Here is a 967,446-nt window from a genome sequence, read left to right on the forward strand (position 1 = left end):
ACGTGTAACACACGGCTGGCTCTTTGGGCTGGACCTCTGTGCACTGTATGTTTGACTCGAAGGGTAAAATGTCTGCAGATAGAAAATATGGGATTAATGAACTGGGTTATTGAATGTCTCTCTCTTCTTCCCTTTCTCTTCTCCTGTAGAACCCCGAAGGTTAACGCTCTCACCTTAGGTAAGTGAACGCCGTGCTCTCCATCTGCCTCGGGGCAGGGTGCTGTAACCAGTTTCTTCACTGGATAAGGGGAGCAGGCCTCTTGACTTCAGAGGACTGCTGTCCGTCGTTTACTGCACGAACGGTAAGTTTCGAGTAATTCTAATGTCTTTAAAGTCTTTAGTAATGATGTCTCTTGTTTTCCAGGGTTCCGGCGATGGTGGATGACGGGCTGAAGTGAGTTGAAGATGGAGCCCGTGTGATGAATAGAAGCGCCTGGAAGCACGTAAGTAAGCGCTTGTTGCCTGCTTCACGATGCGCTCTAACTGTCTTTTTATTTTGCAGGTACAAGTTCGGAGCGGCTGCAGGGTGCCGGAATACCCACTGGGTTAGATGTGGAAAGGAGTAATGGCACGTGAGTATTAAAGTTCCCCAATGTCTTTAAACGCACCTTGTTTTGTCTTTCAGATGCGGGATGCAGCGCCGAAGGCCTCCAGAGCGTGCGAAGAGTTGGTAAGCTTTTGTCTTTCAGATGCCGGAATGCAGTGTGAAGACCTCCGGAGCGCACGAAGAGTAGGTAAGCCTTTGTCTTTCAGAATGCAGCGCGAGGCGTTGGTGACAGCCGATGGCCCAGGTAAGTGAAGAGCTGTCACTGAAGACCGTAATGCTAACCTGTTCTTTCTTGTCTTTATAGGTGTTGCTGAAGACTGGATTCAGGATGGTAAGCCTTTTTCCTTAGGCCCAGGATCAGATGCAGAAGACACAATGAGCGTTCTGCTGCAGAGGATGCAGAATAACGCAAAGCAAGATTCATCCATCGGGTGTGGTTTAAATAGGCTCCTGTAGTGCTTAGGTGTCTCCTTCCACAGCCACGCCTAGGTAAGAAAAGAGTTCCTGCTTTCCAGAAGAGTTCCAGTGTTCTGAACCTAGGGAGTGGCTCCTGCCCCACCCAACAGGAAAAGTAGTTCCAAACAGAAGAGGATCAGAGGCTCAACTGGCAGGCAAGTAAGCAGCATGGTCTGCTGCAGGTAAGTCCACCCAAGCATTATGAGCCCGGCGCTTCCAGCGCTGGGACTGGGCATATTTATGAGCCTGGTGCCACTGGCGCCAGGACTGGGTCCAAAAGGTCCCAATTGGGACTGGTTGGCACTCGGAACCTGGGTTATGAATCTGCTTCCAAGGGAGTTGGGAAAACCCTGACCTTTTGGAAGCAGAGATCATGACAGTACCCCCCCTCAAGGCCCCTCCCAAACCGGGCTTCTCCGGGGGTTTTGGCTTGTCAGGAAATGTTCGGTGAAATCTTTTGATTAGGCGAGGAGCGTGGACATATTCAGCAGGTTCCCAGGATCTCTCTTGGGGGCCGTAGCCTTTCCAGTCAATTAGGTAAAATAGTTTAGATTTGGAGATCTTGGAGTCCAGAATGCTTTTGACTTCAAACTCGAGTTCCCCATCAACTAGGATAGGTTTTGGAGATTTAGTTAGTCGGGTTTGAGGTTGCACGGGTTTTAATAGAGAGATGTGGAAGACCGGATGTATCTTCATGTGCGGGGGCAAGTCCAACTTGACCGCTACTGGGTTTACTATGGTAGTGATGGAATAGGGACCAAGGTATCTTGGGTTGAATGTGCGTGGCCCTTTTAGAGGTAGATATTTGGTGGATAACCAGACTTGATCCCCTACTCGATATTGAGGGGCTTCCTTCCGATGTTGATCTGCTCCTTTCTTGTATTGTTCTTTAGCCCTTTGAAGGTGAGAAACAGCTTCCTTAAAGGCTTGGGTGATTGTAGAATGCAGGTAGTCTACTGCTGGTGTTTCAAGATCTTGGAGGGGATCCAACTCCGAGGTTCGAGGGTGACTGCCGTACAAAAGAAAAAACAGGGTTTTCCCAGTTCCCGAATGGACAGAGTTATTGTAGGCATATTCGGCTATCCAAAGGATGTCTTTCCAAGTTTTTTCAGTTTGTTGCAGCATGCAGCGTAAATACTGTTCCAGAGTTTGATTGGTCCTCTCGGTTTGTCCGTCGGTCTGAGGGTGGTGACTGGTCGATAGTCTCACATCAATTTGAGCCGACCGACAGCAACTTCGCCAAAAATGAGAAATAAATTGACTACCTCGATCCGAAATTAGAACCGAAGGAAAACCGTGCAGTCGGACGATGTTTTCGAGAAATTCTCGGGCCAGAGTTGCTGCTGTTGGCAAGCCTTTGAGTGGAATGAAATGCGCCATCTTGGAGAATAAGTCCACGATTACTAGAATCGTATTGTATCCGGAGCATGGAGGTAGATCAGTGATGAAGTCCATAGAAAGCGTATGCCAAGGGCGAGGTGGGATGTCAATAGGGCGTAAGAGGCCTGCTGGTCTTTCCTTTTGACTCTTGTTTTGGGCGCATACTCCACAGGACATTATAAAGTCTCTGATATCTTTTTTCCAAGACGGCCACCAGAAGTAGCGCTTGATCTTTTCTGAGGTCTTGGCTATACCGGGATGTCCTTCCATTAAAGAATCGTGATAACAAGAGATTACTTCTTTCTGTAAATCTGTGCTGGGTAGGTATAATCGTTCTTGGAAATACAATAAGTTGTCCTTTACTGCAAAGTCCTTTCCTTGCAGATGCCAATTCTGTATGTCTGCTGGAGTTACAAGTTGCCTGGCTTTATCCTTAACTTCCTCTATGGATTGTGTGGCGATTACACCCAGAATTCTTTGTTCGGGAATGATTGGTGCAGGTTTAGGGTTGATCAAGTGTTCTTCCACTCCCATCCGAGAAAGGGCATCAGCTTTACCGTTTTTTGTACCAGGTCGATAGGTAATTATGAAGTCAAACTCGGCAAAGAATAATGCCCAACGGAGTTGTCTAGAGGATTGGGCTTTTGCGGTTTTCAAATATTGCAGGTTTCGGTGATCCGTAATCACAGTAACGGTGTGTCGGGCCCCCAGCAGATAATGCCGCCAAGCCTTAAAGGCAGACTTGATAGCCAGAAGTTCCTTGTCAGTAATCGTGTAATTGATTTCAGGAGGCGAGAATTTGCGGGACCAAAATGCCACGGGATGCAACTGATTGGTTACCGGGTCCTTTTGTGATAGAACTGCCCCCATGGCAAGGCTTGAAGCATCAGTTTCCACGATGTAGGGGAGTTCGGGACGAGGGTGTTTTAAGATTGGTGCAGAGATAAATTTAGTCTTCAAATCCTGGAAAGCTTGTTCCGCCTCGGTAGACCATTCAAAACGTTTGTTTTTCTTTAACAAAGCAGTGATGGGCTGGACTATTCGAGAGAATTCGGGGATAAACCTGCGGTAAAAGTTAGCGAAGCCTAACATGCTTTGCACACCTTTTACGGAGGATGGTGATGGCCATTTGAGAACTGCATCGACCTTCTTTGAATCCATACGCACTCCGCCAGGTGATAATATGAATCCCAAGAATTCAACTTCAGTCACGTTGAAAACACATTTTTCCAATTTAGCGAAAAGTTTGTGTTGACGCAATCTTTCGAGGACCATTTTCACGTGTTTCCGATGTTCAGATTCCGATGAAGAATAAACGAGGATGTCGTCAATGTAAACAACAACACACACATCTATGAGCTCTCTGAGGACATCGTTCATAAAATATTGAAAGGCGGCCGGGGCATTGCAAAGTCCGAAGGGCATGACCTGATATTCAAATAGCCCATACTTGGTGCGGAAGGCCGTCTTCCATTCATCGCCCTCTTTTACTCGTACCAAGTGGTAAGCTCCTCTAAGATCCAGCTTTGTATATATGCATGCTTTTCTGACTTGGTCCAGGAGTTCAGGGATCAAAGGTGACGGATATCTATTCTTAACGGTGATCTGGTTCAGGGAGCGATAATCTATACAAGTTCTAAGGTCTCCTTCCTTTTTTGGAACGAAGAACAAAGCTGAAGAAGCAGGGGACTTGGAAGGACGAATAAACCCATTTGCCAGGTATTGATCCAGGTATTGTCGAAGGTGAAGGTTCTCAGGCTCGGTGAGGGCATAAATTCTACTACAAGGAGGGGTAGATCCAGGTATCAGGTCTATCTGGCAGTCATAAGACCTATGAGGAGGTAGAGAGTTAGCCTGATCCTTCCGGAAAACATCTTGGTATTCTAGGTATTCGGGAGGTAACTGGGGAGTCTCTGAAGAAATTGCTGCCAGTGCAACACCAGGTGGAGGGTGACAAGTAGAGACACATTCTGGAAACTGGACCGTTCTTGCTCGCCAATCGATCAGAGGATTGTGTTTCTCTAACCCAGGTATTCCTAGAATAATCTGAAACTGAGGGGCCTTGATCACATCGAACACGATCTTCTCATGGTGTCCATCTTGACTTATTAGCGTCACTTCTTGAGTGGTATGCGTTACTGGCCCGGAGGCTATCTCCGTACCATCCACCGTAGTAATGACGTCCTTTACAGCCTTGGGACAAAGAGTTAGATTCATCCTCAAAACCATTTCATGATCCACATAATTGCCGATGGCACCGCTGTCGACGTAAGCTTCAATTGCATGTAATCGATCCGGATTATCAGGGCTAATGAGGACCATAGGTATCACGAAATGCGAGGTCACGGAACTGGTTTTCACGCTCGGCAAGAGGACCTCTATTCTTGTTGGGCGAGGTCGTTTCCCTGCTCAGAGTTTGTAACTTTGGTAACTGCAGCTCCTACTGCCTTCTTAGCAGGTTTCACCGGACAGTCTCGAAGAAAGTGCCCTGAGTTTCCGCAATAGAGGCATAATTGCAACTGTTTTCTCCTTTCCCGCTCCTTTTGTGTTAGAAGACCTTTCAGACCCCCTATTTGCATGGGTTCCCCGGAGTCTACTCCTTTGGAAGGAGTTGGCGGTTTGGAAAATACTCGAGCATCAAACTTGGAACGATCGGCCTTCCTGTTCTGCAGTCTGTGATCTATTTGAACGACTAAGTCTATATAGTCCGAACAATCTTGTGGGGGATTCACTACTTGGGCTAACACATCTTTGAGCTCTCCACGTAGACCTCTATAAAACAGCGTAATCCTTTTGTCCTCAGGCCATTGAGTTTCCACTATCAGTCTGTTGAAAGACGCAATATAAGCCAAAAGATCTTGATTACCTTGTCGCAACGAAAGAAGCTCATTGTCCAAGGCCTGCCCCTGTGAATGTCTTGCGAACAGTTTTTCCATACTGAGCTGAAAAGCTTGAAAATCATGGAGGACCGGATCATCTTGATTTACTAGAGGGATCGACCAGTCTGCCGCATTGCCACTAAGGTACGAAAGCACGAAAGCTACTTTAGCTTGATCAGTTGGAAAGGCTGCTGGCCGGCATAAGAAATGCAACCGGCACTGATTGATAAATACTGCAAACCTCTTTGGGTCACCAGAAAATCGTTCGGGCGGAGCCAGAGGTACATTCCCAGGTAGGTTGATCTGCACTGGATTCATAGAGGATGTAGAAGGAAGATTTTTCCCAGATGCGGGTAACGGGGTCTGTCCGGCTTGTGACTGTAGCAATTGTCTAGCGAGATCATCTGTTCGCTCCTTGGAAATAATCAGTTCCCTTCTTAGAGCGTTTGTTTCCTGACGGGCTGCATGCACTTCTGCCCTTAGTTCCCCAAGTAACTGGGCTAGTTGGTCGGTATCCGAGGTTTCCATAGCGCCTGGACGGGAGTTTTGTGGTAGGCTTTGCGTTCTGTAACGCTCACCTGATTCCCGTAGAGGCGCCGGTCTTGACTGGGCGTATACCGTATCTTCAAAGGTGACGTGTAACACACGGCTGGCTCTTTGGGCTGGACCTCTGTGCACTGTATGTTTGACTCGAAGGGTAAGATGTCTGCAGATAGAAAATATGGGATTAATGAACTGGGTTATTGAATGTCTCTCTCTTCTTCCCTTTCTCTTCTCCTGTAGAACCCCGAAGGTTAACGCTCTCACCTTAGGTAAGTGAACGCCGTGCTCTCCATCTGCCTCGGGGCAGGGTGCTGTAACCAGTTTCTTCACTGGATAAGGGGAGCAGGCCTCTTGACTTCAGAGGACTGCTGTCCGTCGTTTACTGCACGAACGGTAAGTTTCGAGTAATTCTAATGTCTTTAAAGTCTTTAGTAATGATGTCTCTTGTTTTCCAGGGTTCCGGCGATGGTGGATGACGGGCTGAAGTGAGTTGAAGATGGAGCCCGTGTGATGAATAGAAGCGCCTGGAAGCACGTAAGTAAGCGCTTGTTGCCTGCTTCACGATGCGCTCTAACTGTCTTTTTATTTTGCAGGTACAAGTTCGGAGCGGCTGCAGGGTGCCGGAATACCCACTGGGTTAGATGTGGAAAGGAGTAATGGCACGTGAGTATTAAAGTTCCCCAATGTCTTTAAACGCACCTTGTTTTGTCTTTCAGATGCGGGATGCAGCGCCGAAGGCCTCCGGAGCGTGCGAAGAGTTGGTAAGCTTTTGTCTTTCAGATGCCGGAATGCAGTGTGAAGACCTCCGGAGCGCACGAAGAGTAGGTAAGCCTTTGTCTTTCAGAATGCAGCGCAAGGCTTTGGTGACAGCCGATGGCCCAGGTAAGTGAAGAGCTGTCACTGAAGACCGTAATGCTAACCTGTTCTTTCTTGTCTTTATAGGTGTTGCTGAAGACTGGATTCAGGATGGTAAGCCTTTTTCCTTAGGCCCAGGATCAGATGCAGAAGACACGATGAGCGTTCTGCTGCAGAGGATGCAGAATAACGCAAAGCAAGATTCATCCATCGGGTGTGGTTTAAATAGGCTCCTGTAGTGCTTAGGTGTCTCCTTCCACAGCCACGCCTAGGTAAGAAAAGAGTTCCTGCTTTCCAGAAGAGTTCCAGTGTTCTGAACCTAGGGAGTGGCTCCTGCCTCACCCAACAGGAAAAGTAGTTCAAAACAGAAGAGGATCAGAGGCTCAACTGGCAGGCAAGTAAGCAGCATGGTCTGCTGCAGGTAAGTCCACCCAAGCATTATGAGCCCGGCGCTTCCAGCGCTGGGACTGGGCATATTTATGAGCCTGGTGCCACTGGCGCCAGGACTGGGTCCAAAAGGTCCCAATTGGGACTGGTTGGCACTCGGAACCTGGGTTATGAATCTGCTTCCAAGGGAGTTGGGAAAACCCTGACCTTTTGGAAGCAGAGATCATGACACTTCCTTCTCCTACCTGTGAGGCTAAGAACCTCAGGGTTAACTTCAACTCCACACTCTCCGTCTCTCCTCACATCTGCAATGTCTCTAAGAAGTCACACTAACAGCTGCACCTTCTCAGAGGCATTCTTCCCTTCCTCACTTTCTGCCCGAAGCTTACTGTCTTCAGAGCTCTGGTTCTCTCTCGCCTGGACTACTGTAAAAGCCTCTTTGTAAATATTTGTGTCTCTATTCTACATCCTCTACAACTCATCCAGAACAGGACTGCAAAACTTGTTCTTGGCCTCAAGCCCATGGATCGTATCTCTCCAGCTCTGAAATCCCTTCACTGGCTCCCAGTGGTGGCAAGGATCAAGTTCAAGACTGTTTGCATTGACTACAAGGTTTTCTGGAGCCTGGGACCACACTACCTCCAACTCTCTCTTCCTAACTATCTGCCTTCTCGAGCTCTCTGCTCTTCCACTTCCAACTCTCTGAGGGTCAGTTGCTTTTCCAAGCAAAGAGTTGGGGGCAGATCTCTTTATTCGGCTGAGTTCTCCCTGTGTAACAGCCTCCCTGCCTCTCTGCAACTTGAGCAGAACCATCTTCGGTTACGGAAGTAACTCAAGACCTCTCTCTCTTTGCTTCTGCCTTCTCTTCGTCTCCCTCGCTGATCACCTGCCTATTCCATGCGCTGGTCACCTGGTCACCCTCTGAATTTGGGCCCAGGTTCATGCCTGTCCAGCTGCAATCCTGCACTGCCTCTTGGCTCCCCTGCACTTGTGGTCTGTATCTGTAACCCTACAGCCCCCTCACCTGCACTTATTTGCCACCTGCTGGCTGCACTCTTGTTTTTCTCCTTTGTCCTTCACTTTTCCATCCTCCCCCTTCCTTCAGCCCTTCTCCCCTCCCCCCTTCTCTGCTATTGCGTGATCTGAATGCAACAAGGCGTAGTAAGATCGTTGTTTTGTCCTCCTTTTGTTTCCCCCTCCTTGTCTTGTCGCACCTAGAAACACTTGTGTACAGGCACATTATAAATGCCATATCATAACATATCATAAAATGAGAAGGTGAAAGCTGTCTTTAATACACCAACAACCAAGACCAAAAAGAGATCTTAGAGCTTTTCTTGGGTTGATAGGACAGTACCCTAGGTTTATCCCCACATTTTCAGATAAAACAGCCCGGCTAACAGATAAAACTAAGAATGCCAAACCCCAGAAACTTCATTGGAATGATGAGGATGAGATATGCTACAATACTTTGACTCTGTGCCAGAACCCGATGCTAAAGGTAGTCAACTTCTCTAAAGAATGTGTCTTACACACAGATGCCTCCCTTAGAGGGTTAGGAGTAGCCCTGTCCCAGGATTGGAACACCCCATATTATTCACCAGCCTCAAACTGTTCCCATGAGAAAAAAATTACTCTGTGTTGGAACTAGAGGCCCTGACCATCAAGTGGGCCATAATCCATTTTAGAGGCTACCTATTAGGGCAAAAGTTCACACTTGTTACATATCACTCACCCCTAGTTTGGATTAGCCAACGCAAAGACTCCAACCCTCGGGTCATGCAATGGTTACTAGACCTACAATCCTATTATTTCAATGTGGAACACAGATAAGGAAAAGACCAGGGAAATGTAGATTTTCTTTCCCGTTTCCCCTGTGAAACAAATGTGGCTACATCGCATGGAGGAAGGGTATGTGAGAAACCTGAAGGTGTCTCCCTGACTAGTCCTTGGGGATCTGTCATCTAGGTGGCCAGAACATGGCCATCGCTATTGGATCCAGTTCCTGGGGGTAGACCAGTGAGGGAGGATCACTTGGATGGGGGTACTCGGGTAGTGGAAGTGGGACACCAGTGGGTGAGACGCGGTACCCCCTTCTTATAACACCCTTTCCCCATCCTACCATGTACGATACTCAAACACTCCCCCCCATTTCCGATACGAAAACTTTCGCACACCACAAAACATGATGGACAAACACTAAAGCCGTTTACCTGAAATTCCCAACGCAAGGGTCAGGCAAAGTCGGGCGATTAACTAGAATCACACGCACCTGGAGGCCCTTTCCTTTCCGCAAAGGGATAAAAGGTGGAGCACGAGAGCATAATACCAGTCTCGAAAGAATAGCGCAGGGGCAACGTGCTCGCCTTGGAAGGAAGACGACATGGAGCTACACAGGTTCAATCCCGGGGTCCACGCTTAGAAACCTCTGGGTATTAAGCGCATTATAAATAACCTATCATATCATATCATACCAGCAAAGCAGACCGCATGACGAGAGGGCTACCCCAGCACAGCAGTTCAAGAGGAGGAGAAAGTTGGGCACAACCGAAAGGGTGACAAGGAGAGACGTGACCTTGCCCTTTCAAACATAGGCCCGCGCATCCTCTGTGGAAGGAATCGTAGGACCACGAACAACAGCTGACGTGTGTTGCAGCATATGTCAGCGGTACACAGGGCCCTTCTCCGCTGATAACAAAGTTGGGGAGAGACGCTTGCCACCGTGGTACCATCCTTGACTCCAGAGGCAAGAAGAGCCAAGCGGTTCATCACAGCCAGTGAGTCAAGGGCAGAGCCAATAAGAAACCGAACTGTGTTGAACAAAATTGTCAGTCCAGAAAGAATAGACACCCCCTCGATCGTGAGGCACTACACTTTGTTGAATGAAGACCAACCGCCTCATGTGTTTAGTAATAGAAAGGTGTAGCAAAGGCTTAACCGTGGTGCGCCCATTTTAAGGTGACTGAAATCGCCATTTTGTTTTCTTCTTGTTTTCTCTAACGGTGCCTCTTTGCCTCATGTAAAACTGCTTTGCTGAAATATTATTCTGCTTCACTGGTGCACAATGCAAGGCCGCGAGTGGCATGTTGAAACATAACGCAGTAACCCAGACAGAAATGCCCGGTCACCTCCCTCACATATCCTTGAAGAGTGAGCAGCAAGGCATTCTAATCAGTACAGCAGGTGCCAGCTAGTCTCGGTAAGCACAGTGGAAATGCTAGAGCAAACATTAAATGACTTGAATTATGCTCTTCTTTGCGGCCCCCTTTTCTGAGCCCGGTAGAGCCCTGAAGAGCAAGTTGACCCCCAGTACACAGATAGAAACGAGGAGATAGCAAGGCCTGGAATGTGTCTCTCCCTACGCACAGCTTGCTTGTAGAAACAGAAGCATTGTGTTCTTTAAAAGAAAGACTTATGTCTGTGAGCTTACAGAACTGCAAACTGTTTCTAAATGAATGTTTGAAGGTGTCATACTCGTCACCATTGTCAATCATCGTGCCTAGTTCAAAGGATATGCAGTAGGGGCGGTATAAGTTGTGACACTACTAATTACTAGATGCTTGTTTTGTATATATGTAACTGTTGTACGAATTTCTCTCTCTTGAGTCCCCCGAGGTCTGGTAGACACATGTCGCGGGGCGTGGGACCAGTTGGCCAACTGAAACTATTTGCTTTGCAATAAACCCTAGATTTTGGAAATACAACCTCGTGTCTGGCGTATCAGTTTGTGTGTGGTGATTGTGCCTTGTTTCCACTAACGAGGGTCCCTCAGGGGCCCCTTCAAGATGGCACCCATATAGGGACCCTCCCCCACTTCCATCGTGTACGTTGTAAAATAAGGAAGGCGGAGATAACGGCGAGGATGGGACGTTCGAGCCGGGATCAAGAGGTGTTCGAGGCGCCCCTGCAAAAGCGATGAGAGATTCCTTTGCAGATCTGCACACAACTGATTCCTGATCGACGGGCCCAGCCAGAGAGCAAGGGGGTGAGGGTCCCGAAACGATGCAGAGTGAGCCAAGATACGCAGACACGACGTAATTGGTTGCGTCAGTATACGGACGAATTGTGTCTTGAAAAGACAACTTGATTGATCAGGTGAGTCATGCCCCGATTCAAAAGGGATCCTGATATTGGTTGAGAGTTGATTTTGCAAAATCAAACACCCAGTGTAAGTTTGATTAGCCAAGGGTAAGGTTAAAACATGCCTGGGGTATTGTCCACCCTAGCGAGATTTTTCCGCTGCGGCGGACAATCTTTGGAAACTGGCCAGGTCGCGGTGCCCGAGGGGTCACCGGAGTATGAGATGTATGTGAATTATGGTGTGGGAGCAATAATGTTTTGTGAGATTTGGCATAAGCAAACCAGAAAGCAGGAAGATCTTCAATGGCCGAATCATGGGAGTTTTGAAATGACGAGAATAGATAATTTGGAGAAGGTGTTGATGAAAAAGAAAGCACACCCTGCAGCATTTGATATCCTGAGGGATTGGAGAAGGGAAGCAATGGTTCGCTGGAAAAGTAGAGAGAAACATGCGCGCAGGCATAAGTCGAAAGCAGAGAGAGCGTGGAAAAGGAAGAAGAGGAGTGGAATGATAGTTTGAGAAAGTCAAATAGACGCGAGCAATTGAGCATAGAAAAGATATACCCACAACGGGAGTTGCAATCATCAGACGAATTAATAGATAAAATATTGACAGACACAAAGTAAGGTCCAAGAAGAGAGACTAAAACGATCACGTCAATAGCAACTGCTCAGCCCCCTCCTGTGCTCAGCCCCTCCCAATTGACCAAATCCCAGCCCAGCCACACACTGAACAAACAGTGCCTCCCATTAGCCAGTCAGCGCCGCAACAGTCACCTCCCGGTCCTGCTGTCCCATCCGCACCTCCCTCTCAAGAGATCGGTTCTTTCCCATCTGTCCTTTCCGTGATTGAACTTGAACTTGTTGAAAAAGAAGAAGGGGCTGAACAAAGGGGATGTACGAGAGTAACTCGTAGTGCGATTAGCAAGGAGAGGAAGCGAGAGTTGCAAGAACAGGCCGAAATGTATATAGATGGGAAGGATGAAACGTCAGCGATGGCTTCAATATTCGACTTCAGGAGGAGCAACGAAAGACAGGTAGTGTTGGAATGCATGTGGGAATATTTAGTAGCGAGATGGAAACAGTTAATTGGGAAGCTGCCTCCACAACGACTGTTGGATTTGAATGCATTGGCACGTTGTAGGGGGGGGATGAAGAGATGAGGGAACATGTAAACCGACTCTTTGAACTCAAGAATGAACTTGACAATGAATATGCTGAAATGTTTGCCACACCTGGGTATAGGAGTAGAGATATTAGGAGAGATAGAACTGAAGCGGTAGAGCTCTGTATACAGCAGCGATATTTGTCGTCGACAAGACAGACTGGCGACCGACTAAAAGTGTGTATACGAGAGGCGTTGAAATCGATTTCAGATCCTAGTATTCCCACAATGGAGATACATGAGATATGTAATGAATACCCCTTGCCAATGAGAATAGAAGCATTACGAACAATAGTTGAGATGCTACTCCAGCAGGTAGCGAGACACAATAAAGGTAGAGGAAACGCCCAGGGCAGAGGTAATTTGAACATGCATGGAGGGCCCCTGGGACTGAATCAATGTGCGTATTGCAGAGAGGAAGGTCACTGGCGAGCGCAATGTCCACACTTGCAAGATAGAAATGGGTACGGCCAGAGAAGACAGCATAGGGGGCATCCAGGAGCAAATGGGCATTACAGAAGTAACATGCAGCAGCACCAAAATAGTCAAGGGAATGGTGCCCAAAATCAGAATCAAGCCTCTAATCAGAATCAGGGCCAGCAGAACATGCAAAATGGGAATAGAGGAAGGGGCGGGAACATTTCCGATACTCATGCGAATGCGTACTATAATAACAGCAGCGATTACACATCGGATTATGTGTTGTTTCCCCAATAGGACAGCCCAAGACAGGGGTTGGAACCGGTGTCTATTCCCGTGAATCAGAAAGGACCCTACGTAGAAATGAAAGTCGGGAATAGTGAGCACAGATTCCTTGTGGATACGGGGGCACAAAAGTGTTCGATAAACCATCACTTGGTTCCAGAAATACCACTGTCAGGGCGAACAAATATTTCAGTAGGGTTCGCAGGCACTCCAGCGATAAATCAGTGTCCCTACCAGTAGCAGTGACATTAGGCCCATTCACTGAATACTGTCCATTCCTTTTAACAGAGAACTGTGGGGAGAATCTTTTGGGATTAAATGTATTGAAGAAATTGAGTGCAGTAATCCACTGTACACCAGATGGAGTATTTTTGACAATTTCACCACAGAATGTACCGGTATCCGAATTTGTGTCTAAACCTTTGCCAGGCGAATTGAGTGAGGTGCCAACTTGTATTTGGGCTATAAACGACAATGATGTTGGATGTTTGAAGATAGAGCCAGTGAAAAATTCTTTGAAAGAAGGAGTAACGTTACTGCATATTCCGCAATAGAGCCAGTGAAAAATTCTTTGAAAGAAGGAGTAACGTTACTGCATATTCCGCAATATAAAATCTCAGTAGAAGGAGAGAAAGGATTGAAAAGTATTGTTTCTGATTTGGTAAAATTTGGTGTGATTGAAGAGATTACAGGCAGCACGTGTAACAGTCCCATTCTCCCGGTGTATAAGAAAGGAGGTAATGAGGTACCGTACCGTTTCATAATTGATCTGCGCGCATTAAACAAGGTGCTAGATCCTCAATTCCCGTTAGTCCCAGATGTTTCCACGATGACCATGATTCCTGCCTCAGATGAGTATTTTAGTGTTATTGATTTGAAGAATGCGTTTTTTAGCATTCCAGTGCACAAGGAAAGCAGATATCTGTTCGCCTTCACGTTAGGAGGACGATCGTTTACATTCACGCGCATTCCACAAGGCTACACAGAAAGTCTGAGTATTTACAGCAGAGCATTGAAAGAACAACTAGACATGCTAGAGTTACCAGCAGGATGTGTATTGTTACAATATATAGATGATTTGTTAATCGCTGCAGATACAGAAGAGATGTGTAAAGAGAGTACTGTTTTACTACTAACATACTTGGCAGCACATGGCCACAAAGCGAGTTTAAAGAAGTTCCAATATTCTCGAAAGGAGGTGACTTACTTGGGTTACCTACTTTCGAAAGAAGGGAGAAGACTGACGCCAGAGAGAATAGAGAGCATTTCTGGTATGCCTATTCCAAAAACACAGAAAGGAGTCAGAGCTATAATAGGCATGGCTTCTTATTGTCGGCAGTGAATTGTGAATTTTGCTCTGATTGTGAAGCCGATGGTTGAGTTGACAAAGAAGGATGTGGTGATGCCCTTGCAGTGGAATGAAGAATGTCAGAGAGCATTTGAGGTGCTCAAAACTGCATTGTGTTCTGCTCCAGTTTTGGGCACACCAAATTATGACAACATTTTCAGATTCTTTGTACACAAGAGTGAAGGCTGCGCGTTGGCTGTTTTGACACAGGAACAAGGTGGAAGAAATAGACCATGTGGCTATTTTTCTTCTGCGTTGGACCCTGTAGTGCGCATTGCCATGATGTTTGCGAGCTGTTGCAGCGGCTGCTGCGTCAGTGAAACAAACGGAAGGGATGGTATTGGGGCACACCTTAATTTTGATGGTGCCACATACGTTCTACTCAATAGAACGCAGATGCAACACTTCACTTCTGCTAGATTGACTAGATATGAAATTGTCCTGTTTGCACCACACATCCAAATTTTGAGGTGTAGCGCTTTGAATCCTTCTGAATTAATGCCACTACCCATGGGAAAACTTGATGGGAATGAATCACTGTTATGACTTGATGGTCGTGAAGATTATGGGGCCTCTGTCCACAAGTTCCACTCAGAAAGGTACAAATAACTTCCTGAGCGATCCTTGAGGCCACAGGTTTTTTGAGTGCCGAAGAACGCCAGGAACCAGGAACACCGGTGACCCCTCGACCGCTGTAAAGCAAGCAATGGGTCAGTACAATGGCAAACAACACACTGAATAGCGTAGTAACAAATACCAAGGGGCTTACCAAGGTGGGGTCTGGGGACGGGAAGAGCACAGATGAAAATGTAGGTGTTCCGTGTGGCTGCAGAGTGTAGCAAGCGGCAGTGGGTAGGCGTAGTACTGGAAGATTGCTGTAGAATTTGGCACTGCAAAAACCTCTATGGAGAGGGTACTCCAAAAGGTAACAGAAGAGGAAATCCGAAAACAGTCCGTTAAGAGTTCCAAGGTCAAAAGCCAGCCAAGTTCATCGAAACTAGGGGTAATCCAAAGGAATCCAAAAACACAGTTCAAAAGGTCCTGAAACAGCAGAGCAAAACAGTATCCGATGGCTTGACAGAGGAATCCAAGAAGAAAAGTCCGTAGTCCAGAATCGAGATGTGGAGACAGGAAGACGCCGAACAGTGCCTGATTGGGTCAGCTGTGAAGCACTGAATGAGCGTTCCCTCTCCGGTTTTGAAGGGGCCTAGGAGTGTCACATGACCCCATCACGTAACTGATGATGTAGCATGTTTCCTTGTCACATGACCCAAGTTTTCAAAAACACTGCCGGGTCTTCCTGGGGGCGTGATGAAGCAAAGAGAAAGGCCGGCGTCTCCGTCGACTGTCTCCAAGACGCCAGGGCAGCTGCCAACGTTGCAACAGGTGAGTATGACCATAGCGCGTTGGATGCCCTTGTGTGTTCTTGTTGTATAGCCGCTGCCGTGCTGCTTGAGGGAGTGAGGACATGAGGTTAGAAGGGGAAGGCAGATCAGGACCTGAGATGGAGGGCTTAGTGGCTGCCCGGGTATTCGTGTGCGTAAGGTGACCAGTGGATGGTGTAACAGAGCCCCGTCCCAAAGGCGCACGACCCCGTGGGCAAGCAGGAAAATCTCGATGAAACTGGGCCACGAAACGAGGGGCATGCACATCCCGGGCAGGAACCCAAAAGCTCTCCTCAGGACCATAACCCAACCAATCCACGAGGTACTGGAGCTGACCCCTGAAGAGACGAAAGCCCAGAATACCCCCAACCTCATAAACATCAGGGTCATCCAGTGACACAGGGGCAGGGTGAGAGACCAGACGTGTAGGACCAGGGCATGGTTTCAGGAGGGAAGTATGAAAAACTGGATGGACCTTCCAGGCTAAAGGAAGGGATAGGCGGTAAGCCACCGGACTCAGGACACCAGACACCCGAAAAGGACCAACAAACTTGGGAAGCAATTTGCGACAGCCAGGCAAGTGTAGATAGCGGGACGACAGCCAAACTCGGTCCCCCACATGGTAAACAGGAGCAGCAACCCGTTTCCTATCGGCTGAAGCTTTCATGGCCAACTGAGCTTCCTGCAGATGGGCAAGAGTCTGGGCATGAACCATGGCCAAGTCGCGAACACAAGATGAGGCAGCAGGAGCACAAGAGGATGCATATCAGGAATGGGCAATGTACGGGGGTGTTGGCCATAGAGGGAGTAGAACAGGGAAAAACCAGTAGAGGAGTGCAAGGAGTTGTTATGGGCGAATTCAGCGAGGTGTAGCAGGTGTACCCATGATTTCTGATGTTGTAGTGAAAGACAGCGTAAGTATTGTTCCATGGCCTGATTTACCCTTTCCGTCTGGCCGTCGGTTTCCGGATGGTAAGCAGAGGAAAATCGTGCATCAATACCCAATAATTTAGTGAGCGCATGCCAGAAACGGGACGTGAATTGTGAACCTCTGTCAGAAACCAAGACCGTAGGGAGCCCAAACAAACAAAAAATGGACTTGAAAAACAGGCTTGCCAATGTAGGTGCAGAGGGTATACCAGAACAAGGAATAAAGTGAGCCATCTTTGTGTAGGCGTCTACTACAACCCACACTGTATCATAACCCTGTGAACGAGGGAGATCAGTCACAAAATTCAATGTAAGGGTATGCCAGGGTCTGGGGGGAATCGGCAAGGGCTGTAAAAGACCCAAGGGGCGACCCCTACGGGACTTAGACTGGGCACACACTGAGTATAGGTTGACAAAGTTCTCAACGTCGCGCTGCATCGAAGGCCACCAGCACCAGCGTTTAAGTAGATCCAAAGTACGCTGTTGTCCTGGGTGGCCATGGATGGCAGCATCATGAGACCATTCCATAGCTAGATTTCGAGTGTCACTAGTGGGTAAGAAAAACCTGTTGTGAACAAAGGGCAGACCATCGTGATAAACGGGATCCCATTCTGCTAACTGTTGTGGATGTTGGGAAACCCATGTGCGTATGGCTGACAACAGAGGAGGCAAAGGACTGCATAAGCATACTACATGCCCGTGGTCAAGGACCGTTTCTGGGAAGACCGGAAACGACACCCCTCCAGGAGAGCGGGATAGAGCGTCTGCTTTACCATGAGACAGACCAGGACGGTGTTTCACAACAAAGTCATAGGCTGTGAAGAATAAGTGCCAGCGCACCTGATGACTGTTGGCGCATTTGAGGGATGCAAGATCTTGCAAATTCCTGTGATCAGTGAAAACCGTGACTTGGTGTTTGGCCGCCATCAAATGGTGCCTCCATACCTGAAATGCGTCTTTGATCGCCAGGAGCTCCTTTTCGGTAACTGTATAATGGGACTCAGTAGATGTAAACTTGCGTGAGTGGTATGCTACAGGGTGTAAATGACCAGAGGCTGGGCAGGGTTGTGACAATACCGCTCCCAAAGCAAAGGATGAGGCGTCTGCCTCAACAACGAATGGCAACTCCGGATCCGGGTGTTGTATGACCGTAGCTGAGGTAAACGCAGATTTCAAGGACTCAAAAGCGGCCTGATGTTCGGGGGTCCAGATAAATGGAGCACGTGGACTGGTCAATTTAGTTAATGGTGCCACTATAGTAGAAAAACCAGCGATAAATCGCCTATAAAAATTGGCAAAGCCCAGGAAACACTTTAAGGACTTCAAGTTTACCGGGACTGGCCATTCCAAAACAGCTCGTACTTTAGACTGATTCATAGTCAATCCACCCGGTGAAATGTGGAAACCCAGAAATTCTACTTCTTTGGTATGAAACTGGCACTTCTCAGGCTTGGCAAATAGCGCATTCTTGCGAAAACGGGATAGGACTTCTCGGACGTGAAGGATGTGTTCGTCTAAAGAGAAGGAAAAGATCAGAATATCGTCCAAATAGACCACCACATAATTGTCCAGAATGTCCCCAAAAACCTCATTCATAAATCGCTGGAAGGTGGCAGGGGCGTTGCACAAACCAAAGGTCATCACCAGGTATTCAAATAAACCCTGTCGGGGGCAAAACGCCGTCTTCCACTCATCCCCTTTGCGGTCACGTATCAAGTTGTATGCTCCCCGGAGATCTAATTTGGTGAAAATGGAGGCGTGTGTTAATCTATCCAAGAGTGGAGAGATGAGAGGTATGGGGTATCTATCCTTGATAGTGATGGCGTTCAAACGTCTGTAGTCTGCACAGGGGCGAAGATCCCCCTCTTTCTTTGGAACGAAGAAGGTAGGGCATGCAGCAGGCGAGTAGGAGGGCCGAATGTGGCCCAAACGTAATGCCTCCTGCAAGTATTCTTTCAAGGCTTTATCCTCTACTGGTGATAAAGAATAGATTTGGTCCTTGGGGATCTGAGCGTTAGGGACCAGATCTATGGGGCAATCGTAGGGTCTGTGTGGAGGTAAACTCTCTGTGGTGCCCTTGTCGAAGACTGACAAAAACTCGTGATAAACTGGAGGTATGTTGGACAAGATAGCACCAACCATGTGCGAAGTGGAAGAGTGGTGTTCATCAGTCACGGATAGGGTCAGATGTGCTACTGCACCCAGTGCTGCAGCAGGTGTATTGATTACCTCCTCTCTCTCGATGAGACAAAAATGTTGGCATACTTCATATTCAAAACAGACCTGGCCAGTACCCCAATTGATTAGCGGATTATGTTTCTTTAACCAAGGGATGCCAAGAATGATACCAAACTGAGGGGTGGTTATGAGGTCAAAGGCTAGTGTTTCCCTATGTGTTTCCTGGATTACTACTTCCATGGGAGCAGTCTGTTGTCGAATAAGTCCAGAAGCAAGGGAAGTCCCATCCACAGCCTGTACAGGCTCGGGAAACTTCTTGGTAACTAGTGGAAGGTTCAAGGCATAAGCCATTTGTATGTCGATAAAGCAGCCAGTGGCCCCGGAATCCATGATAATCTTAACGGGGTGCATTGTGTCAGGAGTAGGCTTTAATAAGGTGTGGACTGTGACTGGTCTAATAGGCCCAAATGCGAGGAGAAAAAGAGGGGGACTGTGGAGATCTCGTCCTGGCCCCCATATTCAGGGACGCGCAGTCGGAAAACCCAGATTCTTTTGCTTTGGGCGGCGTGGACAATTCTTGACGTAATGTCCATTAAGTCCACAATAAAAGCAAGCGTTGTCAGTTCTCCGCCTTTCCTGTTCCGTCATAGTTATAGGGCTACATATTCCACCCACTTGCATGGGTTCGCTGGTTACATCAGGATGAACCGACAACTGTGTACCTGAGAATCTGACTTCTGCCTTGTGCTCGGTGCGTCGAGCGTCTAACTGGAGTGTTAGGTCAACCAGATCAGAGTACTGAGTCGGAAGCGACGGCACCACTGCCAAAGCGTGCTTAATGGAGCCGCTTAGACCTCTGTAAAATACTACTGCCTTTTTGTTTTCGGGCCAGGATGTTTCTGCCGCTAACTGGTTGAATCGTGTTATGTATTCTATAAGGGTGCTTTTCCCCTGAGGGAGATCAAGTAATTCCAAATCTCTGGATTGAGCTTTGTGTCTGGTGTCAAAAACCTTAGACATTTCAGTCACTAGCAGGTCAAAGTCATAAAGGGCTGGATGATCATTTTCAAGTATTGGGTTGGCCCATGTGGCGGCGACGCCAGACAAATAGGAAAGCAAAAACGCAGCCTTGGCAGGTGCATCAGGGAACGCTGAAGGTCTACAAAGGAAATGTAATTTACATTGATTCAGAAATGTAAGGAATTTCCTGGGGTCTCCCTGGAATCTCTCAGGGGGTGCTAAAGGAAAAGGAGTGGGAGCAATTACTGGTGTGATGATGGAAGGGGTGGCAGAAGGACCAGGGGTTGGGGGTGTGGGGTCCCCAAATTCGGAAACAGGAGGTAGGGGATGGCGAGCACTCTGAAGGGAGTCAAAGCGGTGGTGTAACGCTGTGGTGGCTGTGGCCATATCGGCCCTCAAGGTAGTAACTGCTTGCAGTAGAGCGGCCACGGGGTCCCCAGCCAATGCCTCCATAATCTGAACGACCTGTCGGGTTCACAGTCTGTTTTTTTTAATTTTTTTTTTATAACGGTTTTTATTAATTTTTAAAACAAACAAACAAACAATACAAACCACACTGGCAGAGCGCTTTTTGCAACAATCACATGAACATCAATTAGTCAAGACCACTGCTCCCCCAATCCCTCCCCCCTCAAGAGCTTGTTTGTTCTTCACATTCCGTATCTGCTACGTGTGGCAGGGTATCACCTCCTTCTGAGACTGCAGAATCCGTTATTGTTCCAAACAGTCCTGCTATTAATACTCTCCATGCCATCAGGGTACCCACTTCTTCTTCCCCACACATGCTACATGCCTCCTGCCATACCACCGTTTCAGCCTCCGCCCATTTCTGCAATTCCCGCCACCATACCTCCACCCATGGCTTATGACACTGCTTCCATCCCATGGCAATCCTTCGTTTTGCGAGCACATGTGCCAAGTCCTTCAATTTCCCAACATGTTTAAGTTTCCGTGGTCTGGGAAACCCTCCCAACAGGCAGGCTCAGGCCGTATCTATAATGAGCGTGACCCCTTTGTCCGCTAGTTTTTGCGCCACTACTCCCCAGAAACTCTCAAACACTGGGCAAGACCAAAACATGTGTGTCATATCAGCATTTTCCTTATCGCATTTTGGGCACGCTTGTCGTCCCGCATTTACAAACTTCGATATTCTCATCGGGGTCATGTAAGCTCTGTGCGTTTTATATAACTGTATTTGTTGTGATCTAGCATTTCTTGACACCTTCTTGTGGTATCCCAGAGCACGCTCCCACATCCCATCTTCCATCTGTGCTCCCACCTCAGTTTCCCAATCCAACCTCAAATGCGTCAACTCCTTCCCAACCCGGGTCATCACCATCTCATACAATCTAGAGATCTCATGCCCTCCTTCCGATATGTCATATATTGTCCCCATAGTGGCGTCGGGTTCCTCCGCCAATACAGTCTCAGGCCAGATTTTACGAATATTCTGCACCAGCCTTAGTTACATGACATACTGGCCCCTATGCAAGCCCGCCTCTTGCCCTAGTCCTTCAAAATCCCTAATGGTCCCCTCTTGCCAAACATCCCCCAATGTAACCAGCCCGACCGATTCCCAGTAGGTCCTGATTATCATCCTTAGTTGCTTGTCTTCCCCTGCCAAAGCAACCAACGGCACCTGCGGGGAACACGGGTACGGGTCCTCCATCATTCGACTTACTCTACGCCACATCTTCCACCCCAGCAACATCATTCCTGGGCGCTCCTTCATTTCTGACCTAGGCAACCAAATAATTTCCTTAAGGTAAAACGGAGTGCAGTCCTGTCCAAACAGCCTAAATTCGGGAGTTACCTCATCAGAGAGCCATTTGACCACATATTGCAACTGACCAGCTACATAATAGGCCTCAAAATTAGGCAGCTTAATACCCCCCCTCTCATAGAAATTCTGCAACTTCCATAGCGCCACTCTCTTCCGGGTGCCATGCCATAGGAAGTCTCTGCACATACTATTCAGCTTGGCAAAAAAACTTCTTAGGTATCATATACGGAATATTGCTGGAAAAATGTAAGGGCCTAGGCAGGACCATCATTTTAAGCATCGCCCCCCGTCCCATCATCGCCAACGGCAACTTCTCCCAAAATGTCATGCTTATACGGATTTTTCCCACAGCCACCTCAGTGTTATGCAAATGTTCCTCCTCTACCGTGTGATACACATCTATTCCGAGGTAGCGAAAGGAACCAACCGCCCATGGTATCAGCAACACTGGCAACCGCTCCGGAAGGGTTCCTCTGTAGCTACCCAATGGGAATATGCTCGATTTTTGGGGGTTCACCGCTATGCCTGACAGTTCTGCATACCTTTCCATTACCTCCAGAATATATTGAATATTTTCCTCCGGATATTTCAAATATAATAGCAAATCGTCAGCATACAGGGATATTAGGTGTTTCTCTCCCCCTACCTCAATGCCTATCATGTCATATTGTTGCCGAAGGTACACTGCTAGGGGCTCCAGGGCCAGAATATATAACATTGGGGACCAGAGGCACCCTTGTCTGGTGCCTCTGCTAAGTTGCCACCTCTCGGATATCACCGCTCCTGTACGTACCCTAGCTAGCGGCTCCCTGTACAGCAACTTCGCCCACCTAATGTAGCCCGGCCCCATCCCGTATTCCCTCAGGGCCTCCAGCAACCACGACCACCTGACTGAATCGAAAGCTTTGACTGCATCTAAGGACACAACCGCCATTTCACCCTCGCTCTTGCTCCCCCATTCAACCACCCGGTGGAGTCGCCTATGGTTGTGGGTTATATTCCTTTTGGGGTCATAACCTGTTTGGTCCGGATGTATCAATTTACTAATAACTCTCTGCAATCTATTAGCCAGGACCGCCGTCAATATCTTGCCGTCCTGGTTCAGCATTGACAAGGGCCTTTAGGAGCCGCAGCTATGCCCTGGTTTGTTGGGCTTAGGGAGCGGTATTATAATCGCTTCCCTAAGCGATTCCGGCAACCGGCCCACCTCAAACGATTCATTAAGCATTTCTAGCATGGGGGGGGGAGTACCTCCTCTCTACATGCTTTATAAAATTTGCTAGGAAGTCCGTCCGCTCCTGGGGTCTTACTGGTGGGCAGCTGCCTCACCACCTCCTCCAATTCCTCCAAAGTAATCGGTGCATCCAGCTCTTCTCTTTCTTCGGCACTAATCTGAGGTAATTCCATATCTCTTAAACTTTCCCTTATCTCCTCTTGGCTGCCCCCCCCCCCTTTATCCTCATATAGTGCCCTGTAATAATCCAAGAATGCCTCATTGACTCCTTCTTGGGTGTTCGCTACTTCTCCATCCTCTCTGGTTACCGTCCTAATCGGGGGCCTAGGGGTTTCACTCTTGTATAGCCACGCCAAGAGTCGGCCCGTTTTATCCCCACCTGCATGCTGCCTCTCAACATACTTCTTATAGTTAAGGTTGCAGAGCCTTTCCCAAAGTTCCGCACACCGCTGCTGTAGTTTAAGTACTAGCTCTGCATCCCCCCCTCCACTATTGAGTTCCCTTTCCAGTTCCTCCTCAGCTCCCCCTAACTCCGTCAGGACCCCACCCTGCAGGCCCTTTGATTTAGCAATGGCAGCACCTCGCAACACCACCTTAAAGGCTTCCCAGAGCGTGCCCGCCGAATCCACACTGCCAGTGTTCTCTTCGAAATAATGTATGATCTTGTCTCTGATATCCTCTCTGAAGACCGTATCCTTGAGCGCCTCAGCCCGGAGGCGCCACATCAGTATCCGCGCCCTGGGGTGGCAGTACTGCCACCCCAGGACCAGAGGCGAGTGGTCCGACAGGACCCTCGCTTTGTATTCTATTTGGGTGGTCTCTACCACCATGTCTGGCGTGGCAAAAAAATAATCAAGTCTCGTATGCAGTTGTTGCGGGGCTGAGTAATGCGAATACTGCTCCCCATTAGGATGTGTAAGCCTCCAAACATCTGCCAGCCCGAAGTCGTCGAGCAGCATCTGCAATGCCCTGGCTGCAGGGGTGGGCGTATCAATCTTATCATCAGATCTGTCTACCCTGGGGTTCAGCACACAATTAAAATCCCCTCCCCAAATAACCGCCCCACCCACACACGTACCCAGGTTGGTACACAGAGTCCTAAAATATGCCGCCGTGTTTTGATTGGGGGTATACGTATTTACAATGCACACCTCTTTATTCTCCACCAGTGCCTTCAATATAACCATCCTCCACTCTGTATCCACCACCTCTTGTGTAAATGGAAGCGGAACGTGCGGTGCCACCCAGACCAACACTCCCCTAGCGTAGGCAGAATACGTAGAACCCACTACAACACCTCTCCACTTCTTCCCCACCAGTTCCAACTTTTCCCGAGTCAGATGCGTCTCCTGCAAGAGTGCAATATCAATCTTCTGTCTTTTCAAATACATCATGACCTTGTTCCTCTTTAAGTAACTATTGAGTCCCCTGACATTCCACGTTACGATCTTAAGATCCCCCATAGCTCATAAGTATCCTCCCCCTCTCCGTGCAGCCAATCCCACCTGCCCATGCGATACAGATACAGCCCTCCAGCTTTTTCTTGTAGCCTCATGTAAAAACTCGAACTCCCCATAACTATGTACACCCAAAATTCCCCACTTCCCTCCCCACCCTCTACCCATCCCTTCCCCAACACCACTCTCCCCAACTGCTGCCCAGCTCCATCCATGGAACTCAGGCACCCCAACATCTAGCCCTGCAAGCACCAACCAATGCCCAGAGCTCAGTAGGGTGAAGTCGCCCTAATGGCCACTTAACTAAGGTTACTAAGTGGGGTAAAGAGATCCGCTCTGCAAGGCTCCCCTAAAAACAGCAATAGTCACAGTGCTCATCATATATCAGTCTGACCTTCTCTGCCTAAGGCCGCTCAAATGACTATAATCAAGTCCCAGAGACCTATTCCGCGTCATCTTGTAGCGCCCTCCTCGTGCACTACTTATCTCCTCCATCTCCTCTTCCCGTCCGAACGTCAGGCTCCTGGGGGCATCACTGCGCATCGAGCCATCCCATGCCATCCTCCGGAGTCTCAAAAAACAAAGTCCTGTGTTTGTGAAAAACTTTCAATTTTGCCGGGTACAGCAACATGTATTTATGGCCCGCCTCTCTCAATCTCCGCTTTACCGTCCCAAAGTTTATGCGGCTACGCTGCACAGTCAGGGTATAGTGCGGGTAGGCCGTTCTGTTTGCCGCTCCTCGTGTAATCGTTCCACCCTTGCGGAAGTTTTCTAGCATCCTCTCCCGGTCCCGGTAATTAAGGATTTTGGCAATTACATGCCTAGGTGGGTTTCCCGGCGGCGGCTTCCTTGTCAGAGCTCTATGCGCACATTCCACGCAAACCCCTGAGATAAGGCACCTCCGGGTATCTCCTGCAACAGCATAGATTTGATGAACTCCATGGGATCGTGGCCCTCTGATCCTTCTGGCAGGCCCACGATGCGAATGTTATTCCGTCGGGCGCGTCCTTCCGCCTCCTCCGCCCTGTTCTCCAAGTTGCCCACTCTCTGCACTAGGGCATGCAATTCGGCCTTATGGGAGGCACAATCCGCGGTGTTCGGGCTCACCTCTTTCTCGAGGGTCTCAGTGCGCTCCGCCAGAGACCTGACGTCCTGTCGAAGTAAGTTCCCCTCTTCCTACACCTCACCGACCTTATGGTCCAATGCCGTTTTCAGCTCAGTAACGGCCAGTTCAAGTTTAGCCTCCCAGGCCGCCTTCAGGTCTGCAATCACAGCCAGGACCTCTTGGTTAGTGCCCGTCACAGGCATGCTGCCTGCAGGCAACGTATCCTTGCTCTTGGAACTTTCCGGACCAGGGGACGTCTTGGCGAAGTCGTCCAACGTGGGCTGCTTCGCCTTCGGTCTCATGGTTCTATTAGACATGATTCTGCAGCCATACAGGCCAATTCGCGTTAGTATCTCAACATAGAGGACCTGCGTTCCGCGCAAGTTACAAATGCGCACACAGTCCGCTCCTATCGCCCGACCACCATGCGGCCTGCTCCTCCCTTTGTTCCGGTCGTCGAGCGGCCATTTTGTTTCATCTTCCGTCTCCGGCGCTTCTTATCTTTTTTGCACAAAACTCCACCACCATTCCTCCCACGCCTTCCAAAAATTCACCAAGCGCAGTCAGACTGTTCACACACCAGCATGTGTGTTTTCAGCAGTTATAGGCACGTTGTTATGCACTATTTCGCCAGGATCATTTCAGGATCTCGGGAGCTCCTCCAGATCGCGTCCTCCTACATGGCCCTCGTAGCCACGCCCCCGGCTTCACAGTCTGTTATGACTTGATGGTCGTGAAGATTATGGACCTCTGTCCACAAGTTCCACTCAGAAAGATACAAATAACTTCCTGAGCGATCCTTGAGGCCACAGGTTTTTTGAGTGCCGAAGAACGCCAGGAACCAGGAACACCGGTGACCCCTCGACCGCTGTAAAGCAAGCAATGGGTCAGTACAATGGCAAACAATACACTGAATAGCGAAGTAACAAATACCAAGGGGCTTACCAAGGTGGGATCTGGGGACAGGAAGAGCACAGATGAAAATGTAGGTGTTCCGTGTGGCTGCAGAGTGTAGCAAGCGGCAGCGGGTAGGCGTAGTACTGGAAGATTGCTGTAGAATTTGGCACTGCAAAAACCTGTATGGAGAGGGTACTCCAAAAGGTAACAGAAGAGGAAATCCAAAAACAGTCTGTTAAGAGTTCCAAGGTCAAAAGCCAGCCAAGTTCCTTGAAACCAGGGGTAATCCAAAGGAATCCAAAACACAGTTCAAAAGGTCCTGAAACAGCAGAGCAAAACAGTATCCGAGGGCTTGACAGAGGAATCCAAGAAGAACAGTCCGTAGTCCAGAATCGAGATGTGGAGACAGGAAGACGCCGAACAGTGCCTGATTGGGTCAGCTGTGAAGCACTGAATGAGCGTTCCCTCTCCGGTTTTGAAGGGGCCTAGGAGTGTCACATGACCCCATCACGTGACTGATGATGTAGCACGTTTCCTTGTCACATGACCCAAGTTTTCAAAAACGCTGCCGGGTCTTCCTGGGGGCGTGATGAAGCAAAGAGAAAGGCTGGCGTCTCCGTCGACTGTCTCCAAGACGCCAGGGCAGCTGCCAACGTTGCAACGGGTGAGAATGACCATAGCACGTTGGATGCCCTCGTGTGTTCTTGTTGTATAGCCGCTGCCGTGCTGCTTGAGGGAGTGAGGACATGAGGTTAGAAGGGGAAGGCAGATCAGGACCTGAGATGGAGGGCTTAGTGGCTGCCCGGGTATTCGTGTGCGTAAGGTGACCAGTGGATGGTGTAACAATCACCTCCCCATGATTGCTTAATGGTTACTGAGGAAGAAACGAAGGGGAGAATTGATTTAACAGATACCCCACAAAAAGAGCCAGATGGAGGGTTGTTTTGTGACGGCTCCTGTTTTAAATTGGTGGATGGCACATCAACTGCTGCTTACGCTATCACCACGTAAAAAAGTATTGTGGAGAGTAAAAGAATCCGCTACAACTCTGCACAAGTGGCGGAGATAATAGCCTTGACCAGAGCTTGTGAGATTTCTGAAAATCTAAGTGTAAACATCTATACTGACAGCCAATACGCCTTTGGCGTGGTTCATAACTTTAGCCGACTCTGGGCTGAGAGAGGTTTCCTAACATCACATGGGGCTAGAATACAACGTGGCCCTTTGATTGTACGATTGTTGTCTGCACTTACGCGTCCAAAGCACCTGGCAATAGTAAAATGCGAGGCGCATAAAAAAGTAACATGCAAAGTGGGAGAGGGAAACGCATTTGCAGACAGAATTGCGAAACAAACTGCCACTGACCTGAATACCAGCAGTACAGTCGGAGGAAGTGCCTTGCATGATAGAGAATGGAATTGCCACTGTCAAAGAGATGCAGGCAGAAGCCACTGCAGATGAAATACAAGGGTGTGCTGAGGGCTCTGCTGAATTAGATCTGGAGGGTTGCTGGGTAGATACGAAGATTAGGAACTGGATGCTGCCCAATTCCTATGTAACTGCAATGGTCACGATGGCCCACAGCCCTTCTCATATTTGTGCCAAAAAGATAGTCCAACATTTAGCCACAGTATGGGAGAATGCGCAGATAAAGAAAAATGCCGAGAGGTTGGTCCAGAATTGTATCACGTGTCTACAACACAATGTGGGGAAGGGAACGGTGACTCCAACAGGCAGTTTTGGTCCTCCCTCTATGCCTTTTGAGGTAATCCATTTTGATTTCATAGAGATGGAGAGATGCCAAAACTTGAAGTATGTTCTGGTGATCATATGTGCATTTAGCAAATGGGTTTGCCCCGTGTCATATGGTAAGACAACGGTCCACATTTTGTGGGCGCAGTAATATTACAGATTTGTGCAGGTCTCCAGATTGATAAGCGATTCCATTGTTCTAGACACCCCATGTCTGCCGGTCTTATTCAACGCCACAAGGGTATCTTGAAATCTAAGATAAGCAAGATTTGCGCAGGAAACAAGTTAAACTGGGTAGATGCATTACCGCTAGCGTTATTGTGCATGTGCAGATCTGTGCAGGCAAGAACTGGGCTCTCCCCATACAAAATCGTTATGGGGAGACCGGCGAATGTTTGGTGTGCACCTCAGCCAAAAAGGCTGAGGGAACTCGAATACCCTGTGCTCAGCATTTATTGTAATCTTTTAATTCAAAAATTGCATTTGATTCATCAGCAGGTGCAGGAGGCATTGCCAATAAGATACACTGGCCTGGGACACACACTGGAGCCAGGAAACTGGGTGCTAATCAAGAATTCTGAGCGAAAGACATCGTTAGCACCCAGATGGCGTGGGCCCTATCTGATCCTCCTAACTACGCAGACGGCAATTTGGTTGGATGGGAGGAAGGCGTGGATACATGCAACACACGCCAAGAAGGTCCCATCACCGTCTGAAAAACGGATTGATTGAGACGACCAGAAAGGGGCAGCGGTCCCAGAAACGAAAGAAACGATTGCCAGTTCTTTGCTACAAAATCTGCCTGATCCTGAAACAAAGCCTGAAAAGATTGCTGTAAAAGAGGAAGGGCAAGGAGTACCCCAACGTTGTTCAGCAGAATCTGTATCACTGCTGGCCGACATAGAACGTGTACCACTTTGGCGGCCACCCTCTTTCATTGCGCTGCATCCTGAAACGAAAGCTGCATCACCACTGTGGCGCCCACCATCATCTGCTATTGCGCCAAAGGCAGACTCCGAGCTGGAGTCTGGAAGTGCATCCGCACTATTCATTGATCACACGATACCAGGAGCAAGGCGATACAATTTGCGGCCTAGGAAGAAGGAGTAATGAAACCTGCACTTCTGTTGATCTTTTTGTTGCCTCTGTTTCCTATTCTTGGATGAAGTAGGAACCGGAGGCCTAGACAAGAGCGACGTAAGGGTTGTGCAAATCGGACAGCCCAATAAACGGGGCTCCTCTGTGCTAAAATAAAATCCATGTGTCCTGAACCCGTGCGAACTAACGGGGCGCACATGGTGCGAATGCAATTGATAACTGCTGTGGAGTTCTTTGAGCAATGTGCAGATGCACAGAGATCTTGCCCAGCGTGTAGCAATCCAGGCTGCTAAGATCTGGCAGAACAGACTGTTGACATTTATCGAACTTATTGACATTCCAACGAGTGCAATGACGAGAGACATTCACGATGAACACTGCAGAAGAAGAAGGACCGTGAGAGAAAAATGCCAGTACCAGCTTTTGCCCCCTCCTGCACCACTGTTGATAATGAATTAAACATAGCGCATAGAAGGTCACAGAAAGGAAATGGTCGGAAAAATGGTATGCTGAGCTTAACGATAATAATGTGTATAATGAGTATATTGGCCCCAATAATGACAGTATTGGTATTATGGTATTTGGAAGAAATGCACACATTAGAAATTTTTTTTCCCCTGAGAAACATCTCCACCACTGAAAGCCCTGTTCATGTAATTACTTACACTCTGTCCCCAATGGAAGAAAAACATAGGGAAGGTTATGGAAACAACACATTACTGCAAATAATGAATATGGCACATTCAATTTTGAAAAAGAATAACTGTTGGTTGTGTGCTCATTTGCCACAACATGGTGGCAAAGGATTAGGTTGGTACGTGCAGCCACTAACATTAAGTTCTGCATGCAGTGCATCCCTGAGTACATTATATTATGGGAAATGGAATAAAAGTGAAACGGGTCAATTAGATAGCACAAACATGAATGAATTTGAGGAGATAATTATGAGGCCCATAGGTTGCTCCATATTTCATAGAGCACAAATGATAATGCCAAAAGCTACGCCCAAACCAATGCCACAAGACAGATTATTTGTGTCGGAGAAATCATCAGTAATCATATTTCGTATGAGATCAGGGGGAAATATAGATGCAGTGCCTCCTTCCTATATGGTAAACTACAGCCCACCTTCTGTTCCTTTTTGCTTAAAGAAGAAGGGCTCCTTTTCAGTAGGGACATTTACTAGATGTGTGAATACAGCGATTCTTAATAGGGAAGTAGAACCAGTGTATGTAGGTGACCGTGTATATTTTATATGTGGGGAAAAAGCATATCTCTGGTTGCCTAGAAACTGGGGAGGTACTTGTTATTTGGGACTTTTGTTCCCAGGAGTATTTCTTTTAAAAACAACAGACATAGCCAAACTATCTAGATCTAGGCCACGGAGGAGTAATGAAGACAGATTAATAGTAGAGGACGTACAAAAATCATTTATACCATTTTTGGCCCAAGCAATAAACTCCTATAATATACGACGACTATCTAGAATCTTACAAAAAAACAATAAATGGAACAACAGATATATTATACAACATGACATTAGAGGAGAAAGGGATTAGGTTAATGACACTACAAAATAGAATGGCGCTTGATGTAATCCTGGTTGATCGTGGCGGTGTTTGCAAAATCGTGGGATCAGCGTGCTGTGTATTCGTAAACGACTCCTCTCCCACAATTTTTGAAGCGATAAGAAAGCTACATGTCTTAAACTCTGAACTCCATACCCAAGAAGGAGGTTGGGATATGGGCTCCTGGTTCTGGGGGTTATTATATTCATGGGATGGAAACTATTTGCGATCCTAGTAGCACTGCTAGGAATATTCATGATATGTTGTTGCTGCATACACTGCCTACCTGTAATATGCACTGAAATAAGTGAAGAATGTGTACATATGATAGAAAAAGAGAGCACTATTAAAACAAATACTCATGGCAATGATGAATCAAGAACAGTAAAAGAATTCATGTCAATTGATATTGATGATAATGAAGATGAGACCAGTAGTGTGCAAGATTCAGAATCTGATTCAGATACTCGGTCGAAGGAGGATGCAATGTATGGATGAGGCATTTGGCATACGGCCAAAAGGAGGGTTCTGTCAGTCCAGAAAGAATAGACACCCCCTCGATCGTGAGGCACTACACTTTGTTGGCCGAAGACCAACCGCCTCATGTGTTTAGTAATAGAAAGGTGTAGCAAAAGCTTAACCATGGTGCAGCCATTTTAAGGTGACTGAAATCGCCATTTTGTTTTCTTCTTGTTTTCTCTAACTTTGCCTTTTTGCCTCATTTAAAACTGCATTGGCATGTTGAAACATAACGCAGTAACCCAGACAGAAATGCCCAGTCCCCTCCCTCGCATATCCTTGGAGAGTGAGCAGCAAGGCATACTAATCAGTACAGCAGGTGCCAGTTAGTCTCGGTAAGCACAGTGGAAGTGCTAGAGCGAACATTAAATGACTTGAATTATGCTCTTCTTTGCGGCCCCCCTTTTCTGAGCCCAGCAGAGCCCTGAAGATCAAGTTGACCCCCAGTACACGAATAGAAACAAGGAGATAGCAAGGCCTGGAATGTGTCTCTCCCTACGTACAGCTTGCTTGTAGAAACAGAAGCATTGTGTTCTTTAAAACAAAGACTTATGTCTGTGAGCTTACAGAATTGCAAACTGTTACTAAATGAATGTTTGAAGGTGTCATACTCGTCACCATTGTCAATCATCGTGCCTAGTTCAAAGGAAATGCAGTAGGGGCGGTATAAGTTGTGACACTACTGATTACTAGATGCTTGTTTTGTATATATGCAACTGTTGTACGAATTTCTCTCTCTTACGTCGCGGGGCGTGGGACCAGTTGGCCAACTGAGACTATTTGCTTTGCAATAAACCCTAGATTTTGGGAATACAACCTTGTGTCTGGCGTATCAGTTCGTGTGTGATGATTGTGCCTTGTTTCCACAAACGAGGCTCCCTCAGGGGCCCCTTCAAAAGAAGCAAACGTCTAATTGAAGAAAGTACAAAGAACTGTTAATACGAGAGAAGAGTCAGGCATTACATGGGTGCTCACTCAGGAAACTCTGAGCAATTACCCTATTGGTGAAACTACCGTTACCAGAAGGCTTTGGGAATGGAGCGAGAAAGGGGTCAAAGTGGTCATACACGGTTCTAGCAAAATCCTCTGTACAGTCGAAAGTCTTTGACCGGCAGATGATTGTAAATCTAAGGGAAGTGAATCCTGCATCGTAAGAAAGTAGAACAAAATTTTGCAAGAGTGAACCCGATGGAGGGATGCAGAAGAAAAAGGGGCAAATCTTGATGTCCCAATGAACAGTGTGTTGACAAAATTGACCCCAGCACAGGGGTGTCCACAGTGAACTGCTTGAAAAAAATAAATTTAAGATTTGTGAATGTCACAGATGAGCGGAACTGTTGTCTCATTCTGGGAAAGCTCGAGCATGTCCTGTGCTCCGGAATCCCACCTTGTCCTGTGCTCAAAATGTGGGGAAGGGAGAACCCCGGCAACCACATCCTGACTTATTATTTGTGAACACTTCTTTCTTACTTTTGAACATTATCCCACACTCTTTTTGTATTTAGCGTAAGGATTGGCAATAGGTTTTTCTTAGTTTAGGCCTTTTTATTTGTCCAGATGCCACTAAGACTGCTTTATCATGTGATGGTCGTAGCTTGCTCCCTCCTTAGATTTAGGTTTAGATAAGGCGCTTTTCCAACCTTCTTATACAGTTTAATAAACACCCTTGAACTGTGATCACTTGTGTCTGTGTTTACTGTTGCCACCATGAATTCCTTACGCCTCTCACACCTGACTCCACTTGACTCTTGTTTTAAGTATAAAGTATAAAATGTGTGGTTTTGCACAATCAAGGGAGCGAGCGGTCTTTCCAGAAGTAAGCTAAGAAGCCAAGGATCAGGGAGCTGAAGGGAGAGAAGCCTGGAGGATACGGAGGAGAGCGGCATGCCGAGAATCTGACCCAGTGCTTGTGAGGGCCTGCAGCGTTGCTAGAGAGCCGTGTCTCCAGGGAGCTGGATTGAGGCAGCCTGTGTCATGCTGGCGGAGTGCTGCGAAGAACTCATTCCCTTGCAACGTGTGCGGGTCCCAAGGAGGTCTGAGGGGCAGGTGGTGAGACCCTTACTCCAAACCCATATGCCTAGAGAGGAGAACTCGCCAGCACAATGCTACCTAGTGAATTTGTAGCCTGAAAGCGAGAGAAACTGAGGAGCGTGTGGCTAGCTGGTGCGGGAAGGGAGAAAGATAGAGTTTGTAAGCGGGTCAAAGCAGAAAGCAACAAAGATAACAGAAAGTGAATGGAATGCAAAAGAAAGGTGCCGGGAGAGCGGAAAGGAAGAAAAGGACTTGAAAGTAGATAAAAAGGGTGCGAGTGATCCAAAAGTAAAGGGAAGGAGCCAATGGCACCGAAGCGCTAAAAAGAGCAGAAAAGAAGCAAAAAGGCTTGAAAGTAAATAAGAAGGGTGTGAGTGACCCGAAAGTGAAGGAAAGGTGCAAGTGAGCACTGAGAGTGAAACAAGTGTGCAAGAAGCACAGAAAGGAAAACGACAGGTACAAGGGTGCACGAAAGCAAAGAAGTGAATGTGCAAGATGCACGGTGAAGAGAAAGTGACCCCAAAAAATGTGCCAGGGGCACGGCAAGGCAAGAGAAGAGAAGGACAAAGAAGGTGCATGTGTGTACAGTGAAGTGGAAGATCACAAAGGGGTGCAGAAGCACCTAAAAGAGGAAAGGATGAAGGAAAAGCAAGTACAGGACATGAAGAGAGGGGCCAACGATCAGAGTGGTCACTCTTAGGAGGAGCAAAGAACCTAGAAGGTTGTGTGTGAAATGAACTGTAAATAAAAGTAAGGCACATCTCGACAAGTTGAATTTTGTGTTTTAAACTGAACTCGATTTTGGAACTGAAGGGGTCTAAGCTTGAGAAGGGAACCCTGAGGAGCCTAAATAAAACTGTGTTGTTAAATTGAATTTGTGTTTGTAACTGAAGGGGCCTGAGCTTGGGGAAGGGAACCCTAAGAGGCCTAACAAAGGAGAACCCTTATTTGGTGAAACAATGAGGCATACGCTTGGTGAAGGAAACCCTGAGAAGCCTGGAAGAACCTGCGTTATATTTTTGTTTTGTCTGAAACTTGGAAGGATTGAAGCTTGGGGAATGGAATCCCCAGGAACTAAAGACATTGGGAGTTGTTTAAACAGAGTGCAAGAACCTTGTGGAGAAGAGCTAACATACATCCACTTTCTCATTGTGCTGAACTTTGATGATACTGACCAAGCCACACCTGGTGAGAAGACCACCTGAAACCAGCCTTGATATATATTTGTTTTTGAATCACTATTTTTTCTTCAAAGAGACTCCCTACCACATTTTATCAGAGAGTAAGGGCAAGCATGGGTTTAGATATGATATGATATGATATGATATGGTATTTGTAACGCGCCTATACACAAGTGTTTCAAGGCGCGACGAGGCAGGGAGGGAGGGAAACAAGGGGAAGACAGACAAACGATCCTACTAGGCCAGGTGTCATTCAGATCGCGCAAGTGCAGAGGTAAGGGGAAAAGGAGAAAGTGCTGGGGGGGGAGGTGGGGGGGAAAGTGCAGTACATGGTAAGTAGCGTAAAAAAAATAATAAATAATAAATAATAAATAAAAGGGCCAGCTGGTGGCAAGTGCGAGGTAAGTGCAGAGCAAGTGCTGGGAGGGGGGCTGTAGGGATACAGTGACAGTCCCACAGTGCAGGGGGAGCCAGGGAGGCAGTGCAGGTGGAGAGTGGCTGGGCCCTGACCGAGGTCGCTGAGAGTGGCCCAGATGCAGGTTTAGTGCAGAAATTCAGTGGGGAGTTAAGCAGGTTTAGCAGGGGAGAGGGAGAGAGAAGGCAGAAGCGAAGAGGAAGGTTTTGAGGTGCTTCCGGAACCGGAGATGGTTCTCCTCAAGTTTCAGGGAGGCAGGAAGGCTGTTCCAGAGGGAGGCCCCTGCTGCGGAGAGAGATCTACCCCCAGCTCGTTGCTTCAAGAAGCGGCTGACCATGAGGGAGTTGGAGACGGATGAGCGAAGGGCTCGTGAAGGAAGATATTTAGGAAGAGAGAGTTGAAGGTATTTAGGCCCCAGGCCCCAGAAGGCCTTGTGGACAATGCAGAGGGTTTTGAACTTAATCCTCGCAGCCACTGGGAGCCAGTGAAGAGATTTCAGTCCTGGAGAGATACGGTCCCTGGGCTTGAGGCCAAGGACAAGTCTCGCAGTTCTGTTCTGGATAAGTTGCAGAGGGCGGAGAGTGGAGGCAGGTAGATTAAGATAGAGGCTGTTACAGTAGTCCAGCCTTGAGAGAACCAGGGCTCGGGAGACAGTGAGCTTCTGGGGGAAGGAGAGGAAGGGAAGAATACCTCTGAGGAGGTGCAGCTGGTAGTGTGACTTCTTAGAGACGTCAGATATATGAGGAGAGAAGGAGAGTGTGGAGTCGAAGATGGCCCCGAGGTTTTTAGCCTTGCAGGTAGGGGCAGGAAGGGGGCCAAGGGAGGCCGGCCAGAGAGCTGCAGGGAAGGAGGGAGTGGGTGTGCCGATGAGTAGAATCTCGGTCTTACTGGCGTTAAGGCAGAGGTCATTGGCGGCACACCATTCCTGGATAGCAGACAGACAGTCGGAGATGAGGGAAGGAGAGGAGGAGGCCGAGGGTAACCTGAAAATGAGCTGGGTATCGTCCGCATAGCACTGGAAGTAGGGGCAGAGAGCGGCGATGCGGTGGGCAAGGAGTGCCAGATACTGGTTGAAAAGCCAGGGAGAGAGGTTGGATCCCTGGGGGACACCACAGGTGGAGAAAAAGATGTCAGAGAGGAAGGAGCCCATTTGGACCTGGGAGGGTCGACCGGAAAGGAAAGAGGTCAGCCATGCCAGAGCCTGACCAGTGATACCCAGGTTATCACGGAGACGGTTGAGCAGGATGGCATGGCTGACAGTGTCAAAGGCAGAGGAGAGATCGAGCAGAATGAGAACACAGGGAGTGTTGGAATCGAGGTTCAGGAGCAAGTCCTCACGGATGTTCAGGAGAGCAGTTTCCGTGCTTCTGGCCGCTCTGAAGCCGGATTGATGGTCATGAAGATTACCAACAGATTCAGCATGGAGGTTAAGCTGGGAGATGGCCAGTTTCTCCAGGAGCTTGCCCAGGAAGGGAGTAATGGAGATTGGGCGATAGTTGGCCGGGCAGGAGGGGTCGGAAGAGGGTTTCTTGAGGAGGGGGTGCACAAGGGAGTGCTTGAGGGGGGATGGGAAGACTCCAGAGGCGAATGAGTGGTTGCAAAAGTCAGCCAGGGCAGAAGCCAGGGAGTCGATGTGGTCCTTGATGGTTTTGGAGGAACAGGGGTGAACCTGTTTAGACGAGGCTTTCATAGATCGGACTTGTCTGGAAACCTCATCAGCAGAAAAAGGTGGAAAAGCAGAGAAGGAGGGCAGAGGGGCGGCTGCAAGAGAGCAAGAGGAAGAGCCAGGAAGAGAGGGAGGGAGGAGAGAGGAGGAGAGCGAGGACAGGATGTCCTGAGTTTTTGAGATGAAGTGCGAGGCTAGTGCAGTGCAGAGGGCCTGGGAGGGGACAGGAGAGGTAGAGACTGCAGCAGGGTTGGCCAGCTCCTTGCAGATTTTAAAGAGTTCGGCCGAGTTGTTAGATGCCTCAGAGATGCGGGCTTGGATAAGGGCTCTCTTCTTGGTGAGAACGGAGAGCCGGTATTGCCTTTGGAGCAGGCGGCAGGCCAGTTTGTCAGAGGATGAACATGAAGCACGCCATTTCCTCTCTGCCACCCTGCACTTGCGTTTTAGGGTGACGAGATCCGAGTCATACCAGGAGTTACATTTGGCTTTGGGCTTCAGGCGGATTCTCATGACGGGGGCAAGGATATCGAGAGTATCAGATATAGAGGAATAGAGCATGGAGAGGGCTGTGTCGGGGTGGGAGTCAGCCGAGGGGGGAGGAGGGGGCGAGAAGGTAGCAGCGAAAGCCTCAACTGACACGCGCTTCATGGGTCGGATGACCGAGAAGGTGGGTGGCAGTGAAGAGGGTGGCTTTGCCTGTGGGGTGGGGAGGGAGAGGTGGGAGGATAGGAGAAAGTGATCGCTCCAGGAGAGAGGAGTGGAGAGAGGGAGGGAGAGGGGAAGGTCAGATGAGATCAGAGCATCAAGAGTGTGCCCTGCAGAGTGAGTAGGCCCAGACGGGAGAATAGAGAGTGAGAGAGAGTTGCAGAGTTCGCGAAAGAGACCAGTGGGGGGACAGGAGGCATCGAGGTGGATGTTGAAGTCACCGAGAAAGAGGAGTTGGGTGGTTGAGGACAGGAGTGAGGAGGAGAGGTCAGCCCACTCAGAGAGGAAGGAGGAAATTTGACCAGGTGGCCGATAGATAGTAGCCACGGTAAGGGAATGGCTAGGAGAGAGAGAGAGTCGGCAGACAAGACATTCAAAAGAGGAGTAGGTCTGCGTAGGAGTGACAGAGGCGGGAATCCACTCAGGGAAGATAAGGGCAACACCACCCCCTGAACGGTTGGGCCTGGGCACGGAGAGGATCTTGTAGCCGTCAGGTAGGAGTGTGTCGAAGCTGGTGGCAGAGCTGGCAGTGAACCATGTCTCAGTGAGACCGAGGACGTCGAGGTCCAGTTCCTCAAGAAGGCGACAGATATCAGAGGAGTGCTTGATGGCAGAGCGAGAATTTAGAGTGGCAATGTGGAGAAGGTTGCCACCCTTGAAAGACTTCCGGGGAGGGGTACAGATCAGAGGTACGCCCTGCGGAGGTGTTAGAGAAGGAGTTGAAGAGTGAGCAAGAGAAGGGGCAGGGAGGGAGGGGGAGGCAAGGTAGCCGAGGACAGAGGAGGGGGGACAGCGGGAGCGGAGAGGAAGTTGATGAGGCGTGGGAAGCGTCTATCAAAGAGGTGAAGGTTGGCCTGAGGGCCTTGGACCAAGACGGTCCCGTTAGCATAGACATTAATGATGGCCTTAGAGGAGTGGAAAGGGGCCAAGAGGACATCCCAACGGGTGCCACCATTAATGGGAGAGGAGGAGAAAGGAGAGAGCACAGCGACCATGTGAAGGGTCCATAGGTCAGGTGAAGGCACGAAAAAGAGAATGTCAGTGAGAGTTTCCTTGGAGCAGGCGCTCGTGTAGGTGTCAGCGATGGGAGGCCTGGGTTGGAGACCAGGATGTCCTTTACACGAGACACAGACAGATTTTGGTTTTAGACTTTCTGACATCGACAGCCCTTAGAAACATCAGTTATGGGAACCATCCCATTAAAGTTAGGGCTAGTTAGGTAATACACCAACCCCAGCATTATAGTAAATAAAGGTTTTGAAACTATAACACTTGAGTCTGTGGGCCTCATTACGGGTCCGGTAGTAACCGTGCCGGTGATACCTGGCTGCCTGACTGCCTGGTAACACCATGGGATTACAACCCCGGCGGACAGGAAAGTCAGGCCCCAGCAAATTGTAAGTCCCCATTCCCATAAAGTCCTATTGGCCTCTATGGGAACGGGTGCACAGAAGCACCGGCACCGTTGTTAACGGTGCCGGTGCTTCTGTGAAAACTCGGTGGGCAGGTGCCATGCCACCCGGCAGGTCTGATCTGCTGGACGGCAGGGCACCCGCCCGGCAGAATTGTAGTGGGCTGGTCCGCAAACAATGGTTCCGGTAAGCTTACTGGCACCGTTGTTTCCAGTCTGGCACACTTCTAATGAGGCCCTGTGTCTCTCGTGATACCATGCCTGTCTCACAGGATGTAATATTCTCTAGGAAAAGGTACTAGGTTAAATCATGTTTGCCCTTTCACATTATACATACGTCTGCCTGTGCATTTCAAGACAAGGGGTTTCACGGGTTTAACAATGTGCATCTTTTATTGTGAACTAGTGTAAGCGCCTGTGTACATGGACCAAAGAGCAGGTTTTGCAAATTGGCATTGTCTCTATATACCCTAAGGCAACAGCTCCCTCTAGCAGTGACAACAGGTAAAGCATCGGGCAAACATACAGGATAAACATACATCTAGCAGTTTATTATATTGTTAGAATAGATTAGTAATAATTCTCTGTGCTAAACTCTGTTACACCAACATCTAATTTAGAAGTCGGCTCTATGAGGGGTCAGAAATGTGAGACAGAGGGCCTCATTACACGGAAGGCGGTGAGCCATGGCGCTATTAGCGCCATGGCTCATGCCGGTAAAATACCGGCACCGCCTTGGCGGAAAGGGGATTTACCGCCCCATTCCAAGGTTGGAGGGGCGGTAAATCCCCCTTCCGCCATTGCCCTTCCCCATTCCCATTTCTGCCCCATAGGGCTCTATGGGAATGGGGAAGGCGCTAATTACGGCACCGCAATTTTGCGGTGCCGTAATTAGCTCCGAGGTCCCTTAGCGGGTTGGTTTTTAACGCCTGCAACAAGCAGGCGTTAAAGCACCATCCCGCTAAAGGACCTTGTAGTAAGGCGGTAATGGTTAACGGTCACCGTTACCATTAACGGTGGCCGTTAACCATTACCGCCTTCCGTGTAATGAGGCCCAGAGTCTTCATAAAAGTCGCCATTTTATTTCAATAATAAATGGGTGAGATCAGTGCTCCAGATAGGATTTTGAGGTGGGAGTATTTTACTCTCTATTTTTAAACTTTGAGAGTAAATGTGATTTTAAGAGAGTAAAAATTACTTTTCTCCTTTGCAAGAGAGTAAAATGTATGTGACATCCAGCCGACATGTGCAAAAACTCTATGGAAATCATTACTATGCGGCAGCTTTCTGCAATGTGACAGAATACACCTTTCATTTAATTCTCTAAGGTCTGGCCATTTGATCTCTTCTGTATATATTTAAATGTTGAAAACTCAAAAACCTAGCCAATTACATAGTAAAGCAAACATGAATTGTATTGTGTGTTTTGACGGTCGATAGCAGAATTGTCTTTTGATGTTTAATGAAAGTCCTAATTTCCTGGAGCAATTACTACCTAATGGTATGCCAAAGTTATGATACACCACTAAAGAGAGGCAAGGACTCCATGCTAAATTCTATATCTAATCTCATGGTCAAATGGTCATTTATATAGCACTTTTGGCAAAGCGCTGTACATAGAACATATTTATCACAATTATCACCAAACTGAAGTTGGTACTCCTTTATTGACCTTGAAAGGATGAAAGGCTCAGTTGGCCTTGCCGGGATTCAAACCTGCAACCTAATGATCACGCACATATCACAGCAATGAGTGCTCAACCAGCTGAGCTATCTTATTGGCTAACATCCTTTAGAGGTCAGTTAACTGAGTATCGACTGAGTCACAGTGCCTAGCTGTTGGACGAACCATGTATGAAGCGCTACATAACCTTACATACCTATCTGGATTATCACAGGGACAGGTGTTGCTGAGTTTCTATTTCAATTACAAATTAAACTTTCATTTGTTTGTTTTTGAACATCTCTTGCCCTTCCTGGAGAGTCAGGTGTTGGAAGTTTTAATTGTAGTCTTCCAGATTTGAGAGGCTAGAACACCTATGATTGGTGTAATGACAATCACTCACCCTTGAGCAAAGACTCTGCTGCCACTGACCATTTATAGTAATGATAGTAATGTACCACATTGACTGCAAGGTTGAATGGACGTAACTAGATTGTGGATAGTCATCATTTTACGCACTGTTTTCATAATTACAGTGTAAATTAAATTATAAGTGTAAAAATGATCTGCCTTAGCATGATTAAGCACACAGCGCGGGAACTCTGAAAAATACAATTGTGTAATACTGGTTTGCTTTCACTGGGAAAACAATCCTAATTTGTTACAAAATATCAATTCTCAATTGCAACTTAATTATCCATCTTATTAATGTTACAATCGTAAAATGCTAGGAAAATAAATATGCACAGTGCTTGTATTTGCTCCATGAGCAGCAACACAGCAGAAGCTGAATGGAAAGAAACCATTCCTTTTACCACAGTGTGCAGTTTCCTTTTTTGAAAGGCTTCAGAGCAATCAATTCTGTTTCCATGGCTTGCAATTACATCAAAAGAAGCCTCTGGTTTCTGTCAAGTAAGCTGACCTTTGCTCTACCCTCTGCTCTAAGCGTGTGTGTATATGTACACATGAAAATAATAAAGCTGTCGTATTTACAAGATTTTAATGCGTAAAAAGGCCAAGTACGCACTTTATCTAGAGGCCTGGGTGAGATCAACTCCTATCCTTCCCAAGCCTAACAAACCAAGATTAAAGGACAATGACCTAGTGTCCAAAACAACTGCCCCTCACACTTATACACATAACAAAAGCATACAGGAATCACTTGGTGATCTAAACTTCACGAAACAACATATTAACACAAAAGTCATAAACAGAAATCCTTGTGACCAGGGTTGGATCCCCTTCCCCTGGATGAAATCAAGATGTTTCAAACCAACAGTCAAGTTTAGGAAAGTTCCTTTTGCTAGCCAAGTTCTACTCCAGTTAGAATTAGCAGCTGCAATATATCTTTCACTTGGAAAAGTGACTTTCAGTTTCAAAAAGGGTTCTTCACTCTTGACACAATTATTAAAGTTTTCTGCTTGGCAAAACAAAAAGTTTCTTCATATGGCAAGCCAAAATTCAATGTAAATGTCCTGTGTTTTGAGGGCCAACCACTTTTATATCACATTGCATTTTTTCTTCATAAACAACACTTCAGTTTGGTAATACAAGAGTTCATTAAAACATAATAGTGGAATTATCACTTCCTTTTCCACCATAAACATCTACCAAATTGTAGTACTTCCAATCATATTCGTCCTGGTCCACTTGCCTGGCAGGACTAACTACTGTTTGCCCCTTTCCTGGTGTACTCGCCTGCCAAGATACAACTCCTATCACTACTACTAAAACTCTGTGGGGAGGTTAGTTCCCAACTTTCCACACTTAAATCTTCAATGGGGAAAGTTGAATCAACAAAAGGATAATGCTTCTCATATTGATCTGTTTTGCCATAGGAAATGCAGGTTGCACTTCTCTCCCCCTTGATCATTTTGACAAGAAGGGCCTTTCTCCTGCAATCTCTAATCTCTCTTTACACAACCTACTGGCTGTAGATAATGTTGTTTGCAACTTTCCCCCACAAGGTATCTCATTTTAGCACTGTTACATTCCCCTGGTCTTGTTGTCATTCTTAGCTTTCTTTGGCTTTGGTAGTGCTGGTTACAATGTCTCTTTGTTAGATATCCCTCTTTGGGAAAGTTATATCCTCTTTGCTTAATTATTGCCCCCTTTTGGCTTAGGCAATGTAGGTTATCATTTTCTCTTATTCAACCTCTCCCTTTTATAGAAGAGTCGAGCCCTACTTGCTTCAATTCAAATGTTCGGTATTCAAACTATGTATTCTTATGCAGTGGTCTATGTCAGAGTGCCCAAGGGTCACCCAAGTCAGGCAAACTCACTGGTCTTTCCTGGTGTCTCCTCCAGACTCTCTGCCTCTTCAAGCATCCGGGTTTCTCTATCATTTGACAGCTTCGCCCATTCTTCTGATGCTGGCACGAGCTACAACTGCTCCTTACGTGCTCTGGTGAAAACCTCACACCGGGGTGAAATGCAGCACTCAGCCAGTTTATTTCTCCTTCGGCACAGCTGGGCTTCACCTAGCTTCCCGCTGCGCGTCCTCTGCATTTCACAGCGGTGGCTCCTGCTTCTGCATCTGCTGCTCACACTGCTTTCCTCTACTGACCTGCACCTGAAAGGCCTTTAAACATTTAAAAGTCCTGCTCAGGTGTGGGTCATTAGAAGAACCAGCCCAGCCACTACGGTTTAGTAACTCTGTGGCCCTCTACCTCATCTCAGTACTAAGAGCATTATGGGACTTGAAGTCCATAATGTTCTTAGTTGTTTTTATATCAAGCCATTAAAATTGTAGGATCATTAGGACCATTATTCAGCAGGTTCTCCCCTTCCTCCTGGCCCAAGCCTCCTCCCATGTGATCCTCCCACAGAAAACCTCTGCCCAGGGTCAAGATCAGGTAGCAACAGCCGTTCCCTGGCCACATGAGAAGCGGTCCAGGCCAGGGTTTTCTGGATGATCGCCTCTGATTCATCACAGCTCCCTTCCGGCCACATAGTTGCATGATATCACATTGAGAAATTTTATTTCATGTTGACACCATGGATTGCTTGGTTCTATGCCGTGTGACGAATTGAGGGAATTTGTCCCTTCTCCCCATCGGACAGTGTCCACCCCCCATTGTGAGGCTACGGAGGTGAGCCCACTCCGCAATACCCTCCCTAGGGGTAGAGGCAAGTGAGAACTCACTGGGAGAGAAATACCAATAACTTCTCTTCTAGATATCTTGTAAAGATGTATGCGGATAAAATATCAATATGTGCTATTGGCAAGAAGAAACTGCAAGAGTTCCTTTAACTGAGAAATCCTCATCGACTGAGACGAGGAGGATGACCTGTGGAAGAGAAGCGAAGTCATGGAGGACAGAGAAAAGGGACTACATAACTGCGCCGGGGAAGTCTCACAGCTACTTAGCATATGAAAGGGAAGGAGCCGGGAGAGAAAGGAGAGAAGCCCGTGAGTTACGAATTGGCTCACATGCTAGCGTTAAGCAGAGGCTGGATGCTCTGCATCCACAAGTTAGGAGAGAGCAGGAACCTGAGAGAGACAGGTGGCGTCTCTCAAGAATGAGTAGGAAAGACGTAGCATTGGACACACAGCGTCCTAGAAGCAGTGAAAGGGATGAGGGGAAGAGTAATGGCATGACCACCAGAAACCTGGAGTGGGCCGGCGGTCCTGCTAACAGCGCCGATACCACTCCAGCGAAACTGAAGAATCCGGTACCTGGGAAACCAGAGAGCCTTCAGATACAGCGGCACGAAACAAGAGATGTGAAGAAAACATCAAAGGCCAGCCTGACGAAGTTGACAGACGACCAGGAGGAAACGGAGAGCACGGTGACATTATCGTTACTAGTCACAGGTAACAGGGAAGACAGGAGACAGGGAGGGGCATGGAAAATCATTATTGGAATGCTTATACTCGTCCCAGTAAAGAAGAAGAGTACATCACTTTGTGTGTATATTAGTTAAGTTAATAGACATCATTACTGGAACACTCATACTCACCCCAGTGAAAGAGAGAGAAATAGCCAGTTAATGTCCAGAAGAGATTAGGAGAAACATTGTTGGAATGTTCATCCTCAGGTCAATCAGGAAAGACTAAGAAAAGAAGAGAAATTACGAAACAGAGAAAGCAGAAAGGGAGAAATGTGTAATTGTTGGACAACTCTACCAAGGGAAAAACGGAACAGTATCATTGATAGGAAAAGTCAAAAGGAAGATAAGAAAATAATGGAAAACGACAGCCCAACAGAAGAGAGGGAAGTACTGAATGAACTGTGTGAACTGATAGAAGTAGTCACCAGAGACTATTTGAAGATAACATATTGATTTGAAGTCTGCAAGCAGGAAACACAGCAGGAGAAGGGAGCACTAGGGGCAATTTGGAGTTAGATATTTGGGTTCCTATACTTACATTTTAAATGTGGCTTCTTATTTTTGGAGAATCAGCTGGGACACCTTCAGTCTGGAATTACTGCCTCAGCAAGGTCCTTTACAGCTGGCTAGACCCCAGTCTCCAGTATGGACCGATCAGCAAAGAGCTTCTGTCTCCAGTCTGCGTGGTGTAAGGAAGGCATGGTATCAGACACTGAAGACAGACACAAGTGATCACAGTTCAAGAGTGTTTACTTCAATGGGTGGTTGAACGCCTATGTAAACCTAAATGTAAGGATGGGAGCAAGCTACAACCATCAAATAATAATAGCCCAGTCCTAGTGTAGTTAAAATAAAAGGGCCTATACTAATAAACCTATTGCCAATCCTTACTTCTAAATAGAAAATGGTGTGGGACAATAGTGTATGCAAAAAGAAAAGTGTTCAAGAAATAATATGTCAGGTTAGTTGAGCAGTTGGCTTCCCTTCCCCATGTTTTCACCACGGGGTAAGGTGGAATGTTCGAGCTTCACACAAACTCTGGCTTCTCTGCCACAAGGATACAGTTCAAAGCATAGGTATCAGGGCCTTCTGTCAAAACCTCTTTCCCAAATACAGTCTCTGTTGCAGAGGGCCTGTCTTAACAAACAAGCACCAAAGTTCCTTTCTCATCAGGATTTCACATTCACAAGTTTTCGCTTCCAGAGTTCATCATGGGTCTCCCTTCCTCAGACTCGGACCCCTTTTTACCACAATGTTCACAATTGGTCTCCCTCGATCGGGCTCGGACCATGGATCTCCCTCATTCGGGCTCGGACCCCTTTAGCACAATGTTCACAATTGGTTTCTCTCATTCGGGCCCAGACCATGTAATCTCACATGCTACATTTTTCTTTTGATATCACAAATCTAAGATGTTCGAATGTGCAATGAGTTTTGCTTAAACCGTTGCAGGACCACTTTCATTTGGTTCCATGTGTTAAAATCGCAGCAAAATGGCTGTTTACATATAATATTGCAGCAAAAAGGCAGTGGTTTTGATACTGCAATCCATGTAATAGATGCGGGGGACACCCCTGAAACACCTGGACTCATTATAAAATTTAAGGGGGGCGTGAGCCTCCCCTTCATCCCCTGCTCCCCTTCAATGTTATAATGGGTACACCTTTACTGGGTCAAACCAAAGCATTTCTCCAGTGATTTCCTTTATAGATGACTTTCTTGCAACAATTTTATTACTGCCCACCATCGATTCATTTCACACAATGTTCTTACTTTCTTTTCTGCCACTTGCTGGATACCTTACAGAGATCTTTGATTGAGCAACCACCTCGTGCCAGATCACTCTGTCACTGGTATTATATCTTTCTCGGTAAATGTTAAAACATCCATCAGAAATTAAGCTTTCCTCGTGCCTTTCATCACACGCATTTTAACCCCTTAAGTGCCAAGGTTGAGGTATCTCGTCCTTGGGATTACCTCCCTGTTGCCAAGGATGAGATATCTCGTTCTTGGCACTTAAGGTGTTAATCTTCATTCTTGCGCTCTTTATACAATGCTGCTGCTTGCAACCTTAACTTCAACACAGACCGGTCTTGCATCCGTCTCCCCAACTCACTGGCTGTGTTGATCTCTCTGCCGCTGCTTTGATATTGGAGCCAAGGACGGTACCACAGTGGCTTCTGCTCCTCCCCGACTCGGCCAGCTGTGCAGGAGGGTCTCGGGTATCTCTGACACATCATACAGGATTTTTCAGTCTGGTTTCCTGGCCTTACGCTTTCTAATAGAAGGGTTTTGGAAAGTAACGGTTTCTTGCCGAAAAGATCAAAAGTACCACCCTCCTTGCGTATCGTTCTTGGTTTGCTGTCTTTCTTCCCTAGTTCAGCTGACAACAGAAAAGTACTGTTCCTTTGTGTGCTTTGCCATGCTCAGAGTGTACTTTTGTGCTCCACCTTTCATCCCTGTTGGGAAGTTTAATGAAGGTCAGGTGTGAGTGATTACCAGTAATTGCCTGACCTCGCCTGACCATAGTAGTGGGGCATGTCAGGTACAGTGATCGGGTGTGAGTCTGTTTTCTCCCAGAGTGGGCTGTCCATGTGAAAGTGTTCGTGAAGGGAAAGGGCGGGTAGAGTTTCTAAATATCCTATCAAGTAGGATGGGGTAAAGGCATTACAGGGAGGGAGATACTGTGTCTCGCCATCAAGTGTCCCACTCCCCAAAGAGCTGTCATGATGCCTACCCCCGGGGACCCAGACCAAGTCCAGCAACCCCGGAAGCAGGCATCAAGTTACCCCAAGCAAGCCCAACAACCCCCGCTAGGGGCTATGTGGGTGCAGTCCTGGCGCCTATGGTGCCAGGCTCATATGGAGAGTCAGTCCTGGCGCCATAGGTGCCAGGCTCATAGATTAAAACTTACCTGATGCAGACCATGCTGCAAACGTACCTGATGCAGACCATGCTGCAAGACCTCCAAGCCAAACGAGGCTTGGAAGGGACTATTTTACCTAGGAACTATTTTTTTTTTACTCTGGTGGGGCTGGGGAGGAATACTTACCTGGGACTACTTTGGAAGCTATTTAAACCACGCCCGAAGAGCAGCACACGCTTCATGTTATTCTGCATCCAGCAGCGTAACGCTCACCGTCCCTGCAAGTCTGCATCTAGTCTTCTGCCACGCCCGCCTCGAGTTTGGAGCTCCTAGAAAAAGGGAGAAAGAAGGAGAAAAGGTTAGAACAAGAGCAATGCCTTTGATCCTTAACTGAATTCCCGATCCATCGCTCCTTCGAGCTGGAAGAAAGAAGTTATTTTATGCGCATCGCCTCGCCTGCTGCAGCGCCGCGCTGAACTCACCGGCCCTCGCAGCATCTTCACATTTCACCGAATCCTCCTGCATGTTCCCGCCGCACTCCGGCACCTAAGGAGAAGACAAGAACAGCAAGGTGAGCCAAGGGAATACACAGAGGAATACCCCCCATAGACTTACCTGATTTTACCACTGGGGATACTATTCTTTTTCACGGGTCAGCGCATCTTCCACTGCATCCTAGCCAAACCCCGGCCCCTAAGGGGAAACAAAAGGACAGCAAGGTGAAACAAGGGACTAACAAGGGGAACCCTCCTCACCACAAAGGCCTTACCTGATTTTAGCGCCGGAGGCATTATTCCCCCGAGACTTCATACTTTCTCTCAGTGCTTGAACAAGGGAGAAAGCAACAGGTTACATATGGACATTATTTTATCGAACTGTGTTGGATAATACAAATCCTTACCAGAACATTACCGGTTGCCACGAGGAACTCTTCAGTAGGGTCAAGCTGCAACCTGCAAGGAATCGGACAAGAGTGAAAGTCAGGCATTTGAACTCTTATGAACTACATACTTACGGCATCTTGCTGGGAATATCGGAGTCAATATTGTCCTGGAACTCACCAATTCCTTCGAGCCAGTGAAGCAACTGGTTATCTACGCGCCCCGGCGCTCAATGCAGGATGGAGAGCTCAACTTTTCAAATCATCAGGTGAGACTATAAGAGGGGACATCCAAGGTGATCAGTGGGGAGAACAGCGGGTGGGGGGATTTACGCTCAACTCCACGGGTGGTTAATCCCCTTTCTCCATTTGCAGAAGAATATTCCTACGGGCCAAGCAAACAAAGCTAGGTGGGCCAGTCCAGCCCATCATCTCGGCCCTACGCGTCACATTGGTGGAGACTGCAGCAGTCCAGTCCAGATCGATGCCTCTGTGGGAGCCAGGTGAGCGTAACAAGACCCCTCACCCAGTTGATCCTCCTGCACTGGTTTGGAGCCAAAGGTGATGGCTGTGTCCTGGCCACCTCAGAGAGAGACCCTGAGGGACTAGCAGGTAAGACACCTTCTGAGTTTCTCACACTGGGAACCAGTCATCCTGATGGTTTCAGCTCTGCTCCCCAGCAACCACTTTCCTCTTTTACCCAGTATTATTCTTCAATATTAATCTCCCAATATTAATTTTATCTGTGTGCCAGCTACTTTATAATCCTTGGCTCCTCCCCTCATCCTGTGACTTAGGTGTGGCTTTCACTAGCCTCATGACAGAAGGAAGGTGAAACTCATTCATAAACCTATGAAGAGGCATTTCTTTTTAATAATGTGCCTTTGGATGTGACCGCAGGTAGACTCACCACAGCTGCGCCAGAATGCCTTTCCCCACTAGTTTGATCGATTTTTGAAGAACCATCAAAAAAGAGAATCTCCCCCTGCTAACACATTCCTCATACTTATATTCAAGGCAGGAAACAGACTTGAGCTGTCAAACTATCGGCCGATTTCTGTTTTGGACAGCTCATACAAAATGTTTGCATCCCTAATTTTGAAATATGTACTGAGGTATACTAGAGTTCTGGCCCATAACGATTTATTTTAAGCAGGATTCAAGAAAGGGATAAATACTTCTTTATTGTCAACCTATACTCAAAGAGACAGATCTTTATTGCCGTCCTTGATGTAAGGAAGGCATTTCACTGTTAACCGGTCCTTGTTATGGTCTATGCTAAAAACTGAGGGCTGCCCACTTTCTTTGTTAGCTATGCTTGAAGCTCTACATTGTCAGACTAGACTTAGGGCAGTTTATTTTATGTGCATGACAGCAAGAGCCCAGCAAGGTAAACGTCAGTTTGTCGACCTTATCTGTGAAGCATTACTCTTTTCAACTCACAGAAGATCGCACAGAATGTTCCAAAAATACAGACAACCTTATTATAGTATATCTATCTACAGACCATCCACAACCTATAAATCAGATGGCAATTCAAAACAAAACCGTCTTGGTTATTTCATGGACGCTTTAAACTTGAATCAACAATTTCCCTCATGGTGACCGCCACGGGCTGTTTTCAGAGCAGTTAAACCCTTGACGGGCTAAGCTTTTATGATCCAGCGAGGTAAGCATAACTGATGCATCCTGCGGGTAGTCTAGCATTATTAATCACTGACACTCACTCATGTCCCTTTTCCTATTAGGTTTCGCATTAAAGCCATGTACTGTTTAACTTCGCATCCAGAGCCTTACTAGCATGAAAGTGAATCACAACTTGAACGAATAGGTCAGCTCACTCTAAACTACATAATACGTAGTCTCAAGTACCATTTTTGAACATAGATGTTTCTTTTTTCCCCTTGCAACACAAAACATATCCTATAGTTGTAACCAATCCAAATGAATGGCATATTAAATTGGGCATATACTATGCTAAGCTTTTATGATTGCGTGACAAAAATGTGACCGCTTACAATAACGCTCTAGCCCCCACTATGTTAGACAATAAACAGCACTACTAACTTCAACAGGTCTCCAAGCTGTGTTCCTTACTACCAGGCACATGCCCTAAATCAGTACCATGGTTCAACATGAAGCCTAAAGCCTGTTTCCTACGTAATGCCTGCATGCTTTAAAGCAGGATTACTAATACCCACCTATTTTGTTTTACTTTCAGGCAATACAATATGTAATGAGTTTTCAGAAAATTATAAATTGATTTGTATATGACAACTTTTAGACAATGGGCTTCATTACATGGTAGGCGGTAACCATGGCGCTATTAGTGCCATGGTTGCCGCCGGTACCGTACCGAGTCCGCCATGTTGAATGGCGGAATTACCGCCACATTCCAAGGTGTGTGGGGGCGGTAATTCCCCATTCACCATGGCACTTCCCCATTCCCATTGAGCCCCTATAGGGCTCAATGGGAATGGGGAAAGCGGCAATTATGGTACCGCAAATTGCGGTACCGTAATTGCCTCCAAGGTCCCTTTGCAGCCCTGTTCCTTAACGGCTGGTAAAACCAGCCGTTGAGGTCGGGTCCTGCAAAGGGACCTAGTAGTAAGGCAGTAAGGGTTTACCGGTACCGGTACCCTTACCGGTAACGGTAAACCCTTACCGCATTCCATGTAATGAGGCCCAATGGGTGCTTCCACCGTGAATTATGTTAACGCTTTACAATAGATTAGGAGTGAATCACAAAAATTACTTCACGAAAATGAGTAATGGGATGTTATCTCTCTTTTCTCTCCTCTGACTCCACCCCCTCCTCCACCTCTTGCCCTCCCTCACCCCTTCCTTCTTCCCTTTGTTTCCCCTAATTTTTCTCCTATTTTTCAGTTATTGTCATCCATGGCTTTATATTTGTGAACCTTGTGTTTTCACCTGTATTGAACTGTATCATCTCAGAAACAGAAACACGCTTTCTTAATTCATTGGAACTCACAAACATGTTGCCCTCATATAATGTAGCCCTGATGACGACCCTAGAGGGTTGAAACATGTGTCGACAGTTATCAGAAATGTGTTCTTTTTTGTAAATACCATGGGCCTCATTACGAGGTTGGAGGTAAGGGAAAAACGATGCCGGTAAAGGATTACCAGCATCGCTTACCACTCCGGTCTATTATGACCCGCCAACCCGCTATTAGCGGCACCTTAAATAACGGTGCCTCTAATATGGCATGGGCGCATACACGTGTCCCTTCGGGGAGCAAATACCGGCATGCCGGTAATAGGAGGACATTACAACCCACGCGGACATGCAAATACCGGCATCCCGAAGCCGGTAATCAGGGGCTGCACGATGCCGGCCATACAGGCATCGCGGAACACCCGCAAACAGCAATCAGCAATCAAGCCAACTGCCACTGGTGCACACAATCACCACAGGTGGAGTCAATGGAGGCTGGGCCAGTATAAAAAGAGTACACCCACACACCACACCCCTTCCTACACCAAAATGCTACCACTAGCTGTTGCAATCATGGCGCTGCCTCCATACTGCTACAACTACAGCAACAACAACAACTGCACCAACAACTACAGCAGCAACCACAGGCAGCACAGAGGAGACGCAGGAGGAGAAGGGGGGCGAGACAAGGACAGCAATTACCACCAGCGCAGCCAGCAGTGCCTCGTAGGCAGCCACCAATCCCTCGCATCGGACCCAGTCCATTCAACCTAACTCCTGAGCAGATCCACACCCAGTCTGGGTTGGACCGGGACACCATCACCACCATAGTGGACATGATACACAACGACATTGGCAGCCTCATAATAATACGCACTGCCATCCCCCCGCCACTAAAGGTGGTGTCTGTGCTCCACTTCCCGGCCACAGGCACCTATCAACACACAGTGGGGCAGCTGCATGGCATTTCACCACCACTATTATCACAAATGCTGAATGAAGTTCTGGATGCCCTCCTGAAGCACGCAAGCACCCACATATCCCTACCACGGACTGCCCAGGAGATAGCCGACACCAAAGTAGCTTTGCATGCACTGGCAGGAATGCCCAATTGTGTTGGTGCCCTGGACTGCACCCATGTGGAATTGGTAGTCCCCCATGGCATAGAGGTGGTGTACCGCAATTGAAAGCAATACCATTCCATCAATGTGCAAATGGCATGTGACTCCGGCAAGATCATCACACAATGCTGCGCCCGATTTCCCGGATCAACACATGATGCCATGGTGCTGCGTAACTCCACGCTACCCTGTCACATGGAGCGACATGCTGGACCACGTGCCTGGCTGCTTGGTGAGTTGCCTGAGTGGGCCATGGCAGTGCAATGGGCTACTGATGTGTAGGGATGCATACTCCACCTGGGTGGGAAAGGGGGGGAGATGCATACTCCACCTGGGTGGCAATTGACAGTGATTGGAGAATGCATGCAGAGCTAGACACTCCTGACCTGAATCTCCCAAACCCAAAATAACACATCACTGGCAAACATTTTACCAATTATGCATATCGATGACAACAAGTAAGAGGCACAACCACGCCAACCTGGGTATGTCGAGCAATTTATGACTGAACAGGATTGCAACTGTGGCAATGTGGCTGGTGTGACCATGCACAGTGTAAAATACACAGCATAAATGTGAGGCTAAACATTGTTGTACAACCACAGTACATCCGCCTCAGCATGCATTATTTCACCCTTCATCATCTATTGAACGCCAACCAGACTACCACACCTCATAGCAGTATAGTATGCATCTAGTGAACATTTCTTGCATACGTACAGGGACATGTGCATGTCCACACCAAATAGCTGGGGCCATGACTGTGCCTCCTGAAGGTGGCAGCTCAGAGTGACACACACCTATTTGTATTCGCATGCAGGTGACGGAGGATATCCCTTGAGGCCGTGGCTACTTAGCCCTGTGCGGAACCCGCAGAACAGCCATGAAGAGGAGTACAATCGTGTTCACACCCGTACCCGTGTTGTGATTGAACAACAGCGTTTCCGCTGCCTAAGCAGTTCTGGTGGGGCACTCCTTTATAGGCCTGAGAAGGTCGCAAAGATCACCATGGCCTGTGTCATGCTGCACAACATGTGTGTCCGGAGAAATGTACCACTGCCACCTGACATTGACATGCATGCACCAGGTGAGGATGATGAGGATGGAGACGGAGGTGAAGTAGCCCCCCTGCCAGTACGTGATGCACGGGATGGCCATGCAGTACAAGCACTGATTCACAAATACTTCTGAACGACAGGGACTATAATAGACATGTGTCAGTGACACACTGGGTCCATGTGGACATGCACACAGGGATTGTTGGGAGTTGGCCACTGAACACCGTCACACATTAAATGGATACACACAAAATGAACAATGTCCAGCCATTGAATGTTTTATCACACAATGGGTGTATTAGTTCAAACAGCAAAAATGTGACCACTCCCCCCAACTCCCAGTGAACTCCCAAACCCACCCAACAAACCCTAAAAACCCCAGTGAACTCCCAAACCCACCCAACAAACCCCACAACCCCCCAGTGAACTCCCAAACCCACCCCACAAACCCCCAAAACACCCCCAATATACTCCATAAATTGTTCCCCTTCACCCCCAACCATGTGTCCCACTCCCATTGTCTGCCCACACTACTTCCGGGACTTTTTTCTGTCCGGGGGCGGCATCTCGGAGTGCCGTGCACTCCTTCGGGTATGGCGCACAGGGCTGGTGGGGACTGAGGATGCAGGTGTGGTGGCTGTTGATGAGTCGGAGGCAGGTTCGACGCCTGCTCCAAGGCGTGGCCGGTGCATGTGGAGCAGGATTGAAGGGAGTACTTGTGTCACTGCCCCCAGACAGTCCCTCATGAGCACAGCCGACGCATTCACAGCGTCTGTGTTTGCTGCAATGGCCGCTGTGGCCCCCTCAATGGCAGTGGCGATTCCCCGCCTGGTCTCCACTCCATCGGCAATGTACTGCCGCAGGAGGTCCAACATGGCCTCCTGTCGGGCATCCACCCTCGACAGACGTGTCTCGGGGGTGTTGGTGGGAGCTGGAGTGGTGGGTGGTGCACTGATTGGTCCTGCATTCTGGGTGCTGTCCTCCTCGATGGTGCTCAGGTCTGAGTCATGGAGGCAGGGATCAGCAGTGCTGTAGGTGGGTGAGGGCTCGATATGGGGCTGGGGGGTGGACCGGGGGCTTGAGCTGGGTGGACATGTCACTTCTTTGACTCCCTCCTGGTCCACATTGCCATCCAAGTCATCCTCGGTGGTGGCCGGCACATGTAGGAACTCCCCTCCAACTGGTGTGGGTGTGGGCTGCTGGGTCTGAAGTGTGTCCGGCACACTGGCAGCAGGTGTTGTTGGCTGTGTTTTGGCTCGGTCAGGCACACTGCCTGTGGGTGTGGCCTGCTTGTCTGCGAGGGAGGTGCTGGTGGCGGTAGCCCTTTTCTTTTGGTGGGATGTGGATGCCCTTGCGGTGTTCTCTTGCCTGGCATCTTCCTCATCGGTGCCTGGGTGGTAGAAGAGATGCAGGGCATCAGTGATGGTGTTACATGCCAGAGGCAAACAATTGTCCTGTTCAATATTCTTTCATTCATTCATGCATTCATGTCTTACAGGTGTGTCACACAGGGTGTTCTGAGGGGGCATTTTGGCATTCACTGCATGGCAGGTGGCATGCCGTTGATTTGGGGTTTGTGTGATGTGTTAAATGGGCACGGTCCAGGTGTGTTGGCCGTTTGTTGGTTATGGGATTGGCACTCAGCATGCATTTCTGTGTGGCAGGGTTTGGGCCACAATCTGCACTTGGATATGTTAATGTGGGTGTAGGGACGTGCAATGCCTTGCCTAGACTCTCTTCCACATCACTTGTGCTACGTCATGTTTTCCCCTACAGGGATGTGCAGGGTCACTCACCTCCTTCTGGGGATGATGCCGCGCACATATCCATCTCCCCGAATCCCTCGATCGACTCTGGATCGATGAAGCTGCTTGCGGTCTCCTGCCAGGGCATCATTTTTGCAGGAGGGTGGGGACCCCCGCCTGTGGCTATGGCCGCCCTCCTGTTGCTCGCCATGATGTTGCGGACCCTCTAGCTGAGTTCGTCCCACCTCTTACGGCAGTCCCTGACAGTACGCGGGGTGGTCCCCACAGCCGACACCTTGCGGGCTACCTCCTGCCAGATGTCCTTTTTCTTCTGCTGGACCTCACGCTTCATGTCATGGGATTTCATGAGGTCTGTATGTGCAGCAAGAGTGTCCGCTAACATATTCAATTCAGCGTCAGAGAAACGCTGTTCCCGCAGCCGGGGGGTGGTCTTCCGGGTAGCCTTGGACATCCTCAAAGTATTGCCACAGAGCTCAACAGGTATCAACTGGTGGTTAGGGAAGATGGCAATGGATTGTGTTTTTAAAGATGGCCGCCGGGCCATTTCCCGTTCCAACGCGATGACGTTATTTCCGGGTCCGGTTTTACGAGCCCGGTATTAGCATGTTGGTATTACCGGGTCGGTATTTAGGGGTTCCTCCTAGGCTCTGCTGGTATCGGCGGGTCCCGTGATGGTGCTATTGGGGGGTTGGAGGGCCTTTAGCGGCATGCCGGTATGGCCATTACCAGCATGGGGGTTCGCGCGTGCTCGCGCACTCGTAATCACCCGCTATTAGCGGGGTAATACGAGCACGGACCCGCTCGTTCCACCATGCCGGTAATGGCCCCGTTTTTACCGTGCTACTCGTAATGAGGCCCCATGTTTGCAAATTTACACTGAGCAAGCAGTTATGAGGAATTTGTTTCTTTTGCAAACACCATGGTTGTATACGTATACTGAGAAAGTTATCAGGGTCTTCATTTCTGTTTGAGTTTAATTGTATCATCCAAAGCAGGTTTCTGTACGTCCAATCAATCTGGTTAAACTTCATGGTTCGTCCAGCAAGCCTGGAAATATATCTGTTCCAAGCCCATCATACAATAAACAGAGCCACATAGGCAGCAAATCTATATCTGTATTGTCCCCCTTTTTTCAGAACAGAACAAAACTCAGTTGGAGAGTACAGCAAGCAGAGGAAAATACCTCTTTTAGTTTAGACTTAGGGTGAGACTGGATTCTTGTGGGACAATGGGCCTAATTATGAATCAGGCGTTAAGGGGTTAACGGCGCCGTAAACGGCGCCGACCCTTAACGCCTGATTCCGAGGTCCCTTTGCGCCATGGTGAGTTTAACGCCTGCTTTTTGCAGGCGTTAAAATCCATGGCGCTAAGGGACCATGGTGCTAATTACGCCACCGTAATTTACAGTGGCGTAATTAGCGCCTTCCCCACTCCCATTATGCCCTATGGGGCAAAAATGGCAATGGGGAAGGGTAAAATGGGAAATGGGGATTTACCGCCCCACTCACCTTGGAATGGGGCGGTAAATCCGCCATCCAACATGGTGTAAACATAGTTTACACCATGGTGGTAAGGGTACGACCCAGGCGGTAACTTACCGCCTGGGTCGTAATGAGGCCCAATGTCTGATTGTATAAGGAGTGAGGTGGGTTTACGCCAAGGGTGTGTCTTGGCCCCCTCCTATTTAACGCCTATATAGCTGACTTTGGTAAGACACTTCAAGGCCTTAATATTTTTCCACCTCGGCTATGGGACTTGCATATTCCATATTTCCTTTATCCAGATGCCCTAGTTTTACTAGATTATATGCAAGTAGGCCTCCAGCGAGCCTTAATGGCAACAAGTGACTCAGTGGGATTAGAGATTAACGCTGCCAACTCTAAGCCTTTGGGCTTCTACAAACTGAGAAAGTGTAGCAAAAGTAGTTTTGTGTGGTCAATTAAGAACGAAAAATTGGAACATCTCGGTAGTAATGTGTGTAGTACTCTGAAATTGCATGAAGCATTTATCTCCAAGTAAGACAGCATTGGCCCACTCTATAACTCAGATGAAACAATTAGACAAGAAGTTTGGCCTATTTACCTTGCAACCAACTGTAAGGATTGCATGGTATCAAGAATAGACAGACACAAGTGATCACAGTTCAAGGGTGTTTATTAAACTGTATAGGTAGGGTGGAAAAACACCTAATCTAAGCCTAAATCTAAGATGGAAGCAAGCTACGACCATCAAATCAAAATTAGTTAGTCCTAGTGGCGTCTTGTATATGAGCACGATACCAATAAAATATCAATATCAATTGTCAAATAAAAATGCCTATACTAAGAAAAACATATTGCCAATCCTATCGCTAAATACAAAAAAGTATGGGATAGGACTCATAAGAAATAAAGAATTGTTCACAAATAATATGTCAGGATGCGGTAGTCATGGTCTCCCTTCCCCACGTGTTGAGCACACTACACGCTCAAGCTTTCCCAGCACGGGACGACAGTTCTGTTTTCAGCTATCAGGATCTTCGATGGCCAAGTCTCTTGCTCTGTAAAAAGTCTATTGCCTTCAAGGGCCTGATGTATTTATAATAACAACAAAGGTTCCTCTGAGTATGTACGTTGGGTGATGACTTTTCACCTGGGGATTCCCCCTCTTCTGCGCTCAGATCCCTAAATAGTTCTTACCGATATCAGGACCTTTGGAGGTTAGCTTTCCTGCTTCTGATGGCCTGATAGATTAAAAATCAACAAACTAAAAAAAGTTCTTCTGCTTTGCACTTGAGGTCATGATTCTTCACCTCTGGGTCCCCCCGTTCAGGGCCTCAGACCCCTCTCAAATATCCACCTCCCTCCATCGGGTTCATTTTGACTTGTATTCAAAAACACTTTCTCTGTTGTATTCATGTGTTGTTAGGGTGTGAGGTTCTCACACCTGGATCCCGCTCTTCCAGGCGCAGATCCCGCTCAACTGTTTGCCTCCCTCGGTTGGGTTCACTATGGCTTTCAACACAATGGGCCTCATTACGAGCATGTAGGTAATGAAAAAAGGAAGGCTGAATGGTATTACCGGCATCGCTAATGGGTCCGGGCCATTATGAGCCGACAACCCGGCAATACTGGCACCGCCCATACCGTGCCCCTTCTTACCGGCATGCGCACGTACACGCGCCCCTTCGTGGTTGAATTACCGGGATGCCGCTAACAGGAGGAAATCACAAGTTACGCAGGCATGCATTTACCGGCATCCTGAAGGCGGTAAATAGGGCCTGCACGATGGCGCCAATACAAGCATTGCGGACCACCCGTAAATAGCAACCTGCAGTGTAGCCAACTGCCACAGGTGCACACAATCACCACAGGTGGAGTCAATGGAGCCTGTCCCAGTACAAATGGAGCACACCCACACATCACACCCTTTCCTACACCAAAATGATCCCACTAGCTGTTGCAATCCTGGGGCTGGAGGACATGCCTGTACTGTTACACCAGCAACAACAACTAGAACAACAACAACAGGCAGCACAGAGCAGATGCAGGAGGAAAAGGAGGGCGAGACAGGCCCAGCAAGTCCCATCAGTGCAGCCAGTGGTACCACGTAGGCAGCCACCAATCCCTCGCATCAGAGCCAGTCCATTCAATCTAACCCCTGAGCAGATCCACAACCTGTACTGGTTGGACCGGGACACCATCACCAACATAGTGGATATGATACACGCTGACATCGTCAGCCTGATAGAAATCCGCACTGCCATCCCCCCTCTACTGAAGGTAGTGTCTGTGCTCCACTTCCTGGCCACAGGCACCTACCAGCACACAGTGGGGCAGCTGGATGGCATATCACAACCTCTCTTTTCACGCATGCTGACCCAAGTGCTGGATGCCCTTCTGAAGCACGCAAGCACCCATATATCCCTACCACGGACTGGCCAGGAGCTTGATGACACTAAAGTTGGGTTCCACGCACTGGCAGGCATGCCCAATTGCGTTGTGCTCTCGACTGCACTCATGTAGAATTGGTGGTCCCTCATGCCATAGAGGTGGTGTACCGCAATCATAAGCAATACCACTCCAGCAATGTGCAGATGGCATGTGACTCCAGCAAGATCATCACACATTGTTGTGCCCGATATCCCGGATCCACACATGATGCCATGGTGCTGCGGAACACCATGCTACCCCGCTACATGGAGCGACATGCTGGACGATGTGCTTGGCTGCTTGGTAAGTTGCCTGACAGGCCCATGGCAGTGCAGTGGGGGGGAGTGAGTCTGGGGCGGGACGCATACTCCACCTGGGTGAGGTTGGGGGGTGGGACGCATACTCCACCTGGGTGAGATTGGGTGGGGCGCATAGTCCACCTGGGTGAGATTTGGGGGGGACGCATACTCCACCTGGGTGAGATTGCGGGGGATGCATACTCCACCTGGGTGAGGTTGGGGGGGATGCATACTCCACCTGGGTGGATTGGGTGGTGAGTGGACAATGCACATGCAGTGAAACACTGTAGCCCTGAACTCCCAACCTGAACATGACACATCAATGCCATACATAAGACCAATGCTGCACAGCAATGACAATATGCCAGACGTACAAGCAGGCCACCATGGGAATGTCAAGCGATGGATGACAGAACATGATCACACCTGTACCACACATCACCAACATGGGTGTTCAAACATTGTTCCGCATCCACAGTACATCTGCATCAGCATGCAAGTGAACGCCCAGCATCAGCTGGACATCGCAATCCACACCAGCAGAACATATTACCATACACATTGCGTCAAATGAACCTGCGCGCATGAATCCAGGGACATGTGCATGTGAACACCGAATAGTTGCAGCCATGGTAGTGATTACTAAAGTGTCAGGTCTGATATCGACTAACACATACCTCATTGTGCCCCCATGCAGGTGATGGTGGCTATCCCTTGAAGCCGTGACTACTTACCCCTATACGCAACATGCAGAACAGGCACGAAGAGGAGTACAATCGGGTTCATACCCCTACCCGTGTTGTGATCGAGCAGACCTTTGGCCTGTTGATGGCACGGTTCCGCTGTCTCAGCAGGTCTAGTGGAGCACTCCTTTACGGGCCTGAGAAGGTGGCAAAGATCACCATGGTCTGTGCCATGCGGCACAACATGTGCAATAGGAGAAACGTACCAATGCCACCTGACATTGACCTGCATGCACCGGGTGAGGAGGATGATGATGATGGAGGAGGAGCAGCACCCCTGCCAGTTCGTGATGCACAGGATGGCCGTGCTGTGCGCCAATCCTTAATTGACGATTTCTTCTGAACCACAGTGATGCTGATGGGTCTGTGTTAGTACTACACTGGGCACTGGGATCGTGTGGAAATGGACACAGGGTGTATGGGGAGTTGGGCACTGTGCGCTGTCATGAATTGAATAAACACACACAAAATGAACAATGTCCAGTCATGATATGATTTTTAATACAATGGGTGTATTGGAAAATTAACAATATAGTGCTAGAACCCTCCACCTCACACACCCCCCTCCCCCACCCTGCAAGACCCCCAACACCCCCAACACCCCATATCCCCCAACGCCCCATACCCCCAACACCCCATAGCCCCTCAACACCCCAAACACCCCCCAACACCCCAAACACCCCCAGCACCACCTCCCCCCCTCACCCATTGTCATCCCACACACGATGTGCCATTCATGAGATTTGCAAGGGGGCAGTTCGCACTTGCAGGGTGGTCCTGCTACTTCCGGCCTCTCTTCGGGTCAGGGGCAGCATGTCTGTTTGGCGTGTGCTGCGCCTGGTCATGCGCACAGGACTTGAGGGAGTCGAGCTGGCAAGTGTGGTGGATGGGGTGGAGGTTGATGGGTGTGCGACCGCCGGCGCAGTTGGTTGCTGCTGCATATTCCCTACAATCCTGCCAAGGACCTGTGTAACCGCAGCTAAGCTGTCTCTGATCACTATGGTGTTGGCATTCATGGCAGTGATGGAAGCCGCATTTGCCTCCCGAATTTAACGTCGGATCAGTTCCCCCTCCGCCACATACTGGCGGACCAGCTCAATCAGACTGTCCTGCCAGGCCTCAATCCTCGTGAAGCGGGCCTCCATGTCTGTGGGGGCTGTGGAGGTGGAAGGTGCAGTGGCAGGGTGGCCCAATGCTGGACTGCCCTCTGATGTGGTGGACAGATGTGGACTGCCCAGTAATATGGCATGTTCTAGCATGGTGCATACTGGTGTGCCCTGGGTGGCGTTCAAGGGGGTGGGCTAGGGACTGGGTGTATGCAGACATACTACATGGATGTTGTTGTCCATGTCGACGAATTCCTCAGCGTGGCCCTCCACATCGCTGAGGGGGGCAATGGCTGCTACCTCCTCTATGGAACTGGTGGCAGCGGACTGCGTTCCATCACCCTCTGCCTCTGCAAGTGTTGCCGACTCTGTAGTGGCAGTGTCATCGGCTGGTGCAGTATCCTCCTCTGCTGGCCTGGGCTCTACTGCTGCCCTGGGTTGCACTCTGGCCATTGGTGCTGCCCTGGAGGTGGAAGGCCCAGTACCTTTTTGTCTGGCCCTGGATCCCTTTGAGGATGTCGAGGCCCTTACGGCAGGGTCCTGGCCTTCACTTTCTGCATCTGTGTCTGTGGGGGAACAAAAGATCCAGGGCATCAGTGATGCTGTTTCATACAAGATGCATGATCTGGTGCTGTTCATTGTATATCATGTTTCATGCATTGCATTCTTGTAGGTGTGACACACAGGGTACTTTCAATGGGGGGCCATATTGGCATACGCCGTGGGCTCTCCATTCTGTACTGATGTGTACTAGGTGGCATACCGTTGTATTGCGGTTTGCGTGATGTGTGACATGTGATTGATCCCTGTGTGTTGGGTGTCTGTTGGTAATGGGATTGGCACGCAGCATGCATTTAATTGTGCCAGGGTTTGGGCCACCATCTGGACATGGATCTGTATATGTGTGTATGATGGCCCATGCATTGCCTTGGTTCACTTTCACATCTGTTGTGCTACGTCAGGCTTTGGTTCTCTGGGGTTTGTGGGGACATTCACCTCCATCTCCCGATGACGGTATACCTGTCTCCATTTCTCCAATGCCCTCAATTGATTCCATGTTGATCATGCTGCACGTCTCCTCCTATCACATCAATTTGGTGGGTGAGTGGTCCCTGCCGCCTGTAGCCATGGCCTGAGGTTTGCTGATAGTATGTTTTTCACCCGGAGACGTAGATCGTACCACCTTTTTTTGCAGTCTTTCATCGTGCGGGGGGTGGTGCCAACCGCTGTCACCTTCCGTGCCACCTCCTCCCATATCTGTTTTCTCGCAGTTGGGCTTTGCGTTTCAAGTTATTGGCAAACACCTCATTCTCATGGCCTGCCAGCGTATCTGCCAGCATGTTGAGCTTGTCATCAGAGAAGCGCTTCTTGCGCAAGCGGGGGGTGGACTTCCGAGTTGCCTTTGACATGATGGGTTGATTGGGCCTGCTCTCCACTCTGTAGCACTGCTGTGTTAAGAGGATTGCAATGGATTGTGTTTTTCAAGATGGCCGCCGGCGCATTTCCCGTTCCGGTGCAATGACGTTACTTCCGGGTCCGGTATTACGAATCCAGTATTTGCATGATGGTATTGCCGGGTCCGTTATTAAGGGGTTGCTCCTGGGCAGAGGTGGTATCGGCGGGTCCCGTGATGGCGCTATCAGGGGTTTGGGGGCCTTTAGCGGCATGGCGGTGCAGCCATTACTGGCATGGGGGTTCGCGCGTGCTCGCGCTCTCGTAATCAGCCGCTATTAGAGGCTTCCAGGGTGCACGGACGCACTAATACCACCATGCCGGTAATGACTGCGTTTGTTACGCGATTCTCATAATGAGGTCCAATCTCTTCTGCCCATATTCTCAACTCTTAATGTCTTTTCAAACAGTTCGATGTGGACCACCCTCAGCCTAGTCCACTCTTGTCAGCACACTGTTCTTTGGGACATTAGACTTTACCCCTTTTCATTAGCATCCCTCTGTTGGGTTAAATCTTGCCAATCTCACAATTCCTTTTACTTTCTTATGATGTGGGATTCACTTCCTTTATTCACAATCATATGCTAGGCAAAGACTTTTGACTGTACAGACGATTTTACTAGGCCCCTGTATGACCACTTTGACCATCTTCTCACCTTTTCCAAGGCCTAATAGTAGTTTCAACGATTGGGTAATCACCCAGAGTTTCTCGAGTGAGCACCCACGTGGTGCCTGGCTCATCTGCAGCTGGCTTTGCCCTTTAACATCAATAGTTCTTTGTACATTCTGCAATCAGCCGTTTGCTACTTTTGTTCAACACAGTTCAGTTTCTTTATCAGTCCTCCCCTCGACTCACCGGCTGTGATAAACTGCTTGGCTTTCTTTGTATAAGGAGTCAAGGCCGGTACCACAGTAGCAGGCGTCTCCCTCTGTCCTGCTTATCAGTGTAGGCATGCTCCATGTACCATTGACATCTGCTGCAACACACTTGGGCTATTGTTCACGGTCTTACAATTCCTTCCACGGAGGTCTCATAGGCCTTGGTCGGAAAGGGCAAGGTTGCTTCTCTCCTTGTCACCCTGTCAGTTTGTGGCGTCTTTCTCCTCCTCTTGAACTGCCGTGCCTGGTTAGTTGTCTCGGTGTGCGGTCTGCCTTCCTCATATTGTGTTCTCGTGCTCCACCTTTTCTCCCTGTGAGGAAGGGAAAAGGCTTTCAGGTGTGCGTAATTCAGGTCAATTGCTTGACTTTGCCTGACTCTAAAATTGGGACATGGCAAGGAAATGGCTTTAGTGTTAGTCCATTGTGGTGTGTTCGTGTCAGAAAAAAGGAGAGGTAGAGTTTCTGCATGATAGGATGGGGAGGAGTTATTATAATAAGGGGAAATTGTATTCTTCGTCCTAGGGGGGGTAGGTGATTTCGGAAGGGTTGGTTTGGTGGAGCTTATGACATGAATAGGAGGGATTATGGGAACAGTAGTGTTTTGTTAATGTTGACTGGGATTTTGGAAAATAACAATCAGAGGGACATGAACAAGAATATCCGGGAGTGTTCAGGAAGGACTTAGGAAAACAGGAATTCTGGCGTAGATAATTTTTGGGTGCAACTGGGTTTGAAATCGTAGAGGATTGGTTCTGTACACAGGGCCATCTTATTTGGGTGAGGATGATTCTTCGGGTGGAAAGGAGGTAGATGTCAAATAACCTAACAAGGCCTCAGGGACCTCGTCCTCCTCGCCTTCTTCCCTGGAATAACACTGCGTCTCACCTGGAGCCTTTCCCTGAGCACAACCCTGTGTTCCCCCTACCCAGGTGGTCTTTCCCCACTTGGCTAGTCCTAGGCTTGGGATAAGAGAGGGCTAGTTCTTCTCTGGCCACCTGGATAAGGGATTCATGGGATCTACTCAGGAGAATACCCTCAGGTTTCTCACATGCCCTTCCCCTATGCTGGTTGGGTGGAGGTGTTTTGCTGAGAGATTCCCGTGGAACATCCAGATCACTGGTCCAAGTCTCCCAGCATATAACTCGGGTTGGTCTTCCCTCGAGTATCAAAAGATTTTTAAGGCTGGGGCTATCCATCCTTGTCTGGTGTGTTGGGGAGAACTCCCAGGTATGCAAGAGGGATACTGGAAGTTTGCGGACTTGTAGGGCCTAACACCCTCCCCCAGAATACACAGAGGACTCAGTCAACGGCAAGTTCAAACTGTGGTTTTTTACAGCAAAAACCAACAGGGATCTATACAAGAACTCAAAATAATTCCAGCATGTTACACAGTAAATGGCAGGCCACTTTTGTATAAGAAACACGCCACTGCTCTGTCATTACCTGGGCCTCTCTCGAAAAACCTATTGCGGCGTGGGATGGGCCACCAGGAGCATAATAACCTATATGGGTACATGTATATATTTTATTCTACTTGCTCTTCCATGTCAGGTGGCTGGCCTGTTCCATCCCCAAATCACTAACTATAACATTGTTGCAGTGTTTTGGACTTACCATTAGTTCTTGTCCGTTGCTACCCACCACTAGGGTACTAAACTGTGATTGGCTAGAGCTGACGTCCCCAGGCCTGGGACCAGAAGCGGTTCTCAGCTCACTGTGTACCGTTTCAAGGTGATAAGAATGACTATGGGCTTCATTATAACTGTGCCAGTCTGGAAACAACAGTGCTGGTAAGCTGACTGGCAATGTTGTTTCCAGACCGGCACACTCCAACTCTTCGGGCGGGTGCCATCCCGCCCGCCAGGGTCAGACCTGCTGGGGTGGGACAGCACCTGCCCGCAGAGTTTCACAGGAGCATTGGCACCATTAGCAACGGTGCCGGTGCTCCCATGTCCCCATTCCCATAGAGTCCTGCAGTACTCCATGGGAATGGGGACTAACAAAATTGCTGGCCCCTGACTTCCCAGACGCCAGACTTGGAATAGCCTGGTGGCATCAGGAAGTCAGACGCCAGTAATATTTTTCGGGTCTGGTGGCAACCCGCCAGTAGCACCGGCAGGGTTACCGCCGGACCCGTAATGAGGCCCTATGGGTCTGTATTGTAACTTGTGTGCACCACCTTTGCCTTATGAGAATATTCTCTTGCTCGGCGCAACACTTGTTGCATACCTGTTTCAGTTTGTGACTGTATGCCTTGGATCGGCTCTCCTTTCTCACCACTGATCACTGTCCATTGTCTGCTTCAGCTGTATCACCTGTTTAGAGACCATGAAATTGAGCTCTTCAGCTCCGAATTGTGAGGATTTATGGCCTTTTTCTGCAGCTTGTCCCTTTGTCGTCGTGGGATAGGAAGGTCTTCCGCATCGCTTGACCTTGGCTGCGGATCTTGTCCCACACGGCTGGCTCAGTGTGCAGCCTGAATCGGCTCACCACGTCTCCTGCCCATCAATTTGAGGCCTGCTGTATTTTTCCTAAACCTTATAATGCAGTTTCTAAATTGTGCATTTTACACTACAGTCTCTATAAATTACCAATACGTGGTTTGATCAGGCTCCATATATACTCCTGTATGTCCATGTGACTATGTTCTCTACATGTTAGTCACACTTGGCTCTGTCGGGTCCTATAGATGCTTCTGCTGTTCCATAGAGTTATTTGTGTTTAAGCATCTGCAAGCTGTTGCTCAGGATCTCTTGTCTCTTGAGGTTTCTGTGCTACTGCGTTTGGCTGATGACAAAACAATAAAAGCAATGACCGTATGTATATTTGTCTTTCCTCTAACTATAGAACTGTACGCTCATGTTCTTCATGTATTCGAGTGTGTGTTTGTGTCACAAAGTGTGGATGGCACGTGTGCTTCATGTCTAACGCTGCTATGCCGTGGAGTCTCTACCGATGCCAGCAACCAGGCTTCTTGGTGATTAGTGCAGGCTGTTCATATAGGTGTCTCTGACCATGGTCTGTGGCTCTTCATTCACGCATGGATAGATTTGTAGCGCACCTGGTCTGTATAGCTAGCTGAGGGGATACCTCTCAACGTATTTATCGATCATTGGTCCATTAGGAATTGATCGAAATAGAATGGATGATTGCAGTGTTTTCTAGCCTTTCGTCTTGTCATGAATTTAGTGGCGGGTGGGTGGCAAGATCCTGACTCCCTCTTCAGTACCCCCTCTGGTTGACCTGTCGACCACATCCTTATACAACAGTCCTTTTGCTCTTGGCTACCATATCTTCCTTATTCCTCTGAGGTGTCCACAGTAATTTGTATGATCATCGAACGACCAGTTCATATAACAGCACACTTCCTTCATATTACTTTGCATTGATTGGGTTGTCCAACTTCATAGCTCTAAGTGGAAACAATTCACATGTCGCAATTCTCTTTATTATTGTGTTTCTTTCTGCCACAATCTCATATTTTGCTCCTCCTCAGTGGTCGAAGTGTACAAAAAGTAGTAGTGGAGCTATGTCCCCTGTTGGCCTGCATCCACTCCCCACAAACCCATCACCACAACCTCTCCCACACATAATACACCCCCCCAAACACGTGCACCTGCTGTTTAAGGGAACGTTCAGTTCAATGCACTGAAAGTGAAGGTTTCAACTTCTTCCTACACTTATTTTAAAACGAAACCATTCCGGAACGGTTTCTTTTTAAAATAAAAGTATAGGAGCTGTAAAAGGTAATTTAAAAAAAGTAGAGGAGCACTACTCCTGACCGCTCCCGCTCACTTCGACCACTGCTCCTCCTATGTTCAAATCCATCAGGACCTATATTCCGATGGTTTATTCCGCCGTCTTCTTGCTCTTGGTGAGGCAGATCTTTATCCCACACTTGACACTGCTGCCAGTATTAGTGCTCCCATTATCACCTTTAGTCCATCTGACAGCCATGATGGCATCCATGACCATATGTATGCTCTCCAGTTCTGATCCTTCCCGGTCCCATTTGCTTCTTCCTCCATTTTGGTGTGCATCTGGGATAATTGAAATACCTCTTCTGACAGCGTACTATTGTCCTCGTCATTTGCAGGTATGATCCTGCAACAAGGACTCCCAATTTTTGCGCAAACTCCTCCTTCCATAGCTGTGAGCAGATCCAGAACGTATCTATTCTGGAGTGCCACCAACCTTAATGCTCAGAGTTCTTCCTTTACCGTGTTAAACCCATTCCCTGTGGTGTCACTGTACATCTGTACGGATGGTATTAATGATGCAAAGAACATCTGCGTCCTGCTGAACAGTCTGTGTTCTGCTGGCACTTCATCTAGTGCTGTTTCTGATGCTTCTGAGAAGTAATTTCCACCTCTATTCACACTGCTCAATTCAGCTCACTTGTCTTTCTTGCCTGCTTGTTCCTTCTTCAGTGACTTCTTCTTCCTTTTGTTGGTATCCATGTTTGGTTACTCATCGAGCTTCACATCTTTCCTTGGCACAACCAACAAAGGCATGTTGATGTGTACCAACGAGCAAACTCATCCCCAGTCGGGTGGCAGCTTCTCATATGCCTTTGATCTGCACGCCCAGTAATGGTCCATCAGTACTGCTGTTCCTGCCTTCATAGCAGCATGTGTTTCAATGCTTCTGCACGCAACATTATTGCCAACTTCAACCTCACCGTTGTTCTGATAGCACAGTGTTGGTGTCTTCAGGGGTATTATCAGCATCGGTCCAGCTTCATTCTCCACCCATGTCAGTAACTTTCCACTCGCTTCCCATTCCTTCAGGCACTTGTCGTTTTCTTCTTGTACCTTATTTACTGGTGATTGTGCTAGTGTCAGTGTCATGCTCCCTGCCACTCTGTCCTTGCATCCATCTTCCGTGTACACTTGGCCATTCACGAGTATCTGCAGTCTTTCCCACCATCCAGGCTCTCCTCCTATTCCTTTCACTCTCGTCCATGGCCATTGCAATTCCTTCAGGGTGATAGTCTTTGTTTCTCCTTTGTCAGGCCCATCAGTTTTGTACTGTATAGCTTCATCTAGCTTCCAATAATTGTTCATAATGTCTAATGTTTTTATGTAATTACCTTCATACAGGAACGTTGCTCTGGACATCCATCTTAATGTCGCCGTCTTCCTTTGAAACCTTCCTCGAGTTGTCACCAGCGAGAGATTCATTAAGCATTGTGCTCTTGCTGCGGGTATTTCAGTTGCTATGAACGTTCTGGAGGCACTCATGGTGTAGGGGATTAATGAGCAGACATAACAGCTCTTCCCGGTGGTTTCCTTACCTAATTTGGTTGTGTGCTTGTACAACATGGTATTAGACACTCAAGCAGTGTCAGTGAGACTCTACCCCTTTCATGTATGTGTCAACACTGCGCTTACCTCTCCTTACCATTACTGCACTCTTCTCCTGTCCACCTGGGTTGGGGGAATACAGTGGTAGCACTAGAGACAAGGGATATTCGCCAAAATATTAACCCCATCAACCCACTTGGAAGTAATAGACATGACATAATAATGATATTCTTTATTGTTTCCCTCATTATCACTTACGTTGCTTGATCCTTGCAGCTTGAAGATATAGTTGGCTGCCAGAAATAAGCAAAGAAATGCGCTATTGGTTTAGTAGTGTGAATAACTGATAAGCCCTGCGGACCAAATAATCACTTATAGCAAAAGCAAACACTTCTTCCCACACTTTTCTTACTGATAGGTCAGTGTGGCAAGGATGGGGGGATAGCCGTGCTCGAGCTGTGGATATGTTTGGGCAAAATACTCTAGAAAGGCAAGGTAGCACACTCCGGGGGATCGAGCTCGGAATCCACTGGGTCTTCTCACTGTGTAGACAAATGAAAGTATCTGGGTGGTGGGCAGTGGGCAACATGAACAGTCATCAACAGTTACATCGGCTTTCACGTTGATTGTGTGCGGAAGATAAAATAACAAATGGACAGTGTTCCCTCACTCTATGTCCACAAGAAGTCATGTCTCTACCTCTGATGTCCGTGAACGAGTAAGCATTGGGTATCATCCACTCTGTCGTGTACGTTCAAAGTTTGATTGTATTTCTTCCAGCTGCTGAACATTGGCCATTTCGATCACGTTGCCAGGTGGAGCCGGTGCTTTGTAGGGCTTGATGTCTGCTAGGTGATTCCAGACCGACTTCCCCTCTAGTTTGACAGCACGGTCCGCCACCTGTTCGACAATATGTGGGCCTAAAAATCGTGGCACATTCCGGCACCTCAAAAGTACAATATTCCCTACATTCACTGCGTTTTTTGATCTGGAGTCATGTGGTGCGCCATTGCAGTTGTTCTCTTCACTGTCTTCTGGGCCTCCCGGGTGTCGTCATATCTGGCGAGAGATTAAAGAGGCGCTAGCAATCAAGGAAGTAATCTGCTCATGCATTTCTTGTCCTTACACATCTGCACTATTTTCACAGTCTTTCAGTGCTCTTGTGTTAGGAGCCAGTGGGAGATGCATGCGTCTTCCCGTCACCACCTCATGGGACATTAAATGGTGGTCGGACCCAGGCTTATTGCGCAATGCGAACAAAGTGAGAAGTAAGCAGTGAAGCCAATTTCTCTTTGTGCTCTGCTGTGTTTTGGCTATGGCCTCCATCAGGAGACCGTTCAGGTGTTCGTACATCCTATTTGCTTGTGGGTGGTACGCACTGGCAAACTTGTGTTGAATGCCCAACAACAATGTGATGTGCTGGAACATCTCATTGGCGAAGTGAGGGCCATTGTCAGACCTCAGTACCTCACACACGACACATCTTGGGAATACTTCCCTGACCAGGAATTTAGCCACTATAAGGGCTTCAGCGTAGGAACAGGGACCGGCCTCTATCCAGGTGGAAAATGGGAACACAACCACTATCATGTAGCTGGACCCATGGCACACTTGGATCATGTCAACGTAGTCAACATGTAAATGTTGCAATAAACCTCCTGGTCGAGGTATAGCTCCTCTTACAACTCTCAAGGTATGACCTAGTGTAAATTGTTTGCACGTCAAGCAATTACTAACAAATTCAGCCTTGTGTTCCGCCAGATTAGGACAGAAGCATGTTTCTCCAAAGCAGGCAGCAATTACCTCTTCTCCTGCGTGTGTTGGGTAGTGCAATTGTGCTAGTGCAGTGTTCAGTAATGCTAGTGGCATGACCACTTTCCCTGTGTTATTTTGCCACCATAGGGCATCTGTCGGAGACATTGTGCATCCCTTTTTTGTCCACAACTGCTTCTCTTCTCTGGGTGCAGCACTCTGCAATTCCATAATCTGTGCTTCTGGCAATACATTGTACCCTTCCTTTAGTACCATGTTCCTTGTACACTCTCGAGCATGAGGAGCTCCCTCTAGTTCCCACAGCTCCCCGAAAATATGCTGCGCACTTTGCCTCAAAGTCTGCTGCTTTGTTTCCTCTTGAGATGGTATCTTCCCCTTTAGTGTGTGCTTGGCACTTCACTTTTGCTATCCTTGTTGGATAAGTAATTACTTCGATCAATCTGCCCAATAGAAGTGCATGCTGCACTGGAGTCCTGTCCACCCTCGTGAATCCTCTCTTGTCCCATTGTGACAGTCCTGTGGACGTCACATAGACGGAGTCAGAGTATACTGTCACCTCCTTCCCTCTGCTATGAACCAGTGCTAGTATTAGGGCCACTAGTTCTGCTGCTTGTGCTTAGTAATGCGATGGTAATCGCACACTTACTACTACCTCGCTTGTTCCATCTTCCTTCAGTCTTACTACAGCAGTTCCTGTATGACTGGCCCCATCTGTCTGGTCAATGGTTGAAGACAGATGTTCATGACATTGCCTGACCATGTAAATCCTCCTTCCATAATGCAGGTCCTAGCCGCCCCTGTGTCAACAAGAAAGGAAAACGTTTGTCACCTATCGCCACCCCTATGCAAGGTTCCTCCACAGGGTTGGGTGTGATCGACAGGATGGGACACATCAAGTTAGTCTGTGGGCGGTCCTATTGATGGTATAACGACATCCCATTCCCTGTAAAGGGGTTGTTCCTCCCCATGATAACTTCTCCCAATTGTCTGACGGGAACCATTGCCATGGAGTCCATGTGCTGCTGCGTCATTGTTCTGTATCTCTGCCAATTGCTGTCTGTTACCTCGAACCTGTGGAGCTTGTAAATATAGTGGTGCTGTTGCTTTCATCTGTGGTACATGCATTCGTGTTTGTGGTGCTTGTGGCATCTGCTGATATGTGCCCTCTATCTGTCCTTGCTGTTGTTGGTCGTGTGTGTAGTAGTCATCCTGGTCCCCTTCATATGGCTGCTGCTCCTGCGCTCCCCAGTTCTGTTGCATCCCCCTGTTCCTACACACTCTTGAAATATGTCCTAATTGCCCACACATCGAACAATGTGGTGGCTCCCTGCCTTGTCCTTGGAACCCCCCAAAAATCCCCCGGCCCCTGCTGCATCTGCTGCCCATATCCCCAAAAACCCTCCTGGAAAGCCCCCTTGCTTATGATGCATCTGTGGTCCGAACCCGCACCCTCTCTGTTGGCCCCCTCTTCCTCTGAACCCTTGCTGCATGCCACTCTGCCTCATGAACCCCCAGCCCATGGGCTTTGCGAACTGTGTGGTTGTTGCTGCTGTCCCTGTAGGGTGGGGCTGGTTAATACCACCCCTTCCATTGCGTACTTCGATCGTTTTTTCTGCACCAATTTTGCTTTGTCTATCTTCCTGTCCTCAGCCTTTTTCTTAATCTTCTCCTGCCATAGCCTACAATGATGAACTATCGTGAGTTGTATTTCTGGCCATTCTATTGCTTCCACCCCTACCAACTACCTTAGAGTTTTCTGGACAGACTCTGGCAGCCCCTGTACTAGTATGTGATAGAATATTGCTACTGTTGTGTCTCACGTCTGTTGAGTTTCAAGGTGCCAAAACTTTTGAATCTCCTAAATATACTCTCAGGGGTCTTCATCTTACCTCATCTTCTGGGACATAATTGCCCGAATGTCCGAGGTATCTGGGTATTGTGTCCTTAATGCTTGCCACGTAGCTCCTGCCTTGTTTTGTGTTGTCAATACAGGGACCCCTGCCCTTTTCCATATGTCATCAGTAGCATCTCAGAGGATCGCCACTAGTAGTCCCTTTACGTCTCCCACTGCTACCCTGCTTCCAGCTGTCATCCTTTCCATCTCATAAATCCCCTTCCCCAACCCCCCACTTTATGATGGCAGTCTACACTGTACATTGTCCTTGTCTGTATATTTCCATGTTATATGTTGAGGTTGTACTCCACCCCTCTCCAATAAGGGCATCTGTGTGAACCCCTCCTTCCCATGCGTGTTTCTGGTCAGTCTAACTTGCCTGTCCCCTCTCTCGCTTTCAATGCTTGTGCATACATCTATCGGTTCTAGTATGAGTACTCGGATACTGTTGTCGTACCTCCTTGTTAGCCTTCCCCTAGAGCAAACCATGGCTGTTTCCCCCTTCCTTCGTCCTGGGAGGTCTCTAAGCCTATGCACGTATATAGTGACATCATGTAGGGTATATAAGTTGCTCACCAGCTGTCCCTGCACATTCGAGCTGCCCCTCCTGTCCCTTCCGTGCGCATGCTGTACTCCCATGTCACCCACTTGTCTGCTCCAGTCCCCATTGACTGGGGTTGATATTGCTCCCCCCCTCTCGTCCCCACTGTTCCTGTCTTCATTGTTAGACCCTGAACCCGTGTTACTGCAGATGTCGTCTGCAAAACTCAGTCTCCTAGATGTCAAGTCCATGTTAGGTTTCATGCTGAGATCCCTCAAGTCGTACCTACTTCCCCCCACAGGCCCCTAGGCCTGCTGCGTCTCTTTCTGCTGTTCTCCTGCCCCGTGAGCTTGTGCTATCTGGTTCTGTTTGTCTGTCCTCCTCGAGTCTGTCTTTTCTCCTGTCTGTGGCTCCTTGAGTCTTTACCGCCCTTATTGCTTGCTCATCCTCCTCCCTGTGCGCTCATTCCCTTGCCAGCCTATCCAACACAAACCTCCTCTGCTCCCTCTCATCCAACTTGCATTTATCCTGTTCTGCTACTTCCCTTTGCCTCTCCATCTCTTCCACTTCTGTTGTCATCCTTTCCCGCTGCTCCCATTCCACTCTTTTCCTCTCAAGGTCCCTCTCGATCCTCTCCTCCCTTTCCCTTTCCATGCGCTCCTTCTCCTCCTCCTTCCTTCGTTCCCTATCGTCCCTCTCCAACTTCTCTTCTCTTCTCCTCTCCCTGTCCTCTCCTTCTAATTTCTCCCCCTGTTCCTTCTCCCTCCTATCTGCCTCGTCCATTATCTCTGCCCAGTCTGATGCCTCGCTGCTCTCCTTCAAACCTTCCATTGCCTTAGCCTCCCCTTCTGCCTCCCCGTCTGTTTTCCCTTCCAGCTTAAGGAGTATCTGTCCTCCTATCCACTTGTTCGTGGCTATGCTCCCCAGGCCCTCCTTCGTGTCTATCTGTCCTTCGCTGCTTGTCTCTCGTTCAATAGCTAGCTGCCCTGCGCCTTTTGACCCCTCCTCCTTCGTATATGGTGGTTGCTTGTATGTCAGATTTGAGCACCCCTCTGCTGCTCTCAATTCCCGTAAAGGGTACATCCATTGCTCATCGTCTTGTCATCTGAGGCTACACTCGGAGGGACATGGGGAAGAGTGGAGGGATGAGCCCCTGGCTCCTTCACCTCCTGCTGGCTTACCATCCACTGACACCTCACTAGGTCCTCCTCGCCCTCCTGGAACATGTGCCACAATTCAAATATGGCCATGTGTTTTGTTAACTTCTTCCCCTTATAGGTACCCTGTATGTGTGTCAATAGTGATTGCTGCACGTCTTTGGAGAAACTTCTAGATGGTGGACACCTTTTAGTTAACTTTCCCTCTGTACATTTGGACCATTCTATGCTATATTTACAAATCTTCTCCCTATAGGGTGGGAGTTTCTTATGCAAGTGCTGAAGGGGCGTGTCCTCCCCACACTTCCCTTAATACATCTTTCGTGCCTTTACCTGGCCTCAAGTCGAGGGTTTCGACTGTTTAGGGAATAAGTACAATATAATGACAATACTTTTCAATTCCTACGAGCCTCTCTGGCTCCACAACTTATCAAGCGTGCTCCGCTTTCCGCTCCTCCTTCACAACCACTGGCTCCTCAGGCATACCCACAATCTTGCACATTCACCTTCCGCGCATGGCCACTTGTCACCTCGTCTGCCAATCCCAATTATCCAGTACTAGCTCCTCACCGCCTCATGCCTCCTGTGTACTATGTGCAAACCTATGGGTGACATCACCAATCTATTAACCAAGGTAGTGCAGAAAATCAAATATTGCACGTACACTGTTATTTCCTGTTACTTCCAAACCTCTCAAAACCCCCACAGCTGTCTTCCCACCTCTAGGCAGAGTATACCAATATCGTCTTGTGATCGAACGGTACCCGTTGCATCGCCTAGCATGCAAAACGTCTCACTCCAAGAGACTTAATCAGTTGACACTCCTTCCACAATCTAGGCCAGTTCCCTTGCTAACCCTTACAGCGATACTGTCATCTATGACCCGAGCTAAAATACACAACCCACAGGAAAACCACAATTTACTTATCTTCTGTCATCCGTGTCCCCGAGTCAATAGTCTAGGTTATTCACCAGAACCGTTTACCCTAAAACTGAATGTGCCCTAAACATAGAAAAAGGACATTTGCCTCCGCTCCTGTCCCTGCAAGCTTTGACAATGCTAGCCAATACTTTGACAAGACTCAACAGTACTAAACAATACTCCACAATACTCAATATCCTCCCTCACACCCACAGTTGCCGTTAGACTGGGTCAATACTTACACTCTGTGGTGTGCTGGTGCTGCTTGGCTGCCAACTCCCCCAGAAGGTGCTCACTTCCCTGTCCAGGTCTGCCTGGACTCCTCACTGACTTCGAGCAGAATGATTTCAAACTGGCTCCTGATGGTCTTTCCACAGGAATGCATTTCCCGTCTTCTCAAAATATGCAAGTGTCATGCAGCCTCTCAGGTTCCGCGGCGTAGGAGACAACCTAGTGCCGGGCTGGCGCAGCCAACCATCCTCTGCTACCAACTTGCTGGGGAGAACCCCCAGGTATGCCAGAGGGATATTGGAAGTTTGCAGACTTGGAGGGCCCAACACCCTCCCCCCCAGAATACACGGAGGACTCAGTCAACGGCAAGTTCAAACTGTGGTTTATTAGCAAAAACCAACAGGGATCGATACAAGAACTCCAAAAGATTCCAGCATGTCAAACTGTAAATGGTGTGCAGGCCACTTTTGTCTAAGAAACACGTCACTGCTCTGTCATAACCTGGGCCTCTCTCCAAACACCTATTGCAGCATGGGATTGGCCGTCATGTTAAACTATTTAGCTAGAAATTGAGACCCGAACAGTGTCAAACTGGAAGCCATAATAAATCCACATTTCAAATGAAGCATTATGAGGGAATAGAGTACCTCTAAATCAAGCCACACCGGGGGCAGGATTAGGGAAGGAGCCACTGACCCAGCCCTATAAAAGAAAGTGGAGAGTCTCAGTGAAGGGTGAGGATCGGGAGGAAGACGACGTGCTTTTATCTGCTCTCTGGATACATAGGGAGGCAGTTGCCTGGTTAGGGATACTGCATTTAAAGTGAGGCGTATCACAACTGATCTAGTGAGGTTATGCCACAGGTTCTACTAGAACAGCTGGTGCTGTATTGAAGAGAGGTCAAATCTTGCTTGCGACAGACGAGGTGAGTTCCTTAAAAAGCGTGAAAAGAGTTACCCCTGTCTATGTGCCCTGAGGGAAGGAGGGGGGCCTACCCGTTATTGAGAGAAGCATGAGTGGCTCCGAGGTCATGGAAGGACCTAAGGGAAACCTGAGAGAATCCAAGGGTGTGGTGAGACCTTAGAGAAGCCTAAGTGAATTCTAGGTCATAGTGAGATCCAAGAGAAGTCTGGGCAAACCTAAGGTCCTGGAGAGACCTGAGAGAAGAGTGTTAGAAACCAAGGACATGAAGAGACTTGGAAGAAACGTGAGAGACTATAAGGTCCCCTGAGAAGGTTGATCTGTTAAAGGAACCAGAGGCTGTGGGAAGGCCTAATGATTCTGTGATGACCAGAGATCCCGCAGAAAGCAGAACCAGGAGTAACCCAGTACCCGGCTGCCTAGGAAAGCACCTGCTATATGCTTGCTTTCTACAATAAGGATGACATCTAAAAGTACAGGTTTATGAGCACCTTTCAATGCTGAATTTGGAGAACTCTTTTATTATAGCTTACAGCTAGCCTGGAGGCTAAAAGGATAGGTTTGAACTTTCTGTTGGCCATAACCTTTGAACTTTGCTAGTTAGATTGGGGCATCCCTGGATGGATGGAAACTTATAAGAATAGGTTCAACACTTTTTATGTCAAACAACCGTATCACCTTGAGGTGCAGGGAGCACCTATAGAACAGTACTTTGAGTTACCCAATCCTTGGCCCTAGTTTATTAAGGATTTTCATATTCTGTTTCTAATATTTTCTAAGCAGCCATCGTTGCTCCTGCAACCCATAACCTTGTAGTATGAATCATAATGACGCCTTGTTAAACAAACCTTGTGTAGTACGTTGTGTCCTTGCTTGAAAATCCCAAAAAATACCACTCTTCGATGTGTCACAGTGGGGGCACAACAAAGGAATGACGTTCAACACTGTTGTAAGGATGGCGGTGCAATGTCCCATTCAAAGACCAACTCTCGAGTTAAAAAAAAAACACAGATTAGAGAATTTAGCTCCCTACTGGCTATTTGTTTGTTTGTTTTATTATTTATAATGCGCGCCAGACCCAAAGGTATTTTCAAGTCGCTTATAGTCACAGGATATATATTGTGCTCCAAAACACGTTCTTGACGTTTTCTCAGGTTGTTTTCGGGCTCTGTTATTTAGTCCCCACTGGCTGCAGGCCACACCTCTAGGCTCCTGGGGTGTAGAGAGAGCACATATCTACCACCAAGTACTTATGATTCACCCTTGGCTTATACCCAAAATGCAAGAATCTCTCCCACGTGCCAGAATGCTTTTTAGAGAAGTTATTCACACCCGCCAGGTTAGAATCTCCTTCTCTTTTTAGCCTCCAACTAACTTTTATGTTGAAGTCTGTGCCTGACCTTGAAAACTGCCAGTAGGATGGTAAACGGAGCCAGCTGCCACCCTGAGTTAGTGAATGCCTGGATCGGAGGAGATTAGTAGGCAATCCCCATACCAACTAGACTGGGTCACCGCACTGAGGCAGGGAACCGTTGCAGGATGATAACCCTCCCTCCACCCCAGTGGCGGGAAGAGTCATGAGGCGGACAATTATAGGGGCACCCTCACTCACCTCCCCTGCCCTTGTCAATAACCAGGATAAGGAGAAGAGACTTCACCAAGCACACAAACGAAATCCTCATCATAATGTATATGATTCAAGAGATCCAGTCAATGTTACGCACACCACATACCTGCTGCTTTTCAGAGACTGTATCCCCGTTGGTGCGGGCGGGAGTGTCAGCCTCTGGGGTCCCTGGAATGAATATGGGGTGGGGGGCAGCAGTGAGGACTCCTGTGGGGGTGCCATGGTGGCACAGGATGCCTCCGGGGTCAGGTCCACACTGTGCTTCTGTCACGGGTCGGCCTTTAAGGCTTGGGTCACGTGACCTTGTTGCCAGCAACAGCGTTCGGTTTCCCAGGAGACCGCTGATGCCGGAAGTGACCTACCCTCACTATAAAGGGTGTGTAATTACTGCAGTGCATCTTAACGCTCCCATGCTTCTGGCTCATTGCCTTGCTTCTCCATGGTCCTACTGGGTTCTTCCAGGCCCTTACTACTCGCCTGCTGGCATTCTTCTCGGCTTTGTTGCCTACTGCTTTTCCCTGCTATCCTGCTTCTATTTTCTTTGTCCTGTTCCTGAGTACCACTTCTTCAGTCCTTTTCTTGTTTATTATCCTGCTGTAGGAGAGTGGCTCCTTTGACAAACCTCTTGACATCTCACATTCACCTCCCAACTCAGTGGTGCCCTTGTGGTTCCACTGCCTTCCACCCCATTAAATACTGGGAGATGAGCTCAGCCTGTGGTGTGGGGGAACCAGTCCCCGACCCTGATCAAGTCCCTACATCCACTTGGGACTGAAGGGGACTGTGTCACCTGCCTGCACTGACCTCGGTTAACCCTGGATGATTTGCGACCTGGTGCCTCCAAGAAGAAAGGAAAAAGTCCCACCACTGCAAGGACTCGGTAAGCAACGTCCTAGTGATCAAGCTCTTGACAGTCAATCCCTGTAGTCAGATCAGAACTCATGCTTAGGAAGCACAGCTGCTCCGATATAAGAAACAATGGCCCCCATTCCGAGTTTAGAGGTAAGTAACGGTCCTTACCGGAATGGCGTAAATAGGGTGTCCCGGCAGTCATCAGTCCACTAATAGAGGACTATTACGACTTCGTGGGCACAAGCTTTGTACCATGCGGGTAAGGTCATTACTGCCATGCCGTCAAAGGCACCTTAAATGCCCTTAGCAGCATCAAGCATAGCGCAGATTGCACTACCGACAAGGTCCAATGCGGCATTAGCGGTGACCGTTATTAGCGATGACCGCTAATAGCGGTCACCGCTAATAATGGTCACCGCTAATAAGCGGAACTGGGAAGTAGCGTCATCGCACAGGAACGGGAAGGAGCACGGTGGCCATCTTTAAAAACACAATCCATTGCCATCCTCACCACACAGGACCCGTTGGACTCTGCTGTTGTCGTGAAAACATCCTACTATCAACCACTATGCCCAAGGCCCTGAAGAAGGGAGCTGCCCGCCTGCGGAAGGAGAGATTTAATGAGGATGAGCTGCAGATGCTGGTTGACACACTGCAGGAGCATGCTGGGACAGTTTTCTCAAACAACATGAAGAGGGAGGCAATAATGAAAAAAAGGAGATCTGGGCACTTGTTGCTCAGAAGGTCAGTGCTGTTGGGAACACCCCACGCACAATCAAAGACTGCCGTAAGCGCTGGGACGACCTGCGACTTAGAGTTCAAAATATTCTGTCAGTGAACAGGAGCCAGGCAATAAGAACAGGAGGAGGTCCCAGCTCACCAATCAAGCTCACCCCATGGGAGGATATCTGCGCCAGCATGATAGGAATGGAGGGGATAGAAGGTGTTGACGAGATGGAGTGTGGCACCACAACATCGGGCGATGGTGGTGAGTGTCCTAAGAAAACATTGTAATGCCAAGTCTGATGAAAGTCAACCAATATGTCAGTCCAAAGAGTCAAGCCATGGTCCAACACACACACACTCCCAGCAAAGTAGGCAGACGCATCACAGACACATGCGGATGTCTGCTGCAAGGCAATGCCGTACCTGACACATACCACACAAAGATGTAAATGCCATGAGTCACTCAGCGTGCAGGCCAAAAATACTATGCATGTCAGATAGCATTGCTCTTGGCCAACATGAATGGCGGCGACGTATGCCTGCATAACCCACCCATGTATCAAACAACATGCTCATCCAAACAGAAATGCCTATTACCCCCAATTGCGTGGATGATCAATTGTCCAAATGTATGTATGATGCCTATCAAAACATCACTCATGCCGTCCCTCTCTTCGACCCCCACAGGCTCTGACCATGACAGCGATGGGCAGGACGCAACCCCTGCAAAGAACACACCCCGGAAGAGGTCCCGGGATGACGCCAACTGCCCTTCGACCTCGAGGGGACAACCCAGGGGCCGCTGTGTACCCACAGGCAAGACACCCCAGGTAGCCATTACACCGGTGCCGCCAAGGCCTGTAGAGGGCGAAGCACCACCACCACCCATGGGCTGTCCTGAGGAATCAGGCGAGGCACCACATTCATAGTCCAGTTTGGCTGGGGAGGTGGCAGCCACAGCACCCCTGGCTGTGGAGGACCCAGAGGTTGACATATGGGTGCCCGTTGAGGATGATGCTTCGGAAGTGGTCTGTACGCACAGTCCACCGGCATCACCCCAAATGTCGTCCCTCGCAAGTGACCACATCACCACCCCGGAGCAGTCTGGTCAGGAGCAGATGGAAGGGCACTTCAGTCCCATTTTGACAATTTTGGCGGCTGAGCAGGCTGAGCAGGACAGCCAGGGACCTTCAACCTCCACAGGTGCACCCTGTCTCCAAGTCTTCTCTTTTCTCCTCATCACACCAAAACGTTCCCCCTCGCTCTTGAATCTCCACCTGCCTCCCCGGACAAATCTCTGATTTAAATTCCTTCAACGCACCATCTTCTCTACTGTCGCGTTCCAAAAACATTTTCTCTCCTGCACAATATTCCTCTCCTCCTGCTTCCTGATGATAACCCTCACTTTCCTCTTCAAGGCTATACCCTCCGCTATCAAGCAATTCATCTTCCTAACAAGGCAGGGCCTACGTTCTGTGGACGTCATACTATCGGGGCAAAATCCAGATTCAGTCCTTGTCCAGATGCAGGGACTGGGAATTTTTGTGGGGCCTAGTCCCTGAAAGACCCACAAATACCTTGAATGTTAATGTGGGTAGCACCCTCTGTCACACAATGCCTCCCAATACTGTTTTTGGCCAAAGTTCTCTTTTGTCTTTTTTAGGACAGCAAATCCAAGAAGACCGGAACCAGGGGAATGGAATGGAAAACAGGAATGGAATGGGATTTGTCTTGTCCAGCAGAGATGAGGCACCAAACATCCAACCTACTAACCCATGATGGACCCCAGGTAAATATTGGGGCAACAGAAAACTAGCTGAGAAGGGACTGCAGGTGAGCAGGAGAGACACATAAATCCTTCCTCAGCTGAATTTCAAACGAAACTAACAGACGTAGGAAGAAACTCACAAGGAAAGTGAGCAGCCTGAGCCCCTGGCTGCTACCTGTCAAATAAAGATTAAGAAGGGGCAGGGCTAAGAGAGTTTTTTGCATCTGGCCAACCTATCACCTTATTGGTGTGTGGGAAGGTCCTGGTTCTGGAAATGGAGTAGATTGAGGTGAGGTCCTAGAAGAGACTGAGAAGGCCGAAACAGGATTTGGAGAGAAGATCAAAGCCTACTGAGGGAGCTAAACACAACTGGGGTTTTCGGACACTGCATCACTGGAAATCCCCAGTCGCCCACCCAACGAGGACCCAAGTCCTGGAGGTGTCAGGCGAAGACCAACATTTATGGAAGACCTTTTAAAGGCACCACTTGAGGGCCAATTGGCAACAAGTCACGAGCACCAAGAAACCATAACTGAACTAAGAGGAGCTAAGAAACCTGGTGAAGTGAAACCAAGGGTTCGAATGAGGGAAGCAAGTTTAGTCCCTACAAGGTTGGCTACTGCACCAATGAGCCCAGGATCCAAGATTGCACCTCCTCTTCATGAAGATCGGAGTAATCCAAGACTTAGCCTGTGCCCAAAGGTAATTCGATGCTACCCCTGCAGGAAACCCAGGCATACCACTAGATTCTGTCCAGATCAATGCAAGGAAGAACCAATGGAGACAGAGCTCCAGAACTCCAGATTCCACGAAGAATCTCCCCCAGAGCCCGATACTGACTCTGAAATAGGCCTAAAATACCGCCCGATGTGTTCCCTAAAGAAGAGGAGGTGCCAGATTCCCTTGCTTGGACCATTTATATATAGGCCTTCTGGGTTTCAGTTGCATTTAATAAACCATGGAAGAACACCACTGGGAGAAAAAGTGTCTCCTTGGTTAAAATCTAAAAACACTTTTTTTAAAAATAATTGTCTGAGTGGTGCCTTATAAGCAAATATGGGACGATTTTCTAATTGGAATGCAGGAGTTCACAATTAAACTCTTCCTACCATGTACGCATGTCAGGCAGCATTTACAGTGACAATTAAACTCTGCCTGCCACGCTCGTTGGCAGGCAGTGTTTAATTGTAATTTTATACGTTGCATGCCATATGTGCATGGTAGGAAGCATTTACTTATTTGCACTACGCCACCTTTTGCCCTGCTCATTTGCACTCCTTCATGCAAATTACCAAAATTTGGCAGCCGGGAGCTCCCTACTTGTATGTCTATATGTAACGGCTCCATGATGTAACAGCGCCTCAATGCCCATGGGTTACTTGTGCGCTATATACATTTAAATAAATAAAATAAATAAATAAATGTACAATTCCTCTTTGTATGTATCAAAACTAACTCCACTGAGTTCCTTCCTGCAGCGGTTCTTATCAGGATAGAGTCCACTGTGCAACTTGGGAATTCATATTTTAAGTCCCAGCATGCATGGTTTCTCGTTTGTATGGCTTTATCACTGCCCTACAGGGTTTATGGTATTCTCACAGTCCAACCCTAAAATTCAGCATTACTCCTTGTCCTACAGGCCTTTTTTCTGGGTCTCACAGGTTGGAGTCTCGCCTGCTTACTTTCAATTTTTCAGCACTCTGGTCCTTCCTCTAATGCTGTTGGTGGGCACACGTACATGGAATCGCCCTCTAACCCACTACAGAGTTTCTCTGGCTCCATTTCTCTCGCTCTACTCTTCATCCTGGGTCCTCATGCCAGAACCCCCTACACAGCTTGTCCCCAGCAAGGAGGTCCTCTGCCTTTCACGTTCTGCTCTCTGCAGCACTCTAGGTCACTCTGGTTTCCTATTCTACTATGCGTCCTTTCTTCATCCTCCGATTCTTAGGTGCATGCAAAAACAGAAACATGCTCTTCCATGGAGCAAGAACATGTTTCTCAAAAACACCATATTTTGTTAAAGTAAGAATGTGGTGGCCTGGCTTCAAAGCCTGGACGTTTGAATGTGCCTGATGTATGCCTGACAACAGCCCTAGCAACCATCATTAATACAAGGCAAGCCCCGTGAGGGCATTCGCTTTGCAAAGCTGTGGTTGTGCATGTAAAAACAAGCAGTTAAAATACGGCACCAATGAGGTGTCGTTAACATCTACAGCACATGCTTGTCCTTTATAAGAAAGGCATTTTCCAGCTGGCAGCACCGATTTTCTTATTTACGGAAAGCTCAAGGAGACTTCTATCAATCGGAAAAGTGGCAGGCTTTCTAGAAAGCATTGCAGTGACTCTGGTGCACTCGTTGCTCCCACAATGACAGATTTTAGCAGCTGGAAGGCACAACATCTCCCCTCCAATCTTTCCACCCATCTCAGAACTGTGGTGCTGGAAAATGGAGGGGATAATGTCGGCATTATATAATTGTTCTTTTATAACACCTTGATCGGGATTGGAACCTGTGTTGTGCTGTGCTGTCTTGCTTCCAAGACAAACGCTTGCCCCTGAGCTATCCTTCTCTACTTTCATCCGAGCTCAGAATCGTGCCCAGTCGTATAATATACAGCTTTCAGTCTGTTAGTGTTGTTTATTAGGAAGAAACCCCTTCTCTTGCTGTTGGTGTACTTCAGGCAGACGCCATGCCAGGCACAGCTGCTCTTTCACACACAGACTCCACCATCCGCCCTCCATCATCAAAGGGTTTTATCAGTCACCTGCAGTGTCGTGGGCTGAATGACCTGACTGTTGTCATTGCTATAACCTCCTTGGCACCTCGGTTAAGAAATGTATCACAGTGTATCACCAAGAAAAGGGGATTGTGTCAAATGAGAACCAGACTGGGACTTGAAGTCATGCTGTCACCGGAAGTGCATCCAAGAGAATAGGAATGGGTCAATTGAGAAGCAGGCTGCACTCTGAGAGTCAGAGTTATAATATTTGGCAATACACAATCATACTCTCATCTCATTTTAAACCAAGAAAAGAAGATTGCATAAACCAAGAGAACCATTGGCTTATTAGAGTTGGAGTTCCAATCCTATTGTGTCTAGAACCAAGAGACAGAGGGCCGGATTCTCAAAACTTTTTTGCGCCAAAAAACATGGTAGCCGAGGTCACAAAGGGCACAGATGCCATCCCCCCGCCCCCTCAGCCCGCTTTGTGCATTTGTGCAAATAAGGAAGCGTTTCTGGGCATTTTGAATTCACAAACAGGATTCACTTTAAGATGCCTTCCCCCTGCGCCTGTTCAGAACAGGGGCAGGGGATGTGCAAATCATGGCACGGTCATGTCTGACCTTGTTATGATTTGTTTTAAAGTGTGACAGCTCTGGGTTAAACTGGGCTGTCACAATAGCATTCCCATCACACACAGGGGGATGGAAATGCTTCTTTGTTTACAGTTCCTCTTGGTAAAATGCGCTCGAGCCTGTCATACACCGTGCATCTTTGCACCACTGTCCAGCCCTTCCACAAATGTTCAGGTCACCTTTGTGAATGAGGTGACCAGAGCTTTTCTAAAAATATCGCAAATGAAATGAGCCAGGATCTCCAATAATAGCCCAAATTAGAGGAGATCAGAGAATGCACACATTTCATTTGCGCTATTGTGAAAAATGAAGATGTCACCTTATTTACAAAGGTTACCTGAGCATTGAGGGGTGGACAGTGTAAAAAAAAGATGCACCCTGAAGTTCCCTTGCATCCACCCTGACACTAATTCATGACAGGCTCTCTGCAACCACATGGTTGCTGGAGAACATTTTTATTGAAATAGGACATTAAGGACCCCCCTTGATGAAATTACTTAAAAAAAACATTTCCATCCTGGTTTGTGGGATGAAAATGCTAGTGTGACTTTCGCGACTTTCCCCACGAATGTCACACTTCAAAAGAAAATCATAACAGTGTCAGAAATTACCCTGCCATGATTTGCGCCTCCCCCGTGGCCCTCGTTTCTGGCCATTTTATAGTACATCCCATATATGAATTCTGGATGCGTTTTGAAATGCACAAAAGCACCCCTTATTTGCGCAAATGCGCGCTTCTCAGATGCGTTCATTCAGATGCCCTTTGTGAATTGGGCTGATACTGTTTTTGGTGCAAATGAGGAGAAATCGAGAATCTTGCCCAAAGAGCACATTCTCTGTGCTCCTTTCATGTGCGCTATCTTTTGAAAATCTGCCCCAAAGTCTGTGTGCACTAAGAGAAATATTGACTTCTGGGAGTTGGAGTCCCCAAACTCACAGTGCCTACAACCAAAAGACAGAGACTGTCTGAAAAATGCTGACTTACCAGGAGTAGAAGTCTCTATACCTTAACATCTACAAGTAAGTGTCTGAAAGCCAGAAGGGGACATGACAGGGTCAAAAAAGACCCTGGCATGCTTTGACCTACCTCCTGCACCTGTTGCAACATTTTAAAGGGCATCCCGTTTGTGAATTTTTCATGTGCATTGCAATGCGCATAAACATCCCCTTATTTGAAAAAATGCGCAAAGATGGTGGGAAAGGGCCTCTAAATTTGCACATCTGTAATGCGCACATTGAGATGGGGCAACACTTGTTGCTATGTCAGTGATGAGATGCGCTTGCACCAAGAAAATGGTTTTAGAATGTATGCCCATTTATATTTATTTCAATGTATTTAGTCATTTGTATACTTTCACACATTTGGAACACAGGCTGCTTCAAGGCGCTAAATAGGGGAGAGTAGAGTGTAAGAGAGACGGAGAGCCAGAGAGGTGAAAGGAAGGGATTGAACTTGCTGGGGCATAAAGAATACACCAACCAAAGCAAGTATGAACACAAACATTGCAGGTTAACCAAAGTGCAAGTGTGTGAAATGAGAACCACATGCGCAAGTAGGCATAAGAATATGTTTGCTGGCTGCAGTGGGCACTGATAGGCTCTGATTGGTGGAAGTCTCAGGCCATTGAGATGCAGACACGTCCAGATACGCACACGTATCTGCATGGATTCTAGAAATGAAAACGCAATTTCTTTTTTTCAGGCGCACACGCGTGTTACAATGTTGCGCACATGCGCGTGTAAAATTACTAGAGAGTGGGCACATCTGGGCACACATGGAGCATCATGTCAATTTACTAGCCACATGTAGGGTGCAGACCTCTGAAACATTCAAAAGTCACTGCAATCAAGAATTAAACCAACAACATTTTTCTTTGCTGCAATCTTAACCATGTCGACATGCATAGGGAGGAGAAAAACACTAAATCAAAAACCAATGTTGTTTTAACATGCTTGTTCTGAAGGCATATTTAAAGAGGAATGGTGTGGGCCTCCTTGGCCTGTGCTTTAGTTCCTTTCTATAATGTCCCCCATGCAGATGGAACTGTTCAGCCACGGGAGACTGCCTGGAAGAGCATTTACAGGACAGTGGGTCTCCTGACTCGGGCTGGCTTCTACCTGGGTATCAGAAAGGGTTGGAGGATGGACTGTAGCAGGGGTGATAGGAATTCAAAGGACGTACATCTAAGCAACATCCGCCTGCGCAATGTTCATTTCATGTATCTCAGGTAGGGTTGGAGGATGGCCTAGTTTGCAACTCAAAAGGAAGATACATCTAGACAAAAGAGTGCAAGGAAGGAGGATTCATGTAAAGTCTGAAAGGAGCCACAGTAGTGGAAGCCTCGACCTAAGGACCTGAGGCCCATAGTCCATCCATATTCTACTATCAAACATAACTCCCAGCGCCCACCCAGGAGAGGGCTCAGCAAGTTATTATTATATTATTACAGAGGGGGGTCTGGGAAACTCTCTACCAGCACAAACACAGCCCATTGACTTGTTTTTAGTTGGATGGCCCCTGGGAGAGCCTCAACCAAGTATTTCACTGTTCTTTTCACAGAGAAGATTATTATACTATTAATATTATTACAGAGGGGGGTCTGGGGAAACTCTCTACCAGCACGAACACAGCCCATTGACTTGTTCTTGGGTGGATGGCCCCTGGGAGAGTCTCAACCAAGTCTTTAGCTCACTGTTCTTTTCACAGAGAAGAAATGTCCCCACATATCAGTCTTTGTCCTGCCCAGGGGAGGTTCAGCACTGAAATGCTAGGCAATTCTCCTCTGAACAAGAGTACCACAGCAACCCCATACACGTGTTTCAACCTAGTTGGGCATCATCAGTGAGGTGAAGCTGTGTTTCTCTAAGAGCAGTGAGCAAGGGGTCCACGTCTGGATTCCCCTGGTATCTTAGGGTGAGACCCAAAGTTACTTGATATGCAAAACAGAGGGGGGTCTGGGAAACTCTCTACCAGCATGAACACAGCCCATTGACTTGTACTTGGGTGGACGGCCCTGGGAGAGTCTCAACCAAGTCTTTAGCTCCCTGTTCTTTTCACAGAGAAGACATTTTCCCACATATCAGTCTTTGTCCTGCCCAGGGGCTGTCCAGCACCGAAATGCTAGGCAATTCTCCTCTGAACAAGAGTACCACAGCAACCCCATACATGTGTTTCAGCCTAGTTGGGCATCATCAGTGAGGTGAAGCTGTGCCTCTCTAAGAGCAGTGAGCAAGGGGTCCACGTCTGGATTCCCCTGGTAACTTAGGGTGAGACCCAAAGTTACTTGATATGCAAAGCAGAGGGGGGTCTGGGAAACTCTCTACCAGCACGAACACAGCCCATTGACTTGTTCTTGGGTGGATGTCCCCTGGGAGAGTCTCAACCAAGTCTTTAGCTCACTGTTCCTTTCACAGAGAAGACATGTCCCCACATATCAGTCTTTGTCCTGCCCAGGGGCAGTCCAGCACCGAAATGCTAGGCAATTCTCCTCTGAACAAGAGTACCACAGCAACCCCATACATGTGTTTCAGCCTAGTTGGGCATCATAAGTGAGGTGAAGCTGTGCCTCTCTAAGAGCAGTGAGCAAGGGGTCCACGTCTGGATTCCCCTGGTAACTTAGGGTGAGACCCAAAGTTAATTTATGAAAAACAAGGGGGAGGGTTTGGGAAACTCTCTACCAGCACGAACACAGCCCATTGACTTGTTCTTGGGTGGATGGCCCCTGGCAGAGTCTCAACCAAGTCTTTAGCACACTGTTCTTTTCACAGAGAAGACATTTCCCCACATATCAGTCTTTGTCCTGCCCGGGGGCAGTCCAGCACCAAAATGCTAGGCAATTCTCCTCTGAACAAGAGTACCACAATATTATTAGGCTATTTCTAGCACAGACCTAGCTTCAGGAGCACTTTACAATCATAAGGGGATGAACACAGTAAGGGAAGCAGAGAAACAAGGGAGCAGGGAACTAACAAGAAGGGAGAAGGCGGGCGGGAAATTTGGCAGCAGTGGGATCTACAAGCAACCAGGGGAGGGAGCAGTGGGGAGCAGATCACCCAGTGTCAGGTAGAGTGGGGAGTGCAGGTTGTGTGGATATAGGTGTTAGGGCAGAGCCATTCCTTGAAGGGGGGAGGTCTTGAGCTCTTTCCTGAACTGTACAAGTAAGGGAGTGAGTGTGATGTTGATGGGGAGGTGGTTGCTGAGTTTTGGGGGTATACACAGAGTAGGCTTGTCTTCTGGATCTTTGTCTTTGCTTCCTGCACCGGCAGAATTCAAATATGTTCCTGTCCTTACTTCTGGTCGATCGATCGTACGCCTCCAGAGATGCTGAGTTCCTCAGTTATGTCTCTCTCACAGTTTTAGGGTGTAAGTTCAGGCTTCTTTCATGATGATGGTGTAATCACCATGGATTGGGTCTTTGTCCTGATTGTGATCTTCGTCTTGGCAGAGTTCTGATGCTCAGCATGGTCTGCATCAATGTCTTGGTACTGGATGGAAAGCCGAGATCACAGCCTCAGCACAGCTCCTTGTTCAAGACCTCTCCTCTTGCCTTAAAGGGTTCTCAGCAAGCAAAGCAGGAAAGTGTTCTACCCCTGCTGGGTACATAAGAATAGGATTTACATCCCCCAAGTAGCTGAGGTTCAAGCGTTAACAAGGACTCTTATTTTGGCCTGGTGGCCTTGCTACACTCACCAGGCTCTCAACTGTAGAATCCAACTAGAATTACACTCAGTACTTCAGGGATCTTGGGGTATGGTCTCCAACCAAAGATATGAGTCACTTCTCCAAGCAACGAGCTGGTGGTAGATCTCTATCTTCAGCTGTGACCTCCCTCTGGAACAGCCTCCCTGCCTCCCTGAACTTGAGGAGAGCCTTGAGGAGAACCATCTCCGGTTCCATAAGCACCTCAAGACCTTCCTCTTTTCTTCTGATTTCTCCCCTCCAGTCCCCGGCTGAACTTCTGACTGAAACTCCACTGGTGACCTGGCTACCGTCTGAGCTCGTGCCCAGGTCCCCTCCCCCGCCAGTTGCACACCTGCACTGCCTCCCGGGCAATCACCTGCACTTGGGGGCTGTTTCTGTATCCCTACAGTCCCTTACCAGCTCTTGACACTTGATGTCTGCACTCATCCCTGCACCTATTTATTCTATTTATTTACTGTTGATCCTATTTATTGCACTGCCCTTCCCCCGCACTTTCCCCTCCCCCCTGCACTTGCACGATCTCAATGACACCTGGCCTAGTAAGATCGTTGTCTTTGTCTTTCCTCTGTTCGTTCTCCCTTGCCTTGTCGCGCCTTGAAACACTTGTGTATAGGCGTGTTATAAATGCCATGTCATATCATATCATATCATAACCAGTCTCAGGTCAGCACGCCACTCACTTCGCCTGTTCTCTCAACCTGGCTTATACAAAGCTTTGTATCCATTAGCTAAGCCAACTCCTCTTCTCACTCCCCAATTCTGGTCTACCCTCTTAGCTTGACCGTCACAGGTTCAAGTCTTCTTTGTTTGACTCTCACACCTTGGCCCCCTGTGTTTGGCCAATACAGTTTCTTCTCTCCTGCTTCCCCTTGTTTAGCTCTCCTTGCATCTGTCAGGAATGCTGTCCTGCCATTCACCCAGCCAGGAGTTTACTGTCTCATGTTACACAGTGCAGACAGAATGCTTGGTAGAATGCAGGCTCTGATGCGTGGCTCCATTTCTCCATTAGGTTTATGGTTCGAGTTTGGCCAAGGCCAAATTCTCCAATCTTCCTTCTCTTATTCAGTGTTAGTGGTCTCCTATTGGTGTTCTGCATTCTTTCCTAATGTAGACCGGCATGTGCCCTAAGCTCCATGGCCAGGAAGTATAACTATTGTGTCCGCCATTTTGGAATCAGGCAGTGTAATCATGGCAATGCATGGACCCACAGCTCCACCTTCTCTGTGTCACTGTGAATGTCTTTGCTCTATAGTGCAGAACCTTGTGAAGAGTGAGCATTCGCCATGGGTGATGTCAGTGTCTGCTTATGGATTTTGGTTTGGCTCTGTTCTAGAATGTAACCAGAACTTGCGCACACAGTAGCAGTTGACTCTTCTCTGTGCCTATGCCCGTGGCTGGAGCTTGCAGACAGTGAACAATCTCTTGCTATTGTTGTAAATGTAAAACACTGGGCCTGTGGGGAATCTCCTGGGGTTTTTACCTAGGGAAGCTGGTGACTGTCTCTGAAACCCTGGGGCCTGCTTGACTCTTCACCACCATGAAACACCATGAAGCAGGTACTCACATAACAATCTGGGTCCTTTCACAATACCAGGCACTATTAGTGCTCCTGATTTTACCAAAGAAGTTCTTGGGAAGCTCGGCAGGATCCTCATTGTACCGGCTCCAAGAGGGTCACATCAGGCAGTGGTCCCCAGATTTCCCCGAGCCATCTCTTCAGGCAACAACCCAGTGACCTTGTCCTAATAGAGAATGTACTGCTCACATGCTTTTGCTGTTGTCATTAGCTTTTTTTAAATATCAGATACACGCTTAAGAGCAATGGGGGTAAAGGTAATCTCGCAAAAATGAATTATAGGCTTAACCTAAAAGCAGGGCTTCCAGGTTGTATTTTGAAATGGATTATTATGCATTTTAAATTTATCCCAAATTTCTTTTGAGTAGGGTGATACAAAATGGAATGTGAGCCTGAAACCAGAAAATAACAACGAAGGACAGTACACATTTGTATTAGGATAAAGGGAAACTATTGAAAGTGCTCAGTTATTGGACTCTGGAGTGTCACGCTGGGTTAGAAGGGGCACAGAGGCAATGTTCTTGGGTGGTTAAGCTCATGTGGATTCTTAGACCACCACAGATAGGCAATGCTGTTAGGAACCCACCCATACCGCACACTACTGCAGCATTATCAGGATTATTAATAAAAGGTGATGGTTGGGGCCAATTTCATTCTGAAAAGTATGACACTCATTCGCCTACATCTGAGGGCATCATTCTGTGGCTCAGGGTCGTGGGTGGGGGGTTCTCTTATTCTCCTGTGTTCTGTGGTATGCTAGAGTATGGAGTCGGACAAAGGGGTAGCATGTTTACAGCAATCTTTATTTAAATAATAATGAAAAAGGCCTGTCTTCCACTATCTCTAAAAGGTTTTCCCTACCTAACTAAAGAAGAACTTGGGTGCTTGTCGTTAGGGTGGTTGTCAAACTAAGAATGTTCTTCCTCTGTCCAAACTAACCTACTCTAGCCCTACCACTAACAAAAGGACATTAACATAAATGGCTCCAGGAGAATGACTTCCTTCTCCTGGTGCAATGGGATCGGCCCTATGGACGTATTTCCATTAGTCTCTGCTAATAGTTCAGGTTCTGCACTTGTGCAGAATGCCAGGAGACTGACTCCCTTCTCCTGTGTGGACGTGGGAGGCAGGCACAAATGGGGAAGGCTATATGGGAGACCCCAGACAGTACCACAGTTTTGAGCCAGGGAATTAACTGTCGTGGTGAGGGTGCATTGTGTGTGCAGACTGACTCGGTCCCCCTCTGGCAATAACAGCCAGACTAAACTGAAAAGTGGCAGAAATCAGGAACAGAGTACACTCATTACCAGCAAAGTAATTTAGATACACTGGACACAGATGGTCTGACCTAAGCTGTGGACACGAGGCTCGGCATTGATGGCTGGCACACAAATTAGGAACACCCACTTGCATGGTACCCGGGAAGGGGGGAGCTTTTGGACTACCCCTGGATGCAGAGTGGGAGAAGGGACAACAAGGGAGGAAGGGAAAGGTTGAAGAGGGTGAGGTCTATTAAAAGGGGGAGAGACTTGGGTCCAAGGTGGCAGAAAGACAGGCAGCGGGCCCACGGGGTGAAGAGAGAGAGAAAGAGAGAAAAATAGAGAGAATGAAAGAGAGAAGGAGAGAGAGAAGGAGAGATAAAGAAAGCGACAGAGAAAGAGAGAGAAGGAGAAGAAGAGAGAGGGATAGAGGAGGGAAAGGGAGACAGGGAGAAAGAGAGAGGGAGAAAAAGAGGAAAAGAGAGGCAGAGAAGGAGAGAAAGAGGGAAAGAGAGAGAGAGGGAAGGAAAGAGAGGGAGACAGGGAAAAAGTGAGAGAAGGGCAGGGGCAGAGACAGAGCCCAGCAGGATGGGGAGAAAGGACTATAAGGGGAGGTAAAAGGAAGAAGAAGGCCAGACTGGAAGAAGTGTACCTGCTAAGGGCCTCTGCAAGTTCTCTGCCCCAACACACGTGTCCAGCACACCACTGCAACCAGAAAGAGAGTGAGCCCTGGTAATCTGTCCACTTATAAGGATATTGCTCTGCCTCCCTGGACCCCCACAGGGTCCAAGGACGAAGGGGGGAGGGATCACAGAGTGTAGGGTGACACATGCAGGGACAGGTCCCTTCTCAACAGCTGTCTCTTCCTCCCTCTAGATTCTCCAGAGGCCGGCCTCACCCACCCCCATGATGGACACAATGGTTCCCAGAGTAAGGTGACAGGAAGCGGCGGGGCATCACAGGTGGGCAAACGTAGGAAATTATTCCCAGGAAGGGGACGGAGGGGCCAGCTTCTCAGGCTGAAGATTTTACACTGGCTATAAAGTGGAAGGGGGAGGCAAGTGGGTAAACACCCCAGCAAGGGGATGGAGGGGCCAGTCTCCCAGACTGCAGTAAAAGCTTGCAACTGGCGCCTGGTCTCGGAGTTCTCATGGGGGTTGGCCAGGTTATGGATCCCCTGTGTTTGGGCCAGTGCAGCCACATACAGTGTAACATGGGAAAGTCATGCACTACATTAAAATGCAATAAGTGACATACATGAGAAACACAGGTAAAGGCTGTTTAGGGTCCACCCGTGTAGACTACCATTTCCAAAGCCCCCCTCTGGTCCCGAAAGAGACCACACCAATTGAGCTGGGGACCAACATCAGACCTCAATCTGGGAGAGTATGTAAAGTTCTTGGTTTAGGGAATCCGCATTCCAGGATGTGAGGGGGATATGAGCCATGCTGAAGTAGGGTCCAGGAGTCTGGCAACACTTTGATAGGAGGTACCCAGAGTAGTTTTCAGATGAGAAATTGGTGCAAGCAACACCACAACAGCATACAGGACATATAAAAGCAGTTTTCTCCAGAAGGCACAGAACCAGTGGTTTATTCTATACAGTAAGTCTTGGGTTTTATCCTCAGGGGTGGCCCCAAGGAAATGATGTGAGCGGCCTGGTGAACGATTTGATCAGAGGAGTCTGGAACAAATACACCCTGCTCTGATCCACTAGGTGCACACACACTGCCACAGGAAGCCAATATCTTGCTGTGTTTTTTTTAGAGCCAGTTTTCAACTCCCTCAGCTCGGTTCTCAGTGTTCTCAGTGAGACAGCAATCTCATTTGCCACCACTTCTATAATAGCCTGCAACCGATATATAGCCCAACCTACTCACATGACAACCATCTGGGGTATTAATACGGTACCATGCAGCTGTGCATCCATCAGAGGCATGGGTTTGTTCATCTTCCTGGGAGGCCTTTTTTAGTGACCCTGATGGTGGGCACCATGTGGCCCAGGACACAGCTGCCGTTCCAGGGTTTAGGCAGCTGCCAGTAGGCCTTGCTGCCGCAGATCCAGAATAGGTCTGCAGGGGCTATTCAGCTGTCTGCTGGCTGGCATTTGGGTAAGGGTAGTTTCCATACCGGGCAGGCAATGTAGGAGGCAGAGCTGTATTGTTGACAAGTTAGTTATCGGGAGAGGAGATCCTGTTTGCTGCATCTTCAGGGCAGGTCATGTTACTCTTTGCCATTTTCATCATAACCAGGGGTGATTGTGCGACCGGATCACCGTGGACTGACATCTGGTGGTAGTGCCCAAATCTTCTGCCCCTTCTTTGGTTTTCCACTCAAACCACACAGGGAAGATGGCCTTGTACCACAGTTAGAGCCGCTTTTTCCAGTTATGCATGTGCTTCCCAGGATGGTGGAGGAATAGATACATTGGCACTGGCAGGTACGGCCTGGAGCGGGAACTCTGCACTCTGTTGGGGGAGGCATATGGGCACAGACCCAGCAGTTGGTTGGATGGAGTTTGTTGGCTGCCAAATGGCAGATCTGGAGGAAAGAGTTCTCTTGGTAGTCTGTTAATGCAGGAGGGAGGAGCACTGGGAGCAGAGCAATCATGAATTGGCTTATGTTGGACATTTAAGGATTGGCTTTGGGGACCGACAGGGAGGAAGAACACCCGGTTGGAGTAGAGCGTGTGCAGATGAGTCAGAGTCTCTCTGTCCTCCAAGTACTTCAGGGAGCAGATTCAGGAGAAAACAAAGATCTCAGAAGAAAGCAAGCTGTTGTGAGGAAGGCATGGTATCGAGCAGTAGACAGAGAGACAATTGATACAATTTTCAAAAACCGTTATTTATTAATTTGGTTGGGATGGTAGAATTCCTAATTGGCCCTAACTCTAAAATGGGAGTAATCTCGACCATTAAACAATAACAAATACAGTCAGTCTGGTCGAAATAAAAAGGCCTATACTGAGAAAACCTAATCTTACCCTCCTTCTGTAGATAACAAATGTGTTAAGGGAATACAAAAAGGAAAATAGTGTGTCAAAAAGAAATGTCAGAATGGCTTCAGCACCAACTCCCTTCCCCAGGTTCAACCCCACGGGGTCTAGAGAGTCCCTTAATAAACAAAGGATAGGTGGATGGCACAGTCCTATCAACTAATGTGGCAATTAAACCACACTACAGTACATTCAATGACCCAACGTTGGTGGTTGAAGTAACCCCGGCGCCTCGACAAACGGGGTAGCGGGCGCTCAAAACATTACTGAAAGCTGTCAATCAGGGACCCTGTAGAGTAATTCCATGGTCTCATGCTGTGCTCTGAATCCGGTGGATGGGCAGGATATAAAAATTACTCTGTTAAACATGAGATCATTAAACAAACATGCATTAGATATTCATGAATATCTTATTTCTCACAAGCTTGATATCCTTTGTTTAACTGAAACCTTGTTAACTGATGTTAGTGGCCCTACCCTTGACATGGCAATTCCAGATGGATATTTTATCATCTGCAAAAATAGAACCTCAGGACATAGGGGTGGCGTGGCAGTTGTCGCAAAAAACACTTTCACATTTTTGAAACACGAGCGTTTACGATAATTGCAAAGTACTGCATCTAAAACTCACCCCATCGCCGTGTAGTAGCCTTAATCATACCCTTGTGTATCGACCCCTCCAGGAAATGGCTCATTTTAATGAGGATTCACTCAAAATATTAAAAACCTTTAATGGACCAAACTGTATCACGTTGGTAGTGGGTGATCTAAATCGATGGCTTCACAATCCGAGAGATAAAGAAGCTATAGCTTTGGAAGAACTACTCTTAGAAATGGGTTATAAAATGGAGAACAACAAACCTACGGCCATATCCGGAAATATTTTAGACTGGGTGACCTCTAGAAATATCAAAGTGGTTATGAAGAGTACCGCTCCATGCATCTGGTCAGACCATTGTGTAATTGATTTCACCATCAATCTAAAAAATAAACCAAAAACAGTTCCAAATCCAACCATAGCGGCATACAGTCGCAACTATAAGAAGGTGAAGCCCCACCCTCTTCAGAGTTGCCTGCAGGAAATCATGCTCTCCACTGATGACTCTGATATCCCAATTGCGTGTGGAAACATATAATAACACCCTGACTAAAACGCTGGACAAAGTAGCCCCTATGACAAGGAAACTGGTGAGAAAAAATGGAAATCATAACAAATGGTTTACCCAGGAACTCTCAAACCTGAAAAAGCTGAAGAGCAGTGCAAAATATGCTTGGCTAAAACATCCCATAGCCCCAGATAGAAAGAAATGGAAAGTACTGTCGTAAATCTCCCCCCGCCTCACCTGGGATCACTTCTTGCTCTGGTCTGCGGGAGGATTCATCTTGTGGACGGATCGGGTCTTGTATAGGCTCACTCGAGTCTCGTCCGGCTGCAGAGCGCGTTCAGAGTTCCGGGAAGGTCGCAGTTCCAGGATGTCCAGGAAAAAGGTAGCAGTCGCTAGGGATGAGGATTCCGGGAGCAGAATTAGAGGGAAGGGGTGAAAGGAAGGAAGAAGCAACTAGGAAACTAGGAATAGTGGATTTGCCAAACAGCACACACACGTCAAATCACAACCTAATGATAGCGTTGAGACGCGTGGGGCCACGGGTGCATGGCCAATTTATAGAACGTGCCGTGTGCGACGTGAAGGCTGGTGCGAGGCAAGTCACTTGGCATGGCCATGTTGGGAGTAACAAGGAATACAAGCCCCGTCGCGATAAGGACCAGGAAGTCCAGAAGGGGCAAGTTCTATGGGTCATGACAGCATGCCTCCTCCGAAGACCTGTTCCGCCAGGTTTGCCCGGGTGTATGAGATGGAATCTTATAAGCAATCGAGGAGTATTTAAGTTAGAAACTGGTTCCCAGGTTCTCTCGCTAGGAGGATATCCCTTCCATTCAACCAGGTATTGAAGTCGACCCCGTTTATACCTGGAATTGCATATTCTGGACACTTCGTATTCCAGCTGATCGTCCACAACAACAGGACTGGGTCTGCAGGATTTTTGGGTGGATTGGATGTATGGTTTCAATAGCGAAGTGTGAAAGACTGGGTGTATTTTCTTCCAGGAGTCAGGTAGCTTGAGTCGGAATGAGACAGGATTGATGATTTCCTTTGTTGAAAATGGTCCATAGTACTGAGGGGCTAGTTTGTTTGGCCGTAGATGTCGCGGTAATAGTTTTGAGGACAACCAGACTTGATCACCAACAGAATAAGAAGGCGCTGGTCTTCTTTTGGAGTCTGCATAACGCTTAGTGCATGTCTGGGCCTCTTTCAATTGTTCCTTGGCTTCCTTGTGTATGTTGATGAGAGTCTGAATCCACGAGTCGAGAGTAGGTACTGGAGTGGGATGTGGAAGAACAGAAGGTAAAACGGACAGGTGAAAACCTTGACTGCAATAGAAAGGGCTGACCTTGAGTGCTGAGTGATCGGAATTGTTGTAGGCAAACTCAGCCAGGGGTATGAGAAGAGATCAGTCATCCTGAACCTTGGTGGCAAAACAACGAATATATTGCTCCAGAGTTTGATTTACACATTCCATGGCTCCGTTGGTTTGTGGGTGATAACCTGATGAGAGAGCACGTTGGATCCCTAGAATACGACACAGATGTTTCCAGAATTGTGAGACGTATTGAGGTCCTCGGTCCAATATGATCTTGGAAGGAAGTCCATGAAGACGGAAAATGTGTTCCAGGAAGATTCCAGCACGTTCTGAGGAGGATGGTAGTTTATACAAAGGAGTAAAATGAGCCATATGAGTGAACAAGTCTATGGTTACCATGATGGTCGTGTATCCTCGGGAAGGTGGTAATTCCACAATGAAGTCTGTAGCAATAATTTCCCATGGTCTTGTTGGCAGAGATGGTTGCAATAGAAGACCCGCTGGTCTCTTGTTATCATGTTTGTTTTGAGCGCAGGTAGCACAAGACTTGATGTACTGTTGTACGTCGGTCTTCATTCCAGGCCACCAAAACTGTCTTTGTATAAGACGGAGGGTGTTAGTTATACCACGATGACCGGAGTGAAGGTTATCATGGCAGAGGTTTATTATCCTTTGTTATAATTTATGCGTAGGAATGACCAGTGCATTGTCCTTGAATAAATATCCTTCCTTAACTCTTAGATTCCGTGGTTTCTTCCTTGAAATATCCTTCCAGAGGTCAGAGGACTGGGTTTGCACTCGGATTTCTTCCAGGAGGTTGACTGCTTGAGCTACAAAGATAGTGCGGGGAAACATTTTAGGATAGGCCTTGTCTTCAGTGGCTACGTAGTCAGGACGTCGAGATAAGGCATCAGCAATCATGTTTTGTGATCCGGGAACATGAGTGATTTGGAATTGGTACTGGGCAAAGAAGTAGGCCCAACGGGCCTGACGACTGTTCCTGCACTCCAACGACTGTAGAATTTGGAGATTCTGATGGTCTGTGCGGACTTGAACTGGATATTTAGCACCCCGAAGTAGGTGTCGCCATTCAGTGAAGGCTTGGCGGATGGCCAACAGTTCCTTCTCCAGGACGGAATAGTGTGTCTCGCTGGGAGTCAGGGTTCGTGAAAGGTAAGCAATGGGGTGTTCCAGTTTATCATCAAGTTCCTGTTTCAAGACCGCTCCTATGGTGTAGTTAGAGGCATCCGTTTCCACTAGGAATGGGCGATTTATGTCGGGTTGGGCCAGGATGGGTGCTTGCGTGAACTCTGTCTTCAATCGTTGGAATGCTTTATCTTGCGGTGTAGACCAGGTAAAGGGGGTGTCTTTCTTCAAGAGAGCAACGATGGGCTGAACGATCTCGGAAAAGGTAGAAATAAACCTCCGGTAAAAGTTGGCAAGCCCCAGGAAGGATTGAACTTGTTTCACAGATGTGGGAAGGGGCCAAGCCAGTATGGCCTTTACCTTTGAAGGGTCCATGCCAATTCCTTCTGGGCTAAGGATGAATCCTAGTTAGTGAACAGAAGTAACGTGAAACAAGCATTTTTCGGGTTTGGCTAAAACTTTGTGTTCACAAAGTCGTTGTAGTACTGCCTTCACATGTTCTTCATGCTTTAGAGGATCCTTGTAAAAAATCAATGTGTCATCCAGATAGACAATGACGAATAGGAACAACATGTCAGAGAACACCCTAACCATAAAACGCTGAAAGACTGCGGGAAGCATTAGCTGGTCCAAAGGGCATGACTAGATATTCATAGTGACCAAAGGGTGTTCTAAAGGCTGTTTTCCATTCGTCTCCTTCCTGGACACGGATTAAGTGGTAGGCACCCCGGAGATCCAGCTTCGTGAAAATTACAGCGCCTCTCACAGCTTCCAGGATATCCGAGATCAGGGGCAGTGGGTACCGATCTTTGAGGGTGCATTGATTTAAGCCTCGATAGTCGAGGCAAGGTCTGAGTTCCTTTGTATCCTTCTTGGGAACGAAGAACAACGAAGCACCCGCTGGAGATTTCAAGGGTTTTATGGTGCCGTTTGGTGTCTAGGTATTCCCGAAGGGCCTTTTTCTCAGGTTCGGAAAGAATTAACATTCTGCCGAAGGGAATTACTGCTGAGGGATCTGTATCTATGGCACAGTCTTCGGGCCTGTGGTAAGGCTTGGACTATGGCAGTAGAAAATACATCAGCATATCCCTGATAGGCCTCTGGAACTTGTATGATATTGGAAACCATGAGTGGTGTTTTTAGGTCTCTTGATGGTTCTTTAGGAGGTGTCGAGGAGGGATCCAGGTATAGACAGTGGGACATATAGAACTCTGAGCCCAGGAATAATAATCCTGCTGTCCAATTGATATACGGATTGTGCTTTTGTAACCAGGGCATACCCAAAACCATGGGGTAATGAGCTGACTTAATGATGTCGAATGTAATCCGCTCTTGATGATGGTTTATGTAAAGTTGGATCTCTTTAGTCTGCAGGCTTATGGGTCCTGAAGAGAGGGGTCTTCAGTCAATTGCTTCCACCGGCTGCATGGTGTTTCGTGTCTCGTACGGAATATGATGACTAACAACCCAGTCTTGATCAATGAAAATTTCCATAGTTCCGCAGTCCACCAAGGCCAGAATGGGATAGGTCTTGTCCTTGGAGGGCGACAGGAAGGCCTGTAGTATCACCAAATTGTTTTGTCCAGGAGAGTTCAAGGATGGAATTGATGTGGATCAAACATCTCTTTCCCGACACCTCGCTCCATCTAGGATCGGGAGCTGGCGTTTCCTGAACGCCGAGGAGGGGCTAGAGGGCATTCTCTAACAAGGTGTTTATCCGAGGCACAATACATGCACAGGCCTTTGTGGATCCTTCTCATCCTTTCTTGTGGGGAAATAGGCCCATGGAAGTCTCCTATTTGCATGGGTTCTGGATCTATGTCAGGGGTTGGGGCAGGATCGGTCTTTACAGAAGTCTCAAGGAAATTCTTTTGAAAGGGTATCTTGGTCTTTCTTCTTTCAGCCTTTCTTTCCTGGATTCGGAAGTCTATTTGCATTGCTAGATCCATAAGAGCCTGGAATGAGCTAGGACGAGCCACCCTGGCTAATTCATCCTTAATATCCTCGTTTAGACCCCTGCGAAATAGAGTGAAACTTGCTTCTGAGGACCAATCCGCTTCCTTGGCCAGTTGTTTGAATCTAGTAACGTATGTTAGCATATCCTGAGATCCCTGTCGGAAATCAAGTAACCGTTCCTGAGCACTAAAAACCTGTTCTGGGCAGTCGAACATAGTCTTGAGTGCATGAATGAATCCATCATAATAATCCAGGAGTGCATCTCCTGAGTTGACTTAGGGAGTAGCCCAGGTCAACGCGTTCCCTGTGAGATGCGAGATTATGAAGCCCACCTTTGCCCTGGAAGTTGAAAAATAATAAGGCTTAAAAGTAAAATGCACCAAGCAGGAATCCAGGAATCCACGTAAGGATTTTGCCGAGCCATCATATTTATCTACCACTCCACCCAGTAACATGCTGTCCTTGTTAGCGGGGTCGCGAGACAAAACAAGCTGTTTTAACGCAGCATTCTCAGCTTTTAAGTTCTGTACTTCAGTTGTGAGTTCTTGCAAATTCTTTCCAGCCGAGCGCAGCTGTCTCTTCTACGTATAGGGTACGATTCTCTTCTTCAGATAGTTGGGTGCTTTCCCAAAAAGGAATTTATGCACGAGCGTGGGGGATTTAAACTTAATCCTCTCTTCAACTCCTAACCAGTGTAGCACTTTTCTAGCCGTGTTAATATGGTCTCTTCTCGTAAGGCGCTTGATTAGTCTTACCGCATCATTTTGAATGACTTGGCAGATGTGTAGATCTTTAGCACGAGCGCCTATGAGAAGGGCATTGCCATAGTCTAACCTAGACAACACCACCACCCTGGCAATGGTGACCAAGTTGTTTTCGCTCAATAAAGGTCTAACAATCCACATGAGCCGCAAATAGTAGGCTGTGTTCTTTCCCAAGAGGTTGGCCTGGGCTTCTGAGTTAACAGAGGAGTTCATCATCATACCCAGGGTTTTAACCTGCTGGATACTGTTATGATGGCCTCTTTGATCTGAAATGATTTGTATCCCCCCCTCCAGTTTGTCTAGGAGGCGGCTCTGAGACACAGATCAACTACTTATCAAGAAATTGCAACTACTATCTAAGACTTCTCAGGAATATTAAGCCATTCATCTCAGAGATGAATTCTGCCTCTATCGGCCGAGCCATTACACTTTCTGGTCTTGACTACTGTAACTCCTTACTTCTGGGGCACAGCAAAAAGTGCTTACAACCATTGCAAATGCTTTAAAACGATGCAGTCCAGATCATCAAGGGCATCCCTAGACAGGAACATATTTCCTCAGGTAGGGCATCACTAATTGGTTGGCCTTAGTTGTCCGTATTCATTTTAAGAAAGCCGCACTAGTGCATAAGTGCATTCACGGAACAACCCCTGTATACCTGAAGTCCTGCATTGCTCTATATAGTGCAAAGCGTGCCCTGAGGTCAGCTAATTTGGGAACAATCTGCTCCCTCAGGTTTAAAAGGGCTGGTGGGCTTGGTAGAGCCTTTCCCACGAGAGCAGCTCAGATGTGGACTTCGCTCCCAAGGTGCTTCATCTGGAAATAAATGTTAACATCTTCCGGAATCATCTGAAAACCTTGCTTTTCAAATAATTTCGAACTGGTATGTAGCAGTTGGTTGACCTGAACCGATTATGTGTGTCCCATTTCCTAATGTCCTTCTGGTGTTGGTGTTGGCACCCCAATGCCTGCGGGTTCCCGGGATGGTATAAATAAATAAATTAAATAAAAGAAATCAGCGTTGCACACTTTGGCTTACTGGTACAGTTCAATCTTTAGGCTTTTGCTTTTTGGTAGTTCAATCCCTTCCTTAGGTCTCACGCTCCTTGTCATCAATACTCAGTTCATATGCTCTCAGTTTCTCACAGTTCTGCACATGCTTCCCTCTGCTGGGTTCAGCTTGCCTGGTTTCACTTTATCACACAATTTCTTACAGTTCTGTACAGGCTTCACTCTGCTGAGTTCGATTCTATCTTTCTCTTCGTGGGGGTTCCCTTCCCCACAGTTTATCTTAGATCTCTTTCACTGTCAAAGACTTTCAAAACTGCAAGGAATTTACACAGATCTCTGCATGACCACTTCGACCTCCATTTCCATATTAATTAAATTCACATCTTCTTTAGCAGCACCAGTGCCTCTTGGTACTTGTAGTTCCTATATTCTTTTTCACATATTTCATATTCCTCTTATTTACCTTGTTTCCCTTTGATCTCTACTTGTAGTATCTTTTAAAAGTTTATAACATTTCACAGACATTTCCACTTCCTCTCGCAGGACCACTCTGCTACTCTTTAACCTTTTCTTTTAACACTTTCTCTCTTTTCTTTCGGTTTTATCGGCACACGCACAACCTTCAACTTTAAATCACAGTCACTTTCACTTTAATATCAACCAGACTTTTGTTGTGCTTGATAACTCACTGGTTGTGTTAAATTAATGTCTTTCAACTTTTCCTCACAGCTTAAGGCCGCTACCAACGCCTCCTCTGATCCTCCCCAACTCTGCCATTCACCAGGGAGGGTCGTGGGCTGTTTCCTGGCACCCTGAAGGTTTATTTCCTGCACTCATTCGGCTCTTCCTTGTGGTGTAAAAAGACAACCCCGGAGCGACAGAGATGGAGAGGCCATGCTAGGCCCCATTGTGAGAGTGAAGCTGGCTAAGTGTGGAGCTCCATTGAAGTATAAAAGCAAGTATAAAACAGTGATTTCGACATAAGGCTTAGTGAATGAGCGAGAATGGGCCTCCCTCCATTTTGTTACAATGTACAGGCACTCAGCTGAAGAAAGTGCGACTTAGAACTGGAATATTGTTAAGTGCGTCCAATGGATTTATCTGGAACTGTGACTCCCGGGCCTTTGGGCTGGGTTCGTCAAGCAAACAGACTTTGAGCTTCAGTTAATAATACAAGAAATGTTTCAAGAGAGATTGGAACTACTGTGATACAGATAACATCACCAACAGAAATGACCTTTAAGGTTAGGTTCCCCATAAAGTGTGCATTAGCACTGAGCGGACCCTTTGAAGCTCAGGAGAAGAGGGTAGAGTAAACATTGGCCCAAACAGGTGGCTGGTGACTTGTTTAAGGAGAAATGGAAACTTAGAGGGAAAAAGGAGAAATGAAACTACCTCTCATATAATGCCTTGCCATATGTTTAACATTCAACACATTTTCCTGAATAGAAATAGCATTGTGTGCCCCAGTGAGCCCAGCCTGGGTTCATTTTAATGAGGATAAAAAGCCAGTTGGCACCATGTAAAAATGTGCTTTGATATAGATAACTTAAGTTTTGATCAAAATTATGATTCTGGCATTTTCATAATTCTGAGGAACTGGAAAATTGGTTACATTTTAGATCGTGAAATTAATGTTTGAATTGGGAAGTATCCAATTTTTAGCTATTTCGGCACTGCAGCAAACCTTGAAAAACTGTGGTTCATTTTGAGATGATAACTCGTTCTCCTGTCATGATGCCTACCCCCGGGCATCAGGACCAAGGCCCTCAGCTCTGGGAGCAGGCATCCAGACATTTGTTTAAACCTCAGCTGTCTGGGGGCTGTCTGGGTTCAGTCCTGGCGCCTTAGGCGCCAGGCTCATCATAGAAATCAGTCCTGGCGCCATATGCGCCAGGCTCATAGACTTTACTTACCTGATGCAGACCATGCTGCAAAAGAGTCCAAGCCTACATGAGGCCTGGATGGGACTATTTTGTTACAGGGACTATTTTTTACTCGGGCGTGGCTCTCGGGAACTTCTTACCTGGAAATACTATTTAAACCACACCCGAACAGCAGCACATGCTTCGCGTTATTAAGCATTCAGCAGCGTGACGCTCACCGTGCCTGCAGCCAGCATCCAGTCTTCTGCCACGCCCGCCTCAAATCCGGAAGTTCCTAGAATAAAGAAGAAGAAAAGGACAAGCTTAGAAAACAAACTTATTTCAAATTCCTCACCTAATGCGGGAACCATTTCATCTCCGGACCTGGAAAGTACATCAGTCCTGCACTCGTCGCTTCGCCACCTCCAGCACGGCACCTTACTCACCAGTTCTCACAGCATCTTTCGATCCGGCACTGTCTACATCATTTCTTTGCCGTAATCCGGCACCTAGGGGACACAAGAAAAAACAAGGTGAGCCAAGGGAATCAACAAATACAACCTCTTACCACCATAGACTTACCTGATTTACCACCGGTGGTATTATTCCATACCTCTCCACATTTTCATATGCCGCATCTGTAAAGAGGGAGAAAAACAACACGTTAACGCATGCAATAGTTACCGGACAGCATTGGGTAACACAGACTCTTACCGGAACGCCAGCAGCAGCTACGAGACCTTCTTCTCACAAACTCAGCTGCAACTTAAGGAAGGAAGGGGACAAGAGTGAACATCGGGCACATTGAACTCTTTGAACTTGATACTTACCAATCCCGCCAGGGACTTCAGAGTCACTACTTACCGGAACTCTCCCAACGCCTTCAAACCAGTGAAGTAACTGGTATCTACGCGCCCCTGCAAGACATGCAGGATGGAGAGCTCATCTTTTACGAACATAAGGTGAGGTTACTAAGGGGATATCGGAGGTGATTAGTGGGGGAGAGCGAGAACAGTTGGGAGGCCATCACTAAAACCCACAGGTGGTTAATCCCTGTCTCCACTTGCAGGAAAATACTTCTTCGGGTCCAGCAGACAAGACTAGGTGGGCCAGTCCAGACAGTCATCTCTGCACTACGCATCACGTTGAAGGAGACCGCAGCTGTCCGGGTCCGATCGACACCCCTGTGGGGTCCAGGTGAGCATAACATCTCCTCCCTCAGCCTGCATCATACATATCTCCCAACTTCTGGTGCCATCAGCAGCCAGTGGGGTTCTTGGTGGGAGGTGACGGGAGAGTGCTAGCCAATCCTTACTGTGGGAATTATGAAAATGTAGGAGTGTTTTCAGCCCTATAAGAGGTCAATTTTGCCTCAGAGCAGGGCTTTTCAGTTTATTCCGGGAGGGAGCCTCCTACCAGATTCTTGTGAGGAACAACTAGCAGAGAGGCCTCAACCTTTGCATTGCAGACAGTGACAGGGACATTTGGAAGCTAGCTGGGACCCCATCAGATGAGCAGAGGAAGTCTGGTTGCAGGAGAAAATTCTTGACTGAAGCCCTGCACCAGATCTGTGCTTTCCTCAGAGGAGCCCTGCTGTTTTTCCTAACCAAAACCTTCCATGTGAGTAGACACATCCAAAAGCCAGAAATTGTGTGGGAAATTTCCCGCTGTATTCTCCATCTCGTATAGCATGTGGGGGTGGGGGGTGGTAGTGGGAAGACCATTGGCACATTCGAATAAATCCAATTAAAATGTATTCCACTATAGAAAATCACCCTATCCATTTAAATTGAATTGAAACAGCCCGCCTTAATCCTTCCCATTAAATTGAGGGGAGGGGGGAAGCTGTGTGGATCCTTAGCACATTGAACTGAAGTTAAATCAATGAATTCCAATATAGAAAATCATGGGATGGGTGTTGTTAGAATTCAAAACTCACAAAGTTAATGTCCTGGGTGTTAGAGCCGGTATAGGCAATAAAAATAAAGTACCAAAGGGGGGTGTCTATAATACCAAAATAAGTAACCCTAAAACTCTGCTATTCAAGTGAATGTAGAGGGTGCACAACGAAATTCACCATTGATTGCTTTGCATCCCAAAGCAGAATTACCCAGCATTAGCTCTCAATTGTATGTGTGTTGCAAAACGAAATTCCCCATTTATTCCCTTGCATCCCAAACCAGAACTACCATGCATCACATCTCATTTGTAGGTGTGTGTTAAAACGAAATTTCCCATTTCTTCTTGTGCCTCCTAAACCTGAATCCCCAAACTAATGCATGTCCTTTGAAGGGGTGTTGCAAAACAATGTTTCCATTGTATTGTGAATGTTTTCTATTGGTTAATTTGCAATTAAATCTAATGTAAGTTGTGACCGCATATTTCAAAATGTTACATGTGTTGTTTTAATAATGGAAAGTAATTTGGAGTTGTGATATTGTGTAGTGCCACACATTGGTGGTTGATGTTGGTTGCTAGTCTTTTTCGTCAAACCTTAAATAATTACATATTTTTACTATACACGGCCTGGTTCCTAGTCCATTGATGGCATAGGGTATTTGTTGGGGTTGGTGCGAGAGGGGTTGGAGGCCTCACTAAAGTGGAATCTGTATAGGCGCTTTGGGTGTGCACCACTTTGCTTGGGGGGAAAGGAACTCCCTGACTTGAGTGTGACCATCTGATTAATCGCGACAGCCTTTCAAACTCTCATGGTTCCTAATAGCTTGGAAATCTTACCTGGCTTTCTCTCCATCCTTTCCGTTGCTGATCAGCCCTGTGGCCTTCCAACTCCCACAGCCTGGTTTGCTACAGCTTTGAAAGAGCTGTTCCTTCTCATACCCTGCCTTGCTCAGCTTCTCAATAAAATTTCTCTAAATGTTCAAGTTTTCCAAATGTAGAACTCCACGTCCCACAATGCACTATTCCTGTTTTGCTCCCACTTCGCTAGAAACCTGCGGCAGCATTTTGGAAATCTCCAAAGCATAAAGTTCTTTAATGGGGTGTTGCTGAGGTCCAGCTCTCACCACCTGCCCCTCAGACTCCTGGGGCCTCATTACGAGAATGGAGGTAATGAAAAAAGGAAGGCAGAATGGTAATACCGGCATTGTTAACGGGTCTGGGGCATTACGACCCGACAACCCGTCAATACCGCCATCGCCCATACCGTGCCCCCTCATATCGGCATGGGCGCTTTACGCGCCCCTTCGGGGAGCGAAAACTGGGATGCCGGTAATAGGAGGACATCACAACCCACGTGGGCATGCAAATACCGGTATCCCAAAGGCGGTAATTAGGGCCTGAACGATGGGAGCCATACAGGCATTGCGGACCACCCGCAAACAGAAATCAGTAATCAAGCCAACTGCCACAGGTGCACACAATCGCCACAGGTGCTCACAATCACCACAGGTGGAGACAATGGAGCCTGGCCCAGTATAAAAGGAGTACACCCACACACCACACCCCTTCCTACACCAAAATGATACCACTAGCTGTTGCAATCATGGCGCTGGAGGACATGCCTATACTGCTACAACTACAGCAACAACAGCAACTACAACAACAACTACAGCAGCAACAACAGGCAGCACAGAGGAGACGCAGGAGGAGAAGGAGGGTGAGACAGGCCCAGCAATTAACACCAGTGCAGACAGTAGAACCTCGTAGGCAGCCACCAATCCCTCACATCAGACTCAGTTCATTCAATCTAACCCCTGACCAGATCCACACCCTGTACCGGTTGGACCGGGACACCATCACCACCATAGTGGACATGATAGGAAACGACATTGCCAGCCTCACAGAAATACGCACTGCCATCCCCCGCTACTAAAGTTGGTGTCGGTGCTCCACTTCCTGGCCACAGGCACCTACCAGCACACAGTGGGGCAGCTGCATGGCATTTCACAACTACTATGTTCATGCATGCTGCACCAAGTGCTGGATGCCCTCTTGAAGCACTCTAGCACCCCCATATCCCTACCACGGACTGCCCAGGAGATGGACGACACCAAAGTAGGCTTCTATGCACTGGCAGGTATGTCCAATTGTGTTGGTGCCCTGGACTGCACCCATGTAGAATTGGTAATCCCCCATGCCGTAGAGGCGGTGTACCGCAATCGCAAGCAATACCACTCCATCAATGTGCAGATGGTATCTGACTCCAGTAAGATCATCACACATTGCTGCGCCCGATATCCCGGATCAACACATGATGCCATGGTGCTGCGTAACTCCACACTACCCTGTCAGATGGAGCGACATGCTGGACAACGTGGCTGGCTGCTTGGTGAGTTGCCTGACTGGCCCATGGCAGTACTTCGGGGTAGTGATGTGTTGGGATGCATACTCCACCTGGGTGGGAAGGGGGGGATGCATACTCCACCTGTGTGGGAATGGGGGGGGTGCATACTCCACCTGTGTGGGAATGGGGGGATGCATACTCCACCTGTGTGGGAATGGGTGGGGGGTGCATACTCCACCTGTGTGGGAATGGGGGGATGCATACTCCACGTGGGTGGGAAGGGGGGATGCATACTCCACCTGTGTGGGAATGGGGCAGGGGGATGCATACTCCACCTGTGTGGGAATGGGGGGATGCATACTCCACCTGGGTGGGAATGGACGGTGAGTGGAGAATGTACGCAGAGCTAAACACTCCTGACCTGAACCTCCCAACCCCAACAGGACACATCACTGGCACACATTTGACCAATTATGTATATCAATGACAGCATGTAAGATGCACAACCTGGCCACCATGGGTATGTCAAGCAATGCATGACTAAACAGGATTGCAACTGTGCCAATGGGGCTAGTGTGACCATGCACAGTGTAGTATGCACAGCAAAAATCGGAGGCAAAACATCGTCCTACAACCACAGTACATCCGCATCAGCATGCATGATTTCACCCTGCATCATTTGTACAACGCCATCCAGACTACCACACCATATTGCAGTATAGAATGCATCTAAACAATATAAGTGCATACGTACAGGGACATGTGCAGGTCGACAGCAAATAGCTGCGGCCATGACTTTGTATCCTGAAGGTGGCAGCTCAGAGTGACTCACATAGACCTATCTGTATTCTCTTGCAGGTGATGGAGGATATCCCTTGAAGCCGTGGCTACTTACCGCTGTCCGGAACCCAATGAACAGCCATGAAGAGGAGTACAATCGGGTACATACCCGTACCTGTGTTGTGACAGAGCAGACCTTTGGCCTGTTGAAGGCGCGGTTCCGCTGTCTAAGCAGGTCTGGTGGAGCACTCCTCTATGGGCCTGAGAAGGTGGCAAAGATCACCATGGCCTGTGTCATGCTGCACAACATGTGCGTCCAGAGAAATGTACCACTTCCACCTGACATTGACATGCATGCACCGTGTGAGGATGATGAGGATGAAAATGGAGGAGAAGCAGCACCCCTGCCAGTACGTGATGCACAGGATGGCCGTGCAGTGCGCCAATCACTGATTGACAAATAAGTCTAACCCACAGGGACCTTGATATGTGTCAGTGACTTGCACACAGGGAATGTGGGGAATTGGGCACTGTACACCATCATTAATTAAATGGATACACTCGAAATGAAGAATGTCCAGCCATTTAATGTTTTTAACACAACGGGTGTATTGATATCAACTGAAGAAAGTGAAACCCCACCACCAAACCCCCCAATGAACTCCCAAAACCCCCCAATGAACTCCCAAAACCCCCAATGAATTCCCCCTAATTCACCCATTCACCACCAACACCATTTGATCCACTCCCATAGTTCTCCAACACTATTTCCTGGTCTTCTTGATGTCCGGAGGCAGCATTTCAGAGTGCCTCGCTCTACGTCTGGTTAGACGCAAAGGGCTGGAGGGTGCAGAGGAAGTGGGGGCAGAGGAAGTGGGTGTGGTGGATGGGGTGGAAGCCATGGGGATTTCCACGGCTGGTGTGGGTTGTTGCTGCTGCATGTGCAGCAGGATGGAAGTGAGGACCTGCGTGATGGCCCCCAGACTGTCTCTCATCAACGATGCCGAGGCATTGATGGCGGCAGTGTTTGCCGCTATGGCGGCTGTGATCGCTGCTATGGCCTGGGCTATCCCACGCCTCGTGTCCTCCCCTTTGGCGATATATTGTCTGAGCAGGTCCAACATAGATTCCTGTCTGGCCTCTATCCTCGCTAGCCGTGCCTCAAGGTTGTTGGTGGGAGCAGCAGCAGTCGAGGGTGCTGTGACCGGGCCTGCAATGGCAGTGCTGTCCTCTTGGAGACTGCTGAGGTCAGAATCTTGCAGCAAGGGATCCGCACTGCTGCAGGTGGGTGAGGGCTGAGTGTGGGGTGGGGGGGTGAACACGGGGCTTGGGGAGCGAGTACATGGCACATGGGTCAGTCCATCTTGGTCCACATACTCCTCCACAGCGGTATTGGTGTTGCTCAGTGGGCCAACTGTCTCACCTTTCACTGGTGTAGCCAGCTCAGTGTCCACAGTGTCAGGCGCCCTGGGTGTTGGTGTGGGCTGCCAGGCTGCCCTGGAGGTGGTGTTGTAGGTGGCCGTTGTCTTTGGCCGGGACGTGGATGCCCTTGCAGTTGGATCCTCGCTGGCATCTTCTCCATCGGTGCCTGGGGGGGTGGAAGAGATGCAGAGCATCAGTGATGGTGTTACATGCTAGATGCATTACATGGTGCTGTGGAGTATTTCATTTATTATGCATTCATATCTTACAGGTGTGTCACACAGGGTAGTATGAAGGGGCATTTTGGCGTTTGATGCATGGCAGGTGGCATGCCGTTGGGTTGGCATTTGTGTTATGTATTGCATGGGCACGGTCCATGTGTGTTGGCTGTGTGTTGGTAATGGGATTGGCAGTCAGCATGCATTTCACTGTGGCAGGGTTGGGCCCTCCATCTGCACAAGGATATGTTCAAGTGTGTGTTGGGACATGCATTGCCTTGCCTACACTCTCTTCCACATCACTTTTGCTACGTCATGGTTTCCCCTACAGGGATCTGCAGGGTCACTCACCTACATCTGCACATGTTGCGGCACCCGTCTCCATCTCCCCAAATCCCTTGATGGACTCCATCTGAATAAACGTGCTTGCAGTCTCCTCCCAGCGTGACAGTTTGGCAGGTGAGTGGGGACCCGCGCCTGTGGCCATGGCCTCCCTCCTGTTGCTGGCCAGGATATTCCAAACCCTGAGGCGGAGGTCATCCCACCTCTTTTTGCAGTCCTTCACTGTCCGTGGGGTGGTGCCGACTGCCGACACCTTGCGGGCTACCTCCTCCCAGATCTCCTTTTTGCGCTGCTGCACCTCCCTTTTCAGGTTCTGCAGGTTGATCTCGTCTGCATGTGCGGCAAGGGTGTCTGCCAGCATATTAAGTTCTTCATCTGAAAAACGCTTTTTGCGCAGGCGTTTTTTTTTTCAGGTGGCCTTTGACATGGTGAAGGGATTGGCACTGGTCTCTCCTGAATGCAACTGGTGGTTTGGGAGGATGGCAATGGATTGTGTTTTTAAAGATGGCCACAGGCGCATTTCCCATTCCGACGCGATGATGTTACTTCTGGGTCAGGTATTACAAGCCTGGTATTAGCATGCTGTTATTACGGGGTCGGTATTAAAGGGTGCTTCCTATGTGGAGGTGGTATTGGCGGGTCCTGTGATGGCGCTATGGGGGGGTTGGAGGGCCTTTAGCGCCATGGCGGCTCGCGCACTACTAAATCATCCGCTATTAGCGGCGTCATACGAGCACGGACCCGCTAGTACCTCCATGCCGGTAATGGACCTGTTTTACCGTGCTTCTCGTAATGAGGCCCCTGGACTTCACTAGCTCACCCAGGGAATGAGCATTAGTTTGGACACTGCCATCAAACTTCAGCTGTCCCTGGTTTGGCTCCTTGAAGACGTGGCTCCCTCACCACACTGCAGCCTCCCTTTTACCTATAGGCTCAGCACTTTGGCAGTCCGTCCTCATCCAGGCTCTCCAGGGTTCTCTCAGCTGCGGTTTTCTCCTCCTGGTCTTCACGGTCTTTCCAGCATCCCCAGCTCACTCTAAGTGTGGCTTTTAGCTCCATCTTTTACGCTTGGTGGGAAAGTCAATTGGAGTCAGGTGTGAGTAGTTGCCTAGCCCTGCCTCACTCTGCCTGACTGTATAAGTGGGCCATTGCTGTTCTCTAAAGTTGGTAAAGCCCTTATTATTCCCATATTGTCTATAGGGGTAAGCTATAGCACTCCTGTTTGCCTTTTCCTCAGAGTGAAAACAGGAATTATGGGAGTTGTAGTGTCCCACTAAAAGGGAGGGAAATTTGGGAAGATTACTGTCAGCAAAGGGGGATACCATGTCTCATCTTTAGGCACTCCCTTCTCAATCAAAGAGGACCCTCTACCCAGGTAGTCCCCCTTTGCTAGTCCACTCCGGGTCGGGATCCAGGAGCGATGGCCCTTTCCTGGCCACCTGTGTAGGAGATCCCCAGCGAGTAAGGTGGGAAAAGCCCTTAGGTTTTTCACACTGGAAAGTAATCAAAAATGTACTTGAAGGCGGGATGATGGCATAGTGCAATACTGAAAGATGAAAGGCAAGGCTGGTATGCTGGAACAGAAAATGTAAAATAAATCCACTAAAAGTAAAGTGAGCTGGGTACACTGTATCCAAACATTGCGACTCGCAAATGTTACAGTTCAAAATATTGAATAAATATATTATCTGGCAAAGAGATAATAAATGTCAGAAAAACCCAACAAAATCCCCCAAATTTAAATTTTAAATATTCAAAAAATCTAAAATATCAATATACAAACAATAAAAGCCAAAAATCAAAATACAAAGATCAAAATTCAAAAATATAAAACATTAAAAAATATAAAAAATCAAAATACAATTATTAATTCCAAAATATAAAAATTAAAATATCAAGTGGATGTGCCTAGCATGTATGCCTGGCAACATTGCCCTGCCTTGTGCCCGCAGCCCAGTGCAAACAATCATCTGTGTTCAGTGTGCCTAACTTACTCTGCTGGCAATAAGCCTACTTCTCTGCCTGTAACAAATCTGTTCTGCAAAGACTTCGTTTCATTCCTTGGTGTTTCCGCTTTTTGGTGTAGACTTGCCTTTTATTGCTAGAGGGGGGACCCAGTTTGCCTACACAACGCACCTTCACCAGGTCTGTTAATCTCTGGCCCAAAACTGTGGCTCTGTCTGTGGTCTCCCACACTGCCTTCCCTATTTTGTCCCACCTCCCACATCCACAGCCATGGAAAGAATGATGTACACGAAGATCAGGGTAAAACACATCTTAAAACTGTTAACTTTATTTGTTATCAGTATGAGTCTACTTGCAACTGTTCTTTGCACTAACTCGAATTCATGAGATGGTTCACAGTAAGGACATGTTTTAAATTGTGTACAGTTAAAAGACAAGGCGTTGGTAGGCCACGGGATCATAATCATATGCGCAGGTCTTAATTTCATGGACAAACGATTATTAAGATAAGCACATGCAGAATGGAGTCTGAGACAAAGTAGGTGCAAAAGCTACTACTACGGAATGGGCGCTTGTAAACCATGAACTTGAGGGGAAAGAAATTAGTGCATGTACATCCACTGATGACCATCATTCCTCACAGGGACTCTGTAGGAAATGCAACCATGAAAATCCACAGGAGTGTTGCATGTCCCCGGAGATAATGTTGCAACGTATCTATTTGGAATAGCTATTTATTATAAAAGGACAAGGCACAGGTAGTATAGCTCAGTGGCAATGCACAGAGCAGCACAGGTTCGAATCCGCAGCACAGGTTCGAATCCCGGGTCCCGCTTAGAAACCTCTTCAGTATTAAGTGCGTTATAAATAACCAATTATAATTTTTATAAGGGTGCATTCTACAATGTTAATGTTTCACATACAGCAGAGGATTTACGAGAGAACGCAACCCACATAGAAGAAGAAAATGTTGTGTAAGTGAATGATTTTTTTTTTAATACATATAATATATATGATATATTTCGGACATTAGAAAATGGGATTACTTCATAAAATCCGTATTATTATATTGCTATTGACACCTCCTCCCCCCTCCATTCCCCTCTCTTCTTGTGTTAGTATTTTGTCTGTCCCCTTGTTTGACTCCCCTGTTTGTCTCAGGATTATGAACATTAACGAGTTTGCAGATTTGAATATCGTTGAACCTCTCATTAATTAACCATTCCCCTGGTCCTACTTATATGGCCATTAATTCTAAAATCATATTATCGTTTTTCTCGTGTTCAATTTGAATTCAATATTTTTCTTCAGGAATTTCTGCAATGGTATTAATATGTTCTGTTCTCACGAGTAAAATCTCAATAAAGATTATTAAACAAATAAAAATGGGATTACAAATGTATTACTAAACAAATAAAAAAGCTAGTGATGTAAAATGTATTCATTAAAGTTTACTTTATCGACCAACATGTGCATCTGCCCAACTTGTCGTTGCCACGTTATTTATATGCCAACCATTGGTGTGTACAGGCAACATGTTAACGTACCACTGCCTACTGGTCGGATTATTACAATGACATGGGAGGACAGGACAGGGCTGACTTGCGCGTTAGTTGTCCCTATGATCAAAAGCAACGTGCCTATTCAAAGCCAGTGGTCAGATTTGCCATACCTCTCAACTCACATGCTTTTGGGGAGTGTCAGTCACCCGCCACTTAATTAGCTCACCCACCACCAAGCCCCTTCAATCATGTACTTCAATGGGCTCTCTCTCACCCGCCAAAACAAAATCGGGTTTTTCACCCGCCCTGGGGACACAAATGGGTGAAAGACATTGGTTTGGCTATGGGTCTAGCAAGCATGGAAATGAAAAGTTCGGCTTTTGAAAGCTGAGCCTCCAAGGATTAAAAAATACATTATTTAACTGGGATCTTGACTTAAGACTTTTGGCATAATAACTGGACATCCTGCATCGCTTTTGGAAGGAATTGCCATGCAGGACAAATATTAAAGTGAAGAGTAAAACACCAACTAGCACAAAAAAGAAAAACACATTTTATAATTGGGCATATTTTCTAGGAGTTGGGTGGAATTTTAATCTAAATCAAAGATGAATTTTGTGCCGCATACGACAATAATGAAAAACATTTATTTGTGTAAAGGCAGGTTACCAAAATTTAGGTATGCATTGCATGAGTGAGTGTCGTCCATGTTGATTATGTAGTGATTCAGTGTAGTACGTTTAGCTGTGTTGCAGACTAACGTCACAGCAGGGGGCGTTGCAGAGCAGATGCGACAGCTGATGCCACATTCAGGGGAGTGCTCTGTGATTTATTGCCACCAGGGCATTTGACCGTAGGTTGATTGCACTTCAGATCACAGTTATCGCGAGATGACGGATGGGGACAGGTGCGGTCCCAGACATTAATTGTTGGAAATGTAAGCTATGCAGTGCGGATAAAACAGTTTAACACATTGATATACGGTGTAATGTGGATGTCATTACGCGATTGGTCAGATCAAACACATAGTGAGCCTTTCCTTTAAAAAGGCGTTCAGCCACTCTCCAGTACTGCTTCAACATGACACTTCAAAACCGTGTGTTATGAGGGGGTGGGTGCATCCAGTACTTCATATGGAGCAGCACTGTCCCAGAATGGATTGGGTGGGCAACAACACCTGGTAGCATACGTCTTGAAACGTCTGAACACAACAGCATGTGGTTATCCATTGTATGGCAAAGAACTACTGGCTTTTAAGGAAGGATTCAGTCGGCTCCTAGTGATTGCATCCAATGCAAAAGCATTGAATGCAAAAGTTTCGAAAAAAAGCATCGAAAAAATTCATTTTTTTAATGGGGGGTCCCCCCCAAACCGTTTTTTTACCCCTTTAAACACATTATAGTAAAAAATAAAACCTTTACCTACCAAATAAAATGCATTTTTTGTTTGTTTATTAAATTTGTAGAGCGCACCGGACCCGAGGTAGCAGGGCGCAGCAAGGAAATGCGAAGCTTACAAAGTTACATAATGGTAAACAGTATACATTGACAAGTGAGATACACAGAGATAGAGCTCAGAATGTGTCGTTACAAGATTTTAGCCAAATTATTTACATTGTAGTGCACAGAAGTATACAGTAGTATGCGTATAAAGTAAAAGTGCAGGGAGGTTTATCTACATAGTCATATACAGTAATATACAGAGGTTTGCATTCTAGGGGAGGAGTGCCATATAGTGCAAAGTTAAGGTGCTTCGGAAAGATTAAGGTGGGTGATAAGGTTCTTTCTGAAGAGTGGATAGGGTAGGTCGGCTCTCAACTGGTTTGGCAGTGAGTTCCAAAGTTTGGCTGCCTTCACCGGGAAGCTATTGCCGCCTATCTTGGAGGACTTAAATCTTGGTACCACCAGACAGTTTGAGTTGCCAGCTCTAGTGGGCCTGCTGGAAGTTTTTCTGGACAGTTTATTGATTAGGTAGCTAGGGGCAGCATTGTGCAATGCTTTATGCGTCAGGAAGGCTATTTTTAGTTGAATTTTGTTGTGGGTGGAAAGCCAACTAAACTGGCGTCTGATTGCAGTCATGTGTGCTCTTTTGTTGATACCAAGTGCGGCTCTGAGAGCATTATTTTGTAGAATTTGGAGTTTTTGGATGCTGGCTTTGTTAGCGCTACTAGCGCTACTAATGTTTTGATGCATTCTTTTTCAAAACTTTTGCATTTGAAACTATGTATTCGATGCAATGCCTGGATACCATTCAGTCATTAGCAGCACTACTTGGAGGGTGCAGCAGTACATCCCACAGGGTCATGAGAGTCTGACCTTATGGAAGACGCTTGGTGTTTGACTCCCCTCCATGCCCGCTGGATGTTGTTCACTGCTCCTACCCTCCCCAGGCAGGACTCCAATATGGATATACAAGTGGAACCACTACCTGTTCTCATTCCATAAATCCCACCCGTGTTGGCTCAGACCACTACCTTAGAACAAAGGATGAAGATATCCATGCAAGGTCCCGGGTCTAACAATTGCTGCAGCAATACACCGATCTGAAGCCTGTCACAGCAGGGTGGTTGACTTACAGTGACTGACTATAGGTTCTGGCTGAGGAAGCATGAGCAGAGATCATGCAGTGGGGTCATGTTTCCTCCCTAGAGGACCTTCCTGGGGTTAAAGCGAATGGCGAGATGGTGCAACATTGGTTCTGATGGACACCAACAAGTAATGATATTGCAGAATACGTTCAGGAATGTGCCAACTATGTCCAGCAAAAGCACTCCACACAGACCCCCGTGGTTCTATTGCAACCATTTGAAGTAGACAATCCCCCTTGGGGAAAAATCACCATACATTTCTAAGTGCGTTATCTCCCTCAAAGAAGAAAACGGTCTTATGGGTCATCAGGGACACATATACAAAGAGGGTCACTTTGTTGTGCTAAATACTCTTCCATTAGCAGGAAGTCTGGCCATCCATTTTCAGCAGGTTGTGGGCCTACATGGACTTTCAGATATGATAGCCATGTACCGCGGACCTCACTTCACAGACAAATTCTGGAATGGTTTTGAGTACTGCACTCAAATTAATTACATAATCAAACTGATGGGCAACGTGAATGGGTTAATCGGATTTTGAAACAATACCTGTGTTGTTATATAAATCACTACCAAGATAATTAGAGTGACCTGTTGCCTGTAGTGAAATCTGCTTATAACTATCACTATCATTCCACCATTGGACTCTCTTTCTTTTGTCTAACTAACGTACAACCTAATTCTTTACCAACACACACAGAGCCTACGAGTTCTGCCCCGGCAGCACAGGAGGTAGAAAAACACTTAGTGGAGGTACACAAAGAAGCCTGCAAAAACCAATTTAAGAGAAGAAAAGAGCATTACAATACACTTTCAGACAACAAAAGGAGATCAACATCTCCATTTAAGATCCATGGTTGAGTGTGGCCCTTGTCCAAACAAATGAATTTACCACAGGCTCATGGGAAGCTGAAACCGCTCTTTCCTGGGGCCCTTTGCATTGTAAAGGCAGTGTCTGCATTTGACATGAAATTGTCACTCCGTAAACACTGGCAATTGTACACTGTGTTTCCTGTGTCCCTTTTAATACGTTTAATACTAGCTCGGACGTCACATCAGCGACACCTTGATCCACCTTCTTCTGTATAAGACCCAGGTACCAGTGGTGAAGCATATTCTTGGCTGTATAGTAGAGTATTTTGTTCACTGGAGGGACCGGGGCCCTGTTGAAGTGTCCTGGAAGTTGGGCTCATCCATTGAGGCATCTAGACTGGTATGGTTGCTCCTTTCTCTTTCGTCCTAACCGGTAATATCTAAGATGGATAATGGCCCACTTAATGGCTAGGGCCTCTTGTTCCACCACAGAGTAGTTTTTTCACGTGGGAACAACCTGTGACTGGTATATAGTATGGGATGTTCTAGATGGTTGCAAATTTGGGACAGGACAGCTCCTAATCCTGTAAGAGAGGCATGGGTCTGAAGCACAAACCCTTTTGAGAAGTCGACTACCTTTAGGATTGGATTTTGGCATAATGCCTGCTTTAAGATGTTATAGCATATCTTGTCGTCATCATTCAAATGAAGTTTCTGGGGTTCAGCATTTTTAAGTTTATCCGTTAGCCAGGCCTTTTTGTCCAAAGAGTTAGGGATAAACTCACGGTAATATCCTATTAGACTAAGAAAAGCCCTAGGATCCCTTTTGGTCTTGGGAGTTGGAGTATCCTAGACAGCTTTTACCTTTTCATGTTGCAGTTGTGCATTCCCATTCCCTACGAAAAAGCCAAGGTATTTCACGGCTGATTGAGCCGATCTGCATTTAGCTGGATTATCAGTAAGGCCAGCATTCCTGAGGACTTTCATGATGGTATAAAGATGGAAGAGATGGTCCTCCCAGATTTTACTATAAATGACAAAATATAAGCTCCACAGAAAACAGAATAGGGCTGTAGGATGTTAATCATAAGACGTTGGAACGTAGCTGGTGTACCGTGTAGGTCAAAAGGGAGGTCTTTAATTTGGAATAATCCCAGGGGCGTTGAAAGCGCATTTTTTTCCTTATCTGGCACCTATATACGGGGACTTGCCAGTACCCCTTTGTTAAATCTAGGGTGGATAAAAAGGTGGCTGTTCCGAGTTTTTCAATTAGGTCATCGATGCGTGGCATGGGATAGGTATCAAAGTCTGATATGGCATTAATTGGACAGAAGTCTATGCAGAATCTCAAGGAACGGTCAGGTTTAGTGACCAACACGATAAGAGAGGACCATGGACTTGAATAGGGCTCAATGATATTAGCCTTCAAGATCTTGTTGACTTCCTTGATCACTATCTGTTTTCATGCCTCGGGTAGACAATAGGGCTTTAAGTTAACTATTTTGCCTTTAGGGGTTCGAATATAATGGTATGTACCTTTTACTCCTCCTGGTTTTTCAGAGAATATATCAGAGAATGAGACTACTACGTCTTTTAGATATTCTCCTTGTTGGATAGATAACTCGGAAGGAATTAAGTCAAAGTTATCTATATCTTCGGGAACCAGGCAGGCTAGTACTTTGGCATGGGTGGCTGACGGGTTCTCCTTCCACTCTTTTAAGAGTTTGATGTGACATTAGTGGACTTTCTGTTTTCGGTCTGGTTGGGCTATTTTATACGTGCACATTCCCATTCATTCTATTACCTCATAAGGTCCATGCCACTTGGAAACAAGTTTGTTCTCTGATGTGGGTAAAAGGGCTAGTGTTTTCTGTCATATAGGAAAAGATCTTAAATGTACCTTTTTTTAAATCATAATTGGCCTTTTGATTCCCATATGAATACAAACCAAGTCCCGAACCAACTTCATGTGTTCTCGCATTCTAGTGGCGGTTTGTGAAATTGGAATGGGAGCCTACTCTCATTCTTCCCAGGTTTCCTGGGGCATGACCAGGACATCTCTTGGTTATCTTCCATAGAGTAGCTGAAAGGGAGAGAAACCCATGGAAGATTGGGGGGCTTTCCTCACTGCAAATAGTCCCCATGGGACCATTCGATCCCAGTCTTTCCTGTCTTGTCTACCAGTTTTCATAGAATTAGTTTCAAGGTCTTATTGAATCTTTCTATTAGACCATCAGTCTGAGGATGGTACATAGAAGTTTGCAAGGTGGTAATGTGGAGTAGCTCTTTGACTTTCTTTGAGAAAATCGACCCTAGAGAAATACGGTAGAAGATATTTTGGGATCTTCTGGTGAGTCTTTTGTAAGAGATAGGATAATGTCTCAGTTTGCAACCTGTCTGCAACTTCCCTGCCTAATGACCTTAAAAGATTGAGACACAATTTGAGAGATTTTGTTTTCGTTCTTTCAAACCTGGCCAGTTGCAGATTTCAACCACTGTATGATCCAAAATTAAGATGTTACAAATTGTGGAGGACCCAAGGCCTTTAATACATTCTTTGTCCATGAGAAGAAAGTAAATCCTTGAGTATTACTGGTCAGCCACTGAGTGGAATGTGTAATCATTCGTCGTAGCTGTTGTCTGCAGTTAGCTGCCTCGAATAGGGAGCTCTGTGGAATCAGCGGCTGAGATAGGGGAGACCCAATGTCAGAGCCATGACAGAAGTGAAGAACATCTGGGAGCAGCGAGCGAGGAGTGCCTCGCAGTGGAGAATCCCTTAACTTCCTCAAGCCCAAAGTAGAATGGCCCCTCCCATGCAAAGGAGGACAGCGATGTGACAAAGGTGAGTGACTTGTTGCAGCAGCTAACATGTAGTCCCAAGCGAGTGGAAGGGGGACAAAACCTAAGGGGGCTGAAAACAGTGAACTGGGCCGCTTTGAGCTGGTGTGTAATCCCCCACCCCCTTTGATTATAGCCGCTGTTCTATTAACAGCCTCCACTCGTCCTGTATTGAAAAATACGGTGCCACCTTCTCATTCTCCTCCACCACTATCCCAATTGTTAGCCTCAATCCCTGCATCTACCTCGCACTCACGAGGAAGAAATAACTTATGGAATGCAGTAAAAGAAAGGGGTAACGGAGAAAATGTCTCCAAAACTCAAACTAATGTACATGATGAACTGGCACAATGCACAAAAGTCCCCCTTAATGTAAGTGGGAATCACCATATTTTACGGAAAAATTGTGCACTGCTCCAAAATCCGAAAGCATCACAAATGGCCCGTCCACCTCCCGTGGGAAATTCGACACAGCTCATGGAAGTGGAAAGACTGGAAAAGGTTGCCAGGGGCCAAATAACCCTAAAGAGCCATCCTTCAGCTGCATGTTTACTAAGGGCGACATGGGCAACCCTATGGGAGGTGCTGTAATCAATAACGGACCCCACAGCCTTGGGGGGAGATAAAAGAGGACAATTCACTTTCTTCTCTGCTTTCCCCTCCAAAGGGGTTAACTATTGGAAACCAACAGGGTTGGAGATTGAGGGGATAAGGGCAGTAACAGATTCCACTACAGAACACCCTTAACTGGAGGTAAAGGTGGGCATTTATCAAGTCCTCAAGGAAATGAAAAAATTTACTTTGGCAGGGAGTTTAAGATTCTGCTCTCCTGGAAACCGGGAACCTGCTGGAACAACGTGTGGGGAAATCTTACATGTATATACCTGTCGGCAACCCCAAGTAGGGTAGTAGTACTTCCGGCATAGATCTAGAGGAAGTTGCCTTTATGCAATGGTATAAAGAGCAGCAACTGCCTGGCAGGGATTTAAACTACCAGGTGACAGCAAGGCCTGAGACAAACTGGCAAGCTAACAACCACACCAAGACGGGAGCCCACAATGAGTGTGGATCCCTCTGGGATGGATTGATGAACAATGGTGACAAACCGAAGCCTGAGCAAACCCAGGTAACTATTGAAGGGAGGAAACGTCGAAGAATTGACACTGGGAGTAAAGGCTCCCAGGATCCCTCTAGTTCCTCATCCAACGCGCTGCCCAATGGCTCTACTACCATCACACATGCTCAGGTGGAATTGAGGGTGGACACAGAGGAACTTAACAAGGGCTCATGTGGGCCAGGGATAAATGCCGGTACAGTGGCAGCTTTATCCATACCTGTGGCCCCTTTTATAAAACTCTATGAAACGATTCATGATCATTTGAAAGACCAGACTACTTTGACAGCCATGCTACACTTCAAGATGGTCTTCGTGGGAGGATTTGTCGCTGAAATACAAGACAAACTGAATAAAAACAGGGAAGAAATTACAGTGATATTGCGTAGCATCCTAAACCCTATGATAGAAGACAAAAGCAAAGAAGGCTATCAAGAGTCAGAGGAGATGGAGGCGCCCAGGGACCTGTGGGTGCTCCTCCTGTATTGAATAATGGATTAAACTTGGAGTCAAGACTCCCCAATCTACAGGAGCAATTAAAATCAGTATCTGCAGGGGGTCTAAAGAGCCCGGTCCAAAAGGTGCTAACCAAACAGCTAACCCAACTTCCTGCTATGGCTGGAATAACAAGTCTGTCAAACGATGTTCCCTGGAAAGCTTGCCAAACTGAAAGAACATTCATAGCCCAGTGAATCTTAACTGGGGGACTGTCCTGGATCAACGAGCCTCCATCGTTTTTCAGATTGATGATGACCAAAGGGCCAAGGGGTGCCTAACACTTGAGCAGAAGGAGGACAGTTGCAGCATCATTGATCTCCCACCTGTAAAAAAGATTAAAGAGTACCCAATATATTCAGGATTAAAATCAAAAACAAAAAAAAAACAAAATGGGATTGTAACCACCTCAGAAACTGGCACCCGTGGACGGTAATAAAAAAAATGCCAAACGGAAATTTCATGACTCCCGTAATTTCTTCAAGACCCTAAGTACTCCTCTGACCCCAAAAAAGAACAGAGGCAAACATTTGGAAAAGCCTCTGGAGGCACAAAGAAGGGCGAGTGAAGACAAAGCAATCACCACCCGACAGAATTTGTCTGAGGAGCCTTCCATAGAGGAAGAGTTAATGGAGGCCCTTTGAGAGGAAAAAAAGAGGGACCAATTAATGGTGCTCTCGGTATACTCATGTGAGGTGGCAACTGAAGACGATTATGAAACCCACATCCCTATGAGGCTGGTTGAGCAGGTGGAGGGTCTGTGGAACCTCTCTATAAATAATGAGGAGGATTCTAGGGATGGAAGGGAGGCAGAATATCTCCAGGACTTTAAAACTCTTGAACAAAAACGTCTGGTATTAGCTTCGGAGAAAGAGGGCCTTTAGGCTATAATGACAAAAAATAGGCCTCTGAAAGCCCAATCTCTAAGGACTACACCTGAGCCTGAAAGAATCACTAGGCCCTCAATTAAATCAGGTGGTCTAAGGAGAAACATTGGTGATGGAAGAATGATGCCAGGGGATGAAGATCGGTATATAATCCTGGAAAGAATCTTCAACATTGACGATGGTATGACATTGAATAGGCAAAACGTCCTACGATTGCTCCACCATATACCCGACTAAGACTACTAAGGTCTGGGATATTGCTAGGCTGGAATTCCTTGAGGAAGAATGTTTAGATAAAGCAGCGATCCATTTAGAATCCAAATTGATCAAGCACAGATTTCTGGATGAGGCCTCACTCTTCCTGCCTTTGGGGTTTCACCTGACAGGAAACCTAGAGGGCAGACGTGTGGCCTCTAGAGGGCAAGAGGGGGGAGAAATTGGCTCAGAAAAAGGAGACAAAATCTTGCTTGGCCTCAAAGAGAAACCAAGGCCACCCTAATGATTCAACTTTGCTTTAATCTTTTTATAACGCGCACCAAGGACCCTGGGGTTACGGGGGCACACAAAACATATAGTGTGTAAAAAACAGAACAAAGTACATACATTTGAAGCAAGTAAATAGGACTCAATCAGAAACAGTGGCCGAGGGAGTTCTAATCAAGCGAGCTGTCATCAGCAAAATAGCAATGTTTTCAACCTTTTTCTAAATATTGCTGTAGAGTCCATGGGCCTCATTACAAATACGGTGGTAGCCGCGCCAGTAAAACTGGCAGGCTGCCGCCAGACTTGTGATGATTTACCACCACCTGCCTTTCCGTAAACACTGAGGCATTACAGCTCTGGCGGTCCGGTACGTCAGGCGGTAGTAATTGTTAGTCCCCATTCCCACTGAGTCCAAAAGGACGGTGCCAGTGTGTCCATGAAAGTCTGCAGGCGGGTGCTGTTTCGCCCACCAGGACAGACATGGCAGGCGGAAAGGCAACACACCCGCAGACTTGTACTTTGCCGGTCCGGAAACAACGGTGCTGGTAAGCTTATGGCACCATTGTTTCCGGACTGGCAAGGTTGTAATGAGGCTGCATGTCTCTTAGATCTGGCAGGGGCATTCCATGCCCTAGGAGCAGCAACAGCAAATGCGCAATTCATGGCCTTGCTTGATTTGTAGGCTGGTGTCTTCAGCTGGTTAGTGTTATTTGGCCTAAGGGACCTTACACTAGATTTCTCAAACAACACCTCACTCAGATAAGCTTGCATGGAACCAGTAAGACATATATGGGTGATCAGTAATAAACGATAATGTATCCTTGCCTCTATTGGGAGTAATTTAAATTGTGTCTAGCATCTGAAATATGATCTTTCCGTTTGAGTCCGGCAACAACTCTCACCGCACTATTTTGAATGACTTGAAAACAATTACATTCTGATTTAGAAATTCCTACTATGAGACTGCTACAGTAGTCTACTTTTGACACCACAATGGCCGTTGCTACCGTCTCAGAGTTCGCTTGGAAGGTAAATGGCTGCGGATGTACTAGCAATTTTATATATTAGGCAGATGAGGGAACCAAATTACTTACTTGAGCTCTCACGTTCAAATTCTGATATAAGATGATCCCTAACGTTTTCACTTTCTTCTTTGTCATAATATCACACACTGCGACTGAAAAAGTTGTAGTCTAGGCCAAACTTTCTTATTTTATTCTCAGTCCCTACTATCATCAACTCTGTTTTTTCTTTGTTGAGTGCTGAACCATTACCTATCATCCATGCCCGTATGAGGTGATACACTTTGTTAATGGATCTTTCATCTTCCAGATATATACCAGATAACAGGATGGCACATTGTGTGTCTTCCGCGTTGTTGGTAAAAGCCACACCATTTTGTTCCAGGAGATTAAAAAAGGGAACAGTGAAAACATAATATAGAGAAGGTGACAGACAAGCCCCCTGTGGCACACCTAATACTAAAAGCACTAGTAAGGCTTCGGTATCCTTGCTAGAAACCCTGCCCCACCTATCTCTCCAAAAAGAGGTGATCCAGAGAGCAGCGTTGTCTGAAAAATTAGCCATCTCTTTCAACCTAGTAACCAATAATGCATGATCCACCAGGTCAAAAGCTGCGGATAGATCCAGCAGCATCAGCAAAGCAGTTTGACCTTTATCCATAGAATGTAGCAATCTTGATTTCAAATCAAGCAACACCGTTTCCGTACCATGTCCCTGCCTGAAGTCAGACTGCCATTTATTTAAAATCATGTATTCATTCAAATAAGCTGAGATTTGAATATAAGCCATGTGATCTAACATTTTTAAAAGAAATGGTGTGTTAGTAAATGGCTGTCGTATTCGGACAGAGTCCCGGGTTCTTTAATAATGGTGTAATCCAGGCACTATTAAACCAAGCTAGCGTGTGATTTTCTGCAAAGGATGCCTTCACAAATTTGCACAAGGCACTGATCAGAGTGGAGGAGCAGGACTTCATCATCTTGGCCGGGCAAGGATCGCCTATGGAACTAGTGGGTTTAAGATGGTCAATAATATTTGCCAGTTCAGCTTCGGATACAGCTGTAAAGTTGTCACCAAATCATCAGTGTTAATAGCCACATCATATATTTATCCTTTTTGCCTCAATATCCTTTTATTCAATCCAACTTCCCCCACATAGCATCTTGAATCAGTGTGCACCAAGCAGCATCTTTCAACAATATGGTCCAATTCTTCTGTTATGGGGTTTCTAACTCAATATTTTAAAGAGTTCTCTGTCCTCTGATTGAGAATGGATTATCAAAATTGGTATTCATTTTAAGGATGGGTAATAAATGATTGCAAAATTGTCTGGAAATATCTGTCCTGGAAGTGGGGGGTCTATATACCAGAAGCATATGGAGAGTAGTTTCAGCATTAAGGCTTACCTTTATGTGTTTTAGTTAATTACCCGCAATACCTGGGGAGACTACCTCCCAGATCTCCAGATTCAATTTAAAAATAAAGGCGATCCCACCTCCTCTACCCTCTAATCTATTGTGACGCAGCATATTATACCCAGCCGGAATGGCTAGCCCCATAGTCAGCCCTGCTGCTTCATAACAGCAGGTTTATGTGAGTACACAAATATCGACATCGGAGTCATTGATGTAGGTGGCTACTTCTAACGCGTGTCACAAAGTGGGGATAAGGAATCATACATGAACACTCACCTGAGAATCACAGTGGAGAAACCTACTGCAGCGAAAAGGGAAGTTACACCATACCAGAAAAATGATTTGAGCAATGAAAAGCATGAATCCTGGTCTTGGTTGGCCGAAGTGCCTGCAACCCAAAAAAGAGGCTTTAACTACCACAACATCAAAACCAAGAGGAGTGGGTTATAGGATGCTGGAATACCAGAGGCTTTGGGCACCTATTCACAAACGAAGAGCTAATGTGGGCTGAGTATGACATTATCTGTTTACAAGAGACTTGGCTAAGAACACCACCACTCTTGGATGGATTTGTGGCTTACTTGAAACAAGCTATAAAAGGGCCGAGGGGTAGACCATTGTCAGGGTTGATAATATTGATACAAAATTGAAGATTATTTGAAAACATTGAAATGTGGTACTTAACCCCTATATCCAGGTACTAAAGCTTTGAATGTCTGGCCGGCTCACAAAAACTGCGGATTGGTTAATAATTTTCAATATATACTGGAACTCAGCTGGAATTAGTAATGCATCCTTCTTTGACAGGATTATTGATTTGATTAAAACACTCCGTGAAGCGTTGGAAGATCCGATAATTATTATATATGAGAATTTTAATATAACCATCCAGAAGAAAAACCCAATTTCTAACTTGGAAAAAAATATGAATTTAACAGAATCGGAAAAAAGGGAGTTGTTTGGTTTGAGGAAGTGAGCCTGCGAAACTTGCACATGATTAATGGCCAAACCAGAGGCGACGTTCCACATGTTCAACATGGAAATGAGGGGATGTCACAAGGATTTTGGACTACTTCTATGTGTCAGGTAATTTTCACCACTGAGTCTCGTTAATGGAGGTAATACCAACGGCAAACGAAGGCAGTAGCAGAACACACGAATGAGTAGAGTTATATGGATTTCAAAAATAACGTCCGATTATTTGAAAACCTTCAGGGCCCCATACCTGTGTCTGAAAACATAGACCGGATAAAGAAAAACATTTGGAAAGAAATTCTGAGAACACATAAGGAAGATCACCCCGCCTGGTCGGTGCCCATGAGACGTCATGCAATAATAGGAGTCGTCTGCATTACGTGACCTCCCAACAGACCGGGAAGTCCAAAGTGAGGGATACTAAAAGATGAAAATAACAGCAAGTCAAGGTCAGGGCTAGCTGTGAAAATAGAGAAATGTGCATGTGAGAAACACATGACACCTGGAATATTGAAGTATATTAAGGGGGCATAGTATTTGGATGCCACTCCTTGTCCTGATGATGGCTGGAGCAGGATTTATCATGAATGTATGGCTAACGAGTTCTGCTTGAAACACACGTTGACTCTAAGCCAAAGAAATTATCCATTACTTGTAAATCACTGAGCGGACAGCACAAACAATGTACTGAGAAATTTGAGTGTATTGTGTAGTTTATTTGATTTGATATAGTAGTTTACCTACAAGGGTGTGTTTGGTTAATTAAATGAATGTGCACGGAGAAAAAAAAAAAAAAAAAAAATGAATGTGCACAAAGTTGAAATGTGCATGGATTGAGCCAATAAATTGAGGTGTTAGTATTTATTAAATGCAGTTTTGTAGATTTGTCAAGTGTTCATATACATTTGTACAAAAACAATAAACGAATAATCACTATGATTTAAATCACTTTGTTTCAATTCATAAGTGGCAAAAACACTCATTTAGTGGTGTTGCGCTCTGTTCTGTACAATTGGTCTTGATCAACATTGTGTATAAAAATGTTATGAAAGCCTGTAAGATCAAGACCAAATCATGTATCCCTGTTTATAATATAGTTAATACCAAAGACACTTAGCGATAACAACATTTTCAAACTTACATGTATGATGGGCCCCAAACTCCTGAATGAAATCTATCCATTTCCTGTGAAGGTCACTCAGGGAAGAAATCGTTTAAGAATAAGCAGGTCTGGCCCACTGCTTCCAACGGGCCAGTATAGTGACCGCATTACAAATACTACCAATAAGACGGACCCCCGTATTCTCGATTATCCTAATCTCATAAGGACTTTCGTAGAAGTTTGGGAAACATGGAATAAATCTAAATTCTCCACAAACACTCCTATGATGCAGAATTATTTGCAGAAAGGAAAAAGCTGAGAGCAGACCTAAAGAGGATAAAAGCAGGAATCATAACAGGTTATGCCATTTTGACGAGTAGACGGAAACAACAATATAAAAACTGGCTCCATGGTCGGAAATACAAACTGTTGCAGGAAGATTCAGAGAAAATGCTACAAAGGATATCAACTAAGAATACGGGTGATATCTGGAAGATGATAAACTTGAGGCCGTCCAGAGCAACGCAGTGGCAGAATGCGTGTGGATGGAACACTTCACCAGATTGTTTAGCACAGGAAGCTTGGTGCGCAAGCAAGGAGTGAGACAAATCGAGACTGATGAAAAATAAATCCTGCACTGCATCTATAAATCTAGCAACTCAAGCGTGCCTGGCCCTGTTGGCCTGTCCAATACGCTCCTAAAGAGCTGGCCTTCTAAGAACATTGTTCGAAGAAATTAAATATTTAAGGCAGGTGCCAAATTCCTGGATGTGCTTCATTGTGGTTCTGATCTTTAAGAAGGGCGACAGTTCCGACCGAAGGAACTACTGACCCATCGCACTCCTAGATGTTGTAAGGAAGATATTTGCCAAATTGGTTCTAAATGAATTAGAGGAATGGATGAGCAGGTCAGGTCGTTTGGATCTGTGGCAGTCGGGTTTTGTCAGGGAGATTGGGACCTCATTGAATATCTTCTTGATAAACCTCATGAAAGCCCAAGTTCTGAACAGAAAGAAAAACATTTATCTGGCTTTTAGTGACCTGGGCATGGCTTTTGATTCTATTGATAGGGATCTACTGTGGCGTAACTGGAGAAGTGGCAATGCCCAAATGACACTTTGGAAGCCATTAGAGATCTCCACACTGGAACGTTGTTCCAAATAAAGCTGGACCAAAAGGGGCACATTGTGTCGTGCAATAAAGACATCAAGAGGGTTGAAACAGCGTTGTCCTCTGGCGTTATTTAATCCATTTATATAGGATCTGACAGAAGCACTGAGGAAAGTCAGAAGCTTCCCGTCGGTCATCGCCGAAGTACCACTGGATCATCTATTATATGCAGACGATTTGGTCTTAATCGAGCAAACTCCGGAAGGCCTGTAATGCCAGTCGAATGCCCTACACACCTATGCTGAGAGCAATGCCCTAATAATCAACATGGAGAAATCAAACATCTTGATATTGCAGTTGGTTGTAGGTAGGAAACCCAACAAAACATTGTGGCATTTGAACAATGAAAGATTGACAAGAGTGATTCATTTTTATATCTAGGAGTGGTCATCAATACAGCCCTGAGAGACGCCCCCTGGGGAGCTATGCAACAAAACAAAGCCAAAGCACTTGCATCACAAGGCAGATTGCTCCAGAAAAACGATGGGAAGTTTTCAGTCATGCCTGTGGTGACCTTCTATAAAATGAATTTCACGCCTATCCTAACATATGAGGCGGAGACTTCAGCGGCCCTTCCTGCTAAGGTGTGAATGCTCTGGAAAGTCTCTTCTGGAAAACAAGTGTTGAATCTGCTGAATTGTGCCCCAATACAAGTGATTTTTCAGGAACTAGGTTTGATTTAGTTAATGGCATTAGTAAAAATGGAAGAGCTTGGCGTTGTATCTGAAATGCCTACTGATCACACCACCAAGAGGCTTTTCCTTGTTAAAACGAGCACTTGAAACTGGACCTTAGCAATCTCTTCTCGACTGGAAACACCTGTGTGGACGTCCTGAATAGCCTAGATACAATGGAGGCTCGATTGTCAACCCACTCACTATCCACAAAAGTATTGGTCTGGCGACAAGATTGGGTTGTGGCTCAAGATTAAACTCGATAGTTTAAACTATACCCCAACAGAGTCACAGTGGGAGGACTTTCAACATTCTCCCAAAATATCTGATATAATGCCCTAGTGCCATCATTAGATTCCAATATATGAGATTCAGCATGAACCTATATCCTACCCTAGAGGTTTTAACAAAGAGGGAGAAAACTGGTGAAATAAGTGACTGATGTAGACTTTGCAAGGTGGATGGTGAATAAGAAACATTGAAACATTTCTTGCTATTCTTTAGAGCTGTCACAGGACTTAGAACACAGATTCTGGGCACGTTTTTTGAAGAGATCAAAACAATCTCAGCTGTGGAATGGTGGACAATATTCATGCAGGGGGAAAGGATTTCCTTAATCATCGCCTTGGTATTTTTCTTGGGGAAATTATTTGAACTATTCACGAGACAATAAGCAGTGGCCTTGAGGTGAGGCCCCCTGCGTAAGGAGAACTAATTTGACTTTTTTTCTCAATTTTCTCGATTCTGTTTGGAGGTGAACGACTGAACTTAAGTAAAAGCACCAAAATATTTACTTTTTAAAGTAATCATTCTGTATGCAGTTCAGTTTGTTCCAGAGCCTGAGAGGCCTAGTAGAGCCCTGAAAGGTTGTAGATTTTTTTTATTGTCTTTTCTGCCCATTCTATTTCGGTCTTGGGCGCTATCAGGACAAACCCTGAATTCTCCTTCCCTACAAATATTGCAACTGTCTAGGAAGGTTAGTGATGCTTCTATGTCTCTTTGCCCCATACCAGATCTTAACCTGGATGTGTAGTCACTAACTAGTTTTCACATTCACCCCATTCAGCTCAAGTGGCGGAAGTGCCTGTCGGACATTCGAGTTGGCGATGCAAACATTTAATTTCACTTGATGCTGCTTATTGATGAATGTACTAACCCCTCTCGTGTATTGCTAATGGGCGCTATTCCAGTCTGTGCTCACCCATTCCCTGCATAGTTTGCCTCCGTATGAACTAAATTAGTCTCCTGAAGTAAGGCAATATCGATTTTTTTGTTCTTTAAATACAGCAGAATTTCTTTTTTTAATTAGATTGCACAAACCAATAACTATCCAAGTCAATGGGCCTCATTACAAGTATTCCGGACCCTGCAGATGAGGACGATGGGGATGATGACGATGACGGGATGGCAGTGCGACCCCGGAGGGATGCCATGGATGGTCAACATGTATGGGATGCACTGACTCACAATTATTTTTAACAATCCTCACAAGCACATGGTGCACAATTTATGATATGTAATTTCAAACACTTCCATAAAATGATTACTACTTGCGCAGAAAAAGAATGTCCAGTTGTGATTGATATGCACAACCCAGTGTATTACAATGAAGACAATCGAAAACAGGTACAACAGCAATATCCGCCTAAACTTACCCTCCCACCTCCAGGGCTCCAACTATCTATCCCAACTATGGACCCCTGCTCCCACTCCCAAATGTACCCTCCCACCTCCCAGGCCTCAATTATCTATCTCAACTATGGACCAACCCTCCCATTCCTAAACGTACCCTCCCACCTCCCAGGACCCAACTATCTATCCCAACTATGGACGCCCACTCTGACTCCCAAACGTACCCTCCCACCTCCCAGGTCCCAACTATCTATCCCAACTATGGACCCCCACTCCCACTCCCAAACGTACCCTCCCACTCTCCAACTAATCACACATGGAGCAAGTGTCCATGCTTCCGCACTATTTTCAGTCATGCCTGGTGGCATGTGTGTCCTTCTGAGTGGAGCCAGAGAGGCGCATAAATCTCTTCCTGGGGCTGGCTGTCTTGGAGCTTGCAGGCATGGAACTGGTGTAGGGACACTGGTGTGCTTTCAGGACATGATAGCCTATAGGGCCAGCGCCATTGTCTCTGCAATGTTTGAATGCACAAAATTCCCCTCACGGAACCTCTGAGACATGAGGACAGTGGCACAAGCCGACCGTCCAATGGCAGGGCAACCCGCCGTCCAATTGCCTGATTGTTCTCCCTCATCAGGCGTGACTATTCTAAGTGTTGCTGCACCAGGTCGGTTAGTGTGTCCTATCGCTCCTCCATGCGTTGGAGACACGCATTCATCTCCCGTAGTGAGGGGTTGGGTGAGCGCACAGGACTTCTCGGGCTCATGGGGCTGAATGTGCCCAAAACCACTGGGGTGTGGTCTGTGTTCACGTCAGTGTTAAGGCCTCCCTGACAGCTCCATCGCCATCACTGCTGTCTGTGGCATATGAGTCAGGCTGCTGGGGTTGTGGTGGTGCACGTCCCCATGGAATTCCACTTGGGGCTGCCTGTGTGACGGGGCAGCAAGAGGAGCAAGAAGAGGGAATGCCTGTGTGACGGGGCAGCAGGTGGAGACAAGCAGAGGGGCTGCCTATGTGATGGGGCAACAGGTGGAGACAAGCAGAGGGACTGCCTGTGTGACAGGGGCAGCTGGGGTATCTGCCGTCTCTGGTCTCTGCCTGGTATCCAGTGACAGTTGTCACTCCCACGATGGCAGATGTGCTTGCACCGGTGGTTGATGGACGGTGTGATGTGCCCCTTGGAATAGTCGTCCCTTGATGTCTGTGGTTACCCGCCGTCCATGTCAGATGATGTTACTGTGGGTGAATGAAAGGCATGATGTTAGGGAACTGCCTGGCTGACTATTGTACATTAACATGTAACATGGTCATCGTGCTATATTACATTGTGGGGGCATGCACAGCTGCATGGTATGTCTGACACATGCATGTGTTGCGTTGACTCAGCTGCAGGCACTGTGCAGATGGCACATGTGACACAGCTGTGCTGGGTATGCAGACATGTACACCAACGTTGGGCTGTGGGTAGTACCATGTGTGTTTGCACGTGTGCAGATATTTGGGATGTGTTGCAGGGGTTGCTTGGGCGGTGCGTGCCTGGAGTCAATGTCTGACCTGGTTGCATGGCGAGGATGTGTGTGGGGTTTTCATAGCAGGGCTGGCAGGGTCATGGATGGGACATGCACTCCCCAATTGGTGGGTGCCCATGTGTACATGCAGGGGAGGGTGTACCAGTGTAGTGCTGTGCTGGCAGTGGCAGCACGGCAGACACACATACAGTACTCATGACCAGGATGCACAGTGCTGCCTTCGTGGATTATGTTTTCTTCTATTGTCAGTTGAGTGTGGCTATGAGTTGTTCATCAGTGTTCTCATGTGCGGGTTAGGGGGGGGGCTGGATGCGTGGCCTACACCGTAGCCATGCTGTACATGCAGCTGTCTATGGGTGTCCCTTGATGGGTGGGTGTGCTGCAATGTGCAGGTGACACTGTGCTTAATTATAGATCCAGTGTTAACCATGCCAGTGCTACCGGAGGTTTGCTGCCAGAGCCATTAACAATATACATATGCTGACTTCACAGTGCCACTGGACTATTCAAAATCCAGGGGCCAGGAATTCAGGCAGCAGGTTGTTCTTGATACACATTCCCACTGAGTCCAATATGGACCCATGGGAGTGTGTAGGCAGGAGCAGTGGCAATGTTGTTGGTGGTGGCGGTGCTTCCATGGCAACTCAGTATGCCAGGACAAAAGCACCTGCCACGGACGGGCCTGTTGGGCGCTGCAGCCCTGGCAGCCTCTGTAATGGGGCATCTTCATGTGTTTGCTGGTCCTGTCACATGTGTGGCGGTCTACTTAAAGGCACCCTTGTTTCAGTTCACATGCAGTCATGTGTGGTGCATTCTCATGTGGTTGTGTATGGGGCATGCATGGGGGCAGGACATGTGACTTGTTTAGTGCAAAATTCACAAGGGGGGCATGGGAGTGCTGGGTCTGGCCGGGGTGCTGTGGCCAATGCTATGGACATGTATGTGCATTGATGGTACGGGGTGCAGGATGTGTAGCTTTATATTTGTGTAGTTTGTCTACTCACCAGCCTCAAAAGGTGTCCCAGCTCCCACCTCTGCTGCACCGACTCCCTCTATGCCCTCCAAATGCAGCACACTGCTGCACTTCCCCTCTCAGGGCAGCAGCTTGAGGGCTGAGAGTCGTCTGTCACCTGTAGCTGTGCATTGGTGGCGGTGTGCAGCCAGAAGGTTGCACACCTTGAGCCAGAGGTCATCCCACCGCTTGTGGCAGTCTTTCACACTCCGTTCTGTCACCCCCACTGCAGTCACCTTCCGGGCTGCTTCTGCCCAGATTGCCATTCACCGGAGCTGTGTGCTGCTGTGCTGGTCTGTGAGAATAGGTCCCAGCATTGTCGAGTATGTGGTCGACCAGCATAATCAGCTCGGCCTCACCAAAGCGTGGCTTTCGCTGGCGGATTTGGGGAATCCTGGAGTACATGTCCCTGGATGTGTTCTGGCAGTCAGTAAGGCTGGATGGCTTTAGGCACAGGGAGATTGCAGTGGATTGTGATTTTTATAATGGCCACCAGACTCTTTCCGGTTCCGGCGATCATGTTATTTAAGGTTCCGGTGGATCTGGCTCCGTGCCTGCAGTGCCGATACGTCCGGCATGCACACGGCGGAGGCAGATGCGCTGCCAGCGTTGGTGGTGGTAAATCCGTCTCCACCGCTGTTACCGTGATGATGGTGTCACCGGTTCCGCAAGATAAGGGATGCAATCAGCCGACAATCCGTAATCCTACCTTGTTCCGGCATCCCGCAATGGCGGAACCGGTAGGACCGCCATCACAGTAATACCAGATTTTTACCACCAGACTCAGAATGAGGCCCAGTATCTTAATCGTGTTAATGTTAATGCCTGCCTGATACTGTTGTATTGAAATCTATGTGTAATGGAGGAAGTGCATGATAGGACAAGATAAGAAGTAAAGTGACTAAACTTGACCAGATGTTTTGGACTACAACTCCCATCAGCCCTTGGCAACATAGTCAATGGTTAAAGATCAAAGGAGTTCAAAATATCTGGAGACCTGCCGGCTGCAGACCCAGAGGGAATGGACCCTCTTTAGAACAATTGCAATAAAGCAATCTAACAACTCTTCAGCAACCAAAATAAATAACTATTTACAATTCCTGCTTGATACAGGTATTACTTACTTACCATAAACCTGCCTTTCAATCGGAACATACCCTGTGGGATCAAAGGGAAAAGCCCCTTCCAGCAGGAAGGTTCCCAAATATTCCCCACAAGGCGCCCCTCCTTTTTAACAGATGTGCGATTCTGACTCACCACGAGCTGTGCAGCCCCCAGCTCACACAGCAGGCTAGAGATATCAACAAAGGCTCATTACATTCAGGACTTCATTCATAATTATGGTAGAATACATGAGTTATAATCAGCTAGGCATTAATCAAGAGAGAGACAGACCAAAGATCACATGTAGCTGCAGAAAGACGCAGAAGTGATTATCCGGCCGACGGGCCTGCAGAGTTCGGTGGCAGGTTTTTTCTTGCCAGCATCGTTCCCACCAACCAATGACAGCGCATTGCTACGCAGCAGGGTCGGACTGGGACAAGAAATAGGCCCGGACACCCAAAAAAAGTGGCCACCCCTCGCCTCAAAAAAGTGGCCCACCCCTCGCCTCACGACCCTTGACCTCTGATGACATCATCAGAAGTGATGTCATTTGACCCCACCGAAACATAACCTTTCACTCCTTGACAAAACAGGAAGAGGCATCAAATAGCATTGTTCCTAAGTACACTGCGAAAAATATGGTTATGATTTCACTAATGTGATATACATTTCATACAAGAATGGATCACCATATGTATCATTAATATCTGTGTGTATAGATCCATATTGTCAAATTACTGTGAATGCAAGCAGATGTCCAAGGCCAAATGATAATATGTTATTGTATAGTACTTACGCTTGAGCTCTTTTTTAAAGAACAAATATGCATACAATATCACCCAACCTGTGTTGGTACTCATTTATTGACCTAAGAAGGATGAAAAGCTGAGATGGCCTTGCTGGGCTTCGAACCTGCAGATCACACACACATCGCAGCAGCAAGCGCTCAACCCACTGAGCTATCATATAAAATGAGAAATTATTCTGTAGTGGATACCATTAAACAGGTAACTGAGATTTAACAGCAGACCAGTTAAGTTCATCTGCAAGTCTGGTTCAAAGTTGGCCACATGTCAAGCCTGCATGCATCTACTTTCAGGCTGCAGAGGTTGGCAAAATAGGGAAATCAGAGCACTCACAGGACATCCCATACTCTGAGCACTCGTTACCTCGTACATGCAAACAAACATCCTGAACAGCATGCCATTGAGATGGGAAAGATAGGCACATTACAACAAAGCATTAATTGTGGCGCAATGAAGTCAATAGCCACTTGATGTGCTATAGTCAAATATTTGTACACTGTACAGAAGCTTTTAGGCACAAGGATTTTGTCAAGTGACCGAGGACACCGAGATGGAATGTCTTGTGATGATCGTAACAGAGACAACGGCAGAAAAAAAACACGCTATTACTGCAACTTGCGAAAGGCAAATTACATAGTCGAAAAGGATGCTTATTCTACTCTAAAATTGGTTATCACTAATATCACTAATACATATTTATCAGCACAGCAACTGCAGGGGGCACCATGCCCCCTGGAGTGGCAGCACGGTGACAGCCGCCACCCGGGGGGCAGCCCCCCACCCCTCAACTTTGCATGCTGAAGCAGCATGTGAATGATGCATGCATCATAATTTATGATGCACACATCATGCATGCAAAGAAATCATCAAAGCGAGGTAACACGTGTTACCTTGCTTCCATGAATTATGCTGTTGCAGGTATTTTCTTTTTCAAAAATATATATTTTCTTTTTCCAATGTAATTTTTTTGCAAAACATTTTTTTGTCCAAAAAAATGGCCAGAAACCGGCCCCCACTCGCCAGGGATGATTTTGGCACGGCCACGTGCCAAAAGGCAGAGGGGCCAATCCAACCCTGCTTCGCAGGGGGTGTAGAATAGGCCTGTCCTACTCCCTTATCCAAGAGCAGTAAGTTCCAGTCTGTAGTCGTCGAAAGAGCCACTGTCACCACCCGCAACTGACTCAAATAGTTCAGGGCACCTTCAGCGTGGCAGGCCACATGCAAGTAAACACCTCAAATTGAACGCTAACACGTTGAAAAAATGCCTTCGGTGTCCTCCACAGCAATCCTTCACTTTAAAATGACACATACAGCATGCTCTTTTTGAAAAATGTAGTAGTTCAACCAATTTTACACATAAAGTGTTCACTATTTTAAAACTGTGCTATAAAATAAAACAGTTATTTCACCACCACATTTTAATTAAACGAATGTTTTTACTTAACAACCAGAACTCCACAATCTATATTGTTATTAGTACTATGGGCCACATTACAAGTGTGGTGGTATTTCAGCAGTAAATCTGGCGAAATACCACCAAATGGATTTATCGTTACCCTCAATTCGTCTGTTGGAATTCGTGTCTGATTACAAATTGTGGTCCCCATTACCGCCGGTGGTAATTTCACCAATTTTTTGGCATTAAGGTGGCAGGAAAATCCTCCACCTCACTGTCAAAAGTTGCAGTACTCCGGTGCAATAATGAAGCGGTAACAGCGTTACCAATGCATTACCACTGTTTTCCCCGCACCATAGCACCTGTAATGATGCCATATGTGGTAACAGCCTAATCCACTATTGGACAGGTCATTCTTGCATGGGGTAATAACTGCCCCGCCCCCCACATATTGCCCTCAGCAATAACATGGTTGTCGGTCATTATTCCACGATACTGACGTCTCCCCTGATCTATAAGGCTATAATAATGACACACCAACACATCCTCCTTTTTACCAACATGAATCATGTTTCATGATATTGTAACTAGATGCTGTAAAGGGATGCATTGCCACTACAGGCATACACACCAGCTGCCAACTGCGCCGAATGTGAGCAGCAGCCTTTCTGGACTCTCGGCGTGCCATAATAACGCGTTTCACACATTTTTCACTTTTTAAATGGCATCAAGTTACACCACTTGCTCGAGGTGCCTCGGGTTGGCACAGTGCTGGACTTTAGGGGGGAAAGCAATTGGCAGATGTGGCGAGTTCCGTTTCTAGCGTATGCCAAACCCGTCTGCAGTTCAGCTAAATATAACAAAAGCCTGGGCAGCTTCCCAAAAGACAGAGTGGAGCAACAAGTGAGGCTTTTCATCATAAAAACATTCACACACCCGGAAGCGGAACTCTAGTCCTGAAAGCGCTGTTCTAGCCTGACCAGTGTTTTCAAAACTGAGAAAGGTAATACGCTTGCGCATGACTAAATCACACATGTACAGCCGTGGGACTGCAATGGAAACAGAAGAAGAGCGGTGATCGTATACTGCCCATCGTAAAATGATGTGGAACGTGCAACACAGCCTCAAGAAAGACAGAGCTGAAGAAGGCTTTCCAGAAATGCTTCATTTAAAAAAAAAGTTTTGTAACATTTATAGAACACGAAACTCGACCCTAAAATGCATCTGCGTCCCAAGTGTCGGCTGGAAAGAATGAAAAACTAAGGATTAGCACAAAGGAAAATTATTTAGTACCTTCTGAAAGGCCACAAATCGGATTTCTTCTGGAAATGTGTCTGCAGAGAGTTCCAGAGGGGAGACAACCTCTCTGAGAATCTGCAGACACCTCTGAGTCTATATTTAGACTGTGCTTTTCAACAATCTCTGTTCAAGTAACTGAACATAACAGTAGTCGACAATATGAGCAGATCTTATCCACAAGAGGTTTTGGGGCCAGTGTCTGGAGCCACTAGAAGGCGAATCGCACAAGCTTAAACACTAGAACGAAAAAGGAGCCCCTGAAGGTCACACCGAAAAGTCGATGGTGGTTCTCGCTTTGATTATCCAAAAATTCTTCGAACTGGGGCGTTCTGGAAGCCAAGCAGATGCTGAAGAACGGCATACGGTGCATTTGCATCGTCCAGCTTTGAGTGATCTGAGGCCCCGCCGTTCCAGGATGATTTTCATGGGGAGGAAAGGTAAAAGTTGTTGGGGTTGATGAGTCCTGAAAGAGGCATTCTTTACAACAATTTGGAATTATAGCCTGAAATCTGAATCGCAGAAAATGCCTTTAATTTTTTTAATTAATTAGAATAAATAACATCAGTGTTAAACAGTCTTGGAGGAGGCGTAGCAGCTTTCTTGTCGCCAGACTACACGGGCCCAGCAAAAAAGACTTTAGGTTTGGAAGCATTTGGGTTTAATTCACTGGCTCTGTTTCACAACTACACTTTTTCAAGGCAGTGGACTAACTCGAGAAAAGTCTAACTGAAAGCACTCATCTTTGGGTACATTTTAATATTCTTTGCCTAGGAATCACACTGCTCCAATTCAGGCAATACAAAGTATCTGTAGCAAATTGTTGACAAAAGCAGACTGATCATCCCCTCCCCAACTAAAGCTAACATCTGCCAATACAAACAGTGGAGCATCTGTGCAAACATCGAAGCATCAGGCGCAGTCCACGTAATGCACAAAAATGAAGGTTTTAGATTGTAAGGCTCATTCATCTGCGCAACTGCCAATGGAGTTTTCCTCATTAATGTTACTCACCGCTCTGGTAGTAGGTCAGGAATGCTGGATTCTAGGACCTTGGAGACGATAGTACGACAGGAATCAATGTTCAGCCTCCAATATTCCTGCTCCCCTGAATACGAAGATTCAGGCTTCCTCAAAGAGGGGCTCTTTTTTACAATGTACCTCTCTGCTGTTTCGACCTGAACAGGCAGAGGTGTCAATTGGACAAAAGTGCGGGGAGAACACACACCGCCAAAATCCAATGCTGCAAAGAAATAAGAGAGGATTAGCAGTGTTGAGAAGGACCAGTAATAAAACTCAAAGCACAGTAGCAGAGAAAATACCGAGATATGAGTAGGAGCGTAATTTCCCCATGGATGGAACTTGTCTACAAAGAAAAGTAAACCCAATTATGAGATGTAAATAGAAATGATGAGGTTTTATTCGTAGAATAACTAAGCAACAGACCTGAGTGGTGGAATATCCAAAGGTTAATGAAGTCTAGGCACGTAACAAAAACGACAGGAAAAAATAATAAACAGGTAAGGTTAGTACAGGGAAGATACCCCGGGCGGCACAAGGGTCGCACTAGGTCCGGGTTGGTGCAATCTCTGGAAAGAGTCAATATTGCACTTATAAAGTGGTGAAAAACGAGTCTTCCTGAATGTCTCAAGAGTTCAGCAACCTAGGGCTACCTGAGGAGGTCCAAGTACTTTCAGCAGGAGTGGGTCTCGAGCAAGTGGAGCAATAGCAAATGGGTGAAACTAGCATACAATCAATACACGAAACACCTCAGAATGTAGAATGGAAGTCTATCTTAGCGTCTGAGGTCTTCCGAGGTGCTCTGTGTGTGGACTGTAAAGGTGGTTGGGCGAGTACACAAAGCAGAGACGTACCGTGTTGTTCCCTAAGGCAACGGCTGTAAGCAGGCGGAGAGAAGAGACAATCCAATAGCGGTCCGGGTCAGTGCCGTAGAGGGAAACAATGCCAAATCGGAAGCAGAATCAATCCAGGAAACGGGCAAGGGTCGGAACCAGGAATTCAATCAGGATAATGCAGGTAGGTAAGCAAAACGGGCGTAACCGTGGTGGCGAGTCAAGCTCAATTAGCAGCAATGAGCCCACGGAAGACGGCAGCTTTTAACCCGTAAGGGGGTGTGGCCTACAAGCACATTTACTACGTGCACGGCGAGTCAGCGAGTCAGTTACACAAGCGCCATGGCAACCTGTAGCAATCTCACAAGGATGTTCGAGAGTGTGCAGCGGTCCGCAGAGGAGCCAATCCCTGCCGAACCGTAACAATTAAGTGCACAAACTGCATATATGGTTTTATGTAATTGGGTAAAACTGTAAAGGTGCTTGGAGATAGAATGTACCTGCAACTTCCAGTGAGCTTTTCTTTAATTTGGTGGTAATGTATAATATGGAATATTTTATATTGTGGAAATTATTATTGTGTTATATAAGTGCATATTTGGATTGGATCAATGTGATTAAAACTCTGAAGAAGACCTGTTAGTAAAGGTCGAAACACGTGTTGGCAGCAACCTATTAAATAAGAATATGTTTCATATAAATGTTGAGCATTGACTCTGTATTTAAAGATTTGTCAAATGTATTAGGGTGAAGCGCAAATGCACAATACCGGTACTATAACTTCACTCTTTATGATCCAGGGCTACTGTCATTTCTCTTGACCAATGCATGCTGATTACCCTTGTACCTCAGTATTGGTTACATTTCCTAAATAACTTAAACTTAAAGTAAGGTATAAGCTCAATGAAATATTAGCCCAACCCAGTTAAATCAGCTATTCGTTGGTCCAAGGCATAGCTGGAAAAACCGCACAGTGAGAATTTTTGAAAAATCAAACTGTGATAGATAAAGGTGTGTAAAATCCCCTTAATATATAGTATACAGAGCCAAAGGTTTTCAAAAGAGGTAGGGTTCGGATAAGATAAAAAAAACAACCAACATACATATTACGAGTAGAAATAAAAAATAGACACATATAGTGAATAAATGTTCTAGAGACTCTTGCGTGTCTATGTCCCTACAGAATCTAAAAGCATGCTGCCTCACAGATAATCTCGGGCGTGTTCCCGGATCTCCATAGTGGGCATCAGGTCTAATCTTAATCTAAAGAAATATAAACAATCCCTTCTGTTGGGAAATTTCATCATGTAAGAAAAAAGAGTGTTAAAAGGTTTCTCTATAAGAGTAGTGTGAGTAAAAAGTTCATATGATTTACATACATCAATAGTCGTTATCCTTTCTGTCACCCATAATCTTTTTTGCATGAGGGATGGATTCTGTGCTAAGTTAAGAGAGGAACAATTCAGTTTTCCTAACATAAGATTACAGCTAGACATCCACTTGTTCAAGGTGTGACATTATGACATGGTCATGCCCTCTGTAAGAATACAATACAACAAATCTGGCTTTCAAAGAGAGTAAGCCTAACTCAAAGGGTATTATAGCCACTGGAACGCCTTTTGGTACATTTTAGGTACGCTTCCATATGCTCCCCTCAATTTTTGGGCAAGGAATAAAAGCAGGGCTGGATTCAGAATGATGCAGAGAACAACTTTCCCTTTGTAATACATTATTAATTGGAGCGTAGAAAAATGTCCATATTTACGGTCTATTTTCCAGAGCTGTGTCAAATTGGCAATATTCATAGGAAGATAGTCCTTTGTAGATCTTTAAGGCTAAGATGTCCAATGGTAACACCCAGATATTGCAGAGAGGAGACCTCTTCTAATTTGTGCTTTCCTAAAAACCAGGAATGTATTGTTTGTAATTTAGCCTTAGGTTCTAGACTGATCATTTCTGTCTTGGAGACATTAAGCTCTAGGTCTAAATCCGTTGGGTACATAAAAAGAAGGTCCAGTGCTCTATGGAGTCTGTGACAAATCGAGTGATTCAGTCACTTCTCCCCACGGGGGAGAATTTCCATGTGAGGCTAGGGAAGTGAGCCTGCTACGCGATCCACTATCTAGGCGTAGAGGCAAGTGGAACCTCACCGGGAGAGACTCACCCCTTGGGGACCAGGACTCCCGGGTTCAAAGAGGAACTCCTAAATCACTCCCCGATACTCCAACTACAACAGTAACTATTCATGAACAAACAATTGCTGTATGATATTGTGCTGCAGAAGAAAATGAATTCAATACTGTGAAGAAGAAGATTAGCTGAGTAATGCAGGGTACTCTGCCAACAGAGAGAAAGTACTTGGACGCTCTGCCAGAGAAGGCCCAGCTATGCGTCATAAACAGAGGAGGAGAAATCCTGTGAGGAGAGGAAGCCTGGGAGATTCGCATCAGCTGTGTGCAAGAAGCTGCCCTGTACCGAGAAGCGCAGCTTGGAAACCTGGAATCAAGCTGCGGCATAGGGGCGTGACCGAGAGTCGGTAGACTGCTAAGTCCGGCAATGATGCCGGGACCATAAACCCGTTCACAGCATGGAACGGGCGCGTAGAGAGAGAGAGAGAATGAGGCCGGAAGAAACAAAGCCAACCTGACAAGCAGAAAGAAGCATACCATCCTGAGGACAGGCCAGGTGACACTAACTCCAAGCAAGAGCAGTAACAGGGAATGCGGGACACCTGGAAGGGATAATGAACATAACGAGTATAATGATCATACTTGTCCCAGTGAAGAATGCAACTTAATATTCCCTAAGGTAAGTAGGAAGTTATATGGGAACATTCTTAAGAGTGAGAGAACTGTCAAAAGAGAAGTGAATCATTACTGTTACCCTCAAACTCGTCCCAGTAATACTAAAGAGGTGAAGCGAAGTGAGGCTCATTACTGGCACCCTCATACTCATCCCAGTAATACTAAAGAGGTGGAGAGGAGTGAAAATCATTACTGGTAGCCTCATACTCCTCCCAGTAAGCAGAAGAAAATCATTATTGGAACATATGTACTAGTCCAAGTAACTATTGAGTGAAAGAGAAAAGTGAGCAATCATTTGAGAATCTTTATAACTGTTCCAGCCAGGAGAACTGTGGACCTTGTCTGAAGTCGTCAAATAGTTGTCAAGAACTATCTACGCCTAAGTTACTAAAGTGACTGTGCTGAAAAGCATACCACAGGCCAAAGGGAGTCCTACTCCTATGCCTTGGTTATTTTGGATAGTGGTAGGGACAGAACAGTTTAGCTTTGGACAGAGGAGAGAATTTTCCATTTGGACTCACCCATGATTGACAAGCACCCTAGTTAGTTTTGTGTTAGGTACGGATATTCAGGAGTATTTAATTTATTATTTTGTCGAATAAAGTCCATAAAATGGAAAATATCCATCTCTGTCCTTCTAACCCGCCACAAGTCTGGGTTGAGCTTAGTCAAGTTGCACAATGTCGTCTGCATAAACTAGGTGTTGAATGTGGACATGCGCTAGTCATGAGGGAAAGGATGTGCTCTGGGCCAGCCTAGCATCTAGATAGATCTGAAATATAAATGTTGAAAAGGGCTGGCCCTAGAACACATTCTTGTCTCAGGCCTCAGAAGGTTGTAACTGGGCCAGACATTTCCCCTTTCAGGTTCAAACAAATTTGAACTTGAGAGCTTGAGTTGCAAATGTTTGATGATGTTGATGAGCAAAATGGGGCAACCTAGTCTAAAAATGTTTTGACCGTGGCTTTTTTCAGTTCACCCTCTCAAATGCTTGGGTCAACAAAGGCAGGAAATAGTTTGGTGACTGTTGCTCTCACCTTTTGCTGTAGCATATACAACATTAAGGGGTTTAATGAAGTGCACAATCCCTTTCTGAAGCCACGTTGATTGACATCTCTACTTTTGGACACCACCAGCCAATACTGCAAATTTTGTGCGGACACTGATCGCAAATGGAGGAAAATGTCCCATATTGTCACCTACTATACCTGCTAATGTTTGTTATTCACTTGTGATCCTCAAAGCAATGGCAAGTGTGTGTAATTGGACTTGGTTAATGGCCGATATGTCACTGATTTTGAAAATCATCTATGTACTCAATCTATGTCTGTTTGTACTTACGGTTCTAATGATGTGTTCTGTAATTTTACTGTTTTGGCTGCCAGTCATCTTCAACATGTGAAACTTCCTACAGGTTGGCTGTTTTCCTGTGGTAACTTTGCTTACTCTTATATTCCATCTAACATTTCTGGAGGCCATTGTGCTTTGACACGCCTTAGTTTGATGATGTGTCCCTTGCAGCCTGCTATTCGTCGTTCTACGCAATCTGTGCATCACATTGGCCTGTCCCCTGACTGTGATTCTAATGTGCATTTGTTGTCTGAACCTGAGGTTTTGGCGCTTGCATTTTCCTTGCTGGGTGTTTCCTGCCTGGCAGCTGGGGGCTATACATCTTTAATTTTGCTGGCTTGTGTAGTGGTTAGAGGACTTTATGAGACCTCTCAAGCTTTGACTGAGCTGCTGTTAGACAACAGGAATATTAGAAAAGCTACTTTGCTGAACAGGGCTGCTATTGATTATTTGTTTTTGAAACATATTTTGGCTTGAGATGCCGTTGAAGGGGTGTGTTGTTTTGATTTGGACAATCATTTCCGTTTTATTGAGAGGCACATTGGCGGTTTGAAGGACCTGATTTCCCAAGTCACTCAGGACCAGGGTGGGAACTGGTGCGATTTACTGTTCTCTTGGATTCCTGTGGAGTTCCTGTGGATGTTCTTATTTCTGTTTTTGCAATTGTTTTTGTTTTGCCTGTTTGCAGTTGTATTTCTTGTATTCCCAATTTGATTAGGATGTTTCGTCAATTTCGGAAACCGTCTTTTGTTTCATTGGGTTATGGCAGTTGATTGTCCAAAGGGTGGAGTGTAATGCGTGTGCAAAAATGAGCTAAAACATGGCACCTGTGCGTGCCCATTTTGGACATTCATTTCCAAACTGCAATGAAAGTTTACATTTCGGTGAGCTCAGCTAGAAGGCAGATATGAATTCTGCAATGCTTGCAATATTATATCATGAAACAGAGGAGCGTGCTATGAAGGATAGTTATTGTATTATTTGCTCAAGGACAAGCTGAGAAGAGAGTCAGCAATGTGGAGGTGTATTGATAGGGGTGCTGGTAACATCACGTGGGAGACAAGCTTGGTTTTTCCACTACTAGCTGGATGTTTCTGCGCTTTGCTTCCCATGCTTGCTGTCTGTCCCTCGGCTGGGGACAGTTTGCAAACCATGAGGGGTGGGGAATTGTCCCCATTAGAAGAGAGGTGTCCTCATGGTAGAAAATAGTTGGAACCCCGGGTGATGACATCTCGCTGAGAGGGAGGACGCTCCGCTCCAGACCCTTGAAGCACATTGTCAGAACCCGTCCGTGGAAGCTCTGGCAGAGGTGGAAACATTAGAGCGCTTCCCAGTATCAATTTAGCGTTCTAGTGTTCCCCTAACATGGCCGCCATGGATATACATTCGGCGGCCACGTCCCCCAGAACAGCACGTTGTATCTATCATTCTGACAGTCTAACGCTGCTGTATCGCTCACGGTTGTTTTTTCCCTTGGATTATTACTTCCTCGCCTCCTTGAGTATTTTTCCCTCTTCTCGCCCTGTCTAGCGCTTGCAGGCTTGGCTCTCTCGTTCTTGGATGTTGGCTTTTTCCGTGCACTGTGGACGTTCACGCCAGTGGTTGGCTCTTGTTTTAACCTCCGGTGAGCCAGCCATCGTTCGTTCCTTGACTTTGGGATTCAGAACTTTTCTGTCCTCCCGGTTCCTTATGTATGACCGTGGACACTACCGGTGAGTCTTCCTTTCCTACGTCCTGTAGCCTTGATGGTGGTTCTACCGCACCTTTCTTTTCTTCCCTTCTAACTCCATTCTGTAGCTCTCTGTTCTACTGTATTTATTCTTTCCTTCTTTCCCTTTTATGTTCGCCATCAGTCCTCTTACCTTTCTCTACTTACCCCTTTTCTGAACAGCTCCTTACTTTCTTCTGCAGTTCTTCTTTCTCTTTTGGCCTCAGGCCGTTACTTCTTTTTAGTCTTTCCTCCTCTGCCCGATTCCGCATTTGTCATTGCCCCCGCGATCTATCGTGTGCCATCTCTTACACTTACTCCTGCGGAACAGCTGTTTATTTCCTCTGCATGATACCATCAAGACCGGAAACTACATCTCCCAGAAACAATTACCATCCAGCATACCTACCAGTGGGGCTCTAGACTGTCTTGCAATCCATCTACCAAGTACAGATTCTCTGTGAATCCAGGGTTTTTTGTGCCGTCGGCTTTTTCCCTGGTTTGGGGTTTGGCTCCTCAGGCTCCACCGAGGACAGGTTCCTATCCTGCCAAAGTGGCCTCTGAGGGAGCCAGACCTTATCTGCACAACAAAAATGAAAAGCCCAAGGAAAGGAAACCCCAGGATCCTAAGAAGACCAGCTCCAGGAGAACAAAACGAAACACAGATACAGCTCTTCTGAATCCTCAGGTGAGGAGAAGGTTCGGGAGGTTAGGAATCGTCACGACAGATTTGACACACGCGTGATTTCTCTGCCCACCTGCCTCGGGACTGGGTGGTGTTGTCGTGGCTGAGATGATGTTTTCTCCTGCAACTGCAATAACAGTGATGTAGACCCTTGTTATAAACATCCTTGTTTGTGTGTTTATGTATAACCAATTGCATTTATTCTAATAGTTATCTGTATACTTATTAAGTATGAATATAAGGTCTGTAAAGAGCCAATTATATTCCAATCTGTTGGTCTACGTGTGTATTATTGCCCTCCTGAGTCCAAGAACGTTTGGTCCGTGTAATAGGCTGAGTAGTTCTGAAGTCATTACACAGGTCCAAAAAGCTAAACACTTACCCCCTGTTCAACATGTCTGGGCTCTTAAAAAAATCTTTAAATTTCCTGGGTAACATATTCCAAATATATGCATCAAGCTAGATTTCCTTATACCGTACAGGAGAAGTGAACCCTCACCCTTGTGCGATACCATTGAACATGATGTACATACTTAATCATCCAGCCCGTGTTGGGCGTAAATGTCTCCAAAGCCAAAGCATATGTATCGTGGAATGGGAAGGCACAACTCCCTTTATTCAAGCTACTGAACTAAAGTGAAGTAAAAACTCTTACGCTGATAATAACTATTTTTGCAATGGTAGTGTTTTAATTCTGATTAATTATGAAGTGTGAAACAGTTAGAGATTGGAGATATGTGGAATATTTATGGTAATTGATGTAATCTTATGAACTACTTAATTAAAATCAAATGCTATTTTTGAAAGTGAGGGATTTGAGTGTTTATACTTTTTTTTAAATAGTCCTTATTGTAATAAATGTGTTTTTTCTTGTGTGATGAATTTAATGTGTGAAATGTGTGAAAAGATTTTATTTAACTAAAGCACAATATATAAATAAACATAATAATGACGATTGCCTACTGATTAACGTCTACTGGAATCTGACAGCTGTAGTACAGGATTTATTCTTAGAGTTAATTGTGGGTGTTTTAGAAAAGTGGCATGCTCTGGGTGTGACATGTGACATCATGATTTGTGGTGATTTAAATATAATGGACGCAGCCCTTAATAGTGATGTTATATCAAATACTGGATCAAGAAATTTTTCCTAACAAAGAGGTCAGGCGTGGGCTACCCTCATGTGTTTATGGGGGTATCACAAACTAAATGGAAACATCACAGGGGACATGCCGGTGAAGAATACTTGAAAGAAGGGAACTACTAAATCAATTCTAGATTATATATTTGTGAGCCATGACTGAGTCATTTATGTAGGCGATTGGAAATAAGGGATACTCTTTGTAGTGACCATTCTGCACTGAATCTTTGGTGGGTGATCAAACGGTGTTTGACTTCTGTGTATTTTTCTTATTCAATATCATCTAACCATGCGAAAAACGTTTGCTGTGGAACCGGAAAACCACTATTAAGTTCAGTGGTACTCTTGAATCAATTCTGGGGTCTTGTGAACTGATAAGATTTTAATACCTGTTTTAACCTAACGATGTCTGTTTGTCAAGATTTACAGAACATGCAAAGCTTGTCCTAGAAATGTAGGCATGCATATGATAAAACTGTCCATAGTAAAAAGAGAACTCTTAGAGCTCAGTTATGTAAACTAAAAATAGCCCACTTCTCAGAATCTCTTGTAGTAGCGAAACACTTGAAACAAGAATTCAGAAATTGGTTGCAGGGATATAGAAAGACTCTGAGAATATGTTACGTGCATTGGAGGAAAAAAATGTGTGTGAATTTTGGAGAATGCTTAATTCTAATTCTGCTTCTCAGATTGGGTCAATGATAAACCCAATTCCCGAAGATGCCTGGACGAATCACTTTCTATCCATCTACTCTGCCCCTAATGAGGCTGATAGCACGGACGAGGATGACGTGCTCCAGGCCCCAATGGCCTTTCAAATGTCACTATGAAGGGTAATCTTCTACTTTGGTCTTACATTCTAACACCTCTTTGTCATCGATTCTGTCAGCCCGCATGATTCCGCTTTCTTGCAAATGCTCTGTGATAGTCCCAATCCATAAAAAAAAACAGGCAAAGCCCAGCTAATTATCGCCCCATTGCCCAATTAGATTTCTCAAGCAAAACCTTTTCAACCTTGATTGAACAGCAGTTCTATGCTTGGACATATAAAGCAGGAATCTTTGATTTATTTCAGACGGGCTTTGTAAAGGGGAAAGTGACAATGGTAAATGTATTTTGTTAAACACCTTGAAAGCGAAGGCCCTTATAAGCGGAACTCCCATACATGCAATGGCGTTCGATAGTGTTACTCACACTCTACTATGGAATTAATTAATAAAATGGTGTTGCCCAGAATATATTGTGGACATGATTAAATCCCTCCATTCAGAAACGTCTGTTCAGGAGGAGAGGAATTCGCTGACGGGCCCATTGGTCAGCACTCACCCTCTAGAATTTGTAAGACAAGATAGCTGCACCATGTGAGGACAGGGGGTGCAGGATTCACTTATTCCGACACGACTCAATAACGAGGACTCAGTAGTTTGGCATAGGGAAGTCCGTTTAATGATACATACATCAAACAGGGAAACAAATGGGAATCAGCTGTAGTGCGATCACCGGTATCGCTCCGACTTCCACGAACCTCAGTTGAACAACAGTTTTTATAGGCACAAATCGTCATCACTGACATCTAATTTCTATAAAAAATCATCATGCAATATAATTGGTTAGGAAAGGTAACTTAAATATAGGTGTTATATCTGTATATGATAATGGAGCATGTGGATTGGATAACTCTTATCGGGTGGGCGTCTATGCCCAGCCCTCTATATCACACGTGTTTGACGTCACTACAAGTACAACGTCTCATTGGCTGCAGTGTCTATAGGACCCTAGATTACATGGTCCATTGTGATTGGGCAAGTTACACCCCTAACATAAATCTCTGCATGCAGAATAGACACCCCTGTGCCTGGTGTCCCAAGTTTCACCCTGCCTCCCTTCCATCAATCAGTGTTTTAGGGCGACATGTCAATTAGTTGGCTAAGGATGGCCTTGAAGCTGTAGTCTCTTATCGGGAAAGGTTATGGCATCCTCGGGTCCTGGATGACATCAGGCGATGGTACTTCTTTGCGCCTGGCTGGTCACGTGTTAGTTCACCATGAATCTGCTTCAGTTTCCAGCTTTTAGTGCATTTAATTCTGTGTTGGCCTAGCCACCTTCATGGGCCCCCCTTATCTTGACCTTCATGAGGCAGGCTGGTATGCTCTGAAGTTGGAGTCTTGTGAGCTGACGCTCTCCTCCCCTTCTCCGGTTGACCTTGATTTCCTAGGCATGAGCCGCTCTTTGTTGAGTTTCGATTCCGCTCCTTCTCTTGCCTTAGGCTGGGTTTCACAACTTGGCCTGGCACGCCTCTGGCCGCCTGGGTACCTTTTCTGCTTTTACAAAATGGAGTCGCACTTGTATAATGTGCCTTATTGAGGTAGATATACGGTTGGCGCTTGCCGCTCTATCTTCTACTAAGCATTGCAAGCAATATCGATTTCTTAGCATCTTGCGTTTCAAGCCTATTTACAATACATTTTGTCTCGTAACACTGTTTCCTGGTGTTGTAACATTGTCTCCTCTCTGTGCCTATTCCATTCAATTTCGTAGTTACTCACACTGGCGTGTTATCTTCGATAGCTGCTCTTGTTCATTCTCAAATCTGTTCAAGCCCTTGTGTCATTTCCACTGGTCTTCCGTTAAGGCTTTTGGGGTCCCTTTGTGGACCGTGTGTAGGTACTCCTCATTTCGTATCAGCGGCTGGTATGACTGTCTGATAGGGTACCGTGCTACCCAGGGTTGTCTGGTTATGGGTGCTTCAACCGGTATGAATCTTCTGATGTATACTGGGCAGAGTCCCACTGCAGCTCTTTGTAGGTTCATTTGCTCTTCATACGTCACATACATTGGTGAGCGCGTTCCTGGTGCCTGGAAATGAGGGGGAGGGGTGCAGGCCATGTCTGGGACCTCCTCTACACTCCCCCCTCTGCTCGGTTCATCGACCACTTCTGCAATCTCCTTTGCATTCATTTCCTTTGCTTCTTCAGTGTCATGCTCATCGTCCTCTGCGTTGGTACATGATGGTGTGAATGTGTGAGCCTTTGGAGTCCATATTTTTATCACTCCCTTCAAACTCCCTGCTGTCTTCACATGTTCATCTTTGTTCCACGTCATTAGCTGACATTGTCCATTTGGGCTGCAGTAGATCCATTTTCCCTCATACCTTCTTCGTTTCTTAGGGTAAGTGAACTTTGTTCCTTCTGGTGCAAATTTGCTGGCTTTCACAAAGTCTCTTATTTCTTCATCAGTCAGATCTCTGGGCTTCCATCCTGGTTCAACGTCAATCATTATTTTCATCCCTATGGCCTTCTTTGCAGTTTTCTGGCACTGTGTAATGATTATCTTGATTACACAGAATCCTAGCAACACCCTTGCTAGTAGAGCTCCCAGAAACCTGAGTATATCTGCCATCCATTGTGGGACACACAAGAATAGGTCTCCAAACCAGCTGTCATAGTCTACTTCGTCACTTTCATCGATCATCTGTTTTTTAGGCTTGTCAGCATGCTTGTAGCCTCATTTAGGGTTCCTTCATCGTGTGATGGTGCGAATGTGCAACATGATTCTCCGATTTTTGCACAAACACCTCCATCCATTGCTGTGACCATGTCAAGCAAATATCTGTTCTGGAGGGTCATCAGTCTGATTGCTCTCAGCTCTTCTTTGATCGCGTTAAATCCTTTTATAGTGGTTTTGATGGTCTGCAATAACTCCCATCTGGTTATCTGCAACCATTTAGCATTCACTCCAACTTGGATGTGGGGCAGGAGCAGTGTTGTGAATACTGTTGAGGTGAGGCTGAACAGCCTGTGTTCGTATGGGATTGAATGGAATGCCTCTTCTGATTTGGAAGAAAAGTCATTTTCCCTCTTCATCCTGGATATCAGTTCCACAGATCTTCTTCTTCTTCTTAGATGAGCATCTGCTTTTGGGAAACTGTCTAACTTCAGGTCATTTTTAGGGATCACTAGTGCGGGAACGTGGACGTTCACTAGTGTGCCTATGCCTCCCCAGTTTTTCGGCAGTCTTATGTATACCTTGGATCCATACGCCCAATAATGGTACCTTGCCTAATGGTCCATAATAACTGCGGTTCCTTGTGTCATTCCTGGAGCTTCAAAGATTCGTCCGCAGTTTTGATTCTCTACCATCTTCCTTGTGTCATTGTTTCTGAAGCATGGTTTTGGGTTCTCCAGTGGCACTATCTGCAGGGGTCCCCCTCTATCTACGACCCATGTTAGTAACCATACTAGCTTTGGCCACAGAGGTTTGCATAACTTCTGTGAATTCTCTATTGCTTCCTTGCAGGCTCCAAGTACCATCCACGCTCGGCAGATTACTACTCCGTCTTCCCATCCGTCTGGAGAGACCACTGACCCCCAGATCTGCATTTGGCCTCTGTTCTTCCAGATTTGGGCCTCTTTTGTAGTCTTCCCTCGAACGTTCAGTCTCGGGTTAACTTCCCATCTTGTCCCTGATCCTTTGACGCCAGGGTTCTCGTACCTGATCACATGATTTCTGGTGTGCGCTCGGTTTCTTATTATAATGTCCTGGACGTAGCCATCTTCATCCAGCTAATCCTTTTCGTTGGCCCATATCAATGAGGCGTCTCTTCCCATAAATTGTCCTCTGGTGTTACACATTGCTCCGTGTGACATACAGTGTGCTGTAGAGACATCAATTTCTACAGCCACGAAGAACTTGGACTTTCCCATACTGTATGGCAGGAGTGCACAGACGAAGCATTCTCCTTCCAACTGTCTTCGTCCTACTTCTTTCATATGCTGGTACCATATGTTGTTTCCATGATGGGCTGTGCTGTCCAGGTAGTCATTAAGTTCATTGTTATCTTCATGAGGGCTTCTTTTGATTCTCAGCGTTCTTCTGTAGTTTGCTATGACTACGTCTCTGAATGCATCTGTGCTGCTTTTCCACTTCGGGTATCTCGATGGAGCGGGCTGCCTTGACTACATCGCTGTGGTAGGAGGAGGATTTGTGCTTCCTTTCCTTCCCTTTTGTAGTCTGCCATAAACTTCCTGTAACCACCATTGGTTCATCAACCTCCCAACTTGTGGCTGTGCTGTAGGCCTATGGCTTGTTCCTTGCGTTGGGGCAGGTGTGCTTGCAGTTACACTTTCTATAGTTCTGTTTTTCAGCTCCTCATGTAGTTTCTTTGCTTGGACTATGAATGGGAATAAATACTCTATTAGCATGTGGGTCTTCTCTGTGAGTTCTTTTGTGGCCACTTCTGTTCTTTCGAGGGATCTTGCTATCCCCTCCTTCTTTGGCATTTCACTTGGCTTTTCTTGGTTATCTCCACTTTTCTCTGGTATTGAAAGTTCGGCAGGCAGTCTCTCCTTCTCTGCTGCCTTTGTTGGAGGCCTTGTAGCCATTAAGATTTGCCCTTCTTTGTGTGCATTCTGAGTGTGGGTGTGTACCGTGGCCAGTGCTACATTATCATTCATACCGTGCTGACCCTGTCTCCAGCCTTTTCTCTCATTCATCACCTCGTGTGTATATGTATCACTGCTAATTATATTCAATTTTAAATCATTTGCTTCATCATTAGCTTTTCCTGGAACTGGAATCACTATGTGGGGTCTGGGTGCTTTTGTAGGCCCCAGATGTTCATTATCTGGTGGGTGCACTGATAGGGGGACACTTCGTGCACCAATAAAGAAAGCAGTTCTGATTGATAATAATAGAAAAACAATTATGATCACCGTACATATGCACATAATCGTTCTGAGTGAAAGTTTGCAGCATTTTCTTCCAGGAAAGCGGGGGCGCCCTTCTGTTGGGTTTAAAACCAAGTTACTGTTGTGGGTCCCCATTTCGAATGAGTTCATAGTCAGTTGTTTATTCCTTCTTTTTCTCTGGTCTCACAGTTCGAAAGTTTATTACTACTAAAGTGTCGAGTGCTTTCAGTGTCCCCCCTCTTGTGGGTGATGATGGCAGTCTCTGGGTATGCAGCACCGTTCTGTTCGCTAGACTATGGAAAAAGGTTAGGCTATCAACTCTGGTACATCACATACATCTAAGCATATCAATACTAGGTGAGGTCCCAGTACACGCCTCGAATTAGCTTTGGTCCTGAGGACGTCCTGGAAACAGTTCAAATCAGTGGTCCAAGTGTACGAAAAGAAGTAGTGGAGCTGTGTCCCCCACTGGTCTGCACCGCTCCCCACAAACCCCATCGTCACACCCCCTCCCATGCACAATATAAACCCTCAAATGCATGCGCCTGCAGTTTAAGGGAATTTTCAGTGCACTGCACTGAAAGTGCAAATTTCAACTGCTTCCTACGCTTTTATTTTAAAACGAAACCGTTCCGGAACGCTTTTAAAAAAAATAAAAGTATAGGAACGGTAAAACTTCATTAAAAGAAGTAGAGGAGCACCGCTCCCGACCGCTCCCGACCGCTCCCTCCCACTTCGACCACTGGTTCGAATGTGAAAAATAAAACGATGGAACTGCTACAAAATCACACAAAATGAAATGCTGGAAAGTAAAAAATTAAAATAAAACTGTAGTGTATGTGTGGCAAAATAGGAAAAAATGAGCTATACTTCACAAAAATAGCATTGCAAAATTAGGAACAAAAATAAAAATATAAAATGTGGAAAAAATAGAAAATGAGTCAGAATCGCACAAATGAGATGGTGTACCAACAGGAACAAAAATAAAAGCAGAAGTCAATATATGAAAAAATAGGAAAGCTGAGAAGGATGTAGAACAGGAAAAATATGATGGCAAAGTTCTTGTCTCTGCTCCTTTCGTTCGGTCTCTCGGTGACGAGTTGAGGAACAGTGTCTCTCTTCTCTATCTGCCCCCCCATGAAATGATGACGACAAAGTTCTATTTTGGATTTCCTCCTTCTAAGGCTCTCCTCAGGAGTGGATGTCCATAATTGCTTCTTAGTTGCGCTGCAATAGTCCTCAGGAGCCGGTTCAGTTGCGCGTTTTTTGCTGGATTACTGAGGAATGCGGGTATGTCAACATTGCTGGGTCTACCCACTCGTTCTGGAAAGTTTTCAATGAGGTGGAAGAAGACCCGGAATACGTATCTGCTGTCTTCTGATGTCAACGACATTTTCTCTTGTTTTCTAGTCTCTAGATCACAGGCCTTTTTGCTGTGTTAACAGTTTTTGTCTCCTCCATCTGTCCCTCGGCGAAAGGTCTCACTGGAATCTCCTTAGGAATTCCCGCTGGAAGTTGGACAGCTCTACTTGGAGCCTTATTCCATGGAGAAGTGTGCCTATGTGTGGGGCGTTGGCTGGATCTCTGAAGAAGGTGATGATGTCAACATCTGCAGGCCTTCCTACCATTTCCGGATAGGCTGTGACTAATCTAAACAGGACATTGTGCACCAGCTTGGTATCCTCGGGTGATAGGGACATTTGCCCTGTTTTGTTGTGTCCTGATCACAAGCTTTTCTTTTAATTCGCATAGTTTTTACACTTTCCTGCTGCGTGGATTGCAACCACGTAATTCAATTTGTACCATACTTGGTTGAGAAAGTCATTGTTTCTTGGGTCTCTGATAAAGGTTCTCCCGACGAGTCCTGGGCATTCCTCTATGATGCGGAAAAATAGGGTATATGTAAATTCATCAATGATCACTTGAGGTTGGAGCATTAGTGTCCTCTTCGCTGTGCTCGGGCAGTTTGATGAAGGCTTCCGTTATGACAGTCAGCAGTTGCCGGATTACCTTCTTGTTTGCAGGATCTCAAATAAAGTCTGTGACACTGGCTCCTCTCCCTATGAGTGACGGGTATGATAACACCACGAGTTGAAAGTAGGTTAGCACATCCCACTTGAGATTTCTGCTGAAATGTACCATGAATTCTGTGATTAAAGTCTCGATACTGGTTGCTTCAGGATACTGTGTTGCACTCTCAGGCAAGGTTTTGGTTACAGTCTATCAGGGTCTTGATTCTTGTATCACTTTGGGCATTTCGTGCTTTCAACAGTTCATTTTATCAATGTTGTTGTGGCTTTGATTGTGCTTCCCCTTACACTGCAACTGGGATGTACAGAGTGTTCGTTATGTCCTTATCCCCCTTTGCTTGGGGAACCTGTCCAGTTTTATGCCACACTTGCATTCAGATTCTTTGTCTTGGTTTTCTGCTCATGCATCCTTTTCCTCGCTATGGATCTTGTCTGCACGTGCTGAGGTTCTTCCCTGTTGTCTGTTGCTTCTTTGCAGTTGGATGTAGCAGGAGGGCTCTCTCCTATGTAGGGTTTAATGTCATTTAGGAAGATCCATGCCCTTCTGCCCTGGAGCTTGACTGCGGAGGGGGTGCAGTCTCTACGATGAACGGGCCATTAAACCGTGGTTCGTCCCACCTTGTTCTGGTGAAATTTCTTATGAGGACGCTGTCACCAGGGAAGATGAGGGGCGCGCAAAGGCTGTGAGCTGCGCCTGCATCAGCACCATCTGTTGTGGTTTGTGCAGTGCTATCCCCTTTCCGCCGTCGCTACAGCTGGCCTGAAATGACAAAGGTGCTGGATGTCAAACAGTCCAGATAGGCTTTCATCTCTTCTCCTAGTACCTCCCTAGTCGGCCTGGCATCACAACGAGCTCTATCTCTGGGGGTAAGAGGGGCCCTCATCCTTCTGCCTGTAACTATCTCGTGCAGCGTGAGGTGATGGTCGGAGCCTGGTTGGTTCCGAAGTGCATACAATGCCAGCGGTAGGCAGTGCAGCCATCCCTTTTTTAATGTGAGCTTCAATTTGGCTATCCTCTCTTTAAGCAAGCCATTGATCTGTTCACATATCCCATTCCCCTCCGGATGATACGCCAACGATAACTTGTGCTTTATACCAAGCAATGAACTAATCTGTTCGATCACTGAATTTAGAAAGTGGGCGCCATTATCTGATCTCATTACCTCGCACACCCCCCATCTAGGGAACACTTCCCTGACCAGGAACTTAGCAGCACAGGCAGCGTCGGGGTGTGTACAGGGGCCTGCTTCTATCCATCTAGAGAAGGGACACACCACCACAATTAAATACCTGTACCCGTTGCACACTTGAATCATGTCGACGTAGTCGATATGTAAGTGCTGGAATGGTCCATTTGGTCTGGGAATGATTCCTCCACTACTTTTAATGTGTGCCCAGCGGTGAATTGCTGGCAGATAATGCAGTTCATCATAAAAAATGCAACATGCTCTGCTAAATTCGGCATGAACCAGTCTTCTGCGAGCGTTGCGGCAAGATTTTCTTTTGTCATGTGGATGGGGTAGTGCAGTTGTTCTAATGCTACCTTCAGGAGGGCGACAGAGGCATTACTGGTTTACCAGTGCTGTCTTGCCTCCACAGCCCGTCAGAAGGGTTTAAAGAACACCCTCAACGCTTCCATAAATTCTTCTCCTCTTGTGGTGCCTCCCCTTGGAGCTCCATTAGCTGGGTCTGCCCCATATTTCTATAAGCCTCTGGTGTGGCTTGTGCTATCATCATTCTTTCATGGGTACGTGCCACCTCTACGTCCATGATTGTTTCATTCTTGGATCACATGCGCTTGGCTTCCGTGTCCGCTTCATGATTTCCGCGAGACACGAAATCCGTCCCCTTGGTATGAGCGGCGCATTTCACGACCGCTATACCCACTGGGAGCTGTAGTGCTTTTATCAGCCTGTCCAACAAGGCTGCATGTTGCACTGGCGTGCCGTCAGCTCGGAGATAGCCCCTCCTTTTCCAGCGTGCTAGTCCTGCGTGAACTGTGGACGTCACATAGGCGGAGTCACTATACACGGTTACTTCCTGGTCTGCATGGTTCTCAATGGCGAGTATCAATGCCAATAGCTCTGCAACCTGTGCCGAATAGTGAGATGTATTCGTGCACTAACAAGTACTTGAAACTTTCCATTCACTATGTGTTTTACCACGGTAACACCTGTATCCCTTTGTCTGTCTTCTTGGTCAATTCTTGAAGACCCGTCAATAAAGACGATCTCTCCACCTGCCAGGGCATTTTCTTTTACCCTGGGGATCTCATCATAGAATTCTTCATAGTTCGCACAGTCGTGTATAGGTTCTTCCTCTGTGACTGGCTCAGCTATGAATGTAGCAGGGTTCACGGTTTTACAACGCACTATTTTGATCAATGGGTTGGAGATAATCACCTCATAGACGGATGCTCTTTGAGATGTCAGTGTGCCCTTTGGCTTCTCTAGTATGGCAAACAGTGAGTGCTCAACATACAATGTCATGGAGCATCCCATCACAATCGACGATGCCTTTTCGATAGCGAATGCTGCAGCAGCTAGGTTTTGTTCGCATGGGAAGTGGCCCTTCATGACTGGGTCCAGATTCCCGCTGTAATATGCTAGGGCCTTGTACCCCAGCGAGACTCGCTGTGCGAGCACTGCTGTCATAAAACTGCCATCGGTAAGTGAGAACAAGTAGAATTCCTCTGCATAATTAGGAATCCCGAGAACTGGGGCCTTACAAATTGCCCCTTTGAGTTCTGTAAACCCTTTCTCCATTGCTTCATTCCACTTGATACCTTCCCTTGTTGTCTGGGCCTTTCTTAGGGCCTGAAGCAAGGGATTGGTGTAAGAGCTGTAGTCAAAGACCCACGCTCTGACATAATTGCAGAGGCCTAAAAAGGTTAGCATCTGTTTTATTGTGCGCGGCTTGGCCGTGTTCATGATAGCTTCAGCCCTTTCTGGGGTTACCTTCTTCCCCTCATGTGAGATCAGTTGCCCTATGTACAACACCTCCTGTTGGCAGTACTGCAACTTTTCCTTGTCAACTTTGTATCCCTTCTCAGCCAGTATAGTCAATAGCTGGACAGAATCGCGCCTGCATTGCTCTTCAGTGGTGCTGCAGATTAGAATGTCATCTACATACTGCAAAACAACACTGTCCATCGCGATATTGCTTGCGTCCATTTGCAGGACCCTGTTGAAGATTGACGGGGACTCACAGTACCCCTGTGGCAACCTCGTACCTTTCAGGCACATTTGTCTGAAAGTAAATGACGTCAGGTCTTGTGAGTCACGGTGCAATGGAATCGAGAAAAACGCATTTTTCAAATCGATCACCGTGAAATATTTTGCTTCAGTTGGTATATTCCATAGTATTGTGGATGGATTAGGGACTAGAGGGAACTCGGCTTCGACTGTATCGTTTAATGCTCGTAAATCCTGGATTAAACGCCAGGACCCTCCTTTTGATTACTTGACAGGATAAATCACTGTGTTGCAAGGTGTTTGACGTCACTAAAATGCCCTGTTCCATCATGGCGGAAATTGTCTTTGCGATCCCTTCATCCACTTCTCTGGACATGGGGTATTGTCGTGCTGGCAGCAAAATAGGTCCTGCCTTCAGCTTAATCTTTACTTCACCTGCCCCTTTCAGGAGACCTACGTCATAGGGCCCTGTAGTCCAAACTGCATCAGGCACTTGGGCCATGCCGTTATCAAAGTGCTGTGGGCGTATTAGGGCCAACATCATTTTCTGTGGCACCTCCCGTTTGATCATTTTGACCCAAAATATGAGACTCACTTCCACCCTTGTCTCTTCTAGGTTGGGGTGTTCTTCGAACAGATCGTCATCGGTGACATCAGTCACTCGATACCCTTCTTCAATGGCAACGATTGCACACCATTGTCTGCCTTCATCGTCATATCCTTCAACCAATACCACTGTCCCTCGCACTGCGGCAGATTGTATCATTAGGGGGAATACTTGTCCCTCCTCTTCGTGCATGGGTATTCTTGGTCTGAATAGAAATTCATCAGGGGTTCTCATAGTTCTGTCTGCGAGGCCTGGCAATCCCGCCATAAGCACTCGCATGCCATATGCGAAGACTTCTGGCTCCAGCGGTATAGCCCTCCTGGCTGCACATCCAGAATATGCTCTGATCATTTCGCACATGTTTGAGTAGTGCATTCCTGGTGTGGAGCACACTATACCATTCTCGGTAAACGAGATGGTCATGTTTAGTTTAGTCATCAGGTCCCGACCCAGAATATTTACTGGGGTCTGACGCGAATACAATAGAGGTACATTCATTTCGCGCTCTCCCACTGAGACTGGGAGTGCATCTGGAAAGGGAACTCTACTATTAGCTCCAGTGAAACTCTGGGCATCTATGGCCTCGCCGGACAAGGAAAACTTGCCTTCTCATATGCACGAACGCTTTGCATAGGTTCCCTATTAGGGTCTGGTGTCACTGATAGGATAGAACACATCAGGGTCTCCCTTGAGCTGTACTATTTTATATATAGGTTCAGTCCAGTGTACACTTGTGGGTTTCCCCCATTTCCAGGGTTAATTCCCCATCCGGGATTATTGCCCCGAGCCATCTGCGGCGGTGCCTGCTGGGGTTGTCCTTGTGGCATACTCCCCATGTTCGGTGGTTGAACCACTTGTTGTGCACCTTGCTGCAAGCCTGCCGCCATGCTGCTGCACCGTGTAATTTTGGGCACCGCCCTGTTGCAGGATGGCAGGTTGATTCGCCATGCCTGCCCCCATCCCTTGGTTATTTTGCCACATGCCATGGCTTCTGCACATGCATGCCACATGTCCATTCATTCCACACAGCCAACATACTGGCGTTGGTGGGGCCATCTGTCCATCTCGCATAGTTGGATTGCCAATCTTTGTGTTCTGGAAGCCACCTTGAACATTCTGAAACCTTCCCTGGTTACCTCGAAACCCTCCCTGATTACTCCGCCATATTCTATTTCCAAACCCTCTTCCCCTCGGGTAAAATCGCATGCTACCTTCATTATTTTGTGAGAGGTTAGTCGCTTGCTGTATGCTTGGTTCGGCCGGGCTGGTGAGCATTGCTCCCTCGAGAGCATACTTCAAGAGCTTCCTTTGCACCAGCTTTGCCTCCTCCCCCTTACGCGTTGCCTCCTTTTTGCTATTCTTTCCTTGCAGCAATCTGCAATAATGTGTAATTGTCAACTGGATTTCGGGCAATGGTTTAGCTTCTATTCCTACCAATTTCTTGAGCTGTTTTTGCACCGGTTCTGGTAACCCTTGGCACAATATATGATAGAATACAGGGATGGATTTTGTCCAAGATGCATGCGTTTCGAGCACCCACTCGTCTTGAAAATTCTGGATATAAAGCAACGGATCCTCTGACTCTTTCATTTTATGAGTCATTATTGGTCCCTTTTCAGACGTGTCTGGATATAGCATACGCAGCGCTTTCCACACTGCTGCTCTACAGTTAATAAATGGCGCTTCATCATGGGAGGTGTCAGTTAGGGTTACCCTAGGGTAGCCTGCCCATTTCCATACATCATCGGCTCTTTCACCCAATATGGCAATTAGGAGGCCCTTAATGTCCCCAATAGCTAAGGTGACACCCCCCGTCATTTTCTCTAACTCATGTATCCACTTTCCGGCTCCCGATGTCAGCACTGGAAGCTTATTTTTTAGATTTTCTCTGTCCATGTGTGGCCATGGAATATATTGTGGTCTTGCTCCCCCCTTTTCTAGCAATGGGAATTGGAAAGCACAGTCCTCCTTCTCTTTCCCCATAGTTCTCCGGTCTACCGCCGGGGTTACGTTCCCCCCTTGCCGTCTGCCTGGCAATGCCCTTAACCTGTCTGCATAGGCAGGCCCCAACGTCCCCCTCTGACCGGGGTGTGTTTCTTCATGTCAGCTGGATTGTCCAGCGGACTTCGTTGTCCTACTTGCGGACCCGCCAGCATCTGACCATCATACCTCTCAGTCCCTTGGGAGCTGTTTTTCACACTGTCTCTCTTCGTCATATGCCACTTCCTACATTTCCCCACCGGAGTCAGACCCTGAATACTCCCAGTTTACGCAACTTCTTGCATCTTCTTCGTTCTGCCCAATCTCTAGCCTCTCTAGGGACAGTCCCCTCCTCCCACTACTTCGGGTGACATCCTCAGTGTCAAATAGCAGAGTGCTCTCTAAGCGCCCATCCTCCCTTCCCCCTTGGGAAATTAGTTCCAGCCCCATCTCATCATAAATTTTATCAATCGTTTCCCAGATGCTTCTGGTGTCGAAGTCATCTTCAATATTTGTCCCGTTTGTACTTGGTACCGCATCGCTTGCAGGAAAGAATTCTTCGATGTCTTCGCATTCTACAACAGGATTGGGTTTTTTAACTTCCCGTTGTAAATATTCTAAATCTCGTGCCCTGTGTCTGTACTTATCATCTATTTCCTTTCGCTTCTTTGCTTCTTCACTAGCCTTATCTATTTCCCACATCCGTTCATTTCTACGTTCTTTTGCCCTTCTACTTTCCTCGTCTTCCCGCTTCTTTACTTTCCTTTCTTGCACTCTCCTTTCTTCCTCTAACTTTAGCATATTCTGCCTGTACTTCTCATAGGCTGCGCATTGTGTGCGACTGAGCGGTATTCCTTGCTCTTTGCGATATAGTTGTTCTCGCCTCAACCTATTCTTCTTTCTTATCCTCTCATCTCTCATATCCTTTTCTTTCTCCTTTTCCTTTCTCAGCACCTCATCAGACCATTCCCTCGGTCTTATGTCATCACTCCCTTTACCATCAAGTTTTAGCAATATCTGACCTCCCATCCACTAGTCCTTTGCGAATGCTAACTCACTACTACCTTTCTGCTTTTTTCCCTCTCTCCAGAGAGATGTACTACTATGTGCCTGATCATTTCCTCCATCTCCATGTCTCTCCTAGTCCCTTGGGACTACGGAGGCAAGATTACTTTCCTGCCCTTTTTCTTTGATGTCGTCACCACTGCATGCAGGCGACTCATATGCCGGGTTGCTGTATCCCGTGGCTGCCTTAAGTTCCCTTAGTGGGTAAAAAAGACCCTCTGACTTACTTCCTTCGATTACTGGTTCAGGTGGGGCAGGTGGCACGGTAGGCGTCTCACCCCCCTCTGTACATAGATTTAATATCCAATCTGCGGGTGGTTCTTCCACCTTCGTTTCTTCAAACATTTTCCATAGTTCCAGCAGAGCAAGATGTTTCTCTAGCTTTTTGCCGGTATATGTGGCATGTAGGAAGGTGGTCATGTGCTGTAAAACAGCCTTAGAGAGTGACCCGTTCTGGGGCCATGGCATAAACATCTTATTTGCGGTGCCCTTAACCCACTCCTGGCTATATTTCTTCAGCTTTGTTGCATGCTTGGGCAGTTGCTTGCATAAATGCGCAAGCGGGGTAACTTCCTCCATTCTTAATTCCGTCACCAATCAATAACTATACAGTTCTTTTACTCTTTTAATAGTATGAGCGAGCACCAAATAGCAAGCTCCAATCCAATCTTTTCCTGCCAAATTTTATACCAACAATTTACTCAAAACTCATCAATTCAGTGGCGATTCCCTCTCAGTTACAGAATCGTGTAAATCCAAAATGCATTTTAAACAATCACCAATACAATTATTTTACATTTGACATACAACAGAACATATATGACAGACGTTTGACAGACTAGACAGACACCAGCTGGTCATACGTATACCTGCCTTCTAATTAATACCCCATCATGGGATTTGAACGAACCCACTTTATGACGTCTTTAAACTTCATCGTAGCCTAAACTGTCCCCCCACTTTGGGCTCTGGGTTCACGTTCCTTCTGACCACTCTTTAAAGTGCAGGAAGAAGGCAAATCTTTACGTTTTTACTTCAGGTGCCCCCCTGATTTAAGTTTTTACTTCAGGTGTCCCCCTGATTTACGTTTTTACTTCAGGTGCCCCCCTGATTTATGTTTTTACTTCAGGTGCCCCCTGATATTCTTTACGTTTTATTTCTTATGCTCGAGTCATTAACCCCTATATACATACAGTCTTCTCTACTTCTAACTATTTTATTGTTTCTCCACCACCCTCTGTTACCTTTCCCTTGCTGGCTCTAATGCCTACACAACATTTGCCAAAGTAACGAGTTTACTGTTTCACTCACAGATCGCATCGTTTCCTCTCTGGAACTTCGGGATCACCGCCCCTTCCTCTTCCTGCTTTTAAGGTTTTTGTCCGATCCGCTGCCCGTGGGAATGAGAAGGGTTATGCTTGGAAAGGCGGGTTCCTTCAGACCCACTGCAGATTTTTTGAAATTGTTACTCTATCATTGTCCACGGGAAGCTTCTCAGTCTACTCAGCCAGAATGGCGAAAGGACTCGTGATCTTACCGAAGGCCCAGAGTTACTTCGTGCCTTCGGTCTAAGGGTGTCTTATGACTATATCAATCGATAATCTATAATCGGTGGCCGTAACCATCCTCTGCTACCAAGAGTTCAGGAGGAGAGGAATTCGCTGACGGGCCCATTGGTCAGCACTCACCCTCTAGAACTTGTAAGACAAGATAGCTGCACCATGTGAGGACAGGGGTTGCAGGATTCACTTACTCCGACACGACTCAATAACGAGGACTCAGTAGTTTGGCAAAGGGAAGTCCGTTTAATGCTACATACATCAAACAGGGAAACAAATGGGAATCAGCTGTAGTGCGATCACCGGTCTCACTCCGACTTCCACAAACCTCAGTTGAACAACAGTTTTTATAGGCACAAATAGTCATCACGGACGTCTAATTTCTATAAAAATTCATCATGCAATATAATTGGTTAGGAAAGCTAACTTAAATATAGGTGTTATATCCGTATATGATAATGGAGCATGTGGATTGGATAACTCTTATCGGGTGGGCGTCTACGCCCATCCCTCTATATCACACGTGATTGACGTCACTACAAGTATGACATCTCATTGGCTACAGTGTCTATAGGACCCTAGGTTATATGGTCCATTGTGATTGGGCAAGTTACACCCCTAACATAAATCTCCACTTTAATTAGCAGCATGCAGAATAGACACCCCTGTGCCTGGTGTCCCAAGTTTCACCCTGCCTCCCTTCCATCAATCAGTGTTTTAGGGCGACGTGTCAATTAGTTGGCTAAGGATGGCCTCGAAACTGTAGTCTCTTATCGGGAAAAGTTATGGCATCCTCAGGTCCTGGATGACATCAGGCGATGGTACTTCTTCGCGCCTGGCTGGTCACGTGTTAGTTCACCATGAATCTGCTTCAGTTTCCAGCTTTCAGTGCATTTAATTCTGTGTCGATCTAGCCACCTGCATGGGCCCCCCTTATCTTGACCTTCATGAGGCAGGCTGGTATGCTCTGAAGTTGGAGTCTTGTGAGCTGACGCTCTCCTCCCCTTCTCCGGTTGACCTCGATTTCCTAGGCATGAGCCTCTCTTTGTTCAGTTTCGATTCCGCTCCTTCTCTTGCCTTAGGCTGGGTTTCGAAACTTGGCCTAGCAGGCCTCTGGCCGCCTGGGTACCTTTTCTGCTTTTAATGGAGTCGCACTTGTATAATGTGCCTTATTGAGGTAGATATACGGTTGGCGCTTGCCGCTCTATCTTCTACTAAGCATTGCAAGCAATATCGATTTCTTAGCATCTTGCGTTTCAAGCCTATTCACACACGTTCAACAGGACGGTTGCTTCCATCTTGTCTCGTAACACTGTTTCCTGGCGTTGCAACATTGTCTCCTCTCTGTGCCTATTCCATTCAATTTCGTGGTTACTCGCACTGGCGTGTTATCTTCGATAGCTGCTCTTGTTCATTCTCGAATCTGTTCAGGCCCTTGTGTCATTTCCACTGGCGTTCCGTTAAGGCTTTTGGGGTCTCTTCTTGGACCGTGTGTAGGTACTCCTCATTTCGTATCAGCGGCTGGTATGGTTGTCTGATAGGGTACCGTGCTGCCCAGGGTTGTCTGGTTATGGGTGCTTCAACTGGTATGGATCTTCTGATGTATAATGGGCAGAGTCACACTGCAGCTCTTTGTAGGTTCATTTGCTCTTCATACATCACATACCTTGGTGAGCGCATTCCTGGTGCCTCAAAATGAGGGGAAGGGGTGCAGGCCATGTCTGGGACCTCCTCTACACGTCGATTTGAGTTTGGTTAAAATTGAGGGGCTGCTGTCGATGCAAATCAAGACTGAGTGAGGCCTAAATCAGGGGTGCGTGCTGGCCCCTTATTTGCTTAAGTTGTTTATATCTGATATGGGTGCCAACATAGCTATAGCTTGCTCCATTCCCCTGCGTTTGGGCCTATTGGTTCTTAATTTGTTTGTATATGCCGACGATTTGGTGTTTTTCGACCAAACTCTGGTGGGGCTACAACCACAATTAGATCATTTGCAACGATATACAAATTCAAATTTTTTGGTCTCCGAATACAAAGAAAGACACGATTATGATTCTAGGTATACCTAGGAAAAGGAAAAATTCTTCTTTAACATGGTTTGTGAATACCAATGAGCTAGCGGTGGTTAATGATTTTACATTTTTGGGTTTTAACTTGTCAGGGACGTCGGACAAGGGAAATGTGCTTATAGCGATGAAGCACAAATCGATAAGACTGGTGGCCCAGGCTAAGCTTATTAATAACACATATGGTTGTTTTTCCATTGTCTAATTAATCCGATTTTATAAGTCAGAGATTATACAGGTACCTATACTCTTTTGGACAGTGTTATTGTCCCTTGCGTAATTCTAGAGGGATAATTTTGGAAAAGAGTTTTCTCTCTTCTGAACGGAACTCCTACAGCATTGGTACGTTATGAGTTTGGCCTGCTGTCTATTAAAGTAATTGCAATATGGAAGCAATTAGCCTTATTTAGAGAAATTCATGTTGCGATGGGGAAACCTTGCTTTCTAAGATTAAGGAAATAATAATTGATGGAAAGGAAGAGGTGATGAATCGGTAGACTCTAATTTGTGAGTCCACGTTAGAGTCTTTGAATGTAATTTAGAAGGTTTAGCCTCCAATCCATTTGATGTTAGAACAACACCATGGAGGTGGGATTGGATCCAGACCATAAGGAAGTGTAAAGAGCACAGGGTTCGTTCGATTTTCTTGTTGGATAGTAAAGAATATAATCACATGCCAGCATATTTGACACAATGTCCAGATGCCTGTTGCAGGTTGCACTTCCTAAGGATTAGGTTAAACCTGCTTTCTACAAATGAGATCTTAGGTGCACAAATGAAAATGTCATTCATTAGCTGCCGACCCTGGGACATCGCCGCCGCCCCTCTAACGAGGCAGTAATCTGCCTGCTTTGAGACCCGGAGTCCGCCTCTTACCCTCGATTGGCTCTGCAACCTTGTGAAATCATCAGACAAGGCCAAGCACGGGAGCCGGTGAGGCATAGCTGGCCCCCCACCACGGCCCACACAAGGCCCCTGTCTGGCATCTTCATCATTCTTCAGCTTCAGACCCTGGGACAGCATCTCCTTTCACCCCCTTCTTGGTGGAATGTTGTGGTGGAGGAATGTCGTGCCGGCAATACAAAATTCTACAACCTCATGCACTTGTAAGATAGCCGCGGCCCCTCTAATGAGGCAGTGATCTGCCTGCTTTGAGCTCCGGAGCCAGTCTCTTAACCTCAATTGGCTCTGCAATCTTGTGCAATCATCAGAAAAGGCCAATCACGGCAACCATCGAGGTTTAGCCACTCCTCCCGACAAGGCCCACACAAGGCCCCTGTCTGGTCTGTCCGGCCATGGACCCCGGGACATCAGGTTTCGCTCTCCTCACGTCCTTATCGACTCGCCTCCGCTCCTCCAGGCCCTCAGGGTCCTTGCAATCTAGAACCTGGAACGTACAAAAGGGGTAAGTGCCTCATTGTTCTTTCCCTTCCCGTTCCCCCGGTCCAGCAATATCATACTCTCTGAGCACTTACCCAGCTCCTCTGCTCCCTGGTGCAGTCCATCTGAGCTTGCTGCCCTCACTGTGCTTCTTCAGTCTCCGGGCCCAAGGCCGCCTGTTCTCCCTAGGCACATTTTAGCCTGCACAAATACTCTTGCTCCTCATCTTGACTGCACTTACATTAGCTTCCTGCTTCTTTTCAGCACCAGAAATTCAAAAAACGCTACTTCGATCCCATGTGTGCGACTTGATCTCCCAGCCCCTCTCCATGTGTACACTGCCAGCACTGTTTCTACCTCATAGAACAGGAATTCATAGTGCTCCTCCGGTGCATTATATGTTTACATTCTGTACTCTTTACTTCCTGACAACTTTTGCTGTTCTGATCCTGCCTTCGTTTGCCTATCTGTTGTTCTCTCAGGCATTATCTCGCTTCCTCTGAGGAACCAAAAGGTGTCTCGCCGCTAGTCCTCGGGGACTTGTCATCCAGGTGGCGAGGACATGGCCATCGGTTTTGGATCCAGTTCCTGGAGGTGGACCAGTGCGGGAGGATCACCTGGGTGAGGCGTCTTCAGGGAGTGGGGGTGAGGCAGCCAATGGTGAGACGTGGTATTCACCCCTTATTTGTACACCCAACCACTCCTATTTTTTAGGATCTGATGTCCCAACTCCTCCCCACCCTTTTTCTGCACAAACACTAGGCCGAGAAATAGGGGGACTGAGAATAACAAGACTAACTCTTATACATCGTACTAGACATGTCCCGCTAATTGGGTCAGGCAAAGTCGGGCACTTGACTTCAAGTGCATACACCTGATTCCAATTAGTTCTCCTCAAATGGATAAAAGGCGGATCCTAGAGACACACTCTGAGCGAGGTGGAACACAAGCATGAGCAGAACTTTCAGGGCGAAGTCAAACCTACTGGATCAGAGCGATGGACCAAGGTATGAGAGCAGCGGGTCAAAGACACCAAGAGTCCCTACAAGTCGTTGTTGCCTACACAAACCTGCAAAAGACACGTGGAGAAGGTCAGATTCCAATATCGAAGACTCAATTGTGTTTCAAGGATGCCAGTGACCCTCCCAGGTGAACAAAAGAGTTGGGGAGGCAAGACCAGGCTTTTGGTACTAACCTTGACTCGCGAATTGGAAATTGAAAAATCAAGGAAGAACTGCACACAGCCAGTGAGTTGGCAAGCGACCTGAGAGACTGGTCGGTGTTAAGAAAAATTGAAGTTTGCAACAACATATCACAAGTGAAGGCTGAATGCGTGTGAATGAGACGTGAGGAGAGGCAGACCTGTGAATGAACTTTAAGATAAAGACAGCTGTGGAATCAGCGATACTGAGTAATGGAGTGGTCTGGTGAAAAGAAGTAGCCCACTTGAAAGTCTCTGTGAAAGGTGCATTGTTTGAGGCGATAAAAGTGAATGAACTGTAAAAGCAAAAGTCAACAAAGTTAACCCTGAGAGAAGGGGAGAGGAAAAGCTGAACATTGAATTCACAGTCAAAGCGGTCCTTCGGTGGTCTTTAAAGGAATCCCTGCACATTCGAAAGTCTTTGTCATTCAAAAAGCGGTCTGAGCCCGACTGAGGAAGGCCCGAAGTGCAAAAGCTTGCAGAAGGAGATACCCGGCAAGTGTTGTTGAACTGTGAAAGGTCTGAGCCCAGCAGAGGGGGACCAACATTGACCTGTACAAGGTCAGAGCCCAGCAGAGGGGGAACCAACGTTGAAATGTTTTTTTTTTTTAAGAGGTCTGAGCCCGTTGGAGGGGAACCAGTGTAAGCTTTTTGTTTTGTTGTTTGGGGAAGATTGGAACAAGAGCCTTTAACGTGGAAGGCCAGGCTGGCCTCGATCCACATTCCAAACTGTTTCAGTGTTAAAGCCTGAGCCAGGGTGTGTCATCCTACCTAAAAAGACTGCCTTATTCCATGCTGTCTAAACGTGGGGAGGAGAGCTGATTCAGCCACATTTATTATTTGTCGAACACTGACTTTCCTTTTATATACATACCTCCTTTACACGTTCTTTTGTACATGAGATAGGGCAGGCATTAGGTTTTGTTAGCATGGGCCACTAAGACTAAGACTGTTTTCTTTATTATTTGATGGTCAAGACAACTCTCATCCTAGTTATAGGGCAAAGTAGGAGCTTTTCTAAACCCCACAAAGTTAATAGAGGTTTTACAAATTGGATCTTTTGTGTCAGTGTCATAGATGATACCATGCCTCCCCTACATTCCCACCTGGGGTGATTCAAACTCTACTGCCTCTAGGTATTTTAATGCTTGTATTTTTCATATGGATGTGAATTTCTAATTTGCCAGATATCTGCTGAATTGGCCGCAGCACAACACTTGTGTACTCCCAAATCTAGGTGCTGTAATATCTGCTGCCCTGCTTTATTTCCCCGCATTGTCACATATGTTCAACTGCATTTTGTATGTGAGCAGCATTTCTAGTATAATCTTGAATTTTGAATCTAGATGTTGTCACCACTCCACCTGCATTTTGTATGTGAGCAATTTTTTGTCTAACTTTATTGGTCACTTTGAATCTCAAATCTGTGCTGCATTGTTAATCTCAAATCTGTGCTCCGTGTAACTCCTGTCCTGCCTTCCTGTACTTCGTTTCCTCTCCACTATATTGGCTGCTAGGCCGCCTGGTGGTTTTCCTCTTGCACAGTGCAGTCTCTCTTCCTGACCTTCCTACCTCATTCCCCTCCTCCTGTACTCATGGTGCTCTTTGTCTCCCCTATCTACTCTAACTGTCACTCTGTCACCTATCCTACCTCTCTCTTGAAGTCTGGATGGGAAACGTTTTAATAAAATGCTTCTGACCTCCAACCTAGTCCTCCCCATGCTGATATCTACGTCAATGCTTCCTCCAGACAGACAATCACTGATATCCTCTTCATTGTCCCTTCGACTGAATTATGGACTCCCCATATGGTCTCTAGCCTCTCCGCTTTCTCCTCCTTGCTCATTAATGGTGGAACCAGTTGGGAAGTTCTCTTGGCATACTTCTCATCTTCTAGGTGCATCATTAATGGCACTATCATGGCCCAGGGCTCTCATCCCAATTTCCTCCTTCTGGATAGGCGTCTCCTGTCTCTCATTATCTTCCTCCCCTCCCCTGCCACCCCATTGTCTGCCTTCCCTCTGCCCCGCACCCTTTACGGGTGTACCACGTCCCTCTACCTCCCATCGGAAGACCTTTAAAGGTGGCAACAAGCTTCACTTCAACTCTCGCTCTGCTGTTGAACACTCCTCTGACATCTGTCACCTCCTTGAAGACTTTAACCTCAACATCCTTGTACTCACCGAGACATGGTTCAATGCCAGCTCTGTCACTGTTTTTGACACTCTTGTTCCTGATGGCTACAAGATCCTCTCCAAGCCCAGGACTCACCCGTCTGGAGGTGGAGTTGCCCTCGACTTCCCTGAATGGATCCCTGCTACTATCATTTCCACTCAAACTTACCCTTCCTTTGAGTGCCTCATCTGTAATCTGGGTGTCTCTACCCCGCTCCCTCACTCTTACCACTATCTACAGTCCCACCGGACCTACTTCCCTTTTCCTCTCTGAATGGGATGGCCTCTCCTCCTTTCTCCTGACCTCCTCCCCCACACTTCTCTTCCTTGGTGACTTTGAAATTCATCTAGACTCTCTGGACGTGGACACTGTATCCTTCTGCAACCTCTGTGACTCTCTTTCTCTCACAATTGTCCTTCTGGCCCAAACAAATCTGCTGGTTACACCCTGGATGCTCTGATCTCAGCATACATCACTCTCTCCAACCCTCTAACTACTCCTCTCTCCTGGTCTGATCACTCTCTCCTCTCCTCCTACTTGGAGCTCCCTAGCCCCCCGGCATTGCCTCTGCCCGCAATGCCAGTTTCCTTATCCGTCATTTGACCGATGAAGTGTGTGTCAGTTGCTGCATTTGCTGACACCTTCTTTCCTATGACCACCCCCGCTTTTGACATCCTTGCTCCGGTCTTGAGAATGCGCTTGAAGCCTGCCTCCAGGTGTAATTCTTGGTATGACTCCGACTTGGCCTCTCTGAAACGCAAGTGCAGAGTTGCTGAGTGGAAATGGCAGGCCTCTGGCACATTCTCTGACAAACTGGCCTGCTGCCTGCTCCAAAGGCAATATCGACTCTCCATCCACTCAAGAGGGCTCATGTCCAAGCCTGCATTTCTGGGGGCACCAACAACACGGCTGAACTATTGCAACAGCCTCTTCCTCAATCTGCTTCTTTCCTCCCTTCATCCTCTTCACCTTATCACAAATAAGGCTGCAAGACTTATCCTTGGCCTCAAGCCCAAAGACTGTATCTCTCCACCCCTCAAACCTCTGCACTGGCTCCTGGTGGCTGCAAGGATCAAATTCAAGACCCTCTGCAACATCCACATGGCTTTCTGGGGCTTCATCCAGCTGTCTCTCCCTAAATACCTCTCTGCTAGAGTCCTTTGGTCCTCTAGCTCCAACTCGCTGCAGATCAGATGTTTCTCCATGCAGAGAGTGGATGGTAGATCTCTTTCTTCGGCAGGTGCCTCCCTCAGGAACGGCCTCCCTGCCCCTCTCAGACTTGAGCCGGATCTCCTTCAGTTTCAGAAACTTCTCAAGACTTTCCATTTCACCTCTTCCTTCCCGCTCCCCCTCCCTTGCTAAACTGTCTCTGCCGCTGCTGCGACTGGTGCGTGGACCCTTATGTGCCTTACGGGGCCAGGCCCTCCTCATCCAGTCTACCCCAGCACATATTACCAGCACTTGCCCACAGGCACCGTTTCCTGACAGGCCTGAATCTGGTTTACCTCTTCCCTGCACTATCTTACCCTGATCCAGGGATCCCTTGGCACTTGCCAAGCCCGGGTCCCCTGCCTTCCTGCACTTCTCCCTCACCCCTGCCCATCTGCCCTGACCTGCCCCTTCCTAACTGCACTTATTAACACTGCACTTTCATGATCTGAATGTTACAACGCCTAGTAGGACCATTCCATTACTGTTATTGTTTCTCCTCTGTCCTCTCCCCACCTCATTGTTGTGTGGCACCTGGAAACACTCGTTTATAGGCGCCATACAAATGTCTGTTAAATGAAATGAACAAAAAACACTGACATCATTTAAACTCTTCACAATCTGGTAATTGAATGCTTACATTTTAGTGAGGCTAGACAACATTTTTTAGGTCACTTCCTCGCTGAATTTGTAGTATGTTGACCTGATGAATTATGGCAAAAACCTTTGGGAGGTGCGTCGTTAACAGGAAAACTTGCTCTTGTGAGAGTTCGTAAAACTATATTCCCTTCAAATCCTTTAACTCCAATATTGGCTAGTTAAGGTAAGATACAACAAAGGTCCTGCTCTTTGTTAAGTGAGCATGATACAACATCTCCCTTTATCAACGCTTTTAGTTTTTCTTTCTCATCTTACATTTTTTTATATTTTCTGTTTTTACATCTTGTATGCTGGAATTGATGAAAATGTCCTTTTTAATGTATTTTATTGATTGATCTTTCATATGTGTGTCACGCTCACCTGGTCTCCATGGGGGCGTGCTCGTGTGCGTAGAGTGTTGTCTGTCCTGATGCTGCTCTGCTTGGCTGGTGATGCTAGTCTCCCCTTAGTCCTTGCTTCAGGAGATATTAGCCGGCAAGTCGAAACAAGATATTAGCTACCGAAGGGAGCTGGTCAGTGGTTTCACCTCCTTCCGGTCTATCCTTCACTTCTTCTGGCTCACCTCTGTTTTTTAATGGGTGAGCTCTCTGTCCTGCACACTCTGGCAGGGACGCGGTTCACAGTCTTTCCTGGATCGAGTTACCTCACTGATCTAAAGGAGGTTGCTGAAGTAGAAGGCCTGGGAGTAAGCAGGTAAGTCTCTATTCCAATAACTGCTTGGAATGACTGCCTTTAAGTCTTTCTGTTCAAGATAACTAATGTCCGTTATTGTCTTACAGATGCGGAGTTAAGCGACCTTCGGATGATGGATGACCCTCCTGACAATGATGCTCAGGATTCCTGCCGGTAAATATTGCGCTGTGTTGGGCATGCGAATGTTCGCCTCTGTAGCCTTCCTTTGCTACGTGCGACTAACCTGTTTGTCTTCTTCTGTTCAGCAGGTACGGCGCGAGACTAAGAAGAAGAATAGAAGATCCGTGTAGCGGTGTCGAGCTGCGGCGCGCTGCTGAGTGAAGAACTGTCCGATGAAGTTCCTGGAGCGGGCCGATCAGATGAGAAGCTACCCGAGAGGGTGCTTTTCGTTCTGTTCTGCAGATGCGGCAGTCCGTGAGAAAGCAGGAGATGAGATCTGGATGCACTGCAGGTAAGGCCTTCGATGCTTAAATAACTCCTGTTATTCTCTGTTCGCAGGTGCCGATGGATGGAAGACTCTGGATGGGCGTGGCAGAAGGAAGCAAGAACTGATCTGACATGGTGAGTGTTACGCTGCAGGAGTGTAGAATAACGCGAAGCGTGTTCAGATTGTTGGGTGCGGTTTAAATAGCCTTGCAAGTAGTTCCAAGAAAATAGGCTTCTTCTCCGTATCCCTTCTCTCAGGTAAAGTAGTTCCAGGTCACACCCTGAACTGAATGGCTCAGCCTCACAGAGCCAAGTTAATGGACCATGTAACTAACACCTCCATGAGCCTTGCACCAGCGGCGCCTGGCTGAGGCCTGATAAGCCCCCAAGGGGGCCAAAGTCTGGGATGGCCCCACCAGTTTCAGGAGTTTGGGTGCCTGCACCATGACAGCACTCCCCCCAAGGCCCCTCTAATGGCTGATCCACTCATTGGTCCTGGTTTGTTTGGGTGATTACAGTGGAACCTTTTCAATAACCGTGGAGCATGTACATTCTCGCTAGGTTCCCATGATCTTTCATGCGGTCTGTACCCTTTCCAGTCTATCAAGTAAAAGAGTTTTGATTTGGTGATTTTTGAGTCCAGAATCTCTTTAACCTCGAACTCGGGTTCTCCGTTCACTGTGACCGGTTTCGGTGGTTACACAACTCGTGTTCCAGGTTGCACCGGTTTCAAAAGTGAGACGTGGAACACTGGATGAATTTTCATGTGTGGGGGTAAGTCCAATTTCATAGCCACTGGGTTGATTATGGCCTTGATGGTATACGGACCCAAATGTCTGGGATTGAAGGTACGAGGCCCTTTAACGGGTATGTGCTTTGACGCCAACCAGACTTCATCCCCAACCTGATAACTTGCAGCTTCACTTCTATGTGCGTCGGCTGATTTCTTGTACCTTTCCTTAGCCCGCCTTAGATGATCTGTTGCTTGTTTGAAGGCTTGGGAGATGGTAGAGTGCAAACTTCTCACAGCTGGCATTTCCAGAAGTTGTGGCGGGTCAAGGTTGGAAGTTCGTGGGTGTAACCCGTAGATTGTATAGAAGGGACTTTGACCTGTGCTGGAATGGAGTGAGTTGTTATAGGCATACTCGGTGATCCATAAAACATCCTTCCAGCTGCCTTCAGTTTGATGTAACATGCACCTGATATATTGCTCCAAGGTCTGGTTTGTTATCTCTGTTTGACCATCGGTTTGGGGATGGTGACTGGTGGAAAGTCTTAGGTCGATTTGAGCTTACTCGCAACACTTCTTCCAGAAGCGTGAGATAAACTGGCTGCCACGGTCTGAGATCAGAATGGAAGGGAATCCATGAATTCGGAGAATCTGTTCCAGAAATTCTTTAGCCAAAATTGAAGCTGATGGTAGTCCTTTTAGCGGGATGAAGTGGGACATTTTTGAAAACAAATCCACGACTACTAAAATTGTGTTGAATACGTTACTCGGAGGAAGGTCTGTTATAAAATCAAGAGATAGTGTATGCCAAGGCGTTGGTGGAATTTCTAATGGCTGAAGCAGGCCTGGTGATTTTTTCTTGTGGGCCTTGTTTTGAGCGCAAACTCCACAGGATAGCACAAACTGCTTGATGTCCTTATGCCATGTTGGCCACCAAAATTGTCGTTTGACCTTGGCCTCAGTTTTTGTAATTCCAGGATGACCTTCTATTAATGAGTCATGGTAATGTGAGATGACTTTTTCCTGAAGTTCTCTGCTGGGTAGATAGAGACGTCCTCGAAAATAGGGTAGTTGGTTAGTGGCCGAATGGTGAGGACTTTTAGTCGGCCAATCCTTTAGGGTGTTGGAATCCATGAGATGAGAGATACTCTCTTGAACGTCTTCTAATGTTAAAGACGTAGCAATCCCAAGAATCTTCTCACCAGGAATGATAGGCACTGGGTCGGGATTGGCGTTTTCCTCGTCTACTCCTATACGGGACAGTGCGTCTGCCTTGCCATTTCGACAGCCAGGTCGGTAGGTAATTACAAAGTCAAACTCCGCAAACAATAATGCCCATCGGAGTTGACGAGATGATTGGGCTTTTGCCACCTTCAAGGACTATATATTGCGATGATCAGTAATTACTGTGATGGTGTGTCTAGCTCCGAGGAGGTAATGTCGCTAGGCTTTGAAGGCCGCCTTGATGGCTTACAGTTCCTTGTCCGTAATCGCATAGTTCAGCTCGGGAGCCGTACATTTCCGTGACCAAAAGGCTACCGGGTGCAGTTGACCAGTTTCAGGATCCCTTTGTGAAAGGACTGCGCCCATTGCCAAACTGGAAGCATCCGTTTCGACCATGTACGGTAGATCTGGACGAAGGTGTTTCAAGATCGGGGCTGAGATGAATCTTTGTTTTAGTTCCTGGAAGGCTTACTCAGCTTCTTCGGACCATTGAAAACGCTTGTTTTTGCGCAACAGAGTGGTGATGGGGTGCACTAGTTGCGAGAATCCTGGAATAAAGCGCCGATAGAAGTTTGCAAATCCGAGCATACTCTGAACTCCTTTAATCGAGGTTGGCGACAGCCGGTTGAGAATGGCATCCACCTTTCGTAAATCCATGCACACACCATGAGGGGTTAGAACAAATCCGAGGAACTCCACCTCAGTAACATGGAAAAAACATTTCTCCAACTTTGCAAATAGCTTGTGTTGTCGTAGTTTGTCCAAAACTGCTCGGACATGTTTCACATGTTCTTGCTCTGAACGTGAGTATACCAGAATGTCATCGATGTATACTACGACATACACGTCAATCATTTCTCGCAAAACATTGTTAATGAAATATTGGCACGCCGCTGGGGCGTTGCAAAGGCCAAAAGGCATCACCTGGTATTCAAATAGGCCGTATTTGGTGCGGAAAGCGGTCTTCGGCCTTGGTTAATGGGCTCCTTATTCCCCCGATTTGCATGGGTTCTGACACAACGGTGGTCCTGGAGGCATTGTCCTTGGGGCGCACGAATACTCTAGAATCAATTCTAGCACAATCTGCCTTACGGTTCTGCAGTCTGTGATCTAGCTGGACTACCAAGTCTATGTACTCCGCACAGTCCCTGGGCGGGTTCACCACTTGAGCTAAAACGTCCTTTAACTCCCCTCTCAGACCACGGTAAAAAAGCATAGTTCTCTTCTCGTCCGGCCAATCAGTTTCCACAACCAGTCTGTTGAAGGTCGCGATGTATGTTAACAAATCCTGATTGCCCTGACGCAAAGACAAAAGCTCATTATCTAATGCCTGACCTTGACAATGCCGGGCGAACAGCTTCTCCATATCCAATTGGAATCTTTGGAAGTCTCGCAAAATGGGATCATCCTGACTGACCAGCGGTACAGACCAGTCAGCAGCACTGCCGCTAAGATATGAAAGTACAAAAGCCACTTTGGACTGGTCGTTTGGAAAGGCTCCTGGCCTGCATAGAAAATGTAGATGGCACTGGTTCATAAACACTGCATACCTTTTTGGATCCCCAGCGAATTGTTCTGGGGGTGCCAAGGGTACAGCTCCTGGGAGGACTGCCTGAACCGGACTGCTTGATGCGGGGGTACCGCTGACCCCACCCCGGGTAGCGGCATCTGCCCCGCCTTTGACTGGAGCAGCTGTCTGGTGAGATCGTCGGTGCGCTCCTTGGCTACAATCAGTTCTTTTCGTAAGGCATTGGTTTCCTGTCTAGCCGAATGGACCTCGCCCCTGAGTTCCCCCAAAAGCTGAGCTAGCTGATCAGTTTCCGAGGTTTCCATGACGCCCAGGTAGAGAATTTTGTAATGACTTTGCATTCTGTCAAGCTCACCTGGTCTCCACGGGGGCGTGCTCATGTGCGTAGAGTGTTGTCTGTCCTGATGCTGCTCTGCTTGGCTGGTGATGCTAGCTTGAGCTTCCCCTTAGTCCTTGCTTCAGGAGATGTTAGCCTGCAAGTCGAAACAAGATATTAGCTACCGAAGGGAGCTGGTCAGTGGTTTCACCTCCTTCCGGTCTATCCTTCACTTCTTCTGGCTCACCTCTGTTTTTTAATGGGCGAGCTCTCCGTCCTGCACACTCTGGCAGGGGCGCGGTTCACAGTCTTTCCTGGATCGAGTTACGTCACTGATCCGAAGGAAGTTGCTGAAGTAGAAGGCCCGGGAGTAAGCAGGTAAGTCTCTATTCCAATAACTGCTTGGAATGACTGCCTTTAAGTCTTTCTGTTCAAGATAACTAGTGTCCATTATTGTCTTACAGATGCGGAGTTAAGCGACCTTCGGATGATGGATGAGCCTCCTGACAATGATGCTCAGGATTCCTGCCGGTAAGTATTGCGCTGTGCTGGGCACAGGTAGGGTTAACCAGAAGAGGTGAGAGTAGCCACTGATGTATGCTTACCAAAGTAGATGGGTCTTTAGAGCCTTTCAAAAAGGATATATGTTTAATATGGCTTTCACGCCCCGGTGGGGAGCAGGGCAGAGCAGGGGGGACAGACACGGCTGGTAACGGCCCGCCAGCACGAGCAATGGTAGGTCTGAGCAAAGCGAGGGCCTCGACGAGGGCTGTGGGCCGTTACCGCCCATGTCCTATCCCTAACAGCGAATGAATCACAAAAGTAAATTGTTTGATAGGCGAGGAGATACCAAAGAAAATCTGCCGTCTCCCATCACTTTGAAACTAACAATCAAACGCCAGGAGTGTTCTGAGAGCACAGACTGAGATTGTTTATCAAACACAATGCGTTCCAGGCACTGGGGACCAGACAATGCAGGCATTTAAATACTAGCCTCAAGATATTGAAAATGTCCCTCTGACTAAGGATTATCTAAGCAGCGAGACAGGATCCCGCCTGGAAAAACCAAAGAGGAGCCATAAGGCAGCATTTTTAGCATGTTAATGATGTTTAATGTGACTATTCTCGATAGCTGCATTAGGAACATTGCAATAATTGAGTTATTAACTTATGAGAGACCCAACTACCAGGGCATGATCATACTTGTGAGGACTTGGGAGAATCTGACAAAGCTGGCAGAGTTAAACAATGATGCCTTCACCGCATCTCCTATTTGGCAGGCCATATATAGGTCCGCTTGCCAGTACATTCTGAGGGTTTTCATTTTTATGGCAAAGGTCACAGGTAATACAAAACGTTTGGGGGGGTTGTGGGGGCACAGGAGTAAAGGCAATCATTTAAACTAAGCTCGACTCCATTATGGAGCATCCAGTGTCCGTTATTAAAATCTCTCGTTCTTTTTGCTTTGACATATGCCTGAGTATCGGCAGCATAAGAGTGCGGTGAAGAAGGCAAAACAGTAACACTGAAAGATGTTTTAAAAATATTTACAACTCCCCCTCCACACTTAATGGTTATATTAAGCCACCCATATTTGGTTGTAGGGGTGTACAATAAAATCTAGAATGGGTCCACAATCATTCTTAGACTAGGTCTTAGCTATAAAAAAAAGAAATCCATAGAATTATCTATACAAAATCAACAGTTACATTAGCATTTGAATCTGCCAACCAAGAGTTTAAGGAGAATGGAGCATGTCACACATTGGTAACAATGGCGGAATGAGTAGGTTGCCCGCTTATACCATGTAGAGCAATTAATTTGTTGGGAGTGTAAACATAATGTGCCAAAAACCGTGTTTAAAACACGTAACCTGCAGCTATTATTTCAACGACATAATATTTTTGCGTGGATTAATATTATTTGATGGCAATAAAATGATGTTGAGTGGTGATGGTTAAGAGTCACTGTAAGGGTGCAGAAGTAATGGGCCAACACAGCTGGCATGCTTTTGGCTATACACGTGTATTAGCATGCAAAGAAAAGGAAAAACCTAGTTATCCCTGTGGCTAGCAGGGGTTTCCCAGCCTCAACTAATAAACTAAGGGTTGTCACAATGTCCAGCAAATCATAAAAGTCCAAAGTCGTGTCAAACCCACTTCCGTCCTCAACACTTTTACTCAACTAAGGATAATGTCTCGAGGAAGTCCAGAAGGATGCTTCTCTCCTTCTGGACAGGAGATCTTGCCAGTTCATAGCACAGTTTGACAGAAAAAGGGTTCCCGTTTCCCTGGCTTTATTTCACTGTTTGCAACAAGTAAAGAGGATGACTCTCTCCGCCTGGTTTCTTCTTCTTCCTTCTGTACACAAGTCTTTAAATGTTCACAACTACCAGAGGGGATGACTCTGTTCCCCTGGTTTATTCTTCTCTTACATAACTGCAGTGAAGCAGAGGTATTTGTCTTCTCTTGCTTCTTCGCTTTATTTGTTGATGGGTTACTTGGGCGGCATCCATGGCAGGTATTCAAATGATGAACAACTACATCTCGGCTTGTTATACCTGGTACACACTCCTGCGAGGTGATGTGACGAGTGTGAGCATTCTTGTTGCTTTGGTACTGTTTTATGGGTGCAAGTCCTAGACTTGTATGTTCTGTTGCTTCGGGTAGTCTTTCTGGTGTACTCTCCTGCCAGGTACTGTGACTTAGATGAGCACTCTCAATGCCTTGATATTGTTTTATAGGTGCAAGTCCCAAACTGGCATATTTTTCTGTTTCAGGTGGTCTACCTGGTGTACTCTCCTGCCAGGTACTGTGACTAAGATTAGCACTCCCGATGCCTAGATATTGTTTTATGGGTGCAAGTCCCAGAATTGCCTATTCTGCTGTTTTGGGTGGTCTACCTGGTATACTCTCCTGCCCGGTATTGTGACTAAGATAAGCACTTTTGATGCCTCACCAGTTCCATATTGTTCTTGCCCTGGGGTCCCAGACCCTATATTTGGAACCTTTCTGTGTTTGCCCACTTTTATCCCACTGGCTTGGGCCTTCTGCGTCTCCCCTGCCGCCTGCGTATCTTTTTCTCTGCTCTGTGACGGTGTCAGGGTTCTCCGGATGCCGGCTGTCAGCCGTGTGTTTTCCTCACCATTGTTCGCCTGCCCTTGGTCGGCAGCAGCTCCACAGGGGCAGTGTTCTCCTGGCGGCTGGACTTCTGCTTCCCACTTTCTATGTTCTCCCAGTTCATTGGGAGTTTCTTTCTTGACTTCTCCTTCATGTCCTCTTGACACCGGACCGTCTCTGGACTCACTTTCCCTTCTAGCGACATCCTGGTCCATTATCCTTCTCCAGCTTCCTTGAACTTAGCTGTTCCTCCTGGGAGGGCGGTTCGACAAAGCTAGTCTACCTTTTCTTTTTAAAGAACCCACTGCGATTAATTGTCCATATTGACTAGACTGCATGTGTTGGTATTTTGGAGTATTCCTCATCACTCTGCACATCTTCTTTGTCGCAGTAATCTCACTGCCATAATTCACTAAGGTACTGATGTTCTACCTCGTCTCAGTTTTTCTACCGGATTCACATGGGCAGTCCCTACTCTTCCACATCCCAGTACTTGTTAAGAAGGTGGAAGTGAATACCTTACACAGGTACATGGAAATGTAACGGGCTACAGGATCATCTAAGATGGGGTACGAGGGTGAGGGACGTTGTGAAGGAGTGGGTAAATTACTGCCTTCTCCCTAGTGTGTCGTCCCTCATCCCATGAGGGTTTTCCCTCTACATGTGATCCTCCCATGGTACAACCTCCCCAGGGGGATTGTTGGACTGTGGCCACACCACCCTGGCCCCGTGAGAAGGGTCCCCCCCTAGGGAAGAAGGGACGACCTCCACAAATCCATTACATAATCAAATGACAATACCAATAGTTATTGGACTGGAAGAACATAAAGCAGAGAGTAAGCGAAAAAATGTCATTGTTTGCAGTAAATACTGTAAATAATGCTATGAGTGAATGGCTGTGCACCCATTGTCACCCCCTTTCTTTCACTCAGTCCTCCCTCTGAAACCTATTTTCAGGTGGAGAAGGACCCTGGACATGGATCATGGAATGTCAGGTGCTATTGAGATAGAAGAGAAGAGGTGGAAGGCAAAGAATGAGAGAAAGGGAGAGTGTAGAAACAATGGCAAAATGTATGCTTGTGGTCTACATCTGAATTCAAACCATGTTAGGCACTGTCCATATTCCATGCATCCTGATTAACTACACAGATACCACTTTTCCAAAGAATTTGCCTAAAGGGTAAGGCTGTACCTGCAGGGAACTAGAGTTTCTGCTAAAGTTTTCAGAATCGGTGCAGTGAAGCTGTTCAAGCATGGATAGGTTATAGTCCTATTAAACCATCCAGCCATCACCTTTTGTTTTTCTATAGGTTATAGTCATGGCAGTTGTGAAGGCATCATGAAGTAGACACAGACAACTGAATTGAAGGTTCAAACTAGGAAACCTTTATTATCAGAAAAAGGGTTGGAAAAGACCTATCCTGCCCTATGCTGAGGTGGGATTTCCCTACCTAAATAGACTAAGGATATTCTGTGTCAGGAGGTCCAAAGTAAAAGTCTGTCTGTGTCCAAAACCAATACTTGCCCTCACATCTCTATGTATACAATGTTTAGGGATGTCAGTGTCAAAATGATGTGTTCAAATAAAACTTCAGAGCTTCTTCCAGTTCTTGGTTTGGAAAGGTTTTCCCTTCCCCAAAGTTCAAGGCAGTTTGCAATGCAAAGCGGTTCCCTTCCCTAAGCTTTCAAGTCTATCAACTATTCACCAACACAGTTCTTGGTAATACTTTCCAGCTCCTCTGGTTTGGTTATCTTTCATCAAGTTCATAAAGTACAGTTCCTTAATTTCAGTTCACACCAAATGTCCTTTATATTCAATCACAAGCTTCTTTACAGGTATTTTAGGTGGCTCTCTCATAGTTAGGTGTCCCCCGTCTAGGCGCAGTTGTCAGATGACACGGTCCACCCATTACAGGTCACGCAACCGAGACACGTCTTGCCCCTTCTTCCAAGTAGGCACGTTGCCACTGTTTCACCCCTACAGTGGTGCTTGTTTTTCTCATTTCACATCCTCAAGATGCTTTACCATTTACTTGCTTTGCCACTATTCACTTGTGGCATTTTCATATATATTCTTATGGCTCTTGCCAATACGTGTTTTCTCAAATTACACAGTTTCTTTACAATGTAGAATTCCACAAAACTGCTTTAATTCTGCTCAATATTTAACAATGCTTGCTTTTCATTCGGATTTGTATTCAAAAGTGCTTTCTTGCTTTCATTCAATTCGGTATTCAAAAAGGTTTGCTTTCTTGCTTTCATTCAATTCGGTATTCAAAAAGGGTTTCTTTCCTTTGGTTCGGCATTCATTAAAGTTGCATAAGTTTATCATGCGCCTGCCGCCCTAGTGTCTCCCTTCCTAGGCTGACTCACTGGTCGGTGCTTATGGCATTCCAGCAAGGTCTCTGGCTGCCACAAGCTCTCTCTCACATGCAGCGCCTTGCTCTATGTCCACAGCAGCTCTCTGTGGCTTCGCTCCTGCCACCGATGCATCTCTCGCAGCTCAGGCCTTACTCTGAAACTTCGCCTGCTCACGCCGGTTCCCATTCCGCAGTTCGCTGCAGGCCTCCAGCTTCTTTCAGTATGGCTTGCCGCTGCATACACTCTGCCTCATTCTGGGGCTCTCTAGCACTCCGTCTGCTACACCGCCTTACCAGAGAGGTCTGAGCTTCTGCAGGAGTCAGTAGACCTGCTTCCACGGCTGCTCCAATTTTCACCTGTCTTGCTATTTTTAAACTTCCCACCAGGTTTATTTGTCCGAAAAGGACTAGACCGCTAAGAGCCGACTTGGATGCTCTGCACTGCTCTTGCTCGCCTCGTCCGAGCACATGATTGGTCTGTGTGTGTGAGTGTCAATAAATAGAGGATGTATTTCTCTAGTTGGTCTCTTCCTCATCCAAGTACCTAAACAGTGTTTCTTAGGGAATGATTTAGGGGAAAAGTAGGAAAGGGATTGACAATAGCCTATAAAGGCTATTGGCTTCATAGTGAAAGAGAAATGGAGATACCGTGTCTTACCCAAGGGTGCATCATCTCCACTCCCCAAGTCTCCTCCGCCAAGATAGTCCTCCCTCGCTTAACCACCCCCAGTGTCAGGATCGGATAGCGCCGGCCTTTCCCTGACCACCTGGGAGGAGGATATATAGGGGAAAGAAGTGAAGACACCCTCAGATTCCTCAAACAGTATAGTAAAAAAAACTTGATGGTATTATAGAGAGGTGAGGAATTGCAGGAAAGGATCCTTGAATTAACCATTGAGCAATGCCAATGGGGAGTGGTGATGATAGGCAAAATACAAGAGAAGATACAGTCAGCTTGTATGATATTGATACAATTTGAGTGACTGATTACTTGTGATAATTATGGAGAGATGGTGGGTATTGATGACAGAGATAGTGGCTCGGCTGGGAAATGGCGATGGGCAAACAATAATGGCCCTCATTACAAGTCAGGTGTTAAGGGTTTAACGGCGCCGTCAGTGCCGTTAACCCTTAACGCCTGATTCACACTTTAACGCCTGCTTTTTGCAGGCGTTAAAGTCCAAGGTGCTAAGCGACCTTGGTGCTAATTACAGCACCGTAATTTACGGTGCCGTAATTAGCGCCTTCCCATCCCCATTATGCCCTATGGGGCAAAAATGGGAATGGGGAGGGGCAAATGGTGAATGGGGAATTACCGCCCCACTCACCTTGGAATGGGGCGGTAATTCCGCCATCCACCATGCCGGACTCCGGCATGGACCATGGTGCTAATAGCACCATGGTCCAGCGCCGTACTTGAAATGAGGGCCAATGTGTGGACTTGGAAATATGCCAGGAGAGGGTGGCCGTGATGGGAGACACGGATGTGCCACAGTAACCTAGCCACAGATTGTATTCTCTTGCATTGTGTTCCAGAGTCGCCTGCCCTCAAGCAAGGAGTGCGCCAGCGAGAGCGCAAGAAAGAAGCACTGATCCTTGTATATAGGTCAGTTACAGTTTCCGGTTTATTCCGGTGTCCTCAGGGTTACAGGTGCTCATGGGTTACAAACAGGAGATTTCAGGGTGACCCACAGGACGGGTCTCAGAACGGCCAGGGTCTCTGGGTGCACGTGGCTTCTGGGTGAACATAGTTTCAGGTGTACTGGGTACCTAGGAGGCTGTTGGATTCCCAGGGTTTACTGGGTTTGAGGGGTTACTCAGGGTCTCAGGCTAGTTCTGGAGCTTGAGATCTCAGGGTGGGGCACCGGGTTTCAGGGTGCCAGTGGAGTAGTGAGGCTGATGTGTTCGCTGGAGAAAGAGAGGGGGGAAGAGAGAGAGGAGAAAGAGCGAGAGGGGAGAGAGAGAGCAGGAATAGAGAGAGGGAGACACAGAGAGAGAAAAGAGAGAGAGAGAGAGAGAGAGAGAGAGAGAGAGAGAGAGAGAGAGAGAGAGAGAGAGAGAGATATGCAATGGGACAAATATCCAGCAGAGTTTTGTCTCATCAGCCCAACCCAGTAGTCTTCCCCTGACCACAGACTGAGGGGCACTATTTAACCCGCTTTACATTCTGCACCCACTGCTGGAAGTACATTTCATGATGGGGTGTCACCTTGGGAGTGATTCTTATTGCTACAGTCAAATTACCCCTTGGTAAGCTATATACCTTTTACGAGCTGTGCCGCTGCCACAGGATCAAAGAACAGTGCCCTCAGGGATCTCAGGCCAGGGCTTGTGCAGCTGTTTGGGCAGGAAGCACGTGTGATGGACAGTCCCAAACCCACCGGTTCTCAGAAAGGGGGCTCTGGGATCCCCATTGAAGGTGAAGAAGAGGACAAACATGGCAGAAACATCACAAGCTGACTGCAGAGAGGCTTCGGCTTGATTGGGGAGGGGAGGCTGGTCAAGTGCACTGGGGCCTACCCCGGATAACCAAGGGCCGGTACCAGAATGGCAGACATGGCAAGGGTAACCTGAGCACGCCAGACTGTACATGGATCATAACGTGATATAGACAATCATAGCAATGTACACAATCCATGACAATGAGTAATTAATACATCTAGGGTTGACAGGATTATTCCATACTACCAGGTGTGGGAAACCTGAAGTTGTCTCACCTGCTAGTCCCCAGGGATCTATCATCCAGGTGGCCAGGTGGCCAGGACATGGCCATTGTTTTTGGATCCATTTCCTGGGGGTGGACCAGTGCGGGAGGATCACCTGGACGAGGGGTGTTAGGGGAGTGGAAGTGGGACACCGAAGGGTGAGACACGGTATCCCCTTCCTTATAACACCATTTCCAAATCCAACATAAGAAATCAACTCCTCCCCCCTTTCCCGACACAAACCCTTTCTCACGGACAGCCCACCGTGAGCGACAATTGACTAACACCGGAGCTGTATACCTGACCTGTCCCAACACGATGGTCAGGCAAGATCAGGCAATTACAGATCATTACACACCTGGCTTCCATTACACTACTCCACATGGATAAAAGACAGACTAAACAAGCACACTTTGAGCGAAGCAAAACACACACAGAGACAGCAGTTTCAAGATGATAGTTTAATACAAGGAGAAAGACGGTGGCTGCCACCGAAAAGGAGTGCCCCCCTACCCGCTCGAACTGATAGTGGGGAACAACAGGAAGACAAGAGCCCTTCAACCGCAGCTCACGAGCGGGCACATAAGATTGAAATTTATCCTTGAGATATTCAGCACATGAGCCATAAAACGCCCGGTGCACAATCACCAGCGATTTGAAACGAACATGCTGAAGAACCGGGAGCCAATGCAAAGATCGAACAATGGGGGACACATTGGCACCATATGGGGTGCCAGTACATATGCGTGCAGCATAGTTTTGGAGGAGCTGCAGGCGATGAAGGAGATACAGGGGCTGAGCCAGGAACAAAGAGTTGCAATAATCCAGCCGGTTTAAAACTAAGGAGGCCGTAACTAGCGGCCTCAGTTGAACAGAAAGAAATGGTAAGACCTTGCGAAGCACACAAAGTTGGAAGAAACCTGTCTTACAAATGGCCCCAACTTGGCTTTCCATAGACAAGGAAACTGCAAAAATGATTCCCTAAATTCTTAACCTCTGGAGCTGGGGAGGAAAAATGCTCCAAGTTCAATAGGTCAGAAGGTCGAAGACCAAGACGACGCAGAAGCAGAGCCAGCTGCTCTAGGGCCACACAGGGAAGAAAACCTTAAAAGGTGCTATTTGGATCCTCTGTTGAAAGGTGAACTACAGGCCGCCTATTACCTACTCAATCTTGCCCAGGGAGCCACCTTTGTATTCATCAAGGAAGGGCTGCTAAAAAGGGTGGTGCAAACTTGTAATTTCTATCGGCAGAAATTGAGGGCCATTTGACTAAATCCGGGAGAAACCCCACTAAAAATGGGTGAACGGGTCAAAACCACTGTAGCCTGTTGGATCAATAACAAATCCCTAGAAGAGTTAATAGAAATGATAACCCTAGAACAGTTGACCAATTCCTATTTTTGCAAAAGGCTGGCTTACAGTTAAATCGACCTACCCTGGCTATGGCCTTTGAAACTGCACAAAAACACTCAGATGCAGCCAAACACTTCCACTCGACACATCGATGTGACGAGTGGAACGATTATAAACCTATCCACTAACCTCAACCTCAGGGAGTGGACAGACAAGGAGGGTCATATAGAATCAAGGAATGGATACCAAAAGAAAAACTGGAAGTTAAGAGGTCTGACCCAAAAAACAAAGACAAAAGCAAAAGGGACGAACCTAAAGGAAGCAAACAACCCCCTCTTATCTGGTTTTCATATAGAGAAACGGGCCATTATACAAGATCTAGAGACCTATAGCATATGTTTGTGTCAGTCTTCTGCTGGCTTCACATATGAAAAGACTTGGGTGAATGGGGAGCAAGTAAAGCCATTAATTGACTCAGGTAGAAAGCAAACCGCTATACTTGGTCACAACCACAGACCTCGAGAATGCTACCCTAGTTAGAGTTACTTGTGTATACGGGGACAATGAAGTATACCCCAAAATACCCGTACAAATTAACATCAGGGGCCAGTCCAGTTTAATATCTTCAGCCATCATTCCTGGACTCCTAGAGGAAGTTATTCTGGGTCGGGATTTCCCTACCCTTTCTACTTTCTTACAGGAAACCCCACCTCCCTCTGGAGAGTTTTTACTCCAGGATTACTGGAAGTCAAATTACCACACCCAAAACTCTCCAATTTGGGACGGGAAAAATCAGAACCCAACTAAATCTCTCCAAGATATAAAGAACCTATAACACTCAAATCAACCCCTAGAGACCAGTTCATTGGTTATGTTCGAGAGACCTATAAAACAGGAAATAAACGTATTTCTGACTATACCTGTATTTTTTACTGCAAAACCGGAAAAACAGAATCCTTTTAAGAAGGAAGACTAAAGAATTGGTGAAGGCGGACTCTATTTCACAATCCCTGGTTAATCTCGTATCTGTGCCTAAATATGCGTTTTAGTTGGAGCCGGTTTAAAAAATACTGCCGACCATCAGAAAGTATTTACTGTAATGAATAAATCAGAAAATATCTCGCTCCTCGAGGAAAATGTAATTGCTGATGACAGATCGTTTGATTTTCAATAGTATTTGTACTTGCAAACGGAAAAGGATGTTCGTGGCGTTATTCCGCCCTCTACTGTCAGTTTTATATGCATTTCTCCAGGAAATCTCGATTTGTACTGAATTGATATGGGGAACTGGTGTTAGGAAAAAAAGTGTTGTAGTTAGGATTGTGGCTCTGCATTTACATACGTTTAGGTGTGGTATTCTGTGTTGGTTCCATGTAAGGAGGAGTGGATGGAAGAAAGTCAGGTAGTATGGAAGGGAGAATGTACAGGATAGGAATGAAACAGCAGAAAAAAGGAAGAAAATAGGAAGTAGTGGGCAATGTGAGGGAAGACGAGGGGGTCACAGGGGAAAGGTTGGACTGAAGGAGAAAGAAAGCAAGGAAAGAATGAAGATACATTAAAATGAAAGGAAAATATGGAGACACGGCGTTAGAGCAAGGAGTTAAACTAAAGTTAAACTTAAAGAGAAGAAAGACATGCCTGATCTAGGGCATAAAATAAAACAAAATAAAGGCATGTTAAGAGGATGTGAGGGAGGGGTGAAGAGAGGGCGCTATAGCAAGAGGCAGTAAACACTTTTATTTAGAGCAAACTTACAACATAAATCTTAATAACATCTGCATTTACCACTGGGAGTTTCCCACTTATTTTCTGGCATTTAACGACTTGACGATACATAACATGCACCCTCCAGGGCTGCTCATTCAGATGCCCCCTGAACCTCCTGTGCTCATGGGGGGGGGGGGGTAATTTTCAGGGCAGGAAAATCCACGGGAAAAATTCCAACCATGAGATTCTGATTTTCCTGTAAATGTTGACGAATGAGAAGATTGGGAAGAAGATATCCCCTCTCTGCACCGCCGCTTCTCCAACCCAACCAAAGCACCTCTTCAATGTCACATAAAAGAGTTGCCCTGAGACATATTTTTGTAATTTGAGGAGCACTTGTACACCTGACATTGAGATAAGCTGCACTTATCTTGCTCTGGAGATAATTGGAATTATTTCTGTTGTCTCTCCGCTTGTCTTTGCAGTCTTTCAGTAAAAGCTGGCAATTAATCCAAATAAGCAGCAGCTGTGTCAATGGAGGAAAAGAGTGCAGGTTTCAGAAAAATGACAACCTCCATTGTTTATCACTGTATCATGGAACAGTTGGCAAATGTGTAGGCACAGTGGCCCCCAAATGACTCTGAATGACAACTGATTCAGTGTGTACTGTGATAGCCACGGTTGAATATATGATACACAACCGATGCAGCATTTTTAGGGGAAATATAACGCCCAGAACCTATATTACAGACATTTTCGGCTAGTGCAGTGCAAATGTTCAGGCAGTGAAAAATCAATGGAAATGGCAGAATGTGTACACTGCTGCGAAAACTGCACTACACCATTGAATTGTTTTTGTATTATGGGTTCTAGTGCCACACTTCTGGTGGCACCATAGGCGACCTCCTTGCAAGGTCATTTCTCTGTGAAAAATGATTGCATCAAATAATGTTGCTTTTGTTGTACCGTGGAGCGGAGACAACATCTGGCACAGAACCAATACACAATTGATTGATGACACATCTGCCTGAGTCCACACAGCGATATGATTAGAGTCCAGTGTCTCCCTCTGTCCCTATGGGGCTTACACACCGATCTGTCTGTTTGCAAACTTTCTTGAAGAGGTCAAAATTACCCTAATCATGACAACTCACTACTGCACCCCAGGTACGCTTAATTGGTACCCAGTGTTGGTGCACAGCATACTATTTCCACCAGGTTTTAACAATATGGACAGTACTCACAAATACAAGCCTAATAATAATGATCAGTCATACAGTGACAAACTAACGTACTGGGCACAATTCTGAAACATCCGCAAGACTATCTCGATGGACCATTCCTATCCTTCTCTATCTCTCCAGTTTGTCTCCTCTTCTCTCCTTCTGCCTCCTTTCCTCCAAACATCTACAGCTGAGATTGTATCTTAGGCAAATATCAAAAGGTTAAATGATTCCAGGAATGCACGCTTTGAGTGCAATGATCAGCACTAAATCAGTATAAATGATTCCATGAATGCACGCTTTGAGTGCAATGATATGCACTAAATCAGTATAAATGATTCCATGAATGCACGCTTTGAGTGCAATGATATGCACTAAATCAGTATAAATTATTCCATAAATGCACGCTTTGAGTGCAATGATATGTACTAAATCAGTATAAATGATTTCATGAATGCACTAAATCAGTATAAATTATTCCATGAATGCACGCTTTGAGTGCAATGATATGCACTAATCAGTATAAATGATTTCATGAATGCACGCTTTGAGTGCAATGATATGCACTAAATCAGTATAAATGATTTCATGAATGCACGCTTTGAGTGCAATGATATGCACTAAATCAGTATAAATGATTTCATGAATGCACGCTTTGAGTGCAATGATATGCACTAATCAGTATAAATGATTCCATGAATCCACGCTCTGAGTGCAATGATATTCACTAATCAGTATAAATGATTCCATGAATGCACGCTTTGAGTGCAATGATATGCACTAAATCAGTATAAATGATTTCATGAATGCACGCTTTGAGTGCAATGATATGCACTAAATCAGTATAAATGATTTCATGAATGCACGCTTTGAGTGCAATGATATGCACTAAATCAGTATAAATGATTTCATCAATGCACTAAATCAGTATAAATTATTCCATGTATGCACGCTTTGAGTGTAATGATATGCACTAATCATTATTAATGATTCCATGAATGCACGCTCTGAGTGCAATGATATGCACTAATCAGTATAAATGATTCCATGAATGCACGCTTTGAGTGCAATGATATGCACTAAATCAGTATAAATTATTCCATGAATGCACGCTTTGAGTGCAATGATATGCACTAATCAGTATAAATGATTCCATGAATCCACGCTCTGAGTGCAATGATATTCACTAATCAGTATAAATGATTCCATGAATGCACGCTTTGAGTGCAATGATATGCACTAAATCAGTATAAATGATTTCATGAATGCACTAAATCAGTATAAATGATTCCATGAATGCACGCTTTGAGTGCAATGATATGCACTAATCAGTATAAATGATTCCATGAATCCACGCTCTGAGTGTAATGATATGCACTAATCATTATAAATGATTCCATGAATGCACGCTCTGAGTGCAATGATATGCACTAATCAGTATAAATGATTCCATGAATGCACGCTTTGAGTGCAATGATATGCACTAAATCAGTATAAATTATTCCATGAATGCACGCTTTGAGTGCAATGATATGCACTAATCAGTATAAATGATTCCATGAATCCACGCTCTGAGTGCAATGATATTCACTAATCAGTATAAATGATTCCATGAATGCACGCTTTGAGTGCAATGATATGCACTAAATCAGTATAAATGATTTCATGAATGCACGCTTTGAGTGCAATGATATGCACTAAATCAGTATAAATGATTTCATGAATGCACGCTTTGAGTGCAATCATATGCACTAAATCAGTATAAATGATTTCATGAATGCACGCTTTGAGTGCAATGATATGTACTAAATCCGTTACCTGTAACATTACATAACTGATGTAACGACTGTATTAAAACGATATCTAACAATAAGCAGTGAACCAAAAGCAAAATGTTAAGCAAAATTGTACTATGACAAGCTTGTATAAACAGCTGCATACCAAGTACTAATTGAGGATACAACAACAAAATGTATGCACCAGGTTTCTCCTGTCCACAACAACTTGAATGTACCATGTAATGCCTTGGCAAAGCCCGATAAAGGGAGAAACATTAGCATGAGCCACCAGCAGGTTAATGCTAGCTCAAGAAATAGGCTTCTAACTAGGACGAAGCAACACTTAGGACTGGTCTACAGTACCTATTGTTACTCAAGGAGCTTCTAATAAATCCAAAACATTTTGGTAATATAAACCATGTGTACTGTCTTATATACTAGCGCAGCACCTTACCTAACTGCTTCCACAACTCTTCAAGAGGCACTTGGCAGGATGTTAGATGTTTTTTCATGGTCCGTGAGTTGGTGGGAACCAGGACATTTGCTATGATAATGTAGTCTGTTGTAATCTGACTGTATTGTGCTATCTATCCAAATGGGCCTTGGTCCTATTGTACATGATGTAATCTGATCCTGCTGTACTAAATGGGTAGAATGGAGTGTAGAATCTGGACGCAATATTCTAAGTGGGCATAATGAAATCTGACCATGATGTGGTAACTGGGAATAATGCATTCTGGCCATGACTTGGAAGTTGGGAATGATTGATACCGTCCATGGGTGTGGGCACATTGGAAACTGCTAATAAAGTGATAGCATGTCTTAATGGAAAATGAAAATGTTGTGCTAAACGGGCCAAAAAAGGTGTAAGTGGCTAGGCATCTTATAGCAAACATGGTATATGGTGTGAGCACCTCGTACATGATTTGAATGCAGTGAGCACTGTGACAAACATGAGGCGTTTCTCCCAGGCTATTCCCAGGGATCCTTTGTTCAGGTGGCCTGGGGAGGGCCATCGCTCTTGGATCCCAACCCTGGGGGCAGACGAGCGAGGGAGGATAACCTGGGCAGGAGGTCCTAGGGGACTATGGGAGACAGGCCCTCGGGCGAGACATGGTATCCCTCCTGTTCTGATACACTCCTCCCGACTTCCCCTCAGTTGTCATGGGATATTATCAGCAGAGTCCCATCATACCCCAGTACCTTTCTGTAAGAAAAAATGAGAAAACGACCAGGGAAATTAAAACCCAATAGAAAATCTATTCACCTATCACAATACATTTACCCCCTTATTTTATTTATTTTATTTTTGCATTTGTATAGCGCACTAAACCCTTGGGCATCAAGTCGCTGTTAAATTCATGTTACTTTCAAGCTTAAGGTTACGGTGACAATTAAGGAAAAGTCAAGGGGTTACAGGCAGGCTATACATGCAGCAGGAGACTATAAAGTCATAGTCAAGTAGGTTCCCTTAGCAGCACACGTCTACATAGTCATAATAAGTAAGACTGCAGACAAAGTCAGTAAGCAGCTGTCAAGTTTGACCATTGCTTCTGGGTATTCCCGTAGTTCGAGTACACCCTCCTCCTCCTCCTCACCTGTGTCTTCAGATGAAGTGTACCGTTAACTTTCCCTTCTTCGGTTTATCTTTTAGTTACTTACAGAAGAGATACGGCCGTCCTTGAGTGGAAGCCACCCTGTCGCCTTTTTAGTGAGGGTGAGTAGGGGACCCCCTCCCGAGAATGCCAGTAACAGAGGAAAAAGCCAAAAAGGCATAAAAAACCTCTCAATGTATGCAGTCCAAGTGAGACGGTTTGATGGAAGAGTTTGTCAAAGGTATCCGGTTGTTTCTTGGGTGAAAAAACGTAAGTTGAGGACAGGAAGGATGAAATCTTGGTATACGGAAAGCAAAATGAGGAGCAGCTTCCTAATAGAGTTCAATACAAGAGGTAGCCCAAGGCAGGTAAACAGAGTAATCAGTGGAGACCTTATGACTCGAGGGAAGCTATGGCGGCATAATCTGGTGTGTCAAGAACTTTGTGTAAATCCCAAAAGTGCCTGTAACTTGCGAAGTGGGAACAAAATCTTGAATGGGCATTCTGGGAATTGTAATCCAAAAGAGCAAAGCTGTGAGACAGAGTGGTCCGGCACCGCGTGTGTGCCCAATCGAAGGTCTTTGTAAGGTATCCAGCTGAGAAGTGGCAGAAGTGAAAGTTAAAGAATTGTAAATCAAAGTGGTACTGCGACGGGTCCAGCAAAATCCTGCGCACAATCGGAAGTCTTTGTTTCTGGTGTCAAAAGGGACCTGAGCCTCGAAGAGGGGGATCCATGGTCCAAGCCCGGATGAGGGAGGCCAAATTGGGAATATTGTTTGAAAAGGGATCTGAGTCTGGATGAGGGGTATCCATGTTCCGAGCCCAGATGAGGGAGACCAAGTTGTAAATTGTGAACATTGTAGAAAAGGGGTCTGATCTCGGACAAGGGAGACCCATGGTCCGGGCACAAAAGAGAGAGACCAATCCTGAACTTATGAATGTGAGAATCTTGAGAAAGGAAAGGAATTTTTGTGTTTTGTTTGCTACATCAGACCCTCTGCAGTAAGAGACTTTGAATGGCAAAGAAACCTTGGCACAGAAGGTCCTGATACTGAGATATCGAACTGTACAAGTAACAAAAGGAACTACAGGTACCAGCAGTCAGTGGGAATTAAGGTAATACTGTGTGTTTTGACCAGTAAAGTGAACTTCTGTTTCAAGGTGGAGGAAGCATGTATTCTGACAAAGGAAGTCTGTTTTTGACAAGCAAAGTGAACTTTGTTTCAAGGCGGAAGAAGCCAGTGCCTTGACAAGAGATGTTTCTTTTGAGAATCCTTTTTGTTTTTTAAAGACTTAACCAGAGTGGTGTGAAACCATTTGAACCATTGAACTGTGTCCTCGTGCCAAGGCAGCCATAGTGTGCACGAGGCTCGAGCGTGCTGCCTTGTCCTGTGCTGAAAGGGTGGGGAAGGGAGGCCAACTGCTCAACTGTCCTGACATATTGTTTCTTGAACACTTTTCCTTTTTTGCATCCACCTACGGTCCAGCATTATTTTGTGTTTAGAAGTAAGGATTGGCGATAGGTTTATTAGTATAAATCCTTTTATTCTGATAGACTCGACTAGGACTGCGTTATTATTGTTTAATGGTTGTAGCTTGCTCCAAGCCTTAGATTTAGGTTAAATTCAATAAACACACTTGAACTGTGTCTCATTTGTGTCGGTCTTCATTGATGATACCAAGCCTTTGCTTACTGCACCTGGACCTTTGATGGCAACACCTGACAGTGGGGTGGGCACCTGGTGTCATTGCAAAACCTACTTAATGATAGGAATACCTGCCATATCAACTGTATACCAGCGCATATCATGAGAAAACCTATTAAATTATACTGGTTGTTCCGCGTTTGCTGGCAATAGCTGGCTAACACTTGAGCACCTTTCAATCTGATGGCAAATGCCTATACAAAAGACACAACTACAGGCTTTGTCAGTGATTACTTATTTTGTAAGGTATTGGGTGAAAAGTTGTGGCAGATCCAGAGTGCAGAAAAAGTGGCGGTGAACAGGATGATAGCTAAGTAAATCCTGTGTTTAAGAAATGCTTAGTAAATTGCCAGGTTTGATGAGACCAGATCTTGTCTATCGCCATTGCCGTCCTGCATTGAAGGAAAACCCCAAGATGCTCATTTTGGATCTGGTCAGAGCGCTAGAAGAAGCGTGAAAACCCATGCGTCAGCAGTTTAACGCATGGTTTACTGCTTAAGGCTATTTTGCAGTGGTTGTGAGGTGGAGCGGGGGCATGGATCGAAATTTAGGATGTCTCCACCCCCAACTGATCCTCCTGGAAAATAAGGGAGTATAGCAGTCCGCATTCGATTTTGAGGTGGTCGGAGATGCTCTGGATTCATCGGGAATCTTCCTGCCTTTAGCCTCTGCTGACTGCAGGCGGATTCCACAGAAATCCATGCAAATGCCTCTTTCCATGCAGGGAGACATTTATGAGTCATTCTGGAAATGGGTGTAAAATAGCAGGGCAATCAGGGTCCATGTTATATTTACATACTTTTCCAAAACGCATCAGAATTGCAAAAATGGGAATGCATACACAAAAGTGCTGTTATATGCGGTCCTCAACATGCAATTTATGGTGCAGAGCAATGGAGCCACTGGTGCAGTGATCTCCATGGTTTTAATCTTCTAAATGGAGATTAGTGGGATGGATCCATTTTAATCAGAGAAGTGATTGTGAATCTGAATAGTGGTTTGAGGGGCGGCTCCCCCTCAAAGGCTGAAAGAGGTATGCTTTAAGCATCCTCACGACATGTGCAAGTCCTCCTCTAGTTTTATGGAAGACCAAGAGAGGCCCTTCTGTATTGTGGAGCCCTGTGTGTGAAGAGTACACCCCCAAACATTGTGCATCTGTGTCAGTGAATGGAGAGTAGAATCTGCTTTGATGGCATTAGGTGTCTGAATGGGTTATGAGATTGAAATCTTTGTCTGATTAACAAATTAGCCGGAAATCAGCTCCGCGAAGATCTTCCTTATATTATATACAAGGGAAGTGCCACTCCACCACAGACAAGAAAGAGTTGGAGACATCGAGGAGCCGGAAGGAGAGGTCAAGCCAAGTGAAACCAGCGAATCCCCGAAACAATGTCATCATCCGAATCATTGTGAGAGCAAGACCGGTAGCTATGTTTCCCAACCTCACAACAAACATCAGTAAGCAATGTCGCAGAGAGAGCATCCACTCTGAATCCTAGAGCCTGTAATCCCGGGAGAATAGCTCAGTAGCAAGGACACGAAGCAACACAGGTTCGATCCCCGGTCCGCGCTTAGAAACCTATGGGTATTTAAGCGCATTATAAATACGCAACTAAGACAAAAACAATTACGCAACTAAAAAACAAACCATTCCTGTAACAGCACCTCGATGCCCGCGGGCTGTCTGAGTGCTTTAAAAATGCAATAAATCAATAAATAATAAAAAAAAGAAAGTGTTGTGTACCAAATGCCATTAGGGAGAGGGAGAGAGAGCATACATGTTGCATCCCAGTGCCTGTCGTGAAGGTTTCCAAGCATGTAACAATGGCCAGTGAATATTGTGAAGAAAAGAGAGATCTGGCACTGCTTTCTGAAATCTGCCGTCAGAGTTTTCAAACTCTTGTTAGTAGATTCAATATGGTTGTGAATCCAAAAGTTATTGTTATTAAGTTCCATAAGACTGACATTTTGCTGGGTCAAAGTGTGTCTTTAATTGTCTAAGTGAATGCCCAAATCGTAAACGCGTGTTTCGACCGTACTCCGGTCCTTTTCAAGGCTGGGCTATTTATATACAGTTGTTGTTACACATACAATAATCAACATATCAGTAATATGTTTCAAACGATATATGGTCATGCAATATGTTAAAGACTGTCACATAATGGAATGAGAGTCAGCGATAATTTAACAACAGAATAGAATATTTGTAGAAAAGAGAGAGACATAGAGGATTGTCACAGGGAGGTACAGTAAGGGTGCAGAGACAAAACAGAAAGACAGAATATTTACCAATGATGTATCATTATCCATTAATGTCTATTCTACACTTACAGAATTACTCTTCTAATGGTATCATGCAAAATGCTCAAAATTCACCTATAAATGTTCACAACCCAATGCTATAAAATATCTTTGTATTTGTGTCACTCCCACAAGTGCACACCCTCATCGGGCTAGTGGTGACTGGAACATTAACTGCCCTGATATTCTCAGCTATGCTGTGCCTTAGGATTATTAATCACCATTGTGGCTTTTGTGATGCTGCCACCATTGTTCTTCTTTAATAACAATGACATTACTGAATCAGAAATGATTACACCAATTATTACACCATTCTGCTTCTCACTTTGAATAAGAATCAACCTTCTATAGGAGTAATTCCCCTTCATGTATTGGTTTGGGTAAAGATACTCTGTGCCTGTAAAATATATATATAATGGCTACTTAATAAATGGTCATGGTGTTGCTATACATTGCCAGTCCCGCTGTTAAAATATCAACCTACAGGAGACCACCAGGGGGCATGGAAGAAAATGGCAGCGTAGTGTACTGCTCCCGATCCCTCCAGCAAAAATGCGATGAGATTGATGAAATGTATGTAATGAGGTACGCGAGATATATTGTATTACAACATTTGTCCTTTTATTTATATAATAGATCCGTATATTTACACAGAAGTTATAAGGACAATAGGCTCCACCATCTGACACCTCCTCTCTCCGCCATTGTAATCAAACCCGCATTCACATTCTATTGTCGGCGTTCTCCGACCTCGAGGGCAATGACTTGTGGAGCCACGAGCCCGGTCTCACACGCAATGGCAGAAAGTAAATATATTACACATCTCCCCTCCTTAGCCTTCCGCTGGCCGACTGTTGTTTATTTGACATCTCTTCACGTATGTTTCTACACAAAGTCTCTCATACGATCAGGTCTGCGAATGTTTCTCCCTCTTCTTGACTTGTGGGGAAAATCTGGTTTAGGTTCTGGCAAGGAAAACTTCTAAATCACTTTTCTTCCCTTCACATCTTTGCCATACTTCTCACACCCTCTTGTGTTCTCATCACTTCTTTTCACTACTTCTTTGACCACTCTTTGATTTCCATCAGCATTTCCGCCATTACTTGTAGTGACCATCTTTCTCAATGCACACGCCTCATGAGAATCCATCACACACACACTCTCCATGTTCCAGATCCTACCATCCTCAACTTTTACTGCATGTTTAAAAACTTCAACCACTCCTACAGGTTTCGACCACTTGCATGGTCCATCTCTTAAAACAGGAGGTAACTTAATTCTTACTAACCCACCCACTGATGGATTTGTTATTCGTTTGACACCACGCAAGGAACTATCATGAATCTGTTTGTTCTTCAATTAAGTGTTCCTAATATTCTCACATACATCCCCGAAATCTTTTTTTACAACAGTCACTCTTTCTAACCAAGATGGAGTCAATTTCGTATTTGCTTTGCGTCCCCTACTCAACTGAAATACAGACAATCCGTCGTACAATGTGGTGTGAAACAGTGAGCAATGATCTTCTCTTTAACAACATCTTCCCATCTCAACCCATTCGCCCACGCCCAATGAATGGCATCTTTGAGCACCTTGTTAAAACGCTCCACCACACCATTCATCTGTGGGTGGTAAATAGCACTTCTTTTGTGTACTATGGAATTATTTACACAGAAATTTTGCATCTCCTTCGAACAGAATTGTACACCATTGTCTGACATGATGCCTTTTGGAATCCCTTCTCTTGCACAAATTTCAGACAGAAAATCAACAACTACCTTAGCAGTCATGCATGGCCTAATCAAAACTTCCACCCATCTGGTCAAAAGGTCTATGACAACCAGGCAAGGCTGTTTGCCATCACAATAAATTGGGCCCAATATGTCCATACCCAGATCATCCCAAACTTTCTCTGGAATATTCGTCACTACCATGGGATATTTCCCACTCATACATACTCTATCACTTTCATAACAAAGGATGCAGTTGCGGACGAATCTCTCAATCTGTAAATCACATCCTAGCCACCAGTAATCTTCACATATTCTTTGCTTCGTCTTGACCACTCCTTGATGGCCCTCGTGACCCAGTTCAATCATTTTCTTCCTTAATCCTTCGGGTGGAATAATTCTGTCGCCTCTCCTGATTCTGTCATTTTCTACATTTAATTCTTCAGCAACTCTCCAAAAATCCATGAGGTTAGGTTCTTTGAACCTTGCTTTTTTTTTTAAAGGAACTTGACCCTGGACCATCTGCTTCAATCGTACTAATATAGAATCTTGTTTCTCCGCTTCCTCCCATTTGTCTTTTGAAATGGATAGTGTCTCAATATTTAGAACAACTTCTGAGTCAGTCTCTTTGTCATCATCATTTTCAAAAATGGTTGTGAGACGTGACAAGCAGTCAGCAGCTCGATTCCTCACCCCTGACACATATCTCACCCTGCAGTTGTACTCTTGCAAGAGCATTACCCATCTCTTTATTCGATTGGACACCTTATCCAGACCTTTGTTCATGATGACATGTATCAGAGGTTTGTGATCAGTACGAATTTCTACCTCTACACCCCAGATGAAGTTTCTGAACTTCTCTGCCGCCCATTTGATTGCCAATGTCTCTATTTCTATGGCTGCATAAGATTTCTCTGCACCCTATAGAAGTCTAGATGCAAAAGCTATTAAAACCTCTTTTCCATCAACTTCCTGAGTGACAACCGCTCCAAATCCTAAATTGCTCGCATCTGTGGTAATAATTGTTTTCTTGCCAGTTCTGAAGTTCTTCAATGATGGTGCCTTGTTTAATGCTGATTTAATTAATTCAAATTCCTCTTCACATTCGACACACCATTCAAATATCTTACTCTTTAAAAGTTCACGGAGAGGTATGGTGTGGAGTGCGAAATTTCATATGAACTTGGAATAGTATACCGCCATTCCGATGAACGTACGCACTTCCTCCTTAGACTTAGGCCTTGACATCTTCTTAATAGTATCAGCTAATTCTTTCTTTGGTCTTATCCCTTCAGCTGATATTGTGTGCCCCAGATAGTCAATTTCATGTCGATTGATATTACACTTGTCTTTGCTTAAAGTCATTCCAGCTTCATGTAGTTTATTACATACATATTGAAGTATTTCATCATGTGATTTCTGGTCAGTGGTGTGCACTAAAATGTAATCTTGAAAACAGATGACACTGTGATCTCCTTCGAATAATCGGTGCATAATCTTCTGAAAAACTGAGGCAGCAGATATTAATCCAAAAGGTAATCTCTTATATTGATATAGCCCATCAGGTGTGATAAAAGCCTTCAACTTCCTTGAATCTTTGTGTAATTTAACTTGATGATATGCCGAAGTAAGATCAAGAGTGGAAAAATGTTTTGACGGTCCTATTGTGGACACAATTTCTTGTATATTTGGAAGGGGGTGTCTGTCAGGAACAACACACATATTGAGTTCTCGCATATCGACACATATTCTCAACTTTCCATTTTTTTTTCTGAGAACAACTAGTGGTGAGACCCACTCACTAGCGTCTATGCTTTCTATGACACCTTGATCTTCTAAAGCCTTAATCTCCTTCCTCACTTCTTCTCTCATGGATAGTGGAATGGTGCGCAATTTTTGTGCTCCAGGAACATGTCATGGCTTCATTATAATTTCATGCACATAGCCACGAAGACATCCAATTCCTTTCGTGAAAACACCGTCTGGCACTTCGTCAACTTCTGTACTACACTTAGGTTTCCCAAGTTTGAATACAGCACTTTCTACGGCTAGTACAGTCTCACTTTAAGTTTACTCTGATGAGTCCAACTTAGTAAAGGTGTTCTTCCTGCTTTCGTGATGTATATTTTGCCATTAGCTCTTCTATCCTTAAATTTCAACGTGCCCCAGAACCACCCAATGATATTTATTTTGACTCCCCCATAAACTCAGGGTTTAATATCCGATTCATGCAGGTATTCATGTTTACTTCTATTCCATAAGTTCTGGAGTATAAGGGTGTATTTGGCACCTGAGTCAATCATCATTTGCATGTCGATACCATCAATACACACTGTGGATTTGGGACTCTCCATTTCTTCTTCATTTTCTTCATGTCAATACAAGGGGAGAGAATTCGACACTCTCTCCCGAACCACAGAAGCCGAATGAAAGTCGACCCTCCACTCGTGGTTGGCACAGGGGGGGAAGAGGAGTTAGGGAGAGGTTGTGGATGGGTAGGGGAATATAGGAACACCGGAAAGAGGTTGAGGGAACACCTAATGTGGATAGGACGAGGGGAAATCACAGGGAAAAAACCCTACCTGTCTCTCTACTTGCAACACTCTGTACTTGTAGCGTTCATACCAAATTGTCCATATCAACCCTGCCTGTGTCTCTACTTGTAACACTCTGTACTTGGAGCATTCATACCAAATTGTACATATCTTTCCCTCAGGCTGGACAACACTTAATACGTGTCAAACCCCCAGGGTACTAACAACATAAGACTACATACACCTCACTATGTATATCTCGTTTCTGGGATGCCAGGCTGACATCACCAGTCTCATATCAACATGTAAGTAGATTGCCATCTACCAAAAACTGGTTGCACTCACATTAATCACAATGATAGACAAAAACACATGGCCATCAGGCACAGATAATCAATGAACATAAAATATGACATGCAACGTGGACTTGAGAACATAATGAAGGCACCATATCCCTGTTGAATGCGGAGACTTCCCTACACCTCCCAGCAGAGTCCTTCCGTGTTCTGAACGGGTTAAACTCCAACCCGCATATCGTACTGAACACATGAAATGCCGCACATTGTATCCCACATGATCAGCGGTTCAAAAGAAGAAACAAATTCCTAAAAAACGAATGTAGCACTTAACTTAAGTCCGGGAGCCCCGCAAGTCGTCCCAGACACCACAGTAATCAGCCGTAACTGGCAGCGAAAAAAAACAACCGCCCGCCGCCGCCCAATATTGCACACAGTTTCCCCAGTACTTATCTCATGTCCGGGAGGCCTGTGAGCCGTCCCGGATGCAACAGTTACTGCGTTTACTGCCCGCTCGCCGACACTGCCACTCGTCGGAACTCCCTCATAGAGCGTGCTGCAGCCTCCGCATATCGAAGTCCTGACACGCCCGTCTCCTGCTGCCGAACAAAATAAGCCACACCTGCCGTACGCCGTTTGCCCATTTATTGCTATTGCTGATTGTTCACAGCTGATCCAATGGGCGCACGGCTAGGACTACAACCTTCCCAAGTGCTGCTGGGAGTTGTAGTTTAACACCAGATTACTGTTTTCTACGTGTTTTTACCCACACTTTTCTTGCTCCAGCCCTTAATCCTCACACTTCATCAGTTATGACGAATACACATTCTTCATCATTTTCATCACTGTAACTTTCATTACCAATCCAATTAGTTGAAGTATTTTGAACTCTGCAACATCTTGCATAATGTCCTTTGCTCTTACATTTTCCACAAATAATCTTGAGAGCAGGACATTCTGGGTTATCTGCCCAATGATTTGTACCATCACACCTGAAACATCTGCCGGTATTCTTTCTCCTTGGACTGTCTTTTCGTCTGCGTGGACTTCTCCTCTTTTGATACGTAGATTGCGGTCTGGGAGACAATACACTATTCTTGTTTTCTCTCCATGGTGTCTTGCGAACTTTCTCAAATGCACCCTTCCTGCTCGATGTTTCTGCTATTTGGGCAATAGATTCATGTTTTTATTGGCATTATTTGTAGTGGTTATTTTTGGAATGTCATGTTTAATTTCAACTGTCTGAACTCTATTTTCTAATTCTTTGACACATTTTTCTGTGTGTTCCACTTCCTTGGCCACACGTAAAACAGTGTCCAAAGGCGGATCATCTTCAGACCATAGTCTTTCTCTCACTTTACTGCTCCTGTATTTCACCATAAACTGATCCCTCAATCTTTCTTCTAATTGTGCATTGAAACTGCAAGTCTTTGCCAATTTCCTCAATTCAGTTATATATTGTTCAACACTCTCCCCTTCTTCCTGTACTCTCTTTCCAAATTCGTACTGTTCTAGGATAGTACTTAGTTTCTTATCATAGTGTTTGCTCATCTTCTTCACAGAACGCTCATATTCATTCAATTCTGCACTTTCATCAGGGGGCAACTCTGGTAGGTCTTCAAATTTTTCTTGTCCAGCTGGGCCCAGGCAGTGTAGGAGTAGTGATTTCCTTTTCTCCACACTGCAATTCTGACCGCACACAACACCCGCATAGTGCGTCCATGAAAGTGCTGGTTCTCCCACATCCAGTATGAAAAACATGGGTGGAGGTACACTATTGAAAGACATTTTCCTTCAGGTCTAGATATTTATTTTGCAGTGTATGGATATGTAACGGTCACTTTAATTATATCCACATATCCACTTTCACCTGTAAAGTTGTGCACAAATTGTAATTTCACCTATAAAGTTGTTTACAAAATTGTGTGCACAATTATATATTATCTGTCCACAGATAATAATTCTTTCTTTTCCACTTCGTTGTAGTTGCAGGAGAATAAGGGTAAAATTACTGAGAGCATTACAAATGCAGCATACTATATTATTGCCATGAAAACTTGAGGAAGTACATTGTTTCAGTGGGTCAGAGCACGTGAAGTGAGGATTCCTATCACTGTCTCTTTAAATTGTTCCCATCACCTTTTCCACACTGTCACTTTAAATCTTCCTGAACACAATGAGCATATCCCTTTAAATAGCCGTGAAACTGACGAGCATATCCCTTTAAGCTACACGGCGTTGCTCTGACCAAGTGCGCATGTACAGGAAATGGTTACAGTGAGCAGGGACACGGCATCGCTTGCATATGTCAATCTGAATTGAGAAGGTACCTGTTTGATCGGCTGGATTTCAATGCCTGCAGGGAGCGGAGTGGCAGCAGTGTCTCGCAGTACTGCAATAAGCCACTACAACGCTCTGGGACAGCTGGGCTGGGAGCCGTTGCTCCGTGATGACTGAAACTGAAGAGGTGGTGGGGCCAGGGCTCATCCTCGTCGCCACATGAAATGTATGTAATGAGGTACGCGAAATATATTGTATTACAACATTTGTCCTTTTATTTATATAATAGATCTGTATATTTACAAGGAAGTTATAAGGACAATAGGCCCCACCATCTGACACCTCCTCTCTCCGCCGTTGTAATCAAACCCGCATTCACATTCTATTGCCGGCGTTCTCCGACCTCGAGGGCAATGACTCATGGAGCCACGAGCCCGGTCTCACACGCAATGGCAGAAAGTACATATATTACAATCGAGCATCCCCAGCGTAAGGAGATACCCGAAAAAGGAGTGAAGTGGTGGTTGAAAGGGAACAGCACATGGGAAGCTACAAGCAGTTGTGGCAATGGAGATTTGCAGTGGTGTACGGCAAAGAAGGTGGAGACGAGGGCAACAGGCTGAGCCTTTGTAACCGGCTGGAGCTTATGTGAGGGCAGAGGTGTGGCCCCAGGACTCCTCGAGGAGAGCGGAGGATACGTGACTAGAAGTGCAGCCCAACAGCAGAGGTGTGGGACGTGTGAGGGGGATGCCAAAAACACCAAAAGAGAAAAGCAGAAGGACCGTCTCCCACAGAGAGATACAGGTGGGCAGACCCGAGCACCGGAGAGGGAGGAGGAGCCGCCACGGGAAGAAGGGAGGTCCGCAAAGGAGAAACGAGAGGTGGCAGTGACGGAGATAGGCCAGCAACAGCAAGGCAAGGCCCGGGGAACAGATGAAAGACTGCAGGGCCAGACAACTGTAGAATTGCCCCCTCACTGCCCCCCCCAAGCTCCATAGTGGACAGCTGATAATCAGTAAGGAGTCTAGACAGCGGCCACGAGATACAAGGGGTGGCCGGACCCCTGGGAGGGGGGTACGGCTAATCCACAACCACTAAAGGGGGTGAAGCCGTGACGCATAGTTGTGCCTGGACCGCTAACAGCGACAAAGAGGAGCTAGCCCCAGTATGCTTCCAAACATGGCATGAGGAGGGTACAAATCTGGAAGGAAGGGCGATAACACCTTAAACACTTGAAGGCCCCCACAAACACCAGAAAATAAAGAGGGGAAGAGTGGCACTCCAACAGGAGCAGGCAATGTGACGGATACAGAGCATAAGAGTAAAGCTGAACTATAGGAAGTGGCTGGGCTCCCTGTTGAAGTGCCGCCCCGTCTCCTTGGGCCCCTGGGTTGACTGGAAGGTAAATTAAGACCAGTGAAAACCCCCATTTGGAGGGTCCTTGTGCAGACGGATCCGAGCATACCAGAGACAGACCTGGGCCCAGATTAGTCGGCCCATAGCCCTAAAAAAAGGGGGAAAAAGAAAAACAGAGCAACAGAACGGGACCTGCCATCTCATACTAGGATAGACCCTGAATAAAGCAGACCCACAGAGGGTAAAGGTGCACCCAACGGAGGGGACGGGGGAGCCACCCCATACCAAAGGATTGAGATAAGGAAGGAGTGGAACATATGCTGCGTTGTCATCCACCCGCTGGTGCCTGACACCCCACCGCGGCAGGACAAGAAGAGCAGAGCGCGCACCTGCAGACAGGAAAGCAGCAGAAGCCACAGACACTGTGGGCAGGGAAGGAATATTACAGAGGAGGTGAAGAGGAGAGGGCTTTGCGGTTGGACACCTGGACAGGGGAACTAGAAGGCAGAGTCAACAGGGGAGGCTGGACACGGAGAAGGAGTGGGGAAAGACGAAGACAAAAAGAAGGAAAGAAGAAAGAAAAGAAAGAAATAGGGGGAGAGCATTAGAGAAAGCGTTGCAGGCTGCAGCAAAGGATGGACGCAATGGCACAGCAGCCTGGGAAAGAAGGAGGGTTGGCAAAGAAGGCTCCAGAGGGGAGAGTGTTGATGGAGGTGGATATATCCCTCTTCTCCATGATGGAAGATTTGTTGCATATCCTGGCAGAAATTAAGGCCCTCAGAGGAGATCTACAGGCCTCATTGGCAGACCTAACAAGCAGGATGGGCACCGTCGAAAGCAAGGTAGAGGGCCTGGAACATAATCAGCTCAATGCTGACTTGGTGGAAATGTGGCTCAATGCCAGGATTACCGAGCTGGAACTCTGAGAAGAAGAGGTGATGCTAAAAATTTACAATTCTGAAAATAGAGAGAGAAGAAACAACATACAAATACTTGTCCTCAAAGAAATAGCGAGAGAAACCCTGAGGCAAGTAGAGGAGAAGGTCCAGGCCTTTGTGCATCACCTCTTTGAAGCAGAAGGAGGAAAGCGGTACAACTTGAAAGAGGGCACAGAGGCGGGAAACCATATGGAAGTGGCCCCCGCTCCATTGTAGCAAAAGTTCTAAGCTATAAGGAGAAAATGGAAGTGCTAAATAGAGCGAAACAGCGTAGAGAAGTGGACTTTGAAGGCTCTAAGGTGACGATCTATCAAGACTTGTCCAACCTCACGCTCTCCAGGCATAGAGACTGCAGACCCCTCACGAAATGCTTGCAAGAAAAAGGCATCAGGTACAGATGGGTGTACCCATTTTTACTTCAATTTGAAGTGGAAGCGGAATACTATCGCATAACCTCAGCAGACGAAGCGGAACAAGCCCTGTGCCACCTCACTGCAGACATGGAGGTCGAAATGAGGAGACCTGAAGGACCGACTATGAGCAGGGAAATACACAATCTAACCCAGGCCCGCAGAGAAGGAAAAGAGGACAAACATGAAGAAAATACGCCCACGACATCGAAGCAGCCACAAGATAACAAGTCTCGAGAAGAGACTGGGTGAAGGCTGAGGGAACAGTGGTAACACCAGGCAGGACCAGTGGTCGAACTGGCCGGGAGCGGTCGGGAGCGGTGCTCCTCTACTTCTTTTAATTGAGTTTCACCGTTCCTATGCTTTTATTTTAAAAAGAAACCGTTCCGGAACAGTTTCGTTTTAAAATAAAAGTATAGAAGAAGTTGAAACTTGCACTTTCAGTGCACTGAGCGTTCCCCTAAACTGCAGGAGCATGTGTTTTGGGGTTTGTATTGTGCGTGGGAGGGGATGCAGCAATGGGGTTTGTGGGGAGCGGTGCAGGCCAGTAGGGAACATAGTTCCACTACTTCTTTTCGTACACTTCAACCACTGGGCAGGACGTAAAGGTATGAAAGCTACATGGCGGAGGGAGGGAGACAACTCCACTCCAAGACTTTCACAGAACTCAACAGGTTAAAGTTTCAAACAGTTAAAATGTTTTTCGGGGGTTTGATTAGTTGGTTAAACCTCAGGGTGGTGTGTGTCCATCATGAAAAGAGTAGACTCCACAACAAAGGCGATGTGGCAAGGGGAGAGTCAATATCCATGGAGGGATGGAAAAGATGGACAAGTGGGGATAAACAAAATGGGGATAGATGAAGTTAACAGGGGTTTGATTGTGGGCACACAAATGTGAAAGGCCTAAATTCACCAACAAAGAACTTTAGTGGTGAGGGAATTCTGTAATGCCTCCCTTGATGTGCATTTTTTTGCAAGAAAGGTGACAGGTGAAGAGGGAGGAACAGGCTCTGAGAGGGGCGGGTATAGGACAGGTTCACTGGGTCTCCGGGTCGACCAAGAGAGGGGGCGTGGGAATGGTCCTGCATAAACAATGTAGATTACGGGAGTTTTGCAGTGAGCAAACTAATGGAGAGACGGTTGTTGATACTGCAGGGCACTTTGGAAGGGGCAAGAGTGGTACTGGCCATGGTGTATGCACCCAATCAGGGACAAGCGGGATTCATACAGAGAGCATTGGATATGGTACAAAGGCTGGAAGCAGAGCTATAATTCATAGGGGAAGATTTTAATTCCTGGGCAAATGAAACATGGGATAGAAGAACAAAGGGAGAAGATGGGACCCTGGGTGGAGCGGATAGACGAGGGCACCTAAGGCACGCATTAGAGGATTGATTATTTACTACTGAATAGGGATCAAGGGACGAGGGTGATGAACTGCGATATCAGACTAGTGGGATGGACTGACCATGATATGGTCCGGATGACCCTAGACATAGAAGGGCTGTGTAGGCCAGATAGTAGCTGGCGATGCAATGAATGACTATCGAAAGAACAACATTTTGCTGCCCAAGTAGCTAAAGCTATAGCAGAATACTTCGAGATAAATGATACTGGGGAGGTGTGCACGAGGGTAGACTGGGATGCGGGAAAGCAACTTGGAGAGGGCTCCTGATAAGAGAAGGCGCGCAATGGAAAACAGAAAAACGCCTACAGGAAGAGAAACTCAGAAAAGACATAGTTGAAGGGGGGGGGGGAAGGATGCATGCCAGGAGGGGTAGAGCAGAGGAGATGAGGGAGGAATTGCTTGCAAAGAGGGTGGAACTGAAAGCGCTTAGAATAGGGAAAACCCTGGGGAAGCTAATATACCTTAAACAGAAATACTATGAAAAAGGGGATAACGCGGATACACTCTTAGCAGCAAGGCTCCGGGCATAGAGGGCAGGACGATGGGTGTCCACTCTGGAAGATCCCGAAGAGGGTCCCAGGAGTACACCAATCGAAATAGCAGAAGGCTACGCCCAATACCATGAAAAGCTTTATAAATTGGAAGGCCCCAATACTGCAGTGGAGGGGTACCTGCGGGATGTGGAATTGACTAGGCTCACAAGCCCAGAAGTAGACCACTTAGAGAGCCTGATAACTGATGAAGAGACTTGGGAGGCGACTGCTCATCTCCCCATTGGGAAAGCTCCGGGGGAAGACGGTTTCACCGTAGGGTTCTATAAGCGATACGCAGAGATTCTGATATACCACATGTGGAAGCTATATAATCATATCCTGGACACGGGGGAGGCACTGGCAAACTTTAGCAGGGCATTGATAACGGTAATACCCAAGTAAGGGAGGGATCCAGCCCAATGTACCTCTTACCGCCCTATCTCACTCTTAAACGTGAATGAAAAAATATTCACATGTATACTAGCAACACGATTCGAGGAGAAGATGCCCTGTATTGTCCACCCAGACCAAATGGGATTAAAAGTGGGAAGACATGGCCCAGACGCGATATACGGAAAACCCTGGACCTCATGGAACATGTGACGGGGACCCTGCCGACTATGCATTGTTGAGTTTAGATGCAGAAAAGGCCTTCAACCAGGTAGAATGGGGCTTTTTATCCGCAATACTGCAGAAAATAGGTATCAGGGACAGAAAGTTTCGGGTTATCAGTGCAATTTACTCCGACCCCGCAGCAAGGGTGGTCGTGAATGGGAAACTGTCAAGGGAATTTGAGCTCAGCAGGTGCACAAGGCAAGGATGCCCTTTGTCACCTCTGCTTTTCGCTCTGACAATGGAGCTCCTGGGGGAGAAGATATGGGAGGACGACCAGATAAGCAGCATTAAGGTGAGAGAGGATAGCCACAAAATAAGTATGTATGCAGACGACGTACCGTTATACCTCTCAGAGATATCCATGTTAGTCCCAAGGGCACTTCAGATGCTGGAGAACTATGGGAGAGTGTCAGGATTTAAGGTGAACATAAGCAAGTTGGTTCTCCTTCCCTTGAGAGGTGAGACTGGGGAGAAGAGAATGGAATGGGGCAGCCTGGGGATACCAGTGGAAGACGAAAGCATAAAATATCTTGGGGAGAGAATACCCAGGGATATGGATAAACTATACAAGTTGAACTTCCCCCCATTGCAGCACAGGCTTTCTGGAGAACTGGAAACATGGTCGAGGCTCACCATTTCCTGGTTGGCCAGATTAAATTCTATTAAGATGACACTGCTCCCTCGGGTAACGTACCTATACCAAGCGTTGCCAATAGAGCTGCCAGACTAACACTTTGCAGAGTTAAGAAGGAGGATTGGGAAATTTCTATGGCAAGGGAAGAAACAGAGGTTTGCATATACAATACTGGTACAACCCAAAGAGAAGAGTGCAGTTGGCCTTCCTGACATGAGCACCTATTATAGAGCAGCCCAATTTAGAGCCCTGTTCCCCCACCTGCAGATGGACAAGCAGAAGCAGTGGGTGGGTATCGAAAATTATCAATGGCGGCTAATCACAATGGGGGAATGGCTTTGGGTGCCGCAGAAGGCGACCCTGAAAAAACTGAAAGCACATAGAATTCTGGGTCCGCTTTGGGCGCTGTGGAGTGTCAAGAAAGAAATGGCAGGAGTTGCAACCTGGCCATCCCCAATGAGCCATGTATGGGCCCCCCCCAATAAGTGATCACATCCCGGACCATGCCAGATTTCAGGACTGGTTTGAGGCGGGAGTGGAAAGGGTAGGACAAGTCCTCAAGAATGGTGAATTCATAGATGTGGGGGAACTTGAGGAGGACATGGGCATAGGTAAGATCTCAGTATTCAAATACCTGCAGTTTAAGGGAGTGTTGATGTCAGGAAAATGGAAGGACGAACTGCAGAGGGTACTGACGGGCACAGAAACAGTACTGCGCTCAATGAGGGGAAGGAAGGGATTGATATCCAAACTGTACCACGCCCTACTGGAGGTGCAGGGAGGGGATATCGAAACGCAGGGAGGGGATATCGAAAAGGAGGAAATGGGAGAGGGACATGGAAATGGGCCTGGATAACGACCAGTGGAGAATGCTATGTGAGAATGCGCACCGAGCATCCATCACTTGTCAGTACAAGTTGCATGGGATCAAACATTTATACAGATAGCAGTGAGACGCAATAAGACTATCTAAGATGTACCCGGGGCAGACCCCATTGCTGGAGGAAATGTGGGCAAAAAGCAGATTACTTGCATATGTGGTGGTCATGTGGGAAGGTACAAGAATATTGGAAGGAGGTCCTGGGATGGATAAAAACCTTGGAAGCGGTGGAAAGACATCTAAACCCCCTGCTGGTACTGTTTGGGATGGTGGTGGAGGGGGGATGGGTGAAACTCCCCCATATGCCCCACTACCTATTGTTGGCAGCTAGGGCTTGCCTGGCAGGGGGATGGAAGAGAGAGAAGCTCCCAGGTGAGCAACAATGGGCCTTGAAAGCCATGGACATGTATAGAATAGTACAGTTGACTGAGTAGATACACGGCTTGGCCCCATCGAGGGAAATGGAGTGGATGGTCTTCCTTGAGAGGTATGGCCCGAGGACACAGTCGGATGAAAGAACTGAGGAATCATAGACAGTGGAAAGCCTCAAGGGAAGCGGGCAGAATATGAAGGACGGCCGCAGATGGTTAGAAATAATGAATAACGCGATGACATGAGCCAGAGGCACTGGAAAGTATGTAAGCTGCAAGTGAACCGTAGATCAGACCCCGGGAAGATGTGCGGGACATTAAAAAGTGAATATGGAAGAAAGACTCTCACCGCAAGGTGGAACCAGCGATAGGAAGAGCTTGGATAGGAGACTCCTACCAGACATTTCGATTGTCTGCCCTGAGGCCGTACGGGGAAGATGGGTGTGTGGGGGGGGTTTGGGTAGGGATTGAAGGGGTGGGGGAGAAAATATAGGGGAAAAATTGGCAGTGACACGCACAATGTGTAATGATTTAACTGTTATATTTGTCTTAATTTTCTTAATTCGCTAATAAAATAAATTAAAAAAATAAATATCAACCTGATGTATCACTTGGTATGGGTGTAGCTGTTAATGTCTGACTGGAAATGGGGTCGACGTGTAGAGCATCATCGGATGGGACTGGTAGAAAGGGTGAGACTGCTGGTGACTCTGTTCCTCCACTAGTGAGTATTTGCTGGGTACAGGAGCTTTACCCTTCCAGAGCAAGGTCAGACCTAGGATTTCAGAGACCCCTGTGTTATTTATTGTACTTAAATAGCATGATGAGTCAGCAGGGAATTCTGAGAAATAATTCTGATGTATTCCGATAATGAAGGTCTAACAGCTTTGGGATCTCCTTTCCGAGAAAATGATTAGTATGTAAGTTAAATGTACATTTATTATGAGTCAACTTCAGACATCTTGTAGCAGCCCAGCTCTCCAGTCTCGCTCCATCATTGTCTTGCACTTATTTCTTGTCAGCTGTGGTAATTTCTGCCTACTCAGAAATACGTGGCATAAGCAGATGCTGCAATAAATATATACATCACCACGAGAGATCAATTATTCATTTGAAATGTTAACCACACATCTGATTCCTAAAGTTACGTACATGCAGCGTTCTACCAGCCTGAAACTGCTTTATTTCCCCATGCCTTTTTGGGTGTGCTATTCTTCTGCCAAGGCATCCGGGCTCCTTCTTTCAAATGTCTTACAATCTGTTTCAACACCACACTTTTTGATAAGCCAAGAATGGTACTCACGAATCTTCGGGCTTTATCAGGATGTTTGAAGAGTAGAGAGACGTCCGCCCGGGAGTCCAGAGACCGTGAGTAGTACTCTGTGCACCCAGGGGGCCACCCCCTGGGAAACCCTCGAGGGGAAGAAAACCCAGATCCAGACAGGTCCCGATTGATTGGAACGGAAGTTCGTATGATTAATGAAGACGTAGAAAAATAACTTGCTGTACACTTGACGTCAGGAAGCGGAGCATGAATAATCCAAGGTAAGATGCCGGGGAAACCCTGTTAATACCAGGAGAAGGAGAGCAGACTCTCGAGAGACGAGACTCAGAGGAAGACGAGGAGAAGCACAAAGTGACAGCAGGAGGAGAGGAGCCGCGGTTGCGAGAGGCCGACGGCGGAAGGAGGAAAGAGGCTGAGAGAAGTAAGTGAAACAGAAACGGTGAGTACCGAAGCGGCAGAAGCCGAAGCGGAGTAAAGGATGCCGAGCAGGGCTAGGATTAGCTAGCACGGCAAGCCGTGTGGAAAAAAGAAACAGCGAACTGTCAAGGTTGGCAGCCGCTGAGCGGAGAAAAAGGTGCTGCGAGCAGCTAGTACGGCAAAAGCCGATCGAGGAAACAGAAACAGCGAACGGCCAAGATTGGCAGACGCTATAATGAGAAAGGTGCTGCGAGCAGCTAGCACGGTAAAAGCCGAGCGGTGAAAGGCAGGGAAACACAGATGGAAAGCAATGCATACACGGGAGCGAGTAGCAACGCAGAGTGTTTTAGTGATTCTGGGTTTAAGTAGGAGTGATCAGGTGGAACTGAGTACGAAACTAGACCTGCACTGTTAGGTAGTAGAAACGTGATCCAACAGACGCCATCTTGAATTCCACTGTGTGCGCCGATGATGGTGAATCTTCCAATGTTTCCAAAGAGTTCTAGGGGTTTTCCTAACAGTATGCCCTTCCCGTGGGGTGGAAGGTCCGGGTTTCCACGGTTGAGACCTGTGGAATCGGCGCACCAGTGTAGGTGCATGAACTGCAGAAGCTGGTTCCCAAGTCCTGTCAGATGGTCCATAACCTTTCCAATCTATAAGATATTGAAGACTTCCCCTATGGTATCTGGAGTCCGCTATGGCCGATACTTCATATTCTTGTCCTTCAGAGGAGTCGATAGGCAATGGTTTGTTTCTTTCTTGTCTTTGGAACCTGTCTGAAACATTCGCCTTTAGTTGAGAGACGTGGAAAACATTATGTATCCTAGACCAAGAAGGAGGTAACTGAAGGCGATAGGCCACCTTCCCTACTGCTCCGGAAACTGTAAATGGACCAAAATATTTGGGGGACAGTTTATTAGGTATCAGTCTTTTTGGGAGGTATCGAGAGGACAACCATACCAAATCCCCTTGATGGTAAGTAGGTTCTTGGGATCTTCGCTTGTCCGCCTGTTTTTTAGTCTTTTCTTGAGTTTCTTTGAGAGCTGTTCGAGCCAGGGCATGTCCAGACTGAATGTTGGCCACCAATTCTTCTACTGCAGGAGAGTTGGTAATTCTGGGAGGAGTGGTAGGGATTATTACAGGATGATATCCGTAGGTACAGTAGAAAGGAGACATTTTGGTAGCAGAATGTTGAGAATTATTGTATGCTATTTCCGCATAGGGTAGGAAGTCGTCCCAGTTGTCTTGGGTAGCCGAAATGAAGCATCTAAGGTATTGTTCCAAAGATTGGTTCAGCCTCTCTGTCTGACCGTTAGATTGTGGATGATATCCCGAGGTCAGATCTCGTTGTATTCCTAAGGATTGGCATAGATTCTTCCAAAATGTCGATATATATTGTGGTCCTCTATCGGAGATGATGTTTTTGGGGAGTCCATGCAATCGGAATATTGTCCTTAAGAAACAGGATGTCATCTGAGCTGCTGTTGGGAGTTTTTTCATGGGTATAAAGTGTGCCATCTTGGTCATTGAATCCACCGTCACCATTATAGTGGTGTTATTATTTGAAGGTGGTAGATCTACAATGAAATCTGTAGAAATCTTTTCCCAAGGTTGGTCGGGTAGAGCGGGTTGGACCAGTTTTCCTACTGGGAGCCTTCTTGGTGTCTTTTCTTGCAGACATATGACGCACGACGAAACGTAGTCTTTAACGTCTGCAGATAAGGTGGGCCACCAAAAATGACGGCTGATTAGTTCTTGAGTGTTGGCTATTCCTCTGTGACCTGCTACTTTGTGATCGTGGCACATGTGTAATACTTGCTGTCTTAGGTTTCCTGTAGGTACAAACAGACTAGTGCCATAGTAATATAGACCATCTTCTTTCTGGAGCTGGTGGATCTGGATATCACTATCTTTTATGTCTTTTATTTGACTGCGGACATCTTGGAGAAATGAAGAGACTACAAAAACAAAAGTTGTGTGCGGAAATATCTTCTCCTTAATTGTACAGTCTTCTGTTTGTAGACTGCGAGACAAGGCATCAGCCATTTGGTTACAGGTGCCAGGAATGTGAGTAATTTGAAAGTCAAAAGAAGAGAAGAAATATGCCCATCGGGCTTGACGGCTGTTCTGGCATTCGAAATTCTGAAGGACTTTAAGGTTCCTGTGGTCAGTTCTGATAGTTACTGGATGTCTTGCTCCTACTAGAAGATGTCTCCATTCTTGGCATGCCTTCTTAATGGCGAGTAATTCCTTTTCCAGAACCGTGTAGTTTTGTTCTGAGGACGTCAAGGTTTTTGACATATAGGCAATAGGATGCTCTTTGCCGCTAAGAGAAGTCTGTTTCAAGACTGCTCCTATTGCAGAATGAGAAGCATCTGTCTCTAGAAGGAATGGTTTGGTTTGGTCCGGCAATCTAAGGATGGGAGCAGATGAAAATGCAGACTTTAATTCGTCGAAGGCTTGTTGTGTTTCCTTAGTCCACACATATTTCCTTCCTTTCTGTAGAAGTGTAGTCATTGGTTTGATGACTTTGGAGAAGTTGGGTATATATTTCCTGTAGAAATTTGCTAAGCCCACAAACCTTTGGATTTCTTTGACTCCTTGTGGAGCTTTCCAATGCAAAATGGCTTGTACCTTGTGGGGGTCCATGGAAGCCCCTTCTTTGGAAAGAATAAAGCCCAAATAAGGAATCTTTTCTTGATGAAACGAGCATTTCTCTAATTTGGCGAAAAGGTGGTTGTCTTGTAGGCGGTGTAGTACCTCTGAAACATGAGAAATGTGCTCCTGTAGATTGGTAGAAAAGATCAATATATCGTCAAGATATACGATCAGTGAATGAAGTAATAAATCCGAAAACAAGTGGTCTACGAATCTTTGGAAAACTGATGGAGCATTAGCCAGGCCGAAAGGCATAACGTGATATTCGTAATGCCCAAAAGGGGTGCGGAATGCCGTCTTCCACTCGTCTCCGCTTTTGATCCGAATTAAATGATAAGCGCCTCTCAGGTCCAGTTTGGTGAAAATGGAGGCACCCCTTACCGCTTCTAAAATATCCTGAATCAAAGGCAAAGGATACCGATCCTTGTAGGTGACCCTATTCAATCCCCTATAATCAATGCACGGTCTCAGTTCTTTGCAGTCTTTTTTCGGGATGAAAAACAAGGATGCTCCAGCTGGACTTTTTGATTCAGTGATAAGTCCGTTGCGTAGGTTTGTCTGCAGATATTCCTTCAGGGCCTCCTTTTCGGGATTAGATAGGGTGTACATCCTTCCAAATGGGATCTGGGCGTCTGGCAGGAGATCTATACTGCAATCGTCTCTCCGGTGAGGAGGCAGTTCCTTGAATTCCTCATTAGAGAATACTTTACTGTACTTGTGGTAACATTCCGGTAACAATTTCAGATTTAGCACTACTGCATTAGAGTTCTGAGAGATCTCAGGTGCCTGGGAGGTGTATATTCCAGTTGTACCGTTATGCTGGCATGTGGAGATACAGTATTCTGATCCCAAAAACATGGTTCCAGCTTTCCAATTGATATAGGGATTGTGTTTAGCCAACCAAGGTATTCCCAGGATTATCGGGTAGTGAGCTGCCTTAATGAGATCAAAGATCACTTCCTCTTCATGGGAAGATATCCTCATTGTGAGGACGGAGGTATTGGCTCATATGGGTCCAGAGGATAAGGATTCTCCATCTACTCCTTCGACTGGGATTGGTAGTTCTTTAGCCATATGGGGTATCTTGTTCTTGTAAGCCCATTCGGTATCCATAAAAAGACCCGCTGCTCCGCAATCTACAAGAGCTGGAACGTTTTCGAGTGAAACATCATTAAATCGGAGTGTTACTGGTAAAACCACCATTTGAGTAGAATTAGCCACTCCGTTGAGGGAACTCGGAGTTCCATGCCCGTTCATGGTTCCCTTTATGAACGGGTGAAGGCGTTTCCCGAACGCCGGGGAGGGACTAGATTACAGTCCTTCAAAACATGTTTGTCCGAACCACAGTACATACAGAGACCCAGAGAGCGTCTTCTGTTTCTCTCTTCTGAGGTAAGAGGACCTCTAGTGATTCCTATTTGCATGGGTTCTTCCTCATGGGTTCGTGAGGTCTTGGTAAATTCGCTTCGTACAATTGGAGGAGGTCCTTTGGCTTTTCCCTTCTTCCTTTCTAAATTCCTTTCTTGGATTCTATAATCCATCTGTAGAACGAGTGTAATCATCTCTGCAAGGTTATGCGGGCGAGGTACTCGAGACAGTTCGTCCTTTAAGTCTTCGTTTACGTTTCTCCTAAAAATAGTAATGAGAGCGTCATCTGCCCAGGCTGTTTCATGTGCCAGTTGCTTGAACTGAGTGATGTACGCCAGAATTTCCATTGTTCCTTGTTTCAGGTCTAAGAGGTTTTCTTGTGCAGATACCACTATTTCTCTGCGTCCAAACATGGCTTGTATGCTATTGGAGAATCCAGCAAGAGAATCTAAGAGTTGATTGTTAGTGGTCACCAGGGGTGTGGCCCAAGCCAGAGCGCTCCCTGATAGGTTGGATATCATGAAGCTGACCTTGGACCGGTCGTTAGGAAAAAAGGCCGGTTTCAATGTAAACTGTACCGTACAAGAGTCAATGAATTCTTTTAGTTTTTTGGGATTGCCATCATATTTCCCCATAGGGAGGGGACCTGGAGGCAGTTCGATTCTTGAGTGTACTACTTGACGAAGCATGGTGTTTTCATTGCGCAGGGTTTGCATCTCGGTATTGAGATTTTGTACAGCTGCTACCAGCTGCTGTATCTGTTGCTCCATGGCGTTGCTATCTCTTACAATCTGTTTCAACACCACACTTTTTGATAAGCCAAGAATGGTACTCACAAATCTTCGGGCTTTATCAGGATGTTTGAAGAGTAGAGAGACGTCCCCCCGGGAGTCCAGAGACCGTGAGTAGTACTCTGTGCACCCAGGGGGCCACCCCCTGGGAAACCCTCGAGGGGAAGAAAACCCAGATCCAGACAGGTCCCGATTGATTGGAACGGAAGTTCGTATGATTAATGAAGACGTAGAAAAATAACTTGCTGTACACTTGACGTCAGGAAGCGGAGCATGAATAATCCAAGGTAAGATGCCGGGGAAACCCTGTTAATACCAGGAGAAGGAGAGCAGACTCTCGAGAGACGAGAATCAGAGGAAGACGAGGAGAAGCACAAAGTGACAGCAGGAGGAGAGGAGCCGCGGTTGCGAGAGGCCGACGGCGGAAGGAGGAAAGAGGCTGAGAGAAGTAAGTGAAACAGAAACGGTGAGTACCGAAGCGGCAGAAGCCGAAGCGGAGTAAAGGATGCCGAGCAGGGCTAGGATTAGCTAGCACGGCAAGCCGTGTGGAAAAAAGAAACAGCGAACTGTCAAGGTTGGCAGCCGCTGAGCGGAGAAAAAGGTCATGCGAGCAGCTAGTACGGCAAAAGCCGATCGAGGAAACAGAAACAGCGAACGGCCAAGATTGGCAGACGCTATAATGAGAAAGGTGCTGCGAGCAGCTAGCACGGTAAAAGCCGAGCGGTGAAAGGCAGGGAAACACAGATGGAAAGCAATGCATACACGGGAGCGAGTAGCAACGCAGAGTGTTTTAGTGATTCTGGGTTTAAGTAGGAGTGATCAGGTGGAACTGAGTACGAAACTAGACCTGCACTGTTAGGTAGTAGAAACGTGATCCAACAGACGCCATCTTGAATTCCACTGTGTGCGCCGATGATGGTGAATCTTCCAATGTTTCCAAAGAGTTCTAGGGGTTTTCCTAACAAAATGGAGGTTGTCACAAGAAACCCCTGAGTGCATTAATTGCAAAACATGATACAATTGTCAAATATGTTCTTTTAAAATTAGATCATATCTTTAACCAGGTGAGAGTATGAATGCAGTTTTATGTAACATGTAGAACTAGCATGTATCCAACCTCTAAGTGCTCGTAGAGACGTACTGAATACTATTTTCGCTTTAGACCTACAAATGAACAACTTGACTCCCCTGAAGCAGTTCTGGAAGAACACTACTTAATCATTGGCAGCAAAATCTCCTACTAAAACCCACATCCGGTTGCCCGGGCAACCTTCCAATTATCTCTGCCTGGCTCATGCACGGTATCTCAGACCTGGCAGGCTCTTCACTGTACTACACCCCATGAAAGAAACTCTTCCAGACCCAAAGGCCCACTTAGTCTACTAAAATGCCTGTAGGTTCTGGCACACAAAAACCTGGAAAAGCTTCAAACTGGCATTAAAGTCTCCAAAAGAGGGGTTGACAAAGAACAGCCGGACACAAACGTGAGGCAGCTCGAAAGAAAGTGGTCAAACGGACTCGAAAGGGCACAGACCAGGCCGCAGTCCGTTCTGCCGGGTATCAGAAAAAACATCTGTCAGTAAAAGAAGGGTTATCCGAAGATGTGGAATTCCCAACAAGAAACAGCATTTCGGGTGTAATATTCAAAGATTTACTCCAAACTCTCCAAACCAACCCTGGTTGAAAACTCCTTAAACCCAACACCCACTGGTGATAGACTTAGTGACTGCATTTCCTAGCAAAATCCAAGCAATGAAGGGCAAGGTAAGCTTTAAACATTCTGTCAGGCCCCATAACCACCAGGTCACATTTACCAGAAGAAACACCTTGTCCATCGCTTCCTTCGCCTTCTCAACCACAACCGTTTTAACGAAATTGGTAACAAAGATTAAACCTTGCTCTGTTCAAACAGACACGCGCCTGACAGCGTTTGTGAAAGAGTTTATCAGAGCCTTTGGCCCTCCGTGACACACATTGTCAGTGGCTACTTTGTATCAGGGCTACTTGCCACCCACCGTAAATATTCTCGTGGCCCTGAAAAAATAAATGGGAAACATAAAGGTGTAGATCATTTCTGTCTGATCCGACCCCACTGAGATGAGAATCCTTCAAGAAATTGGGCAAGAACAAGTCACGAGTTGCTCTACGACAGTCTCTCTCTTCCCCAACAATCAATCTGGATTCAAAGCGGGCAAAGGTCAGAGTCTTCACCACTTGCTCTCATTTCAGCAGTAGACCCACAGGAATGTCAAATCTGGGCTTGCTGTGAGTAATGTCTTCCCTTCCGATGCATCCTCTTTACATCCCGTGGTTTCCCCTCCTGTTCCCAGCAATGAAACCACTCCAAGATGCTGGCAGCATCCAAAATTAAATACATAAATATAGTATGGGAAATGCAGAACTGAGGCACATAAACATGGGGAAATGTTCCCAGGGTCACACAATGCAATGAAGTAGAAAAGCCTGTGAGGCGCCCAAGTCTCCTGGTCCTAGAGGCTCAACCTCAAAGCTAGACTAGAGCTCCACCTGGATTGGAAGAGACCAATGCCTTTGAGCTGTTTCAGTTTGAAGAGGGCAAATGGGATGATCCCTTCCCTGACCAACGTACAAACTATGGCCGACGACGTCACGACCCAAGCACCCTCGGCGGGAAGAGTTTGCACCTCTGTCCACTGCCCCGGATGTCCACATCCACCGTGACCCTGCTCCAACTGCAAATCCTGGCCGCTTCCCACCCAGAACACGAGGAGGGAACCACAATGGAGCTGAAACCGATCTCATGGACCAGCTCGACTAAATGTCACAAACATACACCTATCATCGTTAGAGAGGACACAACGACATAGCCACAATGGACTGAAACACGCGTGCTGCTGTAGACCTGGATCAGACACACACCAAGAACATGCTCAGTGCTGCGACATAGAGGACCAAACACACTCACAGACATGCATCGTTATTATTTTTCATATAGGTCAGCAACCGCATTGCAGAAATGCAAAATGTCAGAAGAGTTTGTGTACATGCTTGCAGACGCTTTATGCGACTAACCCTGAGGACACGACCATATGGACCAATACACAAAGAGCCACACCGCACTCCCACACGCCTCGCTTTATGGACCTTATACTGCTACATATAACAAAGCCAAAGTAGGCCTCAAAACCAGAATCGGCAAGCCTGGACCAGCTCACATGGAGTCACGAAGTTCTGAGCACACAAAACCGCCCCTAAACTGGAGCTGCCGCAGCCAAGGTCGCAACGTTACAACCCACATTTCGAGCTCCCCCAGCCAAGGTTACACCTGCCACCATTGCAGCTGCCAGAAGGCAAAATACAAATCAAATCCCCGTAATTCTGCCTCAAACACGGTCTCTCAACACGTGACCAAGCCGACCTGATATGATGCCAAGCCTCAAGGACTGAAGGAGCACTGGGGTCCCACGTTTGGGACCCAGCTTGCAACAAAAGTGTAACAACTCAAACCCCGGCCGTAGTGGGAAAGGGGTGCTCTAATGGCAAGTAACAGGACCTGTCCATTTCCTTCCACTGACACATAGTCACACATTGTTGCCAACACCAGGTACATCGCAAGCTGGGAAAGACGATAGTCCCAGGCTTGGGGGCTCGCGGATGGACCAATGAAGACACGGGTTGCTAATCACTGAAGGCACCACAACACAACCAATTGAGTGTTTTAGCTCGGTGAATAGATGACGTATTCCCGCAGAAAGTAGCTAGAGTTTGTCTCAGATTGCGGAAGATAGTTGGCTGGTTAAGTTCCCCTGGTGAGGGAGCGTATCACACGCGAGGCGACGCAGTGTGTGCAGCCCAATTATAATAATTACGGTGATTAATGGATACTCCACTAAGGGTGTAGTGGGAAGACAGCTGTGGGGATTGTGGGCATTGCTATTGTTGAAACTGCCACGCATTTACCTATTCTAACTGTGTGTACACGTAATATGTTGTGTTATTCACCCATAGGGCTTGCATAGGACATTGCGTTTCTTTTCACGAAAAAAAGGAGCTGCGGCCAGCGGCTAGGGCGGGGTAAAAGGTGAAACAGCCAGCCGTGCAGAAAGAACGCCAGCACATCATAGAAGGGGTTGTGCCGAGCAGCAGTGAAACCCATGTGGGTGGGACGTTACGAACATACAAAGCGCAGGCTGTGAGGAAGCAGGGGGGAGGAGGAATCAGGACACTAACACAGGCACGCCGAGTAGCGGCTACCCCGAGAAGGCGGGGTGGCCCAGGAGCTTGTGCGCCATGGGTCGAAGGGGACCCTACTTGCACAAGGAGGTGTGTCGAAGAGCGACAGCCCGGTGCAGGATGAGAGAAGTTGGCATTGTATAGTTCGAGAGCATTTTTAACAAAAAATGTGTTCCTACTATTGAACAGCGGAGAGTCGGAAGTCCCCAACTAGGGGCCAGGTAACGGTGATATATATATATATAAATATATATATATATATTTACAAAATGTCATCATACTATGGGTTAGGAACAGACAATGGGTACCACTCATTAACAACCCCACTTCAACACATGTGTGCAACACTGCCGCCGCACAGAGACAAAACAGTGAAATATAGTATTGAATGGACTAAAGGTACAGACGAAAAGATAAGGATATCGTGGCCACCCAATGGTAGCTTTGGAATGGAAGCACAACATTCACTGCTACCATATTTACACAACACATACAAGGGAAGAAACTGACAAGCCATTTCGAGGTTTTCGACTTGTGGAGGATGTTTCAGGGATATGTCCCGGGGATGATGAGCATGCAGGAGGTAAAGAGCGAAGGAGTGAGTGAGTGGGAAGGGGGCAGCACGCCCCAGGCTCCTCCCAGCGATATAGCAAAAGACACTGAGGAAAGTGAGGAAGAGGCAGAGGGGTCATACCCAATAAAAGAAGTAAAGAAAGAGGTAATAAGAGAACTGAGGGAAACAACAAAGCCCTGAGAATTAACCGCCGCAGAGGGATACTCAAACCCTACATACAACCCACCACCGTACGCCACGGGGGACCACTATCAGAAGGAATTGCACGTAGGGGGTACGGTAGGCACAAAAGAGACCCAGGTGAATGTTGATGGCGTGAAGAAAGCACAGCTCGATTTAGCGGGTATAGGGCCAGACGAAAGGATAGAAGCGCAGGTGCTATTAAAACTGCAGGGGACGATGACAGGAAAGGAGGAGGAGGTGATGCAAGCAATAGACAGAGCGGAGTTAGGACAACCGCGGAGGGAGAGTGAGGTAAGTCACTGGGAAGAAGGGAACACAATGAAAGAAGAAGAAGCAGTACTGGAGACAAACTGGCCGAATTAAGGAAGATGCAAAGCATACTCATTAAACAACTAGAGCTAAAGGAATGGCAGAGACAGGTAGAGCTAGAGAGAGAAAAAGGAGTAATAATGGAATTAGAGCAACATGGGGAAGACGAGAGGAAGAAGGAGGAGGCTCGCATACAGAGTATTGCAGAAAGAGCAGCACGTATGGAACAACGGGAGATTAGAAGAAAAGAAGAAGAAAGGGAAGAGAGTGACCGGGAAATGACACTCTGGAAGAAAAAGATTTTGTCAAAAGGCACACGTAAGTACGAGGAGGGAAGAATAATGGAAAACATACTAGCAAGGGAGGGCGGAGAAAGGTGCACCAAAGATAGAGATGCAAGGGTGTTAGGACAGGTAAGTGACGCCATAATGAATGAACTACGCAGAGCTAGAGCGGAAATAAGAAGCGAGGTCGAACGGCCAGGCGACCAAGGGCTAAGAGAAAGTAACAGAGCAATGAGGAATAAAACAAACACATGCAGTTGCGAAGCAGACACAAAGCCTCAAGTAGGGGCAGATGTAGAGGATAAAGGTACGTGCGCGGACATAGACTTAGAAACAGTAACAGTACGATACCCGCATCCATGAACAAAATTAACATTCTCGGGGGGGTTCTGTAGTGACGAGGAGGAGGGAGAATCATGCAGAGAACAGAGTGATGGGAGCGGAGAAGGGCTTAGCAAACTGTACATCACACATACAGGCACGGGGTTATCATGGGAATGCAGAACGCATGAGGAAGACACAGCTGGACAAGAGGGTGCAAGCACACGTGGGAAGGCATGCTACAAATAGAAACATTATCCAACAAACACACACCATAAATCAACAGACTCAGAGATCTGCCTGCGTGCAAAAAGGAAGGATCAACAATAGCACATAACAAGGGCCAGACAGACCAACATGGGGACCGTAGGAGCACAGGGAACGCACAATGTGCACACCACCATTTTACTGATTTTGTCAGCGATGTATCTGACATGGAGGAGGAGACTTATAACATCCACATCACACCGCATAGACGCACACGAGATGAAGTAACAGAATACACACAGATGCCGCTCTTGGAGCGAGGCGGGACAAGGCCACAATATGTGCCCTGGAAACATGCAGACAAGGAAAACATTAAGTGTAGATTACTCTCCCTAAGCGGAGGGACGGGGAAGTGATATATGAAATGGAAAAATTAACTGCAGGACACAGGCTAGTGGTTGGGGACGTCAAGGGGCTCTTAATATCAATTTTGGGTGACGCTGCAGATGATATTTGGAAAAGGGTAGGGTTCCCGGGGGTGACCAGCAGCAACACATCACACAACCGGTCGCCATTTGCAAACTGCAGACACGCGGTGTGGCAAGCATTAAGGGTACAGTACCCCGACACATCAGACATAGAGGCGAAGTGGGAGGACGAGGACCCTGTTAATTATATCCAAGAAATTCAGGAGAAATGGCGCTTGGAAACGCGAGAGCCATGGGACAAAACACTAGCTATATTTTATCATATACTGATACAGGTACTACCAGAACCAGTGCAGAGGAAATTGAAAAAATTGGTGGAAATGGAAGCAAAGGTGTGCCCAGAGATACAATTAACAATAGTACACCATTGCAGACTTTGGCACGAAAAGATGAAACAGAAAGAGGAAGATAGAAAGGCAGACGAGGCAAAATTGGTTCAGAAAAAGCTATCAAAATATGCCCTAGAGGGAGCGCTCATAACGAGCCCCGCACCACCGATACCAGCTCTCACATTACAACAACCAACAACACAACAACAACAAGCACCCACAATGACACAACAGTCGCTGCCTCCGCCCCCATACACAGCATAACAACAATACATACCACCAATGGAGGGAGGGTACACACAAATGGGCAACGGTTACATGAACAACTACATGAACAACTACAGAGGTAGGGGAGGATTCAACAGGGGGAGGTGGTTTGGGCCATCAGCACACCAGCAAGGGTGTGGGTTCAGAGGGTACTCCCTATATGGACAACAGTGTTATTTGGACAGCACAGGGGGTTATCCATGGCAAGCATGGGAGCTACCCACATGCTGGACATGCAGGTTAGTAGGACACGTATCACGCACGTGCAGGGCAAGGTTGGCACAACCAGGGTGGGGCGAGCAAGGACAACAGGGCTACCAAGGGGGACCAAACAACTACCACCCACAAGAAACGCTACAAGTGGGTCAGGTTCAGATGGAAAGGCAAGGGGGCATACAACAACCACAGCTACAACAGCAACCAATCATGATGCCACTACATACCAGATACAACACCGAACCGCCCAACAACAAGTACAATTACAAATGACAACGGCACAACAACACCACATCCACACAGTACAGCAACTAACACAAGTACAAGACAACTTGCAACAACCCATGGACATGACAGTACCCACGACACGAATGGGGGGAGTAACAATACAGGCTTCCTTGTTGTGTCCCATCCTGTCGGTACCACCTAACCTGTGGAGGATCCACGCATAAAAGTGGCGATAGGTGACAAAACATTTTCCTTCCTACTTGACACAGGGACCACTAGATCCTGTATTAGGGGAGGGAAGTTCAAATTGTCAGGCGATGCCATGCACACTCAAGGATTTTCTGGGGTTCAAGGGATGTTCCTTTTACTGATAACATCACTTTATCTGTTGGAGATCACGATTTATCTTTGCCCTTTTTATACTCAAAACAATCACCAGTAAATATACTAGGGCGGGATATCATGAGCAGGTTAAATATGACCGTCTCCTTCACTGACAAAGGAATAATATGCTCAACACCAGGCATACACATGCTCACGGCAAGACACATACTTCAGGCTTACTGTGGCCAGACAGTGGCGAGGCCAGACAGTGATGCGGGCAGAACCAGTTGACGGTGAGATCTTCCAATACGGAACAGACATGGCAATAGCATGGCTACCGGGGATTGAGGGTAAGGTATGGAGGAGACCCACAGCCTATCTTTTTAAGCCAGAAACGCACATGTGTGAGGAAGAAGGGGCAATAATATCAGTAAACATCGAAGGTATTGTAGCTAACAAAGAATGGATTGTAGTTCACGCCCAGGATGGGGAAGGAAAGGCATGGAGGGTGATAGCATTGGCAGAAGGCTAACACAGGTGTCAGATGAGGAGCTGTTCTCAGACGAAAAAGGAGATGGAGATATGGTGTTCCAGATGAGCTTCTAAGTTTGGTTAAAAATGAGAAACAAGGAGGTTGCGCAGAAAATGGCAATGGCCCTAGAAGCGCCCCTCCCCACACAATATGACTTCTGTGAGGAAGATTTGGCCACAGTACCCGCTCACTATGGACTACTAGTCCCTATGATGTGGGATGCAAAAAGAGCATTGGAGGGGTAAAACAAACTAAAAAGGGGAGCAATAATGCCCAGAGTGAAGCAATACCCATTGTCAAAAGAAGCTGATGAAGGGATCTATGAGAAAATAAGCACCCTAGTGGAAAGGGGTATATTGGTACCATCAGAATCACCATGCAACACTGCGGTTTACCCGGTGCGCAAGGCGAAGGGAGGGTCTTGGCGTTTCATACAAGATTTGAGACCACTCAACAACATTGTAGAGGCAGAATACCCTATAGCAGCTAACCCCGCCACAATACTGTGTGGAATACCAGCAGAGGCATCACGGTTCACTGTGATTGACCTCAAGAATGCGTTCTTTTCAATACCACTGCACCCTGACTCACAAGACCTAACCAGCTTCACATATCACAACACAAAATGGAAACACACTAGGCTACCCCAGGATTACTGCGAGTCACCATCCATCTTTAACAGGGTTATACAGATGGCCCTGGGGAATGTTGAACTCGACAGCACGCTATTGCAGTATGTAGATGATATTCTCATCTGCAGCACCACTGAGAAGTAATGTAGGATGGACTCTGTGAAAATGCTCACAGTACTGGCCGAAAAAGGGTACAAGGTTGACAAAGAAAAACTGCAGTACTTTCAGGAACAGGTCCTATACATTGGACAGGTTATATCACAGAAAGGGAGGAACATCGCACCACAAAGGGCACAAGACATAAAAAAATACACCCAGCCACAAACGCTAAGGGAATTGCAACAGCTCCTTGGCCTGTGCAATTACTGCAGGGCATGGCTGTTTGAGGAAAGGACATAGATAGGAGCCCTACTGGCAGCTCTTAAAGAAGCTGTCAAGCTGAGATGTTCGTGATGATTGTGTACCTGTTTTCCTTGATGTGGATCTTGTTGAGGCCGCCAGACTGCAGTCTTCTGAAAGATGAGTGTGTGACTCGGGGAACCCGCCTCTCCACCACCCAAATGGCACAGGGTGGAGGATGGGCAGACTCCCAGCGCCACGGAAAGCACTCTCCCGATTAACGTGGCGATGGGACTGTGCAAGCACAGACAGGAGAGGCTACGATCAGTCTGAAGTGTCGTAACAAGGCGAGGTCCAAGTTGAAGGTCGATGCACCAAGCTGCAGGCTGACTTCGGATAGCTGGTAAGAAGAAGGAGCACCAAGCACCAGGCTGAGACAGACTGGAAAAGAGGAACCAGATTGGGAACGAGCTAAAGGTCTCAGGGGAATAAGGGGGGACCCTTGAACCTGCAAGACGCAGGGCAGAACAAGGAACCGAGGTACAGAAATAGGGACCAGAGAGACCCAAAAGACCTAGAGCTAACTGGACCCCTCAAGCAGACAAAAGGGTAAGTAAGCAACAGGGCCCTAAGTGGAACAGGGTACCCAGCAGGACAAGTAGGACAGGATACCCAGGAGGGTTGTAGGCAGGGCAAGTAGGACAGACAGGGCAAGTAGTCCAGGCAGGGCAAGTAAGACAGGCAGGGCAAGTAGTCCAGGCAGGACAAGTAGGACAGGCAGGGCAAGTAGGACAGGGTACCCAGGCTGGCAGTAGGTAGTAGGCTGGGCAAGTAGTCAGGCAGGGCAAGTAGGACAGGGTACCCAGGCTGGCAGTAGGTAGTAGGCTGGGCAAGTAGATGAGGATTCCCAGACAGGCTGTAGGCAGGGCAGGATAGCGGGAAGCTGGTTTCACAGGAAAACCAGGAGCGGGCAACACGAACGAAGCTTCCGCGTTGAGACGCGATTGGCTTCTGTTGCCGCTTCCTTTTATGGGCCGCCGGCGCCCGCGAGGCCTGAAACGCAAGCCGTTTCACCCCCGAGCGCCGGCGGACCCAAAACGAGGCTTGGAAGGCGAGCCCTTCCCGATGTACACGCCTGATCTACGGCGCATGCGCGGGACTGAGACAGTGGTCTCCCGCGCATGCGCCGTAGCCCACCAACAGCAGTTCCTGAAGCTCTCCTCCCGGCGGCTCCCCAGACGCGAAAGCGCGGGTAGAGCCGCCAGGAAGGAGAAGGGAGAGCGATCGCCCTGGACCTCGGTCCCCCCCGAAGTGGCGTGACACTATGTTCCCTCCCAGGAAGACCTGGAGCCCCGGGTTTCCAAGGAAACCGATCATAGAACTTCCGCACCAAGCGGGAGGCATGCACATGCTGATGAGGCTCCCAAGTGCGATCACAAGCCGGATACCCCTTCCAATCCACCAAGAAATGGAGCACCCCCCTAAGATAGCGGGCATCGCAAATCTCTTGTACCTCAAATTCTGGAACCCCTTGGACTATGACAGAGGCAGGGCGAGGACAGGACCGACCATAGGGATCTGCTACATAGGGTTTCAAAAGGGAGACATGAAAAACAGGGTGTACATGCCAAGAGGGAGGTAGCTGAAGACGGAAGGCCACAGAGGATAGCCGTTCGGTTATCGTGAATGGACCAAAATACCGGGGGGCCAGTTTAACCGGTAAATTGCGTAAAGGCAGATTTTTGGAGGACAGCCACACCTTATGCCCTACTAGTAAATCTGGTTCCGGACTCCTTTTCCTGTCAGCCTGGGCCTTCATCCGTTCCTTCGCTCTCTTCAGGATATCACATGCCAATTCTTGTTGTCGTTGTATATTGGAGACCAAGGCATCAGCAGATGGTACGGTACTAGTGGGTACAGGATGGAACGGCACCAATTTGGGATGTTGACCAGTAGAACAAAAGAAAGGACTGATTCCGATGGAAGCATGAATAGTGTTGTTGTAGGATACTTCAGCGAGATCCAAGCATGCCTTCCAGTTGGACTGAGTGGCGTTGGAAAAACAACGGAGGTACTCCTCCAAGGTCTGATTAGTCCTTTCGGTAAGACCGTTGGTCTGTGGATGATAACCAGAACTCAACGCTCTACGTACACCCAGATGATTACACACCTTGTTCCAAAAGGCAGAAAGGTATTGAGAACCACGATCCGAGATTATCTTTTCTGGAAGACCATGTAATCGATAGATTTCGTGGAGAAAGACGGAAGCCATCTGAGCAGCCGTAGGGATCTTGTGGAATGGAATGAAGTGGGCATATTTAGTGAAACTGTCGACCACAACCATGATGCAAGTGTACCCGTCAGAGGGAGGTAGTTCAACCACGAAATCAGTGGCGATAGTATGCCACGGGTATGGTGCCAATTCAGTGGGTACCAGTAAACCCAGAGGTCGTCTCCTTGGGACTTTACATTGAGCACAGACGGGACAACTCTCGATGAATCCCTTAACCTCGGTAGCCCACCTAGGCCACCAGTATTGTCGAGAAATCAGTTCACATGTTGCTTTCACCCCTCGATGCCCACCAATGGGAGAGCCATGTAACCCATGTAATATGTCTTCACGAACCGAACCCTCGGGAATGTAAAGCCTCTTCCGAAAAAACAGGAGTCCATCATGTTCCGATACGAACTTGCGCCGAAGAAGGACCGGTCTTTCAGGATCCGTCCTGGTGGCGTCAGCGATGGCTTGTAGGTGAGAGGACAAGGTCAATAAGAAATGTTGGGGGGAAAGCAGAGGCTGATCCAAACTAGGCGTTTCTTCCCCTTTCTCCAGGGATCGTGATAGAGCATCCGCTTTCAGATTGGCTGTTCCCGGAATGTAAGTGACGTGAAATACAAAAGGGGAGAAAAAGAAGGCCCACCTAGCCTGTCGGGGTGTTCGGCATTGCAGGGAGCGTAGATACTGCAAATTGCAATGATCGGTACGTACTTCCACCGAAAAACGGGCTCCGAGCAGATGATGCCTCCATTCCTGGAACGCGGTTTTTATAGCCAACAGTTCTAACTCGATAACGGCATAGTTTCTTTCACTGGGACTTAGCTTGCGCGAGAAGTAGGCCACCGGATGTTCAACTGAGGTTTCTGGATCTTTCTGCAGAAGGACTGCACCCACAGCAAAGTTCGATGCGTCCGCTTCTACGATGAAAGGTAGATCGTCCTGAGGATGGCGCAGAATGGGGGCGACCATAAAGGCCGACTTCAAGGTGTCGAATGCCTGGGAAGCGAGAGAATCCCACCTGAAAGTGATCTTACTGCTGGTCAGACGGGTAAGGGGCGCTGAGATTTGAGAGAACAGTGGTATAAAGTGCCTGTAAAAATTTGCGAATCCCAAAAAGCGTTGCAGAGATTTTATATCATGGGGTTGAGTCCACTCCTGTATGGCTTGTAATTTCTTGGGGTCCATTTCAATCCCATCCTGATTGATCACAAATCCCAAAAACTCAATGCTGGACAAGTGAAAACTGCATTTCTCAGCCTTTGCGAATAGGTGATTGGAAGATAAGCGTTGAAGGACCTCACGAACATGTTCTACATGGTCTTCAATGGATCTGGAAAAAACCAAGATATCGTCCAGATATACCCAGACCGACAAACCAATGAGATCACTAAAGATGTTGTCCATTAATCGTTGAAAAACGGCCGGGGCGTTGCACAGACCGAACGGCATGACTTTATACTCGAAATGGCCAAATGATGTCTTGAAAGCCGTTTTCCATTCGTCCCCGTTCTTGATACGTACCAGATGGTACGCTCCGCGTAAATCCAGTTTAGTGAAGATCCGGGCAGTATGTAAAGTATCCAGGATAGTGCGTATCAAAGGGAGAGGATACCGATCTTTAGCTGTTATTTCGTTGAGTTCACGATATTCAACACAAGGTCTCAAGGTACCTTCTTTCTTCTTCACAAAAAATAAAGGAAACCCCGCAGGAGACTTAGACGGAACGATGTACCCTTTTCGTAAGCAATCCGATAAGTAGTCCCGTAGCACTTGTTTCTCCTCCCGTGTTAAAGCGTATAGTTTCCCATGAGGTACCACGCAGTCAGGTAACAACTCGATAGAACAATCAAACGGGCGATGCGGTGGTAGGGGTATATCGCCCGGTTCAGAAAACACGTGGCCAAACTCGGCGTAGTCCTGAGGAACATGAGAGACAGAACACACACGGACCCCGTTTCCGTTAGGATTCAAGGGGGTCGATGGAGCCCGAGTGGGCGTAGACACACAGCATTTCTGAGTGCAAACAGCAGAGGAAAAGGTCAGAGTGTGCTTTCTCCAATCGATTACCGGGTTATGGTATTGTAGCCAAGGTAATCCCAAAACCACCTTGTAGGTGGGAGACTTTATGACGTCCAAAGCGAGTTCCTCAAGATGGTTGGCGATCCGAAGAGATAGACCCACTGTGGATTGCAGGACTGGGCCAGAGGACAGAGGATTTCCGTCGATGACTTGCACAGACAGAGCAGTGGCTCTGGACAGGAGTGGAATCTGATTCACAGAAGCAAAAGTTTCATCTATGTAATTGCCGGAAGCCCCGCTATCCAGCAGAGCAAACACCTCCACACTTCTGCCGGGTAGCTTGATTCGAATCTTCAGAGTCTGTAGTACCGCAGGTTGCATAGGATGTAGAACCGAACAAAACGCGGAAAGGACTGAAGAGAGAGAGGGACCAGTCGCTGCCTTCCCAACACACGACAGGTCCTCTAGTTTTCCGCCTTTTTCTTCTGAGACCGTAGAGGGCATGTACCCAGGAAATGCCCAGCAGCTCCACAATAGAGACATAGACGTAAAGTTCTTCTCCGTCTTCTCTCTTCCTCTGATAAAGGACCCCTCATAGCCCCTAGTTGCATAGGTTCTGGTCCAGATTCAGTAGACCCGAAGGATCCGGCTGGTAAACCGGTTATCCTGGAACTGCCCCTCTCGAACCGACGTCTCTCTGCCTTCCGTTCCGCCAGTCTCTGATCAATACGGAGCACCTGCTCAATTAGTAGTTGAAGAGTCTCGGGTTCGGGTATATGGAGTAACTCGTCCTTAAACTCTTCCCTCAGCCCACGGCGAAACAGTGTCTTTTGTGTGATTTCCGGCCATTGAGAATCGGTTGCCAGCAGACGGAATCGACTGATGTATGTTATTACGTCGACATTCCCCTGTTTTAGATCCATCAACTGGTTCTGCGCAGCGGAGGCCAGGTTGGGGGTCTGAAAGACCTCAAGAAATGCTTTTTCGAAAGCTGCAAAGTCGTTCAGGATTGGGCTATTGGTAACCACAAACGGAGTTGCCCAGGCCAGAGCATTGCCCGTCAAATTACCCAAGATATAACCGATCTTGGCCTTGTCGTTATTGAAATGCGTCGATCTAAAAAGAAAATGGATTCGACAATGATTACAGAATTCTGCTACTCGTCGTGGGTCTCCGTCGAACTTGATAGGCGTTGTGTGTGCCAAAGATCCTTCCACCTGTGAGGTACTTGGAACCCCTTGGGTTATCATTTGGCGTAGGGTCTGGTTCTCCTGGCGTAAGGCGATCATCTCTGCCCTGAGTGCTTGTAACTCATTCCGCACTTCTTGCGAATCTTCCATCTCAAGGTCTGAAGGCAGGCGTCTCAATCTGTCAAGCTGAGATGTTCGTGATGATTGTGTACCTGTTTTCCTTGATGTGGATCTTGTTGAGGCCGCCAGACTGCAGTCTTCTGAACGATGAGTGTGTGACTCGGGGAACCCGCCTCTCCACCACCCAAATGGCACAGGGTGGAGGATGGGCAGACTCCCAGCGCCAAGGAAAGCACTCTCCCGATTAACGTGGCGATGGGACTGTGCAAGCACAGACAGGAGAGGCTACGATCAGTCTGAAGTGTCGTAACAAGGCGAGGTCCAAGTTGAAGGTCGATGCACCAAGCTGCAGGCTGACTTCGGATAGCTGGTAAGAAGAAGGAGCACCAAGCACCAGGCTGAGACAGACTGGAAAAGAGGAACCAGATTGGGAACGAGCTAAAGGTCTCAGGGGAATAAGGGGGGACCCTTGAACCTGCAAGACGCAGGGCAGAACAAGGAACCGAGGTACAGAAATAGGGACCAGAGAGACCCAAAAGACCTAGAGCTAACTGGACCCCTCAAGCAGACAAAAGGGTAAGTAAGCAACAGGGCCCTAAGTGGAACAGGGTACCCAGCAGGACAAGTAGGACAGGATACCCAGGAGGGTTGTAGGCAGGGCAAGTAGGACAGACAGGGCAAGTAGTCCAGGCAGGGCAAGTAAGACAGGCAGGGCAAGTAGTCCAGGCAGGGCAAGTAGGACAGGCAGGGCAAGTAGGACAGGGTACCCAGGCTGGCAGTAGGTAGTAGGCTGGGCAAGTAGTCAGGCAGGGCAAGTAGGACAGGGTACCCAGGCTGGCAGTAGGTAGTAGGCTGGGCAAGTAGATGAGGATTCCCAGACAGGCTGTAGGCAGGGCAGGATAGCGGGAAGCTGGTTTCACAGGAAAACCAGGAGCGGGCAACACGAACGAAGCTTCCGCGTTGAGACGCGATTGGCTTCTGTTGCCGCTTCCTTTTATGGGCCGCCGGCGCCCGCGAGGCCTGAAACGCAAGCCGTTTCACCCCCGAGCGCCGGCGGACCCAAAACGAGGCTTGGAAGGCGAGCCCTTCCCGATGTACACGCCTGATCTACGGCGCATGCGCGGGACTGAGACAGTGGTCTCCCGCGCATGCGCCGTAGCCCACCAACAGCGGTTCCTGAAGCTCTCCTCCCGGCGGCTCCCCAGACGCGAAAGCGCGGGTAGAGCCGCCAGGAAGGAGAAGGGAGAGCGATCGCCCTGGACCTCGGTCTCCCCCGAAGTGGCGTGACAGAAGCACAAAGAGGGGCAAAAAAGTTGGGATGGACAAGAGAGATGACTGATGCATTCGACGAACTGAAAGAGGCCATTTCAACGGCACCAGTTCTGGGGCGCTCCCAACTACGAATAAGAGTTTTACATATTCTCACATTGCGATGGTGCAGTAATAAAAGCAGTACTAACACAAAAAACAAGTATGGGACACAAACCCCTAGCATTTTACAGTGGGCACCTATACCCAGTAATGATGGGGCACTTCCCGTGCGAACAACACCTGGCTGATGCAGCATTCACAGTAGAAAAATCTTCTTCCATCACTATGGGTTGCTCCACCACACTGAATGTTGAACACGCCCTTTTTGAAATTTTGCATAAGCCAAAAAAAACACCCACTACCCAGAGAGCAACAGGATATGAGATTATTTTGTCAAGATCTGAGTTGAAAATAGTGAGATGCACCAATGTTAACCCAGCACAGTTCATAGCTGAAGAAGTAGCAGAGTGTGAATATGCACATGATTGTACCCATGCCATTGAGTACTATTCATCCACCCGCAAGGTAGAGGAAATTGCCCTAGAGGGAGGTGAAGTTCTGTACATTGATGGGTCCTCAACAATTGATCAAAGTGATGGTGTAAGAAGGACAGGTGCAGCTGTAGTGCGATTAAGGGAGGATTGGACGTCTGTACCAGTAAAATGTGTCAAATTACCCTAACAATATTCGGCACAAGCAGCAGAACTTGTAGCGCTCATATTGGCTTTAGAAGAAAGCAACGGCAAAAGAGTAACAATATATTCTGACAGCGCCTATGTCACATCTACGGTACACTCAGGATTAATAAGATGGCTCAGAAGGGGATTTAGGAGAGCAGACGGTACTCCAGTACAACATGCTCTCCTCCTGGGTGAACTCATAGAAGTAATAACATACCCACACGATTTAGCACTGGTCAAATGTCAGGCACACATGAATGGCGAAGACCAAATATCTAGGGGTAATGAAACAGCAGATGCACATGCAAAATATGCTGCATATTTTGGCGAGATGTGGGACCTCCAAGAAAAACAAAAAGAAAGGGGGGGCAAGACAGATGATAATGAAAGACGGTTACACACACATTCCAGAATCACAGATTATGGAACTACAAGCGGCAGCCCCAATGACAGAAAAGGAGCTACGCGTAAAAAGGGGATGCACTATGTCCCCAACAGATGCACTATGGAGAGGAAATAACACAGGCAAAGTAGTAATGTCCCTGGCCCTACTAAAAACAGCGATGGCCCAACTACACCATCCCACCCATACAGGAAAGGAGGTAATCGCAGCACGGATAAAAGAGTCATGGTTCTGTCCCGAACTAAATTCACATGTCGCAAACTTTATCAGCAATTGCCTTACCTGCCAGCAATTTACGGCCAGTCACACACTGCAAGTGATCAAAGGTACCATACCATGGCCTGAAGGACCTTTCTTGCACCTGCACATTGACTACGTTGACATGATCAACGTATGCCAATGCTACCGATACATGATTGTGGTAGTCTGCCCCTTAACGAGATGGATCGAGGCTGTCCCGTGCTCCCATGCAGACGCACTTAGGGCCACATAATTCCTGGTAAGGGAGGTCTTCCCAAGGTGGGGGGTGTGTGAATTATTGAGATCAGATAACGGCCCACACTTTGCGAACAGATTATTCCAGCATGTCACTGCCCTGCTTGGGATTAAACATAAATTTGGCTGTGCATACCACCCACAAGCCAATGGTGTCTGAACACCTCAACGGCCTCTTAAAAGAAGCAATTGCGAAGACGCAGCAAACCAACAAAAAGAGTTGGCTTTATTGTCTTCCTCTGCTTCTGTTTGAGTTGAGGAATAAACCTGGTTCGGACCACCACCTCACACCCCATGAGGTGGTGACTGGACGCCAAATGCACCTCCCACTAACTCCACCCACAAGGGCAATGTATGACTGTGAAGGAACAGATAATATATTTGGTCAAGAGATGTATGAATATGTCACTTCTTCGGTTACTAGTGCCTCCTTTATCTCTCAACAGATACAGCGGACACAGGGCCGGTCAGAGAACAACCCACAGGAAACGACCGACAATGAGGAACAAACTGGACAGTGGGTGGTGAAAGAAGGAGATGCAGTTCTCCTCAGGAATTACCGTAGAAAGTGAAACGCCCCTAGATTTAGGGGTCCACACACCGTCAAAAAAAGGTGGCACCCAGAGCGGTCAAATTGACCGACAAGGACGTTTGGACACATATCCACGACATCAAGCCCTACAAAGCACAGACCGAGCCCCACCACCACAGCAACAGGGCCAACACTTTGGCAACACCAACAACGGACAACGGAATGGACACTGCACAGGCATCAGATACACCCAAGGACATAAACGAACAGGCCATAGTACACCCCATGGTAACGAGATCTCAGACACAAAATTTCCCCACTGCCCTCCTAATAAAACTTTTACCGTGATAAGTGATAACGGAGTAAAACAGTAGAGTGTGAATTAAAAAAGATCCAACAAAACTTCTACCGAAGTAACCCCGACAAGGATATCAGCAATACAAACAACACTGTGTAAACATGTGCATGTTCTTTTCTCTCTTTTTGTCTCGCACATGCAGGTATCCCACACTGTGATCATTGTATGCAAATATCTGATAAAAAACATCTGTCACTGCCCAGGCTTAAATGTTACCTACCGATGACCACCCAGAAGCATTATCACACCAATGTGTATATATAATTAAAAGGCTAAAGTACTTAAGGCCCAGATGGCTACACATTTACTACAACATGTTTTTGCTATTGATATTGCGCTCATACCCACACCTCCAAGCGGCCTTACCTGCTCTGAGAGACAGGATGGTAAGGAGGATGTGGGAGGAGCTTTTCGCATGGGCAGTGAACGACTATCTGATACGCAGGGCTTAGTTAACAAATACTAACAGTTAATTACGAAAAATTTAGAGATTTTCAGGCAGGCACTTATATCATCCAAACTAAAGTAGCTGCAGGAAGGCAGCATAAGGTAAAGTCAATATGCCAGTGGTTTTAACAATTGTAATAAAAATGTTGGGGGTATTTTTTACCACTGGACTGATAACTGCCACTGTTTGGCAGGCCTACTATGCTTTGCATGCAACCGCAAAGGTCAATACTAACATTTCCCCTACCTCTGCCGCAAGGAGCACTGTGTCAGGTGGTACGAGTAGTATGGGACAAAAAGTAAGGAGAGGTAAACATAGTATTTCCCTTGATGTACATGGGGTTGACACATATCTTACAGAGTCCACACACGTCTCGATCAACATGTGGTATAAACACATGTTCAAAATTGGTAAGGATGCAACAAAGGAAAACTGTTACGTTTGCTCGTTGATTCCGTACGCCATGAGCGCCTCCAGAACATTTGTGGCAACTGAAGTGCCGGCACCCACAGCAGAGTGCCTTCTCTATCTAGCACTGTTAAAGACACAAGGACAATTCCAAGGGAAAATTGTGACACTGCGGTGGAAATCAAGGTCAACATACCCATACGAAGATAACTTCATTAAAACATTACCTATGTACGATATCTACTGGCAACTCACACAAGGGCCACGGTACATGACAAATGGACCAGACAAAGGAGAAACAAAAGAAGTGACACTGGATTATCTGCCGTGTAAATGGAGAGCAATTGAGGTAGGAGGTGAGCCTGGATGCTGGGAGAGACCACTGTTACTAGTATATGGCAAGGTATACACGAAGAACCGATGGGTGGACGGAGTAGTGGGAAGCAAGATACTAACATTGGCAAAGGTTCCATTAATGAAGGTTCAGGAAAAAAATGACAGATGCTACAAGGAATGGGGGAAGAGTGCAGGACTACTAACCTGGTTGGACAAGGAGGAGGAACCATTGACGATTATCCCAGTAGAATCCCCCACGTTATGTTACCAGCATAATGGAGAAACTACTGTAAGGGATGAATGAAGGATGCAAACGGATAGTGAAGTTACCTGAGCGGGAGCTGGAACTGCAGTACTAATGGACCACTAGTGGGCCTGTGGAACAGTGGCATACCACAGCCTACCACAATCATGGGACGGAGTATGTACTCTGGTACATGTAAATGTTCCCTCCCTAGTGGTCCCACAGAAGCACGTTAAAGTGGAAAACTTCCCCAAAATGGATGAAGGAAACAAGAGAAGGAAAAGATCAATGGAGCAAATGGCTACCACATCGCGTGGTGCCACCGCCACCAGAAGAACGCTGACTATGGTCAAGAGGGAAGGAGAACCACTGACGGGGAACTACCTATTGGGCAAGTCAGAAACAGCCCTCATCGACATCCCACTGGTTCACAGATTGTTCAGTAGAGCAGCAATGTTCTTTTCCTCAGTAATACATCCCGGAGTACAGACGTATGCAAATGCAAAAATGGCTGCAAATTACAAGATGGGAGCTGATGATGACAAACTCCACGGTGAATGGATTCAATGCAATAAAAGAAGAACTAAGGGCAAAAAGAATGGTGGCCTTACAGAACAGATACGTGCTGGACCTTCTTTCAGCAATGGAAGGAGGAGTTTGCGCAAAAATTGGAAGTTACTGCTATACATTCATTTCCGTGAACGATGAAGATAACGGTACTCTTTCAGAAGCGGTATCACAATTGGCCAAGATGCACGCAAAGATGGAAGAAGAAGCTGTTATGACACAAAAGCTCAGTATAGTAGTGGTGGCTTGACACGTTGTGATGCAATTTAGGCTTTCTGACAATATACCCCTCAAGAGTACAAAAGGACAGATTGAGGTGAGTATTACCGGAAAATATGGTACACCCTGGTACTCCAACAGCTGGCTGCAAGAAAAATTAATCAGATATTAACATGTGGGTTAAGGCAATGGACTCTCCAAAGCAAGATACTGAACTGATACTCACAAACAAGAAAATCAGACTGGGACTGAATAGTTCCAAGTTAGACTGGTGAGTACCTTGAAAACGAGGAAAATCACTGTTACCAAGAATACAGAAATAACAAGAAAGTAAGAAACGAATAGTCTTGTGCTTACCAAATGAGTGCCCTGGATAGGTGTTGCAGGAGAGTTGGAAATGGAGTGACAGTCCGGGAAACCCAATGTTTTGTTTTCCTAAACCCGCCGGCACGAGGATGCCTAAAGAGTTAATTGATCCGGGCGCTGATGTGCCAATGTCCTTTGGTCCTTGCGCCGATGCGCAACAGTCCTGAATGTTCCAAAAGTGTCTTTGACAGTTCCAGAAAGAAGATATGACTAAGGCGAGACTCATGAAATGAGATGTATGCAGTCCGTGGGTTTTCCGATTGTAACGATGAGCAGGTAAGACTTGTGAAATGAGATAACTGCAGTTCGTGGATTTTCCGATTGTAACGATGAACAGGTAAGGCTTGTGAAATGAGATAACTGCAGTCCGTGGACGTTCAGGTACTGGTATGAGCAGGTAAGACTTGAGAGATTAGACTAATGCAGTCCGTGGCAGTTCTGGGTCTGGTATGAGCAGGTCAGACTTGAGGGATTAGACGATTGCAGTCCGTGGACGTTCCGGGTCTGGTATGAGCAGGTAAGACTTGAGGGATTAGACGATTGCAGTCCGTGGACGTTCCGGGTCTGGTATGAGCAGGTAAGACTTGAGGGATTAGACGATTGCAGTCCATGGACTTGCGGGTCTGGTATGAGCAGGTAAGACTTGAGGGATTAGACGAATGCAGTCTGTGGACGTTCTGGGTCTGATATGAGCGGGTAAGACGTGAGGGATTAGACGAGAGCAGTCCGTGGACGTTCCGGGTCGGGTTTGAGCAGGTAAGACTTGAGAGCAATGACAAGAAGGAAGCGAGGATGGTCACAAGGCGGGCCGGGTTTCAAGGAGCCAAGAAGACAAGTTACAAGGTACATAGCTTTGAAAACAGACAAATTCAGACGTGCCGCCGTGCGCAGGGGCGTGGCTTAAGTACTGGTCACCTGACCGTACGCACAGGATAGCGCCGTAGGCCTGAGTACCTACGCGAATACCATGGCCACCAGCGTTTCCCTGGCAACCCATAGCGTTCTGTAAAAGGACTCGCCAGAAACCATGCAGCACTGTTCTGAGGCTTAGCAGACCACCTCGATTTGGAACCAAAAACGTTTGCTCCCCTGGGTTTACTAGGTAGGTTGTTATTGCGCGAGCTCCGTCTATGTTTATCCAATGAGGCATTCAATGGAACCCTGACAGTTTCCTCCCCCAAAGATGCCTCCCCGGAGCGAGCAGCCAGGAACTCGGACAAGAGACAAGAGACAAGGAGCATGTACATTAGACCCGGGCTCCCATGTTCGCTCCTCCGGACCATAACCTTCGCAATCAATAAGGACCCCACGTATCACCTTAGTATCCAGAATGGCTTTGACCACGTACTCCTCCACCCCCTTGACTATCACTGGCGCCGGACGAGATGAGAGGCGAGTGCCTGCGGGACATGGCCTCAGAAGTGAAACGTGAAAGACTGGATGAATCATCCATTGGGAAGGTAGATCTAAGCGAACCACCAAAGGATTGATCACTTCCTTAATTGGGAAAGGTCCCACAAAATGAGGTATCAAACATCTACGACCTGACAAATGGAGGTTCTTGGAAGATAACCAGACCAACATTTCAGATTGATAATCGGGAGCAGGTTTCGGGTGTTTGTCGGCATAGAGTTTAGCCTGCGGTTGAGCGGCCTCCAAATGATCAAAGACCGTTTCCCTAAGGGAGATGAAGTCACGAATGCAAGCCTGAGCTGCCGGGTTTTCAGTGGTAGGTATTAGATCCTCAGGAATTGACCTAGGATGGAGACTGTAAAGAGCAAAGAATGGAGAAGTACCTGTAGACGAATGTACTGAATTATTGTATGCATATTCTGCTGCCCCCAAAACATTTAACCATGACTCTTGATGCTGTGTAATCAGACAACGTAAGAATTGTTCCATAGTGGCATTTGCCCTTTCGGTTTGCCCATCCGTTTCGGGATGATAGGCCGTAGAATAACGTGCCTCTATACCCAAGGCAGTGACTAGATGACGCCAGAAACGAGAGGTAAACTGTGAGCCACGATCTGTAATGATGATCTCAGGTAGCCCAAAACGATGGAACACATTCTGCAAGAACATTTCTGCTAGAACCGGAGCAGAAGGAATACCCTGGTAGGGTACAAACAAGGCCATCTTGGAAAAGTAGGCAACGACCACCCATATGGTATCACAACCTCGGACATGAGGTAATTGATATGATATGGCATTTTTAATGATATGATATGGCATTTGTAACGCGCCTATTCACAAGTGTTGCAAGGCGCGACGAGGCGGGGGGAACAAGGGGAGACAGACAATGATCCTACTAGGCCAGGTGTCATTCAGATCGCGCAAGTGCAAGGGTAGAGGGGAGGGGAAAAGTGCAAAGGGGAGGCGGAAAGGGGAGAGTGCAGTACAGGGTTAAGAGCATAAGGATAAATAACAAGGGCCAGCTAGTGGCAAGTGCGAGATAAGTGCAGAAAAGTGCTGGGAAGGGGGGGCTGTAGGGATACAGACACAGTCCCGTGGTGCGAGATAAGTGCAGAAAAGTGCTGGGAAGGGGCGCTGTAGGGCTACAGACACAGTCCCGCGGTGCAGGGGGTTGCCAGGGAGGCAGTGCAGGGGAGAGTGGCTGGGCCAAGGACCGAGAGGGGAAAGTGGCCCAGTTGCAGATTCAGTGCAGTTTCAGTAAGTTTAGCAGTGTAGAGGGGGAGAGAAGGCGGAGGCAAAGAGGAAGGTTTTGAGGTGCTTCCGGAACCGGAGATGGTTCTCCTCGAGTTTCAGGGAGGCAGGAAGGCTGTTCCAGAGGGAGGCCCCTGCAGCGGAGAGAGATCTACCCCCAACTCGTTGTTTGGAGAAGCGGCTGACCCTGAGGGAGTTGGAGGCGGATGAGCGAAGAGCTCGAGAAGGAAGATATTTAGGAAGAGAGAGTTGAAGGTATTTTGGCCCAAGGCCCCAGAAGGCCTTGTGGACAATGCAGAGGGTTTTGAACTTGATCCTTGCAGTCACTGGGAGCCAGTGTAGTGATTTCAGTCCTGGAGAGATACAGTCCCTGGGCTTGAGGCCAAGGGCAAGTCTCGCAGTCCTGTTCTGGATGAGTTGCAAAGGGCGGAGAGTAGAGGCGGGCAGATTTAGATAGAGAATGTTACAGTAGTCCAGCTTAGAGAGAACCAGGGCTCTCGAGACAGTGAGCTTCTGGGGGAAGGAGAGTAAAGGAAGGATACCTCGGAGGAGGTGGAGCTGGTAGTGTGACTTCTTAGAGATGTCGGATATGTGAGGAGAGAAGGAGAGTGTGGAGTCGAAGATGACCCCAAGGTTTTTTGCCTTGCAGGTAGGAGCAGGAAGAGGGCCAAGAGAGGCCGGCCAGAGAGCTGCAGGGAAGGAGGGAGTGGGTGTGCCGATGAGTCGAATCTCAGTCTTACTGGCATTAAGGCAGAGGTCGTTGGCGGCACACCATTCCTGGATAGCAGAAAGACAGTCAGAGATGAGGGAAGGAGAAGAGGAGGCTGAGGGTAGCCTGAAAATGAGCTGGGTATCATCCGCATAGCACTGAAAGTAGGGGCAGAGAGCGGCGATGCGGTGGGTGAGGAGTGCCAGATACTGGTTAAACAGCCAAGGAGAGAGGTTAGATCCCCGGGGGACACCACAGGTAGAGAAAAAGATGTCAGAGAGGAAAGACCCCAATTGGACCTGGGAGGGTCGATTGGAGAGGAAAGAGGACAGCCACGCCAGAGCCTGACCAGTGATACCCAGGTTATCACGGAGACGGTTGAGCAGATGGTATGGTTGACAGTGTCAAAGGCAGAAGAGAGATCAAGCAAAATGAGAACACATGGAGTGTTAGAGTCAAGATTCGAGAGCAGGTCCTCACGGATGTTCAGGAGAGCAGTTTCCGTGCATCTGGCAGCTCTGAAGCCTGACTGATGGTCATGAAGACTACCAACAGATTCAGCATGGAGATTAAGCTGGGAAATGGCCAGTTTCTCCAGGAGCTTGCCCAGGAAGGGAGTGATAGAGATTGGGCGATAGTTAGCAGGGCAAGAGGGGTCAGAGGAGGGTTTCTTAAGAAGGGGGTGCACAAGGGAGTGCTTGAGAGGGGATGGGAAGACTCCAGAGGCGAAGGAGTGATTGCAGAAGTCAGCAAGGGCAGGAGCCTAGGAGTCAATGTGGTCCTTGATAGTTTTGGAGGAACAGGGGTGGACCTGTTTTGATGAGACTTTCATAGATCGGACTTGTCTCGAAACCTCGTCAGCAGAAAACAGGGGAAAGGCAGAGAAGGAGAGAGGAGGGGTGGCTGCAGAGGGGCCATAGGTAGAGCAGGGAATAGAGGGGGGGAGGTGACAGGAGGAGAGTGAGGACAGGATGTCCTGAGTTTTAGAGATGAAGTGAGCAGCCAGTGCCGTGCAGAGGGCCTGGGAGGGGACAGGAGAGGTACAGACTGCAGCAGGGTTTGCCAGCTCCTTGCAGATTTTAAAGAGTTCGGCCGAATTATTAGATGCCGCAGAGATGCGGGATTGGATAAGGGCTCTCTTCTTGTTGAGAACGGAGAGCCGGTATTGCCTTTGGAGCAGGCGACAGGCCAGTTTGTCAGAGGATGAACATGAAGCACGCCATTTCCTCTCTGCCACCCTGCACTTGCGTTTAAGGGTGACGAGATCCGAGTCATACCAGGAGTTACATTTGGCTTTGGGCTTGAGGCGGATTCTCATGACAGGGGCAAGGATATCAAGAGTATCAGATATAGCAGAGTGGAGAGTGGAGAGGGCTGTGTCAGGGTGGGAGTCAGCTGAAGGGGGAGGAGGGGTTGAGAAGGTGGCAGCGAAAGCCTCAACTGACACGCGCTTCATGGGTCGGATGACCGAGAAGGAAGGTGGCAGTGATGAGGGTGGCTTTGCCTGTGGGGTAGGGAGGGTGAGGTGGGAGGAGAGGAGAAAGTGATCACTCCAGGAGAGAGGAGTGGAGAGAGGGACAGAGAGGGGAAGGTCCGAAGAGATCAGAGCATCAAGAGTGTGCCCTGCAGAATGAGTCAGCCCAGACGAGAGAAATGAGAGTGAGAGAGAGTCGCAGAGGTCGCGAAAGAGTCAAGAGGGGGGACAGGAGGCATCCAGGTGGACCTCAAAGTCCATTGAGATCATTAGCTAAGGTTTCTTAGGAACAGGGATAGGCTGAATCAATCCCATAGGTTTAGACACTGTACCTTTGCACTGAGCACAAATAGCGCACCCTTTGATGTAGTCCGAAACATCTTTAACCATCATAGGCCAGAACGCCCAATGTTTTAACAGTTCAAGCGTCTTGTGTCTCCCTGGATGGGTAGCCATTAAGGCATCATGACACCACTGAAGGGCCAAAACACGGATTTCTGAAGTAGGGAGATACAACCACTCTTGTACATAAGGCATGGAATTGACGATTTTTATGTCATGATCATGGAGTTCAGGAGGATTCGTCGCCATCCAGGATTTAATCATTCCCTTCAAAGAAGAATCTACGGTACAAGAACAAATCACAAACAATGGTTGTAACACAGTGCTTTCCCGGTGAGGCGTCTGACCGCCTTCGTTCAATCTTGATAAAGCATCTGCCTTAGAATGCATCTTGCCGGGATGGTACATGATCTGGAAGTTATACATGGAAAAGAATTCATGCCACCTTGCGTGGCGAGCGGTGGTACAGTTTACAGATTTAAGAGCAAGAAGATTACGATGATCAGTGAAAACCTGTACGGGTGTAATAGTACCCAATAGATGGTGTCTCCATACCAGGAATACATCGCGTATTGCCAGAAGTTCACATTCAGTGATAGTGTAATTCATCTCATACTTAGTAAGTCTCCTGGAATGGTAAACCACAGGATGTAGAAGACCAGAGTCTTCACACCTATGGGACAGAATCGCCCCCACAGCCAGATCCGAAGCATCAGCCTAAACAATAAACAGACGTTTTTGATCTGGATGCTGTAGGACCGGGGCAGAGGTGAACGTGGACTTCAATGTTTCAAAGGCTTTCTGGGCTTGATCAGACCATACAAAGCGAGTTTTAGGACTGGTTAATGCAGTCAAGGGAGCTGTGATGTCCGAAAATGAGTGTATGAACCGCTGTAGAAGTTTGCAAACCCTAAAAAGGACTGAAGAGACTTTACATTGTTTGGGACAGGCCAGTCCAAGATCGCTTTAACCTTTTTACTGCTCATCTTAACCCCCTCACTGGTGATATCGTAGCCTAAAAATTCCACCTGGCCAGCATGAAAAACGCACTTCTCCAATTTGGCATAGAGGTTGTTTTCGCGCAATCTCTGTAAAACGGTGGTGACATGTTGGACGTGTTCCTTATAGGTAGAAGAATAAATGAGAATGTCATCGAGATAGACAACCATGAACTGATCCAATAAGTCCTTGAACAAATTGTTGATGAAATACTGGAAGGTAGCTGGGGCATTACAAAGACCGAATGGCATAACCAAGTACTCGAATAGACCATAGTTAGTTTTGAATGCTGTTTTCCATTCGTCACCTTCTCTGATTCTGACCAGATTATAAGCCCCCCTTAGGTCAAGATTGGTAAAAAACTTGGAAGAACCTAGTTGATCCAGCAGAACAGATATCAGAGGAATTGGATACTGATTCCGTACTGTCTCTGAATTCAATTCTCTATAATCGATACAGGGGCGTAAGTCTCCCTCTTTCTTAGGTACAAAGAAAAGCGGTGATGCTGCTGTAGACCTGGAGGAGCGGATGAACCCCGTCCAGAGTGCTTGATCTAAATACTCTTTCAAGACCACACCCTCCTTTTGTGTAAGCGAATAGATTCTTCCGGAAGGAATACGGGCATCTGCCAATAGTTCTATCGGGCAATCATAAGGGCGATGCGGAGGTCGTTTTTCTGCCGCCTTCTTATCAAAAACGTCCTTGAAAGACTCGTATTCCTTTGGGAGGAGCACTGTAGTAATGGCCCCAACCGTTAAGGCTGAATCTAGGAGCCTGGAACTAGGATTTCCAAATTCAACCGTATCTGCATGACAAGACTCCTCAAATTGGTCCGAGGTAAACTCAACTGAACATGACATGCAATCGATGGAAGGGTTGTGTTTCATTAACCATGGCAACCCCAAAATCCGCTTAAGTTGAGGAGCTGAAATAACATCAAAACGGATGATCTCTGGATGATCGTCACCAATCGATAACACAAGATCAATGGTTTGTTCCGTCACCAAACCAGAAATCAGAGACGTACCATCCACTGCATTAACTAATTCTGGTGTTTTCTTGGGAATCAATGGAATTGAATGATCACGTACAAATCGTGCATCCACATAATTTCCAGTAGCAATTGAATCAATCATAGGTTCAACAGACCAGGTTGTCTCAGGGGTAAAAGACAAAGTAGCCAAGATTGAAAAAGGAACCGAGGATCTGGGGTCTATGACCGCTTGACTCGACAAAGGGACCCCGTCTATTGTCGAGCTTTGGCCTTTCCCGCCTTCTTAGGTTTTTTAGGACAAAGTTTCAGAAAATGACCCGATGACCCACAATAGAAGCATAAATGGTTGACCCTTCGAAGATCCCTTTCTGAAGGAGTGAGCGGACCTCGAATGGCACCAATTTGCATCGGTTCGGAGACTGAGACAGGAGTTACTGGCATCGGAACGGTTAGGGTGGTTCTTTGTTCCCCCTTTCGTTCAGCCTTACGGGCATCGATTTGCAACACAAGGTCAACCAGTTCTGGGAAACCACTAGGAACCCCTGGTACAGTTGCCAAAATATCCTTTAAGCCTTCCAAATGACCTTTGTAAAACAAAGCGGATTTCTTTTTGTCGGGCCAATCTGTTTCTGCAACTAACTGGTTAACTTTAGCCAAATACGCCAAGAAGGATTTGTCTTTCTGTTGTAAAGAAAGCAATTCCAAGTCCGTAGCCTATGACTTATATCTGGTATCAAACACACGGGTCATGGCCGTAATCAGAGCCTCACAATCATACAGTAAAGGGCTACCCTGTTCCAGTAAGGGATTGGCCTGCACTGCAGCAGTACCCACAAGGTTAGACAGAACAAAAGCTGCCTTAGTAGTAGCATCAGGGAAGGATGCAGGCCTACATAGGAAATGTAAACAGAACTGATTAATGAATGTTCGAAAGGTCTTAGGATCCCCTAGGAACCTTTCTGGGGGGGCTAATGGAAACTGTGTTGCCATGTAGACTGGGCTTGATTCAGTTCTTGATTGAGCCCTTCCTGAAGTTGAATCCACTCCAGGACTAGATGCTCCAGCCCCTGACTGCAGACCAGCATGTAACTCATTAATACGACGTTGAGTTGCATCCTGTGCGGCTGTCATGTCAGCCCTAAGGTCTTCCACCACTTTGGATAGAGCCGCCAAATGGTCAACGGCCTCTTCCATTTTGTAAAGACTTCTGAATATGTTATGACACACAAGCTCAGTATAGTAGTGGTGGCTTGACACGTTGTGATGCAATTTAGGCTTTCTGACAATATACCCCTCAAGAGTACAAAAGGACAGATTGAGGTGAGTATTGCCCAAAAATATGGTACACCCTGGTACTCCAACAGCTGGCTGCAAGACAAATTAACCAGATATTAACATGTGGGTTAAGGCAATGGACTCTCCAAAGCAAGATACTGAACTGATACTCACAAACAAGAAAATCAGACTGGGACTGAATAGTTCCAAGTTAGACTGTTGAGTACCTTGAAAACGGGGAAAATCACTGTTACCAAGAATACAGAAATAACAAGAAAGTAAGACACGAATAGTCTTGGCTTATCAAATGAGTGCCCTGGATAGGTGTTGCAGGAGAGTTGAATTGAGTGACAGTCTGGGAAACACAATGTTTTGTTTTCCTATACCCGCCGGCACGAGGACGCCTAAAGAGTTAATTGATCCGGGCGCCGTTGCGCTGGTGTCCTTTGATTCTTGCGCTGATGTGCCAATGTTCTTTGGTTCTTGCGTCGATGTGCGACAGTCCTGAATGCTCCAAAAGTGTCTTTGACAGTTCCAGAAAGAAGATATGACACAGGCGAGACTCACGAGATGAGATGTATGCAGTCCGTGGGTTTTCCGATTGTAATGATGAGCAGGTAAGACTTGTGAAATGAGATAACTGCAGTTCGTGGATTTTCCGATTGTAACGATGAGCAGGTAAGACTTGTGAAATGAGATAACTGCAGTTTGTGGACATTCCGGTACTGGTATGAGCAGGTAAGACTTGAGAGATTAGACGAATGCAGTCCGTGGCAGTTCCGGGTTTGGTATGAGCAGGTAAGACTTGAGGGATTAGATGATTGCAGTCCGTGGACGTTCCGGGTCTGGTATGAGCAGGTAAGACTTGAGGGATTAGACGATTGCAGTCCGTGGACGTTCTGGGTCTGGTATGAGCAGGCAAGACTTGAGGGATTAGACGATTGCAGTCCGTGGACGTTCCGGGTCTGGTATGAGCAGGTAAGACTTGAGGGATTAGACAAATGCAGTCCGTGGACGTTCTGGGTCTGACATGAGCAGGTAAGAAGTGAGGGATTAGAAGAGAGCAGTCCGTGGGCGTTCCGGGTCGGGTTTGAGCAGGTAAGACTTGAGAGCAATGACAAGAAGGAAGCAAGGATGGTCACAAGGTGGGCCGGGGATTCAAGGAGCCAAGAAGACAAGGTACAAGGTACGTAGCTTTGAAAACAGACAAATTCAGAAGCGTCGCCCTGCGCAGGGGTGTGGCTTAAGTACTGGTCACCTGACCGTACGCACAGGATGGCGCCGTAGGCCTGAGTACCTACGCGAATACCATGGCCACCAGCGTTTCCATGGCAACCCATAGCGTTCTGTAAAAGGTCACGCCAGAAACGATGCAGCACGGTTCTGAGGCTTAGCAGACCACCTCGATTTGGAACCAAAAATGTTTTCTCCCCTGGGTTTACTAGGTAGGTTGTTATTGCGCAAGCTCCGTCTATGTTTATCCAACGAGGCATTCAATGGAACCCTGACAGAAGCAAAGGGGACAAAAAAGGATGGTAGTTGGTTCTCCTACATCTGGTCATGGATGCCGTCATGGCTGGCCGATGGTCTCAAGGTATTGGCAGGATGCATGGTACTGGGAATGGCATCTCTAAAGGGAATAAAGTAATGGATGGCGAGATCAAAACGCACAGCAGAAGAAATGATCAGCATGCACATACTAATGCCAGCAGAAAACGAAATGCACACAGACGTCATCATCAAGGAACGGGAGCGGCTACACCAACTGATAGTGCAAGCAGACTTGTACCCCCCCATCAATAAAGGTTGAAAATCCATGGAATCTGAAGAGCTATGGTGGGAAATGGGTTCATTGTAAACCAGGCGGTGGATGTGTGTATATGTACTGGTCGTTTGAAGATCACGTGGACCGGTACGGACACCTGGCTGGTATTACAAAGATATGGCGAGTGCGAGGAGACAAGAGAGTGGATAATTTTGTGGTCGACAAGTCAACCAGTAGGGGGACTGAAGAGGGAAAATTGGACGGTCCCTTCCCCCGACCAACGTACAAACTATGGCCGATGACATCACGACCCAAGCACCCACGGCAGGAAGAGTTTGCACTTCTGTCCACTGCCCCGGAAGTCCACATCCACTGTGACCCTGCTCCACCTGCAAATCCTGGCGGCTTCCCACCCAGAACATGAGGAGGGAACCACAATGGAGCTGAAACCGATCTCATGGACCACCTCCACTAAACGTCACAAACATACGCCTACCATTGTTAGAGATGACACAACGACATAGCTACAACGGACCGAAACACGCGTGCCGCAATACACCTCCATCAGACACACACCAAAACCACACGAAGAACACGCTCAGTTCTATGACATAGAGGACCATACACACTCACAGACATGCATCGTTATTATTTTTCATATGGGTCAGCAACCGCATCTCAGAAACGCAAGACGTCAGAAGAGTTTGTGTACATGCTTGCAGATGCTTTATGTGACTAACCCTGAAGACACGACCATATGGACCAATGCACGAAGAGCCGCACCGCTCTCCCACACCCCTCGCCTTATGGACCTTACACCGCTACATATAACAAAGCCAAAGTAGGCCTCAAAACCAGAATCGGCATGCCTGGACTAGCTCACACGGAGTCGCGAAGTGCTGACCACACAAAACCGCCCCTAAATTAGAGCCGCCGCAGCCAAGGTCGCAATGTTACAACCCACATTTCGAGCTCCCCCATCCAAGGTTACACCTGCCACCGCTGCAGCTGCTAGAAGGCAAAATACAAATCAAATCCCTGTAATACTGCCTTAAACACGGTCTCTCAACATGTGACCAAGCCGACCTGATATGATGCCAAGCCTCAAGGATTGAAGGAGCACTGGGGTCCCACGTTTGGGACCCAGCTTGCAACAAAAGAGTAACAACTCAAACTCCGGCCATAGTGGGAAAGGGGCGCTCTAATGGCAAGTAACAGGACCTGTCCATTGCCTTCCACTGACACATAGTCACACATTGTTGCCAACACCAGGTACATCGCAAGCTGGGAACGACGATGGTCCCAGGCTTGGGGGCTCGCGGACGGACCAATCAAGACACGGGGGGCTAATCACTGACGGCACCACAACACAACCAATCACTAACTCTCTTCATGCAACTATTTTAAAGTAGCAATTTTTAGGGACAATCCAAGCATACCACCTGACCTCTTCTCTACCAATAACTCTTTCCCATATACTGTCCTATACTGACCCTATCACTCGGTGAGCCAACCCGGAGTAGCGGTAGGTTTGGGATGAACTTTCACAGATGGCGCACATTGTTACGTCACTCAGTTACAAAAGGGGCCTGCGAGCCCACTTGCGAGGAGAGGTTTTCGGGAACCTACGCTCCGAGAACCTGTCCCTGTCTGTTCTGTACAATAAACAGCAGTGACCTATTGCTCTTGTGTGGGCCTTCTACTTCTTTGGGACACGGAAGGAGTTAGGGCCTTCCCACAGCTGGAGGTCCGCAGACTCCGGGTGCGGCCCTGCCGACCTCCAGAAAATTACCCTAACAAGTTGCATACAGAAATCGCTTATGGAAAGGGGAAACTGAAGGACATGTGTATTGAGAAATTTACTGTGATGGGCGGACTGATCTTGCATATACAGTGTTTCATGTTACCTTCTGTAGAGGTTCCGCCAAATCATAGGGCATCTTACACTATATTTTTTTTCTTGCTTATCTCTATTGAAGACCCATCAGTGTCATGTTGTCCCTCGTCTCTTTCCCCGTGTCATCTAACTCAACACCTGCTGCTACACACCAGCAAAGGCAATATCTTGTGTTTGGGTATATTTTCTTAAAATAATATGTTTCTTATCAAAATAAGCAAGAGTCAAAAACAAGGGAAACCAACCAAGTTTCACAATAAAATCACTGTCAGAAAGATAACCAATCTGTGCAAATCCAAAACGCTTCCAACCACATGCCTCTCAATTACATTTTGAGTGGCTTCAGGCTAATAACTCACATGTCGACTCAGTTTGCACTGGAATAGGCCCATGGGGGAGGAGGGAGAAGCAGTACCAACACAAACCCTAAGATGTCAGACTTTCAATGAGCATACATACACTTCCTGCCATTCCCCAGTCAATTACGAATCCAGATTTTAAGAAATGTCTTGGCTGCATCCTCCTCAATGAAAGTAAAGGCCTTCTCACTCTGACTAGGAATCCAACTGTTCCACAATTTCCAGTGTGCAATAAGGGCTTCCTTTACTTACAAGAGTATCATTTTCTCAGGGCTGAGGTTGGGAACAGGAGTCTCTAAAGCAAATCTCCCTTTGCTTCCCCACGGCTTGTAGAACACTCTCTCGGATCACTGGGACCACAACATCACAACCCCCACTCCCTTCTCAAAGCCACTCATCTAATCCCACACTCAGGAGGTGCCACAAGTCAACTGCAACATGATGAGTCACTGTCTGGGCTGTTTCGGGGCTAGATGCAGGAGAATTGGCTGTAGTAGTGGAGCCATCTTCGGGAGCTCAGGAAGAACAGCCATCTTGCGTTCTGGTTTGCTCGCACATGCCATATCTTATTTTATGCAAGAGACAGATGAGGAATGCATTGACAATGATACCGTTTTTCTGAATTCCTACAGATATAGGACTTTGATGACAAAATGTTAGTGAGACAAAGTTTGACAACAGCTGTAAAGACTAATACCAAAACAGACTCCTTGTGTTCTGCTGAGCTCTTTTTGAGCTTTCAATGACCTTCACAATGTAGTACCGGAGCTACACAATCAAGTAGTTTAATGGAGCTACATTTGTAAATTCAGAAAGGGAATGTTGAATTTGTGAAGGCTGCTCGAACATACTCTTTGTGCTAATATCAATTTGAAGAGCACAAGGTATGCATGTCAACAGACAAGAGACCATGCCAGCAGAATGAGTATCTTGTTGCAATTTTGACTGATGGGAACGTCTGGGCTTCTCTGCAGATAAATGAAAGATATTGGAAGGCCTACAATTACATCAGCAAATACCATTTGCTGGAAACATGCCACGTGCATGCCTCCTTTTGCTATTCCTAGATAGATGCTGTGCTGGGGTCATGGGAAGCTTTATATGGCATGAAGACCTCTACCTGCGCTGACAGAAGGGCCCAAATCCTCTTTGCATGACCACATTGGTTGAACTAACATAAACCTGGACTGCAGCATTTGATATTGAGCACACACTAAAGTACTAATTCTTCTCCCCTGCCAGAGAGACCCATATGGAGAGTTTTAGGATCTATGAAATAGGAGCAATTGAGTAACTACATAAACTGCATTCAAAAGTGAAAACCTCAAGAATCAATGAGCTAACAGTGCTGACATATCACAAGAGAGAGAAGCATAGGAAGGAAGACGGCCGTCTGGATGAGGGTGACAACCTAAGAGTTGTGAACTACGTGTGGCCATTGGCCGCGAAATAATGTACTATTCCTCATTTATACACACTATGAACCATGAAAGGAGGCAACACATGCCAGTCTAAGAGTTGTAAGGGAATTTGTAACTATGGACCCGCCTATTGAACACATCAAACCTACACGAAAATACCACCTGCGGAAGCCCCTCTATAAATAGACACAGAAGAGAAGAGAAAAACACACAGGCTGATTTAGTGACGGCCACTTACACGTAGGCCCAGAAGAAAATGACAGATACATATTAATTTAGCTAAAACAAATATTTTCAGGCAACACCCATGTACTTTTAACCTAAACCTGCCGTATTTTGCACCAGTTTAAGAAATATAGAAGAGGGTTTCACAATGATAGAATGCAGGAGTGCCTTCAGTTCACATTAGCTAAGCACATTACATGAAAGCTCCAAATGTTCTGGGCATGAAATAGCAGGCAGGCTTTTATGGAACCACACATGCACATTATATACATTATATATTGCATACAGAAATAATCATGTGTTCTTTAGCTCGATTAGCATCATACCATTTTAGTTAGAAAAGTATATAGGGATTATTTCACTTTAGCTAAATGCAACACACATACAGGCCAGTGTTGAGGCAGTTTCGCCCGAAGCACGTCGTCACTCGGAACAAGATATCAGACAAATGAATTCATGAGTTTGCAAAATTGCATGAAGCTGGCAGCACGACATAAGACGAATTAATACAGCCCCTTCCCACAGGAGTTCAGCTCCCAGCAGTGAGTGATAAATTGAACTTTAAAACAATAAACAAGTATGATTCAAGCACACATCAATTACTGCACCACAGTAACATTTAGATTCCAGAGAACTATTTCTTATGAAATATTACATTTTTATTGGTGGCCCTTTTATGATAACACGTGTTTCGGCATACTGAGTGCCTTTGTCAAATCAGGGCATATATCTGTATCTAGGATGATTGAAAAAAAACAAATAAAAAAAGTACATGATAGAGTGACATGACATGGAACATCATATTAACATCATATGATCAAAAAGCACAAAGGAAAAATAATGAGATCTGTGAATAGAGAAAGGAGCACAGTCGGGTTCAGAAAGACATTGATAATACAAGTATAAAACACATTGTGGTGCATCATGTATGGCCAGGTTGCATGGGATGGCAAGTTAATAAAGTTTCAACAAGTTCCATAATCAACCGAGTTGTAACATTGACACATGTGCGTGGCCACAATATAAAAGATCATACATTTTTTCTGAGAAAACATATAACATTATAATGAGTGAGAGAGGACCAAGAAGGAGGGCAGGGGTTGGGGAAGGTAGGACAGGTTTTGGGAAAAAAAGAAAGAGCAAAAAATAATAAAGTGAAAAAAGAAAAGGTTAAAATAAATATGTGAATTGGTATAACATAGGTACTTGTTTGCTTACGCTCTATTGATGTCAAAGGATTGGTGCTTACCGCTCGCCTTGATTCAATTATGCATGGTTGCTAGGAGCAATGCATAGTATCGGGCTAAATCCCTTTCGGGTCATAAGCAAACGCCAGAGAAAGAGAAAGGAGAAAGGTACAGTGTAAGGTGGTTGTTCTTAAATAAATAGGATTATGAAAGTGTCTCTTTATTGAAGGCGCTGTGTGCAACCCCGTTATGGGTATTACTACATTGTGCTAAAGAGCATTGGTGCTAGCAATCAATAGGTTGTTTTAGGTATTCATAATTCCATGTGGTATTGTGTCATAGCGCGTACTAATGTAATGTTTAAGTAAAGGGCAAAGAAGCTATACAAGTGTGTACGAGTGCTCGTATAGTCATAATTTGTGTTTCGTAGCAATCTAAGTCAAATCAAAGTGGCTGTACAAGCTGAACAAAGAAGTTGTACAGGTGTGTACAAGCACTTGTCTAGTTGTAATTTTCGTTGGTAATCTGTGTCATATCACAGTACGTGTTATTGTCTCTGTGTGCATGTTTACATATTGCAATACAGCGGTGTGTTGACCACGATTGTGGAGAGCCTCTGAGCACTCATAAAACATGCATGGTTAAGCTATACTTTAAAACAATAAAGTCACCCCGAGCACAAGGACAGGACAGGGTGTGCTGATTAACTGAGATGACGCAAGTTTAACAAAACACACACAGCCAAGTGTTAAAGTAACTATAATACATTGTATTCTCAGGTTGAAAAATCTGAAGACCTTATTCTGGCAGAAAAAGGGAACAACCAGACGTGCTCATAGGGATCAAATGAGCAGAGTACCACACCACCATCTATGGACTAAATAAGCATGTGCAAGGGCTCTTTTCCTAACAAATTGTTATGTAAACATCATACAGCACAGGCACTTTAGAGCTAGAGAGAAACGCAGAAAATTCCATATGAATGCTGTACTAATAAAGACAACCTGTGATGTCACACCACACAAAATTAACATTAGTATTTTTCTTTTTAACATAGCAGGAACCAAAGCAATGCAGTAATTCACATTTAAGACACTCTGTTTGAATGCATTAGTACAATGAAGCCATTTTGTAATTATGTGCACTGCACTAGCACAAGTCGTACATGTATGAATGAGCCAAGTTTCCTGGCAGCTAAACCCTACATTCAAAGTCAGGGACAGGGCAAAGATGATTAATGAGAATAGACATATGGCATGCAAGTAACATTCCCACCAAGCAGAGTTACAAAATGTAACAGATTTTAAATGTCAAGAAAAGTGTTTTGGTGCCAACCTGGAGAGGAATCCGGACAGAACTAAAATGGTATATTTTATGTGTCACATGGATTACCTCACATGCAGATAAATGGTTCTAACAGTTGTATTCATACCACTCCACTCTTATGCCTACTGAGGAAACCTCTCATTAGCTACATATGTCTGTTTTTTGACCAATCCCAACTTGTGTGAAACAAAATAACCTCATTAGAAATGAGCTGACATGTACATCTGATGTTGTACCACATGTTTAGGATGAGCCAATAAAAAATGTATGATGAATATAACCATTTATGACATTTTCTACGCCAGCCAATAACACAGATGCATTGTTTAAACATGTTTATGTTACTTTATGTAAAACTCAATATAAGCCTGTACTCACACCATTACAGGTTGAATGTCTGTGGATTATTCCCTGCTTAAGTAGATTTTGCAATACATAATTTTTGATTTTTCTTGTACCTTGTGCATTGCGTTCTTTTTGGTTTTTCTGGAGTACCTTTATTGGCAGAAGAAAAGGACCTTGCCTACACAGTTGGTCATTTGTCTAAGGCTTCCTGATGGGGATGGACATGAAAACAAGGTGCTGAAATGGAGCGTTCACATGTACAGGTGAGTTCATACTTCACATACAAGATACATATTAGGAGCCCCACACCACGCATCAGGTTTGCTCTTTCTCACATCCCACCCGCCAATCCCCGAACCTTCCCTGTAATAGAGAACTTGGCATCGGCCAAGTTCTATATTACCTAAGGTGTCCAACAATAAAATGTGTTCATAGCCATCTGTTGTGGCTTATGCCTGTGTGGCCACTCTGGTCTCCAGACAATAAACACCCTTACTGTCAGGATCTTGACATCACCTCCCTGTTTGCTGAGGAAACAGAGAGGTTGGTGTCTCCCTTGGAGGTTATCCCAGCAGAGACCTGTATATCGGCATTCATAGACTATGGGCCCTGATAGGGCTCAATGGGAATGGGGAAGGCGCTAATTACGTGCCCGTAATTTACGGGCCCGTTATTAGCGCCCTGGTCCCTTAGTGGGACCCGCAAAGAACGTGTGGTCAGACCACCTGTCCTTTGTGGTTCCCGCTAAGGGACCTCGGAATTGGGCGGTATGGGTTTAACGGCACCGGTCTCCTTACCGGTGACCGTTATCCCTTACCGCCCAAGTCAGAATGAGGCCCTATGTTTCCCAGAATGCCTGACCACTACATCGCACACGGTCTGACGATACGATGAACAGTGTCTTGTCAGCTACTGCATAATATGGGCTGTGCCTTTCGTTTGGCACTCCTGAACCCCATTTACTGATGAGCTTTGTTGTTTCCTGTTCTTTGTGTCTTGTTCTTCCACTGCATCAACCCTGAAACCGGACTGTTTACTGGACGGCCTCCTCTTGTTCCTTGAATGATCATTGTTTACCGGCAACCTCGACCTCGGCTTGTGTTACTGGACTGCCTCCTCTTGTTCCTCGGATGATCACTGTTTTGCAGCACTATTGACCTCGGCTTGTTTTACTGGACTTTCTTTTGTCCCTCTGATATTAGTTTGTCAGCAACCCTGAACTCAGGCTCTGCTTCTTGGCGTTCACATCTTAACCCGTCCTTGCCTTCATTTTTTGTGCTGCAATCTTTGGTATCCTAAACACTTGTGTATAGGCGCGTTACAAATGCCATATCATATCATATCATCATATCCTGTGCTTCCCCAGCAGCCCCTTGGGGAGTGCTTAGGTGCTCTGACTTACCTCCGGCCACTCCAACCACGGTTCGCCCATTTTGCCTACATGTTCCACCATCCCGCAAACCTGCAAACTGAACTGTCATGCCTTCACGCTTGGATTACAACACTGCATTTGTCAGGAACTGCCAGTGGAAAATATGGGACGGCTGGAGGCATTGACTTATGCATGTTAACGTTCTAGTCCTCATTAGACATGGCGTCCTGCCCTATAAGCCCTGGCTCCTCCCACCCAGCCGAGGCATTGTATCTGTTTTCTTCCAGCTACTACGCTCGTTACTCCTGTTGCATATAGCTTGTATTTTCCTTCTTCCGTCTTGGTGTGTATATTGCACCCTTTTCTTGCATTCCTAATTTCTCCTGTTGTCCGTGACTACCCTTGTGTTGTGTGTACATTAGCCTATCTTTTCCTCCTGTTGGGTTATATTCCTTTACGGCGTCTGTCCGTGTATGCCCCGCTGCCTACGTCTGCCTCAGACGTTTTGTTTACTTAACTTTCCTTTGCAGCGCTTGCTGTTCGGGCATCGCTGCTTTCGTCCGCTTCGGGCGTGAGCAGCGTTTACGATCCTTTTCTTCCCTTTGCTTTCCCTTTCACGGCGCATGTCCGCTCTTGCTATGCTGTCCTGACACTCTGTAGACATAACTGATATTCTCTGCCACACGAGATATATCTGCATAATTCTGAATTACCTTTTAGCTCTGACCTTGCTCTCTTCTGGGGTGTACTCGCCTTCTTTTCTATTATGAATGTTTCTAACGTGACTGTTCTGTGATAGTTCTTCTGTCCGCTCCTTATTGCTTCCTTTACCTGATTTTCCAGTCTTTCTTCCTTGATATCTTCCTCCTGTACTTCCTTTGTGACACATCTTTTAACGGATCTTCGGTGTCAATATTTAGTTCTGTCATCTAGATCGGATTGCATTTGTGCTGGACTTTGGTCTTTGGAGATTTGTACCATCATTGGAATCCACCATCTTAACCATGGTTTTTTCTGCCTTCCGGCTTTTTCCCTGGGAGCGAGGCTGACCCCCTGGGGTTCCCCGAGGGTAGAGTCTCACTTCTGCCAAGGTGGCCGCCGGAGGGGCCAGACCTTATTTACACGAGAGAAAGGGACAGAAACTCAAGGTTCAGACTCCCCAGAAGAAGAAGAAGGATCGGAAAAGGACTGAAACGGTTCTTAAGGACCTCACTTGTGAAGAATCAGGTGAGGAGAAGGGGGAGGCAGACACTGAACCTGACAGCATTGCCTACAAGTTCCATCATCCTGCAAACCTGCAAACTGAATGTTCACGCCTTCATGCTTGCATTACAACACTGCATTTGAACTCTGTAGTTGCGCCCTTGTTCTGCCTGTGTATAGTTGTTGCGAGACGTCCTCGTGTCATCGGGTACCGTTTACAAGACTACTTCCTTCTGGATTGCTGGATTCCTTCGTCCCGGACTCTGGACTCAGACTAGAACCCTGCATCCTGGAGTTTCCACTGGCTATTTGACATTCCTATCTAGGTCCAACACACTAATATATGCCAGCACAGGTGGGTCAAGTTTTACAAGACTAAGTGTAACGTATCATTGTTAAAGTTTCTGTACTGATACACTGTTTTCTTCTTACAGCTGCTAGTCGTGTATCTCCTGCCTTTTCACCCGAGCCCTCATTCCACTATCAGATATACATTAGTGGAAAGTGCTCTCAGGATAAACCTCTCCCTCTAGTAGAAGGCCATGCTGCGGGACCCATGAACTTTCAGATGGGAAAAGTCCAATAGTTATAGGGCATTTTCAGTTATTCCCTTATGTAAGGCGAATCCCTTTAGTATCATTAAAAATTAGTCCAAAAATCCAAAAATACAATGCACGAGATATGAGAAAAACACACATTTATTAAACTGCCAGGGCATGGAAACATCTAACAGACATTCAAATTCCATTAGTGAAAATGGATGGTTATACAGCAATTACAGAAAGGAAAAGGAAATAAATGTTACCACATTCTTCATTGTTCGTTGGCTGGTGTCCTCAACAATATAGGTGCTTCCATACATTTTCTAAATTGATTGGCCTATTCTAATCTCCTGATAAAAGGTACATGCTTGCTAGTGAGCTCATGTTAAGTGAAATTATTTCCATTGTCATGCATTTCAATTGGACAGTTCCTTTTGAAACATATATAAGTCAGAATAGATGTATTATTGGTTGCTCCAGGAAGAGTACATGCGGTGTGAATGATTACAGAAGTCTCGACCAATCATTATGTGAGATGTGACAGTGTAACACATAAAATATAGATTTTAGATCCTAGATTCCTATTTCACTCAGTGGTTGGAACCATTGTACTGTTCTCATCATTACAAACTGTTTACCATCAGTTCATTTTGCAACTTCATTGTTGGAAAAATTACTTGCATTCCCTTCCTGTTCCCATAATTTCATCTTTCCCGTCCCTGACCTTATGCGCTGGAGCTTGTATTTGCGCAATGTGCGGTGTCATAAGATTGTCTTTATTTACTAATACATTCATGCAATGTGAAGTAGGTGTGAGCTGCTGCACTGATTATTGGATTCTAATTAGTTCCATTGTATGGGCGATGGTGCTCGTGTAAGGTGTGGTTTCATGAGTTAGCCCTATCACTGTTGTATTCATGCGGTGTGAGTTATGCGCAAACTTCTGTATTGTTCACTAATTCCTAATTAGGCCTACGTTGTGGATAACAGTGTCCTGCATAACAGTTTCTTTGTCAAGGAGAGCCCCCTACAGGGGGCAGTGTTGTTTTGTTATTATTCTATCTCTGCAACCATGCTGTTGTGATTGACTTTTCTTCTTGCTTCTTGCATTCTGCTTGCATGAGGTTATGCAAGGTGTGATTTCATGTATGGAATGTTAGTAGAATAACTGGAATGTTTATGTGTGAATGTAGTTCCACTGAAGGCTGTTGGAAGATGTAGCCTGGGTGGTAGGAGCCAGTGGGTTCCTGTCTGTACTTTCTTATCACCTAATGTACCTTATGAAACCTGATGAACTAAGCTACCTAAATAAAGTAACCTGAAGAATACCTGCAGCATGACAGAGTATCCTTTATGCGTAATCCTGTGAGATCCTACTTAACACATGCTTCTTCATGTCTTGCTGCTCAGCTCCTGCCAACGTGTGACCTTCTTTCAGTTACGTTTGGTAGTTCTGCCTAGGGGCATACATAGTTATAACTCTCTGAAACATGGCTGTGCAAACCCATCAGACCGGATGTGTTTCAGCCAATCAGTGTATAGTGTCTTGTCCTTAAACTCTGGGGCCTTGTATCTTTTCTGTTGTTCCTTTATGACTTCACTACCGCAAATGAAACCCTGGGAAAGCATTGCCCCCCACTTGCTTTAACCAATCCCTGCATGGTATTCAGTCTTTGGCTATGTGGATTGTTGCAACTTGCAATGTGTGTGCGCCTTTCTGCAAGGGTCTGGCTGATATTCTCTGCTGTGGGCTGATGGGGTGTTTTCACGCTTCAGGAAGGCTAACTACATCTTGAGGCCTGCATGTATTGTGTTGAGCTAATGTAAAACAATGATGATCATGTATTCGTCAATATAAACACTTCTATATTTCTTGAATTGATGCTAGATGCTGCAGGGTCTTGGTAAAGATACATGGTTATGTTCATCTACAAGAGTTGTGTTATGGCCTAATAAAATCATGGCTACTGGTGCCTTGTTGGGCCTATGCAGGAAGCCTTTGGAAAATGAGGCTGCTCGCCTCTTTGCATTGTGTTGTGTCATAGTGACTTTCACAGCCTGTATTTTCATGTGCCTTTAGGATGTTGGATATACTCTCTCATATTTCTGTACTCCCCACATTGCCCCCATTTATCACTTGAGGGATGAATGTTTCTTTAAACTCTCTCTCATAATCTTCTTCCTCTTCTGGTCATTCATAGACACACCTCATAGACACTTCCATGTTTCTTGAATTGATGCTAGATGCTGCAGGGTCTTGGTAAAGATACATGGTTATGTTCATCTACAAGAGTTGTGTTATGGCCTAATAAAATCATGGCTACTGGTGCCTTGTTGGGCCTATGCAGGAAGCCTTTGGAAAATGGGGCTGCTCGCTTCTTTGCATTGTGCTGTGTCATAGTGACTTTCACAGCTTGTATTTTCATGTGCCTTTAGGATGTTGGATATACTCTCCCATATTTCTGTACTCCCCACATTTCCCCCATTTATCACTTGAGGAATGAATGTTTCTTTAAACTCTCTCTCATAATCTTCTTCCTCTTCTGGTCATTCATAGACACACCTCAGCAACCATATTTTATCTACATCTCTCAGGTCTCCTCAATACATGAAAAGTCCCATTGGGTGCATTGCAGATAGCGGCTTGGCCATTCTAAATTGGTGTCAATATAGCACTCAAGGTAGTTAGTGGGGACAGAGGGTTGTGACCAGAGATCATTTCCTGGGCAACAGCGTCTGCTCATTGGGTAGCTGCTTGCTTCTCCTACCTGTATTTGCTCATCTGTTTGACAACTTTCATTTTTCCAACGAGGAGTGACACTACTACCTGTCATAACTGCAAGAACATTCATTTTATTGTCATGCGACACAAAACAAGTGACCATTCAATGATATGTGCACCAGAGTAATGGAAAACAAAATACGAAAAAGTTTAAAAGCCGAGGCATCCATGATGTAAACATTGGCAGCCAGTCGTCATCTTTGGCGATTCCTCCTTCTTTTTCTATGTCAGCTGTCAATTTGGCCATCTGCTTGATAGCGAGAGTCAATATTCCAATATCTGCATCATTCGAAGTCACTTAGGTGCAGCAGGAGCTTCCAATTTTCCTGCAGACCCCGCCCTCCATTGCTGTAATTAGGTTGAGCACAATTCGATTCTGGAGTGCCACGAGCTTAAGTGCATGATGTTCCTCGCGTACTACATATAGTCTGGGCTCAGTTGCATTTGAGAGTTCCAACAAGTTCCCACGGCTAAGCTGAAGCCATTTAGAGTTGGTAGCAACTTGTATTACAGGTGTCAGCAATGAGGTGAAGAACACCTCAGTCTTTGTAAAAAGGCGGTATTGTAATGGCATCTTTTCCAATGCTTCATCAGCTTCCTTTGAAAAATATCTGGATCTTTTCTTTCTTTGCACCATAGGTGAGTCCAAATGTCCTACATTTGTTAGGGACTGTTAAGGGGACTGGGATTTTCTTTCGGGCAGTTGCATATGCTTCTTGGGAATTACCATAAAAGGTGCATGCAAGGTGACTAGGGAGCAGAGGCCACTCCACGATGGTGGCAAATAATGGTAGGCCCTGGTTTCACACTGCCAGAGGATATCCATTATTGTGGATGTGCCTTTGTTAAATGCTGGAATCTGGTACATCCAATTGCATTTCTTATTGCTGCCAATGGGCACGCTTCCTTTGCCTCTGAGACAAAATGAAGATCGAATGAGTTTCTGTACTTTTACAGGTTTTTCATGTTGATGCAGACTTGTCAACTTATTCACATGTGATGCCCACACATTTCTACAAAGTTCATGTGTTTGTTTGACTTCTTCTTCTGTGAATCCCATTAGTCCCTCAGCATTGAATACTGCTTGCCCCCTTGCCCATTTCCTGTTCCAAAATATTGCACTTCTAAGACCATCAATGGTTTTTCTGGACACTGGGGGCCCTCTTGCTTTCCCATCTTTTCACATTCATCTTTTGATCTCTTTTCCATTTTTATATAAACTGTGTGTTCCTGAAATTGTCCCTGAACCTTGCAGGTTACTAAATGTGCCAAGCGCTGTGCCTCTAAAGTCGGCACTTCCTGCGATAAGATCAGTCTGGGGGTGCCAACCCCATGTGGGATAAGCTCACAAATATAGAATGATTAATTTACCTGGACCCTACTGAATTCTTTCTTGTATGATCCACGTGTTGGTACCTTCTGAATTCATGTTCATCTAACATGCTACTTGCATCAATGCTCACTTGTCTTCTATGCCTAATCATGAGGTTATTTCTAAGTGCAAGTACATTTTCTACTTTTGCATCATTATGTTTAGCACCTGTAAGTCCTAATCTTAGCAGCTCTGTTAAAAGGATAGAAAGAAGGAAATAAAAAAATAAACAACATATCCCTATCACATTTCTACAACTACTTTCTTGAGTTTTCTGCATATCCATTGTTGCACTTGCCGTGCTGTGCCAGAAGGGCTTCAGTTCCATTCTGAACTTGTTTTTATAGTCAATGTTTATCCTTAACTTTTGTTGTTTGTTCTGGTATTGAAGGTGGTTGCTCATCAGAGTGGAGGCGCTGTGCTTATATCTTTTTGCAGATCTGTTAAGTGCATCCAGGCACGGCGACCCCTGAGCTTTGCAGCTGAAGGTTGAATGCTCCACCTCATATGGTCCAATACATTTCAGGTCACTCCATTTTTGCAGGTGCTGTCTTGCGTGTTCCTTGTTGAGTGTTGTAGCTAAAGTGTTTCCTCTGTTTTGTTTGCTCTGATGTTTATCTGTGAAGAAATGTACTTTCCAGTGGTAGACATATTCTTAAGATAGACATTGAATTCATCTCTTAGCAAATTGATACTCTGCTGTGCGTCTGACGCTGTTCATAAGGGCACAGCTGGGGCATACATTGTTCTTCCTGTCACCAACTCGGGGTTTGAGGTGGTGATCCTTGCTAGGCCAATTTCGTAAACTGAATAGGGCCAGGGGCAGGCAATGTAGCCAGCTCCTTTTAATGGTATTACAGAGTTTAGCTAATTTTAGTTTCAGTAGGCAATTCAGCCTCTCTACCAGCCTGTTTGCCTGCAGGTGGAATGCAGTACAAAGCTTGTGCCTAATTGCTACCAGTCGAGTGACTTCTCCCAGGAATTCATTCACAAAGTGGGGACCGTTATCCGACCTTAAAGTCTCCCAGATACCTCTACTGGGAAACACATCCCTCACTAAGAACCTGCCTACGAATTTACCATCCACATTGACATAAGGACCTGCCTCGATCTAACAGGAGTATAGGCACACTACCACTAGTACATACCTGTATGTGTTGCAACGGTTCACCATATCTATGTAATCTATATGGAGTTCTTTGAATGGCCCTGTGGGATGGGGCAATGTTCCCTTCAATGTTGTGAGTGTGTGTCCTTGATGGAATTTGCGACATGTAGAGCAGCTGGCTGCAAACGTGTCAACTTGTTCGGCCAGATTTGGCACAAACCAATCATCACATATGTCAGCAGAAATGTGCTGCTTAGGTGCATGCATAGGGAAATGGAGCTATTCTAGTGCAATGTTTAATAGCTCTATGGGCATCACTACTTTACCTGTGCTGCTTTCTCTCCATATAATTTTGGTTCGTGATAGGTGTAACGGCATCATGAAGAAGGACACAGACAACATTTTCCAAATTCAAAACAACCAATTTTATTAACTTAAATGTCAGGATGGAAAAGGGCCTAGCTCTACCTATACTAAGGTGGGATTTCCGTACCTAAATAAAACTAAGGAAAGTCTGAGTCAAAGAGTTCAACTTAGGAATCAGGCTGTGTCCAAACCCTATAATGCCCCCACAACTATATCTGTACAATGTGTAGGGATATCAGCAACCAAAAGAGAATAGTTTTCAACACAAAGCTCTGAGCTTCTTCTAGCTCATAGCTTCCTTTCAGCTCCCTTCCCCAAGTACAAACAGTTCCATAAAGAAAAGTCTCAAAATTCCCTTTTGTGGATTCAGGATGCAATAGTCTTATTTAGCTCTCATGGTTCCCTTCCCCAAGCTCGAAGTCACATAGTTCAAACAACCTTGAAATGAAATACTCCTGGTCAGGACTCAGGGTTCCCTTCCCCAAGTTCCAAGTTAGGCAATTGAGAGAAAATCCAAAATATTGTTCTATCCACAGTTCAGTTAAAGTTGTTTTTCAAATATGTGTTCAGGTAATTTGCAGCGTTCACCCAGGTTGCAAGTTTCATTATAAATCAATTTTTAATATCTATTTGTTCGCATGTTCTTTAAAGTCATATTAGATTTCAGCACGATGTGGTTTGTTTAAAGTTATATTCATTTTTAGCACTTCAACATATAATGATTTTCTTGGATTTAAAGTTTCCTTTAGTTCTGTTTGGTGAGAAGGTTTTAATTCAGTTCGGTGTTCAATAATTGTACTTCTTGCTTATGTTTCATTTGTGGATTCAAAATGTTTGAAATCTGTTTTGTAGCAACGGTTTACTTTAGTTCGGTATTCAATAATTATACTTCTTGCTTATGGTTCATTTTCACTTCATCTGTGGTTCTATACTTGTTCATTTCACTGTAATTGGATGACTCAATGTTCGTAGACCTTTGAAAATGTGTTTCTTGACACATGCGACCACTCCCCTACAAGACATCCCCATCTATTAAATAATTGGCAATGAAAACGTCTGAGACTTTCGAAAATGTGCTAATCCACAGCACGCCACCCCTCTGCTGCAAGGTATTCCCTTATGTTTAATGAATGACAATGGAAAGATTGGAAACTTTTGAAAACTTGCTAATCCGCAGCATGCGACCACTCCGATACAAAGTATTCAGCAAATGAAGTTCACACACGCACACACCAGGTTTCTCATTTACTAGAAACTCACTGGTCACTTTAAGAGTTTGTGCTGCAGCATGGATCACACAGCCTTCTGCCTTCAGTGTCAGGGCACTGATTCCTGCCCCTCAGACACTCCTGTGAGTTTCCTCCACCCCAGGGGAATGAGCACTTCGAGTAGGAAAGAAAGGGGCAACCTTCTCGCCCGGCTACTTTCACCTTTTCCAGTCTGCTCCAGGGAATCCCAAATCCTGCATCATGCTGTAGGGTTCTTTGCTGCATGCACTGGCCTCCTGGACCTTGTTCTCTCATTCCTGTCATTCCCTCCTGCCTATGGGCAGGGCTCCATTTATACACCTGCAGCCCCTTGGCAGGCTGCAGGTGTGGATAACCAATTAGCCTTGCCTGACCACAATTAAAGGGACATGCTTGACCTTCACTGTTCTTAGCAGGCATCGTTCTTGTCCAGTACTAAAGTGGTAAAAGAGCATAGTCTTCATTGCTCTTAGTTGCTTCTTCTTCGTCCCAGTACTGTCAAAAGTCACAGGTGGAGAAATGAGTGGATTTTTTTTTATAACAGCCCATGAATATTGCGGAAGGGTTGGGTTGGTTGTCACTAAGGAAAGGAGGATACCATGTCTTGCCCAAGGGCACCCCACTGTCAATCCCCAAGGACCCTCCACCCAGGTGATCCTCCCCCAGGGTCGGGTTCAATAGTGATGACATTTCCTTGGTCACCTGTGCAGAGGGTTCAAGGGGTCTAGGAATGAGAATACCCTCCGGTTTCTCACATAGGGTCCATCCTCTTTTTACCCATTAATATTTTTCCTCTGCTGGGCTCTTTCCTGAAATTAGCTCTGGGGTAACGTGGAAGACAGGACAACACGGAGCAACACAGGTTCGATCCCCAGGGCCACACTTAGAAGCCTCTGGGTATTAAGTGCGTTATAAATAACCTATCGTTGTTTTTCTTTTTTTCCTTGCTGTAGTTAAGAAGGGTAGTATATATTATTCCCTTTATGTCTATATTGATGCTGAGGTTAAACTATGAATGAAAGTAATGTTTAAGGTTGATCCTATTATTGCTTTGACAATTTTATATTGAACTATTTTCTTTTAGAAATGTAATTTCCTTGTTTTTTGGAGTGAATAGTATGATGATGAATTATCAATATATTGTATTTGTAAAGGTTTTGTATAAACAAATACAACAAAAACATGTAAAATAAATTATAATAATCCATCATATCATATCAATTATATGTTCCTTTGATAATGCCTTGTATGCTTCTGGTAACCTTCCTTGTTGGGCTGCGATAACAGACATTTTCCTTTCGTCTAGAAAGGGCATATAAGCTGCTTGTTTTGCAGCTGCATCTGCAGCAGCATTTCCTAGTCTGTTCCTTTGGAGTGCGCTATCCACTTTACTATGGCTACATGTACAGTGCCATTCACTGCTTCAATTAGTCTTGCTAATAAAATTGCATGCTGAACTGGGGACCCATATGCCCGTCCGTATCCTCTCCCCTTCCATCTTGACAAACCTGTGTGCACTGTAGATGTCATGCATTCAGAATCAGTGTAAATAGTAACATCCTTGTATGCTAATATTTCTAAGGCTTCAATGAGTACTACAAGCTCTGTTGCTTGTGCCGAATAATGTGAAGGCAATCTCTGCTGCATTACTATCTGAAATTCCTCGTCTTGGTTCTTCATGTATTTCACTAATGCTGCTCCTGGGTGCCTCTGGCCACTCTCCTGGATGACCCATCTACATAGAGTACTTCTCCTGTGTCAATTGGGTCTTCTCTGATTATAGTGAACTCATCCGATTTTCCCTTGTATGCTGCACAATCATGAACTTTGTCTTGTGGCTCAATTGGCAGCGTAAATTGCTGGGTTAACTGTGTGGCATCTCGATATGGTAATGGCCGGACTTGTCAACATTACCTCATACCCACTTGCTCTCTGTGTGGTGAGTGTGGATTCTTTTCAGTTCAGAAAATATTGTGTGCTCAACATACAAAGTGAAAGGACACATCATAACTATGGTGGCAGACGTCTGTACTGCAAAAGCTCCTGCTGCAAATACTTGCTCACATGTAAAGTATCCTTGCATCACTGGGTCTAAGAGACCACTACAAAATGCCTATGTTTTCTATGTTTTCTATGTGTTTCTGCAATGATTGCTGTGTGAGTGCTGCTGTTATGACCTGACCATTTGAATGTGAGAATAGGAAGAATGTTTTTTTGTAATCTGATGTTGCTAGTACAGGTGCACTGCTGATTGCTTTTTTGAGATCCTCAAAACATTCTGCCATTCCTTCTGTCCCTAAAATTGTACCTTTAATCTTTTGAGCTTCCTTGAGGTCCTGCAATAAGGGTCTAACATGTGTTGAGTAGTCAAAATACCCCAGTGCAGCAATAATTACACAAACACAGGTATTGTTGCATTTCTCTGATTGTGTTAGGCTCTGGTGTGTTTCTCATGGCAGTGGCTCTGTCTGGGCTTTTGTTTTTACCTGTTGCAAACATGATCTGTCCCAAGTATAACACTTCTTTCTGGCAGTACTGTAATGTATCTTTGTCCACCTTGTACCCTGTGCCTGCTAGTATTGTCAAGAGTTGTACTGGGTCTTTTCTACACTGTTCTTCTGTGGTGCTGCATACTAGTAAGTCATCCACGTACTGTAGAATTGTCCTGTTCGTGTTGATGTTCCCTAAGTCCATCTGGAGGACCCTGTTAAAGACACTGGGGGATTCACAATACCCCTGGGAAAATCAGGTTTTCTGGAATCTCTTTACACAATATGAAAAAGCAGTTGTCAGGATTGGTCCAAAACAACACCAACGCTCTCTGTCGTCTATACCATTTGGCAAAACCTCTGGCAAAACCTCCCCAAACTTTACACAACATTCAGTACCCTGTTTTACCCACAGCTGCATCAGAACTCATACAGCATTGTTACCATGGCGATTGTGGCATCCTCTCCACAAGCGCAACGCGACCACGTTCCGCAGAGGAGGATTCAAACGAGGCCGCGCTCACCCGTTATAAACACTTCCGGGTTGCCGCACTCGCTGCTTCTGATTTCGAATCAATGCTAGTGTTTGCTCATAGTTTTGCTCCTGTTCTTGACCCCTCTTGATCTTCTTTTGTCTGTGTTAGTCCTTTCCTGGTGCACGACCCCGGCCTGCCTCTTTGACCTGATTCTGCTTATCGGATCTTACCTGCATTGCTCGCACGCTGCTGACTCTGGACCGTCTAACGACTTGCTTCTGCACAGTACCTTCATTGTTCATACGCTTTGGACCATTCTCCTGATCACCTTGGGTCTGGTTTCCATTCCCTTACTGCCTAGAGCGAACCTACAGCACCCAAAATCCCACAGCGCCTGGACTAGAGACTTGGATCATTGGCACATAGGCCAGCAGGCATCCTCGTTTCGTCGGGGTAGCACCCTGGACTAGAGACTGTTTTCCGCCTAGGCGTCCTCTTGCCGGCGGGGTTTAGGGTTAGGTTGGGTGGTGTATGAGTTCCTCGGTAGTGTTTTCGCCCAAGACCCTCAGTGGTAAGTCATATCCATCTCATCACATTACTTCCTTCCTGTATTTTGGTATTCTGTAAACCACTGGCATTCTTTCTGGTGCCCTGTTCTTGTTCTGGTTCTTGGGAGATTATCTTGTTCTGATCTCAGGTTTTTCCTCTTCTACAGTCAACGGTATTGAAAACTCCAACCCTACAGTACCAACGGTGTCTGAACATTCCAACAACGGATGCAGTGATCTCCATCTTTCGACTAATTGATCCCTTTGTAGTTTGATTAGAAATACAAAGGGGTACATTGGTAGGAAGAACTCTACAGCTACTAGTTCTTCTACCGGATTATCACCTCAGGACCAGCAGCCTGATAGCAGTCAAGTATTGTGAGTCTGGATGCAATGGCGTAGTGAAGGAGGTTTTTTTTTACGCCTACCACAGAAATGTAAACTGCATTTGCGTGTATGTTGCACAATATTGTTGCAGGGTTTGGCATTGCTTCCACTATGTCGTTTAGAGAGCGGCGATCCTGAATGTATCTCCATGACGCCCTCTTTGCTTTCTCCAATGGGTATATAGCTGTGTTGCAAGGTGAGTCGGAAGGCACTACAATGCCTTGGTCAAGCAATGCTTTGAGTCCTTCATCTGCTTCTTTGGACAGTGGGTAGTGCTCTACTCTAGGGAGTATGGCGCCTGGTTGCAGTTTGAGTTTAACTGCCCCTATACTGGTCAGTTGCCCTATGTCATGTGGGTTGCTTGTCCACGGTCGACTAGGCACCAGTGCTTAGTCCTCGTCTAGCTGGGTAGGTGTTGCTTTAGCTTTCAGTATCATCTGTGGAACGTCCCTGTGCTGTATTACCAAATGTCACGGTATGCTGATTTCAAAGATGACTTCCCCATCCGTGGTTAAGTTTGCAAATAGCTGTTTGTCTGTTATTTCTCTCAATGGCAGTGTGGAGTCTATGCATAGCACACTTCTCCACTCCATCCCTTCCTCATCTCTGCCTGTTACAATCACTGTGTCTTTCCTCATAATTACTGCTTAAATGTGTAGGGTAAAAATTGTTCCTGGTACTGCTGGTCTAGATTGAAACTCTGCTGGCAAGCAAAATATCACGTTCCGCAATCCTGGTAACCAGCCCATCAGAATGGTAACTGCATATGTAAATAATGCCATTGGAATGGTAATCAGACTCTCCAGGATATTGCGACACCGAAAAGCTAATTTTGCGGCACCAGAAAGCAAATCTTGCGGCAGACAACTGCATTTATTGTGGCTGTGACTAATCAACTTCCGCAGCACCAGTGGTTCAGGGATGAATATCGGTTTCTAAACCATCAATTAGCCCCACACCGCTAGTACACCAGAAGGGATCCGAACAGATTGGAAATACAAGCAAATGATAAACCTCCTTGTCCAATTTTGGTAACGTGGATGGAACGGCAGGCTTATCTCCACAAGGTCGTGAATCGTTAGTCAGTTGCAACACAGTGAAAATACAATTATTACCCAATGATAAAAGGGACTGTCCAGTCAAGGTAGCATAAAAAATATCTACTTTATTATTATTCAACAGACAGTTCTAGCACACTACAAAATACAACCCACCATGCAAAGGAAAGCAGAGGAGAGAGAGTTTCAAATAGGAAAAGGGATGCACTCTGGATACTGACAGGAGGATAGTCAGTAAAGTAATGAATCGCAATAGTTCAAGGATACTTGATTTCAGCACAAAGGGAGAAATGGGTCGTAAAATGTCACTAGCAACCTTCGGAGAATGACCAGGGGGACAGAACCACACATTTCCTTGTGTTTGTAGAAGTTCTTGGTACTCGACAGTGTAGAGTCTGCGTCATGGTGCTTTGCAGCTTCTGCGACACAGTTCAAGATAGGAGAGAGCTGCGGGTATCAGGCAGCAGGCAGTTCGGTGAGCAAGGCTGGATGGACGGCTGCAAGCTGGCCTACACAGTGGCTCTGGGTCAGGAATCGTGGTCTCAGTGCTGGTTGATGGGTCTGAAGCACTGGTTGAGGTGTCTCGAATGGCGTGAGCGACTGTGGTGTAACATCAGTCAGTGGTGCAGCTGGTTGCCGCTCAAGGGGCTCAACTGGCTCAAAAATGTCCTTTAAGGTGGACGCTGGTTGATGCTTGTTGATACACTCCTCCTAGCTTCTTCACTGGGCTTGTGCCATCCTTTAAGGTGGACGTCCCAAAGTTGAGGAGAGTGTTGCAGGCAACGGCCTTGTCCTTGGTTTGGTTCAGCGACTCTCTGGCACTTCCTATGTAGGAAGCTTGCTTTCAGAGCCTTGCAGGGCACGCTGTATGCTGGTTAGGTACCGGTTCTGGAGCTGCTGGAGGGTCCTCTGATTACAGTATCCCCCTTTGTTCACTGGGAGAAGTTTAGGGGAGGTATATTGCTCTCCTCTTTGGAAATCCTGGCCTTCCTTCACTGGCGGAAGCTGTAAGGCAGACTGTACCTTCTTCAGTCAGGGTCCAAATGAGTTGTTCTTGTTACTCCTTGCAAAGTCTTCAGATGATCTACCCAAAAGAGGGGCTCAACTCTCTTTTAAAGACAAATGGGCCCCAGTGATTGGTGTAGGCTAACCTGCCCTTAATGAACCAATCCTGGGTCCCCACCAACAATCTCCTGTATGCATAAGGTTATAACCAGCATGCTTTGCAACAGAAAGGGTAACAGCGTGAAAACATGTAATAGTAAGTCACACCCATCTTCCTGTCTGTTGTGGATCAAAGGGTCTCTCTGGTTAATTGAGCTATCTATGGTTCCTGACTAAAGCGGCAGGACTCCGTTGAAGCTGTCTTCATCATATCACATACTTCGACCCCCTGAATGGGGTCGCCCTGCGGGGGTTGCCTATTGTAAACACATGTACCAGACATCACAGCTCAATGTCATTGATACTTGAGGGCGGGAGCTGGCTTCAGGTAGACACAGTGCATATGAAAGGGGTGTTGGGATTTTCCTGTCCTTTTGTAGTCCTGCGACCAGGCCTCCTGTGGGCATGTTTCAATTAACTATAATAAGTATGCGAGGCTGCCACCAGCAGCTAACAAAGGAAAAGGCGGATCCATGGAGCCTCTGTTAGTTAATTAGGCTGGCCATGGCAGGAGGAAGTTTTTGCCCTCCCCTTCTGAGATGCCTTGATGTACTCTTGGCTGTCATATTCCAACGAAATATGACAGGGGGAATGGCGCCTGTAGGCTATGTCCACTCAGAGTATGAAGGTCTATGTGTATGCCGTGCGGTGAGCATAGGAAAATGTGTGCATATTAGCTCCACATATCTTCCAGAGGTTGATCTACCATCATTCAATTTAATTTAATTTTTCAAAAAAGTCCAGGCGAGCGCACACTCACCGCATGGATGGTCGAATTACTCACAGCAGCATTTTCAATTGCCTGGTGGTAATTATTGAGGGGGCGGTACTGCCTCTACTTCTCTGGGTGGTTGTGTTCATGAACCAGTGGTGCTGCTGAGGCCATAGGTGGTGGTGGAGAGGGCATGGGTTATGGTGCTGGTTGCACTCTTAGCAAGGCCTTGGGTGGTAGTAGTTATGGTACTGGTTGTGGAACTAGTGCTGCCTCTGTAGAAGAAGATAGTGGTGTTGCTTGAGCTAGCATGGAGGGCATGGGTGGCAGTGTAGGTGGGAGTGACGTTTGTGCTGAGAGAATGATTAGTGAGTGTGAGGCAGCTTCTGCAGCCCAGAGCAGTGATGTTGGTTAGGGCAGTGCTACTGGTGAGGGCATGGTTTGTGACGCTGGCACTGCTGCCTCAGAGGGCATGATTAGCAGGGATGGTGATGCTCGTAAGGCCCTGGATGGTGGTGTTGGTTGCACTGGGGCCTGGGTGGTGGTGGTATTGTTGTCAGTGGGGCCGGTGCTGCAGCAGAGGTCCTGGGTGATGCTGGTGGAGGTACTGCCTCTGCAACAATGGATGGTGGTGTTGATGGGGCCAGTTCTGACAATGTGGGCCAGGTTTAAGTGTGAGAGGGAGGCTGTGTGTGATGGTGTGAAGTACCATGTGCAAAAAGGTTTGTGAGGCTGTATGTGATGATGACAGATACAAGATATGTGCAAGGATGTGATTAGGTGAACATGCATGCAACACAATGGAAACAAGAGTGTCTGCAAGTGTATGAGAGGGTGTGTGTGCATGCAAGGGTTTGAGAGATTGCAAGAGTGAGGGGGAGAGAGCATGCATGCTGAGTCAGTGTGAGAGTACTTTGTTTGCAAGTGTGCATGATGGAAGAGACACAAGGGGGTCAAAATAAACACATGGGAAAGAAGGCAGATGGGGTTCAGATTGCCATGGGAGGAGAAGTAAAGTGAAAGGATAAAAAAGTCGAAGGGGGGAGCAAGAGGAATATGGGACAGTAAAAAGAGACATGTGGTAGGTAAGCAGGTGTGAAGAGAGGGCTGCTGGACTAGCACAGAGAGGAAGGAGCAAATACATTGTTGGCAATAAGATGGGCAGGCATAGGGAGGTGGTTCTCACAAGTGCTGGAGGCACAAGGGAACGGGGCATGGGGACGGCACAGCAAGGTGTCATGATTGGCACATGGGGGGTCATATTGGCAAGCAGGGAGAGGTGACATTAAGAAGGGTGGACAAAAGAAAGGAAGGGGCAACACAGGGATTTGACAACACTGACAATCTGGGGCACACAGTGCATGCATGTGATAGAAAGGATCAAGCAGGAGAGGGTGAGAGAGAGAGGGTATGACAGCATAAGGAGGATGTGAGGGTGTGTGATTATATGCTAGCCACCGGTCATGAGAGAATGCACTAAGAGAAATAGAGCATGTATGCAAGGGTGTAAATGTGTGCATGCAATGTGGTGTGAGAGAAGTGAACGTGAGGTTGGATGAGGTACATAGGGCATTGGAAGAGATACATGGAGGAAAGGAGAAAGATGGGGGGCTCAGATTGGCAATGGGTAGCAACACGGGAAACTGTGGGACGAAAATGAGAGGTTTTTTCGCCAATCCCTAGACATGTGTCCCATCTTCCTGGATGTCCAACATGACCCTTCAGATTGTGGCTTTAACCCTCTGAATTCTCCCCCTCGTCTGTTCTGAGTTACCTCTTGCTCCTTGGACCCCTCCCCTATCTCGGCGGCTATTGTCATGTGAATTTATCTACTCTTGTGACTGTCCTGACTTCCGTTGTATATCTGTGGGATTTGTCACTACTGCTCCCTCCATACTGACTTTTGCTAGTTTCTTCTGCACTAGTTAGGCTTTTGCACGCTGCGCTTTTACTTTAGCTGCTCTTTCAGCTTTGCACTTACAGAAATATATCTTATGCCTGTATTTCTCCCCATCCTTTTGCTTCTATACCTGCGATTCTATCTAGTTCTGTTTATACTTCAGTGGATAGGCCCTTTCCTAATACGTGGTAGAAGAATGGTATGTTCTGTTCCCATGTTTCCACTGTCTCTTCTCGCCAAATTTCCAGAATGGACTGAATATACAGTGCAGGGTCTTCATCATGTTTCATTGTGTGTCCCATTATAGCACCTACATCAGGTCTATCAGGGTACGCCCTTCTCAGTGCATTCCATCCACAGGCTCGGAAGTTATTAAATGGAGCACTGTCGTGCACGTCACTATCTAGTCGGACCCCTGGGTATCCTGCTCGCTCCTGTACTGTGTTCATCTGATCTCCTATTATGCTAGCTATGAAGCTTTTCATGTGCCTAATTGCTAAGGTAGCCCCTGCTGTGTGCTTTTCTATTGCACTAATCTGTTTATCCGCTCTTCCTTTGAGTGGTGACAACATCTAGATCATATTATTCTTATCCATATGCAGCCATGGTACATATTTTGATCTACCCACTTCTTTCTGTATTAATGGGAACTGCCTTCCCCGTTTTAGGCTATGCAGTGTTCTAGCCTTCTTCTTCCCTCTGACCACTGCCACTATTCTGGGACAAGGTCTCAATCGTCTCCTCCATGGAGTTCTCTCTTCCTGGTCCTCTTCTGTTTCCCAATTCTCCTCACCTTCTTCTTGCTCATCTTCACTTTCTATTTCATCTGATCCACAATCTACATCCTGCAGCTCTGTCTCTTCAGTTTCTACTTTCACATCCTTTATTACTGCCTTGTGCAATTTCCGTAATATTTCTCCCACTGCCCATGTTTTTGCATCTACCATTGGAGATGGCCCCTCCCTTTTCCTGGTCACCCTTTGCAATTCTACCTGTGTCTTACAGCTTGCTGATTCTAAATCTTTGCATGCTTTATTCTCTAATTTTAATATGGCTGGATCTCATCTGTCACAAGGTGCACTTCCTCTGGGTTAGTTTCTGAGTAGGCATGGGGTTTGTGTTTGGGGTTTAAAGGATAATTGCCTACTAGAAATGTGGGGCTGTCGGCTGTGCAGGTGCTGAAGCCTGTGGTTACTGGGTGCCTTTCTCTACATTTGTCTGGGGCATTGACTGCATAGGCATTGGTGTCTGTATCGATTTAGCGCTGCCTGACAGGGGCGGGGCAGATGCGCCCTTGACATTCCCCTTTTCTTTAGCGCTACTCACACCTTCCTCATAGAGCTTCCAGAGCTCTAATGTACTATGCCCCTTCTTTAATTTCTTGCCTTTATATGTGGATAGTAAATGGTTGTTAATGTGCTCAATAATGTTTTTATCATGGGTGCCTTCAGCTGGACAGGCTGTGAACATTTTTCCTTCTGTTACTACTGCCCACTCCTCATTATACTTCCTAATCTTCTCCCTATAAGTGGATAGCTCCCTGCACATATGTTCTAAGGCAGTTCTCATTTTGCAGGTCTTATATGACAATAAACAACACAACTGATCAGTTTACCTTTTGCTATAACCACAAAAGTGATGTGTGGATATTTTGAATGAATCTGAACCACTGGCAATTCTCTGGGCAACCTTCCACACCACCATTTTTCGCCAGTCTGTGCCATTGCAAAAGGGGTCCAGCCATATGTAAATCAGTCAGGTACTGCTACCAATGGTAGCAGCCCAGCCCGAACTACTAGGCCAGGTCCCCTCTGCATGGAAACACAAGCAACCCCAGACATGTTTTGGCCGTGATGGGCCTCCTCAGTGAGGTGCAGCTTGGTTCCCTATGGTGCAGTAAGCAAGGGACCCACGTCTGGTCATACCCTCTCTCACATAGTTACCTATAGCTACAAAAGTGATGGGTGGAAGGTTTTGAATGAATCTCAACCACTGTCATTGCTCTGGACAACCTTCCAAACCATTGTTTTTTAGCCCGTCTGCGCCATTGCAAAAGGGGTCCACCCATATGCAAATCAGGCAGGTAATGCCACCAATGGTAGCAGCACACCCCGAATTGCTAGGCCAGGTCCCCTCTGCACGGAAACACAAGCAACCCCAGACATATTTCGGCTGTGTTGGGCCTCCTCCTTTTGTGCCACAGAACAGAAATCCAAACAATGCCTTTGACAATATCTCAAAGTGCCGCCCCCCTTTGGTGCACTCTTAATCTGCTTCGAAAACCACCAGATGTGGACTTCACTGCAAAAACTAGCACCAAAACACACAATCACAATGCGCTCTTGCGCAGAGCTGCGCAATTTCAAAAACCACCCCCTCCCGGATTCAATCTCCACCCCAATCTTGTTCTACTCAAAATCTTTTCTTAAAACCTTTATTTAATGCTGGCATGGCATTTGGCAAAGAACATACCTGATATTTCAGACATTCGGGATAAATATGTTCTTATCCATTTACAACTTATATCATATACAGTTTAACATTTCGCACACAATATAACATTAATTTTCTCTGTCTAATTCCCCTCTTCGTCCGAGCTGTCCATCAGGGCTTGGAGGTATGTTCGCAGTGGGGCCCATATGTCCTTGGGTCTAGATCAGGCCTGAATTCCCTGTACAAACGTCTCTTCGTTTTCCTGTGTGAGAGCCAGACTTTTGAGCCATGCTTGGACCGTGGGAGGCGATCTAGATTTCCATTTCATGAGTATATGTCTATGGGCTACTGCTCCTGCTACTGCGAATAGTCTGCGAACCTTAACTGAGGCCTTTCCAATGTCCCCTAGTAGGTATCTCAGCGGGGTCGCTGGGATTTGGGTATTCAGTATGTCACTCATCTTCTCTGCCACCTCTTCCCAAAACTGTCAGATCGGTGGGCAGTACCAGTACATATGTATCGAATCAGCTTCCAATGTTCCGCATTTAGGACAGGATGATTGTTTGGAGGAGTCAAATGTGGCAATCTTTTTTGGAGTAATATGCAACTGATTCAGGATTTTGAATTGGATTAGGTGGAAATTGGTGTTCAGAGAGATGTTTTTCGTGTATCTGCAGTAGTGCACCCATTGTTTTTCATTGATTTCCAGGTTGAAATCCTTCTCCCATTTTGAGCGCATCGTGTTGGCTGAGGGGGTGTGCGTCTGTACTTTCTTGTATATTTCGGGGACGCTGTTCTTGCACCCTTCCGGTGTTAGTATGTCCGCAAGGAACTTATTTATCGGGGGTTCTTCGGGGAAAGAGGGCCAAATTGCTCTGCAGGCTCCCTTTAGGCAATGATACTGTAACGTCGGAGTCAGGCTTTTACCTATTCTGTCCTGTAATTCGGCTATCATTATGAAGCGCCCCTCAGGGAAAAGGTCGCCCAATCTGGCTCTGCGTTCCAGGTCCCAGCGGTCCTGCAGGGTGCGGTCCAGAGTTGGTTCAAGGTCCGGGTACGCCCACAGCTTGGCGTGCGGCCAGTAGAGTGTGTCGCATTGGACTCTCTTCAGGATCTGCATCCATGCTCTAACTGTGGAAGTCACTGGGTCCGCCCCTACCCTCTCCTCCTTTACATTGGTGAACAGCATCCCCCGCAGGTCCTTCGGTGCCGCAGCAAACTCTTCAGCATGTATATGCGCATACTGTTCTGTGTCTTGGAACCAGTATCTGACAAAGTGAGCTTGGGCCACATAATAGTATAGCAAGAAGTCTGGCGTGGCCAGACCTCCTGTATCATAGTGTTCGCACATCTTGGTCCATGCTGATCCTGGGTGCACTGCCTCCCCACACAAAGTGAGCGCTATTTCTCTGTAACGTCTTGAAGAATCTGCGGCCCGGCCAAATAGGAATGCCACTGAAGAAATATAGCAATTTGGGGACAATCACCATTTTTAGTAGGGATATCCGGCCATATAGCTGTTAGCGTACAGTGTGTTCTTATCCGTTGCCATTATGGTTCCTAGATACCTGCCTTCGTAGGTGACCAGCAGAACTGGGCGGTTGCTTCTGACTGTGAGTCAGCTTTAGTTAAGGGAATTATTTCAGATTTAAGCTGATTAATTTTATACCTGGAGTATTTTGTGAATTCTGCAATGTCTTTCATTATCGGGTGGAGATCGGTTTCTGGGTCTCTGATGTACAGCATAGTGTCGTCAGCATAGAGCGAGATGAATTGGGGTCTGCCCATAATGCATATTCCTCGCCACGCACGCTTGGTCCGCAAGAATGCTGCTATTCCCTCTATGGTAAGCGCAAATATCAACGGGGAGAGGGGGCATCCCTGCCTCGTGCCTCTGTGAAGTCCGAAGCTGTTAGAGATGGTCGCGTTTGTCCTGACCCTGGCTGAGGGGTTACAGTATAGTGTCTGTATGTTCCTGATGAATCCCGTGCCGAATCCCATCTTTTGGAGGATGGCGTACATGAACCTCCAGGAAATGGAGTCGAACGCCTTTTCGGCGTCTAGCGTTACTGCAATAGTTTTCTTCTTGGGATCCATCTGAGACGATATTGCAAAAAATCTGTGGAGGTGTAGGGCTGTGGAACGAGACGGTATAAAGCCGGATTGGTCCGGATGGATCAGTTTATTCATCTATGGGTTAAGTTTATTGGCGATGGCTTTGGCTATGATTTTCGCATCTACATTTATGAGAGATAGAGGCGTATATGAGAAAGGGGTCATGAGGTGGTTTATGCGGCTTCAGTAAGACTGAGATTATGGCCTCACGTAAAGTTGGTGGTAGAGTTCCTCTCTCCAGGGATTCTTCCCATACTCTCAGAAGTCGAAGGACTAGCTCTGTGACAAATGCTTTGTATATATCTGTTGTGATGCACTCTGTTCCTGGTGCTTTTCCCTTCTTCAAGTCTTTAATTGCTTGAGTAATGTCCTCTTCTGATAACGGGGTATCAAGAATTGTTCTGTCCACATCCGTAAGCTTTGGGAGTGTGTAAGAGTCCAAGTGTTGCTGTAGCTCTTCAGTTGTCGTCTGATCCCTATTATTGTATAACTCAGAGTAGTATCGCAAAAATACTTCATTCATCCCTGTCTGATTCATGTGGGTTATCCCCTGCGCATCTGTGATGCTGAGGATCTGCCCTTGGCCTAATTCTGACCTTATCAGGTTGGCCAGGATTCTGTCTGATTTATTTCCCTCTCCGTACCTCTTGGCTTTCATGGGATGTAGCATATATTGGACTTCTTGGTCTGCTAGTGTGTTGAATGCTTTGGTGGCTTATTGTAGATGCGCAAGGGTGTCTTGTTCAGGCCATCTGGTATATGCTTCTTCTGCCTCCCTTATGCAGGCTTAAGTCCGGGTTAGGTCCGAGCGGATCTCTTGCAGTCTACCATGCACCGTGGCAATCAGCTTCCCCCTCAGCCATACCTTGAAGGTTTCCCAAATTGTGGTGAACGATGAGACGGAGCCTTCGTTGCGTTCGAAGAAGTCAGTTAGCTCTATACGGAGTGACTCCACCAGCGCCTCATCGCTTAGGAGTTGGGGCAGCATCCTCCGTATTCGAGGGCTACGAGGTATGGAGCCTAGTTGAATGTCTAGTAAGACCGGGGAGTGGTCTGAGAGGGTGTGTGGTAGTATGGTACATTCTCTAGTTTCCCGAATGCATTCCGTGGAGCATAACCAGTATTCTATCCGGGAGCTGGACCCATGGACATATGAATGGAATGTAAACTCCTTTCGGTGCGGGTGCAGTTCCCTCCACGTGTCGGCCAACGGTATCAGCCGCATAGCTTGTTTGATGGTTGAAGCCGCCTTCGTCTCCTTTCTACTACTTGTGGTTGTTCTGTCCATCTTGGGGTCCATGATAGTGTTGAAGTCCCCGCCCCAAATTACTCTCTCCTCACCTATAGGCATTATCAGCAAGATTATCTGGTGGTAAAACTCTGGGGTGTCAACGTTGGGGCCATACGTGTTGAGGAGTATTATGTCCTGCCCTCGAAGCGTTCCCCATATAATTATGTATCTTCCCTCTGGATCACATTTAGATTTGGTTTTAGCAAAGCCTGTTCTTCAGTGTATAATTATCGCCACCCCTCTGGATTGTGAGGAATAGTCAGTGGTAATCACTTGTTGGCCCCAGCTGCGGCTTAGGGATGTTACTACCCTTTCCATTGCATGGTTCTTGCAAAAGCAGGATGTCAGTATGGTGTCTTGTGGCATACGCCATGACTTTTCTAGCTATGATTGGGTTAGACAGGCCACTTATATTCCAGGATAGCAACTTAGTTCTCATCATCTTATCTTGTGTTGCCATTCTTTCAGCTCTGTGGAGCGTGTGCAGTGTCCGTGGTGTACGAACAGAAGTTTCTCAAGATTTACCATGCCAGGTTTTATCTTTAACATACCATTGTCCAACTTGTCCCCCCAACATGGAGGAGCTTCCCCGTCCCTCTACCACCCCCCTCCCTCACCAACCCCCCAATCGGGCAGTGTATCCCTTAAAACTTCTTGCATTACTGCAGCAATGGAGGCGGCATGCTTCGTCGGCGGGTCTGATGCCGCAGCCTGCGGAGGTGTTATCTCCCTCATCGTGTGGTCCCTCCTATATAGTATTCGTGCAGAGCCATCCGAGGAGTTGGTGCTGTAGCCTTTAGGAAGGTGTTCAGTGGTTCTTGGCCGTGTTGGGGGCTTTCGATTCCACATATTTTAAGGCTTCTTCTGGTGTCTCGAAGAAGTAGGTTTTGCCTGCAAGTTGGATGCAAAGTTTCGCCGGGTACATCATTGCATAAATTATCCCCCTTTCTCTCAATACCTTCTTCACACCATCGAAGATGCGTCTGGCTGATTGTACTCCGGTGGAGAAGTCTGGGTATATATGCACAGGATTAGAGTCATGTGTCAGCGGGGCTTTTTCTCGTGCTAGTTTTAGGATCGGGTCCCGGTCTCGATAGTTTAGCAGGCGTGTTTTGATGGTTCTGGGCGGCGCTCCTAGTTTCGGGGGAGGGGACAGTATCCAGTGGGCCCTTTCTACCAGGAATTGGCTTGAGAACTGGTTGTTCGGGAACAATGTGCGGAGCAGTTCTTCCGTAAAGTGTTCCATGGGTATGTTGAGTCTCGATTCAGCTATCCCAACCATGCGTATATTATTACGTCGTAACCGCGATTCTAGGTCATCACATTTTGCCTGCAGGGATTTGATTTCATTGTGGATGTGTGCTATGTCTTTGTTGTGCGAGGCGGTCACATCTTCCAGGGTGCTCACTCTCTCTTCCGCTTCTGAGACTCTGGCGTTAACCTGTCGTATATCCGACCATATGGAGGCTGTGTTCTCTCTGATATCATCTAGTTTGTTGTTGATCGCTGCAAAACCCTTCTCCATCACCGTCATGTATGGGGCCATGCTTTGCTCAGGTGGCTCCGTCAGGGGGGTCTCTTGGGGTGCAGATTGATTCGGTTCTGGTGAAAGGGTAGATGTGAAGGTATCCATTGGGCCTCTTTTTTTGTTTTTGGATCCTTCGCCAATTTTAGGGGTTCTCCGGCTGAATGTCTCGCAGTATCTTCAAAGTTAATATAGCCTTGCACTGCCTGCCCGCAGATTTGGTGCCGGGCTGGTCACCGGCGGCTGTGTATTGTGTGAACTGACCATTGTTTTCAGCTCTGGGTAGGTGATCTCTAGTTATTATCTATATTAAAGCACATAATGTTCACACAGTCCCCCACTTGTAGTGCTTCTGTGTAGTTGGGCGGATAGCTGGCGTGTGGCCCCCAATTCAGTGCGCAGGGTTTCAGTAATGGATTATGTGGGTGTCATGTGTTTATTTGGCCTCTCGTTGTGGCGGCAGTGGTGGCCCCTTTGCACAGTTGCAGTCCGGGAATCAGGGCTCAGGGCTCAAGGGCTCAAGTCTATGGGTGTGTGTGGTGTTGTGCAACGGCTCAACACCACCCAGCTGGTCCAACAGGGCGGGCAATGGGGCAGCTCAGATGCGGATTGTGTGTCGCACAGGGCCCCGCTTCAGCACGTACCTTCTTGGAGTTGCCAGTGCTCTGTGCTGGAGGGCCGCGGTCGTGAGGGCGGAGCAAGGTGCGGGCACAAGTCGTGGCGGCCCCTCGTTGGCGTGTATCCCCTGGGGGGGTGGGCTATATGCCCCGCTGCAGAGCCGCAGCTGTGGAGCTGCTCGCATGCGGCCCTCCAAGGAGTCACGTTGTTTCAGCTTTGCCGGGGAGCGGGCCTGCAGGGCGCTTCTCTCGTCCCGCGCCCGTGCTCTTACAGTGCCCGCTTCAACCCGAGTCGGGATCCGGCTGCCCCGGGAGCGGATCAGCACCTGCTCGGCCAGCACCCTTTCTGGTGCACTGGTCCAGCCAGCCTCAGGGTATTCGTCCTGCTCGCCTCGGATGGCGGTCTGCCTTCGTAACACGGCCCGGATGGAGCGTGGGGCTGCGCAGGCAGTATAAGCTCAGACACACAGGGCCTTTCGTGTCGGGTCAATCCTCGCCAAATGGGGCCACCTCAAGCTCTGAGGGTCCGCCAAGCCGTGCCCCCAGTTCGCCGCTCTGCAAATTTGGTGAGTACACCACTCTTGGGGGAGATAGGCTGCAGGATTTCGCTGTCAGGAGTTTGCAGGCTGCAGAGCTGTCAGACTAGGCAGCCATTACTGTCAGCGTGCAACAGCGCCCCCCCTCAAAATCTTTTCAACATTTGCCTCTGATCGTTCATCAAAATATGTACAATGCAAAACATTAGAATCACACTTCTACAACATTTTACTATTTTCTGACTCACACCCCTTACTATAGGCAGAGGGTACAGTCCTCGCTTGTGCAGGCCCTCCCCCTCTTATTTCTAACACAGTGCTGCCACTCCCTCCTTTACTAAGGAACGTGTACACTTCACCTACCAAGTTTTATCATGGCGTCAAAGCTCCTTGCTACAGGAGCCCTCTTCACTGTCTACTATAAAAAAAGAAAACTCGCCGAAACAAATCACGTGACTCACACTAGCATTCACTTTACTTCCGCATTTATGCTCACTTTCCCCATAGTTCTTGTACCAGGTGCACCGGCTCGCCGTAGTCATCCAAAGCCTCCTGGACCGCCTCTCCCCTCAATGGCCTGCACTCAGAGGATGGGCCATTAGCTTGGAGCAGCCAGACAGGCTCTCTTGGTTAACACCAGCACCTGCTACCTCTACCTCCTTTGGATTTTGCGCAGTCTTCTGTTCCCTCCAGGCAGACTTCGCATGTCCCCAATGTGCAGGAGCCCACCGTTTTTCCAGAAGAACATGGACCCGTGTACTCAGGCCACCGAAATGTAAGGCAAATCCCTTTTATACCAACAATAATCCAAAGAGCTAAAAATGCGATGCTCAAGATATGAGAAAAACACAAAGTTATTAAACCGCCAGGGCAGGGAATCATCTAACAAACATTCACATTCCATTAGTGAAAATGGCAGGTTATATAGCAATTACGGAAAGGAAAAGACAACAAATGCTACCACATTCTTAATTGTTCATTGGCTGGTGTCATCAGCAATATAGGTGCTTCCATAGATTTTCTAACTTTATTGGGCCATTCTAATTACATGATAAAAATGACGTGCTTGCTAGTTAGCTCATTTGCAGTGAAATCATTTCCATTTTCACGTGTTTCCATTGGACAGTTCCTTTTAAACATGTATCAGTCAGAATAGATTTACTATTGGTTGCTCCAGGAGGAGTAAATGTGAAGTGAATGATTACAGAAGTCTCGACCAATCATTATGTGAGATGTGACAGTTTAACACATAAAATATAACTTTTAAAACTCTTCCTATTTACCTCAGCAGTTGGCACCATCGTACTGCTCTCATCATTCCGAACTGCTTACCATCAGTTCATTTGGCAACTGCATAATGATGCAAATGTGTGTGTGTATATATATATATATATATATATATATATATATATATATATATATATATATATATGTGTGTGTGTGTGTGTGTTCGCACAATGTGCAGTGCCTTAACATTTTCTTTATTTACTATTATATTCATTCAATGTGAATTTGGTGTGAGCTGCTGCACTGATCGTTGGTTTCTAATTAGTTCTATTATTCTATTGTGCTATTCTATTATACAGGCAATGGTGCTCGTGTAAGGTGTGGTTTCAGGAGTTGTCCCTATCACTGTTGTATTCATGCAGTGTGAGTTATGTGCAAACTTCTGTATTGTTCACTAAATCCTAATTAGGCCTACTTTGTGGATAACAGTGTTTTGCATAACTGTTTCTTTGTCAAGGAGAGCTCTGCAAGTGCAATTTACCCCAAGGGGGCAGTGTTGTGCTGTGATTATTTTATCTATGCAACCATGCCTCTTCAAGTCTTGCTGCTCACCTACTGCCAATGTTTGGCCTTCATTGAGTTACGTTTGGTTGTTCTGTCTAGGGACATAAATTGTTATAATTCTCTGAAACATGGAAGTCGCCAGACCTGATGTGTTTTAACCAATTAGGGTATAGTGCCTTGTCCTTAAACTCCGGGGTCTTGTATCTTTTCTGATGCTCTTTTATGACTGAACTACCGCAAACTAAACCCAGCGAAAGCGTTCGCCCCCCCTCCCCACCCTTGCGTTGACCAATCCCTGCATGGCATTCAGTCTTTGGCTGTGTGAATTGTTGCAACTTGGAATGCGTGTGTGCCTTTCTGCAAGGGTATGGCTGATGTTCTCTGCTGTGGGCCGATGGGGAGTTTTCATGCTTCAGGATGTGTAATTACATCTTAGGCCTACATTTATTGTGATCAGCTAATGTAAAACAATGGTGATCAGTTATTTGTCAATATAAAAACTTCTTCTATATTTCTCTAATTGATGCTAGATGCCGCTGCGTCTGGTTAAGGATACATGGTTATGTTCATCTACAAGAGTTGTGTTATAGCCTAATAAAAGCATGGCTACTGGTGCCTCATCGGGCCTATGCAGGAAGCCTCTGGAAAATGGGGCTGCTCCTTTCTTCGCAGTGTGCGGGTTCATAGTGACTTTCGCAGCTTGTATTTTCGCTTGCATTTCGGACGTTGGATATACTATCCTATATTTTCGTACTCTCCTACGCTTACTTAAAACCCACTGCTCTTCAGCAGATCCAGTCGCCTTAATCCCCCTCAGGAATCCCCCTGTCAGACCCAACTGTCATATCCTGTCAACAATGCCGCACTGTTATTGGTCCTGTAATCATGCCATCCTAGCAATCCCCTGTTTTACAAACACCGGACTGCCCCCTGGTGTGGACCACAGCTCTCAATCCTCCCAGTTTCATGCTTGACGAAGCCCACCAGAGCTGTTTTTTTTGCTTGGAATTTTGGGACTTGTAGTTTTATCTTTTCCTTTTTAAATGTAGAACTACAAATTCCACAATTCCAAGAAAACAGAAGAACTGGGTGGCTTTCTCACGCTTGGAACGGAGGAAATTGAGAGGTCTGTCTGGACCTCCTTCACCACACTACAGGCAGACTGTCCAATGAAATAGTTACCTCATGTGAACCAGTCCCTAAATATAAAGGCACAATAAAAGCAGACTGTGGACAGCCCCTGTAGGGGAGGACTGGTCCAAGACGACCCCCCTCGCCTGCACTTTCTCCCCAGGTGAGGGCTATGGCTCTCTTGGGCGTCCCCTCATGCCACCCGGGCCCAGGTGGTGGAGGGCGCACCCACTGGAGACATTGCCCGCACGTATTAATTACCCACACGTATTAAAATTTAGTTAGGCCTAGACACCATTTTGTCTGGTAAAGATGGTGTGAGCTCAGCGCACTGTAGCGCGGCCCCCACCCTTGGAGGGTTTCAGTCATCATTGTTGCCGCAGCACCCTGGTAGATCCGCTGCGAGCCCGTTCCCACGAACCAAAAGGACATGAGCTAGTGTAATGCACTGACATTGTAACAGTTCACCTCCCGCAGTGTATCGTATCATCGTTCCCAGCCTGACCCGGCCAGCAGGCCTAAGCAAAATGAAATGAACAGTAAAATGGTCGTCACAGGCCCGACAATCCTCATATATTAATGTTGAGACTACTTGCAAAAGATGCTTTCCTCTCATAAAATCCCTTATATTGTAAAAACCTGTAAGATGTATAATTACAAGAGATCATGCCCCCATGATACAAGCGATGATGAGCATATACCATTGCAGTTGGGTGCTAATAATAACGGAACGCACCAGGAATCTATTTGTTACGTATATTACTGAGAAAACTTACACCTCATGGGCTCGCGCCATAACTGAACTAATGCTGCTAGAATATACGAGGAAATGAATGTAACCAGACTGTGGATCTCATGTGAAGGATGCGCAAGAAATGCACTTGTTATGTGTGTATGTCTAAGCTTCTTATGTGCCACCACCGTCACGTACAGTGGCGAGCCATTTCCTATGTATTCCACCAACCCGACTACTACCTCACTTACTGCAAATATATATATGCATATAATTAAATACTGTAGCTGTTAAAACATAGTGTACGAATACGGTGTTCAGACTGGGTATAATCGAGACACATCCAGCAAAGTTGAAATGCATGTTTTAGAATGATTTGTAATAAGTATTATAGAATGTTCAAATGTTTGATGTTTTTACCTAACTCCGCAACACACGAGGGAGATACCTTTGGAAAATACTTACAAGGCCATTCCCCCTCCCACCCTGTAAAGGCTGCCAAAGGCATGAGAGCAGAGACCGCACCGCGCTGCTTTACCTCCCCCAACCAGACTGGAGCCGCTTCAAAGAGTTGTAACCCCCTCTGTAGCACCCAAGGCCACCACCCGCCACCTGCATTATTTCAGCAGTAAACCTCTGCCTGAACACACGCACCCCCTCGTAAACCTCACAACCCACCGGACCACCTCAGACTTATGGCCCTGTGCGATCAAGACACCCAACACTTTGACAACACACAGGGAACATCCATAACAACTTCTAACAAGGCAGAAAGAGATGTACCGCCCATGCCAGGTCCTGAAGCTTAGCCCCTCGACCTATGGCCCCGGTCAACAGGACACTGGCAACCATGCCCTGACGTATTGCCTCCAGACCCCTCACAAGGTGCATTCCTCCTGTGTTGCATTAACCTGTTGTATAACCTAGTGTAAGATTTACTGAAGAAGATAAGGTTAAAAATGCTCGAATGACTGCGGTGTGCATGGCATAGGGCTAATAAGTCAGGAAGAGACATTCATCTCTGTCACTGGCCACGATGGCCCCACAACACCGCCTGGATGAACTCCGCCACCCGGCCAGGCCCGGCCCAACCCACGAGGCTGCCCAGTGACGTCTTCCAGCCAAAGTCAACCACATCACAGCAGCACCTATAGTTAGTCGTCGCCACCCAATCCCCATGAACTTGTGCCCCCTATAGTGTGTAGGGTCTTATGACGGTTTTTGTAAATATATACGCCTGTCTTTGCTATTGTCAGACAGAGCGCTCTCGGAGTTTGCAGAGTCCTTTGCATGCCCTATCCTGATTGATAAACTCCCATTTACTCTCACCCGCACTCTGTCTTGGCCTTATTCCCATCTTGGGAGAGTCCTTCATTGTCTCTCATTGCGGGGAGGATCGTGCTGTTTGGGGACGCTTGCCTTCACCCCCCAAAAAAAAGGCAGTTAAAACATGTTTCTAAATGTTCATGTCTATTGATAGTGAATTTTTAATGCTAATATGGAAATAAGAAAGCACTTTGGGTTGCGAAATAAATCCGATACTGAACTGGACAGAAGAAATGTTCGAATGACTGCATTTCAGGTATTGATAATGTGTTTCAAAGAAAGAAAAAACCTTTCTCCCCTTCCATTTCCTAGGTATGCCACTTGCCACGCCTACTTCCTTCGAGTCACTTGCATCATTGGAGCAGCAGTTGTGATGTCATTTCGTTGCCTAGTTACCATTCAATCTGTTTGAAGTGAGTGAGAAGAGAATCTAAAGAAATGGGTATCGCTCAACCTAACTGGGTGACAGACTCCATTTGCTCATCTTTATTCTGGCACCAGGTGAAAGCTGACACGATTGTTCAGGTTAGTGTAACACTTCCAAATATGTATGTCAATCTGATGGGCTGGCATATTCTAGAGCCCATGTTATAGGGAGGTGGGGGCAGGCGAGGGGAGATGCCCCAGGTTCTGACGAGGGGTCAACCAAGAGAAGAGCAAGCACCTTTTTAAGAATTCCCATTGGATGTGGTCGGGTGGAGGTTGGAAAGCTGGAAAAGGTTGCTAGGCACTGTAGCCCCGATGACTGTCAATGGCCATGCTTTTTTTTTTATAGATGGTTGCGCTCTTTAAAAACATTGCACGTTTCTTTAAAGAGACATCAAATTGGGGTTCAGCTTGAGATAAAAAATGTGCTGACATTATTTATAACGGGAAGCAGTTTTTAATACCTAGCTAATAACGCCTGGGGAGAGGCGCTAGCCAATTAGAACGTTGGGAATGCAGGCGAATTCCTGTATTGATCACATGTGTTCCATACTGCCGCCAAACCCGCGACCCCCATGTTTTGAGCAACATAGCAGTCGACCATTTACCCTCAAAAACAAAACACACAAAAGCACTATGAGTGCCGCACCCTCTCCCCCCGACTCCCTCCCCTGACAGGCGTACATAGCAATGACGCCCTCGTTTGGGAACAGACGAGGTCGATACCATCTGGGTGCCCTGGCTGGCACCCCCACCTTGCTCGGGACCATTGCATTTCTCTGCTCCAAATGGCTCCTGAAAGCGGGAGCATCCAGAACATGGGGCATCCAGCAGATGGGCTTCACCATAGGAGAACACTATATCATTTCCCCTAAGCATGGCACCTCAACAAGCCCCATACAATCACTCAGATACTGAATAATTGTGCTGGATCCGAGAAAGAAGAAAGGCAGGGGGGAGACCTTCAAGCCACCCTGATTTGTTTGTTCTCGTTGTGCTCCTTTTATTTACTCCCTTTAAACTTAAAATCTTCTTCAACACCCTTTGTCCTCTCAGCAAATGCTGTCTTTTTTCTTAGGTTTAAACTGTTTGCTTGTATGATGCCACTTTTGCTCAGACACATTTCCCCTTCTTGAATACATTGGCAAACTATTGACGATACATCAAAGGTTCTGGACTCTCACCACATGTTCCACACAATAATTTAAAGAATTGGTGGCATTAGGTTGACTCTCATCTTGTACTTACATTGACTCTCTCATACTTTGTCCACCACTTTCTTTATATTCTGAGTTCCTTCTCCATCCAACTCCATTCACAGAACTGGTACCGGGAGCCCTGGCTCTCATCAGGATGAACACAGTTACTTCAGTTACTGAGAGAGGCATCCACCTACTATCCACCACTGCTTCACTCAAGGCTTGACTCCTCTCCAAGTTACTGGAGAGGACAGTTGAACACCTTTTATACAATGTTTGGCCCTCTCCCATTGGCACAGAGCTGATAAAAAAGCAGTCCGAGAATGCTTGATGCGACAGGTCCTCAGGAATTGTTGCAGGTCAGCCGTGTAAAATTTCACCCCATTGTCAATGACAATTTGCCTGGGTAGATAAAGTCTAGTAAGCATCTTGATGACTTTGCACATGGTAAATGTTCACATGCTTTTGCACTTGTTCACCAAAATAGATAAGTTGCACTGCTGGCCAACGTCTCAAAGTATGGCCACTTGGTCCATGCATGTTCTGGCACTACCACTGACACAGATTTGGACGTCCTCTTTTACCTGATTGTTCATATGTGGCCACCAATAGTGTTCCTGAGCTCTTCTTTTATTGGGACTCCGGCCTACATATCTCTCATGGGTTAAGTCAACAATTTCACTTCTCAACAATATTGGTGCTACAAAGCGACTCTCCCTTAAAGTTTCCCACTTGATATAAACCAGTTCTAGCAAACAATTGCTTCTTTCAGGGTAATAGGCTGATCTAAGACAGACACCTGGTCCTAAGTGAGCCTCGGGAGGCGAATTTGCGTAAACGTAGCATCGCGCTCCGAGTGCATGTGAGTGTCGTGTCTGTACAGGTGGCCATAAAACGTGGCAAAAATATTGTCAATTGCTGTCTGAGACCGCCACGGAGGGCTGCATTCGTCGTGCAGCAGCGTCGTCAAAGCTATAGGCTGTTCACGTTTGCACAACCATGCCAACAGTCTTCTAGCTTTGTCACCCACAGCATGTTCCTGTGCCACTCGTGCCTTATAACTGAATTTTGATATCCTCTTCCAAGCTTGTACGCAGTGCAGCCACAGGCCTGCAAGGTCCTTTTCCTGTGGCCATGATCCTAACTCCTGGGCCTTCAGCGTACTTATCCTTTCCTCCATGGCCTTTAAAATCTGCCCTCAACCTCCTACGAATGCCCCCCGCACTTTCAATGACCTCTCCTCGAACCATTACTTTCATAGTTTTCCACATTAAGCCCCAGCTGTCCACACTGCCGATGTTAGTCTGCAAAAATTGTTCTAGGATCACCCACTGGGAGTCCCTAAAAAGGACCATCTTGCAGAGGTTTCGCAGGCACACGCCATGTCGGAACATGGGACCTGGGTCCACTGTTCTCTCATGTTATCACCAATGGGGCTTGATCGGACATTGTGCATCCCATGTATTCTGCGGTTGTAAATTCCGCCATGTGCTCAGCCCCTACAAGCAAGTAATCTATCCTAGTGGGCAGTTTATGCAGGGATGAGTAAAAGGAATAACCCTGAGCGCCTGGGTGTAGTTTTCTCCAGACATCTACCAGAACAAGCTCTGCCAAAATCACATTAAGAGCTCCAGTAGCAGTGGATGGCCATTCCCTGGGGGGGAGGGGGGATCTATCCAATGATATGTCACGAACACAATTAAAGTCACTGCCCCACAGAGGCAAAACGTCACGCCTCAATGCTATCTGACTACTCAGTGCACGTATATGGGCCCGGATCATGTGATTGGGAAAATAAGAGTTGACAATACATACTTCCCTACGGCCAAGATAGCTGCATAAGATTGTCAGGGGTTTTGACCCATGTTCGAGTTATTATGCTGCAAAATTTGGGGCTGTGGGCTCAGAAAATCCAAGATGGCCGAAAAAGCCCACATTGCACCAGAATCCAGGAAAACCACGCAGTTTTTGCGCACACAAAAATGGTCCCCTGACCGGCCACCCACCAGTGCGAGCGGGGTGGGCCAGAAGCGCCATGAGTGTAACGTGGTGCCAAAGGAAAAACAGCAGTGCCGGTTAGCTCAAAAAGCGCTTTGAAATCACCTTGGTTTCTCTGAAATGCAAGCTAAAAATGCCTATTTTAAACATTGCAAGATATTCAAAAATCTCAGCGGTGTAGCGGAGCTGTGTGGCTGAGGTGTGTGGCAGTTCCAGGCAGAGCAGAGCTGTCCACGTCGTTGTGCTACAGGAAGTAGCATTTCTTACGCACCATACCGCGGAGCGGTGTAGCGGAGCTGTGTGGCTGAGGTGTGTGGCAGTCTGCCGCAGTCCGCTGCAAACGCGTAGTAAACGCACTCCAATGGAACCGGAGGTGCGTCCAACAAACGCCGACACGGAGGGGAGGAGAAGGCAAAAAACTATGACGGCATCCATCGCACCCATTGAGCCAGGCGGTGCAACACGTAGGAGAAGTAAGTCAGCCTCCCTACTGAAAGGACTGGGGGGGGGGTGCATTCCATCAGGGGCTACCTTTCCCCCAGTGCTAATCAGACCCTGCTTGGCGCCAAAACTGCGACATTACAATCGCAGGGGGAGAGGGGAGAGAAGGACATATGCATCCCACTCATCCCATCTGAGTCACTGGATTCGGTAAATACTGCAAATTTAATTCTACCAGCCCTACGCGATCAGACTCACCTCCCGGTAACTTGCCAGTCCAATGACCTGCAGCCCTCAAGTGCGCGGGACCGGGGAATGGGAGGGCAACAGGCAATAGGGCAAAGGCATTCAGAACTATCACAGGGACTGGGACAGGGACAGGAGCCTGGGGTTGAACGAACTGACATTTTTTTACACACAGACTCAAACCTAAAAGATGTCCCGTGCCCCAGAGTGGGAGGGGTAATGTCAACCAACTCAGCAACCTTATCAGACAAGATATTGGGTTCAACTAACACTATGCGTATCCAAGCAATGTTCCACGAGGACGAACAAAGAACTAATAACAACCTCAAGCTGGGGGATAATGCCAGTGTTACCATCTGTGACTCCACCGAGATAGAAATCGAACAAAAAGGACTGCCAAATGCTCATAACATAGAGAAGATTTCGGAATCAGACAAAGAGGACGTTGAGAGTAATATCTCAACGGACGAGGAGTCGGAGGGCTCCAATAAAGAAACTGACGCGGAACAGGAAAAATTACTAGGAGGAACGGCGAAAACTAAAGAGAGACCTAAAGTGAACACCACTTCTAACCCAGGGCTCCAAAATCAAAAAAAAAGGGGAGACGAGGAACCAGCTAAACTGACCCAACAGGGGCAACGGACACCAAGGAAAGAGCTCAAAAAACCAGGACGACGGCCACGAGGACGCTATAATCCACCTTCGTCCCATCTACTAAAAGTTTTTCTTACTCAGCAACCTAAAAGAAAACCGAGTATAGAGACCGAGATCTCGGATGCAGAAATGCTTGAAATCGCGGCTGATTCTCAGCCCGCACAAAAACAAAGAAGAACGGAACTAGATATAGGGCCGACAGACAAGAACGGGCTTGTGGAACAATCTCAACCTCACAGGGCTCCGTCAGTAAGAAAAGCACCCGGTCCGGACCTTGATAACCTAACTGAAACAATCACCCCGAAGAATCAAGCAAGGACTACCAGTGTCCTAAACATAATTAGTTTGGACAGTATACGATCTATAAGTCCTCCGAGGAAAAGACCCGCGAGCACTGAAGAGACAACAATCCAAGAAGAAGGACAGGATGAGGAGGTCAGGGAAGTGAAATCTCCAAATAAGTCAATGGATGTAACACTGTTAGATCCCCAAAATAAAGAAGATAGATGGGCCTGGACTAAGCCCCACTTAACAAAGATCCAAGAAAAGGACCATCCAAACGTCAAACAAGCGCGGCAGGGTTTTGATAGCAAAACCTATGAGAATGAGAGGGCGACTTTTAGAAAAGGGGGAACTCCAGATAGACCGCTGGGGGCGATTGGATTAAGTCCCGCACTGGAACTCCGAACATCGCCAAAAAGATCGGAAAAATTGCTTACCCCCCCAAAAAAGAGACGCCTTAGTGAAATTGCAGCCTCACTACAAAAGGACTCGCCCAATAAGAAGCCGGATATGATTGCTACTATGTCAGCCATGACCGTAGTTCTAGCACCTTTCTGCAAACTATACGAAGCAATCAAGGAAAATGTACAAAACAATACGGCAATCTTATCGAATGTGATGGACAAACTTACCCTCATAGAGACTCGCCTCTTGCCAATAAATCAAAAAATACCTAATCTGGATAACACCTTTGACTCTAAACGGAACACGAGACCACCATTAAGCGAGCCCACATGTACACTGTTCACAAAAAAGGGATCAAACCCAGGGATTTCACAGGAAGTTGAGAACCAAAAAATACATTGGGAAAAAAAAATTGAAGCCCTGGAAAGAAAGATCGAAAAGCTTGAAATGCTAAATAAACACCTTGAGACTCCACTATCGAATACTGCTACCGTGTGGGGTGAAAGGGGAGATCTTCATAAAAACCACGAACCCATCATGTTGCTCTTAAATCCAAAACACCAGAAACAAGGGCCCAATGGGGCTAAGCCAACAAAACCGCAGTTACCCGAAAAAGAGCGGAGAAATATGAAATCTAATTCACAAAAGCAAACTCCGACTTCGATGGAAATGACCACCGAATTGCCGATACAGAGCCCCACGAAACTACAACAAGAGATCAAAAGCCGAGAATCCACAATAGGCTCCCCAAGATCACCGAAAACAATGGAAGAGTTCCTACAATGTGCAGAGGTAATGAACATCTCCACCTATTCTGAGGATGGTTCAAATATAATATCGGATTCACCTATAAAAGAGGTCCAAATAAAGAAACTAACAAGCAAGGCTGATACCACTTCCCGCAATGTGAAAGCGTCGGATGGGGGTCCCAACAAAAGGGAGACCAGAGCATCCTCCGAGAACCTGGACCAAAGAGCAAATGAACCAATGACATATAGTCAGGCGCTCAGATTAAGAACCAGCCCACGGACATCGAGAAAGAGAAAAGAGGAGACGCAGAGAACTCCAAATCGACAAACCGATTGTGAAGAAATTAATGTCCGGGAAAACACTTCAACAAAACCAAATAAGATAATTCGAGTCTTTAAACTGGAACAAATTCGACCAGAGAGATACTCACTCATCTTAAATAGATCGACAATACTACAAATCATAAAGAAAGTTAAAACGTTGAAAAGAATTACTCCGGATGATCTGTTATTAGTGGAACCCTATCACAGGGAAAAAAAAGCAAAAGCTTTCATTCACCTAAAAGCAGAGATCGTTGCTTATATCAACGAATCAGCATATCAAGATCTGCACCAAATGGGGTTTCACTTGTGGGAAATAAAAAGTAGCTCATACAGCCGAGACATCGAGGAGGACAAGAGACAAACACGAAACAGCCAGTATCCCCTCAGATCCCGATTTGAAAATCGAAATTGGGCCCAGAAAACTCCCCGCTCGCAAAACTTTCGAGCATATCTTGACCATCGAAGATTCCTAGATAGAGATCGAAGAGACCAATCGCCAATCAAAAAAAGAACAAGGACTCACCTAACAGGTTATAAGAACATAAAAGAAAAAACGGGACACTCCGGACAACCACAAAAAAGGTTAAAAGAACAAGAAACTCCCACCCCTCCGCGAATTAACCACAACAAGAAAGCCTCGGGGGAGGACACACACACCCTTCAATCCTCCACAGAAAAAGGAGAGCCAGAATCGCAAAGAATGGGACCATGGAACTGGATCTCATCAAGATGGACAAAAAAACAAGTAAAATAGCAATCATCGAAGGTGGGGGTCCGTGCAAACAACTCCAAAGATACAACACTCGACCACCCCACAGCGACCTCTTTTTCTCTTGCCTCTTGGAACACGAGAGGCCATATGCATTTGACAATGGCAGGAGACGTCAATCTAAATCAATTCGACATACTATGTTTACAAGAAACGTGGCTCTCAATACAACCAAGTCTGGATGGGTACTCGGTCGCAATCTCTCCGGCAGTAAAAGGCCTACTCGGCCGACCGTCATCAGGATTGTTAACTGCCATAAAATCTAGCTCGGGTCTAACAGAACCCAAAATCTGGAAACAATCTTACGAAACACTGGTAACGCTGACTTCCCACACCCAGAGAAAGGCTAAGATGGAAAATGTTTTCCAAAAGACTGTAGCAATACTCAACTGCTACTGGAATCCACAAAGAATGTCCATCAAAACTTTCTGCGACAATATGACTATGGTGATCGATCATCTATATGCAGAATTTGAAAAAATTGAAATCATAATCTGTGGCGACTTTAATGCTAAATGCATTCAAGTAACGAAGGATCGAGCTTGCTCTAAATCGCAGCGACAGTGGGAAGACGCCGCCTCTAAAAGAGGAAAGGCATGGAATAAGGTCATGACATCGCGACACATTCAAAACGTGGCGACGCTTTTTCCCTCCCAAAATAATATTCCAACATGGGAACGCATGAGCTCCAAAGCAACATTAGACCACATTTTTGTGTCGTCTGGCCTTATCCAAGATTTAAAAAGCTTCCAAGTCCAGAAAACCGTGAATAGTGACCACAACTTATTGAGATCTGATTGGGTCATTCCCCATATTAAACCTAAAACATACGACTGGGAGACAGAAGTAAACAGACAACAAACGCGACTCAGACTGACTGAACGCGATATTGACAAAATTAAAAGTTCTTGGGAGCTAAACCACAACAAAATCGGCAATAAAGACACTGAGGAAAGACCTAATTACTTGCCGCTATTACTTCCCTTTCACAAGAAAAGCTCAAACGGAACAAAGAAGATAACAAATAACATGCACACCTATAATAAAGAGCTGGTACAAAAAAGACAGATTGTCCGCAGATTACTAAAATGTGCGAAGAAAACAAACAATACAGAAGACTGGACTAGTTGGCAACTGGAAGCAAAAAAGTATAAAACCTGGCTTAAACAGAACAGGGCCACTCGCTATCAAAATGACGCCGAACAGATGATGTCCGCACTACAATCAAAAAAATCTAGTCAACTCTGGTCATTGATAAAAGACAACAACTGTGCCAAGAGTTCGACTTTTACAAATGCAGTCCCAGAGGAAACCTGGATTCAATACTATACGACCCAATTCAAAAGCCCCCCAGATAACTCGAATGGGGTTACACCATTCCCAGACACTGTTTGGGTCGACCTATCAAATCCGGAAGACATCGAAACGGCCATTAGAAAACTAAAAACCTCCAGAGCCCCAGGTCCCGATGGTCTGACCAATGTAGACTTAAAGATCTCCCCCCCTAAATGGGCCGCGGTAATCAGCGACATCTTTGACATCTGTGGCCGAACGAAGAAGATCCCAGAATCCTGGCAAAGAACCGTCATTGTTCCAATTTATAAAAAAGGACCAAGGCAGGACCCGGCTAGCTACAGACCTATAGCGTTGCTAGATATCCTGAGCAAATTATATGCCACTCGCCTTTTGGCCCACTTTCGGACCTGGGAGAAAAACAGCGAGGCCAATGACCACTTCCAAACGGGCTTTCAGAAACATGGTTCCACGACCATCAACCTTTTCACTTTCAACATCTTGAAAGCCAAAGTGAAAGAAGGAGCACCCAAAGTCTACCTGGCTTTCGTGGACCTCTCGAAAGCCTTTGACAAGATCGACAGATCCAGGCTATGGGCAAAGCTGCAAAGCTGGAAATGCCCGATGAAAATATTGGAGCCCATTATGGCACTTAACACGGATATAAAGATGAGAGTAAGACTCAATCAACAGGGTGATCTGTCAGAAGAAATACCTGTGAAAAGAGGAGTGAAGCAGGGCTGCCCGTTCGCGCCAGCGCTTTTTATCGCCTTTTTAGGCGACTATCAGCACTCTGAAACAAAGATCCGAGCGTTCCCTCCAAAATTTGGGAAAGTCAAGATCCCTCGTCTACTGTACGCGGACGATATTACTATCATCGATCAAACCAAAGTGGGTCTCCAACGCAAACTATCTAACCTACAAAACTACATGGAGGACAATTTGTTAGAAATAAATAAATCCAAAACAAAAATCTTGGTATTGGAGAAACTGAAGGCAAAGGGAACTTCTAAGCCCAATATTTACCTGGACAATGAACACATCGAAGTGGTCACCAACTTTAAATACTTGGGGACACAACTGGACACTTCCAAAACAGACCTTAGTCTTCAAACTCAACTGTGGGCAAAAGTAAAATGCCTAACGGCTCAAATAAGGGCGATCGACCGTAAGTTCGGAAAGTTCTCCCTGCTACCAGCCATCCTGTTCTATAAAACGAAAGTAGTTCCATCCCTGACGTATGGAGCAGAAGCTTTGTTATATCTTCCTCCGCAAATCTGGAACAAATTGGAAGGATATGTGTGGAAAACGTTGCTGGGTCTCCCCAAGTCTACTGCAATAGCTGCCATCAGAAGGGAGCTAGGACCGGTTTCTTTAACATCCTTGGTAAACCAAAGTGCGATGCGCTTATATAGAAAAATCATCTCTGCGGACACTCTACCGATTTTGAACATTATTCACGCAGAAACTTCAACCGGCAACTGTTTCGCACTAAAAAACTGGGTCAACAGGAGACTAGAAGATCTTGAAATGATCAAATGTTCCCCGACGGAGCTAAAGGAAAACCCAGATCGTATCAAAACTAAAATGGAAGACATGGATTGGATTACCACAATAGAGCAGGCAACTAACAACAAACTATTGAGTCATCTACCACCCTCTTTTAACAAGCTGAAAAAACCCCTAAATTACTGTGCAAAATTTCCGGAAAAAAAACTGAGAAACGTGATTATGAGAGCCCGCTTTAACCTGCTACCAACCAGAGAGATATTGGCGCTCAGAAATCAGGGTTCTGTAACACTCTGTCGTCTCTGTAAAAACCCAAATACAACTGAAACACTAAAACATCTGATAATGGATTGCATCGCCATTAATGACATAAGAAATGTCTATTTACTCCCTTTGTCTGAGAGACTATGGTTTTTGCAGAAAAACGACATATGGAATAGACTAATTTCCGGGGAGAGTACCAAATGGTCTCAGGCACTGTCTAAACTGATCGATTTAGTCTTTACAAAAATCATGCAGACTAATGCCAATGAGTTCGTGGAAACCACCTCCTCATTGGCCTCAACAATGGCGGAATGACAAAAAGGAAGCCGTCTCTCTTACCTTTTCTTCTTTTCTTCTCTCTTCTCTCCTTCTGCTGATCCCTGAAGAGTTTCGCCCTGGTCGGATCTGCTACTGTTTTCGTTGACAAAACTCAGTTTTAACTGTGTAAAGTTCAATAAAAAAAAAAAAAGAAAAAAAAAAAATCTCACTGAACACCAGCAAACATTTGGCAGAATGTAGTGTTGTGTGCATACAAAATCTGGAAAGATGAAGAGCCCAAAACAATGTTTATAACAAAACTGGCTGTGCTGTGGATGTCAGCAGCTGAAGTGAAATTGGACTGAAAGCCACTAAAATCGAAATGTTTAAAATAAATGAGTGACCTACTTTGAGTGTCACATAGGTTGCAACTGTTTAAATGTCATAGTTTTGAACTTCGAATCAGCGTTCTAGCTGCATGTGTAGACATTGTAAGTTTGATTTGAATGAAGACAAATTGGGAACAAAAGTGACATTTGGCTGAAGCCTGGCTTAAAGAGAGTGAATTCTGCCCGGCAACTACCCACAACAGGAGTTGAAACTTGCTCAGCCACTGCATTCCCAGGCCTGGCTGCCTTCTGCTGTTGCCACCAAAATGAGGTTACACCTCTCTAATTGAATCAGGGGAGGAGCACCTGGGAGCAGGGAAACAGAACAATGAGCCTTCCTTGGCTCAGGCAAATGTTAAATTAGGGGGGGTCGTAAATGGCTTCCTCTTGAGAGAAACTGGGAGGGGCAGTGCCTCTGTGAGCAACTTGAGTTGGAGGAAGTGGATAAACCAGAAATTCCACCATGTGCTTTGGGAAACCACACCCCTCTGGGCCAGAGCATGATTTAAAAAAAATGGATAATTCATAGTACGGACTTGTCAAAATTATATAATTAATATCATTATTCTTGTGATTTTTCTGTGCACATTTTAAGAGGTGTTAGGACTCTGTGGTATGTTCTGGGGGGTAGTAGCGTAAAATAAGGTATTACTCCGAATGTCTGTATGTTAAAGAATCTGACACTTTATCATCTGATGCCCATATTCCTTGTGCATGTTTGTGTAAATTCTGGAAAAGTTTAGAGGTTGTGTTCTTGATGAAAAGGGCAGAATTCTGTCATAAGTGGACACGACATCTTACAAAGACAGGGATCGGATGGTTTGGTGCTACAGAAAATATGTTAACTGGACATATAAGATTAGAACAATGGTACATAGATAAATGTGTATTTGGATCAAATATAGATTTGTGTGCAATTTGACAAGGGGAGGGATTTCAGCCAGCCATAAAAATAGCATCACTCTGACTTATCCTGACTCACAACTCAGTCCCCCAATCAAGGGAGAGATGAAAACTTGGCCAATGATAAGTTGTGAGGGGCAGGCTTAGTTATGCCCACACACACACCCACTGGCAGAACACATAAAAAGAGACTGCTTGGACAGGCAAGACATTCATTTTCCATTTTCTTGCGGAGCATTTTGCCGGACCACACATCTAGAAGGAACATCCATAACTTAGACTCCAGATAGACTACAGAACTTAAAGCAAAGGCCTAACCCACAAGCTGAGAACTCTTCTCAGCAGGCCTTCAGAATCCAGCAATCCAACCAAACTATTCTACAGCAGGGCGAGCTGTTGGATTCTTTGCCAAGAACTTTTGCCAGAACCGGTAGCAGACCCAGAAAGCAGTGCTGTATCCAGAATCCACTTGATCCAGACCAGCAGAACCACAGACCAGACCGCTGTGAAGTGCAGAGCAGAGCTGACCCAGAGAGCTGTGACTTCAGAACCACCCACCCGGAGTCCAGTCCAAACCTGCTGACCAGACCGTGGCGGCCTATTTCAAATTCACAGTGTGAGTACTCAGTCAGAACTGTGCAAAACCAATCTCTTAGTTTAAAATAATCTAATTCAAACTATTTTAACCTTTTTAGAACTGCATCATAAGAAATCATGTGTCCATCCTGTTGATTCAACACCTTCCACAGCGCATCTGTCATTCTCAAACTTTAATTTCATTTCTGAAAATCTATCTCCACAAAATCGTCCATATCTTTGGAACCGTGTGGGCTAGGAACGAGATTTAACTTTCATTTTAAAGCTAAGATTCTAAGCTTTCCAACAAGCTTACCGACTCTCTATTCATTATAGTTTTTCCGTGATCGCGCTTGACGCATTCAGAAAAATTGCAGCAAATTGACAGTTTGCTTCATTTCAACCACGTGTAAAAATATCTGTTTTTTGCTTCCATTACTAAATCCTGTTTTCAACCTGATAACCATCCATGAATCATTGGTAGGGCTGACCTGAACTGATTTAAAGTAAGTATCTCTCACTCACCCTGATCCTCTAGAGGGAATTAAAAGCATTTTCAGCATATTTTTCACTTCATTGCCACCACATTTAAAAGGATCTTGCCTGCTTTAAAATCATACCTGTTTTCCTCTAAGATCGCTGGGGGGGAACTGGAAATTTGTATTGCATTTTGTATTCCTGAGAATTGTGTGCTCTCCTTCCATCTCCTTATCTTGCATAGGGGGGGGAGGGAATTGTCAAAGAAAAAGTGATCATATTATCTTTTGTTGAAATCATATCAAGTTTATTTCTGTGCTGCATTTTTCCCTCATTGCTTTTCCTTGAAACCATAAAAGTATTTTCAGCTACCTTATCCTTCCTATACTAACTCCTCATTGATTGTAAAGAAGTGTGCGACGTGTCCATATTCTAGACGACAAAAAATGGCTTCACAGTCTGTCAAGACTTGAATGTCATGCAGAATATAAGACCTCCATCCCTAAGTACGGAACAGAAAGGTAAAGTGTGGGAACTGTTCCTTCACTATGTAATTAACATATGGAACTTATGGAGCATCTTAAAGTGGGCCGAGGAAGATGACAATGCTGTTTCTTTCTTTCCTTCTCTCTTTCTTTCTTCTTTCTTTTTCAAACTTCTAATAAGCTTAAGATTTGTAATGATTGAAAAACCAAATGCTTAATAAATTTAAAAAAATAAAAAAAAATACAGGTAATGCTTAATCAGGAAGGAATCTAGATTTCTTTTTTACTTGGACTGGTTTGAGGCAGGGGTGCATGTTTCTGATGTGGCTGTCTCTGTAGAAGGTGCTGCATTTGTACCTCCTAAATTGGGCTCACTCAGAATAGTCTGGCTCACTTATGCCAATGATTCCTTTTTAATGGATTGCACACCAATTTACCTGCAATGGTTGATCTCCTCCTTTTCTGATTATGCTAAAGCCAATTCCTGAACAATGAATACAGGTAAAAGTAAGGTTCTCCAGTTCACCAATCATAAAAAGAAGTCAAAATGCAGATGAATGCTGAATCAGGAACTCTTGGAAGCTCTGTATAATCTCATTTATCTGGTCTTTCCAATAAAATGTAATCCTCATAAATAATATATTAAAGAATAAGGCATTTGCATTGAGGCCTACATGCTGCGTATTAAAATTTGGTATTTTAAGTTCTTGCTGATTCCCCTTCTGAAGTATTATGAGAGTAAGTAGGTCTCCTACCTTATTTTCTTGAGCGCTCGTGGGGGTGCCCTGATAGAGGTCCTCAGGAGCCGGAAGTCTGCAGCATTTGCGCAATAGGATCTGAGTCATGGCACCATCTATCAACAGAAACATCAAATAGAAGACTCAGTAGTCATAGAGAATGGACAAAGCGAGACATTTTATTCCAGAGTTTGTAATCTGAATAAACGGACAGCACCTCACTAGCCCGCCACCCAATCTAACCCAACCCTGCTCCAACTCGCCTTCCCCTTATATCCCCATGTTGCCTGGCCCCTTTGATTATATTGATTTGATTATTGACATCACAATTATCCTTATTGTTTATCACATTAGTCTGTCCTCAGTTTCCATCTGGATCCCTCTCATCATGTAGTCTTCCTCTTCTGGGTCAGTTGCTCTGGTCAGACGATATCCGGCCTCCACCTCCTCAGACGATGAGCACTACTCGGCCACCACTCGGGAGTCCTCAACGTTCACATTGGGAATTAGTGAGTGAGAGAGAATTGTATGTGTCTGGCATGTGCAAAACCTATCTGTCTTTGGCACTAACTCAAACAAAATAAAGAACTAATATTTGAACACAAAATGTGAGAAGCTTTAAACCAAGAACAAACCAAAACGATAGTAGCACTTGAATGAACAGTCTAGTCTAGTCTTCTGTTTCCGCTTACGATAAAAACGAAAGAAGGACTTGCCATGTTGTCCAGCCCTCCCTGGAGTAACCACAAGCGGTGTCCAGTCAACTGGTCGACTGCAATTTGGTCGACTGCAATTTGGTCGACACCATTTGGTCGAATGCCAAATGGTCGAATTTTTTTTATTTTTATATATATATGTGTTTTGTGGGTTTTCGTGTGGGGAAAAAAAAGAAAAAAGAAAAAAAAGGGGGTTGGGGGGGGACCCCCCCAAAAAAAAACAAAAAATGGGTAAAAAAAAAAATTCGACCATTTGGCATTCGACCAAATGGTGTCGACCAAATTGTCTGTCGACCAAATGTTTTCGACCATTTGACTGGTAACCACCACAAGCGTAGGAGTGGTCTGCAATAGGAAACAGAAGAGGCTGTTTAGACTCTAGCCGGCAGGCAAAAGTATACCTATCCGGTCCGCCGTGGATGGCCCATTCGGAGAGCTAGAGAAGCAGAGGTCTAGGCATGTGTTGCAGCTGGACCGCTCAGTCAAGTGAAGACATGCATCCTGAGAGGATCCAAATGCTGTGTAGGCGCTGCAGCACAGCGAAGAGTGGGAGAAGCCACAAGAAACCTGAAATAGAAATCAGAAGAGCCAGAGACCCACCAGAGCACACTGGCAGTGACCCTAAAAGTACAGGGTTTGCCAGGACTGTTGGTGGGGGCACAGCAGAGTTGTGGAAGACTCTTAACCCACAGAGCAGGGGTGAGAAGGAAGCCCCTGGGGAGAAGAAAACATGAAGAACACCAAAAACAGAATGAGAAGAGGTTGGGTCTGGGACCCACACCCACAAAAGCAGATCCTTACAAGTCATCTTCTTTGTGGCAGTAACTGGCAGGAGAGTGGACCATGTCTGCCAAACCAAAGCAGTAGAGAAGCTCTGGTCTGGGACCTGCACCCACAAGAGAGAAGTGCAATTCATCTTCTTCGTGGCAATACCTTGCAGGAGAGTGAACCAGTTCTGCCAAATCAAAGCAGTGGAGAAATACAGGTCTGGGACCCACACCCAAAAGAGAAGAGAAGTACACATCATGTTCCTCATGGCAGTACTTGGCAGTCTTGCAAAGTCTGGAGACAGAGAGGCCTGGTGTTGGGACCCTCAAAATGAAGGACTGCAAGTATTGAATTGTGAAACCAAAGTGAAAGAGTCCAGGGGAAGAGAGTTATTCCCCCTGGTGGTGTTGAACTGTGCACCCAAGTGAAAAGAGATCAGGGAAAGGTAGACATTCCCCTTGGCTATATCAAACTCTGGAGTCAAGATACCACGGGAAGGGAGTCATGCTCCTGGTAACCAAAGCTGAAAAGACTTTCTGATACAAAGTGTTAGAAGACAAGCAGTGTGCCTGCCAAAGAGAAGTGCTGGAAATGTGTCTTTTGTGTTGAAGGATCATTTTGACCCAGGGAAGTGAACTTTTATCCCCAGTCCAGAAGAAGGGCGTGATTCTTATGGGCCAAGACAGTCTACTTTGTCTCTAGTTTAGTTTTAAGTGTAAGAACAGAAGGAGGGTTTTGACACAGGACAGTGGACTATTGAATTACACAGACATTCTGACAGAACCCTTAATGTTTTAGTTGAGACAGGGAAACCCCTCTTAGAGATAGTGAAAGTTAGGTTTTCTCTTTATTTTTCTAGGCTAATAAAAGTCTATAGCAATCACCATGCCACCTGTGTGTCAGTCTCCTCCTCTGCGTCCTTACAACAGGCATGTCTCTTCTTGACCTGATTGAACTCAAAATGCATCTTCACAACAACACCATCCCTCTAGTGATAGTTTCAGGTCTGTGGCATAAATTGCTACAGAATCTATTTTAAAATTATCTTTCTTTGGATGGTATCATGTCGTTATGGTTATGGGGTGTACCTTCTCTACAGTGTCACATTTTACAACTTTGCAAAATGTAACTACTACTTTGGATTTGGCTTGTTTTTTTTTCTTATTTATTTAGCTAGTTAATCTTCATTGTCTTCCACTGAAAATAAATACTGACAGATATCCCTAGCATAGTTCAATAGTTATAGGAGTTGGGTGCTATTCATAAAATTATATGTGTGGACGTAGCTGTCTTCTCTGCCCATCACCCGTAAACTAATGGCCAGACAAAAAAATGAAATAGAAATTAAATCAGTATTTGTGCTGTTTCATCAATATCTTGCAGACAAACTGGAATATTCTCATTTTGACTGTTAAATGTACTTATAATAATTCAATGCATTCTGCGATACAGCTGTCACTTGTTTTCTGTATGAATGATAAGCATTCTCAGGATTTTTCCAGATGTTTAATCTCAATGGAGGGTGCGTGTTTTTGATTCTTTTATGCGAGAATAATAAATGATTCTAAAATTATTTGCGGAGAGCATTTGTGCAGCTCAGCAAAATGCTTGGTAGCCCGTTAAATGTAAATTTCATCCAATATTTCATGAGTTGCAAATAAAACATGTGAATCATGGACTTTGTCAGCAACTCTGTTCCACAACCTTCTGTGCCTATGAAATGTGTGATGTGTAAGGGTGCAGAAGTAAGGCTCGGATACAATGGCGTATATGTTTGGGAACAGACTTTTATCAATAAAGAAAGGGTTGAAAAAAGGCCTCTATATCCCTAAGACTAAGAGGGGTTTCCCTGCCTCAAAGAAAACTAGTGAAATTGTCAGAATGTCCAAAAGGTCTGTCAGTGCCTTCTCTCAAAAGCCTACCTCTGTCCCTATCACCAACACCTTAAACCCATCTCTTCTCAAAGTAAAGTGTTCATGATAGTTCCAATGAACAGAAAAGATCCCAGTCGCTCCAGCAATAAGTGGTGAAATAAACAATGTTCATAAGTGTAGGACTCCAAGACTAGGGTTGTATTCCTTTTCCCTAGACTAATTCTACTTTAAATCCTTTTAGGCTTCTGAGCCCCATATCCTTTTAGGAAAATGTCTCCAGTCAATTTACAAGGCTATTCTTCTCAACTTCACAATTTTTTATCCCATCAACTTGGCACACTTCCCTACCAAGCATAGGATTATGTCCTATTCACTTCCAGGGTCCTTGACCCCCCTGTTCTCAATTTCCTATGTGGGTGCGGGTCCCAGACTCGCAAAGATGTTCACAGCTTGTTTTACTCTCCTGTCAAGCTGTTGTCCTCTCATGGACCATCTCTCTTTCTCTTACAGGGACACAGACCTTGTTGTTCCTCATTTCTTCAGGACTTGGCATTTCACATGGGTGCGGGTCCCGGACTCGCAATGAAGGGTTGTACTTGCTTGGTTTACTCCCCTGCCAAGCATACAACTTTCCCTTGTTTGTTCTTTCGTCAATTAGGGTCTCAGACTCTCTTATGCTTGGTTTCTCATATGAGTGCACGCCCCAGACTCGTACTTCGCTGTCGTATGTGTTTGGTTAACTCTCCTGCCAAACATTTATTTATTTATTGTTTGCTTGTTAGGCGCTTACACAGGAAATACATTCTGTTTCAAAGCACCCTCAGGGCAGCAGTAAAGGAACATGGGATAGCAGTACAATTAAAAAGAAAAAAAACAAATACAGAGGCGGAAGGGATGGCTAAACCTACTATGCCCTGTGAGTATTCAGAACATGCAAGTGCAAGGAGGAAGAGGGCAGTGGGGTAAGTGCTGTGGTGTCCGTGCTCGAAGAGTGAGCCGCAGATGAAGTGCAAGGTATGGTAAGTGCTATGCGACCAGGAACCACGTTGGGTGGAAAGTGTGAATCTCCAGTGCAGAGAGTGTGCCTGGGAAAGTGCTGGGGGAGACAGAAGCTGTGGAGATTAGGTGTGAGTGGTCAGTGACCCAGAGGATGCATAAAGGTCAAAGACACCAATCACAGCAACTGTGGGTTTAGCAGAGGAAGGAAGAAGGGAAGGAGGAGGAAAAAAGGAAAGTCTTGAGGTGCTTTCGGAACTTCAGAAGGTCCTGCTCAAGATGCAGAGGGAGGGGGAGACTGTTACAGAGGAGGGATCCAGCTGAGGAAAGCGAGCAGCCTCCTGCTCTCTGTTTAGAGAAACGCTTTAAACACAATGAGTTGGTGCCAGAGAAGCGTAGAGGTCTAGAAGGTGAGTATTTGGTAAGAGAGAGTTGCAGATAGTGTGGTCCCCCGCCCCAGACAGCCTTGCGGATGATGCAGAGGGGTTTGAATTTGATACGTACAGTGATCTGTAGCTAGTGCAGGCTTTTTAGGGCAGGAGAGATGTGGTCCCTGGTCTTAAGGCCAAGCATAAGTCATGCTGCTCTATTCTGGATTAGCTGAAGGGGTCACAAAGTGGAAGAAGGAAGATTGAGGAGGAGGCTGTTGCAATAGTTAAGCCTAGGGAGAACCAGGGCTCGGGAAACATTGAGCTTCTGGGGAAAGTGAGAAATGGGGAAATTCCATTGAGAAGGAAGAGTTGCCAGTGGGACTTTTCGGCAATGTCCTGCGTGTGAGGGAGATAAAGAGGAGTCAAAGATGACTCCAAGGTTTGGCTTCAGAAGAAGGATCAGGGGGAGAGCCCAAGGTGGGAGGCCAGAGAGAAGGGAAGAAGGAAGGAGCAAGGGACCCAATCAGAAGGATCTAAGTTTTGCTGGCATTGAGGCAGAGATCATTAGAAGAGCACCAAGCCTGGATGGCAGACAGGCAATCAAAGATGATGGAAGGTGCAAGTGAGTAAGCAGGAAGTCTGAAAAAGAGTTGAGTGTCGCCTGCAGAACACTGACAGTTGAGGGAGAAGGAGAAGATGAGGTGTGCCAGCTGAGCAAGGTAGATGTTAACGAGCCAGGGAGAGAGGATAGATCCCTAAGGGACACCACAGTTGGAGAAGAATGTAGGACAGGAGAAGACGCCCAGGGTGACATGTAAAGAACGGTCCGTAAGGAAAGAAGTCTGCCATTCCAGTGCCCGTTCCAAGACACTAACGGTATTGTGGAGCCTTTGTATGAGGATGCAATTGTGGACAGTGTCAAAGGCAGAAGAGAGATCAAGTAGAATGAGGACAGCTGGGGAGTTGGAGTCCAGGGATGCGAGCAGTTCTTCATGGGTGTTCAGAAGAGCAGTTTCTGTGCCTCTGGATTCTCGAAATCCAGATTGATGATCGTGGAGACCACTGACTAATCCAGTGTGCAAGTTGAGTTCCGGCAATGCCAGCTTCTCCAGCAGTTTCCCGAAGAAGGGGGTGATTGAAATAGAGCAGTAGCTGGTTTCCTATACTCTGGCCTGGTGGACAGATGTATAGAAGGCCAACCTATATTGTGACAGGGACAGCTCTTGGGAGCTGTAGCCAAACCAGTTCAGGTAGCAGTGACAGGCAGTCTAGGCTAAGTTCTTCAGAGGCGGTGAGCTTGTAAAGGGTCCATACTGAGTTCACACAATGGGAATCACAGATAACACTTAGACAGGATGTATAAAAATACACTTATCATTTATTGGCCAAGCACAGTATAGAAAAACGACTACTAGCAGGCAGAGTTATCACACACCGCTAGAAAAATAGATTACATAGATACATTCACTTATCAGAGGGCATAATATACATCACAAACTCCTGCAAAGGAAAGGTAAGGTTATATCATGCATTTTAGGTCCACAGAGAATGATCCCTAACTTACAAAATCCAGCCCTAAGTAGTCTGAGGCCTTTTGCCCAATAGGTCAGGTAAAGTTCCACAGATTCTGTAAGGCAGGAGAACATGCAGGTAGGGTCTCTGGGGTCCAGTGAAGGGTTCTAATGATCAGAGTACAAGTTAACCTAGCTAACAGAAGTAGTCCCAACTTTAAGACATTTTGCATGAGCAAGCAATGAAAAAGCCAATGTTGTTAGAATTAAGTTTATTATAAGCCCACAGATTTACAATGGGAGTTTAGGGGTAGGTAAGAAACACTGTAACTTACCCCATACTCTGATTCTTCCCAGGACTTAACAGGTCATTAGAAGAAGGTCCGAACTCGCTTTCCTGCCATCAGCCGTAGTCCTCGATTCTCAGGGGTTGCAGGTTCTAGCTGATCTCCGGTTGGTGTCTTTCACTGGTGCAAGGACTCTTGAATGAAGAATGGAGCAAATCCCAATGCAGGACCCCTCTCAGGAGTGGACTCAGGTCAGGTAAGCAATTTCGGATGGTGGTCACTGCAGCATGGTGACGCAAAGGGACTCAACTGTCACGTTCCCCTTGATGGTAGGACATCGACATTTCGCAGAGGTGAGTCTTGTAGAGCCAGCTGAGGATCCACAAAGTTCCAGGTCGAAACTCGGTACGGCGACCCAAACTCAGAGCTGGTCAGCCACAGGACGGTCCCGAGGAACTTCCGAAGCCTCTTCTTTGCAGGGTACCGAGCAGATGTCAGGAATGGATGTTCCCTCCACTCACAGGGTCGCAGCTCCATCGCAGGACTGCTAAAGACCTTCAGCAAGACAGGGCTACTCCAGGACTGCAGCAGAAGTTGGTAGCCAGGCCTCCTTCTGACGGGTCTCCGGTTTCTTCGCCGGTCTCACATCTGGATAGTAGTTTTGGCTTCTTCAGGTTTTTTTTTTTTATTGTTGCTTTTTTAGTTTACAAAAAACCTTACACAACATGTAAAGAAAAACATCATATAAAATACATAATTATTAATTAGAATCCATATTACATAAAACATCACTAGTGCTTGACTATAAAATACATCACAAAAGATAAAAGACACATCCAAAGTATATTAGGTATATGCAAAGTTTCTCATGTCCAGTTTAGCCTTTCTAAGCCTGAATTAATTTGATCCAGACCATTGTTTATACCCTGCAAGTGTGCATTCAATGCCACGATTAAAGATATATTTAAGCCCCACATGCATCTGTTCCAGAATAGGTTCACAGAGAGCTCTGATTCTTTCTTGAACCTATCTTTGAATGTCAAAGCAGGTAAAGGCTCAACATAGGAGCAACCAAGTACTAAATGCTTGAGTGTCTCTTGGGAGTTAGTCTCCCTACAAAAGCGACACCTCCGTTATAGGGAATCCATACCAGACACACTGTTAATACCCCAGTGTTTTATCCTCTCGAGGGTCGGTAGTTGATTCAATCTAAAATGCATGTAGGTGGTTCTTCCCCTCTCACATGGAAACCTCTGCAGATAGAGGGGCAAACATTCCCTAGCGTGGCAGAAATAAGCGTATTCTTTGTAAGTGGCATAGGAGTTAACACATTCAACCGTTTCCACCCAGTCAGCCCTAAGGAGAAACCTCTTCAACAAACCTGGCCATTGTATAAGATCTTCTAGAGTTAGGCCCAGGGACAGAAGTATTCAATTCATTCTGTCCCAGAACTTTATCATAGAAGGAACTGTTTCAGATCTTGCCACCTCTCTTAGAATTTCGTAGAGGGAATTGTCAGCAGGGTCACTTATTTTCTTGTACAGGGAAAGTTGTTTCCAGTGATACCTAGTTTTAAGGGATTTGAGACAGAGCTCATGGCGAATAACCACGTTAGGCACAGCCATGGATAAACCCAGTAGTTCTTTCCACAACTTTCCCTGGATGGTATTGAGAGCCAAGCTCATATCGTGGGCACAAATGTCAAGGCCATAAAGTAAAATAGGCTCACATTTAGCCAGATAGTAGCGCCTTAACGGTATCGGAGAAAATCTGCAAACCTTTACCCTTAAAAAAATTCATTTGTGATTTAAGTTTACATATTTTCTCATCAAAGCTCTGTTTCCATTGTTTCATACAGGCCCTATTAGTGAGGTGATACCCCAAGTATGTGATGGCCTGTACCTGGTCCACTGCTTCCTCACCCATAATCCACTTATATGTTTGAATCTTTCTTTTCTTGGAAAATACCATAATCCGTGATTTAGATGCGTTAGGCATAAGATTGTTTGCCAGTGCATAGTGAAAAAAGAAGTGCATTTTCCTCCTATTTCCCCTGGGAGTACGTCGAACAGGATGAAATCATCTGCAAAGGCCATCCACTCAATCGCCATCCTCCCCAACTTGGCCGGTGCGATCGAAGGTCCCTGCCACACTCCCTCTGCATCGCACACATACAGATTGAAAAGGATAGGCGCCAGTGAACAGCCCTGCTTGACCCCCACAAAGGTGGCTATTTCCCCGGACAAAGTGCCCTCCTTAGTCAATCTGGCCCTAATATGTGTCTTCGTATGGAGTAGTGCAAGAGGTTGAACTATCTTACGAGGGATCTTTAAAGCCAGCATTTTAGACCACAATCTCGATCGTATTACACCATCAAAAGCATTTGAAAGGTCCAATGAAGCTATAAACACATCTCCAATATTGGTCTGATGAACCGAATTTCTAAGATGAGCCAGAATCGTTGCATTCAAATTGGTTCCCAACTCTTCCCTAAAACCAACTTGGAATTTACTAAGAAGTGAATTATGCCTGACCACTTTATTAAGGTCCCTTAATAGCAGGATGGCAAAGACTTTGCTTGCCGCGTCAATGAGCGCTATGGGTCTATAATTGCTGGGATTCAAGATCTCACCCTTTTTATATATGGGCACGATAATGGATTGGACCCAAGACCCTGGTACTGTGTGGGTCTCGAAGATGTGATTAAATACTGGTTTTAAGAGCTGAGCCCATAACTCAGGGGCTGCTTTAATTACAAAAGTCGGGATACCGTCAGGGCCAGGGGCTCTAGACGGTTTCAGTTTGTTAATTGCCCGTATGATATCCTCATGATCCCAGGTACACGGTCCCTTAACACAGGGTGCCAAATCCGTGTTAGTCACTGTTTCAAATTTCAAAGGGAAGGCACATTTGTTGGAGTAATACGTAGTCTATGCCACGGCTTGGATAGGACAGTCTAGACAGTCCTTAGAAGGGACCAAAATTCTGTTCACAGTAGCCCAGAATTTGCCATCCATGCCCTTGCAAAGACTTTCCATCATGGCCTCGTGCATATTCAAGTAATGGTCCATCCTAAGTGATTTCACAAATTTTTTGTCTCTCAGGATTATCTTTTTCTTTAGAACCGTATACTCCTCCAGTGTTAGGGACTGTTTTTTGAGAGCCACCAGATTAATAATAATAATAATAATAATAATAATAATAATAATAATAATAATAATAATAATAATAATAATAAAATAAGATTGCTTCCGTTGTTAATTTTTGAGTTGTAAATTCTATCATGCCATCTGAAGCTTTGTGATTTATTGGTGGTTTTAATTTTAATTTTGCTAATTTTATATGCACAAGTAAGCATGATGTTATTGTATAAATTAGCACCTTGTAGAGGTAAACTATCCCGAACTCTAAGTGATTAGCTTTTGCTAAATAGTCTGTGAGGAGGGTATTAAATCTCCTAATGATGTTATGGGTCCAATTAACCGATCTCCCCTGATTTGCCAAAGAGAGACCCATAAGAGCCAGTCTTACTTGAATTACCGGAAGGTCCAAAGTCAGGAAAAAGGCTAAGGGGATATGATCCCCCAGGGCAGTATTTATGTGAACCAGGTTCCCACAGGTTGATTTCAAAGCCCTAGATACGTAGATAAAGTCGATCCTAGAACTATAGGAGCCCCTTCTCCACGTATGTTTGGATTCTTTCACATCCCAAAATCCCAACCGTCCAAGAAGGTGTCCCACTGTATCCCCCTGGCAAGGTTAGGAGAGAGGGTCTTAGGAATGGCTCCCCTATCGTTCCACTCGGTGCCTTCAGAGCATAGTGAGTTGAAGTCCCCTCCCAGCACAATGCGTTGTCCAAACCCTTTCTCACACCATTCCCCTAGAATTACGCTGAGGGACTCCTCCACTGTCTCGAAAGGTACTTTGAGGGGATTCCAATAGAGATTCAGCAGCAATATGGATTCTAACACCTTGTCTGTATCTAGGGCGATACCCAAAAGCCAGTCCATACTACATACCACTCTACACTTGAACCCTAAATTAGGATCTACAGCTATGGTCAGACCCCCACTCGCACGTCCCAACGTACCCCGAGAGGCTGGGTGGGAAAAGGTATGAAAGCCCTCTATACTCTAATGGTCAACCAGCATGGTTTCCTGGAATAGATATAGACGAGGACAAATATTAGAGGAATGCGCACCCAGAAATTTGCTAAGATTTAAACTGCCACATGTATTCCATGAAATCACTTCTATCTGGGTCCTGTCATGGACATCCTGGGCCTTGTCTCAAAGTCTCTAGAGATTTGAGGGCTGGTTGAAGCCACCCAATTCAGGCCATTATGAAGGAGACTAGATATCAAAGTCAGAACAGGTGTAGAGGTCATAGGGGGATTAAAGCCGATATTTATAATTTGGTCCACTGGATTCACAGCTGCTTCCTTGTAGGCAAGGAAGATATCAGCCTCCTTAGCACTAGAAAGTGTCTGCAGATGAAATCCCAAAGACTCAAGTTTCTTCTCTTGTGCTCTGACCATATCTGCCGCCCTCTCCGAGTGGAAATTGCATACCATTCGGAGATTATTATGGGCTGGAAGAGAAATGGCGTCTATGTCGTCTGTAATGGAACGGAGTGAGGGGATTTAAAAAAAAAAAATTAGTAAATTGGTTCTATTAAGGTTTGCCATTTGGTCTGCCTTGTTGTTGTTTATCCAATCAATGATTTTTCCCGTGTTGATCGGGGCGACCGACTTATCCGGACCTAGTGTCCCCATATTCCTTTCAAGAGATTGTACCTCTGGCTCTAGCGTATTTTCAACTAGTATGATCTTTGTGCCTGTGTGCCCAACGCCCTTTTCCCGAAATTTGTTTATTTGTCACCTATCTTTGGTTACCATAGACTGTGCCCCGATAGTCTGGGGGTCTGTCGGGGGTATATCACTTAGTACAGACACAGTAGGTGGTGTACCCAACGAATTAAGGACCCCCTGTTGTTGTCGGCCCGTAGATAGTCTGGCATGCTTGGTGCTAACTATTATACCAAAGGCTGTCCCTTTGGTTTGTTTGTTCTATGGTCGATCTTGCGCCATCTTTGGACAATTGTTATCCCTATCATCTAAGGTTTGCAACTCTCTGTCATCAATTACTTCCTTATCAACCCCAGACCCCCCTTTTGACCCTTCCTCATGATGGACCAAAGTGTCACTCGTAGCGTTTTTATCAGTACGAGGCATTTTAGGTTCCTCATCATGGACAGGTATATTTTTTATTGCTCTGAGATTGGAATTCCTTCCCTTTATTTTAGCATCAGGCATATTTTTAGTTTTCTTAGGCATCCTAGATCCTCTTTTCCCTTTTTTTCTCCGACACACCGGTGACTGGGGGGATCTCATTGTTATCATAGTTAGATGCAACCAGAGACCCTTCCCTCTGATTTTGTAAATCAAGTGAGTCGGATATTTCCTTGTGTAGTGGTTCCACATTATTTCTAGTGTGTTTAGATTGTTCTTTACACTTAGTCCCTTTTATCAGTGGCGTATGGTGCTCTTCACCGGTTTCTTCACTGTGTATATTCATAATGGCCCCACTCTTGGGTGAATCTGAGGCTAAATCGTGAGATGCCCTCTCTTCCATTAGTCCCATGGCATCCAACAAATGGGATGGACTATCTAAAATATTATACCTCCCGTCTTCGCAGAAGTTCTCTACATTATTGCGACCTGGGCATATAGTTTCTTCAACTTTTCCCCCCTTGTTGGATGAAGATGGCCGTTCACCTTCGATCATAAATTCTAGTAGTGTGGTAAGTTTGGCGTCCATCGTGGACAACCTAATGTTTTGTTTGGTCCTCAATCTTTCCGCCTCTTTCAGATTTATATGCTTCTTTGTTTAACCCTCTACAATCCCCTTCAAAAAGGCCAATCGTGTAATTAATTCATTGAAGGACGATTGTTGCCCAACCAAGACACCACCCAAGGTTTCCTGTGTCTCGCCTAGGATTTTGAGTGCCAAGTTTAGGCTAATATGTAAATTGGCCAAGAGAGGTAGAATAATGTCACTAGTTCCCCGATTATCAGCAGGATTTTGCGCTGTTCTATTCTCAGTATCGGGTAAGCTTTCAATAGTGTTTAACTCATGGTCTGTGGCTCTAATACCCTGGTCAAACCGATCTTCTAATACCTCCTGTGGCGCAGTTTGTGTACCGCCTTCTTTAACCTCAACCAGTAAGGTAACCTTCTCTCGATCGTGGATGTTCTCTATACGTGGTAGCCCTGTGGCTTCACTGGTTCTTTCATCCATGAGATCTATAACAGTTTTGTTTTTAGTAATTTTTGGGAAGTCTACAGGAGGGGCCCACTCTGAAAAGCTCCTTAAGCCCAAACGATTTAGTTGTGTAAGTCTTGGGGGTATCTCCAGATCAATAATTTCTTTTAATAGATCCCCAGTTGCATCAGCCATCTGAATAAATGAGTCATCCATGTCCTCCCCATACACTATGAACTTAGGTCTTTGATGACCTGTGGTTGAGGCATCTTTCCGTTGACACTCCCAACCCCTGTATAGGGTAAGTCCTGACTAGTGTCGTCCTTGTTAGTTCCAAAAACAAACACTGTGGCAGGATAATGGGCGGAAGGTGACTTACCCACAGTGTGATGTCCCGTAATTGCTTATGCCTCCTCCCAACTAAAGGAGTCAAAACCAGAGAGGCACTTCCCCTTCATTTTACCTCTAGGGTTTGTCTCCTGTAGTGGTGTGGATGCCTGGAAACATACCACCCTCCCAATACCGGGGACACATTCCTCAGCATCTGTCAATTCATGTCTACTAGTATAGAGGCCCATGTTTCCCGTTGAGGCCTCAATAGCCAAAAGACTCATTTTTCCCAGATTCATAGGACCCACATTTAAGTCTGTTCTGGTTATAGCAGTGGGGTTTAGGAGCAGGTTCTCCACCTCTAACTGTTTGGGAGGCTCCATTGCTAATATGTTCCCTACCCCTGCCAAGTTTTTGGGCTTTGGAGGGTAAAGAACCGGGTTCCCCATCTATGGGATGCACCACCCCTTCCACCACCTTAGGTGATGTAACTTGTGGAGTCTCCGGCCCCTTTGTTGTTTGCTCCTCAGATGAGCCAAAACCAATTCTTAGGGCTGGCATATTTCTTCTATGAAATTGGGGTCTATTCCCTTAAAGAATAGACCCCAATCAAGATTCCCCAAAATATAATGGGATTAGATATGGGAAAAAATAGGCACATTTCTTAGTATAATAATGTATCATACATCATATATATCATATATATATATATATATCATATATCATAAAACATAAGGGTTTTTAGAAATATGCACAATGTATCCAACAGTATGAGAAGTCAATATCTAAAAATCACATATAAAAGTCAAGCAATGATAAAATTAGAATATGTTTAATGTATAGGATCAACTATTCCATACAAATAAAACAAACCCCTAGGGGTCGCCGTACAGTAATAAATATAGTAACCAATAGGGGAGAGGGAAACCTTGCAGCCCCTTTTGGGAGTATATAAATATTAGTGCAATCAAGAACAGTAGTAAAGAGGCCCTGCAGCGAAAATATACCAGAATTTAATGAAGCTTGCCCTCCGGGGAACGCCTGATGGCTTGGGGAGCAGCCTTAGTCCGTCTCTCCCCCCCCCCACTGGACCGGCAAGTATATAATGGCTTCCTTCAGTCTCTTTCAAATCAAAATAAATGCTGTTGCATAGGTGTAGATCTTGACAACAGTGATCAAAATGATCGGCCGCTCAAAGAGTCTCACCTCCACAGTTACGACCGGTAAATGGACGTATAATATCAACGTTTCAAAATTCCAAACAGTCTCCGTGTCCAAGTTTAACCAAATAGATGTAAACTTGACTGTTCTGGGTTTTACGGCACAGTAGTGAATCAAAGGAGCTGTGCTCGAATAGTCTCCACTGGTTTTCTGCCCGTAAGATGGCAATACTACGATTGGCAAATGTCTTACCGTCTGCTCACTGGATCATACAGTAGGATGTAGCAGGCACCATACAATATGTAGGCTTGCTGGTCTGTGCCTTTCTCAGGAAGGTGCACTGTCTAATGCACCACACCGCTGACAGCAGAATCAGTATTACAGGTGACCGCCCTTTTCTCACTATCGTCCACCCTGTCAATCTTGTGACCAGCCTGCCGTCCACGCCGAATAGCCAAACAACACCAGCCCTTATCACGCCAGGGCTTCTTGCCGCAAGGGTCAAGGGCGGTCCCCTTTGAAGAGGCACACTCGGAAGGTGCACAATCAGCTGATCCAGGATATTAGAGTTTGTTTAAGGAGGCGTGTTCTCCATCCGCAAAAAGCAGAAATAATGCAGTTTAAATGTCAATACTGCTTGAGTTCTAGGCAACTACAGAAATGCTCATGGACAGCCAAACAGCACCAGCCCTTATCACGCCAGGGCTTCTCCAGGATCTCTGAAGAGTAGTTGCAGGGGTCCCCTTCTTATCCTAAAAGCCAGGTAAGAGCAGCTGCCCTCACTATCCAATGACTTAAGTATCCCCCACACACACCCTTCCAGGGGTCCAATCTGGACCACTGGAGGGAACACTCATGCCTATGACTTAGACATACTGACACCAGTTTGTGTATTGGGACCAGACAGTCCCAACCCACATCCTTCCATCAAACAGACACAGCCCTCCAGTAGCCTGCCAAAGGTTTCTGCTTTCCTGTGCACTGGAAGTCCTTATAAGTATTTACCTGACCTACTAGGCCCAGACAGAGGCTAAAAGACAAGATGGCCAAAGGACAAGCGAAAAATCTTGTGGCATGCCATGTTTGACCAGTAGCCACCGTTAGTAGTCAAATGCGGTAAACGTAGTAAAGCTAAAATGAAAAGTCCCAAAAAATGGGGAAAGGTCACTGCTGCCACCAGCTTATCCTTTTAGCACACCTAGAGTAACCAAAAATCCTCTGAGTGTTAGTCTAGGGTAAAACAAAAAGTGTACCCCATTGTACTGCAGTGTAAGCTGCATTGTACAATGATAAAAGTTACCCCAAGTGATACAAAAGTAACCAAAAGTAGTAACACTGTAAAAACACTAAGGGAAACAATTCTTCTCAGTACTGACAGTCTGAAGGACATGTCAGTTTCCCCATAACATATGAGTAAAAGCCAGTGCAGTGAAGCTCGAGGCTTCACTGTACTGCAAAAAGAGCATGGCAGCATAAACAAGCACAACGTTTTGGGGTCCATTAAGATGGAAGGAAATGTGCAGTAAAGAGAAATTTGTCCTAACAGTTGGATGGACAGGTAGGGTCTGCTGGAGGCTTTTTCAATAGTGGACACACAAGGGAGTGCTTGAGGGAGGAGGGGAAAGAGCCAGTGGTGAAGGGGTGGTTGCAAAAATCAGCGAATGTGGGGGTAAGAGAGCCAATGTTATCCTTGAAAGTTCTGGACGAGCAGGGTGGAACCTGTTTGGAAGAAGCCTTCATGACGTGTGACAGGGGTGAAGGAGGAGAATGCAGAAGTAGGGGGCGGGTGGCCAAGGGAGGCAAGAGTGTGTGGGATGGGTTAGGTGGGTGCTCATGATGTCCTAGGTTTTGGTAGGCAAAGTGTGTGGCCAGTGCATTGCATAGGACTTGGGAAGGAAGGGGGAGGAAGAGACAGCGGAAGGGTTTGCTAGCTCCCTGCAGATATACATATACGATTCCTCTCTCTTGGTTATTTTCGGTCGTCCCGGACCCTCTTATTCAGGCTTTCTCATATGGGTGTTGGTCCCAGACTTGCACTTCAGTATCGTACTTGTTTGGTTCACTCTCCTGCCAAACATACGATTCCTCTCTCTTAGTTATTTTTGTGGTCTGTGAGGAACCGCAGGGTATCCTCAAACCTACTCCTGTTGGATCCTCTTCTCAGGTGGCCAGGGAAAGGCCATCGCTTTTGGATGCTGAACGTTGGGGTAGGTATGCAACGGAGGATCACCTGGGTGGAGGGACCTTTGGGATTGGGGAGAAGACGCCTGCAAGCGAGACATGGTACCCACACTTTTCCCTATGAGAATGAATCCTACTCTCCCCCTTCCTTGATAGGGTTGTGTCAGTCCCTATCTCTTCCACACACACCAGCTGTCCCATATTTGTATCCCTGTAAGACTGGGACGAGGAAGATGTGACTAGTAGTAATATCCACTTCTAGTCAGTTTCACCATTATAGTAATGAGACAAGGAAGATGCCTCTTGAGGATCAGACATGTCCAGTTGATTGGTATAACGAGGGTCAGGCAAACCACTCGCACCTGCAACCTATTGGGAGGCTACAGGTCCTTGAAAGCTGGCTCAAGCATCAGAACAGAGCGAACCTGCCTGGGGCAGATGTGTGGTGAGAAGCAGGCTGGAGCCTGACTGGCAGAAAGGAAGCTGTGTGTTTCCTAGCGAGGAGAGAGGTGCCACGACCTGAGCGGGCTGCAAGAGGACCATAACCCCAGCAATTGCCACTATTACCTGTTCCCGTCTGGAGCTGGGTAACACAGAGAACTCCTGACATCCGCAGGATATTGCCCAAAGGTTTCCTGAGAGTGGGCACTAGTCGCTGGAGCTCCCGACGCCTATCCGGGAGCAGTGAACGAACTGAAGAACAGCACAAAGCTGCATGGGAATTCACGTAACGGGGTGCTTTGGGGTGAATATAAGATATTTTGGGCCTGATTCACAGAGCATTTTTCTATGGGATTGCACCATTATAAAACGCTTCTGTGAATCAGGCACATTATGTTTACGCAGCAGCGAAAGGCTCAGAATAAGAGGGTTTGAAACCCGAATGCAGGAATAAATAATGTGAACCCGTTACAAAGTGTTTTGGGAAATACAACGAAGGAATGATGGATAATAGAAAAGATGTCAAGTATTGTGGGAAGCACAACGGCAACTATTAAATACGGAACTAAAGAGAAGATATGGAAACCATGTGAATGTGAATTCCTGCCTCTGAATTTTTGAACTTAGAGGGGCAAAATGAATGCAAGTTATGACAAAGCCAATAGACTGACAATACACAAATGATGATTAAGTCCTCAGCTTCCAGAGAGAGAGAGAACCCATAGCAGATGTTGAGTGCTATCACTGGTGCGAGATGGAAAACCAGTTTTGATAAAGAAGACTTAAGAGCATTAAAAAGTGCCACGGGTTATCAGTTGTGTGATCTGTAATGGGTTCACCGTGTGGTCTGACAACTGTGCCTAGACCGAGTAGCTGCCTTGGGAAAGTACCAGGAAAAGCCCACGGACAAAGACTGTGGAATGCAGGTGCTGAAGCATCTAATTGAAACAAGCTGAAAAGACTATAAAGTGAAGCTGGCAAGATTGATACAAATCAAGAGACTTGAACCATTTTGGAACTGTGTTGATCTTGGGGAAGGGAACCCTGAGGTATTTAGGAATTGTGTTGACCTTGCGGAGAGGAACCTTGAGATAACTTGGAACTGTGTTACATTTGGGGAACTGAATCCTGAGTCCTGATTCTTTGTGGAACTATTTAAACTTGCAGAAGGGAAATCTGAATCAAACCAGAGCTGGAAGAAGCTCAGTACTTTATTTTGAACACTGTTTCTTTTGGCACTGCCATCCATACACATTATATGTCTTTAGTTGTGAGGGAAAGTAAAGGTTTTGGACATAGAGAGACTTTTAAGTTGAACTCTCTGATGCAGATGAGCCTTAGTTTCTTTAGGTAGGGAAATCCCACCTTAACATAGGGCAAGGTAGGCCTTAATCCATCTTGACATATAGAAATAAAAGTCCTTTTGTTACGAATGTGAATCTGTTGTCTGTCTCTTGCTTAATGCTGACTTCACAAATGATGTGCCGACATGCAATGTCCCCTGACCAACCATGCCCATCTGTACAAATGTGTGGGCTCCCACTCTGTACCATAGCAAATGTGTCTTGCATGACAACAAACGTGGATGAACTATACCTGCCAAAATGTCCTATGTCGCTGACAGGCACTCATGTATCAACATAGTCATCGGAGGAGGACAGGGGCCCTCAACGGAAGAGGACAGGGGCCTTCAAGGGCAGCTGCCACCACCAACCCACAAAGGTGCACACAGGCTATGCCTAGTCATATGGACCGCCATGAAACACCTCAGCTCAGCAAGGCCAAGCCCGCAGGTGGCACTGCAGGCCATATGGCAACTCCACAGGTCACCAGGAGCAGCCCCATGCCCACTGCACCCACTCCGGCAGCTGCAGTGTCCCACACAGAGGACACACCTCTTGGCAGGGTCAGTGTTGAGTAACAGGGGGACATCAGCCCAGTGTCACGGCCTGAAGAAGGGCCACAAACCCCTGAGAGCCCTCACTGCTGCCAGCGTGCCCAGACACCTAAACCAGATGTGGACACGCCATTTTATGGTTCACCGACCTACAGCCCAGAGCCACTCTGCAGTCCCTCTACAATTCAGCACACACCACCCAGCCTCACCATCCTTCAGAGGCTGGATGAGATGGAGAGAGGGAGAGAGGGAGATGGATGCCATTGTGCACAACCATTTTGAACACGCCCAGGCAATCCATGATTGCCTGCAAGGGGCCACCTGCAGGATTGTGCTAGCCATGGGAAGGAACCGGGCAGAGGCAGCTACCAGAACAGCTGCCCTGCCTGTGTATGGGCAGAGGGTCAGGGAGATGAATGAAGGGGTCTCAGCCCTTGCAGAGGCCATCCGTCACAGCACCAAAGTCACACTGCAGCACATCCGGGGGCCAGGATCGATACCTTCAAGTTCCACGACACTCACTGCACTGAGGAGTTGCAGCAGAGCACTCCCAGGCACCAGTCCCAGTGCCAATTGGGTCCCAGATCACCAGTGTCTGGCATGGGGGGAAATAGGCCATGGAAATAACAGTGAGACACATTTTTCCTGAGAGGCCGTGCTGGAGAGTTGGTGGTGGGTTGGGGAAGGGTATAGTGTGCTGCGGAGTTGGCAGTGGGAGAGGGGATAGTGTACTGGGGAGTTGGCAGTGGGAGGTGGAGGGGGTTAGTGTGCTGGGGAGTTGGCTGTGGGAGGGGGAATAGTGTATGGGGGAGTTGGTGGTGGGAGGCGGGAGGGAGGATAGTGTGCTGAGGAGTTGGTGGTGGGAGGGGGGTTAGTGCACATTATTTCAGTAAAACAGTTTAACTTCATCAATTCGTGGACATTACTGATTGTGTCATTGTCGTGTTTATTGATTGACGTGAGTGTCTCACAGTGGGGCATGACATGCGCCATGTGAATGTATCAAATGAAATTGCCTATCAGTCCCTGGTGAGCCAATCTGCCATTCCTGACATCATCTTTGACAATGCGTGCAGTCGCCTCTGCCACAGGCGCTGCATCCTCATCATCGGTTGGGCATGTCCACACAGGGGGTAGCGGTACATTTCTCTGTAGGCAGTTGTTGTGCAGCATGGTACATGCAAGCACTGTTGTGCCCAATTTCTCAGGAGAATACATCAGGGCTCCACCAATATGGTCAAGGCAGCGACAACGTGCCTTTAGGAGGCCGAAGGTATGCTCGATGCACACACAGGTCCAGCTGTGAGCGTGGTTGTAGACAATATCCTGCAGTGTTTGTGAATCATCACGCACAGGGGTCATTAGCCAGGGCAGCTGCGGGTATCCGAGTCACCTGCATGGGGGTAGGGATAGACATTAATCACAATGTAATGTGTGGGCATTGCCTTACACAGTGTCAGGGCAATGGATGTAATGTGCATGCATATGGGGCTTCATTACATTGCATGTGTCTGTACAATGTCTGTGAATGCTGTGTCATTTGTATCATACATTATTATTCATTTACTTGCACCCTATTCCCTTGCAGCAGATGTTACGTGATGTGTCTGTCGATGACATGTGGAGATGACATGGTGGCTGTTTTATGGCAGTGTATTGCTCTCGTGCATGTGGCATGCTGGGATTCCCATCGACCCTCCGTCAGGCTTCTGGGGCCCACGGGTCGGCATTGCAGGCTGGGTGTACATGGGTACATGGCTGTGATCTTGGCAGGGTTGCTGTTTTATGATGCGATGTGGCAATATGTTTGCATTGCTTTGGATTGTGCATGTTGCATTGTGGTACCTGTAGCCATGTGTGTGTATGGATTTGCTACTCTGTTCATCAGCTTCTGCGTCTAGGTATGTCCGACGTTTGCATGATCCCTGGGATGTACTGTGATGATGGTGCAGGAGTTGGTCAGCTGCGACTTTTGCATTCAATTTTCATGCCATGCTTTGTGTAGTTTTTCTCATCCCTCCACACATTTGGTGAGGTGCTTTGCAACGCATGCATACAGACAGTTTTACTCACCCACTATCCATGTCCGTTGTCCTCTGTGCCTCTACTTGTATCCTGGCAGTGTGCTATTCTGTAGGACCATGGAATCGTGGTGTGGATCCTGGGTAGCGTGTGCAGCAGTGGGTGATGTACAAGTTGGGGTCTGCACATTCAGGGAGTGGTAGTGCTTCCGGTTACAGTACACTGCTTCTTGTGCCTGGGGGCACCAATGCAACATGGGTACAGTCCAGAGCTGCAATGGCATAGAACTGTGCCTTCATGGCGTTGACCTGAACTCGAGTGGTGGGCAGTGAGGAGGAGGGCATCCAGCACCTGGGCCAACATTGTGCCAAATGTGGGCTTTGCCATGCTGTACATCATGGCCACGGAGTGCTGGAAGTTGGCAGTTTCTAGGAATTGTAGGATGGACACTAGCTTCAGCAGTGGGGGCACAGGTGTCCGGCTGTGAATCCTGCTCCCTATTTTGACCTCTATTGTGGTGAGCAGCTCTGTTATGTTATCCCTGTTGAGGAGGTACAGGGTCACCAATTGGCTGTCAGTGAGGGTCCAGGGTGAGGGACAACATGAGCAGCTGCATGTCCCAGCTCACACTGGCTAGTGGCAGCATGGTGTTGGAATCAGTGTTTGGGGAACAGGTGTGCCTTATGTAGCCCTCTTGAGTGGAGTTGGATCACCTGTGGCTTCATTTCAGCCACCTGTGTTCATTTACCTCAACCTGGAGGCTGGGGCTAGTTGCACTGTGTTTTCAGCCGTATTAGCACCAGTTTCTGGCGCTAATACTGCCGTACATGGACTTGTGATGCCGCAGTGATTGCACTTTGTGTTATCAGAAGGTAGATTCTGCCGGCTGTAATAGCGCCACTGTAATAGCGCTAGCTGCTTTTACAGTCAGCAGAATTTGCGCTGGCTCGTGATCCGGCAGAGCGGTATTAGCAATGCTAATTCCATTACTGCCACATTTGGGGCTTACCGCCCAGTTCGTGATGAGGCCCTTTGACAGGAAGATTGCTTTGAAGGAATCGCTTATGGAGCAACAAATGCAGCGTCCTGCAGTCTTACTAAACCAACCATTCAGAGTTGGTTCAACCAAGTAAGTTGACAGGTGGCAGGCACTGTGCACACCTGCATCTGTGAGCCTGGAGCCACAACGCTTGTGGGTTTCAGCACCAGCAGCACACCCTTGCTGCAGGAACACCAGAGGTTGCAGGATTGGCTTTTGACAAGGACTGAATGGAACAAAGAATCAAAATGGAGGATAACCCTTGGTGAGGGCTTAGTCCATGGCTCTGCACACAAGGATGAAAGCAAAGTAGAATCAACTGTGGCATTACACTGAAATGCAGGGAGTCAATCCCTGTGCTCGGTTCACCTCAGCAAGGGAAACCGAGGAGCACTGTCCTCAGGCTGTCCAGCGGACCCGTGAAAGTTAAAGAACTCCTTGCTGAAATGATGGCTTTGGATATTTAGAGTTCACATGTTGAGAGAGGGTGAGAGGTTGCAAACCAGTGCCACATGAGAAGGCTAAGCATAGAGAAGGGGAAGAGGGTGAGAAGAGGAGAGAGAGAGAATTGAGATGGAGAAGAACAAGGTAGAGGGCAGGCGGCATACGGAGAGTCAGAGAAGGGGTGGTGGAGTTGAATGAGGCAGAGCAGGGTAGAAGGGGAGGTTCGAGAGATCGGGGGTGCAGAAACATGGGGAGAAGGAAGAGTCAAGAGAGAGGGAAAGAGTGGATGAGTTTGGAAGATATAGGGAGGTGCTAGAGAAGAATGAGTATGAGGCAGGGGAGCCATAAGCGAGAGATTGGAGGGGGTTGGGAGAGAGCAGGAGAAACTGACGGTACTGGAGAACAACGTGGAGGGGAGGTAGTTAAATGAGTTGGAAAGAGTGGAGAAGGTGGAGAGCAGTTGTTTGGGGAAGTGGACAGACGGAAGAGGAGAGAAAAAATTATAAGACACAACCAGATGGTGGAGCAGGAAACCCAAGTGGGAGGTGAATAGGGCCCAAGTATTGGAAGGCATTCAGGAGGAAGGCGGTTAAAGCAAGCGATAGGGAGTAAGGTGAAAGAGCAAGAGAGATCAGGAGAAGGAGGAAGGGCCGAGATTTGAGGCACACAAGTGGCAGTAGCCCAACCATCTCAGTGCTGGTGAAGACTGTGGAAGAGTCTGCCATTGGCACCACAGGGCCCCCACAAACCCAAGGAGGTGAAACCTGCTTTCAAGGAGTGTAACATCCCAACAAGTGCAACAAAGGAACAATCAACAATATAAATCAAAAAAGAAGCGTTGGGACACTTAAACTCCCCAAAGACTGAGTGGCCTTATTTGACAGCAGGCTGGTGCAGCCAATGGAAAGTAGGGCTAGCCTGAGAAGGTCCTTAAGTAAGTTAGAAGTGCACATCATTGTTTTTTATTTCCCTATTATTTACAGCTACTTTAAACCCACGGCAAGATCACTTTGTAAATTCCCATTATATTTTGGGCTATCGGTTGCCTGTTGATTCCTGAGCACTGCCATTTCTTTGATTTCTTCCCAACTCTCTCCCTTCACTTTGTGCTGAGATGCCCTGCCTTCCAGTTTGCTCTCACACTTGGGCAGGGGATTCTACAGGCTGATTAATTCTGCTTCTTTGTACGTTTTTCTGTTCTTTTTCGTGCTTAAGACGAGGATGGTCTATGCTTGAAGGGCGATGGTGTCATCGTATATGTTTGTGATTAGCTGTTCCCTGGCATTTTAAAATTAGGCACTGTACTTTAGGTATTTAAATGGAGTAGATTGTTGCATTTTTGGAATTCATTGACTGCCTGAACTTACACACTCCTTTCAAGACTTGCAAAAATATCCAAATCTTCTTATCGGCTGATTAATGAAATGATTTTTCAAAAAGACAATATTTTTTGCAGACTATCACAGTACCCCTTAATCAATGGTTTTGTTGTGCCACTAATGTGGCCACTTACCTACTATCAAATATTGTACACTTAAGCCACCAATGAACACAATACAGTAAAATGAAAAGCCAATCATGCACAAGGGATTTTAATAAGGCTTTTCAATTTATATTGCAGGATCTAAAGAGGTCATCGGAAGACTTTTTGGTTACAGGAATCAACACCAAGAACACCAGGATGGACCGAAGGTTTACAGAGAGTCCCTTGAGTAAATCATTCCGAATATCATCCGCAATAGTATGTTATCCTCAATAGTACGTATATGATATGAAATTTATTTCAGTTCTTTAATTGATTCACCAATTCCTTATAGCTATATAAAAAAAGTATTAGAGAATATATGTTGATATACAAATCATAAATGCATTATATCAATGTTAAAGATTTTCTACTAATTTAACATCGGTAAGACAATAAAACAGTATTAAATACATGTTCAAAGACAACAGCATCTTTTACCTTTACACGCAGAGAGACTGCTTGCCTTTTAGGACTTACTATTCTATACATGAATACACTAAAAACCAGGGTTCTGTTTCTGCTCCATAGCTGAACCCAATAGTTAAAATCATTATCGAAGTCCCCCACATTGAAGAGTGCACCTTTATTTTGAGTGATTCATTACAAACAGACCCATAAATCACGTGATATGCAAATTAAAACAAGACTTTACTAAAACATGCATAGTTTGAGAACAATACTATTCCAAGCAGTCTTCTAAAATATTTGTTATACAAAAGATGTTGTTTTGGTACATACATTAAATAAACAAAATAAATATCACCATTGTGTAATGCCAGTCAATAGCCTTGTCAGATAATATCCAGTGTGATCTAAAAGCCAACAAAGAACACATAACTACTAAGACACACTTACATATAACATAGAAAAGATCATAAATATTGGTGATCATCTGATCTGATCTAATCAGTTCTTAGTGAGTCAAAAGGTACGAAAAAAGCAAAAACCAATGGCATCCACAATTACAAAATATATAATTATAAGTAGTGTTCTGATCCAATCTGGTCAAATCTTATTTTGATGAAACCTTTTCTGCTCAACCTATAGCTCATACATGTCAGCATATATAGAGCCTTCCTCGGGACCCCAAGAATGGATTTTTTCTTTGTGTGGACAACAGCTATCTTATATATCAATATCATACAAAATAATCATACTGTTCCAAAACAATGATAACCAAGCTTCACTCACTGCTTCGTTATTAATGAGTTGGTTTAGTTAAAACTGGTTTTGTTCTTCATTGTCTGTGATCCTATCCTCTTAGCCACAATTTGTAAAATGTTTTGTGTTTTTTTCCATGTGTTTGGGCCTGCTTGCGGCCCCTTCAAAGTGCTTGGTGCCTTTTGTGTGGTGAGAATGCAATGACTCGAAGAATTCAGTGTCTCTAAACAAGTGGTCTTCAAACTCTGGGGAGGATTTCAGTGACTGCTTTTAATACAAAATATAAAAAGATAGAGTAAGCAGATATAGCGTGTGGGGCCCATAAACAATATTTTTACTCAAGGAGGGAGGTCCAGAATAAAAAGGTTTTAAAAGCACTGCTCTAAGCAGAGGATGGAGTTTTGACTTATTGGACCAGCGACTTCAGGTATCTTCACAGAAGTCTATGAAGGCCTGAAATGTCACACATTTAAAGTGTGGGAAGTAATAAGGACAATTTACTGCATGACTGGTTCAAAGTGTGACTTTTATTCTCTCTTAATAACACCCCAATTTGGGTTAAGAAATATGAAGGCTTCCTTTTCTGGCTCTTTCCCCTAGTATTTTGATTCCTTTGCTTAGCACATATGGTGCTGTCAAATGGCAGTCACTTCTCTCCCATCCTTATTGAGACCTGCTTCCAGGCTTTTTATTTCTCTGTCCTGCTTGTTAATAATCTGTTCCTAATTCCTCATGCTCTGTAACATTACCCCGTGGGTGAGCGCGTATTAATGCCCCACATGAATCAAATCCTTGACAGTCTCGTCAGTGCAGCTCTGTGTGCTTGACCTTCCCCTTACAGACAACAGAAATACGTGGCAATTCAGTCATGCGATTCGGAGCGGGCCTCCTATCTCAGTTCATCCAGAAGTGGATGCGAGGAGCCAATCAGATGCTCAACGTTTATTAATACACCCACGGAATACCTTCCTTGTGCTCGGTGCACGTCTTCCACAATTGGGGGTGGGGCGTGACGCTCTTCGCTCAGCTTTCGTTCCTTCACACAGTACTTGTGTCCTCGGCTAGTGGGGTCAAGGGGGCCTATGATATCCATTCCAATCCGGTGAAAGGGTTCTAATATTAGGAGCATGGGTCATAAAGGAACTTTGGCGATGTTGGCTCTATTCTTTTTCTGGCACTCACCACACTGCTGGCAGAACCTTGTCACTTGGCCATACACTCCGGACCAAATGAATCTTCCCAGGATCTTTTGAGTTGTCTTTTCTGCTCCTAAGTAATCTTCTCCCACTTTCAAGTGTGCCACGTCTAGCACGGCTCGGTAATATTTGCTCGGTACCGGAAGTTGTCGAACTGTATCTTCAGCAGGGCCCTTTGTTATTCGATAGTATAGGCTATTCTCCTTTTTGAAATAGGGACCTTCTCCTCTCTGTTTTTCTTCGGTGGAAGCTCAAGCATGCTTCAGCACAGGGTATAGCTCCTGAGCCATTCGGAAACTGTCTCCCTATCTGTACAATTTCCAGCCAACTGTTATTAGGAACATATTTTGTTTGCTCCACTCTCTCTTCACCTTTAGCCTTTCTGCTTGGCTCCTTTTCTTTCTAGTGGGCGGTGTTGCAATCTCTTGATCATGAAAGGGGGCCTTTTCCAGCCAGTTCTTCTCTATGTTCTGTATAAGGCGAGGAAGTTTGGGGACATCTGAACCGACCAGGAGGGCTTTGGGCAACACAGGCATCATGGCAGCCCTTACGTCTATCTGCTCCCATGCCACCTTTATCTGAATCTACTTAGCAGGATATCTTTTAACATCCCCATGCACGCATCAAATTGGAATACTCCTAACAGACATAGGTATATTACCTACCAGATCAGCGCTGACTGCTGTTTGTAGCCTTCTGGAGTCAATCATCGCTTGTGTCTGCCGCTCCTCCACCTCGGCATTGGAGGTATACACATAGGGGGATTTTGTGGGTTGTTCTGGTAACAAAAAGTCTCCCTCCTTTGGAACCTCAAAGGTTCCGACATCCATAGGTTCTGCCTTACTTTGTTTGGGACATAGACGGGCTAAGTGCCCCCACTCCCTGCATTCGAAGCATTGCGGTCCTCTAGAACTCATGCTGAGTGGTCTAGACATTGTAGTTCCCTCGCTGATGGGACGGGCTTGTGGACCTTCCCACTCTGTTCATCTGATCATGGAGTTGGGCCACCTCGGCGTAGCATTAGGTTTGCTAATGGAGGCCGAGGGCCCAGAGGTTACTTTGGTTGGTGTAGTGTATGTCACCATCCTACCTTGTCCTGCTTTTTGATATGCTGATGCGATGTTCACAGCCTCCATCAAACTGGGGCGATGATGTTGTCTCACCCAGCATTGTATGGGTAGCGGAAGAGCTTCAACAAACTCCTCAAGAACAATCTTTTCTGCCATTTCCTGGGACGTGGTAGTGACCATCTGTAACCATTTATCCCCCAGCTCTTTTACTCGGTAGAATAGTTGTCGAGAGGGTTTCATCATGTTGCAGCTTTATTTCTCTAAACTTTATTCTGTAAGCCTCTTCATCATGGCCAAATCTCTCTAGTACCACTCTTTTCATGTCTACATAGTTGGTATCTCCCGTAGGATTTGGCGCCTGGTATGCGCTTTGCATTTCGCCAGTCATCAAGGGTGCAATATAGTGACACCATCTTTCTGCCTGCCATTGTGCATTTCTGGCGACTCGCTCAAAGTTTACAAACAAAATGTGCAGGATCTTCACCAGGCGTATATTTCTGGAGGACAGTTGCAGGTACTTGCGAGTGTTTCCTTAAATTAGTCGCATCAATTAATTGAGCCTGATGAACCTGTAAGGCCTGCTGAAAGGCTTGTCTGTCAGCCTGAGCTTGCTGCAGTTGGTGTTGTCCCTCACTCAAAGTTTTAATTAATGCCTCCATGGTGGTCTTGCTATCCCACCACTGCCACCAAAATGTCACAAATTCAAAGTGTGGGAAGTAATAAGGACAACTTACTGCATGAGTGGTTCAAAGTTTGGCTTGTATTCTCTCTTAATAACACCCCAATTTGGGTTAAGAAATATGAAGGCTTCCTTTTCTGGATCTTTCCCCTTGTATTTTCGATTCCTTTGCTTAGCACATATGGTGTTGTCAAATGGCAGTCACTTATCTCCCATCCTTATTGAGACCTGCTTCCAGGCTTCTTATTTCTCTGTCCTGCTTGTTAATAATCAGTTCCTAATTCCTCATACTCTGTAACACTACTCTGTGGGTGAGCGCGTATTAATGCCCCACATTAATCAAATCCTTGATAGTCTTGTCAGTGCGGCTCTGTGGGCTTGACCTTCACCTTACAGACAACAGAAGAACGTGGCAATTCAGTCATGCGATTCGGAGTGGGCCTCCTATCTCAGTTCATCCAGAAGTGGATGCGAGGAGCCAATCAGCTGCTCAACGTTTATTCATACACCCACGGAATACCTTCCTTGTGCTCGGTGCACATCTTCCACAATTGGGGGGGTGTGACGCTCTTCGCTCAGCTTTCAGCCCTTCAGGCCCTGCAGGCAGATTTCATCTGGCTCACCTCGTGTTTGGCATTCCAGCTGCAGTACCTCTTCTGGCCACCTTTGTTTACTGGCGGATCCGACGACAGCTCTCGATGGGTTTCCCTTCTCCTGGCAGACGCGGCTACGAACAAGAGTGCGTCTCCTTTGCCTCGGTCTCCCATGACAGAAACCGATTTCTCATTGAATGCGGCAACTTAACTCCTAACAGCCCAACGGGGCTAAATCTTTAATGTTCGTTTCTTCAGGACGTTGTTTCTCTCGGCCGGACCTCAGTAAGCCCACTAATAAATCTCTTCCCCTTCAGCGCTCCTTTCCTGTCAACCACCAAACCAAAACGACACGCACTGTAACAAACTTTCAGAATAAAGCCCCTTCACTATTTTCCTAACTGGGCATTCGTCTTCCGACATGTCTGTCAATACCTAGGGACCCGCCTCCTGCCCTAACCATCCACCCTTTCACTGCCATGATGCCCTGCGTGACTCGCATTCTTCTGATTGGCATTCTCCTCTGTTTTGACCCTTTCATAAGGACTGTGTGAAATGGAGAAGTTTGGTTCCTTTGCAGTCTGATGGAGGCAGAGGAGGAATTGCTATATAGCTCAGCAAAAGTTAAAATCCTAATTAAATAAGGTCGTTTTCAGAGTTTTCCTGAGCGGTGGTAGGCTGGGTAGCAAAATCCATTATTGTTCCAATAAGGTCCAAAGGTAGGAGCAATGCCCTCATATGGTTTTGGCTCTATGCTTCTTTTATTTAGCATTAGGCTGTGCAATACGACTGGTGTTGCCCGATGGGATGTTTATGATCGGTGCCAAAAGCTGGATGACATGGTCTGACATCTTTAAGTTGAGACATAGCCTAGCTGCCACAAGAGAGATATTCTGTAGTTTTTATATTTCTTGTCTGAGTGTCACTAAAAATACTATGAACAGTAATCTTTCGGAGTCAATACCAATATCCTGGAAAGTTCAAGCAGATGATTTGTCTGCAGGAGGAGGAGGAAACTCAGCAAGTTGAGAGCAGAGATTTGGTGTGATGAGGATAGATCCAGGGTTTTATTGCTATATAAAGGTTCAATGAATAAAATGTTGATTCAAAATCATGGACGCTAATCTGAGAATATGGTGTTTTAAGACCACATCTGCTACATCTGCTAGTGGGTGCATATTATTGTTAAAATGTAGTGAGAAAACATATGAGACTTGTCCCATTCTTAAGTTGGCAGTGGTAATTACTGCCTGATATCTCTAGCCTGATAAAAAGGAGATAACCCTTTGTAGTGGCAGCCTTGCAAATTCCTGTCCATTTACCCAATCACTTCTGAGGGTCTTTTTGATGTTATTACAGATCAGTCAGTTTGTGTCTGCTGACCTCAGGGAATCTGTCTGATCAGTGTCCCTAGTAGCACAATTCAGAAATGACCATTAAAGGTGAGCAGGTACAATGGATGCAGGGTTTCCACCGCCTGGTTGCAAGTAGACACAGTAATAGCCTAGAAAAACAAATACCTCCCTCCAATATCCTCCCTCAGCGCTCCCCATGTTACCATGATATCCCAGGGACAGGCATTCTACCAGACCAAGACCCAGAGTGATGAAGGTGCAACTGTCTAGAGATCAGACAACCAAGCTGGCCGGACAGAGGATGCAAAAATAAAAAACAACTCACAGGAGCCAGCTCAGGCAGAATGAGGATGAGTCTGAAGGAAACACCATTGGCAGAGGATTCATGGAAACTCTAAAAATATACTATAAACGAAGCTGATATGTTCCATAGAAAAGAGAAAATCCCACTCACACCAGTCCACATCAACAATGGCCAAATGGGGTAGAATCGACTAAATTATAAGTAACAGGGCAAGATATAAAGCAACAAGCCAGGAGAACAGAGGCATAAACGCTGGGCTCAGACAAATCCAGAAAACAATAAGAGGGTCAGGCAACATGATTTCAGGTTAGTATGATGAATCCCAAAGTGTCGTCACTGCTTTATATGGAGGAGACCCTTTCCATGAGGCTGGGGAGATGAGGCTGCTACCCGATATTCCCCCTGGGGGTGGTGCTCAGCAGGAGTATCTCATGTCTCATGGGGAGGGAGAACCTCATTGAAAGTAGTGACCATCTTGGGAGAACACAATATCCCTTTCCCCATCCCACCTTCCCTCAAAACCCATCCTTTGAGTGGAAGGAGGGGGCATTTTGAACCCCCCTCCCCTATTCCTATACTTCCTGGGTAGGCCCGGTCGCGGCTGCTTCGGGTTCAAGGCCCCGGCCCCAGAGCACTCGTGCGGGTACACCCCTAGGAACTGTGACCCCCCTTGTAGCACCCCTTATAACAGCTTTAGACCAGAGGTGAATGAGACTCCATTTTGTAAGTTACCAACTCCATATTGTAATGATAAAACAGCCGTGAAGTTACCGAAACAAATGCAGGCCTGCAGCTCTCTCAACCAGGCGCACACAGCAAGCAAGTTCCTCCCCCCACCTCCTCCCCTTGCCATCTCTGCAGTTTTTTGGTTCCCATGAGAAGACTGGCTGCAAGAATGCAACAAAATCCACACTGTATCTTCTGTCTTCCGTCTTACCTCACTGACTCAGATACAGCCCCGAGCACGGGCCAGAGCAAAAGCTATCTATCTCTATAAACCTGCCCCACACCCAACAGACCCCGGCCATAAAGAACATAATCCCCAACCCCTTAAGATAGAATCAATAGTCAGAAGTGACCCCTGAGTCCGTTTGATCGTTCATGCTCTAATGTGGATAGAGCCAACATGTCTTTTTGCATGCAAGATCATATAAACCGAATGATGGGGCAATGTGTATACGAGTGAACAATATAACGTGTATGTGTAAATAGAAGCTCTCATTAATGTTTAAACAATGAAAGTGTGATATTTATTAACATATGTACAAAAATGTTCAAAGAAATAGATTGCAACAATGTAAGGTACAACCACCCTAATACTGTACACAACAGCACCAAGCTACCTCATCCTCATAAGCTTAAATGTTAACCTATGTACAATATCGTGTAAACATAATGTAATATCTAATCACTCTCAACAAGCCACAATCCTTGCCAAGGCTGCACGCATATACCCCGAGCTGTGAATGGTGTTTTAATGAAAAATGAACATTGATTCAAGCACGATTTTAATACTTGATGAGTTCTTTGTTTCCCTTGTTACGATAGAAGTGTTTTGCTAGACAAACAATAGGATATACTTTCAACCAGTAGAACCTGAATGCAATGTAGTAAGCCACGTGTAAAGGCCTGCATGTAAAATTGTGTTTTAAGGCCTTGTTTCTGTATGCAACAAGGAACCATATTGCGAAGAGGTTTCAAGTCTTTCCTTACCCCTTTATGGTGTCAAATTAGCTTAGCAGAGATTTAATGATGTTTGGACATCCGACCACTAAACCCTCCCCCCCAATTAAATGTATGCCCATGATGATATGTGCCTCTTGTGACCTAGTTGTTTTAGCCATATATTTGAAATTCTCTTTGTTGTTATCAGATGGACACCCCAGACCATACAATGACCCTATGAGCCCTACCCCTCAGTCAGTATACCCTGACGTACCTAAACAACCAGAGCGCAGTATCAATGGATGACATTTAATCTATGGCCAGTAATAAATAACCTGCCTTTGAACTATGTTTTCACAAGCGGTTAAGATACAGGTCTTCGAGTTCACCGGACAAACAGACTATGGTAGTGAATGAATGGGAGTGTGTGGCCACAAGGGCAAATGTCAAATGGTTAGTGTAACAGATGAAACAGCGCAAAGTGTCAACTCTACATACCAACCCGATGAGCCCAGCTGACCGATTGACCCAGGACACGACGTCAGCTCACCATGTGCCCTCAACCAATCAAGTGCCTCTGACCCTATGGCACCTATAGGTGCCCACTCTTAGTAGCCAATCCCAAGTATGCATGTGCCCCCTAGGCCTTCCCACAACCTGATGACGATATTCATGTATAAAAGTAAATTTGTTACATGTTTTCTGCAGAGCGCTCACGGCATGAGCAGAGTAGATTCTGCTTGCCCTATTTTAGATAAAAAAGCCTTTGATACCACCAGCACTTGGTCTTGGTCTCATTCCCCCCTGGGATGCGTTTTTATTGACTCCATTGGGAGAATTAACTGTATTTTTGGGGGCCTCTCACTTACACCTTCTCCAGATTACCTGAAACCCCCATGTATTGTTGTTATAGATTCCAGGTAATAACTACTGGGATGAGGAAGAGGCTGTGAGTAATGATGATTACCAACACAAATGACCGTACGTACTCTAGCCTTTGCAACAACCTTATTGGCCCACTGTCATTCAAAGGCAGAGAGGGAACTGCAAGCTGGTGTCTTCGTTCATGGTCTGGTGCGACCACAAGAGGCTTCAGGTATGTAGAGGCCAGGCCAGAGGGAGAAGAACATCGCATCCCAGAGAGGACCGCACTCGCAGAAGGCTTGCAGCATGGGAAGCAGACCAGAGCGAAGGAAAGCTGCTTGCCGGTAACCAGAGCCACAAGAGTGCAGGGGGGCGGACACCATACAGCAGAAGAAGCATGCAGAATGTTGACAAGGACACCGGAAAGCCCAGGAGGCCGCTCAAACTCCTGGGAGACCCGTGAGCAACCCAAGAGGGATGGCGCAGACCTTACAGGTACCAGGGTGGCTGATCCCAAGGTTGCGGAGACTAAGAGGGGACTCCTGGAGGCAAGACATATGAGACACCAAAGAGGCAGAATAATTACATGATGGGGGTCTGGGAACCCTAGTGGGAAGATAAATATCGAACAGTGAGAAATACAAACTTTGCATATTTAAGCAGAACCCACAGAGCTTGGCAGGAGAGTAAACCAAGGCTGTGGTCTATAAATAAAGAGAACTGTGAGAACATACAAGTGAAGGGGGTCTGGGACCCATGCTGGGCAAATAACCCCCAACCAATAACAAAGAGAAATAAAAACTTTACACATGCAAGAAAGATTCACATAATTGGCAGGAGAGTGAACCAAGGCTATGGCTTGAAGACAGAGAGAGCTGGGAAGCTAACCAACTGAAGGGGTTCTGGGACCCATACAGGGACAAATACCCCAAACCATCATACCAATGAATACGAAGCTGGCATATTCAAGGTACACTCAGAGACCTTAGCAGGAGAGTAAGCCAAGGCTGTGGCTGAATGAGAAGGTTGTGTACCATACTTGGCAGAAGTGTAGACCAAGGAGGGGGTACTGATAAAAGGAGCCAAGCCCTTGAGTTTTGTGGAACATTCACTTGTTGTCAAATGCTGGAAAGACTCTGGGGAAAGGGAATCAACCCCTCGAGTCTTGTGGAACTTTTGCTTTATTTTCCTACACCTTTTGGAATGTTTTTGTTTGATCTAGAAGGTCAGCTGCAGGTCAGCAGTCAAAAGACATTTACCCTTGCACATTATGTTGAGTTTAGCTTGTGAGGGATAGTTTTGGATTGGGACACAGGACGGCAAACTTTTCTTTGGATATTCTGACATAGACAGTTTCATTAGCTTGTTTGTTTGATAGGGATAGGGCTAGTTAGGTTTTCCTCCAATTTTCCCCATTTTTGGTTGTTAATAAAAGTATGTGCCAATCAGCATGCCACCTGTGTGTCTGTCTCTTACTCATAGACCCTCACACAGTTTAAGCTACAGGGGGACGTAGTGTAGAACCCATATACATATGTGGAATGGTGTAAAGGGAATGTCAAATGCAGAAGGAGAAATAATAGTGAAGGCTAGAAACCAGAGAGCATGGAAAACCCCACCATTGTCCAGCGATCTCTACAAACTCCTGGGTGTCCTTAAAGGCTTCAGTCACCTGCAATGGTTGGGCCTGGAAAGGATCCATGGAACATGCAACAGTGTACTGTGAGTAGGCACAGGAGCTGGGATGCTTCTGAAGCATTGTACTCCGGAGAGCCCCGGCCAGCCCATAGAGCTGAGGTTTTCTCCGAAAGTACTTTAAGACGAGATAGCTGCACCCTTGAGATGGATGGGGGGTGCAGATTTATTACTCCAACAATAATCAATAAAGACAACTCAATGGTTCGGCAAAGGGAGTCAGTTTAATGACAAGCGCAAAAAACGGGGAGTCATGGAAATCAGCAGTGATGCAATCGTCCATCTCGCTTCAACTCCAAAGAACTTCATAAAAATCATAGCATTTATACTAAACCTCGTCATAATTGATGTATAACACTCAAAAGTTAATATGCAATTATATTGGTTAGGAAAAGGTAACTTTAATATAGGTACTATATCTGTATATGGTAACGGAGTGAGGGGATTGGATAAACACTGTCGGGTGGGCGTCTAAGTCCTTCCTTCAAAATGACTACTGTAGACGTCACTAAAAGTACGACGTCCCATTGGTTCTACTAACTATAGGACCCTAGAATATTTGGTCCATTGTGATTGGGTTGGCACCAACCCCATGCATAAATTTCCACTCTGCTTAGCAGCACGCAGAATGGTCAACCAGGTGCAGGGTGCTCCCTAGTTACCCAGCCTTTCTCCAATTAAGTTTACAATCAATCATTGCTTCAGCAACTATGTGTCATTTATTTAACTGTAGTTGGCCTCGAAACTGCATCTTCTGTCTGGGAAAGTTCCAATATCTCTGCCTGGGCGGATGCCAAGCGTAGGTGTGAACCCGTGCTTCTCCTCGCTCGGATGGTCACGTGCTTCCCACACTGTGAATTTGTCTAGTTTCTATCAATTTGTGCATTTGATTCTTATTCAGCTTGCCACCTGCCTACGCCTCCTTATCTTGACCTTTCAGAGACAGGATATTCTGTTTTTAAGTTTCAATTATATGTAGCTACTGCTCGTTCCTTCTATTGGTATGACCTTGGCTCTCCTGGCACGAGTTGCATCTGCAGAGTTTCGGTTCAGCCGTCTCTTCTCGTTTTGTTAGAATATCTGCTCATTCGGCCTTTAGTAACCTTGGTTGATTCTGCTTCGTTTTCAAAGTGGAGTTACACTTATGCTACTGTGCTTTGTTTTGAGGTAGATTATGTATAATGGTGCTTGTCGCACTATTCTTCTACTTAGTATTGCAAGCCACATCGTTTTCTTAGCTTTCTTGCGGTTCCAAGCATAACAAGTGTTAGCTGGTTGAATATCTTCATCTTGTTTACAGCTTAAGCTTCTTGGTATTTAAATATCGTTCTCGCCTTTTAGGTTTACGATATCCTTATTCATGGCGTTTCGTCTCTGGGTGTCATTCTCAGATTATTATTTCTTGTACTTGTACGTCAGTCCGGGTCCTCGTGACGTCACCATTCGTCTTCCATTAAGACCTTTTTGGTTTCTTCCAGGACTGTACTTAGGCAATCTTCATTTCGTCTCATTTGCTGGTAAGGTTTCCTTAATGGATACCTCACTGTCCATGGTTTTCTTGGTATCGGTGCTTCAATAGGTGTTGCTCTCTTAATAGGTACTGGGCAGAGCCCTACTGCGGCTCTCTGCTGATTTATCTGCTCATCATACATCACATATTTTGGTGTGAACGTTCCTGGTACTTCAAAATGGGCGACTGGAGTGCAGGTTTTATTTGGGACCTCCTCTACAGTGCCCCCTCTGGGCGATTCATCAACCACTTTCACCTCCATCTTTGGATTCAACTTACTCGATTCTTCTGTATTTTTCTCCACTCCATCGCCTAGGTCCATTCCTTCTTCATCTTCGGGGTCTGTGCATGATGGTTTGAAGCAGTGTCTCTTTGGAGTCCATATTTTTATTACTCCTTTCAGGCTTCCTGCTGTCCTTACATGTTTGTCTTTATTTTTATTTATTTGTATATGGTTATTAATAAACTTTACAAAACTTCTTAAAAGAATAACAAATCAATACATATCAAATAGAACAATAACAACATATATACAATTTAACCATCATTAACCAAAAAAATGAACCTATTCACAGCTTAAAATCATATCAATCAATCAATACAGTGCAAAGGGATACAAGAACATATCTTAATCACATTACCTAAAGCACACTTCAACAAGAAGGAGCAGATAGAACCTGCTACTTACACACTTGTTTGCTCAACATTTCCAGTCACTAGTTCTCTTTGTGTCCCCAATTTGCATACATTTCTCAAATAACCCACAGTAGCTATTTGTAGAGATTTATCTTTTCCATGCAGCATTTTCCACCAGAATGAGTCCAAGTTGATTAGACCCGTGGGCACAACAAATTTGCTGAAGTACTGTATCCGATGTAATCTCAATACTAAGCAATCTATCATCAAGTGTTCTAAAGTCTCTACTACTCCTGATTCCTCACAAAATCTACATCTTTGGTCCCGCCCTGACTCAGTATTTCGAACATATGGGATTTCTCTTGTAGGAAGGACATTGCACCTGAATCTCGTAAACAAGTGCCTGGCCGATTTGTTGGGGAATGAGATTAGATATGGTTCCACGCTCCCCAGCTTTTTATAATGTGTTACCATTTGTTTTTGGAATCATGTAGCCCCTACGAGACATATTCTATATCCCAATCCACCCATTTCAGGTGGTTTTGTTACTGTGGTGGGATTAAACATTAGAAATTCCAGTGAAAGACCCAGAAGTTCAAGAAATTTCATACTTTCTTTCTTAAGTTCGTGTATATAAGCAGAGGTGATGGTATTACTTCGTTTACCCGAACCCAAGAGATCATATAGAGTTCCTCTCGTGGTTATAACCAGTTTCTTGAGGAGTGAAAGTTTTTTCCATATTACCATACACATCAGAGAGTTTAGACGTAGTTCATAGCGTAACACTGCCAGCGGGATATACTTCGGTAGACACAGAAAGATTGTCCTTAATAGAAGTCCCTCATATTTACACAATTCATCCATAAACCATCTAGGAAAAAACTCCAATCCGTAGCAAAGTTGTGGTAGAAGTTTCTGCTTGTAAAAGCATAAGGCAGGTATGATTGAAAACGTGCCATATTTGCTATCGATTTATCTTTATTGGAGCATTAAAGGTTTAATTTTGACATGTTGTCTATAATGCGATTTCTGTTTATTTCCAAAGATGGGATAGCCCAGATATCGTAGATTTGGCCTTACCACCAATTTTATGTTGTTCAAAAACCAGGAATATTGTTTTACATAAGGGCGCAAATATAGGTGAACAACAACTGTTTTGTGTTTTGTTTTCATTAATCATTAAATGATTTACTTCAGTGTAGCATCGAAATCTGCACAGCAGGCGCTGTAGTCCTATGGGCATGTGGTCAAAAAGCATGAAGTCATCTGCATATGCAGACCAACAGATTTTAGTTCCCTGGACCACCGGAGATGCAAATGCAGCCTCTTCCAGCCCCTCCTTTGCGTTTGACACATACAAATTAAATATGGTAGGCGCAAACACGCACTCCTGGCACAGACCATTCGGGGCATCAATTAGAGTAGACTACCCCTGTTGTTAAGTTGAACCTGCAATTGGGATCCCTCATGTAGCTGTATTAAGATAGATAGGAGAGCAGATGGCATACCCAGATGTTTCAACTTTCGATCCACTTTATCGAACGCCATTGACAAGTCAATGGATGCGATATAAATTGGCACAGCCTCCTTTCTCCATGCCTTCTCCTGCATAACAGTTAACAGGAGTCCCCCCACATCCGTACCCACATTTTTCCTGAACCCAAATTGACACCTGGACAGGATGCTATTTTTACTAATCCAGTAATGGATGTGATTTAGGATGAGCCCTGAAAAGATTTTCGAATCTGCATCCAATAAGGCTATTGGTCTATAATTAAGTGGGTTCGATTGATCACCCTGTTTGTATATGGGTATCACATATGAGATATGCCAGGATGTAGGAATAATGCGAGACAAAAGGATATCTTTAAACAGCATATACAATATTTTAGTCCACAACTGTTTATTTTGCTTGAAGATAACATTAGCCAATCCATTTGGACCCGCTGCCCTGGACCTGGAGGCCCTGTTTATCAGAATACCAATGTCCTCCTGGCTAACCTCTATATTCCATTCGACGTTATGCAAGTTCAATGGAGTTTGCGGAATACACTGTCTCATTTGATATAGGTTACCAAAGTGCCCACCCCACTGATGCTCTGAAATAGCAGTAGATAGGGCCATACTATTCAAGGCAGCTTTGTTGTTGACCAGAGCCCAGAAAGATCTGGATGTATTATCCTTCAGCGCGCAGAGAATATTTTCCCCATCTATCTGGTACAGCATAGTTCTACCTTCCTTGATCTTCCTTTTCCAGAGATTGGAAATCTCTTTCTTAATGCCAGTTTCACTGCCAAAGGAAGTGTAGCTTTAGCCAACAGCCTCAAGTCCCTATGTCTCTGATTTCTATATGTTCTATTAACGAGATCATAGCAATGTAAATGATTGATCCTAGCCCAACCTATCTTAGGAGCGACCACCGTTTGAGTAATCACATTTCCCACATAATATGAGAAGGAATATTTAGTATACATTAAATGCTTTTTCCCCACGGTAGAGGAGTTAAAATTGGTTAGGAAGGCTGCGTTTGTTTTCTCCACATTGCCCCTATGCCACACAATCCTATTTTTTGCTAAGTTCGTTTCTAGGTTTGCTGGGCACAAGTGACCACCACCAAAGTCCTCACTGCCCTCAAAATTCAGATGCAAAATCTTATGGTCAGTACAGTTCGTCTTCAGCAACTTAAGTTCCTTCACCAGACCTATAAGAGAATATGTGAGGAATATGCAGTCAATTGCGCTGGTTTGGGACCCTCCAAACCAAGTTTTATAAGGTTCTTTACTACTCCATAGGTCCATTGCATCGGTCAACCCCCATGAATCCAGGAAGGCCCTCCAATGATGCCCCTGCGAGGCTTTCTTGCCCTGGGTACGGAATGAAGTGCCTACATCCTCAACCTTAGAAGAGATGGAATCACTGGGAATTTTAACATTGAAATCTCCTGCAATTACCACCAAATTAGTAGATAATTCTTGGCATTTCATCATCGAGTCCCCCAGTTTTATGAGCTCATTTTCAATATCCAGTTTCAGGTTCCAGTAAATGTTGACAATCAAGAGGTTACATTCCCCAATAAACATGCTGGAATCAAAACATAGTAACAATAGAAGGCACCAATCAAGGATCTTATATGCTTTTATGACGTTAGGTCCCACAACTGCAGTAAGTAGGGCTCCAGCTGGCCTACCCGCTGGACCCGGTTTAGCCACACTGGATTGGACAATAAAACCATCAAGGTTGAAATCAGAGGTAAACCAAGTTTCCTGTAAACATATAAAGGTACACTCCTTAAGTGCGGCACAAATTTCAACAGAGTTCCTAAGTGACCAATTCCCCCTAGTGTTCCAGTTTACGAAGGACAAAGTTATATGTCTACTAACTATTGGGCTTCAATCCCTGGAGTTGGTGAAATGGAGTCTCTTAATGTTAAAGCCAGCCATCTGAGGTTGGGGTCTTCAAAACTGCTGCCAGGTTTATTGACATTCATACATAAATTCTCATCCACATTCTGCCCCCTGCCCTCCTGAGCGGGATTTCCCCTGTCCATAACAACCCTCTCCAGGTCATATCCCAGTTTGTGAAATGTGCTACTCTCTTTAGGACTGCCTCAGTGGTAATATGACAGTAAAAAACAACCCTCACATAGTCATATCTTACGGGGTGCACAAAATCCACCAGCTTGATGTCCCCCGAAGTGATGAGGGACAGGCCTGGAATTTCCCCAAACAATGCCAAATCTGTAGGTCTATTCAAAGAGAGAGGCCCTCCATTATTAAATAGATAATGTAAGAGTATGCTCGGGGATTCAGCACATTTGAAGGGACGATAAATAATCGCTGCTGGCCGTGTAACTAAATGGCCTGATAGAGGCAAGGTTGGTCAAATTCCAATGTCCTGAAAATCAGGGCCCAATCTGCCACCCACAGCAGTCTCATTTGTGCCTCTATTCCCATTCACTTCAAATTGCTCACCATTAATCGATAGACCCCCAGTTGTATTTAGTGTCGTCGAATTCTGATTTTGACATACTTCATTTACAGCAGGACTATTTACCTGTCTTGGAGATGGGATTACTTTAGGGACAGTATCACTTAGAGCAGGGGTGCACAACTGATTTTGACAGAGGGCCGAAAGTACCCTACATGATGGCTATAGTGGGCCGAAAAGTAAATGTGGGTGGGGCGGTAGGTGCGGAGGGGCGTGGCGTGGCAGGAGGCTTTTTCAACCCCTAATTTTATTAAACACTATGCCCCATAGCCCCCACCCCTCAAGCAAACACTATGCCCCATGGCCCCCACTCCACAACCAAACACTATGCCCCATGGCCCCCACCTCTCATGCAAACACTAGGCCCCAAGACACCCACCCCTCATGCAAACACTATGTCCCATGGCCCCCACTCCCCAACCAAACACTATGCCCCATGACACCCACGCCTCATGCAAACACTATGCCCCAAGTCACCCACCCCTCAAGCAAACACTATGCCCCATAGCCCCCACTCCCCGACCAAACACTATGCCCCAAGACACCCACCGCTCATGCAAACACTACGCCCCAAGACACCCACCCCTCATGCAAACACTATGCCCCAAGACACCCACCCCTCATGCAAACACTATGCCCCAAGACACCCACCCCTCAAGCAAACACTATGCCCCATGCCACCAAGCATGCACCATGCATACATACTCATACAGACCCCAACCCCCCCACCCCTGCATACAAACTAACAAGCATACACCATGCACCCATACAGACCCAAACCCCCCACCCCCAACTCAGCACACAAACTCACAAGCATACACCATGCACCCATACAGACCCGACCCCCCACCCCGAACTCAGCACACAAACCCACAAGCATACACCATGCACCCATACAGAACCGGAACCCCCCACCCCCAACTCAGCAAACAAACCCACAAGCATACACCATGCACCCATACAGACCCGAACCCCCCACCCCCAACTCAGCACACAAACCCACAAGCATACACCATGCACCCATACAGACCCGAACCCCCCACCCCCAACTCAGCACACAAACTCACAAGCATACACCATGCACCCATACAGACCCAAACCCCCCACACCGAACTCAGCACACAAATCCACAAGCATACACCTTGCACCCATACAGACCCGAACCCCCACCCGGAACTCAGCACACAAACCCACAAGCATACACCATGCACCCATACAGACCCAAACCCCCCACCCCCAACTCAGCACACAAACTCACAAGCATACACCATGCATCCATACAGACCTGAACCCCCCCACCCCCCAACTCACCAAACAAACTCACAAGCATGCACACATACAGACCCGGACCCCCAACCCCCACATCTCAACATACACTGAACGTGCACACAGCAACAAGAAACATTCAGGCAGACCCGACCCCTCCATACCCCCCACCGCCAAACCCCCCCCCCCAGCATCTCAACATACACTTCACTTGCCCACAAACACATTCAGGCAGACCCGACACACACCCCACCTCCGCATCTCAACACACACTGCACTTGCACACCAACACATTCAAGCAGACCCGACACACACCCCACCCCCACATCTCAACATACACTGAACTTGCACACAAACACATTCAGGCAGACTCGACACACACCCCTCCCCCGCATCTCAACATACACTCAACTTGCACACAAACACATTCAGGCAGACCCGACACACACCCCACCCCCGCATCTCAACATACACTGAACTTGCACTCAAACACATTCAGGCAGACCCGACACACACACCCCCTCCACATCTCAACACACACTGCACTTGCACACAAACACATTCAAGCAGACCCGACACACCCCCCACCCCCGCATCTCAACATACACTGCAGACATACAAATACAAACACACCCGACACAACCCCCCACCTCCGCATCTCAACATACATACAAAAACAAAAAACACAGTCAGGACGGACCTGAGACAGACAGACAGACAGACACACACACACACACACACACACGCACACACACACACACACACACACAAACATACAGCCCCCCCACCACGTACTTACCCAGACGTGCTGGAACGCTGACAAGGCTTCTGGCACTACGGCTGGCGTGGCAAGCAAGGCTGAAATGCCTTCCGGCATCAAGCCTTACTGGCCAGGCCAGCCGTAGTGCTGGCACTCCATTGGTGCAGCACACATGCACTATGTGGCTCATAGGAGCTGCGTGGTTCGTGTGCACTGAACCAATGAGGGCCAGTGTTTTGTCCGGCCCGGAAGACAACAAGGACTTTCCTAATGGAGGGCGGCCGATGCTGCTTGGTGGGCCGCAACTGGCCCGCGGCCCATATGTTGTGCACCCATTACTTAGAGCTTCTGCATCATTTGTGTGGCCATCAAGCATTAGTTTTATAACCCTTCTAATGACCTGTTCCATCATCGGGCCACCTTCCGAGGGGTTTGCATCTGGTTGAACTTCCCTAGATTCAACACCCCTAAGGGGGATATCACATACTGAAGTTTCCAAAGCCCCCTCTTTAGGCTGTGGTTGCAGACATCTATTGCACCCTGATCCATTGGACTGAAAAGACAGACTCAAAGCCTTCGGATCGCTTGTGGAATGCATGGTTTTTGAGTTTCCACCACTTACTACAGGGTGTCCTATGACTGGTACATTTACTGAAGCCAGAACAGGCCCACCCTCCCTGTAACCCCCATTCCCTGCAGAGGAATTCCTCGAGTGAGCATGGAATTCCCCAATTGATATTTGGGTAATAGCATCTTTATCTGGAGGATGCAGCATATTAGAATCGGAGGCAGCCATAATAGGATCCATCCGCTTTGTCTTTTTGGGGAAAAAGTTTAGAAGTCTCCCCTGCATATTTGGTTCGGGCAACACGAAGCCCCCAATATTACTAGAAAGATCTCTCGTTAAGAGTTTAGTGCCCTTATTTTTTAAGTTCTCAGATAGCGAGTCCAGGGCAGCAGTACCCCCCTACCCTCTACACAATAACACATCCGCCCCCTCATCTACTTCAATAGTATCGTTTTCCAGGGCTTCTGCATCACCTCTTAAGTGCCAGCGCCAATTGTTCCTGGCGCCTTTGTCATGCTTCCGATTATATCCCAAAGCATTCTTTCTAGCCTGCTGGATAATTTTCTTTCTATTATTTTTTTGTTGTTTTTATTTTGGTTCATTATTTTCTGCTTTGGGAGTATTCCTTCATTCTTTTTACTAGAACCACCATTCTTAAGGTTCTCATTCAATGCCATATTTATGCTTCCAGGGATCCCGTAGATGTGGGCATCTTCGCCTTAGGTGAGGGAGTAAGATTAACTACCCCTACCCCCACAGGGGACCCTGAGATGCCAGCGGGGCCTCCACTGGGTCTAACAGATTCGAGTTGGCCGTTCCACCACTACCAATGGAGCAATTTGTCTCTCCACAACAGCGATAAGCTGCTTTAGTAGGATGGTATGTAGTAAGAGTTCATTCAATATTAGACCATTAATGGGTTCTTTTTGGGCTATCCTCCCCTGCACCTCCATGCTCATGGGTTGTTACGATGAAAGCTCCCATTCCACCTCCTTCCCCAATGGCTACTGAGACAGTGCCAGAAGAGAGCTATTTATCATTACTGGACTATGCTCATTCTCATTCTGAACCGGAGAAAAGGGTTTCTTCCGGTTGAGTTACATCCTCAGAAATCTTATTAACTTCCTCTGAATCAATTAGCAAGATAGATTCATCCGCTACGCACCCACCTTCATCCAAATTCAGAACATCCTTTTCCACAGGGGAAGTAGGCGATTGAGGTAAGGGCAATTTACAAGCCATGCTCATAGTGCCTTTTACAGGCGTGAAAACCAAAGAAGCAGACAAAATATCCTCAAAAGGCCCGACCACTGCCCTGGTTTCTCTCCTTGTCAGTGGTACAGTCCTCTTGTATGTGTATAACTCGCGCTTGCTTCTCCTCATGCAGTTGGCATGAGTGTGGGTGTCCTGCCACAGAAAAGAGCAGCTCAGAAGTCAAGGAGTACAGTGTTATGAAGTACCCGAGTAAATTGGAGTCTTGCCACAATATTTGCGCAAGATACACAAGCAAAAACAATGTGTCACGCAGCTTGCTCCATAAACCAATTGATTGTAATTACAGTCACTTGTAGGGTGCTTCCAATTCCATTTACACAACAAGCGGATCCCTCCAGCCCCAAGCCCCGAGCCCCTGAACAGCGAACAGCAGCTACTTACAGCTACTTGCCAAAGCGCACACACCAATGGCGTGAGCACTCTGGGTAATGTAGTGCAGGCAGAGGAGGGGGAGGAGCCACTTGAAATTTCGTGTCTAAATCAGAAATAAACACATGAAAATGTGCATTAGCATTAGTGTTTCCCCAATATAGTCTTAAGAGTCTCTGGATGTTAAAGAGGACGTTCGTTCCACAGCAGTTTAAATTGTTTTCCTGGATTTTGCAGTTTCCAAGTGACGCCAGCAGAGTCTTCCACAGCGAACAGCAGCTACTTACAGCTACTTGCCAAAGCGTGCGCGCCAATGTCGCGAGCACTCTGGGTAATCTAGTGCAGGCAGAGGAGGGGGAGGAGCCACTTGAAATTTTGTGTCTAAATCAGAAATAAACACATGAAAATGTGCATTAGCATTAGTGTTTCCCAAATATAGGGCCTCATTACATGGATGGCGGAGAACAATGGCGTTATTAGTGCCATGGTTCATGCCGGTAAAATACCGGCACCGCCTTGGCGGAAAGGGGAATTACCGCCCCATTCCAAGGTTGGCAGGGCGGTAATTCCCACTTCCACCATTGCCCTTCCCCATTCCCATTTTTGGCCCATAGGGCTCAATGGGAATGGGGAAGGCGCTAATTACGGTACCGCAAATTGCAGTACCGTAATTAGCTCCCTGGGTCCCTTTGCGGGTTGGTTTTTAACACCTGCAAAAAGCAGGCGTTAAATCCCCCAACCCGCAAAGGGACCTCGTAGTAAGGCGGTAAGGATTTACCGGTACCGGTATTTTACCAGTACCGGTAAATCCTTACCGCCATCCGTGTAATGAGGCCCATAGTCTTAATAGTCTCTGGATGTTAAAGAGGACGTTCGTACCACAGCAGTTTAAATTGTTTTCCTGGATTTTGCAGTTTCCAAGTGACGCCAGCAGAGTCTTCCACAGCGAACAGCAGCTACTTACAGCTACCTGCCAAAGTGCGCGCGCCAAAGGCACGAGCACTCTGGGTAATGTAGTGCAGGCAGAGGAGGAGGAGGAGCCACTTGAAATTTCGTGTCACAGCAGTTTAAATTGTTTTCCTGGAATTAGCAGTTTCCAAGTGACGCCAGCAGAGTCTTCCACAGCGAACAGCAGCTACTTACAGCTACTTGCCAAAGTTCGTCTTTATTCCATGTCATTAGTTGACATTGTCCATTTGGGCTACAGTAAACCCATCTTCCCAGATAATTTCTGTGCTTCCTAGGAAAGAGAAACTTTGTTCCTTCTGGTGTGTGAATACTGGTCTTCACAAAGTCTCTTATTTCTTCATCCGTCAGGTCTTTGGGCTTCCATCCTGGCTTGACATCAATCATGATCTTCATCCCTATGGCTTTTTTCACAGTCTTCTGGCATTGCGAGATTATTATTTTGATAACAAAAAATCCTATTAATATCATCACTAACAGGACTCCCAAGAACTTGAATGCATCTGCCATCCATTGCGGGATGTATGAAAACAGTGATCCAAACCAGCTGTCATCATCAACTTCATCAGTTTCATAGATCAACCGGCTCTGTAGGTTTGTCAGCATACCTATGGCCTCTGTTAAGGTTCCATTCTCCTCATTGTGAGATGGTATAAATGTGCAACATGATTCTCCGATTTTTACAGAAACTCCTCCATCCATGGCTGTGATCATGTCAAGGACATATCTGTTCTGGAGAGTCATTAGTCGAATCGCTCTTAGCTCTTCCTTGATCGCATTGAATCCTTTTATGGCCGTGTTGATCGTTTGCAGTAACTCCCATCTAGTTATCTCCAACCATTTAGTATTTACTCCACTTTGGATCCTTGGCATAAAAATCGTTTTGAACACTTATGAGGTGAGGCTGAACAGCCTGTGTTAATATGGGATTGCATGAAAGGCTTCTACTGATTTAGCAGAGAAGTAATTCTCTCTCTTCATCCAAGTTATCAGTTCCACAGATCTCTTCTTCCTCAGGTGAGCATCTGTTTTTGGGAAACTGTCAATATTCAGGTCACTTTTGTGGGATCACTAGTGTTGGAATGCGGACATTCACTATTGTGCATATACCTCCCCAGTCTCTTGGCAGTCTGATGTATGCCTTGGATCCCCATGCCCAATAATGATCCATAATTACTGCAGTTCCATACTCCATTCCTGGAGCATCAAAAACTCGCCCAGAGTTCTTATTCTCTCCCATCTTTCTGGTGCCATTATTCCTGAAGCAGAAAATCACCACTCCTTTTTCCCACCCATCTGGTGAAAGCATTGTTCCCCAAATCTGCATTTGGGCTCTATTCTTCCACTTTCAAGCTTCCTCTGGAGTTTTTCCTTGGACATTTAGTCTTGGGTTCACTTCCCATCTTATTCCTGCTCCTTTAACTCCAGGCTTATCGTACCTGATCACATAATTCCTAGTATGAGCTCTGTTTCTTGTCTTAATGTCTTTAACATAATCATCTTCGTCGGGATAGGCTGTTTCAGTTGCACATATTAATGAGGCATCACTACCCATGAACTGGCCTCTGGTCTTGCACATTGCTACGTGTGACAGACAATGTGCTGTCTGGACATCGTTTTCTACAGCTACGAAAATCTTGGATTTCCCCATGCTGTATGGTAGGAGTGCACAAAGCATTCCCCTTCTGAATTTCGTCTTCCAACTTCTTTCATATGATGGTACCAAATGTTGTTTCCCAAATGTGCTGTGCTATCCAGGTAATCGTTTAGTTCATTGACATCTCCATGCATGCTTCTCTTGATTCTTAGTGTTCTCCTGTAGTTTTCTATAACTACATCCCTAAATGCATTTGTGTGGCTCTTTCTAGCTGGAGGATTCTCAGGTATCCTGGTCCATGGTGCAGGTTTCCTCATCTGCACCATTTGAGTGGACAAACATCTGGCAGCTCTTTCCCTCTCTTTCCCTCTCTCATACATCCTTCTCCTGCTGGTTACAAATGCCCATTCCAACCATCCTAACGCTGGTCCGGTGTATGGTTGTGTTGTAGAACTTGTACTTGTCCCTTGTGTTGGAACATATATGTTTGTTACTACTGTCTCTGGGGTTTTATTGTTCAGTTCCTCTAGTCTTGTCCTTTCTCTGGCTAATGACGGCCAGACTGCGCCTACTATTAGTTGTGCTTGTGAGATCTTCTTTGAGTTTGTCTTTGTCTCCCTCAGTGTTGTCTCAGGAGTGTTTATCATTTTAATTTCTGTTGGTTTTGTCTCCAATTCTTCGTGTCTTTCCACAATGTCTGTTGTGGAGTTTCTTATGGCAAGCAATCTCTTCTTTTCTACTGTTTTGGTTTGTGGTTCTGCAGTCATTGACACCAGGCCTGCTTTGTGTGCATTTAGTGTTTGCATGTGTGTGGTTGTCAGTAACCTTTCTTCATTTATTCTTTGCCGACCCTGTCTCTGGCTTTTCTGTTTGTTTGTTACCACAAGTGTGTATGTATCACTGCTAATCACATCCATTTCAAGTTCATTCACTCCAGCATCAGATCTTCTAGGCACTGGAATTACTATGTAAGATCTGGGTGTTTTTGTGGGTTTCATGCGTGCATCATTAGGTGGGTGCACTGGAATTGGAACGCTTTGTGCACCAATAAAAAATTCAGTTCTGATCATTAATGACAGTAAAACAATGATGAATATGATACATAAATACATTATGCCCCTGTATGTCAGGTGGCAGCATTTGCTTCCAGAGAAGCATGGTTGTCTCTCCTACTGCGGTACAACCACATTGCTGCTGTGGACCCCCATCTCGATCATTCGCCAAATGTCAATGTTTTATTGTATTCCTTCACACAATATTGTCTTTAGGACTATGTGGTTAAGGGTCTCAGGTGTTCCACAAGTGTCCCCCCTCTTGCGGGTGACAAATAGTCTCTTATTTCAGGATACGGTTCCTTTGCTAGACTATGGGGAAAATCAAATTAAATAACACTTCAGTAAGTCCTTGTACTGTGCATGTTCAAAGTAGGTAAACTCCCAGTCCACTCCTTGGATTTGCTTCAGTCCTGAGGACATATTATATGCTGATCAGTATGAAGAAATAGGGAAGAAATAACAACAAAAGCAATAGGTGAAGTCCTTTACACTGCTTCCTCGATCTGTCCCTCGGCGGAAGGCTTTTAGAATCTCCTCAGATAGTTCTGCTGATGGTTAGAGAGTTCTACTTGGAGCACAATTCCATGCAAAAGCATGCCCATCTGTGCAACATTAGCTGGATCTCTGATGAATGTGAAGACGTCATCATCGATTGGTCTCCCCACTAGTTCTGGAAAGTCAGTCACTAGGCAAAATAGGACATTGTGAGCCAACCTGCTGTCTTCTAGTGACAGGGATATCTGTTCTGTCTTGCTGAGGTTCAGGATTATATGTTCTTTCCTTGATATAAACAATGTCTGCACTGCCCGGTCGCGTGGAGTGCGACTAGGATCACAATTTTATTTAAAAGTTGGCTTAAATGTTCTGTATTTGCTGGGTTTCAAAGAAACGTGAGTGTGTCTGTTGTTCTTCTGACAAGGGCTGGACAGTCTTCGATTATGCGAAAGAAGAATGTGTTGATAAGCTCATTTATTTCCATCTGTGTTTGGGACATTTGATTCCTTCTCATTGTGCTCTGGAAATAGGAGAAACTGTTCGGCAATGACAGTAAGCAATCTCTTTATTATCTTTTCATTTTCAGGATCTTGAAGAAAGTTAGTGACTCTGGTGAGCCTTCCCACCAATGATGGGTATGATCTGAGCACTAGATCAAAATAGGTGACCACATCCTTGGTGATGTCGCTACTGCGGGATACCATAAGTGATTCCGAATAGGGTCTTGGTGTGAAATGAGTCTGGATATTGTAGTTGCTTCCAATGTAAGTGTCCTCGGTCAAAATTTGGCATATTCTTTTCTCATCAAGGCTTGAATGTGCCTCAGTTCAAAGTTCAAAGTCAACAGACTGTGTTGTGGCTTATACGTGCAATTTTCTTCTTAACCCTGCAACTAGGATGCACAGAGTGTCCGTTTTTATGTCCTTATCCCTTTTTTTTTGCTTAGAGGAAGTGTCCAATTCAAGCCACAATTTGCAAAAAGTTCTTTGGTTGGCTGGTTATGCGTCCTTCTTCCTCGTCATGGATCTCATCTGTTCATGCTGTGGTTCTTCCCCGTCGCTTGTCGACTCCTCTCGTTGGGGTGCAGGCAGGGGGCCTTCTCCGATGTGGGGTTTGATATCACTGAGAAAAATCCAAGCTCTCCTGCCTAGCAGTTTCACTGCGGGTGGGGTGCAGTCCTCCACCGTGAAGGGACCGTTAAATCTTGGCTCGTCCCACTTTTTCCTTGTATGATTCCTCACAAGGACGGTTTCTCCAGGGAAGACGGATGGAACACAAAGTCCTTGAACTGTGTCTGTAGTACTATCTCCTTCTGTGTTCCGTGCTGCCCTGCACCCTTTTTGTCGTTACTGCAGCTGGTCTGAAATTACAGTAAGACAAGATGTCATGCAGTTCAGATAGTTTTGCATTTCAGACCCTAAAATGTCTCCTGTTGACTGGGCATCACACCTAGCTCTATCTCTGGGTGTCAAGGGAGTTTTCTTTCTTTTTCCTGTGGCTATCTCGTGTGGCATAAGATGATGGTCAGAACCGGGTAGGTTCCGAAGTGCACACAGTGCCAAAGGAAGGCAGTGCAACCATCCCTTTCTTAGAGTCAGCTTCAACTTGGATATCCTTTACTTTAACAAGCCGTTGAGCCTCTCACAGAATCCATTACCTTGCGGATGATACGCCGATGAGAACTTGTGCTTTAGACCAAGCAGCAAGCTAATCTGTTCGAATGTTGCATTAACAAAGTGAGGGCCATTATCTGATCTCATGACCTTGCACACCCCACACTGGGGGAACACCTCACTCACTAAACATTTGGCCGCACAGTCTGGGTGTGTACATGGGCCTGCCTCAATCCATCTAGAGAATGGACACACCACAACAATTAAGTATCTGTACCCGCTACATACTTGAATCATGTCGACCTAATCGACATGCAAGTGCTGAAAAGGCCCATTTGGCCTTGGGATGACTCCTCTCATTACTTTTAATGTGTGCCCAGCCGTGAATTGCTGGCAGATTATACAGTTCACTATAAAGAATGCAACATGACCCGCTACATACTTGAATCATGTCGACCTAATCGACATGCAAGTGCTGAAAAGGCCCATTTGGCCTTGGGATGACTCCTCTCATTACTTTTAATGTGTGCCCAGCCGTGAATTGCTGGCAGATTATACAGTTCACTATAAAGAATGCAACATGCTCAGCTAAATTCGGTATGAACCAGTCTTCAGCAAGCGTTGCTGCTAGGTTCTCTTTTGTCATGTGTGCTGGATAATGTAACTGCTCCAGCGCTATTTTTAATAGGGCTACAGGCATTACTGGTTTACCAGTGCTGTCTTGTCGCCACAAGCTGTCAGAGGGGTTTAAAGAACACCCTCGACGTTTCCAAATGTTCTTTTCTTCTTATGGTGCCTCTCCTTGGAGTTCCATTAGCTTTGTTTGTCCCAAACTACTGTAACTTTCAGGTGCAGTTCATGTAAATATCATTCGCTCTTTGGCACGGATAACTTCCACTTCCATGATCGTTTCACTTTTGGATGCCATACGCTTGGCTTCATGTCTGCTGCTTGATTTCCGCGTGAGATAAAACCTGTCCCCTTCGTGTGGGCGGCGCATTTCACGACTGCTTTGCCCACTGGGAGCTGTAGTGCCTTGATCAGCCTGTCCAATAAGACTGCGTGCTGTACAGGCGTGCCATCCACTCGGAGGTAGCCCCTCCTTTTCCGGCACGCTAAGCCTGCGTGCACTGTTGATGTCACATAGGTGGAGTCACTGTACACCGTTACTTCTGGTCTGCATGATTCTCAATGGCGAGTATCAACGCCAATAATTCTGCAGCCTGTGCTGAATAATGAGATGGTATTCGTGCAATAATAAGTACTCGAAATTCTCCATTTGCTGTGTGTTTTACCACAGCAACGCCAGTATATCTTTGTCTGTCACTTTGATCGATCCCCGAAGACCCGTCAATGACGACGATCTCTCCTTCTGCCAAGGGATTTTCTTTCACCCTGGGGATTTCATCATAGAATTCTTCATAGTTTGCACAGTCATGAGTTGGCTCTCCTTCATTGCCTGGCTCGGTTATGAACATAGCTGGGTTCACTATCTTGCATCAGACTATCTTAATGGATGGATTTGATATGATCACTTCATAGGCAGAAGCTCTCTGAAATGTCAATGTGCCATTTGGTTTCTCTAGAATGGCAAATAGTGAGTGCTCGACGTACAACGTCATGGAGCATCCCATCACAATGGTTGTAGCCTTCTCTATGTTAACACTGTGGCAGCTAAACTTTGTTCGCAAGGAAAATGACCTTTCATTACTGGGTCCAAATTCCCACTGTAGTATGCCAGGGGCTTGTACCCCAGTGTGGTTCTCTGTGTGAGCACTGCCGTCATAACGCTGCCATTCGTGTGTGAAAACAGGTAAAATTCCTCTGCATAATTGGGGATCCCTAGAACTGGTGCCATGCAAATAGCTCTTTTGAGTTCAACAAATCCTTCATACATGGTCTCAGACCATTCAATCTTTTCCTTTGTTACTTGGGCCTTCTTTAGGGCCTGAAGTAAAGACTTAGGCCCTCATTACGACCCTGGCGGTAAGCGAAAAACGATGCTGGTAAATGATTACCGGCATCGTTTTCCGCTAGGTCCGATCATGACCCGTGACCGTTAACTACGATGCCATTAGCGGCATCGTAGTTAGCGCTCCCGCTAACTGCACCAAGGTCGCGCGCACGCGACATGCCACGCCGTAAATAGCGGCATGGCGCAAAGCTAAGCGGATCACGACCCAAGCGGACATGCACCTAACGCCATCACAAAACCCGTTAAGTACCTTACCGCCATGGTGCTAATTACGCCATCGCGAACCAACCGTAAATGGCCATGTAAAGTGAACCCAGCTGCCACAGGTGCACAGAATCAGCACATGTGGAGGCAATACAGACTCAGGAAGTACAAAAAGAGCACACCCCACCCCTTCCCACACCCAGTCACACTCCACAATGATACCAATAGGACTAGCAATGTTGGGGCTGGAGGACCTGATAGCAAAGCAAGTGCTACAACAACAACAACAACAACAACAACAACAACAACAGGCAGCACAGAGGAGATGCAGGAGGAAAAGGAGGGCAAGGCAGGGCCAGCAAGCCCCACCAGCACAGCCAGTGCCACCACGCAGGCAGCCCCCAATCCCACGCATCAGAGCCAGTCCATTCAACCTCACTGCTGAGCAGATCCACACCCTTTACCGTTTGGACCGGGACACCATCACCACCATCGTAGATATGACACACAACGACATCGTCAGCATGATAAAAACACCAACCGCCATCCCACCCCTACTGAAGGTAATGTCTGTACTCCACTTCCTGGCCACAGGCACCTACCAGCACACAGTGGGGCACTTGCATGGCATTTCACAACCATTATTTTCACGTACACTGATCCAAGTGCTGGATGCCCTCCTCAAGCACACAGACGACCACATCTCATTACCACGGACTGCCCAGGAGATTGCAAACACCAAAGTGGGTTTCCATGCACTAGCCGGCATACCTGGTTGCATTGATGCCATCGACTGCACCCATGTGGAATTAGTGGTTCCACATGCCATGGAGGTACCGTACCGCAACCGTAAACTATTTCACTCAATCAACGTGCAAATGGTCTGTGACTCCAACAGGATCATCACACATTGTTGTGCCGGATTCCCCGGAGCAACCCATGATTCAATGGTCCTGAGGAACTCCACAATACCACGCTACATGGAGCGACATGCAGGCCCAAGATCCTTGCTACTCGGTGAGTCTAATGTCATGACCATGGAAATGTGAAGTGGGTAGGTGAACGATGTACCAATGCATACTCCACCTGGCTGAAAGGGGGGGGGGGAATGATGCACCCTCCACCTGGCTATGAGTAGCAGAGACAACGGAGCCAGATCATACCCTAAAGCAAAACAAACTTCACCCAACACCAGTAAACCCAATGCCTGATGTATGCAGCCCTACCATGTGAATGAGGTTGTGTCCCAACCATGACACAACCATCTGCAAGTGCATTGTACCAATTCTGACCACATTGACTACAACGAAATGCACCTACATGCACGTCACCAAACACCATCAACCGAAAGGCCTGTCCCCCATAACTGCGCACGAAGGAGGCACATGACGGACAGAAACATCAACACACCATCACATAGACAGCATGGCCCCCAAAATGTCCCTATAAACATCAGTATTGCTCACTGGGGTCATGATGAGGCCGACAGCAATGTTGCAATGATGTGAGCATTGACATCACAGGACACGTGCCACGCCACCAAAACAAACGGCATGAACTAACACAGTGGATGGGCACTCACAAGGCACTTGACCCCCCTGCATACATTGGTTGATGGCATGCAAAACAGGCCATGAGAGCCATGAGCATATACCGGTCGCATAGTGTGAATCAATTAGTGCATTTAGAAGTGGTCCAAAGTAACAGTTGGATGCAAGCCATGGTGGCACATCAAGTTTCGAATTAGACGTCATGACTGACACATACATTCTCACCCACATACAGGTGATGCAGGCTATCCCCTGAAGAGGTGGCTCCTTACACCAGTCCGGAACCCACAGAACCAGCACGAGGAGGACTTCAACCGTGCACATACACGTACCCGTGTGGTCATTGAGCAGGCATTCGGCCTATTGAAGGCACGGTTTCGCTGCCTCAGCAGGTCTGGTGGGGCACTCCTGTACCGCCATGAGAAGGTGGCAAAGATCGTCATGGCATGTGTCATGCTACACAATATGTGCGTCAGACGAAATGTGCCCCTGCCCCCTGACGCAGAACTGCAACCACCTGACGATGAGGATGAGGAGGGTGCAGATGGGGCCGCACCTCATGGAGGAGGTGATGCACAGGAGGGGCGTGAAATGCGTCAAGATATCATCAACCAATGCTTCTAGCACACACGGCTGGTGTGTATGACATGGAGACAGCACTTGGGGCACTGTGTGTGTCGGGGACATGCACACTGTGGACTGTACAATAATAAAGCACACATACGCAATGAACAATGTCCACACATTTGATTTGTGCAAAAGGAAAATGTGTATTTTAAATGTGAATTGTTGTGACACACCCACTCCCACCCTCCCCCTCTCCCCTGAACACCCCAACACACCCACTCCCCCCTTCCTCTCCCCCCTGAACACCTCAACACACCCACTCCCCCTTCCCCCTCCCCCTGAACACCCCAACACACCCACTCCCCCCTCCCCCCTGAACACCCCAACACACCCTGTGACTAAGTGGCTAATGTTGCATGATAACGGTGGGCAGCCGCTATTGCAAGCCCCCTCTCCCGGCCCCCGGGGCACCCCTGCCTGTGCTGTGCAGGTTCCTCCCCGATCGGCGGATGGGGCTGCTTTGGGTGGAACTGGCAGCGGAGGAGGTCCCTGCCTGCTCATGTGCACACATGTCTCGAATGGAGTTGGCTAGCTCTGAGAGCGCGCGCCGCAAGGCGGCAAGTTCCGCACACATGTCCTTTGAGGAGGACTGCATTTGAGCCCTCAGGGTCTCAGTGCTCCGCTCCATTTCAGCCCTCAGGGTCTCAGTGCTGCGCTCCATTTCAGCCCTCAGGGTCTCTGTACATTGTTCCATAGCTGCCCTTGCCCCCCCACATTCTGCAGCATGCTCATTCATAAGCGAGGAGAGTTGTTGCTGGCGCGTGATTATCTCCTCCAGGGAATGTTGGCTCTGCTGGCCCATGCCTATTGCAGATGGTGTTACGAAGGGGCTGCTCCCCTCCTGCTGATTTTCGACAGGGCATGGGGTGGATGGCCAGTCCTCATCTTCTGAATGCCCCTGTGTGGGATCCTCGTGGGGGCTGCTCGGGGACAGACAGGGGAAATGATGGTGGTCAGTGGGGGGTCCAACATCGGGCTCCTCTGTGTCACTTTCAGAGCATGCTGCAATGGCAGCAGTTTCGCCTACGGTACTGCTTCCTGCAGAACCTGTGTCTTCTGTGGTGAACATTGTGGGGATGTGTGGTGCTGCTGCTGCTGCCATGCTGCCTGCTGTAGTGCCTGTCAGTGGGCAGGCCTGTGTACTGGCAACGGTTTTCAGCTGCTGCGGTGTCTTGATCACTACAGCTGAGGTGGAGGGTGTTGGCACAGTGGTCTTGGCCCTCTTGGCTGGTGTTGTGACAGGGGTGTCCTCATCCTCGGGGTTGGAATTTGAGCCTGTGGTGGAGCAAAGGAGGGAGAGTGTTATTGAAGGGTCTGCGGACATTGGAATCGCGATGACTGACATCATTTGGTTACTAGATGCAGTACATTTGAGGCACGGGCATGCAGGCTGTCTCCTTTTTGTGTGGCTTTAGCATGGAGGTATGTGGGTGCCTGCAGTTAGGGTGTGCATACTACATGTGTACAGGGTGGAGGTCGGATGTGGCTGTGGGCAGTCTCCTGCTGATGTGTTGCATTTACACTCTAGGGCAACATTGTGCAACACATGAATGGACTTCAGTGACTATTGCATGGCTTGATTTGAGGCACCTACCTGCATCGCCTGATGTCGGTGCTCCTCTCTCCATCCCTCCTACCCCTTCTATGCTCTCCATGCCGATTGTGGAGGCACAGATTTCCTCCCATGGCTGGAGTTTGATTGGGGAGTCCGATCCTCCCCCGGTTGCCAGGCCCAGGTTGCAGTTTGCGGAGAGGATGCTCCTGATGCGGAGCCTCAGGTCGTCCCACCGCTTTCAACACTGCTGTGCGTTGCGGGGTACGGTTCCCACCGCACTGACCCGCTGTGCCACCAGGGCCCATATGGCCTTCTTCTTGGCAATTGCTGGCCTGGTCATTTGTGTGGAGAAGACCACCGCCGCATTCTCCTGGAGGGTCTCTGCCAGCATAGTGAGTTCCTCCCGAGTGAAGCGGTCCTGCCGCTGCCGATCGCAGGCTTTTTTGACAGCTTTTGGCATTTTGTAGTGGGAAAATGGGTGGGTAATGGGTTTTGACAGGTCTCAGGGTCGGATGTAGAGTGGTTGGGGAGGATGGCAATGGATTGTGTTTTTAAAGATGGCCGCCGTGCTCTTTCCCGTTCCTGTGCGATGACGCTACTTCCGGTTCCGCTTATTTACGGTGACCGTTAATTACGGTGACCGCTAATTACGGTCGCCGCTGTGATGGATGGCGGTAGTGCACCTTGCGCGGCGTACGATGCCGGTAGGGGCCGTTTTGGATTCTTTTGCGGCATGGCGTAGTTTACATTACTGCCATGGCGTAATGCTCGTGCGCGATGGGTCGGAATGTGCTGGACTTTACGGCATCGCACCATGGCGTAAACGTTAATTACGCCATGGTGGTAATGTTGTAAACTTACCGCCTGGGTCGTAATGAGGGCCTTAGTGTAAGAGCGATATTCAAAGACCCATGCCCTAACGTAGTTGCATAGGCCTAGAAAGCTCTGCATCTGTTTTATCATGTGTGGCTTGGCCGTGTTCAGTATGGCTTCAGCCCTTCTGGGGTCACTCTCTTTCCTTCATGTGAGATTAGCTGGTCTATGCACAGCACTTCTTGTTGACAATATTGTAACCTTTCCGTATAACCTTTCTCAGCCAGTATAATCAATTGCTGAATAGAATCATACCTGCATTGCTCTTCTATTGTGCTGCAAATTAAGATGTCATCTACGTATTGCAGTACGACACTTTTTAGTGCAATATTGCTTAGGTCTATCTGCAGGACTCTGTTGAAAATAGATGGAGACTCACAAAACCCCTGGGGTAGTCTTGTGCTTTTCAGACGCCTCTGTCTGAATGTGAATGACGTCATATCTTGTGAGTCACGGTGCAACAGGATTGAGAAAAATGCATTTTTCAAGTCAATCACCGTGAAATACTTTGCCTCAACAGGTATATTAGATAGAATTGTAGCCGGGTTAGGGACTAAAGAGAACTCAGCCTCAACAATATCATTTATTGGGCTTAAATCCTGGATTAGCCTCCAAGACCCACCCTTTGATTTTTTGATTAGATAAACCAAAGTATTGCATGATGACTCTAACATCCCTAAGATGCCCTGCTCCATCATAGCCGAAATTGTCTTAAAAATCCCTTCATCTGCCTCTCTGGACATGGGATATTGTCGTGCTCTTGGGAGAATTGCTCCTGGTTTCAATTTAATCTTCACTTCTCCAACCCCCTTCAAAAGGCCTACTTCATAGGGGCCTGTGGTCCACACCGAGACAGGCACCTGGGCCATGTCGTCATCAAAATATTCTGGACGGTTTCGTGCCAACGTCATTCTCTGAGGTACTTCTCTTTTTATCATTTTCACCCAAAAAGTGAGACTAACTTCCACCATTGTCTCTCTCATATCTGCTTGTTCTTCAAACAGATCGTCATCGGTGATGTCAGTCAATCGATATCCTTCTTCAATAGCAATCACTGCGCACCATTGTTGGCCCTCGTCGTCATATCCGTCAATTAAGGTCACCCTCCCTCCTATTGCATCTGTGTGTATCATCAAGAGAAATACTTGTCCCTCTTCCTCGTGCATCGGTATTCTTGGCCTGAATAGGAACTCATCAGGGGTTCTCATGATTCTGTCTGCAAGGCCTGGCAGCCCTGCCATTAGCACACGCATACCATATGCAAATATTTCTAGCTCTAATGGTATAGCCCTCATGGCTGTGTGTCCCGCGTATGCTCTGATTATCTCGCATACATTTGTGCATTCCTGGAGTTGAACATATTATGCCCTCCTCCATGAACGAGATTGTCAGGTTTAACTTCGTCATTAAATCTCAACCCAAAATGTTTACTGGGGTCTGACGTGAATATAGTAAAGGCACATTCATTTCACATTCTCTTATAGAGACTGGAAATGCATTTGTGAAGGGAACACGACTTGTAGCTCCTGTAAAACTCGGAGTATTTATGGCCTCGCCGGACAAGGAAAACTTGCCTTCACGTATGCACGAGCGTGTTGCACCCATGTCAACCAGGAAGGAATATCCTTTATCCCCTATAACGACATCCACCCTAGGTTCCATATGAGGTTCTGGTGTCACTGATAGGATAGAACACATCAGGGTTCCCAGTGAGTTGTGCTAGTCCATATACAATTTTGGCCCACTGTGTGCTGGTGGATTTCCCCCATTCCCATTGTTACTTCCCATTCCAGGGTTTGTGGTCTGCCCTGTGCTCATCGTCTGCGATAGTTGCAACGCTGCCTGTTGGGACTGTCCTTGTGGAAAATTCCTCATGCTCTGAGGTTGCACGTCTTGTTGCACTACTGGCGCTTGGTGTTGCACCATGTGATTCTGTGCAACACCCTGTTGTAAAACTGCAGGTGGATTTTACATTCCTGTTCCTGTTCCTTGGCCGTTCTGCAACATGCCTTGGTTTCTGCATGTGCGAGCTAAGTGCCCTGCCATTCCACACAACCAACATACTGGCGGTGGTCGGATCATTTGCCCGTTTGACATATCTTGATTACCATTTTGCATATTTTGAAAACCTCCTTGATTATTTTGGAAACTCCCTGATTGTTCTGCCATCCTCTTCCTCTAAATCCTCTTCCCCTGGGGTAAAACCCTGTATTGCCCTGATTATTCTGCTGTGGATTAGTCACCTGATGCATGCTCGAGTCAGCTGTGCTAGTTATCATGGTTAACTCAAAAGCATATTTTGACAATTTCTTCTGCACCAATTCCGCTTCCTCGCCCTTACGTGCAGCTTCCTTTTTGCGATTCTTTTCTTGCAACAATCTGCAATAGTGTGCAATAGTCAGCTGTATTTCAGCCCAAGGCTTAGCCTCAATTCCTACCAATTTCTTGAGCTGTTTCTGTACCAGTAGCCCTTGGCACAATATATGGTAGAACACAGGTATAGATTTCGTCCAAGATTCATGAGTCTCGAGTACCCATGTGTCTTGAAAATTCTGTATATAAATTAACGGATCCTCAGACTCCTTCATTTTCCGTGTCCTTATAGCTCCCATATCGGAAGTGTCTGGGTATAGCACTCGTAGCGCTTTCCATACTGCAGCTCTACAATTGTTAAATGGAGCTCCGTCATGCGCGGTATTAATTGTGGTTTCACCAGGGTAGCCTGCCCGTGCCCACACATCGTCTGCTCTCTCACTAAGTATGGCAATTAAGAGACCCTTAATGTCCCCTATGGCTAACGTGTTCCCTCCTGTTATTTTTTCTAACTCATGTATCTACTTTCCGGCTCCCGATGTCAACATTGGAAGCTTGTTTTTCAAATGTTCTCGATCCATGTGTGGCCATGGAATATATTGTGGTCTTACTCCCCCTTTCTCGAGTAGCGGAAATTGGGATGTATAGTTCTCTCTCTCTTCTCTCATTGTTCTCCTGTGTACTGCAGGGTTAATATTCCTGGATCACCATCTGCTTGGCAATGTCCTGAGCCTGTTTACATAGGGTGGTGAAGACACCCCCCGCTGACCGTTAGATACTTCTTCATGTCGGTCTGACTGCGTGGCTGACTCTGATGCCCTCGGTGCAGACTCACTAGTGTCTGACCATCTTACTCCTTTCTCTCTTGGGAGTCATCTTTCACTCCGTTTTTCTTTTCCTCACGCTCCTCCCTTTCCGAGTCGGACAGTGTCTGTGCCCAACTAGTGCCACTTCTCGTGTCTTCTTTGTTCCTACTTATTTCTAGTCTATCAAAGGATAGGTCTCTATTCCCACTACTTTGGGAGACATCCGAAGTGTTGTTAAGCTGAGTGCTTTCCAGGCGCTCATCTTCCCCCTCCCCTTGGGGTGTTTGTTCTAACCCCATTTCATCATATATTCTATCGATCGTTTCTCTGATGCTTCAGGTGTCAAAGTCATCTTCCATATTTGCCCTAGACGTGCCTGGTACCGAATCGTACGCAGGAAGTAATTCTTCGATGTCTTCCCAGTCTACTAATGGAGTGGGTTTTCTACCCTCTTTCCCCAGATATTCAAGATCGTGTGCTCTCTGTGTCTCTGCTTACTTTCTATGGCGTCATCGAATTCTTTGCGCTTCCTCGCCTCTTCTCTTACTCTTTCTTCTTCCTTTTTCTTTTCATTTCTACATTCATCTGCCCTTCGAATTTCCTCATCTCTTTGTCTCTTTATTCTTTTCTCTCATATCCTTTGTTCTTCCTCTGACCTTTCCTGTTCCTGTCTGTCATGATCAGTTGCTGGTCTTTGTTTGCGATCAAGTCTTTCTTGCTCTTCGCGATATAGCTTTTCTCGCCTTTGTCTTTCTTCCCTTCTTATTCTTTCGTCTCTTAACTCCTTCTCTTTCCCTTTTCTTTGTACATCATCTAACCTCTCCTTTTGTTTCGCGTCATCAATGCCTTTGCCATCATGTTTCAGTAAAATGTGTCCTCCCATCCATTTGTTTTTTGCGAATGCTCTCATCAGTTCTGTCTTAATTTCCCTTCCATCTCTTCCCTTCTCTCTCTTTGTCGAGAGATGCGCTTCTCTGTGCCTGATCCCTTCTTTTGTCATCGCGTCTCCCCTTGTCCTGTGGGACTGTGGAGGTAATATCCTTATTCTTATCTTTCCCTTGATTTTCATCACTACTAAGCGTAGGTGACTCATATGCAGGGTTGCCATACCCTGTGGATGCTTTAAGTTCTCTCAGCGGGTAATCCCTCATCTTTGCTTTCTTTACCCTTTATTTCGGATGGGGCGGGTGGCACGGTAGGCGTCTCACCCCCTTCTGTGCTTACATTTAGTATCCAATCTATTGGCGGCTCCTCTTCCTTTCCCTGTTCATACATTTTCCAAAGTTCTAGAACAGCGAGGCGTTTGCATGCCACATCCACGAGCAAAAAGTTAGACAAATATGTCGTCATGTGTTGCAAGACAGCTTTAGAAAAGGACCCACCCTCTGGCAATGGCATAAGTATCTTGTGGGTGGTTCTTTTAACCCACTCTGTACTGTATTTCTTTAGTTTGGGTGCGTGTTTCTGCAACTGTTTGCACAAGTGGGGTGCTTCACGGTCAACTCGGCTGAATGGCAAAGGACTTATGATATTGCCGAAGACCTAGAGTTACTTTATGTCGACGGTCAATGGGTGTCTTATTCTAATCAATAATCGATAATCGATAAACCATAATCTGCTACCAAGTGTACTCCGGAGACCCCCGGCTGGCCCATGGAGCTGAGGTTTGCTCCGAAAGTACTTTAAGATGAGATAGCTGCACCCTTGAGATGGATGGGGGTGCAGATGTATTACTCCAACACCACTCAATAAGGACAACTCAATGGTTTGGCAAAGGGAGTCCGTTAAATGACAAGCACAAAAAACGGGGAGTCATGGAAATCAGCAGTGATGCAATCGTCCTTCTCGCTTCAACTCCAATGAACTTCATAAAAATCATAGCATTTATACTGAAAACTCATCATAATTGACGTATAACACTCAAAAGTTAATATGTAATTCTATTGGTTAGGAAAAGGTAACTTTAATATAGGTACTATATCTGTATATGGTAACGGGGTGAGGGGATTGAATAAACACTGTCGGGTGGGCGTCTAAGCCCTTCCTTCAAAATGACTACTGTAGACGTCACTAAAAGTACGACGTCCCATTGGTTCTACTAACTATAGGACCCTAGATTATTTGGTCCATTGTGATTGGGTTGGCACCAACCCCATGCATACATTTCCACTTTGCTTAGCAGCACGCAGAATGGTCAGCCAGGTGCAGGGTGCCCCCTAGTTACCTGGCCTTTCTCCAATTAAGGTTACAATCAATCATCGCTTCAGCAACAATGCGTCATTTATTTCACTGTAGTTGGCTTCGAAACTGCATCTTCTGTCTGGGAAAGTTCCGATATCTCTGCCTGGGCGGATGCCAAGCGTAGGTGTGAACTCGTGCTTCTCCTCGCTCGGATGGTCACGTGCTTCCCACACCGTGAATTTGTCTAGTTTCTCTCAATTGGCGCATTTGATTCTTATTCAGCTTGCCACCTGCCTACGCCTCCTTATCTTGACCTTTCAGAGACAGGATATTCTGTTTTTAAGTTTCCATTATATGTAGCTACTGCTCGTTCCTTCTATTGGTATGACCTTGGCTCTCCTGGCACGAGTTGCATCTGCAGAGTTTCGGTTCAGCCGTCTCTTCTCGTTTTGTTAGAATATCTGCTCATTCGGCCTTTAGTAACCTTGGTTGATTCTGCTTCATTTTTAAAGTGGAGTTACACTTATAATACTGTGCTTCGTTTTGAGGTAGATTATGTATAATGGTGCTTGCCGCACTATTGTTCTACTTAGCATTGCAAGCCGCATCATTTTCTTAGCTTTCTTGCGGTTCCAAGCATATGTACAAGTGTTAGCTGGTTGAATATCTTCATCCTGTTTACAGCTTAAGCTTCTTCGTATTTCAACATTGTTCTCCCCGTTTAGGTACACAATATCCTTATTCATGGCGTTTTGTCTCTGGGTGTCATTCTCGGGTTGTCATTTCTTCTACTTGTACGTCAGTCCGGGTCCTTGTGATGTCACTATTCGTCTTCCATTAAGACCTTTTTGGTTTCTTCCGGGACTGTACTTAGACAATATTTATTTTGTCTCATTTGCTGGTAAGGTTTCCTTAAAGGATACCTCACTGTCCACGGTTTTCTTGGTATCGGTGCTTCAATAGGTGTTGCTCTCGTAATAGGTACTGGGCAGAGCCCTACTGCGGCTCTCTACTGATTTATCTGCTCATCATACGTCACATATTTTGGTGTGAACGTTCCTGGTACTTTAAAATGGGCGACTGGAGTGCAGGTTTTATTTGGGACCTCCTCTACAGCATAGTCCCTCCGGTAAGCACAAAGGAAGGCGCTAAGGACGCCACTCATGATCCAGCCCCTCACTCTCTGTGGAATAATTCCCTGTTTTCTGACAGATGTAATATGTGGCACCCATCTGACACTCATGGGGAGTTAGCACATCAGCCTATTCCCAGCTAAGTGATGAAATAAGGTGGTCTCTGAGGTCAGCATGGATTTGGCACCCCTAGTGGATCTAAATCCTGACTGGTAGTCAAGAAAGAGTTTGTTTGACTCATGATATTTTGGAGTTGGCAGGTGGGTTTATCTTCCAAATGGTAGTTAAGAAAGGTAGGTTTGGAGATGGGACAGAATTTGGCAAGCTTATTAGGGTATGTTGTTGATTTCATCGGTACTGGAGAAATTTTCCAACTTTTTAAGCTCCATCTAAAAGATGCCCTACTGAACAGAGGGGTATAGTATATTTATGGTATCTGGTACTAGGGTGTCAACATGGTCTTAGATGAAGGAAGCAAATAATGGGTCTTCTTGGAGGTTAAATGAAACACTTAGGGAAAGGTTGCATGGGGAGGTGCTTGGGGAAGGTTCAGGGTAGCGAAAGAGGTTAGGATTGATGGAGGTGAGAAGGTGTTTTTTATTGGCTGTTTAAAATGGTGGAACAGATCTTAAACAGAAGATGATTCGGAAGCGGAGTGGTAACTTTGTGCATTTTGTGGTGTATTCTGGTTTCCACACTTCTTGGAGGATCACAGTTCAACCTTTGTACATATGTGCAAAACTCAATGCACTCGTTTCCAATCCTCAATAACAACTATGGTTGTTAGATATTAAAGGTAATTATTATATCTTAAATGACAATTATTTGTTTTCCAGAATAATAATGACTATACATGTCTCTTAGTACATTCTAGTTCCTTCAATGGTCCTATTCAACTATAACCGTTGTCAGCCTTTACCAACTCTTGCCAAAACGTGTTTCGACCATTCTGGTATTTTTCAAGGCAAAGCTCTAACAGTATCGGAAATTCTTGATAGTATCCCAAATTCTTAATGGTTTAACCATAAATCATTAATTCCTTGCTATCTTTGTCAGTCAACCAAAGTTCATAACATGTGTATCTAATGATACCAATGATACCTAAACATTATTTCGATGCGGAGAGAGTGTTTTACAGAGAGCAATATAATTGTCATAACACATAGTTGGATCACACAATCGATTAAGATTCGTAACATTAGGGTTAAGAAATAAAAACAAATGCATCAACATAATCATCGAGAACATAAAGAGATAAAAGGAAAGAAAAAGAATCAAACATTAGTCAACCTATTATTGTAATTTGACAATTTGTTTATCAATACAGCATGCATCCTTATCCTAACAGAATGCACCATCGCCATCGCATATGATGCATTGAAGCATTCTAACTTATGTTGTTAGCAATTCACACAGCCTCTTTTTTGCCTTATTTCCGTTTTGCTTCGGGAGCCCCATAGCTTATATACATACAAATATTCTAACCGCATTAATACATCGCAAACTATAACCCTTGTTATACTAATGTGCCTTAGATTTAGGCATCTAGTTGAATCTTCACAGGTGCTTAAAGTTATGCACTTTTCACAAAACAAAATTTGATCATCTAACTTTATAATAGTTCATGTTCTACTGATAACCTTATCAAAATGAAATCCCACAGTGAGATAATCTTAATGATCTAGTTTTGTGGCGTTCTTACTGCTCGTGACAAACAGAACTGAACATCGACCTCATTTGCTTAGCTTTTAGTCATTTAAATTGTCACCTCCCTTCCAATTGTTATACTACAAACAATATTATTGTGTGCTATACCCATCGCATTTCAGTTTAAAGCCTGCAATCAATCTGTTATACCATATCACTGTAGCGTACACATCCTCATTGGCTCACCTATAAATGCAGTTCATCGACTAGCCTGTGTAGTGAAACCCGAAATTTCCATTTAGGACTTCCAATCCGCTAAAAGCACATAACAGATGCTCACTCAGTAATTGATATTTACCTATAATAGTAAAAAAGAAGACAATTAAATAATTTTCATGCCCCAAATGCTATCAGTGTAGATTAGTATAACTGATACTTGATTAGTATAACTGATATTTATATAATGATTGAAAGTAATTTCATGTCCATAACCTTGCACAATATAAGCTGCACCTTATAACATGTTTCATAGTTCTCCATTGCTCTTACCTCAAAATACAGCTCATGAGAGCTAAAGGGTCCTTCCTCATTCCAAAGAACCTGCCTCCATCCGGCGTCCGCGAACAATTCTCACGGGCGCCATTTTAGCAATCTTTTAAATAGCGGAACCACAGATCACGTGAATCTCTACCTATACACAAAGCGATCACATGATCGCAGCATAATTTAAAGAAATAGCACATTGTTTACCTTACCAAATGTTCGCCTATTTAGCACTCCAAGACAAATGTTAAAAATGATGTTGGAGCCCTCTGACACAGATCCTTGTCCATGTTGTTGCATTTCAGAGCTGTGTCGTAAGAAACAATTCAAACCAGCATGGTTTAAAGAGACAGCACATATTTAACTATCCAATACTCACCCATTTTGACACTCCAAGTCTGATGTCATGCGTAATAATAATAATGTGTAGAGGAGGCCTCAAATATGGCCTGCCCTCCAACTGACCATTTTGAAGTTCCAGGAACGGTCACACCGAGATATGTAATGTACGATGAGCAAATAAACCAGCAGAGAGCCGCAGTGGGACTCTGCCCGGTACCTATCAGACGCACAGTACCTATTGAAGTACCTACATCTAAGAAACCTTGGACAGTAAGGTACCCATTGAGAAAACCGTATCGACAAGTGAGGCAGAATGACGATTGTCAAAACGTGATGCCTGAAGAAGCCACAAAAATCCTAAAAGAGGACGAATGGTGATGTCACAAGAACTCGGACTGACTCGTAGATAAAGAAAACGATGACCTGTGAATGACAAAAAAAGACAAAACACCAAGGATAAGCGACATCCTGAGTTGAAGTAAAAGGACGATGTCAAGTATAAGAAGTTTATGCCATAAGAGCGATGAAGATATGCAACCAGTTTACACGTGTACATATGCTTGGAAACGCAAGAAAGCTGAGGAAATCATGCGGCTTGATATGCTTAGTAGGAAATTAGTTGCGGCAACCGCCACATATATATATCTACCTCAAATGGAGCACTTTATATGACGTATATGTCCACTTTGCAAAGAGGCAGAACCTCCAAGAGAGAAGGCCCTCAAACACAGGAATCCAAAGCTAAAGACAGAAACGAAACTCAGATGCATTAGACCCCTGCAAAGAAACCAAGACCATTTTAGCTGACACAGGCTAATACAATTTATGATGCCAAGAGTGGAGTATCCTGTTCAAAGGAGTCGAGATAAGCAGCAGAAGGCATTTGGTGGACAGAAAGGTAAAATCAAATACACAAATTACATAATATGATATGATATGATATGGCATTTATAACGCGCCTATACACAAGTGTATCAAGGCGCGACTAGGCAAGGGGGGGGAACAATGGGAGGACAAACAACGATCCTACTAGGCCAGGTGTCAATCAGATCGCGCAAGTGCATGGGAAGGGGAGAAAGTTAAAGTGAGCAGGGGGAAGGGAGAGGGGAAGTGCAGTACATGGGAAGTGGAATAAATATGACACATAAACAGCCAGCTAGTGGCATGTGCAAAGAAGTGCAGACGTAAGTGTTAGTAGGGGGAAATGAAGGGATACAGAAAAACGGTCCCCAAGTGCAGGGGTTGCCAGGGAGGCACTGCAGGTGGGTAATTGGTGGGGCCTGGGGCAGAGATCAAAAAAGGGTGGCCAGGTAGCCAGTGCAATTTCGGTCAGGAATTCAGCAAGGGAGAGGAGGAGAGAAAGCAGAAGCAAAGAGGAAGGTTTTGAGGTGTTTCCGGAACCGGAGATGGTTCTCCTCAAGTTTCAGGGAGGCAGGAAGGCTGTTCCAGAGAGAGGCCCCTGCTGAAGAGAGTGGACATGGAGACATGGAGATGAAAACAATTTCACGGTGCCTAAAACATGTGTCCTGCCAAGCAAGAGGAGTTGGGGCCTTCACACCTACGCGCAACCTTGAGCCGTGCACAGATATCCAAGTTTTCCCAGACAGAGAGGCAGCATCGAGGCCTACAAATTAGAAACTAATTGACACATGGCCAGTGGGTCTGTGATGGATGGTGGTACTGGTTGGTGGGAGGCTAGGGGAGCTGACGGGCACCCTGCACCTGGCCGACCATTCTGCATGTTGCTAAGCAAAGTGGAAAAGTACAAGGTGACGTGGTATCAACCCAATCACAATATACCAAGTAATCTAGGATCCTATAATCCGTAGAACCAACGAGACGTGGTACTTTTAGTGACGTCCACAGTAGCCATCCTGAAGGAAGGGCTTAGATGCCCCACCTGATACTAGTTATCCAATCCTTTTACTCCACTATCATATACATATATAGTACCTATAGTAAAGTTACCTTCCTATAACCAATAGAATTGCATACAAAATTTTTTAGCGTTTCACATCAGCGATGACAAGTTTTTAGTATAAAGGTTGTGATCCTCGTGAAGTTCATTGGAGTTGAAGCGAGAAGGAAGATCGAGCAACTGCTGATATTCATAACTCCCTGGTTTTTGTACTTGTCATTAAACGGACTCCCTTTGCCAAACCATTGAGTTGTCATTATTGATTTGTTGCTTGAGTACGAATCTGCATCCCCATCCATCTCACAGGTGCTGCTATTCCATCTTAAAGTGCTGTTTGGGAAAACCCCAGTCCTATAGGTTCTGCAGGCCTGGGACGAAAAGGGCAAGATCACTTCTCTCCTCGTCACCCTCTCGATTCCTGACACCTTTCTACTTCTCTTGTACTGCTGTGCTGGTTAGCTGTGCCATTGTTCTGTCTTGCGTGCTTGCCTTTCTCCTCCTGTGCTCTTTTGCTCCACCTTTTATCCCTGCGGGGAAAGGAAAGGGCCCTCAGGTGTGTGTGATTCAGGTTAATTGGCTAACTTTGCCTGACACTGGGGTTGGGATATGTTAGAAATACTGCTTAGGGATTAGTGTGTTGTCTTTCATGGAGCAACACAGGGTTCATGTCGGAAAAGGGAGGGGTTGGAGTGTCAGATTGCCCTACGGGATATGATGGGGGAAGTTTGCGAAATGGACAAGAATGATCGGGATGGAGAAAAGAACATAGGAGATTGTGGGAACGCTAGTATTCTGTCAGGGTAAACTGAGTGTTTGGGACAAAATAACCATAGGAATATGGAAGGGAATGTACAGAGTTGTTTGGGTGGGAGGCAGGAAAACAGGGATTCTGGGCTAGAGAATATTAGGATGCAAGTGGGATTTAGGGGATTGGTTATACACAGAGGGAAGGAGAGATTTAATGGGAGGAGGTGAGGCAGAGGTATTGTAGCCTACAAAGGCCTCAGGGATTTCGTCCTCATCTCCTTTTCCCATATGGTACTGCGTCTCACCTGGAGCATTTTCCTGAGCATAACCTTGGGTTCTCCTATCCAGGTGATCCTCTCTTGTTGGTTCGCTCCTAGGGTTGGGGTCTGAGAATGTCAGCCCTTCCCAAGCCCCCTGAATAAGGGGTTCTCGAGGTCTGCTTGGGAGAATACCCTAGGTTTCTCACATCTATCACGTCTAACACCCCATGTCCTTGGTCAGACCATCACATTTTGGGCTTCAGCTCCCCATCTCAGAAATGAATAGGACCACCATTGCCCATGCTACGACCTTCACTGGCTTGCAGTTCATGGAAAATCTCTAAACAATCTATTTCCCCTGTCCTGCTGCCCTTTGGCGCAGCACACCTGCACACCTAGACTCCTCCGACCCTCAAATTCTAGTAGACCTTTAAATAAGCACCCTTACGAATGCAGTTAACACAGTGGTCCCGCTCCTGCCAAGAAAGGCTAAGCAGATAGGGCACTCCAACCATTGGTTCACCCCCGTTCTCCATGTCTTAAGGGCAAATGAGATACAGGTGGAGGCCATCTGGAAGAAAGACTCATCTGAACGCATTAAAAAGGACTTCAGCAAGATTTCGATAGAATACAAACAGGCCATCCTGGCTGCTAGAGCGGAAGTCTACAAAGCAAGAATCTCTAAAGCCAACTCCAACTCACAGATAAAAGGCAACACCTAAAGACAAACTCTGAGCAAGGCAGAACACGAGAACAAGCAGAACGTCCGGGACAAAGGCACACCTACTGGAGCAGAGCAACGGACCAAGGGACAAGAGCAGCGGGCCAAATACCCCAAGGTTCCCTACTGGAGGTCATTGCCTCTGACAAACCACGAAAGACACGTGGAGAACGCCAGATACCATAAGTGAAGATTGCATTGTGTTTCAAGGATGCCAGCAACCCTCCCGTTGAACGTCAGAGTTGGGGAGGCGAGGCCAAGCCTGTGGTACTAACCTTGACTCGTAAATTGGAAACCACAAACAAGAAAGAAGCACACACAGCCGGTGAGTTGGCAAGCGACCTAAGAGACCGGTGTATGTTAAAGTTAATGAAGTTCCAACATCATATCACTAGTGAAGGCTGCATATGTGTGGATGAGACACGAAGAAAGGCAGACCCGTGAATGAACTTTAAAGTAAAGTGCAGCTGTGAGATCAGTGATACTAAGTTACGGAGTGGTCTGGTGAAAGGAAGTAGCTCTTTCGCAAGTCTCTGTGAAAGGTATATTGTTTGAAGCTAAAAGGCAAATAAACGGCAAGAGTGAAAGTAAAATGGTGAACGTTGAGTCGTAGTGGTCCTGTGGTGGTCTGTAAGAAAACCTCATTGGTTTGTCAACCTTTCCTGGGTGATAATGATTTTTATTTACTGGACTTCACAAAATCAGCACTTTTCTAACAAATCACTTTCGGGACATCTTAACACCACTCTCACTCATGTGGAAAATGACCAGCATGCCTTCTTAGGGATGACAGGCGAGAGATTCTCAACTTGCCAAGTCTGAACATGGCAGTTGTGGTAGGTCAGAAGGAGGAGACAGACCGATGGATCTTATGTTGAACAATATTTATTATGAAATAAAAAAGTAAATGCCTAACTTTACTTAGGCTAAGGGTTTCCCTACCTAACACAACTAAACTAGGGTGCTCATCATCAGTAGTGAAGTCTGTAACCAAAAATCTGTCCTCCGTCCCAAAACTAGCGTAGCCTGACCCTAGCACTTGTATTGAATAACAGAAAAGACCAGTGGAATGGCTCCCTTCTTCTGGGTTGCTTTTTCAGTACAGCTCTCACAGTTCTCCTCAAATAGAAAAGTTTCAGGTAGTCCCTTGCTATTTCTTGTAGCAAGTCTTCAAGTTCTTGAAATTGGCTCCTCAAGGCTCTTGTAGTTGGGTTCTTTTTCTTCCTCTGAGTTTTCTCTGAATATTTCTCTCTCCTTTCTATATTCTTCTTCTCACTAGGCCATACAGAGACAGATTGAGTTCTTGTTAAACATTCACTCTTCTTATCAGTCTTTGAATATTTCTAACTCGTCTCACAAGTTTGCCCTTCACTGGGACAAGTATGATTAGTCCTGCTCCAATTCTCACTTTTCTTACAAGTTTGCCACTCATTGTTATGAGTATGGTCTGTCCCACTATGATTCTCACTCTTCTTACAAGTTTGCAAGTTATTGGGAAGAACATGATTAGTGCTGCTCTGTTATAAGTTTCTTTGTATATGTTTTCCACTTACTCTCACTGCAATTTTCACTCTTATAAATGTTAACTCTTGCTGCAATTGTCACTCTTCTTATTAGGTTCACACTCACTGGGACAAGTATGATTACTCTTACTGCAATTCTCACTCTTCTTATAAAGTGTATACTCACTGGGACGAGTAAGATTACTCTTGCTGCAATTCTCACTCTTCAGTTCTCATTCACTGGGATGAGTATGATTATTCCACTCTTTATGTTTAGTTTCAAAACATTCGTAGATATTACTGTCCCCTTTTGTTGTTACGCCCGTTTCCCCAGGTATCCTGCTCTCCCCTTTACCTGCACTGTAATGGGGCTGCGTCACCATTTCGTCGTTCTTCCTTGATTCGGTTTCACTGTTGTTCAGGATGGCTTTTCCACTTTCTTCCAATTTCTCTGGAGACACGCTCCGGTAACTGAATGTGGTTCTTCTTTCTCTCTCCCTGTTGGCCACCACCTCACATACTTGTTTCCCTCCTGGGATTTGCTTCAGTCGAGCCACTGGCTTCCCTCATCCAGCCAGTTTGAATCTCCACGGTTTCTCTCGTCACACCTTTGTCTCCTCCCCTTTTTCTGATGCTTCTCTGGGGTATTCCCAGCATCATTTGGAAGTCCCTTTTCTCTTTCTCTTGAGTAATCTCTAGTACTCCATTGCACCTCTTCTTCAAAGTATTTGGTGGCGGAGGGATCGATATGCATCAATGCTTCTTGCCAGCATTTGTTTCGTAGTTGTTCTTTATTGTTCGTGGGATCTTCCTCTTCTCAGTATCAGAAAGATGGTTATTTTTAGAAGAATCCTCACAATAGCATATGTAAGCAGAGTCTGGTTGTCTGTCAGGTGGTATGGGTTTAGTCGATTCATTGGTGAGGTTAAAAGGGATTTCCTCATTGGAACAGGAGTCCTTGTCACAAGGAGGAAGTTTCTCCCTGTAAGGTCCCGCTGGCTGCCACCCCTAGGTGGAATATTGCGTAGTATGCCCACCTCACTAGCTGTCACGAACCGAGGAAGCTGGCGGTTGTGGCCCCGTTGGCGCATGAGCCGCCATTGAGATTGCCGTCACGTTCCCATCCACCATACTGTGACGGTCTAGTTTTCTTTCGGAGAACGCCGTTGCAAGGCCATTTCTTTGCGTTCAACCCGGAAGCCGACGCGTTGCAACCCTTCGCGTTTAGGCTTTCGGGTTAACACGCTGTTTTTTCCTCTAGCTCTTGCTTCCCTTCCACCCTTCCTGCTTCCCGCCTTGCTAATGCTGCTCTAGTGCTCCCTTCTTTCCTTCTGTCTGTCCCCCCCTCCTGATCTCCGCATTTCTATGCTGAATACTTCAACGTACCTTATTTCCGCCCAGTGCACGCCCGCTGGAACGACCAAGGAACTACTCCCTCGGATTCCTACAGTTCTCCTTTACCATCCAACGAGACAGGGGTTTTTTATGCCGTAAGGCTTTTTCCCCGGACCGGCCTGCTGCGGAAGGAGGGCCCCTCCTGGACCTCCTAATAACGGGTTCAGGGTGGCTTCCTCTCGCGGCCGGCCTTATCTGCACAGCAAAGAAAAAACACTGTGGAGGAAGAGGTTCGGAGCAAAATCGGAATCCAAACCAGGTGAGGAGGAGGATTGGGAGCAGGGGGATCAGGAATTGGAACCACTACAGCCCGAGCCTGATAGTTTGCAACGCCAAGTGTAGCAATGGCCACTCCCGAACAGATCCAAGAACTCATTAATGCGGTTCAGGCTATGAATGTTGAACTACAGAATGTTAAAGCGGACAACACTGCCTTAAGACAGATGATCGCTACACGAGAGACGCGTGAGATGGACTTATCCCCTATGATCCTGTCTTCAGGCAAATAAGACGGGAAACGACCTACCTCGGAACTAATGGGGACGAGTCTCCGAGGTCTAACCCCAAGTCCCTATGTCACGGTAACCATCTCTTCACCCCCAGACACCATGGACTCGCGTCTCATGGTAGTGGCCATCCGACTGGAATCTCCCACCTCAGTACTTCATACCATGGCCCTTTTGGATAGCGGTGCTGCAGGCATGTTCATGGACACCCAGTGGGCACACCAACAAGGACTCGCCCTACAGAAACGTGAAGACATACAAAAAGTGGAAGGTGTGGACGGATCACCCTTGTCTTCAGGTCCCATAACCCACTCTACTGAACTTCTCAAGGTGCTTATACTCCAACACATGGAACAATTACAGTTCGATCTCATTCGGGCCGCCCATTTCCCCATCATCCTGGGGATCCCCTGGCTTAGGAAACACAATCCAGTCATCGATTGGACCCGAAACACCATGGCCTTTGAGTCGGAATACTGTAGACAGAGTTGTTTGTCACGTATTCCAAAAGAGACGGTGCAGATTTTGACTTCCGAACGCAAGGAAGTCTGTGACATTTGTACTATACCCACTGAGTTGGCTGAATTCCGGGAAGTATTCAGTAACAATCCGGTTTTGGAATTACCCCCACATCGTCCGGAGGATTGTGCCATAGAGTTGGTACCAGATGCATTGGTGCCCTTCGGCCGCATGTTTTCTTTATCCATCACAGAAAAGAAGGTCCTACGCACCTACCTGGATTCTCATCTTACCAATGGGCTCATCCAACCTTCGAAATCCCCAGCCGGTGCCCCTCTTTTTTTCATACCGAAGAGGGATTCAGCTGAGCTACGGCCTTGTATAGATTATAGGGGCCTCAATAGGGTCACCGTTCGTGACCGCTATCCCATGCCCTTAATTTCCGACATATTGGAGGCCGTTCAAGGAGCCACCATCTTTTCGAAATTAGATCTACGGAGTGCCTACCATCTTCTACGCATAAGAAGAGGGGATGAATGGAAGACCGCATTCAGAACACCCTTTGGTTTATTTGAGTACAAGGTCATGCCTTTTGGGTTGGTCAATGCCCCGGCAATTTTTCAACGGTTTATGGACCGCCTGTTTTCCGATCTGTTGTACGTGAACACAATAGTTTACCTCGATGACATCTTGGTATTTTCACCGTCTCCCCAAGAACATGCCCAGCATTTGAAGATGGTCCTTCTACGTCTTCAATCCCAACACCTCCTGGTCAAACCCGAGAAGTGTGTATTCAAGGCCTCCTCTGTCCCTTACTTAGGTTACATCCTCTCCCAAGAAGGCATATCAATGGATCCCAGGAAGGTGACGGCCATCTTGGAATGGCCCGCTCCATCCTCCCAGAAGGATGTACAAAGGTTTTTGGGTCTGGCAAATTTTTACAGGAAGTTTATCGATAAATTTTCCCAAGTTGTTCTACCAATCACAGCTCTGCTCAAGAAAGAGGCCAGAAACTTTACATGGACAGACCAAGCCAACCTAGCATTCCAGAGATTGAAGAAGATGTTCTGTACTGCCCCTGTCTTGCTTCAGCCAGACCAGACTCAACCTTTTATAGTAGAAGCTGATGCCTCTGCAAATGCTTTGGGAGCCGTACTGTTACAATCCAAGGATGGAGAGGAACACCCTGTAGCCTATCTCTCAAAGACCCTGTCAGCAAGCCAAAGAAATTACTCAGTAATAGAAAAGGAATTGTTGGCCCTTAAAACAGCGTGTGAAGAATGGAGACATCTGTTACAAGGAAGTGCCCATCGGGTTATACTGCGCACCGACCATAAGAACTTACAGGTGCTCAGGAACATGGAGTGTGTCAATTCCAGACAGGCACGCTGGGCCCATTTTTTTAGCCAATATGACTTCTCCATCACGTATATTCCTGGCACCCAAAACAGTCTAGCAGACGCCCTGTCCAGAAGAGACTCACCTGCCACTCAGTTGGCTCCACCGTTGGAGTACATGTTTCCCCGTAACCGGTTGGTGGGAATCATTACCTCCTTCCTCCAGGATGTCAAAGCGATTACTACCCCGGAGCTGGAAAATAGGGTGCCTCTCAACCTGCGGAGACTTGCTAGATGGTCTGAGGGTCTTTTATTCATTGACCGAAGATTATGCATCCCTTCGAAGCCTTTCCAACAAAAGATCCTGAAATGGGGTCATGACCATGCTATTTCTGGGCACAGAGGTATACGAGGTACCATTGACCTGATATCCCGTTCTTTCTTTTGGCCCTCTCTCACTCAAGACGTTAAGAAATATTGCTGTACCTGTCAGGTTTGTGCCAAGAGTAAATATTCCACTCACAAACCTTTCGGCTTGCTAGTGCAATCAGAGGCGCCTGTTCGTCCATGGTCTCAGGTTTCAACAGACTTCATAGTCGACTTACCTCCGTCCCAGGGGTTCTCTTGTTTGATGGTTACGGTGGATTCTTTCTCGAAACTGGCTCACTTCACTCCGCTTCCAGGAGTCCCATCTGCATCGGTGATGGCAGAAGTGTTTCTCAAGGAGATATTCAGGTTACACGGGCTGCCAGACAAGATAATATCTGATCGAGGGAGTCAGTTTACTTCTCGTTTCTGGGGGGCCTTATGTCAGCGATTAGGTATTGAGCGGGCCCTCTCCTCTGGTTTCCACCCTCAAACTAATGGCCAAACCGAAAGACTCAATGCCTCTCTGGAACAATATCTCAGGTGTTATACTAATAGCTTGCAGGATAACTGGGTTGCCTTATTATCAACAGCAGAATTCGCTTACAATAATGCCATACATACTGCCACAGGGCTTAGCCCTTTTTTCTGCACTTATGGATTACATCCTCGTGGCATACTTCCTGTTCATAATCCCCCTTCCACCATTCCAACTATAGAATCCATTTTGGCTGACATAACCTTAGCCCACAAGGTGGCTCAGCAGAATTTACTTCTATCTCGAAGGAGATACAAGGGACAGGCGGATCGTTCTCGTAACCCCTGTCCCACTTGGAAGGAAGGGGATAGAGTATGGCTATCTACTAAGTTCCTCCCTCGGTGGCTCCACCCATCCAAATTATCTCCTAGGTATTTGGGACCTTTCAAGATTGCCAAGAGGGTTAACCCCGTGTCATATAAACTGCTGCTTCCCAAAAGTATGCATCGCATACACCCAGTATTTCATTCCTCCCTCCTTCGTCCGGTAGATCCGGACACCCCTTCTATTACACAGAAAGGGATACCGGATTTAGTGCCATCCTCCCCAGAAGAGTATGAGGTATCGGCCATAATAGATTCCAGATACAGAAAGGGCCGACTGGAGTATCTGGTGTCTTGGAAAGGTTATCCTCGTTCTGAGGATTCCTGGGAGCCTGTCTCCCACATTCACGCTCCTATACTCACCCGACGCTTCCATAGACTCCATCCGGGTAAACCTGGTGGTATAGGTTTGGGAGGGGGGTATACTGTCACGAACCGAGGAAGCTGGCGGTTGTGGCCCCGTTGGCGCATGAGCCGCCATTGAGATTGCCGTCACGTTCCCATCCACCGTACTGTGACGGTCTAGTTTTCTTTCGGAGAACGCCGTTGCAAGGCCATTTCTTTGCGTTCAACCCGGAAGCCGACGCGTTGCAACCCTTCGCGTTTAGGCTTTCGGGTTAACACGCTGTTTTTTCCTCTAGCTCTTGCTTCCCTTCCACCCTTCCTGCTTCCCGCCTTGCTAATGCTGCTCTAGTGCTCCCTTCTTTCCTTCTGTCTGTCCCCCCCTCCTGATCTCCGCATTTCTATGCTGAATACTTCAACGTACCTTATTTCCGCCCAGTGCACGCCCGCTGGAACGACCAAGGAACTACTCCCTCGGATTCCTACAGTTCTCCTTTACCATCCAACGAGACAGGGGTTTTTTATGCCGTAAGGCTTTTTCCCCGGACCGGCCTGCTGCGGAAGGAGGGCCCCTCCTGGACCTCCTAATAACGGGTTCAGGGTGGCTTCCTCTCGCGGCCGGCCTTATCTGCACAGCAAAGAAAAAACACTGTGGAGGAAGAGGTTCGGAGCAAAATCGGAATCCAAACCAGGTGAGGAGGAGGATTGGGAGCAGGGGGATCAGGAATTGGAACCACTACAGCCCGAGCCTGATACTAGCATCACAAGGAAAGTCTCCCCTGGGGAGAAATGACAGAATCCCTACTCATTTTTGTAGCCTAAGGTACTGGTTTCCTATAAAGTCTCCTTAAAATTTCTTGTCTTCAAATGAGCTCAGCTAATTCATGTACCTTTATTTTTGACATATGCCTTTTTATATTTGACGCGAATTGCCTTTTTCATCTGCACTACTGAATCATGGTATGGTGTTACTTCCTTTAATTTAATTGTTTGCCAACCCAATGGGTTTATGCACAATGTATTTCTTTGTTATACATACTATGTGATATCATTTCAATTTGTTTGCTAATCATGCAGCCTTGAGAACGACCATGAAGGTCGAAACACGTGTCGGCTGTTCATTTATGCAGATTATCAAGATAAAGACTTTCATTGCTACCATTTTTTTAGTTCAAGATTTATTTCTTTATTTATACTGACTACTGTACTTCGAGAATTTCCTTGGATCAGCGCACTGATTTCACCTTCAATCCCCATATTTTACTCAGATGTGTCCTGGTTCCTGCTAGGGGGTCCAGTGGAAGTGTGCAGTTGCTGCAGACCCAATCTTTTTTAACGGTATCAATTAGCGCACGGTCAAACATACGACCCCTAGTCTTCTTTTTATAAGAATCCCTCAATTTGTCACACATTTCAAAGGTACAATATGGGGAGGTCAATTTGCAAGCCAAAGGCATGTCGTCTTTCTACATCCTCTCTTCTGCCACTCTCCTAGAACACCGCATAAGCCTCATGTCCTGCTCCTCTTTTTTCGTTCATTCTGCAGCGTGGATGGGGGTTATAAATCCCAATACAACTGTCCCCAGTTAAGTGTGAGGGATGGGTACCTGCCCTGTTCCTTCTGGTTCCAACGTACCTCATACAAGTAAGGGGCTTTGGTGACATTTCCCTTCCATGGCCAGCGCTACTAGTATGTGCTGAAGGAGAGTGCCCTCTAGCTACAGGGAAGAGTAATGCACCCTCTGTGTATGACTTGCTCTTCAATGACCCTCATACTGTACCTGGAGCATTTTTCATATTTGTTTTGTTATGTTAGTGGGATTTATTTCCACACTCCTCTGCAGCTTGCATGGTCTTGCGGCCATTTGGTGGATATGAAAGAGGGGGCAGGGGGAAAGTTAATGGGCAGAGAGGGAAAATGCAAGCTAGCTTTGCTGTTGTGTTGAGGCAGGCTTAGCTGAAGTACCCTAAGATCTGCTCACAGCTTTGTTCCTAGGTGTGTTGTGCTGAGGGAAGAGAGGCATTTTTGTTCAGAGGGGAATATTGTGCGCCCATGATGCTTGGCTGCACTGGCCAGGGTTGTGGTATTTAAGTTGGTTGCAGCAGTGTTTGTTACTTTTATAAAGCACACGTACGCCGAAGCATCTTGTTGCTGAGAATGATACAGGTAGTTTTAAAAACGAGCTGACAAAACTGTTTAGAACAAGTATGTTTTTAGAAGCCGACAAAAGGTAAGGCGATTCTTGGTAGCACGAAGTGACACATGCAAAGAATTCTATAGCTTAGCCGACGCCACTGTAAAGGAACGACCACTCACCAGCTCAAACTGATAGCGGGGGGTCGGGAGGAGACAAGAATCCTGTGTAGTCAAATTCCCAGTGGGAGGGATATTAAATTGCCATGTATGAGTGACTTCACTGGTCTGCGTATAGTGTGTCCGAGCGTAGAAGTTGAGAATGTTTGCAAAGGCAGCTTAGTGGAGGGCCTAGTTGGATAATTAGAGGGTTCATCCAAAGTGGTTGTGGTGACCTCTTGGTGGGGTGCCCCCTGCCCAACATCCTGGGATTGGCACCCTGTGGGAAAGGTACATGTGAGGAGATTTCCGCTTGCACCTTGATGTAGACTGGCATCTCTACCAGTGGACAGTGGGACGCAAATGATGGTGGGACACCAGGATAGCAAGATCACAGTGTAGGATAAGTTACAGTGGGACACCAGTGGACAACATTATTATGCGGCAGTAGGGAGCAGAATCACAGTACAATATAGATGACAGTGGGAAAGCAGGGGCAGGATTATTGTAGGACACCAGGGAGAAGCATTGCAGTGTAGAAGAGATTAGAGAGGGACACCAGGATGCAAAATCACAGTGTAGCATAGATTACGGGCTGACACCAGGCAGCAGAATCACAATGAAGTATCTCACAAATACCCGGCCCACATCTATTGTGGAGAAAAGCCATAGTATATCACACATTATGGAGGCACAACAGGAAGCACATCACAGTATATCACCGATTACATTGGGATGCCAAGGAGCAAAATCCTAGAGTTGCATACATGATGAAGGGGCATCAGGGAACACATTTACAGAGTAGCGCAGATTACAGTTACAATTACCAGGGAGAGGAATCACAGATTACGGAGGGACACAAGAGAACATGATCACAGTATATCACAAATTACAGTAGGACACACATCAGCAGGATTAGGGTTTTCCCGCCCCTGATTTCACCGAGGAGCGTCATGTGACCAGCATCATGTTACCTGCGAGCTATTGCTCACCTGTAATCATTGCCTGCTTTTTCAGACCTCGCCTAATCTCTTAGAGAGCCTGCCGTCTGAGGCACTGGTGAACTCTAGCTCTCATTGTCCCAGTTCAGTGCTCCTCTCTCTGTGAGCCTTCTACCAGCGCCGGCTCTCTGCCGAGGGGTGCCATCTTGGTTTGGGCTCTGGGGAGGACCAGTGGGTGCCTCCAAGGCCATCCTCAGCCCACTGGGCAAAGTGTGCGGCTTCTTCTACCTTGCTTGTTATGTGCCTGTTAGGTTATCATGTTATGTGCCTGTTAGGTTATCATGTAAGAGTTGCAAACAGCTGTATGTGTATTTTATGGTCTTACGCATTTTGTTCTAATCATATGTTGCTTTTCCTCCTAATCCCTGTTTACATTGTTACATGTCTAACTGTAAAATATAAATGATACAGCACTACATGCGTGTACTGATATTAGCATTAATACATTGATAATGCCTAAAACCTCTCCTTCTGCGAAGAGTTTGAAATGTATGTTGGTGAATGCCCGCATTACTGTGCCAAACACTACTGCCATTCACAATCGTGCGTGTTCCTGAAAGCTGGCTTAAGTCCACATCAGGTCCGATGTTAGAATTATTGTTTCCCAGTCGATATTCCCGTCTCCAAGCTGACCGTCCCGCCTGCATAGGTGGCAGCTAACCTACAATTTGTAAAGTTTTTTTTTTTTTTACAAATTAAGAGCCTTGAATCCAACTCCTTTTCTGCATTTGAATTTATGTTTATTTTTCAATAATGCCCTACTTCTTCAGTACGCTTTTCATTTGTTGTATATCCCTATTTTATTTCTGAAATTATAGCTGCCAATTAAATCACCCTTACAAAAAATATTTCTTCTGGTTTATTTTAACGTACCTTGGGAAACAATTACTGACTGGCGCCAGGTTTTATTTAGCAATCCTCAGTTTTCATTAAACCTTCACCAATTTGTTAAAGTGCCTACTGTGGTACGAAGAGTTGTGAGACACTGGACTCAAGGGATTTTGATTCAAAGTACTTTTCTTTAACAATTACTCAGTGGTAGTAGGGTTGAGTTAACGCCTACCTACCCTATGAAAATAAATCCTAATAATAACTTGAGGGTCATGATAACCAAAAGAAATTTGTTTGTGCCCTCACGCCGCCGGTCAATGGTGCGCGGTATAAATGTAATAAATTAAAGTAAAGTAGAAATGCAAGTAAAGTCTCTTCCCTTGCGTTTCTCAGGGCTGTACTCTTATGCAGGCCCCAGGTCCAGTTTAGAAAACCTTCTATAAACACAAGGATTCCAAATGAATGGGCAACAGAAATATAACCTGAGCCAAGGCTCCCTGAATCTAACATCCAAAAATGTTCCAAAGACCAGCTCAACCGAAGAAGCCAAAACAATCTATCCTTAAAGTCTATCCCTAGAGGTCATAGACCAAACTGTTCCTGTAGAAAGATTATTGGAGCTTAGCCTCCTTCTAGGCCTCTGGTCCAGTCCTCAGAGTTCAGCCCTAAAGCCCCTTCTCGGGGACCTGCTGCCACTTAATGGGGGACTCTTTTCTGTCCTTGATTCTCTCTATTACTTTTGATAGGAAGCTCTCCCTTAACCTTCCAGGTCAACATGCCACATTGTCTCGTCCTTGCCTGGAGAATTTCTCATCAGCTTTTGATTTCACTTATCCTTGGTAGGTTTGTATCAACCATACTTTCTCAGTCGGTCAATGGGTCTTGCGTCAGACCGGGATTGTACATCTCTCAACAGAGCCTTGCATTACATAGATATCTTAAAGAGTTCCTCTTTAAAGGTGGTAGGTCCTGCTTGGACCTTTCCTGCCTCTTGCAGGATATGAGCAATTTTCCTCCCCACTTCTCATGGCCTTTGTCAGACAGACACTATTGTACTCACTCTCCTGCCATGGGCCAGTCTCTTCCTCTCCTGCCTTGAGTCTCAGGTGGAGAATATGGCTTCTCCCACTCCAGTTACCTCTAGGTGAGTTTGGGACTCCTGTCCTGGCTTCTTGCCTTCTGCCAGGTCTTCAGCTAAAGTGACCTCTCTATTTTGTTTTTACATTTATAGCAGCGCATCTTGTCCGAGAATAGTCCAGTTTGGACAGCACAAAAGCGCAAGCAGCTGTAAGGCGGTTAGTGGTAGATAGAAAGGTTCTGCTTGCTCAGATGAGTTTTGTGGTGTAGGCTGTTGCAGAAGTGATGTTGATTTGGCGGATCATGTTGAGTGAGGCATCCAGGTAAATTCCCAGTGGTTTGACTGAGGTGGTAGAGACAGGGATTTTGTTACCATTTATAGTGAAAAGGTGGAATACCAGGTCGAGGTTTGCAAGACGGGTTGAAGGGCTGACTGGGAGAAGCTCAGTCTTCTGTGAGTTGCAACCTTCTCCAACAGTTACCAGGCTTGAACCAGACTTCCTTCTTTCTGGTTTTGTTGTCTCCTACTGCCTTCCTTTGTGTGGAGAGTGCTTGTACACGATCTATGTCCTCCAATATTCCTGCCTTCCTCCTTTATATCGAGGATACAGGCATAGCAGGTTGTATCTCCTCCAGGATTCTCCTTTTTTCCTGTGCTTTCCTCTGCCCTTTCATACTTCAGGGGAAGCCTCTGTCACTACTCTTTCTCTTCTCATAGGTTAATCCCCGCTTGGATTTGAATCCAGGGTTCAGATTGGTTATTCCCTGTTTTCAAGTTCCTGCCCTTCCTTGCCCCAGAATTAGCTCCATGTCAGGATTGGGTACTATGAGATTTTCCTGATTACATCTATTATGTGGTGGCAAAGCTTTGAAAGTAGGCACAGGGGTCGACGCCATCTTAAACATCCTTTTATGCAGAGCACGGGACTCTGCGGTTCTGCTTCTTTACCAGTCTGTCATGCTCACCGGGACAGGGGAACTTGAGAAATGGCCCTGCCCTCTTTTTCCCGCTCTGTTGAGGTTATGCCCCCACGGATGAGTGCTATTAGATATTACAGTTCTGCAGTCATGTGTGTGCTTCTTATAAGTGTTTCTCTGGGAGTATGAAAATCCTGCAAGTTTACGGTATTGGTAATAGTTGCCTTCATCTCCCTGAAGGAGTCTTGAACATGACCATGCACCGTGAGCAGTATTTTGGGCCTGTAACACTGATGCAGCTGGGACACTAAAGGTTTCTGCATCAGTTTTCAATGCTTTCTGGGACTCATATTGTGTCCTTTCTATTTCAGCTCTTCTACCATATCTTGGGAGGCCAAGGGAGGTGTAGCGGGCCTCCAGGACCCTGCCTAAGCCACGCTCGGGCAAGAACATCAGCGAGAGGCTGTGCCAGCCCGTCCCTAGCAGCTCGCTACCTTCATATGTTAGTATAGGAAGTAATGTGAATTTCACTGTGCTCCCCTTCCCTTTCTTGATGAGTCCCACTAAGCTGTTTCCCACTGGGGATGACCCTAGAAAATTCTCATTCCAGGTTAGGATGCTCTTTGGACTGAACAGCAGATCCTCACCATCTCCCTAGTTCACTGTATTTCATCCACTCCTGGGATGTTCTCGGATTCTACATAGAGAGCTGAATAAGGGGCGGAAGGATAGCTCAGGGGCAATGCATTTGTCTTGGAAGAAAGACCAAGCAGCACAACACAGGTTCGAATCCCAGCCCCTCTGCTTACAAACCAATTGTTGGTATTAAGTGCGTTATAAAAGAACAGTTATTATTATTATACATCCAGTGAGGGAATGGAGAAGATCCATTCCCCGGATTATATCCTGCAGACGTCTTAGGAGCTGTCATGATGGTAGGTTTTCCTTGTACCCTCATGTGTATTTAGGCCTGTGGGTATGTGTGACTCATGCGATTTTGATCTGCTCTCTTAAAGAGACGTATTCTGTTCTTACTAGGCTAGCATGGATTGCTGTTTGTTTACTCATGGAGTCTATTAGGTCTTGTACCTGATTTGTGTGGTTAAATATTACCAGGATGTGATATTGGGTGGTTCCTCACTGAACCAGTATATTCTGGTGTTTCTTCTTCCACCCCTATTTCCAGGTCATAGTTCTCGTCCACAGACCAGTCTTCCAAAGAATGTAGCTATCCTATTTTCATATGCTCTTCCCTAAATATGTCCTCTCTGGCCAAAGGTAAAGAGGTAATAGGTCTGAATATCATTTTACAGTCCTTTTGGTCTCATGGCTGGGTTCCCAAGCAGGGGAGTTCTGATTTTATGGGTCCCATTGTGTAGCACGTTCCCACGGAAATGTGTGTTCGGATTGAGTCTGGAGATTGCAGGATGTCAGCCGCCTTAATTGGGTGCATTTACTCCCTGCCTATTCTCCATTACATATGGTTGCCCCGCTAAGATGTTCAGTTTATTTGCACCTTTTATGGAGAATAGCCAGATCTATAAGCCTGTTGATGACCTGAAGCCACCCAAATAGCCTGCGTTGGTCTCACTGACCTACTCAGATGAGAAGGAAGGAATAGGGGGAACTGCTGAAAAGCGAGCCGTTTAATCACGCCTTCTAACTCTCTCAACCTTAGTCATTTTCAAACATGATCATCTACCCTACAACTAGGTTGTTGGAGAGTCTCTTGAGATCTTAATTGTGCCTCCAGAAGTTCTCTGAAAATAGTTCTATGTATGACCTGCTCTCTCTAATAAGGCCACTCGGACATTGTCATAAGATCCCTTGCTGCAGGGATTTACGTTTGGATAAGATAACTGCAGGTCTCTTTTTTGAGAGATCCCAGAAAGCAGGATTTTTCATCGAGAAACAGGCAAGGGTGGCAGCTACCCACTCAAAGTTTGAAAGAAAGGCAAAGAAATCTTCACACTCCTGATGGGGATGTAACAGGCCTGGGGTTAACTCAGGCTCGGCAGGGACATTAAAGTTATCTGCATCATTTGTCAATTTGTCTGTGAGATTCGTATTGTGTCCCTTCCATTTCATCTCTCCTATGGAGAAGTCAGGGCATACAGTGCCTTGGGAGGTATAGCAGGCCTGCGGGTAGAAGCCAGTCAGCCCGGTATATAGCGACCCTTATATGTTAGTATAGGAAGAGGTGTGAATTTGCCACACTACATACAATCTAGGTAGTACGTTAGGTATGATGATTGCTGGTCATGCGTCACTTACTTGTGATTCCCCTCTTTTGCTTGATTGGTCTGATCAAAGAGGAAAAACAAGAAATGTGTCCTTCGGAAAAGTCCATGACCTGATTTTATTTGATCAGCTTCTCTCTCTTTGCTTACTGTATACAGTATATATTCATAATTTGATGTCTCACTTCCTGAGAAATCAAATTACCACGGCTTCTAAATCAGCCCTGTGGGCTTTTTAAAATCATAGCAATGTGTATTGATCCCTCCCCATTTCCTCTTTCCCTTTTTATTCATCTCAAATTAATAATCTCAAGTTAATCCTTTGAATTCTTAATGTGATGAATCCAGTGACTGTCACTTCTCCCCAAGATGGAGCCACCCCCTTTGGGACTAGGGAGGTGAGCCCACTATGCTTAACAACCCCTAGGGAACAGGGCAAGCGGGATCCCATTGGCGTGATTCCCCCTTAGACGATAAGGACTCCACAAGCAGGGTTTCTAAACATCCTCCCTCGAGCACAGAATCCCATTTGTTTGTTCGCTATGTGGGGCTGGAGCAGGGCAATGAAGTGCAATGCCCTTTTGAAATAGCTAGTGTGGTTTGTAGTAGAAATATAAAATCTTCTCACTCCTCTGTTTCTTCGGTTGCTGCTAAAATTGCCCCAGTTTGGGAGATTTTTCTATTTATTGTTGGGACATTTCTGGTCTTCTTTCCACTATGAAGCCGTCTTTCCATTCTGATGATTCCCTTCCTGCCTGCCTTAATGAATGTATCTAAATGTGGGCAATATGTAGACTGCTTTCTACTGGATGAAATACCAAAAATGATGTCCTACGTGAATACGGCTATTCTAAACTTAATCACCACGTAACCATTCGGCATGGATAGCCACTGGCTAGTCACAATGGACGTAGAGGCTCTTTACACAGGCATTCCCCAAGCAGAAACAGTAGAGATGGTACAATGCCGCCTGACTAACGGCCAAAGGCTCTCTATCGGCCATGCCAGTTTTGTCACTCACCTGGCAGAAATCGCCCTAACCCACAATTACTTCCTGTGCAAAGACACTTTTTTCCAACTAGTGTTGGGAACTGCAATGGGGGCCACCTTTGCTCCAAGTCTGGCAAACCTATATGTCGAGCACTTTGAAATAGAACAGATATATGCAGAAACCAAGCCACATCTGACACAGATCATCATGTGGAAGAGATATATCGACGACATGCTCCTCATCTTGTAAGGAACAGCAGATGAATTAATCACATTTCATCAATGGCTAAATAATTGTAACACGCACCTAAAATTTAGCATCATTGCCAGCAAAACAGAGACCCATTTCCTGGACTTGGCCATCACTGTCACACCCCATGTGGAGGATATACGATGTGTGCCCAGACAACTTGAAGCATAAGCATCGACATAGGGTGGAAAACCCAATGGGAACAAAGAAAACTAACAAACTGCAAGAGCAAAGGAGTTGTCTATCCCATCACGTGCCCTTGTAGGCTATGATACGTGGGCATGACAGCAAGGGAAGTGAAAAAGAGACTTATAGAACACAAGTCCTGCATCAGAACAAATAGACTCATAGCTCCTCTTGTGGCCCATTTCCAAGCCCACGGACATACCCAGGACTGGTTCAAATGGACTATACTGGAGAAAATTAGACCACCACGAAGAGGAAGCAATTTTGCAGAGCTACAGCTGAAACGTGAGCAACACTGGATATTTCAGCTCAATACAGTCAAAAATGGCTTAGAAGAAGAAATCCAGTGGCATGAACTAGCTCTCATGAAATAGACGTGCAAAATAAAAGCATCTGAAACAGGATCAACCACACTGGAACAACCCAAAAAGTGCACAAAGCATACTATGATGCGACAACATGGGGCCCTACTCTTTGCATGAAAATACCAGGACTGACAATCATTTAACAATTGGACGTTAGCCACATCCCTTTGTCATATAACTCACAGCAGCCGCATCACTGGGCTGTGTTCCTTATATCAATAGGTCAAGCATTGAGAGAGCTAAATAGCAGGAATGGATAGGGATATGATGGATCTCTTTACAGTTTGCACATCATATCCTTATGGCATGAAATACACAGCGGCTTCACCTATTGGCTGTGCTCTCAAACTGATGATGTCATCCAACAAGATCTCCTCACATGTATAACCACCCCCGTGAGGACCGCTTAAGAACTATGTTAAATCGATATTATATTCTTTCATGGTCATGAATGCTGCCGAGACTGAATAAGAATTGAGGCACATGGAGGGCCAACTGGCTCAATTCAATCTCCTTGCAGTCGACCATGCATACTCATAAATGGCCGATGGCAAAGACATTCATTGGCAAAATAGAAGACGGCCTATATATGTTACTAGTGCATCTCTTAGCAACTGTTTTGTTTTGCTGGTACGAGAGCGCGATCCAGAATGCTGCAGCCCGACTTGCCGGATGGAATCATCCATAGCCAAGGTAAGGCAAAGACATTATGGTAGCCCACAAATTAAATTGAATCCAACTAGATTGCCACTAAAATGGGGCGAACCTGAGCGCGGATAGGTTTGGGAACAGTAGTATGCAACAAGGCTTAAAGCGCGAAGTTAAGCACTAGAGCGCTCCACACTTATGAAAAGTGACAGTTGCATGCCCTACACAGCACTGTCAGCGGAATACGTTCCGGCACCGAAGGACAGTCTAAAACCGCTGCATCCACTTACAATCTATTCATATATAATATTGAAACTGCAGCGCTTTTCAATAGGACCCGTGGCAGAAACACTTGGACTGAAGGGTGTCCCGTGCTACCATCTGTATGGCTTATACAAGCACATACAATGTCCTCATAACTAGATGTCATGAGGGCACGCACGACATGGGACCCGATATGCAAGCTATTGCATAAGTATAGATGAAGCCCATCTGGGCACAATTCACAGGCCATGGCGGGAACACCGCTCGGCAGCATGGCGCATTACAGGAATTTTTTACCTATGAAATGCATAGAATGTTGCAACTATAAAAGAACCAATGGCTAACTTTAACCCCTTCTCCTAGGGGATCCGGCCATTGAGCATCAAATCCGGAACATCTCTAACACCAGACTTAGTAAATTACAGGTCCTAATGAAGATGACCAACGCCAGAACGTCATTGAAACCGGTCGACCACCTGGATGGACGATATCCCTGAAGAGATATGGGATACGGGATACAACTAACATCGCTGTAGTGGATAACAGACTTTCTCCTCCCTTTTATTTTTTAATTTCAATATTAATTTCACTTGGGTTACCTTGTAACCTGCAATTGATTACCATAAAAAGCAAAAACATCGGTTTGCAATAGGGTGCCGAGTTGGCCTCATAGAACACCAACTTTTGGCAAACGAGCATATATACTTGTTATATTCTGATGGACACCTTTCGGCCCATGCATAATTTTTAGATCTATCTCTATTTGTATTGTCTGGGCTGATCCATAAATCACCACTCTATCTACATACCGTGGACACACTTCTTTGAAGGTTAATAAAAGTAATAGAGGGCCCATGTGCCCCAAGGAAATACTTCCTCCACGAAATGTCAACAAAATGAAAGTAGATGCGGCTCAGCCCCCGTGCCAATTCTGGTTCAGCCACTAAGAGAGAGGTCTGAATAGTGTACCTTGCAGATGCAGGGACAGCTTCCTTCTCTCTTTTCCTATTAGATAGGTGGCCCATCACCTCTTACCTAGGGACAGGCACCCCGCACAGGGAAAGGGTGTTCTTCCGTCTAGGACTCTGGTAGCTTACACATTTATTGAAAAAAGAAGTAAGATTACAAGAAATGTTCCTCCTTGAAAGTGTTTTTGTGTGTTATTTATTTATTTTTAAATGTTTTTATTGGCATTTACTTTTAGGCACAGATTCATTACATTCATGATGTGGGTCGGAGCTTGTGTTACAATACACCCGTGCCATATAAGCTTATATAACTTCAAACAATAAACAGGTAAACGAATAACAGTAATAACTTGACTGTCCTTTTGTCCTCTGAGTTACTAGGCTCCAAGCTTCGCAGTCAGATCCCGACCTCTACTCTGTTGGACTCTGTTTGCTCTTCGTGGAACGTGATGGGGGAGTGAGTGTGGAATTAATGCTGCAGTTCGTGGTTTAAGCCGACATGTAAAGCGCGAGGGGTAAATTCAGGGGGGTTTGTAGCTTGTTGAGAAGATCATGTCTCTCAGAAGGGTCTTCCAGGCCTCTAGTGTAGTGCTCGAGTCTTCCCCACCCCGGTTGTTCCCCTCCTCCCAGGCTCTAGTTTCAGCTGCCGTCCATCTTTCCATCTCCTTGATCCAGGGTTCGTACCTGGGGCCTCGTGGCGATTTCCAGGCCATGGCGATCGTTCTTTTTGTGAGCACACATGCTATGTCCATGAGCTTCACCAAGTGTTTGATTTTACTCAGTCTCGGGTGGGTGCCCAAGAGGCACTCTTTAGGTGTCCATTCATATACCTCCAGGCCAGCTTTCCTACAGGTCTGTTCAGCGGCGTGCCAAAGTTTCTGTGATTTGGGGCATGTCCAAAACATATGGATCATGTCGGCTTGGTCGGAGGGGCACCATGGGCATGTCGAGCTGGAACTGTTGTTAAACGTGGATATTCTATGTGGGGTCATATAGGTCCTGTATAAGACGTTGAGCTGAATTAGCCTAAATCTAGCGTTCCTAGAGACCTCCTTAGGGTACGATAAGGCTCTCGACCATTCCCCCTCTGCGATTTCCAATCCCAGGTCGGCCTCCCACCTCTCTTTCAGACGTGCGCTTCTTGGGTTGGATCTATCATTTATTTGGGTGTATAACCTCGATGTCGGTTTCCAGCCATCGCTAACACCGTAGATTTCCTGCACAAGGGCGTGAGTTTCAGGTTCCTCGGGCCACACATTCCATTTCTCCTTGGCGATAAGTTTCACCTTTTGGTACCATAAGAATTGTCCCGGGGGGAGTCCGTCTTTCCTCTGCAGTGATTCAAAATCTCTAAATAGCCCCTCCTCGAACATGTCTCCCCACGTGTAGAGGCCGTAGTTCTCCCATCTCCTCATTGTTGATAAGTCGCTGGGGGCTTTGCATACGTCTGCTAGGATGGGGATCTCCGGCGAGTATGAGTGTTGTAGCCCAAGCATAGAAGAGACCTTTTTCCATATCTGTCGCCCCACTTGTACAATAATGGGCGGGTTAGGAGGCCAAGTTCTGGTGTTCCATATCAGTTCCTTTAGATGCATAGGTGAGATTAGTTGGCTGAGGAGGTTCGTCTCGGCTGTGGGTTCGTCGCATAGCCACTTGGCCACATGGGACAATTGTGCTGCTAGATAATATCTCTGGAAGTCGGGTAACTGAATGCCCCCTGTGGCATAGGGCAATGTGAGGATGTTTAATGTGAGTCTGTGCCTGGCCCTCCCCCAAAGAAAGTCTTTGATTATGGATTCCAGCTTCCTGAAGAAGGATGGGGGAATATAGTATGTTATATTAGTAAAATAATAGAGGAATCTAGGCAGTATTATCATTTTAGATATTGCTGCTCTGCCCATCACTGAGAGCGGCAATTTCAGCCAGAATTTGATGGATCTGCGTACCCCAGACATTGCAGTCTCTGTGTTGCACTCGTGGGTAGAGATTGATGTGTTCCTGGTGGTGAGGCCCAGGTATCGAAAGGCCTCCACTTGCCATTGAATCCCGATCTTAGGGAGTTCTTCTATGCTCTTTCCAGTGAGTCCAGCTAAAGGGAAGGCACATGATTTCTGCCAGCTGAACTTTATCCCTGAGTATTTTGCAAAATTATGCAGGATGTCTAGGGCTGTAGGAGCATTTTTTGGGGGGTCTCGAAGATATAAAAGAACATCGTCGACGTACAGGGAAATGATGTTGTCTGTTCCACTGATGTTGATGCCTGCGTCAAAAAGCTGTTTCCTAAAATAAATTGCTATTGGCTCCAGACCCAGGATATGTAACATTGGCGAGAGCGGGCATCCCTGTCTGGTCCCTCTCTGAAGAGCCCAGGCCCCTGATACCAAGCCCCCTGTCTTTACTCTTGCCACTGGGTTGTTGTAGAGTACCTTGACCCATCGGATAAAGTGTTCACCGAGTCCAAATTCCCTCAGGGTCTCAATCAGCCACTCCCAGAAAATTGAATCAAAAGCCTTAATGGCATCTAGTGAAAGTACCGCCAGGTCTTCTCTGCATTCCTCAGTTTGTGCCATTATGTGCTGGAGCCTTCTCAGGTTGGCTGTGGTGTTGCACCCTGGTACAAAACCGCTTTGATCTATATGTACTAGTGAACCTATCACCCTTGAGAGCCTCTTGACCAAAATGGTTGTTAAAATTTTGCTGTCGTAGTTCAGGAGCACCAGCGGGCAGTACGAGTCACATTTTGCAGGTGGTTTGCCAGTTTTGAGCATTGGCACTATGGGGGTTTCTCTCATGGTACCTGGTAATGTTCCAGTCTCGAATGCCTCCGTATAGACTTCATGCAGTATGGGGGATAAGATCTCCTCGTATGCCTTGTAAAACTCCGGGGTAAGGCCATCAGTTCCAGGCGTCTTACTTGTGGAAAGGGAACGTATCACCTCCGAGATGTCTTCGATCGTGATGGTCTGTCCCAGCATGTCTTTTTGCTCCTGGTTCAGTGTAGGTAAATCAACTTCTGCCAAGGTGTCTCTTATGTCTGCCTCAGGAATTTGGTCGCTATGGGCATATAGTTCCACATCATTTATTGCTTGTTGTGTCCTGTGGACCATGCCATTGTCGCCTTCAATCTCATTACGGGCCAGCTTTGGGTGTTCCTTTCGGCACAACCAGGCCAATATCCTACCCGGTTTATCCGCTTCTTTATGAGCTTTCATGGTGCGAGTAGAGAAGTCGAATTTCGAGAGCCTATCCCATGCGATTCTGCATTCCTCCCTGATCTCCCTCAACTCGTTTTCCGTCTCGATTGTGGGAGAGGGGTTGTTTTCGAGGTGCCTGATCTTTTCCTCCTCGGCCTCTAGTTCCTTTCTCAGTTGCCTCCTAATCCCACCTGCCTCAGCAATCACCTCACCCCTTGTCACCACCTTCATTGCTTCCCAAAGAGTGCTCCATTTTTCAACCGTTCCCTTATTAATCTCTATCTACTCTTCTAGCTTCTCAGCCAAGGTCTCCTTGAATGCGGGGTCGGTTAATGACTCTGCTGGCATTCGCCACATTATTTTATTTTCATTTTTATTTTTACATTGGGATGGGAGGTCGGGGAGGACGGAGGCAGAGTTGAATCATTAGTGGGAAGTGATCCGAGATTGATCTGCCCAGGTAATTCGCAGACTCGACCTGTGGAGTTAGCTCATCGTTTATAAAGAGGTAGTCTATCCAGGTGTGTAGGTTGTGAGGGGCCGAATAGAATGAGTAGGATCTGTCGGCGGGGTCAAGGTCTCGCCAGATATCGATCATGTGCAAGTCCTCAACCGCTCTATGGAGGGCCTGTGTGGTAAGATTATTTTGTACTCGTGGAGTGGCGGATCTGTCCATTTCTACACTCATGACACAATTGAAATCGCCTCCCCACAGAAGGGTGTAATCTCTGTGGAGCATAACTTTGGCGCATAACTTCTTAAGGTAGGAAGGTATGCCATGTTGGGGGAAATATGAGTTCATTATGCATATTCAGGTGTTTTCCAGCATGCCCCACACCGGCAGGTACCTGCCCTCGTCATCTGATTCTACCCCCATCTGTTGAAATGGTGTGCTTGGACTCACCCATGTGTATACTCCTCTAGCGTACTTCGAGTATGATGAGCTGTTACCTTGGCCCCCCCAGTAATTTGAAAGTTTGTCTGCAGAGTCAGGAGAGAGGTGTGTCTCCTGTAGGAGGGCAAATGATACCTTCTTCCTCTTCAGGTAGGAGTGTATTCGGTTTCTCCGGAGGTAGGATCCCATCCCTCTTACGTTCCATGTGATCACCTTAAGTTTTGATGACATTGCATGGTTGTATTAATTACCAAAGGGAGATCCCTGCCTTCTCTGCGGCTTAGTGGTATGTTGTTGTGAGCTTTGCCTTGATCTGTTTGTGTGGAGTGGTCGGCTCCAGTGATTAGTTCCAAGTTCATTTCAGTTTGGATAAAGGTCCTCAGAGTTAGGGCAGTCAAAACATTAACAACTTGTATAGAACAATTATAACTGGTGCACCCAGCTACTGTCACAGAAGTGGAGTGCTCAGGTGCTCTCGCGCTGTCTGTCCCAATCCGGGTGTCTGGCGCGAGTAGATGTATGCTGACAACTGGTCCGCACTGGACTTTCGTGGGGTCGTGGTCTGTGTGCATGTGTGGGAGGTCGGGTGAGTCCCGCAGTCATTCAGCATTCTCATTTTGTAGTTTTGCTTCATTAATAGTGGTGGTTCTATAGGTCCTCGGATATATCACGTAGGGTGCTTGTTCCTGTGTCGGGGCGTTCAGCCCTCATCCTTGGCTGACTTCGTTAAGATTCCCATGATTGGATTTGATAGGGACCTCGGCCAGGTTATTATGTTCCATCCACATGGTGGCCGCTGTTGGTGTCTCTAGAAATACAGCTCTTCCCTTATAAATTACCTTCAGTCTCCAGGGGTAGAGCAGCATATATTTTAGGTTTAGTTTCCTGAGCCTAGCCTTAATTGGAACAAAGGAGTTCTTCGCTTTTTGAACCGACTGAGTGTAATCAGGGTAAATGGGGATTTTTGAGTTGCCCCGCTCAATTTCTCCACCCTCTCTTGAGAATTTCAGGATCACCTCTCGGTCACGAAAGTTGAGGACCTTCGCTATGATGGGGCGAGGGTAGGAGCCTGGAGGGGGTTTCATCTGAGGCGACCTATGGGCCCTCTCTATGGCGAAGCCCTGTGAGAGGTTTGCCACCCCTATCTCTTGTTGTATTATGGATTCCACGAAGGCCGTCGGGTCTGTAGTCTCCGTCCCCTCTGGTATGCCTAGTATTCTAATGTTACTGCGCCTAGCGCGGCCCTCCGCCTCCTCGGACCTTGCTTCTAGGAGGGATACCTTATTTTTGAGGTCTGCGACTTCAGTTTTCAGGGCTGCCGTGTCACTTGCCATGTCCTGCTGGGAAGACTCAACGATAGTGACCCGTTCCGTCAGGTTGCAGGCATCTTGCCTTATCAACTGGATGTCGGCTTTTACTTCGCCAAGCTTCGTATCTATAAATAATCTTAGGGCCTCGATCGCCCCCAACACCTGATTGTGTCTGGCGTCTGCCTCCGGATTGTCCCGGGTTGTTGGGTCATTTGGTATAGACTGGGCGGTAGGGTGAGATTTCGAGGTGATGAAAGGGTCCAATGTGGCATTTTTGGCTTTGTTCCTTGCTGCGGCCATAATGGATTGTCTTGGTTACGGTTGACAGCACAGAGGATCCAGAATTCCCTATCAGGGCATATAGTTGTGTTCACTCTTTTTGGTTTATGGCGCCGCGCAGACATGCGAGGTTACCCTGCTTAATGCAGTACAGGGTCTGGGGGTGCAGTGGACTTGATCTCCTGCCTCTTTGGTACAAAAGAAGTTGTGGCTCAAGTCGTTTTAGGGATTTTTCGTTGTCTGTGCCACGGGTTTAGCCCTTTAAAGTATTGTGGGGGGCTGGGGGGATGCGGGGTGCTATGGAGCAGACAGGACAAGGGAAGCAGCCCAGCGTGGTCTCTTGTTGTTGGCCAGGGTAGACAGGTGTGTCCCGTAATTTGGTGGTTAATTCGTCAAACCCAGTGCGAAATCTGGTAGGGTTCGACCCAGGGTTAGAAATTTGGTGGATTTGGTTCCCCTAGAGGGGGAGAGTCCCACCCGTATAAGGCAGATCCTACTGTGGCTCCAGTGCGTGCTCCGGAGGAAGGATCATGTTGCTCTCCAAGTGGCTGTCCTGATGGGCGCGTGGTTTAGTAGGATCAGGGAGGCCGGTTGCTTGCGCTCTTCATTTGAAGCAAGCAGGGTTCAATCTCGTGCAGTCAGCTGCCAGTCCCAGGGTGGAATAGGATGGCCTGCACAGGTGGAGGGCTCCGTTCCCAGAGAAGCGGGAGAATTCTTGCGATGTGCCTCGGGTCAGGGTCACAGCGGATGGTCCGGGGAATCTGACAGGGAGGCTGTGATAGGATTACACTGGGCGCGCACCGGCTCCGTGTGGGGTCGGAGCGTCGGTGCCAGGTGCCCGGGGTGTTCAGCGCCCGGCGCGTGAGCCCTCGCCTCATCTTCCCCCGATCACTAGCTGATGCTTCGGTGGGGCCCGCCGGTCTGCCTCAATGAGTGCCCTGTGCCTCCGGGCAATGGTGAGCGGCAGGGGAGGTACACGGGTGGCTGGGGCCAGGCTCCGCAGGAGTACGTTTGCTTCGGTCGCTGCGGGACCGTTAGCGGGATGTGGCTGCCATCTTGTGAGTCTCCCTCAGGGGGCAGGGGGAGCCGGATCGAAGCGCCCCAGTGGGTCCATGTCCTCCGATTATTGTCGGATTAAGTTGTCGAGTGCAGTGAGTCGCTTGATGTAGCACTGCATCGAAGGATGGGTGATGTGAATATATTTCCGGCCCCTAGGACAGGATCAGGCTGGAAGGCTCGGCCGGGTCCCGGGTGCCTCCCACAGAGAGCAGGGGGAGAGATGCCGGAGTGTCTTTGTGGGTCCTCGTCGTCCGATTTTTGTCGGATAGAATTGTCGGGTGCAGGCAATCGCCTGATGTACCCCTGCACCAAAGGATGGGTGGTGTGGAAGGGTTTACGGCATCCTCAGCAGGGTCTGGTAGCGCGGCTCGGCCAGTTCTTGTGTGCCTCCCCCAGGGGAGAGGGGGAGCCGGGCCGGATCGTCTCAGAGGGATCCCGGCGTCCGATTTCTGTCGGAGCAGGTTGCAGGGTGTTGCAGATCACTTGGTGTAAATCTGCACCGAAGAGTGGATGATGAAAATACGTTTTTGGCACCCAAAGCAGGATCTGACTGCGCGGCTCGGCCAGAGCTCAGGGGATCAGCGTCCTCGCACCATGCTCATCAGGCCACGCCCCGTTTTTGTGTGTTATAATAGAGTTTACACAGTCTTACACGAATCATAGACATAGTAAAATGACTTCTATTCATCGTGCAGAACCAAAGTTATTTTACTAGGTCTTCTTAATATAGTAGTGTTCAAACAATAACTTTTACGTTCCCCACAGCTCATGCCCCTTAATTACCTGCACATGCATGTTAGGGTATACAGCAGCTTCAGCATCCATCTGCCCAACGGGTACACTGCCTCTTCATTAATGGGCCCCCTCCGCCCAAAGGATTCAATGGAAGCTGTGATTTTCCCATTGAGTTCAATACCTGGGAGGTTTTCCACGTCAACTGGAAGAAAATAGTACAGATCACAACAAAAGGCTCAGCAGCTTCACTTTTAGCATCTGAAACATTTACAAAAACTTGAGGGGAGTTTTCACAATTTTTACCTCCACCACCTGGGAATAGGCAAACAAATTGGAGGAGTTTTCTGTGGTATTTTAGCTTATACTAAGGGGGCTGTTAACAGCATGACGTATTTCTCGGAAAACTGCCTGCAGTAAATATCCCACACAACGTTATCATGTAGGTGGTAAAAATGTGTGGCATTTAAATGCTGCCTTGTTTTATATTTAACTACAAACTCATATTGAGGCTCTTGCAGGAACATTTGAGTACCTCAAAGGTGCTCTTGAAAATACTAAGGATGATTCCATTGTTTCTCAATTTGCAGAGCTTTGTGCATGCAAATATTCCCCATTCCACTGAACTATTGCAATATGTTGAGTAAGGAACGTCTTGAAAAGTCACCTGATGTTTTCTTTTCTCCATGTAGGATCCACCAAATGCAAATAAGTGCACATGTGCTCCTCCAGAGCTCATAGAACTGCTGGAAAAGTTTGCTAATTGTGCCATTAAAGCACAACCTCCTGATCTGCTCAGCTGGACTAAAAAGTAAGTTTTGTGCTTTTAAATCCAACGTCTCATGTTGGATAACATTTCACCTCTGGCTTTGGAAAATTATTTGCTAATTGTTTTGCATCTGCCAAACACTGACAAATGCTATTTGTTTGGAAGTTGTGTACAGATCTGCTGATATTTGTAGCTGTGATTTGATTTGTGTATACGGGTATACAGGTACCGATAGATGTGAAGGACTGGCAGATGGTGAATTTTTTTATTTGAGGGGCCTAAATATTTTCCTCACATATGCAGAAGTGAGCAAGCGTAGCGAGAGAACACAAACCAATCGCGGGAAGTTCAGGGTGGGGGTTCTCCCCCTGAGAACATTTTTAAATTAATGGGTTAAAATGGTGCATTTTGCAGCACACATTTCTGATAAATTCGGAAAAAAGCTCAATTTCGCAATTAATTTTGTTGGGTAACTCATGAAAAAATCCAATAGATTCAAGTCACATACAGTGAACAGGAGCTTTTTCATGATGCCCTATACATATATGCCAGTATAAAAACATTTTCATGCTGTCTGTTCACCCATACATTTCTATGCTGGCTTTACCAATATCTGCCAGAATTCTCTGATCAAAACATATACATGCTTGCTTTGCGCTTATGGCCAATAAAGATACTATAAGAAAACATGTCCAGGCTGGCTCTGCCAATATACGCCAGTATCCCCATGAAAGAACATACTCCTGCTGGCTTTGTCAGTAGAAAGGCCATGCCACAATATAACAAATGTCAAGACTGGCTACACCAATATAGGCCAGTCTCACCACATACGAACACTCATCCTATTGGCTTTACCCTTGATGCCAGTAAAAAATGCACCATCTAAGATTAATATATCCAGACTGCTCCACCATTGTAAGCACGTCTTGCAACATAATGATAACATGGGCATCAAAATTAAAGCAAACATTTATCGTGTTTGCTTTACTGTTGATGGCCATTAAAACATGCCATGCCACCACAGTAAGAAAATATATCCAGACTGGCCCACCAATGTAGCCCTGTCTTACCACTTAGTAACAAAATGGGCATTAAGAGTAAAGCAAATATGAATTATGTTTGCTTTAACCTTGAGGCCCATTAAAACATGCCATGCCACAGTATCAAAATCTATGCAGACTGGCCCACAAATGTAGGTCGGTCTTGCCACGTTTGAACTCGTATCATGTTTGCTTTACTCTTGATACCCATTAAATAATGCTATGCCACAGTAAGAAATACATCCAGACTGGCCCACCAATGTAAGCCACTCTGATGTTGTTGGGGCAGTCTGTATATGATTTAATGACAAAATGGGCATCAAGAGTAATTATTACATGAATAATGTGTACTTTACTCTTGAATCCCATTTTCTAATTATGCAGCAAGACTGTCCTGCATTGGTGGGCTAGGCTGCATGTCTTCTTTTACTGTGCTAGTGCTTTCAATATATCCAGACTGGCTCACCAAAGTAGGGCAGACTTGCCATGTAAAAAAGAAAAAGGGGCATCAAGAGTAAAGTAAACATACAATATGTTTACTTTACTCTTGATGGCCATAAAAAACATACAGCAATGTCTTGTCCTGGCATATCCATCCTCCCCACCCTCACTGTGAGGGAGAGGGAAGGGGTGCGCTGGACATAACATTGCAGCCTTACTCTCCTCCCCCGCAACCAGCTCTTGCCCACGAAGACACGCACGTATTCATTTACATTCATACATCTACTTCTCTCATTCAAACGCGCATATACATCCATTCATTTCTCCATTCACTTGCGGACACATAAAACAAACACTCCCTCATTCCCTCGCAAACTTACAGATACAAAGCCTTCTATGCATGCATACATACATACATTCATTAAAAACATTCTCCTTACCTGCTGCCTCATTCCTGATGCTGTCTTCCAAAGCGGGCCTTTGGTTTCCCCCTAGCATTAACAGGAACCAGGAAGCAGAGAGGGTTCCTTGGTTCCTGAGGGCGTGTGTGGTGGAGCCGAGCATCTCCTATGGTAGGTATAGATCCACATTTCACATATAGTATTCACCCACAAGGTACAGCTTCATATGCACTTGTGCTGCCATCATGTGGCAAGTGCAGGCTAAAATGACCAAATGCTGCCATCTTATGCCAGGTAGTATCATAATATGATAATCACGCCTCACATGCTCCTGTGCTGAGTATGGTCGTCCCATGTGCAGGCTTACGGAGGATGGGGGAGTTGTTTTCTGTGTGGTCCATTCGTCAGCCCCATAGGGCTCCATGTTAATGGTGAAGGGGCTAATTACGGTACTGCAAATTGCGGTACCGTAATCAGCACCAAGGTCCCTTTGCGGGTCCCGTCCTTAACGACTGGAAAAAACAGGCGTTAAGGGAGAACCCACAAAGGGACCTCGTAGTAAGGCGGTAAGGGTTTACCGGTACCAGTACCCTTACCGGTACCGGTAAACCCTTACCGCACAACGTGTAATGAGGCCCACTGTGTTCTTTTCTGGTGGACACACAAATGTCTTTCCAACAATTCAAAAACCACTGGTGTTTTCCACAACAGTCATCTTGAAAGGATAGATGTCTTTCAAAACACAAGTTCAAACCAATGTAATTGTCATTTAGCATATAACACCTTCTTCAAAGGAATTACTTTTGTCAGGATAGCACTTCAACCTTTCTCAATGCATCTTCTTCAAATGATCCACTTGTGTCAGGATGGCACTTCAACCTTTCTTGGTTATGCCACTGCTTGTCAAACCAATAATAAAATAAATGAATTCCTTAATTCAACAAAACGTTCTTTTACCACACCTTTTTGTAACAAGAGTATTCCATCAAACCATCTTCTTCTTTCCTGGTCCACTCACTTGCCAGGACTAACCACTGTAATCCCTTTCCTGGTATACTGAACTGAGAAGCAGAAAACTCCTACAACTACTTCAAACTTGATGGTAATATTAACTCCAAGATTCTCCACACCCATCTCTCTTGGAAGGAGGGTTGCTCAATAACTACCCTTTCTTATTGTCGCTTGACTCTAAATAATGGGTGTTCCAGTTTCCCTCAAACTGAAAACTTGAGATAGAAGAATTATTCTCACAACTGGTGATAGTGTTGATTATGAGCTTTTCCCAGTGATTATCTTAATAAGGTTTTCTCACAGCCTCTTGGCGGTTGGGAATACTAGTTATAAGCTTTCCCCACTGATATTTCTACGAAGGTCTTCACAGCCTCTTGGCCATTGGCAACGTTTGTTATAAACTTTCCTCACTGGTAGTCCTCTATAAGGGGCCTTAGAGTTCTGCCACTTTTGTTCTGTTTCTTTTCTCATGCAGTATTCAGACTCAAATGGTTTTTGCTTCGATTCATTAATTGTTTGGTATTGAAAATTTTTATTACAGGTAAAGCCCAAGACTGACCTGTGAATGTATGGAGAGGTTCGCCGGATCCTGAAGATGTAGGCAGTGGAACAAGGCCTCAGAGACCTGTTACGCTGACCTGGCTCCCATAGGGGCGTCGGTCGGACCCGGACAGCTGCGGTCTCCACCCACGTGATGCGTAGTGCAGCGATGACTGACTGGATCTGCCCTCCTAATCTTGTCTGCTTAACCTGTAGAAATATTCTCTTGCAAGTGGAGAGATGGATTTAGCCACTTGTGGATTCAAGTGATGGCACCCCCACAGTCCTCCCCAACTAATCCCCTCCAAAATGCCCTCACAGCAATCTCACCTTATATTCTTGAAAGATGAGCTCTCCATCCTGCGTGGATTTGCAGGGGCGTGTCGATTCCAGTTACTTCACTGGTTTGAAGGCTTGGGAGAGTTCCGGAGAGTATTGACTCTGAGGTTCCTGGTGAGGACCAGTAAGTATTAAGTTCATAGAGTTCAATATGTCCGATGTTCACTCTTGTTCCCCCCTTCCTTTCTTGTCTTGCAGCTGGCTCGTGAAAAGATGCTCTTGTGGCAGCTGGTGGCGCTCAGGTGAGAGTCTGTATTACCCGGCGCTGTCCGGTAAATGTTGCATGAGGAAAACGTGTTGTTTTGTCTCTCTTTACAGATGCGGCACGTGAAAATATGGAGAGTCACAAAAGGATGCCTCCGGTGGTAAATCAGGTAAGTCTATGGTGGTAAGAATTATATTTGTTGGTTCCCTCGGCTCACCTTGTGGTTTTCTTTTGTCTCCTAGGTGCCGAAGTTCGGCGAAGAAATTATGGAGGCAGCGCCGACCCGAAGGATGTTGTGAAGACTGGTGAGTATGGTGCGGCGCTGCAGCTGGAGGTGCGGCGTGTGCAGAAATGATGTTCTTTACAGGTCCGGAGACAAGATGGATCCACAATCAGGTGTGGAATAGAAATAAGTTTGTTTTCTAACCTTGTCCCTTTCTTTCCTCTTTGTTTTAGGAGCTCTGGATTCGAGGCGAGTGTGGCAGAAGACTGGATGCAGGCTGCAGGCACGGAGAGTGTTACGCTGCCGGATGCAGAATAACGCGAAGCGTGTGTTGCTGGTCGGGTGTGGTTTAAATAGCCTCAAAAGTAGTCCCAAGTAAGAAGTCCCTAGAACCACACCCGAGTAAAAAATAGTCCCTGTAGAAAAAAAAGTCCCTTTCAGGCTTCATGTTGGATTGGAGTCATTTGCAGCATGGTCTGCCTGAGGTAAGTAATGACTATGAGCCTGGCGCCTTAGGCGCCAGAACTGATTTCTACTATGAGCCTGGCGCCTAAGGCGCCAGGACTGAACCCAGATAGCCCCTAGCCGGGGCTGTTGAGGTTTTACTAAATGTCTAGATGCCTGCTCCCGGGGCTGATGGGCTTGGTCCGGATGCCTGGGGGTAGGCATCATGACAGCACTCCCGCCCAAGGCCCCTCCTAAAGCTGTTCTTCCCCTGGGCCCTGGTTTGTCTGGGAAGTTCCGATGGAAGCTTTTCACCAACCGAGGTGCATGGACGTGGTCACTAGGTTCCCATGACCTTTCTTGAGGTCCGTAGCCCTTCCAATCGATTAAATAAAAAAGTTTTGATTTAACCATCTTGGAGTCCAGGATATTTTTTACCTCAAATTCAGGTTCTCCATATATCAAGATGTGGTCGGGTGGTTTGGTTAATCTTGTTCCTGGTTGAACTGGTTTTAAAAGTGAAACATGAAAGACAGGATGAATGCGCATATTAGAGGGTAATTCCAATTTGACGGTGCCGGGTTGATAATGGCCTTAATAGTGTAAGGTCCCAAATATCTAAAAGTCCGAGTTCCCTTCAGAGGTATGTGTTTTGTAGCCAGCTAAACTTGATCCCCAATCTGGTATTGTGGAGTTTCACTTCTATGTTGATCAGCATTTTTCTTATATTTCTCTTTTGCTTGTTTCAAATTTTCTGCTGCCTCTTTACAGGCTTGTGTAATAGTAGAATGTAAATGACTAACTGCAGGCATTTCTAAATGCTGAGGCGAATCTAGTTCTGAGGTTCGAGGGTGATGTCCATATATGGTATAAAAGGGGCATTGTCCGGTTCCTGAATGTACAGAGTTATTGTGTGCATACTCGGAAATCCATAAAATATCTTTCCAATTACTTTCGGTCTGGTGTAGCATGCAACGTAGGTACTGTTCAAGGGTCTGGTTGGTCCTCTCCGTCTGACCATCGGTCTGGGGATGGTGACTGGGTGATGACCTCACGTCGATTTATGCCAGTTGACAACATTTCTTCCAAAAATGTGAAATGAATTGACTACCTCGGTCAGAGACCAATACGGAAGGAAATCCGTGTATTCGAACAATGTTTTCGAGGAACTCCTAGGCCAGAATTGAAGCAGAAGGTGATCCCTTAAGAGGAATCAGTGGGCCATCTTGGAAAAAAGATCCACAATAATTAGAATGGTGTTAAATCCATTACATGGAGGTAGATCTGTAATAAAGTCTAATGATAAGGTGTGCCATGGTGTAGGTGCATGTATGTATATATATGTATGTATGTATGTATGTATGTATGTATGTATGTATGTATATGTATGTATGTATATATTTTTATAAAGCGCCGGTAGCCCGAGGGCATCAGGGCGCTTGAACATTACAACATAGAAGAGAAGTAAGCAGGCATAAAGAGACGCGAAACAGTTGGCATGGAAGACCTGACAGCCACTAGCGTTAGAGATCTTATCTGAAGAGGAGTGTCTTCATCCGTTTCCTAAATACCAGGTGGTTTGCTTCTGACCTCAGTGAATCGGGAAGGCTGTTCCACAATTTAGGTGCCAGTACCAGAAAAGATCTACCCAACCCCGATTTCAGCTTGAAATTGGGTACGACCATGAGGCACTTTCCTTCCGATCGTAGTCTTCTCCTGGGTGTGTAGAGGACTAGGCTGTTTTTCAAATACTCTGGTGCTTTACCATAGAGGCACTTGTGGACCAAAGAAAGAGCCTTAAACTTTATACGTTCCTCTACTCTTAGCCAATGAAGGGAAATCCTATCGGGGGTGACATGATCTTTCTTCTTCAGATTTTTTACTAGCCTAACCGCACTGTTCTGGATCACCTGACATCTCGCTAAGTCCTTAGACGAGGCCCCTAACAGCAGTGCATTGCCATAGTCGAGCCGTGATAAAATAATAGCTCTGGCAATGGTCGCCAGGTTACATTCATTTAGGAAGGGCTTGATATATCTCATTAGCCTGAGATAATAAGCCGTGTTTTTTTGGAGATAGCTGGTCTGGGCATGAGAATCTACCGCAGAGTTAACCATCATGCCCAAGGTTTTCACTTTAGGGGCCACCGAGATGATGGCTTCCTTAATTTGGAAGGATTTGTACTCTGCCCCTAGATTAGCCAACTGATGACTGGAACCAAACAGCATCAGTTCGGTTTTTGAATCATTCAGGCACATCCAGTTAGCCTGCATCCAATCGTCTATTGTCTTATAAACCCTTGCAATCACTTCGCTGTCAGCGGCGTGCTGGCTGCCCCCCAGTTCCAAAATAAGTTGAGTGTCATCTGCGTAATTCGTAATTCGGTGGAACATCCAAAGGTTGTAAGAGGCCAGCTGTTTTTTTCTTCTGACTTTTGTTTTGGGCACAAATACCACAAGACATTACAAATGACTTTACGCCTTTTCGCCAGGTGGGCCACCAGAATTGTCTCTTAATTTTAGCTTCAGTTTTTGCGATACCTGGGTGTCCTTCCATCAGGGTGTCATGATAATTGGAGATGACTAGTTCTTGTAGTTCCTTGTGTGGTAGAAATAGTCGCCCTTGATAATAAGGTAGGTCATTGATGACTGAGTAGTCCGGGCCTTTCTTCACCCAGTCCTGCAGGGCTGTTGGATCGAAGAGTTGTTGGATCTTTACTTGAATATCCTCTAGTGTCTGTAGAGTGGTTATGCCAAGAATTCTTTGTTCTGAAATTATAGTCACCGGTTCCGGGTTCGCATATTCTTCTCCCATCCCTATTCGGGATAAGGCATATGCCTTGCCATTTTTACAACCTGGTCGATAAGTGATCACGAAATCGAACTCTTGGAAGGCCTTTTCAGCTTCTTCGGTCCACAAGAAGCATTTGTTTTTTCGCAAAAGTGCTGTGATAGGGTGTACAACATGTGAGAAATCTGGAATTAATCTGCGGTAGAAATTAGCAAATCAGAGCATGCTTTGTACCCCTTTAACTGAACTGGGTGTTGGCCACTTGAGGATTGCGACCACCTTTCGATAGTCCATTCGGACTCCTTTTGGAGTCAGGATAAATCCAAGGAATTCAACTTCCGTAGCATGAAAAACACATTTTTCCAATTTTGCCTATAACTTGTGCTGGCATAGTTTCTCAAGGACTGCACGAACGTGCTTCACATGGTCTGATTCTGAAGAGGAGTACTCTAGAATATCGTCTATGTATACAACAACACAGACGTCAATGAGTTCACGAAGGACATCGTTCATAAAATACTGGAAGGCTGCTGGTGCATTGCACAACCAGAAGGGCATTACCTGGTATTCGAATAACCCGTACTTAGTGCGAAAAGCAGTCTTCCATTTGTCGCCTTTTTTTACACGTACCAGATGATATGCCCCTCCGAGATCTAATTTAGTGTAGATGCAAGCGTCCTTTACTTGGTCTAGTAATTCGGGGATCAGAAGTAATGGGTATCGGTTCTTAACCGTGATCTGATTTAATGCGCGGTAGTCTATGCACGTTCTGAGGTCACCTTCCTTTTTAGGCACGAAGAACAAAGCTGAAGATGCAGGGGACTTGGATGGACGAATGAAGCCATTAGCAAGGTATTGGTCCAAGTATTGTCGTAGGTGAAGGTTTTCGGGTTCCGTAAGGGCATAGATCCTACTACATGGAGGTTGTGCACCGGGTATGAGATCGATTTGACAATCGTATGATCTGTGAGATGGTAGGGTGTTTGCCTGTTCCTTTTGGAAAAAATCCTGGAATTCTTGATATTCCTGATGTAACTGCACGACTGGAGTAGCGACTGTGGCCAGGCCTTGGTTCAAGGGTTTTTTTGGGTAACAAGTATGTGCACAATCCGGGAAGGTTATTCTCTTCTCTCGCCAATCAATACAAGGATTATGTGTTTCCAACCAAGGTATCCCCAGTATTATTTGGAACTTCGGGGCTTTGATTAAATCAAACACAATAGTCTCTTGATGCCCATCCTGACCCAATAGTGTAATCTCTGCGGTGGAATGAGTTACAGGCCCAGAGGCAATTTCAGTTCCATCGACTGTGGTGATGACATCCGAAGTGGTCTTTTTGCAGAGAGATAGATTCATCCTAGAAGCCAACTCGTGTTCCACATAGTTTCCTATGGCCCCGCTATCAATGTATGCCCTCACTGCGTGCATACGTGATGGCTGCCTTGGATCTATAAGGACCATTGGTATGATGAAGTGCGAGGTCTGAATATCCTTCTTCAAGCTCGGCAAGCGGACCTCTTCGCTTGTCGGGCGTGGTCGTTTCCCGAATCAGGCTTTGTTTGATTTTTATCAGCAACTCAGACTACTTTTTTAGATGTTTTTATAGGGCAATCCCGTAGAAAATGTCCTGAGGCCCCACAGTACAGACACAATTGCATCTGCCATCTTCTTTCTCTTTCCTTTTGAGTTAAGGGTTCCTTGATCCCCCCGATCTGCATCGGTTCTGATACATCTGTTCCTTTGAGGGTAACATTGGGTTTAAGCAATACCCGATTCTCGAACTTAGCTCGATCAGCCTTTCTATTCTGAAGTCGGTGGTCTAACTGGACCGCTAAGTCTACATATTCTGCACAATCCTGAGGTGGGTTCACAACTTGGGCCAAAACGTCTTAGAGTTCACCCCGAAGTCCACGATGAAATAATGTAATTCGTTTTACCTCTGGCCATCCGGTTTCCACCACTAACCTATTGAAAGTGGCGATATAGGTTAGTAGATCCTGGTTACCTTGTCGTAATGATAGAAGTTCGTTATCCAGGGCCTGTCCCTGTGAATGTCTGGCAAAAAGTCTTTCCATGCTCAATTGAAAACATTGAAAATCCCAAAGAAGAGGGTCGTCCTGGTTAACTAATGGAATTGACCAATCCGCTGCACTGCCACTAAGATATGATAGTACAAAGGCTACTTTGGTTTGGTCGTTCGGAAAAGCTCCAGGTTTGCATAAAAAGTGCAAGCGGCATTGGTTCATAAACACAGCGAACATTTTTGGTTCCCCAGCAAAATGCTTGGGTGGAGCTAAAGGAATGCTCCCTGGTAGAACCACTTGCACAGGATTGCTCGATGAAACAGGAGTTGGATTCCCCCCGAGTCCAGGTAATGGTGTTTGCCCAGTTTGGTTTTGCAGTAATTGTCTAGCAAGATCATTGGTGCGCTCCTTTGACACAATCAGTTCTCTCCTGAGGGCATTAGTCTCTTGGCGTGCGGAGTGCACGTCTGCCCTAAGTTCCCCTAACAATAGGGCTAGTTGGTCGGTTTCTGAGGTTTCCATAACGCCCGGTTGGGGATTTGTAGATAGGCTTTGCGTTCTGTTACGCTCACCTGGCTCCCACAGGGGCGTCGGTCGGACCCGGACAGCTGCGGTCTCCACCCACGTGATGCGTAGTGCAGCGATGACTGACTGGATCTGCTCTCCTAATCTTGTCTGCTTAACCTTTCGAAATATTCTCCTGCAAGTGGAGAGATGGATTTAGCCACTTGTGGATTCAAGTGATGGCACCCCCACAGTCCTCCCCAACTAATCACCTCCGAAATGCCCTCACAGCAATCTCACCTTATATTCTTGAAAGATGAGCTCTCCATCCTGCGTGGATTTGCAGGGACATGTCGATTCCAGTTACTTCACTGGTTTGAAGGCTCGGGAGAGTTCCGGAGAGTATTGACTCTGAGGTTCCTGGTGAGGACCAGTAAGTATTAAGTTCATAGAGTTCAATATGTCCGATGTACACTCTTGTTCCCCCCTTCCTTTCTTGTCTTGCAGCTGGCTCGTGAAAAGATGCTCTTGTGGCAGCTGGTGGAGCTCAGGTAAGACTCTGTATTACCCGGCGCTGTCCAGTAAATGTTGCACGAGGAAAACGTGCTGTTTTGTCTCTCTTTACAGATGCGGCACATGAAAATATGGAGAGTCACAAAAGGATGCCTCCGGTGGTAAATCAGGTAAGTCTATGGTGGTAAGAATTATATTTGTTGGTTCCCTCGGCTCACCTTGTGGTTTTCTTTTATCTCCTAGGTGCCGAAGTTCGGCTAAGAAATGATGGAGGCAGCGCCGACCCGAAGGATGCTGTGAAGACTGGTGAGTATGGTGCGGCGCTGCAGCTGGAGGTGCGGCATGTGCAGAAATGATGTTCTTTACAGGTCCGGAGACAAGATGGATCCAGAATCAGGTGTGGAATAGAAATAAGTTCGTTTTCTAACCTTGTCCCTTTCTTTCCTCTTTGTTTTAGGAGCTCCGGATTCAAGGCGGGCGTGGCAGAAGACTGGCTGCAGTCTGCAGGCACTGTGAGTGTTACGCTGCTGGATGCAGAATAACGCGAAGCGTGTGTTGCTGGTCGGGTGTGGTTTAAATAGCCTCAAAAGTAGTCCCAGGTAAGAAGTCCCTAGAACCACACCCAAGTAAAAAATAGTCCCTGTAGAAAAATAGTCCCTTTCAGGCTTCATGTTGGATTGGAGTCATTTGCAGCATGGTCTGCCTGAGGTAAGTAATGACTTAGGCGCCAGGACTGATTCCTACTATGAGCCTGGCGCCTAAGGCGCCAGGACTGAACCCAGATAGCCCCTAGCGGGGGCTGCTGAGGTTTTACTAAATGTCTAGATGCCTGCTCCCGGGGCTGATGGGCTTGGTCCGGATGCCTGGGGGTAGGCATCATGACAAGACCCTCCAATTCCCTTCATTTGAACAGGGAAGTTGTGCACTTACTGGGCATGGCCCATGGGAAAAAAAACCCTAGGCAGGAAAATCCCAAGTTCCTGTGGTGGCAGGAGGGTTGCTGAAGTCCAGAAGTGAAGACGGAAGAACAGACCTGCAGGAGCTTCACTGGATGGCGTTCTGTCGAGAAGGCAGCAGGAGACAAGTGTGAGAAGAAATCACCATTTGGCAGTGCAGAACGCTCTGCAGAAATGAAGAACGGGAGAGCCGGGAGTCCAACAGATGGAGAAGCCATAAGCAGAGCAGAGAACTGCTGGAAGGAAGGAGCAAGACAGGGAGGGGAGAACAGCTGAGATGCAAGGTAGGAGGGATGCAAACATGAGCGGGCACACCAGTGGGGAAGGGAAGCCACAGGAGGAACGAGAAGAAGGAGCGAGTTGGTACCGGCAAGTAGTGCCAGAGGGAAAGAACGTAGGAGCACAGAATGTGGGGAAAAACGCAGCGTATAGCTTAGCAAAGCGAAGCGACACAGGGAGTTACCTTCAGGATGCCATAGATACAGTCTGAATGGAAGGCCACATCTCGCAAAGCTGTACGGCTCCGGGTGCCCATTTTGGGAATTACTAGAGAGTTGCTAACTTTCCCAGGAAGCACAAAAACAGAGATCCATCTTGAGGGTGAAAAAGGCCAGCAACAATGTCTCCTTCTCCATCACTGCCAAAGGGGCCAGGAATTGGTAGGAGCCCTGGCAGTATGCCCCACCCCCCCGAGGAGGCAATGGACCAGGCGTCCAGGGATGGAGACGATGAAAGAGACTCGGCAGGATGGGTGCATGGACTAATGTGGCTAACTCCCAAGTGCAGTCGGATAGCCTGTATCCTTTCCAGTCAATAAGGTATTGTAACTGACCTCTGCGATAACAGGAGTCACAGATGGTTTTGACTTCATACTCAGGCCCCAAACAAGTATCCACAGGAGCAGGTATTCTTTGGCTTTTCCGCTGAAAGCAATCAACTATATGACGCTTTAACTGTGATATGCGGAAAACGGAGTGAATCCTAGACCAAGAGGGTGGTAGTTGTAGTTTGAAAGCCACCGGGCCCACTGTTTGCAGAATCTTGAAGGGTCCTAAGAAGTGCAGCGACAATTTGGAAGGAACCAAATGTCGGCGTAAGTACAGAGAAGAGAGCCAAACTAAATCCCCAATCTGCAAATCTGGAGTTTATAAACGTTTCCGGTCCGCTTGTTTCTTGCTAGATGCTCTTGCTTCAGATAAAGCTTGTAAGGCTACAAGTCAACCTGACTCTATCTTGTCGATAAGTTCATCCACAGATGGAACTTGGGATCCAGCGGGTGCCAGGGTTGGATTTGGCCAAAAAATTTGCATGCGAGCGAGTCCCTGGGGGCCGGTTTCTGCCCACGCCTGGGACGGTTTAAAGAAGAAAAAAATAAACACCCATATGCCCATCTGCTGCCATCATAATCAGTCTCGACTGAATGGCTCTGACAAATCTGTGCCTGAAGCAGGCCAGCAGCCTGGGTTTGGGGAGCCAGTGTGAGGAGGCAGTAGGCGGGGTGGAGGGAGCAAGGCAGGCCGAGCAGTTCCATTGCCTGCCATGGGCCGGGTGACTGACAGGGAAGACACTGACTGCGACGGCCTGCCCCTGTTGGAAGAGCGGAAAGCCCAGCTCCCTCCACCGGGCACGCAGAGTGCCAGGGAAGACACGGACTAGGAGAGAGGGCCAGCCTCTGCTGGAATAGAGGAGAGAGAGCTCAGCACACCACCGCCCCTTCCCCCGCACAGATACTCACTGGAGAATTGAGGACGCTGGGCTGCTCGGAAATAATGTCATTCAAATGCACATACGCCACTGATTTGCGACGTATTTCATGGGAGTGGAGCATGTTCTTCGTACAATCTTTGAAAGACTTCAGGAAACCTGGACTGGATTAATGCAGGGAGCTTTGACACCCCTTTAGAAGCACACCAAAGGACCTATGCGCAGTCATTAATGCTGGGCACAGCAAGTGCATGCAAGGGCATAGGAAGGAAGGACATGTGCCTCCCATGCCAAGGGCCGCTGTGACAGCACGTGTGAGCTGAGCATTGATGCCGTACCAGGGGAGACACCTACTTGGAGAGAGTCCCTGGCTCTGACTGCAAGGGCAGGGGAAAGCCCAGCTTCTTCCCCGCTGCGCACACAGTGACAGCGAAGACATGGACTAGGAGAGAGTCCCTGCCTCTGCAGGGACAGAGGATCCAGCATCACCTGCACACACACTGGCAGAGAAAAGAAGATAGTGGTCGTGCCTCTACAGTAACAGAGGAGCAGCACCTTTTCCTTGCTCACACACAGGTAAACTACCAAGGGCAACTAAGTCCTTGCCTATGCAGGAACAGAGGAGAGCCCAGCTCCCTGCACACACACAGTGTCATGACAGGCATGAACTAGGCTAGAGGGCATGCCTCTGCAAGACCGTGTCCACCGGTGTGTGACAGTGTGCCGCGGCCCACGCCAGCAGCCAGCCAGGCCCAGGACGGCGGAACTGGCACTCTGGCAGGAGAGGGGCTGGGCTGGGGGAGGGGGGAGCATAATTCATGAATGCAAGGTAACACATATTGCCTTGCTTTGATGATTGATATGCATGCATGATGTGTGCATCATAAATTATGATGCATGCATCATTCACATGCTTCTTCAGCATGCAAAGTTGAGGATTGGGGGCTGCTGCCGGGCCGGCGGCTGTCACTGTGCCGCCACTCCAGGGGGCCGGCCAGTGTGCAAATTAAACTAACACCTGTGTGTGCAGCAGGGCAGGCTGGAGCATGGAGGCTGCCTACAGGGCTGGGCTGGGCCTCGCTGGGCCCACTGCACAGCGACGCCGGTGCGCACATTAAGTTGCTTTCAACTTTGCAGGGAGCAACAAATTTGTTGCACTTTGCAAAGTTGAAAGCAACTTGTTGTGCATCCATTTCAGACTATGTAGCTTGCTTTTCGCAAGTTGCAGTAATAGCATTTTTTTCTGCCATTGTCTCTGTTACGATCATCACAAGGCATTCCATCTCCTTGTCCTCGCACACTTGACAAAATCCTTGTGCCTAAAAGCTTCTGTACAGTGCAGAACTATTGGACCATTGCACATCAAGTGGCCATTGACTTAATTGTGCCACAATGAATGCTTTGTTGTTATGTGTCTTATCTTTCCCATCTCCCTGGCATGCTGTTCAGGATGTTTGTTTGCATGTATGAGGTAACGGGTGCTCAGAGTATGGGATGTCCTGTGAGTGCGCTGCTTTCCCTATTTTGCCACCCTCTGAAGCCTGAAAGTAGATGCACGCAGGCTTGACATGCGGTCAACTTTGCACCAGACCTGCAGATGAACTTAACTAGTCTCTTGTTAAATCTCAGTTACCAGTTTAATGGTATTCACTATAGAATAATTGCTCATTTTACTATAGCCGATATGATAGCTCAGTGGGCTGAACGCTTGCTGCTGTGATGTGTGTGTGATCTGCAAGTTCGAATCCCAGCAAGGCCATCTCAGCCTTTCATCAACTTGAAACACTTGTGTATAGGCACATTATAAAGGCACAACCTCAAACAGTCCTGGGTTCTCCCTCTCCTAAAGAAGCAGACACTAGACCCCCTCATCCCCACTAACTACCGCCCTATTACTACGGTACCGTTTCTTCTTTAGATTCTGGACAACGCCGCCTACATCCAAATTCAAAGGCACTTGGAACTACAAAACCTACTAGGAGAAAGACAATCGGGCTTCCGACCCTTACACAGAACAGAAACTGCCCTTATAGACTTGAAGGCCCAAATTGATGAGCTAAGAGACAAAGGGAGAACAGTACTCCTACTACTCCTGGACCTCTCAGCGGCCTTTGATTTGGTGGATCATAGAGTCCTCTGTAGTCACCTGGACTCCGCCGCTCATTTCTCGGCAGAAGCCATTGGATGGATCAAGTCTTTCCTGAGTGAGAGAACGATGCAAGTCTTCTCTCCCTCAGCGAAGGCAGATCCCACCACGATCTCGCGTGGTGTCCCTCAGGGCTCTTGCGTATCCCCAACTCTATCCAACATCTACACCAAGCCCCTGTTTGACGATCTGGACCATCTTGGTATCACCTACACTAATTATGCAGATGATACATAGATCCTCCTCCCGCTTTCTGGGGATCATGCTAAGGACACGGAATTGGTGAACAAGGTATACCTTATCATCCAGGCATGGATGGCCACTCACGGCCTTTGTCTAATTGATGATAAGACAGAGTTGATTATCATGGGTACCCAAGCCAATATCAAAAAACTAGGACAGGAATTCTCCTGCTTCAACATAGACGGGAACATCATCCAAGTATCCAAGGATGTAAAAACCCTGGGATTCTATCTTGATTCTACCCTATCTTTTGATAAACAGCTAAAATCCCTTGCCTCCTCCACGGCCTACACATGCAAACTGATTAGAGCCGGTAAACCATTCCTCTCCAACAAGAGCTGCCTGATCCTGGCTAGAGCCCTCATTCTCTCCAGAATAGGTTATTGTAATGCCCTATACTCTGGAGCTAATAAAAAAATAACCCAAAGACTACAAACATTACAAAATAATGCCCTGAGAGTGGCATTAGGCATTAATAAAAGGTCCCACATCTCTTCCACCAGACGACATTACAATTGGCTGTCTACGGAGAACAAAATAAAACTCAAGATGCTATCCCTGACCCACAAAGCCCTTAATAACTCCGCCCCTAGGTTCCTGACTGACAAACTCCATAGGAGAACATCTCTTAGACCTACTAGAGCTGGCAACTCCAATTGCCTGACAATACCGAACTTTAGACTTAACACTATTGGAGGAAACAGCTTCCCAGTAAAGGCAGCTAAAACCTGGAACTCACTACCACAAGACTTGAGAGCAGACCTGCCCTACCGTTGTTTCAGGAAAACAGTTATCCAACTCCTTACCTCGACTGACCTTTGCTGACCGGTGTTTCCCACCTGCCACGGGTATTTTGACCTCCTTGAACTTGTATATTTGCTATAATTACTGTATGCCTGATTTGTGTGACCCTATGTAATCTCCAATGAACATTTTGCTATGATGTAACCTGTAAGTTTCGCATTTTCTTGACCACTGCGCCCTGCTCCCCCTGGGTCTGGCGCGCATAAAAAGTGAATAAAACAAACAAACAAACAAACAAACAAATGCCATATCATATATCATATCATATCCTTCTTAGGTCGATAAATGAGTACCAACACAGGTTGGGTGATATTGTATGCATATTTCTTCTATAAAAAAGAGCTTAAGTGTAAGTGCTATACAATAACATATTATCATTTGGCCCTGGACCTCTGCTTGCATTCCCAGTAATTTGACAATATGGATCTATACACACAGATATTAATGATATATATGGTGATCCATTCTTGTATGAAATGTATATCACATTAGTGAAATCATAACCATATTGTTTGTAGTGTACATAGGAACAATTCTATTTGATGCCACCTCCTGTTTTGTCAAGGGCTGAAAGGTCATGTTTCATCACTTCTTGGGATGTCACTTTGGGGTGGGGTTAAATGACATCACTTCCGGTGATGTCATCAGAGGTCAAGGGTCATGAGGTGAGGGCCACTTTTTTGAGGTCGAGGGGTGGGCCACTTTTTTTTGTGTGTCTGGGCCTATTTCATGTCCCAGTCTGACCCTGGAGGGTACGACAGTAGGCACACAGATGGGATGGCAGCCGTATGTACAATAAAAGGGGGATACTCCAATGGCTGAATGGGTAGAGTTGTTGTATGCAAATTTTGCATACGGTAGCAAAGAAGCCCAGTTATCATGTGAGGCAGGGCTAATACAGCAGAGATACTGTTCAAGAGATTGATTCAATCGTTCAGTCTGTCCGTTAGATTGTGGATGGTATCCAGAGGTTAATGCTCTTTGTATTCCCAGTTGTTTGCAGAGAAGTTTCCAGTAGTTAGATGTGTATTGAGGACCACGGTCGGACAGAATGGTGGAAGGTAGCACATGAAGATGGAATATGGTCTGCAGGAAAACCTTTTCCATGTTTTGTGCTATAGGAATCTGGGAGAGAGGTAAGAAGTGGGCCAATTTAGTGAAAGAGTCCACAGTAACCATCATGGTGGTTTGATTGTTAGACAGAGGGAGATCGACAATAACATCTGTATTAATGTGGTGCCAAGGAAGTGTAGGCAGAGGAGGTTGAGTCAGCTTGCTGAATGGAAGTCTCCAAGGTGTCTTGATTTGTTGGCAGTCCATGCAGACTTCCACGTATTCTTGGATGTCACGCTGCATGCGAGGCCACCAGAAGTGCCTATTGACATTGTCTTGGGTTACACAAACTCCCCTGTGTCCAGCTGATTTTAGGTCATGGCACATCTCCAAGACTTCCTCTTGCAGTGCCAATGAGAGTATCAAAAGTACTAGCCTGTGAAACCACATAACACTTTCGCCCTGTAGGTTATACTGTTTCTTGACTTATTTGGAAGAATTATCAGGAAGAAGGGTTACCAAACGCACACGTTGTAAAAATGTAGATACTACACACAACAATGAAGTTTTGGGAAGGAGTCTTTCCCTTTGCAAGGATGTTTCGGTGTAATGGTCCAACCTGGAATGTGCAGGGGAAGGTGAAAAGGAGGTTGTAAAGAAAAAAAAGTATGCCCATCGGGCTTGTCTGCTTTTTTGGCATTCATGTTGCTGTAGCACCTTTAAGTTACCATGGTCAGTTCTTATAAATTACCTGATGTCTGGACCTGAGCAAAAGATGACTCCATTCCAGGCAAGCTCTCTTAATATCTAAGAGTTCTGTCTCCAACACAGTGTAGTTCTGCTCAGAAACCGACAATATCTTTGACATGTATGCGATGGAATGTTCCTTTCCTTTCTTGAAGACTTGTTTCAAGTTTCCAAGATAAAGGGCTGAGTTTTGACTAGCAATCTTAGAATGGGAGCTTGTGCAAAATGATCTTTGAGTTCATGAAAGGCTGTTCTTGCGGATTCATTCCAACGATAATGTGCCCCCTGTTTTAGCAATGCTGCAAATGAAGGACATTCATGGAAACCTTTGGAATGAATTTCCTGTAAAAATTGGAAAAATGTGGATGTCGTTGACAGCTCTGGGTTCATTCCATTGAACAGTGTACCTTCTGTGGATCGATAGTTGCTCCATCCGAGGAAAGTACAAACCGTAAGTAACTCACAGACTCCTGATGGAACTAGCATTTCTTCAACTTGGTCCACAGTTTGTTTTGCAAAAGACAAGAGAGAAACTCTGATACGTGAATGCGATGATCCTGAAGGCTAATAGAGAAGACAAGAATGTCGTCCAAATATATGACTACAGAATATAACGTAAGGTCAGTAAACAGGTGGTCCATAAATTGCTGAAAACCTGCAAGTGCATTTGCCAGACCAAATGGCATAACACAGTATTCATAGTGGCCAAAAGGAGTGCAAATGTCAGTTTTCCACTCATCGCTACTACAAATCCAGAGGAGATGGTAAGCACCTCTAAGGTCTAACTTTGTAAAGATAGTGGCCCCATGCACGGCTTCCAGAATATCAGGGATCAAAGGAAGTGGATATTTGTCTTTTAGGGTTATTTTGTTGAGTCCCCGATAGTCAATGCATGGGTGTAATTCCAAGGTACCCTTCTTCGCAATGAAGAACATGGATGCTCCCGCATGTGACTTGGACTCTGATATTAATCCATTCTTGAGATTGGTCTGAAGATATTTCCGTAAAGCGTCTTTTTTAGGTTCAGACAAGGCGTGCATTCTTCTAAATGGTACTTGAGTATTAGGCTGAATTTCTATAGAGCAATCTTCTGCTCTATGTGGAGGAAGTTTTTGATAGTGTTCTTCATAAAACATCTGTTGAAATGATTGATATTCCTTAGGTAGGACCTCAAGCAAGGAAATGGTTTCCTTATCTGTTTCTTCAAGGTGTGACCAGAAACCTATAGCACACTCAGCTAATCAGTGAAAAGCAGAATTCTGAACCTAATAAGAGAGTGCCTGCCATCCAATTTACATAGGGATTATGGTGTCTGAGACGGGGGAAGCCTAAAATGACCGGATAGTGAGCTGCTTTAATTAAATCAAACCAGATGGTTTTGGTGTGTGAAGAAAGGCTCATCACTAGTTCTGAAGTATCTTCCTTAATGGGGCCAGATCTAAACAGGGAGCCGTCAACTGTTTCTACTGGACTAAGAACCGGAACCGGCTCTCATTTAATTTGATGCTCTGTTGCCGAAATAGTGTCTAAGAAATTACCTGCAGCTCTGTAATCTGCAAGGGCCGGAGCATCCAATATGACTCCTCGCTGTAGATGCAGGTGCACTTTGAGAACTATCATAGTGGTATCCTGACGATTAAGGGCCTGGGAACAGAAAGTATCACCCCGATTCATGGTTCCCTTTATGGGGGGCTTGGCGTTTCCCACCTGCCCAGGTAGAGCAATGGGGCATTCTCGTACCAGATGTCTGTTGGACCCACAATAAATACAAAGTCTCAGAGTCCTACAGTGATCCGGTTCTTCTGGTGTTCAAGGACCCCTAGGCATTCCAATCTGCATAGCCTCTTCTTCTGTGGGATGGCAAGGGGTAGAACGATAGTTCTCCAATGACTTAGGTGCGCGTCCTCTTCTTTTCTCTGCATGCTGCTCCTGCATGCGGAAATCTATCTGTAAACCCAGAGCAATCATTTCCTTTAGATTTGGTGGTCTGGGAACTCTGGCGACCTTGGCCATCATTACAACACTGGCGCTAAACCATGGCGCTATTAGCACCATGGTTGGTGGCGGTGTTGTAACGGGTCTGCCATGGTTTAATGGGGAATTACCACCCCATTCCAAGGTTGGCGGGGCGGTAATTCCCCATTGAACCATGGCCCTTCCCCATTCCCATTTTCGCCCCATAGGGCTCTATGGGAATGGGGAAGGCGCTAAGTACGGTACCGCAAATTGCGGTACCGTACTTAGCACCAAGGTCCCTTTGCGGGTCCCTACTTTAACGGCTGGTGTAGACCAGCCGTTAAGGTCGGGTCCCGCAAATGGACCTCGTATTACGGCGCTAAGTGTTTAACAGTGCCGCAGCCTATTACGGCGCCGTTAAACACTTAGCGCCAGGGTCGTAATGAGGCCCCTTGTCTTTTAATTCTTATGACAAGCCCCTGCAGAACAATGTCACTAAGGCGTCATCAGGCCAGGCTGTCTCAGATGCCATTTGTTTGTTAATTATGTAGGTAAGGATATCATGAGATCCCTGTCTGATATCAAGGAGCTTCTCATGCGAGGTGATGGTTAGTTCTTGCCGACTGAACATGGCCTGTAGGCTGTTTACAAAAGCCGGATAGGAATCCATTACTTGGTTATCGTGAGAACCAGGGGAGTAGCCCAGGCCAGGGCACCTCCTACCAGATTAGACACCATATAACTGACCTTGGATCTATCAATCGGATAAATTGATGGCTTAAGTGTAAACTGAATTCTTTGAATTCTTTTTAAACTTTGCCATCAAACTTCCCTGCATTCAAGGAAGCTAGAGGTAGTTCAGATTTGGCTTGTCCCGTGGTGACTATCTGCCTTAGTTTAGCGTTTTCATTCTTGAGGTGTTGCACCTCTTGAGTTAAGTCTTGAAGAGCAGTGAGTACTTGCTGCATTTGATCCATTGTAATGGTTTGGGCGTTGTTTCCTATTACAGGTAAAACCCAAGACTGACCTGTGAATGTATGGAGAGGTTCGCCGGATCCTGAAGATGTTGACAGTGGAACAAAGCCTCAGAAAGCATCCAATTCTGTATATTTGAACTGGGAGGTTGTGCACTTACTGGGCAAGGGCCAAGGGCAGGAAACCCTAGCAGGGAAAATCCCAAGTTCTTGTAGTGGCAGGAAAGTTTCTGAAGTCCAGAAGAGAAGATGGAAGAACAGCTCTGCAGGAACTTTACTGGAGGGCGTTCATTCAAGAAGGCAGGAGACCTCTGTGAGAAGGCAGCAGAGAAGACTCTGCAGAAATTAACATCAGGTGAGCCGGGAGTCCAATAGATGGGGAAGCCGTAAGCAGAGCAGACAGAACTGATGGAAGAAAGGAGCAAGAGAGAGAGCGGAGAATAGCTGAGATGCAAGGTAGGAGGGATACCAACAGGAGCGGGCACACCAGCAGGGAAGGGAAGCCATGGGAGGAATGAAAAGACTGAGAGAGTTGGTACCAGCAAGTAGTGCCAGAAGGAGAGAATGAAGGAGCACAGAATGCGGGGAAAAGCACTGCATATAGCTTAGCAAAGCAAAGCAACGCGGGGACTTACCTTCAGGCTGCGATAAATAAAGTCTGAATGGAGGGACACATCCCACAAAGCTGTGCGGCTCGTGGAGGCCATCTTGGAAACGACTAGAGAGTTGCTAACGTTCCCAAAAAGTGCAAAAAAAGAGCACCATCTTGAGGGTGAAAAAAGCCTGCAATGATGTCTCCTTCTCCATCACTGCCAAAGGGACCAGGAATTTGTAAGAGCCCTGACAATTGTTATTTTGAAACAACTTTGTTGTACGGAGCACCCCGGCATTAGCATTAACTTCTAGCCAACTCACCGGCTCTCTGCGGCAGCTCCTTCTCGTGGTCAGGCGTCGCAGCAGAACTCTGGCATCCATCTCACACTCTCTCTCCTTCTTCGGCGTACCGTCGGTAAGCTGCGCATTGGTCTTCCAGAGCTCTGACAGCTCTGTTGATCTTGCGCAGCTTCACCGACTTGCCGAATGCTGCTTTGGGAGCATGTCTCCTCTGCAGCTAAGCTTCTTCTTAGCACGCCACTTCTCGCTGTACATACTCTGCACTTCTGCTCACCTTCACCCTTCATAGTGACTTCTGCTGGCGTGCTTCTTTCTGTGGCTGTTCCTGCACCTTGGATAGCTTCAGCTTCACTAGCTATGCCTCCCGCATGGCCTTCACTTACTCCTCGTTCTTCTTCCTCTACTTCACCTCCTTCTTGTGATTTAAATATCCCATGCAGGTGCCTTGCTCTGCAGCAAATAGACTGCACTTTTGAATAAACAACATTCTGAATCCTCATTACTTCTGAGCCCTTCTTCCTTGTCCCAGTACCATTAGCATTATGGGAACTGAAGTCCATAGAGGATTGTATGACATAAGTCTGTTCTATGTTACTTTCAGTCCAGACTGCTTTATATACTGAGAGTTATTAGGTTAAGAAGAGGTGTGAAAAGAGTTTGCAATTCCACATTGGAGTGAAGATTTCTATTTAAGGCAGAATCAGAAGAATTCAAGGTTTTCATTTTTAAGTCTTGAACCCTTGCGGTAGCAACCTTATTCTGTTTACATGCATTTCCATGACAGATTCTTTGGGTAGTCATATGGAGGGACTGGTACATTGGTAATATGCCGTTAGGTATCTCGGAATGAATTCACTTTCATCCTCCTCAGAAGATGAATACCTCGTCTCTCCTAGCAATCACCATTTCCTCTGGAAAGTTATCTCCTCCGATGTGATCCTTCCCCTTGATATCACCCCAGGCTTAGGAGCAGGTTACACCTGCCTTCCCCTGGTCACATGGGAGGAGACTTTAGGCTGGGGTTTGGTGATGACTTCACATGATTCACCGCACCCAGGTGCTGAAGCTGCTCCCCAATATATTTAGACAGAGAGGGAGACCTGAGCTAGACCAAGATGTCCCCAAGACATTCAGCCAAAGAGGTTTGGCCAGTGAGAGAAAGAGAATTCCAGTGTCGGTGGGCAGGACCGAGACGTGCACCAAGAGAGTGCAGCGAGGAGCTGCTGATGGCCATCCAGAGCAGCCACGAGAAGCTGTGCGAATGAGGAAGATCCTCGGAAGGCTGACGTGGCATCCAGAGGAACTGTCACGTAAGCAACTCCACACAGAATGACCTACAAGACTAGGGTAGAAGAGCTCCAGAAGGCTGACGTAGAGCTCAGCTGAAATGTCACGTAAGTACCTCTGCACCGACTAAGAAGCTGCAAGACTGAGGGAGAAGAGCCCCGGAAGATGAGGTAGAGCCCAGCTGAAAAGTGGTGTAAGCAGCTCTGCACCTATTGAGAAGAAGTGAGACATTGAGAGAAGAATCCCGGAAGGCAGACTTCGAGCCCAGCCAAAAGTCTGTATAAGCAGATCCACGACCAGAAGAGAGTCGACCAGACTCTACACCCCTGAGGAGGAGCACCGGTCGAGGCAGTCAGGTACGCAGTCTCTCAAGTGGAAAGACAGGCAGGTGGAAAAGAGAGAAAGAGGGAGAACGACTTAGATTGGGGAAAGACAAGAAATACCCATGAGAAGGGGAGTGAAATAGAGAAGAGCCCAGCGTGAGGAAAGACTAAGGGGGTCATTACGAGCTGGGCGTCAAGGGGTTAATGGCACCGGTAATGGTGCCGGCGCTGTTAACCCCTACCGCCCTATTACGAGTCTGCTCACGGGACCCGCAAAGGGCGCCTGGTAAAACCAGGCGCCCTTAGCAGGCCCTGCTAACAGATCATGGAGCTAACAACAGGCACCGTTATTAACGGGCTTGTTGTTAGCTCCCTCCCGATTCCCATTGAGCCCTATGGGGGCTCGAATGGGAATGGGGATGTACCGGGTCCGGGTTCCTCGGATGAGGAATTACCGGGTCCTCCAAGGTTGGACTGGCCTAGTAAGTCCTCATTTGAGGAACCTGGACCCGGTACCCGGTAAGGATGTAACCGTTACCTCTAACCTCGTAATGACCCCCTAAGAGACACAGAGAATGGGCAGGAAACAGGAAAAGAAACCCAGAGAGGGTGAAGCCGAAGAAAGCCCCAGAGTGGGGAATAAGAAGTAGAATAGCACCGAAGTGGGGAGAGACTGAGAGAACCGCAGAGGGGGTAGGAAGAAAGCCTAAAAGAATTCCCCAGGGGAGAGAGAGAGAAAGAATCCTAGAGTGGGAGGAGATCCAGAAAGGGGCATGGACTAGAACAGCTGGACATTCCAACACCTCAAAACTATCTATCTTGAACTTAAACTATGGGCAGAAAACTTTACTGAAAGGTGGCCAGTTTTGGGGTCAGAAGCCAGCAACCTTCCAATTCAGTTAATGTATTGGGATGCCCTGAATGAAACCCAAGCATTTTTTATTAGATGATCTCTCATGGATGAGATCAACCCTCGGAAAAGGGGAATGGTGGAAGTGGATGTTAATTGGCGTTAGGCCTAGGTTGGTTATTGCTGTGATGAAAATGCTGGACAAGGTGCTATCAACCCACGGGGAAACATTGAGGGAGGGGGTACCGTAAATGAAGCTCGGTTGGCCATTATTGAATTGAATTGTTTGTTCATATATGGGATATGGATATGGGAATTAGGGAATATGAGACATTGGGCCTCATTACGACCTTGGTGGTATCCATGCCACTATTGGCGGCATGGCTGCCGCCGAAATCGCGTCTGGGTCCCCAGAATGAGGAATTACCGGGCCATTCCGAGTTCGGAGGGCCCGGTAATTCCTCCTTCTAGGAACCCGGGGCCGGGCCTTTCCCATTTCCATTTCAGCCCCCATAGGGCTGAATGGGAATGGGCGAGGGAGCAAACAACAGGCTGATTACGAGCGGCCCGTTGATTGCTCCCTCCTCCCCTCGCGGGACCCGGTCTGCACGTCTGGTAAAACCAGACGTGCAGACCGCGTCCCGCGAGGGGACCTCGTAATCAGGCGGGACGGGGTTGACGGCGCCGGCACCTTTACCGGCGCCATTAACCCCATCCCGCCTGGGTCATAATGAGGCCCATAGAGACTTTTTTGGGGATTTTATATGTAGATGTTCTTTTTTTTATTATAATGTTAAAGGTTTATTATAAATTGATGATTGTTTTATACATATATGACTTTACCAATAAAACATTTTTAAAAAAAAGAAAATTCAGTTAACACTTCCATAAAATGCCTCTTTTCTTTGTTGTTTTATTGTTTTGTTGTTTTCTTTCTTCATTTAAATGGAAAGTGGGTAGGTTAGAATAGTATTCTGGACAGAGGACTGTATTATCATTTTGTGGACCTCCTGACAAGCACCCTTTTGACTTTCGTCTTTTATAGAATATGACTTGGATTCATGGATTTTGGGAAAGAGTGTTTTGGACTTGAAAATAAATAGAAAATTAAACCTGTGTGCAATTGTTTATCCGACTCCTGATTATGACTACCACAGGGGCTAACACCAGGGACTGATAGCTAATGAGAAAAGACACCCAATAACTGGGAAATAGAGTGTGGGAACCTGGACTTACGGAGGCTAGCCAGTGATATAATCATTCCCCATAAGGTTGTTCCTTTAAACCAGTGGCCTTCAAACTTTTTTGGCCTGGGCCCCCCTCCCGGAGCAAAATTTGGGCAGGCCGCCCCCCCCAAAAAATACCAAATGGACAGTATGTACTAGGAACTATTGCGCGCTGTCACTGCACCCTACTCGCAGTATAGTCCCTGGGCTCCCCCACCTGCTCCCATCACAGTCGCTGGGCTCCCTCATCCCACTCCTACCCAGTCCCTGGGCTCTCCCCACCCCATCACACACACTGGGCTCTCCCCACCCTGCTCCCACCACTATCCCATGGTTCTCGCCCATGCTGCTCCCACTAGTCCCTGGGCTCCCCCCATCCCATTCCCAACACAGTCCGAGAGCCAGTGACGTTGGTGAATTTTTTAAGTGGAGGGGCATAACTATTTCCCCCAAAAATGCCATAGCGACCGAGCGCAGTGAGGAAGCCCGAACCAATCAAGGGAGGTTCAGGGGGGGGGGGGTTTCCCCTGTGATTTCTTTTTAAAATAATGGATTAAAATGTTGCATTGTAGAGCATACTTTAAAAAATGGGTAAATAGCCAAACAGTTTGCAATTGGTGCTGAAGGTCCCGGCGGGCAGACATGACATGTTTTACTGGACATCTTGTCCAGTAAAAACATACCATCCCTGTCCCCTGGGCCCCACTGGGCCTAACACAATCAACGTGATTATGTGTGTATGCAAGGCGCTAGGGTGCCAAGGGGGAAAGCATGGTATTTTTGACTGGACATCTATGATAGAAATCCAGTAAAAAAAATACCATCCATGTCCCCTGGGCTCCAAGGCTCCTCAGAAGGAGAGCTGATTTTGGCAGGTGGATAGGGGGATTGTGCAACAAAGGCATTTAGGCATTTTAGGCATTTTTTAAATGCCTTTGTTGTACAACTCTCCTTCCCCCTGTATCCACTCTATCCACCACTTGCCAAAATCAGCTCAACAGACCAAAACAAACTAACACACACACACACACACACACACACACACATACATTCATACAGCAATCGATCTATCATTCACATGAGCATCCATGAAACACTTGTGTATAGGCACGTTATAAATGCAATATCATATCATATCACATATCACCATACACTCATTCATAACACAGGCATACACGCATTCATACACATGTTTAAATAAAAAAATAAATGAACATAAATGTACCTTCTGCATTGGCCTGCGTGTGGGTGCTGAAACGCCCTGCTCCAGGCTGCTCTGTCCATATGTGCGAGGAGGCGCATGAGCTCCCCCTTGCACATACAAACATGCAGTGCCGCAGCCAGCATTTCCAATGAGCTATGCAGTGCTGGCAAAGCAAAACGCCCCAGCACTTGCATGGCTCAATGAGCATGTGCGGCTGGGGAACTAAACTGAACTGTCAAAGGGAAATAGCGGGCCTCATTATGAGTTTGCCGGCCCAGTAACTACAGTACCGGTAAGCTTGCCAGTACCATAGTTACCGGACTGGCAACCTACGAGTTCTGCTCGCGGGTGCCTTCCCGCCCGCCAGGCCAGCACCCGCGAGCAGAGCATGTCGGATGCACCGGCACCATTGTGAATGGTGGCAGTGCATCCAACCTCCCCATTCCCATTGAGCCCTACAGGGCTCAAATGGTAATGGGGAGCATTTCATTCCGGCGCCCACGAATGGGCAATTACCGGGTCCGGCAGGGCCGTAATGACCCAGTAATTGCCCATTCGCGAGCGCTGGAACGTTTCGCAAGTATGGCGGCAGCCTGTCGGTTTTACCGGCAAGGCTACCACCAAACTTATAATGAGGCCCAGTGTTTCCCTTTGACAGTTCAGCCAGCCCAGGAGCACTCCCTCCATTGGCTCCTTAGCTCCTCCATAATGGGTGAGGGGGCCTCTGGGTGGGCTCCCCCTCACCTTTTTTGATGAGCCGCCAGGCTCGGACTTGCCTATAGGGCAATAGAGCAATGCCTGTACCAAAAATGCAAAATGCTATTGTGGGCTAGTCAAAATGGGCCACCTTTTTTGGCCAATGTGTGCCAGTTTGATGAGTTACTTCACTATGCAGTTAGTCATTTTGACCATTGTTGCTGAATAAATATTCTTTAAATATCACAATTTACTTACATTTTAACACAAAGCACCCCCTTGTGTACTATTGAAACAGTCTGTGACTAAAGGAATGAATATCCATTTACAACTGTGGGCCAATTTTTCATTGGTGCGTGAGACAGTTTCATGCTTCAGCCCGACCACGTGATCCACCCCTGCCCATTTCAACCAATCTAAAAAAAAAAGTTTTATTTTTAATTTTTAATTTTTTTACATTTCATGCTGGGCTCTCAGCCCCCCCCCCCACCCCACCGTCCCCCCGGCACCATACAGTTTGAATAGCGCTGCTTTAAACAGAGTCAAAACAGCAATGGAGGAATTTGATAATAGTGACACATGGGGCCTCATTACAACATAGGCGCTCCCGTAATGAAGGGGGCCGGTACGGGACCGGCATCCTTCATTACGGGATGCCCTATTACGAGGTCCCCTTGCAGGACCCGGTAAGGACCTGGTCAGACCAGACGTCCTTTGCATGACCCTCGAGGCGACCAGGGAGCTAATAACGTACCCGTTATTAACGGGCCCGTTATTAGCTCCCTCCCCATTCCCATTGAGCCCTAGGGGGGCTCAAATGGGAATGGGGATGGGTTCCTTCAAGGAGGAATTACAGGGTTCTCCAAAGTCGGAATGACCCGGTTATTCCTCATTGAAGGAACCCGGTACTGGGACCCGGTATGGAGGCAGCCATGCCCTTATTAAGGGCATGGCTGTCTCCATACTCGTAATGAGGCCCATAATCTTGTTCTGCGGCACATAATGTCATTCTATATTCTGTTTTAAAAAGAATATCATGGCCAAAGGGATGGTGGGGGAGGACTACGCGATAAGGGCAGAGCAGGGGATGGCCCCCTGAAAGCATTGGTATACCAACTGCATTACTTCCTTTCTGTGAGTGTATGTAAAATATTCTGTTTCTTCTGCCATGAAATCAATTAACAATGTTAAAGAATTAATTCACAGTTTAAAGCGCGATGCTGCACATTTTATTTCACTGGCCTGAAACTCTGCATTTCATGTAAGCCAACCGCTTATTACCTTTCGAAATGTGGCTGTAAAGCTCTCTCATGGCTGGTTTCTGTTATCATAAATCTCACTTCCTAGAGCAGACTTGCCTCAGGCTGAAGTAGCTCGATTCTTATCTCGCTTGTATAAGCAGTTACACATTTCCACACGGTTTTCAGCTGCACTGCTTAGCTAATCACTGTATGACATGTCTTTATTATTTTCACTTAAGAGCTTAAGAAATAACCAATATTTGATTTCCCCATCTTAAGCACGATGATTTCCGACGATATTTAAGGAGCAATATTTTTAAATGTGCCATTATTTTTATCAGCACACAATATTTAAGCACTCTTTATTTTTTTCATGACATTTCTACAACACAATGGGCCTCATTACGAGTTTGGAGGTAGCCATGCCGTTTTTAGCGGCATGGCTACCCCCAAACTTGGGTCCGGGTCCCGAAAAATGGGAATTACCGGGCCATTCCGACCTTTGCGGGCCCGGTAATTCCCATTTGCGGGACCCGGACCTGGTGCGTCCCCATTCCCATTTGAGCCCCCAGAGGGCTCATTGGGAATGGGGAGGATGCTAACAATGGTCCTGTTAATGATGTAATGAAGAGATGAGGCAACCACGGCGCTGGTAGCACTACCGGCGCCGTTGTTGCCTTACCGCCAGGGTCATAATGAGGCCCAATGTTTTAAAAACAATATCACATACCACCCTTAGTGAGTGCTGGTAGAAATCTTGTTGCAATACTTTACTTGCACATTAGGCATTTGCTCTGAATATGTTTTCCCAGAGCACTATTCTACTGAAGTACCATCCTGACAAATTTCAGTTTAATTAAGACAATGGGCCTCATTACGACCTTGGCGGTCCCGTAATGAACGGAGCCGGTATGGGACCGGCACCGTTCATTACGGATGCCTGATTATGAGGTCCCCTAGCGGAACCCGGAACAGACGTCTGATAAAACCCGCGAGGGGACCAAGGAGCTAATAACGGGCCCGTTATTAACAGGCCCGTTTTTAGCTCCATTCCCATTGAGCCCTATGGGGGCTCAAATGGGAATGGGGAATAGTTTTGTGCACAAGGAATTACCGGGTCCTCCAAGGTCGGAATGACCCGATAATTCCTCATTCACAGAACCTGGACACGATTTTGGAGGCAGCCATTGCGCTAATAGCACCATGGCTACCTCCAAACTCGTAATGAGGCCCAATATTTTTTCACTAATCCTGTACAGGTTTAGTAATATAAACCTTTGCTAACCCATTTCCTGGTCTGTCTGAAGTGACACTTAGTGAGACTAGGTGAGTGATGTCACATATGTGATGATGCAAGGAACCATGGTTCAAGCTGTGTATGAGTGATCCATTTATGTCAATTGAGAACTTGTGTACCGGCAGAAAAGGATGGTCCGGTGGGTGTTCTCAGAAACCATCTATCTGACCGAGCGCGTAGCATCGTGCACCTAAGGTGCAGAGTCTGGGGCTTGTTCCCCACGCAACTGATTCAGGGCAAAGAAAATAGCTTACTGCTGAACATTATGGGGGCCGTAAGGAGCATCCCAATTTATTTTTGACATCAAGAGCTACGACTAGAGTTTACAAATGATATTATTAGCTTAAAACCTCTGCTATTTTGGACAAAAATATGGTCTCAAACTGAATATCACCTAACCCACGAGATCATACAAGATCTGCTGTCTTGAGATATTTGTAGGAAGATCTTATGGCTGAACACATTGGAAAAGGCTTTTGAAAGCATCAAATTGGCAGACATCTACGACGCCCCGACGAGTGTTACCAGAGCTGACGCCATACTAGTGCGGCATGAATTCATGGATTTTATGAGGGAACAGCGAGGTCAACTTGAACTAAAACAATGGTCGGTCCGCAGGTATTGTGCTTATGGATGCAGTGGATTAAATGATAATTATATGCACTGTTTTCACCGTAGCCGACTAAGTAGCGTCCTATTCCATCTGAGGACAAGTCGCATAATGTCATTGGTCACCCTCCAGAATGGAAAGAACTGTATACGGGTCTGGAATTGAACATTTGATGTTTCTGTAATGTTATTTTATCTGTTGACCTGGTCCATCTATTGTTCTTCTGCCCACTTTTCCACAAAAGTCAACATTTTTAATTCCAATATTAAGGAAATACAAATGACGCACGATAAAAGAAGCTTCTAGATTCATACTCTCCCTACCTTTAAGAGAGGCTGCAGCAGCTGTGTACATGTTTCTAGAAGCTGTGCCACAGCTGAGTGCGGACATATAGCTGGAACAATTGAGCATGTAGTGTCATACATTTTTATGACTTCCATTTTACAGTATTTTTATCTTTTTTAGCATTTCTACACCTATCATTAGCTGTAGAATCTGATATGCGCATATTGCACTTTTTGTGCATGTTGACTTTTATGAAGCTTGATACTTTCAAATAAAGATTTTACTTACTCATGAAACATATTAAAGTTTATGTAAACTTAAGAATAAACGAGCCTATAAAGACCGGTTAATTTTCTACAACAGATGCCATGTAATTTTTGTGCCCCCAGGCATTTCTACTTAACAGCAATGGGGACAAGGATGGGATTTGAACTGACACACATGGGACACCAATGCACAACTAGCACCGAGGTTCATTTGCAAAATCCCATCTGTCACATCACTCACTCAGACATGCACCCACTCGGGATATAAATGATGGAGGGGCTGTCAGCCTATCAGAAGCTAAATGGGTCGATTTAAATAGCTTAATTAGGGCTCAAGGCCTATGCGAAGTAAAGAATCCTGTGCCCATGTGGTATTGCCCGTGATTAATTGAATTTGAAATCTATAAAGGTTCAACCCGAGCAGCCCAATCTGCATCTGGGCATGAAAGAAGTATAACGCTGGCAAGATGAACAGAAGAAGATAATACGTCTAACAGAACAGATAAGTTTTGAGAGCTTTACGAAAATGTAGAAGCTGATCAATTCTATGCTAAGCTAAAGGGAGATTATTCCACACTGATGGTCCCAAAACAAAGAATCTACGATCGCCCCTAAGTGTAAATCATGTTCTCATGACCCCCAGAAGGAAGACAGTTCAGACCAGAGGGACCTGGCAGGTTTGAAACAAATGATCTTATTTTCCAAGTATTTAGGGGTGAAACCATGAAGGTATTTAAAAACTGGACACAAGACCTTAAAGGAAATTCGGGCGTGTACTGGGAGCCAGTGTAAGGAATGTTTGAAATAGGTGATGGAATCAAATGTCCTCAGTTTAAAGATTAAACAAAGAATTCTGAGCCCCCTCTAGCTGTTCTATTTTATAATCTGGTAGATCAGCATAGAGAGCATTCACATAGTCCAATTTAGAATTGATGACTGCATCAGCAATTATAGCATGAGCATCATTAGGATGGAAAGGTAAAACTAAGCGAACAAGCCAAAGTTTGTAATAGGCAAACTTAATAACCTATCTGGCTTGTGGTAAAAGCTCCAAGTCGGCTTGTCAAATAATGCCTGATCATTTTACTCTGCTTGCATAAATAATAGGAAGACCGAACAGAGACGGTAGGGTAGGAAGTATTTACAAATTCATAATTTTATGTCAAGATCAAATCAGTTTTGTTAGGGATTAGTTTCAGGTGGTCATTAAGGCGTATTCAACTTTCTATTTCATCCATGCAAGTTTTAAGGAGGGGAGGTTTGACCATTGATTTCAAAATACACCCGTGTATCATCAGCACAATAGTAGACTGACAGTTTAGGCTCAACAAAGAGAGTGAAAAGATAGCGAATGTTCACATTAAACAACAATGTCGAGAGGGGAGAGCTTTGAAGGAGTCTGTAACTAATGGGTCTAGAAGATGAAAGAAAGGTACCAAGACAAAGGCCAACATTATGAGTTTGGAGGTATCCCGACTGTAAATCTGGAGGGATACCACCAAATGGTAATCCTGTTACCACCGCCTGATCTTCTGGGATACCTGGCAGATTAATACCCATGCCAGTAATACCAGCTGTTTCTTGCAAGTGGGGGCCTGACTTACCTCCAGCTGTTGGCTGGAGGAAAGTCAGGCCACCCCGCCTGAAAACGTGTACTCGCCAGTCCTGAAAAGTGCCAGTAAACAGAATTACCAGCATGTTAATGTTAATTCCGGACAGGCAGGGTTATAATGAGGCCCAAACCCTCTGTGTTCAGTTAGTTAAAAAGGATTTAACCTCTTTACTGCCCAAATATGATACTCCAAATGTATGGGATAATCTAGAAAGTTAAATATCACGATTAACCTTATCAAAAGCTGCTAAGAGGTCTAGCATAGCCTTAAACTTAAAGTTTCCATCATCAGAATTTGATAAAATATCAAACCAAACTGCAACCAAGGCGCAGTGTTTGACGAAAACCCAATTGGTAAAAATGATTGAAATGTTTTTGAGCCTACTTGTTCCAATATTTTAGATATCCATCAAAGACCAGCATTAGGACAGTAAATGGCCAAGACAGATGGGTCCAGCAAGGACTTTTTCATCACTGTAGACACTTTAGGCACATAGGAACGACTCCTTCCATCAAAGATTTATCAATGAACATCACCATCAAAACGGCTTACATAATAGCTGGCTGCAAAGACCAGTAAAGGGTCCTCTTGTCGGTCTAGAAAAATGGACACCTCTCACGATGGACGGCAAATGCATTTTGGTGGCCGAAGGCCAACCGTCTCAAGTACGTAACGATAGAAATACAGGTTTCCGAGTTTGACCAATGAACGGCCATTTTGATGTAACAAGGATCACCATTTTGTTTTCTAACGATTGCTCATTGCTTTCTGTTCAAATTGCTTCGAGGAACATTTCTGCTTACACTGCTCGACTGTTAACATTGTTGTCTGAACGTGAAAGGACAAGGCCGCAAGGCCGCAAGGCTAATAAGAGTTCGTTGAAACACAACGTAGGCAGCTCCGGAGAGGAATGCCCGGCTCCCTCCCAAATGTAGCCTTGAAGCAGAGCCGCAGGGCATTTAATCATTTCACAGCTGCCAGCCAGTCTCGTTACATGGTAGAATATGTTAGAATAAAGCAGCTAAAGGCTTGAATTATGCTCTTTTTACGGCCCCTCTTTTCCGAGCCCTGTAGAGCGTGTCGGCTCCCAGGACACGAATAGCACCTCATAGATAGCAAGGTCTGGAATGTGACTCTTCCCCGTATGTAGCTCGCTTACACGAACAGAAGCACTGTGTTCTGTTCAACAAAGAAAAGATGTCTCTGCACTTGCAAGACCCTCCCCCACTTGTTCCATCGTGTATGTTGTAATTGAGTAAAGGCGGAGAACGACGAGGACGGGACGATCGAGCCGGGATCAAGAGGTTTTCGGGGCGCCCTGTAGAAGTGATGAGAGATTCCTTTGCAGATCTGCACACATCTGATCCCTGATCGACGTACCTGGCTAGAGAACAAGGAGGTGAGGGTCCCGAAATGAGGCAGAGCCAAGAAACGCAGACACGACGTCATTGGTTGCGTCAGTATACAGACGAATTGTGTCCTGGAGAACAAATTGATTTATCAGGTGAGTCATACCCCGATTCAAAATAATCCTGATATTGGTTGAGAGTTGACTTAGCAAAATCAAACGCCCTAGGTAAGGTTGATTAACCAGGGGGAAGGTTGAAACATGCCTGGGGTATTGTCCACCCTAGTGGGGTTTTCCCGCTGTGGTAGACAATCTTTGGAAAATGGCCAAATTGCACCACCTGGGGGAACACCGGCGTATGAGATGTATGTGAAGTATGGTGTGGGAGCGATAATATTCTGTGAGACTTGGCATAGGCAAACCAGAAAGCATCAAGACTATCAGTGGCCGATAAATGGTAGTTTTGAGATAGCGAGAATAGATAATTTGGAAAGGGTGTTGATAAGAAAAAAAGCGCGTCCCGCAGCATTTGATATCGTTAAGGACTGGAGAAGGGAAGCAATGCTCTGATTTAGAAGTAGAGCGAAGCATGCGCACAGGCATAAATCGAAAGGGGAAGTAGCGGAAGAAAAGGAGGAGGAAGAGTGGACTGAGAGTCTAAGGAGGTCAGGTAGACGTGACCAGTTGAATATAGAAAAAGTATACCCACAACGAGAATTGAACATAGCAGATGAAGTGATGGAAAACATATTGATCCATACAAAACAAGGCCCAAGATCAGAAGCGAGACCAAACACGTCAGTAACTATAACTCAAGCCCCTCCCGTAGCTCAAACTCAAGCCCCTCCCGTAGCTCAAGCCCTCCCACAGCCACAGACCGCGCACGTAACACTTCCTATTAGCCAACCAGGCCCACAGCAGACACTACCCGTTCCTATTGTCCCATCCGCACCTCCCGCCTTAGATACAGACTCGGTACCGTCTGTTCCTCCAGGGGTTGAAGTTGAAACCACGGGGGCAAGAGGCGGGACTGAACAAAGTGGATGCACAAGGGTAACTCGCAGTGCGATCAGCAAAGAAAGGAAGGTGGAATTGCAGCAACAGGCAGAAATGTATATAGACGGGAATGATAGGATGGCAGCATTGGCTTCGATGTATGACTTCTGAAGTAGCAGTGAAAGACAGGTAGTGTTGGAATGCATGGGTCAATATTTGGTGGAGAGATGGAAACAGTTAATTGGGAAATTACCACTGCAGCGATTGTTAGACTTAAATGCATTAGCACGCTGTAGACAAAGAGATGAAGAAGTGAGGGAACATGTGTATGGACTTTTTGAGCTTAAAAATAAATTGTATAATGATTATGCTGAAATGTTTACTGCACCTGGGTACAGGGGTAAGGATATCGGGAGAGATCGGAAGGAAGCGGTAGAGCCATATATACAGCGACGACATTCAATGTCGTCAGTACAGAGGGGCGATAAATTGAAAGTATGTATACGAGAGGCGTTCAGATGGATGTCGGATCCCAGTATCCCCACAATGGAGATACATGAGATATTTGATGAATATTCCATGCCCATGAAAAGAAAAGCACTACAGTCGATGGCTGAACATTTACTAGACAAAGATATAAAAAATGACAAGGCCAGCCCACCCGAAATCATGGCAGTATATAAGAGAGCACTAGAGCGAGGGACAGGAGAAACAGCCCTATCGCTTGATCTGGGAATATTATTACACATGAGAGAAGGGGGAGGGACAGTAAGTGGGGCATTCCCTATGAGGGAGGTCCCACCTACCTTTGTGCCAAAAACAGAGGTTTCCGCAACGGGCACCGTAGCGGCGCAGGTAACGCCAGCCCATTATACCGCCCAGTACGTACACGTCCCCTTTTCCAGACAGGAGGTGAACATCATAAAGCAGACGATTCCCGATATAAGAAAGAATCCTGCAGGATTTTACAAGGAAGTAGAGTCCTGCCTGCAATCATCCGTGCTTACCATGGGTGACATAGACCTAATATTCCCAGTGATCCTGCCAACAGACATATGGAAGCCAATAAGAAAGGTGGATGACGTAACGGCCTATGGCGCCACATGGGCAGACTTGATCATAGAAGACAGGAATAAAGCGGTTAGAGGGACACCAGGAGCGAACATGGTAGCATTACCAGCACGCATAATACAGAAATTAAAAGAAATTGTCCCAGAGAAAAGAATTCAATGGGACAAGTTGACTGCATGTGTGCAAGGCAAGGATGAGTTAGCAACAGATTATTTCAATAAATTCGAAGAAGTATTCGCAGACTTCAGTGGGCAGGATGTGAGCTCGGAAGCGGGGAAGAGGCTATTTGTTGATAAATATGTGAGGGGGTTGAGACTTCCAATTCAGAACCTAATAATGACATCAGAATGTGCATGGCAAGCAAAAACACTGGGTAAAGTATTGCACATGGCCCAATATTATGAGACGATAGTGATTGCGGGAAAGGACCAGGAGGAGAAAGATAGAGTAAATCTGAAAACAAGGGTGTTACTGCAGCAAGTAGCAGGACATAATAGAGGAAGAGGGAACGCACAGGGGAGGAGTAATTCGAATATGCATGGGGGGCCATTGGGACCAAATCAGTGTGCATACTGTAAGGAGGAAGGACACTGGCGAGCGCAATGTCCACATTTACAGAATAGAAATGGACCTGGTCAGAGAAGACAGCACAGAGGGCACCAAGGCGCGAAGGGACCAAATAGGAATAGTATGCAGCAGCACCACAATAATGAAGGTAATCAAAACCAAGCCGAAAACCAAAGTGCTCCTAACCAGAGTCAGGGTCAGCAAAACCAACAGTATGGGAATCAGAGTGGGGGAAATAGAGTAAAGAATGGGAACATTTTCAAAACGCAGCCAAGTACGTATTACAGTAATAGTAGTGACTACACATCGGATGATGTGTTATTTCCCCAATAGGACAGCCCAGGGCAAGGGTCGGAACCAGTGTCTATTCCCGTGAATCAGAGAGGACCCTACGTAGAAATGGGAGTCGGGAATAAGGAGCACCGCTTCCTTGTAGATACAGGAGCGCAAAAGTGTTCAATAGACCATCACTTGGTTCCGGATATACCACTGTCAGGGCAAAATAATGTTTCCGTAGGGTTCGCAGGTACACCAGTCATAAACCCAGTGTCCCAACCAGTCCCATTTACTATAGGACCATTCACTGAACATTTTCCTTTTCTCCTAACAGAAAATAGTGGGTAGAACTTGTTGGGATTGAACTTGTTGAAAAAGCTGGGTACGATTATTCATTGTACGTCAGACGGGTTGTTTCTGACGATTTGGCCACAAGATGCCCCTGTGTCAGAATCCATGTCTGACACCTTGCCAGGAGAGTTAAGAAAAGTGCCAACCTGTATATGGGCGATGCATGACAACGATGTAGGATTCTTGAAGATAGAGCCAGTGAGGATCATTTTGAAAGAAGGAGTTACACTGCCAAGAATTCCCCAGTATAAAATTTCGGCAAACAGAGAAAAAGGATTGAAAAGTATTGTTTCAGATTTGATGAAATTAGGGGTAATTGAAGAAATTACAGGCAGTACATGTAACAGCCCGATTCTTCCAGTGTTTAAGAAAGGAGGCAATGAAGTACCATATTGTTTCATAATTGATTTGCGCGCGCTAAACAAAGTAGTAGATCCACAATTTCCTTTGGTCCCAGACGTCACTGCAATATTGACAATGATACCTGCCTCAGCAGAATACTTTAGCGTAATTGATCCAAAAAACGCTTTCTTTAGCATTCCAGTGGACAAGGACAGTAGATATTTGTTCGTGTTCACATTAGGGGGACGATCATTTACATTCACGCGCATTCCACAAAGATATACGGAAAATCAGAGTATTTACAGTAGAGCGTTAAAAGAGCAGCTAGACATGCTAAAATTACCATTGGGGTGTGTACTATTGCAATACATAGATGATCTGTTGATCGCTGCTGATACAGAAGAGATTTGTAACAAGAGCACCGTATTACTACTGTCACACCTAGCGGCACATGGCCATAAAGCTAGTTTGAAGAAGTTTCAATATAGTCGAAAGGAGGTAGCTTATTTAGGCTACCTACTTTCGAAAGAAGGGAGAAGGCTAACGCCAGAACGCATAGAAAGTATTTCTTGTATGCCTATTCCAAAGACACAGAAAGGAGTCAGAGCCATAATAGGTATGGCTTCTTATTGCCGGCAGTGGATTGGTAATTTTGCGTTAATTGTGAAGCCAATGGTGCTATTAACTAAGAAGGATGCAGGGATGCCTTTGCAGTGGAATGAAGAATGTCAGAGAGCGTTTGAGCAATTGAAAACTGCATTATGTTTTGCTCCAGTTCTGGGCACGCCGAATTATTAAAAGGTTTTTTGATTATTTGTATGCGAGAATGAAGGATGTGCATTAGCAGTTTTGACACAGGAACACGTTGGAAGAAATAGGCCGTGCGGCTATTTTTATTCTGCGCTGGACCCTGTAGCGCGCGCACTACCACGATGTTTGCGATCTGTCGCAGCGGCTGCTGCATCAGTGAAACAAACGGAAGGGATGGTATTGGGGCATACTTTAATTCTGATGGTGCCACATGCCATAGATGTCCTATTAAATAGGACACAGACGCAACACCTCACCTCTGCTAGACTGACAAGATACGAAATTGTCTTATTCGCGCCCCATATCCAAATTATGAGGTGTAGCGCTTTGAATCCTGCAGAATTAATGCCACTGCCCATAAAAGAAATTGGTGACAACGAATCACCACCCCATGATTGCTTAATGGTCACTGAGGAAGAAACAAAGGGGAGAGTTGATTTAAGTGACATCCCACAAAAGGAGCCAGATGGAGAGTTATTTTGTGATGGCTCTTGTTTTAAACTACCTGATGGCACGTCAACTGCCGCTTACGCTATCACTAACCTAGCGAGCGTTGTAGAAAGCAAAAGAATTCCCTACAACTCGGCACAAGCCGCAGAAATAATAGCATTGACCAGAGCCTGTGAGATTTCTGAAAATTTGAACGTGAATATCTATACAGATAGTCAGTATGCTTTTGGGGTGGTTCATAACTTTGGTCGACTCTGGGCTGAGAGGGGTTTCTTGACATCGCATGGGGCCAGAATTCAACATGGCCCTTTGATTGTACGATTGCTGTCTGCACTCATGTTTCCAAAGCGCCTAGCAATAGTGAAATGCGAGGCACATAAAAAGATAACATGCAAAGTGGGAGAGGGAAACGCATTTGCAGACAGAATTGCGTAACAAACTGCCACTGATTTGAATAATAAAATGATGACAGTCCAGACTGAAGAAGTACCCTGTATGATAGAAGATGGAATTGCCACTGTCAAAGAGATGCAGGCCGAAGCCACGGCCGATGAGATACAAGGGTGGGTAGAGGGCTCTGCTGAGTTAGATTTAGAGGGTTGTTGGGTGGACAAGGGAACTAAAAACTGTATGTTGCCAAATTCTTATGTGACTGCAATGGTCACAATGGCTCACAGCCCTACCCACATCTGTGCAAAATAAATAATACAGCACCTATCTACGGTATGGCAGAATGTAAACATAAAGAAGAATGCAGAGAGGTTGGTGCAGAACTGCATTACGTGTTTACAACACAATGTAGGAAAGGGAACAGTGACTCCAATAGGCAGTTTTGGCCCGCCCTCTATGCCTTTTGAGGTAATCCATTTTGATTTCATAGAGATGGAGAGGTGCCAAAACTTGAAATATGTCTTAGTGATGATCTGTGCATTCAGCAAGTGGGTGGAGGCATATCCCTTAAAAGACTGCACAGCAATGAGTACGGCAAAAGTAAAGCTTAAAGAATACTTTTCCCGTTTTGGCTTGCCCCGTGTCATATGGTCAGATAACATTCCACATTTTGTGGGCGCAGTGGTATTACAGATATGTGCAGGTCTTCAGATTGATAAGAGATTTCATAGTTCGAGGCATCTGAGTTCGGCCGGTCTTGTTGAGAGGCACAACGGAATCCTCAAGTCAAAAATTAGCAAGATATGTGCAGGGAGCAAGTTGAGTTGGGTGGATGCATTACCAATAGCGCTATTGTGCATGCGTACGTCTGTACAGGCTAGAACTGGGCTCTCCCCGTATGGAATTGTGATGGGGAGGCCGGTGAATGTTTGGTGCGCACCTCAGCCAAAGTGACTGAGTGAAGTGGAACATCCTGTACTTAGCACTTATTGTGGCCTTTTAATGCAGAAATTGTGTTTGATTCATCAGCAGGTGCAGGAGGCTCTACCCGTAAGATATACTGGTCCGGGGCATGCGCTGGAGCCAGGAGACTGGGTGCTGCTTAAAAACTTTGAGAGAATATCGTCATCAGCACCCAGGTGGCGCGGCCCCTATCAAGTGCTTCTGGCAACGCAGACGGCAATATGGGTGGATGGGAGGAAGTTGTGGATCCATGCCACCCATGCCAAAAAGATCCCATCTTCACTGAAAGACTTGCCCAATCCGGACGACCGGAAAGAGACAGCGGTCCCAGAAACGAAAGAAACTGCTGCCAGTCCACTGCCGCTAAATCTGTCCGAGTGGGAAGTGAAACTAGAAACAAAGCCTGAAAAGATTGCCAAAAAGGGGGAAGGGCAAAGAGTGCCCCAACCTTGCCCAGCAGAACCTACATCACTGTTGGCTGACACAAAATCTGCATTGCAAATAACGACAGATACTAAACGTGTACACATTTGGTGCCCATCAGCACTTGCCATTGCGCCAGAGCCAAAGACCGAATCCGCATCACTGTCGCGGCGCACACCAGCATCTGCCATTGCGCCGCAGGCTGACTCTGAGCCTGGATCTGGAAGTGCACCGGCACTGTTCACGGATCACACAATACCAGGAGTGAGGCGATATGATTTGCGGTCTCGAAAGACAGAGTGATCCACAGTTCTTTGGTGTTTATGCTAACCTCTGCTTCCGCTCATGGACGGAGAAGGAACTAGAGGTGTAGAGGAGAGAAGCGTGAGAATTGTGCAAGTCGGACAATTCAAGACTCGCGGCTCCTCGGTGCGATCATAAAAAGTACATGTGTCCTGAACCAGAGCGGACAAGCTGGACGCACATGGTACAAAGGCAATAGAGAACTGTTCAGAAGTCCTCTGAGCAGTGTGAGAGAGGACAAGTGATCTTGCCTAGAACGAATAAGCAAAACAGGCTGCAAAGGGCTGGCAGACTAAACTGTTGACAATTCCTTTAAATTTATTGACATCCGGACAAGTGTGATGAAGAGAGATATCCACAACGAACTTTGTCAGGAAGAATAAGGACGGTGAGAAAAATGTCGGGACCGGTTTCAGCCTCCTCCTGCACCACTGCTGCGAATTAGTTAGTTATAAAGACTGTAAACTTAGGGAAAATGCATGGTAAAAAAAATGGTATGCTAGCTTTCACAATAATCATGTGTTTCATGAGTGTGGTAGCACCAATAACGACAGCCTTTGTGTTATGGTATGTGGAGTCTATACACCCATTTGGAATGTTTTTACCAGTAGTTAATATATCCACTACTGAAAGCCCGGTTCAGGTGATTACTTATACCTTGTCCCCAATGGAAGAGAGACACAGAGAAGGGTATGGGAACAATACGCTATTACTCATCATGAATATGACGCATGCAATTCTAAAGAAAAATAATGGTTGGTTATGCGCCCATTTACCGCAGCATGCGGGGAAAGGAATAGGCTGGTACGTGCAATCATTACCATTGAGTTCTGCATGCAGTGCATCTTTAAGTGCAATGTTTTATGGGAAGTGGAATAAGAGTAATACGGGTCAATTAGATAGAACAAACATGAATGAGTTTGAGGAAATAATTATGAAGCCTGTGGGTTGTTCCATATTTCATAAAGCGCAAGTGATGACCCCAGAACCTACGCCAAAAAGTACGCTAAAAATAACACGACAAAATGGACAAGATAGATTGTCCCCACCAGTTAAAACATCTGTGATAACGTTTCGTGTAAGAACAAACGGGAACAAAGATGCAATTCCCTCTTCTTACACAGTGAATTACAACCCGAGAACTGTCCCTTTTTGTCTAAAAAAGAAAGGCTCCTATTCAGTAGGAACATTTACTGGATGCATGAATACAGCGGTACTAAAATGGGAAATAGAACCAGTATATGTGTGAGATCCAGTCTATTTTATATGTGGAGAAAAAGCATATCTTTGTTTGCCCAGAAACTGGGGAGGTACATGTTACCTAGGTCTACTGTTCCCGGGAGTGTTCCTCTTAGAAACAGCAGACATGGCCAGGCTATCCAGATCTAGAACCCGAAGGAGTAGCGAAGGTGTTTTTATAGCGAAGGACGTAGCAAAATCCTTCATACCATTCTTGTCCCAGATAGTGAACTCCTATAACATAAGGCAACTGTCCACAATACTACAAGATACCATAAACACAACGACAGATATACTATTTAACATGACGCTGGAAGAAAAAGGAATTAGGTTAATGACGCTGCAAAATAGAATGGCTCTCGATGTAATCCTGGTTGATCGTGGGGGAATTTGCAAGATTGTGGGATCAGCGTGCTGCGTATTCGTAGATGACTACTCCCCTACGATTTTTGAAGCAATGAAGAAAATGCATGTCCTAAGCTCCGAACTCCCTACTGAAGAAGGGGGCTGGGGAATAGAGTCCTGGTTTTGGGGAATACTGCGTTCTTGGGGATGGAAGTTGATTGCGATATTAGTAGTAGTGTTTGGAATATTCATAACGTGCTGTTGTTACATACACTGCCTACCGATAGTTTGTACTGAGATAACTGAGGGATGTACTAAGGGATGTATGCATATGATAACAAAAAAGAAAACAAACTTATGACCGGGATGACAGAGACACAAATGAAATGAAAACAGTGAAAGAATTAATGGCTATAGATATTAATGACGATGATGATGCTTATGATAGCATGCAAAATTCAGACATAAGTAGTTCAGACTTATCGTCATCAGAGGAGGATACAATAAATGAATGAGACGTTTGGCATACGGCCAAAGGAGGGATTGTCGGTCTAGAAAAATGGACACCTCTCACGATGGACGGCAAACGCATTTTGGTGGCCGAAGGCCAACCGTCTCATGTACGTAACGATAGAAATACAGGTTTCCGAGTTTGACCAATGAACAGCCATGTTGATGTAACAAGGATCGCCATTTTGTTTTCTAACGATTGCTCATTGCTTTCTGTTCAAATTGCTTTGCAGCACATTTCTGCTTACACTGCTCGACTGTTAACATTGTTGTCTGAACGTGAAAGGACAAGGCCGCAAGGCTGCAAGGCTAATAAGAGTTTGTTGAAACACAACGTAGGCAGCTCCCGAGAGGAATGCCCGGTTCCCTTCCTAATGTAGCCTTGAAGCAGAGCCGCAGGGCATTTAATCATGTCACAGCTGCCAGCCAGTCTCGTTATATGGTAGAATATGTTAGAATAAAGCAGCTAAAGGCTTGAATTATGCTCTTTTTACGGCCCCCCTTTTCCGAGCCCTGTAGAGCGTGTCGGCTCCCAGGACACGAATAGCACCTCATAGATAGCAAGGCCTGGAATGTGACTCTTCCCCCGTATGTAGCTCGCTTACACGAACAGAAGCACTGTGTTCTGTTCAACAAAGAAAAGATGTCTCTGCACTTGCAAGGTTGCATATTGTTACTAGAGTAGATATTTGAAGGTGTCATATTCGTCGGAAGTGGCCATCATCAAACCGAGTTCGAAGAAACCCAATAAAGGGGGGTGTTAAACATGTCACAGCTGATTGTATGATATGCATTTTGCATATATGTAACTGATGTACGTAATTGGCTCTCTTGCGTCCCTCGAGGTCTAGGGATACACGACGTGGGGCATGAGACCGAGTTGGCCAACTGATACTATTTGCTTTGCAATAAACCCTAGCTTTGGGAATACAACCTCGTGTCTGGCGTATCTATCGTGTGTGGTGACTTGCCTTGTTTCCATAACGCGAGGGCCCCTAGGGGCCCCTTTCACTCTGGCCTACATGTAGGCTTTAGACTTTTAAGCAGCAGCAATATGTCGGCTGCAGGTATAGGGTCAACATAGAAGGAAGAGGAAGGGGCAGCAGGACTGTGTCTGCTATGACACTCCCGATTCAAATTATGACTAGAAATATGTTTTAACACCAGAGCAATGTGCTTAAGGCATCAGCATATTCAAGAGATGGGAGAGCGATGATTGTCCCCAAAATAGATTAAGAAAAGATCAATTTAATAATTCATATGGTTTGTTGATTTTTTTAAAGTTTAAGACAGAAATGTTTTTGGGACATTCAAATGCATGTTCGTGATAATTGATTATTAAAGGGACTACATTTTGGCTAAACTGCAAGGACCTACCTCTGGCATAAAGGGCCTTGTGCCCCTGAAATGTTTCCCATGATTATGTTCTGCATTCACTTTTGCGATAATTGATACTGAAAGGACTGCCGATTGGATGCCTGTCTATGCTAATTAAAGGGTCTTGTACCCATATCGTTTTGTTGTAATGATGTGCCTATGTACTTTAGCGTTATTTGATTACTAAAAAGGCCACCGTTGGGCCCTAATTGAAGGGTAATGTGGCTAGTTGGTAATACCCATTGTTATTCAGATGACACACAACTCTTCTTCAAACTTCCCTCTGATCCTCTCCTTACTTCCTCCATCATTCCTGACTGCCTATCTGCCATCCAGTCCTCGTGTGCTTCCAATGATCTCTGCCTCAACACCAGCAAAACTGAGATCCTTCCTATTGGGACTCCAGCTCCCTCTCGCTTCCACCCACTCTGGCCATCTTCTATGGGCCCTCCCGCTTCTCCTTCATCTGAAGCCAGAAACCTTGGAGTCATCTTCGACTTCTCTCTTTCCTTGCTCCCTCACATTCAGGACCTTGCCAAGAAGGCCCACTTTCAACTCCACCTCCTCAAAGATGTTCTTCCTCTCCCCTCATTCTCCCAGAAGCTCAATGTCTCATGAGCTCTGGTTCTCTCTAGGCTAGACTACTCCAACAGCCTTTTCCGTAATCTACCCTCTTCTCTATGACCCCTCCAGCTAATCCAGAAAAAGTCTGCAAGACTTATCATTGGCTTCAAGCCCAGGGACTGCATGTCCCCAGCCCTAAAATCTCTCCACTGGCTCCCGGTTACCGCAAGGATCGAATTCACATCCCTCTGCATCATCCATAAGGATATCTGGGACCATGCCATCTACAACTGGCTCTTACTACTCTCCCTCCAGATCTTTATGTTCCTCTGATACCAACTCTCTGTGTGTCAAGTGCTTCACTAAACAGTGAGCTGGTGACTGATCTCATTCCTCGGCAGGCTCCCTCCGATGGAACAGCCACCCCCTTCCTCTTCATCCTCAGTCGGATCTCCTCAAATTCAGGAAGCTCCTCAAGACCTTCCGTTTCACTTCCTCCTTCCCTTCCTCTCTCCTCTGCTAAACTGCACAGTTGCTGATATTGGTGGCCAGGGCCCTTATGTATCCTCCTGGGTCCTGGCCTCACACACCCAATCGCCTTCAGCCACCGCCCACTCCCAGCACTTGCCTTGGCACCCACTGGCCTATGCCACCACAGCTGACCACTCTCACCAAGCCACTTAACAGCTGCTTACTCCTTAGCACTTCCCTCTTGGCACACCTAGCACTTACCCCCTACTTCCTCATCCTTTCTCTCTCTCTGCACTTGCATGTCCTGAATGCGCACAAGACCTAGTAGGGCCGCCTCTATCTTTCAAATTTATATTGCTTTCCTTCCCATGTTCCCTCCCTGTTGCCTTGTGGGTGCTTTGAAACACAATTTACTTGATGTATAAGCGCCTTACAAATACACAGTAAAATAGAAAATAAATAAATGTCGTGCTCCATGCAACTATGTGATAATTGGACACTTATGTGAATGTAATCAAATGTGCTCTTTGCACCTATGTGATAATGGAATATGTGTTCATGTATTCAAAAAAATTACAATGTAATGTATGTCACTGTGGGGCATATTGCCCATGCACTAATGCACCCGATAAATTGCCATTGCTGTTGTGTTAATTTGAGGACTTAATGACAAATTCTCTGTGTTAGTACTACCTTGATCAATAATTAGTTGTGTTAATGTAAGCCAAGAGAAATACTGATTAGGCACTGTGTTAATGTGCATTATATTAACAGCTTGTGTTAATTTAAGCAAAGAGAAACATCAATTGTGTATTATGGTAATGTGGGGAATAATTGCTTGTGTGTAAAAGGCCTGCGCACATTCTGTTCTAAAGCAAATAAGTTAGTTATTAAACGGTTAGTGGCAATTACCCAAAGATTTTTGGCACTAATTAGGAGAAGTGCTGGCACATCCCTTCACTTGCATCAAAACCGTTTTGCCCTATCCGCAAAAGGCATCTTTGTATGTGCATCTCAGATATCCTGTTAGACCCCACCTCCTTCAACATTTGTGTCTCAAACAATGGGGCATTTGTGCGCATTTAAAGTACATCTCAAATTCACAATGCAGTGTGATTTAAAACATACAGATAGCAAAAACATTCTCTCAGGCCTGTTTGGTATATGCAGGTTAATATGGTGTAGCAAAATAAGTGTTATTGGATGACTAGACTGGCCTATATTCAATCTAGGTCAATCTAGTCAGGTAATAAAACTTGTCATGTCTGCTTTAGCCTTTATGCACAGCAAAGGGAAAGCAAAGTTAAGTGTTATCCATGAAATAATACTACACTTATTTTTGCTTTACACGTGATGGTACTGTGCATCAAGGGTAATTCAAAAAAAGAAAAATCCCATGCCCTAAGCAACCCCCACCCCTAAATTTAGGGGAGGGAGCAGGCACACACACAGAAATGCACACAAACACTTTCACCCAAGCATTCAGACATTATTCACATAACTCCTTACAAGAATGCATTCATGAAAACAAATGCCAACATACATACATACATATACATTAAATAAAAAAAACAATTAACTTACCTCCATGCAACCTCAACACTTGCTGCCACAGGGAGGACCGGATGGCCCTCCCTTCCTCACCGCGACTTAAACACGCTGCATGACAGAAGAGGATTCTTCTCCTGTTTGGCAGCGAAATAATGGGAGGTGGCTACAGCCAGTCTTCCGCGGCCCTGCCGCCTCCCATTATTATGTGCTTAAAAGGCTTCTCAACAAACAGAAATAAATGGCAGGCAGCACAGTCCCCAGCGCAAATAAAGCACACAGCTGTGCTGTGTGGTGGGTCGGAAGAAGTAGTCGGACACATCGTGGCCATTTTGAGGTTCTATTATTTCAATAATAAAGAAAAGACCTATCTCACCCTATCGCTATAGGGGAATTCCCTACCTAACTAAATTAAACTAAAGGTGCTTGTTTGTCTGAGAAACCTGAGGGTATTCTTCCAAGAAGACCTCGGGAAACCCTTATTCAGGTGGCCAGTGGAGGGCTGGTGCTCTCAGATCGCAACCCTGGGGGTGGATGAGCGAGGGAGGATCACCTGGGTAGGGGAGCCCGGGGTTATGCTCAAGGAAATGTCCCAGGTGAGATGTGGTACTACATCGTGGAAGAGGGAGAGCAGAAGGAAGTCTCTGAAATTTTCTTTGGGTATTCTACATCTACCTCCTTTTCACCGGAAGAAGCTCCCATAATAAATCCCAACCACACCTACACCTCTGGTAAACCAACTAGAAGCAGATGTCCTATTAGACTTGAAAACCACATCCCCCAGAATCCCTGCATTCCCGTTTTCTACCCGAATGCTCCCAACCCTTCTTCTAGTGCCTCTGATTGTTATATACCAGACTCCCAATCTACTCAGACAAAACACTACCATTCCCACAATCCCCCCTGTTCATCTTATGAAAATTCCGGTCATTCCCGGTTGCTTCACAAACCCTACCAAATGTACCCTCCGAAATCACCTATTCCCCTAGGACGAAAGCTAAAATCCCATACAACACCTCTTCCGCTCTATACACCGTCTGATACTCGAACGTTCTTACTCCCCACCTTTCCGTCACAAACACCTTCGCACAACACGAAAGACAACTGACTAATTATTGAACTGTTTACCTGACATGTCCCAACCTAAGGGTCAGGCAAAGACAGGCAATTGAGCAAAATCACACACACCTGACGGCCCTTTCCTCTCCCCACAGGGATAAAAGGTGGAGCACGACAGCAGCCTATGAGCAAGGTAGTCCGCACAACATGAGAGTTAAATCAGCACAGCAGTTCAAGAGGACGTGAAAGACGGCACAAGTTGAGAGGATACCAAGGGGCGAAGTGACCTTGCCCTTATCGACAGAGACCCGTGAAGCCTTGATGAAGGAATCGTAAGACCGCGAACAAAGGCCAGCGTGTGCTGCAGCAAATACACAAGACCCTCCTTTGCTGATAGCCAAGCCGGGGAGAGTAGCTGGTCTCTGTGGTACCAACCTTGACTCGAAGGAGTAGAAAGCGAAGCGGTTCATCACAGCCAGTGAGTTGAGGGGAGAGTCGATAAGAAACTTGGCTGAGTTGAACGGAAGCAGCAAGTGGCTAATTGAACTTTGAAAAAATGAAGGAACTATTGAGCAAATGGGGGAAAAGCCTGCAACAGAGGAATCTGGCAGCACGTGGCTGTTCATGCATAACCTTCTGGGCGATTACCCGAAGGTAGAGACTACCATATCCAGAAGGCCTTCGGAAGAGGTGAGGCGAGGTCAAAGTGGTAATACACGGGTCTTGTAAAATCCTCTGTACCGTCAAAAGTCTTTGACCGACAGATGATTGTGAAGAAGGGGAAGTGAATCCCACATGGTGAAGATTAGCAAGAGTGTACCCAGCGCAGCCATGCTAATTAAAAGCGGTGAAATCTAGAAGTCCCGTGAGGAATTGTTGGTGAAAGCCCAATGAACTGTGTTTGGTAAAGTTGGAAAGAGTGAACCCGGCGGAGGGATGCTAACGAGAAAGGGCAAAGTCTAAAGTCTCATGATGATCTTTGTTTTTTTTAAGTTGACAAGGGTGTATCTGGCAGAGGGATGCTAACAAAAAGGGCGATGCCTGAAGTCCCTATGAACAGTGTGTTGACAGAAGTGAACCAAATCGAGGGAAAGTCACACTGCATTGTTTGAAAAGACATTAAGATTCATGAAAGCAGGAAATATTGCAAGACAAGGGGAAGTGAAGTTTCCCCCTTGTCACTTGGGTTCCGAGTCATCACCCAAACTTCCTTGATAAAAGGAACTGTTTAGTGTTTTGTGGAATGCGACTGGTGAGGGGTCTGCGCCCGTAGAGGGGGACCCAGAGGTGAAGTCGTCACCCAAAGTATATGTAGAACAGAACTTTGTGTTTGTTTGTTGACAGCATCAGGCCCTCGAAGGCAAGAGACTTTTTATTGAAAGGAGATTTAACCGTCAAAGGACCTGATTGCTGAAACAGAACTGTTGGCTTGTGCTGAGGCAGCTCGGGTGTTTGCTGTGCTCCAAGGTCCCACCTTGTCCCGTGCTGAAAACGTGGGGAAGAGAGACCCCTGGCAATTACATCCTGTCTTATCATATGTGAACAGTTCTTTCTTTATTTAAATGTTATCCCACACTCTTTGTGGAATTAGTTGTAAGCAATTGGCAATAGGTTTTTCTTAGTATAGGCCCTTTTATTTTGACACAACGCCACAAGGACTGCCTTATTTTTCCTTTGATGGTCGACGCTTGCGTTTTTCCACCCTGCATTTACAGTTTAAAAAAACACCCTTGTATGTGACCACTTGTGTCTGTCTTTACTATCGCCACCATGAGTTCCTTACATTTGTCATCAGGAAATCCAAACCAAAATGTTCTCATTCCAAACCTAAATATACCGGACCCAAACACTAATGTATAATAACTAAAATGATCTAAAAGAATGTCTCTCTTCTGGTGGCCTCCCCTTTACCTTTTATCTTGAGGTGTTCCTTCAGGGTTATCTTATTGAATACAATTAATCAATGTGCAAATGTCTCAGTTTGGGAAAACAGTTCCTTATGGTGATCTCTATGGGTAAGGGTTTTCTTTACTAGCTCATGTAGCTCTTCCCATATGTTCATGGATCTTGCCTTCGAGACCATATGACCCTTATCTTGGTTCTCCTGGAGATAGTCTCTCAAACATCTTCCTTTCGATGTATGTTGTGCACTTGCTTTATCAGCTTTTCTAGATCCCCAGCCCTGGGGTCTCCTTATTTTATTTTTATTTTATTTTATTGAGCATTTGAAGGCGCTTATACAACTGAATAGAGTTTGAAAGCGCCACAAGGCTAAATGGGAAGGAAACAGGCGTAAAGTAATAATGGCAAAAAAAGTAAAATATAGTCATGGTCCTACTAGGCCTTGTGGCATTCGCAAGTGCAGTGAGGAAAGGTGCAGGATATTGGAGGTGTGGGGGGTGCAGAGGAGTGGGCAAGTGCTGGTGGAGGGCTGGGAGGGAAGTGCTAATGGAGCCAAGGAGGAGAACTTCAGTGTAAGTGCTAGTGCAGACGACTCCCAAGGGTGGGATGCAGAGCCACCAAGCAGGGGCACGCAAGGGCAGTACGGTGGGGAGACTGGTATCGACTTGGAAGAAGGGCCAGGAATCCTGTAAGATTCATGAGGATGAGGCCACTAGTCACAGCAGCAGTGGGGTGATTAGCAAGAAAGGGAAAGAGGGAACGAGGTAGAGGACAGCTGAGTTTTGAGCAGTTTCCGTATCTTGAGGAAGTCCGGCTCAAGTCTGAGAGGGGCAGGGAGGTTGTTCCAAACGGAGGTGCCAGCCGAAGGAGAGAGACCTGCCCCCAACTCTCTGCTTGGAGAAGCGTTTGACAGTCAAAGAGTTGGAGTTAGAAGAGCAAAGGGCTTTAGCAGGGGAGTATTTAGAGAGGGAAAGTTGGTGATAGCGTGGTCCCATGCCCCAGAAGGCCTTGTGGATGATGCAGAAGGTCTTGAATTTGATCCTTCTAGGCACCGGGAGCCAGTGGAGAAATGTTAGGGCTGGAGACATACGGTCCCTGGGCTTGAGGTCAAGGAAAAGTCTTGCAGCCCTATTCTGGATTAGCTGGAGGGGCGTAGTGAGGAAAGCGGGAGATTGAGAAAGAGGCTTTTGCAGTAGTCCAGCCTGGAGAGGAACAGAGCTCTGGAGACATTGAGCGTCTGGGGGAAGGTGAGGAAAGGAAGAATTTCTCTGAGGAGGAAGAGCTGCAAGTGGCACAACAAAACACGGTAGAAGACGATGGGGTTAGTTTAACGGCTCTGAGATTCATCCCCATATTAATGCTTACGTACGTTTCTTAACTAAGAGAATCTCAGACGCCAGTGTGGTGTAAAACCTTAACCTCGATGACATTTCAAGACCTTGCACCCAAACATTTTACAAAGACTCATAAACATGCAACATAACACTTAATATTAGAAAAAGTATTTCAAATTTATTAGCTCAAAAAGACAATATAAAGCTAAAAAATCATTAAACAGTAGCATAAAAGTAAATCTAAAAAAGATAAGTGTGTGATAAGTACATTAGGACATCAGTTCCTGATCTAACATACAAATCTAATTCTTAACCAATTCTAAAGCGCAATTTTGTTAAAAAAAAAACAGACAATAGGTTTTAAATTTATAAAAACAGTTTAAGTTCGGCGGTCAGATGTAGCATGACGATTGCCTCGTCTGAAGAATAAATCGCAAACATTACAATTGTGCTGAATCTTTGAATCCTAATGGAAAATCCATTAGGTTCTAATACTGGAGGCCACCAGGGGGCGCACAGGTGATGGCTGCCTGAGCGTTGTGCTCCCGCTGAGGCTGAGCCATTGACGAGGACTGAGCCCCCCCCGGACCGCCCAGGCGGATTCACTCGCTCGACCGGAGCTGGCGAGCCCCCCGTGACACCCCCGCCAAGAAGAACGGCACTCGAGCTCCCCCAAGAGCTTGAGAACGGGCCGTGTCGGAGGAGCGGCGAAGAGCGCATCGGCGCCAGGAAAGGAGGAGCGGCCCGCGGGAGAGCCTTTTGCCGGTGAGCCCGTCCCCCAGCACCCATCCACCCCCCCGCACTCGCGGGGGCCCACAAGATTTCGGGACAGCGGCCCCGGCGGGGGATTCGGGCCTTCACCGCCCCCCCTTCCCCCGGGCTGTGACGAGCCCCCGGCGGGGCGGGCCCCAGCGAGCACATTGTGCAAGCCGTCTCGGCCACGGCAACCAGGGCCTGATTGGGGAGGTTCCAGGCCCTTACCCCCCCGCAGAGCGGGAGAGCGGGGTCAGGGCACGTGGGGGGCCGCACAACACCACGCCCCCCCCCAAATAATTATTTTAAAAAAAAAACAACACCCTCAGAGCACAATAACCGCCAGAGCGGAAACGCAACCCCCCTCTCTCGAGGGCTCCCAGAATCGCTACAGCCTGCACTCGCATTGAGGACACGCAGAGGGGCCTAGCCCGCCCGCACCAGACTTCTACAGGTGGTGGCCCCTGGGCCCATTCCCAGGGCGTGTGCCCGCCTGACACCCCCCTGGAAGGGGAACGCGACCTCAGACGGCGACAGTGGGACGGCGCAGACGGTCACCCCCCCCGAAGAGGAACGTCAACATCTCGAAGGAGCCCAGGTGTGAGGCCCCCATCTGGCGCTGGTGGGGCGTGTGCCCGCCTGGGAGCTGCCCCCCCCACGGAAAGACACCAGCCTCCCGTGGGTTTCCCCGGGACAACACAGCCTGGGGACCTCGGGCCGGGTCCTCGAGGAGACTCCCTAAAGCCACCGGACCGCAGCGGTCCCCGCAGTGGGCACAGTGGAAGACCGCATGAGCTGGCAAGTGGCACTGCAAGCATATCGCTTCAAGGGAACGGAGAGTGCGGTCAGCGGCCCCACTGACGCTGGGGACATGTCACAGCCGGAGGCCTCAATGCAGTCCACGACAGCGATGGAAAGGGGCTTCGCCTCTATCCTACAGGAAATCAGGGACATGCGTTCGGATATCGCCCAGAAATTCGAAAAGATCGACCAAAGGGTGGACAAGATCGAGGACAGACTCCTGCAAGTGGAAACCAACCAGTCATCAACGGTAGCCCAGGAGGTGCAAACTGAGTTGAAGCTTGCAGCCCTGGAGAAGAGGGACGAGGAAAGGGCTACAGATGGATGACTATGAAAACAGGGAAAGGAGAAATAACCTTAGATTATTTGGGATCCCTGAAACGGAGGGCGAAACGGAGAGAGACTTGATCCGAGTGGTGAGAGACATTATCACACTCTTGTTTTCAGAGGAAATGACCACAGAGCTCACGTTTGACCGAGTGCATAGGGCAGGGGGCAGGGCAGGGGGCAGGGCAGGGGGCCCCCGGTCGGTCCTGGCCTGGTTCCACTACTACTCGGAAAAGACTAAGGTGCTCGAGGAAGCAAGGAAGGCAGGGGTGGTGACCTATAACAGCGCTCAGATCACCATTTATCAGGACATTTCCGCATACACCCTGGCCAAGCGCAGGATGTGCCGTCCCCTAACGCAGTTACTAAAGGAAAAGGGGGTGCGATACAGGTGGGGGTACCCCTTCTCTCTGGCCTTCGAATACATGGGCCAACAGACAATGCTGATTATGACATAAGGGGAGCCATCCGAGATTACGTGGCAGAGTCTACCCCCAGGAGGGGCCCTGTGGGTCCGGAGGCCCTTGGAAGGGGCGGCCCTAGCCAGCCGGGTGCCAGAAGAAAGAAAACCAGTTCGAGAAAATTCAAAAAATTGAACACCCCGCCGCCCGCATTGGAAAGCGAACACCTCGACTCGGAGGGCTGGGGGAGTACGAACTAGTTGGGGTTTGTTTGTTGGGGGAAGGGTTTGGGGGGCAGTTGGGGGAACGTTCCAAAAGTGTCCAAAAGGTGAAACAAAGGGAACAAAGAGGGAGCGATGATGCGATATCATTGGCTAACAGAGAGGAAAACATAGATCATGGCTGATGCCTGTCCGGCCCTGGGTGTGGGTACCCTTAACGTGCGAGGGCTGAACACCCCACAAAGAGGTCCCTGGTTCATAGGGAGTTTAGAAGGGCGAAACTGGACCTGCTCTTTCTGCAGGAGACACATTGGGCAAAGGGGAAAGAGCCTAGAATGCGAGGGGGAGGAATTGGGGAGGTCTTTCACGCCTCCCACAAGGCCAAAAAAAGAGGGGTGGCCATATTGGTGGCAAGGGACATGGACTTCGAGAAGGAGGCCATCCAGAGGGACCCCGAGGGTCGGTACCTGATGGTGCGGGGTTCCCTGCAGGGCTCCCCCTTGACTCTAGCAGCAGTGTATAGTCCTAACGAAGGTCAGGCCCAATTCTGGGAGGAGGTAGGAGACAAGCTGAGGCTGTTCGTGCAGGGCCCACTGGTGGTGGGGGGGGGGATTTTAACATGGTCCTAGACCCAACTATAGACAGAAGACGGGTTGGGCCCCAGAGCCTCAGACCCGCGGATGAAGCCATAGCGCAGAACTTTCAGAGGGTTAATGGGGACCTGGGACTGTCGGATACGATCCCAACCCCCAGATCAGGGACCCCCTCCTTTACCTATTACTCAGCCATTCACAACTCGTTCTCGAGAATAGACCACATTTTGGTGGACGAGGTCCTCACTCCATATGTAGCGGGCTATAGGATAGACCCAGTCCCTTGGTCGGACCACGACATGGTCCGAGTCACCTTAACGATGGGTTGGTGTGAAGAACGTAGAGGGCACTGGAAATGCATTGATGCCCTATTGAGAGATGAGGCACCCGCCCAGGAGATCCTGGACTCCATAGCAGAGTTCTTTGAGTTTAATGATAACAGAGAGGTGGCCACGCACACACTTTGGGATGCCTTTAAGGCAACCATACGAGGAGTCCTCATAAAAATAGGCTCCATGAAGAAGAGGGAGAGGGAGGCCCAGGAGAAAGCCCTGTGGGGTAAAATAGCCTGTCTCCAGCCGGGGGGATCCCCGGACCAGGCTTTAGAGCATGACCGGGTGGCTGCACTGGAGGACTACAGACTCCAACTGAAAGATCTGCTTCTACATAAAACTGAGAGGAGCCTCCTAATGGTAAAACAAAAATACTATGAGAAGGGGGACAAAGCGGATAAGATCCTAGCCTGGAAGCTAAGGGAGGTCCAGAGAAGTAGAAGGGTGAAGGAGGTGAGGGATACCCAGGGGCATCTCGGCCACGACTCCTCACATGTTGGAGAGGCCTTTCGCCAACATTACAAAACCCTCTACTCCTCGGAGTATGACGGGGACGACACCCAGATAGAGGATTTCTTGAACTCCATACAGATCCCATCCCTTTCGCGTGAGATGGCTGAGGGGTTGGAGGGTCCGGTGACCGAGGATGAGATTGACAAGGTGATAGGTGGGATGAAGGTGGGAACCTCCCCTGTAGATGATGGCTTCTCCGTCTACTTCTAAAAAAGATTCCGCTCCGCCCTGGCCCCGTTCTTGGCGAGAGTCTTCAACGCTGTGCTGGAGGATGGCATTCTCCCCGAGTCCATGATGGGGGCCATAATAGCAGTCCTGCCCAAGGAAGGGAGGGACCCCGTGGAATGCTCCTCTTATCGTCCCATATCTCTGTTAAATATCGACGTCAAGATCCTGGCCAAGGTGGTGGGGAGGCGGATGGAGGGAATCATGCCAAAGCTAATCCATGGCGACCAAGTGGGCTTTATTTCGGGAAGGCAAGGGTCAGACAATATACGCAAAACAATAGACCTGCTCCACTTTGCCCAAACGTCGGGGTTAAACGCATGTGTCCTCTCCCTGGACTCGGAGAAGGCCTTCGACAGGGTCGAGTGGCGATACATGGGTCTCCTCCTCCAGAGGATGGGCTTCGGGCCCCACATCATGAGCTGGGTGACCGCCCTCTACAGGGCCCCCACGGCAAGGGTTCAGGTGAACGGGAGGCTGTCCGAACCATTCCCCCTCTCCCAAGGGACAAGGCAGGGATGCCCTCTCTCCCCCCTGATATACGTCCTCACGATGGAGGCATTGGCAATATCGATTAGAGCTCACCCGGACATCAGGGGGATCTGAAGGGGTGATGTTGAATTCAAACTTTCCCTGTTTGCGGATGACATCTTGGCCTACCTGGTGGACCCTGTAGTATCACTTCCCCACTTCCTGGCGTTGGTGGCCTTGTTCGGTCGCTTCTCAGGTCTGAAGATCAACGCCGCAAAATCTGTTCTGCTCCCTATGAGGACACTAGACCCAGGGCTCGACCCTCTGGACTGGTTTCATGGGATTAAAGTGGAGAAGGCCGCTGTCCGGTATCTGGGGGTACTCCTCACCAGAGACATATCGAAATTGAGCACCGCCAACTATGACCCCATGATGGCAGAGATCAAATTAGATTTGAGGAGATGGGACAAGATGATCCTGTTGTGGTATGGCCGAATGACTGCAGTAAAAATGAATATACTACCACGGCTTCTCTACCTTTTCACGGCACTCCCAACCAACATCACAGCGCAGACTTTCAGAGAGCTACAAAAGGGGGTTCGAGACTTTGTGTGGCAGGGGAAAACCCCGAGGATAGGAAGGACCACCTTGACTCTGCCTAGGGAGAAGGGGGGATTTGGGCTCCCGGACTTTCACCTCTACTTTTGTGCCGCCCAACTGCGCGTCCTACTGGAGCATATGAAAGAGGGAATGGGGACGTACTGGTCATACTTGGAAGATATGGAAGCCCATCCCCTGAAGGTCCGAGACCTTTTGTGGGCCCCTCGCGGGTCGATTCCGCAACACTTAAGGTTCCACCCGACCCTGGGAGTCCTCTGGGACATCTGGAGAGAGGGCCCCCGGACTGCTCACCTCACCACTTGGCCGTCCCCAATGACCTCTCGCTGGGGCCATCCCCTTAGATTGGGAGGCAGAGGGTTCCGGCACTCTCAGGAATGGTCGGACAAGGGAATGGAATGGGTGGGGCAGCTGTTCAGAGAAGGGGAATTCCTAACCTACGAGGACCTGAGAGACGCTCTCGGAAGAGATTCGCTATCCATCTTCGAATACCTCCGCCTGAAGGGCATCCTCTGCAACCCGACATGGGGCCCGAACCTGAGGAGACAGCTGACCCCCTTCGAGAAACTCCTCGATCTGGCGACCTCAAGGAAGGGGGCGGTGTCCAGCATGTATAAAATCTTAAACACCTACGACCTTCAAGGCAGAAGGAACTTTCGTATGTTTTGGAACAACCTAGCAGGGGAAGAGATTTCCGAGGACTCCTGGGCCAGAATCTTCAAGATAGCATTTCACGGAAATGTGTTTACCTCGGACATGGAGCATAACTTTAAGTTGTTACAGGGGTGGCACAGGGATCCCGCGAAGTTGTTGAGGATGTTCATGGGGGTCTTGCCTAGGTGCCCGAGAGGATGCGGACAGACTGGCACCAGAGGCCACATGTGGTGGCTCTGCCCGAAAGTCCAGGACTACTGGGGTTCAGTGCGGGATTGGATGGCGGAAGTAATAGAAGAACGTTTGCCACTAAATCCCTTAACAATGTTGTTGGGTCTCCCCCCCGGGGAAACAGAGCTGTATCGATACCCTAGGATGTGGGAAACCATGCTGAGGGCAGGCAGAGTGGCCCTTGCCCAGAGGTGGAAAAGCCCCGAGCCCCCCTCCAAAGAGGACTGGCTGCTAAAAGTGAAAAATATGTTCCTGATGGACAAACTGACTGCGATGGTGAACAAAGAAAGTAGCACTTTCCTCACAAACTGGTAGGGGGTGCAGCAGTCTTGGGGCTGGGATGTTCACTGATTTTGACTCCAGACTTCCGGCCTGCACGAGCCGGGACCGACCCCGAAAGGTGAGATAATACGCCAGGGAACCCACGACCTGGGGAAAAGCGGCATCTAACCGCTTTTCCCCAAAGGCCACAAATCGCATCATCTCCATAGTACAGACGGAGGACTGAACATTGAAATTCTCCCAAGGCAAATACAGGTTTCTGGACACAGGGTAGGGGGGTGGGCAGGGTTTGGGGTGGGGGTGGGGGGCTGAGCGGGGGCAAGGGGCTTTTTTTTTTTTTTTTTTTTGGTTTCTGGTTTCTTGACTGCGTTTGTTGTATCTAAAAATGCCAATAAAAACTAAAGTTTAAAAAAAAAAAGGTTCTAATACTGCAAAAATGCAACAATTCAAAACACTGTTGATAGTACAGAGTTCATATGCCTGACATGTTTCGTTCTGACATCATCATTACAATATTACTGAGAACCTCTTCAGGGGAGCCTTGACATAGCAGAAGAAAAAGATGGAAACTCTCTTTCGCATTTTAGAAGGTTCCACAGCTTGACTGTCTACTCGACTTTGTCCGAGTGTAGTTAAATCACTCATTCTTCGGTTCAGTAGAAGTGTCTTTTTAATAGACTTCCATTTGTAAGTTGCCAAGGAGTTTGTGCATCCAACTTTAATTTCATTCGCCATCCAGCTGGACAACACACTGGTCTTCGTACTCGTATCTGTTCTTAACGTGATTCGTAGGTGCTGGAGACTTGAATATCAGTCACAGGCACTCTGCACCTTGTCCAAATCTAGGCACTACCGTCGTCCAATGTGCGGTACGGCGAAATCAGCATCGAGCCCAGCTGGAGCTGGAAGTGGGACTTCTTAGTAAGGTCCATGATGTGAGGGATGAAGGAGAGAGCGGAATCGAAGATGACCACAAAGTTTTTGACCTCACAAGATGGTGGGGTTAGAGGGCCCAAGAGGGTGGCTAGAGGGTATGAGGAAAAGAGGGCGCAGGTGTCCCAATCAGAAGTATCTCTGTGTTACTGGCATTAAGGCAGAGATTGTTAGCTGCACACCATGCCTGAGTGGGGGACAGACAGTCATGGATCAAAGAGGAGGACGATAAGGTGGTAGAGGGAAGTTTGAAGGAAAGCTGTGTGTCATCAGCATAACACTGGAAATGAGAGAGAAGGAGGAAATCAGTTGAGCAAGAAGGGCAAGATAGATGTTGATTAACTATTTTCCTCCTTGTTTATCTCACTTGGTATTCTTAACTCACAAACCATTGTATAACTTCCCTTTAAGTGGTCTCCCTACTCTTCTGGACTTATCTCTCTTCACATTACCTCTGGGACTCTTTCTCTCTCCCACAGGATCTTTGTCCCCACTTTCTTAATGCTTCACAGTTTTTCTTATTGTTTAGGGATTTGAACCGTTCCTTCGCTATCTCGTGATGCTGGTTCTCTACTCCATTATTGCCCTTATGGCCATCACAGTGTCTGCTCTTTATTCCAGACTCTCCTGGAGGCCTAACGCTACTCCAGTCCACACTGGTACCTGTGTTTGTTGTGGATGACTTCTCGGGGCACGACACTCACTGGGGCAGGTTTGTCTGCTCTCTCGCTTCCACTTTTCTGTCTTCTCGCCTGTTCTGATCTCAACGTCTCTGCGTCTTGCCATGTTTTGCGAACGACAGACGAATGAAAGCTTTCTATTCTCCCGGTCTTCCAGGTTTTGGCATTGTTATGCCAACTCCAGGCCCACCACGGCACCTCCGTGGTTATGCAACCTCTTTGGACGGTTCCTTGCTCCCCATCCTGACAAAGGATTACCCACTGTACCTTTTTCTAAGGGTCTGGCATCCTCTGCTTCTCAGAGTGCTGTGGGTTCCGTGGCCACACTTGGTTCTGTCTCTCCATGCCATTGTGATGTAACGGGGCTTCCCGTGTGTTCCGTTCTCTCTCTCCTCTCCTCTGGGCTCCTCGTCCCATTTTTATACAAACTTTTTCTAAAGGGGTATTCCCTTTTCGTGCAGACGCTGTGCTCGATTCAACATTCTCTACAGCCAAACAGAAGGAGGACACAGTGTTTTGGACAAGAGGCAGTCCAATATAGGCGTATAACATGTCTGGGAGCTTGGGAGTCCTTGCCCCCTAAGGGGGAGTGAGTCACTCCCAGTGAGGTCCCACATGCCCAGACCCTAGGGGGGGTCTTGCGGAGTGGGCTCACCTTCCTAGTGTGACAAATCTAGCAATATTGTCACTGATTCCATGAAGGTAAGCTTCTCTAACATAGCCAGGGCAAGGCAGAAGCTACCCGACTCTGACTCTGACCCTAGGTGTGGCTATCTGCGGGAGGACTACATAGCGGGGAGGGGTAAAACTCAAGGGAGACAGAAAAATACAGAATCTGAATAATCCTTCAGCTGTCATTCTTAATGACACTCATGTGCCTTTGCAACATTCCTATATGGCTTATTTTGATGTGGATAGAGTTCCTGGGTTTTCATGGCCAAGAGCATTATTTACCCCTCCCTTGTATAATACTGAGACAAGGAAGAGCAATGGTGTAATGAGGATGACTAGAAGCAGTAAGCCAACACCACATTCTATTCTTTGGAAAATGCTAACCAATGCCAGGACAGTTAAAACAGACACAGCTAAACAGTGAGAGAGAGAAAGAGAGAGCGAGAGAGAGAGAGTGAGAGAGCGATGGAGACTGTTGCTGAATCCAACTTGTTCTGATGCTGGTTGGGACTGCGGAGGCGAGCAGATTGCAGGATGCAGCACAGAGGCTTACGAGAATGGCGTGCAGAGAAACCGGGCTGAGAGAAGTTTGCCACATTATTGCCACAGGCAGCTGGAGCTGCCAAAAGCAGAGGATAGCAAAGGGGAAACAAGCGGCTAACAGGACCCACTCCCAGTCTGCGAGCCGAGAGCAAGGAAGACAGTGAGATCAGAGGAACGCCAAAGCTGCCAGTGAAGATCGGGAAGCCCAGTGAGAGCGAATGGGACACTGGGGCACTTCAGGGAAAATGCTGTGTACCGTTGACAGTGCGAGAGAGCATAATTAAAGGAACTGGAATAGTAAATATGCATACGAACATTAAGAAAGGGTCGGTGACCCAGTACTTGAAAAACATTATTTCCTGGATGCAAGAGCGAGTGAATGGAGAACAGAACGAAAAGTCCTGGCAGGATAGTGAACCAGGCAAACAGTCAGTCTGGGACTCACACCCATCAAAGGACATAAAAAGCCCTGGCAGGAAAGTAAACCAGACAGTGTGCGAGTCTGGGACCTGCACCCAAGAGCGATACCCTGGCAGGAGAGTAAACAAGGGGTAAGAAGAGAAGTGAGACAACTCAAGGGTAAAAACCCTGACCTGAAATTGTGGAATAATGATAACAAATATAAAAAGGGATCTATCATACCCCTTTTAAGGATAAGTAGCAAAACTGTGAAAACCCTGGCAGGATGGTACACCAAGGGTAGAAAAAGGATTCAGAAAGCCCAGAAGTCAAGACCCCTCCCTGAAATTATGAAACAGTGACCATATATACAAAAAGGGAAGAACGATACCCCTTTCAGCATAGCTGAGATCCAGAGAATGAGAGATTGAAACATTCAAAAGAACTGTGTGCTTAAGGGAGACTCAAGGGAGGAGTCATCCCGCCTTGAAACTGTGAAGTAAAACATTGTATGAAAGGAGACACGCAGGGGAAGGGTTGTCCCCCTGTGAACCAGTGAAGTTCCAGATATACAGTGGAAGACCAGAAGAAACATAGGAGAAGAGAGGACCCCTTTTCCTAGTGGAACCTTATTCATTTCCTTTTCTGCACCTAAGAACTTGATGGTTTGGATCTTTGAAAGAAAGCTATAAGTGTAAAGCTTACAGAAGCCCCTGAGTTGCACATTATATTGAGCTTAGCGTGTAAGGGTTAGTTTCCAGTTTTTAGACACAGAACGGCCATATGTTTTGTTGAGGCAGGGAAACCCCCCGTAGAGTTAGGGTGAGGTAGGATTTTCTACCAACCCTTTCTTTATTTCATCTTAATAAAAGTCTATGACCATAATCATAATGCCACTGTGTGGGGGTTGCTCCCCTTTGGGGAGAAGGGACGAATACTCCTGATTCATCACATAGCCCTCCCCTTAACTGTGTGGCTTCCCCATCTGTCTTGAGTTGGAATCTGCTCAGAAAATACACATTTCCTTGTTCCTTCCCTTTTCTGTATTCCACTGAAAAGCAAAAGTGTTGCAGGTTGAGGAACCATCTCAGGACTCTCGGGTTAGTGTCTTTCTTAAAACTCATCCAGGTTAATGGTGAATGATTGGTAATTAACCTAAACTTCCTTCCCTTCAGGAAATACCTTAAGTGTATGATGGCCCACTTCATGGCCAAGGCTTCGAGCTCTACGGTGGCATAGGACTGTTCTTGGGGAAGGAGCTTCCTGCAAGGATAAAGGATGGGGTGTTCGATCCCGTCATGTTCTTGTGACAGTACTGCACGCAAGTAGACTCTGGAAGCATCAGTTTGTGAGATAAAATGCTCATTAAAGTCTGACATATTACGAACTTGCTTCTGGCAGAGGCTGTGCTTTCGGCCCTTGAAGCTAGCTTGGTCTTTCTTATCCCAGGTCAGTTTTTGTGGTTGTGAGTTCTTCAGATTATTGGTAATAAGATTAGCCACCAGGGTGGAGTAATAGCGGATAAGCTGCTGATATCATCTGGTTAACCCCAAGAAGGCTTGAAGATCCCTTTTTGACTTGGGGGGCAGTTTTTGTTGCACCATCTTTACTTTGTCAGATTGGGGTTGAATGAGGCCATTCCGTACTACGTATCAAAGAATTTTATCGGCCGACTGGGCTAGATGCCATTATTTGGGGTTAGCTCTTAAGCCGGCTTGCCAGAGAGCATGGGCGATGGAATACAGATGGTGTATGTGTTCGGGCAGCTGTTGCTGTGGAGTATAATTTTGTCCAGATAAGCCCAAAAGAAGGCGGTGTAAGGTTTATAACTTGGTCCATGAGCCGTTGAAAGGTGGCAAGGGCTCTGTGTAGGCCAAGGTGGAGTGCCTTACATTGAAATAATCCTTGCTGCATAGAGAAGACTGTTTTCTCACTATCTGCAGGATTTAAGGGGACTTGCCAGTACCCTTTTGTCAAGTCAAGGGTGAAAATAAACATAACGGCACCCAACTTCTCAACTAGTTCGTCAATCCATGTCATGGGATAATTGTCGAAAAGGGAGATTAAGTTCCTAAATTCGATACAGAAACACCAAGATGGTCAGGTTTGGTGACCAAGACAATTGGAGAGGACCAGGGACTCTCGGAGGGATCGATGATGTCAGCCTTGAGCATCTCCTCCATTTCTGTTTCAATGATTTTTCTCCTGGCTTCAGAAATCCCATAAGGTTTTAGTTTGATGGGTTTCCCTGCCAATGTTTGGATGGTATGAAAGAAGTTAGTAAATCTATCCGGTTTTTCTGAAAGTACTTTGGGGAATTGGGATAGTAAATCACTAAGGTGTTCTTGTTGGTATAATGTTAATGCTGGGGGAATTAATGGATTCCCTATTTCTGGGTTAGTTAGGAGGGCTGCCATAGTGACCGTTGTTGTCTCACTAGGATTCACTTTCCATTCTTTTAGTAGGTTTATATGACAAATTTGTGTTTTCTAACATCTGTCAGGTTGTGATATCAAGTAATTGATGAGACATTTTTTTCTAATATCTTATATGGTCTATACCACTTGGAAATCATCTTGTTCACAGATGTGGGAAGGATACTAAGACTGGTTGACCTTCAGAAAAAGATCTGGTCACAGCCTTCTTATTATAGACCACCTTTTGATGTTCTTGAGCTTGGCCTAACTGTTGCTTCATGATCTCTCTCTCTGTCGCCATATGGGTTTTTAATTTTTGGGCGGAGTGGTAGAGAGGTAAGATGGCCTCCTCTCTCTCTTCTCGTGTTTCCTTTAGCATGTCTAAAACATCCTGGGCTTCCCTTCCGTAGATTAACTCAAAAGGGAAATATCTCAGGGAGACCTGAGGGTTTTATTCAGACAGCTAATAAATCCCAGGGTATCATTGCGTGCCAATTCCTCCTGTCGGCTTCATCCATTTTATGCAAGATTCATTTCAGCATTTGGTTGAATCTTTCGACCAACCCATCTGTCTGGACTGATAGACAGACATCCACAGGGTTTGATTGTGGAGCAACTCCTTTACCTCCTGCATCAGACGGCACATGAACGTGGTGCCATGGTCACTAAGGATTTTTTCCAGGAATCCTACTCTAGAAAGGAAAAGTAACAAATGTTTTAAGATCTGTTCACTGGTATTATTTCGCAGAGAAAATTCCTCAGGATATCGGGTGGCAAAGTCCACAAACACTAGAATGAATATGTTCCTTAACTTGGATGTTCCTAGCGCGCCAACTGTGTCCATAGCTATTCTAGAGAAAGGGATCTCGTTAACCAGTAAGCGTTGCAAGGGTGCTGGTGGGACCGAAGTAGCTGCAGTTTTCTGGCAGATGTCACATCACAAGCCAAGACATCATTCTTAACATCAGCAAAGACTGATAGAAACTAGGAACTACATGACTCTGATTTTTCCCAACCCCTTGATGAGCCACCGTAAGGTGCAAATGCGTAAAATCTAGCACAATCCTTCGATGGCTCCAAGAAACCACCAACTGTGTGCGGGGTTGGCCATCTCTCCCAGCATCTCCCCGATACAGTAAACCCTTTTTCAGAAAGAAAAATGGTCCAGCCTGGCTGCGTCAATTCTCTACTATGATTACCCTACCAAAGGCCTCAATAAGGGCCGGATTGTTTCTGTGGGCAAAGGGGAGATCAGGAAGAGGTGCAATCTCCTCTACCTCTTCTCTGGGGACTTCCTATATTGGGATATCTCCTTTTCCAAAACCCCATGAGCCTCTTTCAGTCTCTCCTAACCTTGCTACCTCTTGCGGAAAAGGAAACAATGCCTGTTCGAGAATTCACTGGGCTATTTTCTCTCCCTCCTTCATGGTATATGGATTATTCTGATCCTGATTATTATTCTGATTATTGGAGATCCTGACTTGACTGGCAAAGTGAAGGTTTTGTTACAAACCTTCAGTTTGCCAGTCAAGTCAGGAGCTATCACTCCCGCCATGACATGCAGGGCATATCTAAATGCAAGACTTGACTTTGAGGCTAGTCTTATGTAGGTACCTGGATTTGGCAAAAGGTTGAGCCCCTGTTACGCTCACCTGGTATCCACGGGGGCACCACACAATGCTGGATGGAGGTCTAAGTACTATCCCGGACTCCTCTCTGCTTGGTTTGTGCCAGACGTTGGGTAGCGCATATAACAGGAGAATGGAGGGTTAAGATACTGGTTCTGTGATGGATGGACTCCCACTTCCCTATGGTTCAAATCCCCTCCCTTGGAGTTATTGCTCACCTTAGATTTTTGTGTGTTGAACTCTCCGTCCTGCGTCTCTGTGCAGGGGCGCATGGTTGGTGCGGGCGTTCCGTGGACCTAGTTGCTTCACTGGTCCGTTTGCCCTTATGTCGGATCCAGACCGGCTGTGACTCCAACTCTGCTTGCTGTCTTCCAGGTGAGTTATAATGTCTTTTCCGTCTTTATTCTGTCTCTTTCTTTCCCACCTTTTTCTCTGTCTTCTCAGCGTCTTGCTCCTCTACGCTGTTCCCTAACAATGTCTCTTTTTGTTTTCATAGGGATGGTTGCGATCTCTGAGACCACAGTAAGTTATTGATACACGGAGCACTGCGCTGTTTATTGGTGTTAATTCCTAACCTGTGTTCTCTTCTCTTTGTGCAGGTTGCGGTGATGTTTCGGAGTGATGAGCGATCGAAGCGCTGCTTGCCCAGTTAAGTGCTTTGTTAATACTGACTTTGTTCCTTCTCCCTTGCAGGTTGCGGTGAAACCCGGAGATGGTCGAGGTAAGAGAAGCGCAGGGTGCTCCCAGGACTCGCTGCTTGCCCAGGTAAGAATTGTTATTTATGCTGTCCTTGTTTCTTTACCTTTGCAGGTTGCGGCGAACTCCGGAGATGGGCGAGGTAAGCGAATCGCAGGATGGATTCAAGACCGGTTACTTCACAGGTAAGTGTTCTTGCTCGCTAATGCTGTTCTTGTTCTTCCAGGTTATTAATGGAATCTGGATCTAGGGCTTCAGGATCGGGCCGCCGGAGAAGCAGATGAGCAGGAGCTGGACACGATGAGCATTACGCTGCAGGAGTGCAGAATAACGCGAAGTGTGTTCTGCTGTTTGGGTGTGGTTTAAATAGCCCAGGTAAAGTAGTTCCAGGCCAGGTAGTTCCAGGCCCAGCCACACCCAAAACACTAGACCGCATGGCTTGGTTCTAAAGAACTGAGCTGTGTAATAGGCCTCCATGTTGGAGTAAGGTCCAAAACTGGTATTGTTTTATTCTTGATAATGAGCCTGGAGCCAAAGGCGCCAGGACTGACTCCATGTATGTTTCTTATGGAGTTTTAAGGTCCCTGGCGCCAATGTGAAGGGCTTTCGCCCCACTGCGGCCAGGGGGCTGTTATACCTGAGGGGCTCAGTGGCATGGATCGTGACAGCCCCGTGGGTATTAACCGCCTCTCATTTGGTGGAATTAACATCTCTCCTATACTTTACAAATCAAAACCTACTGACTGATCAGTGGCCACAGTAAGGGTTTTAGCTTTTGGATTTAATTTAGTGAACAGCACGGGTCCCCAACTTCTAGCAGTTGGTTGACATCCCAATACATAGACCATATATGGTGGGTTGGAAGAAGGAGTCGGACAAATGTGGACATTTTAAGGGTCTTTTATTTAAATAACTAAAGGCCTATTGCTCCCTATCGCTATAGGGGAATTGCTTACCTAACTAAATCAAACTAAAGGTGCTTGTTATCAAGAAGTAAAAAAACGAAATGTCCTCAGTCCAAACCTAAATCTACCTGGCCCTACCGCTAACAAATAATAACTAAGTTGAGCCAAAAGAATGTCTCTCCTCTGGTGGCCTCCCTTTTGCTTTTTATCTTGAGGATGTTCCTTCCGGTTTATCTTATTCAATACAACTCTTTAATGTGCAAATGTCTTGGTTTGGAAAAACAGCTCCTTATAGTGATCTCTTCTGATAAGGGTTTAGGGTTTTCTTTACTAGCTCATGTAGCTCTTCCCAACTGTTCATGCATCTTGCCTTCGAGACCTTATGACACTTGTCAATAGTGCTATCCGCACCCTTAACCAAACCACAGAAACTGTATGTACACTGCTCCCTTCCTGTACACCGCTTCCTGTTGCCTATGTATGTAAGCACACTTCCACAAAAATTGACTCCAACCTGAATATTACCCCACCCGTAGTCCTCTTAACCATATACATTTCCACACTTAAAAATAAACATTTGTCACCACTGTTAATCATAGATCTTGGATCAATCTTGCACATTCATTAATTAGCTTTATTCACTTCTCACCATATACCCGACACGCAGCTCTCCTTCAAGCTTCCTTACCCTTCCCCCTCTTCCTCCTCTCTCATCCCTGACTGTCTGACTGCTATTCGATCCTGGTGTGCTGCCAATGATCTCTGCCTTAATGCCAGTAAGACTGAGATTCTTTTCATTGGGACCCCAGATCCCACCTTACCTCCCTCCCTCTGGCCGCCTTCTATGGGTCCCCTCCTTCACCCTCTTGTGAGGCAAATAACCTTGGTGTCATCCTTGATTCCTCTCTATCCTTCTCTCCTCACATTGTGGACCTTGCCAAGAAGGCCCACTATCAGCTACACCTCCTCAGAGGTATTCTTCCTTTCCTCGTCTTCCCCCAGAAACTCAATGTCTCCAGAGCTACTGTAACCGCCTCTTCCTCAATCTTCTTTCATCCTCCCTCCATTCCCTTCCATTAATCCAGAATAGGACTAAAAGACTTATTCTTGGCCTCAAGCCCAGGGACTGCATCTCTCCATCCCTAATTTCTTTCCACTGGCTCCTGGTTGCAGTTAGGATCAAATTCTAGGCCCTTTGCATCATCCAGAAGTCTTTTTTTATTGTGAATTGGTTTACAAAAAACCTTACACAAGATAATTCAATAAGAGAACACCATGTTCACTACAGACATATTATAAAAGAATTAAAAAAAGACACTTCATTAGACTTCTTATCGATAAAAAAACAAATGACACAATAAATGGAATACAAGAGTTTCAGTCTAACTTTCCTTATCACTATGCATAGTTCCTTCAATATCATTTAAGAAATGCACCAGAGAAATTATCAGAGACACATTGGTTACCCACATAAATCTCGACCACAACAGATCTCTAGAATGGTCAAATAAAAAACTATTTTGTTCTCTGCACAGTGTGATAGCTCTGATCCAATTGAGTGCTTGACACTCTAAAACACAGTGTTTAAGGCTTTCTATACCCACTTTCAAGTTGCAAAAATTACATCCTAGAACAGTATCCTCGAACTTAGTAGTGGTCCAATCTCTCGTCCTCTCTCTAGATTTGACCTGATTTAATCTGAACTGCATGTAGGTCTTGCGATTCTTCATGCAAGGAAAACACATTAAACATGATAACATTTGACCTCTCTTACACAGAAGCCTAGCATATTCCATATAAGTGGAGTAATTGAACAAAGCTTCCACTGTCAATCTCCAATCATCCTGGAAAAGGTTTTTCTTCACCATTACAGGGTTTGACAACAGCTTGTGCTCCGAAAAACCAATTTTATCCGACAGGTTTTGCATCTCGTCCCTGAAGACAGAAATTGTTATTGTCGAGCCTTCATCCAGAATCGTTTTAATATCACTGTAAAGTGAGTTCTGCTAAGAATCCAAAACCCTGTGATAGAAATATAATTTATGCCACAGATACCCACCGAGCTTGCAGCTAAATTATATTTTATTCATTTGCATTACAGGATGAGGGATTGACAGGGCAAGCCCCAGGACTTTCTGCCAAATTGTACCATGGAGCGAATCCAAGTAAGAGCCTATATTAACAGATACGATGTCCAGCCCATATGTAAGGTTTGGCTCGATCTTACCCATAGAGTACTTTATAGACGGAAGAATTGAAAATCAGCAACATTTTCCAAAAATACATTTCATGTGCGCTAGGAGAGGAGACAATCTGGCATTGAGAACTTGTTTGCCCATGATTAAAGAGGATATATTTGAAAGATTGTAACCAAGGTAGCAGATAAAGGAAACCAACTCCACTCTCACAGAACCCGCCATCCACCACATAGTTTTTGGTTTCTTAGCTTTTGAAAAAATAACCACCTTCGATGTGGTACCATTTATTGTAAGATTATTCTTCAAGCAATACTCAAAAAATAGTTTCTCCTCTGTTCGCGGAGTCTTGTCAAACAGGATGATGTCGTCCGCGAAGGCCAACAAATGGACCTTCAAGTGACCCAATCTAACGGGCACCAGTTCAGAGTTGATCCACAAGCCCTCTATGTCTTTCAGGTAAGCATTAAACAATGTGGGCGCCAAAATGCACCCTTGCCTAAGTCCCAAGTTGACAGGTATCAGCCTAGAGACCCTCCCTTCATGATTCAGCTGGACTCTCAGCATAGACTTTTGATGGAGGAGAGAAATCAACTGTACACTTTTAGGTGGAATATTGTATTTGAGCAACTTATTCCATAGGCGGCTAAGCACAACACAATCGAAGACTGATGTCAGATCCAGCGATGCCATATATATGCTACACCCATCATTGTGCTTGACTTTGTATAGCAGATGTTTAAGAATGGTGGCATTCAAGAATGTGCCCATGTTTTCATGAAACCCAACTTGGAATGGTGATAACATGTTATGTTGATTCAAGTGTATGTTGAGATCTCTCAGCAGTAAAGTCGTGAAGACTTTGCTCACAGCATCTATCAGGGTGATAGGTCTATAATTACCCGGGTCATTAGAATCTCCCTTTTCATATATGGGAATGATAATAGAATGTGACCACGACTCCAAAATAATATAAGTTGCGTACATATGATCAAAGTGAGGTTTTAAAAAAAGGCCCAGCCCGGTGGATCTCTTTTTAGTATATATGGAGGGAGACCGTCTGGCCCAGGGGCCCTAGATGGTTTCAGTTTCTTTATTGCTCACTCTATTTCTTCCAAGTCCCAAGTACAAGAACAGGATTACAGTACCCCCCAAAGGGACCCCTAAGGCCCTTAAAGTACTCTGCAATAGTACCTTTATTGGCAAAAGAAGTCACCCACAAGGATTCCTGAATGGAGCTAACGCCCACTTGAGCTTTCTATCCACCTTTCGTATTGATAAGATCCCATAATCTCCTAGTGTTCGATTTAATAAGAACTTTCATCATGGTCTCATTGGGCCTCATTACGGGTCCGGCGGTAACCCTGCTGCTGCTACCGGTGGGTTGTCGCCAGACCCGTAAAAACATTACCGGCACCTGACTTCTCAGTGCCACCAGGCTATTTCAAGTATGGCGGCCGGGAAGTCCGACGCCAGTAATTTTGTTAATCCCCATTCCCATAGAGTCCCATAGGACTCTATGGGGGTGGAGACACAGAAGCACCGGCACCGTTGTTAACAGTGCTGGTGCTTCCGTAATGGGTTTTTGTCTGCCATGACCGCTGTGCACGGCAGGGTCAGACCTGTCGGGCACAGTGGCTCCGGCAGGCAAACCTATAGTTTGCCGGTCCAGAAACAAGGGTAACGGTGAGTTTACCGGCACCCTTATTTCCAGACCGGCAAATTTGTAATGAAGCCCATTGTCTCTGAGATACAAGTTACATTTCAACGATTTCACAAAGATGTGATGCCTTTGGCCAACTCGCCTCTTCTCAGTTAGATATGATATGATATGATATGATATGATATGATATGATATATGATATGATATGGCATTTATAACGCGCCTGTGTCAAGGCGTGATGAGGCAAGGGAGGGGAACAGAAGGAGGACAGACAACGATCCTACTAGGCCAGGTGTCAATATTCATTGATAAGGAGTGCCTTGGCCTTTAATAGCCTCAGATCTTTCCGTTTTTGTTTCTTTGAGTCCTTAATTCTAGTATCAAAATGATGAGGGTAGATTTATTTTGTATCCTTGACATCGTCTGCCTATATTACCTCCCTAATGGATTCAATAATATGTTTGTCGAGGGGTTTTTCATACGCCTGAGAAAAGGCTGCAGCCCATTACCCTGCTTCCACCCCACTGGAAAGAGAAGACTAATTAACCTGTTGTACTATTTGGCATCCCAACGACACAACTGTCCCTTTCTGTCCGGTCTTACAGCTGCCAGTGTGGGGCACATTTTGTGGACAGAAATTTGTTTCTTAAGGTTAAAGGCAATAATTGCATGGTCTCCGGCTGTAGGGCCTGATCACGACTTTGGCGGTAACGCCGGAGGTATTACCGCTGGCGGTATTAGCCCTACCGCCGAACTCCCCGGCACTAATAGCGCCGGATCACGAGTTCGGAGGTAATGTAATTCCCCATTCCCCATTGAGCCCATTCGGGAATGCCCCATTCCCCATTGGGCTCAATGGGGAAAATGTGCGCTCTTACCGCCGGCGGATTTCCCACAGGCAGTAATAGCGCACATTTTCGACGGATTTCCCCTCAGCTAAAAGCTGGGGCGAAATCTGCCGAAGTCCTGATTTGGCGGACCCTTAAATCTGGCGGTAATAGCGCGACCGCCGGATTTAAGGGTTACCGCCAAAGTCGTGATCAGTCCCGTAGGGTTCAAGGAACTGATAGTGCTACACATGTGTTTAAGGGAGGAGGAGACAAAGAAGTAATCAATCCAAGAAACCACATTGCTCCTGTGGCAAGTATAAAAGTCAACCCCCCAGGGTGATAGTAGTCTCTGTTAGTTGTAAATTCCACTTAGCCATAAATGAGCCCCAAAGTCGACCCCACTTGAAACTATTGTTAATGGAGTTAATGTTATATAGAGTGTATTCGTGAGCCAGGCCTAGAGCACAGTTTGCATTGAAGTCGCCACCTACCACGATTGAATGCGGGTGGCCCGCTAAGAGCCAATATTCCAAAATCTGCAAAGGTGTGGGCTGGAAGACCTCAATACAATGTTTTGATGGATTCCAATAGGCGTTTACCAATAGGTATTCCTAACCAGAAAACAAGCTTAACCCCACAGTCAAAATCCCCTCCACAGCAAGCCTCAGACTACAAGTTGTTTTTGAGTTGATGTCTATTGCAATGAGCATGCCACCACTGGATCGACCAGTAGTAGATAGCATTGCTAGCACAGAAAAAAGAAACCCTTTTATTCGGTGTTCTTCATACTCCTCTATTCTTGTATTAAAAGAAAGTTGTTGTCTTGTAAATACCTAGAAGCGTTCCAGACCTGCCAAACATTATTCATACCACAGGCATTCCAGGAGAGAAATGTTATAGCCTCACTGTTAGGGTTGTTGAATACCTTGTTGAATACCTTGCGTGAGAGACTGCAAGGTTTTAAATGCAGTCACCACCCAAGGCCAGTCCTTAACGTCTTTCAATTTAGAAATGAAATTGGCGTCCAATTGAACAGACGCTGAATCATTCCTCTCGTTGTTAACTACTGTTGCTGGCAAATGAATGGCATCCTCACCATATCCCAAAAAGGGCTTCACCTCCTCGCTAGTCTTAAGCTTGTTTGTTTATTTATATAGGGCACCAAATCCGGAGGCATCTAGGCGCTTATGCTTAAGAAATTGGTTACAGTGCTCATGGTTACAGGCCAGAGTGAACAAGAAATAGTAAAATCACAGAGAGAAGTGAAGTTAGGATAGTTACAGGAGTTAGGTTACAGGCAGGAACAAACAGAAGGTAATTACATCACACAAGTGCAAGAGAGTTCAGGTGGGCACAGAGGAGTAGCCTAGCCCCATGTTGCAAGACGGCTATGTAACAGGGTGCACTGAGGTCCAGGTGGGCACATTTGTGGAGCCTAACCCCATGTTGCAAGGCGGCTGCGACACAAAGATGCAGTAAAGTCAAATCAAATGGGCAGCTACGAGGAGTCTAACCCCATGTTGTAGGCCGGCTGTGACATAAAGATGCAGTAAATATACGTGGGCATAGGGGGAAAAGCTAGATACAGGGTTCAGGCGCACAGGCACATGCATACAGCAGGGAGGGACAGACAGGCTAAATTCAACTTTTAAACAGGGCAGGTAGAATGCAACACACTAGACATGCTAAAATCGACTTTTAAACAGGGCAGGTAGAATGCAACACACTAGCCAGGCTAAATTCAATTTTAAGACAGGGCAGGTGACACATTCAGTTACTGGCAGGGCTCGATAAGATGAAGATGAGATCAGGTAACGTGAGAGGTAGCCTGGCCCAGTGCAGAGGGAAGGATTTGAGAAGCTAGTAAAAGGTGCTGACCTTCTGAAAAGTGTTCAGAGATCCATTTTTCACTGTGGGCCAGGAGAACAAGGAGGTTTCCTCGGCTTCCATGTGTGTGTCGGTGTAGGAGAGGCCCCCCAAAGACCTTACAGACCCAGCCAGACAGCGTACAGGGAGCAGACCAGGGCCTAAGAAAATGGGCCTTGGAAGGGGTGGGCCTTCTGCAGTCTGTCGGTACACCATAGGCCAATTTCACTTTCCTTGTGCCCAATAGGCATGCAGGGAGGCAGGTGCAAAGTAGTTCAGGCAGCTTTTGGAAGTCAGGAACAGGCAGCGCCCATCATTGAAATGTCGGTAAGGAAAGCATCAACAAGGATATCAGATGGCTCCAAGTTGAATGGGCACAGAAGCGCAGCAAAAATGCACAGTGATTAAGAGCGATTTCTTCCTTTCAAAGTAAAATAAATGTTAGGGGTTTTTTCTCCTTCATTATTGTAATTTTTTTCCAAAACAAAAATGATGAATGAAAGTGTTAATTCTTCTGAGGCAGGGAAGTTCCTACCTCTGTTCTGGGCAGTGTGCTGTAGCGCAGGCACTGTCTCCAGGAAAGTGATCGGCTGGCAGGAGCCGACATCCTCCGGCTCCAGCTGGTGGGGAGTGCTCTGTGATATCATAACCCAGGCAGTGTAGGATGCCTCTCTGAGCCCAGATCATATTGACTATAATGTCTGAGAAAAAACAAGAGGCAATTCTGTTGTTATTAGACAAAGGAAGAGATATACATTCAATGTCTGAAGAATAAAATGATCTTAATGGAGGAATAAGTGAGAACATTACTAGAATCTTAGTTCTATTCAACCTCACCGAACCATGCTTCTGTGAACTGACCTCTCATCCTAGAATCTTCGTGGTACAGGACAGAGCCAAACCTGTCTCAATTAATTCAGAAATGTTGGGGTTTTAAGAATCCCCTGAACCTGGAGCAGTTGCTACAGAACCCTTAGCTGAAATATGGTCAGAAGAAATCCCTATCGAATTTGTCTGGCCAGATGACCCTGAAGGTGCTCACTCCCCGCATTACCAATTAGAACTCGGAGTAAAGGACACATCCCAGTAGGGAATGATACCAAGAGATTAGTTTTGAGAATCAGCAAAAGCTTATATAAGATTCAGCATCCAGAGGACTCTGCTGCTGTGAGAGCGCTCTGGCAAACAATACAGATACAATATGTTTTAAAGGGTTACAGCGTCATCAACAATGATTCCTATACAGGATACAAGTTACAGTTTCATTGGTTAGAAAGGGGGTGCACATATAGTTCTTTATGGGCCCGGCTCCACGGGATTGGCTGCTGACTTGGCGGGAGGGTGGACATCACGTGGTTCAGCTGTGTCGGTCCGTGCAAGGTGGAGGTTAGGTCGGGCCCGGAGAGGCGGTTGGCTTTGGCTAACTGATCTACACGCTATTCGAAACATGCAGTAAATCATGCACATTACGCATACCTCTCAACCTTTTTTGATGCCAAGGCGGGTGAAAACCCAGAAAGGCCATAAACATAAAAGTGGGACTGCCGTAAAAACATGAAACGGCAGTCCTACTTCTATGTCGCTGACCTTTTACGGGAGGGGGTGGGGAGGAATGCTCCCAGGCACAATCCTCTCATTGGAGGAGAGCGCCAGGAAGGGGAAGGGGGGGGGGGGAAATGGGGGCGTGAAAAGCATGACACTTGCTTTTCACGCCTCCATTCGCGCAGGAAGAGTCGCGCCGGGACCCGATTTCGGGATCTCGAAATCGGGTCCCGGCAAAAATATGAATCGTAGCTCCCACCTTTGCCAAGGCGGGTGAAACAGATGAGCTGGCGGGTGGGCGGGTGTGTAGATGCTTTGGCGGGTGACACCCGCCAAAAGCGGGTGAGTTGAGAGCTATGCATTACTACACCTTTTAAGTATACATTAACGGCCTATAAATTGTACCCGTGTGTTTGCATTGTCCCACTTGGGGTCACTGGTGGGGTGCAGGGTGTGGGGGTCTTGCCCCTGAGATAACCTGTGGGTGTCGAGATTGATAGCTGTCAGGTCTGGCACATCAGAGCGGGGAAGCGGAAGGAGTGACACATGTTAGTTTAAGACAAAATATACTGTGACGGGTTTGTGATTATTGGGAGCACTCTAGGGTGGGCATCACAGTGGGGTCATACTTCTGTTACTTGAAAAGAATACCTTTGAATTGGCACAGGGTTAAACAAGCAGTAATTTTCCAACAGCGGGGGGGGGAGAGGTGCAGGAGCAGGTTTGTTGAGATGGCTGAACTACAAGTCATGGTTCGGCTTGGTCACACACAGGACAGTGACCTCAGAGGAAGTATAAAAGTATTACAATGTTTGTTCGCAACATCGCGTCTCAGCTCATCCGTGAGAAAGGGACTTGGGATGTACAGGCATGGGAAGGAAAAAGGTGGGGGCTTTCAGTGCTCGTTGTGTGCGCGGCGTTGCTGGGGGAGAGAAGACTTCACAATACCAGAATGCGGCCTAGTCCAAAAGATGGAGTCGAGGGTACACAAAATGGAGTCCAAGTGTGTCTTGCAATACCCCCACTTCTGCTTATGCCTGGGCCTTGTCCCCTAGGACTTCAGAAGGGCAAAAAATGTGTCCCCCACTAGTGCAAGAGCAAGTGGTCCCTTTCACGTAGAAAGTATGGGGGGGCTAAACCGGCCCCCTACTTCCTTATATTCCCCCTTTTGTTACATCTAAAGTAACACACTACTTCTTAGTATTATTAGCACTCCTGTAGTGCTCCACCTCCAATACAGCCTCGTCCCAAACTGGTGTCCCTTTTATTGGCATCCATGCTCTGCATACACCTCGTAGGCTCTGGCCCCTTCTAGCTTATTCATCAGGGGTGCATGTCATGTATATTCCCCCATTCCCATCCAGATCCACCCACACTTCCTTATACCATTCTAATTCCCGGGGCTCCTTAATGGTGGTGTGATACAAATCGTCCACCCTGTCCCCTGGGTAACGATATACTGCAGTCATGCGATACTTGGAGTTGCCAGATTCCCCGGTCTGCATTTGTGCATCCTTCATAGTGTGTACCCTCGTCGGTTGCCCATTGTCACCATCATCATTGCAGAACTAGGCATTGATTTTGCACAACATCAAACCCCTACCTGGCACACACAAAAAAATTAGTAACACGAAAATGATGAATGGTACAAACATTTTCATCATAACTTTGAACCAGGAAGGTATCCAGTCAAAAATGTCGGCGACCCAGTTGCTGGGCTGTATCCCCCCTTCTTTCTTCATTCTTTCACCTAGGTTGTGTACTGCAGATATCACGTGTGATAAGGTCCCATTGTCGGCGTCGGCAGAAGGTATGAATGTATAGCATGCACTCCCGATTTTTCGGCAAACACTGCTGTCCATTGTTGAGAGTAGGTCCAGGACGTACCGGTTTTGCATGATCATCAACCCTTGATCACGTTGAACCCTTCTTCTGTGTCGTTGACCAGCTGGATCAGTTCCCAGCGCACGATCTGGAGCCATTTGGAATTTGCTCGCACCTGGATGCCTGGCACGATGAGGGAGGCGAAGAAGGTTTACGTGGAATTAAACAGTTTGTATTGGTCAGGGATCTCTGCCAGGAGGTCTGAGGATTTGCTTGAGATATAATTTGACGACCTCTTTTTGCGAGAACACTCTTTCTTGCAGTTCATCTTCAGACAGGATGGTGTATGTGGAGGGCTCTTCAGTTGCTGGCTGGCGTGCCGGCGATATTTCTGTTGGCACCCGGAAGTCCTTCAAGGATGGCAACCTTGCCACTCTAAACTCTCGCTCTGCTGTCAAACACTTCTCTGATATCTGTCGCCTTCTGAATGAACTTGACCTTGATGTCCTCGGTCTCACCGAGACATGGTTCACGGCCAGCACTGTCACAAGCTTTGATTCGCTCTTATCTGATGGCTACAAGATCCTCTCCACGCCAGGGGCCTCCACTCTGGTGGGGGTGTAGCCCTGATCTTCCCCAAGTGAATTCCTGCCTGTGTCACTCCTACGCAGGCCTACTCCTCTTTTGAATGCCTCGTCTACAGGCTGTCTCTCTCCCCTAGCCATTCGCTCACTGTGGCTACTATCTATCGGCCACCTGGTCAGATTTCATCCTTCCTCTCTGAGTGGGCGGACCACTCCTCCTCACTGCTGGCCTCAACTACTCAATTCCTCCTTCTTGGAGACTTCAACATCCACCTGGATGCCTCCTGTCCTCCCTCTGGACTCGTTCGCGACCTCTGCGTTTGCGACCTCTCACTCACTATTCTCCCTTCTGGCCCTACTCATTCTGCAGGCACACTCTTGATGTTCTGATCTCCTCAGACCTTCCCCTCTCTGGCCCTCTCAACACTCCTCTCTCCTGGCGTGATCACTTTCTCCTCTCCTCCCACCTCACCCTCCCTACCCCTCAGGCCAAGCCACTTCCATCACTGCCACCCACCTTCTCGGTCATCTGACCCATGAAGCGCGTGTCAGCTGAGGCTTTCGCCGCCACCTTCTCACCTCCCCCTCCCCCTTTGGCTGACTCTCATCCTGACACAGCACTCTCCACGCTCCACTCTGCTATATCTGATACTCTTGATATCCTTGCCCCTGTCATGATAATCCGCCTGAAGCCCAAAGCCAAGTGCAATTCCTGGTACGACTCAGACCTCATCACCCTAAAACGCAAGTGTAGGGTGGCCGGGAGGAAAGGGCGTGCTTTATGTACATCCTCTGACAAATTGACCTGCCGCTTGCTGCAAAAGCAATACCGGATCTCTGTCCTAACCAAGAAGAGAGCGAATATCCAAGCCCGCATCTCTGCAGCATCTAACAGCTTGGCTGAACTCTTTAAAATCTGCAAGGAACTGGCCAATCCTGCCGCAGTCTCTACCTCTCCTGCCCCTCCCAGGCCCTCTGTACGTCACTGGCGTCTCACTATATCTCTAAAACTCAGGACATCCTGTCCTCTCTCTCCTCCTATCCCCTACCCCCACTTCCTGCTCTTCCTCTGGCCATTCTGCAGCCACCTCTCCTCCCTCCTTCTCTGCCTTTCCCCTGTTCTCTGCAGACAAGGTTTCTAGACAAGTTCGATCTATGAAAGTCTTGTCGAAACAGGTTCACCCCTGTTCCTCCAAAACTATTAAGGACCACATCGACTCTCTGGCCCTGCCTTGGCTGGTTTTTGCAATCACTCCTTCGCCACTGGAGTCTTCCCATCCCCCCTGAAGCACTCCCTTGTGCACCCTCTTCTTAAGAAACCCACTGCCGACCCCTCCTGCCAGCCAACTATCGCCCAATCTCCATCATTCCCTTCCTGGGCAAGCTCCGGGAGAAACTGGCCATCTCCCAGCTTAATCTCCACACTGAAAATGTTGGTTGTCTCCATGACCATCAGTCTGGCTTCAGAGCTGCCAGATGCAAGGAAACTGCTCTCCTGAACATCTGTGAAGACCTGCTCTCCAATCTTGACTCTAACACCCCTTGTGTCCTCATCCTGATTGATCTCTCTTCTGCCTTTGACACTGTCAACCATGCAATCCTGCTCAACCGTCTCTGTGATAACCTGGGTATCACCGGTCAGGCTCTGGCGTGGCTGACTTCTTTCCTCTTCAACCGACCCTCTCAGGTCCAACTTGGGTTTTCCGTGAACAGTGTCCCTTTGATAATAAAAAATGGCTCTTTTACGCATATTACTCCTTGAGGTTTGCTGGTGCATGTCTTTTTGTTCTGCAGCGTTTGTATTGTTACCGTTTGTGCCTGGAAGGTACTCCGAATCCTGCATAAGTCTAGATGAACCATTCACTGGGCATCCGACAAGGGTGTTTCTTGGGGTATGAGGACTTTGGGCGTACTAGAGGCATAGGGTATCAGAGAGCAAACGTAACAGCTCTCGTTGGTTGCCTGCTTTGCTGTGGCACTCATATCTGAATACCATCTATTGGATTGGTCAGGGTGGCGGGGGTCTTCTACTTCATGATGGTATGCATCATACTCCTTTCTTTCCACCCACCTTTTCCATCTCTTATTCCCCCCTAGACCATTGTGTATCATTTTCACCTTTTGATATTTTACAGGAAAAATGTCTGTCGACGTTTCATTATTTTGCTCGCTACCACTCTGCCAAACCTGTGATACTGGGTATGTTTGCGTGGTTGGGACATAGGTCTTAAAGTGCATATTATCGCCATCTGTAGTAGGTTCTTCTGTTGTGTGCATATTTACATATGACGATTCAAGAACATCAAACATAGGAGAGTCAACATTATAATCGTTGGACACATTATCAACATCATAACCCATAGCAGCATATATAAAAATAGGTCTTGTGACTGTTCGGTTTTTGTGCAGAGTGGTCAGAATGGCATTTAAAGAAGCATTGTCGGCCCACATTACTTTGAACCCATTCCAAATGAGGGTTGACCCTTCTTGTATTAGATGTACCCCGCCTCACCCTCCTTTATATCACCCAATATAAAGGTGATGCTCCACTACATACCTAGTCAAAATAACATTACAGAGAAAATAATGGCCACAAAAAAAAGGCCACAATCGTAGCTATACGCTCTAGCAGCACTCATTTCTCCTCTATCACTATCTACGTGTGTAGTGTCATTAGTGAGGGCCCTCCTTGCCGCCATGTTTCCACGTGAAGTACACACAAACAAATCAAATACTGTCTCTCAACTTTTCATTTGGATTTTTCATACATATTTTTAAAGCATCTAACTGTGACATAGAGAAGCAACGGTCGGACAATATTAAGCACCAATTGCCACTACTAAAGGGGTGGAGAAAAAGAAAGAGAGAGATAAAGGAAGAGAGAGAGAGAGATCTATTTTTTGTTAATACTCAATACTCATATACAGTTTCTGCATTTACATTTCTGTTTCTTACTTTTGTTTCACCCCACATTGCTTTAGCAACTCTTTTACATAGGGCACTGCACTATCTTGCTTTTGTGAATGTTCACCATGGGGTGCTGTGCTCTCATGTGCTTTTGTTACATCGAAAGATGTACCCAGTACTTCAACCACTTAACTTTTACTGCAGAGGGTGTGCAATAAATGACCTCATAGGGGCCATAGAATCGTGAGGAGTTCCATCTCTGCACGAAACGGCGTATGCTTTCACCAGGCATTAGCTGTACTGCTGGGCTATCCGATGCTGGTGTGTTTGTATCAGTTTTGTTCTCTCGTGTGATTGGAGGCGCTATTTGTTTGGCTATGTGTCATGCACCAACCCCTTTGGAGAACTTGGGACCGATGGAGGATGAGGCGCCGTTAGAATGTCCCTTTGTGTTGGTCCGTGTCTTTCTGCTGCCGGTCTAGTCTTTCTCAACATGGCCACCACCGGGTGCTTTTAGCACCTCCTCACCTGACGGCTGCCGCGTTGCAACTGTGTTGTGTTTGCTTTCCACTTTGTTGCACACGCTCGTAAGTTTTCCGCTTGGGCATCACTCTGCCTTTCCTCCCTTACCTTCCCTCTTTCCTTGGCTCTCCGCCAAAGCTGCATCCTTTCGCTTACTCTGTTTATTCCCCCTTTCCGGGATTCCCTTTAGTTCTGTGTCTGCTTCCCTCTTTCCTAGAACGGCCACCTTACTGCTCGCTACTGTTCCCTCTGCTTCCTGGGTGGCTCTACTCCTCGTCTTGCATCCTACTCTTCCCTGCTTTCTCCAACTGCCAGTTACGCTGCTTTCTTCCGCTGTCCAACCACAGACTTAATTCTCACTACTTCTGCTGCTTTCAACCCCTCGGCAGCCTTTGGATCCTTTCACATCGGTCCTCTGCAAACAGGAATCTTCTCCATCTTGATATCCTGACGGCAAATCTGCACTGGTGCAGTCTAACGTTTTTTTTGTACCGCAAGGCTTTTTTCCAGTTCTTGGCTGTCGTCGGACTGGGGCCACTGGTCGTCTGATTACATTCAGACCACCGTGGTTTCGTACCGCGGCAGGCCTTACCTCTACAAAAAGAAAACCAACCTTAAGGGCAAAAGAAGCAAGTACCTTAAGGTCGAACTCACCTCCTCCTCAGGTGAAGATCCAGAGGTAAGCCCTGAGATTGAAGGTGAGCGTGGCAGCTTGTAACGCCAACCCACACCGAACATGGCGACGACTGAACAGCTTCAAGAGCTGCTGGCTGCAGTTCACTCCTTGAACCAGGAGGTACAAAATCTGAAGGCGGGAAACATTGTACTACGCCAGATGGTGGCTAACCGAGACCCACATACAACGGACTTGCCTCCCATGTCACTTTCATCTGGTAATTACGACGGATCACCGAAACGCCTTTAGGAATTCATTGAAGCCTGCATGGTACACTTTGCCTTTCCCCCTACAATGTTCTCTTCAGGCTAGAGCAAAGTGGGTTTCATGGTCTCCAATCTGATTGGCAATGCCCTGCCCTGGGCAACGCCGTTAGTGACCAGCAACAAGCAAGTATTAAAGGATTATGACTCTGTAATATAGCAGATGGGTATAGACCACTCAGTACACTGGAGTGTGATTTGAACTTTGTTTATTTATCTAACTTTATAACCATAAGAGCAAAGTGTTCAACAACTGGAGTATTGCCTTTGACTCTTTACTTCTTCAGCCAGTGTTTCTATTCTTTGTATTCCCTGGTACGATGACTGTGCTGGTTATTGAAAAGAGTCTTTAGGTCTTTACAGGTACACCTTCTTGTCTTTTCAATACATGTCCCCATAAATCAATAACTTTGGCTTTCTTGGAAGTTCACTTCCCATATATTACGTGGCAGAACATGTGTTATCTTAGGGTTAATCCGACACTACAATTGGATCCCAGTTCTATTATTTTTTATTCAAGAAATTGTTTCAGTTGAATGAACAACTTTTTCAATTGTATACATAATTACTGTGATAATGAATACAAGTATCTGAAAATCTCTCATTTACATCGAATAATATACAGGAACTTACACAATAGTTTAGTTCAGTTTGTTTACAGTTTGCAGTATCACTAGCCAATCATAAACATGGGTTTGTTTTACCAATTTCTTTGCAATGTTGGAGCAGTCATCTTACTTGAACGCTTTCTCACTTCCATTTACAACTTCCATCTATTTGTATCAAGTTAAGTTCTTTTATAAAATGAATGATGTCAATAATCAAGGACGTATTAGAGGTGTTGAAGATTGTTACCCATAGTTCATCGTGAGTCAGTATTCGTCGATGTTTAAAATGTCTATAAAGATATTTCTTTCTCATGTCAACCAGTTTGGTACAATCTATTAGAAGATGTCTCATAGTTTGAACTGAATCAAAAACTTCACAGTAGGTGCATATCTTGGATAGTTTTCCAGATCTATCCAGAGAAGCCAATTTTGCTTTCGTAGGTAATAAATTAAACCTAAATCGCAAAAGTGCATTCGCGTATTTTCTATTCGGAAATATAATCATATATTGTGGTAACACATTCATAGCACGTATTTCAAAGGCACCTAAATTAACCGCTTGATATTTTTTAATTTGTTCCGTTGTGTTGATCCAATCATATCTCCATAATTTCAGTTTCGTTTTATCTGGTGATTCTATCAATTGCTCTACTGAAATATAAGCTTGTTGAATATATTGGGTGAACAACTCTTTCCATTCTCGCAGGGGAACAAATACCAGTTTGTTGAGTGCCTTTTTGATTATTGGAAACATGTTTTTACTTTGGTCAGTAGACATTATAATCTTTCTATATAATGCTAACATCAGCCAAGCAACTGATGTCTTCAAAGATATAAGCCCCAATTCATGTCTTATCAGCGAAATTGGGGTAGACTGTGGGACCGGTAGGATATGTTTCCATTATATACCTTCTAGTGTGTCCCATGTGGTTGCCATTGGATTTATCTTTGTTTGACTGCCATAAACTATTGTTGGTAGAACTTTTTGTAGATAAAAGGTTCTTGCAGGGATGATAGAGAAATTTCCGTATTTCCTCTGTAATGCTTTACCCTGTATTGCAAGTGATTTCATACGCGCAATAAGTTCTGTTTTGTAAGGGGAATCAGTATAATGGCCATTTATATTTACACCCAGGTATTTATATTCGAATACTTGCTTTAAACTAGTATGTCCCAAAAACCATTTGAATTTATATTCACTAGTTGTGCGGTTATGTTGGAAAACTAGAATGTTCGATTTTGATGTATTGATTATCAATTCATTCACTTGTGCATATTCATAAAGGGCTGCTAATTTCCTTTGCAGGCCAATTGGGGTCTGATCTAATATCATAAGGTCATCAGCATACAAAAGGTTCGCAATTTCCTGATTGGCCAATTTTGGTGGGCAGGAGCGCACCGTACTAAAAGCACTGTAAACGTTGTTAATATAGAAATTAAACAGTATCGAGACAAAAGGGCATCCTTGTTTTAGACCTGTGTTAGTCGAAATTGGTTTTGTTAACAAGCCCTTGGATGTTAGTTTGACCCTTGTAGATGTATTTGTATAAAATGTATGTATTAAAAAACTAATATATGGCGGACATCCAACGTCAAGAAGTTTTCTCCATAAAATCTGTCTCGATACCAAATCAAATGCTTGTTTAAAATCTATAAAAGCAATAAAAAGTGGATGTTTAGCTAAAATAGCTTGTTCTTTTAAAATAGATAAAATGAATACATTTTACATGGTCCCAATCCCTGGCACAAAGCCAGATTGATTAATGTCTAAAAGATTGTTGTTAGTGAGCCATTTTGCAAAGTCTTTCAAAATCAATTTCGCAAATATCTTCCCCGGGGCATCTAGGAGGGCAATCGGCCTATAGTTGTTCGTATTCGACCGATCATTACCTTCAACAGGTTTATATAAAAGTTCTTGAAAATGAGTTGTCCACACTACTTTGGGGATGGGGCTCAATAACATAGATCTATGAGTTAAGGTGGATGTAGAATTAAGTATTTTCCATATCTCCCCAGATGATTTTGACATAATTGCCTTTAGCATCTTTTCCGCACTTTCTTGTTTAAAGTTTTGGATAATTTGTCTAATTTGGTTTTTATATTGCCTCTTTAGTTGATTTGTTAGTACCTTGGACCCTCTGACTACTGGATTCCGTAAGTTGGCTTTTAGTTCTTTTTTTAAGTCGGAAATCAGAATTATTCGGGGGTATTTATGAACAACCAGTGATCGAGATGTTTTGTGGTTTTCTAATTTCAATATTTGGCTACAATCACTATAAAAAGTCTCCGATGGACAAGAGGTTGTATGCTTTAATTTAGATATTTTGATTTGCAATCTCGTGACCATGGCAGGGTACCATTTTAAACGATTACCAGAATTATTAATATGAATAGATGATTGGTAATAGATTTGGTCCTCAACCGGGTGAGGGAGCCACGAGACTTGAAGTATATTGTGATCACTAAGTTTAGATGGAATTATCTTGAAGGTGGCTATCAACTTGTTGGCCTCCTCAGAAATGAATATATAATCTAAAATAGAATTACTTTCCATCCTGGACCAAGTTGGCTTTGGGGGACAATCCTCTGGTGTTGAACCATTCAACATTGTAAGCTTCCTTGTTGTAACAAGCTTACCCCATTTATAGGCTCTAGAATCATATTTAATATTCGGGCTCAAACAATTCAGATTAAAGTCACCCGCTATTAATACAGATCCAATGTTAGATCTGGTTAATGCCAGATTTAATACATTGTCAATTTCATCTATGAATTGGGCTTCAGATGGCGACAGTGGGTTCCAATATATATTAATTATTAAACAACTTGGATATAAAGGATGATTAATGTTCTTAGTGGATAGTACAACTGCTTGTATCCCAGCATCAGGGGAAGGCCACGCGACAAGTGATAATTGGGCATCCGTGCGTACTACTATCAACAGACCAGCAGTTGGTCGACCTTTCGTAGGATTAGATGCCAGCACAATATTAATTTGATGATCTTCCCATATTGGGATTGCACGAAGCCACGTTTCCTGGAGAAGTACAATGTCATAGGGCCTCATTACAACCCAGACGGTAAGTTCCCTACTTTACCACCATGGTGTAAACTCCAAGGTGAGTGGGGCGGTAAATCCCCATTCCCCATTTACCCTTCCCCATTCCCATTTTTGCCCCATAGGGCATAATGGGAGTGGGGAAGGCGCTAATTACGGTGCCGTAATTAGCACCAAGGCGGGTTAGCGCCTTGCATTTTAACGCCTGCTAAAAGCAGGCGTTAAAATGGTAATCATGCGTTAAGGTTTAACGGCGCTGACGGCGCCGTTAAACCCTTAACGCCTGGGTTGTAATGAGGCCCATAGTTATTTAAGTTCGATGAATTATTAAATAGCAAATGACTAAAACCTCTAGTGTTCCAGGAAATCATGGAGCAAGAATGGGATAGGCCCAAATATTTATCCTAATGATTCTGAGGTGTTTGGCTGTTATTTATTTTCTGAGCTATCCAATTCCATTTGGACAAAGGATGTAAAGTTATAAGTCTGATATCATTCTTACATGAACAGCAAGATTTTGCTTGATTATCATTTTGACTAAGGATATTTGATGCAGCTTCGGTTTGTGTAGGTGGAGGCAAAAATGCTTCTAGACATAAACCCCGATTATATAATTCCTGCCTTTCATTCCAAATTAAGTTCTTAACAATTTTTGAGTTGATGTTCATAACGCTAACATCTTGCTGTGCAGGAATCGGGTACCAAACACGATCAATATCATCAGATGTGACTTGACTTAGAGATGGTACAGAATTCAGAATTAACAGAAGAGTTGAGCGGTTAGGAAACGGATATGCAAAAATCCTATCAAGCATAATTGCTTTGATGTGCTCCTCCTGTAACATAGGGGGGTTGGGCAGATGTATCACTGGTCTCACTTCCTCATATATGATGTCAGGGGGGGTCACAAACGATGTGGTATCTAGTGAGTTGTGAGCACTGTGAATGGAGCTCTTAGTGGTAGATACATTTAGATATGAGAGCTGTTCAGACATGGTCATAGTGGCATTAGATGTGGATAGAGGGGGCAAGTTTGAAAGTGGCATATAGCCACCAGAGGCCGCTAAACTAGTCACCATGTCCAACCTCTTTTGATCCAGGGTTTTAAATTGGGGAGTCGGGACATCAAAAATCACATGGAAATTCGTTTTTTCCAAAGGTTGAGCAGAAGGCCCCTTGTGCAGGCCAAAACAAACATCATCAATGGTAGGGTCAAATGGATAAACAGATAAATTCATGAGGTCATTTTGTGAAATCTGTAATTCCTCATTGCCTTTAGGTTCAGATAGTGAATGATCGAGCTTCTTACCTTTGGAGAGAACACCAGCCTCCGTAGTCATCAAAGTAGTCGGGCGAGCAACAGATTGCCCATTTGGGCTCAACATCGGGGAGATGCTCACAGCATCTAAAACTGATAATTCAGCATTAACCAAATTTGAAATACATTTTTTCGTTTTTGATTTGGAATTTTTGATTTTGGGAGCTGGCACATTTTTTTGGATTTTTTTGAATTTTTTGGAGGTCTTTGTTCAATATCCTGGTTATATTTCGATATATCAAAATTTTGTGATGTACGTTTCCTATTGCCTCTTCTTTTTCGCCTGTTAAGGCGTGGAAGGTTAGTGAATACCTCATATAACAGTTTCTCTATTAATTGAACATCAGGAGAATTGAGAATTGCTTCTGTTGAGACAGCGGATGGAGATTGAGCAGTTAAGGCATAATCCACATCAATAGCTTCTTCAGCTGATGTTTTTTCCAAAGGCATTACATATGAAGAATCAACCACCATTGCTTGGGAAGGGCAATTATTAGCATATAAAGCAATCCAGTTGATTTTTTTTGTGAAGCAGTAAAACAGACTCATGTTGATCCATAGATCTATGGTCTAAAACTTCAAAAAGCTTTACAATCGAGAATATGCATGTATTAATTGCAGCTAGCGCCACTTCAAGAGCAGGGTTCGAAATTGATGGAAAACCAAATGATGGACGAGGAAGAGGTTTAGAAAATGACGAGGCTGCTGACAATTGGGAGTACTCAGGTGAAATAATATCGTCAGGCTCGTCCGTGGTGTAAAGTTCAGGGGTTTTGGATAGATTAGAAGTATTAGAGCCTTTAGCAATAGGAGGAGGAGAGGAGGATAACTCTATAGCCCCATCATCAATCGCTTGAGTAGAAGTCGAGACAGGCAAGGGCATTATGAGAGGATCGTTGCATATCTCTTGATCCTGAATTACTTCCTTCCTAATTTCCACTGACTTAGTGAATAGTGGGTCAACTATTTGGGAGTATAGAGGCAAGGGTGCACATTTTTTAATGGGTAAATTACATTTTGCGGGGAGTGATGGAATAGAACATTCGGGCAGATAAGCAGGAGCCCTAGACTGCTCCCCTATTGCGGTATCAGTTGTCATAGACCAGGGTTGTCCAACATACGGCCCACGGGCCACAATGCGGCCCTCCAAGCCGTTTTATGTTGCCCGTGAGGCTCAAGACAAGAATAAAGAAAACAAAATGTGTCTGCGTGCAAACTGTAACTGCCTCTGGTGACCCCATGGATGGGGTCACCAGAGGAAGTTACAGTCCTCAGCCATGACGCGGTTAATTTAACCGGGTCGTGGCTGAGGACTATAATGCCACAACCCGGTTAATTTATTTATTCATGCAATGTTTGTCGGATCCGGCAAACATTGCATAAATAAATAAATTAACCGGGTTGTGGCATTATAGTCCTCAGCCATGATCCAGTTACTTTATTTATTTAATATATATAAATAAATGAATTAACGAGGTCGTGGCTTCCAGGAGGGCTGGGACTGGGCCAGGGCCTGCCTTCTCACCCTCGCTTAGTGGGGCTTCCGGAACGGTTGCAAAGGTGAAATTCTGAGCGATATAGGAGTTATGTGTTTGTCCAATTGTTTGGAGTTTCATGCATGCTATATTTGGTTGATGGTTGTTTATTTTAGAAGTGATGCAGGATCCATTGACGCTGAAGCAAGAGATGTGGCTTTGCAGCCATTGGACTATTCGCGGAACCACGCCTAACACCCTCACTGGAGACAGCTGGGATGCTCAGAGGGAGCTGCAGAGGTGATGTGGACCAAGTCTGAGGTGCAGCCAGTTATTATATTATATATATTATGTTATAAAACCAGCTGAAGTAAACAGCGGGTGTGAAACGGTCCGAGTTTCTGCAGGAGAATGGGCATGGGCCTCGCAAACATGAAGTGAAGGTTTTGGGAGACCCACATATTTTCACCCATATTCCTGGGGTGAGAGACAGATCCCATGAAGGTGCTGGAGACGGAGCGTGTTGTGAAAAGGAGTAAAGGTAAGGTTTTAATATACATAAATAGCTTAATACCGAAGATGATTCTAAGCGGGACCCGGGATTCGAACCAATGATGCTCTGCGTCATCTTGCTTCCAAGACAAGATGTTGCCACTGAGCTATACTACCTGTTAATTGGTTGTTATTATGCTGGCAGGGGGTGGGTGGGAGACAGGTATACCTTGTCCAGGGGCAGTCATGTAGGAAACTGCAAGGTAAATCAAAGAAAGGCCAGAAAGAAACGCAATAGGAGGAAGGGCAGGGAAAATCGGAAAGGAATTTTGAGGTGCAGCGGCTGCAGCGAAAAAATAGGGCTGAAGTTAAAAGTACATTGTTAATTGTTGACAATAAGGGGCGGGTGGGAAAGGGGTTGGTTTCACAGCATCATGGAGCATGTCTACTACCAGGGCAAGAGGTAAAAACTTATGGAAGGCAAACCTACCTTAAATAAAACTGCCCCTTATCATGCAGGAGTGTGGCTGGTAAGATACTGGGATGTGCAAGCAAACTCCTACGCAACACCTTTCCCTGCCCTTACAGATAACAGGAGCAAGGGCTTCTTCTGAAAGCCCAACTGCAAGGCAATAGGAAAGAGGACAAACCGGAAGGACTTAACATCACATGAAAAGACTTGAGCTGTAGTGCTCCTTGGTGAAAGAAAAAGTAAAGTGTGAGAGTAGGTTGGTTGCACACAGAGCCCCTGGTCTTGTGGCAGAATTCATTTTGCTGCAGTCAAGGGGGTCAGCGCTGAGCAGGCCCCTAACCCCAGACTTGTGCACCCCATGATATCAGGTGCCCATGCTGTTCTTGAAGCCGCCCTGCCTGGGCTCTGTTTTCGCCTCTAGGCCCTCCAACCTTAAGAAGGTCCAGCTTGCTCCTGGGGTTGGGGGGCTGGCTGCCAGCTGCCTGCCGCCGGTCCCGTTCGAGCACCGATTGGGCCTTGCGTCCGGCTGGGAGGCACTCCGCCTGAGATGCTCTTGTTAAGCGGTGCTTCCTGTCCGCTCAGGAGGGCCATGGGGCCCATGTGCGGCCGACAGGCCAGTGGGCAGACTGCAACAGGCCTGCTCGAGCCATCCTGCTATCCGACTGGGCCTGCTGGCTGGCAGCCAGGCCCGAATTTATACAAATCCCGGGCCGAGCATGGCCTGATGGGAGAAAGGAACTGTGCTACAATGTGCTCTTCTGCTGGGATCTGCCTGACGGAGGTTCCCCATACACGCGGAACAGGCAGCTATGCAGATGCTCAGACCTTCTGGGGGGCTCGGTCAGGGCCTGTCTTCTCACCCTCGCTTAGCGGGGCTTCCAGAACAGGCCTAAACACTGCCCTCTCGCTTGCAACTCATACTTACCTGGCAGGGGAGAATCTGTGATCACAAAGGCAGAACTCCCAGGGTGAGGCTCACCCATTGCACGGATTTGCTGACCACTGCTATGTCCCCAAATGCAGGATACTCGACTGCATTATTTCTGGTAGTGGGGGACTCCGTTTGCGCTTTCCCCTGATTTACTGGTGAAAGAAAAAAAGGTAAAGTGTGCACTAGGCCTGCTAGTTTGGTTGCACACAGAGCCCCTGGTCTTGTGGCAGGGATTCTCAGTGACAGTGCTGTCTTACACTGTGGACACCTTGATCATTAAAACGTGTTGTGTTGTAAAATGTTCTTGTCTGCTGTTGGTGACATGGAATTATCATGTTCCCCTTTAGAACTGATTGTAAACTTATGGCTTTTTGGTCACCTTTTCTGCTGTATAATGCACCATTTCAGCCCCATATTTGAAAAAAAGAAAATTGGGGGGGAACCCCCACAAACCCTCCCTAGATCCTTATAGCTCTCTCGCTACGCTCGTTCGCCCCCACTATTTCAGAAAAATATTAACACATACACACTGAAAGAAATCACAAGCAACTAACCTTTAATCACTGCCCCTGACACCAAAAGCTATCTTTGGGACTGCATGACTATTACTGCCTGTGTCAAAGGTCACAGAATATCGCTTTTTAATATACTGCTTTGGGTGAGGTTGTTGACTTTTGACTCGCCGGCCCACTGGGTGACAAAAAGTGAATGCTTCGGCCCCACATTCAAAAAGGTTGGACAAGCCTGTCATAGAGACACAGTGTCGCATGGTGGCGTCAGAAACATCAGAAAATTCAATCACTTCTGTGGTTTTGCCCTGTTCCAGCAGAGCCAAATTGGCTCCTACTCGAACGCTGGTTCTTTTAGTGTTGACGTCGCCATTAATTGTGTCCGTTGCATCAGGATTTTTCAAAAAGGGACAAATATCCGGGGAGAAACCTATATATTTTTTTTAACTCAGTCCCACCTTAGGAGGGTGAGTCTTCACAGGGGACTTTGGGAGACTCCTCTGTTGCAGGAATAAACTTGGGACACGTGGCATGCCGGACGTTAATCTAAGCATCTTGGTTCTAGACTCACGTTTTGGTTCTAAGTGAGAGTAGTTAATCACCGTAATAATGTACAACACGGACGTGACCACAAGCAAAGTGTCGGTAGTTACAAAAAAAAAGGGGCCTGAGTGAAGAGTCTTTGAAAATGGCCGGAAGGGAAACGTTCCGACGCTGATCCGCGGAGCAGCGGTCAGCAGTCAGTACTCGATGGTACTCGGCTTGGTGCGCGCGCTGGTGCGCGCGGGCGTCAGATTTGTAGAGGAAGTGTGGGAAATGGGCAGAGCCTATTTCAATAAGAAAGAAATGGGCAGAAGTTAGCTGTTTGAGTAATTTGAAAGGTGGATTAAAAGTTATAAGGGGTATAACAATTACCCAGTGTCCAAACAATCCAAAGGTCGCAATGAAATGTAGAGATCAGCAATTAATCCAGGCGAAGGCAGCCGGCGGCAGAGTCCAGTGCAGACGTGCAGTCAGTACTCGATGGTACTCGGCTTGGTGCGCGCGCGCTGGTGCGCGCGGGCGTCAGATTTGTAGAGGAAGCGTGGGAAATGGGCAGAGCCCAGTGTCCAAACAATCCAAAGGTCGCAATGAAATGTAGAGATCAGCAATTAATCCAGGCGAAGGCAGCCGGCGGCAAAGTCCAGTGCAGACGTGCAGTCAGTACTCGATGGTACTCGATGGTACTCAGCTTGGTGCGCGCCATTATTAATTTTATGTCCTCTTAAACAGTGAATGTGAAAGTTATTCTCTGATCTTCGCATATCAGTTCCCTTTCTTTCTGTTCTTCATGCTTTTAATGTAGCTTTCACTCTGCCAGATAACTCGGCACTTCCTGCTTCTCACCTTTTCATTGTGACTCTCCGTCTCTTCCCTAATGCTTCTGACAAACACCAGCCCCTCCTCGACTCAGAGAAATCAGCTGTTCACTGCGGTCGGCTCCTTCGCTATGCTAGGTCTGGATCGTAGTCGTGCTGAACCTCACTGCCAGCCTGACGTCTTTGAAGACTTTGGCGCTGGCTCCTCCCCCGCAGCGGTGGGGGCTTGAGCGAAGCTACGGGATACATCTCAGCTGTTCTGACAGCTCCGGATGATTTTGCAGAGCCAGCTCCTCCTACGCAAAGGTGGGGGCTAAAACAGAGCTGCGTTATCCCTCTCAGCTGCTCTGACAGCCTCACCCTCTGCAAGGGTCGGGCCAGAGCCGTCAATCGGGCGGTTACAGCTGGTTCAGGTTTCTGGCCTTCATAATGCCTTCCCAGCCTCTTCGCTCACTTCGTTTCTCTGCAGCTCTTCTCGGCTCGCCTCAAACAGTCTTTAACTATATTTTCACAAGTCACTCAACAGGAGCATGTCTTGGCTTAACTCTTAGGGCAACCTTATATCAATAAGCCCATTCATAAACAACATCCTCTTCTGAGGAAACCTTTTCCTCCTCGCTCTTCTCCAAAGGCTAAAAAACAACACAGAAGTCCAGTGTTAAAGAAAAGTACCTTATTGGAAATATCTCTTAATCTCTCATTGGACCACTCAAATGTCTTTCCAAGAAATAGGACCCTCCCTTCATGACACTTTATGACATCATCAGCTTACTCTTAAGGGAATTAATTATTTAATTGTCTCTGATCTGACTAATCCTCCTCTGGCATCATCACATATCCTCCCCCTTAAGCCCTTACGCTCGGGAAGGGCATGTATTCTAGACAGGAAATCACCTTGAGTCATCTTGCTTCCCGCTTTATGAATAGTCTAGAAGGAATATGGTTGTAATGACAGGAACCATCTCAACACTCTAGGATTCGTCTCCTTGTTCCGGGACAACCATACCAATGGGGCATGATCAGTAACTAACGTGAAATTCCTGCCCAACAAATAGTACCTCAGAGACTCAATTGCCGATTTTACTGCCAAACATTCCTTCTCGGTCGTTGCATACTTCATCTCGTGAGACATCAACTTTCTGCTAATAAACAGAATAGGCCTCTCCTCCTCTCCCTTGTTCTGGAAGAGTACAGCCCGAGTCCTGATCCCGAAGCATCCGTATTTAGATAGAAAGGCATTTCAAAGTCAGGGCAATGAAGAACGGCCCTGTCTGAAAGTGCTGTCTTGAGGGCGACAAACGCTACTTCAGATTTAGCATTTCTCCATTCGTTCTTAGGTGGAGCATCTGACTTTAGTAGATTTGTCAGAGGAGTTGCCATAGTCAAAAAATGTGGTATAAATCGACGATAATACCCTATGAAACCAAGGAATGCTCTAACTTGCCTGATAGTTGTTGGAAACTGCAGTTGACGTGTGGCGTCCATCTTTTCCTGTTGCGGTCTGATGGTTCCCTGACCAACATAATATCCCAGATATTTGGTGTGTGAGTTTGTCAAGTTTGTTTTTTTGGGGTTTACGTGTAACCCTGCCCTCTCCAAGGTTTGAAAAATTGCAGCTAGACTCTTCAAATGATCTGTCCAACTTTGGCAGTATACAACAATTTCATCCAAATAGGCGCCTACATAACTCTCATGACCCTTTATTAAATAGTTCATCAACCTTTGGAAAGTGGCTGGTTTACCATGAAGACCAAATGGAAGGACTGTAAATTGGAACAGTCCGCCAGGAGAAGCAAAAGCAGTTTTAAATTTATTTTCTAATTTTTTTTTTAACTTTGTTTATTGGCATTTCATGGAACAACAGAAACAATCAACCAGACACCCATCCCATCCTCACCCCCCCCGGCACACACTTGAGGGCTATACACAAGAACCAGAAGCGATCTGTGCATCATGGGCGACGCACCCCCTGCAGTTCTCTCAGTCCAGCCTTCAAGCCGTCGACGGCCTGTAGTGTAGAGTGCTCAATCCCTGGATGCAGTCCTAAGGAGTCGGCTGGGATCGCCCCCCCTGGGCTCGGCCGGGCAGAAGAACCCAGCCTGTCCGAAGATCCATGACAATCCCCCCCCGGTTGGCCCAGGAGGTACGACGTATATGCATCCTACATCCGACTCTCACCCCAACACTTCCCCCTCAGCACCTCCCATCTTGTTTCCATATCATTACAATATAATACATCTTTTGACCATTGGGTAACAGTCAGACTTCGGTTACCTCCCCACCCCATGGCCACATAGTGTTTTGCCAAAATCAAAAGAATATTTACCAGTTTCCTAGTACCTTTGGGAATCTTTTCCGTGAATCCCAGCAAGGCCATCATGGGATCCGGCACTAGCTGTTGTCCCACAATATCCCCAATCACCTCAAACACCTGCCGCCAGAAATGCACCACTTCCCCACAGTCCCAGGCCACATGGGGAAACCCTGCCATCTCTTGCCCACAACGGAGACAAGCCCCTGACCTCTGGGGGAAATAATCCATTAACTGGGCTGGAGAATGGTAGCGCTGGTGCAGAAACTTAAAGTGGATCAGTTTGAAGTTCGACTTAACAGCCCCCTTCCTGGTCACCTCACAGCAATACCTCCATGTATTTGTCGGTATTTCCCGTCCCAACGACCTCTCCCATAGCTCCCTGGAAGACCACCTCAAAACTGGCCTTGTCTTCAGAGCCAACCCGTACAAACCGGAGAGAACCCGCCGTCCGATGTCCCCACCCAACACCTTATTAAGCAGTTCAGCCACTGCGGGCGGCCTCGGAAAGGAAGGAAACAGTCGATGCAATGTCGCCCGAAACCTGTAATACAGAAATACATCTAATGCTGACAGATCTCCCCTGCCCCTCAACTGATCTATAGAGATAAATTCCCCGTTCAGAAACAGGTCACCCAACCGAGCGACACCCAACCGCTTCATAGTAGCCACATAACGCGCCTCGCTAGTCAGAGGAACACCGGGAATATATATCGGCGGGATATCTGGCGAGTAGAGTACATCCCCTTCCGACGCCCGCCCCAAGTAGGACCAGGCCCAACAGGTAAGCTCCACCAGATTACGCTGACACCTCGCACGGCTGGGAGCCGTCAGGATAACCGACCGTAACAACGCCGGTGATGCAATTGACCTCTCTATTTCCACATGCCTGTGCTCCGCCGCCATCCCATACCAGTACCTAAGGTAGCTGGCCTGCGCCACGATGTAATATAACTCGAAATCAGGATGTGCAAGACCCCCCTCCTGAACTGGCACCGTGAGTTGCCCCCAATAGACACGTGCCCGCTTACCCGCCCAAATGAAGTGTGATATTGTGGAGTGAAGATCCCAGAAGTATTTCCTTGGGACCTTTATAGGCACATTCAGAAACAAATATAGACATTTAGGAAGGATAGACATCTTAACTACCGAAATCCTGCCGTACAGATTAAGAGGGAGTGAGGCCCATCCTGCCATCGACTTTCTGACCAATTCTAAAACCTCCAAGTAGTTTGCCGTGTACACCGCCTCCTTCTCCCTTGCTACCGTGACCCCCAAATATCGAGTACTCTGTAAATCCCACCTGAATCCCCAAGTATCTCGAAACTGAGAAGCCCCATTCGTCAACGGGAAGATAACAGATTTACTAGCATTTATTTTAAGCCCTGATAGGTCACCAAACCGCTGGAGGTCAATCATAATCGGGTCCAGGTTAATCTCCGGATGGCGGAGGAACAGGACCATGTCATCTGCGTATAACGAAATAATGTCTTTATGGGTGTGCAACTGAACTCCCCTGTGAAGATGAAACTCCCTAACCCACTCAGCCCATGGCTCTATCGCCAAGGCAAAGATCAGGGGAGATAGCGGGCAGCCCTGACGAGTCCCCCTCGCAAGCGGCAGTGCCCGGGTAGTCTGCCCATTTACCCTCACCCTAGCCACCGGGTCTCTGTATAGAAGTGATACCAAGGAAACAAAGAAGTTGCCCAAGCCCATCCTGCGTAATACAGTGAATAAAAACACCCATTCCACCGAATCAAATGCTTTGGTGGCGTCCAGTAGAACCGCCACCGCTGGATCATCCTCCGGCAGTGCCGCCATCAAGCCAAACATCCTCCGCAACCCAAACGAGGTCAAACGACCCGGAATAAACCCTGCCTGATCGGCCCTCACCATGGATGACATTAACGGTGCTAGACGTGTTGCCACAACTTTCGCCAAGATCTTATTATCTAGATTAATAAGTGAGATCGGGCGATATGACGAACAATCACCCTCCGGCTTTCCTGGCTTCAGCAGGACCACCATCACTGCTTCTCTAAGGGAGTCAGGTAATCGACCACGGGATAACGCCTCCTGATACACCTGCAACAAATAGGACGCTAACCTATCAGCATAGCACTTATAAAATTCAGCTGTAAAACCGTCGGGACCCGGGGACTTCCCACCTGGCAAAGATTTAATGGCGTCCAGCACTTCCGCCTGTGAGACCGGCCTATTCAACCATTCCCTCTGCTCCTCCGAGCACCAGTACAACCCTACGCCATCGAGAAAGGCATCAATCTCTTTCTGTGCCGCCGTCAGCAGTTTTTTCTTTATCTGGAGAGAACAAAGGTATTTGCCAATAACCTTTTGTTAAATCAATTGTTGTTAGAAATCTTGCCTTACCAAGTTTCTCCAGAAGGTCATCAATCCTAGGCATGGGATAAGCATCGAATTTGACACTTCATTTAGCCTTCTGAAATCCATGTAGAAGCGAATGCTTCCCTCTGGTTTTCGGTACCATCACCAGAGGGGAACACCAGTCACTATGCGATGGTTCAATTACCCCAAGCGAAGCATCTCCTGTATTTCTTTCTCTACAGCTTGTAATCTTGCTTCTGGGATTCTGTATGGCCGCATTCTCACCTTTGCTCCTGGATTGGTCTGAATGTGGTGACAAGTCAATTAAGTTCTTCCTGGTATCGAAGAAAATATATCTGCATATCGCTCCACCAAGCTAGAGAGTTCCAATTTCTGAACAGGATCTATCTCTGGGTTGAAGTTTAGAGCTTCTCTTCCTATTGACGTCTCCATTGTCGGTAGATACTCCGCCGACCCCTCCTCCATGCTAATCATAGCCACTGTAACTTCAGGCTCGGTCCATTTCTTCAGTAGATTAACATGGTAAGTCTGAAGAGGGATTTTACTCTCAGGTTGACGAACTCTATAGGTTACTGGTCCCAATACTTCCTCGATTGTATAAGGTCCTTTCCATGAGGCCAGCATTTTATTTTCAGTTCTAGGAAGAAGCACAAGGATCCGATCTCCTACTTGGAAACTACATACTCTTGACTTCTGGTTGTAATATTGCTCTTGTTTACTTAGAGCTTGTTGGAGATGCGACTGTGCCAGTGACTGAAGTTTTTCCACTCAGGATTTTAGTTCTGAAGCATATTCAGTCAAGGTAATTTCGGGATTCGCCTGTTCTTCCCAACTCTCTTTTAGGATGTTCAACAGGGTCCTCACCGGTCTTCCAAACAACAGTTCAAATGGTGCAAACCCCGTAGATGATTGAGGAGTATTCCTCAATGTCATCAGAATCCATGGTAAAACTCTATCCCGATTTCGCTCTCCTGGTTGGATGGTTTTCCTCAACATCTGTTTAATTGTCTGGTTGTATCTCTCCACCAGACCATCTGTTTGTGGATGATAAGCAGCAGTCTTAAGTTGCTTGATGTGTAAGGTTTCACATACTTGCTTTAACACAGCTGACATGAAGTTGGTTCCTCTATCCGTAACTATCTCTTTAGGTATGCCTACTCTTGAGATGAAAGGAACTAGGACATCACATCAGCAAATGCTGGGCGTTCGTGGAACGTAAGGGAAAAGCTTCCGGATACCTGGTTGCGTAATCTACAATCACCAGCAAATACTTGTGTCCCCTACTTGTACAATCCAATGGTCCCAGGATATCCATTCCAATTTGTTGGAAAGGTTCCAATATCAACGGCATGGTTTGGAGAGGAGCCTTGGGTACACTTGGTCGGTTATTTTTTTGGCACTCTGCACACTGTTGACAAAGACGAGCCACTTGGCCATATACACCCGGCCAATAGAACCTTGCAAGGATCTTTTGCATGGTTTTCTCAACGCCAAGATGACCCTCCCCTACTTGAAGATGGGAAACTTCAAGTACTGAACGATAATACTTGCTGGGTACCAACAAATGGCGGACTGTTTCTTTGCCGGGGTCAATACTTATACAATAATATAAACCATTGTCTTTGATAAAGTGGGGGGTTTTCCCTTTTGGTTCCTCTTCTGTCGAGTCTCTTGCATGTTTCAGTAGAGGGTCAAGTTCTTGGGCCATGCGGAAACTATCCCCTTGCTCATCTATTTTCCAGTCTACAGCCACAGGATACATATTCTGTTCAAGCCAGATATGTTTCTCCAATCTTGTTGCATTCTTACTCTTTTTCATCTTGTTGGTTTGTGATAGGACTTCTTGATTATTAAAAGGAGCTTCTCTCAACCACTGACCTTCCACTTTCTGAATAAGCCGAGGAAGATCAGGTACATCAGAGCCAATTAATAGGGGTTCAGGCAATGCTGGCATTATAGCCGCTTTTACATTCATTTGTTCCCCAGCCACCTTTATCCTGATATCCTTGAGTGGGTACACTTTAACGTCACCATGTACACATCGAATGGGAATACTTACATTCAATTTCTCCACACCGCCTACCAGGTCTGGGTTCACGGCCATTTGTAAGCTTCTCCGAATCCAGCATCGTTCTGGTAGGTCGACCCTCTACCTCAGCTTCACAGACATACGGGTACGTGGCCTGATGGCTTGGGGAAGTACCACACTGGTTGACATCTTTGGCTGGTCCACAAATTCCCACATCCATCGGTTCTGACTTAGTTATCCTTGGGCATAACCTTGCTAGGTGGCCCCATTCCCCACATTCAAAACATTGTGGACCCCGGGCACTGAGGCTAGGGGGGGACGGGCAACATGGGATGTCCCCTCTCCTTCACTGTTAGGCCGAAATCTTGCTCCTTCCCACTCCAGTTTCCTGATCATCGAATTTGGCCATCGTGAAGCAGACATCGGCCGGTTCCCCACACCCGCAGGATTTCCCCCGGCTTTGGGAGCAGAGGGGTAAAACATCAGCTTCGCCTGTCCAGCTTTTTGATATGTGGAGGCGATGTTAACTGCCTCTACCAAGGTGGGTCTATGATGTTGCCTGACCCACCTCTGCATTGGTAAGGGTAAGGCTTCTACGAATTGTTCCAATATTACTTTCTCGGCCATCTCGTGAGTAGTTGAGGAGCTGGTCTGCAGCCACTTCTCCCCCAACTCCTTTATTCAGTAGAAGAGTTGCCGTGGAGTTTCCTCAGTTAAAAGCTTAGTATCTCTGAATTTGATCCTATAAGCTTCTTCATCATGCCCAAGTCTTCCAACACCACCCGCTTCATGTCTTGGTAGCTGGTGTGTCCTGCCGAGTTAGCTGCCTGGTAGGCGCTCTGCATCTCTCCGGTCATGAGGGGGCCGATGTAGTGGCACCACCTCTCAGCTGACCATTGGGCATTCCTGGAAACCCTTTCGAAGTTGACAAAGAAGTGAGCGGGATCTTCGCCGCTAGAGAATTTTAGAAGGACTGAAGTTGGCACCTGTGTGTGACTTCTCATATTTGTGACTTCTTATAATTGGGCCTGCTGTAGCTGCAGGGCTTGTTGAAAGGCCTGTCTATCAGCTTGTGCCTACTGACTTTGAAGCTGTAGGGCTTGCTGTAACAACGGTTGGCCCTCACTCAATGTTTTTATCAAGTCCTCCATTGTGTTCCGGTTTATCCCACCGCTGCCACCAATTGTAATATAGCAGATGGGTATAGACCACTCAGTACACAGGAGTGGGATTTGAACTGTGTTTATTTATCTAACTTTATAACCATAAGAACAAAGTGTTCAAGACTGGAGTATTGCCTTTGACTCTTTGCTTCTTTAGCCAGTGTTTCTATTCTTTGTATTCCCTGGTATGATGACTGTGCTGGTTACTGAAAAGAGTCTTTAGGTCTTTACAGGTACACCTTCTTGTCTTTTCAATACATGTCCTCATAAATCAATAACTTTGGCTTTCTTGGAAGTTCACTTCCCATATATTATGTGGCAGAACATGTGTTATTTTAGGGTTAATCCGACACTACAATTGGATCCCAGTTCTATGAATTTTATGTCCTCTTAAACAGTTAGGGCCTCATTACACGGACGGCAGTAAGGGTTAACGGTCACCGTTAATGGTAACGGTGACCGTTAACCCTTACCGCCGTTCTACGAGGTCCCTTTGCGGGTTGGGGAATTTAACGCCTGCTTTTTGCAGGCGTTAAAACCCAAACCGGAAATGGACCTTGGTGCTAATTACGGCACCTCAAATTTGCGGTACCGTAATTAGCACCTTCCCCATTCCCATTATGCCCTATGGGGCAAAAATGGGAATGGGGAAGGGCAATGGTGGAAGGGGGAATTACCGCCCCACCAACCTTGGAGTAGGGCGGTAATTCCCCTTTCCGCCAAGGCGGTGCCGGTAATTTACCGGCATGGACCAAGGTGCTAGTAGCACCTTGGTCCACCGCCTACCGTGTAATGAGGCCCTTAATGTGAAAGTTATTCTCTGATCTTCGCATATCAGTTCTCTTTCTCTCTGTTCTTCATGCTTTTAATGTAACTTTCACCCCGCCGCACAACTCGGCACTTCCTGATTCTCACCTTTTTCCGAATGCTTCCGACGAACACCAGCCCCTCCTCGACTCGGAGAAATCAGCTATTCACTGCGGTCGGCTCCTTCGCTATGCTGGGTCTGGATCATAGTCGCGCTGAACCTCACTGCCAGCCTGACGTCTTTGAAGACTTCGGCAACGGCTCCATCCCCGCAACGGTGGGGGCTTGAGCGACGCTACAGGACACCTCTCAGCTATTCTGACAGCTCCGGATGATTTCGCAAGGCCGGCTCCTCCTATGCAAAGGTGGGGGCTAAAACAGAGCTGCGTTATCCCTCTCAGCTGCTCTGACAGCCTCACCCTCGGCAAGGGTCAGGCCAGAGTCGTCAATCGGGCGGTTACAGCGGTTACAGCTGATTCAGGTTTCTGGCCTTCATAACACATTTGCAGCCTCTTTGCTCACTTCGTTTCTCTGCAGCTCTTCTCGGCTCGCCTCAAATAGTCTTTAACTATATTTTCACAAGACGCTCAACAGGAGCATGTCTTGGCTTAACTCTTAGAGCAACCTTATATCAATAAGCCCGTCCATAAACGACAACCTCTTCTGAGGAAACCTTTTCCTCCTCACTCTTCTCCAAAGGCTAAAAAACAACAACACAGAAGTCCAGTATTAAAGAAAAGCACCTTATTGGAAATATCTCTTTATCTCTCATTGGACCACTCAAATGTCTTTCCAAGAGATAGGACTCTCCCTTCATGACACTTTATGACATCATCAGCTTACTCTTAAGGGAATTAATTATTTAATTGGCTCTGATCTGACTTATCCTCCTCTGGCATCATCACAGACTCCTTTGTGGCACTCATGAAACAGACTTTCGAGAGACCAGAAGCAGGGTCGGACTGGGACTAGAAATCGGCCCGGACACCCAAATAAAAGTGGCCCACACCTCGCCCCAAAAGGTGGCCCACCCCTCGCCTCAAAAAAGTGGCCCACCTCTCGCTCCAGAAAAGTGCCCCTCAAACCATCATCCGTGAATGGCGTCAATTCACAACTTTACAGAAAATGCTACTTATAGAGGGTTCATGTGTCTGTTACATTACAACACAACTCATAAAATAACATAGCTTTGCATACAGTTCTGTGACAGGGCCACAGCTCCCTGAGCCTCCATCCAGGGCCATAACAAAAGAAGACCCAGGGCTACAGCATCCCCAGATACCCCACCCACCAGCAACGCGCCCGCTCATAGGAACTCCCCGAGCTCACCCAATCAGGCCCCATCAACAAACCTTGCACGCAAAGTGCCCCCGCCAGCCAGTTCCTCAAAGCCATCCTCTGAGACCCAATAGCTCAATTGGAGTTGCAAACCGCTACTGGTACAATAAAAATGTCTTAACCAGGTCATCCCAGCGCCACTTGACCCATAGGCATTCTGTGTGACCTGCTCTGAAGTCCTGTCAAAAACAAACACTGGCAAAGCCAACAGCACTGACCTGTGCACAAGTGGCATTTCTCAGGCACTGCTATTATATGCCCAAGTACTCGCTCGCACCATTTTGCACCTGCTGCCATCAATGGGCAGGTAATACCACTACAACCGCGCCTGGCAAGTGTCTTGGCCATGCCTACACAAAAGCCCAAACTGTTGGCATTGCCAATGTCTTACACTTGCATACAGAACCCTCCTGCCCCCTAGGTCACAGAATCCGACCACATCTCCTTCAGAACATCACAAGGACAGAAGCTTTGCCTTTAAAATGACTATATTTGTCAATGGGGTCTGAGTAAGTATTTTTGTCCGATCCAACCACTTTATTCTCATGTTATCTTTTCACTGCTAGCACGTCCCAAGGCACCAATGGTAGCAACCACTGGCACCCAATGACCAACTTGGTGTCCCGTCATTTCCCCCCCATCACCTCCACTGTACAACGATCCATGCCACCTGCCTTTTGCCACAACTGCTGCACCCACCCTACCTCTGCACGTTCTCCACACAAGCGCGTCACCCCACACAACGCTCGTATAAATCTACAATAAACAAATACAGCAAGGGATTTTCAGCACACACAGCTGCACTTACTCCAGTGATACCAGGGTGACTACAAGCTGCATTCCCTCTATTGATAGTGAGTGGCTCACAACTGCACTCACTACAGTGGCACCCGAGTGACACACAGCTGCACTCACTCCAATGATACCAGAGTGACTCACAGCTGCATTCAGTCCATTAATACCCAAGTAACAAACAGCTGCACTCACTCGATTGATTCACAGCTGTACTCACTTCAGTAATACCTGAATTGCTCAGATCTGCACTCACCACAGTGGTACCCGAGTAACACACAGGTACACTCACTACAATGATACCAAAGTGACTAATAGCTGCATCCACACCATGTTACAGGGGCGATTCACAGGCGCATTTACTCAGAGCGCCCAGGTTTTCCGTAGTCATGCGTGAGAAGGCAGTCCAGACCTGTTTTTACCTGGAATTCTGGGGATTGAAGTTTTCCATCTTTGAAATCAGAAATAAAAAACGAAAAGTTCCAGAACTCAATGGGGAAAAAATGGGACTGGATGGATAACTGCAAACTCACTGGCTGAAGTCACAGCTGATCAAACCACTAAAACAGAAGTAACCCACAAATACTCACACTAGTGCCCCCTCCCTCACCTTCCACAGTAGTGCCAGAGTGCCTCATAGCTGCGCTCACTCGTCCCAGTGATTCTGAGGGGACTCGAAGCTTCCCACACTCTGCAGTGATTTACAGGAGCTAGGAATATACCAGCGGACCCCCGCCTTGAAGGCAGGCATCAGCTGAAGGCTGACTACTACCCCAGTGCTGCTCCAAGTTGGTTTGGTCAAAGTATGCAAAGAAGCTGCCTGTAAATTCAGCTCAAGCCACACTAGCACTCACCCTAGCGTCAGTTCCTTACAAAAATAAAAAGCACCTCTAAAAAATAATAAACAAACACACACACAATTTTCCTGCTCCGGTCTCCTCGGCTCTTTGGAAGGCGGAGGGCATTGTTATTTGAGGCCCTTACCTTCTCCTGGCCGGTAGCCTACATTTCCAGGAAAGAAGCAGGCCCAGGAACAGCAGCTGAGGCCCCCAGCCCAGCCCAGGCAGGCATCAGCTGAAGGCTGACTCTCTGCACATGGGAAGGAGCGAGGCCAGACCCTGGGCTCCTGGGTCCAGGATCCCTGGGCTGAAGGCTCGACCAGCGCTCCATCAAGCAAGATGTAGCGGGCCCAGCTGGGAAGCCTTGGATCCTGGTCCACCACGCAGCTCACTGCTGCAACTTGTGGCGGGCACTCGAGGTGGTCGCGGAGAGCAGAGTCTGTGTAATATAAAACACTGGGAGGGAGCAGGCCAGGCTGAGGCAGCCCCGCCCAGCCCTGCTGCTCCCTCCCAGTGTTTTATAACACTGACTGCTGCTGGCGCCAGGGTGTCGCGAGCCGCATTTATCAAAGAAAGGTAACACTTCAGTGTTACCTTTCTCTGCATCTGCGGTGGGCCGGCTGCGGCGGGCGCGGGGCTGCAATTGCAAAGGATCTGTAAGTTACTTACTTACAGATCCTTTGCAACTTGCATCTGTGCGGCAAGGCAGAGGCCCTGGGGGTTGGTTCCTGAAGTGTGAAGCCCACGCCTGGGCCGAAACCGGCCCGCGTGGGCTTCAGGAACCGGCCCCCAGGTCTCTCGCCATGAGTTTACATCGGCCACGGGCCGATTGGCCGACGCCCCAATCCGACCCTGACCAGAAGTGACTTGTGTGGCTTGCAAGGACTTGTTGGGCATCACCCAGGGACAGATGGATTTGTTGTCTTACATTACGCTCTTTAAATGCTTGGCCGCCAAAGCCGGCTGGCCGGAACCAGCCCAATTCAAAATCTTCAGAAGAGGTCTGAAGGAGGAGCTCAAATATGAGTTGGCTAGAATCCCTCACCCTTCCTCTTTCTCTGAACTACTATCCACCGTATTGCATATTGAATTCCAGCTATTGGAACGCAAGCAGTAAAGAAAGAACAGAACTCCCACCTGGACCTAGGCACCCTCGAGTGTAGGATCGTCCACAACTCCACTCAAGAGTAGAGATGAACCCATGCAGATAGGGACTCCACTCACACCAGAGGAAAGGAAGCGTTGTAGAGACACTGGCCTCTGCATGTACTGCGGTTCATCCACGCATCTACTGCAGAACTGCCCTGAGGTACCTACCCGGAGGTCGGGAAATGGCCAGCCTCAGACCTAGGAGGGATTAAGGTCCGAGGGTTTTTTGAAAGTCCCTACATCACCTTGGCTATCGCCCCCAGAAACCTCTCAGAAGATTCTAGGCTCAAGGCGGTGTCTCTCACATTAATCTGGAAATGTAAGAAGGTGGATTCTCTGGCCCTCATTGATTGTGGGGCAGCCAGCAACTTCATTGATACCGTGTGGACCAATAAGGTGGACATCCAAAGAATACCAAAGGATGAAAAACAAAAAGTGGAAGGGGTGGACGGTTCACCCCTGAGTTCAGGGCCAATTACCCACTCTACTGAGAAATTACAAGTCCAGGTTCTGCAGCATACTGAGGAGAGGTCATTTGACATAATCAGGGCCGCGCACTTTCCCATAATCCTGGGAATAGCATGGCTGAGAAAACATAATCCTCTGATAGACTGGGCAGGAAACACTCTTAGCTTCCATTCTCAGTTCTGCAAACAGAATTGTCTTCGTTCTCTGCATTATGAGCCCGCTCTTCTCTTAACTGAAGATACCAAGATCTGCACGGGACATTGTATCCCACCTGAGTATACAAGCTATGAGGATGCCTTCATTGAGAAGAGGATCCACGACCTTCCCCCTCACTGCTTGGAGGATTGTGCCATCGATCTTGTGGCAGATGCCTTAGTATCATTTGGTCGTATGTTTGCTTTGTCTCTCCGGCAGAAAGCAGCATTGAAGGACTACTTGGAGGCAAACCTTTATAATGGTCTCATCCAGGCTTCCCAGTCCCCAGCAGGGGCTTCATTGTTCTTCATAGCTGAACATGACTCCACAGAATTGCGCCCTTGCCTTGATTATAGGGGCCTCAATCAGGTCACCATTCGGGATAGATATCCCATGCCCTTAATATCTGATATACTGAAAGCAGTTCAAGGTGCAACCGTGTTTACCAGGCTTGACCTCCGGAATGCCTATCACCTACTACGCATCCGCAGCGGTGACGAATGGAAAACCACCTATAAAACGCCTTTTGCACTCTTTGAATATCCGGTGATGCCCTTTGGCCTGGTGAACGCACTCGCTATCTTTCAACGGTTCATGGACCGCATCTTCTCTGATCTCCTATTCCATTCCGTTATCATCTATTTGGATGACATACTGGTTTTCGCCTCATCCCCTCAAGAACACACCAAACATCTCACTACTGTGCTGCAGCGCCTGCAGGAAAATCACCTTCTGGTTAAACCCAGTAAGTGTACTTTCCGGGCCTCTACTGTGCCGTATTTGGGTTTCATTTTATCCCAAGGAGGGGTAATGATGGACTCCAAAATGGTTTCTGCTATCCTGAGCAAGCCATCTCCTACCTCCGAAAAGGACATACAACGCTTCCTCAGATTGTCCAATTTCTATAGAAAATGTATTGCCAACTTCTCGGCCACAGTCCTCCCAATTACTGGGCCTCTTAAAAAGACTGCCAAGCCTTTCCATTGGACGGATGAGGTGGAAGCCGGCTTTAAGGTCCTCAAAGGAAAATTCACCTTGGCTCCCATTCCCAGGCAACCCAACCAGTTAAAAGGTTTCATCATTGAGACAGATGCCTCCACCAATGCCATCGCAGCTGTGCTTCTGCAAGAGCATGAAGGCATAGAGTATCCGGTAGCCAATATCTCTAAGACCCTTTCCTCAAGCCAGAGTAACTACTTGGTTATTGAGAAAGAGTTGCTAGCCTTGAAACCGCATGTGAGGAGTGGAGGCACTTGCTACAAGGGGGTTCCCAACCTTTAGTTCTTAGAACTGACCACAAGAACCTAAAGGTATTATGCAATATGGAGTGTGCCAACACCCACAAAGCACATTGGGCACATTTCTTTTCCCAGTATGATTTTGATATCAGCTATATCCCCGGAAGCTAAAACATCGTAGCAGACGTCCTTTCTCGCAGGGATCTTTCCAATGGCCCTACAGGCAGCCTTCCTGAAAAGATGTTCCTCCAGAGGATTTAGGTCATGGCATTGGTCTCTACGTTTCTCTCTCAAATCAAGGAAGCTACAGGAAATTAACCACCTCTACATATTTCTGATGCTTCGGCGACCGTCGAGATAAAGGAGGGCCTGGTGTTTATCAACAAAAGACTATACGTACCACAAGGCACAATGAGGTTCAAGATATTAAGCTGGAGTCACGATCATAAGACAGCGGGACATGGGGGATGAAGGACACACAGGATCCCATTAAACGGCGATACTACTGGCCAGGTATGATGACTGACATCAAAGCATACGTAAAGCAGTGTTCCGATTGTACAGAACTCAACGGCCGATTGGACTGCTGAAACAAACCCCTCTTTCTACCAAACCTTGGGATCTCATCTCAATGGATTTCATTGTGGATCATCCCCCCTCTCAGGGATGCACTTGCATTATAGTAACGGTGGATTCCTTTACCAAATTAGCCAATTTTTCACCACTCAAAGTGATCCCTTCGGCTTCACTTATGGCTGTAGTGTTTATTCGTGACATTTTTCGCCTGCACGGATTACCCCCCAAAATCATCTCTGACCGTGGCAGCCAATATACCTCAAAGTTTTGGACAGCAGTGTGCAAGAGACTCGGTATCGAACGGGCCCTATCCTCAGGGTTCCATCCTCAGGCAAACGGACAGACAGAGAGATTGAATGGCACTCTGGAGCAATACTTGAGATGTTACACTAACACCCCACAGGACAACTGGGTTTCTCTCCTTCCCACAGCAGAATATGCATACAATAACTCTGTACACTCAGCGTTGGGTCTCAGTCCCTTCTTTTGTACCTATGGCATACATCCCAGGGGCATTCTTCCGGAAGTTTCCCCCATACCAATATTCCATCCATTGAAGACCAGCTCCAAGAAATCACCAAGGCCCACGCAACTGCTAAAGCCAGCTTGGAAGAAGCCAGACAGAGGTATAAACTGTCGGCCAACCGTGGTCACCAGTACAGTTCCTCTTTGGTGGTTGGATCCAAGTTTTGGCTTTCTATCAGGTACTTACCTCAATGGGTATGTCCCTCCAAATTGTCACCCCGATATTTGGGTCCCTACAAGATAGTCAGCCATATTAACCCTGTCACTTTCCGCCTACGACTCTCTAGAAGTCTTAGCTGCATCCATCCAGTTTTTCATTTGTCTCTACTACAGCCAGCGGAGGGGAACTTTACCACCGCACCAGCACGGACAGCAACAGGACATGGACTCAGAAGAGTATGAGGTTGCTCAGATTCCTCATTCACGGTTTTGCAGAGGAAGACTAGAATACCTGGTATCCTGGAAAGGATATCCTTCGTCTGAAGATTCGTGGGAACCATGGTCCTTTGTTCATGCCCCCCGTTTGGTCCAAAGGTTTCACCGAGCCCATACAGCCAAGCCAGGAATCCCACCACATCGGAGCGGGCATACTGACATGTAACAAACCCTTTGGAAAACTTGGGACCAATGGAGGATGGGGGGCCATTAGAATGTCCTTTTGTGTTGGACCGTGTCTTTCTGCTGCCGGTCTAGTCTTTCTCAACATGGCCGCCCCTGGGTGCTTTTAGCTGTGTTGTGTTTGCTTTCTGCTTTGTTGTACACGCTCGTAAGTTTTCTGCTTCGGCATCACTCTGCCTTTCCTTCCTTACCTTTCCTCTTTCCTCGGCTCTCCGTCAACGCTGCATCCTTTTGCTCTCTCTGTTTATTCCCCCTTTCCTGGATTCCCTTTCGTTCTGTGTCCACTTCCCTCTTTCCTAGAATGGCTACCTTACTGCTCGCTGCTGTTCCCTCTGCTTCCTGGGTGGCTTTGCTCCTCGCCTCACATCCTTCTCTTCCCCCTCTTTCTCCAACTGGCAGTTATGCTGCACTCTTCTGCTATCTGGACCACGGACTTGATTCTCACTACTTGCAATGCTTTGGATCCTTTCACATCGGTCCTCTGCAAACAGGAATCTTCCCCATCTGGATATCCTGACGGTAATTCTGCACTGGTTTTTTTTTGTGCTGCAAGGCTTTTTCCCCCTAATTGTCTGTCACGAGACTGGGGCCACCGTTCGTCTGATTACATTCAGACCACCGTGGCGTCGTACCACGGCAGGCCCTACCTCTACAAAAAGAAAAACAACCTTAAGAGCAAAAGAAGCAAGGACCTTAAGGTCAAACTCACCTCCTCCTCAGGCGAAGATCGAGAGGTTAAGCCCTGAGATTGAAGGTGAGCGTGACACTGTGGGCTTGATTACACGGATGGTGCTAATGGATTACCAGCACCGGTAAGGGCCCTGGTGCCGGTAATCCCTTAGCGCCATACTGTGAGGTCCCTCAGCGGGTCCCGTCCTTAACGTGTGCCCAGACCACATGTTAAGGAAGGGACCCGCTGAGGGACTTCAGGGCAAATAACGGTACCGCTAATAGCGGTACCGTTATTTGCTCCTTCCCCATTCCCTTTGAGCCATATGTGGGCTCAAATAGGAATGGGAAAGGGCCTTGGTGAATGGGGAATTACCGCCCCGCCAACCTTGGAATGGGGCGGTATTCCTCCATTCACCAAGGCGGACTCGGTAAAATACCAGTGGCAACAATGGCGCTAATAGCGCCATGGTTACCGCCGTCCGTGTAATGAGGCCCTATGTCTCGCACAGCTTGGGTCAGTTGGGTGAGTTATTCCTTAAACTCATCCCCTAGCACTGTGGCAGCTCTGTGAGTGTCTGATGCTCTTCTCACTGGAGATAATGGTGTTTCAATGCACCTTCCCAATACTATTTTGTGCTGGCTGAAATGGTGGTCCTTACTTGGCTGTGTTCTGAGCTGGAACAGTGCTACAGGAAAGCAATATAACCAATTCTTTTTGAGGGTGTGGCATAATTTGAGATTGTGTTTTACACCTAACAATGTGGTCACTCCTTTGAAAAGGTCATTTACAAAGTGAGTACTGTTGTCTGAACGGATCACGTCACAGATCCCCACCTCGGGAACACCACTCTCACCAGGAACTTTCCTGCGCATTTGGCGTCTGGGTGTGCACACGTGCCTGCAACGTGAAAAAGGGGCACACCACAACAATGAGATATCTTGCCCCGTTGCACCATTTCCCCATATCGGCATAGTCAATGTGTAATTCTCGAAATGGCCCTGATGTGCACGGCAGTGTTCCTCGCAACATTCTCAGGGTCATGCCTTAACTGTATGTCTGTCATGCTGTGCACTCTATTATCAATTTTGTCAAGTGTTCCTGCAGATTGGGGGCAAACCAGTCTTCTTCGATGTTGGCCGCAATGTGTTGTTTTGTCATGTGTGCTGGGAAGTGAAGTTGTTGGAATGCTATTTGCAATAACTCTGTTGGCATCACCACTTTCCCCGTCATTTCCTGGTGCCAGTGGAGATCTGTGGGTGATTGTTTGCACCCTCTCTTTGACCATATTTCCTGCTCATATGGTGATGCACGTCTCTGTAACTCTATTATTTTAAGTATGGACATGGAACTATAACCCCCTACCTTGTCGTCTTGTGTGGGTATTTTTACTACACATTCTACTGATTGGGGGACGTTAAAGTATGCTGTCTCTTTCACAGCGGCGTCCACTGCTGCATTCCCCAATGAGATTGCGTCTGTGTTATTTGTTGGGCCTGGGACTTCACTAAGGCCACTACTGATGGTTCTGCTAATGCTTCAATGAGGTCATTCAACAGCTTTGTGTGTTGTACGGGAGAGCCATCCGCTCTCCTCAATCCTCTTTGTTGCCATCGTGACAAGCCGGAGTGTACCGTCGTTGTCACGTATGCCGAGTAAGAGTAAATCGTTACTGCGCATCCTTAAGCTGTATGCAGTGCTTCAATTAATGCTATAAATTCTGCTGCTTGTGCCAAAGAATGTGAGGGGAGGCGTTTCTGTACTATCACTTCATATTCTTCTCCTTCTATTCTTACCACTGCTGCCCCTATGTGTTTTTCTCCTGTCTCACAGTCAATGGACGCTGACCCATGCACAAAGTATATCTCACCTCCTTCTAGGGCATTTTCACTGGCTTTAGGGATATCATCACCTTTCCCCTCATATGTAGCGCAGTTGTGCGCTTGCATGTCTTCCACTGTGCAGGGTTCTGTGCTGAACGTGGCTAGGTTCACAGTTTTACAACGCAGAACGTGTATGTTTGGGATCGAAATTATTATTTGGCATGCAGTTGCTCTTTGTGTGGTGAGTGTGGATTTCGAACTCTCTAATATGGCAAACAGAGAGTGGTCAACAAATAATGTTACAGAGCAGCCCATTACTATGGTGATGCTTTTTTCTATCGCTAAGGCTGCTGCAGCGAGGGCTTGTTCGCATGCGAAGTACCCTTGCATTATTGAGTGCATGGTGCTGCTGTAGTAGGCCAATGGCTTGTGGCCTAATGATGTTTTTTGTGTCAGTACTGCTGTCATTAGTGTTCTATTGCAATGGGAGAATAAATACAACTCTCAAACATAATCTGGTGTCACTAGGATGGGTGCTGTTGTGATGAGATCTTGTAATTTAAGGAATTGTGTGATCATCTCCTATGTCCATTTTATGGGGGTGCTGTTTTTTTGCACTTCTTTTTGTGCTTGAAGAAGGGGGCGTGTGTATGCAGCATAGTCTAGTATCCATGCACGGCAATAGTTGCATATGCCAAGGAACATTTGCATGTCTTTCACAGTTTTGGGTATAATAGTGTGACGTATTGCTGATGCTCTGTCTGATACAATCCTTTTACCGTCCTTTGATATTAACTGCCCTAAATGCAACACTTCTGCTAAGCAGTACTGCAGATTTCCTTTGTCCACCTTGTACCCTTTTGTTGCTAGTAGGTTCAATAACGTTATTGAGTCTGCTCTACACTGTTCTTCGCTTTCACTGCAGATCAGAAGATCGTCTACATATTGAATTATTGTGCTTTTTACGGCAATGTTGCAGAGATCTTCGTGCAAGATTCTGTTAAATATACTGGGACTTTCACAGTAACCTTGGGGTAATCTACAATGCTCATATCATTTCCCACCCCAGTGTATATGCTGTTTGGTATTGACAACTGGACTGGAGTCGAGTGGTACTGAGAAGAAGGCATTCTTCAAGTCCACAACTGTGAAACACGTAGCGTCTTTTGGGATACTGCATAAAATTGATGCAGGGTTTGGCACCAAGGGGAACTCTTTCTGTATGATGTCATTAATTGGGTGGAGATCTTGGATCATTCTCCAAGCCCCGCCCCTTGCCTTTTTTATAGGCTAAATCGCAGTATTGCATGGTGAATTTGATGGTACAATTATGCCCTGCTGTAATAGTGCAGTTATTGTTTCCTTTATTCCATCTTCTGCCTCTCATGATAGCGAGTACTGCTTTACTCTGGGTGGTACTGCGCCTGGTTTCAGTTTTATTTTTATGGGCGATACTCCCTGCAGGAGCCCAACTTCATGGGTCCCCGTTGTCCACAAATCTGGTGGTATTTGTTTCATATCGTCATCAAAAATTGAAGGTATTGCACTGACACTGGCCATGAGGGGGTTATTTATCTCTCTGTGTTGAATCATTATGTCTCAGGGCACACACATTTCCATTATCATTTCCCCATCAGTGTCACTGTCAGTGAACAGTTCTTCATCAGTAAGATCTTGCAGCGCTATGTTTGGGTCTATACACAAAACAGTTCTCCCCTTATATCCATGCGTGTCCAGTCCTATTGCCAAAATATGTTTGGCTGATACCTGCACCCCTTGCAAATCAATTGAGAGGATGTTGCCGGGTACAATTTCCGGGCTTACTACGGAGCGAAAAACAAAATCAGATGACACCCTCCATTCACTCTGCATTATCTCAGGCACCAATCTAGCCAGGACCTGTATCCCATAAATTAACATGTCAACATCCGTGGGCACCCCCCTCAGTGCAACTTCATTTGTCATGGTACTGATCATTAACATTGCTCGTATTGGACACACCCCTGGGGTGGAGCACACTATTCCACGTTCTGTAAAGGAAATGGTCATGTTAAGCTTGCTAAGGAGGTCCCTCCCCAGCATATTTATGGGTGAATCTTCATGGTATAACAGGGGTGCCCGAACCGTTTTTCCTCCCACCGTTATATCCAAATCTTTTGTGTGGGGAACCTTCAAAATTGCCTCAGAAAATCCCTGCGTTTACGAATTTCTGCCTGAGATAGGAAACCGGCCTTCCATAAGGCACGATTATTCCGCTCCTGAGTCCACCATGAAGATGAACTGATTTTTTCTATCTTCGCTCCCACCAGTGGTTCCTCTTCTGGATGTAGGGTAGTCGATAGGACTGGATGCACAAGTACTCTCTGTGGGCTGTCCTAATCTGGGTATGTATTTGTTCCTGGGATGGAGAAAACGCTGTCTGCAATCACTGTTCTTCTGCAAAACGGTGCGGGTGCACCATTGGTGGTCATAGCGAAAATGTTTGGGTGGGCGTTCCCCATTGTGTTTTGGCAAGCTACTTGGGGCTGCATGCCCTGCTGTGGCACTTGTGGTCTTTGTTGAATCTGTTGTGTTCCCTGCTGGTAATCGTTTTAATATTGCTCCTGTTGCCCGTGACCATCCATTGGTAATCTGTATTGGCTGTCCCGGATGAGGGCGACCAAAATGATGTTCATTTCCAGTGGGCAGAGGCCGTTGATAATATCCCATGGGTCGTGCGCGGCATTCCCTTGAAAAATGTCCCCATCTCCCACAATTCCAGCATGATCTTTGGCCCCCTCGCCGGGCCCCTTGTCCTCCAAACCCTCTACCTCCCTGACATCCAAACCCCCCTCTCTGTCCCCTGCACCCACTTGGTCCTCATGTAGGCCTTCCCTGCCATTGGGGACCCTCATATTGCTCCTCGCCAGCCCATTGCTCATGTCCATTTGCGGACCAGGTTGCTGCCATCCTTGCTAGTGAACCTCCTGACCCCTCCTCTCCGTCTCCTTGTCTCTCAGTGGGCAGGGCTGCCATAACCGCAGCGACCTTCACCTGTTTATTCTGTACGAGCTTGGCCTTGTCTGCCAACCTCCTCTGTGCTATTTCTTTTTCTCTTTCTTTGATCCTCTTACAGTGATGTACTATGATGCTCTGAATTTCAGGCCAGCCTTTGGCTTCAATCCCAGCAATTTTATCCAAGGCCTTCTGTACCTCTTTTGGGAGGCCCCTTTTGATGATGAAATATAAAAGGGAGGTGGATTGGTCCCAAGACGTGCCCGTTTCTGATCTCCACAGGTCTTGAACCCGGAGAATGTACTGCGCAGCCTCTTCCTCCTCCCACATGGTGCATTGCATCACCAAGTATAAATCTGGGGTGTCTAGGAAGGTCCTCCGCTGTGCATCCCATACCTGGGCCCTCACATTGTTGAAGGCTGACCCATCAGGGCAGTCACAATTTATTGTTAGCCCTGGAAAACCAGCCTTAACCCACACCCCGTCTGCTTGGTCTCCCACGGCGGATACTAACAAACTCTTAATGTCACCTATAGCCAGCGGGACCCCTGCAGTGTTTTTTTCAAATGCGTGTATCCATTTTCCCGCCCCTCCCGAAAGTGGGGTCAATAACTTTAACAAATTATTCTTGTCCATCTGTGCCCATGGTATGTAATGGGGTCTCCCTGCTCCCTTGTGGATGAGGGGCATTTGCAGTTTCGTTTTACTTCCTTTCTTACTTACCTTTACCCCTTTCGCTTTACTCAGTGACATGTTTCCCAACCTACTCCTCAACCTCCCCTGCCACCTTTGTCATACCACTCCATCTTCTGGCTCTTCTCATAGTGGCAGGGGCATTCCTGCTGCTGCCGCTCCTTCCTCATACTCATCCAAATCGCTCCACACTCCTCTATCTCCCTGTCCGATTCTCCACTGCCTTGTTCCCCCCCTGCTTGGCTGCCTTCTTGTTCTACCCGTACTATTTTTATGGGAGTATTATTCAGGTGGAAGAAAAACTCCCCAGATTTCCACTCATTTTCTGGCCGGCTAAATGCGTTCCCGGATGGGAGTGGAGATGGTGTTGGCCCGCCCGCTGAGAGTGATGGTGTTTCCCCTTCCCCAGGCAGCATTTGGCCTCTGTCACATAATGCACTTAATCGTGTCATCTCCATCTGTGTGGAGGCAAGTTGCCTTTCTAAATCACCAGTGAGGCGTGCGATATTTACTGGAGGGGTGCTTGTGGGCCCATGCAACCCCCTCAGGTCGTAGGGAGGTGGGGCTGCTGTTGCGGGAGTGGAAGGTACACTTGGTGCAGGCAAATAAGAGGGTCACTGTATCCTGCAGCGGGCCTAGTTAACAGTGGGTAAACCCTAGTGAGTTCTTCGTCCCCTGTTTTTACCATTTTCCCTTCCGATGTTACTCCCCCCTCCCCTGCTGGCGCTGCTGTCGGCCCAGACGACACTTCTTTATCTGCACTGTTAGCTGGGGATGTATCTTCCAACATCCTCCACAGATCTAACACTTTGCGTCTATTTTGGAGTTGCTTCCCCCGGTACTTTGCTAATAGGTGGGTTGTCGATGCAATATTCGTTTATCAAATGACCCTCCTTCCGGCCATACTTGGGCCGATCCCTCTCCCTTTATCTCGGTGAGCCATTGATCGTGGTAATTTTGAATTTTTTCACTATACAGGGGGAGGTGCTGGCAAATATGTGGTAATGGCGTATCTCCCCCCACGGCTCCCCTCCTCACTTCTGAGTTCACTCATGTGTGTGTGTGCTGCGTCAAAAGTACAACTGATCAACACTTCTGTCTAGTTTATAAAGCCTTAATAACACCACACAATATCACAATTGAAAACACCTTTTCCACTTACACCTTTTTGATTCCACATAAACAAAAAATGTTTTAAACCAATTCATTTTAGAAAACACATTCACATATACTTTTTAGACGTACCAACACAGTTGACTTTAACGAAAGTTAACATTTAACATAGAATTGCTTCATTTCTGACTATGCCCCCCTTTGAGATTCTCGCAACCAATACTCACGTGTCCGGGGTGATCCGAGAGCCTCTGTTAACAGTCTACCACAATCGGGGCCTCACCCCAACCAGGCTGTGACCAGCCCTGACGAACGGTCGGGGATTTGCAATGGCCAGGACCCTTGGAACCTCTCTTTGTGCGTGCACTGGTCAGCGGTAGGAGGCAATGGTTTTGATGGGGGGCCTCCCGGATCTCGCCGCACAACACAGGGGTTTCTCTCATGCACCCCAAATCACGTCCCGGGGGTCACCAAGTGAAGGTGCTCACTTCCCACATTACCAATTAGACCTCAGAGTACAGGACACATCCCAGTAGGGAATGAGACCAAGAGATTGGTTTTGAGAATCAGCAAAAGTTTATATAAAATTCAGAATCCAGAGAATTCTGCTGCCATGAGAGCGCTCTAGCAAACAATACAGATGCAATATGTTTTAAAGGGTTACAGAGTCATCAATGATGATTCCTATACAGGCTACAAGTTACAGTTTTGTTTAATTGGCTAGAAAGGGGGTGCACATATAGTTCTTTATGGGCCGGCTTCACGGGATTGGCTGATGACTTGGCGGGAGGGTGGACATCACGTGGTTCAGCTGGGCTGGTCCGTGTGAGGTGGAGGTTAGGTCAGGTCTGGAGAGGCGGTTGGCTTTGGCTAACTGATCTACACGCTATTTTAAACATGCAGTAAATCATACACATTACTACACCTTTTAAGTAAACATTAAAGGCCTATAAATTGTACACGTGTGTTTGCATTATCTCACTTGGGGTCACTGGTGGGGTGGAGGGTGTGGGGGTCTTGCCCCTGAGATAACCTGTGGGGGTCGAAATTGATAGCTGTCAGGTCTGGCACATCAGAGTAGGGAAGGTGAAGGAGTGACACATGTTATTTTAAGACGAAATATACTGTGACAGGGGTTTGGGTTTATTGGGGGCACTGTAGATTGGGCATCACAGTGAGGTCACACTTCTGTTGCATGAAAAGAATACCTTTGAATTGGCACAGGGTTAAACAAGCAGTCATTTTCCAACAGTGGGGGTGCGAGGTGCAGGAGCAGGTTTGTTGAGATGGGTGAACTACAAGTCATGGTTCGGCTTGGTCACACAGAGGACAGTGACCTCAGAGGAAGGATAAAAGTATTACAATGTTTGTTCGCAACATCGCTTCTCAGTGCATCCTTGAGAAAGGGACTTTGGAGGCACAGGCACGGGAAGGAAAAAGGTGGGTGCTGTCAGTGCTCGCTGTGTGTGCGGCGCTGCTGAGGGAGAGGAGACTTCACAATACCAGAATGCGACCTAGTCCAAAAGATGGAGTTGAGGGTACAGAAAATGGAGTCCAAGTGTGACTTGCAATAGCCCCACTTCTAATTATGCCCGGGCCTTGTCCCCTAGGACTGCAGAAGAGCAAAGAGGCGTCCCCAACTAGTGCAAGAGCAAGTGGTCCCTTTCGTGTAGAATTTATTGGGGAGGCTAAACCGGCCCCTCCTTCCTTACAACCCCACAGAATGATCATTTGGGATCGTTGACAATGCTTCGCCCACTACTGTATCTTATGTCAGCGAAGCTGTAGGTCTTACATTTGTCAAGTTAACAGCCAAATAGATGTAATTTTGGACTATTTACCTTCAATCAAAGTTTCAATGGATTCGGGAGGCAAATTGGGAACAGAGTCCAGACCACCTGCATGATCCGTATCAGATTGCAGAATCCCATTTGACAGACCAAAGTCATGGGGATCCGTACCAATCTCTCTACAACGCACAGTTGGACTAGCAATCTATTCCGTCACTTCACAGTTCTGCAAAATAAACAACTGTCGACTTCCATGATGATTTATTTTTTGTGACCATTTTCCGACAGCTGAATCACAACATATTTAGCCTGCTCAGTGGCTCCCTGTTCTGTATTTAGGCCATTAAGGTCGATAACAGTGTCTTTGAGCGATAGTTGCTTTACATGTTTTTTGGTAGCATTACTGGATCTGGGTTTGGGAGGTGGCTGGTCTTTAGTCTTTCTTGCCTTGTTGATCCTTCTTTTTATATACTCGTATGTTTAAAGAATGGAGGTGAAGAAGATTTGTCTGGATCTACCAAAGAGGAGACTTCAACCAATAAAATAGTGGGCCTCATTACGAGTCCGGCGGTAACCAGGCGGTTTTACCGCCTCGGTTTCTGCCGGACTTGTATTACCATTCCGCCTCCGTGACTCCCGGAAATACCAGGGCATTACGACCCTGGTGTCCCGGGAATTCCGGAGGCGGAATTCGGTAAATCCCCATTCCCATTGAGTCCCAGGGGACTCAATGGGAATGGGGAAGTGGAAACGCCGGCACCATCTCGTGATGGTGCTGGTGTTTCCACATCTGCCTGCAGGCGGGCGGTGTTAAACCTGCCAGGTCAGACCTGGCAGGAACATCACCTCCCGCCTGCAGGACTCCAACATATTAGATACTACAGGATCAGTAAGTACTGTATTAGAGCTTATCATACAATTCAAAAGAGGAGTAGGTGAGTTCGGAGAGGAAAAGCTCTCACATGTTTTTTCTGCAGTGTCCCCAAGCTCAACATCAAGGAGCTTTGACACCGTCTCAGTACCACACATACCAGACCCTCCCCGCTGTATTTCCTCAAGGCATTTAGGTACATCACACAAACCTGAAACTAACTCCTCATTTGCCTCAACTTAACCGTTAAACCAAGAGGTACAGGAATCTCCATTAGGCACTGGTGGTGAAGAATGAGGTGTAATGACCCTATCTGGCTCCACCCCACCCGACAAAACTTTGGTTCCTTCTCCAGAGGATATGTTGTTTGATGCCATTTTCAGGTTCTCCAGCTGTAGTCCCACTCATTACCTTAAAGAGCAATGGGACATGATCTGTTGTAAAGATTGTAATTGTGCAAAGAAAGACAAGTATATTTGTGCACCAATGTGAGAGTTAACTCAAAGGGTGCAGCCCGCATTCGTCAATCCTCGTTTCCCCAAGGCAAACTGGCAGCCAACCGGCACTTTCCTACCTTGGGAGCTTTGTATAAATGCTGCAGAGGTTACAGTGCTCTGGACCAACGTGTGTATAAAATGGGCCGGGTGTATTACTTAAACAGCTCCTTCAGCACGGCCTCTCCGTGCCACTTCGCAGTGATCCAAATAGAACACGGCTACCGATGTCTGCTGTCCGCTGCTGCTGTTCAACAATTCGAGTAAAGAACCTTGTAACGTCTACAACACAACCCGTCAAGCCGCACCACAGTGAGCAATCCACAAGGCTTTCTGGGGCCTGGAACCTCGCTACATCCAACTCTCCTTCCCTTAATCCCTCTCTGTTAGAGCCCTTCAGTCTGCTAGCTGCAAGTCTCTGTGAATCAGATGTTTTTTTAAGCAAAGAGTGGGGGGGTAGATGTCTCTCTTCTGCAGGAGCTTCCCTCTGGAATGGTCTCCCTGCCCCTCTCAGGCATGAGTCAGATCTCCTCAAGTTCTGCAAGCTCCTCAAGACCCTCCTTTTCACCTCCTCCTTCACTCACCCCCTCCCCTGCTAACACCTTTCTTCTACCTCAGTGATGGGCTGCCTGGTTCCCTCTGAGTACTACAGGGTCCCAGCCCCCACCGCCCAGTTCATCCTCCCTTCCTGCACTTACCTTGCATTCCCTGGCACTTGCCCTCTTGCCTCCCCTTAGCACATGCACTTCTCCCTTTCTTCCTTTTACCTTACCACCTGAGCACTTTGTTTTTGTGCGGAGTGGCACTTCCCTACTACCCCGTTGCACGTCTTGTTCTGCACTTGCATGATCTGAATGTCACAAGGCCTAGTAGGACCGTTACTGTATCTGCTCCCTTGTCCACCCTCCCCCCTTTTTTGTCTTGTGGCACCTTGAATTACTATTGCTGTATAGGCACCTTACAAATATCTACAAAAATAAAATAAATAAATACCCAGCCCAACACTTGTGCATATTTATTTCCTGAAACGGGTCTTCGTGTGCACATTAACATTTGCCAGACTCAGGAGTCCCTAGGTCCCCCAGTCCAGTAATAGCAAAACAAAAGATGGGTAAACCTCTACTTCGCTGACAAAGAGGAAGTAACAAATGTAGTGAACAGAGAGTGTGTCAACGGAAACAAAATTCAAGTTAAAGTGGTGACCGGCAATGGGTTGGGGAGAAAGGGGGCCCCCGAAATTCGGAATCACAGATCAGGCCATATAAACCAAACAATAATTGAAAAACATGAGTATTTTATTTAAATTCCATTTGTTTAAAGCATACATATTAAATTTTAAATTTTGTTATGAGCTCATCTCTAGATAGCAGCATATTGTTGTAGAATAAAGTGCATAGTGAAACAAAGTGCCAATATAAAACCAGACTGAAAATTCAGTCAGTATTAACTTCATGTTGCCAAGCTGTCTGAACCTCAAGTCGGCTGAAGAGGGTCACCCGGCTGGTGGTCAGAGGCTATGGCCGCATTTAACAATGTAGAGAAAACCCCAAAAATATATGGACAAGGCAATAGTAGTTCCTAATTAGAAAAAGGGGTGCCATACGTCGACTACTGTACTGTCATGACCTACTATATTCACTAGGTCTGACATATACACAGGAAGTAGTTTCGATGGTGCGGAGCATCTAGGCTGTTTCACGGTTGATGCCCATCTTCTTCAGGACGGCGCACTCCCGTTGGAATATTTGCCACTTAAAGGTTTTAATGTAGCAATAAGGCAATAATACACACAGGAATACAGAATTATGCAAACTGAATCCATAATTTTACCAATATCTAAACTTTGAAACTGGCCACTTGTTCCCGAATGTACATCCTGGGAAATGTATATGGACCATATGCGTCTCTTGGAGCAGGATAATATCTGCCTTTTGTTCCCTTATGTAGCGCAGCAACAGGCTTCTCTTTATCTTGTCTAGTATGCCTTTGACATTCCATATCAGGCATAAAAGTAGTCTACTCGCCATTCCTGTTTCATGTGATACCTATGCCCCCTAGCTCATTGGGCACCCTCCTGTCTTCTCCCTGTCCTGTGGGCTTTCCACCTAGTGCTATGAACTTAAAATGAGCCCCTCTCCCCCTCCCCACCCTCCCCAACTGTCCCCTGACCCCGCCCCCCACAACACTGTAGACCAACATATCCCCATCGCACCCTATACTTCTCCCAACTTAGAAGCATCTGTTATCCCTTAAACATTAATCTGTTTCTGTCTCCTTCCTCGTTTTTAGAGACAGGACTAGGATTGGGGGGCCGCACGGAGGAGTCGCTCTGCCCCTACTCCCAGCGCTGGGTCATCATTGGTTTGAATATGTTATTGTTCGGGCTCAGACCTGCGATCTCGCATATCTTGCACGACGTGCATCGAGTTGGATGTTCGGCAGCCAATGTTTCTGTTACCCATTGTTCACTGCCTTATCAGATGATGAAGGACTGGGCTCAATTGGGCCCGATCAGGTCCTGTCTGTGATCTTTTGCCAGGACTTATCGGTTGGTTACTTCTCCAGTGAGTCTGCCCAGACCCCTGTCTTGGAGGGTTGTGTGAAGAAGCGCACTCCTTAAGGTCCGCACACTCGCAATGTACATCATCGCGTATTTGATTCCCTTCTCTCTGAGGTTCCGCTTTACTGCTTTAAATGTCTACCGGCCTCTTGGACCGCCCTGGTGAAGGCCAGGTATATCACTACTGTTGCTCCCTTGTGTGTCAGAGGCCCTTTCTTCTGTATAATTTGGAAAACAGCGTCTCTGTCCCTGTAGTTCATCAGTCTGGTTATCACCAGTTGGGGTGGGGTGCCTGGTGGTGGTTCCTTCCCCGGTACTCTGTGCTCACGTTCTAGACAGAAGAACCTCGATAGCCTCTGTTGTCCCATCCAATCTTGGATTAGGCGTTTGAGAAACAGCTCCATGGAAGGCCCCTCTGTCCTCTCTGGTAGCAGGTGCATGTTGTTCCAGTGCGAACGCCCCTCTGCCTCCTCCATCCTGGATTCCAGCACTGACATTCTTTTTAGCCGTGATTGAGTGTCCCTTTGTAGTGGTGTTAAGGCGGCTTCCACCGCCGAGATACGACCCTCATCTTCCTGGACGCAGGTAGACATATTTCTAATGTTTTGTTTTAGGAGTCCCACGTCGATCCCTACTGAGTGAATTCTTTGTTCCAGTTGTGTTTTTGAGTCCTGGATCACTTGCAGGATTTCCTGCATCACCGTCATCGTATCCTACATGTTACTCGCCTCCCCTCCTGGGTCAGATTTCCCAGTTGCTTCCCCTGTGGTTTAGACATCCATCCTGGTTTGTTGTCCCGGTTTCCTGGATTTGTCCTTGTCTCTAGTCATTCTTGCAGTCTTTTGGGTGATATGTCCTTCTCTCTCGGGCTCTAAGGTGAGCACTCCTCATCACTTTCGATTCCGTGCATGTGGCTTGTGCCCTCTAGCTTCTTTTGCCTGGCCCACCTGGGTCTCTGTTCGTCCCCCTTTCCAGTCCCCCTTCCTGTTGACTGGGTGATCAGGTCTTCGCTGTGCTAGTGTGTGTCCTTCCCCCACCAATGGCAGTCTCACTGTCTTCCTTCATCTTGCATCCGGGGCGGGCTGCGTTGTGTTGCTCTGGGCTGCAGCTCTGCGAGCAGAGTTAATTGTCCAGTTATCTTTGCCCGCTGGTCAGTTGTTGAGCAGCCCCTGTGGTGTAATCTGGAATTAATGCATCTGTCAGGGGTGCTGTTGGGTTGCAGTCTTTATCCCTCTTTTGGGCTCCAGTTGTTTCTCACCAGCTGACCCCTTATGCCCCGCCGGGACTCGTATTCCCTGGTGGTTAATGAGCACGGGAGCCCTGTAGTGTTGGGCCATAGGTTTGTTGTAGCATTATCACGCTGTGGCCGCAGTTTCCCAGTGGCTTGGGTCCCTGTCCCTTCCTGGGGGGGAATCTCTCCACTCCAGGCCCACCTCGGCCACACTCACTGGCAGAGTTTGTTGCACTGGAGGCCAAGGTCCCGCCATCCTCAGAGGGTGCTGGCAATTCCCAGCATCTCTGCGCTTTCAATGTTGCTGGGAGTTGCTCCTCCTCTCTCTGCTCACTCTGTCCACCTGCAGATGATTATTTTGCTGAGTCGGGTTGTGCTTTGTCACCCCTCCTCCAGCGCTTTACTGTCAGCAGGCAGCTATCATTTTCAATGGTGTTTTGTATGCCTTACTTGCTTGCAGGAATTTGTTAATTTCTGTTCCCCCTCTGCTGGCAGCCTTCGCAGAGTTTCGGCTGTGGATGCCATGCAACTTCCGATTTCCCTTTATTTCATTTTCTTGGCTCTGAGCAATGTGTATCTTCTGTTATTCGGCCCTCAGCGCGATTTCGGGGCAGAGCGACATGAAGAGCAGCTACACCATGTCGCGCGCAACAGCACCCCCCCATCTCCACTTTCTTAATGCTTCACAGTTCCTCTTATTGTTTAGGGTTTTGAATCGTTCCTTCATTATCTCATGATGCTGGTTCTCTATTCCATTATTGCCCTTATGGCCATCACAGTCTCTGCTCTTCATTACAGACTCTCCTGGAGGCCTCCTGCTACTCCAGTCCACCCCAGTACCTGTGTTTGTTGTGGGTGACTTCACGGGGCACGACACTCGCTCGGGCAGGTTAGTCTGCTCTCTCACTCCCTCTTTTCGGGCTTCTCACTCTTTTCGATCTCAGCGTGTCTGCGTCAAATTCCCTATTGAACTAAATTAAACTAAAGGTGCTTGTTTGTCATTGGGAAAAACCAACGTGTCCGCAGTCCAACCCTGAATCTACCTGAGCCTACCACTAATAAATAATAACTTAGCTGAGCCAAAAGAGTGTCTCTCTTCTGGTGGCCTCCCCTTTGCCTTTTATCTTGAGGCGTTGCTTCAGGGTTATTTATATTTGTATTTGTATTTTTTTTTTATAAAGCGCCTTACGCCAAAGCGCTGAACATCAAAACAACATGATACATAAAACAATAACAGTGGAAGCAACATACAATAATGAATCAGTCCAACAAAACAGTAAGAAGAGCAATTAAACTGGAGGGAAGAGTGGAAACTTAGCAGTAGAACTGAGAGGGAGAGGGAGGGGGGAGGAGGAGAAGAGGGAGGGGAGGGAAGGGGAAAAGGATGAGAGTGGGAAGGAGGGAGAGAGGAAGGAGATGATCAAGGGGAGCGAGGAAGGAAGGAGGCAGGGGGTTATCTTATTCAATACAATTCTTCAATGTGCAAATGTCTCTGTTTGGAAAAAAGCAATTTGTTATGGTGATCTCTTCAGGTAAGGGTTTTCAGTAGTAGCTAATGTAGCTCTCCCCATCTGTTCATGGATCTTGCCTTCAAGGCCATATAACCCTTATCTTGGTAGCCCTTGAGATAGTCACTCAAACATCTTCCTTTCGATTGATGTTATTTTCGGTTTATGTTCGATTTAAGCTGAGCAAAACCGCTCACGAATTTCCATTCCGCCGTGATCTACATAGGCTCTCAATAGAAGACTCTATCAGGTTTAAGACAGCTTGCATTGTTTTCAAATGTGTAAATGGTATTGCCCCTCTGTATCTGAGAGAGCTAATTCAGCCGTATCATCCGATGAGACAGCTACGCTCCATTGATGGCCACTTTTTGGCTATCCCCCATTCAGTATACAAATCACGGGGCGACAGAAGATTTTCAGTTTTTGGTCCAAGGCTGTGGAATGACCTGCCACTTGAGCTAAGGACAATGAGCTCACTTCTTCAGTTTTGCCAAACATTAAAGACCTTTCTGTTTAGCTAGAGAACCCTCTTTATTTTGGGGGTTTGATATGGATCCAGCTATACTCTTTTATCTACAGTTACTGTCACTTGCGCCGATATACGGTTTACTCTGTTCTGTGCGCGTTATAAATACAAAAAATACAAACACAAAATACAAAATGTTGTGCACTTGCTTTATCAGGTTTGTGAGTTCCCCAGTTCTGGGGTCTCCTTAATTAACTCTTTTCCTCCTTTTTTATCTCACTCTGTATTCTTAACTCAAAAACCGGTCTATAACTTCTCGTTAAATGGTGCCCCCACTCTTCAGGACCTATCTCTCTATCAGGATCTTGAATCAAATCAGATAGGAATTCCCATTCCTCACCTAATTCTTCCTGGCTTGACCAGGATTCCTTATTTTGTCCTTTCTTCTTTTTCTTAGTAGACCTTTTCTTCTTGAAGAGGTATAGCCTGTCTCGAAGAGAAGCCACTATGTCTGCCGGAGTAACTGCCAGACTTGTGGTTCCTTCTCCGAGACAGCCAGTCAGAAAAACCCCTAGGAGAACTTGACGTGGGTGGAATCCAATCTGAAGCCCCAGGTAAGACTGGAGGAGTCTGGATGTAACTTGAGAGCAGTCTTTGGGAGCTAGGAAGTGAGGGGTACTGCCTTGGTTCTGAATGGAGAGCAGGGTATGAGCAGAGAACTGAAAACCAGCAGCCACCGGAGGTAAGCAAAGCGCCTTAGGCGCGGGACCTCAGAGAAACAGAACACCGACAGGGAGCTGGAGAAAAGAAACTGAGAACCAGGGGGGGCGAGCTCTGCACGCGGCAAGCAAAGATAGGGGAAAAAGATGTTGCGCGAAGTAGCAAGCAAAGGCAAGAAAAGCACAGGTAAATTGGGGAGCAAGGAGGACCTAAACAGAGCATCTCACCCGTTAGGCCTCCAGAAGGGTTGCAACTCACCAAAGCCGAGGAAAGGGATAGAACTTATCCCATACCGCTGGGACCATGATGGAAAACTGCTAGACTGTTACCTTGCATTTGAACAAAAACGTGAGATGCAGTTCAATGGTGGAACTTCCATTGATCCCATAGGCGCCACGGCTTGACACGCGTGACACTCTCTTAGAGTTCTCTCCTCGTATTCTTTCTCTCTCCCCCAGGATCTTTGTCTCCTCTTTCTTAATGCTTCACAGTTATTCTTATTGTTTAGGGTTTTGAATGACAGCGGATGAAAGCTTTCCACTCTCCTGGTTGTCCAGGTTTCGGTGTTGTTATGCGGGCGTCAGGCCCACCATTGCGCCTCTGTTATCACGCCACCTCTTTGGACGTTTCCTCACTCCTTATCCTGATAACTGATTCCCTGCTGTCCCCTTTGCCTGGGCTCTGGAGTCTCTGATTGGTGTCCTCTGCTTCTCATAGTGCTATGGGTTCTGCAGCCATATTTGACTCCGTCTCTCCATACCATTCTCTCTCCTCTCCTTGGGCCATCTTTGTCCTATTTTCATACAAACCTTTTCTTAAAGGGTTATTCCCTTTTTGTGCAGATGGTGTGCTGGATTCAACATTGTCTATAGCCAAACAGAAGGAGGACATAGTGTTTTGGACCAGAGGCTGCCCATATAAGTGGATAATGTGTCCTGCATAGTGAGTTCCCTTTAGGAATGGGAGTCCTTGTCCCTTAAAGGGGAGCCACTCCCAGTGAGGTCCCCCTTGCCCATACTCCTAAGGGGGGTCTTGCGGAGCGGGCCACCTTCCTAGTCTCAAAGGGACAAATACTCCTGATTTGTCACAGCTTCCTGTCACTCGGGCAAGGGGGCAGGACCTCCCCACCCACAGTGGAGGGCCACCACTGCTCAGTGTTCGCCAACATTTTCTCTTCTAAAATCTGTGGTTCTGGCTTAGCCCCTTCTCTAACCTCCTGCTCTTACCTCCTCCCCCTCATCAATGTTCCACCTCTCTTCTGCTATACACTCTTGCACCTCCTCCTTGATCTTCATCAGACTTGCTGCACACCACTTTCTACCACCTCCTCCCAATCCTTCTCTCTAGTCCCCCCCAACTCCTTATTTACCCCTTTGCTGTTCCTCCAATCTTCTATCTAGCTTTCAACCCTTTTCCTACAACACTGCTCTGCTTTCCTCTCCCCAGTTACCTTTCCTCTTGCTCTTCCACTCCTCTCCTCTCTTGAACCTCCTCCAAAAACCTCTGTTTTTCCCAAGCTCTCTTGTATTCCATCTCCAACCCCTCACACCTTAACATTTCGGAACCTTGTTTATATATGTGTTTTATACCTCCAACTGGCCTCGGCTCTGGGTAGTGACTTGCGACTGTGAGTGTTCTGATTCCTTTATATGGGCTTGTTCAAGTTGAAATATGCATTTATTTTCAAGTGAATTTGATGGAGATGGGGTGACCAAGGCTTCATAGATTCAGTCCACTATTTTGGACCCTATACGAATCTGTCACATGTGTGGAGACTCAAGAGTTCTGCATCAGTGCGTGTAACTTGCATGCTCTGACCATGACTCTCCTATGGGGCTGCCCAGACACAGCTTTTGTACATGGTATAGCCATGTTATTCAATTGAACTCTCTACTGCAAAGCTGGACAAAAAAGGGTCCATATGCCCATATGTGTTGCTTTACAAGATAACTGCCGCTGGGGCATTAAAGGACTATTAGTTTATCCATGTGGTGATACCGTGCCTTGCACATGTGGAGAGATCAGTGTGAGGGTCAGCAATGAGAGGCGGACACAAAGAGGTATCATTCTCCACATTAGCCATTTTATTAATAGAAAGGGGATTGATAAAGGCATAACTCTCCCTATCCTAACAAGAGTGTCCCTTCCTATAAAACTAAAACTAAAGAAGGAAGACCTTGTGCCGCAGCTCAATCTAACCCTCACATTAATACATACAAACAAATTGTGCAAGGTAAATGTTTCAAAATTCAACTCAACAGAAAGTGCAATAACTCAAACATAGAACTTCCACAAAAACACTTCTTGTATCCAAGGTATGGCTCCCTTCCGCTCTACTGTTTAAGGCAAACTATTCACAATGTTCTGTGTCAAAATCAGTCTCTTAAAGTCATTAAAGTCTCTTTAAGATGACAAAACAAATGTTCCTTCCATTAGACTGATTTAGAAATCAGAAGGTCTCTTCTAGTCTTTCAGAATGGCTAACCAGAGTATATTTTCCACAGTGTTGGTTTGGATAAGGTAAAGGAAAGTATTTACTACTTTTTGGAATTGCAAAACAAATGTCTTTTTCTGAACAGAGATTCAAGTATGGCAAAGGCAAGTCTTTTCAAAGTATCTAGTTGACAAAATGTTCAAAGGAAACAAGAACTTAATATGACCAAGTCTCTTTTTAAAATACCAATTCAAATTCAAAGTGAATTTCTGTCATGGCCACAGGCCCCAGAACACAAACACCACACCATCTAGTGATGGGGGCAATGGGTCACTTGACTCACTACGTCCCTTTGGGACCCATAAACACAGGGGCCCTGGCTGGACTCATTCCTGGTGCCTTTGGGGCCAGGCGCATATAGAGATGTGAGCAGGAACACTTTATTTCAGTGCTGGAGTGCTTTTATTTTACAATAACTTTCCAGGAGCTGAAAGACATTATTCCAGAGAACATCCTCATGTGCTGACTCGTCGGGTGTGGCTCCCTAGGCCTTGTCTTCATTTGCTGACTCATCGGGTGTGGCAGGGTGTGGCAGGCAGGCTGAACCTGATGGGCGTGGCTTCAGAAGCTCAGCTATATAAGCTGCTCCATCCTTAAGGACGGGGCTTTGCGTTACTGTGCACTCGCGTGCAACGTGACGCTCACCGCCGCTTGGACCAGTTTGCTTGCCTTTGAAACCAGGCGTTCTCCTGCATACTCACCTCCAGGAAACCGGTGCTTCATCACTTCATCTGCAGACTCATCTTCTGACATGCAGTGATCTTGATCCCGACGCTGCAGCACCGCGCTCCGCATCCACGAACTCGAAGCCTGTGAAGAAGTAGAAAGACAAGGTTAGAACATCCGTCCTAGGGCAGCGCCGCATTTGAACCCTGCACACCCCCTAGGTAACAACTTACCAGCTACTGTCCCGCTTCAGCTTCGTTCCTCATCCTCATTCCTTCCAGCTGCCACCTCGAGCTCACCAGCTTCTGCCGGGCCGGCAACATCACCTGCAAGGGAAGAAAGCAAAAGAGCAAACATCAAAAGCGGAAAGGACAGCAATACAAGACAACAAACTTTAAAATACAACAAAAACAGACGAGGAAAGACAAAGGCAAACAGGAACACTTACCTGAAGTATAGTGGCTTAGTCGCAGCAGGACTGGACTACCACGTGCAAGGGACCAGTGAAGGAACTCGGTCCAGATCATACAAGCGCCCCTGCCAGAAGCAGCAGGATGGAGTGCTCGCCAAAACTAATCAACAGGTAAGCTTTCCAGGGACAGCGCATCCCACGGGTACCACAATTTGGGAGAAGGGGTGTGGAAGGGGCTTAAGCGCACAAGCTGGCATGCTCATGCCCCCTATTCTCCACGCAAGAGCATTTCCAGGCAGCATTACCTATTACCACCAGTCACCACATAAGCACAGAAGGCGAAGTCGGGCCCGAGCGACCTCACCCCCGGGAGTGCTACAGCCATGCCCCAACGCCTCCGCAGAGACCAGGTGAGCGTAACAATTTCCTGGTACATTCTCGTGCCAGGAAACTCACCAACTGAAAACTGTTGATATCCTGGTTTACTCTTCTGCCTGCAATATCCCCCTTTTGCCTCACTTAGATCACCTTGTGTACTTTCCTGCCAGGTATCCTTGTCCAAAAAGGTGTAAATACCTGATATCCTTGTCAGGCCTCTCTGCACATTCACTTTCTCCTTAAGTGTCACACAACTGTGTCTCTTCACTAGCACACTTTTGCTGACTTCAACTGTTACTTGTAACAATTTCCCCCAAACTGACATCCCATACCTCAGGGTTTGTTCAAGCTTTTCCTTTCAACAATATCTCTTGGCAATGCTTGTTCTAGGTCTCTCCCAACTGACCTCTTAAATCAGGAGAATTGCATCATAATTGCCCCTGTTGTTCTTTTGGCAATGTCTCTTGGCTTAGGCAATGCTTGTTCCAGGTTTTCCCCAACTGACATCTCATGTCAGGAGAACTGCACCACATTCACATGCAAGCCGGTGCTATATTGAATCTAGTGCCTCATGGTCGCCCACAGACCCCATTTAAATTGTGTTGTGCCTTATGGTCGCCTACAGACCCCATTTAAATTGTGTTGTGCCTTATGGTCGCCTACAGACCCCTTTTTAATTGTGTTGTGCCTTATGGTCGCCTACAGACCCCATTTAAATTGTGTTGTGCCTTATGGTCGCCTACAGACCCCATTTTAATTGTGTTGTGCCTTATGGTCGCCTACAGACCCCTTTTTAATTGTGTTGTGCCTTATGGTCGCCTACAGACCCCATTTAAATTGTGTTGTGCCTTATGGTCGCCTACAGACCCCATTTAAATTGTGTTGTGCCTTATGGTCGCCTACAGACCCCTTTTTAATTGTGTTGTGCCTTATGGTCGCCTACAGACCCCTTTTTAATTGTGTTGTGCCTTATGGTCGCCTACAGACCCCTTTTTAATTGTGTTGTGCCTTATGGTCGCCTACAGACCACATTTAAATTGTGTTGTGCCTTATGGTCACCTACAGACCCCATTTTAATTGTGTTGTGCCTTATGGTCGCCTACAGACCCCATTTAAATTGTGTTGTGCCTTATGGTCGCCCAAGCACACCAGCGATCCGACCAGGCCACACTGATACCTCCTAGTACCTAGGATGCTTTTCAGCCCACTCTGAACCTATCCACTCCTGCCTACCTTAGGGTAGATCCACCCTATCTGACTGTATCCTCCCCAACACACAGCCCCGCCCATCATACAATCATGCCCATAGCGTCCTGCAAGCTCACCGCTGCCACCACCACGCTGCTCACTCTCATCGCTACTCTCACTGCTCTCAAACTCATTATTCCTATCCATCCTCTCTTCCCCACATCACCTAGCCCACTCCCCTACCACAAGCATCTCGCTACCACGGACTCCACACTAACCATGCCAAATCGTACACCTTGTGTCGTAAGTATGCATAGACTAGAAAGACTTAGAGCCCGCACACGGACCACAGAACGTAGCACACTACCCCTTCCCACAGAACTCAGAAACTACAGACTGAGCTCCCGCACCACCTCAACACGTCGCCCCCACACAGGATACCCACTCTCTCACAGTCCACCACCCACTAACCTTGCCACACCCCGCAATTCCACCTCACATAACATATCAGATACGACCACCACTCGCACTTCCACAAACAAGCCACACACACCCCACATCAAATGTGCACTCCTCAATGTCCGATCACTCCCAGCTCATGCATCTGATATTCATGACCTCACAACCAACAATAACATTGAACTATTAGCCATCACTGAAACTTGGTTACATGAAGCATCAGGCCCAGCCATTACACTTGCACTACCACCTGGCTTCTCCATACTCAGACAGGATAGGCCAGATCGAACAGGAGGCGGAGTAGCACTCATCTACAAAGAGAACCTCCAGCTCCGACCTGTCAGTCACCCCCGACCAATAACTCTGACCTCTTATCGGCCAAACTCACACTGTCACCCAACAGCACCATCAACATTCACCTACTATACCGCCCCCCAGGCAACACCCTAGACTCCCAGGACAACATCATTCACATCATCAGCAACAATATCAAAAGCTCCACCAAAACCCTTCTACTAGGTGACTTCAATCTCGGTCTCAACGACTCCAAGGACAAATCGGCAGCCTCCCTCACCAAGGAACTCATTGACCTGGGCTTCACCCAAAAAATAGAAAGTCCTACTCACATCAAAGGCCGCATCCTTGACTGGATTGCAGACCTTAACTGCCTCTCCACTATCACCTCCAACTTCTCACTGCCTTGGACGGACCACAACTGCATCGAGTTCTCTATTCCTATCACCAAAAACCACAAAACTCTGACCCCTGCTAATGCTGCACAAGTCAGAAGCTCTAAAAAACTCATAGAGGAGAACCTGCGCCCATACCTCAATACCCCTGAGTTAGCTCCTCCATTCGCTAATGACCCCAACATCCTAGCAGACATCTAGAAAGATGTCCTCACCAAAGCTATCAATGAAATAGCACCACTTGAATGGAAAAAAGAGAAGAAATCCCTACACACCAACTCATGGTTTACAGAAGAGCTGCATTCTATGCGGTCCCACAAAAGAGCAGCACTAAAGAACTGGCAATCTGACCCCTGCACCAATACCAAAAACAAATTCAATTTAATCTCCCACCAATACAAGACAGCTATCACCGATGCCAAAGCCAAAGCTTTCAACACACGAATCTCCAATGCCAAATCACACTCCAAAGAGATCTTCGCCATTTTTAATGAGCTCATCTCCCCCCCTAATACACCGGACGAAATAATCAAAAATGAAGCTTGGTGTACCAGCATTCAAGCTGCCATGCTACACAAAATTGACCTTCTCCAAAAAAAAATCAAAGACCACTGCAAAGCACTTCCTCAACAGACAGGGTCTAAACCTAGCAACACCCCACCCACCTCTTCCAAGCGCACCATACCTGATTTCTCCTTCAGAGACATCACTGAATCAGAAGTTATTAACCTACTAAAAAACCTCAAACCCTCCCCCTGTAAAGGCGACATCTGCCCACCCAAACTAGTCAAGGACTGCGCAGACTGCTTTGCGCCGCTCTTCACGGCATTCATCAATGCGTCCTTTAAAACAGGCATCATCCCAGCTAACCTCAAAGAGGCATGGGACCGGCCTCTCCTAAAAAAACCTACTCTCGACCCCCTACAACCTAACAACTACAGACCAATAACCACAGTGCCTTTTTTGCTTAAATTACTGGACAAAGCCGCACACTGCCAAATCCAACACTTTCTGGAAACCCACTCCATCCTCGGGACTAGGCAATCAGGCTTCCGGAAAGGACATGGCACAGAAACAGCCCTGGTAGATCTGAAGAATCAGATCACCCAAATCATGGACAAAGGCAAGCCTGCTCTTCTGCTCCTTTTAGATCTCTCAGCCGCTTTCGATCTGGTTGATCACAAGACCCTCACCTCACACCTCACACACTCAGCCAACTTCTACAAAGAAGCAGCCCTCTGGATCTCTTCCTTCCTAGAAGGAAGAGCCATGAAAGTCTTCTCAGGCATCGCCAACGCCACTCCCACGACAATACACTGCGGGGTCCCTCAAGGATCCTGCACTGCACCCACACTCTATAACTTGTTCACCAAGCCCCTCTTTGACAAACTTGACTCATTCGGCATTACATACACGAACTACGCGGACGACACACAAGTACTTCTACCCCTTTCAGGATCATACAACGAAGACGCAAAGGCACTCCACACAATCTACTCCGTCATAAAGGCATGGATGGCAATTAATGGCCTCTGCCTCAATGGTGACAAGACTGAAATCATGATACTAGGTCAACAGAACACCCTAGACAAACTTGACAAACTATACGCCAACTTCTCCATTGACAACTCCATCATCCCCGTATCCACAGCCGTAAAGACCTTGGGAGTATACCTTGACTCCTCTCTATCCATGACCAGACAAGTCAGCGCAATCACTTCTGCTTCCGCACACACCATCAAGCTCATAAATGCCATCAAGCCCTACCTCTCCAAACCTAATTGCCTCTCTGTAGCTAGAGCAACCATTGGAGCCAAATTGGACTACTGCAATGCACTCCTAGCCGGCACATCTGCCAAAAACATAAACAGACTACAAGTCACGCAGAACAATGCTCTTCGGGCCGCTCTTAGTATCCCAAGAAGAGAGCATATCACACAGGCCAGGCACTCAGCCCAATGGCTCCCGGTCAAAGAACGGATCACTCTCAAAATCCTCACCCTCACTCACAAATGCCTCTCTCTCTCCGCCCCGTCCTATCTATCAGAAACCATCCTCAAACCTTCCTCCTCCCGTCCTACCAGGACGCAATACTCTAACCTAATCTGCATCCCACTCATCAAAAAAGCCAAAGCCGGAGGACTAAGTTTCCCCTACATTGCAGCCAAGACCTGGAACGCCCTCCCTGCAGACATTAGAGCGGAAAACTCTCTTCCCATTTTTCGCAAGAAGTTGAAAACTTCATACCTTGCAAAATAACTAAAACGCTCAGGAATCCATGTAAATATACTGCATCTCTATTGTATACATGTCCACTGTAATTTTTGTATTATATGTAATTACTGTACCCTATGTAACTAAGATTTTGCCTGTAACAAGCGCTGCGATGCCTCCGGGCTGACGCGCGCTCTACAAATTTGAATAAATGAATAAATAAATAAATTCACCTTTTCCATTGAGTTCTATTAAATCGGTGTTCAAACATAATTTTAATATGCTTTAATCAGCATATCTGCACATCCCGAGGCACCCTTCACTATAAGACTTACTCACTGGATCTTCGTGTGGTGGTTGAGAGATACTCATGAGGGGCCGGCTCCCCTTTAGTGGCAGGACCAACGCAGCTTTGCAGCACCACGGCTCCGTAGATAGCTCCATTGCGTACCTTCTGTTTCCTCTTGTCTGGAGCTTCTCTCCTCCGGACCTGAATGCCACCAGCTGACTTCTGGCCAGCTTCCCCTCCTACAGTCCTACAGTCCTTCGTAGGATCTCCTCTGCCACTGGTCACACTTCCCGCTTTGTGCACTCTGCGCTCTGCAACCTGCCTTCTCTCTCCATCCTCATTCCCCCAGCTGCAGGTGATTTGGGCACTTAAAAGTCCTGTGCGGCTGATTAAACTTGTGACAACTAGACTGAACAGTATTCTTAAAGTCACATTTCCTCCACATGAACTCCTTACTCTTCTTCCTTGTCACAGTACTTGAGGATTTCTGGGCCTTTGAGTCCAAGGAGGTTTTAATGGATATTACATTACATGGTTGAACAGTTGCACTAACATTACAATTACCATAAACATTAGTTGTGTCATATGTTTTAGTTCCACCATATCTACATGAAGACAGGGTTTTTGTTTAAAGTGTATTCCTCCAGGTTTTAGATTCAGATGGTTTTGAGTAATGGCAGCAATCCATCAAAAACCTGGGAATGAATTCTTCAAAATAAAGAGGAGTATATTGTTTCTCTCCTTGCAGAGCTGCCACTCTTCCCTTACAGCCATCTCCTCCCATGTGATCCTCCCTCATGATACCACCCCAGGGTCAGGATCAGGCAGTGGCTGTCGTCCCCTGGCCTCATGGGAGGAGACTTTAGGCTGGGGATCACTGATGACTCTGCAGGATTCATCACATAAGGGAGAGTAAGGGTATCCCCCCTAAACAACACCTGGGACCCCACATCACATGGGTGGGTGGTGACACTCAACCTACTCCTTCACCAACCATAAGTGTCAGGCTGGGTACTTCATGAGGATAAAAAACATGGCCAGATATCAAACCAACAAAAGATCATCCTTATCCAACACATACCACAAGGTACCGGTGCACACCAGCCTCCTGCAAACCAAAATGAAATGTAATTTACAACACGAACACTGACTTGAGCGAACTTCAAAGACCTTCATAAAGATAAATGTCTAATGACACAGGCCTCATCAGCGCCTTGGTGGTACTACCGCCAACGCAAATATCGTTACTGCGACTCAGTCCAGCGCTTTTAGCACCGGATCCCGAATAGGGGTGCAGCAGTAATTTCCCATTCCCCATTGCGTCATTTGGACCCAATGGGATTTTTGGTGCCACGCTAATAGCACCAAAAACGGGTGCAATGTGGAGATTTGTACCTCCAGCAAAAAGCTAGAGGTAAGACGGCAAGTATTCCGCCCAAATCCTGATTGGGCCAGCCCTTAAATGCGGCTGTAATAGAGTTACAACCACATATATTACCACCACTCCTAATGAGGCCCATATCTGTTGGCACTGTCATGAAATAATGATCAAGATTATGACTTCAGAATTCAACAATATTAAGTACAATCGCGTTGCTCAAAAAGGGCTATTTCCCCTCCATCAATTGATGGTGTAACTGATATCCCCTTAGCTGGTACTGGTCTCTTCCATCGTCTTAGTAAACCCATGCACAGGTTGCCTGGGGAGTATTTCTTCGCCTCCCTCCATCAGCTGCAAGGAAGAGAGAAGGTCCGTATCCATTCTTGACTGGATATTTTCCCATTTTTAAACCTAGAATCCCTGCATGGGATCTTCCCACTTGTTATCACATTGTCTAGTTTATTCTGGGCCTCTTCCTTCACACAATCCCTCTATCCAGTGTCTACATGGAGAGCCAGTGCTCAGACTCTTAAGTCCATCCTCGCACCCCCTCTCTTAATTGGTTGGGAACAAGGCACACTTTACGCTTTACCATAAACCAGTCAGGTAGCCCAACGAGCTAAGCGTTCGCCCCTGATCTCTGTGTGCAGCCTGCTATGGCAGGTTCGGGGTCCACTCAGCCGAGGAATACATTGAGTACCATTCTGTAGGATAATACCTATGGGTGAGTAGCGCTATATAAGAAATACATTATTATTACTGCTGACTTTTCCTTCTCTGCCCAACTATACATAGGTTCCAGACGTTCCTCCTATTCGCCCTTGCAGTACCTCCATTCGCTGTGCTGGAACGCACCCAATGAGAACCCCAAACATGAAGCCGCCCAGCCACCCTACAGGCAGGCGCAGCCAGAATACTCGCCAGCTCCAGCCAAGCTGCGCCAGAGGCCACTGCCGCGAGGAATGTTGGGAGCACATCGGCAATGGAGGGAACGGCTGAAAAGCAGCGCTCCATTAACAGTACAGGAGAAAACCACATAGCAGCCCTTGGCTTCCCCGACTTAGGCACTTAGGGCAGAAGAACACTCTAACCTCTTGAGGAATGTGAGGCACCAACCACAGGAGGCATGGCGCGCCAGCTGGACTAGGTTACAAGGGTCACAAAAATTCCTAGCGACCCCAGTGATATGGCCAAATAGAAGCGCACATGGTGCTCACATGTGCAACGCATTTCTGCAGCACTTATAAATGGACCCACTGTGTCTAATGTCCTGCAAAATGCTGCGCGTGTTGGCATCTATGTAGATCTATTCCCACCTCCCAAACACTTCTCAGCCTTCATCTTTTGCATAACGTCTGGTTACACAGACGGGCTCACAATGTGCTTCCCTAAATGATATACTGCACTATACAAAACCCTGTTAACATCTCTCTGTCTCTGCTGACGAATCAAGTGCATAGGAAAAGTGCCATTTCTACTGCATAATTCTAATCTTTCGGAATACCAGTGTGCTATGACTTCCACAGCTCCAATCCTGCACCCAGCAAATATGCTCATCTGCTCACTAGGAGTTGATGTGACTTTTGGACCTCATTATGAGTTGGGCAGTGTGGTAAAAATGTGGCGGTAATACCATTGCTGCTGCATTACTGCCCTGTCCAACTATACGTTTGGTGGAAGGTTGGAGGAGTCGCCTCCAGCTGTGAGCTGGGGGTAAATCCACCACCTTTCAGCTAAATTTAGGCAGAATTACTGCCATGGCAACACCGCCGAAATCCCCTGTGGAGTCCAAAGGACCCAATTAAATGGGGGCTAACACCGCCACCACCAACTTTTAATCCGGCGGTAATACCTCTGGATCAAGTGGCGGTAACAGTAATTCAGTTTGGTGGTATCTCAACAGATACCACCAAACTCATTTATGTCTTTTTTTGTGTTTTTATTTCCTTTTCCAAATCAACTACATGAATTTGAAGTTGGCTAACTCAATGGTAATTTGAAGGTATATCAATATTACTGGGAATTTATGTTAACAGTAAATCATTTGAGCAGACTCCTCGTGGTAGAGGTGAAGGTTAGACCCTCCACCCCCACGCCCCCGCCCCCCACCCCCATGGCATAATGGTGAGAACTGTAAAAGCTGAGCTGGGGAGGGGCTAGTAGAAGCTATCTAAGGAAGCAGTATTCTTTTGAACATATTTTAGAAGATATTGCAAGTGGCTCACTCCGCCCATTAGTATCATGTGGGTTGATTGCTTATGTCCAGAGCAGTAGGATTTATTTCACAAAAATACTAACACTCCAAATGATTTTCTCAACAATAGCTATGAATGGGGATACATACACTGTTATATTCAATAATGAAATCATCTCTGTCCTCTTATGCAAATCAGTCCTCACTAAAGAATTCACGCACACCACCATGGACAAATGTGCCCAAGGCAGTCCTCAGTGGTGAATTTCTGCATATCACTTTAAACAAATTAACATGTATTAATGCATGAAAAAAATGTGTCCTCTTAAACAAGTTCCCAATAAGGAGTTCATGCACGTCGCCTTAGACATATTTATGTGAAACTGTCTCCAGTATGGGTAGCATTTTGAATGATAAGCCATAAAGACTGAAGGACCCAGCAGCATTTCCCATATAATAATCTAGTTCACTTTTTGTTCAAAACGTTGTGTGCTTTTTAGTTCTACTATACTGATTATTTATTTATTTTAATTATTATCAATACCAGCATAAATCACTTCAATGTGCCCGAAGAAGGGCCGTACAGAGCAAGAAACACATGTTGATTTGTTTACAGTGATATGCACGAATTTATTACTGATTATTATTTGTATTACTTTGTTTGAAGTGATGTGCATTTAGAACTCATTATTGTAGCTTGATTTTCTTAAGAGGAAGCCTGATTGTTTTCATTGAACCGCAAAGTTGACCATTCTAATTATATACGCCTTGTGTATGGGCCTGTATACACGGGCCAACGTGCAGGTTTTCATTAACACAGTAGGACCTATAGATCCTAAGCCTACATCTCCCTCTAGTGGTGAGAACAGGCGTAGCTATGCACATTGGTCCCCTGTATATCCTGTGGCAACAGCTCTGCTAGCGGACGGACCATTCTGTGCGTTCGGTTAGCCTCTACTTCACATGAAGGCATCAGACAAACATAGATGGCCTTTTATGATATAGTTACATAGTGGTAACAAATGTTTAGAGTCATAGGGGAAGATTTTCAAAAAGTAGCACAAGTAAGACGTGTAGTGGATTTGCTTGTTTTATTTTCACCAATTTAAAAAATGCTCAGGTCCTTTTATTCACAACGGTGATCTTCAGATTTCTTGGGGGGCTGTGCAGCAGTGCAAATGATGCGCTGCCCAGACCCCATGCACAGGCTGCCATCACCTAATCAAGTGCTGAGAGCGCATATCACTGTGATGGGTCCTTAAAGGGCATGTCACTGTGAAATGTCAACAAAGGTAAAAACGCATTTCTATTGCTGTTTGAGAGATAGAAATGCAAGTAGGGCAAGCTCCGCTTAAAATAAAAGGCATGCCAGAGATGGGAATGACCTTGTCATGCGTTGTGCATCGACCTGCACCTGTTCCAAACAGGCGGAGAGGCATGTGATTGATTTCTGCACATTTCAATGTGCACCCCATTTGTGAATTCGGGATGCTCATTGAAATGTGTAGAAGTGCCCCCTTATTTGCACAAATGTACAAAGGGGGATAGCAAAGGGCATCTGAAGTGATGAGTGTAGCTTATCACTTGGACCAAAAGAAAAGGTTCAGAGAATCTGACCCTTATATTTTTGTGCAGGAATGCAATCTCTTCCCAAATATGCATGGAGTAGTAGATGGTGTGGCAGAATAACCGAGGTTCAGTAGAATGCCCACAACATTACTGCAAATGTACCTATGTCCTTTGGGAGTTACTGCACCCCAAAAGGGGGAACCCTTTTATGTATTGCATTGTAAACCTTGACTACTGCATACAAAATAAATTATAAACAATGTTTTCTTCTCCAGATACTTCGACGACTTGAATTCCAGAAAACGTCACTCCATAAAAGAAAAACTGAAAAGCATCTATTTATCAGAACTGCAAGTCATCACCCCAGAGCTCTTAAGGGTGCTGCATGCAAGTGTGAGTACACCGGTCACCCCCCCCTCCATTGTCTCGTGAAGCTGAATATGGACGATGCTCCATGAATAACTCTACAGTGAAAGGAGTGCTTGTGAAGGAAGGTTTTTAAATAACGTGCACATATAGAAACCCAATGTCTATTGTTTTCCTAGAACACATTTGTATATCCCAAAAAGCACACACGCTGTGGATGCCCGTGCCAGTGTTGCTAGTGCGTTAAGAACGAATTTGCTGTTTATTCCAGTTAATTCGGGGGGTGGGGGGTGTGAGTGAGGGGGAGATAGATTCAGCACAATAGTTATTTGAGAAAATGTTATAAGATGATTTTGACATTTTACCATAGGCCGGTCCTTGACAAAATTTGATCAAAGGCCAGCCCATAGCAAGGGCCAGTCCAAACATACCATTTCAAAAATAATCCAGTTACACAGTCCCTCTGGAGAAATACAGGATAGTGGAAAAGCCTTCGGATAAGGATGGAAATGTTGGTGCGTGGAGGAGCGATGAATAGAGGGAGGGAGCTTAGTCACAGCTTTTAGAGAAGGAATGTTATGCAGCATCTGATTGGACAATGGCGGGAAGGGCGGAGTTACAGATAGCCAGACAAATAGAGGATTGGTCTGAGGAGGGAATGATATCTATGGATGAAAAGCTCAAATGGCAGCTCACCCAGTGCCGCCATCTTTATATTTATTGACCAAAATGCATAAGTCACTGAATGGACTTCCCTTTCTAGATTCAGTGTGTGAGAACTGATCAATGTCTTTGGATGTGTTTCTTGTGCCATGCGTAGCCTTGCTGCAGGAATATGGGAAGGATGCTGGGGATGGACTCTCTAGAATAAAAGTGATACTGTGGGTTCCCGGTCATCTAATGGTGACATTAGATAACATTTTTTTAATTATTGTTTGTTGGGGGTTTACCACTCTCCCCCACCCATCTTTACTTATTCCCTACCGTGCCAACCCCTTATCTGCCCTTTCCCACCCCCCCTAAAAAATTAGATGAACGTTTTCATTATAATATACACTTTGAAATGCCTGGTGTTGCAATTGCAGGAGATGAAAGGACGTTGTACCAGATATAATCCCCTATACAAATTAATTAAACATCCGGATGGAATTGCTGCTATATGATAATTTCTTGAACAACAATCAACATGTTACATAAGGCATAATGAGATCTTAACTGTAATGGTGGCGTCTGGAGATCTGTTTCAACAGTAATTTCTTTTTATTTGGAAAGACAGTTTTTAAACAATGAAGAGGGTGCAACTATGGGCTCATGATTTGCCCCGTTGTACGCCAACTGCATGGTCACAAATGGGAGGAGACATATGCAAGGGGGAGGACATGACCATGCATGCGGGGCATATTGTCCTATAGCTCTGATATGTTGATGATGTCTTTTTGTTATGGAATAGAGGTCAAGTACTTTGGAGGAATATAATTTAATTCTACTTACCGTAACTTACCATTCACTCTCAAAAGTAGTGACACAAGAATTAAGTATCTAGACATCAAGATGAAAGTGCGAGACTTAAACATTGAAACCATGCTCTAGTACAAACCAAGAGCAAGCAGTACACGCCTCCATGAAGAGTGCCCAGAGAAATTGTCTAAAGGGGAATATGCCATATTTGGAATTGGTGCAAATCCACTGTAATTGTAGTTCAGACTCTGATTATGCACAAGCAGCTGACAAATATATAATTTTTTTTAAAATAGTGGCTACCTCACTTGTGCATTCTTTGTTGAGCCTGTCGGGGGTGGGGGGGGGGGACAGGGAATCCTCCTAACAAGGTGTAGATATCCAAATAGGGTGTATCCCAGAGCAGATTCAATCTTAGAGTTTGGGGGAGGGAGGTGGTGGACCTCAGTCCCTGAACACCCTAAATGTGCCTTGCTTGCTAATAGTGGTACCACTGTCAATCACTCAATGACTTCCTGCCGCTTTCCTGGCAAAGGTTCTCTTTTATTGCTTGTAGATCCGCACAATCCAGAATAGAATGCAGAGGTGGAGAAGCGCAGGGAGCAGATAGCGGGGGACGCCAAGCATGACACAGACCACAAGACTAGAGTGCACTCCAGCCTAACAGCAGACTGCCATGAAGTGTAACTTAGAATGAATAACGAGACTCTAGACGAACATTGACTTGAGCAAAATTCAAGACTGCATGAAAACCCACATGCAGGAAGGGGGTGGGGCAAAAAGGGTCTCTTGAAGTCGAGTAATGTGATGACCTATCTCAGAGGAAGAGCAGAGGAATAGAGTATCCCAATGAGTCGGGTGAGGCAAAAAACAATGGGAAGAGGGAGGAAGGAAAGTACAAGGAAGACACTTGTATACAAAACCTGTGGAAACAGAGTGAAAGGTGTTTAGGTGAGGTCTGGTGGGGTGTTCTTAGACCAAGAGACCAGGCGAAGGAGGACAGTGGAGCAGAGTGCTGAGAAGTCTGCGGCACTGCAAGCAACGTATTTAAATTTAAAGAGTGGTACCAAGTGTGAAAGGTTGAAACTGTGGTTGTGAGAGTGTGTGATGGAGTGGGCAGTAGTACTGGGCTTGTGAGAGATTGGAGAGGGTGAGAGAAGAGGGGCGAGATAACGATTGCACTGAGAAAGAGAAAGAGAGAGTGAAAGTGAGAGTTAAAGAGGAGACAAGTGCAGAGAAGGAAAAAGGGTAGAGGCAGGAGGGCGTTGCAGGAGGAAATTATGTAAGAAGACAGGAGGAATAGAGGAGGAGAAAGAGTAGAGACAGAAGAGTGTAGTAGGAGAAGGCGCAGTGGAGAGAGTGAAGGCAGAGTGGACAGAGAGAGAGAGAGAGATCAAGAGAGAGGGGCTAGAGAGACCAGAGGCAAAGATAGAAGGAAAACAGGGAGAAGAAAGGAGGCCTCTGATCACAGAAAGGATTGAAAGAAGGAGTGTGAGGAAGAATGTTTAGGGGGACAGGCATGGCACCAAGTGTCTAGCAAATCCTGAGAAAGGGAGAGTGTGTGTTATATAAGGCTGCAGCCTTTAGGCCCACACAACAACAGTAAGTGTTGTGGTGCTGCGGCCCTCACAGAGAACAGCACTTTCTGCTCTGCACTTCTGGCATCTTCTGTGGCTACTCAGGGACCGAGCACACCAGCGGAGACCACATCTTTCGGCATGCTGCATGGGGCACACGATGATGACATCATTGTGCTCATAGCAAGCCACGCAGCAATGATGTCATCATGTACGTTGTGTCTTGGCTCAACGCATTTGATAATCCCCACAAATCCATTCAGAGCTTCTCAACTGTCTTCAGGAGAGCAGCCTGACTATGCGTCCATCTCCTTTTGGATCTTCTTTCTGGATTCTGAACCTTGGCTTCCGGCTACCTTGGATTGTCCCTTCGTGGATTTCCATCTGGTTACAGCGTTTTGGTTTGTCTTTGACTTCCTGGTTTACTGGACTTGGCTCTGTTTCCTGGATGGGATTTTGGATTGCCACCTGGAACCACGGTATGGAGCTTGTTTTTGTTTCTTACTATTTTTGCTTTGCTATCCTAACTTTCCAAGGATTTATTCATCTTTTGGATTTTGTTTTTTCCATGGATTTTGGACCCTATCCCTCTAGGTGCATCATTAATGTCTATCAGAATGGCACTGTCATGGTCCAGCACTCCACCTCCTTCTTGATAGGCGTCTTCCGTCTCTCATCAACTTCCTCCCTTCTCCAGCCACTACTCCATCTGTCACCCTTTATGCCTCTTCTCCACCACCGATAGGCGTACCATATCCCTGTACGCCCTCAGAAGACCTTCAAAGGTGGCAGCCATCTTCACGTAGCTACCCTCAACTCCCGCTCTGCTGTGAAGCACTCCTCTTATATCTGTCTCCTTCTTGAAGACATTGAACTTCACTTTCTCACTCTCACTGAGACGTGGTTCACTGCCAGCTCTGTCACTGCTTTTGACATACACCTCCCTGAGGGATACAAGATCCTTTCTAAGCACAGGCCTAACCGGTCTGGAGGCGGAGTGTCCTTGATCTTCCCTGAATGGGTCCCTGCTACTATCATTACCACTAAGACCTACTCTTCCTTTGAATGCCTCGTCTGCAGGCTTGGTGTCATCCCAAAACTCTCGCTGACTCTCGCCACCATCTACAGAACCCCCACTCCAGTCTCCCTTTTTCCTTTCAGTGGTCTGACCTCACCTCTTCCCTTCTTGCCTCCAGCTCCAAGCTTCTCTTCCTCAGAGTCTTCAATATTCACCTTGACCCTCCTGATATGGCCACTGGACTCTTCTGCAGCCTCTGTGACTTTCTGTCCCTCACCATTCATCCATCCAGTCCGACCCTCTCAGCCGGACATACCTTGGATGCTCTCATCTCAGCAGACATCCCCATTTCCAAACCTCTCACTACACCTCTCTCTTGGTCTGACCATGCTCTCCTGTCCTCTCACCTGGATCTCTTAGGTCCCCCGGCTAAGCCTCTGCCTGCACTGCCAGTCTCCTTCTCCATCATTCAACCGATGAAGGAGTGTCAGCTGCTGCTTTTACTGCCACTTTCAATCCCCCTGCGACCCCTGCCACGGACTCCCACACTGTCTCTGCCCTTGCTAATCTTCCCCTCTCTATCACCAACACCCTGGACATCCTTGCCCCTGTCATGAGGATCCACATGAAGTCTGCCTTCAAGTGCAACACCTGGTATGACTCCGGCCTAGCCTTTCTGAAACGCAAATGTAGAGTTGCTTAGCGGAAGTGACAGGCATCAGGCACATCCTCTGACAGACAGGCATACCGCCTGCTCCAAAGGCAATACAGACTCTCTATCTGCTTTAAGAAGAGGTCCCATATCCAAGCCCGCATCTCAGTGGCCAATAACAACACGGGCAAACTGTTTAAAATCTGCAAGGAACTCACCAATCCTACTGCAGTCTCAACTTCTCCCCTGCCATCCCTGGCCCTCTGTACTTCAATGGCCTCCCACTTCGTAACTAAAACTCAGGACATCCCGTCCTCACTCTTCTCTACTCCCCTCACTCCCCAGCTCTCTGGCCTCCCTTGACCCCCTCTTCTCTTCCCTCTTACTCTCCTCTTTCTCGCCCATACCACCGCATGAGATCTCTAGACAAGTCCTCTGTTTGAAAGTCTCCTCCAAACAGGTGCTCCTCTGCTACTCCAGAACTATCAAGGACAACATTGTCTCCCTTGTGCCAGCTTTGGCCGATTTCTGCAATCACTCCTCTACCACTTGCCCCCTCCCTCTAACCCTCAAGCATTCTCTTGTGCATCATCTCCTCAAAAAGCCCTCTGCCAACCCCTCCTGCCTGGCTAACTAACCCCCTATCTCCATTCCCCCCTTCCTGAGCAAACCTCTGGAGTAGTTGGTCATCTCCCAGCTTTCCCGCCACACTGATTCGGTTGGTTGTCTCCATGACCGCCAGTCTGATTTCAGAGCAGGTCAGATAGTACAGCGAGTAGAGCACTCGCTTTGACATCCGTGCAGAGCCTGCCGACGCAGCGCTCAGATGCTTGAGGGTTTGTAGTGCTGTATAAACGCAAAATAAAAAAGAGCAGATAGAGGCACAGAACATGCTCTACTGAACATCCATGAAGACTTGCTCTCAAATCTTGAATAAATCTTTCCATCCTTTCTTATCCTTCTTGATCTTTCCTCTGCCTTCGACACATTCAATCATGCCACTCTGACAAACCGGCTCTGTGACACTCTTGGCATCACAGACCTGACACTTGGCTGGTTGACCACATTCCTCTCCAGCCAACCTGCGGTTCAACTGGGCTCTCTTCTCTGCCCTGTCACACTCTCCACCTGCGGCATACCTCAAAGCATTGTCCTGTCACCGTGGCTCTTCAACATCTACCTTGCCCCCTCGGCCCACCTGATCGCCTCCTTCTTCCAGTGTTATGAAGATGACATGCAGCTCTCCTTCAAGCTTCCCTCTACTTACTCCTCTTCCTCCTCTCTCATCCCTGATTGTCTGACTGCTGTTGAGGCATGGAGTGCTGTCAATGATCTCTGCCTTCATTCCACTAAGACTGAGATCCTTCTCACTGGGACCCCAGCTCCTTACTTCCCTCCCTCCCTCTGGCCAACTTTTATGGGTTTTGTTCCCTCACTCTGTTGTGAGACATAAAACCTTGGTGTCATCTTTGACTCCTCCCTCTTCTTCTCTCTCCACATTGCAGACCTTGCCAAGAAAGCCTGCTATCAGCTGCACCTCCTCAGAGGCATTTTCCCTTTCCTCATCTTCCCCCAGACACTCAATGGGCCTCATTTTGAGTGTGGCGGTTTGGAAATAAGGGTGTCGGTCGCACCGTACCAGCACCCTTTCCGGACCGCCAACCTCCAACTCTGCCTTCCTGGGCTGTTGCGCCCTTCAGGTCTGACCTGCTGGGCACAGCAGTCCCGGTAGGTGAGTTGTCATGAATGCACCGGCACCATTAGCAACGGAGCCAGTCCTTCTGTGTCCCCATTCCTGTGGAGTCCTATGCACGGGAATGAGAACTTACACTTTCCGCCACCTGATATCCGGGGCCGCTGGAACTTCTAATATCCCGGTCGCACTGGGATATCAGGTGGTGGAAACCGTGGTACGAGATTGGCGGGTTACCGCCAAACTCATAATGAGGCCTGATGTCTCAAGAGATCTGGTCCTCTCTAGGTTGGACTGCTGCAACAGCCTCTTCCACAATCCTCCTTTATCCTCCCTTCGCCCCTTCAATTAATCCTGAACAGGACTGCAAGACTTATCCTTAGCCTCAAGCCCAGGGACCGCATCTCTCCAGCTCTAGAATCTCTTCACTGGCTCCCGGTTGCTGCTAGGATCATGTGTATGGCCCTCTGCATCATCCACAAGGCTTTCTGGGGGCTGGGACTCTGCTACACCCAACTCTCTCTCCCTAAATACCTCCCTGCTGGAGCCCTTCGTTCTTCTAGCTCCAACTCTCTGCAAATCAGACACTTCCTCAAAGCAGAGAGCATGTTGGGGGGGCGGTAGATCTCTCTTTTCCGTAAGAGCCTCCTTCTGGAACGGTCTCCTTACCCCTCTCAGGCTTGAGCCAGATCTCCTTAAGTTCTGGAAGCTCCTGGCTGCCCAGTTCCCTCTGAAGTTGCACAGGGTACCTTACAAATATCCAATAAATACATAAATAAAATGTAGTTGGGAAAGAAGATTGGACCATTGGTTTGTTTCCCTAATATAGTTGGGAGAGAAGAGTGGACTTTTGTTTTCTGACTGGAATCGTTAGGTGTTGAACTAATAGAGGGGGAAGACGGAGGTAATTCTTGTCACTGCACATCATCACTGATTGCTTGTTCATTTCTCTTTCTAGCAGCTTAGGAGAGGTCCATCAGGCCCCCTCCACACTTCCACCCTTCGGCCTCTCTTTCTACACAGCTGTGTTTTGTGCTGGCTTGTGTGGTACTGTCGGAAGGAAGGACTATCACTCTCGAGGGGCACTCATCGGTCCCCAGCCTTAACAGTAGGATAGCTAGACAGTTGGAGTTACCAATCTCTAGTTGCATTCTGGTGAACAGTGAGTGGGGGGCACCTGCCTGGGCTAGGGTGCTGGGAGTCCACAGGAGGTCGAGGGACAAGTCAGGGACACCCTTTAGTTGGACCTCTTTCAGTCATCTAAATAAACGACCTTTAACTTTTTTCTCTGAGTTTGGGGAATTATTGACGTTATCATTGTCAATAAGCATTTGGCAGGTATAGCTTAAGACCCACCTCTTTGAGGTGCTTATCTGAAATCTGCCATCTGCTTCCTTTTAGCATTGTTCTATTTTACTTGTGTTGCCGTTGGTCTAAACAGCACCAAGATGCCTTTGTGATGGATGATTGCACATAAGCAAACATGTTTATAGTCTAGTGTTAACTGGCCTATTATTTCGCATGCACCTTAGTGGGATCAGTGGGCATCTACCAACATTATTATAGAAGGGAAAGGAATAATGAAATGTGTGTAGATATTGCTGGGATTTGCCACATAATGTATTTTTCAATAGTGGATTATTAACACTTACTCCATTGTAAGACGGCTGCCAAGCTGTTCTCCCTAAATCATGTCATTGCGTCAAGTAATGATACATGTAGGAAATGATGTAAATGGCACAGGTTGTGCGATCGATTCCACCCTTCACAAAGCCTCAACTGGGTGAAAAACGTTTGCCTTTTTTCGCCAATCTACCTATGCCTGTGCCAAGCGTATGATTGATTTTTTATACTTACTTATAGATGATTTTATTTTACATAAACCCACAAGAGTACACCCTGTATTTTAAGAAGAAACGCACTGTGAATATGGCGTTGAGGGAGTAGGTTAGTTAGACAACAAGGTCTATTACCATTGAGTAGGATAATGGTAGCATGTGTTATTCGCGGTGCTTCAAAACGGAGAAACTATGGTAGCAAATGACCATTATTATTATCTTTTATAGCTTTCAGCGTATCAGCTCATTTCTTTATATTAGGGCGTATTCGCTCATCACTTTCTAAAGAGGCACTGTCTCGCTGCTAGGCAACAGTGGCGTGTCCAGACTCTATTGACTGGGGTGGCCCAAGTGGGGCACTGACTTATGCAGAGGTGGCATGAAGTACAAGCGCGCACACACGCACACACGTTAGGTAAGAATTGGTACAGTCAAACTGTGTGAGACTACACAAGACGTATCTGCTTGGTATAAGGTAACCCAACTTTTGGTATAGGTCTGTACTACACACGTTGGTAGTGTGACTGAGCAGCCAGGCCTATCTCAAGGCGGGCAAATGTGAGCTGTAGGGCTGTACAGATGAAATCAGTCAATTAATACAAAAAACCTTGTAACTTACACTCAAGGTTTCAGTTCTAAATAATTATTTATTTATTTACACAGACGTTTTAGTTAAGCATTCTTTAAAAAGGCAAATGTTTGTAACGGTTCAAGCAAAGTTTGGAATCACTTTTCAAAATCAATAACATTGGTGAATACTCTTTGGATATGCTAATACATTTCTACTGCATCCTGAAGTGACTTCAATAACAAGGATAGCATTGCATTTATATATAACACCAATATACATTTCAGACTCTGAGTTTCAAAACGGAACTGTTAAGGAAAAATAGAAAGGTTAGAACATACTTTCTTATCAAGTGATGACAGGTTGAATCCTCCAATGAAATCGAGGTAAAAAGTGTTCAACAAATTACAACCTATTGAAGGACAAGCAATGCCAAAGTCAATGGATTCAGAAAGGTGCTTTTAGCGAGCCTGGACAGCCAAAGTCAATTGGACAAAGTCTATAGTTCCGATGCACTTCTTGGATAAGAGTCTTTCACAAAGACAGCTAGTTCAGAAAATCACTGTAGGAACACAAGCTGTAAAGCTTCTGCAAAAGGGAGTTGAAATCAACTCGAGAGCTAAGCAAGAGCAATTCTCAAGTGCGAAAGTACGAATTAAGGCAAGAAGGTAAGTACCCCAAGCCCAAACAGTACTTCTGGTTTGAAGAAAGGGTCTTACTACCCTTGGGGTTGGCTTTTTGCAGGAATTTCTGGCATGCAGCAAGTCCATCTTAATGTGAAATGTTGGAGTAAAGTCTGGTGACATCCAACATGATCAGTAGGGCCTCCGGTGGTGCATAATATATTTATTCAATCTTTATAAGGAAGTGTGGTGTGTTCTGCACAAAACTGTAAAATTTCAACCAAATCCGTCCAGCGGGTGAACAGGTATTAGCAACAGAATTTTTGGAAATGTTAATGCTTTGACTTTACCCCAAATTCTATTGCCAAGAACCTTCATTAGCATTGACTTCCCAAAATTCTATTTCTAATAACCTTTAACTGGCTGGATGGATCTGGCTGAACATTTCTGCCGGGTTATCCTCTACCTGCAAAGTGGAAATGTTGACAAAAATGTGTTAAACGGGTCATAAGTTGTTAACAAAGCCAAAAAAGCTGTTTTTGGGCTTCTCCCATTGAAATTCCCATTGAGGAAAAAGGTGCTTTCATTGAATACCCGTAGAACTAAAACTGCTGGACAGATTTGCAAAAAGTAAACAAGTTGAGCACAAAGGGGCTCATTACGAGTTGGTCCCATGGAGTTACCACAGGATTACAAGTGGTGATAATTCACAATGTTTGCATAGGACTCCATGGGGATTTTTGGCAAATGTACTGCCGGTGGAAATACTGCATGGTAAATCTGACAATTTTTGGAGGTAAAGTGTAGGATACACACTAGGAATCCTCCACTTTTCCCCTGAAAATCTGTGGATTTACCACACGGTTATACTGAAGGTACTACATCTACCAAAAATTATATAATTTGGTGCAGAAAAAGTGACGGTGACAGAATTACTGCAACTTTTTTCCCTGCAACGCCAAACTTGTAATGAAGCAAAGTGTTGCAGATATTCCTTTTTTTTGCTTTGGTGTAAATCCATCCGGTCAATTTTTTTTTTAATGGATGGAGAAGGGAGTGCCTCCCTCCCCCGTCCCCCAGGCCAGAAAAGTCTCATATCTCTCACAGTGTATTGCAGTTCTGAAGACTTGTCAGAAATTAAAAGTGTTTTTTTTTTTGTGCTCGATGCAAGTGATTTCCATGGTAATGCTTTAGAAAGCCAAAAAAGAACAGGACTGAAAACGATATTTGCCGGAGCATAAGGTGTTGTCTTACATTAGGGTGGATGTGGGGAGGCGGAAAGAGGACCACATGGGTTAGTTGCAGAGATGGGGAAGGCTGGAAAGCAGTTTTGAGGCAGATAATGTTCTTCTTACGGTGGAAATCCTGTGCTATTCCCACAGGAACGTCGCAAGGTGCTCTTGGAGAAAAAAGTGTGTCACACGAACAGGCGAATAACAGGGGCTAAAAGGAGAGGGTTGCTAGGGATTTACACAGTCAGTGTTGAGCGGGGGGACCTAGAAAGGAGATAGGGTATACATAAATGGTGGAGGTGGGTATGAGGAAGACTTTTAAAGTTTTGAGCATTTTCCCACTGCAGTAATCATCAAACGCAGCATTTTCATGGGAATCATTTCAAGGTGGTGTTGAGATGAAGGTGATATTTTTCTACACGATTTATTTTTGCGGGAACAACTGTGTAAAGTAAAGGATGGAGGAATGAAAAAGAGGTCCCTAGGCCACTGGCCATGGCTGAAGGCTAGGGCCAGTGGCCCGTGCACTTTTATTCGTATTGAATACGGACAGAGCCATTGGCCAGGGCCACGGTCCATTGCAAAAGGCCACAGCCAGTGGGTGACATTCGTTTCGACTAATTGGTGCATCGTGGACCATGGCCGTGCTCTTTTCGTTGTATTGGATGCAACCTGGACAGTGGACTGGTTATTTACTTGTGAGGGGCATATGGACAGTGGTGCATGTTCTTTTTTTCTAATTTTTACAAACATGGCTAGTGGGATCTGATTAGTTACTAGGCAGGGGATATAGGGCTCTGTCGACCACTGGGAAACAGTCTTTTATACTAATTGTTGCAACATGGCTCGTGGGATCTGATTAGTTACTAGGCAGGGGTTATAGGGCTCTGTCGACCACTGGGAAACAGTCTTTTATACTAACTGTTGCAACATGGCTAGTGGGATGTGTTTAGTTACTAGGCAGGGGTTATAGGGCTCTGTCGACCACTGGGAAACAGTCTTTTATACTAACTGTTGCAACATGGCTCGTGGGATCTGATTAGTTACTAGGCAGGGGATATAGGGCACTGTCGACCACTGGGAAACAGTCTTTTATACTAACTGTTGCAACATGGTTAGTGGGATCTGATTAGTTACTAGGCAGGGGATATAGGTCTCTGTCGACCACTGGGAAACAGTCTTTTATACTAATTGTTGCAACATGGTGTGACAATGTGGATACCTACATGCATAGTGTTATAATCATAATGATAAAAGCCTAGGAAGTCCTGCATGTATGGACTTTCCTCTAATGATTGCTGTGCTTTGGGTTACCAAGGAGACATGGGCCGGTGAGGAAGAGTGAGAAAACGACGGTTACAGCTGGGCGTATTGAGAGAGAGATGCCGCATGAAGAGGTGAATGATTTCAAGTAAAAACAGTTACATAATTGCGCTGTTGCGCTTTGATAAAGTTCTGTTTCGTTTTATTATGAAATCGATCGTTATTGCTTGGGAGAGCTGAAGAGTCGGCGCTGTGACCAGCTGTTCGCTTGTGAGAGAGCTGAAGAGTCGGCGCTGTGACAAGCTGTTGCATTGTGAGAAGAGGTTTGTTTTATTACGGAAGCGATCGTTATCGCTTATGAGAGCTGAGGAGGCAGTGCTATGACAAGGGCAGGCTGCCGGTTCAGAAGGGAGACTCCCGATCACTGTCACTAATTAAAGAGGAAGGAAGTCAGCGCCGGTGCGCTGGAGCTCCGGGGGTGAATTAATTGAAGAAGGAAGCTCTTGATCGATGTCAGACAGAGTAACCTATCCGTGAAGGAGGGATAAGGTATCAGCTGACGAACTGTAAGGGTTGTGCTGCTATGATATAGGAGGCGTGTCAAGTGGTCCCCGTATGCCGAGTGAATGAATGAACGTACGACCAACAGAACCGCGTATAACGGCAAGGCAAGTCACTTTTTTGCATTGCAGTGTAGGACGGCTTTGGCTGGGCGGCGAGTGCAAGAGATTGGTATGCTGTACATCACAGACTGTAACTAATCAGAACGCCTGCCTTTAATTTATGAATTGGTTGAACGTGAAGTAAAAGAAATGGGACCTTGAAGAAACTAGCGAAGGACAAAGTGATAGAAGTCTATAACAGATTATTACACAGACTTCACACATTTATATATATGTTTGTTTTGAAAGAGCATAGGTGAACAAAGGTGGACAAAAGAAGAAACCAAGGTTGTTTACTTACCTAGGAACTACTCTTGTGAGAAGTAAAGATTAAAGAAACAAGAGGGAAAAGACGGGAAAAGGTAGAGAGACCAAAGTTAGGAAAAGACAATTGAATAAGAGAAGAGAACTATATATAGAAATTGACTTTTAAGCAAGAAAAGAGGAAAAGAGAACAAAGTACATGAAAACATTTGAATCAGTCCATACCTTCATGCATCCTGAGACGACCATCTGTTAAAGAAGACATATCCTTTACTATAATCCTAAAAAGGGAAAAAGAAAGAAGTTGTTAATAAAAGATTTGGGTTCTCTTTGTAATCCATACAAACTACTCATTGGCTCAGACTCTTATTGATATTATTTAAATGTAGATTCACATTTGGTGTCAGAAGTGGGATACCGAGAACGCCACGGAGGACCTTATCAAGACTCTAAGCGAGGGACAACAACTTCTACAACAAGCTTTATAAATTCAGAGCCAACAAGCCCAAGCAGACAGATTAGTGTTTCAGCAAGTATTACAAATGCAACAGGCTCAATTATTGGAAGTTACCAATATTAGAAATAACCCTCAAGTCCCTACTTCAGTTTTGCAAAAATACTCGGCTGGTGAGGACCCCGCACATTTTTTTGAAACGCACAGTGGCCCACCGAGAGATTGTGTCATTACATTGCACCATTAATGACCGGTGAAATGCAATGTGCTTATCAGGCGGCAAACCCAGCGGGAGACACCAACTATGGGGACATAAAGAAAGTGGTGCTGGAACGAATGGGACACGATGAGGAAACATATCGAATTAAATTCAGAGAAGTAAAATTGGTTGGAGAAGCGACTCTGAGACAATTATTCTACAGAGTAAAAGAACTGGCAGAGAAGTGGCTACAACCTAATATGTCTTCTCCTGGTGAGATAACAGAAAAAGTGATCTTGGAACAGTTTATCGAAGCTCTTCCCGGTCCTGTACAAAGATGGATCAAGCAGCATTATCGACTATCACTAACTGAAGCTGTAGACGTAGCCTCAGCTTATCAGAAGGCTGGGCAAGGCAAGGTGATGTCCTATACGGCAAATTCTAAACCTCATACCTTTGTGAATAAAATTGTGTCTCAACCAAGGTGGCCACATTCAATGCTAAGAAAACCAGAAAGAGAACATATATGTTCCAGACCTAACAGCGAGGCTCCTGTCAACTATCGTCAAACTCCAATAGCAGTTCGAGGACCTCAATGTTTTGATTGTGGAGACTGGGGACACCTCGCCAGATTTTGCCCGAAGACCCCGAAAACGGAACCAATGGATGCCGGGGTTTTTGAATCCATAAAGGAAAAATAATCTTCTGAACAGATGCAGGCAGTCACAATATCTGTATACTTGTGATGCTGAAGTAGATGGAAAACCCCCCACTGCGTTGGTCGATTCAGGAAGCCTACAGACAGCTGTAACATCAGAGCTGGTAGGTGAAAGTTATTATTCTTCAGGGGAAATACCTATTCGATGTGTCCATGGGGATATAAAGGCTTATCCTTCAAAGAAAATACATATTAAGTTGGCCGGGGAAACAATGGGGGTGAGAGCTGCCATATTACACAGTTTACCCAAACCCTTACTAATTGGTTCGGACATACCAACATTTTCTGAAGTAGTCCATGAAATCGAGAAGAGCTGGTTGGAAAAGGCCCCTTTTCATGAAGAAGAAATATCTACTCCATCTCTTAAGGCACAGAAGAGTAAAAAGATAAAAAGGTTGTCGAAGCAAGAATGGAAAACCAAGAATGTTTTCCCTGTAGATGTTGACTGGAAATTAGACAAGGACGGAGATAGCTTTAGATCCGCTCAAGACCTGGATCCGTTACTACAATATGTCAGAGAACGTGCCTTAGAAGACTCGCCTGGGCAAGGACCACATTTCATAAAACAGAATGGATTATTGTACAGACTGAGCAAGTCTCGGAACAGAGAGGAACTGAAGCAGTTGTTAATTCCCAGGAAATACTACAAGACTGTGCTGGAAGCCGCTCACTTACAAGTTGGGGAAGGACACCTAGGATCAGAGAAGACGTCTAAAAAAATTCTAGACAGGTTCTACTGGCCAGGAGTATATAAACAAGTAGTTAGATTTTGTCATCCTGTGAGGAGTGTCAAAAGAAGAACAGAGCCAATGTAAAGAAGGCACCGCTGCAACCTATGCCACTTGTCTTAGAACCTTTTAGCAGAATAGGAATCGATGTTGTGGGACCAATAGATCCAACCAGGAGAGGTCATAAATATATCCTTGTGATTGTAGATTATGCCACCAGATATCCAGAGGCTTTCCCCTTAAACGCCACAAATGCTCAACAGATTTTTGATGTGCTAATTCCCTTTATTGGGCGAGTTCAAATTCCTCGGGAGATCGTCACTGATCGTTGATCAAATTTCGTGTCCGATGTCCTTAAGCAAGTCTGTGAGACGCTGAAAATTGAACATCTAAAGACAGCAGTTTACCACCTACAGACTGATGGTTTAGTGGAACGCTACAATCAAACTATTAAGCAAATGTTAAAGAAAACTACCGCACCGGAAAATAAAGACTGGGATAGAGTCTTGCCGTGGATACTGATGACTCTAAGAAACACTCCGCAATCATCGACAGGGTTTTCTCCTTTTGAGCTACGATTCGGAAGGCCAGTACAAACTCTGTTAGATATACTGAAAGAGAATTGGGAGGAACAACCGGATCAGGAAATAACCCTGACGGAGTATGCCTCTCAATTACAGGAAAGAGTGGAGAAACTGCAGGATATAGCCCGAGATAATCTTCTTCAAGCTCAAGTAAAACAGGAGAGATATTACAATAAAAAATCCCAGTTATGTACTTTCAAAACAGGAGAACAAGTATTGGTGTTATTGCCCATGTCGGAAAACAAAATGTTAGCAGCTTGGAAGGGACCTTATGAAATTCAAGAAGTATTAGGTCCTTTGACGTATAAAGTAAGACAACCTGGGAGTAGGATACCTTGTCAGACGTATCATGTAAATCTACTTAAAAAGTGGATACCTCCAGTTCAAACCGTGGCCATGATAACTCTTTATGTACCGCCAGAAGAACATTTTCCACAATTCAAAGAGAAAGTAGGACTGGAAAGTTTGAACATTAACTCCGAGTTAACGTCTCTCCAGAAAACTGAATTATCTCACCTGTTACGAGGTTATTCGGAAATATTCTCTTCTCTACCAGGAAGAACTAAACTAACTTATCATCGTATAGTTACCAAGCCTGAGACCATAGTAAGACTCAGACCATATCGAATACCTGAGACAAAGATAAAGGCCATTAATCAAGAGGTTCAAGAAATGCTGGATTTAGGGATCATTGAACCGTCCCATAGCGAATGGAGTTCACCTGTAGTCTTAGTTCCAAAGCCAGATGGCAGTGTGAGGTTCTGCATGGACTTCCGGAAATTAAATTAAATTTCTAAATTCGACACTTACCCAATGCCAAGAATGGAGGATTTGCTAAATAATCTAGGAAAAGCCAAGTTTCTGACCACTATTGACTTAACCAAGGGTTACTGGCAAATCCCATTGTTACCCTCAGATAAGGAAAAGACAGCGTTTGCCACTCCTACTGGACTATATCAGTTCATGGTGTTACCCTTTGGTTACATGGGGCTCCAGCAACATTTCAAAGATTAATGAACTACATTATACAAGGTCATGAACATTATGTCGGAGCCTATCTAGATGACATCATAATTTACAGTCACACCTGGCCGGAACCTCTGAAGCATTTAGGAAATGTACTTGAAACACTAAAACGAGCAGGGTTACACATAAATCACAAGAAAACCCATGTTGCAACCTTCCACAATAAATAATTTGGGATATTATGTGGGTCATGTGACTATTAAACCCCAAGAGGAGAAAGTAAAAGCTATCAAGCAGTTGAAATTCCCGGAAACTCCAAAACAAGTACGAGCCTTTTTGGGATTTGTAGGATATTACAGGAAGTTTAACCCACATTTTTCTACATTGGCCGGCCCGGTAACAGATTTGCTGAAAAAAACCTCTTTGACAAAGAAAGCTTGGCAAACGGTCGAAACACTAAAAGCCTTCAACCGTTTAAAAGAGGCCCTGACCAATAGGGCTGTTTTACATTGTCCAGACATTAAGGCTCCATTTTTCCTTCATACTGATGCCTCGGGCACAGGCATTGGAGCAGTATTATTCCAAAATCAAGGAAAGGATGAAAGACCGATACTTTTCATAAGTCGAAAATTACTACCTCACGAGTTAAGTTATCCAACAATAGAAAAGGAGTGTTTGGCAGTCAAATGGGCCATTGATGCTCTGAGGTATTACCTACTTGGCAGAGAGTTTACATTAATAACAGACCATGCTCCCTTAGTCTGGTTGGCCCGTAACAAAGACTCAAACCAGAGAGTACTCAGGTGGTTTCCTTCCCTCCTGCCCTTCTCTATGAAAACTATTCATAAACCTGGAAAGCTATTAACACAAGCTGATTATTTATCCAGAGCTGAAACCCTTCTCGAGCGTAAGGGCTTGGTAGAGGGGGTGTGACAATGTGGATACCTACATGCATAGTGTTATAGTCTTAATGATAAAAGCCTAGGTTGTACATACAGGAACTCCTGCATTTATGGACTTTCCTCTATTTGCTATGCTCTATGGGCTTTGGGTTACGTAGGAGACAAGGGCCGGTGAGGAAGAGCGAGAAAACAACGGTTACAGCTGGGCGTATTGAGAGAGAGATGCCGCATGAAGAGGCGAATGATTTCAAGTTAAAACAGTTACATAATTGCGCCGTTGCGCTTTGATAAAGTTTTGTTTCGTTTTATTATGAAAGCGATCGTTATCAATTGGGAGAGCTGAAGAGTCGGCGCTGTGACCAGCTGTTCGCTTGTGAGAGAGCTGAAGAGTCGGCGCTGTGACAAGCTGTTGCACTGTGAGAAGAGGTTCGTTTTATTACAGAAGCGATCGTTATCGCTTATGAGAGTTGAGGAGGCAGTGCTATGACAAGGGCATGCTGTCAGTCCGGAAGGGAGACACCCGATCGCTGTCACTAATTATAGAGGAAGGAAGTCGGCGCTGTTACGCTGGAGCTCCGTGGCTGAAATAATTGAAGAAGGAAGCTCCAGATCGATGTCAGACAGAGTAACCCATCCGTGAAGGAGGGATAAGGTATCAGCTGACAAACTGTAAGGGTTGTGCTGCTATGATATAGGAGGCGTGTCAAGTGGTCCCCGCATGCCGAGTGAATGAATGAACGTACGACCAACGGAAATGCGTATAACGCAACGGCAAGTCACTTTTCTGCGTTGCAGTGAAGGACAGTTTTGGCAGGGCAGCGAGTGCAAGTGATTGGTATGCTGTACATCACAGACTGTAACTAATCAGAACGCCTGCCTTTAATTTATGAATTGGTTGAACGTGAAGTAAAAGAAATGGGACCTTGAAGAAACTAGCAAAGGACAAAGTGATAGAAGTCTATAACAGATTATTACGCAGACTTCACACATATATAGATATGTTTGTTTTGAAAGAGCATAGGTAAACAAAGGTGGACAAAAGAAGAAACCAAGGTTGTTTACTTACCTAGGAACTACTCTTGTAAGAAGTAAAGATTAAATAAACAAGAGGGAAAAGATTGGAAAAGATAGAGAGACCAAAGTTAGGAAAAGACAATTGAATAAGAGAAGAGAACTATATATAGAAATTGACTTTTAAGCAAGAAAAGCGGAAAAGAGAACAAAGCACATGAAAACATTTGAATCAATCCTTACCTTCATGCATCCTGAGACGACCATCTGTTAAAGAAGACATATCCTTTACTATAATCCTAAAAAGGAAAAAAGAAAGAAGTTGTTAATAAAAGATTTGGGTTCTCTTCGTAATCCATACAAACTACTCATTGGCTCAGACTCTTATTGATATTATTTAAGTGTAGATTCACACATGGCTAGTGGGATATGATTAGTTACTAGGCACGGGATATAGGGATCTGGCGACCACTGGGACACAGTCAACATGGCAAATGGGCCCTGGAGAAAATATATCAGAATAACCCTTTAAAACATTTTTTATTTTATTTTGTCACAACAGAGTTAAGATGATGCGATTCATCTCAACAAAACCCAGGAAATGTGGCGGCTGTGGCAAGGCCAACAATCTGAACTCTGTGACCACCAATGGCTCAGCCCAAAAACACATGCATGAGATCACAGCAGGGACCAGCAATGAAATATAAAACAATGTCATGTGGGACATCCACAGGGGGGCTAATTTAAGATTGTTGTCACTTCCCACACCCTCCACATTCCCTGGGTTATGTCGCTGTGAATCGGATCATCTTAACTTTTCAACAATATATATATATATATATATATATATATATATATATATATATATATATATATATATATATATATATATATATATATATTCAGTGAAAAAAACTTTGTTAAAGGGACATTATGGTTAAGTTGCGCTACTAAAAACCTATGAAATTCAGTGAAAAAACTTTGTTAAAGGGACGTTATTGTTCCAAGTAAAACCGAAAAACCCTTGAAATTCTCCAGTTATGGTAAGCTAAGCAACCATAACTCGCGCCACCACCGTGCACTGCTAAGACTAACACCCAGGACATCAAAGATGACATCACAAATTTTTTTTTACCTACTTTTTGGTCATTTTAAAAAAAACTACTGGACGGATTTTCACCAAATTTGCAAAAGCACGCTTTCGGGACCAAGCCGCTGCTCCTGGTCCAAATTTGGTGGAAATCCGTCCAGCGGTTTGGGCTGTAGGCCCGAGCAAAATTTTTTTCCCATTCAGTCTATGGGAAAAAAAAAAGTTTTGGGACCCCCCCGTATAACTTTGCCCCCCCTGGACAAATCCTCACCAAACATTGCAAAAAAAATTCAGAGTGACCCAAATACTTTTTTTGCAAAGTTTGGTGAGGATCTGTCCAGGGAGAGCGAAGTTATAAGCCACCCAAAAAGTGCTCTTCCTATGGAAACAGCAACTTAACCATAACTACATGGCCACTACCGTATATATATGTGTGTTTTCTTAAGTATGTTTTGCTATTCTGCTTCCTTTTCATTGTCTTCATTTGATTAGGAAAAGCCACTATTTATTTATTTATTTATTTATTTATTTATTTATTTATTTAAGCATTCGTTAAGTGCACTAAACCCAGAGGCATCAAGGCTCTAGTTACATATGGTCATGGCAAAGGATACTTACATGAGGTACATAGATCTGGTTATAAGAAGTCAAAGCATGTGGCAATACAAAAAGTACATTCTGCATATGGGTACATAGTGCATAGGGGTACATATATCATAGCAGTGCAAACTGCATAGGGATACATACTGCATAGGGCTACATAGTGCATAGGGATACATATATCATAGGGGTACATAGTGCATATGGATACATACTGCATAGGGGTACGTAGTGCATAGCAATACATAGTGCATAGCAGTACATAGTGCATTGGAATATACAGTGCTTAGGGGTACATAGTGCATAGGGGTACATAGTGCATAGAGTTGGTCCAGAGTGATATCAAGACACTCGTTACATGTGGTTATAGCAGATAAATAAAATACAGCTCGTACAAGAAGCCCTAGGTTGTCTCAGAGCGACAGGTTCGAGGAGAAGAGTAATGTTTTGAGATGTTTTCGGAACACCCAGTAGGATTGTACAGATCTTAATGACAAAGGTGGAGCGTTCCAGTTCTCTGGAACTTTCTTTTTCTTGACCTTTAGCACCTATCATGTTTCAGAAACAGCATTTCTGAAATGAGATGTATTAATTGGTCTTTGAATATTTCATTTTCCATTCTTCACATGAGCATTGAAGGTTACTACATTAATGACCAGTTTACTGCTGATGAGTGAGTTCTTTAATGTTCTCGCTTTAAAAATGGGAATTATAACATACTGGCAAATGTATTTAGGACATATTTCACAATTTAGCAGTAAATACTAAAAATAAAGTGCAGAAAATAAATTAGAAGTGGCCTTGGGACTTACATTCAGTAGCTATACATAGCCTGGTCCCATGCCAGGGAAATCTCTGGTCTTCCTGGTGTATATCAGGGAACCATGGGTGGGTCATATTGACTGAATAAAAATCCATGGGTTGATTTTCTACCTGTGCTAAGTGGCCACAGTAGAACTGTATACATCGCTTTTATTTATTATTGCCAGACCTATTGCCTGGTGTGGCTTATGGGTCTGTTAGCCTGCTTGGTTGTGCTTTCATGTTTGTATATCAGGCCATTTAGTGTTTGTCTGGGGTCACTGCAGCACCTCTATTGTTTCTGGAGTGACACATTACCACCTCAGAATCCTTTCCACTTTTAAAGCATTTATTTTTAGGCATTGGTTTGATTTCATCGTGGCCAATGCTGACATCAAGTGGTGCATGTGTGTACTGCCACTGATGACCACGGATAGCTTCAATGATTTTAAATAGAGTGTTAGGGTGATCAGATTTATTGCAAAAAAATCCCCGAAATTCAGCAATATATCAGGCCATTTAGTGTTTGTCAGGGGTCACAGCAGCACCTCTATTGTTTCTGGAGTGACACGTTACCACCTCACAATCCTAACTTTTGAACAAGCTGTCTTTTTCCAACACAAACATGAGAAGCTCTACAATCATGTTTGTGCACCCTCCCCTCAATCTTTTTAAGAAACATGCAAAGAACTGATGACCTGCCATTCTGTGGCAGTGCAATTGATGACAGAAGCATTTGTTTATAGTTATTTGGGTCAAAAATCAAACCCTATCTTCCTCCTTTCCACTTTTAAACCATTTATTTGTATGCACTGGTGTGATTTCATCGTGGACAATGCTGACATCAAGTTGTGAATGTGTGTACTGACACTGATGACCACGGATCGCTTTAATGATTTTATATATACTTAGTGAAAACAAACCTTGGTTAAGAGAGAGTTAGGGTGATCAGATTTAATGCAACAAAATCCCTGAAATTCAGCAATCTCATTTTGAGCAAGTCCACCTTAACTATGCGCCCCCTGTTGCACACCACATGACCACAATGATGACATTGCAAATTACATCACTGATGACATCACTGGTGACACTACTAATTACATCCTGCATGACATCACTGATGAGATCAATAATTACATCAAATGTGGCATTACTGATTAAAAAGTTAAGAATATTTTTGTTGACCTCTTTTGATACACATTTTATTTTATTACATGACATGAAACAACACACTGATACAGACGTATGATACTTTTACGTGTGGAGCATTCATTTGTAGTACTTATCAACTAATCTTTCAAATAAAAATATTCAATGCTATATAAATGGTTTGAATTTCATGTATTAGTATACAATTACAATACATCATTGCAGGGAAAGTACCTGATTCTGGTAAATCTATTTCAGGAATTTCAAACATAATATAATCAGTATGCAGAGTAGTAAAAAAAAATAATAATCGATAGAAGTAGAAGCATGTTTAATAGTAAGGGTTGTGAAAATAGTCAATGTTCACATTTAAATTTACAATTCCTCTTACTATAATAACAGTACATGAACACAGTCTTTTCTAAATGACAAGTTTAATTAAAAAACTAATCACATACTAAAGAAAGATTGGCCTGCAGTACACCGTGATGTCGGCAAACATTGGACATGGCCGGTTGTTGGCTGGAGGGAAGCGTGCTGTGTGTCAAGGTTTTTTTGAAACGCTGTCATGGTGTATCGGAGGTTAGTGTTGTGGTGTATGTGCCAAGGCTCTAAGCCATTGTGTGCATGACTGGTCCTATTGTACGTAGCAGTGTGCCCTCTAAAATGAGTCATATTTAGCTACGCTCTGGCGTCCCATTTCCCTGTTCGCCGCATGGTCAAAATTTTGATTGCAACGCAGTGTGCGGTGACGTGATGTGTGTCAAAAGTTTTCCATAACAGCGCCATGTTGTATCGGAGGAAATGCAGTGGTGAAAGGGCCTGAAAAACATAGTGTATGGCATCTGGTGGTGGGAAGAAGGGATGGAAAGGGTGGGGGAGTGAGAAGTGCTTCAAGTGATATATCTCATTAGAAGAAGACGGTGGTGTACGAGCGATATCCGTGCATACTACGCCAATTCCCGGTTACCTCAACGGGCACCAATCTCGTGTGGTCATTGCAGGCAGTCTTCGTTATGGCAAGCCAGCTTTAGCGGCGATGTCTTTCTGTGATGAGTGGTGGCAGGCACATTTTCAGAAGAGGAGTGCATTCCACAAGACATGAACATTTACAGATAGGGTGTACTATGGCGTGCTGTGTGTGTTAAGTCCATAGCCCCTTTAATGCATGGCTGCAGCCCTTGCACAGAAATGTATGTCCACTGGTTGAAAAGGTATGTCCACTGGTTGAAAGTCGGTGCCACATTGTCGCTTTGTGTGTGTAGTTTGGCTGCATTGCACACATTGTTGGTGTTGCATGGGTGTGGTGATTGGTAGAACATCCTACAGTTGTCAGTGTATGGGTGGAGATGCTGCAGTGACTAGTTGTGTAGTGTGTCCACTGGGTGCACTAATGGAATAGGGTACATATGGAAGAGGTTACGGTGCAACTGGTTCTTATGTGTGCTTGCATAGTGTGCATTGTGCAGATTAGTAATTGTTGCAGTGCACTATGCAGTATTGCTTGTATGCAGGGAGTACAGTGTGGAGAGCAGAACCAATGTTGTGAAGATTATGTTGTTTGGTTGCCATTATTACAATGGTTTCTGAATGGAAGTGTGTAGTGGTGCCAAACACTGTGGTATGTTCGTGCATTATGGTAAGTGGAACTTGTGTGCTTGCATTCCTGCTTTAGGGTGCGGAGGTTGGGTAGAAGTGCTGGTGCCTATGTTGCCTTTCTGAATTGTGGAACATGCATACATGTTCGGCTGCATAGCTTTGTTATGTTGTGGTGGATGTGGGCAAGGCCTAGACTGTTGGGTGCATGGCCGAAGGCCGTAGGCTGTAGGCCAGGCTTCCAACAGCCTAGGCCTTCATCACAGCCAGCACAATATTATGCAGTCTCAGGTTGGGGACTTGGTAGGGCAGCAGAAGTGAGCTGCTATGCGTACATTAGCATATGGTGCACATCATTGCCCCTATTGCACAATATGGAGCCACATGTCACAATATGCATTTGCTATGGTTAGGCCCTCATAAGACCCTTGCTTAGGGAGTGCTTTAAGATATTGCAGCATAAAAGGATGTGCTGAGCAGCACATAAGTAAATTATTGCCAATGTACACAGCCTCCTACATACCGTTCACCACACCTGCACCCAACAACCCAGACCTTCATGACAGCCACCACAACATAATGCAGCCATACAGTTGTCACTCTGTATGCATTTGAAGTTGGTGACTTTTACACAATGGTTGTGGAGGACATTGTAGACTTGGTAGACGAGCAGAAGGGAGCTGCTATGTGTAAATTAGCATATGGTGTACATCATTGCCTCTGTTGCACAATAGGGAGCCACATGCCACCATGTGCATTTCATATGGTTTGCCCCTTATACGCCCCTTGCTTTAGGGAGTGCTTTAAGATAGTGCAGCATAAAAGGATGTGCTCAGCAGGACACATGTAAACTATGGCTAATGTACACAGCCTCCTACACACTGTTCAGCACACCCAAAGGCACGTGTTGCAGCCATGCATGCAAATATGTGTCCAGGGTGAAAGCTGGCAGGCTCAATTGCAGATGGGGAGTGCAGTGCATATGGCATGAGCATTTAAACATAGCATGTACGATGGTGTCTGCATGCATTTGAAGTTGGTGACTTTTACACAATGGGTGTGGAGGACATTGTAGACTTGGTAGACCAGCAGAAGTGAGCTGGTAGGCATACATTAGCATATGGTGTACATCATGCCCCTGTTGAACAACAGGGAGCCACATGCCACCATGTGCATTTCCTATGGTTTGGTCCTTATAAGCCCCTTGCTTCTGGGAATGCTTTAAGATATTTCAGCATGAAAGGCCGTGCTCAGCAGCACACATGCAAACTATGGCTAACATACACAGCCTTCTATATACCGTTCAGCACACCCAACGCTATGTTATGCAGCCATGCATGCAAATATGGCCCTGGGTGAAAGATGCCATGCTCAATTGCAGATGGGGAGTGCAGTGCACATGACATGCGCATTTAACCATAGCGTGCACTATGGTGTGTTTTCTGTGATGAGGCCCTAGCGCCTTGCATGCATGGCTGGAGTGGAAAGGGAAAAAGGAGTGCCCCTGCTTTACTGGGGCGTGGCACTCACAGTAGGTGGAAATGCGCACGTGCCACATCCTGCCCTTTTAAGGACGGTGGTGTTACGCTCACCTGGCTCCCACAAAGGCGTCGATCTGGACTGGACTGCTGCGGTCTCCACCAATGTGACCCGTAGGGCCGAGATGACGGACTGGACTGGCCCACCTAGCTTTGTTCGCTTGGCCCGTAGGAATATTCTTCTGCAAGTGGAGAAAGGGAATTAACCACCCGTGGAGTTGAGCGTAAATCCCCCCACCCCGCTGTTCTTCCCACTGATCACCTTGGATGTTCCCTCTTATAGTCTCACCTGATGATTTGAAAAGATGAGCTCTCCATCCTGCATTGAGTGCAGGGGCACGTAGATAACCAGTTGCTTCACTGGCTCGAAGGAATTGGTGAGTTCCAGGACAATATTGACTCCGATATTCCCGGCAAGACGCCGTAAGTATGTAGTTCGTAAGAGTTCAAATGCCTGACTTTCACTCTTGTCCGATTCCTTGCAGGTTGCAGCTTGACCCTACTGAAGAGTTCCTCGTGGCAACCGGTAATGTTCTGGTAAGGATTTGTATTATCCAACACAGTTCGATAAAATAATGTCCATATGTAACCTGTTGCTTTCTCCCTTATTCAGGCGCTGAAAGAAAGTATGAAGTCTCGGGGAATAATGCCTCCGGCGGTAAAATTAGGTAAGTCTTTTGTGGTGAGGAGGGTTCCCCTTGTTAGTCCCTTGTTTCACCTTGCTGTCCTTTTGTTTCCCCTTGGGGGCCGGGGTTCAGCTAGGATGCAGTGGAAGCTGCGCCGACCCCTGAAGAGTATAGTACCCCCGGTGGTAAAATCAGGTAAGTCTATGGAGGGTATTCCTCTGAGTATTCCCTTGGCTCACCTTGCTGTTCTTGTCTTCTCCTTAGGTGCCGGAGTGTGGCGGTAACATGCAGGAGGATGCGGTGAAATGTGAAGATGCTGCGAAGGCCGGTGAGTTCAGCGCGGCGCTACAGCAGGCGAGGCAACACGCGCATAAAATAACTTCTTTCTTCCAGCTCGAAGGCGCGATGGATCGGGAATTCAGGTAAGGATCAAAGGTATTGCTCTTGTTCTAACCTTTTTGTCCTTCTTTCTCCCTTTTTCTAGGAGCTCCAAACTCGAGGCAGGCGTGGCAGAAGACTGGATGCAGACTTGCAGGCACGGTGAGCGTTACGCTGCTGGATGCAGGATAACGCGAAGCGTGTGCTGCTCTTCGGGCGTGGTTTAAATAGCCTCCAAAGTAGTCCCAGGTAAGTATTCCTCCCCAGCCCCACCCGAGTAAAAAAAATAGTCCCTAGGTAAAATAGTCCCTTCCAAGCCTTGTTTGGCTTGGAGCTCTTGCAGCGTGGTCTGCATCAGGTAAGTTTGCAGCATGGTCTGCATCAGGTAAGTTTTAATCTATGAGCCTGGCGCCTAAGGGGCCAGGACTGAGTCTCCATATGAGCCTGGCGCCATAGGGGCCAGGACTGCACCCAAATAGCCCCTAGCAGGGGGTTGTTGGGTTTGTTTGGGGTGACTTGATGCCTGCTTCCGGGGTTGCTGGACTTGGTCTGGGTCCCCGGGGGTAGGCATCATGACAGGTGGGAATGGAAAGGGAACTGTGTGATTTACCCAATCAGGTGACGAGGGTTTGGTTCACAGGAAGGGGCGGTGATATCATTCCCCAAAAGTCGATGCAGTGAGGTTGGTAGAGATGGAGCGATGCAGAGTGCTCATCGTGGGTGATACATTTGTGCAAGATCTGCACAGCAATGCTGTGGAATGAGGCTTTGCTGCTAACTTTCAGTTGGAAGGAATGGAGGCTTTTTGGGGCACAGTCCATGATTGGGGTTTTGGTGCCATGGTTCTCCTTTGTACATGTGTGGCCTCTGTCTGTACTGTTGATGTAGTCGTTGTGCATTATGGAGGCCTATGTTTGGGATACATGTCGTGCTCACGTTTGCTCCGTCACCTCAAGAAGTTGATGACAGCAGTGATGCAGATTTTTCCCACTGCCAAGTTGCTTTTCTCAACCATACCACCAAGAGGAGCATGGGACCATGTAGGTGTAATTTGTCCACAGCCAGAGGTTGGGAGGTGTTTCATAAACAGAAGCATGTGTGACTTCATGTGCAGTGCTGGGATGTTCTGCACCGACTATGACAGTATTAATGAATGAGATTTGCAGTGGTTTCAAAGAAATGGCAATTTGTTGACCTCCATTGGCAATGTTGTTTTGTTTGCCACCATGCACGAAGCGTTGCAGAGAATCCTATAGAAATGTAAGAGAAGCGTTCACCTTCAGCAGTCGGTAAAAATGTCAGGATGAGAAGCAAACAGAAATGCATCGAAAGAGATAAAAAAACAAATTATGCAAGCACGTACATATAAAAAAACAGGACAAAAAAAGAAAACAAAAAAAACACATCTTTCCAGACACCGTACTAAACACCCAAAACCCCTCTGACCCCAACCCCCCTACCCCTCTGGCCCCAACCCTGTAGCACAATAACTCAGCGGACTCTGCAGTCATTTCAGATTTACACGTGCCACATCCAGCTATTTGCAGGATGGGAGCCATGCAAATGGGACTGTGGAAACTAAGGCATTGCTCAATAGGTCTGTGGTTGTGGTGTGTAAGCATAAAGTGTGGCAGAAGGTTCCTTTGTACAAAGAAGTGCAGAAGCCTATGGTGGAAGTGTGCAAGGTAAGGGGCAGGAATCCTGTTGTTATGAATGCAAAGTGGGTATGATATGATATGATGGCAATTTGTATGATATGCCATTTACAGTGCACCTATACACTAGCTGTGCAAGGTGCAACGAGGCAAGGGAGGGAAAACAGAGGGGAGACAGAGACAACAAAAGTACTAGGCCAGTTGGCACTCAGATCGCCCAAGTGCATGGGGAGGCAAAAGTGCAGTACATGGGAAGAAGAAAAATTGTCAAGAATGAAAATACGGCCCGATGGTGGCAAGTTCAAGGATAAGTGCAGACATCTGGAGGTGGTGGAACTGTTAGGGATACAGCAAACAGTCCCCAAGTGAGGGGTTTGCCAGAAAGGCAGTGCAGGGGTGCAACTGGCGTGGGGTGGACCTGGCCTGACATGAGAGGGTGGCTAGGTAAACATTGCAGAATTAGTTTCAGGCAGTAAGTCAGCAGAGGAGACGAAGAGCAAAAGCAGAGGCAAAGAGAAAGATTTTCAGTTGCTTCCGGAACCGGCGATGGTTCTCCTCAAGTTTCAGGGAGGCTATTGCATAGGAAGGCCCCAGCCAAAGAAAGACATCTACCACCAAGTGGTTGCTTGCAGAAGCAAGTGACCCTGAGGGAGTTGGAGGCGGATGAGGGAAGAGCTTGAGCACGTTCATATTTACGAAGTGACAGTTGCAGGTATTGAAGCCCCAGGGCCCACAAGGTCTTGTGCATTATGAAGAGGGTTTTCACCTTATTGCTTGCAGATACTGGGAGCCAGGGCAGACATTTCAGTCCCGGAGAGATACCATCCCTGGGCTTGAGGCCAACGACAAGCTGCACAGTCCTGTCTTGGATGAGTTGCAGAGGGTGTAGAGTGGAAGGAGGCAAATTTCGACCGAGGCTGTTGCAATAGTGCAACCTACACAGAACCACAGCGGTGGAGACAGTGAGGTTTTTGGACCTTGATTTACGTTGCTACTATACATTCAGTGCTGGTTTTGAAGCCACATTTTTACAATTTCTGTAAGACATGGGTTAATGGTGAAAAGAATTTGTACTTTTGTCAGAAGAGAATTCCTGTTATGATTTAACGATGGGTGGTATGGGTAAATGGAAACGTTGCAAGCATATGCAATTGACGTGTCACTTCATGTCAGTGGATGGGAGAAAAAAACAGTACAATTTTTACGACCGTAATGGATGCTCAGTGGCACATACCATGCGCACAGGTGCTTATAAAGGAGTTGTACACATTTCACACAAATAATATTCATACCTCCAGTTTGTGGTGATGGGTGCTCACGTGGATGAATGTTGATGCACAATTTTTGCACTATTTTACTGAAATTTCTATTCGCCCTTCACAATGACACGCCACTTGGAGGCTTAATGTGCAACGGTACATATGAAGTGTTGTACAGAAGTGACAGTGTATGATGCCAACGTCTTGAATGCCATTGGTGGATGCGTGTGTGACTATTTAACAGTCCCCAATGAGGTAGTGATGGACAAGAAATAGTGCACAGGGAAAAAAGGAGTCCTACTGCTTTACTGGGGTGCGGCCCTAGCAGTACTTTGGGAACGGTACGGACCACATTCTGCGCTTCTCACCATGCTGGCCAATGGAAATGATACTGTGGGCATTGTCCAATGAGGTGCTCAGGGTGTGCGTCACAGGCAAGGGCACCAATAGGGAGAAGGACTCCTCCTACTTCACTGGGGCGCAGCCCTCACAGTCCTTGGGGAAAGGCACGTGCCACATTCTGGGCTTCTCACCATGCTGGCCAATGGAACTGGGACTGTGGGGAATATCCAATCAGGTGCTCAGGGTGTGCGTCACAGGAAAGGGCGGCAATCATTTTTTTCATTACTTTGTGTAGTGTGGCTGGCAAACATGGCAAGATGCACAGTTTTTGTTGTGGGTGATGCCTTTGTGGAAGATCTGTTTGTATATGCCCTCCAAGAAGGCTTTAGTGGCAATTTCGGTTTGGAGGGAGTGGAGGCTTTGTGGTGCAGTGTCGAAGCGTGCCGTTTCGGAGGAGTGCTTGCAGAATATCGACGCATGGCCACTTCCACAACTGTACATTTTGTGGTTCTGCACTTTGGAGCCTTCTTTCTGGGTTCCATGCCTTGTTCCCCTGTGCACCCTCAACTGAAGAAGATGCTGAAAGCTGTGCACAGCATTTTTCCCACTGCCAAGATGCTTTTCTCATGTATACCACCGAGAACAGTATGGGACTATTCCAATGATTCCTGTCACCAGCCAGAGGTCGGAAAGGGTCTCATCAACAGAAGCATGTGTGACTTCTTGAGTGCTGCTGGGATGTTTGACTGTGAGAATTAGAACATTGGTACTCAATATTTAACCCTTTAAAAAAATGGCAGGTCTTTGTTGACCAGTGGCAATGACATTTTGTTTCACAATCTACAGACTGCACTGAAGACCCTATTGTAAGAATGTGAGCTGACATACAAAACACAAAAATACTTATAATTGTAGCATTCACTGAGATGCATACATTTGGGAATACAAGAATGTTTACAAGAATGCTAAACACAGCTTCATTACATGGAGCAGGAAGACAATTATTCACTGCAACCCATGCAGCTACAGTACTTTTCTAACCACCACTGACATTGTTTGCGCTCTGATCATTTTGCTGTTTGCTTACTTGCCTTTACATGCACTAGTATATGCATCACCAAGCCGCACCAGCCTTGCCATTTTGCAGACTCACTACAAACTGTCCCACCTGCAGTTACATGTTTTTTTCAACTGCATGACCTGCAGGCGACCTCTTGACACTTTCCGTTACAGTGCTCAGTGCAGAGACAGTGTGTCTGTTTCACGGGTCATGGAAAGGCAAGCAGCACGTCAATCAAATTAATGGGACATTTAACACGCCCACGTTACACTGCAGGTTGCTGTTAATTGTTTAACAGTGGACCTCATACAGCCAGGCATGCTGCAGCCATACATTGCTAGGGTTGCAGAGCCACCCACATAATCGGCAGGAGTACTTGAAATGCTATAGCCTACCGTATGATTCCGTAGGGCTGGCGACAGTGGCGGTGTTACCAGCACACATAGGATGCCCTACGCATGGGTATAACTGTGCAACGAACACACGTGAGCTCCCACAACTATTTAAAAGTGTATTAGAAGATGCGGACATGTGGCCACTAATGGAGTCCTATGAATTCTTGCAGTGTGCTTGCACATAAGCCGGCCAGGTACAGTCCTTCGAAGAAACATCCATATTGCTCACCTGCAGTCATCTCAGCCCGTACTGTGCAGCACAGATTCACCATGCAATGTTAACACACAAAGAGAAAGCACTCAAACACTCACCAACACTTACCATGTACATCTGTAATTGCTACGATACACCAATACTATTAGGAAAAGGAAGGGGTAGCGCAAATGGATACATACACCAGAGGATTTGGCCTTTCCATACGTTCATCATGAGGGCAGCCAAGGAATCACTGACAAACCGTTGTTAACGGGATGTTCTGGTTCCAAAGCAGTAACAAACAGCTATCATCTTTACAAAAAACACTATGCTAAAGCAACGTTCCGGTTACCGTGCCCTACTAAAAACCTATGAAATTCACTAACAAAAAACAATGTTAAAGGGACGTTATGGTTAAGTTGCACTACTACAAACCTATCCCCTTTACTAAAAAAACGATGCTAAAGGAAGGGTCTGGTTACAGTGGCCTACTAAAAACCTATCGCCTTCAGTGCAAACACATTGGTGAAGGGACATTATGCTTCAGTTCCCCTAAGAACAACTTAGCAACTTCAGTGCAAAAACTTTTGTTTCAGGAACGTTGCAGCTACTTTGCACTAACAACAACCTATCCATACTACGCTTACAAGGAAAACCGAAAAACCTCAGAAATTCATCAGTTATGGTAAGCTAAGCAACCATAACTCACGGTACCACTGTGCATTGCTAAGACTAACACCCATGACATCAAAGATGACATCACAAAGAAAATGGGCGAAAGGGGGTGGGAGAAAGGACTACATATACTATGTTCTCCCTTTCCATGGCGGCTTATTGTGCAGTGGAGATGCGCTGGGAACCACCCTGTTCCCATCACCAGCGAGGGACAGAGCATCCCAGGTAAGTGGGGTTGGGGTAGGGAGAGGAGCAGATATGTGGAAAGGGGGTGGGGAGAAGGGGCAAGGGACATGGGCAGCACACTTACCTTCATTCCTAGCAAAGGAAAATGGCGGCCTCCCTCTCTGAGGAGGCTCAGAGCAGGATCTTTCCCTCTGTGGTAAGGACACCATTATGGGCATCCTCATTGGCTCGGAAACTGCCACACACCCCTCGCTAAGTACCAATACATGATAGAACACAGCCAGGTCTTAGAGTTATTCTTCCATACCTGTATCTTTGTAACTGTATTTCATTTTGTTAGGTGTGGACCTAGCTGACAGTGAGCTTTATAAGGTTGCTAATAGGACCTTGGACATCATGTACCTAGGGTAGGAAACAACTCAGAATTGTGTTTATAAATTAAAGAGGGGCTGGAGAGTGGGGGAGACAGGTCGAGTGCACTGCTGAAGTAAGAGGGGCTGCCCGTGGAAGGCAAGACATACTCTCCTGAAGATAGGTTTGCAGTAGTGACGGGACAGGTATACCGCAAGGTGGGATGGCATTCAAAATTCCGGCAGGCATGGGTGGAGAAGTCTTGTCTACTAGTTCCTGATTTCAAGTTTAGCAGCAGCCTTGCTCCTGGTGCTCCCTTCATCCATAGAAATGGTGGGGTTCTTCTGCAGGTGGGGTGACTATGAATCTTATAGTGGGTTTTGCAGTTGATACTAGGCTGGAAAGGCAACACGTCTAGATGTTTCAGAGAGGGGGTCGTGTGGCCATAGTTCTTTAGTCTACTATACACAACCAAACGATTCACCAACCACACAGATGTCCACAAAGAAAACATAGAAAGTGATCCAAATGCATCAAGCTGCTTAGTTTATTTATTTTGTACACAGCTGTCTGTCTCCCCATTAGATGATAAGTGTTAACTCATGAAAGCGACACCGAGAGAGATGCAGACAGAGACACGTGCCATTCAGACTGAACTCTATTTCGTTTCTAGATCACACATGAATTGATGACACATATGACAAAGCATTTCTTAAAGCCTGGAGAAGTGTTATGTATGAAACATGTGTAGGCAGTAGAATGGCATTGTATGTCAAGAAATAACCACAATAATGTTTGGAGACCGGCAACCTATTTCAGTTCCAAGAAAAAAGAACATTTTTAGAACACGGCAATTGTCATATAAGAATTATCTCCAACAGTCAGGCAGACAACACAGAAAGATTTATAAGAATCTAAGATTGTTCCTATTGTATTCGGCGGACATTTTTGTGTGCATATACTTTTTTGAAATTCAAATAAACTAGTTCCAAAAAAAAGAAACACTACGATCAAATTTCAAATTTCAATAATGAAGTTGGCTGTTTTTGTAAAAATGATACTGAATTACCGCAGCACGGTCCCGCGCTGCGCCACATGCCAACCTTGTGCAATGGGTGGAGTACTTCTGGTCCAGGCCTCCCACGAACTATGCAGAACGGGTGCTACCAATGAATTTTCAGGCAAATAGGAGGCGGGAGCCACACCTAACCATACCTAGAAATGGGCCCTTCCTTTATAAACACGAGCTCAACACGTTTTTGCATCTAATGTTTGCATACCTTACTGCAGTGGGTTTTCCTATTATTTTTTATCAAATACAAAGTTGGAAACTTCTCTGGCACATTGCTCTGCAGCACATATGTCTATCATATTTCTATAGACCCCCCCCCCCCCACCCCCATGAGTCGTGTTCCTTTGTGTGGTGTATTCTTCAAGGTGAATGGAGTTGCACTGGGTTTGCCGGTCGGTAAGGTCTTACTGCTGTCCAGGTGAAAGAGGAATACAGTTGGGACGGCGGTTCACAGTTTGGCTTCCTATAGGGCGGGTGTCATTTTTCAGCGCACTGAGATCTGGCAACAGGCCCTTTGGATCTTCCAGGCTGCATGGGTTTTGAAGGGCAGTGGACCTTCAGCGACAAAGAAAACATTACATTTGACCGTTCATGAAAGTTGAGGCGTAGAGCCTTCCAAGCCTATCTGGGATCTGGACCTGTTTGGAGACGTTGGCAATGGTGAAAAATTCTATGATATATGGAATGAGTTGTAGGTAGGCTCTCAACATTCGGGAATAGATGATGGTGAGGCATTCTTTGAGTGGATGCATGTCTTTAATGGTGGAGACTTTCTCAGAGTGGAGTGCAGGTTTGGATTGGCCTGTGGTGAACTAAGTCATTGGCCAAAGGGCCCAGTATGGTACTGTGGGCCAATTTGTTTGGCAGAAGTAGACTAGCTTTTTTGGCATAATTAGTCAATTTTGAGTTGCTGCACTGTGCACCTGGTAGTTCTGACAAATGTTATTGTCCAAATATCCTTCGAAATACACTGTTTACAGCACATTTTCCAACAACTCCCACTTGTGTAATACTCGAACAGTCTGTCACGAAAAGTAATGCCCTGCCATTTTCAGTTGTGGATGATTTTTCCATTGGGTGTAAGGCTAATTTTATGTCCCAATCCAACCCTGGTGGTGTCTCATGCACATATTGAAGAAAATGATCTCCTTTCTTGCAGGGGCGTAGCGCAAAATATGGGTCTCTCCCCATGAGCAAATCTGAGGTCAACCCCCCCACCCCACCCGCACCACCACCAGAGCTCAGCAACAAATCCCTGGTTGCGCCGCACTCTGGACGGTCTAGACCCCCACACTTGCACAATACACACAATCGTGCTGCTGCAGGTGCACACCGCACACTGCACTGCACTAGGAGAAATATTTAAATATGTATTTTAATGCATTATACAGCACACTTTCTGAGAGAAATTGACTAAAAAGCCAGAGCGTTTGCTGTTGTTTTTTAGAGTAACACCAATCCAAAAATCCAATACAGGCAAGTCACCAGCAGTGCACAGGAACATTAATGCCTTAATTGATTTAATGTTTTGCTATTAAAAATGCCATGCCACAATGAAAACATGTCCATCTGACTGCACAACGTAGACCAGGCTTGTCACGTAATATTGTATTACAGTACAGCATTCCATGGCACTCTACAGTCTACACAAGAAAAAATATAATCACTACCTGTCACTGCAAGCTTTGTTACAAGAACATAATCTTAAGGACAACTGGGGACTGGAACATCCTTGCGCTAGGGAATACAGCTTTTAATCAGGGGCTCACTTGAATTATTCTAGATTAGACATGTTGTTCATTGCGGGGAAGATGGCAAAAAACTATAGTACTAGTAAAATTGGGAACATACTTTTGACAGATCACGCGATTGTTACCATGTACTTGAGATTGGATTTTGCACTCCATAGGTCGTTTACGTGGAGAATTAATACATCAATATTGAATGATGAGAAAATATTTGAGAAAATGTGTAAAGAAGTGGATTATATTATGGAAGAAAATCACACTGGAGAACTGCAACCACAGATAGTATGGGAGGCCTTTAAGTGTACTTTGAGAGGGATACTACTGGGTCTGCCTAGTGGACAAAGGAAGAGACTTGAGAAAGATAAACAAGATCTGGATTCAAGGTTTTGGGTTCTATCACGTGAAGTTACAGATACACCGGGACAATGCAAGAAAATGAAGGCATTACGGAACTTGAAGGCCAAATTGAACACCCTGATAACAGAAAGAGCTGAACAGAGTATTTATCAGCTGAAGTGTTTATATTATGAAAGATAAGAAAAGTGTGACCGATGGTTGGCATACAAATTGAGAAAAATGAAATTCGAAAGAGCAATAACTTCGATAAAGGGTAAGGATGGTTTGATTACATTTAATCCGAAGAACATCAATGACACCTTCAAGAACTTCTATATGGCTTTATGTCAAAATTAATCAGAAGTCACTGGTGATGGAGAACAATTGAATTTAAATCATTGGAAGAAGATATATCAATTGAGGAGATTAGACGGGCAATTGGTAAGTTGAATACAGGCAAATCTCTGGGGCCCGGATGGACTTCGGCTTTTGCACTGCTGAAAGAATTGTTTGACATGTCTCTGAAGACCGGCCTATTACCGCGTCCTACGAGTCATGCTATGATTGCGGTTTTTCTTAGGAAAGGGAAAGATAAGAGGACTCCTAAGGGGGAAGCACGGCGGGCGGGTCCGCGGAGCAGGAGACCCGGGGAAGAAGGCCTGGGGCCAGGAAGGGGGGGGGAGAGGGTACGAGCTAAAGGGGATTGTCGGAAATTGATAAGAGATGTTTTTGCAATGTTGTATGTTATTCGTCCTGCCTTGGTTTAAAATAAACATGTTTTTAAAAAAAAAAGAAAGGGAAAGATGAGAATTTGCCTTCGAGCTACCGCCCAATTGTTATCAGTATTAATAAAACTAAAGTCCAATCAAAAGTATTGGCTTCCAGGCTGGAGAACTTTCTTCCACGGTTGGTGCATGATAACCAGTCGGGTTTCATTCAAGGGAGAATAACTTTGAGTAATATTCAAAAACTGATCCAGACAATGGGCCTCATTCCGAGAATGGCAGTAAGGGATACCGGTCACCGTTAACGAGACCGGTGCCGGTTATCCCTTACCGCCACATTCCGAGTTCCCTTTGCGCCCTCGTCCTTAACGCCTGCTTTTAGCAGGCGTTAGGAACGAGGGCGCAAAGGGGCTTTTAAGCCAATAACGGTGACCGTAAAGTACGGTCACCGTTATTTGCAATTTCCCCATTCCCATTGAGCCCTATGGGGGCTCATTTGGGAATGGCGAAGAGCCCTGGGGAATGGGAAATTACCGCCCTGGTCAACTCGGAATAGGGCGGTAATTTCCCATTCCACCAGGGCGGTGCCGGTACGGGTCCGGCGCCGACCAAGGCGCTAATAGTGCCATTGGTTAGCGCCAGACTCGGAATGCGGCCCAATGTCATGTGCAGTGGACTCAAGGGAGGATATTGCTGTGCTATTGATTGATGCAGAAAAGGGATTTGACTGCGTTAACTGGAATTACTTGTATTCAGTGAGGCACGAGATGGGGTTTGATGTGAACTTTATCTCATGGATTAAATTACTTTATTCCAGTCCTACGGCGGATATAAATATTAATGGATTAAGATCTGACGCTTTTGAATTGGAGAGAGGTAAGCGGCAAGGATGTGCTTTGTCACCTCTTTTATTCATCATTGCTATTGAACCCTTGGCAATTGCGCTTAGACAAGAACTTAGGTTGTGCGGAGTGAGCTGCTGGGGACTAGAACAGAAGATTTGGTTTTATGCAGATTACCTGTTTTTGATCTTGAGGGACATGGAGAACTGCCTGTGCTTATGGATATCATATCAGATTTCCATTTAGCATCTGGATACAAAGTTAGCTGGACAAAATCCGGCTGATTGTGATGCCATTGATGGTAACATGCAATAAACATTTAATAACTTCAATGCGTTTCAAGTGGTGTGCTGACAGGCTTCGTTACTTGGGAATATGGTTGACATCTAAGGTTGAAGACATTGTGCATGAAAATCTTAAAGAATTGTGTAAAGATTTCAAACTAGAACGTTGGAGGATGCTAAACCTTTCTCTTTGGGGAAAAGTTAACGCCCTTAAAATGACCTTGACGCTGAAGAATAATTACATACTAGGGATGATACCTTTAAATATCAACTGAAACTATTGGAAGGAATTGGATAGGCTTATGCAAGAATTTATATGGGCTCATAAACCGCCCAGATTGAAGCTTTGGAAATTACAGCTACCTCTATAGAAAGGTGAACTTGGGGTCCCAAATTTCCCGGCCGATCACTTGGGTTTTATGGCTCAATTATTTGTTCCTTTTCTTGACGACAACCTTGACCTTTGGGCGATTGCTTAGGTTGGTATTTCTGGGCCTCTGTCACCAATACTTTCAACTGTATCGAGACCTGGTTGTGTGAAAAATACAACCACTGAATTCTTGCGAAGCTCCTGGAAAAGACTATGTGAACTTCTGAAGGTTGATGCACTGAAAGATCTTGGGGCTTCGATCTGGTTGAATGCCGGGATAAATGTGGATGGGAAGTCTATATTCTGGCCCGAATGGTTTCTGGGTGGGGTCAAATGGATTGCCGATCTATTTAAGGATGGCAAGTGGTTGAACATTTTTATATTACTGGATTTACGAACATGGATTACCGGAAGCTCAGGAGAGCCATTGGTGAAGTGGTGGTGGATAATAGATTGAATCTGGAACTTTTCACTACTAAATCGAAAAAAGGGGAAGGAGGTTTGCCCAGCAGGATTTATAGACGGATTATTACAGAATACAGAGAGAATGTCCGGCTGTGTGAAGAATGGAGCCGAAGAATTGGTTGTGATATTTCATCAGTGGTCTGGGCAAGAATGTGCCAAAATGTCAAACTTTGCTCTTTGAGTCTGGGTGAAAGATCCCGGCAAATTTAAATCTTAAGCAGGGTATATTGGACCCCGGAGAGACTGTGTAAGAGAGGACTTTCTGATACCATTGATTGCTGGGGTTGTGTACATCAAGAGGGGACACTGGAGCATATGATGTGGGATTGTGTAAGAGTGTGTGGTTTTTGGTGGGAGATTGACGTGATTTGTGAGACGGTGCTGGAGGAGAAGATGGATTTTTATTTTAAGACATTGATATTTGGAGATGATAAATTACTTGAAGGAATGACTACTTGTAAAAAGAAATGGCTATTCCTAGGTGCAATGATGGGAAATAAATTAATTCGCATTGGCTGGAAATCATCTGTTTCTCTGAAAATTGATGTCTGGATTGATGAAATGCATAAGCTGGCTAACGTGGAGAAGACTATCTATAGGAGAGAAAGGAAATGTACTCTCTTTGATAAGATTTGGGGGAAGTTTATGCGTTTGTATTAGACTCTAATGGATTATGTAATTGATTGGGGGCTGGCTGAGGGGTTATGGGGGAAATGTATAGCATTGGTTTTTAATGTATATAGTTCTATTATTGATATATCTGCTGTTGTTTCTTTGATGAAGTGTTTATAATGTTTGGAAGTTCTTCTTGTATTTTGTATCTGAATAAATGAAAATAAATATTTATTTTAAAAAACATTCCATGGCACATTAAGACATACCTAGACTGGTTGCAGCAACACTTATCATGGTTATTTTATCACAGATGCCCAGAAAAACATACAGTACCACAGTAAGAACCATCTAGATTGGCAGCACCCAAATGCCAGTCTAGCCAGATAATTACACTTAACATGACTGCTTTATCAGAGATACCCAGTTAAATAAAAGTCAAACTAATGTAAGAAATGACTAGACTGGCTGCACCACAATGCCTGTCTAGCCACTAATAACACATATCATGCCTGCTTAGCCTGGACATGGATGACCATTACGATTTAGCGCACAACCCCCTCACCCTCACCCCTTCACACATCCCCTCTCCCTCCCATCCCCTACCACAACCCCCAAAATCAGCTTCTCTGCCCAGCTTTGCCTCCAAGTCCCACTTCCTCATCCCTGTGCTTACGCATGAGGCACCTTGCCTCATAGGTAAGTACTGGGACAAGGAAGAGTGGGACTAGGACTAATGAAGATTCCATATAACTAAGCCAGGCATTACCTCCATGTCCCTCTTCCTCATCCCAGTGCTTGTGTATGAGACAAAGTGCCTCATACACAATTACTGGGATGGGGAAGAGCAACACCATTTCTTGTTGGCACATATACATTTCAACTTTTTATATAGCAGATTTAGTAACTCCACTACCTGGCCTACGCTGATAATTTGGTATTAATGGAAGAACATTTTTAAAAAATGTAAATTAAAAATCAATAAAAACAAGACTGAGAGCCTTCTTAAGAGTGCGATGGTGCAGTAAAAATGTGGCGGTAATTCTGTTACTGACACATTTTTTGGCCATAATGGAATTACCACCTTTTTTACTACACCTCTGAATTCTGAATTTGGAGGAAAAGTGGAGGATTCACTTCCAGCAAAAGGTTGCAGATAAATCCTCCACTTTTGCTCTGAAAATCAGTGGATTTACTGCAGTTGAGTTACTGCTCATGGTAAATCTGCCAAAATTCCCATGGAATGCTCTGGACGCCAGAAATGGGAAATTATACGGTCCTACCACCACTTGTAATCCCATGGTCAGCACTCAGGACCGAGTGGTGGTAACAGTAAACGATTTTGGTGGTAATTTGCTGGATTTACCACCGAATTATCACCAAACTCATAATGAGGCAGGAAGAATATTAAGTTCTCCTTGGTCAATACACAAAAGGTATGATAGCTATCTATGGGGCTACTAAAAGTCTTTGATAGTGGGCATGGAGGGTTTCCATAAAAATAGACAAACAAAACGAACTCACTCTAATTTACATGTGCTAGAGTGTAAGAGCTTATCACAAGATAAGTGGTTAAATAAATTGGAGGGAAATACATGGGGCCTCATCACTAGTTGAGTGTTAACCCAGGTGGTATTACGCCGGGGCTATTAGCCCTATCACCAAAACCCCTGGCGCTATTTGCGCCGGATCACAGGTTTGACGGAACGGTAAATCCCCATTCCCCATTGGGCCCATTTAATGCCAGTAAGACCAAGATAGTTCCCCTTGGGACTCCTGCTTCCTCCTTCCCTCTCACACTCTGGCTGGCCTCCATTCGCCCGGTGCCGGCACCCACCTGCGAGGCAAAAAACCTTGGGGTCATTTTCGACTGCACTCTCTCCTTCTCCTCTCACATCTCAGACATCTCTAAAAAGTCCAACTGCCAGCTGAACCTCCTCAGAGGTATTCTTCCATTTCGCACCTTCCCCCAGCGGTTCACTGTCTCCAAAGCCCTGATTCTCTCAAGACTGGACTACTGCAACAGCTTCTTTCTCAACCTCCCTGCTTCTGCTCTGCATCCTCTGCAGCTCATCCAGAACAGAACCACAAGACTTATTCTTGGCCTCAAGCCCAGGGACCGCCTCTCTCCAGCGCTGAAATCCCTCCACTGCTCCCTGTGGTTGCAAGCATCAAGTTCAAGACCCTCTGCAATGTCCACAAGGCTTTCTGGGGCTGGGGGCCTACCTACTTGCAATGATGCCCACCTAAGTACTGTCCTTCCCAAGCCCTCCGCTCATCTACCTCCAACCTTCTGCGAGTGAGCTGGTTCTCCAAGCAGAGATTTGGAATGAGATCCTTATCCTCTGCAGGGGCCTCCCTCTGGAACAGCCTCCCTGCCGCTCTCCGTCTTGAGCCGGATCTCCTTAAGTTCCGGAAACTCCTTAAGACACTCCTCTTCTCTTCCTTCCCTCTCCCTCTACCCTGCTAACCTCTCTCCGCCCTATCCCTCTCTCCCTCTGTTCTGCATACAGCCTGCTGACTGGCTGCTTGTAGTCTCACAGGTCCCAGGCACCTTCGCCAGTCCTCTTGCACTTGCCTCCGGGCCATGCACTTTCCTCACTGTTACTGCACTTGGTCAACGACCCATGAGAGTCGTATCTCTCAGTACATACCCCAGCCTCTGACTGACTGGGTGCACTTGGTCCCCCCCACAATCCGCCCCTGCACTTGCCCCCCACCCTTTCTCTCCTGCACTTGTCTGCGCACTTGCACAATCTGAATGTATCATGCCTTGAAGATCATCTGCTCTGTCTCCTTTGTCTCCCCCACCCTTGCATGGTTGCGCTTTGAAACATGTGTGTATAGGTCCATTATAAATGCACAATAAATACATATTCTTTGACAACACTATTAACACTTAAGGCATTTAGATTTCATAGGGCTTTTCTGATGAATGGAGCAGGCACTATGATTCCATGATATAGTTAAGAAACGTACCAGTAATGAACTAAACCCATTCGAAGAGCAGAATGACCTTTGTTAGGAGGCGTTTGGGATGAAGGTGACTTTTTGCGTCCAATTATTTCAATGATATGATATGTTATTTATAATGCGCTTAATACCGAGAGCTTTCTAAGCGCGGACCTGGGGATCGAACCTGTGGTGCTCCGGGTAGTCTTGCTTCCAATGTGAGCACATTGCCCCTGAGCTATCCTCCCGAGACTAATCCTGAAATAATGTAAGAATGCGGCTGTTAGATATGACTGTCCAGAAAACCTGAGGTATATGGAAAGGTAAGCATTAGCAAGGGGTACTTGAAAGTACCCTCTCAATTTAGGAGATTTCAGAATTACGCTATCCAGTTTCCTAACACGTGCTTCGGTTACTTTGAATCAATCGATTAGAAGCAAGAGAAATCAAGGGTTGGTGAGGCTAGGTTCCTAGGCTAAAACTATTGTGTAGATTGTGGCCGAGTGGGAAAGTGATCAAAACTTTCAAACATTTGCTGATCGAGTGCATGTTCTAGATCAGGGGTCTCCAACCTTTACGTTAGAGCTACTTGTAGTGGAGGTCAACAGTGGAGAGCTACTAGCGGGCGATATCGGGGTGGGGATATTTATAAACATCTGAATTTTTACAATATTTTTTTGGCCCAATCATTTCCTCTCTATAAACAGATGGAATAACATACGCCTTCACGATTATATCACAAACTTCAAAAACCTCTTTGTTGCATTATTATTTATTAGTAGCTGTCTCAAAAAGACAGGTATTTGTTGGACTACCACACAAATATCCTGTAATTTCTGTGCCATTCCTTTGTGCTTTACGCAGGCTTTCTACATGCTAGGCACTCTTTTGTTTTCCAAAATGTGCATTTCACACTTCCATAAATAAAAAAAGTTATTTCCAAATTGAAAAATGCTGCTTGCGTTCACTAGTTTTCGTTGAAATGTTTTTTTTTTGTCAGACACCACACATACTCTGTTATTTGTGTGCCCCTCTGTGTTTTAGCACAGGTTATATTTATAAAGATGTTATATGCTTGTCAAACTGGTTAATCACAAATAAATGCTTCTGTTGTGCTGACAGCAGTTTTTAGGAAATTAAACTGTGGGTTCATGGGTGCCAACTTTTGATTTTCACTACAGTGGCAGAAATATCCCCTCCTCCATCCTGAATATAAGCAAGCAACCAGCCCAACCCATACCCATACCCTGGCCAAACACATTTTATAGCAATTTTCTATGCTTTCAGTGCTATGCGGAAGACACTCAGCTCATTTTCAGGCTACCCTCAGCCACCTCTTCTCCCTCATCTCTGACTGCCTGCCCGCCACCCAGGAGTGGTGTGCCGCAATGATCTCGGCCTTAATGCCAGTAAGACCGAGATTCTCCTCATTGGAAAACCTGCTCCCTCCTTTCCTGTCACTCTCTGGCGGCCTCCCTTGGCCCTCCTTCTGCTCCCACCTGTGAGGCTAAAAACCTCGGGGTCATCTTCAACTCCACACTCTCCTTCTCTCCTCACATCTCTGACATCTCTAAGAAGTCACACTACCAGCTGCACCTCCTCAGGGGTATTGTTCCTTTCCTCTTCTTCCCCCAGAAGCTCACTGTCTCCAGAGCTCTGGTTCTCTCTAGGCTGGACTATTGCAACAGCCTCTTTCTAAATCTGCCTGCCTCTACTTTCCGCCCTCTGCAACTTATCCAGAACAGGACTGCGAGACTTGTCCTTCGCCTCAAGCCCTTGGATCGTATCTCTCCAGGGCTGAAATCACTGCACTGGCTCCCATTGGTTGTGAGGATTAAGTTCAAAACCCTCTGTATTGTCCACAAGGCCTTCTGGGGCCTGGGGCCTGAATACCTTCAGCTCTCTCTTCCAAAATATCTTCCTTCTCAAGCTCTTTGCTCATCCGCCTCCAACTCTCTTAGGGTCAGTCGCTTCTCCAAGCAATGAGTTGGTGGTTAATCTCTTTCCTCGGCTGGGGCCGCCCTCTGGAACAGCCTCCCTGAAACTTGAGGAGAATCATCTCTGGTTCCTGAAGCACCTCAGAACCTTTCTCTTTGCTTCTGCCTTTTCTCCTCCTCTCCCCTGCTGACTTCCTGGCCGATACTGAAACTGCACTGGTCACCTTAAACCCCGCCTGTTCTCAAGCCCAGGCCCCCCACCCCAGTCGCACACCTGCACTGCCTTCCTGGCAACCCCCTCACTTAGGGACTGTTCTTTACCCCTACAGTTCCACCCCTAGCACTTGACATCTGATGTCTGCACTACCCTTGCACTTTCCACCAGCTGGCTGGACGCTACTTATTATTTATTTATTATCCCATGTACTGCACTGTCCCCTTCCCCTCGCCCCCATACTTTCCTCCTTCCCCCTTCCCATGCACTTGCGCGATCTGAATGACACCTGGCCTAGTAGGATCATTGTCTGTCTTCTCTCTGTTCCCCTTCCCTTGCCTCATTGCGCCTTGGAACACTTATGATATGATATGATACAGCATTTAGTTTTGAATATATAACATCTCAGCATTGGTCTGTCAACCTGCTGAGCTACACCGGTCGTATTCTACTGAACAGCGTGTCTATGGATCGCTTAATGTACTAAAAGTGGGTTTTGGAAAGAAGCCACATGAAAGAAATTGCACATTTCCAGGCGAGCGGCAGTGCTACTGTGATATTTTCATTGCGTGGTCACAATGATCCTGCCCCAGCCCCTCTGACATCTCTGGCAAACAAGAGCAGCTTGCTTAAGCAAGACAGTGTGGGGGGGGGGCGCACAAGGCCAACTCTGGTACTACAGGTGGCTTGCAGGAGCAGAAAGTGATATTGACATCTGTCATGGAATTTTCAAGCAGTTCCATGTGGCACGGCAGTTAAGCTCCCTGCCTGCAATTGGGACAATCCTGATCAAGGAAAATAGCCTCAAAACACAGCATTGAATAAATTAACTTAAAAAAGTGTTTATTTTTCAGTATTTCCAGCGCAGGCGACTGAAGAGGCTCAGGCGACCTGCTAGTCGCCCGCGATCGACTGATTGGTGACCTCTGTTCTAGATGAATTGAGGAAGGTTATTGTTATGTTCTGCTCTCCCCTCTCAGGTGCAAGCAGACTATTGATGTGATTTGCCCCGAGGTGGCAGCCACTTTGTAGGTAACGGCCCGCAGGCCAAGTTGAGGGCCCAAGTGCAGCGAGAGTCCCTCAATGAGGGTGCAGGCCGTTGCCTACAGGGTGGGCCCGCCACTGCGGAGCATATCACCATTAGCAGCCGTGTAGATCTCACACAGTGCTGTCAGCCAGGAAGTCCATTTTGAAGAGGGACTGCCTGACTGACTGCATTGTGAGTTGTTTGGCGGTGGGACAAAGGTACGTTTTCTTTTTTTCATTTTGAAAAAAAAGAAAACACCATTAGGACCCATGTAGGGCGCTACACGGGTGCTAAGGTGAAGGGGGAGCGGAGAAGGGAAGTGCCTGACACCAATGAGACTGCTAGGACCACGGGCATTCCTTAGTGAATACATCCCGCATTCCGAGCATTCCCATTGGTGGAAGGTGCCTCCCATGGGTGCTAATGCAGAATAGAACCTCTGACATCATAGAGCTTTCACCTGCTAGCTACAGGAGAGTTCCATGATGAACAGATGAGAGGCCTGACTTGAGTGAGGATGGATGACTGGTGTTCTGTCTATTGATCTTGCCACATGGTGTGACTAGATGTTTGCTGTACTTGAATAAACAGTCCTACGTGAAGAAGTGTCTACCTTTCTTCATTTTCGTGCGATCTTTGGATATGAAATTGGCTACGAGGTGAAAAGGGCTGCAATGGGAGATCAGCCTGGACCACAGACACCACCCCCAGAAGAGCAGAAGACATCCATCTGCCCTGGAGTGGGAAAAGTAACCGAAGGAAGTCGCCTCTTGCTAACAAGGTAAGAGGGCCAGAAGAGAAGGACTGGACTGAAAGTACTGAGGCCTGTGGGCCACATAAAAGAATAGCCTGGAGTGGAAAAGGAACGGGAAGTAAATCACCACTTGCTAGAGAGTAAAGATGCCAAGGAAAAGGATTAACATACTGATGGTGCTGGTAAAGAAAGCACAATGAATAGTGATTTAACTGAAGGATGATCAAATGAAGAGTGTGTTGAGCAAAGAGCATATGGGCGCCATGCAATGTTGAAACAGATGCTGAAACATGAGACATTACAATAATTATGATTGTTCTTTCATAAAGGGCTTTGCATGTGGTTTCTAAGAGCGGGATCGGGAATTCAAACCTGTGTTGTGCTGCATTGTCTTGCTTCCAAGACAATCGGGTTGTCCCTGAGCTATCCTTACACCCCATAAAAAATACGAAATGTTACACACACAAAAATATAAATTGAATGGAGTGTACTTTTGCCAGCTTGAATACACTATTCAAAATAAATAGGATCAACAGTCAGGGAAATATCAGTAGGAGAGCTCAACGGTTTCCAAAGTCACATGAAGCGTTCAGAGAATGAAGGTGTAAACTGGGAAAGGAAAACCACGAAGAGAAGAAAGAAAAAACTGCAGGTTTAGTCAGCATGGTACTGTTGTGGAACTACTACATGTACAGAAATTCAACCCAAGCTAGTTTGCATTTTTAAAAGGTTAGCGAGTGAAACACTAACCTATTAGCTCAACACAGTAGCAGAGTGTGCACTGTGTAACTTCCAGCAATGAAAAATGGGGTATCAGGTAATATTATCCCCATATATATGGTCGCCGTAAATAATATCGTCGGGAAAAGGTCATGGCGATATTATATGGTTGACCACATGTTCCATGCAATAATGTCGCCACAAAAAACAGGCATTTTTCGGCGATATTTTTGCATGGTGAGATTTTTGTGGCGACATTATTACATGGAACCAAAAATGGACAGTCATGGTCTGAGAAGCTATAAAAAGTACACAAAGCAGAGGTATAGCGTCCTTTTACCGACACCCATTTTTACGATGGGTGTTTTGCCACGGCAGTTTTTCCAAAAAACCCCATCAAAATGTGTGGTGGGACAGGGCAAATAAAGGGTTGGGAAATAAAAAAAATAGATCAATGAAGGGGGTCTTGGGGTGGGAAACTCCACACAAAAAATTAAAAAGAAATTCAATGAAGTTTTTCGGAAAGACTTTCGCTGCAAAACACACGTCGTAAAACGGGTATTGGTAAAATGACATGCAACCAAAATGTGGAACCATGTGAGAACTGTGCATAACGTTTTTAAAGTTTGCTTCGTCATGGAACGGATAATTCTGACAGATTTGAAAGGATCACAATATTCAGAAGAGTACAATTCATCGAGCACAAGTCTTGTGCCGTATTTAATTAGAATGTTTGCAGACCTTGCAGCAGTGAAGAGAAGCACTGCATAGACACCCGAGGAGGATTAGATAAAAGAACCTTTCATCATGGGAACATACTTACTATAATAGATGGACAGCAAGGTTGCCCAGGAACCTTGAATACACGGACATGATGATTGTTGTACTCTTCTTCGTCCCATTATCTGACAATGTTAAAGATAAGGTTCAATTACATATGACTGTTGCTGACTACAGGAAGGAGCAAACAGCTACATCCAGAAGGAGGTTATCTGGAAAATGTGGAAGAATTTAAAGGAAATGTAAGCAAATTATGGTGTGATCAAATTAATTTTGGGAATAAATGTACATGTTTAGGTCAAAGTTTTACTCTTATAATAGCATTCCAATTAGTCTGTGAAAAATCCTCTAGTTTACTTTATGAGGCTCTGGGGCTATTTTTTTTTTTATTAATAGTTGTTTTAGCTGAAAATCAACTTTACAACATGTAAAAAAAACAAAAACAGCAAAAGTTCATTGCATAACTTAATACCATTTTATAAGAAATTATCTTTACAGCCCAGGAGATAGAAAAAGAACATTTACAAATGCAATTAAAATATTATCAAATGACTAGTATAAAAATATACTGGCATACACAATTAATGACAGAAGAAGACAATTCCCACATCTTGAGTTTCATCATGCGATGAACAGAGCTTCCAGAAATCTTTTTATCACTATATATACAGGCATTCGATCTGTTGAGAAAAATATATTCCATTCTCTTCATGATCTAGCATTTCATATTGTTGATAGTGTTTATACAAAAATAGTTCTCTCTCTCTCCTCACCCCTGAGCACTGCACAAACATGTGACGTAAAGTTTCTTCCATCTTAGTATTTTCACAAAATCTACAGCTCTGGGGCTATTACCGTGAGCAGTATTGGCCCAGCCGTCGAGGGGCTTATTGCCATTAGTACCCCGGCCCATTAGACCGGGGTACTAGTAGCATTTTGTTCAGTTTCGGAACAGAAAATAAATAAATAAATAAATCAAATAAAATGGCCACCGGGAAAGTGAAAACGGAATCCGTTTTCCCTTTCCATGGCGGCCATCGGGCACGGACACGCTGGGAACAGAAGTGTCCCCAGCGCGTTCGCTCCCGAGAAAAGAAGAAAAAAGAAGGTAAGTGGAGTTGGGAGGGTGAGGAGGGTAAGTTTGCAGGGGATGGGGTGGAGGAAACAAAAAACATACCTGAGTCCCCGGCAGGGGATGAAGGCAGCCTCCAGCCATGGGGAGGCTCGGAGCAGGGATTGCCCCATTTCGAGCCTCCTCGTTGGCTAAAGGGCTGCCACGCCCGCTGCCGGGAATAAATGCAAGCACGTACGTGCGTTCACGGGATTACACCGTGGTATGGCTCAGTAACCTTCCATGGCGGCCATCGGGAGCGGACGCACTGGGAACAGAAGTGTTCCCAGAGCATCCGCTCCCGAAAGACGACAGAGAAGAAGGTAAGTGGGGTTGGCGGGTGGGGGAGGGGAAAGAAGAAAAAAAAAGACGCACCAGAATCCCCAGCAGGGGACGATGGTAGCCTCCAGCCGTGTGGAGGCGCGGAGCGGGGGTGGCTCAACTGCGATCCTCCACGCGGCTGGAGGCTGCCACACTGCATGCCGTGGACAAATGAGGCAGAAAGTAAGTGGGGTGGGGAGGGCAGGCAGGTGGGAGGAAAGGGGAAGAAAACAAACAATAAAAACCTTACCTGCGTCCCCGGCAGGGACGAAGGCAGCTTCTCAGCCATGGGGAGGCTCGGGATGGCCCCCGCTTCGAGCCCCCTCATTGGCTGAGGGGCTGCCACACCCCTGGCCATGGACAAGGCGGCCGGAATACCGGCCGAGAATCGAGGGATTCCCGGCCGGGTAATGACCCGGCGAGAGCCAATCAGAATGCGTGCAGCATTCTGCTTGAATCTCGCCGAGTACTAATGCAGAATAGAACATCTGGCCACAGGAGAGTTCCATGATGAACAGGTGAGAGGCCTGACTTGATTGAGGATGGATGACTGGAGTTCTGTCTATTGATCTAGCTACATGCTGTGACTGGAAGTTTGCTGTACTTGAATAAACAGCCCTGCATGAAGAAGTGTCTTCCTATCTTCATTTGCACGTGATCTTTGGATATAATTCTTATCTTTGGGAAAGTTGAAAGAAATACTGACTGCATAAAAACAGAATTTCTCTGGATGAGAACACTTAATGGTAATCATATTTCCTTAATCCTTACATTTTTACGATTTGGGGCCTAATAAAGGGCTGATTAAGTGAAATGTATGATTTTTGAGTTTTACATGCATGTCCTAATTTACATAAGATAGTACATGTATTGTTTTTAGATGTACTATGTATTAAATTCATGTTTTGAACAGCACAGATAGTTTAATTTTAAAGCATTAGACACTTTCACCTCAATATTAAGTTTTGTGTAAGCGGCAGATTGGTTAGTGGTATGAGGGGTATATGGCAGAGGGAGAAGCTACCATTTTCTATTGCATTGCAACTCCTGTGAGGAACTATTTGGCCAATGCAGCACCAAAACACAAAAGGAAAGATCACCAAATTCGAAAGGCAGATTTCATGTGTCTTCATTTATTTCTTTTTTGCAGGTTTGGTGAATTTACTTGGATTTTTTTTAAAACAGTAAACATGTAATGTGCTAGCTCTTGGTACGCATCCTTTACTGTTTACGAACACCAGACAATCTTCTGCAAGGTAGCAAACTTGTTTCCATTTTGAAAACTGAGCTTTAGACTGCCTGGAGCACACACGCTAATGCCTTCCCCAACTCCTAGACTCAATCTTGCAAACAGGACACCCTCATCTTCATCCTGCAGGCCCCACGCTGCATAATCTCAGAAAAAAGATAACCCCAAAATGTGGCAAAAAGGTCATCTCCTCTAATAGTAATTCTCCTCCATCCACTGCTATCCTGACATCCTGCACAGTATTGTGTGAGCCCGCAGTGTATTCTAATCTAGCAGGTGCTCCAACTATGTCATGACCAGAGGAGAGGGGTTGACGTTAAAGATGTAGTGCTTGCAGAGGCTTTTAACATAAAGGGGCAATTCAAGGCATCATTTTTCAGTTTAGTAATCCCCTTTGGCACCTTGTAGAATAGCAACGAACTTTTGACTTTTATTATATATTTATTAGCACTAAAAATGAGCTCAACAATTGGCTTGTGCAGAGCAGCATTTGACAGTTAATGTAAATTGTGAACCTAGGGAAATGCACATATATGAAACATGATTCTTAGCTTCAGTGATACTGGCACGGGAAGTGTTGAGGATTCAATATTTTCTTTGTATGATTAATTCTAGATGAGTGTTGATTTTAATGCAAACAATCAAACCATTGACATTTGTCTTGCATTTGAAGGTGGGAGGCAACCCCACAGTGAAAGCCACTGATCTGCAAAACACATGGATGAGACTCAACCTTCCGAAAGAAGTTTTTGAAACCATCATAAGCGCTGGTTACTTTTCTGACCAAATTGAATGGCTGAAGTTCTTTGCTCTAGCGTGCTACTGTCTGGGAAAGGTAGGTCATGCTACATTATTTCGTGTGCTTATAACATATAGCTGAGTACATGGTGGACCCGTTGTTACAATGGCTTTTCTCTTCCTTCGGATCTGTGGCTCACCAGTGGTGGATGAGCAGTCAATAAGAACTCTCAGGGGGGTCAAAGGGCTGGTTCAGGTACAGTATAACACAAACATAACCTTCAGTAAGGGAATGCTCTGTAAGGAAGGCATGTTATCAACAGTAAGACAGACACAAGCGACCACAGTTCAAGGGTGTTTATTGAACTTCAAAAAGGGTATGTTAAACACCTATCTAATCCTAAATCTATGGATGGGAGCAAGCTACGACCATCAAATATTAATAACGCAGTCCTAGTGGTGTCTTGTCAAAATAAAGGGCCTACACTAAAAAACCTTTTGCCAATCCTTACTTCTAAATACAAATAGTGTAGGGAGTCATGTTATGAAATGAAAGAAGTGTTAAAAATGATATGTCAGGATGTTCAGGACATTGGCCTCCCTTCCCCAAGTTTTCAGCACGGGACAAGGTGGTTCACGCAAGCATAGCACACTCTTTGGCTTCTTCAGCACAAGGACACAGTTCAATTACCAGCATTAGGACCTTCTGTATGCAAGTCTCTTTACTTCTTAAAGTCTCTTGATGCAGAGGGCCTGATGTACCAAAAACAAACAAGAAGTTATTTTCCTCTCAAAAGTACTCAATGCAGAAGATTCACCCTGAATCCCACTCAGCCGGGCTCAGATCCCTTTTCTTATAATGTTGGTTACTCTGGATCCCCCTCTTCCAGACTCAGATCCCTGTTCTTATAATGTTCATTACCTTGGATCCCCCTCTTCCTGGCTCAGATCCCTCGTTACAATGTTCAGAGAAAATTCTTTCTCGGGTGATGCACGGTTCACCCCGGATCCCCCTCAGCGGGGCTCAGATCCTTCTTCTGATACAATTAGTCTCCCTCAGCCAGGTTCTGACCAATTTCAATTTGCATTAACTATCGAAGACTTTCAAATGTGCACAGGATTTAGTTTGACCCGTTGCAGGACCACTTTGATCTCCCAATTTCTCTACACAATTGCCTACCAGTTGGATACCTAACATAGACCTTTGGATGAGCACCCACTTGGCACAGGAGCACTCTGTTTATGGTATCTTTCTTGGCTTTAAAAGTTCAGTCACTCCTCTGGTATTCAATTATATTCGCACTGCTAGTCACATATGATTCACACACTGTTCTCTTTTGATTTCTCCATACAATGTTGCCGCTTGCAACCTTGGTTTTAACACAGGCTAGTCTGGTATCAGTTCCCCCGACTCACCGGCTGTGCGTATTTTCCTGCTGCTGCTTTGTTGTACGAGCCAAGGACAGTACCACAGCCCTGTGTACCTCTGACACACAGCGCAGGTTACTTCAGCTTTAATTCCAAGTCTTAGGTTTCTTACTTTCCAAGGTTCTCAAAACTAATGGTCTGAAAGGGTCAAGGGCACTTCCTTCCTTGCAACCCGCTCTGGTCTCGCCGTCTTTCTCCTCGTATTAAACTGCCATCTTGGAACTTCTGCTTCCTCGTGTGCTATGCCTTGCTCATAGTGTGCTTTCGTGCTCCTCCTTTTATCTGTGTGGGGAAGTGTGATGGAAGTGAGATGTGTTTAATGATCAGGAATTGCCCGACCCTGCCTGACTATTGTATTGGCACATGCCAGGTATACAGCTCTGGTGTTAGTCCATTGTCGCTCACTGTGAGCTGTCCGTGAGAAAGTGTTTGTCTCGGGAAATGGCTGGGGGGTTGAGTTCCTAAGTATCCTACCTGGAAGGATGGGAAAAAGGTGTTACAGGGAAGGGGATACCGCGTCCCACCATCCAGTGTCCCACTTCCACTCCCCAGACACTCCCCATCCAGGGGACCCTCCCGCACGCGTCCACTCCCAGCAACTAGATCCAAAATCGATGGCCATGACCTGGCCACCTGGATGACAGATCTCCGGGGACTAGCAGGTGTGACACTTTCAGGTTTCTCACAGCACACACAAAGATGGTTTTCAAATACCACTTTATCTACCATAAAGTTAAGTAGATGTTGTGCAGATGACAAGTACACTGTAATGAGAATATGATATGATAGGATATCGGTTTTTCGGATGGTGTGTCTATTGTCAGTAGTTTTCCTGACTTGCAGTTAGTAATCAATAGGCATCCTGCTCAACATGCACCTGGTAATATGTTTCCACCCAACCTATTTGGGTTCTTTTTGGAGAGTTTTATCTGTGCTTTAAGTGGATTTTACTAATCGTTTTTTTTCTGTGGTTCAACTTCTAGAGAAGTCTGCCTTGGGGGCTGTAGTCCTTTGTTTGATTTTGTTCCTTTTTCCTCTGCCCTCCCATGTTGATAGCAATTGGCTGAGGGAGTCATGGTTGCCTGCCCATTGTCTGTAGTTTCCCCTGGCTTGCAATTAGTGATCCGTAGGCACCCTGTAGAGCAAGCACCTGGTAAGATGTTTCCAGCCTGTTTGGGGTCTTTTGGGGAGGTTTTATCTGTGTTTTAAGTGGGTGGAAATTACAAATTGAATTTTTGCTGGTGTACCTGTCTATTGTCAGTAGTTTTCCAGGCTTGCAGTTAGTAATTCATAGGCATCCTGCACAACAAGCACCTGGTAATACTTTTCTAGACTGTTTGGGTTCTTTTTGGAGGGTTTTATCTGTGTTTTAAGTGGATTTTACAAATCAGTTTTTTGCTGCTGGTTCAACTTCCAGAGAGGTCTGCCTTGGGGGTGTAGTCCTTTGTTCCTGTTTCTTTTTCCTCTCCCCTCCTATGTTGATAGCAATTGGCTGAGGGAGTCAGGGTTGCCTGCTGATTGTCTGTAGTTTTCCATGGCTTGCAGTTAGTGATCCATATGCATCCTGTAGAGCTCGCACCTAGTCAGATGTTTCCAGCCTGTTTGGGGTCTTTTGGGGAGATTTTATCTGTGTTTTAAATGGAAATTACAAATCGTATTTTTCTGCTGGTGTACCTGTCTATTGTCAGTAATTTCCCTGGCTTGCAGTTAGTAATCCATAGGCATCCTGCACATTAAGTACCTGGTAAGATGTTTCCAGCCTGTTAGGGTCATTTGGGGAGGTTTATCAATGTTTTAAGTGGAAATTACAAATCGTTTTTTCTGCTGATGTGCCTGTTTATTGTCAGTAGTTTCCCTGGCATGCAGTCATTAATCCATCGGCCGCAGCCTGCTTTCACTCACTCTGATTGGCCTGTTTCCTTGGTCACATAACCAGGAAACACCATTCATCACCAGCCCTCCCAGGGCAGCCTTGCCCGGGCAGCCCTCAGCTAAGCGCCAGAAGCAAAGGGCAGCTCCCGAATAAGCAGCTCCACTCTGTGTTTGCCCGTGTTCCCCTGAGATTCCTGACGCAGACAACCTACAGTGACAGGTAAGGTAAGTGTGGTGTGGGTGAGGAGTGTTGGTTACTCTGGATCCCCCTCTTCCAGACTCAGATCCCTTTTCTTATAATGTTCATTACCTTGGATCCCCCTCTTCCGGCGTCAGATCCCTCGTTACAATGTTCAGAAAATATTCTTTCTCGGGTGACGCACGGTTCACCCCGGATCCCCCTCAGCAGGGCTCAGATCCTTCTTCTGATACAATTAGTCTCCCTGAGCCGGGTTCTGACCAATTTCAATTTGCATTAACTATCGAAGACTTTCGAATGTGCACAGGATTTAGTTTGACCCGTTGCAGGACCACTTTGATCTCCCAATTTCTCTACACAATTGCCTACCTAACAGAGACCTTCGGATGAGCACCCGCTTGGCACCGGAGCACTCTGTTTATGGTATCTTTCTTGGCTTTAAAAGTTCAGTCACTCCTCTGGTATTCAATTATATTCGCGCTGCTAGTCAGATATGATTCACACACTGTTCTCTTTTGATTTCTCCATATAATGTTGCCGCTTGCAACCTTGGTTTTAACACAGGCCAGTATGGTATCAGTTTCCCCAACTCACCGGCCGTGCTGATTTTCCTGCCGCTGCTTTGTTGTATGAGCCAAGGACAGTACCACAGCCCTGTGTACCTCTGACACACAGCGCAGGTTACTTCAGCTTTAATTCCAGGTCTTAGGTTTCTTACTTTCCAAGCTTCTCAAAACTAACGGTCTTAAAAGGGTCAAGGGCACTTCCCTCCCTGCAACCCGCTCTGGTCTCACCGTCTTTCTCCTCATATTAAACTGCCATCTTGGAACTTCTGCTTCCTCGTGTGCTTTGCCTTGCTCATAGTGTGCCTGTGTGCTCCGCCTTTTATCTGTGTGGGGAAGTGTGATGGAAGTCAGATGTGTGTAATGATTAGGAATTCCCCGACCCTGCCTGACTATTGTATTGGCACATGCCAGGTATACAGCTCTGGTGTTAGTCCATTGTCGCTCACTGTGAGCTGTCCGTGAGAAAGTGTTTGTGTCGGGAAATGGCTGGGGGGTTGAGTTCCTAAGTATCCTACCTGGAAGGATGGGGAAAAGGTGTTACAAGGAAGGGGATGCCGCGTCCCACCATCCAGTGTCCCACTTCCACTCCCCAGAGACTCCCCATCCAGGTGACCCTCCCGCACTGGTCCACCTCCAGAAACTGGATCCAAAATCGATGGCATTGTCCTGGCCACCTGGATGACAGACCTCCAGGACTAGCGAGTGTGACACCTTCAGGTTTCTCAAAGCACACACAAAGATGGTTTTCAAATACCACTTTATCTACCATAAAGTTAAGTAGATGTTGTGCAGATGGCAAGTACACTGTAATGAGAATATGATATGATAGGATATCGTTTTTTCTGCTGGTGTGCCTATTGTCAGTAGTTTCCCTGACTTGCAGTTAGTAATCAGTAGGCATCCTGCTCTACATGCACCTGGTAATACGTTTCCAACCAACCTATTTGGGTTCTTTTTGGAGGGTTTTATCTGTGCTTTAAGTGGATTTTACAAATCGTTTTTTTTCTGTGGTTCTACTTCTAGAGAGGTCTGCCTTGGGGGGTGTAGTCCTCTGTTTGATTTTGTTCCTTTTTCCTCTGCCCTCCCATGTTGATAGCAATTGGCTGAGGGAGTCATGGTTGCCTGCCCATTGTCTGTAGTTTCCCCTGGTTTGCAATTAGTGATCCTTAGGCACCCTGTAGAGCAAGCACCTGGTAAGATGTTTCCAGCCTGTTTGTGGTCTTTTGGGGAGGTTTTATCTGTGTTTTAAGTGGAAATTACAAATTGAATTTTTGCTATTGTACATGTCTATTGTCAGTAGTTTTCCAGGCTTGCAGTTAGTAATCCAAAGGCATCCTGCACAACAAGCACCTGGTAATACGTTTCTAGACTGTTTGGGTTCTTTTTGGAGGGTTTTATCTGTGTTTTAAGTGGATTTTACAAATCAGTTTTTTGCTGCTGGTTCAACTTCTAGAGAGGTCTGCCTTGGGGGTGTAGTCCTTTGTTCCTGTTTCTTTTTCCTCTCTCCTCCTATGTTGATAGCAATTGGCTGAGGGAGTCAGGGTTGCCTGCTGATTGTCTGTAGTTTTCCCTGGTTTGCAGTTAGTGATCCATATGCATCCTGTAGAGCTCACACCTGGTCAGATGTTTCCAGCCTGTTTGGGGTCTTTTGGGGAGATGTTATCTGTGTTTTTAATGGAAATTACAAATCGTTTTTTCTGCTGATGTACCTGTCTATTGTCAGTAATTTCCCTGGCTTGCAGTTAGTAATCCATAGGTATCCTGCACATTAAGTACCTGGTAAGATGTTTCCAGCCTGTTTAGGATCATTTGGGGAGGTTTATCAGTGTTTTAAGTGGAAATTATAAATCGTTTTTTCTGCTGATGTGCCTGTTTATTGTCAGTAGTTTCCCTGGCATGCAGTCTGTAATCCATGGTTCACAGCCTGCTTTCACTCCCTCTGATTGGCCAGTTTCCTTGGTCACATAACTATGAAACACCATTCATCACCAGCCCTCCCAGGGCAGCCTTGCCCGGGCAGCCCTCAGCTAAGCGCCAAAAGCAAAGGGCAGCTCCCGAACAAGCAGCTTCACTCTGTGTTTGCCCGTGTTCCCCTGAGATTCCTGACGCAGACAACCTGCAGTGACGGGTAAGGTAAGTGTGGTGTGGGTGAGGAGTGCAGCCATTACTCTACTCCAGAAAAACCCCAATACTCTTATTGCCTGTCATCAAGCCTAATTGTGTAAGGTAGCCATTTTGGCACTCATTCTAAGCCTATAAAATAGTGATACTCTAGATGGAGCCTAAATTAAGTATGATAGCCATACTTCACACCCGAACTGTTGGTATAGCTTTGTTATATGCCCCTGCTGCGCTCTGAGATATAACTGCACTGCGCCCCATATTTAGTCATTATGTTCCGCACCATAGCTAATTTGTGCTGAAAGTTACCACAAACTGTAACTAGCCCTCGTAAGGCAATATGGGCGGGAAGTACAACCATTACTGTGCTCCAGAAACCCAGCCACTCTTACTACTCTGTAAACAGTGCTGACACAGTTGGCCTCTGAATTGAATTTTGCTTCCCTCCGTAGACAGCCATTGTGATACACCTCATAGTTGGCCATTGTACTGAAATGTTGAAGGAAATGTGTTGCAGCTACATGTATAATGAGGGGCAGACTTCATGCAGGATTTAGATGTATTTTGCGGGAAATTAAATGTGTTGCGCACATACATATTTGGAAAATTAGCAATGTGTTTCATTTGGATAGATCTGTGAAGATTAGTCATGTTTCACATCTAGATAGAATTGTGAAGATTCGCCATGCGTCACATTTAGGAAGAATAGTGAAGAGGAGCCATGCGGCACATCTAGATAGAATTTTGAAGATTAGACATGTTGCATATCTAGATAGAATAGTGAAGATTAGCCATGCGCCACATTTAGGTAGAATTATGAAGATTAGCCATGTGTCATATCTAGATAGATTTGCGAAGAAGAGCCATACAGCACATCTAGATAGAATTGTGAAGATTAGCCATGCATCACATTTAGGTAGAATTGTGAAGATTAGCCATGCGTCACATTTAGGTAGAATTGTGAAGATTAGACATGTGTCATATTTAGATAGAATTGTGAAAATTAGCCATGCCTCACATGTGTATACAATTGTGAAGATTAGCCATGCTTCACATCTAGATAGAATTGTGAAGTTTGGCCATGGTGGTCTCTCATCAAGGCATGTTACTCTGATCTGCCTGGGAATTGATGCCATTAACTCCTTCACCCGGGGCGCAGTATCAACTATGCTTGGGTAGGACTTGCTCTTTTTTCTCTTGCAGATATGCACTGCGTTCTCCAATCAGATGAGCTCCCTAGCACTCTTAGCTCTCGGAAGGGACAATAATACAATATAATCCAGCAATTCAAACCATAAACTACGACAGGAATACCCATCTACCCACTATAAACAATTACACGGGACCCAGAAAAGGGGCCCACTGGCACTTATAAGGCATGCGTCACATTTAGATAGAATTCTGAAGATTAGCTAAGGTGGTCTCTGATCAAGGCATGCTACCCTGGGAATGAATGCCATGAACTCCTTCACCCGTGGCGCAGTAGCAAGTATGCTTGGGTTGGGCTTGCTCTTTTTTCTTTTGCAGATATGCACTACGCTCTCCAATCAGATGAGCTCCCTAGCACTCTTAGCTCTCGGAAGGGACAACCATACGACATAATTCAGCAATTCGAACCATAAACTATGACAAGAATAACCATCCACCCGCTATAAACAATTACCTGGGACCCTGAAAATGGACCAACTGGCATTTATAACTGAGTTTTAGCAATGGAGCAATGGACTGACTCTGTTCCACCTCAAGGAAATACACTCTGAATCAGGTGAGGAATCTGGCAAGGCAAGCTCCTGCAAGTGACATCGAGGTGCTGCCACCTGTCATCAATACTCTCAATGCACACCAGATCAGGAACACTCAATCCCTGCTACATATAACACTGTCAGTTCAGACACACTACTTACATCACAACCTGATCTGTTGCTTGACCTTCGGGCTCACAGAGACCCAGTCTTCATACCTAGGATGTACTTGTATGTCCGATAGAAAAGAACTGAAGTAAATGCACACTGAGAAGGTGTCATCCTATAAGCAATCTACAGACCCAACAAGACACAGGGATGACTATAGTGGCTGTTGCTGGTCCCTGGGTCCACTGAACACCACTCATCAAATCTAGCTAGAACTCGTAGGTCCGATAGAACAGAACTAGATGTAACTGTACAATGAGAAGGTATCTTCCAGTAAACAATGGCAGACTAACGAGACACAGGGACCACCATAGACCTGCAATTCGCTTAACCCAATAAAGATTAGGAATAGGGCAACTCAACACTGATGACACCACCAAGCAGGGAAAGACAAACTCAAGCCCGATATTCAGAACAAACTCTGCACTAGACTGAGATTCTCTCTCGGCGAACCAATGCGCAGAACATCTAGAATAGATACGGTCAGCTCAGTGGGCACTGGAAGGACACTCACACATACCAATATGCTCACTCTCTCCTTTACACCAACAAACAATAGAATGCAGCTATACCCCTCGATCAATTTCGGCCTAGCTGCACACATACCTGCACACCTCCATGAACACCTGAACAGTCTTTAGAACGCAGCTATAACCCGCAAAAGAATTGGCCCAGCTACACACATAATTTCATACACAATCTGCACCACCACCAGAATGCAAAATCTGAGGTCAACGGCCTTGCTGCACACATTCTACTGACCTCACACAACTACCGCACCACACCTAGCATTAAAATGCAGCAACACACCACGTAAACCGCACTTGCTGCTCACATACTGAGTGCACAGAAGTACTATTTTGTGCAGTAGGACCCCAGCCGGCTCATAGAGCTGGGGGTTTCCCAACAGCACTTTAAGATGAGCAGCAGCACCCTGGAGATGGATGGGGATGCAGATTAATACTCTTGCATCAAATCAATAATGACAACTCGATAGTTTGGCAAAGGGAGTCCGTTTAATGACAAGTACAAAAAACGGGGAGTTTGTGAACATCAGCAATCGCTCGATCTTCCTTCTCGCTTCAACAACTCCAATTAATTTGAGAAAAAACACAGTATTTATAACAAAAACTCATCATCACTGATGTGTAACTCTTAAAACTTTAGCATGCAACTCTATTGGTTCTAGGAAGGTAACTTTAATATAGGCACTATATCTGTATATGGTAACGGGGAGTGGCGATTGGATAAACACTGTCAGGTGGGGCATCTAAGCCCTTCCTCCAAGATGACTATTATAGACGTCATTAAAAGTACGAAGTCTCATTGGTTCTACTAACTATAGGACCCTAGATTACTTGGTCCACTATGAATGGGTTGGCATCAACCCCACTCATACTTTTCCACTTGCTTAGCAGCGTGCAGAATAACCAGCCAGGTGTAGGGAGTTTGTCTGCACCCCCAGCTTCCCACCAATTATTGCTACAATCAATCATCACCTCAGAGGTCATGTGTCAATTATTTCTTTGTGGTTGGCCTCGAGACTGCTTCTTGGTCTGGACAAGTTAAGACATCTGTGCATGGCACAGGTCCATGCGTAGGTGTGAAAGTTTCATCCCTTCTTGCTCATCTGGTCATGTGATTTTGGCACTGCGAAATTGTCTTATTCTTCATGTAATTCGTGTATTTGATTTAATTCTGCCACCCATCTGCCATCTGTGGCTTATCTTGACCTTTCTGAACAGGATACTCTGTTCTTCTTTTCATAAATTGTATCCACTGTAGGTCTATTTCAGCAGATACGACCTTGGCCTCTTGGCACGATTTGCCTTCCTCTGAGTTTCTCTCCGTCTTTAATTCTTGATTTATTTGCTGCGAAGCTCTCCTCTTGAGACCTTTAGTAACCTTTAGTCAATTCTGCTCTTGTGCATAGTGGAAGTATACTTATATAAAATGCTCCTTTTGAGGTAGATATGTATAGGTGGCGCTTACCGCAATCTATTTTAGTACCAAGCATAAGCAAGCCTCACGATTTCTTGCTTCTTGCGGCCCCTTGCATATGTACATATTTAAACTAACTGAATATCTTCATCATGCATGTGGCATCATCTCTGCCAGCTTGACATCAATTATTTCACTTTAGGCTCAGGATGTCACTTATCCATGGTGTTTTGTCTCTTCATTGTTCACAGGTCATCATATCTTCTATATGTGAGTCATCATTCTGGGTTCTTGTGATGTCACCATTTGTCTTTCTTTAATATGTTTTTAGCTTTTTCAGGTATTGCATTCTGACACTCGTCATTCTGTCTCATTTGTCGATATGTTTTTCTCAATGGGTACCTTACTGTCCAGGTTTTCTTAGGTGTCGGTACTTCAACAGGTACTGTTCTTCTGATAGGTACTGGACAGAGCCCAACTGCGGCTCTCTGCTGGTTTATTTGTTCATCATGTGGGATGTTTTAACCCACTAGTCCATGCCCTGCAACATCACTGTGCATTGCTTGCATCAGCAACATCAGAAATGGCCGCCAGAAAGCATGGTGTTTGCTAAAAATCACCCAGAAGTGCACAGAAGAACCTGAAAAATAGGCCGCCAATCCACTTTTGCCCATGTCAGTGGTAACACAGAAGACCACTGCCAAAACTCATCATTTGGCTGCCCACAGAGCAACATCATTGCAAGGGAAACACAGAGCTGCTTTAAAAATCAGTTTTGCTTGGCTGTGAAAAGTGCAAAAATCATGGTTCTGAAACATCACAAGCGATCCAAATTTCTTGTTGGGTGTGAAACATCACTGTATATAAAGAATTCACCTGAGCACAATGTTAGCAGAAATATATTTTATCAAAACAAAATCCACATTTTTTTTTAAAACAATTTTTATTATTTTTAAAACAACACACCAAACATTTCAACTTTTAGGACGTTCATGATCAGTGTCAAGCCAACACAATAAACATTGTCCGTCCTCCCCCCTCCTTCCCCACAAACTCGAGCCGTTTCATCAGTGTCATCTACATGAGTATTTTCGGGATTCACAATGTTTATTGACTCATCTGAGTTTTCTGTTTCATGACTGACCCGGTGGGGGGCAGCCATTGAGGTCACTAACTGCCTCCAGGCCATCAGGGGGCCCACCTCCTCTTCTCCCCCCCTGGTGGCAGCTTCAAACCAAACTGCAGTTTCTGCTTCTGCCCATCTCAGGAGGTCCGCCCACCATGTCTCCACTCTAGGCCTATGGGCTGCCTTCCAACACATAGCAATCCTGCGCTTGGTCAGGACATATGCCAAGTCCTTAATTTTACTAATTTGCTTTAAATCACGTGGCCTGGGAAAATTCCCAAGCATGCATGCCCCAGCGGATCCCACCTCCAGCGCCACACCCCCTCCAGCCATTTTCGTCTGTATTTCTTCCCAGAATCTATGCACCTCTGGGCAAGCCCAGAACATGTGCAACAACCCTGCCTCCTCTTCTCCACACCTGGGGCATTTCTGTATGGCAGAGCCTGCAAACCTGGCTATTCTTCCGGGGGTCAGGTAGGCTCTGTGGGTGACATACAGCTGGATCTGCGGGAGTCTCGCATTCCGAGACACCTTTTTATGCTACCTCTGAGCCCGATCCCATTGTCCATCTGTCATAGGTTCTCCAATCTCCTCCTCCCAGTCATGCTTCAGCTGGAGGAGCTCCCTCTCTGCTTTGGCTCTTAAGAGCTCATATATCCTAGATAGTTCATGTCCACCCTCCGAGACATCATACATCAGTTCCAGGGTGGCGTCAGGTTCTTCCGCCAGCGCCGTCTCAGGCCATCTTCCCCTTAACCGTTTCAAGAGCCTGATGTATGTGATGTATTGGCCACTATGCACCCCTGTCTCCTCCTGCAACCTCTGGAATTCCAATACCTCCCCTTCTTGCCATATATCTCCGAGGGTGGCTAGACCCACCGGTTCCCAGTATCTGTGAACCACCTTGAAGAATTGAGGGTCCTCCCCGCATAGGGCCACCAGCGGGACCTGCTGAGAGAGCGGGTCCGGGTCACCCACCGTTTTCCATGCTCTACGCCAGACTTCCCAACCCAACTCCAATAGTCTCCCACTCCCCACCATCTTAGTTTTATGCATACACACTGTCTCTCTTTAAAAGTATGGGGCTGTGTCACCCTGCAACAGCCTGACTTACGCCGAGTCCTCTGCAGACAGCCACCTGGCAACATACATTAGCTGACCCGCTAAGTAATACAGCTCAAAGTTTGGCAGGTTTATACCCCCCCTATCACAGGTGTTCTGTAGCTTCCGCAGGGCCACCCTATTCCTTGAGTTGCCCCATATGAAGCCCCTGCCCATGCCATGGAGTCTCACAAAAAAGCTTCTGGGGATCAAGTATGGGACATTCACAAAGAAGTGCAAGAGTCTGGGCAGAACAACCATTTTGAGCAGAGCTGCTCTCCCCATCATGGCCAGGGACAGCCTAGACCAGAACGCCATGCTATTCCTAATACCCTCAATCGCTTTCTCTGTGTTATGTGTGTGCTCTGTCTCTACCTTCTGGTAAATATTCACACCCAGATACCTGAATGTCACGGTCTGCCAGGGTATCTGCAGGACGGGCAGCCTCGCCGGTGAGGTGCTCCTATACCCTCCCAGAGGGAACAAGCTAGACTTCCCGGGATTCACCGATATTCCCGAGAGGGTGGCATAATGGTCCATCACCTCCAGCACATATTGCAGGTTTTCCTCCGGGTAGCGCAAGTGGAGAAGCACATCATCTGCATACAGTGAAATCAGGTGTGTGCCCCCTGACGTACGAATCCCCACCTCCCTGTATTGTTGTCGCAGGCATATTGCTAGCGGCTCTAATGCCAAGATGTATAACATGGGTGACCAGGGGCAACCCTGTCTGGTCCCCCTGCTGAGTTACCATTTATCTGAAATTGTGGGTCCAGTTTTAACTCTCGCGATCGGGGAGCTGTATAGCAACTGGACCCATCTAGTGTACCCTGCTCCCATTCCGTAACCTTTCAGGGTCGCTTTCAACCACGGCCACCGCTCTGAATCAAAGGCTTTCACCGCGTCCAGTGACACGATAGCCATCTCGCCCGAGTCTTCCTCAGTTTGATGAATGATGTGGTGCAGCCTCCTGTGGTTATCTGTAATATTTCTGCCGGGGACATAACCCTTTTGGTCTGGGTGTATCAACTTGCCGATTACCCGCTTTAGCCTATTTGCTAGCACTACCGTAAGTATTTTGGTATCCTGGTTCAGCATGGACAAGGGCCTATATGACCCGCATTCCACGTCCGGCTTACCTGGTTTCAGGAGCGGAACGATCACTGCCTCGCGGAGGGACGTCGGCAGTTCCCCCGCTCATAGGCTTCGTTAAATATGGCCAGCAGCGGCTGGAGCAGCTCCTGCTTGTATGTTTTATAAAATTCACTGGGTAACCCATCCGACCCGGGCGCTTTACATGTGGGGAGGTGTTGGATCACCGCCTCCAATTCGTCCGTGGTAATAGGGGCATCTAAGTCTGCGCGTTCTAGGTCATCTAAGGTGGGCAACCCTATATCCTCTATTGTGTCCAGTATTTCCTGGCTCATATCCTCTCCTGTATCCTTGCATAATCGTCTATAATATTTGAGGAACTCCCCGTTTACCCCCTCCTGGGTGTTATAAGTTCGACCCTCCGCATCCCTGACCTCTCTAATCACCGAGCGGGGGGTCTCATTTTTGTATAGCCAAGCCAATAATCTACCCGGCTTATCTCCCCCTGCATGTAACCTCTCCATGTATTTCTTTTAATTTAATTTCCATAATCTGTCCAAGAGGTCGCTACAGGCTAACTGTAAGTCTTTTATCTTAACGCTGTTTTCTCGGGCGATCCTCTCGTTTAGAATAAGGCCCTCCAGCACTTTTTCTGTTTCTGGCAATTCCCGTTCAATACCCCCTTGGAGCCCCTTAGACTTTGATATGGCTACCCCACGCACCACCACCTTGAACGCCTCCCATATTGTTCCCACAGAGTGTACACTGCCCGTATTGATTTCAAAGTATTCCTCGATGGCCTCCCTCAGATCCTCTCGAAATTCTGTGTCCTGTAGAGCCTCAGTTCTGAGCCTCCATGTCGGGATACGCGCTCTGGGGGGTTGATGTTGCCACTCAACAATCAAAGGCGAATGGTCGGCTAATACCCTGGCCGTGTATTCGGCTCCCACCATTTCACCCACTATCTCCGCTGCTACAAACACATAATCCAACCTTGTGTGCAGGTCATGTGGCGCTGAATAGTGTGAATACTGCCTATCCATTGGGTGTAGCCTTCTCCACACATCCTCCAGACCGAGGCCTGTCAACAGTGTCCTCAAATGCTTTAGCCGCTGGCGCCGGCTTACCTGATTTATCATCTGACCTGTCCATCCTGGGATTCAGGGTGCAATTGAAATCCCCCCCCCCATACCACCGCGCCACCCACCAGGTATAGGGACCTAAAGTATGCCGCTGTATCGTGGTTAGGGGCGTACAGATTTATAATATTCACCTCTCTATTTTCCAGGAGTCCCGCCACCACCACTATTTTACCCTCAGGGTCTATTGTAGAGCTGAGCAATCGGAACGGCACATGCGGTGCCACCTAAGTGATCACCCCCCTTGCGTATGCCGCGTATGCGGCACCTATGACATTATCCTTACATTTTCTTCTGACCACCTCCAACTTTTCCTTGGTGAGGTGGGTCTCCTGCAGCAAGGCTATGTCAATGCGCTTCCTCTTTAAATACATCATCACTTTGTTGCGTTTAAGATAACTATTGAGGCCCCGCACATTCCAGGTTGCTACTCTGAGATTACCCGATGCCATCTATTCGAAGAACTCCCGCTCCACCTTCCCCTCGGATATCTTCCCTGATGACCTGTTTTCCGACTCTTAACCCACCCCCCCTCCACAACACCTCCCTCCCACCTCCTAAAACTCTACCCCACTGCACACAACCCCTCGGCACCCCCACCCTACCCAACCCCAACAAAAGCCCAGCTCCATCCCTGGATCTCAGGCCCACCCGCGTCTGGTCCTATCTCGAAACCGAGGACTAGGACCCCGCGGGGCATCACCGATCTAACAGTGACCTAACTAAGTATACAACTAAGGGCTTCAAGGATTGTTCCCTAGGAGCTCCTACTTATCAGAATGGGATAGTTGCATCCAACGGATCCTGTCAGCGCACATTTGCTGCCACATATTCCCACAAGCTTTATTTAAACTATATTCAAGTCCCAATGTCTTAGCCATGTCACCCACGGTGTCCCATCTACATACTACTTATCTTCGGCGACTCCCATCTGGGCATCCGGTTCCTGAGGGCTACCCTGCATATCCAGCCATTCCATAGCATCCTTTGGCGTCGCGAAAAACAGAGTTTTGTTCTTGTAGAACACTTTCAATTTGGCCGGGTATAGCAGCATGTAGCGGGATCCGGAATCTCTCAACCTCCTTTTCACCGCCCAGTAGTTCATCCTGCTGCGCTGAACATGCAAAGTATAGTCCGGGTACGCCGTAATTCTTGCTGGCCCTCTTTTGATCGCTCCTCCCTTCCTGAAGAATTCAAGTATCTTCTCCCGATCTCAGTAATTCAGAATCTTTGCGATCACTGGCTGCGGAGGGGTTCCTGAGGACGGTCTCCTCATCAAGGCCCTGTGCGCCCTCTCAACTGCGAACCCCTGAGTCAGTACTCTGCCAGTTATCTCCTGCAGGAGCATGGTTTCTACATATTCCGTCGGATTTGATCCATCCATTCCTTCCGGCAAACCAACAATACGAATGTTATTGGGTCGAGTGCGCCCTTCCGCCTCCTCCGCCCTGCACTCCAAATTGCCCACCCGCTGTACAAGGGCATGGAGCTCCGATCCATGGGCAGCACACGCCGCCGTGTTCGGGGCCATTTCCTTTTCCAGGTTTCCAGTGCGCTCTGCGAGCGTACGCACATCCTGTCTAATCAAGCTAACTTCCTCCTGGACCGCTCCAATCTTGAGGTCCAGGCCCACTCTCAGTTTGTTCATCGCCAGGCCCAGTTTAGTCTCCCAAGCGACTTTCAGGTCTGCTATCGCCGGCAGCACTTCCTGGATTGTACCCGGTGTCTCCGCTACTGTCATACTAATGTCTTTGCCTTTGCCCTCTTCAGTGCCCGGGGGTGACTTAGCAAAAGCCTCCAGTGTGGGCTGCTTGCTCCTGGGCCTTACAACTTTAGAGGACATCTTGCTGTGTCTTCCGGGCACGAGCTGGCAGCACCACCCCACGTGCAAGGTGTGTCCGCACCGCAGTTCGGGCGCCTCCGCTTAGTTGGTCCAACACCTCCGTCACCTCACTGTTACCAGGGGCTCCTGTACCAGCATGGGGACCCAGCCAGCCCAAAGTATGGTGACATTCCACACGGCTTCACTGCTGCACGCGCTGGCCAATCACCAGAAGACCAAGCCTGACCACACTCCACCTGAGCATGCACACTCCACTAGGTCTCAGCAGCGGGTGTGCAGGTGTCTTCCTGCTCCTGATTGCCCAGGTGTATGGCGCTTGGGGGCGCTCTGTGATATATCTATATTTTGCTGTGCGCAACGGCGCAGCTCTGTGTTTATCAAGTCCAATGTTGTTGCAGGCCGCCCCTCTGATCGTGCCTGTGCCACCCAGGCCCACTGTCAGTGGTCAGTCGTCCTCTGCTTCCAAGTGCATCCGTGGTATCCCCCTGTGTCTAAAATAAGACTGCTTACATCCAGTGAGCGCATTCCAGCCCATCTTCAGCTCTGGACTACAAACGAGTCTCCCTGACTTTGATCCTGCTTGGTCGTAGCATTAAAAAAAAGGGGGGGGTGGCTGCAATTTAATGTGCTTTAACAGACATCTTGTGTGCCATAGCTTGTGTTCCTGGCACTATCCAGACTGCCTGCTTCCCTTCATTATTCCATTGGTATGTGGCCGTACCCCAGCCCACTACGCTTTTTGGGCATGCCTTCAGATACTGCAGGCCTTCTACCATGTGCGCAGCCAGCCGGTCCTCAACGGCATTCGGTGCTCCTGTGCGATTGGGAGTTCCGAAATGAATCCTGCATCAAGCTTCCAAGTTAATCCACAGCTGCTTTGAGCGCGGAGTGAATCACGCCTGCTACAATTGTATCTCATGGGTCAGGCTTTGTCTCCGTTCCAGCCCGATGATCAAAGTGGCAGCTCGCCCGCGTCAGCTTCAGGGCCGCGGCCACTTTGTATCCAGACGCCTCCTCACGTGCGTCGCTTCCCCGATGCAGGCCTCTCGATGTCAATGCGGGTGCTCAATCTGTAGCTCCCAAACCCAGCCTTTCGGGTGGGCTCCATGTTCTCTGGCCTCCGATTCGGGCGCACGGTATGTTATATGCCCGCAGTGCACACGGCCGGCACTGTCCTCCACTCCGGGCACACTCGCTTCACGCCTGCCTAGTTTCGCAGGGCGTCAACCATTCTATCTCTTCCCGTCGTTTCCTTTGTCTGCCGGGCGACGGCCATCTTCCTTGCCACCACGGCTAAACCTCGGCCTTTACTCCAGTTCCTGGCTCAGTAAACACGGCACGGATCCGCTTGGCTTTTTCTCCTCGTGTGCCTCCAGGCTTCGTACGCTCAATCCTCCAGTTTCAGGGAATTTTTGTGGGTATTTACGCAATGCATTACAGGATGATGTCCGAATCTCTGGAGCCCCAAGGAAAACACGTCCTTCTACATGGCTCTCTTAGCCACGCCCCCCAACATCCACATTTAAAGATGCTTGCTTGAAAGAAATATGTCAAAAATGGGCACAATACCATTACTCGCCTCTGTCAGAAGCTGGTGATCTCTAAACCTGACATTTTAAAGTTGTACATTGAATCAAAATATGCCAAAGAAGAGACTTCCTATCAAAAGCAAGATGGGTTGCTATAATTCAATCCCTATATTTTAAGGAGGCTGAAATTAAGAGATTTGTGGATATTTGTTAAAAATGTAATTTGTATTATATGTAAATCTGAAAATTTACAGGAATATGTCCAGAGGGTATGTGCATGTATCGGGAAAAATGTGTATAGATTTAACATTGAGAAACCAACCAAAAGCACGAAAAATTGTCATTTGGGAACCAAAACTCTTATGAAGATGGGACTTGAACAGAGACGTGCTTTAATTAATCTGTGATGTGTATATGTAATATTAACAAGTTGGGGATATTATGAATATGTTTTTTATGTAAAATAGATTTTCTGGTTAGAAAGAAAGGGGAGGATTTTTTCTCAGGACCATAAACACAGTGTCACTCTGTCACATAATGACACATCATGACACTCTGTTCCTTCTCAAATCAGGGGAGAGGGAATTCACTGACCTATCAGATTCTTAGAGGCTGGGGCATAGTATAATCAGCCTCCCTACCCCTTTGGAAAATGGATAAATAGGGACTGCTGATGACAGACAACACGCACATTCATCCATCACTGATTGACTGGCAAAGCACTCTGAAGGAAGATCCAGACTCCAGAACCCATATTCAGACTCCAGAACCCCGAAGCAGAGGCCCAACCCAAAAAGCTGAACCCTTCTCAGCGGTCCTTTAAAATCTTGCAACCTGATTTAACCCCTAAACTTCCACGGGGCCTAATCCAACAGCCTGGCTGAGCTGTCTTGCTGCTTCTGGCCAAGAACCCTTGCTAGAACCCCGAGATCCAGATCAGTAGAGCAGAGCTGTAACCCAGAACCAACCCGTCAGATCCCATCCAAGGGGCCGTGCAGACCCGAGTGCCTTGCTGAGAGCAGAACCAAGTGCCTGAGACCTGTCCGGTGGCGAGCGAAGTCCAGTCCAAACCTTTGACCAGATCTTTGACGGGCCCATCCCAACCCATAGTTGTAAGTATTTAGCATAGAACTGTCCATAGCAAATCTCTTAGTTTAAAGTAATCCTATCCAACCCATTCCAACATATCCAGATTGCATTGTAGAATCTCTTGTGTCCATCCTGAATTATTCTCTAATCCATATAATTCTGTGTTAATCGTAGTGATAATCATCTTGGTGCTAATATATTTGCTGGAGAAAGGCAAGCATCTCGTGCAGATAGAAACCATCCAGAGGCGCCTCTGAATCGGTGGCTGTGCTGTCGTGTAGCTTGTGGCTCCATAGACTCTCTAGTGTTAAGAAATCTTTGTTCCTAATCTTCCAAAGCACATCTTTCATTTTGAAATCTTGACTCTTTTGAGAAAAATCTACCTTTCATAAAACCTCTGTAACTTTTGAACCGTACGTGCTAGGAACGAAATTTAAATGCCATTTTGAAGCTAACATCCTCATCCTATTCCTTATAGTTTTTCCGTAATCGCATTTTTTTTCTTGCATGGAAAAGTGGCTGCAAATTTGCACTTGGCTCAATTTCACTCCATATAAAACCAGCTATTTCTTGCATTCAACTTCTGAATTTCATTTTCAATCTGATAATCATTCAAAAATCCTTGCCTGTGTATACCTGAACCAATCCAAAGCAACTATCGCTAGTTTTGAATTAATTTAGCGAATTTAAGTCATTTTTAGAATTTTTCCCATTCATTTCAAATCCCAATTAAAAGCATTTTGGCCTGTTTAAAATCATTCCTGTTTTTCTCTAAGCTTGCTGGGGGAAGTGCGATTGAACTTGCATTGTTGATTGTATATTCCTGAAACCTGTGTGCCCTCATTCCATCTATTCATATTGCATATTGGGGGGAGTGAGTGGTAACAGGGGGAAAGAGTAATCACATTGGGCCTCATTACGACCCAGGTGTTAAGGGGTTAACGGCGCCGTAAAAGGTGTCAGCGCCGTTAAACCCTTAACGCCTAATTACGAGGTCCCTTTGCAGGTTGTACTTTAACGCCTGCTTTTAGCAGGCGTTAAAAAACAAACCCGCAAAGGGACTTTGGAGGTAATTACGGCGCCGTAATTTACGGTGCCGTAATTACCGCCTTCCCCATTCCCATTGAGCCCTATGGGCCAAAAATGGGAATGGGGAAGGGGCAATGGTGAATGGGGAATTACCGCACCGCCAACCTTGGAATGGGGTGGTAATTCCGCCATTCACCATGGCGGAATCCGGCATCGACCATGGTGCTAATAGCTAATAGCACCATGGTCGAGCGCCTGGGTCGTAATGAGGCCCATTGTCTTTGATTGAATTCATATCAAGTTTCATTTATGTGTTGCATTAATTTCATATCATTGCATTTCATTGAACCCACACAAAGTTTTATTCTCTGCTACATTGTTCTTCCTATTCCTACTCTTAATTGATTAAAGAGATTGTTGATTATTGTAATACTACCCATTACTGATCATTGTAGAAATATTCATAAGTGGGATATTCAGATATTGTTCATATTCATAAAAGTGTGATATATATATATTGTTCAATTCTTCAAATAAATCTTTTAACTTTGCAAAACAAACCTATTTCTTGGTTCAGTGAGACCGGGGGGATTCCAAGAGAGGGGCGTTATATAAGGGTACATCATCCAGAAATAAAAGAACTTTTGACATAAAAATATGTAAATAAGGGTTTCCATTGGGCATCCCATACTAGGCATTGACTTAGGTGGAGTGCTGGGTTGAAACCACTTACAATCATACATCACATATTTCTGCGTGAACGTTCCTGGTACTTCAAAATGGGAGGTTGGAGTGCAAATTGAGCTTGGCACCTCCTCTACACTCCCCCCTCTGGGCGATTCATTGACCACTTTCACTTTTTCCTTGGTATCCACCTTTACTGCATTCTCTGGATCCACCTTTACTTCATCCTCTGTATCCACACATAGATGTTTGAAAAAATATATCTTTGGGGTCCATATCTTTATGACTCCCTTCAAGCTTCCTGCTGTTCTTACGTGTTCATCTGTGTTCCACGTCATTAGTTGACATTGTCCACTTGGACTACAATAGATCCATTTTCCCACATAATTTCTATGTTTGCTTGGGTATCGAAACTTTGTTCCTTCTGGTGGATAGATGCTAGCTTTCACAATGTCTCCTATTTATTCATCAGTCAGGTCCTTGGGTTTCCATCCTGGTTCGACATCAATCATGATCTTCATCCCTATGGCCTTTTTCGCAGGTTTCTGGCACTGAGAGATTATTATCTTAATAACACAGAATCCGAGCAATTGTCACGACCCGTGACCCAGAACCCCACTGGCATGGTCACATGCCAGGTAGGGTTAGGGCTCAGGGGTTCATTTGGGGCCCCAAGGGCCTTGTATTGTCACCGGAGACTCTCCTAGAGTCAGTTCTGGCGCCTTTGGCGCTAGACTCATATTTGGAATGGGACTTGAAGGGACTACTTTTCATATGGAGGCCTGCAGCCAACATGGAGGCACCCACACAGTCTAGTCCCTAAGAACCAGACTGTGCAGTGCAGTGTTTTAGGGTGTGGTAGCCCGGACTACTTTACCTGGACTACTTTACAGGGTAGGCTATATAAACCACACCCAAGCTAAAGCACGTGCTTCGCGTTATTCTGCAACCAGCAGTGTAACGCTCACCGTGTTCAGAGACCAGCACCCGGTGTTCCTGGAATCGCGGACCTGCGAGGAGACAAAAGAACATTATTAGCAGTTCCAGCTTACCTGCAGTCTTCCATCCTTCGATCCCAGCTGCTCGCGGTCTTCCATCCCATTGGCAGCATCTTCAGGACATCGCGCTCGCACCGGAACAAAGCACCTGGGGAGGAGAGAAAAAGGGACAAAGTTAAATAGGTTACTCACGGCAAGCTCAGCAGTAACCAAAATCTCCTCACCTGGCTGGGCATATCTTGGCCGGTTCCGCTCCGGAAAACACCACACGACCAGAAAGACCATCATAACCTGAAAAGGAATAAAGAATACAGGTTAGCCCAAAAAGACATTAGCGCGTCGCACTTCGCGCTGAACCTACCTTTCTTCATACGCTCCGCGTCCATAAATCCCGGCAGGAGCCGAACCCAAGCAGCGCACCCAGTGAACCTCCGCATACCTAAGGGGGAAACAATCAGGGAAAGACATTAATAGCCCGCAAGAAAGCAAAGGCCCTCAAAGACTACTATAATCAAACTTGCCTCTTCAAAGAGACTTGAATGGGTTGGCATCAGTGAAGTTAATTCGGTCGCTTCAACCCGCAGAAACTACGTGCCCCTGCGCATAAAGCAGGATGGAGAGCACGCCAGACATCATAACAAGGTGAGGAGGAGGGCCTTCAGGTGGAGTCCAAAGGGCTGGTGGGAGGAAATGAAATTTTAACCTAAGCCCAGTCCTCCTGTGTTTTCTGGCCCACCTGCCATAGAAGACATCCTCCCGATTTGAGTACATCTGGGGGAAATCCGGCAACCAGGGCATGCAGGCGTCCCCGTGGATATCAGGTGAGCGTAAGAGCAATATCATCATTAGCAGGGCTCCTAGGAATCTGAATGCATCTGCCATCCACTGCGGAACCCATGAAAATAGTGATCCAAACCAACTGTCGTCATCCACTTCGTCAGTTTCATCAATCATTTGATTCTGTAGTTTCATCAGCATGCCTATGGCCTCTGTTAAGGTTCGATTTTCGTCATCGTGAGATGGTATAAATATGCAACATGATTCTCCGATTTTGCAACACCTCCATCCTTAGCTGTGATCATGTAAAGGACGTATCTGTTCTGTAGAGTCATTAGTCTGATCGCCCTTAATTCTTCCTTGATTGCATTGAATCCTTTTATTGTAGTGTTGATGGTCTGCAGTAACTCCACTGATGAGGTCAAGCTGAACAGCCTGTGTTCATATTGGATTGCATGAAAAGCTTTTTCTGATTCTCTTTTTCCTCAGGTGAGCATCTGCTTTTGGGAAAATGTCAATATTCAGATCACTTTTTGGAATCACCAGTACTGGAACATGGACACTCACCAGTGTGCATATACCTCCCCAGTTCTTCGGCAGCCTGATATATGCTTTGTATCCACATGCCCAATAATGATCCACGATCACTGCAGTACCATGTACCATTCCTAGAGCATCAAAAACTCGGCCACAGTTCTGGTTCTCTCCCATATTTCTTGTGCCATTATTCCTGAAGCAGAATTTTTGACTCTCCAATGGCACCATCTGCAAGGGTCTTCCTCTGTCCTAGACCCATGTCAATAGTTTTGCAAGTCTTGGCCATAGTGGCTTGCATCCAATTCATACTATGTCAATGGTAGGTTGGTAACAACCGATGACCATCCATGCTCGGCAGATCACTACTCCTTTCTCCCATCCGTCTGGTGAAAGCACTGTTCCCCAGATTTGCATTTGGCCTCTGTTCTTCCAACTTTGAGTTTCTTCTGGAGTTTTTCCTTGAATGTTCACTTTTTGATTTGTCTCTCTTCTGATCTCTGCTCCTTTAACTCCAGGCTTCTCATATCTGATCACAATGTTCTTTGTTTTCCATTGTTTCTTGTCTTTATGTCCTGGACATAATCATCTTCATTTGGATCTGTTGCTTCAGTTGCCCATTTCAGTGAAGCATCACTTCCCATAAACTGGCCTCTGGTCTTGCACATTGCTACGTGTGATAGACAGTGCGCCATTTGCACATCTATTTCAACAGCTACAAAGATCTTTGACTTCCCCATGCTGTATGGTAGGAGTGCACAAACAAAGCATTCTTCCTCAGAATTTCGTCTTCCAACTTCTTTCATATGTTGGTACCAGATGTTATTCCCCATGTGTGCTGTGCTGCCCAGGTAGTTGTTTAGTTCGTTAATGTCTTCTTGTGTGCTTCTTCTGATCCTCAAGGTTTTCATGTAGTTTGCTATCATCACAACCTTAATAGCATCCATGTAGCTTCTTTCAACTGGAGGATTCTCAGGTACCTCCATCCATGGTCCAGGCATCTTCATCTGCACCATTTGAGTAGGAGAAAGTCTGGTAATTCTTTCCTTGTCCTCTTGTCTTTTCCTGGCTCTGGCTATAAACGGTCATGTTGATTCTGCTGTCATCTCTGCACGTGATAGTTTTGCTGGACTTAAACTCGCCCCTTTCATTGCTGGATTGGGGTGCTTATCAATGGTGTCTCTGTTGGTTTTTTTCGCCAACTCCTTTTGTCTCTTTAAAAGTTCAGCTTTTTCCATTTGTCCTTTGACTTCACTTATAGTAGAACTTCTCATAGTTGGTTGTCCAACCTTCTCCCCTCCTTTGGATTGTGGTTCTGCAGTTATTGACACTAGACCTGGTATATGTGCACTCATCGTTTGCGTGTGTGTGTCTTTCATTAATTTTTTCTCATGCTTGCTCTGCCGACCCTGCCTCTGGCTTTTTAACTTACTTGTTACCGAATGTGTCTGTGTGTCATTGCTAATCACATCCATTTCAAGTTCACTCACTCCTCTGTCAGACCTTCTAGGGACTGGAATGACCATGTAACGTCTGGGTGCCTTTGTGGGTTTTATGCGTACATCATTAGGTGGGTGACTGTAATCGGAACACTTTGTGCACCAATAAAAAATGCAGTTCGAATTGTCAGTGACAATAAAACAATGATGACTATAATGCATAGATACATGATTCCTCTATAGGTTAACCTACAACACTTAGTTTTGGGACAATGTGTGCGTCTCTCCTCCTGAGGGATGACAACATTACTACTTTGGTTGCCCATCTCGATCGTTTAAGGAAAGAAAACTAACTCGTTAATATATTCTAGGTAATATTATCTCTGGATTCTGCTGTCTCTGCTCGTAAGTTGCAGGTACTGGAACGATTGTCCTTCCTTGCCTGAATAATAGATTGTCTCTTGTCTCTGGAAACAGTTCTCTTTTCTGTATACGAAAATGTCAAAATAAGGTAATGAGTTCAGCAAGTCTCTAGTTTGCGTGTTCAAAATAAACAAGTTCCCAGTCAATGCCTCTTATCTGTTTCACTCCAGAAGACATGTTGTGTCCTTGTCAGCATAAACAAGAGTGAAGTTTCTGGCAACGCTTTTTCGATTTGTCCCTCGGTAGAAAGTCTTAAAATCTTCTCCGGAAATTCTGATGATGATTAGAAATTTCAACCTGCATTACAATACTATACAGGAGCATGCTCATCTGTGTAAAGTTTGCTGGGTCTTTGATGAAAGTGAGGACGTCAACACCGGCAGGTCTCCCCACAAGTTCTGGAAAGTCCTCAATCAGGTGGAAAAACACATTGCTGGCTAGTCTGCTATCTTCTGGTGACAGGGACATTTGTCTTGTCTTCCCTGTAAAAGGAACTGCTTGGCAATCACGATGAGCTGCCTCTGTGATTTCGATGAGCTTGAAGAGCAACCTGAAATATGATTCCGTACAGGATTATACTCAAACATTCTGTGCTTGCTGGATCTCGAAGAAATGTTAAGTTATGTTATGTTATGTTACTTTGCATTTATATAGCGCCTTATGATCCACTGGTATGGTCTCAAGGCGCTGGTAGGTTGAACGCCCTCGGGAACCGAAGTTCAAGTCAGTAGAGAGAGTAGAGAGAGTCAAAGGTGCATGTGAGCACCTGATATGTGTGCAGCTGGTGTGGCATTTGTGTAATAGCTGCTTCTTAGCGGTAGGTGTGGTGGTTGAGAGATCAGGAGTATGTGTTCATTCTGGCAGGTTTTATCCAGACCGATTCTGGCTGTGTTAGGCCTGAAGAGAACGCCTGGCTGGGGGAGTGTAACCAGCAGTGTTTAGTTAGAGTGATGGGGAGTATGAGGCAGATGTTGGTATGAGAACAGCTATACCGAATGGTGTCACAGTATCTCTGTGTTCTAGTTTAATGGTGGTGTAAAGAAGAGAGTTAGCGTGGTGATGTGATATGATGGTTTACATGCTCTTTCAATGTTCCATGCACTCCAAACCATTCCATGTATGTCCCGCAATTCTATGCACTCCAATCTGTTCCATGCACTCCAATCCGTTCCATGCATTCCAGTTCGCTCCATGCACTCCAATCCGTTCCATGCACTCCAATCCTTTGCAGGCACTCCAATCCGTTCCACGCAGTCCAGTCTGTTTCATGCACTCCAATCCGTTCCATGCACTCGAATCCGTTGCATGCACTCGAATCTGTTTCATGTACTCCGATCCGTTCTGTGTATTCTAAGTTGTTTTATGCACTCCATCCACATATTTCACCTGTACCTTCCACATATTTCACCCGTACCTTTCACATATTACACCAGTACTTCCACATACTTCACCCGTTCCATCCACATACGTCACCCGTTCCATCCACATACGTCACCCGTTCTATCCACATACATCACTCGTTCTATCCACATACGTCACCCATTCCATCCGCATACTTCACCCGTTCCATCCGCTCTATGCACTCGTCCGCTCTATGCACTCGTCTGCTCTACGCACTCATCCACTCTACGCACTCATCCACTCTACGCACTCATCCACTCTACGCACTCATCCGCTCTATGCACTCATACGCTCTATGCACTCGTCCGCTCTAGGCACTCGTCCGCTCGAGGCACGCATGCCATCGCTAGCTCTACGTCCTCGCCCGCTCTACACACTCGCCCGCTCTACACACTCACCCACTCTACGCACTCACGCGCTCTTCGCACTCACCCGCTCTACGCACTCTTCTGCTCTAAGCACTCCTCCGCTCTTACGCACTCATCCGCTCTTACGCACTCATCCGCGCTTACACGCTTGTACAGAAGGGCAGTGTTTTCACTGACGGGCCCATAGGTCAGTGCGCACCCTCTAGTACCTGTAAGACAAGATAGCTGTACCATGTAAGGAATGGGGGTGCAGGATTCACTTACTCCAACACGACTCAATAATGAGGACTCAGTAGTTTGGCAAAGGAAAGTCTGTTTAATGACAAGTACATCAAACAGACGTCATCACGTCGGCCGCTACTTATTCAGTCCCTACTGTATCTCTTTATCTGCTGTCAGATCCTCGCTGACACCGTCCATTTCACACTCAGCGTGAGCTGCGCCAGATCCACTCTCAGGATTCCGGTAAGCACACTCCCGTTTTATTTTCTATTCTTCACCAATTCTGCAAGGAAGCCTCATTTACTGCTTTATATCTTGCGCAATACTCCGGTTTAGGATATGTGCATTTTTGTGACCTTCATGTACATTTGCAGTTAAACATCTTTCTTTTTTTAAACGGATTGCAATAGGATCGGTCCTGCCTTTCTTCCTTTCTCTCTCTCTCGTCCTTCTGTTTCTTCCTCTCCCCTTTTCCTTCTCTCATTCTCTTCTTTTCTTTCCTCCGGCAGGTATTTGTTACCGCAACACCCATTGGATACCAACATTGTTTTACTAAGGGGTATCAACTCTTCCATTCTGAAGATGGTCTATGATCATTGGGTTCCATTAATTAAAGACCCTTATGCTGCATTTGGAGAGGAGCACATTATATTCTCTAGACTCAGGTAAATGTTCCTTTTGTGCTCTTTCTCTCTCCATCTTGCTATGACTATATTTCATAGATTCTGTATTTTCCAGATTCACTGAAGGATAAAACCCCCCCGTTTTTTAATTATTCCTTCACTTCAGTGTCTTTCTCCAGCCACTCCTGCTCATGCTCTGTACCGAGGTCTTGTTTGACGTCCTGATCTCCTGCCTTTGAAGTATTCCCCCTCATTCATTTAGGGTAAGGTTCCCCTTCTAGGCAGTTTAAATTAGTAGTCTTCACTTAAATTACTGCTTTGCCTTAAAGAAATTATGGTTTTTTAAAAAAAAACTTGTCAGCCCAGGATTTCCATTTGAGAAGTATACAGCAAGTTATAGTGTGTTTTTGTTTAAATACAGCTTATTCTCTGTACAAACTACATATTTCGTTATGTGATTGAGTGTTTTGTCTGCTTCCCCGCAGGGAATTTTACTACTTATTTTGCCCCGAGGAAGGCGGTTTTCCAACATCAGTGGCCTCACAGGTGGCCCGCCGAAACGTTTAAACGGTCTCATTGTCTGTTGGAACTCATCTTTGTTCCCAATTGCTTACAGATTTACTCTCTTTGAGACCTTTTCTTTTCTCATCATAAACAGCCATACCATGTGAAATGTTTACGTTGGCAGACCTGTATAAATGCTTCCACATCGTGTACAAATGTATTTACATCTTGCCTAATCAACTGGCGGACCTTTATAAATGCATTCAGATTTTGTTCAAATCAACTCAATTGTTAATGAAAAATTGCTTGATTTGTTAATTGTATGTCTCTGTTTAAAGGAATTAATTTTATGTACTTATTAAACACACCCATTTTTTGTGAAATAAATAAGTAATACTCAGAAATAAAATATGTTTTTTGTGTGACATTATATTGCTCTATGCTTCTCATGGTTACCTTGGGTTGTTCTAAGTTAGAATAATCAGGATATCCTGTTGGATACCACTTGAATAGTAATCATAACTTTTCAAATTTAGTTTTTATGGCTTTTGAAACCTTTGTTATGTGAATATTGGTGACCCCCTCATCAGCTGTACCACATTTGGGTCAATCCCCATTTTTGTGCCAAACAATTGGAAATCAGCATCGTTGCGATCACCTGTCTCACTCCAACTTCCTCGAACTTCAGTTGAATAGCAACTTTTATACATAAAACTCGTCATCACTGACGTCTGCCTCCACAAATTCGTCATGCAATATGATTGGTTAGGAACGGTAACTTAAGTATATGTGCTATATCTGTATATGGTAACAGAGCGTGCAGATTGGATAACTCTTATCGGGTGGGTGTCTACGACCAACCCTCTACACCACGCGTGATAAACGTCACTACAACTACGACGAACCATTGGTTCTATTATCTATAGGACCCTAGATAACTTGGTCCATTGTGTTGGGAAGGTTACACCCCTAGACGTAAATCTCCATTTTAATTAGCAGCACGCAGACTGGACACCCAGGTGCCTAGTGTCCCAAGATTCACCCTGCCTCCCTTCCATCAATCAGGGCTTTTGAGCTATGGGTCAATTAGTTGGCTGGGCATGGCCTCGAAACTGTAGCCTCTTATCTGGAGAAGTTATGGCACCATTGGATCTGGGTGACATCAGACGCTGGTAATTCTTCGCGCCTGACTGGTCACATGTCTGTTCACTGTGAATCTGCTTCAGTTTCCAGCTTTTCATGTATTTGATTCTTCTTTAGCCTCGCCACCTGCCTTGGCCCCCCTTATCTTGACCTTCATGGGGCAGGCTTGTATGCTCTGAAGTTTCGATTCTCCAGCATTGCAGCTCTCCCCCTTTCCTTGGGTTGACCTCGACTTCCCAGGCATGAGCTGCTCTTTGTTGAGTTTCGAGTCTGCTCTGCTTTCTGGCTTCAGCTGGAATACGAAACCTGGCCTAGTAGGCCTCTGGCCGCCTGAGCATACTTCTCTTTAACAAAATGGAGTCGCACTTGTATAATGTGCCTTATTGAGGTAGATATATGGTTGGCGCTTGCCACTCTGTTCTTCTACTAAGCATTTCAAGCAGTATCGTTTTCTTAGCTTCTTGTGTTCCAAGCCTATTTACACGCGTTAACTGGTTGGTTTCTTCCATCTTGTCTCATAGCAATGTTTCCTTAGGTTCAACATTGCTCTTTTCCTGTGTCCATTCCATCTATTTTTCATAACTGCTCGCACATTCATTCGCAAGTCTGTCCAGGCCTTTGTGTCATTTCCGCTGGCCATCCATTAAGGCTCTTTGGGTCTCTTCGTGGACCGTCTGTAGGTACTCTTCATTTCGTCTCAGCTGCTGGTATGATTGTCTAAGAGGTTAACGTGCAGCCCATGGCTGTCTGGTTATGGGCGCTTCAACAGGTACGGCTCTTCTGATGTACACTGGGCAGAGTCCCAGCGCAGCTCTCTGTTGGTTCATTTGTTCCTCATACGTCACATACCTTGGCGAGTATGCTCCTGGTACCTCGAAATGGGGGCAGGGGTGCAGGCCATGTCTGGGACCTCCTCTGCACTCTCCCCTCTGGTCGGTTCATCGACCACTTCTGCTTCTTTTGTATTTATTTCCTTAGACTCTTCAGTGTCTTGTTCATCGTCTTCAGTCTTTGGAGTCCATATTTTTATCACACCCTTCAAACTTCCTGCTGTTTTTACATGTTCATCTTTGTTCCATGTCATCAGCTGGCATTGTCCGTTTGGGCTGCAGTAGATCCTTTTCCCTTCATACTTTCTTCGTTTCCTGGGATATGTAAACTTTGTTCCTTCTGGCGCAAATTCACTGGCCTTCACAAAGTCTCTTATTTCTTCATCAGTCAGATATCTGGGCTTCCATCCTGGCTCAACATCGACCATTATTTTCATCCCAATGGCTTTCTTCGCGGTTTTCTGGCACTGTGTGATGATTATTTTAATAACACAGAATCCTAGCAGGACCATTGCTAGTATGGCTCCCTGAAACTTGAATATATCCGCCATCCATTGTGGGACCCATGAGAACAGGGCTCCAAACCAGCTGTCATCGTCCACCTCATCACTTTCATCAATCATCTGGTTCTTTAGGTTTATCAACATACTTATGGCTTCTGTTAGGGTTCCATTTTCTTCATCGTGCGATGGTGCAAATGTGCAACACGATTCTCCGATTTTTGCACAAACACCTCCATCCATCGCTGTGATCATGTCTAGTACATATCTGTTCTGGAGGGTCATCAGTCGGATTGCTCTTAGTTCCTCTTTGATCGCGTTAAATCCTTTAATGGTAGAGTTGATGGTCTGCAATAACTCCCATCTGGTTATCTGCAACCATTTAGCATTCACTCCAACTTGGATGTGCGGCAGGAGTAGTGTTGTGAATACTGTTGAGGTGAGGCTGAACAGCCTGTGTTCGTATGGGATTGCATGGAATGTCTCTTCTGATTTGGCAGAAAAGTAATTTTCTCTCTTCATCCTGGAAACCAGTTCCACAGATCTCCATTTTCTTAGATGAGCATCTGCCTTCGGGAAACTGTCCAAATTCAGGTCATTTTTAGGGATCACCTGTGCGGGAACGTGGACGTTCACCAGTGTGCATATGCCTCCCCAGTTCTTCGGTAGTCTTATATATGCCTTGGATCCACATGCCCAGTAATGGTCCATAATAACTGTGGTTCCTTGTGTCATTCCTGGGGCTTCATAAATCCGTCCGCAGTTTTGATTCTCCCCCATCTTTCTTGTGCCGTTGCTTCTGAAGCATAGTTTCGGGCTTTGCAGGGGTCCTCCTCTGTCTTCGACCCATGTCAGCAACTTTACCAACTTTGGCCATAGAGGTTTGCATAACCTCTGCAAATTCTCTATTGCTTCCACTCTGGGTGTCTCGGTGGAGCAGGTTGCCTTGGCTGTATTGCTGTGGTAGGAGAAGGTTTTGCGTTTCCTTTCCTTCCCTTTTTTAGTCTTTCATAGACTTCCTCTAACCACCATTGGCTCACCAACTTCCCAACGCGTGGCTGTGTCATAGGCCTGGTGCTTGTTCCTCGCGTTGGAGCTGGCGTGCTAGCTGTTATAGTCTCTGTAGTTCTATTTTTCAGCTCCTCGTGCAGTTTCTTTGCTCTAACTATGACCTGGATCAAATCATCCATTAGCAATTGTTTTTTCTCTATGTGTACCTTTGTGGCTACTTCTGTCTTTTTAAGGGATTTTGCTATGCCCTCTCTCTTTGTTTTCTCACTTGGCTCCTCTTGGTTACTTCCACTATTTTCTGGAGCTGTTCATTCGGTAGGCAGTTTCTCCTTCTTTGTTGCCCTTGTCTGAGGCCCTGCTGCCATTGACACTTGCCCTTGTTTGTGTGCATTCAGTGTGTGCGTGCGTGCAGTGGTCAGCGCTACATTCTCATTCACTCCGTGCTGACTCTGAGCCTCATTACCCGGGAGGCGGTGAGCCATGGCGCTATTAGCGCTATTAGCGCCATGGCTCATGCCGGTAAAATACCGGCACCGCCTTGGCGGAAAGGGGATTTACCGCCCCATTCCAAGGTTGGAGGGGCGGTAAATCCCCCTTCCGCCATTGCCCTTCCCCATTCCCATTTCTCCCCCATAGGGCTCTATGGGAATGGGGAAGGCGCTAATTACGGCACCGCAATTCTGCAGTGCCGTAATTAGCTCCGAGGTCACTTAGCGGGTTGGATTTTAACGCCTGCAAAAAGCAGGCGTTAAATCCCCCAACCCGCAAAGGGACCTCGTAGTAAGGTGGTAGGGATTTACCGGTACCGGTATTTTACCGGTACCGGTAAATCCCTACCGCCATCCGTGTAATGAGGCCCTCTGTCTCCAGCATTTCTCTTCATTCATCACCCGAATGTGCCACTGCTAATTACATTCAATTTTAGTTCGTTAACTTTACCATCAGTTTTCCTTGGGACTGGGATAACTATATATGGTCTGGGTGCTTTCGTGGGACCCGAGCATTCATCATCTGGCAGGTGCACTGAGATTGGGACGCTTCGTGCACCGATAAAAAATGCAGTTCTGATAGTGATAGAGAGAAACACAATGATCATTATTACGCATATATAAATTATAGACTTGTAGGACAGCTGGCAGCATTTTCTTCCAGGGAAGCGGGGGCGGCCCTCTGTTGGTGGTAAACCCAAGTTACTGTTTCGGGCCCCCATCTCGAACATAAGTCTATTTTCAGCGTTTACTTCTTTTTATTAATCTGATTTTGTTGCTCAAGAGTTCGTGAATTACTAAAGTGCTGAGTGCTTCTCAAGTGTCCCCCCTCTTGCGAGTGATCACAGTAGTCTCTGGGTATGGAGTACAGTTCTTTTGCTAGACTATGGAAAAAGGTTAGGTTAGCACCTTTGGCACGTCACATTCATATGCATATCTATAGCAGGTAAAGTCCCAGTGCACTCCTCGAATTTGCCTTGGCCCTGAGGACATGCTGGAACCTATTCGATGAGAAGGAATGAAAAGATGGAACTGCTAAAAATCGCACAAAAATAAAATGTCGTAAAAATAAAAACAAAAATGAAAATAAAAGTAAACATGGAAAAATAAGAATAAAAATAAGGAAAAAATAGAAGAAAAAGTAAAAAGAAAATAAGATGGTGCAGTTCTCGTTTCTGCTCTTTTAGATCTGTCCCTCAGCGAAAAGATGATGCCCTGTGTCTCTATCTCCTCGATCTGTCCCTCGGAAGAAAGTTGATGAACTGTGTCTCTATCTCTTCGATCTGTCCCACGGCGGAAAGTCGATGAACTGTGTCTCTTATCTCCTCGATCTGTCCCACGGCGTAAAGTCTCACTGGAATCTCCTTGAGTATTCTCGCTGGAAGGTAGATAGCTCTACTTGGAGCATTATGCTGTGGAGGAGTGTGCCCATGTGTGGGATATTGGCTGGATCTCTGAGGAAGGTGATGATGTCAACATCTGCAGGTCTTCCCACCATTTCCGGATAGTCTGTGACTAGTCTGAACAAAACGTTATGTGCCAGCTGGGTGTCCTCGCGTGATAGGGACATTTGTCCTGTTTTACTGGGTCCTGATCACAAGCTTTTCTTTTGACTCAAACAGTCTCTGCACTTTCCTGTTGAGTGGAGTGCCACTAGGTAATTTAGTTTAGTCCACAGCTGGTTCAATTGTGCTAGGTTTCTTGGGTCTCTGATGAAAGTGCGTGTGTCCGTGGTTCTTCCGACAAGTGCTGGACACTTCTCGATTATTTGAAAGAACAAAGTGAAGTTGAGTTCATCAATGTCTACTGGCGGTGGAAGCTTTAGTGTCCTTTTCGCTGTGCTCGGATAGCTCGGCGAAGGCTTCCGCGATGACAGTCAGCAGTTGTCAGATTACTTTCTTGTTAGCAGGATCTCGAATAAAGTCTGTGACACTGGTTACTCTCCCTACAAGTGACGGATATGTTATCATCACCAACTAGAAATAAGTGAGCACATCCCACGTGAGGTTTCTGCTGGGTGATACCATAAGTTCTGCAAACGAGGTCTTGACATTGGTTGCTTCAGGATACTGTGTTAGCTCTCAGAAATGTCTTATTTGCAGTCTATCAGAGTCTTGATTCTTTATACTGCTTGAGTGTGACGTGATTCAAAAGTTTGTTTTATCAACGTTGTTGTGGCTTTGGGTGTGTAGTTCTCTCCTTCACCCTGCAACTGTGGTGCACAGAGTGTCCGTATTATTATTTTTTATCACCTTTCTCTGGTCTGAGGAAATGTCCTGTTTGAAAGCCACAATTTAAAACAGAGTTCTTTTTCCTTTATTTTGCTGCTCAAGCGTCCTTCCTCCTCGCCATGGATCTTGTCTGCACGTGCTGAGGTTTTTCCCTGTTGTCTGTGATTTCTTCGTGGTTAGATGCAGTTGGAGGGCTCTCTCCAACATATGGTTTAATGTCATTTAGGAAGAGCCTTGCCCTTCTGCCCTGGAGTTTGACGGCTGAAGGAGTGCAGTCTTCCATGATGAAAGGGCCATTAAATCTTGGTTCGTCCCATCTTTTCCTTGTAAAGTTCCTTATAAGTACAGCATCACCAGGGAAGACATGAGGCGCACATAGACTTTGCGCAGATTCTGTTTCAGCGCTTCCTGTTGTTTTATGTGCTGCGTTGCACCCTTTTCGCCGTCGCTGCAGCTGGCCTGAAATGACAGAGACGCTGGATGTCATACAGTTCAAGTAATCCTGCATATCTGTCCCCAAGACCTCTTTTGTTGGCTGGGCATCACATCTAGCCCTATCTCGGGGAGTAAGAGGGGTCTTCATTCTTCTGCCCGTGACTATCTCGTGCGGCGTGAGATGATGGTCGGAGCCGGGTTAGTTCCGAAGTGCATACAATGCCAGTGGTAGACAGTGCAGCCATCCCTTTTTTAATTTGAGCTCCAACTTGGCTATCCTCTCTTTTAGCAAGCCGTTGAGCCTCTCACATATGCCATTCCCCTCCGGATGATATGCCGACGAGAACATGTGCTTTATACCAAGCAACAAGCTGTTCTGCTCGAATACTGAATTGACAAAGTGAGCCCCATTATCTGACCTCATTACCTCGCACACCCCCCATCTAGGGAACACTTCCCTCACCAGAAATTTGGCAGCACAGGTAGAGTCTGGGTGTGTACAGGGACCTGCTTCTATCCATCTAGAGAATGGACACACCACCACAATTAAAGACCTGTACCCATTGCACACTTGAATCATGTCGACATAATCGATATGTAAGTGCTGGAATGGCCCATTGGGCCGGGGGATAACTCCTCTCACTACTTTCAATGTGTGCCCAGAGGTGAATTGCTGGCAGATAATGCAGTTCACCATGAAAAATGCAACATGCTCTGCTTAATTCGGTGTAAACCAGTCTTCTGCGAGCGTTGCAGCGAGAATTTCTTTTGTCATATGTATAGGGTAGTGTAATTCCTCCAATGCTACCTTCAGTAGGGTGACAGGCATTACTGGTTTACCAGTGCTGTCTTGCCTCCACAATCCGTCAGAGGGGCTTAAAGAGCACCCTCGACGCTTCCATAAATTCTTCTCCTCTTGAGGTGCCTCCCCCTGGAGCTCCATCAGCTGAGTCTGCCCCATGTTGCTATAGGCCTCGGGTGTGGCTTGTGCTACCATCATCCTCTCATGGGTACGTGCCACCTCCACGTCCATGATTGTTTCACTCTTGGATGCCATATGCTTGGCTTCCGTGTCCGCTTCATGGTTTCCATGTGACACGAAATCTGTCCCTTTTGTGTGGGCGGCGCATCTCACGACCGCTATGCTCACCGGGAGCTGTAGTGCTTTTATCAACCTGTACAATAAGGCTGCATGTTGCACTGGCGTGCCGTCCGCCCGGAGGTAGCCCCTCCTTTTCCAGCGTGCTAAGCCTGCGTGCACGGTAGATGTCACATAGGCAGAGTCACTGTACACTGTTACTTCCTGGTCTGCCTGATTCTCAATGGCGAGTATCAGTGCCAATAGTTCTGCAGCTTGTGCTGAATAGTGAGATGGTATTCGTGCACTGACGAGTACCTGAAACTCTCCATTCGCTAGGTGTTTCACGACGGCCACGCCTGTGTATCTTTGTCCATCCTCTTGGTCGATTCTTGATGAACTGTCAATAAACACGATCTCACCACCTGCCAGGGCATTTTCCTTTACCCTGGGGATTTTATCATAGAATTCCTCATAATTCGCACCGTCGTGTACCCGTTCTCCCTCTGTGACTGGCTCAGCTATGAACGTAGCTGGATTTACAGTTTTACATCAAACTATTTTGATCGATGGGTTAGAGATAATCACCTCATAGGCGGATGCTCTCTGAGATGTCAGCGTGCCCTTTGGTTTTTCTAGTATGGCGAATAATGAGTGCTCGACGTACAAAGTCATGGAGCACCCCACTACAATGGATGATGCCTTCTTGATGGTGAACGCGGCGGCAGCTAGATTTTGTTCGCATGGGAAGTGGCCTCTCATAACCGGGTCCATACTCCCGCTGTAATACGCTAGGGGTTTATACCCCAGCGAGGTTCGCTGAGCGAGTACTGCCGTCATAAAATTGCCATTGGTATGTGAGAAAAGGCAGAATTGCTCCGCATAATTAGGAATCCCGAGAACTGGGGATTTACAGATCGCCCCCTTGAGTTCTGCAAACCCCTTCTCCATTGCCTCAGTCCATTCGATTTTTTCTTTTGTCGCCTGGGCCTTCTTTAGGGCCTGAAGCAAGGGATTGGTGTACGAGCTGCAGTCGAAGACCCATGCTCTGACATAATTGCACAGGCCTAAGAAGCTTTGCATTTGTTTTATCGTGAGCGGTTTAGCCGTGTTCATGATAGCTTCAGCCCTTTCTGGGGTTACCCTTTTCCCTTCATGTGAGATTAGCTGGCCTAGGTACAGCACCTCTTGTTGACAGTATTGTAACTTTTCCTTATCAACTTTATATCCTTTCTCAGCCAAGATAGTCAGTAGCTGGACAGAGTCACGCCTGCATTGCTCTTCAGTGGTGCTGCAGATCAGAATGTCATCCACATACTGCAGAACAACACTGTCTACTGCGATGTTGCTTAGGTCCATTTGCAGGACTCTGTTGAAGATGGATGGAGACTCGCAATACCCCTGTGGCAATCTCGTGCTTTTCAGGCGCATTTGTCTGAAAGTAAATGACGTCAGGTCTTGTGAGTCACGGTGCAACGGGATTGAGAAAAATGCATTTTTCAATCAATCACCGTGAAATATTTTGCCTCAGTGGGTATGTTGCACAATATTGTGGCTGGATTAGAGACTAGAGGGAACTCAGCTTCAACAATATCGTTTAATGCTCATAAATCTTGGATTAAACGCCAAGACCCTCCCTTTGATTTCTTGACAGGGTAAATCACTGTGTTGCAAGGTGATTCTGACATCACTAGGATGCCCTGCTCCATCATGGCGGAAATTGTCTTGGCAATCCCTTCATCTGCTTTTCTGGCCTCGGGATATTGTTCGCGCTCTTGGTAAAATTGCTCCTGGTTTCAATTACATTTTCACTTCACCTGCCCCCTTCAGGAGGCCTACGTCATAGGGCCCTGTAGTCCATACTGCGACAGGTACTTGGGCCATGTCCTCTTCAAAGTATTCTGGACGTATCAGTGCCAACATCATTCTCTGTGGCACCTCCCGTTTCATCATTTTGACCCAAAATATGAGACTCACTTCCCCTCTTGTCTCTTCTAGGTCATGGTGTTCTTCGAACAGATCATCATCGGCGACGTCAGTCACTCGATACCCTTCTTCGATGGCGATAATTGCGCACCATTGTCTATCTTCGTCATCGTATCCTTCAACCAATACCACTTTCCCTCGAACTGCGGCAGATTGTATCATTAAGGGAAATACTTGTCCCTCTTCTTCATGCATCGGTATTCTTGGTCTGAATAGGAACTCATCAGGTGTCCTCATAGTTCTATTGGTGAGGCCTGACAATCCCGCCATGAGCACCCGCACGCCATATGCGAAGACTTCTGGCTCTAACGGTATAGCTCTCATGGCTATACGTCTTAAGTATGCTCTGATCATTTCGCACACGTTTGAATAATGCATTCCTGGAGTGGAGCACACTATACCATTCTCGCTAAACGAGATTGTCATATTCAACTTTGTCATCAAGTCCCGACCCAGGATGTTTACTGGGGTCTGACGTGAATACAATAAGGGTACATTCATATCGCACTCTCCTACAGAGACTGGGAGCGCATCTGTAAAGGGAACCCTACTGTGAGCTCCTGTGAAACTCTGAGTGTCTATGGCCTCGCCGGACAAGGAAAACTTGCCTTCTCGTATGCACGAGCGCGTTGCACCCATGTCAACCAAGAAGGAATATTCTTTACCCCCTATGACGGCATTCACCCTAGGTTCCCTATTAGGGTCTGGTGTCACTGATAGGATAGAGCACATCAGAGTCCCCCGTGAGCTGTCCTATTTCATATATAAGTTCAGCCCACTGTATCCTTGTAGATTTCCCCCATTTCCAGGGTTGACTCCCCCTCCGGAGTTAGTGCCCTGAGGCATTTGCGGCGGTGCCTGTTGGGATTGTCCCTGCTGCAAGTTCCCCATGTTCGAGGGTTGAACCCCTTGCTGCGCACCTTGCTGCACTGTGTGATTCTGTGCACTGCCTTGTTGTGGGATGGCAAGCTGATTCACCATGCCTGTTCCCATTCCTTGGCCATTCTGCCACATGCCTTGGTTTCTGCACACACGCGTCACATTTCCTGTCATTCCACACAGCCAACACACTGGCGGTGGTCGGGCCATCTGTCCATCTGGTGTGGCTGGACTGCCCATCTGCGTGTTTTGAAATCCATCTTGGTTGGTCTGAAAACCTCCCTGGTTACCTCAAAACCCTCCCTGGTTACCTTGAAACCCTCCCTCATTACTCTGCCATCCGCTTCCCCCGAAACCCCTACACCTCGGGTAAAATCCCATGCTACCCTGGTTATTCTGGGATGGGTTAGCTGTTGATTGTGTGCTTGGTTCAGCTGGGCTTGTCAGCATGGCTCCCTCGAGAGCATACTTTGAGAGTTTCTTTTGCACCAGCTTCGCCTCCTCACCCTTACGAGTTGCCTCCTTTTTTCGTTTTTTTTCTTGTAACAATTGAATGTAAGTGTCCCCAGAAATGCACCCCCCTTAGTGAGAGGCAATAATGGACACACCCCAGAAGGGGAATGAGGCCAGGACCAAGTGCGGGTGAGATCAAAAAGAGCTTTATATAACTCAATATAGGGCATGCAAAGGACTCTGCAAACTCTGAGAGCCCTCTGTCTGACAATAGCAAAGACAGTCAGTTATATTACAAATACACGTCATGCATGAGGTAAGCTATAGGGGCCACAGAGTCTTAGGGATTGGGTGGTGATGGCTAGGTGGTATACAATGTATACAGTTGCTTCTCCAGGATTGGCGGATGTTGGTGTTGCGCCATGTGTGGTGGGAGGTCAGCTGGGCTCATCGGGGTGTAGCGCCGGGCCGGACATGCCTTGTAACAACGATTGATAACTATACTAACATTTGCCCTTTTGGCCACACATTCCCACCCATTCGTCACACTTCATGTGTCCTGTTGATTTGCAACTCTTGTGAGCGCTGACCTTAGGTCAATGCATGGCCAGGAACATTGATATGCGATCTGGAATGTCTCAATATATCAGTGTGGGGTATAGCTCAGGTTCAAACAATCAGGTCTCATGGGCATGGTCTGGGGTATGGCCAGAGGTGCTTGACAAACCATCCGTGGCAGTTTCGGTGAGGGATGGTATTACGATCTGTTGGTACACGTGTGGGTGCCCCCCTTTCTAGGGTTTTTAACTCGGGGTCGATGGAGGTACTACTGTTTTGATCTACTTTACTCATTCTATTCTGTTTGTCCTTTTAGTTTCCATTAGCGGTTATAAGTTGTCGATTTCTCGCTTGGATCTTGATCTTGTATTGTTATTTGTCTTATTGTTATTCAAGATCTAGTAGTCTGTTGAGTTGGTGTCATTGAGATGCTGTTATTCAGTTTTAGTTAGTTTGAGTACGGGGTTGGTTTTAGGAGAAGAGCCAAGTTTTCAGTAATTTGCGGAAAGACTTTAGATCTTCAGTTAGGCGGATGTGGGGTAGGAGTGCGTTCCACAGCATGGGGGCCAAGGCTGAGAATGATGATCCGCCTAACCTGACTGAGTTTGTTTTAGGTATGACAAGGAGGCCGGCTGAGCTTGATCTTAGAGTACGTGAAGGGTGATAGGGTTTTAGCTTGTCTTGAAGATATTGAGTTCCGGTTTTATGCAGTGCTCGGTGTGAAATGCATAAGGTTTTGAATGTCACCCTTCGGGCCACCGGAAGCCAGTGCAGAGTTTCGAGGGCTCGGGAGATGTGGTCTCTCGGGCCGAGCGCAAGTAGCAGTTTGGCTACAGCGTTTTGTGCTCTTTGAAGTTTATTCAGTTGGTAAGCATGGACTCCGAGGTAGGGGGTTACTGTAGAAGTGATTGTAACTTCCACAACTCTAATCATCTTGTGGCCCTACATTTGATTCTTCTTTTCATCAAAGACTCCTAAGAACTTGTGCAAAGACGTTTCCATTTATTTACCAGAGGTGCTTTATCCTATCCAAGACTTTTGCCCATTGACTTTGGCTTAGCCTATTGAACTGAATGACTCTTCTAGTGAACTCAAAAAGTATCTGTGCTGCTTAAGAATATTTGTGGTCTCTTGTGTTCTAATAACCTTTGCCTTTTACCAACTTTTAAAGAGTGTTCTGAATGCCAACAGGAAGATATTAATGTCCCCAGCACCCTTGTTACTGAAGTCACCTGTGGGTGTAGGTTGTGTCTGTGGGCCATCCCAAAAGAGTCCGGTCTGATTCAGAAATTCAAAGTGAACAGTATTGAAGTATATTTCTGAATTACTATTCTATTGCTCCTTTCTGAGGAAGGCTTTATAGCTGACTGATAAATAAATTAATTATTTATGCAAGAAACCTTGTGTGTAAGAGTTTATTTGAATAACTGTAACTGAATCTTTGTGTAACTCCAATACAGCTCACATTTCCCCTCTTGATATAAGCCTGGCTGCTCAACACGCTACCAAAACTGTGTAGTACAAGCTTATACCAAAGGTTGGGATGCCTATACCTGTAGTCAATGCGTAGTCTTGGCATTTTGCATGTAGTCATAGTTGTTTGTAGTGCTCCCATTCTCGATAGCGAGGATCAGCGCCAATAATTCTGCAGGTTGTGCTGAATAATGATATGATAATCGTGCACTAATGAGTACTTGAAATTCTCCATTCGCCGTGTGCTTCATCAAAGCGGTGCCTGTATATCTTTGCCCGTCATTTTGATCGATTCTCGAAGCACCGTCAACAAAGACAATTTCTCCTTCTGCCAATGCATTTTCTTTCACTCTGGGAATCTCATCATAGAATTCTTCATAGTTCGCTCAGTCATGGTTTGGCTCTCTGTCAGTGACTGGCTCTGCTATAAACAAAGCTGGGTACACTATCTTACATCGAATTATCTTAATCAATGGATTTGATATGATCACTTCATAAGCAGAAGCTCTCTGAGATGTCAATGTGCCTTTCGGTTTCTCTAGAATGGCACATAATGCATGCTCAACAAACAACGTCATTGAGCATCCCATCACAATGGTTGTAGCCTTCTCTATGGTGAACTCTGCAGCAGCTAAACTTTGTTCGCACGGGAAGTGACCTCTCATCACTGGGTCCAAATTCCCACTATAGTATGCCAGGGGCTTGTACCCCAATGTCGTTTTCTGTGTGAGTACTGCCGTCATAACACTGCCATTCATGTGTGAAAACAGGTAGAATTCCTCTGCATAATTGGAAATTCCTAGAACTGGTGCCATGCAAATGGCCTTTTTGAGTTCAACAAACCCTTCTTCCATGTTTTCGGTCCATTCAATTTTTTCTTTCGTCACCTGTGCTTTCTTTAGGGCTTGTAACAAGGGCTTGGTATAAGAACTGTAGTCAAAGACCCATGCCCTGACATAATTGCATAATCCTAGAAAACTCTGCATCTGTTTTATCATGTGTGGCTTGGCTGTGTTTAAAATTGCTTCAGCCCTTTCGGGGGTAACTCTTTTCCCCTCATGTGAGATTAGCTGGCCTATGTAAAGCACTTCCTGCTGACAATATTGGAACTTCTCTTTGTCAACCTTATATCCTTTCTTAGCCAATGTAGTCAATAGCTGAATAGATTCGTGTCTGCACGTTTCCTCTGCCGTGCTGCAAATTAAGATGTCGTCCACATATTGCAAGACAACACTTTCTAATGCAATATTACTTAAGTCCATCTGTAGGACTCTGTTGAAAATTGAAGGAAACTCACAGTACCCCTGAGGTAACCTTGTGCTTTTCAGACGCATTTGCCTGACATGAATGACGTCAAATCTTGTGAGTCTTTGTGCAATGGGATTGAGAAAAATGCATTTTTCAAGTCAATCACCATGAAATATTTTGCCTCAACGGGTATATTACATAGCATTGTGAACGGGTTAGGGACTAGAGGGAATTCAGCCTCTACAATATCATTTATTGGCCTTAGGTCCTGGATTAAACGCCAAGACCCTCCCTTTGATTTTTTGATAGGGTACACTGCACTATTGCGTGACGACTCTGATGTCACTAAAATGCCCTGCTCCATCATAGCAGATATTGGGCCTCATTAGGACCCTGGCGGCCACGGAATGAACGGTGCCGGTAAGGGACCAGCACCGTTCATTCCGGGCAACCTCATTTTGAGGTCTGCTGCGGGTCCCGCTCAGGACGCCTGGCCAGACAAGGCATCCTTAGCGGGACCCGCTAGCAGGCCAGGATGCTAACAACGGGCCCGTCATTAACAGGCCCATTGTTAGCATCCTCCCCATTCCCATTGAGCTCTATAGGGCTCAAATGGGAATGGGGATTAATTTTTACCAGAGCCCAGAAAAGGGCACTTACTAGGTCCGCCAAGGTCGCCATGACCCGGTTATTGCCCTTTTCTGGGCTCAGGTAAAAAAAATCATTACCAGCGGCAGCCGTGACCTTAATAAGGGCACGGCTACCGCCAGGGTCGTAATGAGGCCCATTGTCTTGAAAATCCCTTCATCTGCTTCCCTAGACATGGGATACTGTCGTGCTTTTGGTAATATTGCTCCTGGTTTCAATTTAATCTTCATTTCCCTGACTCCTTTGAGTAAGCCTATGTCATAAGGGCCTGTAGTCCACACTGAGACAGGAACCTCTGCCATGTCATCATCAAAATATTCAGAACGTTTTTGTTCCAGCATCATTCTCTGGGGGATCTCTCTTTTGATCATTTTTGCCCAATAAATGAGATTAATCTCAACTGGTGTTTCATCTATACCTGTTTGCTCTTCAAACAGAACGTCATCAGTGACGTCAGTCAATCTGTATCCTTCCTCAATGGCGATCACTGCGCATCATTGTCTTCCTTTGTCATCACAACCATAAGATCAAAGCCACTTTTCCTCATACTATAGCTGTGTGTATTGTCAAGGGAAATACTCGTCCCTTTTCCTCATGCATAGGTATTCTTGGCCTGAATAGAAACTCATCAGGGGTTCTCATGGTTTTGTCTGCAAGGCCTGGTAGCCCTGCCATTAGTATACGTACTCCATATGCGAATATTTCTGGTTCCAATGGAACAGCTCTCATGGTCATTTGTCCTCATATGCTCTAATCATTTCGCATAAGTTCAAATAATGCATTCCAGGAGTTGAACATACCATGCCCTTCTCCGTGAACGAGATTATCATGTTTAACTTCGCCATTAGGTCTCTTCCCAATATATTTACTGGGGTTTGCCTTGAATACAGTAGTGGCACGTTCATGTCACATTCTCCTATAGAAACTGGAAGTTTGTTTGTAAAAGGAACACGACTTGTTGCTCCTGTGAAGCCCTGAGTATTTATGGCATCGCCGGACAAGGAAAACTTGCCTTCACGTATACACGAGCGTGTTGCCCCGTGTCAACTAAGAAGGAATTTTCTTTATCCCCTATAACGACATCTACCCTAGGTTCCTCGAGAGAGTTTGGTGTCACTGATAGGCTAGAACACATCAGGTTTGCCAGTGAGCTGTCCTAATCCATATATAACTTTGTCCCATGCTGGGTGAATGGACTTCCTCCATCACCAGTGTTATTTCTCATTCCAGAGATTCCTGTCCTGTACTTGTTATCTGTGACAGTTGCATCAGCGACTGTTGGGACTGTCCTTGTGGAACATTTGTCATATTCTGAGGTTGCAAGCTTTGCTGTGCTCCCGTCGCTTGCTGCTGCACCGTGTGATTTTGTGCAACTACATTTCTACCCTGCTGTAAAAATACAGGTGGGTTCACCATCCCTATTCTTGTTCCTTGGTCGTTTTGCACCATTCCTTGACTTCTGCATGTGTGTGCTAGATACCCTGTCATCCCACACGTCCAACATATTGGCGGTGGTCTGATTATTTGCTCATTTGACATGTCGTGATTGCCGTTTTGCATGTTTTGAAAACCTCCCTGATTACTCTGGAAACCTCCCTTATTACTCTGCCATCCTCTTCCTCGAAAGCCTCTCCCCCTTGGGTAGAACCCGTTATTGTCTTGATCACCCTGCCCTTGATTTTTGACCTGCTGCATGTTTGATCCATCTGTGCTAGTTATCATTGCTCCTTCAATAGCATATTTTGAAAAAAGAATCTGCACTCATTTTGCCTCTTCTGCTTTTCGTGCAGCCTCTTTTTTGCCTTGCAGCAGCCTGCAATAGTGTGCCATGGTCAACTGTATTTCAGACCACGGTTTGGCCTCAATTCCTAACAATTTCTTGAGCTGCTTCTATACCTGATCTGGCAGCCCTTGGCATAATATGTGACAAAACACGGGTATGGATTTCCCCCAAGATTCACGAGTTTCCAACACCCATGTGTCTTGGAAATTCTGGTTGTAAAGCAAAGGATCCTCTGACTCCTTCATTTTACATGTCATTATAGCTCCCATGTCTGAAGTATCCGGGTATAGCAATCATAATGCTTTCCATACCGCAGTTCTGCAATTGTTAAATGGCGCTCCATCATGCGCAGTGTTAACTGTAGTCATGCCAGGGTAACCTGCACGTTTCCACAAATCGTCCGCTCTATCCCCAAGTATGGCAATTAAAAGACCCTTAATATCCCCTATAGCTAACCTGTTCCCTCCCGTCATTTTTTGTAGCTCATGTATCAATTTTCCAGCTCCCGATGTTAACATTGGAAGCTTATTTTTCAGACTTTCTCGATCCATGTGTGGCCATACTGTGGCTTCGTTACTCCCTTTTCGAGCAACGGGAATTGTAACACATGGCACTCCTTTTCTTCTCTCATCATTTTCCTATCCACTGCAGGGGTAATATTTCTGCATCGTCAACTACCTGGCAACGTCCTTAGTCTGCTGACATAGGGTGGTGGAGACACCCCCCACTGACCGTAAGATACTCCTTTGTGTCGGTCTGATTGTGCGGCTGACACTGATGCCTTAGGTGCAGATCCACTAGAATCAGACCATCTTATTCCTTTTCCTCCAGAGAAGTGCTTTTTGCGTCTTCTCTCATCTTCCTTTTCCTCATATTCCTCTGTTTCTGCGTCTGATATTGTCGGTGGCCAACTCGGGCAACTCCTCTCATCTTCCTCGTTCTTATTTAGCGTTAACCTATCTAGGGACAGCTCTCTATTTCTGCTACTTCGGGAGGCATCCTCAGTATCGTACAACTGAGTGCTCTCAAGATGCTCGTCCTCTCCTCTCCCTTGGGGTACCTGTTCTAGCCCCATTTCATTATATATTCTATCGATCGTTTCTCCGATGCCTCTGGCGTTGAAGTCATCTTCCATATTTGCCCTAGACGTGCCTGGTACTGAACCGTACTCAGGAAATTCTTCTATGTCTTCCCAGTCTACTACTGGACCGGATTTTTTAACCTCTCTCTCCAGATATTCAAGATCTCATGCTCTCTGTCTTTGCTGTCCTATGTCATCATCGAACTCTCTACGCTTCCTTGCTTCTTCTCTGACCCTATCTTCTTGCTATTTCTTCGAATCTCTACGTTCATTTGCCCTTCGCATTTCCTCATCCCTTTGTCTCTTTTCCTGTATTTTTTGTTCTTCTTCTTCTATTCTCATTTGTTCCTGCCTGTCCTGATCATTAGCTGCTCTTGGCTTATGATCGTGTTTCCTTTCTTGCTCTTCGCAATACAACTGCTCTCATATTTGTCTACCTTCGTCTCTCAATCCTTTTTCTTTTCCTTCTATTTCCTTTTTGAATCGTCTGACTCTCCCTTTTGTCTCACGTCCTCAATGCCTTTACCATCGAGTTTCAATAAAATCTGACCTCCCATCCGTTCGTTCTGTGTGAGTGCCATCTCATCAGTTCTGTCCTCATCTCCTTTCCATCTCTTTCCCTCTCTATCTGTTTCTAGAGATGTTTCTATAGATGGGGACATTGGAGGTGATATTTCTGTCTCTATCCTTCTCTGGGTTTTCGTCACTACTTTGCGTAGGTGACTCATATGCCGGGTTGCTATATCCTGTGGCTGCTTAAAGGCTCTCTCAATCCTTCGTCTTTACAGGCTTTGCTTTTTTGTTTCAGACGGGGTGGGTGGCGCAGAAGGCGTTTCACCCCCCTCTGTGCATATGTTAAGTATCCAATCTAATGGTGGCTCCTCCTCCTTTTCCTCTTGATACATCTTCCAAAGCTCTAAACTAGCCAGGCGTTTGTCTAACTTTTTGCCAGTGTATGTGGCGTGCAAATATGTGGTCATGTGTTGCAGGATCGTTTTAGATAGCAATCTGCCCTGCGACCATGGCATAAACATTTTGTGGCCAGTTCCTTTAACCCATTCTCCACTGAACTTTTTCAACTTAGGTGCATGTTTTGGCAACTGTTTGTACAAATGTACTAACAGTGTAACGTCTTCCATGCTTAAATTTATTTATCTCCTCATCATATAACACTTTGTTATGTTTTACGTTTTTCAAACAAAATCAACAATATGAGCGAGCACCAATCGTCGCAAACTCCAATCCTGTTTTTTCACAAAAATGTTCTTTTTATCTTTTCAAACAACAACCATCAATTCATGTCATACAACATCCTGGCTATCCAATCACACAATTTTCATGCTCTTTCCCCCAAAAATGGTCTTACCTTGTGATGTCAGAAAAAAGAAAAAACACAAAACAGACGCGACAGACTAGACAGACTCCAGCCGGCTACATAAATCTCATGCCCCTATCATTATTCCGACATGTAATTTCGAAAATGTCTTTTTAATCATTTCGGTCTCCTATAGCGTCCTATTTTTTCAGGACTTTAAATACAGGCTTCTTCTAGCGCTATATTAAAGCGTAGGTATCTGGGCGTATCCTCTAGCTCGGGTATACTCCCGGTATCCTCATTCTAGCTCGGGTATCCTCCCGGTATCCTCTCTCTATTGCTCTGCCACCCTCGAGTCAATATTTCTTACCCCTTACATATACATTATACTCTTACTCTGACATTATTTTTGTCCCACCTCCCTCCGTTACCTTCCCTTACTTGTTCTAAGGCATGCAACTTTTTGCCAAAGTATTTAGTCTTTGTTTTTCTCACTGTTGTTGTTGTTGTTGTTTGTTTATTTGATAATGCGCTCCAAGCCCTTGGGCAGCTGGGCGCAACAATACAAGTAGACTTGAAACTTAGTTACAGTGCCTGACACAGGCTATTACAAAACAGAGGTAACTTACAACAAATGATACAAGTGATACAGTACATATAGGATCACGATGGGTAAGCGTAGAAGAATACCGTCTTAACATATGTATAGCATGATCAGCTAGATAAGGGTGAATATCGTTACATATCATTGTTGTGCAGCCATTTCAGAGCGTTACATCTAAATCTAGTGTAGGGTAATGGGCGTCTGAGGTCAGGTGTGAGTGTGTTCCATGATTGTGCAGCTCTAACAGGGCAGCTAGATCCACCCTCTGTGGTATGCTTGAATCTCGGACTTCAAGTAAGAAGGTGTTGGCAGATCTCGTCAGTCGGTTTGAGGGTCTCCAGTTGATTCTTTCAGCTAGGTAGCGGGGTGCTTGATTGTTGAGGCATTTGGATGTGAGACAATTAGTTTTAAGAAGGATTCTGTCCTTTATCTTTAGCCGGTGGGCCTCAGTCCGGTGTTTGGAGATATGCTCTCTACGTGGGATATTCAAAGCTGCTCTTAGGGCATTATTTTGTAATCTCTGGAGTTTGTCAATGACCGACTTATTTGCACCTGAGTATAGGGCGTTGCAATAGTGCAATCTGGACATGACAAGGGCATTGGCCAAAGTGAGGCAGCTGGCACTGGACAGGAATGGTCTGGCAGCATGGATGAGTTTACACGTGTATGTGGTTGTAGAGGCGAGAGAGTTCACTTGCTTTTTAAGGGTGAGAGCTGAGTCGAGGTGAAAACCTAGAGTTTTAACCTCGCGCATAACCTTAATAGTATTATTGTCAATGTTAAATGAGCCATAGTCCGGGGTGGGTTTAGTTAGGTTAAGGTCTGATCCGAGGAGCAGGATTTCAGTTTTATCGTTGTTCAGGCAGAGGCCATGGGTGGCCATCCATGCCTGAATGAGGATGTATATTTTATTCACCAAAGCCAGGTCCACTTCATAGTTGCCCGAAAGGGGTATGAGGGTCTGTGTGTCATCTGCATAATTTGTGTAGGTGACACCCAATCTGTCCAACTTGTCGAACAATGGCTTGGTGAAAATGTTGTACATAGTGGGTGAGACACAGGAGCCCTGTGGGACTCCACATGTAATTTGGATGGGATCGGCACAGGTAGAGGTGGAAAAGACTCTCATGGTCCGGTTGGCTAGAAAGGATTGGACCCATGCTATAGCTTCCCCTGTGAAATTGGCAGCGAGCTTGAGGTGGTTGCATAAAACTGCATGATCCACCAAATCAAAAGCTGCTGACAAGTCCAGTAGGAGTAGCAGCGCTGTTTTCCCACTATCCTTAAATTCCTCAATTTTAGTTTTAAGATCTATCAAGGCTGTTTCAGTGCCAGGGAGAGGGCGGAAGCCCGATTGGCGCGAGCCTAGTAGATGGTTAGCTTCTAAGTAATCTTGATTTTGGAGATAGGCTACTCTATCGATGATTTTTAGTAGGAAAGGTACAGTGGTGATAGGCCTATAATTAGTTGGGATGGATGGATCAAGGGTTTGTTTCTTAAGAAGGGGGAGGACCCAGGATTCTTTTAGGTTAGCTGGCACTGTGTTGGATTTGAAAGAGGAGTTAATGAGCTTCGAGATAAACGGGGCTAAATCTCTGGCTGCGTCCTTTATTATTTGAGCTGGGCAACTGTCGCCCTTACAGTTGGAAGGCTTCAGTGAGAGGATAACCTTTTCAGTGTCGATGCTGGAGATAGGTTTGAAGCTAAAAGGGGGGATAGTATTAGGTTCAGTCACTAGAGGTGCTTGTTGATCAGTAGGAGAGAGGGCATCCTTTTTATTAGTTATTTTAAGCTGGAGGGAGGATATTTTATTCGATAGGGCGTTCTGTATGTTAGTGCACCATATCTTGTCCTTGGGGACCGTGTCAATTGGTTGGATGGGGGATTCCATTTCCCAGAGGGTGGCAAAAAGTTCCTTGGTATTAGATTTGGCATTAGTAATTCTGTCATTGAATACATTTTTTTTGTATTGATAATTTCTGTCTTGTAATATTTGGTGAATTGGGTTAAGTTAACTTTATTGTCGTCAGTAGGCGAATTGCGCCAGATAGTTTGGAGTTTTCGTTTCTGCTTTCTAAGGTCCTTAAGTTGGGGTGTGAACCAAGCATTAAGGTGGGCTTCTTGTTTAGCTTTGCGTAGTTTGGGTGGTGCAATAGTATCTAGTGCATGAGACATAGCTTTATTAAAGGTGTCTACTAGGGTGTCTGGGTCAGTATTGTTCTCCAGGCCATTGATAGTAGGCAGGAGGAGGGGGATGAGTTTTTCTGTAGTAATGTCTTTTTTACTTCTGGTGGGGAGTGGTGGTATCATTTTGATAATTTTAGGGCTGAGGAGGTCAAGTGTGGCAGTGAAATGTATTAGATAGTGGTCGGTCCATGGTTGAGGGATGATGTCAGTAATGACTATGTTGCAGTTAAGTTCAGATACCCAGTCAAGGGTTCTACCTTTAACATGTGTGGGGGTGAGGACTTTTTGGGTAAGGCCGTGGTCGTTTAGGATAGCTGTTATAGAGATGGCATTTTTATTATCTGGCTCATTGAAGCCAATGTTAAAGTCGCCCAGCAACAGCGTTTGCGAGTGATTTTGGGTATTGTTAGCTATGAGGGTGGTAAGGTCATCTTCGAAGGTTCCCAAGGGACCTGGGGGCCTATAGATCAAGTGAATAGTTAGCGTGCGGTTATTAGAGAGTTGCAATTTTGCTGGGAGTACTTCTCAGGAAGCACAGGGAGGTGAGGTGGTGAGTCTGATAGGCAAAGTAGTTTTAGCGATGATGGCTAGGCCACCGCCTTTAGCATTGGGTCTATCTACTCTGTGGATCTGGTAATTGTCAGGTACGGCTAGCATCAGGGAGGGTCCTGCTGCCTCGTGGAGCCAAGTTTCTGTTACGGCAAGGAGGCCGATGCTGCTGTTGTTTAGTATGTCAGCAATTTCAGTTGCATGGGCTACCATGGATCTGGCGTTGATAAGGGATCCAGTGAGTGATAAAGTATTCTTAGGAATAGGATAGCTTGCAGATTTATCTGTGTGCTTGTTTCGACTCGGGTGTTTCTTTTTATGAAAGTGAGTGGGATTCAGGGTCGGAGTTGAGGGTTTCGTGGCTTGAATTTGCTTATCCAAGTGCGTCTGTATAGTTGGGGATCTAACAGTATTGTTTGCGCTATTTCTTTTGGGTTCATAAATACAAGGTTGTCTTGCCCTAAGTCTCAGGTTTCTGTCTGTGGGGGGGCTAGTGCTGTAGGTAGCAAAGGCCATGATTGTAGTTAGGAGGGTCAGGGAGGTCAGGTTTCTACACATGGTAGTTAGAGTAGTTAAATGGTTCAAGTTTCTTCCCTTACTTCGCTAGGATGTCTGGCTAGGGTGTCGCAATATAGATTGCAGATGGCTAGTTATAGCCAGGGGTTCATCTAGTGATATGGATCATGATATTCAAGAATCACAATATGAACTAAAATGCATGACTTAGAGTAGTTAGCAACGTGCAAGGCAGGCGACCCAAGGGTCTTAAATAGGTAGCAGGATGCAGTGGCAAGCTACCAAGGGGTCTCGGATAGGTCACAGGGTGCAATGGTAGGTGACCAAAAGGGTCTCGGATAGGTCACAGGGTGCAATGGTAGGCGACCAAAAGGGTCTCAAAAAGGTCACAGGGTACAGTTGTAGCAATGTGGCAGTCTAGGCAGTACTGGGTGAATGAGTGGGCACATTCATAGCAGAGGTACAAAAGGCAAAGCAGATACCAGGCTTGCAGCAAATGTGGGCATATCAGGCAAAGAGCAATGCAATATACATGGGGCACCAATCAGTAGTGAGGCACAGCAGGTTAGGTTATGCAAGTACACTACACTTACATCAAGTAAGGAGCAGTGCATAGTACACAAGGCACCATTCAAAAGTGTGGCACGTCAAACAGGCATTGCACCTCGAGCATTATCAGGCACAAGAGCGATGTAGCATACATGTGGAGCAGATCAGAATATGTGCGCAGCAGGTTTGGATAATGCAGGAGGTAGGCAGACTAACTCCAGAATTGCGCACATTAGTCTGAGGCAGGCGCAATAATGGAACATAGAAGGTAAAGCATAGGCAGTATGGCAGGTTTTGGTGCTGCAGGTGAGCACGTTGGTAGCAAACTGGGGGCGAGCACTATAGGCGGTAAGGAGAGCGCTGTATCTCAGAGTCAATAAAGTACATTAAAGGTGGTGCAGGTAGCGTGGATTACCTTCCATTGCAGGTGGTCAAGCACTGCTGGTTGAGTTAGCCGGAGGGGCACTAGAGGCAAGATGAATTGCAGATGTTTTTGGGCATAAGGACGTCGCCTGGCTGCGTGGCTGCGCTCGGTCAGCTCAGTCAGGGGGATGGCCTTCTCTCTGGGCATTACCTCATTGGCCGGCTCTCGCCTGCCGGTGATTGGAGGCACGATGTGTTGCCAGTCAGCACCAATCCGGAGGCAGGATGCAGGGTGCAGGTCAGGCAGGCATTCAGGACAAGGTCAGGCGCGGGGGGACCAAAGCACGGCGGCCATCTTTAAATTACGGCGGCCTTCTTTAAATTGCCTGACAAACGAATTTCGAGTGGACTGCAAACACATGGACAATATGTGCTTGGAGGCTGCAGGTAAGTAAGGTGAGCAGCCTTTGTAGAGTATAGCAGACAGGTGCTCTTCAATAAAAGCGATTTTAGAGCGGATGAGGCGAAGATGTGCTGTGAGGATAACGAGGGCTCTGAGGCAGCTGGTATTATGCCTGGAGCTTACCTCTTCCTCTCTGCATCTCGGGGGCAGCGCGGGCTGCTCCTACAGCGGGCTCAGCGACAGTGTGGCTACACATTCTTTTTTTCCTCTCTGGATGCTCGGGATCACTGCCTTCGTTACCGCCTCTCCCTGTGTTCGTTCGGTCAGCTGCTCGTAGAAGTAGGAAGGGGCTTGTGGGGGAAAGCACAGGTTCCTTCAGACCTCAACCTGCAGGGTTTTCACTTAGACCATCCACTATCTATGGGGAGCTTCTCGGTCTACTTAGAAGGACTCGTGATATTGCAGAGGACCTAGAGTTACTTATGTCAACGGCCAATGGATGTCTTATCTAATCAATAATCAATAACCATCAATCGCTGCTACCAAGTGTGCAGTAGGACCCTAGCCGGCCCATAGAGCTGGGGGTTTCCCAACAGCACTTTAAGATGAGCAGCAGCACCCTGGAGATAGATGGGGATGTAGATTAATACTCTCGCATCAATTCAATGACAACTCAATAGTTTGGCAAATGGAGTCCGTTTAATGACAAGTACAAAAAACAGGGAGTTCGTAAATATCAGCAATCGCTCGATCTTCCTTCTCGCTGCAACAACTCCAATTAATTTCAGAAAAAACACAGTATTTATAATAAAAACACATCATCACTAGCATGTAACTCTTAAAACTTTAGCATGCAACTCTATTGGTTCTAGCGAGGTAACTTTAATATAGGCAATATATCTGTATATGGTAGCGGGGAGTGGGATTGGATAAACTGTGTCAGGTGGGGCATCTAAGCCCTTCCTTCAAGATGACTACTGTAGACGTCATTAAAAGTATGACGTCTCATTGATTGTACTAACTATAGGACCCTATATTACTTGGTCCACTATGATTGGGTTGGCATCAACCCACTCATGCTTTTCCACTTGCTTAGCAGCATGCTGAATAGCCAGCCAAGTGCAGGGAGTTTGTCTGCACCCCCAGCTTCCCTCCAATTATTGCTACAATCAATCATCACCTCAGTGGTCATGTGTCAATTATTTCTTTGTGGTTGGCCTCGAGACTGCTTCTTGGTCTGGACAAGTTAAGACATCTGTGATTGGCACAGGTCCATGCGTAGGTTTGAAAGTTTCATCTCTTCTTGCTCGTCTGGTCACGTGATTTCGGCACTGCGAAATCGTCATATTCTTCATGCAATTTGTGTATTTGATTTAATTCTGCCACCCATCTGCCATCTTCGGCTTATCTGATTTCTTTCATCTGATACTCACTGAGAGTGAGGTCCTGTTTACAACCTCCTGGCCATCTGTTGTTCTCCTGCACATGTGGAGTTTGTGCCTGGCTGCTGACCATTCCATTAGATAGGTGCACTTTATGTGCATTACTGTACCTCCAGGGGAATTATTGAACCTGAAAAATCGAAAATGGAAAAAAAAGAGAAGAAAAAGAAAAAAAACGAAATTTGCATATAATTGTTGGCATTTTCATCGTGCTGCCATTTTTTGAGCTTTTTAATACCTGGAGCTGCCTTGCTATTTTGAAAGCACACTATTGCCTGCTTATTTGACTGTTTTTTGGCCCTTCCAAGATGGCCGCCGTGGTTTTCTTTGTTGTGTAGGCAGGCTGTGCTGAACCACCTCTCCCTGTGCTGCACTCCCATTGGTTGCTGAGTGTTTTCTTCCATCCATTCAGGGACCGGCAGGCTTCAGCCGGCCCTCTCAGCAAAGGCGCACTTCTAAGGCCTCTTGTCATGACCCGGCGAAATTGCCCCTTCTGAACCTCATGGTCATTGTCACGAAGAGCTTGTACTCCTTGTTCCTCCCAACATGGCCGTACCAAGCTCCGTGCTACGCACTAGCTTTCATGTCGTGGCACGTACTATAAATTGGTCACGCCCCTACGGGTCCGCGCGTCTCAACGCTATCTTCAGTAGTGACCCGACGTGTGCTTACTCTCTACATTGGTTTCCTTTGATCCTCTTACTTCCTTCCTTCCTTGCCTTTTATCCTGTTCCTGGATTTTCCCCCCTACTTACTCGTTCATCGCTAATCCTGGATACCCTGGAACCACGAACTTCCCGGAACTCTGAACGTGTCCTGCAACCTGACGAGGCTCGGGCGAGCCTATTCAAGACCCGAACCATTCACAGGAAGAGTCCTGCGGCCGAACAAGGGAGATCCCGATCACAGGTGAGACGGGGGAGATTTACGACACCTCTGTCTGCTCCCTGTCTGCTTCCGGAATGCTAATTGGGGGTCCTCCCTGCACCTTAACCACAATGATGCTGTTACCTCACTCCTCTAAGAAATCCAGACTGCCTTGACTTTGCCTCCTCCAGAACTATGGGTTAGTTCCCTCCTTATGGACTCACTCCTACCGCCTTTGACTATCACTGTTCTTTATGCTTGTTACTCCCATGTTGTCATCCTGATGCGCAGTGCTTCCTAAAACCCTTTGCTAACATCTGATTCCAAGATTGAAAAGTCAAATCTTGTTGTTTTTGCTTTGTGCTAAAAAGTCAAATCTTGCTGTTTTTGCTTTGTTCTAAAAAGTCAAATCTTGCTGCCCATTGTGAAATTCTTTGTATTTTGCTTGTATACTGTTTCTTCTCTGTAACTTGCCAGCCCAGTGACCTCAACACTCTTTTGTCCCACACCTACCTGCCTTAGCCCCCCCAGTATCTCTGTCCTTTCCTCGCTTCCACCTCAATGGCGCTTTCTGTTCCTCCTATCTTTTCCAACTGCTTCTCCATTGACTATCCTTCCCTTCTCAGTCTGGTAGGTAGAAGTTCAAAAAGGATATCTTGGCCTCTAACCCTGGTCTTCCTATCGCTGACACCTACTCCAATGCTTCCGCCAGACAGACCCTCACCGACATCCTCTTTGTTGTTCCTTCGCCAGATCTATGGACTCCTCTGATGGTCTCTGTGCTCTGCCCTATCTCCTCCTCTCCCATTAATGGTGGCACTTGCTGGAAAGTTCTCATGGCTTCCTTCGACTCCTCTAAAGTCATCATTAATGTCTAAGTAAATGGCACTGTCATGGTCCAAGGCCCTCAGGCCAATCTCCTCCTCTTTGATAGGCGCTTCCCTCGCCTCATCAATTTCCTCTCATCTCCTGCTGTCCCCTCCTCTCCCCCTTGGCTACCTTGCCCTCTCTCTCCTCCTCCTCCTCTGCCCCTCCTAGGGCTCTTTCTCCTCCGCAGGACGTACCTCTGATCTGTACCCCTCCCCGAAAGGTCTTTAAGGCTGGCAACCTTCTTCATATTGCCACTCTCAACTCTCGCTCTACTGTCAAACACTCCTCTGACATCTGCCACCTCCTTGAAGAACTAGACCTTGATGTCCTTGGTCTTTCTGAGACATGGTTCACGGCCAGCTCTGTCACGAGCTTTGACACTGTCCTCCCTGATGGCTACAAGATCCTCTCAGCACCCAGATTCTCCCGGTCCAGTGGGGGGGGGCCTGATCTTTCCTGAGTGGATTCCTGCCTCTATCATTCCCACTCAGACCTACTCCTCTTTTGAATGCCTTGTCTGTAGACTTTCTCTCTCTTTCTGTGGTTACCATCTACCGGCCTCCTGGTCAAATCACCTAATTTCTCTCTGAGTGGGCAGACCTCTCCTCCTCCTTCCTGGCCTCTACCACTCAACTCCTCCTCGTTGACCTCAATATACATTTAGACTCTCCTTGCTCCTCCTCTGTACTCTTCTGTGACCTCTGCGACTCCCTCTTCCTGTCCATCCTCCCCTCTGGCCCGACTCACTCTGCAGGGCACACACTCGATGTCTTGATCTTCTCTGACCTCCCCCTCTCCATCCCTCTGATCACTCCTCTCTCCTGGAGCGATCACTCCCTCCTCTCCTCTCACCTCTCCCTCTCTTCCCCCAAGCCAAGCCTACCCCAACATTGCCACCTAACTTCTCGGACATCCGGCCCATGAAGCGTGTGTCAGTTGAGGCTTTTGCCGCCACTTTCTCTCCCCCCCTCCACCTTTGGCTGTCTCACATCCTGACACAGCCCTGTCTCTGCTCTACTCTTCAATTTCTGATACGCTTGATGCTCTTGCCCCTGTCATGAAGATCCGTTTGAAGTCCAAAGCCAAGTGCAATTCCTGGTATGACTCTAACCTAGCTACACTTAAACGTAAGTGTAGGGTGGCTGAGAGGAAATGGAGGACTTCCTGTTCATCCTCTGACAAACTGGCCTGTCACCTGCTACAAAGGCAATACCGACTCTCTGTCCTCACCAAGAAGAGAGTCCACATTCAAGCTCGTGTCTCTGCGGCATCTAACAACTCGGCCGAACTCTTTAAAATCTGCAAGGAGCTGGCCAACCCTGCTGCATTCTCTACCCCTCCTGTTGCCTCACAGGCTCTTTGAAATACCCTTGCCTCTCACTTCATTTAATAAACCCAGGACATCCTGTCCACTCTCTCCACCCACACACCCCTCTGACCCTCCTTTAGCCATCCCCACACCATCCTTCTCGTCCTTTCCTCTTTTCTCCCCTGACGAGGTTGCTAGACAAGTTCGATGTATGAAAGCCTCGTCAAAACCGGCTCATCCCTTTTCCTCTAAAACCATCAAGGACCACATTGACACACTCGCTCCGGCCCTTGCTGATTTTTGCAACCACTCCTTTGCCTCGGGAACCTTCCCCTCCACTCTGAAGCATTGCTTTGTGCATCCTCTTCTCAAGAAACCCACAGCTGATCCTTCTTGTCCAGCTACCTATCGCCCAATTTACAATAATCCCTTTCTGGGCAAACTCCTGGATAAATTGGCCATCTCTCAGCTTAAACTCCATTCCAGTTCTGTTGGCTGTCTCCATGACCACCAATCTGGCTTCAGAGCTGCCAGAAGCACAGAAACTGCTCTCCTGAACATCCGTAAAGATCTGCTCTCCAACCTTGACTCTAACATTTCCTCTGTCCTCATCCTCCTCGATCTCTCTTCTGCTTTCGACACGGTCAACCATACCATCCTGCTCAACCGTCTCCGTGAAAACCTGGGTATCACTGATCAGGCTCTGGCCTGGCTGACCTCTTTCCTCTCAGATCGACCCTCCAAGGTCCAACTTGGGTCCTTCCTTTCATCTATTTTACTCTCTACCTGTGGTGTTCCCCAGGGGTCTAACCTCTCTCCCTGGCTTTTCAACCAATACCTGGCAACACTCGCCCACTGCATTGCCACTTTCTGCTCAAATTTCCAGTGCTACGCTGACGACACTCAACTCATTTTCAGACTGCCCTCTGCCACCTAACTGCCATTCAAGATTGGTGTGCCGCCAGTGATCTTTGTCTGAATGCCAGCAAGACGGAGATCCTCCTCATCAGCACACCTTCACCATCCTTTCCCCCCACTCTCTGGCCGGCCTCCCTTGGCCCTCCTCCTACCCCCACCTGCGAGGCTAAGTACCTCGGGGTCATCTTTGACTCCACCCTTTCCTTCTCCGCCCACATCTCTGAGGTCTCCTACTGCACCTCCTCAGAGGTACTCTGCCTTTCCTCTCCTTCTCCCTGAAGCTCATGGTATCCCAAGCTCTGGTTCTCTCTAGCTTGGACTATTGTAACAGCCTCTTTCTAAATCTACCTGCCTCTACTCTCCGCCCTCTGCAACTAATCCAGAACAGGACTGCAAGACTTGTCCTTGGCCTCAAGCCCTGGGATCGTATCTCTCCAGCCCTGAAATCTCTCCATTGGCTGCCAGTGGATGCAAGGATTAAATTCAAAACCCTCTGCATTGTCCACAAGGCTTTCTGGGGCCTGGGTCCAAAATACCTTCAGCTATCCCTCCGCAAAAACCTCCCCTCTCGAGCTCTTCGCTCCTCTACCTCTAACTCCCTTAGGGTCAGTCGTTTTTCAAAGAAACGAGCTAGGGGTGGATCTCTGTCTTCGGCTGGTGCTTCCCTCTGGAATAGCCTCCCTGCCACTCTAGAAATTGAGGAGAACCATCTCCGGTTCCGGAAGCACCTCAAGACCTTCCTCTTTTCTTCTGCCTTCGCTCCCCCTCTACCCTGCTGATCTGGTCTCTCTTGGCACTGTGCACCTGGCCACCCTCTGTCCTCCGGGCCCAGGTACCTGCTCACCCTGCCACCCTCCCGCACTGCCTCTGGACCACCCCTTGCACTGGGGTCTGTATCTGTACCCATACAGCACCCCCTTTTTCTTCCTGCACGTATCAGACCTACTCTGTCTGCTGCCTTAAACCTAGCACTTGCAAATTGCTGGCTACACTACCACTGTTTGTTGCCTTTATTATTTATTTATTGTTATTTATTTCTCCTCTACTTCGCACTTTCCACTTCTCCCCCTTTCCATGCACTTTTCCTCTCCCCCTCTCCCATGCACTTGCGCCTTCTCAATGTCACTGGGCCTAGTAAAATTGCTGTTTTGTTCTCCCCTGTTCCCCTCCCTTGCCTTGTCGCACTCTCAAACACTTATGTATTCGAGCGCAATAGAAATAAAATATCAATATCAATCTTTACCTTTCTGAACAGGATACTCTGTTCTTCTTTTCATAAATTGTATCCACTGTGGGTCTACTTCAGCCAATATGACCTTAGCTTCTTGGCATGGTGTGCCTTCGTTTGAGTTTCTCTCCGCTTTAAATTATCAATTTGTTTGCTGCAAAGCTCTCCTCTTGAGACCTTTAGTAACCTTTAGTTGATTCTGCTCTTGTGCATAGTGGAAGTATACTTATATAAAGTGCTCCTTTTGAGGTAGATATGTATAGATGGCGCTTGCCGCGATCTATTTTACTACCAAGCATAAGCAAGCCTCACAATTTCTTGCTTCTTGCGGCCCCTAGCATATGTACACGTTTAAACTAACTGAATATCTTCATCACGCATGTGGCATCATCTCTGACAGCTTGACATCAATTATTTCACTTTAGGCTCAGGATGTCACTTATCCATGGTGGTTTGACTCTTTTTATTGTTCACGGGTCATCATATCTTCTATATGTGAGTCAGTCCAGGTTCTTGTGACATCACTATTCGTCTTCCTTTAGTATCTTCTTGGCTTCTTCAGGTATTGCATTTTGACAATCATCATTCTGTCTCATTTGTTGATATGGTTTTCTCAATGGGTGCCTTACTGTCCAGGTTTTCGTAGGTGTCGGTACTTCAACAGGTACTGTTCTTCTAATAGGTACTGGACAGAGCCCACTGAGGCTCTCTGCTGGTTTATTTGTTCATCGTACTTCAAAATGGGCGGTTGGAGTGCGAATCAAGCTTGGCATCTCCTCTACAACTTACTACCCTACTCTCTTCACTGGCCTGGACCACGGTCCCGAGGGCGTTCCACCCACAGTGCTTTGAGATCATACCAATAGTATATAAGGCGCTATACAAATTCACAATAACATAACATAACGTGCCTGTACGCAAGAATGAGTCTTTTAGTCGTCTGAGGGTATGGCCCTACCGGGTAAATTCACTGCAAATGTGTGGAGTCCTGTGCAGGGCTTTAAGTTGGCTGGGGATAGTTGGGGTGGAACCCTGGCAATCTCCAAAAACTGCTTATGACCCTGGGATCTGCCAAGCTTCCTCTCTCTCGCCAACTACAGATATTTGCTGAAAAATATTTTTTATGCAGACTTGTATTGCTGCCCAGGTGCTATAGCCCAGAAGTGCATTTCGATTTGGTACCACATCATACAGGAAGAACACATTTGAATCAGGTCACCCGGGTGAGCAGAAGCAAACAGCAGCCCGAAGGGGCGTCAATCACAGCATTGTGCCGGGTTTCCTGATTTGTCTGCAGCAGAACAGCAACATACAAACATTAATTTCACTGGCTGAACTCCTTTTGTTTGATTTGGCCACATCCCACAGTGATTATTTGCAGCCTGCAGCGGCAAAGAAGGACTCTAATCTTTGTGAAGGTGTGGCCATTGACAAATCAGAATGAAATCCCCATCTGCTATCAAACTCGCTAAAGAGAACTGCATACACTCTGGAATTCACTAAGAGGCTATCTTTTGCCTTTTTCATGAGACGAGCCATCAGTTTCTTGAGGTCCTGCTGCGTGTAGACCACCATGTCAGGCGCTGAGCTCGGAGGGTTCCCTTCTCATCCAACTTTCATTAAAGGTCCTTTCAAAGGATGCCCGATAATACGCTCAACGGGTATGAAGCCCACTGCTTCCTGTGGCACCTCTATGTAGGGAAACAGGAGACATGGCAATAAGAGTTGCCACGTTCTGCTTAGGGGAGGTTCTAAAGCACCAATCATGCTCTTTAAAGTTTTGTCTAAGCGTTACATCAGACCGTTTGTCTGGGGGTTGGCAGGCGGTGGAAAGTGTATATGTTACCCTGCCCTGCGTCCACAGTGTTTTCATGTTTGAAGACGTGAAGTTGGTGAGATGAGCCGAACCCCTTCCTCTGGAAGCTGGGGTCCTTGATGCCTTCAACCCAAAAGTACCTATCGGGTTAGGGGAAGAGAGTACCAATCCATCAGGTCCATGTGCACTCCTGCAGAAACCCACCCCAACCTACCAGTAATCACAGCTAGGTATGCAAGGAAACCTGCACAAGGGAAGGTCTCTTTTGGACAGCTTCCTCCTGGCCAGGTGTCTCCCAGGAGGCGCATCACAGAACTTTGCCCCTGATGTGGACTTGAACTTCTCTGGGGAAAATAAGTCAAGAAAAAGTAAAACATTCAGGGCCTATCCGCAGAGGTGGAGTTTAGGGTTTACAACCTCACACCTATTGTTTCTGCAAGGTAACAAGATCAGGGTATGGGTTAGTAAAAACTGTGCCGCATTCAAGGTATACATTTCATTGTGCCTGCATAATAATATAGAGAAAAGCAAAACAGCATTCTCGTATCCTTTAATAGGACTACATTGTTTAAATTGCTTGGGTTAAAGTTGCAAGAAGATCCCCGTGACCATAGTTTTAAGTGGGGGTGCAGCGACGCTAACAAGTGACCCCACAACACGGTGGTGCTGAAAGTAGCACAGTACATGGTTGCACAGCTGCAGGTTGATGGTGACGTCACTGCCACATATAGAAAATCTGTACTGCTCGGAGCAGAAAAAATGGAAGGATATAGGTTTACATTTGGTGTGACTGTGTCTATCCATGAGTGAGTTTTAGTACATGTATACAACTACAAGGATACTTTGCTTTTCCTTTTGACTACAACATTGATTAATGAGTCATTTCCTGTGGTAGCTCTATACAAGAGCACACAACACCTGGTACTATATTGTGCAATTGCATAACACCAATTGAGGTCATGGTGCCCAATGTCATTGATACATTAATGTGATGTGCTCTTCTATTAACTATTGTGGAGAGTTGTGGAAATTCCCCATGCTTTTGTATGAGGGGTCTGTCTGAGCCACAAGGGGCCGGGCTGGTTTAGCTGCTACCCGATGTGCCCCCCCAAAGGATAGATGCATTATGATTCCCTTGGCTTCCCTTTCCATCAGGGAGGGATTATTTCCTTAGTACAGAACGCTGCATCTTCATCTGAAAAGATGATCCTGGACTACAGGTTCCAATGTGCACCAGAAGGATTAGTGCCTAACAATATAAACTATGATAATTGCAAATGCTTCCTAAATTATCATAAGGGAGTAATATTAAAAGGCCAGAATGTAGGAAGAGATTGTTATGAAGTTAAACCTAATCATGGGACTTGAGCTCAAATAGAAAGCACTCTGAGAGAAACCCAGTCAAGCACTTGTACCTGCAGAGCGAGAAAGGGCTTGCTTTTGCAGCCCCCCTTTTAGTGTGAGGACCTTCACCTAGGTGAGACCACTAAAGTATAGTGCTGTGGCACCACCCATTAAACAGGAGCTGGGGGTGTCCTCAGTGTCTTCTACCAAACTCCCCCCGCCCCACCCCCTCTACCCTCATGATGTATGCGGGCACCAGGTGCAGGGTACTTTTTGTGTAAAAAAAAGTGCTTCCACCTTTTGAATTATGAGCAAAAGGCCTATGAACGGCATCCACTAGTCAGACAGATCACAAATAAAGGACAACCCAAGACGCTCTTTATTTTCTAGTTCCACTATTCTAGGATGCACCACTTAAGAATATAAATGCAGGTCAAATATGTACATGCCTTTCATGGGTCCAATTCATTATTTTGTAGGTTCACGAGGAGCGAGAGGCCCACTGGCCCCGGTAACCACTCCATGGAACTGAAATCATACCATAGGAATAAATTAATGAGCCTCTGAGACGTTCATTCGATGCCCTGCTCCCCGCTGTGATGCACTGTCCGGAGGCAGCATGGCGCCACTGCTCGAGATGAAGAGCGGCTACTGACCCTTTTACTTGTGACACTCCTGGCACTAGTCAAGACCACCCGAGATCTATTCTTTAGTTATTAAAGCTACAAGCCCATCAAGGTTAGCTACGTGAGGGACAAATTAGTCGTGTGCTGCCAATGGCTGATGTTATGTATGGGTCTAGTGTTTGAGTTCAGAGAGCGTCATGACATAGTCATGACGCTTCTCTAATAAAAGGGGCTCTGCTGGCACGCATACGGCAGTGCAGCAGAGCCCCAGGAAGCGGCAACTCGTGTCTGTATCCCTTCTTTGGGTGCCTGACGCTGCGTGGACGTGGCCTGTGTCTGCAGCTCGGCCCGAGTGCCCTCGGTGCCGAGGCTGCCAGCATTGGGGTGATCCCCTCACTGGTGAATGTCGGTCCGGTGGTCTAGACATTGCAGGTTGCCCCTGCCCCTGGTTTGCTGTGTGCCCACAGCGTGGTTGACTGGTTGGGTGATCCCGACATCAGAAGTGGCCCGCCCCAGTGACCGGAGGCGGGCCACCACAATGGCGACGAGGGTGGTCTGTGCCCCGTGTGTGCAGGTGCGCGGGCTGCCGAGTGCCCGTTCTGGAGGTGCAGCGGCAGGGACCGCGTGTATTTGTATTTATATTTATTTTATTTATAAAGCGCAGCCAGGCCCAGAGGCATACGGGCGCGTAAGTTAGATCTGGTTACAGTTACATTTGAGTGCAATAAAAGGGTTACGTTACAGTTACAGATAAGTACATACTTAGTATTGCAGATACATACAAGCATAGTCTAAGATAAATACATTAATTACAGAGTGTGCCGTCAACCGTCAGTCGTTCTGGGATCTGGAAGGTTAGGCTGTCATAGAGTCCATGTTGCGAAGCCAACGCTTCGTGTTGCGTTTGAAAAGGTTAAATGAAGGTTCTGACCTAAGGAGCTCAGGTAGTGTGTTCCATAGTTTAGAAGCTTGTACCGGGAAGCTAGCTTCACCCGAGTTATGGAGTTTGAATCTCGGTATGGACATCGTGTTAGCTTGTGCTGCTCTAAGTGGTCTGGATGATGTGTGGGGTGTACGTTGGTTGGTGAGGTAGGCTGGTGCAAGGTTGGCCCTAGCTTTGTGTGTGAGGGCCAGAGTTTTGAGGGATATTCTGGAGGAGGAGGCGGCCTTAGCCGCGGGGCTGAAGAACAGCTGCGGGTGGTCCGGGGCCCTGTGCTAGCATCTGCACGGGCCGCCTTGTTCCCGTGTGTGTGTGGCTGGGGGCCGCAAGGAACATCTAGACAACAAAGCATCCGCTGCAGTCCTGAGCCAGACGCGAGCGAGGGTGCGGCGGCCGTCGCTTCGGGTAAGCTCCGGTTTCGCCCCACGGCAGCAGAAGAGCAGAATGGAGCGGAGGCAGGCAGCAGCCCCTGGGAGAAGCGACGGCCCCGCTAAAACCTGGGCCGCCGGGTGAAAAGCTACCTTAATACCGCAGGCTTCATGCCCGGCCCGTAGTGCGGCCTGCAGGGGGCATGGCCTCAGCGTAGTGAACCCCATGGACAAAGGAAAGGGGCATGGCCTATAGACCCGGGCCGCGGCAGTGACTTTTGAAAGCATTTCCGCCTGATGCGGAGTGGAGTGGTGTCATCCAGTGAAAGTTGGGCCGTAACGGCCCCAACGACCAACAACCTATAAGAAAAATAATAAAGCAACAAGGAAGACGCTGGGCCACGGCGGTGACTGCAGGACAAAGGGGCGGGGCCCATGGATAGGGCTAGCTTTGTGCAAGATAAAAGAGGGTAACAAACTCCTCGTGGTGTCTAATTTCATCACATCCCAAGGGTAGCGGCTCCCCGGGGAGTGCTTGTGCACCCTCTGGGATCTGGGCTCGGCAGGGTCAACAAGCCAGTGTCAGATCATCGTGAATAACAAATCACCAACAGGGTAGCGGCTCCACACGAGTGCTTGTGCGCCCTCAAAGACATCTAAAAGTGGGCAGATCACCTAAGGCCCACTGGCAGGAGTCACGTCTTGCGCCACGCCCAGTATTCATCATGTCGGACGAGGACAACGAGGTGGTGAGTCGACAAGGAGGGCAGCTGGCACCATTATAACATTTTAATGTGGTGGGTACTCCGCCAGGTTAGGACCGCGGTGGACAGCTTGGGTAGAGAACCTGAAGCTGTATTTTAAGGCGGTGGAATTTAAGGACAGAGCGAAACGCGCAACCCTTTTGTACTCCGCCGGACTGGCCGTGCAGAGGCTGTTCAGGACCCTGCGGCCAGTAGACCAGTCCTATGGCGCAGCCATCGCAGCCCTGAACGAGTACTTCAGGCCCATGGTCAACAAGGACTACGAACGGTTCAGGTAAGGTGTGCGAGACAGGAGGAAGGGGAGAGTCTTGATGCATTTCATGGAAAACTGCGGGGCATTGCGCTGTCCTGTGCGCTGGGAAATTTCGAGGAGGATGAGATCAGGGTGCAGATCCTCTACGGCTGTAGTTCATCGAAGCTGCGCAAACAGGTCCTGAGGGACCCAGCGCTAACCCTCAAATGTATATTAGAACTTGGCCGTGCCCAGGAGTTGGCAGAGGTGCGTGCCTCGGCCATGGACTCATCCAGACAACACCTCAAGCTGGAGGCTCCCAGGCAACGGGTCAAGATGGAGGAGGTGTCAGCTGTCGGCAAGTGGCAAGGAAGTAGGCCAACAAGGAGAGGGGATTGGCCAAGGAGAGACCCCGGGGCCACCATAAACCATCAGTGCGGGTGGGATCTTCCACATCTGCAAGACTGCCCAGCTAAAGGACACATCTGTGGAAGGTGCGGGAAGGCGGATCACTTTGCACGGGTGTGCCTCGCCCCGACACCAGCCAGCAGGGTGGGGACAACGGGCGGGAGTGAGTCGAAGGGGAGCAGGGGGAGGAAGACCCCCAGAGTCGCTGCTGTGCAAGTGGCTGAAGACCAGAAGAGGGGATGGCATGATGTCGCAGAGGAAGAGGATGAGGAAAATGTATTCTTCTTGTCCTGCAGCGGGGTCGGCGACCAGTTCAATCCGGGCATCTTTTGACTTCCAGAACCCGCTGTCGCCCCCACACTGGAACAAACCAGTTTGGTTAGTGTTTAACTAGTTCGTTAGTTGGTGCCTGGACTGGAATGCACCTTATGTTTGCAGTGATTATGTGGGTTTAGGATGGGTGCGCAGACTGGAATGCACCATGTTTAGACCCAGTACAGGGTCGCTGTTTGCAGTGTGTGGGGATTTTTCGTTTTGTTATAATAAAGGAGAGATGTTATTTGTGAGTCTAGTGTTTGAGTTCAGGCACAAGTCAAGACCACCCGAGATCTATTCTTTAGTTATTAAGCCCATGAAGGTTAGCTACGTGAGGGACAAATTAGTCATGTGCTGCCAATGGCTGATGTTATGTATGGGTCTAGTGTTTGAGTTCAGAGAGCGTCATGACATCGTCCTGCCGCTTCTCTAATAAAAGGGGCTCTGCAGGCATGCATAGGGCAGTGGAGCAGAGCCCCAGAAAGCCGCAACTAGTGTCTGTGTCCCTTCTTTGTGTTCCTGTCACCGCATAGACGCGGCCTGTGTCTGCAGCTCGGCCGAGTGCATACATGCCAACCCTCCCGATTTAGGCGGGAGACTCACGATTTTACAGTGAAAAATATTGCTATTTTTCACGTTCTCCCGCCTAAAATAATTATTTTCCCAATGCGTTCCTATGAGAAAATTGTTGTCTCCCGATTTCTTTTATGAAATCTCCCTCCCAGGTGCGTCGGAATTTTGGCATGTATGCGAGTGCCCTCGGTGCCGAGGCTGCCAGCATTGGGGTGATCCCCTCACTGATGAACGTCGGTCTGGTGGTCCGGACATTGCAGGGTGCCCCCTGCCCCTGGTTTGCTGTGTGCCCACAGCGTGGTTGACTGGTTGGGTGATCCCGACATCAGAAGTGGCCCGCCCCGGTGACCGGAGGCGGGCCACCACAGCTGACACAATCAAATCTACTCACTTCCTAGTAAGGAGAAGGGCACTGGAGGCTCTTGGGTACTGACGCTTGTGGGGAAACTATGTTGCAGTTGGACCTGAGACACCTGTTAAGACATTCTCTGAAGCAGATGTACGTCATCACTGCGCTGCCAAAAAGCCCAACAAAGAAAATGCCGACTTCATAAACGGCGAGATGCAGTGATCACATAGATCACATTTTCCCCCATCACCATAGCTGCTTCCCCTTTCTAACCCTACATACCTTTTTGGTGGCACACTTCTGTGTGTGCAGCCGACTCCCCTCTACCCCTGCAGCGTCAGTCCCCTTCCACTAGCGTGGGTCGGAACTGATGCCGCAGGGTCCTTTCATTTCCTTTATTTTTTCTTTATTGTCCCCCGCTATCCATGTAATGGAAGCAGGGGACACCCCTGCAACCCCTGAACCCATTACACCGAACAAGGGGAGTGGGGGACACCCCCGTAACTCCCACTCTCCTTGTTCAATGTAATAGGATTCAGAATTTTGTTTGCAGCCAAATGCGCAGTAAATGAGCATTCAGCATTTTTTTATCGACATTTTGGGTTGATATCCTCTGAGGCCAGTGACCCACTACGCCTACTCCCATAGTTACCTTCTCCTGTTCTTCAGCCAGACTTTTGAGTAGTGGCTAAAGGTCACCTTGGAGGTGGGGTTTATGCCCTCCCCATATACCACTCTTCACTCCCTACATAGGAATTATGGTTTACTAAACCCTCTGTCAGTCATTGGGTCAATGCACAAAGTCATCTATTGCTTTCCTGGGTACCTCACACATGCCAAAGTGCATGAGTTAGTACCTCTTCAGGGACCATGTTCATTATGCTTTGACCCACATAATATCAGTTTTCCTGTCATTACGTGGTTGGATTTCCCCTCACTTTTATGGGCGAGGGGAATCTGACAAAATCATAAACGGGAGTCATATTTCATTTACATCATCACTCACCCTTAAATAGTTCTACTCCTGCATAAGTCCCCCACCTTTTCCACATCAAAAAGGCCCAGCTTCGCTATTCTGTCAATATTCCTCACAGTTATTGGCTCAGTCATCTGTCAGTCATACAGTCACAAACAGATGTTCCACTGTAATCCCTTAGGGGACACCATACTGCCATCTACAGTCAGGTACCACTGGCTGCAGTCCAGGAACATACAACCAATAAACAGTCAGCATGACTTTACACCAGGAACTATTGATCTGAGGGCCTAACCCCTTTTGTCCCAGACAGCCTTGTTTGTCTATTTTGTGGTCAGTAAAATTGAAAAGAGCATTCTAAGCTCACAAAATGACATTTGGGCTACACTTGCCGTCAGCTGAGACGGTACAACCCTCTCGCTGAGCATTCACGGAACACCTCAGAAGCACATCTGCCTTAAATTGCCGATCCAAAATGGGTTGGAGCAGGCTGTTAATTGATCTGTACCTCAATTAAGGCCTCACCAATGGCAAAAGTGTGGTAATAATATGCTACACTTTCAAATGAGAACAAGAACCAATCAGGACACGTAAAACAATCCACATAAGGAAAGGACCAATCCTGGGCTGGATTCGGAAAACAGCCACCAGCCCAGCACTATAAAATAAAGGTAGAACACAACAGAAAGGGGCAAAGACTGAAAGGAAGCAAATGGTTTCATGTACTCCCTGGATAAATGGAGAGGCCTCTACCTGGGCAAAGGTAGTTCATCTACTCTCAGTTGTGGTTAAGTTGCTCTGGAATGGGAATACAAGAGGTTTTGCCACAAGAGTTATTGGTGCCTTGAAGAGAGGACCTAGGTACAGGACGTAGTATTAGAGGGAAGAACTGAGGACGGGGCACTTCCTTGTAAGAAGCCGAAAAGAGGAACCCAGCGCAGTAGGGTATGACTATCATCTACAAGAGAAAGACCCTGAATGAGGGGGGCAGAAATACCCATTACTCTTAAGAATGTTATGATGTGAGAATCCAAGGTCCAAAAGAGACCCGAGACAAGTCTGAGAGAATCCAAGATTGTAGGGAGGGCCCTGAGAGAAGTCTGAGTGAATCTTAGGAGGAACCTGAGATGAGTTTGAAAGAACCTGAGGCGGTGGAGAGACCTAAGAGGTTTGATGTGAGAGGCCTTTGTTGAATGGAGGCCTGGAGAAGGCTTATTCATGACGTATTCAGGGAAGGGACTGCCCAGGAACAAATCTGGTGTATGGTTGTTAGGGATGGACTTTAAAAGGATAGCTTGAGGAACACTTATAGGCAATAGGTTTTGACATTCAGTTTGAAGTTTTGTTGTTAGAATAGGCTGTCCCTGGAGCGACAGAAACTTACAAGACTAGGTTGAATACATTTTATGTTAGAGCAAAGCTATACCGTGAAGTGGAGGGAGCACCTGAAAAACTCCACTTTACATTATTCCGCCAATGACACTGATTTATTAGGGTGTTCCCTATTATTTTTATAACATTTCCATAGCACCTATAGGTGTACATCTAACCTTATATTGTGAACAATAATAAAACATTGTTAAATAAAGCTTGAGTTGTATATTGTGTCATTGCTTGAAATACCCACGCTTGACATACATGTATCACCTGTAATTACATACAAGGGAAGAAGAGAGGGAACAGAAATGCAGATATCAGGATCTCAGGGTCAAGGCTGGTGACACAGGTGTCGGGTCCTCATTGATGTGGGCCCTCCATCAGGAGAAACTGCAGTCCTCTGGACTCTGACACTAAAGAGGGAATTCAGGGAGGCAGGGTCAGCCATTCACTACCACTAAAAACCAGTAATGGTGCCGCAGGATCAAGCACATGCCAGAGAAGCATCTGGTGATCCAACAAACCACTGAAAAAGGAAGCATAGATCATTGCTGGTAAATGTAAATCACTAGATTTGTCTCGTAGCACTTATCAGAAAAAGTTAAAAAAAATCTTTTACTTGCATGACAAAAGCCGCGAGCATTCACAACAGTGTGCCAGATAGAGATATACAAATCATTTAGCGCAAATAAACCGCAAAAGTGCCAAAAGTGGGTTGGAATCGGTTGCGTACCCTGCAACTCAGCAAAATTATGGATTTGTCATACAAATGCATATCAGTAAAAGACCCACCTGGAAGAAATTATTAGTATTCACAAAAGGTGAGTGACTGGTTTGATCAGAGAATCTTCCGTCAACACCTCCTCCACTCCTGTCAGCATTTGCTCCAATGTTGAACTCATGCAGGATGAAGCCAGCCACAACTCTAGTGCATGGGTTTACTGCCAGCATGGCGGATCCAGTGAGCAACATGCTGCTGCCTTGTCTCGTGAGAAAGAAGTAGAGAAGAAAAACGATGCTCAGTAACATAGGATGGGGTGCTGAGAGGCATTACTCCACTCGTGCAATCCTGGACAATGGTAGAATGAGACGTTGCCTTGAATGCACCTACCATGTCTGCACATGCCATACAACTGCAAGGTAAGCTAGTAGCTTCTCTTTATTCCTTTGCTGACGAGGACCTGTGGCACTACTGCAGGGGTATCCCAGGTGTTGTGGTCAGGGGCCGCATGTCAGGTCCTCAATGTCATGTTGTATTGAGCCACTCAACACATCTCCATGTCCCACTGTGCCGGTTTTCTTCGAGTGTCACAATTGATACCACCTACGTGGCACACAAAGCACCTCTGGCCAAAGAAGAAACATTCAATCAATATTTAGATGGTGTGTGTTGACAGCATCATCATCCTGCAAGGCAGTGCCAAATAGCCTGAAGTCCCCCCCCCACACACACAGAATGCCAGATGTACCTCGAGGAATTGAAGGGCTGTGCGTGTAAATGTTTCACTTACCAAGCTACCAATTGTCACCCACCAGATACTCTTGAATTGTCATGTTTTCTCTTTATACCTTTGCCAGTTGCCCGGTGCTACTTTGCATCCTTACGTCCCTCCATAAAGGTCATGATGACCTCCTCCTTTGGCACTATAACATTATATTGTTGCCTGCCATGTTTCCCTTCCCAACCTTCCCTGCCATGTGTGAGGGGTCAAAAATGTGAGACGGACACAAAGGTATAGTTTTATCAATGTTTGCCATTTATTCAATAGAAAAAGGGGTGAGATAAATGCCCATATTTCCCTATCCTAGCAAGGATGTCCCTGCCTAGCAAACTAAAGCTAAAGAAAAATCACCTAGTGTCCAAAAAGTCTTTGACCCTCACACTAATACATACAATACAAATATACAAGGAATAGTATGCTGTCTTCAGTTCAACAAAATAATATAACACCCTTGCTAAAGTTCTGATTCAAAAAGGATCTGTTCAGTGTAACACAAACAGGCTTTTCCATCCACTGTGTCCTTCTACTTGATAAAGTAAATATCTCTTTCACAAACACTTGTTCATAAATCAAAGCAATTGTTGTTTCCCACAATTTCCTTCTTGGTAAGGCAAATCCCTCTCTCTCAAAACACAAGTTCATAAACCAAGGCAATTAGTCTCCTCTGGAAATAAAACAATTATTAGCATATCACGCTTGTTCTTCCAATTGAATGCTTTTGTCAGGATATCAGAGCAACTACCTTTGGTGAGGCAACAGTTTGTGAAAATGAAAATTATAATAGAGTCAACAAGTTCTTTCCACCACACCTTTTGTCGCAAACACAATTCTTCAGAACATCATCTTCTTTCCTGGTATACTCGCCTGCCAGGGTTAACTACTAGAATCCCTTTCCTGGTATACTCACCTGCCAGGAAGAAAACTCCTACTGCTACAATTGATCTTATTGGCAATGTTTGTTCCAGGAATCTCCACATCACTATCTCATGTGAGGAGTGCTGAACAATGGTTGCCTTTTTTTTATAGTCTTTTGACTCTGGGTAATGCGGATTACAAGTTTCCCCCTATTTGTGTCCCATATAAGGGGAGTTGTGCCATTCTCCTCTCTGTGCTGTTTCTTTACAGCCTCTTGGCTGTTGGCAATGCGGGTTACAAGTTGACCCCAATTGGTGTCCCATATAAGGGGAGTTACGCCCTTGTTGCTTCTGTACTTTTCTTTACTTGTTTGGTATTCAAAATTATTATTTACCATTCAGTGTCCTACATAGAGCGCCGCGGGGTAACCTTTAAATTTAGACCAACTCACTGGTCTTCTTTGGTGTCTCTGCTTTATAGTCTGCTGCTGCAGCGGACCTCCTGTGTCTTGCCCGTTCTGTTACCAGCTCCCACGTACCTTCGGCAGACTGCATAGTTCTTCCTTGGAACTCAGACAGCTCTGTTGATGCTCTGTGACTTCTCGCACACTGAAACGCCACACGCTGGGTAGGGAGCACATCTCCACCTTGGATTGGCTTCTCTTCTTGATGCTGTGCACACTCTGCACTGTGTCGTGTCGGCATCAGCTGGCGTTCTTCCTTCTGTGGCAATCACAGCACTCCAGACTGCCTCTGCCTCTGCTACTCCTCCTGCATCTATTCTCTTCAGCTGCAACTCATTCCTAAATTTAAATGTCCCGCTCAGGTGTTTCACTCTACAACAACTAGACCGCACATTCTGGTCAGCAGCACCTTTGATCCTTACTAACTCTGGGCCCTTCTTCCTCGTCCAAGTACCACAGACATTATGGATCTTGAAGTCCATAGTGGTTTTGGTCCTTTGATATTTAGTTTGGAACGCTTTGTGAACTGAGAGTTGTTACAGTTAGGAGATGTTAAGACAACGTTTTGTGATTTAACATTGGAGAAGGGATCTCTGATTAAGGCAGGATATGACAATTAGGGAATGTTTTATCTAATTCCTGAATTCCCAAGGTACAAACCTTATTCTGATAGAATGTTCTTTGGATATTTTCATGGGAGGGACTTGTGCAATGACAACATGCCATTAGGTATTTGGGAATTATATGATTTTCATCTTCACAAGAAGATGAGTACTGTGTCTCTATTATTATGGTATTTATTGAGCACAGTCCAAGCCTCGAGAGGCAACAGTACAGATGCATAACAGAGTGCTTTACAGAGGTATACACCAGTACAGATACATAACAGAGTGCTTTACAGAGGTATACACCAGTACAGATACATAACAGAGTGCTTTACAGAGGTATACAACAGAACAGATGCATAACAGAGCGCTTTACAGAGGTATACACCAGTACAGATACATAACAGAGTGCTTTACAGAGGTATACTACAGAACAGATGCATAACAGAGCGCTTTGCAGAGGTATACACCAGTACAGATACATAACAGAGTGCTTTACAGAGGTATACAACAGAACAGATGCATAACAAAGCGCTTTACAGAGGTATACAACAGTACAGATGCATAACAAAGCGCTTTACAGAGGTATACAACAGAACAGATGCATAACAGAGCGCTTTGCAGAGGTATACACCAGTACAGATACATAACAGAGTGCTTTACAGAGGTATACTACAGAACAGATGCATAACAGAGCGCTTTGCAGAGGTATACACCAGTACAGATACATAACAGAGTGCTTTACAGAGGTATTCAACAGAACAGATGCATAACAAAGAAGCGCTTTACAGAGGTATACAACAGTACAGATGCATAACAGAGCGCTTTACAGAGGTATACAACAATACAGATGCATAACGTACCTCTGTAAAGCGCTCTGTTATGCATCTGTACTGTTGCTTCTTGAAGCTAGGAACATGCTCAATAAATACAACAATAATAATAATAATAATAATAATAATAATAATAATAATAATAATAATAATATTATTCAAGGTGCACATTTCAAAGAGTGTCAAACAAAAACCGAATGCCTCTTCTGTGGGAGTGAAAAAATGCATTTTGTGTTTGTGTATTTTAATTTTAATTTCTTTATTTGTAAAACGCGCCTGGCCATTGGGCATCTGGGCGCATATCTTAAATAACTTACAGATACATATAGTACAGCATATAGTACAGCAAAGGATATGAGACATATATAATCACAATATACAGAAATGTATAATGGTGGGGATTTACAGGTTATATGCATGCAAGATTTACATTAGCAGGTAAGTACAGAGATGAATCAGAATATGATAGGAAGTAGGGCCGCTGCTTAGTTGTCACTGTCCTGAAGCCACAGTTTAGTTTTACATTTGAAGGCATGAGAGGAGGGTTCGGACTTGAGTGTGGAGGGCAGTGAGTTCCATAATTTGGTTGCTAGCAACGGGAAGCTGCAACCACCCGCTTTCTGTCGCTTGAACCTGGGGAAGGCGAGACAGTTGGCTAGGTCAGATTGCTGCGGGCGAGTGGAGGTACGGGGTGTAAATCGATTGGAGAGGTATGTGGAGCCTTGTTAGAGAGACACTTATTAGTGAGTGTCAGGGTTTTTAGTGAAATGATTCTTCAGGGAAGAGCATCTTATATCGTATGTTTTAGGGAGCCTAGGCTTCACATACAAAAAGGTCTTCCTGCTGCTTGAACTGCAAGGCTGAGGTTTGGGAACATAGATATTCCTGCATTTTGGTATCTCAGCTCACCCTTTTCCCCAGCGACCTTTACTATCGGGTCCCTGTAGTTTAGTGTCCTTTCAATAATCGTCTGGGCGGCATGCCCGCAGGAGGTTTGGGCCCAAAGGTGCAGTGTGCTCTTTCCACAAGACAGGGACTAGAGAAGGCCGGGTGCCCCAGTATGCCAGGCATATGTTTTTCCAGGAACATCTCAAGTGGCCTTCCATGTCATTTTTTATCTCTAATCACTTTCATTTCTTTTTCAAGGAACTGAGAGCTATCACACCGATGAGATAAGGATTTACTAGTCTGCAGGCGCAGCTCTCGTTTCAAATGGACATTATGGTCATCCTCCTCTAGCGCCCTGGATTCGTACATCAATGCTTGTTATTAACTGGAATTCATTGCAAGGAACAGATGAGAGGATACACTTATTGCTTCAAAATCAAGTGGCTGAACGCAAGGTTACAGAATGTGAAAAACTGGTACTGGTCACCAAAACTAGGCTGCCTGGTCACTCACGTAAGTGGCTGGCATGTTTGGTGAGGCACAACAGTGATTTAGTCAACACTGTACAAAAATAAATACAACCCCCCATCATTAAAAACATAACATTCAGCAGACTATATGATTACCCCTTACAGGCATATTCACTGCAGCTCCAGTATAGCTGATTAATCTTCCAGCATTCGGGGAGTAGGCTGGTGTCTCAGTAGAGGAAAGGAAGAAGGAAAAGGGTGGCATGTCAGATGTACCCAGGTGATAGGGGCATGCAGTATAAGCCCTTCGACTGTTAGTCTTAAGAGGAGGCACAACTATGTTACCCAGAGTGCCTGCCTCAGCTGGAGCTATGCTGAGCTAAGTAGGTGCAGTGATCACTCCCGACCAGTGCTTAATTTGTAAATAAATAAGTGCCAGGGCCCAAATATTTTCTAGGCACTGCATTGCCGCCCACTTTAGAGGCACAGCAATGCCAGCGTCCTACTGACCGTTGCACAAACGCATGTGCGTGCATGCCTGCCTGCTAAGATATTAAGCTGCACCTGGCGCCATGGCTGCTACCGCAACACACACCCGAGCCACCCACCATGCTGCAGCAGCCCTGCCAGTGAGCTAAGCTGTCTAGTGCACTTTCCGGGCATGAAACTGGTTATCTATCACAGCAGCATTGGTGTGGTTCACACTGTGGTTGTTGCTTGATGTGTGACAAAGACTGACAGTTAAAATAAAATAAAGTTGCGGTAACACAACATCATAATTAAACTGAGTTTGAAGCAAAAAGTACCCGTGCTCAGAAATAAGTGCCAGGGTTTAGCCCTTGCAAACACCCCCACACCTTAAACACTGCTCTAGACAGGCATCAAATGGTAACTCATTTTGCTCATTTCACTTATAGGTTTCTCATGTTGTGGCCCTTCAGATGTTTTGGACTGCCCACAGCATCAACACTGGTAAAGGATCATGGGAGTTACAGTTTAACAAGCTTGACAAGCTCAAGGCCGCTTCAAGGCACCGCTCTCCAGCTTTGCAGCAGTGGGTGCAGAGGACAAAATAGTTTGAGTTTGTTCTTGGTCACTCTGTGAGAGGTACCGTGATGCACATAGAGTGCGCACAACAGGTTTCGGAAGTTATACCTGCCTCCCAAACTAACGAGTTATCAAAGAAGTAGCCCACCCGGGCTTGATTACTCAGACTCTACCTACACACCCCACTCTTTGTGGACAAAAAGGGTAAAGCTATTCATTGCTACGCCGCCTTGTCTTCCAATCCCACAGCTTGAGCACAAACCCTGCTCGCTGACAATACTCGAAAGAGCAGCACTGAAAACAGTAGGGGAATGACAAATGAAAATGAGCAATAAAAAGTGAGGTTCTAATCCTAAAGAAAAGCAGTGCATTAAACCACGTCCAAAAGATCTAATATTGAGAATCTTGCATTACAAAGTATAAAAAATAAATGGGGAATATTGTACGCCTCTCCTCAAATAATAAACCACAAACAACATGCACATATGCGATTACTCCTTAACTATGCCACTAAGACGATTTTCTTGGAATGTTTACAATGAAATGTTTGTGCACAGTGCACACCAGAGGGTCTTCGGGGGGCACTGCAATGGACAATTGGGAAACTATCCTGGGAAACATGTGGAGGTAGAGAATGAAAATCATATATGCCACGCTGCCCCATTCCAGACGGCAGATGCTAATCTAGTGCTGGTTTTAACTTTTAATTCTGAGATTTGTTGTACCGGATTTCCCTCCCCATTTTAAACCCAGGACTACAATTCCCAGAATGCAAAGTTAAAACCATAACTGGTCTGTTATCTCCCGAGTGGAAAGAGGCATGTTGGCATGCATGGATAACATGCTGTCACCGAGTACACTATGTGGCACACACATACAAAAAAAACATGTTTTTGCTGTGAAAAGGGGTAGCTCTGCCCTGCACTGCGTCTCCGTGGTGCACACACAGACATTGATAGGAGGGTCTAACAGAGAATGTAGGGTCCTGGGTCCCTTCTCCCTTGAGCCGCAACATTTCTGTGATCCTTTCCGAGAATCATGCACCTTCAACCATTGCCCTTTGCCCCTCTGCCCTTTGCCCCAATTTGCCCCATGCAGACAGTTTTGTCTGTGCCCCCTCCCCATGCTCACAATTCTTCAATGTGTGCCACTTTTCCTTTGTATTTTTTCCCACCCCATGCCCATCTATCCTGTGCCTCTTTCCTCCTGGGCTCATTGTCCCCTTCCCATTATGTTTCTTCCCATGTGCCCCTTTTTCCTGTGTAACTTTTCCTGTATTCATGCCCCCTGTGCTACACTTTTTAGTGCTAGTCCCCGTATCAATTTCCCCATATCCCTTCGTTCTTTCTCTTGCGCTCACCCATGTAATCCTCTCTGCAGCCCTTCCCGTATTCCTTCTATCCTGTGCTCATTAACTCCCGTGTCCCTCTTCTCCACTGCCTTCCTCTCCCTGTGTTCATGGCTGCTGTCCTCCCCCACTGTACCCCTTTCCTCATGCTCCCACTCGCTAGATTTCCCGGTGCTACTTCCAAGCGTACCTTCCACTGCACACTTTCACTCGTTCTCTTGTGCTCATTGTGACGAAAAGACTTCTGCTCTGCAGGGCTAGTGGCTAAACTATCAATTCAGCCCCTAAACCTCTGCAAACCAACAGTGATCCCAATCATAATGGTAAAACAGGAACAGCCAAGAGATATGCCACCTTCGCCTCTTGTGGTAAAGTGGGCAGGGGAAAGGCTATGCTCTTAGAATGGATTGTGACTGTGAACCAGTAGCAGCCCCAACAACAATAGTACACAAGTTGCAAAATAAAAGAATGTTCACTCAAGGTTCTATAAATCCATATCATTTAATAAAACAAATCAATTATAAAACACTTTAAAAACACACCCCAGTAAAAAGAAGACGTAAGATGCAGAATGGGTGAGCACTCTAGGTGCTTTGTCAGGGATGAAACAGACAAGATATTCAAAAATGTTGATGACAAGTATATCTTTTGAAGGCATCGAGTTGGTTCAAAGTCGGTGCTCGATGGAGTTCGAGTGCAACGTTTCAACGAGGCAGTTGGGATGCCTTACTCGGGTTGGTTCAAGGTTGATGTTGGTTCGAGATATTTGGTAATCGCTGGTTGGAGAAGACGAGTGATGCAATGCTCCAGATGTTTGAGTTAAGGTCTTGCAGTTCGAAGCTGTGATCCTGATGGTCTAATACGAAGTTCAATGAGTTTGTGGTTTTACGTCGCCTGCTGTGTCAAGCTTGTTGTTTGAGCCAAACCATTGGCATCATCTGATCGGTACGATGTGGCTGCGAGCCGGTGCAATGGATGCAAAAGAGTTGTGGTTTGAAGTTTGAGAGAGTGTCAGAAGCAGCACTGGTGAGTCCCTTCGGTGTGAGTGCAACAAACCTGGCTCAAATTCAATGTGATTGGTTCAATGCGATGAAAACTGGGGTTGTGACTGTTCTGGCTCTTGGGATGCTGTGTGTCAGGACTGACTAGTTTCATAACAGGAAGAGTAACAAGATTAACATTGTGCCTTTAGAGCTGGCTGGGTTAGTTGTGCTTTTAGAACTGGCTGGTTTAGTAACAGGAAGAGTTTGTTCATAGAATTAACATTGTGCTTGCCCAAGTCAAGATGGAGTGAAAGAAACTTACTCTGATTGGTTAAAGAAACAATGATATGTTTGGTTACCTGATTGGTGGAGAGGACAATGGGTTTGATTCTTGGGAGATGAGCAAGATTCTAAACTGCCTTTCATCCAGAGAAATTCAGTGGCTGGTTGTGTATTAGTTAAGCTCCTTAAGTAAGGCCTTTCCAGAGCTCAGAAAATCTACCAAAGTAAGAATATCGTTTGCGGATCCAATTTGAACAAGAAGTCATCAGGTGGGATCGTTCTTTTAAAGATTTTGAGATTGTCACAGTGAACTTTCATTTTCTTTTATAAGAAAACTTAAAGAGTAAACAAGTTTCAAGTTCATTTGAGAAAAGAGACATTACAGTTAAAATTATTATAAGGAAAACAAGCTTGAAGATTGTGCGTAGGATTTTAAAGTTGATTAACTGTGTGAAATGTTCTTCAAGACTGTTTAATGTGTGCGCGAGCTCGCAAGTTGCCGTTGCGTGTTCTTTTTAAAGCGCGTGTACATTTTTCACGTGAAAGTCGTTTCCTGAGAAAGCGCGTGTGGTTTGCGATAGAGCGCGTGCCAAAAAGAATTGCGCGTGTGAATTTTAGCGCGTGTACATTTTTTCACGTGAAAGTCGTTTCCTGAGAAAGCGCGTGTGGTTTGCGATAGAGCGCGTGCCAAAAAGAATTGCGCGTGTGAATTTTAGCGCGTGTACATTTTTCACGTGAAAGTCGTTTCCTGAGAAAGCGCGTGTGGTTTGCGATAGAGCGCGCGCCAAAAAGAATTGCGCGTGTGAATTTTAGCGCGTGTACATTTTTTCACGTGAAAGTCGTTTCAAGAGAAAGCGCGTGTCGGGCTGCGATAGAGCGCGAGTCCATTTTTATCAGCGCGTGTTATTTTTATCGCATTTACGTATTTTTTCACGCGCGCAGGTTTTTTAAGATAATCGCGTGTGTATTTTACACGCGAGGACAATTCTTCACGTCTTCTGATTTCACGTGTTTATCGCACACGCTAGTAAAGGAAGAAACTATACGTTCTTTGTGTAAATGTGTAAATAAGGAAAAAACAATTCACACGCAGAAAGAAAGCAGTATTCCAGGAAGTGAAAGAATATAATTTAAAGTAATTTATGCAAATAGAACTCAATGCTTTCAGAGAAAAACTGCAATTTATGTAAGCATTGAAAACTACATAAGATCAGAAGAACTTTGAAGTAAGAAGAATATCTAATTCTGAAAAGATGTTGCAAAGGTCATCACTTTAGGATTCTAAAGAGACTAGGTTGGCTTGAACTATTTGCACAATACAAGATATATTTACAAGATATTCCACAAAGGTTACTAACCTCTAAGTCTTTTACTGAGGTTTAAGAGGTAAAGAGTTTAGAATTTATTTAGCATAATTTAGAAAAGAAGTTTTCTTATTATATTAGTAAACAGGTATATTTCTTTATCACAGATACCAGAGCCTACCAGACGTTGAAGGGCAGCTGTGTCTCCGTTGTTATTTTCTCCAAATTCCCCTTTCCCTTTCTTGGGGTTTTCAGCTCAGCTTATGTTTAAGGGTTGAGAGGTGAACTCCTGGTGAGGGTCTGTGGGGCCAGCATCAGCTCCTGTGGAATTCAGTCAAGCCGGACCCTGACAGGATGAAAGGCCCACGATAATATTTTCCACCTGAGCTGATATGGATCCCACAGAGGCACTAGCTAGTTCCATAAGGGACATGTTTTCAGAGTTAAGGGAGGAAATGAGGGCTGTGCGAAAAGAAAATCAGGAATTACAAGTCAAGTTTGAAGAGTTAAACTCCAAGGTTACCCGTAAGGGTGAAGAAATTTCTTTGGAGTCAAGAGATTCAGAGAATACTAGTAGAGAATTACCAGTGTTAATTAGAGAGGATTTGGGTGAAGGAACGAGTTCTCAAGAAAGACGCAGGGGAAGTTTGAATATACCTGTATGTCCAGTCCCCTTAGCACCTCCAGAACGTTTTGGGGGAGAGGCCAAGAAATGCCAGATTTTCCTTACACAGTGTGAACTTCATTTCCTTTGTCGACCTGAAGCTTTTAACACAGATGCTTCTAAAATAGCTTTTATGCTGTCTTACCTCACTGGTGAGGCAGCAACTTGGTCAGTATTATTGGTTGGTCAAGAGAATCCAATACTAAAGAACTTGTTAGCTTTCAAGTTAGAATTTAAAAAGATGTTTGACAGACGCCAATTATCTCAAGAAGTAGATGGAGAACTACTAGAGTTAAAACAGGGAACCAAAGATTTAGTGTCTTACATCACACAGTTCAGATCTTTAGTATTAGAGAGCAATTGGCCAGAAGAGAAGCAATCCTCTTTATTTTATAGAGGTTTGAAGGAGGAATTGAAAGATGCATTATCTACAATTGTTAATAGACCCACTTCATGTGAGGATTTAATTAATCTGGTCATACAAATTGACTATAGATTAGGGGAACGCAAGGCTGAGCGTAGAAGAGGAGGAGTTGAGCAACCCAGAGTTTTCCCTAGAGTTGATAGAGGAAGATTAGAAATTGTAAATAAAGAATTGAGAACTGGGAACGCAGAGAGAGTAAATAAAGTGAGAGGTCCTTTAACTAAGGAGGAGAAGGATAGGCGAAGACAGAATAATTTATGTTTATATTGTGGGAAATCAGGACATTTTGTTGGAAATTGCCCTTGGTGTCCAAAACCTTCTGCATCTACTAAAAGCTCCAGAAATCAGCAAGTGGCAAATACCATCCAAGCAGCAGTACCACATATTACATTGAATGTATCCTTGTATATTAAAGAGGAATTAAAGGGAAGTGGTCCAGTAGTAATAGATTCAGGAGCCACTGGTAACTTCATGGATTGGAATGTGGTTAAAGATATGAATGTGCCTTACGTTGTAAAAGATATACCAGAGTATGTGAGAGCGGTGGATGGGTCTCAACTGACATCAGGTTTAATTACACATGAAACAATCCCATTGGAAATGGAAAATGGAGGACACTGGGAGGAAATTGTGTTTGAATTAATTGACACTCCACAGTTGAAAATAATTTTGGGAATGCCTTGGTTGACGTATCATAACCCTCAGATTGATTGGGGAAGAAGAGTGGTGAAATTGGATTCTGCTTTTTGTGTTACAAATTGTTGTAAAGAAGCAATTCAGGAAAATGTTTCTAGTGATAATTGTTCAGAAGTAGTGGAAGCTTTGGTGAATTTGGGAACTATAGTACATTCTATAGGGGCTGTAATGGGAGAATTACCAAAGTGTTACCATGATTTCAATGATGTGTTTAGTGAAAAGGAAGCTAATGAATTACCTCCTCATAGAGAGTATGACTGTAAAATTGATTTAGAACCAGGGGCCCACATTCCTTGCAGTCGCATCTATGCCTTAACAGAAAAAGAGAATCAACATTTGAAGGATTACATCCAAGAAAATTTGAATAAGGGTTTCATCAGGCACTCTCAATCGCTAGCAGCTTCTCCACTATTTTTTGTTCCCAAAAAGGAAGGCACTTTACGAACATGCATAGATTATAGAGCATTAAACAAGATAACAATTAAAAACAGATATCCGCTGCCTTTGATATCAGTAATGTTAGACCAGATTCAAGGAGCCTCAGTATTTAGCAAACTAGATCTTCGTGGTGCATATCATTTGGTGCGAGTTCGTCAAGGTGATGAGTGGAAGACGGCATTTAGAACAAAATTTGGTTTTTTCGAATATCAAGTAATGCCATTCGGATTGTGTAACGCTCCCGCAGCTTTTCAATTTTTTATAAATGAGGTATTAAGAGATTTTATTGACATCTTTGTAGTAGTATACATAGATGACATTCTCATTTATTCTAAGGATCTCATGCAACATGAAGAACATGTCAAGAAAGTGTTACAACGACTAAGGGAGAATAAACTATTTGCTAAGTTAGAAAAGAGCCAATTTCATACCGGAGAAGTGGAATTTCTAGGTTTTATGATTTCTCCCAAAGGTTTGGAAATGGATATGAAGAAAATTAAGGCAGTTGAACAGTGGCCAACTCCAACTTGTGTTAAAGATATCCAAAGCTTCCTGGGCTTTGCAGACTTTTACAGGAGATTCATTAAAAATTTCTCTCAAACTGTTGCTCCTATCACCAAATTATTGAAGAGAGGAATGAAATTTGAGTGGAAAGATGAAGCGGATCAAGCTTTCAAAACATTGAAGAACTGTTTTACATCTGGACCAATCTTATTACACCCAGATCCTTCACAACCATTTTTTGTGGAGGCAGATGCTTCTAATGTTGCAATTGGAGCAGTGCTTTCTCAAAGGCATCCTGAAACTGGACAGTTGCATCCTGTGGCCTATCTATCTAAGAAATTGCTTCCAGCAGAAGTGAACTACACAATTACAGACAGAGAACTCCTGGCAATCAAGAAAGCATTTCAGGAATGGAGACATTATCTGTTGGGAGCAAGATTCACAGTAACCGTTTTAACCGATCATCGAAATGTTCTGTTTTTGAAATCTGCTCGAACATTATCACCTCGACAACTTAGGTGGTCACTTTTCTTTTCAGAATACGATTTTGTGATAACATTCAAGCCTGGGCGGTTAAACGGTAAAGCGGATGCTTTATCACGACAAGGATATTCGGGAGAAGTTGAAAATCAATTATTACCAGAACCAGTGATTGCAGAAGAAAAATTTATCCTAAGTGCTACACAGGAAGAGAATCAGCTTCTTAAAAAGATTCTAAAGGAATTACCAGAAGATGAAATTCAAACTTGGTTAGCGGAGGATTCTGGAAGACATTTAATTGAAGGATTTCCATGTGTTCATTCTACAATTTACCTTCCAAGCAAGGAACTGCAAAAGGAAATTATGCAAGAATGTCATGAATCCAAGTTGGTAGGTCACCCTGGAATTCGTAAAACTATTGAACTGATTGAGAGAAAGTTTTGGTGGAAAGAAATGAAAAAAGATATTGAAGATTACGTGAAAACATGTGAAGTCTGTGCTCGAGTAAAGTCAGGAGGAGGAAAACCATCTGGGTTATTAAATCCATTACCAGTACCTCCTAGTCCTTGGTTTACAATCTCTATGGATTATATTGTAGATCTTCCCAAAGATCAAGGTTACACTACAGTATTAGTAGTTGTGGATTTACTAACTAAAGCTGGGCATTTCATTCCCATGAAAGGAGAGGCTTCTGCAAGGAATCTGGCAAAAAGTTTTTTGCAAGAAGTAGTACGATTACATGGTCTACCAACACATATTGTATCAGATCGAGGGTCCCAGTTCATTTCTAAGTTTTGGCGAGCTTTCTGTACAGAGTTGGGAATTGAGGTAAAGCTTTCTTCAGGTTATCACCCACAGACCAACGGCCAAACAGAGCGAGTAAATCAAGAATTGGAAAAATATATTAGAGCTTTTTGGCAAGAAAGAGGAAGTTGGGTAGATCTTCTTTGGCTAGCAGAGTTTAGCTATAACAATTATGTCAAGGATTCTACTAAGTATTCTCCATTTTTTAGCAACTATGGTTTCCATCCACGATTTTTGAAAGAAGTGTTACCATCTGAGTATTCCAATCCAGAGGTTGAGCAGCGATTGACTTGTATTAGAGATGGTTTAGTGAAAGCTAAAGAAACCTTAGAAAAAAGTAAGCTAAGATTTAAAACATTTGCTGATAAGAAACGTCGTAAAGCACCACATTATCAGGTGGGTCAAAAAGTTTGGTTGTCCACAAAAAACTTACGTTTAAAGGGAAGAACTAAATTTAGTCCGAGATTTATTGGTCCATTTGAAATAGAAAGAATAATAAATCCCGTAGCAATCAAACTGAAATTACCCGCAAGTATCAAAAGTCACCCTACATTTCATGTTAGTTTAGTGAAACCTTGTGTGTCAGGAACTAGATTAGGAAAACCACCACCAGCAGTTTACACAGAGGAAAATGACGAAGAGTTTGAAGTTAAGAAAATCTTAGATTCCAGGATTGTTAGAGGTACCCTACAATATCTTATTGACTGGAAGGGATACGGTCCTGAAGAAAGATCTTGGGAGGATCAAGTAGATGTACATGCCCCTCAATTGATAAAACAATTTCACAAGAGTTTCCCTGCTAAACCAGGCCCTGGGACAGGGCTTTGAAGAGGGGGGTACTGTCAGGACTGACTAGTTTCATAACAGGAAGAGTAACAAGATTAACATTGTGCCTTTAGAGCTGGCTGGGTTAGTTGTGCTTTTAGAACTGGCTGGTTTAGTAACAGGAAGAGTTTGTTCATAGAATTAACATTGTGCTTGCCCAAGTCAAGATGGAGTGAAAGAAACTTACTCTGATTGGTTAAAGAAACAATGATATGTTTGGTTGCCTGATTGGTGGAGAGGACAATGGGTTTGATTCTTGGGAGATGAGCAAGATTCTAAACTGCCTTTCATCCAGAGAAATTCGGTGGCTGGTTGTGTATTAGTTAAGCTCCTTAAGTAAGGCCTTTCCAGAGCTCAGAAAATCTACCAAAGTAAGAATATCGTTTGCGGATCCAATTTGAACAAGAAGTCATCAGGTGGGATCGTTCTTTTAAAGATTTTGAGATTGTCACAGTGAACTTTCATTTTCTTTTATAAGAAAACTTAAAGAGTAAACAAGTTTCAAGTTCATTTGAGAAAAGAGACATTACAGTTAAAGTTATTATAAGGAAAACAAGCTTGAAGATTGTGCGTAGGATTTTAAAGTTGATTAACTGTGTGAAATGTTCTTCAAGACTGTTTAATGTGTGCGCGAGCTCGCAAGTTGCCGTTGCGTGTTCTTTTTAAAGCGCGTGTACATTTTTCACGTGAAAGTCGTTTCCTGAGAAAGCGCGTGTGGTTTGCGATAGAGCGCGTGCCAAAAAGAATTGCGCGTGTGGATTTTAGCGCGTGTACATTTTTTCACGTGAAAGTCGTTTCAAGAGAAAGCGCGTGTCGGGCTGCGATAGAGCGCGAGTCCATTTTTATCAGCGCGTGTTATTTTTATCGCGTTTACGTATTTTTTCACACGCGCTGGTTTTTTAAGATAATCGCGTGTGTATTTTACACGTGAGGACAATTCTTCACGTCTTCTGATTTCACGTGTTTATCGCACACGCTAGTAAAGGAAGAAACTATACGTTCTTTGTGTAAATGTGTAAATAAGGAAAAAACAATTCACACGCAGAAAGAAAGCAGTATTCCAGGAAGTGAAAGAATATAATTGAAAGTAATTTATGCAAATAGAACTCAATGCTTTCAGAGAAAAACTGCAATTTATGTAAGCATTGAAAACTACATAAGATCAGAAGAACTTTGAAGTAAGAAGAATATCTAATTCTGAAAAGATGTTGCAAAGGCCATCACTTTAGGATTCTAAAGAGACTAGGTTGGCTTGAACTATTTGCACAATACAAGATATATTTACAAGATATTCCACAAAGGTTACTAACCTCTAAGTCTTTTACTGAGGTTTAAGAGGTAAAGAGTTTAGAATTTATTTAGCATAATTTAGAAAAGAAGTTTTCTTATTATATTAGTAACCAGGTGTATTTGTTTATCACAGATACCAGAGCCTACCAGACGGTTGAAGGGCAGCTGTGTCTCCGTTGTTATTTTCTCCAAATTCCCCTTTCCCTTTCTTGGGGTTTTCAGCTCAGCTTATGTTTAAGGGTTGAGAGGTGAACTCCTGGTGAGGGTCTGTGGGGCCAGCATCAGCTCCTGTGGAATTCAGTCAAGCCGGACCCTGACACTGTGAGACCCACTGTAGGGGGTTTCAGGAGCCCCATGCCTAGAGAGGTTTTCAAGCAGAGTAGAATCCCTGGTCCACAAGAAGTCACCCCCAATGTTCCCTGGCACAGGGTTAGGAGCAAAGCTTGCCTCTGTCTTGGAGCACTCCTTCACCTCAATAGCTGGAGGCTTTGGAAATAAACTCTCTCAATAGAGGTCCCATTAATTCTTGGTTCAAATGTTAATAAAAAAGGAGTGGTAGACCCCCACTGTTATAGGCAAAAGGCCACAGAGTATTGGAGGAAACAAAGTTATGCCGGTCTCATAGCACAGTGAGTACAGCACTCGCTTTGAACTCTATGCAGAGGCTGCTGACGCAAATTCGAATCCCGGCAGGGCCAAAATCAGCCTTTCATCCATCCAAAGTTGATAAATGTGCACCACACAACGTGGGTTATAAGCAGCACTCAGATACCTGAGGTTTCGTAGCGCTATATAAATGGTAAATTATTAAATGCTAAAAGTCTGCTTTAAATGGTTAAATTATTGTCCTTGTGAGAAGTGGTCTTTACCTTATTGCATCATACCCAACATGCTCTGTGCTAAATGAAGTGTAGGAGACAGCAAGAAAGCCCATAGTCTCAAGCCCATAGCATCAAAGGCCCTTGGGTATGCAACATCACGGCGTGGGGCTGATCCTTTTGTTTAGGGTGTGCCCTCTGAAGCCTGATTCCCAGGCTGTTCCGGTTGAGAGCTTCCTGGGCTGGAGATGGGCATTACCCACCCTCGTAAAGGATCAAAGAGAGTCAGCTCCCACTGGCTATTCTCCTACTGGTTGTAGTAGAGACAACCAGTCTAGGGAGAATACACACAGACTAACCATGGCTGGCCTGGGCTCACTATGGTGACATGTATATGATACGGTCAGATGTGGATTTAACAATGGTGTGAAGTACCAGCCAGCATACCTCAAAATCAGGTATAGTTTATGTTTTGAGATGAAACTGCCACCATGATAATTGTTCATCCTAATTATGTGGTTTTCGGGCAGAGGTGAGGTCCAGATTAAATGCATCCTAGGCACTGCAGTGTCTTTGCTGTCACAGCAGCTATCAGACATGGCAACCGTGTCCTCTGAACCTTAATTAAAGGGGCGGGGGGGGTCTGATAAGCAGACCCCTCTTTCTGAGATGGATGACATGCATCATTTTATCATTAATACAAATCGAAAAAGGTAGGGTTTTATAGTCTTGCCAGATGTCATTCCTACATACCCACCCATTGCCCTTCTCTGTGCGTTTTATGTCCTCTTCTGATTAACGTAGGTGTTCCTTTTCTCCTGTGCCCCTTTATCTTGTGTCCCTTCTCACCAGTGTGCATCATTCTCTCCTGTGCCTCACCCCTGCCATCCCTGTGTTCATTGCCGCTGTCTCCCACCACTGTATCCTTGTCCCATGCTCCCACCCATTAGATTCCCAATGGCACCTGCCTGTGATCCTTCCACTGTACCCATTCTCTCCTGTGCCTCACCCCTGCCATCCCTGTGTTAATTGCTGCTGTCTCCCACCACTGTATCCTTGTCCCATGCTCCCACCCATTAGATTCCCAATGGCACCTGCCCGTGATCCTTCCACTGTACCCATTCTCTCCACGTTCCTTACCTCTGCAACCGGTCCACCTTTGCCTCTTACATAGAAGCTTTTTACAAAACTAAAGACATACCTACTGAATTTGTCAGCGTTTATTCTTGCTTTGATCGCTGCATTCAGCTCACACAATCGAAGTTAACAGAGGGAGGGCATGCACATGTTTTGCGCACACACACACACACACACACACACACACACACACACACACACACTCTCTCGCTCTCTCTCCCTCTCTCTCTCTATCTCTCTCTCTCTCTCACTCTCTCTCTAGAACTAGAACTATAATGCTAAATTAAATAAACTCTCCAGTGGACCAGCCGTTGGCAGTGCCTTGCAATTAATGGTGAACCTGAAAATGCCATGCCCCCTTGAAATAATATATGTCATTTGCCTGGCCTGCACCAGCCATTTCACCTAATTTCCCTACTGTGTTTTTATGTAGGCAGGCCCCCAGGCCCTCGTTTTACCACTGCTTCCTCCCTCTAAAGCCCCAAAGACCCCCTATTTTAACCTCCACCCATTTCCGTATACCGCTTATACCTGCAGAGAAATGTCCCGCAGCAAAACACTGTGAAAGAGCTGCGTGGAAATGTGGGGGTGGAGGGAGATACATATAAGACTTTCAGCTGCCAAGCTTTGATGGAAGGCATTTCCAAAATGGATTCTGGCCATGGTTCCAAAAGTACAAGTTATGTAGTGTATGTGCAGGTCGCATGTGCTTTGGAAGAACAAAGGGGAAGGGGTTGTTATCAGGGTAGAGGATGGGAAGGCAGGTGTGCAATCTATGGTGTCGAATGCAGGCTGGAAGCACTGAGTTTTGAGTGCCTGTTTGTCATTGGAAGCCCATGAGCTAACAAATCACAGTGCTGTGAGACCGGATTCCTGGTGGCTTCTGGGTGTGTGCATGTGATAAAGCAGTATATATGAGCTTTGCAAGGGCTCTGTCAGGTTAATGTAGCATTGGCAGGCAGGACGTGGTCTGCGTGTGCAAGGTGGCTAGGAGATTAAGAGGTTAGTTTGTTAACTGGGTAGAAGAGGCAAGTTTAGGATTAGTGGCAATGACTATCATGGTGTCTTAGATTTCTATTTTATTATTGCTCAATGAGTGGGGTTTTAACAAAAGCTGTTCTCCATGGGTGGGCAGTGTTCCTGGCTGTTCTGGGTTTTGTTTTAAGGCTGGAACAAGTGTATTGATTGTGGTCTTGTGCACTGGTGTGTGTGTTGGTGAGTCCAACCCTTCTCGGGTGCACCCCTTTCCCAGGATTCTTGGTCCTATCGTTCATTGTCCATGGTCCAGGTCTGCGGTGCTGGGGATTTGCTCGTTTGCCTGATTGCTCCGGGAGAGCGTTTGGCTCTAGGATGGCTGCTGGTTGAGTTTGGTTCAATATGCAACTGTTTGGTGTGGCTTTGACGGTGTCCTTTTTTGTGCGTCAGGTGCAGTCTAATGAATAACCAGGTTTTAGGGATTTTCAGAAGATCAGATGGCCTTCCTCTGTGTGCAAACACCTAGGGACTGACTAAAAAGTCAAAAGAGAAGGGGAGAGAGTCCTAATTGTGAAATATGGAAGGTGGGTGCTCCTGTTCCTCGTGTTTCTAATCTCTTGGTTACAAATGGACTTTGTTTTCCCATTTGCATTACATCTAATGATTTGCCTGAACCAATGCTGTAGCTAACCAGTTAATTCCTGTGGCAGGGTTGTTTCCTGCCATGCCCACCATGGTCCATTGTCAGGATCACCTCTCCTTGCTCTGCCGCACCTGATATTAGTTCCGCATTTTCAATGCTGGATTTACTTTCCTGGCAACCAGAAAAACGAGTGTCTTTGTGCTTAGAGAAGAGCTTCTTGGCTGTTTTGTTGGCACTTATGTGCAATACTAGGTTAGCCAACAACATGGTTTTTCTTCTCCCCCGTCAAGATCGATCATGTAGGGTATTATATAAAACGACATCGCAGTTGTTTGGTCACAGTTCCATGCTATAGATTTTTCAGCCTATTGTTGTTCCCCTGGATATCTCTTCAAATACTTAATTCAGCAATGTTATGAGATCTCATGAGGTTGGGTTTGCTTGGGAAACAGGTTATATTTTAAAACCACCTTTAATTTATGTAGTTAATTGGTTAACTTCCAGGCTTGTCTTGTACAATCTGTGGCTTTGTAAGTAAAGTTTGAAGCCTCTGGAGCAATCCTGTTTCAGACTTGCTTTTCAATTCAGGTCTCCTCCTAGCTTGAGAGCTTAGTGCTCCAGCCTTTCATCAGATCTTTTGCCGTTCTCTGAGTAAGGCCCAGTTCCAGTTGTTTGTTTCTTTATTGGTGTTTTGTTATCTTTTTCAGTGTTGGATTTTCTGGTGACTCATTAGTAACTTTGCGCTGTGTCTTTCAAGCTGGCAGTGGCTGTGCGTAAACTGTAAGTACCCGTCTTGTCTTACTTCCAGTTATCTTGATACGTGTGCAAACTAACTTTATTAGATGTCCGCCATCAGTTAGTTTCATAGGTGAATGGTTTTTGGGATCAAGCACTGGCCACAAGTTCTGATACGCCTGGGTACACCCCACGCCCTCCCATCACATTTGTATTTAAAGAAGCTTTTCATGACATAGTGTTACATTTTTAAGATAGTCTCTCGTTACTGTTTTGCCATACATTTGAGGTCTTGTCTTGGAAGCTTGTTCTGCAGTACTGTATTTACGAATTCAATTATATTTTGTGCAAGTTCTTTGGTGTCGTTTGAGTGGCAAAGTGATTTGGAAGGTCTTGCAAAGCTAATTACTTCTATTAGTAAGTCTTTGCCTCCTTACAGAAGTGAATCGAGGGATTGGCACCCTTCTGCTATTAACACGCCTTTGCCTCCTTGGAATAGTGAATCTGGGGGTGGGCTCCCTCCTTTTACTAACAAGTCCTTGCCTCTTTAAGATAATGAATTTAGGTAGCGGCTCCCTAATGTATTTTTATTTGGCCCCACTGATGTTTGCTTTGAACCTTTTGACTTCCAAGTGCACAGATCGTATATGGTTTCCATCTGATCTTTCATGTCTGGTTTTGCCACACAAAATAAGCCAATTTGAAATATAGAGCTCTTTATCAGCAACGTGGTGTCCAGGATGCATAGCAGCTAGCGAGAGTGTTTCCCAATATGTTATTCCTTACACCGTATTTTATGGGCTGTATTACCATAGCCGAGAGAACCACCCCTGCAAAACAAAAAGCTGAAAGCAATCTGGCTATCATGGAGATGTCAATGGAATTACGGGTGTAGGAGATGAGTCACAGGTGCTGACGGTGGTTTGATTTGCCAGTATCATTTGGAAGTGTCTAGAGTCAGAACGGGCAAACGGCGAGGGCACTGAGGCAAACCTGAGTCATGCCTGAGCCTCCTCTGTTGGTGTAGACCCTCAGGAGGCATTTGTTGTTGCTGGCTCCACATCCTCAAAAAGCGCCATCCTGCAGGGCCTCTAAGGAGGCCTCTGATGCCCACTGGTGCTGCCTGGCAGAAAGCTGAAGCCTGGTGTGTCTGACGTTGCTCAGGTGTGGAGAGGGGTCAGGGTTAGGTAGAAGGGCTGCAGGGCCCTGGCCGCATGAGGATTGGTTGTCAGGGCACACAGAAGGTGCAAGAAGAGCCAGTAGCGAGAACTGTGGCAGCAGGTCTACTTGTCGTGTCTTCCCCGGGTTGCATGTGCTTGTTTCACATGTATATGAAAGGGAGGCATGTTGTGTCGTTTCCTCTTGTTTGGATGAACTAGTGAGGTCATGGTGAGAATGTTGCCTGAGTCCCTGGAGTGTTGGGGTGTTGATGTTTGATTGTAGGAGTTCCAGCCCATGCAGTTGAAACCATGTAGCCCGGGTGGTGAGAGCCAGTGGGCTGTACTCCAGCTCCTTCAGCTACCTGTCCTATTGATGTTATGTTAATGAAAGGAACCTGTGACAAGCCTTACCTGCTGCCTCCAGAAACATGTTTCTTCTCACTTGGGCTGCTATGGAAGAGATGGTGCAGCAGGGCAGGGGCTTCAATGGAAGGATGGAAAGAGATTGGAGAAGCTAGCACTACACAATCTTTCCGCGACCAGTTTCTTGTCACACTGCGTCTTGAAAACATGGAGCTCTGTAACCTTGGCCTTGAAAACTGAGCAAGTTCAAATAAAATAGACACTGAGTGTGAACAACATTTTTTTATATATCGATCTGCAAACTAGGCCTACTAAAATAAGAGGTGTGTTTTTGTAGATTGTATGAATCCGCTACACCCGCCCATGGCTTCCCTTTTAAGTTTCTGTGAGTAACAATATTTCAATACAAAACCTCCCAATTCATGGTAAATGCCCTGGACTTACAGAGATGTGTTCATTCAGAATAAAAAAAGCCAAAAACCAACGAAAACCGTGTACTGTTAAAAAAAAGAATGCACAGGATTATATAAGTATGTAGGTACCTAGTTTAACGTGTTTAGAGTAGTCAAAGTCGAACTTTGATGAAAGCGTGTCAATTTCTAATTTTTATGAGAAAATCGATAACATATATATTCCTGTGTAGGAAGTCCATCTGACCTCTGCCCATCCCATGTTTTTGATTGTATGTGATTCTAGATTCTAGCCAATTTATAATCCTATGTCTTTTGGTTTGAAGCAAAAGCAAGGCCTGGTTAGCCTCCCCCTGTAATGGAAGAGGTTATAGTGCGTCATTGTTTTTGTCTAGTGCGGCTGCGCTGTCAACCCAGCGAAGTGACGTGTGCTGCTGAACGCAGCCCCTGCCTGCAAGCCGCAGATCCCATCAATACTTGTCTTGGAATTACTTCTGTTGGGACTGGCTGGCTTGACCATGAAAAATGGAGAGAGTATCAGGCCATCGCGACTTCTGGTATTCAGCCATATCTTAATATGTTTCTATATGATATTTCTGTACATTTATTAAAGATCGAACACAAAAAAAAGACAAATTCTTTTCGGTCGATTTTGTGCTGCCCTGAATATGCAGAAATATGACACATGAGCCCCAACCCAACCCAGCCCCCTATGAATCCGATCACCCACCACCCCCACACTGGCATGATATCTTGTAAATCGGGGGCTCTCTGAGCGGTCTTTTAAATCGGTCTTTTCAGAAATCAATTTTCTGAAATCGATTTCTTCACTTAGTACCTTAATTCTACAATGTATATGAACGTTGGGCCTTGACTAGGCTCAGTTTCTCTTTATTGCCACTTAACACATGGTTTGCCACTTGAAATAATTGCGTATGTTTTGCAAAAAGTAATTACCCCTTTATGTATTGACAAACTGAAACTAGTTTGCATTTTGTTTTGTTGTTCCCAAAATATGTTATTCTACATGTTTATTATCTGATCCCAATTTTGAAGTACACCAATTTAAGGAAATGCCTAGGTGCCTATAACAATCTGGTGTCAAGCAACGAACTGCGGGTAAACTCCGCCCTGAACGCCTTCTTAGGAAAGGCGCTCCGACGCAGATCAGAGACGCTGAAATCTATGATACGATGAGACCACTGGCTTCATTGTGTGATTCAACTTGATGGCTAATGTATCTTTCCTTTTTATTTCCTTCTCCTGGTTTTAATGTAAAATCTTTGTAATACTTTGTGCACTTTAATGATTTGTCAAGGTACAATTTCGAATAAAGTTTTATGATATGACAACTTCAGCCTAGTTAGTGTAATAGGAGCTAATAAAGGCTTGGATAAGTTCAGTTTGTAAGCAGCGAGTTGGGATGCTTGTGTGGCTACAGCATTAAAGCCTGGCATTATGGGGGGAGTTGGGGAGGGAAGGGTCCAGGCAGTAGTTGTTTGCTACTTTACTGTATTTGGAGCTGAGAGAGCAAGCAGGGCTATGCTAGTGGAAGATCGGCCTCAGTCCTGCCTCTGAGCTGGACTAAGTGAGCTGGAAGTTGCGATGCTTCTGACGCAGCCACCTAGGTGCTGGCTGTGCCCCGTCACGCTTCACACCCAACCATGGTCCATGGCATCCTCTGTGATTACTTCTGGGTGTATGCTATTATTCCAGCCATATAAAATCTACTACTTAGAACATTATTCCTCCAATAATTGTTTTCTTGTCTCCATAGAAACAGCATGTGTAGACATATTTAAGGGGCAGCATTTGTATTATTTACAGTAGATGTAGCAGAAGAAAAAAATAATATGATTAGCTGGGTCATGCATAACTGATAATTCTTTACTTGCACAGGATATGTTTTTAAACATATGTTCTACTGTTTCTAGCTGTGGCTCGGCTATCCAATCCTGGATGACCTCTCACTTTCTCTAACTCTACTAAAACTGAGCTCCTCCTTTTTCCTATCAATACTCAACCTTCCTCTCTCGCTCCATCCTTTCTCCTCTTCCCTCCGACTTCTATTACCTTCTTGTCCTCTGCCAAAAATAAAGGAACCTTCTCTTTGCTTCTCTGCTCACATCTCCAACACGACTCTGGTCTGCTGCTTACATATCTACATTCCCAGTTGTGCTCGCCCTTTCCTATCCTTCTCTGCTACCAAACGTCTTATTGTTTCACTTATCTTCTCCCACAATGACTATTGTGCTGCCCTCTTAGTCTGAACTCCCAGTTCTCATCCTGCACCCTTCCATTCTATATATAATGCTGCTATTCGTCTTCTCTTCCTCTCTTCTTTCTTTGTCCAGGCACTTCCGTCACCTTTTCCCTTTTCTCTATCTCTTTTCTTCCCTTTGACTCTTGTCTCCTGTTTTACTTCCTTCTCATTGTCTTTAAGTGCTTTGATGGTTTCGCTCCTTCCCATTTTTCCTTTTATTTCTCTCGACATTCCTTCGTGCAACTTGCAATCTCAAATTCTCCTTGCTGCCGCTGTCATGACAGGCCTGCTGGAATCTGCAGGAGCTGATGCAGATCCCACAGACCCTCACCGGGAGTTCCCTGCTCAACCCTATACTTATAGCTGAGTCGATGTCAGGGTCCGGCTTGACTGAATTCCACAGGAGCTGCTGCTGGCCCCACAGACCCTCACCAGGAGTTCACCTCTCAACCCTAAAGTAAAAGCTGAGCTGAGAACCCCAAGAAAGGGAAAGGGGAATTTGGATAAAATAACAACGGAGACACTGCACCCCTGCAACCTTCTGGTAGGCTCTGGTATCTGTAGTAAACAAATACACTTGGTTACTTATACATTAATGTAAACCTTTTTCTCTAAATTATTTTTTAAAACAACTCTAACTTCTTTACCTCTTATACCTCTGTTTAAGACTCAGAGGTTAATTATCTTTATGGAATATCTTGTAAACTGTTGTAATGTTTTAGTACATATTGTCACTAGCCATTCCAGTCTCTTTAATATCCTAAAGAAAAATGACTCTTGAAAACACCTTACAACCTTAGATATTCTTCTTTGACTTTTAAGTTCATTTAACTCCAGTAATTCGAATTTTCAAATACTCTTGAGAAATGCAGTCTTTCTTGAAGTATCGAATTCTCTTTTGTGTGAAAATTGCATTAAGTAGAAACTCATAAACTTTCTTGAATGCTACTGCTTCTTCTGCATGTGAATCTTTTCTTTGTTACACAAATAAATATATAGTTACTTTCTTGAATAACTTATTCACTCTCTGCAACCATGCGATTAACATGCAAAATCACAAGATGTGAGAAATTGTCCTCGCGGTAAAAAAATTCAAATGCACCTTATAAATACACGTGCACGTGAAACATGCGCACCTTAAAAAATACACGCACACGTTCACAAATTCACGTGTACGTGAAACATGCGCTCGCACTGAAAAACTATGCGCGCTAGTTCCAATGGACCCGCGCTCTATCGCCAACCGAACTCGCGCTATTACTTGCGTCATCTCTCACGTGAAAATAGTTCACACGCCAAAAACAACTCGCGCTCAATAAAAATGGACTCGCGCTCTATCGCAATCCAACACGCGCTCTCATGCGTAACGTCACTCATGTGAAAAATTTACACGCGCTAAAAATTACCCGCACTCAGTTAATATGGGCTTGCGCTCTATCGCAATCCAACACGCGCTCTCATACGCACGTGCTCCCAACGACGTTGCTGAAGACACAAAGACTCTCGCGCATGTTAAACAGTCTTGAAACACATTTCACCCTGTTAACAACTTTAAAACATGCGCGCACAGTCTTTTCAATTATTTTCCGTATTGTATATAAACTGTAAACTTTTTCTCTTCTTATAGTAAACTTTAAACTTCTAAACTCTTTAAGTTTCTGATATAAAATGGAAGTTCACTGTCAGAATCTTTAAGCTTTTAAAAGGAACAATCCCACCTGATGTCTTCTTGATCACTCCGGCTCAGCAACGATTTTCTCACTTCTTTAGTAAATCTTCTGAACTTTGAAAGGCCTCACTTAAGGAGCTTAACAAATGTACAACCAGCCACTGAATTACTTTGGATGAAAGGCAGTTTAGAATCTTGCTCACCTCCCAAGAATCCAACCCATTATCCTATCCACCAATCAGACAAACCAAACATACTATTGTTCCTTAAACCAATCAGATTAAGTTTCTTTCTCTCCATCTTGACTTGGGCAACCACAATGTTAATTCTATGTACATACTCTTCCTGATTACTACTCCAGCCAGCACTGACAGCTGAGAACCCCAAGGAAGGGAAAGGGGTAGTGGACTAAATAACTCAGACACAGCAGACTCCCAACCTTTTGGCCCATCTCTGGTAGTTGTAGTGGAACAAGTACACCAGATTACATAAGCACTGTGCAAAACACGTGTACTAAAGTAATGTCAGTAGTTCTTTAAACTTTTACCTGTTCTGCCTCTGCTGGCAGCTTAGAGGCATGTAAAAAGCATTGCTTGCAAACTTACTTTAATGAGTGGCACAACTGCACTAAATGCTGAACAGTAAACACTGACAATTGTCTGTTTGCAAGTCTCTTCCAGTAACTATTTGCTAAGTTTAACCTCTTGGTATTCTTATTCGCTTTTGAATAGCTTTTTCTTTTCTGCACTTGTCCTGCAACTTCCATGTGTCAGGCTACTAGCTCCTTCACAGTTTGCACTGAAAGTAGATTTGCTTTAAATTGCTTTAAACTGCAGAGCTCGAAACATTAGAACATTCCTTCTCATTGAACTTCCCAATAAGAAACGTAGTCCTCTTTCTATTTCCTTCAATGCTTCTGTTGAATGTAATGGCTAATCCCCCACACTAACGTGGGATGGGGGTTTAGATTCTATTAAAGACAAGGAGGCGATTATTATGCATTCTAATCTTTACTCTGAAACCACAGCAGCAAAGAAAAAACTTTACAAACAAAAAAGTTTAAAACAGAACTAAACAGAGTTCAATGTCAATGCAAGGGGGAACTCCCCAATCCATCATGGAGGACAGGTCATGCCCTGCAGGAGGCCAATGAGCAGGGACCCTTCCTTATATAAGTCCATTACTCTAAACCCAACCTCTCTTTCTGTAGCTGTCTTGAACCAGACGTCCACTGCACAGATCAGATGATAAACGATGAAGGCAAATCCAGCAAAGCTCTCGTACCACGCACTCCATAACTTGAAGCTGTGAGCCACCCTCCTGCTCAAAATCGCAACTCGTAGCTGTAAAACAAGCAAGAAGGGTGGGTGGATGGGAAGACCAACAAACCAAAGACTGTTCTTTCTTAAAACATCTGTGTACATGCGTGTCATAACTGTCATATCATATCATACCCAGGGTGGGTGGGTGGGATAATAATCGCCTCCTTGTCTTTAATAGAATCTAAACCCCCATCTCACGTTAGTGTGGGGGATTAGCCATTCTATGACAAGACAGGAGGCTCATATTATGCAAGTTCAAAGCCCTTGCATCTTACTAGCACAACATCATCAATACCATAGACAATATAATAAAATAATAGGAGAAGAAAATTATTTAAATACTTTCATTAGATCAACCAACTGGCCACCAGAGAATTGCCCAAGACTAGGCTGCTTTAATAACTGTCATATAAGGCATAGCCAAATCCCCTGCAGACCAACAACTGGAAGATGTGCCAATTCTAGCTTTCCTTACAGGTCACCAAACCCAACTGGTTAAAAGAGGGGAAACACTGAACCAAGTTTTCTACACTAGTAGGATGGGCCATCTCATGCGTTAAAGGAAGATATCGCATAAAAGACAGGGCATGTTACATAACTACACTGGGGAGCAAGTGGGAAGACAAACCTTCATAAAAAGGTAAAATGGGAGTAAAAAGGTCATTTATTAATCTGTAATAGGACGACCCATCCTGAGCGGAGATGAAAAGCAATAGACTTAACCCACAATTGTCTACAGACATATGAATAATAAAGAAGGTATGTCTTCTGGAGGCGGAAGCAGAATGGAAGAGCAGGCCCCACCTGACCGCTAACATGCCAAATTACCCAAAACGGAGACCAACAGACCACCCAAGCTATTGAAGAAGGACTTTGCTACCATGACAAAGGCAGATATTTACAACCTGACCTATAAGAGACCAAACTTGGCAAAGAGAAAAATGTATCTTATATCCAACCACTACCATTATAGTGAAATCTGAACCCCTTTGCAGATGTGCCCGATGCTTGATCTTGTACCCTCCTCCATGGTATGACTCCCCTAGAGGATCATAAACTAACCGAAGGAGGACCCTCTAAATTCCAAAAACTCAACAAGTACTCTAAACTGTAAAGAACTGATCCTTAAGCAGTCAAAATGAAGTCGCTCCCCAGAAGAGAACTATCCTCTAGAGCTGGCACCTTTTTGCAACCAACAATCCCCTGTGAAAACCTAATAGGTCTACCTGCCATGCAGGAGACTAGGCGACACAAGTCATAAACTAAATATATATATATATATATCCCAGCCCTCTGGGAAACGCACTGACAGACATGGATGGGAGATTAGTAGCGCTTCCAAACCCCTCTATTCCACCAAGGGATATTGAGCCTCCCCAAAGGAGGAGAACCCTTCCCCACTTATCTAAGGAAAACCTTGCAACCCAAAAGAAGGCTACCCCGAGGACCACGCTAAAGCCTCGCTTTACACCCTTAAAATAAATAAATACACTCTTGCACTTCCAAACAACCCCCTGACCATGAAATGGGCTCAAATGAACTTATGGAAATATCAGGCATTAGCGCAAAGGAAGTAACTGACGGGAGGGAAATGCTCAGTGCGAGTCTGCACTGGTCCCGAGTCAGAATTCCTGTAAAGGAAAACAGAAACCATTGGGTATACTCCAAGAGGTGTAATATCCTGATGCAACCCTCCCCAAGGATGGCGGGAAGGGGAATGAGTGGGAAAGCACTCTGGGGTAATTATCATGCCCCGTAAATGAAAAGGTTGTGAAAGCATATTGGGACCACTGCCCATCAGACCCTGAGGTCAGAGTGGCTGCGTGTTTTGTGAGGCTGAGCTGGCCACTAAGGTAATCAGGGAAGGAATATTAAGCACATTACCCATAGCAAAATAGCACTTGTATAGTGCTACGAACCCTCAGGTATACTAGTATTACTCATCACTACTGCCACCAGTGTGGTGTGAGGTGTTTATTCAATGATTGCAGCGGGATAAACGACTGATTTATACCCTTCCAAGATAGGAACCTGCATCAGTAGGCTGATCACGGGTGTGAAGCCAGCACTCCATTCGCTGCACTGTAGAAAATATATGTACATAACAAAAGAGGCTAAACAACTCTCCTGAGTATATCGAAGCCTTGCTATACTCCTCTAGCAGAGGAGAAATTGTAACACGCCGCCAGACAGACAGCTGAACAATAGGCCAAGCTTTGGGAGGAAGCCCATGGGGCAGGCGCCAGAAAGTTATTATTTGGCAACTCACCCACCTGAAATCAGCAAGTGTTTCCAAACATTTCATCCAAGCAGAACATGGTTGTCCAACGTGTCTTGCAACAAACTGAACAGTTACCCTCGAGCTGGCTTGTCTCCACCAATAGTTCAATAGTAAAAGAATGTCCAAATGGGACAAATAGTAAGGGAACACTTCCCCACTAAAGAGAGCGTCAAGCCCTGCAGACCTCAAAAGGGGCATAAAGTATAATTTTCTCTCCTCATGTTGAGAGAAAAACTCTCTGCAGCTTAATCAGCACGAGCATTGGGTGGAGCAATTGTTATTGGGGAAAGCAAAAACCTAAGGAAAGGACTGAATTGTCCCAAATCTAACTAAGGTAAAGGGCATCAGAATTTTTACTAAGACGAAGGTTAACACCATAGTGATGGCTAGAGGGAAGGTACAACCCCCACATGAGTCTGTTATAACCACCTCCTCGCAGTCTTTTCTTTAAAGAACTTAATAAATAAATATAAAATATAAAAATATTTAAAATATTGAAAATATTTAAAATATCCAAAGAAGAGGGGTTACGCCCTCCCAAGGGTCCGAACCCCCGGCCCTTATAGAAGGTGATACTTACTGAACTATCCGGGTTACTGACAATTCTGGAAACGCAAAAGTGCTCCAGTCAACACTTAAACACATTGTTTAGCAAAGAGTACACTGAGTAAGTGCACCTCAACTGCTCGCCCCAGCAGGGCGTGGCAACCAGCAGTACACGAGGGAGGACCTCGCAATAGAAACCAGGCAAAGCCTGAAACCGAGCAGGATACGGCATGTTTACAGAAAAAATACAATGACAACTGCCATATGCAGCACTTAAACAAAACTGGCGACCTTAAGGGAGGGATACACTGAGCAAGTGCACCTCCAATTGCTTCGCCCGAGTAGGGCGTGACACTCAGCAGTACACGAGGGGGTACCTCGCATAAAAAACTCAGGCAGAACCTGAACCGAGCAGGTTATTGCACACACCGGTAAAGGTAATTACCAAAGTCGCCGACTTTAAGGGAGGAAAACACTGAGTAAGTGCCGCTCAAACTGCTCACCCAAACAGGGTGTGGAACCAGCAGTACACGAGGGGTAACCTCGCATTAGAACTCAGGCAGAACCTGAAACCGAGCAGGATATGGCACACACCGGTTAAGGTAATTACCAAGTTGCCTACTTTAAGGGAGGAAAACACTGAGTAAGTGTATCTGAAACTGTACACCCAAGCAGGGTGTGGACCCAGCCGTATACGAGGGGTCACCTCGCAGAAACCACATAGGCCACCTCGCCGCCGAGCAGGTGGCTGCACCTATCCAGGGAAGATACTGACATCTGCCAACAGCAGCCCTTAAACAAAAAACTCTGCCAGGTTTAAGGGAGGGGTGCACTGAGCATGTGAACCTCAAACTGCGCATCCCAGCAGGATGAGGCAACCATCAGTACACAAGGGCTAACCTCGAATTAGAACTCAAGCAGAACCTGAAACTGAACAGGCTATGGCAGCTACAGTGAAGGCAAATCCCCTATGCCCTGTGCAGTGTTTAATAAATAAATAAGTAAATAAATAAATAAATAACAGCAGATTGGCATCACATGAGGCTCTTCAGTAGGCTAACTAGTGTTAATATAAGCTGAAATATCAATTCAAACACAAAAGAAAAATCAATTCTTAAATATATATATATCCACAAGTAAATACATATACATAAATATAAACATATACACACGTGTATACCGCCAATGGGGGTATCGAACCCAGGGCCTTCTGCATGGTAAACCTGCAACCCTCTTATTGAGCTATGTCGCTTGTGCTGCAACAGAAGCCTTCCTGAACTCATATGCACATAATATAAAAAGTAAAACTAAAATAAATATATTAAACAGAAATAAACCCCAAACAAAGAATACATGGCGTTCAACTTAAAAATAAATAAAGAGGACAGCTGCCCGCTGTAGAAGTGCTCACTAAAGAGCTTCACCAACTACAATAAGGCCCTAGCGAGCCGCCTCCCAGCCGGGTCCCAAAGCAGGCAAAGCCTGTAACCTCCTGACTTCATACGCGAGCAGCGTATAAAATGGAAACAACACACACGCGACGCGTGTGAACCGATTGACCTGCAAGGCCAGTCTTAACCGCCGTGACGCGCGCCGGAAGAAGCTGAGCTTCTTGAACAGACCGCGCGCGTCACAAAACAAACTGAGGGAATGAGCGTGCTGGCTCCGGGGAGACCGCCGCTTAACCAATAAACAAACCCTCTCTTGAGGGAAAAACATTTTGCGCGTCGCCGCCCAGTTGTTAAATGAGGCGGGCGACGCAACCAAATTAAAGTAAACAAGGCGCGAACGCCGTTATAGAAAGGCAACAAGAAACCATTAACGAGCGGAATGCTCCATACGGAGCACCGCTACAATGTAACACACTGGACTGGAGGAAAGCGTTCGAGCGCGAACGCGACTTTCAGTAAGTAATGCAAACACACATGAAATGCCCATTTCTCCAGAACAGTGTTATAAATCACCAAGGCTCTTTCAATATTATTCAAAGAAAAACACTCTAAACTCCATAATTTCACACTAAGGCAACAACTAGGAGGAGTAGACTTAGCTGTGGATTTCAGCAGCAAAGAAAGAGGGGTTGGGTTTAGAGTAATGGACTTATATAAGGAAGGGTCCCTTCTCATTGGCCTCCTGCAGGGCATGACCTGTCCTCCATGATGGATTGGGGAGGTCCCCCTTGCATTGACATTGAACTCTGTTTAGTTCTGTTTTAAACTTTTTTGTTTGTAAAGTTTTTTCTTTGCTGCTGTGGTTTCAGAGTAAAGATTAGAATGCATAATATGAGCCTCCTGTCTTGTCATAGAATTGACTAGCGAGCGCTTGCATACGGACAAATTCGCTGAAAAATGTACTTTGACTGGATACATTCACGGTCGAGTCCTTTCAGGTAGCGCGCTCTAGACAAAAATGCTGCACACCATGATACGTGCGTTGCCGGTTCACTTCAAATTAAAAGCTCCACCATGCCTCTGGGTTTCTGGTGTTGACATGCGCCTGAGTTCACCCAGCACTCGACTCCCTCACACGCACAAATAGCTACGCTGACTTCTTTTATATTGTTACACCGACGCGCCACTTAATTGTATTTAATCTTCTCGCGCAGCACTAGAAACACCATTTTGCGATGGCTTCTCCCTCTGAAATAAGCTGCCGCGTTCCTAGTTCACAGCTGCTGAAACATGCGCAGTGCTCATTCAAAGAACCGGAGCTGCTTGACACGTGCGCAACACGCTTGCTTCTAGTTACTTGAATCAAGTTAGACTCAGCACGTTTTCTGTAGCTAAACAGACAGTTCTTTTTTGAATTGCTGTATGAACTGCAAACTTTCTAACTTGTACTTTTCATTACTTTGACTTTCAAATTGTAACGCTCCCACCTGTGGCTTTCTTAGATTTCGACCCTCACTGGTGCAGATGTCTTCTTATTTCTTTGCGGGGAACTCTGGGCTCTGAATTGGGCCTAGTTAAGGAACTAAAAATTGCACAACCTGTCACAAAATCTCTCTGGATGAAAGGCAGTTATAGAACCCAGAGTTCAAGCAAGGTCCTGCAGGCTATTGTTCTCCCAACCAATAGATAAGCCCTATACTTCCACCATCTTAACGTGGGAACCTGTACCCCACCATCTCAAGTTGGGGAAGGAAACCCAGTAATCCTTAACCTTGTGAATTAAAGAGATTGATACATTTAATTCCGTCTAATTTCTAACACCCTTTCTTGAAGCAAAACAACCCCCTACAGAACCCCCTACTCTATGAATCACCACAGGCCACCTGCCAGACTTGACACCCCCAATCCTCCTTGTGCCCCTTTTAGTTTCCACTCCTTCTCACGTTTTGCACCTAAACTTTGGAACTCTCTCTAGCTGCTCTCCCTCACTGCATTTCTTTCGCACTCATCTGAAAAACCAACTTCTTTCTACTTTTTAAACTACATGTGTACTTCCTTTGCTTCCCTGTTTTCCCTTGAATTGCATATTTCAATGTGTTTGTACGGTTATAATTACATTGTACATTGCTGTGCTTTGGAGAAAGCGATTTATAATTGTAAATAAATACAAATATACAACCATTTGTTTGTAAATAATGGATAAATCTGCATTGTAAGACAAGATATTCTAAAGGTTGAATTGGCCATATTTATGATGTGTTGGCTGCAATGCCAACGGCAAGGTTTTAACCTGTGGTTACTGTAAAATCAGTAGATTCATTAATCTGGGAAACATTTAAAGCCTTTGGCATTGGTAAAATATTATCAGGAAATTTAAAGCAGCAGAAAGTCACAAACGCTCATGCAAATCTAAGCAACACATTGAAATTCCCTCATGTTTTTCTTGATGAAAGTGCCTTGCTTGTTTGCAGATTTCAAAATGGAACAAAGTGAAATACAACTTTGTTTAGTGAAAACGTATGACAAACCGAATAAGCAGCTAACATAAAAACACAAAAATATAATGAGATACTCAATAATTATCGACTGGATTGATGAATTAGACGTGCTGTCATCGATTTAATAAGATCTGTGGTTGCAGAGGTGCAAAGGCTTATGCACCCACAGAGCTCACCTTGGAAGACCCTGAATCATGTAGGAGGCTTGTGAGCTGAAGGAGAGGCTGGCTGCTGATGAAAGGAACTCCCATCCAGATCCATGCATAGTAGAAGCTGGCTGCTGATGAAAGGAACTCCCATCCAGATCCATGCATAGTAGAAGCTGGCTGCGGATGAAAGGAACTCCCATCCAGATCCATGCATAGTAGAAGCTGGCTGCGGATGAAAGGAACTCCCATCCAGATCCATGCATAGTAGAGGCTGGCTGCGGATAAAAGAGACGGCCATCCAGATCCATGCATATTAAAGGCAAGCTGCGGATGAAAGGGACTCGCATCCAGTTCCATGCATAGTGGAGGCTGCCTGCTGATGAAAGGGACTTGCATCCAGATCCATGCATAGTGAAGGCTGACTGCGGATGAAAGGGACTCGCATCCAGATCCATGCATAGTAAAGGCAGGCTGCAGATGAAAGGGACTTGCATCCAGATCCATGCATAGTGGAGGCTGACTGCGGATGAAAGGAACTCCTATCCAGATCCATGCATAGTAGCGGCTGGCTGCGGATAAAAGAGACGGCCATCCAGATCCATGCATATTAAAGGCAGGCTGCGGATGAAAGAGACTCGCATCCAGATCCATGCATAGTGTGGGCTAACTGCGGATGAAAGGGATTCCATCTAGATCCGTACATAGTAGAAACGGGACTCCCATCCAGATCCATGCATAGTAAAGACAGGCTGCAGATGAAAGGGACTCACATCCAGATCCATGCATAGTGGAGGCTGACTGCAGATGAAAGGGACTCCCATCCAGATCCATGCATAGTAGAAAAGGGACTCCCATCCAAATCCATGCATAGTAGAGGCTGGCTGCTGATGAAAGGGACTTGCATCCAGATACTTGCATAGTGGAGGCTGACTGCGGATGAAAGGGACTCGCATCCAGATCCATGCATAGTAAAGGCAGGCTGCAGATGAAAGGGACTTGCATCCAGATCCATGCATAGTGGAGGCTGACTGCGGATGAAAGGGACTCGCATCCAGATCCATGCATAGTAAAGGCAGGCTGCAAATGAAAGAGACTCGCATTCAGATCCATGCATAGTGGAGGCTGACTGCAGATGAAAGGGACTCCCATCCAGATCCATGCACAGTAGAAAAGGGACTCCCATCCAGATTCATGCATAGTAGAGGCTGGCTGCTGATGAAAGGGACTCCCATCCAGATCCATGCATAGTAGAAAAGGGACTCCCATCCAGATCCATGCATAGTAGAGGCTGGCTGCTTATGAAAGGGACTCGCATCCAGATCCATGCATAGTGGAGGCTGACTGCGGATGAAAGGGACTCCCATCCAGATCCATGCATAGTAGAAAAGGGACTCGCATCCAGATCCATGCATACTAGAGGCTGGCTGCGGATGAAAGGAACTCCTATCCAGATCCATGCATAGTAGTGGCTGGCTCCTGATGAAAGGGAGTCCCATCCAGACCCATGTATAGTAGAGGCTGGCTGCGTATGCATGCACAGTAGAGGCTGGCTGCTGATGAAAGGGACTCCCATCCAGACCCATGCATAGTAGAGGCTGGCTGCTGATGAAAGGAACGCCCATCCAGATAGTGAAGTGTTGGGAACGTTTCCAAGTGGTGTAAGGGAGTGTGCTTGCTGTGACGCGCCTTAAAGGGCACATTACTGGATAAGCATTTTGTACATTTCCACCTCCAAAATGGAGCTTAATATTTGTTGGCAGGTGAATGTTTGCACTGGTCTTTCCGTGTATCTCAGCTCTACTGTTGCGGGCAGAAAAGGTGCCACCAAGTGTATGGGAAGCCCACTGGCGGCATTAAGCGGTCAAAAATAGTCAACTCCATTTACTCCAGTTTGCTAATTTTGGCAGCACAATGGCAGTGGTATTTGCATGGGCTTGTATTGGCCTTTATTGGCTACAACAGTGGAGATGAGGTGTATGGGCAAGTTCCGCAGAGAAAAGTGCATCCAGTTGTGAATCAGAATCCGCATGAGTCTTTGTTGGACCACCACTGTCTGCATTTTACACCTGGACTGATTTTGCACAGGCAGATTCACTTTTGTGATCCAGCGCAGGCCCAAAATGGTGTTGTTTTCTCCAAGTGTCCCCTCACTGGACGTCCTTTATGCTTACTTTCCTTGCATTGACAACATTCACGAAATTGCTCAGGGACTTCTGGCGTAAGGTGGCTCCCCTCTGTAACCTTTTCTGTAGTGATGTGTGTTTGTCACACTGAAAGTGCAATTCACGGCAAAGAACCGCGCAGTGGTTATGTTAACTTAAGTTGTCTTATACCAAGCACAGTTACCGTTGGCATAGTCTCCAGGCGCTTACATGGCTCTGTAAGAAAGAGGGTGAGGTGTGTTAGTGATGGAAGAGGGATATGATAGAAGTTGTGCTCTTCTGTTGATGCGTGAGGAACCAGGAGGAACTGGCGTGTTGTGCACGTCGGTTTTCTAAGTGAGTTTTGATTGTGTGCACTGGCTTATTGGATCCAGAGTGGTGAGGCACAGTGTTAGGGAGTGTGCGTCGTTTGCTAATGTTTGTTATGTTGGATGTGTGTTTCACGGTTTTTTGCGTGTAATTTAGCTGGCCCGTAGGGCATGTGTGGTACTTGCGATTATGCGGGAGAGGAGCAGGGGTTGTTAGTACATTGGCTACTCTCAATGCTTCTAAAGTGTGATACCTTGGTTACCTTTACAATAGTTCTGATTTGTTATACCTAGGCTAACCATCATGATTTTTCTAAGTGCAATACATTGGCTAATCTTCACAGTTCTATTTACAATACTTTGTCTATCCTTGTGCGTTCTCGTAGGTGCAACACATAGGCTAATTTCACAGCCATTCTAGGTGCTACACATTGGCTACCCTCAAAAATATTCTGAGTGCAATACATTGGTTGTCTTCCTATTTCATCTAAGTGCGGTGTATATGCTATCCTCCTAAATCTACTCTGTGCAATGCAGGGGCTAGCCTGGTGAGAGGATTGGGGAAGGTGTGTGTTACGGGTGGCTGTATCTTTAAATCAGCCCACGGGACAACAGGTGGGAAGCAGGAGGAAGGAGTAAGGGGCAGAGCCAAGGGAGCAGCAGTTAATGTTGGTGTAGTTAATGGAGGAGGAATAAAGGTTCAACGTTCCTCTCAGCCCGGTGTCGTGTCCTTCCTTATAACAGTGTGTGGACCTCTGGCTTCTTGCTCACGTCGAGAGGCAAGCAGGGAGTGGGTTGGTAGGAGATGTTTAGGGCAGGGCCATCTTAAGCAATTTTGAGGCTGGGGCACAGACACCTTTGAAGCCCCATCCACTGAACCAAAGAAGTTATGGAGCACAGCATATCTGGTCGTGCCCACCTCGCTGCAATCGTAACCCATATGCTGCCCGACATTGATCAAAATAAGCATAGGTACTCTCTTCCACTTCCCTAACCCCCTCTTCATCCTTTCTGAAATCAAGATAAAAACGTGGAATTTGAAGGGCAACATTAGCAGTCCAGGACAATAGTATTTGTGTTCTAGCATAGGGGCAGGCACATAAGAAGGATAGTAGCTAGGTAGCTACAATGCTGCATGCTCACAAAATGTCTGCATATAGCTGCAGTACAAGCTAATTATGACATGTTCATATGTGCATTGAAAGCAAATTTGATACGACTTTGAACAGAATAGCCTGTGTTTTAATCCTAAAACCAGCCAATGCATCCATAATCGTTTGCCGGGGCATATCTGTAAATGAAAAATACAAAAGTACAATTCTAAAAGCCAAGCACCCTGATAGAAAATAAGAACAAGCACATAAACAACCACTTCCCACTTATATCCAAACCATCTGTGAACCCACCTACATATAAAGGTTTAAAAACACATGAGATAATGCAAACCGTACACCTGGACCCAGTAACCACTAGGATCAAACCAACCCACCGTACAATCAAAGAATCAGGCAGATTTAAAAAAAAGACCATGGGCTAGTGAACAAAAAAAACAACCTATCTTTATCGTGATAAAAATGAAAGGAAAATAAACTACAAACTGGTCCGTAATGAACTACCTGTTTCTTAACCATCAACACACTGCTGTGTATGCTTTTGGACCACCCTTCTGTAAGAACAAACAAAATCAATATGAACATTGAGAATCAGTGCATGTCAATATGATGGACTAGTCTCAAAGGCAACAGCTCGTGCAGAACTGTACCTGCAAAATAATCAATCCAGGACAATCAGAAACACAGGACAACATATATTGCAAAAGGAAGACACAGAAAAACATTAGTATGTTGCATTGCGTGCGTGAGCCATCAAAGGGTGGAAAGCTAATAGTACTCTGTCTTACCGAAGGCAGTCAGAACAGTGAAGTGCCAGGGGAGCTACCAACTTGGTCACCCTGGGGGCCGAACACAACTCAAAAGGGAGGTCCCGAAAACAAAGTTAACCTTTGGATGATGCAAATTAAATGTTCTTCTCAAAGGACACGAATCAAAAGGTTCCTTGGATTGGGGTTCCAGAAAGTGATATAGAACAAAAGTCTTGTATCTTCACAAAGTAAGGGGGGTTACTCCCTGCCCCTGACCTTTCTCAGGTTTCTCAGTGGTTTTCCCAGTGCCAGGACAAGTGTTTTTCTTCCCCATGCCTTTCCTCAAAGTGCCAAGAGAATGACCCCCTTCTCCTGGCCTCTTTCACAATGCTCACAGTGTTCACTGTGTTCACAGACCACCTGATTCACTACCCTGCCAAGTACTGTGACCATGACAATGATTGTGGGAGGCAGTTTTGTATTGGATGTGGGTCCCAGACCCTTCTCATCTCTTCTTGTTTCTCAATAATTATACCCGGTTCACTATCGTGCCAGGTATTCTTTTTGTCCGGTCCAAGATGCCGTTGTATTGGTTTCTTTCACTCAGATCCCAGATCCCGTTGGTAGTGGTTTCTTCCTATCGGGTCCCAGACCAATAGTTCCCCTCCTTGGGAACTTGGCAGCCCTGGTGTAGTATCCTTGCAGGTACCGCTATGAAGATGACTTTGGATTCAAGGTTTCAGTAGGTGCGTGTCTCAGATCTATGTTAAGTGGGTTCTCTGCCTTTTGTGGGCCCCTACAACAGTTCCGGTCTTCCCACCCTCTTCTGGATGCTTACCGGTGTCTCTCGGTTGTCTGTGGGCTTTGGCTCCCCTCTCCTGCGTCTTCCGATTGCTCCAGGGACTGGTACGTCTCCACAGCGGTTCCCTGCTGCTCTCTGGCCTCTTCCGATCATTCTGGGAACTATGGTGGCTTCATAACTGCTCCCTGCTACTCTCTGGCCTCTCCCGACTGTTACAGAGACCGCAACAGCTTTGCAGCGGATCCCACCTGTTTTTATTTTATCGTTTTTATTTTACTATTTTTCTATGTGTGCCAACTAGGAATTCTATGTTGTGCAAAATCAATGCCTAGTTCAACTATGATGTTGGTAACAATGGGCAAACAGACAACAGTAGCATCCATGATAGATGCACAAATACAGACTGGAGAACAAAACCCACCAAAATAGCGCATGACAGCTGTCTATCGTCAACATGGGGATAGGGTAGATAGTCTATATCACACAACAATTAAAGAACCATGGGAGCTGCAATGGTACAGGGAAGTGTAGGTGGACCTGGATGGGGATGGAGGAATATATATGACATGCACACCTGATGAGTATGCAAGAAGAGGGCAGAGCCTGAGAGGTGTATGTAGGGCTTAGATGCCAATAAAGGGTACACCTGCATGCGACGATGCAGTAGCAGAAGCAAAGTATTATCGGAGTGAGAATAATAATAACAAGTTGTTTGTTACTTTAGATGTAATGAAAGGGGGGAATGTGTGGGAGTGAGGGGCCGTTTAGGCCCCCCTCATACATTCAGCACGATGTAAACCACTTGCTTGTACAATAATGGGGGATTCTTCCATTGCTCGCATGCACACTAGCAGTTTCACTAGCAGTGGCAGAGGCGAGGTTGTTGTGCGGGACACTTGGCTTCCATTTTGTGTACCCTCGACTCCATCTTTGGACTAGGCCGCACTGTGATAATACGAAAAGGCTTCTCTCGCCTCTACAGCGCCGTGCACACCACCTTCATGGCCCCCACCTTTTCTCACTGTGCCTGAAAGCTTTGCAGCTCCATTCTCACGGATGAGCCGGAGATACTTGAAACAAATACACCAATGTAATATTTTCACTCTTCCTCTGAGATCACTGTCCTGTGTGTGAACCGGCCTGGAACATGACTTTTAGTCCATCCATCTCCACAAACCTGCCGTGCCTTCTTACCCTCACTGTTGGAAAATTACTGCCACTATAACCCAGTGCCCTTGCAAGGTATTCTCTTAATGTACCAGCCGTGTGACCCTGCTTTGAAGCCCACCCCAGTGTGCCCCCAACTAACATCAGACCTCTGTCACAGTACATTGCACCCTAGAACTAACAAATGTCAGAATATCTTGTAGCCTCTTTGATGCGCCTGGACCCACCCCACAGTCAATGTTATCTTACTGACCAAGACCCTAAGCTCGGTACTTCATATAAGTCCCAATGAATAATGCTGTGATTATATGGCAACGATTCATAGATTTATGATGAGATACTCAAAAGAACTGTAGTGATCATTATATAGTGCATATCTAATGGTAGTATCTCAGGTTAGCTTAGTTAGGGCCCGCTCTACCTCACCACGACCTGACCCTCACCCCACCTGGACACAGACAGATGGACCTCGTGATGCTCACCCTCCCGCCAACCAAGCAGCCAACCACGTAGTAGCAGCGCCTATATGCACCTATACATCATGGTCTTGTTTCCAATCATAATGAACTTTTGTAACATTCGTATCTGACATCACTGAAGTTTTTTGCCCTTTTAATCAATTGTAAGTGTGTTGTTTGCCAGAGCGCTCTTGGGCAGCAAAGTTCTCTGGATGCCAATTTTACATAAAGTAAACTTAACTCTCGCAGCCTGTTCTCTTAGTCTCATTCCCCAGTGGGGTGTGTCGCATTTATTGGTATTGCACGTGCAAGTCGGGTAGTGGGCTTTTTACACTTCATAACCGCTCCCTGCTACTCTCTGGCCTCTCCCGACTGTTACAGGGACTGCGACAGCTTTGCAGCGGATCCCACCTGTTGGGCTGCCGTTTCCTCGCACCAGCCTTCTCGCCCAGCTGGTTGCTCCGCTTCCCATCTCCTGCTCCAGCCTGACCATGGCAGATCTTCTGGGGAAGCTTCTGCAGATGGGTATGTTTCCCGTCCTCTGCTGCTTCTTTCTTCTTCATATGGGATTCTAATCTCCCGTTTCCTCCAGGGAGGATCACTCTTTGTTTGAATTTGCCTCTTCTATTTTAATTGTACCTTGGCCAATAGGAAGTCTGTAAGACTAGGCAGCCCAGTATGGTTTATAAAGGTGCTATTTATGCTTCTACACCTCTTCCTCATCCCACTACCGATCTTGAGGACTTGCAGTGAGTTAGTTGGTCTCTCCCTCATCTCAGTACATAAGGGATATAGGTCCCTTGAAGGGCCCACACTCTCCCTGTGAAAACCCTGAAGACATTTCCACACCTACTCTCCTAGGATCCTCTTCTCAGGTGGCCAGGCAAAGGCCAACGCTTTTGGATCATGGGGGTGGAGATGCCAGGGAGAATTACCAGGGTGGGTGGTCCTTGTGTAGTGGGGAGAGAATGTCTTTGGGCGAGGCATGGAACCCCCCTTTCCATTGTGATAACAAACCTTACCCTCCCCCTACCTTCACAGGTTGTTGCCATTCCTTTTCTCTTATTTCCCCTCAGTCACACCACTCTAGTTCTGGGATGGCAAAGAGGCGACTAGGAGTTGTGCACACTAACATTCATTTGCACCACTCTGGTACTGAGGGAAGGAAGAGGCCTGGAGACAATTGCAAGTGTCATACATGTCCCAAGAACATAAGTAATTGGCATCAGGCAATTGAGTTGAAGAGCTTGCACCTGCAACCTGTTAACAAGTCACAGGTGCATAAAAGGTGGTGTCATCTGCCGAGGAGGGGAGACCAACATGGAAGAAGCCGGGCCAAGTGTTGCAGGCCTGAGAAGGGAGAAATCCTGCTAAGACAGAGGCTGCCGAGGAGGGTCCTGCCTGAAGGCCTGGACACCAGCAATTATCAAGGAGAGACTGCAATTCCAGGGCCTAAGCGGGCCGTGAGAGGATCATAGCTGTCAGAGCCTACTTGGTCGGGTGACCACAGCCGGAGCTGTGAAGCATGGAAGAGACCCCAGTGCTGCAAGCAACCGGTAGCATCCGTGAGTGACGGGCAGAGCTACCAGCAACCCACAGCAAGATTTCCGAAAGGTGATCGCTGCTCGCAAAGCTACAGAGACGTTATGCGGAGCTGAGAACGAAAAGAGAAGCCATCCAGAGGAATTGCCTAAGACTGGTGAATGAAATAGAGGTAAAACTCATACCGGTGCGCTCCTGATGCTACTACAGAGCATATGTGACTGCCGGATGAACGGAAATATATGTACAATTGAAAGTGAACCTAAAGTTAGTGGCTGTATATAAGAATATGACCAACTTGAACTCTAAGTGAAAGAACGAGAATTAAGCATTATTGAGTAATGAACTAAAGGAAAGCTTTTATGAGCCTACAAATAGAATGCAAGCTTGGGCGAAACACCCGTAATGAATACTGAAAGATAAAGAACGAATCCTACTGAATGAAGTGAAAAACAAGTAATCAATATTGCTAAAGATTGTGAAAGGAAAGTGATGAAAGAGAGTGAACACCACAGAGTGAATTGTGTGGAGGAACACATTGTGGCAAAGCCAAGAGACTGGCAAGGAGGAAAACACATTGTGGCAAAGCTAAGAGACTTTGAAGGAGAAACCAAAGTGAATGTGAACCAGAGCATAAGTGTAGTGACAAAGAAACCTGTGTGAGCAAGAAAGCCTAGGGTTATCGGTTGCGTGACCTGTAATGGGTGGACCATGCGGTCCGACAACTGTGCCTAGACCGAGGATATCCTGTCTGAAAAAGCCAAGGAAAATACAGATAACAAATCTCCACGTATGAAAGAGATCGATGAAGTGAATACAGAAGATAGCAACTATTGAAGAGTCTAAAGGAGTGTAAAGTTGACCTGAACTAGTTTTGAGTATTAAGAGACTAGAACTGATTGTGAGTTGGCAAGCTGACCAAGCTAACATCATGGGGAAGGGAAACCTAAGACCTTGTGAACTTTGTTGTTGCCCTGGGGAAGGGAACCCCAAGGCCCTTTTGGAAGTGGGTTGTCTTCTTGTGGAAGGGAACCCTGAGGCTTTGCAGAACTGTTTTGAACCTGAGGAAGGGGAGCTGTAAAGTAAGCCAAGAGCTGGAAGAAGTTCAGATCTTTATTTGGAACACTACTGCTTCTGTTGTTGACGTTCGTACACAGTGTTTAGCTTTAGTTGTGAGGGCAAGTGTAGGTTTTGGACACAGATAGACTTTTAAGTTGAACTTACTGACTTGGACTATCCTTATGTTCTTTAGGTAGGGAGATTCCACCTTAGTATAGGGCACGTTAGGCCTAACACCATCCTGACATTTAAGTTAATAAACATATTTTAGTTTGAACTTTGAATCTGTTGTCTGTGTCTTGCTTCATGATGCCTTCACATCCCTCATCCCAGTACTTCCTACCTTACTGGTGTTAAGGAAACGGATAGGAACACTGGGTATGGTGTTGTAGGGGGTTGGTGAGGAAGTTGGGTTACGGTAAGGTGGGCCATGGTGATATCACGTTCTCCCCAGGTTGTCACTAATCCCATAGGTGGCTTTTCTCCCCATGAGATCTGCCCAATCAGTACCACCCCCAGGGGGCCTATTGGGTAGTGGCCTCACTTCCCTGACCTCATGGGAAGGAGCCCCCCCTAAGGAAGAAGTGATGACATCCGGGGATTTGTCACAGGTTCTTGTTGCATTTGATCTACGTGCAGTTGTTCTCTATGACTGAATTGTACATGTAAGTCAAAATTGTAGCTCCATTCATTGTGTTTTTGTATGCGATTCTTCCTTGATGCAAAAGAGTGGGTCGGAAGTCTTGTCAAGAAGGTTAATCTGTAGGGGCACCTCTTGCAGACCATTACACCATCAAAGGTGCCTTCCACTCTTCCAGGTTCCAAATCCAAAGTGTAGTAAGCTTTGGTACCCCTGATTAATTCTCCATCCATCGTGGCGTGGAAATATTTCCAGGCTGTAGATATTCTGGCTTTCAGTGTAGGACTCTGTGCATCAGCTCTCTGCATTCCCAAGCCTTGCCTTTCGTATCTGGAAAAATAAACAAATGAGAATGATGCCTTTTTACCCTGCTCCTCGATCCACAGAGCGGGCCCTAACGCTCACCTCAAAGTTCATGAGTTTGTATCTGTTTGCCACAGTTCAGATGGCTCAAAGGTAGGCCTCAGAGCAAAGATCAGTTCCTCTTTGCTGTGTTGAAAAGACAAGACCGTTGATGTCACTTGCCAGTGGGTGACGCGAGGTGGGGTGTTCAGGAACGGGAATTTTGTTTTCTACTCACACAGGAATGCTGAAAACAATATGCAGCCTTCTCACAGCCTCTAGCCTAGCAACGAGGATGCTACACACACAGGGTGCACGCCAATGTCTTTCTGAACCCAGGAAGGCTCACCTCCCTTTTTGGCTGGCACAAAACAGTTGCTGTTTTTCAGCAGCAAGGTCCAAGGCTTCCCTCTTGTAGCTGGAAGATAGGCAGTTTTCTCGATGCTTTGGACCAAGACTGTTGTGAATAAAGGACTTTCTGCCCTTCAATGATCAAGTTAAGTTCTCACAGCTGTGTCACGTCTGGGATTGATTGTCTCTCCACATGGATGCAGGTGTACTGCTTGGCTGCAGATTGGGGTGCCTATTGGGCCACAACAGCAGTGGAACCAGACGCTTTGTCCAGTCTTAAGATGCAGTCGTCTTGGTCTGGGATGCTCACGTGGGGCTGTACTCTGAGGTTGCCCTGGAGCTCGGAAGAATGCTAGGCCTGTTCCCAGCTATTAGGAAACAAATGGGCTGTAGGATGCAGCGGTAGTTGGAGGATCCGATGCAGCGCTTCTGCAAACTGATGGAAATAGGACATGTGTGTCAACTATTTTGAACATGCTTCCATGTTTCTTGGACATGAATGTTGTATAACAGCAGTGTTTTATACACTATGGTATGCTATAGTGATTTGTTTCTAGATATAAAAAAGGAAAATTAATTTCCCCAGGACCACACTGTTCTCTGAAGCACTTGAATCACGAGAATTGAGTGTGATGTGCTTCTGTGTTATACCTTCCTGCTGCTACATTTGTGCAGTCTACATGTTAATACCTGCTAGCATGTTTAGCTTTTTAGATGTGTGGATAGGCCTATTCTACCTAACACCTCTATATACTGCGGTTGTTGGCAACACAACATTTTGATATTAAACCTATTTTATAGGGGCCCTTGTTTACTATTCTACTAGAGATTGTTTCACACTGGCATTCTATTAACATCCATTGTGTCAGGTTCAAATGGCCAAAATAAGCCTTTCCCACCTCCTCTATATTCAAGTATGTTCAGTACTCACATTGCCTCATTGGTGGCTGTAAGAATGAATGGGAGTTAGATCTCCCTTTGCCCTGGCTTAGAGAGAGGAAGTAATAAAGACTACAATATATCCATATGATAAATGCATGCAGGTATGCTGTTAAGGTAACAACAATATTGGTTTGTTTTTCAATTTCACTAAGGAAAGAATTCAAATTTAAATAGAGGAAACTGAAAGGCAGTTCCTTTTTGTACAATAGATACTTAAATTTAGATAGTCATATACTTTGCATTTCTCCTACAAAGGACTGTGTATTATAGATATTTGAGCTTTGTGTGCATTTAATGAAATGCACAATCAATTTTTGGTATGCAGCGTGCTGCAATACAAAAACTCAACTTCACACATCTGTTTCTGTGTGGCATAAGCAATTTACATTGTAATGTTGAAATGGCAATGTGCCTTCCTAGGAGGAGGAATGGAAGAAATGAGCTTTCCTTGTTTCTGTTTCCAGGAAGCTTGATTCAAAAATGAAAAATTATAGGGCCGCCTTGTGCCAATGTGACACTAGGCACTATATTTTTTTTAAAATTGATTGCATGGTTTATAGCTGTCTTTCTGTACATATACAATGTCCAATGTGGCTGGCAATTGTTGCAGGCGTGGTCAAGCTTCTGAGGAGGTTGTTATTTGATTCTTTGATTGAGAAAATGCCAATTGCTGATTGAGAAAATGCTAATTGCAAAATTCTGTATTCAAATGAGCACCTTTTTGAACTTGAATGAAAATGTGCTCTGGTCCTATGTAATGACAACTAGATCTTACACACACTCAAAGGAACAAATTACGAACTTATGAATATAAGTCTATTTAATCAATTATTGAACACTGAATAACCTCAGGAATTTCAGACAGATCAGAACCCTTTCTAGTACTATCCTCTGAATTAAATTCTAAAAGACGTGACTAGTTGTTGTGGTAATGCATCGAAACAGGGTCTATCAAGCTTAGCTATATCAACCCTACTGCTAATCACAATTATCAATCATCTAGATTCAGAACCTAGTTCCCTTTGTAGGCCTCAGATATCAAATACACCGACTTGAACACACTTGCCATGTTTATACCAGGGTATTGCTCCACTAGAAATTACTTTTAGAACAGCATTGGCCATCTATACACTTAGGAACTGCTAGGCGTTACACTCTCCACAACACCAATTCATCCTTGCATTTAATGCCCCATAATTCTGTATTGCTTCCTCATAGGTATCTCAGATACGCGTCACATGCTGCGCATCCTGCCTATTGTATGATTCTCCTATCGCTTGACACAGGATCCTGGCTCACTGTAACCCAAGGCACAACCTATACCTGTACCTGTAACTAAGTTCCCTTACCAGTACCAGTAACAGCGCCACAATGCCCTTGGGCTGCCTGCGCGCTATATACATGTAATAAATAAATAAATAAATAAATAAAATAAATATAGCAGGGCATTATTTTAAGTATTATGCTGTATATTGAATCTTCTTGAATGTAGAAATGTCAGCTGATTATGGCAAGTAAATTACTGCCTGAGCTACTTTTATAGGTGAGGTCCTTCCTATCTGCCTTATGCTGTGGCAGATGTCAGCTAACAGGTGTTATTCCATGTCCATGTCTCCTCTACCTTCCAGAGTCTAGCCTCCACCCTCAGTGGAGTGTCTCTAGACCCTACTCAGTAGGGGCCTCAGTAGAAGTTGAGATTGTGAAAGCATATACCCGTCACTGTGCCAGACTATAGAATAAACTAAACAGACCCCTCCTGCAGTCATGCAGCTATTGTCGGTCATTCACACAGAAGTGGCTTGCTAGTATCACATATATTTTGTGGACCTTATCGGATTGTCGTCTACATCTGAGAGCACACATATTATGTATGTTCTTCAGGATGTAGGGCTTAGAGACGCTTTGGAGTGGAAGTTCATCTTCAGGGTGAAACCACCTAGCTTCGTATGCATTAAAAGCAAGTATTCTTTTGCTTCTTCTCTCTGATGTGCACGCAGGGTTCTAAGGCAAATGTTTGGGCCTGGCGATTATCTGCATCATGATGCTCCACTAAAATATGCCAGCCACACTATGTGTTTAGCATGTATGCTGTATCATGGTATGTGCATTTAGTAGGCTGATTGCTGTTTCTATGCAAGAGTTCATTCGCAAGTGCGTTTCTTGAATGCACCCTGCTTCTCAATGGCGCTGGTTTTAGAAGCATTGTCCTGCTTTCATTTGAACTGCCAGTTAATGTGTAGGCTGTGTGAGTCTATTAGAGTTCAAAGGATTTAGTCTGTGTTACTAAACTTCCTACATGGCTTTCCTAGGTGATACCTGGAACCCAGAATTCATGGTTACATGTAGCTTCTTGACAATGGTTGGACATGGTTGATCAATGGTATACATTAGCTGCTTCATGTGTCTAACACTGCATTAACATTAACTGCACCCTATGAATATGCATCCCCACATATAAGTTAACACTGTCTGTTATTGCCACGCCACTTACTTGCCGTCCTGTACGGCAACTGGGTGCTCATAGGGTCCCATCTTGGCTCATGTATCCACGATGGTGGTTTTTCCACAGCGGCACCCTGCAGGGTTCCACTCATCGGGGCACCGCCACCATCTCAGCACTGGGCATGCGTGGACAGCCGGGCTCGTTGGTCTGAGCATGCGCATGCGCAAAGCCTCCAAGCCTCGCTTTCACCCCGCAGCACTATTTCAGGAACCGAGCCGGTTGGCTCAGCACATCTCAATTGCGGTTTCAGCCTAGTCCGTTTGCCAGTCCCTAACACTCCTTGTGTTCCTTGTTTTGCCTTGCCCTACTTGGCTCCTGCCATTTGCCTTGCCCTGTTGGGCTCCTGCCTTTTCCTTGTCTCCCTGCTCCCTTTTGATTCCTGGCCAGCCTTCTTCCCTGGTTTCCCTTTGCTCTGACTGTCTGGCTTGATCACCTTTCGGCCTGTTCCATGTTTGTCCTGGGTATCCCCTCTTGCCTGCCAGGTCAATCTGTTGTCTGGTTATCTGTCTGTCTGTCTGCCTGTCTGCATGGAGTATCCTCCTAGCCTGCCTCCTCCATCTGCCAGTGTACCTGTGGAGCCCTTTCTGGTTGTGCCCACGGTTTTCTTCCAGCTCTACCCAAGAGACCATCTGCCTACTTGTACCATCAGATTCGCTGTGGCCTTCGTAGTCAGTGCTTGCACTGTTCCAACGCCACACAAATCAGGGAAACACCGTCCCGTGACATTGGGAGCCGACTCAGCGCTGACCCCTGAACCTGAATAAGGGGAGGGTGTTGGGTTGGTTCCCTGCTCTAGGTCAACTTCTCAACTCCGCTGTTTGAAGTCTGGCTTCAAGATCCAATCAAGAGCTCCGGCGAGCAGGTACGCAGCGCCAGCCTGACTGGGAGAAGCTGACTGCTTCCCTTGTCTCTGAAGATGTTGGTTATGACTAATGGCAGTGTGTGACATTCAGTGCTAGCAAGAGCTTCCTCGCGTTTGATAACAATGGGCCTCATTACAAGTATGATGGTCCAGAAATAGTGTGCGTTAACACCAATTACCGGCATGGTTTCCTGTCCGTCACAGTACGGGTTGCGTTGCTAGTAACAACGGTTACGCTAACACCGGCCACTGTTTGACCGTAGCAGACAGCACCTGTAAGTGGTTTCAACCCAGCACTCCACCTAAGTCAATGCCTGGCGTGAGATGCCCAGCTGGAACCCTTAATTATATATTTTTATGTCTAAAGTTCTTTTATTTCTGAATGATGTACCCTTATATAACGCCCCTCACTTTGAATCCCCCCGGTCTCACTGAACCAAGAAGAAGGTTGTTTTGCAAAGTTAAAAGATTTATTTGATGGATTTGAACAGTATATATATCACACTTTTATGACTTATGAACAATATCTGGATAGCACACTATTAATATTTATACAGTGATCAGCATTGGGTGATATTACAGTCAACAATCTCTTTAATCACTAGGAGTATGGATGAAAAGAATAATGTAGAATAGAATAAAACTTAGTGTGGGTGCAATGAAATGCAATGATATGAGATTAATGCAGCACAGAAATAAAACTTGATATGAATTCAATCAAATGCAATGTAATCACTCTTTCCCCCTGATACTACTCAATCCCCCCTAATATGCAATATAGAGATGGAAGGAGAGAAAACAGGTTTCAGGAATAAACACTCTACAAATGTAGTTTCAATCCCAATTCCCCCCAGCAAGCTTAGAGAGAAACAGGACTGATTTTAAACCCAGGTCAAATGCTTTGAATCTGGTTTGGAATGAATGGCAAAAATGCTGAAAATGGATTTAATTCGCTAAATAGGATTCAGAACTAGTGGGAGCCGCTTTGGATAGCTTCAGGTAAACACTAGCAATAATGGTTGAATAACTAGCAGATAGGAAACTGAATTCAGAGGTTAAATGCAAGAAATAGCTGTTTTATATGGGATGAAATTGAGGCAAATACAGATTCGCGGCAACTTTTTCCGTGTGCGGGAAACGCAATTGCGCCAAAACTATACAGAGGTTTTAGTAAAGGTCCATTTTTCTCAAAAAGCGTCAATATTTCAAATGAGAGATGTGCTGTTGAAGATTACAAAAAAGGATTTCTTAACACTAAGAGGCTATGAAGATGCGAGATACCAACGGTACAGCCACCAGTTCAGAGGTGCCTCTGTCTGATCTTTGCCCGCTGCAACACTTGCCTTTCTTCAGAAAATATATATTAGCGCAAAGATGATTATCACTACAATTATCACAGGATTATATGGATGAAAAAAGGATTAGGACAGACACAAGAGATTCTGTATTGCAGTTTGGATATGTTGGAATGGGTTTGATAGGATCAATTAAGGATAAGAGATTGGCTATGGACAATTCTATGCTAAATACTCACAACTATGGTTTTGGAATAGGCCCGTCAGGGATCTGGTCAAGGGTTTTGGACTGGAATCTGCTCGCCACCGGACAGGATTCAGGGCACCTAGTCCTGCTCTCAAGACGGCACTCTGTCTCTGCACGGCCTCTGGTTCTGGATCTGACGGGTTGGTTCTGGGTTACAGCTCTGCTCTACTGGTTTGGATCTCTGGGTTCTAGCAAGGGTTCTTGGCAATAACCAGAAACAGCACAGCCCGGCTGTTGAATTGGTTGTACCGCTTGGAAGTCTGGAGTTAAAATCAAGTTGCAAGATTTTAAAGGCCAGCTGAGAAGGGTTCAGCTTTGGATTTGGGCCTTCTGCTTTCAGAGTTCTGGAGTCTTGATCTGGGTTCTTCCTGCAGAGTGCTTCGCCAGTAAATCAGTTGATGGGTGAATGTGTGTGTCTCTAGGTCCTCAACAGTCCCTATTTATGTATTTCCCACAGGGGTGGATAGGCTGATTAGACTAAGCCCAACCCTCTAGGAATCCGATTGGTCAGAGAATTTCCTCTCCCCTGATTTGAGAAGCAACCAGAGTGTCATGATATGTCATAGTGATGCTGCAATTTACAATCCAGGAAAAAACCTCCCCTTTGTTCCTACCCAGAAAATCTATTTTTCATGTAAAACATATTTCCTATATCACCAACTTGCTAATAATACATATTTACATTACAGATTAAATAAGGTACGTATCTGCCCAAGTCCCATCTTCCGAAGAGTTTCGGTTCACAAAGGACAGTTTTTCGCGCTTTTGGTTGGTTACCCAGTGTCAGATCTGTACACATTTTTCCAGATACCTGCGCATAACATCTGGGCATACTCCTGTGAAGTTTCATATTTTTAGCATTATCACAACTACAAAGTGAACATTTTCGTGGTTCAGTCTCTGAATATCGCACAAATTCCAGAGTAGTTTTAAAACGTGAGCAGAAATTTCATTTTAACAACACTATATTTACAGATTTTTACCAATTTTGTTCCGTTTTCTATGAGTCTTTTTCAAAAAGATATTTTCTGTGCTCTCTGAATAAACAAAACTGTCTGTCTCCATGGCTGGGCCAGAGCAGTCCCAGGCTTCTTCCTGCCAGCAGTTGTTTTCTATCACACCCGAATGTGCATTTCCTTACATTCAAGGGAGTCTTTTGTTTCTTGTCAGAGCAACAGGCCAAAGTCACCTCCCATTTCCTTTCACACCTCCCTGCCAGTTCTTCAGCAGAGGGCAGGGGGGAAGATTCCTTTGTTTGGGAGAAACTGTGGAATGTCTTTGAAGCTCAGTGTGGCTGGCTTTAACTTACTTTTAAAACAATGTTTAAAATAGTCTTTCTCTAAAATACAATTTACATTTTTACACATATAGCCACACATCTCTTAATTCCAGCCTTTTTAAAACATAGAGATTGAATTGTCACCATATATTGCTTTTGATGGGAAGTCTCTTCTTTTCCATACTTTGATTTTAAGGCAGAAGTTAAAATGACAGTTTAAGTAAATGCTAGCTTCTGACACAGGTGAGTGGCGGTACTGCGCCAATTTGTAACATATTTTTCCAAGCAAGTATCTTTGAATGTGGATTTTCTTCTGATAAAATATGCTTCTGTTGACATTGTGCTTAGGTGAATTCTTTAAATAAAGTGATATTTAACACCCAACTAGGATGTTGGATCCTTTGTGATGTTTGGGAACCATGATTTTTGCACTTTCCACAGCCAATGAAAAACCGATTTTTAAAGCAGTTCTGGGTTTTCCTTTGCAATGCAGCACTGCTTTTTCAAATAGTTTCATTTTCCACTGTGGGCAGCCAAAAGATGCCACTGACATAGGCAAAATGGATTGGCGGCCTATTTTTCAGGTTTTCCTGTGCACTTTCAGAGATTTTTAGCGCAAAGATCTTTTTGACGGCCACTCTGTTGTTTCTGTTGCAAGCAGCGCACGGTGATGTTGCAGGGCATAGACTAGTGGGTTTAAACATCCCACACACCGTCTTCTGTAACACCAGGAACCCCAAAGGTTGTGCTGGAAACACTGCCATGATGGTACTAAGGCAGCATTACGACAGCGGTCTGCATGCACACATGAGGACCCAAAATGCTGTGCCACCGTGAAAAACACACCGGAAACACCAGCAACACAGATCAGGTCTTAAGTAGGCTCAGGTGTGCAACAACAGCCCACAGGTGCCCCTAATCAGCCCAGCTGCACACCATGATCACTGTGAACGTTGAAAAGGACCACACCACACACACCTTTCAACACAACCATGCTGCTACTCGTAGCAGCAGCCATGGAGCTGGAGGCTCTGCATGCAGGAATGCACATAAATGACTAGGAGTTGCTACAGTAGCAACAGGCTGACAGGCAGAGGAGGAGGATAAGGAGAAGGAAAAGGAGCAGGAGGAGGAAGATGTTGATGCAGAGGAAAAATGGGCAGCAGGTAGTACCCCCCAGGCAACCACCCATTCCCTGCACAAGGGCCATACCCTGGACACTGACTGATAGTCAGATAAATACACTGTATCGCCCTGAACAGCAAGACCATCCTCAGCATACTGGGTCTCATCCACAATGGCATCCATAGTGTAATTGACATCCGGAATGCCATGCCCCTCTTGCTGAAGGTGGTGCCGTGCTGCATTTCCTGGCCACTGGCACATACCAGCACACTGTCATGGAGCTGCATGGGATTTCCCAGCCCAGTTATTCCAAGGTGCTCGTGCATGTCCTGGATGCCCTCCTGCATCATGGGTCCTTGCACATCAGCCTCCCCACAACACCGGCCTAGGTGAATGCCAACAAGTTACGTTTCCATGCCCTGGCAAGCATGCCCAATGTACTTGGAGTGCTCGACTGCACACACATCAGGCTAGTGGGCCAGACATGCCATTGAGGAGGTATATTGCAGCCGGAAAATCTACCACTCCATGAATGTACAGTTTGTCTGTGACGTGTACCTCATCATCACATACTGCTGTGAATGTTTCCCTGGATCCTTGCATGACTCCATGGTCCTGTGCAACAGCACGCTGCCAGGGTACATGGAGCGTTGTGGTGGAGAGCGAACCTGGCTCCTGGGTGAGTGAAAGCACCAACACACACACCATATAGCATGCGCACTGGGGAATGGGCAGGTTATCCACTGTCACCATTGCACATGCAGCAGGCAACAGATGCATGCATGGGCACACACTGCAAGCAAGAGGGCCAGCCCATAGTTGGCATATCACACATGAATCCAAGGAAGGACACACCATTGTCATGATCACTGCTTCCAAGGAGCCAGGACCAGCCCAACGTCCTTGGAAGCAGGCCCCTAACCCTAATTCTAGGCACCAGCCGGTCCCCACGGGGACCTTTTGGACCTTGTCCTGGCGCCGGTGGCACCAGGCTCATCAGAATCATCGGTCCCGGCACTGGAAGCGCCGGGCTCATAATATGTGTGCAGATGTTTGGGTGGACTTACCTGCAGCAGACCATGCTGCTTACTTACCAGCCACTTAGAAGTCCTCTGTAAACAGGAACTACTTTCTTACCTGGGTGGGGCAGCTCCATTCCCTGGATTCAGCATGGGGAAAGCTTCTGGAACTGGAACTCTTTTCTTACCTAGGCGGGGCCGTGGAGGAAGACGCCTCATCACTCCAAGGCTATTTAAACCACACCCGATGGATGAAACTTGCTTCGCGTTATTCTGCATCTGCAGCAGAACGCTCACCGAGTCTGTTCCAGCCTTTCTTCTTCAATCTGCAAGAATCATACTCACCATTCCAGTATCCAGTCGACAGCAGCATCTGCAGAGACAAGAAACAGCAGGTTAGCAAGGCAGTCTTAACTCGCAGTGCTTACTCACCTGATCCATCGGCTGCGGTCATTTCGGCACGCTGTACTTTCGCCTGTGAAGACAAAAGCATTGTCATTACTTACCGGCACTCCGTGAACTCTGGAATTCTTCACGCTGCATCGCCGCCTGCGGAGATAAAAGCATTGTATTTACTTACGGGCCTTCAGCGGACTCCGGCGCTGCAAACAAGCTTCTGAAAGACAAAAGAAGAGACATTAGACAGGTATTTACTTACGCCCCTCGCGCTCTTCACAATAGAACGCCTGCAAATACTCCGGTGCCTCTTCAGCACGAACTACGCTGCAAGGGAAAGAACAGCTAGAGTGCTTGCATATACTCACGCATTTCCAGGCGCTTTATTTCATCTTCCTCACGAGTCCTGCAAGCAAAAGGGGAGAAAAGCATCATACGAAGTCCTGTTCAATGTTAACGTGCCCTGCACCTAAAGACTCTAAAGACTATAAAGACTAAAAAGGTGTCTGGAAACTCATCGCTCGTGCGATTAACGATGGTAAAGGTCCTCTGAGTCCAAGAGACCTATGTTTCACCAGTGAAGGAACTGGCAACAGGGCCCTGCATCAGACGCAGATGGAGAGTCCAGCATTCACCTATCTAAGGTGAGCACGTTGACCTGGGGGCCCTACGGAGAAGCTTGGGAGAGAGAGGAAGAGAGACATTAAATAACCCAGACCATTAACCCCTATATTCTTTCATCTGCAGAAACCTCACCCTACGAGTCCGACACACAGTGCGAAGAGGTTCAACCCCAGAAGCCCATCGAGTCCTGCACATCACCTTTCGAGTCACAGACACTTTCCTGCCACGACCTGCGCCTCCATGGGAATCAGGTGAGCGTTACAGAACGCGAAGCCCACCGCAAAACTCCTACCCAGGCGCAATGGAAACCTCAGACACTGATCACTTAGCCCAGTTGCTCGGAGACTTAAGAGCAGAAGTACATGCAGCTCGTCAGGAAACAAGCTCTCTAAGAAGAGAACTAATACTTTCCAAGGAGCGAACAGAGGACCTCGCTAGGCAATTGCTACAAACGCAGGCCGGACAGACACCTCTGCCCGCTCCAGGAGGAAGCTATCCTTCTGCACCATCTGTAAATCCAGTGCAAATCAATCTACCTGGTAATGTGCCCTTGGCTCCGCCCGAACGTTTTTCTGGTGACCCAAAGAAATATGCAGTGTTCATCAACCAGTGCCGCTTACAATTCTTATGTCGACCAGCTGCATTCCCAACAGATCAGACCAAAGTGGCTTTCGTGCTTTCTTATCTCAGTGGCAGCGCCGCAGATTGGTCGATTCCTTTAGTCACCCAGGATGATCCGGTTCTGCATGATTTCCAGGCCTTCCAGTCCAGTATGGAGAAACTGTTTGCAAGACATGCACAAGGACAGGCCTTGGACCATGAACTTCTTTCATTACGACAGGGTAATCAAGACCTCTTGACCTATATAGCCTCATTCAACAGACTCATAGTGGAAACTCAATGGCCCGAGGACAAGAGAATAACGCTTTTCTACAGAGGCCTGCGTGGAGAGCTCAAGGATGTGTTAGCTCAAGTTGTGAACCCTCCACAAGAATGTTCAGACTATATTGACTTAGTCGTCCAATTGGACCACAGATTACAGAACAGGAAGGCTGATCGTTCCAAATTTGATACCCGAGTGTTTTCTAAACCACAAACTTCTGCTAAGGGAGCTGACACGGTGGAACCCATGCAAATAGGGGGGATGAAAGGTCCTTTAAGCCAAAAGGAGCGGGAAAGAAGAAGACAGCTGCAATTATGCCTCTATTGCGGGAACTCAGGGCACTTTCTTCGAGACTGTCCAGTGAAACCAGCTAAGAAGGCTGTAGGAGCCGCAGACACCAGTGCCACAAGTCCTAAGCAGGGAAACGACCTAGCCCGGCAAGTGTAGAGGTCCTCTTGCCGAGCGTAAAGATCTGTCCCGTGACCTCGCATTTCGTGGTGCCCATGGTCCTCATTAGTCCAGCACGTCCGGATCGTTTGCATGCAATTGAAGCTTACATCGACAGCGGAGCAATCGGCAATTATGTGGACCGTGAAATGGCATCAAGGATGAATCTTCCCCTTGTCCCTAAGGCAGTAAAGGACGTCATTACTACAGTGGATGGCACGGAGATAGCCTCCGGACCAGTAACGCACGCCACCCAAGAAGTGACGCTAGTGAGCCAAGATGGACACCGGGAGAAAATTGTGTTCGATGTGATCAAGGCCCCTCAGTTCCAGATCATTCTGGGAATCCCTTGGTTAGAGAAACACAATCCTCAGATCGACTGGCGAGCAAAGACGGTTCAGTTTCCAGAATGTTTTACCACTTGTTATCCTCGGCCTGAAGTTTCAGTGGCGGCAATTTCTTCTGAGGTTCCTACATTACCTCCCGACTACCAGGAATTCCAAGATGTCTTTCGGAAGGATCAAGCTAACACCCTGCCTCCTCATAGGTCTTACGACTGTCAAATAGACTTAATACCCGGAACAACTCCTCCTTGCAGTAGGATTTATGCCCTCACCGAGCCAGAGAATCTTCACCTCAGACAATATCTGGACCAATACCTAGCTAACGGGTTTATCCGTCCTTCTAAGTCGCCAGCTTCCTCGGCTTTGTTCTTCGTTCCGAAAAAGGAAGGAGACCTTAGGACCTGTATAGATTACCGCGCCCTGAATCAAATCACCGTTAAAAACAGATACCCGTTACCTTTGATCCCTGAACTCCTGGACCAAGTCAAAGAAGCATGTATATATACAAAGTTGGACCTCACAGGAGCCTACCACTTGGTACGAATAAAAGAAGGCGATGAATGGAAGACGGCCTTCCGCACCAAGTATGGGCTATTTGAATATCAAGTGATGCCCTTTGGACTTTGTAACGCTCCTGCCGCTTTCCAGTATTTTATGAACGATGTCCTTAGAGAACTCATAGATGTGTGTGTTGTTGTCTATATTGATGACATCCTTGTCTATTCATCATCTGAAGAGGAACATCAGAGACACGCTAAAAAGGTTCTCGGGAGACTGCGTCAACATAACCTTTTTGCCAAGCTTCAAAAATGCGTTTTCAACGTAACTGAAGTTGAGTTCCTGGGATTCATATTATCACCTAATGGGGTTCATATGGATTCGAAGAAGGTCGATGCAATCATCAAGTGGCCATCACCAACCTCGGTAAAAGGTGTTCAAAGCATGTTGGGATTCGCTAACTTTTACCGCAGATTCATTCCTGAGTTTTCCCGGATAGTCCAGCCCATCACCACTCTGTTAAAAAAGAACAAACGTTTTGAATGGTCTACTGAAGCAGAACAAGCTTTTCAGGACTTAAAAGCTAAATTCATTTCTGCACCTGTTCTGAAACATCCTCGCCCAGAACTCCCCTACATTGTGGAAACAGATGGTTCTAGTCTTGCTATGGGGGCAGTTTTGTCACAAAGAGATCCGGTCACACACCAATTACACCCTGTAGCCTTTTGGTCCCGCAAATTCTCGGCTCCCGAGATCAACTATTCCATTACAGACAAAGAACTTTTAGCTATCAGATCGGCCTTTAAAGCCTGGCGACACTATCTTTTGGGAGCCAGACACACAGTCACCGTAATGACTGATCACCGCAATCTACAATATCTAAAGACGGCCAAAGCTCAGTCTTCCAGACAGCTTCGCTGGGCTCTGTTTCTGGCTGAGTTTGACTTTATAATTACTTATCGACCTGGCAGTAAAAATGGAAAAGCAGATGCCCTCTCTCGGATGGGAGTAGATGAATATTTGACCAATCCAGAACCAATACCCATAATCCCAGAACAAAGGATTTTGGGGTTAGTCCACACTCAATCCTTTGAAGACATCAAGACTGCAGTCAAGTCACTCTTAACTCCGGCCGATTTGCAGGACTGGCAATTAAAGGGAAAAGAATTCTCAGTGGATCAAGACCTGCCATATTTCCAAGGACGATTGTACTTGTCATGTGAGAAAATACAAAAACAAGTAATCTCCGGTTATCACGACTCTCTGATGGAGGGTCACCCTGGCATTACCAAAACCATGGAAAAGATCAAGAGACATTTCTGGTGGCCATCATGGAAGAAGGATATTAGAGACTTTGTAATCTCCTGCGGTGTGTGTGCCCAGAATAAAAGTCAGAAGGAGAAACCAGCCGGCCTTTTACACCCTCTGGATATTCCTCCCTGTCCATGGCATACCCTGTCCATGGATTTCATCACGGACTTACCTCCATGCTCAGGGTATAATACCATTTTAGTAGTCGTGGATCTGTTCTCCAAGATGGCTCATTTCATTCCCCTGAAGGGCCTACCTTCGGCTTCGGTATTGGCCCGAGAATTCTTAGAAAACATCATTCGGTTACACGGTTTTCCCTCGGTTTTAATCTCCAATAGGGGAAGTCAATTCATCTCCCACTTTTGGCAAAGTTGCTGTCGTTTAGCCCAAATTGATGTAAGACTTTCAACCAGTCACCATCCCCAAACTGATGGACAAACCGAGAGGACAAATCAGACTCTAGAGCAATATCTACGTTGCATGCTCCAACAAACTGAAAACCCTTGGAAGGATATTCTATGGATCGCTGAATACGCTTACAACAATTCCACTCATTCTGGAACCGGGAAGACTCCCTTCATCCTATTATACGGACATCATCCTAGAACCTCTAATTTGGATCCTCCCCAAGAATTCGAAACACCAGCTGTGGATCATTTACACTCTGAGATTACCCGTGCTTTTAAGGAAGCCACTGCCCATCTGCAAAGAGCTAAAGCTCAAGTCAAAAAGGGAGCAGATCGACACCGTAAAGAGGCCCCTCACTACGCAGTAGGAGACCAGGTCTGGTTATCCACTAAGCACCTGCCGCTAAAAGGATCCCGCACCTTCAACCCGAGATACCTTGGACCCTACACCATCTCTACCATAATTAATCTGGTGGCGGTCAAATTGGAATTACCTACGCATATGAAAATACATTCAGTATTCCATGTCTCCTTATTAAAACCAGTACAACCAGAAACTCGATTGACTGAACTCCCAGAACCTGTTTTGGTAGACGGAGAACTCGAATTCGAAGTAAAGAACATCCTAGACTCCAAAATCTCCAAATCTAAATTATACTATCTGGTTGATTGGAAAGGATACGGTCCCCAGGAAAGGTCTTGGGAACCCTCAGAATATGTCCACGCACCTCGTCTGGTCAAGAGATTCCATCTGAATCACCCCGACAAGCCAAAACCCCCGGAGAAGACACGCTTAGGAGGGGCCTGAGGGGGGGTACTGTCATGATCACTGCTTCCAAGGAGCCAGGACCAGCCCAACGTCCTTGGAAGCAGGCCCCTAACCCTAATCCTAGGCACCAGCCGGTCCCCACGGGGACCTTTTGGACCTTGTCCTGGCGCCGGTGGCACCAGGCTCATCAGAATCATCGGACCCGGCACTGGAAGCGCCGGGCTCATAATATGTGTGCAGATGTTTGGGTGGACTTACCTGCAGCAGACCATGCTGCTTACTTACCAGCCACTTAGAAGTCCTCTGTAAACAGGAACTACTTTCTTACCTGGGTGGGGCAGCTCCATTCCCTGGATTCAGCATGGGGAAAGCTTCTGGAACTGGAACTCTTTTCTTACCTAGGCGGGGCCGTGGAGGAAGACGCCTCATCACTCCAAGGCTATTTAAACCACACCCGATGGATGAAACTTGCTTCGCGTTATTCTGCATCTGCAGCAGAACGCTCACCGAGTCTGTTCCAGCCTTTCTTCTTCAATCTGCAAGAATCATACTCACCATTCCAGTATCCAGTCGACAGCAGCATCTGCAGAGACAAGAAACAGCAGGTTAGCAAGGCAGTCTTAACTCGCAGTGCTTACTCACCTGATCCATCGGCTGCGGTCATTTCGGCACGCTGTACTTTCGCCTGTGAAGACAAAAGCATTGTCATTACTTACCGGCACTCCGTGAACTCTGGAATTCTTCACGCTGCATCGCCGCCTGCAAATACTCTGGTGCCTCTTCAGCACGAACTACGCTGCAAGGGAAAGAACAGCTAGAGTGCTTGCATATACTCACGCATTTCCAGGCGCTTTATTTCATCTTCCTCACGAGTCCTGCAAGCAAAAGGGGAGAAAAGCATCATACGAAGTCCTGTTCAATGTTAACGTGCCCTGCACCTAAAGACTCTAAAGACTATAAAGACTAAAAAGGTGTCTGGAAACTCATCGCTCGTGTGATTAACGATGGTAAAGGTCCTCTGAGTCCAAGAGACCTATGTTTCACCAGTGAAGGAACTGGCAACAGCGCCCTGCATCAGACGCAGATGGAGAGTCCAGCATTCACCTATCTAAGGTGAGCACGTTGACCTGGGGGCCCTACGGAGAAGCTTGGGAGAGAGAGGAAGAGAGACATTAAATAACCCAGACCATTAACCCCTATATTCTTTCATCTGCAGAAACCTCACCCTTCGAGTCCGTCACACAGTGTGAAGAGGTTCAACCCCAGAAGCCCATCGAGTCCTGCACATCACCTTTCGAGTCACAGACACCTTCCTGCCACGACCTGCGCCTCCGTGGGAATCAGGTGAGCGTTACACCATCCCATTCTGGGCACAGATGGACAGGCACATGACATACACCCCAGGTACCAGAATGCATCACACCCATGTCACCTACTTCCGCATGTCCACACTGTGCCCATCCCCACCACCAGCATCACAAGCATGTGAGTCCAATCACACAAATCTCCCAACTAGCAGTGAGTGTCACAGCATGCAGCAAGGTGAGTGTCCTGAAACAAGCGCATATACTGTCACGCCCCTCCGAGGACGGTGGTCCTTGTGGCATAAATGGACCTTAGGACGGCGGGTGTCACAAGATGGCTGCCGTAACCGGTGTTGCGGGTCTAGCCTCTGCACAACCCGGTTTCCAGGAAGTGCTGCCTCCCTACCCGGGAGTTGGTATATCTGTTTCCGAGATCAGCACAGAGTTGTGTTGCTACTCCGCTATCACAACGCTACTGCAGCTCCCTTTGCCTCCCTTTCTCCCGATTCCACGGACTCCGTCCCTCTCTAACCCAAGTCTGCCTTCCGGGGCTGCTCCGGATCGCGGTACAGGTACAAGTCACCCCGACATTACGACCGCCCACGCAAGACTCTGCTACACCATAACAACTCCTAGCTCCGCCCTATTAGCCTCTCAGAAGTATCCTGAGGCTGACTGGCACCTTTTCCCACACAACGTTCCTGTTTAAGGGTAATTTACATTACTCAAATTCTTACATATCCACTATTCACTTACCTGCTGATAATTACCAGTCTCTTTCTCTTTCAAGACGAACGACCTTCGGACTGCACCGGAACCTCCGTCTGCAACTGAAGACATCATACCGCTACCTTCGGCACAGGGTTTTCTTCCCCAGAGGGTTTCCCTAGGATTTCTTCTCCTGCCTGGTTTTATCTAGGGAGGGAAGAAGTACTTGGGAGGCTTTTCACTTTCTTCTCTCCGCTTGAAAGAAGAGGAGCCTTTCCCTGCAGGAAGGTGCCAGTCATAGGAGGAGGAGGAACAGAAGTAACGGTGAGTCCCTGGGGGATACCTGCCAGTTGTTTTCAATTATAAGTATTATGATGAATCACATCATTAATGACAGTTAGCAACGCCCCAAAAAACAGAAAGGATTATTATTAATTCTCTAATTGGATTCTGAGCAGGTTAACCCAGGGATTCAGAGTTACAAGGAAATATGGACGCCTCTCAACAACAACAATTAGTCACTGCAGTACAGGCGTTAACGGCTGAAGTGCAGGCTTTAAAACAAGAGAATGCCTATCTTCGGCAACAGGTAGGCAGAGTCCCTAGCTGTTCTGAGATACCTCCTGGGCCAATTCCAGGGGGTTTATACGATGGTAACCCTCATAAACTTAAGGCCTTTATTGAGGCTTGTACCATTCAGTTCTCTTTCAAGACAGCCTTTTTTCAGAGCGATCGTGATAAGGTAGGACACATGATTGCCAATCTATCAGGTCCCGCTTTAGCATGGGCCACGCCTCTGGTTACTACAAATAATGCCTTGTTAGATTCCTACCCTGCTTTTTTGAACAGTCTTAGAGCCATGTTCAGCCGGTTTCAGCCCAAGAACAATTATTGGATTTCAAACAGGGATCTCAAGATCTGTTATCCTATATCACCAATTTCAAGCAGTTGGCTGCTGGCACGTCTTGGGCAGACGATGCTCTGATCACTATCTTCCGCAGAGGATTAAACGAAGAGTTAAAGGATGAGATCTCCCGAGTACCCAGACCTCCAAATTTGGCAGAATTAATAACCATGGTCATGCAGATGGACTACCGACTGCAAGAAAGATTAAAAGAACGACGTCGCTGCCGTTCCGTGAGACACCCCATTACTTACTCTCCTAGCTTAGGGAAATCTCAAACGGAAGAACCCATGCAGATAGGGTCTATCAGCGCAATAGACGTAGGGTTAAGGGTCTGTGTATGTATTGTGGGTCCAAAGAACACGCAGTTCAAGACTGTCCCCTCATCCCAACCAAACGACAGGGAAACGCCATTACCCAACCGCAAGGGGAACCGCGGCTAGGGAATCAGTAACAGGTTCCTCATCCTCTATGATACCATCACAAGTAACAGAGATCCCCGATCTTACTATGTTGGCCTTGCAGGTCCAGATCAGATGGGGTGATTCAGATCCCATTCCGGTCACAGCCTTAATAGATTGCGGGGCCGCGGGAAATTTTGTTGATACCCTCTGGAAGACCACTCATAATATACCATGTTCAGTTAAGACCTTGGCTATTCCAGTCGAGTCAGTGGATGGTAGTCCGTTAACTTCAGGACCCATAAAAGAACAAACCATAGCTTTGCAGATGAACATCTCCTCCCATCAAGAAACTATAGTTTTTGATGTAATCCGTACAGCTCACTATCCAGTAATTCTAGGGCTACCCTGGCTTCGTGCTCACAATCCTTACATCAACTGGAAGGCGGGCACTGTTTTTTTGGGCTCTGAACATTGTTTGACGCACTGTCTGTTGGAGGGAGCGGTCGGATTTCGCCCGACTATCTCCATGTTGGAAAATTCAGGTTCCATCTCTATGTTGAACCAAATACAGGAATTACCCCTCGAATACAGACAATTTCAAACGGTCTTCTCTGATTCGGAATATGCAGAACTACCTCCACATCGGAGGGATGACTGTGCCTTGGAACTAGTTCCTGAGGCACCGATTCCTTTCGGCCGCATGTATGTCCTATCAGGACGAGAACGTGAAGTTCTTATGGAATATCTGCAAAAGAATCTCGTAATGGTCTTATTCAAGAATCCACATCACCAGCTGGAGCTTCCTTATTCTTCATCCCCAAGAAAGAATCTACGGAACTCAGACCATGTATCGATTACCGGGGCTTGAATAAGATCACGATCCCTGATCGCTATCCCATGCCTCTCTTACCTGATATACTCGAAGCCGTTAAAGGAGCCACCATCTTTACAAAACTGGATCTCCGCGGGGCTTACCATCCCATCCGTATACGAGCTGGCGATGAGTGGAAAACGGCTTTCCGTACTCCTTTGGGACATTATGAATACAGGGTAATGCCTTTCGGCCTGTCCAATGCCCCCGCGGTCTTCCAACGCTTTATGGACCACCTGTTTTCAGACATTCTTCTTCACACAGTTATCGTCTATTTAGATGATATCCTGGTTTTTTCTACCTCTCCATCAGAACATCGTCAGCACGTTAAAGAAGTCCTACAGAGACTGTTTAACAATCACCTCTATTGCAAATTAGAGAAATGTGAGTTTCACAGAAACCAGGTTGCCTATCTAGGATACATAATTTCGGCAAATGGAGTAGCCATGGACCCTAGGAAGGTTTCAGCTGTTACCGATTGGCCTATGCCGGTGTGCGTCAAAGATCTACAGAGATTTCTGGGATTAACTAACTTTTACAGACGTTTTATCCCACATTATTCTCAAGAAATACTCCCACTGACGGCTCTTCTTAAAAAGAATGTCCGATTCCTTTGGTCAGTGGAGGCACGATTAGCATTCGAGAGACTAAAGGAACGCTTCCTCACAGGACCCATTTTGCTCTCCCCAGATCAAGCCAAGAGATTTATCGTTGAATCTGATGCTTCTCATCAGGCCCTTGGGGCCGTTCTGCTCCAAGAAAACGACCAGGGAATAGAATGTCCTATAGCCTATCTTTCAAAGACACTGTCTCCCTCTGAAATAAATTATTCAGTGCTTGAAAAAGAACTCCTAGCTATAAAAAGGGCATTTGAAGAGTGGAGACACCTACTATTGGGGGCAAGACACCCAGTGGAGGTCCGGACTGATCACAGTAATTTACGCGTCCTGCAATATGCTCAAACCCGAAATAGCCGACAGGCACGTTGGGCACACTTCTTTTCACCGTATGCGATTGTTTTCACCTTTATTCCCGGAAGAGTCAATCTCAAGGCTGACGCTTTGTCTAGAAAGGATTATAACTCCTCTACGCCTTTCCGGACAGAGCTTCTGTTTCCCAGAGCTACATTCGTGCAGGTGGTTACCACATTTCTACAAAACGTGGCTAACTCAACTTTGCAATTTATCCAGTCAAATCCACAGTTTCTGGCGACCTGGAAACTCACCTTGGTCCAAGGTTGTGCTTATAATAACAAGATGCTTTTCCTCCCTTCGAGTGAATTACGAAGAACGGTTCTGAATCTTTGTCACGACTCCTACCTGGCCGGTCACAGAGGTGTGGCTAATAGTAAAGAGCTGGTCCGGCGTAATTTCTGGTGGCCGGAAATGACTCAAGACATCATGGATTACGTATCCGCTTGTGGCATCTGCTTGCAATCTAAATGCCCGGCATCTGCCCCTTCGGGTCTTCTCTCAGTAATGCCAGTCCCTAACCGTCCTTGGCAAATGATTTCCACAGATTTTATTGTCGATTTGCCACCCTCAGACGGTTGTACAGTTGTCATGGTCACAATCGATTACTTCACAAAATTGGCACATTTTGTTCCCCTTCCACGGATTCCTACTGCAGCCCAGATGGCAAAGATTTTTCTTTCACGGATTTTTTCTCTTCACTGACTTCCAGAGACCATCGTTTCTGATCGAGGTTCGCAATACACGTCTCGATATTGGCAGCAGGTATGCAAGAGTTTGCATATCTCCCGGGCATTGAGCTCAGGATTCCATCCACAGACAAACGGTCAGACGGAACGTCTAAATCAAACCCTTGAGGGTTATTTGCGCTGTTACATCTCCTCCTCACAAGATAACTGGTGTTCCTTGTTGCCTTTGGCGGAATTTGCGTATAATAACTCTCGACACTCGGCCTTGGGGTTTAGCCCTTTCTTTTGCTCCTACGGATATCACCCTCAGTGTTTTCCCAGCAGTCCGGTCTCCGCATCTAGGTTTCCCGATGTGGATCTCCTCATCAATGCTATTCGGATGGGACATCGGACAGCCAGAACCTCTCTTCTGGAGGCCCAGGCCCGTGTCAAACGCTCTGCTGATAGACATCGCACTCCAGCTCCAAGTTTGGTGCCAGGTGATGTCGTTTGGTTGGTTTCTCGATTTTTACCTCGTCATCTGGTGCCGTCCAAATTGTCCCCGAGATACTTCGGTCCCTTTCACATTTTGCAACGAATGGGGTCGTCTGCTTACAAGCTCAAGCTCCCTCCGTCTTGGTCCAGGATTCATCCGGTGTTCCATGTGTCGCAATTGAAGAAAGACGTGGTGGATCGTTTTTCCCGAACACGGATGGGTGTACCCCCTCCTGTCATCACCCCGATGGGACCCGAATATGAAGTGGCTGGTATTTGTGATTCTCGTCTTTTTCCGCGACGTCTGCAGTTCTTGGTTGACTGGAAAGGGTATTCTCCGGCTGATCGCTCTTGGGAACCTGCATCGGCTGTTCATGCTCCTGCTCTGGTCCGCCGATTTTTCCGGTCCCATCCGGCTAAACCGGGTGGCCCGAGGCATTTGAGGGGGCATACTGTCACGCCCCTCCGAGGACGGTGGTCCATGTGGCATAAATGGACCTTAGGACGGCGGGTGTCAGCCATTTTTACTCACAAGATGGCCGCCGTAACCGGTGTTGCGGGTCTAGCCTCTGCACAACCCGGTTTCCAGGAAGTGCTGCCTCCCTACCCGGGAGTTGGTATATCTGTTTCCGAGATCAGCACAGAGTTGCGTTGCTACTCCGCTATCACAACGCTACTGCAGCTCCCTTTGCCTCCCTTTCTCCCGATTCCACGGACTCCGTCCCTCTCTAACCCAAGTCTGCCTTCCGGGGCTGCTCCGGATCGCGGTACAGGTACAAGTCACCCTGACATTACGACCGCCCACGCAAGACTCTGCTACACCATAACAACTCCTAGCTCCGCCCTATTAGCCTCTCAGAAGTATCCTGAGGCTGAATGGCACCTTTTCCCACACAACGTTCCTGTTTAAGGGTAATTTACATTACTCAAATTCTTACATATCCACTATTCACTTACCTGCTGATACTTACCAGTCTCTTTCTCTTTCAAGACGAACGACCTTCGGACTGCACCGGAACCTCCGTCTGCAACTGAAGACATCATACCGCTACCTTCGGCACAGGGTTTTCTTCCCCAGAGGGTTTCCCTAGGATTTCTTCTCCTGCCTGGTTTTATCTAGGGAGGGAAGAAGTACTTGGGAGGCTTTTCACTTTCTTCTCTCCGCTTGAAAGAAGAGGAGCCTTTCCCTGCAGGAAGGTGCCAGTCATAGGAGGAGGAACAGAAGTCACGGTGAGTCCCTGGGGGATACCTGCCAGTTGTTTTCAATTATAAGTATTATGATGAATCACATCATTAATGACATATACCCATATGCATGTGTCACAGACCCACAATCAGACATGGCTGCTTTGCCCCAACCACCCCAATGACCTTGCACCCCTTGTGTCCCTGCCATGCAGGTGATTCTGGATACCCCTTTCTGCCATGGCTTATGACACCTGACAGGCATCCACAGACCCACCAGGAGAATGCGTACAACTGTGAGCACATCAGGACAAGGTGCACCATCAAGCAGACCTTTGGATTCCTGAAGTCAAGGATCCGCTGCCTAAACCGATCAGCGTGGGGGGGGGGCACTGATGTACAGTTCTGTGAAAGTGGGCAAGATCGTCCTGGCCTGTGCCGTGTTACACAGCATGTGCGTCAGGCGTAACATTCCCCTGTCCCAGGACATGGACATGCCTCCAGCGCAGACATACTATTCCCCCATGTCCCCTTCCCAGTGTAACTCATGGGGGTCGGGGCCACACACGTCCTGGTGTGTGTGTCCAGTGATCATGGCGTGGGTCTGTGTCATCACAGGGAGCCAGTGCAGGGTTCCAAATCTGGGAGGGGAGCAGTCATGGGGCAGGGAGTCCAATTTGAATGACGGGATGAATAATCAGAATGTGCATAGGGGGAAAGGGATGCGTGAGGTTACATGAGTGTGAGCTGTTGCTGTCATCAGCCCCAGTGCTAACCAGAGCTCCATGGCTATTGGCATTAGGGTTGTTGGTGCAGTGTGGTGGGGTGACTCTGGGGTGGTGGGGTGGTGGCTCATGGAGAATGGGCAGGGAATTGTTGGTTGGCAGGACACTGCCATCATGATGCGGCCCTTCCCCACCTTGCATGGATCAGGGCAGGTGATGGTCAGCAGTCCATGTCGCATGACGTGCAGTCAGGCCGTCATGCATGGAGGGGATGGGGTAGCTGTGAGGGTGAGGGTGTGGGCCTGAGGGCGGGCAGTGTGTTATCAGCTGTGGTGCATGCGTGATACCTGGCGTGGGGGACATGGAACATGTGTTGGTCCTCCTGTATTCATTCTCAGTGCAGGGCTGGTGTGCATGTGTGTTTCTGTGTGTGCTGGCATATATGTGCACACTTGCCTGCCAAGTATGGATGGTGGGACTGTATTGGCAGTGGCCTGTTCATGTGCAGTTGGACATATCTGGGTGGGGTGTGTGCTACATTGGCATGTACTCTGTTACATTCCTGTTCTTGCATGTTTGACTCACCGCCCTGTGTGCATGTTTCACTCACCGCCCTCTGCTTTGGCTCCAGCTCCACCCTCCTACAAACCCACACCCTTTATTCCTTCAAGGTGCAGCAGAGTTCTGCATCTGTCCTCCAAGGGCATGAGCTTGATGGGGGTGCCGTTCCACTGTCTGACGCTGTGCATTCCCTCCTGTGCACAGCCAGCAGGTTTCTTAATCGGAGGCGTAGATCGTCCCACCGCTTGTGGCAGTCAGGTGCACTGCGGCAGATGGGGCCCACAGCCAAAACTTTGCTTGCCACCTCCTCCCATATGGCAACCATGCTTTGTTGGCTGGTGCGACTGCAGTCACCAGAAACCAGCTCCCTGGCCTTGTCCAGTATTATGTCAGTGAGCATGGGGAGTTCAAACTCAGTGAATCGGGGTTTCCGCATGCAGACTTGGGGCACCCGGGATTTCCCTCCTCCAGGCATGTTGCAGGTGTTTCAGGATCCAGATGGCAACAGGAAGTAGTGGATTTTATATGGATTTTACATGGATTGTGTTTTCCAAAATGGCTGCCACCATACTTCCAGCTCCTGCAATGACGTTGTTTCCGGGGATGGTGTTTCCATTACCAGTGTTTCCGACATTGTGGGTAACAGTGGGCCTCATTACGAGTCCCGCGGCAACCAGACGGTTTTTCTGGCTCGGTTACCGCTGGACTCGTATTACCATTCCGCCTCCGTGACTCCCGGAATTACCAGGGCATTACAGCCCTGGTGTCCCGGGAATACCGGAGGCGGAATTCGGTAAATCCCCATTCCCATTGAGTCCTGTAGGACTCAATGGGAATGGGGAAGTGGAAACACTGGCACCATCTCGTGATGGTTCTGGTGTTTCCACGTCCGCCTGCAGGCGGGCGGTGTTAAACCCGCCAGGTCAGTCCTGGCGGGAACACCACCTCCCGCCTGCAGGACTCGGGATCGGGCGGTCCGGAAATAACAGTGGCGGCGGGTTTACCGTCACTGTTATTTCCGGACCACCCGACCCATAATGAGGCCCAGTGACTACGTCGACAGTGGCTTTCCACAGTGATTCTGTAGTCCCGGTGTCACTGTTTCTGTCATGTAGGAATGCGTGTGCTCGTGTACTTGGGATGGGCCAGGGTTTTAATGATTGTGGATGATGGAACCAGAGCAACCATGGAATCACCAGGGTTTTGCCGACAAACTTGTAATGAAGCCCAATGTCTGTTTGGAATTTGGCCCATAGACGGATCCTTGTTGGATGCAGCAAGAGAAAGGGCAGGTTTATGTAAACATTTTTTGTGAGTGCATGTTTAGAATTATTCATGTCTATAAGTGAAACGTGTTCTGTTTGAATCACGGCTATGCACCTATTTTAGTAAAAGTAAACGTTTGCTTCCGCAACCGGCGCATTCACGCTGTTTGAATTACTTCTTGGTCCATGTCTCACTTTTATGTGCATTAACATGTCTGTTTTCTTTCTGAGTCAGCCACTTTCCACAAACTGGGCTCTGCTGGACTTACTGAAGACAGGCAGGGAGGCAGGGCGCAGCTGTAGGGCTGACTTCCTCAGCACACAGAGCCCCCACCTTGCTTCAGGAATGTTATGACTTAATGGGGCTGTGGCCTTTGCCCACTTGTCTGTGTAGCATTTGACAAAAACTGTGTTAACCCATTAGTAACCTAGATATTGCTAGGAAGAATTCGAACTGCCTTATGACGGGTTCACAATGATTTGCATCCTTGCCATGTAAACTTGCCATGTAAACTTCTAAATGCCAGTTATGTGCCTCTTTGCTTATGTGGTGCCATGTCTATCAACAATGTGTAGTTATATCTACGCTGCACTCCACTGCTCTGTTTTAAAAATGCCCCCCTTTCTTTTCTTCTCTCACAAGATAACAGCACTGCATGGTTCTCTATTGGTATAGACCTTCCATGAGCTTCAAAGTGAATAAATCACAAGCGACTTTAGTTAGGGGTGTACTCATCTTATCCTTGAAGGGTGAAATGCTGAGTCTACCTGATAGTTTTTAAAAACTGCTTGCTTGCACACAGTTATGGAGCTGGGCTCAACACACTGCCCTGTCTTTGCATGTGCACGAGATGCATGCTGCAGGAATGGTATTTATTTAAAGGAGAGTACCTTTAATTATTTTACTTCTGTGCATGTTGTATGTGTCTATGACTAAAATAGGAGATTATATGGTTTAGATTGTCAAATTAACTAAAAGCACATGCTTTTTGTGTCTGCATTTATTACATCGACTACTGTTATTCTACACACAGATTCTACCTATTAAATGGTTAATAATCTACCTATTAAATGGTTAATAATCCCAGTTAAATGCTCAGCATATTCAAAGCTTATTCCTCTCTACAGGGGAGTTTTATTTCTGGGCATCGCAGTCTGAGGAATTGTGTTTCAATTTTATTGGGACATCCTCCACTGTCATGGTATTCAAACACAGCGCAGCGTTTTGGTGAGGTAAACCATCAAGAGATTTGGGAGGCATTTTCTTTGGCTACCTCTTATGTTAAAATGGTGTATTTCTCACACTCTCTGTTCTAGCATTTGATGTGTTGGCGTATTCTGTGTTTCTGCTTTATGCTGTAAAGTCCAGCAATGTAGATGGTCAAACTGGAACTTTAAAAGTAAATACTTGCCGGCATCTATGTTTGTATTTGATTCCCTAATGTGATGAAATTCCAGGGTTTTTTCATATGACCACAGATTCTGCACTTTGGGCTTGTGCCAAATAAATGGGAATTGAAGACCATTGGAAAACCAGGAAAGGTATCTCTCTCTGGACAACCAAAGCTCTGGTTCTCAATGTGAATATGTAATGCTCATCTGGTGAGTGCGATAAATGAGACATCTGAAGATACCCCTTATTTTCAATGATGGTGTCTTTATATAAGCATGCAGTGTTTCTGTGGGCAAGGAGATTAATTTCTCTGGCTGCTGTACTTAATTATGAAGTTTTTCTTCACTCTGTATAGGTCATGTGTAGCCAGCCAAGAGTTAACATGGCCAATGCACAGCAAAGGGATGTATACGTCATCTGGGATGGACATCTGTCTTTGCAAAGTAAGGTTTATATAAGCCAATACAGGCTTCTAGTGCTGTGAATGATGCTTTCTGTTTAAGACACTATAATGCTATTGCAATGTAAATTGCTCTCCAAGTGTATAGCGCTTCACTAGTTGCTAGGTGCTACATTCTACTAAAAGCTTTATGCAGCTTGTGCGAGATTGCTTATATAAGGGGAATTCTGGCATGTCATGTTATCTCATATGCCACTTTTGTGGCCCGTAGGGGTCCGAATGGTTGCCTACAGAGTGAAGATTCTCATCTTCCTTTAATAGTCCCTAACTACATCAATGAACTACCAATCGACAGGACTAGAACCCACAAGCAATCCCAATAGTGAAAAGTCGGGAGAATGGTAGGAAAAGAGTTAAGTGGCATAGCAGATCTCCATCACCATTAGTACAAAAGGCCAAGCCAAGTAAGAATTCCTTTAAAGCTAGTTTGACATCAGATAAAGATCATGTCCCAAACCAAATTCACCACAAGTCAGCCAGTGAACTAGAAATGTGATTGAGTCCAGAGAGACCTACTGAAACCTACACTCTAGAGCATTAGGGCCCTACAGGAACTAGAAAAAACAAGACTAGAGGAGGAAACAATAGCAACCGCATGCATGAGGAGGAAGGTGGGAAGGAGACAAGACAGCAGGGGCAGCAGGACCCCAAATTTGAACGAGAAGGATTGGGAAGTGATGGGGGGAAAGGGTGTCCACCTCTCGAAAAGAAGGAAGGCTGTAGTGTCTAATATATCCTGGCGTGGAACGCGAAGATGTGCCAGTGCTCCATGCAGTAGATGCAGTGTTGTAATTTCCACACTATCGCTCTGAAGACATGAAACCATATGAACTGCGAGAATATGCATGCAACCAAGTTCTTCCAGGTTTAAATTGGTGGCCAGTGATTACAATGACAGAAAAAACATTGTTTTGAAGCTGTTTTTGTCTCTGACTAACCAGCACTTTCCCCATTTATCCTAGGACTGGAGTTTGTTCATATAATTATACAAGTTGGAGAAAAAACATAATTCACACAACACCCAAGAATGTAATGCTCCAATGCCACAATCAGTGGCAAAAAGCTCTATTTAAAAGCACATTATTATTATTGTTACAGTAGCTGCACTCCACTCTGTATTTTCTCTATGATACACCAACCTTTTCTTATTTCTGAATCCCGTAGACAATCACCTCATCACTGAAGATTGCATGCAAGACTTTATCTTCCAGTCAAAGAAGTCATCAACCCATTATTCCTTTCAGCACCTTCCAGTTTCTTTACCAGTACCTGGCATCTGTGGATGAAAGGGTCTCAGCAGTGCACGTCCAGAGGACTCTAAATGTTCTGCGGCAAGAGATGTAAGCCACTTAACCCTGTTACTCCTTTATGGGTTTTCCTGCTTTCAATAAGTAGGCTTACTATCAGTCGCAAATACAGTCTTGGAAAGATAAAATCTATATTTGATTATGAAAGATCTGTAACTTAGTTACCGCCATGTCTTACAATCTGACATTTAGTCGACAGATAAACTACTGAGGTTCTAAAGAGTACCACTACACATTAAAAAGGAACATAATTGCTGAATTAGATGCATACTAAACTAAATACCTCTGGATGACATACCTCCATATTAGGACATGATAATTATGAAAATGTAACTGCTCAGACAAGACTGAGTATCTCACAGATGTGATATCGATATGACAACATTATACCCATTGAAGAAATCTCACGAAAATAACCTTAGTCTTTTAGAAACATCCCAAATATTGCTAATAACCTAACAGAGATCATAGGTCAGGATGCTGGACATCCACAGGTGTTTGATGGCTGCTGGGAAGGTCTTTCTATGGAAGATTGTAATATCCTGTATCTTGGATGCCTTCAACCGAAGGGAAATGTATGTTCTCTCATAGAACAATATTTTTAGCCAGGCATTTACAAATATGGTGGTGCAATGGGTCATTATCATTATGTAGAAAATCCTAGCCATTCTTAACTTCTTCCAGGAAAACAGACTGTCACCCACATGTAATTCAAGAAAACTAAAAACTGGAGGACATTGTTCTTGAACCTTGCCCGAGAAACTCTTCAACTCCTTTCCTAGTGTGATTTCATCACAAATGTTTTTTTTCAGATTTGAGTGCATACAACAAACCCATCAAATACCAACAGTAAAAGCGTTGATCTGAATAACCAAATGCAAATATAAAAATACAGTTTGCAGAGTAAAAGTAATAACAATTCATAAACACATAAACATATCAAAAGACAATAATTTATACATATACTTTAAAAGTGCATGATTAGTAATAGCCAGAATCTCTGAAATTATGTCCTTAATTATTAAAAAATACTCTTAGCTCTTTTGCAATATAAAAGAATTAACACCAGATCAAATAGTAGTCATTACAAAAAAGCATTGATGAACATTAAGATCCCATAGCACGTTTATCAGGTAGCATACGGAATCTACTTTACCCCCTGCGTTATACCGTAAGAGGGCCTGATCTGTGACTCGTTCAAGACCAAACAATCAGGTAGCTATTCTTAAATAAGTAGGTGTTACTAACAAAGCTCTTTTGAGGTAGTTTGTAACTCCGAATATAATGTAATATAAATATGAATAGTCAATTGGCCAGCCCAGAGTGAAATCATTTCAGTACATTCTCCTTGAATCCCCAGTGCTGGTTGTAACCAATTCTTCCTTGTTCTGTCATATACGGGTAAACTAACAAGAAGTGGGCCACATCTTCTCTCTGGGGGCAGTAGCTGAAACTGTCACTTGCTCGAGTGGGCTGTAATGTAGCGAGTGGCCATATTCTTATATGGAATTTGGCATAGAATGATTTTGCTGAGAAAGGTTAGATGAAAATCCAAATAGCACTGGTATACACATTTGCACTTAAAGCCAAGATAGTACAAAGATAAGCAATATGCCAATGGCTTGTTACCCACTCCCTCATAAACCTCATAGAGCATTCCTTAAATGCCTGTTTGAGGTCAATATGTATGTGATCGCCAGTGAAGGTACGGGTTTCTCAAATGTGTTCAATTCCTATCCTCATAAACGTTGATGTCATCTGTTAATAATCTATAAATCATATACCCAGGTGGGTTTCCCTACTTGTCCCAACTGCTTATGCAGGTCATGCATCATAAATACCCCAAATAAAACTAAAATAAATGTTTACTTTTCGTAGTTAAAGTTTTTAAAAATGTTTATGTAAAAGTAAGTAATTGAAGCAATAGTGTATGGAATTTTGGCTTTTCGCTCACATGTGCTCACAGTCTGTGGCTAATTTACTCTAATATGTGATCACTATGTAAGGTGAGTCTGTGGGATGCCTGTAAAATATATGCTTTAAGATGTAAAATGACACCTGCTACACTTGCTCATGTGAAAATATTGTGTACAATTTCAGCATAGGCAGAAAGATGTATGGATTAGAAGCTGCTATGCAACACTCCCTGTTGCACGCAGTGATCCATGTACCCCTGAGCTTGGGGACAGAAAGGCAAACCCACATGGAATCCCTGAATATATACTTCATTCTTTCCTGCAACCAGCAGAAAGTGCTCATTTAATCTTCAGCAGCAACCTCATCAATTACCCTGAAGGCATGAACACATTTGTGGGATGTCAGCATAGGCTGGGGAAGCAGAAGACGTGTTCATTTTGAGATTTTAAAAGAACATATATCACTTGATCACATTATTACAATTGGTTGAATTTAGGAACATGCCGGAGAAATTCATTAAGATAGGTACTACAGTTAATTAACATGATGATGACTCAGGATTGAAGATGCATATAAAAAAACAATTAAATGTGTCATTATGGATAGAGCTTGTTTGTAGACATCACATACTCTTATGTCAAGATTCACAAAGGGCTAATATGAGCAAATACATCCGTGCAAACCTTGTATACTATATAAAAAACATAACAAGCACAGCAAATTATCCAGCAGAAAAAGATTGCACCCTTAGCGAACCAGCGAATTTAGATAACATAAATTGTGGTAAATGCTATTTATAAGTAATGTTTATGGATTTTACTTACAAAAATAAAATGTTATATCATCAGGATGATACTCTGACTCATGTGTAAAGTCAATTGTAGACTATAGCATTATGTCTCCCAGATTTCAGTGTTAGAGTTTTCCTTCTCACACAGTCTTTCACCAGCACTCTTGCTTATAAGTCAGTGTCTAGACTTTCCTCTGAGTCTTTGCTACACACTTTGGGACTTGAACTACAATTAACAGAAGTCTGTGTCAGAGCTCCCCGTTTCTGTCTATATTAGACAGTTGAATGACAATTCCCAGAATACATAGTATCAGTTTCCTTCTTTCACACCTTTTAGTGGACACTATTGCACTTTGGATACAATTCCCAGAATTTGGTGTCAAGTTTTCCTTTTCTCACACTCTTGAAAGTCCAATTTGGTCGTCAAACCACCTTTCCCAATGCACTGTGGGTTGCCTTATAACTCACCAATAGAATTACAAAAGTAATCCAAAAAAGGAGTGTACACCAGGCAAGAAGTAACGCAATTTATTGTGGGCCCAGTTGCAGCCGGGAAAGCAAAATTGGCACAGACAGTGGAACAGTGCTGCATGAAAGATGCTGTCAAAGATATGGGCCTAAGACAAGAGCTTTTATAACTGCACAAACTAATTAGCATCAAATCACATTGCAACATGTGAGGCTCATTGGTAGAGCTATGTCATTTCTGTACAGTGGGACATACATTATCCTGAAATTATTGGGTCCTGCAAATCTTTCCACACTAGCCACGTCCACTTCTGTGACATCACAGTCCAACCCACAATTCCCACAATAATAGTGCCAAAACACTGAGATGACCAGATGACCAGCCGATCATTATTCATCTGCAGCCAGTCCTCTCCATCCATTTCCCATGAGAATATAGTTGATCATGACACTGGAGGAGCCTTGAACTACTGACAAATGACCATTTCAATGTTATGATATGATTTCAAATGGCATTTATAACGCGCCTATACACAAGTGTTTCAAGGCGCGACGAGGCAAGGGAGGGGAAACAGAGGGAAGACAGACAACGATCCTACTAGGCCAGATGACATTGAGATCGCGCAAGTGTAGGGGAGGGGAGAAGGGGAAAAGTGCAGGGGGAAATGGGACGGGGAAGTGCAGTAATGTAAGTGATTTCAATCCGGCACACACCCAACTGAACGCCTAGCGTGTAATGCACAACTGAAATCATTATTTATTTTTGTCTAAAAGTTCTTTATTCTGAACGATATACCACTCATATCACGTCCCTCTCCCAGAACCCACCCCTCAGTCACACTGAACCAGGAATCAGGCACAATAATCACCAATGGGGTGATGTAACACTGAATAATCTCTTTAATATACAAGGAGTAATAATGAGCAAAACAATTCAGCACAGAAATAATACTTTTGTGTGTGTGTTCAGATCTGATACTGTGGTTACAGGTTCCCCATGCACACCCCTCAACCCCCAATAGGCAATGTAAAGAGATAGGAGGAGAGAGCAGGTATTCAGGAATGGCAGAATTCAACAGTATATCAATCCCACGTTCCCCCTTTCAAACACAAGAGAAAACAGAATGGACTGTCAAGCTGTCTGAATGACTTTTAAAGTTATCTTGAGAATGGATTAGGCAAAAACACTAAATATGATCTAAATTGCTGAAATTGTTATAAATTCTTATGGGAGCCACTTTGGATAGTTACACACAAACACAAGCAATGATTTAATACCAAGAAGCAAATCGGAAGCAATCAAAAGCTGTTTTACACGTGTCAGAATTTCCCAAAAACGAAATTCACTGCAAACTTTTCACTATGCGATAATCAAGATAACGGGAGAACCATATGGATTAGGGATGCGGTTTTGTGTGCGATTTAAATCTGGGATGTTAGCTACAAGCAGAAGTTGAAATTCTCTTCCTAGCACAATAACTTAGGGAATTATGGACGCTTTAGTAGAGGTCATTCTTTCAAGATAGGTGCAAGAATGGAAAACAGGAATGCACTTTTAAAATGACAACGGGTTTCGTACACAAGAGGATGACTATGAACAAAACGAATACAACACAGGAACACAGCCACTTGATCAGAATGACTGCCTGTAGAGGACACTCGCCTTTTCAGATGAGAAAAGATCAGCGTAAAGATAGTTTTAGCAATACTAGTACAGAGGAAGATAGGATGGTTTGGATAGAGAGTTCAGAGAATTCAAAAATACTTCTAACAATGCAGGTTCTGAATACAAGATAGGATGGGTTTAAGATAGGGATTGATTAAGCAAGGTACATATGCTAGTGATACAGTGCTATCTATAGATACTCACTAGCTATGTTTTTGAACAGAACAGTCAGGATTCTGGTCCATCAAGATTCTGGTCAGGGAATTGGATCTGGTTCTAAGACAGACAGCTGGGCACATTGGATAGGATCTGCAATCAGCAAGGCACTCTGGTCACAGCACGGCATAGGACTGGACTGGATCTGCAATGCACTCTGGTCACAGCACGGCACAGGACTAGATTGGATCTGCCCTTCTTGGTTCTGATGATAATTTTTTCAGCAGGCAAGCAGTACAGTGCAGCCTGGCTGTATTTTGATGTTTCCCCCTTAGGTTGGTGGGGTTCTGGTTCTAGAATTTGAAGCCTAGCTGAAAATGGTTCAGCTATGCAATGGGTTTCTGCTTTGCCAAGTTTCTGGAGTCTGGAGTAATGAAGATGTAGAGTTCAGCAGCAGGGTGCTGCGCCAGTATCAGGATAGTGAGTGAATCTGTCTGTGTTTTTTTGAGTGGTGAACTGTCTCTATTTATGCTATGATAAAGGAGGGGTGTGGGCTGGTTTATCCGAAGCTCGCCCATTTGACAGGTGATTGGGTCAGAGTCTCCTCTCTGCCTTGATAGGAGGAGAGAAACAGTGTGTCATCTTTATGGTGTGATTTTATGAGGCTGAGAATCCACCCCTAGCCCCTTGAACACAAAATCTACTATTGGCACAATACATATTTACACATGTGCAACCTCTATAAAAATCACATATACAGATTACATATTTTATATATCAGCTATCTCTCAAAACCCTGTAGCTGTGGGATCTTGTCTCGGCTTTTCACAGAATTTTGCCCTTTTTATCAGGAACACAATGTCCAATTTAGAAGCACATTTCTACAAGTTTGCGTGTATAAAATGGGCATAAGTGTATAAAGTTTCATACTTCTAGCAGAAATACATTTTGTGTAAAATCACATTTCCTGCCATTTCTTTCCAGAACATTTCACACGATTTTGCCGACTCTTGAAACGTGCAGCCAAAATTTTGATTCACAAATCTGTTATTTTCATATTTTTCACAATTTTAAACAGTAAGTTATCCGTCTTTTTAAAATGTGTTCTTTGTCCTTGTTAAGCAACAAATGGTTGTTTTAGCTCCTCCCCTTGGTCTCTCCCTGGAAGCCCAGGAGCCATCCCCCGTGTTTGCTCCTTGCAGAGGCCATTTACGACTGTCCTCACACCTCACATTTCCTTAGGAGCAGCTGTTTATTGTTCCCTTTTGCCTCTGTAGACCGAGTTCTTTCCAAACCCTATAATTACCATTTGGGTGTGATTTCCTGGTGGGGGGAAAGGCCATCCTTCTGTGGAGAAACCTGATATTCCAGTTTGGTAGCTTTTAGCCAGTCTGGATTTAATTGTTAATTCTGTTGCATTTTTCCTTAGCTTAAACAAACTTGTGATTGCAAAATAGCAGCTAGAATACTTATTCAAGATTTTAAACCATAGGATCAAAACAATTACAACATAGGTTACTCTCAGTAACAGGCCTATCAGTTTGCAAACATTTGATTTCAGTTTATCCATGTTTAAAGTTTAATCAGGCAGGCTCCTGACAGCTGTCATTCAGGCGGCCCAGGATACTGCACTCAGAGATTTTTGAAAGATCATCAGACAGGCCACTTTTGCTGTGGAAATCCCTTTATGCTTTCAGCTTTTCAGGACCTTGCAAGTTCACGATGATTTCTTAAACTAAGTGAATTGTAGCACCCAGCAAGAATTTTGGATGTTTTAGGGTGTTCTGTACTGGCATTTGCAGTTTCAGCAACAAAGAAAAAGGGATTTAAAGCAAGATTTTGAGGTTTCATTTAGCAACACTGCTTTTTCCTTCTGTACTCCATTTTTACTTGTTGTGGAGCCCAGTGACATATTCCAGGAGTGAGATCTCGCTTCCACCACTGACAACATTCGTGGCAGATTGGGCAGCCATCTTTTTGTGCTTTGCAAAGCGTGATTTTCAGAGGCTTTGGTGTGCACAAGGGTTTCGCTGCCATTTTGTTATTTCTGGCACCATCATAACACAGTGTTGCAGCACAGCAAAGCAGAAGTGGGTTAAAACATCCCTCAGTAAATAGGATAACAGTAAAATAAATAAAGACCATACATAAAAGTGAGCCAGCTAGTGGCAAGTGCAAGGATAAGTGCAGACATCAAGTGTCAAGTGCTAGTAGGGGCTGTAGGGATACAGTCCCCAAGTGCAACGGTGTCCAGGGGGGCAGTCCAGCTGTACAGTTGGTGGGGGTGGACCAGGGCCCGGGATCATAGGGTAGCCAGGTAACCAGTGCAGTTTCAGATTCCTCCAGGAGATAAGCAGGGGAGAGGAGGAGAGAAAGCAGAAGCAAAGAGGAAGGTCTTGGGGTGCTTCCGGAACCGGAGGTGGTTCTCCTCAAGTTTCAGAGAGGCAGGGAGACTGTTCCAGAGGGAGGCCCCAGCAGAAGGGATCCACCACCAACTCGCTGCTTGGAGAAGCGACTCAACCTGAGGGAGTTGGAGGCGGATGAGCGAAGAGCTCGAGAAGGTAGATATTTAGGAAGAGAGAGTTGAAGGTATTGAGGTCCCAGAAGGCCTTGTGTACAATGCAGAGGGTTTTGAACTTAATCCTCGCTGCCAATGGGAGCCAGTGCAGAGATTTCAGTCCTGGAGGGATACAATCCCAGGGCCTCAGGCCAAGGACAAGTCTCGCAGTCCTGTTTTGGATGAGTTGCAGAGTGTAGAGAGTAGAGGAAGGCAGATTTAGAAAGAGGCTGTTGCAGTAGTCCAGCCTAGAGAGAACCAGAGCACTGGAGACAGTGAGCTTCTGGGGGAAGGAGAGGAAAGGAGGAATACCTCTGAGGAGTTGCAGCTGGTAGTGTGACTTCTTAGAGACATCAGAGATGTGAGGAGAGAAGGAAAGTGTGGAGTCGAAGATGATGCCAAGTTTTTTAGCCTCACACCATCTTAAGTACTCTTCGAAACGTTTCTCAGGCTCACTTGTGCCAAAGGGCAATTTGAAACCTCTATGGGACACTTTGAAACTACCAGTAGACCCGTTTCATGAATCAATTTGCCGAATTATAAAATGATTGTGTGCCCACTGCCTTTCTTCAGCACCCATGAGTTTAGCTCCCTTAGCTCGAAGTATCAAGAGCTATTCATTTCTAACTTTATGATCCTGGGAACGTATAATTTGCAATATGCAACCAGCATCTGTGGCTACTAAACAAGTTAATAAAATGTGAATTTGTTTCTAGTGAGAAGCATGCTCTGAGACCTGTTTAGAGTGACTCAGTCTAATGTTAAGACCTGTATACTTGCCTCTAACCCATCTGTATCATCTATGTGTTATCTGCTTTAAACACAATTATTTTGGGCATTCTCCAGCCTAGTGCATAGAATATAATTGAGGGGCTATCAATGAAGACCCCTCCCATATCAGCAGGCTACTCCTGCAGCTGGTATGTGTGTGTTTTTTCTGCCACGCTGAACTTGCATTTTTACCACATTATTCCCCTCTTTTATTGATCCATCAATAACAAAGTATTTTCCTTCTCCCAGTCCCCACTCTGCTGCTCTCTTTTTAGTAATCCATACTCTTTTTAGTCTGCTCATGTCACCTCCATCTTCATTGCAGTCTTCCAATGATCCCTATATCAGCGCACACCCCTGCCCATCCTTATCGCATGAAATCCAATAGGCATCATAGTTCTTTATATCTCCTGGTGGTATTGTACCCTAGTCAATTTCATCATTGTCATGCTTCGTCCATGGAAATGCATCAATGGCAGCTCCACTAGGGCGCTGTTATGTTCCTACGTGTGTGCTAGATTCGGTCTAGTGGTTATCCAAGATGGCCACCGCCAGTTACTTACGGGTTCCTGGCATGCTATTCTATGTGTTGCAACCCTGTTTTTTCATGGTTATACACTAGTGTTTTTTTCGCTTGCCTTGCCCTCTTGCTTTGTTTGTTGTTTCACAGCTTCCTGAATTTCTCCTCCACGGCGGTCGGTTCCCTGACGTGCTGTCACTTGCTTTCTCCCTCTTTGTGCTTCTGTCCTTGTGGCTTCCCAGGTGCTGCGTTCTCTCATTCCATCCTGTCTCTCAGCAGTACCTTCCTCAGTTTCGCAGCTGCTTCCCTTGGGGCACTCAGTGTGTTCATGTCCCTCTTTGCCTCCCATTTAACATTCGGCTTCCACCTTCTGGTTTCCTTTCTCCTACCACGTTCCATTCCATATTCATTACTTGCAGACGGACTGTGCCTGTCGCATTTTGGGAACTAGTAAAATCGCCTACTCAAGAATACTACTCCAAGGGGAATCCCTCTTCCTTAAGACCACACTGTATGCCTAAGAAGCACAGAAACATCCATTTGGATCTTTGACATCATTCAGGGTTTTTTGTGGCTGCAAGGCTTTTTTCCCTGACAGGGGCTTGCTCCCCAGAGTCCTCCTTGTCTGGAGCTTCCTTACCTAGTCAAGGTGGCCTCCAGGGTAGCTCGCCCTTACCTCTTTGAAAGAAAGAATGAAAGGAAAGAAGAGAAATCCAAGAAGCCATGTAGAAGAAGACGAAGACTCAGGATAGCTCTACAGAAGAACCAGGTGAGGAGGAGCAGGGGGAGGATTCATCGATGCATGAGAGCTTGCAACGCCCAGAAACCCCCATGGCTTCATTGGAGCAGGATCAAGAATTAGTTGCGGCCTTAAACGGACTTACTGTAGAGGTGCAGTCACTCCGAGCAGAAAACGTCACCCTACGGCAGCAGGAAGACAGCAGAGGAGACTTGCCTCCTTTAACCTTCCCCTTTGGCAAATACGATGGGAACCCCAAACATCTTAAGGAGTTTCTGGATGCTTGTGTGGTATACTTTACCTTCCATCCTAGAGCATACGAACTGGACAGAGCCAGTGTGGGCTTCCTCATCTCTAATTTGGTAAGAAATGCCTTGACCTTGGCCATCCCGTTGATCACCCACTCAGATCCAGCTATGAATGATTACACCATGTTCACTCAATTATTCAAGGCTAGATTTGACAGACCTGAAGTTCAATATTCCTCAAACAGGGGTCACAAGACGTACAGTCCTACGTGTCCACGTTTCAAAACCTATCCATGGATGCAGGATGTCCGGACTCGACTCAACAAACATTGTTCCGGACAGGACTCCATGAAGACATAAAAGATGAGCTGGCATGGGTGGCAAGACCAGCTACCTTTCAGGAATTAATCACTCTAGCGTTACAGATCGAGTTCCGCCTAGCAGAACAAAGGCAAGAAAGAAGAAGAGCCAGAACCTATCAGCTGCCAACAGCAAATCCCTAACCTCCCTTGGAAAGATCCTCTGGGGAAGAACCCATGCAGATAGGCATGACCAGAGGACCCTTGACTTCAGAAGAGCACAAGAGGTGCAGAGAACAAGGGTTGTGTATGTACTGTTGTTCACCGAAACATCTCTTAAGGAACTGTCCTGAGGTTCCTCCTCGATGACAGGGAAACGTTCCACCCTGACTCTAGACAGGGGAAGGTTTGTGGGTGATCACTCAAGTGCCTGTAACAACACCCAATGAGTGGAAAAGAAGGAAGACAGCTGGCTCATGGTTTTCCAAGTATGGTTACTCATTGAACCCTTGCCGCCACTTGAGGTATTGGCCATGCTTGACTGTAGGGCAGCAGGAAACTTTATTGACCTCAAGTGGGCCAAGGACCATAACATTCCCCTACAAGAAAAACAGAAGCCCATCCCAGTGGAAGGTGTTGACGGCACCCCGTTGACTTTGGGACCCATAGTACTGGAAACAAACCCCATCCAGGTATTGTTGTTTTGTCATCAAGAGAAGATGGTCATTGACGTCATCCATGCCGCTCACTTCCCAGTCATACTGGGCATGCCATGGCTGCGCAGACACAATCCCGAAATCAACTCATCTGGCAACACGATTTTGTTCAATTCCTCATACTGCAGTCAACATTGCTTCACTCAACTAGTCCAAGAACCACAGGAATGATGGGAGATACCTTTATCCACGTCACTGATGCAGTCCATCCCTTCGCACTACCAGGAATTTGCCGAAGTCTTTGAAGACAAGGTGCCTTGTACTCTACCACCCCACAGACCCAAAGACTGTGCCATTGAGCTTATACCAGATGCTTTGGTGCCTTTCGGCAGAATGTACCCTCTTTCCTTGCCCGGAAGGAGGGCTCTCAAGGAGTATCTTGAAGATGATTTACAGAACGGCTTCATCTGGGAATCCAGGTCCTCTGCACAGGCGTTTTTATTTTTAATTCCGAAAAAGACACACAGGAGCGATGCCCTTGTATACATTACCGTGGCCTCAACCACCTCACTGTCCATGACAGATACCCTATGACTTTAATCAAGGAAGAATTAGAGGCTGTACAAGGTTCCACTGTTTTCACCAAACTGGATTTCTGGGGGGCCTATCATCTGCTAAGGATTAGGAAGGGAGATGAATGGAAGACTGCCTTCCGGACCCCTATAGGACACTTTGAATACCAAGTAATGCCATTTGGTCTCGTGAATGCCCCTGCGGTTTTCCAGTGGTTCATGGACAAGGTTTTCGCTGATATTCTATACACCTTTGTAGTAGTCTACCTAGAGGACATCCTGGTATTCTCGACTACGCTGCAAGAACATCGGAGACATGTTACCGAAGTTTTACTTCATCTACACAACAATCAGTTGTTTGCCAAGCCAGACAAATGCTGCGTTGAAGTGTCCTTGCTTTCTTATCTAGGGTTTATTCTCTCTAAGGGAGGAGTCCAATTGGACCCAAGAAAGATCAAGGCTGTATTGCAGTGGCAAGAACCAAGAAACTTCAAGGATGTCCAACGCTTCCTGGGTCTGGCAAATTTCTACAGGCGCTGCATACCCAGGTTCTGAGAGGTCAATCTGCCCATCACCTCTCTCCTAAAAAAGGGGTTCAAGTTTGAATTGAACAGGGAAGCTGACGTAGCCTTTTGTGCTCTTAAATCCTCCTTTACCATGGTTCCTATTCTCATTCAACCAGACCAGACACTGCCATTTGTCATTGAAAGAGATGCATCGGGAGGTGCAATGGGAGCCAAACTGTTACAATCATCTACGGATGGTTTGGAACATCCAGTGGTATATATATTTTTTTCTGACCCTCACACCCAGCGAAAGGAACTACTCTGTATTGGAGAAGGAGCTGCTAGCCATTCGTCAAGCCTATGAAGAGTGGAGACATCTTTTACAAGGAGTGGCACATCGGTTCCTAGTACGCACTGACCATAGTAACCTGCGTATACTCCAGCAAATGAAATGTCTGAATTCCTGTCATGACCGCTGGGCTTACTTTTTCTCTCAGTTTGATTTCGATATCACTTACTTTCTGGGCACGGAGAACACCTTGGCAGATGCCCTGTCTCGCAACCTTGGAGTCGATGCAGGTGATTACAGAGGACATGAGAAACTGCTGTCAGGCAAGAAGTTCTTGGCCACAGTAAACACTTTTCTACAAGATGTGTGGCTGGATACCAGTAATACTTATGTCCCTTGCTTTCTAACTCATCCCCTGCAAGAAATAGAAGGATCTTCTCTTCTGGAACAAGGCCCTGTTCCTACCATCTAAAAATCTACAGACCCAAGCCATCTCCTGGCATCATGACCTTCTTGCAGCGGGACATAAGGGTCAGAAGGCTACAATGGATCTGGTCTCAAGGAATTTCTGGTGGTCAATGCCCTGCAAGGATGTCAAGACCAATGTGGCAGCCTGTCCCATTTGTGCTTCCAACAAAAACTCCACCTCCAAACCAGCTGGTCTGCTCCAACAAGAGACACTACCTACGCCACCTTGGGAACACGTGTCTACAGACTGTATAGTAGAATTCCCTCCCTCACGGGGTAAGACGGCTATAATGGTCACAGTTGACACTTACAGCAAACTGGCCCATTTTTCTCTTCTCCAAGGTCTCCCATCGGCACCAGAGACTGCTACAGTGTTCCTGCAAGACATCGTTCGGCTGCACGGTATCCCCTGCACTATAGTGTCTGATCGAGTTTCGCAATTCACCTCTGCATTCTGGTCTTCTTTGTGCAAACAACTTGGTATACAAAGGGCATTATCATCCTGGTAGCACCTGCAAAGTAATGGCCAGACAGAACCGGTCAATTCCACCCTTGAGTAATACTTGAAATGATTCTACAACCAAGAACAGGATAATTGGGCAGACTAACTTCCTATTGCAGAATTTGCTTACAATAACACCAAACATACTGCCATAGGTATGAGTGCTTTTTTTGTACCTAAGGGTACCACGGTAGGCACCTTCCCATCTCAAGAACAACACCCACCAAGACGCCTGTTATCGAACACCTCTTGACCAGTCTCAAGCAAACCCACAATGATGCTCTCCAGTACTTGGAGAACAGTAGGAAGAGTTATAAGACCTGGGCAGACAAGAAGAGGAGTAAGAACCCTTCTTGGGACAAGGGACCACAGGCATGGCTATCCACCAAATTCCTTCCTCAGTGGATCCATGCAGGGAATCTTTCACCCCAGTTTATCTGACCTTATCCCATACTCTCTAAGGTCAACCCGGTGGCTTTCCATCTTCAATTGCCCAACTGCTTCAGAAGAGTACACCCTGTCTTTCTGTCAGTTTCCCTTATGTCTTCCCCTGAATCACTGACCACTTCCTCCTCACCTGTGTCTGAAGAGCTGGTTTCAGTGTAGGTCTTCAAGGTTCTTCTCCTGCTGCTGAAATCTCTCTTTTCTGTAGAGAACAGGCCTACCCCGGAAGGAAGCCACAGTGACCACTGGTTAGACAGCAGACCTGGGCCCCGCTTCCGGGATAGCCGGAATGGGAAAAAGCCCTTGATGACGTAAAAAACCCCAATAGAGATTGGCTGGAAGATGGGTGCAACTCGGCTCGGTAGCAGGTCCCCGGGAAACGAGCCTCGCAGGGGGTCGTGGGCAGCCAAGAATGGAACATGGATGCAGCTTGGCTCGGGTAGCAGGTCCCAGAGAGACGAGCCTTGCAGAGTGCCGTGGGCAGCCAAGAAGCATTATGAGAGGCAGGCTGTGAGACAGGGACTGCAGGTAGGTTAAGCCGTAGAAAAGCAATAAGAGGCAGAGAAAGGCTAGCACGCAGCACCAGAGAAGCGCTGCAACTGAGTGGGAAACCAGGAAAAGAAAGGCAGAAAGGAGAAGGGTAAAGTGAAGAGAGCAAAAGGGCCGGGGGGTAAGAGCCGGAACGGGGTCCGGTGGAAGGAAGCAGCAAAGACATCACCGAAGCGGCACGAAGGGAAAGAGAGAAAGAGTTCTGGTCCGGAATGCGAAGAGGAGAACTAGCATTGGATATGCAGCTACATTGAAAAAACGTAGAAGCACGCCTCAATGGCGGTGCAACTTCCAACGGCGCCACAGGCTCCATGCACGAGGGCGCATGACAATTTCACTCCTCCCTCTTGAAGGAATCTGTGAAAGACCAATACGGACGGAAAATCCAAGACTCAAAGGGCCCAAACATCAGCAACCTGACGAATATGAAGTCTCAAGACTTAGGACTCCTGGTACAAACGAGGCACCCTTCAATACCTTGTACATAGGAAGGGTTATACGGTTGCTGAAAGGACTTGGGAACCCAAGAGTCACATACACGCCCCTCGTCTGATCAGATAATTCCATCTACGGCATACAGGCAAACCAGAGGAACCCCCATTAAAGAGGGCTCATACTGTCATGCTTCGCCCATGGAAATGCTGGCATCAGTGGCGGGTCCACTAGCATGCTGTTACTTTCCTACGTGTGTGCTAGATTCGGTCTAGTCGTTATCCAAAATGGCCACCACGAGTTACTTATGGGTTCCTAGCATGCTATTCTGTGGGTTGCAAGGCTGTTTTTTCACGGTTATACGCCAGTGTTTTTTTCGCTTGCCTTGCCCTCTTGCTTTGTTAGTTGTTCCACGGCTTCCTGAATTTCTCCTCCACGGCGGTTGGTTCCCCGACGCGCCATCACTTGCTTTCTCCCTTTTGTGCTTCTGTCCTCGCGGCTTCCCAGGTGCCACAATCTCTCTTTTCATCCTATCTCTCACCTGCACCTTCCTGGGCATCACAGCTGCATCCCTTGGGGCACTCAGTATGTTCATTTCCCTCTTTGACTCCCATTTAACATTCGGCTTGCACCTTCTGGTTTCCTTTCTCCTACCAAGTTCCATTCCATCTTCATTACTTGCAGACGGACTGTGCCTGTTACATTTTGGGAATTAGTATCAACGCCTACTCAAGAATACTACTCCAAGGGGAATCCCTCTTCCTTAAGACCACACTGTATGCCCAAGAAGCACAGAAACAACAATTTGGATCTTTGATATCATTCAGGGTTTTTTGTGGCTGCAAGGCTTTTTTCCCTGACAGGAGCTTGCTCCCCGGGGCCTCCTTGTCTGGAGCTCCCTTACCCAGTCAAGGTGGCCTCCAGGGGAGCTCGTCCTTACCTCTTCGAAAGAAAGAAGGAAAAGAAGGAAAAGCCACGTAGAAAGAAGAAGGCACAGACTCAGGATAGCTCTACAGAAGAAGAGGAGACGAGGAGGAGCAGGGGGAGGATTCATCAGTGCATGATAATCATAAACTTTTTCACCTGGGGTTAGTTTGTTAATGGGCTATTTTTTTATCATTTACCTCATTAACATTCAGGGTCATCATAATTTTACCTCTCCTTTTGTTAGTATAGAGTCTCAAAATACGGTATTGAGCATGAGGACCGATGTGGGGATAGTCACCTGAAAACCTCCTGAGCGCCAAGCAGGCACCCATGCAAAAAGGGTGCCCAGCCAATTCTTCAATTGCACTCAATTAGCTTTGTTTGTCATCTTCTCATGGAGTGTCTGTATTTAATTGGAAGCAGTAGAGACACAAAAAAAGTGGTTGCCTTGGAAAACAGTCAAACCTCAGCAGGAATGCCTGCCAGATTTTCTGCACTCGGTATGTGCTATTTTTTTTTTTTTTAAATAAGCACTAGCTGCGGTTTTTTTTCTAAGTTTTACGGGCTGGAGCCCGGAAAACATAGAAAAAAACCGCAGCTAGTGCTTATTTTTTAAAAAAAAATAAATAGCACTTACCGAGATTCAGCTGCAGCTTTCCTGCTCTGGTCTCCGGTCCCCGTCCTCCGCCTACAGCACTAACGAAGGGAAAGCCACCCAGCGGTAGCCTTTGTTTACTACAGCTGGCTGGCTTTTCCTTCATTAGTGCCGCAAAAGCAAAAGCCAGCACAGGAGGGCCTCCATTTCACAAAATAGATGCGCCCATGTGCTTGCTTTTGCGAATTTTGAGCTTGAATAGCTCAAAATTTTACATAGGAAGTTTTAAAACGGAGAATGCTAGTATTTTTTTTTATGTTACCTATCTATTTTTTAAATAAAAATTTTTACTAGACCATCCCTTTAACAATAGAGGAACTACGATTGCAACACTGGCAAGCTGGAGACACGGATACTAAAGGCTGAGGTACACCCACTGTTCAGTAAACACCTGTGAAGGCAGAAAGGTGCTGGAAAAGACCCTAATACACCTCGGATTTGACAAGGCACGAGGAACATAAGGCAGCATATGCAAGTGCCAACAGCTCACGACCAAAGGGTACATAGGGAGTAGCTTGTGCCGGTACCGGGTCTGGAGAAGGTGCTAAAGTCACCATTGTGGGTCGGATTGCCGGGAGGTCCTGTCGGGTCCCGGTACTGAAGCGTGCAGAACCGGCAGACTCACCCGACCCCAGGTGACTGGGAGAAACACAGCGAAGGCCCGTGGACAACACTGAGCTATACCTGGCACGTGGGAGGACACAGCCCATTCCAGGAGCATAAGGGGCAGTCGGCACACACCCCCGGCACGGCCGAGGCGGGCCCCACACACCAGGAAACATGGCGGGGGCCGGCAGAATAAGGCACGTGGGAGGACACAGCCCACTCCAGGAGCGCAGCAGGCAGTGGGTGTGCACCCCCGACGCGGAAGAAGCGGGCCCCAAACATCAGGACTAGCCCGACACCAAGCAGACCCTCACGCAAGAGGTGGTTGGGCTGGCCCAAACATAGCTGCCACAGAACAATGTCTAACAAAGTCGTACGACCGAAGAGCAAGCAGCCCACGCTGGATGCATACGCCAAGACATCTCCAGGAGCAGAGGGGGCCAGGAGTAAGGACAGAACTACCACTGTGGTGGAGGAAGCTCCGGGCACAATTCAGGAGGTGCTGGCTGCGATTGCGGACCTGAAAGTTGCCTGGGAGAATAAACTGGGCCTGGTTATGAACGAACTGAAAGTTGCACTGGTCCTTAAAGTCGGAGCGGTCCAGGAAGATGTGAACTTACTAAGACAAGATGTGAGAACGCTGGCGGAGCGCACCGGAAACCTGGAAAAAGAGATGGCCCAGACCACAGCAAAATGCGCCGCCCACAGATCGGAACTCCATGCCCTTGTGCAGCAAGTAGGCAACCTGGAAAACAGAGCGGAAGAAGCAGGACGACGCGCCAGACACAACAACATCCGCATCGTCAGATTGCCAGAAGGAATGGAAGGGCCTAACCCAACGGAATACGTGGAAACCATGTTACTACAGGAAATAACCGGAGGGGTACTGACCCATGGGTTTGCAGTTGAAAGGGCGCAAAGGGCCTTGACGAGGAAGCTGCCCCCGGGGACCCCCACCAGGCCATTGATTGCAAAGATTCTAAACTATCGGGATCGGGAAAGGATCCTTGAATTCTTCCGGAAGGGGGGAACGATCGAAAGGGGGCCTGCGAAAATCACTGCATACCGAGACTATACCTTGCAGGTACAACGCAGCAGAATGAACTTCGGTGCAGTGAAATGAAGATTGAGGGAATCAGGTTACAGATATATTTTACTTTACCCAGCCAGACTGAAGGTGTTCCACAAGAACAAAACTTTGTTTTTCGAAACGCCAGAGGACGCCATGGAGTGGCTGGATATGCAGAGCCGCCCCCAAGAATCGGGTATCCAGGCAGGAGCCGGAGAAGATAAGTAACATACTGCTGTGGCACCCTAGGTGACATAGCGCGAGACACTGGGACTAGAATATAGCATTAAATAAGGTGCACAGCGAATGTGCTGCTGGGAAAGTACATGCTTGCAAGATCCGTTTGAACTGAATAATCCTAATTACGTAAGTGGGAGCTCCAGGGAGACAACCCTTGAACCCCATAGCATTATGCTTAGTTAGGTCGCCATTAGTTTGGTGATGCCCCGCGGGGTCCTAGTCCTCGGCATCACGAGAAAGGACCAGACGCGGGTGGGCCTGAGATCCAGGGATGGAGCTGGGCATTTTTTTGGGTTGGGTAGGGAGGGGGGAGGGAAAGAGTTGTGTGCAGTGGGGCATGGTTGGGGAGGGGGGGAGGAGGAAGTTGTTAAGGTTGGGAGGGAAATGAGCCAGAAAACGAGCCATCGGGAATGACATGGGAAGTGGAGGGGGAAGAGGGACATCAAGTCAATGGAATCGGGTAACCTCAGAGTCGTGACATGGAATGTGCGGGCCTCAATAGTTACCTAAAACGTAATAAAGTAATGATCTACCTGAAGAGGATGAGGATTGATATAGCTCTGTTACAGGAGACCCACCTCACCAAGGAGAAATTGGAGGTGGTTAGGAGAAAATGGAAGGGTAGCGTCACGGGAGCCACATATTCGGCATATACAAGGGGGTTGGTTACATGGGTGGCACCACATGTGCCATTTCAGCTGCTCCGATCGACGACAGACCGGAAGGTGGAATGGTGGTGGTGGGTGGACTCCTGGAAAACAGAGAAGTGAACATCATAAATTTGTATGCCCCTAATCATGATCCCGCAGCCTATTTTAGGTCTTTATATAATAAAATTAGCCCTCTGTTGGGTGGCGCAATATTGTGGGGAGGAGATTTTAATTGCACCCTGAACCCTGATAGACAGGTCAGATAGCAAGCTAGCAAAATCTGCGCCAGCAGCTAAAGCGTTGGGGACACTGCTGACAGACCTCAGACTGGAGGATGTGTGGAGACGGTTTCACCCAACGGACAGGCAATACTCGCATTACGCAGCGCCATATGACCTGCATACTAGGCTGGATTATGTGTTCGCCGCAGCCGAGATAGCGGGAGAAATGGAGAGCGCAGAATATAAAGCCAGAGTACTTTCGGACCATTCACCTTTGGTCTTGGAGCGGCGACACCACCTCCCTAGGGCGCGTATCCAGACGTGGAGGCTTAGAGCTGAGGCCCTACAGGACCCAGGATTCTGAGAAGACCCGAGGGAGGCCATTGAGGAATATTTTGACATTAATACCGGCAGTGTACGATCCATGGGAACAGTATGTGAGGCATTTAAGGTGGTGGTGCGTGGGGTAGCTATATCAAAATCCAAAGGGCTCCAAGGGGGTATAGAACGAGAATTGCAGGAAACTGAAAGGGAGTTAGAGGACCTGATGCGAAGGGGGGGGGCCACCAGGGAACCCAGCACTAAGACAAGAGATTTACAAAAGGCAAGCAGCGAACTCTGGGACAGATTATGTCAGTTAAATTATAAGAAATACATAGAAAGGCAACATGAGGGGGGAGACAAGCCGGGCAGACTACTGGCCTAGTTATACAAAAATGAGACACCCCGGCCGGTGATTAGAGAAGTCAGGGATTCAGAAGGCCAGATCCGTAACACCCAGGAAGGAGTAAACAAGGAGTTCCTCATATATTACAAATGTTTATATGAGGACACAGGTGGAGATATGGGGCGAGAAATTCTAGAAACAATAGAAGATATAGGGCTGCCCACCTTAGATGACTTAGAACGAGCAGATCTGGAGGCGCCAATCAATCCAGACGAACTGGAGGCGGTGATCCAACACCTGCCCACATGTAAAGCACCCGGGTCGGATGGGTTACCCAGCGTATTTTATAAAACTTATAAGCAGAAGCTACTCCAGCCGTTGCTGGCCATGCTCAGTGAGGCCTATGAACAGGGGAGCTGCCGGAATCCCTCCGAGAGGCGGTGATCATACTGCTCCTGAAATCGGGCAAGCCGCATGTGGACTGTGGGTCCTATAGGCCCTTATCAATGCTTAATCAAGATAGCAAAATACTCACGGCAGTGCTTGCCAACAGACTTAAGTGAGTAATAGGCAAACTGATACACCCGGACCAAACAGGCTATGTCCCAGACAGAAACATCATGGACAACCACAGGAGGCTACACCATATTATTGATAAAACTGAGAAAGACCCGGGCGAGCTGGCCATTGTGTCGCTGGACGCGGTTTAAGCCTTTGACTCAGTGAGGTGGCCATGGTTGATGGCGACCCTGAAAGGGTATGGGATAGGACCGGGATATATTAGATGGGTCAAGATGTTATATAGCTCCCAGATTGCAAGGGTCAAAACAGGCACTATTATTTCAGACAAGTGGTAACTCAGTAGGGGGACTAGACAGGGATGCCCTTGGTCGCCCATGTTATATATCCTTGCGTTGGAGCCATTGGCAGTTTGCCTTAGGCAACAATACGGAGAGGTAGGGATTCATACGACGGGAAACACACACCTGATATCACTGTACGCAGATGACATGCTCCTCTATCTGCGCTTCCCGGAAGAGAATCTGCAATATGTGCTGGAGGTGATGGATCGCTATGCCGCCCTCTCGGGCATATCGGTAAACCCCGGGAAGTCCAGCGTGTTCCCCTTGGGAAGGTATAAAAGTGGCCTACTGGAAAAACTGCACATTCTGCAGATACCCTGGCAGACCGAGACGTTCAGATATTGTCATGATGCCTACCCCCGGGAACCCAGACCAAGTCCAGCAACCCCGGAAGCAGGCATCAAGTTATTCCAAGCAAGCCCAACAACCCCTGCTAGGGGCTATTTGCGTGCAGTCCTGGCGTCTATGGCGCCAGGCTCATATGAAGAGTCAGTCCTGGCGCAATAGGCGGCAGGCTTTTAGATTAAAACTTACCTGATGCAGACCATGCTGCAAACTTACCTGATGCAGACCATGCTGCAAGAGCTCCAAGACAAAAGAGGCTTGGAAGGGACTGCTTTACCTAGGGACTATTTTTTTACTCGGGTGGGGCTGGGGAGGAATACTTACCTGGGACTACTTTGGAGGCTATTTAAACCAAGCCCGAAGAGCAGCACACGCTTCGCGTTATTCTGCATCCAGCAGCGTAACGCTCACCGTGCCTGCAAGTATGCATCCAGTCTTCGGCCACGCCCGCCTCGAGTCTGGAGCTCCTAGAAAAAGGGAGAAAGAAGGAGAAAAGGTTAGAACAAGAGCAATACCTCTGATCCTTACCTGAATTCCCGATCCATCGCGCCTTCGAGCTGGAAGAAAGAAGTTATTTTATGCGCGTCGCCTCGTCTGCTGCAGCGTCGCGCTGAACTCACCGGCCTTCGCAGCATCTTCACATTCCACCGCATCCTTCTGCATGTTCCCGCCGCACTCCGGCACCTAAGGGGAAGACAAGAACAGCAAGGTGAGCCAAGGGAATACACAGAGGCAATATTAGTTACCCCCCCATAGACTTACCTGATTTTACCACCGGGGGTACTATTCCTCTTCACGGCGTGGCGCAGCTTCCACTGCATCCTCGCCGAACCCCGGCCCCTAAGGGGAAACAAAAGGACAGCAAGGTGAAACAAAGGGACAAATAAGGGGAAACCTCCTCACCACAATAGACTTACCTGATTTTACCGCCGGAGGCATTATTCCTCGAGACTTCATACTTTCTCTCAGCACCTGAATAAGGGAGAAAGCAACAGGTTACATATTGACATTATTTTATCGAACTGTGTTGGATAATACAAATCCTTACCTGAATATTACCGGTTGCCACGAGGAACTCTTCGCTAGGGTCAAGCTGCAACCTGCAAGGAATCAGTCAAGAGTGAAGGTCAGACATTTGAACTCTTGCGAACTACATACTTATAGCATCTTGCCGGGAATCTCAGAGTCAATATTGTTCTGGAACTCACCAATTCTTTCGAGCCAGTGAAGCAACTGGTTATCTATGCACCCCTGCGCTCAATGCAGGATGGAGAGCTCATCTTTCCAAACCATCAGAAGAATATTCCTACGGGCCAAGCAAACGAAGCTAGGTGGGCCAGTCCAGTCCGTCATCTCGGCACTACGCGTCACATTGGTGGAGACCGCAGCTGTCCAGTCCAGATCGACGCCCCTGTGGGAGCCAGGTGAGCGTAACAGATATCTAGGCATAAATATATACCACAAGATAGAGGTAGAGCACAAACACAACACAGAGAAAGCAGTTGAAGCTATTAAACATAGCATGGTGTTTTGGTCCAAATTAGCCCTTGCCATGATGGGGAGAGCAGCACTGCTCAAAATGTTGGTCCTGCGCAGACTTTTACACTTTTTTGTAAATGTCCCGTACTTGATCCCCAGACGTTTTTTTGTCAGACTTCATAGCCTGTGCAGGGGCTTCATATGGCACAACTCTAGGAATAAGGTGGCCCTTTGGAAACTACAAAACTCGTGTGATAAGGGGGGCATAAACCTGCCGAATTTTGAATTGCATTACTTGGCGGGACAGCTGTTATATGTGGCTAGATGGTTGTCCGCAGAGAACTCTGCGGAAGCCAAACTTTTGCAGGGTGACTCTGCCCCATACTTCCTAAAAGAGACAGTGTGGCTGCATAACGCAAATGTGGTGGAAATGGGGAGACTGTTGGTGTTGGGCTGAGAGGTCGGACGCAGGGCATGGAGAAATGTGGGTGACCCAGACCCGCTCTCTCAGCAGGTTTCTGTTGGTGGTGTTATGTGGGGAAGACTCCCAACTGATCAAGGGGGTCCGCAGATACTGGGAACCGGTGGGCCTGGTCACCCTTGGAGACATATGGCAGGAGGGGGAGGCTTTGGAATTTCAGAGGCTGCAGGAGGAGACAGGGGTGCATAAGGGCCAATATATCACTTACACCAGGATCATGAAACGGGTGAGGGCAAGGTATCCTGAGACAGTACTTGCAGAAGAACCCGATGCCACCTTAGAAATGATGTATGATGTCTAGGAGGGCGGGCACGAAATATCACGGATATATGAGCTCGTGAGTGCAAAGGTGGGAAAGGAGCTGCTCCAACTGAGGCTTGACTGGGAGGAGGAGGTGGGTGAACCCATGACAGAGGGACAATGGGATAGAGCCCAAAAGTACCACAAAAAGGTGTCCCGAAATGCGAGACTCCAGCAGATCCAGCTATATGTCACCCACAGAGCTTACTTGACCCCCGGTAGAATAGCCAGATTTGGTGGCTCGGCTATACAGAAATGCCCCAGGTGTGGGGAGGAGGAGGCTGGGCTATTGCATATGTTCTGGGCTTGCCCAGAGGTGAAGAAATTCTGGGTCGAACTAAAGACGAGAATGGCCAGTTGGGGGGTGGTGCTTGACGTGCGGTCCGCTTGGGCATGTATGCTGGGGAGTTTCCCTAGGCCACGTAATCTAAAACATATTAGCAAGATGAAGGACCTGGCCTATATCTTGGCCAAGCGCAGAATTGCAATGTGGTGACAAGCGGCTCACCGGCCTAGAGTGGAGATGTGGTGGGCAGACCTCCTGAAATGGGCAGATGCAGAAACTGCGGTCTGGTATGAAGCAGTCACTAGGGGGGGGGGGGGAAGAGGTAGGCCCCCTGATAGCCTGGAGACAACTGGTGACTATGATGGCAAACCCCCACCAGGTCAATCAGGAAATGGAAGACTGGGATGGGTTGATGATAATTGAGACACCGGAAGATGTTCAGGTAGATGGCACGGATACAACGGCTCGAGTTTTTGGGGAGGGAGGGGGGAGGACGGCGGAGAGCATTGAATAATGTCATGTCTTAACATTGAACATGAACGTCCTAAATGGTTGTAATGTTTGGAGTGTTATTTGTTTAAAAAAAAATAATAATTGTTTTAAAATAGATGGGTTTTGCACATATACTTATTTTGTTTTTACGGCTAGTAAATTTAAGGGGAGAGGTTATATTATGTAAATATTTGGGCACAGGATTCTAGGGTTACAGTTTAGGAGTACGGTTTAGTGCTTGTGTATCTCATCATATTGCCCTGGTTATGGGCAATTTCCAATTAATATGGTTGGACTTTGTTATATGTAATTTGTATGTATGGGATGTGTTATGTATGTGGGGATATCTTTAATGTTCTACTGTATTATTGATCTAGAATTCTTCTTAATGGAGATGTTTGAAAAGTTGTGTATGCAAGATTCAAATCCCATAAGGAGACATTGAGGAGTTGCATTCGATAGGTTTTATATGTTTGATTTTTTTTTTAGCTGATCTGGATGGGATCTTTGAAGTTTGTTACGTGGAATTTTAAGGGGCTAAATTGCCCTAAGAAAGAGAGAAAGGTAATGGCTAGATTGCGACATGAGAAAACTGATGTCATCTTTTTACAGGAAACTCATTTGACAGATAATTCGGACAAGTTATAGGGGGCCTCTAAATTCATGAAGGTTTTGTTGAACTGTTACTCAAGCAGTAGGTTTGCTAATTCGGAGGAGATTGGGTATGGTGGTAGGTAGAGAATGTACTTATGGATGTTGAGGGTCGTTTTCTATTAGCAGATGTAAAACATGAAGGGAAAGTATTGATGCTAGGTTCAGTTTATAGTCCCTGCTCTAATGGCATTATTTTTTTTTATGAGTTGAAGGCTTCTCTGAGAAATTTGAATGGCGAAAACATTATTCTCGAGGTGATTTCAATTGTATTTTGGGTGCCACTTTAGATAGGCTGTCAATGTGCAGGTTTACGCGTCATCGGTTGAGTCGTGCTTTTTGTGATTTTATCGATACTTTTGCCTTGGTTGGCAGTTGGAGATTGTTACACCCAGCTGAGAAGGGATTTTCCTTTTTCTCTCCTGTTCATAACTCTTATTCCAGATTGGATTATTTGTTAATTTCAGAGAGGCTGGTAGATGTAATAGATATCGTGGAAATAGGAGAACAGTGCCTTTCTGATCATTCATTGGTAAAGTTGATTATGAATCAGAACATGTTCAGACCTACCAATATTAAATGGAGGCTTAAAACATTTATATTGCAAGAGGAGAAAATATGTGATGCAATCAGTGCTTCCATTGTTCATTTTTTTGAAGATAATGTAGATTCTGCTGATTGTTTGGTGGTATGGGATGCTTTCAAAGCAACCATTCATGGAGAATTGATTAATTGGACGGCTAGGGTGAGGAGGGAAGGTGAGAAGAAAGTTAGAAATCTGGAATTTGATCTTAAGAATCTGCAAAAAAAATATGCTTTATCTAGTAAAAATGCGAATAGGTTAAAGATGGAATGTGTTAAAGAGAGTTAAAGAATACCTTGGATGTTCAGGCTGAGAAAGGACTATATTTTATGAGGCAGAAATTTTGGGAGGAAGAGGCTAGGAAATTGAAGAGTCTGTCAGAGAGATTGTTCATGCAAAAGATTGAGGATGAAGCAGGGGGGTTGAAAATTAAGAGTGCTGATATCTGTGAATGCTTTAGATTGTTCTATAATTCTTTTCATTCGGATGCGTTGCAGATTGAGGGAGAGAAACTGAACGAGTTTTTTGCTAAAATTAAAATCCCATGTTTGTTGGAAGAAGGTAGAGAGGCGCTTTATGCTCAGATTTCAGAAATTGAACTAGGGGATGCTATTTGTCAACTCAATTCGGGTAAGTCTCCAGGTTCAGATGGATTACCTGTAGAATTCATAGGTCCTTTGCTTCAGTTTTGGTACCCAAGAGTGTGTTTTGTTTAATCGGTTTCTTTCTGATAGGGTATTATGTGCCTCGATGCAAGCAGCGATTATCACATTAATTGCTAAACAGGGGAAAGATTCTTCCAAATGTGCTAATTGTCGCCCTATTTCTCTGCTAAATGTGGATGTAAAGATTTCTGCAAAAGTTTTGGCTATACAGTTACAGCAGTATATAGGTGAGTTAATAGACGGTTCGCAAGTAGGGTTTATGGATAACAGACATGGATATGATTACATTAGGACCTTATTAAATATAATAGGTTTGTCTCATGGGAAGGTGGAAGAAGTACTTCTTGTTTTCTTTGATGCTGAAAAAGCATTTGATTGTGTGAATTGGTCATTTCTTAATTTAACATTACTTCGGATGAGCTTTGGTCCACAGTTCCTGAATGCAATAGGTGCTTTGTAGTATAATATCTCGGCAAAAATCTGGGTTAATGATGTTTTGTCCCAAGATTTTCGTCTATGCAGAGGGACTAGGCAAGGTTGTCCGCTTTCGCCCTTCTTATTTAATTTAGTGCTTGAGCCGTTGTTGATATATCTTAGACAGGAACAGAGTATTTGTGGATGGAAGTTAAGGGATGGAGAGGTGACATTTTTGGCTTATGCTGATGATCTGACAGTGGTTTTGACAAATCCGGAGATAGGGGGGCCGTTGCTAAAAGATATGTTACAGGAAGTAGGGGAATTACCTGGTGATAAGGTACATTGGGGGAAAACTGTGGATTTTCCACTTAAGACAGACCCGCTACATAGAGGATCGCTAGACTGGGATTGTCATTGGGCTGAGGTTTCGGTGAAATATCTAGGTATTTATTTGGTGCGTGATGTTAGAAGAATAGTTCAATATCATGTACAAAAGATAAAAGAAATGCTTATTAAGGATATACAATGATGGGGTAGATTGCCTTTGGGCATTTGGGTTAAAGTCAATGCGATAAAAATGATGTTGCTGGCTAAAGTTTTATATTACATTCAGTGTCTCCCTTCCGGTTTACCAGGAAGATGCTCAAGAGTATTGATAGGATCTTTATGGATTTCTTATTGGGGAAGGGAAATAGGCCGAAGATTCCACAATTTATTATGATACATAAGTTTAAAGATGGGGATTTCGGTTACCCAGAGTTAGAAAATTATTATAAGGATTTTCTATTAAAGAAGGCATCCTATTACTTCGGAGAAAGAAAGAATTCGGATCCTTATTGGCTTTTGATTGAGCGGGAGAGGTTATATCCTTTTTCTGTGAATTGTTTATATTCCTATGGAAGGATACCAAATTCTGGGACGGAGTTGGAAACAATGGTGGTTTTGAAATCTGCTCTTGCCCCTTGGATTGAAGGTTGTGGAAAATCCTTGTTCTTTTATGATTCGGCTTCAATTTGGCTAAATCCGGGTCTGCAAATTGAAAATAAAATGCTTAATTGAAGAGCTTGGGCCAAAAAGGGTATTTTGAGTATAGGAGATGTCTGGAGGGAAGGAATGATGGTTCCATTTGAAGATCTGGTTAATTGTTATGGTGTGAACAATAGAGAAATAAGGAGGTGTAGGTCTCTAGAGCAATTGCTAAGGGAAAGATTACAGATGTTGGATGAGCTTTGAAGTATAGGCCTCAAATTTGTGAATTGTTTACTACACCACCAGGGGTGGTCTCGACCTTTATTAAGTTGATGCCTCTGTGGGAGTGTATATTAAACTCTTGGGATACGATGAGAATGGAATAGGAGTCAGAAATTGGAACAGAGTTATCTGAGGAATCATGGAATAATGCCTGGAAAATAGCAGTAAATGCCAAAGTTTACCTAAACCTGAGCTATACACATCAACATGTTTTAGGAAGTATCTATTGGACGCCTGTGAGAATGAATAGGAGAGGATTGGCAGATACGGACTTGTGTTGGGGTTGTAATTGTTTGAGAGGAAGCTTTCAGCACATGCTTTGGAAGTGTAGTAGGGTATTAGAGTTTTGGAAGGATGGTCTGGATCGAGTTGACCTGGTGGTAGATGGTTTATTCCCTCTAGCTTTTAAAACGGTTATATTTCTTTCAGTTGATGGTAAAAGTGGAGATATATGTGACTCTTTGGATTGGATTGATAGAGCGCTGTTGATGGCTGATAAGCATATTATGAAAGTGTGAAATCTAGGAAAAAGCCTCATTATGAGAATTGGTTATCGGATATGCGGACACTTTCGTGGTATGAAAAGACACAAGATTTGAAACTTGATCGGGAGGTTGACTATACTGAGATGTGGGGTTCATTCAATAGTTTGCTTGGTTAACGTGTAGAACTTGTTTTATGGCTATGTAAATAATATTGGGGGTGGATGGGGGAGGGTGTTTGTCTTGTCTATTTTATGGTATTCTTATTGAAGATGTGATGTGGGGGTGGGTCTCTTGTAGAGATTTGATAAGATGCTTTGAAATGAAATGTGCTATGTATTGCCTGATTTTGTAGACTTTTTGTGAATTCACTCTTACATGTATGTTTTAATGTTTATGATTTTTTGTAAAAATAATAAATAAAGTTGGAGAAAAAAAAAGAAAGAAAGGAATGAAACCAAGAAAGAACAGAACCCAAGACCCCAGCAGCATAGATACGGCTGATCAGGATGGAGTGGTCAATGGTATCAAAAGCGGCAGAGAGATCCAACAGGATCAGTGCCGCCACTCCACCCTGATCAAAAAATCAAAGTTGGGGTTGTACATTCCCATTCCCTATGAAGAAGTCAAGATATTCTATGGCTGATTGGGCCAGTCTGCATTTAGCTGGATCAGCAGTTAGGCCAGCGGTTCTGAGGACCTTCATATTGGTATAAAGATGGAAAAGATGGTCCTCCCAGGTCTTACTATCAATGACAATATCGTCAATATAAGCTATGCAGAAATCGGAATACGGTTGCAGGGTGTTATCCATAAGGCGTGGGAATGTAGCTGGCCCACTGTGCAGGCCAAAAGGAAGGACTTTAAACTGGAATAATTCAAGTGGCATTGAGAATGCTGTTTTCTCCTTATCTGGCCCATATACGGGTACTTGCCAGTAACCTTTGGTCAAATCTAGGGTAGATAGAAAGATAAGATAAAAAGGTGGCCGTCACAAGTTTATCAATTATATCATCGATGCATGGCATGACAATAGGCATCGAAGTCTGATATAGCGTTAACTTGATGGAAATCTATGCAAAATCTCCAGGAAGTTTTTGTGACCAACATGATAGGACAGGACCATGGACTTGAGGATGGCTCAATAATATTGGCTTTCAAAACTTTGTTGACTTCCTCGATCACTATCTGTTTACGGGATTCTGTTATGTTATGTTAATTGGCATTTATATAGCGCTCTATATATCATTAGTATGATCTCAAAGTGCTGGTAGGTTGAACGCCCTTGGGAACCGTAGTTCAGGTCAGTAGAGAGGGATAGTGTTGTAGGGTGCGTGGGTGCACCAGATATGTGTTCAGCTGATGTAATTGCCGATGGTAGCTGCATCCTAGCGTTAGGTGTGGTGATGAGGATACCAGTTAGATGTGTGCAGTGGACACCCAGACTGGGCTTTGGCTGTGTTAGGCCTGAAGGAAGTGTATGTGAGCAATTAGACGGAATGTGCTCAACTACCTGCGTTTTATAGGGTGATGAGGTGATCATGGGGTCGATTTCATATGTGGGCAGCTAGGCCAAATTAATCAGGGGTATAGCTGTGTTCTAGTTGAATGATGGTGTATAGTAGAGAGTAAGCATAGTGATGTGATGTGATGGTTATATTTAAGGAGCCCGAGACCAGGCACGTGAGCAGGAAGGCAGGGAGAAGAGCGACATATGCACACATAGAGACAGGGGCTGGGCTCACATAAGGCAACAGAAAGGGAACTGGTAAGCAGGTTAACATTTACATTCGTATTTCATCTGCTCTGTCCGTTCCATCCACTCTGTCCGTTCCATCCACTTTGTTCATTCCGTCCACTCTGTCCAATCCATCCACTCCATCTACTCTATCTATTCAGTGCACTCTGTCCATTACAGCTGCTCTTATTCAATCCATCCATTCATTCCATCTATTCTGTCCGTTCCCTCCACTCTGTCCATTTATCCATTTTGTCCACTCAGTCCTCTCCAACCAATCCATCCACTCTATCAATTCAGTCCACTTCGTCCACTCTATCCATTCTGTCAATTTCTATTTATTCCATCCATTCCCTCCACTCTGTCCATTCCATCCACTCCATTCATTCCATCCATTCCGTCCACTCTATCCATTCCGTTCACTCTATCCATTGCATCCACTCTATCCATTCCACCCGCTCCGTCAACTCCATGCATTCAACCGACTCTTGTTTATTCCGTCCATTTTATCCACTGAATTCGTTCCGCCCACTCCATCCGTTCCGCTCACTCCATCTTTTCCGTCCATTGCATTCAACTCCATCCATTTGACCTCTGTTCCATCGATTTCATGTATTCCATCCACTCCTTCCGCTTCGTCCATTGCGTCCATTTCATTCATTCCAGCTGCGCTATTCATTTCATCATTCCGTCCGCCCATCATGCCGCCCGCAGCAGTAGGGTACATAGTGATGTAGTTGTGGGGCATTTTTACATTTGCATTCGCATCTCCGTCTAGGTGCGGTTCATGCTAGTGTTCACAGCTGCACCTAAGTGAGGGATATAAAAACATTTGTATCTCTATCCAGAAGAGACTCTTAGATGCAACGCAGGCTACTGTTTACAGATCTAGCTAAGTGTGGCTTTGCAAACGTTCCCAGTCTCTCAGTAGGTGGCGCAGTCCTTAGAGGAGCTCTTTGCTTGGTATCTAAGTGTGGCACATGCTATCATTCACAATTCCATCCAAGTGAGGGATATGCTACCAATCATAATTCTATTTAGATGAGGCACATGCTATCATTCACAATTCCATCTAAGTGTGGTACATGCTATCCTTCGCAATTCCATCTAAGTGTGGGATGTGCTACCATTCACAATTCTATCTATCATTTACAGTACCAACTAAGGGAGGGATTTGCTACCATTCGCAATTCCATCTAAGTGTGGGACATGCTATCTTTTACAATTCAATCTAAGTGTGGCATATGCTATCATTCACAATTACATCCATGTGTGGCACATGCTATCATTTAATATTCAATCAAAGTGTGGCACATGCTATCATTCACAATTCCATCTAAGTGGGGGACATGACATCATTTACAATTCTATCTAAGTGCTAGATATGCTATCATTTACAATGCAATCTAAGTGTGGCACATGCTATCATTTACAATTCCATCTAAGTGTGGGATATTCTGTCATTCACAATTCCATCGAGGTGTGGCACATGTTATCATTCACAATTCCATCCAAGTGTGGCACATGTTATCATTTACAATTCCAACTAATTGGGGCCTATGCTACCAGTCATAAATCTATCTAGATGAGGCACATGCTATCACTTACAACTCAATGTAAGTGTGGCATATGCTATAATTTACAATTCAATTGAAGTGTGGCACATGCTATCATACACAATTCTATCTAACTGCGGGATATGCTATCATTCAAAATTCCATCTAAGTGTGGCTCATGCTATCATTCTCAATTCCATCCAGGTGAGGCACATGGTATCATTTACAATTCAATAAAAGTGTGGGATATGCTATCATTCACAATTCCATCTAAGTGTGGCACTTGCTATCATTTGGAATTCCAACTAGTTGTGGGATAATGCTACTACTCATAATTTTATCTAGATGAGGCACATGCTATCATTCACAATTCTATCTAAGTGAGGGAATGCAACTAATCATAATTCTATCTAGATGAGGCACATGCTATCATTCACAATTCCATCCAAGTGTGGCACATGCTAGCATTCACAATTCCATCCAAGTGTGGCCCATGCTATCATTCACAATTCTATCTAAGTGCGGGATATGCTATAATTCTCAATTCCATCCAGGTGAGGCACATGCTATCATTTACAATTCAATCGAAGTGTGGCACATGCTATCATTTGTAATTCCAACTAGTTGTGGGATCATGCTACCACTCATCATTTTATCTAGATGAGGCACATGCTATCATTCACAATTCTATCTAAGTGAGGAGGGAGTGGGTGGAATGGATAGAGTGGACAGAATGGATAGAGTGGACGGAATGGATAGAGTGGACGTAATGGATGGAATGAATGGAGTGGATGGAATGGATAGAGTGGACAGAATGGATGGAATAAATGAAAGTGCACAGAATGGGTGTAGTGGACGAAGTGGACTGAATGGATAGAGTGGATGGATTAGTTGGAGAGAACTGAGTGGACAAAATGGATAAATGGACAGAGTCGAGGGAACGGACAGAATTGATGGAATTAATGGATGGATTGAATAAGAGCAGCTGGAATGGACAGAGTGCACTGAATAGATAGAGTGGATGGAGTGGACAGAGTCGAAGGAATGAACAAAGTGGATGGACTGTTTTATGCACTCCATTCGTTCCGCCCACTCCATCCGTTCTGCCCACTCCATCTGTTCCGTCCACTCCATCCGTTCCGTCCACTCCATCCGTTCCGTCCACTCTGTCCATTCCTTCCAACTCCATCCATTTGACCTCTGTTCCATCGATTTCATGTATTCCATCCACTCCATCCGCTTCGTCCATTCCGTCCATTTCATTCATTCCAGCTGCGCTATTCATTTCATCATGCCGCCCGCAGCAGAAGGGTACATAGTGATGTAGGTGTAGGGCATTTTTACATTTACATTTGCATCTCCGTCTAGATGCGGTTCATGCTAGTGTTCACAGCTGCACCTAAGTGAGGGACATACCAACATTTGCATCTCTATCCAGAAGCGACTCTTAGGTATGGGATATGCTACTAATCATAATTCTATCTAGATGAGGCACATGCTATCATTTACAATTCCATCTATGTGTCAGATATGCTATCATTTCCAATTCCAACTAGTTGTGGGATAATATTACCACTCATAATTGTATCTAGATGAGGCACATGCTGTCATTCACAATTTTATCTAAGTGAGGGATATGCTATCATTCACAATTCCATCTAAGTGTGGCACATGCTATCATTTGAAATTCCAACTAGTTGTGGGATAATGCTACTACTCATAATTTTATCTAGATGAGGCACATGCTATCATTCACAATTCTATCTAAGTGAGGGAATGCAACTAATCATAATTGTATCTAGATGAGGCACATGCTATCATTCACAATTCTATCTAATTGCGGGATATGCTATAATTTTCAATTCCATCCAAGTGAGGCACATGCTATCATTTACAATTCAATCGAAGTGTGGCGCATGCTATCATTTGTAATTCCAACTAGTTGTGGGATAACGTTACCACTCATCATTTTATCTAGATGAGGCTCATGCTATCATTCACAATTCTATCTAAGTGAGGACGGAGTGGGTGGAATGGATAGAGTGGATGGAATGGATAGCGTGGACGGAATGGATAGAGTGGACGGAATGGATGGAATGAATGGAGTGGATGGAATGGATAGAGTGGACGGAATGGATTGAATAAATAAAAGTGCACAGAATGGATGTAGAGGACGAAGTGGACTGAATGGATAGAGTGGATGGATTAGTTGGAGAGGACTGAGTGGACAAAATGGATAAATAGACAGAGTAGAGGGAATGGACAGAATAGATGGAATGAATGGATGGACTGATTGAATAAGAGCAGCTGGAATGCACAGAGTGCACTGAATACATAGAGTGGATGGAGTGGATGCATTGGACAGAGTGGAAGCAATGAACAAAGTGGATGGACTGTTTTATGCACTCCATTCATTCCACCCACTCCATCCATACCGCCCACTCCATCTGTCACGTCCACTCCATCCATTCCGTCCACTCCATCCGTTCCGTCCACTCTGTCCATTCCATCCAACTCCATCCATTTGACCTCTGTTCCATCGATTTCATGTATTCCATCCACTCCATCCGCTTCATCCATTCAGTCCATTTCATTCTTTCCAGCTGCGCTATTTATTTCATAATTCCGTCCGCCCATCTTGCCGCCCACAGCAGAAGGGTACATAGTGATGTAGGTGTGGAGCATTTTTACATTTACATTCACATCTCCATCTAGATGCGGTTCATGCTAGTGTTCACAGCTGCACCTAAGTGAGGGACATACCAACCTTTGCATCTCTCTCCAGAAGCGACTCTTAGATATGGGATATGCTACTAATCATAATTCTATCTAGATGAGGCACATGCTATCATTTACAATTCCATCTAACTGCGGGATAGGCTATCATTTCAAATTCCAACTAGTTGTGGGATAATGCTACTACTCATAATTTTATCTAGATGAGGCACATGCTATCATTCACAATTCTGTCTAAGTGAGGGAATGCAACTAATCATAATTCTATCTAGATGAGGCACATGCTATCATTCACAATTCTATCTAAGTGCGGGATATGCTATAACTTTCAATTCCATCCAAGTGAGGCACATGCTATCATTTACAATTCAATCGATGTGTGGTGCATGCTATCATTTGTAATTCCAACTAGTTGTGGGATAATGCTACCACTCATCATTTTATCTAGATGAGGCACATGCTATAATTCAAAATTCCATCTAAGTGTGGTACATGCTATCATTCGCAATTCCAACTAAGTGAGGGATGTGCTACTATTCGCAATTCCATCTAAGTGTGGCGTATGCTATAATTTACAATTCAATCAAAGTGTGGCACATGATATCATTCACAATTCCATCTAAGTGTGGGACATGCTATCATTTAAAATTCAATCTAAGTGTGGCACATGCTATCATTCACAATTCCATCTAGGTGTGGGGTGTGCTATGATTCACAATTCCATCTAAGTGTGGCACATGCCATCATTTACAATTCAATCTAAGTGTGGCGCATGTTATCATTCACAATTCCATCCAAGTGTGGCACATGTTATCATTTGCAATTCCAACTAATTGGGGCCTATGCTACCAGTCATAATTCCATCTAGATGAGGCACATGGTATCATTTACAACTCAATGTAAGTGTGGCGTATGCTATAATTTACAATTCAGTCGAAGTGTGGCACATGCTATCATACACAATTCCATCCAGGGGAGGCACATGCTATCATTTACAATTCAATCAAAGTGTGGGGCATGATATTCACAAATCTATCTAAGTGTGGGATATGCTATCATTCACAATTCCATCTAAGTGTGGCACATGCTATCATTCACAATTCTATCTAAGTGCGGGATATGCTATAATTCTCAATTCCATCCAGGTGAGGCACATGCTATCATTTACAAATCCATCGAAGTGTGGGACACGATATCATTTAGAAATCTATCTAAGTGTGGCACATGCTATCATTTGTAATTCCAACTAGTTGTGGGATAATGCTACCACTCATAATTGTATCTAGATAAGGCACATGCTATCATTCACAATTCTATCTAAGTGAGGACGGAGTGGGTGGAATGGATAGAGTGGATGGAATGGATAGAGTGGACAAAATGGATAGAGTGGACGAAATGGATGGAATGAATGGAGTGGATGGAATGGATAGAGTGGACGGAATGGATGGAATAAATAAAAGTGCACAAAATGGATGTAGTGGACGAAGTGGACTGAATGGACAGACTGGATGGATTGGTTGGAGAGGACTGAGTGGACAAAATGGATAAATGGACAGAGTGCAGGGAATGGACAGAATAGATGGAATGAATGGATGGATTGATTGAATAAGAGCAGCTGGAATGGACAAAGTGCAATGAATAGATAGAGTGGATGGAGTGAATGGATTGGACAGAGTGGAAGGAATGAACAAAGTGGATGGACTGTTTTATGGACTCCATTCGTTCCGCTCACTCCATCCGTACCGCCCACTCCATCTGTCTTGTCCACTCCATCCATACCGTCCACTCCATCCGTTCCGTCCACTCCATCCATTCCGTCCACTCTGTCCATCCCATCCAACTCCATCCATTTGACCTCTGTTCCATCGATTTCATGTATTCCATCCACTCCATCCGCTTCGTCCATTCCGTCCATTTCATTCTTTCCAGCTCCGCTATTCATTTCATCATTCCGTCCGCCCATCATGCCGCCCGCAGCAGAAGGGTACATAGTGATGTAGGTGTAGGGCATTTTTACATTTACATTTGCATCTCCGTCTAGATGCAGTTCATGCTAGTGTTCACAGCTGCACCTAAGTAAGGGACATACCAACATCTGCATCTCTATCCAGAAGCGACTCTTAGATATGGGATATGCTACTAATCATAATTCTATCTAGATGAGGCACATGCTATCATTTACAATTCCATCTAAGTGTGGGATATGCTATCATTTCCAATTCCACCTAGTTGTGGGATAATATTACCACTCATAATTTTATCTAGATGAGGCACATGCTATCATTCACAATTCTATCTAAGTGAGGGATACGCTACTTATCATAATTCTATCTAGATGAGGCACATGCTATCATTTAAAATTCCATCGAAGTGCGGGATATGCTATCATTTGCAATTGCAACTAGTTGTGGCATAATGCTACCACTCATACTTTTATCTAGATGCGGCACATGCTATCATTCACAATTCTATCTAGTGAGGGATATGCTACTAATCATAATTCTATCTAGATGAGTCACATGCTATCATTTACAATTCCATCTAAGTGCGGGATATGTTATTATTTGCAATCCCAACTAGTTGTGGGATAACGCTACCACTCATAATTTTATCTAGATGAGGCACATGCTATTCACAATTCCATATAAGTGTGGCACATGCTACCATTCACAATTCCATCTAAGTGAGGAGCTTGGTAACAGTCTTAGTTTCATCTAAGTGTGGCGCATGCTAATATTGCACCAGTCTTAATGGGAGGCTGGTTAATCTTCATCATTGTCTCTGGGACTGGCACTAGTTAACATTGGCAAGTATATTAGTATGTTATGCTGGAAAACATTTACAGTCCAGCCTTGAATGGATTTAGGTTGGTGGTCAAATCTCTCTAGGTGTGCATGGTGTGAGCTTATGGCAGTTTATGTTATGGAAAGGTAAGGTAGAGTGGCAGGGGCTTTTTGGAGTAGAGTAATTGCTCTACACCCCACCCATGCCACACTTACAGTTTTGTTGGTGTCTGTTTACTGCTGGCTTCACTGGCTTCCCCTGTGGACACCTGCAGAGACTTTCTGGAGCCGCCTCTGTTGGAGCCGCCCTGGGGCTTAGGGCCCTTAGCTGAAGGGCTGCACGGGCAGAGGGCTGCCTGGAAAGGTCAGTTATGATTTGGGTAACACGGTCCAAAGGACCAATCGGAGCAGGGGGCGGGTCGGGAGACGGGAGGGAAGGGAAGTGAATCAGGAAGCGGGTGTGGGGTGGGAGCCGGAAGCGCAAGGGGGCTTCAAGAGCCTGGGGGCCTAGATAAATAGTAAAAATGGTGCACACAAAGAGGTACACTCACCGTGCTTCCACGCTGCAAAGTGGAGCCGGTGCAACACACGGGTCGCTAGACCTAACAAACACGGTCCAAGGACTAATCAGAGCATGGGGGGCGGGTCGGGAGGCAGGGGGAGGGAATCAAGAAGCGGGTGTGGTGTGGGAGCGGAAAGCGCAAGGGGGCTTCAAGAGCCTGGGTGCCTGGACAAATTGTAAAAATGGTGCACACAAAGAGGTACACTCACCGTGCTTCCATGCTGCAAAGGGGAGCCTGTGCCACACACGGGTCACTAGACCCAACAAACACGGTCCAAGGACCACTCAGAGCAGGGGGGACGCATCAGGAGGCGGGAAGGAAGGGAATCAGGAAGCGAGTGTGGGGTGGGAGCGGGAATCGCAAGGGAGCTTTAAGGGACTGGGGGCCTGGACAAATTGTAAAAATGGTGCACACAAAAAGGTACACTCACCGTGCTTCCACGCTGCAAAGTGGAGCCGGTGCAACACACGGGTCACTAGACCTAACAAACACAGTCCAAAGACCAATCGGAGCAGGTGGGCTCATCGGGAGGTGGGAGGGAAGGGAATCAGGAAGCGGGTGTGGGGTGGCAGCTGGAAGTACAAGGGGGCTTCAAGGGTCTGGGGGCCTGGACAAATTTTGAAAATGGTACACACAAAAAGGTACACTCACCGTGCTTCCACGCTGCAAAGCGGTAGACGATATGGTTTTAAGTGAACCACTTTACCTTTAGGTGTTCGAAAGTACCTTTCACTCTTCCTGGTTTTTCTGAGAATACATTGAGAAATGAGACTACTAAATCTTTTAGATCTTCTCTCTGTTGAATAGATAACTCAGAAGGAATTAATTCAAAGTTATCTATGTCTTCGGGAACCAAGCAGGCTAATACTTTGGCATGGCTGGCTTATGGGTTCTCTTTCCACTTCTTCAGGAGCTTTATGTGATACAAGTGAACTTTCCGTTTCCTGTCTGGTTGGGCTATTTTATATGTGCAGGTTCCTATTTTTTCTATTATCTCATAAGGTCTGTGACACTTGGAGACAAGGTTGTTTTCTGAGGTGGATAAGAGGACCAGTACTTTCTGTCCTATAGAGAATTATCTTAATTCTACTTTTGCATCATAACTGGCCTTTCGTTGACTTTGGGCCTTTCCGATACGAGTACAAACTAAATCTCAAACCAACTTCACATGTTCTTGCATTCTAGTGGCAGTTTGTGAGATTGGAATGGATGCCTCTTCTCGTTCTTCCCAGGTTTCCCAGAGCATGTCCAGGCCAAACCTTGGTTCTCTTCCATAGACTAACTCAAAGGGAGAGAAACCCATTGAAGCATGAGGTTTTTTCCTTACTGCAAATAGTTCCCATGGGATCATTGTGTCCCAGCCTTTCCTGTCCTGTCGACTAATATCCGTAAAAATCAGTTTCATGGTATTGTTGAATCTTTATACCAAGCCATCGGTCTGGGGATGGTACACAGAAGTTTGCAAGGTGGTAATGTGGAGTAGCTCTTTGACTTCGGCCATAAGCTTACTCATAAAATTCAAACCCTGGTCTGTTAGTAATTCCTTGGGAAAGCCTACCATAGAGAAATACGGTAGAAGATGTTTAAGGATATGTTGCATGGTATTGTTTCGTATTGGGAATGGCTCGGGATATCGGGTTGCATAGTTTGCGATCACCCGGGCATATTTATTGCCTAGTTTAGATGTCTGTAGAGGTCCTATTATGTTCATGCCAATTCTTGAAAAGGGGACTTCTATGATCAGCAACGGGCTTAGAGGGGCAGGTAATGGGATGTACGTGCTGGTCTTTTGACAGATTTTGCATGTCTGGATGAACATTTTTATATTGGCGCCAATACCTGGCCACTAAAACCTCCCACTGATATGAGCCTGGGTTTGCGGTCTCTAGCACAATCTTTCGGAGGCTTTTAGGTATCACTAGCTGTGTTTTTACCAATCCTTCTGTAGAGGTCTCTCTCCGGTAAAGTAACCTTTACTTTAAGAAGAAAAAGGAACTTCCCTTCTCTATGCCTCCTACTTCTGAAATTGCTGGTAAAAAAGCTTCAGCGAGAGCTGGATCATTTCGCTGGGCAAAGGCTAGGTCCGAATAGATGGTGGGTTCCTCTCCTTTCCTTTCTTTGATGTTAAGAGATTTATCAGCTTCCCCAAAGCCTAAGTTACCTCTTTCTATTTTATCTGGTTCACTTTCTTTAAATGAGGAAATAGAGCTCTCTCCGAAATTCCCTGGGCAATTTGATCTCCCTGACGTACCTCAAAAGGGACTTCACCATGGTTCTGTAAAACAACCTTCACATCTCCCCAGATACTTTTGCTTTGGTTGACAGTTGGAGATTGTTACACCCAGCTGAGAAGGGATTTTCCTTTTTCTCTCCTGTTCATAACTCTTATTCCAGATTGGATTATTTGTTAATTTCAGAGAGGCTGGTAGATGTAATAGATATCGTGGAAATAGGAGAACAGTGCCTTTCTGATCATTCATTGGTAAAGTTGATTATGAATCAGAACATGTTCAGACCTACCAATATTAAATGGAGGCTGAAAACATTTATATTGCAAGAGGAGAAAATATGTGATGCAATCAATGCTTCCATTGTTCATTATTTTGAAGATAATGTAGATTCTGCTGATTGTTTGGTGGTATGGGATGCTTTCAAACAACCATTCATGGAGAATCGATTAATTGGACGGCTAGGGTGAGGAGGGAAGGTGAGAAGAAAGTTAGAAATCTGGAATTTGATCTTAAGAATCTGCAAAAAAAATATGCTTTATCTAGTAAAAATGTTGATAGGTTAAAGATGGAATATGTTAAAGAGAGTTAAAAAATACCTTGGATGTACAGGCTGAGAAAGGACTATATTTTATGAGGCAGATATTTTGGGAGGAAGAGGCTCGGAAATTGAAGAGTCTGTCAGAGAGATCGTTCATGCAAAAGATTGAGGATGAAGCAGGGGGGTTGAAAATTAAGAGTGCTGATATCTGTGCATGCTTTAGATTGTTCTATAATTCTTTTCATTTGGATGCATTGCAGATTGAGGGAGAGAAACTGAATGAGTTTTTTGCTAAAATTAAAATCCCATGTTTGTCGGAAGAAGGTAGAGAGGCGCTTTATGCTCAGATTTCAGAAATTGAACTAGGGGATGCTATTTGTCAACTCAATTCGGGTAAGTCTCCAGGTTCAGATGGATTACCTGTAGAATTCATAGGTCCTTTGCTTCAGTTTTGGTACCCAAGAGTGTGTTTTGTTTAATCGGTTTCTTTCTGATGGGGTATTATGTGCCTCGATGCAAGCAGCGATTATCACATTAATTGCTAAACAGTGGAATGATTCTTCCAAATGTGCTAATTATCGCCCTATTTCTCTGCTAAATGTGGACGTAAAGATTTCTGCAAAAGTTTTGCCTATCCAGTTACAGCAGTATATAGGTGAGTTAATAGACGGTTCGCAAGTAGGGTTTATGGATAACAGACATGGATATGATTACATTAGGACCTTATTAAATATAATAGGTTTGTCTCGTGGGAAGGTGGAAGAAGTACTTCTTGTTTTCTTTGATGCTGAAAAAGCATTTGATTGTGTGAATTGGTCATTTCTTAATTTTCATTACTTCGGATGAGCTTTGGTCCACAGTTCCTGAATGCAATAGGTGCTTTGTAGTATAATATCTCAGAAAAAATCTGGGTTAATGATGTTTTGTCCCAAGATTTTTGTCTATGCAGAGGAACTAGGCAAGGTTGTCCGCTTTCGCCCTTCTTATTTAATTTAGTGCTTGAGCCGTTGTTGATATATCTTAGACAGGAACAGAGTATTTGTGGATGGAAGTTAAGGGATGGAGAGGTGACATTTTTGGCTTATGCTGATGATCTGACAGTGGTTTTGACAAATCCGGAGATAGGGGGGCCGTTGCTAAAAGATATGTTACAGGAAGTAGGGGAATTACCTGGTGATAAGGTACATTGGGGGAAAACTGTGTTTTTTCCACTTAAGACAGACCCGCTACATAGAAGATCGCTAGACTGGGATTGTCATTGGGCTGAGGTTTCGGTGAAATATCTAGGTATTTATTTGGTGCGTGATGTTAGAAGAATAGTTCAATATCATGAACAAAAGATAAAAGAAATGCTTATTAAGGATATACAATGATGGGGTAGATTGCCTTTGGGCATTTGGATTAAAGTCAATGCGATAAAAATGATGTTGCTGCCTAAAGTTTTATATTACATTCAGTGTCTCCCTTCCGGTTTACCAGGAAGATGCTCAAGAGTATTGATAGGATCTTTATGGATTTCTTATTGGGGAAGGGAAATAGGCCGAAGATTCCACAATTTATTATGATACATAAGTTTAAAGATGGGGATTTCGGTTACCCAGAGTTAGAAAATTATTATAAGGATTTTCTATTAAAGAAGGCATCCTATTACTTCGGAGAAAGAAAGAATTCGGATCCTTATTGGCTTTTGATTGAGCGGGAGAGGTTATATCCTTTTTCTGCGAATTGTTTATATTCCTATGGAAGGATACCAAATTCTGGGACGAAATTGGAAACAATGGTGGTTTCGAAATCTGCACTTGCCTCTTGGATTGAAGGCTGTGGACAATGCTTGTTCTTTTATGATTCGGCTTCAATTTGGCTAAATCCGGGTCTGCAAATTGAAAATAAAATGCTTAATTGAAGAGCTTGGGCTAAAAAGGGTATTTTGATGATAGGAGATGTCTGGAGGGAAGGAATGATGGTTCCATTTGAAGATCTGGTTAATTGTTATGGTGTGAACAATAGAGAAATAAGGAGGTGTAGGTCTCTAGAGCAATTGCTAAGGGAAAGATTACAGATGTTGGATGACCCTTTGAAGTGTAGGCCTCAAATTTGTGAATTGTTTACTACACCACCAGGGGTGGTCTAGACCTTTGTTAAGTTGATGCCTCTGTGGGAGTGTATGTTAAACTCTTGGGATAAGATGAGAATGGAATGGGAGTCAGAAATTGGAACAGAGTTATCTGAGGAATCATGGAATAATGCCTGGAAAATAGCAGTAAATGCCAAAGTTGACCTAAACCTGAGCTATATACATCAACGTGTTTTAGGAAGTATCTATTGGACGCCTGTGAGAATGAATAGGAGAGGATTGGCAGATACGGACTTGTGTTGGGATTGTAATTGCTTGAGAGGAACCTTTCAACACATGCTTTGGGAGTGTAGTAGGGTATTAGAGTTTTGGAAGGATGTTCTGGATCGAGTTGACCTGGTGGTAGATGGTTTATTCCCTCGAGCTTTTAAAACGGTTATATTTCTTTCAGTTGATGGTAAAAGTGGAGATATATGTGACTCTTTGGATTGGATTGATAGAGCGCTGTTGATGGCTGATAAGCATATTATGAAAGTGTGAAATCTAGGAAAAAGCCTCATTATGAGAATTGGTTATCGGATATGCGGACACTTTCGTGGTATGAAAAGACACAATCTTTGAAACGTGATCGTGAGGTTGACTATATTGAGATGTGGGGTTCATTCAATAGTTTGTTTGGTTAACGTGTAGAACTTGTTTTATGGATATGTAAATAATATTGGGGGTGGGTGGGGGAGGGTGTTTGTCTTGTCTATTTTATTGTATTCTTATTGAAGATGTGATGTGGGGGTGGCTCTCTTGTAGAGATTTGATAAGATGCTTCGAAATGAAATGTGCTATGTATTGCCTGATTTTGTAGACTTTTTGTGAATTCACTCTTACATGTATGTTTTAATGTTATGATTTTTTGTAAAAATAATAAATAAAGTTGGAGAAAAAAAAAGAAAGAAAGGAATGAAACCAAGAAAGAACAGAACCCAAGACCCCAGCAGCATAGATGCGGCTGATCAGGATGGAGTGGTCAATGGTATCAAAAGCGGCAGAAAGATCCAACAGGATCAGTGCCGCCACTCCACCCTGATCAAAAAATCTAAGTTGGGGTTGTACATTCCCATTCCCTATGAAGAAGTCAAGATATTTTATGGCTGATTGGGCCAGTCTGCATTTAGCTGGATCAGCAGTTAGGCCAGCGGTTCTGAGGACCTTCATAATGGTATGAAGATGGAAAAGATGGTCCTCCCAGGTCTTACTATCAATGACAATATCGTCAATATAAGCTATGCAGAAATCGGAATACGGTTGCAGGATGTTATCCATAAGGCGTGGGAATGTAGCTGGCCCACTGTGCAGGCCAAAAGGAAGGACTTTAAACTGGAATAATTCAAGTGGCATTGAGAATGCTGCTTTCTCCTTATCTGGCCCATATACAGGTACTTGCCAGTACCCTTTGGTCAAATCTAGGGTAGATAGAAAGATAAGATAAAAAGGTGGCTGTCACAAGTTTATCAATTATATCATCGATGCATGGCATGACAATAGGCATCGAAGTCTGATATAGCGTTAACTTGATGGAAGTCTATGCAAAATCTCCAGGAATGTTTTGTGACCAACATGATAGGACAGGACCATGGACTTGAGGATGGCTCAATAATATTGGCTTTCAAAACTTTGTTGACTTCCTCGATCACTATCTGTTTACGGGATTCTATTATGTTATGTTAATTGGCATTTATATAGCGCTCTATATATCATTAGTATGATCTCAAAGTGCTGGTAGGTTGAACGCCCTTGGGAACCGTAGTTCAGGTCAGTAGAGAGGGATAGTGTTGTAGGGTGCGTGGGTGCACCAGATATGTGTTCAGCTGATGTAATTGCCGATGTTAGCGGCATCCTAGCGTTAGGTGTGGTGATGAGGATATCAGTTAGATGTGTGCAGTGGACACCCAGACTGGGCTTTGGCTGTGTTAGGCCTGAAGGAAGTGTATGTGAGCAATTAGACGGAATGTGCTCAACTACCTGCGTTTTATAGGGTGATGAGGTGATCATGGGGTCGATTTCATATGTGGACAGCTAGGCCAAATTAATCAGGGGTATAGCTGTGTTCTAGTTGAATGATGGTGTATAGTAGAGAGTAAGCGTAGTGATGTGATTTGATGGTTATATTTAAGGAGCCCGAGACCAGGCACGTGAGCAGGAAGGCAAGGAGAAGAGCGACATATGCACACATAGAGACAGGGGCTGGGCTCACATAAGGCAACAGAAAGGGAACTGGTAAGCAGGTTAACATTTACATTCATATTTCATCTGCTCTGTCCGTTCCATCCACTCTGTCCGTTCCATCCACTTTGTTCATTCCGTCCACTCTGTCCAATCCATCCACTCCATCTACTCTATCTATTCAGTGCACTCTGTCCATTACAGCTGCTCTTATTCAATCCATCTATTCTGTCCGTTCCCTCCACTCTGTCCATTTATCCATTTTGTCCACTCAGTCCTCTCCAACCAATCCATCCACTCTATCAATTCAGTCCACTTCGTCCACTCTATCCATTCTGTCAATTTCTATTTATTCCATCCATTCCCTCCACTCTGTCCATTCCATCGACTCCATTCATTCCATCCATTCCGTCCACTCTATCCATTCCGTCCACTCTATCCATTGCATCCACTCTATCCATTCCACCCGCTCCGTCAACTCCATGCATTCAACCGACTCTTGTTTATTCCGTCCATTTTATCCACTGAATTCGTTCCACCCACTCCATCCGTTCCGCTCACTCCATCCGTTCCGTCCACTCCATCTGTTCTGTCCATTCCATTCAACTCCATCCATTTGACCTCTGTTCCATCGATTTCATGTATTCCATCCACTCCATCCGCTTCGTCCATTGCGTCCATTTCATTCATTCCAGCTGCGCTATTCATTTCATCATTCCATCCGCCCATCATGCTGCCCGCAGCAGTAGGGTACATAGTGATGTAGTTGTGGGGCATTTTTACATTTGCATTCGCATCTCCGTCTAGATGCGGTTCATGCTAGTGTTGACAGCTGCACCTAAGTGAGGGACATAAAACACATTTGCATCTCTATCCAGAAGAGACTCTTAGATGCAACGCAGGCTACTGTTTACAGATCTAGCTAAGTGTGGCTTTGCGAACGTTGCCAGTCTTTCAGTAGGTGGCGCAGTCCTTAGAGGAGCTCTTTGCTTGGTATCTAAGTGTGGCACATGCTATCATTCACAATTCCATCCAAGTGAGGGATATGCTACCAATCATAATTCTATTTAGATGAGGCACATGCTATCATTCACAATTCCATGTAAGTGTGGTACATGCTATCCTTCGCAATTCCATCTAAGTGTGGGATGTGCTACCATTCACAATTCTATCTATCATTTACAGTACCAACTAAGGGAGGGATTTGCTACCATTCGCAATTCCATTTAAGTGTGGGACATGCTATCATTTACAATTCAATCTAAGTGTGGCATATGCTATCATTCACAATTCCATCCAGGTGTGGCACATGCTAACATTTACAATTCAATCAAAGTGTGGCACATGCTATCATTCACAATTCCATCTAAGTGGGGGACATGATATCATTTACAATTCTATCTAAGTGCTAGATATGCTATCATTTACAATGCAATCTAAGTGTGGCACATGCTATCATTTACAATTCAATCTAAGTGTGGCGCATGCTATCATTCACAATTCCATCTAAGTGTGGGATATTCTGTCATTCACAATTCCATCGAGGTGTGGCACATGTTATCATTCACAATTCCATCCAAGTGTGGCACATGTTATTATTTACAATTCCAACTAATTGGGGCCTATGCTACCAGTCATAAATCTATCTAGATGAGGCACATGCTATCATTTACAACTCAATGTAAATGTGGCATATGCTATAATTTACAATTCAATTGAAGTGTGGCACATGCTATCATACACAATTCTATCTAAGTGCGGGATATGCTATCATTCACAATTCCATCTAAGTGTGGCACATGCTATCATTCTCAATTCCATCCAGGTGAGGCACATGCTATCATTTACAATTTAATCAAAGTGTGGGACATGCTATCATTCACAATTCTATCTAAGTGAGGGAATGCAACTAATCATAATTCTATCTAGATGAGGCACATGCTATCATTTACAATTCCATCCAAGTGTCGCCCATGCTATCATTCACAATTCTATCTAAGTGCGGGATATGCTATAATTCTCAATTCCATCCAGGTGAGGCACATGCTATCATTTACAGTTCAATCGAAGTGTGGCGCATGCTATCATTTGTAATTTCAACTAGTTGTGGGATCATGCTACCACTCATAATTTTATCTAGATGAGGCACATGCTATCATTCACAATTCTATCTAAGTGAGGAGGGAGTGGGTGGAATGGATAGAGTGGACAGAATGGATAGAGTGGACGGAATGGATGGAATGAATGGAGTGGATGGAATAAGAGCAGCTGGAATGGACAGTGTGCACCGAATAGATAGAGTGGATGGAGTGGACAGAGTCAAAGGAATGAACAAAGTGGATGGACTGTTTTATGCACTCCATTTGTTCCGCCCACTCCATCCGTTCTGCCCACTCCATCCGTTCCGTCCACTCCATTCGTTCCGTCCACTCAATCTGTTCCGTCCACTCTGTCCATTCCATCCAACTCCATCCATTTGACCTCTGTTCCATCGATTTCATGTATTCCATCCACTCCATCCGCTTCGTCCATTCCGTCTATTTCATTCATTCCAGCTGCGCTATTCATTTCATCATGCCGCCCGCAGCAGAAGGGTACATAGTGATATAGGTGTAGGGCATTTTTACATTTACATTTGCATCTCCGTCTAGATGCGGTTCATGCTAGTGTTCACAGCTGCACCTAAGTAAGGGACATACCAACATTTGCAACTCTATCCAGAAGCGACTCTTAGGTATGGGATATGCTACTAATCATAATTCTATCTAGATGAGGCACATGCTATCATTTACAATTCCATCTAAGTGTGGGATATGCTATCATTTACAATTCCAACTAGTTGTGGGATAATATTACCACTCATAATTGTATGTAGATGAGGCACATGCTATCATTCACAATTGTATCTAAGTGAGGGATATGCTATCATTCACAATTCCATCTAAGTGTGGCACATGCTATCATTTGAAATTCCAACTAGTTGTGGGATAATGCTACTACTCATAATTTTATCTAGATGAGGCACATGCTATCATTCACAATTCTATCTAATTGCGGGATATGCTATAATTTTCAATTCCATCCAAGTGAGGTACATGCTATCATTTACAATTCAATCGAAGTGTGGCGCATGCTATCATTTGTAATTCCAACTAGTTGTGGGATAACGCTACCACTCATCATTTTATCTAGATGAGGCTCATGCTATCATTCACCATTCTATCTAAGTGAGGACGGAGTGGGTGGAATGGATAGAGTGGATGGAATGGATAGCATGGACGGAATGGATAGAGTGGACGGAATGGATGGAATGAATGGAGTGGATGGAATGGATAGAGTGGACGGAATGGATTGAATAAATAAAAGTGCACAGAATGGATGTAGAGGACGAAGTGGACTAAATGGATAGAGTGGATGGATTAGTTGGAGAGGACTGAGTGGACAAAATGGATAAATAGACAGAGTAGAGGGAATGGACAGAATAGATGGAATGAATGGATGGACTGATTGAATAAGAGCAGCTGGAATGCACAGAGTGCAATGAATAGATAGAGTGGATGGATTAGTTGGAGAGGACTGAGTGGACAAAATGGATAAATAGACAGAGTAGAGGGAATGGACAGAATAGATGGAATGAATGGATGGACTGATTGAATAAGAGCAGCTGGAATGCACAGAGTGCACTGAATACATAGAGTGGATGGAGTGGATGGATTGGACAGAGTGGAAGCAATGAACAAAGTGGATGGACTGTTTTATGCACTCCATTCATTCCACCCACTCCATCCATACCGCCCACTCCATCTGTCCCATCCACTCCATCCATTCCGTCCACTCAATCCGTTCCGTCCACTCTGTCCATTCCATCCAACTCCATCCATTTGACCTCTGTTCCATCGATTTCATGTATTCCATCCACTCCATCCGCTTCATCCATTCAGTCCATTTCATTCTTTCCAGCTGCGCTATTCATTTCATCATTCCGTCCGCCCATCTTGCCGCCCGCAGCAGAAGGGTACATAGTGATGTAGGTGTGGAGCATTTTTACATTTACATTCGCATCTCCGTCTAGATGCGGTTCATGCTAGTGTTCACAGCTGCACCTAAGTGAGGGACATACCAACATTTGCATCTCTATCCAGAAGCAACTCTTAGGTATGGGATATGCTACTAATCATGATTCTATCTAGATGAGGCACATGCTATCATTTACAATTCCATCTACGTGCGGGATATGCTATCATTTCCAATTCCAACTAGTTGTGGGATAATATTACCACTCATAATTGTATCTATATGAGGGATATGCTATCATTCACAATTCCATCTAAGTGTGTCACATGCTATCATTTGGAATTCTAACTAGTTGTGGGATCATGCTACTACTCATAATTTTATCTAGATGAGGCACATGCTATCATTCACAATTCTATCTAAGTGAGGGATATGCTACAATTCACAATTCCATCCAAGTGTGACACATGCTATCATTCACAATTCTATCTAAGTGCGGGATATGCTATAATTCTCAATTCCATCCAGGTGAGGCACATGCTATCATTTACAATTCAATCAAAGTGTGTCACATGCTATCATTTGGAATTCCAACTAGTTGTGGGATCATGATACCACTCATAATTTTATCTAGATGAGGCACATGCTATCATTCGAAATTCCATCTAAGTGTGAGATGTGCTATCATTCACAATTCTATCTATCATTTACAGTACCAACTAAGTGAGGGATGTGCTACTATTCGCAATTCCATCTAAGTGTGGCATATGCTATCATTCACAATTCCATCTAAGTGTGGGGTGTGCTATGATTCACAATTCCATCTAAGTGTGGCACATGTTATCATTCACAATTCCATCTAAGTGTGGGACATGCTATCATTTACAATTCAATCTAAGTGTGGCATATGCTATCATTCACAATTCCATCTCAGTGTGGCACATGCTATCATTCACAATTCCATCTAAGTGTGGGGTTTGCTATGATTCACAATTCCATCTAAGTGTGGCACATGCTATCATTTACAATTCAATCTAAGTGTGGCACATGTTATCATTCACAATTCCATCCAAGTGTGGCACATGCTATCATTTGCACTTCCAACTAATTGGGGCATGTGCTACCAGCCATAATTCTATCTAGATGAGGCACATGCTATCATTTACAACGCAATGTAAGTGTGGCGTATGCTATAATTTACAATTCAGTCAAAGTGTGGCACATGCTATCATACACAATTCCATCCAGGGGAGGCACATGCTATCATGTACAATTCAATCAAAGTGTGGGACATGATATTCACAAATCTATCTAAGTGTGGGATATGCTATCATTCACAATTCCATCTAAGTGTGTCACATGCTATCATTTGCAATTCCAACTAGTTGTGGGATAATTCTACTACTCATAATTTTATCTAGATGAGGCACATGCTATCATTCACAATTCTATCTAAGTGCGGGATATACTATAATTCTCAATTCCATCCAGGTGAGGCACATGCTATCATTTACAAATCAATCGAAGTGTGGGACATGATATCATTTAGAAATCTATCTAAGTGTGGGATATGCTATCATTCACAATTCTATCTAAGTGTGGCACATGCTATCATTTGTAATTCCAACTAGTTGTGGGATCATGCTACCACTCATAATTGTATCTAGATAAGGCAAATGCTATCATTCACAATTCTATCTAAATGAGGACGGAGTGGGTGGAATGGATAGAGTGGATGGAATGGATAGCGTGGACGGAATGGATAGAGTGGACAAAATGGATAGAGTGGACGAAATGGATGGAATGAATGGAGTGGATGGAATGGATAGATTTGACGGAATGGATGGAATAAATAAAAGTGCACAGAATGGATGTAGTGGATGAAGTGGACTGAATGGATAGAGTGGATGGATTGGTTGGAGAGGACTGAGTGGACAAAATGGATAAATGGACAGAGTGGAGGGAATGGACAGAATATATGGAATGAATGGATGGATTGATTGAATAAGAGCAGCAGGAATGGACCAAGTGCAATGAATAGATAGAGTGGATGGAGTGAATGGATTGGACAGAGTGGAAGGAATGTACAAAGTGGAAGGACTGTTTTATGGACTCCATTGGTTCCGCTCACTCCATCCGTACCGCCCACTCCATCTGTCCTGTCCACTCCATCCATTCCGTCCACTCCATCCGTTCCGTCCACTCCATCCATTCCCTCCACTCTGTCCATTCCATCGAACTCCATCCATTTGACCTCTGTTCCATCGATTTCATGTATTCCATCCACTCCATCCGCTTCGTCCATTCCGTCCATTTCATTCTTTCCAGCTGCACTATTCATTTCATCATTCCGTCCGCCCATCATGCCGCCCGCAGCAGAAGGGTACATAGTGATGTAGGTGTAGGGCATTTTTACATTTACATTCACATCTCCGTCTAGATGCAGTTCATGCTAGTGTTCACAGCTGCACCTAAGTGAGGGACATACCAACATTTGCATCTCTATCCAGAAGCAACTCTTAGATATGGGATATGCTACTAATCATAATTCTATCTAGATGAGGCACATGCTATCATTTACAATTCCATCTACGTGCGGGATATGCTATAATTTCCAATTCCACCTAGTTGTGGGATAATATTACCACTCATAATTTTATCTAGATGAGGCACATGCTAACATTCACAATTCTATCTAAGTGAGGGATACGCTACTAATCATAATTCTATCTAGATGAGGCACATGCTATCATTTAAAATTCCATCGAAGTGCGGGATATGCTATCATTTGCAATTCCAACTAGTTGTGGGATAATGCTACCAGTCATAATTTTATCTAGATGAGGCACATGCTATCATTCACAATTCTACCTAGTGAGGGATATGCTACTAATCATAATTCTATCTAGATGAGGCACATGCTATCATTTACAATTCCATCTAAGTGCGGGATATGCTATCATTTGCAATCCCAACTAGTTGTGGGATAACGCTACCACTCATCATTTTATCTAGATGAGGCACATGCTATTCACAATTGCATATAAGTGTGGCACATGCTATCATTCCCAATTCCATCTAGGTGAGGAGCTTGGTAACAGTCTTAGTTTCATCTAAGTGTGGCACATGCTAATATTGTTGCACCAGTCTTAAGGTGAGGCTGGTTAATCTTCATCATTGTCTCTGGGACTGGCACTAGTTAACATTGGCAAGTATATTAGTATGTTATGCTGGACAAAATTTACAGTCCAGCCTTGAATGGGTTTAGGTTGGTGGTCAAATCTCTCTAGGTGTGCATGGTGTGAGTTTATGGCAGTTTATGCTATGGAAAGGTAAGGTAGAGTGGCAGGGGCTTTTTGGAGTAGAGTAATTGCTCTACACCCCACCCATGCCACACTTACAGTTTTGTTGGTGTCTGTTTATTGCTGGCTTCACTGGCTTCCCCTGTGGACACCTGCAGACACTTTCTGGAGCCGCCTCTGTTGGAGCCACCCTGGGGCTTAGGGCCCTTAGCTGAAGGGCTGCACGGGCAGAGGGCTGCCCTGGAAAGGTCAGTTATGATTTGGGTAACAAGGTCCAAAGGACCAATCGGAGCAGGGGGAGGGTCGGGAGGCGGGAGGGAAGGGAAGTGAATCAGGAAGCAGGTGTGGGGTGGGAGTGGGAAGCGCAAGGGGGCTTCAAGAGCCTGGGGGCCTGGACAAATTGTAAAAATGGTGCACACAAAGAGGTACACTCACCATGCTTGCCCGCTGCAAAGTGGAGCCGGTGCAATACACGGGTCACTACACCCAACAAACACGGTCCAAGGACCAATCGGAGCAGGGGGGCGCATCGGGAGGTGGGAAGGAAGGGAATCAGGAAGCGAGTGTGGGGTGGGAGCGGGAATCGCAAGGGAGCTTCAAGGGACTGGGGGCCTGGACAAATTGTAAAAATGGTGCACACAAAGAGGTACACTCACCGTGCTTCCACGCTGCAAAGTGGAGCCGGTGCAACACACGGGTCACTAGACCTAACAAACACAGTCCAAGGACCAATCGGAGCAGGGGGGCTCATCGGGAGGTGGGAGGGAAGGGAATCAGGAAGCGGGTGTGGGGCGGCAGCTGGAAGTACAAGGGGGCTTCAAGGGTCTGGGGGCCTGGACAATTTTTAAAAATGGTACACACAAAAAGGTACACTCACCATGCTTCCACGCCGCAAAGCGGTAGACAATATGGTTTTAAGTGAACCACTTTACCTTTAGGTGTTCGAAAGTACCTTTCACTCTTCCAGGTTTTTCTGAGAATACATTGAGAAATGAGACTACTAAATCTTTTAGATCTTCTCTCTGTTGAATAGATAACTCAGAAGGAATTAATTCAAAGTTATCTATGTCTTCGGGAACCAAGCAGGCTAATTCTTTGGCATGGCTGGCTTATGGGTTCTCTTTCCACTTCTTCAGGAGCTTTATGTGATACAAGTGAACTTTCTGTTTCCCGTCTGGTTGGGCTATTTTATATGTGCAGGTTCCTATTTTTTCTATTATCTCATAAGGTCTGTGACACTTGGAGACAAGGTTGTTTTCTGAGGTGGGTAAGACGACCAGTTCTTTCTGTCCTATAGAGAATTATCTTAATTCTACTTTTGTATCATAACTGGCCTTTCTTTGACTTTGGGCCTTTCCGATACGAGTACAAACTAAATCTCAAACCAACTTCACGTGTTCTTGCATTCTAGTGGCAGTTTGTGAGATTGGAATGGGTGCCTCTTCTCGTTCTTCCCAGGTTTCCCAGAGCATGTCCAGGCCATCCTTGGTTCTCTTCCATAGACTAACTCAAAGGGAGAGAAACCCATTGAAGCATGAGGTTTTTTCCTTACTGCAAATAGTTCTAATGGGATCATTTGGTCCCAGCCTTTCCTGTCCTGTCGACTAATATCCGTAAAAATCAGTTTCATGGTCTTGTTGAATCTTTATACCAATCCATCGGTCTGGGGATGGTACACAGAAGTTTGCAAGGTGGTAATGTGGAGTAGCTCTTTGACTTCGGCCATAAGCTTACTCATAAAATTCAAACCCTGGTCTGTTAGTAATTCCTTGGGAAAGCCTACCATAGAGAAATACGGTAGAAGATGTTTAAGGATCTGTTGCATGGTATTGTTTCGTATTGGGAATGGCTCGGGATATTGGGTTGCATAGTTTGCGATCACCCGGGCCTATTTATTGCCTAGTTTAGATGTCTGTAGAGGTCCTATTATGTTCATGCCAATTCTTGAAAAGGGGACTTCTATGATCAGCAACGGGCTTAGAGGAGCAGGTAATGGGATGTACGTGCTGGTCTTTTGACAGATTTTGCATGTCTGGATGAACATTTTTATATTGGCGTCAATACCTGGCCACTAAAACTTCCCACTGATATGAGCCTGAGTTTGCGGTCTCTAGCATAATCTTTTGGAGGCTGTTAGGTATCACTAGCTGTGTTTTTACCAATCCTTCTGTAGAGGTCTCTCTCCGGTAAAGTAACCTTTACTTTAAGAAGAAAAAGGAACTTCCCTTCTCTATGCCTCCTTCTTCTGAAATTGCTGGTAAAAAAGCTTCAGCGAGAGCTGGATCATTTAACTGGGCAAAGGCTAGGTCGGATTAGATGGTGGTTTCCTCTCCTTTCCTTTCTTCGATGTTAAGAGATTTACAAGCTTCCCCAAAGCCTTAGTTACCTCTTTCTATTTTATCTGGTTCACTTTCTTTAAATGAGGAAATAGAGCTCTCTCCGAAATTCCCTGGGCAATTTGATCTCCCCGACGTACCTCAAAAGGGACTTCACCATGGTTCTGTAAAACAACCTTCACATCTCCCCAGAAATTGGCATCAATAACGTCTGCTTAGACATTTATCCCATATTTCCAGGCTAAACAGGATTTTGGGGCTAATTGTATGTAGCATCCCATAAGGGGGATTAAAACCAAGTCCGTAAGAATCATTCCTCCTTTCCCATGTGGGATAGTAGCTTCTCTACAGCTACAGATATCGAACCCTATTGATTCCTTGGTGGCAATGGAACGCTCTAGATGCTCTCTGGCCAAGTCTTTAAAACTGTAGGGTTCCCCAATTAGTTTCAATTTAGTCACATCCCATTCTTGACACCATATGTAAGGAACTCATGGTGGCAACAATAAAGACAGACACAAGTGATCACAGTTCAAGGGTGTTTGTTAAAATGTATGCAGGTTGGAAAAAAGCCTAATCTAAACCTCAATCTAAGATGGGAGCAAGCATTGACCTTCAAAAGAAAAATAGTGGCGTTGTGTCAGATAAAAGGGCCTACACTAAGCTAACCCTATTGCCAATTCTTACAACTAATACAAAAAGGGTGTGGGATAGTTTAAGAAAAGAAAGAATTATTCACAAATAATATCTCAGGATGCAGTAGCCTGGGTCTCCCTTCCCCACGTTTTGAGCAAGGGATAAGGTTGGACTTCTGAGCACAGCCACCCACCTTCTCGGTTATCCGACCCATGAAGCGTGTGTCAGCTGAGGCTTTCGGTGCCACTTTCTCCCCTCCCCTCCACCTTTGGCTGATTCACACCCTGACACAGCCCTCTCCATGCTCTGATACTGTGGATGTTCTAGCCCCTGTCATGAGGATCCGCTTGAAGCCCCAAGCCAAGTGCAACTCCTGGAACAACTCAGACCTCATGACCCTCAAACGGAAGTGCAGGGTGGCTGAGAGGAATTGGCGTGCTTCTGGTACATCCTCTGACAAACTGGCTAGCCGTCTGCTCCAAAGGCAATACCAGCTCTCTGTCTGCACCAAGAAGAGAGCTCACATCCAAGCCTGCATCTCTGTGGGCATCTAACAACTTGGCCGAACTCTTTAAAATCTGCAAGGAACTGGCCAATCCTGCGGCAGTCTCTACCTCTCCTGTCCCCTCCCAGGCCCTCTGCACAGCTCTGGCTTGTCATTTCATCTCTAAAACTCAGGACATCCTGTCCTCTCTCTCTTCCTCTACCCCTCCTCCCTCTACTCCCTGCTCTTCCACTGACCATACTTCGCCCACCTCTCCTCCCTCCTTCTCTGCCTTTGCCCTGTTCTCCCCAGACGAGGTTTCTGGACAAGTCTGATCTATGAAAGTCTCGTCAAAACAGGTTCATCCCTTTTCCTCCAAAACCATCAAGGACCACATTGACTCCCTGGCTCCTGCTCTGGCCGGCTTCTGCAACCACTCCTTTGCCGCTGGGGTCTTCCCATCCCCCTGAAGCACTCCCGTGGACACCACACCCTCTTCTTAAGAAACCCTCTGCCAACCAGTCCTGCCTGGCTAACTATAGCCCTATCCCCATCACTCCTTTCCTGGTCAAACTCTTGGAAAAGCTGGCCATCTCCCAGCGTAATCTTCTCACGGAATCTGTTGGTTGTCTTCATGACCATCAGTCTGGCTTCAGAGCTGCCAGAAGTATGCAAACTGCTCTCCTGCACATCCGTGAAGACCTGCTCTACAACCTTGATTCCAACACCCCCTGTGTCCTCATCTTACTTGATCTCTCTTCTGCCTTTGACACGGTCAACCATGCCATCCTGCTCAACCTTCTCCATGGTAACCTAGGAATCACTGGTCAGGCCCTGGTGTGGCTGACTTATTTCCTCTCTGATCAACCCTCCCAGGTCCAACTTGGGTCCTACCTCTCCTCTATCTTTATCTCTACCTGTGGTGTACCCCAGGGGTCTAACCTCTCTCCCTGGCTGTTCAACCAATACCTGGCACTTCTTGCCCACCATATTACCGCTCTCGGCCCCTCTTTCAGTGCTATGCAGATGGTACTCAGCTCATTTTCAGGCTACCTTCAGCCACCTCTTCTCCTTCTCTCATCTCTGACTGTCTGTCTGCTATCCAGGAGTGGTGTGCCACCAATGACCTCTGCCTTAATGCCAGTAAGACTAAGATTCTCCTAATTGGCTCACCCGCTCCCTCCTTTCCTGTCACTCTCTGGCTGGCCTCTCTTGGCCCTCTTCCTTCTCCCACCGGCAAGGCTAAAAACCTTGGGTCATCTTCAACTCCACACTCTCCTTCTCTCCTCACATCTCTGACATCTCTAAGAAGTCACACTACCAGCTGCACCTTCTCCGAGGTATTCTTCCTTTCCACTCCTTCCCCGAGAAGCTCACTGTCTCCAGAGCTCTGGTTCTCTCTAGGCTGGAATATTGCAACAGCCTCTTCCTAAATCTGCCTGCTTCTACTCTCCGCCCTCTGCAACCCATCCAGAACAGGACCGCAAGACTTGTCCTTGGCCTCAAGCCCGGGAATCGTATCTCTCCAGGCCTGAAATACCTGCACTGGCTCCCAGTGGCTGCAAGGATTACGTTCAAAACCCTCTGTATTGTCCACAAGGCCTTCTGGGGTCTGGGGCCGCAATACCTTCAACTCTCTCTTCCTAAATATCTTCCTTCTGAGCTCTTCGGTCATCTGCCTCCAACTACCTCAGGGTCTGTCGCTCTCCAAGCAAGATGTTGGTGGTAGATCTCTTTCTTAGGCTGGTGCCTCCCTTTGGAGCAGCCTCCCTGCCTCCTTCAAACTTGAGGAGAGCCATCTCTGGTTCCGGAAGCACCATAAAACCTGCTCTTTGCTTCTGCTTTCTGTCCTCCTCTCCCCTGCTGAACGTCTGGCTGAAACTGCACAAAACTGCACAGGTTACCTGGCCTCCCTCTGATCTTGGGCCCAGATCCCCGCCCCCACCAGTTGCACACATGCACTGCCTCCCTGGCAACCCCCGCACTCAGGGACTGTTTTCTGTATCCCTATAGTCCCCTACCAGCACTTGAAACCTGATCTCTGCACATACTCTTGCACTTGCCACCAGCTGGCCGTACTTTTACTTATTGCTTATTTATTCTATTTATTGTTTTCTTTATTCTATTTTCCCTGTACTGCACTGTCCCCTCCCCGTGCACTGTTCCCCTTCCCCCTTCCCTTGCACTTGCATGATCTAAATGACACCTGGCCTAGTAATATCGTTGTCTCCGTCTTCCCTCTGTTCCCCCTCCCTCCCTTGGCTCATCACGCCTTTTAACACTTGTCTATAGGCACGTTTATAAATGCCATGTCATATCATATCATATCATAGCGCACTTCTCAAGCTTTCCCCAGCACGAGACAACAGTTCTGGTTTCAACTTCTCAGGAGCCTCAATGGCCAAGTCTCTTTTCAATAAAAGTCTTGTGCCTTCGAGGGTCAGTAAAAAACAAAATGAAAGTTCTTTCAGTTTGTATTTGGGATGATGATTATTCACCCATGGGTCCCCCTCTTCTGGGTGCAGACCCCTCTCAATTCCTAGCCTCCCTGCACCGGGTTGACTATGGTTTTCTTGTTCATGAATCTTAATGTCTTTTTTAACAGTTCAAGTGGATATCCCTCTGCCGGGTTCACCTTTGTCAACACACTGTTTCTTGGGACTTTAGACTTTGCAGCCTCTTCATCAGCATCCCTCTTCCGGGTTCACTCTGGCCAACTTTAACCACAGTTCACTATGGAACTTTTAGACTTCATCCCTTTTCGCTAGCATCCCTGTGCTGGGTTCCCTCTTGCCAACTTCACATAAACATTTGCTTTCTCAAAATACGGGAGCTGTATAGCTATTGTTCTTGGATTTTTGGTTTCCTCCTTGAAGGTTTTCCAGGTTTGGGTCGGAAAGGGCATGGTCGCTTCTCTCCTTGGCACCCTCTCGATTCTCCCCACCTTTCTCCTTCTCTTAAACCGCTGGGCTTGATTAGCTGTCTCATTGTGCAGTGTTCCTTGCTTGTACTGTGCTCTCTTGCTCCACCTTTTATCCCTGTGGAGAAGGGAAGGGGCTGTCAGGTGTGTGTGTGTGAGTCTGAGCTAGGGAGACACCTCTAGGTTTCTCACAGGTGGGCCCATCCTCGACCACCCTCGACCTTGACAGCCTTTGGTGTTGAGTATGTCACTGTATGTGACCAGTAAAACGTTATTCTTTCCACATTCTGACATGGTTTTTGATAAAAAATCTTGTCTCTGGGTTAGAGAAGTGCTGCTTGCGGAAATTCCCTTGCCTGCTCAACACTGTTTATTTCACCTGATTGCTCAGTCTGTGTCCTTGGGTTTGTCTGTTGGGATATATAGGCAATCGATCTTGTAAGTTCTGTGAGGTACAAATGGAACTCCTCCCCCAGAATTAGAATCAGATATTGTTTGTGCCAGACAGATGGGTGCCTGAATTCTTTTAGATTTAAGGCTCACCTGCAGTTTGCCGGCAGTCTCGCTCTTCATGTTGGGCAAATAAGGATGGTCCTCTCTGTCTGCCAGGTCTCCCTAAGGGGATCACGGTAGACCGGCTGCCAGAGAGGCCAGTCCCCCAAGGAGAAAACCCCCCATAGAGGAAAAAACCTTTCCGTAGGCTGGATGCAATGCAGACCGGTGAGGCTTGATGCCAGTTGAGCGGTGGCAGAAGCTTCCTAGCAGGCTCCACAGTGTGTACAGAGATATAACCAGCAGCAGAGCAGAAGGAGAAAAGGCAGATGATTCCCCAAGGTATGTACTGCAGCGACGGCCGAACAGAACAGCAGCAGCAGGACAGAAAGGAAAGATACAGAGGAATGAAGTGTGGGGAAGCAGCTCTGATGGGAATCAGAGCGGAATGGGAGAGAAACAGAGTTGTAGCGTGTTGAACGCAGACATGAGTTACAGGGCAACAAAGTTGCAATGCGAGAAGCCTGCATTGTTTTCTGTATTTGTTTGTGGATCCAGACACTCCTCCTCTGCTTGTGTGTGACGTGTGACCATCTTGGGATTGGCCAAAAAAATGTCCCTGGCAAGAGCAAGTGGCCATTGAAAGGTTGGTCACTGCACGTCTTCACCGAGGACTCAGCCATCTACGATTTGCCTTCCAGTGATGCCAGAGAGACCAAAGGGGAGGATGGAACGTAACATATTCTCCAACCAGTAACAATTTCACAAGGAGTCAAATGATGATCTCCTGCAGGTGAGTTTCACAAAGCAAAGAGAGCAAGGGGAAAGCAGCACAACTATGTCTTACCAAGCATCAGCGTTAGCTTAGCCAAGCGCTTTTTTAATAGGCCATTCATTCTCTCAGCCACACCATTGGCCTGTGGGTGGTAAATGGTACATAGTTTGTGCCGTATTCCTAGAAGGGCACTTATTTCCCCAGTCAAATAATTTGCAAAATGTTGACCATTGTCAGAGGGAATTTTGTTTGGGATCCCCCACCTTGGGAATACCTCCCTCACCAAGAATTTGGCCAATGAACGGTGATCATTACAGGCACAGGGACCAGAATAAAGCTGTCATGAAAATGGGCTTACCACAGTAAGTATGTATCTCTAAGAGGTACATCTATCTTGCATGTAGACATAGTCTATATGAACGTTCCGGAATGGCCCTTCAGGTCACGGCAAAGTTAAGCATGACCACATACAAATGTTTGGCATGTCATGCAGCTGCTCACAAATTCAAACACATATTCATGTAAATTTGGCACAAACCAGTCCTCACTTATCCCTGCAGCCACATGCTCTTTTGATATGTTGGCAGGGTGGTGAAGCTGTTCCAGGGCCACACTAAACAACTTTCTTGGCATTATCACCTTGCTGGTGTTGTCTTGTCACAAAATGAAATCTGTTGAAGACAGTGAGCACCCCCTTTTCTTCCAAAGTTCTTTTTCATCATTTGGTGCTTCTCCCTATAATTCTATTATCTGGACTATCAGTGTTGCATTGAAGCCCTCTGATGGTGAATTTTGTTCTTTGGTTGTTTTTATCAATGCTGTAAGTGGTATTTTCTCCTTTTTGCCAGGGAACAGCACATGTATCCCTTCTGGTAAGTAGTGGGCTGGCAGTAGTGTTTGGGAGAAAACTGTAAATTCCCTTCCTTGTGTATTCCATTTTTGTGTCCTACCACTGAACCAGAATGCCTTTGCCCTGAATTTGGATCAATACTTGAAGACTCATCAATAAAGATCATGTTCTCCCCTCAATTACTTTTTCTTTTACTAGGGTGTTCCCTTCGATCCTGTCCATGCATGCCACAAAATCATGTATATAATCTCCTTCCTATATTGGTTCTGCAATTCATTCTGCTGGTTTTCCCGTCCTGAATCTTACAATTTTTATCGCAAGGTTTGAAAGTATAATTTCATAACCTGATGCTTTCTGAGTTGTTAACGTTGATTTGAACCTTTCTAGTACTGCAAACAATGCATGCTCCATGTACAAAATTACTCGGCATACCATTATTATTGTTCATGCCTTCTCTATTGCGAACACAGCGGCAGCTATCACTGGGTCTATTGGCTTATGTCCCTGTCCATTATTTTGTGTCAGTGCAGCTGTCATTACTTTACCGTCTGAGTGAGAAAACAAATGAAACTTCTCTTTGTAATTGGGTGTGGCTAAAACTGGTGCGTGTGCCAGCTCCTTTTTTGAGTTTGTCAACATTTTCATTCATCTCAGCTGTCCATTTTATGTTGCTTTTGTTTGACTGAGCTTCCTTAAGTGCCTGAAGAAGTGGCCTGGTGTATGTTGATTAAACAAAGACCCATACTCTGCACTAATTGCATAGATCCAGGAACTGTTGCATTTCTTTCGGTGGCTTTGGTCGCTGTGTTTTATGTATTGCTTCAAATCTTTCTGGTGTTATTCTTCTCCCATCTGCTGATATAATCTGTCCCAAGTAAACCACCTCTGTTTGAATATACTGCAATTTGTCTTTGTCCACTTTGTACCCTTTGTCAGCCAGCAACGTTAGTGTCACCAAGTCCTCCCTGTACACATTCTCTGTTGTGCTACACACTAAAATGTCATCCACGTATTGTATCACCATACTTGCTACTTGCACATTGCTAAAATCCATTTGTATTATTATGTTTAATATGCTGGGTCCCTCACAGTAACCTTGGGGCATTCTTGTATGTTCGAATCTCATCCCATGATACATCAATACAGTGAGATACCTGGAGTCTGGATGCAGGGCAATGGAGACGAATGCACTCTTCCAATCCACTACTGTGAAGTAGTGTGCCTCTACTGGGATTCTGCAGGAAATTGTCCTCGGATTTGGAAGTAGCGGAAATTCTGCTTTGATGATGTGGTTAAGGGGGCGGAGATCCTGTATTAATCTCCAAGCCCCGCCCATTGCCTTTTTAATCAGATAGATTGCTGTATTGCATGGCGGTGTAAATTCCTGTATGATACCTTGCTTTCATAAGGCATGCAGTGTCTCATATATGCCTTTGTCTGCTTCTCATGAAACAGGATATTGCTTCAACCTCTGCAGCAGTGCTCCTTCCTTGATCTTAATACGCACTGCTCCTGCCCCCCTTCCGTATTCCTGAATCATGGGGTCCTTTCATCGATAAATTCTTTGGAACTATTTCTAAATCCTTCTGCTTGTATTTTATCTCTCTTTTCACCAGTTGTGTCATCTGGGGTACTGCTCTTTCCTTTATCTGTACTGGACAAGGTATGCTCAATGGAAACACTATATCCTCCTCCTCTTATTTTGTAGCAAACAAGTCTGTGTCTGTTACTCCTGTCAGTGTTAGTGTGGGATCTATGCACAGCATTGATCGCAACTCCATGTTATCGTCACACAGTATAATCATATATTTTTTCTCTCCTTGCCGGAGGGGAGGGGGCATAATCAAGTCAGGTAATGCCCTAGGTACAGCAGTGTGTGTGCCTGGTGTGATTGCTGAGAGGCACCGTGGTCTGAATACAAATCCATTTTACAGTCGGAAAACCTTTCCATGTATCCCTTGGGCCCACCCTAGCAGTACTTGCACTCCATATAGGAACATACCTGTGTGCATGGGTATCCCTCTCAATGTGCTGTGTGCATAGTATGCTTGTATCAACGCTGCCACCTTGGCTGGATACGTCTTAGGTGTGGTGCACACCATTCCTTTCTCAGAAAATGAAATTGTGGTGTTCAATTTACTTAACAGATCTCTTCTTAATATGTTAATAGGTATGGCTTTTGAGTACAATAATGGTGCCACAATATGTTGCATCTCTATTGTTAGTGGTAAGTCTTTCATTAGGGGAACCGCTTGGATGGTCCCTGAAAAGCGTTGCGTGTCCAATTTCTTGCTCAATAATGGGAACCCCCTTTCATTTATACAAGATCTAGTTAGTTGCTGCAGTATCTATTAGAAAGGAAATGTCCCTCTGTCCTATTTGAACTGCTACCTCGGGCTCCTCTTCTGGGTCTTCAGTTACTGCTAGGAGTGGACACATTCGCACTTCCCGTGGCCACACCAATTGGGAAAATGTGTTGCACGAAGATGTGAGTGGATTTCCACCCACCACTGTGACCCCAGTGTAATGGGGTACCTCATTTTGTCCCAATATTGTCACCTTCTCTTATGAGTGTGTCTGTGCTTGCAGTATGCTTACTGTACCCTGCATTCCAGCTATCATTCCTCCTTGTGTAGTTACTTGTCCCTGTGTTGGTACAACTTATGTCTATATAGGTTGCAATTCCATCGGTGCTGTAGTATCATTTGCATCTGCTAAGGTTGTGTGGGTGTTTACATATTTTGCTGTTGTGGTTGCACTCCTCGTAGCTGTCCTGTTTTCTGAATGAGTGGGCATGTTCAGACATAGTGACCAAAATTGCCACAAACAAAACACTGTCCTCCGAACTGGGGCCCATACCCCTATATCCAAATCCCCTTCCCCATGGATAATATCCATGGGGATAATATTGCCCCATGTATGTATTTACTCCTCCTGCATTTGTAAATCCGAGCTGCTGTTGCATCTGTTGTAATCCCCATTGTGGGTTATATGGTGCTTGTGTATATCCCCCTTGCTGTGCTACTGCTAATACTGGCAGCCACCCCTGTTGGGTGGGTGGAAAGGTAATTTGTTTTCCGCTTTTACCCTCATTGTCTAATGTTGTCTAAACTTGTCTTTTTCCTGGTTTCTTTTACAATAATGTACAATTGTCGCTTGTATCTCGGGCCATCCTTTTGCTTCTATCCCTACTACTTTTTCTAGGGAAGACGGTAACAACTTTGGGGAGCCTCCACACTAGAATGTGGTAGAATAAAGGCATTTTATCGTCCCATGACTGTTTATTCTCTTGCATCCACAATTCTTGTATTGATCGTATGTATTCTGCATGATCCTCATCTGGTTTCATTTTATGGACTAATATTGATCCCATATCTGACGTATCTGGATATAGCTCTGTCAGAGCTTTTCACACATGTGCTGAATAATTGTTGAAAGGTGTCCCGTCATGTATGCTAGTGCTTAAGTTTACCGCAGCATATCCTGCTTGTTGCCCTACCAAAACTGCCAATAAACTCTTGATGTCCCTAATGGCCAGTGGGATCCCTGCTGTTTCCTTTTCAAATGCATGTATCCACTTGCTGGCCCCTGCCATTAGTGAAGGTAAACTATAGACCAAATGTTCCCTATACATTGTCTGCCATGGTACGTAATGTACTTCGCCTTTTTCGTACTGTAAAAGGGACAACTGAGTTTGTGCTCTGTCCTTAACCCCCTTCCTGGTCTTTTTGCTACTGCCAACCTTGCATTCCTGTTTAGAAGCCTATTTCCCCAGTTCCCTGTTTTCTCCTCTCTTTCTTCTTCTTACCCTTCTTTCCTCCTCGTTCTTCTGCCCACACTTGTTAGATCACAAGGGTCGAAGTCATCATCCATATTGTCATTGTTACTTATGTCGTCCCAGTCCGCTGCAGTAATATCTCCTTCTGTCGTATCTAGCTCGTCCTCTTCCATGTCCTGTCCCAGGTTACCAATTTTAAATTTGATATGTCCTGCCATCCATCCCTGATGGTCCTCTCCCTTTCCCTGTTGCATCAATTTCTTCCCTTTTTCTTTATTATTCTTCGAATGAGGTTCTGACTCTGCCCTATTTTTCTCTGTTTTCTCCTTATCTGGAGATGCCCGCTTAGGATTTGTATATCCTGCAGCTGGCTTTAATAATGGAAATTATCCATAAGGAGGGGTTGGAGCGCTCCCTTCTTTTTCTCCACTTTAGTCTGTTTGTAAATTTCCAGAGACCTACAATGTCCTGTCTCTTTTTAAGCTTTGCACATTTATATGTTACTAACAGCTATGAATACATACTGTCAATTAGGAGGCATGGAACAGGGGAATTACCAGAACGTAATCCCCCTGCTCCGAGCTTCCTCACAGGTGGAGGCTGCCATCTTCCCCTGCCGGGGAATGAGGTAAGTGGTCCCCCTCTTCTCTCCTCCCTTGCCAATCCACAGAATTCCCTTCCCATACCCCACCCCACCCCCACTTACCTTGTTTTCTGTCCATTTCGGGAGCAGACACACTGGGAAAACGTCTGTCCCAAGTGTGTCCGCTTCCAATCTGCGTCAGGCCGTCATGGAAAGGAAGAAGGAACTACACGTAGTCCCTTCTCTCCTTTCCATGGCGGGCATTTTTATTGTTAACATTTTCCCTATTTTTTAAATGGCCGCAATGGAAAGCGAGAAGGGACTTCATGTAGTCCCTTCTCCCTTTCCATGGTGGCCTTTTTGTTTATTTACTTTTTTGTATTATTTCCAATGGTCACAATGGAAAGGGAAAACAAACTTTGTTTTCCCTTCCACAGCGAGCATTTATTTTTTTTCTTCTTCCTGCAAACCCAGCATTTTGTAAAGAAGAAAGAAGCTTTTAGTACTCCGGTCTAACAGGCCGGGGAACTAATAGCAATAATCTCCTTGCCTGGGGGGCATAATCAAGTCAGGTAATGCCCTGGGACCTTCGTTAAGGCCCTAGCTACCCTTTGGCCTGTAACTATGGACCCCGGGGCATTACCTGACTCGGTAATGCCCCCTCCCGTCTCAGGGATTATTGCTTAATTATATCCTTTTGAAATGTTCCCTCTCCGGGCAATTCCTGATAACACTTTCCCACTGTGTCGTTAATCCACTGAAAGTGATAGTTCAATATTTTATCACGATATTGGGGCAGTTTTTTTAACATATGATCAAGGGGCAAGTTCACATAATATGGTGACATTATTGCACCCTTTTCCCAATTTTTTAGAGTACTCTTTCTCCCCCCCTTTGTTTATTGGCCCCTCTTACTTATATCTCAAAAAACTTTTACCCTCTTACTCACCCACTCACTCACTCTTATACTTACTGTTTAGCTCGTTCATCCTATTTCGTTCACACTGGCCTTCTCCTCAAGCCCCACCCTCTCACACTCAATAAATGGCCCTCTCCACAGGCCCGTTCTGTTCCTCTTAGTTAGTACACAAACGGCCTTCTCCACACACCAACCACCTTAACAATTATGCCTTTTATTTGTGTGACTGGGGTTCGGTTGCTCCTCCCTCCATTCAACCGCACCCTTGCAAGTGCTACACAGCGCCTCCAATATACATACTAGTTTGGCTCTGGTCCTTCTGTGATTTCCACATCCACAATAAACATAAAACCCAATAACTTCACTTTATCACAACATACTAATATGGCTTCAACAAAACACTAATGCATATGCCCCTTCTCTTTCTTCACAACTTCAATACGACTTAATCCGTAAATAAAAAATGGCACAACCATACCAATTGCCTGTTCTACGTGCAACTCTCATCTAACAAGGTCTGCCACTTACTATGCAACTCTCTGCTCTAACGTAGATGTGCCACCACTCACTCCCTATCGAGTAAGTGGACTAAATAACTTTGACTACTACAGCCAATCACCCTCCACCTCTTGAGGGTACGTTCTATACACCATAAAAATATTCCCTCCCCTCTGGCTCCTTCATGCATGGGTAAACTCACATATCCTTCTTCAGAGATTCTCGAGTCTTCTTGACCCTGGAGTCTTCCTTTAAACTCCAGTACTCCCTTCTGAGCGCAGGGAGTGTTTTGACCAGACAGACCTTCGCAAACTTGGAGTCTGCACGACCTCCTCACTGTAGAGCTCTTAGGACTGGTCAAACGCTGTCCAGCACTCCTCCGTGGGCACAGCTGGAATTCCCACATCTGGTCGGGAAAGCTGATTCCCCATACTGGCCACCAAAATGTACTGTGGGTTGCCTCAGAATTCACCAATAAAATTACAAAAGTAATCCAAAAAAGGAGTATACACCATGCAGAAAGTAACACAATTTAGTCTGTGTCCAGGCGCAGATGGGAAAGCAAAATTCACACAGATGGTGGAAAAGTGCTGCATGAAAGACGCTGTCAAAGATACGACCCTAAGACAAGAGCTTTTATAATCATACAAACTAATTAGCATCAAACACATTGGAACATTATGTTAGTCCTCCATGTGAGGCTAATTGGTAGAGCTACATCAACTAGTCAAGATCACCATTGGCCTAGAAACGTACGCCCTGATTAATCTTTATCGAAATCCAGTTGGCATTCTTGAGGAAATATTTTACAGTACCCTGTCGAATCTTTTTGAAATAATTGCTACAGATAAAGAAATCTCTGGTATATTGGTAATGGGTGACTTGAATCTCTAATGCCTTGAAACTAACAAAAAGGGTATAAACTCTGACAGTCAGAGATGGACGCTATTCATGAATGATCTCAATCTAATGATGGCTAATGGTGCTATTCTTGGCGACATTCCCCCGATGAACACTTGGGAGAGAGGAAATTCCAAGTCCACTATTGATTATATCTTCATGAGCAATAATATTTTTATGAATACCACCAAATTTGCTGTTGTTAAGCAAGTAAAAAGTGACCACCATTTATTATCTCTCTTTTGGACTATTGAAAATCAAATTTTGCCCGCCACCAAGCAATGGTATAGACAAGCTCTTACTGTTAATAATGGTAAGAATCGTTTTAGCTGGTCTTATGATAAACTTTCAGCCCTGAACACTGCTATTCTGAACAGTCATAGGACGAACAATGTTGAATCATACATTGATGTCTTAAATACCTTTAAGAATATTCACTTAGTGAAACATAAGACCTCTATGATTCATACCGGTGGATTTGACTTGGCCCTTCATGAGCAAAAAAAGGCATATAGGGAAGAGATTAGATGCCTCCGCAAATTACCCATGGCTGATCAGACTAAAGCCATTAAATCAGCTAATTGTCACTATCGCAATTGGGTACGATCAAGGAAGGCAACGCTATTTCAAATTGATGGTGAAAAAGTTTTGACAGCTTGTTACAAAAAGAATTCTGCCCAGGTATGGGAATTATTAAACAAATGCAATGCTAGCTATCAAGTGAATTCTCAAATTAATGCAGTCTCAGAAGCGCAATGGATTAACCATTTCACTAAACTGTATGCTGATAGCAAAATGAGCAACTATAATCATAATAGGAGTATGGTTAGCAGTTGGCGTTTGAAGTGCTCAGTAGCAATAGTCGAGGACTTTATTAAGATGTCATCCGCCTCAAGGGCAGCAGGCCCTGATGGCCTCTCGAATTACATGTTTAAACAAAACGTAAATGAGTGGGCGAATATCTTAAATAATGCCTTTCATCACATCATGCAAACTAAAACCATTCCTAATTTGTGGCGTTCATCTATAATTGTACCAATATATAAAAAGGGTGACCCTAAGGACCCCAAAAGCTATCGGCCGATAGCATTGCTAGATGCGCCGGGAAAAATCTTTTCTAGGATGGTTTTAAGAGAATTTATTGAATGGACAACAAAGGCTGGCCTCTGCGATCCTGCCCAAACTGGGTTTGTCGTGGGTTTGGGGACTGCGGTAAATCTGATCACTTTGTACGCCATCAGGCACCAAGCTCAAACCAAGAGATGCCCACTTTATTTTGCATTTGTGGACTTACACTCTGCATTTGATTCCGTTTCCAGACCAAAACTTATGGCTAAATTAATTCATGCTGATTGTCCTCCAACTTTAACAGACATTATTTTTTTACTTCATTCCCAAACAAAGGTATTTATAAGACTGTATGTGGAAGGGCTACTTTCAAATGTTGCCGTTACAAATAGAGGCTTAAAACAGGGATGTATTTTGGCATCAGCACTGTTTAACTTTTTTATTAATGATGTGCGATTGATTTTTACCAAGCTTGTAGCTGATGCACCAAAGTTAAATGGTGTGAAAATTAATGCTCTATGGTACGCAGACGATCTTGACTTGGTCTCGAAGACACCAAGCGGATTGCATAATCTGTTAAACTCACTCTGCTTATATTTTCGAGAAAATGAATTGGTTGTTAATAGTACCAAGACCCAAATTGTCACATATGTCCCTAAGGGTGTGCGAAGACATAGAATGGTGTGGCAAATAGAAAACACTGTTTTACAAATAGTTCCAAATTACATTTACTTAGGCCTCATTTTTGATGGCCGTCCTTCCGACCATGCGCAACTACGTAAAATAGAACAGAAGTTATCCACTGCCATATATCAAACTAGAATAGTCATCTCTAAGTATGGCAAATTTTCAATAAAGCCGCTATTATATACTGGAGTCAGAATGTAGTTGCTACAATACTATATGGTCTGGAGACATATTGTACAATTCCATTGACTTTTTTTAATTCATTAGAGGCTAAATTTTGGCGTGCTACTTTACATTTACCACAATGCACCCCAGGAGTGCTCATTCGCTATGAACTTGGGTTAATCTCACTAACTGCAATGTATAATTGGTGTCTATGTGCCTTGTTTCGGAAATGTTTGCTGTCCTCAAGTAACAATACTACACTAGCTATAGTTGCCAGCTATTTACTTAAAACCCCCGAAAGATTTCCGAAACAATGGTTAAACAACATCTTTGCTATTATGCTGCACGCTGACATTTCTCTTGAGACCCTCTTATTCAATCCAGACCGGGCTAAAAAAAAAAAATGTATCTAATGGATTGGATTGATACGAGGGACAGCTGTCTGCAATATAAGGATTTTGATGCCTCAGTATTTGGTCCTAAACGCTATAGAGAAATGGCTTCATATTTAAATCTAGCTCCGTCAGCGGCCTCAAGAAATGCCATATTGCGTTTCCGATTTAATATCTGGCCTACTCGCGAGATTAAAGCCAGAAGGAAACTGATACCTTTTGATGATAGATGGTTTCATTTTTGTAAAGATGATAAAGTCGTTGAGACACTGCAACATGTAATTATTGATTGTCCGGCACTTATAAATTTGAGGAGGATTCATTTTGCAAAACACCTTGCGTATTTTGCACAGATTGACACTGAACATCGATGGATAGCATTGGCTGCTACTGAATCCATGAGTATTAGATTAGCCATCATTAATTATTTGGCAGCCTTGAAAATGGAATGAATGGTAATTACCCGTCTGCACAGATGCACTTTAAATCACTTTTAAATGGCTTTCTGAAAGTGCTTTCCAAGTTGTTTGTATATTGATATCCTTGTGATGAGTTTGTTGATGGTGATTTGTTGTTGTAAATTGAAAGCTGTAAACTGTAATTGTGTATGTAAAAATCACTTTTATTCTCTTTTTATTCATTGTTATTAGAATTGAATGATTGATAAAATTGTAATAATTGAAAAAAAGTTGATTTATTTCAACTATATTCAATAAATAATAAAAAAAATAAAAAAAAAAGTCGAGCTACGTCATTCCCCTATAGTGGAACATACATTATCCTGAAATGATTGGGTCCTGTAAACCTTGCCACACAACCCTCGACCACCTCTGTGATGTCACAGTCCAACCCACAATTCCAACATTAATAGTAACAAAACATTGAGACATTTGAGATGACCAGCAGATCTTTATTCATCTGACGCCGGTCATCTCCATCCATTTACCATGAGAATATAGTCGATCGTGACAATGTAGGAGCCTTGAACCACTGACAAATTACCATTTCAATGTTGCATTGTAAGAACACTTCAAACCTTTTCTCGGGCTCACAAGTGCCAAGGGGTCATTTGCAACTGCTGTGGAACACTTTAAAACCGCCAGCAGGCCAGTTTCAAAAATGAATTTGCCAAATTCTAAAATGATTGTGTGCCCACTGCCTTTCTTCGGCACCCATGAGTTTAGCTCCATGACCTCGAAAGTATCAAGAGCTATTCTTTTCTTACCATATGATCATGGGAACGTGTCATTTTCAATGTGCTACCAGCCTCTGTGGCTACTAAGCAAGTTAATAAAATGTGAATTTGTTTCTAGTGAAATCATGCTCTGTTTACAGTGCATCACTCTAAAGTTAAGCCCCATATACTTACCTTTAACCATCTGTATCATCTATATGTTATTTGCCTAAAACACAATTATTTATGGCATTCTCCAACCTAGTGCATAGAACATAATTGAGTGGCTATCAATGTATCCCCCTCCCATAGCAGCAGGCTACTCCCACAGCTGATACGTTTGCACCTTTTTACTGTGCTGAACTTGCATTTTTACCACACCAACATGCAGCCTCTTGTCCTACTTGTGTACCTGTACCTCCAGGGTTTCTACCTACCACATGACCTTATCATAGTAATTCTACTAGTTGCATATCGTGTTTTCCCATGGAATTCCATTCTGGCTTCTCACAGCATACTGCTTTCCCTTTCATATTTCAGTCACGTTTTATAGCTCTGACAGGAGTTCTCCCGGCAGTGCTTCCAGTGTCCCTTACTCCCTGAGAGATGCTTTCTCCCGGATTCTCTGGAGAATTCCCACCATGACCTCCAGGCCTCATACCGCTTCCCACAAAGTGGATTCTTTGGTGCAGCCTGCCTCTTGGGTTCAGCCCAACCACAATCAGCGCACCTCCTGCTCAGGGCACTCTCTGTGCCCTCTCTCCTCTAGGCCACAGCAGCTGGCGCCCTGAGACTCTTCTTCCAGTTCTCCACAGCTTCCCCCCTCTACTGTGTCCCTTCCTTTGATCATATCTTCAGACACTCTCCTCATTACTGTATAGAGAGTCTCACAGTAGATTACATTGACTTGGATCTTTTGCTTCCACTCACTCACAACAAATCAATCTAAGCTCCTCCCTCCCATTGATCAATGCTCCAAAGTTCTTTGCTTGAACCCATTCTTTTTAATGTTTAAATCTCCCTTCTTTTCAAAATGATCACTCAGGAGGGTCTGATTTGTTATTCATTACACACACACACGCACACACACACAATCCCCCCCCCCCCATTGTCTTCAATATACTTCTTCAGGCTCTTTTCAAGCCCTTTGATATGGCAGACATTAAGTAAGTGTCCTTCAAGTCTCTCGTAACAGTTGTCGTTACATTTGCTAGAAGAATAATTCAACTTGGGCATCTGGTCTACCGAGAACCTTTCCTGATTGTTAAGCTGGATGCCATTATCCTCATACCTAATTCTGCCTTTAAGTCCAAGTTTAAGCTGCCGTTCAGTGTTTTGAGGAACTCATTCCCCCTAGCCTGTGTACAGTGTCTTCCTTTTTAAGGAAGAGTCCTTGGATTGTCTTGAAGTGAGTAGAGCAGTATTGACTTACTTACAAAAACCTCTGTCTTTCAAAAATCAGACAATCTGTTTGTGACTTTTGGTCTCTCTAGCCACAGACTTGTTAGTCACTGGATTAGGGCAACCATTTCCCTGGCTTATTCGATGACATAACTTCTGGAACCTAACGGCTTACAAGTAAGGCTTATCAGGGTTTGGCATTTTCTTGGCAGTGTTTCAGTCGGTTTCCTTAACTCACATTTTCAGGGCTGCACCCCATACCTGAAAGACCTTCATCAGGTTCCTTATCTCACATTTGTAGTGTGGCACCCCTCACCCTTGTGTCCCATTAGTACTGTCTTACACCCCTCTATCCTTTTACTGGGTAAAGGACCTCTTCCTCCCTGAAATCCTCCTGTTATTTCACAAATTTGAAACCCAACACAAAACCCCCAGGGTAGGGAGAGTGGGAGGTCTGTAATGACTCTTATGAGGAAGACTAAAACAAGGGGTGATGATGATTCCTAGTAGGTAATCTATGCAGTGATCCCATGAACCGCCCCCTCAGCCACTCCTTATTTGAGGATGGAATATGCAAGCCGACGGGCCTTGGGAACAGAATCAAAAACACCACAGAGATCAATGAGATTAATCTGTGCAGGTTTATTTTGACAAGTAGTTCAGAACTGATATTTATCTCTTCACAGACTGAATTACCGCAACCCCAAAGAAATTCTTTCTTTTATCTGTGACATGGTCAGGGACCTGTCAATGTCAAGACGGGATGGGTACCCCCCCTCAACCTGGGTTGGGAGGGCTAATAGAGTTTTCATCAGAGCAAGTCGTGCCCCAACACGTTGAGTTGAGGGTCTAGAATCAACTATTTGGTCTCTGCACTACAGGAGAGACTGATTGGACATCGCACCTGCCTGCAATAGTTCAGGGAATCCCTGCTAGACCCCAATTGGATCCGGGCAGCAAGAGAATGGCCACCTGATCTTACAGGATTAGTCCTGATGAACTTCACCCTTGTCCCTTGTCTCAAAAAATCTGTGTGCACAGGGATGCTCATTTTTAGCCACAACCCATGCGCAGATCCACTTCTTAGGGAAGCAGCTCCTAGTGCCAATGATAGTTGTGCCTAGACTCTCATAAGAAGTTCTCTTGCAGACAGACTTTCCTCTTTTCTACCGATGTCTCTGAGAGCTGCAAGGGGAGAAAAATAACAGAGTCTCTTTCCCAGTACCTCCAGGTAGCCGAAGGGCCAGAGGAGGAAGGGGATTTACAGGAAAGGGTAGAAGTGCGTGACGGGGTCTGGGACCTGACCCTGTTAAGAGTGTGTTGGGACCCCTTTTGCCCTGGGGTGGGAGGCCTACCAGTGTTTTTACCAGAGCCCGTCCTGCCCCCGAGGCAGGGTATGTGAGTAAGGAGGGACCCTGTCTCTGTCTCTTCTACCTGTGCCTGAATGACTGAAATAAGTACCACCTTTTCAAGCTTCATATTTGTATGATAATGATGTGGCATTTATAACGCACCTGAATTAACACGTCTGCTGAGGCGCACTACAAATATTTTACGATCGAAAATAGTACTATAATTTCAAAACCTTCAAATAAATCACTTGATACACTTCAGGTGCCCTAGGTACAATCCTCGCTACAAGGACCAAGGTACCATGTTTAACAATAGCCCATCAAATCTCTTGATGAGATACCTAGTCACTCCTCATGGAAAACACAATTCCACATGTTCTTTTGATATATTTATTTTAATAAAGCAGACAAGCTACATGAAATGTATAACACCAAGGAATTATGTTTGGTAAAAATCAACAATTCAATATCATTAACATACAATCCAAATAATAATGATAATCCATTTCATCCAGAAAACTTTTTAAATCTAGGAAGAAGGACAGACTTTTGTGTTTTTAGAAAAAAATGTTATACCAACAGATAACACTGTATCAGTTACTTAGCTCTCTCAGATAACAATCTTGGATATAATTAGTCAAACTTCAATGAAGATGGTCTCTTATTTGAATATTCTTATATCCAACACTATGGGTTTCAGGATGCCCCTGTTGTAGGTGCCTTTCCCCGGCTTACTACGTGTAAGAGAAAATAAAACAACCAACACAGCCCCTGTTGGGGAAGAAGGCACTGAGAACCGACTGCAAGAGTTCAAAGGATGGTTTATTTCTCCAGCTAGGAAATAACCCAAAAAACCCAAAAACCATTTACATCATCACTCATATATATCAATTAAAGTAACTCTAACAAAAAATACTAAATGGACCCGATTGGCCTGCCGGTGTGGTGCTGTAGGTGTGGCTGGCATCTCTTCCTTCTGATTGGCTGAGTGGCTGACGAGATGATGGACGTCAAATATCTTGTGCTCCACGCAGGTCAGGGTCCGGTCACTGTGGTCACTACCTAAGCTAATATGTTGCATTCGTAAAACACTAAATAACAAATTATCTAAACATTTTATACTTCTTTTCATATTTTTACACAAATCACACATAGCATTTATTGTCAGTACAATTGGTTCATTCGTGGCTTTAATTGGAGGCCTTGACCTTTATTGTGCATATAAAAAGTCAAGCTGTGTTTCACATATCTCCTAAGCTTTAGACCTATTAGTATAAGTAAAAACATATATTGTGGCAAAGTGCTTAAGGTTAGTAGCGGGTGTGTTGGGTGGGTTTCGAGCGCGGCGAGGGTCTGGCACTTGAAAGAAATACCTTACAGGAAGCGGAGGGTCAGGATGGCAATAAATTACTCTAAATGGGGGTGGGTGGCTTGCACGTTTATGGGGACGAACGAGCAAAAAGTACTTAGCTCATCCTGGTTCACATGCTGGTTCTTATGCTGGCAGTGATCTCAGAGTAAGAAAACTGTATCATATTGGTTGTTGCAACTTTCTCCTGCTTCAGCGTGAGAATGGGAGCGCTGAGCTTTCCTTCGCAGGGGGAGTGCAAGGGTGGGGGCCAGCCAGCTACCTGCGCACCTTGTATGTGCCTCTGTCCTTGGCTGTTGCGGTGGAAGGGGGAGCTGAGCCTTGCTGTACTATCGCAGTGAGGCCTGTTTACCCAAGATGGAGTTGAAAGGGGGCACAAAAGATGGATGCCCCGTGTCCTGCTCAGTAGTCCCATCTATGTAGCGGTCAAGCGTGGTTAACTTTACATAAGGGCAAGGGGCAACCCCACTACCGGAGGCACGTGGTCCAAGTCCCGTACTGAGGAGTGTACGGCGCGAGGGGGCCTGGGGGCCCCTCACTCCCATACATTCCCCCCTTTCGTTACATCTAAAGTAACGAACTACTTATCTCGTTCTTTCCGTTCTCCCTTCGGTAGCACTCAGCTTCAGCCACAGCCTCATCCCAAGCAGGTGTACCCTTTATTGGCATCCATGCTTTGCACACATGTAACGCTCACCTGATTCCCGTAGAGGCGCCGGTCTTGACTGGACGTATACCGTATCTTCAAAGGTGATGTGTAACACACGGCTGGCTATTTGGGCTGGACCTCTGTGCACTGTATGTCTGGCTCGAAGGGTAAGATGTCTGCAGATAGAAAATGTGGGATTAATGAACTGGGTTATTGAATGTCTCTCTCTTCTTCCCTTTCTCTTCTCCTGTAGAACCCCAAAGGTTAACGCTCTCACCTTAGGTAAGTGAACGCCGTGCTCTCCATCTGCCTCGAGGCAGGGTGCTGTAACCAGTTTCTTCACTGGATAAGGGGAGCAGGCCTCTTGACTTCAGAGGACTGCTGTCCGTCGTTTACTGCACGAACGGTAAGTTTCGAGTAATTCTAATGTCTTCAAAGTCTTTAGTAATGATGTCTCTTGTTTTGCAGGGTTCCGGCGATGGCGGATGGCAGGCTGAAGTGAGTTGAAGATGGAGCCCGTGTGATGAATAGAAGCGCCTGGAAGCACGTAAGTAAGCGCTTGTTGCCTGCTTCACGATGCGCTCTAACTGTCTTTTTATTTTGCAGGTACAAGTTCGGGGCGGCTGCAGGGTGCCGGAATACCCACTGGTTAGATGTGGAAAGGGGTAATGGCACGTGAGTATTAAAGTTCCCGAATGTCTTTAAACGCACCTTGTTTTGTCTTTCAGATGCGGGATGCAGCGCCGAAGGCCTCCGGAGCGTGTGAAGAGTTGGTAAGCTTTTGTCTTTCAGATGCCGGAATGCAGTGTGAAGACCTCCGGAGCGAACGAAGAGTAGGTAAGCCTTTGTCTTTCAGATGCCGGAATGCAGCGCGAGGCGTTGGTGACAGCCGATGGACCAGGTAAGTGAAGAGCATCACTGAAGACCGTAATGCTAACCTGTTCTTTCTTGTCTTTATAGGTGTTGCTGAAGACTTGATTCAGAATGGTAAGCCTTTTTCCTTAGGCCCAGGATCAGATGCAGAAGACACAATGAGCGTTCTGCTGCTGAGGATGCAGAATAACGCAAAGCAAGATTCATCCATCGGGTGTGGTTTAAATAGCCTCCTGTAGTGCTTAGGTGTCTCCTTCCACAGCCACGCCTAGGTAAGAAAAGAGTTCCTGCTTTCCAGAAGAGTTCCAGTGTTCTGAATCTAGGGAGTGGCTCCTGCCCCACCCAACAGGAAAAGTAGTTCCAAACAGAAGAGGATCAGAGACTCAACTGGCAGGCAAGTAAGCAGCATGGTCTGCTGCAGGTAAGTCCACCCAAACATTATGAGCCCGGCGCTTCCAGCGCTGGGACTGGGCATATTTCTGAGCCTGGTGCCACTGGCGCCAGGACTGGGTCCAAAAGGTCCCAATAGGGACTGGTTGGCACTCGGAACCTGGGTTATGGATCTGCTTCCGAGGGAATTGGGAAAACCCTGACCTTTTGGAAGCAGAGATCATGACAGTACCCCCCCTCAAGGCCCCTCCCAAACCGGGCTTCTCCGGGGGTTTTGGCTTGTCAGGAAATGTTCGGTGAAATCTTTTGATTAGGCGAGGAGCGTGGACATATTCAGCAGGTTCCCAGGATCTCTCTTGGGGGCCGTAGCCTTTCCAGTCAATTAGGTAGAATAGTTTAGATTTGGAGATCTTGGAGTCCAGAATGCTTTTGACTTCAAACTCGAGTTCTCCATCAACTAGGATAGGTTTTGGAGATTTGGTTAGTCGGGTTTGAGGTTGCACGGGTTTTAATAGAGAGACGTGGAAGACCGGATGTATCTTCATGTGCGGGGGCAAGTCCAACTTGACCGCTACTGGGTTTACTATGGTAGTGATGGAATAGGGACCAAGGTATCTTGGGTTGAATGTGCGTGGCCCTTTTAGAGGTAGATATTTGGTGGATAACCAGACTTGATCCCCTACTTGATATTGAGGGGCTTCCTTCCGATGTTGATCTGCTCCTTTCTTGTATTTTTCTTTAGCCCTTTGAAGGTGAGAAACAGCTTCCTTAAAGGCTTGGGTGATTGTAGAATGCAGGTAGTCTACTGCTGGTGTTTCAAGATCTTGGAGGGGATCCAACTCCGAGGTTCGAGGGTGACTGCCGTATAAAAGAAAAAACAGGGTTTTCCCAGTTCCCGAATGGACAGAGTTATTGTAGGCATATTCGGCTATCCAAAGGATGTCTTTCCAAGTTTTTTCAGTTTGTTGCAGCATGCAGCGTAAATACTGTTCCAGAGTTTGATTGGTCCTCTCGGTTTGTCCGTCGGTCTGAGGGTGGTGACTGGTCGATAGTCTCACATCAATTTGAGCCGACCGACAGCAACTTCGCCAAAAATGAGAAATAAATTGGCTACCTCGATCCGAAATTAGAACCGAAGGAAAACCGTGCAGTCGGACGATGTTTTCGAGAAATTCTCGGGCCAGAGTTGCTGCTGTTGGCAAGCCTTTGAGCGGAATGAAATGCGCCATCTTGGAGAATAAGTCCACGATTACTAGAATCGTATTGTATCCGGAGCATGGAGGTAGATCAGTGATGAAGTCCATAGAAAGCGTATGCCAAGGGCGAGGTGGGATGTCAATAGGGCGTAAGAGGCCTGCTGGTCTTTCCTTTTGACTCTTGTTTTGGGCGCATACTCCACAGGAAATTATAAAGTCTCTGATATCTTTTTTCCAAGACGGCCACCAGAAGTAGCGCTTGATCTTTTCTGAGGTCTTGGCCATACCGGGATGTCCTTCCATTAAAGAATCGTGATAACAAGAGATTACTTTTTTCTGTAAATCTGTGCTGGGTAGGTATAATCGTTCTTGGAAATACAATAAGTTGTCCTTTACTGCAAAGTCCTTTCCCTGCAGATGCAAATTCTGTATGTCTGCTGGAGTTACAAGTTGCCTGGCTTTATCCTTAACTTCCTCTATGGATTCTGTGGCGATTACACCCAGAATTCTTTTTTCGGGAATGATTGGTACAGGTTTAGGGTTGATCAAGTGTTCTTCCACTCCCATCCGAGAAAGGGCATCAGCTTTACCGTTTTTTGTACCAGGTCGATAGGTAATTATGAAGTCAAACTCGGCAAAGAATAATGCCCAACGGAGTTGTCTAGAGGATTGGGCTTTTGCGGTTTTCAAATATTGCAGGTTTCGGTGATCCGTAATCACAGTAACGGTGTGTCGGGCCCCCAGCAGATAATGCCGCCAAGCCTTAAAGGCAGACTTGATAGCCAGAAGTTCCTTGTCAGTAATCGTGTAATTGATTTCAGGAGGCGAGAATTTGCGGGACCAAAATGCCACGGGATGCAACTGATTGGTTACCGGGTCCTTTTGTGATAGAACTGCCCCCATGGCAAGGCTTGAAGCATCAGTTTCCACGATGCAGGGGAGTTCGGGGCGAGGGTGTTTTAAGATTGGTGCAGAGATAAATTTAGTCTTCAAATCCTGGAAAGCTTGTTCCGCCTCGGTAGACCATTCAAAACGTTTGTTTTTCTTTAACAAGGCAGTGATGGGCTGGACTATTCGAGAGAATTCGGGGATAAACCTGCGGTAAAAGTTAGCGAAGCCTAACATGCTTTGCACACCTTTTACGGAGGATGGTGATGGCCATTTGAGAACTGCATCGACCTTCTTTGAATCCATACGCACTCCGCCAGGTGATAATATGAATCCCAAGAATTCAACTTCAGTCACGTTGAAAACACATTTTTCCAACTTAGCGAAAAGTTTGTGTTGACGCAATCTTTCGAGGACCATTTTCACGTGTTTCCGATGTTCAGATTCCGATGAAGAATAAACAAGGATGTCGTCAATGTAAACAACAACACACACATCTATGAGCTCTCTGAGGACATCGTTCATAAAATATTGAAAGGCGGCCGGGGCATTACAAAGTCCGAAGGGCATGACCTGATATTCAAATAGCCCATACTTGGTGCGGAAGGCCGTCTTCCATTCATCGCCCTCTTTTACTCGTACCAAGTGGTAAGCTCCTCTAAGATCCAGCTTTGTATATATGCATGCTTTTCTGACTTGGTCCAGGAGTTCAGGGATCAAAGGTAACGGATATCTATTCTTAACTGTGATCTGGTTCAGGGAGCGATAATCTATACAAGTTCTAAGGTCTCCTTCCTTTTTTGGAACGAAGAACAAAGCTGAAGAAGCAGGGGACTTGGAAGGACGAATAAACCCATTTGCCAGGTATTGATCCAGGTATTATCGAAGGTGAAGGTTCTCAGGCTCGGTGAGGACATAAATTCTACTACAAGGAGGAGTAGATCCAGGTATCAGGTCGATCTGGCAGTCATAAGACCTATGAGGAGGTAAAGAGTTAGCCTGATCCTCCCGGAAAACATCTTGGTATTCTAGGTATTCGGGAGGTAACTGGGGAGTCTCTGAAGAAATTGCTGCCAGTGCAACACCAGGTGGAGGGTGACAAGTAGAGACACATTCTGGAAACTGGACCGTTCTTGCTCGCCAATCGATCAGAGGATTGTGTTTCTCTAACCAAGGTATTCCTAGAATAATCTGAAACTGAGGGGCCTTGATCACATCGAACACGATCTTCTCATGGTGTCCATCTTGACTTACTAGCGTCACTTCTTGAGTGGTATGCGTTACTGGCCCGGAGGCTATCTCCGTACCATCCACCGTAGTAATGACGTCCTTTACAGCCTTGGGACAAAGAGTTAGATTCATCCTCAAAACCATTTCATGATCCACATAATTGCCGATGGCACCGCTGTCGACGTAAGCTTCATGTCATGATCTCTGCTTCCAAAAGGTCAGGGTTTTCCCAACTCCCTTGGAAGCAGATCCATAACCCAGGTTCCGAGTGCCAACCAGTCCCAATTGGGACCTTTTGGACCCAGTCCTGGCGCCAGTGGCACCAGGCTCATAAATATGCCCAGTCCCAGCGCTGGAAGCGCCGGGCTCATAATGCTTGGGTGGACTTACCTTCAGCAGACCATGCTGCTTACTTGCCTGCCAGTTGAGCCTCTGATCCTCTTCTGTTTGGAACTACTTTTCCTGTTGGGTGGGGCTGGAGCCACTCCCTAGATTCAGAACACTGGAACTCTTCTGGAAGGCAGGAACTCTTTTCTTACCAGGAACTCTTTTCTTACTTAGGCGTGGCTGTGGAAGGAGACACCTAAGCACTACAGGAGGCTATTTAAACCACACCCGGTGGATGAATCTTGCTTTGCGTTATTCTGCAACCTCTGCAGCAGAACGCTCATCGTGTCTTCTGCATCCGGTCCTGGGCCTAAGGAAAAAGGCTTACCATCCTGAATCCAGTCTTCAGCAACACCTATAAAGACAAGAAAGAACAGGTTAGCATTCCGGCATCTGAAAGGCAAAGGCTTACCATCCTGAATCCAGTCTTCAGCAACACCTATAAAGACAAGAAAGAACAGGTTAGCATTCCAGCATCTGAAAGACAAAAGTTTACCAACTCTTTGCACGCTCCGGAGGCCTTCGGCGCTGCATCCCGCATCTGAAAGACAAAACAAGGTGGTTTAAAGACATTGGGGAACTTCAATACTCACGTGCCATTACTCCTTTCCACATCTAATCCAGTGGGTATTCCGGCACCCTGCAGCCGCTCCGAACTCGTACCTGCAAAATAAAAAGACAGTTAGAGCGCATAGTGAAGCAGGCAACAAGCGCTTACTTACGTGCTTCCAGGCGCTTCTATTCATCACACGGGCTCCATCTTCAACTCACTTTAGCCCGTCATCCGCCATCGCCGGAACCCTGCAAAACAAGAGACATCATTACTAAAGACTTTAAAGACATTTGAATGACTCGAAACTTACCGTTCGTGCAGTAAACGACGGACAGCAGTCCTCTGAAGTCAAGAGGCCTGCGCTACCTATCCAGTGAAGAAACTGGTTACAGCACCCTGCCCCGAGGCAGATGGAGAGCTCGGCATTCACTTACCTAAGGTGAGAGCGTTAACCTTTGGGGGTCTACAGGAGAGGAGAAGAGGAAAGAGATAGGGACACCCCAATAACCCCAGTTCATTAACCCCATATTTTCTATCTGCAGACATCTTACTCTACACGTCAGGCATACAGTGCACAGAGGTCCAGCCCAAAGAGCCAACCGGGTGCTACACATCACCTTTGAAGATACGGTAGTCGCCCAGTCAAGACCGGCGCCTCTGCGAGAATCAGGTGAGCGTTACAGAACGCAAAGCCTACCGCAAAACTCTCGCCCAGGCGCTATGGAAACCTCGGATACTGACCCCCTAGCCCGGTTACTTGGGGAACTAAGGGCAGAAGTGCATGCAGCTCGTCAGGAAACGAATGCTCTAAGAAGGGAACTAATTATTTCCAAGGAGAGTACAGACAATCTTGCTAGACAAGTGCTACAGTCACAAGCCGGACAGACCCCGTTACCCGCATCAGGGGCAAATCTTCCTTCAACATCCTCTATGAATCCAGTGCAGATCAACCTACCTGGGAATGTACCTCTGGCTCCGCCCGAACGATTTTCTGGTGACCCAAAGAGGTTTGCAGTATTTATCAATCAGTGCCGGTTGCACTTCTTATGCCGGCCAGCAGCCTTTCCAACTGATCAAGCAAAAGTAGCTTTTGTACTTTCGTACCTTAGTGGCAATGCGGCAGACTGGCCGATCCCTCTAGTTAATCAAGATGATCCGGTTCTCCATGATTTTCAAGCCTTTCAGCTTAGTATGGAAAAACTGTTCGCAAGACATTCACAGGGGCAGGCCTTGGACAATGAGCTTCTTTCGTTGCGACAGGGTAATCAAGACCTTTTGGCTTATATTGCATCTTTCAATAGACTAATAGTGGAAACTCAATGGCCTGAGGACAAAAGGATTACGCTGTTTTATAGAGGTCTACGTGGAGAGCTCAAAGACGTTTTAGCCCAAGTAGTGAATCCCCCACAAGACTGTTCGGATTATATAGACTTGGTCGTTCAAATAGATCACAGGGTGCAGAACAGGAAGGCCGATCGTTCCAAGTTTGATGCTCGAGTATTTTCCAAACCGCCAACTCCTTCCAAAGGAGTAGACTCCGGGGAACCCATGCAAATAGGGGGTCTGAAAGGTCCTCTAACACAAAGGGAGCGGGAAAGGAGGAAACAGTTGCAATTATGCCTATATTGCGGAAACTCAGGGCACTTTCTTCGAGACTGTCCGGTGACACCTGCCAGGAAGGCAGTAGGAGCTGCAGTTACCAAAGTTACAAACTCTGAGCAGGGAAACGACCTCGCCCGACAAGAATAGAGGTCCTCTTGCCGAGCGTGAAAACCAGTTCCGTGACCTCGCATTTCGTGATACCTATGGTCCTCATTAGACCTGATAATCCGGATCGATTACATGCAATTGAAGCTTACGTCGACAGCGGTGCCATCGGCAATTATGTGGATCATGAAATGGTTTTGAGGATGAATCTAACTCTTTGTCCCAAGGCTGTAAAGGACGTCATTACTACGGTGGATGGTACGGAGATAGCCTCCGGGCCAGTAACGCATACCACTCAAGAGGTGACGCTAGTAAGTCAAGATGGACACCATGAGAAGATCGTGTTCGATGTGATCAAGGCCCCTCAGTTTCAGATTATTCTAGGAATACCTTGGTTAGAGAAACACAATCCTCTGATCGATTGGCGAGCAAGAACGGTCCAGTTTCCAGAATGTGTCTCTACTTGTCACCCTCCACCTGGTGTTGCACTGGCCGCAATTTCTTCAGAGACTCCCCAGTTACCTCCCGAATACCAAGAATACCAAGATGTTTTCCGGAAGGATCAGGCTAACTCTCTACCTCCTCATAGGTCTTATGACTGCCAGATAGACCTGATACCTGGATCTACTCCTCCTTGTAGTAGAATTTATGCCCTCACCGAGCCTGAGAACCTTCACCTTCGACAATACCTGGATCAATACCTGGCAAATGGGTTTATTCGTCCTTCCAAGTCCCCTGCTTCTTCAGCTTTGTTCTTCGTTCCAAAAAAGGAAGGAGACCTTAGAACTTGTATCGATTATCGCTCCCTGAACCAGATCACCGTTAAGAATAGATATCCGTTACCTTTGATCCCTGAACTCCTGGACCAAGTCAGAAAAGCATGCATATATACAAAGCTGGATCTTAGAGGAGCTTACCACTTGGTACGAGTAAAAGAGGGTGATGAATGGAAGACGGCCTTCCGCACCAAGTATGGGCTATTTGAATATCAGGTCATGCCCTTCGGACTTTGCAATGCCCCGGCCGCCTTTCAATATTTTATGAATGATGTCCTCAGAGAGCTCATAGATGTATGTGTTGTTGTTTACATTGACGACATCCTCGTTTATTCTTCATCGGAATCTGAACATCGGAAACACGTGAAAATGGTCCTCGAAAGATTGCGTCAACACAAACTTTTCGCTAAGTTGGAAAAATGTGTTTTCAACGTGACTGAAGTTGAATTCTTGGGATTCATATTATCACCTGGCGGAGTGCGTATGGATTCAAAGAAGGTCGATGCAGTTCTCAAATGGCCATCACCATCCTCCGTAAAAGGTGTGCAAAGCATGTTAGGCTTCGCTAACTTTTACCGCAGGTTTATCCCCGAATTCTCTCGAATAGTCCAGCCCATCACTGCCTTGTTAAAGAAAAACAAACGTTTTGAATGGTCTACCGAGGCGGAACAAGCTTTCCAGGATTTGAAGACTAAATTTATCTCTGCACCAATCTTAAAACACCCTCGCCCCGAACTCCCCTACATCGTGGAAACTGATGCTTCAAGCCTTGCCATGGGGGCAGTTCTATCACAAAAGGACCCGGTAACCAATCAGTTGCATCCCGTGGCATTTTGGTCCCGCAAATTCTCGCCTCCTGAAATCAATTACACGATTACTGACAAGGAACTTCTGGCTATCAAGTCTGCCTTTAAGGCTTGGCGGCATTATCTGCTGGGGGCCCGACACACCGTTACTGTGATTACGGATCACCGAAACCTGCAATATTTGAAGACCGCAAAAGCCCAATCCTCTAGACAACTCCGTTGGGCATTATTCTTTGCCGAGTTTGACTTCATAATTACCTATCGACCTGGTACAAAGAACGGTAAAGCCGATGCCCTTTCTCGGATGGGAGTGGAAGAACACTTGGTCAACCCTAAACCTGTACCAATCATTCCCGAAAAAAGAATTCTGGGTGTAATCGCCACAGAATCCATAGAGGAAGTTAAGGATAAAGCCAGGCAACTTGTAACTCCAGCAGACATACAGAATTGGCATCTGCAGGGAAAGGACTTTGCAGTAAAGGACAACTTATTGTATTTCCAAGAACGATTATACCTACCCAGCACAGATTTACAGAAAAAAGTAATCTCTTGTTATCACGACTCTTTAATGGAAGGTCATCCCGGTATAGCCAAGACCTCAGAAAAGATCAAGCGCTACTTCTGGTGGCCGTCTTGGAAAAAAGATATCAGAGACTTTATAATGTCCTGTGGAGTATGCGCCCAAAACAAGAGTCAAAAGGAAAGACCAGCAGGCCTCTTACGCCCTATTGACATCCCACCTCGCCCTTGGCATACGCTTTCTATGGACTTCATCACCGATCTACCTCCATGCTCCGGATACAATACGATTCTAGTAATCGTGGACTTATTCTCCAAGATGGCGCATTTCATTCCGCTCAAAGGCTTGCCAACAGCAGCAACTCTGGCCCGAGAATTTCTCGAAAACATCGTCCGACTGCACGGTTTTCCTTCGGTTCTAATTTCGGATCGAGGTAGTCAATTTATTTCTCATTTTTGGCAAAGTTGCTGTCGGTCGGCTCAAATTGATGTGAGACTATCGACCAGTCACCACCCTCAGACCGACGGACAAACCGAGAGGACCAATCAAACTCTGGAACAGTATTTACGCTGCATGCTGCAACAAACTGAAAAAACTTGGAAAGATATCCTTTGGATAGCCGAGTATGCCTACAATAACTCTGTCCATTCGGGAACTGGGAAAACCCCGTTTTTTCTTTTGTACGGCAGTCACCCTCGAACCTCGGAGTTGGATCCCCTCCAAGATCTTGAAACACCAGCAGTAGACTACCTGCATTCTACAATCACCCAAGCCTTTAAGGAAGCTGTTTCTCACCTTCAAAGGGCTAAAGAACAATACAAGAAAGGAGCAGATCAACATCGGAAGGAAGCCCCTCACTATCAAGTAGGGGATCAAGTCTGGTTATCCACCAAATATCTATCTCTAAAAGGGCCCCGCACATTCAACCCAAGATACCTTGGTCCCTATTCCATCACTACCATAGTAAACCCAGTAGCGGTCAAGTTGGACTTGCCCCCGCACATGAAGATACATCCGGTCTTCCACGTCTCTCTATTAAAACCCGTGCAACCTCAAACCCGACTAACCAAATCTCCAAAACCTATCCTAGTGGATGGAGAACTCGAGTTTGAAGTCAAAAGCATTCTGGACTCTAAGATCTCCAAATCTAAACTATTCTACCTAATTGACTGGAAAGGCTACGGCCCCCAAGAGAGATTCTGGGAACCTGCTGAATATGTCCACGCTCCTCGCCTAATCAAAAGATTTCACCGAACATTTCCTGACAAGCCAAAACCCCCGGAGAAGCCCGGTTTGGGAGGGGCCTTGAGGAGGGGTACTGTCATGATCTCTGCTTCCAAAAGGTCAGGGTTTTCCCAACTCCCTTGGAAGCAGATCCATAACCCAGGTTCCGAGTGCCAACCAGTCCCAATTGGGACCTTTTGGACCCAGTCCTGGCGCCAGTGGCACCAGGCTCATAAATATGCCCAGTCCCAGCGCTGGAAGCGCCGGGCTCATAATGCTTGGGTGGACTTACCTTCAGCAGACCATGCTGCTTACTTGCCTGCCAGTTGAGCCTCTAATCCTCTTCTGTTTGGAACTACTTTTCCTGTTGGGTGGGGCTGGAGCCACTCCCTAGATTCAGAACACTGGAACTCTTCTGGAAGGCAGGAACTCTTTTCTTACCAGGAACTCTTTTCTTACTTAGGCGTGGCTGTGGAAGGAGACACCTAAGCACTACAGGAGGCTATTTAAACCACACCCGGTGGATGAATCTTGCTTTGCGTTATTCTGCAACCTCTGCAGCAGAACGCTCATCGTGTCTTCTGCATCCGGTCCTGGGCCTAAGGAAAAAGGCTTACCATCCTGAATCCAGTCTTCAGCAACACCTATAAAGACAAGAAAGAACAGGTTAGCATTCCGGCATCTGAAAGGCAAAGGCTTACCATCCTGAATCCAGTCTTCAGCAACACCTATAAAGACAAGAAAGAACAGGTTAGCATTCCGGCATCTGAAAGACAAAAGTTTACCAACTCTTTGCACGCTCCGGAGGCCTTCGGCGCTGCATCCCGCATCTGAAAGACAAAACAAGGTGCGTTTAAAGACATTGGGGAACTTTAATACTCACGTGCCATTACTCCTTTCCACATCTAATCCAGTGGGTATTCCGGCACCCTGCAGCCGCTCCGAACTCGTACCTGCAAAATAAAAAGACAGTTAGAGCGCATAGTGAAGCAGGCAACAAGCGCTTACTTACGTGCTTCCAGGCGCTTCTATTCATCACACGGGCTCCATCTTCAACTCACTTCAGCCCGTCATCCGCCATCGCCGGAACCCTGCAAAACAAGAGACATCATTACTAAAGACTTTAAAGACATTTGAATGACTCGAAACTTACCGTTCGTGCAGTAAACGACGGACAGCAGTCCTCTGAAGTCAAGAGGCCTGCGCTACCTATCCAGTGAAGAAACTGGTTACAGCACCCTGCCCCGAGGCAGATGGAGAGCTCGGCATTCACTTACCTAAGGTGAGAGCGTTAACCTTTGGGGGTCTACAGGAGAGGAGAAGAGGAAAGAGATAGGGACACCCCAATAACCCCAGTTCATTAACCCCATATTTTCTATCTGCAGACATCTTACTCTACACGTCAGGCATACAGTGCACAGAGGTCCAGCCTAAAGAGCCAACCGGGTGCTACACATCACCTTTGAAGATACAGTAGTCGCCCAGTCAAGACTGGCGCCTCTGCGAGAATCAGGTGAGCGTTACACTTCAATTGCATGTAATCGATCCGGATTATCAGGGCTAATGAGGACCATAGGTATCACGAAATGCGAGGTCACGGAACTGGTTTTCACGCTTGGCAAGAGGACCTCTATTCTTGTCGGGCGAGGTCGTTTCCCTGCTCAGAGTTTGTAACTTTGGTAACTGCAGCTCCTACTGCCTTCTTGGCAGGTTTCACCGGACAGTCTCGAAGAAAGTGCCCTGAGTTTCCGCAATAGAGGCATAATTGCAACTGTTTTCTCCTTTCCCGCTCCTTTTGTGTTACAGGACCTTTCAGACCCCCTATTTGCATGGGTTCCCCGGAGTCTACTCCTTTGGAAGGAGTTGGCGGTTTGGAAAATACTCGAGCATCAAACTTGGAACGATCGGCCTTCCTGTTCTGCAGTCTGTGATCTATTTGAACGACTAAGTCTATATAGTCCGAACAATCCTGTGGGGGATTCACTACTTGGGCTAAAACATCTTTGAGCTCTCCGCGTAGACCTCTATAAAACAGCATAATCCTTTTGTCCTCAGGCCAGTGAGTTTCCAGTATCAGTCTGTTGAAAGACGCAATATAAGCCAAAAGGTCTTGATTACCTTGTCGCAACGAAAGAAGCTCATTGTCCAAGGCCTGCCCCTGTGAATGTCTTGCGAACAGTTTTTCCATACTGAGCTGAAAAGCTTGAAAATCATGGAGGACCGGATCATCTTGATTTACTAGAGGGATCGACCAGTCTGCCGCATTGCCACTAAGGTACGAAAGCACGAAAGCTACTTTAGCTTGATCAGTTGGAAAGGCTGCTGGCCGGCATAAGAAATGCAACCGGCACTGATTGATAAATACTGCAAACCTCTTTGGGTCACCAGAAAATCGTTCGGGCGGAGCCAGAGGTACATTCCCAGGTAGGTTGATCTGCACTGGATTCATAGAGGATGTAGAAGGAAGATTTCCCCAGATGCGGGTAACGGGGTCTGTCCGGCTTGTGACTGTAGCAATTGTCTAGCGAGATCATCTGTTCGCTCCTTAGAAATAATCAGTTCCCTTCTTAGAGCGTTCGTTTCCTGACGGGCTGCATGCACTTCTGCCCTTAGTTCCCCAAGTAACTGGGCTAGCTGGTCGGTATCCGAGGTTTCCATAGCGCCTGGACGGGAGTTTTGTGGTAGGCTTTGCGTTCTGTAACGCTCACCTGATTCCCGTAGAGGCGCCGGTCTTGACTGGGCGTATACCGTATCTTCAAACGTGATGTGTAACACACGGCTGGCTATTTGGGCTGGACCTCTGTGCACTGTATGTCTGGCTCGAAGGGTAAGATGTCTGCAGATAGAAAATGTGGGATTAATGAACTGGGTTATTGAATGTCTCTCTCTTCTTCCCTTTCTCTTCTCCTGTAGAACCCCAAAGGTTAACGCTCTCACCTTAGGTAAGTGAACGCCATGCTCTCCATCTGCCTCGAGGCAGGGTGCTGTAACCAGTTTCTTCACTGGATAAGGGGAGCAGGCCTCTTGACTTCAGAGGACTGCTGTCCGTCGTTTACTGCACGAACGGTAAGTTTCGAGTAATTCTAATGTCTTTAAAGTCTTTAGTAATGATGTCTCTTGTTTTGCAGGGTTCCGGCGATGGCGGATGGCGGGCTGAAGTGAGTTGAAGATGGAGCCCGTGTGATGAATAGAAGCGCCTGGAAGCACGTAAGTAAGGGCTTGTTGCCTGCTTCACGATGCGCTCTAACTGTCTTTTTATTTTGCAGGTACAAGTTCGGGGCGGCTGCAGGGTGCCGGAATACCCACTGGGTTAGATGTGGAAAGGGGTAATGGCACGTGAGTATTAAAGTTCCCGAATGTCTTTAAACGCACCTTGTTTTGTCTTTCAGATGCGGGATGCAGCGCCGAAGGCCTCCAGAGCGTGCGAAGAGTTGGTAAGCTTTTGTCTTTCAGATGCCGGAATGCAGTGTGAAGACCTCCGGAGCGCACGAAGAGTAGGTAAGCCTTTGTCTTTCAGATGCCGGAATGCAGCGCGAGGCGTTGGTGACAGCCGATGGACCAGGTAAGTGAAGAGCTGTCACTGAAGACCGTAATGCTAACCTGTTCTTTCTTGTCTTTATAGGTGTTGCTGAAGACTGGATTCAGAATGGTAAGCCTTTTTCCTTAGGCCCAGGATCAGATGCAGAAGACACGATGAGCGTTCTGCTGCTGAGGATGCAGAATAACGCAAAGCAAGATTCATCCATCGGGTGTGGTTTAAATAGCCTCCTGTAGTGCTTAGGTGTCTCCTTCCACAGCCACGCCTAGGTAAGAAAAGAGTTCCTGCTTTCCAGAAGAGTTCCAGTGTTCTGAATCTAGGGAGTGGCTCCTGCCCCACCCAACAGGAAAAGTAGTTCCAAACAGAAGAGGATCAGAGACTCAACTGGCAGGCAAGTAAGCAGCATGGTCTGCTGCAGGTAAGTCCACCCAAGCATTATGAGCCCGGCGCTTCCAGCGCTGGGACTGGGCATATTTATGAGCCTGGTGCCACTGGCGCCAGGACTGGGTCCAAAAGGTCCCAATAGGGACTGGTTGGCACTCGGAACCTGGGTTATGGATCTGCTTCCAAGGGAGTTGGGAAAACCCTGACCTTTTGGAAGCAGAGATCATGACAACACACTTCTTAAGATGTTACCCCTTCTTGCGTATTCTTCTGGGGTGACCATTAAGTATATCCCACCATCCCCATCCAAATCTATCCAAACCTCGTTATACCACAGCAAGTCCTTTGGTTCTTTAATGGTAGTGTGATGTAGATTATCGACCATGTCCCCATACTGCCTATAGATGGCAGTCATTCTATACTGCAGTGTGGTGTATTCTCCAGTTTGTACTTGGGCATCTATCAGAGTAGCCACCGTTGTCTGTCGGCCCACTGTTACCATCATCATCGCTGAATTAGGCATATTATTTTCACAGCATCTTAGTCCCAGTTGGCACACACAGAATATTAGGAGAAGAAAGACAATAATGGAAATGAGTATCTTCGCTGCTATGTTCACCCATGATGGTATCCAGCTGAACAGATTGTCGAACCACATGTTGTTGTCTGCTCCACCTTCCGTTCTCATTCTTTCTCCTAAATTATGCACTGCTGTTATCACATGTGACAGTGTCCCGTTATCAGCATCTGAAGTTGGTACGAACGTGCAGCACGCCCCCCAATTATTTTGCAAACACCGCCATCCATCGCCGTGATAAGATCTAAGACATATCTGTTTTGCATCGTCATCAGGTGCAGTGCACGGAGCTCTATTTTTATGACGTTGAATCCTTCTTCAGTGTCGTTAGCCAGCTGGATGAGCTCCCAGCGTGTTATCTGCAGCCATTTCGCGTTTGTGCTGTCTTGAACGCCTGGTGCTAAAAATTATGCAAAAAATGTCTCTGCAGATGAGAAAAGCTTGTACTGCTGCAGGATTTCAGCAAGGAGTTCTGACGATTTGGACGAAATATAATTGGATCTTTTGCTGCATGACAACTTGGTTCTCCATGTTTCTTCTGACAATAGTTTGTATGCTGGGGGCTCTGCAATTGTCTCATCGGGCGCTGTCGATGGTTCAGCCGATTGCCCTGCTGCCGATATGTCAGCCGATTGGCCTGCTGTCGAACTGTCAGCCGAAGGCCTTGCTGTAAACTGAACGTGGCTCTCTGGTATCACCATTAGTGCTGAGTGAAGTGTGGCTAGGGCACAAGTGCCCCTCCAGGATGCTGGGAGAGGCAGGTAAGCTTGTTTGCCACAGATCCAGTATATGTCCATTAATGCGGCAGTGCCTTTTTTCATATCTGGTATTATTAAAATCTTATTGCACTGCTGTGCATTTCCCATATTCACCTTCCCTTCTCCATGGAAGCAAAATAATTTGTGCGGTATTTCCTTTTGAATCCTTATGGGTCTCTCCAGTGGTGTGACCCATGTCAGCTTGGTGATATGCCGTGACCAGATGGGGATGCAGGTTTCTTTTACCCACTCGTATGTTTTGTCTGGCAGCCCTCGAAGCACCTCAGCTTTGCATTCAATCATTTCATCATGCCACTTGTTGTCTGCATACCTTGTCCCTTTTATGATGAAAAATGGCTCTTGGAGGCAAATTACTCATTGTCGTCTGCTAGTGCATGTTTGTTCATTTTCCAATTTTTCCATGGTGACTGTGTGTGCCTGAAATGTCTTTTTTATTCTACACAGCATCAGATGAATCAAACATTGGGCCTCAGACAAGGGTACTTTCTGTGGAATTAACATTTTTGGGGTTCCAGTTGCATGAGGAATAAGTGAGCACACGTAGCAACTTTCATTACTTGCTTGCTTTGCTGCGGTGCTCATGTCTGAATACCATTTATTTGATTGGTCAGGGTGTCGGGGGTTCTCTATTTCATCTAACCCCAGGTTGTGATAAATATCATATCTGTTTTTTCCCGCCCCCCTTTTTCTCCTACCTCTTTTGTTTTTTAATTGGGTACCAACTCGTTGATATTGCAGCGGGAATATTCTGGACCATGCATCAATGTTGTTCATGGTGACATGTGTGTATTCAGTAGTGATTTCTGGTGCCGTGTGTGTTTGCATGCTTGTATTTCTGGAGTTAGTCAACCAATAGTAATCGTCATTTACATCCCATCCAGGCTCTATTTCCTTGGCCATAGTATTACCCAACAAAGGGATAGCAGTTTTGTTTTCATGCGATGGTTCATAGGGTGGCGTTGTATTTATACTATTCGATTCAACATTATAAGTGTCCTTCCAAATGGTTGTTACTCCAGTCCATATTAGTTTAGACCCTGGTTTTATCATGTTCGCCCCGTTCCCTCCTTTGTTCATTTCATTTGCCACAAATAAAACAACGTTATACCAAATAAAATAAAACATCATTATTGCAAATAGTATGGCAGCATATTTTATAACGCGTTCCACATTGCTCAATCTACTGGCCCTAGTGGCATCCATATTTCTATCTAACATTTCAGCCTGCTCAGCCGTTTCATCGCATTGGCTCATGTTGAACCTATGTGGGCGAGACAAATTTGTTAAGTCATCATGAAAAGAAACATATTTGCAATTGTTCATTCTTTTTCATCTTTTGCTTAGTTAGGCATTTAACAATTTCTTTCCATTTATCATAAAAACAATGAGGAAAAATAGGAAAAATAACATAATTCATATGAGAGTAAGAGAGAAAAAAGGGAAAGAGAGAGAGAGGGAGACAGACAGAATATGTAAAAAAAAACATTTTGCTTTTCTACTATACTTTTCCTCTCTTAGTTGCAGTTTTCATCATGTCAGACTGTGTTAGCAATGCCATCCACACAGTCTGTTTCATTTTGGGGGAGTGCGACACTGCGTGCCCTTCTCACGTCCGAGAGGTGCACCCAGTATTTCAGTCCCTTCACCTTAACTGCAGTTGGTGTGCTGTACACCACTGTGTATGGACCATGAAGTCTTGGTGAATTCCACCTTCTTACAAAGCTTCTAACATAGATGTGTTCCCTGGCATTAATGGCCCCTCCGGGCTATCTGCTGCTGGCATGGAGGTGTCTGTTGCTACATCTTCAGTAAATGGCGGAGCAATTTGTTTTGCTATGCTGCGTACTGCGCGCGTTAGCTGTGCTAGGTATTCCTTAAACTCTTCCCCCAACACTGTGGCAGCTCTGTGTGCTTCAGACGCCCTCCTAACAGGAGAGAGCGGCGTGTGCATTCTTCTCCCCATCACAATTTCTTGGGGGATCAAATGATGATCATTGCATGGTTGATTTCTGAGTTGGAACAGTGCTAGAGGCAGACAATATATCCAATTTTTTTTCAACGTGCTGCATAATTTCGATAAATTGCTTTTGAGCAGCCCGTTGATCCTGTCCACAACTCCATTGGCCATTGGATGATAAATCGAACATAATTTATGTTTCACCCCCAGAAGGGAGGTTACTTCTTTGAAAAGATCATTCACAAAGTGCGTGCCATTGTCTGAACGGATCACGTCACAGATTCCCCACCGCGAGAATACTTCTCGCACAAGGAACTTGGCAGCACATTTTGCATCAGGATGGGGACAGGGGCCCGCTTCCACCCACCGTGAAAAAGGGCATACCATCACAATCAAGTATCTCGCTCCATTACATCTTTCTCCCATATCGGCATAGTCGATATGTAGTTCTCTGAATGGACCTGTAGGGCGTGGCAAAGTGCCTCGCAGAGTTTGTAATGTCATTCCTGAATTGTAAGTTTGACATGTAGTACATTCAATCACAAATTTAGACAAGTATTTGTGCAGATTGGGAACAAACCAATCCTCCTGAATGTCTGAGGCGATGTGTTGTTTTGCAACGTGAGCATGGAAGTGCAGTTGTTGGAACGCTACTTCTAATAATTCTACAGGCATCACTACAGGCATTTCTGTTTCTTTCCTGTTTTGCTCGTTCTCCCTTTTTTCGTTTTACTTACCAGTATGTTCCCTGTCCTCCCTGTTCGTTGTCTTAATCTACCCTGCCATAATGGTGGTGATAGTGTGTCTGGGTAACGGCAGTTTGGCAGTGGGGAACCCTCTGCGGCAGCTGCCTCTTCGTATTCATCTAAATCATCCCATACTTCTTCTATTTCTGACTCTGGCTCGTTATTATCCTCCCAGTTTTCCTTGGGTTCACTTCCTTGCCTTTCACCCTGATCTCCACTTTGTTGACTCTCTGGTGTATCTGGGCGTATAATTCTCACTGGCTTGTTATTCAATTGGAACAGGAACTGTCCTGACTGCCACTCTTGTTCTTGTCTTTGCTTTGATGACGTCCCTTGTGATGCTATAGATTGTCCTGATACTGAGACTGCTGGGGTTGCATTGCTTGCTGTCCCTATCGGAGGTGTGAGATCTGCCAGTGACAGCGGGGGTACCTCCCCTCCCCCTGGCAGCATTTGCCCTTTGTCGCATAGAGCTCTTAACCGTGTTATTTCCATTTGTGCGTGTGCTAGCTGGCGATTTAAATCGCCTGTTAAACGTGCTAGGTTCACAGGAGGCGCACTCGTGGGGCCGTACAGGCCTCCTTTGTCGTATGGTGGGGGTTCATGGGCTGTTGCCCCGCACGGAGCAGTGGGGGTGGGTGCTATATACATGGGCTCACTAAACCCTACTCCTGGCCTGGTCATTAAGGGATAGATTTTTGTTACTTCGTTCTCGGTTGTAGTTGTTGAGCACTCCCCTTTTGGTGTTCCGCTTACTTCTTCAGGTATTTTCTGCTTTTCTATCATTCGGCTTGTGCCTACCTCTGCCGTGGGGTTAACTTCTTCGAACATTCGCCACAAATCTAACACTTCTCTCCGGTTCTGTAATTGTTTCCCTTTGTATCGTGCTAGCAAATGTGTTGATACTAGGTCCAAGACTCTTTTGTCGAATGACCCTCCTTCTGGCCAAATTGGTATAACCCCATCTCCTTTTATCTCAGTGATCCACTGATCGTGATACTTCTGTATCCTGTCGCTATATAGTGGAAGGTGCTGGCAAATATGTGCTAGTGGCGTTACTCCCCCCATGGCAATACTTCTTTTCCTTTTTTGTGTGTTCTGGTACCCTTGAGTCCCTTCCCACCTCTCACTTGGTATGTCAGTTACAATATGTGAAATTACATTCTTTATCAATGCTCGCAATTATGGTATGTCACATTAGCTGTTCTTTCTGAGAGGTGTTACCTGGTCACCTCTCACAATTTATTTCTTTGCCTATTATTCATTAATCAACAAGTTACTTGTACTGAAATACTTTGGCGTGTTCAACAGGACATATACACAAAGCAGGCCAACAAACATATAATCATGCAACATACACATGCATGGCCTGCGCGCGTTTGTTCTTTCCCTATTCCCGTTACTGTCCCTGGTTTTTCTTCTTCCCTATTCTACCTATTATTTCGCATTCACTCCCCACCTCTTTCACCTTTATTATGTCTCAAGATTTCTTACCTCCTCGGAAAAAGAATATTCTAAAACTACTCCGAGTCTACTCAATATAGGAGACCCCTACTATTTTCTCTTTATCTCTATTCTGCACTTGGTCGGGACAAATGCTATGCGGCGCCGCCTTCTACCCCGTACGGGCTTGGATACCACTTCTCTTCTTCTCACTTCTTACAACACCTAATGGCCATATAAAGGATAGATCAGAAAAGCCTAGCCGTCACTCACACAGACCCTATTCTTAACTACCTTCCCTTTGTTGCTAATTCCCTTCTTCCCGTATTTGCCCTTACCTTCCTTTGGGGTCTTTGCAACCGGGACTCCACGTGTTCAGTCAGGTACTCCGAGGGTCGCCGCTCACGGCCGGACCTCGCTCAGGTCCGTCCCCCAACCAAGCCGTGGCCTGCCTTGGCGAGCAGCCTTTTTGATCGGGTGTTCGTCAACCGGGAACCCTTGACCCTTTCTTCTTGATGTGCACAGTCTGGTCAACCGCAGAGGCGATGGTCTTGCTGGAGGCATCCTGGATCTCGCTGCCGGGCGGTGCAGGCCTCGAGGCACCTCTCTAAATCACGTTGCAGGGGTCACCAAAAATGTGGGTGCCTTTCCCCGGCTTACTACGTGTAAGAGAAAATAAAATAACCAACACAACCCCTGTCGTGGAAGGAGGCACTGAGAACCGGCTGCAAGAGTTCAAAGGATGGTTTATTTCTCCAGCTAGGAAATAACCCAAAAAACCCAAAAACCATTTACGTCATCACTCATAGATATATCAATTAAAGTAACTCTAACAAAAAATACTAAATGGACCCGATTGGCCAGGCGGTGTGGTGCTGTAGGTGTGGGTGGCATTTCTTCCTTCTGATTGGCTGAGTGGCTGACGAGATGATGGACGTCAAATATCTTGTGCTCCACGCAGGCCAGGGTCCGGTCACTGTGGTCACTACCCAAGCTAATATGTTGCATTCGTAAAACACTAAATAACAAATTATCTAAACATTTTATACCTCTTTTCATATTTTTACACAAATCACACATAGCATTTATTATCAGTACAATTGGGTCATTCGTGGCTTTAATTGGAGGCCTTGACCTTTATTGTGCATGTAAAAAAGTCAAGCTGTGTTTCACATATCTCCTAAGCTTTAGACCTATTAGTATAAGTAAAACATATATTGTGGCAAAGTGCTTAAGGTCAGTAGCGGGTGTGTTGGGTGGGTTTCGCAGCGCAGGCGAGGGTCTGGCACTTGAAAGAAATACCTTTAAGGGTCAGGATGGCAATAAATTACTCTAAATGGGGGTGGGTGGCTTGCACGTTTATGGGGACGAACGAGCAAAAAGTGCTTAGCTCATCCTGGTTCACATGCTGGTTCTCATGCTGACAGTGATCTCAGAGGAAGAAAACTGTATCATATTGGTTGCTGCAACTTCCTCCAGCTTCAGCGTGAGAATGGGAGCGCGGAGCTTTCCTTCGCAGGGGGAGTGCAAGGGTGGGGGCCAGCCAGCTGCCTGCGCACCTTGTGTGTGCCTCTGTCCTTGGCTGTTGCGGTGGAAGGGGGAGCTGAGCCTTGCTGTACTATCGCAGTGAGGCCTGTTTACCCAAGATGGATTCGAAAGGGGGCACAAAAGATGGATGCCCCGTGTCCTGCTCAGTAGTCCCATCTATGTAGCGGTCAACTGTGGTTAACTTTACATAAGAGCAAGGGGCAACCCCACTACCGGAGGCACGTGGTCCAAGTCCCGTACTGAGGAGTGTACGGCGCAAGGAGGCCTGGGGGCCCCTCACTCCCATACACTGTACACAAGAGTTTCTAGGCATGACAAGGCAATGAGGAAGAAACAAAAGGAGGACAAAATAACTATCTTACTAGGCCTTGTGTCATTCTGATCGTGCAAGTGCAGGGAAGAGGGAAGGGGAGAAGTGCCAAGGGGTGAGGGGGTAGTGCAGTTAACTCACAAGTGCAGGCAGCAGGTGGCTCATAAGGGTGTCCACTTAAAGGATCGATTACAAAAGGTTCGAATGCAAAAGGTGAGAGTCAATAGGATTGAAAACCAAAGGTTCGATTTTTTTTTAAATTATATATTTTTTTGGGGTTTCCGTGTAGGTAAAAAAAGTGTTTTTTACCACAATAACGGGGGTTGGTGGAACCCCTCCCCCAAAAAAAAACAACAACTTTTCGAACCTTTTGTTTTCGGTCCTTTTGATTCGAACCAATTGTAATTCGAACCTTTTGATTCGAACTTTTGACCTATAACCGCTCATATTTTTTCAGGTAGAATGGACTGTAGGGTTACATATACAGACCCTTAACTGCTGGGGAGCCCGGAGGCAGTGCAAGGGCAACTGGACATGCAGGAACCCGGGCCTGAGTTCAGAAGGTGACCAGGTAACAAGTGCACAGAGCAGTCAGGTGCATCAGCAGGGGAGAGGAAGAGAGAAAGCAAAGCGAAAAGGAAGGTCTTGAGTTACTTCCGGAATCGGAGGTGGTTCCGCTCAAGTTTGAGAGATGCAGGGAGATTGTTCCAGAGGGAGGCCCCAGCTGAGGAAATAGATCTGCCCCACATTCTCTGCTTGGAGAAGCGCCTGACCCCGAAAGAGTTGGAGGTGGATGAGCGGAGAGCTCGCGAAGGAAGATGTTTCGGAAGAGAAAGTTAGAGGTAGAGAGAGCGGTCACAGGCCCCAGAAAGCCTTGTGAACGATGCAGAGGGTCTTCCACTTGCTCCTTGCAGCTAGCGGGAGCCAGTGAAGAGATTTCAGAGCTGGAGAGATATGAGCCCTGGCTTGAGGCCAAGGACAAGTCTCGCAGTCCTGTTATGGATAGGTGGTAATGGTGGAAGACTAGAGGCAGGAAGAATTAGAACGAGGCAATTGCAGTAGTCCAGAATAGAGAAGACCAGAGCTCTGGAGACAGTGAGCTTCTGGTGGAAAGTGAAAAAAGGAAGAATACCTCTGAGGAGGTGCAGCTGATAGTTTGACTTCTTAGAGACGACAGCGATGTGAGGAGAGAAGGAGAGGGTGGAGTTGAAGAAGACACCAAGAGGGCTCAGAGTGGGCGGTCAGAGAGAGAGAGAAAGAAAGAGAGGAAAGGAGGGATCGGGTGTCCCAATGAGGAGGATCTCAGTCTTACTGGCATTAAGGAAGAGATCATTGGCGGCACACCATTCATGAATTGTGGCCAGACAGTCTGGTATGAGAGAAGAAGCAGAAGTGGCTGAGGGGAGCCTGAAAGAGCAAAGTGTCATCCGCATAATATTGAAATTTGGAGCAGAAAGTAGTGATGCAGTGGGAAAGAGGTGCCAGGTAGTGGTTGAAGAGCCAGGGAGAGAGGTTAGAACCCTGGGGAATAAAAGACCCCAGTTGGACCTGAGAGGGTCGGTCAGTGAGAAAGGAGGTCAACCAGGCCAGACCAATGTTGTTGCAGAGGCGATTGAGCAGCATCGCATGGTTGACAGTGTCAAAATCAGAGGAGAGATGAAGGTGAATGAGGACAGAAGGGAGATTAGAGTCAAGATTGGTGAGCAAGTCTTCACGGGTGTTCAGAAGAGCAGTTTCTGTGCTACTGGCAGCTCTGAAGCCAGACTGGTTATCATGGAGGAAACCAACAGATTTGGTATGTAGATTAAGCTGGACGATGACCAGCTTCTCCAAGAGTTTGCCCAGGAAAGGAGTGATGGAGATCGGATGATACTTAGCCGGAGAGGAAGTATCGGCAGAGGGCTTCTTTAGAAGGGGGTCACAAGGGAGTGCTTAAGGGGGAGGGGTATTGCACACTGCTGTGCCATTTCTTTCTATTTGTCCGTAGGACTACATCACCCAGAAAGCCTGGTGGTGGAGGGTGAGTGAGAATATCAACCTGGAGATAGGCAGAGAGGAACTGCAGGTCTGTAGTGCAATCCACGCAGCCCTGAGATGAACTGGGACATTGACTGTATGCCGGCAGACCTGTGCATGAAAAGGGGGTTGGCCTTGCAGCCCATTATATGCCTTTTCTTACCTGTAACCCAGCTACTGGTGAGAGGAAAGCCAGCGGTTGGCCTACACAACCAGCTGAGGGAGAGAACCAATGGAGATGGAAGGGGAGGATAAAACGATGCACAGGAAATAGGAAGGTGTGGGTTGTTCAGTGAGGTCAGGCGAAGAGAAGGAGCACCAAAAGACTAAGTGGAGGAAGGACTGTGCCGAGGTGTGTGGAAAAGAATTGCTGAAGGAGTGTGCAAGGTGATGCATTGCTTGGTGGGAGACAGCGGTACTTGGGTGTGAGTGTGCATGCAAGGAGTGTGAGTGAGGCTAATAAATGTAGAGTATTGCTATCGATATTGATATTTTATTTCTATTGCGCTTGTACACAAGTGTTTCAGAGCACGACAAGGCAAGGGAGGGGAACAGGGGAGAACAAAACAGCGATCTTACTAGGCCCAGTGACATTGAGAACGCGCAAGTGCATGGAAGAGAGGGAGGGAAAAAGTGCATGGAAGGGAGAGAAGTTGAAAGTGCGAAGCAGAGAAGAAACAAATAAATAATAATAAATAGATAAATAATAAAGGCAACAAACAGTGGTAGTGCAGCCAGCAATTTGCAAGTGCTAGGTTTAAGGCAGCAGACAGGGTAGGTCTGATAAGTGCAGAAAGAAAAAGGGGGGGATGCATGGGTACAGATACAGACCCTAGTGCAAGGGGTGGCCCGAAGGCAGTGCGGGAGGCTGGCAGGGTGAGCAGGTACCTGGGCCCGGAGGACAGAGGGTGGCCAGGTGCACGGTGCCAAGAGAGAACAGATCAGCAAGGGAGAGGGGGTGCGAAGGCAGAAGAAAAGAGGAAGGTCTTGAGGTGCTTCCGGAGCTGGAGATGGTTCTCCTCAAGTTTTAGAGTGGCAGGGAGGCTGTTCCAAAGGGAGGCCCCAACTGAAGACAGAGATCTACCCCAAGCTTGTTTCTTTGAAAAACGACTGACCCTGAGGGAGTTAGAGGTAGAGGAGCAAAGAGCTCGAGAGGGGAGGTATTTGCAGAGGGATAGCTGAAGGTATTTTGGACGCAGGCCCCAGAAAGCCTTGTGGACAATGCAGAGGGTTTTGAATTTAATCCTTGCATCCACTGGGAGCCAATGGAGAGATTTCAGAGCTGGAGAGATACGATCCCAGGGCTTGAGGCCAAGGACAAGTCTTGCAGTCCTGTTCTGGATTAGTTGCAGAGGGCGGAGAGTGGGGGCAGGTAGATTTCGAAAGAGGCTGTTACAATAGCCCAACCTAGAGAGACTAGCGGTGACTGGGAAGGTGAGAGAGCAGGGTGACTGAGGGAGAAGGTGTGGGTGGAGTGCAGAGTAGAAGGGGAGAGGGGAGAGTAGTAGTGGAGAGGGGAGAGTAGTAATGAGGAGGGGTAGAGTCATAGTAGTTGAGAGAAAAGAATAATAGTAGAGGGGAGAGTAGCAGTAGTTGAGGGGAGAAAGCAGTAGTAGTGCAGAGGGAGCGAATAGTAACAGTAGAGAGGAGAGAATAATAGAGAAAGTAGAGTACTAGAGTGGAGAGGGGGAGAGTACTAGAGTGGAGAGGAGGAGAGTAGTAGTGTGGAGAGGGGATAGTAGTGTGGAGAACAGAGAGTAGTAATAGCAAGGAGAAGAGACTAAGAGTAAGCGAGAGAAAATTGGAGGGTCAGACGGGAAATGGAAGAGACAAAAGAGAATGGGAGGAGAGTAGAAGAAATAGAAAGGAAAGATAGAACATCAGGGTGAGAAGTACAAGAGCATAAAGGAGACGGAATAATTGAAGCCTCAGTGTCTGGAAGGCTCTGCTTCTTGTATTAATAGTATATAAGGACCTAGGTTAGGATTTCACCTTGATTGTAACCAAAGGGAGACAGAGAGAAAGGGTGTTTGCCCTTTGACAATCACGACCAGCTAGGTAGTGGCTAGAAAGAAGGGGGTTACCAATCTCTAGTCACCATCCTGGAGATGAGGGACCCCTGGGCTAAGTAGGGAACTGCCTTGGGTAGATACGGGAGAGAATAGGATGGCTCTTTCAAGCTTCCATTTATTTAATAAGTCTTTGAACTGTCTTCGAGAACTGGTGGGTTTTTGAAGCCAACTGTGGCATATCCAAAAGCTGGAGATGGTCAGTGATAGAAGTGTGCCAAGAAAAGTGGTGGAACTGTGACTAAGGCATGGGCCGGGTAGGCTTGAGGACGCGAGGCGAAACACATGCTTCTCCATTGGAACATTTATATATGGTCTTGAGAAATCAATAGCCTCTACACGCTGATCTTAACTCTGCTGGGACCCATACTTAATACCTACCTACCTGAACAACAGCTGCTTCAACAGGGGTGGGCCACTAGAAAAAGGTGTGTTGTCATGAAAAATATTTAGTAATTACAAAGCCTGGATCCCAAGACTGAAAGGACCTCATTATGAGGTTGGAGGTAGCCATGGTGCCATTAGCACCATGGCTGCCTCCAGACCGGGCTCCAATACCGGGTTCCTTCAATGGGGAATTACCGGGTAATTGCAACATTGGAGGACCCGGTAATTCCTCCTTGAAGGAACCATTCCCCATTCAGGGCTCCATGGGAATGGGGAGGGAGGTAATAAGATAATAATGGGCACATTATGAATGGCCCGTTATTAGCTCCCTCTTCCCCTTGCAGGACTCGGAAAGGACGTCTGGTTTTACCAGACGTCTGTTCCGGGTCCCGCAAAGGGAACCTCGCAATCGGCGCTCCCGTAATGAAGGGTGCCGGTCCCGTACCGGCACCCTTCATTACGTGAGCACCAGTGTCGTAATGAGGCCCAAAGTCTTTTATCTCCTCTGGTCGGAAAGAGTGAGAGGGATGACTAGTCTGTGGTCCTGAAGTATCCCAGAGGAGTGCATTACTCTAGTCCACGTGACTGGTCACTAAGACTATTACACTAACTGCACACTTGTCCAGTGGCATGTATAGACAAATCCCATGTAGCCAGCTAATGTTAAAATAACATCCTGTAGAAATGGCCTGGACCTTTGTCCACTGTAACATCTAAGCATTTAACCTGAGATGATAACTAACTTGACAAGCTTTCCAACAATCAAGGGGGAGATGGGGTTTTGTGAGAGCTAGTTTCTTAGTGTTAGCGGAACCTCCTCCAGCTTCTGATGGATGAAGCCAGATGGAGTTCCTCCAGGCTAAGATGTCATTCAGTCTTTGTGAATATACAGTGAAACTGATTTCAGTTTTGCTGTAAATGCTGTAGGGTGGTAAAGTGAAGAGATATGTTTTAATTTAAAAAGGGCTGTTCAGGAATGGTTGAAATGGAACTATTTACAGTCGACCACTGGGCAGAGCCTTCCTCCAGTGAAGAGGGATGAAATAAAGCGGACAGGTTTTCAGGTATGCTGTTGTGCCTGTCCTGCAAGTTGAGATTCCCTTCAATAAAGTGAGCACTGTGGCAAGGAGAAGTGCGACTCAGAGTAATGGCGATTACTGGTAAATCATGTAGATATCGCCTGGACATTTTGTTGGGCATTACATAGCTTCTGCTGTTTGGGAAGCCATATCATTCATGCTGTTACCTATGAGCACTCAAGTGTGTGACCTGCTGTAGGCTTAAAATAACACTGGGGACAAAGTAGAAAGGTAACACAGATTAGGCCAAAATTGTAGAAAATGGGTACAGGGAGGCAATGGGCCGCATGTCGAGCATGTCCCTAATTCTGCAATTTTTCCATGGACATACCGCCAAACCGGTTTACCATTGCTGCCACTTGATCCCACGTTTTTACCGGATTACTAGTGGGGTAACAATGGTGTAGTACTCCATTATTTGGAATCCATAGGACTCCATTGGGGATTTGGTGACTTTACACTGGGTGGTATTTCTGCCTGTGGTACATTTTATAATGTTTTGCCTTGAAGTGGATGGTTTACCCCCGGAATCGTGCTGTCGACGAATTCGGCACTTCAAGGCCAAACGCCATCATTTAGCGGTGTGGTAAAAGGGGCAGTCAGTTTGTTACTGCCAAAAAAATGGACTTTAATAGAATTACTTCTGCTTTGTTACCACACTATAATGATGCCCATTGAGTAACGAGGCTACAGTGGCATTCACGAAGATGAGGCCTATTTCTGCTGTGATGTCGTTGCCTCTTTTGTGTTCTATGTATTATTGCACCTAACACACGTGTTTCCCTGTTCCACACAGCATTGGACCTGATGGACTCATCAAAATGTCCGACTTTATGAACAACCCAAGAGTGAAGCTGGAATGAGAACACGGACATCACGATTCTTAAAACATTGTTTATGACAGAAGATGAAGCCATACATGACTTCCTGCAGTTGCTTTAGCCCTGAACGCGGTCAACTCCACCTGTCCAGCAGAATGGGCATAGAAATAAAGAACGATTTACACATGCTTGTGTGGCCATTTGTTTCATTTGAGAAATAATACTTACTGTGCGGATTCGCGTTCAGCTTGTTTGAGTGGTTTAATTTAGGAAACACTGGTGACAAATGTCTGCCAAAATGCTTCACATAGAACATAAGCCAACCAAATTTGGTACTTTTACCGAAGAATGAAAGGCTGAGTTGGCCTGGCCGGGATTCGAACCGGCGACCTACAGATCACGCCAGATCACAGCAGCAAGTGCTCAGCCCGCTGAGCAGCTAAGTTGAGCTATTTTAACCCACAGGTATGTGTTCTTAATTTACATTGATAAGTAACGTTTCTTTACATCCAACTTCTTCAGATCTTTAAGGGGTGTTCAACTCAACACTAGAGCAAGCAGCTTGTGGAGGACAACGTGACCAGAGTGAGCCTCAGCCCTGGATGTAGTAGCCACACACTGATGCTTACACAATGCATGGGATGTAGCCAGTAAAGCTGCCAAATAACCTGACGGGGAAAGGTGCGGAATGTCGCAGATTACCTGCCCCCGCCTCCCTCTGGTGAAATGGTGCAGCCTATTTAGGACCGGATTAGTATATGTTTGGTGCTACCAGTAAAACAGCCAGAATCTTAACAACTGGCTCTTTTTACCGACCAAATTAAGTCATGCGGTATTTACAGCATGCTGTATTTCAGGGAATCCCACGTGTGGGCAAATAGTGAATTTGTAAGGGCCTCGCTATGAGTACCGTTCTTATGGTAAACACGTGTGTATGTTCGACCCTGTGAGCTGAACATTCCTCCACTGAATTGTTCCTAATGTGACCCGAACCACTAGCACATCCCTGTAATGTGTGACCCTCCCATTGTGTATTACCCCTTTAAGGGGATGTGGAGCCCCTGCAGGTACGTGCAGCAGGACGGCTGCAGACTCCAACTATGGAACGTAGTATCTGGTCTTTCCATCTAATGCCATTCCATCAAAATGTTTCCACCTAAAAAATGTCCATTGAATGCATATTTGTGGGGGGCAAAAGGGTTAAAAAACAGGGGTTTGGGAGGGGGCCCAAAAAAATACATTAGATGGAAAAATGTAGATGGAAAGGCATTAGATGCAAAGACCATAAACCATGGAACGCCTGTCTGTCTCTCATTGTGGTCCTGCAGGCCTACACCATGTGATTACGGTCCTGCGGCCCTGGCCTGCAGGCCCCACTGGCCCCACAACAATCCCTACACAGAAGAGAAAAAAGTAGAGTGGAGACCTTGAGGGCGTGAAAGTTAGCACGTCCCTTCATCAAAGAGAAAAAAGTAGAGTGGAGGCCTTGAGGGCGTGAAAGTGGGTATCTCAGAGGCCACCTTCTGGCCCCGCTGTTCAATGCAATACGCAGAAGGGTCATTATTGATCCTTTTGTGCATCCATGAGCATGGTACAGTAGCGCTATGGTCAGCTGCTCTACCCTATCTATTTCCATCCCACAATCAGAGATGCAAATAGATTTTTTGGGAGGAGGTGCATCAGTGACATGCAGATTTGGGGAAAATAGCAGATGTGGTATTTATGGAAATCATACGTGTTACTGCCAGAAGGGCAGTACAGTTAGAATGGGGGGCACATCATCAGATGCCCACAAGTGGTAAAGGTAACTTCTACTCCACACGAGTGACTTTAACAATAGCATAGATGTGATCTGCCTTATTTTAAAAGTGAGTGCTGTCAAGAAGAAGTGCAGTGGGAGTTGAGGTTTAATGTGTAGTGTGATGGACTTCGTTTGCATTAGGGAATTAGTCAATTTGGACTGAGTGTTGATACCTCCATATTGTCATTCCAAACATTTGTAGACTTTACATTCTGTTAACTTTGAAGTGAGTGTTTGTACCTTAAGTTTGGCATTCCCAATATGTGTGTGCTACACTTTGTTATTGGTAGTAAGCGTAACTCTTTTTAAAAAAGCTATTTTTCCCATTAATTCCATCCTTTTTTGTGTGCTTTCTTACTTTGATAGTGCTGCAATGCCTATAGTGTACACCACGCGCGTTATCCGTTCTTACGTTTTTGGTGAAACAAGTGTGATGAAAGGGAGCTTTGCCAGCACACATGATGCAGGTCAAGGTTGTAGGAAACACTTGTTTTTTGCACATATGGTACACGTCCCAGTTACTCTTAAGTACTGCAAGGGTGCGGAAGGAGAACATCAGCACACAGGAGGTATGTTTCTTGCTAAGGACTTATTGGTTGTAAAATAAAAGCGAAAACCCTGTCTGCCCTAGATCTAAGAGGGGTTTCCCAGCCTCAAATAATACTAAGAGGTGTGTCAGGATGTCACTCTAAAGTAAAAAGAGTCTACTGTCCTGTGTCCAAAACCTATTTCCGACCCTTACACTATATACACAACTAAAGGAAAAAAGGTATATCTTCTTGATTCAAGAGAGTGGTTTCTTCTTTAGAGACCATAGCAGAAAGTTCATTTTTGGTATAAATCAAAAGTCACAAAAAAGAATCCTTGAATTGAGGTTCCAATAATACACATAAATCAAAGAGCCTCGTATCTTCACAATGTCGAGAGAAGGACCCCATCCTCTTGATTCCTTTTTCAATGTCCACAAACATCTCTCCCTTCCCCTGGTTCCCACAATGTTCCCTGTGTTCACAGCCTACCTGCTTCACTATCCTGCCAGGTACTGTGACAATAACAAAGGTTTTGTGTATAGTGTGTTATTGGGAGTGGATCCCAATTTCTTCTTGGCTTTTCCTGATTCTTAACAGTTTGTACCTGGTTCACCATCCTGCCAGGTATTCTTGTCGTCGGGTCCCCGACCCATGTGATATTGGCTTCTTTCTCTTGGGTCCCACACTCCTTGGGTTTCTGACTTTGTACCTGGTTCACTATCCTGCCAGATATTCTTGATGTTGGGTGCCAGACCCCTGTGATATTAGCTTCTTCTCTTTTGGTACAAGACCCCTTTGGTTTTTGGCTTTTGGGTCGCAGACAACTTTGGTTTCTTACCCTTGGGTCCAAGACCCCTTTGGCTTATCCTCTTTTGGGTCTCAGAACCCTTTGGTTTCTTGCCCTTGGTCCCAGACCCCTTTGGCTTCTTCTCTTTTGGGTCTATGTAGCCCTGGTTCTTCAAGCTCCCAGGGACTGGCATGAAGAAGATGGCTCTGGAGGACGCTCCTTATTGGATGAGGGTCCCTGACCTGTGTCCCACTGCAGTAAAGTCTCTCGGGATACCCAGCAAGCCCCCCGGTTTCCCAACCCTTCTCTGGTTACTCACCAGCCTCTGTCAGCTGCTTCTCAGTCTCTTGCCCCCGTTCAGAGACTTTGTCCTGCATTTGAATTCTGCAGCGGCTCTGCAGCTGCTTCCTGCTTTCTGGCATCGTGTCCCAGGTAGACCACGCTCCTCAGCTTTCTCGATCAGCTGGCACTTAGGTTTCCTGCTCCCAGACATGTCCCATCCACATTGGAGCTTCCCGTAGCATCTCTGTTGATGGCTAAGCATCCCGTCCGTGGTTGCTTCGCTCGGCACTTGACCGCTGGCTCCGCAGCTCCTGATACCTCCAGGGAGAATATCTCATTGGGTTTGTATTTCCCTCTTCTATTTCACTCTTGTCTTGACCAATAGGAAATCCACAAAGACTAGACTTCTCAGTTTGAGTCACAGAGGTGCTCTCTATACTTCTGTGCCTCCTCCTTGTCTCAGTACTGATCTTGAGGACTCCTGGTGAGTCAGTTGAACTCTTCCTAATTTCAGCACTGATCTTGAGGACTCTTAGTGAGTCAGTTGGACTCTTTTTCGTCTCAGTACTGATCTTGAGGTCTCCTGGCGAGTCAGTTGTATTCTTCCTCATCTCAGTGCTGATATTGAGGCCTCCTAGTGAGTCAGTGGAACTCTTCCTCATCTCAGTATTCCCGACCTTACTGGTTTTAAGTGAACAGATAGGAACAGTAGGAATGGTGTTGTAGGGGGTTAGAGAGGAAGGCTGGTTAGGGTTTGGTGGGTTATGGGGATACCATGTTCTCCCCGGATTGTCACTCATCCCATAGGGGGTTTCCCTCCCCATGAGATCCACCTGCTGAATACCGCTCCCAGGGGGAATATCGAGTAGCGGCCTCACCTCCCTGGCCTCATTGAAGGGGCTCCCAATAGAGGAGAAGTGTCAACATCCGGAGAGTCGTCACAGTACATATACCCAAGGAGCACAGCCATCCTCTTTCATCTCAGCTCAGGCCCAAATGACATACATGGAAAACGCACACATCATCAAACATCCAACATTCCCTGAGCTGTCATTCACTCACATTAACCAAAATTCCATCACCATGCATGGAGGACCAGCATGAGCAAACGTACAAGGCAACTCACCCTGCAACACCACTCAATTCAAGGAAAGGCATGGTATCACAAGTATGGCACTGACAGAATGGATACAAGTTGTAAAACCTTTATTGAAAATGTTGGGGTCGGAGAAACTCCTAATTTGCCCTATAACTAAGAAGGGACTAGTCTCAACCATCAAACGAGAAATAAAACTGTCCTAGTGGAGTCAGTGAAATCGAAATAGCCTATGCTAATAATACCTTATGCCTGCCCTATCTCTTGTAAAAACAAGTGTAAAAGGAGAAATGTATGCAAAAGGAAAAGTCAGTGTTCAAAAGAATAAAGGTACTTGAAGCAGCTCTCCTCCTCACGTTACTCCTCGCGGAGTAAGGCTGTCCCTGTAGGCAGGATGAGACACTCTGGCTTGGTTTCTAACACTCTAAGCATTTCCAAACCGTGGATTGAGGCCCGCCTGGCCTTCCACGTTAAAGTCTTTTTCTTGACTTTCCAAACTTGTATTTACAACGTAAAGTTCAGAAAGGTCCCCCTCTGCCAAGCTCAGACCTTACACCACACAGTTCACGTAGGTCCCCCTCTGCCAGGCTCAGACCTCTCACATCACAGTTCAACAAAAATTTCCTGGGGGCTCCCTTCCGCAAGCTTATTGCACTTCGGGTCTCCCTCAATAAGGCTCGGACCACTTATGGATGTCTAAGACTTTCAAATGTGCATGGCTCTCTTTACTGACCACCGCTGGACCACTTTGACTCACAGTTCCCGTTTACTCTCGCTTAACTCACTTTTTCTGTTAGTTGGCTTTCTAACTTCAAACAATGTGTCTTTCACTGTGACTTTTTCAAAAGGGCTACTTCCTTTTGCCGGACCACTCTGTTAATTAGTCTTGCTGATCTTACAGCTGCCTTTTACTTCAAAGTTCATTCATAGGTATGCCTTTCTTTGCGTCTCATTCACATGCGTGCAGCCTTCACTTTTGATATAATATTGCTACTTCATTCACTTTAACACACACCAGCCTCTCAGGTCGCTTGCCAATTCACCAGCTGTGTGCGCGTCTTTCTTGTTTAGCTATTTCCAATTCATGAGTCAAGGTTAGTACCACAGGTTTGACCTCGCCTCCCCAAATCTGATGTTCTCCAGGGAGGGTCGCTGGCGTCCTTGAAACACAATGGAATCTTCGTTTGTGGGATCTGGCCTTCTCCACGTCTCTTTAGCAGTTTGTCGGTGGCAATAACCTCCAGTACGGAACCCTTGGGGTTTTCGGTCCGCTGCTCTCGTCTTTCGGTCCTTTGCTCTGCTCCAGTGGGTGTGCCTTTGTCCCAGAAGTTCTGATCGTACTTGTGTTCTGCCTTGCTCAGAGTGAGTCTTTAGGTGTTGCCTTTTATTCATGGGAGAACTGTTTGCACTTAGTGTAAAGTGTCTGACTTTGCATGACCCGATTAATGGGACATGTCCAGTACGATGTGAGAGAGTTAGTCTGTTTACCCTCAGTCATCCTCTCCCTCGGCCCAGTGTTTGATGTACAAAAAATGGGAGAATAGCGCATCTCACTATCTGTTGTCTCACACCCACTCCCCGAAGACCCCTCACCCAGGTTATCCTCACATACTAGTCCACCCCCAGGGTCTGGATCCAAAGGCAATGGTCGTACCCTGGCCACCTGAGAGAGAGATCCCCTGGTACTATTGGGTGAGACACCCTCTGATTTCGCACAGACCTCAACAAGAGAGTCTCCCCGTCGGGGAACAAGGACTTCTGTGAGGAACTCCTTAAACCACCTACCATAACCGCATACATGGAACTGTCTACTATAAAGAGTAGTGGGCATCTTTACGTTTGGCTGAAGGCAATGCAAGAAGAAACTGTGAGATATCTGAAGGTGTCTCACTTACTAGTCCACGTGTATCTGTCATCTAGGTGGCCAGGACACAGCCATTGCTATTGGATCCAGTTCCTGGGGGTGGACCAGTGCGGGAGGATCACCTGGATGGGGGGGGTTCTCCAGGTCTGGAGGTGGGACGCTGACAGTTGAGACACAGTATCCCCCTTCCTACACATCTTTTCCCAATCCCACCAGGTAGGATACTCAGAAACTCTATCCCCCCTTTTCCGACACAAACACTTTCGCACACCACAGAAGACAACGGACTAACACCAGAGCCGTTTATCTGACATGTCCTAAAACAAGGGTCAGGCAGAGTCAGGCAATCGACCAGAATCACACCCACCTGATGGCCCTTTCCCTTTCTCACAGGGATAAAAGGTAGAGCACAAGAGCACACTACGAGCAAGGCAGACAGCACGACGAGACAGCTATCCCAGAGTGGCAATTCAAGAGGAGGAGAAAGGCGGCGAGAACCGAAGGGTTGACAAGGAGAGAAGCGACCTTGCCCTTTCCAACCGAGACCAGCGAAGCCTCCATGGAAGGAAACATAAGACCATGAACAATAGCCAGTGTGTGTTGCAGCCAATATCAACGGTACACAGAGCATGCCTACACTGATAATCAGGACGGGGTACCATCCTTGACTCCAGAGACAAGAAAATCCAAGCGGCTCATCACAGCCGGTGAGTCGAGGGTAGAACCGGTAAGAAACCGAACTGTGTTGACCAAAAGTTGCAAATGGCAAATTAAGGGAAGTTCAAAGAATAGTTTAAATGTCTCAGGGGGAAACCAGCTGCAGAGGGGTCCGACATCACCTGGGTGCTTATTCGAAAGACTCTGGATGATCCCCCGTTTGTCAAAACTACCGATACCAGAAGACCTTAGGAGAGCCGCAACGGAAAAGGTCCAAGTGGTCATACAGGGGTCTAGCAAAACCCCATTGTACAGTCGAAGGTCTTTGACCGGCACGTAATTGGAAAGCTAAGGGAGATGAATCCCGCATACTGAGAAGGGAGAAGGAACTGTGTGGATGGCAAGAGTGAACCCGACGGAGGGATGCCGGCAGAACGGGGCGAAGCCTGATTCCCCAATGAACATTGTGTTGACAAGAGTGAACCCGACGGAGGGATGTCCACAGTGGATTGTTCAAAAAAGACCTTAAGACCTGTAAATGCCACAGGTGAAATTGTTTTATGGAAAGCCGTAGTGAACCCGACAGAGGGAGGCAAACATTCAAGAAAGGTCTGAGCCAGGAAGAGGGGGATCCAGGTCTGAAAAGCCATCACCCACTGACAAAAGCCGTAGTGAACGCGATGGAGGGAGGCAAACATTCGAGAAGGGTCTGAGCCAAGAAGAGGGGGATCCAGGGTTGAAAAGCCATCGCCCACCGACACGTGAATATATCAGATAAAATCGTTGGAAAACAAGCCATAGTGAGCCCGACGGAGGGAGGCTGATATTCGAGAAAGGTCTGAGCCCGGAAGAGGGGGACACAGGGGTGAAGAATCATCACCCCAAATGCAGCCAGAAAGGATCTTTTGTTTGTTAATTTGAACATAACAGGTCCTCGGAAGCAAGAGACTTAACCACCAAAGGTCCTGATATCTCTAGGAACTTTTTTTGGATCTGAGCCCAGAATGGGGGATCCAGGGGTGAAAAGTCATCACCCAATGTACATACGGAAAGGAACTTTTTTGTTTGTTATTTTGAACACATCAGGTCCTCAGTGTTACGCTCACCTGGTATCCACGGGGGCACCACACAATGCTGGATGGGGCGTCTGTGCGCTATCTCAGGCTTTCTCTGCTTCGTTATTTGCCTGGTGGGGGGTAGCACCTATGACAGGAGAATGGAGCAATAAGGTTTGGGTCCATGGTGGGTGAAACTCCCACCTCCCTCTGATCCCAAATCCCCTTCCCCAGCGGTTATTTCTCACCTTGGATTGATAAGCGTAGAGCTCTCCGTCCTGCTTCTCTGTGCAGGGGCGCGTTGTGAGTTCGGGCATTCCGTTGGACCTAGTTTCGTCACTGGTCTGTGGGCCCTTGTTTCGGGTCTAGACCGGCTGTGACTCTGGCTCTTCTTGCTGTCGTCAGGTGAGTTATAGAGAATTTTCCAGTCTCTAATTCGTCCCTTTCTCCTCTCTCCGTTTTGTCCTTCTTTTTGATGTTGCCTTTTTCCAACTATGCAATTTCTCTAGTAATATCTTTTGTTTCCGCAGGTCTGGCTGCGGTTAGAGTTCTTGACGAGAAGCCGGATGAAGATGAGCATGCAGCGCAGGGAAGAGAAGATTACAGGTAAGTGTTGATGCGCGGAGCGTAGCGTTGTTATTGGATTTATTGCGAGTGGTGCTAACCTGCTGTTTTTGTTCTCTCTCCTCTTTCTCCCACCGTTGCAGGTTGCGGTGATGCTCCGGAGTGGCGAGCAAGTGAAGCGCATCAGGATCTGCTGCTTCCCAGTGTTGTTAGTAATGCTGTTCTTGTTTCTTCCACCGTTGCAGGTTGCGGTAAAGTTCCGGAGTGGCGAGCGAGCGATGCGTGGAATGGTTTCAGGATCCGCTGCTTACCCAGGTAAGTGTTGTTACTAATGCTGTTCTTGTTTCTTCCAGGTCGGTGATGGCGCCAAGATCGAGGGCTTCAGGATCAGGCCGGGGATAAGCAGGTAAGCAGGAGCTGGACACTGTGAGCGTTACGATGCAGGAGTGCAGAATAACGCGAAGCGTGTGTTGCAGCTTGGGCGTGACCTATATAGCCAGCCACACCTGAAGGCCCCGACCACACCCAAAACACTAGTCTGCATAGTTCAGTTCTAGGAACAGAACTGTGCTACAGGCCTCCATGCTGGGTTTCGACCCATGACTGATACTTGTCCTATACCTGATAACGAGCCTGACGCCAGAGGCACCAGGACTGACTCCAAGTGTTCTTTTTACGGTGTTTCAAGGCCTGTGGGGCCACTTTTAAGACCTGTAGCCCCACTGTTTCTAGGGGGCTGTTATTTTTGAGGGGGTCAGGGGCACGAATCGTGACACTCAGAGGCAAGAAGCTTTTTGTAGAAAAGAGACTTAAACACCAAAGATCCTGATACTTGAGAGCGGAACTGTAGTCTCGTGCTGGGAAGGCTCAAGCATGTACTGTGCTCCAGAGTCCCGCCTTGTCCCATACTCAAAACCTGGGGAAGGGACCCCCGACTACAGCATCCTGACTTATCATTTGTAAACACTTCTTCCTTTCTTGTGAACCCTACCCCACACTCTTTTTGTATTTAGTTGTAAGGATTGGCATTAGTTTTTTTTTAGTTTAGGTCCTTTTATTTGACAAGACGGCACTAGGACTGCCTTTATTATTATTTGATGGTCGTAGCTTGCTCCCATCTTAGATTTAGGTTTGGATTAGGTGTTTTTCCAACCTACCTATACAGTGTAATAAACACCCTTGAACTGTGATCACTTGTGTCTGTCTTTACTGTCGCCACCATGAGTTCCTTACAAAACCAATATGGAAAAAGAAAGGTAGATGTGTCTTTAATGAGAGACGTATATTTAACTGGAATGAGTCAGAGCAATGAGTGTGGTAGAGAGAGCTTCCGCAGGGTAAGCCCGCTGACATCATCACACCTTTTGGAGGTGTAGACGAGGCAGATTGCGAAGCCCACGACTAGACACAGAAGGCCAATGTGCGATGCCAGAGGAGCAGTGGATACGGCCACGAGGAAAGCTTTAGGAGGAGAAAGAAAGGAATGATTTACCAGATAGTGGTGTGACCATGCTTGTATATGGTGGGCAGGAGGCACGAACAACGATGCAGAGATTACCGTTGCGAGAAGCCTGAATAACTGCCGATCACCAGTGCCTGTCTACAGCACAAACCAAATGAGGAACCACAAATGGGAAGCCGACGAGCGAGGAGAGAGGAAAAGCTTACCCCAGCAAGAGCCGAGTCTTGCAACCTTCCCTAGCATAACAAAAGGTACTGGCGGAACCGGGAAAAGGAGAAGGCTGCCGGGGAACCATTATATGTGTGAAGAAACCTGTCCCAGTCCTAAGGACGAGAGAGTAACAATAAGATTGTGTAATTGGAACTTTAAAAACCAAAGAAAACAAATACCAAATAACCCGATCGGCGAAGACCGGTATCAGATGAAGAAAGAAACTCTTCTCAGACCTGAGGGCGAGACATCATTGAAGAAACTGGCTAACAAGAAATGTGAAACAGATGTAAAAGAGAGATGTAACCAACCTAGGTGGGGAGCCAATAGAGACTGGAAACAAAAAGCTTGGGCGGAAGGGAAGACACAATTTGTCTTCAGAGTTGAGGAGTGAAGAGAGTCCAACCTAGAAACACATAATGAGAGAGAGAGAGAAACCTATACCCTCTACAAGTAGGCAAATAAGCCATATAAAAGAGGAGACAGCCTAAGAGTGGCCCGCCCCACTCCTCCCCACAACCCCTCCTCTGTGCCCCTCTGTATCCTACCCCTCGCTGTAAATCTGTTTTGTTGTTACCACTGAAAAGCACTTTGTTATGCATCTGTAATGTTGTACACCTCTGTAAAGCCCTCCGTTGATTCACAAAGTCAGATCCACCCTCACTAAATACCATAATAATAATAATAATAATAATAATAATAAGAGAAAGAATCATTGACTAGGAAAGCCTAAAAAAGGGATCCAGAGAAACCCAAATTAATAAAGCCTGAATTAACAGACTAGGAAGAGTCTATAAGTGATGACAAGGGTGTGAGGAACTATTTGAACAATATTCTAAGTATAGGACCACAGAAAACACAAGAAGATGAACTGCAAAAGCTAATAACACAGACTATCAAAGGAGTTTACGTCAAGAAATATCTGTACAGAAGAGAAGACCATGAGAAGGAAAGACATTCTCTTGGCCTAATTAATTTAGTTATATTTAGTGGTAGGGTAAGGTAGAGTTAGTTTTGACGGAGGACATTTACCTTGCACTTCCTGACATCTGACAAGCACCTTTAATTTATTTAGCTAAGTAGGGTATTTGCTCTAGCAATAGGGACAGGCATGCCTTATTCTTATACATTGATTAAAGATATCTAGAATGTCCTCAACCTGTCTGACTACTTCTAACCCAACACAACATGTATGTATTACATGTTGCCACTGCACATGAATACTATAAGCTGTGGCAGACCAACAGAGAACTCAACACGTGATACATTTCAAAAGGCTTCATTCTTATCAGGATTGGTATGGGATCACCTCAGCTCGCTGAACACTTCAACTTGTCCTTCGACTCTTCTTGCTTTCCCTTTGTTTTCAAAACAGCCATTGTCATCCCTCTTCTAAAAAAGCAAGGGGCTAACCTATAAATTAACTTTCACTCTGTGTACCTCCATCCGCAGTACTCTAAAGTGCTTGAAAGGGCTGTGTTCAACCGTTTTACCAATTTCTTAGACATCCACAACCTTCTATACCCTCTACAAGTAGGTTTCAGCTCCTGTCACTCTACGGAAACTGATCTCATGAATGTGTCCAACATAATCACCTCAGCTAAGCACTCCATCATATCCTCTATCCTAATTCTCCTTGACCTGTCTGCGCCCTTTGATACTGTCGATCACTTTGATCTCCTTAATATTTTCTTTCTTCTTGGGATTCACGATTGTTCTCTTGCCTGGATTGAATCCTACCTTGCACCTAGTCAATTCTGTCCCTTGGAGCCACAACACCTCTCAACCTCCTGTTGGTGTTCCACAAAGCTCAGTCTTGAGTCTTCTCCTCTTTACACTCTACACCTCGGCTCTTGGGGCACTAATCTCCTCCTTTGGGTTTTAATACCAACTCTTCACGGGGGACACCCAAATCTTTTCTCTTCTTCTCTTTTCCTGAACTCTCCTCTGATCTCTCTATCAACATTTCAAACTCTCTCTCTGCCATTAAATATTGGATGGCTTTGCACTCTCTGATGTTAAACACTAACAAAGCATAGGTACTCTTCGTTCAAACCAAAGCTCTCTCTCATCTCTTCCTCTGCCTATCCAGTTCTCATATGGCACTCTGTCCTAATCCTCTTCAGGTAGAAACAACAGTGATCTATGACCCTTTTCACATCTTCTCTACTTTCATCTCCAAAACTGTAACAGCAGCTCGCCTCAACCTCCTAAATATCAGGAAAATCAGGCACCTCCTTGTTTTCAACACCGCCAAGCATCTCTTAACCACTATTGTCTTCTCTAAACTGGACTACTCTGCCAGCATCCTCTTTAGTTTCCCCAATTATGCTTTCTGTCCTCTAGACAAGATAGTTAACTTCGCTAACAGGACTCTATTTAAACTCCCTCACTTCACATCTACTTCCTCATACGGTCACCAGTCTGGATGGCTGATGATGCAAAACAGGGCCAGATTTAAATGTCTTCTTCTGGTTTGCAAATCTTTCCACAGTAAGGCACTACTGTATCTATCGAAATCTACAAGCCTTCTCATAATCTCTGCTCTGCCTCCTCGACTATCCTTGTGGCATCCTCGCCCTCCCTGTGCTTCCTCTCACTTCTGCTCTTTCTCTCTTCTTTCTCCACTTGCGTGGAATTCTCTTCACCCGGACATTCAAGAAACAGTCCAAAAAAAGTCTTGCCTCTGAGTTACCCTCTTAACATGCCTGCTAGCTAACATTTTTCCTGTGCCTCTAACCTGCCTCTATCCCTCACTTCCTAGAACTTTACCCATCATTGTCACATCCCAAGCACAGCTGGCCGTACCGCCCAGCATTGTTCCTCCTGTATATAAGTAAATAAATAAATAAATAAATGTCTATATGCACTATGAGTATCTCTACAACAGAAAAGAATGTTCTAGTGTTCTGCCTCTTTTAACAGTGAGTGTAGAACAGGGATAAACGGGGTTGTGTCATGTTCTGTCTGAACTCAGTTTTGTTCTGGGGATATAGCACCCAGTGTGTTTGTTCCCATTCACAGGGTTACAACTCCCAAAATGGTTCTTAGCACCTAAACAAAGCTGAGGGATATAGTGCCCAGCATGTATCTTCTAACTCCTCTGGATATAGTTCCTTGCTCACCCTGGGGTAGACAGTGTCCAGCACATTATGCTTGACTGTCTTGACGGGGGGCGTGGCTAAAGAGCCATGCAGTAGGGCGTGTTTCTGGGAAGCTCCTGCGGATCCAGCATGATCCTGAGTGAAAATCAGGGACGTCATTTCACCAAAATGCCAGGAGTAGCGGAAGTGACATCACATGACCCTTGACCCCCTGATGACATCACAGGAAGTGATGTCATTTGACCCCACCCCGAATGATATTTCGAGAAGCGATGGAACATGACCTTTCACCCATTGACAAAACAGGAAGTTGTATCACATAGCATTGTACACTACAAAAAACATGGTTACAATAAATAATGGATCGCCATATGTATCCGTAAGATCAGTGTGTATAGGCCCATATTACCAAATTACTGTGAATGCAAGTAGACATCCATGACCAAATGGTAATGATGTGTTATTATATAGCACTTACGCTTAAGCGCTTTATATAGAAAAAATATACACCCAATATCACCCAACCTGTGTTGGTACTCATTTATTGACCTCAGAAGGATGAAAGGTTGAGTTGAGGCGTTTAAGAACAGACTAAATCAGTGACACACCCCCTGAAGTGTGCCTGAAATAAACCTTTAATGAGTCTAGCAATTATTGCATAGAATTCCAGAAAGACACATTATTTGGTATTCCTATTCTTTCCTATTTAGGGTCAGTGCTGAAAGTGTTCGACTTGTGGCACTCCTGTTCTTATTTTTCTTCTTTTTTTAAGGGGCCTGAACAAGAAAGCCAGCCACCTCAGAAGTAAAGAGCCACATGGTGGAGCCTGCTTTACACACAAAAATATATATATTATAGGTTGCAAGGGAGACCACAGAGGTCGCAGTTGCGACCTCTGGTAACCCCTAAATGACGTCCCTGGTGTAAATCATAGCTGGAAGGTGCGTTTGTGCACATAAACTGAAGCCTGTGCAAGTGAAGGGGCCGTGCAGTCAGTCGTCCAAGCAGCGGGTGGGAAGATGGAAGATTGAAGGACTTTGAGCTGCGGAAAGTCGGCGGCTCGGTAAAGGAAGAGAAAATCTAAATGGCAGATGCAGCTTAACAAAGGACAAGGCATACAATACGAGTGCAGGAGAGAGATGCGGCAGTGTTAGGAAAGATTTCCATTTAATGTGTAATTTTTCCTCCAGTTGTGAACCCCCCAACTTTGTGCTTTGTTTAAACACCATAGACTGACTTTACCAAAGGAGCACAGCCTTCTGCTGCACTCCCCTGGGCTTTACGATCACTTCTTATGGGGAAACTGACATGCCCTTAAAGACAGTCATTACTGGGAGACTTTGTTTCCTTTAGTCCTTGTCCATGTTGCAACTTTTCTGCAACATGTAATAAGTGTACAATGTACCTTACAGTACAGTGCACCTGGGTCTTCCTGTCATTTCCAAAGGCGCTAGATACTCTCGAAGGATTTTTTAGGAGAAGTACAGATGTGTCTTGGACAGGGCTGGTGGCAGCTTATCATTTCGCATATTTTTACCCTTTCTTGCCAGGTAAACCGCGATTACCGCGTTTGGCACGGTTAGGTGGCCTGGCTCCAAAATGGCCACGCCACGAGGAACTTTGTCCTGTCCTTTGGCAATCTTGCCCCTTCACCTTTCCCAGGTCGAGCCCACCCAGGTCAGTCCGTATTTGGGCATTCATTTTCCTGCAAAAAACCAAGCTTTCGCGGGCTTTTGCATGCCTTGTGTGTGCACCCCTAGTACGTAGGCTGGACTGTCTAGTTCCAATACACATCCTGGGTGCCAGAGAGTCTGGTGTGCTGCGGATGCCTGGGACCACCATGGTCCATGATTGGTCCAGGTATGGTATGCCTGTATGTAAGTAGATCTCCCATTGGGTCCTCTTCGTTTTGGCACGAAAGAGATTTGTGTTGTGGTGTCTGAAACGGGGAGGGGTCGACCTGGGTCTCTAAAATCTCAAAAAGAGAGAAAATATTTTGGGGACACTGAAGTTTGGAACCTGCTGTGGCTATCCGAGGATATTAGACGGAATGTTCCCTGCCTATATGACTGGTTATCTGAATACAGAAAATGGCAGAAGCAGTTGGCCACTACAGGTTAAAAGCATCGCATCCATGCTCCCTACTGAACATGAGACTGCTGTGCCAGTCGGAGTGGTGTAGGACTGGTTAGGGATTAGGGTGAATGTGTTCTGATTGAGTGTGAGGAAAATATTTTGGACGAGAGCCCTATGATCATCTTGTCCTAAACCCACACCTTGTTATGTGAAGCCCACAATGTGCAACTCAGGTTGCGATCCCGCTTTTATTTCACACTGTTCTCTATCTTGGTATAGGAGCTGAAATAGGCTGTGTTTCTACCGATTATGTGTTTTATCTTTGACTCTTACCCCTTTGTGTCTCCGGAAACTGAACACAGTCTCACGTTCCTTGATCTAATTAGCGCTGGAGGACCCTGGTCGTCTTAAACGAACTGCTGCCCATCAACCAGGTGGCTTCCCTCATATCCTTCAATCAGCTCTTAGAAGACAGTGCTATAAGGAGCTGCAGGGGCAACATCAACTTCCGGGCACTGTCATGGCCACTTGCCCAGGGTCACAGGAGCTGCACCATCAGGTTGTGGGAACAAGGGGTAGCATGGTTCACACACGTCCCTTTGGGATGTTTATATACAGGGGGCCCGTTTGGACTCAGTCCTGGCGCCTTTGGTGCCAGGCTCATGGAGAAACATAAGCAAGACTCTTTATTATGGGCAGGAGTGATTTTCAGAAACTTTCTCTGTGTGTGTGCAGTCAGTCTGGGTGTGGCTTTCCATCTTGAGCTGCACATGCAACTTTCCATCTATAAGTTGCCCGTGCAACTTCAAGGAGTGGCAGGGTGTGGCAAGCAGAACAGAACCAGCGGGTGTGGCCTTAAGAGCTCAGCTGTAAAAGCCAATTCAACCCCAAGTCGCACGCTTCGCGTTAATCTGCATTTGCATGCAGCGTAACGCTCACCGCCGCCTCGGATAAAGCAGCACTTACCTTTGGGAATCCAGTCTCCTGCCCATAAGCTTACCTCCTGGAGTCAGCATTCACCTGCATTCTTCACCTCTGAGACTGCCGGCCATTCTTCATCCTCCAGAACGCAACACTTCAGCTCTGGACACCGCAGCACGACATCTTCTTCATCCTCTGGCACGCAGGACTTCAGCTCTGGGCACCGCAGCATGACATCTTGTTCATCCTCCGGTATGCATGACTTCAGCTCTGTGCACCGCTGTACGACATCTTCTTCATCCACGAAGGCGGACCCTGTAAAAGGACAAAAAGCAAGGTTAGACATTACAAACTTTCAGTTTGAGGTTGCGCTTGAAAATTCTTTGCGCTTATCCTTAAAAGCTCATTTACCTGCTGTGGGACCGCCGCAGGATCATCCGCTCCTCATCTGGAGCCACCTCATGCTCTGCAGCTCTGCTGGGCCGCAATCACACCTATTTGGGAGAAAGATAGACATTATTACAGAGCTGACAACAGGCTGTGAGAAAGACAATACAAATACTTCAAGACAAAGAGAAAACTAAAAGACACCAGAAAGGCGTGGAATAGTCGCAGCTGGACTGGACACCACGTACAAAGGACCAGTGAAGGAAATTGGTCCTCATTCTAAATGCACCCCTGCCAGAAGTAGCAGGACGGAGAGCTCACCATTAATAATCTACAGGTGAGTCTTAATGGATCAATACATGATCACGGAAACCACGCTATGGTATGAAGGGTTTGAGAGGGAATTCACTGACAGGCCAGCAAACTTACGTCCTCTCATATATACGCAGGAGCAGTGTTCCAGTTCATCGCAGCAGCCCACAGCCTATTTGCAGTGGGAGAAAGCAGGGATAAGCAAGTGTTGTGAGCACAAGGGTTTCCTCAATTTTTTAACGGGGCTGTGGTATGTGAGGAGCGATACAGCAGAAAAAAACGTACATATACCACTAGCTACCCACCTCTAACACACCGAAAGGTGGCTACTTGTCAGAAATGTTCCTCACAGTAGGAATCTTCCTACTGTGAGGTAAATTTCTGACAAGTAGCCACCTTTCGGTGTGTTAGAGGTGGGTAGCTAGTGGTATATGTACGTTTTTTTCGAGTGGGAGAAAGCAGACAGGGGTGTTCTACTTCCTGGGAGGGCTGCAACCATGCCCCAACGTCCCCGCAGAGACCAGGTGAGTGTAACAGAACGCGAAGCAACTACAAATCTCTGCCTGGGCGTTATGGATACCTCAGAGACTGACCAATTGGCCCAACTTTTGGGTGAATTACTGGCTGAAGTTCATGCTTCTAGGCAGGAAACCAATGCCTTCAGAAGGGACCTTATTGTGAACCAAGAGCGTACTGCTGGTTTTGAAATGTTTTTACTCCAGGCACATGCTGGTCAGGTCCAATTGCCAGGGCCTACTCCGACACTGCACCCGTCACCACCAGTTCAGGTGGTTCTTCCAGGAGCAGTTCCTCTGGCCCCCCCCGAACGTTTCACAGGCGACCCTAACAAGTGCGCCATATTTATGAATTAATGCTGCTTACATTTTTTGTGCAGACCTGGGGCTTTTCCCATCGACCAAGCCAGAGTGGCGTTCATATTCTCGTATTTGGGAGGCACTGCAGTGGACTGGTCAGTACCTTTGGTAAATCAAGATGATCGTTTGCTTCGGGACCTTAGGGGTTTCGGCACGAAATGGAGAAATTGTTTACATGACACACTCAAGGACAGGCCCTGGACAACGAATTACTGTCACTCAGACAGGGAAATTAGGATTTGTTAACCTACATCGCATCCTTCAATCATTTTATAGCTCAAACAAATTGGCCAGAAGGAAAAAGGACTACGCTCTTTTACCGTGGATTGCGTGGAGAAATCAAGGACATTTTAGCTCAAGTGGTAAATCCCCCAGAGGCTGTGTTGAATACATCAACCTAACTGTACAGCTCGATCACAGGCTGCAGGATCGAAAAATGGATCGAACAAGGGTTGAAGGGTGACCGGTCTATGTGCGCCCTTGTGATAATCCACCCAAGTCACACGAACTGACCGAACCCATGCAAATTGGGGGACTATGGAGTCCACTCACCAAGGCAGAACGAGAAAAAAGGAGACAACAACTCTGCTTGTACTTTGGAAAAGCAGGTCACTTTCTTCGAGAATTCCCGGTAAAGCCACCCAGGAAAATAGTCGGAGCAACCGACAAACACGAAGAAGGAGAACAAGACTCGGAAAACTCCAACGCCTGGCAAGCGTAGGGGTCCATTTGTCGAGCAGTAAAAAGGAACCTGTACAGACCTCACATCTAGTCATCACGGTGCTCTTGGTAGACTACAAACAACCATCAAAAATACATGCTTTGGAAGCATACATAGACAGCAGAGCTGTGGGAAACTACATTGACCAAGATCTGGCTATCCGAATAGGCCTTCCTCTCAGACAAAAGCAGAAATCGGAAAATGTCACGGCGGTAGATGGATCTCAACTTTCATCCGGCCCAGTAACACATTATACCGAAAAAGTCAAACTGTTGTGTCAACACGGCCACCAAGAGAACATTACCTTCAATCTCATTGGTGCTCCTCAGTTCCAGATGATATTAGGAATGCCTTGGTTGGAGACCCACAACCCTAAGATTGACTGGCAAAAACGAGTTCTGACCTTTCCCCAAGACTGTTTTGACACCTGTTACACTCAAAGGCCCACCAACACGAGACTAAGAAAGGAATAGTACTGGGTCTCACTGGCTCCTTGCCACTCGAATACCTAGATTACAAGGATCTCTTTCAAAAGGAACAAGTAAACGTCCTTTCTCTGCACAGGTCTTACGACTGCCAAATTGATCTCGTACCCAGAGCGCAGATACCCTGTCGGATTTATGCTCTAACTGAGCAGGAACACCAACACCTAAAATCTTAGCTAGACCAGTACCTAGCCAATGGCTTCATTCGTCCATCCAAATCCCCTGCCTCCTCAGCGCTCTTTTTCATGCCTAAAATGGAGTGCGACTTAAGAACTTGCATTGATTATAGAGCACTAAACCAGATCACGGTGAAGAATAGATACCCGTTACCACTTACCCAGAACTCTTGATCAGGTAAAAAACAATCTGATTTACACCAAACTGGACCTACGAGGGGCCTACCACCTTGTAAGAGTTAAAGAAGGAGACGAGTAGAAGTCGGCATTCCGTACTAAATATGGCCTCTATGAATACCAGATGATGCCCTTTGGGCTATGTAATGCCCCCGCGGCGTTCCAGTTTTTTATGAACAATGTGCTCCATGAATTACTGGACATTTGTGCACTTGTCTATATTGATGACATTCTCATTTATTCAACTTCAAAAGAAGAGCATATTGGTCATGTCCGAGCAGTTCTAGAAAATCTTCAAGCAAAATCGACTGTTTGCCAAGTTGGAGAAATGTCTTTTCCATGTAACAGAGATCGAATTTCTTGGCTTTATTCTCACACCACGAGGCGTTCGCATGGATACACGCAAAGTGGACACTATCCTTTAATGGCCCTCACTGACATCTACAAAAGGAGTACAAAGTGCGCTCAGATTCGCCAACTTCTATCGTCGGTTCATACCCGGTTTCTCTCAGATCGTCCATCCTATTACCTCTCTGCTGCGAAAAAACAAACTATTCTGCTGGTCCCGACCTGTGGTGTCTGCACTCAACACAAATCCCAAAAGCAAAATCCTGCTGGTCTACTACGTCCATTGATGGTACTGCCAGCGCCTTGGCACACTCTGTCCATGAATTTTATTACAAATCTCCCTTCCTGCAATGGTTACAACACCATCTTGGTTATTGTGGATTTGTTCTCCAAAATGGCCCACTTCATTCATTTGAAAGGACTCCCCACCGCTTCTGCTCTCACGACCATGTTTCTGGAACAGATTGTACGACTGCATGGGTTCCCATCGGTATTAATATCGGATCGTGGAACTCAATTTGTTTCAGCATTCTGGAGAATGTGTTGTAAAATTGCCAAAATCGACCTTAGGCTGTCCACAACTCATCACCCTCAAACCAATGGCCAGAGCGAACGATCCAACCAGACCCTAGAGCAGTATTTAAGATGCATGTTACAACAATCCGAAGACTCCTGGAAAGACATCCTCTGGTTGGCACAGTACGCTTATAACAATTCCATTCACACCAGTACAGGGCAAAGTCCGTTTTATACTGTGTACGGACGGCATCCATGAACATCTGTTTCCGATCCACTCAACACATTAGAAATGCCAGCAATAGCAAACCTGCACAAAACCATCACTCAGGTTTTTAAAGAAGCAGCCGAGCATCTGGCCAGAGCCAAGGAGAGACAGAAAAGGTTTGCAGATCAACATCTAAGAGAAGCTCCCAGTTACCAAATCAGAGACATGGGGCCTCATTACGAGAATGGAGGTAATGAAAAAAGAACGGAATGGTAATACCGGCATCGTTAACAGGTCCGGGGCATTACGACCCGACAACCTGCCAATGCCGCCACCGTCCGTACCGTGCCCGTTCATACCGGCACATGCGCGTACACGCGCCCCTTCACGGAGTTAATAAGGAGATGCCGGTATTAGGAGGACATCACAACTCACGCGGGCATGCAATTACTGGCATCCCGAGGGCGGTAATTAGGGCCTGCACAATGGCAGCCACACAGGCATCGCCGACCACCCGTAAACTGCAATCTGCAGTCAAGGCAACTGCCACAGGTGCACACAACCACCACAGGTGGAGTCAATGGAGCCTTTTCCAGTATAAAAAGAGTACACCCACACACCACACCCCTTCCTACACCAAAATGATACCACTAGCTGTTGCAATCATGGGGCTGGAGGACATGCCTATACTGCTACAACTACAGCAACAACAGCAACTACAACAACAACTACAGCCACAGCAACAGGCAGCACAGAGGAGACGGAGGAGGAGAAGGAGGTTGAGACAGGGCCACCCATTACCACCGGTGCAGCCCGTAGTACCTCGCATCAGACCCAGTCCATTCAATCTAACCCTGAGCAGATCGACACCCTGCACCGGTTGGACGGGACACCATCACCATAATACACAGCATTGTCAGCCTCATAGAAATATGCACTGCCATCCCCCTGCTACTAAAGGTGGTGTCTGTGCTCCACTTCCTGGCCACAGGCACCTACCAGCACACAGTGGGCCAGCTGCATGGCATTTCACAACCACTATTTTCACGCATGCTGACCCAAGTGCTGGATGCCCTCCTGAAGCACCCTAGCATCCACATATTCCTTCCACGGACTGCCCAGGAGATAGCCGACACCAAAGTAGGCTTCCATGCACTGGCAGGCATGCCCAATTTTGTTGGTGCCCTCGACTGCACCCATGTAGAATTGGTAGTCCCCCATGCCCTAGAGACGGTGTACCGCAATCGCAAGCAATACCACTCCATCAATGTGCAGATGGTATGTGACTCCAGTAAGATCATCACACATTGTTGCACCCGATATCCCGGATCGACACATGATGCCATGGTGCTCCGTAACTCCACGCTACCCCGTCACATGGAGCCACATGCTGGACGACATGCCTGGCTGCTTGGTGAGTTGCCTGACTGGCCCAAGGCAGTGCATCGGGGTTGTGAGGTGGGGGATGCATACTCCACCTGGGTGGGATTGGGGGGGATGCATAATCCACCTGGGTGGGATTGGAGGGGTGCATACTCCACCTGGGTGGGATTGGGGGGGATGCATACTCCACCTGGGTGGGAATTGGCGGTGAGTGGACAATGCACGCAGAGCTAAACACTCCTGACCTGAACCTCACAACCCGAACATGACACATCTCTGGCACACATTGGACCAATGCCGTATATCAATGACAACATGTAAGACCCACAACCTGGCCACCATGGGTATGTCAAGCAATGCATGACTAAACATGATTACAACTGTGCCAATGAGGCTAGTGTGACCAGGCACAGTGTAAAATACACAGCAAAAATGGGAGGCCAAACATCGTCCTGCAACCACAGTACATCCGCATCAGCATGCAAGAATTCACACTGCATCATCCGTACAACGCCATCCAGACTACCACACCATATTGCAGTATACAATGCATCTAAATAATATTTGTGCATAGGTACAGGGACATGTGCATATGTAACAGCAAATAGCTGCGGCCATGGCTGTGAATCCTGAAGGGGGCAGCTCAGAGTGACTCACACAGACCTATTTGTATTCGCTTGCAGGTGATGGAGGATATCCCTTGAAGCCGTGGCGACTTACCCCTGTGCAGAACCCTCGGAACAGCCATGAAGAGGAGTACAATCGGGTTTATACCCATACCCGTGTTGTGATTGGCCTGTTGAAGGCACGGTTCCTCTGCCTAAGCAGGTCTGGTGGAGCACTCCTTTATAGGCCTGAGAAGGTGGCAAAGATCACCATGGCCTGTGTCATGATGCACAACATGTGCGTCCGGAGAAATGTACCACTGCCACCTGACATTGACATGCACGCACCGGGTGAGGATGATGAGGATGAAGATGGAGGAGAAGCAGCACCCCTGCCAGTACGTAATGCACAAGATGGCTGTGCAGTATGACAATCACTGATTGACGAATACTTCTGACCCACATGGACTTCGATAGATATGTGTCAGTAACACATTGTACGCTGGGTCCATGTGGACATGCATACAGGGAATGTGGAGAGTTGGGCACTGTGCACTGTCATGAATTCAATGTATACACACGAAATGAACAATGTCCAGGCATTGAAGATTTTTCACACAAGGGGTGTATTGATATCAACTACATAAATGTGCAACCCTCACCCCCACAACACCAAAACTACCCATACCCCCAATGAACTCCCAAACCCCCCCAATGAACCCCCAAAACCCTCAATGAACTCCCAAAACCCCCCAATGAACTCCCAAAACCCCACAATGAACTCCCAAAACTCCCCACTCCCTTTGTTCTCCCACACTATTTTCTGGATTTCTTGTTGTCCGGGGGCAGCATTTCTGAATGCCTCGCACTCCGTCTTATTGGACGCACAGGGCTGGAGGGTGCAGAGGAAGCGGGTGTGGAGGATGGGGGTGTGGTGGATGCAGTGGAAGCCGTGGTGATTTGCATGGCTGGGGCGGATTGTGGCTGCTGCATGTGCTGCAGGATAGAGGTGAGGACCTGCGTGACAGCCCCCAGACTGTTTCGCATCATCAGCACTGAGGCATTGACGCTATGGCCTGTGCAATCTCACGCCTTGTATCTTCCCCATCCGCAACATATTGTCGGAGAATGTACAACATTGATTCCTGTCTAGCCTCCACCCTTGCTAGCCGTGCCTCAAGGTTGGTGGTGGGAGCAGCAGTGGTTGAGGGTGCTGCCACCGGGCCTGCATTGGCAGTGGTGTCCTCGGGGAGGCTGCTGAGGTCCGAATCGTGTAGTAAAGGATCTGCACTGCTGCTGGTGGGTGAGGGCTGAGTGTGGGGTCGGGGGGGTGGACACAGTGCTTGGGGAGTGTGGACATGCCACATGGGTTAGTCCATCAACGTCCACATACTCCTCCACTGCAGTTTCTATGTCGCTCAGTGGGGCAGTGGCTGCTGCCTCTCCCTCTGAACTTGTTGCTGCCGACATTGTGCCACTGGCCTCGACTTCCACTGGTATTGCCAGATCCGTGGTCCCGGTGTCAGGTGTTGATGTGGGGCCCTCATGTGCGACGATGGCCTGGGCACTCGCCCTGGGCTTCGGTGTGGCCTGCGAGGCTGCCCCGGAGAAGGTCTTGCCTGTAGGAGCAGTCTTGTGCCGGGACGTGAATGCCCTTATGGCTGTTTCCTCACTGGCATCCTCTCCATCAGTGCCTGGGGGGTAGAAGAGATGCAGGGCATCAGTGATGGTGTTACATACAAGATGCATTATATGGTGCTGTGGAGAATTACATTTATCATGTGTTCATATCTTACAGGTGTGTCACACAGGATAGTATGAAGGGGGCATTTTGGCATGTGCCGTGACGTCTCAGTGCAGGGATGCTGCATGGCAGGTGGCATGCTGTTGTATTGGGCTTTGTGTGATGTATTACATGGGCACGGTCCGTGTGTGTTTGGCTGTGTGTTGGTAATGGGATTGGCACTCACCATGCATTTCAGTGTGGCAGGGTTTGGGCCTCCATCTGGACAGGGATATGTTGATGTGTGTGTTGGGACATGCATTGCCTTGCCTAGACTCTCTTCCACATCACTTGTGCTATGTCATGGTTTCCGCTACTGGGATCTGCAGGGTCACTCACCTCCATCTGCAGATGTTGCGGCACCCGTCTCCAAAACGGATAGGATAGTTGCATGTGCAACTTTCCATCTATAAGCTGCATGCGCAACTTCAAGGAGTGTCAGGGTGTGGCAAGCAAAACAGAAATAGCGGGTGTGGCCTTAAAACCTCAGCTATAAAAGCCAACCCAACCCCAAGGCGCACGCTTCGCGTTAATCTGCATTCGCATGCAGTGTAACGCTCACCGCCGCCTGGGATAAAGCAGCACTTACCTTTGGGAATCCAGTCTCCTGCCCATAAGGTTACCTCCTGGAATCAGCATTTACCTGCATTCTTCACCGCTGAGCCTGGCGTCCATTCTTCATCCTCTGGAATGCAGGACTTCAGCTCTGGACACTGCAGCATGACATCTTCTTCATCCTCTGGCATGCAGGACTTCACCTCTGGGCACCGCAGCACGACATCTTCTTCATCCTATGGGACACAGGACTTCAGCTCTGGGCACTGCAGCATGACATCTTCTTCATCTACGAAGGTGGACCCTGTAAAAGGACAAAAGGCAAAGTTAGACATGACAAACTTTCAGTTTGAGGTTGTGCTTGCAAAATTCTTTGTGCTTATCCTTAAAAGCTCACTTACCTGCTGCCAGAATGTCGCGGGATCCTCCGCTCCTCATCTGCAGCCACCTCGTGCTCCGTAGCTCTGCTGGGCTGCAATCACACCTATTTGAGAGAAAGACAGACATTATTACAGAGCTGACAACAAGCTGTGAGAAAGACAATACAAATACTTCAAGACAAAGAGAAAACTGAAAGACACTTACCAGAAAGGTGTGGAATAGTCGCAGATGGACTGGAGACCACGTACAAAGGACCAGTGAAGGAACTTGGTCCTCATCCTAAATGCGCCCCTGCCAGAAGGAGCAGGACGGAGAGCTCACCATTAATAATCTACAGGTGAGTCTTAATGGGTCGATGCATGCTCACGGAAACCACGCTATGGGAGGAAGGGTTTGAGAGGGAATTCACTCACAGGCCAGCAAACTTACGTCCTCGCATATCTACGCAGGAGCAGTGTTCCAATTCATTGCAGCAGCCCACAGCCTATTTGCAGCAGGAGAAAGCAGACAGGGGGGTTCTACTTCCTGGGAGTGCTGCAACCATGCCCCAACGTCCCCGCAGAGACCAGGTGAGCGTAAAAGGCACACAGCAGTCCACGGAAGAATCCCCCTGGGTCATGGGTGCATGTACATTTGTACTCTCGTGCTGTCAGTCAGCGCGATGCACTAGTCTAGAACTTTCTCAGTGCAAACATGTTTACTGCTGGAAAAACCCAACTTGCTCTCTCTCCAAGACGCTCCTTCCCCCAGACTCCATCTGCAAATTCAGGAATTTCTCCTATCAGTGCGGGCAAGGCCGTACCATTCCTTCTCATGTGAAAGAGGATTTGTTTACAAAGGCTGGCAGCGTTACGGTTGCAAAGAAAGAATATTCCAGGGGAAGCTTGCCATTAACCCCTAGTGGGCAAGCTTTACCGGCCCTGCGCTTTACTAGCTAGTGTCATAATGCTACAAGGCAGGCGCTATATAGGTGCTATAATGCTTCAAGCACTCAAATACATGCCTCTATTGGCTACTAAACTTGGGCCTCTGCCCTGCCTTATTATGCACAATGTAACTTTCCACCCCTTTGAGGCCTGCACATTCAATGTAGCTCCTTATGCTACTAATGTAAGCGCTGGTAACACAAGACATTACTAATTCATATCTAAAGATCTGTTTCAAAATTTAGCACATACTTTGAATAAACTATTAGTCTTGGCTGTTAATGCAGCCATGTAAAGACCTAATATGTAATATGGTTAGCTCAGCAGGCTAATGCACCTGTGAAAATGCACCTTCCCTTCCACGGCTCTGCAGGTTTGTGTCATTTATATTGGAAAAAATGTAAGGGAGAAAATGTAAGGGAGAAATGTACCTTAATTGTTCCTGTGTCTTGGGAAGTCTTTTAGGTATCTCCTAGGTTGTACAGCTGTGGTACCATCTCCTATTGCGCTGTAAACTGTGCAGTCATGTAGTAATGGATGGTGAAAGGGAACCCAGTTATTACAATGTTGGCCGGACTGTACTGGTAGGATTGAGTAGTTGTGTGTAGAAGAGTAAATTGTGCCAGTGCAACGCAGTCTCTTCAGTCCATGCCGTGGATCAACTCACAGGGGGATTCCTCACCTTAATTCCAGAATCTGCTACTGTGGAGGAGAGCGGCGCTCATCTGTGGTGTTCGGGCTGGCAATCTGCCACGTCTGCAGCTCGAGCTGTGTTGCTGCTAGCTACGCAGTCCTGAGAGAGCAGTGTCACTAATTGCGTGAAGCGACACATGCGCCATCGTAATTGTGTCCTGTTGCGATGGCGACCGTTGTATCTATTACCTTGTTATTTCTGTGTATTGAATCAACTCTTGTGTAGCAGAAAGGTTGCCCGTACTGGGTCACACGGGTGAATCCTTCTGCATGTGTTCCATTCATTATAAATAGCAGGGTTAGTATCTGGTCCTCAGTATTTTTAACTACCTGTGGCACATGCGTGGTTGCAACTTGGTCGTTGTGATAGCAACCATAATGCTATTTCTCTGACTGGCAAAGCTAGTCCACTGTTGAATTTTAAGCTTGCACAGTGAACGCGCCCTCTGGTACAGTGCTATTATGACGATACCATGCAGGAGAGAATTCCCATGTGTGAATGGAGTTCAAGTTTGGTGGCACCCTGTAATATGTAGGTGTGCATGCTAATTCACTAGGGAAAGGCCTGATCATTCTCGAGGAAGGTAGTCTGGCCGAGCTATGGCACTGTATCTGGGACAGAAGCTCTATTGGTGTATAGTGCAGTTTCTAATGGTATACATGTCAGACCTGCATTCCCATCATCAATGCCCTTTACTGTATGCAGGGTAGGCTGTTATGTTAATATTCCTCTAGGGGTGTCCGGTGGGGTCTTCTGTTGTGTGGAAATCCCAAAGCCTGCTAGAGGAGGGTTGGGTGTCCCTGTCTGCAGATAACTCATGTGCATCCCAAATTAGTGCAATAGGATAGTTCTATGCCATTATGTATGTCAAGTCAAGTTTGAGTGGGCAAGGTGGGTCTGGAGTGGCCTGGGCCGCCTGAGAGACTGGGTGGGGGAAACAAAGGAGGGAACCGGGTGGTTCAACTGAAGGGCCCTGTGGATTGTGCTTCATTCAAGCCCATTGTGGTAGATTTGAGCCTGAACATCTACCAGGCTTCCTTATAATTCAGTCCACTCGTCGTATTCGTGGTGTTCATTACTCTGTCTATCACCCACCAGTGAATGTCATCTGGACCATGTTGGTTTTCTATGTAGTGGGAGACTAGGGGAGACTAGTGTGTTTTGCAACAAATTCTTGATCTGTGTTCCCCGATTCTTTAGTTTATTTGTCTCTGGGTCTGACCTACATAGCAGAACCCACAAGGGCATTCTATAACGTCGATAACGTTAGTTGTTTTGCAATTTGAGAAATGGTGAAGTTCCCATTCTTCGTCTTCCACCTTCATTGATTTTCTTTTCTTTGTAAATGTGCACACAGTGCATGTTCCACACGGGTGAGGTCCTCTAATTTCTCTTAAGTTCCACAGTCCTGTTCTTGGAGTCTTTTTGCACATCCTTGCATGTGTTAGGAATTCGTTTACATTTTTGGAGTGTTTCAGCGCCATCCTTGGGATCGGTTCACCCAGAAGGATCAACTGGACCAGGGCCAGAACTTTTTAATTAGCCCGTTTCGTTTGGTGGTGTCAGGGCAAATGTTGTGACACATGTGATGATGTTATCTTCTGTTGGGTGGTTTTTAGGGTGGAGTAGAGTCTCTCTTGGTGGTGTACATAATGCTCTTTTTCTTGTGTTCTTAGGGAGTTTTCTGTGGTATCCCACAAGCCTGTAATCTGGTTTGTAAGGCCGAGGCATGATGGCTGTATTGGTCATTTTCTGTGCAGTTCCTTCTTACTCTCACAAACTGTCCATAGGGAAGGTTGTCCCTTAGATTTTTGGGATGGTTACTCCTGTTGTGGAGAAGTGTGTTACGGTCCGTTTCTTTTTTGTAAAGAGTATAGGTAAGTTGTTCATTTTGTACTTGAATGGTCAGGTCGAGGAAGTTGATTTCAGAGTTGGTCTTATTTACAGTAAATTTGATTTCCTTGGTCTGAGAATTGATCCAAGCGAAGAAGTCATCGAGGGTGCCCGTGTCTCCCTTCCAGATGAAGATAACATCATCAATTTAGTATCGCCATTTTGTAATTTTGTCTACAAATGGGTTGGTGGTGTTGAGAACGTATGTGTTCGTATTCTACCATGTATATAACAGCAATGCTCAGAGCAAATGCCGCCTCCATCGCTGTCCCACAGGTTTGTTGGAAGAATATGTCATCAAACGTAAAAAAGATCTGAGTTAATGCTAGCTCAACAAATTCTACTATTAGGTTGACAGGTACCCGTTTCTGGGTCATATGGTGTGTTAAATGATTCTGTATACATTCCAGTGCTGCATGCTGGGGAATACTGGTATACAAGCTTTTAATGTCCATGGTCACTAAGATTTCTTCATTTTTCTTAAAGCGGGTGTTTTCATAGGTGGTAATGCTTGCCATCGTGTCTCACAAATACATGGGAGTCCGCTGGCTAAGTGGTCTAAGGAAGTGGTCCACGAATTTAAATACTGGTTCTAGTATAGACCCCCAACTGGAAACGATCGGTCTCCGGGGGGATTTATTGCATCTTTGTGTATCTTTGGGAGGGCATAAAAGGCTGGAATTCTGCACTCCGAGCTGTTTAAGAATTTTTCTTCCTTGTCTGATATCCAGTTATGTTCAAGAGCATAACGAGAGATTTTCTGGATTCTTGTTTTAATTTCTGGCGTGGGATCTTTCTTGAGTTTTTTGTAGTTTGTCTCATCGTTAAGCAGGTTCTTCACCATCCCTTTGTATTGGTCTATGTTTTGGATCACAATCCCTCCTCCTTTGGCTGCCGTTTTGAATACTATCTCCCTGTTCTCTGATAGTTTTTCCAGGGCACTGCTTTCCTTGATGGTAAGGTTATGTCCTAGGTTTGTTGGGGCTTCCTGGAGTTTCTTCATCTCCTGTTTAATCCATTTTTCAAATGTTATGATTCATGGGGGTACTTCATTCCCATTGGAGGAAAAGCTGGATTTCACTCTCAGGCATGTGTCCTCTTCCAATGAAGTAAAATCAGTGTCCTTGAAATGTGATTTGAGGCGGATCATCCTAAAAAAAATGGCTAGCTCTTGATCCACTTTAAACCAGTTAGTTGGGTTAGTAGCACAAAGGACAATCCTTTGGAAAGGACAGATATTTCTTCTGATGTGAGGTAAATTCCTGAGAGGTTAAAGATGGGAATTTCTGTTGTATTCACTGTCTCCATTGATTGCGGCGTCTCCCTTGTGGTTGTATCCATCCTGTGTAGCGATAAGGCTGCATAGCCTGTAGTGGAGGACCCCAGTAGCCGCCCCTGGGGCCCTCTCTTTATAAAAAAGGAACCAGTGGTGGTGGGGGGTATTGTCCCTGATGTTGGGGTGGTCCAAAATTGCAGAATGGGTCATCAGAAGTGGAGTCCGAGCTGGAAGTGTCTGAGAAGGACACCCATTTTCTCCTTGTTCTTGGGTCACCCGCTGTACTCTGTGCTCTTTCCTTATCTTTATTCTTCGTGTTTTCCGGTGCCAGGTAGGGGTAAACATTTTCTATCTTAAAGCTCTTAATGTCCTTTGCATAGGGCAACAGGGAGGGAACATGGGAATGAAATGCAAATATAACAATGAAAGATAGAGGCAGTCCTAGTAGGCCTTGTGAGTGCGTAGAGTAACAGGGGATATAAGCTGTGAACTAGCAGTCATCTGAATGAGACCAAAACCAACCTGTGGGTGTTTCTGAAATTTCTGTACTGGGGGAGGAACGGAGGCTGAGTGTGAGACATGAGTCTCTGAATAGATGTGGCAGAGTGGTTAAACTGATGAGCCATACCCACACCAGCAGCCACGTGACTCAATAGCATGCAGATGGAGTTGGGAACGGACCTGGATCTGTAATAAGCAAGTGAGTCACCTAGACACTACCCACTGGAAGGCACATTTGATTTAGATAGGATAATGAATTTGCGTAAGGTGCTAGATAAGAAAAGGACGCCTGTACACCAACGCCAATGGTATAGTTATCTCAACTGGTATACCGGAGCTAATAAAAGACAGACTGAATCTAAAACCTGGGTGTTGAAAGATACTCAAGAGAAGCTCCAGGAGCAAGTACAAGTTTTGAAAACAGAACAATCAAACCTGCAGGTACCAACCCATAAAATGGGGTATAAGCAGTTATATCCTGTACCAAGGGGACCCCCTGTTAAAGGAAAGTCCTGAAAATATTTTGGACACGTACAATTCGGCTATTCTTAATTAAATATCTGACAGGCGATTGACTAGTTTGGACTCTACTCAACCCCCAACGTATCATGAGTCTACTTCAATGCATCCTATGAAAGACCTATTTATGCCCGAAAATGACTGCTGGTCTGTTCCTGCTCAGACAGCACCTTGGAGGAGGAGATGCCCTAGTGACTGTGCATGCCCCATGAAACGCTACCGATTTGTTTAACATCGTTCATTAACAATTCAGAAAATAAAAATAAATAAAAATAAACATTGTTCAGAGTGTGAGGAGTCAGGAATGAAACTCAGACACAAGTTAGACATGGTTTTGGCTAAAGACATTTATTGATAAATAAAAGGGGTTGGGAAAATGCCTCACTGTCCCTACACTAGAGGTGTTTCCCTACCTAAACTCAAAACTAAGGCTCTTTCTGTGTCAAAATGTCCAAAACAAAACCTTCCTGTGTCCAAAGTACTATTCTGACCCTCAGGTTCTCAGAACATGAACTTTGAAGGGAAAAGTATAATGTCTTTGGCCTTCATGTTTTAGAAATGTTCAAATGGGCGAAGTAATAAGTAACTCCAATTAAAGGTTATTGCTCCTTACTCCAGAGGGTGTGTATGGGAGCGAGGGGTCCTCAGGCCCCCTCGCGTTGTACGCTCCTCAGTACAAGGCTTGGACCTCGTGCCTCCGGTAGTGGTATTGCCTCTTGCCCTTAAGTAAAGTTACCCACGGTTGACTGCTGCATAGATGGGACTACTGAGCAGGACACGGGGCATCCATCTTTTGTGCTCCCTTTCGACTCCATCTTGGGTAAACAGGCCTCACTGCAATAGTACAGCAATGCTCAGCTCCCCTTTCCACCGCAGCAGCCAAGGACAGAGACACACACACAAGGCGCACAGGCAGCTGGCTGGCCTCACCCTTGCACTGCCCCTGCGAAGGAAAAGCTCTGCGCTTCTATTCTCACGCTGAGGCTGGGGAAAGTTGCAACAATGAATATGCTACAGTTTTCTTCCTCTGAGATCACTGTTTGCCTGAAAACCGGCATGTGAACCAAGATGAGCTAAGCACTTTCTGCTTGATTCGTCCTCATAAACGTGCAAGCCACCCACCCCCATTAAAACAATGTATTGCCATCCTGACCCTGCACCCCCTGTAAGGTATTTCTTTCAAGTGGCAGACCCTCGCCTGTGCTGCGAAACCCACCCAATACACCCACTACTAACCTCAAGCATTTTTATTATTATATATGCTTTTACTTGCACTAATGAATTTGAAACCTAGAAAGAGATGCAAATATAGCCTGATTCTTTTTACATGCACAATAAAGGTCAAGGCCTTCAATTAAAGCCACGAATGACCTAATTGTACTGACAATAATCATTGTGTGTAACTCATGTAGAAATGTGACAAGTACCATAAAATGTTTTAAATAATTTGTCATTTAGTATGAAACAATACTAGCTTAGGTAGTGACCACAGTGACCGGACCCTGACCTGCATGGAGCACAAGATGTTTGACGTCCGTCAGCTACTCAGCCAACCAGGAGGAAGAGATGCTACCCACACCTACAGCACCACACCGTCTGGCCAATCGGGTCCATTTAGTATTTTTTGTTAGAGTTACTTTACCTAATATAAATGTTGACACTGATGTAAATGTGTTAGAGAGTTTTTTGGGTTATTTCCTAGCTGGAGAAATAAACCATCCTTTGAACTCTTGCAGCCAGGTCTCAGTGCCTCTTTCCCCGACCAGGGGTTTTGCTTGTTATTTTATTTCTTTTTCTCTCACACGTAGTACGACGGGGAAACCGTCTTTTGGTGACCCCCGCGACGTGATTTAGAGAGGTGCCTTGAGGCCTGCGCCGCCCGGCAGCGATATCCAGGGCGCCCCCCAGCAGAACCATCGCCTCCGCGGTTGACCAGACTGTGCACACCAAGAAGAAAGGGTCAAGGGTTCCCGGTTGACGAATACCCGATCGAAAGCTGCTCGCCAAGGCAGGCCACAGCTTGGTTGGGGGACGGACCTGAGCCAGGTCCGGCCGCGAGCGGCGTCCCTCGGAGGACCTGACTGAACACGTGGAGTCCCGGTTGCAAAGACCCCAAAGGAAGGTAAGGGGGAAATACGGGAAGAAGGGAATTAGCAACAAAGGGAAGGTAGCCAAGAATAGGGTCTGCGTGAGTGACGGTGAGGCTTTTCTGATTTATCCTTTATATGGCCATTAGGTGTTGTAAGAAGTGAGAAGAAGAAGAGAAGTGGTATCCTAGCCCGTAGGGGGTAGAAGGCGGCGCCGCGTAGCATTTGTCCCGACCAAGTGCAGAACAGAGATAAAAAGAAAAATAGTAGGGGTCTCGTGTAGGCTCAGAGTAGTTTTTAGAATATTCTTTTTCCGTGGAAGAAATCTTGAGACATAAACGTGAAAGAGGTGGGAAGTGAATGCGAAAAAATAGGTAGTATAGGGAAGAAGAGAAAACAGGGACAGTAACGGGAATAAGGAAAGAACAAACAGGCGCAGGCAGTGCATGTGTATGTTGCATGATTATATGTTTGTTGGTCTGCTTTATGTATATGTCTTGTTGAACACGCTAAAGTTTTTTAACACAAGTAATTTGTGATCGATACAAGGTAAAGCAGAAGAAATAAACTGTGAGAGGTGATCAGGTAACACCTCTCAGAAAGCTAATGTGACATATGGTAATTGTGAGCATAGATAAAGAACGTATTATTTCTACATATTGTAACTGATATACCAAGTTAGAGGAGGGAAGAGATTCAAAAGGTACTGAAATACACAAGAAAGGAAAAGAAACATTGCCATGGGGGGAGTAACACCACTGGCACATATTTGCCAGCACCTTCCACTTTATAGCAACAGGATACAGAAGTATCACGATTAGTGGATCACTGAGATAAAGGGAGACGGGGTTTCACCAATTTGGCCAGAAGGAGGATCATTTGACAAAAGAGTGTTGGACTTAGTATCAACACATTTGCTAGCGCGATACAAAGGGAAACAGTTACAGAACCGGAGAGAAGTGTTAGATTTATGGCGAATGTTTGAGGAAGTTTCTCCCACGGCAGAGGTAGGTACAAACAGAATGACGGAAAAGCAGAAAATCCCTGAAGAAGTAGGTGGGACACCAAAAGGGGAATGCTCAACAACTACAACCGAAAATGAAGTGACAAAAATCTATCCCTTAATGACTAGGCCAGCGGTAGGGTTTAGTGAACCCCTGTATATGCCACCCACCGCCACTGCCCAGAGCGGGGCAACAGACCCTGAACCTCCACCATATGACAAAGGAGGCCTGTGTGGCCCCACGAGTGCGCCTCCTGTGGATATAGCACGTTTAACAGGTGATTTGGACCGTCAGCTAGCACAAGCACAAATGGAAATAAGACGGTTAAGAGCTTTATGTGACAAAGGGCAAATGCTGCCAGGGGGAGGGGAGGTGCCCCCGCTGTCACTGGCAGATCACACACCCCCAATAGGGGCAGCAAGCAATGCAACCCCAGCAGCCTCAGTATCAGGACAGTCTATAGTATCGTAAGGGACGTCATCGCAGCAGAGGCAAGAACAAGAGTGGCAGTCAGGACAGTTCCTGTTCCAATTGAATAACAAGCCAGTGAGAATTATACGCCCAGATACACCAGAGAGTCAACAAAGTGGAGACCAGAGTGGAAGACCAGGAAGTGAACCCAACGAAAACGGGGAGGATAATAACGAGTTAGAGTCAGAAATAGAAGAAATATGGGACGATTTAGATGAATACAAAGAGGCAGCTGCCGCGGAAGGATCTCCGCTGACAAACTGCCGTTACCCAGACACACTATCGCCACCATTATGGCAATGTAGATTAAGACAACAAACAGGGAGGATAGGAAACATATTGGTAAGTAAAGCGAAAAAAGGGAAGACAAGCAGAACGGGAAAGAAACAAAAACTACAAATGCCACCGATACATAAAGGAGCAGGTAGGCCAAATTACATTCCGTGGGCCTTAATGGACAAAACCAACCTGTTAAAACTCCTCCCCCCACTGACGGGAGGGACAGGTAAGTGGATACATGTATTTGAGAAAAACACGGCAGGCGTGCCGTTAGCTATAGGTGATGTAAAAAGTCTATTAGTTTCAGCAATCGGGGACCAAGCAGACACAATCTGGGAAAGGGCAGGGTTCCCGGGAGTAACAATGAGCTGTGACCGACACGATGGATCACCATTTAACAATGTTCGAGCACAAGTGTGGGATGCATTGCGACGTGCATTTCCAGACGTTCCAGATTTACATGCAGTGATGCAGTGTACGATGGAGGAGAACGAGGATCCTGTGCAATTCATTTAGCGAATGCAAGATTTATGGAGAAGCGAAACGGGTACGGCATGAAATCAATCAACAACTTTATTCTATTTTATCATTAAAAAGGGGTTGCCGAAAGAGGTGCAGAAGGCCTTGGACAAAATAGCTGGGATCGAAGCCAAAGGGTGGCCTGAAATTCAGAGCATAATTGTACACCACTGGAGGAGGATCAAAGAGAAGGAAAAGGAGGTCACGCAAAAGAGGCTGGCTGACGAAGCAAAATTGGTACAGACGAAGTTAGTGAAGGTTGCCGCCATTACAGCTAATGTTACAGCAGACAGAGGAAACTAAGGAGAGGAAAACGCGGGAGGAAGGCCCATCGGGATAGCAGCACAGTGCGTTGGAGAGGACCAAGGACAGTGGAATGGAGAGGAACAACCATGATAAGGATCGCAGTGGCAGAACAGGCCGGCCCAAGGAAGAGGTGGATACCGCGGGCAAAGGGGAGGATACGGAGGAATGGGAAACAGAGGGTATGGTGGGCAAGGACCAAGGGGAGGACAACAGGGGTCGTGTTGGAATTGTGGAAGATGGGGACATTATTCACGAGATTGTAGAATGCGACCATCAGGGTATTTTCAACAGCAGCAACAACAGCCCATGAACAATGAACAGGGGTGGGGCTGCCCACACCCAGGTAGCCTTTGTGGAGCTCCAATGGGGAGTGGGGGACAACAGGATCAATACTGCTATGACCCCCAAATGCAACAGAGACAGCCAGCCCCACCACAGCAGCAGCAACAGCAGCAGCAGCCACAACAGCAAAATGCACTACAGCCCATGGCGAGACAAAACCCAGTAGGGAACATAAACAATAACCCTTTTGCAGCATCTGCAAACAGTGCTCCTGCACCATACCGCGGCGTAACGGTTGTGGGTGACAACGTTTTTCAATGCCAGGTCAGCAAAAATACCAAGACTAGGACAGCCCACAGGGAGCACTTGCGTGTCCAGTCCTATCCACCACACAAAGTGCAAATGAGGAACCACTAGTGGCGGCAGAGATAGGAAACAAGCAGTTTATCTTTATGGTAGACTCTGGAGCAGAAAAATCATGCCTCACGGAAGGGCGGTTTCAGCTCTCAGGAAGAAATTTGGAGACGCAGGGGTTCTCTGGGGCTATTTTAAAAGTTCCTTATACAAAAGATCTTGATGTAACAGTGGGGGGAAAAACAGTGCGTTCACCCTTATTGTACTACGAAGACGCGGGAATCAATTTGATGGGACGAGACCTACTTAGTAAGTTAAACATGACCATAGCCTTTACTGAAAGAGGAATAGTGTGCTCAATGCCAGGGGTATGCCCCGTACGGGCACTCTTGCTAATAAGTACGATTACAAAGGAAGTTGCAGTAAGAGGGATTCCCATTGACATGGACATGTTCATCTATGGAATACAGGTATTAGCCCGAGTAGTACCTGAAATAACACAAAAAGAGTGGAGAATACCATCCGATTTCATATTCCGCCCAATCACACCAACAGATGTAGTGCCAGGCACAATAATGTCTATAGACATTGAGGCAGTTCAAGTTTCCAACAAACGCATTGTGGTCATAGACCTGGACAAGCAAGGACGCGAGTGGAAAAGTGTGCTATGCATAGAGCCAAATATAATGCTAAAAGACATTACTGATGAAGAATTGTTTACTGACTACGAAGGGGATGGAGAAATAATAATGGAAATAAGCATACCATATGACATTATGATTCAATACAGAGAAATACACAACCCACTCATGGCTAACATAAAGGCCCCACTGACAATATTTGAAGAAGACATGGCCAGGGTAGCACCTGAAATTTGGACTACGGGACCACACGATGTAGGATTGTTGCACGAGGTAACTCCCATAAAAATTAAACTGAAACCAGGTGCCCTCCCACCCAGAGTGAAACAATACCCAATATCCAAAGAAGCAGAGGAAGGTATTAGAGAAACCGTAAATGCACTCCTAAGCCAAGGTATCTTAGTGCCATCAACTTCCCCATGCAACACAGCGATTTTTCCGATTAAGAAAGCAAAAGGAGGGGCGTGGAGAATGGTCCAGGATCTCTGCCCACTCAATGACGTCATCCAAAAAGAGTTCCCTTTAGTGCCTAACCCGTCATCAATATTGTGCAGTATACCAAAAGAGGCAACTTGCTTCACTGTCATTGATCTGAAAAATGCCTTTTTCTCTGTGCCACTCGCACCAGAGTCACAGTACCTTACAGCTTTTACATTAAGAAACAACAGATACGAACATCGCAGACTCCCACAGGGGTATTGCGAAAGCCTGAGCATTTTTAACAGAGTACTATGAGAAGACATTGGCAACATAGATGTAGGGAGCACTTTAATACAGTACGTAGACGATTTGCTCGTCTGCAGCAAAACAGAAGAAGAGTGTAGAGAAGACTCAATAACACTGCTTAACGTATTGGCTGCCAAGGGATACAAGGTGGACAAACGAAAGTTACAATACTGCCTTTCAGACGTTGTGTATCTTGGCCAACAAATATCTAAAGATGGAAAAATAATATTACCAGACAGAGCAGCAGCCATTCGACACATTATCATACCAAAAAGATGGGACACAAGGACATGCAGAAATTTCTTGGCATATGTAACTATTGCCGAGCATGGATCCTCGATTACGCAGCATACACACGGCCAATGCTACAAGCACTAAAAGAAGCACAAAAGAACAGAGCCCCAATAAAATGGACACAGGAGACAATTGCTCAATTCTCTCGATTAAAAGACCTTATTTCAGACGCCCCCGTACTTGCAAATCCAGATTATGAAAGGGAATTTTTCCTGTTTTCACACAGCAATGGAACATTGATGACAGCAGTATTGACACAAAAGACATTGCTAGGCCCCAAACCATTAGCACACTACAGTGGAATATTGGACCCAGTAATGCAGGGACATTTCGCTTGTGAACAGGCCCTCGCTGCAGCGGCCTTCGCCATTGAGAAAAGTGCCACGATCGTAATGGGATGTTCAGTGACGCTATATGCGTAACACTCATTATTTGCTATCTTGAAAAGATCAAAATCTACCCTCACAACACAGAGAGCCTCAGCTTATGAAATAATAATATCAAGTCCAAATGTACATGTGGTCAGATGTAAAACAGTGAACCCAGCTACCTTCATTACAGAGCCATGCACAACTGAGGATTTACAGGAACACGATTGTAGCACATACGAGGGAGAGGGCGATGACATTCCCAAAGCAAGCGAAAACGCCCTTACAGAAGGTGAAATGTATTTCATAGACGGGTCAGTATCCATAAATTCAGAGACAGGAGAGAAACATGTGGGGATGGCGGTAGTGCGCATGCAAGAGGACACATATGAAGTGATTGTGCAAAAACACCTCCCCTCACATTACTCTGCACAAGCAGCCGAACTGACTGCGCTAATCAGCGCGTTACACACAGCCAAAGGTTGTGCTATGACCATATATTCAGATTCAGCTTATGTTGCCACCACAGTTCACTCAGGGCTATCACGTTGGCGAAGGAGAGGGTTCAGAAGAGCAGACGGGTCCCCTGTACAACATGCCATGTTGCTAAATGAACTAATAGAAGCTTTAGCAGAACCATCGGTAGTAGCGGTGGTTAAATGCCAAGCCCATATCCTTAACACAGACTCCGTCTCATTGGGGAACGCGGCAGCCGACGCGGCAGCGAAAGAAGCCTTGTACTTCAATAAGACACCAATATCTGAGTACATTGTAAAAACAACCACAGCAGAACAACCAACAGAAGCATACAATACCACGCCCATAGCACAATTGATAGAACTCCAGAGAAGGGCCCCACCGGAAGAGCAGGAGTTGTAAGGCAAACAAGGGTGTAAGCAATCAGCCACAGATCTAATTTGGAGACAGGAAACAACAGGCAAGGTAGTGATGCCCGTAGAATTATTAGAAGTAGCATTCCAACAACTGCATTTTCCAGCTCACGTTGCAAAACAACACATTGCCTCAGATATTCAAGAGGATTGGTTTGTTCCTAATCTACATTCTACATGAATACTTAACTAAATTTGTGATTGAATGTACTACATGCCAAACTTACAATTCAGGAATGACATTGCAAACTCTGCGTGGCACTTTGCCACGCCCTACAGGTCTATTTAAAGAACTACATATGGATTACGCCAATATGGGAGAAAGATGTAACGGGGCAAGATACTTGATTGTGGTGGTATGCCCCTTTTCACGGTGGGTGGTAGCGGGCCACTGTCCCCATCCTGATCCAAAATATGCTGCCAAGTTCCTTGTGCGAGAAGTATTCTCACGGTGGGGAATCTGTGACGTGATCCGTTCAGACAACGGCACGGACTTTGTAAATGCCCATTCAAAGAAGTGCCTCCCTTCTGGCAGTGAAACACAAACTATGTTCGATTTATCATCCAATGGCCAATGGGGTTGTGGAGAGAATCAACAGGCTGCTCAAAAGCAATTTATCGAAATTATGCAGCACGTTGAAAAAGAATTGGGTATATTATCTACCCCTAGCACTGTTCCAACTCAGAAACCAACCATGCAAGGACCACCATTTAAGCCCGTACGAAATCGTGACGGGAAGAAGAATGCACTCGCCGCTCTCCCCTGTTAGGAGGGCGTCTGATGCGCACAGGGCTGCCACAATGCTGGGAGAAGAGTTTAGGGAATACCTAACACAGCTAACGCGCACAGTACGCAGCATAGCAAAACAAATTGTTTCACCATTTACTGAAGATATAGCAACAGACACCTCTATGCCGACAGCAGACAGCCCGGAGTGGCCTTTAATGCCAGAGGAGCAAATTCCTATTAGGAACTTTGTGAGAAGGTGGAATTCACCAAGATTTCATGGTCCATACACAGTAGTGTACAGCACCCCAACTGCAGTTAAAGTCACAGGGTTAAAATATTGGGTGCACCTCTCAGACGTAAGAAGGGCACACAGTGTTACACCTCCCCAAAATGAAACTGACTGTGTGGATGCCACTACTGGCACAGGTTGATATGATGACAATTGCAATTTAAGACAGGGAAAGTATAGGGGAAAAAGCAAAGGTTTTATATATATTTTTGTCTCTCTTTTCCTCTCTCCCTCTTTTTCTTTTCTTTTCATATAAATCGTGTTGTTTTTTCTATTTTTTCCTAATCTATTCCATGATGAAATGAAAAGGAATTGTTACATGCCTAACTGAGTAAAGAAATGAAAAAGAAATTAATAATTGCAATTATTTTTCGTCCATGTGACTTAACGAATTTGTCTCGCCTACATAGGTTCAACATGAGCCAATGCGACGAAATGACTGAGCAAGCTGAAATGTTAGATAGAAATAGGGATGCCACTAGGGCCAGTAGATTAAATAATTTGGAATGTGTTATAAAATATGCTGCCATATTATTTGCAATAATGATGTTTTATCTTATTTGGTATAATGTTGTTTTATATGTGGCAAATGAAATGAACAAAGGGGGGAGCGGAACTTATATGACAAAACCAGGGTCTAAATTAATACGGACTGAAGCAACGGCTATTTTGAAGGACACTTATAACATTGAATTGAATGATAAAAATATAACATTGCCCCTTTTACAATTGCACGTAAACGAAACTGCTATTCCATTGTTGAATAATACTGGAGCCAAGGAAATAGAGCTTGGATGGAATGTAAATGATGATTACTATTGGTTAACTGATTCCAGAAATACAAGCATGCGTACACACACTGCACCAGAAACCACTACTGAATACAGACATGTCACAATAAACAACATAGATGAAGCATGGTCTAGAATATTCCCGCTGCAATATTCACTAGTTGGTACCCAATTAAAAAACAGAAGGAGGAGAAAAAGGGGGGTGGGAAAAAACAGATACGATATTTATCATAACTTGGGGTTAGATGAAATAGAGGACCCCCGACACCCTGACCAATCAAACAAATGGTATTCAGACATGAGCGCCGCAGCAAAGCAAGCAAGTTACGAAAGTTGTTACGTTTGCTCACTTACTCCTCACGCAACTGGAACCCCAAAAATGTTAATCCCACAAGAAGTACCCTTATCTGAGGCCCAATGTTTGATTCATCTGCTGCTGTGTAGAATAAAAAAGACATTTCAAGCACACACAGTCACTATGGAAAAATTGGAAAACGAACAAACTTGCACCAGCAGACGACAAGGAGTAATCTGCCTCCAGGAGCCATTTATCGTTATAAAAGGCACAAGATATGCAGATGACAAGTGGCATGATGAAACGATTGAATGCAAAGCTGAGGGGCTTCGAGGGCTGCCAGATGAAACATACGAATGGGCAAAAGAAACGTGCATCCCCATCTGGACACAGCATATCACCAAGCTGACATGGGTCACACCCCTGGAGAGACCCATACAGATTCAAAAGGAAATACCGCACAAACTTTGCTTCCATGGAGAAGGGAAGGTGAAGATGGGAACCGTGCGGCAGTGCAATAAGACTTTAATAATGCCAGTCATGAAAAAAGGCACTGCTGCATTAATGGACATATACTGGATCTGTGGCAAAAGAGCTTACCTGCATCTCCCAGCATCCTGGAGGGGCACTTGTGCCCTAGCCACACTTGACTCGGCACTAATGGTGATACCAGAGAGCCACGTCCAGTTTACAGCAAGGCCTTCGGCTGACACATCGACAGCAGGCCAATCGACTGACACATCGGCAGCAGGGCAATCGGCTGAGACAATCACAGAGCCCCCAGCATACATACTATTGTCAGAGGAAACTTTGAAAACCAAGTTGTCACGCAGCAAAAGATCCAATTATATTTCAGCCAAATCGTCAGAACTCCTTGCTAAAATCCCACAACAGTATAAACTTTTCTCATCTGCAGAAACATTCTTTGCATCGTTCCTAGCACTAGGCGTTCAAGCAAGGGCGATCGCGAAAAGGCTGCAGATAACATGCTGGGAGCTCATCCAGCTGGCCAACGACACTGAAGAAGGATTCAACATCATAAAAATAGAGCTCCGTGCACTGCGCCTGATGACGATGCAAAACAGATATGTCTTAGATCTTATCACAGCGATGGACGGTGGTGTTTGCAAAAAAATTGGGGGAGCGTGTTGCACGTTCATACCAACTTCCGATGCTGATAACGGACACTGTCACATGTGATAACAGCAGTGCATAATTTAGGAGAAAGAATGAGAGCAGAAGGCGGAGTAGACAACAACACGTGGTTCGACGACCTGTTCAGGTGGATACCATCGTGGGTGAACATCGCAGCAAAGATACTCATTCCCATCATAGTCTTTCTTCTTTTAATATTCTGTGTGTGCCAACTGGGACTGAGATGCTGTGAAAATAATATGCCTAATTCAGCAATGATGATGGTAACAGTGGGCCAACAGACAACGGTGGCTACCATGATAGATGCCCAGGTACAAACCGGAGAATACACCACACCACAGTATAGGATGACTGCCATCTATAGACAGTATGGGGACGTGGTTGATAATCTACATTACACTACCATTAGAGAACCAAAAAACTTGCTGTGGCATAATGAGGTATGAATAGATTTAGATGGGGATGGTGGGATATACTTAATGGTCACCCCCGAAGAATATGCAAGAAGGGGTAACAGCTTAAGAAGTGTGTGTAAAGCATGGATGCCAATAAAGGGTACACCTGCTTGGGATGAGGCTGTGGCTGAAGCTGAGCGCTACCGAAGGGAGAACGGAAAGAATGAGATAAAGTAGTTTGATACTTTAGATGTAATGAAAGGGGGGAATGTATGGGAGCGAGGGGTCCTCAGGCCCCCTCGCATCGTACACTCCTCAGTACAAGTCTTGGACCGCGTGCCTCCGGTAGTGGTATTGCCCCTTGCCCTTATGTAAAGTTAACCACGGTTGACTGCTGCATAGATGGGACTACTGAGCAGGACACGGGGCATCCATCTTTTGTGCCCCCTTTCGACTCCATCTTGGGTAAACAGGCCTCACTGCAATAGTACAGCAGTGCTCAGCTCCCCTTTCCACCGCAGCATCCAAGGACAGAGACACACACACAAGGCACGCAGGCAGCTGGCTGGCCCCCACCCTTGCACTCCCCCTGCGAAGGAAAAGCTCTACGCTTCTATTCTCACGCTGAGGCTGGAGAAAGTTGCAACAATCAATATGCTACAGTTTTCTTCCTCTGAGATCACTGTTTGCCTGAAAACCGGCATGTGAACCAAGATGAGCTAAGCACTTTCTGCTTGATTCGTCCTCATAAACGTGCAAGCCACCCACTCCCATTAAAACAATTTATTGCCATCCTGACCCTGCACCCCCTGTACGGTATTTCTTTCAAGTGCCAGACCCTCGCCTGTGCTGCAAAACCCACCCAATACACCCACTACTAACCTCAAGCATTTTTATTATTATCTATGCTTTTACTTGCACTAATGAATTTGAAACCTAGAAAGAGATGCGAATATAGCCTGATTCTTTTTACATGCACAATAAAGGTCAAGGCCTTCAATTAAAGCCACGAATGACCTAATTGTACTGACAGTAATCATTGTGTGTAACTCCTGTAGAAATGTGACAAGTAGCATAACATGTTTTAAATAATTTGTCATTTAGTATGAAACAATACTAGCTTAGGCAGTGACCACAGTGACCGGACCTGACCTGCATGGAGCACAAGATGTTTGACGTCCATCAGCTACTCAGCCAACCAGGAGGAAGAGATGCTACCCACACCTACAGCACCACACCGTCTGGCCAATCGGGTCCATTTAGTATTTTTTGTTAGAGTTACTTTAACTAATATAAATGTTGGCACTGATGTAAATGTGTTAGAGAGTTTTTTGGGTTATTTCCTAGCTGGAGAAATAAACCATCCTTTGAACTCTTGCAGCCGGGTCTCAGTGCCTCTTTCCCCGACAAGGGGTTTTGCTTGTTATTTTATTTCTTTTTCTCTCACATGTAGTAAGACGGGAAAGGCACCTACAAGTGTCTCCCTTCCCCTGGATTCTTCTTCACGTGTCTTTATACACAACAGTCCTTGTCTTTCCTTTTGATCAATACCAAACATCAGACAAAGTTTTCTTTGGTCTTTAAATTGTCAGGATACCTGTTGTACTCTCCTGCCAGGATTTCTCTTGTGTTCATACACTTGTAGTTGCCTGGTATACTCTTCTGCCAGTGCTTCTTGTATTGACACACTTGCATTTGCCTAGTGTACTCTCCTGCCAGGGTTTATTGCATTCACACACTTGTAATTGCCTGGCATACTCTCCTTCCAGGGCTTCTTATAGTCATGTGCTTTTGTCTGCACACCCACTCTTGAAAATTCACCACATTAACCCTTTTGGCCAATTCAACCTGTCTATGTTATTTTACCTTGTTAGTGTTTTGCCCACACTTCCACTTTTGGTAATTCATTGGTATTAAATCAATAGACCTTTTTGAAAAAACTGAAAACAAAAAAGAAAAACGATTTAGAAAGACTGCTCTGTGACCGCACAGGCATGCCAGGATCCGGAAACCAGCTATGAGGGGGATCAGGAAGGTTTTTATGTGTATTTGTGTGTGTCTGTGTGCGTTTTGGGGGGATTGAGAAGGCAGGAAGGCGGTGGGGGTTGAGGGTCTTACAACCACCAAAAATGTGGAAGAACTAACCTTTTCCTGAAGAGGAAGGTCCACAGGACGGCAGGATAGTTGATGTGGAACTGTCCCTAACTGTTTCCAGAGAGACCTGTAGTGTAAAGGGCAACAGAGGAAACCAAAAGGGCCAAGCCCCTACAATTGGGAAAAACCCCTGTCAAGGGGAAAAAACCCACAGGTCTTTTAGTTGGCTTCTGGACAATTTCCTTGTTGGAGGATTGCTGTATCCAGGTGGTGGCAAGATGGGGTGATTGCAGCAGGTGGTGAGAGTAGCACAAAAGAGATGGTCAGAGCCACGGTAGAGATGAGGCTGAATGTAGCAAACTGCAATGGGTGCTGGAAATTAGACAGCAGCCGTTGGGAGGCAGTAGGCTCCTGGAGTCGGAATCCGAATGCAAAATAAAAAAGCAGTGTCGCGAAGAAGGAAAGTTTCTGGCGGCCGCGGGAAGGCTGCAGTGGCAGGGATGAAGGAGAGACAGAAGCGGTGGAACCGCAAGGGAAGGACAAGCTAGGAAAGCGCGGCGAGCCGCAAAGAGAAAGGTAGTAGAAACAAGGGGAAAGAGTGGCTAGTAATCAGTAAGCACTTGCTAGGAAAGCAAAGAAACAGCAAAATGCTTCAGAAGCAAGAAGCAATGCAGAGAGCTACTGTTGCAGAGTCCTTAAGTGTAAGAATGACGATGATGCATCGGTGAGACAGGTGTACCGAGAGACCCCCGGCCGGCCCATAGAGTCGGGGTTTGCTCTGCAATAATTTCAGTCGAGATAGCTGCACCTCGAGATGGATGGGGGGGGCAGGTTTTCTTACTCCAACACCAATCAATAAGGACAACTCAATGGTTTGGCAAAGGGGAGTCTGTTTAATGACAAGTACACAAAAATCAGGGAAACATGGAAATCGACAGTGGTGTGACAGCCCGTCTCGCTTCAACTCCCTCGAACTTCATACAAAACATAACTTTTATGCTCAGAACGTGTCATAATCTGACTTGTAACACTCAAATGTTAACATGCAATTCTATTGGTTGAAAAATGTAACTTTACTATAGGTGCTATATCTGTATATGGTAACAGAGTGAGTGGATTGGGTAAACACTGTCAGGTGGGCATCTAAGCCCTTCCTTCAAAAATGACTACTATGGACGTCACTAAAGCATGAGGTCTCATTGGTTCTACTAACTATAAGACCCTCGATTATTTGGTCCATTGTGATTGGGTTGGCATCACCCCATGCATAAATCTCCACTTTGCTTAGAAGCACGCAGAACGGTCAACCAGGTGCAGGGCGTCCCCCAATTCACCCTGCCCTCCTTCAATCAATCATCACTTTATGGGCTATGTGTCAATTAGTTCACTGTGGTTGGCGTGGAAACTGCATCTTCTGTCTGGAAAAAGTTCTGATATCTCTGTCTGGGCTGGTACCAAGCGTAGGTGTGAAACTGTGCCTCTTCTCGCTCGGCTGGTCACCTGTAACCATGAATTTACCTTGTTTCTTTCAATTTGTGCATTTGATTTTCGTTTCACCCTGCCACCTGCCTTCGCCTTCTTATCTCGTTCCTTCAGTGGCGGAATATTCAGTTCTTAGCTCCAATTAAAAGTAGCTACTGTTCAGAGCTTCTATTGATATGACCTTGGCTTCCCCGGCACACGCTGCCTCTGTTGAGTTTCGATTCAGCCTTTTTCCTTGTGTTACTTAAATATGAAAACTTCTTGCGTTTGGCGTAAAATAACCTGGGTTGGTTCTGCTTTTCATACAAAGTGGATTTGCACTTGTATAACATGCTTTGTTTTGAGGTAGATTGTGCACAATGGCGCTTGCCGCTCTATTCTTCTACTTAGCATAGCAAGCCGCACTGTTTTCTTTAGCTTTCTTGCGGTTACAAGCATATGTACAGGCGCTAGCTGGTTTAATATCTTCATCATGCTTCCAGCTTAAGCACCCTTGTATTTCAACAATGTTCTCTTCTTTTAGTTTCACGATATCTTTATTCATGGCGTTTCGTCTCTTTGTGTCATCCTTGGGTCGTCATATCTTCTATCTGAACATTAGTCCGGGCCCTTGTGACATCACCATTCATCTTCCATTAAGGATTTTCTGGTTTCTTCCTGTACAGTACTTAAGCAATCTTCATTTTGTTTCATTTGCTGCTAGGGTTTTCTCAATGGGTATTTTACTGCCCATGGTTGTCTGGTTATTGGTACTTCAATAGGTATTGTTCTTCTGATAGGCACTGGGCAGAGCCTGTTATGCTTGAACTAAAATGGCGCTGGTGCAGAGTGCATTCTGGGAGCGCTCAGAGCCATGATGGATATTTACTTCATGCCACAGTGAAAAGCTGCACACATTTGCTGAGTGTTAGATTCACGGTGCTGAGGAAAACCTGCTTTCCAAACCTGGTATGCGGTCAAGGACATTTCTGCTGGGAAAGCTAACTTTGTTATGGTTTGTTACTGTTCTCCGTGGAGCGTGTTTTTAGAGGAGGGAGGCACTCTGCTCCTTGAGGGTGGCTGTCGATTGCTGGCAACTGACGGCTGCTCATCAACTGTATAAGTGCCATTTCCAGAAGGTTCGAGAACTGCCACACCTTTTTGGAGTGTGTATATATGTGGAAACGCAGAGGTGGTCAGGTGAGACTTCAGCCGGTGGAGGACGTGTGAGCTGTGGTGCTCTCGGCCTGGCTGTTCCCGGGGTCTTCCAGACGCTTCTGGGCGAGATGCGGAATCCAGTTATGCTCACGGTGATATATTTTCTTTTGAATTCTTTGCTTCTTCTGTGATTTATGTCTATATTATTTCTGTGAGTTATTTCTATGTTATCACTGGTTGCTTCTAAACTTTGAATAAATAGCCGTATAAGTGCTGATTATCTTCTAAGAGTGTGTGTTTGCGAGTTATTGCATCTTTCTGCGTTCAAAGTATTGGCTCTATAATTGCATTGGTGATTTATGTTTTTCCGTGCACTCTGGGGAGAGCAATTCATTTTTGGCGTCACAAACAGGATACTTGTGATGAGTTGTTCCGAGTATTCAAGAATCTGTTTGAACGTAGATAGGATTCGGTTATCTTGCTAGTGAAAGTAAGTGGGTAGTGAAGTTTTTGAGTAGTGAAGTTTTTTCCTTTGCTGGTGTGTGCGTGCCTGTGGGAGTGATTGCAGTGTGGAGAGAAAAAAATATATAGATATAAAGAGGTTTTGTTTTGTTTGTGATAATGAGTAGTTTATTCAGGAAGAAGAGCGTTACCGCTGGTGGTGACTGTTCTGATGTTGTTATTCCAGGCTGGACTAAGAGTCCATATGATAAATTGACCCAGGCGTGGGCATGTGGTGCAGGTCTAAGTGAAACATGGGATCAAGGATTGGGAGATGCCGATTCGTCTGATGTAATGGTATGCTTGCAACAAGTTTCAGTAGAACGTGGCAGAGAATGTGCGGCATTAGGTAGACGAGGTTGGGTTCTTTTGCATGCTTATAGGAAAATACATCAAATGAAGGTGGAAATGAAAAACGAGGTTTTGCGATTAGAGAGAGAGCTGGCTGCAGAAAGGCAGACTGCGTTAATGCAGCAGATTCAAATGAAACTGTTTAAAGATAAGGCTGACACATATCAGGCTGTGGCCTAGAGGGCAGCAGTCAGAGTAGCCGGTATAAGTATAGGAAAAGACGGGGAGGGGTCAACAAAAGAAAGGTGGCAGCTGTAATCGCTACCGCTTGTGTGGACTGGGATCCAGATAAGTGGGATGGTGATATTCTTGATTCAACTAGTCTAGAAAGTAGTTCCGCAAATGAGTCTGACACCAAAATGGAAGTGAAACCGAAAACAGTGGCGGCTAAGCCCGTTAGAAGACGGCGAGCCAGACCCCACCCGCAGAATCCTGCTGGCGGAATGGTGGATTTAACCACACTGGAGGATTACACACAGCAGGAGGTTGGGGAAATTATTACCCGTTTGAGGCAAAAATCAGGGGAAGCTTTATTGACATGGATGGTGAGATTGCTAAATGGGGCTTCTGCAGGGTTGTTGGTAGATTCTACGGATTCACCGTGTTTTTTACCCCTGTCAATTGACACCAATGTACAGGAGGTCTTAAGGGCAGGACCGCCCCCTGACGCAAATGGTCAAGATACACAGGTGTCTTTGTTGCACCTGGTAGCCCAAGCATGTAACCATAAATACCCCATTACCACAGATTGGCCTAGCGAAGAAACAAAGTGGTATACGTTGAGAGAGGCAATTCAAAAAGTCAGAGAGCATGCTATAAAAGAGGCTATTCACATAGATGCTCCTGATCACATGGGAGCCGTGCCGCTCTCAGTTTCAACTCGAAACATGGTGATTAGAACCGCGCCACCCGCATACAAAAGTGTCATTATGACTTTGCTCGTAGGTATGACGGGCAAAGCTACTGATGAGGTAGCAGATGCCATTCGGCAACTTGCAGATTTAGGGGAGTGGGATAAGAGTGATAACAAGCCACGGCAGAGAGAAGGGCGTAGTGAGAGAAGAACCGAAGGCAGGCGGCAAGATAGCAGAGACTCCCGAGTGTCCCGAAAAGACATGTTTTTGGCTTTGTTAAAAGATGGTGTGCCACACGAAGAAATTGATGGCATTGAAACCAGAGTAATGTATGAATTATACAAAAAACGAGGACTTGCAGCCAAAGAGCGCTATAAACAGGTTATGAAACAAGTAGTCACCATGCCACAGAGGGACACCTCACCTTCTGCTCCCCCTGCGGAAGAACAAGATGCCGTGCCCGTACCAGCTGACATACGCTGATTTGAGAAAGGTGGTGAGTGCGATGTTAGAGCCGGAGTTGAGTCACACTCATTCGAAGTTTGACTAGGGCTTCAGCCAAGCTCCGGCAGCGTCTGCCTGCATAAAAGTTGATAGGCGGCCTCATGTTGATGTTAAGATTTTTTGGGGACCAGGAAATACACAAGGGGTGCGAGCATTGATAAACACTGGGGCGGAGGCCTCTTTGATTCATGGCAATCCAACATGATTTAAAGGCAAACAGTTTACTATTACAGGTCTAGGGGGAAAGGAGACCCCCGCAGTACAAACGAAAGTGGAGAGGAAAATAGGCAATTTGAATAGGCAGAAATACCAAGTGTTGATTGTCCCAATACCTGAATATATAATTGGCTTTGACATTTAGGAAGGGTTAACCTTGGGACTTGGCGGTAAAACGTACCAGTTTGGGGTGAGTGCATTGATCTGTACACCCATTATTGTAGGCAAATTGAAGATGCCCCCAGTGCAAGTGACGGTGGCAACCAAGCGGGTAGCAATGAAACAATGCCGCATTCCTAGGGACCACAAGGAAATTTCAGACACCATCAAAGAGTACGTGGAGGCGGGTGTATTACGCCCTATTACCACCACATGGAGCAATCCTCTCTGGCCTATTAAAAAGGGAGAGGATGACGGTGGATTACCAGGAGTTGAATAAACACACTCCTCCCTTAGTACCCGCAGTCCCAGATGCCATTAAATTGATTGAGAATGTCCAAAAGTTTGAGGGGACTTGGTATGCAGTGATCGATTTAGCCAATGTATTTTTCTCTGTGCCAATTGCTGAAGAGTGTCAAGAGCAGTTTGCATTTTCGTGGAGTGGATGTCAGTACACTTTCACAAGGCTACCTATGGGGTACATACATAGCCCGACTATCTGTCACCGGCTGGTGGCAGAGCACTTAGACAAGATACCGTGTAAACCTGACATACAAATCTCTCATTACATTGATGATATTTTGATTCAGGGCAAGGATGAGCACAGTGTGCAAAGCCAGTTAGATGTCATTATGGAAGGATTGAAGAAGGAAGGGTGGGAGATGAACCCGAGTATATATTCAAAGTCCAGCTGAAACAGTGATAATCCTGGGGATTCAGTGGCATCATGGGCATCGAGAAATGGTGCCAAAAGCCCAACAGAAAATACTTGCATTCACCACTCCAATGAACAAAAAGCAAGCTCAGCAGTTTATAGGGCTGTTTGGGTTTTGGAGACAGCACATTCCCCATTTAGGTTAGATATTGGCCCCCCTCTACAAGGTGACACGAAAGAAATATGAGTTTCAGTGGGGGGAGGAGCAGCAAAAAGCCTTTGAGCTGGCGAAAGACACCGTGCAGCAGGTGCTTGATTTATGGCCATTGAAGGAAGGCGAAGTGGAATTAAATGTGTCTGTAATAGACAATTATGCTAACTGGATTGTGTGGCAGAAACAAGACAGGAAACGTGTGCCATTGGGGTTTTGGAGTCGTAAGTTGCCCGATGCTGGTAACTCATACACTCCATTTGAGAAGCAATTGCTGGCGTGTTATTGGGCCCTTGTTGATACCGAGCAAATGACGGCGGGCCATGATGTATTAATGAGACCAGAAATACCAATCATGCAATGGGTACTGAGCTCTCCTAAAACACATAGAACAGGACATGCTCAAGAAGCCAGCATAATTAAATGGAAATGGTATATTCAAGACAGAGCCAAATCAGGGAAGGGTGGAGTTGCAAAATTACATGAGCAAGTAGCCAACATACCACCCTCAGATTACATACCACCGGAAGTGCCTGAAAAACGTGAGTCTCCCGTGAAATGGGGAGTACCTTACAGCGATTTGACCGTGGAGCAAACAGAGCATGCTTGGTTCACGGTAGGCTCAGCTCGATATGTGGGAACTGAGCGGTACTGGAAAGAAGTGTCGTACAATCCCAAGACAAAAAAAGATGTTGACAAAGTCAGGGAAAGGGAAGAGCAGTCAGTTTGCAGAGCTTTACGCAGTTTACCAAGCATTGAAACAAGAGACCCCTGGTCAATGTTATGTGTACACAGATTCATGGTCAGTGGCAAATGGATTGGCAGTGTGGTTGCCAACTTGGCAAAAGAATGGGTGGAAGATTCATTCAAAAGAGTTGTGGGGAAAAAGAACTGTGGCAAGATATTGCAGAAATGTTATCACAAAGTGAAGTCACTGTATATCATGTGGACGCGCATTATGCCACAGACTCATTAGAACGTTGGTTTAATTCTGTTGCAGATGAACACACCAAGATTTCATCTGTGGATGCAGAGACTCAGGAAGACGATTTGGAGGGTTTGGCCAAATGGGCTCATCAGAAATGTGGGCACCTTGGAGAAAAGGCTACTATCAGGTGGGCACAATCTCGAGGAATCAGTCTTCCTTTCGAAGTAGTGAAAACGATCATTTTGCAATGTCCAGTGTGCCAAAACCAGCTGCATAGACCTATCCCTCAGGTTGTTCGAGGTACATTGCGAAGAGGAAAATTACCAGGTCAAATTTGGCAGATTGATTATATCGGTCCCATGCCAAACAGTAGAGGTTGTCAGTATGCATGCACTATTGTGGATTCATACTCAGGATATTTGATGGTTTTGCCGTCCAAACGTGCAACACAACTGAACACCATCAAGTTGTTAGATCAGATCATACTACATTATGGAGTGCCTTTGCAGATTCAAAGTGGCAATGGGTCACATTTCAAAGGCAAATTAATTCAGGAGTATTGTCAGGAAAAGAGCATTGAGTGGTTGTATCACGTACCTTATTATCCAGCTGCTTCAGGGTTAATTGAACGAATGAAAGGGTTATTGAAAGAACAGTTGCGCAAATCTGGAGACGTCAATTTGGCAGGCTGGTGTGATCGTGTGTTTGATGCGGTGCAAGTATTAAACAATAGACCTGTGAATGAGCATGAAACTCCTTTGATGCCACTAATGACTCCTACTTTACAGGTTCAACACAATTCAGTCAGATAAACACTATTGTACTGGGAAATTACTCCGGATTCTTTAGCTCCCTATCGAGCAACTCCAGAGTCAGCAGGGGTAGAATTTTATTCCCATGAAGAAATCAGATTAGACGGAGAGGGATGGTTATAATTGAAACAGGGATTGGAGTACAAATTCCCCTAGAGCATATGGGATGGATTGCCCCTAGATCTGGCCTAGCATTGAAGGGAGTTCAAGTGTTGGGAGGGGTAATTGATGCTGATTACCAAGGCAAGATTAAAGTCATCCTAATGAATAGTGGGGACCAATTTTTATCGATCCATAAGTGTGATTGAGTGGCCCAATTGATCATTATTCCTGTTAAGTTGTCCATGATTAAGAAGGGGGAGCCTCCTACAGTGTTAACTACCCGTGGTTTTGGCTCTTCAGGCAGTATGGTACCAGGTGCAAAGGTGTGGGTGGAAAAGCCAAGTGGCCCACCAGTGCCCGCAGATGTCATTGCATCAGGCAAAGATCAAGTAGTTTTAGTCATGGAGCCTGGTAGAAAGACATGGCAATATGTGCCCGCAGACAAATGTTAGCTGAGAGAGTGATGTGCAACACTGATATCTCTTTTCTGGGTTTGCCTTGTAGATTCTGTGTCTGGCTGGTGTAATTGTGGTACTAAATGGACTCCTTTTGGGAGAGTTAAACAGCCTGCTGCTACCAACGAATAATGTCACATCTGTGCCAGTGATCAAGGGGATACTGATAGTGATGAATATTGTTGTCCCAAAGCAGCCTCATGCCGATGCAGAAAAGCCAGCCAGACCGAAGACATGGATTCGTGAAATGCGGCAAACACGTCAGGAACAAGTGAAAACAAACTTGATGCCAGTCATGCGAGAAGCATGTTCAGGACGGCGAAAACATTCTCCTATGATCACCCAGACGGGGAATATGTGGATATATCTGGCACAGCAGGTGCTCAACATATCGCACTTCTGTCTTACTGATGTGCCCAATGCTGAAGCTTTACTGACTACGTGCTTAGTAGCAGTGCCGACGCCTGTTCCGGTTTTAAAGCATATCTTCGTCGTCACACACAATGATTCTTTGGTTCAAGATTTGGATATTAGGCAATCTTTTTCCATTTATGAGTACTGTAGGTTTTGCCAAGAAACAGATCGCAAATGGAGAAATCTGACACGTGTTATTACTTATAATATAACCCAAGGTGATGTATGTTATTTCATGACATGCAATGCACAAGAAATTGGCAAATGCCAACAGATCGATTTAACCAACCAGCACAATCATACAAGGTTTGAGCAGCGACTGTGTTCGTGAGTGCCACGCACATGCACCAGTGTAAATAATACTATGGGCCTCATTACGACCGTGGCGGTCCGGAAATAACGGTGGCGGTAAACCCGCCGCCACCGTCGTTTCCGGACCGCCTGATCCCGACCCCTGCAGGCGGGAGGTGATGTTCCCGCCAGGTCTGACCTGGCGGGTTTAACACCGCCCGCCTGCAGGCGGACGAGGAAACACCGGCAGCATTACAAGATGCTGCCGGTGTTTCCATGATCCCGATTCCCATTGAGTCCAATAGGACTCAATGGGAATGGGGATTTACACCATTCCGCCTCCGTGATTCCCGGAAAACCGGGGTTGTAATGTCCCGGTAATTCCGGGAATCACGGAGGCGGAATGGTAATACGAGTCCGGCGTTAACCAGGCGGTTTTACCGCCTCGGTTAACGCCGGACTCGTAATGAGGCCCTATGTCTTGTAATCATACAGTGATAGCTGCCAGTAATTTGAATAATGTGAAACTTCCAACAGGATGGCTCTTTTCATGTGGCAACATCACATACACTTATATTCCAGCTAACATTTCCGGAGGTCCATGTGCTTTAACTCAATTAGGACTAATGATGTTTCCTTTACATCCAGAGATAACTCGAGGTAAAAGGTCAACTTTCGAATCTGTGGGTCTATCTCCTGATTGTGATTCACATGTACACTTGTTATCAGAAGCTGAAGTTCTAGCATTAACCCTTTCATTAGTGGGAGTTTGGGGTTTAGCTGTTGGGGATTACAAATCTTTGATGAAATTAGCATGTTTAGTAGTCAAAAGCCTTAATCATACTTCTCAGGCATTAGAAGAATTACTCCTTGATAGTCAAGTTATTAGAAAAGCAACTTTGCAGGACAGAGCTGCTGTTGATTATCTATTGCTAAAGCATAATTTAGGGTGCAACGCATTTGAAGGTATGTGTTGTTTTAATCTAAATGACCATTCACGATCCATTGAAAGTCATATTCGAGGATTGAGGTTTCTCATTTCTCAAGTGTCTCAAGATCGTACTGGGAATCGGTGGGATTGGTTATTTTCATGGATACCTGATATTAGGGGTACACTACATTACGCTTTTGCTTGCATTTTCATTATATTAGCTATCATAATAGCTTGTTGTTGTTGTATTCAATGTATTCCCAATTTAGTTTTAATGTTTCGTAGGTTTCAGAGACCGGCTCCTTTGCCACCGGGCTATGGAAGGTAAATATCCAAGGGTGGAATTGTTATGCTTGAACTAAAATGGCGCTGGTGCACAGTGCATTCTGGGAGCACTCGGAGCCATGATGGATATTTACTTCATGCTGCAGTGAAAAGCTGCACACATTTTGCTGAGTGTTAGATTCGCAGTGCTGAGGAAAACATGCTTTCCAAACCTGGTATGCGGTCAAGGATATTTCTGCTGGGAAAGCTAACTTTGTTATGGTTTGCTACTGTTCTCCGTGGAGCGTGTTTTTAGAGGAAGGAGGCACTCTGCTACTTGAGGGTGGCTGTCAATTGACCCAGCTGGCACCCGACGGCTGCTCATCAACTGCGCAAGTGCCATTTCCAGAAGGTTCAAGAACTGCCACCCCTTTTCGGAGTGTGTATCTATGCGGAAACCCAGAGGTGGTAAGGTGAGACTTCAGCCGGAGGAGGACGCTTACGTCCGGCATTCCTGTGAGCTGTGGTGCTCTCGGCCCGGCTGTTCCCGGGGTCTTCCAGCCGCTTCTGGGCAAGATGAGGAATCCAGTTACGCTCACGGTGATGTATTTTCTTTTGAATTCTTTGCTTCTTCTGTGATTTATGTCTATATTATTTCTGTGAGTTATTTCTATGTTATCACTGGTTGCTTCTAAACTTTGAATAAATAGCCGTATAAGTGCTGATTATCTTCTAAGAGTGTGTGGTTGCGAGTTATTGCGTCTTTCTGCGTTCAAAGTATTGGCTCTATAATTGCATTGGAGATTTATGTTTTTCTGTGCACTCTGGGGAGAGCAATGCAGAGCCCTACTGCGGCTCTCTGTTGGTTTATCTGCTCATCATAGGTCACATATTTCAGTGTCAATGTTTTTGGTACTTCAAAATGGGCGACTGGAGTGCAGGCTATATTTGGGACCTCCTCTACACTCCCCCCTTCTGGTCGATTTATCGACCACTTCCACTTCCTCCTTTGGGTTCATCTTACTTGGTTCTTCCGTATTCGTCTTCATTTCATCTTCTGGGCTCATTCCCTCTTCATCTTCTGGTTCTGTACATGATGGCTTGAAAAGGTGTCTTTTTGGAGTCTTTTTGGAGTCCATATCTGTATTACTCCTCTCAGATTTCCTGCTGTCTGTCCTGTTTGTCCCTGTTCCATGTCATCAGTTGACATTGTCCATTTGGGCTGCAGTAAATCCATCTTCCCACATAATGTATGCGTTTCCTGGGATAAAGAAACTTTGTACCTTCTGGTGCATGCTTGCTAACCTTCACAAAATCTATTATTTCTTCATCAGTTAGATCTCTAGGCTTCCATCCTGGTTTGACATCAATCATGATCGTCATCCCTATGGCTTTCTTCGCAGTTTTCTGGCATTGCGAGATTATTATCTTGATAATGCAAAATCCTAGTAATATCATCACTAGTAAGGCTCCTAGGAACTTGAATGCTTCCGCCATCCACTGTGGAACCCATGAAAACAGTGATCCAAACCAGCTGTCATCATCAACTTCATCGGTTTCATTGATCATTTGGTTCTGCAGGTTTGTCAGCATACCTATAGCTTCTGTTAAGTTTCCATTTTCCTCGTCGTGAGAAGGTATAAATGTGCAACATGATTCTCCTATTTTTGCACAAACTCCTCCATCCATAGCTGTGATCATGTCAAGTACATATCTGTTCTGCAGAGTCATTAGTCGGATGGCTCTTAGCTCTTCCTTGATTGCATTGAATCCTTTTATGGTTGTGTTGATTGTCTGCAGTAACTCCCATCTGGTTATCTGCAGCCATTTAGTATTTGCTCCAACTTGGATTTGTGGCATGAAAATCATAGTGTACACTGATGAGGTGAGGCCGAACAGCCTATGCTCATATGGGATCGCATGAAAGGCTTTTTCAGATTTAACAGAGAAATAGTTCTCTCGCTTCATTCTGGTCATAAGTTCCACAGATCTCTTCTTCCTCAGGTGAGCATCTGCTTTCGGGAAACTGTCAATGTTCAGGTCGCTTTTCAGGATTACTAGTGTTGGAACGTGGACATTCACAATCGTGCAAATGCCTCCCCATTTTTTTGGCATTCTGATGTATGTTTTGGATCCACATGCCCAATAATGATCCATGGTCACTGCAGTTCTGTGAACCATTCCTGTAGCATCAAAAACTCATCCACAGTTCTGATTCTCTCCCATCTTTCTTGTGCCATTATTTCTGAAACATCGTTTTGGGCTTTCCAGTGGCACTATCTGCAAGGGTCCTCCTCTGTCTTCGACCCATGTCAGCAGTTTTGCAAGCTTTGGCCATAATGGCTTGCAGCCATTCTGCACAATGTCAACAGTTTCTTTGTAGAGTGCAGTTATCATCCATGCTCTGCAAATCACCACTCCTTTCTCCCATCTGTCTGGTGAAAGCACTGTTCCTCAAATCTGCATTTGGGCTCTGTTCTTCAATTTTTGAGCTTCCTATGGAGTTTTTCCTTGGACATTTAGTCTCGGGTTTACTTCCCATCTCATTCCTGCTCCTTTGACTCCAGGTTTCTCCTATCTGATCAAATGATTCCTCGTATGAGCTCTGTTTCTTGTTTTAATGTCTTGAACATAATCATCTTCATCGGGATAGGCTGTTTCAGTTGCCCATATTAGGGAAGCATCACTTCCCATAAACTGGCCTCTAGTTTTGCACATGGCTATGTGTGAAAGACAGTGTGCTGTCGGAACATCAATTTCTACAACCACGAAGATCTTGGACTTCCCCATGCTGTACGGTAGGAGTGCGCAAACGAAGCATTCTCCTTCCGAATTTTGTCTTCCCACTTCCTTCATGTGCTGGTACCAAATGTTGTTGCCCAGGTGGGCTGTGCTATCCAGGTAATCATTCAGTTCATTGTCGTCTTCATGCATATATATCTTGATTCTTAAGGTTTTCATGTAGTTTGCTATTACTACATCTCTGAAAGCATCTGTGTGGCTTTTTCTTGCTGGAGGGTTCTCAGGTATCCTGGTCCATGGTGCAGGCCTTCTCATCTGCGCCATTTGAGTGGACAGGGGTCTGTCATCTCTTTCTTTTCCTTCATACATCTTTTTCCTGCTGGATGCAAGTGTCCATGCCCACCAGCCTGGCACTGGTCCAGTATATGGCTGTACTGTGGAACTGGTATTCGTCCCTTGTATTGGAACATGTATGCTGAGTAATGAAGTCTCTGTGGTTTTATTTTTCAGTTCCTCATGCAGTTTCCTAGCTTTGGGTATGTATGGGAATAGTAAATCTACTAACATTTGCGTCCTTTCGGAGAGTTTTTCTGAGGCCGCTTCTGTTTTCTTAAGGGTTTCTGATATGACTGCTTCTGTTGGCTTTTCCTTTATCTCTTCTTATTTTCTCATGACAGCTTCTGTGGTGTTTCTTATGGTAGGTAGTCTTTTCCCTCCTTCTGCTTTGGTTTGTGGTTCTGCAGTCATAGATACTAGGCCTGTTTTGTGTACATTCTGTCTTTGCATGTGTGTAGTTGTCAGTGATGATTCTTCATACATTCCGTGCCGACACTCTTCTCGTTTGCTACCACAAGAGTGTGTGTATCATTGCTAGTCACATTCATTTTGAGTTCACCCACTCCACCATCAGATCTTCTAGGGACTGGAATGACTATGTAGGGCTGGGTGCCTATGTGGGTTTCATGCGTATATCATCAGGTGAGTGTACTGAATTTGGAACACTTTGTGCACCAATATAGAATGCAGTTCTAATTGTTAATGACAGTAAAATAATGATGAATACAATACATAAGTACATTATGGTTCGATATGTGAGGTGACAGCATTTCCTTCCAGAGAAGCGGGGATGCCTCTCTTCTTGTGGGAGGACCAGGTTACTGCTCTGCACCCCCATCTCAATCATTAGCCGAATGTCGATGTCTGTGTTTCCTTATCTAATATCGTCTTTCAAGTTCTGAGTCTATGAGTGTTTGGTGTTAAAAGGTGTTCCCCTTCTTGAAAGTGGTAATTGTCCTTTATTTCAGGATACAGTTATTTTGCTAGGCTATGGAAAATATATCAATTTAAGTAATACTTCAGTGTGTCCCTTTACTGTGCATGTTCAAAGTAGGTGAGTTCCCAATCCACCCCCCGAATCTGCTTCAGTCCTGAAGACATGCTGGACCCTGATCAGTATGAAAAATAGGGAAAAATAACAACAAATATATTAATGGAGTTCTTAACTTTGCTCCTTCGATCTGTCCTTCGGCAGAAAGTTTTCATGATCTTCTCCTAAGGATTCGATGGACAATGGAAATTTTGATTTGAGCTATAATACCATGCAAGAGCATGTTTAGCTGAGTACACTTTACTGGATCTCTGAGAAATGTAAGTATGTCAACATTGGCTGGTCTTCCCACTAGCTCTGGAAAGTTCTCAACAAGGTGAAAGAAGACATTGGCCCTCATTACGACCCTGGCGGAAATTGACTGACCGGACCGCAACAGCGTAAATAGCGTTTCCGCCATTGCACGAAGGAGCAAAGAGCGGTCCATTCCGACCCATCGGGCACGAGCACCACGCCATGGCGGAAGTGCAAAGTCCGCGATGGCGCAAATGGCCCCAAAACGGCCCACACCGCCGCCGTACGTCGCCCTAGGTGCAATACCGCCACCCATCACAGCGGACACCGCAGAGTGCGCCTACCGGAAAGTACGGTGACCGGAAATATACGGAAACGGAAGTAAAAACATGGGCCCGGAACGGGAAACAACCCGCCGTACACCTATAAAACCACTAAAACCACACTACCACTAAAAACACAACCCTGAGACACACCCCAACCCGTCATCCACCCTAGCGAAACCAAGAAAAATGGGAAAAGTAGCGAAGAAAGCGTGCGACCGCAAGCGGCAGGTCCACTTCTCCCGCGAGGAACTCACCGTGCTAACAGAGACCCTCCAGGAGAATGCTGCCGTCGTCTTCTCCACGCAAATGACCAGGACGGCACTTGCGAACAAGAAGGCCATATGGGCTCTGGTAGCACAGCGGGTAAGCGCGGTGGGGACAGCACCCCGCACACCACAACAATGCCGAAAGCGGTGGGACGACCTGCGGATACGCGTCCGCAGCATACTCTCTGCCAACCGCAACATTGCCACAGCCACCGGGGGAGGTCCTGAATCACCCATCAAGTTGACCCCCTGGGAAGAAATCTGTGCCTCCACCATCGGAATGGAGAGCATAGAGGGAGTCGGAGGGATGGAGAAAGGAGTGCAGACATCAGAAGAATCAGGTAGGTGGGCCAGATAAAACAATGCTAAAACCACAATGTCCAATCATGTGAAGTACCATGTGTCCACATAGTGCAACAGGAACACATGACCAGGAGAACGTCCACACACATCGCCCTCATAGCGCACCTTAAAACCACAATAAATATATAAATAATTAAAAACCCCTAAAACACCCACCACACGTCCAGCAGGCACACCCTAACTGCAGGCTGCCAAACAACTGCACCCTCACCCCACACACAAATGAAAGCACCTCTAAGGCCCCGACCCAAATCACCCTCATGTACCACCCCAATGCATGTGATACAATGCCATTCCAATACCCACAGACCCATTATTAACCCTCGCCCTCCTTTACTCCACCACAGGGTCCGATCCAAACGACGAGCTCCAGGACACCCCTACCAGCACACCTGCAAAGAGGGCCAAGACCAACGGCCAAAGACCCTCCACCTCAGCTGCACGCATCAAGACACGGCAGCAGCACAAATCAGGTGGCAGCACAGAGGAGGGAACATCAACAGGCACCCCAGCAGCCAGCATGCCCACAACACCACCACCACAGGTCCCCCCAACGGATGCCACAGAAGGCACTGCCTCTGGTGGCAGCAGCACCATAGGTGACACCCCAATGATGGCAGCATGCTCCGACACAGAAGACGGGGATGTCGATGTACGATCCATCCATGACCTGTCCCAATCCCCCTGTCTGTCCCATCCCGTACAACATGAGAATACCACGCAGGGGCACCCACAAGACGACGACTGGCCATCCCCCCCAAGCCCTGTGGCAAGGCAACATGAGGTCAACAGCCCCTCTGTGACCCCCCCGCAAATGGCCATGGCCCAGCAGAGGCAACAGTCCCTCGACAAGTTAATCGGGCAACAGCAGCAACTGGCCACGCTCCTCAAGGACCATGCCGATGAATGTGGGGGCACTAAGGCAGACATAGAAACATCAACTGAGACACTCAGGGCAGAAATGGAGAGAGGTACAGAGACACTAAGGGCACAAATTGAGAGTAGCACCGAGAGCCTGAGAGTCCAAATGGAGAAAAGCACCGAGAGCCTGAGAGTCCAAATGGAGAGAAGCACCGAGAGCCTGAGGGGGGAACTGCATGCGACGTCCAAAGACGTATGTGCCGAACTTGCTGCAGTGCGCCGTGTGCTCACGGAGCTCTCACAAACCCTTAGGGACATGCATGGACGTGAGCAGGCAGAGACATCTTCCGTTGCTAGTTCCGTCCAGGGCAGCCCCCAACGTAGATCTGGGAGGAACCTGCGCTCCACAGGCAGGGGTGCCCCAGACACCCGCAGAGGGGGCTTGCAATAGCGACAGTCCACTGACAATGAGCATCTTTGAACACTGGTGTTCGGGGGGGAGGTAGGAGGGTGGAGGGGGTGTGTTGGGCTCACTAGGGTGGCGGGTCGATAGGGTGTTCAACATGATATCACATATGCCATAAACAAGTGCACGATCAACCAATGAGATGTGTCGACAATGATCATTATGTACTAGGCCATCCTAGGCGTATAGTCCATATTGTGCATGTACCAGACACACACAGTGCCACGAGTCCCGTGTCATGTATCAGCCACCAGGCGTGAGTGCTAGAAGCATGCATCAATGACATGCTGACGAATGTCACGGCCCTCCGGTGCCTCGCAGACTCCTTGAGGTGCTGCCACTTCCCCACCCTCATCATGACCATCATCAGGTGCTTGCTGTTCTGCGTCTGGGGGCATGGGCACATTTCTACGTACGCACATGTTGTGGAGCATGACACATGCCATCACCATCTTTGCAACCTTCTCATGGCGGTACAGGAGTGCCCCGCCAGACCTGCTGAGGCAGCGGAAACGAGTCTTCAGTAGGCCGAATGCCTGTTCAATGACTACACGGGTACGTGAGTGGGCATGGTTGTAGTCCTCCTCATGCTGGTCCCGTGGGTTCCGGACTGGTGTGAGGAGCCATCTCTTCAGTGGATACCCAGCATCACCTGTATGTGGACGATAAACGTATGATGTGGAATGCCATAGCTACGTACGCACACCCCCCCCCCCCCTTCCTGCCAGGTCATTGCCGCATCACATACCCCACATCATCATGCATGAAAAGAGACTCACCGAGTAGCCAGGATCTGTTCCCTGCGTGTCGCTCCATGTAGCGTGGTATAGTAGAGTTCCTCAAGACCATAGAATCATGGGTTGATCCAGGGAATCTGGCACAACAATGTGTAATGATCCTGTTGGAGTCACACACCATCTGTACATTCAGGGAATGAAATTGTTTTCGGTTGCGGTACTGGGCCTCCATGGCATGTGGGACGACCAATTCCACATGGGTGCAGTCGATGGCACCGATGCAACCCGGTATGCCGGCAAGTGCATGGAATCCCACTTTAGTGTTGGTAATGTCCTGCTCCGAGCGTGGTAGAGAGATGTAGTCGTCTGCGTGCTTCAGGAGGGCATCGAGCACTTGCAATAGTGTCCGTGAGAACAGTGGCTGAGAAATGCCATGCAACTGTCCGACTGTGTGCTGGTAGGTGCCCGTGGCCAGGAAGTGGAGTACAGACACCACCTTCAGTAGGGGTGGGATGGCGGTTGGGCTGTCTATCATGCTGACAAGGTCAGCCTGTGTCATGTCCACTATTGCGGCTATGGTGTCCCGGTCCAAACGGTAGAGGGTGTGGATCTGCTCATCAGTGAGGTTGAACGGATGTGCTCGGAGGCGTGGGATTGCGGGCTGCCTGCGTGGTGGTAGTGGCTGTGCTGGGTCCTGCCGGTAGCATTTCGGAGTGGGTGTGGTTGTGGGAGGAGACTGGGTGTGCACTTTATGTGTTTTCAGGCTGTATGGCCTCCACCTGTGGTGATTCATTCCACCTGTGCAAGCTGCTCTCCCCTTTGGGCGAGCACGTCCCGCACACAAGGCTGCTAATTGAGGAACGGCATCTTGCTATTGCAATCATGTATTTGTACCCGATGGCCGTGTAACATTTGTTGATATGTACATTCGGCTATGGTCCCATTGTTTCACATACAATCTTTGCAGTCGCGAACAGACTTGTGATGGGTCAGTGGAACGTAGTACTCGAGTAACGGTGGGCCCTCATGCATCACTGTACAGGGTTGCAACGACGGGCGGGGCGTCCCATTAGTGGGTGATGGCAGTTGACATTTTCACACACAGCTGCACTGGCTGGATTAATTTGTGATTTCAAACGGCCACAGATGCCTTTTCGACGTGATGTTGCAAATGAGGAATTCGAAGGCCGGCGCTTTCGATCTTCGGCTAGCTGAGAGGAGATGCCCACAGGTCTGACTGCAAGTATTACGTTCTATTGTTCGATGTCCTTGAGACAGAGGCCATGGCGAGGAAGCAATGATTGATATGAATAGTTTGGGATGCGCTATAGTGACGTGGGCGATGAGGCCGGACGTTCCCTAAATCATGTAACTTCACAACACAGAAATTACGGCCTGGAACACTGTGGATTTTGCAGGCTGCATAACGCACAGACTCAATGGAAATCCCGAATGTCTTGTGAGTAAATATTCCGGTGTATTTATAACAGGATGAGGGAATGATGAATGGATGCATGGCCAGCTGATTTGATACAGGGTTTGCCATGTACAGGGCTTGTTGGAATCTATACGCCTCCCCTGCGCTATGTGATGCAGGGCTGCCATAGTGGCACCATCGTCTATCTGGCCTTGTTGAGCCCTCCCTGTCTCGACGCGCCTTCAGACACTTGTGTCCATGCACGTTGACATTCCCATCTGATGGAATCTGTCTTGACAGACGCATGCACAGGTACACTCGTTTGGGATGGTGTATACACCTCGATATAGATAGTTATGAGTGGCAAGTGGTTTTGGGGTGGTGATGATCCTTTGGAGTGTGCTAGCATGCATATGGCTGTGGATTTAGTGTGGTCATTGGAGTGAGTAGTTCGAATGTAGTTCTGATGGCCATTCTGTTCTTTTTCTTTTCTTTTTGTTGACAGATATCTCCTACCCTTTTGCCACTGCCATCTGTATGCCACTCCTGCAGATGGCGTATACTCACGACACCTGCTGCTTCGTGTTAATCAGTGGAGCAGCATTACGATCTTATGGGACGATCGCCAATGGCCCACATGCCCTTACGCAGTACTAGTGGCTCGGAGCAACATTTCGGCCTTTCAGTTGGACTAGTGCCTCCCCATTGGGACGGGCCTGCGGTTCTGTGCGCTTCCATGTTGCCTTTTCGTACGTGAATGTGGCTCTGTGTACCATGATGGGACAGGGCGTCACACAAGTAGTAGCTGGTCATTCCTTGCGGATGCAGCCCACAATGGTGATATGTGTTTTGGAGTTCATGGACTGATGGCTGTATGAGCTTGGTGATTTAGTTGTGCATTAAATTTCTATTCTGATATGGGCCGTGTAGCGTTCTTCTTTGCGAGTGATGTGGCATATTCCTATTTGGGGAGCGATGTATTGTGAGGAGATCTGCTTTGGGTGCCGGTTTCGGAGTATAGTCGCGTGGTACTGTGCTGGGCGCGTTTGCCTACGGAGCCCAGTGAGGTCAGGGATGGGGGATGCCAATATGACTGTTTGGATGTTGTCATGCTCAGGGGCGGGGGATTGGGTTTTGTGTAACAGACGACGGTCAGCCAGGTGGACTGGTGGAAAGTTGTGATTTTCGGAATATTGCTGGTCACAGGTGCCTGTGTTTGCGTGCGTTTCGGGGGGGGAATGTGGTCATGTCCATTGGAATGGCTTCTGTATTCGTGCCATCTGTGCCCTGCAGCTCCCATTGGCCCCTCTTGTGGATCTTTTGTTCGTTGGCATGCATGGGTGACTTGTACATTTAACTGGTAGCATTGTGACTTCATTGCACCTACGAGGAGTTATGCTTTGTGGGCAGGGAGCGGTGTACAGGCACTCAGTGGGGCCGTTTACGGTTGATTCGCGATGCCGTACTTCTCACCATGGCGGAATGGTGCTTTCCGCCATGCTTGATGGCGTTAGGTACATGTCCGCTAGGGTCGGAATTCGCGTACCCTTGCGCCATGGTGGTATTTACGGTTTGGCATGGCGCGCGCGCGCGTACTTGGTGCAGTTAGCGTTGGCGTTCACTACGGTGTCGCTAATGTCTTCGTACTTTGCGGTGGCGAGTCATAGTCGCACCGAGCGCTATTCGATGGCGGTATTGCATCTCCGCCATCGTTTTCCGATTTCCGCCAGGGTCGTAATGAGGGCCATTGTATGCTAATCTGGTGTCTTCTGGTGACAGGGACATTTGTCCAGTCTTCGTTGAGATTCAGGATCATATGTTTTTTCCTTGATGTAAACAATGTCTGCACTGTCCGTTTGCGTGGAGTGGGACCAAGATTATGGTTTTATCTAGAAGATGGTTTAAATGTTCAGGGTTTGCTGGGTCTCGCAGAAATGTACATGTGTCAGTTGTTCTTCCAACAATGGTTGGACAGTCTTCAATTATACAAAGGAACACCGTGTTGATAAACTCATTTAATTTTTCCTGTGTTGGGAACATTTGCTTCTTTCTCACTGTACTCAGGGAGTACAATAAATTGTTCGGCAATGACAGTAAGCAGTTGTATTATTATTCTTTCATTTTCAGGATGTTGGAGAAACTCTGCAACACTTGTGATCCTTCCTACTAATGACGGGTATGAATCTCAGCACTAGGTTGAAATAGGTGACTATGTCCTTTGTGATGTCTCTACTGTGGCACACCATGAGTGATTCCAAATAGGGTCTTGGTGTGGAAGGAATCGGGGTACTGTATCTTCTTCCAATTTATGTGTCCTTGGTCAACATTTGGCATTTCTTTCTAATCAAGGCTTTAGCGTGCCTCAGTTCAAAGTTCAAAATCAACAGACTATGTTGTGGCTTATAACCAACATTTTCTTCTTCACCCTGCAACTAGGATGCACAGAGTGTCCGTTGTTTTTATGTCCTTATCCCCTTTTTTTGCTTAGTGGAATGTCCAAAATGAAACCACAACCTTTGCACAAACATTCTTTGTCTTTGTCTAGCTGGTCACGTGTCCTTCTTCCACGTTATGGATCTCGTCTGCACGTGCTGTGGTTCTTCCCCGTTGCTTGTCGATTCCTCTCATTAGGATGCAGGCAGGGGGCTTTCTCCGATGTAGGGTTTGATGTCACCGAGAAAAATCCATGCTCTCCTGCCCTGTAGTTTCACAGCGGACGGAGTGCAGTCCCCTAAGATGAAAGGACCGTTGAATCTTGGTTCGTCCCACTTTTTCCGTGTATGTTTTCTCACCAAGACAGTGTCTCCAGGGAAGAATAGTGGAACACGTAGACCTTGAATTGAGTCTGATGCAGTGTCTCCTTCTGTGTTCTGTGCTGCGCTGCACCCTTTTTGTCATTGCTGCAGCTGGTCTGAAATTACAGTAAGGCAAGATGTCATACAGTTCAGATAGTTTTGCATTTCAGACCCTAAAACCTCTCCTCTTGACTGAGCATCACATCTAGCTCTATCTCGGGGCGTTAGGGGAGTTCTCATTCTTCTTCCTGTGGCTATCTCGTGTGGCGTAAGATGATGATCTGAGCCAGGTTGGTTCCAAAGAGCATATAGTGCCAATGGAAGGCCGTGCAACCATCCCCTCTTTAGAGTAAGCTTCAACTTGGCTATTCTCTCCTTCAACAAGCCGTTGAGCTTCTCACATATCCCATTACCTTCTGGATGATACGCTGATGAGAGCTTGTGCTTTATACCAAGGAACAAGCTAATCTGCTCGAACACTGCATTAACAAAGTGGGCCCCATTATCTGATCTCATGACTTCATACACCCCCGCCTGGGAAACACTTCCCTCACTAAAAATGTGGCCGCACAGGTAGAGTCTGGGTGTGTACATGGACCTGCTTCTATCCATCTAGAGAATGGACACACGACAACAATTAAGTATCTGTACCCATTGCATACTTGAATCATGTCAACGTAATTGACATGCAAGTGCTGAAAAGGCCCATTTGGCCTGGGGATGACTCCTCTCATTACTTTTAATGTGTGCCCAGCAGTGAATTGCTGGCAGATTATGCAGTTCAGCATAACAAATGCAACATGCTCAGCTAAATTTGGTATGAACCAGTCTTCCGCGAGCGTTGCTGCTAGATTCTCTTTTGTCATGTGCGCTGGGTAATGTAACTGCTCCAGCGGTGTTAGAGCAGAAACGACCCTATAGTATGAATGGTATGTACCTTATGTTGGCCAGAAACCAATCGCATCATGTGACAAACATCGCAATCGCAGAATCGTCAATGTAACTAAAGGGCGTCCATTTTGTGAAATGTCAGCCATTTGCTTTTTTCCTTTCCGTCAAAGCTCTGTGCAAAAGGTATTCTATGCCTCGAACTTATGCACGGGGCAAGCCCACGGCCTGAATGATGAAAGACTAACACAGACAGGAATGTCGAGCGAGACAGAAATACATGGTTTTCCTCCCTCATTAAGTCCTTAAAGGCGAGCAGAAGCTGCATCTAATCAGCAGACCAGGTGCCGGCCTGTCTTGCAAACGCTGTAGTGAAAGGCAGTAAAAGCATGAATTATATTCTTTTTGCGGTACTCCTTCGCGGAGAACTGGTATTTTCTGCTTCAGAACTGTCTGACCCTTAGTTTCATGAATCGAAACACATAGATAACGTGCTAAGGAATGTTTCTCTCCTACGAACATGATATCCTTGCTGAACTAAGAGCTTTATGTTCCCCATAACAGAAAGCTGCCTCTACTACTATGCTAGAATAACTATGTTTAGACTGAATTGAGACTTGTCATAACGTGTCATATTTGTCATGATTGTCAATCACCGAACCCTAGCCTGAATGATACATTTATGGGCGGATTGAATTGCCTTCAAAGATTGCATGTTATGTATATATATTGTTGCTTAAGCGTTGCTCGCTCTCTTGCGTCTCACGAATTCTGGGTACACACGTTGCGAGACTTTGAGACCCCAGTTGGCTGACTGAGAATACTTTGAAATAATCCAGACTTGGTTTGGAAATCAAACCTCGTGTCTGTTGTGTCACTAAAGCATATGGTTATTGTATTGTGCATTAGTTTCCATATGCAGTCTTTATGGCCTAGCAGCGCTATTTTTAGTAGGGCTACAGGCATTACTGGTTTACCAGTGCTGTCTTGTCGCCACAAGCTGTCCAAGGGGTATAAAGAACACCCTCGACGGTTCCACAAGTTTTTCTCTTCCTGTGGTTCCTCCCCATCGGAGCTCCATTAATTGTGTTTGCCCAAAATCGTTATAGGCTTCAGATGTTATAGGCTTCAGATGTTGCTCGAGCAACCATCATCATTTCATTGGTGCACGCCATTTCCACTTCCATAATCGTCTCACTTTTGGATGCCATACTTGCCAAACTTTGTTCAGATGCGAAGTGGCTTCTCATTACTGGGTCCAGATTCCCACTGTAGTATGCTAGGGGCTTGTACCCCAAGAAGGTTCTTTGAGTGGGTACTGCCGTCATGACGCTGCCATTTGTGTGTGAAAACAGGTAACATTTCTCTGCATAATTGGGAATTCCAAGAACTGGAGCTGTACAAATTGCTCTCTTGAGTTCAGCAAACCCTTCCTCCATGGCTTCGACCATTCAATCTTTTCTTTTGTCACTTGGGCCTTCTTTAGGGCCTGAAGTAAAGGCTTAGTATAAGAGCTGTAATCGAAAATCCATGCCCTAACATAGTTGCATAGGCCTAGAAAGCTCTACATTTGCTTTATCGTGTGTGGCTTAGCCATGTTCAATATGGCTTCAGCCCTTTCTGGGGTCACTTTCTTTCCTTCGTGTGAGATCAGCTGGCCTATGTACAGCATTTCTTGTTGACAATATTGTAACTTTTCCTTGTCAACTTTATATCCTTTCTCAGCCAATATAGTCAATAGCTGAACAGAATCGTGCCTGCACTGTTCTTCTGTGGTGCTGCAAATTAGGATGTCATCCACATATTGTAAGACGACACTTCTTATTGCAATATTGTTCAAATCCATTAGCAGGACTCTGTTAAAAATAGACAGAGACTCACAGTACCATTGTGGCAGCCTCGTGCTTTTCGGACGTATTTGTCTGAACGTGAATGACGTCAGATCTTGTAAGTCACGGTGCAACAGTATTGAGAAAAAATGCATTTTTCAAGTCAATAACCGTGAAATATTTTGCCTCAACGGGTATATTACATAGAATTGTAGACGGGTTAGGGACTAAAGGGAACTCGGCCTCAACAATATCATTTATTGGGCGTAAATCCTGGATTAAATGCCAAGACTCTCCCTTTGATTTTTTGACAGAATACACTGGCGTATTACATGGTGACTCTGACATCACTAAAATGCCCTGGTCCATCATGGCAGAAATGTCTTAGAAATCTCTTTGTCTGCCTCTCTGGATATGGGATATTGTCGGGCTTTTGGTAGAATTGCTCCTGGTTTTAGTTTAATTTTCACTTCACCCACCCCCTTCAAGAGGCCTACGTCATAGGGTCCGGTAGTCCATACTGAGACAGGCATTTTTGCTATATCGTCATCAAAATATTCAGGACATTTTAGTGTCAATATCATTTTCTGAGGTACCTCTCTTTTGATCATCTTTACCAGAAAGGTGAGGCTTACCTCTACGATTGTCTCTCCCATTTCTGCTTGTTCTTCAAACAGATCATCATTGATGACGTCAGTCACTCGATATCCTTCTTCGATGGCGATAATCGCGCACCATTGTCTGCCCTCATCATCGTAACCGTCAACCAACACTCCTTTCCCTCGCACTGCAGCTGCATTTATCATCAAGGGAAATACTTGTCCCTCCTCCTCATGCATTGGTATTCTAGGTCTAAATAAAAACTCATCAGGGGTTCTCATAATTTTGTCTGCAAGGCCTGACAATCCTGCCATAAGCACACGCATGCCATATGTGAAAATGTCTGGGTCTAATGGTACGGCCCTCATGGCTATGTGTCCTGAGTATGCTCTAATTATTTCACATACATTTGAGTAGTGTATTGCTGGAGTGGAGCATATTATGCCCTCCTTCGTGAACAAAATTGTCATCTTCAACTTTGTCATTAGGTCTCCACCCAAAATGTTTACTGGGGTCTGACGTGAGTATAGTAAGGGTACATTCATTTTGCACTCTCCTATGGAGACTGGGAGTGCGTTTGTAAAGGGAACTCGACTGTGAGCTCCTGTGAAACTCTGAGTATCTATGGCCTCGCCGGACAAGAAAAACTTGCCTTCACGAATGCACAAGCATGTTGCACCCGTGTCTACTAGGAAGGAATAATCTTTATCCCCTATAACGACATCCACCCTCGGTTCCATGTGACCTGTGAGGGTCTGGTGTCACTGATAGGATAGAGCACATCAGGGTTCCCAGTGAGCTGTCCTAGTTCATACACAAGTTTGGCCCACTGTGCACTTGTAGATTTTCCCCATTCCCATTTTTGCTTCCCCTTCCCGGGTTTTGGGTCTGCCCTGTGCTCATCGTGTGTGACACTTGCAACGGTGCCTGTTGAATTTTTCCTTGTGGAAAACTGCCCATGCTCTGAGGTTGTACCCCTTGTTGTGCTCCTGGCGCTTGTTGTTGCACCGTGTGATTCTGTGCAATGCCTTGTTGTAAAACTGCAGGTGCATTTGCCATGCCTGCTCCGATCCCTTGGCCGTTCTGAATCATGCCTTGATTTCTGCATGTGCGCGCCAAGTGCCCTGTCATTCCACACAGCCAACATACTGGCGGTGGTCGGATTATTTGCCCATTTGACATATCCGGGTTTCCGTTTTGCACGTTTTGAAAGCCTCCTTGATTATTTTGGATGTCTTCCTGACTGCTCTGCCATCCTCTTCCCCTAAATCCTCTTCCCCATGGGTACAATCCTACGTTACCCTGATTATTCTGTTGTGGACTGTTATATGCTTTGTTCAGCTGGGCTATTTAGCATGGCTCCTTCAAGAGCATACTTTGATAGTTTCTTCTGCACCAATTTCGCTTCCTCACCCTTTCGAGTTGCTTCCTTCTTGCGATTCTTTTCCTGTAATAGTCTACAATAATGTGCGATAGTCAACTGTATTTCAGCCCAAGGTTTAGCCTCAACTCCTTCCGATTTCTTGAGTTGTTTTTGTACCGGTTCTGGCAATCCTTTGCACAATATATGGCAAAACACAGGTATGGATTTTGTTCAAGATTCATGCATTTCGAGCACCCACGCGTCTTGGAAATTCTGTATATAAATTAACGGATCTTCAGAATCCTTCATTTTTAGAGTCATTATAGCTCCCATATTGGAAGTATCTGGGTAAAGTACTCGTATTGCTTTCCATACTGCTGCTCTGCAATTGTTAAATGGTGCTCTGTCATGTGCAGTATTGATTGTGGTTACACCAGGGTACCTTGCCCGTGCTCACACATCGTCTGCTCTCTCACCAAGTATGGCGATTAGGAGACCCTTAATGTCCCCTATGGCTAACGTGTTTCCCCCTGTCATTTTTTCTAACTCATGTATCCACTTTCTGGCTCCCGATGTCAGCATCAGAATCTTGTTTTTCAAGTTTTCTCGATCCATGTGTGGCCATGGAATATATTGTGGTCTTACTCCCCCCCTTCTCTAGTAGAGGAAATTGGAATACGTAGTCCTCTTTTTCTTCTCTCATTGTACTTCTGTCTATTGCATATTCCTGCATCGCCGTCTATCTGGCAATGTCCTTAGTCGGTCTACATAGGGCGGTGAAGACACCCCCCTCTGACCATGAGATACTTCTTCACGTCGGCCAGACTGCATGGCTGACTCTGATGCCCTCGGTGCAGAATCGCTAGTGTCTGACCATCGTTTCCCTTTTTCTCTTGGGAGTAGTCTTTCGTTCTGCCTCCCGTCTTCATTTTTCTCGCGCGCCTCTCTTTCGGAGTCGGACATTGTGTTTTCCCAATTCATGCAACTTCTTGCATCCTCTATATTCTTACTTATTTCTAGCCTATCTAGGGATAGGTCTCTATTCCCACTACTTCGGGCGACATCCTCAGTGTCATACAGTTGAGTGCTTTCCAAGAGCTCGTCTTCCCTCTCTCCTTGGGGTATTTGTTCTAGCCCCATTTCATCATATATTTTATCGATCGTTTCTCTGATGCTTCTGGTGTCGAAGTCATTGTCAATATTCGCCCTAGATGTACCTGGTACTGAATCATACGCAGGAAAGAATTCTTCAATGTCTTCCCAGTCTACAACTGGATCAGGTTTTTTAACTTCCCTCTCCAAATACTCAAGATTGCGTGCTCTCTGTCTTCGCTTATGTTCGATATCGTCAAATTCTTTTTGTTTCCTCGCCTCTTCTCTGACCCTATCTTCTTCCTTTCTCTTTTCATTTCTACGTTCGTCTGCCCTTCGTATTTCCTCATCTCTTTGTCTTCTTATTCTTTTCTCACGTATCCTTTGCTCTTCTTCTAACCATTGCTGTTTCTGTCTGTCCTGATAGTAGGCTGCTCTGGGTTGCGATCAAGCTGTTTTTCTTGCTCCTCACGATATAGCTGATCTCGCCTTTGTCTTTACTTCTTATCCTTTCATCTCTTAATTCCTTTTCTTTCCCCTTTCTCTGTGTCTCATCTAACCTCTCATTTTGTCTTGCGTCATCAATGCTTTTGCCATTGAATTTCAATAAATGTGTCCTCCCATCCATTCGTCTTTCGCGAATGCTATCTCTTCTGTTCTGTCTCTGTTCCCTATCCATCTCTTCCCTTCTCTCTCCTTGTCGAGAGATGTACTTGTCTGTGCCTGATCTTTCCTTTCATCATCGCGTTTCCCCTTGTCCCTTCGGACTGTGGAGGCAATATTCTTGTCCTTATCCTTCCCTTGATTTTTGTCACTACTATGTGTAGGTGACTCATATGCGGGGTTGCTGTACCCCGTGGCTGCTTTAAGTTCCCTCAACGGGTATAATCCCTCGTCCTTACTTCCTTCAACTTTCGTTTCGGGTGGGGCAGGTGGCACGGTAGGCCTCTCACCCCCCTCAGTGCATACATTAAGTATCCAATCTGTTGGCGGCTATTCCTCCTTGTTCGTACATTTTCCACAATTCAAGAACAGCAAGGCGTTTATCTAACTTCTTGCCTGTATATGTAGCGTGCAAATATGTTGTCATATGTTGTAAGACGGCTTTAGATAAAGATCCATTTTGTGGCCACGGCATAAACATCTTGTGGGCAGTACCTTTAACCCACTCGGTGCTATATTTGTTCAGCTTGGGTACGTGTTTTGGTAATTGTTTTGGTAATTGCTTGCATAAGTGTGCTAATGGAGTTATGTCTTCCATGCTTAAATCTGTTCCCTTTCCGCTTATATAACACTTATCAATGCTTTTGTGTGGTTTAAACAACTTGTGATAATATGAGCAAGCACCAAACACTGCAAGCTCCAATCCAAATTTTCACAAACAAATTTTACATATTCCAATTTATTCAAAAATATCAATTCATTTGCGATTCCATCTCAGCTATTGAATCGCCCACATTTTTTAATCAGTTCTCTTAAAATAAATGTCACATATGACGTCACAACAAAACATGTAAGACAGACACTCGACAGACTTGACAGACACCAGCTGGATACAAATATCTCTGCCCCTAATCATTACCCCTTCGTGGAGTGTAAACAGCACCCCTATCACAACGTCTTTAAACGTTGTGGTAGCCTAATTGTTCCCTATTATATGGGACTCTGGGTACACGTTTCTTCTAGCCGCTATATTTAAAAAGTAGGAATAAGGCGAATCCTCTCACTTCTCGGGTATCTGCCCCGGTAACCTCTCACTTCTCGGGTGTCCTGCCCGGTAACCTTTATTTATTTAATTATTCTCGAGTCATTATCCCCTTGTATATATAGTCTTCTCCACTTCTAACTATATTTTGTTTTGCCTCCTCCCTCCGTTACCTTTTTCCCTTTACTTGTTTTAAGGCATGGACTGTTTGCCAAAGCGCGACATTTTTTCTTCACTCACCGTTTGCATGGTTCGTCTCTGGATCCTCGGGATCACCGCCTTCGTTACCGCCTTCTTCAGCTTTTCGCTCAATCAGCTGCCCGTAGGAATGGGAAGGGATGTGTTGGGAAAATTGGGTGCCTTCAGGCCCTGACTGCAGTTTCTTGCTTACGCTACCATTGTCTACGGGGAGCTTCAGGGTCTACTCAGCTGAATGGCAAAGGACTTGTGATATTGATGAAGTCCTAGAGTTGCTTTATGTCGACGGTCAATAGGTGTCTTACTTCAATCAATAATCGATAGTCGATAAACCATCCGATCTTTGCTAACAAGTGTACCGAGAGACCCCCGGCTGGCCCATAGAGTCGGGGTTTGCTCTGCAGTACTTTAAGATGGGATAGCTGCACCTCGAAATGGATGGGGGTGCAGGTTTTCTTACTCCAACACCAATCAATAAGGACAACTTAACGGTTTGGCAAAGGGGAGTCTGTTTAATGACAAGTACAGAAAATGGGGAAACAAGGAAATCGACAGTGGTGCGACAGCCCGTCTCGCTTCAACTCCCTCGAACTTCATACAAAACATAACTTTTATACTCAAAACGCGTCATAATCTGACGTGTAACACTCAAAAGTTAACATGCAATTCTATTGGTTGGAAAAATGTAACTTTAATACAGGTGCTATATCTGTATATGGTAACGGAGTGAGCGAATTGGGTGAGCACTGTCAGGTAGGCATCTAAGCCCTTCCTTCAAAAATGACAACTGTAGATGTCACTAAAAGTATGACGTCTCATTGGTTCTACTAACTATAGGACCCTTGATTATTTGGTCCATTGTGATTGGGTTGGCATCAACCCCATGCATAAATCTGCACTTTGCTTAGCAGCACGCACAACGGACAACCAGGTGCAGGGCATCCCCCAATTCAACCTGCCCTCCTTCAATCAATCATCACTTTATGGGCTATGTGTCAATTAGTTCACTCTGGTTGGCCTCGAAACTGCATCTTCTGTCTGGAAAAAGTTCTGATATTATTGTCTTGGCCGGTGCCAAGCGTAGGTGTGAAACTGTGCCTCTTCTCGCTCGGCTGGTCACGTGTTAGCACACCATGAATTTACCTTGTTTCTTTCAATTTGCGCATTTGATTTTCGTTTCACCCTGCCACCTGCCTCCAATTAAAAGTAGCTACTGTTCAGATCTTCTATTGATATGATCTTGGCTTCCCCGGCACACGCTGCCTCTGTCGAGTTTCAATTCAGCCTTTTTCCTCGTGTTACTAAAATATGAAACTTCTTGCGTTTGGCCTAAAATAACCTGGGTTGGTTCTGCTTTTCCTGCTTTTCCTGCAAAGTGGATTTGCACTTATAATACTGTGTTTTGTTTTGAGGTAGATTATGTACAATGGTGCTTGCCGCTCTATTGTTCTACTTAGCATAGCAAGCCGCACTGTTTTCTTTAGCTTTCTTGCGGTTACAGGCGTTAGCTGGTTTAATATCTTCATCATGTTTCCACCTTAAGCTCCCTTGTATTTCAAGAATGTTCTCTTCTTTTAGTTTTACGATATCTTTATTCATGGCGTTTCGTCTCTTTGTGTCTGTCATGCTTGCCGGCTTATGGAAGCATTGGCACCGGTTTAGGTGGTGCGCCCATTGATTGTCCATTCACGTTGTTTCTATGGGTTAGGTGATGGTCTAGTCTTTTCCTTACGTTGCTAATGTTTGGCGCGCTGAGAGGTATTTGTTTCCAGTTCTCCCAGCAATCCGTGCATTGCAACGTCAGAGTTTTTGCTTTCCGCACACTCCTGTGTTTTGGTACCAGTGCTCTCTTTGATATTACACTCCAGTGTTCTTTTTCCCACCACAGTCTCCGGACCTCAACCCCCCTCCTCCTTTCTCTTCCTTTCGCGTACTGTTGCGCCTCACCCTCTTGTCAACTCCCTTCCGTCCTCTCTCCTCTAGCGCTTCATCGTTTTACTGGCTATCTGTTTCCTTTCCACTTTCATGCTACTCTGACTCTTTTTCCTTCCTCAGATATACGCACTGGTCCAGTGTCCTTCCCTTTTTTTTCCAACACTCTGCCAGCCTGCACTTACCTCGCGGGCCCTTTAGTTTCCTGTTCAGCAGTTTACTTCCACCTCTCCTGACAAGGTTTCTTCCTGCCTGGTGTGTTTTCTCCGGTAACGCCAAATCTACGTACCATCCCTGCAGTTGTTCCCGGATCAGTCCCCATATTTCTCGCCCGTTTAGGTGGAGGGGCCACAAGGGCTGCAGCTCACAGGTGGCCACTGTGGCTTCCTACCACGATAGGTACTCAACTCCATCTCCATATCAGTACCGAGAACCAGTCCTCTTCAACACAGATTCCAGCTCGACAGGTGAGGAGTCGGAGGAGGGTAGTGGGTCTGAAGAATTCCAGCTTGCAGTTGACAGTGTCATCCTTGGGTCGTCATAGCTTCTATGGGTGCGTTAGTCCAGACCCTCGTGACGTCACCATTCGTCTTCCATTAAGGATTTTCTGGTTTCTTTCTGTACAGTACTTAAACAATCTTCATTTCGTTTCATTTGCTGATAGGATTTTCTTAATGGGCACCTTGGTGCTCATGGTTGTCTGGTTATTGGTACTTCAATAGGTGTTGTTCTTCTAATAGGTACAGGGCAGAGCCCCACTGCGGCTCTCTGCTGGTTTATCTGCTCATCATACGTCACATATTTCGGTGTGAATGTTTTTGGTACTTCAAAATGGGCAACTGGAGTGCAGGTTATATTTGGGACCTCCTCTACACTAGGTAGGGAGGAGCCGGCCTGTGAAGACATTTGTGCATCAGGTCCAGTGTTTTGAAGACAATCCTTTCTTTGACGGGGAGCCAGTGGACCTTCCTCCTGACGTCAGATATGTGGTCCCTTCTTGAGATTCCAGTTGCAGCCCTCAGAGCATTATTTTGGGCTAGTTGAAGTTGGCCAGACTATTGCGGGAGGTCCCTACAAAGAGGGCATTACAGTAGTCCATCCTTGACCCAATTATTGCCGTGGCAATCGTGAGGCAATTCTGTTGGGATTGGAAAGGTCTTATGATGTCTGGCGTGCTCTCCATCCTGCTTTCTGCGCAGGGGCGCGTAGTTTCTGCGGGTTGAAGCGACCAAGTTAACTTCACTGATGCCAACCCATTCAAGTGTCTTTAAAGAGGTAAGTTCGATTATAGTAGTCTTTGAGGGCCTTTGCTTTCTTGCGGGCTATTAATGTCTTTCCTGATTGTTTCCCCCTTAGGTATGCAGAGGTTCGCTGGGTGCGCTGCTTGGGTTCGGCTCCTGCCAGGATTTATGGACGCGGAGCGTATGAAGAAAGGTAGGTTCAGCGCGAAGTGCGCTGCGCTAATGTCTTTTTGGGATGACCTGCATTCTTTATTCCTTTTCAGGTTATGATGGTCTTTCTGGGCGTGCATTGATTTCCGGAGCGGAACCGGCCAAGATATGCCCATCCAGGTGAGGAGATTTTGGTTACTGCTGAGCTTGCCGTGGGTAACCTGTTTAACGTTATCCCTTTTTCTCTCCTCCCCAGGTGCTTTGTTCCTGTGCGAGCGCGATGTCCTGAAGATGCTGCCAACGGGATGGAAGACCACGAGCAGCTGGGATCGAAGGATGGAAGACTGCACGTAAGCTGGAACTGCTAATAATGTTCTTTTGTCTCCTCTTTTGTCTCCTCTGCAGGAACGCCGGGTGCTGGTCTCTGAACATGGTGAGCGTTACGCTACTGGCTGCAGAATAACGCGAAGCATGTTTTTTAGCTTGGGTGTGGTTTATATAGTAGTCCAGGTAAAGTAGTCTGGGCTACCACACCCTAAAACACTGCACCGCACAGTGTGGTTCTTAGGGACTAGACTGTGTGGGTGCCTCCATGTTGGCTGCAGGCCTCCATATGAAAAGTAGTCCCTTCAAGTCCCATTTCAAATATGAGCCTGGTGCCAAAGGCGCCAGGACTGACTCCAGGAGAGTCTCTGGTGACAATGCAAGGCCCTTGGTGCCCCAAATGAACCCCAAGCCCTAACCCTACCTGGCATGTGACCATGCCATTGGGGTTCTGGGTCACGGGTCGTGACATGGACACACACTAAGAGTAATACAGGGAACAATCCCCAGACCAGAAGCACAATTTGTACACCACCATATTGACTATGTAGACATGATCAATGTATGTGAAGGCTACCGATATATGATTGTGGTAGTGTGCCCCTTTTGAAGGTGGGTAGAGGCGGGACCATGCTCCCATGCAGACACCCTTAGAGCAGCAAGATTCCTGGTACGAGAAGTATTCCCAAGATGGGGCGTCTGTGAGGTCCTGCAGTCTAACAACAGACCTCACTTTGCAAATAAACTGTTCCAGAACATAACAGCCCTATTAGGGATCAAGCACAAATGTGCATGTGCTTATCACCCACAAGTTAATGGCGTCTCTGAATACCTCAACGGTCTCCTGAAAGAGAGTATAGCAAAGACACAGCAAATTACTAAAAATAATTGGCTTCATTGACTACCCCTTGCCCTATTTGAGCTCAGGAACAAGCCCGGGTCCGACCACCATTTAACGCCTGAGGAGGTGGTAACTGGATGACGTATGCATCTCCCTTTGGCTCCACACACACAGGCTATAATGTACTGTGAATCAACTGCAAATGTTCTTGGGGATGAAATGTATACCTACGTGACTTCACTTGTTTCTAGCGCATCTTTTATCTCTCGACAGATACAACGTACAAAGGGGAGGCAAGAAGATGGTGCAGAAGAGACTGACAATTTCTCTGAAGCAGCTAAAGAACCCCCAGTGAAATTAGGGGGCACAGTCCTCATCTGCAGTTTTACGAGGCGTTGCAACGCCCCACGATTCAGAGGACCCACATAGAGTTGAGGAAGTCACTGATAGGGCCGTGAAATTAGCAGGTAAACAAGTTGGGGCACTATTTCCACGATATAAAGCCCTACAACACACCGGACTCACCCCAACGCTATACTTTAGATAGCAACAGGGTAACCGCTGCAGCGACGAATGCCGTGCAACCAGCCAATACCACCCCTAATTCAATAGCTAGGGAACTAGATACATCTCCCAGCACGAGTGACCAAGAAGGGACTGGCCATCCGATGGTCAGATGCTCCCAAGCATCAGAAATTCCCACTGCAACAGTGGTGTAAATTGACGATTAAGAAAGAATACACTTATCCTTTCCTTGGATATTAACTATTCTCCTGAACAGTAGTGTTTTGTATCTCAGTGCATAATAAGCAGGACGCCAATAATATGTCATCAGTATCCTTTAATCATTAAACCCCAACTGCCCCTCCAACATTCCAGATTTTCCAAAGCATTCCCCACATTCCAATGATGACACACTAACATTTGATACTGTAATATATATACGAACAACACAACAACCCCCCCTTACTTATCATTTAACTTATTACTATGCAAGATAATACTTAACTTCATCACTAAAATGTATAGTATTATATAACTTGTACTTACAGTTTGTTGAATTGACAACTACATTTGCTCAATTAAACGATCTGGTTTACGCACCACTCTAGAGGGACGATTTCTCACAAATGTATTCCTGGAAACAGATTCACCAGAATGTGATACATCAACTGCAGGACTCAAATCACCACAACCTCCACCCACAAGTTCAGTCATTTCTCCATTAGTTGCAAAACCTCCCAAATTCACAGAAACGTCATCCCACATTGAGCTGTCAAACAATCCACCATCCGGATCAGGATCCGTTTCCTCTCCATTGTCAACATCATCGCCCTCTTGAAACATCCGCCTAAAGAATGATGCATTCCTTGTAATTTCGTGATTATCCTCATCAGCTGCAGTAATCATGGGACCTTTCACACCCTTCACTTTCAAAACCCCAGGTTTATATCTTGAGTCCAATTTGGTGCAGATTCTTTGCCGTACCAACACACGTTCTCCCACCCCAATTTGATTGTCTTTCCTTTTATTATCTTTAACTGTCCTTCTCTTTATTTTGTCTCTTTCTCCTATCTCTTCATCCTCTTCCAGCATACAGTCTCCTAACTGCGGTATACGAGTTTGAGGTTTGTATCGGACCATCAACTCAGCCGGCGTATATCCAGTTATTTTGTGCGGGGTGTTTCTATAACTCCTAAGCATTTGAGACACTGCTTGAGTCATCGACATATTATCCACAACGGCCTTCTGTCTTGTTCTTTTCAAATTGAGCATAACCTTCTCAACCATGCCATTTGCTTGTGGCCACAGCGGAGTAATTTTCTGATGTTTGAATCCCAAATATGCTGTAAGTCTCTCAAACTGATGTCCTTGAAACGGTGGACCATTATCCATTTTGACCACCTTGGGAATACCGCACTCACTGAATAGTTCATCCAGAATACCCACTACATGATAGAACGCAGTGGACACCACATGCTTCACCAGCGGGAATCGCGGATATTCATCTATCAGCACTAACAAATATCCTCCTTTTTCCAAAGGACCATAGAAATCCATAGATACTCTACTCCAAGGTGCGTCCGGTAGTGGTACAATTTGAAGAGGAACATCGTCTTTGCTACTAGATGCAGACACTTGGACAAGCAAAACATTTCTTCACAATGTCTTCAACTACTATATCCATGCACGGGAACCATACTTGATTTCTCAATATCTTCTTCGTATTCACTATTCCTCTATGTCCCTCATGTGCCAACATTACCAGCATTTTCCTTAAGCTTTTTGGGGCTACCAGCCTATTGCCTCTCAAGAGCATTCCATCACTTGTTGATGTTAATTCTCCACATATTCTTGCTAGGCTTTTCAGCTCTTCCATGTCTACTCCTTCCTCCGCCCTCTGCCTCTTCAATAGCCATTCCCACCTGCCGGTTATGGATAGACTTATTGCTGATTGAATTGTCGGATCACTTTTACTCTTTTCCGCAAACATCTCTCTTGATATTGTTGGCGGTAGAGCATTAGCAGACAAATACGAGACATAATTATCTGCCTCAGTTTGCATTTTATCATCGGTTTCTCCCCTTGAGTGTCTAGATAAGTAATCCGCAGGATGAGCATCTTTTCCTGGTTTGTGGACAATAACAATCATACTGTCATGGCCACTGGTCGTGGGGCCAGTCCTTCCTCACCCCTGGGGTCTCTTTGGACCCAGTCCTGGCGCCTTTGGCGCCAGGCTCATCTTAAAGTGTGCTCTGCACACACTAGGCCCAGGGTTTGTGCAGCTGGGCCGGGTGTAGCCTTGAATCAGAGCGGAAAGGCACAAGCTGCAGGCTCAAAAAAGGGCAAGGTGGAGTTGGTAGGCAGAGCTAATGGGAGGGGCCTGAACCAGCCTATATAAGGCCATCCCATCCACGTGCCTTCACTTCGCGTTATTCTGCTTCCCAGCAGCGTAACGTTCTCCGATGTACTCACCGGTGCCTCTCTCTTACTTTTCCCAGCATCATCCTGCAGATTCGTCTGAGAACTCTTTTTACCTTCAGTCTTCTGCCAACTCTGCGAACATCTTCACCAGCCTCAACATCGCTGAGTGCAGCGCACTTCTTACCTGCTGACAGCCGCTCCATCTCCGGACGCGCATCTTGCCCTTAACAATCCTCAACATAGCTGAGCGCAGTGCACTTCTTACCTGCTGACAGCCGCTCCATCTCCGGACGTACAGCCTGCCTGCCGACATCGCTGTGCGCACCTTACCTGTTGACAGCTGCTCCATCTCTGGACTCGCAGCCTGCCTGCCGACATCGCTGTGCGCATATCTTACCTGTTGCCCGCCACTACACCGCGAAGCGCGCCGCTTACCTGCAACTCGGTGTGGCCCGTGCAAGACTTTTCTCCTTACCTCTATTCCATCATGGTCAAAGTCTGGAACTTCCTCCGACGCTCTTCTTCGAAGGACTGGACACCATCTACGTCACTGGCTGACTCCTACGAGGAAAGACAAGAAACAAACAGGTTAGGACTCATATGCATTAGTATGGTCGCCTAATACAAGAGGCTAGAGCTCCCCCTTTAAAGACCATCTTACCTATCATTGTGGGAACTCTGTCAGTCTCTAGGGTCTCCTGCACCCTCTTCGATCTAGATTCTCCTCCCGTACCTAAGGAAAGGGAAATAAGACATTGCAAGAATTATTTACTAAAGACGAAATACAAACAGTCAGTTCGAACTATAATCATTCTAAAATGTACCTTATATGTGGATATGGCGCAGCTGGTCTGAATCAACGCCCTCACAGACCAGTGAAGAAACTTGGTCCATTCAATGCGCCCCTGCTCTGGAAAGCAGGACGGATAGCTGATCATCACGAAATTACAGGTGAGCGCCTATGGGAAAGTGCTTGCCCACCATATTCTGGCACGAAATGGCTGGGGGAAGTCACGATACCCCCACTCCATACCCATTGCCTCTCCTCCTTACGCAGGGGCAACACCCAGCTCCTGAGCCGCAGAACCAACCATTCTCAGAAGGGGAAGGTGAGTCCGAGGAGACAGTTTGAGGGAGGGCTCCAGCCACGCCCCAACGCCCACCCGCAGATGCCAGGTGAGCGTAACACATACTCTTGCAAGCGTATTCCCCACCTTTCAAAGCGTGCAGGCATTCTAATCCTTGGATTTCCAAACAGAGAGAGTAGGGCTTGATGGTCTGTAACAAGCGTAAATGGTCTTCCTATTGCGAAATGATGACATTTTTCACAAGCCCACACAGCTGCCAAACTTTCCCTTTCTGCTTGTGAATATGCCTGATCAATTTTTCTTAATGCACCACTGGCATAAATCACAATGTGTCTGTCATCTTCTTTTCCTGGTTCAATTTGCGCTAGAATTGCCCCTAATCCCACAGCACTAGCATCCACTGTCACTTCAGTTTCCCAATCTGGTTTCAAATAAGCTAACTGTCGACTAATGACTAGTTCTTTCTTGATTTGTTCAAAGTTTCCTTTACATTTATCATCCCACTTGAATGTTGTCCCTTTTTGTAATAATTTTCTAAGAGGATCCGTCAGCATTACAAATTCAGGTAGGTAGCGAGCACATTATCCGGACATTCCTAGAAATGATCTCAATTCTGTTATATCCTTTGGTGCTTCTAAATTGAGAATGATATTCAACTTATCTGAGTCTGATTTTATCCCCTTCTCTGAGAATATATGTCCAAAAAAACGTAAACTTCTATTATTTATGTCACTTTTGGATCCATTCAGAGTCAGTCCACTATTTTGTAAAGCTGTGCATACTGCTTCCAATGCCTCGTCATGCTCTTTTTGAGTAGTTCCATACACCAGTATATCATTGCAATAGTTAAAAGCATTCTTCACAGGCGCAATAACCTTCCTTATTGCTTCTTCAAATATTTACGCTGCTGATGATATTCCAAAACCTAATCGCTTATACCTAAACAGGCCCTCATGAGTTGTAAAAGTGGTTATATATCTAGATTCAGAATCAATTTCCAATTGATGATAGCCTTGATTCAAATCCAGATTTGTGAATCTTGTTGCTCGATTTAATCTAATAATCATATCTTCAATGTTTGGTCCTGGATGCCTCTCTCTCTGTATGGCCATATTGGGCACTGTCATATCTACACATACATGAATGCGTCCATCTGCCTTTGGAACCACTATCACTGGGGATGCCCATGGTGTGGGACCATTTTCCACCTTTTCAATTATATCATTATCAATGAGTTGCTGTAATTCTTTAGAAACTTTCCCTGAAGATGGAATCCTATTCTCCTTGGATGTTGGGGAACCGGCTGAATTAGTGGATCAACGTGAAGATGTATTGCGTCTCCTTTCAATTTCCCTACTTCTTTGAATAAACTAGGACATTTTCTCATTAATTTCTCCAGACTCACTGTCTCCTCTGTTATGTTTTGTATATTATAATATTGTGGTGGTATGTCCTTTATCATTTCTGACTGATCATAATTTATATTGATAAGTCTTAGCTTCGTTGCCGTCATGCAACTAATGAGACATCTCTCTTCCACCGGACTGTCAGTGACAAACATTTCAATAGGTATCCGTTTATTTTTGTGTTTTAGATCACAATTGAATTTTCCTCGTACAGTCAATTGTTGTGTTGTTCCCCATTGAAAAATATTTGCTCTAGATGGTTGTAATGGATATAAGAGCTATTTTTTTATATATTTTATCGTTCATTATGTTCACTGTAGCGCCAGTATCTACCAAAAAAGTGGTATGCTTTGATCTCCCAGATTCACTGTCACCTTTATAGCTGAATTTCCATCTAGCATGCCATATATTAACCTCACATACTCTTTACTGTACATGTCATATTCTGAACATTCATTGTTCATACTCATATCCATGTTTCTCTCCTCTACCGGAGGATTTTCATAAGGATCACAGTATAACATATTTCCGTGTTCTTGATCATGATATGTTTGTGTTACTTGAGTTTGTTCAGATGTTCAGACTCTGTACTTCTTGTATTCTCTATTTGTAAAGCATCCATTGCTCTTACAAATCCTGGTCGTGAGCTTTGTTGATTTAAATTCGGTCTCGTGCTCACATTCAACCTTTCCATTCCCATCTTCACATTGGGATTTCTTTGATTGTCATATCTCTTATTAGAAATCATCTGAGTATTTTATTTATATATCGGTGTACACGGTATCTTTTCTTGGCACATGTTCTGAAAGTGATTTTCCTGACCACATCGTAGACACATATGACCCAGAGCTGGACATTGACCTCTATTTGGAAACTCAAATTCGCATCTGTAACACAGTCTCTCCCCAGGATTTCTGCGGTTGTTATTATTCCAATAAGGTGCTGATGAGCCCATTGGGTCATTTGAATATCTTCTTTGCCATTGACCACCTTGGTTTTGGTTTATTGTAGCAATTGTGTCCAGTCTTTTAGGATTTTCCATATTTCTGCTTGTGCATTCACCCTCTCATAGATTCTCGCTAGCTCCAGTACTTCTTTCAATGGAAGAGATTTCTTTAGGAGGTGCTTCCTAAATTGAGATGATAAACACCCTTCAATGATCCTTAATCTAATCGCTTCATCATCACTGAAATGTGTGAAAGCACAGTATATTGCTTTCTGTTTGAGACGTAAAGCAAATTGTGCTATAGTCTCATGTGGACTTTGAGTGCACTGATTGAAGATATAGCGCTCATAATCTCTATAGGGTGGCACTATAAGCCTTGTATTTATTGCTGTTATCAAAATCTGATAAGTTGTATTGTTTTAATAACACTTTTCATTTCTCTTCCTACTAAATTTATGAAAATGTCCAATTTGTCAATCGCATTTTGGTTTCCCACCGCTCTCAAAAACTCTTCAAACTCATCAAGCCACTCTTGCCACCTTTGCCCTTGATCATCTTGTGGTTCTAAATTAAAAGGATTAGGTTTCCGCAAATAATTGGTTGGATCTGTTGATATAATTGGTGGTCCTAGTGTGGCTTGTGATGCATCTTTCTGGTTTTTTTTTGCTTTGTATGTGCTATTTAAATTTCTTCTTGTGTCACTGTGTTGCCCTTTCCATTAATTCTTTAATTTATTTGTCTGATTTCCTTTAATATTTTTTTTGTGTTTGACTTATCTCTGTATCCTTTTGTTTGCTGGCTTATCTATGTATTTGTTTGGTTTCCTTTTTATTCTTTTCGTATTTCCTCTTGTTTGTTTGTTTTATCTATGTCTTATTTCCTTGTAATTCCTTAGCATGAATCATGTGAACCGATCCGTATTATAACATTTATTTCGAGCGGAGCGCCGCATTGCTGTGACAACGTTTCCTCAATTCATTATTATTCAAGATGGAGGCACACTTTCCACGTTTTTGAGTTCCTTTTTCTAATGCGTGCAGTGCCTTTAGGTCAGGAGACTATTAGCTCACTTAGAAGCTTGTGCTCTGCCTCGTTCAGGTACGTTTATTTCTAATATGTTTAAACAATGCAGTTTCTTTAACTGTACCCATTGGCATCGATCACCATAATAATGCTTTTATTTTTTTAAGAAAAAGACGTTAGTTTACTTGGCACTTCTTACCATTTTCATGCGATACCTTCGTATTCTGTCTCCCTTTTAGCTTCTGTTACTTATCTTCACCATCCTTTGTCGGTTTCTTCCAGTTCGCGTGATGAGTTTCATTTTTCTCCACTTCCACGGATTCCTTCCTTCACTTCACACGTTCCTTCTTTTTATCCTCATCGCCATTTGTTTTGTATCTCAGTGCATAATAAGCAGGACACCAATAATATGTAATCTGTATCCTTTAATCATTAAACCCCAACTGCCCCTCCAACATTCCAGATTTTCCAAAGCATTCCCCACATTCCAGTGATGACACACTAACATTCTATACTGTAATATATACGAAAAACACAACAAGTAGCTCCTGAAGAGATCCTACGGTTACCCTGTACAATTGTTCTACTACTATACTGAACTCAAGCCAGCAACATATATTAGACCGCGGCCAATTTACCCAATGAAAAAATGAGCTCCTAATGATCATTATACTATGTAAAGACTGTCTTAACATTCTTCTTATTCGCACATGCAGGGTTCTGCGTCTGAGAACAGGGTTCTGTTAGTGGATAAATGCTAGAAATAGACTGTGATATTTGATTTAAATATTACCCTCTACTGCCTACCCTGAAGCATTGCCCCATCAGCACATCCATGATATGCGCAGGTCCCCACATTCCAGACCAACTCCAACACAGATTTATTACTATACCTTTCTTGCATACATAGAGCAAACCTACCCACAACTTCCGCACATCCTGGCCACACTTAGAAATAGATCCATAAGCAAGATCTGGGAGGAAATGTTTGTCTGGGCATTGAATGATTACTTAGTTCACAGGGATTAAAATACTTACAAATACTAACACAATAACGCTTTTTATTGCGATTTCAGGCAGGCAACTTTATCGTCTCATCAACCACTGGACGGCGGTGTAAATACTAAAATAATGGCTGTAATAATAAAACTTGTTTTGGCAACATTGTGGTTTATCTTGACGACTGGACTGCTAACTGCTGCCCATTCAGCTTTACATGGCTTTGCATGTGTCTGCAACACCCAATACTAACATTACCCCTACCCAAGCTGCAAGGAGCACTGTGTCAGGTGGTACAGACAACATTGCTGACAAGGTAAGGAGAGGTAAGCACAGTGTTGGTACTGATGTTAATGGAGTAGACACATACCTCACCGACACAGCACACAAAACAAACAACATGTGGTATAAACACATGTCAAAAATAGGTAAAGACACAACAAGGGACAGCTGCTATGTCTGCTCATGGATCCCATATGCCATGAGTGCCTCCAGGACCTTCATAGCAGCAGAAGTACCAGCGACGGCAGCGCAGTGCCTCCTGCATCTTGCACTGTTCCAGACACGAGGAAGGCTCCAAGGGAAAACATCAACACTCAGATGGAGATCCAAGGCAACATACTCTTATGAAGACAATTTTATAAAAACACTACCAATGTTCGACCATTACTGGCAACATGCTGAAGCACTGCGATACATAACTGACGGGCAAGAAAAGGGCGAGACAAAAGAAGTAACATTGGACTACTTACCCTGCAAGTGGAACGTAAAAGTGACAGGCGGAGAAACAGGCTGCTGGGAACGACCACAAATATTGATATATGGAAAAGTATACACAAAAGATGGATGGGTAGATGGAGAGGTGGGGAGCAAACCATTGACTTTGGCAAAAGCTGCTGTGAACAAGGTTCAGGAAGAAAACGACAAGTGCCTTAAAGAATGGGCCAGAAGCGCAAACCTGCTGACCTGGGTGGATAAAGAAGATGGACCACTGAAAATAATTCCCCTAAGAACACCAGCCCTGTGCTACCAAAACGACGGGGATATTGAAGTGGGGATTCAATGAGGGGTGCAAAAGAACTGAGAAACTTGCTGAGATGGAGACAGGTATGGCAGTGCTCATGGACCACTATTGGGACTGTGGTTCAAAAGCATACGACAAGCTACCACCAAATTGGGGAGGAATATGCTCCCTAGCACACGTCAACGTACCTTCGCTGGTATTACCAAAGATGTCATGACTCTATGGGCTCGCCCCCTCTGGAGATCGTGGTCAAAGGAACACCGCCATGCGACATCCATTTTTCCTTCCAACATGGCGCCGGCATCTTTCCAGCCGCATTAGCGGTCTAGTTTCCGGGATCCCGTTTTAGTCACTGCAGATAGGCGCCAGACTCGAATTCAGCTGCACGTCTCAGCGCTCGAACTCGGAGCTCAGCGCATCGCTGTTCGTGTTCTCTACCTCTCTGCCTACCTCTCTCCTTCCTGCCCCCTTTCCTGCAAATCCGCTGCTATTCCTCTCTCTTCATGGCATTAGCGTGTTGATTCCGATTCTTCCTAGTTATTCCTTCCTTGGTCCCTCCAGGATTCCTTCCCGGATTGTTACTGTCTAACTCCTAAAACGAACGATACCTCTGTACCTGTCAGCCCAGTCCTGGCTGACAAAGCGGCGTCAAGAGATGCGCCCTTATCTCAGAGACACCCGCACCAAGAAAAAGGACCAGCCTCCTGCGACAAAGAAAAAGAACTCCAAGTGTAAACAGGTGAGCCCGGGTAGAACTCGTGACAAAAGAAGCACATTAAAATAGATGGTTTTCCGAAAATGGATGAAGGTAGCAGCAGAAAGAAGAGATCGATATCACCAGCAGAGCATCTCACAAGTAATATCACTGCCAAGAATGGAAAACTAAGGAGAGTAAAACGACAAGGAAATTATTTCTGGGGAAAGTCTGAAACAGCCCTCGGCGAAGTACCACCATCGCACAGGATCTTCAACAGAACTGCCATGTTTTTCTCAGCACTGATACATCCAAGATTACAAACATACTGTCAGAATTCTTCTTCTCAGACTTGTCACGTAGTGTAGACAAAGAATTCTTCCCACTAATGTAACACTTTGAATGTAGAAATACACATACAAAGTGATCTTTTAATTGAAAGATTGGATTCCCACCGAGACCGCGTGGCTGTAGAAAACAAACAACAAGAGATATACGATTAGAACAGTTCTGATTAAGGCTTCAGAAGGCAATTCACTTCTGTTAGTCCTACTAACCTGAATAGTAATGATAAACTTGGAAGGATTACCACAAACAGATTTAAGGCGGTATCCAATAGGTATTCTGTAAAATAATTAGGCACTATGATACTACTGTTCACTGAGAACAGGTGAACAATACTATAGATAACAAGAATAACAAAATTCAGCTTACCCGGAGTATTCCACAAATTGGGCACAGGAAGTGTGTACGTTCTTATTCCGCTGGCGGGTCCACCAGGAAGGACAACAAAAGAACAATGAGGGGAGAACTAATAATTGTGAAGAGAATGTTGACTTAAGTTGTAGCGGGAACTGTCCTACTGTTATACAGATGCTGCTCCGGTTTGCACTATTAACGCGGAGGTTTTCTGATTCCTGCGTTACAGCAGAGGTTCTCCCTTGAAGCAGCGGAGGCTGTCCCACGGTGCAGCGGAGGCTGTCCCACAGCGCAGCAGAGGCTGTCTCACGGTGCAGCAGAGGCTGTCCCAGGATGCAGTGAAGACTGTCTTGAACAAAAAAAATGCCTGAGCGTGAATACTTGAACAGATGCAAGGTAAACGCTAACCAAAAAGGAGTCCGATTTCAATCTGGGTCCATAAACCATGCGGCCAGAAACAGGAACAATAGGAGAATTACCAGACATATCCAGGGACAATAGCGAGAGTTCGTAACCAGGGAGACAGAAGTTTCACCAAAGCAGACAAGGATAATCTAAATGCAGGTAAGTCCAATAACCAGGTCAAAACACAAACGTAGTCAGAACATGAAAAAGGCAAAAAACCAAATGCCAAAAATGCTCGATCAGAAGCACTAAACGAATGCGGAGGCGTGGCTAAATAGCCAAGATCACATGATTAACGTCGTGATCTCAGACGAACGTTGCCTCTCCTTAGCAATGAATCACCTAGCTTCCATGGTAACCTCCATTTGCCGCTGCAAGCAGTGCTCCGTGCTAATAAACCCCGTTGCCCAAGGTTTGTCATTCGGTTGCTTCTCCTTGTTATTTTCGCCGAATGAAGAACACGGGACCCCTCTCGCAACATTCTATGCATGACACATACGCCAATGCCAAATGGCTTCAAATTATCAGATGGGAGCTAATGATGACAATAAACTCAACAGTGTACAGGTTCAATGCAATAAAAGAAGAGCTCCGAGCAATACGATTGATGGCATTACAAAATAGATACGTCTTGGACCTCCTCAGAGCAATGGAAGGAGGAGTATGCACCAAGATTGGAAGTTCCTGTTGCACGTTCATACCGGCAAATGACGAAGTTAACAGGACGTTATCAGAAGCAGTATCACAATTAGCGACGCTGCATGCTAAAATGAAAGAAGAATATAAAGGCACAAAAAAGACGGAAGCTGGTTTTCGTACCTCCGGTCCTGGATGCCGTCCTGGCTATCGTATGGCCTAAAAATATTGGCAGGAGGTCTGATCCTGGGGATGGCCTCACTATTTGGGGTAAAAGCGTGCTTGGCAAGATCCAAGACAACAGCAGAGGAGATGATTGGAATGAAATTGCTCATGCCTGTGGATGATGAACAGCAGACGGACATGATACGTAGAGAACGAGAGAGACTGCATCAACAGCTAATGGAGTCAGACATCTATCCACCCTCAATGAAATTCGAGAATCCAAGGAAACCAAAAATATACGTTGGGAAGTGGGTTTACTGTAAACCCGGAGGAGGATGTGTATACATGTATTGGTCATTCGAAGATCATGTCAACCACTACGGACACCTAGCTGGGATCACAAAGGTGTGGCATCTGAGAGAGGACAAGAGGATTAATAATTTTGTCATCGACAAGTCGACCAGAGGGGGGACTGAAGAGGGAAAGCCCGACCATACCCTCCCTCCCGATGGACCCCCCCAACCGGAAGAAGTATCCATGACAAAACGACCATTGACCGTACGGGTTCGCACTGGTTTGCACTGCTCCCATCATCAGCATGCACCACGAAAGATACCCGGCCATCCAGCCTTACAACCCTGCGGCGGTACGAACCCTACCCAAAGTGAGCGACGAGAGACAAGACCGAGCTGGGGACGACTACATGGACAGTATCGACTAACAACATTGCAAATGCCATGCTGCAAGTCATTAGAGACATCATGACGACAGAGATACGTTAGACAGGAAGCACACGTGCACTCCGCACCAGTGGTCGAAGTGTGTGAAAAGAAGTAGTGGAACTATGTTCCCTACTGACCTGCACCGCTCCCCACAGACCGCATTGCCGCGCCCCCTCCCATGCACAATAAAAACCCCAAAACACATGTGCCTGCTCTTTAAGGAAACGTCCTGTGCAGTGCACTGAAAGTGCAAGTTCCAACCTCTTCCTACACTTTTATTTAAAAATAAAAACGTTCCGGAACGGTTTCTTTTTAAAATAAAAGTATAGGAACGGTAAAGCTTAATTAAAAGAAGTAGAGGAGCACCGCTCCCGACCACTCCTGCTCACTTTGACCACTGCTCTGCACATTTGAGACATTCACACACAAACCTAAACGAAGGATGCATGCGTACAGTTCTATAAGATAGAGGACGGTAACATATACATACTGTCTGCACGTTTATTATTTTGTCACTTAGGCTGCTACAGCACCGCAGAAAGGCAAGATGCCAGAAGAGATTGTGCACATGCTTGCAGATGCTACTTGCTATTAACCCTATGAAAGGACAGGAGCACTCGAGGGACCTGACTGACCACGTCTCATTCTAACCTCTGGACATTATGCAGAACACCTATTCAGAGCCGGAGTAGGCCTCACGAAAATCCAGCAGGCCAGGATCATCTCAGAGAACCCCCAAGCAGCGAGATGCTGGGCAAGCAGAATCACCATGGCAGGTGCAATTGGCAGCCTAGGCCACGATGTTGCAAACGACATTGCACACCCGCCAAGCCAAGATGATAGTGGCCCCAGCAGGGACTCGTCTATGCAAAATACAAAATAAATCAAGGTAATTCAGCCTCACACCCGGTGGCCTCACACGTGACTCGGCCAAAGCTGAGGTAATGCCAAGACCTGCAGGCTGGGAAAGCACAAGCGGCTTCGCGCCCAGGACCGAGCTTGCAACAAATCACAACATATCAGCAACGATATACGCTGGGAATGGCGCGCTTTCGTGGTAGTAGTATACCCATACCATTGTTACTCACTGTCACCAAGTCACACTTTGCTGATACACATTATCCATGACCAGCTGTGTTGCGGGTTAGGAACAAAGTTTAGCCGAGGCTTGGGGGCTGGCGCCCTGCCCAATCAGAGCACTGGGGGGCTGGGGACAGGTGTCGGGATTCACTAGCCAATCACCGGAAGGGCTAATGTATCAATTCCAGAGTAACAATTTTAGGGCTGATCCAAGCACACCACCTGACCCAGTGGCCTCCACTAATATTGTGCACTATATGTCCCCATACTGGGCCTACCACTCAGAGAGCCAATCCAGTGTGGCGTTAGGTTCAGGGAAAGAACTCACTGAGTGACGCCAATAGTAACGTCATTTGCTTACAAAACCGGCCTGCGAGCTGGAGATTGTGTGATTTTGCCTGGATTACTCCATGTAGATGATCCCTGTGGTTTGCGCTAATAAACTGCAGAAACGTTTGCTCTTTGTGTGGACCTCGACTTCTTTGGGACAAGGGAAGGAGTTAGGGCCTTCCGTGAACCGGAGGTCCGCGGACCCCAGGTGTGGCTCGCCGGCCCCGGAATTACCTTAACAGACTACAAAGATCACTCACAGCGTTGTCAGAATATGCAAAGACCAATGATTTAATCATTAATCAGGACAAAAGCAATGTGATCATGTTTGGAAATATCAGAAGGAAATACAAAAGGCACAAATGGGTGATGGAGGAAATACCAATCAAGAGTAAGGAGCCAGTGATCTAACTGGGATTCAATTTACATAGACTCACAAGTAGATTGCCTGTCATTGAGCACATTGAAAGGAAAATAGACCGACAAACCTCTCAAATGAAAATGCTAGAATCGAAGATGTGTAAATTCACAGTAAGACCTCTAATTCGCTTCCATATTGGGAAAGTGATACCAAAAGTAATGTATGGGATGGAAATAGAACAGGTGGCATATAGCATTGCATGGGAAAAATTGGAGGGTAGAATTTGGACAAATGTGCTGGTCCTGTCCTTCTCTCTACAAATGGTCTCATTGGGATTTGAACTAGGCCTCTTATCATTGGAATACTGGTTTCATTGGTGCGTCCTGACTCTGGCCAGGAATATCCTGGCCCCTATGGAAAAACTCCTGGTATGAAAATCTTTTGAATCATCTGATGACAGGAACATCCCCATTTATGAATGAGATTGATTCTAAGGGCAGCTGATAGTCTCCTGAATGAAATAAATAAAGACAGCTCAAATCTAATAGGCAATCCTCTAGATGTAAAGAAGAGGCTTAGAGTAATGGATTGGATTAACACCATCACACATACAAGAACATATAAACTGCACTCCACCTTCTCAATAATTGATAAACCACTCAGTAACTTCACAAATTACCTTAACCAATTTCCATGTCCCATTACAAGATTTCACAAACTAATGTACATTAGTTCTTAACACCTAGTTCCGACGAAATCGTTAATGAAACAAAGTACTTCAAAATTTGGTTAAATGGTTAAATCATAAAGCCTGAGGACCCCACTCCCCACCTCACCTGCATCAACTGCCAATAACCTCTCTTTACAAACTGCTCTTCGCAATATGCGCGCGCGCAAATGCACAAGCATTCACAGGATATGGAAACCTGGGAAGGGGAGGCGGGGTTTAGGGACTTAGAACGTTTTTCAAGTTCATGCTTAAACGGCAATCCAAACGGAATAAAACCTTGCAAGTAGCAAGGTAAAAGTCACCTAAGTTGAAGACAGAAAGACACTATTAAAGTCAGATGGATGTTGTAATACCCGCAACTTCACATCTCCAAGTAAAGGTTCCATGGAGTCTGTACCGTGGCAATTCTCTGTCCAGTTTCCTGCCAACAACTGCTCTTTACAAACTGCTCTTCGCAAGATGTGCGCGCGCGAATGCCCGAGCATTCACAAGATATGGAAACCTAGGAAGGGGAGGCAGGGTTTAGGGTCTTAGAAAGTTTTCCAAGTTCGTGCTTAAATGGCAATCCAAACGGAATAAAGCCTTGTAAGCAGCAAGGTAAAAGTCACTGTGGCAATTCTCCGCCCAGTCTCCTGCCAACAACTGCTCTTTACAAACTGCTCTTCGCAAGATGCGTGCCTTAAGATTCACATAAAACCTCCTACCAACCAAGGAAACTAATAAGGCGCGCAAAAATGAAAAAGAGGAGGGGGATGCCATTTGCCAAAGGTGTATGCCAGATGGAAAAACAGAAACCCTCCGGCACACACTTGTGGACTGCCCAATGTTGGCATTAATGAGAACAGAGGGTGGGAGATTTTTTGATTTGGTAAATATCTTTACAGAGCTAAATGATCTGTGGAATCATATGTCTTGCTGAGCAGAAACCCTTTTAAAATATGCGATTGTGAAAATGTTGGATGAATTGGGTGTACTTGTAAAATCGGGAGTCTGCACGACTGACTGTGATTAGATTTGTTGACAATCCTAAGACACCTTGATAATTCTTTTTCCTTTGTATGCAAAATAATTGTTTCAACGATATGTAATGTATTATGTGATGAATTCTGTTTATTCTCTTTTTTTAATAATGTTTTATTAAGGTATTTGAAATGAAGAATTGTAAATGTGTGTGAGATCAAAATTTGATCAATTTCACAATAAAAAAAATGAAAAGAAATGAAAACTTAACTAAGGTAGAGAGACAGACTCTGACGATGATAGCTAAAGACAACACTATTGTCATGAAGGATGCAGATAAGAGTGGAAATGTAGTTATTCTGAGCAGAGCAGATTATATTAAAATGCCAGTTACATTTATCGACACCAGACTATTGGGTAACCCAACAGAACAGACAGTCAAAGAATTGTCAGTATTAGTTCAGGAATGGCATAGGAGGGGTTTGTTAACTCATCCCATTATGACTACTATGTAATTTCTTCCTACGGTGCATAAGAAGATTGATAAATTACCAGAGGTTTGCCCAATTATGAGCCGCATAGGGTGGGCAACCGAAGGCTTCTCAGAATACATAGCTAAAGCTATCAAGGAACTTGTTCCATCTTTGGAATCTTACTTGAGGGATTCGACACAAATCTTACAAGATTTTGAGTGGGAATCACAATACTTATTGGCAACCTTGGATGTGAAATCCCTATCCACCTCGATTGGTTATATGTCTTTACATCGAATATTAGATATCGAGTACATGTTTTACTGATTTTTCTTTACCGAAAACTGTTTTACCAAATGTACATTCATAAAGTGAAAAGTGTTTAGATACCAAAACTCTTTTACCGAAAAGAGTTTCGGTATAGAAAAATGTTTCACTTTTTTAATGTAAATTCAGTAAAAGAGCTTTATGTAAAAAGAATTCAGTAAAACATGCACTCCATTTGCTCATACAAATATTGTTTGTTGTGCTGACTATATGACACATACTGCATTTTGCGTGCTTGTAACTTCCCATTTCCAGGAGGAGTCCCTTATGCCTACGCAGTTTTCCACCCATTGCCACTCAATAGTTAGTGTTAAGAAGCCTCCCCTTTTCTCCACGTTTTATCCCCCAAACATTTTGTAATCTGGCCCTTCCTGTTTGTTTTCGTCTTCATTTTACAAAGCTCACCTACAGCACGTTTCACCTGCCTTTTTCTGTTTAAGATACAAGACTGTCATATACTGTTATACATTTACAAAGCTTTCCTGCGTTTGTAGCAAGTGAATCCCTAATGCTTATAGCTTCTGTACGCGTACCCAAATCGCCCCTTCTTGTCGTACCCAAGTTACCCCTTCTGGTCACAAAAGCTGCACCACGCTCCACAAGTATATGCATAGGGAGGAGAGATGCATTTATTGGCTCTTCTTAAGGAACCGTATGCTACTGAGTTTATTTGGTCTAGCGCTCTGCTTTTATTTACAGGTATACAGACTATATAACAAATTAATTTATTTTTGATATTAAAAATTTTAAAATAAGATTTTTTGATGTAAAAGTCATTCAATAAATATTTTTCGGTGAAAAAGCACTCGAGATAAATGAATTTGTTATATAGTCTGTATACCACATCAATTGAGCGTAATTTGGCAATTCAAACTTTAGACTTCACTTAACAAGATTGCTCAGCGTCCAATAGAGAACATGTGGACATGATTACGTTTTTGTTAGAATTTACATTGCAACACAATTATTTTCTATTTGATGACTGCTATTATGTACAAGACAAGGGTGTAGTAATGGGGGCAAACTACGCACCTTCACTGGCTAATTTGTTTATGGGACATTTTGAACACAACTATACCTATGATGATAATGAATGAGAATGAATGAAGGCTTTGGAAAACATGCATCAATGATGTATGTGTTCCTAATATGGAATGATACTAAGGAAAGTTTTGAATGATGTATCAGTTACCTCAACAGTAATACCGTTGTTATAGTTTACAGGAGCTATTGATGCCAATGCCATTGATTTTCTTGATCTTAAGATTTATGTAGGCAATGGGAAATTGGAAACTAGGACTTTTAGACAGTAGACAGAAGTGAATTCCACATTATATGCCATTAGTTGTCACAAGAAGTCAACCATTGCCAATATTCCTGTGGGAGAGTTCAACAGAGAAAAAAGGAATTGTAGTACTAACACTATCTTTGAAACCAAGTGTGATTTGCTGACAAAAATGTTTCAGGAGCGCGGGTACACATGGGGTTGTGTGATGAAATCACAGGATAAGACTCAATCTGTACAGAGAGAGGATATGATACGACCATCAACAGAGTTCAGATCCTATAACCCTGCAGGTGAACTTTATTACCAAATATTCCAAAGATAGCAATTTGATGTATGAAAGGGTACAAAGACATTGGCATCTGTTATCATTAGATGCTGACCTCACTGATTACATAGAAGACATATCAAGGTTTGTGTATACTCAGGCACCAACAATCAAAAACAATTTATGTCAGTCATTCCCTAAACCGGACACAGAAACAGTAAGTGGCAGTGAATGGCTCAGGGGTTTTCATAAATGCGGAACATGCAGTGTTTGCAGATGTGTGCATTAAGACACTACAACATTTGTATGTCATGGAGGAATGACAATTGAAATAAGAGACTTTATTAACTGTAGATTGAAATATATAGTGCACACAATTATTTGCATTTGTAAAAAAGAATATATCGGAAATTACGTGTGCGTATCAGGGAGCATTTATTACGTCTCAACAGTCAAGACCTAAAACTACCATTAGCCAACCATTGGCAGGAAGAACATCAGATGGGAAACAAGGCAGAGATCCAATTAATTGGAATTCAAAAAGCACAATGCAACAAAAGAGATGGTGACCTACGACACCTCCTGAGACAATTGGAATCCAAGATTGTCTGCAGGCTTCAATGTACTACACAGGGCCTGACCAAGGAGCATGAAATGTATGTTTTCCTATGATTGATATTTCCAACAATGGGATTCAATGTGTATTACTAACTGGTTGTAATTAAGCATTTTTGCTGCCACTGATTAAAACTTTATTGAACCTCACTAAGACAAATGATAATATCAGCTGAGAATGATGAAAGCCTTTTTTTAAATATATATCACCCTACGGGCCCGAGTAGGAGCAATGGCTGTTGTCTGGAATGTAAAATAAGGAAGATGGTGATAGCAGTGTGTCACCCTTTGATATCTTCACTATTAGAATATCAATGATTTACCAATCATACACAGTTTTCTTTTTAAATCAAATTGATGAGACTGGGCAATTAGAATAGGATAGTGGTGTTGCTTGGAAGCAAGATTTAACTGTAACACAAATGTTTCTTTGAATGCTTATAATGAAGTGATTACTATGGCTAGTACAATTGCAATGCTATATATTCAGCAATTAAACTGCATTTTTAACACTTAAACAGTAATATAGGAGGACGCTACTGCTGCATCAATAAAATACCAAATTGTGGAATCAAATATTACAGGTTTAGTCTTTTTCAAAAGAATTATTTTTCTTTTATTATTGGAATAATCAAGATTTCAAGCATGTTTCTGGTGCAACACAGCGCTGATGAAACAGAGTTAGTTAAGTGATTGGGCAAAGAGCATCAGCTTACATCATTTTCTTCTATTGTGACGTCACACGTTACGTGCGCGTGACATCATTGATACTAAATTAACATCAAAATGGCACCCGTGAGCAAAAGCAAACAGACACCAGATGGAGACTGGGTCCTTTTAACACAAGGAACCCAAAAGGACTGTGGGGTTTTCATGATATAAAGGTAACGTTCACGGTTAAGGGATTACCAGCATGGGATTTTGTATAAGGAGATCTACTTAGCAAGTTTAACTACCTGGCCAATTTATGGCAGCATGGGCTGTTCTAACCTAGTTCTTTACTATTGTAGTGAATCCGAATTTGGGACTGACATTGACTGAGAAGCGACAAGCCTAGGGAAGAGGGCAAGTTATGCTATCTCTTCAAGCTAGACTAGCACTATTGGTAATGATTTGCCCCTGACTTGTTTATTTGCCATTTCTAGAATAAATGGACCCAGAAGTCTATTATTAGCACACATTTAAACTGAAGCAAGACTTTCAGGATGATATAAGGGTGAGTAGCACAAGGATAATGATATAGTAGATGGAAAAAACTCTAATTGATGAACATTGCTATTCGCTAGGATTACTTGATACATCCTGCTTTCAAACAATACGACTTGTCACTTGTGACAGAACATTGGGTGCTTATCTTTAGGTGTCTTACCAGAGCAACAATGCATTAATCAGAAGGATGTGGAAATGTATGGGTATAGGAAGAATACTTGCAAATGGGATAAGTAAGCACTAGAGGGCATTTATCAATGGATATACTGTCAAATGGAGTTATGAAATAATGTTTGTTCATGAAATTAAATGATGCCTGATGTTTCTCTCTTTTGAGGAGTATACTTGATTTATATTATATTTATTGATTCTAAATGTGTTTCCCTCCTCCCCCCACACTTTTGTGTCTCCTCTTGGCTGCATGGTATACAAATGGCTAATAATGAATTCCTGTTATGTTAATGTTATGCATTTGGTAATGGTATTCATGCACTTGTCACTTTCATTTTCTGTTTTGTAATTTTGTTGAAACATCGTTTAAGGTTGCTGAATCAGGTTTTGCCTTGAAAAGGACCATGTTGGTTAAAACACATGTTGGCATAGTATAGCAACTGACAAATGGGAAAAGTGTAGGAACTAACAAATGTACTCCATGTCAAATATTGGTGGATTTTGTTTATTACAATGGATAAAATATACAATTAACAGGCCTATTGTGTGTTATGATAAGATCATCACTGAATACCAGTTTTATATACTTTAGAAGAAGCGCATTAAATAAAGGCACATTTTGGTTAAATTTGAGAACTCTTTAGGGCTGGGGGTTGGCCTAATAGGTGCCGGAATCTGCAGCTCTTAACTTTATATATAGAATTAGAGGTTTCTACAACTCACCTGAGTGCCCTCAACTACCTGGTTTAGCACTGACTCTTTGGTATATATAGATCCCACTATACAGCTGGTGGCACTGAGACATTGCTGCATCTCTTTTCACCTAAGAAGAAAGGTGGAAGAGTATGCCAAACTTGAAGGAGCGTACATCACAGAACGGGTGAGTGGGCCCACTCCATGGGTGTCCCCTGGTGGTTGCCCCCAAAATGAAGCAGCCAGTGAGGCTACAGATATGTGTAGACATGCACATTCCCAACAGAGCCAGTCGGCATGAGCGACACCCTATAATAAATACATAAAATAGACCACACTCAAATATTCATAAAATATTTCACAAATATATTCAAAATGATTATACAAGCTCCTATTTACCCTACTCATTTTTGGACAGTATACTAGCCGACCTGCAAGAGGCAGACCTTTTCTCCACCATTGACCTCCGCTCTGGGTACCACCAGATGCCACTGCACCCTGACTCTCGCCCAGTGGCGTATTTAGGCTTTCTGCTACCCTAGGCCCAAATAAGTCCATGCGCCGCCCCCTCCACAACTTTACACCTTGGCCAGACTCTGAACCTTCACCAGATTCAGCCCCTCCAACAAACTCTGTCCACGTTGTCTAAACTCTGCTCCTTGACCCCCATTTGTTCCCCATTTTGGCTCCATAACTTTATAAGAACGTTTTTTAGGTTGCAGGGATTAGATAGTTATTGCTTCCTCTCTATTAATTCAAGCCTGTCATCTTCTATGTTATGTTAGTTGAAAGAGTGTTTTCAGATCTCTGCTGGCTAAGATTTTGAGAAGGCAGCGTGTTCTACAGTTGAATGCATTAATTGTCTACTTTTGGTTAAATCCGAAAACAATCTTTTAGAGGAAGTGATAAGAACATAAGCTGTCTGCCAAATGGACACAAGTAAGAGAAGGTCGGAATGAGGAATTTTGGTTTTAATGCTAATATCTGGTTGCTCTCACAAATTTCCTGCTGTCACTCTATGAGAAGCACCTAAACTGGTTTGTAATATTAATGCAACATAACACAATTTCTACATGTACAGGCCGATTCATGGAATTAATGTGTGCTGAAAATTCCCGCGCAAGCGTGCGAAACCGTGCGAATCGCAGTGCAAGTGCGAAAATCGCAGCAAAACCTGCGCACATCGATTCATGGAAGTCCGTGTGCGAGTAAAATCTGGGATGTGCGCTGAAAATCTGCGTGGCGCATGCCGGTGCACAGGTCATCTAATGGCGTGCGCTACGGCCACAGCAAAAGCGCACATAGCGCAGTGCACATAACAAAAGTAGGCGTAACACGGGGTGTGACACGCGGAATGGGGAACAACGCGTGAAAATGTGGGCGTCACGGGGGAAGTACAGGAGGCAAGTGCGCGGAACGCCCACACGCTCGCCTACAACACGTATTCATGGAATCGAATAGGGCAAACCAGCGCACGGGCGAAGACGCGCACAGGCCTAAACACGTCCGCCACACGAAAGCAGGCGGTAGCGTCCCTGCGCATGAAGAAAATGTGCGCCAAAATGTGCGCTAACAAAAAGCACGTATATACAGCTCTGATGATTGTCCCATACTGTGGCCTTCTAGGACAAATGATGTGCAAAGGGGTACGCGACAAACACGAACACCCGCTGTGTCAAAAATAGCGTGTGCGTGTATTTCGGGGGTGCATTGGAAGTTTCACACGCGATTGGCCTTGGGCAAGCGGGGTGCGTGTAAATCTGGGGTTCGTGGGAAGTTTCACACGCGATAGGCCCTGTGCGAGTGGGGTGTGTGTATTCCTGGAGTTCGCGTGAAGTTTCACATGCGATTGGCCTGGGTACGTGTAAATCTGGGGTGCGCGGGAAGTTTCACACGCGATTGGCCTTGGGCGAGCGGGGTACGTGTATTTCGGGGGTGCAGGGGAGTCCTACACGTGAATTGGCAGTGTGGATCCTCCCAGGTGTTCCCTCTACACCCTCCACAGCGCCTGCAGGCAGCCCACACCACAGGGGACTACCCTGCACCCCTGGTCATGTCCAGCAGGCAGCCCATTCACCATGGGCAAGCCCCCCAGCCAAGCCACATGTCAGCTTACACTTCTGATCACCAACACATGAACCCCTCCACCCGCACCCCCCAGCAGTGCAGGGCACCTGCCAGCAGGCCCCCACTCATGTCCCCTTGCACCCCCACCCCCCAGCAGTGCAGGGCACCTGCCAGCAGGCCCCCACTCATGTCCCACTCATGTCCCCTTGCACCCCCATCCCCCAGCAGTGCAGGGCACCTGCCAGCAGGCCCCCACTCATGTCCCCTTGCACACCCACCCCCCAGCAGTGAAATGGGGATCTCATGACACAAACCAAAAGCCAACTATGTACATCAACACATGTCCGCCACACGAAGGCAGGCGGTAGCGTCCCTGCGCATTAAAAAATGTGCGCTAACAAAAAGCCTGTATGTACAGCTCTGATGAATGTCCCATACTGTGGCCCCCTAGGACAAATGACGTGCAAAGGGGTACGCGACAAACACGGACACCCGCTGTGTCAAAAATAGCATGTATTTCGGGGGCGCGCAGGAAGTTTCACACGTGATTGTGCCTGGGCGAGCAGGGTACGTGTACTTCAGGGGCTCACGGGAAGTTTTACACGCGATTGTGCCTGGGCGAGGGGGGTACGTGTACTTCAGGGGCTCACGGGAAATTTTACACGCGATTGGGCCTGGGCGAGCGGGGTACGTGTATTACTGGGGTGGGTGGGGAAGTACAGGAGGCAAATGCGCAGAGTGCCCACACGCACGTGCCAAAAAAGATGCGCTAATCCGGAAACACGTACGCCAGCAGGAAGCAGGCGTACGTGGACCCGCGCAGCATAAAAGTGCGCGCAAACAACAAGCAAGCTCAGACACCAGGATGAACATACCGTTCCTAGCAGCAGTGGTCGTGGGATACCGCAGGAGGAGGAGGAGGATAGTCAGGCCCAGAATTTTCACACCCAGAACCAGACTTTTTGGCATGCCTGATGACCAGGTGTATGGGAGGTACAGGTTTCCACCTCACATATTACTCAACCTGGTCAGTGAGTGGGAGGATGACCTCACATCACCCACCCTCTGCTCCCAAGCACTCAGCCCCCTGGAGAAGGTCCTCAATGTACTGCACTTTTTGGCCACCGGATAATTTCAGCGGACAAGTGCCATAGTGGGGGGGATGTCACAGGCCACGCAGTCACGCTGCCTACACCAGGTCTTGGCCATCATGACTGCACGCCCATCAGTCCGCAGGCACATATACCTGCCCAGAACACCTGCAGAAAGGCAGGCTGCCGTCCAGGATTTCTACGGGGTGGCACAATTCCCCAAAGTCCTAGGTGCCATTGATTGCACCCATGTGGCTCTACGTCCCCCAGGGCATCAGAGCACATCTATAGAAACCGCAAGCACTGGCATTCCATCAACGTCTAGGTAGTATGTGATGCCAAGGGAATCATCACCTCAGTATATGCCAACTATCCAGGGTCCACCCACGAAAGTTTCATTTACAGAATGTCAACCCTAAACCGGGACCTAGAAGCTGGGCGGCATGGCTGCTCGGTGAGTATAAATGCCACAGCACATGCATGCATGCCAGATACTGAGTAATGTCACAACCCTACTAATGATGCCCATCACCACCTCCCCAAGGGACAGTGCCTACCCTCTGAGCACCCACATGACGACGCCAATTCGGAACCCCACCACGCCACCCGAGGTAAGATACAACACAGCCCATATTGCAACCCGGGGCATAGTGGAGCGCACATTCGGAGTGCTCAAGTCACGCTTTCTCTCCCTTGACCGTTCTGGCGGGCAGCTGTTTTATGCTCTCCTAGTAGTGTGCAGGATCATAGTGGCAGCATGTGTCCTGCACAACGTTGCAACACGCCGGGGCCTGCCGGTGGACATGGTGGTGCCCCCACATCCCCAACCACATGCACGCCCGCTGCGCATGGGAGGGGAAAGGGCACAGGGTGAGGCAGCCCGAATGCAGCTGGTGGCTAATTACTTCACTTAGAATCACACCCCTATGGAGTGCACACAGCCCTGCCACATACCAGCTGACAATCGATGATGACAGAAGGGACAGTGAACTGTCACAACCATACTAGCCTGAGATTGGTCACCTGGAAGTGTCACAATGTGTGCATCCCTACCTACAGAAACACCACCAATGCTGTGTCATCAAAAGACACATATGCTGCTAAATGCATTACCCCCTTGCAAAATACAACATGAGAACAGTGCCATGTCACCCAACCCCTCCCCAGCACCACCACCCAACACACCATGGCATGTCATGCTATGTGAGAGCAAACAAAGCAATCCCGAAAACCTGACACAAGTATCACAAAGTACAGTGTCACTAATGGAAACTGGCCACACACAATATTCTCCCAGTAATGTTGGACTAACAACACACATGACCAAATACTTACCAACAATACAATGCAGCTACACAAGCTCAAACATAACTAAAACATGACAGTACTAAGTTAAAGTAGTCGAAGTCTTACAACCTGAATATGCCACCACATCACCCCCTTCCAACTGTAGTCTTGCAGTCTTCAAAGTAGACGGCCTTGTGAAGACATGAGGAATGAACCTGCAAATTCAGGGGGAGACATGGAAGCAGAAGCATACATAATTCCAACATGCAGTGTACAATACAACAACAATATACACAAGGAATGTCTACAAAGTATTGACTACAGACTGCCCACACAGCTCATGGGAGCCCAACATCACTGTGAACATCACTGTCACTTGGTCACACCCTTTGCAAGCCCATGGAAACGGGAAGCAGGAGGGGTGTGTGTCTCACGAACCCAAGCATCGAACCCAAACTCAGGACAAGCCTGCATGTGCCCAGCCGGAATACAGTGGATGCCCATGGGAGCCACACAAGGCAACACACTGTTAAAAAATAATAAAAAATAAAAAACAAAAAATAAAAAAAAGCAAATATCAAAAATGGCCATGTGAGAGCCGGGGGGGTGGGGGCACCCAGGAGGTCCGAGGACAGGGTGCGCACCAACAGCCGCCTGTGTGGATGTTGGGGAAAAAAAACACCTCCATGGGCTCATGGCCTGCACGGTTATGCCAATGTGGGAGAACTGCTGCTGTCACTCTCATTAACCTCTGCTGCTGCCACAGGAAGTGGTGGTGCTATGGGAGGCAGCCCACGCAAAGCCCTGGTATGGTCCTCCATGGCAGCAAGAATGCGTGTGTGGAAGGTCTCGTTCTGGAGGATTATAGTGCGGAGATCCCCATGCAGCACCTGACGTGATGCCCGGATCTCCTCCCGAGTTGCCTGCACCTCAGCTGAGAGCGAACGTGTGAGCCGCTCCAGCTGCTGTTCTGTCCTCAAGTTAGTGGAAGTCTCAAGGTCAACAAGAGTCTCCCTGAGGTGATGGAGTTCTCCCCTCAGGGCTTCCCTGTGGCCCTGGGACTCTATTGATATCGATTGGCGTAGAGTCTCCAGTGCCGCCCGTCTGTCCCTGTTGGACGCCAACATGTCCTCCCTGTGTGATTGGCAAATGGAGTCTGTTGCCTGCTGTAGTAGCTCCATCTGCCTTTCAGGGGGGACAATGGAAGTGGCCACCCTCTCCATTGCTTGAGCCATCATGCTGCCTGTTGGGTTGCCATACCGTAAATGGATTGTTCCCATGCGGTATTGCCTGACCGCGTCGGCGGGCACCACACCTGTTTGGGGCAAGGAGATCTGCGACTGCCTGAGGCTGCAGGACTGTATTCCCCCTCTGATCTGCTGGCCCAGGAACACAATCAGATGTTGTGGAGTGTGACCCTGCACCCGTAACCGCCAAAGGCTGACTAACCAACACTGACATCCCCATAGAGGGTTCTACCCCTGGTGCAGGTGGGTTGGACAGAACAGAACCCCTTCCAGAAACACTTACCTGCGACGCCACATAGGTCTCATCATCCGAATCAACACCTGAATAGAGGTCTGGGGAGGTGCACCCAGAGACACCCCTGGACAGAATCGTCTGCAGCAAGAGTGGGTTCTCACCCACCATCACACCACGTCCCCCACTGGTGGCCGGTTGTGCCTCAGGTTCCTCCTGGGTCTGCACCATCTCCTCAACCTCAACAGCATCAAGTGCGTCATCTCCTGCAAAAACATGAAAGACAAAAAATGGAAACAGGCATTAGCACCATAGCACACAAATAGGCCTGACAAGCTACATAACCAGTACATACATAACCAGTACATGATCTACACATGTCCCACATGAATATAACCCTCCCATGCATGCACTGTCACAGAGTTGGAAGGGGAGGCAAAAGGCAGACACTGATGACACCAAGATGGAAAAGCAACACATTTGCTGCATGCTGGGTAGCACTGCCATCACACATTGGTCTGTGAGTGGCATGTCCTATACACATAAATGACACATGCCAACACACAGATGGCATGTACCATAGCCATGGTACATCCCACAAGTACATCCATATTTCAGTGAATGAGTACTGTCACCCATCCATGTCAGATGGACATGAAGAGATGAAAAATGCCACATAGTGTGAAAAGATATGCCATGTGCCACACACTGGAACACATCCAGTGTACCAAAATACAGTGATTGCAGGGCCATGTACACATCAATGGTTGTGCACTTCAACATGACAGGAAACAACTAGCATGTTCCACATTCAAAAAGGCCCAAAAACATCATGTGATCATGACAATACTCATTCAGCCTGAATGGTCAAATCGTTCAACTACCAAGGTGACACATGTGGGCCAATGTGGGGTTCTTCAATGACAGAAGCATGTCACATATGTCACAATAGGGCTGAGGAATGTGTTGCAAAAGTGGGAGAATTGAAACAATCAGCCTGAAAGAAAAATGAAAAATACAAACAATGTTGTTGCATGATGCCACCTCAAGGGCAACTGCCGTAATGTTGCGCTAAATTACTACTGTGGGCAGAAGGGATGGTGTCACACCCAAATTCAAGGCCGCAGAATCTTTTGGATGAAGCACATGGGTGACCCATACTACTCAGTCACGCACACACTCACCTGGCACTCAATCAGAACCCGTCACCCAAACAACATACACATGCATTACACACACACGCATGGGCACTCACCGCACAATGTGTCATAATCGGGTAGTTCTCCCACACCTCGGATCTGTTCCTCTGTGACGAAGGTCCCAGCAACATACTCATGTTCAGTGAGTTTGTTGTCCTCTTGTGGAGACCCACCGCCCGTCACCAGAGTAGCGGCATGTCTTGAGGCCAGCTTGTCCTTTGCTCTGCGTTTCAGGTCGTTCCACCGCTTGTAGCAATCATCAGCTGAGCGCCTCACAAATGCAAGGGCACTTATGTGGTTGGCGATGGTCTGCCAGTGTGCCTTACGTTGACCAGGTGCGGTCTTGGACCCTGCAGTCACCACCATTTCATGGCTATGTTGCAACACATAGCTCACAAGTGCATTAAATTCCAAATCATTGTAGCCAGACTTCCTTGAGGTACCGGAGTGTGTAGCCGTGCCTGGGGTCTCAGCCTGTTGTGCCAAAGCACCCTTCTTCCTCTTTTTAGAAGGTGGAGTGGAGCAGGGTGGCTAACGCTGCTCTGGTCAGTAGGGGCAGAATCACCGGTGCACTGGGTTGTTGGAGTGTGCGAATGCACATTGACCATAGGACTTGGTGCAGGCATTGTCTGAAGTGTGATGTTGGCAGGGGGAACATCAGTATGATGGACCAGGACCGACACTGTCCTGGCTGGGAGAGTCAGAGCTGGGGCGGATGGAGCTGCAGCTGCCCCTGCAGCCTCACCACCCTGCATACTTGGGGCAGCAGATGACATAGTTGCCCCAGATCCAAGTGCATTGGTGACAACTTGCATCGCCACACGTGGCTTAGACTTGCTGACCTGGAAGTCATCCAGGGAGTCATCCTGTGCCAGGTCAGGTGCCACAATGGGCTGGTCCAACAGGGGCTGAGCTGGGATGGTCTCAGCCACGTTTCCCTCAACCATGGGGGGGGCATGGGTGTCCCTGATTGGTCCTCCACACATGGGGGTATAGGGGCACCCTGCAAATCCTGGCCACGTCCCCTACCGCACCCACCACGTCCACCTTTTGAAGGTCGGCCACCTTTGCCTCCCTTACCGCTTGGTCGCCTCCCAACCATGGCACTGATGTTGTTGTGCGTATGGGAGGAGCTGTAACCTATTGTCCTGGGCAATTGGGGGTCAAAGGGGTAGGGTGCTAAATGGAATTCTTACCCTAGTGCTCTTACATGGCTGTCTGTGACCCCTGGGGGAAGATGACGGGTCACGCAATGCACAGGCAGCCCAAAAACAAAAATAAACGTGCACGCAACCCCTCGTAGACCACGTGCGTGGAAAAATGAACCCGCACTACGCTGTGGCACCCACAAACACAAAAATAAGCGTACGTGTGATACACGCAGCCTACAATGACCTCTGAAGGGGTACGCGACACACAGGGCAAGCACAGTTGCTAAGTACGTGTGGAACTCACCGTCTGCCTGGAAAAAGAATGTGAAAAATATGCGCGTGTGCGCGTTGGCAACACCCCCGCCAAAAGAAGAATTGTACGCTGTCTGAGGAGACAGGACAAAACGAGAAGTGAACACTGTTTGAGGAAACAGGCCCAAAAAAAGTAGAAAAATGAAAGCTGTCAGAGGTAACAGGGAGTACGAACTTGAAACGCTGTGAAGTAATTGCGTGTGAACCGACAAGAAGTACAGAATCCATCCACTTGCTCTCCACAAAAAGCACGTACAAGGAAATGGCGCCCTACACGTACCTTTTAAACCGGCTCACACGTACACGTCACTTACGCATGTACGTGCCCTTTCCTCCAATTACACGCGCTGACACTCGGACGTGCAGATTTTCCACGTGTGCTCTGTCATCACGTGCTATGAGGGAAACACCTGCGCGCGTCGCATCACTTCACAGACGCACTTACACGCTAAGGGCCTTTGGTCCAATGAAATCGCATACGTGCGCTGACGTGCTTACACGCTAAGGGCCTTTCCTCGATTTACACGCTGACATGAAAGATTTTCACGTGCCAAATCACTCTGTATCAAGCTGGCCACGCGTTCACACACGGAAGACCACACTCCTGCCCAGAAGGCCGAATTACTGCCCCCCAGAGCCCTGAGCACGCTCCCACCTGCCATCTGCTGCTGCCTGATTGCCTGTTGCCCATGTGCCCTGCCATTTGCTGCCTGCATGTCAGCCAGGGGTGCTATTGCTGTGACCACCCCTGCTGGAACCGAAGACTCCTGACTGGGATTCCATCGCTCCACAGCCCAGCCACAGGACCCGGTCGCCCACCCACTCCTGCCTCTGGGGTTGCCATGTCCAGCACTACAGCATCTGGCGGCACCGGCAACCCCCAGCCAGAGAGGCAGAGGGCCACCAGCTTCACTGCCACCGAAGTTGGTGTCCTGGTGGAGCAAGTCCTGGGGCAGTATGATGCCCTCTTCGGAAGGTCACGCGCCGACAAGGAAGGACAGACCAGGATCTGGACAGACATCGTGACTGCCATCAACGCGTAGGGGGTGGCAGTCCGCAAATTCCATCATGTCAAGAAGCGCTGGAAGGACTTCAGGTCCAGGACCCTCAACAAGGCCTGGCGCCTCTTGAAGGCTGCGGATGCTAAGGGGCGCCGGGGCCACCTGTCGGAAGACCAAATGAGGGTCCTGGAACGCGTATGCCCAGCGCTCCACGTCCAGGTCCTTGAGAGGCAGACCCGTCTGGAGTCGAGCGGTAAGTGTACCTGCATACTGATTGGAAGCTGTGCTTGTGGTGGTGTGCCAGTAGTGTGCAGGTTGCACATGTGGTTTTGTAGGGCCATGTATGAATGTGTATGTACAGGGCCGTGAGGCTGACACATGCGAGTCCTTTCATGTGTGAGACACATGGATGGTGTAATTGTGGGTAAGCATGCAGGCAAAATGCAGATGTATGAGCACACAAGTTTGAATGATTGTGTATGTCAGTTGTCAAGGTTGTGGTGTCACACATGGATGTTGGTTCCAGCTGCATGTATCTGCACTGTGTACATGTGCATGTATGTGTATCTGACAAGTGTGCAGCTGTCATGCAACATGGATGCATGTGAGATTGATATGTAGAAGACTGATTGCCAGATGTGACATGGATGCCAATCTCATCACTGCGACACTTGGTGGAGGTGTACACATGCATGTAAGTGTGGTGGCGTGTGTGCATGTCTAGTGCACTCCCTGTGTCTCATGTGATGACTGGCTCACCTTTGCCTGCTCATGCTGTTGTATGTGTATGGATGGTGCTGGCTGTTGCGATATGGCTGTGGAATAGCTCATGTGTGTGATTTGAAATGATGTGTGTTGGGGATTGTGATGCCATGTCTGAAGTTTGACAATGACACTCGTGTGCAACTGTCATGTGTGTATGAGTCCATTGTACAGTGCCCTGATGCCTGTGTCCTATCTCTCCCTGTCTGCAGCGTCGACTGATGAAGAGGGCGTAGAGGGTGCTGTGGAGCACAGCGGCAGGGATCGCACCGCCAGCCGGAGACGCAAGGCCCGGATCCCCTCCCATGTTGTCATCTCGTCGGGGAGTGAGGAGTCCGGTGCCGCGTCCCAGGTCGCAGCTGCCGAGGGGAGGTCCAAGAGGCGGAGGTCGGAGTAGGACTCCTCGGCAGCCGAAGGGGCAGCTGAGACCCCACATGGCCCGACGGAGGAAGATGGCACGGAGTCATCCAGGTTGGTGGAGGAAGAAGCCATGCAAGGGACAGAGATGGGGTCTGGAGGTGGGGATTCCACTGGTGCTAGTGGTGCAGTGCAGGGGCACAGACAGGAGGCAGCACAGGCCGCCGCAGAGGTCCCTGTGTGTAATCCTGTCCCCGATCCTGTGACTGCATCATCTTGCACCAGCAGGGATACCTACATCCAGACCCGTTTTCAGGCAGGGGATGAGTTTACGACAACTGGACTTCCTCTGCCTGCGGACGTGGCTATCCGGGACCGGGTTGAGCATGTCCTGGGTGGTGTGGCGTTGCGTCAACGGGCCATGCGAGGCGAAATGCAGTCTTTTCACGGGGAGGCTGCATGTCGTCTCGAATGGCTCGTTAACCACGTCGACCTACTGGGACAGGTCACCAGGGCCGGATTCCTCCGTTTGCTGGGCCTTGTTCCGACCCCCTCCTCAACTGAACTCCATATGCGCCAGTCGTACTCCGTGCCATCTTCCCACCCATGTGTCACCTGGGTGCCCTGTGGAGCTGCCTCTGACCCTGCGGTCAGGCTGGTGGAGGACACATCACTGCCACAGTCGGGAATCGGACGTCCAGCAGGGGTGGCCACCTCAACAACTGCACCTCAGCCGGAGGAGGATGTGCAGGCAGCAAGAGCCAGGGCACGGGCAGAGGCACAGCAGCAGCAGCAACAAGGTGGGAGCCACGATGGCTCGGGGCCTTCGTCATCGGAGGGGCAGGCATCGGCCAGAGGGCAGGAGGACCCAGGACAGGAAGTGTCTTCCGTGTGGCAGCGGTTAGGCCATGCCATAGATGCGGAGCGGCAGCGGGCAGAAGAGGCACGGCTCACGGTGGTCAGGGCGGAGAACTCCATGCGGAGGGCCCTGAGGCGGGCCAAGTGCCTCGAGGCAATTCTCAGGGAGTTGGTGGAGAAATTGTCGTCCCTGCGAACCCTCAGGGCCATGGAAGAGGACCGCCTACGGGACATTGAGCAGGAGTTCGATGATGTATGGCCCGGGACATCCAAAAGTGAGCCGTCGGACAAGCCCGCTGCTCTTGTAAATAGTTAGATAGTGTTAAGTTTCCTTTGGTTTTTTCTTTATTTTGGTTGCGCTTGGACAATGCACCACGTTTCTGTATATAGTTTTTCATTAGGTAGTATTTTTGATAGGTTTCATTTCTTCAGTTGGGATCATGGACCCTGGATTGTTCATCTGTATATAGTTCACTAATGGATTCATCTCTTTTTTTTTGGATTTTCCCATGGAGCAATGGTTGTTGGCCTGGGACTTCGGACACCTTTCCTTTGGATTATGATTTCTTGTTTTTCATTATTTTACAGACATGCAGCTTTTCTTTTTTTATTCCCATTGTTGTTTGTTTGATTTAAATTCCATTCATGTTGCTTTTAATACATTTTTTTCTTCATACTTCGATGTGTGGTATTAGCTCATTGGTTTCATGCATGTCATGATATGGGTTTTCACATTCACTTGCAACCATTGTGTGTGTGTGACGGAAATGTGTTCATTTACATACTTGCCACTGGGGTTGTATCATGTCATTGCCTTTTCTATGTGGGTGGATGCAATACTTGGTTGAGTCTTTGGGCTGGGGAGGCTGGCGATAAGGGCCATGATTGAGGATCGTCATGACCGGGGGGTAGGGGGACATGATTGGGGGCCTGCTGGCAGGTACCATGCACTGCTGGGGGGTGGGTGTGCAAGGGGACATAAGTGGGGGCCTGCTGGCAGGTGCCCTGCACTGCTGGGGGGTGGGGGTGTGCAAGGGGACATGAGTGGGGGCCTGCTGGCAGGTGCCCTGAACTGCTGGGGGGTGGGTGTGCAAGGGGACATAGGTGGGGGCCTGCTGGCAGGTGCCCTGCACTGCTGGGGGATGGGGGTGCAAGGGGACATGAGTGGGACATGAGTGTGGGCCTGCTGGCAGGTGCCCTGCACTGCTGGGGGTGGGGGTGCAAGGGGACATGAGTGGGGGCCTGCTGGCAGGTGCCCTACACTGCTGGGGGGTTGGGGTGCAAGGAGACATGTGTGGGACATGTGCGGGGGCCTCCTGGCAGTTGCCCCTCACTGCTGGGGGGTGGGGGTGCTGGGGGACATGTGTGGGGGCCTGCTGGCAGGTGCCCTTGACTGCTGGGGGGTGGGGGTGCTGGGGGACATGAGTGGGGGCTTGCTGGCAGGTGCCCTGCACTGCTGGGGGGTGGAGGTGCAAGGGGACATGAGTGGGACATGTGTGGGGGCCTGCTGGCAGGTGCCCTGCACTGCTGGGGTGTGGGGGTGCAAGGGGACATGAGTGGGGGGCTGCTGGCAGGTGCCCTGCACTGCTGGGGGGTGGGGGTGCAAGGGGACATGAGTCGGGGCCTGCTGGCAGGTGCCCTGCACTGCTGGGGGGGTGGAGGTGCTGGGGGACATGTGTGGGGGCCTGCTGGCAGGTGCCCTGCACTGATGTGGGGTGGGGGTGCAATGGGACATGAGTGGGGGCCTGCTGGCAGGTGCCCTGCACTGCTGGGGGTGGGGTGCAAGGGGACATGAGTGGGACATTTGTGGGGACCTGCTGGCAGGGGCCCTGCACTGCTGGGGGGTGGGGGTGCAAGGGGACATGAGTGGGGGCCTGCTGGCAGGTACCCGGCACTGTTGGGGGGGTTGGGGGTGCAAGAGGACATGAGTGGGACATGAGTGGGGGCCTGCTGGCAGGTGCCCTGCACTGCTGGAGGGTGGGGGTGCAAGGGGACATAGGTGGGACATGTGTGGGGTCCTACTGGCAGGTGCCCTGCACTGCTGGGGGGTGGGGGTGCAAGGGGACATGAGTGGGACATGAGTGGAGGCCTGCTGGCAGGTGCCCTGCACTACTGGGGTGTGGGGGTGCAAGGGGACATGAGTGGGTCATGAGTGGGGGCCTGCTGGCAGGTGCCCTGCACTGCTGGCGGGTGGGGGTGCAAGGGGACATAGTGGGACATGTGTGGGGTCCTGCTGGCAGGTGCCCTGCACTGCTGGGGGGTGGGGGTGCTGGTGGACATGTGTGGGGTCCTGCTGGCAGGTGCCCTGCACTGCTGGGGGTGCACGGGGACATGAGTGGGACATGGGTGGGGGCCTGCTGGCAGGTGCCCTGCACTGCTGAGGGTGGGGGTGCAAGGGGACATGAGTGGGACATGTGTGGGGGCCTGCTGGCAGGTGCCTTGCACTGCTGGGGGGTGGGTGTGGAAGGAGACATGAGTGGGGGCCTGCTGGCAGGAGCCCTGCACTGCTGGGGGGTGGGTGTGCAAGGGGACATGAGTGGGACATGAGTGGGGGCATGCTGGCAGGTGCCCTGCACTGCTGGGGGGGTGGGTGTGCAAGGGGTCATGAGTGGGGGCCTGCTGGAAGGTGCCCTGCACTGCTGGAGGGTGGGGGTGCAAGGGGACATGAGTGGGGGCCTGCTGGCAGGTGGCCTGCTGGCAGGTGCCCTGCACTGCTGGGGGGTGGGTGTGGAAGGGGACATGAGTGGGACATGAGTGGGGGCCTGCTGGCAGGTGCCCTGCACTGCTGGGGGGTGGGGGTGCAAGGGGACATAAGTGGGACATGTGTGGGGTCCTGCTGGCAGGTGCCCTGCACTGCTGGGGGTGGGGGTGCTGGTGGACATGTGTGGGGTCCTGCTGGCAGGTGCCCTGCACTGCTGGGGGGTGGTGGTGCACGGGGACATGAGTTGGACATGGGTGGGGGCCTGCTGGCAGGTGCCCTGCACTGCTGAGGGTGGGGGTGCAAGGGGACATGAGTGGGACATGTGTGGGGGTCTGCTGGCAGGTGCCCTGCACTGCTGGGGGGTGGGTGTGGAAGGAGACATGAGTGGGGGCCTGCTGGCAGGTGCCCTGCACTGCTGCGGGGTGGGTGTGCAAGGGGACATGAGTGGGGGCCTGCTGGCAGGTGCCCTGCACTGCTGGGGGTGGAAGGGGACATGAGTGGGGGCATGCTGGCAGGTGCCCTGCACTGCTGGGGGGTGGGTGTGCAAGGGGACATGAGTGGGGGCCTGCTGGAAGGTGCCCTGCACTGCTGGTGGGTGGGGGTGCAAGGGGACATGTGTGGGGGCCTGCTGGCAGGTGCCCTGCACTGCTGGGGGGTGGGTGTGGAAGGGGACATGAGTGGGGGCCTGCTGGCAGGTGCCCTGCACTGCTGGGGGTGCAAGGGGACATGAGTGGGACATGTGTGGGGGCCTGCTGGCAGGTGCCCTGCACTGCTTGGGGGTGGGGGTGCTGGGAGACATGAGTTGATGATCATATTACAATGTGACATGTGGCTTGGCTGGGGGGAATGCCCATGGTGGATGTGCTGCCTGCGGGACATGACCATGGGTGTGGGGTAGTCCCCTGTGGTGTGGGCTGCCTGCAAGGGCCGTGAAGGGGGTAGAGGGGACACCTGGGAGGACCCACACTGCCAATTCACGTGTAGTACTCCCTGCGCACCCCCGAAATACGCGTTCCCCGCTCTGACAGCAAAATCGTGTGTGAAACTTCATGCGCAGCCCGGTAATACACGTACCCTACTCCAATCGCGTGTGAAACTTCCCGCGCAGCCCTGAAATACACGTACCCAGGCCAATCGCGTGTGAAACTTCCCGCGCACCCCTGAAATACACGTACCCAGGCCAATCGCGTGTGAAACTTCCCGTGCACCCCTGAAATACATGTACCCAGGCCAATCGCGTGTGAAACTTCCCGCGCACCCCTGAAATATACGTACCCAGGACAATCGCGTGTGAAACTTCCCGCGCACCCCTGAAATACACATACCCAGGCCAATCGTGTGTGCAACTTCCCGCGCACCCCCGAAATACACGTACCAAGCCCAATCACGTGTGAAACTTCCCACGCACCCCGGAAATACACGTACCCAAGCCCAATCACATGTGAAACTTCCCGCGCACCCCTGAAATACACGTACACAGGCCAATCGTGTGTGAAACTTCCCACGCACCCTTGAAATACACGTACCCAGACCATTCGCATGTGATACTTCCCGCGCACCCCTTGAGATACACGTACCCAGCCCAATCGCGTGTGAAACTTCCCGCGCACCCCCGTAATACACGTACCCCACTCCCACATGCCCTTTCGCGTGTGAAAGTTCCCGCGAACCCCGTAATACACGTACCCTGCTGAAATCGTGTGTGAAAATTCCCGTGAACCCCAGTAATACACGTACCCCACTAGCACAGGCGCTTTCGCGTGTGAAACTTCACGCGCACCCCAGTAATACACGTTCCCCACTTGGCATTTGCTATTTGGCAGACCTGTAAACTGGTCCAGGGTTAGCTCAGCCCTTTGCGCTGAATTGGGAATTTTGATGGCTTTTCCTTGCGCAAGGGTGTTCTTGGGGGCGTAACTGGCGCTGCTGCAGGGTCGCTGCGCCACGGCTGGTTTTGGAGGCTAAAATCCATGAATACGCTGTGCACGGAAATCGATTTTAGCGCACGCGACTGGCGCAGACATTCGCACGCGCACACTGTGCGCCAGCCGCGTGCGCCACTTTTGTCCAAAATTCTATGAATTACCCTGTAGGTCTTGACAAATGGTAAGGTTTACATATGAAATATTGTAATATTTTGGGCCCCGCGCCGTAGGCACACGGCCCGTTTAAATACATTCAGATGGTTTGCGTCTCCATTCCTCCAACGTTGGAGGTTGCCGTGGAGACGCGGGGCTCGCCTCTCTCACCTCGGCTCCGAGTCACGTGGAAGTCAGCTGACGGCGACACACCAAGACTGCGCCCCCCCAACAAGGCATTCATAAACGCCAATCGCGCATCAGAACGCTGCTTCTAATTAGCGTTCATCACTTTTTCTAAATACAAAACTTGATTGACAGGCAACCTAACATCACCTCCAATACTTCTCTCCTGGAATTCTTGACACAGCCATGTCAACCTCAAGGTGAGATCCCAATCCTGTTTTTGTCAACTCTGTATTACCCCTGCAATACATTCATAATACCGCTTTGCTAACCCAAGGGTGGGTTGCCCTTATTTCTTGACACTCTTCTGGAAATCAAACCGCCTGTTTCCAAGTGGACCTTTTTGATCTCATCGCCTAGTAGTGACTCTTTCTGTGTGGAACTGTACGCCTTGGAACCCTTGTGCACTGTGGACGCTATCCTGTTGTTAGTGCACCATCCCGGCTCTAGTTTGCGTTCCGCTTGTCGTCTGGGGTACTTCCCGCTACTAACCTTCCTATTTGTTATTTTCTCCTGTCGTTGTTTCGCAACCTCTTGGCCCTTCCTGCCTCCCCAAGCGTAAGAACTTAATAGGGTACTTACATAGGCATTATCCTATCACTTAAGGGGTTAACTGGTTCCTTCTTGTTTTATCTCCTTTTTGTTCCAGTTGTTGGCTATTTGGTAGAGATCCATTCCTATTGAATCCCAAGTTCTGTCTAGGGGAATACAGGTAGATTAACTTACTACCCCCATTTGTTCTGAAGGTAGTCCCTTTTCATCTGACTAACCTGTTGTTGTTTTTTCCTTACAGTCTTGGCGTAGCGGTGTGGGTATCTCAGCTCTTTTCAGTAAACCACCATTCTGTCTGTCATCCTACACAGCAGAAGGGTATATTGCTAAAAAGAGTTCCTCAAGTTGAGGTGGCCTGGTTCTGGGTGTATTCCCTTTTGGGAAAATAAAAAACACAGCTCGGGCAGAACTATTATCCGGAGCAGCTCCCTCTCATCAGTGCATTGAGGTTGAGCAATGCCCCGGCCTGTTCAGGTATCGGTGAATTACAGAATTAGAAGTCATGGATCCTTCGGAGACGATGGGACAGATACTGCAGGTAGTTGCAGATCTAAGGGCTGAAATGTCCTTTCGCTGGTGACCTCCAGTCAACAGAGAGCGGAAGCATCAGGAGCTACTGCTTCTGGTTCTGGTTTTCCTCCATCCAGACAGGAGGCTACGCCAATAGTGCTTTCAGCACAATTCCCGTTAGCTCCACGTGAGCGATTTATGGGCAACCCGAAGCATTACCGGACATTTGTCAATCAGTGCAAATTACACTTCTTGTGTCGGCCCACTTCATTCCCCACCTCTACCACCAAGCCTGCATTTATATTGTCCCATTTGGGAGGTACTGCTGCTGCATGGGCTAATCCTCTGCTGGAAGCCAACAGTCATGTACTGTATATTTGTGACGCTTTACCAACCGCCATGAACAGGGTTTTTGATACTAGGTATACTTCCCAAGCCTCTGATCTGGAACTGCTCAAGCTTAGGCAAGGTTCCTCTTCGCTACTCACTTACCTAGCCCGTTTCAATCAGTTAGCAGCCAAAACTGATGGCCCGAAGAAAAGAAATCGTCCGTTTTTTATCAGGGCCTTTCTGACGAATTGGAAGATACTCTATCCACAGTACCTAGTGTGCCAACTGTGTTCGGGGAACTACTGGACATGGTACTTCAGATTGATGCCCGTAGGGCGGAGCGGAAGGGTGAGAAACGTTCCAAACTTCCTTCCTCTGCTTCCAGAAGCCCCTACGGCCCTGTATCTGAGCCTATGCAAATAGGAGCCATTAGAGGACCTCTAACTCTGGCACAACGGGAATACCGCCGTAGTCACAATCTTTGTATGTATTGTGGGTCTTCTGAGCATCTTCTTCCTGATTGCACTAAAAAAACCCAAGAAGAAGGCGGGAAACGCAAAATCCCTACAGTAGACAGAGTCCATACAGCGGACCTGCAAGGACTTAGAATAGATGAGTATATCGTCAAGATAAATTAAGACGTATTGGTCTTGGATGTCATGAAATACGTCGTTCATGAACGCCTGAAAGGTGGCAGGGGCGTTGCAGAGGCCGAACGGCATGACCAGATATTCATAGAGACCAAAACGTGTCTTGAATGCCGTTTTCCATTCATCGCCGCTTCGAATACGACAAGATTGTATGCACCACGCAAGTCAAGCTTAGAGAATAACACAGTTGGCACAATAGGTACTGTGGATAGAGTAAATTTCAATTCGTCAGAAAGGCCCTGATAAAAAACGGCCGGTTTCTTTTCTTCGGGCCAATCAGTTTTGGCTGCTAACTGATTGAAACGGGCTAAGTAAGTGAGTAGTGAAGAGGAACCTTGCCTAAGCTTGAGCAGTTCCAGATCAGAGGCTTGGGAAGTATACCTACTATCAAAAACCCTGCTCATGGCGGTTAGTAAAGCGTCACAATTATACAGTACATGACTGTTGGCTTCCAGCAGAGGATTAGCCCATGCAGCAGCAGTACCTCCCAAATGGGACAATATAAATGCAGCCTTGGTGTAGAGGTGGGGAATTAAGTGGGCCGACACAAGAAGTGTAATTTGCACTGATTGACAAATGTCCGGTAATGCTTCGGGTTGCCCATAAATCGCTCAGGTGGAGCTAACGGGAATTGTGCTGAAAGCACTATTGGCGTAGCCTCCTGTCTGGATGGAGGAAAACCAGAGCCAGAAGCAGTAGCTCCTGATGCTTCCGCTCTCTGTTGACTGGAGGTCACCAGCGAAAGGATAGCGTCAATGCGCTGTTGGAAATTATCCTTCATGGAAGACATTTCAGCCCTTAGATCTGCAACTACCTGCAGTATCTGTCCCATCGTCTCCGAAGGATCCATGGCTTCTAATTCTGTAACTCACCGATAGCTGAACAGGCCGGGGCATTGCTCAACCTCAAAGCACTGATGAGAGGGAGCTGCTCCGGATAATAGTTCTGCCCGAGCTGTGTTTTTTTTCCCAAAAGGGAATACACCCAGAACCAGGCCACCTCAACTTGAGGAACTCTTTTTAGCAATATACCCTTCTGCTGTGTAGGATGACAGACAGAATGGTGGTTTACTCAAAAGAGCGGAGATACCCACACCGCTACTCCAAGACTGTAAGGAGAAAACAACAATATGTTAGTCAGATGAAAAGGGACTACCTTCAGAACAAATGGGGGTAGTAAGTTAATCTACCTGTATTCCCCTAGACAGAACTTGGGATTCAATAGGAATATATCTCTACCAAATAGCCAACAACTGGAACAAAAAGGAGATAAAACAAGAAGGAACCAGTTAACCCCTTAGGTGATAGGATAATGCCTATGTAAGTACCCTATTAAGTTCTTACGCTTGGTGAGGCAGGAAGGGCCAAGAGGTTGCGAAACAACGACAGGAGAAAATTACAAATAGGAAGGTTAGTAGCGGGAAGTACCCCAGACGACAAGCGGAACGCAAACTAGAGCCGGGATGGTGCACTAACAACAGGATAGCGTCCACAGTGCATAAGGGTTCCAAGGCGTATAGTTCCACACAGAAAGAGTCACTACTAGGCGATGAGATCAAAAAGGTCCACTTGGAAACAGGCGGTTTGATTTCCAGAAGAGTGTCAAGAAATAAGGGCAACCCACCCTTGGGTTAGCAAAGTGGTAGTATGAATGTACTGCAGGGGTAATACAGAGTTGACAAAAACAGGATTGGGATCTCACCTTGAGGTTGACATGGCTGTGTCAAGAATTCCAGGAGAGAAGTATTGGAGGTGATGTTAGGTTGCCTGTTGCCGCTGGAGGAGAGAATGAATGAAGCTCTGAATGGAATATTAACAGCGGAAGAGGTAGCAAGCAAAGAAGGAAAGTCCAGAACGCTGCAGTAGGCAGGGAAGACTTTAAGGAGGAATTACCTCCAAAAGACCGGTACAGAAACCGGAACCAGTTCGACAAATCCAAGGGAGTAGACAAGCAGCAAGGTCGGATCGAGGTTCGAAGTCTGGTACAGGAATCAAGTTTTCTATTTAGAAAAAGTGAGGAACGCTAATTAGAAGCAGCGTTCTGATGCGCGGTTGGCGTTTATGAATGCCTTGGTGGGGGGCGTGGCCTCATTGTGTCGCCGTCAGCTGACTTCCACGTGACTCGGAGCCGAGGTGAGAGAGGCGAGCCCACGTCTCCACGGCAACCTCCAATGTTGGAGGAATGGTGACGCAAACCGTCTGAATGTATTTAAACGGGCCGTACGCCTCCAGCGCGGGGCCCAAAATGTTACAAATATATGCAAGCGGTAAAGGCACATCTTATAAAAATGTTGAATAAAAAGAACTCAACCCCCTTCTCGTGGTTACATCTCTGGTGTTAGCAGGGGGGATATGGAAATAAGGCAAGTTACCTGCTGCAGCCGATGTACCTCCAATTCCTTTGGCTGGAACAACATTAAAATATGGCAAAATTGCAAGTGAAATTTCTAATCATCTTAGTAGAGTAAAAACAGTTGGCGAAGTTCTTGGAATCTTTGGCAGTGCTTTCTCACAGTGGACTAATGGTTAAGGGGGACCCGGAACATTCATGTGTGGGAAGCAACAGCATCCTCGTATCTGAACAATGCAAGCTCCTTTTATAACAACTGAACTGGTACATTCTGTTTACATCTTTGCTGTTTGTGCAATTGTTCAAAATACTCAATGCTTCAAGAGTAAAATTGAGCAACGGATCTGGAGTTCCAGCACAATATTACCTTTGTGAGTGTGGTTTAGGCTATGGTTCTTGCCAGCTTGCGTTTAAGATCATTTAAAATGTTTGTTAATACTGTAGAGTTAGTTGGACTGTACAATACATGGGAACATTTTGAGATGTGTGGGTATAGATATAAATGTCCTGCTGCCGTTTGAAGCACTGTTTAACAGTTTTAAATACCTTGTATTTAAAATATAACTAGATGGGTTACCCGGCGTTGCCTGTGTCTGATCGAGTGGTGTATCATGTGCCTTGGAGGATGTTGCTCTGATCTTTTTGTCGGCAAGTCTTTCTTCAGTTTGTTCTTGTGTCTCATGTGCCCTGGAGGATGTTGCTCGTGTCCTCATGTCAGCAAGTCTTGCTTCAGTTTGCTCTGGCATCTCATTTTCCCTGGAGAAAGTTGCTCTTGTCCTCTGGTCGGCAGGTCGTGCTGCTGTTTGATGTTGTGTTTCAGAAGCTCTTGGTATTGATTTTCACTTTGCATCAGATGGAGCTTTTCCAAGTGATGTTCGTTTTTTGAATAACCAATACATCAAACATTTTGCTTCAGACACTTTTCCAAATTGTGTCTCCTTCTAGTACCTATTGTAGTGAATCAGAGGTGGGCATCAGTAAATGAGGGTGTCTACTACAATCTTGCCCCAGACAAATGAGGAATCCATGCAAAATTTGGTAGCAATCGGTTCAACAGTGTGGATTTGTATAGCCGGACAAACATACACACATACATTCATGTATCATGTAGATTAATGTAGATTTTTGCATCCAAACATAGACTACGATCTTGCCCCAGACAAAAGAGGAATCCTTGCAGAATTTGGTAGATGTGGGTTCAACTGTGTGGATTTGTATTGCCGAACAAACATACACATATAGATACATTCAGCTTTATATATAAAGATTAATGTAAAGATTACCTATAGGCATCACAGTTATGCATTGTGCGACATACTTTGCAGTTGGTTCTCATGGTAGTACTGCGCATGCAGCAGAATGTCATCAGAGACACATTATAAACCCAGCAGGTATGCCATTTGCCTGCTTAGCACTGAGCAGCTTCTGTAAAGGTGGCTGAATGGATATCTTAATGGGAAACCTTTACAGCTGTGAAACAGTGTGCACTTTTTTGCACAGTTTTTGTTCACCGTTCTATGGCTTTGGGTATCCTTTCACAAGTGTTTTGATGCATTTGCGCATTCATATTTACTCTGCCCAATTTAACTTCTCTATAATCTGTTTCATACTTGCACCTTTTGGGTGGCCATAGACCTCTGAAATGTGGGGCCGGGAGGGAAATTAGTGCTTGCTTCTCAACATCATTTTAGTACCACCTGTGGGAATTCTGTGATTGACTTAAGCATAGGCATGCGTTTAATATTGTAAAATTATGTATCATTTTGACCCTTTACTATTCTGAAGGGGAAACCCTCATTTTTGCAATGGTTTAAAAATGCATGACGTGTATTTGAATATAAAAGTGATTGCTTAACACAGTGTATGTGTGTATTGATTAGAAAGAACTCCAAAGATAATGTGAAGTGGCACCAATAAAACCAACGATATTTGGGCTGCTCTGCATATTAAAGAGCATTTTGGGAAGATAAGAATAACCAAAGGGCTTTATATCCGTCATATATGTCTGTGAGAGTTGTATGACTGAATCACTAAATACCTAAAGCCACCTGGGTTTGGTGTGCATTGAAATTCCTTTTTTTAAAATCAAAAATCACCCTAACAATAAAGCTTTTGCAAAAATCAAGCATATATACATGAGAGGAAAGACTGCTAACAGCTCAAAATAACGTGCAGTGTTGTGGATCAGCCAGACTCCGAAAAACAAAATTGGCTTTATATTTAAAAAAAAGCCAACCAGTAAATTGAAACTAAACTGCAATAAAATGCAGCTCCTTTGGCAATCTGCAGCCTGGTTGTAAATACGTCTATGCTCTCACCCCATCACAACTTTTTCCACGCATGTCTGCTTATACCGATTAAAGAGGCAGAGCTTTGGGGTATCATCAGCTGTTGAGATATTCCCACATTCGATTAGGGTGTCCTAGCAGGTCTACAAGATGTCATTTAAGTGGTGATGATGACCTGATTTACTCCAAACTGGAGAAAGAGCATCTTGCCAGATTTCTGGCTGTCTCACATTGCATTAGAATACATGTTGCTTCCTGAAATGGAAAGTACATTTCTTTGGCTTTGTATTTCAAGATCGAAAGGTATCAGCAGATCCCAAGAAGGTTGAGACTATCCAGAACTTTGTGCCAACCAATACTCCTTCGGAAATACCTAGTTTTCTCAGAATGATTAACTTCTGCAGGAGGTTCATCCCAAATTGGCTACCATTACTGAGAACCTGCGGAATCTGATCAAGATGGACCTCGACTGGGAGTGGAACCAGCACACCCAAAGAGCATTTTATGAAGTGAAACTTGCACAGGGTACAACAATGGCTTTCTTAAAACCCACAAGACAGTGAGAAATAATGGTTAATGCCAGCCTTGTTGGCAGTATTGGTGCAAGTTGCCAAAAAAAGTGTGAGACACCCCATCACCTTTGCAAGCAAGGCACTGATGTCAACAGAACAACGGTATTCACGAATTGAGAGAGAAGTGCTTGCCATGCTGTGGTGGTGTAAACACTTCCAACTATACATTTCCGGCAATCCCATCACAGTAATTACAGATCATAAGCTGTTGATACCAATTCTACAAAAATGGGCCACAAGACCCCTTCTTAAGCTGGAGCAGTGGATGCTCCAGTTGCTGGTCTGAGGTGTGACCCCCAATTCAGAGCAGGAGCGGGAAATCCCACTGATTACCTGTCCAGACACCCAGGCTAATTGGCCCAGCCCCCTGCAGACATAGAACAGGAGGTGGAGACCTTGGTAAACATAATTACCAGGATGGCAGTGCCCAAATCGATTTCTCTGTAGGACCTATCCAGAGCGACATTACGGCATGGGGAAGGACAGCAGCTGTCATTTCTAACTGACCAGACCCATTTCACAATGGAAATGCAAACATTCATGCAAAGGTCATGGCGAGTCTGTGCCGAACTGTCGATGGGGTCAAAAATAACAATTCTGAGAGGAAAGCAGATAGTAATTCCGCTGGACCTGGAGCCAATGGTGGTGCAGCTTGCTAACACAGGGCACCAAGAAACAAATAAACCCAAAGCACAGTTGAGAGAGAAGGTATGGTTTCGGAACTGCAGAGGACAGGTGACATACTGCTGGCGGGCTGTAGGTGGTGTCAAGTGACGTGCACCCTCATGTGTCCACTGTCATAGAATCACTGGTTAGGGTTATGGCTCCATGGCAGGACTTTGGGACCCTAAAGCACAAAAACATTATGTGGTAATTCTAGATACCCCCTTTAAGTGACTGCGTCACAGAGTTACGTGATGTTGAGCCAATAAAGGCGGGCCCCTGCGGCGAATGCACCTGTCGGTGCAGGGGACCCAGTGAGACACGCACTAGTGTGTCCGCTGCGGCCAAAGCAGCTCTGTTAGAATACTTTGCGCCCATGGCGAACGTGGATTAAGAGAGAACCCTCACGAGGACTGCTGTACAGAAGAAGGGGGAAATCTCTTGACGCTTGTTACAGCAGGCCACGGCGCATGTCAGTGGCGTGTGCCTGGCCTGACATGGAGCATGAGGTGCGCCAACAAGTCATACAGGGCTGCCTTGTGGTCAAGTTGCAGTGCCAGATACTGCGCAAGCCCGGAATCACGCTCATGCGCATTCTAGAGCTGGGATCCCACAAACTCGCAGATGTCTGGGCGAACAAGATGTGCTCAGCGATGAAGGCCGTCAAGCTGGAGGACGCATGTGCAGTAGGGCGGAGGCAATTTCAGAGAGGTGACAGGCGCCAGCAGTGGAGCAGGAAAGGAAAAGGGGAGGAGACGACCACGTGCCTCAACAGCGGTTATGACCTGCCCCACCTCAAAGACTGTCCGGCGAAAGGCCACGTGTGCGGTTGCTGCGGCATAGCAAACCCATTTTGCGCTGTCTGCAGAGCGCCAGCCCCATCGACACACTTGAGAAGACAGGCGTCCATCAGGTCAGTGACGCAGAGATTGCAATGCAAGGTGGCCCAAGTGGAACAACCGATGGCGGAGGAGGAAATGCCTGTGGAGCAGGAAGAAGATGAGGAAGATGTATTCTTCATCTCAAGCATGTCGGTGTTGCAAAGGTCGAAACGTCACCAGCCCAGGTGCATAGTCCGCATCTGTGACTCCCCGGTCCCTGTACTGATCGACACTGGTGCATCAGTGAGCATTATGGCATAGGACCACTACCGACAGCTGAACAACGCATCACCCCTGAGCAAGACAAATGTGCGAATATTCACGTTCGGAGGAAAACCCACTCTGCCCCTGGACGGCACGTTTGTGGCCCGTGCACGTCCATCAGAGCCTGTTTTTTTGTCACCAAGGTGAGCGAAGTAACCCTACTGGGGTGTACCACTGCTGAGGCGTTGCTCATTGTAAACTTTCTGTTTGGGGTGTACCTTGAGGAAGTCCACACCCTGCTCGCCAGATATTCAAGTCTCTTCAGCAGAATTGGAAAGCTGGTGGCTGACCCAGTGCGGTTGCATATCGTCAAAACACAGTACAACCCGTCGCGCTGAGGCATTGCAGGGTGCCATTTCACCTGAGAGATCGAGTAGATTGGACATCATTGAGAAGGTTGATGGACCAACCCCATGGGTCTCACATATCGTAATTGTAAGAAAGCCCAAACAACCTGAGGCCATACGCATCGGCGTGGACATGCTCCTCCCGAACAGAGCGATCCGTAGGGAGAGACTATTCACGCCCACCCTGGACGACATACTGGCAGACCTCCAGGGCACACAGTATTTCTCTAAGTTGGACCTCTGTGCCGGGTACCATCAGCTTGTGCTAGATCTGGAATTGTGCTACATTACGACATTCAGCACGCACAAAGGCCTGTACAAATACAAGCACCTGAATTTTGGGGTATCGTCGGCTGCAGAGGTCTTTCAAAACACCATCAGAGCGGTGCTCGCTGGCCTGAAGGCGGGATAAACATCAGCAACAACATCATGGTCTACTCAAAGTCTGAACAGGAGCATCTGTAGAGACTAGAGAATGTCATGCAGTGCATCCAACATCTAGGTCTCACCCTACACCGGGACAAGTGTGCACTCATGCAGACAAAGATCACATTTTTCGTGTTTGTGTTCCAGGAGGGTGGCACTTCCCCGGACCTGGTGAAGGCAAAGGACATACAGGAGGCTTGTGCCCCAGTGAACGTGTCAGAGGTGCGTAGCTTCCTAGGGATGGCCATGGAAGTGGACAGCGCTTGAACAGAGCGCGTTCTATGACATAAAAGGGCCTTGGACACAATGGCGTTTTTCGACCCGGAAAAGAGATCAGAGATTACAGTTGATGCCAACCTGTTTGATTTAGGAGCTGTGCTTATGCTGCCAGACGAGAACGGGTCAGACCGACCAGTGGAATTCACTTGCCTGGTGCTCTTGGCGACCAAGCAAAATTATTCACAAATCAAGAGGAAAGCTCTAGCGGTGCTATGTGGATGCAGACCTTACCACCTGTATATCTACGGCAAACCCACAAAAGTCGCCACCAACCACAAGCCGCTGATACCGATCATGACTGGCTCCTACTCCAAGCCCTCTGCAAGGATCGAAAAGTGGCTCCTCTTTCTACCGGCGTATGACATTGAGCTGACATTTCACCCCGGGAACACTAACGCTGCAGACTACCTGTCACGTCACCCCAGTCATGAGAACGAGAGTATGGAAGAGGCAGAAACAGCGGAATACCTGCACAGTCTAGTGGAATCAATGACCCCAGCCTCCATGGCAATTGAAGACATCAGAAAGGCTTCTGTCGAGGACAAATGCTTCAAATTTCTTCCGGCCGATGGAACAAAGTGCGAGTGGCAGAGAGTCCTCGAAATGCTCGATGCATGGACCACGGAGGCAAGAAGGGCGCTAGAAGAGATGTAGAGAGTGAGGGGAGAAGTCACGTTCTTGGAAGACGGCCTAGTGCTAAGAGGCTCGAAGATGGTGGTTCCTGCCAGCATCGTAGACATATTGCTGAAAAAGGCACACAAAAGTCACTAGGGTGTAGTGAAGACCAAGGCGCGGCTCCGCATGAAATTATGGTTTCCGGGCCTAGAGGAGCAGGTGGAGGACTTTGGCCGCAACTGTGTGTGGTGCCAGGCGGCACTGCCGCACGGACGAGAGCCTCAAATCCAGTCGATACGAGAGGTGCTGCGTGCCATGGGGCATGATACACATGGACTTCGGTACGACCTGCAGGGATAACCATGATCCTCGTCGATCAGTGGTCAAAGAACCCTGAGGTCGAGTACTTTGACTCCACGTCCCTGAGGCACGCGATACTGGCGTTGGAGAGGGCCTCCGCCATGCATGGACTCCCAATGGAAATATGCTTCGACAATGGGCCCCCATTTCAAGGCAGAGGATTTGCAGAATACGTGCGAGACCCCAGCATCGTTCACTGAAAGATCACGCCACTGTGGCCGAGAGCGAACGGGGAGGTCGAAGCACTGATTCGAACACTGAACAAAGTCTTCCGGATAATCCATGGACAAGGGGAGTGGGAGAAGCACGCCCTGTACCAATTCTTGGTGGAGTATCGTGCAACCCCCCACTGCTCCACTTGGGTATCCCCTGCTGAAGCACTATTCCGAAGGTGCCCGCAAGGACTTCTGCAACATCACACACCACGAAACCCTGGAATAATTGATGATGATGCAGTATCCGAGGGAAGAAGAGCAAATAAGAAGGAGAATGCGCGGAGGAATCTGAGGAGCGATCGCCTAGCGATAGGTGACTGGGTGCTGGTGAGAACAAGAAATGTGCTAGGGAAATAGTTTTTGCCCCACAAGCCGATTCCACTCCGGGTGCTGGATATCAAAGGATCGATGGTGACCGCGTCAAATGGCAACACAACAGTGACGAGGAACTCCTGCTTCTTCAGGAAGATCCGACAGTCGCCGTGGCCAAGCCTCGACAGCGAGAGAGAAGGGACAAGCCAGGAAGGCCTGGCATCCAGCAGCGGGAAAGACAGCCTGACCGACCAAGGAGGAGGCCTGGTCATGGCGGAGGACGATCCTGGAGGGGTTAGGAGCTATCCTGTACAAAAGCGTTGCAGGCAGCCAAGCTACCTGCGGGACTTTGAAGTAGACTTTGAAGTAGATCTCCCCCGTTGGTGCAGTTCTTCAGTTGGTATCGTTGAACTTATTTCCTGTGGCTGAACTTGATTTACCTCTGTTACAAGATTGTGTTGTGCAACAAATGCCTGCGTTCTATTGGGATGTTTGTTTGAAAGTGTGGTGTATCCCTAAGTGACTGCGTTACGCAGTCACGTGATGTTGAGCCAATAAAGGCGAGCTGCTGTGGCGCATGCGCCAATCGGAGCAGGGGACCTAGTAAGACATGTACTAGTGTGTCTGTGTCGTTCTTCAAGCGCTGCGGGCCTACCTGGAACAGGCCACCCCAGAAGTAAGGTTTGTCCCCTCTACAGCGACGGAAACTGTTATATCCATACTGGAAGAGGTTTTCTCTTCACGTGGCCTACCAAAGATGAGGGGGATGGACAATGGTTCTCCCTTTCAAAGTAAAGACTTTTAGGAATTCATGACATTTTGAAGAGACCAACATCACTGCATCACCCCATGCTGGCCAAGAGTGAACGGCAATGTGCAGTGTTTCATGAGAACCCTTAACAAGGTATTCTGTATTGCACATCACAAAGGGAATACCTTGGAAACATTGCTTATTGAGTTTTTAATGGCATACAGGACAATGCCACACACCGCAATTGAGGGGGGGCACCAGCAGAGTCCCTCAAGAGGAATATCAGTTCCATAATACAAGATCATGAAGCTTTGCAGCAACCGGTTATTGACACGATGTTAACCAGATGAAAATAAATCCCAGGAAATGAGAGGGAGTCGATGAGAAGGTGTTTGACACCTTCCACTGCTCAGGTGGGCGACGAGGCACTCATAAGCAATGGACACTGTGTTCAAAAGCTATGCCTACCATGTGAAACCTTGCAGTTGACGGTAACTAACACTAAAGGAACAAAGGTAATGGCAACCAGAGATTGTGAAGAATTCATCATAAACTGTAGCTGGTTCCTACGATTGGAGCACCAAGCCTCAGAGGAGAGAACAATACTTTGCAAGCTGATATAAGGGATTTGTTGGACAATGCAGAGAATTAACATGAAACCACCAAATGTGGTATTGACAGGCCACCCGATAGTGACACCAACGGAAGCAGGCACCAGGCCATGTACCCTCAGAGGGTGAACAGAAAAGCACCAACCAGATTGGCAGACTACATAGAAAGGCCCCACCTTTAAACGTGAGTCTCTTTACTAGATTGGGAGGGTTGCATGCATCCAACATTCTGCATCACTTTGGAGGGAGATTGGCACACAGAAATCAAGAGAAGGGAATTCTTCCATTGAATTTCATTAGGTTACCATTATTCTAAAAGCGAGAAACGAAAAAGTAGCAATTTTTTCAACTGAAAAACGGACCCTCTTGCCTAAATCAGGAGGGTTGGCATATATGCCCTAGGGTGAATTTATATTTAGTTTACCAGAAAGCAATGTAGCCAGTTGTGACAATGAATCAAAAACACCCATCTTCCTCCCTGCCAAGTTTCCTAGTTCCATGCATGACACCTTGAACCAATCCTGATTGTTGCTTCAAATTGCATGCTGGAACTTGTAGATTCATTTTTCCCATTGCAAGGGTGGGTCTAAAAGTCAGGCATGGGGGTTTACTGACTCAGATACCTCATGGAACTGGGAAGCAGCTATGCGGATCTTGTCGTTTTCTTACCTTCTTCTAAAAAATCCAGGAAGACGAATAGGAAAGTTATTTTTAAATCGTATGCTATGCTAACCATTTCTCCAAAAAGTTATCCGGAGAAAGCGAGCATTTCTTCCTCTTAATGAAGACAACACCGTACATGCTCAATTGTAACACATTAATTACAAACTGACCAAATAGGGAAACCACGCAAATCACCCGTAGTCTAGGAAATAGGCAGGGTCAAATTAAACTAACAAAACAGAAGTAGGACATGAAAACACAAAAAGGACCTCCC

At 46.1% G+C, this 967,446-nt stretch overlaps 1 protein-coding gene and 1 non-coding gene across 5 annotated transcripts; both read left to right on the forward strand.

Annotated features, from left to right (window-relative positions):
- The first annotated feature begins 289,455 nt into the window (after positions 1-289,455).
- LOC138489085 (ropporin-1-like) lies at positions 289,456-836,835 on the forward strand. 4 transcript variants are annotated; one of them, XR_011274751.1, is made up of 9 exons: positions 289,483-289,583; positions 327,365-327,484; positions 400,303-400,421; positions 539,810-539,927; positions 590,400-590,561; positions 680,441-680,513; positions 731,973-732,060; positions 733,242-733,417; positions 836,623-836,835. XR_011274751.1 is itself a non-coding variant. In XM_069616668.1 (7 exons), the coding sequence occupies exons 1-7, from the start codon at positions 289,497-289,499 to the stop codon at positions 836,687-836,689; spliced, it is 849 nt and encodes a 282-aa protein (XP_069472769.1). In that variant the 5' UTR covers positions 289,456-289,496; the 3' UTR covers positions 836,690-836,835. The 4 variants fall into 4 exon arrangements, 2 of the variants coding, with proteins under 2 accessions (XP_069472769.1, XP_069472770.1); XR_011274750.1 differs by lacking the exon at positions 680,441-680,513 and having other exon boundaries at positions 289,456-289,583; XM_069616668.1 differs by lacking the exons at positions 680,441-680,513; positions 731,973-732,060 and having other exon boundaries at positions 289,456-289,583.
- LOC138490600 (U1 spliceosomal RNA) lies at positions 490,376-490,536 on the forward strand. Its single transcript, XR_011275541.1, has one exon. It is a non-coding gene; the product is annotated as a U1 spliceosomal RNA (small nuclear RNA).
- Positions 836,836-967,446: the final 130,611 nt, after the last annotated feature.

The sequence above is a fragment of the Ambystoma mexicanum genome, chromosome 9, assembly GCF_040938575.1.
Source record: "Ambystoma mexicanum isolate Mex_15411 chromosome 9, UKY_AmexF1_1, whole genome shotgun sequence".
Taxonomy (NCBI): Eukaryota; Metazoa; Chordata; class Amphibia; order Caudata; family Ambystomatidae; genus Ambystoma; species Ambystoma mexicanum.

What these genes read in the sequence shown, in the direction of transcription:
- LOC138489085 (XM_069616668.1), top strand. Translation starts at nt 289,497, where the DNA reads ATGGGTATCGCTCAACCTAACTGGGTGACAGACTCCATTTGCTCATCT. An exon ending in TCCGAATATCATCCGCAATA is followed by an intron (nt 327,485 to 400,302) that starts GTATGTTATCCT and finishes TTCTCCATGTAG; the next exon opens with GATCCACCAAATGCAAATAA. An exon ending in TAAGGGTGCTGCATGCAAGT is followed by an intron (nt 539,928 to 590,399) that starts GTGAGTACACCG and finishes TTGCATTTGAAG; the next exon opens with GTGGGAGGCAACCCCACAGT.